General features: G+C 45.5%; 9 protein-coding genes, 1 long non-coding RNA gene and 4 other non-coding genes across 24 annotated transcripts in view; 11 read left to right on the forward strand and 3 right to left on the reverse strand.

The window, feature by feature from the left end:
- The window catches only part of LOC138446783 (phospholipid-transporting ATPase IB-like), a 97,761-nt gene extending 44,155 nt beyond the window's left edge, over positions 1-53,606 (forward strand). Inside the window, exons 21-38 of the mRNA XM_069602123.1 lie at positions 898-982; positions 4,968-5,107; positions 6,596-6,734; positions 12,916-12,980; positions 16,708-16,880; positions 18,800-18,983; positions 22,804-22,914; positions 25,273-25,347; positions 28,270-28,392; positions 29,792-29,870; positions 33,538-33,599; positions 34,496-34,552; positions 37,431-37,538; positions 40,902-40,990; positions 45,806-45,898; positions 46,444-46,501; positions 51,352-51,391; positions 53,491-53,606. Of these exons, the coding sequence (XP_069458224.1) occupies positions 898-982; positions 4,968-5,107; positions 6,596-6,734; positions 12,916-12,980; positions 16,708-16,880; positions 18,800-18,983; positions 22,804-22,914; positions 25,273-25,347; positions 28,270-28,392; positions 29,792-29,870; positions 33,538-33,599; positions 34,496-34,552; positions 37,431-37,538; positions 40,902-40,990; positions 45,806-45,898; positions 46,444-46,501; positions 51,352-51,391; positions 53,491-53,606 (1,797 nt within the window). The remainder of the gene's footprint in view (positions 1-897; positions 983-4,967; positions 5,108-6,595; positions 6,735-12,915; positions 12,981-16,707; positions 16,881-18,799; positions 18,984-22,803; positions 22,915-25,272; positions 25,348-28,269; positions 28,393-29,791; positions 29,871-33,537; positions 33,600-34,495; positions 34,553-37,430; positions 37,539-40,901; positions 40,991-45,805; positions 45,899-46,443; positions 46,502-51,351; positions 51,392-53,490) is intronic.
- A 28,210-nt stretch (positions 53,607-81,816) lies between these two features.
- SHISA2 (shisa family member 2) lies at positions 81,817-88,322 on the forward strand. 2 transcript variants are annotated; one of them, XM_069602275.1, is made up of 2 exons: positions 81,817-83,139; positions 86,144-88,322. In XM_069602275.1, exons 1-2 carry the CDS (start codon positions 82,809-82,811, stop codon positions 86,695-86,697), a joined length of 885 nt encoding a protein of 294 aa, XP_069458376.1. In that variant the 5' UTR covers positions 81,817-82,808; the 3' UTR covers positions 86,698-88,322. The 2 variants fall into 2 exon arrangements, with proteins under 2 accessions (XP_069458376.1, XP_069458375.1); XM_069602274.1 differs by having other exon boundaries at positions 81,862-83,139; positions 86,108-88,322.
- A 29,448-nt stretch (positions 88,323-117,770) lies between these two features.
- LOC138446887 (phospholipid-transporting ATPase IB) lies at positions 117,771-597,899 on the reverse strand. Of its 2 annotated transcripts, XM_069602276.1 has the most exons (37): positions 597,443-597,899; positions 534,502-534,646; positions 500,338-500,437; positions 499,806-499,904; positions 498,960-499,005; positions 498,254-498,294; positions 494,132-494,205; positions 492,294-492,363; positions 490,922-491,049; positions 489,326-489,437; positions 481,809-481,974; positions 476,405-476,532; positions 475,504-475,581; positions 472,671-472,759; positions 470,023-470,067; positions 469,178-469,253; positions 467,414-467,519; positions 466,971-467,053; positions 465,418-465,467; positions 464,578-464,647; positions 462,704-462,788; positions 460,900-461,039; positions 459,374-459,512; positions 450,003-450,067; positions 387,270-387,442; positions 330,627-330,810; positions 326,626-326,736; positions 265,683-265,757; positions 258,045-258,167; positions 256,061-256,139; positions 241,078-241,139; positions 239,677-239,733; positions 238,195-238,302; positions 174,877-174,965; positions 166,968-167,072; positions 128,289-128,380; positions 117,771-123,321 (listed from the first exon to the last, which is right to left on the reverse strand). In XM_069602276.1, the coding sequence occupies exons 1-37, from the start codon at positions 597,516-597,518 to the stop codon at positions 123,224-123,226; spliced, it is 3,567 nt and encodes a 1,188-aa protein (XP_069458377.1). In that variant the 5' UTR covers positions 597,519-597,899; the 3' UTR covers positions 117,771-123,223. The 2 variants fall into 2 exon arrangements, with proteins under 2 accessions (XP_069458377.1, XP_069458378.1); XM_069602277.1 differs by lacking the exons at positions 117,771-123,321; positions 128,289-128,380; positions 166,968-167,072; positions 174,877-174,965 and adding an exon at positions 234,836-234,924.
- Positions 454,099-454,205, reverse strand: LOC138447011 (U6 spliceosomal RNA). The gene has a single exon (XR_011259648.1). It is a non-coding gene; the product is annotated as a U6 spliceosomal RNA (small nuclear RNA).
- A 6,385-nt stretch (positions 597,900-604,284) lies between the features above and the next one.
- TRNAG-UCC (transfer RNA glycine (anticodon UCC)) lies at positions 604,285-604,357 on the forward strand. The gene has a single exon. It is a non-coding gene; the product is annotated as a tRNA-Gly (tRNA).
- Positions 604,358-614,481: 10,124 nt separating this feature from the next.
- NUP58 (nucleoporin 58) lies at positions 614,482-650,487 on the reverse strand. Of its 3 annotated transcripts, none has more exons than XM_069602280.1 (15): positions 650,153-650,487; positions 645,341-645,480; positions 642,076-642,225; positions 641,309-641,446; positions 639,642-639,752; positions 636,579-636,603; positions 635,533-635,598; positions 635,041-635,215; positions 634,295-634,374; positions 632,360-632,478; positions 631,919-632,001; positions 629,661-629,862; positions 624,192-624,290; positions 622,544-622,639; positions 614,482-615,855 (listed from the first exon to the last, which is right to left on the reverse strand). In XM_069602280.1, exons 1-15 carry the CDS (start codon positions 650,257-650,259, stop codon positions 615,773-615,775), a joined length of 1,674 nt encoding a protein of 557 aa, XP_069458381.1. In that variant the 5' UTR covers positions 650,260-650,487; the 3' UTR covers positions 614,482-615,772. The 3 variants fall into 3 exon arrangements, with proteins under 3 accessions (XP_069458381.1, XP_069458379.1, XP_069458380.1); XM_069602278.1 differs by lacking the exon at positions 614,482-615,855 and adding an exon at positions 619,044-621,142; XM_069602279.1 differs by lacking the exons at positions 614,482-615,855; positions 639,642-639,752 and adding an exon at positions 620,864-621,142 and having other exon boundaries at positions 650,153-650,472.
- On the forward strand, positions 637,094-637,200 carry LOC138446997 (U6 spliceosomal RNA). Its single transcript, XR_011259634.1, has one exon. It is a non-coding gene; the product is annotated as a U6 spliceosomal RNA (small nuclear RNA).
- A 5,062-nt stretch (positions 650,488-655,549) lies between the features above and the next one.
- MTMR6 (myotubularin related protein 6) lies at positions 655,550-676,354 on the forward strand. 3 transcript variants are annotated; one of them, XM_069602284.1, is made up of 15 exons: positions 655,834-655,993; positions 659,561-659,677; positions 661,100-661,262; positions 662,712-662,869; positions 663,046-663,174; positions 664,687-664,821; positions 665,483-665,596; positions 666,893-667,025; positions 667,785-667,894; positions 668,301-668,426; positions 670,909-670,958; positions 671,392-671,592; positions 671,963-672,094; positions 672,196-672,322; positions 674,175-676,354. In XM_069602284.1, exons 1-15 carry the CDS (start codon positions 655,970-655,972, stop codon positions 674,433-674,435), a joined length of 1,980 nt encoding a protein of 659 aa, XP_069458385.1. In that variant the 5' UTR covers positions 655,834-655,969; the 3' UTR covers positions 674,436-676,354. The 3 variants fall into 3 exon arrangements, with proteins under 3 accessions (XP_069458382.1, XP_069458385.1, XP_069458383.1); XM_069602281.1 differs by lacking the exon at positions 665,483-665,596 and having other exon boundaries at positions 655,550-655,993; XM_069602282.1 differs by lacking the exon at positions 665,483-665,596 and having other exon boundaries at positions 673,554-676,354.
- A 35,704-nt stretch (positions 676,355-712,058) lies between these two features.
- Positions 712,059-714,172, forward strand: AMER2 (APC membrane recruitment protein 2). Its single transcript, XM_069602125.1, has one exon. The coding sequence runs from the start codon at positions 712,059-712,061 to the stop codon at positions 713,961-713,963; it is 1,905 nt and encodes a 634-aa protein (XP_069458226.1). The 3' UTR covers positions 713,964-714,172.
- Positions 714,173-903,914: 189,742 nt separating this feature from the next.
- On the forward strand, positions 903,915-1,010,327 carry SPATA13 (spermatogenesis associated 13). 5 transcript variants are annotated; one of them, XM_069602285.1, is made up of 13 exons: positions 903,915-904,115; positions 950,364-951,962; positions 964,884-965,249; positions 967,080-967,224; positions 994,194-994,330; positions 995,024-995,203; positions 995,462-995,647; positions 997,659-997,838; positions 998,554-998,786; positions 1,001,508-1,001,637; positions 1,003,243-1,003,615; positions 1,005,271-1,005,345; positions 1,006,671-1,010,327. In XM_069602285.1, exons 2-13 carry the CDS (start codon positions 950,517-950,519, stop codon positions 1,006,844-1,006,846), a joined length of 3,627 nt encoding a protein of 1,208 aa, XP_069458386.1. In that variant the 5' UTR covers positions 903,915-904,115; positions 950,364-950,516; the 3' UTR covers positions 1,006,847-1,010,327. The 5 variants fall into 5 exon arrangements, with proteins under 5 accessions (XP_069458386.1, XP_069458387.1, XP_069458389.1 ...); XM_069602286.1 differs by lacking the exon at positions 903,915-904,115 and adding an exon at positions 925,059-925,144; XM_069602288.1 differs by lacking the exons at positions 903,915-904,115; positions 950,364-951,962; positions 964,884-965,249; positions 967,080-967,224 and adding an exon at positions 975,816-976,092.
- LOC138446891 (uncharacterized) lies at positions 967,879-969,097 on the forward strand. The gene is made up of 2 exons (XR_011259589.1): positions 967,879-968,010; positions 968,849-969,097. It is a non-coding gene; the product is annotated as an uncharacterized lncRNA (long non-coding RNA).
- A 2,924-nt stretch (positions 1,010,328-1,013,251) lies between the features above and the next one.
- C1QTNF9 (C1q and TNF related 9) lies at positions 1,013,252-1,021,135 on the forward strand. Its single transcript, XM_069602290.1, has 5 exons — positions 1,013,252-1,013,299; positions 1,013,409-1,013,515; positions 1,017,731-1,017,912; positions 1,018,782-1,018,844; positions 1,020,175-1,021,135. The coding sequence occupies exons 3-5, from the start codon at positions 1,017,747-1,017,749 to the stop codon at positions 1,020,945-1,020,947; spliced, it is 1,002 nt and encodes a 333-aa protein (XP_069458391.1). The 5' UTR covers positions 1,013,252-1,013,299; positions 1,013,409-1,013,515; positions 1,017,731-1,017,746; the 3' UTR covers positions 1,020,948-1,021,135.
- A 4,671-nt stretch (positions 1,021,136-1,025,806) lies between these two features.
- MIPEP (mitochondrial intermediate peptidase) lies at positions 1,025,807-1,105,580 on the forward strand. The gene is made up of 19 exons (XM_069602292.1): positions 1,025,807-1,025,995; positions 1,028,610-1,028,783; positions 1,031,985-1,032,073; positions 1,033,234-1,033,320; positions 1,037,406-1,037,469; positions 1,039,455-1,039,637; positions 1,040,370-1,040,526; positions 1,047,624-1,047,672; positions 1,049,097-1,049,157; positions 1,051,402-1,051,454; positions 1,051,884-1,052,037; positions 1,053,217-1,053,294; positions 1,054,711-1,054,915; positions 1,056,039-1,056,148; positions 1,067,186-1,067,260; positions 1,070,040-1,070,159; positions 1,089,306-1,089,427; positions 1,091,378-1,091,451; positions 1,105,320-1,105,580. Exons 1-19 carry the CDS (start codon positions 1,025,858-1,025,860, stop codon positions 1,105,415-1,105,417), a joined length of 2,091 nt encoding a protein of 696 aa, XP_069458393.1. The 5' UTR covers positions 1,025,807-1,025,857; the 3' UTR covers positions 1,105,418-1,105,580.
- An 11,052-nt stretch (positions 1,105,581-1,116,632) lies between these two features.
- On the forward strand, positions 1,116,633-1,116,704 carry TRNAS-GGA (transfer RNA serine (anticodon GGA)). Its single transcript has one exon. It is a non-coding gene; the product is annotated as a tRNA-Ser (tRNA).
- The last annotated feature ends 16,992 nt before the right edge of the window (positions 1,116,705-1,133,696 follow it).

A 1,133,696-nucleotide genomic window follows, 5' to 3' on the forward strand; every position in this document is an offset into this window, starting at 1 on the left:
TCATCTTGCCATTTATTTTCTATTTGTCCCAGTTGCTCTTTTTCCCCCATATTTCTTTTTTATTTTATACGTTCTTTTGGATTACTTGAATATTTTTTTTCCAATTTCCTTGTTTTAAAGTTTTTATTTTAGTAGTCACTTTGTGGCTTATAATAGGTATCTTTATTATATTTCTCCTTCAAGTGATATTATATTACTTCACATATAGTACAAGAACCTTACAATTCTATATTTCCATTTCTCTCTCCTAATCCTTCTGGTATGCTAGCCATACATTTTAATGTTACAAATGTTACAAGCTTCACACTTTACAGCTATTCATTTTGTCCAATTTTTAGAATAAAAAGAACTAGATAATGAGAGAAATAATGTGTATATATATATATATATATATATATATGCCCATGCCAACACCATGCTTATTGCTTTTCAGACTCATATTTCCATCTGGCATAATAATCTTTTGTCTGAAGGAGGTCCTTTACCATACCTTATAACATAGATCTATTGATGATACATTTTTTCAGTCTAAGTCAGAAAGAAAATATATATTTCATCTTTATTTTTTCTAACCTTTTAAAGTAAATTTTTGCTGAGTATAGACTTCTAGGCTGACCAGTTTTTTTTTTTTTTTTTTCCTTTCACTGCTGTACAGACTTTGCTTTACTGGCTTCTCACTTGCATTGTCCCCATGAGATATTTGCCTTGTTCCTTGTCTTTGTTCCTCTGTATGTAACATCTTTTTTTTCCTGGAATTGTGCCTTCACTGGGGCTTCTTGAGCTCCTTCACTTTGATGAGCTATAACAAAAAAATGATAAAAGTTTTTGTAATTCAGATGATCAGGCTTAGATAAGATGTTAATCACAGTTTGTGTTTATGTGGCTTTTTTTCTATAGGATTCAGTGATTTATGAGAGACTTTCAGAAAATTCTCTCTTTGTGGAGGAGACACTAGTCCATCTGGAAAATTTTGCTAGAGAAGGTAAGTGAAAATTATTTAGATTGAATTCCCTTTTGTAATGCTGTCCTTAACTGCTGAAATTATAGCCTCAATGCGTGCTTGGGGGAGCTTGCTGGTATGTGAGACTTTGTGTGCCTTCTGTTTGGTTAAAAGTAAATGGTTCAAAAAATAAATAAATAAAAATAAATGGTTCCCAAACTAGCCCTGTCCAGGCAGTATTATTATTTTCCCTTTCTTACCCTGCAACAGTATTTTGTGCTTAGTTGCAAACACTAAAATGTATGTTTTTACTGTGGGCTCTTCCTTTATTCCTAAAGCAGTGTCTTCAGTCTATTATCTATTTCTAGGCAGAGGATGAGATGCTTGGATGGCATCACTGACTTGATGGACATGAGTTTGAGCAGGCTCCAGGAGCTGGTGATGGACAGGGAAGCTTGGCGTGCTGCAGTCCATGGGGTCGCAAAGAGTCAGACACGACTGAGTGACTGAACTAAAGTGGAAATATAGAGAGGTTTTTTTTTTTTTTTTTTTTTTTTGGTTTGTGTTGTGTGTTTTGAAGTTAATAATTTTGTGTATAACTCAGAATGCTGACATAGTTGATATTTTCCTGCATTCTTTTACCCTTCTGATTTTGACTTATCATCCAACTCTTTATGAAATATATTCCTTGAGTGAGTTTTGAATAAGAACAACATCCATTGAAAGGTTTATAGATGCTTTGAAAAGCAAGGGGTGATACTGATTAAGATTACCTTGAAAACTGTAGTCCACTTTCTCCTTTTAGTTTACAAACTGCTGCTTCCTACAGACACATGTGTGTCTTATGTGAGAGTATGGATATTTTGCAAGTTTACATTTTGGATCTTTTAGTGGTCTCTGAAAATATACCTGTGCTGTAGGTTGGTTACAATAGGTAGAAGCATATGGGAACTATATTGATAACAACTTCTATAGGTCATCTGCAGAGAGTTGTGTGTGTGTGTGTGTGTGTGTTCAGTGGCTCAGTGGTGTCCAACTATTGGGACTCCATGGACTATACCCCTCCAGACCCCTCTGTCCATGGGATGTCCCAGGATGAATACTGGAGTGGGTTGCCATTTCCTCCTCCAGGGGATCTTCTTGACCCAGGGATCAAATCCTTGTCTACTGGTTGGCAGGCAGCTTCTTTACCGCTGAGCCACCTGAGAAGCCTGTTCTGTAGAGAAATAGGAAATTCTCAAGTATTTGAATGTTTTGCCAGAATTAACCTAAAATATTACAATCCGATTTAAAATTTTTTTCAGGCATGTCATTGCAGTTCAGTTCAGTCACTTAGCCGTGTCCGACTTTTTGCGACCCCATGGACTGCAGCCTGCCAGGCTTCCCTGTCCATCACCAACTCCCGGAGCTTGCTCAAACTCATGTCCATCAAGTTGGTGATACCATCCAACCATCTCATCCTCTATTGTCCCCTTTTCCTCCTGCCTTCAATCTTTCCCAGCGTCATTTTCCAATGAGTCAGTGCTTCATATCAATACCCAAAGTATTAGAGTTTCAGCTTCAACATCAGTCCTTCCAACTCAGGACTGATTTCCTTTAGGATTGACTGGTTTGATCTCCGTGAAGTCCAAGGGACTCTCAAGAGTCTTCTCCAACACCACAGTTTAAAAGCATCAGTTCTTCGGTGTTCAGCTTTCTTTATGGTCCAACTCTCACATTCATATGTGACTCCTGGAAAAACCATAGCTTTGACTAGACAGACCTTTGTTGGCAAAGTAATGTCTCTGCTTTTTAATATGCTGTCTAGGATGGTCATCACTTCATGGGAAATAGATGGGGAAACAGTGGAAACAGTGTCAGACTTTATTTTTGGGGAGCTCCAACATCACTGCAGATGGTGATTGCAGCCATGAAATTAAAAGACGCTTACTCCTTGGAAGGAAACTTATGACCAACCTAGATAGCATATTAAAAAGCAGAGACATTACTTTGCCAACAAAAGTCCATCTAGTCAAGGCTATGGTTTTTCTAGTAGTCATGTATGGATATGAGAGTTGGACTGTGAAGAAAGCTGAGTGCCAAAGAATTGATGCTTTTGAACTGTGGTGTTGGAGAAGACTCTTGAGAGTCCCTTGATTGCAAGGAGATCCAACCAGTCCATCCTAAAGGAGATCAGTCCTGGGTGTTCATTGGAAGGACTGATGCTAAAGCTGAAACTCCAGTACTTTGGCCACCTCATGTAAAGAGTTGACTCATTGGAAAAGACCTTGATGCTGGAAAAGATTGAAGGCAGGAGGAGATGGGGACGACAGAGGATGAGATGGCTGGATGGCATCACTGACTCAATACACATGAGTTAGGGTGAACTCCAGGAGTTGGTGATGGACAAGGAGGCCTGGTGTGCTGTGATTCACGGGGTTGCAAAGAGTTGGACACGACTGAGCAACTGAACTGAACTGAACTGAGGATGGTCATAGTTTTTCTTCCAAGGAGAAAGCATCTTTTAATTTCATGGCTGCAGTCACCATCTACAATGATTTTGGAGCCCAAGAAAATAAAGTCTCTCACTGTTTCCATTGTTTCCCCATCTATTTGCCATGAAGTGATGAGACCAGATGCCATGATCTTAGTTTTCTGAATGCTGAGTTTTAAGCCAACTTTTTCACTCTCCTCTTTCACTTTCATCAAGAGGTTCTTTAGTTCCTCTTTGCTTTCTGCCATAAGGGTGGTGTCATCTGCATATCTGAGGTTATTGATATTTCTCCCGGCAATCTTGATTCCAGCTTGTGCTTCATCCAGTCTGGCATTTCATATGATATACCCTGCATATAAGTTAAATAAGCAGGGTGACTATATACAGTCTTGATATACTCCTTTCCCAATTTAGAACAAGTCCATTGTTCCAAGTCTGGTTCTAACTGTTGCTTCTTGCTCTGCATACAGATTTCTCAGGAGGCAGGTCAGGTGGTCTGGTATTCCCATCTCTTTCAGAATTTTCCATAGTTTGTTGTGATCCACACAGTCAAAAGCTTTAATGTAGTCGATGAAGCAGAGATAGATGTTTTTTCTTGAATTCTCTTGCTTTTTCTATGATCCAGAGGAGGTTGGCAATTTGACCTCTGGTTCCTCTGCCTTTTCTAAATCCAGCTTGAACATCTTGGGATTCAAGTTAATTTTCTATTATCTCAGCATTTGTTGGGCTTACTTTGATATTGGAAACTGAAGCCTCTTATTCTTTCCTTCATTCAACAAATAGTTATTGAGCATCTATATAGTGCCCTGCAGTGTTCTCAGCTTCCAGGGCAGAAGTGAACAAAACACAGACAGCTAATGTCCTGCAAGAATATGCCAGTGATAGATGATGTCATGGGGTGAGGAGTGCTATGGAGAGAAAATAAGCAGGGTAAAGGGACAGAGCGACGAGGTGCTCTCTGTGTAGGGTGAGTTAGGTTGAGACTGCAGGAAGGGACGGAGAAGGCAATGGCACCCCACTCCAGTACTCTTGCCTGGAAAATCCCATGGATGGAGGAGCCTGGTAGGCTGCAGTCCATGGGGTCACTAAGGGTCAGACATGACTGAGCGACTTCACTTTCACTTTTCACTTTCATGCCTTGGAGAAGGAAATGGCAACCCACTCCAGTGTTCTTGCCTGGAGAATCCCAGGGACGGGGGAGCCTAGTGGGCTGCCGTCTATGGGGTCGCACAGAGTCGGACACGACTGAAGCGACTTAGCAGCAGCAGCAGCAGCAGCAGCAGGAAGGGAGAATGATAGGCCCTCAGGAGAAAGTGTTCTGGGTATAGGATGTGCAAGGCCAAATGCTGGGGAATACGAGGGCCAGTGAGGGTACTATAGTGAGCACGGACGAGGGGAGGAGGGAAGATGAGTAAGGAGACCAGGTGGGTCAGGAAGGGCCACATGAACGCCTTTATTGTCCCATGGGCTCCGAAATACTTTTGGATTTGGTTTTCAAATTCTCTACTTCTATCCAATCATTGGAAGCCACACCAGGTGATCTCTCTCTTGCAGGTCTGAGAACTCTCTGTGTTGCCTACATAGACTTAACTGAGATCGAGTATAAGCAGTGGCTGGTCATGTATAAGAAAGCCAGCAGAATGGTACGAGACAGAATACAAAGTCTGGAAGACTGTTATGATAGTATTGAAAAGGTAATGTACCCCGTATGTGTTGTCCATGCCAACACATTTGAAGAAAATGAGCTTATCAGTGTAGCCATATCTTGGTGTCATGTTGAAAGCTCAGGTAAATTTTTTTCTGAAGTATACATCTGTCTTACTGTATTGAGAATTCATAAAATGTCTTTTAAACTATTCAAAATATTTCTCCCTGTTTTGGCTTATATCTGAGTCACTTCAGTCTTGTTATCCTCTGGATAGTTTTACCCACTTGAAAAGAAATACATATTTATTATAGAAAAATAAGCTAGAATAATATATAATAATCATCTGAAATGTTGGGCTAATGACTGAGTTCCAGTCTCTCCCCTTTGTTCTTTTGTGTGTATTATATATGTAGTATTCTATTGTATGTATGTGTGTGTGTGCTCAATTGCTCTGTTTTGTCTGACTTTTTATAACCCCATGGGCAGTAGCCCATCAGACTCCTCTGTCCTTGGAATTCCCCATGCAAGAATACTGGAGTGAGTTGCTATACCCTCCTCAACCCAGGGATTGAACCCATGTCTCCTGCATTGGCAGGTGGATTCTTTACCATTGAGCCACCTGAGAAGCTCCTAACCCAACTAGCCTTCATTTAATTGGTATATTTAGACCACTATAAACATTTAGGCTATGTTTATAGTGATGATTAGTTTAATATATACTCTATTTGGAACTGTATTTATTTGTTCCCACTTTTTTCTTTTTATATTTTTTTCACTTTTTCCTTTCTTTGGTTCTAGTTGAGCATTATATATGATCTGCTTTCTTGCTCTCTTTTTTAGTATATCAATCACACTTCCTTTAAAAATGTTTTTAGTGATTGTCAAAGAGTTTGAAAAGTCCACTTTCAAATAACACTGTAATCACTTCTCTCCAGTGGTAGACCAATACTTCACAATAGGAAGAAAAACTATAAAATAAACCATCTGGTGATAAGAGATTTATGGAGAAAGTTATGAAATTTTTCTTACAGACAAAAGTAAGGACCTATACATGTGGAAGGGTTTATGCATTATATGGTGGTGGTGGTTTAGTTGCTAAGTCATGTCCAACTCTTGCAACTCCATAGACTGTAGCCCTTCAGGCTCCTCTGTCCATGGGATTTTCCAGACAAGAATCTGGAGTGGATTGCCATTTCCTCCTCCAGTGGAAATTCCCAACCCAGGGATCGAACCTGTGTCTCCTGCATTGGCAGGTGGGTTCTTTACCACTGAGCCATGAGGGATGCACTATAGTGAAATAGGGACAAACAAATAGACCAGTGGAAGAGACTAGAAAAAAAATGTGTGACTGTATGTACATATGGGACTTTGCATAATCAGTTATTAGATGGCATGTCTTTTATCAAAATTTGCTCTATTTATTCCATCTTAAAATATTTTTATCTTTACACTTGATCTTAGCCAAAAGGCCAAGAAATGATATATTTTTATCTTTAATTAGCAATAATGACTATCTTTTCCCAAAAACATCTAGAAGTTCCTACTACTTGGAGCCACAGCTATTGAAGATCGCCTTCAAGCACGTGTTCCAGAAACTATAACAAGTCTATTGAAAGCGAACATAAAAATATGGGTCTTGACAGGAGATAAACAAGAAACTGCAGTTAACATAGGTAACAGACACAAAGAATGTTTTTTAAAAGCCTGGTTGTACATGTATCCTAAATATGCCCTACAGTTAAGAATGTATGGTTGAGCTGCCTTCAAGTAATAGTTTTTTATTTCTTCAGGAAAGTACAGTGCAGTGAAATCTTGCCATCACATGGCGCAGAATTCAAAAAAACTAAGCAAAGCAAACGCTTATCTTTCCACCATCTTGAAACAATAGAATGCAGAATGCCCACAAGTCATATGTAATTTCTTATTCTTTTCCTTTGATACTTGAAGTTATGACATTTTTTCTCTAATGAGGTATATATTGGGTTGGCCAAAAAGTTCGTCTCAGTTTTTCCATAAAATCTTACAGAAAAACCCAAATGAATCTGAATATCTGTGTTTGAATTGTATGTTTTTCATAAACATTTTAATCATTATCAGAATATTGAGTTAGTGTTTTTTTTCTAAGCTCTGATGTCGCTTGTTTGACTTTATACTTTTTAAATTATTGTTTCACTGTTTGATGGTATGTTAGGGTTCAGATGTGTGGAAAAGGAGTTGAGCAACTTCCCTGGTGGTCCAGTGGCCAAGACTCTGCACTCCCAGTGCAGAGTTCGATCCGTGATCAGGGAATTAAATCCCACCTGCCACAGCTAAAGAGTTTGTATGCCACAACTAAGACCCATTGGATCCAAATAAATATTTAGAAGAGGAAAAGGAGTTTTAAAATCAACTTTTAGCCATGAATATGTAAATTTTGATCATAAGAAGTGATTGAAATTATTATTTTTTTCATAATCATCATGATATCCAGTTCTGGTTAGATTAACATGTATTATGAAATGACCCTGTATTCATCAAACACCCTTTAAACTATGTTTCTGCTAACTTGTCTACTCTATACTCATTCATTTAACAAATATTGAATGCTTGCTATGTGCCAGAAAATTCTAGGATCTAGGAATGAAAAATTGAGTAATAAAGTCTCTGTCCTCAAGGAACTTACATCTACAAGACAAGACAAAAAATTAACAAGCAAATCACCAACTGTTGTAATATTATTGGAGTAAGTGTTAAGACTGGAAACAAAGCAGGGAATAGTCATGGGTTGAAGGGTAATGAGACAGAAAACACGTTAGGGAGGTGACATTTGAGGCAGAGACCCAGATTGGAAGAAGGAGCAATCACTAGGAAAGTTCCAGGCAAACATATGGTAAGCACATGGCTCTGGTGTCTTATCTGAGCAGCAATGGAAAGGCCAACATGGGTGGAGTATGGGGAGCAAAGCAGAGGTGAGAGCTTGTCAGACCATAGGAAGAAATGTGTAGGGTTTTGAGCAGGAGAGTGATATGATTTAATTTGTGTTTTAAAAATATCTTCTTATTGTTGTGTGGAAACTGGACTAAATGGAAGGCAGGAGGTCATTTAGAACATCTTTGTAGAAGTCTATACAAGAGATGGCAGTCATTTGTACTGGGATGTAATGAGGAATATTGGGGAGGGACTCCATTGGATCCTTGAATCACATGATTTGGACTTGATGGGTCCACCTGTACTCAGATATTTTTTCCCCCAATGGTACATATGACAGTACTGTATCATGCAGAACCACAGATTGTTGTTCAGTTGCTCAGTTGTGTCTGACTCTTTGCAATCCCAATGGACTGCAGCATGCCAGGCTCCTCTGTCCATCACCAACTCCTGGAGCTTGCCCAGAATCATGTCCATCAAGTCAGTGATGCCATCCAACCTTCTCATCTGTCCTCTCTCTTCCCCTTCTCCTCCTGCCTTCAATCTTTCCTAGCATCAGAGTCTTTTCCAATGAGTCAGTTCTTCGCATCAGGTGGCCAAAGTACTGGAGTTTAGCTTCAGTATCAGACTTTACAATGAATATTCAGGACTTATTTCCTTCCGGATGGACTGGTTGTATCTCCTTGCAGTCCAAGGGACACCTAAGAGTCTTCTCCAACACTACAGTTCAAAAGCATCAATTCTTCGGTGCTCAGCTTTCTTCATAGTCCAGCTCTAACATCCATACATGACTATTGGTGATTGAGTCAGTGATGCTATTCAACCATCTCCTCCCCTTTTGCCTCCTTCTCCTCCTGCCCTCAATCTTTCCCAGCATTATTGTCTTTTCTGATGAGTTGGCTCTTTACACCATGTGGCCAAAATATTGCAGCTTCATCTTCAGCATCAGTCCTTCCAATGAATATTCAGGGTTGATTTCCTTTAGGATTGACTGGTTTGGTCTCCTTGCTGTCTAAGGGACTCCTTGCAGCCCAAGAATCACAGATATGGAGGGTCAATTGTAAAGATACATGTGGGTTTCTGACTGTGTGTGGGTTAGCAGTCTACCTCCACCATTTTTCAAGGGCCAGTATAAATTTTGGGTACATTTGGTGGGTTAATCTGTCAACCCTCATTGATATGAGTGCAGTGAGAGTAGATGAGTGTTTCAGAGTTTCGCTGTGAAGGGAGCGGAGACCTAGGGTGGTAGCCAGAAGAGAACAGAATTGATGAAGTGTTAGTTGTCTTTGAAGGAGCTATTTCATCTCTAAACATCAATTTCCTGCCTGCAAATTGGGAATGATAATAGTTTTTACTTGATAGAGTTGTTGTGAGAGTGCTTTGGGGTAACTCCCATGAAGTTGTTGCAAAACACTTAGCAAGTCCTCTGGGAATGTGAGATATTAATGTAATTATGAAAGACTCACAAAGCAGGTCCGACCACCATGCAGTCACTTATCCATCTGGAAAACATTTGGAAACATACCATCCACGTGCTCTCCTTTTTCCAGCTCTCCACGTTTCTGCTTTAATGTGCCTTGCCATGTTCCTCGAGAACCATGCACTCAATGACCGCAGTAACTTAGTGCATATCTTGTGAAGAGGCTCAGCTGGCCTGGCACCATAAAAAGGGACAGTTGCTCTCTTACCACCTTTCTCAATTACATCTTTGCCAGGCCCACTACCTGAAACCATTGGTTTTACCTGAAACTTCAACAGTCTCTTTGGCTCAGGACTGAAACTCAACCTAGATGAGACCCAGCAGTTACTGTTAAAAGCAGAGTTTTTATCCTTATAGAATGAGACTTATTTTTGTTACCAGAAATCTACAATTTACATGAAGGACCTCTTACTCAGAATAACTGGATCACATTAGATAACTGCTTTATTGAATTGTACCCATTTTCAAATGACTGTTTGGTAACCATGGTACCTTTGCAAATAGAAGGAAAACTGTCTCCAGTTTCTTAGAGTAGGGATTGAAAACACAGGGAAGAACTGGCAGGGCTAGAGTGAAGGGGAACATACGCATGTAGTGGGCAGAGGACAGCCATACATGTGTAGGGGAAAAGGCAACACACACATTGGAGGGGGAGTCCATGGGGGAGCCCTGGTCCCCCAGAGGGGCAGCCAGAGCAGCCACACCTTCTGGAAATGAGTACCCACTGTTGGCACAGGTTTTTAGCTCTTAGAAGATAATTGGAATTCTGTGCTTTGATTTGAAATATCCTGATTTATAACCGTTGTTTAATGTGTAACATGTTGTAAGGGCTGTTGACTGAGTGCAGCTTGCTATCTTCCAACCTTAAGTTCTGGGTCCTAGATTGGACTTTGCTGCTGCTGCTGCTGCTGCTGCTAAGTCACTTCAGTTGTGTCCAACTCTGCGACCCCATAGACAGCAGCCCACCAGGCTCCTCTGTCCCTGGGATTCTCCAGGCAAGAATACTGCAGTGGGTTGCCATTTCCTTCTCCAATGCATGCATGCCTGCTAAGTCACTTCAGTCGTGTCCAACCGACTCTGTGCAACCCTATGGACAGCAGCCCTCCAGGCTCCTCTGTTCGCAGGATTTTCCAGGCAAGAATCTTGGAGTGGGTTTCCATTTCCTTCTCAGATTGGACTTTACTGCTCCCCTTAGAGGCTACTCATGCAGAGGAGACCAGTTGAAAGAGTCAGTCAACTTAGCCCGGTGTATGTTGATATAATTTGTTTTCTTAGAGGCTTTCTGAGCTCTTGCTTTTTCCCCCAGAAAAGCAATAGCCTTTGGTTAGAGCATTGGAGAAGGAAATGGCAACCCAGTCCAATATTCTTGCCTGGAGAATCCCAGAGACAGTGGGCCCTCGTCTATGGGGTCGCACAGAGTCGGACACGACTGAAGCGACTTAGCAGCAGCAGCAGCAGCAGCAGAGAGCTTTAATGTTCCTTTCATGAGTTTGAATGGCTGAGGAATAATTCAAAGAGAAAAAAGATTGAGAGCTGGTTCTGAGAGCCAACATCACTGAAGAGAAATGCATAGCAAGCATGTGGTTGAAAAGTCAGGCTTCAGAGTTAAAAAGACCAAGGTTTGGACCTGAATCTTCTGTCTCTATATTTATAAGCCCGTGCCTTTGTGGACTTTTCTAACCCTCAGTTTTCTCATTATTAAAATGGTCGCAATACCTCTGCTGGTTGTGATGATTACGTGGAAGGGAGTCTGTGAAGGTTTTTCTAAGCAGGTGTATTGGATAGAGTGAGGGCTTCATAGATGTTAGCTCCTGTCTTTATGAACATTGTGGCAATTTTAACTACCATCATCTCTTCAGGAGCTAAAGTTGGCTAACTTGGTGCAGTTAAAAGGCTATATATAGTCTTGACACTGGTTCCAAACAAAATTTGGCTAAGAATTTAGCAGGAGGCTTACTTTCAGGAACAAATATGTTAGGATTGTTTTTTGTCAACAGCAAGAAATGAAAACAAAGGTTACTGTCACACATTTTTAACATATTTCCTAGAACAGCTTCTAGTTCTATTAGGTTCTGAAAGTTTTCTAATAACATGATTTGACATGAATCTGTGGCCTCTTGACCTCAGCAGCATATGTACTGTTATGTTTGGTTTACCAATGAATGTGTGCGTGATTTTTTTTCTTTTGTGTTAGCTTTGCTTCCTTGGGTTTTAAGAAACTTAGCACATATTCTGTTGTAAATCTTCCTTTGCACCCAGCATAAAGCTGGGTGCCAGTAAGCACTCAGAACTTGCATGCTAATTTGATTTGCATTTTGGTCATAATACGTGGAAACTTTTTAGCCTTTGTTTGGATTCAGCCAGTGCGGGCAGCTGTGGCTTCAGGGAAGAGGGCTCCTCATGGGGGCAGCACCAGGATCCTTGGTGGGAAGCTGGCTTGCCCGGCTATGTCTAGTTTGTGTCCCTGAGCACCTGCACAAATATTAACTTTCTAACCTGAGTGGTAGGACAGGAGCTGCCAGCATTCAGGCAGTTAACTTCCCCAGTAACTTATGAAATATAAGTGGACATTACAATAAAACATGTCAGGAAGTCATTAGAATTCTTTGAAAAGCTTAGTATTTCTAGTTTTGAAAAATATAGCAAGGCAAAGTGAATATCTACAAGTTTCAAAATAGAAATTTAATGATAATTATATTCTATGGAAAAGAACACCTTACATAGGAAGTGTCAGATAAACCAACAAGGAAGAGCCTTGAAAAATTATTTTCTCCTTGTAATTGTGCTGACTACAGTGGAATACATACATATAGGCATTTTGAATTATATACAAACCAGGAAGCTACTTTTGTTATTGAAACCTACACAAGTTTCAGGAAATTTCAAAGAAAACATTAAAATGATATTGTGTACATTTATATTTAAATTAAATTCCAACTCTCATGAAACTGATTTGTATGGCATTGTAACATGTATACTATCATGTAAGAATTGAATCGCCAGTCTATGTCCGACGCAGGATACAGCATACTTGGGGCTGGTGCACGGTGATGACCCAGAGAGACGTTATGGGGAGGGAGGTGGGGGGTGGGGGGTTCATGTTTGTGAACGCATGTACACCCATGGTGGATTCATGTCAATGTATGGCAAAACCAATACAGTATTGTAAATTAAAATAAAGGAAAAAAAAAAAGAAACTGATTTGTATGAAGATTTAAATCATTTTAGAAAATTTGTCCCATAAGAATCATTAGTTATAGATGTACAGAAATTTAATTTTCAAAATTATCAGAAGTTTATCCATCTGCAACCTCTTGCTCAGTTTTTGTGCTGAGCCACTGGGCTTTGAAATAGTTGTGAGGCAGAAAGTATGATAAAGGAAGAATATAAATAGATTTTTTTTTAATGAGCTCACCTAAGGCACTGGAGCCTTCAGATATATGACATCTTTATTTCTTTCTTTGTAGCTTATTCCTGTAAACTGTTATCAGGTCAAATGCCTCGTATCCAATTGAATACAAATTCATTAGAGGTAAGTAATTTTTAAATATATATTTAATATGAATGTAACCAGCTTGTTACTTGAAGGTTGCTCAACTCCTTAAAACCTACATAAGATTGCCATTAACTCCCACTCAAGTCCATTGGAAAGTCTAGGTTTGTCCCAAGATTCTTTTCACAAAACTGAAATTTTTACTGGTTTTCTATTCCTTGTCACCCCTGGCTTCCATTATTCCTCCCTCTGTGTTAGCCTAGTCCTTTAAAGCACCACCCCCCATCCCCCTGGTGTCATACCAAATCCAAGACTCAGATCCTTCATTTTTACAATGGAAAGAAGAGAAAAAATTTTGTCTGTATAACAGTCATTATGAAAAGTTTGAAAAGATCAATGCATTTACATTGCAAGAATGAAAGGAATTTGGAATCCAATACTGAACATCCTTGCCCTTAAAAGGCTAGTTCTATGAAGTATTTTTTACTGTATAATTTTCTTAGACTCATTTAAAAATAATTTTAAGATTTCATTTATTCCTTTTCTGACACACTTCCTTTTTTAAAAAAAATGTAGATCTGAGTTTCTGACATAGATCATTATTCTTCTCTGAAAAATCTTTAAAAATATTTCTTACAGAGCAGATCTGCTAGTGAGAAGTTTTCTCAGTTTTTGTTTCAGAAGGTTTTCATTTCTCTTTCACTCTGAAAGATGATTTCCTTGGATATAGAATTTGAGGTTGGGATTTCTTGTTCTTTCAATACTTTAAATATTTTACTTTACTCTCTTTTTGGCTGCAAACTTTCTGCCGAGAAGTCTGTTATTTCTCTTCATTCCTCTACAGTTAAGGTGTTCCCTCCACTCTGGATTCTTGTAAGATTTCCTCTTTGTCTTTGGTTTTGTGCAGTTTTATTATGACATGCCTGGGTTACCCTGCTTGGTGTCTTTTGAACTTCCTGGGTCTTTGTTTTGTGTCTGTAATTAATTTTGGAGTATTCTCAGTTATTAGCAGTCAAACTTTTCCTTCTGTTCTCTATTTCTTTTCTTTCTGGTATTCCAACCGCTTGTATGTTAGATCTTTAGAATGGTCCCACAGTTCTTGAATATTCTGTTCTGTTTTTTTTTTTTTCTCTTCTTTTCCTCTTTGAGCTTCAGTTTGAGCTTCAGCCTCTTTAATTCTTTCCTCACATGTGTCCAGTCTACTGTTGAGTCCATAAAAGATATTTTTCATTTCTGTTAGTGTTTTTCACAGTGTTTTTACAGCCCTTTGGGGGTGGTGTTAAGGTATGTGGGCAGGGAAGTGTTATATAGCGAAGTGAAGTGAAGTCGTTCAGTCGTGTCCGACTCTGCGATCCCATGGACTGTAGCCTACCAGGTTCCTCCGTCCATGGGATTTTCCAGGCAAGAATACTGGAGTGGGTTGCCATTTCCTGCTCCAGGAGATCTTCCTGACCCAGGGATTTAACCCAGGTCTCCCACATTATAGGCAGACGCTTTACCATCTGAGCCACCAGGGAAGCTCTATAAGCTTATGTTAAATCTCAGTCTTCAAGAGAAACTGTACCCCTTTGTCTTAAGTGTTTCTTAGTTGCCGGAGTCCAGCCCCAGCAGCCAGGGAATCAGCCTGAAGGGGTGAGCGGTGTCGGCGGACAATGATGTATCTTCTGACTCATAGTACGGAATTACATGTTTATTTCAAGCTTCAGGTTTTCTTTTATACTTTGACAAAAGCATTAGGTCAGAGGTTTAACATTTTTAGTTTTCCCCACCCAGATTTACTGTCTCCAGAAAACATTGTTGCCCTATAAACAGAGTTCCTGCTTCAGCGATTCTCTCAGAATTGGCTTTACTATTATCTACTTCTTATATGTTCTATACTTAACTTGTGATTACATTGTAACTCATCCTACATTCCTCAGTTTATTTCTTATCTTTCTAAATCCTGTTTACCCCTAGCATCTTAAGATCACTATCTCCTAAAAAGGCTTCTAGCTATTCTTAATTATTCCTAAACCCTAAACTCAGCAAACTTCTTTTGCCATAAATATTTCCCTCACAAACAGGTCTCAGAAAACAATCCTTCCCATGGCCTCAAGCTGCGACCTACATGCTCATCCTGGAACATTCTTTGTAAAGATCCTTGAACAAACGTCAATGATTACAGATTGTTTTCTGGGCACAACTGCAGAAGGCTTTGTGCTTTCTCATGCTTCTCGCAAGCACCTTAACATTCTTTCCAGCCAAGTCAACCGAAGAAAGGAGAGAACAGGTCAGAATCACAAGAGCTAACTCCTTCATCCCGGTTCCATGCCTGCGGGACAAAGAGAGGGGGTTGAGGGCCGTGCCTTCATTTTGTCAGTAGTGCTTTCTTTCTCCCCTTAGGTGAGACAAGGAGACCACATGGGGCTGGAGTTGGGTAAATGACTTTCCCTCCAGGTGGGATAAGGCTCTGGTAAAGTTTATAACCTCGGAGGTTAGGCTTTTGCGATGGAGAATGCTCTGGGTATATTTCCTTCTCTCTTAGAACCTTGATACCCAATTTTATGGAAGTTCACCCCATTATTCTGTTCCCATCTTTTAAAATTTTCTCAAAATTTCTCTGAACTTCCTCTTTGCTATTAGCACTTTTTCCATATTTTCCTACTTATAAGTAGGAAAAATTCTCCTACTTATACACCTTTTCAAAAATAGCTTTATTGAGATGTAATTCACATGGCATAAAGTTAACCTGCTTAATATAATTTAAGGGATTTTCCTGTATTTACAGATACATGCAATCAATAGCAGAATCATTTTAGAAACTTTTCATCATCTGTAAAAGAAACTCTGTACCTTTAGCTGTCATCTCCCTGACCCTCCTTGCCCCACCCCTAAACAATACTCCTCTACTTTCTGTTTCAATGATTTACTTATTTTGGGCTTTTGTGTTAATCAAATCATTTAGTAAGCAGTCTTTTGTGACTGGCTTCTTTAACTTACCATAATGTTTTCAAGGTTCATCCATGTTGTACCAGGCATTAGTACTTCATATCTTTTTTTAATAGCTAAGGAATATTGCATTGTATGTATAAACTATTTATCCAGTCATCAGCTTGTTTCCACTTCTAGGCAATTATGAATAATGCTGCTGCTTGTACATCCGTGTACAAATTTTTGTGCGGACATGTTTTCATTTCTCTTGAGTGTATATACACTGATAAATGGAATTGCTGGATCATTAACTCTGTGCTTAGTTTTTGGAAGAATTCCTGGACTATTTCCCCAAGTTGCTGCACCATTTTACATTCTGACCTTCAGTGTATGAGAATTGTGATTTCTTCACATCCTCATCATCACATTATTATCTGATTTTAAAATTCTAGTCATGCTAGTGGGTATGAAGTAGTATCTTATTGTGGTTTTGATTGGCATTTACCTGATGACTAATGATCTCAAGCATCCTTTCATGTTATTTATCTACTTTTAAATTTAATTTCGTGAGATTTTCAAAGGAGGTAGACATATGCCTTAATCTCTATCTTTTTAAAATACTTATTTATTTTAGTTGGAGGCTAATTACTTTACAATATTGTAGTGATTTTTGCCATACGTTGTTATGAATCCACCATGGGTTTACATATGTTCTGCATCCTGAACCCCCCTCCCACCTCCCTCCCCATCCCATCCCTCTGGGTCATCCCAGTGCACCTGCCCTGAGCACTCTGTCTCAAGGTCTTTTCATTTATATTTAAAACAGTAAAAGATAATTTCCCCCTCTTTGTTTTAGGCAACACAACAAGTGATTAATCAGAACTGCCAAGATCTTGGAGCACTGTTGGGTAAAGAAAATGACCTGGCCCTAATCATAGATGGTAAAACATTGAAACATGCCCTCCATGTTGAAGTCAGGAAGTGCTTCCTTAATTTGGCCCTCTCGTGCAGAACAGTATTATGTTGTAGGTAAGAATATATTCACTGTTGGTTTTTTTCCCTGCTATATTTCATTTTTTTTATGGAAAGAAAATATAAACATGGAAATATAAGTTTTTTTTCATAGACAAACTACCTTATTGGGAAAATATACACTCAAACTGAAATGCAAGGTCTGAATTTAATTCTACTTGTCAGGTTTAAGATTTACTCAAAAGCAGTTTATAATTTTTCAGTGGCACATTATTTTGGCATGTTATTTATTGATGTATTGGTCAAATGAAAGAAATCTTTCAGGCACAACAAAAGGAAAGGAAAGGAAAGTGAAGTCGTTTAGTCATGTCCGACTCTTTGCAACCCCATGGACTGTTGCCTATCAGGCTCCTCCATCCATGGGATTTTCCAGGCAAGGGTATTGGAGTGGGTTGCCATTTCCTTCTCCAGGGGATCTTCCTGACCCAGGAATCAAACTTGGGCCTCCCACACTGCAGGCAGATGCTTTACCGTCTAAACCACAGGGAAGTCCAGGTACAACAAAGGCCCTGGTCATTTACAGGGAGGGGTAAATTTGAAATCAAACCACTGAGACCTAGAGGAAAATGAATTTATGAGTGGTTATTGAGTTAACTGACTGTTGCTCAGTTAACAGTTATTATAAGACTAATGTTATTTTAGGCTATATTTTCATACATGAGTGAGAAGACCCAAAATCAGAATAGTGATCATCCAGTTCTTTTCTTAACTGGTCAGAACTGACTTGGAGCTTTGGTAAAGCGTACAGAACTGTGTTAAGGAGTGAGTGAAGAATCTGAGGATATGTGGAGAACTTGAGTGCCAAGAGGATGGGATTAAGATTTAAATTAAGATATGATGAGTCAGGGGCTTTCTTAGGTGATACTAGTGGTAAAGAACTCACCTGCCAATGCAGGAGATATAAGAGATGCAGGTTCAATCCCTGGATCGGGAAGATCCCCTGGAGGAGGACACGGCAACCCACTCCAATATTCTTTCCTAGAGAATACAAGGACAGAAAAGCCTGGTGGGCTACACTCCACAGGGTTACAAAGAGTTGGACACAACTGAAGTGACTTAACATGCACTCACATGAAGAGTCAGACTTGAGATTAATTAAATTGATTAGTTTTTTCCCTCTACAAATATCATAGTCCAAACATAAAAGTGATCATCAGACTAAATGGCGAAGCTATTATCAGTGCTAGTATTTCAGTAAAAGAACCAGTGTCACTTGATGAGAACTAGACTTACAAATAGGAGAAGGCAATGGCACCCCACCCCAGTACTCTTGGCTGGAAAATCCCATGGACGGAGGAGCCTGGTAGGCTGCAGTCCATGGGGTCGCACAGAGTCAGACACGACTGAAGCGACTTAGCAGCAGAAGACTTACAAATGGTTTCTGACCTCTTCTACTTCAGAAAATGTTTCTATTATACCCATAATGTAGTGATGTTAACTGAATGTATTCTCTTCATTATGAAGCGAAGTTTATTTTTTTTTCCCCCAACTGTGTTTCTGCCTTAAATTTTGGAGCATGTTCTAATCAAAGAAACCTTCTATCTGCTCAGTTTATAATAATCTCATCCTAAGTTTGAAAAGGTTAAATTTAAATAAGTTATTAGGAGTTGTTTTGAAGGAGGAGAATGATAAGTGAGGTCATTTGCTTACTGGAATATGAAACCCTGTGAGCCCTTATTGTTTTTGATAGAAGTGTGTGTCTAACTTGCTGACTGAGTGAATAAATGAGTGATGGGTAGGGCCTTCCTTAGAAATTAATGAGTGAATTGGAAAATTTACCAGTAACTTCCATTTAAATGTGACTGTATGTGGATTATTGTTGACTCCTTTGTAAAGCCTTTTAGAACAGGATGAATAAAATGAACCAAAATAAAACATGAAAACATGGTTGGTTGTTTCTTTCTTTTTGTTTTCAGGTTATCTCCCCTCCAGAAGGCTGAGATAGTGGATGTGGTGAAGAAGCAGGTGAAGGCCATCACCCTGGCCATTGGGGATGGTGCCAACGATGTGGGGATGATCCAGACGGCCCATGTGGGTGTGGGCATCAGCGGGAATGAAGGCATGCTGGCCACCAACAACTCTGATTATGCCATTGCTCAGGTCAGTGGTGAGGGTGGCCAGCTGGGCATGGGGAGTGTTGAAGACCTTGGGTCCACCCTGAAGGTTTAGCCCAGTGTCTAAGCTGCTTTCAGTTTGAAGCTATCAGCACCTCTTTGAAGGCTATACTGCTCACTGATCGACAGGCTGATAAATGGAGAGAGGAGTTGTTAGGGCAAGAAATAGTGGCTTTATTGGGAAAGTCAGCAGACTGAGAACATGCTGGACTGGTGTCCCAGAGAACCATCTTGCCTGAGTCCGAATTCAAGCTTATTTTATACTAAAAGGGGAGGGGATAAAGTCCTGGCTCTGGTCAGCTTCTGGAGGGCGGTGTGTTAACTTCTTTCTTCCTGAAGCCATTCACAGGTGGGCTGTGAGCTGAACCAAAGGTATTTTAGCTTCCCCTGGGAGGCAGGGTTCCTAGAGATGGGCCATTATGTGTAATTTAAACTTATAGGCAACATAGTGACTAGCTTGTAATAGAATACAGAGGTCCTACCCTATCTCCTTAGTTTCGTGCTGATGCATTTTGCTGCAGTAATGCATGCATGTGTGCTAAGTTGCTTCAGTTGTGTCTGACTCTTTGGGACCCTCTAGACTGTAGCCTGCTGGGCTCCTTTGTCCATGGGGTTCTTCAGGCAAGAGTACTAGAATGGGTTACCTTGCCCTTCTCCAGGGGCTCTTCCCAACCCAGGGATCGAACCCACATCTCTTACGTCTCCTGCATTGACAGGCGGGTTCTTTACCACTGGTGCCACCTGGGAAGCCCTTGCAGCAGTAAAGGCATCCCCTTTCCAGCTTTGAAGTTTTAAAAACTGCTGCTGCTAAGATTCTGTAGTTCTGCTCAGATAACCAGATCCCCAGTCTCTCCAACCTGTATGTGCTTTGCTCTGTGGTATCTCCTGATAAAGACTTAAAATATCCCTATTCCCCTCCGACCCTTTTTCTTAAGGAGATACTACTGCCTTTTGGCAGGCATTTTAAAAAAATTCAGCTTTGTTTATTTAGAGCAGTTTTGCTTCACAGCAAAATGGAACAGAAAGTACAGGTATTTCCTGTACACCCCCAGCCCCCGCCCCCTCAGCCTTCCCTGTTAACAACATCCTTTATCAGAGCAGTTCATGTGTTATAAATGATGAACCTACAGAACAGGTCATTTTCACCCAAGGCCCATAGTTTACACTAGGATTTTTCCTTGTGTTGTACATTCTGTGGGTCTGAACAAATGTACAATGACATGTATCCACCATTATAGTATCACACAGAGCAGACTCACTTCCCTAAAACCCTCTCCTATTCGTCTCCACCCTTTGCCATAACTCTTGGAAACCATTGATCTTTTTACTGTTTCCATAGTTTTGCCTTTTCCATAATGTCGTATAGTTAGAATCACACAGCAGTCTTTTCACACTGGCTCCTTTCACAGTTATATGAATCTTAAAGTTCCTCTATGTCTTTGCAGTTTATCCAATTGTACATCTCTAAACACTATGTTTTACCTTGTGAGTGTGCTCAGTTGTGTCTGACTCTTTGCGACCCCATAGCTGTAACCCACCAGGGTCCTCTATCCATGGGATTTCCCAGGCAAGAATACTGTAGTGGGTTGCCATTTCCTCCTCCAAGGAATCTTCCTGACCCAGGGACAAATCTGTGTCTCTGGCTTCTCCTGAATTACAGGCAGATTCTTTACCACCGAGTCCCCTGGGAAACCCTTTCTTTTTAAGTTGTTGTTCAGTTGCTAAGTCGTGTCTGACTCTTTGTGATTCCCTGGACTGCAGCATGCCAGGCTTCCCTGTCCTTCACTATTCCCAGAGTTTGCTCAAATTCATGTCCACTGAGTCAGTGATGCCCCTCAACCATCTCATCCTCTGTTGCCTCCTTCTCCTCTTGCCCTCAGTCTTTCCAAGCATCAGGGTCTTTCCAATGAGTTGGCTCTTCTCATCAGGTAGCTGAAGTGTTGAAGCTTCAGCTTTAGCGTCAGTCCTTCCAATGAATATTCAGGGTAGATATCCTATAGGACTGACTGGTTTGAAGACTCTCAAGAGTCTTCTCTACCGCCACAGTTCGAAAGCATCATTTCTTGGATGCTCAGCCTTCTTTATGGTCCAATCCTCACATACGTACATGACTACTGGAAAAACCATGGCTTTGACTATATGGGCCTTTATTGGCAAAATAATGTCTCTGCTTTCGTATACACTGTCTAGTTTTGTCATAGCTTTCCTTCCAAGGAGCAAGCATCTTTTAATTTTGTGGCTGCAGTCACCATCCACAGTTATTTTGCAGCCCAAGAAAAGAAAATCTGTCACCATTTCCACTTTTCCCTCTTCTATTTGCCATGAAGTAATGGGACTGGATGTCATGATCTTAGGTTTTTAAACACTGAGTTTCAAGCCAGCTTTTTCATTCTCCTCTTTCACCTTCATCAAGAGGCGCTTTAGTTCCCCTGCCACTTCTCTTTTTATACCATATCTTGCAGGGGGTTTAGAATTGCAGTTGCAATCATGATCAGACAGAAAGTGCAGGATCCCAGGGCTTTCTTTTCTCCCTTCCACCCACCTAAGTCCCCTCACGAAGCTAGGCACGGATGCAAGAGACTGGTCTGACTCATGCTCTGCTCCCCCTTTTTATTAACACACTATTTCAGGTTAAGGAAACCACATTGAGCCCCATTAGATGTTTTCTGACTCACTTTTCCTTGAGAGTAACTTTGACTGGAGAGAGGGAGAGGGTGTCCGCTGTGGCGTGGGCCATTTCATACTCCCTCGAATGTTGTCCTCGGGGTCATAGCAGTCATTCTCCTCTGTCTGTCCCATCCCCCCGCCCTTAGATGGGCTGCTGCCAAGGGTCTGTTGTCTTTCCTTTTCACCTCTTGTAGCACATGACTCTCCCTTCCTCAGAGAGGACCAGTGTAACACTTTGCTCACAGCCTAGATCTTTTTATTCTCAGAAAAGGGTAAATTATTCCCTTCTTCCTCTCTAAACTTCTTAATATTTTAAAACCATCCCAAGAAATGCAACTTTGACTTGCTGCTGCTGCTGCTGCTACTGCTGCTGCTGCTGCTGCTGCTGCTAAGTCGCTTCAGTCATGTCCGACTCTGTGTGACCCCATAGATGGCAGCCCACCAGGCTCCCCCATCCCTGGGATTCTCCAGGCAAGAACACTGGAGTGGGTTGCCATTTCCTTCTCCAATGCATGAAAGTGAAAAGTGAAAGTGAAGTCGCTCAGTCATGTTCGACTTTTAGCAACCCCATGGACTGCAGCCTACCAGGCTCCTCCGCCCATGGGATTTTCCAGGCAAGAGTACTGGAGTGGGGTGCCATCACATGCTACCTCCTTCTTAACTTTAATTTTTCTCTTTATATATTTACTATAGGAAATGGAGGGAAACTGATTCCTATAAGACTTTGTTACATGCATCTGATCAGACAGAAAAATCAGTGACTGATGTTCTTGCTTCCAGGATCTTCTTTCATTAAGTAATTCTGAGTCCCTTCTCACAATTAAGGTCCTAGATGTGGATCAGATCAAATTCTAAGCCTTGTATGTGACAAGTGAAAATGCAAGCAGGATTTGCTGGGCAGAAAAGTGATGTTTATTTACTTATTTTAATAGTAAGAAAAGTTAATTTCACAGAGATCTGAAAAACTCCTTTATAGTGAACAGTCACGTCAGGTTGTCTGGGACTAGGCTTCATTCTGTTTCTGTCCTCCAGAGTGGGAACTGCTGAGGTGCGAACCCTGGGAAAAAGACGTTTTGTGGGGTTTGTCACTAAATGGTAGGTTCCTTTGAACTTCATTGGCTGTTATTTCTGTCTTTTAGTTTAGCTACTTGGAGAAGCTTCTGCTGGTTCATGGAGCTTGGAATTATTTTCGAGTGACCAAATGCATACTGTATTGTTTCTATAAGAATGTCGTGTTATACATCATCGAGGTAAGGAATGCTTTCTTTCCTTGAGGTGTGAGGTCTTGTCTTTGCTGCGGAGCTTGATAGTTTAGTGTTTTCCTTATTTATCTCACTAAGTACTGTTACATAATGCTGCCCTAAGTTGTGGCTCACATAAAATTGATTTAATAAAAAATGGCAAGCAAACTATGTCACATCATGATGACTTACTGACATAATCTGTTGTTTAAAAAAAATAAATAAGAAAGTCCTATTTGGAATCAAAGTGTGTCTCTGCCAGCTCCAGATCCTCCTAGTAATCAGAAGCATCAGAAATCTCTGGGCTTTTGAACTGTTTTCCTCCTGATGCTGGAAATCTGGTCCCAAGGCTGTTGTTGTCTTCCTAACATCCCACTAGGGGCCAGGATGGGTCTTGTTCTTCCAGACACCAGCTCTTTCCTTTTGTCTCAGCTGTACTTAGCCCTGGTGGTTAAAACAAGTGGAACAAGAAACCTTTTCATGAGTGTTGCTTCCATGTCAAGAAAATAACATGGAAAGAACCTGTACCTGTTCTCCTTCCGTGCTGGGGGCTGCGGAGCTGTGGCTCCCACACTGCTGCCAGCCCTGCCGCCTGCCCCGGCTCCCATCCTCTGCACTGGCAGAGTGCCTGGCAGCAGGGCCTCTTTTTTTCCTGAAAGTGGACCAAAGGAGAGTTCCATAACTGCATTTTTCATGGAATCTGAGTGTTTGTCATGCCTTTATTGCTTCTGAGAAAGCATGTTTTCTCTAGTGTGTAGTGTATAAGGGTAATGGGATTTTGAGGTGAATCTTTCTTTTACTACTGAAGTATCATTGATTCACAATATTACAATTTCAGGTATACAACATAGTGGTTCAGTAGTTTTACAGATTGTATTCCACTTAAAGTTATTATAAAATAATGGCTATATTTCCTTGTACTAAACAATATATCTTTGCTACTTATTTAATTTAAAATAATTATTTATTAGTTTTTAATGGATTAAAATTCATTTTAATGGTTGATTTACAATATTATATTCATTTCAAGTGTACACGCTTATTTTACACAAGGTAGTTCGTGTCTCTTATTCCCATGCCCCTACCTCACCCCTCCCGACTTGCGTCTCCCCACTTGTAACCACTAGCTTGTTCTCTGTATCTGTGAGTCTGCTTCCTGTTTGTTATATTCACTAGTTTGTTGTCCTTTTTAGATTCCATGCGTAAGTGATAACATAGAGTATCTGTCTTTCTCTGTCTGACATTTCACTTAGCACAATACTTTCTTGGTCCTTCCATGTTGTTGCAAATGACAGAATTACATTCTTTTTTATGGCTGAGTAATGTCTCATTGTATATACATACAATCTATGGGGTCTCAAAGAGTCGGACACAACTGAGTGACTTCACCTTACCTTACCTTATATACATACCACATCTTCTTTATCTGTTCATCTGTTGATGGGCACATTATCTACAATAGTCAAATATGGGAGTGAATCTTGTAACTACCATCCTGACTTTTAAAATATCTGTGTAAGCTTTACATTTGGCCGTGGAAACACATTTTTAAACATTTTATTTTGAAATAATGATAGATTCACAAGAAGTTATAAAAAATATTTACCAGAGTTCTTGTGAACCCTTCACTGAGTTTCTCCCAAAGATAGCACCTTATATAAAACCACAGGATAATCTGAAACCAGGAAACTGATATTGGTACAACTCATTCAGAACTTATCCAGCTTTCATCAGCTTTGCACATGTGTGTGTGTGCGTGCGCGTGCATGGGTGTCACTCTGTGTCCTTTTATCCCTGTGTAGACTCATGTAACTACCAGAGTAATCAAGATACAGACCGTTCCAATAAAAGATACAAACTCGCCTCATCACCACAGGATCTGCCTCATGCTACCCCTTTATATTCACACCCACTCTGACCCCTGGCAGTAGCTCATCTATTCTCTTTTCCTATCACGGAGTTCTTTCAAGAATTCTCTAAAAGTGCAATCATATACCATGTAACTTTTGAGACTGGATTTTTTTCACTCAATATAACTCCTTTCAGATCCATCCAAGTTGCTGCACGAGCAATCATTTTTCCTCTTGACTGCTATGTAGTAATCCATGGCACAGGTGGCTATCATTTGTTTACTATTCACTTGTCGAAGGACATTTAGGTTTGTTCCAGTTTGGAGCCATCATGAATAAAGCTGCTGTGAACATGTGCATAGGTTTATGTGTAAACACAAGTTTTCACTTATTTGAGGTGAGTGTCCAAGTATACATTTGCTGAGTTGTAAATGTACTGTTTTCCAGAGTGACTTTACTATGAGTGTATGTAGGTCAGCACTGACATAGCGGTACACTTGGCCTCCTTCTCTTTCAGCTTTGGTTCGCCATTGTTAATGGATTTTCTGGGCAGATTATATTTGAGCGTTGGTGCATCAGCTTGTACAATGTGGTAAGTAAGCACTCTCCCTCTCTCTCTCTCTGATGGCGTGAGGGGCTGTACTGTTTGTGTCTGGGACGCAGAGCTAAGTCCCTCATCTGCATCCACGGCTCACATACATCTTTAGGGCCTCTGATGCTGCCACACATCCTGCAGAAGCACAAACTCCCCACACATGGTTTCAATCATCGCAGCTCATTTTATAGTAACTACATGATATTTCCCAGGTGGCGCTAGTGGTAAAGAATCGTCCTGCCAATGCAGGAGATGTAAGAGACATGGGTTTGATCCCTGGGTCGGGAAGATCCCCTGGAGGAGGGCATGGCAACCCACTCCAGTATTCCTGCCTGGAGAATCCCCATGGACAGAGGAGCCTGCTGGGTCACAGTGCATGGGTTGCAAAGACTCAGACACAACTAGAGACTTAGCAACCATACACACAACATTTATATGCAATATATTTTTTTAATAATATTGATATTTCAGAAACTTTCTAATTTGCCTATACAACATTTTCATATTTTTAAGTCAAGTAAAAATTGCTGAACTCTTCCTAAACCCCCTGCATTTAATACATATAATTTAGATTTATCTCTATGTGTCTGTAAGTATGTGTGTGTGTTTATAGTGTAATTCAATGTCCTCTTAAGCCTCTTGGTAGAAAATTTGTATTTATTGAAATAGAACATGCTGTGCTTGTATTAAATGCTGAATTTTTATATCAAGCCTATAGTAAATACAATTTTCCATTTTAATGGAATCTTCTAATAATAAATAATCCCATACCATTACTTGAGTTATTTTGAATTCAAAACGTAGATGTTTATTAAATAGTAAGGCTAAGTGGCTTTTTACCCACATAACCTTTTAATTTTTGCTTTATTTTTCTTGGGTTATTATCCCACCAAAGGGTTAGAAGTTAAGAAACGTAACATAAAAATGAGGCTCCCCCCAAGTATCCCATGACCTCTCTCGTGCACTGTGTTATTGCAGTGATATTATACTCTGCATGCTCTGTGCTCTCACTCCTAAAGATCTGTCTTCTGGGAGCTGAAATTCCAGAACAGATTGAAGTTACTGTATAGAAGTCACTGGGTGCTCAATGACTGCTATGCATATTTACAGTCATGTGAGTGCCAATGGCTGGGGGTATTTGGTCAGAGCACTACACCAGGGAAGCTTGGGTCCTATGCAGAGTTGTCTCTGCCAGGCTCTTGGTCACAAAGGACAATACTGATAAACTTTCTTAAGCCACAGCTATTGACCAATGGAATCTTGCCAACTGGAACTCCAGTGGAAAATTTAAATAATTATGGAAAATTGAGAATAAAATATGATGACATGCTTATTAAATATCCATTAACTTATTAACTTTCATCCCATTACAAGTATATTTTACAGGTGAAAAAAAAATGAAAACCAGGACATTCCAAATAATAGTTACTGGCAATGCCAGAGATGGACTCTGTCTACTTATTTGAAAACTAAATTTATATGAGTTGTCATGCTACTTCTAGAGGTTGTATATTATTTCTGCTACTGCTCATGCATAACTAACTGCTATAGGAATTACCCTCCTACAGAAAAACTACAATAGCAGAAAAAATGTATGAAACAATAGTTTTCAGGCACTAGATGCCAGGCTGCTCCTTGTATGATCCCCAAGAGCAGGCCAAAGTGAAGGAAGATGGGCCCACAGGGAAGCCCGCTGTCTTTACTGAACTGAAGATGCAGAGGGTGGAGTTCAGTGGGCCAAGAAAGCTAGAATTTGCCAGACAGACTATCAGAGACAGGCAAACTGCACTGAGAGATGGAGAGAGGGAAAGAGTTGCAGACACAGAGAAATACAGAGACACAGTGTTTCTGGAAATGTGTAGCTGTTCCCTTGAGCCTCTGGTTGAGGATTTATCTGTTTGTACATGAGAAAAGTATACTCAGAGCTAAGGGAAGCGCAGGTCTCCTGCATTGCAGGCAGATTCTTTACTGTCTGAGCCACCAGGGAAGCCACTGGAAAGCAGCGGGCTGGATTTCTGGAGCTCGCTCAAGGGTAGGAACAGTTTGTATTCCCATTAGCCTGTTGGGGAAGACCTACTACACAAGCTACTGGGGAAATTCCTTACGTAAGTCACACTTTTAACAATAAGGATGAATTAGTCCCACAGTAAGAGCTTCCCAGGTGGAGAAGGAAATGGCAACCCACTCCAGTGTTCTTGCCTGGAGAATCCCAGGGACAGGGGAGCCTGGTGGGTTGCTGTCTATGGGCTTGCAGAGAGTTGGACATGACTGAAGTGACTTAGCAGATGGTGCTAGAGGTAAAGAGTTCAGTTCAGTCACTCAGTCGTGTCCGACTCTTTGTGACCCTATGAACTGCAGCACACCAGGCCTCCCTGTCTATCACCATCTCCCGGAGTTCACTCAAACTCACATCCATTGAGTCAGTGATGCCATCCAGCCATCTCATCCTCTGTTGTCCCCTTCTCCTCCTGCCCCCAATCCCTCCCAGCATCAGAGTCTTTTCCAATGAGTCAGCTCTTTGCATGAGGTGGTCAAAGCACTGGAGTTTCAGCTTTAGCATCATTTCTTCCAAAGAACACCCAGGGCTGATCTCCCTGCTAATGCAGGAGATGGAAGAGACTTGGGCTCTATCCCTGGGTTGGGAAGATCCCCTGGAGGAGGGCATGGCAACTCATGCCAGTATTCTTGCCTGGAGAATCCCATGGACAGAGGAGCCTGGAAGGCTGAAGTCCATGGGGTTTCTAAAGAGTTGGACACAACAGAAGGGACTAAACAACCGCCAGGGGTCTCACCCAGCTTCCTGCACAATGATACCTTAGTAATTGCAATACATTATCAAAGCCAGGAAAATGACATTGGCACAGTACTCTCAGATACAGACTGAAAGCTCTTTATAATAGGTTCTTGTTTCCTATGCAGATTTTCACGTCACTGCCACCCTTTACTCTCGGAATCTTTGAACGGTGTTGTAGTCAGGAGAGCCTGCTCAGGTACCCACAACTCTACAGAATTTCTCAGACAGGTGATATTTTCAACATAAAGGTAAGCAGAAGGTTATTGCAGGTCTTTCAACTTCCCTCCAAAAGGTACTTTTGTCTCTTTCCTTTCTGATGCTTTAGGAAAAATAATTTAAAAACAACAAGGAATGCAGCCCCATGTCATATTTCCTTGTATTCTACCTAAGGTTCCGTGAATCCTGAGGTTTTCCAGTCTGGCATTAACTTTGTGTTTGAGCCAGCTTCTTTCCTAAAAATTGCTTTGTGCTGTGCTACGCTTACTCCAGGAAATTTTAGTTGCAGGCGAAAGATGTTTTTTCCACGCTCTTTTTTTTCTCTCTAGTCCTTTATCTGTAAGTCTTCCTGGCAAGCATGAAGAAAAAAAAAAACTAGTGTATTTAGAATTGAATGAACAAAGACTTGTTTTTGTTATTTTTCTGTCATATCCTAACCTTGTGTACCCTTCTTTGATTGATCCCAGAGATATTATATTATTGAGATATCCTTTAAGAAAACTGTGCAGGCATACCTTATTTTATTGTGCTTTGCAGATACTATTTTTTTTTTTTTTTTTTTTACAAATTGAAGTTTAGTGGCAAACCTGTGTTGTCAGATGATGGCTAGCCTTTTCATTGATGTGTAAACATTATTTTTAGACAATGCACACTTAATAGACTACATATAGTGTAAACACAACTTTTATATGTACTGGGAAACTAAAAAACATCACGTGACTTGCTTTATTATGATATTTGCGTTATGGTGGTGGTCTGGAACCAAATCTGCAATGTCTCTGAAGTATGCCTGTCTATGGTATATTAAACATTATTTTGACCACAGTCAGGGTATAGATATAAAAGTACAGGGTGTATCATATAAAATATGATATTAAATTATATTTTAAGTGCTATAATTTAAAGATTGAAAGTATTTTTAAATTATTTCTTTAAATTAGTTCTTTTTTGCTGGGTAATTAAAGCCTTTATATGTTTTCTTAAATAAATACATTATCTTTGAATTCTACATATTTATATTTATTATATATGTTTTTCAAATGATATCATCCTATAATTTCACACTCATTTATTTATTTATTTAAAATTTTTTATTTTTACTTTATTTTACTTTACAATACTGTATTGGTTTTGCCATACATTGACATGAATCCACCACTGGTGTACATGCGTTCCCAAACATGAACTCCCCTCCCACCTCCCTCCACATAACATCTCCCTGGGTCATTACCATGTACCAGCCCCAAGCATGCTGTATCTTGCATTGGACATAGACTGGCGAGGAGACTAAAGATATGGAAATTTTTAGTCTCCAGTAAGACATTTTAGCTTTTAACTGTGTTTGACACAGCAAATAAACTTTATAACATTACATATTTTTAGAGTTAGACCTGGATACTATCTTGATTTTCTTGCTTTGTTTTCTTTTAGGTGCTTTGGATTCAATGTATAAATGCTATTGTCCATTCATTCATTCTCTTCTGGTTGCCTGCAAAAATGCTGGAGCATGGTAGTAACTTCATTGTTTTCTCTGTGTGTGTGTCTACAGATAGAATTGAAGAAAGCAAGAGTAGGATTAAAAATATAGGTTTATATATATTCACCTAAGTCACTTCAGTCGTGTCCGACTCTGTGAGACCCCACAGACAGCAGCCCAACAGACTCCCCCATCCCTGGGATTCTCCAGGCAAGAACACTGGAGTGGGTTGCCATTTCCATCTCCAATATATTCACCTAAACTGATAGTATAATCTGGTTAACAGATTGCAGTTTGAACATTTAACAGAGGGCCTTTACAGCCCATTGTCCTTGCCTCTAACATGTATAAATTGTAACTTAGTGCTTTTATTGTTAATTTTTAATAAATATTTGAGTCAGGAGGTCTGATAGAAAGCACAACAGTTCTACTGAGTCATAGATTCCCTCTGTTAGTTTGAAACTTTAGTCCACTATATTTATTGCTTTCATTTCTAAAACTTTATGCTTCAATTTAAACTGTAACAAGTCCAACAGGCCATATAGAAATTTAACCCTATATTTTATTATTGGACTAGGTCTCCTTTTCCGGACATACAGTTTTCCAAACAACATTATGCGTGAACTTTTTTGCCAAACTGGTTTGTGTATAAATAGATCCAGGAGTAGGAGTTATATTTATGAAGTGTGTTACTGATGTGTAATTGGCTCATAGCCACAAATTAAGGTGTGAAATACAATTATTTTCCTTTAACCAGACAGAGTCGGACACGACTGATGCAACTTAGCAGCAGCAGCATGTCCTAATCTTAGAAATATATTGTTTAATTGAGCCTTGGTTGTGTGTCTTTATGTCCATTTGTATTTAAAGAATAAATCTGCCATTATACTGCTAAGGGCATTCCTTATAAAACAAATGAGCAAAAAAACTGAGCAAAATTTTCAAGTGATAACAATATAGCAAAGTAACACGCTGACAAAGAGTTGGTTCCACTTTCAGAATGGTGGTGTGAAGAGCTCCTTGGATGTGCTCCTCACCCTCAAAAAACCAAACCTGCAAAACTATAAAAACACAACTCTGTAAATTCTCTGAAAATTATCCAAAAGGCAAGGAAGATGATCAGTCTACTAAAACTCAGTTAGGGCATCAAGAGTCTACATCTCTTGAGCCATGACCCTCTCCCTCCCTTCCCCACAGTAGCCTGGCCGGACAAAAGGTCCACTCCAAGCAGGTGTGGACAGGAATATGGGACTACTGCTCCTCTTGGCTCTCAGTCAAGGGTTCCCGTCTCACAGGAAGGGCAGCCCACCAACATTTCTCATCCCTCCAACTCTGATGGAAGAGGCCAGATTTCTGATGGGCGTGGCTGAGATAGAGCTCCCTTTCCCCCAGGCAACTAATATTCACAGGACAGAGTTTCCATCCCATGCACGACAGACCAAGAACCCTGGGCCCCTGGTCACTTTTACCACAACTCACTTGTAGGGCAGGGAATTTCTGGGAGAGTCAAGCCAAGAAGACTGGTGGCTTTGTGCTAGACCACTAGTACAGAAATACTGGGTCCAAAATTTTGCCATTAGCAAAAAAGAGCTCCAAAACTCTTTCCCAAATAAGATGACTATTCAAAACAAAGTGGGGGAAAGTTCAAGTCTAAGGATACTCTCCAAAACAGTAGCCCTTCTTCATTAAGAGCAACAAGCTAAATCGTAGGCCAACTGATTTACCAGTGAGAACCAGGGAAAGAGATAGATAAAGAACTGAATGAAAACCCTGGAGTTGAAAAGTACCAAAAACTCGAAAAATGTGTTAGAAGGGCTCAACAGTAGATTTGAACTGAAAGAAAAAAGGATTAGCAAACTTGAAGTTAGACCAATAGACAATAAGGGCCAGGCAGTGCTAGTGGTAAAGAACCCACCTGTTCATGCAGGAAATGTAGGAGACGTGGGTTCAATCCCTGGAGTGGGAAGATCCACTGGAGGAGGGCAAGTCCATCCACTCCAGTATTCTTGCCTGGGAAATCCCATGGACAGAGGAGCCTGGTGGGCTACAGTCCATAGGGTCGCAAAGAGTTGGACAATACTGAAGTGACTTAGCACAGCACAATCTGAAGACCAGAGATAAAAGAGTGAAGAAAAATAAACAGAACATTACAGAATGTGACATGCCTTTCAGCACACCAACAGAAGCACGATGGGTATACCAGAACAAGAGGAGAAAACCGATGAAGCAGAAAAAAAATATTCAAGGAAATAATAGCTGGAAAGTGTCAAATTAGTTGAAAGTGAAAATGCAATCCACAGAATGGAGCAAAGGATACACAAGTTACCGATAACAGAAGATTTGTATCCAGAGTATATAGAGAAGATTTATAACTCAACATAAAAAGATAAATGACTCAAATTTTTTAAATGTACAAAGGATTTTAATAGACATTTATCCAGAGAAGACAGACAAATAACTAATAAGTACATGTTCAACATCATTAATATTTAAACAAAAAAATTAAAACCATGATGATATACAACTTCATACCCATTGCATGCGTCCTCAGTCATGTCTGATTTTTTGTGCACTGATTGACTGCAACCTGCCAGGCTCCTCTTTCCATGGGATTCTCCAGGGAAGAATACTGGAGTGGGTTGTCATTTCCTTCTCCAAGGGATCTTCCCGACCCAGGGATGGAACTGGCCTCTCCTGCACTGGCAGGCAAGTTCTTACCACTAGCACTGCCGGGCGAGCCCAGGCTACAGTCCAAAGGCTTGCAAAGAGTTGGACATGACTGAGCAGCTGAGTAGGCATTGCACGTTTTAGTGAGTTCTAAATCAGGAGAAAACATAAATCAGGAAATAAGTGAGCCTCAAATATATGGGTGTGCTACCTGAATTGGGGTTAGGGTCAGAGATAAGCACTTAAAAATTTCTATATCAACCAGGACCAGGTCCACCAATATTTATTGAGAATTTTTAAAAGTGTAAAGAAGATCTTAAAAAATTATCCTAATCTTGACATAATATTGACCTTTTAGAATGAAATTTGTAAGTGTACAGCAGGTTTAAGAATCGTTAAAAAGTATATGAAATTCTATTTTAGCTTCAAGTTATCTGTTAGGTTTATTATTTTAGTTATGCTGGAGAAGAAATAGTGTGAAAAATGTGATGACAAACATCCCTAAAATCCTCATCTTGCTACTTGGCAGCACTGATTAGATTGTTTTTTTAAAAAAACTTTCTTTTTCTTAAAAAATATTTATTCGTATCTATTTATTCATTTGGCTCCACCGGGTCTTAGCTGTGGCGTGTGGGATCTAGTTCCCTGACCAGGACTTGAACCTGGCCCCATGCACTGGGGGCACGTCTTAGCCACTGGACCACCAGGGAAGTCCAGGGACTTTTAATTTATAGATTCCGCTAGCTGGTTTAGATGCATGTGACTCTAGGCTTCATAATCGCATCCACGTACTCCTTGCAGTTTATCTATTTATTTCTAAATCTATCTTTGGAGAAAGTAAGAAAAGGAAAAAATGTCACAACTGTGGTAGGCAAAGTAAGTATTGTTGTCCCTGACAGAACACTTGAGAAATGCGACCAATCATTGATAAATATTTTTGGTGTCCAGTATGGGTACCTTTAGTAAAAACAAATTTTAAAAATCTATGTTTCAGACTCTATAAAGATTAAAAAACAACTTTTTCACTTTTCAGATATGGTCTTGCAAAGTGGTTACACTACAGACTATTTGTTTCTTGGGAATTTTGTATATACGGTAAGATCATCCATGTGGATTATCACTTTTCCTAGTGTTTAATGAAACAATTGAAGCATTATAAGACAGCAGTGACTTTTCCAAGAAGGCACTGTTATAATGGTTGCATTACTTATGTTTCTAGAAATGTGAAATTCATATACATTGTTGTTATTCGTACAGGGGGGTGCTCTTTTGTGCCTTATCATTACATAACTTGCCTTCGTGATGGCTTCAAATCAGCCCATGAAAGTCTACCTTTCAGGGCTGCTTGTGTAGATAACTCACCATTATTTATTCAACTAGTCTCCAGTTAGTGGATGTGAAGGTTGTTTGGGACCCTTTGCCACTATGAACAATGCTGCAAAGATGATCCCTTATGCCCATGAGTAACTATATCCTAGGATAAATTTCTGGAAGTGTAATTTCTGAATCAGAGGGTATTGTGAATCTTGAAAAACCTTGCCTATTTATCCCTAGTGATAGAAGTATTTGCTTCCCCACCATAGTTCAGGGCCAGTACTTTCTGATGTAGTCAGCAAAATGATAGTTTTGCAGTTTTTGCTTTGAGGGTCAGCACAGTCACAAGAGATTACAATCCACTTCTAATCTGAGTCAGATCTTCCACACTGTTCATAAAGAATATAAATAGAAGAGCTGAAGACATAAGCATGGATTTTCATCATACGGTACAGAGCTGCTAAATGAGGAACACTGATTGAAAAGTGTAGCATTTTCTCCATTACTGAAATGCAGCAAAACACTTAGCAACGTAATGACACCACAGCTCAGCAGACGTGGTGGCGCCACGGGGTGAGGGTCAGGAAGCAGGTGCGGAGGTGCAGATTCTGATGGAAAGTTTTAATACTTTCTCTCCAATCTCTTTCCCTTCCCGTTGCATCTGGCACCTTGCACAGTACGTTGTTGTCACTGTTTGTCTGAAAGCTGGTTTGGAGACGATGTCTTGGAATAAAGTGAGTATTTGTTAAGATATTTCCTCAGTCTAGTATGGTTGTTGGCACACTGATGTCCTTCTTCAGCTTCAGAAAGTAACAAGCATTTTTTTTCTGGTCTCCACATTTTACTTCTTGTGTTACATGTTTGAATGATGATTTAAACCAGAGGAAAGGCATACTAGCCATCTAATGGCTGTGGAATATCCATTTTCCTGCCTTACGTTTGAAACAGATTCAATTTATCATGACATTAATTGAGACCCTTAATTCACTATTATCCAAGTATAGAATGATAAGAGAGAATTTAGCAAATACAGACAAAAAGAAAAATACATATTGCTTATTCCTTTCAGTGTCAATGATGCTGACATTTTGGCTTCTACTCTTTGTCTTTGTTCTGTGTAGTCTCCCCCCACCTCTCTATAAAGACAAGGTTATAATGTACCTAATATTTTACAAGTTGCTTTTTTTCACTTAATGACAGATCTTTAATATTTTTCCAAATTTTTAATTTTTATGCCTTATTAATTGATGGAATAATGTTTCAGCACATGGATGCTTGTTATGTGCATTACTTTATTTATTAAAAAAATTTTGCATTATTTTTAGAATAATTATTTTAACTTTAGTTACTGTGAATGATATATAATCAATACTGTTATCAATACAGGTGTACTTACAGATATGAGTAATGATCTCCTCAGGATACTATTACAAGTGTAATTTCTGATAAATTAAGCAGAATTTTAGTTTTTATGACATCAATAATTTAAATAAATTGTATGTGTACCTACACATATATATTTACATCTATAAATAAGTTGTGTCTCAAGTTGTACTCAAAAAGTTTCTGAGGGAAAATGAATTTTTATGTGTTTGTCACTTTTGAAGAACTAAGTTGATTCAGCCTATGATATATTCCCTTTCTGATGCAATCAATTCAGAGTTCTGACTGCCACCATCCCTACTGGACCCCAACACTAAGTTGGAACCAAGGAGTTATGAGCAAAAATATTTTATTACAAATCATAAGGCAATCTGATTGTATTATACCATATTCATGGAGCATAGACCATTTCTGTCATCTGCACGTATTGAACCTCATTTGTGAATGAAGCAATAGTTCAAGGCCAAAGCACGCTTAGAACTACATGAGGTGTCCGGCCTAAGACGGATTGGGCACCTGCCTTCCAGCTCACCTGGGGGCTAAGAAGGAGTAGGGATGGAGGCAGGAGAGAGAAGGGCCTGTTTCTCACCTTTGTGCTGATGCTGCCCTGCCTACGGGGAGGGCTGAGGAGGCAGTGTCTTCATTGGGGAGAAGGGTGATGCTGGAAGTCACTGATCCGGTGCAGAAAGCAAGCAAGAGCAGAAAGACACAGAACACAGCTCTAAGCAGCAGTGGGGGCTGGCAGCCCCCAGAAGGTGATGATCCAAACAGAGACCCATCTGAAAATACTCTCGAAGCCACACAGAAACACCTCACATTGCATATGATGCATGATGTCGACTGTAAGGGAACTCTTACAGGAAAACTCACTGCAGTTCTGAAGAGTCTGAAGTTCATAGCTTCAGACTGATCCTCTTCTCCATCAATCTGTGTTATCACGAGACAGAGATCTGTTTACTCTAATCAGAGGAAGAATTGTTTGGGTTAGAGGTTGTTTTTAAGGAGTGTGAAAAAGTGCCTTTGAAAATGACTCCTAAACAAATAATATATACTCTGAGAAGTAGCACATTTGGGTTTTTTTCTCTATAGTTTTTGTTCAGAGATGACTAAGTAATGAGCAGTTGCTCATTACTAAAAAGTAATTGTAAAAAGTACTACTAAATAGTAAAAAGTAATACTAAAAAGTATTGAGGAAAAGAACCAAAATCCTATTAGGATAAGAGGGCTTTCTAGGTGGCTCAGTGGTAAAGAATCCTCCTGCCAATTCAGGAGACACAGGAGACTCAAGTTCAATTCCCAAGTTGGGAAGATCCCCTGGAGTAGGAAATTGCAACCCACTCCAGTATTCTTGCCTGGGAAATCCCATGGACAGAAGAACCTGATGGGCTACAGTATATAGGGTCTCAAAGAGTCAAACATAACTTGACAACTAAACAAAAACAATTAGGATGAGAACATTTGATCTAGTCTAAGCCAGTTGCCTTATTACGTATAGATAATACATCTTAGGCCTGCTCAGTTTAAGTGGTATACCCACTGTGGCTAAGGGTAGAACATAGGTCTCCTAGTTGTTTTCCTCACTATTCCCCTGCTAACACCAACTGCTCAAAGCAACAGATCTCAGATCCACAGAAGGGTCTACTATTTTAGCATCTATCATTGGAGAATCTGGTACCAGTTCCCAGACTCAGGCCTGGTCAGTGGTTCTTCAGCTACAGTCTCAGCCAGAATGGCATATACAAAACCTACCAGTTCCGGTCAGTCTAAGGATCACAACTACTGCCATTGTTCCTCAGTTATTCACAATACATTCAAATTTTTATCTCTCAATGATTTGTATTTAAATTTTTTTTTTTTACTGTAAAGAACTTTGTATTAATAAACAGACAGAAGCCCAAGTCTCATTAAATCACCCACCAATTGTAATGAACCACATCTGTTGAGAGTTGATCTTTTTGCTGAAGACTCTGAACACCACTTGGCTTGGGTGAACAAGAACAGTTGTTTTTGATACTTGCCAGACAATGGTGCCTTGAGTTCATAGCAAAGTATTCTGAGAAAGATGTTAGGAAGTCTCAGATAGCAACAAATTGAAAAAGTATCAGCTTCTTCATATGAGAACTTATGGTGTGGACAAATGGATTTTGATAGTTGATTAATAGCGTTTTAAAAAATGTCCTTTCAAGTAGAGGAGGCTGAAACATTTCCCTGCCGCTCTTCTGTCTACAGTTCACCCATTTGGCCATTTGGGGCAGCATAATGATTTGGCTGGGGTTTTTTGCGGTTTACTCCTCCCTCTGGCCCACTATTCCTGTTGCTCCTGAGATGACAGGACAGGTGAGTGTGCTCTAAATCTCTCCCTCTCACTTTCGAAAGACAGTCTTGCCAGAAACTGGGTTTCTGTTTGATAGTATTTTTCTTTTAGCACTTTGAATTTATGGGCCCAATGTCTTCTGGCCTGTAGTGTTTCTGATGAGCAATCTGCTAGTGATCTCACTGAGGATCCTTGTATGTGGTGATTTACTTCTCTCTTGCTGCTTTCAAGATTCTCTTTTTGCATTTTGAACGTTTCAATGAAGGTATTAAATTAAGTTAGTACTATATTTAGGTTTTATATGCCTGTGTATTTAATTGTGACTGGTGATAGGAGCAAGGTCCGATGCTGTAAAGAGCAATATTGCATAGGAACCTGGAATGTCAGGTCCATGAATCAAGGCAAATTGGAAGTGGTCAAACAAGAGATGGCAAGAGTGAACATCGACATTCTAGGAATCAGCGAACTAAAATGGACTGGAATGGGTGAATTTAACGCAGATGACCATTATATCTACTACTGTGGGCAGGAATCCCTCAGAAGAAATGGAGTAGCCATCATGGTCAACAAAAGAGTCCGAAATGCAGTACTTGGATGCAATCTCAAAAATGACGGAATGATCTCTGTTTGTCTCCAAGGCAAAGCATTCAATATCACAGTAATCCAAGTCTATGCCCCAACCAGTAACACTGAAGAAGATGAAGTTGAATGGTTCTATGAAGACCTACAAGACCTTTTAGAACTAACAGCCAAAAAAGATGTCCTTTTCATTATAGTGGACTGGAATGCAAAAGTAGGAAGTCAAGAGACACCTGGAGTAACAGGCAAATTTGGCCTTGGAATGTGGAATGAAGCAGGGCAAAGACTAATAGAGTTTTGCCAAGAAAATGCACTGGTCATAGCAAACATCCTCTTCCAACAACACAAGAGAAGACTCTACACATGGACATCACCTGATGGTCAACACCGAAATCAGATTGATTATATTCTTTGCAGCCAAAGATGGAGAAGCTCTATACAGTCAACAAAAACAAGACCAGGAGCTGACTGTGGCTCAGATCATGAACTCCTCATTACCAAATTCAGACTTAAACTGGAGAAAGTAGGGAAAACCACTAGACCATTCAGGTATGACCTAAATCAAATCCCTTATAATTATACAGTGGAAGTGAGAAATAGATTTAAGGGATTAGATCTGATAGATAGAGTGCCTGATGAACTAGGGAATGAGGTTCATGACATTGTACAGGAGACAGGCATCAAGACCATCGCCATGGAAAAGAAATGCAAAAAAGCAAAATGGCTGTCTGGAGAGGCCTTACAAATAGCTGTGAAAAGAAGAGAGGCTAAAAGCAAAGGAGAAAAGGAAAGATATAAGCATCTGAATGCAGAGTTCCAGAGAATAGCAAGAAGATATAAGAAAGCCTTCTTCAGCGATCAATGCAAAGAAATAGAGGAAAAGAACAGAATGGGAAGGACTAGAGATCTCTTCAAGAAAATTAGAGATACCAAGGGAACATTTCACACAAAGATGGGCTCGATAAAGGACAGAAATGGTATGGACCTAACAGAAGCAGAAGATATTAAGAAGAGGTGGCAAGAATACATGGAAGAACTGTACAAAAAAGATCTTCACGACCCAGATAATCATGATGATGTGATCACTCATCTAGAGCCAGACATCCTGGAATGTGAAGTCAAGTGGGCCTTAGAAAGCATCACTATGAACAAAGCTAGTGGAGATGATGGGATTCCAGTTGAGCTGTTTCAAATCCTGAAAGATGATGCTGTAAAAGTGCTTCACTCAATATGCCAGCAAATTTGGAAAACTCAGCAGTGGCCACAGGACTGGAAATGGTTAGTTTTCATTCCAAAACCAAAGAAAGGCAAATGCCAAAGAATGCTCAAACTACTGCACAATTGCACTCATCTCACATGCTAGTAAAGTAATGCTCAAAATTCTCCAAGCCAGGCTTCAGCAATATGTGAACGGTGAACTTCCTGATGTTCAAGCTGGTTTTAAAAAAGGCAGAGGAACCAGAGATCAAATTGCCAACATCTGCTGGATCATAGAAAAAGCAAGAGAGTTCCAGAAAAACATCTATTTCTGCTTTATTGACTATGCCAAAGCCTTTGACTGTGTGGATCACAATAAACTGTGGAAAATTCTGAAAGAGATGGGAATACCAGACCACCTGACCTGCCTCTTGAGAAATCTGTATGCAGATCAGGAAGCAACAGTTGGAACTGGACATGGAACAACAGACTGGTTCCAAATAGGAAAAGGAGTACATCAAGACTGTATATTGTCACCCTGCTTATTTAACTTATATGCAGAGTATATCATGAGAAACACTGGACTGGAAGAAACACAAGCAGGAATCAAGATTGCTGGGAGAAATATCAATAACCTCAGATACGCAGATGACACCACCCTCATGGCAGAAAGTGAAGAGGAACTAAAAAGCCTCTTGATGAAAGTGAAAGAGGAGAGTTGGCTTAAAGCTCAACATTCAGAAAACGAAGATCATGGCATCTGGTCCCATCGCTTCATGGGAAATAGATGGGGAAACAGTGGAAACAGTGTCAGACTTTATATTTCTGGGCTCCAAAATCACTGCAGATGGTGACTGCAGCCGTGAAATTAAAAGACGCTTACTCCTTTGAAGAAAAGTTATGACCAACCTAGATAGCATATTCAAAAGCAGAGACATTACTTTGTCTACTAAGGTCAGTCTAGTCAAGGCTATGGTTTTTCCAGTGGTCATGTATGGATGTGAGAGTTGGACTGTGAAGAAAGCTGAGCGCCGAAGAATTGATGCTTTTGAACTGTGGTGTTGGAGAAGACTCTTGAGAGTCCCTTGGACTGCAAGGAGATCCAACCTGTCCATTCTAAAGGAGATCAGCCCTGGGATCTTTGGAAGGAATGATGCTAAAGCTGAAACTCCAGTACTTTGGCCACCTCATGCAAAGAGTTGACTCATTGGAAAAAACTTTGATGCTGGGAGGGATTGGGGGCAGGAGGAGAAGTGGACGACAGAGGATGAGATGGCTGGATGGCATCATTGACTCGATGGACGTGAGTTTGAGTGAACTCCGGGAGATGGTGATGAACAGGGAGGCCTGGCGTGCTGCGATTCGTGGGGTCGCAGAGTTAGACATGACTGAGCGAGTGAACTGAACTGAACTGAACTGAACTTATTTAATTGATTTAGTAGTTCTAGATTCATAGGACTGCAGTCAGATGGATTCATATCCATGCCTTTCCTGACATCCCCAGGTTGTTTTTTTGTGGCGGGGAGGAAACTGAAAGCTGCTCTTGGTCCTCATTGTTGGCAAACAAAAAGATTCTTATTGAAATGTCCCTTATCTCTGCTTATTTGCAGGGCAATATGGCTCTGGTGTGTCCACACTTTTGGCTGGGCTTTTTCATAGTCCCGATTGTGTGCCTGATTCAAAATGTAGCGTGGAAATCGTAAGTTGAAAAATGAAGTGGAAACCAGAGAATATATTATCATAGTTAATTATCCTTTACAATTGTATGGCTCTCAAATTAAACACTTAGTTTAATGCCACCCTGTGAATATTAAATGTCATGGAACTTTTAAAGGCAGAAAATGCCCTTTGCTTTTTGACACTGGAGATTTACCACCAATCAATTTAGGAAAAAAAAGTTGGAATTAAATGTATGAGAGGGAAATTTGGTAGAAATAAAGTTCATAATTTTTTTCTGAAAGGAGGTCCATTTCTTCACTCTTTAGTGTGGAAGTCTTATCTACTTTATAGGGAAAAAAATGTGATACCAGATGATCACAGATTAAGAATTAATGATAAAATAAGAACTAGAAGGGAAATATTGAAATTAGAAAGTCATTCTTTACTTTCAAAAAATTTGGCATAAGAGTCTTTCAAATCCATTTCTCCCAGAATATTTAAATATTAGATTGAAAAAAGTGTTAGACATTCAGTCATGTCTGACTCTCTTGCAATGCCATGGGCTGTAGCCCACGAGGCTTCTCTGCCCATGGGATTCTCTAGGCAAGAATCTGGAGTGGTTAGCCATTCTCTTCTCCAGGGGATCTTCCTGACCCAGGAATAGAACCTGGGTGTCCAGCATGGTAGGCAGATTCCTTTATTGTCTGAGCAAATATTATTAGATTTGTTGTTCAGTTGCTCAGTCATGTCTGACTTTTTACAACCCCGTGGACTGTAGCACATCAGGCATCTTTGTCTTTCACCATCTCCCAGAGCTTTCTCAAACTCATGTCCATCACGTCAGTGATGCCATTCAACAGTCTCATTCTCTGTTATTCCCGTCTCCTCCTGCTTCAATCTTTCCCAGTGTCAGGGTCTTTTCTAATAAGTCGGCACTTCACATCAGGTGGTCAAAGTATTGGAGCTTCAGTTTTAGCATCAGTCCTTTCAGTATATATTCAGGACTGATTTCCTTTAGGATGGACTGGTTGGATCTCCTTACTGTCCAAAGGACTCTCTAAGAGTCTTCTCCAACACCACAATTCAAAAGCATCAATTCTTCTGCACTCAGCTCTCTTTATGGTCCAACTTACATCCATATATGACTACTGGAAAAACCATAGCTTTGACCAGATGGACCTTTGTCTGCAAAGTAATGTCTCTGCTTTTTAATATGTTGTCTAGGTTGCTTATAGCTTTTCTTCCAAGGAGCAAGTGTCTTTAAATTTCATGGCTGCAGTCATCATCTGCAGTGATTTTGGAGCCCAAGAAAATAAAGTCTGTCACTGTTTCCATTGTTTCCCCATCTATTTGCCATGAAGTGATGGGACCAGATGCCAAGATCTTAGTTTTTGAATGTTGAGATTTAAGCCAGTTTTTTCACCCTCCTCTTTCACTCTCATCAAGAGGCTCTTTAGTTCCTCTTTGCTTTCTGCCATAAAGGTGGTGTCATCTGCATATCTGAGGTTGTTGATATTTCTCCTGGCAATCTTGATTCCAACTTTGCTTCATCTAGTCCAGCATTTCTCATGATGCACTCGGCATATAAATTAAGAAAGCAGGGTAACAATATATAGCCTTGATGTACTCCTTTCCCAGTTTGAACCAGTTTGTTGTCCCATGTCTAGTTCTAACTGTTGCTTCTTGACCTGCACATAGGTTTCACAGGTAAGGTGTCTGGTATATCCGTCTCTTGAAGAATTTCCCACAGCTTGCTGTGATTCACACAGTCAAAGGCTTTAGTGTGGTCTATAAAGCAGAAGTAGATTTTTTCTGGGCTTTCCCAATGGCTCAATGGGTAAAGAATCAATTTGCAATGCAGGAGACACAGGAGATGCATGTTTGATCCCTGGGTGGGGAAGATCCCCTAGAGAAGGAAATAACAACCCATTCCATTATCCTTGCCTGGAAAATTCCATGGATGGAGAAGCCTGGAAGGCTACAGTTGATAGAGTTGCTAAGAGGTGGACATGACTGAACGACTTTACTCAGTCACTCAGATGTTTTTCTGGAATTGCTGTGCTTTTTCTATGATCCAATGGATGTTGCAATTTGATCTCTGGTTCCTCTCAGTTGGTTCAGTTCAGTTCAGTCACTCAGTCGTGTCCACCTCTTTGTGACCACATGGACTGCATCACAGCAGGCCTCCCTGTCCATCACCAGCTCCTGGAGCTTGCTCAAACTCATGTCCATCGAGTTGGTGATCCCATCCAACCACCTCATCCTCTGTCATTAACTTCTCGTCCTGCCTTCAATCTTCCCCAGTATCAGGGTCTTTTCCAATGAGTCAGTTCTTCACATCAGGTGCCCAAAGTATTGGAGCTTCACCTTCAGCATCAGTACTTCCAATGAATATTCAGGACTGATGTCCTTTAACATTGACTGGTTTGATCTCCTTGCAGTCCAAGGGACTCTCAAGAGTCTTCTCTAACACTACAGTTCAAAAGCATCAATTCTTTGGCGTTCAGCCTTCTTTATGGTCCAACTCTCAAATTCATACATGACTACTGGAAAAACCATAGCTTTGACTATGTGTACCTTTGTTGGTAAAGTAATGTCTCTGCTTTTTAATATGCTGTCTAGGTTTGTCATAGCTTAACATCTGGGAGTTCTCGCTTCACATACTGTTGAAGCCTAGCTTGGAGAATTTTGAGCATTACTTTGCTAGACTGTGAAATGAGTGCAATTGTGCAGTAGTTTGAACATCCTTTGGCATTGCCCTTTATTGGGACTGGAATGAACCCTGACCTTTTCCCATCCTGCGGCCATTGCTAGTTCTATATTTGCTGGCATGTTGAGTGCAGCACTTTAACAGCATCATCTTTTAGGATTTGAAGTAGCTCAGTTGGAATTCCATCACTCCACTAGCTTTGTTCGTAGTGATGCTTCCTAAGGCTCACTTGACTTCACACTCTAGGTGTCTGTCTCACACTATCATGGTTATCTGGGTTATGAAGATCTTTTTTGTGCCGTTCTTCTGTGTATTCTCGCCACCTCTTAGTATCTTCTGCTTCTGTTAGGTCCATACCATTTCTGTCCTTCATTGTACCCATCTTTGCATGAAATGTTTCCTTGGTATCTTTGATTTCCTTGAAGAGATCTCTAATCTTTCCCATTCTAATGTTTTCCTCTGTTTCTTTGCATTGTTCACTGGGGAAGGCTTTCTTACCTCTCTTTGCTATTTTTTGGAACTCTTCATTCAGATGGTTATATCTTTCCTTTTCTCCTTTGCCTTTTGCTTCTCTTCTTTTCTCAGCTATTTGTGAGGCCTTCTCAGACAATCATTTTGCCTTTTTGCATTTCTTTTTCTTGGGGATGGTCTTGATCACTGCCTCCTATACAATGTCACAAACCTCCGTCCATAGTTCTTCAGGTACTCTATCTATCAATAGAGTAGATCTAATCCCTTGAATCTATTTGCCACTTCACTGTATAATTGTAATTGTAAGGGATTTGATTTAGGTCATATGTGAATAGCCTAGTGGCTTTCCCTACTTTCTTCAATTTAAGTCAAAATTTTGCAATAAAGAATTCATGATCTGAGTCACAGTCAGCTCCTGGTTTTGTTTTTGCTGACTGTATAGAGTTTTCCATCCTCTGCTGTGAAGAATATAATCTTCCTGATATTGGTACTGACCATCTGGTGATGCCCATGTGTTGAGTCATCTCTTATGTTGTTGGAAGAGAGTATTTGCTAGGCCAGTGCATTCTCTTGGCAAAACACTGTTAGCCTTTGTCCTGCTTCATTTTGTACTCCAAAGCCAAACTTGCCTATTATTCCAGGTATCTCTTGACTTCCTACTTTTGCATTCCAGTCCCCTATGATGAAAAGGACATCTGTTTTTTGTTTTGTTTTGTTTTGTTTTTTTTGGTGTTAGTTCTAGAAGGTCTTATTAGAAGATCTGAATTTTTTTTTTTTTAACTAAGTCTAACAGAAAGGGGGTGGGTAAAAGACTAAGGTGTTACAAATCCCTGTCTCCAATATTGAAGGTAATTTTAAATGTAAATGGAGAAGGAAATGGCAACCCAGTCCAGTGTTTTTGCCTGGAAAATCCCATGGTTGCAGGAGCCTGGTAGGCTTACAGTTCATGGGATCACAAAGAGTCGGACATGACTGTGCAACTTCACTTTCACTTTAAATATTAAAGAACTCATGAAATTTTAAAAAAAGATTTTAAAAAATCTTTATTTGTTTATCTGGCTGCATTGGGTCTTAATTATGGCACGCAGGATCTTAGCTGTGTCATGTAAGATCTTTCGTTGCAGCACATGGATTCTTTAGTTGTGGCACACAGGCTCAGTATTTGTGGTGTGCAGGCTCAGAAATATCTAGGCTTTCACAGAGAGTCAGCAGTGTTTGAGGTGGCTGGTTGCTAATTCACATTGTCCAACTCTGGAATGCGCTCGGGGCTTCCCAGGTGGCACAATGGTAAAGAATACACCTGCCAATGCCAGAGACATAAGAGATGCGAGTTTGATCCCTGGTTGGGAAGATGCCCTGGAGGAGGGCGTGGCAACCCTCCAGTATTCATGCCTGGAGAATCGCAGGGACAGAGGCTTCTGGCGGGCGATAGTCCCTGGGGCCGCAGAGTCAGACACGGCTGAAGTGACTGAGCAACAGCAGCAGCAGCAATGCTCTCAGCTACCAGGAAAGTAGACGCTGCTGTCCACACGCAGACAGGACATGCTGCCTCGCATCCCTCCACACTGCTTGTAGCCAAGGGGTGTCCAGCTGTCATCCAGGAGGGGAGAAACCATGACTCCCAGTGTGCAGAGCTCATGTTTTATGTCCCTTTTCTCTTTCCGTCTCTTACAGGATTAGAAACACCTGCCACAGAACTTTGCTGGAAGAGGTTCGGGAGATGGAAAGCAGTGGAGTTCAGGTACTTCGCAGAGACTCTTCACAGAGGTGAGGCAGTTCCCTTTTTCCTGACTTTTGTGAAAAACCTGTTTCCCTTGCTCTTTCCCCCTCCTGCCCTTTCCCTCCCAGGGGTGTGGGGATTGACCCGCCATGATTTCCCAGGTCTTCTTGGCCTCTTGAGCATCGAATCGCCAGCAGGGCAGGCCCCCCTTCTGCTGCACCCCTCCACGGTCTTCCTTTCAATCAATGGCTTCTTGGCCCCCAGTCCTGAGGTCCTCCTCACTTCCTCTTCCTCACATCCCATGCCCAAGGCGTCAGGAAATCCCGTTCCTCTCATCAAGACTTTAACCTCTGCATGCACACCAGCTCCAGAGAGAGATCAGTTCCAACTGCTTGACATAAGCTGTCCTGAGTGAAAGGACCACGGGCCTTCTCAGTAACCATGTCAGACGTTTGTTCTGGGCTTTCACTGGAGGCCTGGGTGTGACCTGGAGTTTCCAGTCAGTGTTCTCTGAATCTGGAATGTTTTTGCAGGGGTTCTAAGGCAAAGAATCAATCTTTGGAATATGCTGAATATTTAAGTGCTTTGTTAGGCTTAAAGGAAAGGATGGAAAGCAACTGATGGTGTGGCTTGGGCGGAGAGACCCCAAAGCACATTTGAAAGTTCTAGGGGGAGGCAACATTGTAGTACAGGCAAATTTAAAGCAAATGAATGGGGTGATTAACCAATATCCATGTATTTGACACCTACTGAGTATGTAGGTCAGTTTTCATTCCAATCCCAAAGAAAGTGAAAGTGAAGTCGTGTTCAACTCTTTGTGACCCCATGGACTGTACCCCACCAGGTTTCTCCATCCATGGGATTCTCCAGGCAAGAATACTGGAGGGTTACCATTTCCTTCTCCAGAATCCCAAAGAAAGGCAATGCCAAAGAATGCTCAAACGACTGCACAATTCCACTCATCTCACACACTAGTAAAGTAATGCTCAAAATTCTCCAGGCCAGGCTTCAGTAACACGTGAACCGTGAACTTCCAGATGTTCAAGCTGGTTTTAGAAAAGGCAGAGGAACCAGAGATCAAATCACCAATATCCACTGGATCATGGAAAAGGCAAGAGAGTTCCAGAAAAACATCTATTTCTGCTTTATTGACTATGCCAAAGCCTTTGACTGTGTGGATCACAATAAACTGTGGAAAATTCTGAAAGAGATGGGAATACCAGACCACCTGACCTGCCTCTTGAGAAACCTATATGCAGATCAGGAAGCAACAATTAGAACTGGACATGGAACAACAGACTGGTTTCAAATAGGAAAAGGAGTACATCAAGACTGTATATTGTCACCCTGCTTATTTAACTTATATGCAGAGTACGTCATGAGAAATGCTGGGCTGGAAGAAGCACAAGCTGGAATCAAGAGTGCTGGGAGAAATATCAATAACCTCAGATATGCAGATGACACCACCCTTATGGCAGAAAGTGAAGAGGAACTAAAAAGCCTCTTGATGAAAGTGAAAGAGGAGAGTGAAAAAGTTGGCTTAAAAGCTCAACATTCAGAAAACTAAGATCATGGTATCTGGTCCCATCACTTCATGGGAAATAGATGGGGAAACAGTGGAAACAGTGTCAGACTTTATTTTGGGGGGTCCAAAATCACTGCAGATGGTGACTGTAGCCATGAAATTAAAAGATACTTACTCCTTGGAAGGAAAGTTATGACCAACCTAGACAGTATATTCAAAAGCAGAGACATTACTTTGCCAACAAAGTTCCATCTAGTCAAGGCTATGGTTTTTCCAGTGGTCATGTATGGATGTGAGAGTTGGACTGTGAAGAAAGCTGAGTGCCGAAGAATTGATGCTTTTGAACTGTGGTGTTGGAGAAGACTCTTGAGAGTCCCTTGGACTGCAAGGAGATCCAACCAGTCCATCCTAAAGGAGATCAGTCCTGGGTATTCATTGGAAGGACTAATGCTAAAGCTGAAACTCCAATACTTTGGCCACCTCATGCGAAGAGTTGACTCATTGGAAAAGACTCTGATGAGAGGAGGGATTGGGGGCAGGAGGAGAAGTGGACGACAGAGGATGAGATGGCTGGATGGCATCACTGACTTGATGCACATGAGTCTGGGTGAACTCTGGAAGTTGGTGATGGACAAGGAAGCCTGGCATGCAGCAATTCATGGGGTCACAAAGAGTCGGACATGACTGAGCGACTGAACTGAACTGAGTATGTACCATCAATAGTACTAAGTGTGATGAGAATGAAGAATGGCTAGAACTCTTGTACAATCAGTTTGGATAACTGGTCATTCTAATCCTAGGATAGATTTAAGCAAACACCTATCCTGTGACCCTTCAGCTCCATTTCTAGCTATTTACCCAAGAGAATTTAAAAAAAATATATGTGCGCATATTCAGATACATGAAGCCATAAGAAAGCCTCAATCAGATTCAACCCCTAAAATATTTCACTGAGACTCATTAGCAAATTATAGTCTGCCAGGCTCCTCTGTCCATGGGATTCTCCAGGAGAGAATACTGGGATGGGTTGCCATTTCCTTCTTGACCCAGGGATTAAACACAGATCTCCTGCACTGCAGGCAGATTCTTTACCATTTGAGTCACCAGAGAAACTCTGTTTTATATATATATATATATATATATATATATATATATATATATATATATATATATATATATATGTATGTATATGTAAAACTGTGAAAAATCAAAGATGAAGAGAGACTCCTCAAAGCCACAAAAGAAAAGAAGTTAATGACACAAAAGGGGATGCCCATGAGGCTATGAGAGGATTTCTCAACAGAAACCTTCCAGGCTGAGAGAGAGTATAGGGTGTCATGCTGAAGGAGAAAAAAAGTACCAACCAAGAATACTTCACTCAGCAGAGGTATACTTCAGAAGTGGATAAGAGATAAAGAGTTTTCCAGGCAAGCAAAAGCTGAAGGCATTCATCCCCACTAGACTGGTCTTCAAAGGGGGACTCCCCTGGTGGGCCTGTGGTTAAATATCCATCTGCCAATGCAGGAGACATGGGTTTGACCCCTGGTCCGGGAAGATTCCACATGTTACAGGGCAGCTAAGCCTGTGCCCCACAGCTACTGAGCCCACACACCACAGTTGTTGAAGCCTGCGTGCCCTAGAGCCCGTGCTCCACGGCAAGAGAAGCCCCTGCAGTGAGAGGCCCACACACTGCAGCTAGACAGTAGAGCCCGCTCGCCACAACTAGAGAAAAGTCCGCAGGCAGCAACGAAGACCCAGGGCAGCCAACAAAAGAAAGAGAAAGAAATGCTAAAGGGACTTCTTTAAGCCAAAGCAAAAGGGCACTAAGAAGTAAAAGGGAAAGGTGTGAAAGTATGAAAATGATAAAGGTAAACAAATAGTAAGATTCAGAATAACCTGATGTGAAGATGGTGAGTTTAATCACTTATAAACCTTCACTAATGTGAAAGTTAAAAGACAAAAGTAGTAAAAATAACTAAAACCACAATCATTTGTTGATGGATACGTGAGATAAAAATATGTAAATTGCAACATCAATAACCTAAAGCACTGCAGTTGTTTGTTTTAGTTGCTAGGTTGTCTCAGACTCTTTGTGACCCCATGGACTGTAACCCGCCAGGCTCCTCTGTCCTTGGGATTCCCCAGACAAGAACACTGGAGTGGGTTGCCATTTCCTTCTCTGGGGGATCTTCCCAATGCCAGGATCAAACCCATGTTGGTAAAAGTGTAAAGTTTCTAAGTGCACTCTACCTTGAGTTTTTATCAACTTAAAACAGACTGTTACCAATATGAATTGCTTTGTGTAAGCTTCATGGTAGCCACAAAGCAAAAACTTATATTAAATACGCAAAAGTAAAGAAAGAGGAATCAAGCTTATCACTACAGAAAATCATCAGCTCACCAAGGAAGAGAGCAAGAAATGAAAAAGTTGTAGGAGTTCAAGATTCTTGGTTCTCTCACTGTTGACTTTCCCGCGCGGTCCCCCAGTCAGCCTTGGGATCTGGAGAAGCTCTCATGCCCAGAGCTGACCTGTCTTGATGTACATTGTCAAGAGTCTCAGACCGGGACTTCCCTGGTGGTCCAATGGTGAAGAATCCGCCTGCTAATGCAGGGGACACAGGTTTGATCTCTGGTCTGGGAACTAAGATCCTGTATGCTGATCCCTGGTCTGGGGAGATTCCACATGTTGCAGGGCAACTAAGCTCACACTCTGCACCTGCTGAAGCCTGTGCACTCTAGAGCCCGTGCGCCACAAAAGGAGGAGCCACCACACTGAGAATCCCTCACGCACAAAACTGGAGAAAGCCTGTACAAAGCAATGAAGACCCGGTGCTGTCATAATCAAATAATTTGAAAAAGAATCTTGAACCACTGTAGATGATGGCTTTGCTGCAAGAAAAGGAAACTGGGGCAAAGAGTCTGAAAATACATGCCATAAGATCTCCAAGGTACTCTCAGAGGCCTGAGAAAAACAGGACATTCATTGTCCAGTTCAGCTCTTTGGAGGAAACAGTTAGGACGGCTGTACATGAAGCAGTCATATACAGATGTGAGAGTTCGACCATAAACAAGGCTGAGTGCCAAAGAATTGATCCTTTCAAATTATGGTGCTAGAGAAGACTCTTGAGAGTCCCTTGGACAACAAGGAGATCAAACTAGTCCGTCCTAAAGGAAATCAACCCTGAATATTCATTGGAAGGAACGATGCTGAGGCTGAAGCTGAAGCTCCAATACTTTGGCTACCTGATATGAAGAGCCAACTCATTGGAAAAGACCCTGATGCTGGGAAAGATTGAGGGCAAGAGGAGAATCAGGTGACAGAGGATGAGAAGTGGGTGACAGAGGATGAGATGGTTGGATAGCATCATCAACTCAATGGACATGAGTTTGAGTAATAGTGGGATATATGTATCTGGGCTATAGTGAAGGACTGAGGAGCCCAGCGTGCTACAGTCCATGAGGTCACAAACAGCTGGACACGACTTAATGACTAAACAACACAAGAGATGCTCACAGCAAAATGCTATCTTAGAAGAAGCATCTTCCTGAGAGTCTCTGGATAATATCCATTTTGTTTTAAATGTAAGAACATTCTCCAAGTGATAAGAAAGTTTTCTTTTTTTTACTTTTACCTTGAAACTTTTTTTTCCTCCAACAAATCCCTTTAAATCTGGTTCCCAGGTGGCACTAGTGGTAAATACCTTGCCCATCAATGCAAGAGACACAAATATGCAGGTTCAATCCTTGGGTTGGGAAGAACCCCTGAAGTAGGAAATGGCAACCCACTCCAGTATCCTGGCCTGGAGAATCCCATGCACAGGGGAGCCTGGTGGGCTACAGTCCATGGGGACACAAAGAATCAGACACGACTAAAACAACTTAGTACGCAACGAACTAAAGCCAGTCTGTGTTTGATTTAGGTCCAAGGTGGAGGAAGTGAATCTCCAAAGGTCCGTGAGTCCCAAGCCCTGTCAGGTGGTCTTCCGGAACAACTCTGTTGACCTAGGTGCCCCACGTAAGTCACGCACACAACATGGAGAGGCCACTGACTCATAGAAGGATGGGTGGTTAAACGTGAGGTCCTGCTCCTTGAAGGCACATGATGAGTGAAATAAGCCAGACACAAAAGGACAAGTACTGTGTGACCCCGCAGACATGAGGTCCCCGGAGCAGTCAGATTCTCAGAGGGAGAGCAGGGTTTCCAGGGGTGGGGTGAGGGGAGTCTCAGGTCAGGGAGGCAGAGAGTTCCGGGGCCAGAGGGTGGGGGTGTCTGCACAGCCTTGTGTCTGTTCTTAGTGCCACTGGACTGGACACTTCGTATCCTTAAGATGGTAAACGTTATGCTACATGCATTTAACCACATTTTTTAGAAGGTGACTGCCTGAATTTTTTTAAACCATTAATGCAAAACAAGGAGACCATTTAAAATGCAAACACATCTTCATTTTATAAGGGTGGGGCTGTTTTCATATTTTTATTTTTCACAGCCCTCCGTGTTTCTGCATGTAGAACATTTAAGATAAAGTGAAGGACAGTGGTTTCTCCACCTTTGGCAGTTTGCATTGCTGACAGAGCCTGGACTTGTGCTTGGGAAGGGGAGGCCTCTGCGCTCAGAAAATCTTCTCAGGGACTTGCTGCCACAGGGCACTCCCTCCTGTCCCCACAGCCGCGCAGAGAATCCATGACACCTGAGAAGTGCCAACGCAGATTCCACCTTGAGATTCTGGGTGGATCCTTCCCGAGCGAGAGGAAGGTCGTCCCCGGGAATGGGAAGCCACTGATACCTGCATCCAGTCCAAGACTGTGGTGAAAATGGCCTAAAACAGTGGTGCTCCATGCACCGTCCGTAACCCAGGAGCAGAAGTGTCACCCGGGAAGTTGCTAGAACTGTTGGCTCCCCACCGCAGACTCACTGACTCAACCCTCTGGTGGCAGCGCCCACTCTAGTTGGAGAACCGCTGGTCCTGCCTTTGTGCAGGGTACCAGGCTTCTTACCAGCTCTGGGGTGGCTCTCCATGCAGAGAAGGCTGTGGACCACCACATCCCTCTCTCCTTCGACACACAAGCACATAAGCCAGTTCAGAACACCTGGACACAAGTTAGGTTTTCTTCTTCTAAAGAGCATGGCCACTCACGAGTAACTCCACTGTCACCAGTGAGCCATGGTAAACCTTGGGAGTGTGTGCAAGCAGCATGAGCTCGCTCTGGGTTGTGCTTTAATCTAAATGTATTAGGATCGTTCAAATGTGCGACTGTTCTAGATCTGATCTGTCAAGGTCAGAAGTTAGAGAAGAGCAAAAATATTCATCAGCTCTCCTCATTGCCCCACAAGAGCTGGTATCGTTTTCAGAAATGATTCTAGGATTGATTCTCCCAGAGGGAGAGAGTGCTAGTCAATGAGTTATTTCCTCTGGGAACTTCTACCCATGACCCTGTTATTCATGTCAACTCAAGTAAACCACTTTGAATAGTTAGTTAAATCAGCTAAAATTTAAAACAGAGACATTTCCAGCATGATGGACTTTTTTTTTTTTTCACCAAGTTTAATATTAATATTGCATGTTGTCCCCCAGCATGTTTTCAGCTTCAAAACTCACCTTTCTGGGTTCCAGTTGTAGGTTTTAGTTTCAAGACTCAGACTGTTCCAGGGCCCCTTCCCTTGAACGGTAGTGGGAAAATGTAGTGAGGGACCTGTGGGTCCCCTCTTGAGATGCTCAGACTGGGCTGGGCCACAGGCCCATAGAGACAGACATGAGCCCCTGGGCCCCTTGGCCAGGCTGCATCCTCCAGGACGTGGCTCTCAGGAGCATCAGGCACCACATCAGAATCCTTGGGAGAACTTTAAAAAGCACCCAGTGATGTCCAGCCACGCAGATCCATTGGCCCCAGACAGAAGGATGCAGAAAGGGCTTCTTCAGTGGTCCTGATGCAGCTAGGTTTGCAAACTGCTCTATCGCCAAGCCCTCCCCAGACTTCGCCACTCTCCCTGCCTCAGCCATCCCTGCCTGAGGTGGCCAATGTGTTCCAGTTGGGGAGGGGTTTTGATTTCTGTCACCAGAATGTTCACTGTACATATTTGCCTTCTAATAGCATCCCCATGCTTTGCTCTTTCAGATGGGTATGCGTTTTCTCAGGTAGAACGAGCTGTGATTTCTCAGGAAGAACTAGTCCGATCTTACGACACCACCAAAAGCAAACCCCAGAGGACTTTTTCTGACACCTTTGAGTAAGAGCTGGGTTCCCGAGTCCTACCCTTTTGTGTTCATTCTGGGGACAACTGCAGTGAACCAACGCTCCTCAACACTCCTTCTGTGACTCTGTGACTCCTCCTCCCTCCTGTGACTCTGGCCAGTTTATTTCTATACTGATTAAATCACTATCCTTGGGTATAAATGATGGGGAACCCTATATGCTTTTTCTTAATTTGTCTTCAATGTTTTACTTAATTTATTTATTTTTCCTGTAGCTGTGAGATGATTTATCAGTTGAGTCTGAAGTATAAAATTACAAAGTATTATGTTTCACCAAAATTTAAACTTTGGTACAGGTTGTTTTGGGGAAAAAAGGTCAAGGATGTTATGTTGCATAATAAGCTTGTCTTACTTTATTGGAAAGGGGTCATGCAGAAAAGTCACAGACTAAGGGGCACAGGCAGCATACAAAACATTTTTCTAAGTAGAATGTCCTGTCCTGTCATGTTGGAGTTATATCTGATGAGTATGAGATGTGCACCATATTCTTGGTTTCAATGAACTCATGTAATGAGTATAGTGTAGACTGATATTGAGCCTCAAAACCAGGTGTGCAAGAAAGACTGTATCTCATTCTCCCCTGATTCCCCCACATATCAGGGCCAATAGAAAATTCAACCCCGTTCTTTTGTTTTTCACCCTCTGTCATTATTGTGATTCTGCCTCAGGTGTGTATGAACTCTCCAGGGTTTCAGATGCTGCAAAGCACTGGGCTCCTCCATTCTTCCGTCATCTGCCCACAAAGGTCACCATTAAAGACACGTGCTTTCTTTTGGCCTGGCCATTTTATGAGGCTTCTGTGCCAGGGATAGGGCACTGGAGCCTTTGAGGAGCAGGGACCCCCATGCCCAGGGTCTAACATTCCTGTCTTAGGGCACACTGTCTACCCAGTACACTCTGAGGGGACAAAGAGATGTCTCTCAGATCTCTGCTGTAGTCCAAGGTAGAGAGCCCCCTTCCTCAAGCCCTGTTCTACCTCTTGACTTTTTAGAAGTGAAGACCAAGAATTCTTGTGAACTATGTCGATTTTCTGTGCTGCCAAAGACTCTTCTGAGGAAACAAACAGAAAATCCTGAGACCTGTTTGAATGGAAATGAGACAACAAGGAAAACACTGGGAGAAAAGCCCATAAATACTTCAAAAAGTTATCCACAAATATATAAAATGTGGTATAGCCATAATATGGAATGTTATTTGACTGTAATAAGAATGAAACACATACAAAATGGATAAACCTTAAAAACATTATGCTAAGTTTAAAAAAGCCAGTCCTAAGGGGGCTCATGAGCTTCCCTGGTGGCTCAATGGTAAAGAATCCACCTGCCAATGCAGGGGACATGGATTCAATTCCTGGGTCAGGAAGATCCCCTGGAGGAGGGCATGGCAGCCCTCTCCAGTATCCTTGCCTGTGAAATCCCATGGGCAGAGGAGCCTGGTGGGCTAAGCTCCGTGGGATCGCAGAGTCAGACACAACTTAGTGACTAAACAACATCTAGGGGCCACATACAACACGATTCCATTCACAAGAAAGTCATAAGCAAATCTATAGATGTAAAGGAGACTAGTGGTTGCCAAGGTCTGAGGGTGGAGGGGTTGAATGGAAGGTGGGGCGATTGCTCAGGGGCACAATGTGTCTTCTGAGGGTGATGAAAATGTTGTACATTTGGATGGTGGTGGTCGTTGCACAGTTCTGTAATAGTCTAAAAATACTGAACTATGTATGCACTTAAGGGTGGATTTTCTGGTATACAAATTATATCTCAATAAAACCATGAAGTTTTTAAATCACCTATTTCAAAAGTGATAAATTCAGAAATTTCAGAACTACCAGGTCCATGCTTTTATGTGTTTGTAGCAAAAGTTTATTATGCAGATAGTACAAGCTGCACACTTTGCTAGGGGACCAGCAGGAAACAAGGAAAACAAGTTGCCTGACACCATGCAAGTTACAGTGTGCTTAGGGAAAAAGTATTACATGCCTACTTTACTTTGACAGCATCTCACCTGTTCCCTGAAAAATATCCTTTCTCCAGCCAGTGAGGCTTACTGAGAAAAGATTTCCTGACCAAAAACCAACCCAATGATGGACTATCCTATGTTAATCATTTGGGAAAATGTCTTGTTCTAAAGTTCCTTGTTAAAGCCTCATTTCTGGGCAGGAAGCCTTTTTGGGAGGCTTCTTTGTGGAAAGGAACTTATTAATATTAAAGACATGTGCGGTCTCTTGCTGGCCTGCGTTTTCCAAGGCTGGTTGCTCAAGCTTTCGGTCCACTGTTGCTGTTTGATTGGTGTCTTAAGAACTAGGACACCAGGTGGTCTGTCCATTTCCTGGAAATACAGGCCAGCCTCAGCTTCAAGCGGCCTCGGGGATTTGATCCTTTCTGGGGATGTCTTCACTTGGTCCACTACTGATCCACAACCTAGTATTAATAGAATGAAACGCAATATTCTCCGAGAAATAAACGATTGTACACCCACGCTCTGAATTTGGATTTTGAACCTCTCAAGTTGGCATTTTTGTCTAGTTACCTTAAAGTTTTTACATTTATGAACTGTGCGCAGAGACAGCAGCCACATTCGATACTCTGAAAACCAAAAACAAACAAAAATTGAATAAGATACGCTTGCACAAGTCACTTCTCCAGAATTTTGTTTCTCCAGAACACGGATTCTCTGCGCGTTCGCCTCTAGGGCGCCTCTTTTCTGCGCAGGTGGCTAGAGACCGAAGGAGCGTGCGCAGGTGCGCCAGGTGCGGCGCGGGGCGGGGCCGAGCGGGGAGGCGCAGCGCGCGCTCGGAGAGCGCGGGAGTGCGCGCGGGGTAGAGTCCCAGGTGGTTCACTGAGAGCCGGCGGGTCCTTCCAGTTCGCGAGGCGAACGCCACATCCGAGGGCAGGAAGCAGGCCTTCCGAGGCGCCCCCCGGCAGCCACACCCTGTCCCAGCTCCTGAAAGCCACCTAAGTTCGCGGCTCCCTGGACTCTTTTTACCAACCTCGGTCCCTCCAGCCCCACCGGTTTAGCGCGGGACGCCGGGCCGGCCGGGCCTAGGAGGGGGAGGGGGTGAAGCCTTCGAAAGGGTCGGGGCTCAAACCGATGCGGGGGCGACTTGGGCGCTGGAAGGGCGAGACAGGCCTTCCCTCCCTCTGAGCACCCCCTTGCAGCCGCAGAGGAGCAGGTCCTCGGCGGGCGGCTACGGGGAGCGGAGACGGAGGTGGGCACAGGTGTGTGCGCTGCACGTGCTTGTGAGTTCGCTAGAGAGGAGAAGCGCCCTGAAACCCCGTTGGGCATCGCATGTCCTCGGACACAGGGGTGGGTCAGCCGGAGCCTGGCCCGTCTCTTCCGAGGTCCAAGCTCGCGGCTGTTCTGCGCGGGGACGCGCAGCTGGGAGACTCAAATTCGCGGCCCACTCCTCTACTTGCGGAGTTGGAAATTCAGCGTTCCCTGAAGCGTCTGGGGGTTAGCCAGCCAGTTCAGCTGGAGTCCTCACACGCACGATGCACTGCGGCCCGCAGGGGAGAAAGCCCGGGCGCCCAGCTATGGGCGCACGCGAGGAGCGCGCGGGGCCTCGGACGCACCTGCTAGCAGATCGTTAGTTTCTTGGCCCCTTAGGCGCCCAGGTCTGGCTGAGCTTCATGAGAGTGGCCAGGACCCATAAAACCGTGTCAGCGGTGAGTGCTTGGTGCCCAGTTCGGAAAGAGCATTGTACGTACCTTGGGTCTCTGTCTGGGGTGGCCCTGCTGTTGGAAGCCGCTGGGTTGCATTTGCAGAGCGGAACCCTGAACTCCTGAGCTTTTCAGAGCAGACGTGGGCTTCAAGGAAAGAAGCTTTTGGATTTAGACAGTGGGGATTTAGACCGTGGGAAGCGTGCTGTCCTCCCCTGGCGATGCAAAGACAATTTGCAGTTCCTCCTTGGTGCAGTTAGTGTGCACAGCTGAAGGTTGTTTTACTCCGCATCCTCCTCCTTTGACTTTGAGAAAAGTAAGGATTGGCTACTGTTTACACCTGCCCCGTATGGAGTGGCATATGGAGTGTTGAGGTCGTGAGGGTGTCCTCTCTAGACCAGGGAAACATCAAGCTCAAGGTTGAGGACTTAAAACTTCTAGCTTCAGTGGAAGCAAATCCTTCTGATTCTTTGGGTTCACCTAAGTCAAAGGGGGAGTATTATTCAGTAAAGGTATGCTATTAGTTTTCTTCTGCCTTTCAATAGATTCTGTTTGAAAACAGCTGGGTGACCTCATCGTGGTAGGATATGGTTGTGAAGCTATTGGAAAGTTTTGGGCAGTCACACAAATCCTTCTTTGAAAAGCAGTGCCTTGTGACTTTGGGCAGAGGGAAGGTGGAGGGGTGGAGCAGGTGGAGACTAGCAGTAAGGCGCTCCCCTCGGCATGTCCCAGAGGGCTGGGTGGGTAAATCCCAGCAGAATCCACCCCAGCACTGGGGGAGCCAGCTTCTCAAAGTGCTCCAACCTCCCACTGATTATGGTGTTGATTATTTAGTGTTGTCGCTGGGAGACCAGTGTCTTCTATTTGTGGGACCTCTTGGATGCTGTGTCATTTGGCCTGGGTCAGTCCAAACTGTGCAGAAACAAACCCTTCCTGGGATGTCACGTGCATACCTGCCCTGGTGCTCAGACCTCAGGCTTGAAGGGATGGAGATGTGGCTCTTGAGGTGGCAAGTAAGGAAACTGATTCTATGAGCCCTGTGTTCTGTTTCCTCCTCTCACCAAAAATCACATGTATGGAAAATACTTTCCCAGAAACCTGCTGTCTGGCTTTTAGTTTTGTTCTTGTTCTTTAGCTATTTGAACTTTTTAAACATCAAATTCCTGAAGCTTCCAGTGCAGGTGGTAACAGCAAAGAAATGTAGACCATTCTCAGCACTCTTCTGATCACATTATTTTGATTATTTCTCTGAAGGGGGCTTTATTTTCTCCATGGCCCCTTTCTGTTAGTTTGTTTTGATAGCTGCATATTTGACTGCCTTAGATCTCAACTAGGTTAAAGCAACATTCAAAACTCCCAGCTCTACACAGCCGTCAGCAAACACTCAGCCTCCCGTCATTTGTTGTTGTTCAGTTGCTAAGTCGTGTCTCAATCTATGACCCCATGGACTGCAGCACACCAGGCTCTTCTGTCCTCCTCTGTCTCCTGGTACTTACTCAAATTCATGCATGTTAATTCATACAATTTCTCATAAGTAAGGATGAGGAATAAAATTCATTCACTGTTCTAGAAATTGTTCTGAGTCAGGGAAAACTCTACAGAAATCTTTTCCCTTGAAATAATGATTCAAAACTTTTAGAATGCTGCAAGTCAGATGGAAAAACAGCAGGGGGCAGGAGAGACCCTTTTCCCTCTGGTCAGCAGCGCGTTCCCTGATTTAGGAAGAAAGAAGACAGGTCCAATGCTGACATTTGTAGCTTTTCCACCTACCAGATCTGCATTTGTTTTGTCCACAGTTTACATATTTTTCTATTCCTCCCTCCTCCCTAGCACTGAGTGAAAATCAAATTGGCTGTGTATTAACAGCAAATCAAACATCTGGGCTGACAGTGAATATTTGTTTCACATGATTTGCTCCCAGAGCAGCAGCTGAGGCCTGGAAGAGCATTCCATCCTGGTCACGCAGCTTCCTTCTACTTCAAGATATTAGGATGTGTTCAAAGAGGGTTTTCCACTTCCCTGGTGGCTCACACGGTAAAGTGTCTTCCTACAATGCAGAAGACCGGGGTTCAATCCCTGGGTCGGGTAACCCACTCCAGTACTCTTGCCTGGAAAATCCCATGGACGGAGGAGCCTGGTAGGCTACAGTCCATGGGGTCGCAAAGAGTCGGACACGACTGAGCGACTTCACTTTCACTTTAAAGAGGGTTTTAGGGGGGAAAATATGGTACCTTTGTGTACAGAGTAGGAAATATTTCCTAGAAAGTACTGACTGGGAAAACAAATGCCAGTAATTCAAACAAATTTCAAGTGGTGGGCATTATATTGTGTTCAATAATTGTTAAGTAGTTGTTGAGTTACTAAGACGTATGTGACTGCAATCCCATGAACTGCAGCACACCAGGCTTCCCTGTCCTTCACCATCTCCTGGAGTTTACTCAAAACTCCTTTCATCCTCTGTCGCTGCCTTCTCATCGTCAAGTTACCTGAATGAATTTATAAAAGGTGCTTTGGAAACAGTAGTATTCAATATTTTTAACCCCGTATACCCAGTGATTAAAATAATTTTCCTGTACCTTCTTGAATGATGTTGAGAAATTTCAAAAGACGTGGTTTGTCTGTTTTTTTCCTATCAATTTTTTTTTTATTGGTGTATAATTGCTTTATGGTTAGTTTCCTCTTCCAAGTAGTCAGTGATCTGAAAACAGTGAATTTTATGCTTGCCCACCTCAGAGATTCAGAGGTGTCTGCCTGCTTTGGTTGGGAAGGAATCAGCTTCATGGTGGGTGCAACTAGGACGTATCCTGTGACTAACAGGAGATAAATGTTAGTTTGCGTCTCTTGTCTTTGATCAAGCCTCTTGCCCTCTTTAGTTCACCTGTCCAGGCCATCTTCAGATCCTGGTAGAGTTATCACAACGACGTAACCTTGGCACCTCTGCCGGAGATGGTTGCATCCCCCTGCCCCAACATACCCACATGCCGACCCCCTGCAGAGTCCGCCTGCCTGACCTCTCCTCCCTGTCCGGGGCCCCAGCACCTCTCCACGGGCCCCTCCGGTCAAGAGGCCCTGCTGTCCGTTTTCAGACCTGTGTGTCTTTGCAGAGGCTCCAGTCCCGCCTGAAATGCACCGTCTCTTTCCTTGACCCACCTTAGATGTCTCCCTCCAGTCTCCTCTGAGCTCTGCTTGGACCCGTTTTAACATCACACACCTTGTCTGCATCCTGTGGACTGAGAATCTCTTCACTCACATTTCCAGGGCTGCACGCGTGCTGTCCATTTGGTAGATGCTCAGTGAACCCTTGCTGGATAAATAGACTTCTGGCCAGGTCCAGGGCTGAACTTTTCTGCAGGTTTAGTTTTGGTTCTCTGGCCATGAGTGGCCCATAAACTGGACTTTTAAAACTCATGGAAGGCAGAGGGGGAAAAAAAATCCAGGTCTGAGTAATCACATGAACCATTATCTTTATTGAATCAGGCACTTTTGATTTCCATCCTGTATTTCAGATAGAGTTCCTGAATGCATGTTGTCAGCTTGCCCTGGCCGAGCATTCAGCAAGGAGCCCACCTTCCGTCGCATCTGTAGCGGCTGCTTCTCGTCTTCTGATCCCACAGTCTCTTGAATCCCAACCAGCTGAATTTCTCAATACTGATTTCAGAAATAGCTTTATCACAATTAACCAAAAGTTAGGCTATTCCAACAAAAAGCATGTTTCTTCTACTGGGTGTGCCATTCTTTAACTTGGAGGGAAAGTTTTTTTTACCTTTTTCCTGTACATAACACAATTCCCTTCCTCTGTCACACATGCTTTTGCTGTTTTAAAATAGCAACTACAGCTGCCAGTAGAGACTCTTGGGGGAATTTTTAAGGCCACTAATCAGTTTCACAGCTGGAGGCAAAGCACGTTGCTGGGGAATATTTTTCACATGACACACCAGGTGCTTTGACCTTGTTGGGGAAGCGAGAGGGTTAAGCTTGAGGAGTAGGAGCGAGGGCTGAGTGATGAGACCACCGGAGGCCCAGCTCCTTCCCCTGACCCCTGCACTGTGCAGAAACTGAGCCAGGCACCAGGGGGATCCCAAGTCCTCCAGGAGCCTCTGGGGGCATAGAGCTGGGGCCATGGGGACCCCCCCCCAACGCCCCCCAAGTCCTCCCAGAGTCTCTGGAAGTGCTGGGAAGGTCAGAGCTCTCATTTCCCCCTCTGAACTGAGCACAAGCCCCAGACTTAAAATGTATGCAGAAGCAAAGTCCTCCTTGAAAGACACCTCCTCCTACCAATGTTGCTCAGTCTCCAGGGCCATCAGAACCTTGGAGGGTTCCTTGGAGCATGGATTGCTGGGCCTCAGTCCAGACTGCTGTCTCCAGGGGCCCAAGAATCTGCATTTCTGACCCATTCCGAGGCAACTGGAAACCACTGTTGGAACTTCTTTTCTATCCAATCAGTTTAGTTTCTTTCACTCAACTATTTACTCACAAAAGAGTCTGTTTCCCCCAGACAAGCAACGTGCATGTGATGAACACAGCAGATGAAGAAAGCAGAGCAGTGGTTACCAGAGGCGCCTGTCGGGAGAGGCGGCGACTGGCACAGGGGGTCAGTTGTCTGGTGACTATGGAAACACATTTTGGTGGTGAGCATGTTGTAGGGTATACAGAGACACAGGATGCTCTGGGAATCCAGGTGCAAAACTTAACTCGCAACTCCCAAGTTGTACATCTTTTTAGTCGACGGTTTTGGTGACCATGAAGGGACCCAGAGTGGACTTCCCTCCTTCACCTGAACTCCACGAGGAACTGGAGCTTTGGTCCCAGCAGCGGCCCCTTGCACCCGTTCACCTTTTTGGGGAATCCAGACGAATTTCGGTAAATCTCTCACGGTTCTCAAATCTCCCGTATTGGTGGGTATTCTGAGTTTTATTTGGCGGTGGAGCAGGTTAGCTACCCCCTCCCAGTTGGAAAGATACTGGCGGGGGTGGGGTGGGGCTCGGGTGAAATATCCGGGGCATACCCACTCATGGTCTCGACACTGAGTGGGGCTCAGTTGGAAGATACTGAGAAATGCCCACCCAGTCAAAAGATACTGGGTGGGAGGCTGGGTGAAAAAACCCAGCAGAATACCCAGCCAGTGGAAAGCCAGCTCACTGGTCGGGGGCCTTGACTGAAAGAAATCGAGGCATACCCGGGGCTCCGCTGAAAAGATACTGAGGTCACTCCGTTGTAGGGGATTGAATGATCTTGGCTGAGTGCATAGATAAGAGGCTGAGCTGACACTTCTCCTCAGTTCAGCTGTCTTTATAGAATTTGTTGGGATAAAAGCGAGGAAAATACATGAGAGCTTTGCTCCGAAGAGAAGGGACAAGACGACTCCTGGCCAGTTACAGTTTCCTCAGGTGGCTGAGAAATTGACTGGAGTGGTGGAGGCCTAGTCCTCATACCATGCAGTGGTCCCACAGGGAAACCCACTCATTAATTAAAATACTTGCTCGTCCAGGGGTCGCACGTAAGAACTGGCCATTCAGCAACCTGAGCAGCCACGGTGGTCTTAGATTGCTGGAGGCAGAGCCCGAGACACATAAGAGGGCTGAAAGGATGCTAGGGTGACTCCTAGAAGAGTTCAGCTCACAAGCAGCACATGGGCGCACTACAAAAGTTCACTAGTGATTTTTTATCCCTGACAAGCTCAGCTTAAAATGGGAAATAGAATCTCGAAAAATCAAAAAGGAGGGGCGTCAGAAAGCCAACCTCCGACTAACACCCCGGCCAAATTCATGTACAATATGTACGGGGCTTGTACTTGCAAGTACCTAGTTAACTGGGGAATTTATACTAAAGGAGGCCCTAACTTATAATGGCCAAATTGGGGTTCTTTCTGTATTCCAAAATAGATATTTTTGCTTGCACAACTAGAAAAAGCCGGCCATAAGATCAAACAGACTGAATGGAAGGCTTACTTTGAGTGGTATCTAGAAGATTCTAAAAGAGGAAATAATAGAGTAACTTCTTTGCAGGAAACCAACAAAAAGTTGCTTGATATAATATCAGAACTAGGAAAAGCCACTACTGCTAACTCTGTCTGTCCCTTTGCTCTTCTATCTGAACTGCCAGACGCTTTGTCCTTCAGCTTCCTCCTGCTCCTCTTTCCCCAGCAAAGGAGGATGAAAATCAGAAGTGATTATGGCTCCCTTTTAGGAGAAACCTATCACAGGGAGAGCTGACCCATCTTCAGTGTTCACCTTCACATTCTGGACCAGCACAGAACTTAGAGCCCTAGCTAAGGAATTTCCTGATCCCAGTCAGGATCCATTGGGATTTTCTGAGGAATTTGAATTAACCATCCAGGCCTACAAACCTGGGCTTTCAGATCTATATCAACTAATACAGCTATTAGTTTCTGAAAGTAAAGCAAGGGAATGGAGAAAGTCGGATGGAAACACCCCTTAATGGATTTTGAATCCCACAGTCCACCGGCTCATACTGAATGCAAGGAATTGGCTCAGAAATTACTCAAACTTATCCCAGAGCTTTTTTCAAAGACCGAGGACTGGACAAAAATTCAACAGTGCAAGCAGAGACCAGATGAATCAATTTCAGATTATTATGAGAGATTTGAAAAAACTTTTAAACAATATTTGGGTTTGATGCCTGAATCATTCTCCAGTCCCCAAAATGATCGCATGTTTAACTCCACCTTTTTAGAAGATTTAGATGAGGATTTGGCTACTTTGGTCAAAAGACACAATCTAGGTTGGTCTGCATTGTATACCAAGGGTCTCGTTACACTGGCTGACCAACTTTTCAAAACCATTAGAAAGAAAAAGGATTATCTACCAAAATCATGAACCTTCAGCTGTGCCAGTTAAGTACTCAAAGCCAGTTGAAGGTCAACCAACCCCCATTTAGTTCTCAACTGAGAGGAAAACAAAGAGTTTGTTTATACTGTGGGAAAACAGGACATCAGAAAATGAAATGTAAGCTAAGAAACAAAAGGCTAGAGGGAGAACTGGGTTTTAGCCCAGAATTCCAAGTTAAACAGGAATAGGGCTGCTGTTCCTAGGGAACATGGGGATCTTTTCCCCTTCTCCTCTCTAATACTCTGGGAGAAGTAGAAATGATTATAAAAGGAGAAACAATTAAAGCCCTAATAGACACAGGGGCCACCTTTTCAGTTTTAAACCCTACCAAAATTAAAGGCGCTCTCCCTCAGAGTGATACCTCAGTACAGATGGTAGGGGTTTCTAATGAACCTGTTAAGCCTTCTAAATCATTACCCTTAGAGTTCTACTTAGGGAAAGTTAAGATATTCCCTTCTTCTGGTAGAAAGTGCTCCTGTTCACTTGATAGTTAGAGACCTATTAGAGGTTTACAAAGCCCATATTTCCTTTATTCCTAAGGGAGAAATGTTTCTAGATCTAAAGGACAATCAGATTTCCTTCATCATATAATGTTTGTGACTCATGATGAGGATGATGCTGAACAAGATAGGTTGCTAGCCTTAGTACCTAAAGAATTATGGGCACTTGATTCTACTGACAACGGATGAATACATTCTGTACCCCCTATCAAAATTACTACAGATAAAGATAAGCCTCTGCCCAATATTTGCCAGTATCCATTAAGGCAGGAGCCCATAGAAGGAGTAAAACCTTTAATATCAGCTTACATCAAGAAAGGGCTTTGCACAAGCCTTTGTAACACTCCCATTTTGCCAGTTAGAAAACCAAATGGCAAGGGTTGGAGATTTGTACAGGATCTGACATCTATCAATGCTATTATTATCCCTTGACATTCTGTAGTGCCAGACCCCCATACTTTAGTGCTGTGCATTCCTAAAGGCAGTAATTTCTGTGATCTCTGCAGTGCAGTTTTTAGTATCCCTACTTGGAATGAATGGCAATATACGTGGACTGTAATGCCACAAGGATATACTGAAAGCCTCACTTCTCCCAGATATTGAAAGCTGATCTAGATGATCTGGACGTCCCTCATAAATCCGTGTTGATACAATATGTAGATGTTTTGCTGCTGTGTTCAAAGTGTTTGACAAACAGCCAGCAAGACACCTTGTATTTACTCCAGAAACTAACCTTAAAGGGACATAAAGTGTCGAAAGAAAACCTGCAGTTCTGTAAGGCTGGTGTAAAATATTTAGGACATAGGGTGGTGACCCAAGGACAAAAGAGCAGATAAAACCAAGGAGGGTCTTGAAATGCAGGAACAGAAAAACCAGACGCTTATTGTCCTTCCCCCGCCCCGCCATGTTGTAACTATTAATGGAACAGTATAACCTGTCTCCCCTCCTACCCCATAGGGAGAAGGTATTTGCCCTACTCTTCCCCTACCTAGTATACCTGCCTCATCCAATCAGCAAATGACCCGCTAGACCCCTGTCCCATTCCTTGCACCCTGGGTTAAAAGTGGACTAAGGACCCCTGTTAAACATTGATTCTCCTTTGGGCTGGCCCGCTGTTCTAACAGCGTCTTCCACTCTAATAAACTATTTCCCTCTCATTCTGTCTCGTCTGGAAATTCTTTTCCAACCCGCGCCTGGACCATGACACATAGGATCTCTAAGGAAGGGCTTCTGATTGATCTGGATAGAGTGAAGGGCATTCTGGCCTTCCCTGCCCCAAAGACAAAAAAGACAACTGAGGGGATTTTTAGGACTGGCAGGCTACTGTAGAAACTGGATTCCAAATTTTTCCTTAATTGCTCAACCATTATAACCTACTCAAACAGGACCAACCTGAACCACTTTGCTGGAATGCAGAACATTCTGAGGTCACGGAGACCTTAACTTCTGGCCAAGGCCCCAGCCCTGGGGCATCCAAATTATGATCTACCCTTCTTCCTCTTGGTTCATGAAAATAAGGAAACTGCACCGGGAGTACTAACTCAACAACGTGGTGGTTCCTACCGGCCCATAGGGTGTTACAGCCAACAGCTAGATTCAGTAGCCAGAGGCCTCCCCGCCTGCCTCTGGGGTATGCTATGTCAGATCACAGAAGGGACAGTCCTGAGTCACCTCACTATCTTTGCTCCTCATTCTGCGCAAGCCTTACTAAATTCTCATCACACACATTGCTCAACAAGTAGACTAACTTCCCACGGGATTGTCTTGCTCTCGCCAAATATAACTATTCACAGGAGCTTAACCCAGCTACCTTGCTGCTGGAGGAATCAGGTATCGAAGATGAAAAACATGATTGTATTGTTTTTAACTGACAATCTTTTATCCCCCAGGATTGACCTCCAAGAAAGCCCTATGGATAATCCTGATTTTATATTATTCACCGATGGGTCATATTTGCTAGGACCTCATGGGAAATACAAGCTGGTTATGCTGTTGTTTCTCCAGTATCAGTCCCTGAGAATGGTCCCTTACCTGATGCCTCTTCTGCCCAAGAGGCCAAATTAATAGCATTAACCAGAGCCTGCCAAGTGGCAAAACAGAAATCTGCTCATATTTACTCCAACAGCCGCTACACATTTGGGGTGGCACATGATTTTGGCATGCTTTGGAAACAAAGAGGATTTTTAACATCTGCAGGGCAACCTATTAAAAATGGGGACAAGTTTCAGAATTATTGGATGCAATTCTGCTACCAAGCACATTAGCTATCATTAAGGTATCAGGTCATTTAAAGTCTGCCACTGCAGAAGCTAAAGGGAACTCTTTAACAGATCACACCACCAAAACATCAGCTCTGCAAAATGATAACAATTAACAGCTTATTTCCCTTTTCAGCCTCCTAGTAATCTTACTAACACCCTGTTAAATTTTCAGGAAACAGCTCCAAATGGAGGAAAAGATACTTAGAAACTAAAGGAAGAAAGTTTGACTCCAGTAAAGGGCTGTGCTCACTGGGTAAAGAATCTGCCTGCAGTGCATGAGACCTGGGTTCAATCCCTGGGTCGGGAAGATCCCCTGGAGAAGGAAATGGCAACCCACTCCAGTATCATTGCCTGGAAAATCTCATGGACAGAGGAGCCTGGTGAGCTGCAGTCCATGGGGTCGCAAAGAGTCAGGCACGACTGAGCGACTAACACTTAACACTGAAGGGCTGTGGATAGGCCCAAATGGAAAGCCTATCCTTCCGTTTGGAGCTCAATACCCCACTTTACAATATATTCATGAGTTGGCTCACTGGAACCCAGATAAGATGGCACTGTGGGGTAAACAATATTATTGGAAGCCATCTACCACTATAGCTCAGAAAGTTTATTCTAGGTGCACTATATGTCCAAAATACAACTCAGGAAAGCCATTACATAGTTCTCGGGGAAACTTTCCATTACCAGCCGGCCCTTTGGAAAGTTGGCAGGTTGATTTTATCCAGATGCCTCCCTCTCAAGGTCACCAGTACGTACTAGTCATGGTTTGCATGGTTTCAGATTGGATTGAGGCATTCCTATGCAGATGGGCCACCGCGCAGTTGGTAGGCAAATTAATCTCAGAAAGAGTGACTCCCATTTGGGGAGTCCCTGCAGAAATACATAGTGATAGGAGAACCCATTTCACCGGACAAACTGTTATGGAAATTTGCAAAATCTGGCCAATTATGCAGCATTTCCGTTGTGCTTACCATCCCCAGTCCTCTGGGTTGGTGGAAAGTACAAATGGAACAGTTAAAATTCAGTTGGCTAAAATTGGAGATGCTTATTCCCTACCCTGGCCAAAGGCTCTTCTGTTGGTTCTCCTCAGCCTAAGGTCTACTCCCTTTGGGAAGCATCATTTGTCTCTCTTTGAAATTGCCACCGGGAGACCAACGAGACTAGATGCAGGATTGTATGAACCTATAATATTAAAAGGGGATATGTTACATTATCATAAAGGCTTAGTCAAATTCCTAAAGGAACATTCTAAACTTGTTTCTGAAGCTCCTTATAGTAATCTATCTTTGGATGAAAATAAAGTATTGCATGATCTGCAACCAGCAGATCATGTGTCTTGGAAAAGACATTATATAAAGGACTCACTGAAACCCAGATGGAAAGGCCCTCATCAGGTACTCTTAACTAACTCATGTGCAAAAAAATTCAAGGGAATTGACTCTTGCTTTCATTTTTCCCACTTAAAAGGGGCTCCTGCTCCAGACTGGACTATAGAAAGGGCTACTGATTTCAAACTCACTTTAAAACAATGCTTGAATAGAGGAGGAGCTACACTCACTCCAGGATGAGAAGACGACAACATCAGAGGTAGACAGCTTGCCCAAGATGCTGGACCTGACCCATATGATCATTTATAATGTTTTCCTGACTTCTTGGACCTTTGCATATGAATCAAATGTTTTTGTGGCATGGGCACAATTGTATGCTAATTTTAAAAATCAGTCCAATTGTTGGTTTGTGGCCAGTTAACCTGCATTGTTCAACATTCAGAAAACTAAAATCATGGTATCTGGTCCCATCACTTCACGGGAAATAGATGGGGAAACAGCGGAAACAGCGTCAGACTTTATTTTTTTGGGCTCCAAAATCACTGCAGATGGTGATTGCAGCCATGAAATTAAAAGGCGTTTACTCCTTGGAAGGAAAGTTATGACCAACCTAGATGGCATATTCAAAAGCAGAGACATTACTTTGCCAACAAAGGTCTGTCTAGTCAAGGCTATGGTTTTTCCAGTAGCCATGTATGGATGTGAGAGTTGGACTGTGAAGAAAGCTGAGCACTGAAGAATTGATGCTTTTGAACTGTGGTGTTGGAGAAGACTCTTGAGAATCCCTTGGACTGCAAGGAGATCCAACCAGTCCATTCTAAAGGAGATCAGTCCTGGGTGTTCTTTGGAAGGAATGATGCTGAAACTCTAATACTTTGGCCACCTCATGTGAAGAGTTGACTCATTGGAAAAGACTCTGATGCTGGGAGGGATTGGGGGCAGGAGGAGAAGGGGACGACAGAGGATGAGATGGCTGAATGGCATCACTGACTCAATGGACGTGAGTTTGAGTGAACTCCGGGAGTTGGTGATGGACAGGCCTGGAGTGCTGTGATTCATGGGGTTGCAAAGAGTTGGACACGACTGAGCGACTGAACTGAACTGAACTGAACCTGCATCTGGTACTTCTGGGTTGCCTTGGTCTCCCCTTCAAGGCTCTGATTGGATAGCTCTTAGGAAATTTATTTTAAAAGAAAGAGAGTTCAACTCTGTTTTGTCTACTCCTGATGTTACTAGATGGGATCCTCTCAATTGGCCAATTAATAATTCCTGCTCTGACCCTGGCCATAAATTTAAGTTTTCTGTTACGATTACTCAAGCTTCTTCAGAGCAATGAACTAAATCACAATCAAAAACTGTAACCTCTTGTCTATTAAAAGAAAACTTCCACAATTATGGGATGGATCCATGTTGTTAATACAAGGCTATGGTCATTTAAGTTTAAAAGCTCCCCTATGTTGGGGACAGTTAAACCCTACTAAGGATGATCAACCTAGTAATATCAGGAAACTAGGCTGGTTGCCTTATGAACAATGCTTACATATTATTACCCTTAGAGTGAGTGACTGGTATGGAACTGACTGGGTCAGACGACCAGAGATTTGCTGGATTGCACCTAATGTATGGATTTGTGGTACTACCTTATGGCCTTGGCTTCCATCAGGATGGATAGGAAAGTGTACCCTGGGATTCTCACAGATGCAAGGTCTTATACATAACAAATCAGAGGTAACTCTAGCCAATCTACCATTGATGTGAGCCTGATGGGTCAAACGGTCTGTATTCCCCTGGTATGATCATTTAGCAGCTATTCTTGTGCCTCCAGTAGGATTAGAGGATGTAAGTGCCCATATTGAAGCCTTAACAGCTTTCACTCAACAAGTTTTAAATGATAGTAACCAGGCTATTAGCCTGTTGGCCTCTGAGGTCTCTATAATGAGAAAGGACGTGCTATAAAACCGCATGGCCCTTGACATCCTTGCAGCATCTCAGGGAGGCACCTGTGCCATAATTCAAACTGAATGTTGTGTTTTTACACCTGGTGAACCCTCTAATATAACACGTTTGATGAGCCATATGAAAAATCAGGTCTCTGCCTTAGGTGACCCACTCCCTAGTCTTGATAATCTTTTAAAATACTGGTTTGGTGTGAGATGCTCATGGCTAAAATATTTACTTATAATTCCACTAATGTTATTAACTATGCTATTGTATTTTGCCTGTTTTGCAAGATTATTGTTTCTTGTATTACCAAGTGCATGACCGAGCTTCCAACCAGATTAATGATGACTAGACTTGAAGCAGTTGATCAAATGTATAGCTCCATTTGTGATCAATGATTGTAGCCTAGGAAGCAGCACCTCAGATAGCTCTGGAGACTGCTCCAAAGAGGTAGTAGGGGAAGGTCAATATATAGGATTTGGGAAAAGGGGGGAGCTCAATACCATTAAGCAGTCCTAGATATGGGAAGACGCAACGATAGGGAATACTTTCCTGGACCATAACTAGAAGGCAGGTGTCCAGAGAACTTTAACTGTGAAGACCTAGCCCAGTAATAGCACATCGAGTGGCTTATCAGCTAAAACCTTCTTCAGAACTGGAAACAAGCCTCCCCAGCAACGTGGGACAAAATGGTCATGAAATGCCCCTCACAGTATGGTTGGATTTATGATCACAAGGGGGCCGTGTCAACTACAAATTGGCATGTGCCAAGATCGTTGCTGATGACTATACAAGGGCATTCGCCATCCGCCTCTGCGGAGACGAAACCCTGCACTGTTGCGGCTTTTGACCTTCAACACCTCCTGAGGGAGCTCAGGGTGGAGTAAGGCACTCTGTGCTCCAGGCAATCCAGTCAGACAGGTCTTTAGATTGATGTCTTAGGAACAGACTTTAGGATCTCAATCCTTGCATCTCCTCATATCTAGAAAACAATAAATCCCTTCATGGTGAGATCAGATCCCTGAGAAGGGCAGAAAACTTTTTATAAAAGGAATGCTTAATGGTACTGAACTCCTCCCTTCACCAAAATCCTATATATTGACCTTCCCCTACTACCTCTTTGGAGCAGTCTCCAGAGCTATCTGAGGTGCTGCTTCCTGGGCTGCAGTCCTCATTTTGCCCCCAAATAAAACTTAACTCACAACTCTCAAGTTGTACATCTTTTTAGTCGACAGCTGGGAGAAATATCAATAACCTCAGATATGTAAATGACACCACCCTTATGGCAGAAAGCAAAGAAGAACTAAAGATCCTCTTGAAAGCAAAGAGGAGAGTGAAAAAGTTGGCTTAAAACTCAGCATTCAGAAAACTAAGATCATGGCGTCTGGTCCCCTCACTTCATGGCAGATAGATGGGGAAACAATGGAAACAGTGAGAGACTTTATTTTGAGGGGGCTCCAACATCACTGCAGATGGTGACTGCAGCCATGAAATTAACAGACACTTGTTCCTTGGAAGAAAAGTTACGATCAACCTAGACAGCATATTAAAAATCAGATTACTTTGCCCATAAAGGTCCATCTAGTCAAAGCTATGGTTTTTCCAGTAGTCATGCATGGATGTGAGAGTTGGACAATAAAGAAAGCTGAATGCTGAAGAAATGATGCTTTTGAATTGTGGTGTTGGAGAAGACTTGAGAGTCCTTTGGGCTACAAGGGGATCCAGCCAGTCCATCCTAAAGGGAATCAGTCCTGAATATTTACTGGAAGGACTGATACTGAAGCTGAAACTCCAATACTTTGGCCACCTGATGTGAAGAACTGACTCCTTGGAAAAGACTCTGATGCTGGGAAAGACTGAAGGCAGGAGGAGAAGGGGACGACAGAGGATGAGATGGTTGGTTGGATGGCATCACCGACTTGATGGACATGAGTTTGAGTAGGCTCCAGAAGTTGGTGATGGACAGGGAAGCCTGGCGTTTGGCAGTCTGTGGGGTTGCAAAGAGTTGGACGTGACTGAGCAACTGAACTGAACTGACATTATTGATTATAACAATTGGTGTGTTCAATTTAACTGTCTTGAAAGTGTGTTACTTGCTCAGTTGTGTGGACTCTTTGAGACCCCATGAACTGCAGCCTGCCAGACTGTGCACAGAATTTCCTATTCAAGAATAACTGTCTTATGGACAACTTTTAGCCAGAAGATGGTGCTCGAGAGCCAAGATAGGAAATCTTGGCACGTTTACGGCTTTTATTCTTTCCCACTGAAGTCATACTCTTCGATTTAGCCCTTGAGCCCAAAGTCCAGCAGCCAGATACATGTGAAGTTAGCCAAGCTAACTTCAGGAATGGGTCCTCCGATGATGTGTTTTAACAAGCATACGATTGAGAGTTAACAATTCGTTGACAATAAGGAAATGGATAAATCAATCACCAGCATGAGAAAATGGGACTTGGGTCTGTTCTAACAAGCAGCGTACAATTGGTGATGTTAGTGCTACGGTCTACGTGTCTGTATAGTAGATCACCCCAGATCCGAAGGAGCGGGGTTAATCCATTCTGTGACTCACTGTTTGGCCATGAGACAGATTGCCTGACCACGGTAAAAGGGGTACAGAGCAGTGCTGTATGCCATTCTTATTCATGCAACTCTTTCTCCAAGTTTGGAGTTATTTGCAAGTAAAAACAAAAACCAAGTTTCCTAGTTTACGGAGTCAGTCAGACATGACATGATTTTATCATTTGGATAACCATAGCGCGGACACTGCCCTTAGCTTACTTTGTAGGAAAAGACACTCAAATACTGGAGCTGGTGGGAACCTACAGCCAACTGTGAAATGATATGTCATGAGCATTAATCAAGGGAATTTGAAGATTTGATACATGTCAGTGATCTGAATCTCAAGTGTTCACAATCTGAGGAATCGTAGAGTCTCCAGTAACCAGAGACGTGGCAGTGTGTCTGAATTCTTCCAGAGAGGCACGGGGAAAGGTGAGGAGCTAGGTTTTTGCTTTATCTGTTTTTTAAAAAGAATCTTCCAGCTTAGTGAGCTGCTCACTCTTCATCCATAATTCAGCCAGGATAATCCCCGCCTGTGCTAGAACATCTCCTCCTCACACCCAAACCCACAAGTGGCTGTGCCTTCGGGCCGGGGAGGTTGAGATCTATTCCAAGTAAAGTAAAGCAAACCAGCCCCAATCTTCAGCTTTACCTCCAGGACGACCAGAACAGGACCCACCATGATGAAGAAAACAGCAGCAAGCACTGTGCTGGGAGGCAGTTCCTCATATTTTTATTACTTGGAGTCTGTCTTAATCTTTCTCTTCCTATCAGGCAACATATGGATTATATTTTCTCAAAAGTCAGACTGAGTTTGGCAGCCCCATGCAGATTCTGGAAATGTATGAATGAGTTCAGAAGGAAGCGGGCTTTTCTTTTTCCTTTTGTTTGCTTGTGTTTTTTGTTTTGTTTTGTTTTGTTTCTGAGCACCTAGTGTTCATTCTTCACCAAGAGGAGATTGGATGTGCAAGTACGTCTGAAACAGAGCTGCGGACGCTGGGAGTTCTCCTCTCCTGTGGCTTCAGCACTCAGTGTCAGGAGCACCGCGCTCACTTGGCAGGACTTCTCCACGTGGAGTGAGAGACACAGGTTTTACTGCACTCTATAAATACGCCGCTTATTGGCTCCAACACATTTATGTTCCCCTTCACTCAGTGCTCACTTAAACTGTCCAGTTTGCTTGACCTGGTCTATAAATGTAAATTGCCTACATCTGAAACCCACTCTGGTTGCCTGCTGAATGCACAGGAACCAGAGTCGCATCACTTCTGCAGACAGACAGAGGCCAGGTCTGAAGGCAGCCCTTGAGCAGGGGGTCCCCTTCCTACTGTCACTTCCCCCCACCCTCAAAAGTGTTAAATATGCATATTATTCCAAAACTTTAATTAAACTTTTACAGGGCTGGAATACCAGGTACATTTATGGAGGCCACATTTTCTTCTAAAATGTTTTCTTTGATGAAGGATGTCAGGAAACTTGACTGATGTCAGAGGAGCAAAGATGAACCGCGTTTGTTTTCTTTATTGTGAGCCTGACACTACGCGTTGCATAGTAAGAGTCAAGAAATACTAGCAAGAAAAAAAAAAAAAGAAATACTAGCAAGGAGTCTTGAGAGTTTAACCACAGCTATTCTTTTTAAATTTTATTTTTTTACTTTACTGTATTGGTTTTGCCATACATTGACATGAATCCACCACGGGTGTACATGCGTTCCCAAACATGAACCCCCCCTCCCACCTCCCTCACATATCATCTCTCTGGGTCATCCCAGTGCACCAGCCCCAAGCATCCTGTATCCTGTATCGAACCTAGACTGGCAATTCGTTTCTTACATGATAGTATACATGTTTCAATGCCGTTCTCCCAAATCATCCCACCCTCTCCCTCTCCCACAGAGTCCAAAAGTCTGTTCTTAACATCTGTGTCTGTTTTGCTGTCTTGCATACAGGGTCATCATTACCATCTTTCTAAATTCCATATACATGTGTTAGTATACTGTATTGGTGTTTTTCTTTCTGGCTTACTTCACTCTGTATAATCGGCTCCAGTTTCATCCACCTCATTAGAACTGATTCAGATGTATTCTTTTTGATGGCTGAGTAATACTCCATTGTGTATATGTACCACAGCTTTCTTATCCATTCATCTGCTGATGGACGTCTAGGATGCTTCCATGTCCTGGCTATTATAAACAGTGCTGCGATGAACATTGGGGTACACGTGTCTCTTTCAGTTCTGGTTTCCTCGGTGTGTATGCCCAGCAGTGGGATTGCTGGGTCATAAGGCAGTTCTATTTGTAGTTTTTTAAGGAATCTCCACACTGTTCTCCATAGTGGCTGTACCGGAACAGCTATTCTAAGATATCCTTCCCTCTTCCGAGGCTGGAGTTTGTGTGCTCGGTCACTTCAGTCGTGTCTGACTCTTTGCAACCCCATGGACTGTAGCCTGCCAGGCTCCTCCATCCATGGAATTTTCCCAGCAAGAATACTGAAGTGGGCAGCCATTTCCTCCTCCAGGGGATCTTCCCAACCCAGGGATGGAAGCTGCGTCTCCAGCATTGTAGGCAGAGTCTTCACTGAGCCATCAGGGAAGCACAAGCTCTTAAGGACGGTGGGGGCTAGGCAATTCCACCCCCTATTTTCATCCTCCGTGTTCCTGTTCGGCATCTACACTGGTTAGACAGTGCACTGTAAGTACCACTCTCTGTGATTTGATTCCTGCTTTCTCTGTACTGGAGACTAAAGCCCACATCGTTAAAGGGTGTTCTGAAGCAAATCCGTAATCTTTTTTCCCTCTGTCACAGTAGCTCATCACCTGAAGTCTTCCTATATACTCCAGCTTTCCACTTTTTAAATATTTTCTTCTGGACTTATCTCTAAAGTCAATCAACCTACTTCCAGAAATAGAATTAAAAATAGAACTAAAAATATGTACACCTTATAAAATCAAACTGCTGTGCCCCAAAAAGGTGATCAAAATTAAGAATGCCAGTGGTTTGTCGTCTGCTAAGACATCTCATTTGTGTCACCTTAGTAACTGGTTCATTGACCATAAAGACTGCGAAAGGAATGCTAATGATACTTGTGTTAAAATTAATTGGATGACATTCTGTGTAGGCTGGAAATTCCTTTTTAACTTCTTTGGAAATTTTAGAGAAGTGGATGAAGAAACGTTTTTAAAATGCTTTCTTAGTAAACTTATTAGGAGAGACACTGTAATGATAATCAAAGAATTCAGCACAATGCCCAGCACATACCAGATGTACAATGGTCAGTGGTCCTTATTAGCTGACGGAGCTTCAGTCTTTGAGCTATTCAAGCATATGTTCGAATGCAAAAACATTAAAAAAAAAAAACCCAACCCTTTCTTCTAATTAGGTAATGAAGTCTAGCCAGTTGGAAACTGTCCAGAGAACAGTTACATTATCTGAGAACTTACAATACCAAGCAAGCAGCACCCTGAATGCTGCAGAGCTGCAGAATGGTCTGAAATACTTGAGTCTGAAGTATAAATGGGCCCCTAACTTAGATTCATGGGACACAGACTTATCCAACCTTTCTCCGCTCATCTGAATACTACACAGTACAGAACATTCCTCCTATATTCTTTTAGTGAAGATATTTTGAGGAAACACAAATGTGGGGTGTTATCCAAGGTCTTTTAAACAAATGTGAAGTTTAATTTAGTTGCTTCCTGAGAGGCTGACTTCTTGCAAAAGCCAAGAAAATCTCATACTAATCCAAAAGGTACCCCCCAAAATGTTGACACTGTAACACGGGGGAGGGCTCAGTTTGGAAAAGTTAAAGTGTTTGGACAGGGGTAATTACGAGGGCTGTGAGGCTGCACTGTAAATTCCATCATCCCGTTTCTGCTCAAATAAGCAGCACAATGGTTCTTTTATCTTTTTATGTTTTTACCAGGAGACTAGTAAGGCAGCTTTGATGAAGGAAATTCCCATTTATGTCAAATCTAAACACCCAGGATGAATGGGATTTTTTCCGCCTATGACCCGGGCATATAAAAACAATGATCTTAAGAGTGAGAAATCCCAAGGAACCAATGGTCTCAATGTGACCTCTGAATTATTAAGTTAAAAATATAAAATCTGAATTCTGTGTAAAATGACATCCTTTCATACAACATAGCATTAGACATGACTCCAGGTTGTCTTGCTCTGCAGGGGCCAGCCCTGCCCCACCTGGAAAGTCCTCTCCATTGGGGGAATCCTTGGGTGACTGAGCTTCTCAGACTCACCTTTGTGGTACCCACTGAAGCTGGTAGCCTGCTGGGCCAGCCCTGGGTCTCAGTGGTCCCCAGCGCCCAGGCTTCTGCTTGGGGAAGGCCTGGTGATGTCCCCCTCGCCACAGCACTGCAAATGATGGAGGCTTCTGGCACTGGTTCTGTGGATGGCAAACTTTTCCGTTTCCCCTGGTGACAGCCCGGAAACAGCTTGTTTCTTTTCTCAGCTTCCTTCACTGCAAAGCCATTCTCACCTTCAGCCTCGGAAGGATGCTGTCAGGCGGGGCCCTGGGAGGCTCCGAGCAGGGGTTCCCTCCCTCTGAGCCTGCCTTCCGAGGCTTTCATCCCCAGTGTTCTCTGTCCTCTTAGAGTCACACTGAGGGGATAGGGCTCCAGCCTGTGCATTTGGTGGTGGTGTGGGGGTGGGGGAGGGGCATAACTGAAGTCCATAATGGAGAACTTGCAGCATTCATTTTAGAGGGTAGGAATTACATTCAGAAGCGTCTGACCGTGTCTGCCTTCCTTGGTTTACCATCGTCTTTTCAAAGTTCATCTGTTCTGTAGCAGGTGTCAATACTTCATTCCTTTTTATGGCCAAATGATATTCCAGTTGTATGGACTGACCACCTTTTGTTCATCTGATTGTCAGTGGCTGGATACTGAGTTCTTTCTACCTTTTGACAATGATAATTAGTACTGTTATGTGTACAATTTTTTGTATGGACACAAGTTTCCTTCTCTTTTGGGTCTGTGTACCTAGGAGTGGAATTGCGGGGTTGTAGAGCAATTCTGTAACTTGAGGAACCGTCAAGTTGTTCCGCACAGTGGTTCGTATTCCCAGTTAGCAAAGTGCAAGGTTTCCAGTTTCTCTCCAGCGCTTGTTATTTTCTGTTTATTATTATCTTGAGTATTACTACTATTGCCATTCTACTAGGTGCAAAGCATTATTGTGATAGTGCCTGGTCTTCCTCTTGACGGTAAAGAATCTGCCTGCAATGCGGGCGACTCCGTTTCGATCCCTGGGTTGGGAAGATCCCTAAAGATGTTGAACGTCTTTTCATGCATTTGTCAGTCTGACTTCTTTGGAGAAATGTCTATTCAAATTCTCTGCTTGTGTTCTGATTGGATTGTTTTTGAGTTGTATATACACTCTGGATACTAGACTCTTCTCATATACTTTGCAAAAACTTGCTGCAGGCTTTTTGATGTTGTGTTGATTTTATTTATACCACCCTTTTAGATACTCTGGCATTACTGGAAGTCCTGGCTGGTGTTTAACTCCATATCTTCAAAAAGAAAATATACCACTAATAAACATAAAAATCAACATAAAAATGGTTCATTAAACTGTGGAGTTAGGGGTGAGGATGGGGCAGGAAGAGAAGTATGCTAAATGTTTAAAGTGAATAGTAGATGAGAAGGAAAAGAATTTTAAATAAGGAAATTACTTTCCTGAAAGTCAGTGTATTAATTACAAGGAAAAAACAGGAGGATGAAAGATGAAAACTTTTAAAACAACAGGAATTTTTTTTCAGAGTTTTATGACCATTTTTATTTTCAGATGAGGTTAGGTAACCACAAGACAAAATTAAAAGAAAGGTAAATTAGCATATTTGTTTGGGTTTGTGGTCTCATTCGTTAACACAAACACTTTAACTTGAAAGAAATTCTGGTAAACCAAATGTGAGTTTTCAATACTACTCCCATTTATAAAACAGGAGGGAAAGAAGTGAATGAACCCAGGGAAAGACATTCTTCCTAAACAGACTGCTGACTGGTGTGCAGATGGTAGCAACCTTCTGCTCTTCCTGAAATTTATAGAAAATCACTGTAGATCTTGCAATTTTTAGAACTGCCAGACAAATGAAATATGACTACCCTCATATGATTTGCATCAAGTCCAGTTAGCAAAGTTATAAGTAAGCATTTCTATAGTTCTATGACTTTGTACTTGTACTCTTGAAGATATGTCAGGAGTTTGTTTTTAAATAATTGCATTTTATTCATATATATCTGTATATAGGCACAGACTGAAAGGTAAAACAAACTGAAAATCTGCAGTTAGTGTCTATAGAATTCAACTTTTTAAAAGGAGGAAGGGCACACCTTCATCAGTGTTTAAATCTACTCTGGCAGACTGCCTGACGTTTAGTTTTGATTATAATAAATTATTATTACTACTGCCTACATGTTTTGATAACTAATTACAGCTGCTCAGAAGAGACTAGTAAAATAGTTTAAGGCTGTCTGTTAAGGATGGTCAGGAATATTTTATGGAAGGAGTCCCACCACCTTACTATGTTCAGGTAGCACCTCTCACAGAGATGCCCAGTAAGTATCTGACAACTTATGTTATAAAACTTCAGTACAACATACTAGATATACAAAGAAAAAGTAAAATCAAGTCAGAGGGAGGAACAGAGTGATATAAAGTCTCCATGAACACTGAAGACAGTCAACCACCGCATTGAGTAACCACAGGAGAGGCCACTCCTTCACTCTTAGGGAATACATGAACACAGCAGTGGGAAAAAAAAGGATGAATTTGCTCAAAGCTTTGCACTTCCAAGTCTGCTGGTTGTGGGCTAAATTGTGAACTGTTTGGGAAAAACTTCTTTTGTTTAGGCTCAGGTATTACCAGGTCATAAATCAATTTCCATATGAAAATGACCAACACTGCTTTCTTCATTAGCAAACTCTGACAAATGGTGGGTGTTTTGGAGAAGTGGATAAATGTATAGCGGAAGGAAGCTATGACATAGGTGCTGTCTGAAGAAACGGACAGTTCCCTTGCATTTTTTAGCCCCAAGACAAAAAGTAAGGTAAAGTATTAAGCCTTTGAACACCACCCTAGTTATTTTATGGTGCCATAGGAAAACAATGCTGCCTAACCATCTGGTGATTGGTGTAGACTCTGAAGTTCATTCCAGGCTTTCTGTAGTGGAGCCTGGTGACCAGCAGCATGGTGGGCAGGCTTTGGAGTCCAGGAAACTGTCACTTTCTGTTTGTAAGGATTGAGCGGGCTAGCCTCACTGGTAAAGTGGGGCAAGTCATTATGCCTTCTTTGTGGGGTTGCTGTGAGGATTACTCAGGTAAAACTCAGCCCTGTGTCCAGCATAGAGGAAGCACTCAATAAACGTTTGCTCATAGTATCTCCTAAGAAAAAGACCCAATCTTAACACCTGAGTCTTCCCTCCGCTTCATCTGGACTAATGCCATTACTCTGATGATTCTTCTGACCCTCCCACCCACCTCCTCACGCCCAGGTTATGTGCTTAAACTGACTCTGGACATCACCACTCAGCTTTATAATACCGTCTTTGCTTAGTCAGTTCTTTGTGTCTCTGTCCAATTTCCATTGACTTTCAGCTCTGTTTGGAGGAAATGGCCAGGATGTCTGGCTTTTTGGAGAACCCCTAGTACCCAACCCAGAGCACAGTACATCACATCATAACTGCTTAGCATGTAGTTGTGGAACAAAGAATTTGATATTAAAATTGTGTTAATTTACTTGGTTTAGAAAAGTTTCTGGCTGGTGCATTTAAATGCACAATTTTCTGAAGCTAAAAATACACCCCTCCCCACAGTGCAATGAAGTAAAGTGCAGCGTTTGGAGAGAGGTTTACTGAAGAGTAAGATGTTCGTTTCCACGGCGTAGGGTAGGTTTTTTCCTTTGATTCTGTGTGGTGGGTGGCAGCATAGCCACCCTACTTGAGTTGGACAGGTGACCCAGCTGACACAAGTGCCAGGCAGTGCTGAACAGCAGTGTCTTTGCTGTGAATAAAACTGCCTTGTGTTCCACGGTCATGGACTTGGAAGGGACCTCTGCAGGTCGTGTGTGTGTGCTAAGTTGCTCCGTTGTCTTTGACTCTTTGCGACTCCATGGACTGTAGCCCGCCAGGTTCCTCTGTCCCTGGGATTCTCCAGGCAAGAATACTAGAGTGGGTTGCCATGCCCTCCTCCAAGGGATCTTCCGGATCCAGGGATTGAACCCCTGTCTTTTATGTCTCCTGCATTGGCAGGCAGGTTCCTTACCCCTAGAGCTACCCCTCTAGGTAGCTGGGAAACCCCTACAGGTCCTGTGCTCCACTTTACAGATCAGGAAACTAAGGCCAGCACAGTGCAGGGTTCTTCTTCTGGTCAGATGAGGCCTAGATTTCAGGTTGCAGACTAGCAGACCTTGTTGGCTGGGTCATCAGATCCTTTAAAAATAATCGTGGCATCTTTAATAGCATCAGCACCTGTCGCTGCGGCTTCCGCAGGTCAGCAACTATCAATTTCTCCTCCTCAAAGCCGCGCTGCAGGTCTGTCGGGAGCCTTGTTTGCTTCCTCTCACAGCTGTCTACATAGCCGGGGCCAAATGGGGGGCCCAGGAACCTTTCTGCCTGGATCCAATAAATCGCTCAGCCCAAATTTAGGAAAGACAAGAAGCGACACAAATCAACGGGAAGGAGGACCCATTCCGGCATTCTCCATCCCACCTAGTAGAGGCCCGAGCCCACCGCGGGGCACCCGGTCCGTGCGTGGCTGGCCGAGGCCTGGACAGCAGGGGCCTGGAACTAAGCGGGGCAGTGCTTCTGAGCGACAACTTCAGGGTCTGCCAAGTGGAGCGCAGTTATCCTTCTTTGGGAAGTTTTGAGAATCAAACCCAACTGTGAATGCCTAAGACCTGCAGAAACACATTTAGTTTGTCCCTATTGCCAGGACTGCTGTTACTGTGTCAGCTCCGGCCGGGTCTCCCGCCCGCGTTCCAGCCCGCAGCCCACCGCCCGCGACTGCTGGAGTCCGAAGGTGAAGGGCCTGCGGCCGGGGAGGCCAGAGCAGGGGGCGGTGGTCCAGCGCGCATGCGCGTCCGCGGCGCCCGCCCCTCTTAAGAGCGCAGCGCTGCCGCCCGGCCCCAGAGTCGGAGCCGCGCGCGCCCGCGCGGGGTCCCTGAGTTCCGCGTCGCCCGCAGCCCCGGGGGGTCAAGACTTCCGTGGGAGGCCCCCGGCTGTGCGCGCCCCCTACCCACCGCCCCCCGCCCCCCACGAGGGCGCACCGCCCCGGGAGAAGGAGCGCCGGACAGAGCTGGCCGCGACGGGAGAGCAGAGGAGGGGAGCGGGGCGAGCCGCCTGCCTGGATCCGCGCCCAGCAGCAGCCGCTGCCACCGCCAGCCCGGCCGGCTCCCGGGACCGCGGCGGGGCGCGCCGGACCCTCATCTACGTCCCGGACGCCCGCGAGCGTCTGGAGGACCGACCGTCCGGCCGCGGAGCGGATCGTGGGGGCTGTGGCCGGGTGGTGGGGAGGTGCGCTGCCCGGGCGGCGCGGCCGGAGCCATGCGGACCGAGCTCGGAGCGCAGAAGGCTGGGCGCGGCCGACCGCTGCACTTGCTGCCTGGGGCCCTACGCCCGCTGCCCGGCTTCCTGGGCTCCTCTCACCGCCCGCTCAGGGTATAAAGGCAAGGAGACGCACTCGGGACCCCGGGGCTTAAACTCTGCGGAGCGCCCTGGCTCCGGGGACGCCCACTGGAGGTCCGGCTAGAGTGATCGTCCCCTTGGGGATGCCCGGGCAGGGTCCCGTCGCGGGTGAAGCCTCCGGGGGCTGCGCGACGGCAGCTCCGGGGTCCCTCTGACTCGTAACCCGGAGAGCTCGGTCGGCGAGTGCCCACGAGTCCAAGGCTGCCTCTGCTCGGACCGCGCCACCGGCCGAGGGGGGCATGGCTTAGGTCCCGGACGTCGCGGCGGGGGCGGTGACCCGCGGACCGGACACTCGGCGAAGAGGACCCGGCCTCGGCACCGCGGGGACCAGGGCGCCGGAGTCGGTTCTGCGCCCTCGGAAGACGCGCCGCCCGCGCCCAGGGTGGTGCCATGTGGGCCGGCCGCCACCCGGCCGCCGCCTCCCCGGACGCCGCTTCGCTCCTGCGGCTGCTGCTGGCCGCGCTGCTGGCGGCCGGGGCGCTGGCCAGCGGCGAGTACTGCCACGGCTGGCTGGACGCGCAGGGCGTCTGGCGCCTCGGCTTCCAGTGCCCCGAGCGCTTCGACGGCGGCGACGCCACCATCTGCTGCGGCAGCTGCGCGCTGCGCTACTGCTGCTCCAGCGCCGACGCGCGCCTGGACCAGGGCGGCTGCGACAACGACCGCCAGCAGGGCGCCGGCGAGCCCGGCCGCGCGGACAAAGACGGCCCCGACGGCTCGGCAGGTAGGCGGGCCGGGCCGGGCAGGGAGAGCCGGAAGGGGCGGAAGGAGCGCTGGCTCGCCGGCGTGCACCGCCAGCCTGGAGAAGAGGAGGGAGTTATGAGCCTGCTATTGCCGGCCTGGGGTCTGGACTGGGCGGGGTGGGGGTGGGGGGTGGGTTGTGGTGGGCGGGGGCCGGTGTCTGCACTCTGGCCCAGCTTTTAATGTGTGCGGAACCGGACACCGGTTCAGTGCCCTGGGCCTCAGTTGCCCTATCTGTCAGCTAGAGAGTGGCTTGGCTTGGATTTTTCCCGAAACAAACAAGATCTTAACATGCAAGCCAGGGTTGGCCACAGACAGCCCCACGTTCCTCCTCCCCGGAGGTTTCTGTGCCCCTCCCCGTGTCTCCTGTCTCCATGAGTATAAGGCCCCGGGAAAGGGTCCTGTCCTGGCAGGGGCACTCGAGGGCTCCCCAGAGGGAAGACAGCTCCCGGGCCTTCCCCGGGGTGATGGTGACGCGGCGCCCCCAGACCTCGGGAGAGTCTAGCTCTCCCTAAGACACGGCTCCCCCTGCCGGGTCTCCTTACCATGTCAGACCTGGTGAGTGTGACATCAGAGCGCTGCCAGTCTTGCTCTTTATGGCTTTGATTTTTTTATTATAGTTTTTCAAATTGCCCAAGTTAGAGTTGGAAAAATATACGCCTGAAAGCATTTGATAGGTTTCACTTCCTCTGCTTGTCACCAGCCTCCAAGACCCCTTCCTACCTCGAAGACATATTCAGAATGTGTCCAGGGAGGGAGGACATGGTCCGATGGAGGTGGAAGGGCACCCGTAGCCCGGAGCGGCATCTCCTCTGTTTCTTTGGCAGGTATTGAGAAGGAGAGGACTTTGCACCCCCGGCCCCCTGGGTTCCAGCTGCCTGAGCTCCTCTCTGATGGTCACTCTTCCCAGAACTGGCTGGGCTTGTGAGAGGCAGCTCCTCTTGGTGTCCTTCAGTCGCACATTTCTGTTAGCCACCCTTCCCAATCTCTGCCTTGACTCAGAAGAGGAGAAGGGAGGGTGACTCCAGTTGAGGAGCTGTCCTGGAAGGCAAGCCCAGTGCAGCTGGGTGTGTGGCCACAAAGCAGACCTGGAGCTGGAGGGAGGAGCCAAGGGCACACGGCTCCTGGGGCCTGCCGAGTTGGCTGTAGATGGCCTCCCAGACTCCGCAGTGACTGTGGACTAGTCGGTGGGCAGCTGGCTTCTCACGATCCTGTCGTGTGAGCGGATGCCTTCTGAGCTGCACTTTTGGATCTGTTTTCCTAAAAACCCTGCGCTTCTGCAGTCCAGAAGGACAGGGTGTCTAATCAAGCAGTCTCCGGGGCTTCCAGGAGCACTGCCTTCTCTGCCCTGCATAGTTATTTAGGCTTCTGATTAAAATCCTGGAAAGAGAACAGTTATTTCTCCCCAAAACTCATTATGTGGACTTAGACTGCTTTCAGTTAGTTACACTATAACATTTGGGGTACTTTTTCTTAACTGTTAATTCCTTTACTTCTCAATAACATATAAGGCTGGTATCTTAATTTAGAAAATGTTATCTTCCATCATCAGCCTTTGGTTACATGCTTAATAAAGTATGTTTTGCTGACAAGCCATCTTTTCTCTGTGGCTCTGTGTGGTTCTGTGTCCTAGAAACACTAACTCCAGAAATATCAGTGCTGTTAGAACAGCCGCTGCCCTAGTGGACAGTTAGGATAAGAGGGTGTTTTGAGTCTCTGCCCTCGGGTGCTGGGGAGCTGCCCATCTTCCTGGACCGTGTACTGGCCGAGACCAGTGGGCCCAGTCCTTGTCCTCGTGTCCAATCAGATGGTCAGGGAGATGGGAAGGAACACCTCAAAAGACATGGGCTCTTGGTCATGTAGGGTGGGGTCCACAGACCCTTCCCTCCTGGTTCTCGGTCCCCATCAAGCCACTGTGTCCAGCTTCTGAAACCCCATAGTGCTAGATCCACAGAACCCACCAAGATCTTTGTAAGTAAAATAGTTTTTTAAATGGAGCTCACTACTGATTTTAGGAAAGTGTTTATGTTTATCTTGACAGTTTTATTTTCTGGAATAAATCTTACTGGCTAGGTGCGATGCCCACTGCTGTATGTCCTATGGCTTTCCCTGAGGTTCTCCACACAGAATCAGTGTCCTAAGCCAGGCCTGTGACTCCTGTTCCACCACCTGGTCCTGCCTAGGCCCTTCTTGGCGCCCCTGGAGATGCTTGTCCTCCTGGGTACCTTGTTTCATGCTGACCCATTGTCTGGACAGCTGCCCTGCTCCCTCCCCACCTCCCCCCATGCAGGCCCATCTCCCAGTTACCCAGCCTTCAGCTTGGCAAGTGTGTATGGGAGGGCTTTTTTCCCTTAAAACCCTTCTTTGACCTTTGTGCCTTACAAACTCTTTTTGGAAATGGTTGTGACTAGGATGTGACCTAGATTTTTTATTTATTTGCCTGTGAAACAAGAACCTGTGAAAAACTGGTCAAAGAAGTTTGCAAGGAATGCGAATAACTTTCTGGGGAAAAGAAAAAACTTTGAAATACTATCGACTCATTTCTGTGCAGACCGCACAAACTTTAGGGCCGACTGAAATGTGGGCAGTGCAGTTACTGTAGGAATTTTAGAATAAACTCAATCTGCACAACTCATATTTTTGCTAAATTGGATATCTGCCTCAAAGAGTGTTGCGATTGGTGAGTCTAGCTGTCAGCGTTAACAGCTTTGCTTTGGGAACCAACCCCCCGAGTCTGCAGGCAGGTCCTATTCCTCACCCCCTTTTCCTAAGCTCTTGATAAAGGACGGTGCTTCCTGTGCTCTGTGCTGCTGACAAGTGCGCACACCAGCCCGGCCGTGGTCCCAAGATTCTGGCTACTGGTGTGGCTCATTTATTCACCTCTGCTGCCCATCACTGATTTTTACTGCATCCTTCCAGGAAGTCATCAGATTTTTACTGCCTCCTTCCAGGAAGTCATCATGGTATATCTCTCTCCTTTTCTTCAGTCCCCATCTACGTGCCCTTCCTCATCGTCGGATCAGTGTTTGTCGCCTTCATCGTCTTGGGGTCCCTCGTAGCTGCCTGCTGCTGCAGATGCCTCCGGCCCAAGCAGGAGCCGCAGTTGAGCCGGGCCCCGGGAGGGCCCCGCCTGGTGGAGACCATCCCCATGATCCCGAGCGCCAGCACCTCGCGGGGCTCCTCCTCCCGCCAGTCCAGCACGGCCGCCAGCTCCAGCTCCAGCGCCAACTCGGGGGCCCGGGCACCCCCAACCAGGTCCCAGACCAACTGTTGCCTGCCCGAGGGCACCATGAACAACGTGTACGTGAACATGCCCACAAACTTCTCCGTGCTCAACTGCCAGCAGGCCACCCAGATCGTGCCCCATCAGGGGCAGTACCTCCATCCCCCCTTCGTGGGGTACCCCGTGCAGCCAGACTCAGTGCCCCTGACCCCGGTGCCCCCGTTCCTGGATGGGCTGCAGACGGGCTACAGGCAGCTGCAGGCTCCCTTCCCTCACACTAACAGTGAACAGAAGATGTACCCAGCGGTGACCGTGTAACTCAGAGGGTGGCTGGGGCCTGGACCTGCCTGGGGTGAGCGGGAGCTGTGGGCTTGGGAAGGATTCTAGCCTGGAAGTCTGTGCCTGTTGGTGTTGCTTATGGCACGGTTCTGTTGGATGGCTTCATTTGCCCCCAAACTATGAAAACATCTTTCTCCGAATTAGCGTGTCTAGATTTGTTTACCCTGGTTTATGATTGATTTATGATGGGAAAGAGCAGTCCCTGGAGATACGGCTCCTTGACATCTATAAGCCTTTAAGTGCCCTTGAGGTATGGCTGTCAAAAGAATTTTGTAAACGGATGAAGTGTTTTTATTATTTTGTTATTATTACTTCTTCTTTTTTTTTTTTGGTATAAGATCAGAATTGCTGTTCTCTCCCCGTTACCTGGGCTGGTTTCTAATAAGCATCTAAGGGTTTAGGGGAGATGCAAAGAACAATAGTTCTTGTAAAAGGAAGCCAACCTGGACCCAAACGTTAGTCCTTGATCTCAGTATTTCCCAGGCACATCTTAATTTGTTGTAAAAAGATATATATATTATCTATTTTTGTGCTTTTTGGGGGGGTCTGTTTTGTGCTTTTTTACCTTGTGTAGAGATCTTATTACAAAGTGATTTTCTACATTAAAAAAAGGACTGAAAGAAATTGTATAGTTCTTAATTGATGACATTTCAGAACTCTGGGATTATTTTAATCTTAAAGTAGTGGATGGTGTAGTAATAAAACCATTCATCCCCTTCTTGATTGTATCTTTTAAATTTCTGGCTTTACCTTGATATCTGAGAAGAAGTAATTGTTTTTGTGTTGAAATCATAAACTGTATCACCTGCTACTTCTCCAGATTACTTTGTAAGTTTGCCATGTGGTATGGCTTGGCTTTCATTCTGTTTGGTGTTCAGATCTCCATGGCCATATGGTACTAAGTGCAGGTAATTACTGTTGTTATAAATGTTATAACATCAGCCTGTCTGCCTAGATCTGATAAAACATTTTCTTATTTTCCCTATAAAAACTCACATGCTTTATAAAGATACTTAGTATCGTTTCTCAGCCATAATCCCAGTCTTGGGATGAAATTTAAACCACAAATACGATTTACTGTGCAAATCATAGGCTTCTTATACTGTCGTTATCAAAACGTCTTATTTTTCAAGCAAGAGGGACTGTTAAGTTGAGAAGAGCTTTTCAAAGTAGATATTGTTTTTCTTCCCCACAAAGTTAGTTCTTGTTTTCCTCTCTCTTAGTCCTCAGCAAGCACTGTATTCGTTACCGGCATTGTGAATTATGAATCTCAAGTGAATTTATTTGTGTATTGTTCACTTATAAGAAATAAGGCAAAATGTGTGCCAGTAACTTTCCAAATGCTAACAAAACCAAGATTTGTAATTAAATGGCCATAAGGTATGGTCTTTTCCATATTTATATCTGTATCTGTGGATATCTGTCATCAATCATCTGTCTGCCTGTTTGATTGCTTATATGCATCTCTACCTGTTATCTCATGACTGAATAATGTAAAACCATTGTTGGCAGTTGGTGTCAACAAGATACTCCATCAAACCTCTTAATAACCAAAGGCAGGGGAAAATCATTTTACTTTATTAATAAATATTTTATGGGATGAATTCCTGTTTTTTTAAAATTTTCTTTCTACTTGGTAATTTTTCAGATGGTCTATTAAACCTGTTAATAGAGTAAAATTGCTAAAAATCATAAATACTGCTTTCTAGAACCAAGAGCCTGCCTTTAAAAGTGATTAATATCTGGGAAAGTGATGGTGTGTTCTGAGTCAGTGGGTATCATTTTACGTGTGTCTTGGGAAATGTTGAGAGCCCAAAACAAACAGTTCTTCTGGGGTCACTATACTATCAGGCTAATGTGTGTTCTGTACATTGTCTTTGATGGAGGATTCTCGCTTATCTAAGGAAGTAAAATTCCTAGGAATTTGGAGGTGAAAGGAGCCTCAGAGATCGCCCAGACTATTTTTTTTTTCTGTGAAGAGCCAAATTGTAAATATTTTAGCCTTTGCCTGTTGTCTCTAAAACTATTTGGCTCTGCTGTTACAGCACAAAAGTAGCCATAGAAGGCACATAAATGAGCGCCTCTGGGTTCCAATAAAACCTGAGAGATGGACACTGAAATTTGAATTTTATGTAATTTTCACAAGTTATGAAATTCTCTACTTTTGATTTGATTTTTTCCCAGCCATTTCAAAATGTAAAAGCTATCATTAGCCCTAGGGCTATACAAATCCAGTGTGCCAGATTTGGCCATTAGGCTGTGGTTTCCCAATCCCTTGTGGCTCAGCTGGTGAAGAATCTGCCTGCAGTGCAGGAGACCTGGGTTCAGTCCCTGGGTTGGGAAGATTCCCCTGGAGAAGGGAGAGGCTGCCCACTCCAGTATTCTGGCCTGGAGAATTCCATGGACTGTGTAGTCACAGGGTCACAAAGAGTTGGACACGACTGAGCGACTTTCACTTTCCCAACCCCTAATCTAGTCCATGGGCTTCCCAGGTAGCTCAGTGGTAAAGAATCCACCTGCCAGGGCAGGAGATGAGGGTTCAGTCCTTGGGTTGGGAAGATCTCTGGAGAAGGAAATGGCAACCCACTCCACTCTTCTTACCTGGAGAATCACCATGGACAGAGGAGCCTGGGGGGTTGCAGAGTCGAACACGGCTAAGTGGCTCACACACACATAGTCCAGTCCATCGTTACTTGGCGCTGGGTCCCCATGCAGTGTTCTCAGCAGCCTTTTCTAAACACTCACAGATGGAGGGTGCCTGCTTCTTTATACGGGACGGCCTGACTTTGTCTTCTTTTCAATATCATAATTCAAGCAAAAGTGCACTTTAATGAAGGACATGAGTTTTTCCCTTAGTGAATGTTACTTGGTCTTTCAAAAAAATATAACATCCCTAGAAGCAACTTCAGATCTCTTCCGTTTTGGTCAAAGCTGGAGAAATGTAGCTGACAAAGTATCCATAAAAACATTCAAACACCTGGTTTTTGGTATACCTTCCTTACTGCCAGGAAATGAGAACCGGTGAAGTGTAACATGTACCCTACAGAAACACTGTAAACCTATGGAAAAAGGAAAAGCGCATACAGACAGGAAGTAGTCTACTGCTACACATCCTCTGCGGAGAAAGCAATGGCGCCCCACTCCAGTACTCTTGCCTGGAAAATCCCATGGGCAGAGGAGCCTGGTAGGCTGCGGTCCCTGGGGTCGCTAAGAGTCAGACATGACTGAGAGACTTCACTTTCACTTTTCACTTTCATGCATTGGAGAAGGAAATGGAACACACTCCAGTGTTCTTGCCTGGAGAATCCCAGGGGCGGGGGAGCCTGGTGGGCTGCCGTCTGTGGGGTCGCACAGAGTCGGACACGACTGAAGCGACTTGGCGGCAGCACACATCCTCTGTGTGGAAAACTTCAGAGTCGGCTGGTTCATGATGGTTCTGGGGCATTTAGGGTTCCCGTTTGTAAGAGAGTCAGATCCTTTGACGGCAGGGAAGAAATTAACTAGGTCTCGGCATCCACTTGAGAACCTGGAAACTCCCTGTCTCCTATCTCTAATGTTGCCGCTGGGAAAGTTAAATTTTAACAAGAATATCAACAGCCAAAGTGGCGAGAAGACCATTGAGACAAATGTGTTTTTCCAGTGTGTTTACTCTGCGATGCTCACCTTCAAGCCAGCCTTCCGCTTCTGATCAAGTCCTTAGACTCGTGACTAAGGACATATTTCATTTATTAAATTTACCTTGAGCTCATTTTTTCAAGATTGAACTGTCATGGTCCATGAATTCTGTGACTTGTATTTTCTTTGTGTTTTGTTGCAAATTAGGATTTAAGTTTCCTCCGAAAACATCTCCTGAGGAATGCACGAAGGTGAGAATGGGGTTGGCGAGGCAAGCCGGGCAGAAGTTCTGGGCAAGTGAGAAAAAAGTTGTTGTTTAGTCACTAAGTTGTGTCTGACTTTTTCGTGACCCTGTGGACTGTACCCTCCGGGCTCCTCTGTCCATGAGCTTCTCCAGGCAAGAATACTGGAGTGGGTTGCCATGCCCTCCTCCAGGGGTTCTTCCCATCCCAGGGTTCGAACCCCATTTCTCCTGCATTGGCAGGAGGATTCTTTACCACTAATCACCTGGAGAAAAGTTTAAATAGAGCTGCAAGTGGGGCTCAGAAAGTTTGGAATACCGCTTTCTCTCCTCAAGTGGCCCCTGCCCAATAACAGCAATCACCCTTCGTCCCTTTTTCTCTCGAAATTTTGGCAGTGTTTCCCTGCAAGTTCACAGCAGTCTTTTGCTTACATAACATCTTCCCATCACACACGTGCCCAGCTATTCATTAAAGTGGTTTAAATTAATGCACAGATGCTTGCTTTTAGTTGCTTAAACTTCCTGAGTGTGTAAAAGGAATACGTTTATTTATAATCGACTTTAGCATTGTGACTTCCCAGGAACTTGGCCTGGTCCTCCTCTAGTCTGTCAAAGTGCAGCATTAAAATGAGTCATGGTTATTTGACTCCATCTACTCCTAGCCTGTTCTTGAGGGGGCGGTGTGCTTGTGGGATCTGGGGAGAGGGGTTATGCGGGCTCAGAAATGAGCCTGACCCTGTCGGTCGTCAGGAGGAAAGGCCAGTGTCTCAGGCACCTGATGGACTTGATGGGTTGCTGCCCAGTGAGTCAGGTATCGGCAGCTGTGGCTGACTGAACTTGCTGGGAGTTTTTTGTTTTTATTCTATTTAATTTTTTTGGTCAATTTAAAAAATTTTTATTTTATATTGGAGTCTAACTGATTAATAATGTGATAGTTTCAGCTGTACAGCAAAGTGAGTCAGTTATATTCATATATCTGTTCTTTTTCAGACTGATGCTAAAGCTGAAACTCCAATACTTAGGCCACCTGATGCGAAGGGCTGACTCATTGGAAAAGACCCTGATGCTGGGAAAGATTGAAGGCAGGAGGAGAAGGGGATGAGAGAGGATGAGATGGTTGGATGGCATCACTGACTCAATGGACATGAGTTTGAGTAAACTCTGGGAGTTGGTGATGGACAGGGAGGCCTGGCATGCTGCAGTCCATGGGGTCGCAGAGTCGGACACGCCTGAGTGACTGAACTGAACTGATTCTTTTTGAAACTCTTTTCCCATTTAGGTTGTTACATGATATTGAGCAGAGTTCCCTGTGTTACTCAGTAGGTCCTGTTGGTTCTTTGAGTAGTCGTGTGTACATGTGCATCTCAAACTCCCTAACTATCCTTTCCTCCCGCTTCCTCCCAGTAACTGAAAGTTCGTTCTCTAAGTCTGTACACTACCCTGAAGGTGAAGGTGTCTGATCTCATCTGATCAAGGAAGCTAAACAGGGTCTGTCCTGGTTAGTGCTTGGATGGCACTTTTTAACATGATCACTTCCCTATTTTGTTTATTTCCTTCGAGTCTTGAACAGGAACTAAATTACAGTGTCTGAGGACACTGTGGAGGAATTCCCAGACCTAGAGTGGGTGGCCGCAGGAACTTAAAAAACCCAGAGGAAGGCCTAGGAGCCTGGCAGTGGGTCGGAACCTGGCCACTGGGGAGATCACATGTCTTGCACTCATACAGGGCTTCCCAGGTGGCTCAGTGGCAAAGAATCCACCCGCCAATGCAAGAGACACAAGAGACCCCTGGGTTGGAAAGATCCCCTGGAAGAGGAAATGGCAACCCACTCCAGTATTCTTGCCTGGAGAATCCCATGGACAGAGGAGCCTGGAGGGTACAGTCCACGGGGTCGCAGAGTCAGACACCACTGAGCGAGCACATGCGTGTGTGCATGTAGAGCCCTTGCATTGTTTGAGGAGCAGCCTATATATTGCAAGGAAGAAAGAGTCACGCACACGAGTGAGAACCCCACTCCCTGTCGTCACCCTTGATCCTCCTTTTCCTCCCCTCCTTAGATAGTAGAGCAAGGAGGACAGCTCCGTCCTTCTGCCCTCTCTCTCTTTTTTAAGAACCAGAGATGAACTATTTTCATTGGCCCATTCATTCCAAAATACTTATATAGAAGATTTCTTGGACTTCTGAGAATTTTTTCTTTTTTTAAATATAAATTTATTTATTTTAATTGGAGGCTAATTACGTTACAATATTGTATTGGTTTTGCCATACATCAACATGAATTGAAAACACAAATGTTCCTGTGATTTAAGTACCTTTCAAGTGGGCAAGTGAAAGATGATGAAGAGAAGTTATTAACCCCTTTCCTGAAAATCATGGCACTACATGGGCACACGTGTGTCCTGCAGGTTTGTCAGTGAAAGATGAAAAGATAAAGCCCTGGGAAAACAGTCTCTCCTGTCTAGAATGCTTGGTATTTTTGAATATTAAGTATAACCCACATTTTTGGGGGCTCCAGAATCACTGCAAATGGTGACTACAGCCATGAAATTAAAAGACACTTACTCCTTGGAAGAAAAGTTATGACCAACCTAGACAGCATATTCAAAAGCAGAGACATTACCTTGCCGACTAAGGTCCGTCTAGTCAAAGCTATGGTTTTTCCTGTGGTCATGTATGGATGTGAGAGTTGGACTGTGAAGAAGGCTGAGGACCGAAGAACTGATGCGTTTGAACTGTGGTGTTGGAGAAGACTCTTGAGAGTCCCTTGGACTGCAAGGAGATCCAACCAGTCCATTCTGAAGGAGATCAGCCCTGGGATTTCTTTGGAAGGAATGATGCTAAAGCTGAAACTCCAGTACTTTGGCCACCTCATGTGAAGAGTTTACTCATTGGAAAAGACTCTGATGCTGGGAGGGATTGGGGGCAGAAGGAAAAGGGGACGACAGAGGATGAGATGGCTGGATGGCATCATGGACTCGATGGACGTGAGCCTGAGTGAACTCTGGGAGTTGGTGATGAACAGGGAGGCCTGGCGTGCTGCAATTCATGGGGTCGCAAAGAGTCAGACACGACTGAGCGACTGAACTGAACTGAACTGACAGTACTTTGAGATAAAATGTAGGGGGTTGGCTGTAATTGTCATTTTACTTTTCACAGTTAAATGTTCAGAATGCCGTCAACACTTACACTCAAAACTGAAGGACATAAATTCAAATCAAGAAAAAGAAATTTAGAATTAATGTCTAAAAATTTTTCGATGAGAGATGATAAAAAATGGGTAAAAATGATGGCAGCTTTAAGATCAATTTTAAACATAAAACTGGCATCTTAATTTCACACATCTTGAAATGCAGGTCTTTCCATTTAGAAAACCCATAGTTTACACGAGACATTATTTACTCAGTAGACGTAACAGCTGTAGAAGGCTGATTGCCATCTGTATCATGTATATAAAACTGCCACGTGTGTGCACATAAGTGTCCAGAATGCAGAGAGGGAAAATTGGAACCGGAATGACTTATTATATGAAGCTGTCTCATCCATGACTCTGCTCAGGGTCCTTGACCATTATTTTGAACCTGGAATTTGTTTGCAGAGCTCAGCTTTTCCTGTTTTGATAGAGTTGGTTCTGTCCACCCACGCTAGAAGTAGATGGGCCCAGGTTTGAACCCATTTCTGCCACTCGCTGTGTGGCCTTGGAGGAGGGTTGCTAGTCTTTGAACCTTGGTGTGAATTCTGTGAAAGGGGATTAACACCCACCTCCTACGGTTGGCATGGGGATGGAGGACTTGGCATCATACAATTCTGGTGGCATCCAGTAGGTTTCTGTGATACACATAGAACTTAACTTCTTTTCAGATGTTTTTAACCTGCTCAATGTAAAGAAATATGCGCTTTATTTGACAAAGTATATCACATAAATATATATGTGCATCTTTATAGGAGAGAACCAGCTTAGGATATTTCCCTTATTTTTGTTTCAACAACTAACAGGTTTTACCTGGATTACTCTACATTTCTTGTATTTCGGGGTTGCCTGGAGAAGGCAATGGCGCCCCACTCCAGTACTCTTGCCTGGAAAATCCCATGGACGGAGGAGCTTGGTAGTCCATGGGGTCCATAGGGTCCTGCAGTCCTTGGGGTCGCTAAGAGTCAGACATGACTGAGCAACTTCACTTTCACTTTTCACTTTCATGCATTGGAGAAGGAAATGGCAACCCGCTCCAGTGTTCTTGCCTGGAGAATCCCATGGCGGATTCCTGGTGGGCTGCCGTCTATGGGGTTGCACAGAGTCGGACATGACTGAAGCGACTTAGCAGCAGCAGCAGCAGCAGCATTGTACTTGTATGGGCTTTCCTGGTGGTTCAGATGGTCAAGAATCCACCTGCAATGCAGGAGACATGGGTTCAATCTCTAGGTCGGGAAGATCCCCTGGAGGAGGGCATGGCAACCCACTCCAGTATTCTTGCCTGGAGAATCCCATGGACAGAGGAGCCTGGGACAGAGGAGCCCCAGTCCATGGGGTCCCAAAGAGTCAGACACGACTCTGCAACAGCACGCACGCACTGGCCTTGTGGAGAACTGGCCTTCTCTGACCCTGGAGTCATTTCCATTCATCATAACACCCTGAATACCTGCGTTACTTTGCTGTTGCTTTGTAAATTCCCAGGCTCTCTCTGCTCCTTGTGTCTCTACTAGATTTTGTAGTTCCTACCAAGCCTTCCTACTCTGCCACTTGGCATCTCTTTGAAGCAGTTATGGTTCAATCTAGAACCTGGACTGAAACATTAAAATTTCCCACTGAATTACAACCAAGCACACACATCTGAAATCTACATCACAGTGAACCATCGCCCAGATCAAGAATCGAAAATATCCACTTGATAGCACCCTTAGAAAATAAGTGCTCTCTTGCCACCAATGATTAGCATCGCCTGGTTTTGAGTATCATACAAATGGAATCACACAGTACGTACTCTTCTGCGTCTCAGTGTTATGACTAGTGTTGAGTAGGGCTATGTGTTCCTCTTCTCTGCTGTGTACTATTCCACCCATGGACCGCAGTGTAAGTGTAATTATTGATCAACTGTACTGTAGATGGAGTTAGTGGAGGACAGAGGAGCCTGGCATGCTGTAGTCCATGACAAAGAGTGGGACACAGCTTAGCAACTGAAGAAACTGTTGGGGGACATGGGTTATTTTCAGTTTGGGGCTGTTAGAAATAGGCAGTTAGGAACATTTTGAAACTTGTGTTTTGGTGAACAAAAACACTCGGTTCTCTTGGGTGGAATTTCAGAGGTAGAGTTGCTATGGTGTAAGATATATTTGTATATATTTGCCTTAGTATAATAGATATGGTCATTGACGCACCAGTTATTTTTAACAGAAATTTGTGTAAGGAATTGGTTAAACGAGTGTGAGAGGCCAGGAACAGCAGAAGGGGATGCTGAGGTAACTCAGAGGGAGACAGAATTGTTACCCACTTGAGGCAAAGTGAAGGGAAGAAGCTGGGGTGTTGGAATCTGGGAGCTGGAGGACCTGCCATGCTCAGAGATGGGGTACCTGCAGACTGGTGTCCAAAGAGTTACAGGGAGGCTGATTCTGGGGATATCTATGTTAGATAAAGCAGTGTGTACATGTCAATTCCAGACTCCCAGTCTAGCCCTTCCTCCAACCCTTCCCCCATAGTAACCTTAAGTTCATTCTCTTAAGTCTGTGAGTCTATTTCTGTTTTGAAAATAAACTCATTTGTATGATTTTTTTTTTAGTTTTTTATTTTTTAAATTTTAAAATCTTTAATTCTTACATGCATTCCCAAACATGAACCCCCCTCCCACCTCCCTCCCCATAACATCTTTCTGGGTCATCCCCATGCACCAGCCCCAAGCATGCTGCATCCTGCGTCAGACATAGACTGGCGATTCAATTCACATGATAGTATACATGTTAGAATGTCATTCTCCCAAATCATCCAACCCTCTCCCTCTCCCTCTGAGTCCAAAAGTCCGTTATACACATCTGTGTCTCTTTCCCTGTCTTGCATACAGGGTCGTCATTGCCATCTTCCTAAATTCCATATATATGTGTTAGTATACTGTATTGGTGTTTTTCTTTCTGGCTTATTTCACTCTGTATAATCGGCTCCAGTTTCATCCATCTCATCAGAACTGATTCAAATGAATTCTTTTTAACGGCTGAGTAATACTCCATTGTGTATATGTACCACAGCTTTCTTATCCATTCATCTGCTGATGGACATCTAGGTTGTTTCCATGTCCTGGCTATTATAAACAGTGCTGCGATGAACATTGGGGTACATGTGTCTCTTTCAATTCTGGTTTCCTCGGTGTGTATGCCCAGAAGTGGGATTGCTGGGTCATAAGGTAGTTCTATTTGCAATTTTTTAAGGAATCTCCACACTGTTCTCCATAGTGGCTGTACTAGTTTGCATTCCCACCAACAGTGTAGGAGGGTTCCCTTTTCTCCACACCCTCTCCAGCATTTATTGCTTGCAGATTTTTGGATCGCAGCCTGTATGATTTTTTAAAGCTTTGTCTTAATTCAACATTTTCTGTCACTGACGATGCGTTGGTGGAACAGTTCATGGTGTACAAATTGTTCTCATTCCATTTCCTCCTCCTGGATGAGAATGAGACCGTCTCCTTTTCCTAAAGCCTCGTGGATCCCTAGGGAGGTATCTTGTGCCCACACTACTTCAGTACCTTGTACACACCTCACTTCTACATTGAGCTGGAATAAGACGGGCCACGAATTCTCTGGAACGCCTTCCACAGAAAGGCGGGGCTGTCAGTCACCTCTCCTGGGATCTGGGGGGTGAGGGGCCCTGTGGCTTCTGACTGATGGCATTTGGGGAAGTGATTCTGTGGTGTCTCCAGGCCGGACCTCAGCTCAGCTTCGACTTCTTCCTCTTGGATGCCGGAGCTGCCACAAATGACCTCTGACTGTAGTGAGAGTGAAACTGTGGGTGTGAAAGTGAAAATGTTGGCCGCTCAGTCGTGTCTGACTCTTTGCGACCCCATGGACTATAGCCCGCCTGGGGGGGAGGTGTCTTCTCTGTCCCCTGGGATTCTCCAGGCAAGAATATTGCAGTGGGTTGCCGTTTCCTCCTCCAGGGGATCTTCCTGACCCAGTGATTGAACCAGTGTCTCCTGCAATGCAGGCAGATTCAGTTAGAGTTACTGAAACTGTGGGTAACCATGAGTTAAATCCATTTCACCTGTGACTAGACTTCACAAATCAAGGTCATTTTAATTGTTGTTAGGAAGGACTTGCATGTCCTCCATTGGAGAGAGTCTGAACAAGAGGTTTCCTAGCGACCAGGGAGTCAGCTGTGTCTAGTTCTAGCTGAGCCTGTTAAGACTGGTCCTGACAGGAGCTGGGCCGGCCTGCATGTCCTCCTGACCTCGTGACATCAGAGGACCCCAACCCCACCTTGAGCAGGTGCTGCCCGCCTGCTGCATCTCCATGCCTCATCCCATGAATACCCCGCCCTTGCCTTCTGGAGAGCTGGTCCGAAGCTTGTTCTACCATCTTCTTGGACCTTGTGGATAAACCCCTCTGCTGCAAACCCCTGGTGTTTTTGGGGCTGTGGCTCCTGACAACATGTTGGGCAAGCGGACCTGGTTTGATGACAAGGTGAGACCAGGTGGTGGGGTCACCAGTGAGGCTCAGAGGCGCGGGCGGCTTGGCCACCGCAGTTCCCAGGTGATGGCTTAGCATAGTCAGCAGTCACTGCTGCTGAACTCTGTGCAAATCACTGATTCAAGAGCAAAAGAAACGGTTGTTCTTTTTCTTCTTTAAAAAAAAAATGTAAAATACACAAAATTTGCCACTCTGACTCACTTTAAGTGTACAGTTCAGTAGCATTGAGGGCATTCATGTTGTTGTAAACCTGCACCACCATCCATCTCTAGAACTGTTTTTCATCTTTCCAGACTCAAAAACTCTGTACCCAAACACTTCCTATACCTCTTTTACCCAGACCCTGACGACCACCGTTCCACTTTGGGGAGGGGAAATATTTTATTATTTATCTTTTATTGAAGTAGAGTTGATTGACTAGTATTGATTATAATATTCATTTCAGGTGAAGTATAGTTGGTTGACTAATATTGATTACAATGTTGGTTTCATGTGAATTATTTTTAGATTATATTTCCTTATAATGGTTATAATTCCCTGTGCTGTACAATATATTCTTGTTGTTTGGCTGTTTTATACAAAGTAGTTGTATCTCTTACTCCCTTCCCTACTGGGAACCACTAGTTCTATCTGTGAATCTGTTTCTCTTTTGCATATACGTTCATTTGTATTATATTTTGAATTCCACATGATTGATATCATACAGTATTTGTCCTTCTCTGACTTATCTCACCAAGCACAGGATTCTCCAGGTACGTCCACACTGCTGCAAATGACAAGATTTTATTCTTTTTATGACTAATATCCCACTGTGTGTGTGCGCATGTGTGTGCCGTAGCTTCTTAATCCCATCCGCTGCTCATGGGCACCTGGGCTGTTTCCGTGGCTTGGCCACTGCCAGTAGCGTTTCTGTGACCACTGAGGTGCATGCACCTTTTCAAATTACTGTTTTCATTTTTTTCCAAATATATACCCAGGAGTGGAATTGCTGGATCATGTGGTAGCTCTCTTTTCAGTTTTTTGAGGAACTCCGTACTGTTTTCTATAGTGGCTGTGCCGACTTATATTCCCAGCAATAGTGTAGGAGGGTTCTTTTTTGTTTTGTTTTGTTTTCCCCAGAGCTTCTGCAGTGTTTGTTATTTGTGGACTTTTAGATAATCAGCATTCTGACTGGTGGGAGGTGATATCTCGTCGTTTTGATTTGCATGTCTCTAATAATAAGCACTCTTGCCTGGAAAATCCCATGGACAGAGGACCCTGGTAGGCTGCAGTCCATGGAGTCGCTAAGAGTCAGACACGACTTCACCTTCACTTTCACTTTTTACTTTCATGCATTGGAGAAGGAAATGGCAACCCACTCCAGTGTTCTTGCCTGGAGAATCCCAGGGACGGGGGAGCCCGGTGGGCTGCCATCTCTGGAGTCGCATAGTTGGACACGACTGAAGTGACTTAGCAGCAGCAGCAATAAAAAGCAGTGCTGGGCATTTTTCATGTGCCTGTTGGCCATCTATATGTCTTCTTTGGAAAAATGTCTATTCACATCTTCTGTCCATTTTTTAAATTGTTTTTTTTATATTGAATTGTATGAGCTGTTTGTATATTTTAGATACTGACTTCTCATCAACCGTATCATTTACAAATATTTTCTCCCATTCTGTAGGTTGTCTTTTTATTTTTTCGTTTTCTTACCAAAGCTTATAAGTTTTATTAGGTCTTATTTATTTATTTTTGTTTTAGTTTCCTTTGCCTTAGGATCCAAAGACTATTGGTATGATTTATGACAATGAACATTCCACCTTGGTCTCTTTTAGGCATTTTATGGTTTCAGGTATTAAATTTGGGTCTTTCATCCATTCTGAGTCATTTTTTTTTTTTTTAATATGGTGCCAGGAAGTTCTGATCTCATTGTTTTACAGCTATTTCTCCAGTTTTCCCAGCAGCATTTATGAAAGAGACTTTCTCCACCGTGTATTCTTGCCTGCTTTGTCATAGATTGACCATCGGTGTGTGGGTTTATTTCGGGGTGCTCTCTACTGTTGCAATGATCTGTGTGTCTGTGCTTACACCAGTATGCTGCTTTGATTACTGTAGCTTTGTCGTATAGTGTGACATCTGAGAGAGTGATACTGCCTGCTTTGTTCTTTTTTCTCAAGATTGTTGTGGCAATTTAGGGTCTTCTGTGGCTCTACATGAATTTTAGGATTATTTGTTCTAGTTCTGTGGGAAAATATTTTTGGTATGTTAATACAGCCTTCTACTTTTTGTCTCTGTGAATTTGCCTATTCTAGGTACATCACAGAAATCATATAATATTTGTCCTTTTGTGTGTAGCTTATTTTGCTTAGTGTAATGTCTTTGAGCTTCATCCATGTTGTAGCATATGTCAGAATTTCCTTTGGAGAGTAAATAATACTCCACCGTATGGATAGATGAATTTATGTATCTGTTCACCCGTTAGTGGACAATTGTGTCGTTTTCCGTTTTGGCTGTTGAGAATAATGCTGCTGTGAACCTGGGTATGTAAATATCGGTCTGAGTCCCAGCTTTCAATTCTTTTGGATATATACCCAGAAATGGGGCTTCCCAGGTGGTGCTAGTGGTAAAGAATCTGTTTGCCAATGCAGGAGATGCAAGAGACATGGTTCAGTCCCTGGGTGAGGAAGATCTCCTGGAGAAGGAAGTGATAACCCAATCCAGTATTCTTGCCTGGAAAATTCCACAGTAGGCTACAATCCATAGGGCTCACAAAGAGTCGGACGCAACTGAGTGCACACACACACACCCAGAAGTGAAATTTCTGGATTGTATTTAACATCCGTTTAGTGTTTGAAGAACCTGTTGTTTTGAGCCTAAGTTCGGAGGTGGTTTGTTCCACGGTAATAGACAACCCGAATGCTCCTGGACAGCACTGTGTGTTTGCATGTCTGCCTTCTCCACTGGGCAGACCTCCTCTGATGCTGTTTGTCTGAGCTGTTAGCCTGTAGCAGCGAGTGTGGAGCATGGTTCTGGCACTAGTTAATGGAGAGTCTCACAACCAGCTGTGACTTTGAGAATATTTACCAATCTGATGGGCAGTAGGCATGGGTTCGTTACAAAGGACCAGTGCCTCGTAGGGTCAGGAGTACCCCCTGCCCCCTGGCAGGTATCCCCTCTAGTTGCTGGATGGTGGGGGCGATCCCGAGGTCGCAGTGGAGTGGATCCACCTGCTGCTTTACTGGCAGGGGTGCAGCTAGTTATCACCTGGTATGGATGTTTCAGCATCTCTGCAGGCAGCTGAGTGGTCCCAGGGTGGGTGTCACTCGCAGCGACAGTGTTCACCATCACTGATGGGGAGGTGGGGGATAAGGACCATGTCCTGCAGATGAGGAAACTGAGGTGTGTGGGGGGCGGTGGGTCAGTGACTTCTGTGAGGTCACAAGGTGAACAGGTGTCCAGGCTCATGAAATGGGGGCTTTTATTCTTAGTTGAAGCCCTTCCATCACACTATGGGTACTGCAGGGGAAGTTCACAGCCATCCTGGGAGGACAGGCCTCTGCGGGGCCTGGGGACTCGGGACTATGGGTGCAGGCTTGTGAGCCCCGCGGTCTGAGACGTGCCCTGGGGAGGCTGCGGGAATCAGGCTCTGAGGATGTGGGTCTTGGTCGGGGGGAGGGCAAGCAGGGAGCCTGGGTGGGCAGTGGGCCTGGACGTCCAGAGGCCCAGAACTCTGGCTGAAGTGGCAATCCTCTGGTGAGCAGACAGATGACCATCTTCTGGGGAAGGGAAGAGACATACTTGTCCCCTCTCTGGTCATTTACTGTGTGGCCGAGGTGAATGTCCATTCAGAGAGAAGGTTGTGCGGTGAGAAGGAATTCACAGAAATATTAGCAAGAGGAGAAATTCATTTTCCAAGAGAGGAAAGGGCCAGATGCTTAGACTGGCATTGGCACATAGATGGGGGTCTGACTTTTATCAAGTTTAGGGGACCAGGTGCAGGGAAGAGGGGGTGCAGGCATGTCTATCTTTGTCCCCAGCAGAATCCGGGCTGTTGTGTCTGTAAGATGTGGTTTTACTGAGATTCTGTACATTCTTGTCTCCGGTAGTTTTCCAGTCCTGGGGTCTGAGAGAGACTCGATAGTGGTCCTTGACAGGTGCTGCTATTGTGAACAGTGTTAGGTGGGTTTATATTTCCCTCCTCTGAATATTCAGGCTTCTCAGGTAAAGAATCCATCTGCCAATGCAGGCGACGGGTTCAATCCCCGTGTCAGGAAGATTCCGTGGAGGAGGAATGGCAACCCACTCCAGTATTCTTGCCTGGGAAATCCCATGGACAGTGGAGCCTGGCGGGCTGTAGTCCATGGGGTCGCAAAGAGTCGGACACGACTGAGCGACTAAACAGCAGGTGCAGCTTCTGAATATTAACTTAGTCCTAAGAGTTACATGGAACCTAGATGGCCCCTCTGTTGGGAATCAGGATGGGGGGCTCGTCTTCTGAGCTGGGCCGCAGAGCTGTCCCCACCTGGGGGCCCGGAGGGTTGTCTTGGAATTGAATAGACCTGTGGTGGGCGTGGGGGGAAGGGCAGGAAGACAGTTCTTGGTGAAGGAGAGGAGAAACCATACAAGACAGGCAGTGAAGCAGCGGAGACAGCGTGTAGCGGTCAGGAAGTGCGTAAGAGAGCCACGCTTAGTGCCTGAAGCCGGGGCCACGGTTCTAGGACTGAGAGAGGCTGCCATTCCATCCGCCATCTGAAAAGGTGGGGGGAGGCCTAGACCCGGTGTGGCTGCTCTTCCGGGGTAACAGGGGTGCAACAGTGCAGCTTTCGATCCAGTTAGGAGGAGTACAGAGGTCCCGAGGTCCCGCGGAGGAAGTGCAGTCCAGATGAAAGTGGTGTCAGCTGTAAGAGCTGTGGTAAAGAGGACGTTCACACATCTGATGCTCCTGGCAGTGCCTGTGTCGGGGTTACAGCAAGTCCCTCCGGAGAGGTTAAGGTGGCAGAAGCCTTGGGGAGGCTGGAGGTTCTTTTCCCAGGTGAGAAGCTGTCCTTGAAAGTCAAAGCCCCAGCTTTTTGTGGAAGGAGCTGATGTGACAGGTCCTAGTTTCACCCAGCTGTGTAGGGCAGGTGCCAGGAGTTACAGAGGAGGTCAGATAGAAAGTCAGTGGAATTGATAGGAGGACGAAGAGAAGTCCTGTGGAAGGACCATTCACTGAAGAAGGATGGGATTGTTTAGATGCCCAATTTGGGAAGGCCCCTCGGGTGGGGAAATTATTTATTTGAGCTCTGTTTCTTGTTCTGCCCCAATGTCAAGAGGGGATTAAGGTAGAGAGTTTGATTGCAGCTTGGAGGTGTTGGGGGTGGAGGTGTGGTCTGGGTGTGAGGCCAGGGGACCACCCCTGAGGCAGTGCTGGCCATAACGTACCTGGGAGACTTGATCAGTAAGGAGACCTCCTAGAAGAGGGGTCTGTGGATGGAGAGGGGCATTAGAGGAAGTGGACCCATGAGACAGCCTGAGGCCAGAAACACCACCGTGAGGGGAGGGGCCCAAACCAGGGTGGGGGGCCTGAGTAGGGTACACGGTTATCTGAGGGGGTGCTGGGGACCCGGAGGGGCCTGTCCTGACAGCGGTAGCAGCCCGCAGCTGTGATGCTGTGAGCCCTCGGCCTTTGGAAGGAGGGTTGTGGTTTCGTCTTTTGTGCGGAAGGAAGGGCGATGGATGAGAGGCTCCTGACGGGTGGCTGGTATGAAAGAGCGTGGTCAAGTACAAGGTGAGAAAGAGAACAAGGATTCTGTCTTAGCCATCTTGGGGCTGGTCCAGCAGGGGCCGGGAACTTCCTTCCGGGGACAGGAGAAGGGTTACATCTGCCGTTGTGAAAGATTATAAAGAGTAGAAGGGGAAATAAGAGAGTAAGACCCAGGTAAGCCCCCCAGGGTATACAGGTTCTGGTGGTCTCTGGGTTCCAGTGGACCCGAAGTTTGGAGGCGGATGATTGTGGACTGGCGTAGGGAGAGGACTGTGTTGGGGACACAGCAGGGGGACCAGTGGGCTTGAGTCGTGACAGGTGGGTCCAGCTGGATGTCCAAGAGCTTGGCTGCCATCGGAGGTGTGAGTAGTACCTGAAATGGACCCTCTGCAGGAGATCGGGAGGTTTGGTATGTGTGTGGAGGCTCTTTCATAAGATCCGGTCCCCAGATTGTAGGACTGTGGGTGGGGACAAGCCCTGAGATCAGGGTGCATGCTGTGTGCCAAGTTGCTTCAGTCGTCAGGTCCAACTCTGTGTGACCCCATGGACTGTACCCCACCAGGCTACTCTGTCCATGGAATTCTCTAGGCAAGAATACTAGAGTGGGTTGCCATGCCCCCTCCAGGGGATCTTCCCTGCCCAGGGATGGAACCCAGGCCTCTTATGTCTCCTGCATTGGCAGGTGGGTTCTTTACCACTAGCGCCACCTGAGGTTGGGGTAGGTATCTATTAGCCTGGGTCCGTGAAAGGTTGTAAGTTTAGTTTTAAGGTTGAGGGGTAAGAGCTTGGAGGAGGAGGCTTCATGGTATAAAAGAATAAGAAGAGCTGGGTGTCATACATGAGTTCAAAGGGATGGAGGTGTAAGTGGGCCTTCAGAGTCATCTGGAGTCAGCAAGCCAGGGAAGGTGTTCTAGCCAGCCCTGATGGAGTTCCAAGGTGAACTTAGTGAGCTGATTTTTAAGGCAGGGGTCCCCAACTTCTGGGACCTAATGCCTGATGATCTGAGGTGGAGCTGATGTAATAATAATAGAAACAAGCGCACGATAAATGTAATGCTCTTGAATCATCCTGAAACCATCAAACCATCCCCCAGTTTGTGGAAAAATTGTCTTCCATGAAATTGGTCCCTGGTGCCAAAAAGGACGTGGACCGCTGTTTGAAGGGAAGAAGGTTGGGGATGCCAGGCTGTATGCGGTTTGTATTTAATGTCTAAAGTTTGAAACACCTGTTGGGTAATTTGAGAGGTGAAAGCTGAGCCACTGTCAGTCTGGAGAGAGGCGGGGAGACCCAATCTAGGGATAATTTCTTGCAGAGGTGCCTGAGTTGCACAGAAGCCCTTCCGGGTGTAGCAGGAAGGCCTTGGTCCACTTAGTAAAGTGTCTACGAGTGTTAACAGGTGCTTGCACCTTTTATGGGTGGTCATATGGGTGAAGTCTAACTGCCAGTCCTGACCTGGCAGGCATCCCTTTAATCGCTGGGTTGGGAGAGATGGCACAGGCTTTAGACACCTCCGGGAGTTCACTCATCTGCAAATAGGATATGGTGAGGTGACATCTTTTAGTTCTACTTCCAAGTTAGCAGAGTGGAGTAGAGGGGCTGAGAGAACCTTTCAGGGCTCTGTGCCCATGTGGAGAGTGGTATGTGGGTCAGCAACATTTTCCCAAGAGTGAAAACCATGGCCCATCCTGAGGAGGTCCTGGTTCTGAGCACACCTCAGCCTCGGACTGGTGAACTTGCAGGGCGACTTGAGAGGGGGAAGGGCTGGAGAGAGCCCGGCGGGAAGCGTGAGGCCCTGCAGCGGCCCACGTGGCCACTTGCCGACTGTGCTGTTGCCTGTAGTCTCTGAGCACTGGGTCTGTTGTTGCCCTTTGTGGTGTGTGACTGACACCTGAGCAGGTGATGGGGCTGCCTGCCCGAGTTATAGGGTAAGATGGGCATGTTTACTTGAGGTCCCCTGGGTGGTGAGCAGGCCCCTTTCCAGATAGCACATGTGAGTGAAGGAGATGGAAGGCAAATCTAGGATCTGTGTGTATGTTGACCTCAAGGTCTCTGGCTAGTTGTAAAGCTCTGTGCCATGCCTAGTCACTCAGTTGTGTCCGACTCTTTGTAACCCCATGGACTGTAGCCCGCCAGGCTCCTCTGTCCATGGAATTCTCCAGGCAAGAATATTGGAGTGGGTTGCCATGCCCTCCTCCAGGGGATCTTCCCAACCCAGGGATCAAATCCGCGTCTCCCGCATTACAGGCAGACTGTTTACCATCTGAGCCACAGGGAAGCCTGTAAAGCTCTCATTAGGGCTTTTAATCCAGCCTTTGGGGCAGAGGTGTTGGGTGGCAGTGGGGAGCTCTTTCTTACTCAGGTGATGGTGACAAGAGTGTATCCTGTTTTGCATTGTTCGTTGACCATATAAGCTGCTGCCACTGGTGAACCAAGTGTGATCCAGGGAGGATATGGGGGTGTCTGTTAAATCAGATCAGACAGTGGTGGACTGTTCCAGGATTTCTACACAAGAGTGTTCTGGGGTTTTGGGTTCAGAGGAGTCTGGCAGGAATGTGGCAGGTTGAGAACTGAGTGAACAGAGAGACAGTGAGTGATGGACTATCAGGTAAGAGAGTTTGATACTGAGTAATCCTACTGTTGGTGAGAAACTGAGGGGCCTTGCTTAGAATGTCCATCACCTGGTGAGGTGTGGGGAGAGGAAGTGTCTGTCCAGAAGTGAGTTTGTTGCTCTCTGCTCGGAGGAGGCCAGCCTTCAGCTGTGGTATCCTGGTTCTTTGAGAAGTAAGTTACAGCTTTAAAATCAGGGCTGTATTTTTGTCGTAAGACTTGTAGGGTGATTCTTCTTCATCCAGGGGAGTATAGCCAGAAGGGCTTCTCCAGGTTTGGGGGGCCAGGGCTGGAGTAGTGGGGAGGACTGAATGGGGAGAGGGCCTTAGGAGGAGGTTTGGCTGTAAGGCCACAGTGAGGGGCCAGATGTGGAAGTGTCCAGTAAGGCTCAGAAAGGCCCTGATTCCCTTTTAGTTTGGAGGTGGAAGGAGAGAGGCTGTGAGCTCTGTGTGTTGAGTAGTGGCTGCGTGATGTCCTGGGGATGAGAGAAATTCCTGGGTATCCGACTGACTGGACTGATGTGTGCTCTAGAAGGAAGACCTTGCTAGCCTTGCAGAGCTCGGTGGGTGAGGAGGGCGATGGATCTGGTGAGGGAGGTGCAGTGGTCCCGGCTGTAGAGGAGGGGTCGTCAACACAGTGAGGAGGAGTGCTGCCCAGGAGCCATGGGTAGATCAGAGGGAGGGGCTTGACCAGAGAGGTGGGAGCTATCTCTGAATCCCTGGAGAAGGGAGGGCAAGGTGAGTTGTTGGGAGCAGAGAGTGTCAGGGTCCATTCATAAAAAAGCAAATATATTTCGAGAATCTCGGGGGAGAGGGATGGTGGAGGGCAGTGTGGGGATTTGGGACTGCAGGGTGGAGAAGGACCACTGCCTCATAAATCATAGCTAGGTCCTGTACTGGACGACACGTGCCTTCTGCCTTTTTAATGGGTTGAACTGAGTGTTATAAGGGGAGTTGCTAGGTCTGAGGAGTCCAGAGCGTAGAAATTTGTGAATGAGGGGTGTGTGTCCCCTAAGATCTTCCAGTTGTATAGGGTATTGAGAGCAGTGGGGACAGCGAGAGGGGTCCCTCCTGGTGACAGTGGCTGGAGTCAGGTGAGAGGTCCTCTTGGGGGTGTCAGTGTCCCGTACCATTGTTGTTGTTCAGTCGTGTCTGACTCTTTGTGCCCCCTTGGATTGCAGCACGTCAGGCAGTGTCCCTCACTGTCACCTGGAGTTTGCCCAACTTCATGTCCATTGAATTGGTGATGCCATCCAACCATCTCATCCTTTGTCTCCCCCTTCTCCTCTTGCCCTCAATCTTTCCCAGCATCAGGGAAAGAGCAACACTTTTTCAATGAGTTGGCTCTTCACATCAGGCAGCCAAAGTATTGGAGCTTCAGCTTCAGCATCAGTCCTTCCAACGAATATTTGGGGTTGCTTTCCTTTAGGATTGACTGGTTGGAACTCCTGGAAGTCCAAGAGACTCTCAAGAGTCTTCTCTACATAATTGAGGGAACCTGTTTAAGCACTGGGCTTCCCTTGTAGCTCAGTGGGTAAAGTCTCTGCCTGCAGTGCAGGAGACCAGGGTTTGATCCCTGGGTTTCTTATGGGAGAATAGGACTGAGCATCAGAGGGAGCGTCTCTTAAGACTCCAGGGAAGGAGGTTTGTGATGTAGAATTAGTTCAGTCTTTAGTTTGGTCAAAAACACGGTTGGCGGGAGGCCTATGAGGGTGCCTAGGAGGGGATGGGACAGCTGGGAAGGACGAGGAAGGAATGTGAAGGTCTGATCTCCCAGTGAGCGTGGTGAGTCAGAGGTTTGGAGCATAGGTTGAGGTTTGCCTTCTGCTGCGATAATGATGATGGGTGAGGGAATCAAGAGACCTGAGAACTTGGGAAGAGCAGAGTAAGTGGCTGCAGTATCAGTTAAGAAGTTGACTTTCTTACCTCTATGGATAGTTACCCGAGGCTTGGCCAAGTCAATTAAAAAATATATTTGTTTATTTGACTGTGCCCGGTCTTAGTTGCAGCATACAGGATCTTTAGTTGAGGCATGCGAACTCTTTAAAAATAAATAAATACATATATATGTGTGTGTGTGTATATATATATATATATATTATTTGACTGCTGGTCTTAGTTGAGGCATGAAAACTCTTATATACATATATATGGGCTTCTCCAGCGGCTCAGTGGAAAAGAATCTACCTGCGGGCCTGTGGGCCATGGGGTCACAAAGAGTTGAACACGACTTAACAACTAAACAATGACAGTATTTATTTATTTATTTGGCTGTGTTGGGTCTTAGTTGCAGCACGCTGGATATTTGGGTGCAGCATGCTGGCTCAGTAGTCATGGGCTTAGTTGCCCCAAGGCATGTGGGATCCTAGCTCCCCAACCAGGGACGGAACCCATGTCTCCTGAATTATAAGTGGATTCTTAACCTCTGGACCACGAGGGAAATCCCATAGGCTTAGTTGATCTCATGTCAGGGAGCCAGGTCCAGGGTCATGACCGTCAATCTGAAGATGGTAGACGTTCTTGAAGATCATACGGGTGGAGGGGTCCTCACAGGAGGGTCCCCGGTTTCAGGAGGGGATTTTGTCCCTTCTCATCAGGGAGAGGGCGGGTAGTCCCTCGCCCAGTGCCTTGTTAGTTCACACAGTGGGCACGGTCCTGTGGGCAACCTTTCCTGGTAATCTTGACTCCAGTGCCCCCTTGTCTGCCACTGGAGTAGGAGCCAGAGTCGGGGCCCAGTGACTTTTTCCTTGTCACTGTTGGGGGGCCTTGGACGATTCTTAGCCTGACGGGTGCCTCTGATCGATTGCAGAGGTGAGCATTTGGAGAGATTTTTCTGCTTTCAAGACTCTGTGGTCTCACTCCGTCTCAGCCATCATCATCTCGGTTATTGGAGACCTTAAAGACTGGTCTCTGAGTTCAAACTGGGGAGTCCGAGGGCCCTTCTCTAAGTTTTAGAGTTTTCCACGTGTGTTGGAGGTCGGCTGGGAGATGAAACACATTGCCAGGATTGCTTTGCCTTTCTCAGAGGTTAAGTCTGAGTTGGTGAAAAGGCATAGAGCCTCTGAAAGATGAGACAGGAAACGAGCAGGTGTTTTCCTGGGCCTGAAGTAATTTCTTTCATTTTGCTGTAGTTACAGCTTTGGTGGTGACCCTCTTCCTGCCTTTGATGAGGCAGGTAAGCACATGGTCCCATCGCTGTCTGTCCCGACCCTTCCTGGTAGTTTCAGTCAAGGTCATTGTCGGGGACCACCATGGGTCCCAGCACATGAGCATCAGCTGGCCCCTGTTAAGGTCGTCCCCATATTCCCCGGCTCTAGTCCAGATTCTAGCTTGTTCTGCTGTATTAGTACAAGTGGGGAAAATGACATGTATGTCACACCAAGAAAGGTCTTAAGTCAAAGTAAGATATTCAAGTTCTTTAGTAAATTTGGTGGGGTCTTCCAAGAAATTGCCTAGCTTGAGTTCAGTTTGAGAGAGATCAGACATAGAAAAAGGAACACAAACACGAATGATTCCCTGGGAACCACTCACTTCATGTAAAGGAATTTGGGGGGCTGGCTCCAGAGGAAATTGGAGGGGTCATCCAGAGCGGGTGTGCCGGGGAGGAGAAGGAGAACCGGGGGCTGGTGGAGGAGTGGTTGGTGGTAGGGAAGAGAGGGTGCTGGGGGTCCTGGTCTGGGAAAGGGTTTCCATGGTTTCGAGGGGCTGGAGGAGAATGTAGCTGAGGGGATGGGGGAAGGAACAGAAAGAAGGAGGTGCTCAGGATCAGAGGTGGGGAAGTCAGGTGGTTTTGATGGTGATGTGTGGCACGAGGACCACAGCTGGGGTCTTGAATGAGTTGACAGAAGGCCTAGACGTCAGGAACCTCAGACCATTTGCCAAGGCAGCGGCAGTACAGATGGAGGTGGAGAATAGCATTGCAAGTGCGATAGCCACCCTGGGGCTGGACCTCCCAGTCGCCCAGTGTATATCGAGGCCAGGCCGTGCGGCAGAAGACCGTTCATTTGGGTCTGAGGTTGTCCAGTCTGAAGTGAAAGTGTTAGTTGCTCAGTCATGTCCGACTCTTTGCGACCCCATAGACTGTAGCCCGCCAGGCTTCTCTGTCCATGGGATTCTCCAGGCAAGAAAACGAGTGGGTTGCCCTTCCCTTCTCCAGGAGATCTTCCCCACCCAGGGATTGGACATGGGTCTCTTGCATTACAGGCAGATTCTTTACCAGCTGAGCTACCAGGGAAGCCTAGTCTGAGAGCTTTCCAGTGTTTGAGGAGACATCCCAAAGAGGAGTCTTTCCCTGGGGCAGATTGACAATTGCCTACAATGACAGCTAGGAAGAAGAGGAAAGAGAGAATTTGGGAGATGGGGCCATTCTGGGAATCCTGGGGTTCAGAAGAAGCATCCCCCGCCCCTTTGAACAACCTAGGATTCACTCTGAGTCAGAGATGAATCGGATCAATGATGAGACATAAGGAAGATGGACAGGGAGGGGCATCTGAGAGGCCATGTTCCAACCTAGACCTCGATGGTGACAGGCCTGACCTTGGGCTTCGTGCCGCCCAGATTCTGCCACTGATCTCCCTAGAGGAGGCTCCATCAGAGGAATGACTTTCAGTTTGGTGGATGTCTCGGTGGGTGACGAGGAAGGTCAAGCCAGAGGTGAAGGCGAAAGGAGTTCAGTTACTGGAGGTTCTCCCCATTCCAGCCACCAAAGTGTTAGGTGAGCCGATGCAAGTTGTGAAAGACTTCACTGGAATATTAGCAGGAGGAGAAAAGAGTGTATTCGCTTTCCGAGAGAGGAAAGGGACAGATGCATAGAGCAGGGCTGGCACTGAAGATTGGGGGTCTGAGGCTATTATTGAGTTTAGGGGACAAGGTGCAGGGAGGAGAGGGCACATGCATGTCGATCCTTGTCCCCAGCAGACTCTGAGGCACTGTGTCTCTGTAAGATATGGTTTTACTGAGATTCTGTATGTTCTTATCTTTAGTAGTTTTCCAGTCCTGGGGACTGAGAGACTCAATAGTGGCCCTTGATAAGTGCTGCTGTATTTGTGGACAGTGTTAGGTGGGTTTATGGAGGTTAACAGAGAAGGACAGTCTTGTTGGCTGAGTGGGACTAAACCATCTTCAGGGCCGTGGGATGTGGCTCCGGGGTTTGGTGCAGCAGGTGGTCACCCTTTGCTGAGACTGGGTGCTGTGTTCCCCTGAAGTGCTGCCCCTGTTAGGAGATGGGCCATGGCAGGTGGTGGAGTTAGTGCTTTTGTAGAAGGGGCCCGGGAGCTGCCCAGACACCGGTGTGGTGGGAGGACAGGGTGGAAGGAGGCTGTGACCCGACCAGACCCCTCCCCTGCACCTCGGCCTACAGCCTCGGCTATGTGGGAAAGGAACGGGGTTCTCACGAGCCTCAGGGCCGAGTGGTCTTGTCGGGGCAGTGTCTGCTGTGGGCTGAGCTGGTGGATGCCTCTTTCTGTCTCTGCTTCCCCCAAGAGGCAGGGACTTTGTCTGCTTCTGTGGCTCCTCTCCAGGGTTGGGAAGATGGCTCAGGAGCAGCTATGCAGGTATGTGACTATCTTCCAGGCCAAAAACCCATGGATGGCAGAACTCAGGGTCATTGGCAGGTCTTGCTTCTGAGCTTGGCTGTGGCGCCCACATGGATGGCAGGGCCCAGGTCTTCCACCTCTGCCTCCAGCCTGGCTTCTCCCTGGGCACTGGGCCTCGGCCACCTCGTCAGAGGCCCAGATTCTCAAACAGCTGTCTGGGCAGCTGGGACCCCAGGGGCCCTGAGCCGTCCCTTGTGCATGCAGTTGCCAGGAGTATGTTTTCTCCTGTCTTCAAAAACGAGCCGTGGGCCAGCCTTTGCATACCTTCATAGCATTGTCAGAGCTGCTCTGCCAAATTCTCAAGGTTAAGAAGTTTTGTTCATTTGTGTTCACGGATGTTTGTCTCCTTCACTCCCCACCTCGGAACCAGCCCCTGTTTCACTGTGCCCACGTGGTTCCAGAAGTGTCCTGTGTGTCTGCCCCAGGGGCTTTCATGTGGGGGCAGGTGGTGATGGAACGCCTGCCCACCCCACTCCCGGGCTCCAGGTCTGCAGTGAACCCCCTGGGGCTTATCACCGAATAAATTGGAGAGCAAGATTCCATTAAAACGTTTCCAGCAAAAGTATTAAATAAATTTGCTGGGAGGTGGTTTCTTTTACTGATGCGTGAGGGTCTCCCCCGCCCCCATCCAAGTTTAAATGTAATATGGAAACAAATTCAAGGGCTTTTACCTGCAGCCATCTTTGCATGTAATTTGCAGGCAGCGGCTTCTCTTAAGGACACTGAGAAGGAAGAAAAGAGTGACTTTGTTCTTGGCTGAAGATCCATTTCCACTCACAGCAGCTACTTGTCCCCTCCATTTGGGGCCATTTGGGAAGCACTGGGGACAATCCAATGTAACCCCCCATCTCCCCCGGCCACGGGCAAGGTGTCTGGTCAGCAGAAGGGCTTTACATTAAATGAAACTTAACGTATGCACAGATGTTTTGTTGGAAGAGAATCAGGAAGAGTTTCTCAGCAATTAGAGTATTTCAAATCAAAACACACATTCTTTAGAGGAGAGAGTGCAGGTGGCATTAAACTGTGAACAACTGAAAAAACTCTGTAGATCCTGGACAGGACAGACCCTCCCTGTTCAGGGCTCAGGCCAAGGCTGTGACTCTTAGGACAGCCCTGAATCCTTGCTGTCAGCACCCGTCACTCTGCAGTCTGAGGTCAAGGACGGTGCACTGCAGAGAGAGACGAGCGTGAAGACAGAGCTTTGAGGCCGGCCGTCAGGAATTTTAAGTCATTTTATTTTTGTGTGTTGTTGTGATTCGATTGCTAAGTTGTGTCTGACTGTTTGAGACCCCCATGGACTGCAGCACAGCAGGCTTCCCTGTCCTTCACCATCTCCTGCAATTTGCTCAGACTCATGTCCATTGAGTTGGGGATGCCATCCAACCATCTCATCCTCTGTTGTCCCCTTCTTCTCCCGCCTTCAATCTTTCCCAGCATCAGGGTCTTTTCCAATGAGTCAGTTCTTCTCATCAGGCGACCAAAGTATTGGAGTTTCAGCTTCAGCATCAGTCCTTCCAATGAATATTCAGGACTGATTTCCTTTAGGACGGACTGGCTGGATCTCCTCGCAGTCCAAGCGACTCTCTAGAGTCTTCTCCAACATGACAGTTCAAAAGCTTCAATTCTTCAGCACTCAGCTTTATGGTCCAACTCTCACATCTGTGCATGACTACTGGAAAAACCACAGCTTTGACTGTATGGACCTTCGTAGGCAAAGTGATGTCTCTGCTTTTTAACATACTGTCTAGGATGGTCATAGCTTTTCTTCTGAGGAACAAGTGTGGCCTCTTTAAATAAGAAGACCCCAGTGTCTGGGAGCTGGACTATGTGGTTTGGTGCTTCTGGCTTTGGTAAGTGGAGGATTTTATTCAGTCCTCCCCTGGGAAAAGATTAAGTCCCACACCTCCAATTATAGACCCAGGTACATCAACTCCCTAGTTTTGCAACAACTGCTGGAAAGTCCCCATGAAAGATTCCCATGTGGAAGAGAACGCAGGCAGATGTTAGAGGCTGGAGCAGGTTTCTGCCATGCACTGTGCTCCCCTGACCATACTTCAGTCCCTCATATTGTGTATACTGTACGTAAAGGTTTTGAAAATACACAGTGGAACCCAAATGATTTTTCAGAGTATTCTGAGTCTTTTTCAGAGAGAGAACTATTCTAGAGACTGCTGCTTTAGGCAGAAAGGTAGGGTCTGCACACTGTCGTCAGCTGCCCTTGGCCTTGGTGGCTCAGGTTCATTCTGGTGAGCACACTGGCAAAGGCAGATTTTTGTAGACATAATCCAGAGATGACAAAGGGTGGAATTTAACACTTTGCTGCTGATTGTATGAAATCATCTGGTTTTGCATGACTTTTTAAAAGAGAAGGCAAGGACTATTTAGAGCAGAGGAAAAGCTACAGAACTGCCTGGAAGTAAGGCTGGCCTCTCCCCACCATGCCTGGAGATGGGGCCACCAAGGTCATGACCCCTGCCCAAGTCCAGTTCTAACAGCACATGGCTTATCTAGGAGGAATTGATACTGACCAGGGTTCTTGGCCTTCCCAAGGCAATAGAAATTGATCAGAGGCCAGACAAGAAATTCAGGCAGGGCTTTATTGAGGCCCCTCTGCAGCAGAGGGGAGCAAGAACAAGTAAGGGGTTCCCTTACTCACTTGTTCCCCAAGGGGAGGTGATGAGCTGGTCCCTTATATGGGGTGAGGGTAGGGGTGTGTCCAGGGGTCAGGCTGGAGGGTGGCTTAGGTGGGGTTTGCTCAACCCTTTGGGGGTATTGAGTGCAGGGGACATGCATAGTACCCTGCTTTTGCTCTTGGGTCCTCAGAAGTGGTAGTTGGGGTTTTTTGGTCTCTCGGTATTTTATTGTCCATAACTTGCCCTAACTGCACATTGTTGGTGTTAAGTCTAAGTCATGTCTGACTGTGACCCCATGAACTGCAGCACACCAGGCTTTCTTGTCCTTCACTATCTCCTGCAGTTTCCTCGGTAATGCCATCCAACCATTTCATCCTCTGTCACCCCTTCCCCTTCTGCCCTCAATCTTTCCCAGCATCAGGGTTTTTTCCAATGAGTTGCCTCTTTGCATCAGGTGGCCAAACTACTGGAGCTTCAGCTTCAGCATCAGTCCTTCCAATTAATATTCAGGACTAATTTCCTTTAGGATTGATTGGTTTGATCTCCTTGCAGTCCAACGGATTCTCAAGAGTCTTCTCCAGCACCCAGTTCAAAAGCATTAATTCTTTAGCACTCAGCCTTCTTTATGGTCCAACTCTCACATCCAGACGTGTGTGTGTCCGGATGCGTGTTAGTTGCTCAGTTGTATCTGACTCTTTGTGACCCCATGGACTCCCAAGGCTCCCCTGTCCAAGCATAACTACTGGAAAAGCCGTAACTTTGACTATATGAACCTTAGTCATCAAAATGATATCTTTTTAAGACACTGTCTAGGTTTGTCATAGCTTTTCTTCCAAGGTGCAAGTGTCTTTTGATTTTGTGACTGCAATCACCATCCACAATGAGTTTGAAGGCCAAGAAAATAATATCTTTCACTGTTTCCACTTTCCCCATCTATTTGCCATGAAGTTATGAGACTGGATGCCATGATCTTAGTTTTTTGAATGTTGAGTTTTAAGTCATCTTTTTCACTCTCTTTTTTCACCCTCATCAAGAGGCTCTTTAGTTCTTTGCTTTCTGCCATTAGAGTGGTATCATCTGCATATCTGAGGTTGTTGATATTTCTCCTGGCAATCTTGATTCCAGCTTGTGATTCATCTAACCTGGCATTTCACATGATGTACTCTGCATATAAGTTAAATAAGCAGGGTGACAATATACAGCCTTGATGTACTCCTTTCCCAATTTTGAACCAGTCTGTTGTTCCATGTCCAGTTCTAACTGTTGCTTCTTATTTTGCATACAGGTTTCTCTCGAGGCAGGTAAGGTGGTCTGGTATTCCCATCTCTTTCAGAAGTTTCCACAGTTTGTTGTGATCCACACAGTCAAAGGCTTTAGCGTAGTCAGTGAAGCAGATGCATGAAGTTATTTTTAGTCCCTTAATGTTTCTTTGTATCCTGTTTCTGGAGGAGACATTTGTCCAGGTGACAGGCACTGCAGCAAAGGGGCCCAGGGCCTGTCTCAGAGTCCCTCAGTGTGCTAAGGGAAGTCACAGTAAATGTGTCAGTCACTCAGTTGTGTCTGACTCTTTGTGACCCCATGGACTGTAGCCCGCCAGGCTCCTCTGTCCATGGGATTCTCCAGGCAAGAATACTGGAGTGGGTAGCCATTGCCTCCTCCAGGGGATCTTCCCACCCCAGGGATTGAACCTGCTTCTCCCATATAGCAGGTGGGTTCTTTACTGTCTGAACCACAAGGGGAACCCATATGAAGTAGATAGGTAAGAGTTTTTTGGGTTCTGGCCTCAGGTCCTGCAGGGAACTGTGTCCAGCATGCTTTTCTTCCTCCCTACCCTCCACCCCTGGGACGTGTGGAGCTGCCAGACAAAGCCAGGCGGGTGGGCCACCGGCCAGGGTTCCGGTGAGGATGCCCCCTCCCCTGTGCTCCAAAGCTGACTTCTGGGCCCTCAGCTCCCCTAACCCTGGTTCCGCATGGCCTGGGCCATGTGAATTGTGCCTCCCAGGGAGGGACTTCTGGGGCTGTGGATGCTTGCCCGAATGCAACTCGTTGTGCCTGCAGAGACATGAGCTGTCTCGTGATGCTCTTGAAAATAATGTCAGGAAGGAAACCTTTCCTTCTGCCCTCCTGGTTCTGTGGTTGGTCAGGTTCATTGACATGAGACAGGAGAAGAGCACACACATTTCTTTAACATTTTTATGTGTACATCAGAGTCTTCAGGAGGAAAATCAAGACCCCAGCAGCTCATCTATTGTTTTACAGAAAGAGAGATTGTGGGACGTGAGCAGGAAATTTAGAGGGGGGAACTCGTGGAGGATCAGGGTTATTTCAGAAGATGGTTTGTCCATGCCTATGACTGCCTCCACACCCATTTCTGGTGGCAAGAACGTCCTTCTCTTCCTGGTGCAGGGAGGGAGGGCCCCTTTCTCACGGGGATGCTGGGGCCTAGCTGTCGGTGGAAAGCGGGGGCAGGGAGCCCTTCCCGCACCTGCTGTTTCACAGACGCCTTCAGCTCAAAGTCATCATTATGCCAAAGCGGTCCCTCTCCGGATGCCGTGTTTGGCCTCTCTTTCAGGACAGTGTCATGACTTCACACTTGACAACAGAATCTGAACTTCCCACATCTCAGTTTGCAAGGGAACTGGGATGAACCAAAGGGAATGAAGTAATTGAGAGAGAAGTCCTTCTGTGCACAGTTTGCCCCTTTGCCTGGTCAGTCCGGCTCAGGGAGGCCTCTCAGACCCGCTTCTCATAAAGGGGGCCTGGCCTCCCGCTCATCTGCAATTCAGATCACCCTGCCCGCCCGCCGTTCACAGTGATTCCAGGCTGTCAGCTCAGGAGGCAGAGCATGCGTGTGTGTGGGTGTGTGTGGGTGTGTGTAGTCTGTAGCTGCTGACAAAACCTCTGTGTAATAGGCCAAAGTCCCTATGGCAGGAGCTGCTTATTAGTGGGAAAGAAATTCACAAATACAGCCAGGTCCAATCATTTACTTTAACAAAAGATTTATTTGAAACAAGTTTGTGCAGACATACACCAGTCAACAGGATTGATCAAAGCCACGTATCACTACATTTTCCAACCCCCCCTCCCCAAAATACCAGTAAATGCCCTTCATTTGTATTCACTCCATGAGGAACCCCTGGCTCCCCTGTTCTGATAAAGACTGCTGTAATTTAACAACCAGAGGACGTTAATAGGACATGAGGACGATAGTAAGACTTCTAGAGGGGGAGGACAGGACCCCTATACTCCAGAGAAGAGCTGCCCACTCTGCTGGGAGCCAATTAAGCGAGCTGCCCCCTCCCCACACCCCCTTCCCTCTGCATAACCAGATGAAATCTCCCAGCCAAACACCATCTCAGCGGTGGCAGCACAGACGTGACAACAGAAAGGAGAACACGTGGCTTTGCCCAAGTGAAGGAGACACTGCAGGGTGGCAGGTTCAGACTGCAGCTGGAAGGGTGACCTGTCGGGGCTGCAGGCCCCAGGGGTTGGGGGTTGGGCGGGCAGCCCAACACACCTCCCAGCTCAGCCACCCGGGAGAGGGCAGGTGGAGTAAGAGCGACTGGACTTGGGTTGACGTTATTAATGGAAAACTGCGAACGCATTCCCCTGTGGGGAGGGGGGAGGCCCTGAGACAGGGCAGGTTGTCTTTCTGTTCTGTACCTGGCGTCTCCTGCTCTGCCTGTAGCTGCATGCCCAGCCATCTCAGGACCCCGGCCGGCTCCAGTCCCTCGGAAGGAAGTGGGTTCACATCCTGACCCTCAGGCGGCCCCCCTCCTGCTGGCCCTTTCTCCACAATGTCAGGCTGGCCTGTGAGAGGCTCTTGAGAAGGCTCTCTTGACCCTGGGTTTCCCCGGGCAGGGTTATTTGGGTAGCGCCAGTCTTTCCACTTGCTTCTTCCTCTTTCGTCATAAATCAAAGCCACCTGACACTTTGTTCCTGGCTTTTAAAATGCACAGGTCTCCTTTCTGTGGCCAGGTCAGGAGAAATGCCGATGGGCTAATCTCGGGAGTGTGTTTTTCTTGGTCTGATGCCTGGGAGTAGATATCACTAAGGCAACTTAGGTGAGAGATTGTCACTTGAAAACGAGCCGGCCTGGGTGTCAGAAGAATCGCTCCCTTGTCTCCTTCCTGCCCCCCCACCCCCCACCCCCAGTCAGGGGGGCAGAGGGGCTCTACTGGGTGACAGGTATGGGTTCTACGTGGTGTGGGGACATGGGGGCACGTGCTCCTCCTCCACTGCCGCTTGTTTCATGGTTCCAGCCACGTGGAGCTGATGTGGGCTCCCAGGGCTTTCTTCCCGCTGAAAGGATTCCCACGTACCTCACTGAGACCCAACAAACCAGAAGCCCTTTAAAACAGCCGGAGCTGGAGGTCTGGCATTAAATGAAGCTCTTGTAAAAGAGAGTGGAGGCATGTGCTGCTGGGCACTGGAGGATGCAAGAGAACTCAGTGACGAGTCCGACACGTCGAGCATCATGGGTCTCTTCCTTTTGGGGACACTTGTTAATTTGTCATCACGTGGGATCTCAGGTCCTGACCTCTAAGGCCCACTGGAAAATCTTCTAACTGTCCTCTTAGTTCTTCAAGATGGAAAGATGGCTAATAGGAGGCAAAATAATTTCCCCCCAAGACTTACAGAGACCAAGAATAGACTTTTAAAGCCATAAAGCCTCTGCTGTATGGCTCTATCTTTTTGGAAGGGACGCTTTATTTTCACTGTCTCCATCACTCATATATTTTCTAATTTAAGCATCTGTATGAAGAAACTGTTTAAGGAATATGATGGGGGGGGTGGTGGTGGCATCCTTTAACTTGACCTGATAAACTCTCTTCTTTGCGACATTATTTCAGGCTCTGCTTAACCAGTTTCCCTGTTAAAATTCTTTATGGCTCCCAGGAGATAAAGGCTACATTTCAAATGCTGAGCCTAAATCACACTTGAATTACTTGGGGACAGTGACCCTGGGCAGTAATTCAAGCCCTGGCTGAAACATGTGTAGTTCTTTCACATGTTCAAGACTAAAGACCACCTTATCTTAGAGCAGAGCTTTGAAAACATTCTATTCAACCTGTGGTCCAGGATGTAAATCTCTAGGAGTGGGACTATGATAGAAAATTCTCTTCTTTATGGCTCAAAAAGATAAAGGGTCATTGTTATAACAATGAGATGATAGACTACAGCTTTCTTTAAAGAACATTCAACTGTATAGTCGATAATATTATGTCCATATGCATTTTCAGACATTAGTTACTTATACTCACTTTTTCATGATTCATGGTTTCTGGACAAGTGAATATAGATTGTCACTGCCAGCTTCCTACAGCAAGACTAAAGCTTTGTCAGGGGAAAGCAAAGACCAGCTGAGCTCTCAGCTGTGGTCTCACAAGGCATAGCATCTTCTTCAAAGCACGGGGGTGGGGGGCGGTGGCGGTGGCGGTGGCGGTGGCCGTGGTGGTGGTGGTGGTGGTGGTGGTGGTGGTGGTGTGTGTGTGTGTGTGTGTGTGTGTGTGTGTGTGTGTGTGTTGGGAGATGGGAGACTGTAACACTGGTCAAGAAGTCTGGAATATTCTGCCTAGAGACAGACTAGAGCCATCAGTGACATCCCAAAATTATGACAAAGCCCCCAGACTGGTGATCACAGGCTAATCTCAACACCTCAGAAGAAATGGCTGATTTCTTCTGCTCTTTCATCTTCTCCTCTCAAGAGTTCAGGCACCCACCCATGCTCACCAGTGCAGAGCTGAGAGCTGGGGAGGCTGCTCTCTTCCACCTGCAGAGGCAGCTGGCACTGAGCAAAGGGTCAAATGAGCATCAGCAGCCTGGGTACCAGACAAGCCCAGCGCTGGGCTCAAGGGGGATCTGCCATTTTAGCCCAATCGAATTTCAGGCCCTGCAGTGCCGACCTGCCAGCCTGTGTCAGATTCCGTGTGGCAGAGTGACAAGTCCCAGGTGGCATCTCCACGGAGCTGACAGCGAGCGGCTTAGTCGGCCCACCCTGCTCTCAGAGGAGGGCTTGTGTGTGACACTCTGACCTCAATTTAAAGATAGGACAAACAACACAGCCCGAGTCGCCCCAGCTGAATGTCATGCATCTCATAGTGACAGCTGCTCCTCCCGGACACCCAGTTTAGTCATTTGGCTACAAGATAGCTTAACCGTGGGAGAGAATAAATAGAAAGGCATCTCTCTAGTGCTTCCTTCTCTGTGCATCTTTCATGACTGCAAAGGCTGTTTAGTCTCCTTCTCAAGAGAGCTGGAAAATATACTTCAATCTCAGAAAACTTGGAACTGTATTTCAATGTGAAAAATTAAAATCATAAAGCCCTAAACAAGCACACGCTGTAATTCACAAATCTGATTCGGAAGGCTTCAAGTTCAAGAGCCAGCCAAGTGTTTGACAATAGAATTGAGTTTGAATTCCCTTTTCCAACCACGCTTAGTTCCCAGATGAAACCAAATCGTCCCGGGTGCCTAGCGCAGCTCAATCCAAAGGTTCATTTCTCCTCTGTACTTAGGATGTCTTCCTTCTGTATGTGAAGGTGGGGCATCTGTCTGGCTTTGTGTGTTAATTACAGGCACGTATTTTGTTGTGATTCCTGCTCAAGGGTCCTCAACGCCCCCCTCTCGCTGGTTGCCCTAGTGTTTAAAATGCCTCAGACCTTGGGGAGGGAGGAGGAGCAATTTTCCTAACCTTGCCTGTTTGCTGTGCTGTTCTGCTTGCCCCGGAGCCCTCTCTGGGCTCTCATCACCTCTCATTTTCTGTAAGCCAGGCAGATCATACCCTAAATGATCTCAATGCCCAATCAGACCCGGATGCTCCGAAAAGAAGGCAAGGAAGCAAAATGCCCCATTGTTTTATTTCGTAATTTAGCATGGCCCTCCCCAGGAGAACTGTGTCCTTTTAACCAGCAACAGCTGCCCAGAAGTATTGATGTTACACCATCCAAATAGCTGGTTTGGCAACAAAGCTGCAAGCAGGGGACATGCCTCCAGGCTGGTTCCAGGTGGTGCCTTCCCTCCCGAAGGCACCTGGGTTTTGTCCTGTTCAGAACTTGGACAAACACGTGGCCACCCACCCCCCATCCCCCACCCCCCCCCGTGTTGGAATCAGGGACACTCCTGTTCAGACAGCTGCTTGCATCTGACATGGGCTGGATAGGAAGGAAAATCTGTCCAGGTAAGAAAAGCTGCTTGCTTGAAACGTCTGGAGCTCTTTTCAATTAAAACTGCAGGCCTGTGGACACTGTAGGCTGATCATGACCACTGTCTGGGCTTCGGGCTTGATTTCAGAATTCTACTGAGATTTGCAGGAAAAGCATCCTCCTTTGGTGTCTCTGCCGCCGCTCCCCTGCAGTGGCTGTCTTCCTCGGCATCCTCAGGGACCCTCACTGGGCTATTTATCCTCCCAGAGTCCTCAGCACCCTCAGGGACCCTCACTGGGCTATTTAACCTCCCAGAGTCTGAAGCGACCGGTGTGTTCCTTTGCTGCGGAGACATGCTGTAAATTGACTTGAAATCCAAAATGTGCTCTGAACTCCCAAGAGAATGAGTGTGGGTTCTAATTTAAGCAGGTGTCAAGGTCCAGGGGTCTGGGGGCCAGAAAATGAGGTTTGCAAGCCTGAGCAGGGCAGGCAGGGCTCCAGCAAGTCCACATCACCCTGACCCACAGGCCTCCTTGCCACCAGAAAGAGGAAGATAAACACTTGGAATATATGCAAATTGCTGTTTCTTTAGATAGAGAAGAAGGGGGCTTTCTTGCATCCGTTTCTGAATCTGGGGGAGGAGGGAGGGTGAGGATCGGAGCCGGTGCCTGCAGCTGCCATGCACCAAGCGCAGGGCCAACCATGCAGCAGGACTGTTGTTTGGGCGCCCGGCCGGGAGGCACCGGGCAGGAGGGGGCAGGAGACTGTGCGGACCCCGGCGGGTCTGCCCTGCCGAGACCATGACTGAAGTTCCAAAAGTTCTTCTCAGGTTTACCACCCAGATACCTATGTTTATGACTTCATTGCAATCACGATGATGATGCCAACTTCAAACCAACACATGGGACATCAAAGCCAGTGGGCTGTCCACCTCGAGGGAAGGTTCCGTGCAGCCTGCGGAACAAACCTGCGGGTATCCGACCCCCCAGCTGGGCTCCTCACGCAGCACGAAAGCCCGTCCCTGTTTTCTCAGAGCCACCCGGACGGATGTGTAAATACTGGGGAAACATAATGGTTTTAATTTCACACCTCACAGCGCACAGCTGAACGCTTAAACAAGAGTCGGGCCGAGCATGGCGGACGAGCAGGGAGGGCGTGGGGCACCCTGGCGGTCCAGCTCCAGGGTCGCCAGGGCGCAGAGCGAAGGAACGGGCTAAGGCCACAGGACGTGTTGCGGTGTTTTGGCTGCTGCCATGAGTCTCTCCTCGCGCTCCGGCGGGAGGCAGCGTCCTACTTCTTCCTGGATTTCTGCTTCGTGGTGTCGTAGGCGCGCACGATTTCCTCCTGAGTCACGGCTCCATGTTCCTCCTGGGAGAAGGCGTACCCATCTGCAAGAGGAGCACAGGGGCCAGTGAGGAGGAGCGTCCAGAGCAGCCGCTCTGGGGGGTGACACTGCGGCTCTGTAGCCTTGGATGGGGGTCCAGGGACCTGTGACCCCCGTGAAGGGGTCGGTGCTGACACGACTGGGCAGGGCTCAGAGGGGTGGCCTCCCATTTAGCGCAGCCTGTGAGGCATCATCTGTGGGTCACTGGGCCGTGGCTGCACTTTCCCACCACCCATCAAGGGGAAAGGCAAGTCGTCCTGTGCGGGAAACATTCCAATGCGCCCTGAGCCGCAGCCCAGTCAGTAATTCATGCAGCCCTAAACGCACTAACAGGAAAGGCTGGCAGAGCGCACGTGGTGCTGGGAGCCTGCCTGGCTGATGTCGCACGGATCTGGACCGGCAATAAATTACAGTGAGTGTGTGTTTTCGTCTAAATAAAGCAAAAGATCACTAGATAAAGTTGAGTTTAATGATTGGCCCAGTGACTACATAAAGACTAGATTTTACAACCAGTACCAATAATGATTTTTTTTTTGGGGGGGGGGGCCACAAAGCTTGTGAGATTTTAGTTCCTCACCCAGGGATCGAACCTGGGCCCTTGGCATTGACAGCCTGGAGTTCCTAACCACTGGATCCCCAAGGAGGTCCCAGTTCCAATGATGACGACAGCAGACAATTATTAAATGCTCTGTGTCTCGGGCACTGTTGTATGTATTATGCTAAGCACACATGGCTTGCTTCCTCCTCTTGACAGCCCTAGGAGACAGGTGAGAGTTCTTCCCATGTCACAGGTGGGGAAACTGAGGCACAAGGTGGCAGAGCTGGGAGCCAAGCCCAGGCAGGGCCCACATTCCCCTGCAGCTCTGTCCTGTGTTTTTGGGACAGAGTTTGCATTCCCAGCTCGAGGCAGGACAGTCCCTCCTAACCAGCCATTCCCACTGGAGGGACATTTGCAAGACGCCCTCTCTGCTCACCGACCCTCCTGGGTCAGAGGTCTGGAAACTCCCCACAGCCAGATAAGACCTTCTGAGCAAAAGACAGCCCAGGCCAGGGCCTGCCTCCCATCCACACCTGTTTATGACTTATCCCTGGTGCTGTTATCTCATCATGTCCTTTAAAGGAGAACGAGAAATCAGGAGTTTTGCCTGTGTATCATACTGCATATCTTTTTTGTTTGCATTTTTATTTTATATTGAAGTATAGTTGATTCATAGCGTTGCGTTTTGGGTGGACAGCACAATGACTTAGTTATACACATGTTCAGTTCAGTTCAATTGCTCAGTCATGTCCACCTCTTTGCTATCCCATGGGCTGCAGCATGCCAGGCCTCCCTATCACCAACTCCCGGAGTTTACTCAAACTCATGTCCATTGAGTTGGTGATGCCATCCAACCATCTCATCCTCTGTTGACCCCTTCTTCTCCTGCCCTCAATCTTTCCCAGCATCAGAGTCTTTTCAAATGAGTAAGCTCTTTGCATCAGGTGGCCAAAGTATTGGAGTTTCAGCTTCAATATCAGTCCTTCCAATGATCTCCTTTAGGATGGACTGGTTGGATCTCCTTGCTGTCCAAGGGGCTCTCAAGAGTCTTCTCCCAGTTAAAAAGCATCAGTTCTTTGGTTGTCAGCTTTCTTTATAGTCCAACTCTCACATCCATACATGACTACTGGAAAAACCATAGCCTTGACCTGATGGACCTTTGTTGGCAAAGTAATGTCTCTGCTTTTAAATATACATGTGTGTGTATTCTTTAAGCTCTTTCCCCATTCAGGTTATTAGGGAGTATTGAGCAGAGTTCCCTGAGCTACACAGTAAGGTCTCTTGTCTGTCTGTTTTATATACAGTCGTGTGTACTCGTCAGTCCCAGTTTCCTGTCCTATCCCTTCCCCCCCACCCCCATGCCATGAGTTCATTTGCTGTGATTCTGCTTCTGTTTTATACAAGTTCATTTGTAGCCTTTTTTAGATTCTGCATGTAAGTGACATCCTGTGATATTTGTCTTTCTGTGTCTGACCTACTTCACTTAGTAGGTAAGTGCTTCTCCCACACCTGGGGAGGCAGGCAGCCACGGGGCTTTCCATCCTAAGCTGGCTGTCGCCCCGCCCCACCTTTACAGGGGATCTGGAGCCCAGGGCCGAGGCCCCAGGTGAGGAGGGCTGGCCAGTCCTTGCTTGGCCACAGAACTGGTGCCCTTTAAGGTTTCAGTCTCCTGGGTTTACTTTTCTGTAAAATAAATGGCCTGTACCGGATGAGGCCTTCACCACGAGTCTTCCATGCGGGCACCAGGAAGGGCCCTCGGCTGGCAGTGCCCAGGCCACAGAGCCCTCTCCTGCAGGCAGACTGTTTCTATCCTTGGCATCCCCAGGGGAGGCCTCCACTCCAGGCCAGGGACCAAGGAGCCTGACTTGACAATCAGCCCAGACAAAACAATTGCTAACTGTGTTTTAATGTGTCTTCTCTGGGGGTGGATGGGCTGGAGTGAAGGGGACTTGCTGAGATGTACAAGTAAACATTGCCTGGGAATGTCCTGTAGGGAAGAGGACCTTAGCATCTGGAGTGGTCTACTCCCTGTTCCAGGGGCAGGGCTGCAGCCTTGTCTTTTATTTCTTGTTTTCTGTTCAGACCCGCCTGCACCTGGGGAAATCAGCTGCAGTGCCCTCCCGGGCTCCTGTTTCCACTCACAGGCACAGGACTGTCAGGTGGGGTAGCTCGGCCCCTCGCAGGTGGGGAGGGTTTCCAGGGAAGCTTCTGGTCCGACAGCAGAGCTATTCTCCTGGAGACCCCTCCACCGGCTCTCCCAGGGAGCATCCACCAGGAGGTTCTCAGCCTCAACTGAGGCTAAGTGGACTTGCAAGAAAGAAAGGATGGTGGTCCTGGGGACAAGGGTGCTCTGTGATTCAGATAAACATTTTCGTCTTGGAAACCAGGCCTGGGAGGGGTTAGACCAGAACCACCAGAACAGTAATCACCCAGCCAGACTCCGCTTGCCCAGCCTGACAAAGATTCCCCATCACTCACAGCTCCTGCCAGATGAACAGGTAACTTGCCATCTGCATTCAAACAGGGAAGAGGGGAGCTCTGGCTCTTAGCATTTCCCACCATCATTCATCTCCAGGAAGTCCTAAGAGCCGGGAAGGAATGCTGGGGGCCTGGAGAACACACTTGATGGCTGGCGCATCCGCTTTCTAGACGCTCAGCCGCGGCCGGGACCCAAGGACAGTGTTCGGGTAGGTGGGAGGGCAGACGCACTGCTTAGCTGTTTTGTCTTCTTCTGGTAGAACATTTGGGGAAGTCCATAAAATTGGGTCATTTTTTCATTATTTTGGAATAAAACGTCCCTTAAGTAGTAGCATTCCTTCAATGCTGAGCTCTGATAACATCTTAGGGAAAGTAGCTGTTTCCTGTCTGGAAGAGTCCTCAGAGCAGTAGAATGTGGAAAGACCAGGGGGACGGTAAGGAGATCAGACCAGCCAGGGAACGCTGAGCTCAGGCTGCGGACACGGTGTACGTGCGGTCCCTGTGAGCAAGTGCTCCGGGACCTGGGCTCCCGGTTCCCTGGGAACACTGAGGCCGGAGGCTGCTCCTTATGCAAGATCATCTTCTCTGGGGGTGGGTGAACACCCTGCTGTCCATCAGGGTCTTACTACTAGTTGCTGACTGTCTTTAAGACATGGTGTGATTTCAGCAGCTTGCTCAATATGTTTGTACTTGCTCATTGGAATTTTTTTGTGTGTGTATGTCCTTCAAAATATGTCTGACGCAGGATACAGCATGCTTGGGGCTGGTGCATGGGGATGACCCAGAGAGATGTTATGGGGAGGGAGGTGGGAGGGGGGTTCATGTTTGGGAACGCATGTAAGAATTAAGGATTTTAAAATTTAAAAAAAAAAATATGGAGAGTTCAGAAAACAATTCTTAGTTGTTTTAAGAGCCTTTCCAGTTGTTGCCAGACGCTTCTTGCATGGGTCCTCGTGTGGTCTTTGCTCTCCTCTCTGTTCTTTCTCTGGTTGGAGGCTAAACGGCACAAGCCCCATGTTTATGGAGCCAGTGCTCCTGTTCCTCGTGGGCTGTGCACCAACCATCATGTGGCCTAACAGACTGTGTAAGATGGACATCATTCCATTTTTTCTCCTCAGGTGAGAAAACAGATGTTCAAAGAAATATGTAAGGGGCTCAAACTTACTCAATTAGTGGCAGAAAAGTAATACCTAGCATTTATCAGAGTCCTTACTGTTAGGCTCTGTTCCAGGCACTCTGTACGCACAAGCTCAGAGAATCATCCCAGTAACCCAGGTATGTTCTCATGTCCTCCCTGGTTTATAGAAACAGAGGCGTTAACTCACCTGAGATCACAGAGGGGCAGAGATGGGATAGGACTGCAGGCAGCCCGGCTCCAAGGTGCGACCCCGAACCTGGGAGCCCACCACCCCACCTCCTCCAGACTCACCCTCTCAAGGATCAGAGGCCCTGGCTGGGCTCTGGAGCCCCAGGCGGTGCTGGATCAGTTACTGCACTGACCTGAGGCTTGGCCAGGTGTCCTGAGGCAGGTAAGCCCATTACCTCCCCAGCTCCATTCCCGCTGACTCTCATGTCTCCCGCTCCCCTGGCCTCTGGCACATCCCCGTGGACCCCACTTGGCAGAAACCAGGCCGAGCCTCCACTTGCGGGGCCAGGGGAGGCAGGGGCTAATGATTGTCATTGCTTAGTTTGCCAAGAGCATGAGGCCATCCTTGGGGGGCACCAGGCAAAGGCAACATCACTTCCATCTTAGAAAGAATCTGACTGGGAGGCTAACCACATCTGAGTTTTAAATTTATGGACCATGTCATTCAGACACTTGACTGGGTCCTAGGGAATTACCTGCCATCTGGCTGGCCCTGCCTGGGGCCAGGTACACCAATTCCACTTCCCCATGTGGGGCTCCAGCCTGGCCGTGGTCTCCCTCCATCCCCCCGCCCCAGGGGGCTACTCACGTGGCATGGACTGCTGGAGGGAGCTGCCCCGGAAGAGGGTGGGCGGCGTCTTCCTGCTCAGCCTCTTTAGCAGCCGGTCTCGCTCGTTCATCCTGGGGGCACAGCGCACATGGTCAGTCATCAGCCCCGCGGATACCTCCTGGAGGTGCTTGGAGGGCAACTTCAGGTCGTAAGATGAAACAGACCAGGAAGAAGCTGCCCCATCCAGAAGAACGCCCCATCTCATCAGCACCCGTCTGTTCACACAGATGCTACCTGCTGCTGTTCGACTCCTTGAACTGGGTCCTCTGAAAGCCGTCCTATGTCCAGCTCTCCCTGTGCAGGACGCCTTGGAGCCCCACCCGCCTCACACAGGAGGGGACCAGAGCTATGGTTCTGGTGAATGAAAACCCTCCATCCCTGCCAGGCCTGGAGCCTCCCCCGGTACCCTGGGGACCCGGCAGGAAATGGTTTCTTTCTGCAGAACCTGATGCTTCTTTAGAACCACGGTGAACACCAAGGTGCATTTTCTTTGAAAATACAAGGATTAGGAGTTCTTCCTGCCTCTCCAGACATGATCCTCTCCAAGGCCACCACTGCTGCGGGGAGACAGAGGTCCCCCCTGAGGATGGCTGGGCTTTATGCCTGCAGACCAAGGGAAGGGGTACTTGGGGTGGTACAGTGCCCTGACTTCCTCCTGTTGGGGGGACGTCACTGGGCTTTCCCCAAGAGACCACGGTGTACAGAGCTGCCCACACTATCTGTGATGGCTGGACTGGGCCCCTCCAGACTGCGCCTGTGGGAGCCCCAACCCTTCAGGATGCCAGGATGGGGCTGGATTAGGACAGGGGGCTTTTAAAGAGCTGATTAAGTTCAATGGGTTCCCTGGTGGCTCAGACGGTAAAGAAAACATCTGTAATGCAGGAGATCTGGGTTCACTCCCTGGGTTGGGAAGATCCCCAGGAGAAGAGAATAGCTACCCACTCTAGCATTCTTGCCTGGAGAATCCCATGGACAGAAGAGCCTGGCGGCCTACAGTCCACAGGGTTGCAAAGAGTTGGACACGACTGAGCAACTAGTGTTAAGTTCAAATGGAGTCGTTGGGTCAACCCTAATCCAATCTGACAGGGTCCTTATGAGGAGCGGCGATTAAGACACACACACACAGAGGGATGACCAAGCGAGGACACGGAGAGGAAACTGCCTTCACCTACAAGCAGAGGAGGCCACCCCCGGAGGAACCAGCCTGGTAGACACCTTGCTCTGGGACTTCTGACCTCCAGAACCGTGAGAAAACACTGCTGTTGTTTAAACCACCTGCTGAGTGGTACTTGCTATGGCAACGCACACAGCCCCCTCCCCGACCCCCAATCTGCTCTGCCCCGCTTCCCACGATGGAAGTTGTAGGAGAAGCCAGGGTTGCTTATGGTCCAGGCCTGAGCCCAGGGCCCACTTCATGCTCCCCCAAGGGCCTGTGCGGGGGAGCAGGGCCCAGCTCCTCTCCACAGACCTACGAGCTGAAGTTCACTGTGCACCAAGACTGCAGTGCCTGATTATCTTGGTTGGAAGGACGAGCCTCAGCCTGCCCACCTCGGGAAGACAGGTGATGAGAACATGCGCTTCTCTCTCCCCTCACACTGCTTCTTCCTGCCCTCTCGTCTTTCCTTCCAGGGAAATGAACTGCTCTGAACCACCACCCTGAGCCACAAGGCTGGGCAGATGCACCATCCACAGCTCCCAGACTCTCTGGGCATCACCAGGCACTGCGGTCTTCGAGCAGGTATGCTGATCAAGGTGCTTGGTTATTCGTCAGCGTGACTTACTTCCACACACACACTCAGACACAGTCTCCACTTGCACTCTTGTACCAAGTCCTACAAGTGTTGGAAAAGCTCAAGACAGAAAGGGGTGTAAGAATAATATTTACCACTTCCAGCATTCTGCTATCTATACATGGTTTGAAAGTCACCTACTCATGCAGACTTAGGAAGAAAGGTAAAGAAAACACAATCAAATATTTACTTTGGTTAATTCTGCTTAATAAGAAGAAAAAAAAGGAGTACAGATTACTCAGGAAAGAATAAGTTATGTCTAAAAAAGAGAACTCTTGACAAAATATTACAAACCAAATTCAGCAGTATAATTAAAGGATTATATAACCTTAACAAGGGCTTTGCTTGTGGCTCAGTCAGTAAATAATCTGCCTGCAATGCAGGAGACCCAGGTTCAATCCCTGGGTCAGGAAGATCCCCTGGAGAATGATATGGCAACCCACTCCAGTATTCTTGCCTGGGAAATTCCATGGACAGAGGATCCTGGCTGGCTCCTGCCCATGGGGTCTCAAGAGTTGGAAACAACTTAGCGACTAACTACCACCAACAACCTCACCAAATGGGATTTATCCCCGAACGCAAAGGTGGTACAACATACAAAAATCAATCAATATAATACACCACATTGACAGAATGAAAGGACAGTATCAATGATCTCCTAAATTCACACAGAAAAATCATTTGACAAAGTCCAATGCCCTTTCATAATAAAAATACTCAGCAAACTAAGACAAGAAGGGAAATTCCTCAACAGAGCATTTATGAAAAAGCCACAATTGACGACATACTCTGTAGTGAAACACATCTCTCTTATGATCAGGAACAAGACAAAGCTGTGTGGTTTTACCACTTCTATTCAACAGATTTACTGGATGTTCTAACCAAAGCAGTTAGGTAAGATTCTAACAACTTTTTTTTTAATAGAAATGGAAAAATTTCTCCTAACGTTCAAGTAGTCAAAATGATCTTGAAAAAAGAACAACAGAATTATTGGACTCATACTTCCTGATTTCAAGATTTACTATAAAACCATAAATGAAAGTGAGTCACTCAGTCGTGCCCAACTCTTTGCTACCCCATGGATTAAATAGTCCATGGAATTCTCCAGGCCAGAACACTGGAGTGGGTAGCTGTTCCCTTCTCCAGGGGATCTTCCCAACCCAGGGAATGAACCCAGGTCTCCTGCATTGCAGGCAGATTTTTTTTATCAACTGAACTACAAGGAAGTCCTGAAATTCACAGACATATAAACCAGTGTAGCGTAGTTAAGAGCCTAGTAGTAAACTTGTACATCTATGGTTGGCTGACTTTTGCCCAAGGTACCAAGACCATTCATGAGGAGAAAAAAGTCTCTTCAGCAAATGCATCTGGAGTAACTGAGGTTGAGCTCTAGCCTGCAATCACATGCAAAAAGTAGCTCAGAATGGGCCAAAGACCTAATGTAAGAGCTGTGCTTGTTGTTCGGTCACCCCAGTCATGTCTGACTCTTTGCAACCCCATGCACTGCACCACACCAGGCCTCCCTGCCACTGTAAGAGCCAAAACTACATAAATCTTTATATGGATAAAAATAAAAAGATTTTTATATATCTATATAGAACTATATAAATATTTATGACTTTAGATATGGCAGTTTCTTAGCTGTGATACCCAAAGCATAGGCAACAACAACAAATATAGATAAACTGGGCTTCATCAAAATTAAAAGCTTTTCTGAATCAAAGACATTATTAACAATGTGAACAATCCAATCAAAAAATAGGTCTTCTATATGTCTAAAAAATAGACATTTCTCCAGACAGATGGCTGAAAGATATGAAAAGATGGTCAACATCGTTATCAGGGAAATGCAAATCAAAACCACAAGGAGATTCCACTTCACAATGGTCAGAATGGCTATCATCAAAAAATCTACGAACAATAAATGCTGGAGACGGTGTAGAGAAAAAGGAACACTTCTACCCTGTCAGTGGGAATATAAATTGGCACAATATACATGAGTACAACTATTACAGAGACCAGTATGGGGGTTCCTTACAAAACAATATAGAATGACCATGCGATCCTTAAATTCCACTGCTAGGCATATATCCAAAGAAAAACATAATTCAAAATGATATATGCACTCCAGTGTTCACTGTAGCACTATTTACAATAACCAGGACACGGAAGCAACCTAAGTGTCCATAGACAGAGGATGGATAAAGAAGACATGGTACATACATATATACTGGAATCAGTAATTCAGTCGCTCAGTTGTGTCCGACTTTGTGACCCCATTGACTGCACACACCAGGCCTCAGTGTCCATCACCAACTCCCGGAGTTTACTCAAACTCAAGTCCATTGAGTCAGTGATGCCACCCAACCATCTCATCCTCTGTGTCCCTTCTCCTCCTGCCTTCAATCTTTCCCAGCATCAGGGTCTTTTCCAATGAGTCAGTTCTTCATATCAGGTGGCCAAAGTAATGGAGCTTCAGCTTCAGCATTAGTCCTTCCAATGAATATTCAGGATTGATTTCCTTTACGGTGGACTGGTTAGATCTCCTTGCAGTCCAAGGGACTCTCAAGAGTCTTCTCCAATACCACAGTTCAAAAGCATCACTTCTTAGGCGCTCAGCTTTCTTTATAGTCCAACTCTCACATCCATACGTGACTACTGAAAAAACCATAGCTTTGACTAGATGGACCTTTGTTGGCAAAGTAATAACTCCCCTTTTTAATATGCTGTCTAGCTTGGTCATAACTTTTCTTCCAAGGAGCAAGCATCTTTTAATTTCATGGCTGCAGTCACCATCTGCAGTGATTTTGGAGCCCCCCAAAATAAAGTCTGTCACTGTTTCCATTGTTTCCCCATCTATTTGCCATGAAGTGATGGAACCGGATGCTATGACCTTAGTTTTCTGAATGTTGAACTTTAAGCCAACTTTTTCACTCTCCTTTTTCACTTTCATCAAGAGGCTCTTTAGTTCTTTGCATTCTGCATTAAAGGTGGTATCATCTGTGTATCTGAGGTTATTGATATTTCTCCCGGCAATCTTGATTCCAGCTTATGTTTCATCCAGACTGGCATTTCTCATGATGTTCTCTGTGTATAAGTTAAATAGGCAGGGTGACAATATACAGCCTTGATGTACTCCTTTCCCAATTTAGACCCAGTCTGTTGTTCCATGTCCAGTTCTAACTGTTGCTTCCTGACCTGCATACAGATTTCTCAGGAGGCAGGTCAGGTGGTCTGGTATTCCTATCTCTTTCAGAATTTTCCACAGTTTGTTGTGATTCACACAGTCAAAGGCTTTGGCATAGTCAATAAAGCAGAAGTAGACCTTTTTCTGGAACTCTCTCGCTTTTTCGATGGTCCAACAGATGCTGGCAATTTGATCTCTGGTTCCTCTGTCTTTTCTAAATCCAGCTTGAACATCTGGAAGTTCACAGTTCACGTACTGTTGAAGCCAGGCTTGGATAATTTTGAGCATTACTCTGCTATTATGTGAGATGAGTGCAATTGTGAGGTAGTTTGAGCGATCTTTGGCATTGCCTTTCTTTGGGATTGGAATGAAAACTAACCTTTTCCAGTCCTGTGGCCACTGCTGAGTTTTCCAAATTTGCTGGCATATTGAGTGCAGCATTTTCACAGCATCATCTTCCAGGATTTGAAAATGCTCAACTGGAATTCCATCACCTCTACTAGTTTTGTTCATAGTGATGCTTCCTAAGGCACACTTGACTTCACATTCCAGGATGTCTGGCTCTAGGTGAGTAATCATACCATCATGATTATCTGGGTCATGAAGATCTTTTTTGTATAGTTCTTCTGTGTATTCTTGCCACTTCTTCTTAATATCCTCTGCTTCTGTTAGGTCCATACCATTTCTCTCCTTTATTGAGCCCATCTTTGCATGAAATGTTCCCTTGGTATCTCTAATTTTCTTGAAGAGATCTCTAGTCTTTCCCATTCTGTTGTTTTCCTCTATTTTTTTGCACTGATCACTGAGGAAGGCTTTCTTATCTCTCCTTGCTATTCTTTGCAACTCTGCATTCAAGTGGGTATCTTTCCTTTTCTCCTTTGCCTTTCGCTTCTCTTCTTTTCACAGCTATTTTTAAGGCCTCTTCAGACAACCATTTTGCCTTTTTACATTTCTTTCTCTTGGGGATGGTCTTGATCACTACCTCCTGTACAATGTCATGAACCTCTGTCCATAGTTCTTCAGGCACTCTGTCAGATCTAATTCCTTGAATCTATCTGACATTTCCACTGTATAATTGTAAGGGATTTGATTTAAGTCATACCTGAAAGGTCTAGTGGTTTTCCCTACATTCTTCAATTTCAGTATGAATTTGGCAATGAGTTCATGATCTGAGCCACAGTCAGCTCCTGGTCTTGTTTTTGCTGACTGTATAAAGCTTCTCCATCTTTGGCTGCAAAGAATATAATCAATCTGATTTTGGTATTGACCACTGGTGATGTCCATGTGTAGAGTCTTCTCTTCTGTTGTTGGAAGAGGGTGTTTTCTATGACAAGAGCATTCTTTTGTCAAAACTCTATTAGCCTTTGCCCTGCTTCATTCTGTACTCCAACGCCAAACTTGCCTGTTACTCCAGGTATTTCTTGACTTCCTACTTTTGCATTCCAGTCCCCTATAATGAAAAGGATATCTTTTTTGGGTGTTAATTCTAGAAGGTCTTGTAGGTCTTCATGGAACTGTTCAACTTCAGCTTCTTTAGCATTACTGATTGGGGCATAGACTTGGATTACTGTGATACTGAATGGTTTGCCTTGGAAACGAACAGAGATCATTCTGTCATTTTTGAGATTGCATCCAAGTACTGCATTTTGGACTCTTGTTGACTATGATGGCTACTCCATTTCTTCTAAGGGATTCTTGCCCGCAGTAGTAGATATAATGGTCATCTGAGTTAAATTCACCCATTCCAGTCCATTTTAGTTTGCTGATTCCTAAAATGTCATTGTTCACTCTTGCCATCTTGTATTTGATCACTTCCAATTTGCCTTGATTCATGGACATAACATTCCAGGTTCCTATGCAATATTCCTCTTTGCAGCATCAGACTTTGCTTCTATCACCAGTCACATCCACAACTGGGTGTTGTTTTTGCTTTGGCTCCATCTCTTCATTCTTTCCAGAGTTATTTCTCCAATGATCTCCAGTAGCATATTGGGCACCTACCGACCTGGGGAGTTCATCTTTCAGTGTCATAACTTTTTCCCTTTTCATACTGTTCATGGGGTTTTCAAGGCAAGAGTACTGAAGTGGTTTGTCATTCCCCTTGCCAGTGGACCACGTTTTGTCAGAACTCTCCACCATGACCCATCCGTCTTGGGTGGCCCTACACAGCATAGGCTCATGGTTTCACTGAGTTAGACAAGGCTGTGTCCATGTGATCAGATTAGTTAGTTTTCTGTGATTGTGGTTTTCAGTCTGTCTGCCCTTTGATGGAGAAGGATAAGAGGCTTACGGAAGCTTCCTGAAGGGAGAGACTGACTGAGGGGGGAAACTGGGTCTTGTTCTGATGGATGGGGCCATGCTCAGTAAATCTTTAATCCAATTTTCTGTTGATGGGTGGAGCTCTATTCCCTCCCTGTTGTTTGACCTGAGGCCAAATTATGGTGGAGGTAATGAAGATAATGGCAGTTCACTTCAGTTCAGTCGCTCAGTCCTGTTTGACTCTGTGACTCCATGAATCGCAGCACGCCAGGCCTCCCTGTCCATCACCAACTCTCGGAGTTCACTCAAACTCACGTCCATCGAGTCGGTGATGCCATCCAGCCATCTCATCCTCTGTCGTCCCCTTCTCCTCCTGCCCCCAATCCCTCCCAGCATCAGAGTCTTTTTCAATGAGTCAACTCTTGGCATGAGGTGGCCAAAGTATTGGAGTTTCAGCTTTAGCATCATTCCTTCCAATGAAATCCCAGGGTTGATCTCCTTTAGAATGGACTGGTTGGATCTCCTTGCAGTCCAAGGGACTCTCAAGAATCTTCTCCAACACCACAGTTCAAAAGCATCAATTCTTTGGCGCTCAGCTTTCTTCACAGTCCAACTCTCACATCCATGCATGACCACTGGAAAAACCATAGCCTTGACTAGACGACCTTTGTTGGCAAAGTAATGTCTCTGCTTTTTAATATGCTGTCTAGGTCGGTCATAACTTTCCTTCCCAGGAGTAAGCATCTTTTAATTTCATGGCTGCAGTCACCATCTGCAGTGATTTTGGAGCCCCCCAAAATAAAGTCCAAAACAATGCCATTAGCAGCAAAATGGACAGACCTGGAGATGATCACATCAACTGAGGTAAGTTAGACAAAGACAAATATCGTATCACTTAGATGGGGAAACTAAAAACACTAATAAAAATGATACAAATGAGCTTAGTTTCAAAGCAGCCTCACAGATCTCAAAATCACACTTAAGATTAACAAAGGGGAAACTTGGGGGAAAGTGATAAATTAGGAGATTTGGATTAACATGTACACACTATTATATATCAAATAGATAACTGACAAGGACTCAAAGCTATACACTGAGCACAAAGTTATGACACTGAGTGTGTACACTCAGTGTTCTGTAATGATACACATATAAAGTATATATATAAATATATATATATAACTGAATCATGTTGCTATTCACATGAAACTGATACAACATTGTAAATCAACTATACTCCAATGGAAATCTTTTTAAGAAAGTGAAAGGACAACCACAGAATGAAAGTATTTACAAATCGAGTATCTGGTAAGGGCCTAGTACCCAGAATGTATCAATAATCCCAACTCCACAGCAAAAAGACAGACAAACCAAACCGAAAACGGGCGAAGGATATGGATACATTATCTGAAGAAGAAACACCATGGTCAATGAGCACATAGGAAGATACTCAACATCACTAGTCATTAGGGAAATGCAAATCAGAGCCACAAAGAAATAGCACCTAGCATCTACTAGGACAGCTATAAGAAAAACGAGAACAAATAATGACAAGTCTTGGAGAGGATGTGGAGAGATGAGAACATTAGCACATTACTGGTGGGCCTGTAAAATGGTTCTGCCATGGTTCTTCAGGAACTTCAATGTGGAACAGCTATCTCACCTAGCCATTCGACTCCTAGGTTACGTAACAGCCCAAAGAACCGAAAATGGACTCAGACCCTTGTACACCAATGTCTGCAGCAGTGTTATTCATAATAACAGTCCAGACCTATCAATTGCTGTGTGGATAAACCACGTGTGGTCTAGCCATACGGTAGAATATAATTCAGCCACAAAAAGCAACGAAGTACTGACATGGGCACAACATGGAAGAACCTTGAACACCTTACAGTGAGTGAAAGGCGCCAACCCAGTAGGCCACGTCTCATCTGGTTTCATTTACGTGAGGCCTCTGGAACAGGCAACTACATGGAGACAGAAGAATGGGCAGGGACTGCAGCGGGCAGCTGGGGGGAGGTGGGGAGGGGAGGCGAGCGGGGAGCTTCCGCTGAAAGCATCTGAGGTTTCCGTCTGGGGAGATGCAAATGGTCTGGAACTAAACAGGGGTGATGGCTGCACAGCAGGTGGATGTAGTAAACGCCATCGAACTGTACACTTAGAACGGTAACTCTCCTGTACAGAGTAAACAAGGGCTTATACTGAACTATAGTCAGTATCCTGTGATAAACCACAATGGAAAATATGAAAAAATACATATGTATAACTGACTCATTTTGCTGTACAGCAGAAATTAATACAACATTGTAAACCAACTCTACTTCAATAACACTAAAAAAAATAAAACTAAATTTGAAAGGACAGGGACTGGCTTCTGAATGGAGCACAATTCCCTCTCCTCACCTGAAGGGTTGGTAATGATGTCCTCTTTATGGTTTATCTTCCCCACCGGGGTTGGGAGGGGGAATGGAGTCGAGTGCTTGTTTGACCTTTGTCCACTGCAGCTTAGGCAGAGATACTGCCTGAGCTCTATCCCCGCTGTGGAAGGTGCAGGCAAACACCAGTGACGGTGGTGAAAGCCTGTCTCAGGCAGCCCCTCAGGCAGACTGCTGCAAAGCCGGCACATCCCGGGGGAGGTGGTTGGTGCGCTCCAGTCTCAAAGAGCAGCAGCAGAATGGAGCAGAGAGCTGGCAAGTGTTATTCGGGGGATAATAAACCTATACCCACGTGTGTACCGGGAAGCTGCTCCTGCTAGAACCACACATGCATCACTGGTACAGAGCAGAGCATGGAGGGTACAGCAAGAACCACGAATCTGCTTTAGAGCTTGTCAAAAGTTGACACTTTCCAACTGTGGGGCCGGTGAAGCAAGGAGATCAAACCAGTCAATCCTAAAGGAAATCAACCCTGAATATTCATTGGAAGGAAGGATGCTGAAGCTGAAGCTCCGGTACTTTGGCCACCTGATGGCAAAGAGCCAACTCATTGGAAAACACCCTGATGCTGGGAAAGATTGAAGGCAGGAGGAGAAGGGGATGATAGAGGATGAGATGGTTGGATGGCATCACTGATTCAGTGGACATGAGTTTGAGCAAGCTCCAGGAGTTAGTGATGGACAGGGAAGCCTGGCATGCTGCAGTCCATGGGGACGCAAAGAGTTGAACACAACCAAGCGATTGAACAACAACAGAAGTTACAGCTGGTAGGAATCACAGCTGACACCACAAAGCAGCCAAAAAGTCAGGTATTTTTAGAAACTTATTTTTAAATGACTGCTGGACTGTTCAAAACATAAATCTCATGGGTTCCTCAAGATAAAAGCTAATCCAAAGTCCCCTTACCTTCAGGTAGAACCAAGCATCTACCCAGCTAGCTATTGAAATTTGAACCCACTTTTAAAAATCCCCAGGGAATGAAACTTCATGGCCTCAATTGGTAATTTATTTGGCCTCATTATAATCTCAACATTAGGAAATGAGAAATTTTGGGCTCAATCATATTCCAGACTTACCCAGGCCTTTGTAGGATTAAAAAGTAAAAACCCTACCAAAACAACAACAACGAAAAAAACCCTCACCATAGTTAAATACACTTATGTAATGAGGGAAAATAGCAAGAATAAAACAAAACAGTATTTCCAGCCCAAGATTCTGTTAAGACAGGTGTTCTATGCTGGAGGTATGAGCCCTTCATAAACTCTATGGTGGTGGTGATGCCTTAAGTCGCTCAGTCGTGCCCGACTCTTTGTGACACCATGAACTGTAGCCCACCAGGCTCCTCTGTCCATGGGATTCTCCAGGCAAGAATACTGGAATGGGTTGCCATTTCCTTCTCCAGGGCATCTTCCTGACCCAGGGATTGAACCCGGGTCTCCTGCATTGGCAGGTGGATTCTTTATCCACTGAGCCACCAGGGAAGCCCTCATAAACGCTATTAGATGGTGGTAAATTATTCTCCTCCTGGGTTGCCTTTGAGGCACTGGGGGTGGAGGGCCATATCAGAGAGGCTCTCCTGGCCGCTTATCCTGCAGGAACCACAGAGAGCAGGCCGGGGACGAGGCCTTGTGAGCAGAGACTCAGGAACACCAATGCAGCTCTGCGTGTTCCCCTGGAGGGCTCGTCCTCAGGCAGGGACCAGGTCCTCTGTCTTCTTTGCATTTTCACAGTGCCCACCCTGGCTGAGAACAGGGGACACAGTTACACACACAAAGCCACACTTGTGCTTGGCACTACCCTGGGTGTCTGCCCTGTGTCTCCATCACTGGACCTTGCATCCTGAGGCTCTGTGTCTGTCCACACTGCCCACCGCTGACCTCAGGACAGCAGGTGTCCCAACGCTAGCTGTGAAAATTCCTCTTTAATAAATTCTTCTTTTAAAATGCCAGAATAGAGAGCCTTCCCGGGGGGCTCGGTGGTAAAGAATTCGCCTGGCAGTGCAGGAGACATGGGTTCGATCCCTGGTCTGGGAAGATCCCACATGCTACAGGACAGCTGAGCTCATGCACCGCAACTACTGAGCCTGTGCTCTAGAGCCCTGGAGCTACTGAATCCATGTGGCACAGTTCCTGCAGCCCTGGCCCCCTAGAGACTGTGCTCCACAACCAGAGAGGCCACCACAGTAAGAAGCCTGAGTGCCACGGCCAGACAGCAGCCCACGCAGCAATCGAGACCCGGCGCGCACAAAGACACACAAAAGTTAGAGAAGTGACGGAATAGGGACACCATCCCACCTCTCTCTGAGAAGAGGAAAGCGGCCTCGACTACCCTGTGAGCGAGAATTGAAACAGCTCCGTGGCCTTTACAGGGACAGGACACTGTGTTTTGTCAAGAAAAGAATTCAGATGCAAGCAACAGCTGGAGGACAGTCTGGCTGAGGACAGGATAGAGTTCAAGGTTAACTAACTTAATACAAATTCCGTTCCCCAAATAAAAAGATTCCTCTCGTCCTCCCAGGTCTCAAGTCTCCTCTGACCATCAAAACTGGGGAGTGGAGGGAAGGAAGGCTTGTCTCAGCAGCGTCTGTTTTCTTCTCTTCTGCACAAGGCTTTGGACAGTGCGGGTAAGGGGCGCATTCTGGGTGTCACAAGGCATCTCAGCCTTCTAGAGTGTGGATTGGGTGATTTCTTTTCAAAAAGAAGAGTGTGACCAAGGAGTGGTAGTACCAAATTGTGTGGTGAACTTGACAGGGGAAACAGTGGATATGAAACCTCAAAAAAAAAGGGGGTTCTGATAGAGAACAGACCGTGGACACAGTGGGAGAGGGCGGGGCAAGTTGAGAAAGTAGCACTGAAACATACACGTCACATGTGCAAAATAGCTGGGGAGAAGCTGCGGCATCTCACAGGGGCTCAGCCCGGCTCCGTGATGACCTAGAGGCGTGGGAGGGAAGTTTAACTGGAGGGTACATATGTTCACTAAGGCTGATTCACGTCGTTGTACAGCAGCAACCAACACACGGTCAAGCAATTATTCTCCAATTAAAAGTAAATTTTAAAAACTATTATACAATACCTCCTTGAAGTCAAAAAAGACAAGCGAGGTCTGTCTGTTGACAACCAGCCTGGCTCAGGACACAGGTGGTGTGTGTGAGGTGACGGTGGTGAGGGATAGGGCTGCCTGGGAAACTTTAACAAAAGAAGGGGCAGAAGACATTGAAAAGATCCCACAGCAAAGACAGATACATGTAAATCCTCTTCCACCGTGCCTGCTCAAGGGGTGGGAATCTAAGTAAACCAGTGAGGTTAGGAGGAAAGCCAAAAAGAGATAGAAACGGGCAGCCAGCAACTACACTGTCCTTTACCTGAAACAGCAAATTAGGTAAAATTGGCAAAAATGCTTCTTCTGAAAATCAGTATTATCATATTCTGTCTACTTTTAAAACATTTAAAAGACTGTTAAAAACAAAATTCCCAGAGAAACTTCTGCCTCCAAGAGGATGGAATAGGTGCATTTTTCTCTCTTCTTCCTGTAAAGTACAACTGACAACCCTGGACATCACATGTCAGACAAACATATGAAGATACTGAAACAGTGGCGAGAAGGTGGAAGGCCAGCTGGGCACCTTGGTGCACGAGAAACCGGAGTCTCCTTTTGGCTTGTAGATTCCAGACTTAGAGTGGAAGAACCTGGGAATCCAGAAATGCCCAGGGGTGCAGACAGAAACACCCAGGAAGAAAGCCCTCTTGTCTTCTGCCAAAGAAGCAGGAAGGCTGCAGCCTCACAAGACAGAACACTCTTAGACTATAACCACTGTAACCACACACTGCAGAAGCTGGGACTCTGCTCTCATCTGTGTCGGCAAAGACAAAGTGAGGCCTGGACTCCACCCTCAAGAGGCTGTGACAAGGTGTCCTAAAACCCTACTGTGTACGTGATGGAGGAGGCAAGGTAGGCAGCTGTGGTTTTCATCCCTGCCAGCATCTGGCCCCCTGTGGTGTCAGCGGAGATGTTGGGAGATGCACAGGGGAGAATGGACTTCTGTCCTTTCTCTCCTCACTGGGGGTGGTACCAGAAAAGGCCTAATGGAGAATCAGGACTTTCATCCTTACCCAGTAGTGATGAGGAGGTACCTACCACTGACCCCTCCCCACCTTCCCTGCAGTGTCACTGGAGACCAGGCAGAGAGCAGGACCTCTCACCTGCTCTCTGCTGGCATCCACACAGACCAAGCTGGGGTCCGGGAGAACCTCTGCCTGGCTGGGGGGAACCTGCCATAAATCCAGAGTCACATAACACAACACCCAAATGTCCAGGTTTTATGTGAAAGGTTCTATACTGAGAACCAGGAAGGTCTGAAACTGAATGTAAAGAGATCAACAGATACCAATATTCAAGATGACAGAGATGGTGGAATACCTGGCTAAGATTTTAAAGCAGCCACAATAAAAATGCTTCAGTGAGCAACTATGAACATGCTAAAAGCAAATGGAAAAAAACAGAAGAAAGCCTCAGCAAAGATACAGAACACAGAAGAAGAGCCAATTGGAAATTTTAGAAGCTCAAAAACACAATCACTGAAATAAAAAGCACGGTGGATGGGCTGTCTTGATGCCAGGGCAGAGGGGACAGAGGAAACAATCTGTAAACCGGAAGACAGGGCAGTAAGCAATGATCTGAGTCCGGTAACAGAGACAGTCTGAAGGAAAAATTCATAGAGCCTTGGGGACCTGCGGGAAGATAACTGGCAACATAACCATTCATGTCTTTAGAGCTCTGGAAGGAGAGGTGACCGAGGATGGTGCTGAAAAAGCATTCCAAGAAATAAAGGCTGAAAACTCTCCAAATTTGGTGAGAGACATCATCCTAGAGATTCAAGAAGCTCCATGAATCTTAACTGGGATAAACCCAAAGAAAGCCAGGCCAAGACAGATTATAATTAAACTTTTGGAAATTAAAGACAAAGAAAAGATCTTAAAAAGCAGCCAAAGAGAAATGACACTCTATCTATAGTGGAAAACCAATTCAAATGACAAAGGATTTCTCATCAGAAATGATTGAGGCCAGACTTGGCATAATATTTTTCAAGTGCTGAAAGAAAAGAACTGTCAACTCCATGAAAATACCTTTCAGAAATGAGGAAGAAATTGGAACATTTTTAGATGGAAAGAAAACTAAGAGAATCTGTCACCACTGAAACTGCCCTTTGAGAATTGCTAAAGGAAGTTCTAAAAACAAGAAGGGAATAATAAAAGAAGGAATTTTAGCACATCAGGGGAGAACATGGTGAGCAAATATGTGGGGAAAACAATGAACCCTCTCTTTCCTCCTGAATTCTCCAAATTACGTCTGACAAGTTAAAGCAAAAATTACATACTTTCTGATGTGGTTCTGAATGTATGTAGAGAAAATATTTAAGAATATTATAAATATGGGTGGGTAAAGAGATAAAAGGAGGCAAGATTTCTGTACTTCATTCAGACTGGTAAAATGACACCACCAGTAGACTGAGATTAGTTTTGTATTTACAATATAATGCATAGAACAACCGGTAGAAAGAAACTATACTGTAGAGACATTAAAAAACACAACAGATAAATAAAAATGGAATACGAGAAAATGTTCACATAACACACGAGAAGAAAAAACAGAAAAATGAAAAATAGAACAAATAGAAAATAAAGGATACAATGGTAAACGAAGCCCAAACATATTAATGATACATAAAATATAAATGCTTTAAAGATGCCAATTAAAAGACATGGGGTGGCAGAATGGATCACAAAACTGGACCCAATGATATGATATGCTGTTTACAAGAAACTTACACTTTAAATATATTGCTATAGAAAGACAGAAAATAAAAGGATGGAAAAAATACATCATATGACTATTAACCAAAGGAAAGGAGGAGTAACTATATTAACATAAGATAAAGTAGATTTGAGACCAAAGAAAAAGTACCAGACAGTGAAAGACATTATATAACGACAAAAAAGTCAGTGTACCCAAAACACACAGCGATCCTAAATGAATGTCTGTGCACCAGGCAACAGAGATGGAAAGTGTTGAAGCCCAAACTAATACATTGAAAGAAAAGTAGATTCACAATTACAGTTGAATCTGTCAATATGCCTCTCCCAATATTTGATAGTACAGACAAAATAAGCAAGGAAAAGTCACATAATCATATCAGTTGATGCAAATTAAAACCACAGTCAGTTATTATTACACAGCTTTCACAGTGGTTAACATTATAAAAATAGGGACCACACCAAATGCTAGTAAGGATCTAGAAAAACTGGATTCCTCACACATTACTGGTAGGGATGTTATGTGGTCTGACCACTAGTTCCTTAAAAACACCAAACATACCACATTGTTATGAATATATCAAAACCACTGAATTTACACTTTAAAATGATGAGTTTATGTATTTAAACTGTATCTCCAAAAAAATGATCAGATAAGCCTGGACTAACATACAGCCCAAGTTGCCAATCCACAGAACTTTGAGCTAAATAAATGGTTGATTTTTTTCAAAGGGTGGAGGGAACACCTAAGCATGCATGTACCGTAAACCCAGCAGTTGTGGTCCTGGACTTTCATCCCAGAAAAACGAACTCAGGTTCATGCAAAAACCTGTACACACATGCCTATAAGAGCTTTATTCATAATAGCCACAATCTGGAAACCCAGGTATCTTTCAACAGGTGAATGGTTTAACAAAGCTTGGTATATCCATACCATGATGTACTACTCAGCAGTTAAGAGGAAGGAAGAACTGATACATGAAACCACACACACAGATCTCCAGAGAACCATGCTGTGTGAGCAAAGCTCACTGCCAGAAGGTTACATACTGCATGGTTCATTCATATGACTGTCTTGAAATGACCAAATTATAGAACTAGAGAACAGAGAGATGGAGCTAAGCAGAGGATAGAGAGTAGATTCGATTATAAAAAGATGACATGAGAAGCCCTGTGGCGATGGAAACATTCTATATCCTGACCACGTCCATGTCAGGTATAGACAGCTGAATCTATTCCTGGTTGTGAGACTGTTTCTTCGGTTTTGCAGGATGTTACTATCAGGGGAGGGTTTCCCTGGTGGCTCAGTTGGTAAAGAGTCTCCCTGCAATGCAGGAGACCCGGGTTCAATTCCTGGGTCGGGAAGATCCCCTGGTGAAGAAAATGGCAACCCACTCCAGGATTCTTGCCTGGAGAATCCCATGGACAGAGGAGCCTGGCGGGCTACAGTCCATGGGGTTGCAAGAGTCAGACACGACTTAGCAACTAAACCACCATCACCACCACCACTATCAGGGGAACTAAGAGTACGTGGGATGTCTCTGTATTATTTCTTACAACTGCAGGTGAGGCTGCAATTTTCTCCAAATAAAAAGTTTTAATAAAAATCCCTCTCAGTTTTATGCATTCCCTCCTGTTTTGTGTTTGTCTGCAGTTACCCTTTTGAAGCAGTCGGGAGAACGCTATATCTCACAGCTGTGTTAGAGTGGGAATGGGGGGGGGGCCCTCCTCCATCCCCCACCAGCCCTGCCCCAGGGAGCGGCCGTCCACCTCCGCGGAGCCGTCTGACCTCATTAGCGCAGGAGAAGTGGAGTTGGATCGACAGCCCCGCACATATGGAAACCATTCCCATCCCAGGACTCGCAGTGAGGTGGGAGGCTCACCTCGAACAGAGCTGAGCTCCGTGGGTCAGTCAGAGAGCCCACGGTGAGGTTAGGTCAGAGTCCTGAGGCTGTGAGGAACAGATAAATTAGCAGGGGCACCTGGCTGACCCAGAGGGGCCCCGGGGAACGGCGGCTCAGTGGGTTGAGGAGCCCCAGATGCAATGGCGCGAGTCAGGAATGGTCCAGGCTCCGCGCGTTTCCTGACGGGCATCTGGGGAAAGGACGAGCCTCAACAGGACTGCAGCGGTACAGCAGCATATGGGTCAGCAAGAGGCAGCTTTACTGGCAGGAAGTTCTGTGAAAGCTCTGTTTCCACCCATTGGACCTGCTCAGAAGCACTGGCTAAAGGACCCTGGCTTCCTTTCCAACCCAGCATCCTACCCGCCCACCACTCCCACCCTCTGCTCCAGCCACAGGGCCTTCTGGCCTTTCCTGGAACACCCCAGACAGTTTCCCACCCCAGGGTCTCTGCCTCCCAGGCGGCCGCTTCCCCCAGTTCCCTCAGAGCAGCCCCAGGACCACTCACATGAGAACGCCCTCCTCTCTCCACCCCCGTGTCCCCTGCTTTATCTTCAGCCTACTTTCACTGCAGACTTTGTGTTTCCGTCTGTGGTCCGTGCTGGATGTTAGCTCCAGGAGGGCTGGAATTTGGGTTTTGTTCACAATTCTGCACCCAGAACAGTGCTTTAGCCCATAGCAGATGCTTAGGAACTATTTGTTGCAGGATTGAAGGAGTTAAGAGTCTGGTCTCTGGGCCAGAGCACCAAGCAGAGACAAAGACAGACGTGGTGAGGCCACAGAGCCCTGCCTTTTCTTCTCCCCATGAGCTCTCCTCTTCCAGAGGGGTGAGGGGGTAGCTGGCACGACCTCACAAGATCTTGTCACAGGAGCTTCTTTCTATAAAAGGGAATTTCCAGGCCCACAGGACTCCCAAGTCTACTTTGTAATTTGGCCAAAGAAGAGCGGGCACTTCTCAGCAGACCCACAGTCTGGTGAAGCGTCAGGAAACTGCATCGAGGTCCCAGTCTCCGGTGCGCCTTCAGATGACGCCCAGAAGCACGGAGTTACTGAAGGCCGCTAAATTAATAAATGAGGAGGTCCCTGGCCCAAATCAAGGTTAGGATTAAAATCTCAGGACACGTGATCCACCAGCAGCCGAGAGGGTTTGAACCGATGGCCAGTCAACAACCACCTTGCCTTTCTCCCCCTCCTCTGAGGACACGCCTCTCCCCAGCTCCACTCTGCTCTGTTGCTGCCTGACTTGGACTGTTTTTTTTTTTTTTTGCTTAAACTCTTGATTTTTTAAAAGATGCCTCAGTTTTCTCTTTTTGTAGGAACAGTATGTAAATGTGATGAAAGAGGGAAAAGAACTTCAGAAAAATATTTATAAAAAGGCAATAGTGGAAGCAGCCTAAATGTCCATCAACAGAGAAGTGGATAAAGAAAATGTGGTATATATATACAGCGGGACACTCTTCAGCCATGAAAAGGAGTGAAACTGTGCCATTTGCAGACACACGGAGGTAGAGACTGTCACATGGGTAAAGTAAGTCAGAAGGAGGAAAACAAATACCGTATATTAATGCATACATGTTGAATCTATAAAACTGGTACAGATGATCTTATTTGAAAAACAGATATAGAGACACAGATGTAGAGAACAAATGTATGGATATGACAGGGGCAGGATGAATTGGAAGATTAGGATTGACATACATACACCATTGATACTACGTGTAAGAAAGTGAAAGTCGCTCAGGTGTGTCTGACTCTTTGTGACCCCCATGGACTATACAGTCCATGGAATTCTCCAGGCCAGAATACTGGAGTGGGTAGCCTTTCCTTTCTCCAGGGCATCTTCCCAACCCAGGGATTGAACCCATGTCTCCTGCATTGCAGGAGGATTCTTACCAGCTGAGCCACAAGGGAAGCCCAAGAATACTAGTGTGGGTAGCCTATCCCTTTTCCAGTGGATCTTCATGACCCAGGAATCGAACCTGGTCTCCTGCATTGCAGGCGGATTCTTTACAGCTGAGCTACCAGGGAAGCCCGCCAAGTGTAAAATAGATAATGAGAGAACCTACTATATAGCACAAGGAACTCGATTCAGTGCTCTCTGGTGACCTGCAGTTCAGTTCAGTTCAGTCGCTCAGTCCTGTCCAACTCTTTGTGACCCCATGAATTGCAGCACGCCAGGAAGGAAATCCAAAAAGAGAGAATAGATGTGCACATAGAGCTGATTCACTTTGCTGTACAGCAGAAACTGACATAGCAAGGTAAAGCAACTGTACTCCAATAAAATTTTTGTAAGAAGGCAGCAGTGAGTGATTTTTGATGGTTACAGGTAACAGCTGGAAGAGGGGCTGACGTAACACAGGGTTCTGGAGAAAAGCCGGGGGCATGGAAACCACATAATAAAGGTGGGTTTGAACAATGAAGCCTGTTGGGCTGCAGTCTAATTTCCCGAGGGTAAGGCTAGCAGCCCAGGCACGTAAAAATACTGGAAAGTCAACCTGACTGGACAAAGGAGCCAGTCTGTGAAGGTTAAGGCATGAGGACAGGGCCTTCATCATATTTTTTGAAATCAGTTAAATTCCCTGAATGTGAACTTGCCCTTAAATGAAAAATAAAATTTGCGTATTAGAACCTGAGCAGATTTGAATCAAGTATGAAACCACCGATCTCTCTCATGATGGTGATTTTGTTTTAAGGTAGTCAACTTCCCAGGAGGCCCATGAAGCTGCAAATTAATTACAATAAAATAACTCCCCTCAGCCCCGCCACCATCACCCCACTTTCATTCCCTCCAATACACACAGGGTCTGGGCAATGAACACCTGATTTCACAGATTCAAAGCAGCGTGCAGACAGAAAAATTCAGAAGGGGGCACAGGGTCCCTTGACTCAATTGTGGAAGTAATTAAAGAAAGATGAGCTTCTCTCCCGATTAACCTCCTAAACGCTAATTAAAGATAATGATGGATGGAGGTGCAGCCTGCCCTGTTCTCTGGTGGCTGCGGGCAGGTGCCCCCAGGGAGGTGAGGGTGGAGTGGGCACTGCCTCCCTGCTGATTGGTAGGGAAGACAATAACCCCACCTGATAAGAACAGCTGGGGAGGCCCTGCAGCCTCAGACCATTCTCTGTTTCTTTACAGACGTCAGACCACATACGAGTCACTGCTCGTTCAGCCCAGCCCACGGGGAGAGCTGGAAGACTTCAAGAAATTGGTTTTTAAACCAGAGCACTTGAGTCACAGTCCTGAGCTGCCTACAGCCTGTTTGGGAACCAGGTGGGTTTGTAACGTAAGCAAGACTTTACAAAGGGGGATGCACTCATGGTCCTGAGTCCCCCGAGTCCAGTTGGCCACTCCCAGCATGTGGGGGAAGCTCCCCCCGTCCTCCCCCACCGCATCTATCCCCAGTGGGGGAGGGGACCGTGACAACCAGTCCTGGGAGACTTGGGAAAAGCCACCAGCTGCCCTCCCTTTCGGATGATTGCGTTCCATGTGGGATGCGGTGCTGGGCTGCAGCGCCTGGGACAAGGTGAGTGGGGTGACTGCGGGGTGAGCCCAGGCCTGTCCCCAGCCCCGTGCCACGGCCCAGCATCTCCACACTCGAGCACAGGGGGCGTCCGAGCTGTGTGAGCCCGAGGGACAGGCCCCACTGGCTGAGGCTGACAACACCGCTTCGTGTCTTGGCGGGGCCCCTTCATCACTCCCAGGGGACAGGTCTCCGCTACCAGGCAGGGCCACTTTGGAGCTTTCCCAGATTTTTGGAGATTTCCCAGAATCCTCTCTGGAGACTAACAACTCTATTTCTCATGGCCAAGCTGCCGGCCTGGCTGAACCCCTGACTTGAACTGCTTTTTGCTTAAATAAACTTTTTTTTTTTTTTTAATTTTAATTGGAGGCTAATGACTTTACAATATTGTATTGGTTGGAGACTAACAACTCTATTTCTCATGGCCAAGCTGCCGGCCTGGCTGAACCCCTGACTTGAACTGCTTTTTGCTTAAATAAACTTTTTTTTTTTTTTAATTTTAATTGGAGGCTAATGACTTTACAATATTGTATTGGTTTTGCCATACATCAACATGAATCTCCCACAGGTGTACATGTGTTCCCCATCCTGAACCCCCCTCCCACCTCCCTCCCCGTACCATCCCTCTGGGTCATCCCAGTGGACCAGCCCCAAGCATCCTGTATCCTGCATTGAACCTGGACTGGCGATTCATTTCTTATATGATATTATACATGTTTCAATGCCATTCTCCCAAATCATCTCACCCTCTCCCTCTCCCACAGAGTCCAAAGACTGTTCTATACATCTGTGTCTCTTTTGCTGTCTCACATACAGGGTTATCATTACCATCTCTCTAACTTCCATATATATGCGTTAGTATACTGTATTGGTGTTTTTCTTTCTGGCTTACTTCACTCTGTATAATAAACTCTTACTTTTTAAAAATATGCTTTCAGGTTTCTCTTTTTGTAGGATAGTATGTAGACAGCAGTGATGTTTCTCTGATGTTGCTATTAGTTGCTATTTCATAATCTTTATGGATGACCTAGAGAAAGTCTTCTTGAAAGAGGCCCTGTCTTCTTCCAGGTAGGAGAGCTGCTAAACCTGCTGGTGTTTCTGGCAGACCATCACTTTCAAAATTTCAAAATAAGATTATTGTCTGCATCACTGCTGGCTCATCACAGTCTGGAGAAGAGCCCTTGTTGAGAGGACTTACCTGTATCCAGCAGGGTGAGGCTGTCCAGGCAGGTCTGCGGGATCACCTTGGTCTGGGTGCCCAGCAGTCTGTGGGAAAGTCCTGGCAGCTGATGCTGGAACAGTGTGTGAAGGACGTGATGAAGAGAAGTACAGGGGGCGCAGGAGAGAAAACAGGTTTCCTTTTTCTTTTCCAATGAATAAAAAAACCCTCTGGATTATGAACTTTTTAAAGGGTGTATTAAATGTTTAAAGTTAACTCTTCATATATTATTACCTGGCCCCTCTCTGGGTCATCCATAAAGATGATGAAATAGCAACTAAAAACCATAGTCTGTCTCCAGTGTTTGAACCCTGTATTTCAGGCATGCATAAACTGCATGGGAGGACACTGAGACCTCAGAGTATGACACATCTCTGCCTCTGGGAAGCGATGCTGTTTTTCTATGATAAAGAATAACATCCATCGAGAGAGGAATGGCTAAGGAAGATGTGGTACATAGATACAATGGAATACTACTCAGCCCGTAAGAAGAATGCAGTAATGCCATTTGCAAGAACATGGGTGGACCTAGAGGTTATACTTAGTGAAGTAAGACAGAGAAAGACAAATAGCAAATGATATCATTTATATGTGGAATCTAAAAAAAAAAAAGATACAAATGAACTTATTTATAAAACAAAAACAGCTTCAAAGACTTAGAAAACAAGCTTATGGTTGCCAGAGGAAAGGTGAGGGGCGAGGAGTTTGACGTTAACAGACACATGCTGAGTGCTGAGTGAGTGTTCGGTCGCTTAGGCGTGTCTGACTCTGTGTGACCCCATGGACTATAAGCCCACCAGACTCCTTTGTCCGTGGAATTCTCCAGGCAAGAATTCTGGAGTGGGTTGCCATTTCCTTCTCCAGGGGATCTTCCCCATCCAGGGATTGATCTCGGGTCTTTATTGTCTGAGTTACCAGGGAAGCCCAAGATACACACTCAGTTCAGTTCAGTTTAGTTCAGTTGCTCAGTCGTGTCCGACTCTTTGTGACCCCACGAATCAGAGCACACCAGGCCTCCCTGTCCATCACCAACTCCCAGAGTTCACTCAGACTCACGTCCATCGAGGCCGTGATGCCATCCAGCCATCTCATCCTCTGTCGTCCCCTTCTCCTCCTGCCCCCAATCCCTCCCAGCATTAGAGTCTTTTCCAATGAGTCAACTCTTCGCATGAGGTGGCCAAAGTACTGGAGTTTCAGCTTTAGCATCATTCCTTCCAAAGAAATCCCAGGGCTCATCTCCTTCAGAATGGACTGGTTGTCCAAGGGACTCTCAAGAGTGTTCTCCAACACCACTATATATAAAATAATCAACAACAAGCTACTGTATAGCATAGGGAACTTAGACCTAGTGGTTACTTTTTCAAACCTGTTTTTGGATGTGATTTGTAATAGTAGTCTGGGTTTTAACACCTTCTCCATTCCTGTAAACAACCAGCGCGTGTTCTTTCTCCTGGCTGAGTAGACCCATCACGTCCTGCCTGGGTGACAACATGCCCACAGAAGTGGTGCCGTGACTTCAGGACGGAGGCCGGTTCATGGTCACCTCCGGGGGCAGCGCTCTAAGGAGGCCGGTTCACGGTCACCTCCGGAGACAGCGTTCTAAGCGTGCTCAGCGCTTCTCTGCAAGGCAGTCACTCACCTGCACTTTTTCTTTTCTCAAAAACGGTGTGAGGCCACTGTGAGAAAACCTTCCTATGTTGTAAGCTGTTCTAGTGTGGGGTTGAGGGTGACCTTGGAATACTCCTGGATGGAACATGCGCATCCCAGGATAGCCCCGGTGAGGAGGACTCCTGGGGACATCTGAACTCTGTTTCTGCGTGGACACACCGTGCAGAGCAGGGTGCAGAAGGCCAGTATCCTCTCCGCAGAGGATCTCACTCCCTGGCTGTTTCTCGTAAGCGAGGCTGTCGACGGCTCCCTGCGGCTTACAGAATAAAGCCCCACAGGTCATATGATCTGGCCCTCCACCTACTCATGAGACCTAACTCCTTAGCCCTTGTTCTGCATTTTCACTGTGCCCAGATAACTCTTCACATTTGCCCTACGGCCAGATCCCTCCCCTGCTTCACTCTCCAGGGACGGATCCTAATTCGCACCGTGCTCTCTGGGCAGTCTCTCCATCACTGTTACAGGCCCTTCCCACCGTATTCCCATGCTTCTCTGCCATCCCTCCCTGAATTTCTGTACCACCCACAACGATCTCTGGTAAAACACAAGGACTCAGTATAGGCTCTTGCCTGGTTTAGCATCACCACGAGGGACAACAACATCAGCATCTCAGGGTGAGCAAACACATACCAGCAGCTCCATGTGGAAAACTCTCGGGAGTCCACTTTTATCCAAGCTGACCCCTAGCGATTAGGAGGAAATCGCATCAAGGCTCTGTCAGAGAAACCTCTTTTCATAACATGACCTTCAACAACAGGATATGCCTATTCACAGGCATTTAAAAATAGTGGGATTCTACTTGCAATAGTGGGATTCTACTCGCTTATCAGGTGTTTTGTGCAAAACATTTGTAAGAGTTTGGACATGAACGGTAATGGTTTATAGAAGAAAAAAAATTAAGGGAGTATTATGTCTTGTACTTCTCTCTGATGGTTGAGCAGAGTTTTGAGAGAACAAAATGTCCCTGAAAACTCTAGAGTTGTTTTTGTTGTTACTTCATTTTTCTTTTGTTGTTCCTATAAATAGTAGAAATATTCTTTGCACAGCAAAGAAAGCCATTGATAAAATGAAAGGACAACCTCCTGAATGGGAGAAAATATTTGCAAATGATATGAATGACAAGGGATTCATATATAAACTATATAAACAATATATACAACTCAGTATCAAAAAAACCCCCACAGAACCCTATTAAAAATGGACAGAAGACCTGAAAAGACAGTTTTTCCAAAGAGGTATGTAGATGGTCAACAGACACAGGGAAAACTGCTCAATATGGTTACTCATCAGGGAAATGCAAATCAAAACCACAGTGAACTATCACCGCACACCTGTTAGAATGGCTGTTATCACAAAGACAACAAACAACAAGTGCTGGTGAAGATATAGAAAAAAATGGAACCCTTGTGCACTGTTGGTGGGAATGTACAGAATAAACTGGTGCAGCCACTATGGAAAACATAGTGTGGAGGTTCCTGAAAAAATTAAAAAAGAACTACCATCTGATCCAGCAACCCCACTCCTGGGTATATATCCAAAGAAAATGAAAAGACTAATTCAAAATGGTAAATGCACCCCAGTGTTCAAGGGTGCATTATTCGTAATAGCTAAGATATGGAGACAATCTTAGTACCCATCAACAGACGACTAGATTAACACACACACACACAATGACGTGCTGCTCAGCCATAAAAAGAGTGAAATTCTGCCGTATGAAACAATGTGGATGGACCTGGGGAATATTATGCTAAGTGAAATGAGTCAGACAGAAAAAGACAAATGCTGTATGGTATCACTTACATGTGGAATCTAAAACATAATACAAATGAATGCATCCCGCAAAACAGCAACAGACTCTCAGATACAGAAAACAAGCTAGTGGCTACCAGTGGGCGGAGGGGAGAGAAAGGGGCATGAGATTAAGAGACACAAGCTACTATATATAAAAGAAATGAGCAACAGGGAATTATAACCATCATCTATAATTATAGCTATAATTTAAGCTATAATTTAAGCTATCTAACTAACAATTGATCAGTCGTGTCCGACTCTTTGCGACCCCATGGACTGTAGCCCACCAGGCTCCTCAGTCCATGGAATTTTCCAGGCAAGATTACTGGAGTGGGTTGCCATTTCTTTCTCCAGTGGATCCTCCCAACCCAGGGATCGAACCTGGGTCTCTCGCATGCTTTACCGTCTGAGCCACCAGGGAGATCCTAATAAATAGCTTTAAATAGAGTACAACTTATAACAATACTGAACACTATGTTTTACACCTGAAACTAACATTACAAATCTACTATATTTCAATAAAAACAGAAATAGATGTTCTTCTGTTGTTCTTGTAAATGGCAGAGGTGGATGAAAAATGTTGGCTGAGTATATGTGTGTGTGTGTACCTAACAGCATCAATCAGTGGTTAGGTATGTGGAAACATTTGCTGCTGACATGAACATGAAAGCAACAAGGAAAATCCAAGTGGATTCCCAGCAGGTGCGTCTCCCGGCCTCCACGCTACGTCTACTGATGTCATGGGCTGGCCGCACTCCAGCAGGGCTATAAAAGAACAAAAGTCAGAACCACGAAACCTCTGCTGAGTATGAGCTGCTGCCTTCGAGAAAGAAATGAAGGCAGGGAACACAGCCTGACACAGCTATGAAGTAACCCTGATGTAATGATGTGGTTATGTCCTTTGAGACTACTACACAAAAAGGAAGAAGAAGAAGAAGTCGATCATAAGGATCAAAGCAGGAAGGAGGATGTCTGCTGGGCTGAGAGGAGAATTCCCTCACGATGCTCAAGACGAACCTTTATCTGGAATCAGACGGTGCACTCTGCCCATAGACATTCCTTACAAAACAGCACAGACACATACCGGTTGTTTCTGAGGACGAAAGGGTGTTCTCATTTCCTAGCACTGAAGAAACTCAAGCAAAAACCTCTGAGGGATGGCAGAAATGGTCCTCAGCTGTTGGATCAGTGTGGCACGAAGTCCAGATGCAAGAAGCAGGGGCCAGACGGAGCAGACATGCAGGTGCAGCATTTCCCTGGGTTATCAAACAAGCAGCTCCCTTGGATTTTAATTTGGAAAGCCGCTGGGGAATCTCAGAGGCTCCAGGACACATTATTTGTGATGCTGGTCAAAGAACCCAGCACCTCAGCCATCAGGCCTGCACACAGCCCAGTCCGACACCGCTGCCGTTGAGGGCCTTAATATCTTTCATCTGCTCTGAGAAAGGCTGAATGAAAGATGCTGCCTGGATGGAGCAAGCAGAGGCCTTGGTCTCCAGCCTCGACAGTTCTCCCGCTTTCTACATATTTGTGAGGATAGCGAAAAAAATGCCACCAAGACAAGAAGCTCAAAGTTCACGTGACCAAAGTGCCTCCACCGAGTTCCTGTCCTATGTGCTTTTCAAAAAAGACAAGTGTTTTCTGAATAAGCAGCAGGACGATACAGGGCATCTGGGTGGTATGTCAAGGCTTTAATAAACAAAACTATTGTTCTACAAATATCTTGAATATCTAACAATTGTGACTATTTTGGATGAACAGGTAAAAAGAAATCTATGAGAGAATTTAAATTTTAAAAATTTCATTAATAATGAAAAGTTATATTTGTCAGTAAATTAAACAAGTACATAAAAATTTAATCACATGTTCAAGAAAACCGGGTCCTGCAGTCCCCTTGCTGAGACCCATCCCCGGCTCTGGTGACTGAAACCCTGGTCCCCTGAGCTGGCTCACAGTCCCCCAAGAGACCCTGCTGCCTGCAAGAAGATTCTGCTTGCAAGAAGACTCTGCCTGCACTGTGGAGGTCCTGGTTTGACCAGACAGCCCCCTTGGCTTTCCCACCAGCCTCTCTGCAGCCAGCAGGGCTCTTTCCTCAGATCTCTGTCTGGTTGGCCGTGTGTATTGATTTTATTCGGGTCTCTGATGAGTGTCACCTGGAGAGGCTCTGCTGCCACTCCAGCCCCACCAGTCTCACCCCAGAGCTCTGTCTCATTTTCCTGCTTTTCCCCTGTTCATTTTTCTGTTTGTTTTCTGTCACCTGCACTGGAATGTGAACCCCAGCACAGCAGAAATCTGTCTCGCCCTTCGCCACACCCTGGTCTGGCTGGTCCTCACTTTGGACTTGTCTCCTAGTAAGCCGATCACTGGTTCTATTTGTTTGGAAGCCAATTCGGTGACTCATTAGCAAGTGTGTGAACTCCCAATTATCCCACCCATGGTGCTCTGAGTAGATCCTAACTGCATGAGAGAGAATACATGCTGAAGATCCATGTTATCACTGTCTTGTTAGGAAGCAAAGACTTTGCTGAGGTCCCTGAGTAGCTGAAAACCGAGGTACCATGATTAGCACTCATGCCTGTGTCCTACGTCCTGGCCCAGAGAAGGATTTATTCTCTAGAGACACAACTCAGTCCATCACTAAATGCAGTGATTCTCTGACAATGACCGTCCCCTAGTTCTTGTGTCTTGGAAATTTATTCTCCAAGTTCTTCTCAACCTCAGGGTCAACGATGCCATATTTACCTGTGACCAAATGGGCAAATAGATGGGGAAAGCTGGAAACAGTGACATATTTTATTTTCTTGGGCTCCAGAATCACTGGGGATGGTGACTGCTGCCATGAAATTAAAAGACATTTGCTCCTTGGTAGAAAAACTATGACAAACCTAGACAGTGTATTCAAAAGCAGAGACATTACTGACAAAAGTCTGTATAGTCAAAGCTATGGTTTTTCCAGTAGTCATGTATGGATGTGAGAGTTGGACCCTAAAGAAAGCTAAGCACCAAAGAATTGATGCTTCTGAATTGTGATGCTGGAGAAGACTCTTCAGAGTCCCTTGGATTGCAAAGAGATCAAATCAGTCAATTCTAAAGTAAATCAACCCTGAATATTCATTGGAAGGACTTAAGCTTCAGCTTCAGTCCTTAGGCCATCGGATGTGAAGAGCCAACTCATTGAAAAAGACCCTGATGCTGGGAAAGATTGAAAGCAAGAAGAGAAGGGGGTGAGAGAAGATGAGATGGTTGGATGGCATCACCAACTCAATGGACATTACTTTCGAGCAAACGCTGGGAAACAGTGAAGGACAGGGAAGCCTGGTGTGCTTCAGGCCGTGGGCTCACAAAGAGTTGGACAAGACTGGGCAACTGAAAGACGACAACAAATGGGCCTCGACTGGCCTTCCAAGTGCCAGGAACAGACGGGGCCGCCTCATCTGACACAAACCACCATGCCTGGGACACGGGCAATATGTTCAGAGCAGTGTCAGTGCCGAAGCAGATATGGGACATCAATGAAAAACGCCCAGCAGCCCATCTCAGCTTTCTCCCCCCAACAGTCCAGTATGACCAGGGGATTCAATTATCTCTGCACCACAAAACCCACTGGCAGGGCACCAGAAACTCCACACTTGTTTCTTCAGCCTCCCCAAGAACCGAGGAGTGAAACAGGCAGTAGCATTGGGTCCTTCCTGGACAACATCTCACTGTGGCTCCGTTTCTAAGCAGGTATTCTGGGCCATCTGGTTTCTGGCTAGGATGTTTTGCTCCCATCTCAGCTGGAGGCAGGGGAGACAGGTTGGGGGGAGGCGGGCAAACGGAAAAGCAAACAGCTCCCCGATAATCAAAGGAAAGCAATTAGCAGAGATCTTCTAAGGCAGGGAAGAACTAATCCCTGCCTGGAATGTGAAGCATCACCATTCAAATGATATGACCTGTACAAGCAAAACAGAAGTCTTACGTCCACCCTTGATTGCTTCTCTTGTTGCTCAGATGGCTTAAATATTAATAAAGTCAACTTTCAAAAAAGGGGATTAAAATAGTTCATGTTAGTTTTCAAAGGTTGCAATAAGCTGTCAATCCTGGGTCGTTACTGACATTAACTTCATGGGTGAAAAATTTTTGAAAAGGGGTCTTGTTGGCAGATAAAAGTTGACATTGAGCTAACTTAAGTCATAATCCAAAAAAATTAAACATATTTAAGTCATTTGATTAATAGGATGAGGACTGCTCCCAGCAAACCACTGATCAACACTGAATCTGCCTTCACCCATTACCTCGTCTCCCTACATCACAAGGAAACAGTGCTCCTGCCTGGCCCTCTCCAGGCGTCCTGTAAAGATGCCATCATCTTTCATCAAGCTATGGCCAGTGGCTAGATTCTGGGCAAACTCAGCACAGCTAGCCTGCCTCTCAAGGTGGACGAGAAGTCTATTTCTCGCTTCAAAACAAATGACAAATGGTGTTCAGAAAAGTTGTTCTTAATTGTCAAACATCAGGCCATAACAACAACAGGGCCCTTGGGATGGAGCATCATAAAATATTAATAACAGAGCCGATTAATTCTAGCTGACACGGGCGGCTAAGGTGTTCATTAACCACATGCTAGTCAGGTCTCTCACCTCCTTAAGAGTTTATTCCCTCATCCCCTCCTGCCTGGGCCCAGGATGCAAAACAGTCCCCAGAAATCCCTGTCTGGGTCTGTTGTTTCCTGGGTCGTTTACTCTCCCTGTCCCCCAAATGCATTTCCTTGCCTGCTCTGACATCTCCCTGGTCTCACCTGGAGTGTTGCTGCCTCTCTTCTTGGTTGTTTCCCTGAGAGGGCTCCCTGGTGTCTAAACTGAAAGACCTGCCGGTGCTCGGGCCTGCCCCAGGCTCTTCCCCACGCTCAGGGTCTGTTAGGCACACACAGGTCCCCTGGAAGGTGATGCTGGCCGGACGCCATCTTTCTCCACCAGGCTGCTCCTCTCTGAGCCCATGGAAACAGAGCAGTCTTCATCAGCTCCCTGCCCTTCTCTCCTCTGCAGTGGTCAGCTACTTGGCTTCTGGGTTCCTTTAAGGGAGGGTATGGTTTCTCCATTTGCTCCATGTTCTTTTTGCATTTAGGGACCTAAAGCCACCACCCCCTGGTTCCCCAGCTCCTGCAGAGCCCTGCTGATGATGTCAGACCCTGGTCTGCAGCCTCTGACGGAGCTCCCGCTCCAGCACTGGCCTCCCTCTTGGCCTCTGGGGCTCCAAGGCTCTCCAGGAACTCTGAGGAGGGTCAACTCAGAAACTGAAGCACTCAGTGACTCTCACAATCTTGGCTTCCTAGAAAGAGCCCTGGACTTGGAAGACGGGGTCCAGACCCTGCTTAGTTGGACGACGGGGGCATGAGTCCACCTCCCGGAGGCCAAGCTCCCCACTCTGTACAGAAGGAAAGTGCCAATTGCTGCCTGCAGTGACGATCGTGATGAGGAAAATCAAATGGGGCATCACGTCTTCAAGTCCACGGCATCAATAACAAGGAAGGGGATGCTTCTGGAGATTCAGAGAGACTTAAAAAACAGAGCAAGCCCATGTTATGTGTGGACCTCGCCTAGATCCTAAAACACACCTAATAAAAGCCTAAAGGCAGGGCTGAGATGACCCAGAAAATCTGTTTATGGACTGAGTATCAATTGATACTGGAAAACGATTGTTAATTATTAGAGGTGATAACAGGCAGTGGAGTTACAGTGTTTCTATGTCACAACACAAACAAGGATAAGATGGATTTGTCATCAGTTCAGTTCAGTTGCTCAGTCGTGTCCAACTCTTTGCAACCCACGGACTACAGTCCACCAGGCTGCTCTATCCAAGGGGATTCTCCAGGCAAGAATACTGGAGTGGGTTGCCGTGCCCTCCCCCAGGGATCTTCCCAACCCAGGTCTCCTGCACTGCAGGTGGATTCTTTACTGTCTAAGCCACCAGGGAAGCCCATAACGTAGGATATTTAGAGCCAAATGCTGATGTACGCCAGGGTGAGATGCTGTCATGTCTAGGATTTGAGTGGGGAGTTCCCTGGCACCCCAGTGGTTAGGGCTTGGTGCTTTCACTGCTGAACGCCTGGGTTCAACCCCTGGTCAGGGAACTAAGATCACCCTGCAAGCTGCGAGGCATGGCTGAAAACAAGAAAAAAAATATTTATAACAATAGGTGTATTTGATTAAAGGCAGAAGAGAAGGGGTGATAGGAGATGGTTGGATGACGTCACCAATTCAATCGACGTGAACTTGGGCAAACTCCGAGAGGTGGTGAGGGACAGGGAGGCCTGGCGTGCTGCAGTCCATGGGGCCGCTCGGAGTCAGACATGGCTTGGTGACTGAACAACAACAAAAGGGACTAGATGAAGCAACCGTGGCAAAATCTTGGTAAGTGTTGAACCTGGGCAGTGAGTACAAGGCAATTCCTTGTACTCGTCTCTCTACTCTTATGTTTGTTGAATATTTGAATAATTTAGAAAACTGTAGAAATGAATATACTCAGGGAAGCCCAGGCATATGTCAGGAGAGTGGGAAGACTCAGGAACGAGGGAGCAAGATCAGTGTGTCCGGGTAGGAAGCATTTGTCCTAAGGGCTGGGTCCTTGCAGGACAAGGATCCGACTCCTATGTCTCTCCAAGCCCTCTGGGAAAGCCAAAGATCCAGTGGAACTGAACTGCGGTTCTGCTTCTGAGTTACAGACACAGGGGTATTAACACTTTCTGAACATCTACATGTGCTACAGATTTAACATATATTATTTCATTTAGACCTCAAGTCAAAGTGATGATAAGCAAACTAAAGTTCAGAGACATTTGTAACTCAGCCAAGGTCACACAGCTCAGTAAGCAGCCAGGCTTGGAGCCCAACTTAGGTCTGTCTCCACAATCTGTGTTTCCTCCCCAGCTTCATGACACATAGATGGAAAAAATGCAGCTGGAAGTGAAATAAATCTTAACCAGGTGTCAGAGGCAGAAGTTTGCCACCTGGCCTGGAGAGGTTCATTGAAATGATGGCATAATTTCCTAACCTTTTAGCTAATAAAACAACTAATAGATATTTTAGGGGAGGAAGTGTGGGGAGTGGGGTGGAGAGGGAAACAAAATGAATGTGTTGTCTGCAGCCAATACTTTGAGAAAGAAAGTATTTTTCCTGAAACGATATAAAACCCATATTGGAGAATAATATACAGTCAAGCTGGTTGTTTCCTATTTTTGGCCTTGTTTCTACTCATCTTTGACTCAGCAGTTGTACCCAATTTGCCTTGGAGGAATGACGAAGCCAAATAGCTTTTTAAACATTATTTTAAAGATCAAAGGATTTCCATTTGAAGATCAAAGCATAATGGATATTTTTTTTGGTAAGAACACACACTCAAAATATACTGGGCAGTTTTTGTGTTTTGTTTTTAAACTAACTGGTTTCAAAAGAGCCTGGGAGAGTGTGGCCTGGGGTGGAGTGGATGAGCTTTTTTAGTCTGAAAACCCTGCTGACGGTGCTCTCTGACAACCTGGAGGGATGAAGTGGGGACGGAAGTAGGAGGGGGAGCTCAGGATGTGGGTTGCGGGGGAAGGGGAGGGTTGGAGACACATGTATACCTGTGGCCGATTCATGTTGATGTATGGCAAAAGCCATCACTATATTGTAAAGTAATTATCCCCCAATTAAAAAAAAAAAGAATAAAACAATGCCTGATGATGTGTTTCAGGCTCTGTCCTCTGGTTCTGGGCAGATGACACTCCATGAGGAGGCCCAGATGGCCAGCAAGGACCGTGTCCTGGCTGTGCTGAGCAGCCTTGATGCGATGAACGCTGGGGAACACGGGCTGTGGCCCAGAGGAGCAGAGAGGAATTCCTGAGAGGCAGACGCGCATCTAGATTTCCCCTGAGTGCTGGCTCAGGCGGGGTGGGGCGGGGGGGTGGGACATTGAAGCCTGTGCATCAGTGCTCGCAAAGGACAGAAAACCACGCGGAGGATGCGGTGATGCTCAGGGCCCGAGGAGACCAGCGCATGGCTTCCTCTACCCAGGCCTCAGTGAGCCTGCGGAACACAGATAAATGAAAGAGAATTCCACCACCTGGCTGGCCCAAGGCAGGGGCAGCAACCAGAACTCTTGACCTTGAACCTGGAGAAGACCAGCACAGGGTCCACCCCACCGACCTCCCGCCAACTCTGATGAGCAGAAAGAAGGTCTGGAACAAGACTGGGGCCTCCTTGTGGTTCCTTCAGACTTAAGCCACAGCTGGGAAACTAGACGTTTGCATCAAACACACCCAGCCTTTCCTCTTGCTTTGACAAAACACCAGGACACGCCCTACCACACACCAAGGAAGAAAAACAATGTAAAGGGGAAAAAACAATAGCTTGTCCCCTTAATGATATTTTAGGCATTTGTCTGAACTGTGTTTGTAAAGGAAGTGGCCACGGGTAGATTTTCTCCAAGCAGGAAAAAAAAAAAAAATGCATGAGTTACACATTAGGAATAAAGAGGAAGGGATAAACAGCAAGGTCCTACCGTACAGCATAGGGAACTACATTCAACATGCTGAGAGAAACCCTAATGGAAACCAGTGTGGAAAAGAATGTATAAATGCATAACTAAGTCACTTTGCTATAAGCAGAAATGAACACAACACTGCAAGTCAACTCTAGCTCAATTTTTTAAAAAAGGAATAAAGAGGGAAAGATATTACCAAAACATTGAAACAAGGAATTCTTCCAACTTAGCTCATTTTTAAGACCACGTAGAGTAACGGTGTGCATGCCAGACTGTTCCACAGGCAGAACGGTAGGGTTATCCTCTGGTGAAGAACACTGGGAAGATGGGTTGGCAACAGGCGTTCCGAACAACCAATTATCCATTAAGTTCTTAGCATCTCTACGGTACACAAACTACCTGGCGAGAAAACCGCTTCACCCAGAAAAAACAAACTGAAAATCAAGAAAAATCATTTTGCTCATCCCCTTGGCATTTCTTACTTCACTATACTTTCTAGACACCTAGTTCTCTTTCTCGGTTTCTTTTCTCTAAGTCATGAGAACAGGCTGATTTATGTCCAAATCACACAGGTTAATTTTGGAAGCCGATTCCACTCATGAGAGAAGGCAGAAACAGGTTCATGAAACTTTAAGGTTTACCAAAATCATGTAAAAGTCTGGGGGCTTAGATAAGATCAATAAAAGGTTTAGGTATTTTCACTGGATGAATTAGGGGCACAGAGGGGTACTTGGAATCTCCAGGTACCATTTCAAAATGCTCATTTGGCAGAAAAGGGGTTTTGGAATTGATGCATAAAGATTTTGATTCTGTTTCTTATGAGCACGTTCCCGAGAAAAACGGCTAGACTTGGTTGTTCATTAGACTTTGCCAGTGACTTGGACCTGCTTTTAAGGCTTGGCAGGCTGTGCTCAAGGGACCCTTTTTCGGGCATCAGAGCTAAGCTGAGGGACAGTGAGGGGCAGGGCAGCCACGGAGCCAGGACACCTGGGTGCTGGGGAGGCAGGGAGGACCAGAGTCCCCATCTGTGCTTCTATGTGAGCTCTCCTCTGAAGCCACCAGATGGAAGGGCCCTGTCACTAGCGGTCAGCCTGCACGCTCCATGGCCACTTTCAACAGGAGCGATCGCCCTGGCACCCGCTGCCTGGGTGCTGCAGGTTCACCCTCCTCTGCCCACTGGGTTTCTGCATTTCCACTCAGTCAACAAATACTTATGGGGTCTTCCCTGGTGGCTCAGTGGTTAAAAATCCACTTGCTAATGCCGGTTTGATCTGCGGTCCAGAAAGATCCCACAAGCCGGGAGCAGATAAGCCTGGGCTGATGCTACTGAGCCTGCACTCTAGAGCCGTGTTCTGCAAGAGAAGACGCTGCGGTGAGAAACCTGGACACCGCAAAGAAGAGTAGCCCCCGTCGGCCGCAACTAGAGAAACCCAAGTAGCAACAAAGTCCCAGAGCAGCCAAAAATAAATAAATTAATTCAATTAAAAGAAAACAAATATTTGCAGAGCTTTCCTACATGCCAGACTGACAGCTGGAGAGAGAGGCGTGGAGGAACTCAAACATCACACGGGGCGGGGAAGCAGGCATGGGGAGGTGGGAGGAGACACAAAATACTCTGGGTCTCTCAAAGAGGGAGTCAGTTTGTGACTCTCCAGAGGGAGGGACAGGGCGGCCCCCACCCCTGCCCGAGCCGCCCCTCCCCCAGCAGCTCCCCAGCAGAGGGGAATCCAAGCAGGAGTGAAAGGAGCCGGGCAGGTGGTGGACGAACAAATGGGAGAGCAGAGTTCTCTCTCTGGTGCAGCTGCCTGTCCAGGCTGCCCATGGACCACCCAGGAAATCTGGGAGCCACTGGGGGGAGGAGTCAGGTGGAGTGAGGGGTGCTGGGAGGCCCGGAGTCCCTGAAGTAACCTCTCCAGGAGCCCCAACGTGAGGCCAGATCTGTGACAGCAAGAAAGGAAGCTGCGACCCCACGTTTCCTCCTGCACACCCGCATTCAAACCCTCCCTCCACCCCCCTGAATCAACTGTCCCATCGAGAGTTTACAGAGTGCTCAGAGAAGAGATTCCAAACTGCAGGAGGCAGAGACCATGTTTAAACTCCAGTTATCTCCTGATCCACCTGAACATATGAAAGTGAACTTTGAACAGGATAAGCGCTTTTAGAAATTACATTCTTTTGAATCTGAGAAAGTATGTGTATGTGTATATAACTGAATCACTTTGCTATACACTTGAAACTAATATACATTGTAAACCAACTATACTTCCATAAAAATAAGTATTTTTTTAATTTACTTTTTTTTTAATCAACCACAAGCTGAGAGCCCACAACACCCTTCAGTATCATGACCTTCCTGCCAAACCAAAGCCCAGCTGCCGACCTTTTCCTGGCCAGAAACTCAGGTTTGCTCCCTGGGTCAGGAAGATCCCCTGGAGAAGGAAACGGCAACCCACTCCAGTATCCTTGCCTGGAGAATCCCATGGACAGAGGAGCCTGGCGGGCTACAGTCCACGGGGTCACAAAGAGTTGGACATGACTCAGCAACTGAGCACAGCACTGGTCAGTGAGCTGTCACTCATCGTAAATTCAGTTTCATAAATTCTAACACCTCCCACCCCCCCATGAGTCTGCATCTGTAACAGATGAAGACAGTCTCCTTACAGAAAATCTCTCTCGCCCAAGACGGCAGGGCTCGCCCTGGCTGAGCCAGGATTCAGACACAGGCTCAGAGCTCTGTGATACTCCCTGCACACGTCGCACTTGAGCTGCTGCCACACAGCCTCTCACCCTTTCTGTGCATCACCATCTCCCCATCCTCACAGCTCTGCCTTCCATCCTGTCTCCAGTGGGCAGCCTCTCTCGACTTCTCAAGCCAGAGGCCGCCTGGGATTGCCACCTCTTCCGGACATCCCCTGTGCCGCTGACCCCCCATCCAGACCTGTTTTGAGGACCCCACGGGCCGGAGATCCCGCCCAGGTCAGCTCAGACTTGGTGAAGGGCTGTCTCACGCTGCCTTCCTTGCAATGTTTTCCTGTTCAATGTTTGAGGAGAGTTTTAGAATTTTGCTCGGAAATTCTCCTTGTCCTCAGAAATGACTCATGATCTCTTAGAAATCACTGTGTATATATGGGAGAGTTCTTGAGATACAGAAGAGCTTGCAAAATTTTTTGCAAATAGGATAAAACAGTGTGCTTATTTTGCTTTAAGACTGACATCCATGTATTAATTTCAATTTGCAGAGGCATCTCCCTACTTTTAGAAGCTATGAACACATTGTTTTTGGAGATTAAAGAATTTTGTGGGTCCTTGACCACCTAGACAGAAGCCCTGTGTCTGCTGTCGAACGGGCAGAAGAGGCCTGCTCACCCTTAGCTGTGTGGCCTGTGTATCAGTTATACACAGACCACCACAAAGCCCAGTCCTGCCCCCACCAGTCATGACTTCAAGCTTCAGCTGACTGATGAAGATTTTTGTTCAGCTGACTGATGAAGTCTTACAGTGACTAGCACAGCTGGCATAAAATGAATGCTAATGGACTCAGGAAAAATGTCATAAATACACACAAAAAAATCACAACTTCAACCAGAGAGCCTTCAATCCTATACTCTTCAGCCCCTTTCCTAAAATATCTAGCCATTTGAGATAATATTACTGATACTTCTCAAAATATTTGCATTCTCTTTCCTAAAAGCAACACAAAACAAAAATGCTTTGATTTCATTGCTTTGAAAGATGGTACAAGAAGACAGAACCTAAATAAAACAGAATCAATATCAGAGGGTCTCTGGAAGTACTCCACCTCCAGAGTTTTGTTTCTTGAGTAGCTAGTTCTAGGGTCCCTTCCAAGTACTTAGAGGGGAGCCTTGCTCATAATCTCCTGGACCTCTGTGTCCCTAAGGTGGCCAAGGCCTCCTATTACCAGCACATTGTCCTTGGGCTCAGGTCAGTTTGCTTCAGTAAACTTTAACCAGATGCAATCTGATAACATTTTAACATACATGATTAAATCAAACCTACTCACTTGCCCAGAAGTTAGGGGAGGAGTGGGGGCCACCGAGGGTCTGTAAGAAATAAGGGGGTGGGGGAGGGGGCAGCCCCTGCTTTGCTGGACCAACCAGTAGGTCATGTGATGCTGTCTGAACACCAGGAGCAAAAAATAATTTGTCAAAAACAAACCATGGGTATACCTGGAATGAACAGAATCTACATGAACAAAATGCATTCTCTGATGAGCAGAACTTCAGGGCAGATACCCTTTAGCACATCACTGGGGCTGAGAGCAAGAGGCCTGGCTTTTAAACATGCTTTGCTAATACTGCTGACACAGCACTTCTCTGCCTGAAGATCACAATGCTATTTCTATTTTCTGCATGTCCAGACGCCATATAAGCCTCAGTTTCACCTGGGGGCAGGCCCAGGGACCTGAAAGTCAGATTTCATGTTGCCCCTGAGAGGCCATGATTTCTGTCTCACCCATCGTGCGCTCACACTGAAAACCGAGAAGAGGAGAGGAAACCCCAGAAGGGAGGTAGGGAAAAGGAAAGGGGGTCCTGGGGACCCTGGCCTGGTGCTACCCACCTCTTTCCATTACTGTCCCGGAGCATTGCTCTGCCCATCACTCTGGACTTCGTCTCCAGCTCCTGCACTTCCTCCAGCAGTGTTTTCTTGCAGGTGTGCTTGGCCCTGTGTCCGAGGAAAAGACAAGAAGGACATGACGTGTGAACTCAGCTGTGACAACAGGCTGCTCCCCCATGGGCCCTCTCTGATGTCCTCTGACCCAGGCTGGGGCTTGGAGTCTCTGTAGAACATATGCCAGCCCTGTGCATGGTGAAGGCTCCACCTCTGCAACCTGGGAAGCACCCCAAGTCCTGCAGAATGGGCCCAGGCCATGGGTATCAGCAAACGATCCCCTAAGAGCATTGCTTGTGGCTGCAGAGCTGGCTGATGCCCTCCAAGTCCAGACAGAAGCCCACGGTTCCTGCAGGGTCACAGGTCTACCTTGAAAGCTGTCTACTTCAGGACCTAAAGACCCAAAAGATGCTCTAATCCTCACCCAAGTGGACATATGTGGGTTCTTTGGACTGTGCCCCAACTGTAAGGTCAAGAGCCCAGGGGAAACAGTCGTTCACCCTTTTAGGGTGAAAAAAGTCACAGCAAGATGGAGGTATGATGCCAGAGGTCACTGTCATCACACCAAACCCTTGATCTGAAATTTGGGCCAATGCATATATCCGGGCACAGATTTCCTTTCTTCTCTTGCAGACCTCAGCAGCATAAAACAACAAACACAGTACCAAAACAGGCTGGCCTTTCCAGCCTGTAAACCTCAAATGCTCTCCCTGACCTGCGGAAAGAGTTACCTGATTAAACTAAGAAATACTTCACAATGTTTCAATAAGTGGCTGATCACAAAGGTCTTCCTAAAATTGAGATTAAACAGAGAATGGTGGGTTGGAAGCCATACAGGCAAAGAAAGGGCATTGACTGAGATACAGGTTAGGAATGAGAGAAGAGAACCTGTAAAAAAGCAAAAGACTCTAGCAGAGCAGCACAGGGCAGTGTTCTTCTGAAAATCTTTTTCTAGTTTTTTTTGCAGAAGCGCATGTGGGGTGCCCATCAAGCACCCAGACTCAGAGACAGAATCAGAACCAAACTGAATGTGTCTGCGAGGACACGGCACAATGCAATGGAACCTTCTGGAGACCTGAGCTGCTCCACAGAGCCACGTGCTCCCATCCACCTTCCGCCTTCAAGGAGTCTGGGAAGACAGCGCCCAGCTGTCTGCTGACACCCCAAGTTCATTTCCGGCGGAGAGTCAGAGCGGAGGCTCTGTGTAAGTGTAGGTCATTCATTCATCTCCCCACAGGAAACAAGAGCTGAACCACACAGCTTTCACACATAATTCCTTAACCACACCAAGCAGTGTCCTGAGACTCAGGGGCGATTAAAACACTGCAATTCAAAGCGGAGACAGGGGAATTTTCATTTAAACAAGAAATGAGAAAATGTTTAACTTTCTGCTGGAAAGAAGACAAAGAGAACGTGACACTGTTCACTATGAATGAATATGCCAGGCCCAAAGTCTACCTTTGATCTCAACTGGGCTTCTGGGCTGTATTGATAAGAGCCATCTGGGTAAACAGCCAGCCCCACTCCACTTGGATTCACCCCAGATACACGGGTCCTGTGGAGTGTGTCTGGCTTGTCCTTACTGTTTCAGGAATGTCTTCACTCCAGCATCCTCCCTTCCTTCTTCCTCTCTTGCCCACAGAGCAAGCAGCACTCATCAACCTCTAGACCAGCCCCCAGTGTTATCCTCTGGGCTGGGGTAGGGGAAGGGAGACACAAAGTAGGCTTGAAACAGGGAGGCTGGACCACTGGGTGCAGAGCACCAGAAACCGACCGCTTGGGCCAAGAGAAAAGAGACTTTGACCCATGGGACTGAAGCCACCAGTTTTCACTCATTCATAAAACTGCTCGAGAAGGAAATAAGCATGTTGATTCTACTTGGCCTTGTTCACATCCCGAGTAGATGAAAATGTGTTCATACCTAAGAGTTCTTCAGCAATTTGTAGTATTTCCACAAGGCTAGTTCCCGGGAGTCAGCCTGGGAACTTAACCAGTATGAGAACATGGCTAGTCTTTCTGCCTGGAGCACTGCAGTAGAGTTGATGCTAGCAATTTAAAACCATGTTTTTGGGAACTGTCCTCATGATCCAGTGGCAAAGACTCTGAGCTCCCAATGCAGGGGGCCTGGGTTCAATTCCTGGTTGGGGAAAAAGATCCCGAATTTGGGGTTGCTCTTTAGTCCCTAAATTGTGTCTGACTCTTTTGCAACCCCATGGACTGTAGCCCACCAGGCTCCTCTGTCCATGGAATTCTCCAGGCAAGAATACTGGAGTGGGTTGCCATGCCCTTCTCCAGGGCATCTCCCGAACCAGGGGTCAAACCTGAGTCTCCTGCATTGGCAGGCGGATTCTTTACCACCAGAGAAGAGCCACCAGGGAGGCCCAGATCCTGCCTGCTGCAACTAAAAATCCCCCATGCCACAACAAAGATTGAAGGTGCCATTTGCCACAACTAAGGCCCAGTGCAGTCAGGTAAATACATAAAAATAGCTAAAAATATTTTTCTTCAAGAATCTTTACCCAATAAGGCCTTACTTAGAGAAATGATTCTAAGACCTCCCCTGCCAAAGTCTACATTTGTAATCGACTAAAATCTAATACTTCCAAGTTTCAAAAAGCCAGCCACCTAAGTATTGACCACTGGCAAGGAAATCAGATCTCACCATGAGCTGGGGTTGGGTTTGTTCTGAATCACAGCTTGGGCAGAGTGAACCCAATTACCTGTGGATGGCTGTTTCCCAGGGCTCCTCCCCCAACCCCATGTCCAGAGGCCAAGTGAGCACAGAAGGGCAGGTGAGGTGCTTAGACCCTGTAAGAGTCTGTGGTAGTCCACCGTGATCCTTCAGATAGAGTGAAAGGTATTACTGAGGTTATCAGAGATTTTTGAAGTAAGTAAGTTGGCCTAAAACCCTGAACTTTTCATCTTATTATTTCTGAAATTTTTTTTCCTGGACCCCTTTTCTTTTTTTTCCTTATGGAAGGAGAACAAGTCAGAAGGAAACATTAGATTCTAAATGTGGATGAAAATGTAAATATAATGTGTCTCAAAAGAAATTAGTCTGGTTGGAAGGTTTTTTGGTTGTTTTTTTTTTTTTTTTAATCAAGGACCCATTGTACACAGAAATTTCTTATTACCTTTTATTTCCACTTAAATGCCTATCTGGGATTATAATAAGGAAATGAAGTCATTCTGGACTTGCTGAATGTACTGTGTGCTGACTGGTAAGGTACAGGAGATACAGTTAGATAAAAAGAGATGGGTCCCTGAGCTCTGTGGCCTTGAGCTTTACATTATTTCTATAAAGCAACATAAGTGAATTGTTGCTTTATGAGCATAAGTACATGGCAGCTTACCTAAGAATGCAGTCATGGGTAAACATTTTGGAAGCACGTGAGCTAAAGGATATTAAAGTAGTTCCGGACAATTTAAACTACATGCATCTAATAAAACTATTCATTAGCCAGGTAGCATCTATCATCCATTATTTTAATAAAAGATGTGTTAGTTTAGTCCCTCATGAAAATTCTGGTTAACAGGGTAAACAGAAGAAGTGTTTTGCAATGTCCAAATCTGCCTTAACATAGTTCAATAATGGATTTTCATTCAGAACTTTGATAGACTTCACTGAAAAAAATCACCAAATTGCCTCATGCTGTTTTTTTCTTCCTTACGCTGAACAGTGCAGGTCCTGAAATGGGAGAGAGACTGGGCGAAGAAAGAGGGAAAGTGCAGGAAGACAGAGCAACCTGCGTGCACAGAAATGCACAGTTAAGTCCCCTACACACGAGCCTTCAAGTTGCGAACTTTCAAAGATGAGAACGTGTATCTGGTTCCAGCACGGAGCCAGCACCTGCTCCATCCACGTCAGGTGTGAGGCACTCTGCAGCTGGCCCTCCATCTCCTACTGCTGACGACCCTTCAGCTCTACCATCTCCCACCTCCTCTCCCTCTCCCGGTCAGTAACTCTTCTTGTCTGTTCACTCGATGCCAGCCCCTGTGTGCCTGCTATTGTACTACTAGGTACTGTACTGTAAGATTTAAAATGTCTTATTTTTTGTTTCGTTTTTTAATGTATTACTTGTGTTAAAAGTACTATAGATCACTACAAGTACCATATAGCTGATATGCTATTTATAGTTGGGTACCTAGGCTAACTTTGTTGGACGTGTGAACAAATTGGATTTAGCAAACACACTCTTGGAATGGAACTCGTTTGTATGTAAGGGACTCACTCTATGTAAAAAGGCAGGACTGCTTTGTGCTGGAATTTAAAAGCGTTTTCAAAATAGAGTTAACCACCAAATCTCAAAATCAAACTAAAAGGTCTTAAGACTGGCCCAAGGCAAGATGAAAGAATCACAGCAAATTTACAGAAGTTCCAGACACTGCCTCAAGCTGATTTGTCACAGCCAGCCCTCCAGTGGCCCCCCGACTCCCTGTCATGTCACTCAAGTTCTCTTTCCCAGAGTCCAGGGTGCAGCCTGGCACATCACGTGACAAGAAACATTCTACAATCTGAACCAAATGACGGGCAATTTTCTGGACAATTGGGATTAATATTTTTGTTCAGTGTGTAGGAAGGAGAAACAGGACAGCTTTGTAAAGCTGAAGAAAGAGAAATGACAGGTAAGTATCATGGCCTCATTAGAGGTAGTTCAGTTCAGTTCAGTTCAGTTGCTCAGTCGTGTCCGACTCTTTGTGACCCCATGAATCGCAGCACACCAGGCCTCCCTGTCCATCACCATCTCCCGGAGTTCACTCAGATTCACGTTCATCAAGTCAGTGATGCCATCCAGCCATCTCATCCTCGGTCGACCCCTTCTTCTCCTGCCCCCAATCCCTCCCAGCATCAGAGTCTTTTCCAATGAGTCAACTCTTCGCATGAGGTGGCCAAAGTACTGGAGCTTCAGCTTTAGCATCATTCCTTCCAAAGAAATTCCAGGGTTGATCTCCTTCAGAATGGACTGGTTGGATCTCCTTGCAGTCCAAGGGACTCTCAAGAGTCTTCTCCAACAACACAGTTCAAAAGCATCAATTCTTCGGCGCTCAGCCTTCTTCACAGTCCAACTCTCACATCCATACATGACTACTGGAAAAACCATAGCCTTGACTAGACGGACCTTAGTCGGCAAAGAAATGTCTAGGTTGGTCATAACTTCTCTTCCAAGGAGTAAGCGTCTTTTAATTTTGCAACTCATAATACTGTTTCCCTGGGAGAAGCCTCTGAATTTACTTGAAGTGAAGTGAAGTGAAAGTCACTCAGTCGTGTCTGACTCTTTGTGACCCTATGGACTGTACAGTCCATGGAATTCTCCAGGCCAGAATACTGGAGTGGGTAGCCTTTCCCTTCTCCAGGGGATCTTCTCAACCCAGGGATTGAACCCAGACCTCCTACATTGCAGGCGTATTCTTTACCAGCTGAGATATCAGGGAAGCTCCCGAATTTACTTTACTCAACAATAAATATTTCAGGCTGGGAGTATAATAGGAGATAAAAGATGGACTCCTTGATCAGAAGCAAAATGACCAAAGAAACTTGCCAAATTCTTGTTTTTGAGGAGAGGGATAAGTAGTTTAGACATTAACTACGTATTATTGGTCATATATTTTGGGCAAACACTCTGGGCCAGAGGCTATACACGCCATACAATCCAAATTAAATGAGACAAAAACGCATTTCAGGAGATGGGTCTGGAATTCAGAGGGGCCTTTCCTGCTCCTACCTGGCTGGCAACCCCCTTGGAAAGAAGTGACTTCCCTTTCCATATGGTGGAGCTGGAAGCAGTGTCCTTGTTAAAATGTAAATAGTGCTAATCTGACAGTGCCAGGAATCTACCCCTCCCCCCCCCAAAAATGTCCCGTTGGAGAGGAAAGATAATTTGCTTCACGAACACTAGGAACTTTTCCTTTGAATGTATTAGAAAAGATCCAGAAAACAGAGGAGGTGGCAGAGATATTACAATCTGCAAATACTCTGTTTTGAAATGAGATATTCCTGCCAGCATCTCACTTAGCAAATATATCAGTCTCAGTAAAAATGTATGGCTGAAACCAACACAATATTGTAAAGCAATTATCCTTCAATTAAAAACAAATTAAAAATTACATACTAATAAAAATTTTTCATGACATTAATTTGATAGTTAAATTAAAAGAAACCAAGATTAATTTATAATCAAGTTACTAGTCTCAAACTATACACTAAAAAGTGATCTGATGTAATCAAGACCACATTCTATTTACCCAAAACTAACTTGATGATCTTGCAAAACTGAAGAAATTTGGCAAGGCAATATATCATGCCATAACTGGGTTGTGTTATGAGCACAAGTCATAGAACTCAGATTTTCTTTCAGTTCATTTATTAGATTAAGAAAACATCTTTCTTGGGTGTCATAGTTTGATTTTCAAGGATTCCAATTCTATTTATAGCAGATATAACAGTTTTAGCAGATAAAATGGACGTAGTGATAAAGTTTTTGAGAAATCACAGTTATTTAATTTTCACTAACAGTTGTAAAACTTAGTGAAGAGAAGGAAAAAAGGAAAACACCCCAAATATGTGCTATAAAATCCTCTCTCCCACCTTCTCTCTCTGTGGATCATCGGTTGTCAAGATAATGCCAAAATGAAGATTTTTTTCAAAATACATTCCTACCTGTCAGGTAGGAGCAGTTCTTCATTGAGTGTGGGAGGAAGGGAGAGAGAAAAATGAAATCTGATGTCTTCTGGAAAGTTTGGAATCAAGTCTCAATTCTCTACCTTAGAGACGCCAAATAATTATGTTTTGCCCAAAGTAATACCAATCCAGGAGTCTCGATTTTCAGGGAAGCTGGCAACAGTAGAAGTCATCAGGTCTAACCCTGACCTCAAAAGCAACCTGACCTCTTTTACAGTATTCCTTCTTTTCCCTGCAGATGAAATAAAGTTTATTTTATCTTGGAACCTTGTACCTTTTTTTCACATTGTAAATAAGATAGTTAGAAAATAATATATTCTGAAACACAAATAAAAATTGAGCATAAGTCATTTCCTATTGAACCTATGTGATAATTTTGTCATTGTGATTAATCTTCTCATAGACTTGTACACTGACACTTCAGGAAAATTATATTTGAAGGATTCTTACTGGGAATAATTTGGAAAAACAAAGACTACTTGATTCTAAGCATTTGGTGATTTGAAATGACATACATATACACGCAATTTCCCTTTAAGCATGGAGTTTCTATATTTGTGATCACTCAGCATTGATAAAAATCAATGAATTTTGAGGGGCTTGTCTAGTGATCCAGCAGTTAAGGATCTGCCTTGTAATACAGGGGATGCTGGTTCAATCCCTGGCCAGGGAACTAAGGTCCCACATGCCTGGAGGAGCTGAGTCCTCACACTGCAACTACTGAGTCCACATCACAACTGCAGAGTTCATGCAACACAAAGAAAGATCCTGCACGACGCGGTGAAGATCCCATGTGCCGCAACTAAGACCCGACACAGCTAATTAAAAAAAAAAAAAAAAAATCAATGAATTTTGAGTTATGCTTCTTAATCCTGGTGGAATGGATCTGTACTCAGAAATTCTCCCTTATAATCCTGTACAAGGAATACCTCTCTTGACCTTCACACAGCCTGACTCCTTTTCTATTATATTCTCATATCAAGGTGAAGTGCAGGTTAAAAGAAAAACAAAACAAAACAAAACAAACCAAGCCAACATCTTTTATACCTACTGTGGCAGGTGGCAGGAGACCTGTGACTTCAGAAATCTCACAGCATCTAACACCCTATGGTGGGGCTCACTAAAGACTAATGGAGGACACAGGACAAGACCTGGGGTATCACTTTATCTCTCACTTACGCTCTCCACGCCACGTCTTCGATCAGACATGCAGTGGGAACCAGAAATAATCCCAGCCAGAAGTGTGCAGAGCTCAGAACCATGGTTGCCTGCAAAAACCAGAAGTGACACGTGCATTAACACTGCTGAGAGAGAGAAATGTAATTCAATCAGTATAAAATGCCCCTTAAGCAAAAGAAGGTTATTAAATTCAATGAAAACTGAAATACACACTCAGGAAGAATGTCAAGGGGACCAACCGGTGGCGAGAGCCCCTCACCATGATCTCCATCAGCTCTTGTCTCCATCCTGATAGGCTGACGAGTTTTGTCTCCCTCTTTTACAAAGCACTTCAAGCCCCTTCACGGCAACAGGAGTGGGCGTGGGAAAGGAAGCAGGCTTAGCCCAAGTCTCAGAGCCAAACCTGAGACGCGATCTCCTGATGCAGCCCACCCAGAGTTACACAGCCTCTTTAAGTGTTACATGCTGTGTATACGTCCATATACACTGATGCATATGATGGCTTTTGTATGTTCTGTTTTGGAATCTCCTCACCTTAAAAAAAAAAAAAATTCCTGGGCCTCAAACACAGAGCATCACTCCAGGCCTTGATCCACTGAGACTATGCAGACCACCAACCATTGGACCCACCATGAGATCACATGTTAGGAAAAACGCACGTGGGGGTCTCTCAGAGGCAGTGCACTGCCGTGTTCAGAGCTCTTCGGCTATCTCGAGTTCCCATTTCTCATACAGAAAGCATAAACACAGAAGGAAAATTTAACTCCCCCGCCCAGCCACAGCAGCCCAAGCAAACCACAGGGAGAAGCTGAATTATCCAGGTTCTTCTGCAGGTCCCGCCTTCCTCCTCCAAACTATCCCAGGTTGATGGAGCAGCAGAAGGTGGGCTTGTTAAAGCTACATTTCTGGGGTTGCTACATCCTGGATCATTACCGGCTGGTATATTTATTAAAGAATACAGTCATTTAAAAACAACATCTTATAGAAATGACAGTTGTGTAATGGGCTGGAGGTGTTAGCTAGTGCTGTGATGATAATCATTTTCCAGGACGTAAGTGGATCAAATCGACAAGCTGCATGTACCCCTTAAATATACGATATTAGATGTCAGCTGTGTCTCAATAAAGCTGGGAACTGCTTTTTGAGAACAGTAAAAATGACATTTGATAACAATCATGTATGTGCTGTTTAAACTGGGTTATGAAACATCAGTAAGAACGCTTATGGCTGAGGGAAATGAAGAAAATGATCTTTGAACCCAGTTGGCAAAGGTTATGTGGGGATTTGGAAGTATGGTTTTGTCGCTGGTTTTTAAAGCTTGGAGCTGTTAAAACATGTCGTGGAAATAACTGATTTTAAGGGTGTGTCTCCAGAAAGATTTTCTAGTGTCTTGATTTTCACATATTGACTAAGTTCGAGGTACTGAAATCTTTGGCAAGGCCACAGCTATTGGTATTGAAATTGAGATTTAATTAGATTGCTCTTATTCTCTTAGCATTAAAAAAAAAAAGGTTTATTAAGCTGGACTGGGTGACAAGCTGCATGACTTACTCCCTTCTCCCCACTCACGTACACTACTGAGCGAGGCATCCTTTTGATGTGCTAGCAGCCCCACTGGGAAGAAGGCGCCCTCAGTTACATCTTTAGCCAGTGAGGACTCTTGGGTTGGGTGCCAAATGCATGGGCTTCCCTGGGCACTCAGTGGTGAGGAATCTACCCACCAATGCAGGAGATTTCAGTTTGATCCCTGGGCCAGGAAAAGCCCCTAGAGAAGGAAATGGCAAGCCCCTCCAGTATTCTTGCCTGCAAAATCCTATGGACAGAGGAGCTTGGCGGGCTACAGTCCATGGGGTCACAAAGAGTTGGACATGGCTGAGCACACAGGCCAAATGCAGAGGGACCTCTTGCAGTAAATCAGAGGAAAGCGAGGCTTGGGCGTGAAGCTACTTGATAATGAAACCTCAGCTGGTGAGAGCCCAGAGAGGGCAGAGCTGGTCTGAGTGTAATACAGCACGGCATTGCATCTGGACAGACCAGGGATGTCGTGAAACAAGTGGCCAGGGGTTAGGGCATGCAGAAACTTCTGTGGGCCCCTCATCACACACACACAACGTCCGTGGTGCTCAGGTCCAGCCCCCCGTGGACATGGTGACAGACAAAAGAAGGTTCTAGAAATGAGGCTGGAGGAGCCTGAGTTGGGTAAGGTCGGTCTATGTTTCCTGTTGTGGGGTGGATTCTGGACACTGTGATAACCATGGAGGAGGCAACCACGGCAGTTGCTCCGCTGCCTGGAGGAGGAGACCAAGATTGCCTGGTGCGTCACCGAGTGCCAGGACTTCCCATAAAGCGTCCTTCCCAGTCCCTTTTCTACAGAAAAAAAATCAATACTACAATCTCCGCAGGGACCCAATTCCCTCCCTATGTGTGAGGGGTGAGGGGCTTCCCTTGGGAGGGACCTGGTGGGGCCATCTCCCCATGAATGAAGAGGCAGACAATAGGAACCAGGTAATTCATACGATGTGTGCGCTGACACACATATCCCAAACAGGGCATCCTCCACCTTACAGTGAAGTCCTCTGCAATCACCCCTTTGGGCATTTAGAGTATCTTTAAAACTCCAAATGTGACCTGAAAGACATGTATATTCTAAATTAGAATAAAAACCACCTGATAAAAGGTCACATTTTCCTGGATCTTCAATCTCGCCCAAAGATTTGAAAAATGGATCATTTCATATTGGTAAAACCAGAGTGTTCAAATACACATGAACTTGGAGATGCAGTGAGTGCTACAGGATACGTCCCCGAGCCTCCAGGGTATGTGTGTCTACCTCATCCGCTGTCAGAGAGAGAAATTAATTAAGGAGAGTGGGCTTAACAGTCAAGAACACATATCTGGTGTGGAGACTATTTACACATTAGATAACCAGTCCCTGAGGTGGGAGCTTGGAGGGGCAGGAGCAGGCATTGGGGGGACACAAAGGGGCCGTGGGTCACCAGGCTTCAGTCACACGACAGTTTCACTGATTCAGGTTGCAGGTGGATCCTACTTGGATCAAGGTTTCCATGTTTCCAACCCACTGGATCTCTTGGGGGTACTTCTCAATCTAGACCTCAGAATGGACACAGAAGGGACAAGAAGGATTCCCCTTGGGAACAGGACCACCATCTTCTTCTCCTCCATGAGTCACCATGAGCATTTGCTGGGGATGGAGGGGCAGAGTCCTCGCCCCTGGGCAGCAGCCTCAGGCTACCAACTCTTGCTGTCCTGGGTGATTTCTTAGCAGTTGAGCAGATGGATGGAGCAAGGACTTTAGGTTCACACGGAGCTGGGAGGGAGCTGTGCCTCTAAGCTTTAGATGGTGACACCTGCATGGGGCCACTACCCTCTGCCTGCCTCAGTTTCCCCTGAGTGGCCAGGACCAGGACAGTGGAAGCTCTTCCTTCGAGGGGCTGTGGTACCCAGCTCACTGTCAGCTGCACTCACAGACGATCCATGCCACCAAAGCCTCGAGCAAACCTTCAAAAATAAGGCTGTTCTCCTCCCTTCCTTGAAGTCTTCCTAGCTCTCCCAACCCCCAAACATCTGATCTGGAAACAGCTCTGCCTGTAAGATGACTTAGAGCCGCCAGTGAGCTCAGGGCTGGCGCGGGGCACCGTGTCTGAGCCCCCGCCCGCCCTCTGGCTGCGCTCCAGCCCTCTGCTGCCTTCCTGGAGCAGAGCAGCCCGGGACCCTTGATGAGACATTTTCTCCACTGTTTTCTTTACCTCTGACAACTGCAACTGAAACTGAGCAGCAGCCCGCAGCCCCCCAGGGAGCCCTTCTGCAGTTTTTTCCTCTCTCTCTCACTGTTGCTGTTACTTTTTACAGCTCCTCCAACCAAAGTTCAGATTGCTATTTTTTTTTAAGAGAAAAAAAAAAGTCTTGGGAAGAAAAGATTTGACTTCATTAACAGTTTATGATAAACTGAGAATCGCAAATGATCCATCCCAAGGACCAGATTGAGAAATGAAAACTATGCTTTCTACTTTTAAAGTAAATTTATTTCTTGAAGCTAGAAACTTCACAGCAACAACTATTCTGCCTTCCCTTCTCCAAGGTTTTGGAGCACTTGGTACGCACCAACTTCAAGGTCCCTTTGTAGAGACTTGGGGATGGAGGAGGGCCATCCATGCCTCCAGGGCCTCATCTCTATCCACTCACAGCTTGTGTTGTGGGCACCTTCTCATCTCCATGGACACACTGCTGGATGTACACAAGAATCCGCCAACACACCCTGCACCAGCTCCAAATTCCCTTTCCCAAATAATAGATGTGTATTAGCAGCTGAAATTAATGATGGACAGGGAAGCCTGGGGTGCTGCAGTCCATGGGGTCACAAAGAATCAGACACGACTGAGCATCTGAAACTGAACTGAGTAACCGAAAATCACCCCCCCAAGTCCCCCCACTCCTCCCCTAGCATTTCCTACTTTCATGAGGTGACACCACCTGCCTCAGGCTTATTTAAGAGACGGGTTTGATTTCTGCTTCTCTTCTATTAAACCTCTCTTCCTGGGCACTCCCACATATATTGTTTTTAAGCCCTACAAAACCCCCCCTGCAAGAGATACACTAATTGTTCCCATTTTACAGATGAGGCAACTAAGGCTCAAGGCCAATTCAAGGTCACCTGTAAGGGGCTAAGTCAGGATCTGAAGCCAGGTCTCTCTGACTCTGGTGCCAGGGCTTCTCCTGTGGTCTGAGATCCATATTCTCAACAGACAGTGGCTTTAATGGCTCCTCATAATTGTCTAGTATTTTCTTTACCATTTTGCTAGCATTTCAATAACTTTTATTTCAATAAATTGCAAGCCTTTAGATATGCATAATCCAGCTGCAAGTTTTAGCTCAGAAGTCCTACTCTATTGCAACTTTTCTGACCTTGTCTTTTTCCATTCTGCTTAAAATGCAACATTTTTCAATGATGGATTTAATAACTGGGCTATTTCATGGGAATGTCATTGTTCCAGAGGGTGACGCAATGTGCTGACCCAGCGAGCAGACGTGCACTGTCTCAATTAACAGACAACAAAGTGCCATATCCATAAAAACTAGAGTCCAGTATTGGAACAGCTGAGGGTCTGAGTGGGTCTCATGGTCCTTACTATTTCTCAGTAGGACAAGTCTTATTAAGGCTGGTACCTGTGAAGCAAAACCAACATCTTAGTCTTCACAGCATCTTGGCTGGCATTAACAGGTTAGGAAACAATCATTTTTATAAAAAGGTCTTTGATGACAAAGGTTCATATAGTCAAAGCTATGTATTTTTTCCAGTAGTCATGTATGGATGTCAGAGTTGGACCATAAAGAAGGCCAAGTGTCGAAGAATTGATGCTTTCAAACTGTGGTGCTGGAGAAGACTCTTGAGAGTCCCTTCGACAGCAAGGAGATCAAACCAATCAATCCTAAAGGAAATCAACACTGAATATTCATGGGAAGGACTAATGCTGAAGCTGAAGCTCCAATACTTTGGCCACCGGATGCGATGAGCTGACTCACTGGAAAAGACCCTGATTCTGGGAAAGATTGAAGGCAGGAGAAGAAGGGGGTGACAGAAGATGAGATCGGATCGCATCACCGACTCAATGGACATGAGTTTGAGCAAGCTCTGGGAGATGGTAAAGAACAGGGAAGCCTGGTGTGCTACAGTCCATGGGGTCACAAAGAGTCAGACATGACTTAGCAATGGAACAACAACAATTTTAAAGTGGAAAAGAGGCTACCAGTGGATGGCCCAATTGTTCTCTAGAGATTCCAGCTTCTAGACACTTAGCCTTAGCTATACCGAAGATCTCAGGACTCTGAGACTCTGCAGAGGGACAAAACCTCCCATGCAGCGGAGCATGGATCATCTCAGACAGGCTCTATATTCAAGCCACTCACCTGCAGACAAAGGCTCATGGTCCTCTAAGCCTGGCTAACAGAGTACCCCCATCCACTGCTCAGACTCTGCCCCTCAGATGCAACCCCAGTGACTGGGGGCCTGGATGTGCAGAATCCCAGTGACAGAGCTAGAGACCCAGAGGTTTGGAGTCCCACAGACCCAGGGGGGAGGAGCTCATCCAGATGCAAATATCTGGTTCCACCTGCTTCGAGCCTCAGACACACATCATTTCTGGGGGGATCGGAGACCTCCCGGGGAAAGGCAAAGCTTAACACTTATGGAAGAAAAGGTGGGACAGTCCCTGATTAGCTTTTGGAAAATTTGATATGAAACAGCAAAAACTAGGCAGGGAAATGGATGAGCATGCATTAAAATGGAAGACTTGCACTAAAGCACAACATAACAGAGTTTAAAGAGAAGCCACAGGCTAAGAGATTTCCAATGGGCATTCCAATCCCAGTAATACATACGCTCTGGTTATACGAGTACATGTTCAAAACCAGATACAGAAATCTGTGCAGGAATGTTCACTACAGCATTCTTGGTGATTGAACTTCACCAAAAGTCAAAACCTTAAATGTTTGTTAATAGGAGGAGAAATGCATTCTGGCATATTTATATGGGGGGATTCGCTGATGACTCAGCCGGTACAGAATCTGCCTGCCAATACAGAAGAGGGTTTGATCCCTAGGTCAGGAAGATCCCCTGGAGAAGGAAATGGCATCCCACTCCAGTATCCTTGTCTGGGAAATCCCATGGACAGAGGAGCCTGGTGGGCTACAGTCCATGAGGTTGCAAAGAGTTGGACATGACTGAGTGCACACACACATATTTATATAACTGAACACAGGACTAAAATGAGTCAGCTACATATGCATCAGTATAGCTAATCCTCAAAAGCCAGTCTTGGAAAAAACCAAAGCAATCCAGTGTTGAGGGGAAGAGTATATATCATACAATCTGTGTAAAGTTCCAAAACCCTGCAAAAATTAACACTGCCCATTGTTTATATTTTCTACATACATATTATATGCATGAGAATAGTAAACATGAAAGCAATGAGAATACTTCTAACTCAAGAGGAATGAGACAGGGAGTTTCCCGAGGAGGACTCAACAGCATGGCTAACATTTTCTTTTTGAAAAGATATGAAGCAAGTGGCATGTCAATATTCAATATTCAACTAGGCTGGGGGTTTGACTCCACATCCTTTGTCTCTCCATGTGAAATCTCTCACCAGGTTGAAAAATTCCACAGAAAGAGGGTCTCTGAAATAGCCAGGGGGACAAGGGTGAGCCTTGACTGGTCAGAGGGCAACAGAGGGGGTGGGCAGGAAGAAGAAAGCACCCGTAAGGAAGAGCAGGTGGAACCACAGGTCCTGAGGCTGAATGGGGTGGACTTTCAGAAAGTTCCGGTTTTGCAGAGAACTTGGAGCTCCCAGTAATGACCACTTGGAGATGGATGAGGAAGGCCATGACGACAAGGAAAGAGCCTGCTGTGTGCTCAGTCCTTACCAAGTCAGCTTCCCCCATCATCCCTGCATCCAGGTTAGACGGGCACTATGGCAACTCCCAGCTTACAGATGAGGTCCTCTGCATTCCATTACAAGTTAATCACTAAAGGGATGTTGCCTATAAGCCACACGTAACGGCCCAGCTCTGGGAACTCTGTCTCTTGGGTAACAAGCATTAAGTTAAAATACCTTTATTTAGGTCACAGGAAATATCCTGACCAGACCCACCTGTGAACGACTGTGGGCAAGAAGAAATTAATACATCCCCTTTGGAGTCTAGCCGGAATCAAGAAATGTTTGACATCACTCCCTCCCCTTTTAGTATAAAAGAAGCCTGAATTCTAACTCTGGGAAGATAGTTCTCCTGCCCACCATCTTCTTGGTCTGCTGGCTTTAGAAATAAAGTCCTTGTTCCTTGTCCCAACAGCTCCTCTCTGGATTTACTGGCCTGTTGTGAGGTAAGCAGTGTGCACTTGGCCTTGGTTATAAACCCAGCTGTCTGACCCCAGGGCTATGCCTTCTCATAGGAGAGGTGGGCTAGCTCTATTTATTCAGAGGCTTGTATGTACCCAGTGATGGGTGAATCTGTGGAAATATATGAGATCACAAGGAAAGGGAATACTGGGTGGGGGAAGGCTTGAGATTACCATGTGAGTGATTTCTACACTAGCAGGTGGGGAGCTGGAGGAGGAACCAAGACTCAGTGAAGCTTCGGGGGAGGGAGTCCAGGATGGAGCTGGGTTCTGAGGTGAGGAGATTTTAGGGATGATGAGGGGGAGGACGATGGGGGTCGGGGTACAGCGATAGCATGAGGAAATGGGGGGAAGGAAGGAGAGACGGATGGAGCTTGTCCAGCAAGATGAGATGGCAGCGGGGGATGGGATAGGAGAGAGAAAGAACTTGGGAGGTAAAATGAAAGTGACGTGAAAGTGAAAGTTGCTCAGTTGTGCCCGAATCTTTTCGATTCCATGGAATTCTCTAGGCCAGAATAAGGGCTTCCCTCATAGCTCAGTAGGTAAAGAATCTGCCTGCAATGCAGGAGACCTGGGTTCAATTTCTGGGTCAGGAAGATCCCCTGGAGAAGGAAGTGGCAATCCACTCCAGTATTCTTGCCTGGAAAATCCCATGGACAGAGGAGACTGGCGGGCTATAGTCCATGGGGTCGCAAGAGTCAGACACGACTTAGCAACTAAACCACCACCAGCCGGTGCCCTTCTCCAGAGGATCTTCTCAACCCAGGGATCGAACCCAGGTCTCCCACATTGCAGGCAGATTCTTTACCAGCAGAGCCACCAGGAAAGCCCAAGAATACTGGAGTGGGTAGCGTATCCCTTCTCCAGGGCATCTTCCTGACCCAGGAATCGAACCAGGGTCTCCTGCATTGTAGGCGGATTCTTTACCAACTGAGCTATCGGGGAAGCCCTGAGGTAAAATAATCAGGAGGGCAGGGTGGGAGAATGGTCCCAGCAGAGTGCAGAGAGGGGATGGGGCGGAAGGTGTGACTTGGAAAGTTCAAGGGCCAGTGTCAACTCAGAGGTGCTAAGGGCAACTTTCCAAGACCCCAGACACACATGGCACTTCGCAACTGTCAAGAAACGACCCTCCAGCTCCTCCGATGAATAACGACACTGAACGAAAGCCTATCTCCTCCCAAGTCTTTCCTCGGGCTCCCAGGCTCCAGACGGACTTGGGAAAAGGAGCAGGAGACCCATCACACATCCTGTCTCACCTCTGTCCTGTTACAGCTATAATTCAGATGAAACACGCACACACGTCTATGCGCGAAAGTTAGCATCACATCCCGGAATATGAAATACTACACATGTGCCATGGGGCTAATTTACAGTTACTGCGGGATCCACAACTGTGTAATTTCCTGGCTTTGGTCTGTATGGTTTTTCAGACTCAACGTTTTATTAGCTTTTTTTTTTTTAACCCAGCTATCTGTTTTTGGCTAGTATTCCCCATCGTACTTGCGTGCATATTTCTAAGCTGAATATCATGTTGTAAAGGTCTGTCTATTTCCTCTCATCTCTCTCAGTCCATCTGTATTTTTATGTTTCACCTCCTGGGTCTTCACCTTTTTTTGGCTCTGTAAATTTAATTAATGTAGTTTTGACTTTCTTTACCAGGTCACTGCTGAAAATTTACATAAAACAGATGCAATTTTTTCCTCGCACTCTAATAGAAACATATCAGCCATGTTTCCCTTTCCCATATATTTCATTTTATCTCAATATAGCTTCCTGAGTTAAAAAATTCATAGACGCAATAGCACATGAATGCTTTTGACTGATTCTTCTATAGATAGCCTACTACATTTCAGCATCTTCTCATGTTAGAACTGGGTTGTCATGTACATAACATATGATAGTACTTGCTCTTCATAAAATCATCTAGACTTTCTTTTCTTCTTTAAGAGTTCAATACAAATATTATACATATATATACATATACATATTCTTTTTCATCTTCTTTTCCATTATGCTTTATCACAGGATATTGAATAGAGTTCCCTGTGCTGCCCAGTAGGACCTTGCTGTTTAACCACCCTATAGATAGTGGTTTGCATCTGCTAATCCGACACTCCCAGTCCGTTCCTCCCCTACCTCCTTGGCAACCACAGGTTTGTTCTCTAAGTCTGCGGGTCTGTTTCTGCTTTGTAGATATGTTCACTTGTATTGTATTTTAGATGCTGAATACAAGTGACATCATATGGTATTTTAGACCTTCTTTTCTTTTGTCTTAGCTCCCTTAATATTGTTGAAGGCACTGTGGGATTTCTTTTCTTTTATAGAAATGTCTTATATTATTTTGGAGAAATGAAGATGCTTTCAGAGGAGAAACAAAATTCAATAATTATCCCACTTTCTCATTTTTTAAAAACAAAACAAAACAAAAATCAGTTAGGTTACATTGAGGCACTGTTAAAAAAAAAATTCCTAGCTGATTGCATGAATGAATTCTACTAATGCATTTGAGATTTTGAATAATCCAATGTTTATTCCAGGGATCCATTTTGCTTTTTCTCAAACTTTTACTTGTTTATTCATTATGGAAATTCATGCCAATGATATACAATTTTATGTCTCCTTTATCTTTTTTTTCTTTAAAAAGATTTATTAGCAACCTATCACCATTCCTTTGTTCTCCATATTAACTACCTGCCTTCTCCCTAGCACAAATGTTTATATGTTTACCTCCAGAAAACACAACATATATACTACAGTCTCAGAAAAAAACAGAAAACAAAAAATTCATTATCAACTCTAAGGCAGTAATAGTTGAATATACATCTTTGCCTGTAATTCTTTCTACTAAAATCCTTGAAAGTGAAAACCACTCAGTTGTGTCCGACTGTTTGTGAACCTATGGCCTATACAGTCCATGGAATTCTCCCGGCCAGAATACTGGAGTGGGTAGCCTTTCACTTCTCCAGGGAATCTTCCCAACCCAGGGATTGAACCCACGTCTCCTGCATCGCGGGCAGATTCTTTATCAGCTGAGCCACAAGGGAAGCCCAAGAATACTGGAGTGGGTAGCCTATCCCTTCTCCAACGGATCTTCTGGACCCAGAAATCAAACTGGAATCTCCTGTATTGCAGGAGTATTCTTTACCAACTGAGTTCTCAGGGAAGCCCTCTGAAATCCTTAACAGGCTATAAATAAATTGGCAACAGACCTAATGGAAGAGAGAAATCTGGAAAAAAAAAAAAAAAAGGTATTCTGAGTTCTATTCCACTTAGAGTCCCTATTTAAATACTTTTATTTCTAAAGTTTTCTTCAATGAGTTTTACTGGCTGAGGTGATTCTAATCATGCCATTCCTTTCTTTGTGGCTCTTTAAATGACTTTATTTTTTAAACCAACAACAGTTACTGACATGCACTGACCAACACAATTGAATTGTATGAGAAATCAGACTGAAGTCCATTACCTGCACAGAGGGTGACCCAGAAGCGCGTAATGTAGTTGTCTTCCGGTTAGCTTTCCACAGAGCAGCGCTAAGAAACAGCCGAGGCTCACTGATGGTCATTGCGCAGATACTGACACTGCCACCTAGAGCGTTGTATGCTCTGGACTTCTAACTCACAGCGTCTCGGAAAGCAGGCCGAGGATGAGGCAATAGTACAAGTACCACTGGTGGAGCAGCTGGGCAGAGGAAGTTTAGGATTGCCAGAAATGGGCAGGAACAAACGACTCTGTGTTATCCTGGGATAAATTGAGCCCAGCCTTAAAGGAGTCCCCTGGAAGCTGGGCCCAGGATGGGCCACCAAGCTTCCAGGGCTCTGCCAACCATCTCCCAGTGATTCATATGGAATCAATCAGAGGATAGCACTCTGACGCTTCAGAGTCAGGACCTCACTGATTAATCCACAGTTTAGAATTTGAACAAGTATCTGTGGGATTAGGGTTTCTTTACTTCTCTGTTCAGCTGGACTTGTAGATGATGATGAACGACTTTTCCTTCAATCCAAGGACACTGGGAGAATGTTTGTTTTGCACCCTGACCTGCAGGCCCATTGAGGCTTGTTTCCTAGAACTTCTCACTGCAGGTTCCATGGGGTCTGTCCAGTCCCCACAATGAATTACTTCCGCAGATGCTCGGGCCCACAGCCTCCCCAAGTCCTCCCTTGTAATCCCCAACATCTGTTCTGTGTCCAGTGCTGACCAGCGTGGGAACTGGCAAGTCCCGGCCATCAGCATAGCACAGAGGAGCCGCCAGGCCTGCACGGCCTCCACTCTGCGATTCCAGCTGAACATGCCGGACATGGCAAGGCTCTCAGTTAAACCCTTGCGGCCCAGAGGAAACACCTGTTTAGAACTCATCCAAAATAAATGTGTGGTGAGCATTCCGGGTGCACAGCAGCAGTGGAGATTACAGAGCTCGGGGTTCTGGGGTGTGTCAGATATCCCAACTCCTGGCTTGATGTGAACGTGTGCTTTTATCACCTTTTAATTGAGGATGCTTCATCTGAGATTGCCTGCATGCATGCTCGGTCTCTCAGCCATGTCCTACCCTTTGCAACCTCATAGACTGTTGCCCACCAGGCTTCTCTGTCCATGGGATTCTCCAGGCAAGAATATTGGAGTGGGTTGCCATTTCTTCCTCCAGGGGATCTTCCCAAGTCTCCTGCGTCTCTTGCATTGGCAGGCGGATTCTTTACCTGCTGAACCATTTGGGAAGCCCAACCATCTGAGGTTGGTTTGGGTCTTATTCCTTTCTGGGTGACACAAAATTTCAGGAAATTCATAGCTTCAACCTCAACCCAATGTCTCATATTATCCTATTTTGCACTCAAGCTAATACCTACCATAAGAAAATAGAATGTGTTCTTTTTTAACAGGATGCCTTATTTATTTGGAGAGAATATGACCCAAAGTAAACATGAGTCTCTGTGTTGGTATTTTGCTTTTAACAGAGAAGCAGGGCTCCACCTCATCTGGTCAGTGGTCCAGCTGGTGAGGGTGACCCAACTCTACTTCAAGTCTCACCGTCAGTGGAGATGGTGTATTTATTGTTGGTATTGCTTTGTTCTAAATGCATCCAAGGGCAAGTGAGTAAACATGAAACAAAAAATGAGGCAACACAATTGAACATGAAATATGAGATTCCTGTCAGGTGGGCAGCCTGCCTAATTCCCCAAAAGTTAATATGGTGAGTTGAATGATGAAGTGACAATCTCCTTGAGCTCAAGTGCACACATCTGTAAAATGGGGCTATCTTATCCTTGGAGGGTGAATTTGGGCATCAAGTACCATAAAGAAAGCTGAACACCAAAGAATTGATGCTTTCAAACTGTGGTGCTGGAGAAGACTCTTGAGAGTCCCTTCGACAGCAAGGAGATCAAACCAGTCAATCCTAAAGGAAATCAACCCTGAATATTCATGGGAAGGACTGATGCTGAAGCTGAAGTTCCAATACTTTGGCCACCTGATTGCAAATAGCTGACTTACTGGAAAAGACCCTGATTCTGGGAAAGATTGAGGGCAGGAGGAGAAGAGGACGACAGAAGATGAAATTGTTGGATGGCATCACCGACTCAATGGACATGAGTTTGAGCAAGCTCTAGGAGATAGTGAAGGACAAGGAAACCTGGCATGCTGCAGTTCATGGGTCACAAAGAGTCAGACACGACTTAACGACAGAACAACAACAACCCATATATAAATTGTGTAATAGGGCACTCGGCACTGGGCTTTTCAGCATGTTGCAAAACTTGGCAAAATTTAACTCGCTACAAGGGCACCTGAGGCCACTTGTGGTCTCTCATTCAAGACCCAGCTCTTGACCTTGCATGCCCAGCCATGCATTCTGGCCACAGGGACTGTCTACATTTCTCCAAATCCTCAAGGTTCTTTTTTATTTGGAGGGGTGCTCTGCCCATCTTGTTTTATGCATGGCTGACAGTGCCCACCTCTGCCATGGTTCTAACAGTGAGAATTTCTCTTCCTCCCTTCAGGATTCAGTTCAAGGATCACCTGCTCGGTGTCTCCAGGCAGAATGGTCCACTTCCTCCCTTGTGTTCGTACCAGTGACAGTTCTATTGCTGCCACTTCTTGCAAGACTACTGTGTGTGGCTGCATGGTCACCTGCTGTCCTCTGGGTTAACACACACAGATGGCCCTACAACAATAGCATTCACCTCTGCTTCATAGATGGGGAAAGTCTGGTTCAGAGAGGTCATGTGTCCTCCCTCTGGAGCCGGAGGTAAGAACCACCCCCTGGTCCAGGTGGGCAGATCTCAGGGTGTACCCGCTTTCCACAGTGCCTTGTGATTCCGCTCTGTGCTTAGGGATGCTCACGTGTTGCTTGATCTTCTGCCTTAGATAGAAAGCCTCCTGAGGGTGGAGGTGGGTCCTCAGTGGCTGTCATAGGTGGCCCCTTGTTAACAGGTTCGCTGGCACAGGCTAGTCATATACACTATAGAATCTACACTGTGGTCTTGGTTGGGGTACAAATACCTGGTAAGAAAGCTAAGGCCGGGCCCATGAGTACCACCAGTTCCTAAATCTTCAGCAGCTGATACTCAGTATTTTCATCCAGACTCTTAAGGATTCTTCAGATGGCATCAGGCAAACGTCTTCCCTGGCCTGGCTTTCCAGCAGTCAGATCAGGCTAGGTTCCTCAACATGTGGGTCCATTTTGAGCTGATGACTGAGTGATCCTCTCCAAGGAGTGGGCAGTGTGCTCACTCCCAGGTCAGCATGCCCCACCCCTGGGAAACATGGTGCTGGCCTGTAGGACTGTGATCCTGGTGATAATTCCTCAGTGAAGGAACAAGGCAAACCCTAAGATGTTGACAGTCTCCACCACCCCGATCCCCCTTTGGCAGATGATGCAGCAAAGCATAAAGATAGGGTGACTTGTCCAAGGTCACACAGACAAGAAGCAGTCCAGCTGGGAGACCCCGTGCTCTGAACCCTGGGCTGTGCTGCTTCTCAGGCAAACCCAGGTTTTACCAAAGCCTCTAGAGACCAGCAGGGAAAAGCAGGCAAGGAATCCGAGATCATGACCGCCAAACCAGGCAGAAAAGCTGGGCCGGCCCTGTCTTGTAATCTGGCCTCAGCAGAAGGAAAGCTGAGTAAACAGAAGTTGGAGGAAAAGTTCACACATGGCTCATAATAACGCACTGGGAATGGGAAACTGCGCCGGGAAGATGAAAAGTGAAATTTGGGAGCATTCAATATGGTTCCTTTCAGCTCTAAAGCCCACGATTGACTTCCCCAGCAGGCCTGGAGCAATCCAAACACCCAGGACAAATCCTATAAGCGTGCCTAATGGAATAATCCACACTCTGTTTGCTTGGGGTTTTGAAGCATCAAAACAGTTCCTTTCTGCGCTTACTTTGGCTCCCCTGCAGTTTTAATTAAGCCTCCCGCAGCTCACGAGCATATGAAAATTAGGCAGAAAGAAAACCCGGGGCCTCTGATGCCAGGGACCACAAGGTGCAGGCCTTCCGGTTTGCTCTTTGCTTGAGCGGCCTCAACGAATGCTCAGAGTCCACCTGAAGGGAGAATTTTCCATCTATTTTCTTTTGTGGGGAGGGGGCTGTGATGACTCAAGTGATGAAAAGGTTTCTTGTGGGAAGCTGCAACAAAACAGGCACCAGGGAATCCCCAGGCCGGGCTGTCATCTCTCCTTTGACCCGTCCAGGGAGACGAGATGACTGTGGGCCTCTTCCCTCTCTGTTCCTCTCTGAAGGCCACAGCATCCACCCACCAGCTGTGATGATACCATACTCTGGTCCTACCCTTGGTCTGCTATCACGGAAGCTAGACATGTCAGGTCTGCACCCTGTGGGTAAATTTATTATAAAACAAGGAGCTCACCTACAAGTATATCCAATGCATCTAGCAAGGGAGACCAACAAGACACAATTTCCTCCAGAATCTCACGTTCTAGTGCAGGAAAGGAAAAGAGTCAGTGTTTCTGGACGGCTTAGAATGAAAGCCGCCGAAATGAAGACTGATTTTGACTTTTTCTCCCCCGGCATTTCTGGAAGAAGGTATTTGCTCCACCATGATCCAGAGCACCCAGGTTTTTCTGGTCCTTCGGCGCTACCACCCTCAGCATTGGTTTTCTTCTTTCCTCTCTCCTGTGGCCTCATGGCCCCACGATGGCGGACGTAGCACTAGACCTTCCATCTGTCTCCCAGGAGGGAAGACAAGGCAGCCTATCCAGCTCCCCTTGTGCTGGAAGGCCCTGGCTAACATCCCCACTGACCACGAGCTAATTTTGGTTCATAGGACCACTTCCAGCTACCAGTTGGCCCCCTAAATATGTGTCTCCTTAGCATCCTTAGTAATAAGTGGTAGGAACCAAAGAGGTTGCTAATGGCACTTGAGTCAGCCATGGAGATGTAACTTGGGGAAGAGGCAGTTAGCTTGAGGGAACAGAGCAATCACATGGCTCCTGAGAAAGAAGGTGAAAACACATGACACAGAGGAGCTGGGAGAAAGAGGAACACGAAGGTGGTGCCAGCTCAGTCACCAGTGTGGCACACGGGACCATCCTCGGACAGAGCGCAAGCAAGGGAGGGCAGGGGAGAAGGGTGACAATGTCCTCTGGGCACCATGGAGGAGCATCTGTCTGTACTTAGGGTGACCCACCAGGCTGGACTCCAGCATAGAAACCTAGGACCATGTTCCATTACTGAAACACCACTTCTGATACCAATTTCCTTTTAACTATTTATTGGGTTGGCCAAAAAGTTTGTTTGGGTTTTTCCATAATGTTGTATGGAAAAGCCTGAAAACTTTTTGGCCAATCCAGTTGAATACTCATTTTGTTTTTTTCTTAAATGGTCAGCTTTCAAATTTGTGGGGAGTTCTTGCTCTTTATTCCTTTTAAATATTTAAGGGACTGGCTGAACTAATTTTAGGGTGTAAATATCAGTGTAGGCTTCAAGGAAAGAAAGAAGACAGAGAAATATTGTCAACAATTTCCTCTTGAACACAGAAAAGTAAGTGGAATAAATATTTTTCCTACCTCCTTCAATTACATAATTTTGAATCAACTGAAAGGATTCTAGAGCTTCCCTGGTGGTCCAGTGGCTGAAAATCCGCCTTGCAATTCAGGAGACACTGGTTTGATCCCTGGTCTGGGAAGATCCCACTCACCTCGGGGCAACTGAGACCACATGCCACAACAACTGAGCCGGTGCTCTGGAGCCTGGGAGCCACAACTACTGAGCTCACGGCTGCAGCTACTGAAGTCCACACCCCAGAACAAGAGAAGCCACCGCAACAAGGAGCCCACACACCACAACTGGAGAGAAGCCCCTGCTTGCCACAACTAGGGGGAAAAGCCCACAGAGCAAGGAAGGCCCGGCACAGCCAAAAAGAAAGAAATAAATAGATCTTAAAAGAGAAAAAAAAAAAAAGGATTCTAGTATCTATGATTGCAAAGAGAGTACTTACATACGCTGATACGCATGTCTGCTGACTCCTTGTCCTTCCTTAATAAGCTCCCTCCCTCCAGCCCCCCCGCACCTCCCCCACCCCAGTCATCTGCTCCGGGAAGCCCAGAGTGTCAAGGAAGTACCTCTGCCAAGCTGGAGCTCCTTTCCAGCCGACAGGGAGAAAATGTGGCTTTGCAGAACTTCCCAATTGTTTTCCCTGGGGTTTGAAACCATAACATTTCCACGCAGAGGAAATAGTCGTAGTATGTTTATTTTTTCAGACTTCATGAATATTAAAAGCACTCTGATTGAGGCCAAAACATAAGAAAAATGAAGGCAGGGATACCAAATGTGGGTGTTCTGCTTTCAAAGCCGTCTTCGCCCTTGTCAAATGTTTGACGCAAAAGAAGAGAAGTGGCGTACATGTAAAGCGAAATCAAACGTGGTTCTGGACATGCGGTGATCAGGTTTATCTGGGCTTTGGCTGTGGTCTAGGGGACAGCGTGGGGGAAGGGCTGCGCGGCTCTGTGAGTGGATGGAACCCCGAGGGGAGGAACTGTTGAATTTTCAACTGAAAACTCAATGTGCCAATTCTTTTTTTAAAGGTTCACACTTACTCAGTCCGGATGTACCATGAACCTCTGAGGACTTACACATCTTTTTAACGCGAGGAACTAATAACCAGGGAGTGGCTTAGATAAGACCGTATGAATATTCAGACCTTTTAAATCTTCGGGTCCCAAGACACACACACTTCCAATGTGAACCAATTTACTCCAATGAACATTAGACTATTTCTTTTCCAGCCCTGTTGGCCCAAGAGCAGCCCCCACAGTTGGAGAAACGCTATCTGGCATTATGACAAAAAAGAGCTCAGAACCCTGACACAGCCACCTGCCTATTTTGAGATTGAGTATGATTCAATACTTTGGCCACCTGATGCAAAGAGCCAACTCACTAGAAAAGACCCTGATGATGAGCAAGATTGAAGGCAAAAGGAGAAGGAGACAGCAGAGGATGAGACAGTTAGATAGCATCAGCGACTCAATGGACAAGAATTTGAGCAAACTCCAGGAGACAGTGGAAGACAGAGGAGCCTGTGGCATGCCAGTCCATGGTGTTGCGAAGTGTTGGACATGACATTGAGACTGAACAACAATATGATTGCAGGTCCCTCAGACGTCAACCCTGCTTCATTTTTAAAGAGAAAAACCAAACACTTCTGAAATGAAGACGTCATTACATTTTGTCCAATGAAAGTGATAAAATACAGAACCTTAACCTTTTAAAAGTTAAGATTACATGCTTTTTCCAGCGTGTTGAATAGTAGAAGAGATGAATATACTGTGATGGTGGGGTTCAAAGCACAAGGGCCAGCCGCGTGGTCAGGGAGGGGAGCCCAGTATCGAACTAGCATTGATACGCTTCTGTTAGAACAAACTGTGGGCCCAACACACCAGGAAGGATGGAGGGTGGGGAAAAGGAATGGGAAAGACGAAGTCAGCAGAGGAGAGGGATGCTGGGGCCATCTGGGAACACACATCACCCACTGCTCCTGTGATCCTCGAAGGCTTTCTGGGGTCAGGGTAAGTAACTACCAAGCCATTTTTCAGTTCACTAGTTTATTCTTCCAAGCATTTCTGTTAACTAAATCAAACTACATTAGCTCTGCAGTTTTACAAAAGATACTAATAAAAAAGCACAATCAAGTCCTTCATCCGGGCAGTTCTTAGTGACAATTATACACAGTAGGAAGCAAAGCTATCTCAATGTAAACTCAATTCATGACACTGCTATAGGTTGAACTGTACCCCTCCCAAATTCTCACGGTAAAGTCACAACCCCCAGAACCTCAGAAGGTTGGAAATATGCTCACTGCAAATGTCATTAGTTCAGATGAAGCGGTTAGGATGGGGCCTTAATCCATTATGACTCGCATCTTTTAAAAAAGGTGACGTGTGGACACAGACATGAACACAGGGAGAAAGCCCTGTGAACATGAAGGCAGGAATTAGGTGCCAAGGAATGCCAAAAATCACCAGCAAACCACTAGAAGCGAGGAGACAGAGGCCTGGGGAAGACCCTCCCTCATGGTCTCAGGAGGAATTAATCCCGCCAACACCAGGACCTCAGACTTGCAGCCTCCAGAGCCGCAAGACATTTCTGCTGTGTGAGCCACCCAGTACGTGGTCCTTTTGGACAGAATCCTAGGACATGAAGGTAGATGTTAACAGGTCTGCTGTTTGCAGTTCAGTCGCCCTTATCAAGCCTTCCATTGCTCTTCCTCTGGGTCTGGGACCTACAGGAGGAAACTGGGAAGGAGCTGGGCGTGTTTGATGGGATGTAAACCATAGACATAACCAACCTACTTGATTCTTGCAAAGACACAAAGGGTGAGCTGAAGGGCTGCTGACTGGCCAGTGTGTGTTTGCCAGCTGAGCCAGCCACCTGGAAGAGAAGGGCCCTCTGAAAATGCTGTGGCTTCCAAGGTGGCGCTAGTGGTAAAGAACCCGCCTGCCAACGCAGGAGACATAAGAGATGCTGGTTTGATCCTTGGGTCGGGAAGAGGCCCTGGAAATGGCACCCCATTCCAGTATTTGTGCCTGGAAAATCCCATGGACAGAGGAGCCTAGCAGGCTACAATCTATGGGGTCACAAAGGGTTGGACACGACTGAAGAGACAGCCCACACGCATCCATTAAAAAGCCAGACACTGTAACCATAGTGCTGTTTTCTGGAATGTCTTATGTAGCCAGAGAACAACTTCACAGAAAATGCTAGAATTACATGGTCCTATCTAGATGATATTCTCAGAAAAATAAAGCCAGAGAGGAATGAAATGATTCAACCCTCTGTCTACAAAAAGATGAAGATCAGAGCCATCATATCCAGAGCTTCTCTGGATATGGGCAGTGTTTTTAATACACATGGGATCTCCAAGGCCACTGTTATGATAACTTCCAGGTACCAAGGGGCCTAACATCATCCCCATTTTATAGAAGACAAGTGGAGGCCAGAGATCAAGATATCCCCAGGCTGAAATGTAAGTCATCTGAACTTCATCACTGGGATTTCAGTCTCAATCATTTTTCTAAAATAAATGGTGTCTGGATGGACATGGTCACAGAGAGGGTAACTTTTCTTAACTTAAAAAAAAAAAACAACAGTAAAAGGCATAAGACGCTTACGTACACTCTGCATTTCACGCTTTTCAGAGCTTAGAACAGCCCTCAGCGGTGGAGGCCACGGCCTCCCCTACTGTCTGCAGTGCCTTGCCGATTACTGGCTTGTGGAGGGCAAACAATAAACGTTCCATGAAAGTGAAATAAAAGACTTTAATAAAATGCTCTTTTAGGAGACTCCTTGAACTGCAAGCCTGTGGCTGCTGCTCTTGGCAGGGCATTGCCAGTGGATCTGGTTGTGGGAAAACTTGACTACACTGTTCAGCCAAATATGATAATTGGTGACCTTTTCTGATGTGAGAAGGGGCGCTCTTTTTCACTCTGTGTTCCTCCCAAGACATGTGTTTCTAGGTCTTTCCTTGGCTTTGTAAAGTAAACAGGGTAGCCGAGTCTGGAGCTATTCAATCACACTTGTCCTTTCCCTATCACGTCGATAATAGAAAGAAGACACTCCACTTCAGATCCGGATCAGCTCAGCACAGGGTCTAAGACTGGGTCCCTGGGAACGAAGGTGTTCTCTGGGTTTCTACCAGGCGAGGCTCTGGGTCCAGTGATGCAAGCGAGGCTACAAGGATCAGAATTAGCCCATGTTGCAGGCGGACAGCACGGCTGGCTGGCAGCTGCCTGATGCCAACAGATGAGCAACAAATGTGCAGCAGACCGACGGTTCTCCCCTTTGGTTTGGGGCGTGTGGGGCCTCTGGATGCACACAGGCGTATGCGCCTCGGCATCAGAATTCTAGCGGTGGGCCAAAGAAAGAACGCCAGGAATCACTGACCCTTCTGCCTGGTCTCTGAAGGGGTTCCAGTAATTGCTTATTTATAACCTCGGAGCACTTGGTGGCCGTCCAGGAAGCAGTGAGCAGCTGCCTATAACAGGAAACCCACGGCCCTGCCCACTGACTGCAAACACATGCTCCTTTCTGTCATCTTGGGAAGAGGTGCAGCTCCATTACGAGAGAGCTGTCGACTGGTTCACTGCAACTTCAGGATCGAAAGGTCTCATCGTCCTGTCACGTGCTGGGCGTTAATTCCCCAAACAATGTGACAACAGTTAAGACCGATCACTCTTACTCTTGTAAAGTCACTTTTCATTCTAAACTACATGCTCATGTGCCCCCTCCACCTACATACTCAGATACCCAAATTCTGGATGCTGGAGTAAAATTCTGAATGTTTAAAAACTCCTAACGAGCAATAGAGAACTGGCCACAGAGACATTTTCAAATCGCATGTTACTGGTTAAGATGACAGACCCATTCACGGAATTTTAGAATTGAAGACCGCATCCATTTTGTAATAGTTTCACCTCCTTATTTATACAGATAAGATTCAGGCCATCACCATGCCAAGACTTCTCTGTTTGATCCTGAAACTCTGAAAATGCAGCTAATTCTTACTCTTCAAATTTAAATGAAGCTGCTTCTTACCCTCCAGACTTCACACAAGGGTGTCACTGTTTTTACATTTCAGAAGTTGAAGAAATAAAGCAGGGAAAGGAAAAATATTCAATCCCTCAAGAAATTATTTAACTTATTTCTGGTTTAGAAACCTAGTTCAATATACGTTTCACTTTCATACACATTTGATCAAATAAACACCGAGAACTACTCTTTCAAACTATAAATATTGTACCGGGCCACAGCATGTCACATATTCCATCAAAATAACATATTTTGGCTTTGAAGTCTTTCAAGTCAGCACACAATTTTATAGGTAAATAAATTAAACAGAACACACAGATTATGAATTACTTTCAGTTCAGCTTTTCTAATACCTGATCATCTTTTATATATTTTAAAGGTGGGGGGAGATTTAACAGTATGTTCTCTTTAGAAACTTGCTTACATTAGCTTATTCAGTTGGAAGCAAAGTCTTGTAGCCTTGCTGTTGAACTTTGTTAGATCTTATTCATTAGTCATTGCTTTCATTGTGTGTGTAAGAGTGGGGAAAACAGTGCTGCGTCTTGTAACACCAGGAGGAAGACAGAGTTCCTGCTCTCTGAACCCTCATCGTTTGTCCCTTGGCACAAATAAGGAACAGTAAAATATTACAACAGAGGATTAGATGGTTGGATGGCATCCCCAACACAATGGACATGAGTTTGAGCAAGCTCTGGGAATTGGTGATGGACAGGGAGGCCTGGAGTGCTGCAGTCCATGAGGTCACAAAGAGTCGGACATGACTGAGTGACTGAACTGAGATGAAAATAAGAAAGTGTTGGGAACGCTAGGGAAAAGGACTATTTTAAAGGCAAAGGAAGGACTGGGAGCTCGAGATGCTGGGGCAAATGGCAAAGCTGCAGGATGGGGACCCCTGTGGCCTCCTTGGCCAGAAATGGTGCAATTCTACTGAGCCAGGCAGCCAGCATGCAGGGAGACCTGGCAATGTTTCAGACACAGAAACCCCCGGCTCAGTGATGCCTCGCCTGCTGAGAGAGAGAGGACAGTGGCTCCCGGTCATGTGGGCTGGGAGACGGGGAAGCCATCTTTTCTAAGAAGAGGCAGAAACCCAGACTGTTTCTGGGGACGTGCAGGGGAAAGTGAGGACCCTCTCCCACATGCTGGGCTAGGGGGTGTGAGTGTTCTCATCCAGGCTGGGAAGCCGGGAGGACGCTGCCTCACCAAGTCCTCACCTGTCAGCACTGATGACGTTCCCATCAACTAGTCTCACCCAAGTCTGTGACCAGCTCCTAATTCCAATTCCAAAGAATAGCTTCCATCTTACAGACTTCCCTGTAGTTTGTAACAGTGGCCAAGGCTCTGAGCCCTGCTGCCGTTTCCAGTGTCCAACGAGCAGGCTAGGGAGTGGGAGGTCCTGGGGGGCAGGAAGTCTGTCTCATGGGAATACAAGTAAATCCCAGGAACAGTCCCAGGAAATGGATTGGATTTCCTCTATTTTACTAAAACAAGGGTGTGTATGTACACACTTAGCAGTCATCAAAATAAGTGCAGACAGTGACCGCAGCCATGAAATTAAGACACTTGCTCCTTGGAAGGAAAGCTATGACAAACCGAGATAGCGTATTACAAAACAGAGACATCACTTTGCCGACAAAGGTCCATCTAGTCAAAGCTATGATTTTTCCAGTAGTCATGTACAGATGTGAGAGTTGGACCATAAAGAAGGCTGAGTGCCAAAGAATTGATGTCTTCTAACTGTGGTATGGAGAAGACTCTTGAGAGTCCCTTGGACAGCAAAGAGATCAAACTAGTCAATCCTAAAGGAAATCAACCCTGAATATTCATCAGAAGGACTCATGCTGAAGCTGAAACTCCAATACTTTGGCCACCTGATGTGAAAAGCCAACTCACTGGAAAGACCCTGATGCTGGGAAAGACTGATGGGGGGAGGAGAAGAGGGTGACAGAGGATGAGATGGTGGGCAGCATCACAGACTCAATGGACACGGGTTAGAGCAAACTCTGGGAGATAGTGAAGGACAGGGAAGCCTGGTGTTCTGCAGACCCACAAAGAGTCAGACATGACCAAGCATCTGAACAAAAATAACTTTAAAAATATCTGGAGTTAGGAGTCATGATGTGTGCATAATTTCACATCTTAGTTTACTCCTGAAAAACTATTCACAAGCCCTTTCCCCCACCCTCAGTGCAAAGACCATGCTTAAGGAATCAAGGAAAAGAGAAGAATGAATCATTTCCCAGAATGCTGAATGCTTTAGCCAAAACTTGCTTGGTGTTTTTTCCCAGATGAACACATGTAGTTTTTCTCGGCATCTTGGTCTTGACTACGAGATCACCTGAACCCTCTAGTAAGAAGAACAATGTAAAATTTTGGAGAATTTATTAAAAACATGACTTGAAAGCCGAAGTCGAATTCCGAGTTGGGTACACAGCCATTCAGTCACTGGCTAGGACTGTCCAGGCTTCCATTTCCTCATGGAAGGAAAGGACTGGGATGTTTTCTAAAGGTTCCTCCAACTTTGCTCAGACACATGCTTCACATAGGGCTTCCCTGGTGGGGTCAGTGGTAATGAAGTCACCTGCCAATGCAGGACACACAGGAGACTCAGGTTCGATCCCTGGGTTGGGAAGATCCCCTAGACAAGGGAATGGCAACCCACTTCGGTATTCTTGCCTAGGAAATCCCATGGACAGAGGAGCCTGGTGGGCTACAGTCCACAGGGTTGTAGGGTTGGACACAACTGAGCATGCATGCTATGCTATGCTTCATGCGGTAGATCCATGGCACTTTATTTTAAAAAACTGAAGTATAGTTAATCTACAAGGTTGTGCTGATTTTCAGGTATACAGCAAAGTGACTTGACTCAGTTATATATATGTATTTTTTAAGATTCTTTTACACTAAAGGTTATTATAAGATACTGAATACAGTTGCCTGAGCTATACAGGAGGTTCCTGTTGTTCATCTATTTTACCCATGGCGCATTTTAAGTTGAAGCCTGCTGTCTGACAGCCCCAGTCTGTAGGTTGGGCAGCGGCCAGGTGACATCTCAGGAGGGTGAGGCTAATTTACGAGCAGGAGGGTGACCCCTGCATGCCAGGACCATGGACGCTGCCCTGGGATGGCTTTATTCTTTGGTATGTCTCCTTCGAGGGAAAGCTGGGCCAGTGAGGCCGGCAGGCTGCCTGACTACACAGCCCTGGCCCCATACTCACTGTGCCCTGCCCATGGGGCCCATCTCTCTGCAAGGTCCACTCTGCGTGGTCCAGGGGAGCCGGGTCACAGCTGGGGAAGGAGTGTGTTCAAAGGCGTATTAAGGATGACTAATGTGAAAATTTCCCACAATGTCATTTTTCCTTTTTCTCTCACATTGTTAGCGTTTATGAAGCCCACGTCTCGGTTTCCCTTCCTTTATTTTCACGTGACTCACAGTTGGTGGAGAATGTTTTCAAAACCGAACTCAGAGCTGACAAATAGCACTGGCTTCACGGTAATAAAGGAACAGAGTCGAGATGGAACGAGAGCCTGGGTTTAAGTAAATAATGACACAAAACCCTATGATTTTTGTAAAGACAAATTTCATGGAAATGTTTCATGTTTTTGCTTCCACGTGATGATAAATGGAAGCAGAGCATGGGTAGAGAAAGTATCATTTTAGTCCTGGAAGGGGACTTAAGAATTCACTCCAATTCATTAAATATTTATTAAACCCTACTTGGTGCTGGGTGCTGTGGTTACAAAAGCAAGTGAGATGAGGTCCCTGTTTTTGAGTAGCTCAGAGTGTATCATGGAGACAGACACAGCCGCTATCTGCGCTTGGTCCTGTCTGCCTGCATGGCCCCGCTCTGCTTTGCTGCACTCGGACTGAACCCTGTGGGCTGCAGGTCCTGGGACCTCCAGCGGGGGTCTGCCAGGAGGGAGGCGTTGGCAAGCGATGACAGGGTGGGGAGTAGGGAGAAGCCAGGATTTCTCCCCTCTGCCTGGATGTCTCCAGAACTGGCTGTGTTTTCCCTGGGGCTCTTGCTCCTGCAGGTGAACTGGCCAGGATTCCTGCTCTGTGCAGTGATCCAGCCCTTTCCTCCTCCACCCTGCAGCCTAGGGTGGGGGTACTTTCCACTATGGCTCACCTCTGGCTGCCCTCTTAACCCCTGTGTTACCTCCACAACCATCTCTTCGAATTAAAAAAAAAAAAACACTTAAAAATAATGAGCGTGTCTTCTCTGTTGCTGGTTAGACCCTGACCAATGTACAACAAATTAATGATGAGACAGAAGATGCCTGGAGAAGGAAATGACAACCCACTGCAGTATTCTAGCTTGGAAAATCCCATGGACAGAGGAGCCTGGCGGGCTACGGTCCATAGGGTTGCAAAGAGTCAAACACAACTTAACAACTAAACAACAGCAACAATAAGTAGAATAGACGTTCTTCTAGCAATCTGAGCACTTCAGAGCTATGGGCGGGCATAGAGAGAAAGTTAAGTTTGCTCAGAAGACTGGAGAAGACCCACCCAGGTAGTAACACTTGTCATGGTGAAACCCTGACAAGTGATGAGGGTTTAGTCCTTGAAAGGTCAACCAAGTCTTAAGAACTTTACAAAAGGGGGAACTGAGGTACAGGCTGGAGATGAGCCTTGGGTTTTCCTGCCTACAAGGGAAGGTTTTGGAATGTTTCCACCTGGGCTTTCCTGGTGACTCAGATGGTAAAGAATCTGCCTGCAATACAGGAGACCTGGGTTAGATCTCTGGGTTGGGAAGATCCCCTGGAGAAGGGAATGGTAACCCACTCCAGTAGTCTTGCTTGGAATCCCCTGGACAGAGCAGCCTGGCGGCGGGCTGAAAGTGTTGGAGTCACAAAGAGTTGGGCATGACTGAGCGAGTTACACTTTCACTTTCACCCGGGTTGGAGCCTCCGACCCCCACCCAGTCGCTGACCACATGGGTCCTGAACTGCCAAGCTACTAACTCCTTCCTTTCAAGCTCCTCCCTGATCCCTTTATGATTCTCAGGGTAAATTCTAACTGCTCTCAGCATACTTCCTCCTGCTTAAGCCTAAATGAGCCCCTACTCTGGACCCCCACAGGGCTGCCCTGGTACATCACAGGACACTGGCTGGGAAAATCTCTTTTTAGTGCCCGAAAATCACCCTAGTACCTGTGCCTCTGAGGAGGCCTGTGCCATTATTTATTACAGAATAAGCTCTAGCTGTTGAGGGTCAATTATTCCATTGACCAGGCATTACAATAATTCCTGGTAATTAAAAGAGGTACTTATGTGAATCCGGGTGCATATTGAAAGAAACATTAGCCCTTTTGTCATCTTGGCAAGTCTATTGTTCTGAGCCAGGCCCAACCAATTAACATCTTTCCCCAATCCCTGTCAGCTGGGGCTTGAAAAAAAAAGGAGAGAAAGGGGGTCACTCAGATGCTAATTTAGATACAATTGTGTCAGGGCTGTTTGGAGGGGTCTGGCTAGAAAGAAGCCACTGGGGTTTAATGAAGCAAACAGCTTGGGTCCCAGTGACCCTGCAGGGGTAATTTTTAAAAGACCCTTCTGTGTTCCTTTGCCAAATAGAAGAGGGCATCACAAGAAGCCCTTCCTTCAGGAAAAAAAAAAAAGAAAAGAAAAAAATTAAGACAGGGATAATCATGCATTTAATCTGCTCATTAAACAAATCTCTCAGGCGGACTTAACATGAATTAGCACTTCTCTAAAAAGGTAAAATGTGACATAGAGCAGACAGTTCAGATCATTTGAAAAAGGTCACAATTCTTTGTCAGAAGCTCAATTGTTAATGTATTAATATTCGAGGATATTGAGCAAAGACCTCCACCTCCATTCAACCCCGGGAACAGAAGAGTATACATTTTCCTAACTGGAAAACAAAAACACTTTCTCCAGGTACTGATACAGATGGAAGCACAAGCTACATACAGATGATGCGCGATTTTCAAACATAGGAATTAAGAGAGAGAAGGGAAAAAAACCACAACTGAGTCTGTGGACTCCCAGGACAGCTTTCCACCTGACCCTGCTGGGTTCACCTGTGTGGTTGCTAAGATCCAATAGCGAAATCAATCCTGAATACTCACTGGAAGGCCTGATGCTCAGGCTGAAGCTCTAATACTTTGGCCACCTGATGTGAAGAGCCAACTCACTGGAAAAGCCCCTGATGCTGGGAAAGATTGAAGGCAGGAGAAGAAGGGGGCAACAGAGGCTGAGATGGTTAGATGGCATCACTGACTCAATGGACATGAATCTGAGCAAACTTTGGGAGACGGTGAAGCACAGGGAAGCCTGGCGTGCTGCAGTCCATGGGGTCACAAAGAGTTGGACAAGACTTAGCGACTGAACAACAAGACCCCCCTTCTGTGCGGACCCTCAGGGCCACCTGGTCTGAGCACTACAGTCTAGACACAGGGACTCTGGCAGCTGAGGCTCCAGTGAGGTTCCAGATTGACAAGGTCTGGAATATAAACTTCCTGGAAAACTGTGGAATCTTTTGTTCACCCATGAAACATCATACTGACATACACCTTTCAATGATCTCAGCCTCCTCTAAAGGGGGCTAACTGTCCTCTCTCCATAGTTACCTAGTTTTCTGTAGGTGCCGCAGAGGTCCAGGCAGTGTCTACAAGAAGGCCTGAGGACTCACACAATTGTCTAACTTGTCAACCTAGACCCTCATACAGGACGCACATACCCATGAAAGTATTGTTTCCATGGAAAAGAGTAAAAAGGCTAATCCTGGACCTCTTTTGAAAGACGCAGTTGACGTTTCTTGTCAAAAAGTATTTCCCATCATAAGAAAAAGAGAGAGGGGCCCATTTCAAGACAAGTCAATACTCAGACAGAAACAATACACCTCTGTTCATGGCAGCATTACTCACAATAGCCGAAAGGTGGAAATAACACAAGTGTCCATGAACAGACGATGGATAAACAAAACGTGGTCTGTATTCGTGGGGTTGAGGACACCCTATCCTCACCTATGGCACCTTGGCAGAAAGAATTGTTTAAGCTGAAGGAGTTTGCAACCTGGCAGGAGCAAGATGGGGCTCCGACCTGCGCCCTGCACCTCTGAGGTGGGTAACAGACCTTCACCTGAGAGGTATGTCCTTAAAGAGTGGGGACACAGAGGGATCCAATAGACAGGCTGTGCGAAGCCCCTCCAGGTCACCATGCTGAGCTCCTTCTCTGCTCAGCACAACTTTCCACTCTTCACCAAGTGAAAAGGGAAAGTATTAGTCACTTAGTCATGTCTGACTATTTGCGACCCCATGGACTGCAGCCCGCCAGGCTCCGTTGTCCATTTGACTCTCCAGGCAAGAACACTGCACTGGGCAGCCATTTCCTCCTCCAGGGTGTCTTCCTGATCCAGGGCCTGAACCTTTGAGCTATCTGAGAAGCCCACTCTTCACCAAACTCAGCATAAAAGCATTCAGGTTTAATAATTTTTTCTGGTCTTCATTTCCTTATGAAGTTTTCTGAGTCATATAAAACTCAAATAAATTTGCATGCTTTTCTCCTGCTGGCTCAGATGGTAAAGAATCTGCCTGCAATTCAGGAGACCCAGGTTTGATCCCTGGGTCAGGAAGATCCCCTGGGAAGGGAATGGCAACCCACTCCCGTATTCTTGCCTGGAGAATTCCATGGACAGAGGAGCCTGGTGGGCTACAGTCCATGGGATGTAAGAGTCAGACATGACTAAGCGACTAACGCTTCTCCTGCTAAACTGTCTTTTTCAGTTTAATTTTCAGACTCAACTAGCAACTCTAAGAGGGTCAAGGAAAACCTTTTTCCTTGTTTATGAAGCATTTAATGGAATCATGTGATTCAGCCTTTGAAAGGAATGAACTTCTGATACGAACGACAACATGGGTGAGCCTTGAACACATCATGCTACATGAAATAAGCTAGAAACAAAGGATGAATATTGTATAATTCTATTTACACGAGGTACCTAGACTAGGCAAATATAGAAGGACAGAGAGGGGCTGGGTAATGAGGGGGTGTGAGGAGTTAATGGGTATAGACTTTCTGTTTGGAAAGATGAAAAAATTCTGGAAGTGAATAGTGGGGATGGTTGCAGGCGTTATGAATGTCCTTAATGCCATGAGTTGTACATGTAAAAATGTTTAAAATGATTAAAAATTAATATGAAACAAAATATGACATGGATAATAAGTCACAGTTAAATGACTTTACCAGATACATTATTCTAGAAACTCAGTCTCTCAGTTGTGTCAGACTCTTTATGACCCCGGGAACTATAGCCCGCCAGGCTCCTCTGTCCATGGGATTCTCCAGGCAAGAATACTGGAGTGGGTAGTCATTTCCTCTTCTCCAGGGGATCTTCCTGACCCAGGGATGGAACCCAGGTCTCCTGCATTGCAGACAGATTCTTTGCCATCTGAACCACCAGGCAAGCCCCCTAGAAACTTATGAAACTATCACCTTGGAATGATTTAATTAGGTAACATAAATTGGAAAGCAAATAAACAATCAGAAGATAAATCATTCAGCAACTCCAACATCTATTTGCAAAGCTCTTCTACTCAGCTTACAGCAGGTTGAAATAAAGATTCAGCATATGGGTATTACTGATAAAGAAGAACCCTCAAAGTTCAAGGTTTATTTTACACCATCTAAAAATTTAATTCCATAAATTCAACTTAAAGCCATGAATAAATTATTTAGCTTTCTTTTGCTCCAAAACTGTTTGGTTTTCCAAACAAAATTTTCTATTTTATTAGCTGCTTATATAAAAGCTAAGTCACACACTAAAAGTATTAAGAATCATTGAGTCAACTGCCCCGTCTACAGAAAGGCCAAGGGAGAGAAATGCTGTTGAAGTCAGTGGAACTAGGCTCCCAACTGCCTGAGAGCTGCTCCTGGGAAGTCAATCTCTTTTGAAGAAAGCAGCAGTTCATTGGCATTTGAACTGTTTTCCCTCTTTGGTACTTGTCGTCTGAACAGTAAGTCATGTCAGCTTTGGCTCAGCCCCCTTGAGGCCCAAACCCAGCGAAGCCTGAATTCACCATTCAGCGCTGCAGCAGCCGGAGGGTGTCTGGAATCTGTTGAGTGCAGCGAGCCTTACAATGGCACAGCTGCCCTGGAATGCTGTTACACGACACCCAGGGGGCCTGGGCCTCAGGGATATCCTGAACAGGGAGGCCAATCACGGCTTCATTACCTCTTTACCAGACAAGAAGCTGCGAATGGGAAAATGTCCAGGAGCAGCCTAAGGACCAATGGGGAAATTCTCGGCTCCTTGCAGCCCCAGCTGCGCAAGACCACTTGGTGGGTGAAACCCGGCTCTGCTCCCCTCTATCACTGTGACCACAGACCAAAGTGCTCAGTGCAGAGCCACCAGGCTGTGAGCCCACAGGACTGATGACTCAGAGAACCAATCGCTTGTATAAATATACCATGTCTTCTTTATCCGTTCATCTGTCAATGGACACAAGTTGCTTCCATGTCTTGGCTATTGTAAACAGTGCTGCAGTGAACACTGGGGGGCATGAATCTTTTTGAATTATGGCATATTTATACAACGGAATATTATTCAGCCACAAAAAAGAATGAAATAATGCCATCTGCAGTAACATGGGTGGACCTGGAGACTACCTTACTAAGTGAAAGAAGCCAGAGAAAGACAAATACCATATGATATGACTTATGTGTGGAATCTAAAAAAAAGATATAATTGAACTTATATACAAAAAAACACATAGAATACAAAGCTGTGGTTACCAAGGGGAAAGTGGAGCCAGGGATAAATTAGGAGTTTGGATTAACAGATACTCTCTACTGCATGTAAAAGAGTATATATATGTTTGTGTTACTGAATCACTTTCCTGCACACCTGAAATCAACTCAACATTGTAAATCAACTATATTTCGATTTTAAAAAAGGAAGCTATCAAAACCATGCATGAAAGATCTGCTCTACAGATGCAGAAGCAAAGAAAGTCTATTTCAATAGGAAACCATCAGGCATGGAAGAACTGGCTCCAGCAGAGATTTCTAAGGTTTATGTCAAATCATGGTAGTTATTATTTCAATCTTGATAGCCTGGTAGTGGGCAGCACTAGACCGTAGAGACGATTTGTTATCAAAGAACCACGATCTGAAAAAAGTCTATCAAGGATGCAGAAGTAAGTAAAATCCTAAGGACACAGCTACGTAACATGACACCTTAACTCCTGAAAATCACCTGTAAGACCCCACTTCTGTTCAGAGCCAGCTGCACCAGGTCACGCTTTGGTCAGTCACAGACTCCCAGAAAATCTCCTTTTACTCTGTAATCTACTCTGTTTATTTAAGAATGTCGTCTGATGTCTGAGAGCCAAAAGCACAGGGACCAAACCTCGGATGGAAAATAAAGGTAGGAGATAAAAAAAGAGGGGCATGTGGAAAGCTTGTGATGGCAAAATGGGAATTATAAAAAAAATATCTCTCTGAGGCCTGTTAATCAAGTAAGGCTTTTTTGTCTGTCTTCAGAAAATGCCACTGATACTGTGTGGTTAGAAGCAGACTTAGGAATCTGCCGTGTCCCTTTCGCAGGAATTCACGGAACGGTTGTTGAATGGTTGAGTCAATAAACCCTTTTACTGACTAAATGAGATGGCAAGAAAAACAAAGAAGACATCTTAGACCTCTGTCAAGGAGGAACCCACCGAAGAAGCCAAGATTCCAAACTAGTGTTAATGTAAATGGTTATCAAAGTGGAGGTTTCAGGTTAATTGAGCTCCCTTTGAGAGTTATTATTTGCTGGAACGCAGCAACATCCCAGCTCTTTGAATGTGTTCTGCCCTGTTTTAACTGCCTGACAACCTGTACTGGTTGAGGAGCCCTTCTCCACGCCTAGATGTGCTCACCAGCGAGAAACAGTGTGTGTGCTCAGTCGAGTAGCCATGTCCGACTCTTTGCCACCCCATGGACCACAGCCCTCCAGGCTCCTCTATCTGTGGAATTATACTGGAGTGGGCTGCCATTTCCTCCTCCGGGGGATCTTGCTGACCCAGAGATTGAACCTGTGTCTCCTTCAGTGGCAGGCGGATTCCTTACCACCGTGCCTGGGAAGCCCAGGGAGAAACAGGCACAGATGCAGAGCTCAGCCAGGCCCACATCGGCGCAGAAACACATCACAGGAGCCAAGGTCTCCTAACCAAAGGCTCTCATTTTGTCATCTTGATAATTAAGCAGAAAAAGCAAGAGCAAAGCAAAGACTGTGTAGAATGCATTCACAAAGGAACAAGAACAAGAAGGAGAAGCAAAGTGTCTGGGAAGAGGGATGGAGAGGAGAGCAGAGCATCTCCTCTGGGAGCACAGAAGACGTCACAGGGAGGCAGAGCAGGGAGGAGGGAGGGGACCCCAACACTGGGCAGTGGGTGCAGGGGGGCGGTGGATGGCCGTGAGGAGCTGGGAACACCGGGGAGGTATGTGCGAGGGAAATAACGGAACCTCTGCAGATTCTGGGCAGAGGGACAATGAGAACGGGCTTTCAGAAAAGTCAAGGCTGTTGCTGTGTGGGTCTCAAGAGGAGAGACCAAAGGTGGGAAGCCAGGAAGCAATAGAAGGTTTACACCCTCCGGCTGGAAGAAAAGCCAACATGGGCAGACGGATGGGCTGTAAAGGCAAAGGTGGAGGGCAGAGAGGTGATCAGAGGCCTGAGACACGAGTCAGAGGGTGGATGGCAACCACAGAAACTAGGAAGCATCTGTCGTAAAAGGGAGTAAAGAAGACAAAAGTTTCAGACAGTGAGGTTTAAGGTGAGGGTACAGCCCACTAGGGGCACAGCTGGCAAGCAGGGGGCTGAAGGGAGGGCTGGGGGCGCTGAGATGGAGGGAAGAAGGACAGAAGTGGCAGCCAGGCCATGTCAAGGAGAGGAAACCAGGAAGCAAGGTCAGGGTCCTGCTGCCGACCTGGGGAGGCATGCCTACAGGAGTGATGCGGGAGAAGCCAGAATGAGTCCCTGGTTTGGGTTCCTTGAAAGCAAGACAGAGCTCCCAGCAGGAGAAACACGTTTTATTCTGCTTTGTTCCCCCATCCTCCGCTGCATGCATGTGTGTGTGTGTGTGTGCGCGCGCGCATATCTGTGTGTGTGTTGGGGGGTGGATAAACTAGTTACTATTTTGACATGTTGATTTTGAGAGGTCTGGAGACATTTAGGAGGAAGTGACCAGTTGAAAAAGCTAGAAATGTGCCCAGTCAATATCAGTCTGAGGTTCAGGATGCAGTCTGGGCTGGACATGGGCATGGGGTCATTACCTAAGAGTCAGGGGGGATATTGCAGCAATGATGCACCAGGCATTTCCAATGAATGGATGTAACAGACTGTTTCAAATACCCATGATCCAAAATCCAAATACAGGCACATAGTATTTACACTCTTCTCTGTCCACCAGGTATGGGGATTCTATAGGCAGAAGCTGGATTTCCTATTTCAAAAATGCCCATCATTTGGACAAATAACCCAATCAGATTGTAAAGAGAAGTGTCCAATGTCCCCCGAGGCTTTGGGGAGAGGGGCACAGAGATATGACTGAAGCTTCAACGTGTAACTAAAAGAAGACCAGATGGACCATTATCATATCACTCTGCAGTCAGATAACGTCTTCTGGCAGGAACTGCAGCTGCCTCTTGAAACGCCAAGATGCTGGCGGGAGAGATGGGTCCCCGTCCACTGAGGAATCACCCCTTCCTGCTCAACTTTTTCATTGTTCTTTCCCAAACTCCATGCTTTTGTTTCATTTTTTTTTGCCAAGAATTTTTAACTTTGTTATCTTTTTCTATAAATGCTAGGCTAGTCACTTAATGAATCCCAAAGCCAGGTCAACACAGCCAAATTATTTAGAATGATCTTTAGTGAGTCACCTTCCATTTTGGTAGGTCAGCTAGTATTGTGTATGCTTGTGCATATGATATTTTCATTCAAATCATCTGTATATGTTTCAAAGCCGGCCCTCTGAGTACTTGGGGATGAGCTATTGTCAGAAGGAGCAATGATCATTTACAAATAATCACCATATCCTGTTTGGAGAGAGTTTCCCAGCCAAGAGGCTGGAAGAGGCCTCTCCAGAGTGAAATCTAATCTGACTTTGAAACCTCAGCCATCCAGCACAGTTTCTTTGTTATCATCAGCAATTTAAAGCCTAGCTATTCACTCCTTCTCAGAAACAGACCTGTGAAATGGCTCTGTTCCCGCTTCTAAGATTTATATACAAAACACAATGGAAACACGAATCATTAAAAATTTTATTTGACCCTATCTAGTTGACCTAATTTTTCTATGAATCTACTTTATATGTATATAATATAGCTATGAATTTGTAGTCATAGCTATGATACATTTTTACATAAAAATGTACATCTTCTGAGTATACAATTTAATTCCCTTAAAGGCACACATGTGCAGAGAAAGCATCTCAACTACAAATACTACATGTAATTTTTTTTTTTTTTCTTGAACATGAACAGATGCTGCTGGAGCTCCTTCCTTCAGAAAAGTTCTCCAATCCCACAAAATTCCCAAAGCCCCTCCTGCTCAGCCCATTTCTCTTTTTCCTGTTCCTCAGACTCTCAACTTTCATATCCCAGCGCTACTTACAAGATCCCCAGGCCAATGCTCTAATCACCCGCTTCCAGCACCGCTAGCACTGGCAGAAGCCTCCAGACGTATCCCTTCCTCCAGGCCTGGCACCTTCAGCAAATCTCACCAGCCCTGTTTAGTCACCCATCTTAGCCAGTTTCTGTGCCAAACCAGGGTGGTCGCCATCACTCCGCCTTTCTTCACCCTCCCTCTAAACTTCCTCCTTAGACCGGTGGAGGCTCACTCCCTGGGCCCCGGCTCCGAGCACGCCACCGCGCTGGCATTTGCTTCAGAGTGGCTCGTGTTTTGGATACCATCAGATCCAAGGGGAGTCAGAATTTTCTCTCACCTAGACCCCAACTCCGATGCTCTCTGATTTTCTTGCTTCTTCCAAGTATCTCCCTGGAACCAACGAGGCCAGAATAGACTCCCCCATAAAGGGGAGCTGACTCCCCAATAAAGGCACCTCTGTGCTTCACGTGAGGGCAGCCTGGCCCAGGACCCTGTACGAGTCACCTGAGCTGGTGACGAGGCCGCTGCAGAGACGGGGGCGTGGGAGAAGCTTCCAGTTGTAGGAGAGACAGCCCTGTACTCTGTGGGCACAGACCTCCCAGAGCCTCTCAGTAACACAGGTGGGAGAACAAGAAAAGTCACTAAGGCATGTGAAAAGACAGTGTCTGTGACTTTTCACCTATTTTCCATGGGCATCAAGGAAATTTCTCTCCTCCAGCCCAGATAAATCTCTTATATCTCAGATAAAGCTCTTATATCCACAGCACGCCCAGATAGGCCCTACATGTAAGAACCTAAATGATACCACCTCCTAAGAAAATGAGAAAAAGACATTCAAGGTCACACACATCCATTTTCTAAAAGACATGAAGCCTCAAAATCAAGCAGACAACAACAACAACAAAACACCGTTCCAATCAATCCATTAGAGACCTTACCCTGGGCTTTCTTTTGAATGAGTCAGACAAAAGAAAACCATCAGTGGTCTTTCTGCTTCTTGTTCTTTTCCCAGAGTCGTGCACTCTGGCCCTTCCTGGGGAAACACTCAGACACCTGAGTGCAGAGACAGAGACGGCAGTGACCCCTCCAGAGTTAGTCCCCTAAAGTCAATAGATCTCTCTTTATTTTTTAAAGTTTACTTTACTAAAGTATGATTGATCTATGATGCTGTGTTAGTTTCACGTAGACAGCAAATGATTCTGTTATACACACACACATTCATTCTTTTCATATTCTTTTCCATTATGGTTTATCACAGGAGAGTGAATAGTTTCCTGTGCTGTACAGTAGGACTTTGCTGTTTATCCATAATAGATATATTTTTTTGACAAGTCATAGGGAAGAAGGAGGGTGGTGGCAGGACCCAATGGTTCAGATCTAAGAAGCATCGCTGAATCTACTCCATTCTGGATTCTGTAGGCTTCTTAACATGGTCATTTTTGAATTATTTGAGATATTTGCCCTAAAGAAATATCAAGTGAAGAATCTAAGCTACTCCATTTTGTTAACACAAAAACTCCATTTTGTAAGGTTTCGGGAAAAGAGCCTTTTGGAAATTCAAGAGCCTTTGGAAATTTCCTGACCTTACCCCACTGCCCACGAGCCAATCGAACCCCAGACCAAAATCTCCTGACTTAACGCTCAGGAACTTGTGTTCTACCTAGACAGTAGGGACCAATCAAGAACCAACACACAACCCTTTGAAAGAAAGTAACCAATCAGACGTTCCCTTACCTAGAAATCCTTTTTCTTCCATGTATACTCCCTATATAAGCAATGTAATCCAAAACCCGGGGCTCCTCCCTATAGCCGCTGTGTCGGTATCGGTGGGAGCCCCAGCTCCAGCTTGGTAATAAAAACTCTCTTGCTTTTGCATCGGATATCGGCTCCCTGGCGGTCTTTGGGAGATTTCGCGACTTGGGCATAACAAAGCACGCATCGAAGAAAATCTATGGTTTTCTCCAGTGAGACCCAAGTAGAGTGTCTATTGAAAAGTGAAAGTGAAAGTCGCTCAGTCGTGTCAGACTCTTTGCGGCCCCAAGGACACAGTCCATGGAATTCTCCAGGCCAGAATACTGGAGTGGGTAGACTTTTCCTTCTCCAGGGGATCTTCCCGACCCAGGGACTGAACGCAGGTCTCCCGCATTGCTGATTCTTTACCTGATTGCTGATTCTTTACCAGCTGAGCCACCAGGGAAGCTGGTAATTGATTAAAACACATTTTTCATTAGACAAAAGTAAATCTCAAAGACCAGGGAACTTGCTGGCCTCAGAAAGAGAAGCATGATACTCTTAACAACGATGGACACCCCTCCCCTCTGCAAACCCGTGGCCACCACACACCCTCAGCTGTGAGCTCCGCTGAGCTGTCAGAGTGCGTTCCAGGTTAGAACTTGGCAAACGTGACTTAACCTAAAGGAAATGCTTTAAAACAAAATTTCATAACATCTGCCATGTTCTGTCTAAGCAGTACCTTCTGTTTCCACAGAACTTAAACACAACTTTGTTTTTAAAAGCTAAATTTCATAGATCTTTCTTCAGCCCTATGGAAGATTCACTTTTGGCCATAAAAATCTCTCCCTAGGAAAAAAGTTTCCCAAATGTTTCAGCATTTCAGCTCCGTAGACTTAAGATCAAAAGCAGTCTGTCCCACAAGAATCTAGGAAAAAACTATTCTGCAAAGTGTCACCTTGATCCCCAAAGATGCACTTGTACAAGAAGTGTGATAGTTGGGTCCTCAGGTAAAAAGGTATCAATAATGAACATGGCATGAGGACAGAAGAGTCTGGGAAAGGAAACATCCTAATTCATCTTTCAACATGTCCTCACTTAGGGAATGGCTTCCCAGGTGGCTCAGTGGTAAAGAAGCCACCTGCCAATTCAGGAGATGCAAGAGACACAAGTTCACTCCTTGACTTGGGAAGATCCCCTAGAGAAGGAAATGACAATCACTCTAGTATTCTTGCCTGGGAAGTGTCATAGACAGAGGAGCCTAGTGGGCTACAGTCTATCGGGTCGCAGAGTTGGACATGACTGAGCAACTGAGCACTATTAGAAGAAGTTCATAAAATTAACAGAGAAATTAATTAAGTTTCAATTAAATTTTTACCAGTGTGATCATGTTCTCCATCCTTCTAATATTTACTATGTATCAGGTATTCTGTTAGGTATTCAAAGAGATACAAAAGGTGAAAAAGACCTGTCCCTATTTTCTAAGTAAATCAAGCTGCAGGCAACTATCAAGCTTTGGCTGAAAGACAGTTAGGTGTCATTAGTTTTTAGCTGAAATTGAAGACTTTGGTATATACACTGTAACCTAAGAGAAAGTTAAAATAAAGTAAGTAAAGAATCCTTCAGACTAATTATACTTTAGGGATGTGCCACTGAAATGGAGGTAAAGAAACAGTTAAGAAAGATAGGAGAGAACTATGTTCCAGAAGCAAAAGACAGAATTTCTAGAAGCCTCAGGATCAAGTGCAGCCCAGAGATCAACCACCATGAAGGTGAAGAAGAGGTCATTGTATCAGGGAGGGAGGGGGCGGAAACGGTACTGATGATATCCAACAGGAAAAGAGCTAAGGTTTGCATAAAAAAGCCCAGACTGAGCCTAAAATAATAGTCCTTCCGAAAGAACACGTTCTTCATCTGCCACGGAGCCTCAAGCAAGTGTGAACAGAGTTATGATCAGACCACATGTCAGGGACTTTCTTAAGAGAAATGAAACCATGTCTTCAAGAGTCCTCCAGCCAAGAAGCAGAGGCAGTGATTTCAACAAAATTCATGCATACAATGCTCTGCCCCCAGGATTTTCAACTTCCTGAAATCATGAAACCTTTTATTATCTTTGAAAAATCATTTCAGTGACATATTTGACGATGAGAAAGCAAATTTAACAGCAATAAAGAGACAAGGTCTCTGCTAGGAAATGGGGAAAATCGGAACAGGAAGAGCAACAAGATAGTAGAGCAAATGATAGTCTGAAATGGGCTTCAGACAACACTTCGTTATTCCTTTGTGGAAGTCTCAGGTGATGAAGCTGAAATGGTTTGCTTCTTCGCACAGCCCGGGTCAAGGGAAAAAAATGCCATATTAAGGTGAAAAAGGAAGCATCAGAAATAGAACTTGCCCATAAACTTGAACATATGGGGGGGAAAACTGATCTATTCCAGTAAATTTTCCATCCCTGAGAAGGGCCGCTGAACTCACACAGGCAGACGCATCGACTGGTCCAGAAACGTGGCTCCGGTCCTGGCGCTGCCTGCACCCCCACCACCGACCCCCGAGAGGCTGCTGCACACAGCCTCTGTGTGGTCACTGTCCTTTTGCTTTTAGCTTTTTCTGCACTTTTTCTTTATGGAAAAAAAAAAAGAATTCTTATCTAGTTTTAGAAAATTTACACAAAGTATTTTAAAGTCCTTTATTGAAGCAGACTGTCTTGCTCACTAAACTGTCAGGATACTGCTCTAACTTTTCAGATTGGGAATACCATAGTCACTCAAAGTTATTTCATTTTTCTTTTCAATTTGAGTTTTTAATTGAAGTACAGTTGATTTACAATATTGTGTTAGCTTCAGGTGTACAGTAAAGTGATTCGTGTGTGTGTGTGTGTGTGTGTGTGTGTGTGTGTGAGTATGTGAGTATGTATAAGCTCTCTCTCAGACTCTTTTCCCTTATAGGTTATTATAAAATATAGTTCTCTGTGCTATTTAGTAGGTCCTTGTTGGTTTTCCATCATATATAGTAGTATGTATATACTGAGCCCAAACTCCTAATTCATCCCTCCTATGCTGTTGATGGGAATACATGTTGATGCATCCATTATAGAGAACAGTATGTAAACTCCTTAAAAACCTAAAAATAGTCTATGCCTGACGCAGGATGCAGCATGCTTGGGGCTGGTGCATGGGGATGACCCAGAGAGATGTTATGGGGAGGGAGGTGGGAGGGGGGTTCATGTTTGGGAACGCATGTAAGAATTAAAGAGTTTAAAATTTAAAAAATAAAAAACTAAAAAAATAAAAAATAAAAAAATAAAACTAAAAAAAAACTAAAAATAGAGTTACCATACAACCTAGCAATCCCACTCCTGGGCATACGTATGGAGAAAATTATAACTTGAAAAGATACGTGCACACCAATGTTCACTCAGCACTATCTATAATAGCCAAGACATGGAAGCAACCTAAATGTCCATCAACGGATGAATAGATAAAGGAGATGTGTTGCATATATGGGTTTCCCAGGTGGCGCTGATGATAAAGATCCTGTCTGTCAACACAGGAGACACAAGAGATGTGGGTTTGATCCCTGCGTTGGGAAGATCCCCTGGAGGAGGAAGTGGCAACCAACTCCAGTGGCTAGAGAATCCCATGAATATAGGACCCTGGTGGGCTACAGTCCGTGGGGTTGCAAAGAGTCAGACAAGACTGAAGTGACTTAGTGTGGCTGGGTGTATATGATGGAATATTACTCAGCCATAAAAAAGAATGAAATAGTACCATTTGCAGCAACATGGATAGATCTTGAGATTATCATACTAAGTAAAGTAAGCCAGATAAAGACAGATATCATATGACTTTGCTTATTGTGGCAGCTAAAAAAAAATGACAAAATGAACTTCCCCAAAAGTTCATCCAAAATGAACTTATATACAAAATGGAAATAGACCCACAGATATAGAAAACAAACTTGTGCCAAAGGGGAAAGAGAAGGGACAGAAGATTTAAACAGACATTTGTCCAAAGAAGACATACAGATACCAAAAGGCACATGAAAAGATGCTCAATGTAGCCATTGCATTTTTATAAAAAGACTGAGTTATTCAACCCATCTTTCTATTAATAGAGCCACTGCAGTACTGCCTAGGAGCTCTCCTGGTGGCTCAGATGGTAAAGAATCTGCCTGTAATGCAAGAGACCCGGGTTTGATCCCTGGGTGGCTAAGATCCCCTGGAGAAGGACATGGCAACCCACTCCAGTATTCTTGCCTGGAGAATCCCATAGACAGAGGAGCTTGGAGGGTATAGCCCATGTACTGCCTACTATCCTGTGCTATCTTTGGTGGGCAGAAGGACATTACCCACCCCACCGTGTAAATGCTGGGTTCCCTGGGTCTGGTCCTTTCTTGTCTCTCTGCCCACTGATGACAGGGTGTGCTGCCCCTCCTGTGATCATCACCCCCATGGTACTAGTTTCCAAGTCAGCCTATTGAAAGGGATACTGAAGATTATTCATTGCAGAAGCAGCAACAGAAGCTTTTATTCAAAAGCATTCTACTGAGGTTAAAAAAATATTGATATGCTTATTACTAAAAAAGAAAAAAGAAACCCAAGCCAAAAAACCAACCTGGGACCCTCAATAGACAATCCAAAGCTTCGTAGGGAGGGTCATCAGATAATACACAGCCGATGGGGTCCCCACCTCCAGTGCTGCAGGAAACACCCACTTCAGTCTGCAGCCTCCTCTCTCCTCTCTGCAATTATTACTAATGAGAGGTGGATTGATGGCTCAGTGGGTAAAGAATCTGCCTGCAATGCAGGAGACACAGGAGACGTGGGTGCAGGTTCAATCCCTGGGTTGGGAAAATCCCCGGAGGAGGAAATGGCAACCTACTCCACTATTCTTGCCTGGGAAATTCCATGGACAGAGCAGTCTGGTGGGCTACAGTCCCTGGGGTCGCAAAGAGTCGGACACAACTGAGCGACTAAGCACGACAGACTGAGGAAAGAACATTATCCGTACGCTCTTATGTCATACTTATAAATGTAAAGTTTTGATCGAAATGAAACATGTACATGACAGAGTGCACAGATGATATGTGTACATCGCAAATGGGCTTTCCTTTTTGCAAAACGAATACTGTGAACACAGCACTCTGATGGAAGCCCCCAGAAACTCAGCAGACGACTCTTCAGGCCTCTCCCATTTCTCACTCCTCCTCCACTCAAGCGTAACCCCGGCCCTGACCTCTAACACCATAAATTAGTTTGGCACGTTTTTGAACTTTCTACGAATGTAATCACACAGCATGGATGTTTGGCGAGACCACTTGGATGTTACAGAGAGTCAACCAGTCCATGGGAAAAGGTTCTGTCTGCCTCTTGACTGGGTGTTGTCAACAGCCGAAGTGGATGCCCTTTGCTTTGCAAACTGGGTTCTATAATATAATAAACAACCTGTGATGTCGCATCTATAAAGCCTACGGAACACAAAGGCCCTGGCAAATGGAAGCCTCCTCATGTTTTTCTCATAATTTTCCACTTTCATGGCAGTAAATCTCTGATGGTCCCACTGAAGGAGGCCCCGAGTCTCAGAACATTTTTCCTACATGCCGTTCAACAGCTACCAGATGTGACAAAGATGCCCTGGGCTGCTGCTTGGCACAGATCCCCCGAGTGGCTGGGGAGCCTCTCTGTCCATGAGGTCAAACCCAGGGGGACCACCCCTCTCCTGCAGTCAGCACCCAGCACACATGGAAAGTGTGGGGCCATCATGGCAGCAGCTGTGTGTAACACCCTTGTCTGGATTTAGGGACCTGTTGTAAAAGGCAGGCTATGCTTCCAGATGTGGCCTAAAATAGAGAGACCAGAGGCGGGGGACAACGTCCAACAGTCACTGCCTGTAAAGCTAGGGCACAAATGCCCTCCTGCCATAAGCACACAAAAAGCACATGCAGTCAAGTCCAGCCAGAGCCCAAAGCCACCAAGTCCACTGTGAGAATCTTCCAGAATGAGAGCGGATTGAGATGTATGACCTAATTTCCCCAGCATCACTTTAATTCACCATCATCTCCCATGATCCAGCATCTTTGGAGAGGGGTGGGACAGGGTTTGTATTAGGTAGGGTGGAAAGCATGGCATTGTTGATTGCTACGGGCACATAAACACATAACCTCATCTAAAAGGGAATGCACCACTACTCGCCAGCTTCAGAACTAGCTACGACAATATCCCTAGAGTTAAAACTCCCTTCAGGCCAAATGCAACTTGAAAACAAAGGTATATGCCAGAGGGGCAGTAATGTGCTGCTGTGGGAGGTCGCTCTCTTTTTTCAAAAGTTTAATTTTAAAAATATATTATTTTAATTAATTTATTATTTTTATTAATTAGAAAGATTTTTATAATGCTGTGTTATGTTGGAGATGGCTCTCTTAACTTAGACATTTCCACATCCTCCTTGGTAGGGTTTTAATTCAGTTTCTCTGGAATTTTGAATCTTCAGTTCCCTTCGCTTTTCCTGAACAAACCCCTTCCTTCAGTAGAAATCCTGGTTATTATAAGTTAATATTGGATTACTCAGGGTGAGAGAGGTGGTGTGGGTCTAGGTAAAGAAACACACCATCAGGGAGCAAAGCGTGGAAACAATGCCCGTGGCTGCGTCAGAGGCCAATTTTCAGACAGGAAAAAGTACCTCAACTCCACGAACACGCTGACTGAAGTTCCCTCCACTTGGGTTATGACTTCTAGGGGACAAGACTATAGAATCAACGGGAAGAAAGTAGATACCCAGAAACAGTGGGCACTGAGGCGTCTCTGGGTTGGGGCTGGACTGTTCAGGGGCTGGTAGTGTTTTCTCCAGTTTACCTGGAGTGGCCGACACAGGAGGGGGCTCTCTAGCTTTTCAAAGCAGCTTCGACAGAGCCCTCGGCAGCCCACTCCAGTATTCTTGCCTGGAGAACCCCCATGGACAGAGAGGCCTGGCGGGCTGCAGTTCACGGGGTCACAAAGAGTCCGGTATGACTGAGCAACTAAGCACACGTGGGACAAAGCCCAGGGACAAGGGCTCTCCTCGCCCCTCCAGAATCACTCAGCGGTCAAGTTCCATCACCCAGCCTCCCCTTCACCATCCCCCCTGCCCCAACCTGCCACCTAGGACAGGGCACGGCACAAGGATGGAGACTCGGGGCTGGGGGCATTCAGGAGGAGCCACCTCTGATCACTGCCAGCCCGTCCTAAGCCAGGCCCTCTCCTAAGATCCCTACCGGTCCAGCGAGTGAGGGACGTGCACACACACTCATCTGTAATAATAACGAGAATCTTTTTTCATAACTACATGACACAGAGGACTCTGAGAGCACGGAGAAGGCAGGAAGCCCTCTGGGAGGCAGTGGCAGGGAGGCATGTTAAGAGGCTAAGGGGGGCTGTGTTTGGGAGGGTGGCTGGGGCTGATAGGGGCCCTCAAGGCAGCCCAAGGTCAAATCCTGCCTCCCTCCCTGACTTAGCAACCATGGCAGTTCCTTTGCTTCACCAGAACTTGGTTTCTTGTCTAAGAAATGGAAACTGTAGTGAGGATTAAATAGCTGAAGCATTCAATAACGTGCCCAGCACTGGGTGAGCCCTTCTGATCAGCAGGGGCACCGAAAGCTTAAGAAAACATTTGCAGATAAAATGAGGGAAGAATCTGCCTCTCTGGACAGCCATTCCTTGCTGAGTGGGGACAAGGAGTCACCGGTCATTACTAGCTGGGAAACAGATGTCTCTTTGGAACACGCGGCAGTCAACGAGCTCCTACAAAGGGCAGCACAAGAACCACCTGGCAATACGCAAGCTAGCACCTTGCCCAGCACGGCACGAGGAGTTTAATAAACACGATCCGGGGAGGACGGCTCCATCCCCCAAAACCATTCATGAACATCAAATGCCAAGAACCAGCCCTGTCAACGTTTACAGGTTTATGGTACCAAGGATGCTCTTGTTCTAAGACTCATTCTTCCCCTCCCTGCTTCTCAGGGACTCAGCTTTGTAAGGGAAGAGGCGATGTGAACAGGTCATTTATCTGCCAGCAGGCTGTGTGGGACCGGCCGCTGTCCCACTCATCTGAACCCCTGGAAATCTGATCTGTATTGATTTAAAGGAAGAGGAGGGGGCCGTCCAGGGTGTTTCATCTTTTCAAATAACTGAGATTTGATCTTGGCTGGCACAGCCCTCTCCAGCTTCATTTGGTTTGGCACTTAATGCTGCCCTGAAAACCTTCCTTGCAGGGCAAGACCATCTCTTCTGCGTTATCTCGTGGTCACAGGGCTGCTGCACTGGTCTGCAGTTGGGTTTCTGCGGCGCTGGTCCCTGCATTCCAGCCTGAGCCCGGCAGGAAACAGAGCCTCTGCAGCTGCCAGCGTTTATTTACACACATTCCTGCCTCAAATTGAATTAATGAGCATAATTTAACTCAGCCGATGTCCTCCCTGCCCTCCTTCCACTCTGCCCCACACGCTCTTGGACGATCTTACTGGGATGGGACTCTGGTGGCCGGGACCTAACTCAGGCTTCTTCCCCTTTAATGTCCTACAAACCCCCTGGGACTCTGGTTACAAATGCAGACTCTAGTCCAGTAGTTCGAGACTAGGGCCTGAGATTCAGCATTTCTAACAAGCCCTCTCTTCAGTGACACTGGGGCTGCCGGCTGGGGGCTGCACGAATTACCGAAAAACTCACCTGTGCTGCATATAATGAGCCCCGTCCTCAGTGAATCACCTGAAGGCAAATGTGACCCCCTGAGCCTTCTGACAAACCTGACGTAATGTAAGATTTCTCAGAAGCGTGTCCACAGGGAATCCATTTCCTGCGTCTACCTTCTCTGTGTGTGCATAAATAACACGGAATAAGTCCTATTAAACCCCAAGGCCAATTAACCCCTAAACACAGCCATACGCCAATTCCAAAGTGTAGGGGTTAAAGGAGTTGGAATAGGAATGCTGGGACCCTTAACTTTTACACAAAGAGCAAAAGGAACCCCACATAAGAAACTTTGGTGTGGATGTGGTTAGATGCAGGAGGTCTGTTTATTGCATCGGGCAGACCCTGGAGGAATTTCCTGTATGCCAAGCCAGAGTCAGAGTGCATGGAACTTTCTCTGAAGTCTGCAATGAAACCAGCAGCCCTCCTGTGTATTCACACACTGTCTGCCTTCGCTTGTTACTCCTGGCAAAAATCCTTCCAAATTCTACCAAGTGTGGAAAAGGATTAAAAGGGGGAGTGGGGAGAGAAACATTCCCCCAAGACAAGAGAAGGCAAATTAATATATTTCAAAACCACTGTCAACGTGTTGGATTTTGCTCTTCCTGGATACGAATACACGTAATGCCTCTAGCAATAAATATCCTTAACCTTGGACCCAGCACTGTTTGCCCAGGTCCACACAGACTCAGCAGTTGGCTGCTTCATGAGAGAAAGTCCCACATGTCAAAATTTGTGCAGAAAAGTAGATTCGGGGAACTTCTTTTTAGAGGAAAGATTGAATTTATCATGGAACATATTTCTTTGAGAAACTGGTAAAATGAACCACCTTTCTACCCAAACCACAAAGACTGCAAATTCCTTTGCTGGAAAAGTTGGCTGCTCTGTTGAAAAGATTAACTTATTCTGAGTAGCTTTAGGAGGGGGCATGCAGGAGTAGATGGGATTGCATTTTTCATTTAGAGACACAGAACTTGTAAAGACACTTAGTAACTCTTGGGAGAGGAAAAATGGTATCTTATTGTAAAGATTCTTCTGAAAATTTTACATGAATTGATCTAAAGGTATTCTAGAAAGATCTTCACAATGCCTAAATTCTGCTGCAAAGCCAGAAGTCATCTCAAACCTTTCATTCCCACTTAAGGTCTCACTGTAAAGACTAACAATAGGGGAGCAGCTTCCCCTGGTTTTAGTGACCGATCTGCTCAAGTTGAAACTACCACTGTGTTTTAATTAATATGATGAAACAATGCTAATCATATGTTTTCTCTTCTCTTGTTTTGGTTGCTCCTGATTTGACAGAATCCTGAAAAAACAGAAAAATTACACTTTTTAACCTGGTGGAATGTTTAACTACTTCCTGTGTGTGTGTGTAGTCATTCAGTTACATCCAACTCTGGGACCCCAAGGACTGTAGCCCACCAGGCTCCTCTGTCCATGGGGATTCTCCAAGCAGGAATACTGCAGTGGGGTGCCATGCCCTCCTCCAGGGGATCTTCCCAACCCAGGGATCGAACCCAGGTCTCCTGCATTGCAGGCAGATTCTTTATCATCTCAGCCACCAGGGAGTCCCTACTTCACGCAGAGCAAGTTTGCAAGAGACAGCCCCTCTATGGATGAGCTGCTCACTCCCCTTGAAGCAGAAGGAAAAGGAAATTCGTTCTTTGAGTTGCTATGGACCCTCACAAGCTCTAGGTAATTATATGTCTATATGTGGTTTACTTCTGACTCCAGGATTATGTCCTTCTTGAGTTCTTAATGAGCACAGCCACTTCCTAAGCTACAACAAAGGGGGCTGAGGGTCTTATAGGATGGTGTCAGAAATCATGGTGACAGATTTTGGTAGAAGACACTTGGGCAAAACTGTGATCTATACGTTAATTTAGTCTGGAGCCACTACAGCAGCATACAAAAGCTTAGAAAGGCACTTGCTCTAAGGCACACGAGAGGAGACGCCCCATAGACATGACCAGAGTCAGATGGGAGAGCAGGGGGCGACCGTGACAGGACATCAAAGGGAAAACCAAGAGCTAGCCTGAAAGAAGGAGAGAGGTACGGAAAACTACCAAATACAGCCAACTCTCTGTGAAACACAGCAAAGCGACATAGAGAAGTCACACACAGCGCAGCTTCAACATGTCACTTTATCGGTCAGATGTTCATTGTTCAGAGTTTTGAGTTTTGGAAGCTCATTTCACCCTATCGAAAGTTTAGGGGATAAAGAGGGGTGGGGCTCTGTGGACGACTTGGCCCCCAAATGCAACTTTCTAAAATGATAAACTCCCTTTTAGAGAACGAATGGTTCCCAGGGGGAACGATGGGGAGAAGGGATGGTTAGGGAGTTTGGGATGGACATGTACACACAACTATAGTTCAAGTGGAGTACCAACAAGGACCTACTGTAGAGCACAGGGAACTCTGCTCGGTGTTATGTGGCAGCCTGGATGGGAGGGGGGCTTTAGGGAGAATGGATACATGGATATGTATGGCTAACTTGCTTTGCCGCCCACTTGAAACTATCGCAACATTGTTAATTGGCTATATTCCAACATAAACACTTAAATAAAATGACAACCCCAATCTTTGTAGTTACATGAATATATATAGAAGAATAAAGGACAAATTGCTTTTCTTAAAAAAAAAGTTTTGGGGGAGCAAATGGCCTGAAACAGCCTCTAGAAGATGATAACCCATCACTAAGACCTATGCCAGAAGAAGGTCTTAAAAGGTTTGAATAGAATTCACATTCGTGCCTTGTATGAGAATACTGCCTTCGTTCAATCATTCCACTAAATTTGAGTCATTGAAAACACTGAAAATCAAAGGACCAATTTTTCTTTTAACACAATGAGCATATCCCCAAGTAGACAACTTTGTTAATTATCTAAAGTTGTTCCTTGATTTTATGTTTCCAGTTCAAAACAAACCATTCTGGCATAATAAGCTATTTTCTAAAATTGTGATCATCTCAGATTTTTTAAAATTTCATCTAGAATCAATAAGTTTATATAACAGAAAACTACTGTAATGTTCTAATCCAATATTTAATTATTTTTCAATGGTGGAATGAAGACTTTTTTTTTAACAGCCTAGACAAAGGCTACAATTTTATTCATTTAAAATGATTCAGTCATCAGAAAGTCAACAAAAAATGAGATTCCTATGCCCTCTATTTCCTTTTGTTTCTAAGAATTAATTTCCCCACATTGATCATAAGAAGGTAAAACCCAGACTCATTATGTTACAGGACCTTTATTTATGGTCACCCTCATTCTTTCTTGATGCCATGTCTTGGAAAATTTCTCAACAACCCTGTAATTTCCTTTGGTGAAATTTTAAAGCCCTCTCCTTCCAGCTTCATTGCCCCACCTGGCCTTCTCCATCACACTAAGACTTCTCATGTCCTTCCCGTATCAATCACTCTCCCCTCCGTCTCTGCTTCCCACCGCTGCTTCTTCTGGTTTCACTGGACATAGAAATCACTGTACCTACCGCTTTTCTTTCTTTTAATGAAGATGCTGTATTGGGTACAAATCAAACTTTTTCCTTTCTTGTAATATCACTTTACATGACACTGAAATTCTACGTCCCAAAGTGGTTCTTGGTGTCAGATCCACTCCAGCTTTAAGCCACAAGCCTGGAATGCTTCCCCTTTTGACTAAAGGCACAACACCCCCCCAGAGAAGGTCTGTTTCTTCCATGAAATCATCTCAGATTTATCACAGGCCAGCTGCTAATGAAACTCTACCTATGACATTTTCTTGACCAAAACCTCCTCTCCAGCTATGTGCTTGTATTTATTACTCTAAAAATAACCAATCCCTTCAACAGAATAATGAAAATGCTGTCTGATAATGCTTTTTCAGAGAACTTACATTTCTGCTAAAACTATCTGTGAGCCACTAACTTCATCAGTTTTATCTCCAGTAATAAAACTGTTGGAAAATGATTAGCTTAGTACTTCCTTGAACTAGGTACTCACTTCTATCCCACATTTGCCTTTCCTTTAATATTTGCTCCAAAACAGCCATTTCCATTAAGTAATTAAACCTTAATATCAACTCTACACAAATACCAACATCAGCAACAAACACTTAGCTAAAAGTTATTCAACTACAGTTTTAACTGGAAGTGTTTCAAAATTTTTAAAATCTAGAAATCATTCTTTTGGTGGGAAAAATGTATGGTTCGTGCACTGGTTTTTTGAGCACACTTCAGAAAATGGTAAATTAACTAATCAATCAATTCTTGCACATCGTGTGCCAGGCTATTTCCAAATGTTGGACTATTTGGCATCTGCTTTTGTTATCAATTCAGCAAACAGATATTAAGCACCTATTACACAAAGTCAAATCCATTCTCCATTTCTACAGGAAAGGTGTTTAATTCTGCTTTATTAATCCATTCATTTAAATACTTACTGAATGCCAGGAAAGAGCAGAGGTAGGTACCAAAGATATATTGAAGAGGGTTCACTTTCCTCATAAACTTACAATTTAGAGGAAGAAATAGATATGAATTAGATAAATATAAATAGAAGAAGAAACTGGCATGAATTATGAAACCACATAAATACAAATAGAGGATGAAATTGATATGAATTATGAAATCACATGAATATAAATTTTTGAAAATTGTGATAAAAATAACATAAAATTTACCATCTTAAGCCTTTTAAGTTCAATAGTGTAAACTATCTTTACATTGTCCTGCAATGTTTTCATCTTGCAAACCTGAAACTCTGCTTCCATGGAACACAGCACCCCATTTCCCCTCCCAGCATGCCCTTCTATTTTCTGCCTCTATGACTGTGACCACTCCAGGTTCCTCATACAGTGGAACTGCAAGCTGTCTGTCTTCTTGCGACTGGCTGATTTCACACAGCCTACTGTTCTCAGGGTCCATCCATACTATGTAGAGGCTGCATAGCATTCCACGGCATGGTGTCTGTCTTCTTGCGACTGGCTGATTTCACACAGCCTACTGTTCTCAGGGTCCATCCATACTATGTAGAGGCTGCATAGCATTCCACGGCATACACAGATTGCATTTGTGTAACTGATTACACGTCTACAGGCACTCTGCTGCTCCTTCCTCTTGGCTATTGTGAATCCTGCTGCTTCGAACAAGAGTGTATAAATACCTCAAGATTCTGCTTCCAATTCTTTCGGGAATAAGAAGTGAAATTATGGGATCGTGTGGTAATTCTTTAACTTTTTGAGGACCCTCCATACTGTTTTTCTGCAGTGTCCACACCATTTTACATGCCCACCAACTATGCCCAAAGATTCCATTTTTCCACATTTTGCCAGCATTTGCTGTTCTTCTGAGTCTTTTTAAATAGTGGCTATCCTAATGTGTATAAAGTATTATCTCACACACAAAGGTAGATTTTTAATTGTGGTAAGTGCAAGGGAGAGAGGTAAGTTGTGTTAAGAGAACACACACCTAGGAGGGTTCGACCTTGTCAAGGCCACAAGAAAAAGTACCTGCAGGAAGAAACGACTCATCTGAGGTGTGAACACCAGGTGAGCCCTAGCTCTGTACAAAGTAGAGACCAGGGCATTTAGGAAGTGGGGGCAGGAGCAAACACACTGTGAGAGCTTAAACAGGAAGTGAAGGAAGGCCAGTGTGGGTGGGGTGGGAGTGGGCGCTGGACAAACAGGCCTGGCAAACGGCCTGTAGTTTTATCCTGAGCATGCTTGGAGGCCAGGGGGACAACTCCATCAGCTTTCTGTTTTGAAAGCCACTTTGGCTGCAGAGGGCTTCCCTGGTGGCTCAGATGGTAAAGATTCTGCCTGCAGTGCAGGAGATCCAGGTTTGATCCTTGGACGGGGAGGATCCCCTGGAGGAGGGAATGGCTATTCACTCCATTATTCTTGCCTGGAGAATTCCGTGGACGGAGGAGCCTAGCAGGCCGCAGCCCATGGGGTCACAAAGAGCTGGACACGACTGAGCGACTAACAGTGTGACTTGGCTGCACAGAACAATGGGTCTAGACAGATTTTGAGAAACCAGTCATGAGGCTACTCTACTGCAATGGTCCAGCCATGAAATTCTGTAGCACTAACTAACTGGGTGGGAGCAGAACTGGATGGAAGGGGACAAGGTAAGAGATATTTGGGCGGTAGAAACAGTAGGGCTTGTATCCAGCACAATGAGGCTGGAATGATGGCCTGAAACTCTAGAAGGAATAAAAGGGATGGAGGTTCCTACAATCTTAGGAATTAAGACTCCTACTTGAAACTGCCACTTGCTGAACAAATTAACCCCCTGTTCGGAACAGATCTGGTTTCTTTTTGGTGGCGCTGGTTCCTGTGGCTTCAGTGACTCCTTAGTTGGTTGCATCTGTGTGCATGCTCAGTTGTGTCTGACTCTTTGTGACCCCATAAACTGAAGCCCATCAGACCCCTTTGTCCATGGGATTCTCCAGGCAAGAATACCGGAGTGGGTTGCCATTTCCTCCTCCAGGGGATCTTCCCCACCCAGGGACTGAACTCATGTCTCCTGCATTGGCAGGTGGATTCATGACCACCGAGACACCAGGAAGGTCCTTTCAGCTGGCTTCCGCATCATAGAAAAGTGACCAAAGGCCTCCATCCTGACCTCTTCCATCCCACGTCCAGGAGGATGTGGTCGGAGAATTAGCCAGCACTTTGGGAAAACCACCTGAAGTCAGATCCACGCTTTATAAGTCTTGGTTTATACACTTTGTTTAAAGCAATTAATCAGCAGCAATGAACAACAGCTCTGGGCTCCCCAGAGTTTCTTCTTTAGGGGAAGCCTCCTGTAAGAGCCAAGACCCTTTTCACGGCAGGTGACAGAGATCAAAGTCAGGCACCCACACCATGCTGCAGAGGAAGGTCCTGGAGGCCAGGCTTCTCCCAGGCCCCAGTCTTATCTGAATCTGGGTTTCCCACCTCTTAATCTTGCCTGCACTAAATTTAGCTCTGGAGCGTGAAACTGCTGTTTAAGAGCTGGACTGTCTGATACATTAGTTGCTGTCCAGATGTGGCTACTGGGCACTAGTCATTGAGTCAGGCTGCCTTGGGATGCCCTCCAAGTCCAACATATACACTGGCTTGCAAAGATTTAGTGCAGCAGTGCAAATTACCTCTTTAATAACTTCTTTTAATGTCAACTACATGTTTAAGTGATACTACTTTGGAAATGGTGGGCTAGCTACATTAATAAAGCTAACTTAATCTGTTCCATTTTCCTTTTTTTAACGGGGCTGCTAAAAAATTCAAAGTTATAATGTGTCTCCCATTACATTAATATTTCTATAGGACAGTACTGCTCAGGACCATGTGACTCTGAGCCATGTTGAATTGTTGGCTGCAGAGAGAAAGAGGCCCATCTTAGAAAAACTTCCATTTCCTTCCATTTCATTTTTGAAGAACCACTTCATGTCTTCTTTTTCTTGGGGGTGGTGCATGCCAGGAGAAGGGCATAGGAAAGCCACAAAACTAGGCAAATTCCCTTGGTACCCTGACTCTCTGACCTCCGTTGCAAGATGCACAGTAGGGAAATTCACCAGCTGCTTTTCTACAACATAACCAGTTTCCCAGAAGGGAAGGGTTCCTGTTACCTTAGCTTGACCCAGCTGATTTTATTCTTTGTGTCTGTAACTTAGCAATTTTTTTGTTAATTAGAACCCTTTTCAGAAGTACCAGAAAGCCAACTTGAATTGTATTCTTCTGCAAAAATGGGTATATATTGATTTAATGTATCTGGAAGTTCACAGGTCATTCCAGCTTCAGGTAGAGCTTGATCCAGGTGCACACTCAATGCCATCATCTCTTACTTTGGTTTTCCTCTGTGCTCGATTCATCCCTGGTCACACACTCTCTTGGCGGTGGCCCATGGCATCTCGAGACTGATAATATTCCTAATATATAACAAACCCAGCAGCAAGAGAGCTCCTCCCTTCCCTCTTAGTTTCTATAAATAATCCCTGAATTGTCTCTAAGTGGCCTTGGTGGGACACCATGCTGTTCCTGAATCAATCCCACAGTCCACGAGACGAAGATCCTGCTTGACTAGTCCTGGGTGGCGGGTCCAGACCCAGAGGCAGAGCAGCAGTAGAACCAGCATTGTTTGAGTGCATGTTCAGAAAGAGGGGATGGGACTGGGGGGCTGGGACCAGAGCAGGGGAAAGGGGATGTAGGACAGGTGACAGGCAAGGAGATGCTGCCGCAGGGTGGAGTGGGAGAAGATGCCTCCATTTCTCTTTTCCTATCTTTTGCCAAAGGAACGCCAAACACAATGGTTGGTTAATCCAACTCAAAAAGCATATCATTTCAATGAACATTTGAGAGTTTGCAGCACCCTGAGAAGGACCAGCACATCCACATGTGCCCTTCGTTCTGTTTCTATCCTTTATCAAGACCAGGGATCCCTGACACACTGTTGGTGGGAATGTAAACTGGTGCAGTCACTAGGGAGAGCAGTGCGGTGGTTCCTTAAAAAACGAAAGCTAGAACTACCATATGATCCAGCAGTCCCACTCCTGGTCATGTATCCAGAGAAAATCATGACCGGAAAAGATACCTGAACCCCAGTGTTCACAGCAGCACTATTCACAACAGCCAAGACATGGAAATGACCTAAATATCCATCAACAGATGAATGAAGAAGATGTGGTACATATATACAAAGGAACATTACTCAGCTAAGAAAGAACTAAAGAATGCCCTCTGCAGCGACACGGATGGACCTACAGATTACGATCCTAACTGAAGTAAGTCAAAGACAAACACTGTATACTATCACTTATGTGTAGAATATAAAATGGATACAAATGAACTATTTACAAAATAGAATCATAGACATAGAGAACAAATTTATGATTACTAAAAGGGAAAGGTGGCAGAGTGGGATAAATTGGGGAAAATAAATACATAAAATATGTAATAGATTAAAAAAAAAACAAAATTGGAGACAAAGGAGAACAGGGTGCTGGATTAGGATGGACCCAGAGTACTATCAAGTAAGACTTTGAAATCAATGGCTATTTCCTCATAAGAGACACCTTGTCCCATGCTAACGACGTGTGTTTACATTATGGTATGTCTAAAATTTTCCATAATCAAAAAATCTTAAAAATTAAGAAAAAACACACTGCAGTAATTTTACTTAAAAAAAAATATGTGGATAAAAGTGCACTACAGACATGGACACAGATAACCTAGAGTTCTCTTTTCCTGCCTTTTGCCAAAGGAATGCAAAAAAAAACCCAACAGCTGGTTAATCTGACCCCAAAGGCAAATGACTTCGATGGACATCTGATGGTTCGTAGCACCCGTGGCAACAACAGTTACAGCTCTCACCTGCTTTAAGTCCTTCCACTATTTGGTGCTCTGGGCTCTGTCAGTAAGAGCTTTGCATCCTCATTCGCACAAAACAGGGAAACCTGGTACATGTATAATAGTGTGCTGAGATTCTGTTTTCTCTCTTCTTAGCCTAACCCAACCTATCTTCTCCTGCACGAATCCTGTATCTGCTGGTCTTTCTCAGGCACCTCTGTATCTCTTAAATAGAATAAACCTAAAGAACCCGGATGTCAGCGGGTGGCGGGGAGAATTATAGCTCTGGTCCCCAGACAGGCATCTCCCTTCACAGATGTTTGAGGAGAAGTCAATCCCTGCAGAGAACTTCAACCCCAGGGCTCCCCACACACATTTCCACATGTTTGCAGAAAGGAAAAGTTCAAAACCACATCAAACATCCTCTGTGACCATGGAGGATAAATATTCCAAACAAACAAAATCAGCATGTAATGTGTACTTCAATTTGCTGACAGATATTTTAAAAATTAACATCATAATGAATGGCAAACGCCAACACCACCACAAGACCTTTAACCCCAGAGAAAAAGAATTCGCAACCAAAGCCATCCGGTCTTAAATTAGCACACAGCATCCTTGAAATGAGAGGCCAAAATAAAACAAACCGCCAGAACGGAGAGAACAGCGCAGGGGGCAGGACTAGGAAAATTTCGGCTTTCTGTCATGTGCTTAGAAAAAGGCCACTGTTTGAAACTGGCTTGACTAGGGTTCATAGACAGTTGTTATTCAGTCACTCAGTGATACCCAACTCTTTGTGACCCCATGAAATGCAGCATGCCAGGCTTCCCTGTCCTTCACTGTCTCCTGGAGCTTGTTCAAACTCATGCCCATTGAGTCAGTGATGCCATCCAACCATCTCATTCTCCTCAATTGCTGCTTAAATATCAAGTATGTGTAGAAATTCTATATTTATATTTGAAAAATTCTCTGAAACTGCAGGGTAAGTCACTTCAGTTACAATCTAACAAGACCAAAATTTTAAGAAGTAAGAAGTGACTGACACTTATTTGATCCCTGGTTTGCACCAAGCATTGCCCTAGGTGATCATCATAGTGACAGTGTGAGGGCTCCTACCTGAGATCCAGGGGACTCAGGAAGCCCCAGCTGCCTCCCGCAGCCTGACCAAGGTGCTGGTTTCCTTCTTTCTAAGCCCCTATCTGTTCATATGGTTGTAGAGTGAATTATCAGATGAACTAATGCTAATTTATTATACATGTAATTTCACAGGCAAAGCATATTTATTTGAATGTATATTTTGTCTGGGACATAGTACTTTCTCAATAGACATCATCTGTTGTTACTCACTGGAAAAGACCCTGATGCTGGGAAAGATTGAGGGCAAGAGGAGAAGGGGTCAACAGAGGATGAGATGGTTGGATGGCATCACCAACTTGATGGACATGAGTCTGAGTAAGCTCCAGGAGACGGTGAAGGACAGGGAAGCTTGGTGTGCTGCAGTTCATGGGGTCGCAGAGTCGGACATGACTTATCAACCAAACAACCACCTTATTTTCTTTCATGTCTTTATTAACTCCAAAGATAGATATTACTTTTTAACAAAGATTTTTTGATGTGGACCATTTTAAAAGTCTTTGTTGAATTTGTTACAGTGTTGTTACTGTTTTATATCTTGGTTTCTTGGCCCCATGGCATGTGGGATCTTAACTCTCTGACCAGGGACAGAACCCACACCCTACTTGGCACTGGAAGGTGAAGTCTTTACCACTGAGCTACTACGGAAGTCACATATTATCTGCTTCTCATACCTGACAAAACTAAGGCTCAGAAATAACACAATTATGGCTCTTATGGACAACTGACTTAACTTGATCGATTTCTTAAGCACGAGGTTAATTTAATTCACATCCCTCTTTCACTGTTAGGATTTGCGGTGAATAGGAAGGAAGTTTGATTCAGGTCACATTAACCTAGACCTCAGGAAGCAGCCAGGATCCAGCGGGTCCTGGTCCCATTCCTTTAGGAAGAATCTGGCATTACTTTGAGGGGCAAATGGATTTTATAAAGCATACTTTCTTCCTTGTGTGGTAATCAAGGAAAGAAAAACACAAACAATTTGGCGTGACAAGTAATGACTTTGAAAGCCAATTTCTGATAGAACTCTTGTCCAATGCCTGAATTTTCTGATTTTTAGAGCCCAGATATTTATAGGCCTATATTTATAGTGAGAACTCAACTAGATAGCGCTGGTCAAGTGACTGTTTTTGATTTCCCTTTTATTAGTGAAGAACTTTTTGTTATAGTTTTATTTATTTTTCAGTTCTAGTGACTAACTCAGATAGGGATTCGTGTAGGAAGCCTTCAAGAGGCAAATGTATATGAATGTTGGAACCCTGGAGGCCAGACACATAAAACCCAGAAAGTCCTTAACCTCTTAATTTTATTCCTATTGCTATTTTTTCAGATCATGTCATCTAGAAACAGCAAGGTCCTCCTTGGACGTCAGTCTTATTATTATACAAAATGCACAAATTGAAAAATGTAAACTGAACTTCAACAGATAATTTGGCCAAGTTCCACACAGAAGAACACTGTACAAAGATGTCAGACAGTTATTTCAAACCAAGAGGCAAGTTTCTACTGATAGGACTTCCTGCCTTACTGGGATGACCACGTCTCACCCTAGCCAGGCCATAGGCTCCTGAAATATGTTATTTAAGAAAAATAAGACCAACTCTATTCAATATTGCTGTATTAAAAGATTAATTCCAATGAATTTATGGCATTCACATTAGGTGTTTCTGGGACATTATCATCTAAAACACTAATAATTGCAACACTCAAGTAACTGTTTACAAAATCTGTAAACAAATCTATAAATACCTAAGTTTGAGTAAAACGGAACATAGGATATTAAAGCCTATGACTGCTTTTTAAAAATCACCCGTTTTCTTTGTTGCCCTTATACTTGCAAACATAAGAGAAAGCTCCGTCCACAGGAGGCTGACAGCTGCTTCTCACTGAGGCCAGGCAACCCGCGAGGATGCTCCTGGGAGGGCCTGCACCGGGGGTGGCCTTCGAGGCTGCTGCACCTGCTGTCTGGAAAATCGTGTAACAGACATTTGCTGGTTTCAGTCTTTCTATTCCTTCTCTCACAGCAGCAGTTTGATTCTGGAGCTGGCCTCTCTACCAGTGGTGAGCAAGTCCAGGCAACCTTACCCACTGTGCTTAAGAGCAGACCAAGTCTCTGATGGGCTTCTTTCAGGAGCAGACATGCGACTTTGCCAGGAACCCCCAGTGAACATTTCCTTGCATCCCCCGCCTGCAGGGTTCTGAACCACCCATGACAGCACGGGGTTAGGGACAAACTCCCTGCTGGACTGAGGGGTGGAAAGGCTCCCTAAGGGGCTGGGCTCATCCAAGAGGGCCAGCATGGGATATGAACTGGGCCCCTCAGCAAAGGCGGGAGGGAAGGTGGGTGCTGGGGACAAACGGCGGTGTCCCAAGCCACAACAGCTAACCTGAGGACAAGGGTTCTCCTGGCCCTCAGGCCAGCTTCGGCCTGACACAGACATTCTGGAATGTTCTGAGCAGAGATGGCCCTTACCCCAGCTTCTTGGCGTACCTCTTAAAGCACCTGGAAACAAAAACCTTTTTTTTTCATATTTATATGGAAAATGCCTGCGCCTGAGATCTTGCTCAGCTGCAAAGTCCAGAGAAAGCCAGCGCGTAGGGAAGATGAGGAATTAATTGCTTTGATCCAAGGACGGTACTGAGGCAGCCAGACTCCCCCCCCACTTCCCGTTCACTCTTAGTCCACTGGGATCTGCATTGTGTATACAAAGTGTGTATATAAAACTCAAAAGTAAACCCATTCCTGGGTTTGGATTAAAAAAAAAAAAAAGGGCTGTCCTCTGCCAGAAGCTGGCTGGAGCCTGGCACTGCAGACGGAGTTAGCGGTTTGTTGGCTTTGAAGTGAAGGTTTCTTTCCCTCTTTACTAGCCATGGAAAGGACTTTGAAGGAAAAGCAAGGAGCAGTCGGCGAGCAGTACTTTTCTGTGGCGGACGAGGTAATGTCTTTGGGTATAATCTGCTGTTTAGAGCCCGGGGCTGAGAGCAGACGCCACACCACCTGTAGGAGCTCACAGGCCCACCGCTCAGAGATGCAGGGCCTCCGCGGACACCCAGACGCCGTCTTCTCCAGGAACCCCCAGGGCTGGCTTGAAGGTCAGGGGTCACATTTTAGGTGTGGTGAGCAGGGGTGCTCCAGCTTTAAACAGCCTGGAGATTTATCAATATTCAGAGGCTGAGGCTCCATGCTCAGGGATTCTGATTCTGTGTGTGTGTGTTGCAAGTATGTATGTTTTTTGGTAGAGAAAGAGGCTGTCATTTTAACAAGCAGCCCAGATGGTTCAGATGTAGGCGGTCAGTGGACCCAACTAAGGGATTTCACCTCAAGAACCTACAGAATGTTGCAAATACAACAAAGTAAAAAAGAACCCGTAAAATGTTAAAACTCTTTAGCCAAAAGAAATGGGAGTTTAAGTTACAATATTCTGATTTATAAAGGCTTGAGGACATAACTGACCAGCGAAAGATGAAGATGAGGAGGCATGTCTCTTAGGTAATTCTATTTTGACTCCTGGTAAGAAATGCCATTCGCCTTCAGAGACTAGTTTAATTTTACGACTCAAAAGAACCGCGTTCCATTGCCAAAATCTGACTGCCCGTGACCTACAAAAAATGCCTTATAAAAATCACTAGAAACAATCTTATGATAATATAACAACAATTTTAAAAATGCAGTCTTTTTTCCAGAATACCATCACCCCAAAGCCTTCGCCAACCATCTCAGTCAGCTTGAGCTGCTGTAACAAAATACCCCAAAGTGGGTGGCTTCTCAACAGCAGGAATGTATTTCTCCCTGTTCTGGAGGTTGAGTATCTGAGACCAGGGTCCCAGCCTGACTGGGCTCTGGTGAGGGCCCTCTTCTGGGTGGGAGATATCTAACTTCTTGCATCTATTTCTTCCCTCTCTTGCTGTGTCTGTCAGGCATTTTAAAAAATTGAAGGATAGATGACTTACAATATTGTGTTAGTTACAGGTGTATAGCAAAGCGACTCAGATATATATTTCAGATCCTTGCATTTTCACACAGCAGAGAACGAGCAAGCTGTCTCTCAGGTTGTCTCTCCGCTCATTTGATCTCGAGTCCCTCCCCAAGGCTCCACCTCCATGCTGGAGGGGGCCGCTCAGGGCTTCAACACCAATTTGAGGGGGGCCCAAACATTCAATCCACAGGACCAGCATAGCACCAAAGGGATGGATATGACTTGGCGATATTTTCAATTTCAAGACCAGAGATAAGAAATAGTCCTTTCAACACAGACTGTGGATTATCCACCCAGCAGCCCCTGGACGTGAAAACTACAGCAATATTGTCTTCTGTGTCTAATGAGAACCTTGGTCTCAGCCAGTGATGGGAGATTTCAGAACATCTTCTGCCTCATGGAAACAGACCAACCAACTGAAAACTGAAATGATGCGGTTTATGTTAAAAAAAGCTTTTATACCCAAATGAAATGTGATTTAATATTATAAATTTCTTGCTCTTGGATGGCAAGAATAGCTCACTAGGTTTTTTTTGTTTTTTTTGTTTTTTTTCAGAAAGTCCTCAACTATGGAAATTTCATCACTACATTGAGCCTTTGAATCACACAAAAGAACATGCAACTCGGACTACACAGTGAATGGTCCCTCCACACGTCAAAGGTCAACCTCCTGATGAACTGGCGACCAGCCTAACTCACACACATCTGAATTGGGGTTACTGGAGCCAGTGAACACAGAAGGGTCACTGGAATATCTCTCTGGGGAGGGGCTTTCAAAGGAGGGGGCTTGGTCAACCAGTCACCCGTCAGCTGATTCCATCCTTCCGCTGTCATTCTCCTCTAATTTAGAAGACTGTTCTCTGCAGTTGGCTGCTGTCCCTTTTATCGTCCTCTGCCCCAAATCCCCCAAATGAAATGGTTATTGGCCACACTCACCCTTAACCACAAGGGAAGAACATGAAGCTGTTATTTTAGGCACCAAGCCTTACCCAGTGATCATCATTATGGATAGTTTTCTTGCTTAATTAACCCATGCATATGGAATCTAGGAAGATAGGACTGATGAACCTACTTGCAGGGCAGCAATGGAGATGCAGATGTAGAGAAGAGACTTCTGGACACAGTCGGGGAAGGAGAGGGTGGGACAAACTGAGAGGGTAACATGGAAACATACACTACCACATGTAAAATAGACAGCCAGCGGGAATTTGCTATATGATGCAGGGAGCTCAATCCAGTGCTCTGTGACAACCTAGAGGGGTGGGATGGGGTTGGGGGGGTGGGTTTCAAGAGGGAGGGAGCATATGTATACTTATGTTTGATTCATGTAGATGTGTGGCAGAGGCCAGTACAATATCGTAAAGCAATTATCCTCCAATTAAAAAAAAATCAAGAACAAAAAGAACTGATTGGTGTGTACAAAGCATCTCTGCTGGGAAACGCTTGTTTTGCTACACAACGATCTTCTTGATTTATTCACTGCTCGGTAACTGCCTCTACCGCTTGGATTTGGGAAGGACCTGAAAAGTGTGTTACATGTTTGCCCTGGTGCCTTACAGGAGGCAAAGCTGTGTTCAGGGACATACAAGTCACCCCTCTAGGACACGCCCATCCTGCTCAGCACCTCAGAGGAGGTCCCAGAGCCCCGAGCCTACATCAGTGGATTCACCAAGTAAAAATGGCAAGCAGCTGACCCTGATGACCTCACAGTCGACAGTTGCCGGGCGTGTATCTAGACCTGGGAGACCCGAGTTCTGGCTCATTTGTGCAGAGTAAGTGAGGTAATGATAGCAGCCCAATGTGCCACGCATGGGCCTGCCCCTATAATACATCAGTGTGGGGCAGGAGCCAGAAGAAGCCTGCAACCCACAGCCCTCTCTTCCCGTGCTTGGTTCTGACTAGAGACACCAGCACCCTCATGCAAATTAGGGGGGATGACTCAGAGCAAACCTTAGCAGACCCAGCGCATGCCCCCTGCAAACAGCTGCCTGGGCCCTGCGGTGTGCTGTGGGCCTGGAAGTGAGGACAAAACAAGGCAGGCCTGGCGGGTAGAGTTGAGGAGCAGACTACAGCTGGGGTGCTGCCCCAGCACCAGGACTGCTGACCTGGACAAGCCCGACCAGGGACGGTCAGCACCTCCAAAGGGGTCCGAATGCAAAGAGAACAGGGAATGCAATGTCTTCCTTCACAGACATTCTGTGCCGCTTCCCACAAATCACATATTCTCTTATAAACCCTGAAACATTTCCCTGCAAAGCAAGTTTAACAGCTTCATTTGTAAACTGAGGGCGTTTGGAACCCAGGGCTTTCAAGTCCCCCCCACCAGACTCCATACCGTGGGATCTTAAGATCCAGTGTGCCAGGGCTGAAGGCTCCATGGCAAACACTAGACAGAGATAATATAAAAGGTGAAACAAAATACAAACGAGCATAAAGGTCTTCTATCTCAGCCTCTCGATGAAGACATGCACAGTGAGAAATCCTGGTTAAACTAATGATCTGGTTCATAGAGTGGTTAGATTTCTCTTTCACAGGTGACGTTGTCAGCTACTCAAAGGATAATAATACCACTACTGAAATTGCAAACAATATAACCATGAACAATGACTCAAATCATCTCCCATTTTCCATGCCCATGAACTGTACCCCTGAGAACAGAATTCACTGTGGAAATGCGGACGTGCTGGGTAGGTCAGAGGAATTAAGTCAACAGTTTACCTAACTGTGAACGCTTCAAATGCTGTTACTGTGGCCTGGACAACCTCTTCCAGGGGCTCTGATGTGGTTTGTTTCCCACCAGATTCATTTTGACAGAAGCAGGCAACACCAGCCTGTCCTGCAGTTCATCTCCCCCCAGAGACCCAGGACGCCAGTGACAACTAGTGGTACTGACCTGTCCTTTCATGTCTGGAGCGATGGGAATGGTGGGCCAGATGGTCGAGTAGATGCCAAAAAACACCAGCCAGATGAGCATGCTTCCCCAGACGGCCAGGTGACTGAACTGCAGGAGGAAACAGACACTCAGGCAGGGTTGTCTGCGGGTCCAGGAGCCACCTGACCGACTCCCACCCCGCACCCCCCTGCTGCAGGAGCCCTCAGTCCATGCCACTTTTCTTTATGGAAAGGCTTCTATGAGTCACTGGTCATTGGAGAGTTTGAGTTCTCACTTGCTTGTCTCAGTATTTAACAGTGAATTTAAGTAACTAGTGACTCCAAACCACCCAGAAGAGGAAAGCACTTTTTGCACCACTGCTAATGGTCCCCCAGGCCCACCCCATGTTGCCAGCAGGCTCCCACCCATCCCTTACTGGCGTGCATTCCAACCTGGATCTGAATAAACAAGGCCCCATTCACCTAGTAAGAGTGTGCTGGACAGACAAAACAACCAAGGTAGTTTTATTTATCATTTTGAGACTTCAATTGTTCTTTTCCAAAAAACTTATAAAGAAATTTGGCATGGACATATATCTTAAGAACACCACTCTGAGCATCTACTGGGTTGTGAATTTCTTCTCCTTTGTCCTCTTAATAGGATACTGCTTGACTTCCTCTATGATCTAATCCATCATGAGCCTCTGTCAGCTTTTAAACAATCTGATCACTGCTCAGCGCCTGCTCCCACTCCCAGGCTAAGCCACCATCCCCCTCACCTGGCTTCATTGTCTCTGTCTCAATTCTCTGCTTCCATTTACCTCCCACCCCTCTCTTAAGCAATCAGCCCAGAATTAGAAGCCTTTGTAAACAACAGAGACAACCATGAAACACTGGCCATAACCCTCAAGAGTTGGAGATAACTAAAAATGCCCCAAACTGGGGACTGATAAAATAAGTGATGGGATATTGATAAAACTCCATACTCTTTAATCATGAACTATGACTTTGCAGAAGCATATTTTAAAGCATGTAAAATACTGATATATTTTTAAGTGAAAAAAAAAGGCTATAATACTCTATGTTCTGTAAAGCTTCACCTTATTAAAATAAATGCATAAAGTCTAGAAGATAATACAGCAAATGTTAAAAGTAACTACCTCTTGGTGGTAAAATTATGGAAATTAAAAATTCACCTTTCTGTCCTGTATTTTCTTTGTATGTGTGTGTGTATATATATATATATATATATAAAATAATGTGGATACATCTTTGAAATGAGCTGTTAATAGCTTAGAGCTGTATTAAGAGCCTAGCAAATGATTAGGGAACTTTGGATGGCAAATGTGCCCTGATAAAGATCAAACCACAATTTTTAGATGCAAAACTTTAAACTACCGTGGCTTGACATTGCTTACTGTTTTCCTGGGTTTTAAAAAGATACTATGCCATAAAAATATCTATACTGGATAGAGAAATATTAATAATTCTATAGAAAACTTACTTTGGTCCAAGCTGTCGTCTCCAAACCAGCTTTCAGACAAACAGTAACAACAACATACTGTGAAAGAAAGTGGAATTTGGGAAATGTGTTATCCTTGTATTTTCAGCCAGGAGAAACCCCACATTCTCCCCAGGGACAGTTTCTTCCCAGCAGCTGGATTTTGGAAGAGCCACCTTGGGAGCTAGTTTCCTGGGCGTAAGTTTTAGGAAACTTATAGGCTGGTTTAAGAAAAGCCCTCACTTTAGAGATTGTCTTCTCATAAGTAATAGTTATTCCCCCCTTTTCTTTAGCTTGGACGATTAGGGAGAAATCACCTTCTCTCAATGTAGGGGTTTTTTTTTTCGTTGCTTGTTTTGATTTTGCACAAGTAGGTGTGAAATGTTCATGTAAAGACTGAGGGAAGTCCATTGGTCCCTTGTCCTGAAATCTGAACTTTACATAAGTGAGTAAGCGAAGTCGCTCAGTCGTGTCTGACTCTTTGCGACCCCGTGGACTGTAGCCTACCAGGCTCCTCCATCCTCGGGATCCTCCAGGCAAGAATACTGGAGTGGGTTGCCATTTCCTTCTCCAGGGGATCTTCTCGACCCAGGGATCAAATCCAGGTCTCCCGCATTGTGGGCAGAAGCTTTATCCTCTGATCCACCAAGGAACTTTGCATAAACTTCACTAAAATACAAGGTAAGCATTTTACAACCATTTTGAGCTTGTTGTTGTCATGCAGTTGCTAAGTCGTGTCTGACTCTTTGTGACCCCATGGACTGCAGCATGCCAGGCTTCCCTGTCCTCCACTATCTCCTGGAGTTGTCTCAGATTCATGTCTATTGAATTGGTGAGGCCATCCAACCATCTCATCCTCTGTCATCCCCTTGTCCTCCTGCCCTCAATCTTTCCCAGAATCAGGGTCTTTTCTAATGAGTCGGCTCTTCTTATCATGTGGCCAAAGTGTTGGAGTTTCAGCTTCAGCATCAGCCCTTCCAATGAATATTCAGGGTTGATTTCCTTTAGGATTGACTGGTTTGATCTCCTTGCAGTCCAAGGGATGACTCTCAAGAGTCTTCTCTAGCACCACAGTTTGAAGGCATCAATTCTTTGGTGCTCAGCCTTCTTTATGGTCCAACTCTCACATCTGTACATGACTACTAGAAAAACCATGACTTTGACTATACAGAACTTTGTTGGCAAAGTGATGTCTCTGCTTTTTAATATGTTGTCTAGGTTTATCATAGCTTTCCTTCCAAGAGGCAAGCATCTTTTAATTTTAAGGCCGCAGTCTTTAAGGAATCTATAATATATACTTCAGAAATTTGAAATAATAATGACAAAGACTTTATATAAAGGGAGAGAGAGGTAGAACCCACACACGTGCCATTTAAGAAAGATTCAATAAACAGGCAAACTTACAGTATAAACGATATTTCCAACAAATAAATAGTCTGTGGCATGACCATTGGCCAACACAGTATCTGAAAAACAAAGAAGTTACAATTAACCTGTAGAGCCCTGCAGTCTGTTTCACTCAGAATGTAAAAAGAGATATTTACATTTATCACATTGACTGTGGTTCTAATGCCTCCTCTTTCTAACTCTGAATTTCTTCTTCTTATATTTTCTCCAAATGAAGCAAACACACAGTTAGGTTTCCAACAAACCAACCAATCAACCACTTTTCATACAGATTAAAAATTCTCTGTCTATTAGAAGAAGAAATAGAATAAAACCATATTAACCTATCTCTAGTTTTCCCTGGTGGCTCAGTGGTAAAGAATCCTTCTGCCAATGCAGGAAATGTGGGTTCAATCCTTGGGTCAGGAAGATCCCCTGAAGATGGAAATGGCCACCCACTCCAGTATTCTTGCCTGGAGAATCCCACGGACAGAGTGGCCTACAGTCCATGGGATGGGTCACAAAGGGTCGGACATGACTAAGCGACTAAACGACCAAAAACTCTGTCTCTGTAGGTGCTAGTATAACACAGTCTCTGCGTGTTCATTTACCATTTGTCTTTAATTTTTGCTAAATTGGCACTGGAGGCCAATAGCAGAGATAACTATGTGATACAAAATGAGCCCATGACAACTGCACTCAGAATTCTGGAGGACTTTCACTACTCATGTTCTCCATGAACTTCTTTGTGAACTACTGGGACCTGTAAATGCAAGCATCCAACACGAGATGCCTAGACAATATAACTAGGATGCGAAGCCTTAATTTTGAAGGATGACTATGACAATGTACATAGTGATCACTAAGACAGAAGTGAAGGGAAAGTCCCTCAGTCGTGTCTGACTCTTTGTGACCCCATGGACTATACAGTCCATAGAATTCTCCAGGCCAGAATACTGGAGTGGGTAGCCTTTCCCTTCTCTGGGGGATCTTCCCAACCTAGGGATCAAACCCAGATAGCCTGCATTGCAGGCGGATTCTTTACCAGCTGAGTCACAGGAGAATTATCTAGTTCAGGTCAGCTAGCCTGCTGTGAAAAAGTCTGGTTTTTACCTTGAGGGTTGAAAACCTGTTTCAAAATCAGAAATGGCTTATTTGAGTGACACCGCCAATCTCCTTTTATTCTTTCTTTATACCCAAATTAGAACTGTGGCATATAGGCCAAGTAAATAGGGATTTTTGAGTTCAAATTTCCAACCCAGTAGCTGATGTACACATACATTTGGGCTCATCAATTTACCCATCTGTTTGTTGAAGAATCTGACTCATGAAAGAATCAAGATCTATTTAGTTTTGTCAAACACCATAATGACGAAGTACATCACAGGTAAAATATGATTGTCATGGGACCTTGGATCCAGCCACAGGGTGTTCCGTTTCTCCTGATTCCAGGTAAGAAAATTGGTGGGTAAGGACAGATAAATCCTCAAAGAGACATCACGGGCTGTGTTAGCTACAGATCTAAACTGAGAGTTTCCGAACTACCTCCTTTTCGTTTTAGCTCAAGGTGGATTTCTTATCCTTAGTCTAGCCCTCTGAGTTCACAAATGAAGAAAAGACTTTTGATTGAGATGAGCAGTGATCTGAGGGCCCTGAGTTCTACCTAAATGAAACCCTGATGGAGTCTGGAGAGAACGCCGATCAGACAGAAGATTTAGAAGGGCTGGGGGGCTAAGCTGAAAACCAGGTTCACAATTACGGTTTGACAACTTCTAAATTTCCTTTCAACAGTAATATTACAAAGGCTGGTTGTAATTAAACATACAAAGCATTTGTCTACATATGGAGGACTTAGAATGTGTTTCATACTTCAAGAATATTCACTTAATGAACAGAAAACTGTTTGTTAATTCTACACTGAAAATAGAAATTATGTTACTAAGCATAAGATGGGCTCTGTTCTAAGCACTTCACCTCCATGAGTATGCTTACTAATATATGTAATACTAATAGATGACTATCAGCATTACTAATATGCAACACTAAAATACCTAATACTTCTTTGATGCTCCAGCAATGCTATGAAATGGTATTATGACCTGCATGTTTCAGATGAGGAAACTAGGGCAGCAAAGAGAAGCTAAATGACATGTGAGGCCATACTCTGAGTGAGAAACTGTGAACTCTGGAAATAAGACATTGTTTTCACTAACTGAGAGAGAGAAATGGACCCCCAAAGTGGTACAGAATCTCTGTCACGTGAATCTCACTTTTATTTCCACCTTATTTCTCTCCTAGAAAGTTCCTTCCCATTAGGTGTTGGTATTTCAAAAGACTTCTTAATCTAGTGATTTTCCCCTTGAAGTTGTCTTCTTTTATTCCTTGGGGTCCATGTCTCTCACTCAGTTGGGGGGTGCTGTCCCGGTGACGGTGGGGTGTTCGGCAGCATGCCTGGTCTCTATCCGTAAGATGAGAAAAGCACCGACCCCCTGGTTGTGAGCCAGTAGTATCCACGACCAAGTTGTGACAACAAAAAGTGCCTCCGGACACTGCCAATGTCCCTTGGGGAAAATTCCCCATATTGAGAATCAATGTTAGAGGAAAGAAAACAGAGGAGCTAGAATAAATACAGGGAATACACCCTGAAATAAGAGTGGCGAATGAAGGGAACACCCCTCGTCTGTAGTCAGGCCAAGGAGCAGAGTGTGTTGGGACCTCACAGTTCACACCATCAGCAGAGAAGCAAGGGGAGGCCTTGGTACAAAGAGATGGAACTGCCATTGGTTGATGGCCTTTAAAGGAGCAAACCCTGTGATCACCTCCAGGATCGAGAGCTCACTGATGGAGAGAGGATCTCCATGGAGACCCTTAAGACCATGGACCACCATGCTGGGAATTTGGCACAAACAGAAGAAACAGGTAGTGAAACCCAGGGACCTCTTCTAACTGTAGCTTCTAGAATTTTACAAGGCATGTATTTCTACCTTGCCACGACAGTACAATGCTACTGGCATTAAATAACTTGCTGGCACCTGAGTTCATCTGAATACACTTGGATGGTAGCACCGTGTCGATGGACGTGAGTTTGAGTGAACTCCAGGAGTTGGTGATGGACAGGGAGGCCTGGCGCGCTGCAGTTCATGGGGTTGCAAAGAGTCGGACATGACTGAGAGACTGAATTGAACTAAACTGAAGATTAGTGAAGCCAAGATAACCCTACTATTCCAACTCATCATTTTCCAAGGATAATTCAACACTACATTTTAAGTTTCTGCTTAGGAAAGAGCATCTCTCAGCCCAATCAAAACTAATACCATCTGGGAATAATTCATTCCTTGAAGGAGAAATTCCAAACTAACTTGAGATTCTGAACATACCAACAGCCTTGGAAAAGACAGCATCCACCACACAACACAAGTCACTGCTTGGCCCACCCTGTTGGGGAAATTCCCACAGAATAGCGTGTTCTCTTAAAGGTTACACTTTGATTGCTTTAGAGGGAAATACCTGTGGGCATCAGTTCTTGTTAAAAATTTGCCAGTAGCATCCTCCTAAAGAAAAGACACTGGGTCTTAAACAATCATTGGTGGATGAACACATTCATAAGCTACAGCTTGCTTATAATTCAAGGCTGGAAAAGTCCATTTGGACTGTCCATTTTATTATTTCTGCAGCACGTTACTCACAAATTATTTCTTCCTATTTTGCTTAATTTTAACAGTACTGTTATAATCCACCACTCTACTCAGAAAAACAACTTTCCTGTAGCTTAGCTGTTTTCATTTTAGCAGCGTATTTAAAACTCAAGCGACCTTTTTTTATATAGGAGATAAAGAACCCCCAAATCAAAGTAAGTCATTGGGTTCCCAAGCCAGCCTTTAGAACATATTTATCCACTATCTATGTAAGCGATGATAAGATTACTGCAGATGAAGCATCACGGGGGGCGCAGATGGATATAGGGAGGAAAGGGGCAGAGAGAGGGGAAAGGACAGTTCAGGCACAAAAGGAAATCCATCCGCCTAGAGACATGGGGGTGGATGCCTGCACCGCATCAGACGGTGACGTCAGCTGGAGCCAGGCCATTCCAGGTTCTGAGAAGGTCCCAGTAAGAGAAACCCATCCAACGCACAGATGGAGAGACGTGATCTCAACACACCTTTATCCACCAGCAGGACGTTGAGCATCTCCCAGCAGAAACCATCACTAGCACACAAAGGTCCAGCAGGCCTAGGCCAGGATGGGGGAGGGAGGGGGAGGGAGAAAGGGAGCGAGGGGGATAGGAGCGAGCCGGAGCGAGGGAAGAGGAGGGAAGCGGGCTGCCTGCTGTGTCAGCACTCTCTGCAGCATCTCCCTGGACCATGTGAGATCAGCCAGGAGATCGAGATTGAGGATCAGCTCCCCCCAGAGGAGAGCTGAAACGAGGCGAGGCAGTGTGTGCTCCCTGTTCCCAAGGTCCAGGGAAAGAGCTCCGCAAGGTAAAAGAAGCCGTAAGAGTGGGAAGGATGCTTGTCTCACTTGTTGGTCACATATAGAATGACCTGGTGGGGCTTCACGTGCGGTAAAATCTGATATGATGATGGGATGACCATGTGCATCAAAAGTGGTATTACAGGAGCCTGAAGCCCTGTCCTAAGAGCCACTCATTCTCCTCCAGGCAGAAATGATGCCATGGCTTTAGGACCCATAGACCCTCAGCAGCTGCCCTGCCTGTTGGTCCAGACTTACATCATCTGCAAAGTCGGGTTGGAGTCAGGGACTGGCATGATGTAGGAATAGCCAAATGAGGTTGACAAACCCAGACACTAAACCGACTGGTGTGAACAATGACAACAAACCCACATGGACCCTCCAGTGACTAGTGACAGCCCCAAACACTGCATGCAAAACGCTCTCCAAGAATGTGTGTGGAGAAAGTCCGTCTCATTTTCTAAACAGGCAGAATGACTGGGGAACTTACCTCAGAGGCTTCGAAGGGGCTAGGCTGATGACATCTTATAAAGATGCCATTTCAATGAAATGCTCGTTAAACACATTACAGTATGACCCGGCTAAACCACAAAAACGTATTCAGAGAGGGCTTTGACGAAAAGCAAAATCTGAAGCCTAAGTTACAGTGTAGTCCTGTGCAGCCAGAGAAGACAGGGCTCAATAATCAAGAAAACAGATGGGGTGAATGCATAAATGTGTTTTTGGTGTAGTAAGAACCTGTGGAAGCCTGGATTCAAAATCACAGCATTGTGCACACATCTGACTCCAGAGGAAGAATTAGGGAGATGGCACCATTCCCTCAACAGACACCATGGCACCTGTCAAGAATTTTGGCTGGAGAGCAGATGCCAAGTCCCTCCTGTTCTCTTTCTTCTGACCTTTTGCTTCAGCAGCACCAATTCAGTGTGTGTGTTAGTTGATCAGATGTGTCCAACTCTAAGCAGCCCATCAGGCTCCTCTGTCCATGGGATTTCCCAGGCAAGAATATTGGAATGGATTGCCATTCCCTTATCCAGGAGATCTTCTCAACCCAGGGATCGAACCTCTGTCTCCTGCATTGCAAGTGGATCCTTTAGCATCTGAGCCTCAAACCTTCAGTAGCACCAACTCAGAGCAGCCCTTGTTCCAGCATATTAACAGGCTCTCCTCTCCCCATCTCACTCTTGGGGCCTCTTAAGATGGCAGAGGCTCAGAGGTACAATGCCAACCAGCTACTACTGGATGAATATCAAGAGTGAAAATGTCTTCCAAGTGCAGAGAACTCACTTACAAATGCACTTAGAACTCATCCTGCTCAAATGTCTGCACTGTCTGTATGACAACTGAAATGATTCTTTTTGCTTCTGATGCTGTGTATTCATAACAGAAGATTCATTTTTCCCTTCTCTGTAAAGAGTGCCATACCTTATTGCAAGGCGTTTCTAAAAGGTAGAGTTTATACAAGTGTTAGTGATTATAATTACATTGAGAACCAGCACTGGGTTAAGTTCCTGGTTATATAAGCCTTTTTCTGGATTTTCTCCTCTGTATTGACATTTCTGCTGGATCAAGTTAAGGATATGAAACTCAGATTTCAACCTTTCTCTTTTTTCATTCTTATTTACTAAAAATAGATTTTAAAAGGGAAGTGAAAATGATGGAAAGTGAACTCGACTACCTGTCGATGTCCAACAGCCACCTTGTAGGCACAGGCTCATTTCTGATGCCCAGGAGCAGAGTCTAGGGACAGTCTGAGGCCCTTCCTACCTAGGCGGGCCCTGTGACTAGTTCTCGCCAATCAGAAGTGGTGGGTCCTGTCCTGCCAGAGAAGGTTAAGAGCCATCAATCTTCCTGGCCCTCTCCTGTCCCTGTGTGAGGCCAAGGGTGAACTCGGGGGCCATGAACAGATGAAGCACCACTATGGAGATGAATCCAGCGCTTGTTTTAACCAGATGTCAGAAGAGAAATAGATATGGATGTGATGGTCATGAAGGACAAAGTTTATACTCAAGGACCCCTAAAAATAGGACACAGAGGATGTTAGGCTGGGCCACATGGGGAAACAGCAGGGTCAGGCAGGAGGGAAGAGGAGAAAACATGACCCAGAGCTTTTATTTGGGTTTTCACGGGATAAAGTACACAAGGCAGGGTAGGTACACTGTGTAAGCTCAAGGTTGGATAGTGTGAACAATTTCAACAGCCTCTGGGTTCAAGGTTGATCCCTAGCTATGTGATACCTGGTCCAGGGTGACTTAGGGTAGAGAACATTAGTCTGGTGTGAAAGAGTAAGATACAGAGATGTCTGGGGGCCCCAGAACTGTTGGCTGGATATCAAAGGCAAGCCTGCAGGGGAGCTGTCTGCTCTAGGAATCAGCCAACCCTGGGAACACAGTCTCTCCAGGAACAGTTCAGTTCAGTCGCTCAGTTGAGTCCAACTCTTTGTGACCCCATGGACTGCAGCACACCAGGCTTCCCTGTCCACCACCAACTCCTGAAGCTTGCTCAAACTCATGTCCACTGAGTCGGTAATGCCATCCAACCATCTCATCCTTTGTCATCCCCTTCTCCTGCCTTCAATCTTTCCCAGGGTCTTTTCCAAGGAGTCAGTTCTCTGCATCAGGTGGCCAAAGTATTAGAGTTACAGCTTCAGCATCAGTCCTTCCAATGAATATTCAGGACTGATGTCCTTTCAGACTGACTGGTTTGATCTTGCAGTCCCAGGGACTCTCAAGAGTTTTCTCCAACACCACAGTTCAAAAGCACCAATTCTTCGGGACTCAGCTTTCTTTATAGTCCAACTCTCACATCCATACATGACTACTGGAAAAACCATAGCTTTGACTAGATGGACCTTTGTTAGCAAAGTAATGTCTCTGCTTTTTAATATGCTGTCTAGGTTGGTCATAGCTTTTCTTCCAAGGATCAAGTGTCTTAATTTCATGGCTGCAGTCATCATCTGCAATGATTTTGGAGCCCAAGAAAATAAAGTCTGTCACTGTTCCCATTGTTTCCCCATCTATTTGCCATGAAGTGATGGAACTGGATGCCATGATCTTCATTTTTTGAAAGTTGAGTTTTAAGCCAGCCTTTTCACTCTCCTCTTTCACTTTCATCAAGAGGCTCTTTAGTTTTTCTTCACTTTCTGCCATAAGGGTGGTGTCATCTGCATATCTGAAGTTATTGATATTTCTCCCAGCAATCTTGATTCCAGCTTGTGCTTCACCCAGCCCAGCATTTCTCATGGTGTACTCTGCAAAGTTAAATAAGCAGGGTGACAATATACAGCCTTGATGTACTCCTTTCCTGATTTGGAACCAGTCTGTTGTTCCATGTCCAGTTCTCACTGTTGTTTCTTGACCTGCATATAGATTTCCCAGGAGGCAAGTCAGGTAGTCTGGTATTCCCATCTCTTTCAGAATTTTCCACAGTTTGTTATGATCTACACAGTCAAAGGCTTTGGTGTAGTCAATAAAGCAGATGCTTTTCTGGTATTCTCTTGCTTTTTCGATGATCCAATGGATGCTGGCAATTTGATCTCTGGTTCCTCTGCCTTTTCTAAATCCATCTTGAACATCTGGGAGTTCATGGTTTACATACTGTTGAAGCCTGACTTGGAGAATTTTGAGCATTACTTTGCTAGCGTGTGAGATGAGTGCAATTGTGTCGTACTTTGAACACTATTTGTCACTGCTTTTCTTTGGGATTGGAATGAAAACTGACCTTTTCCAGGATCTAGGTGCCTAATACCAGGGCATCACAAATGCAGAAAATAGAAAACAGTGCCAATATACCATGTACAATATACTATTCCATTTGAAGATGACACGAGGCAGAATAAGCCTTTATTGGGCTAAGCCCTTGATATTTGGGGGTTGTTTGTTGCAGCAGCTGTTCCTACCCTAATATACCTTGATTCAACTTCTTGACAGAGTTCTGAAGGTGAAGTCTAGGAACTCCAGCTCATACTTTTTACAGCATTACATCAAACCCAACTGTGTACAATACATGTGACACTGTCAGGTTACAGAAGTTGGCAACAGTGCAAAATAGAAATGGCTAATGACTCATACTTTGGGACAGGGAAGAAGTCCAAGGTGTACAGTTTATTATTATCATCTTGAGAAAATATTGGCTTCCTAGGCGGCTCAGTGGTAAAGAATCTGCCTGCCCTACAGGAGGTACAGGTTTGATCCCTGGGTTGGGAAGGTCCACTGGAGGAGGGCACGGCAACCCACTCCAATATTCTTGCCTGGAGAATCCCCATAGACAGAGGAGCTTAGCAGGCTACAGTGCACGGGGTCACACAGAGTCGGACATGACTAAAGCAACGTGGCACACACGCACGCACAGTCAGACCAGGGAAGTTTTCATTAATGCAATATTGGATCCTTCCGGTTCTGCCCCCTTAGTAGCCCTCTAATCCGTGCACCTCTCTGACTCTGTCACTACACAACCTAAGCAACAGCCAACCAGCTGTATGCCAAAAATCATTCTGGCCAGTGTAGTCACCTTGAAATTCATCAGCTACTTGGCTCTCTGCTTATAACCCATCAGTGGCTCCTGCTGAACTTATACTTCAAAGGCTCACTAGTCCCCAAGACTGGGAAAGGTCTGATCTCTCGGTCCCCATCCTTTACCACCCCTAGGCAATTGATCTCACAGCCTTGCTCCTCAGTCTTCCACCCACACATGCCTTCTCTGAACTCTGAATCACAGCCTCTTACCCATGCTATCCCCATAGCCTGAAACCTCTCCCTCCCTACTCTTCCCAGCTCTCTCCTCCCATGCATCCTTTGACAACGTAACACATCCTCAACGGGGCAGTCCTCAAACCAGGGGCCAGATCGGTGGTCCTTGGAACGCACACCATTTGACCTTGATTGTCCTCTCATTACACTTTCTGTTCAGTCCTGCTTTGTCCCGTGTGAGCTCCAACAGGGCAGGGAATCTGCCTACTGCTACTTGTACTACATCTGCCAAAAGGGACCTGGCACAAAGGACACAGTCACTTGTCTTTTTTTTTTTTTTTTAATGAATAAGTAATTGATTTTAAGAAGATGAAATCTCAGAGAACAAGGGCAATCTAACCCCAGTTTAGCTTAATGTGAAACTTATGTGACATAAAAATAACCAAGTTTATAGTATCAGGTATAGGGTCATAAATAATTCAAGCTAAAATGACCCAGTACTGCCACAGGCAGAGAGAAGTACTCTACATCTCATTTTATACAAGTATACTATCATTTCAGTTTATAAAACATGTCTCGTCTCACAGAAGCACATTTATTAGAAAATATAATGTAGCCTTCTCCAAAAATGTTCAGAGATCCTGCTGCTTAATTAGTGCCAATACAATAAGTATCTACATCACATTTCTTCTGGAAAGAAATGGGGATGGTTTCCAGAGTGTAGACAGGGAGGAATCAAGAATAAATCTGTTTGGGGGGCATTTTTCTCTGATGCTAAGTATACTCCTATCCCTTCCCTCTTAAATTCCATCAAGAAAAACAAAATCTGAAATTTTCCATTTAAAAAAATCAAAATGGATTTGCCAATAACCACATTCCACTTCAAGGAGGGTTGCTCAAATATGCATACTGGATACACCACTTGGAAGTCCAAGAGTGGCCCAACACCAAAGTCTTGGTGAATTTCAGTCCCTGCAAAGGTGACATCTCTGGTTTTAACCTAGAATCACGTTTAAGTTTGAAGGCTGGGAGCTGCAGACTGGCCATGGCCATGAGCGTAAGGTTGTGATGGTTGGAAGAAATCTGATTTACTACAGAATTGCTGGAGTGGAAAAATGTATTTTGAAACTTGAAATGAATCATCACAAACTCCATCAGCCGAGCACTGCTTTGAAAATTCTATCCAAAACCACACAGAAATAAGCAAAGCAAAATTCTTGGACGCTTCTTAAGGAATGATTGACGGGCTAGCACCTCTCAGAAATGTTTCTGCCAATAATGATGCTGGAGGTGTCCAGCTCTGTCTGTACCTGAGCCTCTATGCTGGGGGTGACCAGCACTGTCTGTACCTAAGCCTCTCTCGAGGGAGCCTGGAGAAAATTTCCTGGTAAAATCTACCACATTGACAATGCAGCCCACAGAGCATGAAACACTGCAACCAAGCTGCTCTGTGGATCTCAGCCCCCAGTCAAGCAAAGGTCCTCAGGGCTGAGTGTAGCCCGCGGCTGACAGACAGCTTCTGGCAGGACTTGGGGCTGGAGCGGGGATGGGGGGCCCAAGGCACTGTTCTGTGAGATCAGGGTCCCCGTGGTTTGAAGATGCCCTCGTTTGTCTCAGATTGGTGCCATTTTCCAACACTTCTTTGGGAGCAGGGTGAATGCCCCCTTCTAAGGAGTGGTTCAAAGTGTTAACAGGAGCTCATTGTTATTTAGGACAATCAGCCCATGAGCAAGTAATCAAATCAGCTGCCACATCCTGCTTTTTCTCAGACTTGCAAGCTTTTCGATTTCCTCCTCCACTAAAACACTTAACACACAAAGACCCGTGCTCTTGCCAGACCTGATGCACTTCTCTACATGGCTGTCTTGTCTTCCTCAGAGGCAAGTCCGGGGTATAACTCTCCCACCCCAAACCTCTCCCTGAAAAAGGTCCCCATCTGAGTTTTAGCGATCTGACCCTCAACCTAACACCTCTATGCTACTGCCCTCTCGACTAGGGTGCTGCTGCAGATGCAGAGGGGATGCTGGAAATGTGTGCAGTCACGTTTTGATTCACAGCTGCACAAGGACGGGGGAAAGGCGGTGGGGAGGGGGTTCACTGTCCACAGCCAGGGAAGCTCAGGGTCTGGAAGTGCTCACCAAAGGCTGAACAAGCTCCCGAGACCATCCCTGCACCTCCTTGGGAGCCACTGCCCGAGGACTTGCCCAGCTCCCAGGCAGCACGAGCCCTGTATGCTTGCGCTCCCTGTCAGGAATGCTCTTTCTCCCCTACTTTCCCTACACCGCCCCTGCCCCACCTGCTCACTCCCTGCTCCTTTTTTACTACTTACTTCCTTGGAGAAGATGCTTCCTTGACCCACTAGACTAGGTTATGTCCCGATATTACAAGCTCCCCAGCAGCCTGTAGAACACAGCACACTGGCCATTAAGCAATTACGTGCGTAATTCCTGATCATCTAACATCTTCTTCCCGATCATCAGCTGACTTCACAGAAGCCCCCAGAGGGCAAGACAAGCTGCGTTTTTTAGTGTCCACCATGCCCTTGGCACCTGGCACATCAGTGGTCTGCTATGATTCTGCTGAACGACTTCTTCTCAAAACAAGTTCTCCCCTTGCTAAACACATCCCTAGTCCCAGGTTTAACCCTCCTTAAGCTCCCTGGAACAGCTGGAGACCTAACCAGGACTCCTGCTATCAGTTTTCCTTCTCCTATCGGCCTTACAAGATATGATGGTTTTAACTTCCCAAAATTGCTCTGCTTGCAACACTCAGCTCAATCTAAATGCTAATGACTGTTTAATGCTTCCAAATGGAGTCTTGACTTCTTAACACTGCATTCCAAGCTCTCTGCAGGCCAGCTTTCACCCACCTTCTCCAATTCTTCTGCCTTCCTCCCTGTAAGGAATGAACTTCTCAAGCTCTCTGCAGCTGTCCTGAATCACCCCCTTCATTCAGCTCTTCCCTCCAACTCTAGCATCTTGCTCTGCCTGGACTTCCAGGCTAAGCCTACACGTTATCCCCTCCAACAAGCCATGAGTCATCCTAAATGAAAGACATCTCTCTCAGCCCCCTGTAATCTGAAAGCGCTTCCTCTGGATTTTACTTGAGTTGCTTTCCGCCTGTACTAGAATTATCCACATCCCTTACCAGACTTCAAATGTTTTGACGGGAAGACCCACATTGCCACATTTACCCACCACCCTTAGACTCTATCACAGGGCCTTGGACATAAATATCACATCAAAGAATAAGGCTGAGGGACACTGTAATCATGTTTGTACTAATAGTGAGAATTTAGAAATGATCCCTACAATATTCATTCCATTTGTTAGAGGACATCAACTAGTGACCAAGAACACCAACAGCCTTCTGTTGTTCTTTGCCAAATAGACTTCACACTTGCTATTCATTTCACCTTCAACAGTTTCAGTCAAAAGGTTACTGTTTATAATATAACCAAAAGAAAACCTCTATGCAGAAGGCTTAATAAATATGAAATAATGATGCTAACCATGATGGCGATTAAAAAATTAAAAAAAGTCATCCTTTTGGTTGTTAGGCAAATTGCTAATCTGAACGAAGCATATAAGGTGAAAGTCACTCAGTTGTGTCTGATTCTTTGCGACCCCATGGACTATACAGTCCATGGAATTCTCCAGGCCAGAATACTGGAGTGGGTAGCCTTTCCCTTCTCCAAGGGATCTTCCCAACCCAGGAATTGAACTGGGCTCTCCTGCATTGCAGGGGGATTCTTTACCAACTGAGCTACCAGGGGAGCCATGTGGTAGAAACTAACTTGAAATTTACCTGGTGACACCTCTTAGGTAAACTAGTAACTGTTGGGGATCTATCTTCTTTTAAATACAGACCACATTGGGAGAGTGGATGGATTTATGTGATGTGATCTAGGTAAACAATAGTGATCCCATCAAAGAATACAAGCCACCCTCTCAAAGCATGTAATGGTGACTCAGGATCAGAAAACCACCTGATCAGTCGGGGCCACACTAGCTCCTTCTGAAGCGGGCAAGTAAATGACAAAACTTTATGAGTCCAACTTGCAAAACTTCTATGAGTCCATCTTGCAAAACTTTATGAGTCCATCTTGCAAAACTTCTATGAGTCCAAAGCAAGCACTGCATATTTACAGAGTCCCTGTAGACATATGAGAGTGGCGGGCCTAGGTATAATACCCAGAGTCAGTATGAGTACGAGTCTCTTCCTTTGCACGAAAGGCTGGGCTTGGGGACCAGAGGACACGTTCCAAACCTGCTCTCGTGCTCAGCAGACAAATTGCCTCCCATCACCAGCCCAGCCTGATACAAAGACAGCCACTTTATCACCAAACTGCCAGAGCTTCTAATACAAAGCACAGTCAACACTCATATTTGTAAGCTCTTAATCACAAAATCATTTCAAAATATTGGGTTGGTCAAAAGGTTTGTTCAGGTTTTTCTATATGATCTTATGAAAAAATTAAAAGAACTCTTTGGCCAACCCAATAAATTAAAACTACTACATGTAAAGGAAATGGCAACCCACTCCAGTAGTCCTGCTTGGGAAATCTCATGACAGAGGAGGCTGGTGGGCTACAGTCCATGGGGCTGCAAAGAGCCGGACATGACTGAAAGGACTAAATAACAGCAACACATAAAGATGAATCACAGGAAAGCTTCACCATTCGAAGAATGATTCATCTAGAATGCCCCTTTGGGGGTGAGGCTGGAAGCAAAAAAATTTCCTTTCTGATTTAGAGACTTAGGTGTGGAGTAGGAAATGGCAACCCACTCCAGTAGTCTTGCCTGGGAAAGTCCATGGACAGAGGAACTTGTCAGGCTACAGCCCATGGGTCGCAAAAAGTCAGACACGGCTGAGCACACACACAAGTAAGCAAGAGACTCAGGGACCCTTGAAAGAAAAGGGGGTCTGAAGAAATAGAGAATAAGTCACAAGGTATTTAACACCTTGGCTGTGCATGCATTTTCTCTAACAATCGATACTTGACAGGTTAAAGCACATCAGTGAGGATGAATCATGCCCGTCTGAAGCACAAAACCCACTGACACAGAAACTTGGAAGAAGAAGCAAAGAAGCTCGGAAACTTTCTATCCTTTGGTTCTCTGAACAGTCAGAGGCCTCGTCTGGTCAACATTTGGGGTAACTTTCCCCAGGGGTATTATTACGATTTGAGAGGGGTAATAGACTGACATTCTCGTAGTACATTTTCATTTTTTGAGGCTAAAAGGTATGTCTCTTGTAAGAGGCCACATTTTGGATGCATTAATGAGAACAAGCACACCCTCCTCCAGCTCAGCGAAGGTTAAAAACAATTGGAATAGTCCGGCCTCCAACAGACTTTAAACATTTGCTTGAAAAGTGTACCTCAAGGAAAAGAGACTTTCAGAAGACAGGGTATAAAATTATACTCTCGTGAGATTTGAGTTATTTGGCATAGAGGTGCGTCAGGCTTGGAAAACGAAAGCCCAAGTAATGAGCAGAAAATTTCAAACTCGAGGGCAAGAGGCATTGATGTTTCATTATAGTAAAGTGCTTTTCTTCAAGATTTTTGACTCAAACGGTTATTAAAAATAAAGTTTCAAATGCTTAGTATTTAAACTCTCCAGGCAACTGGAAGGAAAATGGGTTCTTAGAGCCAGAAGGGGTGAAACCTACAAGCTATAAAGCCGAGACTAGCTCTCATTAGATGTTACGTATGTTTTTCTTCTAAAATTTGTTCCTGTGATCTCTAGGCCTGTGGAACTGGGAAAAAAATTTGTGAACAACAGGCATGGAGGGGCTGAAAAGCTACTTGCTGAGAGTTGAATCACAAAGCCATTACCTACCATGCTCCAGCGCTTTCATGGGAAACCAGAAGAGGATGAGCGAATGGACCAAGGCGTTGATGCAGTGACCCCAGAAAACCTAAGGGAAAACAGACCGAGGTTGTCAGGAACTGCCCACACTCTTGACCTCTGTGTGGCTCAACAAGCCCCTCGCTGTCAGGGATGCAGGCAGCAATCCCAGCTCCAGAAGGCGGAAAAAACCCATTTCCTCCTTTTTAGCTACAAATGAGCCAGCTGTCTCCAGATAATATTCCTCGAGTACAAAGACCTAAAGAGATATTCACATATACACAAGACAATATACAATCTACCCACATCAGAAAAATAAATGATGATCCATTTCCTTTAGAACTGAAAGCAAAACAACGACATTTTACCATCACTCAGAAACAGGGGTCACAGTGGGACTGACGAGACTGGAACCATACTTTTGGAAAGCATTCAAAACACTTAACATGTGAATTCTCACACAGCACGCTCACTCTCTTGTTTTACCCCTGAAAATCCCTCCCATTTTCGGTTTTCAGGATTTAGACGAATACCATTCAGAGTTAAAGATTCTCTTTAACACTTGAAAGGTCAAACAACAGAACAGTAGTTCTAAACCAGTAGTTTCTTCTCAATTACAGATTCATAAATGCATTTTAACCATGCTTTTAACCATGAATGAAAGAATTACTAAAGCCAGATTGTGTTTCTTTAAAAATCTACATACTAGGAACTGCCATATAGCTTGATCTTAACTAGTGACGGGACAACAGAAAATGACGAGAAATGATAAGACAATGAGATCTCCCTACTTTAATGTTCATGATTTCCCTATCTGTTCCCTGCCTTCTACATCCCCCGCCCCACATCTTCAAAATGCCTGTGGGTTGGTCTCCAAGCACCCTCATCTATGCTACCTTTCCAGTGGGTCCACTCCCTACCCACATCTTATGCAGCCTTTGAATTCAAACTCTGTAAATCACAGATTTGATTCACATAAACGACGCTGAACAAAGAGACCATATTTCTCATGGACAGAGCCACAGTGCACAAGGACACAATCAGTCACTCCCATCTCCTTGTGTGTGGAACACACAAGATCCAGCAGGATCCCTCGTATTTTTTCCAGATGTGAACACAGCTATCATGCTTTCCTGAGCATGAGGTGGCTCTGAAGGAGGACTGTCACAACACCTGGCTCAGAACAAGGTCTTCAGGGACCGCTCTTTGCCCAGGACTCCCAGATCACCCTCTCTCAGGCCCCAGTGGTGGTCACGCAGGCTGGTCACACACTCAACCAGCACCTGCTGTCTCAGTTCCAGCCCCTGAAACCCCTCCTGCATGAACACTGGAGATGGAAACACGGCAAATGCAGGCATGTGGGCATCTCTGTCTCCAGCCCAGCCGGGCACCTGTCCTCCTCAGGGTGGGTCCTCACCGCTGCCCCACAGACATGGCTGGCCAGCCAGTGACCCACCAGACCCCTTGGCTACTTCTGATCGGAGGACCCTGAAACACCTAAGCCTGGTCCTGCTCAGCTCAGCCCTGGATCCCTACTCCTTGTCTGTCTTGATGTCTTCTCTTTACCGATTCTCCAGACTGAAAAACAACTGCCATGTCTGACTTGATTCTTGCGTACACCTCTGGCCAATTCCCCTCACTGGCTGAAGGAATATTTCCCTATCACTGAGAACCAGGCAGGGATGGAGCAAGGGCCGTGCCAGGCAACAGGGCTCGATAGGATGGGGGAGGATTGGATCCTACAGGCCTCGGGGTGTGGGGGCCACTGGCCACGTGGCCATCAGGGGCACAGGTAGGGAAGAAGGCTTTGTTCAACAGGAAGACTGGATGCTTCCTGCCCGATCAGGCAGATCAGATTCCCTGGGCGTGCTATCCTGGGGGAGGTCTGGGGCCTCGCCTTCCTTCAAGGGCCCCCGCCGAGCATCGGCGGGGTCTCCAGCCTTTCCGAGGGGCCGCATCTGCACGCGTGGCTCACCCTGGTGTTGAAGCCCTCGGCGTTCTGGGTGACCTTGTAGAGCTGCGGGAACCTCAGCATGCTCTCCTGGCTGCAAGACCTCTCGAAGATGCCCAGCGTGAAGGGGGGCAGCGCCGTGAAAATCTGCAGAGGTGACAGCGAGCCGTTAGCAGGGGCCCTTCCGATCCCTGCAGCCCCAGAGGCTCAGGTCGATGTGATGACGCCATAACTTCAGGTCAAGTCCAAAGCCTGGGTTCAGGGACTCCCTGGACACCCTCCCATCAGAGAAAATAAACGAAAGGTCATTTTGCACTATTGCCTAATCAGTATAAAATTGACACAGAACACTACGACCAACATCCTAAAAATATGATTGGCTAAGAGCTCTGGTTCAAGGAACAACTGCCTTCCTTTGCAGATAAGCTGTGTCTTCGAACCCGATACAGTGGGCCCTGTGTGGTGTGGGGTGTTTTTCTGTGGGAGCCGAGACCCCATTTACCTTGATTTTATGTTCACTTTTCAGGAAGGACAATGTCCTTCAACCTCTTACTCAGTCATTTTACTGGGAATACATGGTGGGTTAGATATTGTGAAAACCCCCAGGAAGGGAGAGACTTAAAAACAGAAGAAGGAAAGAAGGCAAAGAAGCAGGCACCTGACCCCTTGGAACTCTGCCCACTGCAGAGGTGGGGACGCGGCAGCTGGCAACAGACATGGAACATACATACACAACGGCGTGCTCTGCAAAGTCACTCCTGGGGAGGTGATGCAGGAAGCGGGGGAGTCAAGGAAGGATGCTTGGACCATAGAGCCTCTGGCCTGGAAGGTACTGTACCTGCAGAGTTTGGCAGGATGGCGAGGGGTGTGAATGGGAGGGGACAGAGGGCAGCAACCCCATGGAATGAGCACCCGTCACAAAGCTCAAACACACACAGAGCATTTGGGGGGACCTTGAGGTCATCCAGGGTGGCCAGGGACACACATGAAACAAGGCTGGGATGGAGACAGAATGACCTCTGGATATGCTGAGCAGAGGGTGCTGACCTTTGCCTGTCCTCTATAGCACGTGACAGGCTTCTATCTGTGTTCTGGAAAGAGAGAGCTGGGTGCTGAAGCAGAGCGCTGGAACAAGCATGTCATCCCAAGCCGGCAGATCTACGGGCCACCTCCTCCTCAGGTGTGAGCACGGGTTGCTCTCTGCTTGGCACGGACCAAATCCATACCCTGCAAGCCCGCCAAGCTCTGGGGGCCGTGAGAACTGAATGTGCATCTCGAGAGAGTGCTGAGGGCACATCAGTTCCCAGCAGTCGAGACATCCGGCCAGGAGTCAGCTTGGCCTAAGTCTGCTGGGACAAAGTAGCCAGAGTGTGGTGGGGTGAGGCCCGGGAAACTGGCCGGCTCCACCTTCAGCCGGGAGCAGAGGAGATCAGCCCCGGGATGTCCATGTTCTAAAGACCTCAAGGAGAAAAAGATCTCAATGACAAACGCTACAGGAAGGTGCCCCACAGACATCTCAGAAGTGCTGTACACTCAGTGTATATATAAACTCACCCTCACTGTCAGGCTGAAGGAGCCATCCGCATATCATGTACACAGCCGGCTGTTTCTTCTTTTCCTTTTTTCACTTAACTTCCTCCTCCTACCTACTTCAAATCCCCTGGCCTTCTGTACCCCCAGGCTAACTACCTGCCAGATATCTCACCTGCACTGTAGTGCACACACACATACACACGCCAGGGATCATTACTTGTTTTTCAGAAACAATCTATCATACACACTTTCTTCATTGTATTTTTCTCATTAAACAAAACACCATGGGAAGCCCCCAGGTTCCCAGGGTTTGACCCCAAAGCAGCCATTTTCATGCTCACATAATAATTCATACTATAAGTGGACCATATTTTTTCAACCATCACCTATGGATAGGCATTCATCTTGTTTCCAGCTCTCTGTTGCCATAACCATCGTGTAATAAACACCTAGAATATATTATAATATCTATCCTGTATCTTTTATTTCTCTGTGAAGGATTCCCAGAAGTAAGGCTGTGGGATTTTAAAAACCAAATACATTTTTAACTTCATAGGATGCTGCCTGGCTGCTTCCAGAAAAGGTCCCAATGGTTTCTCTCTCCTTTCATGAAGGACACAACTTTCCCCTTCTTTCCTATCAGCAATTGCCTGTTATATCCTATTTAATACTCTCCACTCAGAAAAACTGAAGATATTTGCTACTTCTAAAAATAAATATTCCCTGGACCACCAGTGAGTCTGACCATGTTTTCATGTATTTGCTGGATGTGAGGATTTGGAATTGTGCAGAACATCAGGTCCTTTGTCCATTTTCAATTCATGGTTTATCTGCTTTTCTAAGAGTTCTTGAACTCTGTCTTTCTATTGTAAAATTTCCTCCAAATACACTTTTTGTCTACTGGCTTTCTTTATGGTTTCATTTGTCATATAAAATGCTTTCAATTTCTGTAAGATCAAGAATAGCTTCTCAACATGCAACTACATCAGGAGTTTCTTGCAGGATTTTTTATAGTTTTACTTCTCAAATTTATGTCTCAATTTTTTTGAAACTAATGTATCTATGCTGGATAAGAAAGGAGTCTAATTTTGTTTTTTTTTTTTCCCTATAAATAGCCAGTTTGAGAACACAATCCAAACTTTTTCACTACACTAAAATATCACCTTTGACATTTACTTATTATCTTATTATTTACTTATTATACTTATTTACTTATTATCTCACATATTACAGATCTAGAAGCTAGAACTGGGATTTAGTGCTAAGCTCCCTGACTATCCACCCAGTTCTCTCAGTACCGTGCTGATGAGGTTGTGGCAGCTTTACAGCATGGTTTGATGTTTAGATAAGTCTACCCTCTGACTGTTCTTTTCTGAACATGCTTTGCATATTTACTCTTAGGCAGGCGCCTGTTAATTCCATTTATATTTCAATATCATTTTATGCAATTCCCTTCCCCTACTTTCTCCCCCCCAAACAATCATCCATCAGGATTCTAATTGAAATCACATAAATTTACATACTAATTTTGGAAGGGTTGATACTATACCAAGTTTTTTATGATACTGTGTGAAAGTCCCTCAGTCGTGTCTGACTCTTTGTGACCCCATGGTCAGTCCATGGAATTCTGCAGGCCAGAATACTGGAGTGGGTAGCCTTTTCCTTCTCCAGGGGATCTTCCCAACCCAGGGATAGAACCCAGGTCTCCCACATTGCAGGCAGATTCTTTACCAGCTGAGCCACAAGGGAACTCTTCAGTATAAAAATTATTCCTATGAAATGTAGAGTTCTAATTGCTATTTTGAAAGGAATTATTATTCTCCTTCTATTTCTAAATCTTACTTCTATACTAAACAAAAATAGCTAGTGATTGCCAGGTCAGAAAAAGCTATTTGTTTTCATGTATTTATTATGAATCTAGTCACCTTATTAGATTTTCTTTTATAATTTTATCATTGTCTTATAGTTTCATAACTTATAATCAAAATCTTACAATTTTATAATTTTCTTATAATTCTCTCATTTCTTTACTGGTATGTTTTGGGCATTTTAGATGTACAGTCATATGAACATATTTACACAGCCATTTTGGGTTCATATATTTGTATAAGCACAGAAATATTTCACTTTTTCCTAGTATTTGTAATAGCTATTTAATTTTCTTGGCAGTTGCTGAAAATTCCCAAACAATGCTGAATTATATAGCGATGACAGGAATCCCTGACTAATTTCTTATTTAAAATGAAACAGTTTTAGGATTTTACCATTTATGGTAGTATGGCACTAGTTTTTCATAAATAGTATGCATTATAGCCGACTGACTTCTTTCTTTACTATATTACTTAGATTCCTTATTTTGGGACTGGCAGTTGGATTGACTCAACAACTTTTGCAGCATCTACTGATGGGATCACATTTTTCTTCTTTATTTGGCTGATACAGTGATATTTAGAATGTTTTTTAAAGTTTTGAATCGCCTACATTTCTGAAATAAACCAATTATCTGTCAAATATTTTATCCTTTTGATACACCATTGAACTCTATTTGCTGACACCTTATTTATAATTTGTACATTTCTGTTCATAAGTGAAGCTGAGATCAGTTTTCTTCAAATTGTGCTGGTTTGATAAAATTAAGTTGGATACATTTCTTTGTTGTTAAAAAGTTATCTCTTCACAAAAAAGTGGATAAAATGGAACTGAAATCCATTTGATCATGGTAGCTTTTGTCACTGGTGGCTTCTTTGGTCTCATTCTACCCATAAAATAAAATGATGTAGAAATCTGACTATGGATATAATTAACATCTAATAGGATAGCACTGATCCATGACTTCAGGATACAGAGGAATCTGAAGTTAGTTTTAGAGCTATTTAATTCAACGCTGTGAGAATTAAATTGGGAAACAGTAACTTGCTGCTTTAGCTGGTTTGGCGAATCAAATATCAAGAGTTAAGTACTGAAGAAGGAAAATCAATATTGCTTGAAGTAAATGGGAAGAGAGACCCCAGCCCAGAAAAGCAGTCACTAGCATTGTCTCAGATGTCACTAACTGCCTCTTGCCCTGGGTATCTGTGGAGCAACATGGAGGGGAAGGAAATACTCAACAGAAGAGTAATGACAAAGTTAGAATATGAGCTGGTAAGGGCTTCCCTGGTGGCTCAGTGGTAAAGAATCTGCCTGCAATGCAGGAGCCAAAGGAGACCCAGGTTTGATCCCTGGGTTGGGAAGATCCCCGGAGGAGGGCATGGCAATCCACTCCAGTATTCTTGCTTGGAGAATCCCATGGACAGAAGAGCCTGAAGGGCTATACCCCAAAGGGTCGCAAAGAGTCGGACACGAGCATAGTGACTTAGCACGCGTGTACACATAGATTAGACAGCAGTGTTGTAGCCATGTTAAACTTCATGGCTTTGATCATCATACTGTGATTACATAAGAGAACTGTCTTACCAGCTATGCATTTAAGGATAAAGCAGAAGGGACATGATGTCTTAAAAAAATTTTTTTTTCTAGTAAATCACTTATTTGTTGTTTATTTGGCTGCCCTGGGTCTTAGTTGCAGCATGTGCAATCTAGTTCCCTGACCAGGGATTGAACCCGGGCCTCCTGCATTGGAAGAGCAGAGTCTTAGCCACTGCACCAGCATGGAAGTCCCAGGGACATAACGTCTTAACTGATTCCCAATTGGCTCAGAAATACATGTGTTGCAGCGTGTGCACGTGTTTGACTGTATGTGCACGTGTGAGTGTCTTGAGAGAGAATGCAAGTGGGGGCAAATGCTAATAACTGACATGAAGGTATACAGTTCTTTGTATCCTTTTTACATCTTTTCCCTAAGTTTCCATTTATTTCAAACAAAAGTGACCAAGACAATTTCCAAGGGGGCGGGCAGACTTCCAGTCCTCAAAAGCACTGGCCCTTCCAGTGGCTGACTGTGAGGTCAATGACCCTCTGAGACCACTGGACTTGACTATCCCAATTCTCTGCCACCACTTCCTGGTGACTGACTTCCACACCGTGGCAACAGTGCCTTTTCACCTGGGAATTCACTTCTCAGCTGTGATATTCTCTCTCCTCTGGATTTTTAAATTACAGTTAAAAAATACATCCCAAACCCTAGGGGGTCAAACTTTAATGTGGATAACCACTGTTAGAAAGTTTTCCTAAAAAATTTTGTTTTGTTTCTCAGTATCTCTGGGAAACTCTTTGTTAAGTTGGGATGGTGCTCAAGAATCCGCATTGTCAAAGAAATCCTGGTGATGCTCATGCATGTGGTCTGAGGACCACATTGACCAAAACTGTCTCACAGCTCATCAGCAACTGATGTATCATAGCTACAAGTTTGCTGGATAAACCTGAACTGCCCAAGATGCCAGAGAACTAAGGAGAGGATTCAGTGCTCCTGCCTGAGCATGAAAACAGGGCTAAACTCCTTTTATTGTGTAACCAGGTGATATGTATTTCAATTCTTAGTGCTAAAGCACTGCTTCTTAGGTCTCAGCCTTCCAGTTACTAATACTATACGTATGTGGGCCAGGGTTGGCCTTTTCCAATACTAAATCACTGTGGAGCAGTCAGTATATTTCCCGCTGAATGGTCACATAATTTTAACCTACTCAAAACACTTCTAAGTCCTGCAAAGTTAACAGCCTGCCCAAGGGGAGGCCCTTTCTATGTGGTAGGTGGTTAGACTGGCTTTTCTAGCACAGGTGATAAATGGCCATCAATTCAGCTCTGTTCTCTCCACTTGTCACTTTTGTCTTTGGGGGCATTAATTATTAGCAAAAAATGTACTAGTGTACTTTGCGGTGAGTAACACAGTTATCAGTTGATCAACCAAGATCTGAACTTGGTTCGGCACCATCTTAGTCTCTTCATCTGTTGAGCTCTATAGGGCTGGAGCTGTGTGTTCTGTGTGTTGTATGCAGTATTTTATTAATATATAGTGCACCTAGCAGAGTGGCTACTTAAAAAAAAGAAGGGACTGAGTAGATGGATGACTTGAATATCCAGCCACAAATGTATAAGCTGCTGCTGCTAAGTCGCTTCAGTCATATCCGACTCTGTGCGACCCCATAGATGGCAGACCACCAGGCTCCCCCATCCCTGGGATTCTCCAGGCAAGAACACTGGAGTGGGTTGCCATTTCATTCTCCAATGCATGAAAGTGAAAATTGAAAGGGAAGCTGCTCAGTCATGCCGACTCTTAGCGACCCCATGGACTGCAGCCTACCAGGCTCCTCTGTCTGTGGGATTTTCCAGGCAAGAGTACTGGAGTGGGTTGCCATTGCCTTCTCCACAAATGTATATACAAACTCTAAATATTTATAGCACCATGATTTATATTATTGTATGTCTGGTAACTTCCATCTATGCTTACCTATAATGGCTGTTTCAGAGTATAAACTCCCCCAAGGCAGAGAATGTCAGAGTAAGGGTCCAAAACAAAAGTGTGGAAGCACAATTCAAGAAAGGTGCCTTAAGTTACACCCCTTGCCGGGAAAACAAAAGGCTAAGTAGCTACTTAGTCATGTTAGCCTATAGTTGATACGTATTTTTAGCTTTTGAATTCATTACAGTCAAGTAATGAAATGAGAACTCGAAAATCATAAAAAATACCAAATAAGCTGAAGACCATTTGCCACATGAGCTGGGAGTCAGAATTCATTACTTTAGCACTAACTGTGGGAGAAAACGTCCATCTGCAGGGACACATATGCTTTTAAGAAGGACAGAAAGGACACCAGGTTAGGTTTTGTACATTCACATCTGTGTTGACGGATTTAGAAACGAAATTATGGAGCGGAATGAGTTTAGACACAGTTCAGAAATTTTTTTTCTGGAGCTGCAAACATGGAAATGTTGCCCAGGCATTTAGTCAGGAGGTAACAAGGGTCTATTATCAAGATATATGGGTTAATAATTTCATGGGGTTATTCAGGAATGATCTGCGATGATTGAAACCATGTGTGGGGAGTTTGTGCTTCTGCAGGATGTGTGGCAGCAACGGAGGCCCTAACGATATATGTGAGCCGTGGATGCAGATGAGGGACTTAGCTCTGCGTCCCGGACACAAACAGCGTGGCTCCGCACGCTGTCAGAGGGAGAGGGAGAGTGCTTACTTACCACGTTGTACAAGCCGATGCACCAACGTTCAAATAAAATCTGCCCAGAAAATCCATTAACGAAGGCAAACCAAAGCTGAAAGAGAAGGAAGTGCATGAAGTTTTATATCAATATTGACCTAAATGTTTCCATCCACTAAAGGAATCGTGGGGAATGAGGACCACCAGCTGGACACAGCTGCTGAGGGACACGGAGCCAGAGGACCGAGGTTATTCTTCCATAAAATACAGATTCCCAATATCACAAATACCAACATTTTAAGGAAACTGTACATTGAAGGCATTCATTGATTTTAAAAGGTAGCATGCACATATTTATAGAAAAGCAAATTATGTTTAATTTATATCTAATGTTTCATGTCAGCACGTCCTCAATATGGGAAGGATCTCTGCTTCATGTTCTTTTCCCTGTAAAATTGACTTGATAAATATGACTTACCTTTGTAGGACTTTCAAATAGATAAAAGTAAAGAAGAAAAAAAAAAACACAAAAAAACCAGACACTCCACTGTTGGTCACATGTGTTCTTAGCTCCGAAAGTATTTGTGTGCTCAGTCATGTCTGACTCTTTGCAGCCCCACGGACTGTAGCCCACCAGACTCCTCTGTCCATGGAATTTTCCAGGCAAGAATATTGAAAGGGTTTGCCATTTCCTCCTCCAGGAGATCTTCCCCATCCAGAGATTGAACCCACATCTCTTGCATCTCCTGCCTTGGTAGGCGGATTCTTTACTACTGAGCCACCTGGGAAACCCGATTTAAAGATTAGCCACCCCTAAAACAACGGTTTTATCCACATGGCCTCCCTACCATGTAAGGCCTCGGCAATCAGTACTTCAACCAAACTTTTAGTGTAATGAGAGTCCAGATTTATACAAGATACAAACACAATTATAAAGTGTTTTAAGGGTCTTAACCTAATTTTACCAAGATTGTGTTATACTTTTCTTTGTCCTTTTCTTAAACAACTGAGTGAACATTGATAAATACCTAGCAAACAGAACTATTTTATCGCTTATTTCAGTTAATTCATCAGTTTTTGTTGAAGATAGAGTAGCAATATTTTTACTGCCATCCTCTCCCTAATAGCAACTGAAAGCAGCAAAAATAATTGAAAACAAAAAAGAAATAGCTATTTTCAATGAAACTATGAGATAGCCTTAGTTAAAACTACAAATGACATAGAATAGAAACTGATCAGTAAGACGAGAACGTCAATAGCAGACAAAACCTTCAGGGACAGGACTTCCCTGGTGGTTCAGTGGGTAAGAATCTGTCTTGCAGTGCAAGGAACCTCGGTTTGATCCCTGGTTGGGGAACTAAGACTCCCACATGCTCTGTAGCAACTAAACTTGTGCACTGCAACTACTAAGCCTATGAGCCCCAACTAGAGAATCTGGTGGTGCAGTGAAAGGACCCCACATGCCACAACTAAGACCGGACACAGCCTGGTTACCTAGTTAATTAATTAATCAAAAGAAAACACAAACAAAAAAAACCATTCAGAGTAACAAGTTTTCCAAGAAAGAGGTGAATCAAGCCCAGAAAGAGCAGAATCAGCTCTTATTTAGAGGGTAAGATTGCTGTAGGGGTGAGTCATGACTGATGTCCTGAGACTGATTCAACATAGCAGGCACACTGAGTTCAAGGGCAATATACACATATAAGCCTCCTCTCCTCATAAGTGATGGAGGAGGAGAATGGCAGGGCCCAGTAGGGAGCAAAGGGCAATCAATTTGGCAGATGCTAATCGAGGTAAACCAAAAAGAAATAAATGCAAATTCACCTAACAGGAAAGCTATAACACACAGAAATTCACCATGAGGTGCAGAGGCCTCCAACTCACCTGCAGAGAAAAAACGGTGGTGAGGGAGATGGTCACGACTACAAAGGGACAGGTGACCCGTGTGGAAGAGACAAAACATTGATGAGAAAGGGTTCTGAAAAACTCTGGAGTCCCCTCCCCAGACGTCATTACAAATAATAAAAAATACACAAAATAATATGACATAAATAAATGGTCAAATATGAAACAATCTCCATAGAAAGAACCAGTTCAAAGCACAGAAAAATATTTTGAATGCTCTCGACAAGCCTAAAAGAGCTAAAGATGTTACCTTTCCCTGAAACAAGCTGAAACAAGATGGGTAAGATATCAAAGAGGGAAACAAATAATAAGAGGCAGATGGGACAGATTAAGGACACATAAAGGAAATAAAAATGGGCTTCCCACAGGGCACTTGGGGGTAAAGAATCTGCCTGCCAATGCCAGAGATGCAAGAGATGTGGGTGCAGTCCCTGGGTTGGGAAGATCCCCTGGAGAAGGAAATGGCAACCCACGCCAGTATTCTTGCCTGGAGAATTTCATGGACAGAGGAGCCTGGTGGGCTACAGTCCATGGAGTCACAAAGAGTTGGACATGAATGAGCATCTGAGCACACGCACAAAAGGCAACAAAACCCAGGATGGACACTGCTGAAACTAGTCTGGGTTGGGTAGTATAGGCTCAAGCAGAAAAACGCTGGGCAAAGGACAAAAGTTAACACTGAATTTAAGAGAAATTGACAGCCTTCCAAATATAACAGCAAAAGTCCGAAAAGGTGTACCTTTAAAAAAAATGTAGACTAGAAACAAATGTTCAAAGATATAATAGAAGAAAAATTCCTGAAATCGTCTAAAACCTTACTCAGCCAATAAATACAGGACACCGTTTGTCCCCAGAAAACAAAACAGCAGCTACAAAAAGATCAAAAGCCATGCGTACCCTGATGTATCAGTTAATGACTTTTGAAATTTTGTGGTATCAACTCTTTAATATATTCAAGCAGGAAAACCAATTAGCCTACAAGGGGAAAAGTCAAGCTGGTGTCATGTTTCTCCAGCACAGTAGACAATACCAGAAGTCAGCAGGGAGTGTTCACAAGCCCTCAGGGAAATAAAGCATGAGGAGAATTTCAGCAAAAGGTAGAAACCAAGGAAACAGCAAGAGCTGAAAACATAACATAAAATGTGATGACAGAAGTAATACCAAATATGTCTGTCACATTAATAATACACTGAAAAATGCTGAAAGGATTAAAAATACGAAACCCCAAATATATGCTAAGTACAAGAGAAATGAGAAAAAGAAACACTATTCAAGTAAGATTGAATTCATAACCCTAACTTACAAAGTCCTATCATGGACGAGGTCCTCGCCTGCCATCTTGAGGTCACTGTCCTTCCTTATAGAGATGTAATGGCCTTCCACTGGTTCCTATGAGCACCAACTTCATTACTCTGAACCCAAATAGAAGGCAATTAAGTCAGCAGCCTTTGGTTCATAAGCCACCTTTATCTCAGTCTGCTGAAATGCCCTTTAATATATAATGTTACCACAGTATTTAGGAGAAGTTTTAGGTTGTTTTGGTCTCACTCCATATACTGAAACTAATTACAGATGGCTTGAATACTTAACCATGATACCCAACACAAAGCATTAGGAGACAGCAGGAAAAAAAGTTATTTTTTTGTATGTGAAATTGACTGTCTATATGACATTAAATTCAGAAATCATACAAAAAGAGAAACACATTTGAAACACTTCTAAAGAGACAAACATTAATAAAGTTGAAAGAAGATGAATAAGCAGAATATATAAATATGTATTTGTAATATCTATGAAGATCTAATTTCCTTACTCTATAAAGAGTTCCTCAAATGACAAAGGAAATGCCCAACAAACTGTTAGGAAAACAGGCAAAGCATACACATGCAGTGTGATCACAGGACACAAAACCACTTATAAATGTAGGAAATCTCATTTTTTGTGAAACACAACACAAAGGGATATCATTTTTCACCCAACAAATGGTCAAAGATTTAAAAGTTTGACAACCTGAGAAAACAGCTACTTTCATACCCAGGTGGCAATACAGCACTGTCCACAAATGTTTAACCTATTTTTCCTTTGATCTAGCAATTCCACTTCTAGGAACATACTCTATACCTTATAGCTATAATCATATAGCATTCAACATAAAATTCTACTACTAGGGGTTCAGTTTAGTGCAGTTCAGTTTGGTCATTCAGTCATGTCCGACTCTTTGCGACCCCATGAATCACAGCACGCCAGGCCTCCCTGTCCATCACCATCTCCCAGAGTTCACCCAAAGTCATGTCCATCGAGTCGGTGACACCATCCAGCCATCTCATCCTCCGTCGTCCCCTTCTCCTCCTGCCCCCAATCCCTCCCAGCATCAGAGTCTTTTGAATGAGTCAACTCTTCGCATGAGGTGGCCAAAGTACTGGAGTTTCAGCTTTAGCATCAGTCCTTCCAAAGAACACCCAGGGCTGATCTCCTTCAGAATGGACTGGTTGGATCTCCTTGCAGTCCAAGGGACTCTCAAGAGTCTTCTCCAACACCACAGTTCAAAAGCATCAATTCTTCAGCACTCAGCCTTCTTCACAGTCCAACACTCACATCCATACATGACCACTGGAAAAACCATAGCCTCGACTAGATGGACCTTTGTTGGAAAAGTAATGTCTCTGCTTTTGAATATACTATCTAGGTTGGTCATAACTTTCCTTCGAAGGAGTAAGCGCCTTTTAATTTCATGGCTGCAATCATCATCTGCAGTAATTCTGGAGCCCCCCAAAATAAAGTCTGACACTGTTTCCACTGTTTCTCCATCTATTTCCCATGAAGTGATGGGACCAGATGCCATGATCTTAGTTTTCTGAATGTTGAGTTTTAAGCCAACTTTTTCACTCTCCTCTATCACTTTCATCAAGAGGCTTTTTAGTTCCTCTTCATTTTCTGCCATAAGGATGGTGTCATCTGCATATCTGAGGTTATTGATATTTCTCCCAGCAATCTTGATTCCAGCTTGTGCTTCTTCCAGCCCAGCGTTTCTCATGATGTACTCTGCATATAAGTTAAATAAGCACACTCATATGGTTAATATTCATTATCTTGATGTAGCAGAAGTGGTCTCTAGGGGGTAGTATGGAGACTCACTCATACCTCTGTGAACTTTTTAAACATGTCCATGTTTTATTTAGATAACTGTTTGAAGCAGTTCTTCTCAACTGGGTTGATTTTGTCTCTGAGCCACCTGACTGTGCCTGGAATCCATCTGAGTGTGTTACTGGCATCTGGTGGGTAGAGGCCAAAGATTCTGCTAAATATCATAGGATGACCTGGAAAGCTCCCTACAGCAAGGAACTGTCTAGTCCAAGGTGTCAACAGTGCCACTACAGAGAACGCCTGGATGAAAGAAATAGATTCATGAGGTCAACATGATAAAGTTTTGAAATAATATTGTAATATGTTTGTCATAAGCAAAATAACGCCACATGACAGACTAGGAAGTCATGCTTGTATGTGTGTATGTAAAAGGTGGGGGTTCCGAAAGCTTTGCTTCTTTTTGAGTAACTCCCCTCTGGGCTGACCTCGTACATAGAACCACAGGCCCTACACCTTAGAGACCATGGCAGCAATGGATGTGACTGTAAAACTGGACAAAATTAGATCCCTACACCAGAATATATCTTGATAAATTATCACTGAGATATCACTTTAAAGACTGAGTGAATTTCGTGTAACTGTGACATTTTAGTTGCTGAAATTCGCAGTAAGGAAAAAAAAATCCTAAGAAATCAAGCATATCTTTCTTAGCATTAACCTTCGCCCTGAGCAATCCTAACCAAGTCACAATTTTCAATCTTCACTTCAGATTAACGTCCCTGATTAGCTGAATGTTGAGATATTTCCTCTAAGCAGCCAGTGTTATGATTCTGTCCAAGTTGGCCCTGGCTGAGCCACATGTTTCTTCCAAGATTTTTGATATGTTTGTACTAATTTTTATCAATTGCAGGTGCTGCAGCTTTTTGAGAAGTATAAGCCAGCTCATTTTCAACATTTCCAATTTAGTTTCCATCTTCACTCAAATAATCCATCATTAGATGATCAGATCTGTTTATTTCATTAGAAATATTTATTTGGGAGAGGAAAAAATTAAAACAAAAATAAACAAAAATACACAATTCATCTCCTAAATTCAAAATCCATGAGCTGGTTTTCTCTTACATCGTAAACACTCAAACTTGATTTTATTTTGGCAAGATCTCCCTAGGTGAAATGGAAAAAGTAGAACACACTGTATTTTAAAATATTTATATAAACGTACTGAGTTTTTACTTTATTTATCCACGAGACAGGTACACGACGACTCCCTGACACACTGTAAAATCAGACTTTCACACTGGTTAGTCATATACAAATGCTAATTCATCTCCTAAAAGAGAAAGCACTGCCCAATTCGTAAACATCAGTGTCAATTTTGGAGCACCAGGGCTCCAAGCCGCACACCCAGGCACACAGCCCGCAAAACAGATAGACCACCCGCCCGCCCTCTGCGGTGGGGTTACTTGGACCATGGCTTGCTACAGTCACTAAATCTTACTCTTCTAGACTAAGGGGGCAAAGATTCCTCCACCTTCACTCTGCTGTTAACTAGGAATGATATTAAATGGCTGCAGTCAAAGCGGAGAGCCAGGCTCTGCCCGGAGAGCCTCATACTTGTGAGCTGGTGGGAAGACTGGCCAGCAACATGGTTTGCCAAGCTCCTGGGGTTTCTCCTGCTCAAATGCAGTGCTGTTAGGAGCAAACTGACCCAAACTTATTAAATGGCTTTTCCTTCTTGGAAAAAGATCCTTTCTTGCTTTAACTGCTGCCCTTTTGCCAAGAATGCAGTAACCATCCTGGCTGACTACATAGACTCCTGTCTAGGGTCCCGGGCACCACTGTACCACCTCGGCAGTTAGCCCTGCTGCCGCTCAGAGTCTGAGCCTCTAGCCCACATCTTGGGTGGTTTCACCCGGGAATGGGTGGACCTGATCCTCAGTTTACTCTGTTCTTCCCGCACCCACGGTAGAGGGCTGAAGTGGAAAAGTACCCTCCAGAGAGTAGTTAAATAAATCAGCCACAGTTCCTCACTAAAGTGGCAGCAACACTGTGATCTACTGATGTGCGGATGGGTCTGAGCCGATCAAAGTCAAAGCACTATAGTCTTCTCGGAATTCGATCTGGTAATATGTATTAGGATAGAAAAGAAGCACACACCTCACTTAGAAATTCTATTTTTAGAAGTTCATTTCTCATAAATAAAAGCATCTGTATGTTAAAATATGTCTTCTTTTGCAGTGCTGTTAACAGTGGAAAAACAGATCCCTTGAAGTTCTTTATTAGGGGGTGAATGCAGCAAGTCTGTCTTTTAAAAATGTAAAATCTATATGCATGTGAATGAAGGAATTTGTGCCAGAGAATCAGCATGGAACTGACCAAGGGAAAGACAAAATGAACAGGAAAGTCTGCAGGTAAGTAGTTAGGAAATCAAGGGAAAATAATTCAGGGGTGCTATGATAGAGTTAAGAGTTATCAGAAATAAAATAATAGAACAGTAAAAAAAAAAAAACACACACACACAGTAGGTAGGGGGATGTCCCTGGTGGTCCAGGGGTTAAGACTATACCTTCCAGTAGGGGGCGTGCAGGTTCGATCCATGGTTGGGGAGCTAAAATCACATGTGCCTTGTGGCCAAATCATAAAACAGAAGCAATATTGTAGCAAACTCAATAAAGACTTTAAAAATGATCCACATAAAAAAAAAATCTTAGTAAAAACAAGTAGTAGCAAAATACCCTAGAAACCTCCCCCTTCAGGACGTCTTGTCCAATAAAGATGGGACTAAGCGGACAGAATTAAATGAAGACTATGGTAATAAACAGGTGGCTGCATCTCTGAAAACTATGGGGTTTTTTCTTTCTGGGCAGGCCCAGTGCTAACAGCAAACACCACATGCTTACAAAACATCTGGGGATTTTTTTCAAGGCAAATTAACACAAGAAAGTTACACAGTGACGTGTATAGAATCCACCTCTTGTAAAACTACAGCAAGAATGCTGCATGTTTATGTATTTCTATGAATGCAGAGAAAAGCATGGAAGTGACTATTAGTGCAGAAATAGAGGCGGATGAGGAGGGAGTTATTTTTCTGTACACGTTGCTACCATACAGCAAATAAGCATTCCTTTCAAGAATTTCATAGAAGAAAACACCTGGTTATTCTCCGTCCCTTCATCATGTCCACTTATCTCCTGTACTTTCTGCCGCCTTGTTACCCATCTACCCCATCATCCGAGAGAGGCACGCAGCCAGGGGTGATATCAAATACACCCACTGAATTGCTGTGATTGGGGAAGCTTCCTTAATTCACCTCGAGCTTCTTGTTTTTACGAAATAAATGGAAAGAAAACCACCCGCTGCAGAACTGTCATTGTCGTTGCTGACAATGACGATAAAAGCTAATGTGTATTTGATGCTTACTCTGCACAGAAACTTTGAGCACTCTAAGCGGAGTAAATCATTTAAACCTCCTAGCAGTCCCAACAAAGGCATGGGCTGCATTTCACAAGTGACAAAATCAGGGCACAGAGACGACTTGCGATATTATGACTGCTACCAAATAGGTGTCTGATAGACTGCTGTAGTTGTTAACAGTAGACCCTGCATAACAAATCAGTGAGTTTTTTTAAAAACACTGATGTTGAGACAGAAAAAGATGGCGGAGGAATAGGACGGGAAGATCACGTTCTCCCTCACAAATTCCTCAAAAGAACATTTCAACGCCGAGCAAACTCCACAAAACAACTTCTGTAGGCTGGCAGAGGACATCAGGCAACCAGAAAAGCAGACCATTGTCTTCAAAAACAGGTAGGAAAAAATATAAAAGACGAAAAAGGAGACAAAGGAGGTGGGGAGGGAGCTCCGTCCCGAAAGGGAATTTTAAGAAGAGAGGTTTCCAAACACCAGGAAACACTCTCCCTGCCGAGTCTGTGGCGAGCCTTGGAAACACAGAGGGCAACATAACAGGAAGGAAAAATAGATAAATAATTAAAACCAAGAGATTACAAGCCCACCAGTAACTCCCCCAGCGGAAAAGCAGCACAGACGCCTGCATCCGCCATTGGGAAGTGGGGGCAGGGCAGGGACGCGCGGGAGGCGCGGGCTGCAGAGCTTTGTAAGAATCGGGCAGGAACGCCCCACGCGCAACCAGAACGATCTAACTTGGGCTAGCAAACCAGACTGTGGGATAGCTACCACGCGAAAAGCTCGAACATAAGACACCGCCAGGACTGAGCACAGAACAAAGGACAGAGCGGAAAAAGCCGGCTGCAGACCATTCCCCGCCGGGGACAGGCAGCCAGAGCCGTAAGGACTGGAAAGGGGCAATTGCAGACCCGGAGAGACTTTACTTACCTAACTGCAAGCAGGCTCCTTTGCTAAGACTTCTGGGGGTGCTGGACAGTCACAGTCTGCCTCACGGGGTGCGCCAGCGGTCCACCCAGAGAGCTGAGCGGTAGCGGCGGAAAAGGTGACAAGCCCCGGCGATCGCGCTCGCCAAACTCCTGAGCTACTCGGACCTGGGAAGGGCACAAAGCGCAGTCCCAGCCGCATTTGTGCCTCTGAGGGCTGCCTGAGGGCCGAACCTGAGCGGCTTGGACCGGGGAAGTGCACGCAGCCTAGGGCCGGCCCCAGACGGTTCCCGGCTGAGCATCGTAGAGCCGGAGCGGTTTGTACGCCGCGAGAAAGGACAGGTCAAGCGGGGCAGAGATACTGTATACACACGACAGTGCTATTTGTTTGCAGCATCCCCCCTCCCCACAGCGCGACTGAACTAGTGAGCCTAAAAACCAGCAAACAGAAGAAGTTAAACAGAGGGAACCACCTTGGAAGTGAGCCCACACGGCCCATAACATCAGAGAAGAGCCAGATATATTTTTAATTTTTTAATATTTTTAAAATCATTCTTTTTTTTTTTTGCCTTTTGCTTTTTTTTTCTTTTTTTTCCGAGCTTTTTTTTAATTGTTAAGTCTTCTATTTCTCCTCTAATTTTTATTTCTATAACCTAGTATTACTATTTTTTTAAAAAAAAGACTTTTTTTTTTTTTAAGGCAAACACCATATATACTCTTTGGATGGTTGTTGGTGTTTTGTTTTGTTTTTTTTTGTTTGTTTGTTTTTTAATAATTCTTTTTTTTTCTTTCTTCCTTTTTCCTTCTGCTTTTCTTTAATATTGTATCTTTGAAAATCCAACCTCTACTCCAGATTTTTAATCTTTGTTGTCAATTTTGTACATTTAAAAACCCAAACTTCACTACCCAAGTTTACCTGAGAGCGAGATTACTGACTTGTCCACTCTCTCCTCCTCTGGCCTCTCCTCTTTCTCCACCAGGTGGCCTCTGTCTCTTTTCTCCCCCATCTCTTCTCTATCCAACTCTGTGAATCTCTGTGTGTTCCAGACGGTAGAGAACACCTAAGGAACTGGTTACTGGCAGGATTTGTCTCTCTCCTACTCATTCCTCTCTCTTATCCTCCTGGTCACCTCTGTCTACTTCCTCCCTCTCCTCTTCCCCGTATAACTCTGTAAATACCTCTGAGCGGTCCAGACTATAGAGCGCACATAAGGAAGTGACTACTGGCTAGCTTGCTCTCTCCTCTCTTGATCTCACCACATCTCATTCCAGTTACCTCTAACTACCCCCTCCATCTTCTCTTCTCCTTGTAACTCAGTGAACCTCTCTGAGTGTCCCTCAAGGTGGAGAAACTTTTCATCTTTAACCTAGATGTTTTATCATCGGTGCTGTATAGATGGAGAAGTCTAGAGGCTACTGTGAAAATAAAACTGAAAACCAGAAGCAGGAAGCTTAAACCCAAAGCCTGAAAACATTAGAGAACTCTTGAATTCAGGGAACATTAAGCAATAGGAGCTCATCAAATGCCTTCATACCTACACTGAAACCAAGCTCCACCCAAGGGCCAACAAGTTCCAAAACAAGACATACCACGCAAATTCTCCAGCAACAAAGGAACATTCCCCTGAGCCTCAATATACAGGCAGCTCAAAATTATCCGAAAACCTTTGATGTCTCATAACCCATTACGGGTCACTCCATTGCACTCCAGAGAGAAGAAACCCAGCTCCACCCACCAAAACTCCAACACAAGCCTCCCTAACCAGGAAACCTTGACAAGCCACTGATAGAACCCCACCCAAAGTGAGGAAGCTCCATAATAAAGAGAACTCCACAAATTATCAGAATATAAAAAGGCCACCCCAAACGCAGCAATATAACCAAGATGAAGAGACAGAGGAATACTCAGCAGGTAAAGGAACAGGAGAGTTGCCCACCAAACCAAACAAAAGAGGAAGAAGTAGGGAATCTACCGGAGAAGGAATTCCGAATATTGATAGTGAAAATGATCCAAAATCTTGAAATCAAAATGGAAACACAGATAAATAGCCTAGAGACAAGGATTGAGAAGATGCAAGAAAGGTTTAACAAGGACCTAGAAGAAATAAAAAAGAGTCAAAATATAATGAATAACACAATAAATGAGATCAGAAACACTCTGGAGGCAACAAATAGTAGAATAACGGAGGCAGAAGATAGGATTAGTGAAATAGAAGATAGAATGGTAGAAATAAATGAATCAGAGAGGAAACAAGAAAAACGAATTAAAAGAAACGAGGACAATCTCAGAGACCTCCAGGACAATATGAAACGCTCCAACATTCGAATTATAGGAGTCCCAGAAGAAGAAGACAGAAAGAAAGATCATGAGAAAATCCTTGAGGAGATAATAGTTGAAAACTTCCCTAAAATGGGGAAGGAAATAATCACCCAAGTCCAAGAAACACAGAGAGTCCCAAATAGGATAAACCCAAGGCGAAACACCCCAAGACACATATTAATCAAATTAACAAAGATCAAACACAAAGAACAAATATTAAAAGCAGCAAGGGAAAAACAACAAATAACACACAAGGGGATTCCCATAAGGATAACAGCTGATCTGTCAATAGAAACTCTTCAGGCCAGGAGGGAATGGCAAGACATACTTAAAGTGATGAAAGACAATAACCTACAGCCCAGATTACTGTACCCAGCAAGGATCTCATTCAAATACGAAGGAGAAATCAAAAGCTTTACAGACAAGCAAAAGCTGAGAGAATTCAGCACCACCAAACCAGCTCTCCAACAAATTCTAAAGGATATCCTCTAGACAGGAAACACGAAAAGGGTGTATAAACCCGAACCCAAAACAATAAAGTAAATGGCAACGGGATCATACTTATCAATAATTACCTTAAACGTAAATGGGTTGAACGCCCCAACCAAAAGACAAAGACTGGCCGAATGGATACAAAAACAAGACCCCTCTATATGCTGCTTACAAGAGACCCACCTCAAAACAAGGGACACATACAGACTGAAAGTGAAGGGCTGGAAAAAGATATACCACGCGAATAGAGACCAAAAGAAAGCAGGAGTGGCAATACTCATATCCGATAAAATAGACTTTAAAACAAAGGCTGTGAAAAGAGACAAAGAAGGCCACTACATAATGATCAAAGGAACAACCCAAGAAGAAGATATAACAATTATAAATATATATGCACCCAATATAGGAGCACCGCAATATGTAAGACAAATGCTAACAAGTATGAAAGGGGAAATCAACAATAACACAATAATAGTGGGAGACTTTAATACCCCACTCACACCTATGGACAGATCAACTAAACAGAAAATTAACAAAGAAACGCAAACTTTAAATGATACATTAGATCAGTTAGACCTAATTGATATCTATAGGACATTTCACCCCAAAACAACGAATTTCACCTTTTTTTCAAGTGCTCATGGAACCTTCTCCAGGATAGATCACATCCTGGGCCATAAATCTAAACTTGATAAATTCAAAAAAATCGAAATCATTCCAAGCATCTTTTCTGACCATAATGCATTAAGATTAGATCTCAATTACAGGAGAAAAACTATTAAAAATTCTAACATATGGAGGTTGAACAACACACTTCTGAATAACCAACAAATCACAGAAGAAATCAAAAAAGAAATCAAAATATGCATAGAAACTAATGAAAATGAAAACACAACAACCCAAAACCTGTGGGACACTATAAAAGCAGTGCTAAGAGGAAAGTTCATAGCAATACAGGCATACCTCAAGAAACAAGAAAAAAGTCAAATAAATAACCTAACTCTACAACTAAAGCAACTAGAAAAGGAAGAGTTGGAGAACCCCAGAGTTAGTAGAAGGAAAGAAATCTTAAAAATTAGGGCAGAAATAAATGCAAAAGAAACAAAAGAGACCATAGCAAAAATCAACAAAGCCAAAAGCTGGTTCTTTGAAAGGATAAATAAAATTGACAAACCATTAGCCAGACTCATCAAGAAGCAAAGAGAGAAAAATCAAATCAATAAAATTAGAAATGAAAATGGAGAGATCACAACAGACAACACAGAAATACAAAGGATCATAAGAGACTACTATCAGCAGTTGTATGCCAATAAAATGGACAATGTGGAAGAAATGGACAAATTCTTAGAAAAGTACAATTTTCCAAAACTGAACCAGGAAGAAATAGAAAATCTTAACAGACCCATCACAAGCACGGAAATTGATACTGTAATCAGAAATCTTCCAGCAAACAAAAGCCCAGGTCCAGATGGCTTCACAGCTGAATTCTACCAAAAATTTCGAGAAGAGCTAACACCTATCCTACTCAAACTCTTCCAGATAATTGCAGAGGAAGGTAAACTTCCAAACTCATTCTATGAGGCCACCATCACCCTAATACCAAAACCTGACAAAGATGTCACAAAAAAAGAAAACTACAGGCCAATATCTCTGATGAACATAGATGCAAAAATCCTCAACAAAATTCTAGCAATCAGAATCCAACAACACATTAAAAAGATCATACATCATGACCAAGTGGGCTTTATCCCAGGGATGCAAGGATTCTTCAATATCCGCAAATCAATCAATGTAATTCACCACATTAACAAACTGAAAAATAAAAACCATATGATTATCTCATTAGATGCAGAGAAGGCCTTTGACAAAATTCAACATCCATTTATGATAAAAACTCTCCAGAAAGCAGGAATAGAAGGAACATATCTCAACATAATAAAAGCTATCTATGACAAACCCACAGCAAACATTATCCTCAATGGTGAAAAATTGAAAGCATTTCCCCTAAAGTCAGGAACAAGACAAGGGTGTCCACTTTCACCGCTACTATTCAACATAGTTCTGGAAGTTTTGGCCACAGCAATCAGAGCAGAAAAAGAAATAAAAGGAATCCAAATTGGAAAAGAAGAAGTAAAACTCTCACTGTTTGCAGATGACATGATCCTCTACATGGAAAACCCTAAAGACTCCACCAGAAAATTACTAGAGCTCATCAATGAATATAGTAAAGTTGCAGGATATAAAATCAACACACAGAAATCCCTTGCATTCCTATACACGAATAATGAGAAAGTAGAAAAAGAAATTAAGGAAACAATTCCATTCACCATTGCAATGAAAAGAATAAAATACTTAGGAATATATCTACCTAAAGAAACTAAAGACCTATATATAGAAAACTATAAAACACTGATGAAAGAAATCAAAGAGGACACTAATAGATGGAGAAATATACCATATTCATGGATTGGAAGAATCAATATAGTGAAAATGAGTATACTACCCAAAGCAATTTACAAATTCAATGCAATCCCTATCAAGCTACCAGCCACATTTTTCACAGAACTAGAACAAATAATTTCAAGCTTTGTATGGAAATACAAAAAACCTCGAATAGCCAAAGCAATCTTGAGAAAGAAGAATGGAACTGGAGGAATCAACTTGCCTGACTTCAGGCTCTACTACAAAGCCACAGTCATCAAGACAGTATGGTACTGGCACAAAGACAGACATATAGATCAATGGAACAAAATAGAAAGCCCAGAGATAAATCCACACACATATGGACACCTTATCTTTGACAAAGGAGGCAAGAATATACAATGGAGTAAAGACAATCTCTTTAACAAGTGGTGCTGGGAAAACTGGTCAACCACTTGTAAAAGAATGAAACTAGATCACTTTCTAACACCGCACACAAAAATAAACTCAAAATGGATTAAAGATCTAAATGTAAGATCAGAAACTATAAAACTCCTAGAGGAGAACATAGGCAAAACACTCTCAGACATAAATCACAGCAGGATCCTCTATGATCCACCTCCCAGAATTCTGGAAATAAAAGCAAAAATAAACAAATGGGATCTAATTAAAATTAAAAGCTTCTGCACAACAAAGGAAAATATAAGCAAGGTGAAAAGACAACCATCTGAATGGGAGAAAATAATAGCAAATGAAGCAACTGACAAACAACTAATCTCAAAAATATACAAGCAACTTCTGCAGCTCAACTCCAGAAAAATACACGACCCAATCAAAAAATGGGCCAAAGAACTAAATAGACATTTCTCCAAAGAAGACATACGGATGGCTAACAAACACATGAAAAGATGCTCAACATCACTCATTATTAGAGAAATGCAAATCAAAACCACAATGAGGTACCACTTCACACCAGTCAGAATGGCTGCGATCCAAAAATCTGCAAGCAATAAATGCTGGAGAGGGTGTGGAGAAAAGGGAACCCTCCTACACTGTTGGTGGGAATGCAAACTAGTACAGCCACTATGGAGAACAGTGTGGAGATTCCTTAAAAAATTGCAAATAGAACTACCTTATGACCCAGCAATCCCACTTCTGGGCATACACACCGAGGAAACCAGAATTGAAAGAGACACATGTACCCCAATGTTCATCGCAGCACTGTTTATAATAGCCAGGACATGGAAACAACCTAGATGTCCATCAGCAGATGAATGGATAAGAAAGCTGTGGTACATATACACAATGGAGTATTACTCAGCCGTTAAAAAGAATTCATTTGAATCAGTTCTGATGAGATGGATGAAACTGGAGCCGATTATACAGAGTGAAGTAAGCCAGAAAGAAAAACACCAATACAGTATACTAACACATATATATGGAATTTAGGAAGATGGCAATGACGACCCTGTATGCAAGACAGGGAAAGAGACACAGATGTGTATAATGGACTTTTGGACTCAGAGGGAGAGGGAGAGGGTGGGATGATTTGGGAGAATGACATTCTAACATGTATACTATCATGTGAATTGAATCGCCAGTCTATGTCTGACGCAGGATGCAGCATGCTTGGGGCTGGTGCATGGGGATGACCCAGAAAGATGTTATGGGGAGGGAGGTGGGAGGGGGGTTCATGTTTGGGAATGCATGTAAGAATTAAAGATTTTAAAATTTAAAAAATAAAAAACTAAAAATTAAAAAAAAAAGAAAAAAAAATAAAATATAGAAGACTACCAAAAAGAAAAAAAAAATAAAAAAAAAAATAAAAAAAAAAATAAAAACACTGATGTTAAGGTGATTCAGAATCAAATCAATATTTATGGCAACTCACCATGCTGTTGACGGTTTAAGATTGAGACAGGAACAAAATACTTCACAACTATAAGCATGTAAGAAGTTCAAAAAACTTATTAACAGAATGATCTCAGTCTTCAGCCTCTAATAATGTGGAAGGAAGCTGAGTCTCCTTTTTAAATTAAGATAGAAATTGCTTTGGAAAACATGCCCCAAAACAAAATGCAACCACTCTGGTTCTAAAAACATTTTCCTCCAGTATTTTAAGCTGAAATATTACAGTCTTTCACTAATATGGTTGAAACCAACCCAGCAGACAAGAGTAAGCCTCTCACCTTTCATTATCCAAAAAATTCTTTATATAAAATAACACAAATTAATACTAAAGTGACCATCTAAGATATGTTTAAAGAGATTAGAATGTCAACAGCATAAAACAGAATTTGTTACCTGCAAATAAATGTAGCATATGATCTGCATATAGCAATTTTCTTGCTTCAGTTTAAACATGTTCTTTTCCATTAAAATCCCAAATGATGGAAGATGTTGAGTCCTATAGCTCTAAAGACCCAAAAGTTGGTAAAATGAAATCTGGTAAACAACCTCAAAGTTTCCTTAATTTTTCAGGGCTACCAAATGCCTCCTTATCTGCAAAGTTACGTGCTTGTCCTACAGACCATCAGGTAAATACAGAAACGTGTTTCCTTCCCATAAAGACCATAATACCAACCAGATGGAGTATGCACAATTAAATTGATTTTTAATAAGGAATTCTTGGCACAATAGAAAGTAATCGCTCCAAATTGTGTCAAGGACTACTTACATTTTTTAATAGTTCAAGGCTTAGACTCTCAGCCCAAATCCCGTGCTCCAGTGTTACGAGACCAAACAGCCCTGGAGACTAGTAATGAAATAATGAGCCTTTCGTCTGGGATAACTGATGCTGGAACAGTGGCAGGGGGTTTATTGCAGAAGGGGTAGCAGAAATATGAATAAGATCACTCCACTTATGGCTAGGACCTATGGCAAATATTTGGGATCATATGTTTTATAACTAATAAAGGAGTGCTCCTAACATATGAACGGTAAGATTTAAGGCCTGGCTACACAGATGGGGACGGGAAGAAGGCAAGAGAATGCTGATGTTGTCCCTCCACCTCCACAGGTCATCTGACACCTGCAACCTGGGTGAGGTGTGACATTCCTTTTCCTTATTTACTTGTTCTGGAAAGTGGGGGCAAATGACTGTCTACCCTCTGAGAAGGATTAGAAAAATACTATGTATTTTCAAAAATTCAGTTATTGAACTATTTCCTAAGACCCTGCTTCAAATTATGTTCTGTGCTATGTGTAGCTGGTACAAAGGTGAGGCGGACATGTCCTTGCCCTTAAAGACTTCACTCTGGTTGAGGACAAGTTTGGGATGGACCAGAAAGATGGAAGAGTCCTTTGGTAAATGGATTCTGTCTACAGAAGTCACTGCAGCTTTTCCAAAGGTGGCAGGCACTTGGCTGGGTCTTGAAGTATCAGATTCCATCATCAACTCACAGGGGCAGAGGGACATTAAAGGCAGAGGAAAGACTTGCATGTAATTTTAGCAGATGTGAATTTCCAGGTGGCTAGAACAAGGGAAATGAAGTGAGAGGAGAGGGCTGGCTTCAGACTCTGAAGGACATTACACAGCTGTTCTTCAAGAAGGTGAACAGCGCTGCGCACATTGCCTTAGAGAAATGCTCTAGAGAAATATGCATATACAAGCCTGCAACTCTCTCAGTATACACTTATTTATCTTACTGTGGCAAAACACACATAACATAAAATTTACCATTTTAACCATTTTAAGTGTGCAACTTAGTGGCATTAAGTACATTGGCATCACTGTAAAACCATCACCACCATCCATCTCCAGAACTTTCTCACTGTTCCAAACTGAAACAATTCCCATAACCAATACCCGCCCATTTCCTCCTCCCTCTAGCCCTTTGTAACCGTTCTTCTGCATTCTGTCTCTGTGAAATAACTACTCCCGTGGCTTCATATTGGAGAAGGAAATGGCAAACCACTCCAGTGTTCTAGCCTGGGAATTCCCATGGACAGAGGAACCTGGTGGGCTACAGTCCATGGGGGTCACGGAGAGTCGGACACGACTGAAGCTATTGAGTGTGTGTGTGCGGCGCTTCATACAAGTGGAATCATGCCATATTTGTCCTTCTGTGTCTGTCTTATGCCTTTAAGCATAACAGTTTCAAGGTTTATCTACAATGTAGCAATTATCAGATTTTTCAGTCCTTTTTTAAGACTGAATAATATTTCATTATATATATCAACCACATTTTGCTCATCTCTTCATCCACAGATGGATCCTTGCGTTGCTTCCACCTTTCGGATACTGTGAATAATGTTCCTATGAAACCCTGATATCCAAGCATCTATTCAGGTTTTTGTGTTTGATCCTTTTGAGCATATACCCAGAAGTGGAATTGCTGGATTGTATGGTAATGCTATGTTCAACTTTCTGAGGATCTTCTACACCGTCTTCCACAGTGGCCTCACCATTTAACTTTCCCACCAGCAAGGCACAAAAGTTCTAATTGCTCTATATCTGCACCGATACTTGTTATTTTCTGTGGGTATGTCTGTTTTAAATAGTAGCTATCTTAATGGGTGTGAGTTGTGTGAATTGGTATTTCATTGTGCTTTTGGTTTGCTTTTCCCTAATGGTTAGTAATGACCACAACCAGAGGTGGAGCTTGGAGGTGAGAGGGCAGAAGACAAGTTGGTTTTGGGGGTGTGTTAAATGTGCAGAACCTGGGGCTTGGCTCCCCAGGGAGAAATCCATAGTGCAAGGCTGATACTCAGGGAAGAATCTAAATAAGGACAATGTTTTCAATATTAACAAATAGGTAACCATATCCGTGAGAGTAGAAGACATCCAGTGAGGGACCCTGGGTTAGAAGAAACCCATGGATGGGCCTCTGGGTGTCCGCAACAGTTATAGGTCAAGGGTCAAACACAGAAGCAAAGCAAAGGCACTTTGCATTAAATTTTATAAATGGCACTTAAAGTTTATAGCTCATTTATTTCACTGCTGAGTAAATATTTGCTCATGGGCCAGGCACTTTTGGACGTCCACCCAGAGGCATTTACTTATATAAGACTGGCCAGAACAAGGCACACAGTCTGGCCCAGAACAATCACTCTGGGTTTGTTGGGGGAAGGGTGGGAAGCTATAGGGAAAAACGTTATAGACGAGGTCAAGTTAGCCCAATATCCGTGTTTGTCCCATCAGATGAGAAGCTACATGAGACAAAAGCTAACACCATGCTTTGTAAAAGCACTCCTGCCCTGCCCTCTATACCAAATGTGATGTTCCAAGTTCTGACAAGAGACCCTTACAAGTGGCAGTTTCCTCAAAGGTCCCACATTGAGAGCTGCATCAGTAGGTTTAATCTCAGGATCTCTGAGTGAATTAATATGGGAAATATCGTCAAGAGCATCTCCTCTCTCAATCAACATCACATATTTGCCCCAGGCCTCACCAAGTTGTCAGTGCGGGGCAGAGTGATGCTGGTGAATGAGCATGGAAAACCTTCTTGAGTACTTTCCCCTTTTTCTTCTCCCTTTTTTTTGCCCTCAGCTTTTATTTTCAGAAGGGAAAATATCTCCTCAATAAATTCATAGCAATCGAGCTACTATGTGGCATTTTATTGCCATTTATTTAATTGCGGCACGACTCATATTTAGAACATAATTTTAAATAATTTGGAGGCACTAATACAGCAACTTGTCCATTTTAAGCACACGTGTATGTGTGGTCAGTCATATCCAACTATTTTGCAATCCTATGGATTGCAATCCTATAGCCCTCCAGGCTCCTCTGTCCATAGAATTTTCCAGGCAAGAATACTGGAATGGGTTGCCATTTCCTCCTCCAGGGGGAATCCTGATCCAGGGATTGAACCCATATCTCCTGCACTGGCAGGCAGATTCTTTACCTTGTGCCACTTGGGAAGCTATTTTAAGCATAGGTTCAGAATAACAGTTTAACAACCAGCAGAAACATTTTTCAATCTTTTTAAAAGGCTAATATAGACAGGCTAATATAAACACTAATATGGATGGAGTATCAGCAAATGCTAAAGGCACTAATTACAGCCTGGTATGTATTTTATGGGGAGTTAAATTCTCAAAATAGCTTTTCTTGTTGCAGATACTTGTCAGTCTTAGACTTACACTAAATAAGCTAATATACAATTTAACCTGAATCTAATATATAACTCAATTAATTAACATCTGGGAAAAATTCCAGAATTCATTCCTGAGATAGACCTCTTGATAGCTATCCAAGGATATATGCAAGTATGCAGTAATAATGATGCATTTTTTTATATTTTCATGAAAGAAAACTCTCACAGTAGGATGTAAAGGAATAGGCATAATGCTTGTCATTAACTAGATTTGCTAAGTAGTTTGTTATCCATTATTTTCATAACTTATTGAGACATTCTTTCAGGAAATGAGAACAAATGTGATAAACAGAAAATGCTGTCACCTTTGATCCAAGGGTCAAATTACTATGAGCATACATTAATTTTATGATTGTCTGAAATGTCTTAGCTTATTCAATGTTTACCTTATTAGGTGAATGTTAAAATATGTAAATAAGAAAAGAGCTGATTAAAGAAAATCTAAAACCATACACTGGAGCTTCTGAGAAGAGCTTTCAAAAACAGAAAAAGAAAACCACATAAAATGAAGGGCAATATGGGAACAAAAGAAAACTTCAAATAATTTTTATTTCACATCCTCAAAGAGATATAAGAAGATATTTCACCCATAAACTAAGGTCAGGATGTTACTATAAAAGTAGGGAAGAAAATAAATAAAGCACTTACAAAATAAAAAGATCAACATTAAAAAAAACCTCAATCACAGGGCTAGCAGATAAGACAAGGAATCTCCAAGAGGGCAAAAAATAAGATAGAAGAAAATCAAAGAAAAATACAATCAGCTTGGGAGATAAACCCCAAGGTTTGATATATGACTAAGCTGTAGAAAGACAAAATGCAGAAAGTTGAGAAGGATATTACCAAAAAAAAACAAAAACAAAAAACTGAAAGATAATGAAAAAAATTTCCTAGACTAAAGAAAACCAGTCTCTAGGTTGAAAAGGCACATAAAGGAAAAAAGATCCTTCCCCCTTCCCACATCTGCAAATTTCAGAACACAAAACTTAATGAGAAGACAGAAAAATATCCTAGAGTCTAAGTACAAAGGATTGGGAATCAGAATTGCATTGAGCTTCTCTCAGAAGAAAGGTAAAGGACACATAGAATTCTGAGAGGAAAATATTTTCAACCTATGATTTTATACCTAGCAAATTTACCAACCAATTACAGTAAAAAAAAAACAACAACAACAACAACAACAACAACAAAAAACAAACGATATTTCTGGTTATCTAATGTCTCAGAACGGAGAAGGTGATGGCATCCCACTCCAGTACTCTTGCCTGGAAAATCCCACGGACGGAAAAGCCTGATGGGCTACAGTCCATGGGGTCACGAAGAGTTGGACACGACTGAGCGACCTCACTTTCACTTTTCATTCTCATGCATTGGAGAAGGAAATGGCAACCCACTCCAGTGTTCTTGCCTGGAGAATCCCAGGGACGGCAGAGCCTGGTGGGCTGTCGTCTGTGGGGTCGCACAGAGTCAGACACGACTGAAGTGACTTAGCAGCAGCAATGTCTCAGAAATACACTACCCAAGTAACACTTGTTAAGAAGCTACTGATGTTTATGCATCAGGAACATGACTGAAGAATTTGAGAATAAAGATGACAAGGGGTCCAGGACACAAATTTCCACAGCAGAAGGAACAGACCATCTAGATGGAGCCTGGAGGACAAGAGCTTCAGAAGGGAAGGAGGATGGACAGGACAGCAGACGCAAGAAAACAAACGATAGGATGGAGCCCACGGAGAGTCTTTTGTGGAGCATCAAAAGTATGCAGAATTCAGTTACAAGGCAAAAAAGAACAGCTTTCAGAAACTACAGGAAAAATTGCAACCTGAGCAAGAAAGGAAATATAATCCTAACACATTTCTTGGCTCTAGAGCAAACATGATTTACATCATTTTAAAGAGGTTAACATGGATCCATGCATTTGCAACATGATAGATTAACTGCCCTAGAAGCGAGGAGGGGGAATAGTGCAGGGCTATGGGGGAGGGAATTCCTTACCCACCAAAATGGGAAGTCAGAGGTGAGGTGTGAAGCAGACAAACCAACCCAGAGCACAAGCACATTCATTAGAGATATGAAGATCATTTCCAGGAGAAACATCTAAAGGGGTTTTTCTCTTGGAATTATGACCAGAGGAGAAATAAAAGTAGTGGTAAAGATTATGATTTTTAATGGAATGTAAATACATACACACTCCCAGTGTATGTAGGTATATACATATATAGACACCCTATGCCTACAGGTACTATGACTTAAACTTTTAAGTAAACTGTATGTTTTATTTTTATTAGAAAATTTAATGTAATTTTACTTCCCAGAAACATTAATTCTCAAATTATTGACAACCTGGTATAAATTTTATTTCTGCATTGACATTTGGATTATAGGCATTTTTTTCTACTGCCACAGTTATGCCACTGATGGTGTGCTTATTTCTCTGCCAAGTGCCTTCCAAACACTAATTATCAACCTAAAATCATGTTATTACATCTCACTCAGCACAGCTTATATAATTAAGAGGGGGAAAAAACCCAGGAAGATAGCTGCCTCTTAATTAAGACAGGAGAGTCTTTTAATACAGTTGTGGGTATTTTTTTTCTCTTAGGGGAAGCAAAAAACAAACATCTTGTATAACTCTATTGTTCATCCCTTAAAATCCTTAACTCCAACAAAATTTATAGGGCAAACTGAAAACAAAATGATGAATAAAATGTAAAGATGATCATAATCCTATTCTTGAATATTTCTAAGAAGTTGGAAAAGATAATCAATAATTTGAGGATATACACTAATACACTGTAATCACATTAATAATTGCTAAAAAGTTCAAGTTGCCAACCCAGGAAACAAGCTACCTGCCTGCAATTCTGCAGCTAAAAGCTCAAACTGGCTTTTCCTGTTCTCTCTCTCTCTTTATGCCCCTCTTTCTCAATACCTGAGCCATTCTCACTGAGCCATTCACATCCCTGTATTTGAATTGTCTGGACATTTATTCACTATTCCAGCAAAGTCACATTATTACTACTGCAGGAAAATGGCTCCACGCATTACAGACATTTTCAGGTTGGAAAGGGACGTATTCTAGAGACAGAGCAGTTTAGAAAAAAAGACAGACGTGTTCTCTGGTCTCAAGGATTTTTTCAGGCTGGGGCTAGGATGACAACAGGATGGACGATTAATTGTCGTCTTGAATGTGATAAATGCTATTAAGGACAGTAAAGGCTGCTCAGGACCCAAAGCAAGGCCCCAGCTTCAGCTGTGGCGTGAAAGACAGGAGGTAGCTCCTACCAAGATGGACAGGGAGAGTCAGTGCTCTCCTTCCTACTGTAACTTCTAACTTGCCATCTAAAGACGCAGAATCTTGTGTCAGTTCATCAGCACTGAGACCAGAAGCACAGCTAAAGTCAGAAGCAACACGAAGCCTCATTCCGACAACCTGCCTTTTCCACATTACTTCAGTACAACAGTCCTTCATTCAGTGGGTACTGAATAAAGATCACAAACCCTGAGTTGAAGGAAAGCTGTCGTGACAATGACTTTTCTGGGGTTCAAAGCCCAGGGAAGGATGAAACTGAACAGAACTGAAACGACTTTGCTGCATTTGAATGGTGGAGGTTGGCTAAGTGGGCTCCCCAGGGAGAGGGAGGTATGGATGGTCCACTCCACGGCAATCCATCAGTTAGGGCTCTGCACAGAGGCTAGTTCTTGCAGACTCTCCAGGGGTTTGACTTTTGGGTTATTGCTCACTGCTTATGCTGTGATCATGTGTGGGGCATGTATTTATGAAGCACCAACCATGTACAAGGCTCTCCTCCAGGTGCTGGAGATTCAGGGGGAAAGAATGGTCCTTGCCTCCATGGCAACCGTGGACTAGTGGGAAACACAGGAGAAAGGGGAAAACATACAAATCAGAGGGTCCCGATAGGGAAGAAAATAAACAGGGTGTTGTGAGATGGAGGTGAGAACAATCACCTTTCAAAGGGAGATGGATTAGTCCAGTTAGAGAGGAAGAGGAGGTGAATCTGTTTAGACTACAGGACAGAAGGTAATTCTGCTGGGGCTTAATAAGTAATTGGGAGTGTGGTGTGAAGAGGCAGAGAGGCGGACAAGAATGGACCAAAGAGGAGGGGGAGGGAAGAGGAGGAGCAGGGGGAGGGAAGAGCAGCAGGGCTAGGTTTTGAGATGAAAGCATCAAGCACCTTCTTGGACAGGTAAAGTTTGAAAGGGCAAAACAACATAGATTTTAATTTCAAATAGCAGTCTTTCCCTTTCTGATCATTTCAAGCCAGTACTTCACATACAAGCCAAGCCACTGTCAAAGTCAGATCGTTTAAAATATGCCATGTGAATATTCACCAGAACAACACATTTTAAAATATTACATATGTTTTTCACATCTGGCTCTTAAGAAGGACACAGTCCCTCCTCCTGAGAGGTGAATTCCTTAGCTCTCTTTCAACTTTTTGAAAAATCTCTCAGTTCTCTGAAAATATGAATTCCCAGTTTGGTTCTCAAGAGATCTCTTTGTTTGTAAGGTCACAGAGGTACCTAAAAGTTAAATCATGTGTAGTAAAAGTATAGGTATCAGTAGGTTTTTTAAGATTCAAGCAGAAATATCTTTTATGTAGGTATTTCAGGTCTAAAAAGTCTTTGGGGAGCCAAGAAATCAGCTTGAACTTTAGTTCAAAAAAAGTTTATATGTTGTTCAGAATGCTCTTATTTCTTGCCTTGAAATTAAGGTAACTTATGATTCAAAGCTCTCATGAAAATATTTCTGAAAGTGTGTTAAGAGACAGATTCGAGTGCACAGCTGGTGCAGGGACCCTGTACTGCCCTCAGTGAGTCAGGGAACAACAAAGACTAGAATATTAAAAGGAAATTTAACAACCCCATTCCCCTTCCTGCGTGTGTGTGTATGTGTGTGTGTGAAGTGATCCTACGGGTCCCACTGCTTCATGTGTTTCCTCTGTGTTCTGCGGAGCGCAGGAGAACAAATGAGCAATGCACGAAGACTGAGTTTTAAAAAAAAAACAGTAAGAATAACAACTTTAAAGGAATTAAATGGTCCAACTCTCACTTAAGGGAAATATGGCAAAACATTCCCAGTGACAGGATTATAGATATTTTTCCATCCTCTCTTTTCCACAAGGAATAAGTAATGTGACCAAGTTAATTGTCTCACTATTGGTATTTATTTTAAGAATTTTGAGGTTAGACATATAGATCAATAGACTATAATTAAGAACTCAGAAATCAACCCTCTCATTTTGTGGTCAACTGATTTCCAATAAGCATCCCAAGACAATTTAATGAGGCAAAGAATAGTCTTTTCAATAAACGGTGCCAGTGGATATTCACAGGCAAAAGAATGAAATTGGACACCTGCCTTACCCTGTGTACAAAAACTAACTCAAAGTGGACAATGGTCCTAAATACAAGAGTTAAACCTATAGAACACCTGGAAAAAATATGAGTCCATTTTTGTGACCCTGAGTTAGGAAATGGTTTCTCGTACTTGAAAGTGAAAGTCATTCAATTGTGTCCGACTTTTGCGACCCCATGGACTGTAGTCCATGGAATTCTCCAGACCAAAATATTGGAGTAGGTAGCCTTTCCCTTCTCCAGGGGATCTTCCCAACCCAGGGATCCAACCCAGGTGTCCCGCATGGCAGGCGGATTCTTTACCAGCTGAGCCACAAGGGAAGCATTGTGAAGTGAAGTGAAAATGTTAGTCACTCAGTCGTGTCTGACTCTTTGCCATCCCATGGACTGCAGCCTGCTAGGCTCCTCTGTCCATGGGATTTTCCAGGCAAGAATACTGGAGTGAGTCGCCACTGCTTTCTCCAGGGCATCTTTGTGTCCCAGGAATCAAACCCAGGTATGCCGTATTGCAGGCAGATTCTTTATCATCTGAACCATCAGGGAAGCTCTAGTTGCTTGTATATCTGACACAGAAAACAAGGGACAAATAAGAAAAAGATAAATTGGGCTTTGTGAAAATTAGAAACCTTTATACTTCAAAGGATACCATCAAGAAGGTGAAAAGACAACTCACAGAATGGGAGGAAATATTCATAAATCATATGTCTGATAAGGGATTTGTGTGTGTGTGTATAAGAATCTTCACAGCTCAATAAGAAAAGACAACCCAACTGGCAAAGAAAAAATAGGCAAACGATCTGAACAGACACTGCTTCATAGAAGATACACAAATGACCAAATACACAAAAAGGTACTTGATATTGGTCATTTCTGTGTTATCGCTCAGTCGTATTTGACTCTTTGTGACCCCATGGACTGTAGTTCGCCAGACTCCTCTGTGCATGGAATTTTCAAGGCAAGAATACTGGACTGGGTAGCCAGTCGCTTCTCTAGGGGGTCTTCCTGACCCAGGGATAGAACTCTGGTCTCCCACACTGCAGACAGATTCTTTACCATCTGAGCCACCAGGGAAGGGAAATGTAAACCAAAACCAGACTGATGTACTGCACATCCACTGGGATGGCCATAACTAAAAAGGAGGGTGGTAACAAGTGGTGGTGAGGGTATGGAGACATTGGAATCCCTGGATATTGCTGGTGGGAATGAAAAATGGTGCAGCTAATTTGGAAAACAATTTGGCCATTCCTCAAAATGTTAACATAGAGTTTTTATCTATCTCTGTCTCAAGTGTATACACAATTCAACAATTCCATTCCTAGTACACACCAAGGGAACTGAAAATGTATGTCTGTACAAAAAACTTGTATATGAAAGTTGACAGGAGTATTATTCATAATAGACCAAAGGTAGAAATGTTTCAAATATCTATCAATTAACAAGTGCATACACAAAATGTGGTCTATCCATACAATGGTGTAGTACTCGCCACAGAAAGAAGTGAAGTCCTGACACCTGCTACAACATGGACAACCCGTGAAAGCCTCAAGCTGATCCAAAAGAGCCAGACACAAAATGCCATGTATGGAATTACTCCACCTACATAATAAAGCGTCCTGAAGAAGCAAATCCACAGAGACAGGAAGTAGGTTAGAGGTTGTCAGAGGCTTTGGCAGTGGTATTGGCTCTATTTTATTTTTTTCTACCACTTCTCCCAAATGTCGAGCCTCTACCAGAGCTTTGGCTCTTTTGCCTCTTCCTGTAAACAGACTTTCTTCTGTAGTTAAAAGAAAGAAAAATGCTGTAATAGCTGAAGCCTTCATCAAGACAGTAACTTAAATATTTCCACATTTTCAAAATTAGACGCTGCGTGCCATTTTATAAGAACAGTTTGTACTTAATTTCTGAAATGCCAGTATGCTTTTCAATGTGAAATATGGACAGAAACTCCACCAATAGGCACAGCTTTAGGTCCCAAACATGCGGAAATTTAAAAAGCAATCTTTGCTTTGGAATAAGTTACACATATTACAGATTTCTGTAATCAAATCAAAGATGTATTATCTCCCTACTTAAATAAGGGTAAATAAGAAAAAGTAAGCGATCTCTAAGTATCTATCTCCAAAGCAAAGTCAAAATTTGTAGGACATGAGAATTTAAACAAGAAAAGATATTTTAACAAAACTCTTACCCGAGTATCTAAAACACAAGCACTGAAAAGTAACAATCAAGAAACCAGAAGCTGGCAGCCGAATGTTTAATACCAGTGAGTTGGAAATGGTTATATTTTGGACCCAAGACCTGAGTGTTTCAGCACTATTAGTTGATGCTGAAAATTTGGTGGCTGTGTCTAACACCTCATTTTTCTCCTAAACAAGCTTCATAAACGTCAGCGAGCCTCTGCCTTTTCTTTATACCAGAAGTCCCCTGGGACTGTGACTTCAGGTTCACAGAAATCATTTTTTCTACACAACTTGAGTCAAGAAGTCTTTGCAGGGCCACCAAACCTAGGCTGTGTCAGCTGGGCAGCCAGGCCACACCAGGTGCAGACTCCCTAAGGAGCATCTTCAGAGCAAAACACCTGCCCAACCGAAACCCTGTCTTAAAAGAAAAAGGGGGGAAAGCTCACTTTTAAAGATACTTTTAGATTTAGAATGTGTTTACAGAGAGCTTGACAATTTGGGGCCCCCATCTATCAAGGAGAAACTAGCCGCACCCACTAAATGTATAAATGCAGACACAACCATTTTTTCTATTGAGTTGTGAGATCAATACAATTGCAAAGCTACAAAACTCATTACACGGAATTGGCTAATATCAGAGAAAATTTAACTCCAAAACATATGGAGATGCTATTTCAGAGTTAAAATGAGCTTCCTCTCTCTTTGTAGGTTCTAAGTGTTACAGCTTTTCAAGTAGGCACCACTTATTTCTATCTTCACACTTTCAGTACACATTGTAATTTTTACTAACACTACTTCCTAGCCCAGAATCCTCTGTTAACATCACCAAAGTGACCCTTCCTCACAGCCTCCCTCACTCCCAGAAAATGATGATAAATGCATACAAGCATTTAAAAATATCCTGGCAAACATTAAAAGGCTCTTGAAGTTTAAGCAAAACATTTTGCCAAAGTACACAGTGCTCTATACATGCAAGGCATCACTTCAGCGGCAGAATATTATTAATGTGTTTTTTCTCAAGAGCTGGATCTGTTCATGCTTACTCTGATCATTTGCTATCTCTTCAAATACCTAAGTTTACGCTGCTCGGCACAGTATTTCTCTTAAATGGGAGTTAAGTAAAAGAGCTAAAGACAGTGTTTCACAAAAACTGGAGATGTGGTCTTGGGTTCAGACAAACCTCCACCCAAGTGCAAGTATGTTCTCAGATGCATCGCCTGTAACACACTTCTGGAAAACACAGTACCGGGACCAACCCCAATTAAGGCAAAGAGTAGGTAATAACCTGAGGTACCAGCCACAGACAAGTATCACGGGTCCGCTGGAGCATCACATGGAGAACCTAGAAGAGCCTGCAAGTAAAGGTGATGCTGGATCTAGTTTTCAAAGGATATGTAGCATTTCAATACTCAAACGTAGCGAAGAGGCAAGGGGCATTTGGGTTGAGAGGCTCATTTAGACAAACACACGAGAGCAAGGCAGCATATATCATCTGTGCGATATTTATTAAATGACTGTAGCTAAAAAAAAGTTCATACATGGGCCAAGTCTCAACAAATATCCTATTTAAGAATATACATATATATACTTATATATTATGGGATATTCCTTAGAGAAGACTCTTGAGAATCCCTTGGACAGTAAGGAGATCAAACCTGTCAAACCTAAAGGAAATCAATGCTGAATATTCATTGGAAGGACTGATGTTGAAACTGAGGCTCTAATACTTTGGCTACTTGATGCAAAAAGCCAACTCACTGGAAAAGACCCTGATGCTGGGAAAGATTGAGGGCAAGGGGAGAAGGGGGTGGCAAAGGAGGATGAGATGGTTAGATAGCATTACTGACTGAAGGGACATAGGTTTGATCAAACTCTGGGAGACAGCGAAGGACAGGAGAGCTTGGCATGCTGCGGTCCCTCAGACTGCAAAGAGTCAGACATGACTTAACAACTGAACAACAAATTCCTTAAATTGACATCAAGGAACCTCCATTAAGTGACTGTGCTATAGATTTAACTGTTCTCCCAAAGACTGAATTATAATTTTAATGTTCAGTTTCAATTATATTATGAAATTCATTTTAGCAATCTGTTACAATCCTGTCATCTGGTTTTCCTGAGATCTGCAGTAAGTCAGTTAATCAAAAAATGAATCAAACCCGATACATAAATATTTTGTTCAATTGAGAATACACAAACGTAAATCTGTTCACTAAACGTGATTCTGTTGGTAGGAACTCCTCTCTGAAACGAAGTTCCATCTTCTCCATGACACACAGACATCACAAGATGTCCATACCGTAAGTTACAAAATGCCCAGTGTCACTTTTTTTTAGGTAAAGAGAAAACGTGCATGGCAATTTGGGTGTAACTCCTTCATGATTTTTTTTTATATCCACCGGTTTTTCAGTTGTTTCACTCCTGTCTAATTAGCTTTCAAAGCAAACCTCCGCCTTTGAGTCTTTCCAAAGCATACAAATTAGTTCTCATTAGGACAACACAACACCCTCGCTTTCTGCAGGAATATTTCATCACTTCATGTAAGTTTACACTACATGATTATGACAACTTGCATGCCTAGCAAGGCAGTAACCACTGAAGGGGACGCAAGAATGAAAGGGAAACAGAACTTCATTTTTATTCCCCACACTGGAGGAGAAAAAATTTCCAGGTGGAAGGCTGGAGGTTTATTTTTACGACAAAACTAAAAATAAGTTGATTTTCAGATTTCTTTCCTGCTAAGTTAATATCCAACGTCTAAGCCTTCTACTTTACAAATAAAATAAGGACGGGCACACACAGTGGTTACGTCTTCTGTTGCTTCCCAATCTGCTGTTTTCATGAGAAAAGGACAATAAATGTTTACCATCTCCCTATATTTTGTGTAGGAAAGGAAGTTCATTTGGGGTTACTACTCTTTTTTCAATTAAAATATGCAATCCATATCTCCTAAGAGATATATTGATTGGTTAGTTTTTTTATTTTTAATTGAAGTATACTTAATTTACAATGCTATGTTAGTTTCAAATGTACAGCAAAGTGATCCAGATATATACGAATTTTTTAGTATTCTTTTCCATTATAGTTTATTATAAAATATTAAATATAATTCCCTATGCTATAAGTAGAACTTTGTTGTTTGTTTTATATATAATGGGCTTCCTTGGTGGCTCAGATGGTAAAGAATCTGGAGGAGACTGGGGTTTGATCCCTGGGTCTGGAAGAGCCCCTGGAAAATGGAATGGCTACCCACTCCAGTGTTCTTGCCTGGAGAATCTCATGGACAGAGGAGCCTGGCGGGCTACAGTTCATAGTGTTGTGAGAGTTGGACAGGACTGAGCGATTAATACTTGCACTTTTTCATCTGCTAACTCTAAAATCCTAATTTATCCCTCCCCCACCCCTTTCCCCTTTGGTAACCAGAAGCTTGTTTTCTGTCTTCAGGTCTGTTTCTGTTTTGTAATGTAAGTTCATTGTGTCATCTTCTTAGATTCCACATAGAAGTATTATCATGTGGTATCCGTCTTTCTCTTTCTGATTTACTTCTCTTAGTATGATCATCTCTGGGTCCATCCATGTTGCTGCAAAGGGCATTATTTCATTCGATGTGTTTATTTTCTGGAAGTTGGTACGTAGTGACAGGGCATTCATCATCCCGTCTCTCACCACTCCTGTCTGCTCCCAGGGGATGGGGAACCAGAACAGAGCTGCTGGCCTCCAAGGTCTCTGTGAAGCTGCCTGCGGGAACTGAGCCTCCCTGACAGAATACTGATCACTTGTTCCACCTCAGTCATTCACCATGTATGTTTGTAAAGAGAAGTTCTAAGAGAACATACACCTATTTTTAACAACCATGGGAGGCGTCTCTAAAGAAAGACGTGTTTTTAAATCTAGTATCAAGGTGATGAATCTCTCGTTAATGTAGGTTACCACAAAGATCACATTTTTAATATCTAAGTTTGTCTAGTAATATCCATTCACATCCAATCACTTAACAGTCTTCAAGTTTCAAGGCATACTGAAAAATTCCCCCAAAGCAAGCCCCAGTCCTCAAGGAAGAAGGAGGAAGACGATTTAGCAGCACTTGCTCCCCGATCATCCTGTCCACCTTTATGAGAGAACCACCCACAGACAGGGACGGAGGAGGCAGATTTTTACCAGCAGCAGTGATTAGAGTTTACCTGTGTGAGCTTCCAGAAGACTGATGTGTGTGGCTGCTGGGCTGGAGTGATGGAGCAATCCCAAAGCTGGAGATTTGGCTGGAAGCTGGGAGACAAAGGGCATTTCATTTGGGTCAGAATGCTAACCCAGTCTAGGTGAGTGTGTCTGGACAGCCTACCAAGCATAGAAAAATGCCTTAAAGAGAGAGATGCCCTGGGCTCCACAGCTGTCCCCAGGAGAGGGGGTGTGAAGAGGAGGCAGGGATCAGGGGTGGAGCCCCCGACCAATGCCTACCCTCCAAGCACACTTTAATTCTCTTTCACAGGCAGGCTCCTTTCTGCTTACAACTGAAGGCATCTTATTTTGACAATAGTCCAGTGTAGTCTACAGACAAACCTCAGAAAACCAAGTAAGGTTAGGCTCAGAGTTCAGCTTCTGTGTCTGGAAAGATGCTCTCTGCTGCTTCTTCCTGGAATCAGCACAGAATGGGCAACTGACTGCTTTGAAGGGAGGAGGTCTTTGAATCACAAGCCCCTTTCAGCCACTGAAACCATTTCTACCGACCCCTCGTGGATCCTCTCACCGCTGCTCACTGAGAATTTCACAAAGGTCAAGTTTTCCCAGCAAGGATGGAGATGTGAGGCAGGCTGAAGTCAGGACTGAGATGGAAAAGCTCAATCTAGCTATATCGGCTGAAGTCCTCCTTCACCGTGAGACACACACATCCTTTGTGAGAGAGAGCTCAGCATCTGAGGGCAGCCGTTTCCTCCCAAGGGACAGTGTTTTAGGAAAAAGAAATCCATATAGTGCCTCCAGGTGTTCGAGAACCTGCCATATAACTCCTTTAACGTCAAAATAAGTAGCTGCACCTGAAATCATATGCAAGATTTCTGAAAACTCCAGGAAAAGGGTTCTATCAGACATCTGGACTGGATTCAAGCTATTGCATCATAATTTCTAGTGTGACTTCTTAGGACTGACCTGCCATACAGTTAGTGGTTTTATAATCATGTTCCTATGTTTTTATTACAGTCTTCCCAGGTCAGCACAGATGCCTGCTCCTATTCTCACTGGTCTCAGAGATATAAGTACAGATGCGATGCGTGCATTCATTACAACCAGTATGCCTGCTTTAAAATGTTGGCCTGGCCATTGTTTGACTATGAACACATTACTTCTGACCTGCATGCTGCTTGGTTTCTTCATGTAAAATTGGGATAACCTTAGTGAACATCTAATAGGGAGTGTGTGTATGCGTGCTAAGTTGCTCAGTCATGTCCAACTCTTTGCGGGCCCACCAGGCTCCTCTGCCCATGGAATTCTTCAGACAAGAATACTAGAGTGGGTTACCATGCCCTCCTCCAGGGGATCTTCCCAACCCAGGGATGCAACCCAAGTCTCCTGTGTCTCTGGCATTGGTAGGTACGTTCTTTACCACTAGCACCACCTGGGAATAAGTAAATATATGTAAAGCACTGAAAATAGTGGATGGTATGCAGAAAAGATGTCTGCTACACTGTGACTGTACTTATTGCGAAATATATCAAGTCATTGGAAAATATTTTACCTTTACCACTTCCTTTGGAAAACATGTTACATTTCCCCAAAGATCTGGCTGCTCAGAGTTCTAAAGAATAGCAAGAAGAGATGAGAAAGCCTTCTTCAGTGATCAATGCAAAGAAATAGAGGAAAAGAACAGAATGGGAAAGAGTAGAGATCTCTTAAAGAAAATTAGAGATACCAAGGGAACATTTTATGCAAAGATGGGCTCAATAAAGGACGGAAATGGTCTGGACCTAACAGAAGCAGAAGATATTAAGAAGAGGTGGCAAGAATACACGGAAGAACTGTACAAAAAAGATCTTCACGACCCAGATAATCATGATGATGTAATCACTAATCTAGAGCCAGACATCTTGGAATGTGAAGTCAAGTGGGCCTTAGAAAGCATCACTACACACAAAGCTAGTGGAGGTGATGGAATTCCAGTGGAGCTGTTTCAAATCCTGAAAGATGATGCTGTGAAAGTGCTTCACTCAATATGCCAGCAAGTTTGGAAAACTCAGCAGTGGCCACAAGACTGGAAAAGGGCAGTTTTCATTCCAATTCCAAAGAAAGGCAATGCCAAAGAATGCTCAAACTACTGCACAATTGCACTCATCTCACATGCTAGTAAAGCAGTGCTCAAAATTCTCCAAGCCAGGCTTCAGCAATATGTGAACCGTGAACTCCCTGATGTTCAAGCTGGTTTTAGAAAAGGCAGAGGAACCAGAGATCAAATTGCCAACATCCGCTGGATCATGGAAGAAGCAAGAGAGTTCCAGAAAAACATCTATGTCTGCTTTATTGACTATGCCAAAGCCTTTGACTGTGTGGATCACAAGAAACTGTGGAAAATTCTGAAAGAGATGGGAATACCAGACCACCTGACCTGCCTCTTGAGAAATCTGTATGCAGGTCAGGAAGCAACAGTTAGAACTGGACAGGGAACAACAGACTGGTTCCAAATAGGAAAAGGAGTATGTCAAGGCTGTATCTTGTCACCCTGCTTATTTAACTTCTATGCAGAGTATATCATGAGAAACACTGGACTGGAAGAAACACAAGCTGGAATCAAGATTGCCAGGAGAAATATCAATAATCTCGGATATGCAGATGACACCACCCTTATGGCAGAAAGTGAAGAGGAGCTAAAAAGCTTCTTGATGAAAGTGAAAGAGGAGAGCGAAAAAGTTGGCTTAAAGCTCAACATTCAGAAAACGAAGATCATGGCATCCAGTCCCATCACTTCATGGCAAATAGATGGGGAAACAGTGGCAACAGTGTCAGACTTTATTTTTGGGGGCTCCAAAATCACTGCAGATGGTGACTGCAGCCATGAAATTAAAAGACGCTTACTCCTTGGAAGAGAAGTTATGACCAACCTAGATAGTATATTCAAAAGCAGAGACATTACTTTGCTGACTAAGGTCCATCTAGTCAAGGCTATGCTTTTTCCTGTGGTCATGTATGGATGTGAGAGTTGGACTGTGAAGAAGGCTGAGCACTGAAGAACTGATGCTTTTGAACTGTGGTGTTGGAGAAGACTCTTGAGAGTCCCTTGGACTGCAAGGAGATCCAACCAGTCCATTCTGAAGGAGATTAGCCCTGGGATTTCTTTGGAAGGAATGATGCTAAAGCTGAAGCTCCAGTACTTTGGCCACTTCATGCGAAGAGTTGACTCGTTGGAAAAGACTCTGATGCTGGTAGGGATTGGGGGCGGGAGGACAAGGGGACAACCGAGGATGAGATGGCTGGATGGCATCATGGACTCGATGGACGTGAGTCTGAGTGAACTCCGGGAGATGGTGATGGACAGGGAGGCCTGGCGTGCTGCGATTCATGGGGTTGCAAAGAGTCAGACACGACTGAGTGACTGAACTGAACTGAACTGGCTGCACTGTTGGGGAGGTCTGAATCTTGTCTTCAGGAGGAAGAGTCACTGCCCTGCTCTCTTAGGAGCAGGGCGGCCCTTTGTAATGAACACTGCTGCTGTGCCCTACAATGTTTTCATCTGTCTTCTATAAGAGCAGCTGACACCTTGAGTATGAGCACTGCTTAGGGCTGAGTCCTTGAAAACACAGAACAAAAGTTCCTCGTTCACCTGGATGGAACTGCACTGGGAGCACGCCTCACCTGGACTCCTCTCTCCAGGCTCCTACTCAGCCTCCACCTGCTTCAGACGATTTTCCAGGAACAAACTCCTATCGCGCCCCACAGAACTGCCTGCCAGAAAGACTCTGTTTCGTATGGCAGGGCGTTTAGGGGTTTAGACTCTATTACACGCCCACACGTCAATACTATTTGACTGCTGCAACTACCATTTAGGGTAGAAAGTCAACGAGGACGCTGAAATGCAGAAAGATAGTTAATATCAAGATGTTTAATTTTTATGAATTCAGCCTGTGATGTTCAATAAAACTTCAAAAATGTGCCATCACAAGTGCTATTGAAACAGTCAATAGGCCCTTGGGGATTCTACTTTCACACACTCAAGCCATCAGATAGTATTAGTTTGGCCCTTACAACACCTAAAGTAGAAGACAGAACTTAAATAGAAGCTATACTAATACAACCTATACATCAAATTTCCCCCCAAATAAGTATATATGCTTAATAGTCTGTACAGTTGCAGGTGAAAGTGTCCCTCAGTTTCTTTGGATTAAAGCTTTTTATAAACATGCCACTTATTGTTAAAACCAGCTTACAAGCGTAAACTTTTAAATACACAAGCATATTTTAAAACCAAAAAGGAGCAAATTAATATAGAAGAACTCAATAGAAGACAACACACCTGACTGTGATGAAAGTGAGATGAAATTAACGATTGAAATAGGTACAACACAGCTATTCTGTTTACCCCTCAGTATGGCAAGTTCTTATTATTATATTTGAATGTGTTCAGAACTCAACTCACGCAGAGGTGTAAATTACCTAGTGTCCACTAGAGACCCTTGAAGAGAGAGTTCATTAAATCCAGCCAAGGTGAGTATCATTTTGAAACACTTTCACAGTATATATCTTTCAGGGAAAACTGTTTGTAAATAAATATGTATGATTGACAGCAAAACATATGTAATGATATAAGATTCCCTGATACTTTCCCCATAACAGCCTAATTTTTGTTGCAATGGCCTACTTGAGTTTCAGTGGATTTGGGGAGTGATTTTGTTTTTAATACATATGACAGCTATAACTTCTGGGTGTCTTTTTCCTAACCCTCTTCATTAGAGCATCTATTTACACACATACAAATTAAAATGACATTTTTCTACATATAAAATCAATATGCTAATTTAGGAGACATTTTAAAATATCTATAAAATACATAGAAAAATCACCCACACATTTACTCAAATGTGAGTATGGGGATATATTAATATTTGCCCTTCTACTCTTTTTTATATGGGCATATATTTACAGAGCTGAATTTATATGGTATAAAAAGATGTCATTATCTTAAGGACACTTTCTAGTGGTCATTACAAATACACAGTCATCACATTTTAAAATACGGGTTTAAAATGGGGCAGTAACTGCAAATAAAGTATCAAAAAGTTTCCTACCCATTCTATACTTCACCCTAAAAAGGAGGACTCGATGCAGGTGAAGCCCAAGGGTACAGCCCAGCCACAATGTACAGTTTTGGGGTCAGAAGTGAAGCTGTGAATGGCACTCATATCTGCAAGTTTGTCTTAGTAATTTCATTTTTATATTCTTTTTCAATTCACTATCATCGTTGTTTTAAGTCACCTTTCCAGACTCTCTCTTTTTTTTTTTTAGTTTTTACTTTTACTTTATTTTACTTTACAATACTGTATTGGTTTTGCCATACATTGACTTGAATCCACCACGGGTGTCTGTGACCAATGAGGTAATAAAGCCCCATCTACCAAGTGGCCTCCATCCACTAAGGGGTAGGACAAAGCCTCTTGCTCAGACAGCCAGGAGAGGGTCAGGGTGATGTGGGCAGGTGTCAGAGACCTGAGATTCCATGGGTAGGATCGGGCACTCAGAGCTAGAGTTCTATGGGGCACCCACATTCCTGCAGGATGTTCCTGGATTCACCCAAAAACACTCCACTGGTGACCCACCAAGGACCCTGCCAAGGAACCTTCGCTGTTTGTGGGCAGCTGTTGAAGGATTCATGGTCTCTGGTGGCTGTTAATTATTTTCCAAAGGAAAATTAAAACTGCTTTCTCCAGTACACAAAATTTACCTTCTTCATCCATGTGATGGTGATTTCACTGCCCTGGGTTCATGTCCTATAAAATCTTACCAGTTTAAAACAAATCAAGGCAGGTGATGCTTTTGGGCAACACGATGGCCATTTCCAATGAGATGGTCCCAAACATTCAGAGGCAGAAAACACACAGCCTGCTTCCTAAGCAAATTCCAGAAGCTTGGGTCATAACTGGATTATAGACACTAGTTGAGCCCCTGATCCTAGTCAAGGATCCAGGATCTCAGAGTGATCATAGTTCTCCAAATAGTTACATTAGGGAAATACTGTCCTGCCAACAATAGATTTCAGTTCAGTTTCATGAATAAATGTAAGGAAATGCCCTGTCTACCATGCTTTGATCAGTTTCTTTCCTCACACATTATCCAAGTAACAAAATACAATAAAGGAGAAGAAGCAATTCTAACCTATTAATTTTTTTCCCTCTGTCTTCAGCCAAGAAGATTCAAATGATTTCTTTACTACTTACTCACAGGTCTATTTCTGTAAATGTGAGAATGCTTTTCAGAAAACTCCAAATTTTCTTTTTCTTTTGTAAAATACCTGCTATTAAGTACAGAGTGGGTTGACCATAACCCCACAAAAGGGGGAAAATTCTGTAAGTTTGGTACATGGAATAATAATTCTTCTCCTTATTATTGTATTTGTGAGAAAAACTCACTCAAAAATCATTTATACCCACCAAAAATATACAACTAAAGCAATGTACATCAATGTGCTGACAATCTGTCATCCTAAAGAAATTCCTTCAGCTGTCATTAAGTGAGAATGGAAAAGAAATTGACTAAATATGCTACAGGTGGGCACAGGAGGTGTTTGCATCTTTGAATTGTGGTTTACTATTTACTGTAATATTCACATTTGAAAGTTAAGGACATGTGTAGAAATATGAGCATTTTAACTATCTTCTTATAACTCAAAAATAATGGGCAGTATGAAGCTGTGACAGCCCGATGGAACCTTTGAACCACATAAACTCTCAAGGATGAGAAAGTGGAATGAAAGAAAACTCCCTAACATGTGAAGGACTCGCACCACTTTCCCAGGCTTTGGCTGTGGTCAGGGAGACAAAGTTTAGTTTGATCAAGTGTTCCCCAGTTTTATAAGTTATAGAACCAATCTTCTGATCACAGCTCTGTCTGCTGCATCAAAACCCAGGCAGGGGTGCATGGACCAGCCTTAGCAGGCCTACCCATCAAAACCGATTATAAGAAAGTGTGTGAGATAGTGGGCACATGACCTGAGAAAACCTTAATTCAAAAAGACACACAAACCCCAATGTTCACTGAAGCACTATTGACAATAGCCACGATATGGAAGTGACCTAGATGTACATGGACAGATGAATGGATAAAGAAGATGTCACACACCACACACACACACAGACACACACACACACACACAGAGAGAGAGAGAGAGAGAGAGGAATATTACTCAGCCATGAAAAGGAAGGAAATTGAGTCAGTTGAAGTAATGTGGATGAAGCCAGAGCCTGTCATACAGACTGAGTTAGGTCAGAAAAAAGAAAAACAAACACCATATATTAACGCACACATATGGAATCCAGAAAAGTGGAACTGATGAACCTATTTGCAGGGTAGGAACAGAGGCACAGATGCACCGAATGACCTTGTGGACACATGAGGGGAAGGAAGGCATGAAATGAGAAAGGAGCACTGACATATATACATCACCATGTGTAAAAGCTAGCTAGTGGGAAGCTGCTGTATCACACAGGGAGCTCAGCTCAGTGCTCTGTGAGGACCTAGAGGGTGGGATGGGGTCGGAGAGGGAGGTTCATGAGGGAGGAGACATACATATACACACAGAGCTGATTCACTTCATCATACAGCAGAAACTAATACAACATTGTAAAGCAATTACAACAAAAAATGTGTGAGATTATGAAAGAGAGACAAACTCTATGTTTATGCATGCATGTGTGTGTATATGTGCGTGTGTGTGTGTGTGTGTGTGCATGCATGTTGAGAGCAGCAAGAGGACAGGAGGGTAGAAGTTCAATATAAATGAAAGGCTTTTCTGATAGATGTGGCGCTTGACCTGATTCAAATATCAGGAAGCAATCAGTAGACTCTCTCTCCACTTATTTGTATTTATTTTTAGATATAATTTATATACAGTAAAATTCGCCCTGTTCCAGGTACGGTCCCATGAGTTTTAACAACTGCATAGTTTTGTGTGGCAAGAGGAAGACCTGGTACTTTCCTATCACTGGGACACAGATGGCTTCAGTGTCTTGGCAGGTCCAGGGGGAAAGGACAGAGGGCAGCGTGCCTGGTGCCTAATCATTACATCTCCTGGTGACAGGGTTCTTGTAACCAGGCTGCTTTTTGATGAATGGATTGTTTGTATTAATATGTAACACAGCATTGCCCAAAGTGCCTGGCTCAAAGAAACACGAACCAAAAGATAGAAAAACTTGTTGGCCAGATGGGGCATTAATTAAAATCAAAATGGGCATAACTCATTTGTTCCAGTGATTGTGGTTCCTTAATGAGTTACTCCCAAGACTTAGTGGCTCAAAGTGAGGATGAGGTGAATACGGCTCACAGATCTGCCCTTTGGCAGGCTCAGCAGGAAGCAAGCTCTACTTCCCTGGCGTCAGCTGGGGGAGGGGCTGGCAGCTGAGGCCTCAGAGAGCTGTTAACCAGAAAGCTCTGTGTGCCCTGCCCTTTGTCCTGGTCTTCCTACAACAGGACAGCTGGTTTCCAAGGGTGTTGACCGTTTTGTGCTTTACCCTTGGAAGTCACCTAGTGTCCATGGAATAGGGAAGAACAAATCTGACTCCATATTGGGTCTATTTCTTTAACTTTTATATTCTCCTGCCTTTTCAAGTCAAGAATGTTGCCTGTAGCCTAAAATATACAGGAGAGCCTATTCTCAAGACTCTGATCTTTAAAGGCATAGAACTTCCCATTCATACAGATATAAAAAGTTGCCAGAGAATAATTTGTCTTGTTGAAGGGTTTACAGGACTATTATGACCTGACTTACCTGGACAATGGCAAGAATAAAGGATCCTGACCAAGAAGTTTGCATCAACCAACCACACCCCTCCCCTTTTCGTATCAAAGAAGCCTGAAATCAAGCTCGAGGAAGGTGGTTCTTCGGGACAGGAGTCCAGCATCTTCTCAGTCTGCTGGCTTTCCAGATAAAGCCACTATTTCTTGCCCCGACAAGTCATCTCCAATTTACCGGAGTGGAGTGTGGAGAGCAGTACAAGCTTGGACTCAGAAACCTCTGTTGCTTCAGGGTGTCACAACAGTCCACCCTGAATCAGGGAAGGGAAACACGGTCCCAGTGCTTAGTTCAGGAGTGACAGGGGCACTCTGTATGAAGATCACAGGACCTAAAAGACACATTGGTAGCACTCTCTGTGTAAAACAGCATCTGTTGCTCTGTTATGAGCCATCAAATCTGAACTGCTACCAGAAAGATCTTCCAGAAGTGTACATCTCATCAAATCACTGCTCAGTTCAGTTCAGTCGCTCAGTCGTGTCTGACTCTTTGCGACCCCATGAATCGCAGCACGCCAGGCCTCCCTGTCCATCACCAACTCCCGGAGTTCACTCAGACTCACATCCATCAAGTCCGTGATGCCATCCAGCCATCTCATCCTCGGTCGTCCCCTTCTCCTCCTGCCCCCAATCCCTACCAGCATCAGAGTCTTTTCCAATGAGTCAACTCTTCGCATGAGGTGGCCAAAGTACTGGAGCTTCAGCTTTAGCATCATTCCTTCCAAAGAAATCCCAGGGCTGATCTCCTTCAGAATGGACTGGTTGGATCTCCTTGCAGTCCAAGGGACTCTCAAGAGTCTTCTCCAACACCACAGTTCAAAAGCATCAATTCTTCAGTGCTCAGCCTTCTTCACAGTCCAACTCTCACATCCATACATGACCACAGGAAAAAGCATAGCCTTGACTAGATGGACCTTAGTCAGCAAAGTAACCTTAGTCATTCAAAGTCTGCTTTTGAATATACTATCTAGGTTGGTCATAACTTCTCTTCCAAGGAGTAAGCGTCTTTTAATTTCATGGCTGCAGTCACCATCTGCAGTGATTTTGGAGCCCAAACAAATAAAGTCTGACACTGTTTCCACTATATCCCATCTATTTCCCATGAAGTGATGGGACCAGATGCCATGACCTTCGTTTTCTGAATGTTGAGCTTTAAGCCAACTTTTTCACACTCCTCTTTCACTTTCATCAAGAAGCTTTTTAGCTCCTCTTCACTTTCTGCCATAAGGGTGGTGTCATCTGCATATCTGAGGTTATTGGTATTTCTCCTGGCAATCTTGATTCCAGCTTGTGTTTCTTCCAGTCCAGTGTTTCTCATGATATACTCTGCATAGAAGTTAAATAAGCAGGGTGACAAGATACAGCCTTGACATACTCCTTTTCCTATTTGGAACCAGTCTGTTGTTCCCTGTCCAGTTCTAACTGTTGCTTCCTGACCTGCATACAGATTTCTCAAGAGGCAGGTCAGGTGGTCTGGTATTCCCATCTCTTTCAGAATTTTCCACAGTTTCTTGTGATCCACACAGTCAAAGGCTTTGGCATAGTCAATAAAGCAGACATAGATGTTTTTCTGGAACTCTCTTGCTTCTTCCATGATCCAGCGGATGTTGGCAATTTGATCTCTGGTTCCTCTGCCTTTTCTAAAACCAGCTTGAACATCAGGGAGTTTACGGTTCACGTATTGCTGAAGCCTGGCTTGGAGAATTTTGAGCATTGCTTTACTAGCATGTGAGATGAGTGCAATTGTGCAGTAGTTTGAGCATTCTTTGGCATTGCCTTTCTTTGGAATTGGAATGAAAACTGCCCTTTTCCAGTCTTGTGGCCACTGCTGAGTTTTCCAAACTTGCTGGCATATTGAGTGAAGCACTTTCACAGCATCATCTTTCAGGATTTGAAATAGCTCCACTGGAATGCCATCACCTCCACTAGCTTTGTTTGTAGTGATGCTTTCTAAGGCCCACTTGACTTCACATTCCAAGATGTCTGGCTCTAGATGAGTGATCACATCATCATGATTATCTGGGTCATGAAGATCTTTTTTGTACAGTTCTTCCATGTATTCTTGCCACCTCTTCTTAATATCTTCTGCTTCTGTTAGGTCCAGACCATTTCTGTCCTTTATTGAGCCCATCTTTGCATGAAATGTTCCCTTGGTATCTCCAATTTTCTTGAAGAGATCTCTAGTCTTTCCCATTCTGTTCTTTTCCTCTATTTCTTTGCATTGATCGCTGAAGAAGGCTTTCTTATCTCTTCTTGCTATTCTTTGGAACTCTGCATTCAAATGCTTATATCTTTCCTTTTCTCCTTTGCTTTTCACCTCTCTTCTTTTCACAGCTATTTGTAAGGCCTCCCCAGACAGCCATTTTGCTTTTTTGCATTTCTTTTCCATGGTGATGGTCTTGATCCCTATCTCCTGTACAATGTCACAAACCTCATTCCATAGTTCATCAGGCACTCTATCTATCAGATCTAGGCCCTTAAATCTATTTCTCACTTCCATTGCTTAATCATAAGGGATTTGATTTAGGTCATACCTGAATGGTCTAGTGGTTTTCCCTACTTTCTTCAATTTGAGTCTGAATTTGGTAATAAGGAGTTCATAATCTGAGCCACAGTCAGCTCCTGGTCTTGTTTTTGTTGACTGTATAGAGCTTCTCCATCTTTGGCTGCAAAGAATATAATCAATCTGATTTCAGTGTTGACCATCTGGTGATGTCCATGTGGAGTCTTCTCTTGTGTTGTTGGAAGAGTGTGTTCACTATGACCAGTGCATTTTCTTGGCAAAACTCTGTTAGTCTTTGCCCTGCTTCATTCCGCACTCCAAGGCCAAATTTGCCTGTTACTCCAGGTGTTTCTTGACTTCCTACTTTTGCATTCCAGTCCCCTATAATGAAAAGGACCTCTTTGGGGGGTGTTAATTCTAAAAGGTCTTGTAGGTCTTCATAAAACCGTTCAACTTCACTTTCTTCAGCATTACTGGTTGGGGCATAGGCTTGGATAACTGTGATACTGAATGGTTTGCCTTGGAGACGAACAGAGATCATTCTGTTGTTTTTGAGATTGCATCCAAGTACTGCATTTTGGACTCTTTTGTTGACCGTGATGGCTACGCCATTTCTTCTGAGGGATTCCTGCCCACAGTAGTAGATATAATGGTCATCTGAGTTAAATTCACCCATTCCAGTCCATTTTAGTTCGCTGATTCCTAGAATGTCGACGTTCACCCTTGCCATCTGTTGTTTGACCACTTCCAATTTGCCTTGATTCATGGACCTGACATTCCAGGTTCCTATGCAATATTGCTCTTTATAGCATCGGATCTTGCTTCTATCACCAGTCACATCCACAACTGGGTATTGTTTTTGCTTTGTTTCCATCCCTTCATTCTTTCTGGAGTTATTTCTCCACTGATCTCCAGTAGCATATTGGGCACCTAATGACCTGGGGAGTTCCTCTTTTGGTATCCTATCATTTTGCCTTTTCATACTGTTCATGGGCTTCTCAAGGCAAGAATACTGAAATGGCTTGCCATTCCCTTCTCCAGTGGACCACATTCTGTCAGACCTCTCCACCACGACCCGCCCGTCTTGGGTTGCCCCGCGGGCATGGCTTGGTTTCATTGAGTTAGGCAAGGCTGTGGTCCTAGTGTGATTAGATTGACTAGTTTTCTGTGAGTATGGTTTCAGTGTGTCTGCCTCTGATGCCCTCTTGCAACACCTACCATCTTACTTGGGTTTCTCTTACCCTGGGCGTGGGATATCTCTTCACGGCTGCTCCAGCAAAGCACAGCCACTGCTCTATGTTTAAAATGCCGGGACTCACTCATACCTGAGGCTTACCTTCACTCCTGCTGCATTTCTAGGCATTTCTTTTATCCCTAACTTTCAACCATTCAGACCTACTTACAACTTCCCAGCCTTACTTGCACACCCTCTTCCAAGGTAGCCTTCCTTCTTTGCTTTTCTTTGCTTCTTCCCACTTGTTTCTTTAGGAATCAGGTCTCCTTAGCTGGGGCCTTCTATAAGATACTGTCCTTAGAAGCAGCAGCCTATATCTGTGCTCCACAAAGAGCAGGGCCTGTGGTCCCCTCCTGGCTCTGCCCCTGGCCAGCCATCTGACCCAGGGTCCCATACATATATTTGCCTGAGTCACAGTTTCCAGGAGCTTCCATCCTGCCCATCAAGAGATGCTGATCTCAAGGGCACTTCCTAACAAACACCCCTCATGCCAACCACATCTCAGAGTCTCCTTCTCAGGAATCCTAACCTGAAGTTAATGGCTTAGAATGATTCCAATCTTTTACAATGAAAAATAAATGCTTGCAACTCATACCACATACTAATCTCCACAATATATAAGGAACTGCTAGAAATTTTTTTAAAAAGGGAAAATGACAGTGTTTATCAAAATTATTAATGCATTTACCCTTTGACATGGAAGTCCCACTTCTGGGAATTTATCCAACACTGCAGCATAATTTGTTAAAGGAAAATGTTGAAGTTGGAAAAAACCCAAGTGCCCATCAAAAGGGGACTGGTTAAATAAGCTATTTACCTAACTGAACACTCTGCTATTGAAGAAGATTGAGGAGGCCCTCCAGTTTATGTGGAGAGATTCTTGGGATACACTATGTCACAAAAGTGGGTGTAGAAGAGGTCAGTAGAATACAGCCTTCTGTGTAAAAAAAGAAGGCCTAATGGTGAGTTTCCCAGGTGGCACACTGGTAAACAAACTGCCTGCCAATGTAGGAAACACAAGAGACATGGGTTCAATCCCTGGGTTGGGAAGATGCCCTAAAAGAGGAAACGGCAACCTGCTCTAGTATTCTTGCCTGGAAAATCCCTAGAAAAAGGCACCTGGCAGGCTATAGGCCATAGGGATCACAAAGAGTCAGACATGACTGAGCACGCACGTACACACACACACACACACACACAATGGTGAATAACCATATAATCCAGGATCCATAAACAAATGCCAGAAGGATGTATGAGGGACCCCTCCAGAGGGCAGGGGGCAATGATGCAGAGAGAGTAGAGACAGAGGCAGGTTTATATTCTTCACTTTGGATGGGGTTTTACAGCTTAGAACCCCATGACTGCATTGTCTTTCCACAGCATGGAATGGTTTTTTAAACCAATCAGCCAACCAACCTCAAATCCATTTGGAATTAACTTTGGTGACAACAGTGAAGAATTACCAATCCACTGAAATAGTTTTTCCAAATGGCTCCCTGTTGCCCATTAGCATTTATGTCAAGATCTTGGACCCACTCATTTCAAATGCCAGTTTCATCATGACTCAAAGATCCTGCTGGAGTTCAGATCTGTGTGTGTTTTCTCCATTCAGTTTTATGGCTCTGTCCATGCACAGTCCCAGTGGCTTTTATTGCTATATTTTTATACTATGTTTAACATCTGGCATGACAAATCCTTCTTAAACCCTTATTTTCAAAATTTCCAGGCTCTTTCCTATTTATATTTTCTTATGATCGTCGTTTCCTCATCTAAGTAAATAATCATTTTGATACTTTGTCATTTGAAACTCACTCAGTCGTGTCCAACTCTTTGCAACCCCATGGACTATACAGTCTGTGGAATTCTCCAGGCCAGAATACTGGAATGTGTACCCTTTCCCTTCTCCAGGGGATCTTCCCAACTCAGGGATCAAATCCAGGTCTCCCACATTGCAGGTGGATTCTTTACCAGCTGAGCTATGAGGGAAGCCCCTCGAATTGTCATATATTATACATAGATATGTATGAATATGTATGTATGTATCTGAATGTCTGTGTGTGTGTGTGTGCATATTTTTTCATATCCAAGAGTGGGAAGGTCTTCCTGTTTATTCACGTTGACTTCTATAATAGTACTTTTCTTACTCTAGCTTAGGACACTTACATTCAATTTTAATATCTTTTTAAGTATAGTTGATTTTTAATGTATTAATTTCTGTTATAAGCAAAGTGATTCATATATATATATATATATACACACATTCTTTTTTTAATACTCTTTTCCATTATAGTTCATCACAGGATATTGAATATATCCTTATGGTTAATGTTTACGACAAATATTTCTGTAACTCATCATAGGCAGAAAAATTTGATTTTAAATATCATTTTAATTCTATTCTTTAGAATTCCTTCTACCAACTTAATCAGCAACAATAAGACTTAATTGTTTTAAATAGAATTGAGGGTTCTTTTTTTCCATTTGTGCTTAATGTTTAGAAACCGCTGATTAGCATTATTTGATATGGGCTGATACCACCAGGGGGATTACACATTGTGGCAGATGCCACAGAAACAGGATAGAAAAGAGAAGCAGCAGATCATCACTCATGACTCCTCTCTGCACAGACTTGGGCCTGAAGCAGGGTAACCAGGGTGCTGGCTGTCATTATAGGAAGTAGCTGATAAGAGGAGGGATGAGGGAGGAAGACAAGAGGAGGGATGCAGGAAGACACATCCAGTGAGGGTTCCTGTGGCAGGAGGCCCAGGGAATTTCCATCACAGACAGATTCCTATCAGACCACCCAAAGAGAAACAGGAAGGAAAAGCAAGCTTCGAGTGTATTTGTATATACATGGCTCTTGTGCATCTGTGGCAGTGCTTATTCTGGGAGGAACTTCAAGAAAGATGTGACCAGGAGACCTGTGTTAAAACAAGGGCCATCTGCTTGGTGTGATTCAGGTGGGAGGAAAAACCCACAGCTGCTGTATAACTTTCCTATGGTGAGTCTTCCATCAGTCTTTTCAGATACATTTGAGGATAAAGTAACAAGATACTGAGAGTACTTAGTATGAGCTTTTAATGTTTCCAGAAAGAATCACTAAGTCAAATGCACTAACTCAAATGTTTTACATCAGCTAACGATACTATTACAAGAATGGACCCCCGTGGCCTTTACTATGACCCATCAAATAGCACAGGAATGCTTTATAGCACTGCCTTTTGGTTTCTCTGGCAAGTCTCCTCCCCTACCAAAAAAGTCAGGCTATACCAAATGCACCCGACTTTTAAAGATTTAAAATATGCTCAGCAGCAAGAATAGCAATAAGAACCCAGGAAAACTTACTTTTTATTTTCATACCAACACATACTGATGGCCAGTATCTCACTGTCACCTGCTCTTATGGTAGACAGCCCAAAGCAGGTGAATTTCAAAGCACCTTTTTGCAGGTGTAACTGGCAGAATTTTTGGATGCTTTAAAACTATAAGTGGAAAGTGCCCAAGATCAACACAGCACTTTACCCAACTGAAAGTCCTGACATTACCTTTTTGACAGCACAATTCCCACCCAGTTTGTACATGAGGAAAGAGGAAGGTGTGTTTTCAGGCGATCAGCAGGCACCCAGAAATAGGATTATTTTGGCTTCTATAGCAGACAGGCATCCTGATCCTTTACATCCTGGAGAGGGACCTTCAGTCCACATGAGATGGCCTGGCTTTGAAAGAAACCGGCAAATCTCACTCGGGGGTGAAGCCCTCTCATGCGGATTCCATCCAGCAAAGTCCAGCAGAGTGGACTGGGGAGAGGTTGCAGTTTTAATGTTTCATTTAAATGCTCCTGATGTAACTCGGGCAGAGTGTGTGAGCACCGAGGGGGTCTAGGCTACGTGATAAAATTTGCAGGGGTCACTCTGGGTCAGGGCAGAAGATGAGACTGCAAATAATGTGAGAAGAATTATTTCTCAGTTATGGACAGGGGCCCATGATACTGGGAAACAATGCATCAGCACCTCAGTTATTAGCAATGCACAGATGGGAAGCAAGCAAACTTTCAGTTAATCTAGAGATTGGTCCTGGTTGTTTTGCTCGACAGTGATTATCCGCAGTTGCAGGGTTTAGGATTATATAATCAGAGCCACACTTAGGGCAGGGCATCTACAGAAGAAGTGAGGGAAGCTATGCCTCCTCCCCAGAAGTCTTCCTGTTGTGGGGGAGGGGGACTAGAAAACTAGATTCCTGTTCTGGGGAGAAGCAGGGACAAGAAGCGTCTCAAGCCTGTGAACACAGTGTAGCTATAAGGGTATCAGATATGAAATAACTTATAGGGATGCTAAAGGCTGATGTGATGTGAGGGCTGCTATGTGGCTGGCTAAAGGCTTTCCATGGTGATTTCACTTAATCCTCACCAACTTTCTGATGCATGTGCTTTCTTATCGTCATTTTACAGAGAAGGACACTGAGGCTGGGAGTGGTCTGCGGCTTAGTCTGCACGGCACAAGCTGGAGGCAAAGCCCCCCGGTGGAGCCTCTGGCCATGGCCAGTGCTGCCATGGTGATGGTGCCCTGTGCTAATGGTCACCAGCCAGACAATGGATGGAAGTGTGGCTCTAGCCGACAAGTCTGTTGGCCGCTGGTCTTTCTCTTCCTGGAGGGGTTAAGCAGACAACATTCACCAGGCTGACTCATCCGTCCACTACCACCATCTTGATTTATTATGAAATCAAGATGTCATCCCAGTTCAAACTTGACTCCAGCCCTTCCTTAAACTATGATATTATCTGGAGTTCATTGACTTCCTGGCCCTTGGTTCTCAACCCCTGGGACTGGGTTTCCAGAACTCCCCAACCATGGGAAACTCTATTCCTATAAAGGAATACTGTGCTGTGTTTAGTCACTCAGTTGTGTCCAACTCTTTGTGACCCCATGGACTGTAGGCCACCAGGCTCCTCTGTCCATGGGATTCTCCAGGCAAGAATACTGGAGTGGGTTGCCATGCCCTCCTCCAGGGGATCTTCCCAACCCAGGGATTGAACCCAGGTTTCCAGCATTGCAGGTGGATTCTCTACTAGCTGAGCTACCAGTGAAGACCATAAAGGAATACTATTCAGCAATAAAAAAGAATAAACTACTGACACTGTCAACAACGTGGATGAATCCCAAATGCATTATGCTGCAAGGAGAAGCCAGCATGACCACACACTATGCAGTTACATGCCTATGAAATTCTAAGAAAGGCAAAACTATAGCATCAGAAACCAGACCAGTCATTTCCAGGGACTGGGTGTGGGGGTAGAAGCTGATACAAAGGGAGCTGGGGGAGGTTTGGGTAATGATGACACTGTTTTATATCTGAGAGTGGCAATGCATTTGTTAAGATTCACAGAACTGTATGCTAAAAAGTATCAATATTGTGCCTGTAAATTATACCTTATGAAATAGGACATGGCATACCTTACTAATAAATACTTTCAAAGGAATAAGGGAAACTAATTAGGTGAAACTAATGAGGTAACAGCTTCTAATTAATAGCTCATGTTGTGAAAAAGCAATTTTCAAATTGACAAGTGTCCCACAACAGATTATCAGAACAACATGCAGCTTAGTTAAGGAGCAATGATAAACTTAATCCAATGATCCCCAGATAAAAGAGACCAACATTTAATCAATATTCTTTTAATGGCATGCTTTGGAGGTACTGGCAGCATCTGATTGCATGAATCTACTTTGTTTCCCCTCGTTTGAAAGATCAAGCAAGAAAATATATACATTACTCTTGAGCTTTCTTGAAACAGTCTACTGGGTCTGCAAGGACCTTCGAAATAAGAAGGAAAGGGCACCTGTTGGAAAACCAATACAGGGGCTCAAATGAGCTTTGAGAATGCAGCAGAGATTAATTACTACTTAAGGGTACAGGCCTTTACTGGAGGGAAGATGAGTTTCTTTTTTTTTTTTTTTAATTTTAGTTTTTTATTTTTTAAATTTTAAAATCTTTAATTCTTACATGCTAATGTGGTGCTTCTTAATAGGAATGATTTCAACTAAAAGTCAAAGCCAGAAAGCTCTCAAGTACAAGAAACAGAAAGATGAATTGCATTACCATAAGTAATTACATTTTACTTGCCTATAAAACTATGAGCCATGCTACCATACGACCCAGCAGTCTCACTCCTGGGCACATATCCAAAAAAGTTGAAAACTCTAACTCAAAAAGATACATGTACCCCAATGTTCATAGCAGCACCATTCAAGATAGTCAAGCCATGGAAGCAAGTTAAACATTTATGGATAAAGAAGATCTGATATATATAAACATGCACACACACACCAAGAATGAAATATTAGCCATAAAAAAGAACGCAATAATACCGTTTGCAGCAATATGGATGGACCTAGGGATTATCATACTAGGTGAAGTCAGGAGAAAGACAAATATCATACACTATCACTTCTACATGTAATCTTACTTATTTACAAAACAGAAATAGACTCACAGATACAAAAAAAATTACGGTTATGAGAGTGGAAAGGGGATGGATAAATTAGGAGTCTGGGATTAGCAAACACATACTACTACATATAAAGTAAACAACAAGTACCTACTATATAGCATAGGAAACTATGTTCAATATCTTGTAACCTATAATGGAAAAGATTTTTCTGCCATTGGAGTCACACATCATCAATCAATACACTCTGTCTGTTACTGTTACCGCCCCCTCGCCACTGCCGACTTTGTTGTCTATAGAAGGTGCCTTCTGTTGTCACTTTGTATCTTCTGGGTCTATAATCAAATTCTCCATTTTTTAGAAAACTTTTTAAAAATTAGTTTTTGGCTGTTCTGTGTGGCATGTGGGATCTTCATCCCCAGCTAAGGATTGAACCCATGTCCCCTGCAGTAAAAGCACAAAGTCTGAACCACTAGACCACTAGGGTAGTCCTAAATCCTCCATTCTTGATCTTGGACCTTCCACCACACCTGCTCAGCCCAGTGTCCCCCAGTGTACAGAGATGAACACAGACAGGTAGGAATCACAATGGATTTGTGCCGAGACATTATCTCAAAATTAACTGTAAAAATGAAAGGAAACCACTTTCACCACTACTATTCAACATAGTTTTGGAAGTTTTGGCCATAGCAATCAGAGCAGAAAAAGAAATAAAAGGAATCCAAATTGGAAAACAAGAAGTAAAACTCTCACTGTTTGCAGATGACATGATACTCTACTTAGAAAACCCTAAAGACTCCACCAGAAAATTACTAGAACTAATCAATGAATATAGTAAAGTTGCAGGATATAAAATCAATACACAGAAATCCCTTGCATTCCTAGACACTAATAATGAGAAAATAGAAAAAGAAATTAAGGAGACAATTCCATTTACCATTGCAATGAAAAGAATAAAATACTTAGGAATATATCTACCTAAAGAAACTAAAGACCTCTATATAGAAAACTATAAAACAATGGTGAAAGAAATCAAAGAGGACACTAACAGATGGAGAAATGGTATACCGTGTTCATGGATCAGAAGAATTAGTATAGTGAAAATGAGTATACCACCCAAAGCAATCTATAGATTCAACGCAATCCTTATCAAGCTACCAACGGTATTTTTCACAGAGCTAGAACAAATAATTTCACAATTTGTATGGAAATACATAAAACCTCGAATAGCCAAAGCAATCTTGAGAAAGAAGACTGGAACTGGATGAATCAACCTGCCTGACTTCAGGCTCTACTACAAAGCCACAGTCATCAAGACAGTATGGTACTGACACAAAGACAGAAATATAGATCAATGGAACAAAATAGAAATCCCAAAGATAAATCCACACACCTATGGACACCTTACCTTTGACAAAGGAGGCAAGAATATACAATGGAGAAAAGATAATCTCTTTAACAAGTGGTGCTGGGAAAACTGGTCAACCACTTGTAAAAGAATGAAACTAGAACACTTTCTAACACCATACACAAAAATAAACTCAAAATGGATTAAAGATCTAAATGTAAGATCAGAAACTATAAAACTCCTAGAGGAGAACATAGGCAAAACACTCTCCGACATACATCACAGCAGGATCCTCTATGACCCACCTCCCAGAATATTGGAAATAAAAGCAAAAATAAACAAATGGGACCTAATTAAAATTAAAAGCTTCTGCACAACAAAGGAAACTATAAGCAAGGTGAAAAGACAGCCTTCAGAATGGGAGAAAATAATAGTAAATGAAGCAACTGGCAAAGGATTAATCTCAGAAATATACAAGCAACTCCTGCAGCTCAATTCCAGAAAAATAAATGACCCAATCAAAAAATGGGCCAAAGAACTAAACAGACACTTCTCCAAAGAAGACATACAGATGGCTAACAAACACATGAAAAGATGCTCAACATCACGCATTATCAGAGAAATGCAAATCAAAACCACAATGAGGTACCATTTCACACCAGTCAGAATGGCTGCGATCCAAAAGTCTACAAGCAATAAATGCTGGAGAGGGTGTGGAGAAAAGGGAACTTTCTTACACTGTTGGTGGCAATACAGACTAGTACAGAGACATTACTTTGCCAACTAAGGTCCATCTAGTCAAGGCTATGGTTTTTCCACTAGTCATGTATGGATGTGAAAGTTGGACTGTGAAGAAGGCTGAGTGAAGAAGAATTGATGCTTTTGAACTGTGGTGTTGGAAAAGACTCTTGAGAGTCCCTTGGACTGCAAGGAGATCCAACCAGTCCATTTTGAAGGAGATCAGCCCTGGGATTTCTTTGGAAGGAATGATGCTTAAGCTGAAGCTCCAGTACTTTGGCCACCTCATGCGAAGAGTTGACTCATTGGAAAAGACTTTGATGCTGGGATGGGTTGGGGGCAGGAGGAGAAGGGGACAACAGAGGATGAGATGGCTGGATGGCATCACTGACTCGCTGGACATGAATCTGAGTGAACTCCGGGAGTTGGTGGTGGACAGGGAGGCCTGGTGTGCTGCGATTCATGGGTCGCAAAGAGTTGGACATGACTGAGTGACTGAACTGAACTGAACTGAACAGCCACTATGAAGAACAGTGTAGAGATTCCTTAAAAAACTGGAAATAGAACTGCCTTATGACCCAGCAATCCCACTGCTGGGCATACACACTGAGGAAACCGGAATTTAAAGAGACACGTGTACCCCAATGTTCATCGCAGCACTGTTTATAATAGCCAGGACATGGAAGCAACCAAGATGTCCATCAGCAGACAAATGGATAAGAAAGCTGTGGTACATATACACAATGGAGTATTACTCAGCCATTAAAAAGAATACATTTGAATCAGTTCTAACGAGATGGATGAAACTGGAGCCGATTATACAGAATGAAGTAAGCCAGAAAGAAAAATACCAATACAGTATACTAATGCATATACATGGAATTTAGAAAGATGGTAACAATAACCCTATATACGAGACAGCAAAAGAGACACAGATGTATAGAACAGTCTTTTGGACTCTGTGGGAGAGGGCGAGGGTGGGATGATTCGGGAGAATGGCATTGAAGCATGTATAATATCATATGTGAAACAAATCGCCAGTCCAGGTTCCACACAGCATACAGGATGCTCGGGGCTGGTGCACAGGGATGACCCAGAGGGATGATAAGGGGAGGGGGGTTCAGGATGGGGAGCATGTGTACACCGTGGCAGATTCATGTTGATGTATGGCAAAACCAATACAATATTGCAAAGTAATTAGCCTCCAATTGAAATGAATAAATTTATACTTAAAAAATGAAAGAAAACCTGGTTTCAATAGTTTTAGGAAACCTAGTCTCTACTGGCAGAAGAAAGGAAAGGAGAAAATGCATTTCAGGAGAGAAAATCAAACAGGAAAATGGCAAGAAAAAACAGTGGATGAAAAACCTAACTGGTAAAATCAACTTCCTGTGAGTGAAAAGTCTATTTGAGAGTTTCAGCTAAAATAGAAGTTAGTTTGAGTAGGAAAGTGTGTGTGCTCATGTGCTCAGTCATGTCCGATTCTTTGTGACCCCATGGACTGTACCTGCTAGACTTCTCTGTCCATGGCAAGAATACTGGAATGGTTTGTCATTTCCTTCTTAGGGGATCTTCCCAACCCAGGGATTGAACCCATATCTCGTCTCCTGCATTGGCAGGTGGATTGTTTACTACTGAGTCACCTGGGAAGCCCATAAAGTGTGTAAAGAATGCAATCAAAATTATACTTCACTCTCAAAAGATGAGATTCAACACACTGTAAAATGAATTAACTGTCTAATACTTGGAGGGGATAGTTCTCCATGTGAAAATTCCACCAGGAAAGATTTAAGGTTAGACCAGAAAGGCATTTCCTAAAAGGCAAGACACACAGTACAAAGTGCAAACCTTCCCCTCTATCCCCAAAACAAAAAACAAACAAACAAACAAGAAAACCAGAAAGTCTGATAGTTTTCTAGAGGCTGGCCTCTACTGAAACCCATTCAGTTGAGTGTGTGTTTATTGGGTGCTGGTCACTCATTGCGCCTGGACGTTCCCACTGATCTGGTGGATAGAGAAGCACCCAGTACTGCCCTGTGTGGAGCTGTCTCTGGAAGCAGGAGGCCTTCACGAAGGGAAGCGAGTTGGAACCTGTGAGCTTTAATGCAGACCAGACGTGATGAGCTGGACACTTTGCTGGGTTTGGGTGTTTTGTTTTGTTTTTCCTTTTTTGGCCCAAATACCAGGTGGTGGGGAAACGTGGTCACCTGGAATAATGCATACTGTAGAGCTCTCGAAGTCTTTTTTTTGTTTTTGGACTTGCGCCTCTTTTTTTTTTTTTTAAATTCCAGGGAGGCTTAAACATTTTATGGAGTTAGAGACTCAATTTTTATAACAGCCATGGCTGAATACTTTTTTCTTCCAGAACGCTGAATCTTTATAACGATCCTCTTAGGTAAAGCAGCTGCGAAAACATCATTAAAAAAGTATATATTGTCACCTGTAAAAAGCAGTAAGAGTCTATTTTTATAAAGTTCAAAGTGCTCGGCTATCTGGTGGGGGGATCCCTCCAGACTGCTAAGACTTCTCTGGCTTGGTGACTGTTCCTCTCTCTTTCTCCTCCCCTCGGCTTCTGCTAACACACTCCCAGCTCTAAGGACCAGCAGCGACCAACTAGGCTTTGAGAGGCTGGTCCTGAGCCCATGTCTAACTAGTTCTGCAGCCGCCTTCCCACTGAAACATAAAATCCCAACAAAATGTACTTTTCCCCTATTGTTTACTTGTATTATTTCTCTACAGAGCTGAAATAAACAGGGAATGGGATGGGAACAGCAGGTGTGGGCTCCCCCTGGTACATGGGTCTAAACTTCCCCTCCAGCCTCTCCTTATCCTTCAGGTGTTGACTTGTTTCATCACAGAACTTGGAGGCTGCCACCCTTCCTGGATGTGAAGCACGCCTTCTGACAGATCTCATTGCAAGCATCTTCCTGGAAGTCGTCTGAGTGGTGGGTGCTTGTCTTTGTATCCCCTCACTTGACTCCAGAAGCCAGGGCTCTGTCTTGTTCATCTGGATCCCATGTGTGCATACTAAGTCGATTCAGTCGTGTCCAACTCCTTGCGACCCTGTGAACTGTAGACTGTCGGGCTCCTTTGTCCACGGGACTCTTTAGGCAAGAATACTGGAGTGAGTTGCTGTGCCCTCCTCCAGGGGATCTTCCTAACCCAGTGATCAAACCTGTGTGTCTTACATCTACTTGTGTTTGCAGGAGGGTTCTTTACCACAACCCCAAAATGCAATAGTTTAAATCTCTATTTCTTATTAGGTGGTAATATTTCCAGACCACCAGGCTGATATGCATCCCATTTCCTGGCCTGTGTTCGATACCAATTTAATGACCCCAAGAAAACATTAAAATTTCTTATATATGGTGCCAAAAATAAGTAGGCACTCACTCTAAGTGGTATAAAAATTCTCGTTTTTTTTTTTCACTTCGATACCTATGTGTCATGGTTATTCTCTGTATTAGGAACCACCAACTGCTCACCTTCATGATGGCCAGGATTCACGCCCCAGGTTAAAACTACAGAAGTACATTAAAGGTCTCAGCTTACCATCTGTCTGCCACACTGACAGACACATTTTCTGGAGCTGCTTTACCTGTGGAACATGCCTATTTCAGAATGAAAACTGAACCCCAGCCTCCAAGAGCAACAGAGCTCCTGTCTGGCTTCCAGACCCCTCCTCTGGCCACTCCAGAGGCCACCCATGCCCTCCTCGCTTCTGCTAATTCAAAGCACACTCCCCTCCAACTGGCTGATAGGGGTCCCACCTGCTTGGCCAGCTTGTGAAGCCATCCCTCTCTCCCAAGTCAGCCCCATGAGAAGGTTTCTGCTTCTGAGAAGTATAGTCCATCTGGTCACAGCCATTAAACTCAGCATCCGCTTAGTTTTAGTACAAAACTACACGTAAAGTTTGTCTCTCAAGCCTTCAATAAGCTGATGTGCATTTTTTTGGTTTCCCCTCAATGTGACTAAAGCAGCCAAATGCTTGTGACATTCTAGCAAAAAATTGTGGCAAAATTCACATAAAGTTCACCGTCTTAACCATTTCCAAGTGTGTAGTTCAGTGACATCAGTACATACATCCACACATGTGTGCTCAGTCATTCGTGTCTGACTCTTTGCGACCCCATGGACTGTAGCTCTCCAGGCTCCTGTGTCCATGGGATTCTCCAGGCAAGAGCACTGGAGTGGGTGGCCATTTACTCCTCCAGGGGATCTTCCCAACCCAGGGATCAAACCCACATCTCGTCTCCTGCATTGGCAGGCAGGTTCTTTACCATTGCGCCACCATATACATTCACACTGCTCTGCAACCATTATCATTGTCCATCCACAGGACTCTCTGTGACATTTTTGTTTGTCATCATCTGTAAGAGGCAGACAGAAAACTGCCTATTAGTTTCTAATGATAAAAACTCCATTTTAATTCATGGAACTGTACACCAAGAAATGGTATATCTCACGGTGTATTAATTATACTTTAAAACGGTGATGTCTGCCCATTCAAGCATCTCTAATGCAGGCAGGATGGGCTTTCTGAAACATACATCTGAGCAGTCCCACTGCCTGGCACAGAATTTGGAGCATGGGTGCTCCAAATTGTTGGCAACGAATGAGTGAATGAATTCAACTCCTCTCTTCAAACTTGTCAAGGGTTCCTGTGTCTAACACTTTCATTGTTAATTTAAGTCATGTAATGAACCTTCTTGGTAGCTTCCATGGTGGATCAGTGGTAAAGAATCCACCTGCAATGCAGGAGACATGGGTTTGATCCTTGGGTTGGGAAGATCCCCTGGAGGAGGAAATGGCAACTCACTCCAGTATTCTTGCCTGAAGAATCCAATGGACAGAGGAGCCTGGTAGGTTACAGTCCATGGGGTCACGAAGAACTGGGTATGACTTTGCAACTAAACAGTAACAACAAATGATTCTCCTACTCATGGCCTATGCGTGTGTGTGCATGCATGATAGCTTTGTATTGTATTGATACCTTTTTTAGTTGGCAAATTATTTCAGGTTTGTATTTTTAAGTGACAGTTACATGTATCACAGGGCATCTGAGATGAGAATGTCCTGGCTATTGCAAAGAGTTTCTTCTTGAGTTACAAGAAAACCATTTAAGAAAAATACACAATATATTTAATTTATTCTCCCATAAGTAATTAACTACAAGGTAACCTTTAGAATGCAAAACTTTTGATTGCAAATGAACAAATCAAATTATAACCATCTTTGATCTTTCAGCTCAAAATACACTAAAACAGCATGCACGTAGTACTTTCCTATGTTTGAATTATGCTTGAAGCGCACCCACTGATGCCATGAAGGTTATGCAGCAATGGCAGACGCAGTCTGAGTCAGTACTCTGTCTGGGCTCAGGAAGGATTTCGTTTCCTATTTTAAAATGAAGAGCCCCCCAGCCATACCAAGGAGAAAATTGGGCATAGAGCAGTGGAGACATTGTATTTTATATATAATGTTTTAAGAGCCTGATTATGCAAGACTGTTTAACCCCTGCTGCTCAGCCACAATAGCCAATATTAATGTAAGGAACTTGCCTGGCATGTTCAGAGTTGAAAGTGTGCCAAACAGAATTTTTCAGACAGACTGAAATTATACTCGTCTCAGAGTCAGCTCACTGGAAGCTTTTCTTTTTTTAAAAGGAAAAAGCCAAGATAGTAGGTGTCAATGACTAAGAAGGGCCCCCAAGGAAGCTCTGGAAAGCTCCAGGGTTGAGGCTTCATGGGGACGGTTCTGATAAGAAGTCTAGACTATCTGTAATGTGCTGATCATGAGGAAAACCAGATTATTGTGCAAGCTTCTGAAGCCAGCAGCTTCAGGAGACGAACGTGCACATGAGACACACTGACACATGGGAACTTGCTGACACCAGGGCCTCGGTGCTCCTCTCCCCAGACCACAGCCCCAATTATCTGTGACCCCGAGTGACACTCAGGAGTGACTCCTGTTACAGATGCAGAAAAGGCTGTGGGGAGGCGGCTGGAAAGCATCTTTAAGCACCAAAAGGGAACTGTAAGAATGCGGACAGAAAGAAGGCAGAAACCACAGCATCTATGATGGGTAACATCTGAAAGCTCTTACTCAGAGAGGGTGGAGTTGAACACGGCAGCACCAGATGAGCAGAAGAGGCAAGCGGGCTGCCCTATGTGGGGGTAAGAAAAACATATCCCTTCTTCTAGGTTTTCCTATGTTTCAGCCGCTTTGGCTGGGCAGCCTTGTGCAGTGAACAACCTATGCAACTTGGGGAAATTACTTGGTAGGAGTTTGGCTACAGAAAGTGAAAGTGAAGTCCCTCAGTCATGTCTGACTCTTAGCGACCCCATGGACTGCAGCCTACCAGGCTCCTCCATCCATGGGATTTTCCAGGTGAGAATACTGGAGTGGGGTGCCATTGCCTTCTCCAAACTGGCTACAGAGGGAGGGATGCAAACCTCTAGGTCTGAGCTGACTCTTCAACAGGAAGGAGCAGATGATTTGGTCAAGAAATGGTTAACCGCAGTTCCACTAGCAAACCCCGTGTCCAACGATCTGAGCTGAGCCTTTTCAGGGACCACATCAGAAACAGTGGATCTATGCCTCGGTTATTATTTCTGCCAAGAGTGGAGAAACCAGACACAAAATAACCCACACCACACACAATGACCACTGCTTCCCTATTTCCCCAGAGTGACTGCCTGTTGCCTCTTTCCTAAACACATCTGGAAATCTCTTAGTCGTGACGGCCACACCTTTATAGTAGAGCTGCTCCAAAGGAGGAGGAACGAGGTGGCTGGTGCTCCCATCGGAGCGGAACTTGAAGTGTCCTTTCCACTCGGCCCTGGGCCAGCACCTCTGCCCCACTGGTCTCTCCAACCAGCGTGTGTATTTCACTTACAGCCTAATCCACGTCTTGAAAAACAGGCTGGCGACTCAATGCGTTCATTGAGACATTTTTAATTATGTTCCTGGCTTCCTCCCCACTCAATCCCACATCCTCCCAGCTAAAGCGGCAGCATCCACATGTCCCAGAAGCAAGAACCAAAAGCTCAGGAAGCCTGCAGAGTCCGTGAGACATCCAGCAAGAAACCCTTCCATTCAGTGAAGAAAAACCAGACTAGGTTGCCTAGGAACGACTCAGCACCCACCACGCCAGGTGCCAATGTCTGCTGCCAGGCTTTGGCCATTGAGGGTTGGGCGAGGGTGTGAGTGACAGCAGGAGGGACATGCAGAGCAGAGGGCCTTGCCCTGTCCGTCTGTCCACCAGGGAGAGAGAGAAGGGCACATTCTGTGAAGAAGGCAGCCATGGACGTCTGACTTTTGGTCCAACAAAACTAGATCTGAAAGGTGTCCCCAGCTTCAAAGAGGCTGAGTGGATGTCATAGGTTTTTACATGTCAGGGGAGCATCTTTTATGTTTTGAACAAAACCCTTCCTTGAAGTCACCTAATGTCCCTCTGATAAGGACCCTCCTCCTGAAGGAAGGGGCCAGCCCTGCTCACCTCAATGATGTAGAGCACCACGTTCTTGTAGAAACAGTACAAGATGCACTTGGTCACCCGGTTGTAGCTCCAGGCGCCGTGAACCAGCAGGAGCTTCTCCAAGTAGGAAAACTGAAAAAGGAAAGAAAGAGGGTCTGGAATGTCCTTCAGAGGAGAAGATGGGCAAGGGAGTGGAGGAACCCGGATTCTGCTGGTGACCAAGAATACCACTCGCTTTAGAGGCAGAGCTTTCGGGCCAGGTGAGAAGGACTAAGATCTCCTCTTTAAGCTACAGAGATATGATTTTCCCCAGTTACACAGCTATACTTCCAATTGCTATCTTGTGAAATTCTATTTACCCTAATGCTTTTAGGATATTAATTATTAAAAGGAGGTGACCAACCAGAATTGGAAGAAAAGAGCAGTGCAATCAGAAGCTTCTATTCAATCACCAATTTTGTAATGACAACAGGAGTAAGGGACAGGGACAGTCATGTACCTGTATCCTTTTAAGAAGAGGGATGCGCATGTAGACACTACCTATTCCTATTTCCACTGTCAGCCTGCAGGTGAAAGACAATGACACTCCACACACAGAGACACACACGTTCTGCCCTCCACTTCTAGACCCATCTCCTTCCCCTTTTTCTGGCCTCCAACAAGTAAGAGCCCCTCTTGCCAAAATGTGATATAGTCATCCATCCAAATAAAACATCAACATGCAGCTGACACCAAGTTGAGACTGATGTAATGGCTTAGCTCTCGCAGTCTGAAATATTCAACAATATTCCAATAAAATACTCAAATCCTCCTCGGGGCAGGGGGTCTTTGGACACCACTCCAATCCTATCTCCTCAGCCTCCCCTTAGCCTGGCTTTGCCTTCTGGGTCCTATTTCACAAAAGCCTCCAAAAGTGTGAACAAGGAGCCGGAGGGAGGGAGATGGGCTGTTTTGGGGGTCGTAGTCTGGGCGTGTTCTGGCGGTATGCATTGTTAGGGGTGATCCTGCTTCACTTCACGGTTCCTATGTATTCAGTTAGCCTCTCCTGGCACTGAGTCCTCCTTGGTTGCCTTGAACTAAAACCTTATCTCCTGTTCTGAGTCGCAGGGCAGCCCACAAACTCAAATCCGTCACTCTCCCAGGAGAGAGGACCATGCACAGATACTAGGAGTTCTGCCGTTGTCAACTTCCTATTAACTTTAGGTTACTTTTGAAATTACATTTAACCATCTACAGAAAATGAAAACCAGCCAAAGATATAGTATTTTTTAAACACTTTTTCGAGAGGAGGCCACATAGTATCTGGTGTTAATACTAAGGATAGGAGCTCAAGCCACGTGAACCACATCTGGGCATTCTGCAGATGGCTTGTCTCTGTGTGGCTCCAAAAGCTGAATGAGATTCTGGAGTGGCAGGAGTGGGTACATGTGGAGAAATAAAGCTTCCCATACAGGGTCATCAAGGATTCCAAGGGGAATGGCTAAACAAATAAAGAGGAAGCTTGTGTTTGACCTGGACCCCCTGGCGTTCAACCTTCCATGAGTACAGAGAACATCTGCTGGAACCATCCAGAAGGCCCTGGCTTAGTGCTACAGTGATTTCTTTTCAGAAAACAAAACAAAACAAAATCCTAAATCAAAATGCTGTTTTCATGAGGTTGCTCAAAAAACATTAAGGAGGCAGGGGGCAGAAATGACTCTCTCCAAGGAGAACAGGCAGCAGAAGGCTGGAGACACAGCATGACATGGGCTGGCCCCGCACAGTAAGGCCCCGACGGGCCGGCTGGCAGGCTGGGGCCACCCCGTGGACACAGCACAGGTCAGCTGGGGAGAAACAGAACCAGGGCTTTGCCGACTTCATCATTTTCCCGAGGACAAGTCTTTGAGCTAACCTTTTTTTTCCTTCTGGATATAACTTTCCAGGGCACATTCTCAAGAATCCAATCAAAAACGTGCTCATCCACATTAAAATAAACAGATCAAGTGCTAAGCCATGAACTTTGACCAAAGACGTTTATCACTTTATTAACTTCAACCAAAGGAACTCGGTCAGTTGTGGCATGTCCTACCTAGCAATTATGGCAGAGGAAACATCCTGGTGAGGGGGCTATGCAGTAAGCAGAACGCAGACCTGAAATAATGGGATCTCTGTCTACACCTGAACAGGATGGTGGACGGCAGGTAGGGGGGCCATGCAGGGATGCTTGTTGGCTAGAGACCCCTGGTGTTCCTCCGTGTTCAGTCTTTGGGGCTGTCCATCAGCTCCTCCAGCATAGGTGATGTAGGCTGGTTGGACAAGAAAAGCCCCAAACAGAATCACAAAGCCCTGCTCTCTTCTGCATCTGCCCTTTCATTTTGATTTGCTTGTCATTTTGATTTGCCTTTAATTTGAAGAGACCAACCGCTCCAGATCCCACATCCTATTAGTCCAGTTTCAATAAAGCAGGTCACGGAATCTCCCTTCCCTTGACATTTGCAAGAAAAAGACGGACAAATATTTGCCTGGAGCTCCTAGGAAACCTCTGAAGACCCCTGCCAGCCATATGATGCTATAACTCAAGCATTTAATAATGCTGGGGTGCATAACATCTCCAGGTGCCGACAGCCTGCAGGAAGCACGAGTCCCACAGGCCTTGGGGCAGTCGACTCTGGAAAGGAACCAGGCAGGTGCGCGGGGCTAGTTCCCCAAGGTCGTGTGCAGCTCCGCTGTTCTCTGACCCTGGGGGCTGGGACCCGCGGTAGGTCACTGCTTATAAAGGAAGCCCAGTTTTCCCACCTATAAAGTCGGAATTCCTTCTCCTACCTATGTCAGTCATCATCTTGAGGATTCATTTGAAATCGACAAAAGGAACAAGGTTGATTTTGTGCACTTTTTGGACTTATAAGGATCCCGCTGTTCTCTGTGTTTGCAAAACCACTAGCTGGCAGGTGGCAGGCGGTGGGGATTTGAGATGGCATCTAAGCAGAGGCCCACCTCTGAGAAGTGGGGCCTTAAAAATGCAGAAGGCCAGTCTGCATCCCTGGGCTTGCAACAAGTTCTTCCACACTTAACATGCAGCCCCAGATTTCAGAGTCAAGGAGGAAAAGGCCATGATTACTCATGCTCATGTGACAAGGTTAATGCATTCTCCCAAAGACTGAACACAGAGGAACACGAGGGGACTTGAGCCAACAAGCAGGCATTTAATCCCAGCACACTGTGATCGGAGACAGGAGGAAACGGCCTGTGTTCTCTGAGACACCTAGATTTCCCGGATGGTCAGGGAGCAAAAGTGGTCTAGATGCAAATCCCAGGGGGCCAAGAGCTTGGCCATTTCCCTTCACTTTGGGGCTGTCACTGAGAACTGGACATTCCGTTCGGTCTCCGACTGCTAGGACAGGAACTACTAAGTATGTCAGGAGCCTCTGCTGAATCGAACTGCCAAAAGCTTTGTGCTGCTGACCACGGTGAGGGGTGGGGGGAACTGCTGCCCAAGCCTGGGGTTCCTGCTCCTGACAGCTCACCTGACAGCAGTGGCCTGTGCCCCTCATGGCACAGCCAAGAGGGTGGTGTCTGTCAATCACTGATTCCCCCGACCTTACATGCCACGTGAGAGAGAGGGTTCCAGCATCTTCTGAAAGAGAGGAGATGCCAGGAGGGGGATACAGAGAACAGGTACTACAAGCACAGCCATCCTTGGGCACAGAGGATGCTGGAAGAGAACACGCAGCAGTTGCAGGGTTTAGGGGAAGAGATTATTATCATAAAATCAGAGATCCACCTGTTGGAAATGACCTCTCAGCTGGATGACAGAAAGCCTGGCCCTTCCCACAGCTGAAAAAGAAACCCAAACCACAGGACAGGGCCTCGTAACTATACAAGATGAAGCTGAGAGAGAAACCCAGCTACACCAGTGGGTTCTCCTCTATGTCACCTCCAAAGGGGCAGCTGAAGGATTGGACTGAAGGTCAAGTGCCAGCTGGCCTTCATGCCCAGTGGACTCTGTCAACTACATATGACAGCTGGTCAACCATGTGGCTCACCTGAGCAATGGCGTAATCCGAGTTGTTGGTTGCCTGCATGCCCTCGTTCCCACTGATGCCTACACCCACGTGGGCCGTCTGGATCATGCCTACATCATTGGCACCATCCCCGATGGCCAGGGTGATGGCTTTCACCCGCTTCTTCACCACATCCACTATCTCCGACTTCTGCAGAGGAGACACCCTAGAGGAGGAGAGAGATGAGTTAGGACTCTACGGGTCCTTCCAGAGGAAACAGCTGTAATCTACATTTCGCTGCATTAAAAGGGCTGCTACTGAATAATTTCCAAATCCAATACAGACGGTTTTAGGCTCATGTGCAAAGAAGCTTTCAGAAAACAGTAGCTTGTGGCTTTCAAGTATGTGCCAGCTTCACAAATGAAATACACAACTCAAGCTAACTCAAAACACAGCCTCTCAGTAATGACACTGCCGGGTGGAAGCCATACGTGCAAACTCCTCTGGGGCATGCCTGCCCTCCCAGATGATAAAGGCAGCCGAGATGCTCACAAAGGTCTTGGGATAGGTCTTCCCAATAAATCAGAAAACTAGCACAGATTCATTTTGCTTTGCCGTCCATAACATGTAACTTAGGGAGGGCAAGGGAATTTTCTACAAAACCTGCTTTCAGAAAAGGGAATGAAAAATTGGCAGGGCTTGAGAAGTGCAGAAAAGAGGACTAGTGTGAAAGGAAAGAAGAAAGAGGTCTCCATCTCCACCCTGGAGATGGAGGCAGCGTTTGAAGGGCAGCCAAGGCAGAAGGGCTGAAGACGGGCAATCCCAGGACAGAAGGTCCACAGAGACCGAACTTGTAGAAGCCCTGCCCCAAAGGAGATGGTGTGCAACCGGTACCTGAGAGGGGCTATTTCCACGGAAAGTCAAAGACAGTGGGCTCTTTTCCATAGCCCACCTGGGGGAAAGAGCAGTATAAATCTATGGGGTCTAAAACACAGCACCATCAGTTATGATGAAGTGTTTGTTCAGAGTATAAAACCAGATAATAAAACATGGTGGCTCAGATGGTAAAGAATCTGCGTGGAATGCAGGAGACCCGGGTTTGATCGCTGGGTTGGGAAGATCCCCTGGAGAAGGGAATGGTTACCCACTCCAGTATTCTTGCCTAGAGAATTCCATGGACAGAGGAGCCTGGTGGGCTACAGTCCATGGGGTCACAAAGAGTGGACACGACTGAGCGACTAACACTTTCACTTTTACTTTTCAAAATGACTAGTATATGGTGCGTGTGTGCTAAGTTGTGTCAGTCATGTTTGACTCTGTATTGCACACTCGGAACTAACACAACATTGTAAATTACACTCCAGTATAAAATAGAAGCTAAAAAATTTCAAAACCACATCTGACTGGTAATATAAAAGGGGAGGTTTTCTACGAAATGCCATAGGACTGAAGTTACTATTCCTTCTCTGACCTCATAAAAGAGCAGGAAGGATGAGAGACCCCAAGGGGGGACACCAGCACTTTAAGTGCTAGTCCCTAAATTGCATTTACTTCTATGAACCCTTATTGATATATATTCAGTGTGACTGAGCACATCCTTTCTGCAGGGTGTGTTTGTCTCTTTCACCTTTCCTTCCTCATCCTGCCTGGCCCTCACCCCTCACTGCTAATCCAACGATTCATACAGTGGACTTTCAATTCATGGGGACTAACTACCACAATCACGGTTCTAAGATTAATTACATCTCTAACCATACTATGGGAGAAGGCAATGGCACCCCACTCCAGTATTCTTGCCTGGAAAATCCCATGGATGGAGAAGCCTGGTAGGCTGCAGTCCATGGGGTCACTAAGAGTCAGACATGACTGAGCGACTTCACTTTCAATTTTCACTTTCCACTTTCATGCATTGGAGAAGGAAACGGCAACCCACTCCAGTATTCTTGCCTGGAGAATCCCAGGGACGGGGGAGCCTGGTGGGCTGCCGTCTATGGGGTTGCACGGAGTCGGACACAACTGAAGCGACTTAGCAGCAGCAGCAGCAGCAGCAACCATACTATGAATAACAGGGGGAAAAATACTCTTCAACCTACACAAAAATACGTTAATTTCTGTATAAGTAACAGACCTAGAAACATGGTGAATGAAAGCATTCAAAAAATGACCAGACGCCTCTGTAAGATCTAAACTTGACACCCTCAGAAGTAGACAAAAGCACCCCCTCCCCCCACTGCCTGTGGTCCAGGAATGGACGCTGTTTACAAGCTTCCTGACTAAACAAGCCAAAGGTCTTGATTCTGTTTCCTACCAACATTCCTGGAAACATTATAGACTTACTACAGGCTTTTTGTGACAGCTCCTAGTGACGTATAGCTGCCAGCACTCTTAGGCCTCTCGCAGGGCTCTCCTGGGGCTAGCACGTGAGCTTGGTCTCTTCCCACTCACCCTCCCCCCAACCCCAGGCCTCTCTCCATCACTGTGCTTTGACTATGATAAGCCGATGGTGAGGCCCTGAGTATCATCTTAAACAAGCACTTAAGAGGGTGGAGCAGACACTGGCTCACCGAGTCTCTACAAACAGTCTCGGGATGTCGGGTGATGCAAGTCCTCCAAACAAGGTCTGTTTAAGCACTTCGCCGGGTGTTTGCTCTCTGCACAAGGATTTCAGTCTGAAATCACACGCTATTGAAACCTCCAACACTTCAGTGCCTTTGCACTAAGAACGATCAACGCAGGGGCTAGGAGAGTAGGCACTAAACTTGCTGACTGAATGAAACACGGAATCTCATTATTGGTGACAAACAGCTGCATGAATTAATGATGAGCCCTGATGCTGTCCAGCCAACGCTATGACACACAGGCCAACATGCCACTGGGTTTGCTAAGAAATGAAGCCAAGAACCCAGGTGTGCTAGCACCGTTACTTATTTTGGTACGGTTGAAATGCACACATTTTGATAACACTTCCTGTATTTTGCCAGTTTCAGCCATAAGGTGGTCTCCCTCTGACGTCAGCGGAGGTTGAGTGTGTGCTTTGGGCACAATATGACAAATCTGGGTATGCGGGGGGTGGGGGGAAGCAGGCAGGAGCCCTGTCATCTCGCTTTATAACCTGCTGGGACAATTCTACAGTCACTTTAGGAACTTAACACATATATGTGGGCATATATTAAATTCAAACTGCAGAAAGTGTAACATTTCTGCAGCATCCTACAGGTACAAAGATGATTTTCAACATGGTCTAAGTATTCATTTTCCATAAATGGTAAGTAAAAATGATTCCACACTCCAGAAAAGACGCTTCAGGTACAACTCAACTCTCAGAAGCTGAAGTTGAGCTCATCTTCAGACTCTACCAAAAAGGAGGAAAAGAGGGAGGAAGGGGAGGGAGGGGGCAAAAGCAGGAAGGGAGGACAGAAGCAAAAAAAGAACTTGAGAGGCTTTTTAAAAATACTATTTATATAAACTGACTGCTATAACAATACATCAACCTTTTCTACTGATAATATCCTTATTGTTTAAAAGGTTCACTCACCTCATTTGATATTTAATATTTAATAATCATATAAAATCTGGAGGGGTCCCTGACTATCTTAGAGCTGTATACACACACACACACACACACACACACACACACACAGAGCACAAAATACAGATTCTCCTACGTTTAGTGTTGGACCTTGAAAAACAAACTCGCCCGGGCACTTTCACTGGGATGCATTACCCAAGGTTTAAGGATGAAAATTTTCAAGACCAGATTTTCTGGTCCTCTGAGGTCATCTTTATATGACCTCCGCATCTTGATTACAAATACTGAAAGTTTCCTCAATAAACAGGAATTTTAAAAGGAAGGATACTATCACCTAATGTGGAGATGAGGCCATCTATTAATATTTATCACTGACCTCAGTGACTACCTGCTCCCTAATGGCCCATCTTGCTCCCCAGCCTCCGAGGGGAAAGACCAGGCATCCCACAGCATGAGTCAGAGGGAACCTGATCTTCTTTATTAAGAGAACAAAACCATTATAACCTGATCCTGCACCAGGGCTGTAAATGCTGCCTGGGCAACTCAGGCTTTCAGAAGTGCTCTTGGTAAAGGGAGGACACCCCGGCTGAAGATCAGCTTACGCTGCAACTGAGAAAGGGCTCCCTTTGAAATCAGGATATCCAGCTTGTGGGTTCAGGATTTATCATCTGCACTTGTGTCCATGACAATTTTATCACAGAGCAACTTAAGAGGTGCTCAGACAGGAGGCTGGCTTCTGAAAATCCAACACTGACACCAAATGGTGTCAAATCGATTAAGATCTGGGCAACTGCAATTTATAAAAACTTTACTAGGTTGTATGTTGTGAATGACACTGAGTTTTATATTCACTGAAGTCGACTGGTTAGCGTGTTTCTTCCTATACTAGGCGCAGTTGAAGAAAGCTGGGATTCAAATAAAAGATATAGGATCCTCCTGTTCCCAGGCTGCAAGAGGGATTAGAATAACACATTTAAATACCTTAATGTTTTTAGCACAAAAAGCATAAATTCGATACTCTGCTTCCTTAAAATGCTTTATTAAGGCCCCCAAGACCCTCTCAGGAGTGTCTGCTTCCTTGAAGCTAACATACATTAACTACTCCCCACTGTAAATTTCACTACTATTTCAAAACAGCATGCCTGGCCTCAGATCCAGGGCAGGTGGGTATAGGAAATACAGTCGGGAGGAAAGCCGAGAAGGGCTTGAGTTTTGATGTCTCAGAGCAAGCTGACGGCTCCATCAGGACCAGGCATCATGAGATGCTGCAAGGCTGAAAATGAATGACGACCATGGTGCTTAAGAGAATGACCTTAATCACACCTGCCCATCACCTGTGCCTGGAACAAAGGCCCCCACCTGGTTAATGATCAACAAGCAGGGCAAGCTGTAACTGCTCATACTCTGCAAAAAGAAGGCAGCCATTTCACCACTGACCTTCACCCCAGTCCTAATCCAAACAGCCAAGAGTGCTGAGAGGCCCAGGGATACTGGTAGCCAGGACAGGTTCCCATGCCTAGGGGGTTAGTGCACAAATCAATGTCTCTTTCTCCTGCCCTTTTTAAAAAAGATTTGAGAGTGGGATTTGTTGGGTGAGAATAGAAGTGAACTAAACAAAGGTTTTTCTTTTAAATAACACAGACCTGTCTCAAAGCTAAAGCTTATATTTAATAAACTGGAGAAGGAAATGGCCACCCATTTCAGTCTTCTTGCCTGGAAAATCCATGGACAGAGGAGCCTAGTGGGTTACAGTCCATGGGGTTGCAAAGTGTCAGACATGACTGAGCACGCATGCAGTGCAATGTATATTTAATAAAAACCACTAATTCTTGGTCTCAATAGCAGGAAATAATATGCTTCCCTTTTCATGACCATACAAGTAAACGTGTGTAAACCAGGAGATACATTCATCCAAACCCATAGGACGTACAAAACTAAGAGTGAATCCTACCGTCAGCTGTGGCTGGTGGGCGATAGATGTTGGTAGTGGGGAAGCCATGCATGTGTGGGGCAGGGGGACAGGGGGATATCCGGACCTTTCCTTCATTTCCTGTGAGACTAAAACTTCTAAAAATAAAGGCTACTGGAAAAAAAAAAATAGCATTCTACCACTCCCCAAACAGAGCATGAAAATGATTCTTGATGGCTCTGGACACCTGCTAAAGTCCTGGACAGAGGACTTTACGGCCTGCCATCAGGAGAGATATGGCCAGCCATCAAGCACGTGGGGCAGGAGGTCCTGGGCTGGTGGGCACACCTGGTATAGTGAACACCCACGGGGGTTTGTGTAAAGAGGACGTGGGCCTTAAGGCATGTGCACCCCCAGAGGAAATGAACGATGACAGCAGTCAGCCAAGTCTACTGCAAAGCTGTATCTGTAACTCGTTCTTCAAGCTGATCGAGGCCATCGTCATAGTGCTTCATCAGATAAAGCCTCATCTGAAATGCAGTCAGCTATGCACTTCTGTCTCCACAGCTGGGCTCTGAGCTAGCCAGTGTTTGGGACCTGCTTTACAGCACCAGACACAACAGGTAGTAAATGAACATTTGCCGAATCATCTATTTTTTTAAATGATTCTTTGGGACTTCAAATACAGTTCCCCATTTCCTCCTTCTTAATTATAATGAACAGTTTTCATTTCATGTTCAAGGACACACTTGGCATGCTAAGTGAATATTGTTCATCTTGCAGTTTGATTAAAGAAAGTGCAAGATTAAGAGGATTCGTTTGCCTGTTCAGAGAAGCCCAAATCACAACCTTTGATTCCACCTGGTACTTTCAGAGGAAATGAATTCACCAACAACCACATGTATCGGGTTACCACCTCTCGCAACCTCTTGTGCCACTGCCAAAGAATCAAGCCTGCCGTTTACAGGCTGGTAGTGGGTCGGTGCCGCCAGCACCTGCCAGGCCCACCTTGTCTGGCAGGACCACGCTGCCTCAGGACAGAGCGCCTTGATGCTGAGCTTGTAACGAGGACCAAGAGAGAACTCACCAGACACCTGACTGCAGGGCTAGGGCTGGTACCAGACTGGGGTCAGGGGGAGAGAGAAGGGGAGAAGGAAGTTCCAGCTGAGACACTTGAGATGTGTGTGTTGGGAGGCTGTTCCCACAGAGGGGCTCCCAGCTCCACGAAGATGGGTCTAAGTTCTCAGCCCACAAGAGCCTTGATGCAACCTTATGATTCTACCCACCTTGCAGCCAAACATGGGACCAAAGTGGGCCCCAACCAAGAGGATGTGTCGGGAGCATGAGACTAGATCAGTGTCACAGTGAACACCCAAACTCTTCAGTTCACTTACACATGCACACTCATCCCCAGAGTGTCTAACTAAACTGAATAGGTAAATATATCCCTTACATACAATGAGCTCTATACCGAGAGCGTATTTGTTAAGTCCAATTTGTTCTAAATTCAGCAGATAGCCTAGGTACCCAAGTGACAATTGGCTATATAGTCCTGTACTGTAATAGGTTTATCATACTTTTCACACAAACAGTACATAAAAGAAAACACTTGCATCTTATAGTACAGTACTTTGAAAAGTACAGTAGTCCAGTACAACAGCTGGCACACAGGGCCTGGCATCAAGAGACCAGACAAGAAGAGTTACTAACTGGAGCGGGGAGAGGGCGTGGGAGATGGTAGAGCTGAAGGGTCGTCAGCAACTGGAGATGAAGGGCCCGGTGCAATGTCGCTCATGCCTGATGTTTATGGAACGCACATTTGCATCTTTGAAAGTCTGCAACGTGAAGGTTCGTGTGTAGGGGACCTACCGAACTACAGATAGACTGAAGTATGATACCTTCTGTGTCGTTATCTGTTTTTCAAGCAATGTAACAAAACTCCAACAAAGCTACTTTGCCCTCTGGTTCTCAGTTTCCTGCTGGTACTTTGGTGGGTTAGTGGGGTGACAGCTAAAGGGGTTTCTTTCTGAGGTGATGAAAACGTTCTACAGTTGACTGGGCTGATGGCTGCATACTTGCGAATGTATGAAAACCCACTGAACTGTACACGCTTAAGAGGGGAACTACATGGTATATAACATTAAATCTCTACCAGCCTGTTTTTCAAAATAAAAAAATAAATGTTCACATATTGAGGTCTGGGGAAGTCATTCTGAGTTCACTTGAATGAGTTGACTCGAATTGGATGCTAACTAGAACAGCCTGTTTGTGGCCTACCAAACATACACTGTACATCTGCTTTAATTATCAAAGAAAAGCACGCACTGACCAGAAGTGAAGAATTGTCCGCATTCAAAATAAAGATTAAACGCCTCCCTTCCTGGGACGCCAGTGCTGGTCCTCCTTTGATGGTAAGTCTCCCTCCCAGGTGCCAAGGTCATGCTGATTCTCCGTGGACGTCAGGCTGGTCTGTGATTTGAACCCTTGAAGAAATGTATCCCTGGCTTGTTGAATGCTCTTTGTTCTGACAAGATATAAAACTGTGCTGAGAACCCTGCTTCTCCGGAGCAGTTTCTCAGAGTCATCTGGGAATCAGGCTTCCGGGCTGTAGTCCTCACTTTGGCTCAAAGAAAACTCTTCTATTCTTACTGCTGATGGTTTATTGAACTTATTAGCCCTTCCCCTAAAGCCCTGTGTCAGACGTCTCCATGCATAATTTAATATACGGTTTCTTTCTCTACCAACCCATTAAATAATATAATCATTTACACTACTATTCATACCTACACAAGCAAGATTTCAGGTCTTTCAGAGTGAAGACAATGTCACCCCTTTTTCAATTCTCCACACACCCAACGATGTGCTTGGCACACAAGGGCTTCAGCTCATTTACCCTCGTGATCAAGGCTGTAGAAGTGATGGAAGCCCCTCTGCTGTGTGCTGTGTGGATGGATATGCATGGAGCAAAGAGCAAATGAGGAATGGGCGGCCTTGTCACTGTCAGCACCCCTTCCCAGCAGCTCTGTCCCAGAGGAAGTGGGGAGCTGAGCAGAAGGCCTGCATCTGAAGATGGAGGTGAAATAATACCAGCTTTTTCTGAACCATCACCACTGTACAATGAGCCCACTCCATCCTCATGCCCTAAAACAGTGCCCATTTTTCCCTAGATTCAGTGACAAACACCACTAATGTATGTGCAGCCGTCACAAGCACAACCTCCTCCCCAAGTGACCTCAAACACGGAAGCCTGGTTCGCTTCATTCAGACGCCACATCATCCTCCTTGCTCTCAGCTCCAAAATCAAAACAAAACAGCAAACCATAACCCAGCTGGGGTGCAATTAATACAAGTGAAAGTTTATAGACCCAGTTTTATGCTTTCCAAAGAAAATGGATGGAAACGTATAAAATAATGTCTACGTAATTTTTACGTAATGGCTGGCTACGTAAGATAATATCAGTGAACAAGTCAGAAACAAAACTACCCCTCCAGTAGATGACCATTCTCAATTACCCTATGATTCTAATAAAATCTGTGATTCTTCTCTTATATCGGATACAATCTGCTGGTGCCTGGTGCCTCAGACAGTAAAGAATCAGTCTGCAATGCAGGATACCCCAGTTCAATCCCTGGTCCAGGAAGGTACCCTGGAGAAGGGAATGGCTACCCATTTCAGTATTCTTGCCTGGAGAATCCCATGGACAGAGGAGCCTGACAGGATATAGTCTGTGGGGTCACAGAGAGTAGGACATGATTGAGCAACTAACGCTTTCACTTTCATAGTAAAAGACAACAGAATCTAAAAAGCACTTCATTTCTGAGATGATGATTAAAGTCACAGAAAGACATTAAATTAGAATGTGAATGTGTTCTTCGTCTCTGATACAATTCTAAGAGCTAAAATGATGTATGCCTCTGTGTCATCAGACAATTCCCCACTAGGTGCTCCCTCTCATGGGGCTCGATGGAGCCACAAAACTCTACGCAGAGTTCTTCTAAAATCAAAGGAATTTTCAGTCAAAGGGAAAGGCTTTTCAACATTACTGAAAAGATGGTTTGGCTTCCAAGAAGCTAGCTGCAGCCTATTAAGTCATATTTGCAAAAGCAGCACCTCCTCCACCACCCTCCTCCCCGCCACCACACACACACACACACACACACACACACACACACACAAATCACAGAGGGGTTTTGTTTTTTTTTTTCTGTTTGAAATGTTTAAAAGTTGGAGTTTCCCTAAGAAGCAAACAGAAGGCTGCTGCTTCCTGGCGAGATAACCACTTGATGGATCTGGGCCATCAGCATGGGGATAAGCCCACTCTGTCTGACTTGCTCACAGATATCCCCAGAGGCCAGGGCCAGTTAGTTTAATGAGACACTGACATGCTCTGTCAGTTTCCTTTCTACATTTGGGGACACTTTTTATCCATATGCTATAAAGTTTAGGTCATTAGTTGAACAAAAGAATATATATGTTAACAATCCAGCTACACAGACTGCAGCCAACTGGTTGACCAATATAAATGCATCTGGCAATTAAGTTGGACGGATAGAGACATCCCCCCAGCTGCTGAGGTGCTGCAGTGATACGGTGGGCCATCAATCCCCACTGAATCAGATGGATCTGCAGGGCACCCAGCAGCTCTTGGAATAAATCACACTGTGTGTGTGTGTATGTGTGTGTGTGTGTGTGTGTGCACTGTCGTGTCTGACTCTTTGCGACCCCACGGACTAAATCTCGTCAGGTTCCTCTGTCCGTGGAATTTCCCAGGTAAGAATACTGAAGTGGGTTGCCATCTCCTCCTCCAGGGCATCTTCCCAACCCAGGGATCTAACCCGCGTCTCTTATGTCTTGTGCTTTGGCAGGTGGGTTCTTTCCCATAGCACCACCTGGGAAGTCCATAAAGCACACAGACATGGTGCTAAATGCAAGGGAAGTGGTTTCTTTCCAAGTCCTTGAGTGAATGAAGGAGAGAAAAATATACACGAATGTTGGCTCCGTACATATTAATGGTAATCGGAAATAGCCATTTTCTATTTCTTCCAGATGCACGTTAATCAAGGAAATAAACTCGTCCTAAATTTGAGGAGGTTGTTTTGATGCAGGTGTGGTACCTCTTTTCCTGCACACTCACTCACCATGCCCAGGGGAAAAGGACACCCTTCACAGGCAGGGAGACCCTTCACTCCAAAGCATCATCACGGGTCCCTGGTGGGGCTGCCAGTTCTCAGACATCTCGTCCCTGAGAGAAGCTGGGAAGTGACATCGCAGGCATGCAGACCCCGTCCTTCCACACTGAGGCTGGCATTCCTGCTGCCATCTTCCCAAGGCAGCACCACACTTGGTGTTTCCCAACATAACACCAGTGGTCACCACACTCCTGGGTACGTGGTCCACTCTCACGATGCTTGTGGATGGACCTATCCCACCAGAACGAGAGTCTCCACACCTACAGCTGCATGTCACCCTGGTCTGTGAGGAAGGCAGTATTGTGCTCATCAAGAGAAGAGGAAGCAGCCTACCACACACACACACCTAGAACATTCTGCCAACACTCAAAGGATTCAGCTCTGAGCTGTTGGCTTAAGGAGCTGGAGAGGGTTTTATATGTGTCTGTGTGTGGTGAGGGGAGGTGGTCGAGAGGGGGTAGGCAGCTGCAGGACCACACCCAGAAGAATCACCCAGCTCATGGGCTCCCATGCGCATCACCCGGGCTATCTGTGATGCCACCTCCCAGCTTCACCTGTGTGTTTTACTCACCCAGTGATCTGACACGTGCTGTGATTGTCCTGCCAGCATGTCTCTGATCTGTGGTTCCAAGGTGGCACCCACCTGGTCTGTGCCTTCTCTCAGCACAGGAGCTGCAGTCCCACCCTGGGGAAGAGTCCCATGGGAGGGCCAAAGACCCCCACGGTAATCCAGACCCCACCCCTGCCCCCAGGATGCCACACTCCAGCACGAGAGATAAGAGCTGCTTATTTGTCACCTCAGTTGGGAGGACAACGAAAGTGACCAGCACATCACAGTTCAGCCAAGGACACAGCAGAGGGTGGTAAGTAAAGAGATGTTAGGAGACAATCATATAAAAGGAACCCTTCTCTGAGCTCATCCTGAAAGGACGGCCAGACACGGTGGCCAAATAGCCCAGAAGTCTTCACATGGAGGGAGTGTTTTGAACAGAATTTGGCAAAAACTAAATAGACTAAAAATACACAGTGATGATGTATGGGTACATGTGCAGCCCCTTAAACTACTACAAATGGGGTGATGTAACCAGGTATCACTTCTGAACAGGCAACTCAACTCCAGGAACTTCTGCTGAGAAAGTAAACGGATAGCAGATACGTCAAGGTGTCAGCATGGTGAGAGCACTGTTCACTGTGTTGGGTGTTTTTCTTAAAAACAAAAGCTGATGAACAATCATCAAAAGCCTCACTTATTCCACACTCCTCTTACTCCTTTAATGACCACCTTTGGCCCAGATCGCAGCCACCTGAGTTACACTACACCACAGGGTATTCAGGCTTCCCCAGTGGCTCAGCAGGTAAAGAATCTGCCTACAATGCAGGAGATACAGGGAACTCAGGTTTGATCCCTGGGTCAGGAAGATTCTCCAGGAAAGGAAATGGCAACCCACATGACGGGCACGATTTTTTACATATAATCTCAGGCTTGCTCACTACTCTTGGATGAGATTGAATTTGAAATAAACCAAGAGTGTAGGAGGTTAACTTAGTTATCTTCAAATAACCACAGAGAAGGTTCCAGGAGAATCAGAAAACCCATCAACTTGAGAGTCCCTTGGACAGCAAGGAGATCAAACCAGTTAATCCTAAAGGAAAGCAACCCTGAATACTCATTGGAAGGACTGATGCTGAAGCTGAAGCTCCAATACTCTGGCCATCTGATGTGAAGAGCCGACTCACTGGAAAAGACTCTGATGCTGGCAAAGATTGAGGGCAGGAGGAGAAGGGGACACAGAGGATGAGATGGTTGGATGGCATCACCGACTCAATGGACATGAGTTTGAGCAAACTCTGGGAGATAGTGAAGGACAGGGAACGCTAGCATGCTATATGTAGTCCACGGGGTTGCAAAGAGTCAGACATGACTTAGCAACTGAACAACAACAAATCAGATCCACAATGAAAGCTCAGTTTCACCAGGAAGACATGCAATTGTCCCCTGAAGACAGCATGGCTGACTGAGTTCACAGACTGTGCAGTCAGTGCCCCAGAGCCTCTCAGTTTTCTAATCCACTAGGAAGGTCATGGCACCCCACTCCAGTACTCTTGCCTGGAAAATCCCATGGAGGGAGGAGCCTGGTAGGCTGCAGTCCATGGGGTCGCTAACAGTAGGACACGACTAGGCGACTGGTGGGCTGCCGTCTAAGGGGTCGCATAGAGTTGGACACGACTGAAGCAACTTAGCAGCTGCAGCAGGATGCAGTTATAAAACTCATTTAACTTTTAGATTTGGGCCCAACAGAATAACACATTCTTAGGCTTTAAAATGGAGAAGGCAATGGCAACCCACTCCAGTGTTCTTGCCTGTAGAATCCCAGGGATGGTGGAGCCTGATGGGCTGCTGTCTATGGGGTCGCACAGAGCCGGACACAACTGAAGTGACTTAGCAGCAGCAGCAGGCTTTAAAAATGGGTATCTTGCTACTATACACTTTGCTGAATTATCAACATAATCCCCAAAGGATTCTATTTTTCCCCCTCTAAAATTCTTTCAAAATAGACATTTTGTAGATACAAGTAGGATATCTCTACACACAAGTAATATTTTTTTAAGTAGATTTTAGATAACACTGAACAGAAACTAAGGAGACACTATTATAGTTACCTGATTTTTTCTCCGTAATGATCAAAACTTCCTGTTTTAATGTTTTTTCCATTTATTATTTTTTTTTCATTTTTAGAGAAGTAAAGTTTATTACATTTGAAACAATACAGCAGAAATCTCAAAAGTTTACTCATTAAATATAGTTTAATTCTTACAAATCTCCTTTTGAAAATGCAATTCATATATGCTGCAACCTCTGAAGTTTCAATTCAAAATGAAGCATGAATGCAGCAATCAGGAAAAAGCACAGAGATGGCTTTGTCAAATACCTGTACAAATCAGTACATACCTCTTCTGTCTGTGACACAGGAGGAAAAAAAGTGACTCTAAACATATCCAAGTAAATGGAGAAAAATACATTACTACTTGAGGCAGACCATGCTAAAAAATAATTTACAATGATCAGTTTGCATTTATGACAGTTAATAATGCCTTTAGATTGAACCAATGAAATTAAGGTTAAATTAAATTTTCTGAGCAAGCATCACAGGTTTGTCTACCCTGCAGCCTTGCTCTGCTCGTGGGAGTACTATGCCCAGCGGACCCTTTCCTAAACACCCTGCCTCTCCCTACCAGGAATGAGCCCACGGCCAGCAGCTCACCACTCAAGAGGATCCCTGATCAGCTTTGCTCATGATGGGTGTGTCTGGTACCCTGATGGTGGTGATGGTTTCACGGTCATTTGCATATGTCCAAGTTCAGACTGTACACACTACCTGTGTGCAGCTTTGGTCTATCAATGATAGCTCAACAAAACTTAAAAATATTCAGGAGTCAAGGACTCTCAGGAGACTATGGTGTTTTATATCTCTAACTGTGTTTTCCTGGGTATACCTAGTTTAATTTTCTCTTTTGACTCTCTTCTGCATTTGACTTGCAAATTAATATTTCAAACACAGAATCTCTCCTTTCTTTCTCTGAGTGCAGACCATGATATTAAATTACAATAAATTCCTGTTTTTGAAGTAAGAGGTTTCCTGACCATCCCCTGAATCAAGGCTGTTCCCTCCAGACACTGCCTCCCTCTGAGAACTCTGGTGCCCAGAACTACACGCCATCTATACCCCCCACCCGCCCACTCACGTTCCTGTGCCTGCTTCTTCTCCTGACCAATGCGCCCGACCCGAACCCGCAGTTTCCTGTTTCCCCTCAGGTCACTTCTGTCCATTCTGAAAAGTTCCAAGGTCACCTCCTCTTTGAGAGAGGTCTGCCCCAGTGACTTTCCCTATCTGGCCCACCCACCCGACTAGCCCAGCCACCCTCCACTACTCTCCTGTGGTCCCCTGATAAATATCTCAATCAGAGCCCTCACCCCATCATCCTGAAGTGATCATTTATGTTTCTGTTGTCTAGTTCCTAAAGGCAAAGATGACTTTCCTTAGGAGGACATCCCTGGTGGTCCAGTGGTTAAAAGTCCGAGCTTCCACAGCAGGGGGCAGGGTTCAATCCCCGGTTGGGGAACTAAGATCCCACATGTTGTGCAGTGCGGCCAAAAAGTAAAAATTAAAGATGATTTTCTTTTGTATTCTCAGTGCCTGGTACAATGCTTAGCACAAAATGTGCCAACTATAATAGAAGTGTCAACTTTTATCCACTGGAAGGAAAAACAATGCTAAGGACCCACAACTGGATGTTACTAAAAACTATTCTGATAACTTCTCTCTAGAATGGTGTTATAACTTCATCGTCTCTCAAGGACAAACACTGATTTCCTATGTTAGCTCTCAAACTTCCTAAAAATCTTGGCATAGAACCAAACTGGGTTCCTGTATTCTGACCTCTATGTCTTTTAAACGTGAAAGTCGTGTCTGACTCTTTGCGACCCCCATGGACTATACAGTCCATGGAATTCTCCAGGCCAGAATACTGGAGTGGGTAGCCTTTCCCTTCTCCAGGGGATCTTCCCAACCCAAGAATCGAACCCAGGTCTCCCACATTGCAGGCAGATTCTTTACCAGCTGAGACACAAGGGAAGCCCTTATAAAAATTGAAGTGTAATAATTTACAATACTGTATTAGTTTCAAGTATACAGTGAAGTGATTCAGTTATACATATGTATATATTCTTTTTTCAGATTCTTTTGCATTATATGTTGTTACAAGACATGGAAGAAAGTTCCCTGTGCTATGCAGTAGGTCTACGGAAAACCCCATGGTATGTACATGTGGGAATGATGGTGGGCTGGCTCTCTGCAGATACTAAAAACATTCAAAGAGAAAGAACAGAAAAGACATTTTGAAAACGCTATAACCCAAACCAGAAATAACTGCTAATACAAACAGACCCCTTCACAAATGCAAGCAGGTCACAGGTCATGGGTCACCTCAAAGCGGTCACAGCCATACTGTTTACTCTCCTTTTGGGGCTTAAAAGCATTTTAGTTGATGAACAGGCTCTGAGGCAGAAACATCTAAACCCATGCTAATGCCCAGCAGTGCAGTAACTTCTTTTGATTAATTTACCAGGACTGAAAGCACAAGAAAGAGATCAAACCACGTTCTGTGCTAAACAATTAAACAAGCGGCCACTGCCTCCAGGATGGTGTATGTCAGGATGAAAGCAGGACGAGGTTGAATGAAAAAGCAACAAATAGCTTCCATTGATTAATGCTTATAGGATTTTTTCCCCTTAAATGTCATAACATTTCATTCAAGGGTCCAACCAAAGAGTTTATATAACATTTACAACAGAAAAAAAAAAAGTTCCAAAAGCTTAAGAAAATTCAGATGTGTAGTAAGGAGAAAAATCAGGTCAGTTTCAAAGATCTTTCAAAATGGGTAGGCAGAAGTCTGGCCAGTTTGTTGAAGAATCTTCAACATGAAACAGCACAGGGTGTGTGTGTATGGTGGGGGGAGAATCTCACTGTCTCCTTTCACCAAAAAATAACTTTTACTATGAGTGAAATTTTCGCAAGCTATTTAGCTCATTTACAACATACAGTGCTATCTACACATACTGATTTGAAAACACAGAGCTAAAACTACTAAAGTACAAACAGATCTACTAAGAAACTTGAATTTAAACCAAACTGACTTTCAAATCAAAATGAACTACAAACATGTTAGAAATGGACCCTTGCATTTTCTCAATCATTAGCTGAATGGATTTTTTTTTTAAACCCAGTGAATCCTTCTGTAATGAAACAAAGCTCACTCACATATTGTACTTATAGAAAAATACCTGAATAGAACCAGCTAAAAATGTCAGACTACGGGAAAATCAAAATTGGCTAGTTTTATATCCCCAGGGAACATTTCTTAGTTAATTCAGTATCATGTTTAAATGTATTTCTGTGCTCGTGGTATTGCTCACTGCTGCTCTTCCCCGTCTATACAATGGAGATGATGAGGCATGCCTGCAGGGTCTTAAGCAGAAATGACAGTATACACAAAGCAGGTATCCAAACTCCACACGAGCTACATGCCTCACTGCACAGTCTGCACTGGTCCTCACTAGACCATCCTGAGTGGTCCCTCCTCCTGGGAGACGTTCCACGTGGCCAGCTCCCCTCCATGCTGGTGCATCACCTCAAGCGTCAGATCAATGCCACCGTATCCTAAAGACTCCTTCTCAAGCAGCCTTAAGGGCAGCTATTCTTCTGCAAAGGTCCTCCAGGATGTAAGACATCGCAATACCCTTTACTAATTCTGCCAAAAAATTAAAATAGAATTCCTTAAACTCTTCTGTGGAAAGACCATAAAAACTGGAGAATGCAGAAAACTGACTCTTCTTCTGACCTGCCCATAATCCTGCCCCTCTTATGAGTCCAAAGATCATGGATATAGCAGCATGTTTTCCAGCTTAAGCTGGTTCTAGCAGGCTTGAATTCCTTATTGCCACTAAGGTAAAATAAAATAAAATAAAATAACAGGGTCATAGATGAGATGGATGTATCTCTTGATCCCTATTTTTCCTTTCTCCTATGTGTACACAAAACCAAAATTACCCTTCTAAAGATTTTTGAAGATGGCAACATCCTCCCTTGTTAAAAAACAAAAATTGGAAAACCCTTGGGTGAGATCAGAAAACCTGAGAAAGAAGCGTCTCATTTTACAAAGGAAGTGGGGAGATGTGAACATGATCCCAGCGGACCCTGGGATTCCCCCAAACGAACTAAATGCCTCCAATCTAAGACGTTCTGGCTACAGGGGTGTTTTGAAAGCCCAGATGGAAGAGCCAGAGATGACACCACAATGTTTAAAGTATGAAATTAAGAAATACCTACTCCACAGTGACTTTCACTCTGGTTGTGAAAATTGGCTTTCACTCTGACCTGTTTATACAGCTCAGACTTAAATGCAATTCTCTCTCAACACTCTGAGCTGGGACTGTAAGGTTTTAGCTATTGAGGAAATGCTTGCTTTGCTAGTCATCGTCATTGTTGCTGAGGCTTAAACAGTGTCCATCCAAGGCAGAGGATGCACTGGAAAGTTTCCTTTTGATAACCCGATCCTCAAAGTGCAATGAATGAGCAAAGAACATAGTAGACTCAACCTGGCTTCATTTCTTTCTAACCATAATATAACCTCACAAGTATTTGAACACCTACAATATACATGTGTCAGTCACTTCAGTCATATCTGACTCTTTACGACCCATGGAGTGTAGCCCGCCAGTCTCCTCTGTCCTTGGGATCTATCCAGGCAAGAATACTGGAATGAGTTGCCATACCCTCCTCCAGGGGATGTTTCTGACCCAGGGATCAAATCTGGGTCTCCTGCATTACAGGCAGATTCTTTACCCGCTGAGCTACCTGGGAAGCCCCATAACATATAAAGTCATCTCAAATATTTTCCTTTAAAAAAAAAAAAAGACTGTTACGTGTACAGAAAGGGACTATTTGAAATCCTTCCAAGTTCAAGTTCAAATTCTTGTAAACACTTTACTAAGGAACTTTAACTGTGGGCAAGCATCACTCTTTTTCCTTTCCTAAGTTCAATAACCAGGGAGGTGCCCAAGCCATGTTATCCATCCTGCCTGAAGCGCAAGTCCACTGCAGAGCCCACCAACAGCCTGAGAGCTCTGGATCAGTCTGCCCTGTTCCGCCTGGACTTTTGTCTTTAGGTTTTGGGACTTGAATTGGTTTTATCATTAGTGCCTTGAGCGTATCAGCGAGCACACCAATTGCAGCTGGAAACATGATGAACATGAATGACATTATCTGGATTTTAAAGTCTTTTCTGAAAAGCATTATTTCAATGGTGGCAGTCCCTGGGGTACCAATGAAGCTGTAACAAAGGCTTACTGCAGGAGAATGAGAACTTGGCCCCAAAAGATACCCAGAGCATGGTGAAAACACTGGAAAGCACAGACATGTGGAATCTAGCCCCATGTTCAGCATTCTGTCCAAACTAGGGAGATCTACTCCTGCAACACTATTTCTCTTTGATTAAAATTCCTTTTTTGGCACCAAAAAAAATATATTGCATTTCTAGGAAACTGAACAGGAGGGTAAAACTCAGGTATTCTTTGTTTGCTTGCTTAAAAACTATTTTTGAAATGAAGCAGCAATGAAAGTCCTAATCACATTAGAAATTGACACTGGCACTTACTTCATTCATGTAATATTCATTTGGTTCCTTATCTTTCTATCAACACTGCCCTGCCTGAATTCATATTCCTCTACATGTAAATTCGCCAGCACATCCCCAGTTGCCAGGAAAATTCCACTTTCAGTCATAGGTGGATATAATACAGAGCATCAGTGGACTTAGACCAAGTGAATGAAATATTCTAAGTCTTCCTGAGATAATCCTGAAGATGACACCAAATCGAATTCAAGCACCTCACGTAGGGTATCAGAAATAAGATGGGCTATAAATAAAGATACATTAATAGTATAACGGACTTGACTTTAAATTTTAGGCTGGCTCCCCTGTCATTGGCACGTAACTCCAGTTGACATCAAGCAGTTTGCAGCATAAAGCACAGGGCTTGTCATCAGCCTGAGGAAAACAAATGGAAAGGTAAATTATATACCATCCATGCTTCCTCCTAATTCCAAAGCCAAATCAGAAGAGGTGGGTCCCTGCCCTAGCACTCTCCTCCTTCCTCCTCCCAAACACTTAACACGACCATACAGTCACTAGGGTTTTCTCGAAAGGTGTTAATTTCCCTCCCCCTTCAGCTTTACTGAGATATAACTGATATGTAACATTAAGGCATAGAACATGTTGATTTGGTACACTGATACACTGTAAAATTATTAGCTTGGCTCACACCTGCATGCTGTCACATAATTACCATTTCTTTTTTCTTTTTTGTGGAGACAATTTTCAAGATCCACTGTCAGCAACCTTCAAGTATATAATATAGCATATCAGCTGCAATCAGTACTTTGTGCATTAGATCCCAGAACTTATTTATCTTACAAATGCATGTTTGTATTCTCTGGCCAACATCTCCCCTCTAACCTGCTCCCCAGCCCCTGACAACCACCCTTCTCATTCCCATTTCTATAAGTTCAGCTTTTTCAGATTCCATATATGTGATAGCACACAGAATTTGTCTTTCTCTGACTTACAATTTCCCTTTTATCATCTGCAGGACATGGGACTATATCCTTGAAAGACATATTGAGTTAGCCAACCCAATATCTAAGATCCTTTCCTCTGGACTGCAATCTGTGTCTAATCAGCAAAGAATTAAGAAAACTCCAGTATTTCTCTCCAGACAAGTACACATTAATTTCACAGCACACTTTGTAATGTGGTTGTTGTTACATTATCTGAGGTAAGTCACTCTGACTACAGTGGCTTTGAGATTTCTGACCAAGGTCACATAATAAGGATACAGTTGAGCTAGAATCCACAGTCCCATCTCCTTTCTCAATCTAATTAACAGTTTGCAATTACTTTCTAATTATCACTACCACAGATGCAACTGAAATGATCCCATAATCTCAAATTACGGAACCACATTTTTACAGATTAAGCTCTCCCCTTCACCCATCCCTTTTGAAGGGACCAAGGAAAGTGCATTCGAAATGACATGTGCAAAACCACATACAGCACTCATTGCCCAGCAGTGTCTCTAACCCCACACCCCTGCATATTTGGGTAGAATGAACCTCACTCACACACACAGACACCGACACACACACACACAGAGGAGGACAGAGGCAGGAGGGCAGGGGGACAGTGAAAGCAAGCCTAGAAGAGAGCAATGAAATATATTCCACAGACAGTTTCAGGGTTAAAAAAAAAAATCTACTGCATTCAGATTGGTTTGTAAGTTGAGTAGTTTGAAACCATATGCTTGTTTTCTACGCACATTCGGTATGTTGAAATTCAGAGAGACTGCCAACAACGCAGAGCACTAAATGGCACCAAAGGTTGTTAATAATAAACGCTACCGAAATGTCAAAACTGTACTCATTTATTTACGCAGGGAACACTTCCTTTTCCACTGCTGTCAGGAAAAGTTGGACGATGGTCTAAGAAAATTCATACCTTAGGGTGCATTAGATCTCCAGAACTTATCTATCTGACAGACACATGTTTGTATTCCTTGGCCGACATCTCCCCTCGCCCTTGCTCTCCAGCCCCTGAGAACCACCCTTCTTGCTCCCATTTCTGAGTTCTTTTTCAGTCTCTTCCTTCTCACAAGACTGAGGCACTTACTGGAAGACGTTAGCTTGTAAAAATTACCACATCCACAGAAGATAACAAATGACTTTAAACATTGCTGCCACGCTAGAAGACAATATATACGTTTTCCTTCCTAAGTAATAGATGTAGTCACAGGATTAACTTACATCCTACAGCATTTCAAAATACTTTCCTTCTAACCCAAAATGCTTTTTCCAAGGACATTCCATCAATGAATAAATCAACTGCTAACTGACAGAAAGCATGCTTCTCAAGGGCCTTCACCTCATTCATCAATATAGGTTTTCACAACTAATTAGCATTCTTGCTAAGGTTAAGACAAACTCAGCAACAGGTGAAGTGGGTGAAATTGATCAACTTGTTGAAAGCTTTAGAACAAATTGCCGCAGAACCCTTTCAGTGGCGCTGCTGGACACCCCGGCACACACTGGTCTAATGTTTCTTTTCCAACCCAACACATGCCAGAAGCTGATGCAAGGTCTCCCATTACTAATGACAAGTGTGACTGGTAGATGCCACATGTGAAAGTGGAGTTGTGGTCCCAGATTCCGTGACCACCTACACAAACTGGGTTTATCTCCTCCACACCCACGAGCTGACTCTTTGTGCTTCCTTCCCGTGACCAGACGTCCACCCCTCAGCAAGGATCTTGGGGTAAGGACATAGAGAACAGACTCATGGACATGGTCGGGGAAGGAGAGGGTGGGATGGATTGAGAGAGTGGCATGGAAACACATGCATTGCCATATGTAAAACAGTCAGTGGGAATTTGCTGTATGATGCAGGGAGCTCAAAGTGGTGCTCTGTGACAACCTAGAGGGGTGGGACGGGGGGCAGGTGGGAGGGAGGTTCAAGAGGGAGGGGACATGTGTATATCTATGGGTGATTCGTGTTGGTGTATGGCAGAAACCAACACAATATTGTAAAGCAGTTATCCTCCAATTAAAAACAAATTAAAAGAAAGCACTTCTTTGAGTCACTGTCTCCCCTTAGGTTAGTTTGCTGGGGCTGCCATAACAAGGTGCACACCTGGGCAGCTTAAACAACAGAATTGTATTGTGTCAGAGTCCAGGAGGCTGGAAGGCTCCATCAGGGGGTTGGCAGGTTTGGCCTGAAGCTCCAAGGGAGACTGTTCAGGCCCCTCTCCTCACTTCTGGTGGTTTGCTGGCAACTCTTGACACTCCTTGGCTTGCAGAAGCATAGCTCCAACCTCTGTATTTATCATCACATGATATCCTGACCACGTTCCTCTCTCTGTCCAAATTATCCCTTTATATAAAGTCATCTTGGATCAGGGTGTATCCTAATCCCGCTGCTGCTGCTGCTGCTGCTATTCAGTCGTTTCAGTCATGTCTGACTCTGTGTGACCCCATAGATGGCAGCCCACCAGGCTCCGCCATCCCTGGGATTCTCCAGGCAAGAACACTGGAGTGGGTTGCCATTTCCTTCTCCAATGCATGAAAGTGAAAAGTGAAAGTGAAGTAGCTCAGTCATGTCTGACTCTTCACGACCCCATGGACTGCAGCCTACCAGGCTCCTCCATCCACGGGATTTTCCAGGCAAGAGTACTAGAGTGGGGTGCCATTGCCTTCTCCGGTATCCCAACGATCTCACTTTAATTTAACTAATTTAATTAATTACATCAGAATGACTCTTCCCACTAAGGTCACAATCTGAGGAACAGGGCAGGTCTGGACTTCAACACAAGGATTTGGGGAGACAGCTCAATCCACAACACCCCTAAATCTTCCACCTCTTCAAGATCCCTCCATCTCTCAAACTGGAACCTAGCTCCTCCAGGAAGTCTTGTGATACAAGGGTGCCCCCCTTGTATCTCCGTCCCCCCACAGTCTCACATTTCACATCCTTCAGATTGAAAGGGGCAGCAGCTGCCTTCTCCTCAGCCTCTAAAGGCCAGTTCCAAACCTCTGCTTCCTCCACCTACTGTAAAATCTCTGGTTATGGGTTCCCTTCCTGAGGTATATTCCTCAGAGTAAAAGGCCCCAAAGATTCACTGCCGATAAAAAAAAGGAGGTGTCAAATAAGTCAAATACGTGTGGGCATCACAGCCTACTATGGATTCCCCTTCTGAAAAGATAGACGATGCCAGCAGGGGAGACACTAACGATGGTGAGAGGAGCAGGAAATACTCTGCGAAGCAGAGGGCCTCAGCAACTCCCAGCCCCTCACCTGTCCCAATTCTTCCTTACGCTGTCCCCGCGTGCTGTCTGCCGTAGCCATGTGCTCGCCGCAGACATGAACAATGCACTTTATCTCATGTGCCTCACACGCACTCTGAGAAACTGACTCTTAGAAAGACCTGGAAGGAAGGCTGCTGGGGTTTCCCTCAATGAGCATCCACAGCGGAATCTCTACAATGAAGGAGGAGAGACGCCCAAGCACATGCCCTCAGGTGGCTGGCTCAGTTGTGACCAGAGTCGTCAGAGCTCACACATGTAAAGGGCAGGTCCAACCCCAGAACACAACTCTCCTGGTTTTGGGGTCCAGCTTTCTCCCCCAAAATACCATGACATCCAAGCCTCATTTTGTAAAGGGCTGTATTTTAACTGAATGTCAGTAATTCAACATCCCTAAGCATTTAAACTTAAAAGCTAAAATTCTGCTTGCATGTGTATTTCAGCTATTCTAGGAACACTTCTATTCTGGATACTCTGCCCATTAGCTGCTAATTACTATCAAGGGGGAAAATTCCAGTATCTTAAGAAACAAAGCAGCAATCTGATTTTAACCTCACACATCATCAATGTCCTTAGAATGTGAGGTTTACATCCAGTAAACAGCAAAGTTCCCATAACATCCTAGAATTCGCTGATTTTTAAACTAATTCTTTGTCAGACAAAGGTCTATCCTACAAAACTAAAATTATGAGAACTTACATTAAGTGTTCTTTTAAATAGTTGTTCTCTTAGGTAGTTCATAGCAACTACACACGGTTTTAAATGTGTGGTGACTGAAATAGCTTTATTTACCGTAGCTGTAGTTAAGAAAGGTGGGGGCTTCCCTGGTGGTGCAGTGGTTGGGAATGCACCTGCCAATGCAGGGGACATATGTTTGATTCCTGGTCCGGGAAGATATCACATGCCATGGGCAACTAAGCCTGTGTGCCACAACTACTGAAGCCGCGCTCCACGACAACAGAAGCCACTGTCGCAAGAAGCCCATGCACCGCAACTGGTGAGTAGCCCTCACCAATCACAACTAAAGAAAGCCTGTGCGAGGCCATGAAGATCCAGCAGGCAAAAATGAATTAAAAAAAAAAAAAAAGAAAGGTGAAGAAACAGTCTTGTGAAAAGAAAAAAGATGCTTAAATAACTGGTTTCCCTTGTTTTGCCCAAGTTGAGATTCTTGCATTTTTCAGTTGGGGGGGGAGAAAAGGTTAAAGGTCAATGCAACGTAACAACTGATGTTTCATATCAGCCTCAAACACATTATTCAATTTGCTAGACCAACCCAGCTGGACCTAAACATTGATTTGGATACTAGAAACTCCTACAATTGAATATACGTTTAGCCTCTGCCAAAGTCAACTGCCAACACTGCCAACTCTGACTTGCCTCCTACAGCCTCTCCTGCGGGTATTCATCGTGACCTGCTGCCCCAGTGGGGGCGCATCTTCAACTTTTCCCTCCTTCTTGGAGCTTCATCTTGTTGACTTTGCCTCCTGAACTTCTCTGAGGTCCATCTCTTTGGACCAACCCCACGATCGTGGTCTCAGTTTAGTCTTCATCTCCATGTCCGTCCTCCCTAGGGTCATGCTAACGTCTACCAATCAGCGCCTTCCAATCTCCTTGTCTCTTAAACAGTGAAATAATGGAAACTAACTTCAGCACTTCTGGTCATCTCTCTGCAAACTAAACCATCTCTTTATTGAGGATGTGCAATGTAGGTGGCCCTGATAGCTAGTCCACTGTAGTGTATTACACAGTCTGATGGAGACTTCCAAACATTGCTGCTCTCTGGCAGTTTAGAACACATTTCTTCCTGCACTTTACATTATGTTCCCCCAGTCGTATTAGTGTGCGTTTTTCAAGCTGTATCTCATTTTGTTATTTCCTGCCTATAGTTTTAATCCTTAAGGTATAATTATAATAGTTCTGTTCTTCCAGATTTTTGAAATCTCATGATTCAAGACCACCTGCCAACCTCATTAACATGAAATCTGTTCCTCCTGAGATAAAATAAGATCGATCGTACAAATCCCCATAACGTCAAGCTACAGTGGTAACCCTGCCATTTATCGTACATTTATTTACTGTCTTCCCACTATTTTCCATCTGTGTGGCTCTTCTCCAAGCCAAGCTGAATTTACTTGGCAATAGAACAGGGTCAAAAGTACTGTAGAAAAATAAGAAAGAAAGAAAGAAAGAAGCCTCCTTCTATTCTGTATCATGATGACTTGTACCTATTGGTTATCTAGTTACAGAGAAAAAAGTTAATGTCCACAAGTTTCACCTTTAAATCTTGCAGCTCCTATTTCTCTCTCTGTTTCAATATGGTTTGATTGAAGGAGAAAAAAATTCCTCCTGCAAACAAGAGCATCAGATCAATAAGCCCCATTTAGGATAAAGTTGGGAGGAGAGGGGAACACACCCAGTGCTGCAGATGCCTTTGGGACCTGTGTTGGCAGGTGCTGTGAGGGATGGCACCCCAGCATTCATCCTGTGACCAGCAGTCACTTGGGCAGGCACTGGAGACTCTCTTCAAATGCAGGGTGTGACTCATTTGCCCCAGAAGTTTGAGAGAAAAAACAGAACATTTACTCACCACTTTCACATGCCAGTCTACCCTTTCATGCCTCATGTCTCCTTTCCACACCCGCCAACACAGTAACAGAAGTTTATTCATGATGAGACCACTCATCAGCTCAATAATTCCCATGATTTTCAGCGTTGTAAAGTTTTACGTTTTCATGTTTCATGTTTCTTTATATAAAGGAAACCAATATTCAGATATCCTGTGCTGAACAGCTGTAACAGATGCAGCCTTATCTTGCCACCTCATTAGAAGAAACAACTATAAATCTTGTATTACATCCAAAATATTGTCAGCCTGAAATAAAAGCTGGCAAGGATCCAGGTGGTATGAGCCTTGATTCCAGCCATTTTGCCTGTAGTTCTTACGTATGTAAATTGAGAAACTGTTAGCAGAAGTGAGCCAGCTGAAAACAGATGTGTTTAGGGTACGCAGCCACATTCAGAGGGGCCCCCAGGCTTGGGCCCCTCCCCATTCTTCACCACGAATCCCTTTCCACTTCCTGCCCTGGGCATCCCCTTACCCACCCTCCCCTCATCATGACCCATTCCCATCATTTCTACTGGCTAAGCTCACAAGCCCAGCCACGGCGGTAGACCTCAGAATGAGAACACAGATATGACAAAATTCCACAGCCCTACAACCTTCTTAAAGATGAAACCAGAGCAACGATCAGAAAAGGAGGTGGGGGTGGGGCAAGGGGACAGGCAGAAACAAGAGGAACAAACAAGACAACAGAAACATCACGTCTGTGTCTCTGAATCTGCAGTCCGTGCTGAAGTTTCAGCACCCGGGGATCTAAATCCTGGGCCACCACCTGCTCTGGGGTACCTTGGAGTCTCTTAGGCTTTTCTTGTGGGTAAAATGAAAACAACACTCCTGAAATCAGAGGGCTGATCTAAGATTAAACAAACTGACATGCCTAACGCTGTGGGTGCAGAGTACAACATGGTCTTAGGACTCAGCCAGCAGCACCCTATGTACAAAAAGGGTCGTTTGTCTCTGGATGTGAAAATAAGTTTATAGAAATAAACTATTACAATGTTTACAATAACTAGGACATGGAAGCAACCTAGACATCCATCAGCAAAAGAATGGATAAGAAAGCGGTGGTACATATACACAATGGAGTATTACTCAGCTATTAAAAAGAATGCATTTGAATTCGTTCTAATGAGGTGGATGAAACTGGAGCCTATTATACAGAGTGCAGTCAGTCAGAAAGAAAACACCAATATAGTATATTAACGCATATATATAGAATTTAGAAAGATGGTAATGATGACCATATATGCGAGACAGCGAAAGAGACAGATGTAAAGAACAGATTTTTGGACTCTGTGGGAGAAGGCGAGGGTGGGATGATTTGAGAGAATAGCATTGAAACATGGATATCACCATATGTGAGAAAGATCACCAGTCCAAGTTCGATGCATGAAACAGAGCATTCAAAGCCAGTGCGCTGGGACAACCCTGAGGGATGGGATGGGGAGGGAGGTGGCAGGGGGATTCAGAATGGGGAACACATGTATACCCATCGCTGATTCATGTCAATGTATGGCGAAAACCATTACAATATTGTAATGTAATTAGTCTCCAATTAAAACAAATAATTTTTCTAAAAAAAGAAATAAACTATCAAGTTTGTTGTGAGTTACTTGTAGAAGAGAAGCTTTTACCTGCACACAGTAGACCAATGGGTGGCTTATCCTTGGTCACACAGGAAAGGATTCTCTTAACGCGGGACTTCACAAAATGACCAAAAGAATTCATCAGGGCCCAGGTGGGTACAGTAAAAAACTAAAACTGTACACAGACACCTGAGTTTGAGTTTTGGCTCAGATTTGGGAAATTTGTTTTGTCTTCGCACAGGTCTGTTTCCTTGCATTTAGACTTGGCACCTTCCATTCACTCTCCAACCTACCTGTGTCCCTCCTTCTGGCTTGCCCCTCCCCTACACGTCCCTCCTGCCTGGCCGGCATCGCAAGGTTGTTATCTCAGCACTTAAGATAGTCGCAGTGACACCTGACTTTGACAAGCCTCCCTAAATGCTTAAATCCTCTCCCCAGTTTTTATCTTCTGATTAGTGTTTTCCCCAGGGCTCGGCATCACATGGCCACAAAGTACACGTTCAAAGGCAAACTCCACATGGATACTCTTGTAACCTGGGGGTCAAAATTCCAGCCCACCGCCCAACCTCCTAAGCACAAAAGCCCCGGAACACACCCCGCTTCGCTTGTTATGAAGCATCCACAGCCATACAAAGCTTAGGATCCTTATTATCTGACCCTTTACAGAAAAGGTTTGCTAACCCTCAATGCAGACTGTGCTTCAGGTCTCACTGGCATGGGTGTCTCCCAGGCTGCTCTCCAAACATCCACAAGTGCCTGCTTCCCTGTCATCCCTCACCTTCACATTGCACTTGGAATTAATAATGGAGGTGTGGTCCACCCACAGCCAGGAATCCACCTGCCACAGTGCAGTCAGCCTCACCTCCAGCTCTCTAAGCACCCCTATCCACTCTCCCCTGGTTTCCTCCCCTTGCCCACCTCACCTTCTTCTCATTCACCCTTGCCCCAGCTGTCAGTCATTTTTCTGGCATCAAAAGCCTTCAACTCTTATTTCTCACTCAGTGTCCCCTAAGATATGGCCCCTCAGGCTTCATCTACATCTACAATCACTTCTGTCTTCACAGGCAACAATTTCCCATCCACAGATCCAGCTGCCTATGTGAGGATTTCCAATACGCACCTTCTAGGAGGGAGATAGAACCACCGAACTAAATAAATCAAGCTGGATTTTAGGTGGTGGACTGGGAACCAAGTCAACTGCCTCTTCCTGAGTCTCAGTTGATCATCAGATGGAACTGATCATGTGTTCCTTTCTGCCACCATGGCACCTTGATCATACCTCCATCAGACAGCTATCATGATGGGTCATGATTATTCATTACATGCCATCCCTCCTCTGGGCTATGAACTTAAGGTAAGAGCTGTCTTGGGCAATGCTGAAGTCCCAGTAACCTCACCCACTGCAGCATAACAGGTGCCCAGTAAATGCCTGCTAAGACACGAAATGCTTTGGGCAAAGTAGTGCACAAAAGAAAAGAGAGAGGCCTATGCTGCCAACTGTTTTCTGTTTAGTTTACCACCCACTTCCTACAGACACAACCTGTCCTACAGACACAATCTGCAGAAGGAAAGGCCACTTGTCTGGACTTGACATAGGGGCCTTTCCAAGTAGGATCAACCAGGAAGACAGAAAAGGGGATAAAGATAAAGAAAAAGTAGTTCAGAAGGAAAGCGATGCTTTATCTGCACAACAATTCACAACCAATACTGATATACAATTGAGCATATTATGGAATGCATACCACATGGCAGACATGATATTCGAGGTGTCCAGAGTCAGCTCATCATGGCAAAAGAGAACAGAAAGAAGAAGTTTAACAAGAAGAGGAAGTTAGAGGGAATTTGGTCTTTTCTGTACATTGGGGAATGGTAATGTTACAGAAAAGCTGACCAGCTGTTCCCCATTGCCAAGGGAGAAGAATCTAAAGGAAATGGGGTAAGCTGTGCCCCAAGGTATTGAAATTAGGCAGGAGGAATAATTTGCTGACATCAAAGGGTGCTAAACACTATTTGTGGTTTACAGTTTTACTTTCAGGAGGTCCTTAAACCATTTGAGAGAATCTGGGTGGCTCTATTTGAAGAAATGAGAAGGAACTGATATTCTTAAGCTACCTCATTGGATCACGACGGATTGACTTTTGATTAAAGTGGGCTCATGTATAAAATAGACTAAGTAATTCCATACTTGCAACCACTAAACAACACATCCTTTGGAAACACTATTAAAACCCAGTAAGTAAGAAAGTTGATCAAGTACAAAGAACAAAATAAGTAACTTCTAGATTAGTATAAACGAAAAGAGAAAAGTTCTTAACACAAAGAACAGAACTTTTGGGTCTTGTTGACCTAGGTTTCAAATCTTCTCACATCACTGATGACCTTTTTAACCTTGTGGAAAATGCACGATGCACCCTGTGTACACCAAAAGAAATGAGACCCACGTGCTCATGCACATAAAAGTACATGCAGCAAAGGGTGTTATAAGGAAATAAGAGTATTTGTCTGAAAATGGTGATACCATTAGTGATTTCTAGTCTCTGCACTTTTTCCAAGTTTCTACAGTTAATATCTATTACTTCTATAGTTGGGGGAGGGAGAAATTGTTCCCCTTCCCACTCCCCCCCAAATCTGTCTTATTTTGGGGGGCAGTATAATCCTTCATGCCATTCTTTATTATGCTATAAACTAACTTCTCTGTTAATGAAAACACCTGCCATGGGTCAGCTTCTTCCTGTATTCAGCTTGAAGACTTCACAACGCACATTTCCTACCACCCGTATTTCATCCTAAAAGCATGTAAAACTGTTGTTTAACAGCCTATTATTCTCCAATCTACCCTATTCAATTTTCTCACATGTGGGAAATGACACCATTGAGATATAAGACAAACCCCAGCCAACCATAATAATTCTAGATTTTTGGACAGGAACAAAGAAAGGGTGGGAGTTTTGTACTACATTTCCAATAAATTTTCAATAACTTCCAAATGTTTATGCTTTCTGAGTGTATTCACACCTGTGGGACAAATCAGCAATAATACCGGGTATGAAGTATTCTTTTCAGCCATAAGTTAGCTCTTTTACTGGGGCAAATTATGTACTTTTTTCCATAATTTTTATCCCTCTGAGACCTCACTGATTGACTCATTAAAGACAGCATCCATTCTGTTATTGCTGAGTTTGCTAGACCAATTCAGCTCATAGACAGGCTGAGATCCTTGATAAGTCAGGATGCTGTGAAAATAAAACATTTCAAGTCAAATATAATCCCACAGAAAAGTTAAAAAGCACTTCCTGAAATGACTCATTGACATCAGTGAATATTCTTGGTTACAAGCTATAAGCCCAAAGTAAATTCAGGAGAGATTTCACTTATTTCTCTTAGGTACTGAAATTTAAATACTATCTACAATTTCTGAACAACAAACAATATCTTGGAGATGGTGGAGTCTATTCCTACTTTATAATCAGGAAATAGGGGTCTGAAGTGTGAACAGCTTGTTCAAGGGACTCATGGTGAGTGACAGTCTCCATGTGGCCACACAGGTCCAGACACTCTCCCATCATGCACTGCTGCTCATCCCTGGAAACCCATGAGCACATCTTATCCACATGGGACCATCCACACATCCAGCCTCCAAACACTGTACAGGGGGAGAAGGGCCTCCTTCCTCCAAACCCAATGACTGGACCAGGGGTTCCTCGCTCCTCCAGGAAAAGCCGAGCTCTTTGGACTGGGGAGAGAAAAGCTTGTTTTCTCTCCTGATGTTAGGGAGATTGAGAAGCATGTCCCAGGTACAGCACCACATGAGGGATGGTGAAGAGGAAGAGGAACTAGTTGGGGGTGACACTGGGGACCCTACAAGGACGCCAGAGGTCTGAGGGGGGGCACTACTCACCTGTGGAAAAAGTCTGGTTTTCCAGTGTTGATGGTGTCACTCTAAGATCAAGAAAGCATTTGATTCTACTTTTTGCAAATATGATCACACCAACAGACATATTCCACTAACCATCTCGGTGACCCTAAGTGTCTTACATGAGCTCTCATGGAATCAGCACTCTGACTCAGAAAAATGGAAGTACAAGCCTGGACAGGCCTTCCTCCAAATAAAAAGTAGTCTGTGGCCAAAAGAGTTTGGAAAGAGAATGGGGAAATCAGGACAATAATTCAATTGATTAATATTTTAATGACTATTCCCACCCCTGGGCATATATCCAGAAAAGATGGAAACTCTAAGTTGAAAGGACATTCTCCTATGAGGGTGACCCAATAGACCAGTGAAATCTTCTTCAAGAAAAGAGAGAGAGAAAAGCAAGATTAGCCTTGAGGGTGTATGAATGCAACAGGAAGAGACCCATCTGATAAGGCTGAGACGAAGTTATACCTGCCCTTTGAAAAACAATTTTCAGAGTCAGCGTTGGCCTGCAGTCACTGTCCAAGGAGAACTTGGTGGGAACCTCACAACAGTCTCAGGCACACGCCTAGACACGCATACCAAAGTGCCAATTCCAGATCTCCCCACACACACTGAAGAGCTGCAGCGAGAACCTCGACCTGAAAGCTGCAGCTGTGCGAATAGCCCAGACCAGGGGTGGTGGCGGGGAAGATCTCAGAGGCTCTGTTCTCGGGGACACAGCACCAAACCTTCAAAAGCCGGCTCAGATGCTTCACCACTCAGATTTCAGATGCTCAACTCAAATATCTGCTGGTGACAGTATGATGCCATCCTGACCACTTACAAAGTCCATTTGCTCCCTAAGGCAAAGACCTTTTATCTGTCCATTTCATGGCTCAAATATCCTCAGTTGTCCTAAAAAGAAATATGACCTTTAAGTACGGATCTTCCTCAACTTCATGGTGTTATGTTCTGATAAGCCCATCATCAAGTTGAAAATACAGTAAACTGAAAATGCATTAATACCCCTAATCTACCAAACACCACATCTTAGCACTGCCTACCTTCAATGCTCAGGACACTTACATTAGCCTACAGTTGGGTACATTCACCCAACGCACTGATTATTTCATAATGAAGAATTGAGCAAGTCATGTAATTGACTGAATACTGTACCGAAAGTGAAACACAGGATGGTTGTCTGCATCCTGCATGACAGTCAGCATGTCAGGTGCGTCCCCTTGTGACTGCAGGGGAGCTTCACTCACCAACGCTGCCCAGCATCACAAGATAGGATCAGACCCCCTATTTCTAGCCTGGGAAAATATCCAAACCCCAAATTTGAAGTATGGTTTCTACTGAATGCATATCACTTTCCCACCATCATGAAGTCAAAAAACTGTAAGTTGAACCATCATAAATCAGGGACCATCTGTCCTAGTGGTTTCAGCACAAGATGAGGAGTTCAGATGAAAAGCCCTAAACATCTTCCTGTAATAGTGGGCAAGACCTCACTGCCACTTTTACTTTCATTATTAAACGGGGAATATCATCAGCCAGGCAGTGTGCTGGGCACTTCACATTTGCACAGGTGGATTTGTGAGGCAGATGTCCCTGCATCTTACAGGAGACCCAACACATGATTCTGGTCAATTCCTTAATGAGGCCCCGCAACTAGCAGGTGGACGAGACAAGGTTCAGAACCTGCACCCTCCTAACTATAGCTGCTAAGTTTGTTCACACAAGCCATTTAGACATTGTTAAATTCTAAACAATAATACATTATTAATAATGAGTACTTAATAATAAGTAATAAAAAATATTGGTGCAGATGTTGATGTCTGGTAAAGACTACAAACGCGGGTTTTGGTTTAACTAAATCTGACAAAGTTTTAACTAAACAGACCATGTGCCAGTTTAGAGCAGGAGAGGGCTCTGTGGATGCCCATGCCACGGCCCTGCCCCACCCACACTCTACCCATAGCACCCCTGCCATGCCCCCAAGACACCACACCAATGCCTGTCACCCCCATATCACGCCCCTAGCCCACCCCACCCATGCCCCACCCATACTACGTCCACAGTGTCCCACTGCCAAGGGTTAGGGCCACACCTGGGGAGTGGGTCGGGGACCACAGGTGCGCCGTGACTCTGAACCTCAGAACAGAGGGCTTACAGGCAATTTAAGGTTTCCATCTGGGTCCTTCCCCACATGCAGCCTCTGCAGGGCTCATGTTCTGTCTGTAACTGAGGCGAACTGGTAGGAAATTACACAGGGGCATGTTCCCAGCGCTCTGTCATACTTGAGGAAATGAAAGGATTTAAGCATATCTGGCTTCAATAAATATTTTCTCTATAAAAACTAATCTACAATTACATTTAGTGTGAAATATTATATACGAAAACATCCCACGTGTTTTTGTTGCCGGAGGACTCTTTACAGTTTGTGTTTTATTACCGGTCTGCTGCGTAAGTCTGGAAAATTCCCTCTGGGGAAGTTGATTCTGGGTAAGGGCTGACTTCAGCTGCGAGTACTCCCAGTCCTCTAGGACAGAGGGTCTCAGATTCTTCAAAGGCCCATGGTATCTGCTTTTCTATACTGCAAATACAGCCCTACCACATGGTGGATGCCCTGGTCCTGACACAAACGACACCATGGACAGAATTACTTCCCTGGCTGTGCACAGCATCTTGTGGGAACCAAGGTTTTCAAGACGCTGAACATAATCCCCAAAGCCCTAAACTTCTTCCTGTAATATTTCAGTGCAGTAAACATATTTCTCAGAGGATGGAAGTCTGTCACTGGAGGGTTAAGCTTGAAAGGTTTTGAGTTTCATGATTTACCTTGAAAATTCAGGTGACCTTTATAGTCTCCATCGTACCACAGTGAGGTTAATTTATACACAAAAACTTTCCTCCAAGAGCTGAGGGGAAAAAACATACCCTGGATGGGCCAGGTTTTCTGTGAGGCCCTGATCACCCCAGTCCGACAGCACATGTGTGCACCCACCTTACCGCAGCTGGCGGAGGGTGGGGATGTGATATTACAGGTACCAGGCACTGCACTGAACATCAAGACAAAGGAAAGGAGGTGAAATGTATACACACGTGTCCACCCAAATCCTCCTCCTCCTCCAGCTGATGCTTAACACTTTATGACCAGGGTTTTTTTTGCAGAAACTAATGTTTGTAGCTGGAGATTTCTTAGATGAGGGATATTGCTATGGCTCCAGTCAATAATGTTCAGGTAACACAAGACTACAAGGAGATCAAACCAGTCCATTCTAAAGGAAATCAGTCCTGAATATTCATTGGAAGGACTGATGCTGAAGCTCAAACTCCAATACTTTGGCCACCTGATGTGAAGAACTCACTCATTGAAAAAGACCCTGATGCTGGGAAAGATTGAAGGTGAGAGGAGAAGGGGATGACAGAGGATGAGATGGTTGGATGACATCACCGATGTGATGGACATGAGTTTGAGTAAGCTCCAGGAGTTGGTGATGGACAGGGAAACCTGGCGTGCTGCTGTCCACGGGGTCGCAAAGAGTCAGACACGACTGAGCGACTGAACTGAACACAAGATGTATTACTTCCTGCCTGGTCAGTAAGCTGTTAACTGCTCTTCCCTACAGAGCCTCCTAGCATTTCTGTCTTGTTGCTAGATATTTCCTCCAGCCCCTGGAAATCCAGCCTTCTCATGGAAAGGTCTCCTTGGAATCCATCAAATGACTCCTCTGTCCTTTCAAGCCAATCATTCTAGGCTGAATAAAAGCTTACGCCCACATCCTAATCCTTGTAACCCGTAAATGTTACCTTATATGGCAAAGAGGACCTCTGCAGACATAATTAAGTTCAGGAGCTGGAGCTAGGGTGATTATCTGGGATTATCTGTGTGGTCTCTACATGTGATCACTGCCGTCCACTGGGGACAGTCTACTGCAGAAGCAGAGGAGGCGATGTGATGACAGAAGCAGGCTGCAGTGATGCATTCTGAGGATGGGAGAAGGGGCCACGAGCCGAGGGGTTTCTCATTTGCAGTGATGCATTCTGAGGATGGGAGAAGGGGCCACGAGCCAAGGGGTTTCTCATTTGCAGTGATGCATTCTGAGGGTGGGAGAAGGGGCCGCGAGCCGAGGAGTTTCTCATTTAAAGAGACCCTTCAGGGTCATCCCAGTGCACCAGCCCTGAGCACCCTGTCTCATGCATCAAGCCTGGACTGGCGAGCTGTTTCACATATGATAATATACATGTTTCAATGCTATTCTCTCAAATCATCCCACCCTCCTGAGGGATGGGAGGGGAGGGAGGTGAGAGGGGAGTTCAGGATAGGGAACACATGTACACCCATGGCTGATTCATGTGAATGTATGGCAAAAACCACCACAATATTGTAAAGTAATTAGCCTCCAATTAAAATAAAAAAAGAAAAGAAACCCTTCAGAATTCTGCATCCATCAAACGCTGGAAAAGACAAGGAAACAGTCTCCTCTGGAGCCTCCAGAACTGTAAGAGAATAGCTGCTAAACTTGTGGAGACTTGTTACAGCAGTAAGAGAAAACTACTGATACCACCCAGTGTGCAAGGGGCTCCCTGCCCTCTCCGGGGGCTCCCCCCACTGCTGTCTGCCTTCTAAACACAGTTTGCCTCAGCTTCTGGACAGCAAAACATGACGATCTATTTCACCCAATTGGAAACTTTTCCCCCCTATATATATATATCCTAAATATTGGATATATAGGAAATTTTTTCATTATATATCCAGTATTTCCTCTTTCGAAAATAATTCTCATCGAATAATTCTTTAAATAATAAACACCACTGATGCCTTTGCAATAAATAGGTCCAAAATATGTTGGCGGAGTTTTCTATTAAATGTGTACCTATATACCACAGGCGAACATGGGCTCAGATAGTGCTTGTCAAGTCACTTATCCCCTCTGAGCTTCAGCTTTCTTTCTAGAAAAGTAGTGTAGCCACACAAATGAAATTACATATAAAACGTCTTGTGTAACAGCCGGTACATGATGAGCACTCAGTGTGTGTCATCACCCTGGCATGTGACATTGAGCCACAGGTATCATATTGACCCCCCCGTGCTCTAGGACTTTAAAAGGCACACGATGGGTCTAAGAGTCGGAAAACTAGCTCATCTGACTTCCCAGTCTCACCACTTGCAAGCTCACAGCATATCCCTACTGTGGCTGGCTGCATCTCCATGACACCAGAAACAAGAACATCATCAATGATACAGGAACTGAAACAGGAATGGGGACCCACAGTTATGTGTGACCATCAGGAACAAACCAGGGTGATATCAGCAGGAGGAGACAGAGAGGAAGCTGGTGGGATGAAGGGTCCAGCAGCTAAAGGACCAAGAGTGTAGCGTTTCAGTAATAAACTCCGAGGCCTGGGCAATGCACGGGGCAGGTTTTCAGCCAAGGCAGGCCTGAGGGCGGCTGTCCGACAGTGTCTGGTCCGGGCCAACAGATGTGTCTGGGAGTCACACCCCGCAGCATGGCGACCACAGATGCAGTTTTCTGCCACCAGCATCCAGCGACAGAGCTGTGGGACCCAGCTCCCCTGCTTCTCCATCCTCGCATCCACCCAAGAGCGAGTCCTCTGTTGTCCTGCCCCAATCTTCAGTCCTTCAGGTCTGAGAATGCTCACCTCAGATGAACAGAGCCTGCACAGTGAACCTTGGGTCTGAAAAGGCCCTCAGACCCCATCTCGGTCAACAGTCACCACCTCTAACCCTGGTCAGCAAGACAGGCACATGACACCACACTCAGACTCTGCCCCGAACCTCTGGGTCCATTCTCACGGGTAAGTGATGAGCCTCCAGAGATGACTTACCCACCTTGGATCACTGCACGATGGTGCTACAAGTCAGCTCATCCCTCCCATCCTTCACTCACCCCGAACAGCAGCAAACAATCACCACAGCCTCTAGGAAACGACCACATTCTCCAGCTACACCGACCCTCCCAACAGAGTTACAAACCGTAATCTAACAAAAGCCAGCTAGACGATGCTTGAAAGGAACACAGAAAAGCCAGAAGTGAAACGATGGGGAGGATGTGCCAGGCAGATGCTCACTAAAGAGAACTCATTACAGTGCTAAATTAGTATCCGATATGAGACTGCAAGGCCAAAAAAGCATTGCTAAAAATACAGAAATGCCTCTCGTGAGCTAGCAGGGAGCAAAGTTAGGACAAGGAGATAAGGCACATCACATTTTCGAGGTTGGTAACAGTTAGACATGTGCTGGAGAAGACTCTTGAGAGTCCCTTGGATAGCAGGGAGATCAAACAAGTTAATCCTAAAGAAAATCAATCCTGAATATTCATTGGAAGGGCTGATGCTGAAGCTGAACCTCCAATACTTTGGCCATCTGATGCAAAGAGCCGACTCATTGGGAAAGACCTTGATGCTGGGAAAGACTGAGGGCAGGAGGAGAAAGGGGTGACAAGATGAGATAGCTGGATGGCATCACTGACTCAATGGACATGAGTTTGAGCAAACTCGGGGAGATAGTGAAGGACAGGGAAGCCTGGTGAGCTGCAGTCCATGAGGTCACAAAAAGTCAGACACAACTTAGTGACTGAACAAGAGTTAAACATCTTAAAAATCCATGTCCTTAGAGAACAGACTTGTGATTGCTATAGGGTAGACAGTGTGGGGTATGGACTGGGAGTTTGGAATTCGCAGACGCAAACAGTTATAGAATGAATAAACAACAAGGTCTATAAACAATATCCTATGATAAACCATAATTGAAAAGAATATGAACACACACACACCTGAAGAAGGAAATGGCAACCCATTCCAGGATTCTTGCCCGGAAAATCCCATGGACATCAGAGCCTGGTGGGCTAGAGTCAATGGGATCACAAAGAGTCGGACACAACTTAGCAATTAAACCAGCACCACACACACACACACACACACACACACACACACACACACACACACACAAGTAAATCACTTTGCTGTATAGCAGAAATTAACAGCATTGCAAATCAACCATACTTCAATACAGTTAAAAAAAATACATGTCTTAGCATGTATGTAGATTTGGGGAAACTTCTATAAACTGCTGACCATTCACTTGAAAAAGCAACTCTGCACTATTTAGAAAAGTTGAAAATGCACATTTCCTACTACCAAGAAATTCTACTCCCAAGCATTACCCTCTAGGAAAATATTTGTACATGTGCACAAAGGGACATTTACTATTTCCATATCCACATTGTGTGTACACATAATAATCTGCCATCAAGCCAAATAAATGCCTGTTGACGGGAGAATAATAAAATAAGTCATGGGGATATTCATACAATGGGCATTTGTGTGCAGTGGGAATGAAAATACCACAGTTACACTAATCACAGATTAAATGCAAACAACTTTGAGCAAAACGGGCCACACTGCAGTACAATTCCATTTACGCCACATTCAAACATACACGCAGGGAAGCAACGTGAGTCACAGACAGGCAGAAACTAGGAGGAACGCAACTGACCAAGCAAACAAGGCGAATGGGCACCGTCACCGCCGTGGGGGAGGAGGGGGTGTAGTCTCGGGGACAGAAGGGCTTCAGTGCCATTGATACAGTTCCATTTCTTGGCCCTGGAGTGAGACAGCAGTATTTGTTTTGCTGTGGTCATCCCTGAAGGAGAAAGGGCAGCTGTCCAGCTAGCACACGGCAGTGATGCGGTGGAACTATTCTGGAAGAAATGAAATAGGGAGACTTTCCAAATTGAAGCCTGAAGCCCAGTGATAAAGTCTTTCTCTGGGCCTGAGCTGGAGTCCCAGAACAGCAGGGCTCAGTGAAGGAAGCCCGGGTGACAGCACCCGCGGACACTGATGGCCGAGTGTTTCTCCCACATTCAAACTCAAAGGAGCCAGAAGAAGGCACCGCCTGTGAGACCCTGCACACACAGACGATGCCACCGGGTGTCCACGTGCGCGTCTCTACACGTGAACAGGGTGCAGCCCTTTCCTTCCCTCTGCCATTTTGTACCAACTTTGTCCACTCATCCCTTCCTTCATTCATTCAGTTTGTTCTCATCTATAGCACATTGAAAAGCAGAGACATTACTTTGCCAACAGAGGTCCGCCTAGTCAAGGCTATGGTTTTTCCAGTAGTCATGATGGATGTGAGAGTTGGACTGTGAAGAAAGCTGAGCGCTGAAGAATTGATGCTTTTGGACTGTGGCATTGGAGAAGACTCTCAAGAGTTCCTTGGACTGCAAGGAGATCCAACCAGTCCATTCTGAAGGAGATCAACCCTGGGATTTCTTTGGAGGGAATGATGCTGAAGCTGAAATTCCAGTACTTTGGCCACCTCATGCTAAGAGTTGACTCATTGGAAAAGACTCTGATGCCGGGAGGGATTGGGGGTAGGAGGAGAAGGGGACGACAGAGGATGAGATGGCTGGATGGCATCACGGACTCGATGGACATGAGTCTGAGTGAACTCTGGAAGTTGGTGATGAACAGGGAGGCCTGGTGTGCTGCGATTCATGGGGTCACAAAGAGTCAGACACGACTGAGCGACTCAACTGAACTGAACTGAACTGCACTGAAGTCAGAAGCCAGTTACAACAGAACACTCACTAAATTGGTCCATGATCATATGTTTTCACTTCTAACCAACTTTTGAAAGATCAATTTAAAACAGTGTACTGGTGGTTGGTTTTTTTTTTAATTAATTAATTATTTTAATTGGAGGCTGATTACTTTACAATATTGCAGTGGTTTTCGCCATACACTGACATGAATCAGCCACGGGTGTACATGTGTCCCCCATCCTGAAACCCCCTGCCACCTCCCTCCCCATCCCATCCCTCAGGGTTGTCCCAGTGCACCGGCTTTGAGTGTCCTGTTTCATGCATCGAATTTGGACTGGTGATCTATTTCACATATAGTAATAAACATGTTTCAATGCTATTCTCTCAACTCATCTCACCCTCGGCTTCTCCCACAGAGTCCAAAAGTCTGTTCTTTATATCTGTGTCTCTTTTGCTGTCTTGCATATAGGGTCATTGTTACCATCTTTCTAAATTCCATATATATGTGTTAGTATACTGTATTGGTGTTTTTCTTTCTGGCTTACTTCACTCTGTATAATAGGCTCCAGTTTCATCCACCTCATTAGAACAGATTCAAATGTATTCTTTTTAATGGCTCAGTAATACTCCATTGTGTATATGTACCACAGCTTTCTTATCCATTTAACTGCCGATGGACATCTAGGTTGCTTTCATGTCCTAGCTATTGCAAACAGTGCTGTGATGAACACTGGGGTACACGTGTCTCTTTCAGTTCTGGTTTCCTCGGTGTGTATGCCCAGTGGTGGGGTTGCTGAGTCATATGGCAGTTCTATTTCCAGTTTTTTAAGGAATCTCCACACTGTTCTCCATAGGGGCTGTACTAGTTTGCATTCCCACCAACAGTGTAAGAGGGTTCCCTTTTCTCCACACCCTCTCCAGCATTTATTGTTTTAATCTCTCATTGTTATTCTTAGCTAAATTAAACCACTTGTTTTCCTTTCCTCAACTCATTGTTTCAGGAACCGGGCCTCTGTATTGGTCTTCTTGGAGCATGTATCCTAGATTATTACTGGTTCTTCAACACTTTCTTTAATTTTTTTTTTTAGTATGTGTTGATTTTTGTAGCTCACTTGGGCAAAAAATTACATATTCCTCCAGATTTAACACAGTGTCAGTTAAACAACAGCAAACAGGCTCTCAGTTTTGGGTACTAGCTGGCATTTGTAACCCCAAGAGTGATAAACATATAAAAAAGAACCAAGAGATTCAGAAGAGCAGGACAATAAAAAGGAAACAAAGCTCAAAACAAACTGTCTAGTCATTTAACTTTCTTCTGACCCCAAGTCTCTGAGATACTAAGATGTTCTTTAATAAATTTTATAATCCAAGATTTCCCTTCAACTCAAGGAATGACACAAATGCTTGGTTTTGGAAACTGTTGCTGATTTCATCATTATGACAAAAAAAGTAACTTTAGTCCAACTTCGCTGACATCACCATACCACTCTAAAAATTTAGCACACCAGCACACAAATAAAATCCCATGACCTAACCAGTCCCAACATCGAGGGGAAAAGATCTTGGGATACATGTGACATCAGGTAGGAGTAAGCCCCATATACTAGGCTCCAGGACCATCCTGCCGTCTAATCCCCAAGTCCTTACATGCAATATCATTTTCTTTTCCTTGGGAGCCTGGACTTTAATGTGCTATCATTAAAATATATATCATGCAGTAAAAGGGAGGAAATTAAAATGCCAATGATAAGCAAGCTTGATCTCAATTCTTCATTCCAACTTGTGTGCCTCAGGCCCTTGCCCACCCCAGGAGGAAGTTCAGTGGGGCACATGCTCTAATGACTAGGGTCAATTATTCAAAGAGAAGCGTTCAGATTAGGGTTCATCCCCCCAAAAGCAAGCATAGCCACCAAAAGACCATCATATGTTACAGAGTCAGTGAGATTACAGCTTTTGGCGGGGGTCAGCTTTCCTTCTTTGATAAAGTTTTACTTAGAGTTATTATTATAGATTCTTTCATTCCATCTTTGGATACTTTTTGAAAAGAGGAGTTTGACAAAGCAAAAGGAAGTTCAGCATACTGGTAAGAGAAACTATTATTGATCAAGATTCAGTTTTGAGATCTGGGGCCTGTGACTTTATATCCTTAAGACTTGGTCTTGTCTGATGGCAGTGGTGGTGTGCTCACCTTGAAAGGATTTTTTGGACATCATGTGAAACGAGGCCTGAGAGGTGCTCAGTAGGGAGCCCATTCTCAGCATTAAATAGCGATCATTACCAATAACATATTGAATCCCTGGTCCCATTCTTGACAATTTGCTCCTTTCACTCTGACTTTATTTACTTGATTAGAGTCCTCTCCATTTTCTGTCCTGACCACCCTCAAATCTGTGAACTCTTCAGAACTCTTCAAAACTTTCTCTTCAACTCCTTAAGCCAAGCTACTCAGATCTGATTGACTATGGACCAATGAATGAATGAGATGAAAAAATGTAAGAGTGACCATTCTTTCAGTCTGCCTGTCTCTGGCAATGTCACCAGCAGTTGGAAACACACATTAAATGAAAAACTCACAGGCAAAAATAGCACCTATGGGACAATGAAAACTAAAGACATCTTTCTTTCTAGAAGACTATTTACCAACTCTGTTCTACCCACCTAGTGTGACTTGTTGCGTTCAATCCAAGCATGGAAACACATGTGAGACCTTGTTTCCACCACCTCCTCATCCCCTGCCACCATACAGCTGTTCCCCAGAACAGACCAGGAGCCCCCAGGAGGTATTGGGCAGGAAGTATTTTTATACTACGTACATTTAACTCATTCAACACATATGCAAATTTCGTCTTGATTTTCAACTCAAGACACACACATTGTGACCTACATTTGAACTAATCTTTAGAAGAGTTCTAGAATTTTCTGGGATAGTCACAGGAAAGGCACTAAGGTAAAAATAGGAAAAACTTATAAATCATTAACAGCTACTAGATTCATATTGGACTTTTCTAGAACCTTGCCTGAGAATCTTAGCTCACAGCAATGAGGTATTTATTTTCCCTAAAGTATCTACATGAAAGCTATGGCACTTCAAATCAGACTGATTAATTTCAGGAATTTGAAAATGAGTGGGCTAATGTAAATTGGTTCTAAATCAGCACCCTTTCATACACAAAGGTATGCTTGAATAATATGATATAATATAATATATATATATATATAACTGGTAAAAATTCCAAAGCCAATGAAAATCACCCCTTAGTCCTATCAGATAACACAGACTCTGTGAGAATGATGCAGTTTGTTACATAGAACTGTAAACGTGCCTTTCAAGTTGGAAACAGAGGGGGCAATTTCTGCTTCTCAAAGCTGACATCAAAACTGAAATATGGGATGAACTGACAAAGCTGGGAACTTAGTAAGAGAAACAGACATCATTCTGGGAAAGGAGGGAACTGTGTACAGTGATCACCATGTTGATTTTTAAGGATTAAGTTACTAAATGTACCTTAAGACAAAATAAATCAAGTTAATCTTAGGGTAATCTTAAGGGGAGACTGGTGGAGTGAACTAAATACAGTGTTACATTTTCAGCTCCATGAAGATACCCCTCACATTCCCATCTATCAGCTGAATAACTTATCCTTGGTTGTTTGTTGTTATTTAGTTCTCTGTCATGTCCAACTCTTATCCCCATGGACTAGCCTGCCAGGCTCCTCTGTCCACAGGATTTCCCAGGCAAGAATGCTGGAGTGGGTTGCCATTTCCTTCTCCATATGTTTTGTTGGGATGGCATAAATTTCCATTCCAAGGAGTTCCTGGTTTATTTCACAGGGAAATACTTCTAAGGCTATTATTTCCTACTCATGTAATTCTCCCCACCCACCATTCATACCCTGCAAATCCTTTTATATACACAAACTCAGACTTGAGGATTTTATTAATTAGCTTGAGCAGTATGGAGACCTAAGCTTATCGGCTGGCTCAGGTAGGCATAACGAAGTACCACAGACTGGGGGGCTTCAACAACAGAAAGACACTTTTCCCACTGTTCTGGAGTTGGAAGTCCAAGACCAAGGTGCTGGCCAGGGCTTCGGGGGAGAGCTGCTTCCTGGCTTGTAGACGGTGCCTTCTCACTGTGTGCATACCCGGCAGAGAGCTCTCTGGTACCGATTACAAGGACACTAAGCTTTTTGGATCAGGTTGTTGCTGTGTTTTTGTTGTTCAGTTGCTAAGTTATGTCTGACTCTTTGCTACCCCGTGAACTGCAGCACGCCAGGCTTCCCTATCCTTCACTATCTCCCGGAGTTTGCTCAAACTCAGTGTCCATTGAGTCGGTGATGCCATCCAACCGTCTAATCCTCTGTCACCCTCTTCTCCTTTATGACTTCATTTTACCTCAGTTACCTCCTAAGGGGCTGTTTCTGAACATGGTCAAATTAGCGGCTAGGGTTTCAACATACAAATTTTGTTGTTGTTCAGTCACTAAGTCATGTCTGACTCTTTGTGACCCCATGGACTGAAGGCTTCCCTGTCCTTCACTATCTCCCAGAGTTTGCTCAGACTCATGTCCATTGAGTTGGTGATACCATCCAACCGTCTCGTCCTCTGTCGCCCCTTTCTTCTCTTGCTTTCAATCTTTTCCAGCAAAAGGGTATTTTCCAGTGAGTTGATTCTTTGTATCAGGTGGCCATTGGAGCTTCAACTTCAGCACAGTCCTTCCAATAAACATTCAGGGTTGACTTCCTTTAGGACTCACTGGTTAAATTTTGGGAGGATGTAATTATGTCCATAGCACTTAGATTCCCTTTCACTGTGTCTGTGGTCTCGGGCAGAGCATGAGAGAAGACACTTAGATCTTTGTCACCTAGTCCCCCAGAGTCTGTAGACTTCCAGCAAACCCATGGAACTGGTCTGGATACAGGCAGCATATTCATATTACCCTGAATAGGCTCATTACTCAGCAAGCAAGCCTGACCTTACCCAAAGCCCTGCCTCTCGGTGACCTTGACAGAGGGACTGAGTTATGGAGGATGCTTCACCTTCCTTGGCACTTCCTCCTCTTCTGAGCCTGCACGGAGAAAGAGGGACTTCCTACAAGGCCCGTCCTCTCAGCTCCGGAGACCTGAAGGGAGCAGCACTGACCAATGAAGATGGTCTCCATGCCTTGAGGTGAAAACCCCTATGTTCTGTGCGAACCAAGCGGAGCTCAGAGTCCTTGTCTCATGGGGAACAGCTTCAGCAGCCTGGCTCACAAACCCAAAGACAAGGAGCAGCCCTGTGACTTGCACCTGATGGAAGCACAGCAAGTCGACAGAGGAGGGCACAGGCTTTCAGTGGCTGCTTGTTGGTGCAACGTCACACATCAAGGAAATTAATACAGAAAGGCAAGGGGCCCCCAGAATCAACTGCAAAACATTCCAGTTTCCTCCCGCAACCAAAAAGGAACATTCATAGAACATCTGTTCTACGAAAGACGCCAACCGTGTCACCTGGTGTCCCAGACTGCATCAGCTGTGACGCGCCTTCCTCCTGAAGTCCTGTCCACCTCAGATCCAGCCTGACCCCCTAGGAAGATAGTACTAGCCTCTCCCCGTGTTACAAATTTCCATCACTTCTGCAAGCTGCAAAGAGAATTTACCTCCTCCAGAAAACGTCCCCTGATCAGACAAACCACAATGATAAATACTAGAACTTGCCGCTGTATGAATTTAATTTGCAATCAGCTCTCAACATTTACATGCTTTGTTTTATACATTTTCTAAAGATGTACTACATTTATATTTTTTCCACCAGGTTGCATGTAAGCTCAGGGTGACTCTGTGTGCAGCCCAGAGTCTTTCCCTCTCGTTTTCATCCTGTAGCTGCACAAACTATAGTAACTAATCAAATGCCGTTTTCAGCCACACGGATGGACCTAGAGATGCTCATACTCAGCAACACAAGTCAGAAAGACAAATATTATAACACTTCTATGTGGAATCTAAAAAGATTATGCAAATGAACTTACTAACAAAACATAAACTGACTCACAGACAGAAAACTTACAGTTTGCACAAAGGGAAAGGGGAAGAGAGGGTGAATTAGGAGTTTGGAATTAGCACATTCATACTACTACATATAAAACAGACAAATAACAAGGACCTACTGTATTCACAGGGAACTAGGCTCAATATTTTATTATAACCTATATGGAAAAAGAATCTGAAAAAGTATATGTGTGTGTATGTAGGGATGTGAATATATGTATGTGTATAAAACGGAATCACTTTGCTGTACACCTGAAACTAATACAACATTGTGGATCAACTGTACTTAAAAATATATATAAAAATATTAACCATAATTAGACTCTAACCATAATTAGACTTTGGCAGGTCTAGAAAATATTTAAAGCCCTCTTTTTTTCTTTTTTTCTAAATAACATGACACTGAATCCAGAGAAATCTTTAGCACAAGACAACCTCAGATACAAAAGAAATACGGGAAGGTCCCCAGGGGTGGACTCACACTAAAGATTCGGCCACAGTTTTTACACAGGAAACAGAAATAGGACCACAGCCAACCCCTGCCTTCTCTCTTTAACTTCTCTGATTATAAATATTTTAACCTTCATGAAATGTTGGCACCAGCCCTAATGCAGTTGTTACTTATTATTCTTAAGTAGCTGTGTTTACACTCTCATGGGTTAATATACAATTACAGCTATACGGGAATAGAAACTCAGATCCCAAGTGTCATGAAAGTAAGTGAACATCATGCAACATTTTTCTTCCATTTTTCAAAAAAGGCTTCATTGCCTCCTATATTAATCTGCATTTGTTCCCAGATTTGATCATTCAAACTTCCTATTGTGATGTGAAGCATTAGGGTTTGAAAAAACACTGGATCTATATGTTCACATGTTCAATAGTCTGCAAATAAGCATCTATTTCCCTACTGTTGCTATCTTCTGTTTCAGAGACAATAGTTTATGTTTATCATGGTTTTATAAAGACAAAATAAGAACTTAAGCCTCAATTATCTGTGCTTTGGCAAAACACTGTGATAACATAAGACTTCTAATTTCTCAGGCTCTAGTATATTCAAACAACACCTATTCATTAAAACAAATAAAAGGAAAAACACACAATGATTGACAGATGGTTTTAACTTGACGCTTGTATATTTGTGAAAGGATTGTCTTCAAGCTGGTGTATTTACTTTGGTCTTTAATGACTGGTGTGCCCAACTGAAAGGACGCCACAATGAGTACTCGCTTAGTAGGAAGAAAGGCTGGCTCTGCTTTTCTCAGATGATCCAGATGTCAAATGATGGAGTACTTGGGTGAGAGTGGCTGTCTGTCTGTCTACCTCACTCTCTCATTTGCCAGCCTATCTGGAACTCAGCCATGGGGGACCACTGGCTGGCAGACCTCTGTCAGCTGATCAACAGCAGAAAGCAAGCCTTTCAGCAGAAGCTCTTAGCCTTCGCTGACCCAGCAAAGCTATGCAGAGAAACCTGATAACAAAGCTCTGAAATCACCAATCAGAAAACTCAAACCAAGCCCAGGCTCCAAAATTTGGCAACTTGACTCCACCAATCTGACTTGTCTCCTGTTGACAATTCTGCTTGTAATCTAAAGGGGGACAGAATATAAATATTACATCAAGAACTCTGAGAAACAAAAGATGTCAATGTTCTTCTCTGTCTTGCATTCTCTCCCTTGTCCTGCATCCTCTCTCAAGTTCACTGTGGAACCTCAGGGGCTCAAAGCAGAGAAGCCACTCTGCCCTCACAGTGGACAGATGGACCCGGAAGATGTTATGCTGGTGAAATAAATCGGTCCCAGAAGGACAACTACTGCATGATTCCTCTTACAAGAGGCGTCTGAAATAGTCACTGCTAGAGCCCCTCCATGGTGGCTTAGAAGGTAAAGACTTTGCCTGCAATGGCAGTTTGATCTCTGGGTCGGGAAGATTCCCTGGAGAAGGGAATGGCTACCCACTCCAGTATTCTTGCTTGAAGAATTCCATGAATAGAGGAGCCTGGCGGGCTACTGTCCACTGGGTCGCAATGGAGCGATTGACACTTTCACTTTCTTCTTTTCACAGAAATCAATGAAAGAAAGGTGGTGACGGAGGGGCGAGGGGCTGTTGTCCAGTGGGTACAGACTTCCAGTAACACATGAGTAAGCTCCAGAGATCTGCTGGAGTTCAAGATGAGGTCCTTGACAATCTGTCCACAGAGCTGATCTCACACTAAGCATCCTTACTACATCAAACAAAAGAAACAAGCAAAAAAAAAAAACAAAAACCAATGGGGACACAAGGAAACCCTGGGAGGTGGTGGATATGTTAATTGCCCAGATTGTGGTGATGGTGAAAAGAGTGGATACATATGTCTGGACTCTGCAAACTGCATATGCTAATTACCTGTGGTTTCTGTATACCAATTACACCTTAATAGAGCTGGAAAATACAAGCAGAAACACAGACGCCTTCAGTCTGTGGATGCAAACTGTAACCCTGATCCTTCCTATTCAAACTGGGGGACAGTGAAACTTCAGGGTGGAGCACTCCATATGATGTTCAAAGTCATCGGAGGAATCCTAGCTGTCAGATGAGGACAGGGAAGGCATCGATAATTCAGGAGGTGATAAACGAGGGAACGCATCAGATACATAGACAGGGAAAGGGAAAACATAATTTTCTTTGGGACCAATTAAGGTAAGAGCTACTTTGCATATTCTCAATCAGAAAGATATCAGTGCTGTCAGGAGAAGTGGGATTTTTTTTTTCCAAACAAAAGTTAACATGACACTTGTTTGTATTAATGAAACACGTTCTGGACGACTTCACAGGAAAAGGAAAAAAAAGGCACTTTGAGTACAAATACTATCACAAGGCAAGACCTGGGGACATAAAATATTCACGACGTATTCCACATGTTTAATTGAGCTCTGCTCTTGACTTTGTCCTCCACTGGTTTGTTTTTCTAGTAGGAAAGATGCCAAATATTATGAGCTTCTATTTCAGAACTTTGGACCATGGTTTGACCTAACATCACCCTGTTTCGTTTGGCAAGCAGCACTGTCAAAAATGACATGCACAGGCAAATTAATCATTCATGAAAGGGGGGAGAGGAAGAAACACAGGAAAAAACGTGAGACGTGACGTGTCTCTGGGCTCCTCTGGCATCTCCTGCCGGGCCCTGATGGTGGAAGCAGCAGAGCAGAGGGATGGAGAAGCTGGGGAATCCTGTTACCATAATTCTTAGACTACTGCCGAAAAGGAAAAGGGCCTCCATCCTTCCCCTGCCCACTTTCTACCTGAGATCCTACATAGACACACTGACGTGAAGATCACCAATCCAAGGGAACCCTTGTCATGCAAACCACTTTTCAGAAATGTTCAGAATAATATTTTCCTTACAGATGAAAAGTGATATAACACCAATTTTATAACTAAAAAGAATTTTCTTCTAGGAGATGTTTCTAACAACACAGCATATTATTATAGATCAAACCCTATTATCAAATGTCCCCCAGTAGATATTTCTACCATGTTGTCATGCTGCAAGTACCAACTTTTCATTTGAATTACTTATACTAGATTTTCTCAGAGAGGATTTTCCTGCAATCTGAATCTATACTAAAATATTTGCCCATGTTTTATCACATGTACTATAAAAAAACATCTGTCCACCAAATCACTTTGTTAGTTCTGGACACAAGCAACTAAATTGACAGGTTAATTCACTTTTCTATTTCTCACCAGAAGGAGTTACATGTAAATAGTTGTAACAGATAACTTTTAGCTGGAGGGGAATCAAACATATCAGAAACCTCTAAAAGTCAAAAGTTGATCTCAGAATGATTAGCATAAACTATTTCCTGCAATACTTACTTAAGATGAAAATAGTCCATTTCTAAACATGAGTCACAGCCAAAATTATCTTTGGCTTCCAAAAGTTGAATAAAATTCTTTTTCTAAGATGAAATGTTTAGAAAGGGATTCCTTTCACTATTTCGGATTAATACTCTGAAGCCCTCAAATATGCCAGTCTCTACAACAGTTAACATAAGGAATTTTTTATACATTACAAAATCTACATCCATCTCATTTTCATTCTGGAGAAACACTAGTAAAACTGCAGGTAGAAAAACATTTCTTAAACTTTGAGCTTCTGGAAACTGTTTTCATTCAATGTGTTGCCAAAGAATCATTACATCTAAGCACTCATCTTTAGCAGAGTAACAATAAGGCCAGTTAGGACCACATAAAATTGCTGTAATCATTCAAATAATAGCATTCATGTTAGAACTAACCAAAAAAAGAGAAAACTTGTCTAAAAATGAATTCTCCCTTAATTGCATTTAATCAACAAATGGGCTTACATACTCTTAAGCTGTAATACAAACAACCCAAGGATAGACTTACAACTCGACAAGTTAATGATGCTCTCTGGAATAAAAGGTCCAAGGAGGAAGCTGACTTGTAACCAAACACATAGAATTCCAAGAAATCTCATCATGAAAGAAACCAAAGAAAAGTTTTATTTTTGCAAGTGTACGACTGGATCCCTACCAACATTGAGGCCAACCCAAACACTATCAGTGGTACAATTCTAATCAGTGTGTCTGAGCTCTGCTTTGATATTATTCTTGTGGATGGCTCACATGCTGAAAGACACCCCATGCAAAATCACAGCGTCCTAAGACGTCTCAAAGTCCATCATGCCTCATTGATGGGAGAGCGGAGCTGGAGGGAGACTGAGTGGGAAGAAGCAGTTCCTTTCCCAGGGGACAGAGGCACAGACATTGGATAAGTGAGTCTGGTGCTTCAGGGAGCTCAGAAAGTGTAAGACTGAGCCAGTCGTGGGAATGACACTGTCAGCAGGTAAAAATGCAGTGTGGTTCCTCCCTAGATTCTGCATATGTGTGTCCTGACACAAAATAGCCTCTCAACTGCTCCTCTTTCTAGGCGAGACTAACAAAGCCCAGCTCTGCTGCCCAAACAGAGGACAGCACGTTTGTCCTGGCCAGGGGTGACCAGAGAGTGACCACTGACCACACCCAAGTCATCACTTTGCTTTCCGAGGGGAAGGGCATAGACATTTTTGTAGGTTTCTGTATTGCTCCCTCTTGAATCCACTATTGTATTATGGAAATCAAGCATCCTTACAAAGACTGAGCTATGACAACCTTATTCATAGTGATACTTAAACAGTGAGGGGAAAAAGAAAACCTTCTTAACCTGAATATTCAGCAACGAGGAATAAACTAAACAACATATTTTATGTTACTATTTGCCATAAAAACTATTTATCATCTTTGCACTCCACATATTGTGGACAGCCTAACCCTCTTCCAAGAAAAGCCATTTCAACTGAAAAAGATCTACATTTAGACACTGCTCACTAACAAGGCTTATCTCCAGTCTACAGGATTGGGAATGCTGTTTTCTTTCTTCTTGTTTATCTGCACTTTCTGACTTTTCTCTACAAGAAATATAAATCACTCTTAGAAAAATAAGCCCCCAAAGCTTTCAGAAACATTGGTTGTGCCCACTCTGCACTCTCTTTACTCCCATGGTACGAGGGTAGGCACATACTTGTTTATCTTTGCATCTGTCCTGAAAGACAGAAGTCTAAACACATCGGAGAAAATAAACGATGCCTTCTGAGATGCCTAATTTGCACAACCAGGGGAAATCTCTGCTGTGATGTTTTCCTTCCACTCCATCTCCTGCCCAGAGACACAGCGCCATAAATCACCTCTGCCCGGGTGGCGGCACTGGAGCTGTGAGCACCCCGCATTTGCAGAGGGCTGTGGTGGGGCCATCCACCAGCTCCCTCACAAAGCAGGCCCTGATGACTCTTTCATGACTCTCTTCCTGTCGAGATAAACTTTCAAATTTGTCAGTGTTCAAGAAGTCAAAGTGTCCCCAGACTCTCATCTGTGCCTACAAAACTGATCTCCATTTTGAAGCTCTACAAAATAAAGAGCTTCACAGAAACAGGAAAAATAGGAAAACAAGATAGATGGTCATTTTAGGTAATGGGAACAGGGAAGAGAGAACAGAGGATTCCTTCTTTCAACCCATTTTCTACCTACCTGCTATCCCTCCGTGTGTGCTTGCTAAGTCACTTCAGTCATGTCCCACTCTGTGTGACCCCATGGACTGTAGCCTGCCAGACTCCTCTGTCCATGAGGTTCTCCAGACAAGAATACTGGAGTGGGTGGCCATGCCCTCCTCCAGGGAATCTTCCAGACCCAGGGATCAATCCACATCTCTTAGTCTCCTGCATTGGCAGGTGGGTTCTTTACCACTAGTGCTACCTGGGAAGCACTCTGGGGAATAACAAATCCCACAAAATTTTATGCTGAATAGGTTTAAACAAATTATATGGGTTGAAAAATGTGTTAAAAATCAAATCTTACATTTGGTCCCAATAATAAACACAAGACGGTGGATTTTCTGGCACAGACAACTTCATGACTCAGAAGCAGAGGTCCTCATCTCACTCAGATTGTAGATAGTGTCTCCTTCACTCGCTGAACCCATAGGCAAGATGATGTAATTTGTCTGAGGCTTTCATTTCCTCACTTATAAAAAATCAAGACAACACTTTTCAAGAATAACTTCTGAGCCTGCAATTTCTGACCTCAATGTCATAATCTGTCTATGCGGTTTAGTCTCTCTGAAAGTTCCTTGGGTATAAAATCATGCCTGTTCTGCTACGAAAAGGCCCTGGCAATGCAGAAGAGGAGTACCATCCACTGAGACAGTAAACCCGGAAAACCAGCAGGAAGACTGGCAAGGATGAGGAGATGCACAGACCAGAGGACAGTAACCAACTCAGTCACATTCCAACTCAAGGTGCCCAAGAATGTCAGTGTGCGGAACCCCAGACACAGATGGCGGAGCTCTCAAGCTGGAACTCAAGGGAGAGGTCACATGGGACAGGAAGACTGGGGAGGTCATCTAGTTTCAACCCTGACTATTCATCAGAACCACCCAGAGGCTCATAAAATTCCTAGAATTCCACGTTAATTATCCTGGGATAGGGCCTAGGGCTCAGGCTTTTTTTGCTTATTTTCTTTCAACAAAGATTTCATTCAAATGAATCAATAAAACTTCCATTCAACAGTCCATTTTTTCATTCAACAAACATGTCATTGCAGTGCATGAATTCTTTGGTTCATTTGTTTATATTTTTAAGTTAAGTTAACATTCTCCTTGGAAGAAAAGCTATGACAAACATAGACAGTGTATTAAAAAGCAGAGACATCACTTTGCCAACAAAGGTCTGTATAGTCAAAGCTGTGGTTTTTCCAGTAGTCAAGTATGGGTGTGAGAGATGGACCATAAAGAAGGCCAAAGAAATGATGCTTTCAAAGTGTGGTGCTGGCTCAAAAAAAAAAAAAAAAAACACAAAAGTGTGGTGCTGGAGAAGACTCTTGAGAGTCTTTTGTATGGCAAGGAGATCAAACCAGTCAATCCTAAAGGAAATCAACCCTGAATATACATGGGAAGGACATATGCTGAAACTGAAGCTCCAATACTTTGGACACCTGATTGCAAAGAGCAGACTCACTGGCAAAGACCCTGATCCTGGGAAATATTGACGGCAAGAGGAGAAGGGGACGACAGAAGATGAAACGGTTGGATGGCATCACCAACTCGATGGACATGAGTTTGAGCAAACTCTGGGAGATAGTGAAGGCCAGGGAAGCCTGGTGTGCTATAGTCCATGGGGTCACAAAGAGTCAGACACAACTGAATGACTAAACAACAACAGCAAAGTTAACATAAAATTAACCACAGCAAGTGTAACAGCTCAGTTCATTCAGCGTGCTGTGCAGCATCACCGCTGTGGAGTCTCAGAACACGTTCATCATTCCCAAAAGGAGACCCGTATCCACCCCCCGTACTCACTCCTGAGTCCTCCTCCCCCAGCCCCAGACAACCACTAAGCCACTTCCTCTCTGTGTGGATTTGCTGATTCTGAATATATCCCATGAATGGAATCCTATAATACATGGCCTTTTGTGACTGGCTTATTTTTCTGGGTATGTTTTTGAGGTTCATCCATGCTACAGCATGTACCAGTGCTTCAGTCCTTCTTATGGCTGAAGAAGCATCCATTGTATGGACAGACCACATTTTGCTTGTCCATTCATCCATCGAGCGACACCTGGGTTGTGTCCACCTTTTGGCCATGACAACTAGTGCTCCTTTGAACATGCACACACAAGTATTTGCTTGGTTACCTGTTTTTAATTCTCTTGGGTAGCTACCCAAGAGTGGAATGGCTAGGTCATACGGTGGTAATTCTATGCTTTATTTTTTAAAGAAAATGTCTTAGGCTCTCTAGATGATCCAGTGGGAAGTTAGCACTGAGAATCACTAGTGGAGAAGACAAATGAGCCGTAAGAGCAGAGGGAACACATGTGTGGAAGAGATGTGGGTTGAAAGCACAACAGGGCCAAAGGTGAAAGCTAAAAATATGGAGTCTCAAAGCTGGTGTGAAAGATTCTATGAGGGAAACACAAAACCAGGGAGAAGAGAAAGGTGTCATGGAAATAGAGGAGAATCCAAGGGGTGGTGGCTCTCAACATCAGATGCTGAGGACAAATCAAGAAAGGAATTGAGAGGTTGTGTGTATGGCAAGATGGAGGCCTTCCTGGAGGAGGCCTGATTTCAAGGAGGAGAGGAGTACAAGAGAAGTAAAGGAAGAGACCAGAAGCAAGGATTATAAAGACACATTCATCATTTGCACTGAAAGCAAAGACCAGTCTTTCCTCTGTTCTCCTATGATGCCCAGGAACAGTGTGAATATCAAGCCTACAATAAACACCTTAGTGGACTATTCATTTTACATCTCAATAAATAAATGCCAACATCCCTGCCAACAACAGTAATCTGTCATCCACACTGATCGCTAAATGTACTGTTGCCCAGATGATGACTTGCCTAGGATTTTAAGCACATGAAAAAATACTGGTAACAGTTCAGTTTAGTTCAGTTGCTCAGTCATGTCCAACTCTTTGAGACCCCATGGACTGCAGCACGCCAGGCTTCCCTGTCCATCACCAACTCCCAGAGCTTGCTCAAACTCATATCCATGGAGTCAGTGATGCCATCCAACCATCTCATCCTCTGTTGTCCCCCTTTCCTCCCACCTTCAATCTTTCCCAGCATCAGGGTCTTTTCCAATGAGTCAGTTCTTCAAGTTAGTTGGCCAAAGTAGTGGAGCTTCAGCTTTAGCATCAGTCCTTTTCAATGAATATTCAGGACTGATTTCCTTTAAGAATGACTGGTTGGATCTCCTTGCTGTCCAAGGGACTCTCAAGAGTCTTCTCCAACACCACAGTTCAAAAGCATCAATTCTTCAGCACTCAGCTTTCTTCACAGTCCAACTCTCACATCCATACATGACCACTGGAAAAACCATAGCCTTGACTAGATGGACCTTTGTTGGCAAAGTAATGCCTCTGCTTTTTAATATGCTGTCTAGGTTGGTCATAGTTTTTCTTCCTAGGAGCAAGCGTCTTTTAATTTCATGGCTGCAGTCACCATCTGCAGTGATTTTGGAGCCTAAGAAAATAAAGTCTGTCAGTGTCCCATTGTTTCCCCCATCGATTTGCCACGAAGTGATGGGAACGGATGCTATGATTTTAGTATAACGATGAGTAATTAGCAAAACAGTGTGATTCCAATCTCAACAAAATCTTAAATTCTTCCATTTTCCCTCTTTCTGCTGCCTAAAATATTACTTTAAAGTATTTATCCATTTTCACACAGCCTTTGCCAGTCTTTGAATCAATACTCTGGGAGACAACACAAAACAATTTCAGTGAAAAATTATTTTCTGAAAAAAATTTTTTTTTCTTCTATTATTAGAGAAAAGGATAACTTTGATAGCTATCACATTTTAAAAATGAAAAGGTCAACCTTAAATGGAAGGTAAACCTTATATTTGAAGTCACATATTAAAGTTTAAATTCTCAATGAAGAGAAAGCATCTGAAAGATGTGCTTAAAAAAAAAAAAAGTATGTGGTTTTCTTCCCCCCTTAATCTTAAATGTGAGACCAGCCAAGAAACGTCTCCTGGAGGTAAAACTGCACCATCTCAGGGGTTTTTGTTTTTTTTTCCTTTCAATTAATGCTTCTATTTTGTAGAAAGTAACGGTATTTAATTTGAAATTTCCTCTTCCCGTGCCAGTTCCAGGGTGAACGCCTTCCTGTGAAGCAGTGAGGGATCCAGTGAGGTAGGACACACAGAGGCTTCAGAGAGTAGCCAGGTCGGAAGGGGAAAAAATATGTTTTCCTTTGGTGTCCAGCACCTGGTAAGCAGAGCGTGAGTTCCCGTAGAGCCTGGAAGGCATTCTTGCTCTCCCCTGAGAAATCCAAACAGGCTCGTTTCACTTTCCTTTTGAAAAACCATTTAGTTAGAGCACATGTGCTGGGACTTACAGTCTACCAGATTTTCCGTGTTGTTTCTGGTGGTTTCTGGTGTGTTTCTGCTCACCACGGCAGCAGGGTGATGGCACCCTGGCCATCGTGGCAGTTGCTGGGGATGGTGACATTCTCACCGTGACCTCCAGCTCCACGTGAGAAAGTGAGTGACGCCCTCGGGTGGTGACACCTCACAGACACCACAGTGTGCCCGATCACTTTTACCTTCTCAGAAGACAGTAAAGAAAACAAAAATGCAAAACCCACTGATTGCCTTCCACAAAATCTGTGAACAGACAGTAGAATCTGTATTGTTGTTTTGCTTCCCGCCCCCCTCAACCGCCCCCAGTCCCCACCCCGCCCCGCCCCGCCGAAAGTTCACCCTTAGAACTCCCACATGTGGTTCTTTTACATAAACGAAGGACACGGTCAAGTCAGAGCATGAGCCTGGGGCAGCCTGGCACCTACCTGCAACAGATGACCGCTTTGCACGAGAGGGCCAGGTCCAGGAAGCTCCTCCGGACCTCGAAGGACAGCGCGTACTTGAGGGTATGGCCGTCGATGATGAGAGCCGCGTCGTTCTCCTTGCCCAGCAGGCTCCCGAGGTCCGCGCAGTGCTGGGTGATGGCTGCCCGGGTGGCCTGAGACAAGGTGGTGGGGGGGAGGGGGAGGCGGGGTGTTACATCTCAGTGTAGCAGAGGCAGAAGCTTTTAAACAGCAGAGAAAAGACCCAGAAATCCAAACTAAGTTCCTTAAAATGAAAACATGCCCCCTATAATGTAAAACATACAAACAGAGCTCAGCTTGGCCTATTGATGCATTGATATTACAACAGACCACAGCCTAGGTCTGTGCCATGGGTGAAAACATCCCCATAGTGATATTTACAATAACCTACTGTGGTTGCCATCTTCAGCTGATCTAGCGTATCCGAATTCTTTTTTTTTTTTCAATTTAATTTTATTTTTTTTTTAATTTTAATATCTTTAATTATTACATGCGTTCCCAAACATGAACCCCCCTCCCACCTCCCTCCCCATAACATCTCTCTGGGTCATCCCCATGCACCAGCCCCAAGCATGCTGTATCCTGCGTCAGACATAGACTGGCGATTCAATTCTTACATGATAGTATACATGTTAGAATGTCATTCTCCCAAATCATCCCACCCTCTCCCTCTCCCTCTGAGTCCAAAGGTCCGTTATACACATCTGTGTCTCTTTCCCTGTCTTGCATACAGGGTCGTCATTGCCATCTTCCTAAATTCCATATATATGTGTTAGTATACTGTATTGGTGTTTTTCTTTCTGGCTTACTTCACTCTGTATAATCGGCTCCAGTTTCATCCATCTCATCAGAACTGATTCAAATGAATTCTTTTTTACGGCTGAGTAATACTCATTCTTTTCCACTGGAACTTTAATTGCTAAGGTTCTTGTGACTATCTTTCTCTCCCCTCCTTTACCTACATACATATTATTCTTGGTGTTCCTAGAGCAGGAAATTCCATAAATACAAATTTTGGGCGGGGGGGTGAGGGTGATAACATTGCTGGAACTTAAATGTCAAGAACTTCTCAGTTTACACAAGGTAGTCTTCAAAGCATGCAAAAGAAATTAGAGGATATAAAAATAACACAAAAGGTCCCTTTCTTTTCTTTGCTGAGATCTGCAGATTAAACCATTTTTCTCCATGAATCATTGGAGTGAGAAACGAATTGATAATTTTCTTCACGTTACAAAAAATATTCAACCAAATTAAATCACCAGTACCTTTTAAAACGTTACTACCAGCCTGAGTAAGTGTTTTAGTGTGATATCTATTATCAGATGGAATTAGAGCATAGAAACATTTTTTTAAACTTTTTATTTAGTATTGGAATATAGCCAATTAACGATGTTGTGAATTTCAGGTGGATAGCAAAAGGACTCAGCCATGCAGGTACATGTATCTATTCTCCCCCGAACTCCTCTCTCATCCGGGCTGCCACATAACTATTGAGCAGAATTCTCTGTGCTATACAGCAGCTCCTTGCTGATAACTCATTTTAAACAGAAAAAGTGTGTATATGTCCAACCCAAACTCCCTAACTATTCCTTCCCCCCATCCTTGCCCTCCAGCAACCATAAGTTCATTATAGAACCATTTTTAAGATTAAAAGAAAAAAGGATGTTCTGATATTCCTAGGGAATTCATGATTACAAATAGGATATCCAGTTCAAATATAAGAAGATATTTTGGGCTCATAATAAAAACCTGCTTTAAATTAATCAGGGAAGCACACCAGTCGGCTAAAATTACTGTTTGGACAACAGTCCTTCGGCTATTAAGTGACATATACATATATTTGTCATCTGATAACATAAAGTAGAGTTAAGAAACATGTAGAATGAACTGAAATTCTTCTTCCCCTCGCTAAACTCAGGATCAGCTACCATCACAAGGTGAGAAGCAGGTTGTACTGTCTGACTGCTCAGCTTTCCTTCTCAACAGGAGGCTGTCAATACCAAAAAGACTTTGCTGTGCAGCAGAAACTAACCACACTGTAAAGCAACTATTCTCCAGTAGAAATTAATTTCAAAAAAGATGCATCTAAGGCACTATTGTCATTCTATGGTCAAGTGGCCTGGGGTCTGGTCCCAACTCTCCCCTTATATCCTCTGTGACCTTGGGCAAGATGCAAAACCTCTTTAAATAGCAGTTTCCTCAAGTGTAAAATGGAGCTAAGAATACTCACTGCATAGTGTCCTTCTTATGAAAAATGAGCTACTCAGTGTAACCTACTTGGCAGGTAACAGGCATCCAGTCAAACCCATGCCTCTTCCTGTTACTATTTATTCAATAAGAACTTCCCGCATCAAGGAAAACACACATCTCTGCCACTTCAAGCAGTGAATAAATGTCATCCGTGACAAGACCTGCTTTGTCAATGCAGTAATAGAGGAAGTCATAAAATAATGCTCTAAGAAAAAACGTTAAATGGACTCCTACTAAAAATAAAAATAAAGGACACTTTGTGCTTCTTACTGTTGGTGAGTTGGGTAATTCTGAATCTCAAACAAAACATCTATGTTTACTTTATCTGTACCAACAGCCTGTCCTTCAGAATTTGGGTAGAGAAGACAATTCCAACCACTTAGGGAAACTCCAGCCTGGCAGTCTGGGGATGTCTCCAGGGGAACTCAGACAGGTCCAGGCAATTCCGGAGGGCGTGCCTGCCAGGTTCAGCACACAGTGGCCAGAGCACCCTCCTGGGAAACTTCTCACCACAGAGATGAGACTGGGTTTGCATATGCGGTCCATGGAGGTTCAAGCATGAATGGGGGTGGGCCCAGAAGAAGTCTGAGCAAAGGGCGCATGATGGCAGAAATGTGCTGATAAAATATGCTCCAGGGTTACCAAGGCTGCTCCCCTGGAATCATACCCTGAAGTGAAAGTTAGTCACTCAGTCATGTCCGACTCTGTGTGAACCCATGGACTGCAGCCTGCCAGGCCCCTCTGTCCATGGGATTCTTCAGGCAAGAACAGTGGAGTGGGTTGCCATGGCCTTCTCTGGGGGATCTTCCTGACCCAGAGATTGAAGGCAGGTGTCCTGCATTGCAGGTGGATTCTTTAAAGACAGAGCCAGCAGGGAAGCCCTTCATACCCCAGCCCCTCCCTCAAATGTCAATCAATTGCTTTTATCTAAGTTTTAGGAAGAAGCTGCAGAGAATAAAACTGGTTAAAAGCAACTAGGGCCAAGATGGTATGGGCCAAAAATGTCACCTGCCGTGTCAGTAAATAAAGGGTGTTGCAGTCATCAAACCATCAGCCACTGCCCCTGACTGTGTACCCTTGGGGGTTCAAGATGGAAAAAAGCAGGACAGTAGCATGAGATAAGATGCACAAAGGACAGAATTCAATGAGCCCATAACAATCCCATTGTGCCCTTTAGGAGAAGAGACAGGAGAACTTCTCTTTCCTTTCCCCTCAACCCTTATGAAGACAAACCAGGAAGAAAGCCCGCATCAGACACTGGGTCTACTCCTGGGTCCTGGTCTTCCAGCTTTCACAACCATGAGGCAAGAGTTCCTGTTGTCTAGTCCACCAGACTATGTACTTTTGTGACAGCAGCCTGAGCTAGGACAGAAGGTCACTCGGTGAATTCACGGGCAATGTAGCACTCTTCTTGGAGTAGTGGACACAGAGATGAAAGGACCAGAAGGACACGGTCACTGAACAAGCAACAACCCATCACATTTCCTGTCTGGAATGAGCCTTCTACTCCAGTGTGGCAATGGAGGTGTCAGATATGTGCAACATGGGAGACAAGGCCAAGAATACATGGAATACATGGAATTGGGGTGAGCAGGGCATGGCCACTGGGGCAGGTGGTGCCCATTGGCTATGCTGAACTACACCCTGTAAAAACAGGGCCACCAAGGTCTCCACTTGCAGTAAGAACACTAAATGTTACGAAAACATATTTTTAAAAAAAGAGATTTCACGTTCATATTCCATTGACTGGGCAATTTCTCATATACTGGTAAAGAGTGCAGTACATTAACAAATACAAGTTTCCCCATGAATAAAAAGGGTTCAACTAAGCAATTACATGAGTCAGACCTATTACCATCAACCAACCAAGATGTGGTTACTCGAGTACTTACTATGCTCTGGGGGCGTATATACCCTCAGAAGTCCTACTATACCATCAGGGTAGCAAATACACACACAGAAGAGTAAATAAAAACCTAATATTCTTATGGGCAGAGTATAGGTCTCACCAACATCCTGCCCCAGCCAGCTCTGGCTCATCTTTGAGTCTGGCTGGAACTGTACTCAACTGTAAATTCGATGAAGGCAAAAACTTCCTTTGCCGAACTCAGATCATGCAAGCCCAGAGTAGGTGCCCAGTAAATGTGCTGACTTCGTAAATGAATGAATGTGTCTCAGCTAATCCTTCAGTGTAGTATCTTTAAGAGATTATTTATAGGTCTCGGAGGCATTTGTTTGTCTGGAAGACGTGAGCTATCCAGGCTTCCTGGTACATTTGACATTATATTTCCTTAAAAATGACTGTTTCTTCATGAGTTTGCTTTCTATGACTATGGGTCTATTTCTGTTTTATAAATTGGTTCATTTATAATTTGTATCATTTTTTTTAGATTCCACATATTTATTGTTGTTCAGTAGCTCAGTGGTGTCCAACTCTTTGCGACTCCATGGACGTATATAAATGGTATCAATGGTGTTTGTCTTTGACTTACTTCACTTAGTATAATAATTTCTAGATCCAACCATATTGCTACAAATGACATTCTTTCATTTTTTTTTAAGAATGCCACTAGATTTAACACTTCTCAGTAAAATCTATAAAATGTATGGAAACTAAGATCAAATGTAAAAGAGATAAGGGTATAACTCACCTTCTCTAATTTAATAAGAATATTTGCAAACCAATTAAAACATAATTTATATTTCCAGGTTTAAAAAAAAATGACTGGTTCTTGATTCACCTTCTTCCTCCTATCCTAGCCTTTTTGTCTTCAACGTTTTCTACACTTAACCTCCCTCGTCACCTGTTCTCCCCTCATTTCATCGGCTCAGAATCACACCTGTGCCCTCGAGATTAAAAACCTTTCTTACCTCTAAGCCCCCTCCAGACCCATCCTTCCAACTCCACCCTTGACTTGTCTCCAGTCTCTACTTTCGTTTTAATTCCTAGGCTTTCAATGCCCACTCAGCAATAATCTTTGATCAAACCCAGACTAGCTCGGCTCACCACACATGTGTGGCAGAATATAGGTCCCTTCTGTGTAATTCTGGAGCAAGCCAATTGAAGGTATTACTATCACAAACAGTTCCTTATTCTCAAATGGACTATGATTCAAAAGTCTATTTGTAAGTTAGTTATGGGGCACTTAGAATCCATTTTCCCAAAGGAACGATGTTACAAATTGTGGTTGGATCCCAGGGCCTGTTAATACCTATTTAGCCTAGTTGCTAAAATTTATACTACACTCTCTTATTTTAATAAAAAACCAATTACAGAAAGTTACAATAGACTTGGCTGTTACAAGGGGCATAGGGAATTGGGGCTGGAGTTTCATTGCCTGAAAGATGCGAAACATTCTGAAATTCTTCGTTAGAATTTGCCTTTTAGGCATCGCTATGAAAAATTTCATTTCCAGCTTTTCATACACATTCTCCATTTCCCTTCACAATTAAAAGTACACAAGACTTAAAGCTAAAAGTGGGTAACTTTGAGTAAAGATTGATTCCTGAGTCACACCAGACACTTTTACCTAGACATGCTGTACAATGAACCCTGAACTTCTTATCAGTAAAGTCAGTGCTTGCCTCTGCCTTTCCGGGTTTTTTAATATAATTAGATAAACAACATAGAGAGCGCTACCCTGTGATCTCAGGAAATGGTTCTCCTCTGCAGATTCACAGATCAGATGTTCATCAGATGGCCCCTGAGCACAGCTGAAGTGCACCCTGCTCAGCCTACAGGCAGATGAGATCTGGAAGGTGGTGCTACTGTTCTGACTTTAGATTTAATAAACCAGGAGAGACAACCATTTCTAGACCCTGGATGCATGACTACCAGTCTGCAGATAGCAGGAATCTTTTCTCAAAATTAAACAGAGCACCAGCACTGAACTCTGGCCAGGCGGGTCACTCTCCCCTTCCCTGACCTTGGCAGTGTCCTAAGGAATGTCTGAGATTCCCCTGCTAGCAGCAGCTGCCTCAGCTCTCACTTTGATCTTCTGTAAATTCCAACGCGCTCAGAGCTGACGATGCTGAAAAGCCCGGATGGCTTGAGTTTCAGGGGCAGCAACTCAGTCAAATCACACTCAAGAACTTGCACAGCCTTCATGTTCGAGGGCAAACCACCTTCTCCTGAGGGAACATTGGGCTCGAGAGCCTCTTAGGCTTGAGGTCATCCTATGGCCCAAGGGTTCAAGAGAAGAGGAATCTGTTAGATGTGTAACGTTTCAAAGACTTCCTATAACACAACTAATTTCAGGGAAAATGGCATGATATATCACAGGCATGAAGCAAACATCCTCAAGAGATCACGTGGTCTCTTGCTATTAACACAAACACAGGTGCCTGTCAGGTATCCTCACATCACCTTCTACCCCATCCCCCACTCCCATCAGGCCCTTCCCTGCACCGGCCATCTCCACCTCCTGTAGAATGCTTGCATTTCTGATTTTAAAAAAATTAATCTGAGTCAACCAACCCAATTTACTAAATTTGCACAAGCACAAAAGCCTATCCAGAGGTTTGTTTGGTTTGGTTTGGTTAATCAGCTTCGTTGGGTTATAATTAACAAAAAATTGAGCCACTTTAAGTGTACAATTCAATGAGTTTTGCCAAAAGAATACAAACGGATTTCAAGACATAAAACTAAATGAAGTGGAATCATTCAAGTAGTGCACAGGGATATTTTTGTGTAGGGTAATAACAACAGGGCTTCCCTGCTGACTCAGTGGTAAAGAATTCACCTGCCAACACAGGAGACGTGGGTTTGATCCCTGGGTTGGGAAGATCCCCTGGAGATGGAAATGGCAACCCACTCCAGTCTTCTTGCCTGGGAAATCCCATGGACAGAGGAGCCTGGTGGGTTACAGTCCACGGGGTCTCAAACAGTTGAACACAACTGAGTGGCTAAACAAGGATAACAATGGAGGACATAGGCCAGCCCCAAGAATCTCTCTACAAGCTGGTCACGTAACCTCTTCTACCATTAAAATACAGATCTCCATCAGTCCAAAATGTCCCCACCCAACATTCCACAGGCAATTTCATCCCTTCCTCTGCCAGCCTTTGGCCACTTCTGTTACTACAGTTTTCCTTTTCTAGAAAGCCATATAAATAGAATCAGAGGTTAGTCATTTCTGTCTCACCTATCCATTCAGCCTAATCTTTTGAGATCTGTCCAATATTTATGCACTTACCAATAGCATATTCCTTTTTGTTTCCAAGTGGTATTCCAATGTATGACTACACCACAATCTTTCACTCACCTGTTATTACACATGGGGACTGTTTCTAGTTTTAGGATATTCTGAATTTAATTCTACTATAAATACTTGTATACTAGTCTTTGTGTGGACATATGTTTTCATTTTTTTTGGTAGATTCCCAAATTGGAATTACTCTGTCTTACCATCTATGCAGATACATACAGAACACACACATGTTTACTTTATGGAAACTAAGAATCTTTGCCAAAGTTGTTGCATCATTTTGCCTTCTCACCAGTCCCAGCTGAGCTTTCTAACTACGCCTCATCCTTGTGCACACTGACACCATCCATCTTGCTAATGTCAGCCATTCTAATGGACAGGTAGTATTAGATTTAGTAGTTTTCATTTGCATTTCTCTAATGACTAACAGTTTGAAATATCTTTGGATGCTTAAAGAATTAAACAGACTTCTATTTGCTGGAATTCATGACATGCAACAAAGTGCAGTGGAATAATTCACATAATACATGCGGGATATTATGTAGGGTGATGTGCTCAGATGGTGAAGAATCCACCTGCAATGCAGGAGACCCGGGTTTGATCCCTGGGTCAGGAAGATCCCCTTGAGAAGCAAACAGCAACCCACTCCAGTATTCTTGCCTGGAGAGTTGGACAGAGAAGGCTGGGGGGTTACAGTCCATGGGGTCACAAAGAGTGGGACACGATTGAGTAACTAACACCGACTGACTAATAGCAACCATGTACATAGGCTAGCACCAAGAACCTCTCTTCAGGGCTGGAACACTCTATTTTTTCAGGTTCTTCTTTTCTTTTTACATTTCACATCCACAAAGATCCATGACTTCCTGAAAAGGCAGCCCCAGCAGTGTTAGAAAAGAAATTCAGCAGGTGGGGCGTGTGAAAGAAACCGGTAGCAGCCACTCACCCACAAGTATCATTATAAGGAAGAGACCATTTATTCACTGAGGCTTCAAAGCCTAGAAAGTATGAAAACTATCAGTCTCCACTATTTATTGAAAGAAAATTCGACTAACAGTTGTGACACAGTTCACATCACCAGGGTTAAAAAACTCCCTGAAAATATGTACTTCCTTTTGCTTCTCAAAGGATATTAAGTAGCAACCCAAATATGCTTAACTTATTTTCTTCCAAAAAAGTAGATTTTGGTTTTAGCACCAGGAATCCTTTTATAGACTGAACAGATATGTTTCTTTTTTTTTATTTTTTTTTTATTTTTTTTTTTAATTTTAAAATCTTTAATTCTTACATTCATTCCCAAACATGAACCCCCCTCCAACCTCCCTCCCCATAACATCTTTCTGGGTCATCCCCATGCACCAGCCCCAAGCATGCTGCATCCTGCGTCAGACATAGACTGGCGATTCAATTCACATGATAGTATACATGTTAGAATGTCATTCTCCCAAATCATCCCACCCTCTCCCTCTCCCTCTTGCATAACTGTGTATAATGAAGTGAAAGTCGCTCACTATTTGCAACCCTATGGACTACACAGTTCATGTAATTCTCCTGGCCAGAATACTGGAATGGGTAACCATTCTCTTCTCCAGGGGAATCTCCCCAAACCAAGGATGGAACCCAGGTATCCCGCATTGCAGGCAGATTCTTTACCAGCTGAGCCACAAGGGAAGCCCAACTGTGTATAATAAGATCTCAGAAATAATGTAGATGCATGAAAAAGCATTTGGTATTTGAACTTCAACTATGGATCCTTTTGCCAATTTTGGAGAAGAGAGATAACCTTTTTCTTTAAGAAATGACTTCAAAGCATGACCCTCTTGAAAGAAGAATGTGACCTCGGCATTTGTGAGTGATCACTCAGCTGTGTAGCAAACAACCCTCTATAATTCCACGCAACAGTTGCTTCTCACGCATCTGTCCAGATTGGGTCTCAGGAAGTAGCTGTCTATTTTGGGGACATGGTGAATCATATTTACAATCATCACAATAGATAAACAACAAGGTCCTACTGTAGAGCACAGGGATCTACATCCAAGGTCCTGTGATAAACCACACTGGAAAAGAATATGACAAGCACATATGTATGTGTCACTGAGTCACTTGGCTGTACAGCAAAAAGTAACACAACACTGTAAATTAACTAGAGTTTAATAGAATTGAAAATAAAAAGATAAAGAACTCACACATAAATACAACAGAAAAAAAAAAAAGATGTAAGTATTGTCAGTGATTTTGAAAGAGTCACAAATAACACATTTATCACTAAAGTACCTCCAGGACTCCAAAATTTCCTGGGCCTTATCCCCCTCCCTGACCACACACACCGAAAAAAAAAAAAAAAAAAAACAAACCCCACCACTCACCAGGAATAATTTTACTCTCCACATAACAACCTCAGCTTAATTGCTTAATTTCCTTACCTTAGCAGATTTACACTTTTAACTTATAACCTATCTATGATATAGGCATTGAACTTAACTATTTCTAAAGTTGCCTTGGTTCTTGGAGGAATTATAAAGTGCCCAAAGCAAATACAATGGTGACTGAACTGAGAAGTGCAAAATGAAAAGTATTACAGAAAAAGTTGGTAGAGTATTTCTAATGAACTATGTGATTAACTACATCAGGAAAACTTTGGCAAAGGAAGACAGTGCTATTAATCTCACATAGGAAAGATAACATACCTCAATAAGGACCTACTGTACAACACACGGAATTACAGCCAATATTTTGTAATAATCTATAAGGGGAAAGAATCTGAAAAAGAATCTAGAAAATATATTCTTCTCTCTCTCCTCTCTCCATATATATATATATATATTCTGGATTCTTTTTCAGATTCTTTTCCCTTATAGATTATTATAAAATACTGAATATAGTATATATATTAAATTCATAAGTCTAGGTATTTCTGGGCATGTGTGTGTGCTTGCTGTGTGCTCAGTCATGTCCGACTCTGCAACCCCATGGACTGTAGCCTGCCAGGTCCCTCTGTCTATGGGATTTCCCAGGCAAGAATGTTGGAGTGGGTTACCATTTCCTCCTCCAGGGGATCTTCCCGACCCAGGGATCAAACCTGAGTCTCCTGTGTCTCCTGCATTGACAGGCAGATTCTGTACCACTGAGCCATCTGGGAAGCCCAACATATACCCAGACATACATGTATATGTTTAACTGACACTTTGCTGTACAGCTGAAACTAATGCAACATTGTAAATCAACTATACTTCAATTAAAAAACAGATAAAATACCAATTACAAACTAAAGGCCTAATTTGCTCCTCATCTGTCATGTCCTCATGCAGAGCACATTGCAACTACTACAAAATCATCTTAATTCTTGAACTACTGATTTGTTGTATGATGAGACCAGATTCTTTAAAAACACAGGCTAACTTTTAAAATAAACATTAATGATGTCATGTAAAAAATGATCATAACATTAGTTAATTTCCTGACGTTGGAGATTTAAGCTTTTAACGTTAATATTTCGATGATATGGCCTTTGCACTTCCTACTTCTAAAGGCTTCTAGACTCTGAGAGGAATTATAATGTGTCCAGACTGTGTTTAGACTTGTGTGAGCAACAGAGAGGGTAAAAAAAATTTCTGAAAGAGAAACAGTGAAGGCAGATCATAAAAATGATCTGTGTGTGGCATGTGTGGCAGCTGCAGGCTGTGCAAGCGGGCAGTGAAGAGTGTCACCCACGGGAAGAAGAAGGGACCAGGGGCTCTCATTTGGGGGCACTGAGGCAGCAGCACAGAAGGAGGAGGACTGGGCCTGGCTGCCACCAGAGCTGACTCACCCCGGCCCAGTTCTGCAAAGAGTCTGGCCACAGGTCCTCTGCACTTTTCCTCAAATCAGCAGTCGTTGGGAGAAGAATCCGTCACATAAGAGGAGAGGCCAGCTGTCCACAAACCCTCAGCTCTGTTAGGAAAACATCTCATGTCTTCGTGGACATTGCTGCATACTTAAACATTTTCTAAGCGACAGTCTCTGGTCAGAAAAGCCAGGGATGTACTCCATGGCATACGCATTTGAAAAATGAAAAAATAAAACCAAATAAATCAGTAAAGAGCGTAGGAAAGGTCGCGTTTCCACAGGTGACGTCTTCCCTGGATTGATGCCTTCCCTGTGGCCTTTTTCTGAGCCTGACCTGCAGAGTATGCTCCAACCTTTCCTGAGCGACAGGAGAGCTTCGAGAAGGGAGCCGTGGGTGGGGAGTGGAAGACCAGTCCAGGGGCTGTGCCAACAGCCACAGAGGGCGAAGGTGGGCTGGGAAAGTGTGGGATTGGAGGCTTCTCTAGAGCAGAAGTACCAGGAGGGTTGGTAACAGAGTAAGGCTGTAGGAGGGGCCGTCACCTCCAACAATAGCTAGACCACCTTCATGGAGCTGGGGGCGGCTGGAGGGATCGGGGGAGGGCAGGACAGATGGACACAGAGTTTGACTTCTGAGCCTCTTAATTAAACAAGGGGCACTGATCCATCCTTCTCAGATGCAGTTCAAAGCCTGATAAACTCCTCCAAGACAATTTTTAAAGGCTTAATTTATTCCTTGAACAATTTATTCTTTGAACAAGCCCAGAGACATGGGCTCAAATTCACAAGGTATGTGAGCTACATCCCAGAAGAAAAGAAAAATACCAACACCAGAAATAAGTGTGAAATGATGATATGCAGAAGACCAGAGTGTCCCTAGTGCTTGAAAACTATGTAGAAAATTTTTAAAAGAGTAGCAGCTCTTCCCTCCAGACCCACATTTAATAGGTTCTAAATCCAGGCTGGATTTGACCTTTACTTTAAATACATTTTCTTACAGAGAAGGGAAGAAAACATTGATTCATCCAAGACTCCTGAATGACCTACTGTTCACATGACTTGAAATAATGTCTGCTTTAAATCAGAATTCTTGAGACACAGAAATAAATATACCAAGAGGGTTCTAATTCTGGGCTTTCACCAACTGATTATTTTCATTCACAACAGAGAATGAATTTGATATGGCCTTTCCAGAAGACAGCCCTTGACCACAGAGAGGAACATGGGGAGGAACTGATCACACCACTGCCAGCCAGCCTCAGGCTGTAGCCAGTCGCGAGATCAACACTTTCAAGAGAACAAATAGAAGTATGTGAAATGGAGAGGATTTTGCTTGTGTTAATTCAGCAACATTTGGGGAAGAAGGGAAACCTACGAGCAAAAAGTGTTTCCAGTGAGATCAAAAGCAGTGAAACCAGGGTCATTCAATACCAGGACTGTTCACTCAGTCAGTGTGAAGCATATAAGCTTCCCACCCTGATAAACGCAGTCATTAAGATTAACGGCACCAATGAACAGGCTAATAAAGCAGTTGACCTGTAATCCTGGCCCTAAGCCTTCCTAGTCTGTCCTTCAGCAGTTTTTTATTTCCTTTCATGAATGTTGTTTCAACTCTTCATTTTCAACTTTCTCTTTTTTGGCCACACTGCTTGGCACGCAGGATCTTAGTACCCCAACCAAGGATCGAACCCACGCCCCCTGGACTGGTCTGCGAGGGAAGTCCCCTCAACTATTCATTTTAAACCACTATCAGAAGATAGCTGGAGAGATAAATACAAATACAATTGATCCTTGAACAACATGGGTTTTGAACTGTGTGGGTTCACTTATACGGAGTTTTAAACACTTAATAGGGTTTCCAATAAATGTAGTACCTATATTTTCATTTTATGGATCTTTAAATTAACTAACTGGGGAAAAATTTTGATATTGTTAGAGATCACAAATGGAGAAGGCAATGGCACCCCACTCCAGTACTCTTGCCTGGAAAATTTCATGGACAGAGGAGCCTGGTGGGCTGCAGTCCATGGGATCACTAAGAGTCGGACACGATTGAGTGATTTCACTTTCATTTTTCACTTTCGTGCATTGGAGAAGGAAATGGCAACCCACTCCAGTGTTCTTGCCTGAAGAATCCCAGGGACGGGGGAGCCTGGTGGGCTGCCATCTATGGGGATGCACAGGGTCGGACACGACTGAAGCGATTTAGCAGCAGCAGTAGCAGAGATCACAAAATGTGAAATCAGAAAAAGGAGGCTTTGCATCTACCCCAAATGTTTCAGCTTCGTCCATTTGAATGAGTCAACCATTCCTTTGTTGTTGAGGCAGAGATAGTAGAATATAGATCTTCACCTACTCAGGAATGGTGCCCCAACCCCTGCTCTAATAACAGGTCAAGGGTCAACTGAATAAACTGAATAGAAATCTGCCTGTCTATTGGCTTTTGGTTGGGAAGAACTTGAAAATGTGCTTTGGGAGATCATTTATCTGCACACAAATGTATCTATGTGCAGATAAATGACCTCAGGGCACCAGGCAGGTTATAAAAGTATAGCTGACACTGAGGAGCAGTGGGGTCTGTGGCCAATTACAAAGTGCCACCCACCAGCACGGACAAGATGGTTGGAGGGCATCGCCGACTCAATAGACATGAGTTTGAGCAAACTCTGGGAAACAGTGAAGGACAGGGAAGCCTCAAGTGCTGCAGTCCATGGGATCAGAACTGAGCAACTAAACAAGAGCAGCAGCAAACCAATCCGCACATGTGCATCCTCAGAGCAAGCCCCAAAGCCTGAGGACTTCAGGGAAAGACATCATGCAATTGAGAACTAACCAGGTCCAGCACTCCTCAGCTGTAACGGGATTGGTCACCCTGCAGAAACCCACCAGATGATGGCTTTGCCAAGAAACTGAGCAGAAGGCACAGGTCTCGTCACCAGCCGTGCACCTCGTGCAGAGAAAATAATCCCAATAAAGAAGGGAGGAAATGACTCTCTATGATTTTCAAGAGTTTTCACAACAGATGAAGAGAACTGGGGCCAATTAAAGCAGCAGCACAAGTAAGGAAACCGGTAGCTGGGGAGTGCACCAGGCGGCCTGGCCACTCCGGCTGGAGGGCGTTCCAGGGCTGGGCTGCTGCCTGGTCACCCCCTCTCAGAGCTGCAAGGTGTCTGGGGAGGAGCAGGGATGGAGGGTCCAGTTCACCACAGACCCATGGGGAAGGGGCAAGGCCAACTGGGGACTCCAGAAGCCCCTGCCCCCAGGCTGCCCACATCTTCATGAAAACCGCCATGGCACTTCTTACTGCCACAGTGTCTGGGTCACAGAGAACATCAATCACAAGTTGTTCCCCAGACATTAGTGTTCCTGCAGCTACAGTTACACACACAGTTACAAGCAGAAGCCAACACGTGTTCATCTTGCTTCTATGTGACATGGTTTGCTTCTCAGCATCAGCCAAGGACCAGAGTGTTCTTCTGGGCTTGGATTATGGTCCAGCACGCTCACTAGAGACTCGGCCTGTATTAGTCTCACAGACCACATGGCCAGCCAACAACCCACAGCTGTCCCCTCACCCCCTCAGTTCTGAAAGGTGCATGGAAGGGAACAGGCCCTGAAGTCGCCCTTGTCTCCTGCCACCTCAGATCACTGTTCTCACACACTTCCAGTTCTTGAGGACCCAGGTGCTCAGTCTTGGTGAGATGAGGAGGAGGGAGATGAAAAGAAAAGGAATGGAATGGCCAATCTATGGAGGGAAAGCAGGGCCATCCACAGTTCCTACCGGAACCACGTCTCTTCTTCCACTGGGAGAAACCACTGTTTCTGGAGCTGCCCTGGAAACTTCGAGAAGGGCTCCCCGCTGCCTCCTTCCCAGCCAGAGGGGCTTTGCCAGGAGTACACGGCGGACAGGATGGCAGGAATGCACACAGGTCATTCCTAAAGTCACACACCTGTCCATCTCTGGAGTAGCCACAGCTTGGAAACTTAAAGAAAACACGAGTGAGGGGGACACAAATATTTCATGCTACATCCAATATGCGACGAAGCTTTTAACATGTCAGCATTTAGTCCTTCATTGGAAGGACTGATGCTGAAGCTGAAACTCCAATACTTTGGCCACCTGATGCAAAGAGCTGACTCACTGGAAAAGACCCTGATGCTGGGAAAGATTGAAAGTGGGAGGAGAAGGGAATGACAGAAGATGAGATGGTTGGATGGCATCACCAGCTCGATGGACATGAGTTTGGGTAAACTCAGGGAGTTGGCGGTGGACAGGAAAGCCTGGAGTGCTGCAGTCCATGGGGTCGCAAAGAGCCGGACACAACTGAGTGACTGAACTGAACTGAACTTAGGCCAAGCTCACCTTCCAACATGGCAGCTCTAAGAGAATGGACTGAAGACGCAGGTTCTCATGTGTCCGGAGTCACAGGACACATAGACAACCAGCCTGCAATGCCTTTGCCACCCTCAGGCCCTGGGTCTTGGGACATCCAGCTGTCTGAACACAGATCTTTCCTTTTATTTTCCAGTTTCTTAACTTTCAAAGACTCTGATCTCCAGAAAGCCCATCTAGAATTCCCAGTGTTCCTGGAGGCCCTTGTAAAGAATCAGTCACTTTAAAACCAACTGTTTCCAAGACTTGCAGTCACCAAGAGGGAGGCAGGGAGGGTGATGGACTGGGAGTTTGGAGTCAGCAGATACAAACCGGCTTATATAAGATGGATAAACAGCAAGGTCCCACCATATAGCACAGGAAACTATATTCACTAGTCTGTGATAAACCAGGATGGAAAAGAACAAAAGAATGTAAACATGTGTATAACTGAGTCACCCTGCTGTACAGCAGAAAGTAACACAACATTGTAAAGTCAACTGTTGTTGCTTGTTATTCAGTCGCTAACTCGTGTGACTCTTTGCGACCCCATGGACTGCAGCATGCCAGGCTTCCCTGTCCATCGCCATCTCCCAGAGTTTGTTCAAACTCACGTCCACTGAGTCGGTGATGCCGACTTCAATTAAACAAACAAAAAAATGCTTCCACACAAATTCCCTTCACCTGTCAGCCTGCAGTGGTTCAGAGAGTGGGAATTATTCCCCTCGTTCTAGGAAGAAAAAGCAGCCTGGGAGATTGCCCTTTGTTCCCTATATTTCACCAAGATCTTCCACACTTCTGAAACTGACCCAATTCTCACCTTTCCTCAGACCACCTCCTGCCTGTTGGAGCACTCCTTCTTGAAAAAGGAATGAGATGCCTCATCCGTTCCACCCAGTCTCCTGGGAGCTCCAGCCCATGGGTTTTCCTCACCACCTGATAGTGAGTCATAGTCTGTACAGACAGCAAGACTGCAGAAGGCTTAGAAGCCAGGCTAAGGTGTTTACATGTGAAGCTTTAAAAACAGGGAACTGTTATGGACGTTCGACCAGGATCACCAACAGAACTTTCTGTGAAGATGTCAGTGTTCTTCTCTCTTGTCCATACATGGCCATGGAGCACCTGAAATGTGGCTGATGTGACTGCATTGGAACTACCATTTCAACTGTGTTTAACTGAAATAGCCACGCACAGCTGGTGGCAACAGGATGGGCAGATTTCTAGACTATGGTGATGCCACGACAGGAGATTTTTTAAAAAGATGAGTGTGATCCGGCAGGAGGGCAGGTAGTGTGCAGTGGACCCAGTGAGGGAAACTAGCCAGGTGCCCCCTGGAGGCAATCTGGGCAGACTTCTCTTTCTCTAGAAGGGAAGAGAAGAGAGGACTGTTCTATCACCAAGGCACTAGGAAAAGAAAAACGAAGAGTAAGGGGTTTTCTAAACTCCTTAAAAACACAAAACAACAAAAACCAAAAAACTAAAGAAGATAAGAGACTTTTCCATTTGGGAGCCTTGGAAGTGTGTTGGTAGCTCAGTTGTGTCCAACTCTTTGCGATCCCATGGACTGTAGCCCACCAGGCTCCTCTGGCCATGGGATTCTCCAGGCAGGAACACTGGAGTGGGTTGCCATTTCCTTTTCCAGGGGATCTTCCTGACCCAGGAATCGAACCCAGGTCTCCTGCATTGCAGGAGACATTGCATAAGACATTTTTCCATTTGAGAGCCTTAACTTGTCAAATTTGAATTTTCCAATTGACTAACTCTACCAGTAAGAGATTTTGAGCCCCTACTAAGTTCATCATTCTGTCAAGTCAAATGCAAAATTACTATTTTCTAGAAAGAATACATAAAATTTAAAATAATCATGTAACAGTAATTTCTACATTTTCCTTTCCACTTTGGCAAAATTCAGCCTTTTTATTTTGGCACACATAAAACAATCTATTTCTGAAGTGTGGCAAGACTGAGAGAAGGTAGTAGGTTTTATGATATGCTCATGTAAAATCAACCCCTGCCAAGGAAACAGTCAGGATGTCCTCAGGTACTGCTCACAGTGGTCTCTGAGTCAGATTAGACCTCACTCTCCTCAAATGACTTATTTACCACCCTCTGCCTCACGCAAAGGTCTGCACTTTCCCGGTAAAACTCAACTTTGGTGACTTGCTACTGAGGGCAGCAAATACAGAAAGATCTAAGCCAAATGGGAAAAAACAACCTAGCTCACCCCTCCCCGGATGCCCATGAACATTAAGGACATCTGACAATCTCTATGCTTAAGCTCTCAAGTTGGAAACTTACTCCTTAATTTGAAATTTCAATCCCCTGATTTGTACCTCCAGTCAGATCATGAGCTTATAACCATTATCTCTCTGTCAGAAGACTTATCCTCCAAGGTACTCAGATTTTTCAAATGAATAAATAACCAAGTAAATAAATAAGTGATGTAATTATAGTAATTGAGTTTATGTAACTTAAATCAAAGAAAGAAAGCACCAACTGGGAGATTTCCATTTAAAAGTGTTCTTTTTTTTCATAGAAAATAATAATATCAAAGGGGATATCAAATAATATCAAAGGGGAAAGTGGGAAGGGACAAATTAGGAGATTGGGTTTTTCTTTTTAATTGGAGGATAATTGCTTTACAATGTTGTGTTGGTTTCTGCTGCGCAATATCATGAATCAGCTATAAGTATACATATATCCCCTCCCTCTTGAGCTTCACTCCCACCCCACCCCATCTCACCCCCCTAAGTCATCACAGAGCACTGAGCTGAGTTCCCTGTGCTAGACAGCAGCTTCCCACCAGCTAGCTATTTACATTTGGCAATGTATATATTTCAATGCTCCTCTCTCAATTCATCCCAGCCCTTCTTCCCCTGCTGTGCCCACACGTCTGTGCTCTACATTTGTGTCTATTCCTGCCCTGCAAATAGGTTCATCAGTACCAATTTTCTAGATTCCATATATATGTGTATATATATATACATATATATATACACATATATCATAAATATACAAATATCTGTTTTTCTCTTTCTGACTTACTTCAATCTGTATAATGGGCTCTAGGTTCATCCACCTCACTACAACTGACTAAATTTGGGATTACAATATACACACTACAATATATATAAAATAATCAACAAGGACCTACTGTATAGCACAGGGAATTCTACTCAATATTCTGGGGAAAGGATCTGAAAAAGAATAGATACACATATACATATAACTGAATCCCTTTGCTGTATACTTGATACTAATACAGTATTGTAAATCAACTATATTCCAATATAAAATAAAAAATCAAATGTTCTTTTTAGAGCCTCTGCATCACTCACTGGGAGCACTCAGTTCTGCTAATTGAAAGTAAGCGTACTCAACTGATTAACTCCAGCAGAGCCCAGGAGAATATTTTCAACACTCTTCCAAACACCTTCACTCTCCAAAACATACTCATCAGAACAAAAGTTAATGTCTGAATCTGCTAAAATCTGTTCACAAGACATCATTCTTCCATAATTCTTTCCTCCTTCTGGAGGAATGACTTCACATTCTACCAAAAGCACATAAGATATTAGTGAGAAAAGGTTATATCATCACATTTCCTAAGATATTAAAATGAGAACCTACTTGATAAAACATATAACCTCCACATAGTCGCCAGCATCTGAAAAAGATTGCAGGCATGTACCTGGCCTGCAGCAATTCCGTCTATCCTGTTCTACAACTCATGTATCCGCTAGACTTGACTTCAACAGTGACCATGTGTACACATGACATGCCTTCTGGAAAGGAAGAATGTCAGACATCTTTAAACATTTCAGACTGGCAACTGCAGGGCATTGGTCCTGGAGACAGACAGACAGCTTGGCTCCCGCTCAGCCACCTGGCATTCCAGGTCACATGACCCAAATCTTCAGGACAACAGACACAACAGACTTGTAACAGGCATTGCTGCCATTCCCCAGACTCCGTCCCAGGAGGCCTCCCCTCCACCTCATGGGGACCATGTCTATTTCTTCTGTTCACTACCTTGTAAAGCCTGATGCTAACAAGCAGGTAGACACATTCAGGGGGAGAACTGGCAAGAGGGACAAAGGGAGGGAGAAAAAGCGGGTTCACCCCCACCTGGCCCCAGAATAGTCCCATGAATAAGAGAAGGAGGAAGGGAAAGAATGAAAGGGTCCTTCCATGGCTCCCTATATTCACTTGATGACTACAGTTTTGCTTTCAAACCACGCAGAAACACAACCAGTGGATCCTTCAAAAGCCCACCCGTGGGCTTCTTGAGGCAAGTGGAAACAATTCAGATGCAGTTTCAGTCTTCAAGCCTCGCTCACTTCAACACTGCTCCCAATTCCATGCTACTTAGAACTACAGTCACACTGCCATTTTGAAAAGGAGTCAAGTATTACTCTCTCGAGAGCTAAGCAACAGGAAGAAATGTGCCGCTGAGGATTCTGGGGTGTGGAGATTGTGCCAGAGAACGCACTTTCTCTCAAAGTCTCAGTCTCATTTTGCTCTCCAAATCTGATAGTAATTTTATACTCTTCAGAAGGAAAAAAAAAAAAGAATAGGAAACTTCAATCTGTTGCAGGAATTATAAAGCAACAAATACACCACCTACTAGGAGAGGCAGAAACAAGAGGGCAGTCCTGGCAGGGAGCCCATGGTAACCTCCTCATGCTGAAATATGGGCGCGAACAGGAATCACAGACATTTAAAAGCTAATTTGTTTTAACCAATTCAGGACCTAATGACTTGATTGGAGGCCTAAAACTGCCTGGAATGGAAAAACCATTATGTGAGGAGTCATGATTTATTTTTTTTAAAAAAAACCTAATTTGCATGCTTTATTCTACACATGGCTGAAAATAAAACAAGCATCTTAGAGTGTGCCCAGGGTCCTCATAGAACTGATACAGTTTCTTGACATCTAGACCCTCCACAGGACCCCTGGACAGGCACCGTGACCAGGATGACTGTGTTTCCTTCACAGAGATCTGGAGGCTTCTCTCAGTGCAGAAATGTTACTTTGGGCAGAAAATGGAGCTCCTTGGATGGCTCAGTTATAACTTAAGGCATCAACACCATCCTGAAAGCATCATTCTTCAGGCAGGGTGTAGCCATGATGGATTCCATAGCTTCAGTCACACTCCTGGGTGTTTTCTGCTGAACCACCAAGTCTTTAAAACACAAGCTTCAGGAGGACAAAGCAGCATGTGGACTATAAAATTTCCAACCAATGTCCTATACCATCTTTCACTTTTTCCCCTGAACTCACTTTGTGTATTTCTCCTGTCCACTTAAAGGACCAAGTAAACTAGGCCCACAGAAGCAAATAAATACATCTTTCAAAGTAAGGGGTTCCTTTTCCGTTAGTTCAGTAGCCATTTTCCTTTCTTTTTGTAAACTCTGCTGTTGTAAAATATTCTTTATAAGCCTAAACCATTTTTCCCACTTACAAAGAGCTGTCTGGGTAGTGTAGATGGAAGATTCCAACTCCATTTGTGTCTAGAGTAAGAAACCGTGCTTACCGGAGGGACAAAGCAGGGTGAACAGGGAGTGATAAATCCCAGTTTGTAAATGTCATGAAATTAAGGTAAATTAGTCGGTAAGGTTGTATGACTCTCAGGATCACATTAGTTACAGTATATCTTTTTACTTCCATTCCTATAATTACATCGATATTATACACAACAGGATTGGAGTAATGAGATTTCATTTCCTGTGTGGTGTACAGACATGAGAGTCATTGCTTTCTAGTTATAGCAATTGGTCTCTGGGAAGTTAAACACGAATTATTGAATAGAATCCCTTATAAGTTTACAGAAGGCCATCAGCATTCACTGGTAAGAATCTCAACGGAAACATGCAAATGGCGTGATCTCAAAGCCAGAGCTTTGAGAATGTAGGAATGCCTCAGTCTCCCCTCTGGTCCTCCTCTGCTGGTAGGACAGGGGCAGGGGCACGTGGAAAGACAGTGCTAACGTCGGAATTCTGTGATTTTCCATCTAAAATACCACGCTCATTTTCATTCTGAAGATGGAAGCTGGAGAGATTATTTTCAGGGCGTGTGTGTGTGTGTGTGTGTGTTAGTCCCTCACTCACGTCTCACTCTTTGTGACCCCATGGGGTGTAGCCCGCCAAGCTCCTGTCCATGGGATTTTCCAGGCAAGAATACTGGAGTGGGTTGCTGTTTCCTTCTGCAGGGGATCTTCCCGATCCAGGAATCGAACCTGGGTCCTCTGTGTTGCAGGCAGACATTTTACCATCTGAGCCATTAGAGGCTTTCAGGGCATACCGACCATAAAAGCTACCACAGGAACAAAATTTTTGTCCCTGACCTGCCTCTTCCATCTCTTCAACAATGCCTCATATTATTCATGTCTCCCAAAGTCCCTGAAACCACTGGAGCTTGTCCCATCCCACACCCCTCCCACTCTGTAATTGCCTCCTCTTTCCTCTATGACCCAGGCTTTTCCGGTCTTAAATAAGCCATGTTCACAGTCTCAAAATGTTTTAATAGCTATCATATGCGAAGGAAATTAGAAGAATATATTAGCTCCAAAAGGCAGAACCAGGACCCATTGGTACAGATTTTCACCCCGTCCTAAGGTCAGATGCATCCACACTCACAAAGGAACAAACTGGCCCACGCCTGGCAACTGGAAGAGGCAGCTCCAGAAATGCTGCTGACAAATGAAATTTAGAGAACGAAGAAAAGAAATAGCAGCCAGAATAAGTTTGGAGGCAAGGAAATTTTTTTTTTTAAAGGAAATTTTAGGGCCTCTCAAAAAAAAAAAAAAGCACACGTTAAAAAATATATTCCTTATAGTTTGGGATCTGACTTCCCATATCAAATGTGTTATAAAAGAGTATCACCCCATCCCCAAGGTCCAGCCCCAAAGAGAAATGGACTAACTTTGTCAAGTGATGCTGTAAGAGGTTAGTACTTAGAGAAATGCTTAGGACAATACAGTCAGAAAAGACAAAAAGCCTGACATATCTGCTTTAGCGCATGCAGGCTCAGTGGTGTCTGACTCTTTGCAATGCCATGGAATGTAGCCTGCCAGGTTCCTCTGTCCATGGAATTTTCCAGGCAAGAATACTGGAGTAGGTTGCCATTTCCTACTCCAACCTGTTCTACGGTGGCCTGTAAAGACAGGCTGAAACAGAACAGAATCTCCTTGGGCATCTTGTATTGATGCCCTATAGAAAAAACAAAAAATAGCAATCTTCAAACAAGACAAAAGGCATACAAAGAGATAATCAAAGAAAGAGATAAGAGACAGACAGATTGGCATATACTAACTCCAAGCTGGTACCCATCTGAGGCAGATGCTACAGCCTACAAGGTCCTCACTGAACAAAACTGTATCCTGTTCCTCTGTCTGTTTCTAGAGGCTACAGGCTAAGGTGTGATATACAATAGACAAGTGAATAAGAAAGCATGTGTACCAAAAATAACTACAAGACACTGGAACGTTAAGAGCAAAAAGTAGTAAAGTAATAAGGAATTTTTTTTTTAAGCAGATGTTTCTTTTACAAAGATTTCCAATCCCCCACAACTGGCAGATTTGACATCTGAGACAGATTTTGAGGAACAGGTAGATTACAGACCCACGGAGAGAAGGTGAGGGAGGGGAAACATGGAGAAAAGGGAACTACAAGGTGGAGACCCCAGGCTCTACACCAGCAATGGTGACTGGCTCGCTGTGAATACCACAGAACAAAATGGGAACTGGAGGGATAGTAAGACCAGGCTGTGTTAAGGGAGCACTGGAAGGGGAGCCACTAAAGCTGAGGCTTCATTTTGAAGTTAACAGGTGTTTTTTGTTTTCTAATTTTTTTAACTGAAGTATAGTTGATTTAAGGAATTCTCTGGTGGCTCAGATGGTAAAGAATTTGCCTGCAATGCAGGAGACCCAGATTTGATCTCTGGGTCGGAAAGATCCCCTGGAGAAGGGGATGGCTACCCACTTCAATATTCTTGCCTGGAGAATTCCATGGACAGACAAGTCTAGTGAGCTACTGTCCATGGGGTCACAAAGCATCAGACATGACTGAGTGACTAACACTTTCACATTTACAAAGTTGTTAATTTCTGCTGTACGGCAAAGTGACTCAGTTACACATATACATTCTTCTTTCATACTCTATCCCACTATGGTTTATCACAGGATATTGAATACAGTTCCCTGTGCTCTATAGAAACATCAGAAGTCCTAGGATCATGTTGATATTGCCAGATAATCATATCTGATATAACCAGATAACCTAGTTGCAAATCCATCTTGAAGTTTTATTCCTTTGCCCTAATCTTTCTGAAAGCAAAGTTAAAATGCATAGTTCTTTGCAGCAGCTTGGTGTCGAGTTTAACATATACAAAAATGAAAAATACCAAAAAAATATCCGCTTTTAAGCCAAAAATTCAAAGTTATGATAATAAACCCCAATATGTGAGACAGCAAAATTTAACCTGAAATCATTCATTTTAAAACTACTGTTTTTAAGATTTGACAAATTAAAAGTTCCAAAGAATCTCTTCCCAGGAAGTTTAAAGCCCACGTCATACCATGCCAGTTTTTGAAAACAGAAAGGCACACCTGCCTTGGTCTGGGTAAGCATTCTGTTTACAAGCCTGTGATGTTCTTCCCACCAGCCAATAAGAGTCAAAGGAAGAAAACACCATTGTTAATCTTAAATTTTCTACCACACATTTCATGATTATGCAAGGCTTAATAATCCAGCTCTGGATTTAAAAACCTAGCCAGCATGGTTACTGGGAAAATTGAACAGCTACATGTAAAAGAACAAAATTAAAACATTTTCTACTTTCATATACAAAAATAAATTCAAAATGGATTAAAGACCTAAAACCATAAAAGACCAGAAACCATAAAACTCCCAGAGGCAAACAAGTAGAACACAAATTTTTAGACTGCAGCAAACTATTCTGGATCCATCTCCTAAAGCAAGGGGGCAAAAAAGCAAAAAATAAACTAACAGGACTGAATTAAACTTCAAAGTTTTTGTATAGCAAAGAAAACCAGTGACAAAAAAAGACAACCTACTGAATAGGAGAAAATATCTGCAAATGATATGACCTATAAGGGATTAATATCCAAAATATCTAAACAGCTCAAACAACAAAACATCAAAAACTAAACAACCTCATTTAAAAAATAGAATCCCTGAGCAGACACTTTTCCAAAGAAGACATACAGATGGCCATCAGCACATGAAAAGATGCTCAGCACTGCTACTCATTAGGGAAATGACAAGTCAAAACCACAATGAGATATCAACTCACACTTGTCAGAATGGCTAGCATCAAAAAAGAACATAAATGTGGAAGAGGGTATGGAGAAAAGGAAACCCCTGTATATTGTTGATGGGAATGTAAATTGGTACAGCCACTGTGGAAAACAATATGGAGGTTTCTAAAAAAATAAATAAAACTAATTAAAAGTAGAGCTACCATATTGTTGTTCAGTTGCTAAGTTGTCTGACTCTTTATGACCCCATGAACTTCAGCATACCAGGAATCCCTGTCCCTCACCATCTCCCAGAGGTTGCCCAAGTTCATGTCCATTGAATCAATGATGCCATCTAACCAAAAATTCCACTCCTGGATATATATCCAGAAAAAACAAAAATACTAAATCAAAAAGACTAATGTACCCCAATGTCCATAGAGGTAACCTAAGCATCAGTAGATGATTTGATAAAGAAGATGTGATATATATACACCATGGAATACTACTCATTTTTTTAAAAAAAGGAATTTTGCCATTTGCAACAACATGAATGTACTTGGACAGCATTACGCTAAGTGAAATAAATCAGACAGATAAAGGCAGATACAGTAGGGGGAGGGACAATACATGGAGAGGGGAATGAGAGGTACAAACTTTTCTATATAAATTAAGCTACAAGGATACACGTACAACATGGGGGAATATGGCCAATGTTTCATGATAACTATAAAAGGAGTATAACCTTTAAAAATTGTGAATCACTTTATTGTACCAGTCAATCCTAAAGGAAATCAACCCTGAATATTCACTGGAAGGACTGATACTGAAGCACCAATACTTTGGCCACCTGATGTGAAGAGCCAACTCACTGGAAAAGATCCTGATGCTGGGAAAGATGGAAGGCAGGAGAAGAAGGGGACAACAGAGGCAAGATGGTTGGATGGCATCACTGACTCAATGGACATGAGTTTGAGCAAACTTCGGGAGATGGTGAAGGACAGGGAAGCCTGGCCTGCTGCAGTTCATGGGGTCCCAAAGAGTCGGACATGACTTAGCGACTGAACAACACCACCATATTGCACACTTGCAATTTATATAATGTTGTACAGCAACTATACATCAATTAAAAAACATTGATGCATCTGCATATAAGGCCTTTCTTCCGCATTATAACAGGATGCTTTTTGTTGTTGTTGTTCAGTCGCTAAGTTGTGTCTGGCTCTTTGCGACACCATGGACTGCAGCACGCCTCGCTTCCCTGTCCTTGACTATCTCCCAAGGTTTGCTCAGATTTATGGCTTAGAGTTGGTGATGCTATCTAAGCATCCCGTCCTCTGCCACCCCTTCTTCTCATGCCCTCAATCTTTCCCAGCATCAGGGCTTTTCTACAGGCAGATATTCCTGGTTGCATTGAAGTACCTTGTAGATACATTAGTTGAATCTTATGAAACCTGCACCTTCAGGAGATTTGGCAGTTCTGGAGTTACTCCAAATTGAGTGATGCGAGCCTTGGCTCTGCCATGCGCTGTGTGTGATCTTGGCTGGGATGCTCTTCTTCCTGCAGCCTCGCTCTCCTCCAAAGCCCAGATGGAGGCCACTGTGTCCCTCTTCTGGATGCCAGAGCACATTCACTGGACCGATGGCTGAGGATGCCAGCACAAAGTGCAGGCAGAGTGGTTGGTTAGGTGTCCACCTGGCTCCCTACCAGTTACTCTGTGAGTTCTAGGTGATCCTCTGCATTTGGGCTGCTGCCATCTTTTCACTGACAGAGTACTTGGAAATGAGCTAGTATCTGTGTATAAAGGTTTTCTTCTGCACTGTAACAGATGCTACAAGCAAATATTCCCAGTTCCCAGAAGAACCTGCAGCACAGACCCAGGTTTCTATAAACTTTTTCAAGAGCACCTTCTTAGATCCCTCAGCTAATAGTTTTAAGGGACATCAGCTCCCTAAAGACAAGTACACACAGGTACCTCAAAGTGAGGGTGGTCTGAACCAGGGTCTGAACCCCGGTGGTTCAGACAATAAAGAACCTGCCTGCAATGTGGGAGAGCAGAGTTCAATCCCTGAGTCAGGAAAATTCCTTTGAGAAAGGAACGGCAACCCACTCCAGTATTCTTGCCTGGAGAACTCCATGGACAGAGGAGCCTGGTGCGCTATAATATGTGGGGTCACAACAGACTCGGATATGACTGAGCAACTAATACTTTGACTTTCACCTCGATGTGTAAGGTTTATTTGTTGCCAAGGGATTTTTTTTTCTAGGTTAATCACTAATTCACTTTTAGAACAGTGATTGTGAATTCACACTTCTTAGAATAATTCGTTTCAGTTTGCAATGACTCATTATTAACTTCCAGCCAGGCTTCTCTCTCAGACAAGACCATTTCAAGAACATTCTTATTTTGATACCAAAGGATCTAAAAATTAGTACAACCTCTCTTCTGTTTAATACAATTAAGAAAACAACATTCAACATGCAAAGCTAGAGAAGAACAAAGATCCAGAAGCCCACACAGGGGTGGTGAACACATAGGCTCCAATCGGTCATGCATTAGGCCTACAATACTTTCTGTCTGAAAAATGGGGTGCCATCTTGAGGCACCTACTAAGCTTTTTTAAATTGAATTATTACTAACATATAATGCTGTGTTAATTTTTGTTGTACAAAGTGATTCAGTTATACATATATATATTCTTTTTATATATTTTTCCATTATCATTTATTGTTGGCAACTACCAAATTTTATCAAGGATACAGCCCACAAAAAGCACTTATCTCTGATGCTGTGAGCTGCCTTTGTGCCCTAGTCAATCTCTGCCCATTCATCACAGCAAGTCACGGTAGCCAACACATAGTGCTGACAATATGCTATCAAGTGCCTATTTTTTGTATTGCGGTATAGCCGATTAACAACGTTATAAGAATTTCAGGTGAACAATGAAGGGACTCATCCATACATATACATGTATTCATTCTCTCCCAAATCCCCCTCCCATCCAGGCTGCCACATAACACAGAGCAGAATTCCATGTGCTATACATTAGGCCCTTGTTGGTTATCCATTTTAAATACAGCAGTGTGTTCATGTGCCTATTTTAACTCACTTGATAATCCTGAGGTTGGTGTTATGATTACCACCATTTTACAGAAGGGAAAGTCTAGGCATAGAGAGTTTAAGAAACTTGGTCCAGATCACAGCCACAAAGTAGTACAACCAGATTCAGTTTCAGACCATCTGACCTCAGGACTCTTGGGCTAATTGCTACTCTATATTGCCTCAAGTGTGTTGGAAACAAGCATAGTCAAAGTACAGAATCCTCACATTTCCACTGGTTCTCAGTTCACATCAGTGATTGCATGTGTGCCAACCCCAACCTCACACCCAACACTGATTAGCATATATCCTCTTTCCTTTAAAATGATGCCTTATTCCCTGGTGGCTCAGCTGGTAAAGAATCCACCTGTAATGCAGGAGACGTGGGTTTGATTCCTGGGATGGGAAGATCTCTTGGAGAAGGGAATTGCTACCCACTCCAGTATTCTGGCCTGGAGAATTCCATGGACTGTATAGCCCATGGGATGGCAAAGAGTCGGACACAACTGAGTGACTTTCACATTCACTTATTTTTAAAACATCCTTATGCAACCAACAAATTTACTCCTCAATCCCAAACAATGGGGTTAATTTTACGTCAGTGCCAGTTAGGATGTTAGAAATGGATGCTAAGTAGAGTCACATGGTTCATGATTCAGACATTACATCTCACATCTTCTAAATCCTGCTTTACAGAAGTGACATACAGCCTCTCCAGAGCTATGCAAATTGATTTCATCCTGCTTAAGTTCCCCCCTTTTTCCTTCAAGCAGTTTTCACTTGACTTAGTATATAACTGAAATATCAAGGCTAATAAACAAGAGATAAGATAATCCCGACTCCACTCAACGATCTACATAATGTGCCTGTCTGCTAAGTTGCTTCAGTTGTGTCCAACCCTCTGTGACCCTACAGACCATAGCCCACCAGGCTCCTCTGTCCATGGGATTCTCCAGGCAAGAATACCAGAGTGAGTTGCCATGCCTTCCTCCAGCAGATCTTCCCAATCTATATAATAATTGTGGTCAAAAACAAAAATTGTCTATCCTAATGAGGATCAAAAGACCCATCTATATGCCAATAAACAAAACGAATGAACGAATATCATCTGAATCAAGAAAAGTACAAGTAGAAAAATATTTCTGATCTTTAATACTATGCATTTATTCAACTTTGAATCCATCTAGGTTAAGTGGGGCAGCAGCAGGTTTTAGGGAAATGAAAGAGTAGAAGAGATGGTCCTATAGTCAGTATCTGATAGGTGGGTCAGGTATTTTCCTGTGTCAGAGAACTTGTGTATCATAATATTCTTGAACTTCAAGGAACTCACAGTTCAGTAGAGGATTCTAAATCCCCCCACTCCCCACCGACACACACACATCTCTCTCTCTCAGACCCATGTGCATGCACACACATCAGTTCTTACTACAGATCTATGGTTAACATGAATTCAGAAACACAGATATCTCATACAATTGTGTGTATGCATGTGCTGAGTGTATGAGTTGTGTCTGACTTTTTGTGACCCCATGGACTGTAGCCCACCAGGCTCCTCTGTCCATGGGATTCTCCAGGCAAGGATACTGGAGTGGGTTGCCATTTCCTTCTCCAGGGGATCTTCCTGACCCAGGGATCGAACCCATGTCTCCTGCACTGGCAGATGGACTCTTGACCACTGTGCCACCCAGGAAGCCCCGCAGTTGCTGTGAACAAAGGTAATTATTTTAAAAGTATCCAGCATGTGATAAGAACTCAACAAATCCTGCCATCATCATCCACCTGAGAAACAGTTAACAAAATAATATACCTGTTGCTGGATCAAAGACTTCACAGAAGCTAAAAAGCATATATAATCATATTGCTTAGTTTACCGTTTTGCCCAATTTGCTACAAATATGTTAAAGGGATTTTTCTTGAAAATTATCCACACTGTGATCATCTCAGCATATTTAAATTTTTTTGTATATTTCCTTACACATCCCCACAGGCTAGTTCAGACAATGGCTCCTCATTTACAACATTCTTTAGCCTACCTTTGCCAGTGTGTGGGCTTTATCCGGGTAGGTGTATTAGCTGCCAGAAACCAAGAGTACCTGACAGGTCCTGCTCTCAAGGGTATGTTGAGATAACAAGGGAATATTTCTAGATTTATGACTTGGTTTATTGCTTCACACCTGGGCATAGTCTATTTTTATTTTCTATGATATTCTCTACAGTTTGACGATGTTATCACTAGATAATGTGGGGCACCCTTTGTTTGTTTTAGGTTTATGGTCTGGGATCTAAGTTTCTGGCTCCAGACTGCCATTTTTCTATGCCACCAAAACTCCGGAAGAGTTCCAGTGTCCTATTTGGGAGTAATTTTTGATAATAAAGCAGACTCAGCTTGCTAGCTGGCAACTTCTTGACTGCCCTCTGGGCTCTTGCTATCGTATGTGTCCCCACCACCACACTGTTTTAAGGATCAGTGTGTCAACTTGGGCTCTAGTATTTGACAGGTTAAGCCCTTGCCTCAGATTTGCTGTTTCAGAATATATTTGGTTGGCCAAAAAGTTCCAATTTTTAAGTAAGCTGTTATGGAAAAATTCAAACAAACTTTTTGGCCAACCCAACACTACTGGCCTCTCTGGCCCATTTATTTTCCGCATGAATTTCAGAATCACAAGATTTCAGTGAAGATGATGTATTTGACTTTAGGGGAGAAAGCGCAAGCATGAGAACAGGCACTGAAAGTAATGAAAAGGATTCTTCCATCCCACTTTAATTTTTTAAAAAAAGAAATGGATGCTGTCTAGAAAGACTTCTTTAAGTCTAACATTTGGAAGAGTTAAACTTGTCTGAAATAAAGGGCCTGACAGTAAAAGATTGAGTTCCTTTCTTACTGCGTCCTGTTAGCAACAACTGGCTTCGACTGGTTCTAGTTCATTAAAAATAAAAGGGGAAAAAATGGCTAATAGCAAATTCAGGAGGGTGGCTCAGCTCTCAGTAATTCAATTCTAAATGTAATAACATGCTTATTAAAAATGGAAGGTCACTCTTCCAAAAATTTCCCCAAAGGCACAGCTGCCAAACTGACTTCTGATTTCGTCTTTACAACGTTATTAATTCAATGACATAATAGAGCTGGCAAGAGAAGGCTCTGCGTCTGCCTCACAAAGGGAGCTGCCAGTGCCTGAGAGAGGACCTTGCCTGTTTCCTAGAAAAGTGACCTGAAAAAATAAAAGTCAGCTTACATTAAAAAAAAAAAAAGATGTCCTGATAAAGGGCTAAAAATACTTTCCTCTGGCTTTTGGGAAAAGCCTACCAAACAGCTTCCCTAATTCCACCACCTCATAGGCTTCGCTTTGTCTTCACGCATCAGCAGCAAAGAGTCCTTTAGGCAGTGGTGCTAGAAGGGTTGGTCCAGGGTCCACTCCCCACATCGGGTCTACCAGCTAACCGGTCTGGGGAAAAGGCAGCATGTCCTGGGAGGTTGTCCACTTTGACTGTTGAAACACACTTGGCATGGAGGTCAGCCTCCAAACCATGACTTGGCAGCAAACGCTAATTAAATGAAACTCGACCGCAAGATGCTTGTTGATCTTAACTTGTCTCAAGTTCCAGACTTGGACAGCAGGTTGAAACCTGCTAGAATCGTAATCAGCACAATCGATAGCTTTTGGAAAGAACATTCTTGTCTTGGGTTGCCAAGGGTCATCAGCTCCTCCTGACTGAGAATCGCCACGTCTGCAGTTCTGCCCGTGAGACGCCCTGGCTCTCCCGGGTCCTGCAGAGGCCACCCCGCTCCCCAAAGGTCTCACAACCTGGATGAGAGACCATGTGTGAAGCAGCTTTTAATGAAATGGATCATTCATTCAGTTTTTACCATTCATCTTCCTGTATAAACTTTCTCCTATAAAGTTTATAACTTCTCCTTTATTTCTCCTGTGTCCTTCTGCCTCTAATGTTTCTCAAGTAACGAAAATAGCGATGTAATAATACCACCAACTCTTACACAGGTATCAATGCCCTTCATCTGCAAATCACCAGGACAGCCTGTGGGAATCAGGTGGCCAACAGGCAATGGGAACTGGGGTGGGGGTTGAGGGGCACTCCAGAACTGGTCCAGGAGGGGCTTGTTACAGGTTGAGTTCTGTCAGCTGATTTGGGGAAAGCTTCACAGAAGGCTCAAGTTCTCTCTAGATTGGGAGCTGTCAGAAAGCAGGGGCAAATCTGTGATTGGGGGTCTTGGTAGTTTTATCAAAAAAGACCCAAGAAGGGACAATAGTCAAATGGAAAAGCAGAGGAGCCACCTGCAGGGGAGGAGAGAGTGTGGGTGTCTGTAGCTTGGACTGGTAATGCTGTTATGTATATCTGCCTATATGGTCAACTTGCAAAGTCACATACATTTTTCAGGTAATTCAACTTAGGGAATCTTTCAGTTCAGTTCAGTTCAGTTCAGTCACTCAGTCATGTCCGACTCTTTGTGACCCCATGAATCACAGCACACCAGGCCTCCCTGTCCATCACCAACTCCCGGAGTTCACTCAAAGTCACGTCCATCGAGTCAGGATACCAACCAGCCATCTCATTCTCTGTCGTCCCCTTCTCCTCCTGCCCGCAATCCCTCCCAGCATCAGAGTCTTTTCCAATGAGTCAACTCTTGGCATGAGGTGGCCAAAGTACTGGAGTTTCAGCTTTAGCATCATTCCTTCCAAAGAACACCCAGGACTGATCTCCTTTAGAATGGACTGGCTGGATCTCCTTGTAGTCCAAGGGACTCTCAAGAGTCTTCTCCAACACCACAGTTCAAAAGCATCAATTCTTCAGCACTTAGCTTTCTTCACAGTCCAACCCTCACATCCATACATGACCACTGGAAAAACCATAGCCTTGACTAATGGGACCTTTGTTGGCAAAGTAATGTCTCTGCTTTTTAATATGCTATCTAGGTTGTGAATCTTTAATGAAAGCCAAAGCCAAACAACTGTCTGCTGAAGAGGCGAAGCAGTTACTTCAACCTGCTCTGATGTATTAAGATGACTGCCTGCTATCCTTGCCTAGGTCTGGGGGTCCTGCAAGCTCGGGTGACTTTGTCCGCCCCAGGCCTCCCCTGATTTCAGGATTCTGAGCCATAAAACTTACATCCTTTAGCAAATGATGCAATCAGTTGAACACGAAAGAAGAGAAGAAACGAAACCTTGAACCTTGACAAAGGAAACATCACTAAAAGGCAAAAGACAAGCATTCCAAGCATTTTACAGGGTTGCATCTGCTGCGTTGGGCCAAGTCTGACTTGTAGCAACTGCTCTACAGAGAAACTGTGGGTGGAGTTACATATTCACTCAAACAGCTGGTGTCCCAAATAACTCAGGCATCCCACAGTAGACCAGCCAGCCCACAACAACCCTCACTAGTCCATTCCAGGCCACTTCACTCAGAGCTTCCAGTAACATCACCTGACACCCTCAGTATTTCTGTGTTACATGCATAGTAAATGTGTTCTTCACATTTCAAAGAAAGCCAACAGATGGTTTTAAGCCTGGATCCTAAGATATGATTTACTGGGGCCATGCAGTACTCCTAAAACATCATTTCCAGCATGCCAGAATCAAGAGTTGTTGTTGTTTTTTTTTTTTTTTTTTTTACGTAAAAATCTAAGTTTCTGCTTCTTTTGAAAAATCAGACTCTGGGATGGTGGGCCTGAATTCATACATGAAACAAATGGTTGGCACCAGTCGGTGGCTGAACCTTTAGAAGGAAAGGTTCTGCCTGGTGACAGTCCCCACCCAGCCACCACACTCATGTACGTCCCTATTTCACCCCAGAGGCATCTGAGCTTGTGAAGTGGATCAAGACCAACCCTATGGGTTCCTCCCAGGACAGTCCCCTACCCCTGCCATGCCCTCCACCTGCCTCTTGTCTATAGACAAATTTTAGTCAGAATAAATTTAATCAGACAAAAGTGAGGAAATATAGAAAAAGTAGTTAAAACAAAATAGCAATAGTTTCATCATTAAATAAACGATCTTGCCCTTCAGTTCCCCATCAAGGGCCGGAGACAATATTCTGAGCTGTGTCCTTTGACCTGTCTTCCAGATACTGAACCCTCTACCAGGTGGACTAGCTTCAGGTGACTTGATCACAAAGCTGGGGTTTTTGAATCTCAGAGTCTTATTTCATATCCAAGGTCAGAATAACACTTCAGATTAGAGTTTCATCAGAAATACAAATAAAATTAAGTTGAAAGAAATTTCTAAATCTTTCATTTCTGGAGAGAAGATGGCTTTCCAGGTATAAAAATAAAGGGAGAAATTACAAACAAAAAATCAGATTGAAGACCTAAGAATAGCAGAGAAAATCATTTACAACAAAGTTGGAAACTGCATTGAATGATTAATATCTTTCATAAAGACTTAACTTATAAGAAATAAGAAAAATGGTTATGACAGACAAGAGTGAAATAGATGTGTACAATTCACCCTTCAGAATGGCTATCAAATAAAGCCCAAAGTCTACTCCCTGGTAATATTGCTCTAATCAATAAGATCTAAAATAAATCAATAACTAATTGAATTAAAATGAGAGGCACTTCAGCCATAAAGTTAAGAGGATCATAACTATGAATAACTTTAGGCCAATAAATTTGAAAATTGAATGATATGAGCAACTCCCATCCCCTGAAAAACAGTATAGCATAATAACCTGACTTTCCAAGAGAAAGAAAACTGAATAATCTTATACTCATCAAGAAATAGACTCCATATTTTAAACTTTTCCACAAAGACAATTACAAATGAGCTCTGGCGAAGTGTAGGGGAAAAAAAAAAGAAATAATTCCAGCTTTATACCAACCATTAGAGAAAAATACAGAACTTGTCCTTAATTCATTGTGTGTTATGTAACTGATATCACAATCCAACAAGGACAACAGAGAGAAACAAAAATCACAGACAAATTACACCCATATAAAGTATATATACATGTAAATAGAGATATAAAATTCTAAATAAACATTTCCAAACAAAAGTCAGTAAAAAATAAAAAATGTAATTCAGCCTAAGTTGGATATTTCTGGGAATGCCAGACTGGTTTAATACTGAATAAATGTAAATGTAGCTCAAAGATTAAAAGTACTTCCAGGCTTCCCTGACGTGGCTCAGTGAATCTGCCTGCCAGTGCAGGAGACACAGGTTCAATTCCTGGCCTGGGAAGATCCCACATGCTGCGGAGCAACTAAGCCCAAGCACCACAACTATTGAGCCTATGCTCTAGAGTCCAGGAGCTGCAACAACTGAAGCCCACACAGCCTAGAGCCCGTGCTCCACACCAAGAGGAGCCTCTGCAATGAGAAGCCAGCACATACAACTACAGAGGCACCCCCACTCCGCACAACTAGAGAAAAGCCCTTGCAGGAATGAGGACCCAGCAGAGCCAAAAATAAATAAATGAAAAGATATTAGAGAATTAATTGTAGCTCAAAAATTAAAAGATGAAATATCAACAGATTCTCTGAATGAATACATAAAAAGAATCTAATACAACTCACAACCATCATCTTAACATGGTAAAAAGTATCTACAGAAAATCTGTAATAAGCATCATTCATAAAGGTAAAACTTGAAAAGAATTCAGACAAGAAAAAAACAAAACCAGCCCCTTAACTACTTTTATTTGGTAATGTGCTGGAGGACCCAGTCAGTCAGGTAAGTCAAGACAGCGGATAAACCACAAGGACTTGGAAGATGTACTACAATGCCATTCAAAGGGTATATTATCATTTTCACTAAAAACTAACATTTCATTTTTAATGTTTCATTAAAAACATTTCATTTTCATTAAAAACTAATATTTATGTTAGAATATTAGAGTTTAGCAAAGTTCCTAGATCACAAAATAATCTACTAAATAAATTCCTTTTAGAAATGCCAGCAATGTATGTGTAGCAAATAAAATTTGGAAGAAGTCACTATCTATCACAACATAGAGCAACATAATATACCCAGAAATAAATCTAAAAGTATACAGGAGGCCTTTAAAGAGAAATTACAAAATTTTAGCCACAATTGCTCTTTCTCATGGACACAGATACTCAGCGGGACCCTCTGCACATGATGGCAACCTTTAAGGAGGAACTTTTCATGCCTCATTTTTCCCCCCTGTGCTTTCTCTCCAATTCATTTTTTCCACCTTAACCCTTGCCAATCTTAGCCCATTCCTGTCCACATCCCTCCTTATTTCCACAGCCCTCTCTAGGTTTATGAGTTTGCACTGTTAAAACATTATGTTGGTCCCTTTCCCTTGGACTGAGTTTGGTGAGTCTGGTGTTGAGGGCTTGCCTCCCCAGCACAGGGCAAAGCCCCTACCATGCTGTAAAAACTGATAAACACTAGGCAGATAGAGACAGTGCACACACAGCAATGCAAACTCACTTTTCCCCCCTAGTTTTGTTTCTGGTACTTTTTTTTTAATTAGAAGGAACATTCCAGAGAGCAATTTCAGTAGGTATTTCCATCCTTCTCTTTAAAATTAAAAAAAAAAAAAAGAGTCCTTGCTAATGATCAGGTAATTTTTTATGATTACAATTTCCAAACCAATGGCTAGCCATGATGGTTAGTGTCAAGGAGGTTAGTCCTCAGGGTCCTAACTCCCCTGGCAGGCCTAGTTGGTCAGGGACCAGAGTTAAAACTGCAATTCTATGTCAACTTGAAAAGACAGGTGTAATGAGGCAAGTGGAAGAAAGGTTTGACACAAGTCTTCTTTCCAAGATTTTCCACTGAAGACAGAATACAAAAGTACCACCACAGGAGGCAGTGGTAAAAGCAAGCCAAACATGGACTTATTTTTCATGCCACTGCTTGGTACAGGAGGATTTAAAAGAAAACACCAGTTTCAACTTCCTTAGAGAGTCTTAAGAGATTGTTATAGTCATAGCTGAAAAGCCTTAAGATGAACTACTTCTCATTAAAATCTGAATTTTTTCATAGTTTAGATGTAGCTTAAGTTTATGATGTGTTAGAATTTTATTTCTGAATGATTACTTTATAAGCTGGATGAACTGAACACCCACACCCACTAAGAGCGCTTACTGGAGTTTAAAGCAGAATGTGGCCATTTTAAAGGGCTAGAGACCTACTATTTACTTTTTAGAAATTAATATTCATGAGTCCAATTGATTTGATGCCTGCTCCATTAGGAGCACAGTTTCCAACCGTAGTAACGGTTCCCAGTGAAAAACTGACAGCTTTTCTGAAGACTTATTTGGGGACACTGTCTCCTAAGACATTTGTAGCTAAAAGCAGAGACAGCACAGGTCTGTGTCAAGCTTGACTGAGTTAATCCTTTCAGTTCTTACATTTTTGGGTGAAGTTCTGCAGATTTTGAGAGCACTCAAGTTCATTTTTTCTTGATCATGTTTAATATTCAGGTGGTTGTTCAATCAACAAATAATATTCGCAAGGTACTCTTGACTACAATCTTGATTTTGCTGATGCTACGTTACATCCAGCTTATCCCACACCTCATTCCTGCAGTGCGCAGTTTGTCCTCCCAGAGGCAAACTGACAGAAAGTGGCTATTACAGCATCATTACTGTGATCACATGTCATTTTACTGCTGTTACCGAAAGGGCAAAGTAAGAAATTAATTTTGATGCCAACATCTGAGATTTCTATTGGGTTGGCCAGAAACAGAAAAACCCAAACGAACTTTCTGGTTAACCCAACAAAAAGTCAAAGATGTGATCTCACTCACACTCTGATGCATTTCATATTCTCATTCTCTCCTTCCTCTCCCCCTGCCCCCACCTCCCACCTCTTTCTTTGTGAATCCATGAACTTTAGCCCACCAGGCTCCTCTGTCCATGGGATTCTCTAGGCAAAAATATTGGAGTGGCTTGCCATTCCCTTCTCCAGGGGATCTTCTCGACCCAGAGATCAAACCCGAGTCTCCTGCACTGCAGGCAGGTTCTTACTGACTGAGCCACCAGGGAAGCCTCCTAGAAAGGAAGACAAAGCTGTAATTCAAACCACTCAGACGAATGATGGATAGTATTCACTGTTCATTCTTTGAAATCACACTACAGGATGAATCCCCTTGAAAGCAGACTATGAGCAGTGAACACGGAATATACAATGAATACTCCAGGAAGCAATACATGTCTTTACACGCCATTCTAAAGAGAAGTCATTACTTACTTGGTGTGGACACTTGGGGAACCTCAATCTTGACTCTGCTTGTAAAAACAGAGCATACTAGGCCAGATCAACCTCAATCTATGAAGGTTATAATAATGGATGTCACCAAGCTCCAGAGGAATCTAGCTTCATTTTTCTTTGCTAATGGGAGTAAGTAGAGGCTGGAGGAAACCAATCCCCAGGACTCCCTTTTTCAATACTTTGGAAAGCAGTCAAACATTCTTAGGTACTAAATATACTCCCATGACTCAGAACTTTCACTTAAAAGGTTGAATTGCAAACAGTTGGTCATCTAGGCATGAAAACATCACCAAACTGTCAGTAGTAAACAAACTGTGTGACTCGGAGAGCATCTTCCAGAGTCTTCTCCCTGGGGAGGTGACAACAACTTGGAGGGTGAGCAGGGCACCCCCATTCCCCTGAGAAGAGAGCTTCCCCCTTGAGCTGGGGACTCTAGAAGATCCTGCATCACAAAGACACAGATGCCCACACCTCCTCTGAATCTCTAAATGCAGGCAGGTTCTTACTGACTGAGCCACCAGGGAAGCCTCCTAGAAAGGAAGACAAAGCTGTAATTCAAACCACTCAGACGAATGATGGATAGTATTCACTGTTCATTCTTTGAAATCACACTACAGGATGAATCCCCTTAAAAGCAGACTATGAGCAGTGAACACGGAAGAACTGCCCCTCATAGCCCAGGATCCCACCATCCATCTACCTCCCACACACCCTCCCCTCTGAGTTAACCCCTGTGCAATGACCTCAACTACAGCCTGCAGAAGCCCACCAGGTCAAAGAGAGTGTGAGGTGAAGGACAGGCACTTTAGGACAGAAACCAGGTGAGCTGTGAATGCACAAAACTGGAAGAAGTAGAGGGATGGTACCCATGTTGACAATAGCAGCACTTTTAAAATGCACTTTAAAAACACTGTCATCATGTTCCCCGGGCCACTATAAACTAATTCAGCCTCAGGTGAAACAGTATAATGCCCAGGACAGGTACAGCCTTGGTCTCTTCAGCTTGTGAATGAAGCATAACCCACCAGGTTACTCTTCTCCCACATGAGCAGCAAGCTTTTTCTTCAAGAGTCACGGTCATCATCCTCACCCAGGACTGGACAAAATGATGTTGCATAAAGAATAAGTTTAGATGACCTCAAAAACATAAGCCTCTTCCTCACATCAAATCAAGACCAAAAATACAAATGTATCCTGGAATGGACCTAAGTACACTAAATTTACTTAGAATCATCTCCAGCAGGTAGAATTATCTCCAGTCTTTAAAAATATTCTAAATCTCCCCTGGAGAAGGGAATGGCTACTCACTCCAGTATTCTTGGAGCTTCCCTGGTGGCTCAGATGATAAAGAATCTGCCTGCAATGCAGGAGACCTGGGTTTGATCCCTGGGTCAGCAAGATCTCCTGGAGGAGGAAATAGAAGCCCACTCCAGTATTATTGCCTGGAGAATCCCATGGACAGAGGAGTCTGGTGGGCTATGGTCCATAGGGTCACAAAGTGTCTGACATGACTGAGTGACTAACACTTTCACTTTTCACTTTCAGAACTGTCTTTGGTCTTTAAAAATATTTTCAATCTATTTAATACACTGCCTGATGGGGCAGCTACCAGTCACATATGGTAAGTTACACACAAATTCAGTAGAATAAAAAGTTGAGCTCCTTGGGCACACTGGCCACAAGTGACTAGAGGTGGCCAAGGACATGAAGAGCACAAACGAATATTCCTGCAGGAGGGGACGCTGCTGCTCTAAGTTCTGAAGACCTGTTATTCCCCCTGCAAAGATCACATGTGTTTTTCTCTTATTGAACAATTACTTGGGCAAAGTTACTCACTTGCTGGGTCAGAAACTGAAAAGGAAATTGCTCTTAGCTCCCTTGGTCTCTGAAAACCCATCATCAACAATTCAAGATGCTGTGATTAAGCACCGATGAGAGAGGCCCTTCGCCATGAAGCCTGCCGTCTCCAGCACAGCCCAAGACTCCATACCCAGACTTAATCCTCAGGAAACACTCCCAAGTCATTCCCAAGAGCAGTCACTGCTTGTGCAAGTTAAAATGAAGGAGGAGAAAGAGAACTCCAACAAGTTCTCAATAAAAGATGCAGTGGCCTTTGGTATGTCTGAAGGATTCGTAAACACCCTGTTCGCCAGCCAATCAGCACACTGGAGCGCTCAGTCATCACTCCGTTTATCTGATTATCACCAACATGCATAACTAAGTGGCGGATTTTACGTGTATCAACATAAGGGCTGTCTCCAGATTTTCTGCAGTCTTTCCTCCAGGAAATACCTGGAAGAGCTTTCTGTTCATCAGAGGACACGAGCACTGCTAGCTGAGTGAGCAAAGCAAAGCTCTGGCATTTAAAATTGTTTGCCTGGAGCTAAGCTTCATCCATGAAGGATGAAGGAGGAACATGCCTGTGTGTAAAATGAGGATTACGGCTGGGACACACTGGCCAGGAAACTGACGCTGGAAAGTCAGTGTCGCACCAAATAAAATGTTGTCAGATAAAGAGGGAAAGGGCATAGTGTCCCGATTGGCCATCTCAACAGACACTTGCCACTTCTCTTGGACACAAGACAGTAACTAGACCTGGCCTGCGGGACTCACACGGTGGGTTTGAGTTATAAATTGTCCTGTGAACACATTATTTCCCACTAATTGTGAGCGAAACTGGAAACATTTCAAGGCCACAAAATTAAAGCTCTGAACCTCCTAGCTTCAGCTTTATGTGACCATATGGTCTCCATTCACTTAGAAATAAAACCCTGGAAGGCAAGCACTGAAACACCCTGTGCCTGGTTTTCCCTCCCAGTCCCCTGCTCAAGGAAGGGGGGAAAAGTGTCTTTAATAGCATGAGGGTGGTACAGGTTTATGACAGAATAATAAGAATCACTTTCTTTGAAAGAAATTGCCAACACAAAGCTTTCAGTTCCATAAATACATCACGCTTTCTAAAGTCAGTGATTTTGTCATAAAATTAAACTGTGGCTCCCACATGAACTGCAGTATTATATTCTCCCTTCCCTCCATATCTTAAGTTCTCTCTCAAATATCAAAACAATAAAATTATTATTAAAAACATTGTCATAGAAAGAAGAACTTCCTCCTACACTTTAAACATTTAATAGCATCAGATGGTGTGGCATGGTCTGTGACCAACTGCCACTGAGCCTGGCTGGACCTTCCTGGGCACCGTCCCTTTGGTTGATTGCAATACCCAGGTGGTCAGCCTCTTAGGATCCTTATCATCTTTCCTTTTTACCAACTTTTATCTCTTTCAGTTTTTTCTTTCCTTAATGTTAATTCCTTCAGTCGAATTATATGACAGGCCCTCTAGCCATGACACACAGCTCTGCTTTCATCCTGTGTTAACTAATCACACTGCATTCTCAAGATCTAGAATGTCTAGGATAGTCCTGTCTCCTTCTGTGTACAAGGGCCCCACGTGACCTGCCAAATCCTTTCCTGCTTCTGGACCTCACCCAGTAAGTCCCTCAGTGGGGGTGGAGTAAGGGTAAATACCCATTTCCTCAGTCCACATGCTCCTGCCCTGGCCCTATGCCCATTGCTGGGTCTCGGGCAGAAGGCCAGCTCCTCACGATGGACCCTCTTGAGCATCCTACAGAAAGGTGCCCTCCTTTACCCCCCAAACCACTCAACACATCAGCCTGTCACCTGCCCTTCAAGGCACTTACACTGTCTTGTTGACTCATTTATCCACCCACCTCCCTCCAACTACACACGGCACTCCCTTCAAGCACCTTCTGTGTCCTTTATAACCTCTTATTCCCTGTCACCTAAAACTACACCCAGCAGGTGCTCAATAAATTTATTAAACTGAAGAATTCAACCTCTTTTAATGAGCATCCAATCATCACCCCTTGAACATGGGTTGGAAAATCAAAATCACTATAGACTTGATCTTTGACTATAAGATATCTGAAACCTCAACGTAGCAAAGACATAGTTTTAAAAAATGATCAGACGTAGGGAATGGACATTTGGACACAGGGAGGGCAGGGGAGAGTGAGATGAATTGAGAGAGTAGGACTGATATATACACACTACCATGTGTAAGATAGCTCGAGGGAAGCTGCTGTGTAGCACAGGGAGCTCAGCTCGGTACTCTGTGATGACCTAGAGTGTAGGTTGGGGGAGGGTGTGGGAGGAAGATACAAGAGGGAGGGGATATATGTACATGTGCAGCTGATTCCATATATTGTTGTACAGCAGAAACTAACACAACACTGTAAAGCAATTATCCTTCAATAAAAAATTAATAAAATTTTAAAATAAAATTAAAAATAAATTGGACCCCACCAGAAAATTACTAGAACTAATCAATGAATATAGTAAAGTTGCAGGATATAAAATCAACACACAGAAATCCCTTGCATTCCTAGACACTAATAATGAGAAAATAGAGAAATTAAGGAAACAATTCCATTCACCATTGCAATGAAAAGAATAAAATACTTAGGAATATATCTACCTAAAGAAACTAAAGACCTCTATATAGAAAACTATAAAACAATGGTGAAAGAAATCAAAGAGGACACTAATAGATGGAGAAATATACCATGTTCATGGATCAGAAGAATCAATATAGTGAAAATGAGTATACCACCCAAAGCAATCTATAGATTCAATGCAATCCCTATCAAGTTACCAATGGTATTTTTCACAGAGCTAGAACAAATAATTTCACAATTTGTATGGAAATACAAAAAACTTCGAATAGCCAAAGCAATTTTGAGAAAGAAGACTGGAACTGGAGGAATCAACCTGCCTGACTTCAGGCTCTAATACAAAGCCACAGTCATCAAGACAGTACGGTACTGGCACAAAGACAGAACTATAGATCAGTGGAACAAAATAGAAAGCCCAGAGATAAATCCACACACCTATGGACACCTTATCTTCGACAAACGAGGCAAGAATATACAATGGAGAAAAGATAATCTCTTTAACAAGTGGTGCTGGGAAAACTGGTCAACCACTTGTAAAAAAATGAAACTAAAACACTTTCTAATACTATACACAAAAATAAACTCAAAATGGATTAAAGATCTAAATGTAAGACCAGAAACTATAAAACTCCTAGAGGAGAACATAGGCAAAACACTCTCTGACATACATCACAGCAGGATCCTCTAGGACCCACCTCCCAGAATACTGGAAATAAAAGCAAAAATAAACAAATGGGACCTAATTAAAATTAAAAGCTTCTTCATAACAAAGGAAACTATAAGCAAGGTGAAAAGACAGCCTTCGGAATGGGAGAAAATAATAGCAAATGAAGCAACTGACAAACAACTAATTTCAAAAATATACAAGCAACTCCTGCAGCTCAATTCCAGAAAAATAAATGACCCAATCAAAAAATGGGCCAAAGAACTAAACAGACACTTCTCCAAAGAAGACATACAGATGGCTAACAAACACATGAAAAGATGCTCAACATCACTCATTATCAGAGAAATGCAAATCAAAACCACAATGAGATACCATTTCACGCCAGTCAGAATGGCTGTGATCCAAAAGCCCACAAGCAATAAATGCTGGAGAGGGTATGGAGAAAAGGGAACCCCCCTACACTGTTGGCATGAATGCAAACTAGTACAGCCACTATGGAGTGTAGAGATTCCTTAAAAAACTGGAAATAGAACTGCCTTATGACCTAGCAATCCCACTGCTGGGTATACACACTGAGGAAAGCAGAATTACGTGTACCCCAGTGTTCATCGCAGCACTATTTATAATAGCCAGGACATGGAAGCAACCTAGATGTCCATCAGCAGATGAATAGATAAGAAAGCGGTGAAAAAAATAAAAATTAAAAAGAAAGAGAAAGCTGCGGTACATATACACAATGGAGTATTACTCAGCCATTAAAAACAATACATTTGAATCAGTTCAATGAGGTGGATGAAACTGGAGCCTATTATACAGAGTGAAGTAAGCCAAAAAGAATACTAACAATATACAGTATACTAACACATATATATGGAATTTAGAAAGATGGTAATGATAACCCTGTGTGTGAGACAGCAAAAGAGACACAGATGTATAGAACAGTCTTTTGGACTCTGTGGGAGAGGGAGAGGGTGGGATAATTTGGGAGAATGGCATTGAAACATGTCTAATATCATATAAGAAACGAATCGCCAGTCCAGGTTCAATGCAGGATACAGGATGCTTGGGGTTGGTGCACTGGGATGACCCAGAGGGATAGTATGGGGAGGGAGGTGGGAGGGGGGTTCAGGATGGGGAACACGCATACAACCGTGCCGATTCATGCTGATGTATGGCAAAACCAATACAATATTGTAAAGTAATTAGCCTCCAATTAAAATAAATAAATTTAAATTAAAAAAAAAGATGAATTAAACCATTTTTTTAAATAAATAAATTGGAGCCAGGAGAGCCAGGGTCAGCAATTCCTCTTAGTGGTGTGACCATGAATAAGTCACTTCTGGGCCCAATACATCCATGTGTGAGAGGGAGACAGAGCTGCCGGGAGAGTTAAATAACAGTAACTGAGTTATATACCAATGTGCACTTTTCAGTTCATAAGTCATTTAATTTCTAGATACTCAGAGTTCAACCCAAAAATCAAAGCAAGAGTCAAACAATTCAAGAAACCTCAGCTTTTCCAGACCTGCAAAGGAATCAAATCTCCCCCCTTAGGAAGGAGCCCACACATCACACACAAGTGCCAGGCAGCAAAGCTGTAAGGAGACACCCATCACCTTACAACTCCAAGACCCTCCTCCCCACTGCTCAAATCCATGTATGGTAGTTCCCACAAGAAAGCATAATTCAGGCATATCTGAATTGCTGAGGTCTGTGCAGTTTTAAAAACCTGAGGGTTCATTTAGCAGCCGGAGTTCAATCACTGTAGCAGCACAGGTAAGTTTGGACAATCACTTCACACCATGCAGGGAACTTTGGGTGTGAAGGGCCATGTCTTTTAAGTCCTATTCACATGACTGTGTTTCTACATCCTTTTCATTAAACGATGTCTTCAAGGACTGCATCTGAGGGATTGATAAAGAAGGAGTTTCTCTCAAAGGGAACTCTACTACACAGTCGGTGGGAATGTAAATTGGTGCAGCCACTATGGAGAACACTATGGAAGATCCTCAAAAAACTAAAAATAGACCTCCCATATGATCCTGCAATCCCACTCTGGGGCATACACCCAGACAAAATTAACATTCAAAAAGATACATGCATTCCTAAGTTTACAGCAGCACTACTGACAACAGCCAAGACATGGAAACAAGCTAAACATCCACTGACAGATGAATGCATAAAGAAGACGTGTTACAGATGTACGATGGAATATTACTCAGCCATAAAAAAAGATGAAACAATGCCATCTGCAGCAACATGGATGGACGTAGAGATTATCACACAAAGTGAGCTCAGAAAGAAAAAGAACATATGAAATTACATATAAGCAAAATCTAAAATATGACACAAATAAACTTATCTAAAAAATGGAAATAGATTCACAGACACAGAGAACAGACTTATGGCAGCCAAGGGAGGGAAGAGAGGTGGGGGAGGGGTAGGTTGGGAGTTTGGGAATAGCAAATGCAAACTATTATATATAGGTTAGATAAACAAGGCCCTATTGTACAGGACAGGGAATTATACTCAATTTCTTGTGATAAACCATGGTGGGAAAGACTATGAAAAAGAATGTGTGTACATATACATATACATGAGAACCCCATGAACAGTATGAAAAGGCAAAATGATAGGATACTGAAAGAGGAACTCCCCAGGTCAGTAGGTTCCCAATATGCTACTGGAGATCAATGGAGAAATAACTCCAGAAAGAATGAAGGGATGGAGCCAAAGCAAACACAATACCCAGCTGTGGATGTGATGGGTGATAGAAGCAAGGTCCAATGCTATAAAGTGCAATATTGCATAGGAATCTGGAATGTTAGGTCCATGAATCAAGGCAAATTGGAAGTAGCCAAACAGGAAATGGCAAGAGTGAACATCAACATTCAAGGAATCAGTAAGCTAAAATGGACTGGAATGAGTGAATTTAACTCAGATGACCATTATATCTACTACTGTGGGCAGGAATTCCTTAGAAGAAATGGAGTAGCCACCATGGTCAACAAGAGTCCGAAATGGAGTACTTGGATGCATTCTCAAAAACAACAGAATGATCTCTGTTCGTCTCCAAGGCAAACCATTCAATATCACAGTAATCCAAGTCTATGCCCCAACCAGTAATGCTGAAGAAGCTGAAGTTGAACGGTTCTATGAAGACCTCCAAGACCTTTTAGAACTAACACCCGAAAAAGATGTCCTTTTCATTATAGTGGACTGGAATGCAAAAGTAGGAAGTCATGTAAGAATTAAAGATTTTAAAATTTAAAAAATAAAAAACTAAAAAAAAAAATTAAAAAAAAAGAAAGACCTAGGGTAACAGGCAAATTTGACTTGAATGAAGCAGGGCAAAGGCTAATAGAATTTTGCCAAGAGAACGCATTGGTCATAGCAAACACTGTCTTCCAACAACACAAGAGAAGACTCTACACATGGACATCACCAGATGGTCAACACTGAAATCAGATTGATTATATTCTTTGCAGCCAAAGATGGAGAAGCTCTATACAGTCAGCAAAAACAAGACTGGGAGCTGACTGTGGCTCAGATCATGAACTCCTTATTGACAAATTTAGACTTAAATTGAAGAAAGTAGGGAAAACCACTAGACCATTCAGTTATGACCTAAATCAAATTCTTTATGATTATACAGTGGAAGTGAGAAATAAATTTAAGGGACTAGATCTGATATACAGAGTGCCTGATGAACTATGGAATGAGGTTCATGACATTGTACAGGAGACAGGGATCAAGACCATCCCCATGGAAAAGAAATGCAAAAAAGCAAAATGGCTGTCTGGGGAGGCCTTACAAATAGCTGTGAAAAGAAGAGAAGCAAAAAGCAAAGGAGAAAAGGAAAGATACAAGCATCTGAATGCAGAGTTAGAAAGAATAGCACGGAGAGATAAGAAAGCTTTCCTCAGTGATCAATGCAAAGAAATAAAGGAAAACAACAGAATGGGAAAGACTAGAGATCTCTTCAAGAAAATTAGAGCTACAAAGGGAACATTTCATGCAAAGATGAACTTGATAAAGGACAGAAATGGTATGGACCTAACAGAAGCAGAAGATATTAAGAAGAGGTGGCAAGAATACACGGAAGAATTGTACAAAAAAAGATCTTCACAACCAAGATAATCACAATGGTGTGATCACTCCGCTAGAGCCAGACATCCTGGATGTGCAGTCAAGTGGGCGTTGGAAAGCATCACTACGAACAAAGCTAGTAGAGGTGATGGAATTCCAGCGGAGCTATTTCAAATCCTGAAAGATGATGCTGTGAAAGTGCTTCACTCAATATGCCAGGACATTTGGAAAACTCAGCAGTGGCCACAGGACTGGAAAAGGTCAGTTTTCACTCCAATCCCAAAGAAAGGAAATGCCAAAGAATGCTCAAACTACCGCACAATTGCACTCATCTCACATGCCAGTAAAGTAATGCTCAAAATTCTCCAAGCCAGGCTTCAGCAATACGTGAACCGTGAACTTCCTGATGTTCAAGCTGGTTTTAGAAAAGGCAGAGGAACCAAAGATCAAATTGCCAACATCTGCTGGATCATGGAAAAAGCAAGAGAGTTCCAGAAAAACATCTATTTCTGCTTTATTGACTATGCCAAAGCCTTTGACTGTGTGGATCACAATAAACTGTGGAAAATCTTCAAGAGATGGGAATACCAGTCCACCTGATCTGCCTCTTGAGAAACCTTTATGCAGGTCAGGAAGCAACAGTTAGAACTGGACATGGAACAACAGACTGGTTCCCAATAGGAAAAGGAGTACGTCAAGGCTGTATATTGTCACCCTGCTTATTTAACTTATATTCAGAGTACATCATGAGAAACACTGGACTGGAAGAAACACAAGCTGGAATCAAGATTGCCGGGAGAAATATCAATAACCTCAGATATGCAGATGACACCACCCTTATGGCAGAAAGTGAAGAGGAGCTAAAAAGCCTCTTGATGAAAGTGGAAGTGGAGAGTGAAAAAGTTGGCTTAAAGCTCAACATTCAGAAAACGAAGATCATGGCATCCGGTCTCATCACTTCATGGGAAATAGATGGGGAAACAGTGGAAACAGTGTCAGACTTTATTTTGGGGGGCTCCAAAATCACTGCAGATGGTGACTGCAGCCATGAAATTAAAACACACTTACTCCTTGGAAGAAAAGTTATGACCAACCTAGACAGCATATTCAAAAGCAAAGACATTACTTTGCCAACAAAGGTCCGTCTAGTCAAGGCTATGGTTTTTCCAGTGGTCATATATGGATGTGAGAGTTGGACTGTGAAGAAAGCTGAGTGCCGAAGAATTGATGCTTTTGAACTGTGGTGTTGGAGAAGACTCTTGAGAGTCCCTTGGACTGCAAGGAGATCCAACCAGTCCATTCTGAAGGAGATCAGTCCTGGGTGTTCTTTGGAAGGAATGATGCTAAAGCTGAAACTCCAGTACTTTGGCCACCTCATGCGAAGAGTTGACCCACTGGAAAAGACTCTGATGCTGGGAGGGATTGGGGGCAGGAGGAGAAGAGGACAACAGAGGATGAGATGGCTGGATGGCATCACCAACTCGATGGACATGAGTCTGAGTGAAGTCCGGGAGTTGGTGATGGACGGGGAGGCCTGGCGTGCTGCAATTCATGGGGTTGCAAAGAGTCGAACACGACTGAGTGACTGAACTGAACTGATACATGTATGTTGCTAAGTTGCTTCAGTCGTGTCCAACTCTGTGCGACCCCACAGATGGCAGCCCACCAGGCTCCCCCATCCCTGGGATTCTCCAGGCAAGAACACTGAGTGGGTTGCCATTTCCTTCTCCAATGCATGAAAGTGAAAAGGGAAAGTGAAGCTGCTCAGTCATGTCCGACTCCTAGCGACTCCATGGACTGCAGCCTACCAGGTTCCTCCGTCCGTGGGATTTTCCAGGCAAGAGTACTGGAGAGGGGTGCCATTGACATGTATATGAATAACTGAATCACTTTGCTTTACAGCAGAAACTAACACAATGCTGTAAATCAAGTATACTTCAAAAAATAATCTTTTTAAAAAATGGAAACAAAAAGAACAAGGTTTTGTCTTCTTAAAGAACACTTTGTCTCTTGATGACTGGACCCCAGCTTGTGCGTCCCCCTAAGGAACAGTGTTGCTGATTCCCTGCAGCTGAGACAAGTGCAACTCTGGATCCACACCAAATTCTTTTCCTCTGGTCACTAAAGGTCCATCTTCTCATTGCCCACCCTCATACTCCAAGTTGCTCTCCCCACAAATGGGACTATATATAACTGATCTTGCACTATCTGTCGTTGCTGTGAAGCTTTCCTTACACCATTAAAGAAACAATAACCTTTCTGCATGTCTAGAGGGAATTCAGATACAAAAACCTTCTAGGTCTCAGCCGATTCAAGTATGCCCCAAGTAACACACTACTGCACATGGAAAGGACCTCCTAAAATCAGGCAGTCATTAAATTTACAGGAGCTAAAACAGAAATGAGAACTTATGGGGTGGTCACCAGGAAAATTGTACTAGTCACGTTATTTGGGAAAACTGGCTATATTTCTGCAAAGCAGCTCATGTACACAAGACCACCAGCTGGCAAGTTGGCAAGGTGCATACATATCTCAGATGCCCTTTGTACTTACAGTTTGGGGATATACTGTCATGTGTGCTTAGAAAGTGCATTGTTCAAACTTTAGGCAATATTTTCCAATACAGACACCATTAAAAATATACAGAAAAAATATCAAGTATTTGTTGCAGTTCACCAAGTCTCCCAATGACTTAGCAAAATGGAAATTAAATTGAGATGACATTTGTAAACGTAAAGGAGCTGTCTACAGTTACAAAAAGTAGAGCATTAAGATTATAATTCAATCAACCCAAGGCAGTTTCTATAATTTAATTTCCTCCAAATTCCTCTCCTTTTTCACTTCTGTGTTCATAAACCACAGGTATAAATAGGTGATAATAGAACTCTGGCCCCAGGCTTAACCTACTGTCTCTCCCCAAGCTGTAAACACTATACAGCAGGGACTCCTACAGACCAGCAAAGGCAAGAGAAGTGAGAGAGATGCTGACGAGAAAAGAAACATAGAGGAAAAGGCAGGCCACTTTCCCACTGAAAAACATGCTTCTTAGGGATTTCAATTCTGTTATTGTCTTAAGCACCGCCTACATGGAATACATGTCTTAACACACAAGCTCACAGCCCTAAGGAGAACAAGGCAAAGCCTCCACTGAGTCAGCAACACAGAGCAAAATAAGCTCCCTAAGATGAGGACATGGAAACCCAGATTTTGTTTGAGAGGTGCAGGCATGAAGGAAACAAGGTAAGCCAGGAAGAAATGATCATCCACACGAGCAGGATTAGGCTGAGTATCTCAGGAGCGAAAATCAGGAACAAAGTGAGAAATTCATTCTTTCGGTATATTGAATACCCATTATAATGTAAGGCAGCATGCTGGATGCTGAGGATGTTACAGGCAGAGTTTGTTCAATAGACCAATTCAGAATTGTAGGGAATAAGATGGGGGGGTGGATTTGGGGGGATTATATTTTGGGGAAGTTTTCTATAACAACTGAAAAGTTAGAGCAGTTTTATTTCCATGAAGATAAACTCCTCCAATGTCCCAAGTCCACGATGGTGATAAACCCAAAACAAAGAAAGAGAAACTGGTCCTAATGACAGTATCAGAAAATGAAAAATACACACACACACACACACACACACACACACATATATGCAAAAAATACATTGAGTGAATTTATAGGATTTTTATATTGGCCTCTTCATAACTTTCCTTGAAAAAAAAAAGGGGGGGAAAAAAAAACCTGTTTCATCATCTGAATTGATACTGAGAAGAACCTTTAAAAAACATCATGGTCCTAGGCTTTCATGTTCAAGTTTAATCTGGGGGCTGAGGGATGCATATTACAATGTAGTCTTTAAACTTCAGTGGCTCATAATTTATAGCAAAGACATTTAATCGAGAATACCTCTAACAGATTTACACACAAATGTTTAAATGAGAAAATCTGGGCAAATCCATTTTTCTGTTACATGATGACTTAGGTTCGTAATGACCCTATAGGAACTCCTATAAACATTTGTTTCAGATTATTTCACCCTTTTCTAAAGTATGGGAGTGGGGAGAAGGGTCAGGAGGGCAGGATAAGATTCATGGCTTTTCTGGGTTTCAAAATATAATCATTTTATACCTGAACATTACCAATTTGGAAAAACTTTTATTGAAGTATAGTTGATTTACAAAAGTGTGCTCCTTTCGGCTGTACAGCAAAGGGATTCAGTTATACACATGTGTGCATTTTTTCATGCTCTTTTCCACTGTGGTTTATCACAGGATATTGAATGTAGTTCTGTGCTCTACAGTAGGACCTTGTTGTTTATCCATCTTATATGTAACAGCTTGCGTCTGCTAACCCCAAACGCCCAATTCTTCCCTCCCCTGCCTCCCCTGCTCCTTGGCAACCACAAGCCTCTTCTCTAATGCCCATGATTCTGTTTGTTTCACGGACAGGTTCATCTGTGTTACGTCTCAGATTCTACATTTAAGGACATCGTGTGGTATTTGTCTTTCTCTTTCATCAGCACCCCCAGTCTTTTGTGACACCCTCCCTCCTGGCTTCTGCTCATCATCACGCCTCATGAGACTGCTTATGTCACTGGTTCTTTTGGTTTCTTTTCTCTCCATTAGGCACTAAACAGGCCAGCTGCCCCAAATCTGTTTAGCTCCACTTACACACCTCACTCTTGCCACATACATTCCCTGAACATCTTGATATATAAAAATAACACAGGGTCAAGGTATAATTGAATCATGTCCACAGGACAAAATTCAAAGCCCACTGTGGATTTTAAAGACAAACTTTGGGGTAAATTTGCTCTAGATTCAGTACAAACTTGTTCTCTATGATTTCTAATTTTGACAATCAATACTTCAAAAGAAACAGATCTTCAAATTCCTCAAGGGGAAACCCACTGTTATATAAGCAATTGCACCTGCCACTCACCCCCAAATTTCCTCACATATATCAGGATTGGATTTGATAAATATCAACATTAGCTGGAATGATTTTAAAAAAAATGGACTTTGGGGTCTGACCCAAAAAACTATGAAGGTCTCTGTCCATAATGACTCTCATTAGGAAGAATACAGATTACACAGTAAGGTTTTTTGTTTATTTTTTTTCTCTAGAATTCAATCTTTTATTTGAATGAGTATTTTACATCATTTACTCATTGCCATTATGTAGATTTTGATACAAATTCAGAATTAGAAATGATCTAATGGAGTTCCTATAGAAAGGGCGAACAGAAAATATATTTTGTCCCATGAACTAAATTTATGGTAAGTATTTTCCCCATGAATGCAATTTAAAACAAAATGTATGAGCTTACTTAAAGAAAGAATTCCTCCATTATTGTCTCAAAACTTTGAAACTAAAATAAAACTCCATGTTCCAGTATGTCTCATAATACAGAAATAAGAATGCGTGATGGTGAATTTACCTGTATGTGAATTAGATTTTGGTAAAAAATGAAATGTATTAAATAAAACCTAAGACAATTATACTTAAGAGAAAGGAACTGATCTCTCTGTTCTGCAAAATCCCTCAAGAATTTCCAAGATCGACATTCATAAGCATTATCAGCCCAAGGTAATACTTTAGGAGTTAAACATACTAATTTTAAAAATCCAAGACAATGGCAAGTAAGCACCAAGTAGCAGAACAGTTTGTGGAAAATAAAAATAGCGAAGTAAACAGATTTAGCCTAGTTCTAATTGAGTCTAATGGTTAATTTGTCATCCAGTGTCTCCACCAATACTCAGCCCAGGGACTAAGAAATCTGATATTTGACACATAAGCAGTTTTTATACTTAATAATGCACAAAACAAATTATATTGAGAGCATCTGTCCTGATTATTAAGTAAATATTTCTTGATGCATCTCAAGGTACCTTCTTGTGAACTGGAGAAGAGAGCAGACATAAGAGTAAGTAGGATAAGACACCTTCCCTGGGGATGCTGAGCCTAGAGTGGAGGACGCTGGGACCAGTCACACGAACATAGCAAGAGACGCAATGAAACCGAGGCCAGACAGCAACACCGATAATCCTTCCACAGGAACACAGCTCAACCCTCACCTTAACCCCCTCAAACCAGCTCCCCATCATAATGATCATACATTCCTTGAGGATTCTTTCATTTGTTTGGGTCTCTTTTCCCTCTACAGTTTCATATAATTTTACTGAAATAAAATTAAAATGTCATCATTGGAGCCAAGACATGGAAGCAACATACCTGTTCATTGACAGCTGAATGGATAACAAAGATGTGGTGCATATATACAATGAAATAGACCTCAGTCATTAAAAAGAATGAAATAATGCCATTTGCATGGATGGGCCTAGAGAGTATCATATGAAGGGGAGTCAGAGAAAGACAAATACCATATGATATCACTTATATGTAGGATCTAAAATATGACACAAATGAGCTCATATGATGAAACAGAACCAGACTCACAGACATAGAAAACAAACATGGTTACCAGAGGGGAAAGGCAGGGGAGGGATAAATTAGGAGGGTGAGATTAACAGATACAGCTGCTATATATAAAAAAGATAAATGACAAGGTCCTACTATATAGCACAAGGGACTATATTCAATATCTCATAATAAACTATAATGGAAAGAATACAAAAAGGAATATATATACATACACATATAACTGATCACTTTGATGCACAGCAGAAACTAACATGGCTTTGTGAATTAACTATACTTCAATAAAAAGTAATGTCATCATTGGTTTACCAATTTCCAACTTTCCCCCTTGATGACAGGCACCAAGCAATAGGATTCACAGTGTCTACTTGGAACATTTGGTTCCATTATTCTATTTAAAAGGGAGGAAAAAGCTGTTAAGTCTTCAGAGTTCTATCAACCATAAAGCAATTTCTGCTTGAAAACTATTTCCAAACAACATGAGGGTTTCCAACTAACATCTATTTCCCACTCTTCAACTTGTAGGCTATCATCATGTTATATTTCAAATTGATACTATATCCCCAGGTATTACTGGATACATTCAGTATTAATCTAGGTTTTATCGCACATTTTACACTTTCTTTGCTTTTCAGTCTATTGTGCAACTTAGGTCTTCCACCCAAGGCCATTTTCTTTCTGTACAAAATACAAACTTCAACTTCTCAGTCCTAGTTCTGTGAGTACTCTGCACCTGACAGGTGCAAAGAACACAGGTGTCAAGCCCACAGGAAGCCAGGTTCACCCCGCTCACTCAGATCCCTAGGCTATGGCCATGAAGGCCTTCAGGACAAGGCTTCTGTTCTTCCTTCAGTTTTATCTGAGAACTCCTCACCTGTCTTCTCTTCAACTCATAAAAATATTAATTCAACAGCCTTACTTATTTTCAGCAGGAGAGCTGGTTAAGCTTACACCTACCACAACTAGAAACTAGAAATAGCTTCAGTTCTAAAGTTCAAAAAGGAATCTCCTTTCCCACTGCCACCCAAATGTCCATCCAAGCTCATACCGTCTTTCAGTTCCTACACATTTTCTACAGGACAGGCAACAAGCCCTGGATTCTCAACCTGCTTTCATGAATATGGCATACTTACATGCTGGACACTTGCACGTAATTTCCAGACCAGTAATTGATTTCTGTATTGTTTAAATTCATAATATAAAACATAGAAACACATAAATTAATAAAAATAATGTGTCATGAGGCAGAGGGTTTTGGTAGGCTACATGGGTAGAAACGGTTGAATTTTAAACACAAACATGCATCACACCACCAAGTGCTATTTTGCAAAACTGTTAGAAACCCACTCCTTTCTTTATCCATTGTGTATTTTAAATCTAGATAATAAGGTTTATGAGGGGAAGGTCACGGAAGCTAAGAGTGAAGGGAGAGGGGTGTTTCTTAAACTCTTCTCACCAGATCACACTCACTTTTTAAAATAAAGTAATGAAGAAAAAAATGGGAAAATATAAGTAATTCAGTAAATTGCATGATTCTAACAAAAATAAATTCAAGAAATTCATAGAGAAAACCACAATAAACAACAAAGTTGAGGTAACACCAACAAAGAATCAGGTTGGCAAGCAAATATCTTGTCCTTGTCTCTGCACCCAACTTAAGAGTTTTTGTCAGGTAAACCAGTTTTCAGTTCTATTTGGCCAAACCCTTCAAATAAACACCCACTTACAAAACTAGTCTGTAAATTCTCAATGGAAAGAACTGAAATATTGAAAAGTGCTTATAATTCAGATTCAATGGAACATAAAATCCCAGAATTTAAATAAAGTTATAAAGGGAATTTCCTGGTGGTCCAGTGGTTAGGACTTGCTTTCACTGCTAAGGCCCAGGTTCAATCCCTGGTCAGGGAATTAAGATCCCCCAAGCCACAAGGTGCTGTCAAAAAAGAATAATATATAAAAACAATCAACTTATAAAACTAAAACCTAATATCTAAATACTGCAAATGCCACATAAATAAAAAGGAAAAGACCTTCAAATTAATCTATTAGACAATGATAAAGAAACTATACGTGGTCATGGAATAATAACTCTCCATACAATTACAGTCAAAAAATTAACTGCAAAATTAATTGAAACTGGTTTTACATTCCACTTGGCATCATAGCTTTTGCTATTTCCATACAAATGCAGCAAGATTTTCAGTCCTACATGAATCTCCTTGTGGAGATTCATCAGTTGAGCCTTGTCTACTACTAAGACTATAATTAAACTGTACAGTAAGCTATTTATATGTCTGAAATAATTTCCTTTTCAAGATACAGCAGGCTTCAGCTTTATTCTGCAAAATCATTGTCAATGACATATTTAATCTTGAGGTTACTGCTTAAATTACATGTGCACCGCCCTCTAAGCCTAGATCCTGGCTGGAGACTGGCAGCAGCTGCCACACGTGTCAAAGGGTTACTATGATTACCTTCAATAGGAGCCATATGTGCTTGGTTGGCCACAGCAATTTGTCCCCTACAACCTAATTCAATCTATCAGATTTGCTAAGTTTTTTTTTAAAGGAACAAAGAGTGATTCCTACAACTTGTGATTCAGAAACAGAAAATAAATGTTCCAGAGGCGGGGACAGACTAGAAGTATCACTTTCTTTCTGGATCCCCAACAGGTAACTTCAGGGACTCGAAGAATCTGATGAGAAAAGCTATACCGAATACTGCTCTTAAAATTTCGGCTTTATTAAGTGGTCACTGAAGAATGGAAACAAAGAAGGATTCGTATTCATTTATTTGGGGGAAAAGGACTGCTTTAGAAACCATTTACCCACAAAGAAAAAAAAAAAAGATCAACAAAAAGGTACGGAGGGCAGGAGGTGGAGTCCACAACCCTTGAGAATGATGTTCCACACACTGAACATAATTCATCGCACAGGCCCCAGAAGTTCTTGAGAGAAATCAGAGTGAGGAGCATGCTGGAAACTTTTCCCAAGCAGTCAGGAAGCAGTATGAAAAAGACCCACTAAGAGGTGACTGTCAGCCTTCGGCAAAGATAATGGGAAACTGACATCTTTTTTGCGCCTATTGTATTACGGATGGAGCATCCGCAGAAATGGGGTTTGTAGTCATGGAAACCTGTACACACTCCTGGAGGAGGAGTGTGTGGTGGAACCACCCCAGAGAGAAAGAAGCGTCACCCAGTGACACAGAGGGTGTGCACACTGAGCAGCTGGACTTGTTTCTCGGTGCAGGGGCACAGAGATCACACACGTGCAACGGTCTCAGCAGCACTCACCACAACACAAAAACGGAAGCTCAATCCGAAACGTCTACCACCAAGTTTTCAATGCTGTTCAGCAATGAGCTGGAACTAGACTAATCAGCATGAGTCAATGTCAAAAACACGGGTGAAAAAAGCAAACTGCACAGAGATACATAAAATACGATCTCAAAATTAAAGCTTCAAAACCACGTTTGACATAGCTTATAGATACACACGTGGATGGCAAAGGAACCCAAAGGTTTTAGACCATGGATAAAGGAGAACTAGTGAAGCTTCAATCATCTGTAATATTCTGTTTCTTTAAAAAGTCATCTAGCAACCCAGGACATCTAGGCAATAACAGGGACTCCTGGCGGGAACATGCTGTCTCTCTACTTTAGAGACGAGTTCATCATTGACCATGAATGATATGGTTACTTGACATAGGATTTCAGTAGATGTACCTTATCAAGTTAAGTGTACTCCTACTCCAGGATTTAAAGTTTGTTGCTGTTGTTGGCTAAAGATAAATACTAAATTTTTTTCTACATCCAATTGGATGACTGTATTATTTCTATCTGTTAATGAAGCAAAGTATATTAACAGCAGATTTTTCTCAAGAAAACACATGCTTACAGCCTTGGAATTAAACCCAACTATATCATATGTCTGATTTCTTTTATATTATTGGATTTGGTTTGTTGATCTTTTATCACAGAATGTTACCTCTCCGTTCACAGCTGAGACTGACCTGCAATTTTTCTTTATCATTCTGCCCCTATTGCTTTTGATCCAAAGGTTACTTTAAACATCAACCTACACTGAAAAGTATTGACTCTTTTGGGTATTTTTTTTGGAAGACTTTTTATAAAATTGGAACTGTTTGTTCTTTTAATTCTTGACAAAACTAGAGTATAATGTATTCTCTTTGGAGGAAAAAATCATAAGTCATGAGACTATTCCTCTAACGGTTGCAGGGTTATTCAGGTTCCTATTTCCTGGAGTCTGAAGTTTTATGTTTTTCCTAGGTAATTACCCATTTCATCTAAGCCTCAAATTTATTTACACAGTCATTCATATTTAATCACTGCTCTCTCTACCTGAAGTTATTTCTCTTTTCTCATTCCTAACATTTTTTTTCCCTGACCAGCTTTGTGTGTGTTAATCTCATTAGTCTTTTTGAAGAATCCACTTTCAGTTTTGTTGATCTTATCTTGCTCTTTTGCTAACATCTTAAACTGTATGAATAGCTTACTACTTTTAAGTATTTCCTCTTTTATACGATAAGCAGTGATGATACAAATTTCTCTCTCTGGGAAATTCAAATCCCACAGATTTTGATGCAAAGTATTTTTCAATCATTCTAAGTATTTTCTAATTTCCAATGTGATTTCCTCTCTGACTCTTGAATTATTTATGAGTGGTTTTTAAATTTCCAAGACTACAGATTTTTATGAGTGTGAAAGTCCCTCAGTCGTGTCTGACTCTTTGCGACCCCATGGACTGTAGTCCATGGAATTATCCAGGCCAGAATACTGGAGTGGGTAGCCTTTTCCTTCTCCAGAGGATCTTCTTAATCCAGGGATCAAACCCAGGTCTCCCGCATTACCAGCAGATTCTTTACCAGCTGAGCCCCCAGGGAAGTTTTATAATGAACTTTTTTTAAAATCACTGATTTGTTGGTTCGGAGCCTTAGATTCACAGAACAAGCCAAATGATGACCAATTCTCTGAATATCATGAAGACTTCCTTTTTGACTCGTACAGTCACTTTTGGAAAATACTTAATACATTATTGACTGGAAAGGTATTATGGCCACTGGTGTTAGAGTCTATAAAATCCCCTGGTCAGTAATGTGTTAAGAACATGAGTACAAAGAGACAGATGTGTGTATGCGAATGGGACACGCTCACATCTGTGTATGTGTGACCTGTGTGTGTACTATCTACAGCTGCTTTCTCATTAAAGGGGGAGAAAAGAGCAGCTGTGACCTAGAGCCTAAAATATTTACCATCTCATCTTGTGCCAAGAAAGCTCATGAACCCCCCTAACTATTTGTACTTAGCATCTTACCTTACATTTCTCCTTTGTGGCAACTGGCACAAAAAAAGCTTAATTAAGTCAATACTAAATGGCTATTTTCTCAGCTAAAATAGAAACCTGAGAGTAGAGAATACACTCATTTATTGCTACATCTGCAATTCTAGCAATCTGCACAGCCTACTAAGAACACTCAAATATCTGTTGATTTCACATAAATTCTGAAGTTAAATATGTGTTTTTCTGTTTTCTTACTCTGAGTATCCTCTTTTATTTGCTTTTACTTTATCACATCTGTAAAGAGGAAATCTCTATATTTTTAAAATCAGCATTTCTAAACCTGTATTGCTATCATTGATGCTAAAGCTGAAACTCCAGTACTTTGGCCACCTCATGAGAAGAGTTGACTCACTGGAAAAGACTCTGATGCTGGGAGGGATTGGGGGCAGGAGGAGAAGGGGACGACCGAGGATGAGATGGCTGGATGGCATCACGGACTCGATGGACATGAGTCTGAGTGAACTCCGGGAGATGGTGACGAACAGGGAGGCCTGGGGTGCTGCGATTCATGGGGTTGCAAAGAGTCGGACACGACTGAGCGACTGAACTGAAATGAACTGAACTGAATTGCTATCACGGAGTTACTTATCAAAAAAAAAAAAAAACTCAGTGGTTTAAATAAGTTTGGTTAACAAAATATTCTATATCACCCTCTGCCTGACTCAGTGTGATAAGCATATTAAAGATGGCACAAAACTTGTGGTAGGGAAATGTACTTAATTATTTATAACTCTGGATCTCCCCCCAAATTAGCCAAAGATTCTACTTCTCTCTTAGTGCTTCTTAACATTTCAAAAAACATTGTTTTAGAAGATACAGCAATAGCACACAGTGAAACTAGAATGGAGTCAGTTTCCTTCTCATCAGGGAGGGAGCAGACAGCAAACAGGTGAGGGTTCATGGACGATTTGTTCTGTTTTGCAATTATTTACCTTTACCACTGACAATATGTAAATGACTATCTTCCAATAAAACTTTATTTACAAAAACAGGTGGTCAAATCCCTATGTTGTATAACAGGAACTAACAGTGCTATAGGTCAATTATATTTCAAAAGCAAACTCATAGAGAAAGATCAGATTTGTGGGTACCAGAAGTGAGGGACTGGGGAGGGGGGAGTATAGGAAGATGGTCAGAAGCTACAAACTTCCAGCTGTAAAGAAAATAAGCACTAGGGATGGAATGTACAACATGATAAATATAGTTTATTTATTAACTGCTGTAAGTTATATATGAAAGTTGTTCATATATAACTTAGACTAAATCCTAAGAGTCCTCATCACAAGAAATATTTTTTCTATTTAATTTGTATCTAGGAGATGACATTCACTCAGTGTATTGCAGTCATCATTTCATAATGCAGGTAAGTCATTTTATTGAACACATTAAATGGGTGTTATTGGTCACGCCTGACTCTTTGCAAGCCCATGGACTGGAGCCTGCCAGGCTCCTCTGTCCATGGAATTCTCTAGGCAAGAATGCTGGAGTCGGTAGCCATCCCCTTCCCTGGGGAATCTTCCCGACCTAGGGATTGAACCCAGGTCTCATGGCAGATTCTTTATTGTCTGAGCCACCAGGGAAGCCCAACATGTACAGTGCTGTATGCCAATTATGTCTCAAAAAAACTGAGAGAGAAAAAAACAAGTGGTAAGCTTAGATTTGGACCAATGGCCAGAAATTGCTGACCCCTGCACAAATGGACTGAAAATGACCTTCACTGTGTCTTCCAGTACAGCAGCCACTAGCCACATGTGGTCATTTAAATTACTTGAAATTGATAGTTCCTTAATCAAACTGGTTACACTTCAAGTAATTAATAACCACTTATGGCAAGCAACTATTGCCATGGACAGCAGAGAAAAACATTTTCACTTCTCATTAACCCCTTACAGGAAATTTTCTCTTTATATATATATATATATATATATATATATATATTTATATATTTATTTATTTATTTATTTATATTTATATATATATATGAAGTGAAGTGAAGTTGCTCAGTCGTGTCCGACTCTTTTGCAGCCCCATGAACTGTAGCCTACCAGGCTCTTCAGTCCATGGAATTTTCCAGGCAAGAATACTGGAGTGGGTTGCCATTTCCTTCTCCAGGGGATTTTCCCAACCCAGGGATCGAACCCTGGTCTTCCGCATTGTAGGCAGATGCTTTACCATCTGAGCCACCAGAGAAGCCCCATATATATATCCCTTTATTTTACACTGAAAATTTAAGTTCTGGGTAATAAAGGGAAAAGAGTACCTCAATAAAACAATGTTCAGGTCAAATGAGTAAGTTCGCATGAACTAAAACATCTTCCATGAAATCTATGATTCGAATTTAAGTGGAAGAGGTAGGTGGTTACGCCGGGAGAAGGAGACAGTGGTAACTTAAGAATTTCCCCAATGAGAGCAGACAGCTCACCTCTAAGAAAGCATACTCCTATTCCTACTTATACAGTAAGCTTGGGTTTTTATCTGCCCAGGGATTCTTTTTCTTCAACATGTTCTTAAGTCATGCGTTTAAGACTGCTCTCATATTGAAAGACTGAGAAGAAAATGCTCATCCAAACAGAAGAGTGATCAGCAACACCTCTTACCTCTCGTGGTTCACCCAGCACCACACCCCAGGGAGGGAAAGCAGAGACCACCTGCATCAACTGACGAGGGGCTTCAGCGGTACAGACGCCCCCCAACTCCTGCCCCTGGAATCCTCAACGGGTACACCACACCCTGGCCTTGGCAGGAAGAGTCACACCCCCAATTTGCAGGTAGTACATCTCCCCCCATTACAAGGGTAACTAACCCTAACACCTGCTCTGAAAGCTGGCATTTAAATACTCACTGACAGTAAGCATAGCCACGGGTACCTGCCAGAACAAGCTCTTATTAAGTGACCTACAAATGGAACCTCACTGTTGAGCTCCTGGTACCTTGTCACACTGCCAGACAGACCACTGGTGACCCGCAAATCAGCTCCCAGCCAGGATCTCACCAGTGGCTTTAGACCGTGAAAGGGCAAATAGGGGTCTCTTCCATTCTCCCTGAGCCTGTATAACCAACTGTCATACACAGAGACAACTCCTGACACTTGAAACTAGAAAGGAAATCCTGCAAGTCTTCATAGCAAGCATGAGCTGACTGTCACTCCTTTATGGAGATCCTAACAAGAAGTCAAACCAGACTAAGACCACTCCATTATAAATGCACAACTCTAGGTGAGTAACACAAAGCATCATCATGAAGCTCAAAAAGCAATGTCCTAAACTTACTATTTTGATGTTTAAAGATATGACTTTATGCCATCTATTCATAAACAAAAACAGAAAACACACCAAGTAGTTTCATAGTCACTTTTCAGGAAAATACATAAACACTGCTTATCGGCCATAGTAGAAATAAACAAAAGGTTTAACACAATTATATCAAATATAACTTTCGAAAAGCTACTTACGTCCAAAGAATCCTCCTTCAGTAGGATAAGGGCCATGTTCTGTGACACCAACCGGCAAGAATAACCTAGAGTGAGGAAAAGAACAAGATACGTGAATTTCTGTCCTTGCCAGGACACACCGTGTTCAGAGTCACCTGAACTCAGTCCCCATCCTGCACCTGACTGATGACCGTGTTAAGCCTATGGGCTCACACAGAGGAATCAAGTAGAGCTTGACTCTTGCAGACAGCTTTAACAGCAGTGCTCACGAAGGTCTCCATAACTAATAACCGAGATATCAATAAACACTTGTCAGTTTTCTGTGGATTTTCCCTTATCCTTGTTATCCTTATAGAACAATAGGATGAGCCCTGGGTTCTCTACAACAACAGCAAACACTTCAGGAGACAAATGGAACCCAAAATTGCTCCTCAATCACCATAAATGCGCCTACTGTGACATTTAGTCCCTCACCTGCTTGGAACTTCCCTGGTGGCTCAGACGGCAAAGAATCTGCCTGCTAATGCAGGAGACCCAGGTTCGATCCCTGGGTTGGGAAGATCCCCTGGAGAAAGGGATGGCAACCCTCTCCAGTATTCGTGCCTGGAAAATCCCATGGACAGAGGAGCCTGGCGGGCTACAGTCCACGGGGATGCAAAGAGTCAAACATGATTGAGCAACTAACACTTGCACTTTTACTTCAAATCTCACAGCAGGTTTCCAAGGATTCCTATGATACACAGAGAGAGTTACTTTTCCTGCGAAAGCTCAAAGCAATCCCATTTCAAAAATTACATGAGCTTTAAAATGGGTTTGGAATAAGAGTATCTCAGTGCTAATTCTTAACAATTCCCATTGCATTTTAAACAATGGTACCTCTCCTCTGTAGGTTAATTTAAGCTAGGTACTCTCCCACTTTTCCTCCCAGAAGGTGAACATATTTCTATGAAGCTCTTTCCTACGGAGAATTTGAGAGCCTCTTCTGACTCCTCCCCTTCAAATCCCCAGGCTCTGGGGAAGAGGAGGAGGTGGGCCTAGCAAACCCCAAGTCCCAGAGTGTTTATAGGGGCCCTGGGCTTTCTTTCAAATCACCCTGCTTGAGAGAGCTGGCAACAACATGCGTTCCCCACCAACCCCTGCTCAATTGATCTCATGGAGACGAGGCAAGAAGAGAGTCCTCCCACCTAGAAAAGTGGCCCTTACAGCAATAATGGACCACTGACCAGAGAAACAGGGAGCAAGTCATCAGCATGAAGGACATCACCCTTCATGCAAGGATGCAGGTGACTATCACATGAACGGCCTTAACCCGTGCTGTTCCCTGGGCAACAGGAGCCAGGGCAGTCCTCCACAGAAGAGCCAAAATAACCCTTCCCACAGATGCTGTATTTACTAGAAAAGACAACAGGCATTTAACTGATGGACAAGCCACAGACCTACTGTGAGTATGTGCTCGATTCTACCCAGCAGGCTCTCTTTTCATCCCCAGGAAGCACTACTAACAGGCACAAAATAGAACTCAAGACAGGCTAAAATTAAGATGAGAAAAACCTTGGGGTGTTTTTTTTTGGGGGGGTGATAAATATTTTTGTTCATTTTGGAATGTATGAAGTATATTCTCCACTAATGATGGTCATTTGACAAGAATATTTAGCAGCCACCTCAGAACACAAATTTCCTAGCACAAAACTACAGCTTTTTATCCAATTTTAATTTTTTTAAGAATACCATCAAGAATACCTAGTTCAGGCAGTTAGTAACAGTTACCTCAAGGGAATGAGACTATTTTGCTGGTTAATATTTTTAAAGTGAAACAACTAAGTCAAAAATCACAGGACCACACAAGCAAACACCTGTTAAACCTCTAAGAGGGGAAGAGAAAAAAACAAAGGAAACACAGCACAAGTTTCTGTGCATTTCCAAACTTGTTCAAGTCTGTATTTTAATAATAGTGATGAGTAGAAATGAGTTTCCCAGGATGCCATTAAAGTGCTACAGAGCAGGATAGAAATAATTGAATTTTCTTTCCCCCAAATTTTACAAATGTATTCTTCCTTCTTATAAATTCTTAGGTGAAGTATAGAAGGGAATCTACATTTTATTTTCATTGACAAACAGGGATACTGAAACTTTAATCGTTTTTCTTCCCTTGCCCCAGAAACTTCCAGCAACTCTACACAATAGACACTGTTACAAATTTAGTATAACTCATGCGAAAGGATTTGCTGGTAGTTTTTGATATGAACAACAGCTGCAGAAGCAAGCTGTAATCTTTAAGCCGTCGCCTGCCGCTTGATTTTACATTTTGCAATTTAAGTCAAATGCCACTTGACAACTGAAGCTGCATAAAGATATTATGGAAAAGCTCAAAGTATTTTTCTATCCGTTGCAGGGAGAGGGTAATAAATAAAACCACTGACATGTTCATGATTTTAAATACACAGAATTCAAGGCTTCTGAAAAGAAACAGGTTTTTTTTTTTTTAATTTGGAAAACGAAGCAAGATTTTGCTTAAAGAATTATCACACAGAACACTTGCTCTAGACAGACCATGGAAATTTAACACAGTTAAATGTGACTTAGCTAATGTGGCAAATTAAATTATGTCAATCCAAGTTTGCTGTGCTTGACTTCTAATGTTTTTGGATAAAATGAGATCAACTCTTGGAGAAGAGCCAGGTATGAAATGTCAATCTACTCTTGTAAATTGAGGTCTATTTCTTTAATCTCACAATCTAACAAGACGACCGTAAAATGACTGAGGAGGGGACCTCTGGGATTTCACTCTTTACTAGGGCTGAAGTTAACAGTACACCACAAGAGTGTTGAGTCTTTCTGCTACCTGAGTAGAATCAAAGAAATCAAAATATTACAGCATCTACGGTACTTAGAGCCGGACCTGGGTTTAATAAAATCATCATTCACACTAGAAAATATGACCAAAACAAACCTCTTGGAACTCACTATCAGTGTCTTTTTTTTTTTTTTTTTGAGGTAAGCATATATTGTCAAAGATAGCTCAACCCAGATTTCTTCGGAGACACTTTTCAAAGTTCGTGTTCATGCTAAGCCGCTTCAGACATGTCCAACTCTTAGCGGCGCTATGGACTATAGCCCACAAGCTCCTCTGTCCATCGGATTCTCCAGGCAAGAACACTGGAGTGGGTTGCCATTTCCTTCTCCACAAGATTTTTCCGACTCAGGGACTGAACCCGTGTCTCTTACATCTCCTGCACTGGCAGGTGGGTTCTTTACCACTGTGCCACCTGGGAAGCCCTCTGGAAGGATTAGGAATGACTGATTCCTACTAACCATATACCTAGGATCCACCAAACTACCCTACAGTGGGATTCGCCTTGGCTCCAAATCCTCAACAAGTGTGCTGTTGGTTCTAAATGATATCAGGTAGAATCTGGTCACTCAGTGTTCAAGTGTGAGCGTATGGAACATAGCTCCAGACGTCAAAAACGGATGATAACAGATGGAACTCAATCTCCTCCAGACTGGGTCAAGGCTCAAGAATCCTTCCCCATCAGAGAACCAGAATGTTGAAGGCTTGTCCACAGAACCACACCCAGACACCCTTCTTGCCAGATCCTCAGATGCCTCTCAGAAAGGCTTCAACCATACCTCACCACGTCCCCTGCAAACCCTGCCATCGTTGACCTGTTCTATGCTCATTCTCTGTCTGAAACAAATTCTTGAGGTTCAAGTTTTAAATCCATCTCACCCACAGAGCCTCCCTTGGTCTTTCTTTTTTTTAATTAATTTTTTTTTATTGAAGGATAATTGCTTTACAGAATTTTGCTGTTTTCTATCAAACCTCAACATGAATCAGCCATAGGTATACATATATCCCCTCTCTTTTGAAACTCCCTCCCCATCATCCCACCCCTCTAGGTTGGTACAGAAACCCTGTTTGAGTTTCCTGAGCCATACAGCAAATGCCCGCTGGCTGTCTATTTTACATATGGTAAGTTTCCATGTTACTCTTTCCACACATCTCACCCTGTCCTCCCCTCTCCCCATGTCCATAAGTCTATTTCCTACGCCTGTTTCTCCACTGTTGCCCTGTAAATAAATTCTGCAGTACCATTTTTTCCAGATGCCATATATAAAAACCATGGAACGCGTCATGAATTTGCATGTCATCCTTGCACAGGAGCCATGCTCATCTCCTCTGTATTGTTCCTGTCTTAGCATATGTGCTGCTGAAGCGAGCACTCCCTTGGTCTTTCTGATGCACATCTGTCCTTCTGGGAAGTGACTGCCACATGTCAGGCTCACACGCTCAGACTCTCAGGCTAGGTGTGGCCCAGGCTAGGTGACCTGGTATCTCCGTGCCTCAGTTCCATCTTTGAAAGGGGATAATGTCGATCTCAAAGGGGATGTAAGACTTACAGAAAGGATTTGGCCATCATACGCCAACCACCATGCGCACATTCACTGAGTGACCACTATGAACGCCAGCCACGCTCAGCATCTACACTGCATGACTGGTACTTTCTCATCTATCTCATTCCTGAGTTGGTCTCATGATTCACTCAGGCCCTGAGATGGGAATCTGAACTCCCCAGTCTACAGAGGAGCAGCTGGCAACTACGGAGCTGCAGGTCATCAAGAAACCACGCACCTGACCCTCCTGCGAGCGTCATTGGGCCCAGGGCTGAGGGCCCCCAGCACCGCCCGAAAACCAGACTCATCTTCCTGCCACTGGGCAAGTCCACGTTCATGGCTTTCAGAAATTAGACTTGCAAAAGACTACAGAAGTGGTTTCAAGGTATGAAATGACACCAAAATGTCAGGGGTGGGGAGATGTCTGAATTCAAGCTCGCATGGTTCACAATGAAAGCTGTTCCCAGCATGATGATTTTAAAATGGAATATGCATTTGGAGTTTGTTCTCACTTATGCTACCTTCATTAAAAGAACATTATAGACTCTGAAAACCTCACATCTACTTTCTTACTACGTAATGGATGCTCCATCCAGCCATAATAGGAAATGACAACTACATGATTCACCAAGGCTACAGCTGAAATTTCACTTTAGAATAGCTGATGCTAAATTTTTAGACTAAAAAAGAGAATTGCCAGTTCCCGGAAACACAGCTTATTAGTGTGTTTCAAGCACGGCACTGCAGAGTCCTGGCATTGTGCCAGTTCCAAAGGACCTCAAAGTCACACGTGGGATGACTGTGTCTACCTAATATTCATAAGCTCATACGAGACAAATATCCTGGAATTTAATTTGACTACATGTATTTATTTTCAAGGTATAAACTAAAAGGAATGCTTCAAATAAATTTTCAAACTCAGACAGATGGGTGGACAGGTGGTAGATAAATGACGAGAGATAGAGCAAATACTACAGACAGCCAATAGCACCAAACACCAAATGTCACCTCTAAAGGGAAATGTTGCCAGTTAAAAACCATAAGAGTCAACAGCCATAAGACATTCCAACTTTGGAAGCAGTAAAATATGAAAACAATGTGTGTCTTAGAATGCATGAAATAAAGTACCTTCTCTAGGGTTTTCTAAGTCAAATTTTGGAGAACGGTGTTCGTGAAAGCTGTGTGAATCTGTTTAAAATGCATCCTGCACCAGGATTCATGGGCCCGAGACCCAGCACTAACTAGCTCGGTCATTAAGTAGAGTGAGACCTTGTAGACTCTGATGTCTCCAGCTCCCAAGGCTCTAAGACTGCTGACATGTAAAGACCGAAGACAGAGTAGAGAAACCCCCCAGCACAGCAAAATTGGCTCTCAGGACTCTTCTCCTTACTCCAGCTAGAAGGAGAACTGCTAGACACTTGATCTGCTTCCCAAGTACCTTCTGGGTACCCTAACATACACATAGGACAAACTCAAATGTACAAAATATCCAGTCCATATAGTGGGAGACAGATGGATAACAGCTCATATCACAGAAGGTTTGAAGAACATGGGACTAGAACAGAGGCTGACAATTGTCCTCTATCTGGAGCATGACCTCAGGCTGCTCACACCCGTTGCCTGTGGTCTAATGTGGACAAGTCCAACATCAAGTCTAGACATCTACATTGCATCCTCTGCAGGCTCAACTGACGCCCTTCAGTTCAGTTCAGTTCAGATAAGTCGCTCAGTCGTGTCCGACTCTTTGCAACCCCATGAATCGCAGCACGCCAGGCCTCCCTGTCCATCACCAACTCCCGGAGTTCACTCAGACTCACGTCTATCGAGTCCGAGATGCCATCCAGCCATCTCATCCTCGGTTGTCCCCTTCTCCTCCTGCCCTCAATCCCTCCCAGTATCAGAGTCTTTTCCAATGAGTCAACTCTTCGCATGAGGTGGCCAAAGTACTGGAGTTTCAGCTTTAGCATCATTCCTTCCAAAGAAATCCCAGGGCTGATCTCCTTCAGAATGGACTGGTTGGATCTCCTTGCAGTCCAAGGGACTCTTAAGAGTCTTCTCCAACACCACAGTTCAAAAGCATCAATTCTTCGGTGCTCAGCCTTCTTCACAGTCCAACTCTCACATCCATACATGACCACTGGAAAAATCAGAGCCTCGACTAGACGGACCTTAGTCAGCAAAGTAATGTCTCTGCTTTTGAATATGCTATCTAGGTTGGTCATAACTTTTCTTCCAAGGAGTAAGCGTGTTTTAATTTCATGGCTGCAATCACCATCTGCAGTGATTTTGGGGCCCCCCAAAATAAAAGTATGACACTGTTTCCACTGTTTCCCCATCTATTTCCCATGAAGTGATGAGACCGGATGCCATGATCTTCGTTTTCTGAATGTTGAGCTTTAAGCCAACTTTTTCACTCTCCTCTTTCACTTTCATCAAGAGGCTTTTGAGTTCCTCTTCACTTTCTGCCATAAGGGTGGTGTCATCTGCATATCTGAGGTTACTGATATTTCTCCCAGCAATCTTGATTCCAGCTTGTGCTTCTTTCAGCCCAGCGTTTCTCATGATGTTCTCTGCATATAAGTCAAAAAGCAGGGTGACAATATACAGCCTTGACGTACTCCTTTCCCGATTTGGAACCAGTCTGTTGTTCCATGTCCAGTTCTAACTGTTGCTTCCTGACCTGCATACAGATTTCTCAAGAGGCAGGTCAGGTGGTCTGGTATTCCCATCTCTTTCAGAATTTTCCACAGTTTCTTGTGATCCACACAGTCAAAGGCTTTGGCATAGTCAATAAAGCAGAAATAGATGTTTTTCTGGAACTCTCTTGCTTTTTCCATGATCCAGCGAATGTTGGCAATTTGATCTCTGGTTCCTCTGCCTTTTCTAAAACCAGCTTGAACATCAGGAAGTTCACGGTTCACGTATTGCTGAAGCCTGGCTTGGAGAATTTTGAGCATTACTTTACTGGCATGTGAGATGAGTGCAATTGTGCAGTAGTTTGAGCATTCTTTGGCATTTCCTTTGTTTGGGATTGGAATGAAAACTGCCCTTTTCCAGTCCTATGGCCACTGCTGAGTTGTCCAAATTTGCTGGCATTTTGAGTGAAGCACTTTCACAGCATCATCTTTCAGGATTTGAAACAGCTCCACTGGAATGCCATCACCTCCACTAGCTTTGTTCGTAGCGATGCTTTCCAAGGCCCACTTGACTGCACATCCAGGATGTCTGGCTCTAGATTAGTGATCACACCATCATGATTATCTGGGTCATGAAGATCTTTTTTGTACAGTTCTTCTGTGTATTCTTGCCACCTCTTCTTAATACCTTCTGCTTCTGTTAGGTCCATACCATTTCTGTCCTTTATCGAGTTCATCTTTGCATGAAATGTTCCCTTGGTATCTCTAGTCTTTCCCATTCTATTATTTTCCTCTATTTCTTTGCACTGATCACTGAAGAAGGCTTTCTTATCTCTTCTTGCTATTCTCTGGAACTCTGCATTCAGATGCTTATATCTTTCCTTTTCTCCTTTGCTTTTTGCCTCTCTTCTTTTCACAGCTATTTGCAAGCCCTCCCCAGACAGCCATTTTGCTTTTTTGCATTTCTTTTCCAGAATGGTCTTGATCCCTGTCTCCTGTACAATGTCACGAACCTCAGTCCACAGTTCATCAGGCACTCTATGTATCAGATCTAGGCCCTTAAATCTATTTCTCACTTCCACTATATAATCATAAGGGATTTGATTTAGGTCATACCTGAATGGTCTAGCGGTTTTCCCTACTTTCTTCAATTTGAGTCTGAATTTGGTAATAAGGAGTTCATGATCTGAGCCACAGTCACCTCCCAGTCTTGTTTTTGCTGACTGTATAGAGCTTCTCCACCTTTGGCTGCAAAGAATATAATCAGTCTGATTTTGGTGTTGACCATCAGGTGATGTCCACGTGTAGAGTCTTCTCTTGTGTTTTTGGAAGAGGGTGTTTGCTATGACCAGTGCATTTTCTTGGCAAAACTCTATTAGTCTTTGCCCTGCTTCATTCCGCATTCCAAGGCCAAATTCAGTGGCATATACACAGTGGAATACTGCTGCTGCTGCTGCTAAGTCACTTCAGTCATGTCTGACTCTGTGTGACCCCAGAGATGGCAGCCCACCAGGCTCCCCCGTCCCTGGGATTCTCCAGGCAAGAACACTGGAGTGGGTTGCCATTTCCTTCTCTGAGTGGAATACTACTCACCATAAACAAGAAATAAAGTCATCTTCAGCAACACTCATCAAGTCATTTGGACTTAAATTCCCTTTCTTCAATTTTCATTTCTGCAATACTTAGAAACCAAAGAGGTCATCAACTCATACAGGGAAGGGAAAGATACAAGACTCTTAGAAAAACATATCAATTGGCAAAAATCATCAAAAGGGCTATAACTATATAAAATAGTAACACACATTTAAACTTAATGAAAATATGCTTAGTCTCTTAGACTAAATTTTTATGAAAAAAGTAATAAGAAAATCAAGCTCTCATCAACTCTTGAATTCTCTAGGTTTTATGAATGCATACTCAGTCACTCAGTCCTGTCTGACTCTTTAATCCATGGACTGTAGCCTACCAGGCTCCTCTGTCCATGGGGTTTTCCAGGCAAGGATACTAGAGTGGGTTGCCATTTCCTACTCCAGGAGATCTTCCCAACGCAGGGATCAAACCAGCCTCTCCTGTGTCTCCTACATTGCAGGTGGATATTTTGCTGCTGAACCACTAGGGAAGTCCTATTAGTGTGTCCAATTACTTTTCAGGAAGGTATCATAGTTTTAATGTTTATAACAGGCAGATAATGCTCATAAAGAGCATGTTCATTTGGTTTCAGTAAACTTTTCTCGACCTTGTGAATGAAGAATTCTATAAAACACCATCTGTCAGTGTGTCTGAGGAGCCCATGGACACTTCTACAAGACTTTAAAAACACAAGACAAGAATCAGCATCGGGAAATTTTTTTAATGAATTACCTATATTAATAGCAGTTTCTTGTTTGTCGCCTGTCAACACCCATATTTTAATCTCAGCCTTCAGCAGAGTTGCTATGGTTTCTGGCACACCTGCCTGAAGTCGATCTTCTATGGCGGTGGCTCCAAGTAGCAGTAGATTCTGGATTGAAAAACAGCTTCAGTTAAAGATGTGGAAACACGTGAGCGGCATGAGTGGCAACACACCTCACAAAGGAAAGGCGGTCAAAAGTTCTGAAGTAATTACCTTACTTCCTCTGCATCAAAACTTTGTTTGCAGATAATTAATGACAGACACGTGTGGCATTTCCAAACCATCCACAAGGCTAGAGCCCGTGCTCCCCACACACACACACAGGCCAGCACTCATCATCTACTTCTGGGTACCCAGGTATCATGAGATGGAGACCGTCCGGCAGCAGAGCACTTGGGCAAGTCACCCTGGGGACACTAACAGGACTGAGCCCTCCCTCTCACTTCACTGACAAGCAAGGGACAGTGGTCCAGCTAACACCTGAGAAGAAATGATTCAGTGACCAGCAAGCCAACGATGTCCTGAGTGCCCGCCGCTAGCATGGGGCCACATGGGTACTTCATCTATTTCATTGCTTTATGATTCACAAAGTAAATACTGGAATCTTCAGAGAATCAGGGTAAATGGACACGTGAATTCAGCTCCATCTGCACCCAAATTTCATTAAAATGACAAACAAGGGGGCAAAAAGCAAAAGGAGTGAGAAAAGCTAGCACGCAATGACTTTGAAGCTACTGAAACTGGAAAACAGACAAACCAACAGTTGCTGACATGAAACAAAAGGCTGAAATCCGGCTTCCAGATTTCAGGGGATCAGCCTGTAGAAAGCAAATTCACATCTTGGGAGAAACTGAAATAACAACAAAATCCACACCAGCAATGTGGAGCAGCAAAGGCAGAGCTCAAACCGTGTTGGGATAGTAAGTGTGACAACGGTACGTGAAATGTCCAACCAGCCTAGGCACTCTATCGGCCCAGGAAACTCAATAGGATCAACTAATCTCATTAAGCCTCATCTCAGGCCAGCCCAGAACATCATCGATGCTGTTTTTGCCCTGATACTTAAGACACAAATGCTTGGCAGAGGGTGGCTAGACCTTTCCAGTACCCCATAAAAACTGATGGTTTCTTAAAGCAGAGAAATGATTAAAAACTAATGATGACTTTTTACTTGGTTTTGTGTTTTTCCAAAGTGTATCTTTCTTCACTGATGTACCTCATTGATTTAATGAACTCGTTTTATGAAAAGTTTCAAATAACCAGGTAACTGTTACATAAGGGTAATATGTCATAAAGTAAGTTATCAGGCTGCCAATTTTTTTGTTCAATAAATTGTAATTTCCTAGTGAGAAAAACAAAAAAAAAAAAGCTAATGGTGAGTTAAGATATTCATAAGACAGCATCACTGTGCAGGCAGAGCAAAAGGAGCCCTGCTCACAGACTGTCTGCCTGCTGGGTGTCACTGGGCAATAACAACCCCGCCACGTGCAGTTACCTTCTCGATGATCTCATAGCACTCCTCCAGCCGCTGAGTGCGGTCCTTCAGGATGGTGCTGGCTTCCTGGTAGACTTTGAGCCACTCCTCATAATCCCGCTCAGTGAGGTCGGCGTAAGCCACACACAGAGTCCGCAAGCCTGCAAGACAGCCCCAGGGTCTCTCGGTGAGGCTGCTGGTGATGAGCCAGCAGGGGACTTACCTCCGGTAAACACCGCGTGACCCCACCAGCGTGTGCAAAAGTGATACAGACCATCAGCTTTGTAGGGTCACTCTGACTCCACGTTCACACGCTCAAAAGGGGAATTTAAAAGCAATTCTATTTTAATATAAACCAGCTCTTCTATAGATGCTGACAGTAGAGAAGAAGCCATAAGAGTGAGCCCCCAGCAGCAGAGCAGGGCAAGACCTGGGCATGACCCACACCCAGGAGGAGCCAGGGCTGGAGGGCAGGAGCACCTGTCAGACAGCAACAAAGGCCCAGCACACCACCGCGCAAAAGACACGGGCTTCAATCAGCCAGGCTGTGTGTGTGCGTGTGCATGTGTCCCTGTGTGGGAGTGTGTTCCCAGGTGTGTTTCCCCATGTCCCCGTGTGTGCGTGTGTCCCTCAGTGGGAGTGTGTTCCCAGGTGTGCACGTGTGTTCCCCCATGTCTCCGTGTGTGTGTCCCTGTGTGGGAGTGTGTTCCCTGTGTGGGAGTGTGTTCCCTGTGTGGGAGTGTGTTCCCAGGTGTGCACGTGTCTTTCCCCATGTCTCCATGTGTGTGTGTCCCTGTGTGGGAGTGTGTTCCCAGGTGTGTTTCCCCATGTCCCCGTGTGTGCGTGTGTCCCTCAGTGGGAGTGTGTTCCCAGGTGTGCACGTGTGTTCCCCCATGTCTCCATGTGTGTGTTCCCAGGTGTGCACATGTGTTCCCCCATGTCCCTGTGTGCATGTGTCCCTGTGTGGGAGTGTGTTCCCAGGTGTGCATGTCTCCATGTGTGTGTGTCCCTGTGTGGGAGTGTGTTCCCAGGTGTGCACGTGTGTTCCCCCATGTCCCCGTGTGTGCGTGTGTCCCTCAGTGGGAGTGTGTTCCCAGGTGTGCACGTGTGTTCCCCCATGTCTCCGTGTGTGCGTGTGTCCCTCAGTGGGAGTGTGTTCCCAGGTGTGCATGTGTGTTCCCATGTGTGTCCCCTATGTCCCCGTGTGTGTGTGTCCCCTTCAGTGGGACTGTGTTCCCACATGTGCGTGTGTGTGCCCCTACATGCCCGTGTGTGCATGTGTGTGCACAGACATGGGTACACATGCCCACAGGAGCCCAGGGAGCTGAGGAAGCAGTGGCCAGCACTCACGCAGGGGCCCGGCTCTCACTGCACCCATGTGCAGGGAGCCTGACATCAATCTCTCTAAAGCCCTGCAGAGAACTCCTTTCCTGTTCTCTGTGGGTTCAGTGGGTTATTCTCGCCAGAAGTCAAGGGCAAGCCAGTGTCATAAGGAAAACAACAACAAGGGGAGTTTTCCAGAAAGGGACTAGAAGATGATTCTGTGCAGCATCAGGTGTGAACCTGCCTCACCTGCGTCCCCTGGGTTAAGAGCTGGGGGGTTCCTGTGTAGGTCACAGAGCACAGCTGGTCTGGGGCTTCAACTCTTGTCACTGCCAGTGGCACAGAACACCAGGGTGGGGACGGGGTTGGCACGAGACCACCACTCGCCTGTGAAGCAAGCCAAGTGCTCCCCAGAGATGACACGTGAACGTGAAGGCTCACTGGAGTGCTCCCTGAAAGCACGGCTCTGCCGGCAGAAATAACATTTCCAAACTCCACTCACCTTCCGTGGCAAAGTACTCCAGGTGGCAGAGAGTCTCCTCCATGTATTTTGAATCTTTTGAAAGCCTCTCAAATATCACGTTATCCTATAAAACAGGGAAACGCTGTAATTGGCAAACCATTAGGCCAGCTGACCCTTCAGCGCCACAAGCCCAGCTCTGACTTCCTGGTTTCAATCCAGTGCACGCCTGAGCGGGGAAGGGGAAGGACAGCTCTGGGCTGGATGCAGTCATGAGCTGTGGAAAGCAAATTGGCTGTGGGTCCACAAACTGGGGAGGACCCCGGGTGTCAGGAGGATAAATAATCAGGAACACAAAGGGGCCCACATTCACTCAGATTTGCGAAGCTCCCAGTGGAGTTTATAATATCCTTTGCAGAAGTGGGAAGCATAAACACACACCCTATACTGTTCAAGTGTGCAGTCTCTTCCTAGCGCTGCCGGACTCCCACCTGGGGGTGGGCACAACCTGCCTGGCACAGAATCCAATTCAGCTGAGAACACATGGTATAGACAGTTCATCACCCAGGGATTATTCACATAACCTACAAAAGTAGGGCTGGAGAATTGCAGGCCACAGATCATGCAGCAACTATGTTACAAACAGCAACGTTTTAGGCTCCCCCCCAAATTTTTTAGATCTAGTTTGGTTTGGGGGGAGGCAAGTTGGAAAAAAATTAAATCCTATAATACTTTGGGCATCCGATGCAAAGAGCCAACTCATTGGAAAAGATCCTGATGCCAGGAAAGACTGAGGGCAAGAGGAGAAGGGAACACAGAGGATAAGATGGTTGGATGGCACCACTGACTCAAGTGATCACCGACAAACTCACTTGAGTTTGAGAAGACTCTGGGAGATGGTGAAGGACAGGGAAGCCTGGTGCACTGCAGTCCATGGGGTCACAAAGAGTCAACCCTAGCATAATCTGGACCTTAATGAATTCACACAGGATGCCTTTAGAATTCACACACATTGCCCACTTTTAAAAACTCTGGTGACAGTGTGCTCAAGTACCTCTTCCCACAATTGGTAAAGATCAGTAAGATTCCCAATGTATCGTTGATCCTAGTCTCAAGAGCTGACCTTAATAAAGCTTTCCTTCGATACATAAGACCACAGTTTTACAGAATGTAGTTTTGTGAGTCAGGCTCATAAACAACAGCATCTTTCCCTAAACATTTAGATTCAATGACCAGGAGGCAGAGAGGACAAAAAGCCTTGACGTAGGAAGTAACCAGAGGGGACCAGAGGTGATGATGGACCACAGATGGACACTGCCTCAAGCCTGCCACACAGCCTCTGTGGTGAATAAAAACCACAAATACTGAGAACAACTACGAAAGAAAAAATACACACCAGAATCCTTAAAAGATTAAGTCGCTTCAGTCGTGTCTGACTCTGTGCGAGCCCCTCGGCTGTTACCTCCCAGGCTCCTCTGTCCATGGGATTCTCCAGACAAGAATGCTGGAGTGGGTTGCCATGCCCTCCTCCAGGGAAACTTCCTGACCCAGGGTCTGAACCCACATCTCTTACGTCTCCTGCACTGGCAGGGGGCTTCTTTACCACCCGGGAAATCCTGAAAGATCACAGGTCAACACAAATGATTGCATCTCTCCCAGTCACAATGCAAAGGTAGAAAACGGCCATCAGAATTCACACACCAAGGATTCTGGAGGACACAGCCAGCTACTGTTTCTGAAACCAACCACTGACTGTCCTGGCCACGCTGGCTTGAACCCCCGTCACGGTCAGCCCACTTTTACCTCTCAGTGAGCTTCAGGAGCCTTTCAACCTGGGTGACCATGAGGGGTGCAGAGAATGGCAGTTAAGGGAGAAGCAGGGGTCCCCCACCGTGCAGACATCAGCCAGTACTTACAGCCCCTTTACAGTAGAGTCGAAGCTGTCCTGAAGGAGTTCGCACTATCACAGACATTCTCTTTCTGTCGCTGTAAGAGTACAGACACCAAGGGAAAAAACTCTCATTGCTGTTTTACAGGATCACATCCTGTGATTAAACAGTAAGCAGCCCAAAAGGTGGTCTGGCTGCCCCAATCCCCATTTTCCCTAACTTCCTCCTCCAAGTTGAAATTTGTGTGCCTCCTACTGTCTTATTTACATACAGGGGACATAGTGAAGTGAAGTTGCTCAGTCGTGTCCAACTCTTTGTGACCCCGTGGACTGTAGCCCACCAGGCTCCTCTGTCCATGGGATTCTCCAGGCAAGAATACTGGAGCGGGTTGCCATTTCCTTCTCCAGGGGATCTTCCCAACCCAGGGATCGAACTCAGGTCTCCTGCATTGCAGGCAAACGCTTTAACCTCTGAGCTCACTAGCACAGCTCTTGATGGCAGGAGAGACAGAAATAGGGACCTTGAGTGCCTCCTCTGGGCATCTAATTTTCTTCTGATGATACTCTGTCCATGTACTCTTATTGCACAGCTCAAAAATATCCAGTCACATGCCAGGTAACAAAGGGGAGGATTGAATATGAACCCACTTCACTCAAAAGCATCTCATCCTGCCTTCTTTTGACTGGAGTGGAAAGAGATGATGGATTCTGAGAATCTCGTGATTTAGCACTGAGGTCCTTCCATGGCTCCTCCCCAGCACCCCCGCCAGAACAGGCCTCCTTGCACATCTTCCATCAGGACCCGCCCTCTCACTCTGATTCTTCTTTCTGATCAGTATATATAGAGTTTAAGAAAAGGGAAACATACCTGGAGAATTCCAGGACATTCAGGATTCCAAATGTCTGTTCCTGTCCCATCTAGAGGAGGAAAAAATAAAAAGCTCTTACCTCTCTTACCTGAAGTGCAAAGCATTAACATCTCAAAACAACCGACTCCCCACTCAAACCTCTCTACTCACACCTGCTCCCCACGCCTCCCCTCCTCCATGCTCTCTCACTCTCTCCATCTATTCCCAGTCAGACGCCTTCCAACCTTTACGGTTCCCCGCAGTTAGTCTGGTAGGGTCACAGCGCCCCCTTCTGGTGGAAGCTTCTCATTTCCTCCACCAGGAGTGACCATCCCACTAGCTAGCGACAGAGTCATTTCCAAGACACACAAAGGACAAGAGCTACACAGGTCTATCCCAAACCTGGGGCCAGTTAGGCTCATGAATTCAGAAGTTTTCGCACTTCGTAGAAGTATATACACACACTACACCCCACTACATTCCCACAGGGCTGGCTGGGACTGCACCCTGTTATGCAGCACATGGGTTTTCTGCAGCGTTAGTCACTCAGTTGTGTCCAACTCTTTGCGACCCCGTGGACTGTAGCCTGTGCAGCAAGGTATGTGGCTAGGTGAAAGTCACACGAAACAGACGCAGCGCTGTGGCAGTCCCATTAGGTTTTGCTACCAAGTGTCCACACCCCAAATTCAGGGGAATTCTGAAAACAACTCGGAATATGATATAAGTTTTGCATGTAAGTAAAAGAATGGACTGCCGCCAGGTCGGGAACAACATGGACTTATTACACCAGATGGGCATGGACTTCACACACATCCATGAGATCCGAGGACGCAGAAAGCCAAGAGCTGTAAAAAGCCACAAGTCCTCCCCAAATGGAGGGTGGGGATCGTTAGAGGTCCCTCACCCACCACGACAGTGAGCGTGGCCCCTCTCAGCTCATTACAGAAAACACCCGTCCCACCCATCTGTGTCCCTACTGCCACCCCAAGGTCCCTATCTGACCTCATTCCTGATTTAAACCTTTTCTTATCCCCAAATTTCTCCCTCTGGTTCCTTGAGAGGGAAACTCAGAAAAAATTCAAATGCCTTGATTTCAAGGGGGGAAAAAAAAACCCATATCAAAAAAAAAAAAATGTCAGTGCCAACTCCGTGCTCTGCCAGCCCCAGAGACTAGAGTCAGAGACCGAGGGCTTCAGAGAGACAGACACGGACCCGCCCCGAGGATGGGGTTGGGGCAGGGGCTGGATAGGGGATTATTCCCAACAACCACAGACCCAGTATCAGGCTTCCCACGTTCTCTCCTGCACATTATTCCACATCAGCGGGTGGAAGACCATGGGTAGTGCCTCTGAGAGGGAAAGATGATAGAAATGCAAAAACACAATCCTGACCAACAACATAAAACCACACAACCCTGAGCCAGCAGAATCACACAACCTGTCAATTCTCAACATGCCTAGTTTCACAGACAACCAGCTCTCCTGATTGCAACAGACGTTATCACATCTAACAGACAGCCTTCCAGAAAGGAGGTGACCAGGAGCATCCGGCGGTGCCTGGGGCTGTCACTTACGGCCTCGATGATGACAGAGTAGGGCGTTCTGGCTGTGAAGACAAAGCCCAGCTTCCGGGCCCCTTTGACCAAAGCGGCTTCATCTGTCAATAAGAACAGAGGAGGCATTGACTTGTTTCTGGGATGGATAGCATTCTGTTCAGCAAGTGTTATTTTTCACATGAAAAAAACCCACACCAGCGACAGACGCCTGGCCTTCCATGCAGTAAAGACCGGGGACCTAGAAGGTGCCCACTCACTGCTCTCCCCCTACTAGGGCCCAGAAAGGAGCACCTCCCTCAGAGGAGAAGCCGTGGACCTGGAACTGGTCCCCAGGACACTCTGCAGCCAGCGGGAGACCAGAGGCACATGGCAGCGCGTGGCAGGGCAGGGCCGGCAACAGCGCCGCAAACACCCAGGGATCGGGGAAGGGGGCAGCGGGCATCCCGGCCGCAGGGCCTCACCTGGGGAGGAGGCCTGGTACACGATGCTGTCCCCATCCCTCTCGGGGACCACGGTGTGGCACACGGCCAGCAGGGTCAGGAACTCCTGGATGCAGGGTGCGGTGGGCTGCAAACGGAGCCAAGATTAGCAGCTGTCAGGACGCCCCTGACCTACTTCAGGGTCAGGCTCAAGGGACCTCCTGCTTAGAATCCAGGGGTTCCTTCCTGCTCCCCTCAGAACAGAGGTCAGGAGCCCCGGTGTGGACTCCAGGCATCCTTCCATTCACATCTGCTCGCCACCCAGCCCATCTCCTGCGGCTTACAACCCGCTACTCCGGGTACCTTGTGATGTATTTGATGTGAACTAAACCCTTAAACTGTTTCTAAGCGAACGAGTCTCTTATGGACCAGTTTGCTGTTTAACCATTTAAATCCCTTGCTGCTGCCACCCTGTACTTTCTCCTTACCCTTCACCATTCATTCCAATGTGAACAGACCATTGCAGCCATCCATCTGCACTATCACTCTCAACCTGACACTCTTTGAGGTTGCTTGAGTCCTTTCTCAGACAGCAAGTCCTCACTGGCACTCGTTTCTTTAACATCTTAATTAACACTCCACTCCTCCACAGAAGGTTCTTCTGAGACGCCACTCTTCTGCTTAGAAGACCTCTAGCCAAGTAGCGCCATCTACCTCTGAGACCAAAATCCAGGAAAGGACAGTATCAACGTCTGTGATCCTGACACAGAGCACAGCCTTCAGCAGCATCCTCTGTGCAGCCTGGACCACCTGGTCAGCATCTCTGGAGCTGAAGCAGGACGGCTGCATCCCAGCCTGGGAGCGTGGGTGCCTTCCATGCTCACATCTCAGAACACTGCTGGGAAACTTGTAGCATCAACAAATAGGCACTAACTGAAATATAGTATAGCAGACCTCCTCACTGAAAATTCAGAGAACATTATAGGTATATCTATCTCTTCACAAAATTTGGGAAAGATAAAGTTTTAATGTTGCTCGAGTTTACCTAATTTTAAAACTGATTTTTTTTTAAGAAAAGTCATATTAGGTCCAATTTATACTGGTTAAACTGGTTGTGAAATGCTCTGATCACTGAAAAAGTTAGTATTTTTCAGAATAGCCTTTAGAACAAAAATGCGTTTATATGGACCAGCAGTAAATCCTGGTTTGCTACAACAGTTCAGAATGTAACATCACAGTTAAGAATCCAACAGATTAAGATTCTGACTCTCATTTCTCCATCTGTTTGCTGGGTAACTTTTGGCCAAGTCACGTTTTCCGTGCAACTCCCCATCATCTCTCTGAGGTGACTCAGGTGCTAAAGGAAATATCCTTCAAATGTCTAGCACATAAGTAGGATGCTATAAATCCTGCATATTATATCTGGTTTCCTAGATGATCCTAACCAAAAGATACTGTAATTACTTTTCAAATTACATGACCTCTTAGATTCACAACTATGAAGAAAGAGTCTTGCAGAAATCTTACAAAACAACAGAAATCTCAAATGCTAGCGAAGTCTACTATCAGACTCATCCTGATGTGATTACTTTATAACTTCTCTGCATACTTAATTAGGCCCCAAATTAAGTTATGCAAAGTGTTCTTCACAAACCGATCATATTCCTAAAGTATGAACATCATAGAAGTGAAGCCACATCTCTTCCCCAAGTTCCAAAATAGCAACTTTCAAGATGCTACATACATACATAAATGCAAGTGCATCATAAGATGTTTAATGTCCCAGAAGTGAATGACGGCCCTTACATGATGATCCTCGATATTCTTCAAGAGCCTGGGGTCATCAAAGTCGCAGGAATCACTAGGTGGAGGAGGAATCCGGCTGAGAAGAGAATAGGAGATATTACTCAGCTCCAAAGTTCCTTTAACTCAAACCTAGGAAGAATCTGTCTTCAGAAAGAACCACACATAAAAAGCCTATAAATTTATATTAAACTTTTAAAGATTTGAAATATTGTGTATTATTTCAAACCTCAAGACAGTAAATGTCACACCTGACTATAAACAAAATAAGGATGGTCCCTGACTTACATTGTTTTGACTTAATAACTTTTCAGTGGTGCAAAACTGATAAGCATTCAGTAGAGACTATCTTTCAATCTTTGAATTTTGATCTCTCCACAGGCTGGCAACACATGGTACAATCCTCTCTCATGATTCTGGGCAGTGAGTGTATCCCCACCATCACAAGGGTGAACAACTGAAACACAACCGTGCTGGACCCAGACAGCCACACAAAAGATGAATTAATAGACAAAATGTGGTGTGTATATATATGGAATATTACTCAGCTTTCAAAAGGAATGGAACTCTGATACATGCTACAACATGTATGTTACAGCCTTAAAGATATTATGCTGGGAAGTGGGAAGTGAGCAGGATGTATCAGACCGATAGCTGGGTATTTTTGTTAAAAGCCCTGTAGCATGATTGGACTTTCAAAACCATACTCATGTTTCATTTTTATTCTGGTTCCCTCTTGAAATAACATGCAACTTTTATTTTCAAAATAGTCAGGTGAGAAATGCTAATATAAAATTGTTCCAAAGCCTTTCCCACTAAAGTAGAAAGAACTGTTAAAATATACTTACGAGAAATCATCTGAGGATGGTTCCCTTGTCAGTTCTGGAAAATGACTGCCAGAGAGAGAAACAGAGTCGTTACAGAGCTGTGATCAGAAACACAGGTATTCACACAAAGTACAAGCTCAGCACAGATCATCCATTAGGCTACTAAACAAGCCTTGGTAAATTTAAGAAGACTGAACTAGTAAGCATCTTTTCCTATCACAAGATACAAAACTGAAACTCAATCACCCCCCAAGAAATGGAAGATTCACAAATATGTGATGATTAAACAGCATGTGAAGGAACAACCAATGGATCAATGAAGAAATCAAACATGAAATCCCAAAATACCTAGAGACAAATGGAAATACTAAAACTTGCAGAATGCAGCAAAAGCAATTCTGAGACATTTTATAGCAATAAATGCCTACCTCAAGAAACAAAAATCTCAGACAACTTTACACCGAAAATAACTAGAAAAGGAACAAATAAATCTCAAAGTTGGAAGGAAATAAGGATTAGAACAAATACAGATGAAATAGAGACTCAGAGGTCAATAGAAAAAAAATCAATGAAACTAAAAGTTGCTTCCTTGAAAAGATCAAGTTAAGAAAACTTTAGCTAGACTTACCAAGAAACAGGGGACTCAATCAGAAATTAAAGAGAAGACATTACAACTGACACTACAGAAATAAAAGGATCACAAAAGACAACTATGAACAATTAGATGGTAACGAATTTGACAACCTGAAAGAAACGGATAAAGGCCTAGTAACACACAACCTACACAGAAGATCTGAGTACACCCATTACTACTAAAGAAACTGCATCAGTAATTTAAAAACTCCCAACAAAAGTCTGGAACCAGAAGGCTTCACTAGTGAATTCTACCAAACATTCAAAGAAGAATTGATACCAACCATTTTCAAAAAAAAAGAAGAGGAGGGAACACCTCCAAACTCATTTTACAAGGTCAGCATTACTCTGATACCGAATGAAAAGGGACATCACAAGAAAATTACAAGCCAATATCCCTGAATAACAGACACAAAAATCCTCAGTAAAATATTAGCAAACCATATCCAACAATACATTAAAAGGGTCATACACAGTGATCAAGTGGGATTTATTCTAAGGATGGAAGATCAGTTTAGTATCTGCAAATCAATATGATAGCACCATCCACATTTCCAAAATGAAGAATAAAATCATATAATTGCCTCAGTGAAAGAAAGTGAAAGTGAAGATTACTCAGTTGTGTCTGACTCTTTGTGAACCCATGGACTGTACAGTCCATGGAATTCTCCAGGCCAGAATACTGGAGTGGGTACCCTTTCCCTTCTCCAGGGGATCTTCCCAATTCAAGGATCAAACCCAGGTCTCTCACGTTGCAGGTGGATTCTTTACCAGCTGAGCCACAAGAGAAGCCCAAGAATACTGGAGTGGGTAGCCTATCCCTTCTCCAGTGGATCTTCCCGACTTAGAAATCAAACTGGGGTCTTCTGCATTGCAGGCAGATTCTTCACAAACTGAGCTATGAGGGAGGCCCCAATATATTTGCCTCAATAGATGCAGAAAAAGCATTTGATAAAATTCAAAATTCACATATAATGAAAAAAAAACTCTCAGCAAAATGGGTATATAAGGAATGTACCCCAATATAATAAAGTCCATATAATATATGACAAATCCAAGGCTAATATCATACTCAACAGTGAAAAGCTGAAAGCTTTTCCTTTAAGATCAGGAATAAAACAAAGATGCCCACTCTTATTATTTTTTTCTCAACATAGTATTAGAAGTCCTAGCCACAGTAATTAGGCAAGAAAAAGAAGTAAAAGGGATCCAAATAGAAAAGGAAGAAACAAAACTGTCACTGTTTATAGATGATATGATATTATATACAAAAAAACTCTAAAAGATTCCACCAAAAATCTGTTAGAACAAATTCAGTGAAGTTGCAAGATACAAAATCAATATATAAAAATCTGTTACATTACTATATATTAGTAAAGAACTATCAGAAGGAGAAATTAAGAAAACAGTTCCACTTATACTTGCATCAAAAAGAAGAAAATACTTAGGAATAAATTCAACCAAAGGAATGAAAGATCATACACTGAAAAGTGTAATACATCACTGAAAGAAATTCAGCAACACAAATGAATGGAAAGACGTTCTGTGCTCATGGACTGGAAGAATTAATGTTGAAATGTCTATACTATCCAAAGAAATCCACTGACCCAATGCAATCCATATCAAAATTCCAAAGGCATTTTTCACAGAAATACAGCAATTCTAAAATTTATACAGACTCACAAAACTTTGAGAAATAAGAACATAGCCAGATGCATTATGCTCCTTTTAGAAAAGGAAAGTGTTGAGATCAAAATATGAAGTAGAAATGTATACTTACTAGATTGGAAATATAAAGTTACATATTCCTCGAGATTTCTCATAGGTTGGTATTTATAGAAATAACCATGTTTTAACTGTTTTAAATTGGGACTCATTCAGTTTTAAATATCTTCAGTAGTAATTATGAAACCAAATCCCTTATAAATACCCTTTCAAAGTATCAGAAAGTCAAGGTATTTGACTAAGTGGCTAAAAATAAACTTCTTTTGTTGGAAGAATACAAATAAAATTCAGTAAGTTATAAAGACACTCACCCATAGGTTACCCCAGCAATGCTACACTTTTTGAAGTTCATGATATTGCATGTAAGAGTTCCTGTTTTGTCAGAAAATAGATATTTTACCTAAATCAAAGAGAAAAAATATATGCCAAGAATGTAATAACATGCAAAGACAGACTAAGTGAAGTCTTTTATTCTACATTTTTCAAAATCTGTATTAGTTTTCAAAGGTAAATTTCCTTAGGCAAGCAAAACATATTTTATAATTAAATATATGTTATATATCATAATTATATATTGTAAAACTAATATATTTTAAAGCTTAAGACCACAATTCTGGAGTCCAAGTGTGTGGAAACATACAAAAGAGATTTCAGTAACAGCCCTGAATCCACTTAACATCAGTAAGCACTAAATTTCGCCACTAGGCATCTCAATGACATTTACACAGAATTCATTCTTGTGTCTAATACATCAAGACAACAAACTCAGACAGTGGCAACCACAAAATATTTGTTTTTAAAACTCCATCCCTTGGTTGGACTAAGAAAGCATGTCCTGAAATAGCACAGAACACTAAGCTTTACAATCACCATCATAGTGAGGTTACATAAAGGCAGTGTGGCACTGCAACAGATTAACGTAACTTTCTAAGGCACAAAGTTCTACAGATTTAACACGCTAGGCTCTCAATACACAAAGGTGAAAAGAGATATTCCTGTGAAAGTCAATAAGCAAACCATTTAAACATGATTAACTGAATGCACAAGAGAGGAGCCCACAGGCATATGTGCTGTTACGGTCTGCCCTCCTGGGTGGATGCTACGATGGGGTAAGGGCAAAGAACTCAGAACCACAAGGGAAGGGAGCCCAGGTCAGGCTCTGAACCGTGCAGGTTGGAAAAGTCACCTCAGCCTTCTGGGACTCAACATCCACGTCCATAAGGGTTTGGCTAGAAGGTTAAGTAACATTACTCCATGTCTAACTTTCTGGGAAATTACGTCATAGATTAGTGAGAGGGGAGTAATTAACAGAACTGTCTCCAGCGAAACTCCAGTTTCTCAGTGACTTTCTAAAGAGGGGTCATGACTGCAGCTGGATGTGAGATGGATTCCAGGAATTCCCAAGAACTGTGCTAGGGAAGTCACACTGCACTGTTTTTATACAAGACAGATTAATAACAAGAATTGTATACTCTAGACTTTTCCTAACTGATACAATATAAGCAAATACTAAGAATTATTTTTAAAGTGCCTTCAAGTAATGACTATTAATGATCCTAAAGAAGTCAAATAGTACACAGAAATATGAAATCAGTACACTATTAAAGTAATGAATGCTTTAACCATAAACAAGTTTAAATATATAAGCTTTATCTGCAGTAAGACTAGGGGTATAAAAAGTTCAGTAGAATCAGCCTTTCAAAAGCAGTATCTCTTTCTGTTTCTTTTTTAAAAGTTAAAAGATGATATCAAAATATTTTAAAATGACAATTTTATAATAAGGAATTAAGATTTTTCTATTATTCTGCCTATTGGATTTTGACTTGTCTTTTCAGTTCCAACTCAGAACTACTTCCCCACGCAAACTTTTCCTGTTCTCAATTAGGATGAACTATCTCATCATGGGAGCTGGAGGACACTGAATCCTTCAATCATTTGGGTCTAGTTCAACAGCATCTGAGAACAAAGTTATGCTAACCATTATGCTAAAATGATAAAGGCAGACAAAGATGACCAAAGAGCTTGTCTCCACACCTCTGAACAGGCTCCAAAATCCCAGGATGGAAACAGACACATAGCACTGTCACTCTTTTTTACTGTATTTATGTTTGGAGAGACTGTTGCAGAAACACTGAAGAGAGGTAAATTAACTGCTGGGAGACTGGAGCAGGGTTCAGAGAAGGCCGGTTTAGTCTGATATATACTGCACTCGCTTCCTGCGGTTGTTGGCAGAATCATATAAGATAAGTAAATAAAGTGAAATTATAATCTGTATTAAAGTGCATTCAACAGACCGAGACTTTGCAGTGATTTCAACTCACAGTGAGGACATAATGCAAAGTGTCACTTAGTAAAAAGGCAATAGGGGTTTGGGGGTGATGGTGGAAAAGAAACTGGGTCCTTGAAATATTACAGAGACGAAAGCAGGAACATGTGAGAGATTTTATGGATTTATATCCTTCAAATTAGCCCCCACATAAAGTCCCTTGGACAGCAAGGAAATCAAACCAGTCAACCCTAAAGGAAATCAACACTGAATATTCACTGCAAGGACTGATGATGAAACTGAAGCTCCAATACTTTGGCCACCTGATCCAATGAGCCAACTCGTTGGGAAACACCTTGATGCTGAGAAAGATTAAGGGCAAAAGGAGAAGAGGGCAACAGAGGATGAGATGGTTAGATAGTATCACTGACTCAATGGACATGAGTTTGAACAAACTCTGGAAGATAGTGAAGGACAGGGAAGCCTGGTGTGCTGCAGTCCATGGGGTCTCAAAGAGTCAGACACAACTTAGCAACTGAACAACAACTCAATACCCAAACCTCTTAACCATCGTCTTTGCTTTATTTGCTCCTGATTAACAATCTTGCATACAAAGTGACCTTGCTCTATATTTTTTGTACTAAATTTGTTGCAGGTGATAAGATCTTCCAGGTGATAAGATCTATCCATGTCTCAAAAAGCAAGTCAAGATCAATTAACATTTGTATTGAATAATACCTCCAAATACTACAGAGCTCTTCAGACATCAAAACCACCTTTATGGAGAATTATTTTTGCACAATCTCTCCACAGTCCTTCCAACACTTGTCTGCCCCCGTGCTCACATCACTGTCCCAAAGTCCCCGAGAGGCTCTCACCTGGCCAAGCTCTTCATTAAGGTTTGACGTCCTGGCCATGGCAGGAGTGTCATTTCCCAGATAATACATGTCTGTGTCCTGAGAGGGAGAAAGGAGTGGGGGGACTTCAGCAAATATCCACCGTTCATCACTCGTTTAGATTAAGAAGAAACTCAAAACAGGTAACTCAAACAAATGCTAATTTTAAATTTAGTGGTGAAAATACAGGGTCTGTTTATGTAGAAAAACACTGAGATACAGGGGGAAACATGGTATTTATTTATAGCCAGAAGATTTGGCTTCCAGATGATCATTTCCTAACCTAGACTAACTCGTACTTCTGACCTTAGCTAATACCTCATTCAAAAGGTTGTTGTGAAGCTCAAATAAAAATGCCCATGAAGAAAAAAAATGCACATTAAAGTGTCTGGTCATCAAACACTAGCTGCTGAGGTCCAGGGCTTCACGACCATGGTGGTCCTTGAAAATTCCACTTGGACTCTTGCAACAGAACCTAAGTTCACTGTCACTGTGAATTTTGATATAAAGAACACTTAAACAGACACACCTAAGAGAGCTTTCCTTCTGCACCATAAAGCATGAGCAGCTGCAGCCACTTCATGCCCATGGACTGGAAGACAGGGACCTGCTTGCCCTCTTCTCCATTATCCCACTGATGCTCCTGAGCGCACCTGCCTGTTTCATGGCCCAGGAAACTGGGACACTAGGTTGATGAGTCACCACCACCACTAGCTCAGGGACAACCTTGCCCAGTCTCTAGGCAGTGAAATCCCAGATCGAATTATAAATCAGTGACGCTCCTCTTTTTCTGGAGGCCCAGCTTCATCACTAAGGCTCCGACAGGATATTAGGAAATGACACGTCCCCAGCAGCTCTGTTTCCAGCCCCGTGTGATTCTCACCCAGTTTATGAAGAGGGCTTGTGTGTACTTCACAACCTCGAGAGTCACCAGCAGACTGATGGGAATCAGATTGTTGTAGAGGATGATGAAAGTCAGCAGGTTGTATCCGAAATTGTCTGAGGTCGCGTCTGCAGAAGAAAACCACAACATGTGCATAGCTTGGTCTCCGTTCAGTATCCCTGTACTTTATTATGCTGGCATTTTTCTGAAAGATGTTCACAAGAGAAGTTGATTGGCTTAAGCATACATTTAGAGATTCAAGTTGAAACAGTTACTGAGCACCTGCTCTGTGCCATGAACTGTGGATACACAAGGCTGTGATGACACAATTCCTTCCAATAAAGAGCTGGCTTCCAATAGGAGGCTTTGGGGGAAGGGGGTGAGCCCAAGCCAGCATCTGCCAAGGTGATCATGCAGCAGGAGATATCGATTAAAGAGGAGTTCACAGGCATGCAGACACCGCGGCAGCAGGGGTTTAATGGGAAGGCATAGTCCCAGTCACTCAAAGCCGTCCAGGAGAACGGAGGCTTAAGCCAAGTTCTGGAGGATGGCACGAAGGTAGCTAACTGAAAAGGATGCAGAAAAGAGGACAGGAATACCTACAACCTCACTAAGGTAGGAGTGTATTGGGGACGCCCTGAAGAATTGGTCAAACTGGGGCAAGTGTGAACAGGCAAAATAGGTGCAGACAGGGAGGCAGACAGGAAGCTTTGAGCCTATTTACAGAAGACAAGAGGAAGAATGTCTTAATGGAGCACGGGCCCTAGAGGAAGAATCTGAGGCCGAATCAGCTAAGGCGGGAGGAGGGACCAGGAGAGGAGGCAGAGGTACAGGGTCTCTGAGTGTCAAAGAGGAGAGTTCTCTGAAGTCAAAGCTCTGATACTGATGGCACAAATGTGAAGTCTGATGGCTTTTACTGGATGCTTTTACAAGGCATAAAGCACTGAATGGAAAAAAAAAATAGGTAAATTCTTCACTGTAAATCATGCAGCTAGTACTGGAGTTTGATGTCAGCTGAGCAATTTAAATGACAGTTTCCACAAAGCTTATATATCTGTATAGTGTCACTGTTGTTTATGTACCTAAACAATGACATGCTGCAACTAATACATATTCAAATTCATCTGTCTTCACGTTTGAATCTAAACATACAACACAGTTGAAATCCATGTTTTAACAACCAAAACCAAGCAATTTTCACCCAACCTAAGAACAGAATGGGAAAGACTAGAGATCTCTTCAAGAAAATTAGAGATACGAAGGGAACATTTCATGCAAAGATGGGCTCGATAGAGGACAGAAATGGTATGGACCTAACAGAAGCAGAAGATATTAAGAAGAAGTGGCAAGAATACACAGAAGAACTGTACAAAAAAGATCTTCATGACCCAGATAATCATGATGGTGCAATCACTCATCTAGAGCCAGACATCCTGAATGTGCAGTCAAGTGGGCCCTAGAAAACATCACTACAAACAAAGCTAGTGGAGGTGATGGCATTCCAGTGGAGCTGTTTCAAATCCTGAAAGATGATGCTGTGAAAGTGCTTCACTCAATATGCCAGGAAATTTGGAAAACTCAGCAGTGGCCACAGGACTGGAAAAGGTCAGTTTTTACTCCAATCCCAAACAAAGGAAATGCCAAAGAATGCTCAAACTACCGCACAATTGCACTCATCTCACATGCTAGTAAAGTAATGCTCAAAATTCTCCAAGCCAGGCTTCAGCAATATGTGAACCGTGAACTTCCTGATGTTCAAGCTGGTTTTAGAAAAGGCAGAGGAACCAGAGAGATCAAATTGCCAACATCTGCTGGATCATGGAAAAAGCAAGAGAGTTCCAGAAAAACATCTATTTCTGCTTCATTGACTATGCCAAAGCCTTTGACTGTGTGGATCACAACAAACTGTGGAAAATTCTGAAAGAGATGGGAATACCAGACCACCTCACCTGCCTCTTGAGAAATGTGCATGCAGGTCAGGAAGCAATAGTTAAAACTGGACATGGAACAACAGACTGGTTCCAAATAGGGAAAGGAGTACGTCAAAACTGTATATTGTCACCCTGCTTATTTGACTTATATGCAGAGTACATCATGAGAAATGCTGGACTGGAAGAAACACAAGCTGGAATCAAGATTGCCGGGAGAAATATCAATAACCTCAGATATGCAGATGACACCACCCTTATGGCAGACAGTGAAGAGGAACTCAAAAGCCTCTTGATGAAAGTGAAAGAGGAGAGTGAAAAAGTTGGCTTAAAGCTCAACATTCAGAAAACGAAGATCATGGCATCCAGTCCCATCACTTCATGGGAAATAGATAGGGAAACAGTGGAAACAGTGTTAGACTTTATTTTGGGGGGCTCCAAAATCACTGCAGATGGTTGAAATTAAAAGATGCTTAAAAAAAAAAAAAAGATGCTTACTCCTTGGAAGAAAAGTTATGACCAACCTAGACAGCATATTCAAAAGCAGAGACATTACTTTGCCAACAAAGGTCCATCTAGCCAAGGCTATGGTTTTTCCAGTGGTCATGTATGGATGTGAGAGTTGGACTGTGAAGAAGGCTGAGCGCTGAAGAATTGATGTTTTTGAACTGTGGTGTTGGAGAAGGCTCTTGAGAGTCCCTTGGACTGCAAGGAGATCCAACCAGTCCATTCTGAAGATCAGCCCTGGGATTTCTTTGGAAGGAATGATGCTAAAGCTGAAGCTCTAGTACTTTGGCCACCTCATGCGAAGAGTTGACTCATTGGAAAAGACTTTGATGCTGGGAGGGATCAGGGGCAGGAGAAGAAGGGGACAACAGAGGATGAGATGGCTGGATGGCATCACTGACTCGATGGACGTGAATCTGAGTGAACTCCAGGAGTGGGTGATGGACAGGGAGGCCTGGTGTGCTGCGATTCATGGGGTCACAAAGAGTCGGACATGACTGATCAACTGAACTGAACAACAGAAGTCCCAATGACTTTTCCCATCTATAAAGTGGCAACAAGAGTCTTCCTGGGCAGTTCAAAATGTGTGAGCTTTCTATATGAGATAACTAGGAAAGGCAGAAAAAATGTCTTCATCAGTTTAACCAAAATATAAAGAAAGGTGGGAATAATAATTATCCCAAGAAAATACTTCAAAGTTTAAAATTCAAATGTGTTACTCAACTTATCATTATTTATTTTGTCATTAAATTTTATTTATTTTTCTGGAATTGCTGTGGAAGGAGATTAGCAAATCTTCTCTCAAAACAAGAAGCCATAAAACTGGACAGAACTATCAGAACAAGCATTCAAAGTGCTGAGAAACCGATCAGAGAGCACACGAAAAATTCAAAAGCATGCATTCAAGAATAACTGCTCAATCTCAATGAGTGGGAGACTTTGGCATTTAAGCCAAAGTCTGTTTTTTCCTTCTCTCCCCCAGATCCATGTTGCTTAAGTTCTGCTCTGGGTGGTAGGTGGGGAGGGCCCTGAGGACTGGCAACTCTCATCCCCGCCCCCACCCCAGCCCACGTTGTGTAAATTCTATCCCAGGGTGGGACAGACTGTCAGAACAGGAACAGCCTGAGGGATCCGACAGTATCTGAAGCAGAGCATAAAACTGCCATGCCTAGGGCACTGTGAAAAAACAATAGACATCCCTGATCAGGGAAGACAAATCTCTCCCAATACCAGTAGGGGCAAACAAACCAGCAGAGGAGACAGAAATTAAACAGGCAGATCCGTGGAAAGATGGCCAAGGGAAACTAGCTAAGATTATACCCAGCCCTGGTGGTCCAGAGGATAGGTCCACGTGCAAGGCTGCACCTGCTCACAAGACGGGACAAGTCCTTGTGAGCCTCTAGTCCCTGATTGAATATGAGGTCAATTTTAAACTTCCCATCAGTGAGGCCAATTCCGAAGCCACACACAGATCAAAGAACTGGCCCCTCACTGGCTCGAGGGAAGGTCAGGACAACCTCTGACCACCCACTGGCTGACTTCTAAGCTATGCTGACCCCCTAAATCCAAGATGAAAACCTGGGATGATTTGTTGCTATCCAGTCGGCCTTATAAGAAATAACAAAGGAAATTCTCCAGGACAACAGGAAGTGACACCAGACAGCAATTCAATGTACATAAAGAAACAAGGGCAATAAAGGTAATTATATAAGTACTTATAAAAGAATATAATTACATATGTTCTATACTTTCACTTGGATTTTTTTTTAAGTGGTAAAAGATTATAAAATTGCATGATGGACTTATCTAGATGTAACATGGCAGCGGTGGTTTAGTTGCTCAGTCATGTCCAACTCTTTGTGACCCCATGGACTGTAGCCTACCCGTCTCCTCTGTCCATGGGATTCTTCAGTCAAGAACACTGGAGTAGCTTGCCATTTCCTTCTCCAGGGGATCTTTTCAACCCAGGGATTGAACCCATGTCTCTTGCACTGCAAGCAGTCTCCTGCAGAGCAGGAGAATTTTTTTTTCTACCTACTGAGCCACTAGGGGAGCCCCGATGTAAAATACATGTCAGCAAAAAGAAGTCAGGAAACAAAAAAAGGTATGTGAAGCAAAGACATGACAAGTTGGTAACTCAGATACACAGGAAGAAATGAAAAGAACTGGGAATAAAAGTAAATAAGTAAGTTAAAGTGAAACAACTCTATAAATACACTTTTTTTTTCTTTTTGCTTCTTTAAGAGACATAAAATTATGTAGGCAGTAAGTACAACATTGTACTATTGGCTTGATAACAAAGACGGATATAATACACATGGTAATAACAACACACAGTAGGGGAGAGAACAGACCTACAATGGAGTAAAGTTTCTGTATTTTATCGGAATTGAGTTAGTATTAATCTGAAGTCGACGCTGATGAATTAAGACCTATGCCGTAATTCCTAAAGCAACCGCTAAGAAAATAACTCCAACACTAACAATCAAAAAGGAATCATCTGGGATTCTCCTGGTGGTCCGGTGGTTAAGAATCTGCCTGCCAGTGCAGGGGACGTGTGCTCAGTTCCACAAGCCTCAGGGCAACTGAGCCCGTGTGCCGCAACTTCAGAGCCCATACACCTAACGTACTGAAGCCCACAGGCTCTGGAGCCCGTGTGCCTTCTCACGACAGGCAGGAGCCCGCATGTCACCACTAGGGAGTAGCCGCCACTTGCCGCAACTAGAGCCAGCGTGCACGCAGCAGTGAAGACCCAGGGCAGCCAAAACATAAGTAACTTTAAGAAATAATCATCTGAACATACAGCAACCCCCAGATGAGTCCACCTTCACTTTATCACAAGACTCCTATTCTTCCGGTTCTTCAAAAGATGGGCTTTGTGTACAACTGCCCAAGGGTGAAGGAGGAGAAAGGATGGCACGTACTCGGAAGGATGGACCACGTCAACCAGCAGCCCGCCCAGCACGTACCCATCTTCTTGATGTACCAGTTCTTCCCTCCTTGAGAGCCGTTCCAGTACAGAGCCCCCACCGAGCTCACCAGGGCCATGACCAGGAGGATGCCGAACAGCACCAGGATCTGCACGTTGGTTACCTTCTCCACATTCGACCTCTTGAGAGGGGCTTTGGTGGAATTCTGCACAAGAGCATTTAAAGTCAATAAGGGTCACAGAACACACTCAGGGGCCAAGAGGAGGGGGAAAAGGAGGCACGTTAACCAAATTCAGCAAATAAAAAGACCATATTTTCTTTGCCCAATAAACAAAGAAATTTTAAAGTGTACTATGTGCCTCAATCAACACCTAGTTTTACATAAAGAACACAGAAGACACACTCTAAAAATCGTCTCAACTCTACCCGATTCAGTCTGTACTTCTTATGACTACATTTTAACAAAAAATTAGCTACTTGTGTGATCTTAGAACATGGCAGGTTCTACGTCATTTACATCCAGTTTTAAAGAAATCAAGATGTTGCTAATTGAAACAAAGATTCTACATCAGGAAAATCTAGAATCTTCAAAGGAATAACATAGCTCTGTAATTAACACATGATGAGCTATTTTTTAAGCTCAGTAGCTCAAATTTTAATTGGGGCGGTGCGGGTGGTGGGGGAGAGACATACACAAACGCACACATCAATAATGCAGAATAGAACAGTAGGTGTCAAAAATAAATGGATAGACGAAGAGTTCATCTGGAAAACTGTGAACAAGAAACAAAGAAGAGTCAGGAAAGCTTGAGGGGCCAGGAGAATTCTGAACAGAGTCCTAAGGGCCTAACAACAGACAGAATAAGGGCAGGAAGCAACGACAAAAGCAGAAAGACAGTGCAGCCGTCTGTAAATGCTCATGGCCTGCTTTCTCACTGCTGGTGGGGAAACCAGCCCAGCTACACAGTAAGCGAGTGAGTCCAGAAAGCTTCACTAAGACCAGATTTGAGGACCAGCACCCCACTCCAGTACTCTTGCCTGGAAAATCCCATGGACGGAGGAGCCTGGTAGGCTGCAGTCCATGGGGTCGCTAAGAGTCGGACACGACTGAGCGACTTCACTTTCACTTTTCCCTTTCATGCATTGGAGAAGGAAATGGCAACCCACTCCAGTGCTCTTGCCTGGAGAATCCCAGGGACGGGGGAGCCTGGTGGGCTGCCATCTATGGGATCGCACAGAGTCGGACACGACTAAAGCGACTTAGCAGCAGCAGCAGCAGCAGCACGTCACCTTTGGAACTGTATACCCTCTGCAGTGGAAGAGTCAACACAACTGTTTGCAATGGACAGGTATTCACTCAAAGTCATTTTTTGAAAATCTCTGAAGATAGCTGTGGTGAACAGAATAACGGTCCTCCCCAAGATGACCTGGACCACGAATATGTTCCTTTATACGGCAAAGGGGCTTTTCTGGTATGACTTAGGGAGATTAACCTCAATTCTCCAAACGGGCCCAATTTACTTACTTAGGTCTTCAAAAGCAGAGAAGGAGGAGATCCCTTCCCAGCTATGGTCAGAGGGAGATATAACTACAGACAGATGGCCAAAGAGATGCAGTGCTGATGCTCTGAAGATGGATGTTACTGTTTAGTCCCTCAGCCATGTCTGACTCTTTACGACCCCATGGACTAAAGCCCGCCAGGCTCCTCTGTCCATGGGATTTCCCAGCAAGAATACTGGAGCGGGTTGCCATTCCCTTCTCCAGATCTTCCCAACCCAGGGATCAAACCTGAGTCTCCTGCATTGGCAGGCAGATTCTTTACCACTGAGCCATGAAGTCCCTAAGATGGATATGCTTAGTCACTCAGTCATGTCCAACTCTTTGCAACCCCATGGTCTGTAACCCACCAGGCTCCTCTGTCCATGGGATTCTCCAGGCAAGAATACTGGAGTGGGTTGCCATCCAAGAAATTCAGGCAGCCTCTAGGAGGCTGGGAAATGCAAGAAAGGAGTCTCCTCTGGAACCTCCTGGAATGTTCTAAAGAGGAAGGCTGCTGGCCAACACCATGATGTGGATGAGACCCTCATCAGACCTCTGCCCTACAGAACGTCATGTAAGAGCTTCATGTGGTCGTAAGCCACGGCATTTGTGCGATTTGTTGTAGAAGCAAGAGGAAACTGGCGCAGTAGTATAGCAGATGGTGACAACCCTTCCTGGAGGAAGACAGAGCAGAAGCCAGGGGAGAACAGTGGGGGTGGGGTGGCGGGAGCTCCCCGCCAGTCTCCCATGAGTCCTGGGCCTTGCCCCTCTACAGGCGACACCGATTCGCAAGATCAGGTGATCTGAATGCTTGCAGGGCACTGACTGGCCATAAAAATGGTGCCAGCTCGAGTCCACTCTCTCCCTCCCTCTTCCCAATCTATCGAACCCCAACAGAGCTAGGATGGAAATGTCCCTGCAAGTCACAACGTGGGAACAAAATCAAGATAAAAATGAGAGGCGACTCATTCCTACATTCCATAGAGAATCTCAGGCCACAGGAGGCTGAAACTTATCCAAATTCTATCCCCAAACCCAGGACTACTGTCACTATGGCTTTCTGTGAGGCTGGGGAGTCTAGGAGTCACAAAGCTAGTGATTTTGTAGTCTTATAAGAATCCAAACAGCATAGCACCATTTCCTTCATATACACTCTTTTTTTCCATTTCACTTTCAGTTCAGTTCAGTCGCTTAGTTGTGTCTGATTCTTTGTGACCCCACGGACTGCAGCACGCTAGGCTTCCCTGTCCATCACCAACTCCCGAAGCTTGTTCAAACTCATGTCCATCGAGTCGGTGATGCCATCCAACCATCTCATCTTCTGTCGTCCCCTTCTCCTCCTGCCTTCAATCTTTCCCAGCATCAGGGTCTTTTCCAACCAGTCAGCTCTTCACATCAGGAGGCCAAAGTATTGGAGTTTCAGCTTCAACATCAGTCCTTCCAATGAATATTCAGGACTGATCTCCTTTAGGATGGACTGGTCTGATCTCCTTGCTGTCCAACGGACTCTCAAGAGTCTTCTCCAATACAACAGTTCAAAAGCATCAATTCTTTGGCACTCAGCTTTCTTTATAGTCCAACTCTCACATCCATACATGACTACTGGAAAAACCATAGCTTTGACTGACGGACCTTCATTGGCAAAGTAATGTCTCTGCTTTCTAATATGTTGTCTAGGTTTGTCAAAGATTTTCTTCCAAGGAACAAGCGTCTTTCAATTTCATGGTTGCAGTCACCATCTTCAGTGATTTTGGAGCTTCATTTTAGTTTCACTTTATAGTTCACTAAATTATTCATCCTTTGAAGATTTTTTAAAAATTCGCCTCTGGAATCTAAATGGAAATCCATCAGTAAAGGCCAACTTATCAAATATCATCTCAAAGTTGATAGGGTTGACACATCACCTTTGGCCTCATGGCATGAGCCAGAAGACCCGTTTCAAGACTGCCTACCCCAATCTTTTAAAAGTTATTTGTAATAAACATTCATTGGAGATACAAGTAGCAAAAAATTTACAATAAACATTATTTCTATGACTCTGTAAGTTTAATAACTTCTGGTCTCTCCCAGTGTTTGAATCCTGGCCAGTTAACTGGGTTAAGAGAAGCTGTGTTTCATTAAACACAAGAGCAACAACCCAAAACTTCCAGCTTCAGCCCATGCACTTAGGGGACACAAGATCTACGTGCTGACCACCCCACCCCTTCCCTAAGCATTTCTCCTTGTAGCGATGAGCCTGTAATAATGCAAGTAGGAATCTGATTTAAGTTCCTCTCCAAAATTCTCAGAAAATACTGCTACTTCTGAGTGATGGAGTTCTAAATAGAAACAGGCCAAAACATCAGATTTTGCAAAACCTTAAATCAGGCCTGAACTTTACACGTTTGATTCCCTTCTAAGAAAACAGTCCGCAAGGTACTTGTCAGAACAAGGAGCCAGACTGCCTAGATTTGAATCCCAGCTCTCTCTTACTGGGAATATAACTTTGGTAACTTACTTAGGTTCTGCACCTGTGTCCTCATCTAGAAAATGGGAACAACAATTCATATTCTTCATAGCACTGTTGTGAGAAATCAGTGAGTTCATAAATGCAAGTTTCTTGGAACAATGCATGGGGCACTACTTGCTGTTATTAATGTGACGGTATCTCTTTCCCATTCAATCAATCAACAGAAACAGCAGACACTGAAATATTTTTTACCAGTAAGTACTCTCCACATGAAATGAGGGAACTCTGAAGAGTGAAAGACATTGAGGTGAGAGTTGAAAAAAAACAAAAAAGAAGAACCCTAAAGCAACAGTGTTTCCTCTCTGTGGTTAAGCAGCACAAGTACAGACGGGAAATGTTACTTCACAAACAGGATGGCTTCCAGCTACGTGTGTTATATTATATTCCTTTTAAAAGCTCATTATCTTCACTTGTTGTTTTAGCCCTAAAGGCACAGCAACCCTAGCACAGCTGTTCCTGGGGCTTTCCATTACTCTGCACTTGAGCAGTCAACATGCAAGAAGCCTCACAAAGAGGCTTACCATATGCAGAGGCAAGGAAGGTGCCCAGCACACTCAGGGGACACAGACCTCATGAGTTCACTTAGTGTACCTTGTTCACTGAAGGGAGGGCAGAATCACTCTTGAGTGTCACTTAATTATCTCTTACACCTTAGTTAACAAAGCTGTATTACCAACACATGGTCTAGAGAAACAGCGCACTTAGTCGCTCAGTCGTGTATGACTCTCTGTGATCCTACAGACTCTAGCCAGCCAGGCTCCTTTGTCCATGGGATTTTTTCGGGCAAGAACACTGGAGTGGGTTGCCATTTCCTTCTCCAGGGGATCTTCCCAACCCAGGGACAGAACACGCATCTCCTGAGTCTCCTACATTGCAGGTGGGCTCTTTACCCATTGAGCCAGCGGGGAAGCCCAAGATTTCCATAGAGAAACAGTACTGCACCCTGAAAAAAGAACCACTCAGGGTACAAGGAATGTCAGCGAGCGGTCACATTTGTAAAATGCACAACCTGAAAACTAGCCTCAGGGCCCTGCCCAAATCTGAGCCTCATGCTCTGTCACTTCATCATAAAGACGGAGGTGAAGTGCGGCCGCCGGAGCTTCCAGCTCTGGCCGCTGGCTGCTGATGCCGGGCTGGGGCAGGGTGAGGACCCTCCGCAGGTGGCAGGGCACTAAGCTATTCACAGAGATCAGGTCTTCCGCACAGCTGTTCCAAACCCACACACTTCACCTGTTCTGATCAGCGCTGGTGGACAGGTGAGGAACTGCAGGAAGGCTGGAGCAGGTGTATCCCAGGTAAGCACAAGACTTCATCCACTCAGGAGCTGCCTCCCAGCACTCACCAGCTCCTCTCTCTGCGAGCTGCCATGGACCCCTCCTGCCCAGCACGCCCTCTGCAGCAACCCGCCTGCCTCCAGCACCAGGACTGCCCTCGGCCCCAGGCCCTCCTCCCTGCCCCTGCCTCACCCACGCTTCCCAGGAGGTTCCCCTGGCAGAGGGGTCTCTGTGCTGACTCCCATGCTGCAGAAGACAGTGTTATTAAGCGTCTACTCAGGACCCCCGAATACTCTGACACTTTCTTCCTCCAGTGCTGTGTTTAAAACCCACATGTAACATTCCTGCACTGGCTACACCACCTTCTGCCCCTTCGCCCAGCAAGTCCACCAACTCTTGCCTCCCCCCACTCCCTGAGGACTCGAGCCACTGGCTTCGGCGTCGCTCTCTACCTGGCTCTCATCCTACGGTCACCAAATGCTGTGGTCCCTGCGTCGTCCATCATTCCTCAATAGCCTCCGACAGCTTTCCTTTAGCATCCTACCCCCTGGGAATCAGGCCTGGGTCCCTCCACTCCACAAACCCTCTGCCCCGGGAGGTCAAAGCCAAGTGCCCTGCACAGACGCCTGTCACTCATCAATCTTCCTCCACTTCAGTGAGTCTCAGCTCTTCTAATCCCCTCGACCTTCCTCTCCCATCTGCATTGCAGTGACCAGCTGGTGTCGACACTGGGCTATACCACCCCATTGGTCCTGCTGCTGCTGCTGCTAAATCACTTCAGTCGTGTCCAACTCCATGTGACCCCATAGATGGCAGCCCACCAGGCTCCCCCGTTCCTGGGATTCTCCAGGCAAGAACACTGGAGTGGGTTGTCATTTCCTTCTCTAATGCATGAAAGTGAAAAGTGAAAGTGAAGTCGCTCAGTTGTGTCCATCTCTTCGCCACCCCATGGACTGCAGCCCACCAGGCTTCTCCGTCCATGGGATTTTCCAGGCAAGAGTACTGGAGTGGGGTGCTATCGCCTATTCCGCCACTGGTCCTAATCAATAGCTAACTCTCTCCTCCTATATCATTTGACCTTCAAGAGTGGACCAACACAACAGCCTCTGTTCTTCAATTCAACATCTAAAATGTGCTTCTTGGTATCTGGTCACATGACACCTCCTAAGCTGGGCTGGTTGGCCTTCCATATGGACCTGTGTGTGTGTGTGTGTGTGTGTGTGTGCATGCTCAGACACGTCCAACTCTACGTGACCCCATGGACTGTAGTCCTCCAGGCTCCTCTGCCCACGGAATTTCCAGGCAAGAATACTGGAGCGGGTTGCCATCTCCTACTCCAAGGAATCTTCCCAGCTCAGGGACTGAATCCTCATCTCTTGTGTCTCCTGCATTGACAGATGGATTCTTCACCACTGAGCCACCTGGAAAGTCCCCATGGACCCGTGACCCTCGGGAATGACCTGCATCACACAATCGTCTCTCCACTCTGCAATCCCCATCACTCCTCGGTCTATCTAACTCTCTGGGGGGGAGGGGCAAGACTGGGCCTTTCACTTTTGTATCCACACAGCCTGCCACAAGACATGGTGCATGGTGGCCACTAAACACTTTTAAATCAAGGAATATCACCAAACATGTGCCTCGGACGTTATACAAAAGGGCAGACAAGTTGAAAAGCCAATCCTGATGATAATAATAATCTTTAAAAAATGAACAAAATCATTTTAGAGAAGGAACAAAATCATTTTAGTACTTTTTCTCTTTGGTATAGGATACAAAGAACAAACATGATTTCAAAACTAACTGATTTTCAACTGCCTACAATTCATTTAAATAAGACAATTTCCTATAAAATCTCAATCAATCATGCGAGAAGGAGAAGTAGAGAGAAAAATAAAGAAGTTAGAACAAATCCCCTGCCTTGAGTTTGAAGACAAAAAAGGTGAGGACTGATTGTCCCATTAGATCCAGAAGATAAAGATGGTGGATATTTCAGGCAAGAGGTAACAAATACCTGATACAATAAAAGAAAACCAGGAAAAACCACCTGGGAACCAAAATAAAGGTCCCTCCTTTCCAAATTTAGGTTCACAGACAAAACTCGAGCCTCTTAAATGCAACATATGCATTTTCCACCCTCTGCTCCATTAAAAAACAAAACAAAACAAAAAAAAAAACAAACAGGAAAAAAAAGACTAAAATTGGCATTGTTTCTCAGCACAGAAATGTTTTACCTGCATGAGCTTGGTGTCATGTCCAGTGTAGACAACTATGCCAAAGCCCCATTGAGTGTTTCTAAGCTGTGTGCCTCTCAGTAAGATCTGGTCCGGCCCAAGGGCAACGGGGCTAAAAACAAGAAACAATATTTATATTCAATGAGAGTACAAAAAAAACGAGCATGAGCTTCCCCCTTAAACAAAAACCCGCAATAAATGAAGTGTTTCCTTTAGTCAAATTCAGACTACTTCACTGGGACACGGGGGCCATAAAGGTTACCACTGGCTTAATCTACCCCAAAAGAGACCCACACAGAAAGGCTGACCTCATCCATTCATCAACACAGAAAAGGTTTCTTTTTTTTTTTTTCTTTAAAACATTAAGAGGAAATATTGTCTCATAACTCTATTGCTGCTGCTGCTAAGTCGCTTCAGTCATGTCCGACTCTGTGCGACCCCATAGACGGCAGCTCACCAGGCTCCCCCGTCCCTGGGATCCTCTAGGCAAGAACACTGGAGTGGGTTGCCATTTCCTTCTCCAATGCATGAAAGTGAAAAGTGAAAGTGAAGTCACTCAGTCGTATCTGACTCTTAGCGACCCAATGGACTGGAGCCTACCAGGTTCCTCCATCCATGGGCTTTTCCAGGCAAGAGTACTGGAGTGGGGTGCCATTGCCTTCTCCGTATAACTCTATTAGGAAACTCGGTATCCAAAAACGAACATGCTAAGATAACCAGAAGTTTATTCATTTGGGAAAGTCAGTTTATAGATTATAGGGCAAAAAAAAACCACACCAAAGCTATAATATCAGATCTGTTAAAGATGACTTCATTAAATAAAAGCCTGAGTGAGAATTTAGAAATTTTAAAAGATAGTCTACAGAATTGCTCTGCGGACTGCATGAGACCAAGAGAGCTGTCACACTTAAGAGTTGTCAGAGTTATCTTAGGTTGATTCCTATGGCTGGGTCCTTTTCCTTTGGGTATGTTCAAATGTGAAGGTGGGGAGCGCTAGTAAGAGGCATGGTGATGAAAGATGAGCAGAAGAGAGACACTGCACCCCAACGTAATGACAAAAAATGACTCAAATGATAAAGCAAATGCCAAGAGGACAAGGATGACATAATACAGACAACAGGGCCATGAACATTCTAATGGGAGGACAGTTGTCCTTTCATTTAACTTGCTAAAAGCATAGACTACTTAGAAGCAAGCAAAAAGATAAATAAAAAGGATGTTTCCGTAATAACTGTTAGCCTTTATACACTTCAGACACCTCTCTTCTGCTTTTCTGCACAACTCTATGCACTCGAAACCAACGAGGCTTCTACCTGATGGTTAATACACAGAGACAGACACACCAGGTGAGTTTTGTGAACCTCATTTCAGACCCTTGTGACATTTCCTTGCCAAAAATCAGGTCTTTCCTTAAATTTCAGGGAAGGCTTAAATTGATTTAAAATGGTGTTTCAAAAAAAGCTCAACATGGAGAAATCTGTTTTAAAACATTATGAAACCAGAAGATAAACTGATATTTCCCAAAGCTCCTACATATAATTCTTAAGTCACATGAAGGATTAAAATAAAAACCACCAAGACAAGAGGAAGTGGTACCTTTTCCCATCCAAGTTCAAGTTCCCGGTGAAGTCGTAGAGGTGGCGATTGGGCCCTTCGCACTCTATGGTCCCAGACAACTTCATCAGCACCTCCCTCGTCTGCATGTCCGCAGTGTGACTCAAACCCTAAAACGTTCAACCCCAAGAGGAAACTGAACACAACCTTCCAGGCTTAGGAACAACACTCAGCACCCCTACTGTTAACCCAAAGGGAAGACTAAATCGACTAAAATGGAATAGTTTTGGGGGACGGGGGTCCTCAAACGTATCAACCCCTTAGGATGGGTCATAGGTGGCTTTGGCCCCAGCAACCGAATAGAAAAGGTTCAAAAAAATTCAACAAAGCAGAAAGTCAAGACTCTACTACTATGCTGACACATCCTGTCCAACTCTTTGAGACCCCATAGACGGCAGCACACCAGGCTGCCCTGTCCTTCACTGTCTCCTAGAGTTTGCTCAAACTCATGTCCATTGATCGGTGATGCTACCCAACCATCTCATCCTCTGTCGTCCCCTTTTCTTCCTGCCTTCAATCTTTCCCAGCATCAAGGTCTTTTCCACTGAGTCAGCTTTTCGCGTCAGGTGGCCAAGTACTGGAGCTTCCGTATGATAATCAGCACACCAAAACACCTTACAGAAAGCATCCTTCATTAGCGGTATCCTGACATGACCATAAACACAGCATAAAGGACCCCTTTAATACACTGTGATGTGTAATGCCCTGTAACTCTTCTCTAAAGAGAAAAATAAAATGTCTAAGCCAAATATCTAACACAGAAATGAAAACTATGTGGACAGAATCATCAAATTCCTCTTGGTACCGCAGAAAACTGAAGTGTCAAAATGAATCATTGTTAGTTGAAACTTAAAACTTTTCTAGTAAAGACTAATCTCCATTCAAGAATTAAAATATATGGTAAGAATAACTTTATTTAAGGCATGGACATTTTGTACACTGGAAATCTAATGTACTACTCCTAGAATGAGAATCTCCATGAAAACAACAAAGTCCAGTGAGGCACCCAGAGCCCATCTGGATCCTCTGTCCACTGCATGAGCAGCCCACTGCCTCTCCCAGAATCCCTTTCCAGCCACCCGAACATGTGGAGAGTCCAGTGAGATATAAGCCAAGACATGGCTCCCTGTGTGGCCTGCGCTCTAATGAAGCCCACTTTTTCTAATTTTGTCATCACTCCCAAGGAATCCCTCTCCTAACCGTGCTCTTCCCACGGATCCTATCAGGGTGAAGGCATAACCTTTTGTGACTGAACGTTTTGTTCGCTCTGGAAACAGCACCGACGGTTAACCTGTAGGAAGCGCCTTTACAATCTGGGCTCCGTGTCGATGCAAGTGGTAAAGGGCCACGTTACCTGACGTATTTTAAGGTTCGTCTCCCCGTCCAGATTGGCTGTTTCAACGTAACACATTGCCTGAGGTTCACTAAGGAGAGAGAAAACAAAACAGCCAAGTTGAGTAAGGTCCACTCCAGCACGTCACGGCTGACAGAGCCTCCACCACGGAAACTCTGCTGGCGGACCCTCACAGGGGTGTCAGACTCGACCGCCGCAGGAGCAGCGACTGACCGGGCAGACAGACGGGCACTCTAGTCCAGTGATCCGCCCGCAAGGCCGCACACGACGGCACCTGACCCCACGTGGGCAGAAGCAACAGAGGAGGAACAGAAGGGGACAGGCACGCGATGGGAAGTATACAAGATGTCCCAGCTTAGACCGGCCCAGTGGGCTCAGGGACCCTGAAAGTCGGAGGCCGGCTTGCTCTTGACCACAAGAACTGCCTGCCCACAAGAGCCGCACTCGCGGCTTCTGAACGAGATCACGGCTGGAGGAGCTGAGAAACCAAGGCAGGGGATTGCAGGCCTTTTCCTTCTACAGTTTTTACTGTGTCTACCAGCAAATTTTTACTCAAAACACCTAGTTTCAAGGACAGAGAATTCAAAGAAGAAACATAAGCATGGCAGAGACTACACCCCGAGTTCAGATATTCAGATCTGGGCAGCAGAGTTTGGGGTTAAGAGAACAGATTTTACGACCAGCAGCCAAGTACGGTCTCCTGGCACTGCCCTTCCTGGGGGTGTGACCTCGGTCAGCTGTCCCATCTCTCTGCATCCTATGATTTCTCATGGACCAAGTAGGGATGTCTAGGGTTGCTGGGAAGGTTAGATGGGCTAACGTGCTCAGCAGGTGGCTTGGCACAAACACCAGCAAGCACAGGGGTGAAGTGACGTCTGCTCAGACACGCTGCCTTCAAACCAGGCTTTCTGAGGGTCACATCCAATCCTCATAACCCAAACCATCAAGTGATCAACCTTTTACTATTTCTGAGTTTCTTGGTTACTGGTCATTAGGGACAAACATGAGACCTGCCCCAGCGTATACAGTGCTTTTCCTGCTCTACAGGGCTGGGGTGCTTTTATTAAGCTTCTTATCTCAAGGAGAAAATTCGTGCTAAGACTTAAAATCTGACAAAATGAGTGATCCGGTCCCATAAAAGAAAGTCTGTCTGTGCTCAAATTACACACACCCAGTGTGACAGCTGATTCCCAGCAGCACATCGATACAGCATCTAGTTTAACCTTGAGCTCAAGTTCAAGTGTATTCTTATCCTGATTTGGGCTTTTCTTCTCTGATAGATGTTTTTGTGTCATCCAGGGGAAAGTCAAGGACTCAGATGTCTATCACTTATGCCCCTTGGTGATGACATCTCCGTGACACAAATTACCTAGAAAACAAGGCAACGATGCTTGGACAGAAAGGGGGCAAAATATGGGCCATCTGCAAGTCACATGGACACTGAGAAATGCCTGTGGTCTCTGAACCTCCAGTGAACGGAGGCCTGGATTCTGGGGAAGGCTGCTGGGCTAGACCCTCCATCAGAGCTGGTCCTCAAGTTTCAGAGACTCTGTGACCTCGATGCTACTCAACACATCACTCCACTGCTCTGAAATGTTTCCCTACCAATGAGGAATAGCCCAGAACAGCCACGAGATGAAAACGAATCAAAAAACAGAAAAGTTCAGGAAAAAGTACAATGTGAAGGCAGGACAACGCAAAGGGGTAAAAGGAGGAGAGTGGGAGGGGGTGGTGACCCGGAGATGGACAGAAGGTGACCGGAGTCCTCTCCAGGCACCAGGGGACACTCTACTGTTCTCAACACCGACTTCAAAGCCATGCCCACAAGCCCACCTGACCTGGAGGAGAGCAGGACCACATCTGCTGGAAGGTACTGCCCGTTGACGACTTTGACGATGTCTCCCACAGCCACCTAGAACCCGGGGACAAGGACACAGACCCATGAGAGACAAGAAAGCACAAAGTGGTTAAACATCTGGAGGAAAAATTGCTGTGTAACTGTGCCATGATGTTCAAGGCAGAGAAGCTCAAATTCTTCTCCTCGACAACAGTAAGAACATTTCAATACAGACGAATGGTAATACTGCCTTTTCACAATGATGCTGAATGCAGGGGCAGGAGAAGAGAGATGAGTCACAATGATCAAGGTCCCACTTTCTCACAGCTATTCATCCACTTACAAACACACGCAGGTCCATCCCCATGGCTGTGGACAGAAGGGCGAGTGGCCAAGTGCACAGATCCAGAGCCTGTCTGGATCAATCCCCCTTCCCCAGGGCCACCCCTTTCCCGTGCGTGTAAACATTTGACGTTCATATCCAATTTAAAGGCGAAAGAAAGGCAAATAATTAAAGGAGATCCCATAATGAAGTCAAAGACGACACATACCTATTTCGACAACCAACACAAGCAGAAGTACTTACAAAACCTGAAAACGTTTTCTTAATGTAAAAACATTTTATGTGAATTGTTTAATTACATGGAAGAAAATCAGAAGCAATTAGTTAAGGCAAAAACCAGAAAGGAAAATTACTCATGTTTTCAAAAGAAGAAAGGCCATGAATTTTTTTTTTAGTTCAAAGTGGGAGGACAGGGAAATTATGGCTTTCCCTTGTCTTTGCTAATGGGGTAGAAATGCTTCTTAGATTAAAAAAAAAAAAGTACTAAAAAGTTTCTTATATATGAGAAACTACTTACTTGGAATTTCATTCGAAAATAGCTTTCTATCTTGTGTCCTTATGCGCAGTTGTCCCTTACGTGTGTAAGACTACCTAGAGGAAGGTTTCTTAAGGAGGGAAAGAGCCCCTCAATGGTCCCTGAATCCCCTCTTGCCTCACAGGGCTGCTCATAGTTCTGAATAAGTGCAGGGGAAAAAAGAGCCAGGGTCACGGAGACCTCCCTGAAGCTGCTGCTGCAGCTGAAGAACCAGCACAGCCGACTCCAGCTTCCAAGTCTCAGGCTCGAGTCGCGGTGCTTGCGGACCTGAGAGGCAGCCAGCTCCCCAAGCCTGACCCCTCGCCCCGCACATCACCCCAACCTCTCATCACCTGTCCTCTCACACCTTCTCAGCCTCACTGAGCAGCTCTGAAGATGCACTGGCTCTCCATCCACCTCTAATTTCGCCCAGTTAGCTCTTCACTGCCGGAGAAGGCAATGGCAACCCACTCCAATACTCTTGCCTGGAAAATCCCATGGACGGAGGAGCCTGGTGGGCTGCAGTCCATGGGGTCGCTAACAGTCAGACATGACTGAGAGACTTCACTTTCACTTTTCACTTTCGTGCATTGGAGAAGGAAATGGCAACCCACTCCAGTGTTCTTGCCTGGAGAATCCCAGGGACGGGGGAGCCTGTGGGCTGCAGTCCATGGGGTCACTAACAGTCAGACATGACTGAGAGACTTCACTTTCACTTTTCACTTTCATGCATTGGAGAAGGAAATGGCACCCCACTCCAGTGTTATTGCCTGGAGAATCCCAGGGACGGGGGAGCCTGGTGGGCTGCCATCTATGGGGTTGCACAGAGTCGGACACGGCTGAAGCGACTTAGCAGCAGCAGCAGCTCTTCACTGGAACATCTGTGAAGCAAGCCTTTCCTGACCTGAACCAGTGGGTCCAGACCAAGTATCCCTCCCTGATGGCCCCGGGCAACTGAGGCAGGCCCCGCCCCAGGGCTCAGTGTCCATACAGCATCCTGTTTACCTGCTCATCACTTCCACTACACCTGTGATTCTGGAGTGGGATTCCCGGACCAACACCATCAACCTCACCGAGGAACTCTTAAAAATGCAAATTCTGAGGCCCCAGCCTGGAGTTGCTGGGTCTGAGAGAGGAGTTCAACACATCACTGGACCAGGCAACTGGGGTGGCAACTGAAGCCTGACCACTTAAAACCCCTCCAAGGGCAGGTGCCAGGCTTAATTCTTATCTGCATTTCAGCTCCTAAGACTGCCTCTGGTCCATGCTCTTCATGCTTCGTGCTAAGTTGCTTCAGTCGTATCTGACTCTGTGCAACCCCATGGACTGCAGCCTGCCAGGCTTCTCTGTCCACGGGATTCTCCAGGTAAGAATACTGGAATGGGTTGCCATGCCCTCCTCCAGGGGATCTTCCCTACCCAGAGATCAAACCCAGTCTGTTATGTCTAACCTGCACTGGCAGACAGGTTCTTTACTACTAGCAGCACCTGGGAAGCTTGGTCCATGCTAAGAGATCCAATTAAATAAGCACGATGCATTTTTAACTGAAATTAAAATGCATGTAGCAAAGCATATAACAGGTATTTGTTTTGTTTTGTTTTTTTCTCCTCTCTCAGCACACGTGTGTGGGAAACAGAATGAGATTTAGGAATCTGAATCCATTTGCTCCTAGATCCAAAATTCTGAGCTCATCACTCCAATTTCAAGCCGTGCCGGGAGATCCCAGATTCAAATAATTCTCCACTCTGGCCAGGATGACTGCCTTTCCGGGGAGGGGGCGGGGAGTGGCAGCAGGGACTTTAGGGAGAGAAAAGCCATTCCTCAATGTCTGGGAGGCTTTAGAGTTTCTCTAGTACTGGGAGCATTGCCACCCTCTGCAGAGGCAAGAATTTCCAACCACTTGACCAAGGGCCTTCCCACTTCGAAATGAGATCCAAGTGAGATCAGTCAGTATTTACAATACAGGACCTCTGGGTGTCTATCAGGTTAAGGTGCTATCATGTAACTCTGCTGCTGCTGCTGCTAAGTCGCTTCAGTCGTGTCCGACTCTGTGCGACCCCACAGACGGCAGCTCACCAGGCTCCCCCGTCCCTGGGATTCTCCAGGCAAGAACACTGGAGTGGGTTGCCATTTCCTTCTCCAGTGCATGAAAGTGAAAAGTGAAAGTGAAGTCGCTCAGTCATGTCTGACCCTTAGCGACCCCATGGACTGCAGCCCACCAGGCTCCTCCGTCCATGGGATTTTCCAGGCAAGAGTACTGGAGTGGGGTGCCATTACCGGGGACTTAATGTAAGCCAGTAACAGAGTTAAAAGAAAAGAACTACAATGAAGGCTGCATTACCACATCTCGGGCATCCTGAAGACTCACAAGGTTATAGAGACATTTTGAAACATTGCTTATTAAATGCTTAGCAACAGAAACTATTATAAGTCACCCTTCTAAAACACAGTCTTCTTCTGAAATGAAGATAGTCAGCTTTGCATCTTGGAATCATGAGTCACACTCCAAGAACATCTTGTGACCGTTAAGCTCCAGTCACAACAGACACTCCCTGAAAAAGCCAACTTTAGTAGACATGAAACACCCAGATGGCACAGCAGATCCTTTCTCAGTCTTCAGTTTATCACTAGCAACAACCGAATCACCAGGCCGTTCTCAAGCCCTGCCAACTCCAACCTCCAGGCATGTGGATGCAAAGCCTTCTTGCTCTTGTAAAGCTAAAAGCATCAACAACTCTCAGCCTCAGGACCAACACAAGATGATTCCAAACCCCGACTCCATCATTTCAGATTTAGTGCTAATCAGACCCAAACTCTTTCCACCAAAAAGGTCAGAAGTGAGAATCTCAAAAGTTTAAAAAAAAAAATCTTAAAAAAATTGAACTGACACTAAGATAGCAACAGAAGACCAGAGGAAAATGTTTCTTGAACTGGATTTAGGAACTAGAAAATGCTGTGAATTTTCAGAAACATCCATCAAGAGCAATGAATTTGCCAGCTCTGAGCCGACATGCGAGAACACCTAGAAGATCCAGGAACAAAGGATACACACGCCCGTTCTAGGGAAGTCTCAGGGGAAAACCACACTGCCACACTTACCTGAAATGGACATGGCTTGCGTCTTAACACAAACTGGATTCCAAAATCTACAGTAACAATTAATTACAAGTCTCCAAGGCAGTACTTTCTGGCATATCTGCCATCACAATATTGTAACTATCCTCCAATTAAAATACATAAATTTAAAAAATAAAATCAGTCTTTACCTCTTTCCACACAATGGTTTGCCACATACCATTCCTTAACACTGACAAAGAAAAACAAAACAATGTATTGGTTAATACCGATGATAATCAGAATAAGACCAGCTTTCCAAACTCCAAAAGGTTCCTTTTAAAATTCCACTGATTAAGTCCAATACACCATGTCCTTAGACATAAAGGTGTAACACCACCACTCCCCAAAACAGAGCCCCATCAAGAACTTACATACCATATATACAGCAATGCACGCACATAAATACATGTGTATGCAAGGAAGTTACATCTATGCATATTTAGTCCATATGAAGTAAAGGACATCACTGTGCTGCTACAAGATTTTACCAAAACACATATGCACCCCCTGATAACACAGAGCTACTATTCTAGAAATGCTAGAATAAGTTTTCAGAGGTAGGGAGCAATTGCAAAGCCGGAGTATGAATGCTTTGACTTTTTACGGACATAAAGTATGTCTCGCTCCTGAAAACCACCATCTTTTCTTAAATTCTGCACAAATCCTGTTCAAATCTAAACTACTAGGACTCACCTTCTGTTGGACTTGTCTGTCATTTTGCTATTTTTAATGTATTTTATAGATTACTTCCCTCAATTTCTCTCAACACCATTAACTACCAATTTAAAATTCCTTAAATACAAGTCTTGTTCTTAAGTTTTCTAGCAGAAAAAGTGAGTCAGCCAGGAATCTTACCTATGGTTTTCTTTTTGTTAACTGCATTGTCTGCCTTATGTCGCTTCTGTTACAGAAAGGAAAAAAGAGATTAGTTTCAAAAGTTCCAAATGAATAACTGAAACAGCGAACAATAAGACTGGGCAAAAACAGGGCAAAGAAGGCAACTGGCAGGAACACTAATGTCCTAAAATTCAGTTCGATGGTCAAGGTCACTCACTAAATTTCAGAGGCTAACACAGTAACAATAGATGAGATTTAAATGCTTATATTTTGGCTATCGCAAGGAACAAGCACTTTGAAGTATAAACCTTTTACTCCTAGATTGTTGTAGATTGAACAAAAAGAATTATTCTACATGATTACCAACAAACAACTGAGTTCATTTTAGTGATAAAGAACTTTATGGATAAAGTACCTTGGCTTTGATTTACATTGCATTTATTCATTTATCTATTTCTAGGAAAATGTGTGTACACGTATGAGAGAGAGGGGGAGACAGACAGAGAGGAAGGGGAGAAGAGAGAACCTGAGAAAAAGACAGAAAACAGAGGAGAGTATGAGCCAGTGAACCTGGAGACACTGAGACAAGGATGAGAGGGAGAAGAGTCTAGTAAAAATAACCTCAGGGCTGCTGCTCTAGACAACCTGACGTCAGTAAACACAGACTGAACTACTTCTGTCTCACTGTAGGGGCATTTCTGACTTTGTGTGTGCACATTTTCTCCCCCAAAATACCATCACAAGCCTTGAGAGGCTGGTTAGCCTACAGACGAATTTTTCTGTCTTAAAAGACCCCAAAGCAACAAATAAGTTGTAAGTTACAGTCAATACAATGTTGTTATTATCCAAAAGCAAAAAACTTACAAAATCTTCTACAATCTCTTTGATGCCTGCGATTGTTAAAATAATGATCAATGGCACCAGGGTGGTGTATCTTCCTGTTGGAGATACATCTGGAATTTGCTGTAAGATAAAGAGACCAAAAGTAGGGACTGGGCACATTAAAATGCTCTCCATGAAAAAGAAAATACAGTACTCACTCCTCACTCTTCTGTAGTTCCATTCCTGTTGCAAAGTGATTACCTTGTTTTAAAAAACTAGCTAAGTATGTTACATGTCTTTAAAATTTTACCCGACATCTCTGTGTTTGGAACAAAAACAGGGTTAAAGTGGGACCCCCACCATCATGTTTCAACGCCTCTTTTCACAACTGCAATTCCCTTAAGCAAACACCTAAAGAACTCTACCTTTGTGCAAATATTGCATTCATGCAAACAGTGACTGGATGAAGGAGGCAAACTTCATCAAGTATGACAACACTTTCTCAGTTAAGTGGCCTTTCAGCAAGAACTTATTTTGCATGCAATTAAAGCTATGAATTTTATATAAACCTCACCTGTAATAAGGCAATGAAGAGGAAGAAGGCATTGGCAGCTCTCCTGATCTGCTCATACAAGAATCGAGGTAGAAACGTCACCACGCTGTACTTGGCCGTACTGTCAGGGCAAGGGACAACACTCCTATCAGGTATAGACAGAAATTCTAAACAATGAAAACAAAGATTCCAAAATAACACAAGTAACTGTAAGAACAAAATATTTCAAAACTCAGGATAAGAACATTGCTGTGCTGGCCCGCTCCTACGAAGCTTCATCGTGTCAAAAGACACCTTTCCTAAGAAAATCTTCTAATGTGATCTTGGCTTTCAAACTTAGATGGATGTGTGTTTGGTTATTGCCACACGGTGTAAGCAGGGACATGAACCCACCTTCTGGGAGCCTCGGGCTGTGAACAGAGTGAGCATGCAAATGATGTTTTTAAAGATAAAGATATGTGTCAAAGATCACAAAACAGAAAGAGGTACACGTTCCCAATGCAGTAAGATATGAACACAAAGAGGTGAAGCATCAGCTGAGAAACTCACAGTCAAGGGAGAATTATCACCCTGGGATTGGTGGTGCACTAGAATTCTCATCACACAGTTGCCGATTCGATGCAGTCAACTCTGCCAAGCACGGTAACAGGTGCATGGTTGGCCGTTTAATGCACCTCTCTGGCCACTCACCACTGACACTTTACCCCACTTCCACACACCCTTCGCTCAGACATGTTCATCCACATTCCAGCTTCCACAGCCAACGTACTTTGCTTCCTTGTGGTGTCTCCAGGACTAAAGGGTCCTACCCATCTTACCCTCCCGTGAAGTCTGGTCCAATTCGAAGGCTCCTCCCCCAAGTCACAGTGTGGTGTTTACACCTCCATTTCATAGTCTCTGCTTTGCTTTGTATTATATTTACCTACTCCCAGAATAGACTCTAGGAATAATTAGATTATTTACCTTATGAAAAAAAAGAAATAACAAACCCAAAATGGAGTCACTTGTGCTCAGCCCACATCTCCAAACCAAGACTCAATGCCAGATGTAACAGATGAGTTTCAGCCTCTCTCAGGAATGTATTCTCAACCAGTCTGGAATCACCTGCTGAGCACTCGGGAGGTAATCTGCCTGACAGACCCCCATGGCGTCCCCCCAAAGGAAGGTGACCTTGTCCCCAACAACCTATTCTTTGCTCACAGCCTCTTTGCCTGCTCCTATCTGCTTATAAAAGTCTTCCACTTTGCCCAGCTCTTCAGAGCTCCTTTCTATCTGCTCAGTGGAATGCTACCCAACTCATGAATCATTGAATAAAGCCAATATGATCTTTAAAATTTACTCACTTGAATTTTTTTTTAACAACTTCGACTTCATATATTCCTGGCACATAGCAGATAATCAATGAACCGTGAAATAATGAAAAGGCCTGAACTGGAGATCTAAGGGATAAAATGAACCATGCCTCCTTTAGCTGCTCAAAGGCTCATCCATAAAAGTACCTGTCTGGGTCCTAGCTCACCTTCTGAAGCCAACTCTTATCTGAGGTACAGTCTCGAGAGATTTTCTAGGTTTAAAATACACTGATGCTGAAGCTGAAACTCCAATACTTTGGCCACTTGATGCGAAGAACTGACTCATTACAAAAGATCCTGATGCTGGGAAAGATTGAAGGCAGGAGGAGAAGGGAACAACAGAGGATGAGGTTGTTGGATGGCATCACTGACTTGATGGACATGAGTCTGAGCAAGTTCCGGGAGTTGATGCTGGACAGGGAAGCCTGGCGTGCTGCAGTCCATGGGGTCACAAAGAGTCAGACATGGCTGAATTGAACTGCAAATACACTCAGTTAGAAGCACCAGACAGAAGAGCCAAGGGCTCAGAAGATAGGCCACCTGAAGCACAGGTACTCCCAAAAGGCCTGAGAGTGACCAGACCTGGGAGGGCAGAAGGGAACGTGAAACAGATAACTCTAGCAGCACAGCAGCCAGAGGCCACCCGATGGAGCTGAGAAGCCGCTCCATGGACCATCTGTGGCCACTGCCTCAGGCAAGAACAACAGCGACAGCCTGGGGTTTCATCACACGGTGATTACCGGCATCCTTGAGTTATCTTTAGCCTTCTCCTGCATAAGGTGCCATGATTTTGTGCTTCATCACAAGAAACATATATTTGGTCTTCATCCCAGTTTCTGGCACAGAGCTCCCAAAACCCTGGGGACTGCCACAGTGTTGAGAGAGAGATAAAGGTATCTTTAGTCACCTCAATGAGGTGACTCATGGAAAGCCCCTAGGATGCTGGCTGGTTGCCAGAAGAACCAACCACATGATCGGAGGGTTGGAAACTTCAGTCCTGCCCCCTCCTAAGAGAGACGAGGGGCTGGAGATTGATTTCAATCACCAACAGGCAATGATTCGATGATTCACTCAACTGTGTGTCTGCCATGAAGCCTCCGTAAGAAGCCAGAAGGACAGGCTTTGGAGAGCTGGAGGCCTGAGGGAAGATCTGATGTAGCGATTCGAGTCTGAACACCATCTGCCGGCAGAATTCCTTCTTCCTCAGTGAGGTGACTCTCTGCTCATCAGTGCTGTCAGCTGATCTGACAAGGTCCACCTACATTACCGTGGGTAACCTGCCTTATTCACAGCCCATCCATTTAAATGTAAACCTCATCCAAACGGCACCTTGAAAGAAACATCTAGAGACATGTTTGGCCAGATATCCAGGTGCCGTGGCCCAGCCAAAATGACATGGGAGGTTAACCATCGCATGCATATCCTGATTTAGTGAGGCCTCCCTGGTGGCTCAGACAGTTAAGAATCTGCCTGCAATGCAGGTGACCTGGGCTCCATCCCTGGGTCAGGAAGAGCCACTGGAGAAGGGAAAGGCAACCCACTTCAGTGTTCGTACCTGGAGAATCCCATGGACAGAGGAGCCTGGTGGCTTACAGTCCGTGGGGTCACCGAGAGTCAGACATGACTGAGCGACTAACTTCCTGATTCAGTGGGTCTGACATGGGTCTCAGATTTTGCATTTCTAACAAGCTCCCAGGTGAGACCAGAGCTGCTGGTCTGAGGACCACAGTTTGTGTGGCAGCTACCCCTGAGGAGGTTGCTGCTGCTGCTAAGTCACTTCAGTCATGTCCGACTCTGTGTGACCCCATAGACGGCAGCCCACCAGGCTCCCCTGTCCCTGGGATTCTCCAGGCAAGAACACTGGAGTGGGTTGCCATTTCCTTCTCCAATGCGCATGAAAGTGAAAAGTGAAAGGGAAGTCGCTCAGTCATGTCCGACTCTTAGCAACCCCATGGACCGCAGACTACCAGGCTCCTCTGTCCATGGGATTTTCCAGGCAAGAGTACTGGAGTGGGATGCCATCACCTTCTCCGCCTGAGGAGGTAGATGTATTCAAATCTCACATTTGAGTTCAGTCCAGCTGAACACTACATGATGCAACGGGATGGGAGATCTTTACCATCACGGCCCCAGGCAAAGAACACGTACAGGATGACCTGGGGGAAGGAAGAGCTTCCCAGCAGAAGAGTCTGTCCAGTGGGCGAGCTCACTGACCCCACCACGTCCCCCCTCAGTCTGCAGGCGGCAGCACGCCTGAGAGCCTGGCCCGGCAGCGGCTCCCAGAGAATCTCAGGCACTGAGAGAGTCCGCCGGGCCTGGGGCACGGGGAGAGATGCCCAGGAGGAAACAGAACCGGACCCTGTGGTTCAGTCCATCTAAACACCTGACAAACCAGTGTCTCCTGAAATTGGGTGACATGGAGAATGACCAGGGGCTTGACAAATGTCCACCCATCCATCCATCCATCCACTGGTACGTCCTGAGCCCCATCTATGTACCAGGCACTGGGCCGGGCACTGTGGGAAACTGGAGGGTCACAAAAGCATAGTCTCAAGGGAATTGCATTCTAGAGGAGAGTGAGATTTAAAAACCAATGCATGGCAGGATAGATGGTGATGAAGACCATGGAGGAAAACAGACCAGGGATGGAGGGCGGGGGAACAGGTTGCTTTCAGTGCTGATAAGGGACCATGTCGCTGAGAAGGTGACCTGTGAGCAAAGGCCTCTCTGAGGACCTGACGCAGTTGGCTACATGTGCGCTGGACACACGCCTTGCGGAAACTCTCACAATCTGGCAAGTGTGGGAAACAACCCATCAGAAAATAGGGCCTGGAGAAATGTGGGTCGGGGGCTCCCCACCCATCACAAGTCACAAGCACTTACAGAATCTGACCTCCAGAAGGCAGCCCCAGGACCAACCCTGAAATGATGTCTGAGTGCGAATTTTCAGCTGGGAGAAAAATTCAAGTTGATTTCCAAAGGCAAATCTAAAAATTCAACAGCTGCTCAAAGTGTAACTTCCCCGGATAACAAGCCTCCAGAAACCCAAGAACCAAACTAGCTTATACTCTACGTGTGAACAGTAAACGCACACTGGGCTGTTTTCCTTCTCTGGCCCCACACAAATAAACTTCTTGCATGAGCCTAATGTACCTGAACTGTTCGACGTTTACTGGAAGAGCAGGAGCCTGTTTAAACCCCTTCACCCCTGTGAGCTGGCCAGGGACTCTAACACCCTGTTCTGGTACCCTCCACTCTCCCCAGCTCCCTGCAGGAGACCTTCCACCTTTCTGCTCTCACATACTCAATGAGAAAGAAGTTCCAAATTACTGGAGGAAGAAGACATGTCCTCAGTCATTCATGTCCTCACAAACAGCTTCCTTCATTTACCCCTTCATTCATTTATTCCATTTATTTCAGCTTCATTCATTTATTCCATTTATTCCATGGAATGGTCTATGGGATGCTCCAGGCCAGAATACCGGAGTGGGTAGCCGTTCCTTTCTCCAGGGGATCTTCCCTACCCAAGGATTGAACCCAGGTCTCCCGCATTGCAGGCAGATTCTTTACCAGATGAGCCACCAGGGAAGCCCAATAATACTGGAGTGGGTAGCCTATCCCTTCTCCAGCAGATCTCCCAACCCAGGAATCAAACCAGGGTCTCCTGCATTGTAGGCAGATTCTTTACCAGCTGAGCTACTAGGAAAGCCCTATTTATCCCTTCAGTTCAGTTCAGTTCAGTCGCTCAGTCGTGTCCGACTCTTTGCAACCCCATGAATTTACCCCTTGAGAGTCCATTATTCTCTAACCCAGACCACTCTATGCAAAGCCCTCAGGAGCCCCCCTGCCACTCTCACTGACACCTGGCCTCACCACACACCTAGGACTCACCAGGAGGACACGCCAAGGGACGGCCAAGCCCACCGTCCTCTCCCCTGGCTGGGACTCCTGATGTCTTGTCAACCACCCCTCCCAAATTATATTCTGGAAATCTCAAACGCAAAAGTCGCTCTTAATCACCAGTGCCCATCCACATGAATATAAGCCCACCTCCCTAGAAAGTTTTACCACATTTTACTAAATTACTAAAATTTTACCAGTTGCACATCAGAGGTTAATAAACTCATTTCAAAATGTTGACATGCTTATTTTCAACACTTCTCTGATTTTTTGGTCTATAGCTGGGAAACAAGTACTAATACTGCCTGGCCTCATGGCCTGGACCAGAATGTAGTCATGAGACCAGCAGCGCTATTAGTGCTATAATTATTTATAGCCTTTATTATAGATCATGCCAGCTGAAAGATCAGCCTAATCTTTATAACACACATCCAGTGAGAAAAATGGGTTGAATTTTAATCAGCTTATAAGTATACCTTTGAAAATTAGATACCTTCATAATTCCTATTAAACAGTATGAGAGTCTCGTTCCTTTCACATTCCTAATTTGGTTTTCTTTACTGAATACATTATTCAATGAATGGCTTTGGCCATAAAGCAATTTATTTTGCATAGAAACATGGGCTGAGAAGAAGATAACAGAGAGAAGATAGCATCTTGAGCACAGTACTTGCTGCCAAGCAAGTCTTTCAGTGCAGAAAACTCTTAGGTAAGCATTCTCAAAGGTCGGACTTTAGATACTGATGGCTAACATCTTTAAACGCAGCACCATGTAACAGTAGGTTAGATTCATCTGCTTTAGAAGAAAACGTGTGAACTTTATGACGTAAAATCAAATGGAAAGGAGTTCTGAGACTTATTCAATTTTGCATCACAAATCTCCAAGGATCCTTTTCCATGAGAATTCTCATCTTCGGTTAAAAAAAAAAAAAAAAAACCACCAGATACTTATGAAACTATCTGTCTTGAAGGCAGATAAGCACAGAAGTGGTCACAGTTGAGGCCCGATCCTATCACTGGGCCACAGAAAAAAAGCAATACGGGTCAGTCCACTGAATTACAACACCCTTGGCCCGTTGCTCAGAATTCAGTATATTCTTTCCAAACCCAGGGCAACAAGCCCTCTCAGAAGGGAAGGATTAAGGCTACCCTAGATGTCAAACAAGGTGTGACCTGACTCTGAAATTAAGTTATAAAAACAGAAGCATCCAAGTCCACCGTGGGCGTCTATGCCCTCGGTCAAGGGGGCAGTGGTGCTGCAGGGCACGAGGGGAGGGCACGGCGGCTAGCCCAAGAGGCCACTTCCCGGTGGGCAGAGTCTAGGAGCTCCAACAGCGAGCGATGCCTACCTGGGGACCAGGAAGAGGTGGGATCAGGGTGCAGGACTCACACACAAACCTCACTCAGGCCGGGTGTAAAGCAAGTCTGTCTGTCCTTTATCACTGTGTGTGCGTATGTGTGTGTATGTGTGTGCACGTGTGTGCATGCACGCACTCAGTCACATCCAACTCTTGGTGGCCCCATGGACTGCAGCCCGCCAGGCTCCTCTCTCAATGGGATTCTCCAGGCAAGAATACTGGAGTGGGTTACCATGCCCTCCTCCGGGGGATTTTCCCAACCCAGGGATCGAACCTGCACTTCTTGCGTCTCCTGTATTGCAGGCAAATTCTTTACTGAGCCACCTGAAACTCTAGTTTATTTTTGTCAATTTTTCACATAATTGCCAAACTTAATCCAAATGTTCAGTTTTAGTGACAGATTTCCTTTTGGGTTCTGTGCAACTTCTTACATGCAGGATGAGCTAAGGATACACCTGGACTTTCCAGAAGTGAACACATCTATGGAGGCGACTGCCTGAGATTTAACACAGAGACATGAGGGATGTCAAGTCTCCATGAGTGGATTCGAGCGCAACAACGGCCCAGTCTCAAGGGGACCTGGCTTCTGACACCCAACTGTGAAATGGACACACACATGTTACACTTCTGCCTCCTCAGGCACCATTAGAATAGTAGGAAAGAATGCCATGTGTTTAAAATTGAGGAATGAAATTATCGATTCGATTTTTTTCCCCTGAAATAGACTCCTTTCTGCTTCTGGCAAAAAACAGACATCTACTGTCCTCTGAGATGCCTTCTGAAAACGAGCCGTGATTTCAGAGGGATCTACAGAGGGACTGTGGCCTCCTGGTCCCAAAGACCAACCCAGAGAGAGCACACCAAGAAAGACTGCAATTTCAATGGGGCAAAACTAAAGAGGGTATTAACAGCAGCAAGGGAAAGGCAACAAGTTACATACAAGGCAACTCCCATCAGGTGATCGGGTGACTTTTCAGCAGAAACTCTGCAGGCCAGAGGGAGTGACACAATATACTTCAAGGGATGAAACCTACAACCAAGACTACTCAATCCAACAAGGCTGAATTCGGATTTGATGGAGAAATCAGAAGTTTTACAGACAAGCAACAGCAAGGAGAGTTCAGCACCAAACTAACTTTTAAAAAAAATTGTAAAAGGAACTTTTCTAAGCAGAAAAGACCACAACTAGAAATATGAAAGTCACCAAAGAAAAAAGTATTAGTAAAGGCAAATATGAAGCTGAAGTGCCAATACTTTGGCCACCTGATGCAAAGAGCCAACTCACTGGAAAAGACCCTGATGCTGGCCAAGATTAGGAGGAGAAGGGGACAACAGACGATGAGATGTTGGATGACATCACTGACTCAATGGACATGAGTTTGGGCAAACTCCAGGAGAGAGTGAAGGACAAGGAAGTCTGGCGTGCTGCAGTCCATGGGGTCACACAGAGTCAGACATGACTGAACAACAACAACAAAAGGAAAGCACACCATAAAGGTAATAAATCAGCCATATGTAAAGCTGGTAGGAAGGTTAACTCAGCAGTGGCCACAGGACTGGAAAAGGGCAGTTTTCACTCCAATCCCAAACAAAGGAGATGCCAAACAATGCTCAAACTTCTGCACAGTTGCACTCATCTCACACACTAGTAAAGTAATGCTCAAAATTCTCCAAGCCAGGCTTCAGCAATTCGTGGACCATGAACTCCCTGATGTTCAGGCTGGTTTTAGAAAAGGCAGAGGAACCAGAGATCAAATTGCCAACATCCGCTGGATCATCGAAAAAGCAAGAGAATTCCAGAAAAACATCTATTTCTGCTTTATTGACTATGCCAAAGCCTTTCACTGTGTGGATCATAATAAACTGCGGAAAATTCTGAAAGAGATGGGAATACCAGACCACCTCACCTGCCTCTTGAGAAATGTGCATGCAGGTCAGGAAGCAGCAGTTAGAACTGGACATGGAACAACAGACTGGTTCCCAATAGGAAGAGGAGTACGTCAAGGCTGTATATTGTCACCCTGCTTATTTGACTTATATGCAGAGTACATCATGAGAGATGCTGGGCTGGAAGAAACACAAGCTGGAATCAAGAGTGCCGCGAGAAATATCAATAACCTCAGATATGCAGATGACACCACCTTTATGGCAGAAAGTGAAGAGGAGCTAAAAAGCCTCTTGATGAAAGTGAAAGAGGAGAGTGAAAAAGTTGGCTTAAAGCTCAACATTCAGAAAATGAAGATCATGGCATCCGGTCCCATCACTTCATTGGAAATAGATGGGGAAACAGTGGAAACAGTGTCAGACTTTATTTTGGGGGGCTCCAAAATCACTGCAGATGGTGACTGCAGCCATGAAATTAAAAGACGCTTACTCCTTGGAAGAAAAGTTATGACCAACCTAGATAGCATATTCAAAAGCAGAGACATTACTTTGCCGACTAAGGTCCGTCTAGTCAAGGCTATGGTTTTTCCTGTGGTCATGTATGGATGTGAGAGTTGGACCATGAGGAAGGCTGAGCGCCGAAGAATTGATGCTTTTGAACTGTGGTGTTGGAGAAGACTCTTGAGAGTCCCTTGGACTGCAAGGAGATCCAACCAGTCCATTCTGAAGGAGATCAGCCCTGGGATTTCTTTGGCAGGAATGATGCTAAAGCTGAAACTCCAGTACTTCGGCCACCTCATGCGAAGAGTTGACTCGTTGGAAAAGACTCTGATGCTGGGAGGGATTGGGGGCTGGAGGAGAAGGGGTCGACCGAGGATGAGATGGCTGGATGGCATCACTGACTCGATGGACGTGAGTCTGAGTGAACTTCGGGAGTTGGTGATGGACAGGGAGGCCTGGCCTGCTGCAATTCATGGGGTTGCAAAGAGTCAGACATGACTGAGCGACTGAAATGAACTGAACTGAACTGAGGAAGGTTAAAAACATTAGTAGTAATGTCTATATCCACGATAATTATTAAGGAATACACAGAAAGATGTAAAATATGTTGTCAAAACAGTTCATCTTAAACAGTATTACACATCAGTTATATCTCAGTACAGATAGAAGAAAAAATGAAAACACTTTAAAAATAAGGTACAGTGAGAGGCTGCAAACTATAAATATATAATGTTCTGATGGAAAAAATAAGAATTGATGTGCTAAAAAAAATTCCAGTAGAAAAATAACCCAGGAAAAGTAAGTTGCATTAGAAAAGAGACGAGTATGATACACTACTTCACTAATTCATTCCAAAGCAAATGAGTTAAATATCCAACTACAAGAGAGTTCAGAGAGATCTCTTCTAACTCTAGTTTAGAAACATGGTGGAAACCACCAGAAGAATTAAAAACACTGGTTGCCCTTGGTGAAGTAGAATGGGAGAGATGAGGCTGGAGGTACTGATTTTCCTCCTAAGCTTCTACAGCATTCGAACTTTTAACTACCTTCATGTACTGTTTTATTAATAAACATTTTAAATAAGAATAGTACCCAGATGTAACTGTCGAGGGACTATCGGGTCTCCTGTTTTGAGCTAATTTCAGGAATGGTCGCATATAAGGAGCTGCTTATTAGAACATGAAATCAGACTGAAGACCTAAGTTATTCACATAGTACCTCCCAGCACAAAACACTCTATTGACCCTCGTCTCCAACAGTGATTGCTATGGTCACTCTCTTCTGCCAGCAGCTTCTGGGCCCCTGGTGAGGGATAAAAGGAAGGGATTTCTAACCTGAACTCCATGAGCCTAACGAGGAGCAGACATCAGCCCAGAAACCCAGGTACAAGGTGTTTTTCCACCCGTCCCTTCGAGAAGAGCAGTCTGGCTTTCAGGATGGGAGCCTCCACCCTGTAACTCAGACCACAGAAGAAACAAAAGTTCCTCCCCCTTAAATGGAAATCATTTATTCTGAAGAGTATCGAGCTCTTCCTCAGTTCCCTTGCTTCCTGTCATCCTCTGCCAAATTCCTAGAACATCTTTCCTCTCAAACCACATCCTTCTCTTCTGAGCCAACAGCCCAAGGGGTCATCTTCCCTGCAAGCTTTCCCCTATTCATGCCTTCCTAACACAATCATTTCGGCTGCTTGTGTGAGTGTGCGGGGGGCGGGGTGGAGGTGAGGGCGGGTAGTGGGGGAGAGAGAAAAAGCAATTCCCTCTCGTCTTAGCGGTGGGCTCTATGAGCCACATCAGAGACCCACTCCCTTAATCACCTGTGCTTGCCTTGCAGGTGGAGAACTGTTCAACGCACCCCGCACACCAGCAACGCAGCGCCCTCTGCTGGCTGATCATCACAGCGGCGTTTCTGCTGGTAAACACTGTTCTATCCAGCCTGAGCCAGACCTGGGTCCTCAGTCATTTTCTAACAAAGCTTCAGGGGACCAGTATTTAATGAAGAACGTTCGTGTTTTATTTCATTTTAATAGTTTGCCCATGTAAATTCCCTGGAGAAGTCTCTGGAGAGTCCCTTGGACAGTAAGGTGATCAAACCAGTCAATCCTAAAGGATATCAACCCTGAGTAAATCACTGAGGATGGTGACTGCAGCCATGAAATTAAAAGACACTTGCTCCTTGGAAGAGGTGAGTGGAAAAAGCTGGCTTAAAACTCAACATTCAAAAAACTAAGATCATGGCATGAGTCCCATCACTTCATGGCAAATAGATTGGGAAACAATGGAAACAGTGACAGATTTTATTTTCTTGGGCTCCAAAATCACTGCAGATGGTGACTGCAGCCATAAAATTAAGATACTTGCTCCTTGGAAGAAAAGCTATGAAAAACCTAGACAGCATATTAAAAAGCAGAAACATTACTTTGCCGACAAAGGTCTGTCTAGTCAAGGCTATGGTTTTTCCAGTGGTCATGTATGAATGTGAGAGTTGGACTATAAGGAAAGCTGAGCACCAAAGAATTGATGCTTTTGAACTGTGGTGTTGGAGAAGACTCTTGAGAGTCACTTGGACTGTAAGGAGATCCAACCAGTCCATCCTAAAGGCAATCAGTCCTGAATATTCATTGGAAGGACTGATGCTGAAGCTGAAGCTCTAATACTTTGGCTACCTGATGCAGAGAACTGACTCATTGGAAAAGACCCTGATGTCAGGAAAGATTGAAGGCAGGAGGAGAAGCAGGCAGTGGAGGATGAGATGGTTGGATGGCATCACCAGCTCAATGGACATGAGTTTGAGCAAACTGGGAGATAGTGAAGGATAGAGAAGCCTGATGTGCTACAGCCACAGAGTGGCAAAGAGTCAGAAACGACTGAGCGACTGAACAACAACAATATTGACTTGTGGCCACTAAATATTTTTAAAATAAACTACTCTAGTTCATTCCTGAATGTGAATTTGTTAGTTGGTCAGTCGTGTCCAACTCTGCGACCTATGGACTGCAGCCCACCAGACTCCTCTGTCCATGGGATTTCCCAGGCAGGAATACTGGAGTGGTTTGCCGTTTCCCCTAACGGGTCTTTCTGAACCAGGGATCAAACCTGGGTCTCCTGCATTGCAGGCAGATTCTTTACCATCTGAGCTCTAAGTAATCCTAAAATTTTGTCTCATCTTTTCATTTAATTTACTCATTTAAATATTCAGATCCAGATTTTGTGGGATTGAGAATATGATTTGTATATAATAGGCATACAATTTGGAAATCTCAGTTTAAAAAAAAAAAAACACAAAATTACCAGAACAAAACAAAGTACAAAAGTGAATATTTATTTAGAATGGGGCGGGGGTGGGGGGAAGAATCACCAAATAATTCATGAAAGCTGGTATATACTACACTAACATCCAGAAAATATTTATTATTAAATATGTGGTATTCTATAAAACTTTTTCCCATATTTCATTGCTTAAATTGATTCTTGCACAACAGTTTTGTAACAGTTTTATAGAAAAAATATAAAAAGAATTCATTCTTTCCTCTCATATGGTTATTTTCAATTGATCTTTCGGTAATGTTTCTTTCAGCGTCATAACTCATGAACAGCTGTGCCATGTAAATTTTTATGGTTGGTGTCAAATCGAGAGACATTTCCATCAAATTTCTTCCAGAAATTTGGATGTGGGAAGAAGGTGTCCAAAAGGAAAAATGGGAAGACAGAGGTGACTGCTTTTCAAAACAATCATTAAAATGTCAAAAGCTTCAGATCAGATTTTGTCCATTTTCAGTTTTCTAAACACAGATGAAGGTCCTCTGAACACCAGAAAAGCAAAGCTCTTCTAAAAGCCCACAGGTACCAGAGTCCCTGCCCCTCAAAAAATGAAAACAAAGAAACCAGCACAGGCTGCATCCTCCCTTTTCTCTTGTCACACCCGCCTTTCCCATCCATCTCTGCCAAACCAGCCTCCATACCCTCTGCAGCGGTGGTTTGGTTCCCAGGAAACCTAATTAAATATTTATTCATGTTTCAACCCTCTGCAGTGGCAGGAAGGTCAAAGCTTCCCCCACCCACAAAGCCCTCTACCACACCCAGAAGTCACTGCCTCAGAGCCAGGCTGGCCTCTTTACTTCATTTTGGCTTTCTTTTTCAACAAAGAAACACTAATGCATGTTACTCCAGGAAGCAAAGCCCAGCAGACCCTCCACTGTGCAGTGACCCACGTGTCTCCCTGGGTTCTCTGAGCGCCTCTGGAGGGGACAGCTCCCTCCCCAGCCTCCAGGGCCCTGCTCCTGCCCCTCTCCCTCCCCACCAGCCCTGCCCCTTTCCTCCGAGACTGTGCCCCGCCCCCTGCCATGGGGGTAACTTGACTTGTTTCACATGGATCTCCAGCTCCTCAGCTGCCCCAGCTCCTCAGGCTCTGCCCTCCCCATCCTCTCTTGGGAAGGGATGGCTCTCCCATCCTGTCCAAGTCCACGGTCGGCCCCTTAACCCCCAGTGCCTCCTCCAGGACTTGGTACCATGAGAAGTGTCAACATCTCTACCCTCCTCTCCTCTCCCTCACTGCTTACTCCTTAGACTATGAACAGGCTCAAAACTCTGTGGCAAGATCTATTTTGATATAAAATCCCTTCAGAGCTTCTCCCCTTCATCAACCTCTCTTCATCAACTTATCTCAGAGGAAGGGACTCCTGCCCACCTCCCTCCCCAGAGGGCCTCCTCCCTGGGGACCACCTTCCCTCCTTCACTGATGGGCACTTAGATGGGACTCTCTCTTGCTCAATGTCCTTGAGCATCAGTCCATTCACTTCCACGTCTCAAACTGCCACCAGGGTGCGCATGGTCCCCAAGTCCACCTCCAGCCCTGGCCTCTACCACAAAAGCCCTCCTTGGACCAGCATGCTCACTTCTGGGTTCACCTGCCCGCCCATCCCAGACCTGCCGGGTCAGCGCTGATGGTTCGAGCTGATGGTTCCGCCTCCCATTGCCCACTTGGTTAGTACTTTTGCGATGAGCGTCAGCATCCACGCTTGAGAGTTCAGAAAAAACAAGAAAGCAAAAACAGACGAAACAAACAATAGAGAGGTCAAGTGTCCCTCTGTGAGGAGTCTGTCACTTAGAAAAAGTAAAAACGCGTTCACGAGCAACAACACAAACACGAGCAAAAAGAAAGCAAAGGCCATTCTGTTCCACCAAAATCAAGTCTGAGGCCAGAACAATCAGTAAGCATAAAGCAGTGGGCTTCCTAGGTGGCCCAGATGGTAAAAGAATCAACGGGCAATGCAAGAGACCCAGGTATGATCCCTGGGTCAGGAAGATCCCCCGGAGAAGGGCATGGCAACCCACTCCAGAATTCTTATCTGAAGAATCCCAAGGACAGAGAAGCCTGGAGGGTTACAGTCTATGGGGTCACAAAGAATCGGGCACAAATGAGAGACAAACACTTCAGAAATACCAACTGGAGCCAAGTTACCACCAGCGTGTAAATTCTAGGTACTGACACAGTGAGAAACAAGTCAAGCAAAAATCCTGAGCGCACTGACCAAAAAATCTGTGACGGGAGGAGACTAATGATGTTATCAGACTAACTGGATAGATAAGAACATAGAATGTCACGTAAAACAGTGTTCCCCAACCTTTTTGGCACCAAGAATCAGTTGTGTGGAAGACAATTTTTCCATGGATGGGGGTGGGGAAAGGTTTTGTGATGATGTGAGCACAGTACATTTACCAGGCACTTTGTTTCTAATATTATTGCATCGGCTCCACCTCAGACCATCAGGCATCAGATCCTGGAGATTGGGGACCCCTGATGTGAAAGTGTGAACACAGGAACTCCAGGACCTACGGAGGATCTATTTCCTCCCAAGTGCAGGGGGAGACCTGGGCACACACCTCTCTCTTCTAGTCTGAGGGAACAAGAAGGAATCCACAACATGCCCACGGGCCAGCTGCAACATCTGCCAACCGGCGAGAGAAACCGATCCCACCCACCTCCAGTGCTAAGGATGGCAGGTGTGGGGGGGGTCACAGTAGAAACGGGTTCACAGGTCACACCAAACCTGTTCCCCCAGTGCCGGGCCACGGGTTCTGCACCGAGTCACCACAGATCACAGGTGAAACAGAACTTGAAAGATCTCCTTCCAGCCCCTCATTTAACACAGGAGGAGACTAAGGCTGGGAAGACACAGTGCTATGGCCAACTATACCTGCCCAGGTGCAGGAGATGGGGTCCACGGTCAAGGGCAGTGAGAGACCAGGATCAGGCTAGGCCAGCCTACATCCAGTGTGTCACACACCCAGAGGACATGGGGTATAACAATCCCCTCCTCTGTGTTGCAAAATTACTTTCAGTAACAATCATAAAATTAAAACATATAAAACTGACCAGGAAACAGGAAACATTGTCATGATCAAGTTTTATCTAATCATGTCTAATTTTGGTACTAAAATGATAGTACCAAAAAAGCACAGCTATCCGTTCAATCATTTTTATATTTACATGGCAGCTTGAACTTGGATCCTTCGGTTACAGGCTGCTACAATATTTACGTCCATAATTGTCAAGTAACTCACAGGTGAAATTTAACAAAACCGGAATGTCTGCAAAAAATGTAATTTAGATAACTACTAAATCATACCACTAATGTTAGGTTTCTACTTTCTTGATTTGGTCTCCAAATTTGCAAACAATGAATAATTATGAAAAAGTCTCAACTGTAAGATTTTTATTAATTTAGTCTGTATGCAGTAGATGGGGGCCAGAGGGTTGCCTGGGACTGCCCCTAGTTGAGCCCCCATGTCGAAGATAATAAGGTAATAAAAAAAAGTGCTAGCCTAGAACATATGTGCATGCATTTTACACATATATTGGGTTAGCCAAAAAAGTTCATTCAGATTTTCTATAACATCTTACGGAAAAGCCAAAACAAACTTTTTGACCAACCCAGCCCAATAAAATCTTTAAAACTAAATAATCATCACTGCAAGAGAGTCCAAAATGCGGTACTTGGGTGCAGTCTCAAAAATGACAAAATGATCTCTGTTCGTTTCCAAGGCAAACCATTCAATATCACAGTAATCCAAGTCTATGCCCTGACCAGTAATGCTGAAGAAGCTGAAGTTGAATGGTTCTATTATAACCTACAAGATGTTCTAGAACTAACACACACACACACAAAAAAAATAGTCCTTTTCATCATAGGGGACTGGAATGCAGAAGTAGGAAGTCAAGAGATACCTAGAGGAACAGGCAAATTTGGGTTTGGAGTGCAAAATGAAGCAGGGCAAAGGCTAACAGAGTTTTGCCAAGAGAATGCACTGGTCATAGCAAACACCCTCTCCCAACAGCACAAAAGACAACACATGGACATCACCAGATGGTCAATACCGAAATCAGATTGATTACACTCTTTGCAGCCAAAAGTGGAGAAACAAAAGCAAGCCCAGGAGCTGACTGCGGCTCAGACCATGCACTTCTCATTGCCAAGTTCAGTTAAAATTGAAGAAAGTAGGGAAAACCACTAGACCATTCAGGTACGACCTGAATCAAATCCCTTACGATTATACAGTGGAAGTGACAAATAGATTCAAGGGATTAGATCTGTTAGACAGAGTGCCTGAGGAACTATGGATGGAGGTTCGTGACACTGTACAGGAGGCAGTGATGGAGACCACCCCCAAGAGAAACAAATGCAAAAAAGCAAAATGGCTGCCTGAGGAGGCCTTACAAATATCTACGAAGAGAAGTGAAAAGCAAAGGAGAAAAGGAAAGATATACCCATTTGAATGCAGAGTTCCAAAGAATAGCAAGGAGAGATAAGAAAGCCTTCCTCAGTGATCAATGCAAAGAAATAGAGGGAAACAATAGAATGGGAAAGACTAGAGATCTCTTCAAGAAAATTAGAGATACCAAGCGAACATTTCATGCAAAGATGGGCTCAATAAAGGACAGAAATGGTATGGACCTAAGAGAAGCAGAACATATTAAGAAGAGGTGGCAAGAATATACAGAAGAACTGTACAAAAAAGATCTTCATGACCCAGATAATCAAAATGGTGTGATCACTAACCTAGAGCCAGACATCCTGGAGGTGAAGTCAAGTGGGCCTTGGGAAGCATCACTACAAACAAAGCAAGTGGAGGTGATGGAATTCCAGTGGAGCTCTTTCAAATCCTAAAAAATGATGCTGTGAAAGTGCTGTGCTCAATATGCCAGCAAATTTGGAAAACTCAGCAGTGGCCACAGGACTGGAAAAGGTCAGTTTTCATTCCAATCCCAAAGAAAGGAGATGCCAAAGAATGTTCAAACTACCACACAGTTGCACTCATCTCACACAGTAGTAAAGTAATGCTCAAAATTCTCCAAGCCAGGCTTCAGCAATACGTGAACCGTGAGCTTCCTGATGTTCAAGCTGGTTTTAGAAAAGGCAGAGGAACCAGAGATCAAATTGCCAACATCCGCTGGATCATCAAAAAAGTAAGAGAGTTCCAGAAAAACACCTACTTCTGCTATATTGACTATGCCAAAGCCTTTGACTGTGTGGATCACAATAAACTGTGGAAAATACTTAGAGAGATGGGAATACTAGACCACCTGACTCGCCTCTTGAGAAATCTGTATGCAGGTCAGGAAGCAACAGTTAGAACTGGACATGGAACAACAGACTGGTTCCAAATTGGGAAAGGAATACCTCAAGACTGTATATTGTCACCTGGCTCATTTAATTTATATGCAGAGTACATCATGAGAAGTGCCAAGCTGGATGAAGCACAACCTGCAATCAAGACTGCTGGGAGAAATATCAATAATCTCAGATACACAGATGACACCACCCTTATGGCAGAAAGTGAAGAAGAACTAAAGAGCCTCTTGATGAAAGTAAGAGGTGAGTGAAAAAGCTGGCTTAAAACTCAACATTCAAAAAGCTAAGATCATGGCATCCAGTCCCCATCACTTCATGGCAAATAGATGGGGAAACAATGGAAACAGTGACAGATTTTATTTGCTTGGGCTCCAAAATCACTGCAGATGGTGACTGCAGCCATAAAATTAAGATATTTGCTCCTTGGAAGAAAAGCTATGACCAACCTAGACAGCATATTAAAAAGCAGAAACATTCGTTTGCCAACAAAGGTCTGTCTAGTCAAAGCTATGGTTTTTCCAGTACTCACATATGTGAGAGTTGGACTATAAGAAAAGCTGAGCACCAAAGAATTGATGCTTTTGAACTGTGGTGTTGGAGAGGACTCTTGAGAGTCCCTTGGACTGCAAGGAGATCCAACCAGTTCATCCTAAAGGAAATCAGTCCTGAATATTCATTGGAAAGACTGATGCTGAAGCTGAAGCTCCAATACTTTGGCCACCTGATGAAAAGAACTGACTCATTGGGAAAGACCCTGGTGCTGGGAAAGACTGAAGGCAGGAGGAGAAGCAGATGACAAAGGATGAGATGGTTGGATGGTATCACCGACTTGATGGACAAGAGTTTGAGCAAGCTCCAGGAGTTGGTGATGGACCAGGAAGCCTGGTGTACTGCAGTCCATGGAGTCGCAAAGAGTTGGACATGACTGAGTGACTGAACTGATTTGAACCTAATCATCCCTGCAGTTGTTTAGACCTTAGTTCAACTGAAGACTTCTTCAGGGAGGAGTATTTTTATTGCCAACACTGCTGACCACTGCTGGTGCACAGGCCAAAGCATAGCAGACAGACTTTTAGTTGGTTTTACTGTTTGCATCTCAGGCAGATGGCTCCTTAGTCCTCCATGGACTGTGAGGCTCAGGTGAGTTACAGACCCTTTCCTTGCACGGCTTCCTGTGAAGTGGGGACCCCAGCTCCGCCTTGCCCACACTTCCCACCCAGCCTCTGCTTGGGGTGCAGGCTTGGACGTGGGAACCTGGCCCCTAGCCTGTGCAGAGTCTGTACCCCAAGGAGAGCCTAAGAGGAAGGTGCCATGGGAGCGAAAGTTACAAACGCCAGGAAGGCTGATCTCAGTCTCCAGCTCCTAGAACTCCTCTGCTGAGGGGCCGAGAGTGTGAGCCAGAAAGCAGAGGGCAACTAGCTTTGGGGGGTTGACTCTGTTTGATAAGCAGTTAGGTTGGACTCAGGTCTGGACAACATGTATGGTCCCTCAGTCATCACTTGTACCCAAGCCCATCCAAAAATCTAAAGCAAAAAAAAGGAGGGGGAGACTAGTCACAAATGCCTTCCTTCTCCATAGTATCCTCAGTGGCAGCTCAGGGATTGGAACACTAGAGACTAAAAATAAATTTGTCGAATGAACATATTTTAAACTTTGAAGGACACAAATGACTAAGGATGCCAGCAATCACATTAAATCCCAAAGGCACCCACCCTGGAGGGCAAATATCAATCTGTTAAGTCTGAAGAACTGATGTGAAAAGCATTTAACTCAGCACACCCTCCCCCCCACCTTTCAAGAGTACTTCATAAATAAAAGCAAAACATCCAAACCACATAAAACATCAATTTCCAAGGTATAACTAATTGCTTTGGGGGTTCAGCTCTGTTCGATAAGCAATTAAATAGAAAGGGAATTCTTAGAACAATGTATGAAGCCAATTCCTATTTTCTGCTCAGTTCCGACCTTTACCTGTGGAGCAAAGTCAGTCAGCAAAGACTTCCGGCTTCCAGCTGGCCAGCAACATGGGGACTGGGTCCTGGGGAGGATGCTGGGTAAAGTGGACGGACTTTGCCATCAAGGATGATACAGAGGAGCTAGAGAGTCAGCCATAAAAATAGATGTGATGTAACCCAACCAGCTAAGGCCCCAACAGAAAAGTCAGAGCAGCGCTGTGGGGCTGAGAGGGGCTAGACTTGCCAAGGGGGGTGGGGGATGTGAAACAAGAAAGACAGGCTTCTGTGATATGAAACCCTCCTGCGATAAACCACAATGGAAAAGAATACATATATTCTATTATGTAGGATAGGGTAAAAATGAGACCACCTTCAAAATCACCAAGTGTTAGTTTCCAACAGAAATCAGAGCCCTGCGCTTTCTTACGCAATGTAAGGTTATTTATTTTATTTTATTTTTTGGTGATATATATCTCCTGGTCTACCCAACTATACAACAGGAAATGAGAAGCACAATACAGCCTGTGGATTGCAAGCATAATAATTACAAGAAATTGAGGGCAAAAAGTGACCACTGGCCCTGATGCCATTTTGCAAAGATTTCACAAAAATGTATTTCATCATTTACGGGCTACATAAGCCTGGCAAAAAGATTTTAGAGACAATTCACTTTTAAAAAACAATTTATGGACATCTAGTTGATTTACAATGATGTGTTAATTTCTGCTATAAAGCAAAGTGATTCAGTTATATATATTATTTTACATATTCTTTTGTATTATGGTTTATCACAGGATATTGAATATAGTTCCCTGTGCTGTACAGTAGGACCTTGTTGATTATCTATTCTGTACATAATGGTTTGCATCTCCAATCCCAAACTCCCAATACATTCCTCCCCCACCCTCACCCCCTTTGTCAGAGACTATCTTCAAAGTCTTGCTAAGCAGAGAATACATCTCAGACGTTATAACAGAGCTGTATCACTCAACCACTACTCTGCTCAGTATGTCATAAACATTATTCCATGGACGTTTGTGAACCCATTGTTGGGCTAATTTTTTAAACAGCCAATGTATTTCAAAAAGTAAACAGGATATGAGTTTCTCAAAAACCCTAGACATTCTTATTGTGTTCATTTTTTCTAATCACAATACCTCAAAACACCAAAATTCATGAAGTCCCTTACCAAAGCAGTTCAAAAGAACAGGTGATGCAGAACCAATCTGTCTTCAACCACTGTGTGCAAAAACATATTTGGCTGTGAAGAATGTTAAGTCAATATCTTCAGACTATTTATATAGAAGGGATTATGAACTAAGATCTAAGTCAGCTAACTTTCTTATAAAGCAATCCACTGTTCCAAAATCCTTAGACATCATGTGTTGGTTTCTGTAAAACATTTATTTTACTTGATGGCAAACACCAGCACTGTATTAAAAAATAGTTTCTTGTCTAGGTTACGTATATGATGAAACAAACCTTTGCAGTACTATATTGTGTCCATGAACCGTCCAAAGAAAGACTATCAAATGGACCACAAAAGTCAAAATACATGGTCCTCAGAAACTGGAATTAGAAATATGAATAAATGGTCAGTAGCTGATTAACATCAAACTTTCTCACCATGTCCTCAAAGTTCAACATAAGCATGCAGTTTTAGTTTTCAGGTACAGTTTTAAGGGCAAAAATATGGTAGCCAACTTCTCCAACCCTTCTGCCTCATCCAACAGGTGTTCATTTGTAGGCAAATGAGTTACAAGTACTAAGTGAGAGTTTCTGGTGTGGGAAAGGGGTATGCCTGGACACACATTTACACAGAATGGAGGAAAGAGACCAGTTAAGACAACAGAAGGAATGTCCCATGTTGTTGTCTTTTGCCTTGGAGTTTCCTGACCTCGCAATATTGACAATATTTGGCTTATAAACATGGCTGACTCATGTCAAGACCGCCATATAAAGAGTAACTGTATACACATACACACACACACACACACACACACACACACACACACACAGAGGCCTTCCTGTCCTTAAAATTATTTATCCTGAAACATCTAAGGAAACAGAATGAATAAAATGTTACTGAAATTCCAGCAGCAGTGAAATCCTGTGACAGCTGACAGATAAAAAAAGAACTCAGAGAGAAGTCCATGCTTGTCTGCCCTCGCCATGGTTGTTTTATGAAATACTTCAATTTATTCTGATATATCAACACTAGAATGATTAATGAACTCTAATTTGTAACAGCAACATTAAAAATTCAGGCTTAACTATTCTAACAGAGGTGGAATATTAAGGAAGTAAGGATATACTACTCAGTCGACAGCCTTCCTCTTTTCAAGTAAAGAGCTCTATTTTTAAACTGTCAGAGCTTGGTAACACATTTCATATGCTAGACAATACTTTCAAAACCTCCACCCTTTGCAGGAGCAGAAATAAAGGAGGAATTTTTTGATTCCTTAAATTATCCAATTTAAGGAATATTCCCTTATGTAACTGAGTCAGGCAGAAGGGTCTCAGACAGGAAGGATTGCTGTTACTCGTCCCTTTAAAAGCCTTCCTGGCTGCAGCTAACCTTCCTCTGGAGCCTGGCCCTTCCAGGCACCTCAAGCATCATCCGCGTTGTTTCTGGAAAGGCACACACGTGGCTCATAGCCCTTCTGCCCTTCCAACATCAACTGCTACTCACCTCCAACCCAGCTCACTGGTCAGCCGCAGGCAGCTTCCCCCCACCCCTCAGAGCCACAGGCCACCCCCAGCCCACCCCATTGTATATCACTCCTGATAGAGGGAGGCTCACACCCTCCCTTGTACAGACCAACGCAGGCCTGGAAGCGGCGCTCAAGTCTCCCTTCTGTGATCAGTGTACGGCTGCTGAGGCTGACTGGGCAGGACAGGTTTTCCCCAAAAACAGAGAATCTAAAGCAGATGGTTCCACCAGGGAGTGCGGGAGGAAATTTTACAGCTTATATGTACATGCGCCTCCAAAAAGTACGCTTTACTAACATTTACTCAATGTGTTGACACTGGTACCCCCAGCTGCGAGGGGAGCACCATAACAGTGCAGGTGGGGTGCTGTGGACTGAACTGTGTCCCCTGAATCCACAGGTCGACGCCCTCATCCTTGGCAGATGAGGCCATTGGGAGGTGATGACGTTGAGATGAGGTCAGGAGGCTGAGCCCTCATATGGGACTGAAGCCTGCCCAGGAAGAGACACCAGAAAGCCTGGTCTCTCTCCCTCCTCACCACTTGAGAAGGAGGCTGTCTGCAAGCCAGGAAGAGGGTCCTCACCAGACATGACCCTGATGGCCCCCTCACCTTGGACTTCCAGCTGCTAGAACCGTGAGCAAATGCATCTCTGAGGTGTAAGCCCCCAGGCTACAATGTTCTGTCAGGGCGACTGAGATGACTTAAGACGGGAGTAACAGAGGTGCCCTCCCTGGCTGTTCTCTCTGCTTATCATGACATGTTCTCCCATTTCTGTGTCCAGCTAGGTACACTGATGATTAATTTACTTCCTTTCAACCCAACTAACCCTTCCGACTAAGGTCCATCTAGTCAAGGCTATGTTTTTTCCAGTGGTCATGTATGGATGTGAGAGTTGGACTATGAAGAAAGCTGAGTGCCGAAGAATTGATGCTTTTGAACTGTGGTGTTGGAGAAGACTCTTGAGAGCCTCTTGGACTGCAAGGAGATCCAACCAGTCCATTCTGAAGGAGATCAGTCCTGGGATTTCTTTGGAAGGAATGATGCTAAAGCTGAAACTCCAGTACTTTGGCCACCTCATGCAAAGAGTTGACTCATTGGAAAAGACCTTGATGCTGGGAGGGATTGGAGGCAGGAGGAGAAGGGGTCGACCGAGGATGAGATGGCTGGATGGCATCACGGACTCGATGGACGTGAGTCTGAGTGAACTCCGGGAGCTGGTGATGGACAGGGAGGCCTGGCGTGCTGCGATTCATAGGGTCGCAAAGAGTTGGACATGATTGAGCGACTGAACTGAACTGAACCCTCCCAAAAAGAACAAGGGGTTTAAGACTGATGCAATGAAGCAAACTATGGACTGAAAATGGCAACCTAATGACAAGCCCACAGACAGCAGAACTGGCACTTCTAGGAAAGAAAAGCTCTTCAAAATCATGTTTCCAGGTTGTGTTAGGATAATTTAATCAAATCTGATAAATCAGCCCAAAGTATTCAAAAATCAAGAAAGTTACCAACAATATGGACTGACACCCACAATTCTTAACCAAGAAATCTTGGTCAATACACATTGGGTCTTCAGATAAGAACTGTAACACATATCAAGTCAAAGTGTTAGTCACTCAGTCACGTCTGACTCTTTTGCAACTACGTGGGCAGCCAGCCACCAGGCTCTTCTGTTCATGGGATTTTCCAGGCAATACTGGAGTGGGTTGCCATTTTCTTCTCCAGGAGATCTTCCTGAGCCAGGGATCGAACCTGAATCTCCTGCATTGCAGGTAGATTCTTTACTGTGCCACCAGGGAAGCCCGGTAACACAGACAGATAGATAGTTAAATAGACACAGTACAGGTTCATGGTAAAAAGTTTTACTGATGGGCCATGTGATCAGAAAAGTGTGGAGATCACTGATACAGATGCAGAGCTGACGTGAGGGAGGGATGGTCCCTCCCCAGATGTCATCCTATCTCAGGCAGGTCTGAAAGCCCGAGCCAGCCAACACTCTCCTGGAGCTTGTAAAGGATGAATACTGAGGATACAGAGAATAATTTCTCCGAAGGACGAACCACAGCATCCCAAGGTCAATCCCAAATCCCTCCCTAATTACATCTAATAATCCGCCTGCAATGTGGGAGACCTGAGTTCGATCTCTGGGTTGGAAAGATACTTGGAGGAGGGTATGGCAACCCACTCCATTATCCCTGCCTGGAGAATCCCATGGACAGAGGAGCCTGGCGGGCTATAGTCCATGGGGTCACGGAGAGTCAGACACGACTGAGCAGCTAACCACAGCACAGCACAAGGGTAGCTAAAAGCCTACAGTCTGAGTTGTGACGAGGCTTTCATTTAGCAGAAAAGGGTAGATCAGCATTTAAATGATCAAACCCAACCTCACAATTTCAGGAAATTTCTCTGCAATGGTCTCCGGAAAACAAAAGGTCTCTGCCTTTTGTTCTCCGGAAGCATTGTCCCTCTTGAAAGGGCTGCTGATTGGCATTTCTGAGTAAGCTTCCGCTGTCTGTCAAGTGACTCAGCCAGAAGTAGTAGAATGAACACTTAGAGGCTACTTTCTAGATCACTACACAAAAGCTCACAAGACTGAACTCTGACTGCACCATTTTCTATAGCCCACAGTTCTACTTTTTCAACTTCAGCACAGCTAGATCGGACGTTATGGAAACAAACTCCAGTACTGCTAGTTAGGGATGCTGTCTCCCTGAATGGTCAGCATCATGACAAATGTATGAAGATAGGAGTCCAGTCTCCCCGACTACCTCCCCTTCAAACACACAGCTCTCTCTAATAAGGACCCAGCACTTCCCATAGCATCCAACAGAAACATGAGAGTTGAGCATTTAGTTCCTAATCTCCCAGACAGTTCTTGTTAATTTTTAATATATTTTTATCTTGAGATAAGTTTATAGTCACAGAAGTTACAAATATAGTACAGAGCTGCCATAAACCTTCACCCTGCCCCCATGTTAGTATCTTCAATCACCACAGTATAATCTAGATCAAATTAGATCAAAACTAATATAATGGCATCAGCATAAGAATACCCCAAATTACAGAGTTCAAGTTCACTAGTGTTCTGTTCAGTTCAGTTCAGTTCAGTTCAGTCGCTCAGTCGTGTCCAACTCTTTGCAACCCCATGAATCGCAGCACGCCAGGCCTCCCTGTCCATCACCATCTCCCGGAGTTCACTCAGACTCACGTCCATCGAGTCAGTGATGCCATCCAGCCAATTCATCCTCTGTCATCCCCTTCTCCTCCTGCCCCTAAGCCCTCCCAGCATCAGAATCTTTTCCAATGAGTCAACTCTTCGAATGAGGTGGCCAGAGTACTGGAGTTTCAGCTTTAGCATCATTCCTTCCAAAGAAATCCCAGGGCTGATCTCCTTCAGAATGGACTGGTTGGATCTCCTTGCAGTCCAAGGGACTCTCAAGAGTCTTCTCCAACACCACAGTTCAAAAGCATCAATTCTTCGGCACTCAGCTTTCTTCACAGTCCAACTCTCACATCCATACATGACCACTGGAAAAACCATAGCCTTGACTAGACGGACCTCAGTCGGCAAAGTAATGTCTCTGCTTTTGAATATGCTATCTAGGTTGGTCATAACTTTTCTTCCAAGGAGTAAGCGTCTTTTAATTTCATGGCTGCAGTCACCATCTGCAGTGATTTTGGAGCCCCCAAAAATAAAGTCTGACACTGTTTCCACTGTTTCCCCATCTATTTCCCATGAAGTGATGGGACCGGATGCCATGATCTTCGTTTTCTGAACATTGAGCTTTAAGCCAACTTTTTCACTCTCCTCTTTCACTTTCATCAAGAGGCTTTTTAGCTCCTCCTCACTTTCTGCCATAAGGGTGGTGTCATCTGCATATCTGAGGGTATTGATATTTCTCGCGGCAATCTTGATTCCAGCTTGTGTTTCTTCCAGTCCAGCATTTCTCATGATGTACTCTGCATATAAGTTAAATAAGCAGGGTGACAATATACAGCCTTGACGTACTCCTTTTCCTATTTGGAACCAGTCTGCCATTCCATGTCCGGTTCTAACTGTTGCTTCCTGACCTGCATACAGATTTCTCAAGAGGCAGGTCAGGTGGTCTGGTATTCCCATACATACATTTAATCAAATATTACTCAGTCATAAAAAAAGAACAAAATAATGCCATTTGTAGCAACACGGATGGACCCAGAGATGATCATACTAAGTAAGTCAGAAAGAGAAAGGTAAATACCAGATAATATCACTTATATGTGGAATCTAAAATACGACATAAAATGAACATATCTGTGAAACGGAACAGATTCACAGTCACAGAGAACAGACTCATGGTTGCCAGCGGGCAGGGGAGAGGGATAGATTGGGAGTCTGTGATTAGTAGATACAAACTATTATGTATAGAACAGATAAACAAGGTCCTACTGTATAACACAGGGAATTATATTCAATATCCTGAGATAAACCGCAGTGGAAAAGGACAGGGGAAAGAATGTATATATATGTATAACTGAATCACTTTGTTGTACAATAGAAATCAACCCAACACTGTAAATCAATTATACTTCAATTAAAAAAAAAATTCCAGTGCTTCTTCCAGTGAACCTTTTCTGTTCCAAGATCTGATTTAGAACCGATACTGTCACATCGCCCTAGTCTCCTCCAGTTATGTTAATTTTAACTTGCGTTTTTCACAAATCCTGATGCTTCATTCTTTTCATGGGTAGAGATCAGAAGTGCTTAGTTCACAGAGGATGTTAAAAGTTAACAAAATCTGCAACCAGGGACAAGCGGAAATAAGTTAGTGACCAGAACTCAAACCCAGCACCTTTCCCAGTTTTTACAGATCAGAAAAGCACAGACATTTTAGTCTGTGTTTTTAGTTTTGAATATTAGTTTTGAAAAATATTTAGTTTTGAATATTAAATTCAAAATATGCATTGGGTCTACCCATACAAGGGTCAACTTGATGAAGAAATCACCCCAGCCAACTCCCCTAGACATCTGCTGTTTCCTTAGAAACAAATACAACACTGGCCCAAGGCTGACACAGTTTTCTGTTTCTAAAAATAATATATTTCAAGAAAGCTTAAGTGTTTGATTACCAAACTATACAATGCCAAAGGCCCTGAGTTTGAATGCTTTTGCCTGCAGAATGCCTCAAAAGCCTTGTTCAGGGGTGCAAACCTGTTAAGAGTTCTAATTACAAGCAGCTTCTGTGGCCGTAATTGCTACTGGCTTGTATAAAGAAAGGATTCTCAGTATACTATGACATTCATGTTCAGGAAATATAAGATAGGAGTGCCTGGTTTGCAGACTAAATATATGGCTCTAAGGGCTGCCGAGGTGGCCTGCCTGTCAATGCAGGTTAGATGTAAGAGACGTGGGTTCGATCCCTGGGTCTGGAAGATCCCCTGGAGGAGGGCACAGCAACCCCCTCCGGTATTCTTGCCTGGAGAATTCCTGACAGAGGAGCCTGGTGGGCTGCAGTCCATAGGGTCTCACAGAGTCAGATACAACTAGAGCAACTTAGCATGCACTCATATGGCTCTAAATTAAAAAAACAGTGAATGGTAACTATGTGAAGAGATTAGATAAACTGTAGCTTTTTGCTACATAAATCAAATCTCATTTTGTATGTCTTAAATACATACAATTTTCATTAAAAAATATTTAAATAAATTAAAAATATATTTATGTTGGGGCTTCTCTGATGGTTCAGACGGTAAAGAATCCGCGTGCAATGCAGGAGACCAGGGATCGATCCCTGGGTAGGGAAGATCCCCTGGAGAAGGGAATGACAACCCACCAGTATTTTTGCCTGAAGAATCCTATGGACCAAGGAGCCTGGCAGGCTACAGTCCATGGTTTCACAAAGAGTCAGACATGACTGAGCAACTAACACATTCACTTTCTAAATACATATAGTTTTCATTAAAAAAATAAGTAAACAGAAAAATAAAAAGAACATTAAATAGAAGAAAATCTTGGTCATTTGGAAGTAGATAAATGGAATGCTTTCAACATAATCCACTATTTGGGGCGGGGTGTGGGGGGGTGGCTGTTGTTGAACATTGTATTTATTTTCTTTCCTTGGGCAGATTCTATGGAAATGATAGGAAGATACATGCAAAGGAAGTTGGGATTAACATATACATACTACATTATATGAAATAGATAAATAACAAGGTACTACTATAGCACAGAGAACTCTCTTCAATATTCTAATAGCCTATATAGAAAAAGAACCTGAAATAGAATAGATAGATGTTTCTGTATAGCTCTTAATTAATTATTCTTGATAAGGGTTTTTATACACCTTCATCAATCTTGACAAGGATAACTATCTCAAGTGAGATCTGTAAACCATGGTTCTTAATACAACAATCTGTACGTGAATCAAAAGGAAGTTAGAGTTGTTAACAGCATCTTGGTATTCTTTCTCTATTAAATTCTAAGCACCTTCATTGTGAAGACCAGATTCCACTTAAATTCTACAGCGGTAGCCGCCCAGGGAGAGTCACTGCTCCTCGAAGTCCTCCACAGTCTTAGAGCCGGTACCGCATCATCACTTACCACCCTTACTCATGCACAAAGTGCTTTCGAAGATGACTCTGTTCTCTTCACTCCTTAAGACAAAAATACCCTCTCAGACCCCAGGATCCCAGCAGAATATTATACAACTCCGATGCTACAAGACCTACCACCCCATACTCAATTCTCCTTTCTGTAAAGGCAAAATTCTATTTCAATCTTATCCTGGCAAAACCAACAGAATATTCATATGAAGTCATTTTCTTTCAAGACAAAGGAACCTAAAGCAATGCAATAGCTTGGCAAAGCTCGAGTTACTGCTTTAATGAAGATTTTTGCTACCTGAAACTCCTACCTGAAATGAATGACTCATTCAAAACTGAGTATCTATAAACATTCCTAACCTGCTTTGAAGACCTCATTTCAGACACTGGAGAAAACCATTTGATAGCCTTGAAACTCATTGTTTTACATGGTGTGCTGACATTCACACAAAAAGACTGCACTGAACTTGATGGCATAAACATTGCCCATTCCTTTGACCAGTAAATCATGAAGATATTTTCTAGAAAGAAATTTAACTTGAAACATTTAAGATATAGATACATGAAATTAATTATTCTCCATCAAGAATAATGAATACCAAGTTTCTCTAAATATCAAACTTTCTATAAGCATTTAATATTTAACTTAAAATGCTTATCCAGAACAGGAAAATCTGCAGAGATAGGAAGTAGGTTAGTGGTTGTCTCAAGCATGGGGAGAAAGGGACTAGGCTATGAAAGCCATGGGAACAGTTTCTTCGAGAAATGACAGAATGTTCTGAAGTGGTGGTGATGTGTGTACTATTCTGAATATACTAAAAGCCACAAAACTGTATCCTTTAAATGGGCAAAATTATATGGTATGTGAATTATTTCTCAATAAACCTGTCCAATTTTAAAGGCGATGTGACTGTACACTTCAGAAGAGGAACCTTGTAGAGTAGACATACATATAACCGTACATGTACAGATGTAATCATTACACTGCAAAATCTACTCATTTCTGGATGATGGAAAACAACTATCGTCTTCACAGTTAAGGTCCTAGAAAAATCTACAAGACCCCCTGGAGGAGGGCATGGCAACTCACTCCAGTATTCTTGCCTAGAGAATCCTACGGACAAAGGAACCTGGTGGGCTACAGACCATGGGGTCAGAAAGAGTGGGACACGTCTGAAATGACTTGGCACACACACAAGAAAAGACCATGTTATGTGTCTCTATAATTATGATCATCTAAATTCACTGGCTTCAGTAATGGAAAACTTTATCCTAGCACAGCTTCAGGTCAAATTAAATGCTGGTGTCAAGTGTCAAGAACAAGGTTTAGAGAGACATCTGTTTACATAGCACAGACCCTCCCAGAATTTCAGGAAACAGCTTGGAATTTGAGTCACCACAACTGGCATTCACCTGGGGCTACCAAGGCCACAGTCAACCCAGGCAGTGACCTTCTCACTCCCACTAGCCTGGTGGCACCTCCTCCTTGGACAGACACACCAGTCCAAACGCTAACCCCAGACTGTCCATCCCTGCTCTAATGGTACCATCCTGCCCTCACCAACCTCTCCAAACACCCAACCACCATATCCCTTCCTGGCAAACTCCATATCCCTCTAGTGAAGTCAAAACACCAGCTGCCCACAAAGGCAATCAGAGAGCAACTGTCACCATCACCGGGTTCCTTCCAGGGAGGCCCTGGGATGGGGGAAGATAAGTGAGACCTGGGGCCCTGGGAAGGCCAGTCCTCAGAAGGGCAGAGTGTCAAATATGCCAGACAACCCCAATACCCCCCTCCACTGATCATGTGGTCCCTTCTTCTCAAAAGCCTCCATTTAGATGCCAACCACCCGGGATGACACTCTCTGACCCACCAAGAAAATCCATCAGTGTTTTCTCAAGAAAAAGCTACTAAGAAAAAGAAATCCTTTATCAACTCCCTTTAATGAAAATATCCCTTTCAGTAGCTTTATCAACTTTCAGCAAACATTCATGACCAAGATAAGAAACCTTATTTTTTTTAATCAGTATTTTATAAAACGAATGGTCCAGTGCTGAAACAATGTTGCTCAACATTTTATAAAATCCTTAAACCATAATGCCAAGAAGCTTTAAAATCAATTCTTTAATGAACAATGAGTCACATTACCATTAGTAATTCCTAATTAAATACAGTCAAGATAAAGTAAAAATTGGAAGACCGTATTCTAGGACAGCAGGCAACACACCTTAATTTCTAAGAGCCTATTCCATGTATTCTGAAACCGATGCTTACAGTATAAGCCATGGACCCAGAAACTGTATGAACTGTAAGAATATTTAACTAATTCAATTGTACACTCACATAATAAGGAATGGTTGTGTCTACCTACTTTATTCCTAGCCCACCTATGGTATACTCCCATTTAGCCCTCCCCCACTCCAAAAAAGTACAAATGAAACTGTATAACAAACAGCCACTGGAAATCTCTGATATAAAAATCAGTCTCAAAAGTCAGTGAGTCTTCAGACATACACAACAAACTTATGGTCACCAAAAGGGAAAGATGGGAGGAGGGATAAATTAGGAGTTTTGGATTAACATATACACCCAACTATATATAGATAGATAGATCTAACAAGGACCTACTGTATAGCGTAGGGAACTATACTCAATATCTTGTGATAACCTATGATGGAAAAGAATCTGGAAAAGGACTTATACATATACATGTATATAGAGGGCTATGTATAGAACTGATTGCTTTGCTGTACACCTGAAACTAACATTGCAAATCAATGATACTGCAATAAAAAATAAATACATAAAAAATTTTAAAAAGTCAGTGTGAGTCAATTAAAGAACAGTCTAGCCCATTATCTAGACTTTTAAAAATCTTCACCTTCCATGGGAACTAGAGAATTTAGACAAAAAACAAAGACCCCTATTTCTTTCTCCCAGCTTTAAGCATCCACAAATGAATACAGAAATTAAGAAAATTAATAGGAACTAGTCAAAAGACTCTTGAGAGTTCCTTGGACTACAAGATCAAACCAATCAATCCTAAAGGAAATCAATCCTGAATATTCACTGCTGCTGAAGCTGAAGCTCCAATACTTTGGCCACTTGATTCGAAGAGCTGACTCATTGGAAAAGACCCTGATGCTGGGAAAGATCAAAGGCAAAAGAAGAAGGGGAAGACAAGAGAATGAGATGGCTGGATGGTATCACCGACTCAATGGACATGAATCTGAGCAAACTCTAGGAGATAGTGAAGGACAGAGGAGCCTGGTGTGTTGCAGTCCAAGGGGTCGCGAAGAGTCAGATGTGACTTAGCAACTGAACAAGGCAAAAACACTACTTGAAAACATCTTAAAGTTAGAAACACATGGCAAAGTCTGAGGAAATGGAACTATGCTGTCAACACGGGATTCCGGATGGTGTAGGTGTCTTTCACAGAGTTGTGGATCCATCACCCCACAATGAAACCCCATGTATACTACAGTCTCTCTTCTTTTCCCAACCTCCTCCTCCACTCTAGAAACCGCTAGTCTATCTTTTGTCCCAGTGTTTTTGCCTCTTCTGGATGCTTCATATACATGCAATCATACATGAGACCTGTTACTGGCTTTTCTCTTAGCACAATGTGTTCAAGGTTAATCCATGTTTTAGTATGACATTCCTCTCTGTGGCCAAATGACATTCCACTGCATGGACGTACCACATTCTATTTATTCATTTGTCAGTTGATAGACACCTGGGCTGTCTCCCCTTTGGGCCACTCTGATGAAGCTGCTATGCACATCTGCACCCAGTTTTGTGTGGATGTGTGATTTCCTTTCTCTTGGGTATTTATTTACACCTCGAATGGCTGGATCATGTGTAACTTTACATTTAACCTGTTAAGAAACTGCCCAACTGTTTTTCAAAGCAGCCGCACCACTTTTCATTCCCTCCAGCATTGTAGGAGGGGTCCCATTTCTCCCCATTCTTGCCAGCACTTGCTACTGTCTTTTTGATTAGTGCTATCGCAGTGGGTGACGCAGTAACTCACGTGTGCTGCTCTGCATCTTAAACCAAACCCACTTATCCTTGAATTTTGGCCTCAGTTGTTCTTCCAAGCTACACATTTAAGTAAAAACTAGGCCCCAATGGCCATTCTTAAAAACTAAAATAAAGTCAGGATAATCTAACACTCTTTTAATAAATGTCACTTCTGCACAGTATATGCACCATTATTTTACCCCCAACCCTATGAAGCTACAAAAATGCCCAACAGCCAGGCCTTTCTGAATAAAGATCTCAGGCTAAGTTCAACCGCTAAGGCTTCAGGGTGACACAAGACCCAACAAAGTTTTAGCCACAGCTTTCAGGAGAGAGCACTGGACTGGAATTCAGTTACACACACACAGTACTGGCAAACCTGACCCATGGCCTCCCTTCTCTGCACCTGAGCACGCGGTTCGGAGCCACTCACAGAACCACATCCTCTTAAGTCCCTCCCAGGGATAAAGTTGTCAAAGCCTGAAAGTTTAATGAAACTTGCAAACATGCCAACTTCCGTGCCTAAAAGATTTAGCTTTGCACAGCACAAACACTTTGAGCTCAGCAGCAGACAGGCTGTGTTCTATGTCCAGCTCTGCCACTTGGTAGCTAAATGGCCACAGGTCCTTTAACATCTATCTGCCTATGTCAGTTTCCTCACTTGAAGGTAAAACTGCCTTTTTCAAGAGGTGATGAGGTTTCCTAAAGCTAGTGTAACTAAACCGTCCAACAGAGCAGTCAGCAAAGAGCAGACATCTAAATCTTAGTGTCCATCTGTCTTCCCGCTAACTCTAGGCAAAGTTTCCCAGCAAAAGAAAGCCTTCTTAACAAATGTCCTGGGCATTGAGAGCTGAATGCAAGTTCTTGTGACGGGAGGGATCCATTATAAAGCACTCTGCCACATTACAGTCGGCAAATTGCTAAGGAGAGCTTAAAACAGGCTTAAATAGTCGGGATGGGGGAGTTCTTGGGAGGGCACTCAGGGATGAAGAGAGAGAAGAAACCTTATTTTCGCCAGGACAGAAGCCTGCAAGCATCCTCCAGGCTCACAGACAGCCTGCACACAGAACCAACGCAAAGGACAGCAGGATGAAAGGCATATTCCCATACCCCAGTGGGAAACGCGGTACAGACTGCCGGGCGTGAGTGGGGAGGGGAGGGGAGGGGGCCGGCGGCCTCGGGGACAGGGCAGGGGCTGGCTTGGCTCCTGCGGAGGTCTCAGAGGAAGCCAAGGCCCCTCCTGTCTGGGAATTAGTGAATTGCTCCGACTGGGCCGCCCTCTCCTACCTGATCTGGTTGTCACAGAATTTGTTGAGATGCGGCTGGTTGAGGTAAATGGTGCGGGCTGGTGCGTCCAGCTGGTCTCCAACAGACGTGGCACGGGACATCTCATCGTCTGCCTTCTTGTAGCCCGGAGGAGGACGGACAGGTCCTGCGGACAAGAGGCGCGGGCAGAACGCAAAACACAAAGAAGTCACGCAGGGCAGCGGCGGCAGCACCGGCGGGCGGGGACTAGCTGGAAGGATGCTCCGGGCGTCGCGCCACCCAGTCCCTCTGCTGCCCTGGAGATGGGCGCCAGCCCCGCCCCGCCCGCTGGTCCCCAGGCGGAGGAGCCTCTCCGCGGGTGGGAACCTCGGCCCCGCCCCCACTCGTCCCTCCCCCCTCCCTCCCCCCCGCTCCTCCTTCCATCCTCTCCCCAAACCTGCAGCCCCTGCGCCAGACCCGCAGGCTCCGCGGGGATGGTGAGGGGTGCACGGCTGGAGGCAGGGCCCCCGTGGACTGCGAGGATGTGGGGAGCAGAGACCAGAGCCTCCCCTCCCCGGGGCGAGCTCCCCCTCCAGGCCCAGAGACCGAATTCTGGAGCTAGGCTTTCTGGTTCCTTTGTGCTTTTGAACCGCGAGAGGACTGCAAGGGGGTGTGCCCTGCACTCGGCCCCAGGAGAAGGGGCTGAGGAAGACACCTCTGTGCTCCAAGATGAAATTCCCAAACCTCGGTGCAGAGCCCTGCCCCTCGGCTTAGCCTGTACAGATGAGCAGATGCCCCTGGCCACCCGACCGCCGGGCACTGCCCATCCCAGCTCACGGGTACATGGGAGCCCGCGCCCCGAGCCTGCATCCCGAGCCTCTGTGGTTAAGACCCAAGCCCGTCTGTCTCCTTAAGACGCGATTTCAGCCATACAGCTGACCCTCTCTTGGGCTAAAACTCCCCACTCACCTTCACTTGAGGAGGGGTCAGCAAGGGGAATGATGACATAACCATTACTGAAACCACTTCCCTGGGCTCACCACGCCCCCCTGCAACACACACACACACCTCCAACCACAAGGCAGGCTCCCTCCCTGGACAGGGCAACCCAGCTTGAGAATTGACCTTCAGGGAGGAGGCCCTGAAGTCCAGGCTCACAGAGAAATAAGTGCCCTGCAGGTGACGGGGCCTCTCTCCATTTCCTTAAATCCCATCTGCTCTAGTACCTGCCGCACGTCCCACCTATAAAAGAAACAGGTGTCGCAGAACTTAGGTAACAGGTATCTCACTTCAGACACAGCCGCTTCCTGCTCAGAAACGTTTTGAAGTAGACAGTTTGAGCTATGTAAATTTATCACCTTTCTCAAGTGATTAGAATCCTGTTATGATCTGCATCCTAAGATGGGGACACTCCCATGTAACACTGGCTATTTAGAGCTGACAGGCTGTCACAGGACGTGCTCACAACCAGGTCCCCAGTCACAAGCTGGGTGTAGGTCTGAGTACAGGACACCCCCCCCATTCTCAGATCACCCCCTCTAGCCCTCATTCTCCTGCGTCCCTCTGCTCTGTCCCCTGCTTGTCCACAGGGGGCAGCAGAGAGCAGCAGGACCTTCAAGACTGCCTGGACCTCAGAGGAGGCTGGTTTTAAACCTTTTGCTGATTTAAGGCCGACACAGGATATTTTTGAAACCAGCCTATACAAAAGTGCTGCTTTCCTCTCTGCCCACTCACCCCACTTTGTTCTCCTCCACAGCCGGTATCATCATTACCTGACATTATTTATTTATGGTCTGTCTCCCCAAGGCCAAGAGCAGAAGCTTCAGGGCAGCAGAGACGTGTTTTTGCCCAGTACAGGGACCTGTCACCCAGAACAATGCCTGGTACATAACGGGCACTTGTTATTTGCTGGTTGAGTAAGTCATGTAAGGGGTTGCTTTGAATCCTCCAGGCAGGGACATGGTGATGGGCATCAAGGGCACAAACCCCACACCCTACTGTAGGCAGAGCAGCTCAGCTCCAGGTGGTCTTCATTCAGTCGCTTTCAACTCTGGCTGCACACGATCACCAAGAAAGCTCTCACAATTAGCCAGTTCCTGGGTTCAACCCTCACCGATTGTGCCTCTTGCTTTTAAAGCTTCTTAAAGTGATATGAATGGGTGGCCACGGTTGAGAATCCATGGTGAGATGCAGGCGAGAACACAAAAACAAAAAAGCTGGCTCCTGCTCTCAAAAGAGATAACCAGCATAACCCCGGCTACCAGCGACTAGGACCAAGTGACTAAGAGGGGACTTGAAGGTGCCAGCGGGGTCAGAGGTCAGTGGCCACCTTGTGCCAGAGCCGGTCAGAACAGTGCGAGGGCAGGTCTCAGAGCCTTAACCTCTGGTTCAGGTTTATAGTAGGAAAAAGGAGGACAATCTGGGTGAGGACAAGAAGACCTCAGACAGAGGCCCTGTAGACAGAGCACATTGGGGGGCAACTGAGAATGACAAAAACCAGTGCTGAGCGTTCAAACTGGAAATAATAGAAAGGAAACTCAGAAAAATAGTCAGTGGCCAGACTGTGGATGATTTTAACGACAGGGGAAGAAATCTGAGCTTCATCCTGCAGGTCAGATGAACCACAGAAGGTTTCTAAGCAGGAGACAAGTGTACCCAGCAGTGACTCACAAGACAAGCACAGGAAGAGACAGAAAGGCAGAAAATGAACTCTACCATCTAGGAGTGATAGTGAAAGGTGCTCAGTCGTGTCCGACTATTTGTGGCCCCCTGGACTACACAGTCCATGGAATTCTCCAGGCCAGAATATTGGAGTGGGTAGCCTATCCCTTCCACAGGGGATCTTCCCAACCCAGGGTTCAAACCCAGGTCTCCTGCATTGCAGGCAGATTCTTTACCAGCTGAGCTACTGGGGAAGCCCAACCATCTAGAAGAAAAATGATAAAAGTATCTATTACATGGAAAAGGGGAAAACAATGGACATAAGAAACATCTCAAAAGAAAATTCTGTATGACTTCCTTTGGACAAAATGTGTGGACCAGAAAGAAGAAATATTGGATAACTGAGGTGTGAAGAGAAGACTGAGGCCAAAAAAAAAAAAAAAAAATCCCTGATAGAAATAAGAATGGAAACAAGTTTTCCTTAATAAGTATTTCAATGTTGGATCGTAAATATTGGGGTGAAAAATTACTGACACAATTTGGTGGGAACATAACGAAGTGAATGATTTCCCAAGTACATGTCATCTATCAGGCCAGCTCACCTTTCTATACAACTATGGGGCCAAATCTGGAATTTTAAGTAGAAATACTGTCCCTACCTCTTCATCCCACCTCCAGGACTCAGATAACTTTCTTCTAGCTCAGGGGCTGCATCGTGACCCAATCCTGCTTTGGAGAAAGACATTAATATTTTGAAAATAACTAACATGATTTGTCGAAAATGTCTTGCCTAAGGAGAATGATGTACTATATATAGCAAAGCACATTATGACCAAGGTTTCCAATTCAGACTCGTGAGATGAATTCTGAGTTAATGCGCTAGGAAAATACCACCGTATAAAACCAAAGTGTATGTTTACAGCTCCCCCATGTACATAAGCCTGGTGTCAGCAGGAACTCAGGAAACATCTACTGAGAAAGAAGCCAAAGTGAAAGGAAAGAACAGACTCAGATGAACACAAAGCAACCCAGACTGGACAGCGGACTGCCAAGGCCACGAGGGCAGGGGCTCTCTCTAGTTCGTGGCTCTACCCCCGTCCTCCTATCAACTGGGTAACACAAAGCGCTATGTGGTTATGTGGTCCGAGTTGACCCAGGAAGAGTCTGTCTCCTGGGAACTTTGACATGGGACCCACGGAGATTATTTATTTTTCTGTTAATCTGTCTTATGTCAATTTGATTATTAGATCAAGTGGAGAACCTCCAAGGACAGAAGGAATGTTTTTCTGCCTTTTCACGTGCAAAGTTTTACTATCACACAGAAGGAATTCTTGGGAAAGACTCTTGCCTTCCTAAGTCAGAAGCCTGTTAAAGCGATAAGCCTTTTGGCAGCACTGCCCCCAGCTCCGTGGGAAGTGTCAAGCCTCAGCCACTGTCACAGAGTGAAGAATTCAGCTGGTCTTAGTCCTGGCTTCGCAGGGGGGTGCCCCTGGCCCCCTGGAATCTCCCAAGTGATAGGAGTATCTGTTGTTCATGTTGGAACCTTCTGAGCACACCTGAGTTTATGCCAATGGGGTGACTCCTGTGGACCCTGGACAGTCTTAGGATGAGGGCTGACCTGCCAGGAACACCATGTGATTGGAGGGCTGGGGACTGAGCCAGTTGACATCAGCCTGACTTCCTGAATGGGAGTGCAGGGGGGCGACATGAGGACTGGAGACCTATAAACAGGAGTCCCATAAAAATATGAGGCCCAAAACACAGCCAGGAGATTGCAGCTTATGTAACATCCTGAGCTAAGGGGGCAAGGGGGTGTCAGGACACGAAGGAAGACCTTTCACAGGAGGCAGAGGAAGTGTTTGGAGAACAAAGGTCACCCTGCACCCTGTTATGCAGGGAAGTTTCTCAGGTAGAAAGTTATCTCAGATGAAAGTTCAGTCATGTGGCCAGTTAATAACACCTGTGTAATGAATGGGCTTCCCTGGCTCAGTGGTAAAGAATCTCCCTGCAATGTAGGAGACCCGGGTTCAATCCCTAGGTCTGGAAGAGCCCCTGGAGAAGGAAATGGCAACCCACTCCAGTATTCTTGTCTGGAGAATTCCAGTTTCTTTTTTCATGAAACCCCAATAAAACTACAAACACCAAAGCTCAGGCAATGTATCTGGAGAAAGCTTCCCACAGGGAACCTCCCAAGCCTCACTCTGTCTCTTTAGGCTAGTCCTGATTTGTACCTTGTCTGATAAAACTATAATCATAAGGAGATCAAAGCAGTCAATCCTAAAGGAAGTCAACCCTGAATATTCATTGGAAGGACTGATGCTGAAGCTGAAGCTCCAATACTTTGGTCACCTGGGTCTCCCATATTTTTATGGGACTCCTGTATATAGGTCGGCAAAGTGCTGACTCACTGGAAAAGGTTCTAATGCTGGGAAAGATTGAAGACAAAAGGAGAAGGGGGTGACAGAGAATGAGATGGTTGGATGGCATCACCGACTCAATGGACATGAATTTAAGCAAACTCCAAGAGATAGTGAAGGACAGGGAAGTCTGGCATGCTGCAGTCCATGGGATCACAAAGAGTTGAACTCAACTTAGTGACTGAACAACCAGTAACACTCTTTTCTGAGTGCTCTGAGTTATTCTAGTTTATTACTGAAACCACAAGGTCAATGAGAACCCTGAATTTGTAGCCATTTGCTCATAAGTGCAGGTGCTCTGGGGACCCCAGACCTTGCAGCTGGTGTCTGATTGAGGACAGCCATAAAGAATTGTGTTCCTAACCTGTGCAGTTTGACCAGCTCCAGTAGTTAGTGTTTGAATCTCATTGCAGACACCACTCTGAATTCTAGGATGAATTCTAGAATTCTAGAGTCAAAAGGGAAACTTCAACAATCACAGAAATGTATTAGGTAGGTCTAATGAAAGCGGGGTGAAAAGCCAGACCTGCAGACACTTGGACCCAACTCTCCTTCCACTGGGTCCGGCTGCCCCATGAGCTCAGCACCCCTGAGCCCTGGTTTCTTCAGCCACGAAACAATATACAAATCAAGGGCTGGCAAACTTCTGCAAAGGGTTGAGTAGTAAATATTTCTGGTCTGGGGCTACATGTGGCCTCAGTCTCTTTTTTTAAACAACAAAGTCTAAAAAAACGCATGAACCATTCTAGCCCCTCGTCAGACCAGATTTTGCTGACTCATATAAACCAAGTCCTTTCACAGTTAAACTGATTATATCCCAACCCCCATCTCAAGGAAAAGTTAGATTAAATTTCTCCTTTATCAAAAAGACAGGACATCAAGTTCCTGGCAACACAGGTGCTTGGGCTTTGGCCACATGAGTTAAAAGTTGACTGGATAAACAAGGTCCTTGCTCAGTCGTGTCCAACTCTGCATAGAATTCTCCAGGCCAGAATACTGGAGTGGATAGCCTTTCCCTTCTCCAGGGGATCTTCCCAACCCAGGGGTCGAACCCAGGTCTCCCACATTGCAGGTGGATGCTTTACCAGCTGAGCCACAAGGGAAATCCTTAATGTACGGTACAGGACATCAATATCTAATAGAAAAGAATAGGAAAATATATGCTTATATAACTGAAACACTTTGTAGAGCAGAAATTAATACAACACTGTAAATCAACTATATTTCAATAAAATATTTTGTTGATATTTTTGTATATATTAAAATATTTAAAAAAATTTTACGTTGGTTATGTCATTTTCCTAATTTTTATGTACCTAGAAAGTATGTAAAGATGGGGGTGGGGGTTGCCTCCAGAAAGATTTCTAAGAAAAGACTGCAGTCATCACAGAGCTATGCAATAAGAGGTACATGAATGTGTGCATGCATGCACACACACACATACATATACACACACATACACACTCTCCTTCCCAAGGAGTTTCGAGTTCAACTCCAGCTTCGAGACAGACATGGAGCAATCTGTCAAGGAGGCGCTGGGGCTGTTAGCTCTCCTAATAAAATCAACATAATGAAAACACTGCACAAATGCAAAATGTGCCTCTTCTCGCCTTGACAGACACACTTCAGAGGTCTTTTCTAGACCCCATCTTGTGCAAACCACATCTCCCCAAACACAGCATCTGTGATCCACTTCCACCCAAGATTTCAAAGGAAATACACCAACAGGTCAGGATCTCTCATGACTGCAAATGCCTATTAGTTTGTCTTTTCGGGGGAAGAAAAGATGGGGAGGAAAGCACGGGCCATGGACTATTTACGATTTAAGATGTTGTGGGGCACCATTTCACCCGGAGTCATGGGGCATCTCCCAGACAGAGGCGTGTTGCCGGGTGGCGGGAAGGGGAAAGGCACACAGCCTTGGGAAGAGGCTTACATTTAACAGAGGCACCGAAAGAACCAGTAACCTGGGAATTCAGAGGACAAACGTGACTGCCAGGCTCATGCGGGCCAAAAAACCAGAGCAATTTCATTAAGGAAGAGTTTGCACTCAGCTATGAAGAATGGCTATGATCTGGCCGTGCAAAGTGCAGAGCCTTCCAGGAATGGCATCACACGAGCAGAGAGACAAGCCAGCGATGCTTAATTCACAGCCTGACCAGCTCCAGCTGGTGGGTGAAAGGTGAGCCACAGTCACCCAAAGCCTAGTGTCCAGCAAGCACAGCTACACAGACTGGGCTGTTCCTTGAAGCCCGTTTTATACACTGTGTGCTTAGTCGCTCAGCCGTGTCCAATTCTTTGTGACCCCATGGACTGGATAGCCCACCAGGCTCCTCTGTCCATGAGATTCTCCAGGCGAGAACACAGGAATGGGTTGCCACGCCCTCCTCCAAGGGATCTTCCTGACTCAGGGATCGAACCCAGGTCTCCTGCTCAGCAGGCAGATTCTTTACTGTCTGAGCTACCCAGGGAGACAGACACATTAAAATCCATCATGTAAATTAAAACAAGTACGCTTTTCATGGAATTCTGTTCAGTGTTATGTGGCAGCCTGGATGGGAGGAGAGCTTGAGGGAGAATGGATACATGTATTTATATGGCTGAGTTGCTTTGCTGTCCACCTGAAACTATTACAACCTTGTGACTCAGCGATACCCCCAATACAAAATTAAAAATATAAAGTTTAGAAATAACAACAAAGACTATAATAAAGTTGTTAAGTAAAAGTGAAAAAAAAACTGTACTTTTAAGAAAATACATTTAATAACTAAAAACAAAGAAGAAAAACTATGCTTCAAATATTCAATTCAGAGATTTTTTTCAACATGGACTGGATTGATTGAGACTTAAAATACAAGCCCAGTGAGTTTTCTGAAGCAAGTCCCCCTTTTGCTGGCATGGACATTCTGCATCACTCCTGGGGCCTCAAAACTGGTCTGGAATTACAGACAGACTTTAAACCCCACCGCCAATTCAACATGCATGAACACAGTCTCCGCTCAGTTAATCCTAGGAGAGGGCGAGTTTGAACTTGTAGCTTGCCTATTCTAGGTGTTTTAGGCTTCCCTGGTGGCTAAATGGTAGAGAATCTGCCTGCAAGTGCAGGAAATGGAGGTTTGATCTCTGGATGGGGAAGATCCCCTGGAGGAAGAAATGGCTACTCACTCCAGTGTTCTTGCCTGGAGAATCCCATGGACAGAGGAGCCTGGCAGGCTACAGTCCATGGGGTCGCAAAGAGCTGGACATGACTAAGCAACTAAACATGCCCCCCCCCCCCCCACACACACACACACACGTGTTTTGAGACTCACAAGACCTTGGCCCAAGGCACACAGGCTCGCTGCACATGTTCTGCAGCACCCTGGTGACCCATCTCTCCCTTGGTCTTGGAGCTCCCCTCCCCTCAAAGCAGCCTTCTCCCCTCCTCCGCTCTGTCCCCCAGGGCGCTGGCCCCTGCCTCTCCTCCCACCCGGTCTGCCCCTCGAGGCTTGGCTTTGCTGATACCCTCCGGTCACAGCCCCTGACGACCCGCCATCTCCACCGCACTCCTCAGCTCGGTTCTTCCCTGATGCCGCGTCCTTCCTTTCATTGCACCTAGGAAACTGGTTTGCTCATCCTCCGACTTCCAGCATTAGCTCCACGAGCAGGGGCCCTGCTCATGTCAGTCGCCTCCATGTCCCCAGTGAAGGGACACAGAAGGCGCTCAATAAATGTGTCCAACGAACAAAGAGAATGTGGCCACAACAATCCTGTATTAAGTGGACAGAGAAAAATGTAGATTGAATTCAAGGAGTTGCAAATTGGACCCTAAGGTACCACCCAAAAGGGACCTGGGGGAGAAAGGGCAATATCCGGTTCTGTTTGGAACTTAGTCCAATTTTATAATTTTAAAAATTCATGTAAGTGGTGTTAACTCTCTAGAGGAAAGATGTTCTGGCTGCCAGAATTTCACCCTCTTTCTCTCACCTTCAGATGGCATGGGGGGTGGAGAGGTGGGAGGGGGCAGGGCGTGGGCGGGGGAAGAGCCCAGATCCTTGGGTGTTCTGTCTCCACTGGTCTACAGGGTGATATCCCAGGCCCCCTGCTGGAATCTGTGGCTATAGCAGGTCTGGCTGGGCTCCATCAGGGAGCATTCGTGTCCCCAGGAGGCTGCCTCTCACCTGGGCTCCCTCTGCCAAAACCGCCACCCCTGCCACTGTCTGAATCCAGCTGCCCACATCAGCCATCCACCTGCAGCCATGCAGGTCTAGCCTCTGGTCGGCCAGAGGCTTTCCAGTCAGCTCCCGGACCTCATCAACTGTCAGGCAGGCAATTCAAGAAAATGAAACCTATCAGCTCTGTTTTACCCTCATGTGTCCCCCGCACCTCGGCTGCCCAACTCAGAAAACCTTTCCCAGAGGAAAAAAATTCAGATGTCTCTTGTCCAATGTTTCCTCTCTCCCAAACCCTCTCTTTTCTGTCCCGAGAAGATCAAACACAGAGGCAAGCTTCTGAGTGCCTGGCCCTGACGCCATCCTTCTGGATTCCAAACAACCCTTTAAAAACCTACTGAGGCATCTCTTCTTCAAGCTAGAAAATGCTGAGTCAAGACTCCCAACATCTGTTGTAAATACAAGAGGGTGAGAAACTGACCTGCAAAGACTCCTCATAACCAAAATCCGTGCTTCCCTGTCCCCGCTCTTCCTGAAAGGTAGGAGGTACAGCACCATGAGCTTTCTCCTGGAATTTCTCATCTCCCCTGGGCCATCAGGGCTCTGAATGCCTACAAGTCAGATGCCACATTCAAGAGAATGGCACGTGCGTGTGCATCGGCCACCACCCAGTGTCACGTGCAAACCAGCCTGTTAGGGTCCCATGACCCGTGATGACAAGCAAAGCTCACACTGTACTTTTCATCAACAATCTTAACGTGACCTCAAAAATGATGCACAGAGTCGAAGAAACCAACATGGAGGCCAACTCATTCATCTTCATGGCCAGCTCGTCACATACAAAAGATACTCGTCCGCAGTGTGAGGGCTCCTCACGACTTTCCTACTGATATGACATTTTGTGTATCACGTTTCAGAGAAGTGAGAAAGTCTCAAATATGGGAAATCGTTGAAAAGGCAGCGCAGTGCCAAGGAGACCCAGACATCTGGAGCTTGAGCCCCTCTGCCAACTCGGTGCCCCCACGTCCGTTGTCTGTCAGGTCACGAGGTCACAGGTATGAGGTTATGATAAGAAGCACCTCTCTCTTCTGTCGAGCTTTGTCTAAGCATTTTTTCTATGTTAACCCTTACGATCCCTGTAACAATCACAGGGTAAGCATACTCAACCTGGGAGGAAACAGAAAATGGGGCAAAGAGTAGCTCCCTGGTAAAGAACCCGCCTGTCAGTGCAGGAGACACAAGAGATGAAGGTTCAATCCCTGGGTTAGGAAGACCCCCTGGAGGAGGAAATGGCAACCCACTCCAGCATTCTTGCCTGGAGAATCCCAGTGACAGAGGAGCCTGGCGGGCTACAGTCCAAGGGGTCACAAAGAGTTGGACATGACTGAGTGTGCACACACACACACACAGACACACACGTGAAGTATAACTCTGCAACTATCTTAATGCCTACAGGTTGAATTTTTTCTCTGCAGTTCGACACAAGCAGCTCCTAGGTGTTTGTTCACTCTGATAACTCTCCCCATCCTTCAAACCTCCTCCTCGGAAGCAGCTCCTCTCAGACCCACCTGCAGAGGGGAAGCAAGGCACCTCTTACACACACCTGTGCCCCTCCCCCCATCTGATCCAAGTCTCCGATCAGTGCTTCGTCTATACACACACATACTCCACCCTGGTGTCACGCAGGCACTGGCCACCAAGAAATCGGTTCCAATCCCAGGTGAGGCCACAGACAGGGGGCAGCAGACACAGAGGGCCCAGTACAACTTCCCCTGCTCACACCTGGGTGAGTCACACTTGTCAACAGGAGTGCATGTTTCATATCAATGCCTATCGTGGAAACATGCTGGCATCTTGGCCTATTCATGCATGCTGCTGCTGCTGCTAAGTCGCTTCAGTTGTGTCCAACTCTGTGCGACCCCATAGATGACAGCCCACCAGGCTCCCCCACCCCTGGTATTCTCCAGGCAAGAACACTGGAATGGGTTGCCATTTCCTTCTCCAATGCATGAAAGCGGAAAGTGAAAAGTGAAAGTGAAGTCGCTTAGTCGTGTCTGACTCCTAGCGACCCCATGGACTGCAGCCTACCAGGCTCCTCCGTCCATGGGATTTTCCAGACAAGAGTACTGGAGTGGGGTGCCATTGCCTTCTCCCTATTCATGCATACTCAATTGCTAAGTCGTGTCCAACTCTGTGCAACCCCATGGACTGTAGCCCACCAGACTCCTCTGTCCCTGGAATTCTCCTGGCAAGAATACTGGAGTGGGTTGCCATTCCCTCCTCCAGGAGGGATCTTCCCAACCCAGAGATGGAGATTGTGTCTCCTATATTTCCTGCATTGCAGGCAGATTCTTTACCCACTGAGCCACCTGGGAAGCCCCTAAGTAATTTCCAATTTGAAAGACAAATTTGCATTCTGTTTGGAATTTTACCATCATCTTCTAAGAATAACTTTAAGACAGTTTTGAAACAAAATGATATTAATAGTTTCAAAGTCAAAAGTCAGTGCTCTAAACTTAATTATGTTTTATATGAAAGTCACTCAGTTGCGACTGACTGTTTGTGAACCCGTGGACTGTAGCCCACCAGGCTCCTCTTTCCATGGAATTCTCCAGGCAAGAATACTGGAGTGGCCATTCCCTTCTCCAGGGGAGCTTCCTAACCCAGAGATTGAACCCAGGTCTCCTGCATTCCAGGCAGATTCTTTACCCTCTGAGCCACCAGGCAAGTTCAATTATGTTTTATAGCAAGATAAAAATTATTAAAGCCAATCCCCCCAAAAGAGTTCCTTGAGGGATACATAAGATGGAACCCCTGAAATGCACAGCTTCATCAGCAGTGCCTCACTCTAGTTCAAGTGATGAAAAGTGAAAGTCTTAGTCGCTCAGCCCTGACTCTTTGGACCCCACGGACTATATAGCCCACCAGGCTCCTCTGTCCATGGAATTCTTCAGGCAAGAATATTGGAGTGGGTAGCCATTTCCTTCTCCAGGGGACCTTCCCGACCCAAGGATCAAACCCGGATCTTCTGCATTGCAGGCAGATTCTTTACCATCTGAGCCACCAAGGTAACATGGTTCCCGATTCAGTTCTCTCCTATCCTGTTGCTACGGGTGACAGCTGTTAAGCGCCCGCTCCCTAAGGGTGAAATTTCAGCCTCCCCGTAAATACAAAGCTGCCACCTGTGGCAAGCTTCCCACCTGAGCCGACTCTATTAATGCAATGATCTCATCACAGCCAGACACCAGATGTTACAAGGAACTCAAGTCTGTCTAACCCAACGTCATAATCCTACCTCCAGGCCTCATAACAAATCTCTTAATCTCCCTGACCCCAAACACTGATAGGCCCTCCCAAGAGGTGTTAGAGTTAACAAAGACAAATTTTACAAGCACAGAGCTTTTTTATTGATTCCATGAGCCCCTATGTCTGTAATTGTCAAATAAAAGAGTTCCAACACCATAAGAGGAGAAGGAAATGGCAACCCACTCCAGTATTCTTGCCTGGAGAATCCCATGAACAGAGGAGCCTGGTGGGCTATCTGACCTGACAAAGTCAGACACAACTGAGTGACTAAGCACAAACAACTGAGTGACTAAGCACAACACCATAACAACACTTACGTGTCTAAATATCAGCTACTAGAATTCCTCAACACATGCATCACTCTCTTTGTTTCAAGACTCATTTCTCCCAAGAATCTCTCTTGTTTACTTACTTTATATTCCAGCCAGGAATTACTCTCCCCCATCCAAGGGTGAGTTTCAGATGACAAGGGGATCCCGCGTCTACTAGTCCTTCCGACCATATTGCTCCTGTACCTTATAATTCTAAACTAAGTCCCATATTTCCCTTGCACACAAAAGCAGTTCACTTGTATATTGCACTATCTGACCTGACAAACTCTTTTCCTACAGTGGAGTCACACTTCATCCTGGAAAATATTTTCCAGTTTTAAGGCTGCCCTCAAATTTATATCATGGTGACACAATGCATCACAGAAAAAAAACAAGCCCCGTCATTACCCAAATCTCCTGGTATAAACCTCCTGGCTAGAGAGCTGGTAAGTATAGTCATGAATTACCCAAAGACCAAAGACTATTCCATTATAGCCCTACAAAGTGTCTTACAATGGGTATTGATGCAATAAGGAAGAACCTTGGTCTGCTGTTACAAGTTAGTCACTACAGGGGTGTTCCCTATAAGTTTAAATTGCACACAATGGCCCATCTCTGGGAACCCTGCCTCCCATGTAATGAGCATTTAGCTACAATGCCTTTGTTTAGCTTGCAGGAAACATCCTGTGAAGGGCTGCAGGGAGGAAGAAATTAACACATCCATTCACTCTGAGACTGACCCAGAAACAAGACTTTCCCCTTTTAGTATAAAAGAAGCCAGACAACATTCAGATGACAAAGCCTAGAATAAATACACCTTACCAGAAGCCAGAGAAAACATATTACATATTGAAGAACAAAGAAATATCTCAAACTTCTCATCAGAAACTATGCCAGTCTAAAAGAAAATGGAAAAATATCTTCAAAAAGTATAACTTAACTTAGAATTCTATACCAATAATATCTTTCAAAAATGAAAGAGAAAAAAAGACTTTGTTTTCTAGAAAAGCAAAAGGCGACAGAGTTTATGAACTGCAAGAAAAGTTACAGGAGGATTTTTAGGCTGAAGGGAAAGAATATAGATAGAAACTTAGATCACACACAGACACACACACACACACACACACAAAGGGATGCCTAGAAACTTAGATCACACACACACACAGACATACACACACACACAAAGGGATGCCTAGAAACTTAGATCACACACAGACACACACACACACACAAAGGGATGCCTAAAACTGGAAATTAGGTAAGTGGGACATTTCTGTACAAATTTTTAATAGATAATATAAAAGTGTGTTGTGCAAATTATACTTGGAACTAAACTGATTTCTTAAAGGAAATCAATCCTGAATATTCATTAGAAGGACTGATACTGAAGCTCCAATACTCTGGCCACCTATGAGAAGAGCCAACTTATTAGGAAAGACCCTGATGCCGGGAAAGGTTGAAGGCAGAAGGAGAAGGGGACGACAGAGGATAAGATGGTTGGATGGCATCACTGACTCGATGGACATGAGTCTGAGCAAGCTCCGGGAGATGGTGAAGGACAGAGAAACCTGGCGTGCTGTGTAGTTCATGGGGTCGCAAAGAGTCGGACATGACTGAGCGACTGAAGAACTGTTGCAGCCACGTGTTCCGGGAAACAGACTCCCTCAGAAGGACAATGCAGATACGGAGTGCAGTTTATTACACCAGCGGGCCCAAGAAGAGTCTCCTCTTAGCCAAGGACCCCGACCAGTTTTTGTGAAAACCTTATATACCCTAAGTGTAGGTACCCAAACCCACCTCCCCAAATTCCCTGAAACAAGTCTGAACAAAAGAAAAAAGGAAGACACAATCAAAGTTAACCCATGATTCATGTGCCTTAAGCCTAGGTAGTTAACAGTGGACAATTATCAATAGGCCTGTGGTCATACCCCAATTAGCATAATAGAATATATGATAATTAGGGTATTCTTTCAGGTGATGGAAGGCCTTGGGGCTCTTCCTTTGGGGGGGCCTGATTTTCCAGTTGGTATGTCGTTTCCATAGATACTGGGCATAGAGCTCAAAGTCCCGGCCCAAGATGGAGTCCTGCTTTCAGGATGGAGCCTGTTCTGTTTCCTCCTTCACAACAACAAACTGGATAGTGCAACGGATAGAAGGGGAGTAAATAAAAGATACCATATTAAGGTTCTTACATTACATATAAAATAATTTGTTATTTGATGGTAGAAAGTGACAAATGAAAAGATGTGTATAGGAAATCCCAGAACAACCACCAAAACACATCTAAAATACACAATTAATATTTTTTAAGTGATAAACGAGGAAAGTAAGGAACAAAGGAGAGACTGGACAAATAAAAAATGAAGACAATTTAAACCCAACCACATGGATAACTATGTTAATTATAAACAGTCCAAGTACTCTAATTTATTCAACTTTCATACTGAATTAAAAAGATCGAACTATAGTCAATCTATAAGAAATCCATCTTAAATATAAACAGATAGGCTAAATGAAAAGAGATACCAAGCAGGATCCCAAAAGGAGGCTGGAGTTTAACAGCACTGAAGGAGGAAACAGAACAGGCTCTGTCTTGAAAGCAGGACTCCATCCTGGGCCAGACTGTGGACTTTGAGCTATACGCCCAGTATCTATGGAAACAACATACCACTACCACCACACTCCGCCCCCCCCCCCCCCCCCCGCCCCGCCAAGGAGGAGCCCCACGGCTCTCCACCACCTAAAAGAATACCCTAATTATCTGTGTAACCGAATAGAATCATACACTCTATTATGATTATTGGGGTATGACCACAGGCCTATTGATAATTGTCTACTGTTAACTACCTAGGCTTAAGGCATAAGAATCACAGGTTAACTTTTGATTGTATCTTTCTTTTTCCTTTGTTCAGACGCCTTTTAGGGAATTTGGGGAGGTGGGTTTAGGTACCCATAGAGTGAAGTGAAAGTGAAGTCATTCAGTCGTGTCTGACTCTTTGCGACCCCGTGGACTGTAGCCTACCACACTCCTCCGTCCATGGGATTTTCCAGGTGAGAGTACTGGAGTGGGTTGCCATGTCCTATTCCAGAGCATCTTCCCAACCCAGGGATCAAACCCGGGTCTCCCGCATTGTAGGCAGACACTTCACTGTCTGAGCCACCAGGGAAGTCATTAGGGTATATAAGGTTTTCACAAAAACTGGTCGGGGTCCTTGGCTAAGAGGAGACTCTGCCTGGGCCCGCTGGTGTAATAAACTGCACTCCACTATCTGCATTGTCCTTCTGAGGGAGTCTGTTTCCTGGAACGCGTGGCTACAACAGCACCAGGCAACAGGAGATTTTACAGCAATTTTACTGGGGTAAAAGGCATCTCTCAGAAAGATGAAGGACTCAACTCACCAAGAAGACTTCACACTAAATATTTACACCTCTATTCAAAGATACATGAACGAAAACTAACAGGCTTCTATGTAGAAACAGCCAAAGCCACCAGTATACTCGGAGACTTGAATATGCCTCAGCAGTTGATACATCAAGGAGAAAGAGAAATCAACAGTGAAACAAGCAACCATGCAGCAATTTGAATATCATTATAAGGAAACTTGACACAGCTGGCACTTCCAAAACACTCCACCCAACAAAAGCATATGGCGGACCATTTGACAAGATTAACCACATTTATACTATAAAGTCTCAACTCCTTTAAAAGGGCTGAAATTATACAAAACATGTTCTCTGACCACAATGAGAAATCAATAATGAAAAGCTCTTTGAAAATTTCCAAATATTTGAAAATTAAAACACACTTCTAAACTGTAGGGCAAACGGAGAAATCAGGAAGTATGTCAAATTGAATAAAAATAAAGACAAGAGAAAGACAAATATATGTGATTTCATTTATGCGTGGAATCGAAAAAAGCAAATGAACAAACATAACAAAACACTAACAGTTACATATACAGAGAACAAACATGAGGTTGCCAGAGGGGAGGAAGGTGGAGGGAGCACGGAAATATGTGGGAGATTAAAAGCTACAAACTTCCAGCATGACTCTCAGGGATGAAGTGTACAGCTCGGAGAAGAGTCAATAATAATGTAATAGCTTTGTGCAGCCACAGACGGTAACTAGATTTATCATGATGAGCATTTTTAAATGCACAGAAAAGTCGAATCACTATGTCATGCCTCTGAAACTAGTGATGCTGTAGGTCAATTATACTTCAATTTTTAAAAAAGAAAAAAGCTTATAATTGAAAGCTCACAAAGGAAAGGTGAGGGGCAAACCAGGGAAGTAATGCTCAACAGTATAAGCAGAGCAAGGACAAAGGTTTGAAGTCCAAGTTAATCTATCCGCTCTCAAATTTTATCCACCTTTGCTGTGGCAAACAGAACTTATTCTTTTTTATTAAGCAGAAACAGAATTTTTTTTAAAGTTCAGGCATCAAGGTGGTGTGAATCATTTCTCTTTTCTCTCCCTGTGATTTACAACTAATCAGACATCCATGTGTGTGCTAAGTCATGTCCAACTCTCTTTGTAACCCCATGGACGGTAGCCCACCAGGCTCCTCTGTCCATGGCATTTCTCCAGGCAAGAATACAGGAGTGGGTTGCCATTTCCTTTTCCAGGGCATCTTCCCAACCCAGAGATTGAAAACTGCACTGGGGAGATGTCTCCTGCATTGGCAGGTTGAGTCAATGGCAGATTGAATCTTTGGCAGGTCAAGTCTTTACCACTGAGCTCTCTGGGAACCCCACGGATATCCATAACTGGGAAAATAGTGCCTCGGCCATTTCTTTCAAAAACTAGTAATAAATCCACCATATGATCCAGCAATCTCACTACTAGGCATATACTCTGAGAAAACCATAATTCAAAAAGACACCTGTACCCCAGTGTTCACTGCAGCACTATTTACAGTAGTCAGGACACGGAAGCAACCTAGATATCCATCAACAGATGAAAGGATAGAAAAGACGCGGTACAAATACACAGTGGAATATTACTCAGCCATGAAAAGGAACAGATATGAGTCAGTTCTAGTGAGGTGGAGGAACCCTGAGTCTGCTATACAGAGTGAAGTCAGAAAGAGAAATACAAATATGATTTATTAATGCATACATGTGGATCTAGAAAGTGGTACCGATGAATCTATTTGCAGGGCATGAACAGAGATGCAGACACAGAGAACAGACTTGCGGACACAGAGCGGGAAGGAGAGGGTGGGACGAGTTGGGAGAGAAGCACTGATGTCCATATACTTCCATGCGTAAAACCGATAGCTAGTGGGAAGTTGCTGGATAACACAGGAAGCTCAACCTGGTGCTCTGTGACAACCTAGAGGGGTGGGATGGCGTGGGGGGGGTGGGGGTGGGAGGCTTAAGAGGGAGGGAATCTGCGTACGCGTATGGCTGACTCACATCATTGCATGGCAGAATCTAACACAACATTGTAAAGCAATTATCCTCCGATATAAAAATTTTTTTGAAAAAGCATCTCTGCTTAGTAGCCCCGGACACTGACAGATGCACCCATCTGCACACCTGAGAGTGGGTGGACTGGACCTCGGAGGAGGCCAAGGGGCGAGGGGACTGGATGTGGGGCCAGTGGGGGCAGAGGAGACTGTCCACCTGGCAGCAGATGAGCACAACCGCTGGCAGAGGTGGTGGAGGGTGGAGGCGGTGAGTGGGGTCTGCCAGGACCGGCTGCTCTCTGAGGACGGGCCACAGCGACCAGGGGAGGGAGAGGGACGGGAGGTGGTGGACTGGACAAAGAGCCCTGGAGGAGAGTGTCCCCTGCTGTCTGTCCCGGGAGGCAAGAGCACCACCACTGACCTCTAGGATCCCCCCACCAGTCAAGGATCCCCTTACCAGGCGTGGGCACACCCAAGGGCACGGACACACTGCCCCACTCTGCCCCCACCCTACTCTGCCCCCACCCTTTGCTTCTCGTGTCTGTTCTTAACGTGCCCACTCCCAACCTTACTGGGGAGTCAGGTCAGAGAAACCAAAAACTTGTGCTGTGACACCACCTCCTGGAAAACAAGGAGACGCCTATCTAGCAAACTGTTGAACTATTAGAATCAAAGTAAGTGAAGAATAGTCTAAATTAGGAAGGTGTCCAAGACGTCAAATGCGGCAGCAGGGGCACTTTCCACCAGGCACTATGAAAAATCATGGTAGTACAATATCACGAAAAAAGAAAATGACAATTTTCCAGCAGCTAAACCCAAAGACATGGAATATTGCAATCTAACTGAAAGAATTCGCAACAGCTGTTAGGAAGAAATTCAGTGAGCTACAGGAAAATTCAGAAATGCAGTTCAGTGAGCTCAAGAACAAAGTTAACAAGGAGTTCAATACTGACCAATGAAACAGAATAGGAAGCCCTGAATTAAATAACGGCATTTACAGTCAACTAACAGTCACTTTTACTTTTCACTTTTATGCATTGGAGAAGGAAATGGCAACCCACTCCTCTGTTCTTGCCTGGAGAATCCCAGGGATGGGGGAGCCTGGTGGGCTGCCATCTATGGGGTCGCACAGAGTCGGACACAATTGAAGCGACTTAGCAGCAGCAGCAGCAACATTCAACAAGGGAGCCAAGAATACCCAATGGGGAAAAGACAGTCTCTGCAACAAATGGTGCTGGGAAAATTAGAGAAACACATGCAGAACAATGAAACCAATAGAACCTGGCTGGTCCCCTATTGTGGACCAGGAACCCTTCCAGACATGAGAGCTATAGCAAAACCAAAACAGGCAGAAGGGTCTGCCCTCACAGTCTGGGGTCAGGGAAAGAAAGTGAAAAAGTGAAGTCGCTCAGTCATGTCCCAAGAATACTGGAGTGTGGGTTACCATTTCCTTCTCCAGGGATCTTCCTGACCCAGGGATAGAACCCAGGTCTCCCACATTGGAGGCAGACGCTTTAACATCTGAGCCACCAGGGAAGCAGGGTAGGGGAGAGACAATAAACGAGTTATATAGTATTTTATAAGGAGAAACGTAAAATAGCAAAAAAAAATTTCAATGAGTGAGGATGGAGAATGGGATGGGGAGGGAGTCTGCGTTACCATTCTGGCACTGACTCCATAAACTCCTGGCTAAATCGAGCCATGATGGATACACACAATTTCATGTATTTTTTTTTAACTGTGGTAAAAATGGTTAAGAAATATGTGCTTTAAGCATACAGAAGTGTTAAGTACATTCACTTTGTTGTGTAGCCAACCTCCAGGACTCTTTCTTTTGCAAAACTGAAACTCTGTTCCCATTAAACACTGACTCCCTACCACCCTACCCCCAGGCTCCTGGCAACCACCGTTGTCCTCCGTCTCTATGAGAGTAGCCATCTACAGCCATCACACCCTGAACTTGCTTCATCTCCTCCATGAGAGCAATAGGTTTCATTTGTTACATGTAGTAATACAACCAGGAAAAAACTTCTAGTTATGTGTGACGGATGTCAATAAGATTCACTGTGGTGATCTGTTTGCTGCTGCTGCTGCTGCCAAGTCGCTTCAGTCATTTCTGACTCTGTGCGACCCCATAGATGGCAGCCCACCAGGCTCCCCAGTCCCTGGGATTCTCCAGGCAAGAACACTGGAGTGGGTTGCCATTTCCTTCTCCAATGCATGAAAGTGAAAAGTGAAAGTGAAGTCGCTCAGTCGTGTCCAACTCTCAGAGACCCCATGGACTGCAGCCTGCCAGGCTCCTCCGTCCATGGGATTTTCCAGGCAAGAGTACAGTTAGCTGCATACAAATATCAAATCATTATGTTGTATACCCCAAACTAACATGTTATATAGGTCAATATTCATGTGAAGAGTAGACTCATTGGAAAAGACTTTGATGCTGGGAGGGATTAGGGGCAGGAGGAAAAGGGGATGACAGAGGATGAGATGGCTGGATGGCATCACTGGCTCGATGGACGTGAATCTGAGTGAACTCCGGGAGTTGGTGATGGACAGGGAGGCCTGGCGTGCTGCAATTCATGGGGTTGCAAAGAGTCGGACACCACTGAGCAACTGAAGTGAACTGAACTGAACTAATCTCAATTTTTAAAAGTCCAGTCTAATTACTGAAAAAACATATATACACAAAGCATGAAATTTTAGTGTTGGGTGTTTACCACAGCAGTTTTCTTGGTCATCCAATAATACTTAAAGTATATCTGAAAGAATAATTTGCATCAGGTTGCAAAAACCTGAGTCCCAAGTTATAGCTAGGATGGAGAAAAAATGAATGAGTAAACAGGCCAGGATAGCAGATCAACTGAGGAGGAGAGAGCTCCTAGACTACTTCACCGTACCTGGTGCAGCAACACCTCATCACACAGGCCTGGAATAAATGACTGGCACTTCTGGACTCAAGGCCTGATACTGCTGTTCTAATTGTACAGCAGGGATCAAAACATTTGATTGCCAAAAGCACTGTGTCTTGACAAACAGCTTTAGAGTCTGTTCAGCTACAGTTTAACAGCTGTAATTATTACCAATTAAAAGAAGTTGCCCAGAAACTCAAGAGTTCAACTCATGTTCTTTGGATTCTTATACTTCAGCAGTCATTCCATCACTGTTGCCAAAGCAAATTAAATACCTAAGAATAACTCACCATGATATTTAAACTAAAAGAAATAGCAAAAAAAAAAACACCAAACCAGGGGATTTGTAATGCTCAACATTAAAATTACTTTCTCTCCTGCCAATCAGAAGCATAAAGTTTTGAGCTTATAATATTTCTTTCACCTGCTGAGGGGTAAAGAAACCTATTCCAAGACCACAGAATATTATTAGATCATTTTCACACCGTAACCTCTATCCTAAGTACTATCTAATTCAAGGTTTCGTCTAAATATTTACATTACAAAACAAGCTATTTCAAAGCTCTCAACAAATATTTTTAAAATATTTGGTTAACATTTGCAAAAATAAAAAGAATTCCCTATATCATCATCAAGGCTGTTTCAGCTTCATTTTAAGCTAAATGACACATGTTCAGTACTGAGAAGGCATAAGAATGAAGAATTGCTGACTACAGACTGACCCATCTGCTCAAAACCTTGCTGCTCCTCAGAGGGACCCCGTGAGCCACTCCTGTGTGGGCTACATCTCTGCTCAACAGCTGCAGATGTGTTCATTACCTATAGAGCAGTATCTTCTCCAGCTGTGGGCCAGAGGCATGGCGCTCCGTCCCCCAAACGGACACATGGAGACTAAGGCGGCAGTAACCGCTGATGAGTCTCTGAGTATTAGGAGAGCTCAGGGCTGATCTCACGATAATCTGGGAGAATTGCGTTACGTCCTGAAACCGTCCTGCTCTAGTTCACCTGGCAGGAAACAGAGCTCCCGAGCACCCTGCTCTAGTTCACCTGGCAGGAAACAGAGCTCTCGAGCACAAGAAACTCACAGTGGGTAGTAGAGTGTCACGTGGAATTGAGGAGCGGGGGAATTTTTGATTAAAAAAAATAAAAAACCCTTTACCTACTAAATTAGAGAAGGGGGAAAAAAAGGAGGGAGGAATACTACTCAGTGCTATTTCCTGCTGCTACAGTAAGCCCTCTAAAGTCTTCCGGCTGTACTTCCCGGTCACATCTGAGGATTGATTGTGGAGTCCGTGATCGAGTCACGGGGAGAGCCACGCCAAGACCCAGGCTGTCCTGGCCGCCCTGGAGCGCCTCCCAGCCAACCGATCTTCCTGCAAGATTCAGGCGAGGACCACGCCACATCATGTGCAAGGACGGTGCAAACGGGCGACACACGCAACCGCAGTTTCTCCCTGGCTAACCTCCTCCCGTAGAATGGCTCCTGGAGGGTGCGGAGAAAAGGGACTCACCTACACTGCTGGTGGGAATGTAAACGGGGGCAGCCACCATGGAGGGTCTTTAAAAATTACAAATAGAAGTACCATCAGTTCCACTCTTGGGCATATATTCAGACAAAACTATAATCCCAAAAGATACCTCACCTCCATGTTCACAGCAGCACTATTTACAACAGCCAGGACATGGAGACAACTTAAATGCCCATCAGTGGATGAACGGATAAACATGTGGTGCATAGACACAATGGAATATGGTCAGCCATGGAAGAGAATGAAACAAGGCCACCGGCAGCAATGTGGATATACCTAGAGAGAGTCATTTTAAGTCAGAAAAAGACAAATATCTCATGATATCACTTAGATATGACATCTACAATAGGACACAGTTGAACTTTTCTATGAAACAGAAACAGGCTCACAGAGAACAGAGAATTCTTCCAAGGGGGAAGAGAGTTTACGGAGGGAAGTATTGGGATTGGGGGTTAGCAGATGCAAACTATTATACACAGGATGGATAAACAACAAGGTCCTACTGTAGAGCACAGGGAATTATATTCAATACTCGGTGATAAATCAGAATGGAAAAGAATAATAAAAGAAAAAGAATGTATATGCGTATATATATGTATTGGAGAAGGCAGTGGCACCCCACTCCAATACTCTTGCCTGGAAAATTCCATGGGCGGAGGAGCCTGGTAGGCTGCAGTCCATGGGGTCGCTTAGAGTGGGACATGACTGAGGGACTTCACTTTCACTTTTCACTTTCATGCATTGGAGAAGGAAATGGCAACCCATTCCAGTGTTCTTGCCTGGAGAATCCCAGGGACTGGGGAGCCTGGTGGGCTGCCGTCCATGGGGTCGCACAGAGTTGGACACGACTGAAATGACTTAGCATATATATGTATAACTGAATCACTTTGCTATGCAGCAGAAATTAAAACACTGCAAATCAATTAAATTTCAATTAAAAATAAATAAAATGACTCTTGGGTTTTAATCCTCCAACTCCATAGATAGCAAAGATCTCTCAGCATGATGGCTTTTGGCTGACGTCTAGAAAATATATAGAAGTCTTCAAACTCAACATACTGAACAAAACCATACATGGGCTATGTCCTAGTTAAAACCCCAAATCAGTAGAGGGAGTTAGAATCCTGCGACATTTTTAAAGCCCGTCATGCATCAAGGATGTGCGGAGGCAGCGGCAAACATTATCCATGAAAGTGATAGCACAAATCAGAGGCTCTTTCTTATACAAAGTGGCCAGATTGAGTCTGGAGCTCCTCACAAAGACACCGGGGACACCCACAGGAGAGCCAGCAGAGTTGTTTCCTGTAACTTCTGTCCTGAAGCATCTCCCACCTCCCAGGAAGATGTAGCACCACCTCCCTGGTAGGGAGACCCTGAGGCAGCTCCAGGTGCATCTAACAGGGACCATTTGCAAGAACTGTCCCAGGACTGTCCCTGCCCAGCCCCGGCACATGGTGAGCACCAGGAGGGCTGCAGGCAGCCACATCATTCTACCTTCTTCAAGGATGCTGTGGAGGTTGTGGTCCCTAATCACAGCACCAGTTTGCATCCCACAAAAGAAATCCCATTCTCATCTCAGTATCAGAAATAGCTCGGTGGCCCCAGGGCAGAGTTTCTCCACGACTGGACACTAATTCTCAGGACACATCACGTTTCTTTTCCGCTTTTGCTGATTAAAGGCTGAGACAAGTGTTCTTTCTCTGACCTCTGGTATCTCTGTTTTTCTTATCGCCTATTTTCTCCCTTCTTTTTAATTGAGACACACCATGGCATATTGATGTGTGGATAAACTATCCTTCCACAAAAGGACTATAGTGAAATAAATAATTAGTCACACAGAAACAAAACCTCAGCATAAACAAGGCTAAATTTGCTACCGAATTTGGTTTAAAGCTGAGACTGTGTTTTCTAATTCATCACCTTTTTTTGTAGAAAGTGAAACACTTTCCAAAGAAATCATCCCCAAAAGTTGATAACAGTTAAAAGCTCTTATTAAAAACACAAGGTTTTTAGAGGTAGGCATCTTCCTTAAATACTTATGGGACTTTTTTAGGTTACAAATCATCTCCCACCCAGAACTTCTCTCACTTCTCATCTGCTTTCAAGGTTTAATTATCCCTAGGTTAAAAATCCACTAAGGATCCCAGAATGCCTCAGAGATTTAAGATTTAAGATTTTCAGATTGTGACTCTGAAAAAATACAAATACAGCAAACCAGTGAAAGCAAAGAATTAAAACTCATTATTTCTTATTAAGAGGATAGACACCAAAATGTTAGTAGTAGTTATCTTCTTTGGGCTTTAACAACGTAGATGAGTTTTTCTTCTTCTTTATTTCTGTTTCTGTTCTCATATTTTCAAAAACGCAAACATTTTATGATTTGAAAAAATAGGAAGGGTAGTTTACTATTCTTTTTAATGTCTTATTAATGTTGGATTAATGAATTACCATTATCTTAAGAAATATTGTGTGATATCACTTATTGGCTTCTAAAAAATACAGCAAACTAGTGACTATAACAAGAAAGAGAACAAACTCGTGGTTAGCAGTGGACAGAGGGAAGGGGAAAGGGCAATTTAGGGGTTGGGTGTATGAGTTACAAACTTATGTATCAAATAAGCTACAAGGACATATTCTACAAGGAATATAGCCAGTATTTTATAATAACTATAAATGGATTGAGGGTTTCCCTGGTAGCTCAGTTGGTAAAGAATCCACCTGCAATGCAGGAGACCCCGGTTGGATTCCTGGATCAGGAGGTTTACCTGGAGAACAGATAGGCTATCCGATCCAGTATTCTTGACTGTAGAATTCCATGGGATGAGGAGCCCAGCAGGCCACAGTCCATGGGGTCACAAAGAGTAGGACACGACTGAGCTACTAAGCACATAAATAGAGTATAACCTTAAAAAATTGTGAATCACTATTGTTCACATGTAACTTACATAATATTGTACATCAACTACACTTCCATTTAAAAAACCACAATGAGGTATTACCTCACATCTGTTAGAATGGCTATTATCTAAAAAACTGGAACAGGGCTTCCTGCTGGCTGAGAAGATTAAGAATCCACCTGCAGTGCAGGAGACCTGGGCTCAATCCCATCCCTAGATCAGGAAGATCCCCTGGAGAAGAGAATGGTTACCCACTCCAGTATTCTTGCCTGGAGAATTACATGGACAGAGGAGCCTGGTGAGCCACAGTCCATAGGGTGGAAAAGAGTTGGACAGGACTAAGCAACTAACACTTTCACTGGAAATAACGAGTATTGGCAAGGGTGTGGAGAATAGGGAACCCTCTTGCACTGTTGATGGGAATGCAAATTGGCCCAGCCACAATGGAGAACAGCATAGGGATTCCTTAAAAAACTACAAATAGAGCTACCATATGACCCAGCAATTCCACAACTAGGCATAAACCTTAAGAAAAGCATACTTCAAAAAGACACACATACCCCAATGTTCACTGAAGCACTATTTACAATAACCTAGGACATGGAAGCAACCTAAGTGTCCATAGACAGATGCGTGGATAAGTAAGATTTGTACATTGAAGAAGTAATATACAATGGAATACTACTCAGCCATCACAAGGAGTGAAATTGGGTCATTTGTAGTGATATGGATGGACCTAGAGTCTGTCATATAGAGTGAAGTAAATCAGAAAGAGAAAAATAAGTGTCATATATTAACACATACACATGTGTGACTGCATGCTCAGTCATGTCCAACTCTTTGAGACCCCATGGACTCTAGCCTGCAAGGTTCCTCTGTCCATGGAATTTTCTAGGCAAGAATACTGGAATGGGTTGCCATTTCCTTCTCCAGGAGATCTTTCCACCCCAGGGATCGAACCCAAGTCTCCTGCATCTTCTGCATCAGCAGGTGGATTCTTTACCACTGTACCACCTGGTAAGCTCCCAGCACATATATATGGAATCTAGAGAAATGGTAGAGATGAACCCACTTGCAGGCCAGGAACAGAGACATAGACAGAATGGACCCGTGGACATGGCAAGGGGTGAGGAAGGAGAGGACTAGATAAATTGGGAGAGTAGAACTGACATATACATTCAGTTGAGTTCAGTTCAGTTCAGTTGCTCAGTCGTGTCTGACTCTTTGTGACCCCATGAATTGCAGCACGCCAGGCCTCCCTGTCCATCACCAATTCCCGGAGTTTACTCAAATTCACGTCCATCAAGTCGGTGATGCCATCCAGCCATCTCATCCTTGGTCATCCCCTTCTCCTCCTGCCCCCAATCCTTCCCAGCATCAGGGTCTTTTCCAATGAGTCAGCTCTTTGCATGAGGTGGCCAAACTACTGGAGATTCAGCTGTAGCATCATTCCCTCCAAAGTACGCCCAGGGCTGATCTCCTCCAGAATGGTGTAAAACAGATATCTAGTAGAAAGCTGCTGTCTAGCACACGGAGTTCACCCCGGTGCTCTGTAGGGAGCTGGAGATGGGGGGTGGGAGGAAGGCTCAAGAGGGAGGGAAAATATGTATACACATATCTGATTCTTTACCAACTGAACCACCAGGGAAGCTCTGGAAAAGACCCTGAAGCTGGGAAAGATTGAGGGCAGGAGGAGAAAAGGGCAACAAAGGATGAGATGATTGGATGGCATCACCAATTCAATGGACATGAACTTGGGCAAACGCTGGGAGATAGTGAGGGACAGGGAAGCCTGGTGTGCTGGAGTACATGGGGTCGCAAAGGGTTGGACACAACTGAGCAAATGAACAACAACTGATTCACGCTGGATAGCAGAAACACAATGTTATAAAGCCTTTATAGTCCAATAATAAAATAAAATTTTAAAAAGAAACTATTCTAAGTCAAAGAAGCCAGATGCAAAAAGCCCCATATCCTAGGACTTACAAGAAATATCCCAACCAGGCAAATCCATGGAGACAAAGCAGGTAAGTGACCGTTAGGGGCTCAGAGGAGGGGCTGCTAAGGGGTACAAGGTTACTTTGGAGCTGACGGAAATGTTCTGGAATTAGATGTGGTGATGGCCATAGGACTCCGAATGTAGTAAAACCCACTGAATTGTACACTTTAAAAGGGTACATTTAATGCATGTGATTAAAATAAAAAATAGAAACCATGCACTTTTCTATAAGTAATAATTTAATGACAAGTTAAACTTGTAAAAAAATGCTACAAGCATTTTTTTTCTCAGAAGCATCTCCTATTAAATTAGAAGCAATCAAGCTAGAGCTTAACTGAATCTCAGACAACCTCAGGTTGTCTTCTAGAGCTCGGGGGTGGGGGGGGGGACGATCAATTCCCATTTTGTTGTGACTGCATGAGGCTTCTTCCCAAAATAAAGGTTGTGTTAGTACGCATCGATTAACATTTGTTTTAGAGAAAGCATATAAAATGAACGTCGTTGAGGTCTTCTGGCCCACTCAAAGGCTTTATCATCAAAATAGGAGATTATAGATTATATATAGGAAATACAGACATTTATATCATGTGACTAATATGATAAGTGTTACGTGTTGTGTATTGTATGTAATACACACACAATGAATGTCTACTTTCTAAGATACATCTTAGGAAGGAAGACATACTTAAGCTGCGAGAGGCACTGATCATCAGCGCCCTCCTCCATCTCACAAGCCAGAAGAGGATGATGCTGTTGCCTTGTCTTTCCTGAGATCAGAAATCAAGGTTGAAGTCCTGCACCTGTTTTTAATCCCCTCCCAGTAATTGCTCAGTACCACTGTTTTAAGAAGGACACTACGTGATACAGAAAAATGATGATACATTTACAAAGAGCGAAAAAAAAAAAGAGATTCAAATACCCTCCAAGGGACTTCAACTGTCTTTGTCAGCCCTGCCAGGCCGCACAGTTCAACAGTAAATACACACGCAATCTTCATCTCAGATTTCCACGGCACCAAACAGAGCCAGCACGTGGTGACAGACTGAACTCTATTTTTGTTTTCTTTGCCCCGCTGTGCACTGCCAGTTTTGTGCAGGCAAAAGAGTGATCATGACTTGTGTCATTTTCAGGTGGCCATACAGTTTACTCCTCTTTTAAAAGGAGAAGAGAAACTGTAAGTTATGGAGAAACAGGTTAACAAATGTAAGAATAGTCACTATGCTCCCCCACACAAACTGGGGAACACAACTCTGGAGGAGCCCTGCAAACAAAATGTACTGACAAGCAAGCACCCGGGAACCACTGCAACCCCAGCGCATTAAGAGAATGATCCCTGGTAAGTTCAAACTGACCTGTGCGTTTTATGCCAACGAAAATGATCAATAAACAATCAGTAATAGGAACAGAAAATGGTCTTACTTAAACCAAACCGAAGACGAGCCTGCAAGCCTGATTCCCAGATGACTGAGAAATTACTCCAGAGAAGCAGGGTTTTCAGCACAGCCTTATTTCTTATTAGAAACAAGTCAGAGAAACAATTAAAAAAAAAAAATCAGCATGAGCACAGCGAGTCAGCAGGACCTCTGCACCTGGGAAGGAAGGTTTATCATCAAAGGAGGACCAGGGAGGGAGGCATTTCATCTTTATTTTCATTTTTAAACACAGACATTCTTTACTTCTGGTCATGGTGCCCTTTTCTTTAGTAATTAAAGCATTTGATAGGCCACAAGCAGGTTGTTTCACTTAGCATAAAAATCAAGTTAATATGTAAGCCAGAATGACGTCCCCAGACCTCAGTATGTGAGCATTTCTTTTATCAGTGGTCATTTCTTAAAGAACATGAGGCCTCTGTCCCTTTAGAGTTTTCTCACACTTTACACAATAGACACAATCCGAGTTATTTCGCAACTAGACCTAGAACTTGGAGCAAAGTTTTGGAAATACAGGGAAGGCACAACTGAAATAAGATAACCCTGGAGACATTCTGTGGACCTAAGGTAAAGATAAAAGGCATTTGTACAGAGCTGGTTTTACCTATCCCAGTTAAATCTTAAAACTGAAATTCATCCTTTAACATTTGAGCTCTACTAAGATCAACGCTTCCCTTGTAGCTCAGTCGATAAAGAATCTGCCTGCAATGCAGGAGACCCGGGTTCGATCCCTGGGTTGGGAAGATCCCCTGGAGAAGGAAATGGCAACCCACTCCAGTATCCTTGCCTGGAAAATCTCATGGACAGAGGAGCCTGGTGGACTGCAGTCCATGGGGTCAAAAAGAGTCGGGCACGACTGAGCGACTAACACTAACTAAGATCAACGACTGTGATCATGAAAGCATGTAACTTTACAGATTCAATATGAAGTCCATTTCAGTCATCCCATTAAGCTCTGTCTTGTACTCACAACATTGCACCCCAAGTGTGTCTAGTATTCAATGTAATAATCTTTGGTACATCCCATTTCTAAGAAAACAACTTGTAAAATGCCAACAAAAGAGACCTCCTTTCCACTGCAGCCTGGCCTTGACTCCAGCAAAACTGCCTGCCCCTCTGCCCCACCCCCTCACTTTATCCTGGTCTCCGGTTGCTTTATTGACTACGCCAAAGCCTTTGTCTGTGTGGACTACAACAAACTCTGGAAAATTCTTAAAGAGATGGGAATGACAGACTGCCTGACCTGTCTCTTGAGAAATCAGTATGCAGGTCAGGAAGCAACAGTTAGAACTGGACATGGAACAACAGGAAAAGGAGTACATCAAGGCTGTATATTGTCACCCTACTTATTTAACTTATATGTAGAGTACATCATGAGAATCGCTGGGCTGGATGAAGCACAAACTGGAATCAAGATTGCTGGGAGAAATATCAGTAATCTCAGATATGCAGATGACACCACCCTTATGGCAGAAAGCGAAGAACTAAAGCCTCTTGATAAAAGTGAAAGAGGAGAGTGAAAAAGTTGGCTTAAAACTCAACATTCAGAAAACAAAGATCATGGGATCTGGTCCCATCACTTCATAGCAAATAGATGGGGAAACAGTGGAAATGGTGACAGACTTTATTTTCTTGGGCTCCAAAATCACTGCAGATGGTGACTGCAGCCATGAAATTAAAAGACGCTTGCTCCTTAGAAGGAAAGTTATGACCAACCTAAACAGCATACTAAAAAGCAGAGACATTACTTTGCCAACAAAGGTCTGTCTAGTCAAAGCTATGGTTTTTCCAGTAGTCATGTGTGAACGTGAGAGTTGGACTATAAAGAAAGCTGAGTGCCAAAGAATTGATGCTTTTGAACTGTGGTGTTGGAGAAGACTCTTGAGAGTCCCTTGGACTGCAAGGAGATCCAACCAGTCCATTCTGAAGGAGATCAGCCCTGGGATTTCTTTGGAAGGACTGATGCTGAAGCTGAAACTCCAGTACTTTGGCCACCTGATGTGAAGAGCTGACTCATTTGAAAAGACCCTTATGCTGAGAAAGATTGAAGGTGGGAGGAAAAGGGGACAACAGAGGATGAAATGGTTGGATGGCATCACCAACCCAATGGACATGAGTTTGAGTAAACTCCAGGAGTCGGTGAAGGACAGGGAAGCCTGGCGTGCTATAGTCCATGGGGTCACAAAGAGTTGGATACAACTGAGCAACTGAATTGAACTGAACTGATTGCCACTCACCCCAGCTGGGGTCCTGCCTGAGGCAACCCGCTTCCAGGCAGTTCATCCTAAAGTGGTTCCTTTCAAAGGGTTCCAAGGATGAATCCTCTTTGGCCCTCTTCCCATCCTCCAAATGAGTCAAGTTTGGAGATGCTCTCAAGCTTTAGTCTGAAGGCTGTTTCTCTGGTGGTTTTTCTGCAAACCCTTCAATTGAAAACCCCAGAATCCTGGGAGATGACTTAGTCTCTGGGCTACTGTGTGCACACACACACTCCGTGAGTTATCTCTGATGATGCTTTCTAGGCCTACTCACACATCTGCCTCAGTTCTTTGCTCCATCAACTGTCAGGAGAACCCTGGCCAAGATCGCCCTTAGTCAGGATTGTTAAGAACCATAAGTAGAGAGTCAGCTACAGCTATTATCATTTATTTACATTATTTCTCATCACAGCTCCCGACTGTATTTTGCTCTTGTAGAATCTCCCATTTTAAGCTTATATATCCAGTTAAATATAACCTCCCTAGAGCAAGTGATTAAGTCTTACAGTTCTCTAGAAGCCTGCAGAGGACCAATGCTTGTACTAAATACACTGCGGTTGATGGAAGAAAACGAACTTCCTGATGGTTCCCATAGACTATTGTGAGTCACAGCCAGTCCTGCTATGGAAACTCAGAGACCCCTGGTGAGAGGTCCCTCGGGTATCAGTTAAACGTCATGGAATTTTCATGATTTGGATGCTGTAGGGGTCCATGTTTCCCCCTCAGCCCCACCCCATGATGGAGGAGGATAAGGTCAGTGGAGCCAGGTTACTGGCAGGGAAGGGAGGCAAGCTCACTTTTGGAGAAGGCCTGCTGCATGCCAGGCACTTTGCATGTCATTTGATTTCAACTTTACAAAATCCTGAAAGTGAAAGTCGTTCAGTCGTGTCTGACCCTTTGCAACTCCATGGACTACACAGTCCATGGAATTATCCAGGCCAGAATACTGGAGTGGGTAGCCTTTTCCTTCTCCAGGGGATCTTCCCAACCCAGGGATGGAACCCAGGTCTTCTGCATTGCAGGCAGATTCTTTACCAGCTGAGCCACAAGACAAAATCTTAGCAGGGTGAATAGGGGCTTCCCAGGGACTCAGTGGTCAGGAATCTGCCTGCAATGTAGGAGCCGCAGGAGATGCAGCTTCAATCCCTGGGTCAGGAAGATCCCCTGGAGTAGGAAATGGCAACCCACTCCAGTATTCTTGCCTGGGAAATCCCATGGGCAGAGGAGACTGGCAGGCTACAGTCTGTGGGGTCACAAAGAGAGGGATGTGACTGAGTGGCTAAACACGTACACACTCACACACATACACACACACACTCACACATACACACACACACAGAGGGTGAATACTGTTACCTCAGTTTGAATGACCATGGGGGAATCACAAAAGTTCAGCAATCTATTCAGTTCACACAAGAAGAGCTAGAAGAAGGATCTGACTCAGGATCCTTGCCCCCTTCACTCTCATATAAGGAAGGACCAAAATCAATAGCCGGGATGGAGTGATGGCCCACATGACAATGAGGATGGGACCATACGACACACATGCTCACACGGTCACGTATGAAGTACTTTGACAGGCGTATCTGAGCCAATCCTCACACAAACCTTGTAGACAGGCACCCCAGTACTTCTGCATGCTTCACATGAAGGATCTACAGGTAAGAGGCTGGACCACAGCCGCGAAGGGTGCCAGCAGTTCAGTAGGATGAGAGGTCACCTCTCTAGGGTCAAGGGGCTGATGTCACTGAATACACCGTCCCCTGTTCATCTCTACTTAGAAATTTTAGTTCTGTTTCTATGCTTAATACTGACTTGAGACTGGTTGTCCATGCTGCTGCTGCTGCTAAGTCGCTTCAGTTGTGTCCGACTCTGTGCAACCCCATAGACGGCAGCCACCAGGCTCCCCCGTCCCTGGGATTCTCTTGCTGTGTCTGGCATCCTCATTGGAGACACGGTGTTTCTCCAAGTGCAGCCAATAGCCCCCTGATCAGAATAGCTATGATTCCTTATTACGATGGAGATTCTTGGGCTCTACCCCAAACAGCGAGTCAGAAATCTCCTCTCTAAACAGACTCCTCATTTATAGCCACTGAAGTCTGAGAATCGCTGACATGGAATCATTATACAACTGAACGACAGGACGACTGGACTATCAAACTATCAAATTTGGGTTATTGGAAGGGGTTTCTACAGTTAGTGTTGGTTGCTCAGATGTGTCCAACTCTTTGCGATCCCATAGACTGTAGCCTGCCAGGTTCCTCTGTCCATGGAATCTTCCAGGCAAGATTACTGGAGCTGCCATTCCCTTCTCCAGAGGACCTTGTCAACCCAAGGATTGAACTCAGGTCTTCTTCTTTGCAGGCAGATTCTTTACCGTCTGAGCCTCATATCTATATGACCTGCCTCACAGAAATGTTATGATAACCAAGAGGGATCATTTTCGTCAAAGTGCTTTGTATGCTGTGAAAGTGAAAGTGAAGTCACTCAGTTGTGTCCTACTCTTTGAGCCCACCAGGCTCCTCAGTCCATGGGATTTTCCAGGCAAGAGTACTAGAGTGGGTTGCCATTTCCTTCTCCAGGGGATCTTCCCAACCCAGGGATCGAACCTGGGTCTTCTGCATTGCAGGCAGACGCTTTACTGTCTGACCCACCAGGGAAGCCTGTGAAGGCAAATGCTATTACCTGGCTGTCTCAAATTCTTCCCAGAAACAAACTTGAATGTGAGTCAATAAATAAATGAATCAGCCAATGAAGAGTTACCCACTACTATACATAAAACAGATAATAAGGACCTACCGCATGGCACAGGAGCCCTACTAAATACTCTGCAATGACCTGTATGGGGAAGAATCTGAAAAGAAGTGGACCTATGCATACATATTACTGAGGTGCTTTGCTGTATACCTGAAACTACTGCAACATTGTAAATCAACTATACACCAAAAAAGTTTTTTTAAACAAGAGTTAAGCAGTGTCTATGAAGATCAAAACCCATGTATCTGCTGATGAATGAATTCTCGGGTATAATACAACCATCACATCTTATAGACAAAGAAACTGAACGTCAGCCTAACTTGGTCAAGATCATGGCATTAGACTGTGACGAATTCTGCCCAGACCAAGAAAGCAGGACCTGGGGCCAAGCACTGGGGATGGGGGGTACCTCACCATGTGGTCAGGGCACAGCCTCCCAGAAGCTGGAGACCTGTTATACCATCAGGCTAAGGATGGATGGAAATGCCACATTCAGCCTAACCTAGGGAAACCGAAATCATAACCTGCCTCCAGAAACGGCCATGAAGTCTGTAAAACTGAGGACAAAAGGTCCCAGGGACAAAGACGGGGTCTTCAGACAAGAGGAAAGAAATGAAGCGCTTTCACTTTGTAATTAAATTGCTGATAAATTACATCACTTAATTTGGAAACCAGTTTTCAAAACAGCCCCCCAAGGTGGCCCAAGTTTTAAGCCTGGTGACAGTCCAGAGCAGGAGAGACCCCAGACCTCCCATGATGAGAAGAATCACAGGTCACAAGGACCAAGTCAAGGCCTTTGACACGTGTCTGTCTCAATACTTTCAACCCTAAAAGAAGAAGGGCTACTGTGAGCATCTCCCATGAATAAAAGAAAGGAGTAAAGGGATAGGAAACCATTTGGAGATTAATCTTAAATATTAATGCAGTTAAGTCATTCTGCAAGAATTATGGACAGTTTGGGCTTCTCCTGTGCCATGTACGTCTTGTGATGTGACAAGCTAACCAAAGGATGGCAGAAACGGGCCCCGAGGGGGTTAGAATCGGCCCATTTGGAGGGGGCCTGGGGGAGAGAAAGACAGATCCTCAGCTTCCTGTCAGGCAGATGAGCACGTGGACAGCAGAGCTGCCTGGAAGTGCACGCACATCTCGTCTTGCTGTCGCCGGATGCCGGGTCACGAGAGGAGCACGCAGAACTCTCACCTTCCTAGTCTGGTGTCCGGATCTGCCCTGGAGTCTTTCAGAGACCTTCGTGTGAAATCTAGAAAGATAAAACGGGCTTGGGCTGGGGGCGGGGCTGGGGGGAAAGGCTGCACAGACAGACCCAGTGAGGGAAATCCTAGGATTTTACTACCTGCGTGTTGCCAGCACCCTTGCAGCCCTAATGTGCAGCTGCAAAACTCTGAGCTTTAATAGCAATCTTAATCGTTGCAATAGAGGCTCAGATAATCCCAATTATTCATTTCACAAATACTGGTTTTCTGTATCAGAAACAGTGAACAAAACCCAAAATACAGACACAGATATAGGAAACAAACTTATGGATACCAAGATGGAGAGGTGGGGGTGGGAAAAGGAGGGTGGGGTGAATTGGGAGACTGGGACTGACATAGCTACACTGCTATGTATGAAATAGATAACTAATGAGACCCTCCTGTATAGCACAGGGAACTCGACTCCATGTCCTGGGGTGATCTAAATGGGAAGGAAACCCCCCAAAAAAGGGGATATAGGTATAGCTGATTCACTTTGCTGTACAGCAGTAACTAATACCAGAATGTAAAGCAACTATGCTCCAATAAAAATTAATTTAAAAAAAATGCCCGGGGACTTCCGGACGGTCTAGTGGTTAGGACTCTGAGCTTCCACTGCAGTTGGGGCAGGGGTTCGATGCCTGGTCAGGGAACTAAGATCCTGCCAGCTGCACGGTGCAGCCAAAAAACAAAACGATGCCTGTCTTGTGGAGCCTGCAATCTAGTCAGCAGGCAGATAACACACATATCACATATTCAGTGATGAAACATAGAGACTAAGGGCTTGGAGGGGGAGCCAGGAGTGCAGTTTCAGGTGCCAGAAGTAGGAACCAACCCTGTGAGTGCACAGTGTTCTGATGGAGGCCAGAGTGTCTGAAAATCGTCAAGGAAGCCACGCGCTAGGGGTGCAGGCAGGAGCAGGAGGCTGGCAGGGAGTTAGTGAGGGTCCCAGGGTCAGTCACAGAGGACCCGCACCTGTGATGGGCTTTAGACTAAATTCTAAGTGGACTGAAAAGACACATTAGTGTTCCAGCAGGAATGTATGCTCAGAGCGTCTGCTCCCAGAAACCATTCATCTTTAGCATCTCCTTGATCCGCAAGAGCACCATGCTCTTCGGCTTCATCCCTGAAAATTCCAAATACATACGTGTTCCTGGTCAATTATTTACAGAGCACCTGCTCAGCATGCCCTGGGCCAAGAACTGACAAAAGGACAAATGAAGAGACAGAAGCACAGCCGGGTAGTGGTGAGGGCGCACAGGAAGGAATAAATTAAAAGCAACCAAGGGCAATTTTCTGAGAACAAAATGTACATTAGTAATTAACCAAGATAAGGCAATGAAATTCATCCTTGTTTGTGATTCTGAGACTTTGCAGTACGGAATTAATACACGACAAGGGTCCTTAACATACAGGAAGCCTCAGTAAGCTACATGGAAGCACTCAATTTATGGAAAAGTGACAGAGAAGTAAGGTGATTCCAGGGACTGATTGATGCAGACACTTCTAAATGTGTCCTGGGGCACAGAGCAGCCCGCTTCACCTCCTAAAATATATTATGTTTACTTTTCAAGCTTATGCAACTGATGCTCCCATTTAGAAATACAATCCTTCAAGAAGACGGACATGATGTCAAGGGCCTGGAGTTCCCAGTCACAGCCCTGGTCCCTGAAAAGTCACTGGGTGCCTGTGGGTCTCAGTGTCGCAGTGTGAAAGTCAAGGTCAGGTCCAAGGCCACCCAGCCTCCTCCTCTCCAACAGCTCTGCTCTCTGCTCATGGTCAGGCCACACGGAAGACACTGGCCAGTCTCCCACCCTCATCGCTGCAGCCACTAAGGCAAGAACAGGGCCTCCACTTCTAAAGATTTTCAGCTCGTTGGCAGGAAAATGATGACCCTGATTAGGGATCAAAGAAACAGAAATGAAAACAGAGGGTTATTGAGGGATTACAACACAAGGCCTTTTAGGAACGGCAAATTCTTACTCTGAAATAATGGCCAGGCAATGGAGAGCAAATGGTCAGCAGTGGAGAAGCGGGTCTCCCAAATGGGATGCCCTCTCCTGAGGTGACCACCAGCCTCATAGTCACTGGTCATGGAACATTTCCAGCCTCCATTTTCTTGTTTTAAAAAAGAAGTGTTTGAACTCCACACTGTGTGTGTGTGTATTTGTGTGTGTGCTCATGCACGCATGCACTCACTCATGTCCAACCTCTTGCAACCCCATAGACTGCAAAACACCAGGCTTCCCTGTCCTTCACTATCTTCTAGAGTTTGCTCAGACTCATGTCCCTTGAGTCGGTGATGCTATATAACCTTCTCATCCTCTGCTCCCTTCTTCTTTTTCCTCAATTTGGCCAAAGTATTAGAGCTTCAGCTTCAGCATCAGTCCTTCCAATGAATATTCAGGGTTGATTTCCTTTTAATATTGAGTGGTTTGTTCTCCTTATAGAATAAGGGACTCTCAAGAGTCTTCTCTAGCACCACAATTCGAAGACATCAATTCTTCATCGCTCAGCCTTCTTTATGGTCCAGCTCTCACATCCACTCACAACTACTGTAAAAAATCATAGCTTTGACTATATGGATCTTTGTCAGCAAAGTGATGCCTCTGCTTTTTAATACTCTGTTTAGGTTTGTCATACCTCTTCTTCCAAGGAGCAATCGTCTGTTAATTTCTTGGCTGCAGTCACCATCCACAGTGATATTGGAGCCCAAGAGAAAAAGAGTCTGTTGCCTTTTCTCCATCTATTTGCCATGAAGTGATGGGACCAGATGCTCTGATCTTAGTTTCTTGAATGTTGAGTTTTAACCCAGTCCTTTCACTCTCCTCTTTCATTTTCACCAAGAGGCTCTTTAGTTCCTCTTCACTTTCTGTCATCTGAGTGGTATCATCTGCATATCTGAGGCTGTTGAAGCTGACAAGGGTTTTTTTTAAAAAAAATATGCTTAACAAAATTATAAATAAGTTGTTTTCTTTGGTCATACTGACTGATGGGCAGCTTTCCAGAGAAGAGGTAAGGGAAGAACCTAATGGGGAGTGGACAGGAGCCCAGCACTCCTGGAAGACAGCGTCGCTAGAAAGCAGGGATGCTGACAACGGAGCAGGCAGCTGGGTGGACCTCGCAGGACCCCACATGTGAAGGTGTGAACAGCCGGAAAGAGGAGGATGGTGGAAGCAGTGATCGGGGAGGCACGAAGGTAAGATGTGGGCCCAGGCTAGGGCAAAGCCTGTTCTGGGAATTCCCCCAAGAGTGATCCCTGGGAAGATGCTGTTGGCTCTGCCAGCTGCCAAGGGGTAAGGCCACAGCAGGGCTCATCAGTGGCAGAGAACCTTCCAATCCTGACGACAGGCTTCTCAGAATGGGTGCCCACCCTCCTCACGGGCGGAGCTGAAAAACCATGTGCTGACTCAACATGATCTGCTATACAAGGGCCCCAATCCTTCTGCTTTATTTAGAACTAATTTATTCCCCAGGCAAACATCTCCTGGGAGCATACTCTCGTGCTGTGCGCTGTACAGGACGTTGAGAACAGAAGGGAGAAGATACAGCCTGTGAGTTCAAATAAGTCAGAATCCAGTGGGAGAGACAGGAGTGTAAATAAATATAGGACAGCAAACAAACGTCTCCCTAGGAACAGACAGCGGTGCATGGGGCTTTCAGGAAAAGTTATATCCACACTGATAAGAAGAAACGCTTCCCAGAAGAAAGAGCCTTGGGCCAGGTTTTGAAGGCAAAGTGAGTTCAGGACTCAAAACTGGAAAGACCATTCTCATGAAGGGGGAGAAGGCCTGAGAAGTAGCATCTGTACAAACTCATCTACACATGTAAGTCCTCAGCCACGTGTGTGCTGTGAGCAAAGGCCCCGCAGCGGGGGCCAAGCAGAAGCCCCATTTCAGTGGGCTTCATACTTATTCTGGAAAAGCACTGCCCCAGGGGCAGCCTCTCTGGTCCCTGCTACTCCTTGTAATATGACGAGATGTTGGGCATCCCGGGTAGCGATAGGGGTAAAGAACGCTCCTGTCAATGCAAGATATAGAAGAGATGTGTGTTCTATTTAGAGGAGGGCATGACAACCCACTCCAGTACTCTTGCCTGAGCATCCCATGGACAGAGGAGCCTGGTAGGCTATGGCCAGGGGGTCACAAAGAGCCAGACACACCTGAAGCGACTTAGCACACACACAGCACACTGGTGCAACAGGAAAATGGTTTAACCCCTGTTGGCCAACTTAGAGGCCCACAGTCCTTCCTGAAGACTGGGCAGTGTGTCCTGTTTCCTTGGTGAATGTTAACGTTTTCGTATTTTCCATGGTTTTCCCAGTTACCCTCTGATTCAGAGGCAGCAACTCTGTTAGACCAGAGCTTCGACGTGCCTGGCACAGACCTCTGTCTCTTCCTGAAGGTCATGATTTATAAGAACCTGAAATAAACCTGTCAAACCACTTTTTCCATTCACTCTTCCAGGTTATCTGTTCCACCATCTCTGTCTCACCTCAGCTTAGCTATTTGCTATGGTATTTGGAATTTTTCATCTTAGATCTCGAGCCCTGGGTGTCAGAGAGCTTGCCCTTTTGTTTGTATTTTTCACGCTCCATAATGATCACACTCAGACTGATAAACAAATGTCAGTAACCATCTCCTTCCTCCCCAGAGGGAAATGAGGCCCAAGCAAATCCCTTTTTGTAAACAGACACAATCGACATTAGTACTAAGCCTGCAGACTCTGAGTCAATACTGCAGTGGACAGAGTGTACATCAGGGCAGAGAAGGAATGAAAGCCAGCCCGCTGGTCTACCCAGCAATGTTATTTCCAGAAACTGTTGTTTGCAGAAAAAGCGAACTTTACAGGAATATCAAAGTAAGAAAGGGCATACATCAGTTCAGAAGGAGCAGAGAAAACTAAAAAAGAAAGATCTTCAAATAACAATTCCACATGATACAGGAATTTGCATATAACTGAAGATACTAAAATCAACTGCCACAACAATGCTTTACTAAAGTGTTATTATGATTCTTTGCATATTTTCAGAAAGCCCATTTTTTTCTATATTTAGGCTGCTTCTTGTGCAACATTCCAAGAGGATCACAGTATTGTTCTCCATCTATAATCAGAAATCAAAACTAGGAGACATAAAATCAGTTTCCTAAAATTATTAGACATAAGTTGGGTTTCCAGGAACCACGAGAGCTGTTCCAAAGCACAGGAGCTATGAGGATTCCCTAATGAAACTGTCTTTAAAATAAGGCCAAGATTATTTTGGGAGAGAGAAGATTTAAGGTAAAGGCTTAGTACAGAAAACCCATAAATAGAACTCATTAATAAGACGCTAATACGATGCTTGGAGAGTTTTTACTTTGCTCTACTACAAACCTGGCTGTGTGCTGTGTGCATGCTCAGTTGTGTCTGACTCTGTGACCCCCACGGACTGTGGTCCGCCAGGCTCTTCAGTTCATGGGGTTCTCCAGACAAGAACACTGGAATGAGTTGCCTTTTCCTTCTCCAGGGGATCTTCCTGACCCAGGGATCAAACCTGGATCTCCTGCATTGCAGGTGGATTCTTTATCATCTGAGCCACCAGGGAAGCCCCCCTCCAGAGTGGAACCAGAGACTCTCTAGTGCGAAACCCATTGTGGGAACTTAGAATCCTTCAAAGGATCATCCACCACTTTGCAGGGGAAGTTCAAGCTGTTTAAGGAAGCTGGGCTTTCCCGCTCCCCAGACCAGACATATCCGGCCCCCACAGGCTGCTTCCTGGACCCTGAGTCCTCGTGTACCCCGACTCCCTCCTTCCATCTTCACATAGAGCCTCCTCTGACCACCTCATCTGGGTGCCCCCCCTCCCCCTGTCATGGCACCTATCACCCTGAACAAACCGTCTACTCATCTGGATCCCCCGGGCTCCCAGCACAGTGTCAGCACTTAATCAGCCCCTGCACCCAGCAAGTACTCAACGATTGTCCCAGTGGATGGATGAGAACACGAACCAGTGCCCCCTGCATGCGGCATGATCCCAGGATTCCTCACCTGTGATCAGTGAAGTGACCTGATAACTTCCATGCAGATTATAGAATCATACATAGGATTTTCTTGGACATTCCTAATGTCAAGGTCTCTACTCCTCTCAGGCCCTAATCTTCAAAGTGTCATGGCTGAAACTAGCTACCAAATGCCTCAAATCAGTGGGTGACAGTCCCTTTAAAAATAAATGTATGTTAGAAAAATATGCCTCTAGACCACATGTTCCAGTTGAGTTCTGGGAAAGTATGGTGCACCCCCTCCCACCTCCGTATGGAGAACGCTGGCCTGGAGGCAAACATCTGGATGCAAAAGAGTTGAAAACTGATTCAAGGTCATTCCTGGCAAAGGTGGAGACGAATTTACAACTCATACGACTTACCATGAATTCTGCTTAAGGATGGTTTTCTTCATATTTTCTGTGGCTCCAGTCTCTTCCAGCTCAATAGTACTAACCAAGACAGAAGGTTCCATGGGACAAGAACCATTCTATCAAGGAGGCCTCTGTAAATGGGCCTCTATGAGCATGCTCATTCACTGACTCTGTGACTGCATGGACTATAGCCCACCAGGCTCCTCTGTCCATGGGATTCTCCAGGCAAGAATACTGGACTGTGTTGCCATTTCCTTCTCCAGGGGATCGTCCTAACCCAGGGATCAAACCCATGTCTCCTGCACTGGCATATGGATTCTTTACCACTAGCACCACCTGGATAGTCCCTAGGTGGGCCTGGGGAACTCAAAATTCAGAAGACTCTGTTTCCACCAGAGTCCTGAACTGGCATTCTGCCAGACTCAGCCACTCTCTCCTGAAAGGCAGAGAATAAATGAGACTGAACCAGTAAATCCTACACTTGTCCCAGGAGCCAGCACCTGGGAAACCAACACGGAACGCAGGCTGACTGCAGAGGGCATGGTCCATCAAGCCTGCCCCCTCACCCACACAGACACCTCCCAGCACAGAGGCCCCGCGGCCAGGACGGCCGCTTAAGGCTGATCACCTGGCTCTCATGCACACATCTGCTGCCTGTTCCTCCAGAACCAAAAAGCACTTATCTTTGTCCCTCGAAATCTAGCCTACACTATATTAATTGCTGGGGGGAAAAATAGCTTGAAGCAGGAGAATAGGGATGAAAAACAGTAATTTTTGGAGAAGGAAGTTTTGGGCTGCCAGTTAAAGGAAACAAGAGCTTCCTATTATAGCCTGTTGTTCAGTCGCTGAGTGATGTTTAACTCTTTGCAACCCCATGGACTGCAGCACACCAGGCCTCCCTGTCCATCACCAACTCCTGGAGTTTATTCAAACTCACGTCCATAGAGTCGTTGATGCCATCCAGCCATCTCATCCTCTGTCGTCCCCTTCTCTTCCTGCCCTCAATCTTTCCCAGCATCAGGGTCTTTTTCAATGAGTCAGCCTGAGTAAGCATTTATTAACATTGGGGACTCCCTGGCAGTCCAGTGGTTAAGACTCTAAGCTCCCAACACAGGGAGCACAGGTTCAATCCCTGGTTGGGGAACTAAGATCCCACATGCCCCACAGCACGACCTAAAACTAAAATATGATAATAATAATAATACTGCTGCTAGCCATTTTTTCAGGTTTGATTTATAACCTGAGAGATACACACTTTTGCCCAAGTGAGGCAGGCTGAAAGCCCATGAGAAAATGTCACTTTGATTACAGCATCGCGCCAGTTATCTGCAGATCCTATGTTTAACACTTTGAGTGTTAAACAACTATCCCCTTCATTTATAACACTGAACCACTTTAAAGGGCCTTAGCGTACTTCTCCTTATCCTCATCGGCTCTGCAACACTGCAAGGGCGAGAACGTGTTCAGATCTCATGAAGAAAACAGGCATCCTAGAGCAGGTAGGACCTCTGTCTCACTTCCCAGCTGGGCAGCTCCATGTGGCCGATTCATCTCCATATTAACCCAGTGTACACAGCAGTCGTCCAGGGGACTGAATAAGAGTTACCATTAATGCCAGCTGAGGACGTGATCATGGGAAAAAGACGCTAAACCATAAAACGCCCATCGTTGAGCTGGCAGTCACAGAGCCCAAGTGCACTCAGACCGCCACCTCTCGACCTCACCCACAGCTTTCAATACAATGTATCGACCACACTGCTGCTGCTGCTGCTAAGTCGCTTCAGTCGTGTCCAACTCTGTGCGACCCCATAGACGGCCTCCTACCAGGCTCCTCGGTCCCTGGGATTCTCCAGGCAAGAACACTGGAGTGGGTTGCTGTTTCCTTCTCCAATGCATGAAAGTGAAAAGTGAAAGTGAAGTCACTCAGTCATGTCCGACTCTTAGCGACCTCATGGACTGCAGCCTACCAGGCTCCTCCGTCCATGGGATTTTCCAGGCAAGAGTACTGGAGTGGGGTCTCATTGCCTTCTCCAACAACCATACTGTATGGGCACAGTTCTATAAAGGTCTCCCTCTCCCGACTCCACCACTGGGGCCCCTGTCCAGACCCCAGCACCACAGCCCAGATTCCACAGTGGATCCGGGGCACCAGCTGGCTGTGGTTCTGCTCCCAGGTGGAGCCCCAAGGGTGACCACACCTCACATTGTGTGGACTCGGCACTAAGACAGTGGAGCCAGGGACGTGCTGGCTGCTCCTCTGTGCCCTGGAGTTTGATAGATTTATATCTTCCTTTTTAAAATACTTTATGTGTTACTTTTGGCTGCGCTGGGTCTTTGTTGCAGCAAGTAGGGAGCTGCTCTCTTGCTGCGGAGCACAGGCTCTATGGTGTGTGGGCTCAGTAGCTGTGGCACAAGAGCTTAGTTGCTCTGTGCCATGTGATATATTCCTGGACCAGGGATTGAACCCGTGTCTTCTGCATTGGCAGGCAGGTTCTTTACCACTGAGCCACCTGCAGAGCCCAATATCTTTATTTCTTAAGCCAGGTACTTATATATTGTAATTATGATAGATGGCTGGTGAGTGTGCCACAACGACTGAACCCGTGCTCTAGAGCCAAGAGCTGCAGCTCCTGAAGCCTGAGCACCCTGGAGCCTGTGCTCCAAACAAGAGGAGCTACCACAACAAGAAGCCGCAGCACCACGGCTGGAGAGAAGCCCCTGCTCACCGCAGCTAGAGAAAAGCCACCACAGCAACAAACACCCAACACAGACACATTTAAAAAAATTTTTTAATTCATAAATAAACTTAAAAAAAAAAGCTCCATGCAACCCTTCTGTGCTGCAGCCTACCAGGCTCCTCTATCCATGGGATTTTCCAGGCAAGAGCACTAGAGTGGGGTGCCATTGCCTTCTCCGACATTATATACAACGGAATACTAATCAGCCATAAAAAAAAAGAGAATGAAATGATGCCATTTGTAGGAACATGAATGGACCCAGAGAATATCATACGAACTGAAGTAAGTCAGATAAAGACAAAAATCATATGATATCACTTATATCTGGAACCTATAAAAATGATACACATGAATTTATTTAGACCCACAGATATAGAAAACAAACTTCTGGCTATCAAAAGGGAAAGGGGAGAGGAGGGATAAATGAAGAGTTTGGGATTAACAAACTACTATATATAAAATAGATAACCAACAAGGACTGGCTGTACAGCACAGGTAACTCTGCTCAAAAACTTATAATAACCTATGATGGAAACATTCTAAAAAAGAAAATACATATATATATATACTATAAAAATTATATATATATTATTTTTATATATAAAACCGAATCACTTCACTTTGCCCCGGAAACTAATACATTGCCAATACACTCTATTTCAAAAAAAATTTGTTTTAAAAATTAAGCCCACTAAGACTGACATATGACTTTCCAAAGACATTTGTAACCACACAGACAGAGCTCGCATTATACAGAGGAAGTTAACGATCTAGTTATAAACAAAATAAACTGTTGGATGATAAAGGCCTTATAGTCCTAGTATATTGTTCTTGAAATAATTACATCATCATATTCAAGTCACTGCCTTAATTATAAATTTTATAATAATTCATAAGTCACACTAAGTTTCAGGCAGTGTGAAGTGCTCTCAGTAATTGGGGAGGTAGGGAGGACTATCACTGTGTTTTACAGGTGGGGAAAATGGTGCTGAAGAGGAAGTCACTTCCTAGGGACACCCAGCGAGGAGGGGTCAGGGTCAAACCCCAGAGCAGCAGTCATCTGGCTAAAAACCCCATGGGGAGAATTTCCCCCAAAGAAGGACACAATTCTCAAATGGAAAGAGCTTTCCAGCATTGAGCATTTAACTAACAGAAAAAGAAATACTGAGGCCATCATATTGATATTTGAGAACATCAAGGGTGAAAATATTAGAAACTAACTAAAAAGAAAAACAGCTGCAAAGGAATGAGAATCAGATTTTTATCAGCACATCTGAGTAGAGGAGGATAAGGAAGCAGCCTCCCAAGGGCTGAAGGAAAAGCATTTTGCGTCTAGAACTCTGTATTCAGCAATACTAGCCCTCAGTTGAAAAGGTGACACAGAAGTATTTTGTGCTCAGCCCAGACCACAGGTCCAATCAAAGGAGAAAAGAGTGTCTGGTTGGCTTCCAGCCTCAACCAGCACACATGCTCTGAAGTAAAGAAAGGAAAAATTGGAACAGACAACTCGCATGGGCATGTGACCCCAATGCCTAGAAAGGATTAACCCACTGAAACACTGGCCCACTGGGGACTGAAAGGCCAGCAGTTTTCCCTTGGTGGGGCCCTCAGTTCACAGGGTACACAGAAGGGCTGACGAGGACAGGGCTCAGCAGACTGGCCACGAGGAAGCCCTGGCAACTCATCCCACCATCCTGCACTTAGTGAAGACTGTGCGGACGGTCCCAGTGGCCAGATGCGTCCCTTCCAGTGACTCTCAAATTCAAAAAAAGAGTTCTGAAATCACTGAGTCCCAAAGATGCATGCACACCATGAAAAGGAGAAAGCATTCTAGCTCATATTCAGTAATAAACTGAACAGAAGATACTCTGAAACAAGTATAATTTTGTCTTCCAGGAAGGGAGTGAGTAATCAATCCATAAAGCAATACTAGACTGTTACAAAAAAGAATTGGTTAGAGACTCTGGAAATAAAATATTTGATTGTTGAAACAAAAAGAACTGACAAGAAGAGAAGCTGAAGAGAGAATTACTGAACTGGAAGGCAACTCAAAGCAATTCTCCCAAAGTAGGGCATAAAGAGATGGGCCGGCGGGGGGAAGAAGAACTGAGAAATCGGAGTTGGGCAAGGGACCAACAGCAACCTAACTGGGGTTGCAGGGAGGAAGAGGAGCAGAAGGGAGGCGGTAAGAGTTGACAAGGGAGGTGAGACACACGAGAATTTCCTCCAAAGAAAGACACAATTCTCAGATTTCCAGAGCTTCCCAGAACGGAACATTTAACTAATGGGAAAAAGAAATACTGAGGCTGTCATACCAAAATTTGAGAACATCAAGGACAAAAATATTTCAAACTAATCAAAAAGAAAAAAACAGCTTAGCTGCAAAGGAACGAGAGCCAGTTCCTTATCAGCAAGTCCAGATAGAAGAAGATAAAGAAGCAGTATCTTTTAAGTGCTGAAGGAAAAGCATTTCGAGTCTAGAACTCTGCATTCAGCAAAACTATCCCTCAGTTGCAAGGATGACACAGAAGTGTTTTCAAGGACAAAAGAATCAGTTTACCACTCACAGATGGTCACTGGGAGACCTTAGGGGATCTCTTCCAATGAGAGAAATGACACACAAAGAGGAAGATCTGTGAGCAAAGAAATTAGTAGGCACCTGTTTCCTGCTGTGTGGAACAGATGCAAGTGATGTCAGCAAGGAAGCAGTGGAAGGGAGGGGAGATAGTGGAGGGGAGGAGAGACAGCGTCCACGGCTTGTCCTCCTTCTGTCCCGGGGGCTTGGCAAGGAGAGGGAAGGGATCTATATACTGATTAATTCTAGCCGCTGTTACAGGAAAAAAGTAAGTAAAGATGTGTATTCGATTTTTATAACTTAAAAGCATCCTCTAGAAGAATACATTTTCTTGTACAAGTTTCCAAAAACTAAGGGAAAACATCAGCAAAGAAAACTGGAAACAACAAAAGCATCATTCATGGAAGAAAACATTGATAAGTTGAATTCTTTTTTAATAAAAAACCTGTGCTCTGCTGAAGACACAGAGAATGAAAAGATGAGCCACAGATGATTTGTCAGCTGCTCCCCGTAGACAGCACAGCATGTGGTCAAAAGTCCATTTAACTGTAAATCCCAAGTGTACGATGTTTGCAGATCCTCCCAGCAAAGACTGAAGGGTAATACCTGACAACCAAGACTCTCTAACAACTAAGTTTTATGAGTGATTGAAAGTGAAAGGGAAAGTGAGTCACTCAATTGTGTCTGACTCTTGTGACCCCATGGACTGTCACCCACCAGGCTCCTCTGTTCATGGGATTCTCCAGGCAAGTATACTGGAGTAGGTGGCCATTTCCTTCTCCAGGAGATCTTCCTGACCCAGGAACTGAACTCAGGTCTCCCACATTGCAGGCAGAGTCTTCACCAACTGAGCCACCGGTTCAAAGAAATGTAACAGGCCTTTGCAGTATTATGACCCAGTCTGTTCTTAGACTATGCCCATGGGAGATTTTCACTCAGTGGAAGAGGAAGATAAAATATCCCTGACAAGACACGGCTAGAGCTTGAAGGCATGGGTCCTGGTCTCCATCACTGACCTGGAGCCCCAGTGGGTCCTGGCTTCACCCCTCCCAGCCTTGGTTTCCTCACCTGGAAATGTGGGTGCTGGACTGCCAGATGATTTTATTCCAAAAAGTCTGCAATTCCGTGAACAGTCAATCAGAACTGTTTGGATGAGATGATCTATCACATTATCCAACAGGCATATTTTTTAGCATTTAAAAAATTTTTCTCTTGGCGTATAGTTGATTTGCAATGTTGTGTTAGTTTCAGGTGTACAGCAAAGTGAGTCAGTTTTAAATATATATGTGTGTGTGTGTACGTTTTTAGATTCTTTTCCCATATAGGTCATTACAGAGTATTGAATAGAGTTCCTATTCCATAGGAAGCTCCTCAGAGGTCTATAGACTCTACAGACTCTGTAGAGACGTATACAGTAGGTCCTTACTAGTTATCCATTTTACATATTTTGCTGTTGTGGTCGCTAAGTCGTGTCCAACTCTTTGCAATCCCATGGACTGCAGCACGCCAGGCTCCTCTGTCCTTCACTATCTCCCAAGTTTGCTCAAACTCATGTCCATTGAGTCAGTGATACCATCCAACCATCTGATCCTCTGTCACCCCCATCTTCTCTTGCCCTCAATCTTTCCCAGATCAGGGTCTTTCCCAATGAGTCGGCTCTTTGCATCAGGTGGCCAACTTTATATATAGCAGTGAGTATATGTCAATCTCAATACTCTAATTTATCCCTGCCCTCCATGCATTCCCCACTGGTAACCATAAGTTTCTTGACCAACAGAAATACAATGCAACATTAAACATATGCAACCTGAAATTTTCTGGTAGCCACACTACAAAAGGTAAAAAGAAACATGGAAAATAATTTTTGATAGGTTTTTATTAAACCTGACATAGCCAAAATATTATTTCAATATATAACATGCATAAAATATTAATGAACACTTTACTTTCTGTGTTTGTAAGAGGTCTTCAAAATCCAGTGTGTATTTTCTGCTCATACAACAGCTTGTTTCTGATTCATTTTACCGTGCTCAGTAGCCACGTGGGGCTGCTGGCCCCACACTGGATGGCATAGACTTGGGGGATGCCTTCAGTGTTGTTAATGTCTGACTTTGGGCAGAAAACCCGAGCTCTCTGAGGGACAGATATCAGACCAGCAAGATGGAAATACAGCTTTTCTCCTTGCCCACCCTCAGAAAGCGTCTCCTCACCTCTCACATGCCTGGTCTCTGTCTCTCCAGCTCACAATTCCATAACCATCTTCCCTTTTCATCACTGACGTTGCCCTGGTTCAGACTGGCATTTCCCACAGCCCCTAACCGGGTGCTTCATTTGCAGTCTTCACTGATCCCGTGTTTCCCCCCAGTCCCATTCATTTCCACAGGCGGCTCCTCTCAGTCACCTGCCCACACTGGTGTTCCCCCTCCAGAAAAAGCGCCTGAGCCCTGACTCTCAAGTGGAACCCAGAGAGGCACTGGGATCCAAGAAGGGGGCACACGAACGCAGCGCAGAGCAGATCTGGAGCCTCTCTTCGTTATTCTCACCAGCAAAAACGAGCAGGGTACTTTAGGGAAGGGACGCGTAGGGCAGCGCACGCAATAGAAACAGTACAATCAGACGCCTCTAACAATTCGGTTCAGCTACACTTGGCCCTTGAGCGAGTCCCTGAGATTCCAGAGGACAGAAGCTTGGTTGCTAGATATACAGTAACTACCTCTCTGGGGGTTCAGTGATGGACGACCTAAATGTCCATGGACAGAGGAATGGATAAAGAAGGTGTGGTACATATATAACTACAATGGAATATTACTCAGCTATAAGAAGAATGAAATGACGACACGTGGAGCAACATGGATGCAACTAGAGGTTATCATACTAAGAGAAGTCAGAGAAAAGCAAATATCATACACCACTTAGGTGTGGAATCTAAAATAAGATGCAGATGAACTTATCTACGAAACAGAAACGGACATAGAGAACAGACTTGTAGTTGCCAAGGGGGAAGGAGGTGGGGAGGGGTGGACTGGGAGTTTGGGATTAGCAGATGTCAATTATTATATATAGAATGGAGAAACAGCAAGGTCCTACTCCACAGCACAGAGAACTACAGTTCAATATTCCATGATAAACCATGATGGGAAAGAATATGAAAATGAATGTATGTCAACGTATAACTGACTTAACTATACAGAAAAAATTAACACAACATTATAGATCAACTCTGCTTCAATAAACATTTTTTTTAATTCTGTAGCTTTAAAACCAAACTTATGCTTCCTCGGTGCATGAGTAAAGAAAAGAAAACTGAAGAATCTTAAATAAGGATCAGCATGAAGCTAAAAATAGCCGATAAGAGGCCTGATCCTGCAGCGCCCTGACCTGAATAAATCACCCGCAGTGAGCGAGCCACTCCCTGCTCTGAAGATGCATGAGCATCTCCTGGTATGAAGGTATCGGCTGCTGGGAAGAGCAAGCATCTCTGCACTGAGGATGTGGAATGAGATTCCCGACGTCAGAGCGGAGAAGTGCTGACTCCACGTGTCGCTTGCTCACCCTGGTTCCCCGGATGACCAGTCTTGGTAATGTGCTTAAAATATTACCGTAAGCCTGGGGTCCTCGGTTCCACTGATGGCTAACAGAGATAGGAAAGGGAACGGGGGCTCCCAAATGCCCCACCAAAATGTGGGAAATGCGCCATTCGGCATAAGGTTACCAACAACTGGAAAACTTGCTTGCAAATGTACAAGCTCTAAACCAAAGTTAATTGAGATTAGGGTCTTTTTTAGGGTGAAACTTGATGGTATATTAAGATTCTGATTCCTTTTTTATGGTTCAATTTTTTTAACTTAATTTATTTATTTTTGGCTGTGCTGGGTCTTTTTTTTTTTTTGAACTTTTAATTTTGTATTGGGGTATAGCTGATTAACAATGTTTCAATAGTTTCAGCTGAACAAGAAAGGGACTCAGTCATACATATACACATATCCATTCTCCCCCAAATTCCTCTCCAGTTCAGGCTGCCACATAACACGGAGAAGAGTTCCCTGAACTATACAGTAAGTCCTTTTGTGTTACCTATTTTAAATATAGCAGTGTGTACAGAGAGGCATTGAGCAAGGTAAGAGATGAGCTGTCAAAGCAAGAGACACGCACAGAAAAAAACACACACACAGACACACACAGACACACGCACACACGTGCTGGTGAATGAATGGAACAATAGGAACTCAGCTACACATGCAGCACCAAGCAGCTGTGTGTGGGGGGCTGTGTCCCTTCCACTGTCAGAGTATTTTCAAGTGCAAGCAACCATCCTCAAGTCCAGGTGAGGGCTCTGTCCAAGGTCCTGCTTCTGCCTTTGTCCTTGATGATGGAGAGAAGCTCCCAGGGCACGGATATGAGATCACTTTTTATTTTTAGCCTTTCTTAATGGTTGTTAACATTTGCTCTAAGCACTGTCACAGCCTAAAAGGACGTAAATAACACCTTATATGCAGCGTGGTATTGACTAGCGGTTATATTTAGTCCATGTAAAGACCCAGACTGGAAATGTGGAGACCCATCTTTAAAGGTGCTCTGTACACATCCACCCACAAATGTTTGAAACCTTTTCAGAGAATAACTTTAACTTAATCCATGTGTCTAGCTGGCACCTATGTTAGATGAAGGTTTGAGATGAAGCATCCGTTGTAAAGTAAAATCAGTGAATGATAAATAGCAGAAGTCATCAACTGAGGTGCTTATTGACCCCTGTTGGGTATAAAACAGTCCTGGAGGGAAGACTGCTTCTAACAGAAGGGGACAAGCTTCAAAGACACCAGAGGATGGAAATCAGAGTGCTTTCTGGGTAATCACGCATACTGGATAACAGCGCAAACAGAACACAAATTAACCAGTGACGACCATGCAGTCATCTCCCGGTTAAGCCTCCATCATTTGATGCAGACAAGAAAATAACAACTGAGGTTTTTGCCAGTTCTGCTGTTTGCAGGATAAGTAGGTGGTGGAATTGACCTTGGCTGATGCTGGGCAGCATAAGAAAGACCAGACATGCTGATATCAGCTCAATCGGATCACAAAGCCCTCTTTTTAATGGGCCAGGTAATGAATGTGTGCCCCTTTATACATACTACTCACTAATTATAACCACCCCATGAACTACACGTTTTTTAGTTTCATCCTTATTGGTAGTAGAAACAGAGAAAGCTTTGTAATGTCATACAGGTAGCAAATGAGTCAAAATTTAAATCCACTTCTCTCTCTCTCACCCAAAAGCCTGATGTTTTAACCCCCATATATGTGTGACCTCTAAGAATCTTCCAAGTTAGACCAAGTTCAAAAATAATGCTTGACAAAGCTCAGCCAAATCTTAATTTATTGAGTACCCACAGGATAGATAGTACAGAAAATGGAAGAAATTAGACCTAGTTTGCTATTTCCACTGGAGGAACAGAAGACAATACAGAATGAATGAACCTGTTCTGTGAATGCAGGTCTGATACTGACCTAGGCAAGTTGGAAGTGGTGGAAAGTGCCCTGGTTTTGGAAACTAGTTGCTCCTGCTGGAAGTTAGCCAGCAAGCAAGACACACCTGCGGTTGGTGTCTCTTCTGTGAAATGAGGGGATTAAACTTTGAGATCTCTTCCAGTCCTTACATTTCTGGTCTTCACCCTTTCAGCTGCCCCAGTTCTCCTCATTCTCCCCTTGAAACTTGGGGCAGGTCGTCAGGGGAAATCTAGGTCCATGTAGGAATGCTTTTTAAAACAAAACAAAATTAAAACCACCTTTGAAGACCAGGAGAGGGCAGACAAGATGGATGAGTGGGGTGTGGATCTGGAAGGCTCTTCTGGAAGAGGTGTCAGCCTCCCGGGTCGGTATTTGGTCTGTGTGCCTCCTGCCTGCTCACCGTGGCTAAACCTTTGCCAAATCTATACATTCGATAAGGCTTCCCTGGTGGCTCAGACAGTAAAGAATCCACCTGCAATTCACAAGACATGGGTTCGATCCCTGGGTCGGGAAGATCCCCTGGAGGAAGGCATGGCAACCCACTCCAGTATCCGTGCTTGGGGAATCTGTATGGACAGAGGAGCCTGGCAGGTTACAGTCCACGGGGTCACAAAGAGTCGGACACTACTGAGCGACCAAGCACACAGTACACATTGAATAATGCAGGGGTCAGCTGCTGCCAGCAGGGGCCACAGGACTGGAAAAGGTCAGTTTTCATTCCAATCCCACAGAAAGGCAATGCCAAAGAATGCTCAAACTACCGCACAATTGCACTCATCTCACACACTAGTAAAGTAATGATCAAAATTCTCCAAGCCAGGCTTCAGCAATATGTGAACCATGAACTTCCAGATGTTCAAGCTGGTTTCAGAAAAGGCAGAGGAACCAGAGATCAAATTGCCAACATCCGCTGGATCATCAAAAAAGCAAGAGAGTTCCAGAAAAAACATCTATTTCTGCTTTATTGACTATGCCAAAGCCTTTCACTGTGTGGATCACAAACTGTGGAAAATTCTGACAGAGACAGGAATACCAGAGCACCTGACCTGCCTCTTGAGAAACCTGTATGCAGGTCAGGAAGCAACAGTTAGAACTGGACATGGAACATCAGACTGGTTCCAAATAGGAAAAGGAGTGTGTCAAGGCTGCATATTGTCAGTCTGCTTATTTAACTTCTATGCAGAGTACATCATGAGAAAGGCTGGGCTGAAAGAAGCACAAGCTGGAATCAAGATTGCCAGGAGAAATAACAATAACCTCAGATATGCAGATGACACCACCCTTATGGCAGAAAGTGAAGAGGAACTCAAAAGCCTCTTGATGAAAGTGAAAGAGGAGAGTGAAAAAGTTAGCTTAAAGTTCAACATTCAGACAACTAAGATCATGGCATCTGGTCCCATCACTTCATGGCAAATAGATGGGGAAACAGTGGAAACAGTGTCAGACTTTATTTGGGGGAGCTCCAAAATCACTGCAGATGGTGACTACAGCCATGAAATTAAAAGACGCTTACTCCTTGGAAAGAAAGTTATGACCAACCTAGATAGCATATTCAAAAGCAGAGACATTACCAACAAAGGCTATGGTTTTTCCAGTGGTCATGTATGGATGTGAGAGTTGGACTGTGAAAAAAGCTGAGCACCAAAGAATTGATGCTTTTGAACTATGGTGCTGGAGAAGACTCTTGAGAGTCCCTTGGACTGCAAGGAGATCCAACCAGTCCATCCTAAAGGAGATCAGTCCTGGGTGTTCATTGGAGGGACTGATGCTGAGGCTGAAACTCCAATACTTTGGCCACCTCATGCGAAGAGTTGACTCATTGGAAAAGACCCTGATGCTGGGAGGGATTGGGGGCAGGAGGAGAAGGGGACGACAGAGGATGAGATGGCTGGATGGCATCACCGACTCGATGGACATGAGTTTGGGTGAACTCTGGGAGTTGGTAATGGACAGGGAGGCCTGGCGTGCTGCAATTCATGGGGTCGCACAGAGTCGGACATGACTGAGCAACTGAACTGAACTGAACTAAAGCTGCTGCCCAATACCACCAGACATCGTTGTCCATAGAAAACACCTCCCCTTCCTGTCTGTCCTCACTCACCCCTATCACACACCCACTGACACACTCAGCACCTGATTCCCTGCTCACCCACATGCACCATCTGTGAGGACATGCATCCCGTGTGCCCAGCACATAGCAGGCCCCCATACATATCTGTTCAAATCAACGAGTTTGTTTCCACTTTGCCTCCCTCACTAGACTGAAAGGCTCCACCTCAACCAAACTAAGTTCTACAGAGGCAAGAGGCCCCCTCTTAGTAGTCTTTGTATTCTCATCCCCAGGGAAAATGTCTGAAACACACCAACATAAAGTATATTTGAGCTGACCAATACAGCTGGATATGAGTACAATCTCATATCCAGGCTAAGACAGGAGTCAAAGACATCTCATAGGTGAAAAACAACAACCCTAGAATTATTTTACTCAACCGTATGCAGCTTGGAGGGTTTCCCAGATGGCACTAGTGGTAAAGAACCTGCCTGCCAATGCAGGAGACATAAGAGATGCGGGTTCGATCCCTGGGTTGGGAGGATCCCCTGGAGATGGGCATGGCAACTCACTCCAGTATTCTTGCCTGGAGAATCCCATAGACAGACAGGGGAACCTGGTGGGCTATGTAGTCCATAGGGTCGCAAAGAATCAGACATGACTGAACACGTGTCTAAGTTCACGACTGAACTTAGTACATGCAGCTTGGCATGTAGTCTTTTTAAAAAAATATTTTATTGAAGTTTAGTTGATTTACAATGTGTGCATTTCTGCTGTGCAGCAAAGTGACTCAGTTATGCATACATATATTCTTTCTCCTATTCTCTTCCATGATGGTTTATCACAGGATATTGAATATAGTTCCCTGTGCTGCACAGTAGGACCTGTTGCTTATCCATTCTATAGGTAACAGATTCCATACACTAAGCTCAAGCTCCCAGACACCCCTTCCCCACGCCTCTCCCACTTGGCAACCGCAAGTCTGTTCTCCAAGTCTGTTGGCACATAATCTGAAAGCAGACTGTGACCACTGATCCCTTCATTGCTAGTTTGTAAAAAATGAGCAGCACACTTTGAAGGGAGTACACTATTGTCTAAGCTCACCCCTCTGCACACCCTGCCAAGATACATCAAGCAGGAGGTAACGTGCCACGCACAAAGATTCTTAAACACAGATGCTGTGTGATGTTACAAAGGTGGTGGGCAATCTAACTGCCCTGAAGGAACCTCCTATCAATGAAATTATAATAGTATAATTCAAATGTCTTCAATAGGAGTACACTACAAGACCTGCAGCATGACAATTAACTAGTTGATTTGATGAAAAATGACTATGCCTTACTTTTGTATATTAAATTTTATATTTTGAGATCATTTCAGATACACATGCAGTTGTAAGGAATGACAGCTGAGGGCTTCCCTGGTGACTCAGTGGTAAAGAATCTGCCTGCCAACGCAGGGGCCGTGGGCTTGATCCCTCAGCCGGAAGACCTGACATGCTGTGGAGCAACTAAGCCTGTGCGCCACATCTACTGAGCCCGTGCCCCGAAAGAGAGCCTGTGCTCTGCCGCCAGAGAAGCCGCCGTAATGGGAAGTCCGCACGCTGCAAAAGGGAGAGCAGCCCCCGCTCTCCACAACTAGAGAAAAGCCCTCGCGGCAGCGAAGACCCGGTGCAGCCAAACAAATAAATAAAACTGAAACGACACTGAGACTGCGTGTACCCTCCAGCCAGTTCCCCCAGTGGCAGTTCCCCCAGTGGCACCATCTTCAAAACTATAAGGCGGCATCACAAGCAGGATACTGACATGGAGGAAGTCAAGACGCAGAAATGCCCATCAGCACAAGGATGCCCGTGTTGCCCTGTACCCCTCCAACCCTGCACCCTCCTTCACCCCAGCAACCACTAGTCAGCTCTCCATTTCTATGAATATGATGTTGCATTTCATGAATGTTACATCAGTGGGATCAGACAGCATATAACCTATTGAGACTGGACTTTTTTCACTCAGCACAACTCTCTGCAGATCCACCCAAGCTGCTGTACTTGGTTCCTGTTTATTGCTGAGCAGTGATCCCTGATACAGAGACACCACAGTTCTTGTTCAATCACCCAGCCACAGAAGGACATCTAGTTTTTGGCTATCAGAAAGACACCTAGTGTTTGGCTATCTAGTGCAGCTGCTATGAATATCGATGTACAAGTTTTTGTGTGAAGGGAAGTTTCTCTTTCTCTGAAATAAATGCCCAAGGGTACAACTGCTGTGTCAAAGGACACTGAACGTTCAGTTTTGTAAGAAATTGCCAAACATTTTTCCTGAGTGGCTGGCTGGACCATCCTGCCCAGCATTAAGGTATGAGCAATCCAGTTTGTCTGCACCCTGGCACGTGTTTGGTGATGTCACCACTTTTCATTATAGCATTTCTGATAGATGCTCCATGATTCACTTTAATCAACACAAAGTTCCAGAGGTGAAAGGGAGAGACCCCCACACAGCCACCAGGAATCTTGATGTATTTTTTGGTTTCTTATGATTATCTAAAAGGTGCAAGCAAAACAGCCTCTGCTCATACTGAACTGGGTACAGGTAGGAGGGCAAGAATCCTTCCCTAGTGTAACAGAACTACAGCTCTGAGAGCACACGTCGCACTCCAGAAGCACGAGATCCTGGAAGCATCCCCTTATTGCACTTCCAGTAACCGTTTATTGGCAGTACTAGCAAATATAATCAAAGGAGAAAAAGTATTATAGCGATTATAAAGGAAGAAACTAAATGACTATTGGCAGATACAGAGACTACCTATGCTTGAAAATTTTAAAGAATCCATAAACTATCAAAATTATTGCCACTATTACTCAACATAGTTCTGGAAGTCCTAGCTACAGCAATCCGAAGAAAAAGAAATAAAAGGAATCCAGATAGGAAAACAAGAAGTAAAGCTCTCACTGTTTGCAGATGACATGATACTGTACATAGAAAAGCCTAAAGATAGTATCAGAAAAGTACTAAGCTAATCAGTGAATTTAGTAAAGTTTCAGGATACAAAATCAATACACAGAAATCACTTGCATTTCTATATACTAACAATGAAAAATCAGAAAGAGCAATTAAGGAATCAATCCCATTCACCATTGCAACAAAAAAAATTAAACATCTAGGAATAAACTTACCTAAGGAGACAAAAGAACTGTGCACAGAAAATTATGCGACACTAATGAAAGAAATCAAAGATGACATAAACAGATGGAGAGATATTCCATGTTCCTGGGTAGGAAGAATCAATATTGTGAAAATTACTATACTACCAAAAGAAATCTACAGATTTACTGCAATCCTTATCAAACTACCAATGGCATTTTTCACAGAATTTGAACAAAAAATTTCACAATTCATATGGAAACACAAAGACCCCGAATAGCCAAAGCAGTCTTGAGAAAGAAGAATGGAGTTGGAGGAATCAACTTTCCTGACTTCAGATTATACTACAAAGCTACAGTCATCAAGACAGTATGGTACAGGCACAAAAACAGAAATATAGACCAATGGAACAAGCTGGAAAGATCAGAAATAAATCCATGCACCTATGGGTACTTTATTTTTGATAAAGGAGGCAAGAATATACAATGGGGCAAAGACAGCATCTTCAATAAATGGTGCTGGGAAAACTGGACAGCTATATGTAAAAGAATAAAATTAGAACACATCCTAACATGATACACAAAGATAAACTCAAAATGGATTAAGACCTGAATGTAAGACCAGAAACTATAAAATTCTTAGAGGAAAACGTAGGCAGAACACTCGATGACATAAATCAAAGCAAGATCCTCTATGATTCACCTCCTAAAGTAACAGAAATAAAAACAAAAGTAAACAAGTTGGACCTGATTAAACTTAAAAGCTTTTGCACAGTAAAGAAAACTATAAGCAAGGTGAAAAGACAATCCACAGAATGGGAGAAAATAACAAAATGAAACAACTGACAAAAGATTAATTTTCAAAATATACAAGCAGCTCATACAACTCAATACCAGAAAAACATACAACCCAATCAAAGAGTGGGGAAAAGACCTAAACAGACATTTCTCCAAAGAAGACATACATATGGTTAACAAACACATGAAAAGATGCTCAACATTGCTTATTATTCAGTTCAGTTCAGTTGCTCACTAGCCTCAGACTCTTTGAGACCCCAGGAACTACAGCACACCAAGCCTCCCTGTCCATCACCAACCCCTGGAGTTCACTCAAACTCACGTCCATTGATTCAGTGATGCCATCCAGCCATCTCATCCTCGGTCGTCCCCTTCTCCTCCTGCCCCCAATCCCTCCCAGCATCAGAGTCTTTTCCAATGAGTCAGCTCTTCGCATGAGGTGGCCAAAGTACTGGAGTTTCAGCTTTAGTATCATTCCTTCCAAAGAACAACCAGGACTGATCTCCTTTAGAATGGACTAGTTGGATCTCCTTGCAGTCCAACAGACTCTCAAGAGTCTTCTCCAACACCACAGTTTAAAAGCATCAATTCTTCGGTGCTCAGCTTTCTTCACAGTCCAACTCTCACATCCATACATGACCACAGGAAAAACCATAGCCTTGACTAGACGGACCTTTGTTGACAAAGTAATGTCTTTGCTTTTGAATATGCCATCTAGGTTGGTCATAACTTTTCTTCCAAGGAGTAAGTGTCTTTTAATTTCATGGTTGCAATCATCATATGCAGTGATTTTGGAGCCCCCAAAAATAAAGTCTGACTGTTTCCACTGTTTCCCCATCTATCTGCCATGAGGTGATGGGACCAGATGCCATGATCTTCGTTCTCTGAATGTTGAGCTTTAAGCCAACTTCTAGAGAAATGCAAATCAAAACTACAATAAAATATCACCTCACACAGGTCAGAATGGCCCTCATCAAAAAGTCTACAAATGATAAATGCTGGAAAGGGTGTGGAGAAAAGGGGACACTCTTGCACTGTTGGTGGGAATGTAAACTGATATAGCCTCTATAGAAGACAGTATGGAGATTCCTTAAAAAACTAGGAATAAAACCACCATATGACCCAGCAATTCCAGTCCTAGGCATATACCCCAAGGAAACCAAAATTGAAAGAGACACATATATCCCATTGTTCACTGCAGCACTATTTACAATAGCTAGAACATGGAAGCAACCTAGATGTCATCTACAGATGAATGGATGAAGAAGTTGCGGTATATATACACAATGGAATATTACTCAGCCATAGAAAGGAATGTATTTGAGTCAGTTCTCAGGTGGATGAACCTAGAACCTATTATACAGAGTGAAGTGAGTCAGAAAGAAAGATAAATACCATATTCTAACACATATATACGGAATCTAGAAAAATGGTACTGAAGAATTCACTTACAGGGCAACAGTGGAAAAACAGACATAAAGAATAGACTTATGGACATGGGGAGAAGGGAGGAGAAGGGATGGGATGGGGAGGGTGATAGGAGGGAGCTTCAAGAGGGAGGGGATATATGTATACCTATGGCTGATTCATGTTGAGGTTTGATGGAAAATAGCAAAGTTCTGTAAAGCAATTATCCATCAATAAAAAATTAATTAATTTAAAAAATTCTTAAGACAGCCCACTAGGTTGTTGTTTCAATATAGAAACCCTAAAGTTTGCTAGGTACTAGCATAACCAATTTAAACTGTAATTTGTGAATAATCCTTTTTTTTTTCTTTTAGTCTTTGGGTGCATGCTCAGTCATGTCTGACTCTTTGTGACCCCATGAATATAGCCTGTCATATATGGCTCCTTGGTCCATGCAATTCTCCAGGCAAGAATATTGGAGCGGGTTGCCATTCCCTTCTCCAGGGGATCTTCACCTTGGCATAGAATCCGTGTCTCTTACATCTACTGCATTGCCAGGCTGGTTCTTTACCTCTAGCGTCACCTGGGAAGGCCCAGCAGGCCCTTTACGCAAGTTCAAATGTGTGCCCCAGGGAGCCCACACTGTCAAGGCCTCCCTCTTCCTTACACGGTGTGTAGTGAAAAAGTGAAAGTCGCTCAGTCATGTCTGACTTTTTGCAACTCTGTGGACTGTAGCCTGCCAGGCTCCTCAGTCCATGGAATCATCCAGGCAAGACTACTGGAGTGGGTAGCTGTTCCCTGCTCCAGGGCATCTTTCCAACCCATGGATCAAACCCAGGTCTCCCACATGTCAGGTGGATTCTTTACCATCTGAGCCACCAGGGAAACTCATGAATACTGGAGTGGGTAGCCTATCCCTTTTCCAGGGGATCTTCCTGACCCAGGAATCAAACCAGGGTCTCCTGCATTGCAGATTCTTTACCATCTGAGCCTCCAGGGAAGTGTAATAGACCCCAAATAAGCTCCCATCTCGCAGCCTATCCAACAGCGAGACCCCCATCCTCCACCACTGGACGTGTCTCCACTGCTCCACCCTGATGACACGCTCTCTTCTCTGAATCTCAGAACCCTGCCCTCCCCTCTCCCCTGGCTTTTACGTCCACGCCAACAACTGTACAACTGTCACAGGCCTTAAAACGGCCTTCTAGAACTCATATCCTCCTCCAGCAACCACTCCCCCCTCTGCTCCACGCTCCCTAGCAACAAAGTTCACCCCCAAAGAGTTTTCTGGTCAAGCTGTTTCCAACGCCTGTCCTCTTCATCTCTTACGGACATTCTTCCCGGGATCACACAGAAACAGCTTCTGCAAGGTCACTGATGCCCTCCCCTCCCTGCTGCTGAACAAACAGACGGTTCTCAGGCCTCACCTGTCCTGAGCCCGAGGTGATGCCAGGCCCAGTCCGACACCCCGCTTTCTGGACACAGTCTCTTGGCTCCCTCTGAGCTCACTGGCCAACCTCGCAGCCCCCTGCTGCCGCCTGCATCTCCCTGACCTTGAAATGTGGAGTGCCCAGGGCTCTGGGCAAGGACCCCTCTCATTTTGGCCACATCTATATACACGGATTACGTAATCGGCAGGGCGAAGAGCCAAATGAAAGTGCATGCCCCTGGCTCAAAAATCAGGAAGACTTCCGACAGAGCAAGGGCAGGGCCTGAAGGCAAACTGGGGACTCTTTCTAGATGGCGGCCTGAGTGAGTGCTGGTCACACCCGTCCTGAGAGCCTGTCCTGCTGGGCAATCCTCATAGTTCTCCTCTGGTCTGTACACCGGCCTGCCTGTCTCCACTGGGCTCTCTGGCTGGCACCTCACAGGTTCAAAACCAAACTCCTGACCCCCTCTCCCCACCGAAAAAACAGAACTCTGCTCTTCCCCAACCTTTCCCCATCTCAGCAACCATTTTTTGGACCCAAAACCTCCATCTTTGTGTCTCTTTTTTCACTTACACCCTCATCCTAATCATGAGCTGCAGGTCCTACCTTCAAACACAAGGCAGCTGTACCCCCTTACCCCTGGGCACCCACACAGGGACCATCCGCCCTCCCCCGACCCCGGGACTCTCGCAGTCTGGTCTCAGCCCATCAGCCCCTTGATCCTCTGTCGCTGGGATTCTCTGCCGGGACATCACTCAAGCCTCGGAAACACCGGTCTAGACTGTCTGATAAGCTAATTCTCTTTCACATTATTCAGCCACAGGAATAGGGAAGTCACTTATTTTTATATGCTTATTTTCTCAGACATAATCCACGAGAGACTACCACCAGCGAACCCAGCTCCAAGCCGCAAACCCTGCACCTGCGTGTATGTACCTACAAACTTGCCAAGAGCCCCAAAGTGGCACGAAACCTAATCGTTTTGAAGCGCCCTTTCAATGCTTCATGAGCGAAGGGTGTCGTTAGCGCAGGCTGCGTCCCCATCACGTGACATCCAGCTCCACAAGCCTGTGGTCCCTACACACGTTTACATAACAAACCACACACGGCTCCTGAGGACTGGCGGCCCGAGGCCGTCCTCAACGCGCCGGGCTGCGTGCGGCTCTAACGACCGGGCCTCCGAGGCGCAGCGCCGGCTCGCGGGGGCGCCAGGCGGCCCCCGCGGGTGGGAAAGGGAGGGGTCAGCGGCTCGGGCGTCGCTGCGCGCGGCCGCGGGGTCCCCAGGGAGTCACAGAGCCGGGTGCCCCGCCGCCCCCCACCCCAGCTCTGCGGCAGCAAGACGCGCGGCGAGGCCAGAGGGGCGAGATCCTGGTGCGCCACCCGCCCCGAGCCCACCGCGGAGGGGACGCGGGTAGGGGGTGGGGGGACGATGGCCGGAGCTGGAGGCGAGCCGGCGCCGGGGCTTTGATCCGGGACCCTCCCTTCCCCCTCCCGCGGGGACCTGCCCCCACCCCCGGCCCCGGCCTCGCAGCGCGGGGAGGGGTCGGAGGCGCGGACGGAGGGCGGGGCGCTGTGTCCTGACCGCGCCCCTGGCCCGCCCCGCCCGCGCCGCCCCCCAACTCCGCCCGCGCCCCCGCCCAGAACCCCCCAGTCCGCGTCCCCGCTCTCACCCACGGACGCGCGGATCCGTGGCCTCCCGGGCAGGGACATCCTAAGAGCCTGGGAGCGGCCTGGGCCGTTGGGCATCGCGCCCCCCGCGGGCGCTGCGCGGGGCTGGGCGCGGAGCCGGCGGCCCTAGGGCCATGGGGGGCGCGCCGGGCGGGAGCGGGCTGCCTCTGCGCGGGGCTGCGCCGTCCGTGCAGCTGCGGCGCCTAGTGCGGCGGCGCCCGGGCTGCGGGGTGCGGGGCGGGGGCGGGGGGGGGCGGCCCGGGGCTCCGGGAAGCCGCCGAACGTCACGCAGGACGGGACGCCTGCAGGTGCGGAGAAGGCGCGGGGCGGGGCAGGGGATCCGTGCTTTGGGGGTTCGCCTCGGGGACGCGCGCCCCTCAGGGACTTTGTCTCTGGTTTTCTCTGCCCTTGCCGTGGGGCGCTGATGTGAGGCGGTCAGGACGCCTGCTTTCTCTTTTTACGCCCCCTCCCCCGCAGTTTCTGTTCTTCCATTTCTTCCGTGTCCGGTCTGCTGGGGCCTATGCGGAACCTCACAGGAACAGGTATTTCTAAGGTGCCCGATGGTGGCCTTGTCACCAGTGAAGTCCTGGGTCTCTAGACTACTACCACCGCCCCCCTCCCCCCCAGCAACCACGACACAACCTCCCTCCAGCTCTAGCTGGTGGCCTGTTAAAACTATAAGAAATTGTGGGCATCGCTTAACGCCGGACACACACACACACACACATACACACACTCACACCTTCTGCCACAGAAACAGAATCATTGAGGGGTGAGAGAACTGGTCCAAGATCACGTGATCTACTTTTGGTTGTTTTTACTTTATTGTTAATGTTGAAACTGGGCTTGGTCCCCATGGGCACAGTTTCATAAAGGCGTGGGGAGGGGGGAGGGTGTAGGGGAGAGGGGGCGCAATCTGTTTAATATCTGATAAAATTCTGATTTCAAAATGAACACACACACACACAAAATGACGTAAGAGCCTGCTCCAGCATTTACTTATGCGATCATTAAGCTTCAAAACACATAAACGAAGAACAGAGTTCAGCACAGAGAATCCTCCCCCAGTTGCAAAGCCATGTGGTGCCAAGCGCCCCCTTGGCTGGCCTCTACCTCCATCCTTGGAAAAAAAATGCAGAAGGGATGGATAACTTGCTTTGAAAACTGGGCTGGGAATTTCAGCTTCAAGTAGGATTCCTGCCTATTCTGGGCCCTAAAACAAAACAAAAGAGGTTCCTGATAAGCAATGAGTCTTTAGCAGGAAGTTGAGGAAGAGGACATGTTCTGAACTGCAGGGCTAAGCTTCAGGGGGGCAGAAGATGTTTTCTTAGGATGTCATCACAACTGCTGGGGTGATCCTAAAAGTTTCTACCGGTGAGTTCATCTTAATAAATTTATAAATAAGACTTCAAGGGACTTCCCTGGTGGTCCAGTGGCTAATACTCTGCACTCCCAATGCAGGAGACCTGGGTTCATTCCCTGATCAGAAAACTAGATCCCACGTGCCCTAAGAGTTCACATGCTGCCACTGAAGAGCCCACATGTCGAACCTAAAAGACCTCCCTGCCACAAGGAACATCAAAGATCCCACGGGCTGCCGCTAAGGCCCAGTGCAGCCAAAGAAATATATATATATTTTTTAAGACATTAAACCATTTCTTAAGCCTTTCTTTTCCTCAGACTAAAACCCTATTTCCTTTTAAAAATGTTCATGAAAAGTGAAAGAGTCGCTCAGTTGTGTCCAACTCTTTGCGACCCCATGGACTGCACCCACCAGGCTCCTCTGTCAATGGGATTCTCCAGGCAAGAATACTGGAGTGGGTTGTCATTTCTTTCTCTGGACTCAGTGCAGCCAAATAAATAAAATAAATGTTTTAAAAAAGACTTTAAGCCACTTCTTAACCCTTTCTTTTCCTCAAATTAAAACCTCATTTCTTTTTAAAAATGTTCATAGTAGGTATACGTATACATGTCTACCTTTTACACATGGATGGGCTTCCCAGGTGGTTCAGTGGTAGAACCCACCTGCCAATGCAAGAGACACAGGAGATATGGGTTCGATCCCTGGGTCGGGAAGATCCCCTGGAGGAGGAAATGGCAACCCACTCCAATATTCTTGCCTGGGAAATCCCATGGACAGAGGAGCCTGGCAGGCTACAGTCCACAGGGTTGCAAAGTCGGACACAACTAACAACAAACACACGTTTATATATGATACATGTCTATCAGTTCAGTTCAGTCGCTCAGTCGTGTCCGACTCTTTGCGACCCCATGAATCGCAGCATGCCAGGCCTCCCTGTCCATCACCATCTCCCGGAGTTCACTCAGACTCACGTCCATCGAGTCAGTGATGCCATCCAGCCATCTCATCCTGGGTCGTCCCCTTCTCCTGCCCCCAATCCCTCCCAGCATCAGAGTCTTTTCCAATGAGTCAACCCTTCGCATGAGGTGGCCAAAGTACTGGAGTTTCAGCTTTAGCATCATTTCTTCCAAAGAAATCCCAGGGTTGATCTCCTTCAGAATGGACTGGTTGGATCTCCTTGCAGTCCAAGGGACTCTCAAGAGTCTTCTCCAACACCACAGTTCAAAAGCATCAATTCTTCGGTGCTCAGCCTTCTTCACAGTCCAACTCTCACATCCATACATGACCACAGGAAAAACCATAGCCTTGACTAGACGGACCTTAGTCAGCAAAGTAATGTCTCTGCTTTTAAATATACTGTCTAGGTTGGTCATAACTTTCCTTCCAAGGAGTAAGCGTCTTTTAATTTCATGGCTGCAGTTACCATCTGCAGTGATTTTGGAGCCCCAAAAAATGAAGTCTGACACTGTTTCCACTGTTTCCCCATCTATTTCCCAAGAAGTGATGGGACCAGATGCCATGATCTTCATTTTCTGAATGTTGAGCTTTAAGCCAACTTTTTCACTCTCCTCTTTCACTTTCATCAAGAGGCTTTTTAGTTCCTCTTCACTTTCTGCCATAAGGGTGGTGTCATCTGCATATCTGAAGTTATTGATATTTCTCGCGGCACTCTTGATTCCAGCTTGTGTTTCTTCCAGTCCAGCGTTTCTCATGATGTACTCTGCATATAAGTTAAATAAGCAGGGTGACAGTATACAGCCTTGACGTACTATAGACATTTATAAAGGAAAGGCATATATATGGCATGTAAAAAGGCACAGATAAGCATATAGCTAGCTCGCACACCTCTACTCCCCAGTTTAGGGAACAAACAAATCCAACACAGTGAAAGCCACCAGTCCCTAACCTCCTTCCTTTCCCTCTGGTCCCCAGACCAATTTCCTTTCCAGCTCTCCTCTGATGTTATCTATAAACTAATAAACCAAAGAGCAACCCTGACAGGATTAGGCAAAGGGTCAGTTCGTGGGGTCACAGAGTCAGACACAACTTACTGACTGAACAACAACAACTGGGAAGGAAGAACATTCAATAGAAATCTTTATTCCCCTATGGTGGGCTTCCTAAGAACTCGGCAAATGCATTTTGATGACTCCTCCAGATTCTTTTCAATGTTACACATTGTTTTTAGAGAGCAGTGGACCACACCAGACATAGAAGAAGCAATATGGGACTTCCCTGGCAGTCCAGTGGTAAAGAATCCACATGCCATTGCAGAGGACATGGGCTCTGTCCCTGGCCCAGGAAGATTCCACATGCCTCAGGGCAACTAAGCCCATGCACCACAACTACTGAGGCTGCACTCTGGAGCCCATGAACCACAGCTGCTGGAGCCCATGAAGCCTAGAGCCGGAGCTCCGCAGCAAGAGAAGCCTGTGCACCACAAGGAAGGGTCGAGCCCTCTTGTCAAAACTAGAGAAAGCCCGAGAGCTGCAAGAAAGACCTAGTGTGGCCAAAAATAAAAATAAATAAAATGTTAAAAGAAAAGAAAAAGCAACCTGCCGTAGAACTGCCCATCTATTTTCCTGATGACAAAGCGGCAGTTGTGGCAGGCCCTCCCCCTCAGTCATTCATTCACTTTCACTTGTGGCTGCGAGGCTGGCTGCAGCAGGACCCCTGCACATGGCCGCTCCTGGTAACCCCAGCTTCCTCACAACATGCTGGCTGGACCCAGGGGTCCCAGGAAAGAGAGGCAGGTGGACACTCTGTCAGCCCTTCCAAGCTGACCTTGGAAATCATGCACCATCTCTCCCACCACATCCCGTTCACTGAGGCAGCCACAAGGGCCCAGTCGGTCCCAGGGGACAGGAAAGAGGAGACCCCATCTACTGATGGGAGAGCGGCGGGAGTCTGCAAGAGCCTGAGGATTGGAAACCGTTGCAGCCATTTTGGGAAATATAGTCTATCAGAACTACCAGGAAGCAATAGTGATTTTCATAAAGTATTAGTCCTGAGTGCAGCAAAATCATAAAATACTTTCTGAAAAATTAGTGGAATATGTGCAGAACCTTCACACTGAAAACAAGGCATTCAGGCTCCCAAAGAACAGAACTGATGGACTTACACTGCCTGGTTTCAGGTTTATTTGAATGTGAACACTACTCAGGACACTGGAGTGTGGGCATGGGAGTAGACAGAGCCCAGAAACAGATACCTGCACATGTGGGGAAGTGATTTTGAGAGGCACTAAAGCAATTCAATAGGGAAAAGGTAGTCTTCAATAAATGGTGCTGTGACAACTTGATGTTCATAGGAAAAAAATAACCTTGACCCCCTTAACCATACGCAACAATGAACTAAACATGGACCACAGACTTAAAAGTAAAAACCTAAGCAGAGAGAACTTCTAGAAGAAAATGAAGGAGAAAATACTTCCTGTTCTGGGCCACAAAAAGCCCTGATCAGAAAAGGAAAAAGTAATAAACGGAACATCATCAAACGTCATTTCTTCTGCCAAGAAAATGAATAGGCCATTCACCGACCAGGAAAAGATATTTGCAATGCACCCTTTTGACAAGGACTTGGATCTAGAGCGGATAAGTAATTCCTGCAGCTCACAACTAAAAGAACAGCCCCAACTTGTTCAGGAAAATGCACATCACAGCAGATATCATGTGATGCTGCTCATGTGTGGAACCTAAGAAAGTGGTACACATGAACTTATTTATGACACATAGAGTCACTGATGTAGAAAACAAACATGTGGTTGCCAGAAGGAAAGGATGAGGGGAGTGATAAACTGGGACAATGGGATTGGCACACACACACTGCTATTTATAAAACAGACAACTAATAAGGACCTACTATACAGCACAGGGAACTCTACACCATAGCCTGTAATGACCTATATGAGAATACTATCTTACAAAAAAGAGGATACACGTGTAACTGATGCCCTTTGCTGTATACCCGAAACTAACCCAACGTTGTAGATCAGTTATATTCCAATCTTTAAAAAAATAGTAGTCCACTACACAGCCACAGGATGTCAAGGATAAATGACTCTAAATTATTGTGGAGGATGTTAAGCAACCAGAACTCAGACATTGCTGGTAAGAGCGTAGAATGTTGTAACCACTCTGGAACATTCACAGTCCCTGTAGAAGTTAAATATCCACCTTCCATAAATCCAGAGATACCACTTCTAGGTACTAACCTGTGAGAAGACTTGTAAGAGGACATTAATAGTTTTACTCATAATAGCTTCACACTGGGATTCCCTGGTGGCTCAGTGGTAGAGAATCCGCCTGTGATATAGGAGGCATGGGTTCAGTCCATGGGTTGGGAAGATCCCCTCAAGGGCATGGCAACCCACTCCAGTATTCTTGCCCAGAGAATCCCATGAACAGAGGAGCCTGGTGGCCTACAGCCCGTGGGGTTGCAGAGAGTTGGACATGACTTAACAACTAAGAACAATAACAACATCACACTGGGAACAACCCAACAGGTAACTGGATAAACAACTGTAATATATTCATAGGATATGACTCAGCAGTAAAAGGGATGCATTTGCAATTACCATTGTGTACAACAAGATGGATCTCAAGAGCCTGATGTTGAATGAAAGTGAAGGTCACTCAGTTGTGTCCTACTCATTGCGACCCCATGGACTACACAGTCCATGGAATTCTCCACATCAGAATACTGGAGTGGGTAGCTATTCCCTTCCCCAGGGGATCTTCCCAACCCAGGGATCGACCCAGGTCTCCCACATTGCAGGTGGATTCTTTACCAACTGAGCCACCAGGGAAGCCGAAGAATACTGGAGTGGGTAGCCTATCTCTTCTCCAGGAATCTTCCCAACCCAGGAATTGAACCAGGATCTCCTGCATTGCAGGCGAATTCTTTACCAAGTGAGCTGTGAGGGAAGCTGAATGAAAGCAAGACACAAAAGATTAGATAAAGAATGGTTATCACAGACTCAATGGACATGAGTTTGGGCAGACTCCAGGAGATAGTGAAGCATATAGAAGCCTGATTGCTGCAGTTCGTGGGGCTGCAAGGACCAAGCAACTGAACAACAACAACAAATGTTAAAATAACCAGATTAACCCCAAGATGAGTTGCTTATGCCAAGCCCCACATCAGCAAACTGAAACTTGACAAAATTTCTATGCTCTATGCTTGACTCTCCCAGAAAACGAAAGCCTCATCCACCCATCAGGGCTTGTCTGCTCAGCACAAGTCTTCTGTCCGCTCCAAGACTTTCCTTTGTTCCTTACAGGGAAAGTAGCGACCGAACAACAACTTAACCGATCAGCAAATGCCCAGTATCACTTCCTTGTTCCTGCTCACTCTGGTCTATAAAAATCTCTTGCAAGGTATTCAACATCACTAATCATCAGAGAAATGCAAATCAAAACAACAGGATCAGCTCACATATGTAAGAATAGCTGTCATCAAAAAGACAAGAAATACAGGACTTCCCTGGTGGTCCAGTGGCTAGGACTCTGTGCTTCCAATGCAGGGGGCCCAGGTTCAATCCCTGGTCAGGGAACTAGATCCCACATGCCACAGCTAAGATCTAAGGTCCTGTGTGCCGCAACCAAGACAGGATACAGTCAAATAGATGGAGTAAATATTTTGTTTAAAAAAAGAAAGAACTGGTGGTTGTGAGGATGTGGAGAAAAAGGAAGCCTCATGTACTATTGGTGGTAATGTAATTGGTGCAGCCACTATGGAAACAGCATGGAGGGTCCTCAAAAAATTAAAAATAGAACTGCCATACAATCCAGCAATTCCACTTCTGGGCATTTATCAGAAGAAAATGAAAACACTAATTTGAAAAGATACAGGCACTGCTATGTTCATTGCAGCATTGTTTATAACCGTCAAGATATGGAAGCACTCTAAGTGCCCGTTCATAGATGAGTTGATATAGAAAATGTGGTGTATATATATGACACATGTGTATATATGTGTATACATATATATATATATATATGGGGTCGAAAATGCCACCCAGCTCCAGGATTCTAACCTAGAAATTTCCATGGGCAGAGGAACCTGGTGGGCTACAGTCCATGGAGTTGCAAAGAGTCAGACATGACTGAGTGACTGAGTATATATATATATATATATATATATATATATATATATATATATATACACACACACAGACACACATACACATGCATACAGAGAGAGGTTTTATATATATATATAATATATGTACATATATATTTCAGGGAAACTAGATCACAACTTTTAAAATGCTAATATATATAATACATGTATGTATATATTTCAGGGAAACTAGACCACAACTTTTAAAATGCTAATAAAGGGAATTCCCTGGTGGCCCACTGGTTAAGACTCCAAGCTTCCACTGAAGGGAGCACAGGTTCAGTTTCTGCTCTTGGGTAACTAAGAGCACATCACACTTTCAATGTGGCCAAAAAAATAAAATACTAATAAAAGGGAGTTCCCCAGTGGCCTAGTGGTTAGAATTCCAGGGTTTCACTGCTGTGGCTTGGTTCAGTTCCTGGTTGGGGAACTGAGGTCCTGAGAACTGCACCACCCAGCCAAAAAAAACAAAATACTAAATAAAGGAAGTATTTTAGATGCTTGTCCTGGAATACTCATAATAATATTATTCCTAACAGCAAAAACCTGAAAAGCAAGCCCAACGACAAAAGAATGAGCATTTAAATAATGCAAAATTCTTTCTAGAAAATGATTCCCTTCAAAAACAAAAATTTTGAAGACTATTTAATGGTTTGAGAAACCATACTATGTTAAGTGAATGTCAAATGTTAAATGAACAAAGGGAAAATGCCACTGTATATGTTGTGATCTAGTTTTAAATACACATATATAGAGAGTTTCCCTGGTGACTCAGACATTGAAGAATCTGCCCACAATGCAATGCAGGAGACTCAGGTTTAATCCCTGGGTCAGGAAGACCCCCTGGAGGAGGAAAAGGCAACCCACTTCAGTATTCTTGCCTGGAGAATCCCATGGACAGAGGAATCTGGCAGGCTACAGTCCATGGGGTCACAAAGAATCAGACACAACTGAGCAACTAACACTTTCACTTTCATTTATTATATGTGTGTGTGTGTGTATACATATATATACACACATATCCCCATATCTGAAGAGTGAGTTATTAAAATGTTAGCTGTTATTGCCTCTGGGTGGTGGTTTTTATTTCCTTCTTATACTTCTTGGTATATTTTCATTTTTCACAATACAGTAAGAAAAAGTGTCTTCTTGCACAAGGTGTTGCTCAGAGGTATCGCTTTGCTGGAATTCCACAGAGAAGAACAGTGCAGTGGGTGAAAGTCAGACAGTGACCAGAACAAGCGCTGGTGACCAGGCTGAGCCTGATGGCAGTGGGGTCGGGAATGAAGCCCCTCCTGAAGGAAACACAGCACCTGCTGCTGAGTGCTGGGGAATTCAACAGCTAACAGGGCAACCTGGCAACCATGACCAGTGAACAGGCATAAAAGCAGATGAACTGGTTTCATAATATTGATAACAACAGCAGTTCTGAGTGCTTCCTCCGTGGCAGCAAGAAGCTCAAAGCTTGGCTTGCATGTTCTCTTTCCATTTTCAAAACAACACGAAGAGGAAAGCACATTATTACCTCTGTTGTGTGGATGAGAAAATGCAGGATTAGAGAAGCTGAATAATTTGCCCAAGATCACACAGGTAGTCAGAACGTGGAGCCAGAAAGCGAGCTCTTTGTTACCTGTGTTGAGGGGTCACACTCATAATTACTCTCCTCTCTTGCAGCTCCAAAGAGGTCTTCCAACAGAGAGATTTGAAAAAATAAAAAATCTAGAAGCTGTAATAGCACAAATAAAAACAAACAAAAGGAAGGACTTTACTAAAGCTTCTGTATTTTCTTTCACATCTGCTGACCGAAGACCAGCAAAGGTAAATACAGCTTTGTGGGGAGGGATAAATTAGGATTGGGGATTACAGTTACACAGTCCTGTAAATAAAACAGATAAACAACAGGACTTGCTGTAGAGCACAGGGGACTATATTCAATATCCTGTTATCTTGTTATAACCTGTAATGGAAAAGAATCTGAAAAAGAATAGATATATGTATATATATATAACTGAATCTCATTGCTATACTCTGAAGCACAAGACTATAAATCAGCTATATTCCAATTTTTTAAAAAAGGTAACTACAGATTCGAACACATGTACTCTCATATACGTTATGAGTAAAAACTCATATTCCACTAACTCTGAGGTTCATCAGCCCTCAGTGGACAGACATCTGTGACTTGTCATCTTTTACTATCAGCAGTCTGGGGGGAGAGATTAACAATGTCTCAGCCTCCCTCTCCCACAAATACGTGGCCAGGGGAGCCACGCTGGCCAACCAGAGTAAGTCTCCCTGCAAACCTGGCTTTACTTCCAGGGGAAAAGGTGATCCAAGCAGGGGGAACTAGAGGGCTTTACAGAGAGACTTACAGAGGGAAACTTGAGGACAGAGAAACTGTAGGGAGTTATAAGAAGGATGTGAAGTCTGGGGCTTCTAACAGCCATCTTAGTACCACTGGGAGAGACCATGTGTAGGTAGCAAAGACTGGGACTCATTTTTTTTGGCCACACCTGTGGCTTGTGATGGAGAAGGCAATGGCACCCCACTCTAGTACTCTTGACTGGAAAATCTCATGGACGGAGGAGCCTGGTAGGCTGCAGTCCATGGAGTCGCGAAGAGTCAGACACAACTGAGCCACTTCACTTCCACTTTTCACTTTCATGCCTTGGAGAAGGAAATGGCAACCCACTCCAGTGTTCTTGCCTGGAGAATCTCAGGGACGGGGGAGCCTGGCGGGCTGCCGTCTATGGGGTTGAACAGAGTCAGAAACGACTGAAGCAACTTAGCAGCAGCAGCAGCAGCAGCAGCAGCAGTGGCTTGTGAGATCTTAGTTCCTTGACCAGGGATTGAACCTGTGCCCCCTGCAATGGAAGCATGGAGTGCAAACCACTGGACTGCCAGAAAATTCCCTGAGATTCATTTCTGACAATATTGTATGACCTGATTGGTCCAGCTTTTTCTGAAACCCAGACCACTCACTGGACTTTATGTGATTGAATAAATTCCTTTATTTACTTCAGATAATGTGCAACTCTGGAAGTTCTACATAGGAAGGATTTAGGGAGGAAAAGGCAAGGAAACCTAGCTTGAAGTGTGGCAAACACTCCTGAAACCAGAAAGGTTTGTATTGTTGGCAACCAAAATATTACTGATTAATACACATCCCCGCACCATTTCTGAATCTTTCAGTTCTTTGTCATCAGATTTGCCTGGAACCTGCTATTATAAAGAATGCTGTATACAGATGTGTGAAAGTTGCTCAGTCGTTCCGACTCTTTGCAACTCCATGCACTATAGCCCACCAGGCTCCTCTGTCCATGGAGTTCTCCAGGCAAGAATATTAGAGTGGGTTGCCATGCCCTCCTCCAGGGGATTTTTCCAACCCAGGGATCAAACCCAGATCTCCCACATTGCAGCCAGATTCTTTACCAGTTGAGCCTCCAGGGAAGCCCATGTATAGATTGTTTTTGTCAACATAAAACAAAGCAACAGCCAAGCTTCTCAAAGTGCCTCAATAGTTTTTTATTTCAAAAATGAAATGTGTTTATGAGCATCAGCTGGTATATTGACCATGGTGTTCCCATCACAAACACCGCAAATCCCTAAACCTGTATCCTATGTGTGTTTGGACCTTTTTATGTCCATTGTGTGATGCTCCCTGGGAAGTAATTAAGACCTTGGACATAAAGAATGCCCATCCACTACAAATTCCCCACCAGTATCTTATTGTCATTTATATAATTCTCCATAAATAAGGTAACTTCTTCCTAACTTTAAGGATGACACAGTTCCTCAAACACTTTCTCAATTATTTCCTTTTCTTAGAGGAAGTTTAGGAGTCAGTGTCTCAGTAGCCGAGCAGTAGCCTTCTACCTAAGATAAATTTCAAACATCAACAGGAAATTTCAGAGACTTATAAAGGCTTTTAAATATGTGATTTCTACTAAGATCTGATTTCACAATTTAAACTCAGTTACAAGGTCGAGTAAAACAAGTTTCACAGACTCACGTTTATGTCAGCATTTTCTGCTTATCTCAGAATATTCTCCATCACCAGAGGAAGTTAACCTTTTATGCTTAGATGAATTTGAAAGACAACTAATACATAATTCTTTTTCCCCATTTCCCTTTCACAATTCTTTCTGTGAGTTGCACTCTACCTTTGGGTGAAAGGTCTGTCATCCCATTTGAGCACTTTTATAGACATGCCACTAAAGAGACAGTGGAATAAAGAAAAATGGGTTTTTCAGGCAAGCCACTGCGTATCCATTGGCCTTATTTTGATGAGCAGTAAGTCTCTTTAAACTCTGAAATGCAATGACTACAAACATAATAAAGTCCATTTTGTACAAAGGATCAAGAGCCACACTTGTATTCAACAGCAGTCGACTGTGGTCAGTTAGTTCTACATGTCCTTCTGTGACATCCCCTGTACCAGTAGGTGTTAAGCTTCTGCAAAGAAAAGCACCTCTTACACATCCCCCTCCCTCAACTGGATTCAGTAAGTTGTGGCAGGTAGTCCCAAGGGTATCTTCCTTTTTACAAGCATTCTGGGTGGCTCTGATATGCATAGCCTCTGCCCCATTCTGAGAAAACTGCCTTAGATTCAATCTGACCATCTGTGTTTTGTTTAAACAGAAAACAGAGCAGCTCTTCATCTGGATGGTCCATCAGGATAGGCTCTGAGTTCCCGGGTTGCTGACTATGGTCACAGCCCTGTCCCTAGTGACCTGAGAGTCAGAACTGCTCCATTTGAGCTCAGACAGAAAGAACCCCAGAGAGTGACCAGAGCGGGTGAGGGAGGGCCCTGAGAAAGGCAGGCACTCAGAGGGGGACACAGGCATGTGTGGTGTAACCTGTATACACACATGCTCATGGGGATGGGAAGCGTCTTGGAGCTGGGTCTGCTCCAGGTGTACTGTTTTTTCCCCGAGTGATGGGGGGTCTAGAGTACAGCATGATGCCTGTGCTCCAGAGGGCAACCTCTCATCCAGGAACAGCTGAGCAGAGTGGACCTGGACCCCTCTGTCAGCCATACTTTAAGGCAGAATTATCTGGAAAACAGGTTGGGAAAGGAAGCTGCCTTCCCCTGCCTGCCCGACCAGCCATCACACCCAGAAAGGCAGTCCTGACTCACTACATCCTCCCTAGGTGGAAAACTTAGGAAAACTCCCCTCCACCTTGAAGAAAGAGGAGATGCAAAAGAAAGCAGGAGCATCCAGTGAAACAGGAAGCACGCGGGTGGACATGGTGTGAACCGGCCGTGAAGGCAGAGCTTTTAGAAACACTGCCGATTTGCTTCCAGTTTGTAATTACAGGCGACTGTTACGATTCTCAATGTTCACCCAGTTTTCAAAGTGATGTAACTTTGTGAGGGTTATTTTAACTAGAGACAATCAATAGAGACACACAACCAGGTATGAACACGACTACAGATATGCCAGCTGATGTACAAACTCTTCAGGGACACTGTAACAAATCTATATAGTACCTAGAAAGAAGGCAAATGTCTTTTCACTCCACACATCTCAAAGGAACATTTTTCCACAAAGGATGCTGGAACAATTGGATATCCACATATAAAAAGGTGAATTTAAACCCTTACATCTCACCACATAAAAAAATTAACTCATAATAGATCATAGAGCTGAATATAAAAACTAAAACCATTAAACTTCTACAAGAAAACAAAGTCTTTGTGACTTTGGATTAAGTAAAGCATTCTTAGACAGGATACCAAAAACACAGTCCATAAAGAGGAAAGAGTTTGACTTCCTTAAGATAAAAAAATGTTTGCACTTGCAGAAAACACCATTATAAAGGATTTGCAAATCATATATCTGGCAAAGGACTTACACAAAACAGTTCAATAAGACAAATGACCCAAGTTAAAAATATGAAACAGGTTTGAATAGAAGATATACAAAAGCTCAGAATCACATTTTAAAATTCTACACATTGTTAGTCATTAGAGAAATGCAAATTAAAACCCCAGTGGCTATAATTAAAAAAGACAGACAATAACAAGTGTTGGTGAGGATGTGGATAGAAATTAAATCCTCATATGTTGCTGGTGAGAATGTAAAACAGTACAGTAATTTTGGAAAACATTTTAGCAGTTTCTTAAAAAGTTAAACATAAACTTACTGTATGACCCAGGAATTTTACTCCTAGGAATCTACCAAGAAAAATGAAAACCTCCAATCACACAAACACCTGTCCACAAATGTTTCCATTCAGTTCAGTTCAGTCCCTCAGGCGTGTCCAACTCTTTGAGACCCCACGGACTGCAGCACTCCAGGCCTTACTGTCCATCACAAACTCCTGGAGTTTACTCAAACTCATGTCCATTGAGTTGGTGATGCCATCCAACCATTTCATCCTCTGTCATCCCCTTCTCCCACCTTCAATCTTTCCCAGCATCAGGGTCTTTTCCAATGAGTCAGTTCTTCGCATCAGGTGGCCAAAGTATTGGAGCTTCAGCTTCAGCACCAGTCCTTCCAATGAATATTCAGGACTGATCTCCTTTAGAATGGACTGGTTGGCTCTCCTCACAGTCCAAGGGACTCTCAAGAGTCTTCAACACCAGTTTAAAAGCATCAATTCTTCGGCACTCAGCTTTCTTCACAGCCCAACTCTCACATCCATACATGACCACTGGAAAAACCATAGCTTTGAGACGAGATGAATGGTGGAGTAGAAGGATGTGCGCTCATCTTTTTGTCTCAAGCTTATACTTTTTCCCGAATGACTTGTTTTGGGCAGAGCAGACAGATGCTCCAGCTGAATCCACATGCCCCTCTCTCTCCACTTCCATTTGAGGTTGATCATTTTTCCTTCACATTTCTGGAAGCACCTTCTCTGCTAGAACGCTTAAATAATTGTGTTCAAAGCACACATCCATCTTCTTGGTAAATATCATCTTTGATCCAAGTTTCAGAAGTGTGGTGTTTGAGGTCCTAGAGTCTTCTCAGCTTTGCTGTGATAACGTTTGTGAGGCTATGTTCCCTGGTCCACAGTATGGCTTTTTTGAGGATTCCCCTATGTTCAACCAGGCCCCTCCTCTGTACACTGTCTGTTCTTCATTCTGGGGCTTACTGAAACATGCCAGGTCAGGTTGAAATCTATAGATGCTGGTTGCATTCTGTTAATTTGTCTTCATGGCTTACTAATTGTGAGCCACAGTCACAATCAGTTAGTAGGTCACTGCCTTGGAGACCCTCTTACACGGTGTATCAGGGAACTCACTCGGTAATGTTCATGGGTTCATCATAGAAAACAGTATAGGGACAACAAAGCTCCCCCTCAGGAGACAGAAACAGTGAGCTTTACACAATGTATGTTACACCACTGTGAAAATTCACGAACCTAGATATACCTAAATATGATATGGGTAAACCTCAAAATATAATGTTGAGAGAAAATCAGCAATTTACAGACTACACACAAGGTAGCATTTTTATAACACTCAAAAACAAGCTAAATGAAACGTTTAGGGAAGTATATGCTCAGTCACGTCCAACTCTGTGTGACCCCATGGCCTGTAGCCCACCAGGCTTCTCTGTCCATGGGATTCTCCACCAAGAATACTGGAGTGGGTTGCCGTGACCTCCTCCAGGGGATCTTCCCGAGCCAGGGATCAAACCCACGTCTCTTGCATCTCTTGAACTGGCAGACAGATTCTTTACCACTAGTGCCACCTGGGAAGCATGCATATGTGTTTGAAAATAAGCAGAATACATCATGCGAAACGCCAGGCTGGATGAATCACAAGCTGGAATCAAAAGACTGCCAGAAGAAATATTAATAAACCTTAAGATATGCAGATTAAAAAAAAAGATATGCAGATGATACCACCTTAATGGCAAAAAGGGAAGAGAAACTAGAGACTCTTGATGACGGTGAAAGAGAGTGAAAAAGCTGGCTTACAACTCAACATTCAAAAACTAACAGCATGGCATCCAGTCCCATCACTTCATGGCCAATAGATGGGGAAAAAATGGAAACAGTGAAACTCTTTATTTTCTTGGGCTTTAAAATCACTGCAGATGGTGACTGCAGCCATGAAATTAAAAGGTGCTTGATTCAGAAAAGCTATGACAATCCTAGATAATGTATTAAAATCAGAGACATCACTTGGCTGACAAAGATCCATATAGTCAAAACTGTGGTTTTTCCAGTAATCACTATGGATGAGAGAGCTGGACCATAAAGAAGGCTGAGAACTGAAGAATTGATGCCTTCAAGTTGTGGTGCTGGAGAAGACTCTTGACAGTCCTTTGGACAGCAAGGAGATCAAACCAGTCGATGCTAAAGGAAATCAATCCTGAATATACATTGAAAGGACTGCTGCTGAAGCTGAAGCTCCAATACTTTGGCTACCTGAAGTGAAGAGCCGACTCACTAGAAAAGACCCTGATGCTGGGAAAGACTGACAAAAATGGGGATGACAGAGGATGAGATGGTTGGATGGTATCACAATAGACATGAGTTTGAGCAAACTCTGGGAGATAGTGAAGGACAGGGAAGCCTGGCGTGCATGCAGTCCATAGAATCGCAGAGTCCATGCTACAGTCCGTAGGGTCACAAAGAGGGACACGACTGAGCGACTGAACAACATGCTACCCCAGCACTCCCCATCCACCCCTCAACCCTCACACTTAAACATGTTACACCCTTGCACATTGACCCCTAATCTCATCACCTGCCCTTCCCCAGTTCTTGAATTCTGTGTCTGCAGGGGAGGTCAGTTCTCAGCAAAGTCCCTTACAGCCCCAAAACTGGACTCTCTCGTCTTCTCGCTTTGATGGAAACCCATCTCTCTCCCAGGGCGCTGCTTCTGGCAGCCTGCTCTCATATCCCCTACACCTGGCTGGGAAACAGGTATCAGCTGGAGGCTGCTTCTGGGCCAACCTCCCTCGTGCTTTCAAAAAAATCCCTGTGTTCCAAAGTTCAGGCCATCAAGCTGCACCACTGGCTACCCTGGGTCATTCCTCCTCTCTGTAGCTCCTGACTCTTTAGCTCCTGACTCCCACTCTTTCCAATACTACTCCTGGGAGATTCTGGGTGACTCCAGTATCTGTGTACATAGTCCTCACAGCACCCTGGCCTCAGGGTTCCTTAACTTCCTCTCCTCCACAGTCTCTGTCAGCACCCACGCCCGTGGGCACGCGCTCAGCACTGTCCAGTAGGACTGTGATGATGGAAACATCCTGGATCTATGCAGTGCAGTATGGTGGTCATTTGTCACATGCAGCTTTCACATGTGGCTAGCCTTACTCAAGAACCACATCTTCACTTTTACTTTCCGTTAATTTACATTTAAGTAGACACCCAAGGCAAAAGGCGAGTGTGTTGGAAAGCACAGCTATAAACTTGGCCATGATCAAGTAACTGGAAACCTTCCCGAGTCTCCCCCAACACCCTTGGCCTCTGAGTCATCGTAAGCATACATCTGCATCCATTTCCTTCAGTGCTCTATAGACATTTCCATGGTTTCTCAGGAGAAATTCATCATTATTCTAATTATTATTTTCCTATACTAACTTTTTCTTTTTTTGCCATGCATGATGTGGTATCTTAGTCCCCCGACCAGGGATTGAATCCTGCAGTGGAAGCTTAGAGTCCTAACCACTGGACCACCAGCAAAGTCCCCTTTTTTCTCTATTTTGGGTCTCATGGAGTTTGACTATATCTGGCAGAGTGTCTTTGAATTTGTTTTGCTCAGAGTTCGGTGAGCCTTTTGAGTCTGTAAAGGCATGTGTTTCATCCAGTTTAGAAGGTGTCTGGCTGTTATTTATTTCAGTGTAGTCTCTGCTCCATCATTTATCTCCTCCCCTTCTGGGAGTCTTTTCACACAGAGGTTGGATTTTTAAACATTATACCACAGGTTCCTAAAACTCTATTCATATTTTTTGTTTTTCTCTCTCGTTCAGATTTAATCACGTTTGATTTAAAAAATTATACATTTGATTATAGATTATATCCACACAATGGAATATTATTCAGCAACAAACAGGAATAAAGTAGTGACGTCTTCTACAGCATGGATGGCCCTAGGGAACATTGTGCTAAGTGAAAGAAGCTAGTCATGTTTATATGAAATGGCCAGAATGGGCACATTATGTAGAAACAGAGAGTAGATGAACAGTCCCGAGTACTTGGGGTGGTGGTGACGGTAAGTGACTGCTAATGTATATGGGGATTCTCTTTGGGGTGGCAAAAATGTTGAGGTACAGTAGAGACCCCAGGACTTCCCTGCATAGGAAAGACACCCTGGAGCAGGAAATGGCAACAACCCACTCCAGGATTCTTGCGTGGGAAATCCCATGGACAGAGGAGCCTGGCAGGCTATAGTCCACGGGGTTGCTGAGAGTCTGACAGGACCGAGCACATACCCATGTGCTCTGACATTAGACTGTGATATTGCCCAACTTTGTCCATACACTAAAAACCACTGAGACGCACCCTTCATTCACTTTATGGTGTGTAAATCATACCTCAATGAAGCTCTTTTTAAAAAATAGTATGAGTTGCATAATTAAAGTTACAAACATTTAATTCACTCTACTTGGCCAGTTGCCTTTTGGATCAGCTTTCCCTGTTCCATCTGTGAATTTTCCTCTACTCCTTGCATACACTGGATTAGCAGGCTGCTTGCAATTGCTTTAAACACTCCTAGGATCTGGTATATAATCCATTAGGTTGTCTTTAAACAACAGGGGCGAGCTTTCTTCCCTAAATTCTAAAAATCTTGACCAAACTCACTCTACAACAAATGAGATTCCCAAGATGACAATCGGAGGTTTCTTGCAAAGTAGACATTTGCTGACGTAGTGCCTGCTCAAAACTGGATTTTTCTTCCTAGCTCATTGACTTCTGTTATACTGGGTTTTCGAAATCCAGTTAAAACCTGTGATTTGTTGCCTGAGAGAAAAAGAAAAAATAGTTTAGACTGTACTAGGACATATGTAGATACTACTTATTACATGCTTAGCTTTCACCTTCCCTAAGTTAACTCATTTTAGTCTGCACAGTCAACCTGGTAGCAGTGCTGTTTTACTAAAGAGACACAAAGATGTTAAACCTCACCAAGGTCACTCACCTACTAAGTGGTGGAGCAAAATCCTACACCAGCAGCACGGTTCCAACGTCCAGAGAAAGGTTGGCAGTGGGTCACCAAATTAACTAACCTTTTCCCACTGCACTAATTACTTAACTCAGAGGTTATTTATGAAATTCAATTAGATGGTTAGTATTGATGATACACCACCAAACCGAAACAACAGAAGACAGGGTTCCTGTTCTGGGACTACTCAATCTACTTGATGGCAGACCCATCAAGGAAACCATGTAAGGAAGCCTGCCCCTGAGACCCAAAGTCTACGTGGACTGGAGGTGTGTTTTCAGGGTGAGAAAAGATGGCACTGAAAGGCCAACATTTACTCCAGACCATGTGGGAGACCTGGGTTCGATCCTTGGGTTGGGAAGATCCTCTGGAGAAGGGAAAGTCTACCCACTCCAGTATTCTGGCCTGGAGAATTCCATGGACTATATAGTCCATGGGGTCGCAAAGAGTAATGTGACTGAGTGACTTTCACAGAAATGGCTAGTGCATAAGCGGAGTGGTGGAAGGGACATGGTGTCCTAGAAGGGCCATGGTGTGCAAGGGTGTCCAAAGGGGTGGGTGGGAGTACAGGTCAGGCTGTGAAGCACTCCCATGTCTTCAGAACATTCCTTAGACCCCACACATGATTACGCTCCCTCGAGCCCAGAGACGTTTGTTCTCACCTCACCTGCCGAGATCTAGTCTATTGCAGGTGTGTAACCCCACTGTAAAAGACCTTTAGTGCTCTGCAAAGGATGGACATGAAAATCCTGTATCACAGAAAACCCCCAGCTCCAGGACTTAAACAGCCGTGTGACCTCATGGAAGCTGCTTAATCTAACCCCGTTCCTTCATCTAGACACAGAAGATTTCTGCTTTTGAGAGAAATGATGAGGCCATACAAAGTCAAGTATATAAAGTTCTGAGTGCGCTGCCCATAGAGACTACATACAAGTAAGACACGACTGTGAGATTCAGATTTGCACTCCCTGGTGCTTCCAGGACACCGGCCCACGTTATGCAGTAATGTTACCCGAGTAACACCTGTGGTGTGTGCTCCAGTAGGCACACTGCAGCCAGGCTCATCCACAGTGAGAGGCTGCAGCAAAGCTCATAGAAGGTGATGCTGCCTATCTTCTGATAGACCGTTCCAACTCGAATATGTCCCACACAGAAATATCCCTACTGCAAAATTTCTGGAGGCACCATTCAGATTCTCTTGCTGCAAAGATACTATTTGAGATTGTTGTTTAGTTGTTGTGTCTGACTCTCGCGACCCCCGGGACTGTAGCTCACCAGGCTCCTCTGTCTATGGGGATTCCCAGGCAAGAATACTGGAGTGGATTGCCATTTTCTTCTCCGGCAGATCTTCTCGACCCAGAGATCAGACCCATGTCCCTGCACTGGCAGGCAGATTCTCTACCACTGAGCCACCTGGGAAGCCCCTATTTGAGATCAGTAGTACATTAACTTGGGCATACTATATTATCACAAAAGAACAGTTAATCTACATCTGTAATAATGTGAATGACCTTGTACTGACTGTAGGATGAAGACCCTCAGTGAGAAATAGAATTAAGAAGCTGTTAGGGGAAACCATCAGGGAGCTCACACACACTGTAAAACCTTGCTGAAAGAAAGGACCTAACAAATGCACACACCAGGTTGTACACAGAAAGACATTGATTCTCCCCAGGTACAGATTTTATTTGCATAAGCCTAATTTAAAAAATCCCCAAAGTATTTTTCCTATGAAAAAATTGAACTTGACGAAATAGATATATCCTAAAGGTCCTAGAGCAGTCACCCAGCACAAGGCTCTACAGGGTCAGGGACTGCACCCAAGTGCCTCAGGTAGACACAACCCTCATACGACCACATGTCTTTACTGTCCTCATTTTGCAGGTGCCGAAGCTGAGTCTAAAACAGAAACTTGAAAAGAATAAATAAATAAATAAATTAAATAAAATAGAAACTTGCCAGAGACCACACAGGTTCCAGGCAGGAATCTGAAGCCGAGCTGACTCCCAGTCAGCTAGGAGTCATCCGTTTCCTAAGAAAAATGTTACATTATGCTACCTACAGACATCATTAAGAAAAAAACTCCCAAGTCATCTGGTATAAAATGGACACAGGATATTAATATGCAATTATATTAATATGCAAATGACTAACATTTATGCTAAAAAGCTCCAGCTCACATGGACTTAAAGACTGATGGTTATCTAGGGCTGCAGACAGGAAGTGGGTACTCACAGAGCAGGAGCATCTGTTTAAACAGCATTTATGGAAGGCAGTCTCACATTAAAACATACATTCTGTATGCTTCTTTCAGCAATTCCTCTTCTAGAATCGATCCTAAAGAAGCATTAAACATGAGCACCAACTGTCACGTTTAAGGATATTCACTGCAGCTCCTTCTGTAAAAGTGAAATACTGGGAAGAACAGGGAGCAGCTAGAGCGGATGACCCGGTGTCTGTGCCATGGTCAGTCAGCAAAGAGTCAGTTTCCATGGCCTGATGTGCAGAGATGTCCCTGATTCGCCATTCAAGGAGAGACAGGCAAGTCACGGAGTACAAAGACTTTTAAGCCACTTGTTAAAAGAAAGGAAAAGGATCTAAGAGAATAAAATGTAAGAAAATGAGAGAAAAAGAACGAACATCTGTACACAAGTTGAAAGGCATTCTTTAAAAGGTCTGAAAGGATACACACCAAACTACGAAGAGTGGACACTGTGCGGAAGAGAGTCAGATTGGGGCCCAGGAGTTGAAGGCAACTTTCAATTTTCACTCAATATTTTTGTTTATAATTTTAAATGTTATAATTTTGCAAAGACAAAAGCGAGTGATGAAGTACTTGCTATCTTGTGCTCAGCCTTCTTTGTTTTTTAAAAAGCAAGATGTATAAACCAGTGAAAACAAAACACTAAAAACCAACCAGAGAATGAAAGAGGAAATAAGGAATAATAAGGAAATTATGTGTTAAGAACGACTACTGACGCCTATAAAGATTCAAAGCAGCTGACACAGTAAATTTTATTGTTTACATCATGACAGGCTCTGGACAGAGTAGGGACACAGTGAACACGGGGACAACACATTTAAACTCCTGTCACAAACAGATTCATTACAAAGTCCCAATGGTCAACATATTAAAATGTAAAATACAAAGAAAAAACCCAAGAAATATAAATATCCAGATTTTTTGCAGCACAATGCAATGTCCTTTTAAAAAAAAAGTTTGCTGTAATTGTGTATTTAATTAAACACATGTTTTCCTACGCTTCCCCAAAACTTGGATCTGGGAACTGCAGTATTAGAGAAGTATGCAAAAAATAAAAACAACTTCAGTGCTCAGAAACAAAGCATTTTCCTTATTTTAATGCATCAAGGTGCAAAAACTTCAACTCCAAAAGCCAATCATCGATATATGCAGATAAATAAAACAGACTTGACAACACTTTTGTCAAACCCAACTAACATTATACTAAAATATATATATATGTATATATATTGTATGTAATACCTATTTTAGAAAAAAAGGTGCCTTGGTGAAAATGATTCTGAAAATATTCACTTGATGCACATTATGTACAAAACCTTCTATATAAAAAATTAAACTATTTTCAATGAAATTCCATGTTCAGCATCTCACCTGAAAACTGTACTTGAAAGATAAATAGGTCTACATAACGGTTTCTGTCTGAAATCATGGCTAAGGCAGTTCTCTTTCCAAGGGCTCTCTTTTTCACCCACTCTCTATCACTAATACTAATAATACACAGATGCAACCTGACATATCTCTGTGTTATTATCTGGAGCTTTCTGTTCACTGTTAAAACAGGGGATAGTTTACTGTTGCTACAGAGAATACTTTTTTCTTAAAATATACCATTTCTCTATTTCAAATTATGTACTTACTTAAGACATAAAAGAGGCTGATAAGCCATTCCATTTGGTGTCAATATCAATAGCCCTGTAAGAAAGAACTCTGTATTGGAATAGCTAGAAAAGTTTCCACTAAAATAATAGTGCATCCTACACCTGCATAGAATCAATTTGGCTCCAAAGCTCTTTGCCCCCAGACACCAGTCTGGAATTCAAAGGTGCTCCTGAAGGTTCATCTTGGATATAAGAATACATAGGGGAGTGAAGTTGTTGAGAGATATGTCTGCTCAGTCTCACAGCAGCCTTCAACAGGAGGAGCTGCTGAGATTAAGGTGGAAACAAAAATGGGGAAGACTGGGGGCAATGTTGTTGAGTTGGCCAATATTTACACCAGTAACCATTTCACTAAGTCTTTAAGCAACTATAAGACCTGGTACCTCTAGCTCCTCATTCTACAAGCACTGAGGATTTGAAGCATAAAAGGTGAAAAATGGAACACCCTTAGAAAAGGGGAACAGTCTGAGGCAAAAGTTGTAGGTCTGTAAATATATAATTCATATGCACACACGGCTGTGTGTATTATCCTGTATATATTTTACATACATATTCACAAGATGCCCTGCAGTGTAGTTCAAAAGGCCTTTTGTCAAGGAACACACAGATTCTAATATAGGCCCTAGAGTTCAAAACATCCATATAAGAAACAACTGTGCATATATTCACATAATGTAAACCTTATCAACAAAAACATTGCTAAAACACTAGGTTAAATAGTAGTAGGTTTTATCAATCAGTGATGTAATAAGAGTATTTCTTACACTGAGAATCAAAATAATGAAAGATATACAACTAGGTTTCAAATTCACAAGAGAAAAGTTGTTTAGCATGGCAAACAAGAACAGAGTTCAAAATTCCAGAAGTAAGGAAAAATATCAAAACTTTATAAATCTCCTGGGATGCAATTTATTTACTGCATCAACTTTAGAAAAATAGACTCAGAGAATGAATGATGCTGCTATGGGTTCTCTCAGCACATCAACCCATAGGTTTATCTTTTTCCTCTTTTGTTTCCAGCTGGAGGTTTCTTCAACTGAAGGAGTTGTCCTCCTGTCCCAAAGCCTGCAGAGGCAGGATTGGACACCCCAAATGTCAAACCCGCTGATGCCGTGATGCCAGGATTGCTGAAGTTAAACCCAGATGTACTTGAGCTGCCAAAGCCTTATGTTTAGGGAAGAAAATATTCATATCAGAAGTTAAGTCACAAAAACAAATGTAAAAAATGGGGATAATTCTCTAGCTGAAAGAATATATAACCCATGAAAACAGCAAATGTCTTAGCCCTAAATTTCTAACATGGAATTTTACAGGAAAATAATTTAGCTGACAACTAAGTGGCCCTATTATAGACACAAGTTGAATGATCCAGGGCAAGAGAGAAACCTTACACAAGTAACTGAAATCAACAGAAAACTTCAAGTTGGCAGTCACTTTTCTTAGCTAAATATGGCAAGATGCCTTCCTCCTTAGCCATCCATATACACTTTATCAAAATGTAGAGGAGAGACTTTCCCGGCCTTTGGACCCACCCTCGCAATTCTAAGTCCTCTAAGAAAGCCTCAAACCACAATTTTCAGGACAAAGAACACATGGAAGAGCAGTACCAATTGTTACTATTTTAAAAGAGCCTTCACATAGTTAAGATCAAATACTGCCTAGCTAATTAATGTTAGCATCTAATATTTAAATTATAATCCTGATACCACTGAATTCTATTACTTCCTAGGAACTACTGATTTTAAACACTACTTAATTTAAATGGAATTTCCTTAAAATTTCCTCAATTAACAAGTTAATCCACATTAAACTGCTGTTATTTTAGGCATGCTATTAATCCCTAAGCATTGTACAATAAAATATGTCATTATTGGGAATTCCCTGGTGGTCCAGTGCTTGGGAATTCACCACACTTTCACTACCAAGGGCCTGGGTTCAGCCCTGGTTGGGGAACTAAGATCCCACAAGCTATGCTGCGAGACTACAAAAAGTAAATGAATTAGAACAGGAAATAAAATATAACAAGTCATTATTTATAAGTATAGAAAAAATGCAAAAGCAGATGGAATTTGGAATTCTCTATTAGAAGTGTCAAAAGATTATACCTATTTCAAAAGCAAAGCATCCAATTAATAATCATTTGTAGGACTGGTATTCTTAAAATCAGAGGGACTTGCAATTTATATAATGGTATCGCTTCAGGAGAACAATTATTCTCCTGAATGAATAACGATAAAAACTGGGTTAAAACTCATAGTGGGTTTATTTTTGTAATAATGAAGAAAAACTATTTAAGCATAAAGCTAGTCATAGGGTTCAAAATAATGTCTACATAGTTAACAGCATATGTAATTATTTACTGTATCAAACTTAAGTTGTTAGAAAGGTTCTACTAACCTGACCTTCAGCATATGAGAGAGAAAGCTATACGAATATTAGGTTTGTAGGCTTCATCCAGGGGGTAGAAACTAAATCGGGGATCCTTCTTGATATTGGAAGTAACAACACTTATACTTTTAAAATAATGCACCTAATGGCCTGAAATTCAGGCTAAAACACACAAACCTGCACTAAGACTTCCTGAGGGTTTATTTGTTGTTCCAAATCCAAATGTGGAGGCCCCTGTGGTGCTGCATCCAAAACCAGAGCTAGCTCCAAAGCCTAGTGGGGGTGATAGAGAGACACATGGAGGTAAAACACAGGTGAAAGGATACTGACAAGCCATACCCAGTAACAAACAGTGTTGAAACCATGGCCCTATTGAGGAGATCTGCTATTTACCATTTTGTCTAAGACTTCTGGAAGAACTAGATCAATTCTCAAATAAAACATTTAGATCTGTTTAGACTAAGCTTACAACCCCTCAGTAGTTTTTAAAGAACAAAGCCATAAGAAAATAAGAATAGTACTTTCTCTCCCAAACAGACTAGAAATTTCAGTGACCATTCAAGTATGACTTTCCTCAAACACATATACATATATCTATAGAGGTTATTTCATTTTGGAAAGAAAAAAGACTAAATTCATAAATAAGCACATGCACAACAATTTAAACCCAATGTACCACATAGTAATTTTATTCTCCTTTTTACAAAAACACTTTCACTTAAGTTCACCACTGGGAAAGTGCATGACCACATGAGAGTCAAGTCACTAATTCTACGCAGGAAGAGCAGGCTCTTGCAACATTACCAGCAATGCAACACTGAGAAATTGGGAGTAGGGGCAGCGTGGTTTCTCTGGTAACAATACTAGTCACAATTTAAATAAAGAACATGTATTCATCATACATAGTTCTAGAGCAGAGTCTGCTAAGTACTTGAAGACTTGTTTCAAGTGCTCAGAAAATGAAATTCAAAATCATCTTTGGCTACTTTATAATAGTTTATCTAAATTATTGAGTTTGATAGTATTATTGCCTGTAACTGTATGAAATATGGTGAAAAACGAACATAAACCACAGGAATTATGCTGTCTGCCATTAATTCTAATAATTCCTAACACAGTCTAATATATTACATAACCATATAGCTAACAGGCTTCACCTCTTATGATGATATATTCTAACGGCAATACTCATTACATGACAATGCACCTGTCAAAATACAATCAACCTACAATTAACCACACCAGAGAATTGGGAATGCATTTGTACTTCAGTATATTTTGCAGAAGACTTACCTTACTAGTTACGTTATAAAAACTATTGAAATAAACAGTTGCTTATGTATAGAAGTATACATAAAGGCAAATAGGCCAAAAGTGCTTAGAAATGGACAGAAGTTGGGCTGTTCAATTTATGATAAAATTATTTCCCCATTTAAAGAGCTGCATTTTCAGAAAAGAAAGATGATTAGGAGAATGTCTGTCCAGAAGTAGTTTGAACTCCAACGAACTTTTTAAAGTTAATTTAATAAAACTAAGCAATTTTCAAGTTCACATTTTAGCATATTGCTTTGAAAATATGAACACCCTTACCATTTGATTTTAATACATTTTTATATTTACTATTCACAGAGATGAAATGATTTTTAAAATTCTAGATCTAATAATTTTAGAAAGCACTGATATGTTTAGAGAATCTTTTTTTTTTTTTTTTGGCCAGATAGAACCTTCACTTCCCAAAGAGCAGATCCTCTTAGAGGTTTTTACAGGCTAGTAGCAATTCGAATGTATCATAGTGCAATGCAATACGAGAAAAGTTAAAGTGTACCTCCAAGGTTTGAAGAACCTAGGCCACTTGACTGCAAGCCAGTGCCAATACCTGAGCCGAATGGCGCTCCAAAACTAACTCCCAGAGATGGCTGTGGCCCTGGTATAAAAAAAAAAAAAAAAAAAAAATGGGGGGGAAAAAAAACAAATTTGCCTTACTCTTTCAAGATTAAATTTCTTTATGAAATTAATTTTAAAATGAACAGTCATTATTTTTAACAAATCCTATTTGCTAAAACTTAGTTTTCAGGATGTCTCCCCAGCCTAATTTATCTGTCCCAGCAGATTTACCTATTCAAAAATAAATTAAAAAAAAATTAACTTGTTCACACTTAAGACAAAAGAGGCTTACCATACGAAAAGAGTGTTAGTTTAACCTACTAAATAATTTGAAATCTTTAATGTATTGTAAATTATAGTTCTTTTAGTTTCACTTCTAGAATGATTTTAGATCTCCCCAGTTGTTTTCTGTTAAAATTAGTTGCTGTAATCAGTAAAGGTTTTTACTTTTTTTCTTTTTAAAATAAGCTCCTTACTGTTAGAGTCAAGTCCCAATTGATCAAAAGAGACTGACACTAACATGCAAAACCATCATGTTACTTCATAAGTGTAAGTACCAAAAACTGGGCATGACTTCTTACAGAAAATATAAATGATATAAATAAATAGATAAAAAACAAGACAATGTTTTATTTTATTAAATTTATTGTTCATTTTAAAGCAAATCAATTACACAGTAACATGACAATTCCAACTTGTTCACAAAAAGTGATAATTGAGTTCTACTATTAGGCTCTGCTACATCACACCACTTATCACCCGATTAAATAAGATAGAGAATGAACATTTACAAAGGCACTGCTGTGTACCTTGACAGATTCAATACATTCAAGATTTCAATTCAGAAGTTTCTTCTCAACATTTTGGAAAATGTACTCAGATGCAAAATGATTAAATCATCCGTTTCCCATTTGTTAAAGATTTTGGCTGAGTTTGTTTGGCAAGAATAGCATCAAACTTACTAGCCTCTCTTTTTTAACTACTTTTTTTTTTTTAAACTAAGCAGAATACAAAAATCTAAAAATCTCTCATTTGATAATTTATGAAAATTATTTGATAAATTTCATAGTACAATCTTCAGTCTTATCTTTTTCAAGCACAGTGATCAGTGCATCTCAAAGTTGAGGGAACTGCCAAAGTAACATACAGACTGATATTTAGACTTCTTAAAGAAATCAAAGCCTTCAAGTTGTTCAATGAAGAATGAGGTTTCTTTATTCAAAAAGGTAGTGTAAAATTATAAAACATTAAAGAAAGAAGAAAAAAAGAAACTAAGAAACTACATTTTGCTACACTGGGACAGAAACTGGACTTTCCAAATAGCTTCTCCCCAGAAAATAAAGAAACACCAACAGTAGCCAGAGTTCTTACACTACTATTAAAAAATAAATTAGAAAAGATTTAAATTTTTACATCCAGTTTGAGATCAACTTGAGAATAAAATACCTGCCTAGCAGCTCTTTTGTAAAATGTTACTATATGAAAAAGAAACTAAGCATTTTACCTTCTTATTTCTAACAGAAGTATTATGTAGAAAACACACATCCAGTTTAACATTGAGAGACTTAAGTGTCACGTGTTCATAGGAGGCACTGCTGGTGGAAGACCCTAGAGCATAATGTACACCACAGCCCTCAGCCCTACAAGTCCCAAGAGTTACTCACATAACATGCTTTTCGTTGTGTGCGGGTCTGCTTTTAAGAGCAACTCTAATCATTAATATTCAGGATATAGGTAATCAAGAACTCTAAGAATGACAAGACTTTCCATTGCACAACAGGTACATGATATTTTGAGTTTTGTACCTTCACACAAATTCTGAAGGCAACATCATTTATAAAACTAGTAGGCAAATGTATAACATTTTTTAATAGTAAAAACTCATGATAAATATCTCCCATGCCAAAGTATTAGCATATATTACACTCTGGCCACCATATAAATTAGTTTCACTATTAGAAGCAGAATCTACATCCTTCAGGCAAAGATTACGTAAACAAGTCAAGAAATCTGTCTCAAAATCTGAATAGTCATTAGTCATTCAATGAGAGGCTCTTAGTTCCATAAATAATACCCAGTTAGTAGTAACATATCCCAGTGATTGCCCAAAGTGAAACCTTCATGTAGAGTAACATTTTACAAAAGTTACTGTATAATATATTCACACATAACAAAATCAAGTTAGCACTTTAATTCATATTTTTCAGGATAAATTCTACTTTCTTAAAAGTAAAACTGAATTCACAGGAAAAGGACTAAAGTGCTAAATTTTTCTTTTATTATAATTTTCAATGATCATTCAAAATACCTAATGTAATTAGGATGGTTATTCCTAAATCATATTTTTTTTAAGTAATAATTTTTCTTAAAAAAAACAAAAACTGTTTTCCCCCAATTTGAAAAATTTTACTCATTGACTTAGTGGGGAATGCTCCTTTGGTTATTACATACAACAAAATTGTAAAACCACAAGAAACTCAAAGGAAGAAGTTTCCTATTTAGCAATACACCTTAAATGTCCAAACCTACACTAAAAGCTAGAAAGTAGGAATTCCTAACAAAATGTCTCAGCTCTCCTTAAAAACAGCAGTTAAGTCACATGAGAAAAAGTCTTTTTATGTAAACACCACGAACTTTTAAAAGCGTCAAAACACAACAGCAAAACTTAATCCCAGTTCATTAGCTTAAAACAATCTATCCTAAGTAAAAATTACACTGAAAAGCCTAATGTCAATATCTTAAGCTTTTTAAGAGGCTTCAGAAGCATGGTGGACAGTGTGCTCCAGATCTGCCAGCACGTAATCTATCCACATACAAAGTTAATTTCATACATAAATAGCCTGTGGAGTTTGTCATCAATTCTCTTCAGCTTTCAGAAGCAATAACCATAAATCACACAGGCCTTAGGTCTATTACATGTATTTTTTCATTAAAAGACATTGAAGGAGGATCATGAAGTCACTTACATCCATATTTCCACCTCCAAGAAAGACTACACAGAATGCACCTTTAGAAGGTAGCAGCTTAAGAAGCAGTCTGCTTTTTTTACATTAATAAAGTCAAGAACCTATATGCAAACAGAAGCAAAGCCCCCTGACGACTCAAACCTTGCACAGACCAACAGGGTTGACTAAAAACAGCATACAAGCCTCACCCAGCTTCATCTAGATGGTCTTTAAATGCTGTTACTGGCACTTAAAAGATTTCACCAGTCACAGGACATAAGAGACAAGACGCGGGTACAAAGTGCAATGCAATAAAGAGGGCATTTCTAATGGGCTGCATGCATCTAACGGCTGCTCAGTCTCACTCCAGCGGTGGGTGACGCGACTAAAGCAGCGGATCCTGACTGACCCAGACAGGCATAAAAGGATGGGCCACGGAGCATGGAGACCCTCGGAGAAACAAAGGGGAACCAAGAAGACAGCACAAAATGATCACTATTGTTCAGCTCCTCAGTCCAAAAATCCATACAATGCAAAATGAAAACACTGTAAGACTATTTAGGTTACTAAATTACAATTCCTGCCACCTGATCAGAAAGCTCTAGATGGGCTTCACAAATACAGGGAAGGTACAAGGCAGTCAGTGTCCCCAAAGCCTGGCGATGGTCCGAAAGAACCAAAGCACATGAGCAGAGGGTGCTTCAGGATGGTTCCTCTAAGTTAAGCTAATATTTTCCACCACTACAGAGAGCACAGACCGCATCTCTACTGTTTACCTTGCTAACCCTGGAGTCTGGCACAGAGGCAGCACTCAAAGAATGAACAAGTATCTTCCTAGGGACAAGTATCTTTCTAAGCCCAAAATGTATGCAGGGAAACCTACAAACTTCTCAAGACTGCCTACATAAGAAAATATATAAAACAAAAATCCAACAGGTGACTTTACCTCAATTTTAGCATACACCACAGAACATAATTCCCTTATTAACAGCTTAGATAATTGACTTTTCTCCAGTTCTACTGATTAGAATAGAAATCTCTTACATTTAAAGAATACCTAACCAAGTCCTGCTCTCTGGTCTATTTTAGAATCAATATTTGCTCTGAAAAGTAAACTGGTACTACAGTTAGTTTGATGAGCTGGTTAAATAAATCATCAGGAGAAACGAAGGCACCAGTACAGGGCTGATTCGATTTCTAGCCACCCCACAATGACCCGCTGGGAACCAATGCCACAATGACTTTTTCCCTCTGTAATATAACAATGCAGTCCTACACCCTAGCCAGCTAGAGAACTACTACACAGTGCTGGTGTGGACCACTGTCCACATGGGTCCAGCCATGGAACATGGGGGATTTGACATAAAGCCATTATCAGCCATTCACTGATGGTTAAGTCAACTCTGCCATCTCTTTAAGTGTGAAGAACAGTTTTTTAAATTGCCAGCAAGAATGCTTCTCCTGTAGAGGCAGCCTGAATGCAATCTAGACGTGCACAGTTTTTGCTTTTGCACACTATAACTTACTACCGGACTCTATGGAACTCTCAGAAAGACACACGCTACAGAGTAACTCATAAGCACTATTCAAAAATGTATGAATGAGTAAAAAAAATCAGTTTCCATTAAGACTGTATTTCTCTATGTCACACTTTAAGCCTGACAAAACAAGGACTGCAGAAATAAAAAGACAATAATCTCTGAAAGACCCAGGACCAAACTACACACGCAGAACTGGACCACAGAAATGTCTCTCTCATAGGAAGTGAAATTAAACCAAGGACTACAATTATCTGCTTTCCAGTATCACCCCAGTTATTTCATCTGCTCCTCCCAGCACATACCTCATGCACAATCCAGAGCAATTCAAAACATCTTTTTCCTGCTCTTGCCACTGTTCTGTTCATTTTGAAAGGTATCCAGCATGTACCTTCTTCTAAATTTGGTTAAGAAGGCCTGTTCTATTTTCAGTCATTATACAAACCTACCGCTCTCAACACAACTTCAGTCAAAAAAGACATACTTCATCCTGAGTATGCGCATTCTGTAACCACTGCATGCGAGAACACACCGCCTGTCAGCATCACAGAGAGAAGAATGCAACCTCTGGCTACTTTACCTCTGACTTTAAAACAATATATGATACAGCCACAAATTTAGAATCTGTTCTTAAATGTAATTCAGTAGTGAAACACCATGTTCTAAAGGGCATTTATAGCAACACAGCAAATAACATTAAGTAAATTCACAATATTCAGTATCTAATTGATGTATAATTATTGCTAAGACTACCCTGTGTTTTTATCAGGTATATGTTCATAATTGTGTCCATCACAATTTTTAGACTGTACTGGAACAGTTACTCAGAAATTTCTTCAGTGCTAACACAAAAGGAAGACTCATAAAAATGCACATCAGTGTTCTGCACTTTAACAGTAAGAAGCTATAACTTGAATGCATTCAGACCTGTAGCAGGCTGCTGCTGCTGTGTAAGAGTTGCAGCCATGGCAACAGCTGCTGCGTTTGGCATGTTGCTGAAGGGGGTGGGTCCAGTAGTGACTCGGGGTGCGTTCTGCCACTTCTTGGCTTCTGCTCGCCTGGCTTCAAACACATCCACAGCATCTCCCAAGAACATTTTCCTGTAGCCAAGGTACTGTTCTTTGAGCACCTACAGAAATGAAAAATAGAACATGTTAATCACGTCTTGTGCTGACTTTGACAATATGAGCGTGAATATAACCATGCAGTAAGTTAGCAAAGACAGATCAAAAACACTGCCAGCATCATATACTTCATCTAACTTGCCAATCACAGTGCTGGCGCTGCACATGCATGGTGTGGGAAGTGGTGAATTTGACAGTTCTACCACACCTTTGTATAGTGTCTTCCTGCTTTTAGCCATATGTCTTTACAATCAACTGCCTGCATATTCTGGCTTCCTGAGGCCCTCTTTAAAATAAGAGAGCTTGCAGACAAGCAGAGTAGTATCTAAAATTCCATTTTAAATATACTAGTTTTTCATGACAGCTTCCCCTTTAATGGCCAACCTTTGGATAACCTAGATATAAACAGCTTAAAAAAAAAAAAAGCTTACTAAATACATACATATATGTATATAAAATATATGTTAAATACCTTTTAAAAGGTGCAGGTGACACATATTAAAATGTCACCAAAGCAAAGAGAGCTTGGAGGGTATACTTTATCAATACTGTTTGATTATTTTACAATGAGAATAACATGGTGAAAGTGAAAGTCGCTCAGTCGTGTCTGACTCTTCGTAACCCCATGGACTATACAGTCCATGCAATTCTCCAGGCCAGAATACTGGAGTGGGTAGCCTTTCCCTTTTTCAGGGGATCTTCCCAGGTCTCTCACACTGCAAGCAGATTCTTTATCAGCTGAGCCACAAGGGAAGCCCAAGAATACTGGAGTGAGTAAAGCCTATCCCTTCTCCACCAGATCTTCCTGACCCAGGTATCAAACTGGAGTCTCCTTCATTGCAGGCGAATTCTTTACAAACTGAGCTATCGGAAGCCCAAGAAAAAATTACCAAGTTCATAAGATGGGTAGGATTACCCAACACAACACCTTCCTTAATTAAGGCTATGAATAGGAATAGTTCTGTTTCACCCTGGAATTATTAAATACTTTCCTTAAGAGTTTAGATTAAATAAATCAGCTTTATACTACTTTTTATATATCTGAAAACTTTCATAAGACAAGGAAGAAAAACATCTGCACAACACAGACTTCAAAGTGCCAAGACAGAACCACCTTCAGCACTTTGAAAAACTAAACACTGATTACAAAGTTTCAAGAGAATTTAATAAAAATCCCTCCTTTAAAATTATTTTTTAAAAATTAAGTTATTTTAAAGATTTGTTTAAAAATTTTTAATCAATCAAAGCAAAAGGTCTGAACTATGCTATCACTTCAAAAATAGTATGATTTAAGTGGTTAATTTTAAAAAATTCTATCACCATGCATCAGAATAAAAATGAAAACACTGGTAATCTCCATGAAACTCTAATCTATACAGTTAAGAATTTATCTAGATTCAAGTTTGGACGCTTTGAATTTTAAAGATTTTCTCTGACCATATATAAATCCAAGAAAGACCAATTATATTTGCTTGATTGGTAAAGTATACCTATATTTAGCCCAAGTAATTTTTAAAAATGAATGTCTTACACAATACTCAAAATATTCAGTGGCAAATTTTTTATTATTTGATAAATACAGTTTCCTGTGTTTAGAAGGGACAAATGTTAGCAAGTTTTTTTATGAAGGGTCCAATAAACACTTAAAACACACACAAAATTCAAGCAATGGGAAATGATTCTGCTACTAAGAATATTTACCTTCTATAGTGCTATAAGAGACGGAAATAACCAAAATGTCAAACAAAAGACAATGGGTTAAACAAACTACACATACATGCAACAAAATTTTTGCTTAACTACTAAAACGATGGCAAACAAGTACATGTATGAATGTGGAAAGTCATTTACAATATGCTGATGGAAAAAGTTAACACACTTCACACAACACTTGACCAGTTGTGTCTGGGCATATTATAGATTATTTCAGAGTTGGTCTTTTTCACTTACAAGTAATTAGAGCTATTTCTGTGATGAGCATGGACACTTTTGTCCTGCAAATGAACAAATACTTCACTTGGTGCAGATGTCCAGATAAATGAATACGGAATGAGAACTCACCTTCACATTTTCATGAATAGACTGAAGCTGTGCAGCTAAAGCTACAAATGTTTGATAAATTTTCTGCATAGCCATTGACAAATCTATAAAAGAAAATCATATTATCACACAAATACATATATAACACAATCAATATTATTCTTTTTACTTGAGTCCATTTCTTGGTACGGTTAACGTGTAGGATGAAAGAAATTACACCAATACTGCCAAGGAAGAGAGAAGACAGCAGAGCAGACTGAGAGAAGGACTTCTCTCTATCAGTAATCTGGGGGAGGTGGGCCCTAGGACATGTGCCCATTATATCATAATCGTTCATAACAGCATTTTATATTTGTAAGAAATAAAGATCTAATCAATGACTTTAAAGGAAACTGTCTTATGGCAGCTTAAGACAACAACTACTAAAAGCACTTAAAAAAATGACCACAGAAAGCATGTTACCTTGTGGGGTGATATGTGAATTGTTCGCTTGGGTGGCAAGATGGTTCTCCAGTTCCTCAATCTGCTGTCGGTACTGTTGGAGCTGCACCTCAAACTGCTGAACCAGGATCCTGAAGTAGCTACACGAGAACATTTACCAAGTCAAACCAGTGTGAAAACACTGCTTCCTTCATATTCAAAACTCCAACAAAAACAGGCCTCTGTTTAACTATGGCCTTTGAATTAGTCTGATGACACAATATACCTTTAAGTGACACAAGTATTACCGAAACAAAATCTCAAATTTATAAGTTATCAAGGTATCAAAAACAGATTCATATCCTTACTCCAATCACAAAAAATCTCAATTAAGGGATAATCTACAAAATAACAATATTTTTTTTTAAATGTCAAGGTCATCAAAGAAAAGACTGAATAAATGTTGTAGACTGGAAGTGAAATAACAACTAAATGCAGTGTGAAAAGAATCCTAGAACAGAAAAAATACACTAGTGGAAAAGACAGTAAAATTCAAGTAAATTCTATATTTTGGCTAATGCAGCAGCAATGTGAATTTCCTCTTCTTGATAATTTTTTATATATAAAAATTATTTATAAGCTGAAAACACCACAGGGTACTACAGAAGTATATAATTACTATTACTATTCTGATAAACATAACCAGAGAATGCTAGAAAGATAAAAAGAGACCTTGAATAGCATGAAACACAGTTGGAACTGATTCTATAAGAAATGGGGAACTGAAAAAGTTTTTACAGTGGAAAATCATGATTCAGTCCATTTCAGAATTAGCTCTGATGGCAGTATGAAGAACAAGACAGCAGGATAAGATACTGAGGAAGTCCAGCAAAGCAGCTCACCCCATGCTCATCTGAGTAAGGCAATAGGAGTATCACCATCATTGTCACTGCCTGAGTCTGACCACTACACTGTGGTTATGAAAGAGAATATCCTTATGTTGAAGAAATAGACTCTGAAGCACTCAAGCATTCAAGGGCATCATTCTGACAAACAATTCTACACAGGGGAAATGTGTTTATAAACATGGACAGCAAGGAACAAAACAACTGCAAATTAAAAACGCTAACATGCGGGGAATCTGGGTGAAAGATAGGTGAGAATTCTTGGTTTTATTCTTGAAACGTTTTTGCAAATCTGAAATCAAAACAAAACTTAAAAAAAGAATAAGGGACCAGGAGTCCAACGAACCCCACACACCCAGAAGCTCAGGACTTCCATCTCCGTGCCTCAGGCTCCCCATCTTAGACAGGACTCTGACAGCTGAAGAGGATTTGCGCAAAGTCAGATCCGGCAGTAAAGAGCCAAGCCACCCAGGTGGTGTATGGCAAGCATCTGACAATGTTCACTATTATCATCTTGCATAACACAAAAGGATATGGAAACAGACGATAAGATATATATCACATGTGTGGAAACTAGATGAGTATACAAGCTGGTACAGGGGGATTTTTCAAGCTGCTTATCTACACTTCACAATTTTTCTTCCTGTAGATTATTATGTATGCAAATAAAAGCTATGGATGCAAATAAATTTATGGAAATAAAAGGGTTAAACTACACTTAGTATGCCCTGTTTAAGGAAGAGACTATCATAATATTTTTAAACTGAAAGTACTTATGGTATAATCATAAGTTCATAAGTTTCTAACACCTGCACAACGTAATCAAGTGGAACAGACCTTATAAGCAATATGAAATGCAACTGCAGAAGAGTGCTTAAAAGCTCGACCTTAGCTTTCACTTACCCTTCAGTAAAATGGGAGTGATATACTTTCTCAGAATTATTATGAGAATTAAATTTTTAAAATTCACACAAAGTACCTAGACTTGCTAAAAAGTGAACTAAGAAATCCATGGCCTGTATACGGTTTTTATTGTTTTGCTATTTTAAAGACAAACATTTATTTAACTTACTCAGCAGGAGCTGTATTTTCATGTTGCAATCCAGGTGGTGTTTTCTGGGTTCTTAAAGCTATTTCAGCATTTTTTAACTCCTAATATAACAGAGGTTTTAAAAAAGAAAAAGCCAGTTAAAAGTCAAGCTAAAAATACCAACCATCTCAGGATTTCAACAAAGCCACTCTCAGAGCTTCATATGCTGTGAGAACATATTATGACTGAAGCTCCTTCACAAGGCGCTGAAACCTCCTTTCAGGCAGGACAAACTATAGTTTCATGAACAAATTTCATAATAAATGTAAAAACCGCTGCTGTTCTATCTTAAACTATGCATTTATGTAGGATTCATGAAGTTTATTCATCCACAGATACAGACATTACTACTTAAAACCTATACTATATAACCATAGAAAACACTGACGTAAAAAAAACAAGATAAATAACCCTGAGGATGATGACAGCAGCAGCACTTCCTGTGCACCAAGCCCTTTGCTACAGGTTCTGCTTCTCTAACCAACGTCACCTCAGGCGGCTACTGTGGAAAATCACTGGGTTAATATATCTAGATTGCTTAGAATACTGCCCCATACAAAGTAAGCACTCAATAAAAACCAGTAACTATTACAGTAATTTAGAAGTACATGTGCTATGTGGTTTTCTTATGCACAAAACTTCATAATTTTAAAAAGACCTATTTCTATTTAAAAAACAAACAAACAAACAAATGAAAAACCCTACAACAAAATGACACTCAAGTTTACCTGAGCGGTTTCTATTTTCAGTTTGTCAATATTGAGAGTGTTCCTCTGCAATCCACTGGCGGCCAGTGACAAAAGCTGCTTCAGAGCTTTAATATCTTCCTGGACTTTAAGCATTGCTTTTGAAGACATTCTACTAATTTCTTCTTGAACCTGTTTTTGTTCCTTCACAAATTTCCTAAAAAAAGAAAACTGAGTTTTTTAAAAAAAATACACCTTTGGTTTTCTACAGAAAAAAAGTACATTTACCACATGTAGGTCAGAGTTTTAAGCCCAAGTGTTTTGAGAAGCAACTATTAAAACATTCATCTACAGTTCACAGAATGGCAGTTACAGAATTTTAATTCCTTCATTCAATTGCTCTGCTTCTTTACCTTTTACAGGCATTCCAATGTTCCCCAAGTTTAAATGCTCAGGAGGAGGAGGAGATGGCCCCCCTGAAATCCACACCCACCCGCCCACGTTGGAGTCTGACTTAGCTCCTGATGCACTTACTGGAGGTTGTCGACGTCCTGGCAGATGACAGCAGGCAGAGTCTCATCCTTCAATGCTTTACTGTCCCTGAGAAAGATGCCACAGGCGCATTAACATCCGAGATCATAAGAAGCTGGCAGTTGAATTCTACTACAGTGTGTTAAAGCATGTGAAAACAGAGCAAATATTCCTTATTTATAGCTTTCCTGGATGATTTTAAAGTTCCTCATAAAGAGTAATAAACTTTCTGACCTACACAACAACTAACAATTCACTTGACATGGAGATTTCTAAGAAGACTGGCATTTGTTACAAGTACACATAGATGCATTTGACTAAATGTTTCAGAACAAAATCAGAGAATACTGCAGGTGGGATGAGATATTAAACTAAGTTTCTCCAGCTCAAAAATCCCAGGACTGACATTTCATTAAGTTCAAAAATATTACAGCATTCATTAAAGAAAGAAAACCTGCCAAACTTCTCACAGTGAGATGCTCACAATACTTTTACTTTATTATTTTATAACTTCAATTTGTTCTTCAACAAAATAAGACCTGGGGGTAGCTGAAAAGAATCATGACTACTTAACAAAGACAGGAATAAATAAAACTCTTCAAACACACAAACACACACATGGAGGCCTTCTCCTTCTTCAGCATCAGGAAGTGAATGGTACTGGCAGAGCAATTTACATATAAAAGAAAAGGTACATATACATGTTTAATTTGTATATATAAATAAAAAGTGGTCCAAGAGTAAAGTCCATGAGTTGTTCAATATTTATAAGAAGGTAAAGAGACACTTTACATATATTTGTGTTTGTTTTTATTATTTGAGGAAATGCCAACTACTTCGTAGAAAGAAATAGTTATAATTTTCTCAAATTATCTTACCTTTCACAATCTCTCCACAGCCTGTTTATTATTTTGTCACAAAAACTTCAAAATAATTTTTCTTCTAAACGTGTGTATGGTTCCATTTACTTCCAACCATACCATTTACTTACAGTTTAATAAGCAAAACTCTTTAATTAAAATATTTTAGAAGTCAAATTATAAACTTACTCTGGTCTTGTTCCTGTTTTATCACCTAGAAAATTGGAAAAGCTTCGTGTAAAAATATGCTATTTATCAGTGTATTCCAAATACAAGTTTTAAGCTAACACAAACGAAGGTAAAAGTTGAAATGGTTAAGGATTTCTTAGACTGCCTCTTAAACAGTATGTGATGTCATGACTTGTCACACTCTAATCACAGCGTTACAGACATATATATAACTGTTTTTATGTACATATAAACAGTTATGCAGCTGATTTGCAAGTGTTTCTTTCAAGGGAAAGAACCTTCCTTTTTCAACTATCTTCCCTGAAGAATCTCCTTGCTGAGGAGTTTAACTCCTAAGAGTTTTATTTGACACTTCTTTAAGGACCTATTATCAGGCTGCTCTATCTGAGTAAAAAAATAAGCTGCTAAAACATCTAAGGCTATTTTTGAATTATGGAATTACTATAAAGAAAATTAAATAAAAACAAGAAAGGACTTTGTGTTTATAATTTTTCATTCAAAGAAAAATAAATCCAGTGCTCGCTTCGGCAGCACATATACTAAAATTGGAACGATACAGAGAAGATTAGCATGGCCCCTGCGCAAGGATGACACGCAAATTCGTGAAGCGTTCCATATTTTTAATAAACTCAAAATGGATTAAAGATCTAAATGTAAGATCAGAAACTATAAAACTCCTAGAGGAGAACATAGGCAAAACACTCTCAGACATAAATCACAGCAGGATCCTCTATGATCCACCTCCCAGAATGCTGGAAATAAAAGCAACAATAAACAAATGGGATCTAATTAAAATTAAAAGCTTCTGCACAACAAAGGAAAATATAAGCAAGGTGAAAAGACAGCCTTCTGAATGGGAGAAAATAATAGCAAATGAAGCAACTGACAAACAACTAATCTCAAAAATATACAAGCAACTTCTGCAGCTCAACTCCAGAAAAATAAACGACCCAATCAAAAAATGGGCCAAAGAACTAAATAGACATTTCTCCAAAGAAGACATACGGATGGCTAACAAACACATGAAAAGATGCTCAACATCACTCATTATTAGAGAAATGCAAATCAAAACCACAATGAGGTACCACTTCACACCAGTCAGAATGGCTGCGATCCAAAAATCTGCAAGCAATAAATGCTGGAGAGGGTGTGGAGAAAAGGGAACCCTCCTACACTGTTGGTGGGAATGCAAACTAGTACAGCCACTATGGAGAACAGTGTGGAGATTCCTTAAAAAATTGCAAATAGAACTACCTTATGACCCAGCAATCCCACTTCTGGGCATACACACCGAGGAAACCAGAATTGAAAGAGACACATGTACCCCAATGTTCATCGCAGCACTGTTTATAATAGCCAGGACATGGAAACAACCTAGATGTCCATCAGCAGATGAATGGATAAGAAAGCTGTGGTACATATACACAATGGAGTATTACTCAGCCGTTAAAAAGAATTCATTTGAATCAGTTCTGATGAGATGGATGAAACTGGAGCCGATTATACAGAGTGAAGTAAGCCAGAAAGACAAACACCAATACAGTATACTAACACATATATATGGAATTTAGGAAGATGGCAATGACGACCCTGTATGCAAGACAGGGAAAGAGACACAGATGTGTATAACGGACTTTTGGACTCAGAGGGAGAGGGAGAGGGTGGGATGATTTGGGAGAATGACATTCTAACATGTATACTATCATGTGAATTGAATCGCCAGTCTATGTCTGACGCAGGATGCAGCATGCTTGGGGCTGGTGCATGGGGATGACCCAGAAAGATGTTATGGGGAGGGAGGTGGGAGGGGGGTTCATGTTTGGGAATGCATGTAAGAATAAAACATTTTAAAATTAAAAAAAAAAAAAAAAAAAACTTATTAATTCCAAAAAAAAAAAAGAAAAATAAATCCAAATCTTCTAATGTTAAAAGGATTTTATCAACTTTTAAGATAGTAATTCACCCTATCATAGTATCTTCTAATAATAAAATCCATGTCCAATTAAAAAATTCCATACAGACATAGGACACTGAATATCCTACAACTTCATGCATTATGTCATTCTAAGCTCTTCAAAGAGGTTCCGTGCAGTATGTATGTATGCACTCCGGAGGAACATGCTTTCATCAGAACAAATCACACACAGAGCCAACACCACACAAAAAAAAAAGGAAAGAAAACTTCACAATGCATTTGGATTGGAAAAAAATTTTTTAAAGAATATTAGGTATGCCAAGGGCACAGCAAGAAGGGCATTTTCATACTGGTTGGTGAGTAAATCTTTTTGGAAAGCACTTTCACAACATATGCAATGGGACTCCAAAAGGTCCCTCCCTTTAAGACCATGATTCAATTTCTAGGTATTTGCCTTAAGGAAATGACCAAAATATGAACAAAAACTCATAATAAAATCAAAGAGCATTTTCTGTGTGCTTGGCTCTGCTAAGGTTTTACAATGCTCAAACCTATCCCATGAAGTAGGGACTGTTATTTCCCCTACTTCATTAAGCAGCAAGAGGATAAAAGAGCTTGAATACGGTCACAGAGCTTGTGAACAGCTGAGCCAGGCTCTATGGCCAGCAAACAGGCTGGCCACCACACCACACTGCCTCTCTCTGCAAGGGTGCCCAGTACAGTGACACTTCCCAAAGCAAAGGTCTGGAGACAAACACTGACTGGAGGATGGTGGCTGACTGAATGATGACATATCCATTCATAAAACTGACGATAAGCACATTAAAATATTTGTAAAGAATTACTGACTGATTAAAACTTGCGATATATTACGCAAGAAAGAACAGGTTACAAAACAACACATGGATCATGGTCCTGATTTTTAAAATGTGTATAATATATGCATTCAGATAGTTACATAAGACAAAGGCACATACAAATCTGAGTCCTTTACAAAAATAAAATCTTAAATACATAACACAAAATTTGTGAAATATAATGCAAACTTAAAAATTTCCCTACTGAATATTTAACTAATTTTTCAGACACAGGAATTTAATTCCCTCAATAGGACTGTTAGAATGTAAAATTACAGTAACATTACTTACTCTTCTTATCCGATGAGCTACTAAAATCTATACCTCCAAGGCCTTCATTACCAGCAGCTGAAGTAGCTGCTGTAGTTCCCAGAGTCAGGCCTAAAGCACTTTGTCCAAGTCCTACAAACAAGCCAAACATCACTGATAAGGTTCCTCACCCTAATATATAATGACTTCCCCAAATGACCAACACACTCAACACCTTTAAGCTGGATCCCAGCTTATCATCACGCTTGACTTAGACAAATAAAAAGAAACAAGTCCAGAGCATGCTTTGGACAAAGACTGATAATCTCACTTGTATTCAATGCTGTATGTAGTTTGGATGATGTGATTTTTATCAAGAGGGCCAGAATATATCTGTTAACTGATATACATGGACACTAGATTTTATTTGATGTTTTAAAACCATATCAAAGTAGTTTTAGCGTGCACATTTTTCAGGTGATTACTTGTCTTCCAATCATGCTTTGGAATTCTATACTTCAAAATCATCCAGTATTGGATGTATAAATTAACCTGATGGGGGAAATAAGGTATATAGTCAAATCTTCAAATTGTACATTTCAAATATCTTACAGTTTTACCTGTCAATTATATTTCAACAAAGCTGGGGAAAAAGAAATAATCTAGCATGAATTTATAAGGTTTTTAGTATAATACAAAGCAAAGAGTTTTACTATTAATGAAATTTAAAGAACTGATAGAAACTTGCAGTCGAAAAATCGAAATTTCACATTCTCAAGTTCTTTTGATTAAACACACAAACAAAAAAAAGACTTCACCTATTTAAATTCTACTTCACAGACAAAAGGTCGTGGAAGAGCTAGACTACAGTTAATCTTAAGTCATCAACGTATATCTGTGAATCAAGTCAAAACTTCAAAGACCCTGCCCTGGTAAATCATTTAAGTCCATGCATTCTCAAGCTGACATAAGTGTGTTCTTTTTAGACAAGACTATTTACTTTAAAAACAGAAAACAGCAGGATGTACTGGATAAGAGCATGGGATAAATGAAAACTGGATTTAAATCCTGACAATGTGTGGGAAACACACAGCTGGATAAATGTTATGAATTTTTTAAAAAATCAATAGCACTTTCAGGTTAACATTAACATAGAGTAAACACTGAATGCTGTTGTCAACCAAAACTCAACATCGAGATACAAAAGCAACCCTGACTCTTCTATTGTTTTTGTGTTTTGATCTCACTGGAATCTTTGGGAAAGATGTTTAAATATTTATCCTGCAAAGAAATGTATGCTACAGTAAGCCAGTGATTTGGTTAAGAGAAGATACTCACCAAAAAAAAAGAGACATCTACAAAACTAATAAAATCATTTAATACTTGCTTTTAATGCCTTGCTTCAAAGCACTCTAATACCCTTTCCTAACATCTGTAACAAAAAGCCATTCCCAGAACCCGGTCAGGGTCAGGAGGTCAAGTTCTCTCACAGTGAATTTAGAGGCTAAACAATTCAGTACTATCCAAGTGCCATTTATTCAAAAGATAAGTTTTTCTGGAACAGTTTACTGACTCTTGAAACAGGTCCTTCTTTGTCTCCTTATCTAGTCATGCTGAGAAAATGTATTTCTAAAATATGGCAAAGATATCCAACTATGTATGAAAAATTTTATCATTCACTCTTCTGGAGAGTAGGTATCACCACTTACCTGATGTTGCTGTGCTTGTACCTTGGAAAAGTGAGCCTCCCAAACCAGTCAAGGCACCCCCTAAAGAGAGGCCTGTCGAGGCAGTGGTAGTTGTGGCTGCTGTTCCACTCAAGTTATTCAGGGTAAATCCTGTGGATGCTATAAAAAATGAAAACCGTAAGACTTCAAAAAGAAACATCATTTCTAAGAACATCATAGAAAATACAAAGCATTTTCTTAAACCGATGTCAAGATAAAACTGGCTCTTGGGGAAAACTATTCACTAAAGATAACATTAAATATACTTAATAATAGAGAGAAATATTACCTTTAAAACAAAAACCAGTGACAAGCATAAGCTTTGATTAATACCAGCATGGTATCAGGTGAGAGAGTGCAGACAGTAGTAGTTTTCAACCCAGACTACCAGCTCCACACTCAAAACCAGATGACTCCTAACCAGGCAAGGTTTATGCAGTCTTTATCCTTCCCTGTCGCCAGAATGTTCCTTGAGAACAAAGCAGACAGGAACAGATTCATGCATGACCTCTCATCCAGTACCCCGCTTTGCTCTGTAAAGAGACCAACTTCCAAGAGGGCCTCTGCTGCTTTAATGCTCAAGGCAGATCTTCACAAACCAGTAATTCAGTGCGTCAACACTGCTGAATGACTGAAATAAAAATTTTCCCCAACCGAAGTTACCTTTTCTAAAGGTGGACACCTGTGTTCACTAACTGAATGAAATGAGAATAAAACTAGAAAATGCCACTATTCTCCATCAGCCTCACCTGCAGGAGTGGATGTCAGTGCAGACGAGAGCGTGAGACCGCTGGCCGAGGTAGAGGCGATGGGCAGCGCAAAGGGCGTGGCGGACGCTGCGGGTTTACTGAAGCCTAAACTGAAGCCTATCGTAGATGCAGATGTCGTGGCTGCCGTTCCTGTTTTAAAAAGAATCCCGTCTTACCGTAATCATATGTATATCGGTATCAATCAGGACCCTAAAAGTCTAAGATCCTACTTTGTGTAGATAGAACAGATATATGCACTTATAAACAAAGAGAGAAATCATTCACCAAATCACAGTGAACACCGAAGAGGAAAATCCAACTGAGGTGGTGATACTGGAATTCACCTTCGGCCCCACCTCCAGATTTACCTAGAACAGCGCTTCCCCTCCTTTTTTTTATACTCAACAGAAAAAGTCTTCCTTCTCCAATACTAAATTCAAACACCTCCTCTGCTGCTGGCAACGCTCCTCCTCTGCCCCGCTGTCAGTGCCCAGCTGCCGCTCTTCTCCTCCCCATTCCGCTCCTCCAGTCCCTCCTGTCTGTCTCCTTCCTCAGTTCACTTCTCTTAAAGTACAGCTGATTTAACAATGATTCAAGTGTACAGCAAAGTGATTCAGTTTTATAAATACATACTTTTTTTTCTTCAGGTTCTTTTCCATTACAGGTTATGATGAGACACTGAATTTAGTTCCCCGTTCTGTCTATTGATACTTCACATATACTACTTGGGTATCTCTGTTCACTTACTAAATCATACTCTATCTGGCTCCATTTTTGCTCTCTCACTTTCTAAAACATCTTGCCCACATTCAGAATCTCAACTGTAGGTTCATGGGTCCAAGTCAATATCTATCTGAGTCTCCAAAGCTATCTCTGCCTTATGTCCCTCTGGACTCTACATGTCTCCCTATAAAAACTTCCCTAAATTCCCCACAGTCAACTGGGTTGCTAAAGCCGGAGACCATGAACATCCATGATATACTTTCTCTCCCCTGCATTCTGTCAATTCTACTTCAGAGATACCACCACCTCCAGCACATTCCGCTAAAACTCAATATTCAAAGCATCATGCAGACTCAAGGCCACAGCCAGAAGCAGTAGCTCAAAATTATTACACAAAGTAATTATGAATGACCTGCATTTTGGCATCTCCTGAAAACTGAGAGAAAAGAAGCCAGAAACCATGCTCCTGGCTTGCCCCTGCCACAACTGGAGTCCCTGCCAGGGTAATGTGCTTCAGACCCACACAGGTTCTAAAATCTCACAAGAGAAGCCAACTGCTTGACCGTGTAACCAATCCTGTCTAAAACTTCAGTGGCAAACAGACATGCTTTCTGTGGATAGTAGGCAAGCAGCATCCAAGTAAAGAAAGTCCACAAATCTTTAATTTATTTCAATTTTAAACCTACATTTAACTAAATGAATTAACTTTTGTGGTTCCTGTCCTCTCATCTTTTTGCATTATTCCCTGGCATCAAGGTCAACCCTGTTACCCTCATTCCATAGTATAGAGCTGGAAGGGAATCTAAAACCTTTCATCCCTCCTTTGATAGATAACTAAAAGCTGCCAGATAGGCGATGGCACCCCACTCCAGTACTCTTGCCTGAAAAATCCCACGGACGGAGGAGCGTGGTGGGCTGCAGTCCATGGGGTCTCGAGGAGTCGGACACGACCGAGCGACTTCACTCTCACTTTTCACTTTCATGCATTGGAGAAGGCAATGGCAACCCACTCCAGTGTTCTTGCCTGGAGAATTCCAGGGATGGCGGAGTCTGGTGGGCTGCTGTCTACGGGATCGCAGAGTCGGACACGACTAACGTGACTTAGCTGCAGCATGACTGTCTAAGGCCTCACAACTATTTAGAGGTACAACCAGCGTTTAATTCCAAGACTTTTGGCCTAAAATTTGGTACCTTTTTTCCATTAAAAGGGCTTAAATGACTGAAAAATATAACTGTGAAATAAAGTTTGACAAAAAAAATCTGTATTTAAAATTTTTTCTGAATTAGAAAAGGATTACACAGTCATCGATTTTATTTTTTAAACACTCAAGTACTGAAAGGTTCTTTAAGAAATCAGCATCTGTTATCTGTATCAGGTCTTCACACGCTATCTTCTACAGCCCAACTCTGAGAGAGATCAGGAAAGAGCAGGAAACCACAGATCTAGGACCTCCCCTCAGAAACCCTTACCCAGAGTTAATCCTGTAGTTATAGTTGTTGTTATTGCTGGGGACAAAAAGAGAAATAAGCTTGAATCATCAGTGGAAGACTGCACTCCTTTGCCCTCTCATAGGGGAGGATTTGAAATCACCCTGAGGGAGCTGTAACACTGCTGATGAGGCTGAGGGGCAACAGTGTCTTCCACCACAATCACGATCTAACACTAGTGTTCTTCCTATAGCATTGGTTCCCTTATTACAAGCTGTATATAGTTTGGTTAATTAGGGACTGAGTTGTAAAATGCAAGGACTACTGCCTATAAGAAAATCAGGCAAGGAGAATAAAAAAAAAAAGCTACTCCCAACAAAACACCAGCACTGCCTCAAGAGGCACGCTCATGGTACTCCCACGGTCCTTCCGCGGCCTCTGTGTGGCTGTGGGAAGTGCCACAGTGAGGCTGGCAGCTCAACACCAAAGGCGGCAACAGAGACCAAGAGGCTCTGAGGGCAGAGGACAAAGGCAAGCAAGGAAGCAAACTTTTAAATGGTGGCACCAGTGAAACATATTTTTGGCTTGAAACAAAATATATTTTATTATTATTATTAAAATGTCTACCAGAAAGCTTTACCTCCTGCCCTTTCCCACTGAAACTATTGTTTGTAATAGTAAAAAAAAAAATCTAAGACATCTCTTAGGGATGTAAATTATAATGTTACAGCAAAATAGGAAGCTGACTGTCCCACATATCCTAAATTAATGTCCAAACTCTAAACATGACTTAATCTTCACTAACGTAAAATATAAACTTAATCTAACAAACTTTTGAATTACTTTAATTCATTATATTTAAAAAGATTTATTTTCTTTCATCCTTAGATGTACGTGTGTTGTCCCTCCTTTACGGAAGTAAATCACAGTTAATGGCTGGCCCTATTTCTGGCCCTTAACCCCACATCCCTGTATGGCTTTTCCTATCAGTATTCGCTATTTTTTTAAGTCTACCACCAATGATGATTCTTGTAAAGGGGGAAGACAGAGGACAGAACCTGCAAAGAATGAATATCCCAAACCCACTCCCTGAGAACGTGATGATCCCCCTTACCTGTGCTCGTTCCTCCTAGAGTGAACCCCGTGGCAGGTTTAGATCCGAAGAGGCTGGTTCCAAATCCACCAGAAGCAGATGTTGTAGCTGGAGTGGTGGTGCTCCCAAGGGTCCCAAAATTGAGCCCCACAGTAGGGTTGCTTGTTTATAAAAAAACACAAAGTAAAGTCTACTAGAGCCAGTACTTGTTTAAGAGAAATGCAAGCTAGCTCTTCGAAGTTAGTATCTCACACATCTCCACAGGGTACAAAAATAACTAACAATTTAACTTTAACCAACCAAGCTCAAATATTTTTCTGTTCTCTTTAATAATAAGCCCACATATAAAATTATCCCTAAAAAAAAGGTAACATCATTCTTCAAGAAAAGTAGGATCTAGAGCAGCTAGGATTTCAGATCCCAAGGAGTTATAAACAGGATCACATATATTCTGCTCTCACCAGTTTTTGTTTGAAAGCTGACGTATTTTAAAACAACCATAGCAAGTTCTATAAATGTGGATCATTCTCCTTTTGAACTAAGTATGTACAATTCACACTGCTAAGCTCATTTGTCCTTCCCCAACTGCTACAGAAAACACATGACAGAAACAGAAAAGTGAGTCTGAGTTGTCTCCACCACGTCTCTATCACTGTATTACCACCACTGCGACTGGGGGTGAGGGGCACAAACAGATGCGTCCTGGCACGAGGAACCTGCAAAGCAGAACTACCCTCTACCACGACAGTGTGAAACTGGCAGAAGTCAGCACTCTTCAGAGCCTCTGAAAGCTTAAAAAAGAGCAGCTGACAATGACAAGTAATGTGAACAAAGTTCACAGCTTTTCAACTGTTCTTAGCAAGCTGCAAAGGCTCAAATTTTCTATCTATAAATGGGAGAACAAATTATGAAAACAAGCCAAAATATCTTGACAATCTGAGACTTCAAAAATTATGTAGTAGAGTTGAGAGTGATTATAACCTGTATAACATAAAGGGAAATCCCGTTCATCCCATGCCCAAATCTCTATTTCTTCTCTCTCTGTCCTTCCACATAGACATAAATGCCACAACATAACCCAACGTCAGTTTTAAAAGAATCTTCAAAGCCTGCAGCATTTCAACTAAAGGGGCAGGCAGCAGTGACTGGGCCAGGCTCCAGTACCAGCTCTCCAACCTCCTGGCACTTGTGTGACATATCCTTTCTGAGCCTCTATCTCCTCATTAGCAAAATGGGAATAACAAGGATTTTCTATAAAGATTTAGAGATTATGAGGAGCACATTAACTTCATTCAATAAATGTTGTTGCTACTGTTATCATAAGGAGCACTTATAAATTCAACTAAACACACTATGTACAAGATATTATGCCAGGAAATCACTGTGAGAGGAATAGAGAGGGAAGAGCTTCTTAAGGAAGGAGAACTTGGGATCAATCGTCAGCACTGAGCAGGAAAAAGGAGAAGGTGCACCCTGTGTCTGTCCTCATCAGCAAAGTGTGCGTGCCCCTGGTGTACAAGCACAGGGGACTTGCAGAGCAGGGCTGCAAGGCCTCACCCACAATCACAGTCAACTGAATCAAACAGAATTTTACGAAAGAGAATCAAATTAAGAAAATGTTTATTATGCTCCCTTTGCTCTGAAACAAATCAGCAACTCCATGTTTTTGCTGCTTTTCCATGAACATACAACAGATATATAGTGAAAGTATGCACATTTAAGACAAGTATTTAAAATTTCTTGACAATTCAAGACAAGTGGAGACACAATGAAGTGTTTCACAACTTCACAAAGTTGAAAACATTACCAAAGAAAATACAGCCAAGTGAAATCTTACTTCACCAGAGAAGCAAAGGAGAAATTTCTCTGTGGCAGAGAAGTTCACTGAAAGAAAAACAGAAAGCTACCCCAGATCTAATCAATTACTGTCTTAAACAATATAATTATCTGCCAACTCCTCAAAAGAATGTGTTGTAGAAAAGTCAGAAGACGAGGCAGATCTGGAATGGAATCTTACCTTCCCTGCCGGTCTTACTGTGGACTTCAGAGCCAAACTAACAGGTGACATTTACAGAGTAAACCAGCTCATTTCACCCAGCAACGCTTTGAGATAAACAGTATGTTATCATACCCTCTTCCCAGATGTGGGAACTGAAGCTTGGAGAGTAACTTCCCCAAATTGATTTCCCAAAAGAATGCTAGGTCTCCAAACCAGTACTTCAATAGTCAGGTGTTAGACCATCTCTTCTTTTATTAATTTCCCAAGACTTTCTAAAGCATATATAAATTTTTCAAGTTTATTACTCAATCATTCAACAAGTATTTATTTTAAAAAAGCCCTTTTATATGGCCAGGCACTATCACAGGGTCTTGGAGTGATAAATGAGCTTAAGACCTTGCCCTCAGGAAGTTTCCAAACAGAGAAATATTTATCATTCACGCAGGTGGTGCTAGTGGTAAAGAACACACCTGCCAATGCAGGAGATGTAAGAGATGCAGGTTCAATTCCTGGGTCAGGAAGATCCCCTGGAGGAGTCCATGGCAACCCACTCCGGTATTCTTGTCTGGAGAATCCCACAGACAGAGAAGCCTGCTAGGCTATATAGTCCATAGGGTTTCGACAAACGACAAACATACCAAAACAACTCGGCACACACATTGAACAAGTATGTACTGAGCTCCACTGTCTCTTGGAAAACCAGCATGAAAAGATCTCCACCATCATGGAGCTTACACTGTACTGCTGAGATCAGACAATAAACAAGTCAACAAAATGAAATGAAATGACCATAACTGTTTAAGTGCTTTGACATCAGGTAAGGGACAGAGACCCCTCTCGGCTGACAGGTCTCGCAAAGCCTCCCTGGGCTGTAACCACCTGAGGCCCACATGCAGGCATCAGCTCAGTACAGCAGGTGGCAGGGCAATTCCAAGCAGAGGGAACTGTCCTCAAGTTGGAAGGGGTTTGGCCTTCACTTGAGGAACTGAGAAAACACCCAAGCTGTGTTTTTCAAACTAAGATCAGGATCCACCACAGGAGAATAACCAGCATTTTAAAAAAGAAAGAAACAAAGAAAGAAACAAAAGTATCAAGTCAAAAAAGAAAAAGATCAAAAGATCAAAGTGCATAGAAAATATCAAAGTGTAAGGGTAGTATCTTTTGTTGAAACTTTGTTTCAGTTACTTATTGGTGTGCCTGCAGGCTTTTTTTTTGTTTTTTATTTTGTTTTTTGTTACAGTGTACCTATATTACTGAATTGGAGCAAACAAAAGAGGTGGGCTCAGGATATCTGAAGAGGTTCCAGACCAGGTCTGGTGGACCATGGTAAGACTCATTTTTATTTCATTTGGAGAAGAGCAGAAAATCATTGATGAAAGTCAATGGAAACAAAAATGTTTAATCACCCTGGCGATAATGTTGTTAGGAAAAAAAAAAAGCTGATGTGAATGCAGCTGAGACAATTGGGATCCCAGGGAACTAATCAAAGTAGAAGATGGAAGCAGTTTTCATCTAACATGAGAAAGGTCACTGGTTGAGATATTGGCAGGAATCTTAAGTATTTTCATAAGAAAATAGCTTCAGGAAAACAGGACTTATTTTACCACCTAAAAGAGAGCCTATTACATAGGAGCCTGTTCTACAAATGACAAGAGCCTACAAAGAGGGTGGGGTCTCTAGAAGTAAAGCAAATGGAAAGCGAAGCATTAAAAAGATCAGGCCTTACTGATTATGAGGGAAGGAGTTATTAAGGAAAACTCCAGATTTCTGACCTCACTGCATAGTCTGTGCCCCCCTCCCTTTTGGTACAGACAAAGCTATAGGTTTTGTTTTGGTGTGTTTTTTTGGCCTTGATAATCTACAACCACATTCTTCAAGTTTCAGGAGCTATCTTGTAATTCATTCTGCACACGCCTCTTGATTTAATGATCTCTTCCATTTTTGTATTCAGAAGACTGAGTTTAAGATTAAATCTCACATCATTAAAAAGATCTTTATCTTAATTGCCTCTTTCTGGAGATCAAAGCCAAACGGTTGTCACACTTTGGGGCGGGGAGCGGTAGTGAGCAGCAGGCTCCAGAAAAACGAAGACGATGGGGCCTACATTTTACAAGCCCCAAGTAAAAAACAATGCGAATCGACACAACGCCCTCACCTGCGTTATACTAATTTGCAGAGACTGTTCGAAATTACCGCCAATAATTGCTGTAACAAGTATTTGAAACAAACAGAAAACCCCACAAAAGCTCAGATAGGGTTCCATGAAGCACAAAAGGTGTGAAACAGTGTTTAAAATAACCTGGAAATCATTAACGACCCAAACCACACATCCTGCAACGGCGTCTCAATTACCGGGGACAAACTTGACAAACTTAATATTTCCTATTGTCTTTTTCTAACCCCAACAAGCTGAGATCCACTCAGTCGCTCGACATTCAACGGGCGCCGCAGTAGAGCGCCGGGATGGGCCCAGAGAAGCCGCGATGCCGCCGCCGAGCCTCCCCACCCAGGCCGCGCGCGAACCCCAGGCCGTCCCCAGCCTCTTAGGGCGCTCCCACAGGACCTTTGTCCCCCAGGCCGCCCCCCACAGGCCCCTCGCCCCCAAGGTCGCCCCCCATAGACCCCTCTTCCCCCAGGCCGCCCCCACAGGCCCCTCGCCCCCCAGAGATCACTTATCCTCTAGGTCGCCCCTCACAGGCCCCTCGGCCCCCAGGCCCCTCGGCCCTCAGGCTGCCTCCCGCAGGCCCCCACCCCCACTCGCCCCCGCCTTCAGGCCCCAGCCCCCGAGGCCGCCTGCCCCCAGCCCAGCCGGGAAAGAGGCCGCTCGCGCTTACCTGGACGTCCCGGTCCCGAAGGAGAAACCTCCGCCCGTGCCGCTCCCGCCAGCGGCCACGGTGGAGGAACCCAGCGTGCTGCTCCCGAAGGAGAACCCTGTGGACATGGCTACGGGCTCCGCGCGCCGTCGGCAAACTAAAGGGTCGGCACGCCGTTCCCGCCTCAAGGCCCAGGTGGGCCCGGCAGCATCGCTCCCGCCGAGCCGCGACCTGGCGCGAACGCCGAGCCCCGCAGCCGCGAAGACAGGCTTGACGGGGGTGGAGGCCGCGCCGCGCACGTCTGAGCTGGTCGCGCGCACGGACCTCCGGAAGCGCGCCCGCCGCGCAGGGGCTGCTGGGAAGGGGCGGGACCAGCGCGCCGCGCAAGGCGCCCTGGGACGGACGGGGGGCTGTGCCCGGAGGTCCCGCTGGGATAGTGCTTTGGTTTCAGTTCAGTTTTGCGTTTGTTTCTTTGGTGTATGGCTGTTGAATCTCAGTCAGTTCAGTTCAGTCGCTCTTTGCGACCCCATGGACTGCAGCACGCCAGGCCTCCCTGTCCATCACCGACTCCCGGAGTTTAAGTCGGTGATGCCATTCAACCATCTCATCCTCTGTCCTCCCCTTCTCCCGCCCTCAATCTTTCCCAGCACCAGGGTCTTTTCAAACGAATAAGCTCTCCGCATCAGGTGGCCAAAGTATTGGAGCTTCAGCTTTCGCATCAGTCCTTCCAGTGAATATTCAGAACTGATTTCTTTTGGGATGGATTGGTTGGATCTCCTTGCAGCCAAAGGGACCACCAAGAGTCTTCGCCAACATCACAGTTCAAAAGCATCGATCCTTCGGCGCTCAGCTTTCTTGAATCTCAGTTATTGCTTATATCTTTGCCGCCTGCCAGGGAAGATGCACAGTGGACCGGACAAAAAAGTTCCGAAGCGAGAACGATGTAAGGGTTCCGTAAGCAAACCTTACACATAAGAAAAACGGGGTTTTAAAGAGGAGATTCCCTCTGGCAGGAGGATGAGGAAAGGCTTGCGGGCTGTGGTGCATTTGAGGTCCACCAAATCCAGGTGCACCTTGTTTTTCCATCAGAGGTTGTCACGTTACTCTTGCAAAGGATTTTCCTACCTGTTGTTTTTTCCAGTAAAATACAGTTAATAAGCAACCGCTGTATTTGCTTTCCAAAACAATTCCCACCAGGACACTGCCTTGATCAGAAACCCAAAGACTCCTTCCTTGTGGTACTCAGTGGCTTATAAGTGACGTCTCTTTATAACCTGAAATCCCACAGCTCCCCTTAATGCAGCATTTTCTCCTGCCTTGAGCTTGAGCAACCTGACACGCTCTGAACTGTGTCCCTCCGCAACTCACATGTTGAAAACGTAATCCCCAATGTCCTGGTAGTTATTTGAGATGGAGCCTTTGGGAGGCAATGGCTGGATGGCATCACCGACTCGGTGGACATGAGTTTGGGTGAACTCTGGGAGTTGGTGATGAAGAGGGAGGCCTGGCGTGCTGCAGTTCATGCGGTCACAAAGAGTCAGACACGACTGAGCGACTGACTGAACTGAACTGAAGGCTTAGATGAGGTCGTGAGAGTGGGACCCCATGACAGGACTGGTTCCCTGATAATGAGACACCAGATACAACACTGTAAAGCAAATATGTGTCTGTGCGTGTGCATTCGAAATGTTTAGTGGATCGGTCCTGTTGGGCTCTGCGACCCCATGGACTGTAGCCCGCCAGGCTCCTCTCCATAGGATTTTCCAGGCAAGAATACTGGAGTGGGTTCTGATTCCCTTCTCCAGGGGAACTTCCCAACCCAGGGATGGAACCCGCCTCTCCTGCATTGGCAGATGGATTCTTTACCGCAGAGCCACCTGGGAAGTCAAAGCAACTATACTTCAATAAAAATTAATTTTAAAAAAGAGGAAAACTTATTTTAAAGGAAAAAAATTGTTTTTAATTTATAAAAGTTCTATTTGGTTCTTCTTCATGTCTGCTAGATCATTAAGAAACTATTTTTTTCCCCATACACTGCAGATATTTTCATCATGTCTGATCTCTTTAAACATAATGAGCATATTTTTTTTTACAAGCTAAGCCTGGTAATTATAAACACTTATTGCCACTTATGCTGTTCTTGCAAATTATCTCTTTAAGAATTGTTTCCTCTTGTGCTAGTTTTTATGGTGGCTAATGATTTTCCCTGGAAAACTAATTGTGAGGGTTATTTAAAATTTATTATAGAGTGGCATTTCACACATACACACACACACACACACACACACACACAGGATTTGTGTTTGCTATGCTAACATTCCTTGCTGTCCTTCAGTTGCTAAGTCCAACTCTTTGCTACCCCATGGACTGCAACACATCAGGCTTCCTTGTCCTCCATCATCTCCCAGAGTTTGCTCAAACTCATGTCCATTGAGTCCGTGATGCCATCCAACAATCTCATCCTCTGTGGCCCTCACATTCCTAGGCACTAATCCCAAATGTTTAAAAATACATTCACAACCTGAAAGTTTTTTTGAAAGTCTTTTAGGTGGGATGAATCTAGGTTATATAAATTTATTCAATGATCTTTTTAGTTCAGTTAGTTCAGTCGATCATTCGTGTCCGACTCTTTGCAACCCCATGAATCGCAGCACACCAGGCCTCCCTGTCCATCACCAACTCCCGGAGTTCACTCAGATTCACGGCCATCGAGTCAGTGATGCCATCCAGCCATCTCATCCTCTGTCGTCCCCTTCTCCTCCTGCCCCCAATCCCTCCCAGCATCAAAGTCTTTTCCAGTGAGTTAACTCTTAGCATGAGGTGGCCAAAGTACTGGAGTTTCAGCTTTAGCATCATTCTTTCCAAAGAAATCCCAGAGCTGATCTCCTTCAGAATGGATTGGTTAGATCTCCTTGCAGTCCAAGGGACTCTCAAGAATATTCTCCAACACCACAGTTCAAAAGCATCAATTCTTCGGCACTCAGCTTTCTTCACAGTCCAACTCTCACATCCATACATGACTACTGGAAAAATCGTAGCCTTGACTAGACGGACCTTAGCCGGCAAAGTAATGTCTCTGCTTTTGAATATGCTATCTAGGTTGGTCATAACTTTTCTTCCAAGGAGTAAGTGTCTTTTAATTTCATGGCTGCAATGGGATGAATCTAGGTTATATAAATTTATTCAATGATCTTTTTAGGTAAAGGTAAAATGTTAACGTAAATTTCCTGCAGTATTCTGGGCACTGGATTGGTTGAGACTCCTTCTGGTCCTGGCTTCACGTAGGTAGAATCTCCCATTGTGCTCCCTTCCTGAGGTGGGCCCTATACTTTGACTCCTGGACTTTGGGTGATTCGAGAGTGTCAAAAGAGGTTCTAAATTCACCTGGTTTGGAAATGGCCCTTTGGCAGGAATTCCTGCTTCCTGCTTACCTTTCTGCATACACACTTTCCCTTCTATTTTGCACTTGTAAGTCCTCACTCTCTTCTTAGTTATTTGGTACTTTATGGAATTTGATTTTCTATTTTATTTATTCATTCATACATTTATTTTGGCCATGTTGGGAGGTATATGGGATCTTAGCTCCCCCCACCAGGGATCAAATCTGCACCACCTGCATTGGAAGGGCAAAATCTTAACTGCTGGGTTGCCAAGGAAGTCCCTTGATTTTCTATTTTAGATATGATTTTACTTTTTTTTTTTAAAAAAAAAAAAGCACAGACTCATTTCCTAGCCTATCAAATTACCACGAATGAAACTTGTAATGGATTTTGAAAAACAAATCAATACAGAACAGTGTTAAGAATACAGACTCTAGAGTCAGACTGTCTGGCTTTACCTCTGGAATCTAGGCTTTATCTGCTGTGTTATGTTGGGCAAGTTACTTTATTGTATTTCACTTTCATCTTTAAAATGAGAAGGATAATAGTATTTTCCCCATAATACAGATAAAGCACTTAGTACTCTTCCTGCCACCTGGTAATTAAAGTGTTAGTATTGTTACTTCTCTAACTGAAAAAAGAGAAGATGAGAAATGACAAGAGAAGAGAAGGGGGAGATAGAGTTTTGATGGTATGTGTATGAGGATGTGAAATGGAGAAAATGACAAAACCTTGGGGAAAAATAATACAGAGAAACGTTTTTACTTGCTTGGACTCATCACATAGTTTTTAAGAGATGATGATATTAAACTGTGGAGATACCACGCTTTACATCGCAATCCCATAATACTGGAGATTGTGCTGGATTCAGATAAGACTACATAAAATACATCTGATTATTTCCTTAACCTAGACTCATCTACTTCCGTTTTATTGGCTACGCCAAAGCCTTTGACTGTGTGGGTCACAACAAACTGGAAAATTCTTAAAGAGGTGGGAATACCAGACCACCTTACCTGCCTCCTGAGAAACCTATATGCAGGTCAAGAAGCAACAGTTAGAACTGAACATAGAACAACACACTGCTTCCAAATCGGGAAAGGAGTACATCAAGGCTGCATATTGTTACCCTGCTTATTTAACTTATATGCAGGGTACAACATGCAAAATGCCAGGCTGGGTGAAGCACAAGCTGGAACCAAGATTGCCAGGAGAAATATCAATAACCTCAGATATGCAGATGACACCACTGTTATGGCAGAAAGTGAAGAGGAACTAAAGAGCCTCTTGATGAAAGTGAAAGAGAAGAGTGAAAATGTTGGCTTAAAGCTCAACATTCAGAAAACGAAGATCATGGCATCCAGTCCCATCACTTCACAGCAAATAGATGGGGAAATAATGGAAACAGTGAGAGATTTTATTTTGGGGGGGGCTCCAAAATCACTGAAGATGGTGACTGCAGCCATGAAATTAAAAGATGCTTGCTCCTTGGAAGAAAAGCTATGACAAACCTAGGCAGTATATTGAAAAACAGAGACATTACTTTGCCAGCAAAGGCCCGTCTAGTCAAAGCTATAGTTTTTCCAGTATTCATGTATGGATATGAGAGTTGGGCTACAGAGAAAGCTGAGCGCCAAAGAATTGATGCTTTTGAACTGTGGTGTTGGAGAAGACTCTTGAGAGTCCCTTGGAGTTCAAGGAGATCCAACAAGTCCATCCTAAAGGAGATCAGTCCTGAATATTCATTGGAAGGACTGATGCTGCAGCTGAAACTCCAATACTTCGGCCACCTGATGCGAAGAGCTGACTTATTTGCAAAGACCCTGATGCTGGGAAAGATTGAAGGCGGGAGAAGGGGACGAGATGAGATGAGATGGTCGGATGGCATCACCAACTCAATGGACACGAGTTTGAGTAAACTCCAGGAGTTGGTGATGGACAGGGAGGGCTGGCGTGCTGCAGTCCATGGGATCGCAAAGAGTCGGACACGACTGATCGACTGAACTGAACTGCGATTCTCGTGAAAGAGCTGCAGCTCAGACAAAAGCGGAAGTATGGAGATTTGGTGCCGTCCCCTGATATGGTAAAGGGGCTCCAGGGACTCCCCGTCTCTCCGTCACCCACCGAATGCTCTGCACGGTGGGTCCCCACTGCCTAGTCCACGGGGTAGAAGCGCGGGCCAGTTGCCATGGAGAGGACCACGCTCTCCGGGTGATCGGAGAGCCTGCACCGGCAGGGGGAGCCGTGCGTCCCGCCGAGGGCCCGGGGAGAGTCTGCTGCCGCTCTGCGCGCCGCGCCGCGCCCTTTCGGCGCTCCGGGGTTTGCGGAAGTGTTTCCAGGAGACGGCGGGTGGGCAGCGCATGCGCGGCGGGTGCGGCGGGCCGGCGGTGGTGCGCGCCGGCTCGGGGGTCCTCCTCTTCACCGTGCTGCGGCGGCGGCAGGTGGGCGCCTCGTCGGGATGGAACACATCCGTACGACCAAGGTGGGTGCACAGCGGCTGGGCGCGGCTGAGCGGCGGAGGGCCCAGCGGGCCGGGCCGCCTGGGCGGGTTTTCCGTCAGGCGTTGGGCGCCGGGGGCCTGCAGTCAGTCCCGAGGGGCCAGCGGCCTCCTCTCGATTACCTGCTCCACCTCACTTTCCCGGGGGTGGCGGTTTCCGGCTCCGCTTCACGCTCCAGGGTCTTTAGGATCCAGTCAGCTGCACAGACGAGGTCCGGAGAAGGGGAGTGTGACCCCACGTCTTAACGTGTCTGAGGGAAACGCTGTGCAGCTGAACTCAAGAAACCCCTCGCTTCAGTGTTGTGTGTGAAGGGCACTCACTAGGGTTGTGATCCTGGGACAGCTGTGAAAACGGAAGGGAGTGACATCAGAATATCGGCGACTTGCTTGACCGTCGGCAGTGAAGTTCATCTTCAACTTAGGGCGGGGGAAGGGAAAACAAATCGCTATCAGAAGCATTGAATGGCCCACACGGAGCCTTTAACAAAATCGGGACATGGACCTCCTGTGAGCCTTGACTCTCCCTCCGGGTTTTGCCGAAGCCGTCAGTCAGTTGTGGCTCATCCTCAAGTTACAGCTCCTGTAGGGAAAAGAGCAGACATCCGTCTTCTTCATCTATCCCAGGGAGAATGTGAGATGGATATCATTAAAATGTTTCACAAACCTTCCTAAGGCGGATTTATATTAAAGCTTTAAAAAAAAAAAAGAAAGAAAAACATGGGACATGCTGTATCTAATACAATTAAAGATGCTAAAAAGTAATCCCATTGGAAAAAAAATTTCTCTTTGTATGTTTAAGAGAGGAAAGATAAAGTAACTCTGGAATTCAAGTTACTGCCACTTAAAGTTTGAAGACAGAAGGGTGCCTAAGTAATGAGGCAAAGTAGCAGAAGGTGCAGAGGTGGAGAAGAGGACTAGCGTACACTCAGACCAGGGTCTTGTCCTGGTTTCCAGGTTCCACCTGTGTGTGAGGTAGTAGCTGTGTGCACCATGACTTCTTCTGTGCCTAGTTGCACTCTTCATTGCATCTTTCATCCCTCTGGCCACATTGTGGAGCACACAATGAAAAAATAGTAAAGAGTGAACTGAATTGAAGCAATAAGAGCAAACCCTACTCCTCAGGATTGGTTAGAGGGGACAGAATGTTAGAAAATGTTTAGGATCCCTCGGCTTATTTTAAATCTTTTCACCTGAAATTTATGATGACTATATATCTTTGTTTCTATTTCTATGGTTGTAGCAGCCCTCATGCTCTTAAGCTTCTTGCCCATGACTTTCATAACTACCAGTTGATGGACTTTAATTTTTTAATTTTGTCTTATGTTTTCACAGTGGACCCATACTGGTGGTTTAGTAAGGTCTTTTTATGAATTTTTAAAACCTAAAAGATTTCTGACTAATTTCTTATTGACATTACTTTTCAAGTGTGCTCCTTTATTTCTTTGGGTTATTTTTATAGCTTTAGACCACTCCTGCTCTCTCAAGTGCCTGCGAGTGAACTGCAGTTAAACAGTTATTTCCTAGGTACTGTTACGTGTCGGGCCCACAGCAGTGAGCTGGGCAGACATTCTGAGAGTTGCTTGGTGGACTGGATATCCTCCTAAATTATAGTTTATTCCTAAAAGATTTTTGTTTCTATTTTTTGTTTCCAACTTTTTGTTTCTATTACACATAGCCTTCACCTGGACAGTTAATTTGCTGCAAAAGTAACTGTAAGTATTTGAAAACTAAAAATGAATTGCTTTCAGTTTATTTAGCTGTTTTGATCTGTGTAGTTTAGTCGCGATCAAGAGTTGACTGTCAGTAGTAACTGTATAACTAGTGATTTGTTCTGTGTTGTTCAGACTGACTGTATTTGAGAAGTGATAATTATCTGTTATTGAGCAAGGGTATGTCAGAATAGCCAGCTCTACAATGTGATTTCACAATATTTACATTTCCCAAATATGTTAATTTATACAAAATCATCATTGATCTTTTACTGCTGCTCTTGGGAACATTATCTCCATTTATGGATGAGGAGGAAATCAGCTTCAAGAGTTTAAGCGACCTTCCCAGTTAGCCTGTGAGAGGTAGAGCCAGGATTTCCCTCAAAGCTGTCTCACCCACAAACTACACAGTGGCTTTTCCATTGCCTCTCTGCTTTCAGTCTGTTTGTTCAAATGTATTAGTATTAATTCAGAAATCTTAATAATTCTAAGAGCTTTTTCTTCCCCAAACTTCTTCTTGACATAAGTAAATAAATAGTATTGTCTTTTGTACTGTTTTAGTCATTTTAAAAATTATTGCTTACTAACCAGAGATGTATCAGATAAAGTGTTTTACCTGACTACTAATTAGATGGCTTTATAGTTCTAAAATTTAGGATCAGGTATGTTATCCTGTTTCGGTCACATTTGGCTTACTAACTGTATAGTGTCAATAAAGACGTCAAGTCTGAATTTGCATTTCTGAAAGTGCTGTATTTGTGAGCAGCTTAGCAGCTGTCTCTCACTTTGAGCTCTAACTTTGCCCTAATGGGAGTCTTGCCTGAAACAGAGGGAGCTGTGCGGAGACAGTCCTTTTTTATGCATCCTTTTCTCCCCCGCCAGGCCCCAGTGCTTTGGCTGACATCATTTGTTGATGCCAAATGGTGTTGTGCTGCTTGTTGTGAATGGAACGTTACAGAATGGAATGAGAGGATTTTCCTTGGTGCTCTGTGTATGAAAGACCACTTCCTAGAGCTGTTTAAAGAATGGACTAGCCCTTGAAAATCTGATCCCATTGAGGCTCAAATTAAGTTATTTCAAAAGTGATGCTTTCTTCTTAGCTTGCTACGTGCCCCCATTTTTTTGTAAATGCATGTGCAAAGGTTATTACTGAAGATACAGATCATTTGCTTGAGTAGCATTGATAATTTATAATAACCTTTGTTTCCATGCATATGCGTTAGTTCTCTTTTCGTTAGAGCACTTTGCTTTAATTGCTGCAGGAAATAAGACAGATGAGCTTTATATCCAGGTATCACTGTTGGCTGACCAGAGTGTCTTTTTTCAGCCGAGCCTCACACAGTTAAGGAGGAGTCAGCAGTAGTTGATCCCATTGTTTTAAACATGTTTATGTTTTGATGAGAAGTGTGTGGCATAATAAAGTTAGATTTTTATTTAAGGAAGAAATGGTCGTGAGCAGTGGTAGTTTACTTTCCTAACCCTGGATAATAACCTTACTTGTTTCTTGACTTGCCAACGTACAAAATACATTGACTCTTGGATATGAAAAATGTTTATGCATATTGATACCACACCCCTCCTTCCTGATTCCCTTTCATATTTATGTTAAAATTCTTACAGAGTTTTTCTCTACAGGCTGTATTTGTTGCTGTAAGTAATACCAATGTTGTTGGTGGCTTATATATTATCCAAGATAGGTAAAATTTAATTTTCAACCTACAGTAATCTCATCTTTTTGAACAGAAGGAGGAAACAGTTTGAAACTGTACATTTAAGTACTGAGATAAAAAGAAAAAGAATTTATATGACTTTGTAATGAGAAATAACACTTTCTCTTTTTCAGGTTGAGCAAGTGAAGTTACTTGACCGGTTCAGTACCAGCAACAAGTCGTTAACCGGAACACTGTATCTCACAGCCACGCATCTGCTGTTCATAGATGCTCATCAGAAAGAAACCTGGGTGAGAAGGGCCTGTTGCTGCGCTCGTCACTGTAATGATAGTCGTGGGCTCACACCATGCTTTCTCTGAACATGTGCAAAGAAATGCTCCTTTTGGCTGGCTGTCTTAACTGAGGAAATTTCATAGTCACATGATTACATCTGCCCTCCTCTTTAAATAAAACAGTGGTGTCACTGGAGTGAGTGGCATTCTTTCTCAGTGGTGAATTGCAAGCGAAGGCCAGAAAGTTCCCGCACGCGAAGTTCCCAGGTGAAGAGTTAGAGCTGCCTCATCCCAGCAGGTTGGGGCAGCGCAGCGTTGTGTGAAGGAGCTTGATGTGTCCGGAGGAGCCGAAAGACGGCTGTCATCACCAGAACTCAGGGATGCGAGGGGACTTGGACTTGAAGCGGGGCTAGGGGAATGGGGAATAGCATGACTAGACAGCAGCAAGTCTAGTGTTTTTGTAATCGCCTTTTATTTTTTAATTTATTTTATCTTTAAAAATTATTTTGAAGTATTGTTGATTTACAAGGTTTTGTTTTTTTCTGTCATCCACAGTTACTCAGCTTTATGTTTACATACATACATATATTCTTTTCCATTATGATTTGTTACAGGATATTGAATATAGTTCCCCATGCTGTACAGTGGGACCTTGTTTATCCATCCTATATGTAATAGTTTGCATCTGCTAATTCCAAACTCCCACTCCTTTCCACCCCTACCTCTCTGCCCCCTTGGCAAACACAAGTTTGTTTTCTATGTCTGTGAGCCTTTTTTTGTTTTGTAGATATGTTGATTTTTATCGTATTTTAGATTCCACAGGTAAATAGCATATGGTATTTGCCTTTCTGTTTTTGGCTTCCTTAGTATGATAGTCTTTAGGTCTATCTGTGTTGCTGCAAATGGCATTATTTTGTTCTTTCTTATGGCTGAGGAATATTGCATTGCATATATGCATATCTTTATCCCCTCATCTGTCAGTGGACATTTAGGCGGTTTCCATGTCGTGGCTGTGGTGAACAGTGCTGCTGTGAACATAAAGTGCATGTATCTTTTTGAATTGTAGTTTTGTCTGGGTATGTGCCCAGGAGTGGCATTGCTGTGTCATATGTCAACTGTTTAATTGCTTTTCAACGGTCACTCCTCTGCCTTGTAGAAGATGGCTTAGAGAAGGTCAAGAGTGGCTGTGGAGAGAGCCTGCGGAGGCTCTTTACAGTAGCTCAGGTGGCAACAGTGGGGACATTGCACCTAGGGCTATGACCGTGGAGATGGAGAGAAGGGGGCAGGGTGCAAAGATGCTTCTGAGGTCCTGTTCTCAAGCTATGATTGTGTGTGGAATAGGTGCAGTGGTGGGGAGGTATTCAGCATGTTTCTGGCGGGGGCATTTGGTCGTTTAAGAGCTTTAGTTTGATGATGAGCGAATGTTTTCTTGCGCTGTAGATACTGCACCACCATATTGCCTCGGTGGAGAAGCTCGCTCTGACGACCTCCGGGTGCCCCCTGGTGATCCAGTGCAAGAACTTCCGGACCGTGCACTTCATTGTTCCGAGAGAGAGAGACTGCCATGATATTTACAACTCTCTGCTGCAGCTGTCAAAGCAAGGTGCTGTTCTTCAGGACCAAAGCTTACTTCTCAATTGACATGGATTCTCTAAGCTGCTTTTTCAGTATCTCATTATTGTTATTTTGCACTTTAAGTTACTCTTAAGGTCATGTGCACTCTATTCCAAAAAATTTGGGCTATAGATAGTTAGAAACTTCTGAATTATAAGACTGGTTTCCAAAGAACGTATTGTTGTTGTTCAGTCGCTTATTCGGGCCTGAGTCTTTGTGACTTCATGGACTGTAGTTCGCCAGGTTCCTCTGTCCACGGGATTCTCCAGGCAAGAATAATGGAGCGAGTCACCATGCCCTCATCCAGGGGATATTCCCGACCTAGGGATCGCACCTGGGTCTCCAACTTTGGCAGGCAGATTCTTTACCACTGGGCCACCAGGGAAGCTGAAAGAAGGGATGATAATAAGGAAAGAGTGAAACACTTAAAACCACTGAAAAACGGTAGATTTATGTGGATGTTTTTAACATCTGTTGATCACCTGAAGCGCAGATTTTTTTTTTTTAAAGTGGGTCTCTCACAACTGAGAGAAATGACTTGGAAATTGATTCCCAGTTAAGTTAAGGGTAGTCAGCCTCCTCTGATAGCAGTGGGGTTAGTACATTTAATCCATGGGAGTGGAGCCTGAGGGCATGACCTCTTAGCAGAGGTGGCAGTGAGGCTGTGACACACATCACTGCTTACGCCCCTGGGGTCTGCAGGCTTCCTTCCAGGACATGCTGGAATCATGCTCTCCTAGAGGTCAAGCACACCAATTCCTGAATGTTCCTTTGTGTGGAACACCTGGGTGGCAGCGGTCTGGGAGTAGGTCCATGCTCACTGCCCTCTCCCAGCCCTGGAAGCCTATGCCATTGATCCCAGTGTCCCCAGGGCAGCCATGTCTTACAGCAGGGATGGCCCTGTGACTTTGGGGCTTGGCCATGTTCAGGAGTAGGTGGTCTCTAGGGCCCTACACAGCCTTTGCCAGTTTGGGTCCACACTGTCCCGTGGTGGGGTGTGTACAGCCTCTGGTTCTGTATGCCACCTCTAGCTTTCCACTAAGTGCACACTGAGCTTCCAGTTCACATCTCATGTGGGGAATGTCTCCTTGTATCTTTAAAATTTTACTTTTAGAAAAAGGAAGTATTGCAGTGTAGTATTTAATGCAAACTACAGTCCATGAAGTCACAAAGAGTCAGGCCCGAATGAGCGACTGAGTGTGTATTGTTTACTAGCTCTTGCTGGTTTTATAAACTGGATCTCAGATCAATATGTGTGCCTTTAGATATAATCATCCATTTCAAAGAACTGAGGTGTTAAGTTGTAGTATGTTCAGATGTTAGCCGTCTCTTTGAAGATTTTTTAAATAGAGAGAGAAAACTGAAAAGTTACTCTCATTTGTAGTGTCCTTAGTCCTAAAAGTTGCCTCTTAACATTCATGTGTTTTGTATACTGTAGCAAAATACGAAGATCTCTATGCATTCTCTTATAATCCCAAACAAAACGATGCTGAAAGACTGCGGGGATGGGAGCTCATTGACCTCGCCGAGGAGTATAAGAGAATGGGAGTGCCCAATTCCAACTGGCAGCTGTCTGACGCCAACCGAGACTACAAGGTACCCATCTCCCTCTCCGGAGGTACTCAGAGTACGAGGTACTGGAGTTGGAGACCGTCACAGCAGTAACTTTTATTGTTCTTGCGTTTAGTGAATTTTAGAGGTGTTTAAAGGTGATTTTTAACCTGGTCCTAGAACTGTGAGTAGAATCGTTGTGTTTTGTTTGATTTTTACAGATTTGTGAAACTTACCCCAGAGAACTGTATGTGCCGAGAATAGCAAGCAAACCAATAATTGTTGGTAGTTCCAAGTTCCGGAGCAAGGGGAGGTTTCCCGTTCTCTCCTACTACCACCAGAGTAAGGAGGTAAGGAGCTGCTCTGCCCTTATTAGTGGGGTACGAGTCCTCTACAGGTCTAGGTGTCCAAAAGAATACCCATCTCTCCACTTAGAGGGCACCATCAGTGTTGCTGACAAAGAAGTGCTGACCTTCCCTTGATTACATTTCTGAAGTTTTGAAACAAAATTATCCTGGAATATGGAAACTTTCATACTTGTTGTCTTCCTCGCCTCACCTTTATTAGAAGTTTAATTGGGCTTTAGATGGGAGCAAGAGGTAAAAAGTAAAGCTTCAAACAGAAGTTCCTTCTCAACTTTTCACAGAAAAGTCATAGGGGTTTTATCACTCTCATTATAGCCTTTGTTTGACACACCCATGTTTGTGTACATTTTTTAAATGGGAAAACTGGGCTGAAAATATATATTCAGTGCCCAGGTTAACAAATACAGAAAATAGGTCTGTATCTTCAGGCAATCCTTATTTTCTTCTAATATTTTCTTACGTTTCCATGATTTTATTTTGTGTGTGAGTTTAAACTGTGTGAATGTGAATTTACGTGTACTTTTTTCCTTCATGATACTATAATTGTAATGTTTGGGTAGGGTCAAGTTGGAGTTAATAAGAATGAGATTGGAGAAAAAGTATATGGGTATAAATCTTAGAAATCTTTTTTAAGACTTTGAAGTGAAGTGAAGTCACTCAGTCATGTCCGACTCTTTGAGACCCCATGGACTGTAGCCTACCAGGCTCCTCCATCCATGGGATTTTCCAGGCAAGAGTACTGGAGTGGATTGCCATACACACATGGCTTATTATAGATATTTTTGCCCTCTTAGATTGACTGTATTTTAACCAAATTTGAATTGAAACTTATTTTTCTCATAAGTCTCATTATATATAAACATCAGTGATTTCTAATTAGATATTGGAATGACTTTGGAAAGTAAACGTTCAAGTGTTGCTATTTTTAAAAATTCTGTTCTACATTTATTGACTATATCAGTTACTTGAACTTGAAAGAATCTTGTAACCCAGAGCACAGAATGCAAATATCTGGTTAGGTTACCTGATAGGGAATCAAACAGTTTGTTACTTCTTAGGACCAAAGAGTTGTTTTTTTTTTTTTCCATCAAACTCTTGAGTAAGGAGGTATTCAGATTTCTTAATATTGAGAAAACTTAGGTAAACGTCAAAATATTAGAAGGTATTTAATACAAATAGGATTTCCAAGTTGAAAGTGAAAGTAATAATCACTCAGTCATTTTGGACTGCAACCCAGGCTCCTCTGTCTGTGGACTTCTCCAGGCAAGAACACTGAAGTGGGTTGCCATTTCTGTCTCAAGGGGATCTCCCCAACACACATATCGAACCTAGGTCCCTGCATTGCAGGCAGATTCTTTACCATCTGAGCCACCAGGAAATCTAATCGTCTTGTCAGCTTTTAAACAGATTGCACATTTGATTTTAACCATGGGTTTTTTCTTTTAAGCATGTTTTCAACTTCTCTGGATAACCTGCTTTCTCTCTTTCTATGACTAGGCTGCCATTTGTCGCTGTAGTCAGCCACTGTCAGGGTTCAGTGCCCGGTGCCTCGAAGATGAACACTTACTTCAGGCCATCAGTAAGGCCAACCCAGCCAACCGCTACATGTACGTCATGGACACCAGACCCAGAGTATGTGTCCAGTACAGCCTGGCAGTTCACTGTCTCTGCTGATTCAGTTAGTGGGAGCCGGGCGCTGTGTCCCTGTTGAACATGCTGAATCCTAGTTTTAAATGAACTGAGGCTAAGAAAATCAATCTTTTACAGGACACCAGCTTAGGAGACCCAGTTCCCAGTAACCCAGGTTGTGATTTTTTATGTCTTCTGATAGATGTACAAGTTTAGGAAAGCTGAATTTTATATTGGGAGCTCTAGATGGTATATCAGCATTATGTTATTGTGAAGTATGTTCTGAAAATTAGAAATTGTCACTGATTTTTTTTTTCATCAAATTTTTAATTGGCAAAACACTTGGTGTTAAAATGATGTTTCTTAATATGGAATATTCAAGAAAATAAGGAAAATAGATAGTGAGCTAACTTAAGAAACATTGAACAAGAGAATTGAACTAGTGAACTAGTTGAACGTTGAACATTGAACTAGTGAACAATAAACAATTGTTCTGTTAGGTATCTATCATGTCAGGATAAATTTTTGTCTTTGGGACAAATGTCCGAATCCCTTTTTCCTTTTGTCAATGCAGTAAAACAACCAGTTCATGTAGGATCCTGAAACTAAAATAATTAAAATCCTCAAAAGTAATAGCTAACATTACTTTTAATTTTTATTGTAGCATCGTGTGCAGAGCTGGTGGGCTACACAAAAGGACATTGGCAGAATTATAGTGAGGATTTCTTCAAAAATCTGGAATGATGAGAAAATAAGAGAAAGCGATGAGAAAAAGCGAGTGAGCGATTCAAAACACAATTTTAGGCAGCTTTGTTGAAAGGAATCGTAGCTGTTTTAGAAGTAATTCTCATCATTATGCAATTTTACAAAAGATAATGGAGAAAAAGAAGATATGAGTAATTTGTGTAAATTAAGTATTAAAAGTTAGAGGTTGACAGTTTGATAATCTTTGTTTAACAAAAAGACTTTCTTAGAAGTTAAGAGTGTTGGTGTTATCTCTTGTAAGAAACATTTTGGTTTACTTCCTAGTATAATTTGAGTGGGTTAATTGCATAGCACTATTTTTAGGTAATATTAGATATAAAGGATGACTGTAATTTAAGACTTTCTGAACATGAGGTCTGAGGGTGATTTGTTTCTCAGGCCCTAATATCTCTTATATAATTGATGTCTACATGCAAAAAAATGTATATCTTTATTTGATTGTTGTGTTTTACTAGTTAAACCCAAGTAGTAATAATGTGGAAGCATTTTTAAAATATCTTAAGTCTTGCCTTAGTTATCATAGATCCCAAATGACCAGTGAATCGGTAGACAATGTAACTGTACTTCTTACCAACTTGAGCCCCAGTCCACTGCAAGAAAAGCAGTTTTTTCTTCCAGTTTAGGTTCTGTTTCATCCAGCTCCTTGAGACTATTGACAAATGTCATAACATAGTCTGAAAGAATTAAACATGCCAGATATTAACTTCTGAGAGCATTTGATCTAATAACCTAAGACCATGGGCCCATAGGCGGTCTTTTCTCCTTAGAAATGAGGTTGTTTTGGGCCCAGTTCTTGGAGCTGTATCAGGCTATCTCATTGCATACTGTGGGGTGTACTGTGTAGTCTGATCCCAAGTGACCTGACCTATGTTTCAGCTGTGCTTCAGGGTCCCTGTGCCTTTCTGAGTGATCAGGTATTCCAGGCTTGTTCTGAAGTGAGTCTGAAAGTTCATTCTGTAACAGCTCTGCTTAACACTGAATCGTGTAGTGTTTAGATGGGAGATAATTCTTTTATAAATTTTGAAATATTACAAACATATGGAACACTAACTAAATACACATGTGATTCAGTTTCATGAATTATGCGTAGGGAATTTCTTATCTGATCCTTATATAGCAAGTGTGTACTTTGAATAATATAGATGATACTTTTCGATTATTAAAAAATGGTAGCACATTCAGTCTTGATGACTTCCTTTAAACTCTGGTGGCTATAAGGTGGTTTATTTAGTGTTTTCATGATATTTGGTAAATTAAGTTAAAAGAGAAAGGCAATTTGTCTCTAAATTTCTAAAATTTAAAATTTTAGCTGAATGCAATGGCCAACAGAGCAGCTGGAAAAGGTTATGAAAATGAAGACAACTATTCTAATATTAGATTTCAGTTTGTTGGAATTGAAAATATCCATGTCATGCGGTCCAGCCTTCAGAAATTATTGGAAGGTACGATTATTGCATGCCTTCTAGGCAGCTTTGTCCAACAGAAACATAATGCTGGTCACAGTATAAAATTTAAAGTTACATGCTTAAAAATTTTCTAGTAGTTACTTTCAGACATGTAAAAAGAACAATTGAAATAAATTTTAATAATATAATTAAGCTAATATATTTAAAACATTATGCTAATATGTAATCAGTAAAAAAAATTAGTAATAATATGTTTTGGTTTTTTCAGAATCTTTAAGTCCGAGAAATTGGCTAGGGTGTTTTTTACACTTGCAACACATCTTAGTTTGGAATACTCACATTTCAGGTGTTTAATAGTGATATTTCAGTAGTGGTTACTATATGTATTAGGCAGTATAATTCTAATGGTTTTACAAAAAATTGCTATTGTTTAGATATTTTCATCAATCAGTACCATGAAGATTTAATATATAACAATGTTTTATTTAAATATTAAGCTATCTTTCCAGTCCTGATATGGAATTTTAAAAATTAAAATATCAGACTATTTTTAATTAAACACTTGTGTTGCAGATTTTTTTTAAAGGGACTTTGGAACTTTTTCTTTTCAAAACACAAGGAATGACAGAAAAATGTACCCCCAAATCCATTAATGAGCTTTTAATAGCATGTCTCCACGTATGAAGAGTCTAGCCTGTTTTTTTGTCTTCTTCTCTGGCTGGCTCCCTGTGGGGGCTGTTGAATAGAAGTGGGGACTCAGGCTCCTTCCTAACTGGACTGTCTCTCCCCTTGCAGTCAACGGTACCAAAGGGCTTTCTGTCAATGATTTCTACTCTGGTCTGGAGAGCTCAGGATGGCTTCGCCACATCAAAGCTGTGATGGACGCTGCGATCTTCTTAGCCAAAGTAACGTTTCATCACTCATATTCGATCGTGGTCTTTCCATGGTTGGGAAGGAACAGGTTCATTCTGTGGGGTGCTCATATCCTTCACAGTCAGATCGCTGTTACTACATTCTATCTCTGTAGTGAGATTTACTTTAATTGGAGCTTTGAAAATATCATATAGCAGTTAATGTAGGAGCTTCAAAAGAAATTCCCTAGCGCTTTGAAATGGTGTTCTTGTCTGTGTTTTTTGTTTGTTTTGTGTTTTGTCTTGTTTTTTGGAGAATATGCTCTGATAGCATTATCACTGCAACCCTAACTCTTCTTCATAATGCATATCTGCTAATCTGGTTTTTGAGTGAGTAGAACTTACTGACTTACCTGAAATGAGTCCTGGTAGAATCGAAGTGTGTGGTCTGTCTTTTCAGGCAATCGAGGCTGAGAGCGCGAGTGTGCTGGTGCACTGCTCTGACGGCTGGGACAGGACCTCACAGGTCTGCTCCCTGGGCTCTCTCCTGCTGGATCCCTACTACAGGACGATCAGAGGGTTCATGGTAAGGGCTTGCTTGGCCAGGCCAGTGGAGACAAGCAGGAGTCATTTTGATGTTTACGTCTAAAGAGCAGGGTACACCTGGGCTCCAGCTGGTGGAGGGCCAGCTGGTAATGTCCTGTAATGCACAGGACAGCCCTTCAACAGAGGGGTACCTGGCCCAATGTCCGCAGTGCTAAGGCTGAGAAACCCTGGGTTAGAAGAATTTCCGCTTGTGCCATCTCTTTGACAAAAAGTTTTAAACTTTTTTTTTCCCGGCCAAAGTATTGCAATAGAAGTATTCAGCATTTCTCCCTCATTTTTAATCTAACAAATGTAAATAATGTAGTAAGACAAGACATAGATAAGAATACTTACAAACTGTATTCCAGGGGAAACTTTGTATTTAACACACCTTCATTTCTCAGTCTTAGGTACACGTTAAGTGTTAAGTGTTAGTTGCTCAGTCTTGTCTGACTCTTTGCAACCTCATGAACTGTAGCCCACAAGGCTTCTCTGTCTGTGGGATTCTTCAGGCAAGAACACTGGAGTGGGTTCCCATTCCCTTCTCCAGGGGATCTTCCCGACCTAGGGATTGAACTCATGTCTCCTGCATTGCAGGCAGATTCTTTACCTTCTAAGCTACTAGGGAAGCCTAAGTACACATTAGGAAGCTTGTTTTAAATCTGAAAAGACAGTTTCTAGTTGGACAGATTTTGTTTTGTGGCCCTAAAGCCCTGGCTCCTGAGTTTTGTTTGCCTTTTTAACATATGATCAAATTAACTCATGTTTTCAAACTTTCATCTAAACTCAGGGCAGGTATATAAATGAAGAGCTGGTGGACAGTTTTCCTTGGTTTAGAATTACTCCACACAGTGCCAGCTTAGCAGGGGAAGGTTGGACACTCCCAGACCCCTTTCAGAACTGTTGTGTTTGTGGCGCCAACATATTGAATTGGGGACAGGCCAAGTGGAAGTACCGCTGATAAAGTGCAGTTCCACTTGCCTCCAGCATGTGAGACAAGATGTTTCCTTGGCCGTGTTTCGCTTTCATTGTCTTGATGTCCAGATGAACTCAAGCAGTGACCAGCGCCTACGTGAGAACCTCCCAGACCAAGGACCAGTGAGAACTAAAGCGTGGCTCCTGCAGGGGCCTGCAGGCTGTGTGAGGGGTGGGCCTAGTGCAGGAGAGCAGAGTGGGTTGCAGGCCTGAGGAAGAAAAGTGTGGCATCTGGACTTCACCCTCGCTGGGTGGTGAGAGCCGTTAAATGCAGGAAGAGTAACGTGCTCAGAACTGTTTTTTAAAAAATGGTTTGATGTCTTGAATGCAGAGGGGTGGGGATGGAGGCTAGGAGACTTGCTGAAAACTGTTAGGATGGCTTAGGGAGAAAAGAGGGCAGAGCTAAGGCAGTGCCACGCAGACGGATGGAGGGGGTGGGTGCCAGGTCCACCTCCGGGGAGGTCAAGACAGCAGAATAAGAGCTGTTCTGGGACTGGAGGTGGTGCCAGAGAAGAGTCCTCCCCTAGGATGGTGTGCAGGCTCAGGGCTCAGTTGCAGGATGGATGGTGCCATTCTGCTCTTCACTGGACAGCAGAGGAATGAGTTTCGTGAGAAGGGTACTGAGTTAAGTTTCAGAGGTGGGTGTGTCAAAGGGTGGCAAGGAGCCCACAGTAAAGTCCGGGGCTGCAGGCGGAAGAACAGGTGCCAGGAGTTGCGGGCTGTGAATGTAGGAAAGCTGGGATCTGAGCCCGGGCACTGTGACGTCAGGGTCTGCACCTTATCCTCGAGTGCGTAGCCTCTTGGAGAGATTCAGGACAAAGTTAGAGGAGCTGAAAGTGATAACTTCGACATCGAAAAGGACATACTTAGTGATTATATAATGAAGTTAGAAAGTATGTTAAATACTAAAAAGATAATATTGTTGAGATTAGACTGGAAATAATTAGAAGCCTATTATTTTAGTAGAGTTGTAATAGAGAAAACATACAGAGTTCATTCAAGACGTTAGATATCAACATTTGAATTTGAATATAAACTTTTCATTGGTTTCTTTACCATTATTTTTTCTTTTTTTTAAAGTATCAATATTATGGAAATGATGTACAGTAAGCCAAAAGATTTAAACCATCCACCCCTGTCTACCACCCAGTAACCACTGGTAACCTCCTGGTTTGCATTTTCCTAACCTTTTTCTGTACGTATATCATCATCACTCATACAAAATGCAGTTGTGTTTTATAATATGCTTTCCACTTAAAATATAGTATTTAAATGCAACTGAGAAAAAATAAGTCACAAGACCACTATACTTCTTTTTATAAATGATTTTCATTTTCTGTTAGGCATAACTCAGGTTCTTGCTGGTTTTTGCCTATAATTTAAACAGTTTTATTTGCCACCATAGGTTTAAAAAATAATGCGTTTTTAAGATAACAGGATTGAATCCATTCTAAACAAAAAAGGAATTGAAGGGAGTTGTAAAATGGATTTTACTTTTTCTCATTAAGGTTTTAATAGAAAAAGATTGGATCTCCTTTGGACATAAGTTTTCAGAGAGGTGAGTCACAATGTACGTTCAGGTGTTTTGTAAAATTAATAGAACTAGTTTAGATGACCAGAATGTTCTGGTTCTTCATGATGGGAAATGAGAGTGGTGTAGGTTTTTGTATGAAAACTGATTTAATTTTTTTTCTGTCATTTTTTTTTCAAGTCTCATACATTTATTAATTCTCATGGCAGTTTAATTACCTTCCTTTTTGTCTGGATTGTAGTGGTTAGAATGTAATAGATCCTTTAAAACTGGTTGAAAAACTCATAAATTGTTTCAATAGAAACATGACAGGTTTGGGGGGTTTTTTTGATGACGATATAGCAATGTTTTAGGACTTTTTTTTTCTGGATGGGGGGATATGTATTTAAATTTAACAGTACCCAAACAATTGACCTCTTCCAGTGGCATTTTCAAAAGCTTGTACTTTCTGGGGGGTTAGGTGTGGCCATTTGGATGGTGACCCAAAGGAAGTCTCGCCGGTGTTTACTCAGTTCTTGGAGTGTGTGTGGCATTTGACTGAGCAGTTTCCACAAGCCTTCGAGTTCAATGAAGCGTTTCTTCTTCAGATCCATGAACATATCCATTCATGCCAGTTTGGAAACTTTATTGGGAATTGTCAGAAGGAAAGAGAAGAACTCAAGTAAGACAGTTGATTGAAATGGGCTTTTTTTTTTTTCCTATTTAGCTGAGGTCTAACTTATAGTTGAACTTAAACGGTCTTGACGATGTGATATAGAACTGGGTCTTAACATGAATATTTTGCTGTCTGTATTTCTGCAGCTGAGTAAACTCTGAGCACTGCTCATGCTCTCGGCTAATAGTTAAAAATTTGTTTTGAAGTGTGGTGTGTGTGCAGACAAGTATGTATAACCTAAGTGTGAAAAATTCAGTGGTGAGGTTAACCTGTTGCTAAAAGAAAAAGGGGAAACTATGTGGGAAATGATTACCTGCTTTACAGGAGAGTATCAGCGTCTCTGGGAAAGGTCTTCATGTTTTTCTCATCACATCAGGTTGAAGGAGAAGACGTACTCCCTGTGGCCGTTTCTTCTGGACGACCAGAAGAAGTACCTCAATCCTCTCTACGGTTCCCAGTCTCAGAAATCGGCAGTTCTGGAGCCAAATACAGTGTCTTTCAACTTTAAGTAAGGTGGCATTATTGAAATACTTAATTATACTCCATTTTTCTCAGACACAATTTGTTGAAAAAAATTTTTCTATTTTTTTATCTGTTTTTGTCATAAAGGTTTTGGAGAAACATGTACCACCAGTTTGATCGAACATTGCATCCTAGGCAGTCTGTATTTAATATAATTATGAACATGAATGAGCAGAATAAGCAGTTAGAGAAAGATATCAAGGACTTAGAATCTGTAAGTATTCTGAAGCATCTTGTGTGATATATTTGGAATATTAAGTTAGTTTATTTCCTTATTTGTGCTCAGTGTAAATCAATATATATAGAAACCTCGCCAGTACCTATGGTTGCTTCAAAATCAGATCTTCTTTGTCTTGAAAAGAAGGTTAGTTCAAATCACATTTTCTGAATTTTAAAATATATTGAAATATTTGAAGTATATATAAAAAAAGAGATATAATGAATATTAGGGTATTCACCACCTAGCTTTGTGAGATTTTAGCATTTGTCATATTTGATACAGATCTTTCCTGTTTCTCTCTGAAGAAAAGGAGCATTACTGATCTGTTTGCAGAGCCTGCGAGCCCCTGCTGCATCCTCCCACCCGCCCTCACTGCACTGAGCCTGGTGTTGGTCCCCCCTGCCCATGTCTTTATACTTTCTCTATATATGCTTGTATCCACAAACAATTTATCACAAGCTTTTATTTGGCTTAATATATTGTTTTTATTAGGTATTGAAAAAACACAGAAGAAAACAGTTTTCTATAAAGGGCAGCAAACTACACAAATGCCCAATCCCTTCACTCCACTTCAGGAGCCACATATTTTAAAACTATATAAAGGCTGTCACACTCTCATGCTTCTCCTCGCTCTGCATCGTTCTTAAATTTGTCCATGTTGGTCCATGTAGCTTTAATTCATCTGTTTTCTCAGTAACTACTGCCTGATACTCTCTTGTATGACATGGCACAGTCTGTCAGTTCAGCTACTAGACATTTCGGTCCTTTGCAGTTTTGGATTTCTATCACAACAGGTGAAGTTGGATGACTTTTCATGTTTTTGTTGGCCATTTGGTTTTTCCCTTTCTGCATGCGAATGGCCCGTTCAAACCTGTACTCATTGTTCTGTTGGTGTATTTGCCTTTTTCTTACCAGTTTCTAAGAATTCTTTATATATTGGACACTAATTCTTATTTAGTTAAATATATTGCTAATGGCTTTGTCCAGTCTTTGTTTTTTCCATTTTTTTGATGGTGTTTTTTATACAGATACTGTGAATTTTAATATAGTCAAATTCATCAGTCTTTGTCTTACGCCTTTTTTAATATCTTTTTTAAGAAATCCTTCCCCACCCTAAAACATTTCTTTACCATTATATGTAGCCAAAAAGGATCAGTAAGTACATGTTTTAAAAAAGCCTAACCAGTTGCTATATCTCAGTGAGACTGTCCTGTCTGCCTTTCAGGCAGGGCTGTTGCTGGTCGGCTCTCAGATAAGGAGCCCATGACCACGTGAGTGACCTGTCGGAGAGGCCGCAGTTTTAGGTGGCACAGGAAGGTTATCTGGAGATCATTCCGAGGATCTGGGGAGTGTGAACTCTGCCAACGCATTCTTTTAAAATCTGTTAAAATAAAAAACTCTGTCATGTTCTAGCGCCTGTTGTGCTCACGTAACAGACCAGTGCAGGCTCGCCACAAACAAAGCTCATCAGGCCAGCAGATCTTCAGCTAAAGAGTGTGTTTGTCACATTGTACAGCTGGGGTTTCAGGATGACCGTCTCATACGTGTTTCTTACATTATAAAATGCTAACTTTTTATCCTTTCTAGGAAATGTATGTGCTTGTCAAATATGAAGGTCTAGTGACCCTCTTCTCTCAAATATACACTTTCCATTGCAAAAACTGAACAGTTCAGATTCTCATTCCTGTCTCACCTATACTAGATTTTAGTTTTTTGAGATTTAATTTTGCATTGTACATAAACAGAGCATTTGCAAAAGTAGGATCTTTTTCTAGCTTTTATTTAGTATATATGAACATGTGGGGTGTGCAGCTCATAATTTCTTTCAAATTTGACTTTGTTCTAGCAAATTAAGCAACGTAAAAATAAGCAAACAGATGGAATTCTCAGCAAGGAATTGTTAAATTCAGTCCGTCCTGAATCACCCGCCCTCAAAGCCACCCTGAGTCTCAAGGAGCAGGCTCTGCTGCCTGTGAACGATGTTCTTCGAACTATAGAGGGCAGCAGCCCTGCAGATAACCGCTACAGCGAGTACGCAGACGAGTTTTCCAAAGCCGAGCCTGCAGTGGTCAGCCTGGAGTATGGCGTGGCCAGGATGACCTGCTAGGCTCGAAGAGGGCTTTTTGGAGAGGGCTTTCTGGCTGCTTGCGGTGCAGTTATTGTGAATGTGGTCTGTGTGCGTGACGTGAGGAATTTGCTTAATAATGATCTTAGAGTTTAATAGGTTAATCGTTGAAGTCAGAGTGACAGCTGCTCTTGTGAGAGAAGTCAGTTTAATTGCATTTCTAGCAAGGAATGAATGACTTTCATTTCTGTAAGAAGCAGGTGATATATTGGCCAATGTACTCCAGACACAGTTTGTACTGTATACTAGTAAAGTGACCTGTCTATATGATTTACATGTTAATTGCAGCCAAACATGAATAGCTTTCCATAAGTATAATTTGATTGCCAGAAGACTCACTTAATAATTGACATGGCATGTACTTTCAATTATGTAACTATGAATGTTTGCAAATGTTGCCTATTAGTGATATTTATTGTTGAAGTGCCCTGAAAAATATTTCTAAGAAAGCCTTAAAACCTCAGTTTACTCATTAATCATTACATCTTTCTAAGGTTTTATAGCTGAGAGAGCAATGGTTTGTTTTGTTTTGCTTGATCAGCCTGGTTGTGTTTGTGAGGGGTTGCTCTCATACCCGCAAGAGCTGCAGGCCCTACAGAGACATGGTCAAGGGACACTGCCAACCTCAGGTGTGACTGGTCCCACTTCCAGAGTCAAAACAACCAAACTGGCAGTTTAATTCTGGTCACTATTTGTTTAGTGATACATTTCATGACTTATTATTCACAGCTTCGATTGTTGGTTTCTTGTGCTCGCATTTGACCGTCTTTTCTGAACAGATTACTGCACCCTATTGATTCTTATTTTGTGGTTGGCCTTATTCCTTGGATAACTGTGTGAGTTTACAAAGCTGAAGCTCTAAATTGTTATTAGAAACAATGAATAGTACATATATGTATATTTGCAAACTGTTTTATCTCTCAATGAATTGCTCTTCCTAGAATAAGTTTTCAAGTTACTCAAGAATCTTTGGGTTTAAAAAAGGGAGTACAGATAGTTCAGATTTTGCTTGATTGCATGAGTTTTTCCCTGTGACACATTTTTTACTTCTCTGTTTTCACAGAAGAGAAAAAAGGGAAATTAACACAAAGGTAATGTTTAATAAAAAAATCTCAATGCTAGGAAGAGTGTCATTTTGCCATGTTACGGTAACTGTTTATTCTCTGTACTAGTACATATCATTAAAGTACAAGAAAAAGAAAAAATAAAAGAAAATTGCTTTCAATTGACAGTATCACCCAGCTGGCTTTAAAATGGAAAATTCGACATGGGTGACACAAGCTGTGATTCAGGGGTACTAGGAAATCTGCATAGGATCCCTTCTGCTGCTTTTTATTACACCTACATCTGCTATATTGGTTTTAAACATAAATATCTTTTTCAAATGGTAAAACAGGCTTTATTGTATGAGCTTATCTAATCCTATTTTTTCAGTGCTTTTCTGTAATGCATTATGTAATAAGAAAAATACTTGTTTTTAAACAGTAATAGAAGCACACTGTAACGTATAGTCTGTGATTTAGCCAAGTCTATTTCCATATTTGAGCCCTGGGATGAGAAACTTAATCTCTGTGACCACAGAAGGGAAGCTGTTGTGCCTTGTTACCTGGTTCCAGTTGCTGACTGTGGTTTTAGGATCTTCCACAGCACCCTTCCTATCTTCAGCTTTTTGGTTTATTGTCTTCATCTTTAACTTGAGGCATATATATGTATGTTCATGTGCTCATGTGTGGACTGAGAAATCTGTTAACATCCTAAGTGACCTACAGGGTGTGTGTTGGTGAAAAGTAGATTGTGGATATGTCTTATAAGATTGGATTTGTGTTCAGTGTGTTTGGGAGTGTATAGCATGTACATTATTACATATATTATTTAAAGGTAATTAAAATGCTCATGTTTTACATTGAATTTTTTTTTTAAACAAATGGGATCGAGTTGTGGTGGCTTTTTTCCCTCAGTTAGTCAAAGTGACCTGCATATAACATATTCATCATAGTGCAAGGTTTGAGCATTTCACTTTTCAAAAGTGAATGTTGATAAATAATAACATATATAGAAGTCATTTCCAAAATACTTAAAATAAGCATAGAGGGCTGAAGGGTTCAGCAGATACAGTTGACGATGTCACTGTATCCTGTCACTTCCTGATGTCACATCAGTATTTTACTGCGCCCTTCTCAACGTCGATGGAAGGTGGTGTCCAGTGGGTGTGTCCCTTTGAGGGGCAGGGTCTTCCCCAGCGGCCGACCTGCATGTAATCAGGAAGAAGAAGGTGCCTGACAGAGAAGAGTGTGAGTTTATATGAGGGTGTTTTCAGCAGGTTGGTTAGGCTAGAAGTAGCTTGGGAAATCTTCACTAAATAAAGATGGGTGGAAGGCCTTTTTTTTATTTTTCCAGTTTGTTTGGCGGGGTAACAGGGCAGGGGGTAGTTAACCTCAATTTTTTTTTTTTAAGACCATTACTTTTCGGGCAGTTTTAGGTTCACAGCAGAACTGGAGGGGAAGTCCAGAGATCTTCTATATTCCCTGTGCCCCACACATGCACAGCTTCCTACATCGTCAGCATCCTCGCCAGATGGCACATTTGTTAGGACTGATGAGACACACGTCATAATGACCCCAAGTCCACAGTTTACCTTAGGGTTCATCTCGGTGTCATATCCTGTGGATTTGGACAAATGTGTGTATTGACCTTTATAGTGTCACACAGAGCAGTCTCACTGCCCTAAAAATCCTCTGTGCTCCGCCCATTCATCCCCGCCTCCCCCAACACTCAGCAACCACCCATCTTTTCACTGTCTCCGTAGTGTCGCTGTTTTCGGAATGTCACACGGCAGGAGGCGTACAGCGCATAATCTTCCAGGCTGGTTGCAGAGTTGCTCACTTAGCCACGTGCATGTAAGGTTTTGTGTGTTTTCTTTTTTCCATGGCTTGGTAGCTCATTTCTTTTTAGCACTGAGTAACGTTCCATCGTCTGGATGGGCCACAGGTTATTTATCCATTCACCTACTGTAGAACATTTGGGTTGCTTTCCAAATTTCGGCAGTTAGGAGTAAAGCTGCTGTGAACATCTGCACCTGTCTTCAGGTTTCTGTGCGGGTGAGAATCGAGGAGCGTGGCCGCTGGCTTATAAGGGAGGAGTGCGCCCAGTGTTGTAAGAACCTGCAGGTCGGTCTTCCAGAGAGGCTGTACTGCATCTGCATTCCCACCGGCAAGGATTTCTGCATTCTGCATGTGGGAATCTGCATTCCCACCGGCAATGCTTGAGGCTTCCTGCTGCTTCACACCCTGCCCAGTACGTGGCGTCAGTGATCAGGACACTGGCCTTCCTGTAGGTGTGTAGCCAGTGGTGTTTGCTCTTCTTCCCCTTGTGCAGAAGGTCAGCTTTGGAATACTGGATGTTTTCTAGCTGGCATCCCAAGTCAGACGAAATGCCTGCTGTCACCTGCAGTGCTCTGCAGAGCAGTTGCAGACTTACTGACACTGGTCTGTTTTCATTCCCCAGGTTTGAGCTATATTGTTGGCTCTTCTGTGTAGTAATCCAGTTGGCATTAGCATATCTTGCTTAAATATGTACATTCTAAGTAAAATGTAGAACCTATTTTTAAAAATATGTCCCTTTACCTAGATGGAAGGGGCTTCCCAGGTGGCACTAGTGGTAAAGAACCCTCCTGCCAAGGTAGGAGACATGAGAGAGATGTTTGATCCCTGGGTCAGGAAGATCCCTTGGAGGACAGCAAGGTAACCCACTCCAGTATTCTCGTCTGGAGAATCCATGGACAGAGGAGTCTTGCGGACTAGAGTCCATAAGGCCACAAAGAGTTGGACATACCTGAAGCAACTTAGCACACATGCGCATGTATGGGAACAGAATCTAAAAATGAGTGGATATATGTATATGTGTAACTGAATCACTTTGCTGTACAGCAGAAACTAACACAACGTTGTAAATCAACTGTACTCCAATAAAAATTAAAAACAAAACCAAAAGGTCACTATAAGCTTTAAGAACCTATACTAGAAAAAAGCCTGTAATTTAGAATGACTGATTATCTCCAAAAAAGTATATACTTTTCGCTGAACATCTTACAAAAAAAAAAAAAAACATGAATTTCTGCTATTTTTATAATGTTAATGCTACTCATCACTGAGCAAGCAGAATATCCTTTTGCACTGCAACATCTATAAAATGGGAATTTTATAGTGGAATGTGTAACTAAAAGCCACTTTCAGAATCTAGTTTGTTGACTTCTAAATTCCTGGCTATGAGCTCCTGATTCAGCAAGTGTGGGTTGGGACTGTGGAGTTAAAAACATTTATATAGCAATAAAGCATTTGTATTTTAAAATGTTTTGGAGATTCCGATGCAAGATGGTAGGAGAATCCCACTCTGAGGAGCACTGCCCTAAATCACCTACCCTGATCCTCAAGCTGTCTCTCTCATTACTGAAAGAAAAACTGAATTGCTCTTGTACAGAGAGCAGTAGATTGAGGAGCATCTTCTGAAACTTCCATGTTTGTGGCTGCATGGGTGAGAGTGAGAGGCCTTTGTTCTGAGCCACTGAGAGTTTGGGCTGTTTGTTACTGTAGATGACCTGGTCCTTCTGGAATGGTGAAACCACTGACTGAAGAAGGGAGCGATTCTGATTCCATCTGAAGACCACTTCCTCATCATCCCAGATTGCCTTTTACTTAGGATGCTTGTACTCATGTCCAGTAACGGTTCAGGTGGTAGTGCATTTGGCTGGAGCCCTTTTGTCTCAACCTCAGACATTACCTGACCTTTGCCCCTTGGCATTGATGCTTTGAACCAGAGCAGGTGTGAAGTACCACTCTGCCCTCTGCATTTGTCCAGCTATTCCCCCAGGTGTAGTTCAGCTTGCTCCTCCGTTGGCTGTACCTCCTGTAAGGCAGGCACAAAGTGAGATTCAGATTAAGCAATTTAGGAAGGATGCTGTGCACTGCATATTGAATCCCTCTGGAGGGTATAGCATCAGACTGTCAGCCGTGCTGATGCTGAATTTGGTCACTTGGTTGATCTCTCCAACATAAAGGTACGTTTTCCCCCTCTGGATTTAGTAGATGCTCTGCAGGGTATGGATATCCTATTCTCTAACAACCTACCTGTTGATATTTGCCTGAATCAGTTATTTCATTGTGTGATCACAAAACAGTGATTTATTATTTAATTTTTACCCAAATTTTTTATTTTATTTTTACCCAAATAGTTTAAAATGTGTGTATTTGTGTATAAATATATATACATCTTAGGTGTGGGGAAGATATCATTGTATTGGACTTGCCACATCATGCATGCTTGATAGTCACACGTGCCTGCTGTCTGGGGTGGTCTCGGCCCAAAATCTGTTCCTCTGTTTACTTTCCCAAAGGTTCACAGATTAAATTGATCATTTTCCTGCCCTCTGTTGTTAAATAATTACCCAACTGCAAGCTTGTACACAAGACAGTTCCTGCAGATAGGTGTAAATCCTGGAGGCTTCAGTTTGTACAATGATGCCGTCTTTAGAAATTATCAGACATCGGGCAGAAACTGACGTGCAGTCTTGGCACCTGAGGGGAAAGGAGGGCTAGGGCAGAGCCATAGCAGGTGAGGCAGGGGGTTTGTGCAGGGTCTTAGGCTCTTGGGAGCCAGAGCGAGGGAGGGCTTCTGAGCAGTGGGTAGATGGAGAGAGAACTTCAGGGAGTCTGGGAACGGGTTGATGGGCAGGGAGACTGGCCTGCCTTCCTTCCACTTCTATTCGCGTGAGGTCTGTGGGAGGTGAGTCAGGCACACTGCTCGTCACCAGGTGTTCACATACACCTCGGTCTTGTTCTTTGCAGCCCTTCCATCCTCCTTGTATCTCCTTCCCTGAAAAAAAAACACAACCACTTAATGTAACTAATGTAAGCCTCCTTAAAGTACAGGCAGAAATCAAACTTAAGGGGTTTTACGATTGAAGGGAGATGCATAAGTAGAGACCGCGGAGGCAGATTGCACTTATGACTAGGAAGGAAACAAGATTCTTGTCTGTATAACTTCCCCATTAGATGGACGTATATTAAAGACCATTGCTTTTAAAACCCGAGCACACAGAGCCTGTGGGGACGGAACAGAACAGGAAGAGCAGCTCCTAGCGCCCTTGATCCTGGACCGCAAGCCTCTCAATGACTGGGCATCTTCCTCTTTCTATCCGCAGCTCAGGGCACATGGCCAGGCTCCCAGCAGTTGGACAGGAGAGCTTTATTGATTGTGTGGGTGGATAGAGATATAGCCCCAGCCTTTTTAGGGTCATTTCTTTTTAGTTTCAAATGGCATTAAAAGGAATTAAACAGAATCATGTTAAAATATTGATGCATACCAAGAATGATACTTTTTAATTTTCAGCTAGGCTGTCATTTCCCCTATTTGCTAGGATGACTATTTCTTAATATGCTTTCTCTTCCCTTCTTCATAATTCTAGCAGAGTATTTAATCTAAATATTTTAGTATCTTACAGAGCTTGGCAGTGAATTAGGATTTTAAAATTTGAATATTGATACCAGCTAATGAGAATATAGGATCATAGCAGGGATGTTTCAGCTCGGCTCCAACCCTTATGCCGTGTGGCAGCTTCCACTTGGAAGGCCTTGGAAATGTGCTCCAAGGGCAGCCTCCTGGCAGCCACCTGGCAGCCTTGGGGCCAGGGCCACTGCTCCAGGAGGCAGGCCAGGTGGCTCTTGGCCAAATGGCTTCTGAAAATGGGCAACATTAATAAATGTTTAATGCCCCTCCTTTACAGCTGCTGCAAAGCACTGTCCTCTGTATGAAGACCCTGTGTTTGGTGCTGTTTTCCTTGGTTGTCACCTGGAGTGCTTTAATCCAATTTTCTATTCTGCATGGTAATCATGTCTACTTACCCCAGTGCCTCCTCCAAAGAATTTGCAAGTTCTTGGGGATGTTGAACTAATACAGTTTATATCAGTTGTTCTCATAGGACTATATTTTAAAGGGTAGAATAGGAAAAGCAGAAAGCTGCAGTCTTCAGTGAAGACAAACAGTAGAGGGATGAATTTTCAGCTCTTTATATCTGCTGGGTCACCTCCTGCTGGTGTGCCTCCCAGGTGTATTTTATTTGGGCAGGTTTCTAATTCCTCCCTGCCTGCACTTGAGTGATATTTGCATTAAATACTTAGCCAAGTGGCTGATGCCTTACAGGACAAATCCATGCTGTCATTCAAGAAATACTTTGTGCATTACCTACAAGTCTAACACTATTCAAGGCACTAAAAAAACAAAAATAAGACATAGGGGTTTGTGCACTCAAGGGTAAATGGTAGGGGAGAGACGGGCATGTAATCAAGACAGTTGACAGGTGGAATTAGAGTTGTGTACATTATTCCTCCTATTTGTTACAGGAACAAAGGAGGCAGGAACCTTAGCTGGTTCTTTGTGGATCTAGCTGGGGGCCTGTGTGGCAGTCGGGAAGGCTCTGCAGAAGTGGTGGTGAAGTTGAGTTTCAGATGAGGAGTGGAGTCCACCAGGTGGTGGAGAAGAGGTGGGGGGATGAACCAACACAAAGGCTGGACAAGGGTGATGAGTGCAAGCAACACAGGTGCTCTGACACGGAGCCAGGGGGCGGTGGGGAGGGCAGTGGTGGCTGGAGCAGACAGGCCTTATCCTCTGCTCTGGTGGTGGGTGCTGTGGATCAGGAAATTTTACACGAGGAGGTGTGTAATCAGCTTATATTTTAGGAAGATGTTAGGAAGGAAGGGTGTGGTTGGGTGGGTGTCCGACACCCTTGGTGCCTCTGCACACACCCCTCTCCCACCTGGGAAGCACAGGATTTCACACCCTCACAGTGAAGGATGGGAGCCAGTGGGTTAGTGCCTCTCTTGGCCCCTTCCTGGGTGGATGGTCCAGAGAGGCGACCTGCCCGGGCCTGAGGAGTAGGGGAGGCCCGGGGGCCCCAGCAACTCACCCTTGTGCTGGTTTTGCTCCGCCTGCCTCCTTCCAGGCTCCCCCACTCTAGTGCACGTGCGCGTGCTAAGTAGCTTCAGTCGCGTCCGACTCTTTGACCCCGTGGACTGCAGCCTGCCACATTCCTCTGTCCGTTGGATTCTGCTGGCAAGAATACTGGAGTGGGTTGCCATGCCCTCCTCCAGGGTATCATCATGACCCAGCGATTGAAACCAGGTCTCTTGCATCTCCTGCCTCAGCAGGCGGATTCCTTGCCGCTGAGTCACCAGGGAAATCCTTTCCCCCACTCTTGTGAAGTGAAGTGAAGTTGCTCAGTCATGTCCGACTCTTTGCGACCCTGTGGACTGTAGCCCACCAGGCTCCTCCGTCCATGGGATTCTCCAGGCAAGAATACTGGAGTGGGGTGCCATTTCCTTCTCCTCCCAAAGCCACTTTCTGCACCCAGCTGCCCATCATGCCTCTCTCAGGGGGAGGGGAAGGGAGACCCAGGTTGGGATGGCAGGTCCCAACAAGGAAGCCTGTGCAGTAGCTCAGTGGTGATGACGAAGGACCCACAGCAAACGTTATCTCCAACAGCCACCCTCCCAGGTTCACAACTCATGGTTAACATAGTCAAGAAAACCAGTGAGTGTCAGGTAGTCAAATACCTGATTATTTTGTAGATGAGAATAAGATTCTAGCATCTGGAATTCACTCTGTAGATTCTGTCTAAAATCAGCCTGCTGTGGGTACTTGACATTGTCTGCGAGAGGAGAAGCTTACTCCTATAATGGAGAATCGGTCACCAGAGAGCAGTCCCCAGAAAGCCAGTGACATGGTTACAAGTGTCGTCTGGGGGCGTGCAGGTTCCAAGAGAAGGCTTTTAACGTCTGGATTCACTCTGGGTGGTGGAGTACAGTATTTTGACAGGGAAAACCTGCTTTTAGCCACCTCAAATATTTATGTCCTTGACTTCTCTCCAGCCCGCCTGTAGGGTGGGGGTACATTCAAAGAGGAGCCTTGACCCACAGAGGAAAGCAGGGGCCGTGGATAGAGATCACTAAAAACATGTGCTCACCAGGAGGGAGGAGTCGTGTCATGTTCAATAAAAGCAGAAGCAAGTTTGTGAAGTAGTCTCCACTAGTTTTTACAGTTACATCGGAGGGGAAAGGTATATTGGGTATTTCACATCAATGAAATTCAATTTCCAAGCATGTGAAGTCTGCTTTCCTGGTGGGAGATGAGGCCATAGCTAGGGGGTGGTTCTGCTTTGCTCGGGACTGGAGGGGGCACTGAATTTGCCTCCATAGACCTGGAGACCCAGCGACCTTGTTAGCAACCCGAGATTCTCTCTCCTGGTAGTGGCTTTAGACTAGGGTGCAATTTATCTCACTTGTATTCCTGCATTCTCTGAAACAAGCACACACACACACCATGTTGATCGCTAAAAAAAATTTGAGAACTTTTAGGGCAGCCTTCCTATAAATCTCCAACCTTCCCTGGAGCCTCCTTCCTCCAGGTGATGGCCTGGCTTCTGTGTGTTCTGTGAGAACACACGCCATCCAACAGGGCTTCCCCTCCCCTGGCCTCCCCATTGCCACCTCCAATGGCCAGTTCTCTTTGCCCCCCATCTGTCTTCTTGGAACCTTGGATGTGATTGATCATCCTTCCTGCATGGAGCTTTTCCTGCCATCGGCTCCCCTCGGCTCTGTGGCCCCATGTGTAGGGGTGGCCTTGCTGCCTTGTCCCAGCAGGTGTGTGCAGCCCTCACTTTTCTGTCCCTGGCTTCCGGTTTAGAGTCTAACATGCATTTCCTGGCACCAAAGAGGTGGGCATCTATCTGGGATTTCCATTTAATTTGGGGTAGACCGTCAGTGTTCCTTAGTGTAACCAAAAGTGGGATCCACTGCTCGCTGTTCAAAAGCCAAGAGAGAGGCCAGTTTGGTGGAAAGGAAAGTTTGCTTTATTCTGGATGCTAGCAACCCAGGAAGTGGGCGGGGAAGACTCTACAGGCAACTCTGACAGTCATCTTGAAATTGATCATGAGTGGTCTGACCAATGTCATCTTGATTGTTTTAAATATAATCTTCAGTTCCAGGTTGGTTTTTTCCCATTTCCTTGGAGCTAGTTCTCAGAATTGTAGCAGCTTATGTTGTGACTACGGTGTGGTCATGATGTAGCTAACTTCTTCCACCTGGTGGGGATTTCAGTCTCTATAAGACAGCTCACAGGACATGGCTCAGAATATTATCTATAGCCCTTGAGGAGGAACTAAAGATCCTTGAGCAGAGAAGTCTGGCAGGCTACAGTCTATGGAGTCACAAGAATCGGTCATGACTTAGCAAATAAACCACCACCACCACCCCAGCCAACTTGATGGACATGAGTTTGAGCTAGCTCTGGGAGTTGGTGATGAACAGGGAAGCCTGGTGTGCTGCAGTCCATGGGGTCGTAGAGAGTCCGACATGACTGAGTGACTGAACTGAACTGACCACCACCACTGACTAAACTATTATTACTTAGTCTTATTGGACTGTTTTCCCTTGTTTCTGCATTTTCTCACTTCTCTGATTAAACTTATTCTTTGACTGAAGTTTTTTTCACAAACAAAAGGCAGGCAGAGGATGTGCGGGCAAGGACCACAGGGTCCTGCTCTGTTTCAGTAGGGTGGAAATTTCCCAAGCCTGGGGGCTTTCAGAAAGAACCACAGTTGTCCACGTTGGAACTTGATATAGTGAAATTTGGGCCCTCCATGTTAACATCCCAACTGGCATGTCTGCTGAACTAAGGTTTTGCTACCTATCAGCTAATGGGATACATTGAAGTCTCTAAATGCTTTTGTTTTTAAAGAAAGCAACACACATATGAGCTAAGACTCAGATAAGAGCAAAAGGAACAGAATGTCGAAAGAAATAAATAGAAAGCAATCACAGAGCCCAGAACACCACTGATGAATTATTGACAAGAGAACATCAGAAGAGTGAGTGCATCAGGAAAGCCAAGAGCTGTTTCCTAGATGAAAGCGATCAAGCAGGCAAACTTCCAGAATAACTACTTGGTAGGAGAAGAACTGAAACAAAATGAGAGGAGGGACGTGGCCACACCGTTATCTCCTGCCTGGACACCCACTCAATCCCAAGCGAGTCTCCCCGTGGCCACTCTGGTTCTCTGCCCCGACACCCCTACAACAGCCATACTGCCCTTCTCAAGGTGTGCACGAGATTCTGTCCAGCCATGCAGAGACTCCCCCGGCATCCTCCCATTGCCCTTAGCAGCCACCCAGTCTTCCAGTGATGCCCAAGAGGGACTTCACCTGTGCCTGTCTCTGGCCTCCTTTCTCATCACCTGCCTGACTTTCCCTCCTGCCCTCTTTTTGTTCTTTAACTTGCCGTGCTTTTTCTGGCTATGGAGCCTTGCCAGTGCTGGCCCTAGGCCTGCTCAAGCCTGCCTCCCATGAAACCCGAGCTCCTCTGAGCACTGTGTACCAGGCAGCCACTCTTCGGTCCCTATTACACGTCCCCCCTTTGTCATCTTCATGCCACTGTCTATAGTCAATTTGTTTACTTTGTTTATGGTTTCCCCACTGGGATGGAAGCTCTATTGGCGTTTTCACAGCTGAATCACCAGCACCTAAACCAACACTAGGCACAGTGATTTTATACCTAAAATGTGACATCTCCCTGCCAGACTCCTTATGAATTGGATCTATAAACTCTAAAAACACAATAGTTGTTGAAGGGAGGAATGAATAAGTATAGAGGAGTTTGAAAAGATTATAAAATACAATAAATGCTAATAAATGGGAAAAAATTTAACTGGATAAAATGGGAAACTTGAATAGATCAATAATTAAAAATTATCAAAATGTTTGTTAAAGATTTATTTTCCCCAAATTCCAGAATAGAAAACTGTAGACCAACCTCAGCTTCAAACACAGGTGAAAATCCTACATACAATACTAGCAAATTAAATGGAACAGCACATTTAGGGAATCATTTATTATGATCATGTAAAATTGACTACAAGAATACAAGAACAACTACACTAATATTAATATATTAATAAATCAAATGAATAACTCAAAAAGGAAAAGTTCATCTCATTAGAGGCTGAAGAGAGTGAAGTTCAAGGCTCTTGCTTACTGAGATAAGAAAAAGCCTTAAAACACTAGAGATTTGAAAGTGAACATTTGTACAGAATATGTAGCTTCATTAAACAGCAGCTGACTTCAATGTGAAACCTTGGAAGTATTTCCATCAATACTGGGGTTGAACCAAGGATGTCTGATATGGCTATCATTGCTCACTATTTGCTGGAATCTCTGGGCAATGCACTTAGATCAAGTGGAAATAAGATATATAATTACTTAAAAGAAGTGGAAGGTCACAGACAGTATTGTTGACTACCTGTGAAAACCCCAGATAATCACTTAAAGAAGCATTTCCTGATGAAGAATCAGTAAAGTGGCTGGATGCAAGATTACTAACAACTGAGAGCTTGCTTCTCCACCAGCCAGCTGCTGCATTCTTTATCTTGTCTGAAACAAATTGTTTGTCATAATTCAGACAGAGGCCAGAGCCTTCTTCATTAAGAAAATGTTACAGATCAAAGCTGTGATTTTTCCAGTAGTCATGTACAGATGTGAGAGTTGCACCATAAAGAAGGCTGAGTGCTGAAGAGCTGATGCTTTCAAATGGTTGTGCTAAAGAAGAATCTTGAGAGTCCCTTGGACAGCAAGGAGATCAAACCAGTCAATCCTAAAGGAAATCAACCCTGAATATTCATTGGAAGGACTGATGCTGAAGCTCCAATGCTTTGGCCACCTGATGCAAAGAGCAGACTCATTGAAAAAGACCTTGAAGCTGGGAGAGATTGAAAGCAAAAGGAGAAAGGGATGGCAGAGGATAAGATGGTTAGATAGCATCACCGACTCAATGGACATGAGTTTGAGCAAATTCTGGGAGGTAGTGAAGGACAATGAAGCCTGGTATGCTTTGTGTCCATGGGGTGGCAAAGAGTTGGACACAACTTAGCAATTGAACAACAATTTTCCCACCCATGTGATTTTCTCTCTTCCTCATTCTGGGATGTGTACCTCACAACTGCAGCCCACAGGGCAGTTGGCAGGTTGAGGAAGTCACTCTGCTTGAAACTGATCTTAAAGGTAAGAGTCACTTTCTTTTGACCCCAATTTCCTACCATGTCATGAAAATTCATGAGGGAGAAGATAGAGCCCATAAACTTTCCCCTCATTCCAAGCAAGCCTCTTGTGCTCCTGAGCACACAGTGTTCTTGAATGACTACACCTTCCAACGGCCCCTGTGGCCCAGTGGGAATAAAATTTTAGCCCCTCATGGGGACTAAAATCCCAGCCCCTCGCTGGGGACTGGTGATGTAACCTCTTCCCTGCCAGCAGTCCTCTTGTGTGCCACGAGCCAGAATGGGATAAAAGGAGCCTTTGTCTGCGTTACGAATCCTTTTCTTAGGAAGACAAAATCAAACCCACTGTCAAAATCGCGATACCACTTCTAGCATTCCAGTGCTTGCTTGCTGAAGTGAGGAGGGGAGAAGGGAGGTTGATGGGAAATTGAATTGCAGGGCACCGGAAGGAGGGCAATTTCACAGCACCCCTGGCCTTGCCCCCCGCCCCCTTCTGTGGGAGGCCTGGGAACAGAGCTGCGGGTGTTCCTGCCTCGGCCTGGAGGACCAGGGCTTTCATTGTGCTGAGCTGGGTTTCCCACTGAGCTGCCAGTCAGACGCAGCAGGACTGGAAGTCCACAACCCCGTTGCCAAGGCCCAGAGAGCATGCAAGGACCATCTCCGCGGAGAAATGGCCCTGGGAAAGTGCAGCCCCTCCCCCTCAGCATCACCCACATCATCTGCACCAGCACTTTTAGAGTTAAGGCTCTCAAATGTTTTTTTAAATAGTGAAAGTGTTAGTCGCTCAGTGGCCCGCCAGACTTTTCTGTCCATGGGATTCTCCAGGCAAGAATACTGGAGTGTTGTGCCATTTCCTCCTCCAGGGGATCTTTGTGACCCAGGGATCGAACCCAGATCTCCTGCATTGCAGGCAGATTCTTTACCAGCTAAGCCACCAGGGAAGCCCTTTGAAATGTAAGCCCCTGTTCAGCTCCTGCAACCTAGGATTAGCTGCTGCTGGTGGTGCTGCTGTCAAGTAGCAGAGAGGAGTGGGGCCAACTGGTCACCCCTTCCTGGAGGAGGACATTGCATTCAGACTCTGGGGCTGTCACTGCCAATACAAATCAGTAGTTCAGAGACACATTGAGCTGGGATTCCCCAGGACAAAAGGCAGCATGATTGGAAACTCAAACTTTAAATTGAATCATAGTCTAGTTAATCTTTCATAATTAATTACTCCATGTACAGCCACCAGTCATTTGAGCGTCCTGAGTCCCAAATCTGAGCTAATTGGCATTTGGCAAAATTGTTATCTGCGTTTGATTCCATCTGTGTTATCTTAACTATTTTTGAAAATAACAGGGTCCAGGTGTTATTCAGCTTAGATTTTTCTTTGGCCGGGGAGGGGGGAGGGGTCTGTCTATTCCTTAGTTTTTGTTGTTTGTTTCTTTTGGCATTTTTGTTGTTGTTTGTCTTTGGCCATGCCACGTGGCTTGTGGGATCTTAGTTCACCAACCAGGGATTGAACCTGTGCCCCCTGCAGTGGAAGCAGTGAGTCCTAACCACCGGACCGTTGGAGAATTTCCTCCTCAGTCTTACTTATACAGATGGCTTAATACTGGTTTTTGTTGAGTCTCATCTAATTTTTTAGGAAATGCCTGACTTTAGGATAACCTTAGTTTAACAGCAGAGATGCGGAGAGAATCCCAGACACTTTTCCCCGTTTCCCCCATTGCTGGCATCTCACTGCAGCAGGGTTTACCCCAGGAACCAATATTGGCATGTTACCACTAAGCTGCATTCTATTTTCAGATTTCATAATTTTCTCCCTCAATGTTCTTCTCTGTTCCAGGACCCTATCCTAGGTTCCATTTAGAGGTCGTGTCCCTGTAACCTCCTCTGGTCAACAGTTTCTCAGGCTTCCTTCCCCTCATGCTGCCTGCTGATGGGAATCCAGGAGGGCTTCACGGAAGAGGTCCCATCCAGGATCTTCGTTTTACAGCATCCTTTTCATGGCACGCAGATCACTCACCTCTCAGAGAGTGAAAAGGACCCCAGCACCCTTGACTTGTCCCTGGTCGGCACCACCTCCCATGATAAATCAGGAGATGTTGCCAGTGGTGGCTGAGACCTTTGTCTGCTGCTTTGTCTAGCAAACACCTTTTCTGTGAAGCTGATCCCCAGACGCTGGTCCCCCATGTGACCCCTTCCACTGTGGCATGAGGTCAGGACCTAGCTATGCCCTTCTACCCTGGGGACAGCCCACAGGCAGGTCGAAGCCTGCATGGAACAAGGGGCTGGAGCGAGGACCCCTTAGAGAGTGTGGGCACAATGCTTCTCCATCCATCCGGACAGGCCCTGTAAGTCCTCAGCTGTTCTGGGGTTGGCTCATCAGCCTCTCTGAGGGTCTCTGGAACCCCTGGGGAGACTGCCCAGCACCGGTGCTGTCATTAGTCACCACCTGGAAGGACGGCGGGAAGAAAGGACAGTCTCTGAAGACTCAGCCTTCTGCTGAAGAGACTGAACGGAGACCTGGGGGTAATGCTTCAGTGATCCCATCAGACTGGATTTACTGAGCTTAGGGAGAGTCCATTCTGCAGAGCAGGGATCCTGGGGGCAGCAGCTGAGGGATGGAGACCTGCAGAGGAAGGGGGGTATTTGGGGTCCCCTGCCCAGGCCCTATGTGCCCAAGACAGGTTCATCCAGACTGCGGCCCCAGGGGGCAGAACCCCAAACCATCCTATTTCATGCCTCCAGCACTTCTCTAAGTATCAGAGGATAGACGGGCTTCTGTATTTCCTGGTTATAAACTCCATCCTTAATCATCACTCTCGCAGAAGAGTCTCACGGCTGCTCTCCAGATCAGCACAGAATAACGTGATGGATGGAGCTGCAGGCCTGCTTCCTGGGACACGGGGACGCTGTGCCTAATGAAGGAGATGAAACATTCATGACTCTCATGTTTCACTTCCAACCCAAAGCCTGGGGTGTTTCATAAATGTTATTTTATATCAAAGCGTATGGAATCACTGTCCCAGGAGCATTTGATCAGTCAGATATTTCCTCTCTGGAGCGGCTCTTGGGAGATCAGAGGCACGTGTGCAGCCACACAGGACACGCACGTGCTGCGGGGAGGCCAATGCCCTGCCCGGGCCGTTCTGCTGAGAACAGCCGGGGAAGGAAACCCTGTACTCTGCCCTGTTTCATCAGCACCAGTGATGTGTGTAAAAGGGTCCTCGATGGAATTTGAACAGACACGCGACCTTTGGAGAGGTCCAGTCCTCCCTGTGCTCTGGGGCACACAGAGATGTACAGATGTGAGAGTTGGACCATAAAGAAAGCTGAGCACCAAAGAACTGATGCTTTTGAACTGTGGTGCTGGAGGAGACTCTTGAGAGTCCCTTGGACTGCAAGGAGATCCAACTAGTCAATCCTAAAGGAAATCAACCCTGAATATTGTTTGGAAGGACTGATGCTCAAGCTGAAACTCCAGTACCTTGGCCACCTGATATGAAGAGCTGACTCACTTGAAAAGACCCAGATGCTAGGAAAGATTGAAGGTGGGAGGAGAAGGGGATGACAGAGGATGAGATGGTTGGATGGCATCACCAACTCAATGGACATGAGTTTGAGCGAACTCCACGAGATGGTGAAGAACAGGGAAGCCTGGTGTGTTGTAGTCCATGAGGTTGCACAGAGTCGGACATGACTGAGCAACTGAACGACAGCAACAATCCTCCCCTTGCTCTGGGGCATGCAGAGATACAGTTTTCAGGGCCTCAAAAGAGAGAAAAAGGGAGAATCATGGCATACATATGGTGTTTGGGTAAATGCTGGGACCCGTAGCAGAGCTTGCTTAGGCTCACAGGCTCTTGCCCACCTCACAGATGAGGAAGCAGGGTCGGGGAGATGCTGGGGATTTGGATGGGATGCCTTGGGGTTGCTCTGTGGGAACCTGGCTTAGAGTTATCTCTGGGCAAAACCAGAACAAACCCCCAAGACTTCATCCATGTAACTTCACCAGGAACCGTACTGCTCAGCATCTCCTTCCATCTTTGGATCATCATAATCTTTGGGTCATCACCTGTAGATGATGTGTGCAAGAAGTCTTGCTGTCACCTGATGTAAGGATCAGACACTCAGACGGACCAGGCTCCCAGCTTAGAGCTGGGCCCCACTGTGTGGTGCCCATTTTCCAAGAGTGGGTGAGGCTGGCCAAGGGCAGCTCCTTCTGGCATTTCCCAGCCACTCTCGAAAGCGGGCTGTTCTCTCCTCCTTCAGATCACCGCAGTGTTGGGGGACAGGCCAGGTGGACAGTCAGGCTGAGAGCACCCTAATGACACTCGGACAATCTGACGCCACCAGGCCGACATCCTGCTTGGTGTGATACTCACCCGCCAATCCCCTTTCCTCCTTTGTCCACCAAGGATGCATGTAAAGAGGATGCATGTAAATCAGTAAATGCACTCGAGGGCCCACATGCCCGCCCTGTTTGCTGGTGAACAATAACGACGGTTAGCTTTCAAGGCTTTTCCTGGGCTGAACATGTGACAAGCCTCAGTTACCCATCCTTTCAGGGGCCCTGGTCCCCAGTTTGTGAAGGAGGAAGCTAGGCCTGGGGGCCAGGTTCACTGTCCGGGGTCAGCAGAGCTTCCCTCCTTCAGTTCTTGGGGTGTCCGGCACATGAGAGTTTCCCCCAAAGGATAGTGGGAGCCACTGTCTCTAATGCCCTGTCTATGTGGAACCAGGAGACTCTTTGAGTGTGAGGGCCAACAGTTGCTAAAAGTAAGAAAAATCGTTCTGGTGATTCTTAATCTAAATGCGTGCTCAGAGCCCGTGCCCCAGGGCCTGGTTTGAAGGATGTGAGCGGGTCCAGAACCAGTGGGCCTCTGAGTGATGCCACATCCTGGGGAGTCACGTCAGGGAAGCCGCCGAGCCTGGTGCTCAGGCTTCCATTTTGGCCTTGAGTCTCAGAGCCAACTATCCTCAGAAGATCCTTCTCCTTAATGATTCAGAATGTAGCCAGGAAACCATGGCCCAAGCCCTCGATCTAGGAAGCCACTCAGCCTTCCCTTGGAGCACATCTGGGAGCTGGCACACACATGTGTCCTCACTCCCCCACGTAGCTCTGTGGACACTCTATGACCAGCACTTGGCTCTTATAAAATACCTTCATGATCTTTCAGATTGAACGGCCAAACACACGGTCACCCTTGTCCAGAGTGCAGCCTCGTTCTAGCTGCCTGGGCCTTGGACACCCCACCCCCATCCGAGAGCACACAGAGCAGGCTCTCCCCCCGCACCGCAGCAACCCTAGGAGCCTCAGGGGCTGAGGGGCATTTCTGCACTGGGGGTGCTGGCGGGACCAGTTCAGGCTGTCCCCTGGACCGGCTGCCTGTCTGGAGAGGACCGGCTGTCTGGGGCCCGAGGTGCACGCTCAGATAACCCCCACATCCTTGCCCACCCCTACCGGGACACAGATGCCTTGCCTCCTTTTCTCCTTTCTTCCTCTTCCCTGGAGCCAGTGAGGATCTTTTGAATGTTTCTTCCCCAGTAATAAGTTCACTTGTTTTTGGTTTCGGTCTTTTCATGTTCCTTCCTAAAGTGTCAGATATTCCAGATAGACTGGTAACGCTTTGATGCCACTTTGCTCACCTGAGACACCCCCTAGCCTGACACCCAGGGCAGATTGGGAAGATGCTCCCAGACAGAGAGCAGTAGGGTGAGCAGCATTCCCCAGCCTTTTGGTATCAGAGACCGATTTCGGAGAAGACAATGTTTCCACGGACTGGGGTCTGGGGGATGGTTTGATGGTTTCGGGATGATTCAAGAGCATTACATGTATTGTGCACTTTACTTCTATTATTATTACATCAGCTCCACCTCAGATCACCAAGCATTATATCCTGGAGTCTGGGGACCCCTGGGGTGAGGGAACCCAGGAGGACTCCTCTGCCATGTGGCTTGCAGTCTTGGCTTTTATGGTGATGGATTTAGTTTTATGGTGATGGGTTTGGTTTTATGGTGATGGGTTTGGTTTATGGTGATGGGTTTGGTTTTAAGGTATGGGTTTGGTTTTATGGTGATGGGTTTGGTTTTATGGTGATGGGCTTGGTTTTAAGTAATGCGTTTGGTTTATGGTGATGGGTTTGGTTTTATGTGTGATGGGTTTGGTTTTATGGTGATGGGCTTGGTTTTAAGTAATGGGCTTGGTTTTAAGTAATGGGCTTGGTTTTATGGTGATGGGCTTGGTTTTATGGTGATGGGCAGCTTGGTTTTAAGGTAATGGGTTTGGTTTTATGGTGATGGGTTTGGTTTTATGGTGATGGGCTTGGTTTTAAGGTAATGGGTTTGGTTTTATGGTGATGGGCTTGGTTTTATGGTGATGGGTTTGGTTTATGGTGATGGGTCTGGTTTTAAGGTAATGGGTTTGTTTTGTAGTGATGGGTTTGGTTTTATGGTGATGGGTTTGGTTTTATGGTGTTGTGTTTGGTTTATGGTGATGGGCTTGGTTTTAAGTAATGGGCTTGGTTTTATGGTGATGGGTTGGGTTTATGGTGATGGGTCTGGTTTTAAGGTAATGGGTTTGTTTTGTAGTGATGGGTTTGGTTTATGGTGATGGGTTTGGTTTTATGGTAATAGGCTTGGTTTTATGGTGATGGGTTTGGTTTTATGGTGATGGGTTTGGTTTTAAGGTGATGAATTTGGTTTCCCCGTTGTCTCTGGATAATCATGTTGCTTGGACTGTATCTGATGACTCAGGGTCCTTCCTGGTGGTTCACGCATCTCTCAGCCAAGACAGATTCCAGCACAGAGGATTCTGGGAGATTGGCAAGACAAATCATCTCCTCCCTCCTCCTTCCCCTGCCCACTGTCCCCCACCCCGAATTCTCCAGGTTAATTCTCTGGGTTAGTTTTCAGGGGAGCATTGCGCTCTGTATTGAGCCCCTCTGTTGTGGGACAACTCGGGCAAGTGATTGTCATCCTGTGGCCAAGGCGGGCAGTTTTGGTCAATGGTTCCCTAATGGAACGAAGGAGTGAATTCCACTTTTGGCCACACAGGCCACACCATCCAGACCAAATCTTGGGCAACAGTGTGGTTCATGAGCAGAGAGCTGGGACGTATTTCACTTATTCATTCAGGATGGAAACTGGACTTATTTCACTTATTCATTCAGGATGGAAACTGAGGAGTAAGACACTGCACTTTACTCAGTCACTCAGTCTTGTTTGACTCTTTGCAACCCCATGGACTGTAGCCCCCCAGGCTCCTCTGCCCATTGGATTCTCCAGGCAAGAATACTGGAGTGGGTTTTTATGCCCTCCTCCAGGGGATCTTCCCAACCCAGGGATCGAACCCCCTTTTCTTCTCTCTCCTGCATTGACAGGTGGGTTCTTTTACCACTGCACCACCTGAGAAGCTCAAGAGGGTTAAAAAACAGTAAGTAATGAACAGTGATCTTAGTGAGCTCTCCTAGTGCTAGAAAAGGTTCTCATCTGGTTCCCTTGCGTGAGGAGGGCTTGTTAACGGAAATGGAGGAGATGGAGATGTGAGGTCTGGGTCCCTGGTCTCAGGAGGACAGAGAAGACCTCACTCTCTCAGTCTGAACGTGTGGCAGCTCTTAGGGCAGGAGAGCCTGGTACCATTGGCTCCTCACTTTGCTTCCAGTCTTTTCTGCTAACTCTCTGTATTTCACATTCAAACTCCCTGGGAGGAGAATCTGATTAGTCTATTACAGTGGTGAAAATTAAATTAACCTCCCACCTGGTGCAGGGATATTCAGACTAATTAAAATAAGCCACGGTCTAACCTGCTCAAGTGTTCAGCAGCAGAAAACAGACGTATCATAAAGTCTGTAAATGTTACCTGCAAATGCAAAGGGAACAGCCCTTTCTCTTTCTTCCCCTGCCCTCCTATCCCTCACCTTACCCCCTTCCCACCCCACTTGCTCTCCTGTACATACCCCAGACCACACTTGGCAGCTGTACCAGTCCTTAGTGTGGCCCCCCTCCCTGGCTGAGGAAGTAGGGTGATGGGGGAGGGAGAGTAGGCCTCTGCCATGTTGGCCAGAGGAGGGGCCGGGTCCCCAATCCCCAGGTGAGATGGAAGACCCTCCTGTCCTCAGGCTGGAATTGAACCGGCTGGAGAGAAGCTTTACCTTGTTCACAAAAATTTGTTTTAATTTATTGTGGAAATGGGTTTCACATGTACACAAAGGTAGACAGAATAGAGTCATAATCCGCCCCCCATTTAAAAATCAACATTATTCTACCTTTTGTGTTTTACCTCTTCTTCCTCTGTGCGATGTCTCCTGCAGGATTTTAAAGCAAATCCAAGACATGTCATCACAACACTGATAGGACTTAAGTGTGAGTCTTTAATACATATGGACCTTTTTAAAAAAAGCATAACCACAATGCTGTTATCACGCCCAACCACACTTAGTAATATTCCCGCAACATCTAATATTTAGGAGGCAACTCATGTTCAATTTTCCTCTTGACTCAAAAATGAATGTTTCGGTTCATTTATTCAAATCAGAACCCTCTCAGGACCTCCCCTTGCCTTCCGTTTGTGGGATGGGTCTCACAGGTCTTCACGTCATTCCTGATGGACTTTAACAGCCACTGATGATTGTTCCCAAGCTCCACTGTTTCTTTCCAAAATTGTGATTTTCCAGGAATATAATTGCTTGCATATTAATTAGCTGTGTTCTTCTGTTAAGCATTTTTCCCCATTAGCTGCTGGGTTTCTCTGAAATAAGATCTATACAGGAAAGAAATCCTCTCCTTACATTCCATCTTTAGAATAATTTGCACATGTCCTATCTGCCTCCAAAGACAGCCAGTAGGTTTGGGAAACCCTGAGCCTTTTCAACCCCATAACCATGGGAGCCAGTTCCTGTAAGAAATCTCCTCTTATCTAATCTGTATCAACATCATTGATCTCTCAGTTATGTTTCTCTAGTGCATTATTTTTGGGGGGGAAAAAAGAAGCCACATGCCAAAGAAGTTCTGCTTTCTCTACTCACATAATTTTTGTCCTTTGATGTTCATGTCACAGATGGTTTCTCTCCTTTAAAAGAATCCATTTTAAAGATGATTTTCCCTTCTGAATAGACTCCTGAGTGAGAGACAGGGGCAGAATTCTCAGTGCGAGGGGCACTGGTCTGCTGGCATCTCAGCCAGTGAATACTGTCCCTTTCTGGCCTCTGTCTCCAGGACTGTTTCTCATAGGACAGAAGCTTCCTAGCACCACGGCCGAGGGAAGAGCTTTGTGAAAGGCCCGTCCAGAGAGGGTGGAGGAGCCAGCAAGCAGCCTGGCTCTGGGCGTAAGGGCTGCACTCCTTCAGGATGCAAAGCTCAGCCTAGTTGGGCTCTGCATCCTGCTGGTTCCCTGAGCTTCCCTCTCCATGGAGATGGGAGGACCTGCTGACGGTGGTGGTTTGGGGAAAGGTGGCTTGTGTTCCAGCGAATATTGTGGGGATGGAAGTACTTCAGTTTGAGGAGATTACATTTGGAACATCGAAAATAAATGTTATAATGTTACCATTTTAGCATGTTTTTAAGTGATTTGATTTTTAAACTTTTAGGATGTTATCATGTTATTTTGTAAGGTTATAATTTTCATTTCCCATTATTTATAGTAATATTTACTGAACAGAAATTAATAATTTTACAGTCAAATATTTTATTCATTTTCTTTCCTTACCATATATAATTTTTATGACCCAGTGGACTGTAGCCTGCTAGGCTCCTCTGTTCATGGGATTCTCCAGGCAAGAAGTGGAGTGGGTTGCCATGCCCTCCTGCAGAGGCTCTTCCCAACTCAGGGATCGAACCCACATCTCTTCTGCATTGGCAGGCAGTTTTTTTGTCACTAGCATCACCTGGGAAGTGCGTTAACTGAATACATAAGCAAATGTGAGACACTTCTATTTGTCAGTTAAGTCGGTCAGCCTTCTATGAGCTTTTAAAAAATTATCTTTCTTTCCTTTGTTGTTTGATCGCTCAGTTGTGTCTGACTCTTGGTAACCCCATGGACTGCAGCACTCCAGGCTTCCCTGTTCCTCACTATCTCCCAGAGTTTGCTCAAACTCATGTCCATTTGGAATTAATTTCCTGTCGTCTTTCAGGAGGAATGTGACATCAGTACCATCGCTTGCACGGCAGGGCTGTCTGACTCAGTGAAAGTCTAGTGTCAGGCACTACGTTAAGCCTTTAGAAGCGTGCCTCTCCTAGTGACAGAAGCATCTGGAATACGAGGTTGCACACTTTAAGGGCAGGAGATGGGAACTCTGCCCTAAAAATATGCCTCGTAGTTCCCTGCCTCATGGGAACTATGTTCATTCAAGTTCGTACATTCAACAAGTATTTATTGAGTGACTACTGTGTGCTTCTGGGGCACTGTGCAAGGCATCGTAGATGCAAACAAATTGATTCCTGTTCTCCTGAAATCTGCAGCTCAGCTGTGAATACAGACAACAAAACGGGATAAAAATTAAATGGGAAGCTTCTGTCACTAGAAGAGTCACCCTTCCAAAGCCTTAATGTAGTGCCTGACTCTCGACTTTCACCGAGTCAGACAGCCCTGCCGTGCAAGCGATGGTACTGATGTCACATTCCTCCTGAAAGATGACAGGAAATTAATTCCATGCTTGTTTTCACAACGGTTCTCATTTTAACCTCAAAATTAAAGTAGAAGTAAAAGATGTGAGTCTAGTGACATGGTTAAACTGAGCTACTACAGATCTTTAATCAGCTTACATATTAATATGATCTGGGCATCTGTCATCTCCCAGAGGACACTGCGACGTGTCCACTGGCCAACAGCAGGAACGCATTCTTGGTTCAGCAAATGCCTTGACTGCAGAGAAGCTCCCTGTCTCTCTATGAAACCAGAGTCAATTCATCACCCAAATTCAGCTGTGTTCTCCTCTTGGCTCACAGAATCTTCTCTGTTGCGGGCTCTCCAACTGCATGTGAAAAGCCCCCAGCTGGACCGTTGCAGTGATCAGGGTCCACGGCACAGAGTGCACCACTGCTTCATGCTCAGCTGACACCAGCCCCTCCTTTTGCCAGCCCCCACCCCGCCCAGACCCTGCCGCACATCTGTGGTTGACAATGTGTCTGAGCTCACATTTTGGCTCCGCGGTGGCATTGTCATGGGAGCTGAGCACATGCCCTGAGGGTTATAAACAAGGGGGCTCTTCAGCAACAAATATTAAAAAGAAAAAAAAAGCTGTTTGTTTTTCTCTGTTATTTTTGGTCCCCCAGGATTCCTTCTCAAAGCTTCATGAAAACCCTCTGGTTCTGTCCACCTAAAGGGAAGCTCAGAGGCTTCTCCAGAGATAGACGGCCGGGGAGCCTCTGTCCTGGGGGCCAGTGTGCCCCCGCCAAGTTGTCTGCCCTCAGACCTTTGTCCAAATCCCCGGTGAGGGGCAGCAGAGTGTGGAGGTAGCCCAGGACTCTGGGGTCACCAGTAGGAGAAGCAGTGCCCTGGATCAGTCCAGCAGGGCAGTGGTCCCTGCTGTCCATGGTTGAAAGAGTCCAGGGTCGCTGGGGGGAGTCACGGGATGATGGGGGACTCCATAGGGTGCTCCCACCTGCAGGCAGCTCTGCTCTCCATCTTCTCTCTCCATCCTCAGGCTTCGGAAGGTCCCCCTCTGGGCTTGTCTTCCTTGAATTGGCCCTTCCTCACTTTGGGGTCCTTTAGGGCTTCGGCGCTAACAGGTTAGTTTCAATTACAGTGCTTATCCAGGGGACCACTTGCCCTCCGTGGGCATGCGTGGGGTCACACAGAAGGCTGGACACAAGCCATTGTTTGTTCAGAGCGTCCACACACAGGAGACATCTTCCTTCCAAAATACACAGTGATGCTACTTGCTTTCTGTCAGTGGAGTGATGGAAACCTGGTCCGGCAGAGATATTTTATCTTGTTTTATTTTATGCTGGGAGGCATGTGGGATCCTTGGGTTTCCCTAGTGGCTCAGCAGGTAAAGAATCTGCCTGCAATGCAGGAGACACAGGAGACATGGGTTCGATCCATGGGTCAGGAAGATCCTCTGGAGAAAGGAATGACAACCCACTCCAGTGTTTGTGCCTGGAGAATCCCATGGACAGAGGAGCCTGGCGGGCTACAGTCCATGGGATTGCAGAGTCAGACATGACTGAGCAATTGAGCACAGAGAGAAATAGATAATGCCTGTAACTAGCCTAGTGTTTGGATTCCTATTTAAAAATTCAGAAAATGAAGCAATCAGCTCTAAAGGGGAGAGAATGACTTCATCTCTGTTATTTGAGGAAAGGTAGGAATTTGTCATAAGGAGGAACCGTGATTGTCAGGAAGCTGGACGGATGAAACCAAGGGTCCCTCTGTCTCTGGCTTGTATAGGTTTTCCTGACATTATGAAGATGTGTGTGTCTCAGGGAAATAATTTAATACAGTTTTAAGGTAGATGAGTGAATTTTCCTTGTTTGTAGAACTCCAGGCCAAAGGACAGAAAGGGCTTGGCCTCTCTTCTGCTAACCTCAGCCTGTTTCAGGAGACATCTGTATGTATGAACATTGATTATTCATAAGTTTTCTTTTAAAAAGAAAAACCTGCGGATCCCATAGGATCTCTCAGGACTAAGGGACTGTTTGGGCACAACTGGTTAGTAGTCATCAGTAAATGTAAAATGAGTGTATGATTGACTTATTTTAAAGGTACTGCAATTTCACCTCATCTCAAACACTCAAGGCTAAGGAAAATCAGTTCCTTTTCTAAATGTTAAAAAAAAAAATCAAATAAGATGTTGCTTGGCTCACATATCACAAAAAAGGGACACATATGCCACAAAGTCACAATTATCTATTTATTCCAGGATTAGACACAGGACTGGACCGAGAACAGATTAAAATGACTTGACTTCATTAGCTTAATTAAGGAGTTCCAAATTAGATTTTTTGCAGCTAAATTCTTCAACCGGGCAGAGTGAGCAGCTGTTCCCAGGCGCCGGCCTCAAAAGGAGAGCTCACCCGGCCGTCTGGCTAGCCCCTGGCCCTCCCCAAGCTCATCTCCGCGGACCTTCTGCAGGCCACCCAGGGGGCCACACCCCGTGATCCTGGCGCTTGGACCCATAGTGCCGCCGCCAACAATGTTTCCAGGAGACACCCTACTGACCTTTTCTATTACTCCTGGGACCTTGAGCTCTGCAGCAAGGCTGGCTACAAAGTCTGTGGGGTTCAGTGCAAAATGCAAATGCAGGGCTCCCCTGTGCAAAAAGTATTATCAATTTCAAGATGCAACGATGGGCCATTAGCCAGCAAGGCCCTGTGATTCTGGCCATGCCATGAAGCTGGCGCTGCTCTGTGGAATGAACTAGACACAACTTACCATCTAAGCTCTGGTTGCTTCTCTGTCTCTCTTTCCAGGTCCTACCACACCCTTCTACTAAGGAAGGAGGCTGAGGTCTCTAGTAAGTATGTTTTGCACATAACGCATGCATCCTTGGATTATTTACTGGGTAAGCACCTTTTTCTATATCTTTGATGTACATAAAGACAGCAAGGTACCAGGGAGGCATAAAGTTGGAGGTTGGGATTAATATATACACACTAATAATGAAGATCCCCTGGAGAAGGGAACGTCTACCCACTCCAGTATTCTTGCCTGGAGAATTCCGTGGACAGAGGAGCCTGGAGGGCTAAAGTCCAAGGGGTCACAAAGACTGGGACATGACTGAGCGACTAACACACACAGTTCATGTTATCATAAGCATTTTCCCATGTCACGAGAAATTCCTCACACACTAATGTAAGGAGGGAAATGTATATTATTAGCAACTGATACAAGAATTCCTTCTAGGGAAAAAATTGCCTCCTTTTTGGGGAAAAAGCTCTGGAGAAGCATGGGGACTGACCTGTCTGTTGCACCAGGGAATTGAGAGTGGGCTGGTGCCCAGTGGCCTCATCTGAGCCCCTTTGTACATCTTCACAATGACAGTAAGGTCACCCAAAGCATGAAATACTTGGGGGACTGGGGAAGCTGAGTTTGGGCAGCCCCAGACAGGAGACATAGACAGAAAAAAGCATCTGAGAGGAAGGAAATACTTGATCATTTACACGATTATCGGGAAATCATTGCATTTTCAACAGTTGTGGAGAGTCAGAACATGTTAATAGGATACCTAGGTCAGCAAGTGAGGGCCTCTTAAGTCCCTAAGCTGAGTCAGGTCTACATGGTCTTTTGCTGGTTGCCTAGCATTCCATTCAACAGCCTGCATGCGTGCTCAGCCGCTAAGTCACGTCCGACTCTTTGTGACCCTCTAGACTAGTCCTCCAGGTTCCGCCATCCATGGGCTTTTCCAGGCAAGAATACTGGAGCGGGTTGTCATGCCCTCCTCCAGGTATCTTCCTGACCAAGGGATCGAACCCGGTCCCCTACATTGCAGGAGGATTCTTTACCACTGCGCCACCAGGGAGGCCCTTCCATTCAACAGCAATATCATTTTAATAACACCTTGAACATCTTTGTGTGTGGATGAGTTCCTTGGACTTTGCACTCAGTTGTATCCGACTCTTTTGTAACACTATGAACTATAGCCTGCCAGGCTCCTCTGTCCATGGGATTCTCCAGGCAAGAATGCTGGAGTGGGTAGCCATTCCCTTCTCCAGGGGATCTTCTAGACCCAGGAATTGGACCAGGGTCTCCTGCATTGCAGGCAAATTTTTTACCATTTGAGCCACCAGAGGAGCCCAGCACTAGATCAAATGGTTCAGCTCAGCTCAGTTGCTCAGTCGTGTCCGACTCTTTGCGACCCCATGAATTGCAGCACACCAGGCCTCCCTGTCCATCACCAGCTCCCGGAGTTCACTCAAACTCACGTCGCAGCATGTTAAAGAAATCTACTGCATTGTCACCGGGCCATTCTCAAGAATGTCCATGAACGGATAGGCTTATAAGCAGCAGAGCAGAAGCCATCTCTCTGCCTCTCTGCCAGTGCTCAGCATATATTTAGGATTTACTCCACGTGCCACTGCCTCCAAGAAGCTTTTTCTCTGTCCAAGTAGAAACAATTTGTCTTATAAACCCTGTCATGGCTCACTTCCACCCTCATAAAGGTAGCAATTATATTCTTTTTTTAAATATATGATTGTTACTAGCATGTGCCCTTGAACTAGGCTGTAAGCGGCTTTAAGGGAGAACCTATGCCCTTTTCATTGAGGGGAGCAGAAACTCACATTTCTAGAAAAGAGCTGGCAGCACCTGCTACTCTAACTTTATGTCTGCTGACCCAGATTCTTAAGAGGATCAGACTTGAAGTGGCGCTGTGATTAATTCCATGAGTGCATCCCCGAGGTTCTCTCTGAAGGGCTCTGGAGCCCAGGAGAAGGGCTGGAGATGGGTGGACAGTGTGGTGACGTCCAGACAAGGCGGCAGGTGAACAAGGTGGGGCAGGGATCCAGCATGGGATGCTAAAGGGATGACTGGGGGAGGGGAGGATTTGCCATCGCCAGGAGTCCACAGGGGCTCCATAAAGCATCCAGGCCGACCGACTAAACTCCTTGTGCTACACACCAGGGGAAGTCATGGAGCAGGAAGCTTGTGGAACCTGAACAAACTGCCAGCAGTGGTTCTTATGCCAGGACAGAAAGAGGTGGCTTGGAGGCAAGGGCAGGTTGAAGCCCAAACTCCCCGAGCAACTGCCCCATCCATTTGCAAAGCTGCCGATTCATGGCTAGACTGTAACATGGAGACAGGCTCGAGTGGCGGTTCCCAGAGCTTCGTTCTTGTCTCTGACTAGGCCAGTAGGTTTGTCAGTCATGTGGCAGAAGATGTAGAAGAAAGAGGTGAGTTGTGAGTCAAATGTACATTTGACTGAAAGCTGGGAAGGGCCGTGAATACAGTGGCAGACAAGATGGAGATCCAGAAAGGCTCAGTGAATCAGAGGGCCAGGCTGGATTTCATAAGCTGGAATTTAACTTGGGTCCCTGGAAACAACTGCACAAGTACCACATGGGGGACAGAGAATTTCAGGTGACAGAACTGCCATGTGAGACAGTGTTCAATTCCTAGTGCAGCATCCACAGCTCTAACACACGCATGAGGGTCCTTCAGCTGCGACACAGCCTGGAACCAGACACTATGTTCTAGGTGTGTCAGAGAAGAAGGACAGCGTGCGTCCCATCCTCATAAGGAACAGTTGATGGAACGAGAAGGCTAAGCTGACAAACAGAGGCTCAGAGAGACTCGAGAGAGAGAGAGTTTTGCATACCTGGAGAGGTACCACTTGAATGTTGCGTGAACTTCTCTTCTAGAGATGCAGTGTGGTGGCATGGTTTTGGTAGATGGTATTTCCCTAGATGGCCACAACACCCTCTCTCACCTCACCTGTTCTTTTGTGTTATGGCCTTACCATTCTTTGATAAACTGGTGGAGTTTGGTTATCTTCCCCTTGAAGCTGGGCAGCCTTGAGACTTGTTAAATCAATAGAATTTGGTGGATGTGGGGTCGGGTAACTTGCATATAGCTTTTGCCTTTGCAGGTTGAAATGCTTGCTTTGGGGTTCCAGTTGTCATGAAAAGAAGCACTCACTGGTCATTTGGCAAAATTCATGTGGACCCTTTCAGCTTGTCCTTGCCACATGCCAGGTGAGAAGTCACCCTCCCATGCCAGTTCTAGTGCCATCACACTGCAGTCCTCGAGGGACCTCAGTTGGTACCAGTGGGACAGAAGATCCACCCAGCGAAGCCCTCCTGAAATATCCCAACCACAGAATTCTGAGCCAATCCAATGAGCCTTATTTTAAACAACTAAAGTTTTAGAGAGAAACATTATTTAGCAATAACTATACCAGACAGTGATTGGGAAGCTAGGCTCTGGAGCCAGCTGTTTGGCCACCTTCTGGCTATTTGATCTGGAGCAAATCATGAAACTTCTTTGTCCCAGTTTCTTCTGTAAAACATGTGATGACAGTTAGGATTAACTAATTTAACACATGAGAATCACTTAGAACAATCCCTGTTCCATAAAACCTGGGGTAGAATGAGGATGAAGGGATGGAAGATACAAAATAATAATAATAAGATACAAAATAATTCAACTCTATTAAAAATGCCTCTAGTGGAATCGTCCAGACGCGGAGTGAGCTGCCTGGGGAAGTGAGAGGCCCTTTTCCTGGGGGCCTTGCAGTTGTTTGTGGGCTATTGGTCAGAGGGTTGAGGTCCTCTGCCCCATGTCTCCAGTGGAAAAGGCCCTCATTTTGCTCCATGCACTGCTCTCGAGCGGACGTGAGCTAGAGAGATAAGAAAGAAATATTCATCTGGTTAAATCGTTACGAATTTGAGATCACCCAATATGTTCAATTTGCCATAATGTCTTCTTTGTCATAATCAAGCATGAATGTTTCTGGACCCATCCTCAGGAGGTCAACATCACCACTTCTATAGGATCAAGGAGTCTGATAGTTTATTGATTATTGAATGTGCTGCTAACAGCAATCTCCTGCCTGTGCAGTCACCCTGGACTTCCTTGCCCAGACTTATACAGACTGCCCTGACCTCCCAAATGCAGAAGCAAAAAGGCCCAAGACACGAAACGGATCTCAGTTCTCTTGTGTCCAGCTTCCGAGACACAGAAGCAGCCCAGGTGGCCCCTGGAGGGCAGGAAACGAAGGAGCTGCCCACTCAGAAGCTCACAAAGCAAAGGAGGCCTGGATGGAAAACGTCCCATTCGCTACGATCTGATAAAGTGTCCCAGCCCTAGTCCCTAAGGCCCCGAGCTCCAAGTCACTGGCTGTTCAGCTGAACAATTCTACCAGGTCATTCTAGGGTAGAGCAGAAAATGGAGACGGAGACGCAGGAGGGCAGGGGTCCTGAGCCAGCCAGGGGCAGTCACTGGCTTCACACATGGGCCTCAAGGACAGCAATCCTGGGGCCCCGAATGAGGACAGGCTGACCCAAGAGACGGGGACAGGTGGTCACTTTGCTACTCAGTCAGCAGCCCCCCGTGGGGTGCTTTAAGAGTGCTCCCCATCTGTCCCACCTCGGGGGTTAATCCCTGCCTTGTCTGAGCCGTAATCATTGGGTAATCAGACAAGGCACTCTAGAAAGCCGGGCTACGGTTTTGCTGTGCTCTTTGGCTCGATTTCTCTTTCATTAGAGCAGAGAGTAGCTGACCTAGAAATCTCCTGTATGCGCTTCTGTCGTCAGCTAAACAAAAGCAGACACTCCTAAGAAGCGGCGTGTTTAGAGAGCCCAGCCCTCCCTTCCCGCGGGTGATTTTAGTCCCGGCTGCCCGAACTAGTGAGAGCCAGAGGAGGAGATCACGTGGTCCTGCTCTTTGCTGCAAACTAAAAGGAAAAAAGAAAGAAAAAGGAAAAAAGGGGGAAAAGCCTCCTGGTATTAGCTTGGGCTAATGAGCTCACTGGTGTGTATCCGGGAAACATCCCAGAATGAATTCATCCGCTGAGATGTCTGTCTTTTGAAAAAAGTACCCTTGTGGTGGTGGATGGCAAAGAAAACACAAATGGGAACCGCGTGAAGCCGGATCAGGGGCTAAGCCCCAAGCGAGGGGGCCCAGGAGGGGCCAGCGTCTGGGCACAAGCACTGGGCTGGGCTGTTTGGGGATTAACCCATCCTGGAGGTAAACATAGGGTTTGATTTTTTTTCCACCCTCCCAAAGGAGAGAAATCTAACATGCAAACTGACAAGGCCCCATCACACTGGTCCACAACTGAGATGGAACCAGGTTAGTCAGTCTGACCAAGTGGAGAGTGATGAGTCTTCTGGTCAGTGTCCAGGGCTGGCATCACGCTTGATTTTTGCCAACCTCCAGGCACACAGTAGATGCTCCATAAACTCGAATGGACACAGCTAAGTTGGCATGGGGACCCTTCCAAAGATAACCGTGGTCAGGTGGTTAATTTAGTCTATTTCAAACATTTTATTGTTGTTGCTGCTTAGTTGCTATGTCATGTCCGACTCTTTGCAACCCTTGGACTGCAGCCCGCCAGGCTCCTCTATCCATGGAATTCTCCATGTAGGATACTGGAGTGGGTTACAGCAACCTCTCCAAGGAATCTTCCTGACCCAGGGATCAAACCCACATCTCCTCCATTGGCAGGCAGTTTCTTTGCCACTCAGCCACCTGCGAAGCCCATTTCAAACATTTGCTAGATATAATTACTTTTTAACAGAGAATATTCTCTTTGAAGGAGAAGGCTACAGGGCATGAGAGCTGGGTGTGGGCCCGGAGGTCCTGAGATCTCCCACTCGGCTCATGGAGGAGGAGGCAGGAAGGCAGGTGAACCCCTGGGGGTGGGAGGCTTCCTTTCCTCGCGTGGCTGGGGGTGGGTGGATGGGTGGCAGATCCTGCCAGCTGTCTGCTCGAATCTCTTCTCTCCTTCCACAGTCACGGGCACGCAGCCAGGCACGGCTGAGACGGGATCTCCCACTCTCACTGTCACTAGATACGGCCACATGCCTAGTTGTCACCAACAGACCCTGAAAGGAAGTGAAATGCACTGCGTCTCAGTCAGAGCTTCTCCTAGGGTTTTTTCCCTGCCTCCCATCAGCCCGATGCAGATGGCAACCGGACCCCAGAGAAGACAGAGGGGCAAGACAGCTGGGACCCTGCAGATCCTGTGGAGGAGACCGCCCCCAGTGACCTGAACTGGCCCGGGACTCGGGGGGTGAGCAAGAGGTAGTCCTCTATAGGGTTGACTCGTGATATTTGGGGAGCTATTTGTTTAAGAAGCCAGCACAATTCCAAGGAACACCTTAGATCACCAAGGGAAGTAACCCATCCACCTGCGTGACTTGAAACAGGGAGACGATGGCCCCAGAAAGAGCTTCATCGGCCACCGATTGAGTTGACAAAGCCGTGTACCTGCTGGGGAAGAACCACACCCTTCACTGTCATCACAGCCTTCGTTTCCCCAAAGTCAAAGCCCACTTCTGGGGGGTGGGCCCTGGGCAAGATGATGGATGCTGGATAGAAAATGGCCTGACGGTGTTGTGGGAATCTGCAGCAGCTCAGAGAGACCCAGAGGACCTGGGGTCCCCACCATTGTGGAGAGTGTGCATTGGATCCTAAACTGTATGAGGTGGGGGTGGGGCAATACTGCCCCAGGTGACAGCGGCAGTGGTTCAGATGCAGACAGCCAGCACCTATTCAGGGACTGTGCTCAGACTCGCTGGAACACAATGTGAGAGCGACTGTTCATGTGTTGTGCGTAGCGGATGGGACAGAGCCGGGAAACTAGAATAGGTAGGCAGACATGTGGGAGAACAGAGAAGATTCACCTTTAGAAGCTAAGTTTATTGAGAAATAAACTTTGAAGCGTGTCAACCCCAGGTCAACCCCAAAGGAGCAGGGCTAGGACACCCCATGGGCTGAGCATCCTTGTGTGTGTCCCCATGCCATCCTGGCAGGCGAGGATGAGGTAGTGTCATGTGGGGCAGGGGTGGGGGGAGCAGGGGAGCTTTCTGGAATCTCTGAGACAGATGTGAAAGGAAGTCAGTGACCACCCAAGGCCTCCGTGTGGTGGTGATGAGGGGATTCCCCCAGCAGAGGTGGCAGTAAGGAACAGCAGAGGGTGTACCTGGGCTTGGAGGTGACCTGTGTCTGCTTAGAAGGCTGGACCTACCCCATGTGTGACACTGCTTCCTGGCGGGAAGCTGATTCGGAGCAGAGTTGCTCTGCCAGGTGCACAAGCTCAGTGAGGGGCCAGGGGCTTGGGCTTGGCTGGTCGTTTGCAGCCCCTCCAGGCTCACATTCGTGAGTTCCTGCATCTCACCTCCGCATGCACACCTGTGGGCCCATATCTTGAACTCTGGTCTAGTTTGCATCCCCGCTAGGATTGGATGGTTCCTGCGGCCAAGCCTGGCCTTCCCCAATGTGCGCTCATTCAAGCATGAAGCTTGGCGTCTATCCACACGCCCTCTGCTACCTGACCTCATTCTGCTAGCTTTTGGCCTCCACTTTGGCCACCTTGGTGCCAAGAGTCTGGAGAGACCCCACCCCACCCTGCAATCTGGGGTGGAATATTTTTTCTTTTTAAAAACGCTTTTTATTTTATATAAGAGTATAGTTGATTAACAATCTTGTGTTTGTTTTGGACTGAATGTTCTCTAAGAGCAGCCCCAGCCAGACAGCAGACTAGGAGGAAAAGGGGATTACTGGGTTAAGTTCCCCGTGGATAATGTGAGGCTTCCCAGGGTATCACAGACGGACGGCAAGACCTACTCTTCAAGGCCAGTCCCACTTTCTTGCTTACACTGACTGGCAGGGGTACTGTCCCCTCATTGCTGGCAATTCCACAACTGCCACCCATGACCTTGACATCTTTCAAGGGCCCCCACCTGCAGGAGCAGCCCAGGCCCCACTTGAAGTCACCAACGTGGACATCTGTGTCCAGGGTACTGGTGACCGAGCTGAAGAACAGAGGTGTGGTGGGTGCTGTCAGCACTGCTGAAAACTCATGTCCCGGGGGAAACCCCATGTCCCTCCAGAGACATAATGAAGTCGTAACCCCTGGCACCTGGGGATGTGACCTTACTGGAAACAGGGTATTTGTAGATGTGACTAAGATGTAAATTAAGATCAGGTCTTGCTGGAATGAGTGAGGTGGGCCCCTGACGTCCTTATAAGAAGAGATGCAGACAACACTGTGTGGAGATGGGGGCAGTGTTTAGCACAGAGTGTCTAGAAGCCAAGGGACACTATGATTGCAGCCATCACCAGAAGCCACTGGAGAGGCACGGCCACTCCCCAAATGCAGTGCTGCCCCTTGTCACCTGGCTCCTGCGCCTGGGCCCCTGGGCATTGCAGAGAAGTACTCATTTTGCTTTCATTTGGTCTCCTGTTGGGCACTCTTGCTCCAGGATCCCTGTACAAACCCATGGGGTCCAGGCTGAGGGGATGTCGTCTGAGCGAAGACCTGTTGCGCCCAGACCACCTCGTGTGCTGAGCTCCCCGACCATTCCAGAACCCCTATGGCTTCCTGCTCCTCAAGACTGACCTCTGTCCCCTCAGCAGCCCCAGCTGTGCACCCAGTTAATGTGGAAAATCACGAGTCATGCTGGGCTTTTTACACCTGCATTTACTTATTAGGAATGAGTTTCTCCTCTGAATATGTACATACTCAGAACAGCTATCAACCCACAGTGAAAGCTGATATTTGAGGAAGTCAGGAATCAAAATGAGAATGAAGTGGAAGTGTTGGTCACTCAGTTGTGTCCGACTCTTTGTAACCCCATGGACTATAACCCGCCAGGCTCCTCTGTCCATGGGATTCTCCAGGCAAGAATACTGGAGTGGGCTACCATTCCCTTCTCCAGGAATCTTCCCAACCCAGGGATTGAACCCACATCTCCTGCATTGCAGGCAGATTCTTTACTGTCTAAGCCACCAGGGAAGCCATCAGGAATCAAAATATTAGAAAGAAAACATAAGGACTTCAATGTAGCTTGAGATTCTTTGTGCCAAGACCCCTCTAGCCCTCATCATGCCGGCCCTGACCCAGAGCATCCCCTCCTCCCCCAGGAATGAGGGCAGGGGACCCCCTGGCCAGGATTCCTGCAAGGGGCACCCACTCGTGCTCTCCTGTCCCTTGTCATGCATGTCACCTTGTTGGTCTCAGCTTATAAGAGGCCCTCGACATCTCTTGGAGGGCAGGCCAGGCCTGGGATATTGACCTTGGGTGAGGGTCAGAGCAAAGTTGGGGCTCTCCTTGAGAGTCCTCAGAACAAGGACCTTGGGTGGGAGCACAGTTGAGGGTCTTCTCTCACATCACAGGGCTTCTGATGCTCACCTCGCAGGATAATCGTGAGGTGGAATTGTAGGGGGCAAGAATGGGGAGCTGGCATTTCCGATGGGGCTGAGGTCCAGAGCAACTAAATGGTCAGAGGATGGGAGGTGTTTGTCCCAGGTCAAGGATCACGTCAGACTTCACTGATTCAACATTATCCCTTTAAAGACCTGAAGCAAATTTAGGATAGAGCCTTCAGTCTCCCTAATAGGGATGCTGTGGCAGGGGCAGGTCCTCTGGCAGCCACTGTGGCTTGAAGCCACATGCCTCACCCAGCCTTTTCCACATTACATTCTGGTGGCTCCACTAAGATAGAGAATCTTAGGGCAAAGCTGAGTTGGAAGACACCTGAGAAAAGAATTGATGGTGTTGATGGTGACGATGACAGTGGTGGGCTCCCAAATGCTTCCTCATGCATTTCTCCAGTTTTCTTCTTTATTTGCTAATAATCCCTCAGCGAGGATCATCAAGTCAGGTGTCAAGGTTACCATATCAGCAGCCACTTTCAAAGTCAGAACATAGCAAAGATCTCCAGATTGGGTGTTATGTGGGACAAGATTTCCCTTTTCCCAGATGAAGCAGCCAGACCAAATGGTACTCAGGGACACTGCCAAGGCTTTTTCTTGCCCCATAGTGGAGGTGGCTACAGACCAGCCCTGGGAGATGGTGAACGGGGCTGGCAGCAGCAGCAGCAGCAAGAGTCATGCCTGGGCCCTGCTGGATGGAAAAGGAGAGGGTAGAGCCTGGACTCCATGGACCACTGTGGAGGGGACCTGAGAGTCTCAAACTGGATGCTCTATCCTTAGCTTGGTCAGACTGGCTAATGGCTTCTGTGACTTCAGCCCCAGTAGCTGGAGTGTGGGATAAAAGCCAAGGATGTACCACCAGACCAGTCAACTTACACCTCGCAGAACTTGCACTTGCATGGCAGAGAGTTCTTTTTTGGTATCTGACTGATGGCCCATGCCTTTGGGGCAAGAACCAGAACTGCAGTAACACAGACTCCATATCCCCTGGGAGACTGTGCTCCACACTGGACAAGGCCGATGTAAACAGATACCCTCTGTGCCTGGAGGGCTTGGTAGTGGTTGCTGTTGTTCAGTTGCTCAGTCATGTCTGACTCTTTGTGACCCCATGGACTGCAGCCCACCAGGCTCCTCTGTCCATGGGATTCTCCAAGCAAGAATACTGGAGTGGGTTGCCATTTCTTCCTCCAGGGGATCTTCCCCACCCAGGGATCGAACCTGTATCCCCTGCATTGGCAGGCGGATTTTTTACCACTGAGCCACCTTGGCAGCTGGACTTGGTACCCCAGTGATAAAGAGGGACATGAAGGCTGTGGGAAAGGCATGAAGAGTCATGAAGTCCAGGATGGCTGATGGGAGAGATCCGCGTTTTGTGCCGGCATGGCTTTCTTTGTCCCTGCGGGGGGTAGTTTTCGATCCTCGGACTGGGCTTCTGGAAAGAGCCAGTCAGGAGGAGGAATCTGAAGGTGGGTGAGACTGGATGGAATTTGCATTCCGAGATTACAGGCCTTTAATTTCTGCAATCAGCTAGCGGCTCTGCCGCAAAAAAGCCGCAGCACAAAGCCGAGCCGGCCGCGAAGTGGGTTAGGGCGTTATATAAGCCCCGGCGGGAGGGGAGACGGCCCTCTCCGCGCTCCGCAGGCGGATGCAGAGCGCGGGTGACCGCGGGCGGGCGCGGGCCGCGCTGACGCCGGGCTGCTCGCGTCGCCATGGAGACGGGCGGGCGCGGCGCGGCTGTCAGCGGCGGGCGCGCGGCCGCGGGGGGCTGCGGGAGGAAGGCGCGGGCCGCGGCCGGGACCCTCGCGGTAGAGATGGACTTGCATTGTGATCGCGCCGCCGAGCCGCCGGCCGCCGAGCCGCCGTCGGGGAAGATCAACAAGGCCGCCTTCAAACTGTTCAAGAAGAGGAAGCCGGGCGGCGCGATGCCCAGCATCTTCGGGGTCAAACACAAAGGGGACGGCAAGGGCGCGGGGCCGGCGGGGCTGGTGCGCAGCCGGACGCACGACGGGCTGGCCGAGGCTCTGGCGCTGGAGGGCGGCCGCCGCGAGGAGCCGCGCGCGGGCGGCGGGGACGGGGCGCGGCCGGGCCCCGCAGCCCCCCGGGCGGCCCCGGGAGGCGCGGGCCCGGCGGCCGGCGGCTCGGTGGCCAAGTCGCACAGCTTCTTCTCGCTCCTGCGGAAGAACGGGCGGCCCGAGAGCGGCGGGGCGGAGCAGGCCGACGCGGGCAAGGCCGGTGGCAGACAAAAGCGGGGGCTGCGGGGGCTCCTGGGCGGCGTGCGCTGGCGCAGGAAGGACCGGCGGCCCCAGGACGCGGCGCCGGCGGGGCGCGCGGGGGCTCCGGCCGGCCTGGCGCGGCCGGGCTCGCTCACCGCCAGCCTGGAGTGCGTCAAGGAGGAGGCGCCCGCGGCCGCGCGCCAGCCGGAGCCAGCAGGTGAGCCCGCGGCGGGGGAGCCCGAGCCGGCCTGCGCCCCGGGAGAGGGCGCCTCGGGGCCCGGGCGGCGCGCCGAGCGGCCCTTCGCGCCCCCCGAGCCAGAGCCGCGCGCCGGGGAGGGCCGGCCGGCCGAGGACGCCGCGGGGCCCGGGGCCGCGCCGGCAGAGACGGCGCCCCGGGCAGATTCCAAAGGCGGCCGCGCGCCCGCCGCCCCCGACCCTTCCTCGGTCGATCCGCCCTCCGACCCATCGGCCGATCGTATTTGTCTGATGTTTTCTGACGTGACTTCACTGAAAAGCTTTGACTCTCTTACAGGCTGCGGAGATATTATCGCAGACCCCGAGGACGAGGCCGGGCCCGGCTGTGCCAAGCACGCCCCCGGGCCGGGCCAGCCGGGCCCCGCCACAAAGCCGCCGGGCGTGGTGGCCTACCAGGGAGGCGGGGAGGAGATGGCGAGCCCGGCCGAGGCGGACGACTCGTACCTGCAGGAGTTCTGGGACATGCTGTCCCAGACCGAGGACCAGGGAGAGGGGCCCCAGGGAGGAGCGGCCCCGGCGTCCGACGCTCAGGTGGCTCCCGAGACCCCCAAAGAAGCCAGGTGTGCGGAGGTGACCAAGGACGCATCCTCGGTCAAGCGCCGGAGGCTTCACCAGGTCCCCACGGAGCTCCCCGCGAAGGAAGAACCCAAGCATCAGGACAAGGAGCCGCAGGAAGGCGTCCCCAGCAGCGACGAGGGCTACTGGGACTCCCCCACCCCCAGGCCGGAGGAGGACGGCGGCGCGAGGAAGACGGGCCTCCCCCGGGACAGCGACAGCGGCGACGCGCTCCACGAGCTCTGCGCCGCCGAGCCGGATCGAAGCCCCGCGGCCCTGCCCGCGGCCCCCACTGCCAGCGAGGAGACATCCTGCTCGTCCCGGTTAAAGCCCGTGTCTCCGGTCACCATCACCTGCCCCCTGCGAACGCCGGGGAGCCTGCTGAAGGACTCCAAGATCCCGGTCAGCATCAAGCATCTGGCGAACCTTCCATCCAGCCACCCGGTGGTTCACCAGCCACCAGCCAGGAGCGAGCTGCCCAGAACCAAAATCCCGGTGTCCAAGGTGCTGGTCCGCCGGGTCAGCAGCCGGGGCTTGGCTGGGACCACCCTCCGGGCCGCGGCATGCCACGATAGTGCCAAAAAGTTGTGAGGTCTCCGAGGCCGAGGTGGAGGGGCCGCATGTTGAGGAATACAACTTTGTCTGGAAACTGCTAAGACAAATGTTCCATCCCCAGAGAAAGGCCTTGCCGACAGTCCCCACTCGGAGCCTGGACCCAGGAGCTCTGCCCCCAGGCAGGGGAATGCTGCGCAACGGGATTCCCCCTCCAGATAATTCCCTGAGGATTCTTTTCAAGCACTTTTTCCCCCTTTTTTTAAACCTTTTAAAACCCCCCCCTCCCCCCCCCCCCCCCCCCGCGCCACTTTCTTTTTTTCTTTATTGCACCGAACGTTCAGAAGTCACCTTTACTTGCCTTTGCAGAAAATAAGACAACCCAACCTAAGGAAGCATCATGCCATGATATTTGGCCGTGTCACCGTCCAGTGGGCCTCCAGGAACCATCTGAAGAACCAGAGAGGAGCCCTCCTCTTCCTGACACTTTACTTCCTTATTTTCCTTTTCCTTTCCAGGGGGAAAAAGAAAAACAAAACAAAACACCCTTTGCTGTATCACTGTGTGGGAAACACCTACAAAGCTGAAAGAGCCAGGTACTTACCCAATGAGCAGAGGCAGGACTGATGGGCAGAAAACCTGCTGTACTTTCAGTTGCTAGGTATGCAAGTAGACATATATCTACCACTAAGATGATCACAGAGTTTGGGTTTGGTGGGTTTATTTAGATCATTTGTTTGGGGAGAAATAAAAACCTCAGCAGAGAAGGTTTTTTTTTTTTTTTTTCCTCTCTCTCTCTCTCTTTTTTTATTTCCCCACCCAGTGCAGAGATGAGGACCAGGGCAAGATTTCACTAAATGCCAACAGACGCAGTGTTTTAGCATTTATGAACTATAACCTTTTCATGTGTAGATAACGCATCTTTTACAGATTATCGAGCTGTTAACCTTTTATAATCTGTCAATAACCTCCAGTTTAAAATCTGGTTTTATAGCTAGACACCGTAACCGCTCCCAAACCATTGATGTTCTTTTATGTGCTGTAGACAGAAGCAGTTCTCTTTTTGTTTTATAAGGGTTCTCTGGCTTTCAGTGTAGGGGGAAAAAAAAATCCATTGTGTTGATGTCCCAAAGGAATGGTTCTGCCTTGTCTTGGGTAAAAGTCTGTTTCTCACCCTGGACCCTGGTTTTCAGAGATTTTTACCTTGGTTATAAAAATTTCGGATTCAACCGTGTCTCAGTACGAGGAGTCCAAAACAAGGAACACGTAAAGAAAAACAATAGAAAATGTAGTTTTTTCATTGACTTCTTTATGTCTTAGGACTGAGCCACATATGTTAAGAATATGACACTGGGAAACTTATGTATCATTAACATTGTGTGCCAAGATTATTTTTGAAAAGTGGTTTACTTATATGTGTGTTTTCTGTTATTTTAGATGAAGCATTTATTTCAGAAAGGGTTACCATATGCCTCCATAGTTTGAATGATAAACTGAAGTCTTTCCTAGAATGCTATTAGGGTCTAATGGTTATAAAATATCTTCTTTGAAACATTTCAGTGTATTTAATCAAAAGATCAGAGCTTCTACTAGGAGATGGTTCATGGTATTGGGGAGATTCGTATTCAAGTGAAACCACACACACATAAAAGACATGCATACTTCTCTCCAACTCTCATTTTCCAGGGAGATTCCCTAAGTAATGAACTGGTGGTACCTGCTTGTTAAGTTTTTTTCTGTTTTATAAAAGAAAGAATAAGGCAAGTATATGAAGATCTATTTTAATAATATGAAAGAAGTCACAAACTAAACAGACATCAAAGGAATACAAATCCTAGCCAATAGCACAAAGCAGGTTGTTCCCCATTTTAAACCTGCAAGGACTCCATTAGAAGAGGTGGTAGAAATTGACTGAATTTATTTATTTTTCAGATTACTGGCTTTTATTGCGTCATGTCAGATCCTTAATGTTATTTCAAAGTAGTGTTTTAATATTTAATTTCTTATGTCTGTCGATGAGATCTCGTAGGCTGACATAGCCTTAAGCACTCTGAATACACCACCAGGAATTCATAAAGCAGCTCACACGTGCTCACGCACTCAGCTGTGCACAACCAACAGACAAAGGCGTTCACCGTGAACTTGGAGGTGTCTTAGAGATTAGTTTTGTCTTGAGAAAGGGATATGAATTAGATTCAACACTAATCATACTACTTAGACTCAAAATATGTCCATTTTCCCCTAGTGAAGGGGAGGGAACATAAATTTTATTTCTAGCTGTAAAACAAAGGATCTTTATTTTCTTCCTGTGCATCTTCTTGCAGGGGTTATAGTCTCCCCAGCCTGAATCCATGACAGAGTTCGGTTTGTTCAGTAGCACAGGGAAGGTAGAAAGCCCTAAAGTACTGATGAGAATATTGTAATAGAAAGACAACCTATTTATCTATTTTGTAAGCACTGGAACAAACTAGTTTTGCTTTCACAGTTTTGGGACTTGTTTCTACATTTGTACCTTTATGTTGTGTCTTTTTATTAGCAAAGAAAAATGTCAGCAAAGTTTACCTTAATTTCTCCTTACCTGTCAGTGAACCATTTATATAGGATTTAAACTATTTTTTTCTGTTCTTTTTCCCATATCTTTTTCTTTTTTTTTAACTCTCTATCTTTAAGAATTCCGTCTACACTAGTCAGATGAAGGATTCAGGCAATGAATAAAATGGCCTCAGTCACTGATGGGAAATCAAGACCAGTGTAGGGAGCTGTGTCTTAACCTTTTCCAACCACAGACAAGAGATTGTCATTGCCTTTTTGTGCCAAGGGCTACTTTCTCTTAGTCATTTTCATAGATATTGTATTCTAGAATTTATTAGATTTACATTCCAGTAATTATTAACGCCATTACCTAATTTGGCCATAGTTGCTGTTTTTTAAAGGAAAGGATTGGATATGGGCTGCTGACACGTTTCCTGTGAATCTATGATGCTAAAATACTGGGTTGAGACCCTTTAGTCAAAGAGTTGGCCAAATTCTGTAGGAAAAAGTCAAATCAATTGTTTTGTTGTTCATTCACTAAATCATGTCTGACTTTCTGCCACCCCATGGATTGCATCGTGCCAGGCTCCCCTGTCCTTCACTGTCTCCTGGAGTTTGCTCAAACTCATGTCCACTGAGTTGGTGATGTCATCCAACCGTCTCATCCTCTAGGTCCAAATCAATTATTGGCCCTCCCTTTATCAGTCATTTTAACAACTTGGCACAAAGACAGCCTGACTTCAGCATCTATGTTACCTAGGCAGTGTGGCTCAAACCCCTGTGCTTCTTTTAAGGTTTTCTTGCTTCCATTAGCCCCAGAGCATTTTGAGTCATCGCTAGAGGAAATAGATTTGCATTATGTCATCTAATAACAACAATGGAATGTGGAACATTAAAGACTTCCTTTAGCTCCATTTCCCACAAATTATCTGCCTATTTAAATACAAATTGTGTGATTTCTATGAAAGTGATGACTCAGGAGTTTAAGGGTTTATTCATTAATCTCAGAAATAGTTTTCAGGTATTGGCACTTCCATGAATATTCACATAGCCCTTTACCTTCACAGTTGTTAAAGTAGAAAGATGGTATTAGGGGTGGCGGTGTCTTTGGCTGAACTTTGAGTTTCTGTTATTTACGTTCTTTGTCAGATTAATTTTCCGAGACGTTTTACAGTTAACTTTGGCTGAAGAGACTGGTTTGTGAGCTTTCTGATCTCTCCTTTGGTTTCCATCCTGTTTCCTTGGTGACCTCAGGGAGCAGTACTGGGATGCTGTTCAGCATGTTCGCCTGTTTTGACGCTTGCACAGTGGAGCTCGGTCCTCACTCACATTCTAGATTTCTCTCTTAATAGACTATGTGGATGTGGCCCCCTGTGCTTGGCTTCTACGTTCACATGTATACTCAGCTCCCCTTATCACTGATAAAAAATTAATGCAGGATTCTTACACCATTAAACATAAGGAAAAAGCATCACAGTTACCTATTTTTTCCTGCCATTGCTATTTTTGTTCACTCGCTCAGTCATGTCTGACTCTTTGCGACCCCATGGACTGCAGCACACCAGGCTTCCTTATCCTTCGTTACCTCCCAGAGCTTGCTCAAACTCATGCTGACTGAGTTAGTGATGCCCTCCAACCACCTCATCCTCTGTTACCCCCTTCTTCCACCCTCAGTCTTTCCCAGCATCAGACACATTTCCAATGAGTCAGCTCTTCACATCAGGTGGCCAAAGTATTGGAGCTTCAGCTTCAGCATCAGTCCTTCCAATGAATATTCAAGGTTGATTTCCTTTAGAATTAACTGGTTTGATCTCCTTGCTGTCCAAAGGACTCTCAAGAGTCTTCTCCATCATTGCAGTTGGAAAGCATCAATTCTTTGGTGCTCAGCCTTCTTTATGGTTCAGCTCTCACATTCATATGTGATTGAGGATGGCCCATTAGAAGTACCTGGGTGAAATAAGAGGAGAAACTGAAGTACTCCAGCCCAATTCCTGCTTCCCTTCCACTAGCCAGGCAGACTAAGGGATGAACAGCACAGTTCTTATTTAGGAGTCTTCAATTTTGTACGCACAAATATTTAAAAGGAGTTTAGGAGCCAAAGACTAACAGGGCAGCCTGGTTTCTCAGGTGGGAAAACCAGAGGCCAACATTTATTAATACTTGTTGAAGGGAGTGGGTTATAACAGGTGATTTGGGCATGTGGTCCCTCCTCAGGGCAGACCCTGTCCTGCTCTGAAGGTTGTCTGAAGGCCACCGTGCATTGCCTGTCACAGCCTTTTCACTGTGACGACCACGGAGAGGAGGCAATTTGTTGCAACACTAGCCACTTCTGAGGAAAGTTATCTTCCCAGACAATGTTTCTAAGGACTGATTCAGAATGATCATTTCATGATTATGGAAAGCAATTCCTTCTCAAACTGAAAAACAAAAGGTTAAAATAGCCACTAAGCCTCCAGAACTGAAAGTGGGCACATCTGATTTTGATATTTACTTAACTCAATGCAACACATATTCAAGGGGCTTATACTGGATCTCGTGCTTAATAAAACCCCATTCAGTTCGGAGTTCACACATAGCTGTACTGAAATCAGATAGTCTTTATATTCATTAGAAACACCTTTATTTCATTTTATACTTTTATTTATTTATTTTGCTGATAGTCTGTGGGTTGGAGCAGAATGCAGTGAGACTGAACAAGGGTGGTATGGATTAAGTCAAACATATTCCTCTAAAAGGGCTTCCCAGGTGGTGCTAGTGGTAAAGAACCCACTTGCCAATGCAAGAGCTGTAAGAGTCTCAGGTTTAATCCCTGGGTTGGGAAGATTTCCTGGAAGAGGGCCTGGCAACCCACTCCAGTGTTCTTGCCTGGAGAATCCCAGGGACAGAGGAGCCTGGCGGGCTACAGTCCAGAGGGTCTTAAGGAGTCAGACACAATGAAGCAACTTAGCACGCACACACATATTCCTCTAAAAGTAAGAATAGTAATTATACAGACAGTTAACATTTGTCGAGTACTTACTTCATGCCAGCCCCTTCCAGGAGCTTGACAAATATTTACTCAGTCCTCTCACAGCCATGTGGGTTAAGTGATGTTACCTCCCTCACAGAGCATATCTAATTCATCCTTTTGGTGTACTTCTATTGCATTCATTCCATCCATCCCTCTCTTTTTCTCTCTTCACCCAGGACAAGGATAGACACTCTTTAATGATTTATAGTAATACAAGCGCTATGAACTGCTAAATCTCATCAACAGCTCACTTTCAATAGAGAAAGAGCTCACGCATGTCATGCGGCTGAGAATTGGGTTTGCGTCCGAGATGGTGGTATTCAGCATCATTCCGGGGGAAGGCTGCCGCTGGGTACCATTTAGAGGCAGGCAATCCTCCTTGCTTGGGAGGGATCCGCACCTTCTTGGGATTAACTTCAAAAGTGTAGACAGACATCCCTTCTGTTGTCATGGTGATACTTCTGCTCTGATAGGATTTCAGTCATGCTGAGCACGTTTCACTTGTTTTTCTACCTTCAGCCCAGTCTAGGCTGGTTCTGGGTATCCTGTGTTGTTTGTTGAACTAGTAGCTGGTGGAGTGACGCCCACCTCAACATGATTCTGAACTGCAGAGACAAACTCCTGGCTCTTTCGAAAGTAGTACATCCCACGTTCTATCTCTGGTCATTGAATGCTGGCCTGGATTTTCTAATTTGTTCATTCATTCAACTAATATTTCATGCACACCTCTAAGTCTAAACCTATGCTGTGCATTTATTGTGAGCTGAGATGGTGCTCTGTTTTCGTTGACATTCTGTCCACAAAAATCAGGCAAGGTGGGGCTTGGTTCTGTTCTATGGAGGAGGAAAATGATGAAAAGGTAAAATACCTTTTCCTTTTGGATAATGGCAGCAATTTAGCAAGCCACTGACAGAATCTGGACCAGAAATCTACTCTATTGCTTGTGCTTTAATTATAAGTCTCTTTTAGACATCTGATTAAATTTATGTATGATTTAGTTAAGAAACTGATTAAAGTTCTGAACTGCAAGAGTCAAACCAGATTTTTATGATGGTGGATACCATTAAAAGGATGACTGTTTTAGTTAAAAGTGGACTTGATTTTTTTAAAAAAAATTATTTGATGGCCTTTGTACATGCATGTCTGAAGGGAAGATCTTGGAGCTAGCAGGGTTTTTGTTTTTTTTTTTTCCCCCTCACTTGGCCAGTCAAAAATTTAGGCCATATCCACCAATTAGTGCATGCTAGCAGGTCTGCATACAGATTTTATAATCTGATGACTGCTTTGTCAATAATGAAAACCAAGACAAGCAATTTCAATTTGGCAGGTTACAACCTGTTTTCTTCCACTCTGATTCTATGAAGTTGCAAGTGTCAGTGTTTAGGGAAAATCATTTTGAAATGCATCACTGTTACAATTAAAGAGGTTATTTTATTCATATGTGGGCTGCCCACGCTTGGTGAAATGCTTTTTTAATGAGAAGCAGTGAAAGAATTTAATCACAGGTGATCATTGTGTTGAATAGTAAACTGGGGTAATTTTTGGAAGTTATTCAATAATTAGGTAGAGTAACTTTCTGCTCTTTGTGAGATCATTTATAATAAAACATAATCTAGGTCACTGGTTGTTAGAGACATAATAAATTTTCTCAGATCCCTACCTAATACACTAAAAAAGAAAATACTAGAAATAACTGATCAAATGACACAGGGGCATTAAATTGACACACAGGAAAGACTCGTTATCACGTCATAAAATGAAATGGACCCAGGGTGCCTGGAGGAATCAGTAAACCTTCTCAAATATGCCCCACTATAGAGTTATTTCTAAATGGAAGAGGAAGAACTCTAACAAAATAATGTCTAACATTGTATACATTTAGATGAACAGGAAGGATCAGATGGTGGTATTTTTTTTCCAAGAATATCAGGGGAAATGGTTTAGATGTTATAGACAAAATAAATTCCTGTCATCTTTTAATGGACTCCAGCTACATACCGCTCTCATTGCTAACTTCAGTTTTGCCCAAGTTATTTATAGAAAATATCTCGGTGTAATATAGGGAATTGCAGGTTGTTGAAAATAAAGACAAAGAAAGTCCAAATAAGAAACTCCATATTTCTGAAATTAGTTTTCCTGAAAGTCAAACGTATCTCTGAGGACAAGCTTTTGGCTGTATTATTTTTGTGCACAGGAGGAAAGTTGTTAGTAGGTTTGTAGATATTATTTTTATAATAGAATGTTAAACTCCCCCAACATCAGAAATTGTCTCCTAAAATTACTCTATGTTTTTAAGACTTGTTTTTAAAAAGGATTCTAAATAACAATAGGGTCTTTTCTTTTTCTCCTCTCCAATGATTTAATGGGATAGATGAACCAATGTTTATATTTTTAAACCTGTAAATATTTTATTTTGGGTATTTTGTATATTTGTTGATATAATTCCATTTCGTGCATATGTATCACTGTGCATGTTGCTGGTTTTGATAGTCACTCTTTTAATGAATGTAAGAAGCTTGGACTAATAGCACTTTTCTTCATTCAAACATCTTAAAATGAAAGTACAACACTGCCATTTTAAATGTTGTGTTTAATTCAGTCAATAAATTTTGTTGCTTCTTTACATTAAACATGAATTCTGTTGGTGGTTATTTTTCCAGGATAAATTTTATTTTCACTCTCTTTTAATTTTTAGAGTTTATACTAGTGATGACAGTAATGACCATGTGATGGGAGTATGTGTGGTGTTGTGTCTGTGGTCTGTGTGTGTGGTGTGTGTGAAGTGTGTATGGTATGCGTGGTATGTGTACAATGGGTGTGTATGTAGTGTGTGTAGTGTGTGTGTGGTGTGTGTGCAGTGTGAGGTGTGTGTGTGTGGTGTCTGTGGTATGTATGATATGAGTGAAGTGTGTGAGGTGTGTGCGATGTGTGTATATAGTGTATGTGTGTGGTGTGTGTGGTGTATATGTGTGGGGTGTATGGTGCATGTGTGCTATGTGTGGTGTGTACGGTTGACCAACAAGAGGCCCGTATTTCTTTCCACACTTTGTGAACAGGTGAAAAGTTACTGTTTGGCTTGAGCAAATGCCTTTGGAAAGCTTGTTTGTTATTCCGACTTTGATCTGATTTCTGAGCCTTTATTAGGAAAATCTCTGTTCCTTATAATCCCCTGTGAGCTGGACTCACCTGCTGCATGTGACTGTAGGCAGTAGCGAATTAGAATCTTTCTGAAGAGCTGTTTTCAGTTTTGTTTGAGGAGTATGTTTTCACCAAATCTGACTAGTAATTCAAATCCAAGTACTTCTGAAACTTAATGTGATGAATAATGAGGTTGCACCACTTTGTTTGAAAAATAAGAATTCAAGTCTGCCTAGATTGTTTGAAAGTCTGCTTCTCTTAGAATGGGCTTGTCCATACTGCAGTTGCTTACGTTTCTCTTAAATAAGAAGAAAAACTCAAATTTATCTATAGAACGCAATGAGCACACACTTCCAAAGGGAGCTGTGATTCATCACAAAGAAGAGTCACAGTAAGTGGACGCAAAGCTATAAACAGTGAGACCCGAGACTCACAAAATCTCGCCGCCCTGTCTGCTCCCCCTTCTCCCAGCTCTCCTCAACCCTCCTCTTCCTGCTCTTCCTAGAATTCAACAGAAGGCACCTCAGCAAGAACAAACCAAATTCCTCTTTCATGAGGCAATAAGTAAACTAAAGCCCAGGGGTGCCGTGCCTTTCCTAAAGCCTCTGAGGTGGTGAGGTTGGTAAAAAGAGACAGAGTTTGGGAATCAGAATCCAATTTGAATTCCAGGCTTCCCTGGTGACTTAGACAGTAAAGAATCTGCCTGCAATGCTGGAAACCTGGGTCCAATCCCTGGGTTGGAAAGATCCCTTGGAGAAGGGACCAGCTACCCGCTCCAGTATTCCGGTGTGGAGAGTCCCCATGGACAGAGGAGCCCCGTCGGCTACCTCCATGGGGTTGGAAAGAATCGGACAGGACTGAGAAACTTTCACTTTCACTTTGGACAATTACCAGCTGTGTGAATTCAGGCAGTTTCCTGAACTTCTCTGAACCACAGTTTCCTGCTCTATAAAAGGAGGGTAATGAGATTTAATCTACACTGTAGTTGTACCATGATTAACTTTCAGAAAGGCACGTGTCAAAGACATAATACATATTTTTGTATATGTTAATTTAGCGCCTTCTGTTTTTCTAAAAGGTACATTTATAAAAATTAAAACTTGATTGGTTGGAGTTGAACTTTTCTTGAACAGAGAACTTGCTTTGATTGATGAAGAGAGTGGAGCCTGTTGAGAAGGAGAGACGTCTGAGTATGTTATTCTGAGACACGTCGCTCTGAAATGAAAAGCCTACGTGTGCTTAGGAGAGATTCAGGGACGACACCTTGTCTTTGTGGAGGATGTCAAGGATGGTTGCTGAGTTGACAGCCTCAAGAGCCGTGACCAGACCCATGGTGGTCAAGACAGTTATCTAAATGTTGGGTCACAAACAGTCGGACATGACTGACTGAGTACCCATATACAAGTGTTGAGTCTCCAGCCGGCATAGAGGGCGGTGGTGCCCAGGCCTTAGCACTGTGGACTTTGGTGCTTGGCTTTACAAACCCCCTCCCCACTACCAGGCAATGGTTACCTAAGGACTCTTAGTGGTCCTGCTCAGCCATTGGTTAGAGCTTCAGCGGCCCCTCCCACAGGCAACCAACTGTCAAGAAGCAACCGTTAGTGGTCCTGCTCAGCCGTTGGTTGGAGCTGCAGTGGCCCCTCCCACGGGCAACCAACTGTCAAGAAGCAACCGGTAGTGGTCCTGCTCAGCCATTGGTTGGAGCTGCAGTGGCCCCTCCCACGGGCAACCACCTGTCAAGGAGCGACTGTTAGCAGCCCATTCTGTCAACCGTCAGTGGAACAGTGGTCTTCAAGAGGAGAGTGAGGTAAGAGGCAGACCCCAGCGTTCTTCCTGGGGTCCTTCTGGTTCACCTGGCCTAGGGCCAGCAGGTGAGCTGGGGCAGCCCAGGAAACAGGCTGGGGGCTGTGTTCTGCAGGGCTCCGGAGCCCTCGCCAGGGCCGCCCTCTGACCGGGGCTCAGACCTTGAGGCGCTTACTCTTTCCCTGTCCCTGCCTCTGCCACCTCACAGCGTAGGCATAGCATGCAGCCTTCTGGACCTGGCCTCCACTATATGGCTGCCTGAGGAGTCTGAGGGCCTGTTGGGTTGGGAGCCTATCTCCCTTAGGGGTGACAGCTGGCAGGGTCTGGGGACCTGGCCCTGAGGGAGCTGCCAGCTGAGCTCTTCCTCCTCTCAGTCAGGACTGGGACCTGGGAGGGCAACACCTGTGCTTGGGACCTGGCTCTTTCTTGTCCAAACAGGGAATAACATTTGGTTACCTGACCATGATCTGACCTCAAGAATAAAGTATCCGATAGCAAGGGGTTTATAATAATTAATCATGCCCTTCCCTCAACCTTTCCTAGAAAAGGGCTTTGATGAAAGCTTTTGGGGAGTTTGGGTTTTTTCAGGCACAAGCACCCAACACCTTATGTTTTGGAATGGTTTGGCCACCCTTATGGCAGAAAGTGAAGAGGAACTAAAAAGCCTCTTGATGAAAGTGAAAGAGGAGAGCGAAAAAGTTGGCTTAAAGCTCAACATTCAGAAAATGAAGATCATGGCATCTGGTCCCATCACTTCATGGGAAATAGATGGGGAAACAGTGGAAACAGTGTCAGACTTTATTTTTTTGGGCTCCAAAATCATTGCAGATGGTGACTGCAGCCATGAAATTAAAAGATGCTTACTCCTTGGAAGAAAAGTTATGACCAACCTAGATAGCATATTCAAAAGCAGAGACATTACTTTGCTGACTAAGGTCCATCTAGTCAAGGCTATGGTTTTTCCAGTAGTCCTGTATGGATGTGAGAGTTGGACTGTGAAGAAGGCTGAGCACCGAAGAATTGATGCTTTTGAACTGTGGTGTTGGAGAAGACTCTTGAGAGTCCCTTGGACTGCAAGGAGATCCAACCAGTCCATTCTGAAGGAGATCAGCCCTGGAATTTCTTTGGAAGGAATGATGCTAAAGCTGAAGCTCCAGTACTTTGGCCACCTCATGCGAAGAGCTGACTCATTGAAAAAGACTTTGATGCTGGGAGGGATTGGGGGCAGGAGGAGAAGGGGACGACTGAGGATGAGATGGCTGGATGGCATCACTGACTCGATGGACGTGAGTCTGAGTGAACTGCGGGAGATGGTGATGGACAGGGAGGCCTGGCGTGCTGCGATTCATGGGGTTGCAAAGAGTTGGACACCACTGAGCGACTGAACTGAACTGAACTGGCCTCACTGTGCATGGGGCACATGGACAGGTGTTTGGGTAAAACAGGGTTGTGTGTATGTTAGTCACTCAGTTGTGTCTGATTCTTTGCAACCCTATGGACTGTAGCCAGTCAGGTTTCTCTGTCCATGGGATTCTCCAGGCAAGGGTACTGAAGTGGGTTGCCTTGCCTGCTCCAGGGGATCTTCCTGACCCAGGAGTTGAACCTGCGTCTCTCATGTCTCCTGCATTGGCAGGTGGGTTCTTTGCCACTAAGCCACTGGGGAAGCCCTTTGGTGTTTGAGTAACACTGCCAAATGTCCAGACATTGGGAAGCAATTACTATTTAGTGAAGATTATGCCAAATAGACACAACTAAGGTCTCCAACTTCAGGGAAATGATCTGTACAGAATTACACAAATGTAAGGACTAAAGAGCCTCTTGATGAAAGTGAAAGAGGAGAGTGAAAAAGTTGGCTTAAAACTCAACATTCAGAAAACTAAGGTCATGGCATCTGGTCCTGTCACCTCGTGGCAAATAGATGGGGAAACAGTGAAAACAGTGGCTGACTTTATTTTTGGGGGCTCCAAAATCACTGCAGATGGTGATTGCACCAATGAAATTAAAAGATGCTTACTCCTTGGAAGGAAAGTTATGACAACCTAGACAGCATATTAAAAAGCAGAGACATTACTTTGTCAACAAAGGTCCATCTAGTCAAGGCTATGGTTTTTCCAGTGGTCATGTATGGATGTGAGAGTTCAACTATAAAGAAAGCTGAGTGCCGAAGAATTGATGCTTTTGAACTGTGGTGTTGGAGAAGACTCTTGAGAGTCCCTTGAACTGCAAGGAGGTCCAACCAGTCCATCCTAAAGGAGATCAGTCCTGGGTGTTCATTGGAAGGACTGATGTTGAAGCTGAAACTCTAATACTTTGGCCACCTGATGCAAAGAGCTGACTCATTTGAACAGAACCTGATGCTGGGAAAGATTGAGGGCAGGAGGAGAAGGGGACGACAGAAGGTGAGATGGCTGGATGTCATCACCGACTCAAGGAACATGAGTTTGGGTGAACTCCGGGAGTTGGTGATGGACAGGGGGGCCTGGTGTGCTTCAGTTCATGGGGTCGCAAAGAGTTGGACACGACTGAACGACTGAACTGAACTGAACTGAAGGTTATTTCTCAAGCTTCTCACTTTGGAAGAAAATGAGAACCTATACATTTGACATCTTTGCTTCTTGTCTTTGCTCATCTCCCAGACCCTCCATTTGGGCACACAAGAACTGAGTGAGAATCTAGAAAGATCTTTCTTTGTTAGCAGCTAGCCCCTCAGTGTTTCATCAATTCCTCATCGATCTATGTCACGTACTTATTTCCAGATGGCAATGTGCTTCTTAACAAGTGTCTAAAGCTTTCTTCTGCCCACAAGACTGCATTTCACAAGCCTCCTGTCACATCTTGTCTTACTCTTGGCCTGATGCCACACTCACCAGGATGTGTCTGGTTGGTGTGTGTCCTAGAGTTTCTTCTCAGTGGGGGACCCATCCACTGGTGAGTCCAAGCCCATAATTTTGCTTCAGAGAGTCCTGACCTCCCAACAGTGATCCCCCTCCACCTGTAGGTCTGTAAACAGCAGTAACAGATGAAACTCTACTTGACTTCACCTTTCCTCTTGGTCTGAGTGTTCCCATTCCAAGGACTTGCATCTTCTAATGGATCTCTTCTTTTCAGATTATGTTTTTGGTTGAAATCTTTCCTTCTTTCTTACTATCCTCTTTGCTCTTTGTTCTCTTAACAACCTTCTTGCCTACTGACCTTTAACCCAGACTCACCTTCCCAACAATTCATTTGTTCTCCTTTAGGGAAAAATCAATGTACTATCTGCTTTATCTGGGAGGCTTGTCCTGAGAGTTGTGCTGATAAACTAGTGTAGTCAGGGATTGTTGTATAAAAAACATGCCTAGTTTTTGTTCCTTTCTGGGAGATGGCCTTGAAATCCTTGGAATTTCCTGAGTAATAAGAGTATCTTTATTGTTCATGGTGGGTCTTCCAGCTGCACCTGAGTTTATGTAATGAGCTGACTGAGCATGGGGATGATCACTCAGAAAGACTGGCTAGGAGGGTTGGGGCTCTGAGCCCCGAGATATGAGCTGCCCTCCTGACTTCCATGGAGGGGAAGGGGCTGGAGACTGAGTTCAACCATGTGGCCAATGACTGAATCACCTATGTAATGAGCCCCAATCAAATCCCTGGACACTGGGGCTTCTTGGTATAGCCTCCTGGTTGGTGAGCAGAGAAAGAGCACAAAACTGCTCAGTCGGCATGTCTAGTGTCAGAAGTAGATTACAGCATTGCAAGGACACAATGAAAAGAAAGCCTTGATTCTATCAGCCCCAAATAAAACCTTATCAAAAGTTATTTTTATTATGTAATATAATAGAAGAAATAAAAATTGATGCTATGTTCTTACAGCTTATATACCTAGTTGATCTACCAGCTATGCTTGATTCTGAGTTAATTTTAGGAGACTTTCTCTGAGCCTTTAAAGATTTATTGCTTATGGCTTTAACTGGATAGTCCTCAGAGGTCCACTGGGAGGACCAGATCCCCTCAGCCCTTGGGGAGTCTTGCAGTGTCTGGAATGACTCACCAGACTCTGGTTTGGAGGTCTACAGAGTGTGGCTGGGGCAGAGGATGGGGGTCATGACATCATCATATGGTACCCACAGGTCTGAGGATGGATGACAAAACCTGGGCTCCCTGCCATGATAGAAAGAGCAGGCAAGGTGACCCAGGCTCAGTCACCAGCTGCCCATTTGATGGACAAAGGGTGGAGCTATGAAGTGGCATTTCTGGACTGGAAAGGGCAGGGAGCTGGGCTCTACAGCCCAGAGTGCAGTCAGATTTGGGGTAGAGGAGACCAGGTGGGCCCAGTGCTGTCTGTCCATCCACTTAGAGTGCTTCTGTCTGTTTCTGACTGAGGACACTTTCCGCAGAGTAACTGCCCCCAGCATGACTGCTTTCACACCCATGAGACAAACAAAGGAGAGCTTCTACATATCAAAGTTGTTAGTGTCAAAAAGTCCAATTGGGTTCAAAATCCACTTGCTCTTCTTTTGAGAACTTCCATCATGAAAGAAAAGGCTGAGCTCTTGACTTTTAAAATCTAATCTCAACCGTTATAAATGTTTGAAAGCTTTGCAAAATGGTTTTCAATTTTTTATCACCCATCTGCATGAACACATTTTCTCCCTGATGGTGACTGTCATGGGTTTCCAAAGAAATGTGGAGCCAAGTAAGGCTGAAACCCTGAAAGACACAAACCACATACAGGAGAGTAACCTGGACTTTCTCAGCTAAGTTCTTGAAGAAATTTTATTGAAAAGTTTTATAGAAAATCAGTGTTACATATTTTCCCTGATACTTCCTATCTAATTTTTTTGGCAAGACTGTATAATATGATGAAAATGTAATGTTTTTTTTACCAAGTCCCCTGTGGTTGTCCACAGGCTCTCCCTACTTCCTCCCCAACGGTAGCATGGGCAGGTTGTCATTTTCTATAGGGGCTTTGGACAGAAAAGCATGGGGTCCAGCTCTCTTCAGTCAGGAGGTGCCCAGACTCAGGTGAGAGTCACTCATATTTTAGGGAAACTCAAAGTGTGTATAATTTCAGTTATCCACTCTATTTCAGATCAGAAAAATTCATTTATATTGTTCCCTCCCCCATGAACTGTTAGATTAAAACATCCCCAACACCATAAATCTCAGCAGATTCTCATGTGATGAGTAACAGTGAACACAAATAAACACACAAGTTTAATACGTTTTTAAGTGAGAGAAATGACTAAATATCTCAGTGGATCTCAAGGATTAAGAGTTCTGTTCCTGGGGCTTCCCTGGTGGCTCAGCGGTAAAGAGTCTGCCTGCCAATACAGGAGACACAGGTCCAATCCCTGATCTGGGAAAATCCCACGTGCCATGGAGCAACTAACCCAGTGCACCACAACTACTGAGCCTGTGCTCTAGAGCCCGGGAACCACAGCCACTGAGCCCGCAGGCCACAGCTACTGAAGCCTGCCTGCCTAGAGCCCTGGCACTGCAGCAAGAGAAGCCCCCGCAATGAGAAGCCTGCACACTGCACTAGAGAGCAGCCCCTGTTCACTGCGATTAGAGAGAGCCGCGCACAACAGTGAAGACCCAGCGAGACCAAAATAAACAAATACATTTTAAAAATGAGTTCTGTTCCTGGAGAAGCTGTAATATATTTTAAAAATATGGACAAAAACACCCATGTCTACCCTTTCGACAAGGTGAACTGGATTATCCACTAGTGGATACATGTAATCCCATTTCCTGCCGAGGATCAGAAGTGATGGGAGTCATTTCTGGGTGTTGTTTACTGTTGTCTTAGACCAAAAAGGAAACCACAGTGCCCGCCCCTTCTCAAAAATCCCTTGTAGACTGGACAGTATCCTTCAGTGACTTGAATTTCGGATTAAAATGATCAGAGTAGCAGGTCCTCCATCAAGGCAGCACTTGAAATCACAGAAGTAGTTGAGGTTATCCAGGAGGAATGCAGAGCAGGAGGCAGGAGACAGAATTCTGGTGTGATGGACAGCCCTTGAATTAGCCTTCCCAGCATTGCTCTCCCCACTTTGGTAACAACATACTGTTTCCTGGGGGAGCACCTCCATGCCTGCCCATCAGTCTGACTTGTTCATACAGAGACAGCCCCACATTCTGGACCCAGGGCTGGACACACTGCCCAGACACGCTCCTCAGGAGCTCAGCAGTCCCTGGTTGCGCGGTGGGTGCAGGAGGAGTGCCTGGCTCCCTGGTCCTTTGAAGTATCACCCTAAGTCTTCTGCTAAAACTACTGGGGAAAGGGGCTCCTTGTCTGCCAGTGTTGCTCTGGTGCTGGGGACATGGGAAGAGATCTCCTGTTTGTGGCAGGGAGCTCCTGCCTGAGAGATACATGGGGAAGCACAATGGAGAGGTGACAGAGACCTGAGTGAGTGAGCAATTCTGGTGCCCAAGTTCACAGACACAGTGTGACCAAGCTCACTCTGTGACTGAGCCAATAAATTCCCTCTCCTACTCAAGTTGATTTCAATAACGATCTGACTCTTGTAACCAAAAAAAGGATCCTGACTAAGGCACTAGGAAGCATTAACAGTTAAAACGTGGTTCTCAAACTGGTCTTCGGGTGTTGCATGTACACGCACATGGGCTCCAGGCGCTTGATGAGCCAACACTTCCCCACCAGCCCTTCCTTCTGTGCAGAGCTGGGATGATAGAAACGTTTCCTGCTCCCAGTCGAAGCCTGGATTCTGGTTGAGATTCAGGTGCTGCCAGTGAGAGGAGCTGTAACAACCTTGATGAGAAACTGGGTCACCTTTGGGGTCCCGTGAACCTCACAAGTGACTGATCTGGGACAGAGTGACACGAGCGTAGAATGGTGGGCAGGCACCCCCTTGCTGGCACAGTTCCTGCCAGAGATGGTGGCAATTTCATGCCAGCAACTTGGTGTTGGCTTTCTGTCTGTAAGCCTTCCTTCTTCCCTGGCAGAGGCAAAGGGGTTCAGGGTGTGGCTTCTGGTTCCTGAAGTTTCACCCTCCTAACCCTTATGGGAACTCCAACCTCTTAGGAAAGTCCTTTTCTGATTAAACTAGCCCGAGAAGACCCTTTGTTTGTTTCTAACAACCTTGACCAATACTGTGCAAAGCACACGGTGGGTTTGTCATCCCTAAAAGCCTTTGCCCTGTTGGCTTTAGGGGTGGAGAGAGGAGGAGGGAGCCCTAGAGAGAAAAAGTGAGATCTCTTGGCTGCGGGGGTGGGGGGGTGGGGGCGGGAGGGTGCTGCTGGAGGGGCCATTCTGAGGAGGATAAATCAGCAGAATCACTGTTCCAGAGTAGAGAGATGTTGGAATTAGGTCACTGAACTTGGCCATGTCAGGAAAGTGGGAGCAGAATCCTAATTGCAGCAGGCTGAGGAGTGAATGGAGGATGAGAAGGGCAGGGGTACAGAATGTTCTTGAAACAAATACGTGAAGTAAAGTGAAGAAAAGGGAAGATAGCTTGATCTTCAGGAAAAAGGGGAGTGATCTTCATTTCTTTCCTGTATCTTCCCTCCATCCCTCCCTCCCTCCCCCCCTCCCCCTCTCTCTGTCTCTCTTCATTTCTCGCTCTCCCTTCCTTTAATCTTCGTTTTCTTCCTTCTTTGTGCTTGCTGCTTTCTCTTCTCTGGGGAGGAGGAGGTAGGTGCCTGCTGAGGGTGAACAGGAGGGGCTGTGGAGAGGAAGGGCAGGGGCCGCCTTGGGTAGTGGGGCGAGCCCTGGACCAGTGGGACCAATCAGGCTTGTCTAACTGCAGGGACAGGAAACCCTGCTCAGGCGGAAAGGAAAGCTGCTGGTCACACCGTGTATGGGTAAAACTGAATCCCATTGCTAGACACCTGAAACTAACACAACTTTGATTATCAACTATACTCCAATATAAAGTAAAAACTAAAAAAAAAAACAAAACAAGTCCCAGGTAGGGCTGCATCCAGGACTTCAGACAAGGCCATCAGAGCTGGTTTCTTTCCCTCCCTCCTTTGTGTTGGCTCCAATTCTCAGGGCAGTTGACAGTCCCTGGCAACTTGCTCCTCCTCTTGGGATCAAGCACAGGGCAAGAGGAGAGGTTTCCTCCTGGAAGTCCAGCCTCAGTCCTGCGTTGGCCTGGACTAGGCCAGTTCAGATCTTAAGCTCATCCTTGAACCCATCCCTGTACCTAGGGATTTGAATGGCTCTGATTGGCCAGCCCCCAGAACATGTGTCCACCTCTGGTCCAGTCATGCGGCTGAGGGGTTTCAGCACGAAAAAGAGTCAGGTCTGGTTCCTGTGTTCCAGCCTTAAAGACTGCAAGAGCCAAGTCAAACCAAATCCTCAGAGGGGTAGGAAGAGCAGGAGGCTGATGCCAAGAAAGCAGGTGATCATTGTGAAGTACAGGTGAGCCTGCTTTAGCACAGAGAGGGCTCCTTTGTCCTTAGTAAAGGGAAAGGGAAGCCTTCTGCTGTCAGAACCAGAGAGTGGGAGGAACTTCAGATGACCTACAGTCTGAAACAGCCAGTGGGGACCCAGATGAGAGGACTGAAATATGAATTAAAGGATTGTGCGAGGGCCCTGAGGTTAGATAGCACAAATACACAGTTGAGTCCATTGGCACAATAATGAGACTTTTTTTTTTTTTTTTAGCAGCACTTGGAGTTTGAGGGGAGAAAGCAGAAATGTTGGTAGAAATACACCCACTGCAGACACTACTAGCCAGGATGTATTAATAAAGTGATCTGTGTCAGCAACAGTGCAGTGACTCATGGGAAATTCCCGACCTGCTCATGGAAGGCCTTGTTTTGGGCACACACAGATCACAGACTGGAGCAGACGTGGCTCAAGGCTTTCTGTGCAGGCACATTTACTCCTGGGGAAAGTGTAGTGGCACGCTTTGGAATGATCCCCACACAAGGGGGAACAGGGGGTGTTGGGATGAATCCTTCTTAGATTTGATGTGCTCGTGTTAATCACACCTAACAAAACTAGTGCTTAAAATAGCTGGGCCACCAGTGAATTGGCATGTAATTCCCACAAACTCTGCTTTCAGTTTAATTTTATGTTGCTCCCCTTAGGGTATTTTTAATCACAGCAAATATGTTTCTAGATTCTTGATCCCTTCTCTACCCTTAGTTTCATTTTTCCTCATTCACTCCCTATAATAATGAAGTCTTCTCTTTCAAAGATCTACAGCTGAGTCAAGAAACATTGTTCCTGGTGGTAAAAAGGGACAGTGAGTGTTCCATAATCCCTGTGGAATAACTTTGAGACTGTGACATCAAAAGATAAGAGTGGAATTAGGTATGTATCATAGAAAGAGTTGAGAGCATGATGCTTTACCTACTTTAAGCAAATATGTGTATGTTTCCTAACTAATGTGATAGGTTGCACACTATCTCTTATAGTGGGCATTTTTCAATAACTCCCAAGCAAATCTCTTTGACTCCAGCCCTCCTCCTTCATATCACTCCCATGTGAAGGGTAGAACAATCTTTCCTAGAGCACAGCTCTGATAAGACTGCCCTCTGCTCCAATAATTTTAACACCCAGAGAAGAAAGCCCATGGTAGATCTCATGGTAGATCCCACCCCTCAAATTCTTTCCTCAAACTTCACTTTTACTCTTTTAATTTTTTATGTTTAAACATAAATTAAAAATTTCTGTATTAAAAATTTCAATACATAGAAAAGTTCAGAGAAAACTGTAACAGGCATTGAAGTGCCCACAACCATTTTAGACTGTTATTTAGTTTGCCATGTTTGTGTCATATCTGTGTTTAAAGAGCACCTTAGAGGTGCAGGAGGAGCAACCTGCTGTCCTGCCCCCCACATGGCATTCAGTTTCATCCTTCTCTCTGTGCCCTTAGGGAAATTACTATCTTGAAATTATTCTGTGTCCTCCCACCCAAGTTTATATGTTTTTTTTTAGTTCTTTATATATATATATTTTTTTTTTAAAATTTTAAAATCTTTAATTCTTACATGCATTCCCAAACATGAACCCCCCTCCCACCTCCCTCCCCAGAACATCTTTCTGGGTCATCCCCATGCACCAGCCCCAAGCATGCTGTATCCTGCGTCAGACATAGACTGGCGATTCGATTCTTACATGATAGTATACATGTTAGAATGCCATTCTCCCAAATCATCCCACCCTCTCCCTCTGAGTCCAAAAGTCCGTTATACACATCTGTGTCTTTTTTGCTGTCTTGCATACAAGGTCGTCATTGCCATCTTTCTAAATTCCATATATATGTGTTAGTATACTGTATTGGTGTTTTATGTTTTTGCTAATTATATGTGTCTATAGTCACTACCTAGTATTACTCGAGGAGACAAAGTGTATGTATCATATTCCAACTTGCTTTTTAAGATTCAATATTTTTGAGACTTCATGTTGATGATGTAGAACTAATTCATTTATTTCAACTGATGTATTATATTCCCATGTATGGCTATAAAAGTTTATTTATGCATTCTCTTAATGATGAACATTTGTTTCTTTGCAACAATGCTCTTAGGTACATATGTGGGTTTCTCTAGGGCAGTGTTTTTTCAAAATTGTGTTGTATTACCCTGTTTTGGAAACAGTACAGATAAGTGCAGACAGTAATGAGACAGAAGACACAAGTGTTACTATTATTTGACAAATCTCTCAAGAAATTGCCACTATGAGGCACAGCAAGAATGTTCTTTCAGTTTTCACAGTCAAGACACACTCTACTTCTGAACAACTGCTTTTTTTTTCTATGAATCTTGTAATAATTGGAGTATGATTTTTGTTTTGGCTGCTGAGAATTTTGGCACCAAATTTTTAGCCCACACTGGGAGCTCCATAGCATTGCATGGCTTGAATTCTGTGTTCTAATCTCTCCCTGGCCTAAGTCTTTTCCCTTGATTTTATCACATCAAGTACTCTGTGTGTGTGTGTGTGTGTATTGTATGTGTGTGTTCTTCCCAGAAGCATTTGTGGAGTGCAGCAAAAATGAATCAATGAATAAATAAACAGATTATTTCTGCAAGACTGCAAGACTAGACAGGGTAGAATGAGCAGATCAAATTAACTGTGCCCATTACAGAATACTGCCTGAAAGCTAATTTTTGTCAAGACAAAATTCCTCTTTCATAAATAATACACTGTATAATTTCATAACTTTGGTGTTTTCTGCTGGGGAACTAAGCTCAGCCCTATCCTATAGAACCATCTCAAAGATTAAAGGTTGGACTGTCATGTTACCTTGCCTTGATCAGTGTTAGTAAATAAATCAAAAGGGCAATTCAGGAGCTTGCTGATATCCAGCAGTTAGAGGCAGAATGACAAAAGCTGCTACAACCAGCAGCTGAAAAGACACCCACACCATTAGTCAATGGATTCTTTTCTTTGAGAAAAAAAATAATGAAAAGTTCAGGCTTATGAAGAACATAATCTGCCTGCAGAAGAGTGTATGTAAATCACATGCAAATTAACCCAACACGCTGCAAGTGGCTGAAAGCAGTTACCGAGTCTCATGTATTTGGCTAACAAGAAACATGGGGTGTAACTGGTTCTTTAACAGTATTTGGAGATCTAAGCCATTCTGTGGCCTCAAATGAATGAGTCTTTTCAATGTCTTGCCCTGATTAACGTTTTGTGTTATATGTAGGAATCTTTTTTCACCTCAATTTAATAACATCTCATGTTCAGCCACTTCACTATCAAGGTCCTGTTACTTTTCCTTTTCTGATTAGGATGCTGTCTGTCTGTAATGTGGAAGGGATTTTAAGTGCTTACTTTCCTACTCTGAGCTACTAAATTTCTTTGGTTCTGTTTTATACAGATTGGTTTGACAGTTTTTAATGACTTACAGGACAAAACAGTTTCTGGGGAAAAAAATATTTTTTTAAAGGAAAAACCACTCAAACCAGAAAATTTTTGTCCAAATGGACCTAACCGGTCATGGCAATCACTGTCATTTTCTGGTTTAATGAACAGTGATGTAAAAATTAAATGAATTAAAAAACCCTACTTAAGATGTTTTCACCTGGATGGACTTTCTCACCTTACCCCCTGCCAATGTTGGTGGCTCTTAGTGTGTGTGGGGTGGGGACAAAGTGACCCACTGGTTGAAAGAAGAGAGTCTGAATGTCATTCAGTCTCCAAGTCTGAGTATCTTTAAATATCAGCTGAATCTTGTGCCACACTCTAGAATAATTCATTTCTTTTTCTTTTTTATTTGTTGCCCAAACAACCTTATAGGAAGATTTTAAAATCGAGAAAAGTCACCTGAGATCTTGCTCTTCCGATAACAGGTCTTGGTTTTCTTTTCAGAGAATTTGTCCACAAGTGCACTTTTTGCACAGGTGCCTCCAACAGCATTTTTTTCCCCACTTAATAAAAAATGCCATTTCATCTGTGAGCATATACCTCTGGATACAAGGTCTTGGACCTCCCACCTCAGCAGCACTTGGGGCTGGACAGTTCTCAGTGGCAGGGCCTGTCCTGTTCACTGTCTGATGCCCTCACCCACCAGATACTGGTAGCACACCAATCCTGCTCCCTGCCTCCCCCCAAGCTGTGACAGCCACAAAACTCTCCAGGCAGAGCCCAATGTCCTCTGGGGTGGGGGGCCTGGTAAAATGATTGCCCTAGTTGAGGGTCACCGAGGAAAACAAAGGGTGATGAGAGAGAAATCCTGAGGTCCAGATGGGCAGGAAGTGATGTGGTCTGGGCAGGGATGGTGACCCTTGAGGACGATGGGCAGGCCTGTGTGGCTGATCCTCGAAATAAAGCCCATCAGGTGGTAAGGGAACCCCAAACCCAGCTCTGCCCGAATCAGGACAGATCCTCATTCTATCGGGAAGTGCGCTATGCAGACATTGGGTCTGAACCACAGCCCTCTGAGAGGTAACACTATCGTGTTTCACAGATGGGGAAACTGAGGCTCCAAGAGGTTAAGGATCCCGCCCACTAGAAAGCAAGGGACCTGAGATTCAAGCACTGAACAAGAAGATGCAAAGCTTACACTCCACCTTCCCCTACTGCACAGACCCGAACCTGCAGGCAGAAGCAGGTGCAACGGGAGATAAGCTGCCCACACACCTGAGGGAAGAAGGGAGACGGGGGGGGGAGGGTGGGAAAAAGGGCGAGGGGCTCCGTTCCGCCAGGAAACCATGCCTGCAGCTGGATTACTCAAAGACAGTCCAGGTCTCACACTCTGCTTCACTTTATATCATAGGCAATGGAGGGATCTGGACGCGTCCAGTATTCTCATTAAACTGTACCTGCCCAGTGCAGGGCATGCGGGACAGAAAAGCAGTTGTGCTCCTAAAGCCCAGGACACACAGGAAGGGGGCTGGGCATGTAGGGACTTGCAGTGGTAGGCTTGCATGGGCAGCCCTCTGCCCACCTTACTATGAGGACTTGACTGATGCTGAAGCTGAAACTCCAATACTTTGGCCACCTGATGTGAAGAACTGACTCATTTGAAAAGACCCTATATTGATTCTTCCAATCCATGAACATGGTATATTTCTCCATCTATTAGTGTCCTCTTTGATTTCTTTCATCAGTGTTTTATAGTTTTCTATATATAGGTCTTTAGTTTCTTTAGGTAGATATATTCCTAAGTATTTTATTCTTTTCGTTGCAATGGTGAATGGAATTGTTTCCTTAATTTCTTTTTCTACTTTCTCATTATTCGTGTATAGGAATGCAAGGGATTTCTGTGTGTTGATTTTATATCCTGCAACTTTACTATATTCATTGATGAGCTCTAGTAATTTTCTGGTGGAGTCTTTAGGGTTTTCCATGTAGAGGATCATGTCATCTGCAAACAGTGAGAGTTTTACTTCTTCTTTTCCAATTTGGATTCCTTTTATTTCTTTTTCTGCTCTGATTGCTGTGACCAAAACTTCCAGAACTATGTTGAATAGTAGTGGTGAAAGTGGACACCCTTGTCTTGTTCCTGACTTTAGGGGAAATGCTTTCAATTTTTCACCATTGAGGATAATGTTTGCTGTGGGTTTGTCATAGATAGCTTTTATTATGTTGAGATATGTTCCTTCTATTCCTGCTTTCTGGAGAGTTTTTATCATAAATGGATGTTGAATTTTGTCAAAGGCCTTCTCTGCATCTATTGAGATAATCATATGGTTTTTATTTTTCAATTTGTTAATGTGGTGAATTACATTGATTGATTTGCGGATATTGAAGAATCCTTGCATCCCTGGGATAAAGCCCACTTGGTCATGATGTATGATCTTTTTAATGTGTTGTTGGATTCTGATTGCTAGAATTTTGTTGAGGATTTTTGCATCTATGTTCATCAGAGATATTGGCCTGTAGTTTTCTTTTTTTGTGACATCTTTGTCAGGTTTTGGTATTAGGGTGATGGTGGCCTCATAGAATGAGTTTGGAAGTTTACCTTCCTCTGCAATTTTCTGGAAGAGTTTGAGTAGGATAGGTGTTAGCTCTTCTCGAAATTTTTGGTAGAATTCAGCTGTGAAGCCATCTGGACCTGGGCTTTTGTTTGCTGGAAGATTTCTGATTACAGTATCAATTTCCGTACTTGTGATGGGTCTGTTAAGATTTTCTATTTCTTCCTGGTTCAGTTTTGGAAAATTGTACTTTTCTAAGAATTTGTCCATTTCTTCCACGTTGTCCATTTTATTGGCATACAACTGCTGATAGTAGTCTCTTATGATCCTTTGTATTTCTGTGTTGTCTGTTGTGATCTCTCCATTTTCATTTCTAATTTTATTGATTTGATTTTTCTCTCTTTGCTTCTTGATGAGTCTGGCTAATGGTTTGTCAATTTTATTTATCCTTTCAAAGAACCAGCTTTTGGCTTTGTTGATTTTTGCTATGGTCTCTTTTGTTTCTTTTGCATTTATTTCTGCCCTGACGACCCTGTATGCAAGACAGGGAAAGAGACACAGATGTGTATAACGGACTTTTGGACTCAGAGGGAGAGGGAGAGGGTGGGATGATTTGGGAGAATGACATTCTAACATGTATACTATCATGTGAATTGAATCGCCAGTCTATGTCTGACGCAGGATGCAGCATGCTTGGGGCTGGTGCATGGGGATGACCCAGAAAGATGTTCTGGGGAGGGAGGTGGGAGGGGGGTTCATGTTTGGGAATGCATGTAAGAATTAAAGATTTTAAAATTTAAAAAAAATAAAAATAAAAATAAAAAAAAAAAAAAAGAAAAGACCCTGATGCTGAGAAGGATTGAAGGCAGGAGGAGAAGGGGACGGCAGAGGATGAGATGGTTGGGTGGCATCACTGACTCAATGGACATGAGTTTGAGTAAGCTCTGGGAGTTGGTGATGGACAGGGAGGCCTGGCATGCTGCAGTCCATGGGGTTGCAAAGAGTCAGACATGACTGAGCAACTGAGCTGAGCTGAACTGAACTGAAAAGCTGTGAGGGAACCTGGTCATTTCTCACGCCAGAGTTGCCTATGTTTTCCTTCCCTGAGAGCCGAGGAGCCCCAGAGCAAAATCTGGGCCAAGGCTGTGGGAATTCAAGTCTACACCAGCTGCCAGGCAGACAGGAAGTTGCTGACCCCTGAGCCCTATGTTTCAGTGTGGGATGCGGAGCTGACCCTGGGGCTAGATGGAGCAGGGGATCACCAAGGTCTTTCAAATCTGTGTTGTGGGGAGAGAAGCAGATGTGATGCTGATGACTGTCAAGGAAAACTTCCAAGGTGTTAACCAGGGAAATTGTACTGTTTCAGCTGGGCACTGGCTGCTGAGGCCTCTCTACTGAATCCTTATAAAATCTTAAATAAAGCCCACGTTTCACATTATTCCACCTTGCAGCTGGTCTGAGTGCGTTCGGGGGACACGGAGTGTGCACAGAGGTTGCCAGGTGGGGCTGGTCCATCCAGGTATTATGATGACCATAGGTGAGCAGTCCTGGCAGAACCCCAGGGTCTCTGTGCACCCTATGCTCTATGCTCACTGGTACCCGCCTTGTCACAGCCTATGTGCTTGGCGATGACTTTTGCCATTTTACAGTGACAGGAGCCGAAGCCCAGAGAAGTTATGAAGCTTTCCTAAAACGATGCAGGTAGCACGCAGCAGAGACGGGAATTCCCCTGCGCTAGGCTGCCAGCCAGGACCCTGCCTGCTCCGGGAGCTGTTTCCTGAGAAGGACCTGACCAGGGAGTTTGTCTGTTCTCAAGTGGCCTGATATTCCTTTGAGGCAAAGAAGTGTGGGTCCTTACAGGGGGTCCACACCAACCAAGCCCTGTCAGCCTGACTTTGTTGGGGACAGAGCAGGCCCCATCATCCTGTCCTATACCACTCCCCAGGCCCTCTGCCCCAGACAGCAGGAAGCACATGATTGTACTCAAGCCTGGTTAATCTCAGAATGTATGTAGTTGCTTAAAAGAGTTGCTTTTTAGCAGAGTTTAGTGACTGCTAAATCAGCCCCTTTGAGTTGGATTCTGTTTGGGAGCTACTGTGTTAGCAAGCCCAGCAGTTTAGCTGGTCTGCGGCCTTTGGCCAGTCTTTCTCTGGCTGACCGTGCACTGGTGTGCAAGGGCATTTGCTCCCTGAGAGCGCTTAGTTGCATTGATTTGAATACCAACCATTAGCACCAAGGAACAGCTAACAAGGATGCTGTAAGGCTTGACGAGACCAGATCGGTTATGTCATTTTCAGCTACTGTTTGGAGCTTTGAAGAAGTATGTCAAAGTGAAGCAGAGAAGAAGCAAGGGCCCTTTCCAAGCTGGTTTTGGGGACCCAAGAGCTGAGGCAAAGCAGAAGCAGCCCACCAGGCCAAGGTAGGGAAAGTGGACCAGAATCAAACCTGAGATCCAAGAGCAAGAATCAGGTGATTCTAGGTGGGCACTTGGGGGGCCAGGGATGCCAGACCTGCAAAGCACAGTTACAGCCCTGAGGGAGGGTGAGCTGCTGTTCTCCCTGAAAGAAAAGAAAGAAAACATGAAGAGCTTTGAATTCAAGGGTGGAGGGAGGGAGCCTTCATAGTCATTCACATGTGTGTATGTGTGTGTGTGTGTGTGTGTGTGTGTAGATATTAGAAAACTATATGGTTATAACTTTGATGTGCTGACACTTGTCTAGGTTCTTGGGATAAATGGATAATATAAACAAAAGGAAAAACATTGCTCAGTTGGAGATCACATTATACATACATCTATCTACTTTTGTATGTGTGTGTGTACAGAATGGGACTTTCCCGGTGGCTCAACGGTAAAGAATCTCCTTGTAATGTAGGAAATGTGAGTTCAATCCCTGGGTTAGGAAGATCCCCTGGAGGAGGGCATGGAAATCCACTCCAGTATTCTTGCCTGGAGCATCCATGGACAGAGGATCCTGGAAGGCTATAGTCTGTGGGGTTGCAAGGAGTCAGACATAAGTGAGCACACACACACACACGCATGTACAAAATGTATCTGTGCCTGTATTTATCAAATCACATCCTAGCAGCTAATTAAGTGTTGATAAACTGCTATTCTTTCTTTAAAGAATAGATAATAAATGTGAAATAAAGAACAGTTTCACTAACTTTGAAGATTATATTACAAAATGCGACATCACTTTTTTCCTATAGTTAGAGTATCTTATTGATACTACAAATTGATTTAACAACTGGTGTATGAAGAAATGATGCTGCTGGAAGTAAACTTCTGTTCTTTGAACATGTGAGCGATCGTGATAGGAATTAGAGAGTTTTATACAATCCAGGTTCTACCACAGGCATTTCAGTAGAGCAGGGTGGGACTTTGGGATGTACTGGGTTTGGAGTAGAGTTTATGAAAGCCTGGGTTGCCTCAAGGTGTTGATGTTCTTTAGATAGAATGAAATAAGTACAGAAATGACTCATCCATTCAAAACTTTCTTGTGGGAGTTCATCTGTCTTCCCATTTCAAGACTTGGGAAATAATCCATTGCAGTTGAAAATGAAACTGTCATCATTTAACAGCCACACTTCCTTTCCTTGAACTTCTTTATCCTTATTTTGTTACTAAGATGTAACAGCACTGGTCTGTAATGATGTATCACTATAATGCACTGCATCTTCCAAGGCACTTTGCAAAAGCTGTGGGGGACTCTTATTTATGCTGGTGGGAGGGCACAATGGTACCGTCACTTGGAAGACAGTTGGCAGTTTCTTACAGAACTAAGCATCTCCATGCCCTCTGATCCAGCAGTCATGCTCCTTGGTATTTACCTGAAAGAGCTGAAAACTCCTTTCTGCACAAAAAATTGCATGCAGATTGTTTTTCATTTCTTTCCTAAATTAAAAAAAATGTTTGAAGTATAGTTAATTTACAATGTTGTTATTTTAAAGTATACAGTAAACTGTATACTTTTGCTGATTCAGTTATACCTTCTTGTATTCAGTTATATATTTTGTATATATTCTTACATAGATTTTTTCAGATTCTTTTCCATTATAGGTTATTACAAGATATTGAATATAGTTTCCTGTGCTAGTCAGCCAGTCCTTGTTGTTTACCTATTTTATATACAGTTGTTTGTATCTGCTAATCCCAAACTCCTAATTTATCTCTCCCTCCCTTCCCCCATCCCTTTGGGTAACCATAATTTTGTTTTCTATGTCTGAGAGTCTATTTCTGCTTTGTAAATAAGTTCATTTACATCTTTTTTAGGATTCTACAAATAAGTGATAGCATATGATATTTGTCTTTCTCTGTCTGAGTTACTTCACTTAAAACAATAACCTCTAGGTCGATCCACGTGGATGTTTATAGCGGCTTTGTTCATAACTCCCAAGACTTGGAAACCACTTAGATGTCTTTAGTCGGTGAATGGATAAACTGTGGTCGATTCAGACAGTGGAATATAATTCAGTGCCAAAAAAAAAAAAAAAAAAAAGAGCTATCAAGCCATGAAAAGACATAGAGAAAGCTTAAATGCATAGTGCTAAGTGGAAGAAGCCCGTGTGAAAATGTTACATACAGCATGATTTCAACTCTGTGGCATTCTAGGAAAGGGTATGGAGACTGTACAAAGGCCAGTGGCTGGCAGCAGTTAGAGGGGAGGGAGGGATCAACTGGAGTAGAATGGAGGACTTTAGGGCATTGAAATTACTTTGCATGGTACTTTCATAGCAGATACGTATCATTATACATTTGCCCAAAACCGCAGAATGCACGGGCTTCCCAGGTGGCACTAGTGGTGAAGAATTTGCCACAAAGAGTCAGACACGACTGTGCACACGTCGAGTGTACTGTACCAAGAATGAGCCCCATGGTAAACTATGGACTCTGGGTGATAAAGATGTGTCCATGATGGATCTTCAGTTACCGATGGACCATTGGTGGGGGTTGTTGATGCTGGGGGGGGGTTTGTGGGGGTGGGGACAGGGGGTGTTCTGTAACCTTAAAACTGGTCTAAAAAAAGAAATTTAATCCATTTTTACAACTTAACATAAACTGACTGTGGGTTTAAGTAGCTTGCTCATTCAGAGATGACCAATCAGGCCTTTTTCTCACTTTGTCCATGTGACTGGTAGCAAATCTGTACAGAAATGCTTGTGGGTGGGGCCTTCTGCTCCCTCCCTGAACATGAGAGTCTCATCTGCTTTCAGCCAGATTGGCTGATGCAGCCGTGGTGCATCCCCCCTCGCCCCCACCCCCACCCCCACCCCCACCCCATTTTGCTGCCCTGAAAGCAGCATTGTGTGAGTGCAGCCTCCGTGCCCGTTGGCAATTTTCACTAATTGTTGACAGCGCTCTAATTTTTACACTCTCTTTAAAGGATCTTTGTGTGTGCTGATTGCAGAAGGTAATATTTCTGGCATCAGTAACCATGGTAATGAATCATCCCCTCTCAGAAGGGGTGCCAGCTGCACTAGCGTCTGGGTAGTAGCATCCCCATGATCTGCTAACGAGCCGCTTCTCATTTGCTATGGGGAGGACCTTCCCACTTTTTCACGTGTTTGCTTGGGTTTGGTTGAGGGCTCTTCCTCAAAAATAACGTTAGATAAAATAAATCTCATTTGCTAAAACTCAGATCTTAGTTTCAGAAAGCAGAGTGAGCCTTTTGTAGAACAAAGAGCATTGGGTTGGGTGGGGAGGTTGGAGGGGGAGGCCATCTTCCCCTACCCCTCTGCCTGCCTCCAGCCCCCAGCATCACATCGCGTGTCTTCCAGGCAGCAGCGCACCTTCCATCAGCATTCTCCTCTGACCACCAGAGAAAGGAGTGTAAATATTTCAAAGATGTCTGTTATGAATAATTGAAGAGAAATTTTAAAAAGCTCCTAAACTCTCTTTGAATTATGTAATGAGAGCTTTGAAATGTGGTAGCATTTTGCCTTAACAGATTGAGCTCTCTTTTGTGGGAAGATTGAAGTGGAAATGTAAGCCATTGTTTTCCTCGATGCCATCACTAATGATGGGACCAGAAGTAAGGAGAGCTCACTGACCTTGACAGAAATCAGAGTCTCTGGGAACCAATGTCCTTTCCTCCCATGCACTGGTTCCTCAAACAGACAGGAGACCTTGCCAGCTTCTCCATCACTTGAATCACTAACCTCGGCTGCTTCAGCCAGGTGACTGCAGAGAACTAAGGAAAACCGATACCTGGAATACCTGCTGAGTATCTTTTCCCCCAGTCACTTACGCAGACAGCGGGTCATATGTTCCTGGTGCGGACCCTGGTTTTCATGCCGAGCACTTTCCAGCAGAACTGTGTGTGCGAGGCAGCATGTATGTACATAGGCTGACGTGTGGTGCTTTTCATGCTGTTTGTGTGTTCACTTGTTTTCTCCTTCCAGTCACTCTTTGATGGATGTAACTTTCCATTTTACAGATGAGAGACAGCAGGAACGCAGGTCAAGAACTCACTAACTTCAAAACATTTTTTCTAGTGAATGAACTTGTAAGTTCAAAATGCATTGGCCTAGGACACATCTGAGACAGACATATTAAAAACAGGGTCTTGTCCTGTCAGGATTATTTTTGGAAAATCTCCATCCTTTTCAAAGGGACTAACTTAATATGTCACTGAAGAAAACAAGTCATAGGCCCCTTTCTAGATGTTTGGCAACAACTCAGAGAGTAAGACTGAGAAACAACCGGCTGGCAGAGTGAGGCCCTTGGCCGTAGCTGGTAGCGCCGGGACCGTGTGACTCAGCGGTTGGTGCCTAGGTGGCTGCAGCTCAGGGACACAGAGAAGGACAGCATAGAATGGCGTAAGCGTGACCACACACACGGCTTAAGGCTTAGCTGGCAGGACGTGTTTGGGAGAGGAGCGGGTGAGGATGGAACAGAGAGGCAGAAGCGAGAGAATTCCGGGTTTCAGGCTTTAATAAACATCTTGTGTTCCACAGCAGGAGGCTCATTTTTCTTCCTTCCAGAAATGATAACCTGACTTCTGATTTTCTCTTTGGATATTTTCCTCGTAGAAGAGAGAGCTGCAAGAATATTTAATATCCTTGCACAGTTCTTCTATGTGAACTAAATCATTTGCTTTATTATTTTATTGCAGTATTATAGATATCCAATATTATATGTTAAATAGGTACAATATAGTGACTCACAATTTTTTAAAGTTATAGTCCATTTATAGTCATAAAATATTGGCAAGACTCCCTGTGCTAGACAATAAGTCCTGTAGATGATTTATTTTATACCTAACTAGTTTGTACGTCTTAATCCCCTACCCCTGTCTTGCCCCTCTGTCCTTCCCTCACCCCACTGGTAACCGCTAGTTTGTTCTCTATAGCTATGAGTCTGCTTCTGTTTGGTTATATTTATTACTTTGTTGTATTTTTTAGATTCCACATACAAACGATATCATTGTGTATGTCTTTCTCTTTTTGATTTATTTTACTTAGCATGATACCCTCCAAGTCCATCCATTTTGCTGCAAATGGCAACATTTCATTCTTTTTTTATGACTGAGATAGTATTCTATTGTGTATATGTATGTATAATAATATATATTATATATGGTATATACGGCATCTTCTTTATCCAGTCAGTTATTTATAGGCATTTCAGTTGTTTCCGTTTCTTGGGAATTGTAAATAATGCTGGTAGGAATAGTGGGGGTGTGTATATCTTTCTGAAGTAGTGTTTTCATTTTTTCCCAGGAGTGGGATTGCTGGATCATACAGTAATTCTGTTTTTAATTTTTTGAGGAATCTCCATGCTGTTTTCCACAGCAGCTGCACAGTTTACATTCCTACCAACAGTGTACAAAGGTGTCCTTTTCTAATAATCACTTGCTTTAAGAGGAGACTTATTTTTTTTAATTTAGCTGTGGTGATAGTTTAGACACTAAGTCGTGTCCGATTCTTGTGACCCCCATGGGCTGTAGCCCACCACTCCTCCCTCTCCATGGTATTTCCCAGGCAAGAATACTGGAGTGGGTTGCCATTTCCTGTCTCCTACATTGGTGGATGGGTTCTTTACCGACTGAGCCATCAGAGAAGCCCCTTTTGAACTTAGCTACTAGTGGCAAATAGTATTAAATCTTTTGTTATCAGAGCTGTATTCCAGAATCCAATTGACAGGTGGAAAATATGGAGACTTTGGTCTTTCCAACAGTGAGTCACAGTGGGACCAGCTTTACTGGTGTTGTCCTTTAAGAGAACATGACTATATTCCCTTAGAAATTCACTTTTAGTGTTGAGTACATGAGTCATGAGGGCTTTCCAGATGGTGCTAGTGGTAAAGAACCCGCCTGCCAATACAGGAGACATAATAGACTCAGGTTCGATTTCTGAGTGGGAACGATCTCCTGGAGAAGGAAATGGCAACCCACTCCAGTATTCTTGCCTGGAGAATCCCATGGACCGAGGAGCCTGGTGGGCTACAGTCCACGGGGTCGCAACAAGTTGGGCCTGACTGAAGTGACTTAGCGTGCATGCACACACATGAGTCATGAATGCTCACACTTCGGAAAAGTGGAGAAGGTAAGGGGGTCTTTGCTGGCTCTGGTGAGGGTGGGGGACAGAACAGTCCTCCTGGCGGTGGAGCATCTTTGAGCATATTCATCCCACTTCAAAACCTGTGATGTCTTGGAAGGGATCCATTTGTAGAGACGCAAAGCGACAGATGGTGTGCGAAGGAGAGAGACTGTGACAGCAGAAAATGCATTCGCTTATTAAGAAATCAGCTACTTGAGACAGCACGGCAGGTTTCCATGGAGCAGGCGTGGGGCTTGACTCAAAGGGAAGAGGGATTTCCCAGCTGCTCGCTCTGAAGTCGGGATTTATCTTTGGATCACCATCATTTACAGTCATCTTACGAAAGCCTCCTCCCTGAGTCAGGGATTCTCGCGTTGATTCCTCTGCCCTTGCTTCCATGCCTCAGGGCCCTGATTCTGCCCACTTTGCTCTTCGTGGCTGCTCAGATCTGGCTGTTCCAGGCCCTGTGCTGGACTGCAGGGGGACATGGATGACTGGGAGACACGGTTCTCATGAGCTCGTAGTTCAGAGAGCACGGGGTGGGGGAAATGCTGTGTTGAGGGGGAGGCAGTGAATATGAGCCCACGAAGTGGCCTCATGTAGGACATAAGGGAGTGGTGGGGACTGTGGCAATCTGGAGGCAGAGATGTGAGCAGGGGGATTTTTGTGTGCAAACTTCTGGTTTTTAAAACACCTCTGGTGAAGGAGGCCAAACTTAGCCGCTGGCCCGCCAGCTCACACAACACAGGGCTGGAGGAGGAAATTGTCTAGGACACTCTAGTCCCTTCCTCTTTCTGAAACTTAGGAGGAGACAAACTTTCTGTTTGCCTGTTAAACAGACAAACACTCCAAGGAGAACAAAAAGCAAATGCAAAGAGCTTAAGCTCCTACTTGGCCTCAGAACACAGTGGTGACACCTATAGCGTCAGGATGGCAGCACCCAGCTTTGAATCCTGGTCTAACTTCGGGCTGTGTGGGCACAGTTTTCTCATCTGCAGGGTAATAGTAGTCACCACCTCATGGCTGTCATGAGGATCAAATGAGCTGATACACGTGCAGGGCCTGGAAGCATGTCTGGCACCATGTAAGTGTTAGCTGTTGTCGGAATTACAGAGACAGATGGTTTCTGACTGTGAGGATCCCAGAGAAAGTGTGAAGAGGTGACTCAGCTCAAGGTGCCCCCACGCTCCAGACATCCTCTCCATCAGCACCTTCTCGGCTCATCTGAGCGGTCCCTCCCCTCCAGTCCTCGTCTCCATCCTTCTGTGCCTTCTTCCCAGACCTGGGCCAGCGCTGCTGAGCTGTTATGTGCATGCGAGCTGCTTGGAGGTCTTGATGAAATGCATCTTTTAATCTTATGGATCTGAGCAGGACCATGCTTGTAAAAAGAGCTCAGATTTTGCCAGCTTTGAGAAGCTAGGAGCTAAGGACGTGCCGCCTCCATACCCTCTTCCCAGAAAAGTCTTGCCTTTAGGATCCAAGCCTTGCGCAGCCCGTGTGCAGCATCCTCCTCTCCATCCGCACAGCTGTCCTGCCCAGCAGCGGGGAGGTGGACTCTGCACGCATGGAGCATCCCTGTCCAGTCATCACTCCATCTGCCCCCCAGCTCTTCTGACTCAGGCCACACCTCCTATTGTGGGAGTGTCTCATGTGAATAGTGTTTCAGAGCCATCCTCAGATCTCAGCACACTGAGGAGAGTCATTTTCCCCTAGAATAGATACAGCACAAGAGAGCCTTGTGCTGTAGGCTTGTTTCCCCGGGACTCCCACCAGCCTGGGTCTGTTATGCCTCCACTTACAGTCTGTCTGCAGCAAATGTATGAGGAGGGTATGAAAGCATCTCCACTCTGAGTGAGCCATTTGGACACAGGCCATACCTCACTTGCTCCAAGAGGCCCAAGCTACAGCTATCCCATGGATTTATGAGAATAAATAAATAGTATTTATCCTACAGTTCTCTTTGTTAAAACTCCCCAAATCCAGGAATATGGGACCATCAGGTCTCTCTCTGTGTTGGTACCAACTAACAAGCTTGTAAGTATCCCAGCCACAAAGTAACAGAAAAGAGTGTTATTAAGAGAAAGAAGACTCTGTGAATATGTTTATTTTAATGGGAAAAGGACAGTTACTCAAAGCACAGTAATGTGACCTGGTCTTCCAAAGTCCCAGCATGAGTAGCCCCAAGGCTGATGGCACTTGGTCAAGGTCAAGAGCACTTTTAGGGGAGTTTTAAGGGGGTCTTCATCGCCACAAGCATCAGGGATTAGCTACCACATCGATGACCCTCCTGATCAGTACCTTGTTTAATCATGGACCTGTTGGTTCTGCAGACATTTATTTCGTCCTGTTGGCTTACTGATGTGTGGGAGCAGGCAGGGGAGTAGATTCGATTTGGAATAAGAGGAAAGGATGAGAATTCAGTAAAACACAGATGGTGTGGGTATCGAGTGTTGGGAAGTTTAGGAAGATTGAAATGAGATCAGCTATCAGTCATGTTCCCAGCCAGCTCCTGGGAAAGTGCCTGGGGGAGACCAGCATGCAGGTGTGGCCCCTGGTCCCCATCCAGAGGTCAGGGATGGATGGTGTCAGCCAGGTCAGAGCCAGTTACAGGGCAGTGAGCACGGGGGCGGCCAACCAGGAGTGAAAGCAGCACTGAGCAAAGCTGGGACAAGACCGAAGGCTGGGGCTGCGCCCTGAGAACTCTGAGGGGCTGTGATACCCCAAGTCCATGGCAAAGCTGGCCACCCCCAGTCTGTGTCTGTGGTTGGTGGTTTTCACAGTGACATGGACACCGCAGGGGCTCGAGGAGAATCTGCGGAGATGTGACTGGCAGATACCAAGAAAACCCCCAATTCAGGAAAGCACTTGGCTCTAGGTGGAAACGGAGAAAGACACATGAGGAGGATGGTGAGAATAGAACACAGGGTGTGACATAAAAGCCCACAAGACTCTGCGCGTACGTGCTCTACACACCCAGGGAGGAATCTGGACCATTCTGCTGGAGGGTATTGGAGGCATCCTGGAGATAATGAAGTTTAACCCACAGAACCATCCTGCCGGTGCAGGGACTGCAATTTCCCAGGTGATGTTACAGAGATGTAGGGGAGGGACATGGGGAAGGTCTGGTTTGAAATTCACCCACGAGGAACAATCACAGTTTCCCTCAAACTGTGGCCCAGAGGGGGCATCCCAAGTGGCTCAGCAGTAAAGAATCCAGCTGCAGTGAAAGAGACTCAGGTTTGATTCCTGGGTTGGGACAATCCCCTGGAGAAGGAAATGGCAACTCACTCCAGTATTGTTGACTGGAAAATCCCATGGACAGAGAAGCCTGGCGGGCTACAGTCCATGGGGTAGCAGAGTCAGACACCACAGAGCACACATGTATGCTATGGCTTAGAGACCATCTGCCTAAGAATCACACGGGAGCACTTATTTAAAAATCAGGTTCCTGAGCTCGGTCAGAAGCTCTGAGGTGGAGCTTGGGAATCTGCATTTTTAATAAACCCTCCAGGAGATTGTCATCAAATTGAAGTTTGAGAACCCCTGGCTCCAGTGCTGAAGGAACTTGCCGACTATACACATACACACACACACACACACACACACACAGCCAAGACCAGGACCAGCCTTTCTGGCCTGGCAGCCTTCCCACTAAACCTCTCCCTCACTCACTAAACCCAGGTGCCCTGCACCATCTGCTGACACTGGTGTTTCTAAGGTGCTTATCAAAACTCAAGTCTTTTTCTTCAGGGAGGATGATTTGGGGGAGGTCATATGACTGAAAGACAAGTGTCTCTAAAGAGAACCCCATTTGTTCAGAGTGACCCCTGCTGTCTTTGTCAGTTGACAACTTCGAGCCTGCCCTTTACCACCAAGTGAAAGAGGCTGGTTCGACACAGAAGTTAAGCTCTGTGTTTCAAGGTGAAACTCTTGCTTTACTTGTGAAAGCTGCATATTTTGTGCTGGGATGAGGGTCCTTCTCATGTGGGATGTTTCATTCTTGGTGGAGGAAGTGCCTTAGTTTAAGCCTCAGCATCCACTCTGGTCCTGATGGTGACATGGGGAAGGGCAGCCCTGCCCGCCCCTCTTTGAGGGTTGGCTCCAGGGCCCCTTTGGGCTGCAGGTTTCCTGGGGCAGCCCTGCCTGGATGGGATGGGCACAGCCCCCTCATCCCAGGTCTAGCACAAGGATGCCTGCTCTTCCATGGCCAGAAGCCCCATCCGCCAGTGATGGCCTTGCCTGCAATAGAGGTGACATGTTGGTGTCCTGGGATTGAATTTGAACTGAATTGCCTGTATTTGATTGAATTTCTGTTTCTTTCTGGAGCTAAGGTGAGATGGAAGCTTGCCACCCTGACTTATGTGAAAAGGCCTTGTGTGTATGTGTTTTGATGGAGAGAGGAACATGGGTTTGTTTAGCTGGAAAAGCTGTTCTCCTACAAGGCTTGCTGTTACAGAAGCCACAGGATTGTGGCAAGCAACCCCCAGCGTCCTTGGAAAAGTAAGTCCCAGAGTTCAGGCCTCAGAGATGAGGGAGAGGCGAGAGCTGCACAGGTCCACCCGGCAGGGGGGCTCCAAAGCCCCAGAAAATGGGCTCCAGGCAGCATGGGGCCCGGAGGCCAAGCTGGGGCATGGGCTGGCAGTTCTTCCTAGCAGAGAGCGCCCGGTGATGCCGCAGAGCATTCAGCCAGCGCTGACGGCCCTTGATGGAAACAGACACTGCCTGCCGCCCCAACCTGACCCCAGGCACAGACCACTTCCCCAGTGAGCTCTCCTGAAATGGGCTGTGACCTGCACAGCAGGAGGAGGGGGAGGAAGCACTGCTGCTGATGAAGGTGAAGACAAAGACGGTGATGCCGATGACCATGGACCGTGGTTGGCAAAGTACCGTCTCTGCTGTATAATACACTGTCTAGGTTGGGCACAGCTTTTCATCCAAGGAGCAAGCGTCCTTTAATTTCATGGCTGCAGTCACCATCTGCAGTGATTTTGGAGCCCCCCAAATAAAGTCTCTCACTGTTTCCAGTTTCCCCATCTATTTGCCATGAAGTGATGGGATCAGATGTCATGATCTTAGTTTTCTGAATGTTGAGTTTTTAAGCCAACATTTTCACTTTCCTCTTTCACTTTCAAGAGGCTTTTTAGTTCCTCTTCACTTTCTGCTATAAGGGTAGTGTCTTCTGCACATCTGAGGTTATTGATATTTCTCCCGGCAATCTTGATTCCAGCTTGTGCTTCATCCAGCCCAGTGTTTCTCATGATGTACTCTGCATTGAAGTTAAATAAGCAGGGTGACAATATACAGCCTTGACGTACTCCTTTCTCGATCTGGAATCAGTCTGATGTTCCATGTCCAGTTCTAACTATTGCTTCTTGACTTGCATACAGATTTCTCAAGAGGCAGGTCAGGTGGTCTGGTATTCCCATCTCTTTCAGAATTTTCCACAGTTTCTTGTGATCCACACAGTCAAAGGCTTTGGCATAGTCAATAAAGCAGAAATAGATGTTTTTCTAGAACTCTTTTGCTTTTTAGATGATCCAGTGAATGTTGGCAATTTGATCTCTGGTTCCTCTGCCTTTTCTAAAACCAGCTTGAACATCAGGAAGTTCACGGTTCACGTATTGCTGAAGCCAGGCTTGGAGAATTTTGAGCATTACTTTACTAGCATGTGAAATGAGTGCAATTGTGCGGTAGTTTGAGCATTCTTTGGCATTGCCTTTCTGGGATTGGAATGAAAACTGACCTTTTCCAGTCCTGTGGCCACTGCTGGATTTTCCAAATTTGCTGGCATACTGAGTGCAGCACTTTCACAGCATCATCTTTTAGGACTTGAAATAAGCTCAACTGGAATTCCATCATCTCCACTAGCTTTGTTCATAGTGATGCATTCTAAGGCCCACTTGACTTCACATTCCAGGATGTCTGGCTCTAGGTGAGTGATCACACCATCGTGATTATCCGGGTCGTGAAGATCTTTTTTGTACAGTTCTTCTGTGTATTCTTGCCACCTCATCTTAATATCTTTTGCTTCTGTTAGATCCATACTATTTCTGTCCTTCATCGAGCCCATCTTTGCATGACATGTTCCCTTGGTGTCTCTAATTTTCTTGAAGAGATCTCTAGTCTTTCCCATTCTGTTGTTTTCCTCTATTTCTTTGCATTGATCGCTGAAGAAGGCATTCTTATCTCTCCTTGCTATTCTTTGGAACTCTGCATTCAGATACTTATATCTTTCCTTTTCTCCTTTGCTTTTTGCTTCTCTTCTTTTCATAGCTATTTGTAAGGCCTCCCCAGACAGCCATTTTGGTTTTTTGCATTCCTTTTCCATGGGGATGGTCTTGATCCCTGTCTCCTGTACAATGTCACGAACCTCATTCCATAGTTAGTTCATCAGGCACTCTATCTATTAGATCTAGTCCCTTAAATCTATTTCTCACTTCCACTGTATAATCATAAGGAATTTGATTTAGGTTATACCTGAATGGTCTAGTGGTTTTCTTCACTTTCTTCAACTTAAGTCTAAATTTGACAATAAGGAGTTCATGATCTGAGCCACAGTTAGCTCCCGGTCTTGTTTTTGCTGACTGTATAGATCTTCTCCATCTTTGGTTGCAAAGAATATAATCAGTCTGATGAAATCAGTCTGTTGACCATCTGGTGATGTCCATGTGTGGAGTCTTCTCTTGTGTTTTTGGAAGAGAGTGTTTGCTATGACCAGTGCGTTCTCTTGGCAAAACTCTATTAGCCTTTGCCCTGCTTTATTCCGTATTCCTAGGCCAAATTTGCCTGTTACCCCAGGTCTTTCTTGACTTCCTACTTTTGCATTCCAGTCCCCTATAATGAAAAGGACATCTTTTTTGGGTGTTAGTTCTAAAAGGTCTTGTAGGTCTTCATTGAACCGTTCAGCTTCAGCTTCTTCAGCATTACTGGTTGGGGCATAGACTTGGATTACTGTGATATTGAATGGTTTGCCTTGGAAACGAACAGAGATCATTCTGTCGTTTTTGAGATTAATTATTCCGAGGCTATTTGAGTTTTAAAACGGTCTGGTCAATATTGCAGAGACTGAAATCTCCAGAAGATGGCAGCAGTGAGACACTCTTACACCATAATCTCAGACTATCCAGGACATTCACATTTGCGCGGACACATTCCTACCAGAATCCATTATTACACACTGCCAGTAAAAAACAATCACTTTGCATAGAAAAATAGTAACAGGTAAGTGTTTCACTCAATAGTTTCAAATCATAAAATGTGAGATACAGGGGGAAACACCTTTCCTACGATTTCTAATCCAAGTGTCATGTGTTTATATCCTAATTTCCAGAAAATAAATATTGCATGTATTGTTGAAATATATTGCTTCAACAAGGCATAAGATCTATTGCTTAGAAACGTGCTTTTGCTACAAGAGCTGGAAAACTGGAATGTTGGGAATCTATCAAATGTAGACTTTTGATAAGAGGGGTTCTCTGTATTTGGGGGCCTCAGAAAGGGCACCTTTCTTTTTCTTAGATAAGGGAAGACTGACCTTGGTTGTTTTATTGCCAGCATATGAATTAAGTTTATTCCCAGAAAGACATCATTAGATGGGATTGCATATGCTCTTCTTGTTAATGTAATATTCTGAAAAAAGAGGAAAAGTGAAAGTGTTAGTTGCTTAGTCATGTCTGGTTCTTTGTGACTCCATGGACTGTAGCCCACCAGGCTCTTCTGTCCATGGAATTCTCCAGGAAATTCTACTGGAGTGGGTAACCATTCCCTTCTCCAGCAGATCTTCCTGACCCAGTGATCAAATCTGGGGAAGTATGAAAGTGAAAGTCTCTCAGTCATGTTCAACTCTTTACAACCCCATGGACTATATAGTCCAGGGAATTCTCCAGGCCAGAATACTGGAGTAGGTAGCCTTTCCCTTCTCCAGGGAATCTTCCCAACCCAGGGATCAAACCTATGTCTCCCACATTGCAGGCGGATTCTTTACCAGCTGATCCACCAGGGAAGCCCAAGAATACTGGAGGGGTAGCCTATCCTGTCTCCAGTGGATCTTCCCAACCCAGGAATCAAACCAGGGTCTCCTGCATTGCAGGCAGATTCTTTACCAATTGAGCTATCATGGAAGCGCTGGGGAAGTATAAACTATTTCTGGCTGGGCTGGGTCATCCTTGCTGCATGCAGGCTTTTTCTAGCTGTGGCGAGCAAAGGCTACTCTTTGTTGCGGTGCACAGGCTTCTCATTGTGGTGGTTTCTCTTGGTGGCGAGCACTGGCTCTAGATGTGTGGGCTGAGTAGTTGTGATGCGTGGGCTTAGTTGCTTCACAGCTTATGGGATCTTCCCAGACCAGGGATCAAACTCATGTCTCTTTTATTGGCAGGTGGATTTTTAACCACTGGGCTAACAGGCAAGTCCAGCTCAGTGGTATTTTAAAAGCAACTGGTCTCCGTCTAGCTGGCTGGCAGATCCTGAAGCCCATTGTGAAGCAGAGGGCACCCTACTTTAGCAGATGGTCCTGCGAGGTGGAAATTGCATTTGGGCTGACACCCGTTCGTCTGGGTGTACCTGTGACTCCTTAGAGGGCCACGGTGGAGAGGATCAGAGGTTCTTTGGAAGGGATTCTGCTCTTACTGTCAGCGACTCTGCGTGTTTAGTGCTATTTTGTCATCACTCATATATATAGGAATACATACACACACATAAAAAAAACATATACATACCCAAGAACATACACACGAGAACATCATTTTTGCATTTTCCTTGTCTCAACTGAGAAGGACCCAAGTTCCAGTCCCACCAGCAAAACTTTGGGGGATCATCTCTAAATGACATATGGAAATGCAGGGATGACAAAGGGTCCAGAAACTTCAACTGAGGTCACGTTCAGTCTTTACCTCATTCCCTTGTCTATTTGACAAGGGCTGTGGGCTTCTCAGGGCTCTTTCAGGTGTAACATTTCAGTATTTCTTTTTTTGGAGGCGTTGGGAGAGGATTAAGGATTTACCTCCTCCCCTGACTACTGCCCAACTTTGCCAGAAGCAAGAAAGAGCATTCTCTTTGTTTCAGCACACCCAGATAAGCCAGCTGAAGAGACACCACACCAAGGAAATGTGGGACTTCCAGAGGCTCCCCACACCTGAGACTTTTCTTGGAACATACAGCTTTTAGTTCTAGATTCATAAATCTCACATTCCTACAAACGTGAACCCTGTCTTCTGCAACAAGAGTCAGAAAAGTCGTTCTTTCTAACTGTGCATATTGCCCCTGGCAGGAAGCAAATGTCAGCTCATACCTGTGTAATTGATCTGTGGCATCTCAGTTTCAAGGCTTAGCCAAAACAGTTACTAATAGATTTCAGATGACAGACACGGAATTTTCTTCTCTTGTCCTTCAGTGGGAAAATCAGGAGGATGAACTGTGATTAGGTTTGATGCCTTTACGGTAATTTTTGGAAAGCTTAAAATATTAAGAAAAAAACTGGAGTGTATATGGACAATGTTTTAGTTGTCTGTTTAACAAACATAAACTTATTGAATTGACTTGGCAGGTAAAGTGCATTTTTTTCTTTCATTATTTTAAAATTTTGTTAAGCTGAAGATTATGTATAAAAGCACCAGAACAATGCATCATTCAACAAATGTTAATATAATTTTTTATAAAATGTACTTGAAGGGTGATTATTTGTAATCATTTTAGGAATACCTGGATTTTTTAAGTGATAGCAGTTCACATTAGAAGACTAAAGATCAACAGATTGTTTTAAGTAAGTGTTGGCTAGTTTTGCAGAGGATTTTCTTAGACTAAGATCGGCTGAGGCCTCAGAACTTGAAAGATGAACCATCCTGTCATTGACAAAGTGTTCATGATCCATGGAGCCCATTTTATCCATCTGGTCTTCTTTATTTAATTTAAGGTATAAAAGCTCAAAGACCAACGTCTCCAGGAGCTTCTGGTCTTGAAGCATTCTTTATAAATTCTGGAAGGTCCAGGAAGCATCGTATAGGTACTGAGTTTCATTAGTGTCATGAGCTCTAGTGTCATGAACTCTTTGGAAGAAATAGATTTTACTACAGTAAGAAGCGGACCCGCCCATCTCAATAGTTAGGAAAACTTATCAGAGTTGTTGTATTTTCACAAGATCTGCACCAAAAGAGCCTTATTTCTTGATTGACAGCCTAAACCTCTCTTTATAAGTATTGAACAGCAGAGGCCGTATTCACAATGCAGCCGGAGGGACAGTAAAGGCTCTGCTCATGCCCCAGGTGCCTGGAGATGTGAGCGGTTAAGACAGGAGTACCGAGCACACAGATTCTGGGACTTGGGTGCTCACTGATTATGACAGAGGCGAATTCAACAAGCGTTTGACAGAGAGACAGTACGTATTTTTAAAAAGGAAACAAATGCCTTTTTGATTGAGAGAGTGCTCTGATAAAGTAAATGTCAGCGTAATGCAGATAATAGCCTACGCTATCTGCTGTCACCATGGTTACTGACGTAGTGGGTCATCTTTACTCGCTGGAGAATCGATACTGAATGGCTTTATTTTTCCATTAGCAGCCCTTAGCTGTGTTCTGTTGAACATCACCACTCCTTTCTCTCTGCAAGGAGACAGTCTAGTTATATAAACCTTTAGTATTTTCAGTTATTAGAACAGTCTCATTCTAAAAACAAGTCCTGTTTAATTGCTTTAAAATCACATATTATTTTTTTATTGAAGTAAACGTTTTGCAGTGAAAAGCATGTGTGGTAAGATTCACTGACTTTCAGCAAACTTATGCCCTGTGTAGGATGCAAAATGAATGTGCAAAAATAAATTATGTTTCTGTATGGTAACGGTGGTGGTTTAGTTCTCGGTCATGTCCAACTCTTGTGACCCCATGGTCTGTGGTCTGCCACGCTCCTCTGGCTATGGGATTCTCAGGCAAGAATGCTGGAGTGGATTGCAATTTGCTTTTCCAGGGGATCTTCCTGACCCAGGGATCAAAGCCAGATCTCTTGCATCCGAGGTGGATTCTTTACCAACTGAGCCACCAGGGATTTCTGTATACTAACTATTAAAAATCTGCAAATGAAATTAAGAAAACAATTTCACTACAGCTTCATAAAAAGGCTAAAATATTTAATATTTAAGAATAAATTTACAAACTAGTATAAGACTTGTGCACTGAAAATACAGTACAGACAAAATGTGGTACATCCATACGATGGAATATTATTCAACAGTAAAGAAGAATGAAGTACCAATACATGATACCACATGGAGAAACCTCTAAAATAGTATGTAAGACAGATGCAGAAGGCTACATATTGTATGATTCCTTTTCTGTGAAAGGTCCAGAGGCAGAAAGTAGGTCGTGGCTGCCAAAGCTTAAGGGGAGAGAGAAATGAGGAGTAACTGATGGGTCTGGGTTTCTTTTTGAAGAAAGGAAAATGTTCTGGAATTAGACAGTGATGATGACTGCACAACTCTGGAAATAGACTGAAATAGTTGAATTACATTTTTTGAGAGGGTGAAGTTTATGGTGTGTGAATTTTATACATATATATGGTTGTTATGAAAGTGTACATCTCAGTTATCATTGACTTGTTCACAGTTAAACTTCAAGCTCATGTTCAATTCATTTGCCTACTCCAACCTCCAAGCTAGACTTTTGCTCCTACTGTGTTCCAGACTCTTTACTGAGAGGGCAGGGAGAAAGGAAAGAAATATTGCCTTCTTATTTGACTCCATTGCAGGTTACCAGGTCCTCCTTGATTGGCCGTGACTTTTATTCTAGCTCATTGTCTACAAGGTTGATATGGACAGGGCTCTATCCAGTAGAAGCTGTTGTCTTCCTTACTCTTCTAAACTTTGGGGCACTCTTGGAAACCTTATCCACATCTCTGGGCTGTTAGCTGATAGTATCAGCTGCTGTCCCTCTGATGTGTGAAACTCTGGGGTGCTACACACCCGTCTTCTGTTGTCTGTATTCCATGATCCTCAGACAGTACCATACTGTGGGAATAAACACTTTTGCTGCTACCTTGGTGCTTAAAATCTTGTTGAGGAAACTGTCTTGAGTATCATTGGTTGTCAACCCATCACATGCCTTTTCTAGCCCCTGCCTTTCTCTTTCTAAACAGAGCCCCGCATTTCCCCCCACTCTCCACCCCATCATCAGCCCTAGGGTTGGCACTCCTTAGATCAAACCCATCTTGACCATCTCACTCACCCATGCCCCACTCCCCACTCCAGCCAGTGCTTGGTTTGGATGGAACTAGGACAAAACTTGGACCAAGAAGACACAAGAAGTGATTTGCTGGAGGTTCTGGGGAGATCTTCAGGAGCAGTTCTTCTCACAAGGATGCGGAAGAATGTAGCCTCCATGCAACTGTCTCACCCCCACGAAGTAATTCAGCTTAAACTGCATCCCACACTGTTAATGATAAAGAGGTGAGATGGAACATCGGTGGGATCCCTTACTGTAGCTGTCAACCAACCAAGCCAATCCTAGGGAGGCTTGTACATTTAGGGAGACAGTACATTCTTTGGCAGTTTAACCCAGATGGAGTTGGATTTTCTGACGTTTTCAATCAAAAGCAAACTGAGTCAGAAGCAAAATACATATGTGAAGGGCAAAGACAGTTACAGGACAGGGAAATTCATTCCCATTCAAACTCAACACTGTTCTTTCTTCTGTCTCACACTGCAAACCTAATTAGCATGTGTTCTTGCACTCGTAGGCAATTAATTAGGACCGAGTGTCATGCTTTCCTTACCAAGAAGGTTTCTTGTTTTTAGAGTAGTACTAAAGTTCCTGTCACTAGGGCTGGTACCCGGTTTAGCGATTCTCAGGGATGTGTTGCTCTCACTTCTCTTCCTCCTTTAATTTTTAAAAGCTGACATATAACTTACAAACAATATGGTGTACACATCCTAAGTGTACATCTTTGTGAATTTTTATTAAAATATTTTTATTTGAGTATAGTTGATTTATATTGTTGTGTTAGTTTCAGGCATAATTTTTAAACATGTATATACTCACTGATCAGCCACCCAGATGCAGATATAGAAAGTTATCAGCCTTGTCTCTTTAGTCAGTGCTTCCTTCCTACCACTGCAAAGTTTTGCTGGTCTTCCTTTTCCTGTCACCATAGATGACCATGGCCTGTCCTTGACCTTCACATAAATATATCATGGAGATGGATCTTTTCAGTTATGATTTCTTCTGTTTAGCAAAATATCTTCAGACATTGTCCACATGGATGCATTCATCAGAGTTTGTCCCTTCTCATAGCTGTGTAGTGCTCCATTTTTAATATCCCATTATTTATTTATCTATTCTTCCCATAAGCATTTAGACTTTCCCATTCCAGGGTGTTATGAATAAAGCTGCTATGAACCTTTTTGTCCAGGTCTTTTGGATCTAGGAACTCACTTACATTGGGTGGACACATATAGTGGAAATACTGGATCATGATACATACATCCTGTTTTTGTAGGATGTCAAACGGTTCTACTGGAGAAGGCAATGGCAACCCACTCCAGTACTCTTGCCTGGAAAATCCCATGGACGGAGGAGCCTGGTAGGCTACAGTCCATGGGGTGGCAAAGAGTAGGACACGACTGAGCGACTTCACTTTCACTTTTCCCTTTCATGTATTGGAGAAGGAAATGGTAACCCACTCCAGTGTTCTTGCCTGGAGAATCCCAGGGATGGGGGTGCCTGGTGGGCTGCCGTCTATGGGGTCGCACAGGGTCAGACATGCCTGAAGTGACTTAGCAGCAGCAGCAAACAGTTCTACAGAGCAGTTGCCCCACTAACACCCTACTTGCAGTATACTCATGTTTTACTTGGTTCACAGCCTCCCACGTGGTACTGTCAGCCCTTTTAAGCCCTGCATGTGGGGGTGTAGTGACCTCACTGTGGCTTTAGTTGGTGCTGTAGTGATGACTATATATGATGTTCAACATCTTTTGGGAACTTTTTGTCTATTTGGATATTTGTTAACTGCCTGTTTGAGTCTTTCCCTCATTTGGTAAAAAGAAGTTAAAATTGAATTTGAATTTTGTTGTTATTTTGTAGTTCTTTGAATAGTCTGAAATGAGTACTTCATCAGACATTTTGGGTGCGTGCTAAGTTGCTTTGGTCGTGTCCAACTCTTTGCGACCCCATGGACTGTAGCCAACCAAGCTCCTCTGTCCGTGGGATTCTCCAGGCAAGAATACTGGAGTGGGTTGCTGTGCCCTCCTTCAGGGGATCTTCCTGACCCAGGGATTAAACCCGCGTCTCTTGTATCTCCTGCATTGGCAGGCAAGTTCTTTACCACTAGCACAACCGGGGAAGGGATTGCAAATATCCTCCCCCTCTGTGACTAGCCCTTTTGCTTTCAGTGTTGTCTTTTGTTGAACAGAAATTCTTAACTTTTTTTTTTTTTCTGCTGTGCCATTTGGCTTGTGAGGTTGAACTGAGGCCACAGCTGTGAGAGTGCCGAATCCTAACCACTGAACCGGCAGGGAACTCCCAGAAGTTGTTAATTTTAATGAAGATCAACTTATTAATCTTTTCTATCATGGCTAATTTATTAATCAACTTATCACTCTTTTATATCACGGTTACTGCTTTTGGTGTCTTGTTTAAGAAATTTTGCCCACTGACAGCCCTAAAATCTGTATGAATCGTAAAAGACTTCCAACAGCCAAAGCAAATTTGAGAAAAAAGAACAAAGCTGGAGGCGTCAGTCTTCCTGATTGTTTCAAACTATGCTATAAAGCTGTACTGATTAAATGCATTCTTTACATGAAAAATCCTGACTCTACAGATTTTTTTTGTTCAGTGTTATTAACATATCTGGCCCACCTCACTTCCCAATATCTTTTAGTCTTGCGGGGAGCAGGGGAGCTGAAATCCTTCTTCTTTGTGTACCTTGTCAATTTGCCCAATTTATCACAGAACTCCGTGCTGATGGATGCTATCTGGGTAGTAATCTAACCTACAAAGTTGCCCCAGTTTTTTTAACATTGGCATGATCCCCAGACCTGATGAAAATTCTGCTGCACATCCAAAATGTCTGGTTAACACAAGATTAACAACCAGCTGAGTCCTCATGCCAAGTTCATTATTCCTGCATCCAAACAGGAGCTAATTTCTCAACCCACTTGGCTGTCTACCCTTGGTATAAACGAGTCCTCACGTGGAATTTCTCTTGGCTTCTGCACTGGAGGGTGGGTGGCGGGGGAGCAGTGCCATTTTTATTTGGTATGAGAAGTCCAAGAGGAAAAATCCAAAATGGAGCTCACACTAACAAGTCAGTATTGGGCAAAGACATTGAAGTGATCTTCTCATCTCCTGATTTCTTTCTGTGGAGTGCATCTGGGAAATTTAGTGCAGCAGAGTGCTTGGGGGCTGTCCTATCCCAATGGCATCCTTGGCTCTGGAATGCAAGGTCTAGGACTTGAGGTGTTCTTCTTCCTCAGTCAAGGACTCATCACTCTCTTGTCTGTTTCCTGATCTTTAAAAATATGCAAAGAAATAGTACCTGCAAGTGAGCTAGATGAGAGAATTAGTATAACATGCTTATTATGGTACCTGGTCAAGTAAATACTTCACAAATGGTAGCCATTATCTTCTGCTCAGAGAAGGTTTTTGTGTTCCTTTGTTCTAGTGAAATGGGTGTGGGTTGTGGACACAGTGAGGGAAGGAGAGGGTGGGACAGATGGAGAGAGCAGCCTTGAAACATACACATTACCATATGTAAAACAGACAGCCAGTGGGAATTTGCTGTGTCAACTTACAGGGGTGGGATGGCTTAGGAGGTGGGAGGGAGCTTCAAGAGGGAGGGGACTTATGGTTCCCTTATGGTTGACTCTTATGATTCTTACCAACTTATGGTTGATTCATACTGATATAGTGGTACCATGCTGATACATGGCAGAAATCAACACAATATTATAAAACAATTACCTCCAATTAAATAAATTTGAAGAAAAAAAAAGACATTAAGAAATGGGTGTGGGAAGTAGATGCCTTTGCCGTGCTGTCTAGAATGTGACACTAACCACTTGTGACTACCAGGCCCTTTAGATGTGGCCATCTGAAGTGAGATGTGCTATACACGCAAAATTACCACCGGGTTTTGAAGTCTTAGTTTGATTTTTTAAAAAAGAAGGTAAAATACCCCATGAATCATTTTTTGTATTGAGTACACATTAAAATGAATTTTGGATGTACTGGCTTGAAGAAAACAAACTATTGAAATTAATTTCACTTCTTTTTATTTTTTAACGTCGCTACTAGAAAATTCAGAATGAAACTCGGGGATGGCTTTATGGTTCTGGCCGCGGCGCTTCTTACGCAGAGCCACCTTAGACTTGGGCCAGGGAGGCCCCGCCCCCAACCGGTGACGGCGCTAAGGGTCGGCCCACGCTGCTGTATCCGCGGGTGCTTAGCCTGGCCTTAGTAGCGGGTGTTCTTGGGGCAGCATGGTTCGGGCCGCAGGAAATTCACTTTTTACATTGTAATCCATGCAAACTGGGGGTGTGGCTATTGATTTTAGAGGTGGACTTTGCTCCAGATTAACAGGAGGAATTGAGGGTCAGGGGTCGTTGGTGAATGAAGTATTTTGATAAAAGACGTCTAACTTGGTTTGATCCCTGTGTCAGGAAGATCCCCTAGGGAAGGAAATGGCAACCCACACCAGTGTTCTTGCCTAGAGAATTCCGTGGACAGAGGAGCCTGGCAGGCTAAAGTCCATGGGGCTGCAAAAGTCGGACACGACTTAACGACTAAACAACTTATCAAAGCCTTCTCCTTGCAGTGGCTTCTCATGTTGGGGAGCATGGGCTCTAAGGTGCCCAGCCTTCAGTGGTTGTGGCTCACAGGCTTAGTTGCCCTGAGGCATGTGGGATCTTCCTGGACCAGAGGTGGAACCCACGTCCCCTCCATTGGCAGGTGGATTCTTCACTGCTGGACCACCAGGGAAGTCTCATATATACTTGAAAATTTCACACTTTGACTACCATTACATTTTATTTTAAATCCCTTAGATTATTATTGTTGAAGAAGACGAATTCTGTAAATGGCTTGATAATAAAAACATAAACTGATTTTTGGACTTGAATCTAAAATATAAAAATCATAACACTACACGTTTTTTTCTACTCTTTTGTTATGAAGGTCTATTTGACAAGGCAATGGGTAGACCATATTTTATTTAGCTGTTCATTGATTTATAACATTTAATATTTATAACTTTTAAATATTGATGCTTAGCAGGTGAGCCTCTGTCCCCTTAACTGCAGACTTGGCAAAATATCAGTTCGTGCCAATTTGGTAGGCTACATATGCTCTTGGTGGCCTACTGATTTTGAAGTTTCTTCCATAAACCATTTTATAAAATGCATTAGAAGGAAATGGGTAATTTTTAAACGTTGTGACCTTTGCTTAGAGGATGGATTTCTCTCCTACCTCCTACTCTGATGCACGTGCCTGGCCCCTGCAGCCAGTATCCTGGTCCATGTTCCCACATGTGTCCTGGCGGTACATTGGTCATATGGTATGTTTCTAGAACGTGTAGTGCCTACACTATCTTTTTAATAAATTCCACTGAAGCTGCCTAATGATTTCCCCTGCTTACTGACTTCCTGCCCCTTCAAAGCATAGCTGTGTCTCTTCCTCAAATACTGCTGATGTTGCGTGAGACAGAGAGCCCGTGACAGCTGAACAGAAGCTGTAAAACCACCGGCATCTCTCGTTGGTCTAAGTGCACTGGTGGAGGTGTGTTCTGTCTACTTAGGTGGGCGTGTTCTGGAGAGTCGTGGCTTTACTGCCAAGCTGCCCTTGATGGAGGCCCTGGGTGTCCAGCTCCTTGGGCCAGGAGAGCATAGCACCCAGCTGAGATAGCCCCGTTCTGACAGATGCAGCTTCTTGCCTTTTGCAGGAGAATGCTTGTTTCAAAAGCTCCACAGCCTTCCCCTTAAAATGATTCCCATCGTATTTATATATAAATAGCTTAAGCAATAATTCATGAAAACATGGCATCTCATGGCGAATCCTGGTGATTCAGAAGCACTGACAGGTCCTTGGCAGAGTGTGTTCTAAGCCTTCTTCTCAGGGTCTCTCTCCTTTAGGTTGACTGTTGGTTGGTATTTGGTCACCATTCTCCTTCGACTGGAAATAAAAGCCAAAAGACAGGACAGGTAGTTGATCACTTTTTAATCCAAGGTGCTTAGTTATTACAGTAAACATGATATATTATTATAACTGCCTTTATTGTTGTTGTTGAGTTGCTCAGTTGTCCTACTGTTTACAATAGGACAGTCCTACTGTTTACAACCCCATGGACTGCAGCACACTGGGCTTCCCTGTCCTTCACTACCTCCTGGAGTTTTCTCAGACTCATGTCCGTGGAGTCAGTGATGCCATTATCCCAGGTGATAGATCCCAGGTTCGTCTGATTTTATCTGTCTCCAGGGCTTCGTGTCAACATACACTAGTGTACCGGCGTCAGATGAGTGGCTCATTACAGAGATCTGTGTGCAGTCTTGTATATGTCTTAATGGGCATGGGATTTTGGAGAGGAGTCCCTGTTTATTTAGAAGCTTCTTCTTTTGACTGTTTTAGACTTGACGTATCCTAAAGGCTAATGTTAAATGTTAACTGGCTAGTGTCAGCTTAAGTCTAATGATACAATCTGATTTGACATTAATTTTCCGATTGAACTGCAGGTCTGTCTTTCTGAAGGCAGGCCTATTCCCTCCATGGACTCTGGTCTGCTTGGAGCAGTCTAATTACCTTGCATCTCTTTCACATCACCCAGAAAACCCTGGTAGCTTTGCCATCTTCTGTTACAAGTGGTGCCACAGGCAGGGGTTCCCCAGAGAGCTTTGGAAATGAGGACAGTTGTGCTTACCATTTAATGACCCAGTTTTCCCAGTGGTAGGGGCAGCCATGGACAGCCCAGGGGAACCTGAAAAGTAAGCCTGAGGTTTGTCAGCTGCAGCCTCGGGCCACAGGGCGCGATGAAGTTGTCCTTTCAGGGCAGCCCTTTCTACCCTTGCCTTCAACTTGCATGCTGTTCCCTTTCTAAATGCCTCCCAAGTCCCAAAGCATGTATTTTAAGGAAAGAGTGTAGTGAAGATTGTTGTCCAGTCACTAAGTCATGTCTGACTCTGTGACCCCATGGACTGCAGCACGTCAGGATTCCCTGTCCTTCACCATCTTCCGGAGTTTGCTCAAACTCATGTCAGTGATGCCATTCAACCACCTCATCCTCTGTCGCCCCCTTTTCCTCCTGCCCTTAATCTTTCCCAGCATCAGGGTATTATCAAATGAGTCAGCTGTTCCTATCAGGTGGCCAAATAATTGGAACTTCAGCTTCAGCATCAGTCCTTCCAATGAATATTCAGGGTTGATTGATATTTAGGGTTGACTGGTTTGATCTCCTTGCTGTCCAAAGGACTCTCAAGAGTCTTTTCCAGTACCACAGTTTGAAAGCATCAGTTCTTCAGTGCTCAGCCTTCTTTGTGGTCCAACTCTCACATCTGTACATGACTACTGGGAAAACCATAGCTTTGACTATACAGACCTCTGTTGGCAAAGTAATGTCTCTACTTTTTAACACATTGTCTAGATTTGCCATAGCTTTTCTTCCAAGGAGCAAGTGTCTTTTAATTTCATGGCTGCAGTTACCATCCACAGAGATTTAGAAGATGAGTATTTTTTTCTTTCAACACTTTAACCAATTAGAAGCTTCCTGCTTTAAGAATCTCTGGATGGCTCTTCCCCCTTTGAGTGACAAAGGTAGTGTGTTGTAATTACAGGACCATAGCCTGGATCCTCACTTCATGCTTTCTTTTCTTTCCAATTTGAGGAGTATGTTACTAGTTGGTGAGTAGCTTTGTTCTTGGAGAGACTCTGGGCCAAAGCGTCTGTCTCTGGCTCCTCTTTCCTTTAATGGATGCGACCCCTCTTCCTCTAGGAAATGAGGAGACAGAGAGTAGAAAGATCCCTGTGTCCTAGCTGCCCAGCCTTCCATGGACAAAGATTCATGACATGGCCCCTTCTAGATGGAACAAGGAGCTGGAAGGACAGCTGCTGTCCAGAAACAACTCGATTCCAGGGAAGGAAGACAACTCTGAGATTTGGTGAATAGCCACTTGCCTTTGGACAAATTCCCTTAGCCTGTAACACCTACTCTCCTTTTTAGTATCAATATCTATCCAAATCTCACTCATGTTTAATGGCTCAGCTGAAATGCTGTCTCACTCCCAAGGCTTTCCAAAGGGGGGGGGCAGGGTGAGGAGGAAGGGGCCATATCAGTGAAAGGATGCAAGGTTTCAGTTGTGCCATGAGTAAGCTGGAGATCTGCTCTGTACAACTAGAGCCTGTGGTCAGCAACACTCACTGCGCTTCATTTGGTGAGAGGCAGACCTTGTGTTAAGTGCTTTTACTGCAAAAGGAAAAAAGAAAATTAATTCAAATAAATGAATAAAGGAGGCAGAAGGAAACTTGAAGAGGTGATGGGTAAGTCATGGCCTTGTTTGTGGTGAGGTTTCAGGGATGTGTATTTATTCCCCCATCTCATCAAGTTGTGTGTTCATTGAGTGTGTACAGCTTTTTGTGGGTCCATCACATCTCAGTAAAGAGGTCTTAAAAAACCAAGTGGTTTAAAGTGATTGCCTTTGTGATCAAGACCAGGAATGCCCCTATTCAACTAGATTTTAAAAGTTATGTGTGTATTTATCTTGATTAGTTATCTTAAAAAAAACATAAAATTTAATCTTATGATTTTTTTAAAAGTTGCTGAATTTATAATAGTTATTTTTCATTATGTAGTTATGTATTTTCTTCATTTATGAATATTAAAAATAAATGCTATTATGTAAAAATCTGAAATTTTGGATTAAAAAAGTAATTTTCATATTTGAAATATTTTGGGAGATACCAAAATCATAATTCAGAAAAGGTAGAGAACGATCAGTAAAATTAATAATTTTCCAAGGCTAGCTTTCAGATCCAAAATTTTAAATGCAGGAAAAAATAGGTCAAATGAAAAATTTTCTCTTTCCTTCCTACTTTATTAATATACATATTATGTGGGCTTTTAAAATATTATGTTTCAATTTATATATAATACATTCTACTTTATATAAGTATATAACTATATAGTAAATCTGTAACTATATAAAATAAATAACAAATACATAATGTTAATAATATAAGTATATATATGTTCTCTTGGAGTCATACTGGAAATTCGCATGTGAAGTATGAGCTATACACTCAAAAATAAACAACCTTGATCTGGGGACTTAATGCAGCTATGTATCTAATAATTGACAATCTGAAATAATTCTGTTAACAAAATCCTTTAAGGTCCAGTCCTACAAAGAGGATTAATTAGGAGAGTCTGTCCTTGTTACCAAGAATTCATTCCAGCGCTTCTTTAAATAGTGGTCTTCATGAATACAAAATTCAATTAAAGTTTTAAAAGTTAGATTCATACTCAGCTTTTTAGGAATACACACATCGTTTGAAGAATGCAGTCTTGGAAAAAGCAGGTGCTAAGAATGGTGTGATCACTTTAAGATGTGTGATGAATTTTCTGCCTCATTAACAAATGCAAAATGCTCTTTCCTTTCAAAGAAAGGCAGCAGAGTAAAGCCATTTCAGTGTGTAAATGGATAGGAAGGCAGATTCACAAAGACATGAAAACAGACCAGCTTCTATTCCTTCCTGTGGGTGGAGTGGCAGTGGATGGAGACCTATGATTCAATCTGTAACTTCATTTTCAGATTTCCAGAAGTTTTCAGGGTTGTGATCCTAAGCCCAGAGACACTGAAGCATGTGGAACAAGGCTAGGCTACGCATCAGGAGGTCATTTCTGCTGGGCAGCTATTGGTCCGTTTGGTTTATTATAAACCTATTTGGTTTACATTAGAAAACCTTGATGGTGGTTGGCAAACATTGATTTTTGTCCAATAGGAAAAGAAATGAAATAGATCAAAGGGATATATTCCTTCCAACATGTACCTGAGTTGATGCTGGCGTATTGTGGGCATATTGTATGGCTTCATGGGAGCTCTCAGTCACCATGGTTTCCAAAATAAAACAAAAAATAAATTCACGCATCTGACTCCTATGCTTTCCCTCTCCTTTTGTGGAGCTTTCTATTCATTTCATGATTTTCACCAATGATAGGTTTGAATGCTCATCTGGTGGAGAGCCCACGATCGGTAGAAAACACCTCCTTCTAGATGTTTTTGTAGATAAAACTTAAGGCAGTCAGTAGTATGCACAAATACGGCTGAATGAAGTAGTTTCTTATGCAAAAAAAAAAAAAAGAAGAAGAAAAAAAGGAAAAGTACCAATCACAGGCTGTCAGGCTAAACTAAAGGCCTCTTTGCAGCAATGGTGCTGAATTGTATGGTGAGGTTGAATGTGTTGCAGTTGCACTTATTAACTCGTCCAAAGAGAGAAGTGCAACAGTCTTGCGAAAACCAGTGCCCGTGGGCACCCCCATGACATGACAGAAGGGGGTCATTCCTCGGGCTGGTCTCCTGCTTCTGAGTCCTGAGATGGGTCAGAATGGAGGAATAAGCGTCCAGGCTGGGAACAAAGGGTACAGACCTGCTCTTGTTGGTTCTCTCTGGATGAGAACAGAAAATGTTCACAGCACATTGTGAACCCCAGGGACGTGAAGAACCCCTGCTAGATTAAGGAGCAATTGTTGACATAGCATACTGGCATCGTCATTCTGGGGTCCTGCTTTTAAGATTAACATACCCCAATGTTTTTAGTGGTTTCCCTGGTGGCTCAATGGTAAAGAACCCGCATGCCAATACAGGACACACAGGTTCAATCCCTGGGTCAGGCAGATCCCCTGGAGGAGGAAATGGCAACCCACTCAGTAGTATTCTTGCCTGGAGAATCCCATGGACAGAGGAGCCTGGAAGGCTACAGACCATGGGGTTGCAAAACAGTCAGATATGACTTAACAATTAAACAACAACGACAACAATGTTTTTTCATCAGAACTGATTTATTTATTTATTATCATTATTAATTTTTTTTTTTTGCTGCACTGCATGGCATGTGGGATCCTAGTTCCCTGAAGAGGAATCAAACAAACCTACAGTCCCTGCACTGAAAGCTTGCAGTCTTCACCACTGGACTACCAGGGAAGTCTCTATGTTTCGAAATTTTTGAATAGAGGATATATTAATAGTTATAGGGTTCAACTTCCCTAAATATACGGAGGTAGATGATGCAAGCCGCCTTCCCACCTCTGTTCTTCATCTACCTGACTGTCACTACCTCTCCCCTTTGTCCCTCAGACAATCACTCTGACTAGTTTCTTGCCTGTCCTTTCAAAGTACTCTTTAAAAAAAATTATTTCATTGAAGTATAGTTGATTTACAATGTTGTGTTAGGTTCAGGTGTACTCATATATATATATATATATATATATATATATTCTTTTTCATATTCTTTCCCATTATGGTTTATCACAGGATATTGAATATAGTTTCCCATGCTACACAGTAAGACCTTGTTGTTCAGAGTATTTCTGTTTATATTACAAGCAACTATAAATCTGTACTTTCTTACTTTCCCCTCCTTTTTCGTTCATACAATTAGTAATGCACTACACACCCTCCTCGGAATCTTGCTCACTTCAGTTAACATTTCCAATGAGTATTCTGCCATATCGGTAAGTGGAGGGCATTCTCCATGTTTGTTCAGACTGTAAACGATTGCAATTTATAGATGTATGTGCACTGAGTTGTTCAGTCATGTCTGATTCTTTGAGACCCCATGGACTGTAGCCGACTAGGCTCCTCTGTCCACAGGATTTCCTAGCCAAGAATACTGGAGTAGGTTGCCATTTCCTCCTCCGGGATCTTCCTGACCCAGGAGTCGAACCTGCATCTCCTGCATTGGTAGGTGGATTCTTTACCACTGAGCCACCTGGAAATAGATATGTGTTAATTTACTGCATCAGTTCTTCATTGTTAGATATTTGGATTATTTGGGGATTTGGGTTTTTGCTATTAAAAATATGCTGAGATAGAAAGTTTATGTAGACATAATTTTGCTCTTGTGCAAGTATGTCTGCAGACTAAATATCCAGGGATTGAATAGCTAGATCAAAGAGTAAATGCATTTTGAACTCTAATGGATGTTTTCAACTGCCCTCTGTAGAGGGGGCACCAACTTACTCCTAAGAGCCTTGCACAGAGGAGACTGTTTGTTCACAGCCTCACCAGGACTCCTTTATCATTTTTCTAAGTCTTCTTCCTGATAAGTGGACAGTGATTTCTCAGTGTTGTTTTAATTTGTACTTCTTTTTTATGAGAAAAGTTGGGCATCTTTTCTTGCCTTTAAAACTCTTTTGTTTTTCTTTTTCTTCTAATTGTTCTTCTGGTCATTTTTGTACTGGGTTGTTGGTTTTTTTCTTGTGGATCTCTGGGAACCTGATATTTTATTCCCACTTCATCTTTAGACATTACTACCAGTTTTTTGGAATCTATATGCAGTAATGTTTGTCATGACTTTTGGATTTTAAGGTAATTAGAAAGGCTTTTACCACTCCACAGTTATAGCAAATTCCTTTGCATTTACTTCTAACAGGGCTTCCCTGGTGACTCATATGTTAAAGAATCTGTCTGCAATACAGGAGACCTGGATTCCCTCCCTGTGTCGGGAAGATCCCCTGGAGAAGGAAATGGCCACACTTTAGTATTCTTGCCTATTCTTTAGTATTCTGAAGAAGTCCATGGACAGAGGTTACAGTCCATAAGGTCGGTAAGAGTTGGACACAACTTACTTCTAATACTTTCATGATTCCATTTTTGCGTTTAAATCTGTGATTCATTTGGAATTTCTCCCAATGCACGTTAAAATGTTCAGCTGCCTGTTTCCCAGAATGCTACCTGCTGTCCTCAAATCATTTATTTACTAGTCTTTTCCCCACTGATTTGAGATGCAAATTTTATTGTAATTTTCACAAGTATGTGCATATATTCCTAGGCTTTTGTTTAATTATATGGGTGTCTCTATTCACGGGCCAGTACCATAGGATTTTTTAAAAATAAGTGATAATTTTGTTTTACTATTTGCCCTTCTTTTTAAGAGTTTGCTTAGCTATTGTTTGTTCTTCAATGATAAAACTGGTTTGTTTATATAAAAATGAAACAACAGCAATAATAGCAACACAACAATAAAAGTACCAGTTGGCATTTAACTTACAAATTAGCTGAGGAATAACTGATGACTTTATGATATTGAGGCTTCCCATCCAAGTACATGGGTGTCGTTCCCTTTAAGTCTTCTGTGGATTTTGAAGTCTTCTTTACATAATTTCTGGTTTGTTAGTTCTGATGTATTTTTCCTTTTTTGTTGCTATTCAGTTTGGTTCTGTATCAGTAAAGGCTCCATAAGTAAAGAAATGACATGATTTAAGTTGGATAACTTCACGTGATAAAGAAGAGAAATGTGATATTTACAAAAATGCGAACAAAATATAGAAGAAGCAAAAGGGCAGAGGAGTTGGTACCTTTGGGCTGTGAACAGCGGGCCTCAGCGCTCAGCCAAGTGTGAGTGGTTGAGAGCAAAGGAGGACTGTGTATCCCACACTCAGAGGTCCCCTTGGAGACAGGAACCATGACCTTGGTCCAGGGGCACCACCAGCCTGCTGTGATCCCACCAGAGAGAACAGCAGCAGAGGAGGAAATAAATATGTCTCCTCCCTTTCCTCCCCCCACCTTAGATCTCCTGCTGGGGCTTTCCATTGGCCAACCAGAGATAAGACCAGAGAGCCCATGGGTACAGCTGGTGCAGAGCCTTCCTGGGGGTGGAGTCAGGTGCTTCTACTGAATTATTTCTCTGACTGTTATTTTCACACTTGAAGGATATTCATTTTTAGATGTGAATTTTTCATCTTTCAAGAAAATTTCCATTCAGTAACATTCACAGATTTCTATGATTTTGGCAAATGAATGCAATTACGCAAGCCCCATCAAAATCAAGATACAACTATATACTCATTTAATTATTGATAGGATTTATGTTGCCTGATGATTTTCTATTTGTTTAATCTCTGTTTGTAAAAAAAATCACACTAGGGATTTCCCTGGTGGTCCAGTGTCTAAGATTCAGAACTTTCATTGCCCTGGACCTGGGTTTAATTCCTGGTTGAGGAACTAAGATCCCACAAGCTGTGTGGCATGGCCAGAAAAGTTAAGAACTCCCTCTAGTCCTTTTCCCTGCCTTTTATGTATTAAACAAAAAAAAATTTTTTTTTAGTAAATGTTAATCTATTGGCTTTTTAACTAATTTCATCGCTTTTTAGCAGTTGCTCTAGGAGTGCTATATTTGTTTCTTGAATGCCATTTTCCATTGCTTGGTGTTAATATACAGAAATAAAATGACTATTATAGATTGGTCTTTTAGCCCCGAGGGTTTTGGGGTCTCTGTGCTCTCTTCCTGACCAGTCCTCTTAGATCTTCCCTCCATTTGGCCCTTGTGCAGCGGTGGTCAGGGTTGGTGTGGTGCTGGGTCATTTTCAGCGGTCATACTGTCCTTCTAAACAGCTGTTTTCATGTTTATTTCCAGAAGACATATTTCTTTTTCTTTTTCTTTTTAGAGCACAGTGCTCCAGTTTTCCTCTATGTGTCGCTCTCTTCATTTGCAGCTATGACAAACCTAGACAGCATATTAAAAGGCAGAGACATTACTTTGCCAACAAAGGTCCGTCTAGTCAAAGCTATGGTTTTTTCAGTACTCATGTATGTATGGATGTGAGAGTTGGACCATAAAGAGAGCTGACCGCCACAGAATTGATGCTTTTGAACCGTGGTGTTGGAGAAGACTCTTGAGAGTTCCTTGGACTACAAGGAGCTCAAATCAGTCCATCCCAAAGAAAATCAGTCCTGAATATTCATTGGATGGACTGATGCTGAAGCTGAAACTCCAATACTTTGGCCACCTGATGCGAAGAGCTGACTCATTTGAAAAGACCCTGATGCTGGGAAAGATGGAAGGCAGGAGGAGAAGGGGACGACAGAGGATGAGATGGTTGGATGGCATCCCCAACTTGATGGACATGAGTTTGAGTAGGTTCCAGGAGTTGGCGATGGAAAAGAAGCTTGGCATGCTGCAGTCCACAGGGTCACAAAGGGTCGTCCTCGACTGAGCGAGTGAACTGAACAAAACCACTCCCCTACTCTACAATCTGTCAGCATCCACTCAGCTTATGGAAGCTCTACCTTGTAACTGAGATTTAGCATCTATCTGAGATAACAGTCCGGAGCAGGTGGCCTTAATTATCAACACGGGGGAGCTGAGCCCATCCATCAGTGCCCACAGCTCCAGCCTAGGATGTGGTGGGTGTACCTATGAGTGAGTAAGAGAAAGTAGGTACTTTCTATCTGAATCTGATGGCCTATGTTGTGCACAAGGAACAATATCGCAGCGAACAGATGAGAAATTTAAAACATGAAATTCTTTCCATTGAGAAGATATTTATAGTGACATGAAAAAAGTCTGCTGATATACATTAATTGTCCATTTCAAGACGATTTCTACACAGCAATGAAATAGAGCAGACTCCTAGTACACAACGTGGGTGAAACTGAAAAACAGTGCACTCAGTGAAAGAGGCCAGGCACAAGGGAATACGTATTGTAGGATTCTGTTTTGATAAAGCCCAACAGTAGTCCACTCTCATCTGTGAGGATAGAAACCAGGATAGTGGTTGCTTCTGAGGGGAGAAGCGGGAGAGAAGAAATGGACTTGAGGAAAATTTCTGCTCTGTCTTTATTAAGGTGGTAATTACACAAATGTACACATTTATCAAAGCTTATCAAACTGTACATTCAAGATCCGTGTGCCTTACTTATGTGATTACACTTTATAGAAAGATAACAGTCTGCTCTGGACTGCAATCTCAGAGACACACTAAATCTCTTAAGGCTTTGTGGGGGGATTTTCAGTTTACTGGGTGAACTGTGCTGCTTCATTCTAGTGGAAAGGAGAGAACATGAGCAGACAAATGAGTCCGATGCTTTTAGACCTTTAAACTGTGCATCTCTGGCTTTGCACACTTGCTGGCTGTCTTTCTGGAAGTCTCCCCCACAGACCAGCCCAGCTCATCTCACTTCCTTCATGTCTCAGGTAACAACCTTTACTTGATTTGTGTCCATTGGAGATTGTTCCCAACCATCTCCTCCTGAGCTGACTTACTTTCTCTCCACATTCTTTGAACTTGTCTGACCCTCCTGTACCCGGGCTGAGCCTCATGGCAACAATTCCTGGACAACTAACATCTGTGCTTGTTCTGCTGCCAAGATGGGAGTTCTGACCTATGACCACCGATCATAGCCTCCAGCCCCTCTCAGGGGACACTGGGCATTGAATCATATTTATCAGAACCTCTCTGCCTTAAGTTAGAGGCTCCTTTGAACTTGGTGTCCTCATCTCTCCCCACTCTTGCAGGTCCCCATTTCCACCCTGGCCATCTCCCCACCTCTTTTCTCCATGTCCTTGTCCAATCCCTCGTCATCTCCATTGCCTTTCCCCACCCAGGTCATCCAGGAAAACGTTCAGGAAGAAATCTGCCATTTCTCAGACTCCTCTCAACTTTACAAATCTGTTTTATACGAGTATTCCAAGTCAAAATCAAGTAAAGGCTGTTATTCATATTTCAATTGGATTCTTGGCTTTATAAAACCACGTTTCACATAATTCCTCAAATTGTGTCTCCTTTTGGTGGGAAATTGCCCTTTATTTTTTTAATTGAGAGAAACTGACATGTCAGTTTCAGGTGTGCAAACAGTAATTTGACGTGTATGTTGCATATGCCAGCCTGTGTGCTCAGTTCTCAGTCACGTCTGACTCTGACTCTCTGTGACCCCATGGACTATAGCCTGCCAGGCTCTTCTGTCCATGAGATATCCAAAGCAAGAGTACTGGAGTGGGTTATCATTTCCTACTCCAGGGGATCATCCCCATTCAGGGACCAAACCAGTGTCTCCTGCTTTGGCAGGCAGATTCTTTACCACTGAGCCACCAGGGAAGCCCAGATATTGTATATACTGCAAAATAATTATAAGATGTCAGTTAACATTCATTACCATGCATAGTTATCTGTTTTTGTAACACACTGTCTATCTTTTAAAGCTACACTGAAACAACTTAATTTATAGAAAATTGATGTACACACAGATGTTATCTTCTCACTATATTTTTATGTCCTTATGGACAATTGCTTTATAAAAAAAAAAATCCCCAGGTGCCTGGCATCTTGCCTTATACATAGTTACTCGGTTGACAGTTGCTGAATGAAACAGTGAACAAAAGTCAAAATGAAGAGTAACAACTTACTATGTCTTCAAAAGCAACAGAGCGATACGCACAATTAATGCTTTGGGGGAAATCGGACTGACTTCCTAAGGGCTCACTGTGGGGTTACTTTGCTGAGAAACCTCAAATTCAGTCTCACCTCCCTCCCTTCAGAGTCTGCCTGGTAGATGGAGGGCAGCCTGCTTGTACAGAGCAGCACAACCATGAGGGGAATCCCATGCTACAGTGATCAATTTTGGCACTGGTGGTTAACGACACTGTCAGAGCTTGTCGGTTTTGCTTATGTATCTGCTTCTCTGGGGTATGCAATGAAAATAATAAAAAGTGACTTTTAGGACCCCAAGGTAACATGCTTGTTTGATGCTTAGAATAATTTAGGCCAGTAGATATGAGTCTTTCTTACACACTTTTGATTTCCTTTCATTTGATTCAAGTCCCAATAATGCATTAGAGCAATTCATGGGAATAACATCACATTCTGAAATTTGGAGAGATCCTACCTTGTGTATTTCTGCCTGCCTGTGGCTTAGATAAAGATCTTCCTATATAATTAGCCTAACATTTCTTTTGGATAAACTTGGGAATCCAAGGAGGGAATACAGTGCATTTCTGTGTGTTTCAAATGCAGAAGAACTATCTATCCAAATTAGTTGATCACAGATGATCACAGTACTGAAGAAGGAACAAGAGTGGTCATTGAGCCAAACCTCATCAGACAACAGTACCTAACAAAGTACTGTGTCCCTGATAAGACTGACGATCTCCAGACAAGTGCACAGACATTTTACTGTGTTCAGCACATGCTAATGAGGAGCCTCACTGGGGTTCGGCTACTTCCTTGAGGTCTAGATGGCATCTCTGGGGTGGGTGCCTGGCCGGCTCTTTCCTGGGTCCCAGTGCTCCTAATTCAGAGCTGCATCACAGGGCAGCCAGCTCATCACAGCTGGGCCTCCCCACCCTCCCTCTTCTGCTTCTTTGCTCTCTTCTTCATCCTTTGTGGAAGGGTGATCTTAACTCCAGAAGCACCTTCTGCATGCTCTCACAGACGAACTGATGGCCAGCACCAGAAACCTTCCTCACAGTGGGCCCTGAGAAACGATGGAGAAACATGTTTCAGAGTAACTCACAGGAATCAGCACAAGAAGAAAGGCTGGTCAACAGGACAGTTAGCAAGTACTTACAACACATGCAGGGCACGTGCGGGGCATCGGATTAGAATAGAACAGGGGTGTATTTTTGTCTCTATGTCTCACAGTGAGTTTATTAGCTCTCTAGCAGTGACTACAGCACTAAGGAAAACCGTGCTCAGATTCTCTTTTGAGTCTGTGCAAGGTTAGAGGTGACTGCAGCCAAGAGATAATGCACAAAGAGTGCCAGAGGGGGCATCCGTAGGCCTTAGCCTGTCCCTCGAATTCGCCTTCCCTTTGCAAGGACAGACTAGAGACAAGGGTTAAGGTTAGAAAGCAACGTTAGTTCTCAGAGTCAAGCACTCTTTCAAGGATATGCGAGTGGGCTGCCCTCCAGAGGGTGAGATATTATTACAATAGCTAATCCTATTATTTTTGCCCCTTTATTTAAAATTCCCAGCATGTCTGAGGTGGATATCATTACGAAAGTTTACAACGGGGGCAACTAGACTCAGAGGTGATGGGTCTCGCCTAGTAATCTGACCACAGCATCCACGCACTGACCATCCGACCACACCGTCAGACCCTGTGCCCCTCTGCCCCTCCATGTGTCTGCCGTCAGCACAGCAACCTTCCCTGACCACTGAAAACTACTAAAAAGGTAGCCGAGCCTTTTGTTTGTTTGCTTTAAGAGGAAACAGAAACTCAGAAGGGCAATTCAAAATGTCACACACTTGGTGACCACAGACGCTCCTAAAACCCCGTCAGAACACCTGGACTCAATCTCAGTTGGTTCCGTCCAGGAAGTCATGGCACTGCTGTACCGTCTGGGCTTCGAGCACCTGCCTTTCTACATGGCTATATTTTTCTCTGCAGTGATGATAACTGACTTTTTGTTCGTGGTAGTTTGTCTGGTACTAGAAGGTTGGCTCCCAGGGCAGTGCCCTAGGCTGTTTCATTGTCATCTGACTCCCTAGCACCCACTGTTCACTAGTAAATAGGCACCAGTGAGGACCTGCAGAACGAGGGGGTTTCTAACACCCAGGAGTCTGTGCTGTGCGCAGCTGCTTCAGTTGTGCCTGACTCTTCGTGACCCCATGGACTGTAGCCTGCCAGGCTCCTCTGTCCATGGGATTCTTCAGGCAAGAATACTGGAGTGGGTTGTCATGCTCTCCTCCAGGGGATCTTCCCAACCCTAGGATCGAACCTGTGTCTCTTGCCTCTCCTGCACTGCAGGCAGATTCTTTACTGATGAGTCACCGGGGAAGCCCATCCATGAGTCTAACCAGCTGTAAATGCTGCTAAGTCACTTCAGTCGTGTCCAACTCTGTGCGACCCCATAGACGGCAGCCCACCAGGCTCCCCCGTCCCTGGGATTCTCCAGGCAAGAACACTGGAATGGGTTGCCATTTCCTTCTCCAATGCATGAAAGTGAAAAGTGAAAGTGAAGCCACTCAGTTGTGTCCGACCTCAGCGACCCCATGGACTGCAGCCTTCCAGGCTCCTCTGTCCATGGGATTTTCCAGGCAAGAGTACTGGAGTGGGGTGCCATTGCCTTCTCAGAACCAGCTGTAAATAGTGAGGGGAAATTAGCTCAGGTCACCTCTTTTGGCTAACAAACTTACATCTTAACAGGGATTTCTCTACAGAACTTTAAAACAAAGAAGTGAATTCTGTGGTGAAAGCAGGTCATTTGGGGGTCAAGTGTTACGCAGAAGAGTTTCTGCATTCCTCAGGTCACCTCCTCAGGGACCACCTGTGCTATGAGGGGCAGCTAGATCTGAAGTCTGTGATATAATTCAGTGATGATGCCCCTGGTGGACATTTCAGGGAGGAAAGAGAAGTCCTTCTGGAGGACCACTTGTTAAGACTGGGGAAACTGTGGTAGTAATTGTGGTGCATGGGCTTAGCTGTTCTGATAGATGTGGGATCTACCCCCACCAGGAATCTGACTTGTGTCTCCTGCACTGGCAGATGGATTCTTTACCTCTGAGCCACCAGGGAAGCCCAGAAAAATCTTTTTTTTTTTTTTTAAAGCCTGGTGGAGGGCTGCACTACATTAAAAGCAGACAATTATAATGAAATTCAATAAAATCGATGTAATGAGTAAGGTCTGCATACATAATTTTTAACTGCTGTCTTTGGCATGAGGAAGAAGCACATAGATCAAATTATCTGTTAAAAATCCGTGCCCCCCAGTCAAATTCCCCAATTAGTTTACTACTACAGTTAGGACCGAGGGACTTAGTGAGACTCTCCTTGAAGTTTCCTTTGCTCAGTTCAGAAATTGAGGAAGGTCCTGTGTGTTCACGTGTGCGCCCTGGATGCCTGGGGGATGGGGGGTGACTGAAACAGGACCCCTCTGTTTGCTTACTTATGTTACTCCTTCCCCACCCTGTCCTCCTCTTAGTATTTGTTTCCAAATGAAATCATCTCCTCTTCGCCCGGACTTCATCAACCCCGAAGATTCAAAAGGAGATGCAAGCGGCCCCGCCTCCTTATGAATATGCAACAGCGAGGGGCTGGGAGGAAGCACAAGAGGAAAGCCCTGCGAGAAATTCAACCTCTGTCGGCCTTTAACGGCTTCGGCCGCCCCCAGCCTCCACCACGCCCTGCACGGCCGGCGAACAATAGCGCAGCCCGGAGTCCCGGAGGCGTGCTCGCCTCGGCAGAGGAGTCCCTGTATGTTGGTCGCTCCGGAAACGTGGCGTCTGAACAGCCCTTCGCAGCCCGTCTGAACTCGGCCGGGAAAGTAGCAGCCGGACCGGTTCACCGTCTCCCGCCCAAGCAGCCGAAGGTCCCCACTTTGTCGTGCGAATGACGCGGACGCAGGTGTCCTCGCGGCGGCGCCCGCCGGGGCCAAGTTCCCCTTCTGTTTCCCCGTGACCTCCTACCCACCCGAGCTCGGCGCGGGGTGGGCGATCCCGCCGGAGACCCCGCTGACGTGGAGGGATGCTGAGAAAGGTAAGCGGGTTTCTGCGCTGGCGGTCCCTCCGCCCTCTCTCTTGGGGAGGGGATCGCCAAGCAGCAGGTGGTTGAAATCCCGCGTCCGTGCACACTCTCTAAAGCGAGGCTGAGAGTAGGCGAAGGAGCGGCGTGAGAGCGCGGCCGCAGCACTGGCCGAGCCGGAGGTTTGAGAAGTTGCCGCGGCCCCAGCAGGTGCAGCGCAAGCGCGGAGCTGTGCCTGGGAGGCTCGGGCACCACCCGGAGCCCGCGTTGCCGTGGCAGCGGGGGCGGGGCCCGGTCGCGGCATGCGTCGCCATGGTAGCGGGGGCGGGGTCGAACCGCGGCGTGCCCGGGTTGCCAGACGACGGAGGAACACCAGGAGGGGTTCGGGGTATCTCGGAAGCTGCTCAGAGGACCAGCCACAAAGTCTGGTGTTTCTTTGACGCTCGGCTCTGAGGTAACTGCAGTCTATTGGCAGTGCTGTTAGGTAATCAGGCTTCTAGGTTACCGCCTGCTCGATGCTTTAATACTCTGGTTTTGAAAATAACTTGGATTGTGGTCAGAAGGAAGACGTGAAAAAGTTAGAAGATATCCTTTCTAAAGCAATAACAAAAAGAAGTATTTTTGTTTCTTCGTTTACGTGGATATCCCTTAATTATTATCACTTAAAAAAACTAAATAGAGAACCTGATTTGGATTCATGAAAACGAATGGACCTTCGGCCTTTTGGGCATATTAATAAAAATCTTTGCAAAAGTAAAGCACCTATAATATTAAAATCCAGACAGTTGCATCTTAAAATATTTTAGAGAGACACGACTCTTTAAAAGTATGTGAGAAAATTAACTTCATTCCCCTCCCCCAACCCCGGGTATTTTCTGTTTTTTCCCTTAAAAAAAAAAAAGATTTATTTATTTATTTTATGCTTTGACTGCGCTGGGGCTTTTTTGCTGCACAGGAGGTTTCTCTAGTTGCTGCAAGCAGGGGCTACTCTCTAGTAGTGGTGCATGGGTTTCTCATTGCCGTGGCTTCTTTTGCAGAGCAGAGGCTCTAGGCACGTGGTCTTCAGCAGTTGCGGCTCCTGGGCTTTAGAGCACAGGCTTAGTAGTTGTGGCCCACTGGCTTAGTTGCTCCAAGGTATGTGGGATCTTCCTGGACCAGGGATTAAGCCCATGCCCCTTGCATTGCAGGATGGATTCTTCACCACTGGGCCAGCAGGAGAGCCCCTCATTGGGTATTTTCTTACACGTAAATGTGCTGGATAATTTTGGCTTGTTATTTTAAAGATTGTTTTAGCTATACACTACAGAAAAAGATTGGCAAAGAATTTGAATAACCTTTTCCAGAGCAGTGACTGACAGCTACAGGAGGACTTGCACCTACTCTCTTTTCCTTTTATCCTCCGATAGCTAAGAGGTTTTTTTTGTTTGTTTGTTTGTTTTTTTGGCATTTTTCATCTGTTTCTCCAGATTTAAATTGTTTGCCAAAGACATGGATCTGCTACCAGTACTTAAGATGTATTCCACACACCAGTCTCTTTCTTCCTCTGCCTCCATTTAAAACTCATCTATGTGTTATTTAGTTATTCGTGTATTCATTCATCAGACATGGGTTGGGGTTCTAATCCATGCTGTGCATCTTGCTGGACTTGAGAGAAAAGGAGTGAGTGGTGAGAGGGACAAAGTTGAATTAGAAAAACTCACCGTTTAGGGAGAGGCGAAGGCTGGTAAGTGATCAGAATCCACTATGATACTTTCTCACTTAGAAATCCACTCAGAATGGCCTCAGTTACTGATAGGAGGTGGTGCCCTGACCATGCTTGCCCTCTCAAGACAAAGGTACCCATTGAGAATATGAGGTAGGTGATGCTCAGAAAAGTACAGTGATTTTCCCGAGGACTCACAGTCAGTAAGTGGTTAAGTCAGGATCTAAATTCAAACATGGTTGCTATGACATCCTGATTCTGAAGCATTAAACCATTTGACCCAATGTCCCTACAAACAAAATTATCTTTGAAGTTTGTGAATTTCCACACACACACAAAAGAAACCTATGTAATTTTCTTTTTGGTTGAACTGTTTCTAAAGCAAGGTATTTGAAAAATCAAATATCAATTTCATTTTTGAAGAAGGTATGGTTTTCCTACTGGACTGTTGCTGTCATCAATAATTTTTTTAGGGGTTCCTAAGAAATTAATAAGAAAATTAAGATCTGGTTATTAAAATCATGTTTTAAGGATATTGGAGGTACTTGTGTATTAAAGGGTTCTATAGTACAAACTGTTACAGATTAGACTTCTTTAAAGCAAAATATATACTTAGTTATCATTCATGCTTTTATTATCTTTCCTGATTTTAAATCTTTTCAATCAGATTTGTTAGTCTTTCCTGGGATTGTCTTTAGATGGGTGATAATTGGAAATTGCCTTTTGAAAAGTTGTCCTAGAAAGTTCAGGTTTGTACCTGGCTTGACCTGCAGTTAGATTTGGCTACTTACACCCCATCACAGCCCTGAAAACCACTGTAAAATAATTTTATAAGTGTTTTTACAGTTAAAATATTATTTTCCTGAACAGATTGCAGAAACCGGATCTTTTGTGTCTTTAGAATCCTCCTCTTAATACCAAGTGCAACACTCTTCATAATTATTAACTGGTGGGAGAAACAAAAAACTTTATCAGATCAATGAGATATAGAGTAGAAATAATCCTTTAAAATATGAATATTCAGAGTCATAGAAATTCTAAATTTTTTTCATGCCATCACAGTCTAAAATTCTAGGTAGTACCTACTTTGCAGATAGCAATTTTTATCCAAATTAATTAACTATGCTGTCATTTCAGTCGTGTCTGACTCTGTGCGACCCCATAGACGGCAGCCCACCAGGCTCCCCCATCCCTGGGATTCTCCAGGCAAGAACACTGGAGTGGGTTGCCATTTCCTTCTCCAATGCATGAAAGTGAAAAGTGAAAGTGAAGTCGCTCAGTCATGTCTGACTCTTAGTGACCCCATGGACTGCAACCTACAAGGCTCCTCCATCCATGGGATTTTCCAGGCAAGAGTACTGGAGTGGGGTGCCATTGCTATAGATGATGGCAAAAGGTAAGAAAAGAATTAACAAGGGTATGGTGACTAGTATATAAATTATTTTCCAGTGTATTATCTTAATTGAACCTCACAACAACCATGCAAGTGTAGGGGAGGAAAACTTTTTCCTCCATCCTTCTGGGTTCTTTGTCTAGTCTAATTGAATTGACGTAAGAAGGATTAACAGGAGAAAACAAATTTAGTTATATATGTAGAAGAGCCCCAAAGATGTGAGACCCAAGGACAAGTCTGGGAGCTGAGGCTTCTGTAACATCCTGAGCTGAGGAATGGGATGGGGGCCTGAGGCTTCCATGGGCAAGGGGTCATTGCCAGGACAGAGAAAACAGATGTTTGGTAAGTTTGGTAGTTGCTCTGCCATAGATCAGTCATTCAGATAAAAGTTCTCTCTGTAATAACCCTCTCTCTGAGTCAGGCCTCAGTCTAAATTCCTGTAGGAAGTTGTATGCATGCTAAGTTGCTTCAGTCATGTCTGACTCTTTGAGACCCTATGGATTGTAGCGTGCCAGGCTCCTCTGTCTATGGGATTCTCCAGGCAATAATACTGGAGTGAGTAGCCATTTCCTTCTCCAGAATATCTTTATTAACTCAGGGATTGAACCCAGGTCTCTTAAGTCCTCTGCATTGGCAGGCGGGTTGTTTACCACTGAACTGCCATATGCATTCACACTGTTGTGTGACCATCACCACCCTCCATCCACAGGGCTCCCTGTGGCATTGTTTGTCATCATCTACAAGAGGATCTGTGGATTCTTTACCACTAGCACCAGGTGAGGGGGACGTCAAAAGCCCCTCCTGAGTCTTTTGGGGCCTTATTGTCTTCAGCGCAAAACAATCCATGTGCCAAAGTGGCACATTTGGGGAGAGTTGTCCTCAACCCCTTCACAGGAATTTGCATCACCGTTTTTCAATAGATGAGAAACCAGAAACTCAGAGAAGCTGAGTGACTTGGTCAGAGTCACCCAGAAAGGGAGAGTCACATCTTCTGATGAGGTCAAGTGATTCTGTGTGATGCCCTTGCAAAGCAGACACACCCATGAGCTTTGGGGACCAAGCCTGAGCCTCTCAACAGACCCAATTATGCTGTGTGCAAAATCCTTTGTCTCCCCGTCACCACCCCCCAGGCTCCTCCTCTGTCTGAGAAGAAGGGGAGGGAACTTTTTTTAAAAAAGACAAGAAAGAAGCAGAAAGAAGGAAGGAGGAGATGGAGCCAGGCTCAGTGGAGCAAAAGAAAATAAAAATTAGGAAAAGAGTGAAATGAAGTCTATGAAAGAAGGAGACAGAGTTTAGAACTGGTAGCGACTTAGCAGCGGCAGCAGCAGCAGCGAGGAGACCCAAGGAGAGAGGTGTGCTGGTCTACTGGGCTTTTGTAATGGAGTATCCCGGACTGGCTGGCTTAGACCACGTGTCACAGCTGTGGCGGCTGGCAGTCAGCAAGGCTGGTTTTTGCCGAGAACTCTCCCCTAGGCTGTACGGTGCTGCCTCTTGTCTGTGCTCTGAGTGTGTGTCTCTGTTCTAATCTCTTCTCCTTATAACACCTGTCATATTGGCTTAGGGCCCACCCATTTGGGGCTTCCCAGGGGGCTCAGTGGGTAAACAACCCTCCTGCCAATGCAGGAGACTCAGGTTTGATCCTTAAGTCAAGAAGATCCCCTGGAGAAGGAAATGGCAACCCATTCCAGTGTTCGTGCATGGATAATTCCATGGACAGAGTAGGCCTGACCGTGGGGCTGCAAAGAACTGGACTTGACTCGAGCTGACTTAGCATACCACCCATCTGACCTTATTTTACCCTAATTGCCTTTTTGCAGGTCCCATCTCCAAATACAGTCACATTCCGAGGTCCTGGGGTTTAGGACTTCAACAATATGAATTTTAAGGGAGCTCATTTTATCCCATAATAGAGACTAAGGAAAGTGAACTTGTTCTATGACTCTGAAGGCTAGACCTATTTCAATTGCTGTATGCTTCCCATTAGTTTTCTCTCCCGGCACCAATCAATGTTTGGGTGGGTTGTGGCAATTTTTCACATCAGTATATTCCTCTGGAAAGAAAGAGATTCAGAACTGAGTTCTTCTGTGTTTAGCCTGCTACCTAGTTTATTTTTATTCTCACCTCTGCAGGGCCAGCTTCCAGCCTTGTCACATTTTGACAGGGCAGATGAAGCTGATCATGACCCCGTGTTTCCTACTAGGTGAGATGTGGCTGCCTTTTGGAGCTGTGGACTGATTTGAGTCACATGCACTGCCTGTGAAGCATGATAAATCCTACACACACGAAGTCACAGTACTGAAGGACAGGGAAGCATAGGCTTTACAACCCTCAGAGCCATGAAGATAAACACCAGGGCAGCCTGCCATCTGCATGGCATTTTCCATGCTTATTTCTAACAAGATATGCTCGGTGTTGTGTTTTAGGCTCTGGAAGGTGGCCAGAAGAATCTGAAGGCTTTCTCTGAGGCACTGAACAACTTACAAGGTTATAACTGGAATGCTTGCAAAGGCTCAAATTATTAAAATGCTGTGGTCAGAGTATCCAGGTCCAGAGGGAAGCCTGCAATGCTGTGGCCAGTGCTGGCCCATGGGTGGACCCCACAGGACCTGCCTCAGGGGGGCAGGTATCCAGGCAAGGTTCCAAGATGGCCCAAGAAAGTTCCAGAATTTCCTGCAACAGAGATTTCAACATTCACCAATTGTCAGGCTCTCAAAGGACTTTTGTCTGTCTCTTTGATATCCTTCCTATTCTGCCTTCGGAAAAGGTAGAGTGTGGCTGTCCACTTTTTTGCCTAGAATAGCTGGTCATTTGCTAAAAGAGTCTTAGTATTAATAGCTCATTTCTTTGCTCTTTTTGGTAAATTGAATGGGAACTCTGTCTGTTGTAAGAATCTGTTGCTGTCACAGTCCCAGGAAAGCTGCCCTAGACTGTCCTAAGTTGTGTGTTGTTATTTATGTCTTTGGGGCTTCCCGGGTAGCTCAAATGGTAAAGAATCTGCCTGCAATGCGGGAGATCCAAGTTTGATCCCTGGGTCTGAAGATCCCCTGGAGGAGGGCATGGCAACCCACTCCAATATTCTTGCCTGGAGAATCCCATGGACAGAGGAGCCGGACTATAGTCCATGGGGTCGCAAAGAGTCGGATGCTTTTATGTCTTTATGGCACTGTCCTGAGTTGTGATTTTTGACAGCTGTTGTATTTACTTCCAATTGTGAGACCGCGGACTCTGATACGAAACGTCTTTACTGGAGAATGTATATCCCTTATGCCTGGAGAAGCATTTCCAGGAATACCAGCAGCTTTCCAAATGAGCTCTTTGGATGGGATCCAGCAGCTTCCATGATGGGTGGGTTCAGAAACAGGCTTGTGTGGACCAGCTATTTTTATCCCGGCCAAAAAAGAAGGCCTCCTTCTCAGAGCAAAGTGTACTTCATTAGTGAGTGGCTGGATGCCAGCGCCTGGAGTTTGAAAAGTCAGCCTTGGAAGTTAGTGCAAGTTCCTGAAGGGCAGAGCTGTGTGTTTCCCCTTCTGATCCGAGCCAGACGTTTCTTCTTGGTCAGTTGTGCAGATCGGCTGGCACGGGTCCAGAAAGTGGGTTGGTCTGTTCAACGGCTACTTCTAGAACACTTTTAATTAAAACCCCCCTCAGAGGCACTCCCCTCAAGTTAGGAGGAAAGATGCCAACACGGATGCATGAAGAGAGGAGAAACTATTGTTCATGGCTGGTTGTGACTCCCCAGGTTTTGGCCTGGTGAAGTACCCCTCATTCCTGCAGCTAGTTGAGAAGGTCATGACCTTGAAGGGGCCTGGAGGTTCCCAGGATTTCATCGAGTATTCATGAGTGACTCACGGTCTTCTTAGGCTGCAGGATGTGAGAAGACAGGTCATGGGCTTCCTCCTCAAGCAGCTGATACTCTAGTTCAGGCTAAACAGACATGAAAAATAAGAAAGCACAATCAGAGGTCCTGTCGTGCACCCAAACACAGGTGTGCATGTGCCAAGTTGCTTTAGTCGTGTCCAGCTCTTTGCGACCCCATGAACTGTAGTCCATCAGGCTCCTCTGTCCATGGGATTCTCCAGGCAAGAATACTGGAGTGGGTTGCCATTTCCTCCTCCAGGGGATCTTCCTGACCCAGGGATTGAACCTGAGTCTCTTAGGTCCTCTGCATTGGCAGGTGGATTCTTTCCCTCTGAGCCACCTGGGAAGCCAGCAATAACAGCCGCTCAAGGGGTTCTCGGCCAGGGAACTGCATCCCCTTTCTCAGCATGGCTTCCCGGATGTGAACCCCTTCAAGTACCCATCACCCCAGCCTCCTGACCTGCTCCTTTCCTGCTTTTCCATTGAGGATGCTCAAGAAATCCTAGATTGGACGTGTTTACACCAAAGGGGACCTGGCCACAGCATTTTAAGCCTTTAAGCTTCTGGGACTCCATCAGGATTTGAAGGGAAAACAGGAGGGACAGGGCTGAAGGAGCAGAAGAGAGAGCTATTTCTACTCTCCTCACTGACAGTTCACAAATCCTTGGAAAGCCACTAAAAAGGCCCCCTGAGTGTTCATTTCAAGGGCAGAAGAATATGTAGGCGGAGAAGGCAATGGCACCCCACTCCTGTACTCTTGCCTGGAAAATCCCATGGATGGAGGAGCCTGGTAGGCTGCAGTCCATGGGGTCACTGAGGGTCAGACATGACTGAGAGACTTCACTTTCACTTTTCACTTTCATGCATTGGAGAAGGAAATGGCAACCCACTCCAGTGTTCTTGCCTGGAGAATCCCAGGGATGGGGGAGCCTGGTGGGCCACCGTCTATGGGGTCGCACAGAGTCAGACATGACTGAAGTGACTTAGCAGCAGCAGCAGAATATGTAGGCAACATAAGAACAGGAGGCTGTGTGGATGGCCACAGCAGGGCAGAGAGGAGAAAAGTCCTTGTCCAAACCCAAGGTGGTGACAAGATAGAGCACCTGCAATTGATTCTTACCAGGAGATAGAGGGAAAGAAAAACACATGTTGCTGGGAGGCCAGCTCTGGGATACAGGCGTGTCCCCTGGGGTTATGGCCCCGGAAGCCCATACTCCCCACGACGGAACTCCCCACTCCTCACCCACGGGGGCCCAGCACCCCTGTATGATGGTCAGCTGGAGGGTCCCAGGCAGGGAAAGCTGGGTCTCTGATTCCATTGTTCCTGACGCTTCAAGTTTGTGCAGTCGATTCTGCTGTAGGGAGTTGGGTTGTTTTATTGTTTTTCATCGCACTGGGTCTTTGTTGCTGCGTGGGCTTTGGCCTTTCTCTAGTTGCGATGAGTGGGAGCTACTCTTCGTTGCGGTGCACGGGCTTCTCGCTGTGGTAGCGTCTCTTGTTGTGGAGCAGGGGCTCTGGGCACTCAGGCTCCAGTAGTTAGGATGTGCAGCGCTAGAGCGCAGGCTCATAGGTTGTGGCACCCAGGCTGAGTGACTCCATGGCACGTGGGATCTTCCCAGATCACGGGTCGAACCCACGTCCCCTGCATTGCCGGGTGGATTCTTCATACACTGTGCCACCAGGGAAGTCCCAGGTGTTAGGTTTGCAGCTGACTTTTAGCAAAAACTGCTTCCTGTGCTTGTGCTGGGTATTGGGGGCTGGCCCAGGATCTGTTCTGTTATCCTATTTGTAAAGAAAATGTATTCTGAACCTGAAGCAGGTGAAATGTATTTTTGAGCATCAAGCCTTTGTGATGTGAAGATCAGGGCAGCTGAGAATTTTATTTGGAGAGCCAAGGCATAGAGGAACAAGTATTAGACGATGGGGAGACCTGGGTGAACGTATCATCTCTAACACAAATTAACATATTTTAGCAAGCGAAGTTCCCAGAGATCTTTTTTTATCTGTTAAGAAGAGGGACTTGATTAGATGATTTCTGAAGTCTCATTGTGTTCTGGAATTCTGCTCTTTCTAAAAGGCAGCCTAAAACAGAATGTGTCACCTCTAAGAACCCTATATGCTTGTCAAGTACCCATCAGTGAGTCTCCTGGTGGCCCCATGAGACCGTCGTAGTCAATAATGGTCTCACCTCCCTGAATCCACACATAATGCTGAGAAAGTCTCACCAGGACAGATGTAGAGGTGAGAATTAGTTTTCCTTATTCTTTTGGTTCATGCCTTGTAAGAATAAGATTGTCTCCGGATGCTCTTGGCTTCCATGTCTTGGCTGTGAGATCTCAGACTTGAAAAACCATCAGGCCATGGAGACTGTTTCTGTGGTTATTACGTTCCATCTCAAGGAGAGCATCTCGGGATGTTTCCCCAGTTCAAGTGCCTGGCATTTCCATTATTGGAAACGTGGAAGGCTCTCCTTGTCCACTGAATTACAGCAAACACAAAGGGAAGCACAATTTTAATCATTTCACACTGAGTAGCAAATTTTGAAAAGTCTTGGTATTTTGAATTTATACTTTAAATGAACAGGAGGACTGAACTAAATGGAAACTAATTGAATCTGCCTAGTGAATATAGTGGAGAAGGTGATGGAACCCCACTCCAGTGCTCTTGCCTGGAAAATCCCATGGAACGAGGAGCCTGGTAGGCTGCAGTCCATGGGGTCTCGAAGAGTCGGACACGACTGAGCGACTTCACTTTCACTTTTCACTTTCATGCATTGGAGAAGGAAATGGCAACCCACTCCAGTGTTCTTGCCTGGAGAATCCCAGGGATGGGGGAAGCTGGTGGGCTGCCGTCTATGGGGTCACACAGAGTCGGACACGACCGAAGCAACTTAGCAGCAGCAGCAGCAGTGAATATAGGTCTCTCAGTTTATGAAATTTATCATCTTGGAATCTTGTTTATCGGGTTTCTTTGTAATAATGGCTGTGTCTCTATTTAGGTAGTAAACATGGTATTGTAGAAATTTTTTTTCCCCTTTCTAATTATATATTTATTGATTTTGAAAGGAAAAAAAGAAATCCACACATTTTTTGAAAGCTTCCAATTAGCCAAATTTTAGGAAAAATGCATATTTTGATTTGTAGTTAAGTAAGAATGTTTTGGCTTATAAGCTGAGTGTACCCATAGCATCAGCATGAGACGTATGTACAGTTTTCTGCTTGAAAACATTTCTGCCCAAGATCCAAGCAGTGGACTTTTATTTCTTTTCCCTGTATCAGGGGAAAGGAATTCTAACTCAACACTTAGATAACTAATTCCGTCTCACCAGTGTTACAACCAGGTAGGAGAAATTAGCAAAACTTCTGACTGTGTTGGTTACAATTTTGAGAAATGTGTTGGGATACACTTAATTCCTAGTATAACAACATATCATATTTTTTTATAAAGAAAGGGAAATGAATGAGCACTGCCTACGAACCAGACTTTTACTATAGAAAGTACGTGGTATTTGGAGCTGTTGTCATTTTTGTGTTGGAGTTATTAAGGTGAAGCACAGAGAAGTTACATCACCTGTCAGAGGACACGCTGACTGAATGGCAGAGCTGGTGTCCAACCTCACGGGGGAAAAAGGAAATTTTTTTCCTGTCTAGATCTTGAATACGTATGTAACCTGAAAACAAGAAATCACACTGCCTCTGAGATACACACACTTTTTGTGGGATAAAAGACAACTGGAATGTTGTGAAAATCAGCAGTTTCCCTGATTATGGGAATATATTTTTTGGAGTAAAGTTGAAACACTTCTAACATTAAATATTGTATTAATCACTATTAGCTCTGGGAATCTGCCCAAATAAATCATTCTTCCAACACTGTTTGTCTTCAGCCAACTCAGGCAATCAGCCACTGAATGAGGCATTTTTCCCCCCTAAAAGACATGATTTGACCAGTAATAATTTGGTTATGCAATTAAATGTTGACAAATTGGGAGGTGAAACCCTGAATTTGGAAAGTTTGATATTTTGATGAGCTAAAGTATAAACAGTTTTCTTGCCCACAATAAATAACAGCTGTACAAATTTTAATTTCAAATTGGCCAATCTTCAAAGCTACACTGCAAGCCATACGTTAAGATATGAGGATAACAAGCAAGAAAAATTAAAATGCCATCAACAGTGAGAATCTGTTTAAAAAGGAAAGAAAAAGAAGGGCAAATTCCTTTAGACAATGACCTAAGACTTTTTTTTCCTGTTATAAAATGAGAAAAGTGAAAGAATTTTCAAAGAATGTTAATGAATGATAGGTTTCTTGTAAAAACTATACTTTTTAGTGGAACTTTAAATTTGGAAGCTTAGGAGTCAATAACCTCTTTTATATTAAAAATCTGGTGTTCCTGATAGTTTAATTGCTAATTGAGCATAAAGATATAGTCAAATAGTTTACTAAAGAATCTATTTGTAATAAGCTGATTGTTTAAACATGGATTATCATAGTGGGAAAGATGGAGTTTTTAGGAAAGCAAGTAAAAACTATTGAAAGAATTTGAAAGTGTATTAATTAAAATTTTTTGTTTTAATTTTTTAAATATGAATTTTATATAATTTATTTACATGCTACAAAGTTAGAGGATATGAAACAACATTTACTGAAAAGTAATCTCCTCTCTACTGCAGGCTTTCACCCCACTAACCTTTCTGGGTCACCCAGCTGCACCCCTGGGAATGGCTGGTATTGCCAGTTTTTCCATATGCTTCAGAAAAAGTCTGCACCTATATAACAAAGTATATTTTCTTCTAGTCTCCTCTATTTTTACACAAGAGATGAGATGGTATACATCATATTCTGGATCTTTTATTTTTACTAAATTATATATTTCAGAGGTGATATTAATATATTATACTTGAAATATGATGATATATTTGATATATGAAGATATATTAATGATATATTTCATATTAGTACATAAGAACACTCTTTCATTCTTTTATTTTTATTGTGGTAAAATATACAGGACATGAAATTTTCCGTTTTCAAGTGTACAATCCTGTGGCGCTACATACATTCACCTTGTTACCCAGCCATCAGCACCATTTATCCCTAGAACTTTTCATCATTTCAGCTGAAGCGCCATCCCCATTAAATACTAACTCCCTCTCCCCCGGCCCCTGGTTAAGCCCATTCAGCTTTCTGTCTCTAAGAATTTGACTATTCCAGCTATCTGAAAATAAGTTGTTGTTGTTTAGTTGCTAAGTCATGTCCAGCTGTTTGCAACCCCATGGACTGTAGCCCACCAGGCTCCTCTGTCCATGGGATTTCCAAGACAAGAATACTGGAGTGGGATGTCATTTCCTTTTCCAGGGGATCTTCCCAACCCAGGGATCAAAGCTTGTTTCCTGCCTGGCAGGTGTATTCTTTACCACTGAGCCACCTGGCAGGCCCTCTGAAAGTAAGCAGAATCATACAAATGGTATGATTTAGCATAATATCCTTAAGATTTATCCATATTGTAGCATATATCAGAATGTCATTTCATTTTAATGGCTGAATAATATTCCATTGTATGTATATACTGCATTGGTTCTATCCATTCATCTGTTGATGGACTTTTGTGTTGATTCCATCTTTTTAATTCTTTTTAATGGCTGTTTAGTATTCTGTTCTATGGTGGCATACTGTATAAACCAGCTCTCCAGTGATGAGGATCAGGTTATTTCCGTATTTCAGTGAATAATTGTGAACTTGGATCATTTGACCCCTGCATTAGGCTATCCAGTAAACAAACTTCTTGAAATGGATTTGCTAAAACAAAATGTTACAGGCATCATAAAGTTTCAGCTATTACCAACTTGTCCTCTGTGGATGTGGTCCCCACTTGCACCCACCCCAGAGACCAGCTGCTTCCCGCCCCCTCACTAACACGGCATCACCAAACTCCTCATCTTTGCATGTCTCGTGGAGAACGCTATCTCGGTACAGTTGTGATGGACTTTTCTCGTGTCTAGAATAAATGCTGAGTGTTTTGGGGCCTTTGCATTTTCTTTCACTGGGACCATCTTCATTTCCTTTGTTCATGTCTCAGTTGGGCTGTTGAGTTTTTCCTCCCTCTTCTCTATATTGGCTGTTGTTGAAAATTTGCTTTGGTTTGGCATCCTTTCCACAGCCTGTGGGAGGCTTTTGGAAATGCTGTGAACAGGAACTTTGTCTAAGAACAGTGAGACCTGCTCTTCAACAGTGACCAAATGCTGGCTCTGTGACAACAGTTTTATTAAGGGGACAGACTTTAGGAGGTGGGAGCTGTAGGAAGCTTTATTGAAGAGTTGTACCAAGATAGCGTTTTCCATGAGACACGCAAAGATGAGGAGTTTGGTGATGCCGTGTTAGTGAGGGGGCGGGAAGCAGCTGGTCTCTGGGGTGGGTGCAAGTGGGGACTACATCCACAGAGGACAAGTTGGTAATAGCTGAAACTTTATGATGCCTGTAACATTTTGTTTTAGCAAATCCATTTCAAGAAGTTTGTTTACTGGATAGCCTAATGCAGGGGTCAAATGATCCGAGTTCATAGTTTTTCAGAAGAAAGTACATCTATTCTCACAATGTGCTTTAATGTTATTTAGGACTTACTCATCTTTCAAAAGTGGGTGCACTAACACTAGATGATGTATAACTCAGGATGTACTAAAAAAATAACCAGAAAATACCAGGCTTTCACTCTTGAGAGTGCAAGGAGATCAAACCAGTCAATCCTAAAGGAAATCAACCCTGAATATGTTGGTGATGGACAGGGAAGTCTGGTGTGCTGCAGTCCATGGGGCCTCAAAGAGTCGGACACACCTGAGTGATTGAACTGAACTGAACAGATTCACTGGAAGGATTGATGCTGAAGCTGAAGCTCCAATACTTTGGCCACCTGATGCAAAGAGCTGACTCATTGGAAAAGACCCTGATGCTGGGAAAGACTGAGGGCAGAGGAAGGGGACAACAGAGGATGAGAGGGTTGGATGGCATCACCGACCCCAATGGACATGAATTTGAGCAAACTCTGGAAGATAGTGAAGGGCAGGGCAGCCTGGTGTGCTGCAGTCAATGGGGTTGCAAAGAGTCAGATACAACTGAGTGAACAGCAACAACAAAGTGGGCCTTCACACCTGTGCACAGACCAGGGAGAGGTGTTGGCAGGGGTGGTTACAGGTGTGATGAGGCCTGAAAAGAATACAACTGGGGGGAAGCAGTTTCAGAAAAAGAAAGCAAAGTGGCCTGTGACCAGATTGCCAGCACCCCTCATAGGCCTGGGGAGGGCCCTGCAGCCCCAGATTCCATGGCCTATTGGCACCTGGGACTCTGGAGTGCAGGCTGCACTGGCTGGGTCTCAGGGTCACAGCCATGTTGACGCCAGGGACCCGGGAGCACATCCAGGGAGTCAGGTGACAGCTAGAGGTCTCAGTGCAAGCCCTGACATTTCTCCAACAGCATCTGCACAGGCGAGAATGAATGGCTCCTTTAGTTACAGGCCTGTCCGTCAGACCCCCGCCCCAGGTGATGTCTCAGCACACATCACCTTGTGCTGCAGGCACCCTGCCTCATGCTGCCCACAAAGAAGCCTAAAGTCAGCAGTGACCCTGACATCGAAGACACAGTGCATCGTCTACACCTGAAATCTCCAAAGTGGGAGTGGGAATACTCCTCTTAGGTGGGCAGAAAGTGTCAGAACGTGTGTACACACAGAGGTACACGTAAATGCACATATATTTATGTCCATAGATGTGCGTATGCATGTATGTCAGAGTGGTGGTGTTTAGTCGCTACGTCCTGTCTGACTTTTTGTGACCCCATGGACATCAGCACACCAGGCTTCCCTGTCCTTCACTATCTCTGGAGTTTACTCAAACTCATGTCCATTGAATCAGTGATGTTATCTAACCCTCTCATCCTCTGTTGGCCCCCCTTCTCCTCCTACCTTCAATCTTTCCAGCATCAGGGTCTTTTCCAGTGAACTGGCTGTTTGCATCAGGTGGCCCAAGTGTTGGAGCTTCAGCTTTAGCATCAGTCCTTCCAATGAATGTTCGGGGATGATTTCCTTTAGGATTAACTGGTTTAATTGCCTTACTGTCCAAGGGACTCTCAGAATGTATCAAAAAGTATATATCTCCTCATCTACTAGAACCTTAATATAATTTATAAGTGAATAAATGAATGTGTATAGGGACGTGTAGAGTTTTAATAGTTTTCCTTATTGGGATGTGTCATTGGAAAGATGTGTGACCATTTGTCCTGACAGGCAATGCCCTGGAAGTGAAAGTGACAACATAGCCCTTAGGATTTTATGTGCAGACATGTCAAGAGAAGAGACTTGGAGACAGGCAGACACTGTCTGAGCAGGGCTGTGCGGTGATGAACGCCACGTGCCCGTTTGCCCACAAGGTGCCCAGACACCTGGTTAACATTATTCTGGGTGTTTCTGGGATGGAATTTCTAGACGAGATGAGTTTCTCATTTGAGGTGGTGGACTTAGTAAGGCGGATGACCCTCCGAATACGGGGGCCTCATCCGGGCTTCCGGAGGCCTGAGCAGACAGCAGGGCCGAGTGAGGAGAGCCCGCCCCTCTGTCATCCAGCTGGACGGCTCTGCTCTCACCCGTGGACTCAGACTAGAGCTCGACCTTCAGGCCTCTGGGCCTCCAGCCTCCAGACTCACGCGGCAGCTCTTGGGCTCATCAGCCTTTGTGGTGTGTGAAGCAACCCTTATAACATGTCCCTTTTCAGCATCTCTGCAGGACCTCGACTCACAGCTACTGGGCCCTCTGTCATCTCAGGCTGGGCCTTAGTCCCACTTGCCTGCACACCATGTGGGGAGCTTTGAAAATAGCAGTGCTTGGGTTCCTCAGTTAGAGACTCTGATTTTTAAATTATTAATTGGTTATTTATAGCTGTGCTGTGTCTTTGTTGCTTGTCTCTAGTTGTGGCGAGCAGGGGTTACTCTCTAGTTGCAGTGGGCAGGCTTCTCTTATTGTGGAGTACAGGTTCTAGGCCCAGGGGCTTAACAGTTGTGGCACTCAGGCTTAGTTACTCGGCATCATGCAGGATCTTCCTGGGTCAGGGATCGAACCTGTGTCTCCTGCACTGGCAGATTCTTTACCGTGGAGCCAGCCAGGGAAGCCCAGACTCTGATCTAATTGGCATTTTTCCAAAAGTGCCTCAAGTGGTTCTGGTTGAGAATAACTGATGCAAATTCTAAATGTCCTAGGTGTCAGAAACCTCATCTGTTGACTCGAAGACAGTACCGCCATCTCAGGGATGGCCTCAGGTCAGCCAAGCTCATAGGATGGAAGGGGACACTGGCCATCTGGCCGTGCAGTCTCCTGCCGGACACTGACCCGGGGGATGAGCTGGTTCTGTGGGGTGGCGTGGCTCTGTGAGCCTGCAGGCGGGAGGAAGGGGCTGAGGGGTCAGGTGGAGCCATGGTCAGGGACTGGACCTTCTGATGCTGCCGCATGGTGTGGCCTCAGTTTACTCCTCTGTCGAATGGAGGCGCTTAAAGACAGACCTATGTCCTGCAGTTGTTGAGAAGACTCGGTTGACACATAAAAGGTGTTTAGAGTGATAGTGTACTGTCACCTTCACAGGTTCCCAGCGGTGTTATTGTCCCTGAGATGTGTGGCCCCTTCCTCATACCCCCGCGCCTGCCCCCAGTGTGCATTCCTGCCATGCTTGCCTTTTCGCCCAGCACACTCTGCCTGGTTCCGTGGTGTCCATGTTGGCTGAGTCCCTTATCTGTTGTGCTCAGGTTCTCCAGGCCTGGGGTCTGTCATATACTTAAGGCCGTGTTGGATGCCTCTGCTCTGAACCAGTCTGTGTTCATTTTGAAGTGTGATTTTCAGGGGCATCTTTGTCTGGTCATATTTCTAGCTGGGACGTCTCTTTTTCACTCGTGTCGTGTGCTGACCCCCCACTACGGTGTTGTCACCTGTGCCTTCAGGAAAGACAGGAAGCACCAGAAACGGTGTGGCTTGAAAACATCAGTGACGGAGCTGCTGCACGAACGGTGAAAGGGTCCAGCTCCGTGCAGGTCCTGAACACATCCCGCCCTCCAGCGTGGCCCACGAGGACCCTCAGGATCCCACACCTGACGCTGTGTACCTGCAGGTCAGAGCTCGTGGGCTCGCAGAGGAGGACAGAACATCCTGGGGTCTGCTCAGTGACATTTCCTGTCAAGGCAGCAGTCTTATGAATGGTTTTAGCAGATCCGCTGCTAACGAGTCCGTGACCATGTCGGTGGTGCTCTCATGCTGCTGTGTTTAAGTGTGTTGTGCACGGAGTTGGACGTATGCCCTCATCAGCACACTGATGCCAACAAGACCCTCCTGCAAATAAGAGGCAATGCCCCCACCTCAGGAAGCCCCTCCCAGATGCCGCACCCTTGGTGTCCGCTTCTGCTGATGACACCCCCAGCCAGGGGAGGGAATCAACTGTACATCGAGCATGCCCCTGCCCCCAGCAGACCACCCACATTACATTCTTGGACCACAGATTCAAACCCATGAGGCTGAGACAAGTAAGAATTTATCCAGGAAGCATATCTTTTGGTGAGAGGGACAGAAACCAGCTGGCATCCCTTCCGAGGGGTCCAAGGCACTTTCCCATAGAACCCCCCACCCCCCACTCAGCCCAGCCCTGCTCACAGCAGCCTGGGATTAGGGTGAGTGGTTCCATCAGAACAGCAGATTTAGCTCAGAAACTAAGTTCACTTACTCTGTTCAAGTACTAGCTATTTGGAGGGTGAGAGAGATTTCTCTGAAGTTGGGGAGGTAGTAGATATGTTTCATGATTTTTCAATCTCTCTTTTTTTTTATGATGTCAGCATTTAATGGTAAAAAGAAATTCTGCTCTTGGACAGCTTGTGTAAGTGCTCACATTGCAACATTGGTTTAATTCTTACATTTTTATGTTTAACCAATCTGGATGCTCATATGAAACTTTGCTCCTAAAGGAAATGCATGTGCTCTGAGGTGAGAGTCAGGGCTCGTTTTGGACAGGGTGAGAATTGCTTGGTGTCTTAGACCAACAGAACACCCACCTAGTGCCTGGACTGAGGGGTCCTAGGCGGGGGGTCAGGCTGAAGCAGGAGAGAGAGTATTTACAATTATGAAGTGAAAACAAGTTGAAGGACGCTTGTGGACTATGTGATGGTTGGTGAAGAGATGCAGTTACAGAGCTGTCCTGCCGGGTGAAGGAAGGAATTTGTCTTTGGATCACTCTTGGAGCAGGGGCACGGGGGTGGGGAAGGTTTGAGTTCATCAAATTGTCGCAGATAGTCACAGTGAAAAACAGCTGGTAAATGTCACGAAAAGCGGCTGAGGACACAGCATTTAGAAGGGCATTTCCCAAGGACTGCACATTCTTTCAGACTTGTCAACAGACCATCACAGTTGCCTACGAGACACAAGAAGTAACAGCCTTGGCATTTTTGTCAATGGAGGAGTGGGTTCCTTGCTGTGCACACAGTGGCATAACTGACATTTCTTTCCTCCTTAATAAAGACTTCCACTCCCTTGACCTTTCGACTTGACCTTCTAAACCACAGTACAGTATGTCTTGCGTAATTACCACCTGTTCCAATATGCAGTCACCATACTCAGACTCACTTCTGAATAGGAGAAACATTAAAAAATAAATGAAAAACACATAACACATCTGCGTGACAGCATCCATAGAAAAAGGACCGATACAGGTAGGAGACTTTGTTCAGAGCAGGGAGCAGCCGTAGGTCTGCGGCATTCCATGGGTTTTCCATTGAAACACAGAGTATCCAGTCTGTGAGTAACTATCTGAAATTCTATTAAGTGAGAGGTTGGTAATGAATGTGTTACAGTGTATTTGAGAGATGTGGAGGGCTTGTTAAATATTAGCATTATTTCCCAGCTAACAAGTAAGGTGTTTGCTTGCCATTTACTTATTGTGTGAAATAGCCCTTTGTATTTCTTATTCCCCAAGTAAAGTGGACAGCAGCTTGTGGAAAGCTTTAACCAAGCTCAACAATGCAAAACTTAGAAAGTTCAGCTTGAGATTACATTTATATGTCAGAAATCCAAAAAGGTCTATCCATTAATAGCTACTGCTGACGACTAAGGTACAGCTTATCAGCTCAGAGATCACTGGCTTGTTTGAAGTTCAAACAGGATTATTAATTAGAGCACCATCGACCTTTCCTGAAATGTAAATTTACTATTTGCAACTGACCTGAAATAAAGAGGCTATTTTTTCTCCTATAGTCTGCAATGTAATGTCTTCTCTTTGAATTTTTAACTGTTTGTGTTTGTGGAAAAATTACATTATGGCATTTGGGTTCCAAAGTTTTGCATGTTATGTGAATGGATAACCAGAAATCTTTGTATCTTACTTCAAAATCACCTGGCATACACTCAGATGAAAAGAAATATGATGAACTATTAAAAGGTACTCGGTCTGTTTTATGAGGATGTTTTCAGTGTTCAGGATGAAGGTGAATGCCAGGCCCCGACCCAGCCCCTGACTGGGAGGATATCAGAGGCATGAGGTCACAGCTTGGGTGGTAGTGAGGGAAAGTCAGTGTGTTTCTAAAGAAGAGGGAGCCTGAGGGTTTATGACTTTTATGAAAGAGAAATGCAATATGTATTTATATAACTGTATAATCACTACAAATTTGATAGCAGTAGAACCAGTTATAATGTCTACATGTTTGTTGTTGTTTTGTTTTTTGATAAGCGCATCATTAAGAGATGTATTATTCAGCCATATCAAACACTTTAAATGTCATGTGCTAAATGGTCATCAAATGTGTAAGACAGTGGGTTTCCTTTTTTCCCCTTGTACATCCTTCACAATTAGAATAACATTAATGAAAATTTTGCCTCTGAGGTGATATTTTATTTCAAAATAAAATGCTATAGAAGCATTTCTTAAAGTGTGATGTTTGGATGTAATTGCTGGGCCCCCTGGCAGTTTAGAGGTTCTGTGCAACCATGGGAATTCAGGGGGAAAGAGCCAGCGAGGGCAGGGGTTCAGGATGGCCACCCCTCTCTTCCAGGAGCCCCTCTTTGGAATCCTCGGGCCAACTGAGGGTTTGTCCATGACAGGATTCAGACTCTCTGCCTTTCTTGAAGCTTCTGCCCTCATGGTGCAAGGTAGACTCCGGCCTCCCTGCTGGGAAGCCTCCCTCAGAGTACAGAGCCCCCAGCAGCCAGAGTTGCTGGAATGAAGAAAGCCCCACTACGGACCCAGTGACCTGAGGGATTTGGATCTCAGTGGGAGCTGTACTGTGCGTTTAACGTTTAGGATGTTACTTTGTTCTTTGTTTTAAATTGTTCCACGTCTTATAACAAATAATAGAACAGTTGGTACCAGGAATAACTTTCTTGGTTTTACCCTTCTAGATTGCCTAATTTATTTTCATTCCTCAAGAGGAGTAAGGAACATACAGCATGCCTCTGGGGAAAGTCCGGTCACAAGTGTCATAGTAATTTAGACCCGTGCTAAAGCCTTGACTCCGGCTGCTAATCTCTTAAGTGACCTGGCCCCTGCCCACCTCTCCGGTTCATCTCACCTCCCTCTCAGGTGAAATCACACTGGCCCTTCTGTTGTTCTTTGAGCACTCCAGGCTCTACTGCCCCAGGCCTTTCTCTTCTCATTGCCTGGAAAACTCTTCCTATACATAGATTCTTGGCTTATTCCTTTGCTTTAATCACTTGAAACAAAGGGCTTCTCATTGCAGTGGAGGTGTTGGACCAAGCTGGATTGAAGAGCATGTTCCATCTATCCCCAAGGGGTGTCTCTGTGCCTTTCCTCTGCTCTATTTTTCTTCTTAGCACTTACTCTTATACTGCACATTTATTTTTTTTTTAATTTCCCTCACCTCAATAAAACCCCAGACTGTAGGCTCCAAGGGCACATGCTTACTTTTTAAAATTAGTCTCCTCCAGCCTCCAAGACAACCCCGGTTAAGCTAATGCTCAATATATGCCATATTTGCTGAATCAATTAAATGCATGGTTGTAAGTTTAACCAGTTAAAATGGTTAAAAGTATTTCATCTGAATAAAGCTTCTCTTGGAAATTAAAACCGAAAAGATAATAAACAAATAGTTCCATTTGCAACTTGAGCATTTGTTTGTCTTGTTAGAATGCTTGAGCTTTTAACTTCTCTGCAGTTGATATTATTCCAAAGTAGGAAAGAGGTAACAGCAGAAACCTATTTGTATTCTCACTGAATTCCCAGATTTATTCACTCCCATGCACTGAAAAAGTCTGAAAACTTTTGCTTTCTAACATCAATCGAGTATTTTATGACCACGTAAGTGGAACTATATTAATATTTTTTTAAAGCAAGTTTACAGTTGTTTGAGAAGGAAATCACTGACCTAAATTTCAGATAACTGCTTATGTTTATTCCTGGCCTAAAAATGACACTTTTATGCCAAACAAAATTTACCACTCAGTGGTAATCTCAAAATTGAAGGTTTTAATAACCTCAAAACTGAAATTGATTGAGAATCACTTCAAATCCAAGTTTGAAAAATAAACGGAAATGCTGGCTTGACTCAACCTCTCATGGCCAGCAAACCCAGTTTCCTCCGTGGCCACCAGAGGGAGCTGTTGAACCTTTAATGAAACACTTGAACTTCAACAAACCAGGTAAACCTGTCAGGTAACCTGACCTTCAAAATGTAATGCGATGTATTGAATAAGCAGTGACATAGTTTTTGATTCCTATTAAAACAAAATGTATGCATATAACTGATAGATATTTCAGTTAAATTCAATGAATACTTTTAAGCTCTTATTTACAAGGCACTCTATTTTAAAAGGGGATATAAAGAACTCAAATGTTTCATAACTGTGTGTATGTTTGTGTGTATGTACATTTGTATTACAAACGAGCTGTAGAACATGATCTATAAGAACTGTTAAAAAAAAAGTGCTATGGAGTTTCAGAACAGAGATGGCACCCAGAAAGGCAAGGTGAAGGAGGTGGCTTTTAAGAATGGCCTGGGGGTGGGGTGGGGGGCAGGGGGGCTTCTAGGGTGTGACAGATGGAGATGGGAAATAGTCTAAGTGCAGAGAACCGTGTGAGTGTAGAGGATGCCGAAGAATCTGGCTTGCTTAAAAGCATAGGTCACATGAAGGTGATGATGAAACTATCAGGCAGAAAAGGTACGTGGGGCTGTGTTGTGATGACCCATACATGCTGGAGGACTTGTCTGTTATTGCTTTGAATGTCAAAGTGTGGCCAGGTGAACCCTTGGCCGGGGCTTGCAGAACCCTGGTGGGAAGCGTGTCCTTTGCTACCTGGGGTGTCCCCTAGTGGGTCTCAAGCCCATAGCATGACCCAGTAGTGTTTAAAGGTCAGTGGGGCTGAATTTAGGCAAAATGTTTGCATTCCCTGTTCCTAGGCATTATTCACCAAATATCGACTGAGCACATGCTAGGCTTAGGTTCTTAGCAAATCTTTATATTTCTTAGTCATAGTTTTACGAATTCGAAGCAAAAGTTTAAATTTTTAGAATTTAAAATGTAGTTGAAGGTGATCTTTTAAAATTGATTAGTAGTTAGATGCTTTGATTGTCTTTACTAAGACGATGTCGACTCCTCATAGTACTTTGAGAGGCTTTGAAAATCTGTGGCCAGAATGTTTTTCCATTTGATGAACACATGCAGAATCAGAAACTTTCCTGGAATTAAATTCAAGCAAAAATGTATAGTATGGGCTTTTATATAAAAGGAACAGGACAATCGCTTCAAAAAACAGGTGGAGATGGTTCAAACAGATTTGGGTCTTCAATAAAGGCTGCTCTTTAGAACAGAGGGATATTTTCCTTCTAACTGCTTTTTAGCAACCAGACTGCGTATCCATTTTTACTAAAGCATTTCCTGGTGGTGTACTTAATCCCAGAAGCTATGTATGTGCATCTTTTTTCTCCTATGGATGAAGATTTGAGTTGTTTCCAGTCTTAACTGTTGCAGACACCCTTCTGTGGACATTCTGTTCATGTCTCCCAGAACCTGAGTACAAGATTTCTAGGGCATCCATTTAGGAGTTACTGGATTATACTGGAGTTGTTATTCAGCTGTAACAAATAATCTTAAACTCTTTCCCAAGGTGTTTGTACTAATTCATACTTAAAACCAGAAGTAGCTACCACCGAAGTTCGGTGTTCTCAGTTTGCAAATTTCTGCAGTTCAGTAGTTTTAAAACGGTATCTCATTATGATTTGGATTTTCCTTTTGTGACTTCTAAGGAAGTTGAGCATTCTTTTACATAATTATTCGCCATTTACCTTTCTTTTCAGTAGAATATCTGATCATATATTTTGTCCTTTTTAAAAAAATTGGCTTGCTTGTTCTTCCTATGTTTTGGAACTAATTCTCTATTATGTAAATCCCAAATATCTTCTCCCCAGTGTATGAGTTGACATTTCAACTGTTTTTACAGTATCTTGAGGAACAGAAGTTCTTAATGCATTCAGTCTTCTTCTTTTTATGATTAATACTCCTTGTGAGTCTCCTCGCCTATCCCAAAATCAGGGTCTCCTATGTAGATTCTTCTAGAAGTATGATGTTCTGTACCCTTCACATCCAGGGCACAGGAATGATCATTAATGTTTGTTTCTGGTGTGGGTGGGGAGGAAGAGCTTCTCTCCCATCTCCCACATTCACTTTCAATATTAGTTACTGATTCTGTTTCTTTTCTCCGATCTAGATTGGGTAAAGTGGAATTATCTTATCCTTTAATATTTCATAAGCCTGGTTATAAAACTGTGTATGGAAATTGGTTACAAAACTACTGTTTCTTTTATAGGAAGATTTTAAGCAACTGATTCGTCTGCTTTCATTGTTATGGGTGTTGTTTCTTCTTAAGTCAAATTTCCACTCTTTCTTCTAGGAATGCATACTTTTGTTTGCGTTTTCAAATATGTAGCCCAAAAAATTGATTGTAGGTTAGTCTTATCTTTCAGATCTGTGTTGTTACTGTCGTATCACTTCACTCCTGATATTTTTGTTTTTCCTTTCTTCTTTTGGTTAACCTTGCTAGAGATTTATTAACTTTATTAATAAAATTTTCAAAAAATCAGCTTTTGGCTTTGTTCTTCCTCTATCCTATCTTTGTTTTCTACTTCACTCATTTTAGTTCGTATCTTTATTATTTTCTTTCTTCTACATTCTTTGGTTTATTGGGTTGCTTTTTCCTACTGTTATGCATTAATGCTTCAGTTCAATTCAGTTCAGTCGCTCAGTCGTGTCCGACTCTCTGCGACCCCATGAATCGCAGCACGCCAGGCCTCCCTGTCCATCACCATCTCCCGCAGTTCACACAGACTCATGTCCATCGAGTCCGTGATGCCATCCAGCCATCTCATCCTCTGTCGTCCCCTTCTCCTCCTGCCCCCAATCCCTCCCAGCATCAGAGTCTTTTCCAATGAGTCAACTCTTCGCATGAGGTGCCAAAGTACTGGAGCTTCAGCTTTAGCATCATTCCTTCCAAAGAAATCCCAGGGTTGATCTCCTTCAGAATGGACTGGTTGGATCTCCTTGCAGTCCAAGGGACTCTCAAGAGTCTTCTCCAACACCACACTTCAAAAGCATTAATTCTTCGGTGCTCAGCCTTCTTCACAGTCCAACTCTCACATCCATACATGACGACTGGAAAAACCATAGCCTTGACTAGATGGACCTTAGTCGGCAAAGTAATGTCTCTGCTTTTAAATATACTGTCTAGGTTGGTCATAACTTTTCTTCCAAGGAGTAAGCGTCTTTTAATTTCATGGCTGCAGTCACCATCTGCAGTGATTTTGGAGCCCCCAAAAATAAAGTCTGACAGTTTCCCCATCTATTTCCCGTGAAGTGATGGGACTAGATGCCATGATCTTCGTTTTCTGAATGTTGAGCTTTAAGCCAACTTTTTCACTCTCCTCTTTCACTTTCATCAAGAGGCTTTTTATCTCCTCTTCACTTTCTCCCATAAGGGTGGTGTCATCTGCATATCTGAGGTTATTGATATTTCTCCTGGCAATCTTGATTCCAGCTTGTGTTTCTTCCAGTCCAGCGTTTCTCATGATGTACTCTGCATAGAAGTTAAATAATCAGGGTGACAATATACAGCCTTGACATACTCCCTTTCCTATTTGGAACCAGTCTGTTGTTCCATGTCCAGTTAATGCTTAGTTCTTGGTTAATTTATTAATTCTTGGTTCTTCTTGTCCAGTCTAAACATCAAGCCTCTCTCTGGCTCTGGGACTATGCTCTGGTGACTGGCTCCTCTGTGCCTTAGTTTGACATCCTTTTTTAGTTAAAGTGTGTTGTTTATATAAAACTGAAATTTAACTGAGCACCTTGTTATTTTTATATGTTTAAACTTTATTTTCAGAGAGCTTTGGGTTCACAGCAAAGTTGTTAAGTACAGGTTTCTTACATTTCCTTCCTCCCCAAGCACATACAGTTTTCCCCACCATCAGCATCCCTCTACCCGAGGTACATTTATTATAATTAATGACCCTACACCGATCCATCAGTATCACCCCAAATCCGTGGTGTATGTTAGGGTTTGTTCTTGGTGTTGCGCATTCTCTGGATTTTGACGAATGTGTAATATTGTGTCTCCTCCATTATCGTTATCACATGAAATAGTATCACTGCCCTGGAACTGTGCAGCCCCCTGTGTTTTTATTTGCTGTATCTGACGACCTGGGTCGGGAGATTTTTTTTCCTTCCTCTGAAAGCCAAACCAAGACAGATGATTGCTTCCTTTGCCGGCTGATTGTAGGGTGTTTATGTTTCCCTATTAACATTTCTCTAAAGGGCGGAGCCTATCATATGTCTTGCCTTTCTTGATCGCTCTGATTCTCACCCGAACTAACCCCCCACCACCCAGGCTTCTGCTGAGATTGAAGCTTTTGGCCCTCGAGGCTAGGTGAATGGCCGGTAATCTCTCATTTCCCTGGATCTGTCCTACAGCTTCATTCCTGATCCCGCAGGAATGCTGTACTCTCTTGCTACTCATCCATGCATTTTAAAAGATGATTTTAAAAATGTCGACTCTCGCATTCCTAGGTGTTCTGTAGTGAGAGGCTTTTTGGGTTCTCTTGTCCACTCTGTTGCCAGCAGTGGAAGGTACCGTGTAGATCATCCCCTTCAAACCTAACGAAATAGGTAGCTTAATTACTTCAACTTCACAGAGAAAATCGAGATTCAGAAACATTTAATAATTTGCTTAAATTCGGAAGTTAACAACCCAGATCTCCAAAGCCTGCGTGCTCACCCACCTTGTTGCATTCGCTTCCATCGCTCAGTACCTTTTACTGTACTAAGTAGCTAAAGAGTTAAAGCCTGTTATGTGTTTAGTTGTGGTTTACTTATTTATTTATGCCACAATCAGACCTGCTGCTGGCAGGAAGCCCTCCGGTGGACAGTCGTGGTGCTGGAGCCGGGCCAGGCGCATGGTTTAGACAGGAGCTGCCCTCCGCCGCAGGGGTCACTGGAGAGATTTAGCACAGACCAGGAGCTTGTTGGTGGCTTTTCTGGTTCAGAAACTCGATCGTTATCAGTTTACCTGACGCTAATCTGATTCTAGAGAACTGATTCGTAGGGATACATCTCAGAGGCTGGAATTCCAGTACAAATGTATTGACTTACAGTGAAGGGTGGTCCTTTTCAGTGACCAGAATCCCTGCATCCACTCTCCAGTGATTTTTCAGGTGGCAAGATGGGGGTGGGGTAGAAGGACACATCTGTTACCAGCTTGGTGAACTTGGAATCAGAAAAAGGAAAATTAAGTGACCTAAGGTAATTACACGGTCTTCAGGCTGTGGAAAGTAAAGCAAAGTGAAAGTGACACTTTACGACCCCGTGGACTGCAGCACCCCCAGGCTCCTCTGTCCAAGCTGGGGAATATGCAACTAAATTAATGCTGTAATAATCAGAAAGGACAAGTGATAAGCACACGTCAGGTGTCAACGTGATCAGCACACCAGGTGCCGTGGATGCAAAGATGACTACGATGGTGACCTGCCCTGGGGACCTGATCATCTCAGTCAACTCTAGAAAATTCTCCTTTTATGTCTGTGTGGAGCATTCGTCACTTGTACTATGTGCAGCATTCCAGGCCTGGGAAACTGACTCCTGGGTCTCCAGAATCTTCTCTGCACTGTGCGGACAAGCTTCCGTCTGGGCAGTTGCTTCTCCGGGTCCCCCTGCTCCGTGTTTAGGTCGCTTTTCACCCACAGTTACTCTGTGTGCTGTGTACAGAGGGCGTGGCTTCTCACGGTGACTCACGTGGCACTGGCAGGAGGGGGGTGTGGCTGGAGTCAGCCCCCTTTGCCTCTGCCAGCGGTTTCCCAGGGAGCAATGACAAACACCTTGGGTTTCATTTTGTGTTTGTTCATGGGGTGGCTGGCCGAGGAAAGCCTGCTGGCTTATTTCTGTAACGATGGAAACGCGGAAGCTTGGGATTGCAAATAAGACGCTAGATCCTGGGGAGCATGGGAGCATCTGGTTCAGGAGCAGAATAACTCCAAAGTAACCTGACACTTGAGAGCTAAGTTTGACCCAAATAGGAGGAAACCTGAAGGCGCTGGGTCCATCCAGCAGCCCTGCCCTGGAGGGTCGCTGAGGTTCTGGCTGATGGGCATCCTCGCAGTTCAGTTCAGTGCAGCTCAGTTGAGTCAGTAGATCTGAGGCTTCGTCTTTGTTTTCTGGGTCACCTAAACTGGGAACACTGAGGTATTTGATGTAGTTCTGGCCGGGGTTAGGTATTTGACTCATTTATTGGTTTGGCTCAATTTGGGTTGTTGCAAAGTTTCACTTAATAAAATATTTAATGGAGAGAAAGAAGAAAGTCACATTTTCAGCTAGCTAAGTAAGGCGTCAAATTACTGTTTAAAAGCCTTTAACTCTGTGGGCCCACAGAAGGTTCCCCCGGGTTTAGGTATGGGATGGAGGTCCCCCGGGGATATACCCAGGAGGTTGGACTGGACCCTCTGGGAGCAGGACCACTCACCCAGCCTCTGCATGGTGTGTGAAGCCACCACATCAAACAGAAACTGCTCGGAAAATAGAATTTCCGAAATCTAACGGAGACGAAAGTCAAAGCAGTGGAGTTGAGAGGCTGGAAAGCTGCTGCTCACTCTTGTGTTTTGATGGGGCCGAAAGGGCACTGGGAGTCGAGGGAGAGATCCTCAGGTCCTGGTGGGAGACTGCCTTCCACTCCAGAGAATGCTGATGGAATCTGTGTGCACAAGTCTTCCTGGAGCCTTCCCCGGTCCCACATGTCCTGCTAACCTCCTGGTTCCTGCTCAGGCTGGTAAATTGACTTTGTACTTGACCTGATGTGAAGGAGGGCTTAGGAAAAAGTGGACGCAAAGTAGCCAATTTGGCCTCAGTTTCAGGGGCTGGCAAGGCTCTGGGTCCCTGGCCCTGGCTGCCAAGGGGCTATGGGTGCCTGGAGTCCCTGATCTCGTGCCTGGTGAGGGGCAGCTCTGTCTAGGATATTGCTGGTGTGGCTCTGGTGAAAATCACCTTTGCCCCGGCTGTCTTGCCATCCACCTTTTGGCAGGTGAGTCCTATGGCTCCACCTGTGTGGAGCCTTGGGAGGTGAGCGCCAGGAGAAACATGTTAAAGTAAGCCATAAAAAGAACAAAATTGTGCCATTTTCAGAGACATGATAGACTTAGATTTATTTCATACAGAGTGAAATAAGTCAGAAAGAGAAAAGCAAATACTGTACATTAGTGCATAGAAGTGGAATCGAAAAAGGTGCAGGGGAACCTGTTTGTAGGACTTGAATCGAGACACACACGTAGAAAACAAATATATGGATACCAAGGTGGGAAGAGAGGATGGGATGGATAGGGAGATTAGGGTCGACATATATGCGCCGTTGATACTACGTGTAAAACCAATGAGAACCTACTGTATATCTAGGGAAACTCTACTCAGTGTTCTGTGATGGCCTGAATGGGAAGGAAATCCGAAAAAGAGGGGATATATGTATACCTATAGCTGACTCACTTTTCTGTACAGTAGAAACTAATGCAAAATTGTAAAGCAGCAATACTCCAATTTGAAAAAAAAAAGGTGAGACTGGGAAGCCTGGGTAACTGCAATTGTGGAAACTACCCGTTTCCTTTTTTTTTTTACTCAAGAATGGGCTTTTCCCTGAACAGAAGGATGGGGGCCTTAGGTTTGCTGTAGCAAGTCCCTTGTTTATGGAGGAGGGGACTGTTTATCAACACCAAGATTCTGAGAATTCCATCCTGTTTCTTTCATCGCCACAGTCAGCCTTCAACATTTAATGAAGACTCATGGGCGGTGACTTCCCCCACCCACGGACAAATTCCTTTAAGGAATCATGAGACCAGTGACACTCAGCAGCTGTTTAAAAGACTGTTTAGACTCCTGGAATGATGCTGGGAATTCTGGGATTTGCGGTCTTGGTCAAGAAGGGCCCTCAGCTGAGAAGTCCAGCAGTATAATAATCTCTCTCAGTTCAAATCCAGGGGAACCTTCTTTACATAACCTACTAGTCTGCTCCTCTTGATACAGTTACTGCCAAGTGGTAGAGTTTAATGTAAAAAACAAAACTACTATCCTTTCTGCTCTGGATCACATAATATAACATAGGAGACCAAATTCTACATGAAAAGGGTTGGATTCAATCATTCCATGCTCAATGCTTGTGTTAGATAGAGGCTATAATGCTCACTGTGGGCTAATAGTGAATTCTAGCAGGTCCTGAGAGAGAAAGTGGTTTGGAATGCTGGCCACTTCTCCGCCAATTCAAGTGTGTTCTCCGTATGTGATCTTCTTAAGCCACCTGGTTTAGCTTTGGCCATGGAGACTTGGAAGAGAGTAGTGGGAACCTTGCAGGCAGGAGCTCTGGGCACACAGCCTAACTTAAAAGAAGCAAGACGCAGACTTGAGCAGACACGTGGCAGAGAAACAGGACTGATAGGATGCATACTCCTGAGTGTATTCCATTCTTATGAGGCAGGCGTTTGCAAGCCTGTTGGTCTCAGGACCCCTTTCTGCTCTTAAAAACCAAGGATTTCAAACAGCTTTTGTCTATAATGGGCTAGATGACTAATATTTACTACGTTAAACAAATAAAATTGAGATGTTTTCAAAATACTTATTAATTTATTTACAAGGTACAGTGAGAATCCCATAACATAAATAACATACTTTTATGAGAATTAAGTATATTTTTCAAGACAGAGGAAAAGGAGTAAGGAGTGTATTACTGTTCTGAAGCTTTGCAGACGCCTTTAACGTTCGGCTCAGCAGAACACAGCTGGACGCTCAGATCTTTTGTATTTCATCTGAATCTGTTGCAATATGTTGTCTTAGTTGAACAATAAGAGGAAATAGAAGAAGATAGTTTGTGGCTGCTGCTGCTAAGTCGCTTCAGTCGTGTTCGACTCTGTGCGACCCCATAGACGGCAGCCCACCAGGCTCCCCTGTCTCTCAGGGGCCCCTTGCAAAATAAAAATGCAGTCCTTTTGTTTTAAAATGATTGGAAATTTTAAGAAAGTAACAGCAGAGCATTAAGCCGAAGACCCATGGAAGCCTGCTCTGCTCAAGATGGGTTGTTGGCATGAACACAAATCTTGATAGTGCTGATAGTCAAGGTGTGAGACCTGGAATAGTTTATTGCCTAGCCATCTCCTCTGATGCCTAAAAGCTGTTGTTTCTTTAAGATGATGCCTTTTAGGGATGTTTTAGATTCTTCTCTACTTGGGGCCCACACATAAGAAACCAAGGCCCAGAACTCGCTGAGCCTTGAGTATATTTATAGGTCAACCTCCGTACGCTCTGCGCCTTTCTGCTTGTCTGAGACTTTGCTGCTCTCAGATCTCGGACAAATCACATTATTTCTGGGAATTCTCCTCACCTTACTTAACAACAATGATCTCCTTCTCTCAATTCCGATAATGTTGTCTGCACCACTTATTTGGCACTGATTAGGTGCTGTTAATTTTAAATTAGTTGCCAAGCAGGAGCTTGCTAATTGTTAATTAAGCTAATTAGAAACAGGCTGTTTGACCAGTGCTTTTGGGAAAATATTTTTTCTGTTTTCCTCACAACTAGCAAAAAAAATAAATAAACTGAGCAGTCATGTTTGTTTGTTTTAATTTATTTGGCTGTGCCAGGTCTTGGTTGTGGCATGCAGGATCTAGTTCCCTGACCAGAGATTGAACCCAGGATGCCTGCATTGAGAGTGCAGAGTCTTAACCACTGGACCGCCAGGGAAGTTCCTGATCAGTGTTTCTTAATCTGGGGCTCATGGATTGGCTTCTGGGGGTCCAAGAGCCCCCTAAAGTTGCAAATAAAATTGTGATGGTGTATATCTCATTTTTCAGAGGTATGACCCTCTCTTTCACTCATAAAAAGGTTAATGACAACTAAGCTAGATTCTCAACCAAGCTAGATTGGTCATTCGGGAATTTTCAACCCAAGATCTATTATCACGCAGTTAGGAAGGGTCTTACGGACAGTTCCATCCGTCGCGGACCCTCAGCTCTAGAAGCAGTTCCATCCTGGACTGGGCCAGTGGGTGTTGTTTTCTCTGCTGTGTGTTTCTGTGGGAGTTTCAGTCATCTTGTCTTTGCAATCCCTGGGGGTCTATGTTTGGAAGAGAAGCCTTGGTTTGCCCCTTGACTCTGTCCATCCTGTGCAAACACACCCCTAGCTCCAGGGAAGAAGGACATGTGGTTAGTCGGGCACCTCCTTTCTGCTGAGAAGCAAGCAAGAGGTCATAGAACTCTTTCTGTAAAGGGCTAACAGTAAATATTTTAGGCTTCTTGTAGCTTGTATGGTCTCTGTGGCCATTACTCAATCTACCATTGTTCTAGGGACGCAGCCAGAGAAGATGGACTTGGGTAGACAGTAGGCGAGGACCTGTGTCCTTGGACCTGTGTCCAAGCTCAGGTCTAGTTAACAAAAACACTCAATGGCTGTGCTTGGTCCCCAGGCCAGAGTTTGCCAACCTCTGATCTAATTCATGACTCCCTGGGACTTAGGAAGCCCCAGTTATTATCAAAGAGCACAACACTGAAAAACTGAGTGGATCTGTCAGACCTGTGTGCCTCACCCACAGCACTTCCCTGTACTCTCAGCCACAAACGTGAGCCACAAATCCAGAGAGCCAGCTGCTCCCCATCCAGGTAATGGCCCAGACAGGCAGCCCAGTGATGTGGTAGGAAATGGGGTGATTCTGTTATCATCCTGCCCGTTCTCATGCACCCTTTATCAGAGACAATAAAAAGGTTATTGTTTACACCATCTCAGACAAGGAGAGGGCAGGTCCTGCTATAAAACCCGAACGCTCCCTGATCTGCCACCTCTGTAATTAGTGACCCTTCCTTTCTCTATCCCGGGAGGAGGATGAATAAAAGGCTCACAGTGTGTGATGTCACCCGGGCTCTGAAAACAGTCTCTCAATTGTTTAAATCCTGCCTTTGCACCCGCTGTCACTGGGCTGCCTGCCATCCCTCCATCAGCTATTCTTAATGTGCGGTTTGTCAACGCCCCTCTCCGACCTTCCTGGAGGGAGGAAACCCCAGGTGGGCATAGGAATCGGAGGTAGAAACTCAAGGTGGTGTCATCAGCGTGGAAGCAGATTCACAACTTTTAATGATCTGAAAACACAGAAGGGGTTAGGACAGTTTAATGTGCAAAATCTGCATTTAAAAACTTGTGCTTAGACTTATTGTTCAACCGCTAAGTCGTTTCTTACTCTTTGCGACCCTGTGGATGGCATCATGCCAGGCTTCCTGGTCATTCACTATCTCTTAGAGTTTGCTCAAACTCATGTTCATTGTGTCGGTGATGCCATCTAACCATCTCACCCTCTGTCGCCATTTCTCCTCCTGACTTCAATCTTTCCCAGCATCGGGGTCTTTTCCAATGAGTCAGCTCTTTGCATCAGGTGGCCACCGTACTGGAGCTTCAGCATCAGTCCTTCCAATGAATATTCAGGACTGATTTCCTTTAGGACTGACTGGTTGGATTTCCTTGCAGTCAAAGGGACTCTCAAGAGTCTTCTCTAACACCACAGTTCAAAAGCATCAATTTTTCGGTGCTCAGCCTTTTTTATGGTCCAACTCTCACATCCATACATGACCATTGGAAACACCATAGCTTTGATAATATGGACCTTTCTCAGCAAATGATGTCTCTTTTTATCATCTCACCAGAGGCAACTTTTCTGGCTTATTCTCAGCAGGGTGGTCCCTCCTGTTGCATCTCGCTGCTCTGTCCACTCGAGAGATGCATCAGTTCTGCATTTCTTGTTTGTCTCTAGAAGGTTGCATTTGTTCTCCCAGCCATGCCTGGGACTGGTGGCAGCTTCCATCATTGGCCCTGGTCCTTTGTTTTCTGCTGGGACTTGTTTTTCTGGCAACTGTCAATGCTGTCCTCCTGGATTTGCTCTGAGAAAGCCCTCTTCTAGTCAATGGGAGAGGCTGTGTGTTTGACCCCACAAGCACCATTTGGCCCCCTGGCATCTTCAGCCCCAACCCTCTTAGACTTCCACTTAAGCCACTGGGCAGGAGATACTGGGCAGCAAATGAAATGGCAAGGGGCACTGCTGCAGCTGAGCTGGTCCAGGAGCGGGCAGAGGAGGAAAACAACCTGCTCACAACATGTCAGGCTCTAAACAGGGGAGGGGTGTATTTACCAACACCACACAAGCCCTATTTCCAAGGGGCTTCCCTGGTGGCTCAATGGTAAAGAATCCGCCTGACAATGCAAAAGACATGGCTTTGATCCCTGGGTCAGGAAGATCCCCTAGAGAAGGAAATGGTAACCCACTCCAGTATTCTTGCCTGGGAAATCCCATGGGCAGAGGAGCCTGCTGGGCTACAGTCCATGGGATCACAAAGAGTCTGACATGACTGAGCACACACACTTGCACCCCTCTTCCAAACCAGGGAGCTGTGGTTCTGAGCCGCGGAGTTCTGAGACCTCCCGCGCATGCTAGGTGGCTGAGCCAAGATTTGAAACAAAGTCTGTCCAAGGCTGTCTGTCTGTGCTCTTTTAAGAGGACACAGGCAATAATTAAAGCTTGGGATGGAAACTCGTGACACCCCCCTGCAGAGAAGCCAGCAGACTCCGCTTTTGTGTGCTCAGGCAGGAAGGGGTTAGAGGGGAGCAACCGGCGCCACTTGCTGGTGTTGAAGGCGCTGTGAACCCAGCATCAGGTCCTGGGAAGGCGATGCCGGATGCAGGGTTGGACCAGTTTGGCAAAGCTCAGTGTTAACAATGGGAAGTCCCCTGGTGAGAGTCCAGCTAGGATTCCTCTGTTCTGGGTGCAAATTTTGCCAATTGAAAGGGGAAAATAAGGACTTAAAGGCACTTCAATTTAAAATCTATTAATAGTTTAAATCTCTCCGGCTCCTTCTAACCGTTGATTATAATTCCTTTATAAAGCTCTCCCTTGCTTTTCAAGATGAGAGACTGTGATTGTCCAGTCATAAGAAACTTGCTCTGATTACGTGAACTGCTCTGAGAGCATGAACAGAAATACTGTAGTTGTGGTCTGGCAGGAGCCCTCAGAGTGCTGGTGGGCGCAGAGAGGGCGGCGTGGGGTAAGGTGCAGGTGGACCCTGCAGAGCCGCTTTCAGACAAGGCAGCAAAAGCGGTTTTACTTAGAAACAACAAATAGAGCAACCTGTGCTCTCCCTGGAGGAACCTTGTGGGGTGGGGATGGAGCCTGGATGGTTCAAGTGTATCCACTTGGCTTGGTTCAATCCTCAGTGTGCAGAAACATGTAGAAAATTGGGAAATCTTGATTCTCATCATAAAGGTGACATGTTCTCTGTGTATAGTCTCCTGGCAATTTCAATGTTACACAGGTTACTTGGGTTTTTAAAGGGATTTTTGACCTGAGTTTTTGATACAAAGAGTTTTTGGTTTTGTTTCCTCCCTCCTTTGTTTCTTTTCTTCTTTTAAATTGAGGTATAGTTGATTTACAGATGTACAGCAAAGTGAGTCAGTTATATATATGTGTATATATGTATTCTTTTTCAGATTCTTTTCCATTATATGTTATTACAAGATATTGACTATAGTTCCCTGTGCTATACAATAGGTCCTTGCTGTTTATCTTTTTATATATTCTTTCTTCTCTTCCTTTTTTCTCTCTTCCTTCCTTCCTTTCATTCCCACATCATTTTAACTCTTGTTTTCCCAGTTGAAAACCTTGACCAGCATCAGATCCACATAACCAGTGATGCCTATGTCCAAATTAAATTCAGAATAAAAATCTCAAATTTAATGACCCTGGTATAAAAGATGTCATTATATAGAACTAAGCAAAAAAGTCAGTATCAGTTTCATCAACTAGTTTATAGGCCAAAGGTTTACAAATATTGGAAACAGACAAACCTGAGATTGGGTTAGGAAATCCTGCTGGTTGTATGTGTGTGTGTGTATGTGTGTGTGTGTGTTAGTCGCTCAGTCACGTCTCATTCTTTGTGACCCCATTGACTGTAGCCTGCCAGACTCCTCTGTCCATGGGATTTCCATTGGAAATCCTGGAGTGGGTTGCCATTTCCTTCTCTACAGGGTCTTCCCTACCCAGGGATGAACCCACATCTCCTGCATTGGCAGGTGGATTCTTTACCTACTGAGCAACCTGCTGTTTGTTAAATTCAAGTTCAAAGCTTTCACAGCAGTGTGACAGTTGATGGGATGACGCAGATGTTGATATGTGTAAACATTTAAACTGGTGTAAGTCAGTAGTGAAGCCTTTTGCACATGGCTATCGGTTAAGGATGCCGGTCGTGGCTCAGTTTTGTGGAACATACAAACTCACTCAACCCAAGTGCATTTTGTCTGTGTTGCCGTGGTCCTGTCCTTCATTAGTGTACACCATAGAGATGTCCCAGCCCAGCTGGGCCTCCTCCCCAACCCCCTGTCTGACTTGATGACACTGTGTTACTTCTCTGCTTGACCCACGTGGACATTTGCTTTGGCAATGACACATAGAGGCTATGTGGTATGGAAATTTAGGTGGTGAAATGTCAGCCTTGGTTTCACTCCAGTGTTATTGGGATGTTGTTGACCTATGATACTGTATAAGTTTAAGGTTAGAGCTTAATAGTTTGACAGAGTGTGAAGCGATTACTACCAGTTTAGCTAACGAAGTTACAGTTTTTTCTTTCTTGTGATGAGAACATCTAAGGTCTGTGGTCTTAGCAGCTTTCAAATAATGTCTTTTTAAAAATCAAACCAAACACAGCACTGACTTCTCCTGCCCACTGGGCCCTGCAGTTTGGGGGTTTCAGGCAGCCTTTTGTCTTGTTGTTGTCGTTCAACTGCGAAGTCGTGTCTGACTCTGCGACCCAATGGACAACAGCACACCAAGCTTCCCTGAATTCACTATCTCCCTGAATTTACTCAAACTCGTGTCCATTGAGTCGGTGATGCTTGGGGGAGAGGAGAATCTTCTGTCACCCAGATTCTGGATTGGTGTTTGAGGGTTACGTGCACACACATACGTGAAATCACGGCACATGCGTACGTGTCACGCATGCACACACAGTGTCTGATTCACTGGTATTTTCCAGGTGGGAATCCATGATTGTCAACTTGGAGGAGCACGCTCTTCTGGAGGATAAAGTCCTCCGTGAGCTTGGTCCCACATTTTACGTCTCTCATAGCTTTAAATGGGGTCTTTTTGTGTGTATAGTCCTGTCCTGGAAGGAAGGACAGAACGGTGGGTGAGCAACACTCGGCAGGAAATGTTGCATTGTTTTAAGTCTACACTGATTCATTATCCATTGATATTTCCTAATAAACGCCTTCCTGACAAAGCTGCAAAGGATAGTGAGTGGAACAAATGACATCACCCTCAAGACAAAGGTTGCAAGGAGAATGACATATGTTAACTACTTCTCAGCCTTGGAAACATGAGTTGTGGGTTTTCCTCCCAATTTGATGGTGCTGGTGGAAGTCAGATGATGAATTTATACTGGCTGAGCATTTCCCCAGGTGCTTTAATGTGAGGTTGCAGGGTAAGTGTTATTCTCACTTTTCTCTGTAGGGAAACTGAGGCACAGGATGGGGCTTGTCCAACCCCACAACTGCTGAGTGACACCTGGGTGACCTGCTGTCCCAGCCACTGCCTGGGCAGCCCAGTGGGTCTCTGCTGCCTTGTAGAATCCACAATCTCTGTTTATTTCCTTTTGTTTTTTCCTTAGAACTCATTCTCTAAATATAAAATCCAAGACTGTAAGACTTTCCTCCTAAAATGAATTTCTTCATATCGCTTACATCTACATATTACTCACTATCAAACCTTGTGTACAATGTTTTTGATGTGTCTCTTGGAAATTTGTATCTGGAAAGTTGTCTTCTTTGAATAATGGGTCTATTTCCTTTTATCAGATTAGGAGATTTGTGTACTTCTTGTCTTCCAGAATGTTTAGAGGCGAATTTAATATTCAGTCCTGGCCCTTGTATTATCCTGAATTAATTTCCTCTCGTTCCATGAGGTTTTATATCATGTATTTCAGCTTTATTTTATAGTTACCTTTTATTATGCACCAGAGCTTTTTGGGAATAGGCAGGGTGAAAATAGGCAGTACATTTTGAATAAACATTTTTTGATCTGAGTTTAATTTACTATAAACACAACAAGTGCCTTCAATAAAGCTGTAATATTATTACATGGAATTGGGTGGATCACATAATATACTTTTTTCATCATTACAGATACTGTAAGAGTAAAAACTTGTTGTGAAAGAAATTTATTGTATAAAATGAAACTATAAACCATACCAGGCTTTATGACAATGCGGAATTAAATAAAACTAATGTGGAAGGGAAGTTGGGAAGTTAGATGTACCATTAATTAATGGTACAGTTAATGTTAGTTTGAACCATCTCTAAGCAATTCATTTGAAACTTCTTGAGGGAAGACCATTTTTACACTCTGCAGACAAAAATAATCTGCACACTGAGTTCCTGATCTTTGTCCTCAGTCCAGGCTCTTGACTTCAACAAGGCCACCTCATCATCGTGAGGTCACGATGATGAAGGAACTGAAGGAACTGGAGTCCCTACAGCTCCGCCACCCCTTTGTGAGATCGACCCCTAGCGAAGTGTGTGGTCTCCCCTCAGTCTCATCTGGCTGATCTGTGAAATGGGATCATAACGCCTTCTCCATGGGCAGTGCTGGCCATTCAACAGCAACAAAATTAAAGAGATACTTTGTGCAGGGCTTGATGCAGATTTCCTGGAGTCTGGTGGAATATATCACACACAGAGAGAGGTGCTCAAGTGAGATGTGTGCAGGCGGCCTCTGGGGTTCTCCCACACTGAACATACTCAGGTGCTAGCACTGAGACTAAGAAACAGCCCCCAGGTCACCGCCTGTACCCTCCTGGTCACTACTCCGCCCTAGAATGGTGTCCATCCACTGTCCAGATTTCTGACACCATAGCTTGGCTCTGCCTGTGTGGGGATTTTACACAAGTAAGAACGGCGTGTATGGCTTCTTTCAACTGACGGGATGTTTGCAAGATTCGTGCTTGGCGTGTGTGTAGGGCACGGTTTGTCTGTTCCTGTGGCTGCACAGATGTCTACCGCATGACACCAGATGTATGTGTCTGTTCTGCTGAGGATGGAGGTTTGGGCTTTCAATTTGGAGATGTTATGAGTAAACTGGCTTGTAGGCATTCTCGTGTGTATCTTACAGTAAATGTATGTATGTGTTTCCATGTGACAAACACCTGGGGTGTAGCTGCTGCCTTGAGGGTCTGCAGATTGCTGAGTGTTACTGAATCTTACCAGTTTTCCAAGGTGCTTGTGCCAGTTTGCATTCCCACATAAGTGTGGGTTCCTCTTCCTCCTCGTCACCTTTGGCATGGTCTAATTCTCAGTTTGGTGTTCCTACCACATGGCTGTGCAGTGACGGCTCATGAAGTTTTTAACCTGCATTTCCCAGGTGATTAATGCATTTCATGCATTGTTAACATTACTTCAGATTGTTTGGATGAAGTAAGGTGCCTGCATACCCTAAACAGATGGGATCTAACAAATAAAGCAAAAGCTATTAGAATTATAAGCCAAATTCAATAAAGCACAAATGTAATGAATGAGTATAAATATTCTTATTTTGCGGTTTAGCAGACCTAGCACACTTTAAATAATCAAAGATGCATAGGGTCTGCACACATCCACAATCTCATGTATTCAATTCAGTTCAGTTCAGTCACTCAGTCGTGTCTGACTCTATGCAACCCCATGAACTGCAGCACACCAGGCTTCCCTGTCCATCACCAACTCCCAGAGTTTACCCAAACTCATGTCCATTGAGTTGGTGATGCCATCTAACCATCTTATCCTGTGTCGTGCCCTTCTCCTCCTGCCTTCAATCTTTCCCAACATCAGGGTCTTTTCAAATGAGTTGGCTCTTCGCATCAGGTGGCCAAAATACTGGAGTTTCAGCTTTAACATCAGTGCTTCCAATGAACACCCAGGACTGATTTCTCTTAGGATGGACTGGTTGGATCTCCTTGCAGTCCAATGGACTCCCAAGAGTCTTCTCCAACACCACAGTTCAAAAGCATCAATTCTTCTGTGCTCAGCCCTCTTTATAGTCCAACTCTCACATCCATACATGACCCCTGGAAAAACCATAGCCTTGACTAGATGGACTTTTGTTGACAAAGTAATGTCTCTGCTTTTTAATATGCTGTCTAGGTCGGTCATAACTTTCCTTCCAAGGAGTAAGCGTCGTTTAATTTCAAGACTGCAATCACCATCTGCAGTGATTCTGGAGCCCCCAAACATAAAGTCTGACACTGTTTCCACTGTTTCCCCATCTATTTCCCATGAAGCGATGGGAACAGATGCCATGATCTGGGTTTTCTGAATATTGAGTTTTAAGCCAACTTTTTCACTCACTTCTTTCACTTTCATCAAGAGGCTCTTTAGTTCTTCTTCACTTTCTGCCATAAGGGTGGTGTCTTTTGCATATCTGAGGTTATTGATATTTCTCCTGGCAATCTTGATTCCAGCTAGTGCTTCCTCCAGCCCAGCATTTCTCATGATGTACTCTGCATAGAAGTTAAATAAGCAGGGTGACAATATACAGCCTTGACGTACTCCTCTTGCTATTTGGAACCAGTCTGTTCTTCGATGTCCTGTTCTAACTGTTGCTTCCTGACCTGCATACAGATTTCTCAAGAAGTAGGTCAGGTGGTCTGGTATTCCCATCTCTTTCATAATTTCCCACAGTTTATTGTGATCCACACAGTCAAAGGCTTTGGCATAGTCAATAAAGCAGAAATAGATGTTTTTCTGCAACTCTTTTGCTTTTTAGATGATCCAGCGGATGTTGGCAATTTGACCTCTGGTTCCTCTGCCTTTTCTAAAACCACCTTGAACATCTGTAAGTTCACAGTTCACATATTGCTGAAGCCTGGCTTGAAGAATTTTGAGCATTATTTTCCCAGTGTGTGAGATGAATGAAATTGTGCAGTAGTTAGAGCATTCTTTGGCATTGCCTTTCTTTGGGATTGGAATGAAAACTGATCTTTTCCAGTCCTGTGGCCACTGCTGAGTTTTCCAAATTTGTATTAACACATATGAAATTTGTATCCTACAAATACATAATATGTCATTTTCCCTTAGGTGTTTTGTCTTTCAAAATGTGTAAAATTCAGTTTTTAGTGGTAAGCATATGTGCCTTCCAATTTGATACTTGATGAGGAAGGACGTTTCAGCTAGTTCAAGAAAGTCGAGATTTTAGAGCACATGGTCTTTAATCAAAACCCAATAAAATGAGATGAACTGTGTAAAGATACAATCAAAGTACTTAGGAATCAGGGCACACCCTCATAAAGTAGCTGCAGAGCAAAGAGGAAGTCGAGGGTGAAGTTACATGTCATCTCGTAAGCGTTAAAACTAAAGAAACTTACACCAAGCCTATGGGATCCAGGGAAAGTTGTATTTAGAGGAAATAGCCTTAAATGCCTTCTTGACTCTAGACAAAATTTCAAAAATACAGGCTAGAATTCACCTTAAGATGCTGGATGGAAAAAATAACCAAACAAACCAGAAGGATCTAGGAAAAGGAAATTAAGTTTGTAGTCAACAATAATGGAGTAAACACAGGACTATTAAGTCTTTGCTACAGAAATTCAGTGTTAGGGTTCAGCAATGGTTACCGATCCTTTTAGGTCAACCCCAACAAGGGTCCTCCTGCCTAAAAACAAACATATTGCTTCTCTGGTTATTGCTTTTCCTTTGCTGTAAAACAGCAATAGCAGGAGCAGGAGAAATCCTGAAGACAGTGTAGGTGGTCATGAGTTCAGTTCAGTCGCTCAGTCGTGTCTGACTCTTTGCAACCCCATGAATCGCAGCACGCCAGGCCTCCCTGTCCATCACCATCTCCTGGAGTTCACTCAGACTCACGTCCATCGAGTCCGTGATGCCATCCCGCCATCTCATCCTCTGTCGTCCCCTTCTCCTCCTGCCTCCAATCCCTCCCAGCATCAGAGTCTTTTCCAATGAGTCAACTCTTCGCATGAGGTGCCAAAGTACTGGAGCTTCAGCTTTAGCATCATTCCTTCCAAAGAAATCCCAGGGTTGATCTCCTTCAGAATGGACTGGTTGGATCTCCTTACAGTCCAAGGGACTCTCAAGAGTCTTCTCCAACACCACAGTTCAAAAGCATCAATTCTTCGGCGCTCAGCCTTCTTCACAGTCCAACCCTCATATCCGTACATGACCACAGGAAAAACCATAGCCTTGACTAGATGGACCTTAGTCAGCAAAGTAATGTCTCTGCTTTTGAATATGCTATCTAGGTTGGTCATAACTTTTTTTCCAAGGAGTAAGCGTCTTTTAATTTCATGGCTGCAGTCACCATCTGCAGTGATTTTGGAGCCCCCAAAACTAAAGTCTGACACTGTTTCCACTGTTTCCCCATCTATATCCCATGAAGTGATGGGACTGGATGCCATGATCTTCGTTTTCTGAATGTAGAGCTTTAAGCCAACTTTTTCACTCTCTTCTTTCACTTTCATCAAGAGGCTTTTTAGCTCCTCTTCATTTTCTGCCATAAGGGTGGTGTCATCTGCATATCTGAGGTTATTGATATTTCTCCTGGCAATCTTGATTCCAGCTTGTGTTTCTTCCAGTCCAGCGTTTCTCATGATGTACTCTGCATAGAAGTTAAATAAGCAGGGTGACAATATACAGCCTTGACGTACTCCTTTTCCTATTTGGAACCAGTCTGTTGTTCCATGTCCAGTTCTAACTGTTGCTTCCTGACCTGCATACAGATTTCTCAAGAGGCAGGTTAGGTGGTCTGGTATTCCCATCTCCTTCAGAATTTTCCACAGTTTCTTGTGATCCACACAGTCAAAGGCTTTGGCATAGTCAATAAAGCAGAAATAGATGTTTTTCTGGAACTCTCTTGCTTTTTCCATGATGCAGCAGATGTTGGCAATTTGATCTCTGGTTCCTCTGCCTTTTCTAAAACCAGCTTGAACATTAGGGAGTTCATGGTTCACGTATTGCTGAAGCCAGGCTTGGAGAATTTTGAGCATTACTTTACTAGCATGTGAGATGAGTGCAATTGTGTGATAGTTTGAGCATTCTTTGGCATTGCCTTTCTTTGGAATTGGAATGAAAACTGACCTTTCCCAGTCCTGTGGCCACTGGTGAGTTTTCCAAATTTGCTGACATATTGAGTGCAGCACTTTCATAGCATCATCTTTCAGGATTTGAAACAGCTCACCTGGAATTCTATCACCTCCACTAGCTTTGTTCGTAGTGATACTTCCTAAGGCCCACTTGACTTCACATTCCAAGATGTCTGGCTCTAGATTAGTGATCACATCATCATGATTATCTGGGTCTTGAAGATCTTTTTTGTACAGTTCTTCCGTGTATTCTTGCCACTTCTTCTTAATATCTTCTGCTTCTGTTAGGTAGGTGCTCATAGTAGGGTCTAAAAATGCAACATTGTTGTAGTGCAGTTTGGCAGTATCATGACTTCCCGTGTTTGTCTGCCAAGAGACTTGCTTCAGAATACTAGACGAGATACTAGACAAAAAGCTTTAAAGGGAGCATGGAAGCTCTGTTTATAACAAAGGCCTCTGCACCTGCCCTGCGTGTGTAGATATTCTGCAGAAACTTCCTAAACTACCTTTACCAAGGAACCAACATCCACAGAAAACTGCAGGTATTATACGAGCCAACTAGAGGTGAATCTGACTCTTTGTTTGCAGATGTTTTCAGACTCTTTCTGAATCATCTGTAGACATCAGATACCATGAATTTACAAGAAATTCTTTTAAGTTCCCTGTCTATAATAGATATTAGAAAACAGATATAAAGCTGATCTCAGGTGGTAAAGAGATGAAAATCTTCAGTGTGTTCTGATTCTTTGAAACCTGATAATGCTGACTGGTCAGATTCCCAGAGCCCAGTTTACCTGTCGGACCAGTCCTCTTGAGAAATCAACATCCTTGTGATAAGATGAGAACCGTGAAGTGAAACAAAGACACTCATGCAGGACAGTTAAGCTGCCTTATATTCATACCACTGGAGGCAGGCTCTGACTATGGACCACCACTCAGGGGCCACTCTTCCTGAATCAGGCAGCATCCGGGCAAAGACAAGGGGGGCCTGGGGCCCAGGGCAGCAGGGTGGGTCTCAGCCTCGGGCAAGAACCCACTGAGGTGAAGTCGTTTTCTGTGCTGAGTCTCAGTCAGGGGTTAAAAATGCAGAGATGGTGATGTACTTTCCTGATGTTACATGAAACCGCCTTTGTCCAGCTCCAAATTCAGGATCTGCATCGTGTTGAGGATCCGTGTCTGTAAGCCACAGGGCTGGGCCCTCTCTCCATGTCCACGGGCAGGAGCCACACGCTGCCCATGTTCGGCTGCACTGGTTTGCACCACACAGACACGACATCTGGAGGGAAGCCTCCTGCACTGGTGCCTCTGTGACGTCCCGGGAGACCTCCTCACTTCTCAGAGACGTGCTACTTGTTTCTTTTAAATTTCCCAAATAATTTTGATGAAATTTTCATAATGGATTTTTAACAGTTGCCAGGTTAATGCCATCATATTAGCATTTGAAATTATTTCCTCCAGTTATTTAGAAACACGGTACCCATTAACTGTTGAACTAAGCCACTGAGTTGTGTGCTTGAGGGTTTTCCCCACCACTGTCTTCCGGGTGAGAGGCGTGTGAGTTAAGCTGAGCTCTAGATCCAGACCTGCTGGGGACTAGCTGGGTTGTGGTGGGAAAGCCCTGCTCTGCATTTCCTTGATATCGGTGAGAGCGAGAGTTATGACCTGACGGGTGCGCTCTGGCCCCACCCCCACAGCTTCTCCCCTGCCTTCTCGCACACAGCCCACACCTTGTCGCAGGATCCCTGCAACCTGCCAAGAGGACGCGACCCGCAGATGCAATTTCCAGTCTGGAGGACGGGCTGTGTCTGCAATCGTCAGGAGTGCCTGTCTTCATCTTGACGTTGTGGGTGGATGACCTCATCCTGGAAAAGATGGAAAGATCCTCAGGCCCCAAATCTGTTCCTGTGCACCCCACCCCACCCCACCCATCCTACACACCCCTGTGCCAGCTCTGTCCAGTGACCCCGCTGACAACTGTCACGGTCCCCAGCTCCACGCACTCCAGGTGCAGCCTGTCCTGTGGTACCAACACCCCTCACGGGCGGCCTCCACGCAGCCTATCCGGTCCCCTTCCTGCTGCAGCTGCCCACTCCCCCATGCAGGCTCTGACCAGCCTCATCAGGTGCGACCAACAGGGTCTTGCTCCAGTTCACACCCCTCGCTTCCTGCTGGGGGCTCCTGGAGGATGCCCAGGAGTGGGACTTGGGAGGTCCAGGGATGCACATGAACATGCCAGGGACGGAGGGAGAGGTTATCTTTGGGAAGGGGGTCAGTAGAAGGAAGTTGTGAGTAATGCTGTGTCCACTGGCTGCGTACATGGAGCACTGAGGAGAGAACAGTCCCTGTTGGGGGTCCAGGGATGAGGAGAGAGAAGAGGCTCCTTAAGGTGGAGATCTCAGAACCAAACCTTAAGAAAGGCGGGCAGCTTCAGGGGCAGGCGGTGAGAGGAGTGTCAGGACTGGATACAGTGCGGCAGTTCCACCAGAATCACGGGGACGAACCTGTGGTGGTTGGTTCTCCAGGACCAGAGTTGGGGGGTTGCTGAGGGGGGCAGACAGCAATTGCCTGGTTCCCCTCCTCACCCCGGTCCAGCGCCTACTGAGCATCTCTGGGTCCCTGGGTCCCCTGTGCCATGTTCTCTCCCCTGCTCCTCTCCCCATGAATGGATGGAAACAGGCCTGGTTGGTGAGGAGCCCCGATGGCTGTAGGTGGAGCTGGGCTTTGGCACACTGACCCATCCATGCTGGGCCTCAGGGCCCCTCGGGTCTGTGCTCTCTGTACAACTCCCAGGGGAAGGACGGGAGGGCCAGGCCTGATTCCAAAGTCTCTTGGGGGCCCAGTGGCACAGTTTGATGCTGACATTTTTGTTCCTTGGTTGTCATTAAGAGATGATCTTACATTTAAATTCAGAATGAACCTTTACCTCAGTAAGAGTGCTTCCTTTTGGTGCAGTGTGTGTGTGTGTGTGTGTGTGTGTACTTTCAATCCATCATGTGAGAAACAAATGTTCCAGGCGGGTTGCTAGGACTCCCCAGCAGAGCATCTCTGCTTGACTCCCCCATTTCCAACTGAGAGCCGGTCTCCATGGACACCAGTCTGATGACAGGGGAGATGGATGGTGTAAGAGAATCTTAGAATGAGGGCCTCTTTGGACACGTAGAATGTGACTAATTTCTCTATGAAAGACACATTTTATAAGAAGAACATAAATATTCAGCATCTTGGCCTTGGACCCTTCACCCCCAACTTTTCAAGTCGGGAGGCCTGCCCTGGGAGCCTGCCTGGTGGCCTCCCCTCCTCCATCCGGGTTCCTTGTTTGACTCACAGCCCTGCCCAGCTCTTTATTTATGAGACATGCCTCCTGTTTTCCACGGAAAATTGTTCCACTGAGCTTCCTGAAGGGATATTTTGGGAATAAGAACCTTGGCTTTTGATTTTTTTTTTCCTTCTACTTGGTTTAACAGCTCTGATTCCTAATTCCTTTGAATTTTCTGTCTTCCTTGCTGCTCTTTAGGCTAAAAAATAACAAATCTCTTGTCTCTTTTAACGTCTTGTTTTCAGTTTATAAGACCGGTATGTATCTACAGCACAAAGTTCTTTACCTCTGTGATATTTTCATTTTAGATGTACAACATGAAGTGTTTTTGGTGGCTTGCATTTTATTATCATGAAATGCAGAAAAGGTCTTGTGTGAGTTAAGTTTGCAGGGGGTTTCAAAGCTAGGGCCCTGCCTGAGACACTTCCTCCAAGACTGTCTTGACCTGTTTTTCTTTGAGGCTGGAGTGTAAGTTTTAATTGTGTTTTCTTTTCCTAAAAGTGCCATGATTGATAAAAGATGAAGGATAGAATATGGAAAGTCGCTGCATTTAGATGTAAATGCCTAGTGAACCATGAGCCGCTGGAACTCCCTCTCAGCACTCATGGTTCGTGGGTGATTTGCCTGGACCTGCTGTGTGTTAGTGTCCAGGTAGAAATGATCCACGAGACAAAGTCCCAGCTCCACTCGCTGGAGCGGTGAGACTGGGCAGTTTCCACCCTGGACTCATGAGGAGGGTCAGCCAGCTTGCCACCTGAGCGCCCACTGGACCTGCTTGCTGTAGGGTGGCAGGAGCAGGTACTTCTCTCCACGGCCACCAGGTGTCGAGGAGCGCACACCTGCAGGGCTGATGTCCCCGAGAGACCAAGGGAGGCCCCTGCCTGCCGTCACCCTCTCTGCCAGCTCTATCTTGCCTGGGAGCTCCAGAGCCCGGCAGACACGATTAGGGCAAAGCTTTGGTCTCATGTCTGTAATATCTGGGGGCTGGTGACTCAGCCATCCAGACCCAGACAAGAATTTTTTTAAAAGACCAAAACAATCCCTTCGGTTTCTTCATGGCTTATTTGAAACCTGGCTGGGAACCAGAGCCCTTTCAGGAATGGATTATCATGGAGGCCACGATGCAGGAATTTACAAGGATTTTTCAAACATGAATACATCAACAGCGGGAGAGTTATCATGGATTATTTTACACTTAAGGTGCAGACACCTTTAGAATTGAAGTGGCAGGCGCAGGCTTCCCTCTGTGTCCTCCTCCCATGCCCTCCCGTGGCGCCCTGTCCTCCTGTCCTGTGCGTCAGCTCCGTGGAGGTGGCGGTGTTGTCTGGCCATTCACTGTGGTCCACTCAGAGCCAGGAGTGTCCGGATGCAGTTGGAGAATACCTATACACATGTGTACCTGAGTGAATGGAAAGCTGGGTTCTCTTAATGACTCATCTTCTGAGTTGTGCATATTCAGTACTTAAAAGATCATTACCTATGCCTGTGTGTTTTGGTGGCTTTGTTCTAGGAGAGAAGTGAAGCTGAGAATAAGCACGTTGCTCCGAGTGTCTGGCAACACAGGTGAAGGCAGTTTCACGTGGTGGGGCCTTGTGCTGGTCATGTCTGCATCCTTGTTGCCAAGCCACCATGAGGCACAAAGGATGCACCCAATAAATATTCATGGGATGAGCCCATGAGCCGCAGTCACTCTGGACTTGAGCCCAAGATACCAGCCCTCTGGCTTACTGCTATCCTCTGGTCTTGACACTGAGCTGATCTGAACTTCCTCTTCACCGGCCCAGCGCCCAGGTGCCTCCCTCCTGGCCATCTGTCCTGCCCTCTGCACTTGCTGCAGGAAGATATAGTGCCTACATCACCACTGGGTGCTCCCCTACCTCCTCATCTGGACTGAACCCCAGCTGCCACCCAGGAGCACGCTGCCCCAGAGCCCCTTGAACCTCGGGGGCAGGAAGAGGGGTCAGCATCCTCGACTTCAGTTTCACATTTTGTAAAACAAATCAGAACAGAAACCCACTCCCCACGGCCCGCCGTGGGGTCAGGAAGTTGCCTGCCCCTCTTTATTGCTGACCTTAATTGGTGTCCCCGTCACCCCCTCCCGCAGCCCACATCCCAGCATCTGGAACACTTCCTGACATCCCAGGTAGCCCTGCCTCAACTCCCAGGGCCTCCCGTGGCCGCACCCGGAGCTGCTTCACCTGAGGGTCTCCACTCCTCCGTCACGACCTCCACCCTCCTGGCACTTCCTCTCCTGGTCTCTCCTGCACCTGCTTGTCAGCTGCACCGGGCCCACCTTCAGACCTCTTCTCCTGTTAGTCAGCCTACTTTTCTATCCCAGAAAACTGAATAAGTTCTCAAGCTCATAGCGCATCAGCATAAAAGCAACAAAAACTGCTGAAAATGGTTCCATCAAGCTCGTATCTTATGATTTAGTGACTGAATGGCATTTGGATATAAAGCATTAGAATTAAATCAAAATGAAAAGAGTAACTCACAGCGGAGAAACTGGGCAGTCCCGCCTGAGTCAGGAGAGGAAAGCTGACGTCACCAGTGATGTCATGAGGGTGTTTGTACCCCTGATGCGAGAATTCCCCCAGCTCCAAGCCTGGCCTGATAATGAGAAAACCATCAGACAAACTCAAATTGGAGGAAGTTTCTATAAAGTACTTCACAATTCTTTTTAAAAACTGTCATGAAAAATAAGAAAAGCCCAAGAAACTATCCCAAATCAGAGGAGATCAAGGAGAGGCAACAGCTTCATGCAGTGTGGCATCAGATTGGGGGCCTGGGACACAGGGAAGGGTGGTCAATGGCTGTGTCTAAATCCACATGGGGCTCAGGTCGCAGCTGGAACCCGCCTCAGTCATGTAGTCGTGACAAGGGCCCTTGACAGTGGGGTGACACGTGTAAGGTGCCAACAAGAGGGGAGGGTGGGTAAGGGACGCACAGGAAGCCCCTGCACTATCTTTGCCAGTTTTACCAAAATAGAGAATTATTTACCTAAGATCCCTTTCTGATGATCCTAACATCTCTTTGTGGAGTCAGTTATGCCAGGACAGAGGGATCTCTAGGCCCCCACAACAGACCCCATAGTGTATTCCCCACCCTAAGCACCATGCTGAATTGCAGGACATCCATCCATTCATTCAACCATCCATCTATCCATATCTGTCCCTCCATCCGTCCGTCTGTCTGTCCAATACCAGCCAGCACTTCAGACCCGGCACTGGAGAAATGCTGGTGAGAAAGTAGAGAGCAAAACAGACCTTGTCCATCCCATCTTGAAGGTCATGTCAGCAGAGAAGACAGATACGTTCGGGAAGACACGGAGTGACATGGCCCTGTGGGCACCATGGGAAACGAAGGAAGGAAAACAAAGCCAGCCTTCAGCCAAGAGCACCTAAGAGCATGCTGATCTGGACTCTCATGGTCCTGCCCAGCACTACTGACCCCTGCGTGGCACTGCTGAACTTCATCATATTATATAAATTCATGATTGACAACGCTAATAAATCATTCGGCAGTAAGACTCCGGGATGGTATACCTCCCTGTGGGTTGTCCAATAATGCACCCAGGACATAAAACATATTCAATGACAGCTGTGCAGGAAAGAACTTTTTTAGGAGGCGATCAGGCCCCGAGGTGGCTGCGTAGTCAGGGGTGATGTCCGAGATCCTCCATGTGCCGAGCTCCAGAGCAGGTGCGGGTGGGCTGGGGTGGGAGACAACAGCGGGCACTGGAGGATGGCCAGTCTCCCTGGATTCCATCCCCACCCCCAGACCTGTGCAGAGACAGAGAGAAGGAAGCGAGACTGGAGCTCTGGGAATAATGTCCCCTGTCGCCCTGAAGCAAGTCTCAGCCCAGTAAACCACACAGAGCTCCCCTGACCGTTCAGAGCAGCATGGGTATGGAGGAGTGGGCGCAGGTAACACAGAATTGGATAACGGGGAAACAGAACATCCTCCCAGGCCAGGGGGCAGGAGAGCCACACCTGGCTGAAGACACTGCCTGCTTAGTGATGAGAGGAGAGGGTTCACACTAGAAATGCGTGCTATCGTGTGGGATTTTCAACCACCGCCTCACCCCCTTGTGAACCGCCTGAACATGGCAGAATCGTTCCTTTCTAGAAGGAAGTCTGCGTATCCGGAGCCTCATGGGAGCCTAGAGCTCACCTAGATCCGTGGGACAGAGGGCGGGACGGCAGACGGCAGGACCGACGCGACAGCAGCCAGGATTCAGCCTTCTCTGGAGCGCATCAGCGGCCGCACCCGAGGACAGGGGCAGTAAGGCCACCGCCGCTGCTGCGCAGGCTCTAGGGAAAGCTTGTGCGTGTAGCTGCCGCGTTCAGTCTTTAGAAGAAGTCTGTGCGTGGGTCTGATTCCCCAGAGTCCTAAGCTGTAGAACGGAAGTGCCTCACCCCACTGGCTTCCCAGGTGGCCCAGTGCTGAAGAATCCGCCTGCCAATGCAAGGAGACGTGGGTTTGATCCCTGGGTCAGGAAGATGCGCTGGAGGAGGGTATGGCAACCCACTCCAGTATCCTTGCCTGGAGAATCCCGTGGACAGAGGAGCCTGGTGGGCTACAGTCCACAGGGTCACAAAGAACCAGACACAACTGAGCACGGCATGGCCTCACCCCACGTGCCCAGTTGCTTCTTTAAGATGGAACCAGGATGGGAACCTTGGTCTGACTCGGTGGTCTGGAGCTCATCCCCGTGCACCTGAGCAGGCACGTGCTGGGTCGGGTTTGTGTCCACGATGGCATCCTTGCTGCTGACATGTTTTGTTGCCCCGTGTGTGACAGCGGGAGTGAGGAGGAGGTTCTTGGCATCATCACCCACTTTGCCATCTTTCCAGAAGACTGTTGGCTCTGTTTTTGTGTTGGCAAAAGTTTTAACACTGTGAGGCTTTAAAGAATTTTTGAGCAAAAGGGTCCTCTCTGTGCTCACTTGATTAACAGCTGTCCCCGGGGCTCCAGTAGCCAGAGGACTTAAAGAAATGAGGATCTGCAGTTGGTTGCAGCATGTTATTGGTGATTTTGTTGGCAGAGTTAGTTGGCAACATGTGCCTGCCATATTATTAATGTAACTCATATGTCCTTTCCTCATTTTGTTTATAGAAAATAAAAGAAGTATGCATATCCAATCAAGGATAGTAAGAGTGAAGTGCAGAAACGAAAGTTGAACACAGAAGTATGTGAGGGAAAAAGTTATTCTTTGTCACATGGTAAATGTTTTCTCAGAATCACAAGAAGCGGCCGTGACTAACCCTAGGAAAAAACAAAACAAAACTGATGCAAATTTATTTTTTTAAAAGTCCCTGAACCACTGTCAAAAACCATTGTCCCTGTTTAAGCAAGTACCCTTTTTCAGAACTATGCTGGACTGAGATGGTCTTAGAAGCTTCATGCCTGGATAAATTGAATGAAGCCTTGAAAAGATAGTGGATAAGATGGAGGGAGACACAGAAAGGGAAATCGACAACCAAGCCTGTGCATGGCCTGGCACACCGTGCTGGATGCTCAGGCCAGCCCCCTCGCAGGTCCAGCTCTGCCACGGGTGCCCTTGGGGCAGACGTCAGCTGCCCCGTTACGTCAGGGCTCCTGTGATGTCCCCACTTGGTTGACAAACAGACTTGAGCACAGGGTCACATAGACTGTGCCCCACCCCCCTGAACCTCCCACTGCGGCACAGTTCAGCCCACTGCTTCTGGCTCCCATTCCCGAGCTTCTGTTAAAACCACATGCTGGAATGTTACCAGGGGTCTGCATGTGAAACAAGAGACCCTTCTTTGTCCCTCTCCACACCCCTCTGGTGCCATGATGCTCTTGGCAGCTCGGAAGTCTTCTCCCCTGGCCTCTCTTTGGTCTAGGTTCTTCTCCAGCCTTCGACGCCTCCTCTTCAGTGTCTCTCACTGGCTCCGTTTCCTTCACCATCTTCTTTAAGCATCACCCAAGATTTCATCCTTGACTGTCTCATTCAGCGCTAAACCCGACGCACAAATGGCTCCCCAGCTCCCACATCCAAACCAAACCATCTCCCAAATTCCAGACTTGGTTTAGCCTGGAAACTGAAAACTCAGCCTTTTTCTTTTTTACTACCGATTGTAAAGCATTTTTTTAAAAAAATTCTCAAATGGTTTCTTCCTTTAAAAAAATGTATCCTGTTCTTATTTCATGGCTACAGTATCTTCTCTCTTTCTTTAAAACTGAAGTGTAGTTGATTTACAACATTGTGTTAATTTCTGCTGCGCAGCGAGGTGACTCAGCTACATACATATATATTGTCTTTCAACTTCTTTTCCATTATGCTGTATCACAGGGTATTGAATATAGTTCCCTGTGCTGCACAGTAGGACCTTGTTGTTTATCCATCCCGTATATAATAGCTTGCGTCTGCTAATCTCAAACTCCCAGTCCATCCCTCCCCCACCCCAGCCCCCTTAGCACCGGCAAGTCTGTTCTCTCTGTCTGTGAGTCTGTTGCTGTTTCATAGATAGGTTCACTTGTCCTGTTTCAGACTCTGCAGGCAAGTGGTTTCGTGTGGTATTTGTCTTTCTCTTTCTGACGTTCTTCACGTCACAGTAGGATGACCTCGGAGTCCATCCGTGTTGCTACAAGTGGCGTTTTGTTTTTGATGACCGAGCAATATTTCACTGTGCGTCTGCACCACGTCTTCTTTATCCGTTCCTCTGTCGACGGGCATTGAGGTTGTCTCCGTGTCTTGGCTATTGTGAATGATGCTGCTGTGAACCCTGGGGTTCATGGATCCTTTTGGATTAGAGTCCTGTCTGGCTATATGCCCAGAAGTGGAATTGCTGGCTCACACGGTAGCTGTGCATTTAATTTTCTGAGGGGCCTCCATACGGTTCTCCATTGTGGCTGCACCATTGTCTGGACACTCACATTCTGTTTATCCAGTCATCCGTCAGTGGATGCCTAGGTTGCTTCCACCTTCTAGCTACTGTGAACATGGGTGTATATACTAGTATTTTAGTACTAAAAATAATGACTATCCCTTATACAGCACTGTCTATGTAAGATACTGCTCTGACATATATGAATCCCTTTAAACCTGGCAGCCAGCCTATGAGCTGGGCACTATTATTATCCATATTGTACCAGCAAGAACTGCAAAGTGCATCATCTATAGCATTATACGATAGCAACCAGGATAGATAGGATGTGTCGCCGATGCTCGTCTGGGAATATCACTTGTGCATTATAATATAGGAAGGTCTTTTGTGATGTGTGAAATGTGTTTTATATATAAATGAGCACAGTTAGATGTATTGTGGTAACACTACTTTTCACCTGGAAAGAGTTAAGTATGAACATGAGGCTCCACTTCTGATTTATTACAGTGTTCAGTCCCAGGTTTTACCTTTATTTTTGAGGCACTTGGTTTTGCTTTCAGTGTAACAGACCTCCGTTCTGAGCTTGGTGTGCAGACATGTACCGATAGTTCATGTTGAGGTTCTGCAGGCAATCATGCTATTCAGCACCGATGCTATGTTGCATTATGTGAGTGATAAAAACCATGTATGGAGGGAAAGAAGCCTCATAAGTGTCAGGGAAGTGGGTCCTGGCTGCTTGAATCTGGCAACGGAACTGAGGTGCAACTGCCCCAGCCTGGCTGTGAGTCAAGATCCTCCGGTCTGCTGCCTCTGACTCTGAACGCACTGCGTGGGCAATGGTCCCTTCCTCGGAGCGTCACGGTGACCGTTGCTCTGTGGTGGGCTGCTCCTGATTTCGCATGCGTTGCTCTGACCTCTGTCTGACAGCTGATTCCTTCTTGCCATTTACACCTGAGTTTAAGGCCTTTCCTGACTGTGAGGTTATTCTTCATTGCTGCCCCTGTATTAAATCCTTGCCTAGACCTTTTTACTCCCTACCTTTTTACCATTCTTCAACTTTCTGTTCACCACCGGTCTCCTGATTAAATGTAAGCTCCATGAAAGGATAAGCCTGTGCTTGTTTCCTACTGTTTACACCCCAGCACTAGGACTTTGATTAGAAAATTGTAGGTGCAGAGTCACTAAGTGGAAGACAATAGATGGACCGTAAGTGGATCTCTGGCAACTTAGAATCTTACAATAACATAATTGAAAGGAAAACAAAATGTTAATAAAGGAGAACTCTTCCCATTGAGCCAGTTTAAACTCAATTCTAAATTGAGGCTAAATCAACTCAAGAGTTAAGTATAATGGCTAAAACATCCTCCAGTTTCTAATGACCGCGTGATATTCTGATACCAGAGTTTGCTGATCAGATTAGCTGTGATGCTGGCATCATTTCTACTTTATGGATTTGGAAAAGTCATGACAAAGTTGTTTATCCAGCTTTGTAAAAGTTAAGTATTTAGTTCAAAGAAACGTGGAGACTGTCTGTAATTTCAGCAGGAGTTGAAATGAGTGAAGGTTTTCATCTCACCTGCAAGAGGTTTCCTGGACCGGAGCCTCTCGGCTCTGCTGCTGATCCCGGGGCTGCTCCGGGTCTCACAGGTCACTGCCAGATGGGAAGGGAAGCCGGTCCTCATGGTCATTTACCACCTTTCTTTCTCCCTTAAATGACATCCTCTCCCTGAGAAAGAGAAGTTTTCCCTGCGGAGGAAAGACTTTCTATTGAAAAATTAGGGTATAAAATAGACTAGAATAGAAAAAAGTACCTAAAACTAAGAAATAATATGGCAGCAAACACTACATTTACTCTAAGCCCTTCTGACCCTGTCTAGCTGTCCAAACAAAGCTGACCATGAGCTTTTTCTGTCTCATACAAACGTGTTTTTCTGTGTGTAAAATAGAGCAAATGTTTACTTTGGAATTCATTAAGATAATAAGCACCAGTGATGTACATTTTTCTCTCTGGAAAGTTCTCAGAGATCCCTAAGTACAAAAGCAGAATCCTAGAATGTTATGTGTTTTAGTGATTTGAATCCCTAAATTCAAATTTAGGGGGAGCCTGGTGGGCTGCCATCTATGGGGTCACACAGAGTCGGACACGAGTGATGCAACTTAGCAGCAGCAGCAGCAGCAAAGCTGGCACAGATACGGTGTGTAACTGAACTGCAGTTAATGCAGCGAGGTAGAAAATTAGGATCCCAATACATTAGCAATTAGGATTTTACGCTGTAAGTCAGGGCTAGGAATCCAGGTGTTCCATCAATATTGGTTTAGTATCACGCCCAGAACAGAAACATAAAGAGCTGGCAACGAACGCAGCGCAAAGCTTCCCTGCTTCACAGACGAGGAGTAGGTCCATCCCATTGGGAATAATCTGTCCCATTATCCTCAATAAAGTTTCATGAAATACAGTGGCCACACTGGTTATAAACTGTGCACACCAAACTTCTCCTGGGCAGAGTGACCATCTCAGGCCATGTGGGTGCTCCATCCCTGAGCAATAGATGAAGGCCAGTTACATCCAGGTCTGCACTTAGGCCAGGATGGGGGAGGTGGGTGTTCCAAAGGAAAGTTGAGTTTATGGATGTTATGTTTTTGTGTCTTTTTCTTTTTGTGTCTTTATTCTTGTTACAATATCATTTGTGCAAAAGGTGAAACAAAGCTCTTTGTTAATGGAGAATATATATATAAACAAACCTCAGTCAGTCTCTCCCATCAAGAAGCTTCCATAAGGAGAAGAAAATGGCAACCCACTCTAATATTCTTACTGGAAAAATCCCACGGACAGAGGAGCTTGTTGGGCTATAGTCTATGGGGTCACAAAAGAAATGGACACGACTGAGCAAGTAAACAACAAACAATGCATTAGTTAGAACTCCTTTATTTGGGGAAGACTTTTTGAATAAAAGTATTCATAAATGCAAAAAAAAAAAAAAAGCAGCTTCCATAAGCCTCTTATATTTTTCCATCAGAGGGCAGACAGACTGAAAACCACAATCACAGAAAACTAACCAATCTGATCACATGGATCACCGCCTTGTCTAATTCAATGAAACTATGAGCCGTGCCGTGTAGGGCCACCCAAGACAAATGGGTCATGGTGGAGAGTTCTGACAAAATGTGGTCCACTGGAGAAGGGAATGGTAAACCATTTCAGTATTCTTGCCTTGAGAACCCCATGAACAGCATGAAAAGGCAGAAAGACAGGACACTGAAAGATGAACTCCCCAGGTCGGTAGGTGCCCAAAATGCTACTGGAGATCAGTGGAGAAATAACTCCCAAAAGAATGAAGGGGTGGAGCCAAAGCAAAAACAACACCCAGTTGTGGATGGGACTGGTGATAGAAGCAAGGTTTGATGTTGTAAAGAGCAATATTGCATAGGAACCTGGAATGTTAGGTCCATGAATCAAGGCAAATTGGAAGTGATCAAACAGGAGATGTCAGGAGTGAACATTGACATTTTAGGAATCAGTGAATTAAAATGGACTGGAATGGGTGAATTTAACTCAGGTGACCATTATATCTACTACTGTGGGCAAGAATCCCTTAGAAGAAATGGAGTAGCCATCATAGTCAACAAAAGGGTTCAAAATGAAGTACTTGGATGAAATCTCAAAAATGACAGAATGATCTCTGTTCGTTTCCAAGGCAAACCATTTGATATCACAGTAATCCAAGTCTATGCCCTGACCAGTAATGCTTAAGAAGCTGAAGTTGAATGGTTCTATGAAGACTTACAAGACTTTCTAGAACTAACACCCAAAAAAGATGTCCTTTTCATTATAGGGGACTGGAATGCAAAAGTAGGAAGTGAAGAAATACCTGGAGTAATAGGCAAATTTGGCCTTGGAGTACAGAATGAGGCTGGGCAAATGCCAAGAGAACACACTGGTCATAGCAAACACCCTCTTCCAACAACACAAGAGAAGATTCTACACATGGCCATCAGCAGGTGCTTGATGCCAAAATCAGATTGATTATATTCTTTGCAGCCAAAGATGGAGAATCTCTATACAGTCAGCAAAAACAAGACCAGGAGCTGACTGTGGCTCAGATCATGAACTCCTTATTGCCAAAAAGTAGGGAAAACCACTAGACCATTCAGGTATGACCTAAATCAAATCCCTTACAATTATACAGTGGAAGTGAAAAATAGATTTAAGGGACTAGATCTGACAGACACAGTGCCTGAAGAACTATGGACGGAGGTTTGGGACATTGTATAGGAGACAAGGATCAAGACCATCCCCCAAAAAAAGAAACGCAAAAAAGCAAAATGGCTGTCTGAGGAAGGCTTACAAACAGCTGTGAAAAGAAGAGAAGTGAAAAGCAAAGGAGAAAAGGAAAGATATACCCATTTGAATGCCGAGTTCCAAAGAATAGCAAGGAGAGCTAAGAAAGCCTTCCTCCGTGATCAGTGCAAAGAAATAGAGGAAAACAATAGAATGGGAAAGACTAGAGATCTCTTCAAGAAAATTAGAGACACCAAGGGAACATTTCATGCAAAGATGGGCACAATAAAGGACAGAAATGGTATGGACCTAACAGAAGCAGAGGATATTAAGAAGAGGTGGCAAGAATACACAGAAGAACTATACAAAAAAGATCTTCATGACCCAGGTAATCATGATGGCGTGATCACTCACCTAGAGCCAGACATCCTGGAATGTGAAGTCAAGTGGACCTTAGGAAGCATTACTCTGAGCAAAGCTAGTGGAGGTGATTGAATTCCAGCTGAGCTATTTCAAATCCTGAAAGATGATGCTGTGAAAGTGCTGCACTCAACATGTCAGTAAATTTAGAAAGCTCAGCAGTGGCCACAGGACTGGAAAAGGTCAGTTTTCATTCCAATCCCAAAGAAAGGCAATGCCAAAGAATGCTCAAACTACCGCACAATTGCACTCATCTCACATGCTAGTAAAGTAATGCTCAAAATTCTCCAAGCCAGGCTTCAATAATACATGAACTATGAACTTCCAGATGTTCAAGCTGGTTTTATAAAAGGCAGAGGAACCAGAGATCAAATTGCCAACATCTGTTGGATCACTGAAAAAGCAAGAGTTCCAGAAAAACATCTATTTCTGCTTTATTGACTATGCCAAAGCCTTTGACTATGTGGGTCACAACAAACTGTGGAAAATTCTGAAAGAGATGGGAATACCAGGCCACCTGACCTGCCTCTTGTGAAATCTGTATGCAGGTCGGGAAGCAACAGTTAGAACTGGACATGAAACAACAGACTGTTTCCAAACTGGGAAAGGAGTTCATCAAGGCTATATATTGTCACCCTCCTTATTTAACTTATATGCAGAGTACATCATGAGAAATGCTGGGCTGGATGAAACACAAGCTGGAATCAAGATTGCTGGGAGAAATGTCAATAACCTCAGATATGCAGATGACACCACCTTTAAAGCAGAAAGTGAAGAAGAACTAAAGAGCCTCTTGATGAAAGTGAAAGAGGACAGTGAAAAAGTTGGCTTACAACTCAACGTTCAGAAAACTAAGATCATGGCATCTGGTCCCATCCTTTTATGGCAAATAGATGGGGAAACAGTGGAAACAGTGACAGACTTTATTTTGGGGGACTCCAAAATCACTGCAGATGGTGACTGCAGCCATGAAATTAAAAGATGCTTGCTCCTTGGAAGGAAAGTTATGACCAACCTAGACAGCATATTCAAAAGCAGAGACATTACTTTGTCAACAAAGTTCTTTCCAGTCAAAGCTATGGTTTTTCCTGTAGTCATGTATGGATATGAGAGTTGGACTATAAAGAAATCTGAGCATTGAAGAATTGATGCTTTTGAACTGTGGTATTGGAGAAGACTCTTGTGAGTACCCTGGACTGCAAGGAGATCCAACCAGTCCATCCTAAAGGAAATCAGTCCTGAATATTCATTGGAAGGACTGATGCTGAAGCCTAGACTCTGATACTTTGGCCACCTGAAGGAAAGAACTGACATGTGAAAGGACTCTGATGCTGGGAAAGATTGAAGGCTGGAGGTGAAGGGGATGACAGAGGATGAGATGACTGGAGGGCATCACCAACTCAAATGGACATGAGTTTGAGTAAACTCCAGGAGTTGGCGATGGACAGGGAGGCCTGGTGTGCTGCAGTCCATGGGGTCGCAAAGAGTCAGACACGACTGAGTGACTGAACTGAACTTTTAAACAAACCAGCAGAACCTGGGGCTTTATATATGGTCTTGTGACCCTGGTTGCTCACAGTTTGGGGTGATTCTGCAGTGAATGTAAAAGCAAGAGCTAAGGCTAGGGGTGACTCAGTGGGACAGGAGAACGGTCACAGAGGGAAGAATTCTGTTCATCAGAAATTGGAAAATCCAGGAGGTCACGCTTCTTCAAAGGGAAGTTGCTTCCCCCCAGAATGGGAATAGACGTCAAACAGAAGGCAGGCTGAGTGCGGAGTTCAAGTGCAGTCCCCCTGATGTACAGACCAGACCCCTCTGGTTCTCAAGGACTGGCTGCCTCGTGGGCCATCAAGGCGGTGACCCCCGTTAACCTCGCTCTGCTCTTAAGAGCGATTAGCTTTCCAGCTATAAAACAGCAAACTCTTTCCCTTTAATTCAGGCATTGTTGAGGGGACCCTGGGTTCCTTGTCAAGCCACAGTTTTCACCATGGCTGTTTTCTGTTAAAGTACCATCTCTTGTGGATAAAGTGGATTATGTCGAGGAAGATCACAGTGCCATTACAGCTGAACTTAATAACAGCGAGTGGATTTTTCCAGTGGGTAGGCACTGCCCCAAAGTTCTTTGGAACTTGAAATGACTTTTCCCACAGGAAGTATAAATAAGAATTAGGATCCCGATTCCAGTCCACAAGAGCCGGTTTAATTTACGATAGAGCTGGACCATAGTTACAGGGACCAGATTTTCTGAGCCCAAACTGGGACTCTTGATTTGACAAGTAAGCATGTTCTTACTGGAACAAAAGAAGAGAATGTGGAAAGTGGGCTTGCATTGCGAGGCCCGGGATGTACTGTGTTGTTGGATTTCAGGTGCTCTGCTGTTTCTCCAGCAAAGTGCCGTGCGCGATCCTATACGGGAGATCAGGATTGCCGTCCTCCCTGCCCCACTCACCCTTGGCTTGAGGCCTCAGGAGGCGGCCCCACCGCTGTGTGGCTGCCGATCCGGGGCCATCACTCTCTAAGCCCTCAGTTGCTCCCACAGTCCCCCTGCCATGGGGCTAGGCCCACTGCAGGCTCAGGGAGAATCCCAACCTTGACCCAATGACCTCTAGGGCCCGGCTCCATGTCCCCAGCCACCCTGCCCGTCCCCCACTAACTGCAAGCTGCTCCTAGCTGGTGTCAGTTTTGGTGGTGCTTCCTGGTCCCATTACCTTGTCCCAGGGCTTAGACTGGGTTTGGGCCCTTATGGCTGCAACCGTGCTGGCTGCCTGCCCACCTGGAGCCCGGCTTGCGCCGCTCTCACTGTCCACACCAGCCCATCTGCAGACACCAAAACCCTCCGCCCGGAAGCTTGGTGCTGCCAGCTTCTCAGCCAACAGGGTCCTGAGAGCAAGGACTTTGGACCAACACACCTCAGTCTGAGGTCTTATCAGCCTCTATGATCTGTGGGGCCTTAAACCAACTGACGGAAATTTCTGAGCCCCAGTTTCCTTCTGTTTGAAACAGGGATGTTGATAATAATAGCTGTGATATTCTTCATGTTTACTATGTGAGAAATATCACTGTGAGAACTCTGTGTTCACTCACTCACCCCTCACAGTCATGGTCTGAAGTAAGTGCTGTTATGACCCGATTTTACAAACGAGGAAAGGAAACCAGCACTTTGGTGATTTGCCTAGATAATTGCTTCCGGTAAGTGATGGAGTCAAGACTCTAGCCCAGTGCACCTTCAGACTGGCGCTCGCAGCCTCAGAAACGACCTGTGTGAGGCTCCAGTCAGGGCCCAGTGGGCGGGAGACCCTAGTAAGCAAATCACTCCCCTTCTCAGTTCTGTCCATCCCGATGGCCATCTCCCGGAAGGTGTGCTTAGAAATGACTGTTGCCCTAGTCTGTGAAGGTGTATTCCTAAATCTGCAGTGCTCTGACTGCCACATAGCGTTCCCAGTTCTTCCCCAAGTCCAGTCTCAGCCCTGGTTTGCTCATTCATCCATTAAGGCAATTGTTAAATAAATAAATACCTCCCGTATCCTCACTGCTCCGGCTTCTGGGGACACGACTTGACAGACACAGTTCCTGCCTTCTGGCGCTTACAGTCCTGTAGGAAAACCAATCCTGTTGACACCCAGTAAGTGTAAAGTTACAACTAGCAAGTCCTCTGAGTGCGGTGCTGTCATTGGGTTTCATGTAGCCAGAGAACTGGGGAGGGCTTCTTGGAGGAAGTGATATTTACTTGACAACTGAAGGATGGGTAGAGGCCGTGGAAGAGTAAGGCCATCGTGTGCAGAGATCTTGAGGCATGAGGAAGCGTGCAGGTGTGCTCTGCACGCGTGAGATGTGTAGAAGCAGAGACTGTGTGGGGTGATGTGAGGCTGGAGGCACAGACAAGGACCGACTGTCCAAGCCCTGTGACCCACTGGCGGTTCTGTCTTTATACCCAGGTCACTGGGGCTGTGGAAGGGTTTTAAGCAGAGGTGAGCTGGGGAGGGAGTGGCGTGATCCAGTTACAATGTGAGAAGGTCACTCTGGCCTCGTGATACAGAAGGGGTTAGAGAGAAGCAGGGGTTCCTGGTCTGGACGTTCCCATCTGCAGGACTCTGGCTGAACTCTCTTTGCTGACCTGGTTGCTGATTGTTCTCGGGGAGCCTTGTCTAGAAGGTTTAGCCGATCATCCTGACTTGAGGCTCAGTAAGACCTGCAGGTGTCTGATCCTGGGGGACTCCTGAGGGTCGGAGGGGAGGTCTCTCCTACCAGGCATGGAGGCCAGTGCTCTCCTGGTCCCTGCTTCTGACTCTGTGGTGAGGATGGTGTTTCTTGGGGATGTTCACAGGCCGTTTATAATAAATCACAAAATCAACCTGTATCCCAACCAGCATCTCTCTGAAGATGCTAGCTAAGACGTTTGGATGAAGACCCAACAGCTTTTCTTGCTTCAGGGTTGATCTATAGACACCACTGTCTCCAAAACAGAAATGACACCAGAAATAGAAGTAATTGAATTAAAATACTCATTAATGCCGGGGTCCACCCCGGTGGATCCAGGGTGATTTGAAGGTGGGGGGACGGAGTCGGCGTCTTTGGAAAAATACATATTTAATCACAGATAGAGAGAGATTAGAAACGGATAGTGTAGTAGGAAGATTAGTGGAGAAAAGGAGGCTGAATAACTTGGATTACGTGGAATAGCATCCATGCTCCAGATGGGAATTCAGCCAGAAAAACGGGAGCAAGAAAGAAGCGACATGGGGGAATCAGTCTTTCCGGAAACTGATCCGATTTCTTTATTTTTGGGTTTGCTTATATACCTTTTGTTACACATAGGGATGAATACAGAGTCACGTGGGGGTCAGCAGTCCTGACCTTTGTCAAAATCAGGTGTTCACATAAATGTATAAAAAAAAAGGTCTTAGGGATATTACATCATCTTCTGGCCATGAGTGAGACCTGCTGACATTTTATGATCCTTTCTTTCTGATAACCAAAAAACTTATTTTTTCCAAGGGTGTTTTTTCTTAAACCAGGCACCATCCTCCAAATAAAGCTGAATTCCTATAGGGTGAGGGTGTAGTGAGTTACAATCAAGAAAGGAATTTATTTAACCCAAGGTTAACATGATTAGTCTTAAAGGTTAATACTTATTTCTCCTATATGCTTAAAGGTTAATACTTATTTCTTCCTATATGCTAGTTATATTCATTATAAGGGTAGGGAACATGGAGATTTAGCAGCAAACATCAACCCAACAAATGAAAATCCTTTCACCAATGCTCCCCTTAAGATCTATTTAGTCTTAAGATATGATAAAGTTACATTTTTAGATAGCAAGGACACAGTGATTTATAACAAAGTACAGTGATCTATTACAAAAGAGAAAATCCATTAACTCAAAAAGTCTAGTATTGCTAACATCAAAAACTACTATATTTCCTTTGCTATATTCCAAATACATTGATTAATATATTCCCAGGTGCCTAAGGATATAGAGGCCTGGCGGCAATCATTGACTCAACAAGAAGAAAAAGTCCTATGCTAATTAAGACTCTCAAAATACTCCAAAACTCTCTGTGCTGTTTACGGTTAAGAGGTAGTAAACAATCATGTGGCAGGAGTATGGATAATCCTGTCACACAAGCTAGTCTGTCAGCAGAGAGGTTTGACCTGAGACATCCTTGTCCCACCCAGAGCAGGGAATTAGCAGCAATTATTGACACAACAAATGAAGAACCCTTCACCAATATAATTCCTAACCAACACACTATACTAATAATTTCTAACTCCCCAAAAGAATTCGCCTTTAATAAGTCTAAAACATCTCATGCCTCTCAGATTTGGAGGCTGTAAACAATCACATGTGGCCGGACGAACCTATACAGGTGGGCTAGATAACCTTCAGAGGAGTCCGTAAGCTGAAACACTCTTGTCACTCCCAAGAATTTTTATTGCCTTGGAGCTGCACGTTTACTCCTTCTCCGAAAGAAACGGTTATGGGGGAGAGCCCCCCGTAAAGTCAGAGGTGTAGGTGAGAGCATAAAACAGACTCTGGCTTTGGGGTTAGATGCTCGGGAACAGGGGGTTTCCTGAGGCTTGATCACGCCTTTGCGTATGCCAAGCCTCCTTCCTCATGACCTTTGCCATGGGCGGAATTCCTCACGCTGGCCCCCGGCACATTAACACTAGACTGAAGAGGATTGAGAATTCTGAAAATCAATCCTTACCTTCAAGTTTTGGATCTAAATTCAAAACCCTTTTAGCATCTCCCTCCTTTGACTGAAGCACCTAGAATAAAATTCTATTATTCACCCTGGTAAGTTTTGTTGTTACGAGCAAACAACTCGGGGCATTGCAGCAGATTGGAAAGCTTTCTGCTGTGGCATAAATGGACGGTGACGAGATTAATTAAGTACCTTATCAGAAACTAAGGTGAAGGATTAGACATGTTGCTTGACCCCAGTCACTCACCTCACCACCGTGGCATGCCTCCTCACTGCCTCAAATTGTGTAAAATGCCCCAGAGGCCCACTGTCACCCTGCAGATGCAGAGAGGGGCAGGAGGGGAAGTCAGGGTTGCTGTGTGTATCAGCACCTGGGGATTTGAACCCCGTTGGCCCTGGGATCCATTAGGTCTGATGAGCCATATGTCATCTCAGAGGGGAGCTGCCCCTCAAATTTGCAATTAGGTCTGGGACTTGGGCGATGACCTTGATGTCACAGAGCATCAATCATACTGGGAGGCGGCTCGTACAATGTACCGTGAACCATTTCCATATACCGGGTACCGTGTGCCATGTACTGGTATACCGTGTACTGTGTACCATGTAACACACACCAAAGAGCCAGAGTCATCTTCTGGTTTCTGTGGGGCTCAGGGTCCAAGGCACTGGTCAACTCTGCGCTTTGCTTTGTGCTCTGGCGTGCTGTATTGACTGGTCTCATGTCTATAAGTCTTATCTCCCTCCAGAGAGTAGACCAGCCTCTTGAGGGCTGGATAGCCAGCTCCAGCACCTCTCCTAGTGTCTCCTGGAAGCTTCCTTGGCCCCCCTTCAGTTCTCCAACACTCCCTCTGTCATCCGCCAGCCCCCAGGAAGTTAAGGAGGGAAAGTCCTGGTTCTACATAAAGAGGAATAAATTTGTTTTATTCATTGTTTTCTGTCTATTATAGCCTTGGTGCTGTGCTAAGTACTGTGATAATAAAAGTGAATGAAAACATCAGTTACTCTCAGTGTGTTCCGTTTTGCTCTTGCCATTGGACCAGCTGGCATGATGATTTGACTCGTCCTCAAGTGAATCTATCCATACAGTAGACACCACTGTGGTATTTTTTGGACATGAAGTTAAGGAATGCGTTAGTCATGCAAAGTTCACTAATCATCTGTATAAGACCCGTCTCTTGCTTTATTTTATTCTTTTGTTCTACTTTATCCCCAGTCCCCTCCCACAAACCCTTCTCTCCTATCCTGTAAGCAACCTCTCCTCTCCAGCGTGCTCAGCACGTGTCCTTAGATGCATCTTTGAAAAACAGGAAAAAAAAAATAAGGTGTTGTTCCGTGTATGTAGACAGTTTCAACCGACATCATTAGTATCGTGCTGTGAATCTCATCCTGTGACTAAATTATTAGAGAACGGCATGCTGTGTTCGCTGTGTTAACACAGCCCCACAGCACCCCAGCTTCTTCCTCTGTCTGCTTCTCAGCCCTTCCCCAGGTAAGCCCCAGGTTGCTGGCCACGAACACTCCTAGATCACCCGGCCTTGGGCCAGGGCTGGTGCTCACTGGGGTTTACGGGTCAGAGGTTGTGTGCTCATCTGTCTTCACCAAGTGCCACCACGGTGCCCTCAGCCAGCCCCACCATTTGCGCATTATCGGGTCGGCATCTAGAACAGTAATAATCTTAAGGTCACTGCTGTTTGTCGAGCACCTGCTGTCTGCCAAGCTCCGTGGCAGCTGCTTCACGTGCAGGCTCCAGACTACCTGTGGTCTTGTGAGGTGTGCACCAGCATCAGCTGGCAGGTGAGGACAGACATACAGAAAGGCTGAGTCCCTCCCCGGGGACATGCAGCTCTCCCTCCACAGGGCAGGATTTGAGCTGATATCAGGCCCTGGTGCTGGGCTCAGTGTGATTTGAAAACCAAGAGTTAGTGATGTGCTAGATCTGTTTTATTGAAATAGGATGACTAGCTGTTATTAGGGAGTGGCTGCATTGACAGAGAATTCACCTTGAGATGGCCAACAATCTTGGCAGAGTTTTGCCCAGCATAGTGGGTGCTCAGAGAGCCATGGACATGTTTATGCTCAACTGCAATAGGCTTCCCTGGTAAAGAATCTGCCTGTAATGCAAGAGACCCGGTTTGATCCCTGGATCAGAAAGATCCCCCGAAGAGGGGAATGGCTACCCACTCCAGTATTCTTGACTAGAGAATTCCATGGACAGAGAAGCCTGATGGGCTATGACTAGTCCATGGGGTGGCAAAGAGTCAGATATGGCCGAGTGACTTTGAATTTTTTTTTAAAAAGTGGAAATAAAACTGAGATCTTTGCATTATTCTCACATAAATGCAACAGCACTAAAACGCAAAATGTCTCAGCATTTAAAAATAGTGAACCACTATGTTGGTACACCTGACACTTATAAAATATTGTACATTAACTATACATCAATTAAAAAATTTTAAAAAACTGATCAGTGGTCTCAGTATGGAAAGGCTGTCTTTTCTGGAGACCTGTTTAATTTATAAGAATAACATTTTCATTCAATTTGTTCTCAGGGCTTCAGAGAATAAATCTAAATGCCTAATGATTGTAATTGCCCAAGCCTCCGAATGAAGGTGGGCCAAAAATTACAGCTTCTACTTGAGGGTGAAAACTAATCCGTTTGATAAGAAATGTTACAGCTGCCAAGACTGATGAGGCGGTTTCTCCAGCCTCAGGGCACTTCCAATCCAAAGAGAGAAAGGCATCAGTGAATAATCTGGGGACTGAGCAAGTTCTTCACCAGCAGATGGAGAGCTTCCAAGGAACAAGACAGAGACAGGCGCCCAGCAGGAAACCCCGGGGGACAGGCGACAGCTCCGGGCATCTGACAAAGGGTACCTGGCCCAGGTGCCAGCTCAGCTTTGCCTCCCCAGGCAGCAAGAGCCCCGGACCACAGACCACAAGCATGCAATAGGGTCAAAGCGGAATATGGCTGACTGGGCCAAGGGCGCCTAGCCCTCTGGGACCAGGCAGCCAAGGTTGGCGCCAGCCTTAGGAGGATGACGGTGACCTGCCTGCTCTCGTCGTCTGCTCAAAGAATAATATCCCAGGTATCAGGGGAGCTCACTCATTAACCAGAGTGGATTAAAACTCTGCTTCCCTCTGATCTCTCCTGCACAGGCTGCTTGGGAATTCGGGAGTCGCTTCCTGGCTTGAAAAACCGAATTCAGCCCAGTGCTGATGCTTGGGCTACAGACTGCTTCTACTCACTGCTTTAGAGCTTTATTAAGTTCTAACTGCTCCTCTCCTGGCCGCCCCACCCTCCTCCCTGGCCCAGCAGCCTTGTCCCAAGTGCACATAGCTTCCTGACACTTTCTATAAAGTGGGGCTGGGATCTGATGAAGGATTTCAGGGGTTTCCACAGCAACGTGGGGTCATCAGTGCAGTTTACAAGAGTCCACAGCACTGTGCCTACCACTTGGGTTGCCTGCTCAGAAAACTGAAGGTTCTGGTTGATTTCCATTTAAGAAACATCTTTCTCCCACTCCTCCTGCTTCTTGGAAAGAAAGAGAGAGATGGGGTGGGGTGGAGTGGGGAGAGGGAGGGAGGAAGAAAGAGAGAGAAGAAAGGATGGTGGGGGGGAAGAACCGTGCCTGGAATTGTAATGAGCTCACAGACCTGTTCCTAATTGTCTCTGTAACTTAGCAACATGCTGGATGAAAGAAGAAAGGAGGGAACAGTTTCAATTCACTGGTAGGATGTGGGTAGAATCAAGGGAACAGAGCACCAGGCACCCAGGTACAATAAGGAGGCGTGCAGTTCGGCTGCGTTTGAGAAACCATGGGGGCGCGGAGCTGGTGCATGGGGGATGGAGGAGTTGCTCACAAGGATACCTTACGGTTGGTGGAATGCCCAGGAAGGGAATCTGCACCCTTCTCTGTGCTTCTAAACATGTGTAGCAGCCATGGGCCGGCTAACAGTGGGTTCCGGGGCCCCGAGTGCTTTCTGCACCCTGACCCGACCCCCAGCCCTCTGACACCTCCTCCCTTAACCCCATCCGATCAGTCACCAAGTCCTTCTAAGTCTCTGCTTAGCTTGGTTCCTGTCAATTTCTTAAATGCATTGAAGGAATATCTCCTTCCTGTCGAAACTTCACGGAAACTGCTGGCTTATTTTTCTAATGGGAAGAAATGTAGTCCACAGTTCTTTAGCTGGAGATGAATTTCTGATCACCTAGGGCCTGTTGGTGGTCAGTTCAAGAGTTGTCAGGGTCAAGTTTCAAATGATTTTGAACACCAACCTAAAACCAAGAGATGTGACTGATCTCCATGGAGAAGTCACATGAAGGTGGGAGGAAGCTGAGCTTGACCACATTTGTGAGAAAAAAGTTTGGGGATTTTGTTAAATTGGAACTATGTATAAAACCCAGAGACTCTGATTCTAAGAGTGGGTCAGATTCCCACCCAGTTACACTTACGTAAACATCTCTGTCTGGGCCTGCATCTGTTTTCCATGATAAACCCACACATGGCTGCTGCTTTGCTGGGTCTAACTGGGGTCTCACACACACACATCCGCTTTGTGAATGGGATTTGATGTCGATGGAACTTCCACTTCTGTAACTCCAGTCTCATCTCTGTCCCAACCATCAGACTCAGTGTGTCTAACTCTATTGACATCTCCGCCTGGATGTCCCAACAGCCTCAACATCAGCTGTCGGAAGCAAACTTACGTCCCACAAGCGTGAGCTCTGCTGTCTCCTCTCTGTAATGGTATCACCACCCCAGCCTCGACCTGACACCTCCTCCCTCACCCCCATCCAGTCAGTTTCCAAGTCCTGCTGAGCCTCTGCTTGGCTTGATTCCTGTCGATTTCTTAAACACATTGAAGGAATATCTCCAGGCTTTTTATAAGGAGCTCTCTGTATGTTGGGTCACGCTTTCAGTACTCCAGCAGATGGTTTACAGCTCTACCTTAGCCCTCTCTCCCTGCTTGTACATGGTCTGTTAGCCAGAGGTGAGAGATTAAACCTTCTAGGACCCTGCTGTGATGAACACACAGCCCTGCACATGAGTGTGTCCTTCTAGATTCTCTGTAACATGTCACAGCTTTACAAAGCCCCCGTAGACATCATATTCCCCAGGATTTCCTTTTTTTTTGTTCAGCTTCTTGTTAATCTCAGTGGTTTCACCACCTCAAGCAGCCACCATGTTAAATACTTGCCATAGTTTGTGTTTGATACATGCACTGGGGATACAGCTTCTTGTGCCAAAGTTGCTTTGAATGAGGTTGAATAAATGCAAACTCAGAGAATGGAGCCTTTCAGGGAGCTTCCATGACACGATTCTGCTGTTAGGTTTTTTTGTGACTGTTAGCTCCCGAGGCTACCATGGAGGTGAGGTTGGTTGGGGACAAGACAAGCTGAGACACCGCAGAGCTCACTGCTCCTACTGAGATTCAGTCATATTCCTTGAATAAATACTTCAGAAATTGGGACCTTTCTATTTGCAGTCTTCTAAAAAGGGAGTTTTGGACAAATTTGTCCATTTCTTATTGTTTTTATGAAAGCCTTTGTAGGTCCTTACCCTACTATTCTGGAAGTTGCTTCTCCAATACTGACCTTTTTAAAGAGCTCTTTAGAAACTGTGCCTTTCCTCAAGCAGGAAATCATAGTCCTGTGGTATTTGGGGCACTGGGCAGTAAGGGAAGCAATTTTAGGAAGGGGATGCTTAGGCCTTCTGGGAAGAGTTAAAGCATTAGGTGTTTATTTCACTTATTTATCTCATCCCCAGTAGACTTTTATTACTTCCTTGCTGTTGCATACAGCTATTGAATGATTCTAATCAATATTACCTGAATGATAAGATTGTGGTTTAGATTTTCAAAGCAGATGAGCCAATGAGAGGCAGAAGTTTTAAAATAGTGTTGAGGCCTCTCACTTTCTGAAATGTCCTGCACTCTGTGCAAGGTGTATCTCTCTAAATAAATCCATTTCTTTGAGAAACAAATCTATCACTTTGTCTCTCATGAAACTTTTTCTATGACAAGATGCATGAACCACCAGGAAGGACCATGAGTCAGACCAAACAGGTGATTGGTTGGAGAAATTAACATGTTTATAGGGAAGGCTAGCAAGAGTTAGGAAGATGGTTTAAAGAAGCCAAGAGAAGAAGGAAGACTTAGAACTGCATGACAGAAAACACCCAGGAAGCAGAGGTTGTAACAGTTAAGAAAGGAAAGAAGAATTTCGTATCTAGTTTGTGTTTCACTCTTGTGCTTATTGGAATATTACATTGCTTTTGAGAAGAAACTAGGAATTCTATGAAGTTCTTAGAGGGTGGTTGTCAAACTTTATAGTGTATAAAATTCTGGTAGGGTGACTAATTGGAGAAGGCAATGGCAACCCACTCCAGTACTCTTGCCTGGACAATCCCATGGACGGAGGAGCCTGGTAGGCTGCGGTCCATGGGGTCGCTAAGAGTCAGACACGACTGAGCGTCTTCACTTTCGCTTTTCACTTTCATGCATTGGAGAAGGAAATGGAAACCCACTCCAGTGTTCTTGCCTGGAGAATCCCAGGGACGGGGGAGCCTGGTGGGCTGCAGTCTACGGGGTCGCACGGGGTTGGACACAACTGAAGCGGCTTAGCAGCAGCAGCAGCAGCAGCAGCAGGGTGACTAATAAAAATCAAATCCCATGTCCTAGATGTTGATTTATTGGTGCAGGGAAAGACCCAGGAAGCTGCATTGTAACAAGCACAGTTTGTGTGTTCACGTAGTCCAGTAAGTACTACGACCACAGCCTGGCTCCTTCTCTGTATGTCTGTCCTATATTTTAAAGTTCTAGACTTTGGTTCTTAAAGCAGCTAGGCTTTTCTTAAAATTGTAACATTTAAAAAAGTTCAACGTGTTTAAAAGAAGCCTCTCTTACAGTCCCCTCCTGGCCACCAAGCCAAAGCTCCTCTTGCCTCTCTGTGACGTGGCCTCTTTCCACCACTGTTCCATTTAGCAGAAGAGAAGTCAACCAGACCTCAAAGAGCATTTGGGCCAGACTTTCTGCTGTCCTCAGGGATATATCTGAAAAGTGCTCAGACTTTGCATTTCTGTTGCAACCATTTAGCACCTTTTCCTTCTGAGGTCCATCTCATTTTGGGGTAGTCATTTGACCCGATCATGGACCTAGATCACTAACTACAAGGTCTCTTTTAAAATTGGCAAATTGCTGTAGTGTTTTTGCATCTCCAGTGGCTCAGAACAGCGGATCCTGGCGAATAGACAGTAAATTACAGCATTTCCGACTTTCATGCAATTCAGGAAGGATGAATAGCTGAGTGAACCCAAAGATGTTTATTTTCACCCTTTATAAACTATATACAAAACCAGGCTCAGTCCTGAAGAGAAACGTCGGATTCGCTCTGGAGTCTCCCAGTGGGGCAGCAGTTTTATTTTATAATAAAAGAACAAAAAGATTTAAAGGAACCTAGGAGTACCTCATCAGAGCACTGTGCCTCTGACAAGAAAATTTCTCCTGATTTACGATCTTTCCATTTCCTGGCCGAGCATTTTTACTAAGTGACATGTGTGTCCCCCACTGCATTAGCATTTAAGAAGATTGCACTCGGTTCACTCTAAGGCACCAACCTGCTCTCTAAAGGAGAGAAAAGTGACTTTCTGTTTGTTCCTGCTGTCAGCTCATGCACTTCGTTTTCAGACGATTCTGCTTTTCTGCAACTCACGTGTCTGGAAAAGTGCTGCTGACGGCAGGTTCTCAGCCCTCCCTCTGTAAACTCTCTCCAGGAGAACGTGCAGTATGTAGAATTCCTCGCGTGGTGCTGGTAGGATGTTCTGCTGGAGACACACAGAGAGATGACTGATTCTATTCAACCCTCTCGAATAGTCACTTATGGGATGTCCTTGGTGGTCCAGTGGTTGAGAATCCGCTTGCCAGTGCAGGGGACGTGAGCTCGATCCCTGGTCCCAGAAGATCCCACATGAAGAGGGAGCAACAAAGCCTGTGCACCACAACTCCTAAAGCCTGCCTGCGCTAGAGCCTCTGCCCTGCAACAAGAGAAGCCACCAAAATAAGCCTGAGCGCCGCCCACTCACCAGAACTAGAGAAAGCCCATGTGCAGCAACAAGACCCAGCACAGCCACAAATAAATAAATAAAGCCACTTACAAAATCTGAGCCCCGGAGAATGCATCCCCTGGAGAAGAATGAAAGGGTCACAGAACTGCAGCAAGCAAAGCTGGGGATGAACTGTGATTTTTCAAATCCCCTAGTTCTGCTTTCTCTTCAAAAGCCTCTGTCTAGTCCAGGACAGAGTTCTGTCTTCCCCAGAGCTCCCTGTCTGTGCTACCCACTCTTTTCACCTTTGCTGATAAGGTTCACCCTCCTGCTGAGGGCCGCTTCTGTTTGAGCTGGTGTTGGGATGGTAATTTAAAGGGTACATTTGTGCTTTCTCTTGATATAAATTTCCACTGGACTTCACAGCATTGAGAAGGGGAAAGCATCTATTTGGTGTGACCAGTGACATCACAGCGTCATTCCTGAGACCCGTGGCTACCATTCGAGGGCACTAGGGACATGAAATGAAGACTCGCCTGACTCTTTCAAGGGAAATCCACGTCCCTGTGGTTACCTGGGAGAACCTGCAGCAGGTGAGGCGTGACTTTTGGTGCCTCTGCTGCTCTGCATGGCCGTGGCCCCTCAGGTTGCCCCTCACTTGGGGCCCTGGGCTCCTGTGCCCACTCGCTGTACAGCTGCTGCCCTCGTGGGCCAGTGCCCCTGACCACAGAGCTACCCCTGCCCACGGCTCCCTTCTGTTCCTCGAATTAATCTGACGTCCTTTCACGTTTTAAAGGCCTTTTTTCTCTGGCTGTCATATTACACGCCTATTAGAAAAGCTTCAGATATACAAAGAAATCCATTGCTGATGCTGAACATCTGACCCTGGTTTGCCTGCTGAAACTGCCCTTGCTTCTCCCCACACTCTCTTCTCTTCTTCACCCCTCTTTCCTTCCCTTTTCTCATCTATTCCTTTCTCCCCCACCCCTTTCTCACTCACAAACACACAGGGTTTTCAGAAAATGCTCTCACAGTTTACACACCGTGACATCATGGTGAACATACGTTTGGTCTCTTGCAGCCCCCTTTCCTGGCGCACAGCTCCTGAAACCCAACCCTCTGCCGAGTTTGTATTTGTTTGTTTGGGTAGCTAACGAGATGACCTGTGACTGGGGGTCCTGGGGAGCCTCAGGATGGGGACTGGTCACCAGGGGAAACCATGTGACTGAAAATTGGAATATCAACTACACACCAGACCTCCAGGGAGGAGAGAGGGACTGGGGCTGAGTTAACCACTAGCGGCCATTGATTTGATCAGTCCTGCCTGGGAACGAGGCCACCATGTAAATCTCTAAGGTATGGAGTTTGGAGTTTCCAGTTTGGCGGAGGTGCTGGGAGGGGGGTGAACACAGAGGGTGGGGCTGAGAGCTCTGCCTCCCTCCCCTGTGTCTTGCCCTGTGTTCTTGTCCATCCAGCTATTTCTGATTATTTATAAATAAGCCGGGAATGCCATGAGTAGACCATGTTCCTGCGCTCTGTGAGCTGTTCTAGCCAATGACCGAAGCTGAGGGGCATGGTAGGGGAGTTTAGGAACAGCCTATTTATCAACAAAAGCACAGGTGACAGCCTGTACTCAGTGGGGTGTCGTCTTGTGAGACGGAGCCTGTGAACAGTGACGTCTGTGCTCACTCCAGATGGACAGTGTCAGAACTGAATAGAATTTTAGACACCCAGCTAGTACTGGGAAGCAGTCAGCTTGGGGAAACCCCAGGGATAGTTACACTCATCATGGGTGTGCCATGAGCGTCCTCTGCTTTGATAAGTGCGTGCATGGGTGTGTTTGTGCTAAGTTGCTTCAGTCGTGTCCAACTCTTGGCAACCCTGTGGACCATAGCCCGCCAGGGTCCTCTGTCCATGGGATTCTTCAGGCAAGAATACTAGAACAGATGCCATTTCCTCCTCCAGGGGATCTTCCCGACCCGGGATTGAACCCACGTCTCCTGCTTTGGCAGGTGGGTTCCTTAAGACCACCACCGCCTGGGAAGCCGAAGTAGTTGCTCTCAATTTCAGAACCCCTGCTGCACTTGAATTTTTTTCATGTTGTAGTGCCTACCCATGGTTTGTTTATTATTTGCTGTCAAATTTAATTTTCTTGTTTCTATAACCCTGTTTGATACTTCTGTGCATTCAGTTCAGTTCAGCTGTTCAGTCGTCTCCAACTCTTTGCAACCCCATGAACCGTAGCATGCCAGGCCTCCCTGTCCATCACCAACTCCCGGAGTCCACCCAAACCCATGTCCACTGAGTTGGTGATGCCATCCAACCATCTCATTCTCTGTTGTCCCCTTCTCCTCCTGCCCTCAATCTATCCCAGCATTAGGGTCTTTTCCAATGAGTCAGCTCTTCACATCAGGTGGCCAAAGTATTGGAGTTTCAGCTTCAACATCAGTCCTTCCAATGAACACCCAGGACTGATCTCCTTTAGGATGGACTGGTTGGATCTCCTTGCAGTTCAAGGGACTCTCAAGAGTCTTCTCCAACACCACTATGTATTAAGGTACTCTATTTTTTTTATTGTGGTAAAAAACACATATTAATATAACTGAGAATTTACCATCTTAGCCATCTTTAAGTGTGTAGCACAGTAATGTCGGCGCATTGTGACACAGCAGAGCTCTGGAACTTCCCATCCTATAAACCTGAAACTCTACACCCACAGAAAACCTGCCCATCCCCTGTCTCCCCAGCCCCTGGTAACCACGTCCCCACTGCCTGTCTGAGTCTGACTTCTTCAATACTTCATAGAAATGGAATCATACCATGTTTGTCCTTTTATGATAGGCTTATTTCACTTAATATGTCCTCAGAGTACATCCATGTGGTGGCATATGACAGGATTTCCTTCTTTTTCAAGGCTGAATAATATTCTGCTGCATGGCTGTGCCCCGTTTTGTTTATCCATTTATCCATCGATGGGCATTTGGGTTGTTTCCACTTCTCAGCTGCTGTTAACAGAGCTGCATTGTACCTGGGAGTGGAAACACCTCTGTGAGATCCTGGTTTTGATTCTTTTGTATACATACCCAGAGTGCCGGTGCTAGAGCTTGCGGTCATTCTGTTTTTAACTTTTTGACGAATCTCCACCACTTTTCGCAGTGGCTACAGCATTTTGCAGTCTCATGAAGGGTGCACAGGTTTCCCTTTCCTCTGCATCGTCACCAACACTGCCGTTTCTTGTCATTTTGATGATGGCCATTCTAACTGGTGTGAGGTGAGGTCTCATTGTCGTTTTGATGTGTGTTTCCCTGATGATTAGTGATTTCTAGCATCTTTTTCCATGCTTTGGGACTTTTGTTTATCTTCTTTGGAGAAATATTTAAGTCCTTCAGTCATTTTTTAATCAAGCTATTTGTTTTTTTATTGTTGAGTAGTAGGCGTTCTTTATACATTCTGGATATTAGTCCCTCATCAAATAAATGGCTTTCAAATTTTTTCTCCCTAACTAAGCTGCCTTGTCACTCTGTCCATTTGCCACACAGGTTTTCCCCCAACTTTATTTAGATTAGTTGATGTAGAACATTTGTGAGTTTACAGTGTACAGCAGAATGATTTAATATATGTTGTTGTTGATCAGTCACTAAGTCGTGTCTGACTCCTTGTGACCCCGTGGACTGCAGCACTCCAGGCTTCCTTGTCCTTCACCATCTCCTGAAGTTTGCTCAAACTCAAGTCCATTAAGTCAGTGATGCCATCCAACCATCTCATCCTCTGTTGCCCCCTTAATATATTGTTAAATAATTACCACAGTAAGATTAGTTAACAGATACTTGCCATCTTGTGTGTAGTGATAATTTTTAACAACTACTCTCTTAATAACTTTCAAGTCCACAGAATAGTATGTAACTATAGTCACTATGCTATTCATTAGATTCCCCAGAACTTACTCATCTTATAACTGAAATTCTGTACCCTTTGACCACCTTCCCCCATCAGTATCAGCCATTTAAATACACTTTCTGTCCCTTTCTCTTTTCCTTCTGAGACTCCTGTAGTAACACATATTGTTTCCTTGGATGGTGTCCCATGGTCTTATGGGCTTCCTTATTTGTGTTTCACTCCTCCTTCTCCTCTGACTGCTTAAGTCCGCGATATCTGCCTTCCAGATCACTGCTTCTTTCTCCTGCTCAGTCATGTCTGCCTGCAAAGCTCTCCATTGAATTCTTCAGTTTGGCCATTGTATTCTTCAGCTCCAGGAATCTGTTTGTTTTATTTTGATGTTTCTAGTTTCCATTTTGTTCCTCTATCATTTTCTAAATTTCATTTAGCCACCTGTGTGTTCTTGTAGTTTACTAAATCTCCATGAAAGGATTATTCTGAATTCTTCATCTGAGAGTTGATAGATCTCCGTTGCTTCAGAATCAGTTATTGGGGCTTTATTGGTCTTGTTTGGTGGTGTCATGGTTGTCTGCTCCTTTATGATCCTTCATTCCTCGTGTCGGTATCTGTGTTTATATATAATTGTGTAAGTAAATATATGCATGCATTACACACGTACTATAAATTGTACATATATATCCAACAAAATTGGTGAAAAGAGATATTTCCCAATGGCAGGAAACATCCTTCCAAAGGTAAATGTCAGCTCAGCATCATGTTCAGAGCCCGTCCAGGCAGGAGCAGAGCAGAGGTCTTTCTGCCCCACTGTATTCTCTCCTTGGACCTGGGGTTGGCAAGGCTCTGCCCACACACAGTTGAGAAGGAGGCAGTGTTCACTGGGTGGGTCAGCTGTGTGCCTGTCTGGAGCCCTGAAGCCGGGCTCTGTGCCCCGGGACCGAGTGCCCTGGGCAGCCATCATGCACACAAGCCCGGTGCCTGCTCAGGATCAGAGGAAGCAGTCTATTTCCTTCTCCCAGAATCAGCACTTGCTGCCATCGCCCCTGTGTTCTCACGTTGTCCGGAGACCTGCGCCACAGAAAAGGCTTTCTTTACCCCCTTAAACTCATGCCTCCTCCCAGCACCTGAACAAATGCAGGGGCCACATTTCCGGCATCATGTGAGAGACCCCACGCTCGGAGAAAAGGGCCCATGAGTTCTGCAGGTGGGATTCAGGCGTGGCATCTGAGGGGCAGGAGGAAGGGTGCAGGATTGAGATAAGGGTTCCCTGTGGAGAAGCCCACTCTCAAGCATACATCCCTTTACAGAAATTTTCATCCTTTTTCACAGACGCAGCTCTGTCTCCACAACTGCCATCTCCTCAGTCCTGTGGGGAGAAAATAGCAAAGGTGACCTCTTGACCCACGCGGCCGCAGGCCCAGTGTGGACTTCTCCTGGTTATTAGCTGAGGAGGAGTTGCTGCATGTGGGGCTGACTCCAGCACTTTTCAGCGATCACTTCATTTGTTTTCTGCAGCCTTTCAAATTTCAGTGGCCTTAAATAATCCTGCTGTATTTAAAAAGAACACACTGGAAGTGACCCTCTGTCTCAGGTCAGCTCTGCGTCAGCAGGTCCTCCACCTGCTCCTGATTTTCTCCAACAGCAAGAACACTCGCCACCTTACTCATAAAGCACAAAGCAGTCTCTTTAACAAAGACTCTTCATTCTAGAGTCTAACTAGATGTGATAGAGTTGAAGTTGATTAACTAATCGGATAGAATCTAAAAGTTAAGTTTATCAAAAAAAAAAGTAAGTATATCCATAAACTTTAAGCAATCTGTTACTCTACTTAACACTTACAGAAAGTTTTAAGGTATTTAAAAAAGTGCAACACAGATCTGCTTTAGAACATGCCAAGTCCTTGATTATTGCCAGCTTTTCTACACTGTTTAGGTTGTCAAATGTCACTGAATTTTATGATTATCTCCAAATAAGTTTTATACCATGTTTATAGCATAAACAAGGACAGCATCAATAATAGCGGCCATGTGATGGTCATCGGCCCTGGGGCCGCCCCAGGCCACCCACACACTCAGCCTGACACAAGAGGGATGGGAGGAGCGGCTTCCTGTGAGCACCTTGTTTTAGAAATGCCTGTCCTCCTAAAGAGGATTCCTGCAAATCACTTTTGCTGAATTGAATTGAAATTGAAATTAGCTGCTGAGGTCCAAGTGAAGTCTAACCTGGGTGGATCAAGAACTTTTCTTTTCTTTTCTTTTTTTTTTAAGATATAATTTTATTTTCTTTATTTTGGGAGCCATGCCACATGGCTTGTGAAATCTTAGTCCTCTGATCAGAGATTGAACGCAGGCCCTTGGCAGTGAAAGCACAGACTGCTAACCACTGAACCACCAGGAAATCCCAAACAACTTTTCTGATTTCAACTGCATCTCAGGCATAGATAGCTTTGTTGATAAAATCTGATGCTCCAGAAGAATGTTATCTCCCAGAAGCTCTTGCTTCGATGTGAATTTTCACCAGGACTTTACTGGTGTTTCTGAGAGGCAATAAATGTAGACACAAAGGGCTGGGTCCTTCAGGTGCTAGAAATGTCCCCGCCTAGACCTGGAGACAGATGTGTCCTGTCTTTGTTTAATCTATGACCTCAATGAAAATTTTTTATACAAAGCAGACATCTTACCATTTCATTGTAAAGACTTTATTGTGCATCTTAAAAGATAAAGATCTGAAAGAAAATACGTAACCATAATGCTATCTTATTCTAAGTGAAATTGACACTGAAAAATAAGTTGGATTTTACTGTGTGTCATGTATAGGTCAGTTTATAAAGAGAGAGAGAAAAATGGACAGGATCAGAAGTTACTCTGGGGAGAGAGGAGAGGACAGAAAAAGAGTGAGGAAAAGGAAGGGGAGGAAGAGGGGGGCTCTGCAGGTGTAGCCCCTGCATCTCCTTCTCTGTCTGTAAGTGGGAGCCTGGTTCTTCCTGCTTGGGGTTCCTGGGGGAGATTAAATGAGACAGTGCAATCAAGCACTTGGTCCAGTACCTGCTGTATATGGGCTCAATAAATGGTAGCTGTTATTAATATTATTAACTATAATTTATCCTTCATAATTTTAAATAAAAGATTGGAAGTAATGATAACCACTATTCACCGTTTGCAGTCTCTTTGAGCCATTTTTATAAAAACAAAAGCCTTTTGGTGATGTCGTTGCTGGGAGAAGAAAGCAGGTCATTGTTGGTGGCCTCAAGCTGGCCGCACACACAGGTCTATTGACCTTGCACAGCTGGGCAGCCTGGCGCCCAGGACAGAGCTGGGTGTGCGGTGGGACGCGTTGCCAGGCACTGTCCTGGGAGCCCAGCACTTTGCTGCCTGACCCCCTCCACCGCCCCCAGCAGCTGAGTGGACAGAGGAGTCAGTCCTGTCCCTAGTCCCTGGGCTCAGATGTGTACTGAGTATGAGTGAATTCTTAGGAGAACTTCTAACTGTGTGGTCAAAGTCCAGACTCGAGTCACATTCAGCTCGAATCCCACAAGGCCCGCGTAGCCATGGCTCCTTGAGCAGGTGCTATGGGTAATAGAAAGATATAAATGTTATGTTTTAAATGGTTTATAAAGGAAATCACTTATTTGAAACCACTGGAGAGCAATATGAAGTGAGTGTGAGGTTGTCCAGCACATGTGTAAATGCTAAGGAGATTCCAGTAAGGAAAGGGCCCTGTGGGGCAAATAGTCTTATTTTGAGTAGTATAAGGAGCAAATGGGGCCTTTTTAAGAAAGGGGTGTTTTGATGTCTGACAAAAAGGGCCAGTTGATTTCGCTTCATCTTAATTTAAAGGATCCTGCTTCCATCAGCCTATAAAATGAAGAACTCAATTCACCCAGTTTTTAAAATATGTTCTAATTTGACCATTCTGAAAACAGGCATATATCCAGCAGTCCTCACAACACTTTCCCTTAAATACACATATGAAGGAAAAGTGTTTTATATAAACATGTGTATATGAGCATCCTTGTCTTTGTGGACAGGCATCAGGCACAGAGACGATTGTTTCTTGGGAAGAAAAGACTTCATTTTCATCTACACCTGTTTTCACTCATGGTGACAGTGCTGGGAGCCTGGGGAGGCAAGTATTAGATAAACGTGTGTGGTCTGTGGACCAGGAGTCCAGCTAGATCAAGGCTCAGTGATGGACAACAGCGCTTTGCACTTAGAATGTATTCAGAAACCTCATTTTAATATGGTAATTTGCTAGTTAATTACTTTTTGTAAATATCAGTACACTTCCTCTGCTAAAGTCCTAGTTTCCTGGCCTGGCTCTGACCCACTTCTCCGTCTCCGTTTCTGCCCACTCCCTGCCGTCAGCCTGTTGGCAACTGCACGCTGTGCTGCGCATACCTGTCAGGCCTGCACACCTGGTACTTCCTGTCTTTTTTCTACTATGATGTTGCCTTTGTGTCTCTTCCTCACAAACTCACAGATGTCATTTTAAAAGCTTCTTTCTTGTCATCTTCTCTCCTCACACTTGTTTGCTCCCAGGCAGGAATTGCTGGTCCTCTGAATTCCCACAAAACATTATCTGTCCCTTCTTTAAGGTACTCACCGGATGGTTACAATGTGTTTACATGGCTTCTGCTCTGGGATGGGAGGCATCATGGGATCTCCAGCACCAAATACAGTGTGAGCAAAGTCAGTGCTTGCAGAAGCTCAGTAATATGGAAACTCAATAAATATATGATGAGGGAGCACTGGTTTTTAGAGAAATGCAAATCAAAGCTACAATGAGATGTCACCTCACACTGAGCAGAATGGCCATCAAAGAAAAATCTACAAATAATAAATGCTATAGAGGTTGTGGAGAAAAGGGAACCCTTCTATACTGTTGGTGGGAATGTGAACTGGTGCAGCCATTATGGAGAACAGTATGGAGGCTCCTCACAAAACTAAGAATAGAGCAATCCTACTCCAGGGCATGCATCCAGAGAAAACTATGGTCTGAAAGGCTGCATCACTCCAGCGTTCAATGCAACACTGTTTATGGCATGGAAGCAACCTAGATGCCCATCCAGAGGAAAGGATAAAGGCTATGTGGCCCATACACTCGATGGAATACCACTCAGCCATTAAAAAGAACGAAGCGATGCCATTTGCAGCAACATGGACGGACTTAGAGACCGTCATACCAAGTGAAATAAGTCAGACAGAGAAAGGCAAATACCATATGTTATCACTTAAATGTGGAATCTAAAAAAAGAGTGATAGGAACGAACTTATTTACAAAGCAAAAACAGACTCACAGCCGTAGAGAACCAGACTTGTGGTTGCCCGTGGGGAAGGGTTGTGAGGGGAGGAATAGACTGGGAGTTTGGGACTGACATGCACACACTACTATATAGAAAATAGATAACTGGTGAAGACCTACTGTATAGCGTGGGGAACTCTACTCAATAGTCTATAATAACCAAAGTGGGAAAAGAATTTGAAAAAGAATGGAGGCTTGTATGGGTATTACTGAATCTCTTTGCTATATACCTGTAACACATAATTGTTACATTGTGAAGCAACTATTAAGCATAAAGTAAAAGATTTTGTGTATATGTTTATATATATATTGAGGGAATAGAAAAACAAAAGGTTGGTATAGGAAGTGAGCTAAAATAAGCCAGCAGAGAATAGGATAGATGTGAAAAGTTTTAGGATAGAAATGAAAAGTCTCTGTTATGCTGAACTATGTCCCCCCAAATTTGTATGCTGAAGGCCTACCCCCCAGAACCTCAGAATCTGACTAATCTGACTGTATTTGGAGAAGGGGCCTTTGAAGAGAGAATTCAGTTAAAATGAGGCCCCTGGGAAGGGCCCTAACCCAAAGCAATCGGTACCCTTATAAGAAGAGGCAATCAGGATAGACACAGGTAGAGGAAGACCATGTGAGTTCACAGAAAGCACTGGCTGCTGCACCCCAAGGAGAGAGGCCACAGAAGCAACCAGCCCTGCTGACCCCTTGACCTTGGACATCCAGCCTCCAGACCTGTGAGAAAATAGATTTCTGCTGGGAAAGCACAGAGAGTATCTGCTTAATATCAGTTAACCAGATCTTTCCTCTCTCACTGTTAGAACCTGAATTATCTTCTCTCTACACTCAACGTCTGCTCATACGAAATGAAATGAAAAAGTGAACCATCCCACCACTAGAGTTGGTGGGAATCATGAGATTTCCTCGCAAGTTGGTGGAACAGTTGTTCAGCGGAGACCAGCCCTGCCGGTCCCTGCAGAGCTGGCAGTCAGCTGGCGGCATACACGAAACAATCCCAGTGTTGTGTCTCACTAGATCTATGTCCCAACAATCCCACAGGGCTGGCTCTGGCTCCTGAGCAAAGCACAGACAAGTTCAAGGTGAGGGCCAGGGCCCCTCTACACAGACCCCACACGACTGGTCTGAAGCCAAGAACCTACTAAAAGAAATGGGAATAATAGGTAAGCTTGTCAAGAAAGAGACACAAAAGAAAAATCTTGTTCCTAAATTCATTCAAGATTCCAGATAAAGTGGATCGGGTGCGTTTGAGCAAATGTGGGAACACAGATTGGAAAGGTGACCATGTGTGCACGTCCATGGGCCCTTTTGAACATTTGAGGAATTGACTGATAGGATTTTAGCTGCATTTCCTCTCTGAAAGCTATATTTCTGGGAACCTTCAGATTAGGCATAATCTTGAAAGGAAGATAAAGGCAGTGAAAAGGGGGAGGTAAGGAATGCAGGCTTCCAGAGTAGTGGAGGGAATGAAAAACCTCTTATAACTCTATCAGGGAAGGAAATACTAGCAATTAAAGTAGATACAGTAAGTGAGGGAGAGAGTGAAACACGAGATGATTACAAGATGGCTGGGTGTTCAAATGCCCTTTTGAAGTCTCCCTTTCACAACAAAAAAATATTGTAAGGCCCTGGCTCTCTACTGAGTCCCAGTTACCTGGGTTTTGCTGGAGAAAATGTACGTGCACAGGAAACACTGGAAGTTACACCCACAGGGGAGAGCATTCACAGTCAAATCCACTGCTGAGTCATCACAGTTCAGTTCAGTCACGCAGTTGACTCTTTGCAACCCCATGGACTGCAGCACACCAGGCCTCCCTGTCCATCACCAACACCCGGAGTTTACTCAAACTCGTATCTGTTGAGTCGGTGATGCCGTCTAACCATCTCATCCTCTGTCGTCCCCTTCTCCTCCTGCCCTCAATCTTTCCCAGCATCAGGGTCTTTTCAAATGAGTCAGTTCTTCTCATCAGGTGGCCAAAGTATTAGAGTTTCAGCTTCAACATCAGTCCTTCCAATGAACACCCAGGACTGATCTCCTTTAGGATAGACTGGTTGGATCTCCTTGCAGTCCAAGGGACTCTCAAGAGTCTTCTTCAACACCACAGTTCAAAACCATCAATTCTTTGGCGCTCAGCTTTCGTTAGAGTCCAACTCTCACATCATACATGACTACTGAAAAAACCATAGCTTTGACTAGACAGACCTTTGTTGGTAAAGTAATGTCTCTGCTTTTTAATATGTTGTCTAGGTTGGTCATAGCTTTTCTTCCAAGAAGCAAGCATCTTTTAAGTTCATGGCTGCAGTCACCATCTGCAGTGATTTTGGAGTCCCCAAAACAAACTCTGTCACTGATTCCACTGTTTCTCTATCTATTTGCCATGAAGTGATGGGACCAGATGTCATGATCTTTTCTGAATGTTGAGTTTTAAGCCAACTTTTTCACTTTCCTCTTTCACTTTCATCAAGAGGCTCTTCAGTTCTTCTTCACTTTCTGCCTTGAGGGTGGTTTCATCTGCATATCTGAGTTTATTGATATTTCTCCTGGCAATCTTGATTCCAGCTTGTGCTTCATCCAGTCCAGCATTTCTCATGATGCATAGAAGTTAAATAAGCAGGGTGACAATATACAGCCTTGACGTACTCCTTTCCCGATTTGAAACCAGTCTGTTGTTCCATGTCCAGTTCTAACTGTTGCTTCTTGACCTGCATACAGATTTCTCAGGAGGCAGGTCAGATGGTCTGGTATTCACATCTCTTGAACAATTTTCCACAGTTTGTTGAGATCTACACAGTCAAAAGCTTTGGTGTAATCAATAAAGCAGAAGTAGATGTTTTTCTGGAATTCTCTTGCTTTTTCGATGATCCAATGGATGTTGGCAATTTGATTTCTGATTCCTCTGCCTTTTCTAAATCCAGTTTGAACATCTGGAAGTTCACGGTTCCTGTACTGTTGAAGCCTGGCTTGGAGAATTTTGAGCATTACTTTGCTAGCGTGTGAGATGAGCTATCAACTTATGGTATATATTTGCTAGTTCATGCATTGGAGAAGGAAATGGCAACCCACTCCAGTGTTCTTGCCTGGAGAATCCCAGGGACGGGGGAGCCTGGTGGGCTGCCATCTATAGGGTCGCACAGAGTCAGATACAACTGAAGCGACTTAGCAGCAGCAGCAGCAGCGTGTGAGATAATATATCAACTTAGGGTATATCTTTTGAGCTTCTGGTATGGGAGAAGTTTGTTTGCACTATTCTGCCAATTTTAATAATTACTATGTGTAGTCAGTTCTGTGGGTCACCTTTGCGTTTTGTGCCCAGGCTAAAACTTCTGTTCCTCATTCCTCCAACATTGGACTTGATCTTTCGGTGTGAAATGTAGCTTGTTTGTTGTCAGAGCCAATACCTTGGTCAATCCCTGGGCTGCCTGGGCTGTACAGCCCTGCCCCTCACAGGCATGTGCCCCTGGGGAGTCTACCTGCAAGGGACCTCTGGACCCAGGAACTCACTCCTGAGTGAGTCTGTGCAGGATCACTTGCGTGGGAGTGGGGATTCTCCCTGGCCAGTGTCCTTAACTTCTTAGAAGAAGCCCATGGTTTGGGAGAAGTAAATGCCCCTGGTGTCCATGACAGTGGGGCTGGGGAGACGGCTCTGAGGTTCCCTAGGATAGCTTCTAGTCGGTTCCTGCTTTCAGCACCTTGTCTTGTTCTTACTCTTTAAGTCCATTGGCCCCAAGCCCAGAGCTTCCCTGGGGTTTTGCCAGTAGGATTGGCCCCCACCCAGCCCAGGGCTGTGTTCGGGGCTGCAGCTCACTGCATTCAGCTTCAACCATAAACACACTTGCACTGGCTCTGTCTTCCAGAAAGGTTTAAAATCTCTCTTCCACTGATGACTGTACCCACTCCAGTGTGTGTGTCCGTTTGTGTGTTTGTGTGTCTGTGTGTGTACATGAGTCCTGAGTCAGCCAATTGAATCAGAGCGAAAACCAATGGAATTTTTAAGGGCTTGAAACATACATTCTCTTTTGGAGGTTTTCTACCCTCTTTAGTCATATGTTTTAAAGTACTTCCTACATCATTATTGTTTCTTAAATGCGTGCATAGTATTTCCTTGTATGGAGAGACTGCAGTTCATATAACCAGTACTCATTACCAGGCATTTAGGTTGATTATAAATTTAGCTCTAGTAAATTCATCTGTAGTGCATATCTTAGTATCCTATGAGGTGTCCTAGGGATAAATTCTGGAAGTGAAATCACTGAATCAAAGAGTTGTACTTTTTTTGCTTTTATTACTATGATGTTATTAAAGTAATAGTTGATTAATAATGTGTTAGTTTCAGGTGTACAGCAAAGTGATTCCGTTATATATGTATATAACTGGATGTATTCCCTGGTAGCTCAACTGGTAAAGAATCTACTGCAATGTGGGAGACCTGAGTTGGGTCCCTGGTTTGGGAAGCTCGCCCAGAGAAGGAAATGGGAACCTATTCCAGTATTCTTGCCTGGAGAATCCCATGGACAGAGGAGCCTGGTGGGCTATAATCCACCGGGTCACAAAGAGTCGGACACAACTGAAGAAACTTAGCATGCACACACAGCTATATATATATGTGTGTGTGTGTGTGTGTGTGTGTGTGTGTATACATATACATACATATACATATAGGGGCTTCCCTGGTAGCTCCACTGGTAAAGAGTCCACCTGCAATGCAGAAGACCCTGGTTTGATTCCTGGGTCAGGAATATACCCTGGAGAAGGGATAGGCTACCCACTCCAGTATTCTGGCCTGGAGAATTCCATGAACTGTATAGTCCATGGGGTCACAAAGAGTTGGGCATGACTGAGCGGCTTTCATTTTTCATGAGTGCGTGCGCACGTGTGTGTGTGTACTTCTGTGTGTGTGTGTGTGTGTGTGTGTGTGTGTGTGTACTTTTTTGGACTCCTTTCCATCTTAGGTTATTACTAGACATTGAATATAGCTCCCTGTGCTATACAGTAGGACCTTGTTGTTTATCTCTTCTGTATATAGCACCGTGTGTGTGATAATCCCAAATCCTAATTCATCCCTCCCACTCCTTCCTCCTTTGGTAACCAGAAATTGTTTTTTTATGTCTGTGAGTCTGTTTCTCTTTCACGGATATTTCCATTTGTGCCCACATGTAAGTGGCATCATATGGTGTTCGTCTTTCTCTTTCTGACTTACTTCACTCAGTGTGACAATCTCTAGGTCCAAATGTGTTGCTGTAGATGGCATTATTTCATTCTACTTATGGAGGATGGTGGAATGATATTCCACTGTATATGCGTACCCCATCTTCTTTATCCATTGACCCGTCAACGAATATGTAGGTTGTTCCCATGTCTTGGCTATTGAAATAGTGCTGATCGATCATTGGGGTGCATGTATCTTTTCAAATTTGTTTTTGTCTTTTCTGGATATTTTCCCAGGAGTGTGATTGCTGGATCATATGGTAGCTCTATATTTTAGTTTTTTAAAGAACCTGCATCCTGTTCTCCATGGTGGCTGTACTGGTTTACTTTCTCACCCACAGTGTAGGAGGGTTCCCTTTTCTTCATACCTCCTTCAATGTTTATTTGTAGATTTTCGATGATGGCCTTTCTGACCAGTGTGCAGTGATAAGTAGTGATGTTACGCATCTTTTCTTGAAAGGATTGCATATTTTTAAGGCTTTTGACACACATTGTTACATTGCCTTACAGAAAGTTTATATCAGTTTTTCACTCCCATCTTAGGCCAGTACTAATTTTCTTCCAAGCCTGGATGTTATTATACTTTTAAACTTGCAAACCTAATAGGCCATCTTATTTTAACTGTCTGTGCCTCTAGGGCTAATCATTTAGTTCCAGCTATATGGGGACTCGTGGCACTTAGTTTCATACAGAGGAAGAGGGGCGCCCATGGAACTGGTGTCACCATGTCCCCTGCCATCTAAGCCTGCTTCTCCTGAGGCCTCAGCCCTCCAGCGCTGGACAGGGAGCAGGAAAGAGGGAGGAAAATGCTTGTGGCTGAGACCTCAGCCCTCCTTGTCCAGTGGATTCTGCAAGGAATAAAGGAAATGTGAGGACAAAGCTGAGGGCTGGACTGCACTTGGGAGTCACATTCACTGAATATTAAAGGAAGTCCACAGGTCAGCTCTAAGCCCCTTGGCCCTCCTGAGCTGCCGGGGGGTGCTGAGTGCAGCCCCAGCACTTGTTACCCTGATTTGGGCCTGTTTAGCTAATACCTAACAGAGGGCGGAGGAGGAGCAGTGTTTGAGGGTAAATGACCATTTTATTTATTAATGATTATCTATTATAATATCTATTATTTATCATAATATTTTTATTATCAGGCTTTTATTGAACCCTTACCATGCTAGATCCTGGAGACACCAAAGTGAAATAAAAACATCCCTGTTGACAAGATGCTTGAAAAGGATTTAGAGAATAAATATTTAGCCTGTGATGATAGAGTGATAACAATAGCCACAAAGATTGCACAGCGGAGGGGCACGCCTCCCTAGTCTATAACCAACCTCAGGCGAGCGCGTGAGGAACTGGGTGAACTGGCGCTAGACTGACAAAGACTGAGCAGTGTTGTGTTATCTGAGAATTTATATTGACTCCTTCTTTATTCATAAAAGTAAACAGACTAGCGAAATATATTTAAACTCCAACAAAAGTAAACTGTAACCTCTTCTCTCTGTTCCATGTCTATTGCCAGTAACTTCATTCGGATGCTCATGGACTTTCTCTAACGTGGATCCTGCCCGGTGGAGTCCTCTCTTACTTGGGGGCTGTTATTGCCTCCATATCTTTTTAATTGAAGTATACTTGACCTACAACGCTGTGTTAGGGTCAGAAAGGCCTGGCAGTGGGCAGCCGGTTTACCTTCACCCTGCGTTCCCTCGGGGCTCAGCGTCCCAGCGGCTATAATGTGATGGCCTGATGGCTGTGACATCCTTTGTTCGCTGATGCAGCAGCAACATTTTTGTTCTGAGTCCTAAGCCTCCTCCACTCCTGGCCTCAGGGGACAGAGACTCAGCCTGCCTCTGCAGGGTCTTCAGTGTTGAGATGTGGTGTTTGATCTTGGCTACTGTTGCTGCAGATTCTTACCCATGCACTTACCCTCTCGTGCTGTTTCCCCAGCCATGCCAAGGCCCCCTCTGTATGGTTCAGGCAGTCTCATTCACTTTCTAGAACTGTTTTATAGTTCATCCTGACAGACTCCACTCAGCGGGAGGGGTTCCTCACTCTGATGCCCTCCAGATGGGGCAACCTGACTTCCTGGAAGCCGGGGTGCCCAGGGCAATGTCCCCTGACATCAGGACACAGGCTGACACCAGGGTGCTTCCTGTCCTCATTCCTCACGTGCTCCCGGAACATTTCTGAACAGGCGATCTGGAGCACGTCCACTTTTAGGTTTAGTTTTGTAACAAAACTGCTTTGTGCGCATACTGAGGCATTTTGCTTCAGTTATTTAGTATTTTAGGCAAAAGTTATTTTTGTTCAAACCATCGCTAGCGGTGACATTCATTTTTGAACTGGTGGTTTAATAAGTTCTGCAAAGCAAGGAAGTTACCTTCTTAAATAAGACAAAGAAATAATCCAAGTTATAGAAACATCTGCTGAAGCATGGAAGTGTTATCAGTTTGCAGAGTTCTCTGGGGTCATGGGTTTGCTCATTCAGGTTGTTTGAAGCATGAAAGGCTTCTACATACAAACCTGGATGTGGAAGAGTTCACCGCTCATTAGTGCTTCTCTGAGCAGCGCACAGGTCATCTCTAGCCTGCTGGACAAACGTCAACCTGGTTGGGTTCTTTACTCAGATGTGCGGCAAGGCTGGAACATCTTCTGGACAGGCTGGAGGTCAGCTCCTCGAAGGTGGACGAAGGAGCAACGGTTGTTCCTCTTGCTGGGGTCGGTCAGCTCTGACTGTGTGTTTTCTCATTGCTTTCCAAGAGTTAGAACTGACTGGAAACCAGCTCATGAGGGTGTGGGAGCCAACTCAGTGTGTATGTGTGCGCTCGTGTGTGGGTGTATGTGCGTGCGAGTGTGTGAGTATATGTGTGTGTGTGGGGGTGGGTGTTTGTATAAATGTGAGTGTGCATGTGTGTGGGGGTGCACAGGACATCACAGAGCCAAGAGCAGAGCCCTCGCTGGCTCACCAGGCCGCTGACTTTAAGACCGATGCTGCCTCAGTCACATTTTATTTTTTTTAATTTAGATGGTTTTCTTCCAGGTTTTATTTTTGGTTTTGAAAAATTGCTCAAGATCAGTCCAACTCTTCTGGCTTTGCTTTTGAACACACCTCCCCCACCCCACCCCGCCCCCAGCCACCACCACCACCCACTGGGTCTGGAGTCTGGATGACAAGTTTCCAGAACCATTGTTCTCTTGGGGGAGGAGACAGGGAATCTTGCCTTGTAGGACCACGGGAAAGGAAGGGACCCTGGAGGTCCTTAGGTCTGCCCTTTTGAGATGGTGAAAATAAACAATTTTTTAAATATTGAGTTTTGTTTATTTGGCTGTGCCGAGTCTTAGCAGCATGTGGGAACCAGTTCCCTGACCAGGGATTGAACCTGGGCCCCCTAGCTTGGGAATGCAGAGTCTCAACCAGGGGAGTCCCTAAATAAATGATTTCTAAAGGACATTTAGGTACTTCCTGCATCAGGAAGGGGCCCTGAAGGAGCCAACCTCAGTCATCAGCTGTTTACCATGTGCCCCCCAGAGCGGCAGTTACTGTTACCTCTCACTTCACAAGTTAACCCCAGAGCTTAGAGCTGACGACAGTAATCTGGTGCTGGGCGTCGGGAGCTGAGAAGCAACCTACCCCGGACCGTTCCAGCACAGGGTCCTCAGATGTCAGATGTCGGCTCAGGCTACCCCACTGTGAGGGCTGGACCGCGGGCAGAAGGGCCACGTCAGAGAAGCTCGCTCACTCTCCAGGCAGGCAGCTGCTGGTTGTCAGCAGGCTTCTGCGGCTCCCTTTACGGCCTCTCTAGAAGGCTCTCGGGGCGTTCCCACATCACTGGTGGACGTCCCCTGGGAGTGGTCCAGGTGAGCGCTGTGTCTCAGTGGTCCAAGCAACCGAGCCACTCACCACCATCTCTGCAGGGTGGGGTTGGTTGTCATAGGCCGGCAGGATCCACCGTGGGGGCAGCACCTAGGGTGGGAACATTTTGGAGGCTGGCCACCAGGTCACATGCTGGACGCACGCCCCAGCCTCGGGGGGACCAGCACTGCATCTCCGTGAGCACGACGGCTCTGCTGCTGGTCAGCTTCACTCCACTGTGCATCTCAGCAGGAGGGAGCCGCCAGATACCCTGATACCTCGTAGACAGAAGTGGCGGAGATATAGGGCTCCTTGAGGCCAGAAGACCTCAGCACTGTGCTCTGCTCCCACTCCTCCAGCACATCAGACCCTCCCCGCAATGGAGCAGTGGGACCAACACCTCAGCTTGCACTGAGAGCTGGACGCAGATTTAATGCCACAGAGGAAGACACCAGCTCTGGTTCCCAGGTCACAGAGAACCCTGGTGCCTTGGAGGGGTGAGGTCACACGCCCGCAGTCCCGTGCCAGGGTGGAGATGCTTGGAGGGTTGAATAGAAAACAGACCCCCCCTAGGCCATGTTCTCTTCTTTGCTGTTGTTTTCAAGTTCTCATCAAGTCTTGCCAAGCATAAACCTGAGACTGTTTTAAAGCTCAAAAATTCTGTACAAATTTAACAGAAAAGTTTTCACATTGATACTGCAGAGGAAAAAAATAATGACCAAACTCGCCTTTGCTGGTCTTCCCCCAGCCTCTGGTGGATGGTTTCCTGTGGACACGGCGTGGAGGGAAGTACCTTCATGGGGCATTATAGGAGCCTCTTCTCCAGACACTTTTTTCGCCACTGAGGTGAACATCTATGATGACCTCTGCCTGGTGAGAGTGGCCGCCCCACAAAGGGCCCTGAAAAGTGAGGGCCTGCTCAGAGAAGCAGAGCCCCCATGCTTTCCCCAGTGTGTCTCCTCACTTAGCCACAGGTCCAAACTTGTCCTGTGTGGAGTATTATCTCCCTTCTCCACCACAGACAGCCCTCCCCAGGGCTGGACCACCACCAGCTGCCCAAAGCCCAAGATGAGCAGCGACCCTCAGGGGCAGGTCCACGGATACGCACGAGTGCATCCACTCATACCCAGAAGAACGCTTTGAGAAAGCATCCCAGTGCAGAAGACCTCAGCATTTTAGACAGAAATTCTTCCCGCCAGATCACCACTGGGGCATCATATATTGACACTGTCATCAAACAGCCCGTGTCTCTTAGTTACGTCCCCCAGCATGGCAGCAAAGAGCAACCACCAAATGCCTCTGTGGGTTTGTTTGTGGAAATGGGTCGGCTCCTGCCCTGCTGTGATCTTCCCTGGGTCTGAGATTCCTTCCTGCTGCAAACCCCTGGGAGTTGTTTGCTCCTTTGCAGAAATCACCTTCTACTCTTCTGCCTGAACTTCCTAGTTAGTGATTATCAAGGGACTGGTGTGCTGCTGTGTGGGAAAACACAGTGGAATGCAAAAGGCTTCCTGCCCCTCTGGCCCATGGCCGGGTTACTCATGGTGGCCTTGCTGTTGTTTCTGGGAAGACTGATGGTGTGACTGGTCTTTCCCCACCATGCACAGAAACAGGAGGGCCTGCAAGGAAAGTAAGTTAAGTTTATTCCCAGTGGCGCTAGTGATAAAGAACCCGTCTGCAGTGCAGGAAGCTTTGTGAGATGAGGGTTCAGTCCCTAGGTTGGGAAGATCCCCTGGAGGAGGGCCTGGTAAATCCCACGGACGGAGAAGCCTGGTGGGATACAGTCCATGCGGTCACAAAGAGTCAGATACAGTGGGATTTCAGACTAATTACTATGCTGCTCTGTGCCTTCGTAGTCTCATCTGTGAAATGGGGGCAATGCCTCTGGCTCCAAGGGTTCCTTGAGAATGCAGTGTCAGTGCTTCTGAAGGGCTTAGACAGATTCCGGCATAAACACTCCCTAAATGTTGTTGTTATTGTTACTAAATGCTTAGAATCAAAATCAAAGTATCAGCTAAAAAGTGTCTGTGCAACTTCAGGAGCCGTAGGGGCTGCCCCTGTTTTGAAATCCTTGTCACCCAGGCAATTACAGTTGCACAGAAGAGACAGAACCCCGTGTGAAAGGTTTACTGTGTTCTCCTCACAAATGGAAATGTATAGGCACATCCATGAAAGGTGGGCGGAAGCTTCCAGGGACAGAAAAATTCGAGATAACAAATGATAAATAGGAAACAGGGGTTATCTCAGGCTTGCTTTTTTTCAAATTATGAAAGCCCATTGGGGAATACAGAGAATGTTTAAAGCAGAAATAAGTCACTTACAGCTCCTCCACCCAGAGATAACCATTGTTAACTCTTAACAGATTTCCTGTTTTCGGCTTTTGAGATAAGCCGGGCACACGGGGCTGTGGGAAAGGATGGTTCAAGTGGCTGGGAGACTTGACCTCTGAACCATGTGGCTGCCCCTGGTGGGCCGGGTACACCTGGTGGGCTGGGCCGCTCGGGTCCACACTGCAGGGCGTGCCTGGAGGCCGGGACTCATCCGTGTCTTAACCCATCTCCTTCACCGCCTTGTCCAGCCTGTTGCGGCTGAGTCTTTCAAACGTCCAAAGGCATGTGAGGTCACCAGGAAATCAGCTGTCTGAGTTCTTCAGGGAAGACAGCTGATGAGAAACTGACTGGAGTTTTTTAAGTTTTTGTTTGGAATGTTTGGGTGTTTAGCTACTCGGTGAAGACTCGCTCTCACTCCCTGTCTGTGAGGTTAGGGGACCGTGGCCATGCCGGGCTTGTCCCTCCAGGGCAGCAGAAGAACATCAGATCTTCCCAGCGAATTGTTGTTGTTCAGTCGCTCAGTCGTGTCCGACTCTTTGCGACCCCATGGACTGCAGCATGCCAGGCTTCCCTGTCCTTCCCCAACTTCCAATGAGAATGGACCCCTTAGAATGCTCTGCTGTTAGGCAGACTCTGGTGGAAATGGCAGTTCTGGAAGCGGATCTGCTCGAAGGCCCTCAACAAGCCTATGTGAATGTTAGGCAACACATGATCCTCTCAAAAGCGAATAAGCATTTGACCTCCGTTTGCAAATTTCATTCAGTCATATCCCGTGTGACACACAACAGCGAGTCAGGTCACTCCGACCTCTCTTTTTTTTCTCGTATGTATTGTTATAGAGTCAATGTTTGGCCGACTTTTGCTAGTTTCTAACACTCTACAAGACTTGTCCAAGTGTTTGGAGAGGGACCAGATGTTACTAGGATCGTGTCAGCTGTTTTTTCCATCCTTGTGTCGGCCTGGCTGCCCGGGTTTATGAGAGTAGGTCCCTCGATGAAGTCAGAGAATGAATGGAACTGAAACCCATTCACAGGGTGAGGAAAGGTGAAGGCAGAGGGGAGGCTTAGAGGCTGCAGTGGCCAGGTGGGGTCTGCCCACCCCGTGCCAGCGTGGCTTCGAGGCCTCCTCCTTCTGCCTCCCGCCCTGCATCCTCTGTGAGGCTCCAATGTCTGCCCCCACCCCACCCCACCCCTCAATCACTTAAGCTTGCACGGGGAGGTGGCTGTAAAGGCACAGACTCTGGTGCCAGTGTCTGGTAGCTCCTCTTCCACCTCTTCTGGATTCTCCAGCAGAGGAACCTGTAGGTTCTGTTCCTAATGGCAGTTAAGTCCCCTCATTGCATTGGGAAAAGAGCCCTGGAAGGGGCATTCGGAGCCTCGGGGTCCAGGGAAGGGGCAGAGGGGAGACAGCGATGAGAGGAAGACGTTTGCCTCTTGATGGAAATTGGGAGGGAGGGTAGGGTATCTGCAAGTTCCTCCTTCTCTATCCTCCTCCAGCACAGACACAGAACACAGCCACCCTCCAGGGGCCCAGTGTGTAAAGTGACTCTGTGTGACCCTATGAACTTTAGCCCACTAGACTCCTCTGTCCATGGGATTCTCCAGGCAAGAATACTGAAGTGGGTTGCCATACCTTTCTCTAGGGGATCTTCCCAACCCGGGGGTAGAACCCCTGTCTCCTGCATTGCAGACAGATTCTTTATCGTCTGAACCACCAGGAAAGCCAGGGAACAACCCAAACTCCCTCCTGTATCCTGTGCATCCAGGTGGTTTAAGGACCCAGGGAGAGTTCAGGAGAGCTGTCAGGCAGCCCTGCTGAATTATTAACCAAGCAATTTCTCCCTCATAAGACTGTCAAGATTCCAGGGCTGGAAACTTGTCTTGCCAAGGAAGGGGAAGATGGAGAGGGGTCATTTTGGAGGTGAGGAGCAAGAAGAGGGGCAGAAGCATGTAGGGCAACCCAAGGAAATGGTGCAGAAGGGTGTGGGAACCCAGCACTTGCCTTGAAAATAGTGGATGCTCCGTAGTCATCTGGCCAGCTCACTGGCAGAGTAAATAACAGAGAAAAAGAGGGGACAGCGAGCCCAGTGTGGAGCGTGGGTCTCAAATGACTCCTCTCCCCAGCGGTGAAACTCCTGTAGTGGGGAACTGCTGTCTTCAGCTCTGCTTCAGGCTGGGCCTGTGACCCCTGGAGAGCTGGGGACAGAGCAGGTCAGACAGGGGAGCTTGGCCATCCCCGGGATCCAGCCTGGAAGTGACAGGGCAGCTCTGCTACCTGCTCTGCCCCTTGTGCCTCAGGGGCCGCCTCTCCCAGCGGGCAGCAGAGCAGCGCCATCGGGGTCTGTGGCTGTGATGCGTGCTTGGCCTGGGCAGGGGTTCCTGAGGGGTGGTGCAGCCTGGGGCCTGTGACCGTTTGTCATATTATTAAATTAACCAGAAATGAGGGGCTCCACGTGGTCTCACTGCTACTGCACTCTAACCAGCTGGTCAGCTAATAGCTTCCCCGTTGGGAACGGTTAGACTTGAGTCATTTTCTGAAGCCAGTGATGGCCTGACCACGTTTTCCTGGACACACTCAGGGAAAGAGATCAGAAAATAGGCATTATTATTTTTATTACTAACTTGGCTACTCTTGACTAATCTGTTCCATGAAGCTTCTCTCACACAGGATGATGCTCACGGTGATCAGGAAAACCAGAGGTTGTGAAGCCAAACAGAGACAGACTTCACTCCCCGCAAGTCCGCTCTCCCACCTGTGGTCTCGGGAGAGCCATTAACCCACCTGAGAGTCCCTCCCAGGGTCTGTAAAGGGAAGTTGGGAATACTCACCTCACCGTGATATTTGAGAATTTAATTCAATAACACCAAAGTCATGGGAGAAATGCCAGTCAGGCATGGCAGGAGGGAGAGACTTGAAAAATATCTCATAAAGGAGTAATTCACCAGGGGAGGGAAGCCTCAGGGCAGTGCCCACCCAGGTGGGTAGCCTTGGAACACCAAGCCCAGGAGAGGCTGTGCCAGACCCAGAGGTGGAGAGCTGCCCTGCAAGGGTCGTGACCTCACTGCCCGCTCCCTCCCTAGCCCTCCCTCCCTCCCCACTGGCTGGACTCCCAGTTGTGCAAACACAGCAGAAGCCTGAGGGCTCGAGAGCCCAGGTGTAGCCCAGTCAGGGAAGCCTCTGAGGATTCAGCAGGGTGGAACAGGTGAGCAATAGGGAGAACAGAAGCGGCCCCGGCTCCAGAAGAGCTCTGGGAATGAGAGGTATTGTGATATATCACTTCCAGTCCAGTTCAGAGCCTGTCAAGCCTGGAACTTGAGGGTTTCTGGAAAGCAGGCATCTCGTTCACTTGCAAAGCATTCACCCATCCCATACACACAGTACATGCCAATCAGTGTTTGCTGAACAGCAACCAGAGACTGGAAAGGGCATCAGATACTGACTTTCAAACGTAATACTTGAGTGTAATGAGTGTGCATGCTAAGTTGCTTCAGTCGTGTCCAACTCTAGGCAACCCCATGGACTGTAGCCCACCAGGCTCCTCTGTCTATGGGATTCTCCAGGCAAGAATACTGGAGTGGGTTGCCATGCCCTCCTCCAGGGGATCCTCCCCACCCAGGGGTTCAACCCATGTCTCTTATGTCTCCTGCACTGGCAGGCAGGTTCTTTACCACCAGCCCCGACCGGGCAGCCCCATAATGTACACAGTATATTCAAAGATGACCATGTTGTATATCTCAGTGGGACGTCAGAGATGGTGATGAAATAGAAAACAAGTCTGCTACGGCTTTACTCATGTCTTACTTTTCTCTGCAGATGAGTTTGCATCCAAGTGATTCTCACTCTCCTATTGGCAAAATGACAGTATAATTAACCAACAACAGGGCTGTAAACTGCTTTGTAAATGGAGGGTTCACCCTCCAGGCATGCTGTCTCTGGTGTCTGCGGGTTTTTCTCTGAAGTCACAGGGACTCTTGCTGGCAGGGGAAGACTCTGGGTAGATGGAACCTCTTACAGATCATTGTATGTGCCCTGGGGGCCTGGGCTGTGAGGGGGAGGGGGTAATGCTCTCTTCACAAGCAGGCCTGTAGGGTCCGTCCCAGGTGGGGGCCTGGCCCTTAGAGCTGGACTCCTCGATGGTTGACCGGACACTTTTCCATGCTCTGTTGAGTGACTACATTGCATGCACCTGTCAGGGCCCAGAGGGGAATGACCTGCTGCTTGGGAACCTGCCTGACCTGCTCTGTAAAGATTTTCAAACTGTTCTGCAGCAGTGCCTTTAATGTATTCTAACCCCACGCCTGGCCAGATCTCTCTGATTTCTGGTAGCTGTTTGGAGAGAAGGGTGAAGCCTGGTAATCTGATAGTGGGCAGAGTAAACAGGAAGGTCCACTGGGCCTCAGGTCACAACCGGCCAGCCTGTGCTTCACTGCCCCCAACTAAGGCTTTGAGAACCCGCTGTTCCTGGGCCCCAGAATCTGCATTTTTGTAGCTCCCTATTGCTGTGACATCTGGCGGCCTTGTTTTGAAAACAACATTCCTGGAACCAAGAGTGAAAAATATATTGAAAGAAGATTTAAGCATAAAGACATCGTACCTTATATTCTAAGAACCTGCTTATTTCCCACTAAAAATATGAACAGAAGGTTAGCTCTTAGTTTATCTTCTTTCTGAGATCATTAATTTTATACTTATAGTTTCAAAACTATATTTTACGATGTATTGATTTTTAAAAACTGATAAGAGAACAAGTGAACTGAACACTTTTAAAATGTTCTCTGCTGTCCAAAATCAAATTATTTTCTTTATTTAGGACAACAATGTTTATAGAAAAGTTTCAGCAGAGGCCCCATCTAATGTGCCTTCTGCAAATGCTGGAATAAACTCAGCACCTGGAAAACAAGCCCCCCTCTGCGGTCACCTGTGGCTGAGTCGTTTACCTGCTGAGACCCTGGAAGGACCATTGATTTTGAAGGGGTGGCTTCTGCAGCACCGGCCTTGAATCCAAAGCCAGGCGGTGCCAGCTATCATGGGGCCTGTGTGTACCTTGGTGCCCGCTTTCCCCCTCGCTGATGCAGTGACAGGGTGACACAGTGCGGGAGACGGGGTGGGGGGGGGAGCGGTCAGAGGAACATCCAGTGATGAAAGAATCCTGGAAATCTGTCCTGTGAGGGGTGGGGTGGACGAGAATCCAGGCCTGACTTTAATCTTTGAATTCCCAGGTCAATCCCTTAACCCTTTGTGTTTCAGGATTTTTTTCAAAAAAATCTGCTAAAACACAGGTGGGGGCTGGTCTGGAAAAGGGTGGAGGATGTGACTGGTGTTTAAGCCTGGTGTTTGCTGGAGGCCTGAGCCTAGACTTGGGAAGAGCTGAGTTTGTCCTGCTTCACAGCCAGGTCAGTCGGGAGTTGGTCGGGAGTGGGCCAAGAAGGAGGGCTCTCCGGTCTGGACGACAGGAAGAGAAGGTGGCTTCTAACCCTGCAGAGATTTCTGACCCCTGTGGCCTGTGCGTTGTGTACTTGGTGTGTGCGCCCAGGGGCTGAGTGATGACATCTATCTATCTATCACTCAGGACGCACAAGGTTCTGTCCACAGAGCCCCTCCAGGAACAGAGCCCAGCGCCCACCTCCTGCCTGGTGGGCGGCGCCTGGGCTGCCTGGGCCCTCCTCTGGGACGAGGACCACACACACGAGGGAAAATCCCGAGTCCCCGGGCCTGGGGTCAGGGCCCCGGAGGACCTGCAGCCCAGCCCCAGCCTGGGGCATCACACGCTGCTTCCTGCTGACCTGGGTCTCTTCCTGATGCAGGACTCACCTGGGGCTCCTCCTACACCTGGGCAAGTGCTAAGAGGTGGGTGGGGCACCTGGAGGCTGCCCACCCACCCATCCCCTCAGGAAGATTTTTTTTCTGCCCTGTGCTGGCCAGGAACCCTTGGGCTGACTTATTCCCCTGCCTGGGGCCGGGCACTGGAGGAGGGATATTCCTCGCTGGGGAAGCTGAAGTCTACACACTTGGAACCACAGGCTGAGGCAGCAGAGGTGACTCTGCACAAATGGGATGATGGTGCTGGTGACTGAATGAGGGGATCCAGCATTTACAGAGCCGAAAGGAAAAAGCCCTCAGTGTCCGGGGTGGACCGCATGGACACCTGACCTCTAAGTGTCTGTGTGGCTGACAGGACTCAGACCACCATCCTGGGATCCACCAGGAGGAGAGAGAACATGACCAGAGGAGAGAAAAGGGGGAGAGGTCAGCAGCGATGAGATTATCTGATTTATGGGCCACATTTCAACTCATGGCTGGGTGTCAAGAGAGCAAGCCATCTATCAGGCAGGCAGGGTCAGAAGCCCAGAGGAGCCTGGCTCCCTCTGATGAGTCCTTTCACATCGAGGACCCCTGAGCAGGCAAGGAAAGAAGTCTCTGTGCTGTAGGCATAACACTTTCTCAGGATAAAACCCCTACCCTGTGTGAAGTTGTAAACACCTGTCCTCTGGCCAAGAAGACAAATCCACAGACCTGGTAAGCACACTATTGTCTTGGATTTAAATAAAGGCCCGTTCAAATTTCCGCTGCTTCTGAATGCTTTGCTTTCTTCTCAGTGGGCTTCGTATATGTGATCTAAGGAGCTGGGCCTCTCAGAAGATGAGCTCCTTACAAGAAAGTCATGGTAGAGTTCTGCAAGCTGATGAGCTGTGGGCAGAGCTCTTGGCTGGGCTGCTCCCTGCTCCATCCTGACTCAAAGGTGTGTCTTCAGACCAGTTCCCCCATGTCCAGATATGAAACCCATGCAAAGGGACAAGGATTTTCCAGTGAGAAAAATTCCAAAGATTTTTATATAATCTTGAAAGTAATCCAGAAAAGGACTTGCAATTTGAATAAATTGCATTTGCAAAGGAATGCTTTGAACAGAGGCTGCATTGTTAAAGTCCACTTAGTGGCTGCTTTGAGGAGACCAAAGTTTATGAGTTTTAAGTTCTTGTGCATTTGTTTACATCAAAAAAAAAAAAAAAAAGAAAAAGAAAAAGGAGAAGAAGAATTCATACCACATGCTGCACATGCCTCATCCCTTCAGATGTCCCCTTCCTGGCCTCTCTTCCAACCTCCTGCAGACATGCATGTCCCTCCACTTGCTGAGCAGGACACGGATGTCTGCCATCCACACAGAGGGCAGGGTCCACAGCTCAGAATCCTGGCCTGTGAGATAAAGGGACTCTGTACTACTTCTTTCAGACATCCAGGAGGTGCAGTTTGGATGCTGCAGTGTTGGGACTTACGTTGGAATTTACAAGACATTCTGTCCATTTATGAGAACAATAGGACCATGGACTTGAAGTGGGAAACCCAACAGAGAATCTGAGATAAACACAGGTTCCCTGAACCTTTCTTAGGGTTGTGTTAATTACTTTAAGAGATGGTTATTTTTAATGCTTCTCTGGGGAGATAGAAGTTTTGCTGAGAAACAGAGGTGACACCATGGAGTCTGACTGTCTTGGGATGTTGTAGCACTGTTAAGGGGTGGGGAACTGGGGTGAGAGAGGACGAGGAAATGGCTCTTACTTGGCAGTAGTGGAAGTCAGATTAGATGGGTCATCAGCTGTCTCAAATGTCCCACAGTTCATTCCTTATACAGCTCAGAGTTTGTTCAGGATATCGATGTGCAGATTAAGGCACCCAGCCTCCCACACTCCCTTGCAGCTATGATTGACCAGGTGATACAGTTTAGCCAATAAGATGCAGATGGAGCACCTGGGCCAGGGTTTCTAGGAAAGCTTCTCAGAGGAGAAGTAACTGCCAGGCATCATTTTGATCTTTTTCTTTTGCCCTTCACCCTACAATGCAGAGCTGGTATGTGGGGGTAGAAAAGCTTTTGCCAAGTGTGACAGAACAGAAATATAGGGAAGCCTGAGACCTGGTTACATTATGGAGCTGCTGTGTCAGCCTTGGGTGGTTTTGCTCCAAATTTCATGTTACGAGAGAAAAATAAACCCTCTGTTGAGTGAACCAGCAAAACCAGCCATCAAGTCTTTGTGGCAAGCTGGATGCAAGTCTGGCGTATGTAGCCCTGTGTGAGAAGACATGCAGGCAGGCAGCCTGAGTCCCCGCTCTGGCTGAGTCATTCATTCACAGCAGGACTTGAGGCAAATCCGCTGTTCTCCAGGGCAACATTTCCCTCTCTGCTGCACTGGGAGTTAGAGAAGAGTCTTGACAGCTCGCAGGCCATGGTGAAGATCAGAAATCACTTGAAAACATTTTGAAAGCATAAAAAGTTGTATACAAATAGGAAGCATCATAAATAGCAGGGCTAAGAAAGTCAAGCCAGGCTGGTATTAGAAGAAAGACATAAGGAAATGGTGGTATTGGGAACTCAAAGTGTAGGGAAGGAAACATCGAGGAGTTCCCACAAAGGGAAATTTCTGAGAAGTCAGGGCCAGACTCACTTATTTTTATTCCCTCCATTGTGATGATATGCCCATCACCTCACCAAGCAGGCACTGATAATCTCATATTGTTTGAGCAGAGGCAGAAATCGGCCCTTACTAATGTCAGAAGCAGGCCTAGAGGTAGGTCTTGCCAGATGAGATGGAGCAGTCAGTCCTGGGAAGGTAAGCAGGTGAGAGGCATTAGACATCCCTGAGGTGAGGCAAGAACAGCAGATTGTGCAGGTACCATACAATCATACAGAGACAGGCAGCAGGTGGCAGGTAGGCCAGAATGCACCTGAGTTTCCAGAACAGCAGGGGAGGCCAGACAGAGAGCTCCAGATATGTGAGCAGATGGCCGGGGTGGGGAGGCCAGTCCCACCCACAGAACTGGGGCACAGGGCAGACAATAGTCCCTGAGTTGTGCAAAGAAAAGGCAGGAGGAAGCAGAGTTCTTGGGCGAGGGGCAGGGGAACTTGACAAGTGGTCAAGTCAGGGGCAGAGGCACCAGGCTACACCTAGTGTGGCTCTGATTCAGAGGCCAATGTCAAAGCAGAAGGGCAGCTTATCTACTGGAAGTTGCTTAAGTCTTCTTTTATCAATTATCCTTTTCATTTTATTTTTTCTATTTTTTAATTTATTGAAATATAGTTGATTTACAGTGTTGTGTTAGTTTCAGGAATAAAGCAAAATGATTTTATATATGTGTGTGTATATGTGTGTGTATATATATATATATATATATATATATATGAATAAATGAAAGTGAAATCACAACAAACTGGAAAATTCTTCGAGAGATGGGAATAGCAGACCACCTCTCCTGCCTCCTGAGAAATCTGTGGGCAGGTCAAGAAGCAACAATTAGAACTGGACATGGAACAGCAGACTTGTTCCAAATTGGGAAAGGAGTATGACAAGGCTGTATATTGTCACCCTGCTTATTTAACTTATATGCAGAGTCAGTTCAGTTGAGTCGCTCAGTTCTGTCTGACTCTTTGTGACCCCATGAACTACAGCACGCCAGGCCTCCCTGTCCATCACCAACTCCCGGAGTCCACCCAAACCCATGTCCATTGAGTTGGTGATGCCATCCAACCATCTCATCCTCTGTCGTCCCCTTCTCCTCCTGCCCTCAATCTTTCCCAGCATCAGGGTCTTTTCAAATGAGTCAGTTCTTCACATCAGGTGGCCAAAGGATTGGAGTTTCAGCTTCAACATCAGTCCTTCCAATGAACACCCAGGACTGATCTCCTTTAGGATGGACTGGTTGGATCTCCTTGCAGTTCAAGGGACTCTCAAGAGTCTTCTCCAACACCACAGTTCAAAAGCATCAATTCTTCGGCGCTCAGCCTTATTCACAGTCCAACTCTCACATCCATACATGACCTCTGGAAAAACCATAGCCTTGATAGACGGACTTTTGTTGACAAAGTAATGTCTCTGCTTTTTAATATGCTGTCTAGGTTGGTCATAACTTTCCTTACAAAGAGTAAGCGTCTTTTAATTTCATGGCTGCAAAAACCATCTGCAGTGATTTTGGAGCCCCCCAAATAAAGTCAGCCACTGTTTCCACTGTTTCCCCATCTATTTGCCATGAAGTGATGGGACCAGATTCCATGACCTTAGTTTTCTGAATATTGAGTTGTAAGCCAACTTTTTCACTCTCCTCTTTCACTTTCATTACGAGGCTCTTTAGTCTTCACTTTTTGCCATAAGGGTGGTGTCATCTGCATATCTGAGGTTATTGATATTTCTCCTGGAAATCTTGATTCCAACTTGTGCTTCCTTCAGCCCAGCATTTCTCATGATGTACTCTGCATAAAAGTTAAATAAGGAGGGTGACAATATAGAGCCTTGATGTACTCCTTTTCCTATTTGGAACCAGTCTGCTGTTCCATGTCCAGTTCTAACTTGCTTCCCGACCTGCCTACAGGTTTCTCAAGAGGCAGGTCAGGTGGTCTGGTATTCCCATCTCTTTCAGAATTTTCCACAGTTTATTGTGATCCACACAGTCAAAGGCTTTGGTATAGTCAATAAAGCAGAAATAGATGTTTTTCTAGAACTCTCTTGCTTTTTCCATGATCCAACAGATGTTGGCAATTTGATCTCTGATTCCTCTGCCTTTTCTAAAAACCAACTTGAACATCTGGAAGTTCACGGTTCACACATTTTGAAGCCTGGATTGGAGAATTTTGAGCCTTTCTTTACTACTGTGTGAGATGAATGAAATTGTGTGGTAGTTAGAGCATTCTTTGGCATTTCCTTTCTTTGGGATTGGAATGAAAACTGACCTTTTCCAGTCCTGTGGCCACTGCTGAGTTTTCCAAATTTGCTGACATATTGAGTGCAGCACTTTCACAGCATCATCTTTCAGGATTTGAAATAGCTCAGCTGGAATTCAATCACCTCCACTAGCTTTGTTCATAATGATGTTTCCTACAGCCCACTTGACTTCACATTCCAGGATGTCTGGCTCTAGATGAGTGATCACACCATTGTGGTTATCTGGATCATGATCTTTTTTGTATAGTTCTTCTGTGTATTCTTGCCACCTTTTCTTAATATCTTCTGCTTCTGTTAGGTCCGTACTATTTCTGTTCTTTATCGAGCTCGTCTTTGCATAAAATGTTCCCTTGGTATCTGTAGTTTTCCTGAAGATCTCTAGTCTTTCCCTTTCTATTGTTTTCCTTTATTTCTTTGTGTTGATCACTGAGAAAGGCTTTCTTATCTCTCCTTGCTATTCTTTGGAACTCTACATTAAAATGGGTATATCTTTCCTTTTCTCCTTTGCTTTTCACTTCTCTTCTTTTCACAGCTGTTTGTAAGGCCACCTCAGACAGCCATTTTGCTTTTTTGCATTTCTTTTTCTTGGAGATGGTCTTAATTCCTGTCTCCTGTACAACGTCATGAACCTCCATCCATAGTTCATCAGGCACTCTGTCTATCAGATCTAGTCCCTTAAATATATTTCTCAGGGATTTAATTTAGGTCCTACCTGAATGGTCTAGTGGTTTTCCACACTTTCTCCATTAAGTCTGAATTTGGCAATGAGGAGTTCATGATCTGAGCCCAGTCTTGTTTTTGCTGACCGTATAGATCTTCTCCATCTTTGGCTGCAAAGAATATAATCAATCTGATTTCAGTGTTCACCATCTGGTGATGTCCATGTGTAGAGTCTTCTCTTCTGTTGTTGAAAGACAGTGTTTGCTGTGACCAGTGTGTTCTCTTGGCAGAACTCTATTAGCCTTTGCCCTGCTTCATTCTGTTCTCCAAGGCAAAATTTGCCTGTTACTCCAGGTGTTTCTTGACTTCCTACTTTTGCATTTCAGTCTCCTATAATGAAAAGGACATCTTTTGGGGGTGTTAGTTCTCTCTGGTCTTTTAGGTCTTCATAGAACCATTCAACTTCAGCCTCTTCAGCATTACTGGTCTTTACAGCATTAAAGGCAAAAAGATAGGACACTGAAAGATGAACTCCCCATCTGCTACTGGAGATCAGTGGAGAAATAACTCCAGAAAGAATGAAGGGATGGAGCCAAAGCAAAAACAACACCCAGTTGTGGATGGGACTGGTGATAGAAGCAAGGTTTGACGTTGTAAAGAGCAATATTGCGTAGGAACCTGGAATGTTAGGTCCATGAATCAAGGCAAATTGGAAGTGGTCAAACAGGAGCTGGCAAGAGTGAACATTGATATTCTAGGAATCAGTGAACAAAGATGGACTGGAATGGGTGAATTTAACTCAGATGACCATTATATCTACCACTGTGGGCAGGAATCCCATAGAAGAAATGGAGTAGCCATCATAGTCAACAAAAGAGTCTGAAATGCAGTACTTGGATGCAATCTAAAAAACGACAGAATGATCTCTGTTTGTTTCCAAGGCAAACCATTCAATATGCAGAGTACATCATGCAAAATGCTGGGCTGGATGAAGCACAGGCTGGAATCAAGATTGCAGGGAGAAATATCAATAATCTCAGATATGCAGATGACACCACCCTTATGGCAGAAAGTGAACAAGAACTAAAGAGCCTCTTGATGAAAGTGAAAGAGGAGAGTGAAAAAGCTGGCTTAAAACTCAACATTCAGAAAAACAAAGATCATGGCATCCGGTCCCATCACTTCATGGCAAATAGATGGGGAAACAGTGGAAACAGTGACAGACTTTATTTTCTTGGGCTCCAAAATCATTGCAGATGGTGACTGTAGCCATGAAATCAAAAGACTCTTGCTCCTTGGAAGAAAAGCTATAACAAACCTAGTTCAGTTCAGTTCAGTCGCTCAGTTGGGTCCGACTCTTTGCGACCCCATGAATCGCAGCACGCCAGGGCTCCCTGTCCATCACCATCTCCTGGAGTTCACTCAGACTCATGTCCATCGAGTCCGTGATGCCGTCCAGCCATCTCATCCTCGGTCGTCCCCTCCTCCTCCTGCCCTCAATCCCTCCCAGCATCAGAGTCTTTTCCAATGAGTCAACTCTTTGCATGAGGTGGCCAAAGCACTGGAGTTTCAGCTTTAGCATCATTCCTTCCAAAGAAATCCCAAGGTTGATCTCCTTCAGAATGGGCTGGTTGGATCTCCTTGCAGTCCAAGGGACTCTCAAGAGTCTTCTCCAACACCACAGTTCAAACGCATCAATTCTTTGGCGCTCAGCCTTCTTCACAGTCCAACTCTCACATCCATACATGACCACAGGAAAAACTATAGCCTTGACTAGATGGATCTTAGTCGGCAAAGTAATGTCTCTGCTTTTGAATATACTATCTAGGTTGGTCATAACTTCTCTTCCAAGGAGTAAGCGTCTTTTCATTTCATGGCTGCAATCACCATCTGCAGTGATTTTGGAGCACACCAAAATAAAGTCTGACACTGTTTCCACTGTTTCCCCATCTATTTCCCATGAAATGATGGGACCAGATGCCATGATCTTCGTTTTCTGAATCTTGAGCTTTAAGCCAACTTTTTCACTCTCCTCTTTCGCTTTCATCAAGAGGCTTTTTAGCTCCTCTTCACTTTCTGCCATAAGGGTGGTGTCATCTGCATATCTCAGGTTATTGATATTTCTCCCGGCAATCTTGATTCCAGCTTGTGTTTTTTCCAGTCCAGCATTTCTCATGATGTACTCTGCATATAAGTTAAATAAGCAGGGTGACAATATACAGCCTTGACGTACTCCTTTTCCAAAAGCATATTAAAAAGCAGAGACATTATTTTGGCGACAAAAGTCTGTCTAGTCAAAGCTATGGTTTTTCTAGCAGTCCTATATGGATGTGAGAGTTGAACTATAAAGAAATCTGAGTGCTGAAGAATTGATGCTTTCGAACTGTGGTTTTGGACAACACTCTTGAGAGTCCCTTGGACTGCAAGGAGATCCAACCTGTCCATCCTAAAGGAAATCAGTCCTGAATATTCAGCTGAAGCTGAAACTCCAATACTTTGGCCACTTGATCCGAAGAACTGACTCATTTGAAAAGACCCTGATGCTGGGAAAGATTGAAGGCAGGAGGAGAAGGGGACGAGACGACAGAGGATGAGATGGTTGGATGGCATCACCGACTCAATGGACATGAGCTGAATAAGCTCCGGGAGTTGGTGATGGACAGGGAAGGCTGGCATGCTACAGTCCGTGAAGTTGCAAAGAGTCAGACAGAACTGAGCGACTGAACTGAAGTGATATATATATGTATATACACACACAAGACTAAGTTGCTTCAGTCGTGTCTGACTCTTTGCAACCCTATGGAGCCTGCCCGCAAGGCTCCTCTGTCCATGCGATTATCCAGGCAAGAATACTGGAGTAGATTGCCATGCCCTTATCCAGAGAATCTTCCCGACCCAGGGATCAAAGCTTTGTCTCCTACCTGTGTCACTGACAGGCAGGCTCTTTACCAGTAGCACCACCTGGGAAAGTGAAAGTGAAGTTGCTCAGTCATGTCTGACTCTTTGCGACCCCATGGACTGTAGCCTACCAGGGTCCTCCGTCCCTGGAATTTTTCCAGGCAAGAGTACTGGAGTGGGTTACCATTTCCTTCTCCACCTGGGAAGCCCTATATATATATACTTATACACTTTTTCAGATTCTTTTCCCATATCAGTTCAGTTCAGTTCTGTCTTTCAGTCATGTTCGACTCTTTGCAACCCCATGAATCGCAGCACGCCAGGCCTCCCTGTCCATCACCAACTCCCAGAGTTCACTCAGACTCACGTCCATCGAGTCCGTGATGCCATCCAGCCATCTCATCCTCTGTCGTCCCCTTCTCCTCCTGCCCCCAATCCCTCCCAGCATCAGAGTCTTTTCCAATGAGTCAACTCTTCACATGAGGTGGCCAAAGTACTGGAGCTTCAGCTTTAGCATCATTCATTCCAAAGAACACCCAGGGCTGATCTCCTTCAGAATGGACTGGTTGGATCTCCTTGCAGTCCAAGGGACTCTCAAGAGTCTTCTCCAACACCACAGTTCAAAAGCATCAATTCTTCGGCGCTCAGCCTTCCTCACAGTCCAACTCTCACATCCATACATGACCACAGGAAAAACCTTTCCCATATAGATTATTACAAAACATTGAGTATAGTTCCCTGTGCTATGCAGTCGGTCCTTGCTCATTATCTGTTTTTTATATAGTATTGTGTATATGTTCATCCAAACCTCCTAATTTATCCTCGCCCTCCTTTCCCCTTTGGTAACCATTAGCTTGCTTTCTATGTTTGTGGGTCTGTTTCTCTTTTGTTCATAATCTCACTTGTTTCATGGTTTAGATTCCACGTATGAGTGATATCATGTGGTATCTGTCTCTCTTTTTCTCTCACTTCACTGACTGTGATGATCCCTTAGGATGGTCCTGGTCTAGGAGGGAGCTGGCTCCACGTGCCTTCTGAAATGTGCAGTATCCGTGGCTCCTGGCGGAACATCGAGCCCAGGTAGGGAGGGCGAGGTACCACATGGTCCACACAAAGGACAGAGGGGGACAGTGCCTGCAGGGACCCTGCCCAGAGAAACTGGTGATGAGAACATCACAGCTGTGTGACTGGCTGTGGGTTCAGGCCGGATGAATTTCCCTCCCCAGCTTGAGGCCATCTGGACTGTCCTGACACAGTGGTCCTAAAACTGCCCCTGAAGGTCCCAGCGCCAAGCCACCTTCCCAGGGAGTGAAGCCCTAGCCCCAAGAACCTCAGGATGTGACCTTATTGGAGACAGGGTCACTGCAGATGTAATTAGTTCAGATGAGGTCACGGGCGCGGGCCCTGGTGCCAGTACAGCGGGTGTTCTTATAGAAGAGGATAGTTTGGACAGTGAAGATACGTACACGCAGGAGGTGATGACTGACGCGTAGAGACATGGGGGCCCATGGCATCTACACGCCAAGGAGAGAGGCCTCAGAGGGAACCAGCCTTGCGGACACGTTGATCTCGGATTTCCAACCTCCAGAACTGGGAGAAAATACATGTCTTGTTTTAGTCCCTTGGTTTGTAGTACTTTGTTATGGCAGCCTTGGCAAACTCAGATGGTCATCCTCAGAAGAAAAAAAAGAAAATGCTCCTTTTCCTCTGTCTCCTCTTTTCCTCAGATTCGCAACCATTGGATCAGAGACAGCATGTCAATTTTAAACAGATATGTACTTGTTGTGGAGGTTTGAAGACTGTGTGTCCTATACAATCACATTTGTTCAGGGTTAAAATAATCACCTAAATTATGAGTTCAGTGCCTTTTACAAAAGACAGGATTGAAGACTCTGTCATGTGCGTCGCTTTCACACTTTAACAGCAGTTTTACTGGATTTCACGTTCCCTGGTGAGGAGCTTTTGCTAATCCTCAGCATCACTGCTGCACAGAGTGGGCAGAAGGAGACGGTCGTGGTGTGGACTGAGGATTCTGTGCATGGGTCCACTTGTTGCCTGGAGGCAAGCGTATTAGTTGAGACAAAAGTTTGCCAATCTAACAGAATCTGAAAGACCTGGGGATGGCGAGTTTCCTTTTAGACATATCTTTGATGTCCTGAGAACAATGTGGTCACTTTCCTGAACGGGCTGGAGAAGCTCGGTCACCCTCACACAGCCGAGCCTCAGAAGCTGTGCAGAGGGCATTAAGCGTGGCCCGGCTAGGCTGTGGGAGAGAGCTTTTCCTAAGCAGATTATTAACAGGAAATTTTTTGTCTGAGGTCCTGAATGGTCTTCACTGCCAGACCACAAAAATTCCGTGTTTTTAAATAAAAAATTATGGGCAGAAATGACTGGGAAACTCAGAAAGTGTGGTCCACAAGGTCTGATTCTAGAACCTCCGTGACAAATGGCTGTGCTCTGGGGCCAAGAGTGTCCGCCCGTGGTTGACCGTGGGGTCTGGACAGGGAGCCCTAGCATTAGGTCAGCGCCCGGAGGGCTCACAGGGAATATCTGTTTGAGGGCTACCCAGTGGATTTGGGTGCAGCGAATCCACGTACTTGTGAGAGGTGTGGCTGTGTGGCTGAGACAGGTCTGCACAACTTGTAACTGCCCTGTGAACTTGGCAAAGCTCCCACGTCCTCCGGTTTCAGCTTTTAAGGGTCCTCCAACTTTGAGAAGATCAATGCTGAAGCTTTCCTAGCATCACGGTGACAAAAATGAGCCTGGGCTCTGGTCCTGTGTTTCCAGCACTTCACCCAGGGGCCCACATCCAGCTTCCTGGTGTCTCTGAGCCTTAGGCTCCTCTTTGATAAAACTAGGAACACAGAACTGGGCTTGGGATTTCTGTGAGAAATTCATTCTTTAACAGGGAAAATGTTTTACCGGGAAGAGTTATAGAATGTGGTGTGTAATACCGATTTGGAAATAAGACCTCTTTTAAATCCAGTTTAAGTATGATTACGGCTCAGATGGTAAAGCATCACCTGCACTGCCGAAGACTTGGGTTCAATTCTCGGGTCGGGAAGATCCCCAGGAGAAGGAAATTGCAACTCACTCCAGTATTCTTGCCTGGAGAATTCCTTGTACAGAGGAGCCTCACAGGCTATAGTCCATTGGGTTGCAGAGTCAGACACAACTGAGTGACTAACATTTAAGTATTATTATCAAGGAGGAATGATAAATGATCATAGTACCATCAAGAAGTAAAATTAAGTTTTATCAAGAAGCGTGTGTACTCTCAGACCAGAGCTTGAGAATTTCGTGTGACTTGTCAGTGCAGGTCTGAGAAACCAGCAACTAAATGCCATTTAAAAAAAAAAAAAAAAACCAGTGTGAAAATAATTTTATTTTATTTTTGGTGCCATTATGTTTGTTTAAATATTTGTACTCTTTTGTTATTTATTTATTTAAAATATAGTTGATGTATAATATTTTATACATTTCAGATATGCAACATAATGACTCACAATTTTTAAAGTTGCTATTCCATTTACAGTTATTGGACAGTATTGGGTATGTTCCCTGTGTTGTGTAATATATTCTTGTAGTTTATTGTATTACCTAGTAGTCTGTGTCTCTTAATCCCCTGCCCCTCTTTTGCCCTCCCCACTCCCCTCTCCCCACTGTAAAGGCTATATTTTATACAGTCTGACACCCTGCATAGAATCTGCCCGCTTGTGACTGTGCGCTGTTGAAATTTTACTTTGTTCCCCTTGAACCTGATCAGGGTCCAGAGGTGATCAGGAAAGTATTCCTATATAGTATCGACAAAATAAAAGCATATAAACTAGCTGTTAAGATTTCAGGATACTGGCTTCTAACCACCAAAACTATAAAAATAAACTCCAGCCACCTGTAAAGGTAAAAACATTCTACCAAGAGTTGACTGCTCTGAATTTTCCAGGTTCTAGCACTGCCTAGCTATGTCACTTAGAGCAATTTGCTTTATTCATGTATCTCTACTTGTTCTAAAATCTGTAACCACAGGGTATAGACCACCTTTAAGGCCCTTTCCGATTCTAATAACCTATGGCTGCAAATGCCATAAGGTAAATTCATTTGCTTCTGTTTTCACAGGTATATTTGTAGGGTAAATGGTCCTTCAATTCTGTGTTTGGTAATCATGAGCCTAGTAGTATAGTTTAGAGTTAGTTTATATTCAAACCATTGTTACCTTGTTGGATTCAGGGAAGGTCAAGAGCTCTGATGGACGTGGAGATGCTCAGATGATCAATCCACACTTTGTTTTCTCTGCAGGAAGAGAGGATATTTTCAAAATATAAAAGGCTCATTGATGTCGGAAAGTGAAACTAGTGATTCAAATATAGGGTTTTCATCTTCAAAGGCCTTTATAAGCAGGAGGTTTGGTGGGACCTGGGGTGAGAGGTTCTGGAATCCAAACAAATAGGGTCAGATGTCAAAGCAGGACTCCTTGAATCCAGAGCCGCCGTCTCTCTGCCGAGGTCAAAAGTGCTTATTCAGAAGCCTGGTTTCATGTGTGTTTCTGTCTGTGTGTAGGTCCTTCTGAAATAGCTTTCCGTAGTTTATTAGGCATTCAGGATCAAAGTCAAGCCAGGGATTGTTCGGGCATCTCTGTAGTTCAGCTAAGTGAAAAAGCCCAGAATCAATGTGGTGAGGGGAGTGGGCTCGTGAAACCTGGGCTGCTTTTCTCCCTTCTTTCCTCATGAGCACCTGGCTTCTCTGAGTGCTCTCTGCCACATTTTAAACATTACGGTCACTGAAGTGTCTCCCTTTGGCATGATCTTGACGAGGACCAGCAAGAATTCACATTTTAAAAGTTAACTTATTAAGTGTTCTGAGGAATTCTAATGAAGGTCACTTTTTAACATTAGGCCAATGTTTTCCTTTTGAATCTCCCAACCACTTCCTGCTTCCCTGTACATTCTAGTCACCCTCTCCTCCTGAACAGGTCACAGGATTGCACAAGGCCGCACTCCCTTCTATACCTGTCAAATCGTACTCATTCCTCAAAGCCTTACTTGACTTCTCCAGCTGGACTAATTCTTCTCTCCCCCATGGTCCACGAACACTTTGCCTGTTCCTCTGCATAGAGCTTCTCAATATAACGTGATTGGGGCCGTGTCTGCAGGAATATGAAGTCTGCGTGAGGGGGTGTCTGCATCCTGTTTGTCCTTGCAGCCCCAGTGCCCTGTATCCAGAAGGAATTTAATGAGTATTTGTGACATAGTAAGAAATAGGACAACTGATAACCCTCGTTGCCTTTTATATCAGTAACTGTGAAGCCTCAGATGGGTAAGAACAACAGACCCAGGTGTACCATGAAGTGAATGTTTTTTTTCCCGAATTCATCACTTCGAGGCCGATAATGTGCTGTTTCAGGGCACACTAACCACCACTTTGGGCGAGTCTGGTGTTTTCCTTTACTTCAAAACTGCTACTTAACTTGGGCTGACCTATGGAGTGTTGAGTCTTCTGGAGCTGTTTATCCCCAGGCTCAGGCATCTCGGAGGAACCTTGTAGAAGCAACAGTCTAGAAACAGTGCGTCCAGGAATGAGCTCAACATGACATAGAAACAGATGCCCCAGCTTGTGTGATTATAAAAAATATACCAGGCAGCTTTCTTCCTCATCTTTTCACTACTCACTAAAACAATCCAGTAAGTTTTGTTTTGTTGCTAATTACGCTTTGCAGTCCTAATGTTAGAGCAACTTTGGACAGTGTTAATCATTTGTAGGGAACATAGTTTGGGTTGGTTGTTTTTTTAGCTTTTACAGTAAATAATTTTAGGCTTACAAAAGTGTTATAAAAGGAGGAGAGGGCCTCTATGTCGTTCACCAGCTTCCCCTGATGTTGTCATCTGACATGACCACAGTGCTGTGATCCGAAGACGATGTTAACTCTGACACAATTCCTATCACTTTATTCACTGTTTCTCCCACAAATGCCCTTGTCTGGTTCAGGATCCAACCTGGGAGAGCCCCACTACATTTTGTTGGCCAACTGAACTGCTTCCGCAAACTGTTGTGGTTCTTGAGTCCCCTTGCCTTTCATGATTTTGACCATTTCACAACATCCCCGCCAGTTACTCCCTCACTTTGAATTTGCCGGATGTTTTCTTGTTTTAGACTGAGGCTATGCATTTGGGGGAGAAATGCCATGGAAGAGATATTGCACTATCCTCAGTATATGTAAAACATTTCGAACTTGCCCCTTGAAAGATAATTGCTCTTTTTATTATTACTGTTTTATAATCTCTGGATTCTCAAGAATTTGGTAGATCACTCAGTGACTTAGAGTTTGGAATTATGATTCAGAGACCAAGATTCCTTTAGGAGACCACTCTATTCCCTGTCTCTGGGGAACCTGAGACAGGCCGGGGCTGGAGTTCCTGCTCTGTGTCCTGTGGGCAGAGACTCATCACCAGCCAGCAGCCTCTCCTCCTGCCCAAGCAGTTCTCAGTCCACGACACCCAGCCCCATAGCCCTCCTGTACTGACGCCACACTGCTTCTGGGCTTGGGTACGTCTGGAAGACACTACCCCCGCCCCCCCCACCCCCCAGCAGGGAACCATGATGTGGGTCTAGGTCCTGGGAGGGGAGCCGGGGCAGCACTAGCAGGAGGGCAGGCAGGGGGGCAGGAGGGACGAAGACTGGGTGCAGCCCCTCATCCACCCACTGCCATGCGGCCAGGGCTGCTCCAGGACCCTCGCTGGCTTCCTCATCTGTGAGATGGGAATAATTACGCCCACCTCACACGGGTGCCCTAAACTAAATAAGGTCGCATCCCGTTGGGGAGAAGTGCCTGATCCAGGACCAGTCCCCTACCAGGGGTCAGGGGTGACCACTCACTGAGCCTCAGACCTTGTGTTTCCACAGGCCGTGCATGCCCTATCCCAGGCCACCCGAATGCTGGCCTGCTGAGGTCTTGTTATCCTTACTTGGCTGAGTAGAAACTCAATTCCCAGAGAAGCCAAGCCCCTGCCTCTAGTCACACGGCTGCAAGTGGTTGAGTTAGGATTTGAACCCAGGTCTGCCTGGTTCCTGTGAAGAAAGCTGAGCACTGAAGAATTGATGCTTTTGAACTGTGGTGTTGGAGAAGACTCTTGAGAGTCCCTTGGACTGCAAGGAGATCCAATCAGTCCATTCTAAAAGAGATCAGCTCTGGGTGTTCTTTGGAAGGAATGATGCTAAAGGTGAAACTACAGTACTTTGGCCATCTCATGCGAAGAGTTGACTCATTGGAAAAGACTCTGATGCTGGGAGGGATTGGGGGCAGGAGGAGAAGGGGACGACAGAGGATGAGATGGCTGGATGGCATCACAGACTCGATGGACGTGAGATTGAGTGAACTCTGGGAGTTGGTGATGGACAGGGAGGCCTGGCGTGCTGCGATTCATGGGGTCGCAAAGAGACACGACTGAGTGACTGAAATGACTAATGTGAGGCCTGGTCTACCTGCAGCTGAGTAGAGGCAGTGGAGACACTTTGGGTGAGAGGTGGTGTGGGGTCCCTTTCTGAAGAGCACTGGAAGCACAGGAGGAGAAAATGGCTTTGGGCATCTTGGCTGACTGGAGGAGGGTGGGCCTAGGGACATGGCAACTGTCCACACTCTGCAGACGATGTAGGGACCCTTAGGAAATGGGCCTCAGGCATCCTGGTCCCACTGATGAAGCCCATCCCAATTCAGAAATGATCATAAGGGATGACGGCCAATTCAGCATGCGTCCTCCAGCCCCAGCAGAAAGGCAGTTCCTGCCTTGGGAGGGAGTATTAGCCTCTCCAAACCTGACATGACAGTCCTCCAGTTCAGCCAGCCCCCTCTCCCCACATACAGAGCATCCTTGAGACTCTGAGCGGCTTCCATGAGGGTGGGTCAACAGAAAAAATTTGATGGTTTTAATTTAAAGATAAGTAAGTAAGTGAAGTCACTCAGTCGTGTCCGACTCTTTGCGACCCCGTGGACTGTAGCCTACCAGGCATCTCCATCCATGGGGTTCTCGAGGCAAGAATACTGGAATGGGTTACCATTTCCTTCTCCAGGGGATCTTCCCAACCCAGGGATCGAACCCAGGTCTCCTGCATTGGAGGCAGACACTTTAACTTCTGAGCCACCAGGGAAGATAGGAATGGATAAATAAAATTGCTGCTAAGGAGACACATACCTAAGTAGACTATAGTCTTATCTTGTTTCCTGTTTTTTGTTGTTTAGCTACTGAGTTGTGTCTGGCTCTTTCACCCCATCAACTGGAGCCTGGCAGGCTCCTCTGTCCATGGGATTCTCCAGGCAAGAATGCTGGAGTGGGTTGCCATTTCCTCCTCCAGGGGATCTTCCCGACTTGGGGATCAAACTCCTGCATTACAGGCAGATTCTTTACTGCTGCGCCACTGGGGAAGCCCACTGGATAGTCACAGTGGCTGTAATAACAAGCATATTGATCATTCGCAACCAGTTTCTTTAACTGACTTGGTAAGTGTATGACTTCATCACTATTTTCTTACACCTCTAAGAATATGATTCTGTTATAATCCATTTTTCTGGCACATTCGTTTATTCTTCCTACCTCACTACCCAGGTCTAGAGGCTTATGTGAATATTCCTTAGTGAATATGGATCTGTAATGCAACCCAGTTTTTCAGATATACTACACTGTCTCCCTAATGTGTTCATTACTTAAAGGTTACTTGTAAGTAGACAATGAATCATTCTGTTTTCTCCCATCTGTTCTCCAGTACTTTTGAAGTTGGTGGGGAAAAAAAAGGATTAACTTGGGTTTTAAAATGAAAGAGATTGGTCAGAGTTGAAATTCAAGACTGGTCATACGATTCCTTTCAAATTAGAGTTGTGGGCTGCGATGGTTATTAGGAGTTTGCTTAGAATTTTGGAGTTGAAAAGAATGATTGTTTTAATGGGACTTACAAAAATCAGCCAAAAGAGCTGGCAGCATGCCTAGACGGTGAGATCCCTGATTTTAGGAACTTTGGTTTTTTTTTTTAGTAATTCCATTTCATGTTTGTAATAGACTTTAAAGCACATGATAATAACTAACGGTGTATTATTATTATTATCACTTACTGCTTTATTGAATACCTGGTGCCTACTCTGTACCTAGCCTTCCCTGGTGGCTCAGACAGTAAAGATCCCACCTGCAACGTGGGAGACCTGGGTTTGATCCCTAGATTGGGAAGATCCCCTGGAGGAGGACATGACAACCCACTCCAGTATTCTTGCCTGGAGAATTTCCATGAACAGAGGAGCCTGGCAGGCTGCAGTCCATGCAGCCACAAAGAATAAGACGTGACTGAGCGACTCAGCATAGCACAGCACTCTGTACCTAGTATTGTGGGAGATCTCAAAGTAAATAAAGGAGAAGGAGAAAAATTGTTGCCCTTACAGAGGTCTCTTTGATCTGTGCTAACACAAATGCACATCTGAGGTCTTAGAGTGCCATCAAATGTAAAGTCATTCATGCTCCCTAAGGTTACACAGTGTAAGACTCCAACTGTACAACGCTCTGAAAAGGCAAAACTATGGAGATGGTAGAAAGACCAGTGGGTGCCAGGGATTAGAGGGGAAGGAGGGATAAACCGGTAGAGCACAGGGGATTGTGCTTAAAATATTTATTTGCTTATTTGGCTGCGCCAGGGCTTAGTTACAGCATGAAGGATCTTTAGCTGTGGCGTGTAGAATCTAGTTCCTTGAACAGGGGTCAAACCTGAGGCCCCTGCATTGGGAGCATAGAGTCTTAGCCACTGGGCCAGCAGGGGAGTCCTGCGCATGGGGGGATCTTTAGGGCAATGAAGCTCTCCTGTGATGGATACATGGTATCTGCATCCATCAAAATCCACAGAACTGAATAACATGAAGAAGAGTGAACCTAGGTGTGAGCCGTGGGCTTGTGTTAGCAGGGGTCTGTTAATATTGGCTCAGCAGTTGTATGTAACACGTGTGCTGCACTGACGGAGATGTTAATAATAAGGGAAGCTGTTGGGAGGGGTGAGGGGGTTACGTGGGGACCCTTTAGTTATTTTTTTACTTGAAATATGGTTGATTTACAATGTTATGTCAGTTACAGGTATTTAGCAAACTGGTTCAGTTACGTGTGTGTGCTAAGTCACTTCAGTCGTGTCCAACTCTTTGCAGCCCTATGGACTGTATGTAGCCGGCCAGGTTCCTCTGTCCATGGAGTTCTCCCATCAAGAATACTGGAGTGGGTTGCCATGCCCTCCTCCAGGGGATCTTACCTGCGTCTCTTATGTCTCCTGCATTGATAGGCAGGTTCTTTACCACTAGCACCACCAGGAAGGCCCAATTCTGAGCAACAGGAAAGAGCTGAGAAAGCTGTTTCTGTTCCTTCTCCTCTTCCCTTTCTCCTTATCTCAGGGTGGCCCTGCCCATCAGATTCCCTTCAGACCCAGGTGTGAGAGCAGTCCTTTCGCTGAGCCCTGGAGGGGGGCACTGCAATAGATGCTGGACTCGAGTCCCAGCGTGTCTACCTCCCACCCCTGCCAAGCGCTCTCCAGCCCCGTGGACTCCATGACCCATTCTCGAGCAAAGAGCAAGGTAAACTCTCCCTCTTTCCCCCCTAACAGATACTTATGTGCCAACATAATCTGATGAATACCAAACAGTATTTTTTTCATTCTAGGATACTTAGATATCTGGTCTAATACACTGTAGAACAGAAGACAGTGAATCTTGCTTGTCTATTCTAATTGATAAAGACAGTCTCCATTTACTGAGATTTTACCAGTTTACTCAGGTTTTACCATTTTACTCAGGCTTTGACCTGGGATGTTTTCACAGTTGATTTCCACCCCAGTGTTCACAGATAAGGAAGACTCCCGGGAATGTTAAGTTATCTTCCTGAAGCCCCGGGGCTGAAGTGAAGACCTGGATCTTACCTCTGGATCTTACCTCTTGTTCTTACCTTCTGCTGAAGGGGCCAACCCACCCTTCTCAATCCCCTTCTGCCTCTATAAGCAACAGATGAAGATAAAAATGTCAGTGATATCGTCAATCAAATCAATTGTAGATTGTGACTTTAGGTCTGAGAAAAGTTCTCACTAATATTCTCTTAGTGCCCCCTGCCCCCCAGCCAGGCGTAGAACTGAAGTCACCCCCACCACCCACCCTGCAGGTGACAGTCCCTGACTCCAGACTGCTCTCTGATGATGTCTGGGTAGAGAGGTTAGAAAAGAGGGACTCCTTTGTGCTTCTAAAGAATTATTGTCAAACTACTAATAAATTAGGTCTATCCTATCAAGGTAGCAGCTTCCCAGGTAGCTCAAATGTTAAAGAATCCGTTTGCAACTTGGGAGACCTGGGTTGGGAAGATCCTCTGGAGAAGAGCATGGCAACCCCCTCCAGTATTCTGGCCTGGAGAATCCCGATGGATGGAGGCTGCAAGTCTATGGGGTCACAAAGAGTCAGTCACAATTGAGCCATTCTCACTTTCACTTGATCAAGGTAGGTGGACCGATGGGATCCTCCCACCTGTCAGCAACTCCTTCTTTGGTGCAGAGGGTGGGATTGGAAGCCAGAAGGGTTACTTTGTGGAAGCTCCTCAAAAGTCTGAAATGAGAAGGGAGTTTCCTTATAGTATTAGTCAGCTCAGGCTGCAGTGAAAAGTACCACAACCTGGGGGCTTAAATAGTAGGAATTTATTTCTCATTATTCTGGTGTCTGAGACGGAGGCACCAGCAGATTCAGTGAATGGTGGGAACCCATTTCTTGGTGTATAGTCTCTTCCTGGTGGGGAAAGAAAGAGACAGAGAGGGGGGCTCTGGTCTCTCTTCCCCTTCTTATAAGGGCACTAATCTCATCCCAGGGCCCCATCCTCATGACTTCATATAAACCTGCTTATCTGAACATCTTCACCTCCTAAAACCATCTCACTGGGTGTTAGCCTTCAGCATAAGGATTTAGGGGCACAAACATTCAGGGCCTAACTCTTCCCTCCCCTGTCCTGTCTCCTGAGAAACCAGACGAACAGGAACTTTGAGCAGACTGAATGCGGCAATGCTCCTTCAGAACTCTGGGCACTCACAGTCCTGCTTTCTACATAGTGTTTAAAAGCAGGTACTTGAAATGAAATCACAGCTCCATCATTCACTAGCTGTGTGACTGTAGGTAACTCTTTCAACTTTACTGAGCTTTGTTTTCTCCATCATAAACAACAAAAGATGATGGTACACCAAGCACTGCTTTGAATCTTTCAGTGGAGTGAGTGTGAAGGACATAGCATGGGAAGTGCTCAGGATATATTAACAGAAGGACACATAATTTCAGGGAGGTTATCATGTGAAAAAAAAGTGCACCGTCGACTTGGTAAGAGCTGGTGGTTTGTCTTAGTGCCAGTGGTAGTTCATTCTCTCTTTGGTGGAAACTTTGAACTGACTTCCTAACAGAATTAGAGTTTAAGCTGCTGGTCAGAGCTGGGCAGCAGCATATTACTAGGATGGGAAAAAGACCAAAGAAACCTTTGGAAGTTCCCATTGGTGGGGAAGGTGGAATGCAGATGTCAGATTTGTTTGCAGGGCTGTGAGTGATGGCGGGTCCTATGGGCAGAGAATGATCACTGTGGGAGATTTAGGGCCTTTGTCCTCAGAAGTCACAGTGAGACTCCCAGTGGAAAGATGGGAGCTAAAGGAAACTTTGAGATGACTGGTCCATGTCAATCCTTTAACAGATTAGGGAAGTGAGAGCTGGAGAAGTCTGGTGATTTATACCCTCGATGCCTGTTAACTAGTGCCGGCCCTGGTGTACAACACCCAGCCTCTCCATGTCAATCAGTGGTTTCTCTCTTTAACCATCCTGTTTTGTCAAATAAGTTAATAATCTAAAACCAGAAGTATCTTTTATCTTAGAAGCTCAAGAATCCCACTAAATTTTTTTTAAAGTATATTTTAAAGGGCAGGAACTATGAATTATTAAGCACCCGCATGTACTAAGATACCAGGAGTCCTACATGGGCTAAAGTTTGGTATTTTTGCTTGAAAATCACTGCAGACAGTGACTGCAGCCATGAAATTAGTATATATGCTGCCTAAGCGAGCACTGCAGCCATTAAATTAAAAGATGCTTGCTCCTTGGAAGAAAAGCTATGACAAACCTAGATAGCATATTAAAAAGCAGAGACATCACTTTGTTGAGAAAGGTCCAAATAAAAACTGTGGTTTTTTCTAGTAGTCATGTACGGATGTGAGAGTTGGACGATAAAAAAGGCTGAACACCGAACCATTGATGCCTTTGAACTGTGGTGCTGGAGAAGATTCTTGAGAGTCCCTTGATCGGCCATGAGATCAAACCAGTCAATCCTAAAGAAAATCAGTCCTGAATATTCATTGTAAGGATTGACGCTGAAGCTCCAATCCATTGGCCACCTGATGCAAAGAGTCGACTTATTGGAAAAAACCTGATGCTGGGAGATTGAAGACAGGATTTGAAGGGGAAAACAGAGGATGGGATGATTGGATAGCATCACTGACTCAATGGACATAAGTTTGAGCAAACTCTGGGAGATGTTAAAGGACAGGGAAGCCTGGCTTGCTGCAGTCCATGGGGTCCTAAAGAGTCAGATAGGACTGAGCAACAGAACAAGAGAGGGTGTTTCCCTTTTCACTGAAGAAACTGAAACCCAGAAAGGTCAAGGGCTAGATCACAGGGACAAGATGCCTCCAGGCCAATTCTTTACAGCTCTAGAGAAATCTGTTTATCTGAGGGCCAGTGTTCATGTGTTCATGTAAATATTTGTGACAATTTCCAAGCAGGCAGAGATGATCCTTTGAGATATTGATTTTTTAAAGCAAATAATCAAAATTTTTTCCTCTGATTTTTGCTAATTCTAAAGAGCTAATTTAAAAACTCAATTCAGTCCTTGATATGCTTTTTTAAAACAATATTTAAATTGATGTCATTTTTAACAACTTTGAGAGCTTCTTGCAGGTTTTGTTAAAGTTATATAAAGTAGAAATAAAATATGGAGAAGGAAATGGCAACCCACTCTAGTATTCTTGCCAGGAAAACTCCATGGACAGAGGAGCCGAGCGGACTACAGTCCGTGGTGTCGCAAAGAGTCAGACAAGGCATAGTGACTAAACAACAACTGTATAGCGCATGAAACTGTATTTAATATTCTGTGATAAACCATAATGGAAAAGAATATTAAAAAGAGAATAATATATATGTATTTATCGGAATCACTTTTCTGTATAGCAGAAATTAACACATTATAAATCAATTATATTTCAATAAAATTTAAAAAGGAAATAAAATGAAATATTTGATATTAGCCTTTCATGAGAGCTCGCTAAAATTTTCTATTGCCTGTTTATATGTTTCTGCTTTAAAAAATATGTTCATTGGTGAAAATTTGGAGAATTTCAATAAAGATCCAAACAATAGCAAAGATTTGATCATATTTCCACCACCCAGAGAAAATGACCATTAATATTTTGGTGTGTGTGCTTTAATTGCCGAGCTGTGTCACTTAGTCGTGTCTGACTCTTTGTGACCCCACGGACTGCAGCCTGCCATGCTCCTCTGTCCATGGGGATTCTCCAGGCAAGAAGGAGAGGGTTGCCATGCTCTTCTCCAGGGGCCCAGGGATCGAACCCAGGTCTTTCACATTGCAAGCAGATTCTTTACTATCTGAGCCACCAGGGAAGCCCATGAATACTGGAGTGGGTAGCGTATCCCTTCTCCAGGGGATCTTCCTGACCCAGAAATTGAACTGGAGTCTCCTGCATTGCAGTTGGATGCTTTACCAGCTGAGCTACCAGGGAAGCCTGTGCTTTAATTAATGGGCTGTTTTTTTTTTTTTTAGTTTACAGAAACACTGAGAGGAAAGGAGAGTTGGCATGGATTCCCTCAGCTCTTCCCCTCGAGTTTCTCCTGTTACCCACATCTTGCCTCAGTGTGGCATATTGGTTGTGATTGATAAGCCAGTATTGTAGATTATGATGAAAGAGCTTACATAAGGGTTCATTCCTTGTGTTGTATATTCTCTGGGTTTTGACAAATGCATAAGGACATGTAGCCACCATTTGAGTATCACACAGAATAGTTTTTCACGACCCCATGAATCGCAGCACGCCAGGCCTCCCTGTCCATCACCAACTCTCGGAGTTCACTCAGACTCATGTCCATCGAGTCAGTGATGCCATCCATCCATCTCATCCTCTGTTGTCCCCTTCTTCTCCTGCCCCCAACCCCTCCCAGCATCAGTCTTTTCCAGTGAGTCAACTCTTCACATGAGGTGGCCAAAGCACTGGAGTTTCAAGAAAGCATACATAGGATTAATTTTGACAGTAAAGAATCCGCCTGCAATGCAGGAAACCTGGGTTCCATCCCTGGGTCAGGAAGATCCCCTGGAGGAGGGCATGGCAACCCACTCCAGTATTCTTGACTGAGAATCCTCATGGATAGAAGAGCCTGGCAGGCTACAGTCCATGGGGTTGCAAACAGTCAGACACCACCGAGTGACGCACACCACACACATTCGAAATTTAATATTTTTATATGTTCTTTAGTTTTTTAATAGAGGTGGTGGTTCTTCTTTGATTATAAAAGTAACACATGTTTATAATAATAGTGCTGCACACAGAACCACTGAAATGAATCATCTAAAAGATGGCAGTTTTTAAAAGAACGTGTTTATTTTATGAATTCCATTAGGTGCACATCAGGAAACAATCATGGAAGTTTTAGGGCCCAGATCTTAGCGCTGGAGGGTTGCCTTTGCCTCTGTGGTTTTCGCGTGAATTAGTGATTAAGCCTTGAACCACCAGGAAGGTGAAACCTGAGTGGGTTCACCCACACAGCCCACGGAAGACCTGCTGTGCGTCCTGGAGGGTGGGTAGGTTTAAAAGTCTTCGTTCTGGGTTTTCTCCCCAACACCCGCCCCTCGAAAAGGGCAGCCAGGGCGCCTTGGCCTGCAGTGACCTCCTTCCAGGACAGAGATGGGGCTAGGGGGCTGAGGGGCGCAGTGGCCCTGGTGAGGAGGAGAAAATGCTCCTCGCTCCCCCGGCCCCAGGCGAGGCTGGGGAGTTCTTGGGGTGGGGGTGGAGCCGAGCTTAGGGGCGCCAGGCTGGGGGTGCTGGTATGGGGGTAGTCATTGGCTGCGGATGGAAGGGAGCCGGGCTGGGGCATGTAGCTAAGGGGAAGAGGAGCTAGGGTCGGGGGGCAGTGTAGCAGGGCCGTCGACGCGGTGGGGTATATCCTCGTGGTGGATGGGGGTGGGGTTGGGAATGGTTGGGAGAATGGTGGGGGTAGCGGGGCTGCTGCCAAGGTGGCCTGGGGTAGGGGTGGGGCTGGGTGGAGTGTCTAGGGGCCAAACTGGAGGTGTGGCCTAAAGCAAGAGGCAGAGGCGAGCTTGGGCAGTGGCCAGGAGACAGGCGTGGCGTGGCCTGGGGGAGGTGGAAAGGGAGCCGGACTAGAGGCGGTATTGTGCATGGGCGTGGCCAGTGGAGGGCGTGGCGTGGCCGGGGCGGAAGGAGAGCCCTGCCGGGGGCGTGGCCGTGAGGGGGCGTGGCCATGGAACGGGCGTGGCGTGGCCTGGGGGCGGAAGAAGAGCCCGGCCGGGGGCGTGGCCCGGGTGGGGGCGTGGCCTGGGCAGGGAGGTGGAGGCTGTGTGCTCCGCGCCGCGCTCCTCGCGCCTCATCCGAGCCCGCCAGCCCAAAGTCGGTTCGCCGGGGCTGAGGCTTCTCCGCCACTCCGGAGTGCTCAGAGCTTCGCGGGGCCAGGCAGGACCGATCCTAAGTCACCAGGACGTCTAGGATCGGCCGACTTCGGGGCTCCTGCGAGCGGGGCCGCTGTAGGTGAGGCTGCACCGGGGCACGGGGCGCTGGGCCGGCGGTCCGCAGCGTCGGTGCCCGGGTGTCCACAGGGAGCCCGAGTCCGGGAACGGAGGTACCCCAACGCCGGCCCCGCAGCCTGGGCGTGAGGTTCGCTCAGTGCGTTTGCTGCGCGGCCGGGCGGCCCGGCATCGTGGGACTCCAGCCCCGCGCGCCCGGGCACCCCCGGGACTTGACCCGCCGCGGGCTGCGGGAGGGACAAAGGCGCGGGGCGCCCGCGCCGCCCAGGGGATGCACTGGAGAACTTCGCTCCCTGGTGCCCCGGGCCTCATCTTCCGAGAGAGACGGCGGGATCCCGAGCTGGAGGGGTGGGCTCCAGAGCCGTTTTCCTTCCACTTGTGGACGGCGTGGTGGGGGGAGTCGGCACCCCAGCCCCCGGGATCACAGACCAGTGCTGCGCCCACGTCTGAGGAACTCGGGTGACCTGAGCGGACGGCCACCATCTGGCTGTACTGTCTCAGAGCCCGAGCAATGCCCTCCCCCAACCCCTCCAGGTGTGGAAAAAGAGCCAAACCAACCAAGCAGACAAACAAAACTCTCAACTCTCTCGGTCAGTTGTTTCCCAGCACTGGACAGCCTTGTCGATGAGTAGAAGAATAACTTGTTTATTTACTTGTTACCAGGGCCGTCTGAATTCGTGTGTCACGCGTCGGTCCTCCCGCCGTGCTCCCGCGTCTCACCTCGTTTTCCGTGCCTGGTGTTTTCTACCCTGTTATCCCTGCCAAGTCCCCGAGTTCTGTGCGCGCCTTCTCTAGCAGGCACAGAAACGTTACCTGTTTTATCCCGCCCCGCCCCCCAACCCCGTCCTAACGAACGCTCCTTTTCTGTGTCCCTCTACCAGGCTTCCTCAATGCAGTGTACCGGGGACCTGTTGGCTGTGCCTCCCTGTTCTGAACCTTGCCCTCTGCCCCGCCCCCACCATTTAGAGTTTTATGTGACTGTTTCTTACCCAGCATTCTCATCTTCACCCACCTGCCTCGGATCAGCCATTCTCCTCCCACCAGCCTGCCGGTCTGTCTTTCTGCCTGAGCTCCTGTCTTTAACCTACCTTTTACCTGTTTCTCCCTGTGCTTTTCCCGCCTCTTGTTTCGGTTCCTCTGGTTGCTGATTTTTCTCCTGCATTGCCATCCCTGTGTCCATTTCTCCTCTGCCAGTTGGTCCCCCATCACCTGGCAGACGTCTTTATTTCAGAATGTCAAAAAGTGTCAGGAGGAGGCGGTAGCTTCCCCAGGACTGCTGTGGATTCAAGGATCTCCTTGCCTGTTCCTGGCTGTGTCTGTTCTCCCTGAAGCAGTACCATCGGTAGACAAGTTCTCTGGCTGTGTTGATACTTATATTGATATGAATGTTAGGTAGCAGTTATCGAGCACTTACAAGGAGCCAGGTACCCTTCTGAGGAACGTACATGCAGTAATAACTCACGAATCCTCCTCGCATCCCTGTAACATCGATGCATTCCTAACCCCATTATACAGATGGATAAAGGGAGGCTTGGAGAAGTGAAATACCAGGCCCAGACCCCCTCTTCTCGCCACACCAACTTTTGAACTCAGACATGGGTTGGGATTTGGCTTTGGAAATGAGGTCATTATTTGTGTGTTTTATTTAGTCTGCATTTTATAACAGTGGAGGGCATAATAGCTGTACCTGTAGAGCCACGTGTGGGGAAGAACTGTTGTCTCCCGTCCTTCAGAAAGATGGGGACACTGCCTGGACTGGCCTCCAGTTGGCTTTCCTGAAGTGAGTGCCGGCCCCCTTGGCTACAGGAGAGCTCGAGAAAGCTTCATGCCAAGACCATTGCCAGCTGCTCTGCCCCTATAGTGAGAGGTCAGTTTCACTTTAGCTGGCCAGAGCTTCAGGGTCCTTGAGCGCTCTGTGATGCCGTGAGTCTAGTTTGTTTCCATTTCATTGTACAATTTAAAGCCTTGTTCAGATATCTTCTTTGCCTTCCTGTGAGTTGTAGGAAAGTATTTGTTCTTTTGCAGATGCTGAAGCACAGTCTTGGGAAAGTTTTCTGCTTCGATGGCTAGAAGGGACCTTATATTCCACAGATGAGGAAACTATGGCCCAGAGAAATAAAATGACATGTCCAAGGGAGGCAGCTGGACGGTAGGGCTGGCCCTAGATGCCCGACCTGCTGGCTGCTGGTCCAGGACTCTCTATGCCTGGCTCTACAGCCTGGTGGGGTGGCCTCTCAGAGACCTGCTGTGTGGAGCAGCTACTGCTGCCCTGCCCCCACCCTCCCTTTCCTAAGCTCAGAGGCAGCAGGAGGATTCATGGAGGATGAAATTGTCCGTGGGCTCTTTTTTTTTTTTTGGCCTGAGAGCTAAATATTTTAACAATATTTGCTTCTGAGATAAGGAATGGCATACATGGAATCATAAAAACACAGAAGTATAAATTCAAGTGTTTTAGAAAGAAGTATTTTTTGTTTTCCAGAACATCAGGCAGGAAGACCAGGCAGGAACCTCTGCTTTCTAGAGGCACATTGTACAATCCATGGCAGTTTCAGAATCAGTAACTGGAATGTTGGATTGCATTTTCCACTTGCAGAGAGAGAGGCATTAGTACTCACATGGTTCCCTTCATCTCTGCATCTCAGATGAAACGGGGGTGACGGGGAGCCTGTCTCTGTGTTGGCCTTGCGCTGCCTACCGGTCTCTCCTACTGACCTGGGACTCCCGTGCCCCCCAGTTCCCAGCTTTGCTCCCTGCTGTCTGGCTCACCCCTTTCTCTGGGAGCCTTTGGGGAACCTGGAGGGTGCTGCCTCCCGACAGTTGCTCAACCATTCCATACCTGCCGTTCTTGACAGAATCCAGCCCTGATGCCCTCAGGTGTACGTTGCATGTAATTAACTTCTCTCTGATGTTCCCGAATGAGATGGGTGGGTCTGTGCGTCCCTGGGAGAACTGATGAGACGTGTCTGTGTCCTGTGGTTTGGATGAGGACTGTGTAACTGAAGAGCAGGTTAGGTTCACAGCTCCCTTGCATAGTTGAAGGCGTCAAGGTTCATGGCTGTAGCCCCATACGATGAGTCAAGGCTGAGGTTTGAACATGGGGCTGCCTGGCTCAAGAGACCCACACGCATGAGTTTCCAGCGTCTCTCCTCTGAAGCTTGTAGCTCCCTCCGCAGCAGTGTCCTCAGGGCCTTTTACGAGCTAGAAGGTTCCTGGTGCCTAGCCGAGGTGGGGATACGAAGCGGTGCATGGGGCCTTAGGGGGTTTCCGGGCATCTTGTTCATCTCCCTCCTGGACCAGAGGAGGAAGGGAACTGGCTGACTGGGGGAAGCCAGGAGCTGCGGCAAGCCCCAGATGGACAGAGGTGGTCCAAACGTGGTTGTGGCCATTTGCTGTGGTCGGCATGTCAACGCTTGTGGTCACGAGTAACGCCTCATGCCTCAGCCTATGCTAGTGATCTTCAGGTGTCCTAGACAGAGGACCGTTCCCTCCCCTCACTAGGACCTTCAAGGACCTGATTACTTGGCCAGAAATAGCCTCCGCCTGTTTCCACGTCACCATGGGAGCTTTGCAAGCTCAGCGCCGTCATTTCGGGGACTGGGTGCCTGACTCAGGACATCTTCTCTGGCCAGATCTGAGTGGGCCCCCATTCCGTCTTGGGGTTTAGCCATGGAGGTGAGGAGCTCTAAGAGGACCCTGCTGTCTAATCTGAGAGAGGGAGGGACCAGCCTTTTCCCTCCCTGATTAGCTCCATTACAGAGATTGGCAGGCTGTCCTTGGGGAAAATAGCACACGGGTCGGAACTGACTAGCCTGGAAGGTGGCCATGGTGGGAGGCAGCCCGCAGGAAGCTGGGGTCTTTGCTTGGCATCCCGGGCAGGTGCAGGGGACGGAACCCTGATTTTACTCTCAGAGCAGAGGGGTCGGGAGGCCAGGGAGGAGGTATGCTCCTGGTAGCAGAGCCAGGATTACAGGCTTTCAGGGAAATTGCTGTTCATATAACAGGAACAGTAAGCAGTCCTGTCGTGGAGTATCAAAGTTACACCTCAGTTACATTAAACAGGGTCAGGCCCTGGTCAGTCACCACCACGTACAAGGTATAAAGAGAGAGTAGATAGGAGTACTAAAACCACTGACCTGTAGGTGTAGAAACCTGTCCACTTGGGGTGTTGGGACTCTGTGGCTTCAAGAGTTTATATGCTGGATGCTAGGAACATCCCTACCCTTAGGGAGGCTCACACACTTTCCGGGGGTAGAGGCTGGTGTGTGAAAGTCTGGGGACCATAGCAGGTGAGGGATCAATTTGCAGGGAGGGTGTTAGGGGAGTTCATGAGAGGCCTAGGATCCAGGAAGGATCCTAGGAGGAGGTGCTAACCACAGCCTGGGCTGAACAGGAGTGCCCAGGTTGGGGAAGGGGGTGACAGAGGGAGGCATTCTAGCCTCTGGGGACAGAATAAGAGGTGGGGAGACAGACAGTTCGGCGATGAGGGACCTTTAGACAATTCTGAGTGGCCCCTAGAATTGAGGGGCCCTTCGTTCATTACTGTCACCGTGTGCCCAGAACAGTGGTTCTGAGTCACTATCTCCTGGGTATTTGTTAGAAAAGCAAATTCTAGGACTTTCCCCCTGGAGTCCCCCAGACTCAGAGACTCGGGGGTGTGTGTCTGTATTTTAACACCTTCCAGGTGACTTTCTGACATGCTAGCTTGAGAACCAGTGCTCTAGAACGTATGAGAAACAGCAGCTCTTCATTGCTCCTTCAAAGATCCGGGACCACATTTCTGCCTGGTCAGACCTCCCTCTGGGATCTGCTGCCCACCATCCGTGTGTTTCTGTACTGTGTACACTCGCACACCTGCCTCGCCCACCCTGCTTCATTTCATCCCTACTAGTGATGTAGACTATTTCTACAACACTGCTCCCTGACATGATTTCTTAGTGTTTCAAGGTCATCAGATAAATGGTTCAGGTCCCAACTCTGCTGCTTGCCCGCTGTGTGACTTTGGGGTGGCCTTGACCTCTCTGCCTCGGTTGCCCTTCTGAACAATGTAGATAGTGGTACTCATCTCTTCGCTGAGTAGTTCAAACTTTCTTGGGTGTTGGAATTACCTGGGGGTCTTTCGGAAAGATTGATGCCTTCTCTCACCCACAAATAGTGTTAGATTGTTCAGGGGCAGTGAAGTTGGGAACCACAGTCATAGGTTGCGTGAGGATGGGAGAGTCCATTCTTACAGGGTGCTCAGAAGAGGTCCTGGCACTTGTCAGCTGGGGCAGGGGAGGCTCGGATGGTTTTGTGATGGGATGGGGAGAAAGCGGAGCTAGTGTCGCTTGTTCCATGAATACTTGCTAGGTGTTGAGGGCCTGTTGGTTTGGGGCTCTCTTGGTGGTTCCATCTTATTCTGAGTGCATCTCCAGGTCTGACTGAGCATCCTCCAGGCAGGACTGCAGAGGTCTTGCGTGAGCAGAGCACACAGGCCCCCACCCCCGGCCTGCCTTCCCAGCACCGGCATTGTCTTCCATCCTCTGTGCAGAAGCGCTTGACTTTTTGGAATATAACCAGATTCTAAACTCATGAAGGCACAGCGCTTTCCAGTAAGAATGCTCTCTGCCCCCGACCCCGGGGTTCTGACCCTGCCCTAATCTGTCATTTGTACCTAGACACCTGTTTTCAGACACACCAAACACCTTCAGACTTGGTCTTTACACCTGAACACACCAAACATCTCCATCTCTGTCTTTACACCTGAGCTGTCTTCTCTGATCTAAATGTCATATTATAAATTGCGTATTTCTGACAGTTACTTAAATAACATATGACCTTTCTGCATACTGTGCTCCGTCACACATAGTCTTTCAACCTTCATTCATTGTTAATTCAATAACTGTTGATGGGCGTCTGCTTTGCATCGAGCCTGAGCTGATGATTTTATCCCGTCTTTCCTGTGGCAGAACAAGCATACCTATCACCATGTAGAAGGCGTTTCTTTAGGTTTCGGTTTATAGCTACAGCCTGCTCTATACCTTTTGGTGGTGTAATCACCCCACTTGCAATAATAGAACATCTGAAGGACATTTTTCATGTTGACTCCATGGGCCTTCTTTGAACCCTGCTGAGATTAATTAAATCAAACCCCATGCAGCAATTATCCTAAAATATCCCCACCAGTTATTAAAATCCAGTTTGCCTGGGGCTGGAGACCATAGTTAGTACTCTCAGGATGAAATCCACCATCCAGTGTAAGGTCTGTGGGTTTCTTGTTTCTTTTAGTCTAGAGTCCGTCCTAGTGGTTTGGTCAAATCAATTAAAGAAACAAGAAATAGAATTCATATCTCAGGTTTATGATTTGTTCTGTCTCTGTGGAAAAGTTAGATTCTGTTTTTGGTTTTGTTTTTTGCTGTGCAGGGTATATAGGAAGCTGATGTTTACTCTTTAGGTTGGCCGGAATACATTTAAATCTGTGTTGAAAATAGAAATAATTGATTCACTCCATTTGTTCCGCTGCCCGAGGACTAAGTGAACATCTACCACTAGGGAAACTTTTGTGTGGCCGGCACACAAGTGGCTCAGTATTATGGTAAAGACTAGCCTCCATTGTGTGGCCTTAACATTATCACTGGTGTTACCCACGAGCTGAATAGCCTTTAGAAATACAGGCCTTCACAGGAATTGCCCTGGCTTAAATGTTCCCTGGATCCTTCTGAAATAACATCCCCCACCCCCTCATTTGAAACAATAAAGGAGGAGGGAATATATGAATATCTACAGCTTCAATTATATTCAAAAGGATTAGATTTTTAAAATGAGAAAAGTTAAAACTGTATTTTAATTTTTAAAATGTGACGTTAAGAAATAACCCAGAAAACACTGGGAAAAGTCAACAGTGTTCTTTAAAATGGTCTGTTCTAAGATCTCCAAGGCTTGCTTTCTCTCCCTTTGACTTTTCTGAAACAAACCTAAACTCCCCAGAGTGGATTGAGTGGCCCGTCTTACTGAAGAGCCTGCTTGTTTTATCGAGTCGAGTCCAGCTCTGGCGTTAGATCTCCCCTCTGCGTCCTCAGGCCTCTCTGCCAGGACCGTGGTGTCCCACACTTCCCAGAAAAGCATGGGGGACTTCACCGTTATGGCCCAGCTCCAGTTCTTGGCAGTGACCTCTGGGGTGTGTGTGTGTGTGTGTGTGTGTGTGTCTAGGGTGGGGCCCACACACGGGCTGTGCTGAGTCAGTGTATCCTTGTACCTAAGTCAGGTTGAGACGCCTGGCATCCCTGAGAAATGAAGCTGTGGAATTCTGAATAAGGAAAGTGGCAGCTTCTTCTGAGGATTCATTTTTGGATGAAAAGCCATGGCAAGGTGTGAGGAAGAAGACTGACTTGTAAACTTGCAGCTTGTGGAATCTGGATGACTGATGGGATTCTGTTCGTATTTTTTCTTCGTTTCTTAACCTCAAGTCCTAGCTCCCTGACCAGGGCTTGAACCCGCGCCCCCTGCACTGGAAGTGCAGAGCCTTAACCACGGGGCCACCAGGGAAGTCAGTTTGTATCTTCAGTAGTTGTCCTCACCCACCAGCATCGGGATCAACCATTCTGCTCAGGGTTGAGCCACCTGTGTCCAGTTGCAGCTCTTGAAAGGCCATGTGCCCGGCAGAGTGTCTTGCGCTCATGGATGATGATGGTGCTCATTGAGGTGGAAGGACGGGCCACTCCTAAACGCAGCCATGGTTCCAGCCACAGGGAGGCCCTTCCCAGTTTCCACTAATCCTTCCCTGCAGCCTCACCGTCCCTCCTAGATCTCTGTGCTGGGTGGGAGGGTGGTGGTGTAGGGTGACCTTCTCCGGGCTCTCTTTCAGGCTAGACTCTTCTGCCACCGGGGATGGGGAGCCCTGGAGAAGGGTGGAGATGCTCTATCTGTCTATGCTGTCCTCCCCTGCTGTGGGCTGGGGCTTCCTGTGGCTCGACTGAAAATTAGGAGAAAATACTCAGGCTTAGAGAACATGGTAGATGTTCTTTCTGATCCCCTTGTAGGAGGAAGCAGGGTTTCTCTCCGGTTTTCCTGGTCTGTTCCTACTCTGACCCTCATCCAAGGTGCTCACCCTGAGTGGGTGCTCACCGGAAGCCTTCACGCGAGGCAGGGATGCGCGCGTGTCCTGGTATTTCAAGGCTGGCAGTGGGTGGGTCAGAGTGCACAGCGTCCCTGCTGCCGCCTGAAGGTATGAGTCTGCAGCACCCTGACATATCAGCACGTCCAAGGGGGTTTATCACACTGATTTCCTGGGGGCTGTTTCCAAACCTGCTGAGATTAATTAAATCAAACCCCATGCCACAATTATTCTGAAGCAAAATGGCTTATTAAATTCTGGTGCATGCTGGATTACTGAATTCGTATTGTCCCAGTAGACAATTACGGTTTTGCTTGTTTTCTCCTCTAGGACTTTAATAGCCTGTTTTTATTTTTGTGGGTGAATACAACCAATCTCTCCTGGTTTTTCTTTCCTGCTGGGATGAGTTGTCTCTAAGGAAGGAGGAAATGCCATTGTCAGCAGACAGCACTGTTTCTAGGCTTTCCTGGAAAGTCGATTCCGTAGAAGCAGGTCTTACTCTCCACACAGTGCATCTGTTTTTCTCTGGCTGGGAATTTTTTAAGAAGTCTTTGTGTCAGTTGGAACACTCATCTTCTGAGATGAAGATAGTGGCTATCTGTGCAGATCAGTCCAGGAGAAACAGAAGGTTGGCTCAGCAGGAGGGTTTCTGGTCCCTTGTCCCCCAGACCCGGGGCAGCCACTTCTCTGTGTGTGCTTGCAGGTCAGCTGAAGAGACCTGGGAAGCACTTTGGTTTGCATTATTGAGAGGGGATTAAAACAAAACAAAGCAAAACACTGATCTCATGAGTGGTATAGTTCTTTATGTATGTCGCTTCCCTAGTGGCTCAGTGGTAAAGAATCCAACTATGGATGCAGAAAACGCGGGTTCAATCCCTGGGTCGGGAAGATCCCCTGGAGAAGGAAATGGGAACCCACTCCTGCATTCTTGCCTGGAGATTCCCATGGACAGAGGAGCCTGGCGGGCTACAGTCCGTGGGGTGACCAAGAGTCAGACACGACCGAGCACCTGAGCACACAGGCATGCACGCACGTTTCTTTCAAACAGCAGAGTTTCTTTTCTGTGACTGTTTCTAGAGATGGCTAGCCATGCATATTCCGCATGCCTGGTCAGTGACTCTTTCTTTTCCTTGTACAGACTCACGGCTGCAGTTAGCTTGGACCACATTTCTCATAGTCTTTTAGATGGAAAGGTATTTTTCCCATTGGGAGGAGCCTACAGCTTTCACCTCAGAAGAGAGGGAACTTCAGACCCACATCAGGACCCGTTTGCTAAGGGCTCAGGAGGTGATCTGCGTGCTTGCTGGTCTCAGGGCAGCGGCTCTGTTGCTTTCGGAGTGCAGAGGCCCTTGTGTACTCAGTGCTGCCTCGGCCAGAAGTGGAGGGAGATGGGGAAGTGGTGGCCTTGGTCTCAGAACCTGCTGCTTCCCTGTGCAGGTGGCCACGCCCGTCTGCTGGTGTCTACACAGAAACTCAGACACTTCTGGCACCTGTCCTGGGCTGAACCTGCCTCCGTCAGTCACGAGGTTTGCACAGTCCGGAAGGTCTCTGTAAAGTACCCAGATCCTGGTGCTGGATTGTACGCAAGACTCAGCTGTGGTGTGTAGGTGGTTTTCTTTAGCTGGAGTGACTTTGGTACGAGTCAACATCTGACACACAGGAGGCAAGAGTTGGCAGAAAAGAGTGGGGATTTGAGAGTTCAATCAATATGGAATTGTATTCTTCGGGAGTTTTGCATTCTTGGTAATCTTTAAGATTTTTTTAAAAAGCTGAAATTATTGTAGATTCACATGCATAGAATAATGCAGTGACATTTATGTGATGTGGACAACATCATGGCTGGGATGTTGGCACTGATGTGCGTGCACGCATGCTCGGTTGCTTTAGTCGTGTTTCACTCTTTGCGACCCTACGGACTACACCCTGTCAGGCTCCTCTGTCCATGGAATTCTCCAGATAAGAATACTGGAGTGGGTTGCCATGCCCTTCTCTAGGGGATCTTCCCACCCCAAGGATCGAATCCACGTCTCTTGCGTCTTCTGCATTGGCAAGCAGAGTCTTTACCCACTGAGCCACGTGGGAAGCCCGTTGACCTTGCTACGTGAAGATAAATAGCTTTTCCATCACCAAAAAGGTTCTTTGTGTTGTCCTTTTATATCCACACCCACTTCCCTTCTGCCCCTACTTCTTCTTTTGCCTCAAGCAACCACTAATTTTTCCTGCATATAATTTTATTTCAAAAATGTTATAAAATTGGAATCATACTATATGTTAGGTATTGCTTTTCTTACTCAACACACTGCTCTGAAGATGATACTACTTCATTAGATATGTATGGCTTGCAAATATATTCTAAGTTTGATAAAGTCTAATTTATTGGTTGTTTTTCCTTTTTTACGGATTATCCTTTTGGTGTCAAGTCTGCCTAGCCCTAGGTCTTGAAGACTTTTCTTCTAGTGTTTTTTAAGTTTTATAGTTTTACATTTAAGTCAATGACTCATTTGAGTTGGCTTTCATATAAGGTGTGAGATGTAGGTTGTGTTTTTTTGTGAGATTTTTGTTTGTTTGTGATTTTTGCCTGTAGATGTCTAATTGCTCTAGCCCCCTTTTTTTGTTAGAAAGGCTATGCCTTTTCTATTCAGTGATTTTTGCATTTTTATCAAAAATTAGTTGGGCATATTTGTGTAGGTCTGTTTCTAAGTTCTCCTTTCTGCTGCATTGAGCTATGTGTCTCAGCCAACATCACAGTCTTGATTACTATAGCTTTGAGTCTTGAAATTGGGTGGACCAATTCTTCCCAGCTTATTCTTTTTCGACATTGTTTTAGCTATTCTAGTTCCTTTTGCTCTCATATAAATTTTTGAATGATCTCATATCTGCTAGAATTTGGGGAGAACTGGCATCTTTACTATTTTGAATCTTCCAGTCTTCCATTTTTTCCATCATTATTGTGCAGTTTTAAGCATATAATTTCTGTTCATGTTTGCATAGATTTCACTTTTGAACACTTGTAAATGGTATTGTGTTTTTTATTTCAATGCCCATGTGTTCATTGCTATGTAGAAATACAGTAAAAAAAAATTGTGTTTGTGTTTAACTCTTGTTCTATAACCTTGTAGAGCTCATTGATTTTGGTTCTAGGGTTTTTTTGTGGATTCCTTAGGACTTCCTATGTGGATAATTATGTCATCTGCAAATAGGGATGATTTAATTTCTTTCTTTCTAAACTGTACACCTTTCATGTACTTTTCTTGCATTATTGAACTGGCTAGAACTTCTTGCACTATGTTGAATAAGAGTGTGAGAGCAAATGTCCTTGCCTCTTTCTGATCTTAGAGGGCATTCTGTCTTTTCACAATTAAGTGTAATGTTAGCTGTAGGTCGTTGGCAGATATGCCTTATCAAGTTGAGGAAATTGAGCTCTTCTTTTTTTTTAAACGATGACTGAATTTTATCAAGTGTTTTCTCCATCAATTGAGATGATTATGGTTTTTTAGCCTGTTAATATAATGAATTATATTGATTAATATTTCAAATATTGAACCAGTGGATTCCTGAAGTAAACCCAAATGGAACCCACTTGATCGTGTGCGTAATTATTTTTATATATTGCTATCCAACTGAACTGAACTGATCCCTGGAGAAGGAAATGGCAACCCACTCCAGTATTCCTGCCTGGAAAATCCCATGGATGGAGGAGCCTGGTGGGCTGCCATCCATGGGGCTGCAGAGAGTGAGACACAACTGAGCAACTTCACTCACTCCACTCACTCATATTCGCTTAGGTTTTATTAAGCGTTCTTATGTCTATTTTCATGAGAGATCTTGGTCTGTAGTTGGGTTTTTGTTTGGTTGGTTTTGTTAGTGTTGTAGGGTACTATCTTTATCTGATTTTGGTATCAGGGTAATACTAGCTTCATACAATGTCTAATCACAGAAAATGCCTTTCATTTCCTGGGTGACTAAGGATGCAATTAGTGTTAATTCTTTTTTAAACATTTGGTAGAATTCTTCAGTGAGATTTCTTCTTAGTTTTGAAATGACAAATTCAGTTTCCATAATGGTTAATGTCTGTTGAAGTTATCTATTTCATACTGTATTAGATGTGGTAGTTTTTGTTTTTTGAGCATGTGAACCATTTTCTCTAAGTTGCCCAATTTTTTGTGTGTCAAGTTGTTCATAGTACTCTCTTACTATCTTTTTGATGTCTGCAGGGAGGGTAGTGTTATCTCATTCCTAATATTGGTATATTGTTTCTTCTATCTTTTTTTTTTTCCCTTGGTCAATCTTATTAGGAAGTTTATTGACTTTATTAATTTTTTAAAAGAGCTAGCTCTTAGTTTTACTGATTTTTGCTATTTATCTGCTTTCTTTTATATCTGCTCTTACCTTTGTTACTGATATTTCTTTCCTTTTGCTTGTTTTGGGTTTATTTTGTCTTTTTCCTAGGTTCTTGAAGTGGGAATTTAGACTACTGATTTGAGTTCTTTCTTATTTTCTTATGTATTTATTTAATGCTGTAATTTTTCCTCAGAGCACTGCTTTAGCTCTGTCCTGTAAATTTTGATATGTCACATTTAATTTTTAGTTTTATTCAGTTAAATGTCTTTTTAAAATTCCTCTCTAGACTTCCTCTTTGACCTGTGGGTTATTTTTTTAATTAATTAATTAATTAATTTTACTTTACAATATTGTATTGGTTTTGCCATACATTGACTTGAATCCACCATGAGTGTACATGTGTTCCCCATGCTGAACCCCCCTCCCACCTCCCTCCTCATCCCATCCCTCTGTTCATCCCAGTGCACCAGCCCCGAGCACCCTGTATCACACATCAAACCTGGGTTGGCAATTTGTTTTACATATGATAATTTACATGTTTCAGTGCCATTCTCCCAAATCATCCCGCCCTCGCCCTCTCCCACAGAGTCCAAAAGACTGTTCAGTACATCTGTGTCTCTTTTGCTGTCTCGCATACAGGGTTATCATTACTTTCTTTCTAAATTCTATATATATGTGTTAGTATACTGTATTGGTGTTTTCCTTTCTGGCTTACCTCACTCTGTATAATAGGCTCCAGTTTCATCCACCTCATTAGAACTGATTCAAATGTATTCTTATTAATGGCTGAGTAATATTCCACAGTGTATATGTATGACCTGTGGGTTATTTAAAAGTATGTTTAGTTTCCAGATGTTTGGAAATTTTCCTCACATCTGTTATTGACTTTCAGTTTATTCCCTTATGGTTGGAGAATGCATTCTGTATGATTTCAGTTAAGCGTTTTTGCAGTTGGTTTTATAGCCTGGGATATTGTCTGTCTTGATCTATGTTCCGTGTGCTATGAGGAGAATATATTCTGCTGTTGTAGTGTGGAGTGTACTTTGCCTTTCTAATCCCGTTGTTAATGCTTTTAATCCTGAAATGGAGTATTTTGTTTTAAATATTTTTTGGTGAAAATGAGGAGACTGAAAATCCATAATAATCCATATTGTTAATTTAGGGCAACTTTGACAACCATCCAAGGGGAGGGTAGAGTTTATATTCTCTATTGGAAATGTGGGTACCAGAGGGCCATTTCATTACACTGTTGTGTTAGGATTAGAAAGACTGATGAAAACCGTCCTAAATCTCAATCAAAATTAGAGGTCAGATAGCTGGAGGTGCTGACCAGGACTGGAGGTATTTCAAGATTGGTTGGGTTTTTTTCTTGTTGATTAGTTTTTATTAGTTAACTAACTCACTGCTTACTAAGTATTCAGTCTTTAATTAGATCTAGAGCAGAGTGATGGGTTATTGATATAAAGCTATATTTTTAATCTATTCTGAAAAACATGTTGAGCAATTCCTCTGTTCCAGACGTGGTGCTAGCTCTTGAGAATTAACTAGAGAGACATGGACTCAAGTATTTTTTATTCTCCCACAGAAGAAAACCTAGAAATCTCAATGGCTTCCATAAAGACTGATTGCTGGGAAACCGAAGAGTAAATTAAATTTTGAAGATTGTTTTAGTTTCAGATGACACAACTTAAATTTGAGAAACAATGTTAAGTGTGCCATGCGGAGAAGCTGTTTTTATCCCATGGTTGTAGAGTCACATTCAGTTAAAAACCTGGCCCTTCTTGCAGGTCTTCCGAGTGCCACGCACTGAAGTAGGTGCAGGGAGTCTGGATTTGCTCAACCCCGGCTGTACCTTTTCTTTCTTCAGTCTGATTGTTAAAAAATAGAGGCCAACTATAAATTTCACACTTTACATCCATTTTTATGTGTTGTTTCTTAAGAAATAGAAGCTTCCATGTATAGTAAAAAAATAGAAGCTTCCATGTATAGTTATAGTAACATAGCTATATAAAGAATATCTACATAAGTGCTGTTGGATTTAAGTACAAACAGATCTGGTATCAGTGTCAATACTGACGTTACCTCACGTCGTTGTGTAAACACACCGTTAGTTTAACCTGTTTAACCAGGTACAGTTACAGAAGGGCAGCAAAGACCTTACTCCATTACATGTAACACAGCAAGAAGTGAGAAAATGCAGTTAAATATATCACAGTGGTTGCTCTCCTTTTCCCTATGACATCGTAGTTTTCCTCTAGCATCTCTTTTTCAGATTACAAAAGCACGTTATTTCCCAGAAAACCACTTGCTTTGATTAATGGGGCCAGGCCAGTCCAAGGACAGAGTAAGTACATGGGAACCTGGCTTGATCCCTGGAGAAAGTCCTGTCTTCTTTCTCTCTCCCTGTAGCTCTTTAATTTCATTACCGTGTTTCCTGGTAAGTCACTAAGGAAGCTCCAAGTATCTAAATAAATGGTAGGTGATGGGTTGATGAGCTATTAATGGTTGAGAATAATAGGCTCAAACTTTATTTTTTATCATGTCGTTAAAGAACATCCTCTTTCTTCCTAGTATGAAGGGAAGTGGGAAATGCTCTACTCGACTGCTTTTATTCTTCCTCCGTTAATCGCAGTCTGGCGGGATGGACTCTGCTTTGCTACCCTGATTCACTGTTACTTTTAACTGTGACATCAAGTTCTTAGAGATATTTGGAAGAAAGACATCAAATGCCCTTACGACACCTTGGGCGTGCATCCATTGGTCTGGCTGACACGGTGAGCCTGAGACAAATCAGGTGACTTCTTGGAGCCTCGTTGTTCCCCTGTCTGTGCAGTGAATCTGGGTGATGATAAGGGACTCCCTCCTCCCTACTTAGTCGCAGATGTTTCCGTTGTCATCTCTAGTCTGCGAGCTCCAGGGGAGTGAGAGCTGTTGGGCAGGAACAGAGACGCAGAGAATGGACTTGTGGACCCAGCAGGGAGAGGAGAAGGAGGGATGAATGGAGAGAGTGGCACTGACGTACGCCCACGTGTAAAACAGGCAGTGGGAAGCTGCTGGGTAGCATAGGAAGCCCAGCTTGGTGCTCCATGATAACCTAGAGGGGTGGGATGGGGAGGAGGTGGGGGGAGGAGGTTCAAGAGGGAGGGGACATATGTATACTTATGACTGATTCATGTTGTTGTATGGCAGATGCCAACACAATATTGCAAAGCAATTATCCTCTGATTAAAAATAAAAATAGAAAGAAAACGAATTGACCATACACCTGAAACTAACACAACACTGTTAATCAATTATAATCCACAGAAAATAAAAATTAAACAAAGGAATGAGTTGACAGCACAGCAAAGCCAGCAGCCTCACTTGCTGCCTTTTTAAACAGCTTTGTGAAGTATACTTGGCATACATACTGTTGTCATCATCCAGAGTCACTGCACAGACAGGGGACAGTGCGGCTCCAGGAAGTCACCTGATTTATCTAAGACATACTGTGTATACACCCAGCGTACACACACTACTATGTATAAAATCGATAACCAACAAGGACTACTGTGTAGCACGCAGAATCATACTCAACATTTTGTAATAACCTGTAAGGGAAAAGAATCTGAAAAAGAGTAGGTATATATGTGTATATGGAATCACTTTGCTCTGCACTTGAACACAACTGTTATTGTTCAGTTGCTCAGTCGTGTCTGACTCTTTGCTGTGACCCCGTGGACTGCAGCATACTAGGCTTCCCTGTCCCTCACTGTCTTGCAGATTTTGCTCCATTGAGTTGATGATGCCATCCAAGCATCTCATCCTCTGTCATCCCCCTTCTCCTCCTGCCTTCAGTCTTTCCCAACGTCAGGGTCTTTTCCAGTGAGTCAGCTCTTCCCATCAGGTGGCCAAAGTACTGGAGCTTCAGCTTCAGCATCAGTCCTTCCAATGTATGTTCAGGGTTGATTGCCTTTAGGATTGACTGGTTTGATCAACATGATTATATGTCAATTAAAAATATATATATATAATTGATATACCTTACCTCTCATCCATTTAAAGTGAGGAATTGTTTTTAGTATATTTAGAATCATGCTCGTCATCATTGCAGTCAGTTTGAGAACACAAGAAGAAATCTTCATGCCCACTAACAGTCACTCCTCTTTTCCCCCCAAACCCCCAGGAGTTTGTGCTATTAGCACCACTAAATAATGACTTATATCTGATGGCTTAAGCTCCTAAAAAGAGAGTGGAAAAAGTTGGCTTAAAGCTCAACATTCAGAAAACTAAGATCATGGCATCTGGTCCCATCACTTTATGGCAAATAGATGGGGAAACAGTGGAAACAATGGCTGACTTTATTTTTCTGGGCTCCAAAATCACTGCAGATGGTGATTGCAGCCATGAAAAAAAGATGCTTACTCCTTGGAAGGAAAGTTATGACCAACCTAGACAGCATATTAAAAAGCAGAGACATTACTTTGCCAACAAGGGTCCATCTAGTAAGGCTATGGTTTTTCCATAAGGTCATGTATGGATGTGAGAGTTGGACTATAAAGAAAGCTGAGCGCTGAAGAATTGATGCTTTTGAACTGTGATGCTGGAGAACACTCTTGAGAGTCCCTTGGACAGCAAGGAGATCCAACCAGTCCATCCTAAAGGAGATCAGTCCTGGGTATTCATTGGAAGGACTGATGTTGAAGCGAACACTCCAATCCTTTGGCCACCTGATGCAAAGAGCTGACTCATTTGAAAAGACCCTGATGCTGGGAAAGATTGAGGGCAGGAGGAGAAGGGGATGACAGAGGATGAGATGGTTGGATGGCATCACTGACTCGATGGACATGGATTTGGGTGGACTCCGGGAGTTGGTGATGGACAGGGAGGCCTGGCGTGCTGCAGTTCATGGGGTCGCAAAGAGTTGGACACGACTGAGCGACTGAACTAGACTAAGCTCCTTTTAGAGAATGAAGCTGATATTAGCCATATTTAATATACATATTCAATATTTCTCTAATAAATTAACCATGTTCTAATATGTATTTGACATAATAGATGATTTGGTTCAATATCTTAATTTTAATGGCTGATTAGCTGAAATTTTTCCTTATTAAATTCTCTGACAAAGGAGCATTCTTTTTTTTCCCCTCTAATAATTCCTTGGAATGTCTCTGGAAGCTCTTATAGAAGACTTTCAGTTTCCCTTGAGGAAATGCTAGAGGTCGTGGGCTGCAGAATCAGCCAGTCTTGGTCTGAGTCCCCCTGCTTCCTCACCTGCCGCCCAGGATGGGGACCTGCTACCCTGGACTCTTCTGAGAATTCGGAGAGGCTCTGCAGAGGAGTGCATGGCACAGCTGCTGGCATTTAGGAGGAGCTGAAGGCTCCAGGATGGTGCGCTCATATTCCTCATGAGTACCTTGTATAGCCTGGCAGCCAGTAAATGCCTGAGTGAAAGGCGGTATTGAAATTATTCACCTACTTGTGGAAAACTTCTCGGTGGGCTTTTCTTCCCTGTAAGAGGAATCCTGCCTTGTGAAGGAGTCCAGGCTGGGTGACGTGCCACCTGTCTCTAGGATCCTGCCTGAGGCTCTTAGAGGCAGGCAGCTTCCTCCCCTGCCCTCGGTGGGAAGATGAGTTTAGTGCGGCTTTAGTGCTGTGATTTGATTGTCCTGTCTGTATCCTTCCTTAAGCTGTATCCCTTACTTTGTCAAAACCTTCATTTCTAGTTATCTGGGGTGCTACTGCTACTGCTAAGTCACTTCAGTCGTGTTGGACTCTGTGCGACCCCGTAGACAGCAGCCCACCAGGCTCCCCCGTCCCTGGGATTCTCCAGGCAAGAACACTGGAGTGGGTTGCCATTTCCTTCTCCAATGCGTGAAAGTGAAAAGTGAAAGTGAAGTCGCTCAGTCGTCTCCGACTCTTAGCAACCCCATGGACTGCAGCCCACCAGGCTCCTCATTCCATGGGATTTTCCAGGCAAGAGTACTGGAGTGGGGTGCTACTAATGGGGTTAAATTTAGTTTGCCGTGCAGGTTTGAGATGTATTAGAAAACTCACTGTGCCGTTGTGCTTTGTTACACAGGTCCATTAAATAAGGCCTAGTCCATCCAAACAAAACTGATGAGACCCCCGGGGGTGGGGCGGGTACCATGGTGATTGTCCAGGCACTGCTGTCTGTGTTGGCAGGGTGGTGGAGGTGCTGGGGGGTTGTGGAGTGGAGCAGGGAGGAGGAAGGGAGCTCATAGAGCAGGTGTTACTGTATTGCTACATTTGAGATTAGGGTGTGTGGAGCTTCTCAAGAAAGACATCTACCCACATAGGTTTCTTACTCATGGTAACTTGCGAGCAAAGGTAGAGAAAGAGTTCTACCTGCACGCACGACTTCCTAGTGATAAGGTTAAAGCCTTTTTCTGAGTTTCTATTTCCGGTATCCTGTAAGGCTCTCTCTGTCTTACTAGATCTAAATCTCTTCATCTCATTTTCCGTTATGTGCATGTTGAGATTGTTTTAGCCTCAACAGAGGGCCGAGTGTTTCAAAAATCAGATAAATTGAACATACATTTTCAACTATAAATCAACTATAATGAATACGGATTTTCTTCAGGGCAGACATGATTCTTCTCTGTGGAAAATGCCACCAAAGCAAACCAGGATGAAGGCAGAACTGGGAACAATGGACCGAGAGTCCTCGCTCTGTAAGCTTAGTGCTCAGAACTATTTCTGCGTGGAAAGTTTTCAGAGATCAAATCAAGGCTTTTACTGCTTTGCCGTGTTCTCCACTGGCTGGCGGCGGCCTTACCTTCGGTGCACCTGGGCTGAGGAAGGAAGAGAGGGGACCCACATGTCCTCTCCACGCTGGGGCTGGGAATTTGGAGCATTTGTTCAAATCCTGGTTTTGCCCTGAGTTTGTGTGATTTTTAAAACGATCATGTGTGTGTCCTCTGAAATGGGCCTACCCGGGTTTTGCATGTCTTGGTTCGGTCCCTGAATAAAGCAATGAGCAGACATTAGCACTCCCACCCTGTGAAGGAGACTAACTTGGGGAGGTTAGGTAACTTGTTAAAAGTTACCCAGAAAAGCTAATTTCCTTCCCAGGACTATCATGAGAAGTTACACAGGGTGCTAAGTGAGGAGTCACTGGCAACTTCTTTTTTTAAATATTACAAATCATTCAGATTTTTTTTTAAAGCCATAACCTGTGGCATGTGGGATCTTATTTCCGTGACTAGGGTTCAAACCTGTACCCCCCACGTTGGAAGGCGGAGTCCTAACCACTGGTCCACCTGAGTGGTCCTCATCCAGTTTTATTAATTAACATATATCAAGTTCCCACATAGCCTAAGTAAACCTTTAACAGTCCACCTATGAGTCTCTGACAAAGATTACAGGATTTCAGAAAGATTCCTTTTCTTCTGATGGAACGATGTGAGACATGTGATTTATAATGGTTTACAAAATGGAGACAACTTATTTAGTAAACACAGATGTACATTAATTTAATTTAATTTTTTTAAAACTAGCCGATCAACAAACAATGCTGTGATAGTTTCAGGTGAACAGGGAAGGGACTCAGTCATACATATGCATGTATCCATTCTCCCCCAAACTGCCCTCCCAGCGAGGCTGCCACGTAGCATCGAGCAGTTTCCTGTGCTGAGCCGTAGGTCCTTGGTGGTTGTGTGTGTGTGATCAGTGCTTCGTTGTCGCCGACTCCTGGTGACCCCACAGACTGTAGCCCACCAGCATCCTCTGTCCATGCGATTTTCCAGGCAAGAATACTGGAGCGGGTTGCGGTTTCCTTCTCCAGAGGACTTTTCCGACCCAGGGATCAAACCTGTGTATTGGGTCTCCTGCACTGGCAGGTGGATCCTTCACCACTGCACTCCCTAAGAAAGCCCCCAAAGAAAGAAAGGCATGTAGTAATTTTGAGAGTTAAAATTCATTATTGTTTTTAAATTATCTCAAATAATGACTAGCTGCTTCTTTATTCATGGCAAGTACTGACAGCCTGTATGAGTGGCTGATTGTGAATAGGTATCTGGGCTCTGTGCTCCCTGAGAATGACTCATTTTGAGAAATCAGAGTTAAACTCATTTGGGTGTTGAAATTCCATACAGAAAATCCTCTGGGAGGAATTTTTGGTTCTACCTGAACCCAAGTAATCAGACTGCTTTTGTTCTGAAACCCAAGCCACGCAGCTGGAGAGAACCCAGCCCTGTTGACTGGGTCAGAGGTGGGTCCAGCCGTCAGCATCCGCATGCCCGCCGCCTGGTCCCAAGCAAGCGCCCAACACAGCGGGAAAGCGGGGAAACTGCCGCACTGCCAAGATTACCACTTTCTTGCTGTTGTTGTCAGTTTGGGTTTTTCTGAAGTATATATTTAACTTGTTGATTTTTTTTCTCTCTGATGTGCAATTGTTGTTACACATTAACTTAATGCCAGGCCGCAGCACAAACCTACAAATCACACTGGTGGGTTTTTGTGTTCCGCACAGGACAAAGTTCAAAGCTCTGATAATTTCATGGTCTGAGCTCTCCCGTGGAGCCACCAGGACCTAGAATAAATTCATCCCTACTGTGTGTGGTACGACCCTGGTGGTGGCCTTTTGAAGACCTGGAAAGGTAGGATGGGCCCCGACTGCCATTTTTTAAATGCAATAGCTCTTTTGTTATCTTAATGGAGATTGGAGTTAAAGGAAAACCCATTATTTTTGTTCTGAGTCTAAAGTCAAGTGGTGGCATGTACCAAAAGTGAGGGATGCTTTACTGCTACAGGATTTGAGTGGACATATGAGTTGTTCCCTGGAGAAGGGCATGGCTACTGGCTCCAGTATTCTTGCCTGCAGAATTCCACAGAGGAACCTGGAGGGGTACAGCCCATGGGATTGCAAAGAATCAGATATGGCTTAGCAATCAACACTTTTTTTTTTTTTAATGAGTTTTTCCACCAGGAAGAGCTCATAATTTTCAGGGCAGGCGCTGGGAGTCAGTCTTTTGAAAAGTGCGTTCGTTTTACATTGCATTTTGCTTCTCCGGGGACCTACTCTGTAATTGTGTTCATTATCAATCTGGGCATTCTCCCCGTTTATGTAATGTAATATAAGCCTTTCCTAACAATGCAGACCAGGGCACCTCACTGTGATGTGTGTTTGTGGCACTAAGTAGGTGCTAGTTTGTGTGACCAAAGATTATACCATAAATGCTTTTGTTGGTAACTGTTCACAGAGTGCCTGATAGGCACTGAATAGTAAAATTTTATTGCTTTGCTTTATGAAAGATTTTTTTCATAAGGGATTTTATTTATTGGCAACGTTCTGTTGTGTGTATGATTTTTCTAGGGGCCTGTAATTTAGATTTTTCTGACTCAAGGCTATAATTTATTCTAAAGCTACTTGAAAATCCATTCTGTAAGAAATAAACCAGTGCAGAGAATTGAAAGACTGAGATTTGAAAGAACCAAATTTCAGTTAGCGCTTGGATTTTACCTCTGAAAGGAGTTCCTTCTTTAATTTTGAGTCCACCAGTAGCCCATTAGTTTTGACATCGTGATTATTGACAGTTCTGCATATCTAGTTTTTGACTATGTTCTCATTTTGCAAATCTGCTCCTTGAAAGAAAAGCCATGACAAACCTAGACAGTGCATTAAAAAGCAGAGATATCACTTTGCTGACAAAGGTCCATCTAGTTAAAGCTATGTTTTTTCCAGTAGTCATGTATGGATGTGAGAGTTGGACTATAAAGAAAGCTGAGCACTGAAGAATTGATGCTTTTAAACTGTGGTGTTGGAGAAGACTCTTGAGAATCCCTTGGACTGCAAGGAGATCTAACCAGTCAATCCTAAAGGAAATCAACCCTGAATATTCATTGGAAGGACTAATGCTGAAGCTGAAGCTCTCATATTTTGGCTACGTGATGTGAAGAGCCAGCTCATTGGAAAAGACCCTGAAGCTGGGAAAGATTGAGGGCAAGAGGAGAAGGAGGCAACAGAGAATGAGATGGTTGGATGGCATTATCGACACAATGGACATGAGTGTGAGCAGACTCTGGGAGATAGTGAAGGTCAGGGAAGCCTGACCTGCTGCTGTCCATGGAGTGGCAAAGAGTCAGACATGACTGAGCAACTGAACAACAAAAACAAAGCGGGTCATTTGTCTTAACACACAAAGCATTGCATTTTAACGGTTTCTTGAGGCATTTTGTTGAAGGTCTTTAATTATTGAAATTTAATAGTTTCTTCCAAAGAGACAGACCTGATATGAGAGAGAGAGAGAGAGAGAGAGACAAAGGAGATGCCTGGTTTTAGAGAATCATCTCATATGGGGCTGGCAAGAGCACAGTCTGTAGGCAGCTGGCCAGGCTGGAGATTCCAGCCAGAGTCGATGTTGCAATCTTGCACCAAAGGCAGTCTGGAGGCTGGATCCCTTCCTGCTTGGGGGACCTCAATCTTGTAAGGCCATCTACTGATTGCACAAGGCCCACGTACATTATGGAGGGTCATCTGCTTGCCTCAGAGTCTCCTGATTTCACTGTTAATCACATTAAAATGTGCCTTCACGGCAACATCTAGACTAGTGCTTGACCAGATAACTAACACCATGGCCCTGTGAAGTGGACACATGACGTAACCATCACCACCTCCCAATGGGGAGAGAGTTGGGTTCTCAGTTTCCCTGTGTGGACACTAAAAAGCTCTCTCTCTTCCACCTGCTCACATGAAGAAGAATTAACTTCAAGGTAAAAGTAGAAAATTAGGAAGCTGGGGAGTGACTAGGAAAATGTGATGCCTCACCAGCGATTGGAAATTAGTGGTGCAACTAGGGACAGGAGTTGAGAGCATGTCAAGGATATGCCAAGGTCACGTACTGGGAGTGTAGGGGCTGAAAGTGACCTTCAGACAGCGAGAGGTGTGGGGGGTGAAATAGCAGCAGCAACAGCCCAGTAAAACTGATGGGCAGAGCCTGGAGGTGGCTGGACCCTTGGGAGCCATGGAGACCTCCATGAGCCCTGGGCCCGGCCCCCTGAGACCTGCACGCAGACAGAACCTCAGCAATGCCTCCGACTGAGGGCTGCAGTTGACATGACTTTCTGTTGGCATCAGGGTCTGAGTCAGGCCTCTACGCTCAGCTCCCTCGCTGGAGAGAAGTTACCTACCAGGATTCTGCAGTGTTGGGTTTCAGGAAGTGACAGCAAATCCTGGTGATGGAGTGGGCATGTTTGTCTTCTGTGTGGAAAATACAGGTTTTCCAGAGGTCTCCATGGGGCAGCTTGTTTGAAATGGGCAGCAGAACTATTGGGGAAAAAAATCCATCTTGAAATGGAGGAAAAAAAGAAAGCAATTCAAGAGGTAGGGTAGGAAATCGTATGCATTGGGTGCTTATGTGTCCTCAGGAAATTCTAATCAGCTAATTTATCAAGGAGGTGATTCTGTCACACTTGATTTGCTGTTCAGTTAAAAGGGCCTTCGTGTGGGTTAGACGGGTAGGAGCGGGTTTGTGCAAACGGGGTGGGATCAACAAAGAGCCTTTTATAATCCTTTCCTCCGGGAGGCCGTTCCGGCAGGCGCTGGGCTCTCTGTTGAGACACTGGCAGGAGACTACTTTTTTCAAGGCAGCGTCACCTGTGCTGCCCCTGGTCACGTGCTTCCAGGCTCTCAGACCCAGGAATCCCTTCACTGTCTCAGGAAAGAGAAGGGGAGCAGGCAAACCCAGACCTCTTCTCTGAGGCCTCAGGTTACACGGGGGCCGTGCCCGGGGTTCCCGGAGGCCCTTGAGGGCCCAGGGGCTGCCTGGTCCTCTGCAGCCTCCTCTTCCAGAAGTTTGGCAGAAGCATGGGTGGAGGGCAGCCACCCTTGCGGCCTCGTCCTCGTAGAGTTTCCAAGCATTGCAATGAGATAGTCATCAGGGGATGGTGGTCCATGGGAGAAGTCCAGAGGGGACCACAGAGGCCCCTCTTCCCGTCTGTGGGTCCACATTTAGGTCAGCAGCGGGGTCCCCCACGGTGCCTCCTGGTCTTTGCTGCCTCCAGTTACATGGACTGTGCAGCCCCCGCTGTACACCGAGAGGGGCCCCGAATGGCAGATTCTAGAGTAATGAGACCTGGTTGTACGTGGAGCTGACGTGCAGTTGTGTCAGGCGAGTGCCCACATGTGCAGTGGTTTAAAGGTGCGTTTCTCAGTGCCCTCAACCTCTGTCATTCAAAACAGGATTTTTTTTTTTTTTAAAGAAAGGAAAGTCCACATAACTAAAATCACCCTGAGATTTCCCTCTCCCTCGTGGCCTGCAGGAGCAGGGCAGGACCTGGACAGGAGGGTCCCGGGCCCTTTGTGGGAGGTGGGATGTGGCTGGCGGGTGGCACAGGCTCCCAATATTGCTGCAGTTGTTTCCTTTGGATGTTTGAATCATTCATGGGCTGTGGGAAGGGACTGCTGATTTTTCATCCTACCTCCCCCTCACGTGACTTTATAAAGGATGGTCATTTCACATCTTCTAAACCTGAACTGTGGTCCTGACGATGACTGCATAAGCGTTCAGACTAAGCTGGCCGCTGGGCCAGGCTGAAAGGACAGGGACTTCCCCTTCCTGGCACCTAAGTATCTTCTGTGGCCGACTCACTTGTGTGCTGTTTCAAAATTCCACCTGCTTAACGCATGTGGAGTCTTCACCTGCTGGGCATGAATCAGTGATTTCCTCTGTCCTCCCCAAGATCAGTTGCAGGCTGCTTATTTGTTGTCATAGGAGGTGAAACAGTGTCTCTTGTGAAGATGAATTATGGCTAAATTCGTGGGAAGTGAGCACTTGTTCAGTCCCTAAGTTGTGTCCAACTCTTTGCAACTCCATGAACTGCAGCACGCCGGGCTGCCCAGTCCTTCACCATAAAAGTTTCCCCAGCCTCTCCCCACCGCACCCGCCCCCCACCCCACCCCCAGCCTCTGACAACCGCTGGTCTGCTTTTAGTCCCCATGGATTTGCCCATTCTTGGCATTTTGTATAAATGGAATTGCATAATATGCTGCCTGTTGTGACCAGCTCCTTTCACTTAGGACAATATTTTCAGTGTTCATCCATGTGTAGTAGGTATTAGTGCTTCTTTTTATGAAAAGGAATGTTCAGATCTGTGGGTATGTTATATTTGGCTTATTCCTCCTCCCCCAGTGGATGGATATGTGGTTTGTTTCCACTTTTTAACTGTTAGGAATAATGTTGCTGCAAACACTCATGTATGAGTTTTTGTGTGGACTTGTTTGCAGTTCTCTTGGGAACACCTAGCAGTGGAATTGCTGAGTCATATGATAACTTTATGTTTCATATTTTTTTTTTAGAAACTGCCCAACTGTTTTGTATGGTGGCTGCTCCATTTTGCTTTCTCATTAGTTGTGTAAGAGGGCTCTGATTGCTCCATGTCTTTGTCAACACTTGTTATTGTCCAGAACAACACAGTATTCTAGAAAACTCCTAATTATGCAGGCACCGATTTTCTGTGAGGTGAGATTTTCTAGGATTTTGGGTTTTTTTTCTTTGTCTTCCAGGCAACTGACCTATTGGTTTCACTTTAACAATATCTAGTTTCACTTCCCTGGGGACGAGAGGGAAGCTGGGAGAAGTTAACCTGGTTAATGTAGGTACATATTAACACCTGTTAACAAGTTGGCCGGGAAGAAAAGGCTGACTGCATTAGCTCAAGTGGTGTTTTAGATTAATGGCAGGTAGCTCTCTGCAGGACTGGGGCTGTGTTCTCGGTTACTATGGTAATCTGTAAACTTTGTGTCTTCTTTAATACGAATGTTGAAAGTCAATTAGCCGTTTTCTGTATTATCTGAATGACCGCTCTATAGGGAAAACTGCAGCTCAATTTTATCGCCTCAGTTTGCATTTGAACAAGAAATTAAAGCGGCACCATTTAATTTCATGCAGAGTTTTCAAAACCTCTTAAGGAGTCTGGGGTAATATTTCCAAGGGCTTCCACTGTTGCTGAAATGTGGTGAGAGGTGTGCTGGTCAGCATTTCTCTGGGTTTCCTCTGTGGAGCCCCTGTCACCATGGTGAGAAGGAAGATACGCTGCCGTGGAGTGAAGCCTCGGTGTCAAGAGGCTGGTCACCGTGAGGTGTCAGCTCCAGTCTTTAACAGTCATGTGAATTTGCATTCTCTCTTGTGATATTCACATAGTAGCTATCTAACATTTATCTTACTGTAAAACAGTCTTAAAGAACAGTTAAAAATAGCTGCACCTTGAGAATTCGCCGGCCGGGCAGTGATTAAGACCGTGCTTTCATAGCTGAGGGTGTGGGTTCAATCCCTGTTTGGTAAACTAAGACCCCACAAGCCGTGTGGCGCAGCCAAAAGCAGCAACAAGAAGACAGCTGGGAGGTGTTCTGATTTACGGAGGACAGCTCTGTACCGTCCTTTCTAAGCCATCCGTTTATTTAGTAAATATTTACTAGGGATAAAAAAGTGTAGAGATGTTATCCATGTATTTTTTTGTATGAATGACTTCTTTTATTTTTAATATGGTTTTTCTTTGTTTGTTTGTCTTAAATTGATGTACAGTTAATTCACAGCGTTGTGTTAGTTTCAGGTGTAAAGCAAAGTGATTCTATTTTTTGTGTGTGTTCTTCTTCAGATCCTTTCCCTTCCTGATTATTATAAGATATTGCGTGTATTTGCCTCTGTTATACAGTATTTCCTTGTTGGTTGTCACTGTCTATATGGTGGTGTGTGTATGTCACTCTCCAAAGAGCCTACAAAGGTACTCGAGGAAGCAGCACTGGCGCCTGATAGAGCAGCTCAGGCACGAGGCGAAGTGAACAGGACCAGAGTTGCCTTGGAGACTTGGGGCCGGGGCGCTGAAGTGTTCATTGAAGATGACAGTTTGCAGCTGGGAGGACCTGAGCTTGCTCTGACTTGGGTCACATGGCCTACGCTTTCCAAGCATCCCTTTGCTCCCCCCAAGGGGGTCAGGCACGGTCAAGTTCTTAGGAATTTCTGGAGCCGGGGCTGTGCTGAGAGGGTGTGGGGAAGAGGTAAGAGTGATCTCCCAGTGGCGCCCAGCCTGGGCCTCCTCCCGGGAGTCCTACCCCCGCTGTGAGGCCCGGGTCCTCAGATGAGAAGAGGGTTGTCAGAGCTGCGGGTGGGGCAGAGACAGGAGTGACCAGACCTCAGATCCTGCACCCGTGGGAGCGTCTGATCTGGGTTGGTCAGAGGGTGAGTGGAGCAGAGGAGATTTTCAAAAGCTCCAGAAGCTAAGTAGGTCCAAGTAGCATACTGCAATCTAACGTCTGTAATAATAATACAGACGAACGAGAGACAGCAAAGAATGAAAGCACTCGGAGGGTAGAGAAGCATTTTGAGAAGCATCCCGGGGGTTGGGGCTGTAGAGAGCCAAGTAAAGATGACCGCAGTTCTGGTTTCCTCTTTGCCTCTTTGTTCAAACACGTCTGCCACGGTATGCGTCACTAGTTAAGGTTATTTGCGGTCTAAAGAAATCGACACATTAGTAGAAAGTAGCGTATTTTAATGGCACCCAACTCCAGTACTCTTGCCCGGAGAATCCCATGGACGGAGGAGCCTGGTGGGCTGCAGTTCATGGGGTCGCTAAGAGTCGGACACGACTGAGCGACTTCACTTTCACTTTTCACTTTCACGCATTGGAGAAGGAAATGGCAACCCACTCCAGTGTTCTTGCCTGGAGAATCCCAGGGACGGGGGAGCCTGGTGGGCTGCCGTCTATGGGGTCGCACAGAGTCGGACACGACTGAAGTGACCTAGCAGCAGTGTATTTTAAGAGACAATAACAGGCATGATTTCTAAATTAGACTGGAATATTTAAAGAGAACCAATTTGAGAAGGAGCCCGGTTTGAAGGGAGCAACCAGGTGCCAGTATAGATGGACAGTGATCAGATATATTGGAAAAAGGGGACTCAGTTACTTAGAAACCTTATCTTTGTGGTAGAACTTCTTATTGTTTTATGTTTTATTATTTTTCAGTCTTTGAAAAAGACCTATATTTAGAGAAAGAGTTGCTGTTTATTTCTGCTGCTGTCTAAATCTATAACATTTGTATAAGATAGTTAAAAGTGTGTGAGGATAATGACAAAAACTGTTACATGACACAGACTCAGTAGAAAATTACAGAGGAAAAGAGTAATGGGACCATGGTGATTGAATATAGATTAAATGTATCAAGGGGCAATTTTCACAATGTTAAAACATGGGTAACCTGTTAAATCCCTGGTGAGCATGTGTCAGAGACTGATTTACCCCATGAGTGAGGGTAGGGGTCTGGGGTGCTGAGGGCAGGGGACTCAGGGTGCTGGGGGAAGGGGTCAGACAGTCAGGAAAGGCTGAGAGGTTTGCTGAATGGGAGACAAAACCGGCTAACGCCCCACAGGCAGTACAACCGTGACCTCTGTGGTTATCTTTTCTGAAAGGCAGAAATGATCTGCATCGCTAAGGGACACAAATAATCTACAAATTAACCTGTGACTCACCTAATCAGCAGGAAATAGCAAGTCAAAATTAGGCACGTTCTCTGGAGAATGAGATTGTCTTTGGGGTGTCCTATGGGACCCACTCTGATGTGGTATTGAAAGCGCCACCCTTTTCTGGGTTTCCGTTTCTGGTTGCTGTTTAAAATGAGTGTAAGGATTGGAGAGGGGCCGCTAACATTCCTGAAGTTACCAGATGCCCGGGGCTCAGTGCACAGGGTGTGACAGACATTCGGTTTCCCGGAAGCAGAGCCTTGTTCTTCCAGCGCCTCCTCCCCTCACCCCCTCCTCTACACTTGTTTTGTTTCTAAAGTGACTGTGCTCCGTGTCAGGTCCCCCCGCCTCCCCGCTCCGTACCAGCATGGACGTGGGAATCAGGCGGCAAGCTTATGTCAGGGACAGATGGCTTTGCTGGGTGTTCCAGAAACAGGAAAAATTGCCACGAGGTCTCTGAAACCCTTCACCATGAAATCCTTTAGACTCAGGTGACAAGGTCTGTGGGTGTTTCCCATCTGGGGCCTGAGTAAGTGCGATTGTATGCTTGGTTAGGTCTGGTTGGACGCCTGGTTCAGCGTGGTCTGGGGTCACCGTGAAGCATTGTTTTTGGGGTGGCTCAGTTCACGACAATTTCCTAAGTAAGTGTTGTGGGGACTTAAAGCTTGACATCTGGTTCAGCAAGTGAGCAGTGCATTTTGCTCCACTCTGCTCTTGTCCCAGATGTTGTGTAGGCCTGCCCCACGTGTGCTCATGAGGGTGTGGACCCTGAGAGGCGTCTGGGACTCAGCAGGATTAGGAGAGCTGTAAGTAGCAATGACTGCAGGGCATCCGAAGTGGGCAATGCCCTTCCTAAGGGCCCTTTCTGCTGTTTCTGAAAGGATTGCATTTTTAGGAGATGGGGTTTGTTTGTTCAGGATCATAAAACCTACGGTGGAGGAACCTCAGAGGTGATGCATCCAGCCCCCTCTGTGGCCGCTGAACCGTCTTGAACTGCTAGATGCCTGATGCTTCATGAATTCTTTGTCCCGGAACTAAAAGGACTGCATTCTATGCACTGATTCTCCCAGAGGATGCACGTCTGAGTAAATCTGTGCTCCTTCCATAGGAAAATTCCTAAATTTTGTGTTAAAAGCTGAGCATCCCAGGATCCTTCTATTGTCTGTGAAAGGACATGGGTGCCGGACCATTGTCTAGGCCGAGTTGCAGTGACTGTTCTTCTAACATGTGGTACTTAGGACTGCATGTGTCATCTCGGATTAATTGGCTGGGGAACAGGTTAGGGGAAGGCTGGGAAAGACTGTTGCCTCTTCCATCGAGCTTGGCTCCCATCGTTTTGTGTAGAATTGAATGTATTGGAATTTCTGAGAGTCATGTGACAATGTTGATCACAGTGACCAGGTGGTTCTCTGCCTTTGGGTTCTTTTCGAAATAAATTGCTTCTGTGTCAAGTATTCCCATGTTAGCGATGTTTAGGTAATTTTTAACCTAATTGCTTAAGCATTAAGCCACCTAATGTTTATGATAGTAAGCAACACTATTAATAATAATATAGGGGTTTTATCAGAGAGGAAGACTAGCTTGATGGCCAGGAGCTAGCACTGGAGTCGGACTGTCCATGGGTTCAAATTCTGTCTCCTTTGTTTATTACTATATGACCTGGACATAATCCAGTGGGTTTGTGCCCGTAGGGTTCCCATGGCCTCTGGCACGTGGTCAGCGGTCCGAATGGGATCTGTTCCTCTCTTTCCCAGACGCCTCTGAGCTCTTCAACAGGCAAGTTACTATTTAACCCAATTCCAGCTGAGGATACTAGTATGTCCCCCCTTTTCCAGATGTGGGAGCTGTATCACTTGTTTAGGGTTAAGTGGCTGCTAGATCTGCAGTAGGGATTTGAGCACAGGTCTCTCTGATGCCAGGTGATCAGTCCACCCACTTGCCTGCATTCATGCGTGCCAAGTCACTTCAGTCATGTCTGACTCTTGGGAACTCCGTGGAGTGCAGCCCGCCAGGCTCCTCTGTCCATGGGATTCTCCAGGCAAGAATACTGGAGTGGGTTGCCATTTCCTTCTCCAGGGGATCTTCCTGACCCAGAGGTTGAACCCAGGTCTCTCATGTCTCCTGCATAAGCAGGTGGGTTCTTTACCACCAGTGCCCCCTGGGAAGCCTCTCACCTGCTTAGTCCTGTTACGGCACATTATTAATATTAGCGTTTTCTGCCTTATCCTTCTTAACGCTCGTATATCTTCTTAAAATGAGTTTATTAAACACTTAATTTGTACAAAGAACATATGTAACATGTGTAAGTTTGACAGCCTCTCCTGAGAGGTAACCGTCACTCTGAATTTTGGGCTTATCAGTCCTTGAAAAAAAGTGAAAATGTTAGTCGCCCTGTTGCGTCTGACTCTTTGTGACCTCATGGACTGTAGCCCGCCAGGCTCCTCTGTCCATGGGATTTTCCAGGCAAGAATACTGGAGTGGGTTGCCGTTCCCTACCCCAGGGGATCTTCCCAACCCCGGGATCGAACCCGAATCTCCTACTTTGCTGGCCAGTCCTTTATCGTCTGAGCCGCCAGGGAAGCCCTGTCACTCCCTAAGGTTTCTTTTTTGAGTTTCCACCTAGAAACACATCCCTCAACATTTCTTTCCCTTACGTAATCTCCTAGTTGAATAAGCATGACGCCTGGGGTGTGACTGTAGAGCAGCTTTGTTTTTCTGCTCCTAGGGGACCCATGAATTAGTTCTGAGCTGCATTCCTCCCCAGCCTCCATGGAAACCTGGGCAGGTCCCCCGATTCCCCTGTCACTTGTGGGTCATAAAAATCTCACATTCACATCCGGCTTAAACAAACTACTCACAAATGCAATTAAAATGCTTGATTTCATGTAATAATCCAACTTTAACCTTGTGTTAATAGAGGCTTTTGACTTGGCATCTGTCTCTCCCTGCCTGTTACTCCAACACCACCCCCCTGAATATTGCTGATTCCCCAACCCTTGTTCTTTCATGTGAACCTCAAAATCTGCTGGTTGGGATGACGCACTCATAGAATTGGATTTTGATGGAAGTGTTCTTGAGTCTTGGTGATGCAGTGGTGCTGGTTCTCCCTTCATAGACCTTGGTCAGGTGGTCACTAACTCAAGGGGTGGGTTTCTGGGTGCTCACCTGGATGAGCAGAGACCCTCTGCTGTGGACAAAGCTCTCAAGTAGTAAAGGTCTGTGTCGCTGGCTTGACCGTCCTGTTCACTCAGCAGCTTTTTGTTTACTTATATTTTAAATCTATACTCGTTTTAAGAGTAGTTTTCAATTTACAGAAAAATTAATCAGAAAGTACAGTGTTCCCTAATACCCATCTGCCTGGCATAGTTTTCCCCTGCTTATAACTTCTCACATCCGCCTGGCACAGTTGTACCAGTCCATGAGCTGATATTGACTGCCACCTTGTCATCCCCCAGAACTGTGGCTCACTTTGGGGTTCACTCTTGGGGTGGTGCTGTCCATCCTGAGTTGGCACAAATGCATGGTGACAAGCGCCCATCTGGACAGCATCTCACAGAGTGGTCTCACCGCTTGAGAATCCTCTGTGCCCCCCGTTCACCCTCCCTCCTTGTAACACCTGGCAACTACCGATCTGTTCATTGTCTCCAAGGCTCTGCCTTTTCCAGAATGTCGGATAGTGAGAGCTATCCAGTATATGGCTTTTTTGGATTGTCTTCCACTTAGTGTTATGCTTGAAGGCAACCCACTCCAGTATTCTTGCCTGGAGAATCCCAGGGATGGAGGAGCCTGGTGGGCTGCAATCCATGGGGTCGCTAAGAGTCAGACATGACTGAGCGACTTCACTTTCACTTTTCCCTTTCATGCATTGGAGAAGGAAATGGCAACCCACTCCAGTGTTCTTGCCTGGAGAAACCCAGGGACGGGGGAGCCTGGTGGACTGCCATCTATGGGGTCACACAGAGTCAGACACAACTAAAGCAACTTAGCAGCAGCAGTTGAAGGTTTCTCCATTTGTTTTCAAATGGCTGATAGCTCAGCTCTTTTTGCACCGAATACTATTCTGCTGTCTGGACGCACCACAGTTTATTTGTCTAGTCACCCCCCGAAGGTCATCTTGCCTGTTTCCCAATGTTGGCAGCTATGAATAAAACTGCTGTAAACGTGTCAGCTCTTTTGCTTTCTCTCTTGGTTTCTCATTGGTAAAATGAGACATTGAACACAAGTCTTTATTGCGTCTAACCCGTGGAAATCCCATCTGTGAAGACAGTTGAGGATTAGGACCAAGACCAGGACCAGGAGAGTGGGTGACATCTCAGTCCCCAGAAGGAGCCTGGAGAAGAAGATGAGGGGCGGCCAGGGGCTGGACAGAGCAGAGAGCATGAGGATGAAGCCTTTTCAAACAGAAAACAAAACCCAGAGCAGCAAACCCAGGAGCTGCTTGGTTTACAGGACTAGTTTTTCAGCCTGTAACCAATGTCGAATGTGAAACTGGCCAGGAAGGCCTTAAATGTGGGCAGGTGCGAATGTGGGTGAGTGTGCCTGCCTAGCTGGCCGGGGCTTCACACCAGCTGAAACACGGCAGCCCCGCTGTCTGGGCGCAGGCACCCACGTGGGCAGCCCCTCGAGATGCCCAGGGAGGTGGTCCAGCCTGCATCTGCATTGGAGCCTGGCTTTCAGCGGAGACGCCGCCCCACCTTTGGCTCATGCCCAGTTTTGAGGGCTCCTGGTTGCTTTACTGTGAAGCCATTGGCGTGGACTATGAGTCGCCTGTCACAGGAAGGGGGTTGCTCTCCTGCAAATCCAAACAGGCAAAAGCTGAGCCATGAAGATCTTCATTGTAAAGTCCCTGAAAAAAGTGATGGAAAAACCATCAGGAGAAAAGACTTTTGACTTTTCCTGAGGTTGCTGGTGATGAAGATGAGAACCTTGTGACTTTTCTGAGGTGGGGACCTAGGAAGTTATGTTGGCCTTTTTGACCAAAGTTCATTCCTCGGACACTTACAGCAGATATATACTTTACCTTGAATTACGTGTCTAAATCCTCTTCAGAATGTTTATCAGATGATTCACAAGGCCATCATGCTTAATATCGTCAATTTTGTGCTCTAACAGCTTTAGTATATAATCTACGTACCATAAAATTCACTCTATGCAATTGTACAAGTCAGTTATTTTTGGTGAAGTTTACAGAGCTGTGCAACCACAGTCCCCAGAAGAACCCTCATGGCCCTTTATGGTCACCTCTTGTTTTGTCCCCAGCCCCCGGCCTCCACTTCCTGCGTCTGTAGAGTCGCCCTTCCTGGACACCCTGAAGCTGCTAGAAGCCAGCAGCGTGTGAGCTGCTGGATTTTTGGCTGGGCCACGCAGCATGTGGGACCTTAGTTTGCTGGCCAGGGACCAAACCCACGCCACCTGCATTGGAAGTGCAGAGTCTTAAGTGCTGGCCCTCCAGGGAAGCCCCTCCATGTCTGTCTTCTTGCACTGTGTCCTTTAAGGCTCCATTTAGCTTTTGGAGTCTGTCCATGTTGTCATAAATGTATTTTTATACAACGACAACGAGTAACTCTATAATACTTGATCCCTGTGTTCTTTGCTACATCTGAGTGTATTCTTGCTCTTAAAAGATAATAAGTAAGGATATCACTTTGTTGTGTGTTTGCAAGTTTGTTTTCTAGTTCTAGGATTCAAGTTCAGAAGGACTGGATAGGGGCATTCAGCCAGCAGAATCGATGGACTCTAGCACTGGCCTCCATTGGAGACCTAAGTTCCTATTTTTCAGTCTCACCTGTACTTTGAGGTACAGTATTAGAATGCTCCTATGACTTTTTTGTGTGTGTGCAAATTGGGGAAGAAAATTAAAATTGAGGTTTAATACCTGAAGGGTGTAGGAGGCAAAATCGTGCAGAATAACAGATAATAGACCTGCTGTTCCTGCTCGGAAGATGCCAGTGGAGACGGTGACAGGTCTCGTCACATGGGCTTTGTCTTCTGTTCTCTGTCTCCGCTTGCCTCTCTAATGATGTGCGATCAGAAGTCTGCACTGAGCGCAGGGGACAGAGCCCCCACAGGAGATGAGAACAGAGTAGGGACTGCTACTGGGTCTGTCAGCTGAAGCGTCCTGGTGCTTGTCCAGTCTGGTGGTGGGGTGGTTGAGAGGGGAGCAGAGGGCTGATTCCATGAGGGTTTCTGGGGAGATATTAGGAGTCAACTCGTTGCAAGCCTCCCCTCCCACCCCAAGTGCGGCAGACCCTTCTGTGGAAGATGCAGACTGGTTCCTGGGGCATCCCCGTCCCACAGCAGGAGAGGAAGTCATGCCCATAAGGCTGCTTTTCCCTCTTTCCTCAATTCCTCACAGAGAAATGAGCTTCCTTTCATGAAGTCTGTTTTGGTAAGGAGCCAGGTGTCCGATCCAGCAAAGGGTGGACTCCTGGCCCTTTGTCCTCATGGTTTCCTTGAACTCCACCATTGAGAACGTGCTGTGGGGCCCGCGTCTCTGTGTGTGACACGTGGTGACAGTCACGTGTGTGTTGGGAGAGCCTGACCACGGTGACATGGGGCCTTCCCTTCAGGGCCGGGTCTTGAAAGCGAGAATTGAGATACAGAATTTATTGTGGCTTAAATTCAGTGGCTCCTCCAAGTCTCAGACTTATTTCTCATTTTTCTTGGTGGAGAGGTGGGAAAGGAGACAGAAAGACTCTCTTTTGGATCTTAAAATGCCACAGTTAGTTCTGGAGAGAAGATGGCAGTCCTTCCCACAGGTGGTAGGGTTACTTTGTAGGCATGCAGACTCAGTGTTCACAAGGAGTCCCTGAACGTTTCATCAAATATTTATTGAGCTGTTAACAGCTGCCAGACACTCTGGGTACACGTGGTAGCTGAGGGTGACAAGGACAGGCCTGTCCTGGAGGACACGTGCACATTTCTGAGCAAGCTGCTCCTAGTCGGTCATGAGTCAGGCCTTGTGGAAGAAGCTATGTTCCAGGCTGGTCTTTGCTGCAAGTTGGGTTCAACCCTGGCTCAGAAGGTCCCAAACTTCCCAGTTCATGAGCCCTGGCTTCTCAGCAAGTCTCTTATGCAGCCCCTCAGTCAAAAGAAACACTTAATAATTCCATTATTAAGCAGTTTTTAACTAGCTGTCCAAAAAAGGCTGTTGCTAAGTGTAGAAAGAGAAGCATGTTAAGAAAAGCTTAGCCTTCTGCAGAAATTTATGTGCTTGGTTTAGTTTAAAGGCAAGCAGAAGTCTTAACATGTATGCTCTCTTTTTGTTGGAGGTAGGGATTTTTTTAACCTAAATTTTTACAAAATTATGCAGAAAACACAAAATTCCCAGAAAATGGGAATCTCTAGTGAATGTTTTTGTTTTCTGGACAAGTCTGTAATCTCCTGAACAACAGGCTCATGTTGACCTCAGTGTCAGTTCTGGAGAGCCCTCAGAGGACACAGTATAACAGCGATAAGACACAGCAAGAAATGTCGCAACCCCAATCGAGACAGTCAAGGGCTATGCTTAGGACCAGGGCGATTTTAGGAATTTAGCTGGAAAATGCAGTCGTCACAAAACATCAACAGGAATTGTTGAAAAAGCCTGTTCTGTTTCTCCATTAAACCTCAGTAGGTATAAGGCTTTAGCTTCATTTAGTTCTTAATTTTAGAAGATCGGTGTTGAAACCGATCGGATTGTCACATTTAAGGTGTGGGGCGAGGGAATGAAAGACAGTTCTTGTCGAAGGTGAGTCAATAAATGAGGACCTTTGCAGGTGCCCCCACCTCCCTCCCCTGTAGTCCTGGTACTGATGTCACTTCCTGAGGGAGCCCGTTGAGGTGTCATAACCACGCAGGCTTCCTTACAATCACTTGTTTAATCGTGTGTCTCCCAGCTGGCTGAGACAGTGTCCACTGTCCCCACTCTCGTCCTCTGTCTGTCCCAACACCAGTGGTGGAGTGAATGGATGAGCAGATGAAGCCTCAAGTGAGGTTTTCTTGTTACAAGATGAAGTCTCAAAACAAGGCGCAGGTGATCTGTTTCACTGGAAGCAGTCGGTGCTTCTTTCTGACTTGCCTGCACTCGGATTACCGGCCTGTGGCCCTGAGCTGCTTGTGTCACCACTCCGAGGCAAGGAGGAGACGTTTCTGCTGAGGCACAGCCTCTCGCATCAGAGCCCTTGCTCTAGGAGGGACAGTGGGGACCCAGGGTGATGCTGTGCCATTACGGTTCTGAAGTGATCGTTAGCCAGGGACATGAACCAGCAGACTTGGGCGGGCTTTCCTAACTCTCTGAGGCTGGTCTCACCAAGGGTCTCGCAGGGTCTCGTCTGCAGTCGCTGGGTCCTTTGCAGCCCCGGGCAGCTCGTGGTTGCGGGGCGGGAACAGACCTAGTCCTCTCTTGGTTGCCTGGTGCTCACCTTCCTGGGCCTCTGGGGAGACCCGCCCGCTCCCCTCCCACTCTCCTTTTTTTAGGTTCAAGACACTTCCATCATTGTTATTCTTTAGTTTTTTTTTTTTTTTTTTTAAGCACCTAAATTGGTTTTGAACTCTTCACAAAAGACAGAATGTAGTGCTCATTTCACATCAGGCCCTCTGAGCAGCCTACATATTCAGAATGTCGTGGACCCCTGTGTCATGGGGGTGGGGCCTGGGTGTTCCTGAGTCTCACATGTGTCCCTGCCACATTCCGTTGGGCTTCCAGAAGCTTCCGACCTGTGAGAGTCAGCAGCATTGCATCAGGCAAATGGAGCTGGGGGACGGGCCGGCTGGTGGCTGGTCTCCCCACAGGCAGAGCTGGACGCTGTGTGAGGTTGGGGAGTCCGGGAGGACAGGCTGGGGAGAGGGTCAGGACTGAAGCTGGGAGGAGAGAACAGTGCTCGTGGGCTGTGTTTGGAGAGAGAGAAGAAACCTGGCCGGTCTCCCACACTCGCTCCCCCTGCAGGGAGTGGTGGGCTAGTAGAGAGAGTGCAGTGGCAGGGCTGTGTCCACAGAAGGTGTGTCATCTTTGCCGTCCAGAAGACCTCAGTGTGCACAACCCCAGGGGCGGCCACCTGCCTGCAGCAGCGGCCCTGGGCAAGAAGCCGGATGATGGAGTGGCTGTACAGTCCCACGGAAGCTTCTGGCACAAGTTTCTATTGTAGAAAGAATAGTAAACCCCCAAAAGAAGCCACTGAGGGGCTCTCCTGAGTTGCCTGCTAGTCCTTTATTGAAGGGTAAATGTGAGCTGAGGAATTGGCACTGGGTGAGGGCCTGAGACACGTGCAGTCTTTCCCTCCGTCTGGTTTTCCTTGCACTCGGGGCTGGTGGCTTTTCTGAGCCTCTGGAGTGAGGCTGGAGCCCATCATTAGAGGAGGTTTCCTTTGCAGAGACCAGGGTCCTCGGTCCTCGGCTGCAGAGGGACACACGATGTCCCCGGGGAGGGCTCATTACCACCGCCCCCTTCTCTATCCAAGCAGCCTCCCCCACTCCACCCCACTGAGCTCCTGCCAGGCCCCACAAGGTGGGGGCGTGACTGGGGACCTCTGCTCAGGGACAGTGGCCGGTCACCACTGCTCTGGTCTCTTTGGTACCCGTGGGTACCAGGGCATCTCCTGAAGGAGGATGTCTGTGAACCAACAGCCATGTGTCATTTCGGTTAGAAGCGGGCAGTTTAAATCAGACGAACGAGGCATTCCAGCAACTGTTTTCCTATGAAAACCAGCGTGAGCACGCGGGCCACCAAGTGAACTAGCAGGAGAAGGTGGTCTCTGCACCTCTGTCCTCAGGGCTGGCAGCACGGCTGCTCCCACACCCTCTAAACTGGGGCCGAACTGGATGGAAATGGGGTGGTAGGCTTATCTTGTTCTCTCCAAAATGCAGTGTTGTAAACTGGGAATTTATGTCCAGAGACGCGTTTTATGCAAAGAACAAAACCAAAGGACTTGGGCAGTAAAATAAGTGCACGCAGCACAGATATATATATATTACGTATATATACACACACACTCTTGTAGACGTTTTTACCAAGTGCTGGATATACAAGCTGTGTTGAGGGGACTTCGTGCAGCCTGCAGGGTGAGCCCGGTCACTATGACTCCGGATTCTGCTAAATCACCTCTTGGAAGCAGAAACGCTGCTTTTGCTCCAGTGACCTTCAAAGTGCCTTCTAGATCAGGGCCGCCCATCTGGAAACCCTTCCTTGCTCTGAATAGTTAGCGCCGTTACCGGGAGGTCCTGTTGCCATGGTGACATCCGTTTCAGGGGTGGCTGCAGGCACGAGGTAGTCCTCACCGTGAACTTGGGAGGTTGCTGCTGCAGACTTACTCACCGAGAGAGAAGGGTGGGGGCCGGGGAGGAGGTGTGAGAACCAGGAAGGCCGTCTGCAGCCCTTTCCTTGGCGGTGCCCCTCCTGAAGTCTTCCAAGGCCTTTTCAACCCCAGGTTTAGAGTGGGGTGCAGGAGCGGGGTTCAGAGGCTGGCATTTTGCTGAATGTCGGGATCACGGCCAGGAAGCCCAGTGCAGATGCAGACTTACTGAGCACACCTGGTTCGACCCGCCAACCCCCAACTTCAGAGACCATAGGAAGGTTTTCCTCTCTTTGGCCTAAGGCCTGCCTTGGCAAACCCTTGGAACTGACAAAGCAAACATCCATCCTCACTGGGAAACCCCATTCTCACCCGCAGGAATGCGATTTAGCCTAGTGACCCAGATAAGGCCAGCCAGCCAGTCACACCTTGTACAGAATCCACACCCTTCCCGAAGATGCAGTGATCCAGTCTCATCCAGCTACAGTTTTGTTTATACTTTTGGTTTTTAGACAGTTACACGATTGGGCATTTACTTATTTATTTTAATTTATTTATTTTAATTGGAGGCTAATTACAATATTGTAGTGGTTTTTGCCATACATTGACATGAATCAGCCATGGGTGGACATGAATCAGCCATGGGTGTACATGTGGGTATTTCAATGAAGCCAGAGCTCCACTCTGCTGGAGCATCTTCCCGCATCTTCTCCTGGAAAGACACTGAGGATGCCAGGTCCCCGGGGAGGGACAGGCTTCCTTTGACATATGCACATGGGGGTTGGGAAGAACAGAGAGAGGGTCTTGTGTTAAGGACTGATGGGCAGTGGGGGAGGACCTTCCTTCATCTTTGAAATTAGAACCCACCATTGAAACTTGGGTGCATAGGAAATGTTATAAATTATGGTTAAATCCCCTATATTATCAGCTAAATGTGGTTTGCTGGACAGAGTCTATGAGAAAATAGATCGCCTGTAAGTAACTCTTGGGATTCCCTGGTGGCTCGGATGGTGAAGAATCTGCCTGCAATGCAGGAGACCTGGGTTCGATCCCTGGGTTGGGAAGATCCGCTGCAGGAGGAAATAATAACCCACTCTAGTATTCTTGCCTGGAGATGTCCATGGATGGCAGGTCCATGTGGTTGCAAAGAGTCGTTTAGAACACAACCTGTTCATAAGGTGGGGGACTGGAGTTTGAGCTCCCAGTTAAAGTCTCGATTTCAGCAAGGTTCTAGGGAAGATGTTGGAATGAATGAGAGAAGAAAAGGGCCTTACAGGAATGGGGAGGGGAGAGTGAGATGGACAAGCTCAGCGAAAGGCAGTGCTGACCGTCGGCCAGTGCACAGCCAGCCTCACAGCCGAGGATGGTCTGGTTCAGTGGGCCCCTCTTCCATAGTCGGTCACTGGCTGGATGCAGAGGCCACAGTCCAGTAAGACCTGGTTTCTGCCTCTCAACCTTGTCAGAGTGTCGTGGAGCCAGCAGACAGGGACCAGAGCTGCAGAGCAGCGTGGCAAGGGCTGAAATGGCGGCGCACATGGGGTCCTCCTGAGGACTGGGGGGTGTCTGAGTTGGGAGGAAGGAGACCGTGCCTCCCAAGAAAGAGCTAATTTGAGTTAAAGATAGTTAGGCAGAGTGCATGTCTGTCAGGAAAGGAGAAGCATCTTCAGGTATTCCAAAAAGAGAAGCTAATAGAATTATCCTCTCACTCGGCTGAGAAACGAGAGAAGCCGGAAGAGCTCAGGCGGACAGCAGCGGGAAGGTGCTGCCTCCCAAGGCTGGAGGGAAATGGGGGGCCAGGTGCTGGCCCCCTTGTATAGGAGTGAGGCCCTGGGATGGGGCTCAGTCAGGCGGGGACCCCAGCAGGAGTGGGAGCTGGGGGTGGGGGTTGCTGAACAAGCCTGGGCCGAGACCCGAGCAGATGGGAAACCCTTCGTCTCCCTTCACCCCCCACTCGGTGTCTCCCATGGGCCCACCCACTGGCCAGCATGGCCGGAAGGCATTGGTCAGGAGAGCATGGGGACCGTGGTTTCCCAACACAGACAAGAATGGCTGCGAACGGCTCTGAGAGCCAGCAAGGAAGTGGCCCAGAGCATCACAGCTCGAGGAGGGGTCACTGTGAGTGTCAGCATTCATAGAGGGAAGGTGTGGCGGGCTGGGCTGAGATGTGACTCTTTCTGAGGCCCCAGGGGCGGCCAGGGACACTCAATGCAGTGGTGCCTGTCCGTTTGCACACCGGAAGGACACTGTGGCTGGGGGCTGAGTGAGTCAGACCGTAGGACAGGAGACTGGTCAGGGTAGCTAGCCATCCCGGTGGAGGTGTTGGAGCTGCGGCAAGGCCAGGACTGTTGAAACGCTCCGGACCTCAGGCCAGACCAGCGAGATGGGAAGGGAAAGGAAGAGGGCTGGGATGACCCTGGGGTTTGGCCAGCTTGTGGCAGTGCTGGCGCTGGAGCCGCGTCCCCTGCTGCCGGGGCTGCCCCTTCGCTGTCGTGGCTGCACGGCGGGTCCTGGTCTCTGTGCTGTGCTGTGACTCAGGGCTCTGTGCGTCCACCCCTGAGCATCCAGATTTCTGGGTTTTCTTCCAGTGTCGCATTTTCTATAATTTACCCTAACCTGTTATGAAAACCTCCTTATTTATACGTGAGCCTGGTATATGTTCCTGAATTTCAGATTCGAGTACAAGTTCTTATTTAAAAATTACTGATCATGGTTGTTTTCAGAGAATTCTCATTACGAATGAAAAGAAATGTTCCCTTCTAAAGTTCATACGGCCCAGAATCCAGCTGGTAGACAATGGATTTCACAATATTCCCATCTAAAATTCTTTCTTGTAGCTCTGTTCATAAATATCTCTGGCTGAGCTCCCGTAATTTACAAGACTGGCTACAAAACCACTGATTGAATTGCAGCCCTTGTTACTGAATAGAGGTCAAAGTATTAGTTCTAAATAATGCAAGTTGGTATGTTACTCGGAAATTCCAGGAAAAGCTTTTTTCCGTGATTTTCAGTTTCGTTCCAAGCAACAGACAACAATCACGTTGTTCATAGAATACTAAGTCACTGGTCTTTAAGAAGCGTGTTGCCCCAATTAGAAACTCAGATACACATGTATTTTACTGGATCCTGAAACTTACATAAAGCTTTAAGCACACACTTTTTAGTGTTGTAAAAATTTGAACATGTTCTTGTTGGAATAACATGGTGGTATGTAATGATGAGTTGTTGGTACAGATATTAGTAAGGCAGGATGACGGATATAAAATTCATGTCCATATAAACTTGAATAATTGTGCAAATCACAGTTCTTACTCCCAAAGAGTTAAGCAGTCTTGTTCTGAAGGCAGCCACATGAACCTGTTAAAATGATAAATATAAATATATAACATTAGAATACACTTTGGTAAAGCCATTTGGTGAGCTGCCTGGGCTTCCTGGGTGGCTCAGCGGTAAAGAACCTGCCTGCCAATGTAGTAGGCGAGCCTGGTGGGCTACAGTCCATGGAGTCACAAAGAGTTAGACACGACTAAGCAACTGAACAACAACTGGAACCCATAGAGTAAGGGGTTTAATCCACCTTAGGGAATTAGCAATGGCTTCTCAAAGGTGACACCTGCAGATACTCTTAAAGTGTTAGACCAAGGAAGGTTTAGGCTTTTCTAAAGCTGCTTTTACCGAGTTTCCACTATAACATCGAGCCATCCTTCCAGCCATATTGTTCTCCTTATGTAGGGTCAGCTGTCTTCTTGGTTTGCAAAGAACTTTACGGTTTCACCTCAGAGAGTTCCACAGCCTGGAGGACCCCCGTCTGTGGGCCAACAGACAGCTTCCTATACCTGTGCTAGACACCCCCTAGAACCGGCCATTGCCATGGCACCACCTGGAGTTTATCATGGGTCCTGCTCACCTCCCACAGGCCAGCAGAGATACACACCGTCCGCATCTCTTATTTTGTAGATGGTGCTGAAGCACGGATGACAGAAATGGCTTTACTTAAGATTCAGTTGGCAGTTTAGACCTAGACCTGGCCCCCAGTCCTCCATGGAACATTCTCAAACCACCCAACATGAAAGCAAGGCTTCCCTGCACCCCCTGAGCCCTTAGGATCAGCTTCTCCCATGGGTCCTTGGTTACAGAAGGTCTCATAGCGCCCTCTGGTTGTGGTGTCAAGACACTGTCTTCATCCAGCCAGATTACAAGGGGGGATGTCTGCTCTTCTGCAGCTCCTAACAGGACCTTTATTATTACCTACTGTGCGGTCAGTGCCTATGACTGGACATGGAAGTAGGCATAAGCTGTCTGCTTCATTTCAAGATTGTGAGAAGCAGCAACAGCCACAATGCCTGTCCCTCCCAGAGTAGGTGAGGATGGGCAGGTGATGCTGGCTGTTAGGTTCATTCTGTGGCTGGTGGTAGATTTTGTATCCAACTTTGGTGCCAGGGTGAGTCGGGATGTTGCTGATACGGTTGATTCAGATGCAGTCCCTGGCTCTTCAGGCCCCTCACCTCTCTGTTTGAACAGTAGACCTCAGAAGGCATCTTCTGATGAAGGGAGCTGGTTAAGTGCACCTCAGAGAGGCTTCCAGGTCTACATCTGTGGACCCTCCCTGGTTCCAGATGGAATCAACCCTTTAACTATGATTCTGCCTGGGAATCTGCCTCAGTGGGCACAAGCCAGGGGCAAAGGAAGACGAACCTGTCAGAATCTGGAGTGGAGGAGCAGAGGAGATCTCTGCATGAGGTCGGATTTTTTTCTGCACATGAAAGGGTTTTGCCAGATTGGGACCTGACCTCAAGGTCTGTATACACCTTGCTCCTTCTCTTCTACCTTTAACGTTGTCTTCAGAATATTTTTGGAACCCTGAACTATACGGTCCATGGAATTCTCCAGGCCAGAATACTGGAGTGGGTAGCTTTTCCCTTCTCCAGGGGATCTTTCCAACCCAGGGCTTGAACCCAGGTTTCCCACATTGTAGGCAGATTATTTACCAACTGAGCCACAAGGGAAGCCCCTCAGAATATCCATTTTGACTTGTGTCATGAAGACTTCCAGGACCTGACTTAAGTCAGAGTTATCTCACTGTGGACAATGACTGCAACCATAAAATCAAGACGCTTGCTCCTTGGAAGAAAAGTTATGACAAACTAAAACAGCATATTAAAAAGCAGAAACATCACTTTGCTGACAAAGGCTCATATAGTCAAAGCTATGGTTTTTCCAGTGGTCATATACGGATGCGAGAGCTGGACCATAAAGAAAGCTGAGTGCCAAAGAAGATGCTTTTGAACTGTGGTGTTGGAGAAGACTCTTGAGAGTCCCTTGGACTGCAAGGAAATCCAACCAGTCCATCCTAAAGGAGATCAGTCCTGAATATTCATTGGAAGGACTGATACTGAAGCTGAAACTCCAACACTTTGGCCACCTGATGCGAAGAACCGACTCATTGGAAAAGACCCTGATGCTGGGAAAGATTGAGGGTGGAAAGAGAAGGGGACGACAGAGGATGAGGTGGTTGGATGGCATCACCGACTCGATGGACATGAGTTTGAGTAAGCTCTGGGAGGTGGTGAAGGACAGGGAAGCCTGGCGTGCAGCAGTCTATGAGGTTGCAAAGAGTTGGACACGACTGAGCGACTGAACAACAGCAACAATTAGCAGACCATTCTCGGATCTCAGGGCTGGCTCTTGGACGGGCAAGCTTTGGGCCTGGGCTGTGACAGAATGTGAGGGAGGTGCTTAGGATTGTCAGCACCTCTTAAATCACCCTGGAGAGAGTGCCACTTACTTCTGCACCGGCTGCCACTGGCTCTGTCACAGGAGTAAGCTCCAGGAGATGGTGAAGGACAGGGAAGCCTGGGTGCTGCAGTCCATGGGGTCGCCAAGAGTCAGACACAACTGAGCGACTGAACGATGTCATGAAGCATTGAGCTTGGAGTCGGACGCCTGTGTTCAAATCCTACCTTGAAGCAGTAGAGAAGAGCATAGCCTTTGGAGTGGGAGAGCTGTGGGACCCTCAGGTGACTTCCTTAACCTGCCCAGGTGCCCATCTGATGGTGCATAAAACAGGGATAGTCCTGCTGACCTCGTAGGCTTGCCAGTGCCATCTTGTTTCTGAAGTGCCTCGCACTGGGGTCTGACAGGCACGCACCCGGTAAACGATGATGAGCACCCTCCCTGATTCCATTTCTGATCCTTCACTGAGAGCAGGGGAGCCATGCTCCCTCGCTGGGAAGGCCGAGCTGGCCTGATGGGCAGAGGCCATTGAGCTGCATGTTCACTCGGGGGAGAGCACAGACACTGTGCGGTGGGCATCTGGCCCGAGGGAGGAAGGACGAACGTGCGCTATTGGTTTGATGTGAATTTGTGTCCGGATTTCTCATAGTTCAGTACTACCCTCAACTCTCTGGACTCCCCCAGCCAGTTAGCATCTTTGGTCCGAGGCCCCTCTAATGTGGTTTCCTTCCCAGAGCCTGACCTCAGGTAAATCAGCTTGGTCCCTCCTGCTCTGGTGGCCCCCGGGGTGTTTTGCATCTTTGTCATTAGAGTTTGGGGTATTTTGTAGACAATATGCAGCTCATTGTCTTGACATCACAACTCCTTGCTTGAGGCCTCCTGTGTACTAAACACTCTCCTCCTATGAGCTGCGTTAAATTGAACCTGGTTTAAGTTTCCCTGTGATATTTTGGAATATTGTTGGAGTGTGTGTGTGTGTGTGTGTGTGTGTGTGAGATAGAGAGAGAGATAATTGATGTCTTCTATTTTGAATAACGAGAAGACACAATCTCGAACTACGCCTTGGCTTTTTCATTCTAGCAGTTTTTCGAAAGTTTTCTTGAAACAAGTGCCGGTGGATTTCAGAGTTTACCATCATAAGGAATGCACAACCCATAGGCAAAATTTGCATTCTTCCCTTTTCATTTATGAATTAGGAAAAAATAACATTTTATTAATAGTAATTGAATAGTAATTGCAAATGGTTTTTATGTGATCGGCAGGCCTGGTTTTCTGTTAGCAACTCGTAAACAAAATAGCTAAGCCTCCATTGATGAAGGTTCTTCTTGGCATGACGGGCCTAACTCCCTGCTTTGTTTCCGCTGCAGGCGGTGACTGCGGAGCCCAATGTGCAAGGCGGGCGGGAAGGCCAGGCCGGAGGCCCCCAGGAAGAAGGCCTGCGCGTGGGGCCGGGGGACATCGAGGCGCGCGTGGGTCTGAGCCGCGCTGACCTGCGCCCGCGGGCCCCCGGCCCCGAGAACATGACCACGGCGCAGAACGGCCACGGGCGCGGAGCTGCGGTCCCTGATTCCATCTCTGATCCCAAGGACTCCGGCATGGGGACCCACCCAGCGTGCCGCAACGGCGGCTGCAGCGGCGGCGGCGCAGGCGCTCGGGAGGCGCGGCTCAGCCCGGCCCGCATCCTGCGTCTCTTCTCTGCCGGCCCAGGCAGGACGCGCGCCGACCGCGAGCGGCCCCGGCCCGCCGGCCTCGTGGGCAGCTCGTCCACGTGGAACGCCCTGGCCTCCTTCCGGAAAATGGGCTCTTTCAAAAAACTGAAGTCCTCGGTCCTCCAGGGGATTCAGAACCGGGAGGGGTGGGATATGGCGAAGGAGGGAACCTTGGACCGCGATCTGGGCAAGTCCGTCCCCAACGGCGCGGCGGCGGGGGCCCCTGCGGGCAAGTGTGCCCCTGGGCCCGGCTTCGCCTCCGACGGCTCGGACCCCGAGGAACCGGACGACGGCTTCGCGCGTAGTGCCCTCCGGTCGCGGAGCCTCCGTCGTGCCTACGGCCTGGGGCGCATCCGCCTCCTCGACCCGGAGCCCCCCGGGCCGGTGGCGTGCGAGGCGCCGGAGCCGCCAGCACGCGAGCCCGAGCGGAATGGTGTCTGCCGGCGCAGCAAGAGCACCGACAGCCTGACCTTCCTCGGGAAGAGCTCTTTCCGAAGGAAGTCTGCCTCGCACTTGGCCGAGCTGCGGGGCTCGCGAGAGGGCCGGGTGCCCCGCAGGACGCTGAGCGGCTCGTCCGTCGACTCTGATGGCTCGGGCGGGGGCCCCACGAGGCCCAGGCGCTGGAGGAGCCCGCTGCGGGTGCCGGACCTGGCTCGCGTGCTCCGGCTCGCGGGGGGTGGCACGGCCGGCCGGACTGGGGAACCCGGGAGCGCAGGGCCCGGGCCGCGACCGCTCAGCCGGCTGCACGATGACTACTCCCGCCGCGCGGCTGCCTGCCCTGAGGGGTGCGGACGGGGGCGTGCGGAGCCCCGAGACCCGGGCCTGGTGGGTGCAGGCGGACCGCCCAGGGCAGCGGTCCCAGGAGGTGCCGCTCCTCGCGCCCAGGGCTCTCCGTCCAGCCCACAGGCCCGGGAGATGTCGGACAGAGACTCCGATGAACCGGGACCTGGCGACCGGTTTCCCTCCGAGCCTGAGCATCCTCTCGGGCCTCTGAGGCCCACCACACCCAAGCCCCCCAGCCCTCGGAGCCCCGATGCAGCAAGTGCCAAGTGTCCCAGCAGTGTCAGCGTGCTGTCCCTGAGCTCAGCAGACAGCGAGGAAAGGGCCGAAGGGCCTGCCCAGAGGGAGCAAGGTCTCAGGTCCTCCCAGGAGGCCGTGCCAGCCGCCTGTGACCAGGGCAGGGAGGACAGCGGCTCCAGGAGCCACGCTCAGCCCAGCCTTGGAGGGGCGTCTGGTCCAGAAGACAAGACAGAAGAGGTAAGGATCCTTGGTGGCCTGCCAAGCATGACGGGTGCCTGTCAGCGCCACCCTCCTGCCACTGAGATGGGCACAGGTGGTCCCTTCACCTTCCTGGAGGCAGCGCTCCAAGCTGTGTTGCCCTCAGGAGTCTTCTTGTTAGGTTGCTGTTTCTCAGGTTAAGAAGTGATCTCTCTCTTTGTTGTGAAATGTACCACTATTCTGTGAAGCTCCTGGAGGTGGCATTTATACCACACAGTTCCTCTAGGAGAGATGAGCCCAGCTCTGAGCTAGATTTGGGAGAAAAGTTGAAGGCATCTCTCTCGTACCCCATGCAGCTCATAGGGGCTCTCAAAATTCTAATCTTTGAGACGTTATTATGACTTTTCTTCTCCTTCTACTTTAAACTGTTTCCATGCCCTTTCCAACAGAGTTCGTGTGAATGAGATTCTTTGTTAAGGGACCATTACATGTTCGAAGTCGACTTCATTTCCCAAGAGTGAATTAGAAACGTGTACTGTTATACCTGTCAACCCTGAGTGATGATAGCTCAGAGAAGTTTTTATGATGGTTATTGTGCTTATTTTTAGAGTAGAACACAAGCATCTCATGAATCAAATTCACTAATAACTGTCAAGGCTCCGAGAGCAATGTTCTTTTCATTTCCTGTCAAGGATCCAGGCAGCCTTACTGTGTAATTTCTACTCTATAAATGCATTCAGTAACGTTCCCTTACAGAGCTGAGAGCAGAGGAGATGCATGCTTATGTCTGTATTGCAGAGGATTCTTCCCATAAGCTCCTAACTGTGTGGTTTTTGTTGAGTTACTCAGTTGTGTCCAACTCTTTGCGACCCCATGGGCTCCTCTGTTCATGGGATTCTCCAGGCAAAAATACTGGAATGGGCTGACATTTCCTTCTCCAAAGGGTCTTCCCCATCCAGGAACTGAACCTGTGCCTCCTGTATTGGCAGGCGGATTCTTTACCACTGAGCCACCAAGGAAGCTAGACTGTATCACAGGTATAAATTGTGCCAGCAGTGGTTCCTTCCCATTGGCCCCCAGAGTGGACCTCAGTTTTGCCTTCATGCCTGCAGAGAGCATGATGATGCAGCAAATTCGGAAGCCAGGGCAGCCTCTGAACTGTTTTGTAACCTCTGCATTGTAGGGAGCCTTAGAAAGGGGGCCTACCACAGATCACTTTCGGGAGATCTAAGTCCACCTCACAGGTCCCTGGGTAGCCAGAGAGTGAGACTGCCTCACTTTTTCTGAATCCAGGCTTGCATGGAGACCTCAGGGCCAATCTGTCTTCCAGAGGTCCTGTTTGTTGATGACCACTTGCTCATTTGCATATTCCTAAAAGGAGTCGGTGTAGCGGTTGTAAGGAAATGGGACTCAGTGCCAGCCAAGGGAAGAGTCCCGCCTCTGCAATGGGTTGTGTTATCCATCAAGGCCTGAGCCAGTCTGGGCTTCACTTCTGCCTGGATGATGAGATGACCAGTAATTCCTTACACAAAGCACCCCGTTCTGCCATACTGATAGTTTAGGACACCCGCCTCCTCCTCAAAAGAGGGATTTGCTGTGGTCAAGAGGGTTCTTTGTGTTAAAGGTGGGGACTTCATTTTCTGTTTAACAAAATTAATAATAATTTTTTAAAAGCCATTAAAGTATTTTATTCCTGAGCACATATTAATTAAATATATTCAGGAGTTTCTGACTTATTTACTTCCCAGGGTAATTTTTGATCATTATACAATTTCACATTTATATTTGCTGTTCTTAGTTTATGGCACTTAGTTTCTACCCACAAGGGATCACTGAGGAGAGAAAGCAGGATGCAAGCAGTTAATAGTGCAGGCATGTTGATAATGCTACAGATTTTCTTTAAGATGTTTATTACGTTTTTAGGTTGCATTCATATCTGCAAAATTCTCATGTAACACGTCAAGCTTCCTCTTATATGTGCTAGTTAAAGTAAATGACGTACAGATAAAAGACTGATTTTGCCCAATTTACGTTGTGTATGCTGGTAATCTTCAGCATATCTTCTCTGTTACTTGCAGAGAAGTACTTGTAAAAGATAACATGAAACCTTCTCTTTTATTTTGTCATTTAGAAGCAAAGTGCAAGCAAAATGAAGCAAACAAAACAAACCAGAAAGCACCTTGCTTTAAAATGCAGCAATTCTAATCTTTCTAGGTTAGAAGCAGTATTTGTCAATCTTATATGGCCACAATAAAACTAAGTATCAGCCTTTACTATATTTTAATGTACACTGTGTTATTTTCTTAGTTTATTGATAGTATGGTTCCACTAGTGGGCTTCCCAGGTGGAGCTAGTAGTAGTCAGTCAAGAACCCGCCTGCCAGTGCAGGAGACACAAGAGATGTGGGTTCAATCCCTGGGTCCAGAAGATCCCGTGGAGGAGGGTATGGCAACCCACTCCAGTATTCTTGCCTGGAGAATCCCACAGACAGAGGAGCCTGGAGGGCTACAGTCCGTGGGGTCACCAAGAGTTGGACATGACTGAGCAACTTAGTACGTACGTAGTATGTATGATTCCGCTTACATGTTTAAAGCTAGCTTGAGCTATGGTTATTGTTGAATTTTAAAAGATTGAAAGCTGTACATTTTATGATATTTAAAATGCTTATCATGCAGTTTTAAATAAAGGGGAATAACTTTGTAACTTAGAATCATTTAGAAGTAAAAGTGACAATCTTCGAAAAACTGCGCACAGTGGAACAAGGCTGTGTCCCAAAACCACCTCCATAGCGTTGTACTCCTGCCACCTAGTGGTAAACGTTGTTGTAACAACGATGACCTGGGAATGAAACTGAAATTGTTACTTGGTAGAAAAATGCAGTTGAGCGTTTATACCCGTTCCCTTATAAGGGAGCAGGCACAGGTGTAGTGTGGCTGCTGGTGTCCCTGCAGAGTCACCCAGTAGCTCACTGGCTGAATTTGGGGCCCTGTCCTTGGTCCTGCAGAAAGGATGCCCTAGTTCCTGGTGGTGCTGAGTATGCCACAGGTGAACTCTTTCAAGTGATGAGAATCCATTGTAACTCCTTTACAGGAGCTTCAGACTTTTAGTTTGCCATTTGAAAGATGCCCAGCATTGGGCAGACCCTTAAACACCTTAAGGGTAGAGCACGGGAGAGCTCTCTCTATCTTGGAGGTCTGTAAGAACCAAGGAAATTATGTGGCAAACGCTTGGCCCAGTGCTTCCCAGCGGCCGTCGCGGTCTGCTGTTCACTCTCCTTTTGTGATTTCTCCAACCTAGATTGACCTGACTCCTTCAGACAGGGGCCAGGTAAGGTCAGTGTTTTCTAGAACTGATTTTGACACCCACCGTGTTACACCCTTATGGACCAAGTTGCCGAGTCCCCATCAGGTTCCGGACACTCAGATGTAGCTCTGAGGAACACTGGGCGATGTCAGGGAGACGATCGATGACCCAAGATGTATCTAAGTCATAGCAGAATACGCCGAGTGAATTAAACCCCACAACAGGGGTAAAACCGTGATGCTGAGGGATTTCACAAGGGTTGTAGTTCTTACCCACGCACCAAATCCAGGCAGGCTTAATAGGGGTCATCAAATCTGGTTTGAAAAAGGTGAAATTTCTGCTGGTAGTTATGGAGTAGAAGTGGAGCGGTTCAGCAGTCAGAGGCACAGACGTTTTTTGTGATTTCACAGAACAGGACACAACAGTTTGATTTGGTGTCAGGGAACCATCCCGGTCAAACTGAAATCATTAGGTTCAGACTGTGGATTCTTGGATTCCACATAAAGGATCTGTATGTTACTTGATAAGCATTGAGGGATCAGAGATGTCTTTGAATAGAGAAGGGCCAAGCTCAGAATTGTGTGTTTGAGAAGTTAATCCACTGTCTCTAAAAAAGAGAACTGGGGAGAAAGATGACCAGAGAGAAAGCTCTTGGAATTTATTGCCGCAGAGATCTCGGAGGTAACAGGGCTCTGAAGCGTTGGGAGGAGATCCAGGACACGAGGAAGGACAGAGAGTGAAACAACAGACGCAACAACAAAGACCCAGCGTGGCCAAAAATAACTAAACACATAAATATTCTTTAAAAAGATACCACAGCGCCTGAAATATACTCATAGTACCTTAAGATTGCTTAGCTTGATATCTTTATTATTAATATCATTAGCATATATTGTTTTATATTTTAAACATATGGTTTAATATTAGTATCATTAGCATATAGCATTTATGTTATATGTATTATACATTAGAAATAAAATTTTGTTTTATTTTGTCATATTATTTACCATATAATTAAAACTATAGTATTATTTATTATTGATATTATTACTACTAATAACAAAGCATGAATGTTAGCTGTTATCAGATTCATTGTTAGTTAAAATTGCCGCCTTCAGTCAGGCTCCTCAGTACAGACCAGTTAAACTCTGCAAATCACTTTCCACCTTCCAGCCAGAGTTTCTCTGAGTCTGCAGTGGGCCCAGCCAGGATGCACAGTAAGGGCACAGACCCAGGATGCACAGTAAGGGCACAGACCCAGCATGCACAGTAAGGGCACAGACCCAGCATGCACAGTAAGGGCACAAAGCCTCAGCTGGAGCTTGTGCCTTGGAGCTGTGACCTGGACCTGAAACAGGGCCCATAGGGGAATAGCTCAGGCATTGAGGGTGGACACCTGCTGTCTCCGCCAGACTTGTCTCGGTCCTGATGTCCTGTAGGTTAGGTTTGGGCGTTTCTCTTCCAGCTCTGTCGAGCTAATCCCTGGTTCAGGAAGGAGAGGCGTTAACTCCTGAAAGAGTTAAACATGACTTGTAACCCTGGTGTTTCTACTGGACTCTGTTATCAGCTGGACATGAACCTCTGTAGAGTACAAATGCCAGTTCCCAGAAATGGCTTTAAAAGCTTTCAAGCCAGAAGGAATGGTGGTATAAAGCATTTGGTCTAAAATATGTTGGCCTTCAATGGCTACTCCCCCTCGAGGGGTGGGGGTAGCGGCTGGAATTTTACCAGCTCACATTGGAACTCTAAAAATGTCATTGACTCATCCAACTAAAAGTATGCATAGCAACCTCTGTTTATCTGATTTGTTCAGTTAATAAAGGTCCTTCTCAGCCGCCCTCTCAAGGTCAGCATTTTGGGGTTTGCTTCAGACGCTGGGTAAACTGAGGCCTGGAGAGGGTACCGTCCCCTCCCAAGCCCCATGGCTGGGCCTGGAGCTGGGCCTCCAGGGGGACCGGAGCCTGGGGAGCCTCTGCTGGGACCCGCATACAAACACATTCTGACCATTTCTGGTTTCCCAGTCTTTGGTGCAATCCTTTCATCTTCCTTACCTGTAAAACAGAATTTAAAGTATCCACTGTATGGCTTTTAGGATTAAATGAGATGGGATCAGTGAAGGCCAGTTTTGAGATGCTGGCGTCATCGCCATCTGCACGCTTCCTCACCGTTTTCTCTTGTCCAGCATCCTTGCCACAGAGTGTGGACCAGCATCCTTGCCATGGAGCGTGGACCACCTCCTACCTCCGCGGGTCCTTGCCCAGAGCCGAGTCCTTCCTCTTGATTTTCTGGGTGGAGTTGGCAGCTTGGGGTGGGCCGGGCCACTCACTGAGGACCTTCATTCCGTCCCTCTCCTGGCAGTTTGGGTGTCATCACTCTATGGCACAGGAGAGGAAGCTGTGTGGACAGTGGTGGGCCTGTGGCTCAGAGGGCAGGGCCCTGCCGTGTCCGGAAGGTCAGAGCCTCGGGTGGGGTGGGCGGCCCTTGGACACGGTGTGTGACTGATCCACTCCCTGATATACGACACAAATGTGTCATATGTTTACTTACAGCAGGTTCCACTGCACGTCTGGATTTGTTCTTTCTGAGGCATAAATTATTCATCTGAAATACTGGTACTGCAATTTTTGAATTAAGCACACTGGAGATCTTTTGCAGCATCCACGTTAGATTCTCTGGAGACACCAGGTGCCGCTCCTGGTCGCGCCTTCCCTCCCGTGGTCCCTGTACCCACAGCCCCAGACTCTTAACCAGGGTGTTCTTGGTGAACAGCAATCTCATCAGGTTCAGGGTTTACTTGGCCAGTCAAGTGCATTGGATGGACTCTTGTTCCTTTAAAGGAGGGATCACAGATCTAGTCACCATCAGTGAGAGTTGCCGAAAAGAAAGAATCCTGGGAAAGTCGTGTCCTTCTTTTTCGGACACCACCTCCCCGACCCCACCCCCCAGTTCTTTTTATAAAGTCATGTCTGGATGTAGGGTGAGAACTGCTTCCTTGACACCAAGAACTGCTCACTTATTTGCTCCTTTATTCCCATTCATCCCTCAACTGTTCATCAAAGTTTCTAACTACTGATTTCCCAGGCTGCAGACTTTGGGGATGTGATGATAGCATCAGATCATTTGGAAAGAATGTAAGTAGCTGCTTTCATGAGACACCCAGATAAACAAATCAAGCCTATAAAAATACAGCAGTGGTTTTAACAGAGCCGCAGAAAACAGAACGTAGAGCCCAGGGGAATTTATGAGGTTTTCTTGCAGGAAGTGATACTTCAATTGAATGTTGAAGGATGAAATTTTCAGGTGGACGGGGGCAAAAAGGTATAGTGGAGGGAGCAGCCGTTCTCTCATTTCCAATTGCATCAGATAACGAGTGGCAAACAGTGAGTTGTTTGGTGCGGCTGGTGAAGCTGGAGCTGGAAAGGCACATCGGATGAGGTTTTGAACCGCCAGCCATGATCTGATGTGTGTCTTAGAGTCTTAGGAGTCTTAGCCGCGCTCCTCTTAGGATGGAGAGTGGATTAGAGACACGGAAGAGAGTTACTGCCTCTACAAGAGCCGTGAACAGATTCCCTCTGAGACTGAATGTTGGCAGAACGTAGTCGTCACGTGGGTGGAGGTGGCTGGAGGTGGCTGGAGACGGAGGCGGAGGAGTTAGGGGTGCCTGAGATCTCCTCGGCTGAAACACAGAGGCAGGCATGTTTATGAAGGTGCTGTTCTGCGTTCTAATCCGGAAAACCTTGGTTTCCTGGATTCTATAGGCATTCGGGGCTGTTGAGTGGCATGACTGTACTGCTAACTGTGGCTTGAAGTGCACTGATGCTGGGAACACAGACACCATCCTTCAGCACCCTCCCCAGAGAGTAAGCCAAGCCCTGCCTCCCTGCCTGCTTCCCTGCATCCTGATTCCTCTCCTTCTCTGTAGAGGAGCTCAGATGTCATCAACAAGGACTCCTGTCCAAGAAGGTTTAGACAATAGGCTTCTGTCATATTCAGCTCTAAAACACGGTTCTTGATTTTGGAACATTTCTGTTGTTGTTCAGTCACGTCCAGCTCTTTATTGTTCATGTTGTTGTTGTTTTTGTTGTTTAGTCGCTCAGTTGTGTCCAACTCTTTGTGACCCCATGGACTGCAGCACACCAGGCTTCCCTGGAGTTTGCTCAGACTCACGTCCATTGAGTCAATGATGCCATCCAACCATCTCATCCTCTTCTCCTCCAGCCCTCAATCTTCCCCAGCATCAGGGCCTTTTCCAGTGAGTCAGCTCTTACACTGTGCTGCTGTTGATTCTGAGATGGTAGGACAGTCTTGGGCGGGGCCGGGGGGGGCGGTGTTAAGTCCCCCAGATGGAATTCCTCTGAATGATTATTATGAAGGCAGGGGAGGGAAGACCTCAAGAGTCCAGATTTTTCATAGTTATCAGTAAGGGTCTTTTTATGCTCAGAGAACTGCGTGATCAGTAGTAAATTGTGTCCACGTGAACGTTAATATTTGCATTTTTAATGAATTACCTATTCTGCCCATCAAACAAGTTACAAAGGCCATAGGCTCACAGACTCTTTTCAGCACATTTAATCATCAGTTTTACACCTGTCAGGACAACTGAAGTCTGTAACACCAGCGCTGCACTCTCCAGGGAGACAGCAAGCATTAATTGCTCATGAGTTTCTCTTTTGAGGGCTTCCCAAGTGGCTCAGTGGTATAGAACCCAACTGCCAATGCAGGAGATGCAGGATTGATTCCTGGGTGGGGAAGATTCCCAGAAGAAGGAAATTGCAACCCACTCCAGTGTTCTTGCCTGGAGAATCCCATGGACAGAGGAGCCTGGCAGGTGCAGTCCGTGGGATCACAGAGTCGGACACGACTGAGCACGCACACTCAGAGTCAGCAGTATTTCTCTTTTGATTCCATATCCAGCTTTCTTCCCACAGCCTATGTAAAGCACTTAAAACTGTGCCGGGAAGCAAGGGTTAATGAGGCCACACACACGTCTGTGTACAGACGTTGATGACGGGTGTGAATTGGCAGGTCTAGGTCAGGCTTTCTGAGCCCTGGGTGGTTCTGCGCTGAGCTGCTGGACTGTGAGAAGGTAGACCAGGTGGGGCTCTGGCCCGGCCACCTACACTCAGAGAGAGTGTTTCTAAAGCAAGGGAACACTCTTGGAGAACATGGATGTGGTTACCTGCTGATCTTCAGAGGGTCTGGGGGCCACTGCCTGTGGCAGAGTTGGTGTAGGTCTTGGCTTGCTGGTGTCTGTAGTACTAGGAAGAGTCGCAATCAAAGCTGTGTCCTCTGGATGGCCGTATTTCAGAAGCACTTAAAGTTTGCTCAGTGATTCAGTTTTAGAATTTGTGGGACACTTCACATGTGTCTTGCAAGGAATATGTCTCCTGGCAAAGCCTCGCTGTTCGGATGTGAGCTTCAGTCAGGGGTTTTCCCCCATCTGTCCCTCTCTCCCTCTGGACTTCTGCTTTGAGTAAAGTGTACATTTTGGTTTTATGTATTACAATTCTGCACCACCCAGAAGGCGAGCTCTCTCCTTCCTGTCTCTGGCGAGGCTGCACGGTTTCAAAGCACAGCCACAGCTAGTTCTCCCCGAGCTGCCCCGTGGGCATGAGCTTAAAGGAGCCAGCGTCTCATTTCCTGCCTCTGCACACCTTCCTTTCACCCGCCCCCATCACTTCCTGGAGCGTGTTTGCTCTCAGAAGGATTTGTTACCTGATCTGTCCAGCCGCTGGTTTTCCTAAACCCATCTGTCTGCCTCTCTGTTTTTCTTTTCTGTATCAATGAGGAAAGCAGGTTGCATAAGTGAAAAACAAACAAACAAAGCCCAACAACAACGGCATGTAGATTTGTGATCAGTTTATTGTCTGCAATTTTTTTGTACTTCTACTTTTGCTAGCTTGCTGTTTCTGAACCTTTTTATCACAGGGTGATGATATAAATGAGTTTTTTCTCACTGTGTGCTGAAGTTGTCTGTGCTGTTTGATTTAGTAAATGAACTAAGCAGCCCATAATAGCCTGTTTTTTATATGTGCCTACTGCAAAAAAAAAGAAAATAATAATACAAACTTTTCCCCAGTTATTCTCATATTTTCCCATGGTGTCAGAGGAAAATGTTTTAATACACCCTCGTATGTTTTTTTTCTGGAGGTATGCAGATTAAACTGACAAAAGTTGACTTTTATTCAAGTGAGTAAGTGGGAGTTCACAGAAAACTGACTGCAAGAAGTGGTTAGGGCATCTTAACAGGGGAAAGCGGTAGGAAAAGCCACTTATGGAAAATGAGTGACTTTTAGGAAAGATGAGGGCCCTGTAGAACAGGAGGGAGACAGGCTAGTTTTGTGCCAGTGTCTGTTTAGCTGAGGGCTTCTCCTCTCAGTGATAAGAGTCAGTCTTCCCTGGTTGGAAGGAAAAGAATACCTTTTCCTTGCAAGGGAGGGAAGGGATTTATGACAACTGAGTTCTCCTGCTTTCAGGTAAAAGGAAAGCCTGTTTTTACGTGTCTCCAGCTCAGTCTGCAGCTCAAAGTGGTGTTTATTCACCATGGTGTGTTCTGGACCCTGTCCATGGTGACTTGAATTGGACATAGACGTCCAGGCTGTAAAAATCGAACTGGCAGGTCGGAAGGGAGTGGAGTTTGCCAGAGCCCACTGCCTTCTGAGCAGAGGTGACTTGGTATATCTGGAGAAAGAAATGGCAACCCACTCCAGTATTCTTGCCTGGGAAATCCCATGGACAAAGGAGCCTGGTGAGCTACCGTCCATGGAGTCGCAAAGAGTCAGACACGACTGAGGGACTAAAAAACGACTTGGCGTATGGGCGCGTCATGACGTAGTGGGGACGGGTTACAAGGCCCACACCTGGTGTCACTGCTGACTGGCTGCGTGGCCCTGAGCAAGTCACCAGGCTTCCCTGGGTCTCAGATTAAAAGTACATTACCTGCATTTCAGGTCTCAGTTGCCACTGATTGGTGAGAGGTGGGGCTCACTGGGCCAGTTCTCAGGGCAGGGTTCTGGGGATTTGGGGGTGGGGAGACAACCAGAGTGGCCGCTCTTCCTGCCCTGCTGTCTCTTGACTTGCCTGGTTGTTCCAGCCCTCCCTGGGTGGGGTTCTGTTTTATTTTCAAGTCGTTGTTACACAGTGTCTCAGGACGGAGGGGCTGAAGACACCAGGCTCCTAGGGACTGCTGCTTGCTCTGAGCCCAGACGTGGAAGGTCTGCGGGCTGAGCCCCCGTGGTTGTTCTTCCGTGCGGCTCTTTGAGAGCAGTGATTCACCAGGGCTGAGGTGGGGGGGCACTCTGATCCCCACAGTTACACTTTGTCCTCCCAGGACCCAGATGGGAGCAGTGGCTGAAGCCTGGGGCCACGAGCCAACCCCAGGCCAGGAGGACTAGACAGAAGTCTGCCCACTCCCACACCTTCGGGTTTCTCCTAGTACATGGCATTGCCTCTGAAACAGTCACTTGAGAACTTGGGAAGTGTCGTCGAATTCTGGGCAGCAGACTCTCTACCTGTGGGGCTGTCTGGTCTGGAATCTGAGATCCTGAGAGGTTAGTAGTGACTCGTTCAGGCACACCCAGCTGGTTAGTAGGCTGATCTGGTTTAGCGCTTGCCCCATCAGACCAAGTCCCCGCGTGCTGGGCCATGCAGCAGCCCAGACTCAGTCCCCTTAAGACACATTGTCTGTGAACCTGCTGAGAGAGGCAGCCTTGGATAGCAAATGCAGCCTCTGGGCCATTTCTCCTGCAGGAGGCCTGCGTTACCTGAGCTTTGTTAGTTATCTATTTTATATATAGTGGTGTATATATTGGAGAAGGAAATGGCAACCCACTCCAGTGTTCTTGCCTGGAGAATCCCAGGGACAGCAGAGCCTGGTGGGCTGCCGTCTATGGGGCAGCACAGAGTCGGACACGACTGAAGTGACTTAGCAGTGTATATGTGGGCCTCCCTGGTGGCTCGGTGGTAAAGACTGCCTGCAGGGCAGGAGACCCGGGTTCCATCTGTGAGTCGGGAAGATCCCTTGGAGGAGGGCATGGCAACGCACTCCAGTATTCTTGCCTGGAGAATCTCATGGACAGAGGAGCCTGGGAGGCTGCAGTCCACGGGGTCACACAGAGTTGGACACGACTAAAGTGACTAAGCAGCAGCGACAGCAGTGTGTATCTGTCAGTCACAATCCCCCGACTTATCCCTCTCTCCCCTTGTCTCCTGGTAACCATAAGTTTGTTTTCTACATCTGTCACTCATTTCTCTTTTGTAGGTAACTTCACTTGTACCCTTTTTTAAAATTCCACATATAAGTGGTATCATATGATACTTGTCTTTCTGTGTTTGACTGACTGATGATAATCTCTGGGTCCACCCATGTTGCTGCAAATGGCATTATTTCATTCTTTTTGAGGCTGAGCAATACTCCGTTGTATTGATGTATATGTACTACATCTTCTATATCCATTCCTCTGTTGATGGACATTCGGGTTGTTTCCATGTCTTGGCTATTGTAAACAGTGCTTCAGTGAATATTGGGGAGAATGTATCTTTGTGAATTATAATTTTGTCTGCATATGTGCTCAGGAGTGGGATTGCTGGATCATATGGCAGCCCTGTTTTTAGTTTATTAAGGAACCTCCATACTGTTCTGCATAGTGACTTCACCAAGTTACATTCCCACCAACAGGGTAGGAAGGTTCCGTTTTCTCTACACCTTCTCCGGCATTCATTGTTTGTATATTTCTTGATGATAGGAATTCTGATTTGTATGAGGTGATACCTCGTTTTAGCTTTGGTTTGCATTTCTCTAATAATGAGTGAGGTGGAGCATCCTTTCATGTGCTTTTGGTCTGTCTGTATGTCTTCTTTAGAGAAATGTTTATTTCGCTTTCACCCATTTTTTGATTGGGTTTTTTTTGCATTGAGCTGAACGAGCCATTTGTATATTTTGGAGATTCATTCCTCAGTTGCCTCTTTTGCAAATATTTTCTCCCACTCTGAGGGCTGTCTTTTCATTTTCTTTATGGTTTCCTTTGTTGTGTAAGAGTATACTACAAATCTACAGTAATCAAAACAGTATGGTACTGGCACAAAGCCAAAAATGTCAATCAATGGAACAGGTTAGAAAGTCCAGAAGTAAACCCACACGTCCATGGTCAATTAATCTACGATGAAGGAGGCAAAAACATACAATGGAGAAAAGACAATCTCTTGAATAAGTGGTACTGGGGAAACTGGACAACTACATGTAAAACAATGGAATTAGAACAATCCCTAATATCACACACAAAAATAAACACAAAATGGATTAAAGACTTCAATGTTAGGCCCGGACATTATAAACCTCTTAGAGGAAAACACAGGCAGAATACTCTTTGACATAAATTGCAGGAACTCCTCACTAGACTAATGAAAACAGAAACAAAAATAAACAAATGGGTGCTGCTTTTCTTAGTATCTTTTATGATGGTTCATCATGTGTCACCAACATCACTACTGAAATTAGGGTTTTAATTAAGCCTCTGATTAAAGACAGGTTTGCTTCTTCCCATCTGTGTTTCAGTCGTGTCTTTCTGGCATATAGTCAACTTGGTGGGGAGGGGCGGGGACTTGTTTTCTTTACCTTCCTGGATATCACCCTTACCTAACTTGTTCGCGTTTGAAAAGGTTGTGACCGAGGGGTCCTGGAGGCAGGCTCCCCCACCGGAGGAAGAGAGGACGGAGGCTCAGAGGATCCCCAGGAAGAGACTGGGGTCTGGGAAGAGGTCGAGGCCCCGACCACTCTCTGACTATGGCCAGCTGGTCGCCCGAAGTCTGTCTATCCCAGAAGACTCGATTGCCGTGGACCCCCAGAAAGAGGACGCTGTGGACAGTGACCACCAGCCCAGCATGGCCCCCACAGACCCTGCAGACCAGACTCCTGCTGGGGGCTGTCTCCAGGGGGGCCCAAGAAGACGCCCCATCTCCGTGATCGGTGGGGTCGGCTTCTATGGGAGCAGCCAGACGGAGGAGGGGGAAGCCCTCCTGCCCCAAGTAAGACCAGCCATGCTGCCCGCAGAGCCTCCTGGCCTCTGTCCTCTTGCTGCAGACTTCCCAGACACGTTTTCCTTTCTTCTCTCTGCCTCGGGGATGGCGTCATCCACTCACAGCCTTTCTTCCTGACTCTGAAAACATGCATGAATTAGAACTAACCCACTGACATTTGGATGGCTCTGACTAATCTTCTGTCTTTCTGGGATCTCAGATAATATGTGAAACTGGTTTGCTGTTTGTTCTAAATCATCTGGGGAAAGTAGCCGTGCATATTTAGTGAGCTTCCTCGAAGAAGAAATCTGGAAAGAAAATGCCGCTTATCCCTAAAATGGAAAGACAAGAAGAAAATTGATTTTTTTCTAGATGAGAAAGTAATTTTTTTCTGCCATTTTATTACTCTTTACATGTCAGTTGCAGCTTTGTAACTGTTTCAACAATAGATTAAAATCTTAATATTATTTCCTTAGTATATTTTAGCAATTCAACAAATACTTATCAATTACCCAGAAAGCCCTTTGAGGATACAAACATTTAAATAAAGGCCCCCATTCAGAAGGAGTTTATATTTGGTGAGGTCTTATCCCAGCCACGGTCAAGTGTTCACATGAGTAAGTGTGGGTTTCATTTTTCTTTTTTTTAACTTGCTGGTTGATATCATAAATAACTCAGGAAGAAAGTGAAAATGGTAGTCACTCAGTCATGTCCTACTCTTTGTGACCCCGTGGGCTGTAGCTCACCAGGCTCCTCTGTCCATGGGGTTTTCCAGGCAAGAATACTGGAGTGGGTTGTCATTCCCTTCTCCAGGAGATCTTCCCAACTCAGGGATCAAACCCAGGTCTCCTGCACTGCAGGCAGATTCTTTACCACCTGAGCCACCAGGGAAGGCCTAAATAACCCATACATTCTCTTGAAAGGGCAGTAACATATTGGTATTGGATTTTCTATTTGCATTCTCCCTATAACCCTGGCACAGTGCTTATTTATAGCAAATACCCCCCAAATCTCTTGCTTAATTGAACTAACTTGAATTCAGTTAAGGTGAAAGCAGATTATGTTGAAGAATACTGCAGACTTTTTGTTGTGTTGAGATGCTCTACATGCAAGGAAATGATTCTGAAGGTGGCTGTCCTCACCATGGTATCACAGGAAATGATTCTGAATGGAAGCAAATCTCTTCTAATATGAAACACAGTCTAGGGGCGATCTAAGCACTTAAGACAGTTTTTCACTTCAGAGCATCCAAAAGGAGCGTAGTAAGATAATTTTCTGCCCCCTAAGCTTGTTTAGGGAACTGGGTAGAGAAATACTGAGAAAGCCTATGGAAAGCATGGACCAACATGGCCTTCGGTGTCATTTTAGGGACGACTCGTATGGACGATCCCGGGGGCTATAGATGCTTCTAAATTGGTGGGAAACCAACTCTCCTTTTAGACAAAGCTCATTGCCCTGTTAGTTAAGGTGAACAGGAACGGTGTTCCGCAGATGCTGGTCCTGCCTGCGGGCGGGTGTGTGTGTGTGTTGTGTGTGTGTGTGGGGGGTGTGTGGGAAGGAATTGTCACGGGCCTCAGTCACTGGCACTGCCTCAGCTTCCCTGGGGGTGCTGCTGGACATGTGTGGGTGGGGGCCGTCACTTCCTCCACCGTGGTCTTTCCTGAGTGTCCCCGTGGGTGTGTCCTGACAGGTGGCTGACAACCTGACACCCTGGGGGTCTGCACTGGGTTTCCACGTTGGAGGAAGGTTGCCCTTGAGTCTGTGCAGCTGTGATCTGGGGCTTCGAGGCTCCCAGCCCCACTTCCTGCCTCTCCTCACCGCCCCTCCTTTCCTCTGCAGCCCGCCGCCCGGCCGCCCGTGCCCGCACACCAGGTGCCGCCCTACAGAGCGGTGTCAGCCCGGCTGCGGCCCTGCGCCTTCTCCCAGAGCACCCCCATTGGACTGGACCGTGTGGGACGCCGGCGGCACCTGAGAGCGTCCAACGGTGAGTCTCACAGTCCCCCCCGGGCAGGTCCGTCTCCCGGAGGCGGGTGTGGAATCGTTGCTCAGTCTGGGAACCCAACCTGTTGCACCCGTGTGGCCTGCCCTGGGCCCAGGGAAGGCACCCCGTCCAGAGAAGGTGCCCTATGGGCTCTGTGTCGTCTCAGTGACCTTGACCTTGGGAAGTCTGGGTCCTGGGTTCCTGCTGTGGTGATCTGACCATGAATGGGCTCCTGGGGATTTGTCTTAACCCTCTGAAAGCTCTTCCTGAGAGTTTGAGATTCGCTTGTTTATCTAATAGATGGTATACGTATGGAAGACTTTATCTAATACAGCCATGCATGCGCCGGCCTGGGACTTACCCAGTGAACACTTACCGATCTGACTTCAGGTTCCTGAGCGCGGACACCGATGTCTGAGCCAGCCCGCTGGTTGGACAGTGGCCTGGCTGGCTCACGGGCAGGGATAGGACGGGCAGTTTTGTGGGGCAGACGCCCTCCCATGTGCTCTGAGGATTAATTCATCTGATCTCAACTCTGTGCTGAGCGGATGCTTTTGTAATCCTCGCTTTACAGATCAGAAACCCCAAGTGTAAATAGATAAACCACCCAGGAAGTGGCAGAGAAGGGACTTGAATCTACAATCAGTTAGAATTTTCACTGAAGGCCCATGTTTTTAACCACTGAGCTGTGCGGACTCCTTAAATAGAGGCAGTGAACGGCTAGCCACCGGAGAGCTTCAGTGCTGACTTTTTCTGCCTTGGCTTTGAGGACGAGCCTCGCACGTGAGCGTGAGTGAGGGACGGGGCTCTTGGAGGCCTCGCCAGCTGGTGGGTACGCCCTCCATGTGATGGTGGTGACCAGAGCCACAATAAGGGGCAGGATTTAAAGAGTTATTTCTGGAGACTTGGAGGAGAGTATTGCTCGGTGTCACTTAGATTTCAGGGATTGGGAGGAGGAGGGACCAGGGTGCGTGAAGAAGTGACCCAGAAGTGGTTACCCTGGGAGTGTGTCCTGGGAGGTCTCTGCCTGGGGCTGAGCGATCAGCTTGAACATATGGCTGAGGAATTGTCCCCTCCTCTCCCACCATCGAGTGGCCTGATTTCTACCCCAGGAGGAACCCAGTCTGAACTCTCATCAGACAGGGTGACAAGAAAGAGGAATTGGAGGGCGGCTGGGGGCGAGGAAGTTTTCGAGCATCTCTTGATTTGTGTCCTCTCGGCCGAGCAGCTGGGGCCCTGGGATAGCGCCCCCTCCCTCATCCCAGGGCCCCTGCCTCTCCTCGGGCCAGGCTTCCATCCACACTGGTTCTGAGCGCCTATTCCTGTTCGGTTCTTGCTGCTGTTTCCCTGCGAACTTCCCTGTGGTTACTGGAATAAAGCCCCAGCCTCGTAAGGAGTTCGCAGGCTCTGCCGCCTGCCTACCTGCCGTCTGCACCTCTCCTTCTCCTGCCTGCTCTCCTACCCACCACACGGCTCGCACCCTCGCTCTGCCCAGAACCTCCTTCCTTCCCTTTACACACGGCAGCGTTTGTTCCGCCCAGAACTCAGACCCACTGCCCTGGGGACCCCGGTGACAAAGGCATCGTCAGTCATTCTTCTGCTCAGCAGCCCCTTCCGTCCCACCCAGTCGTCAGCGCCTGGTGATGAATCTCAAGAAAGTTGTCACAAGGAGAGAAAAGGCAGCGTTACTTGTGATGGAGAGAAGTTGAAGCAAGTGTCCATTTTTGGTGGAATAGTGAGCCCAGCGTCTACGGGTGACCGCTTCAAAGCAGCTTATAGCATCATCAGGAAAAAGTCTGTAACAACGGGGAAAGTGACCACTGTAATGTGAGAAAATTAAGGAAGAAAAGGAAATAAAGTCACACATATATTGTTGTATTTACTAGGGCTGCCGTCACAGAGTACCACAAACTGGGTCCCTTCAGCAGCAGAACAGAATTGTCTCCATTCTGGAGGCTGGAAGCAGGGCGGTTTCCTTCCGAGGCCTGAGGTGGGAACCCTCTGCCGTTTCTTGGTTCCTGGCGGCCTCGGGTCCCCTGAGCTCGGCGTCTGGCTGTATGTCCCTGGTCTCTGCCTTCATCTTCACGTGGTGCCATAAAGAATTAAGGCACTGTCCTAATGACCATGTGTCAGCTGGATCATTTACGAAGAGCTTGTTCCAAATAAGGACACATCCTCGCTGGTACTGGGGGTTAGAATTTCAGCATCTTTAGGGGGGTACACATTCAGCCCGTAACAAACCATGATTGCAGCCCTATGCAGCATGCTCACATGTGGCCAAAGGTTTAACATGAGTGTGCAAAAGTGAAAATACTGTAGTTAGGCGGGCAAGAATGTGGACAGTTTCTCCTCCAACCCTGTACTTACATGAACAGTTTATTTCTGTGCTTTCTGGAACCATGCTTTGTTTTGTTTTGAGTTTAGTGTTCTTTTGTTGAGAAGTAGCAAAAACTCACCCTGCCTAGCTGGAGCAAAAAGAGACTGTCTTGGGAGGGTGTCAGTGTCCCCAAAATTGATGGGGTGCCTAGAAATGCATCTAGGAAACACCTGGCAGTCAGGGTGGCCCCTGGGAGCTGGGGAGCCGTGTGGAAGGAGCTGAGGAAGACACCGTCCATCTGTCCTTGAGTCACTCACTCAGGAGTCAGAGTCCCAGGAAGGGGGTTCAGCCCCTCAGCTCAGGTGATGGGTCCACCAACACGGGGCGCAGGGACCGGGAGTAGGATGGGTCCTCCAGGGATGAGGCGGTGAGTGTGTGGATTCCCCGACCACGGTGGAGGAAGGTCGCTCCTCCAGGGAAATCACTCATTCATTCATTCATTCATTCAGTGTCTGCCAAGGGCCTGCCATGTGCCAGGAGCACAACGAAGCCCCTTTCATCTCACAGGTCCTTGTGTGGGGATGATGAGTTAACAAGGAGCTGTAACACCACGGGGGCACCGTGAAGAAAGGTGAAGCAGGTGGAGGGTGTTCTTTGGGGGGAGGAGGTGGCGCATGCAGCTTGCGGGATCTTAGTTCCCTGACCAGGGACTGAACCCAGGCCCTCAGCAGTGAGAGCGCAGTCCTAACCACTGGACCGCCAGGGAATTCCCAGGCATTCGTTTTTTAAAAGGACAGGGCACACCAATTTCATGTCTAATGAGAACCCTCTCAGTCTTTCCCTGGAAGCAGCCCAGGGGCTCATCAGTCACTGCTGGTGTCTCCAAGTCCAGGGCCTCCGATCAGGTGCCTCCCTCCTGCAGGCCCACCACTGTTTGTGCCCAAAAGTAAATTTAAGCACCACACACATCTCACAGTGGAAAGAAGTGGGAGGAGAGGAAACAGAAAACACAAAGAGATCACACGTGCACATGCCCGACGCCAGGAAAGGGCGTGCCTCCCCTCTGCGGCTGGCTGTGGGGCACAGGCGCTGTCTCGCCTTCTGCACGTCTGGTCCCCGCGCACTCCGGACCCCCTGCTCCTCACAGCACCTGGTGCTTATCTCTGCCCTCTGAGGTGCTCCAAGCCTGTTCTCCAAGATTCTGAGCTTGCTTCCAGTCATCACAGTCTCCTTTATTCCCCTTTTAGTTGAAAACCTGTCAGTCTGCAAAAAAAGAAAGAAAAATATGTGGAGCGTCCGCTCTGAGCCAGGCACCACTGTTACTGTTAGAGTAAAGCAGAGAGTCAAGCATCGCAAAGCATGTATGTTCCCGCATTTAAACAGAACCAGTGAGTGGATACGCAGGGCTCCCTTGGGCACTAGTGAGCCTTCTGGAGAAGGGGAAGGTGGGAGTAGGGGAGGGCGACCTCATGTCTCTGAGGAGGTGACCTTGGAGCCAAGACTTGGAAGATGAGCAGGGAGCGAAGATCTGAGGGAACAGAGGTTCCAGTCAAAGGAGCATCGAATGCCCAGGTCAGGCAGGAGCTCAGTGTGTCCGAGGTTCAGCGAGAAGGCCGGGTGCCTGGAGCTCGGGAGTCCAGGGCCGGGGAGGCCGGGGCAGCCCGGAGGCTAAAGAGAGTCTGCATAGAAAGGGCATCGCAGGTTTCGAGGAGTCAGGGTTGTTCCAAGTGAAGCGGAAGCCATTGCCAGCTGGGCTTCAGAGAGCAAGGCCATTGGGGAGTGAGGCCAGAGGAAGGAGGCTGATTGGAGGTTGCCGCATTTGTCCAATTGGGAAATGCTGGTGGCAGAGACCACAGAGGACACCACGTTTTCCCTGGGTGCTCATTCCTCATGCACGAGGAGGCTCACCAGCCCGGCCTGGGCTCAGAGCCAGTGGCACCAGGGCTGGGGTGCTGCCAGGAGCCCCTCCTGAGAGGGGAGGAGATTCAGCTTTGACAGAGCAGAGTTACTGGATGGAAAGAAGACACTTTGCAAGTGTATTATTAAGTGATCGTGAACCCCCGTGTTGACCCCTCCATTCCTGCACTGCCGTGAACAGCGCCCCCTCCGGGGAGATTCCAGCAGGACTCTGATAGGCAAAACAAACAAACCCAAATCTAGAATAAGTGTCTCTTCCAGGAAAGACAAACCGCCTATTGTGAAAAGGGCCCACTGTAATCAGCTCCCCACAAGCAGCCGTCTGGGTCCTTCAAGGCACTGTATCATTAGCTTTGTGGAGGGGACGCCCGTGGTTTAGCCCAGGCTGGGCATCCGTTTCTGCCACCAGGGCCGTTTTATTTTTTGAACCCGCTGAGTCAGCATCAAGATGACCAGGAACAAAGATGGGCATTTGCGGGGTGTACATAATGTCACACAGTTGTTAAACAGCCTCGTTTGCAGTGGATTTCCATGGGACGGGTGGTTTCCTGTGCCGGGGTGTGTTCTGATATGTCCAGTCACATCCTCCCCAGAGCAATCCGGTAACCCACAGTGTCCTACCCAAGCTCCTCCAGGGGCTTCTCAGCCAAGCCATTCACTCCGGTCCACATGTGTAACCCCTACTGAGGCCTCTCAGTCAGAAATTTCCAACAGAGCATCGCTTAGAAGCTGGGGGACCTCCCTTTCCTGGGCTCCATCACCAAGGAATTCACAGGAAGGAAGGGTTGTAGAAATGGGACCCCCCCCACCCCATGGTCATCTGCCTTCTGCCTCAGGAGGAGGCTCTGAGTTGGAACCAGTTTAGCTCTGGGCGTGGGGCGAGATCCCCGGATCCCTGTGGTGGTGGCTCATGTGTGCCTTCTGCCCACTGACTTGGGGATTTGCTGCCCTGCGAATCAAGCAGCACCTTCATGGAGTCCCTCGTCAGTTTTGTCCCTAGGGACCCTGTGATAAGTTTAGTACAGCCAGAGGTCCGGTGGGAGGGACCATCCCAGTGACCAAGCTGGCCCTGCTGCCCAGGACAGAAATGACATCTGCTCTTCCGTGTAGACCTCACACCACCACGGGAGCCCTGGATCCCTTGGCCCCCGGCCCACTAACAGATGCTGCCTTGTCCATCGTGTGGTTTGGGAAGCCTGGGGGATGGTGAGAATCTGACAGGCCAGCTCCAGCATTCCTGTCTCTCAGACCCCTTCTTCTCCATCTGCCAGGAGCTGGCCCCTCAGCTGCCTCAGGAATGGGCAGCCTGGGGGCCCAGTTCCCCTCCCACCGACGTGCTGGAATGCACCCAGCTCAGGAGCTGAGTGTTGCATGCAGAATCCCTGGTAGATGCCACCCAAATGGACAGATCTGGTTTGATCTGAATTGTGTTTGGTAAATGTAGTGTGTGGACCTTGTTTGGATTCTGATACCAACCAACCAGCTGTAAAAAGGTCATTTTGAGATGGGGAGGGACATTTTCATATGGACTCAGTATTCAGAGAAGGAATTACTGTCAATTTTGTTCATTATTACGGTAATGATAGTGCAGTTATTTTTCAGTCCTTATTCATTTGGGTGCATACTAAATATTTGTTGCATGAAATTATATATTCGAGATTTGCTTTAAAATATCCAAAAAGACCTAGTTGGAAAAGATTGATAAAATATTGATCCTTATAGGTTCATCATATACTTTTTCTACTTCTGAGTTTGTTTGCAGTTTCCTAGAATAAAACCTTTTTAAAATAGTGAACAGTATATTTCCTCCTCCCTGGTCAGGTGCTCTCAAAAATATTCAAATCAAGATGCACCCGGAAAGTAACAATTTCTCAAAATGTAGAGTTGAACGTAGCAATTTAATTTTTTTGAGAAGCGAAGACCTAATCCTTTTAGGTGAAAGTGAACTCGTCCTGAGTTCCCTTCCAGAACTTTCCCTCCTCCCTCCCTTTGCTTAGAGCACCGTCTCATCTCCTCCCTGGCTCGTGTGTCTGGGGAGAGGTGGCACCAAGCAGCCCTGGGTCATGTTCACCCATTTGCTTGGGTGTGGCATTGGATAACAGAATTCCACTGCGAGTTACCGAGGTGCTTTTGTCAAGTTCATGGCCAAACCCTGGGGCTTTATTGGCGATGGGGGCTGTGCCCCTCGGTCATCCTTGGGTCTGAGAAGCCGTGCCTATGCATGCTCACTTTTTCTTAGGAGACTGTCTTCACTGCCATCTGCGTTTTTCCTTTATGATATTTTTCTCCTACATCCAAGGCAGCTTATTCCACGGCAGCCTGAGTTTCCCAAACTTGCTTCTGTCGCTGCCATTCTCCCTTCGGTAACTGCTCCACCTGTTCTGGTCAGAAGTCCAGTTTGATCGCCCTTCAGAATTCTTATTCTCATGTCTACGCATGCTTCTCTTTCTACCCACCCTCCCCGTCGAGTTCAGATGAGTTTTCTCCTGTAAGGCAAACCAAGTGATGTCTGAACTGTTCCCCAGGAAGGAGAACAACAGAGGAGAGAAAATGGCCAGGTTAGGTACAATGATAACTAAGTGTAAAAAGTGGAGAAAAGCATGAGTTGACTTGATTGGACTTTCTATGGCTTTTTAAAATATTTTGAAATTTACTCAAATTATTGCTTGATTTGATTTGATTTGACTTTCATACCTTAATTTCTTATGAATGTAATATGGTCACTTCACAAGGTAAGAAAGAGGATGACATTAAATCAGGGTAGCTATCCAATGAGCCGGGCCAGAATCTGTCTTCAGTAGGATGATGTCATCATTTAAGCTGTAAACAAGGGAGTCCTGAAGCTCAAACTCATAACCAGCCGTGTACATTTTTCATGTGGAAAAAACCAAAGAATCCAGTCTTTAAAAGCTTGATATAGAGTGATATGCATATATATATATTTATATAAAACATCGTGTTCTACAAAAGAATAACCGAAATTATGCAACAGGCCACGTATCTGTGAAGCACATCAGAGCTAGCCAGGGGTTGGTGCTGCTGCTACTGCTGCTAAGTCGCTTCAGTCGTGTCCGACTCTGCGACCCCATGGACAGCAGCCCACCAGACTCCCCCGTCCCTGGGATTCTCCAGGCAAGAACACTGGAGTGGGTTGCCATTTCCTTCTCCAATGCATGAAAGTGAAAAGTGAAAGTGAAGTTGCTCAGTCATGTCCAGCTCTTAGTGACCCCATGGACTGCAGCCCAGCAGACTCCTCCATCCATGGGATTTTCCAGGCAAGAGTACTGGAGTGGGGTGCCATTGCCTTCTCCAAGGTGTTGATGAGAGAGGAGCTATTTTGAAAAACGTACTCTGAGGTTTCAAAAATTTCCAGTTCGCTGTCAGTAAGAAAGCAAGAAAAAATACTACAGACCGCAGAGCAATTGATCAGGGCCTACAACAAGAATATAAATCTAGAGATAAGAGTGGGGATTAAGAATTTACAAAGTAAGGTACTTGGTGGTGAGAAGTTCAAGATACTCCATTTTTCCTTTTGTGGAGAACACACAGAGGCCCTTTGTAGAGCAGGGTGGGGGCCCAACTCCGAAGGGGTGTGGCCTGGACCGCCTCCAGGGGTCCCGCCCCCACAGCAGGGTTGCCCTTGTGCTCTGTGGGGTCCGAGGAGGAGGGCGCACAGGGGCTGGTCCAACTCAACCCGCCCTGAGACCAGGGTGCTCTGCGGGGTGGGCTCACGGCCCTAACACCCTGCTCGGCTTTCCGCAAACCTACGAGACCTCCGGGGGAAGCCGCCAGAGAACCGAGGCCTCTCCCAAACCGCAGCCGCGCGCACCTGGCGCTGGAAGGCCTGCGGTTCTGCGCGCGGGATGCTGTGTTGCCCCGCGGTCCTGCGCGCGGGATGCTGTGTTGCCCCGCGGTCCTGCGCGCGGGATGCTGTGTTGCCCCGCGGTCCTGCGCGCGGCATGCCGCGCGCCGGCGGGGAGGGAGGGGTTGCGTGCGCTCCCCCAACGGTCGCCCCCTCCCCGCCAGGCTTTCCTCGGGTGAACGTTCCCCACAGTTTCAAGGCTGGTGTGTCCACTGGGAGAAGCGTGTGTCCGGAGGCCCCCACCCCTGAAGCCCAGCACTTTCAAGGAGCGGCCGAGGTGACCCCTCGGAGACGTCGTTCCCTCCGCAACTTCTCGTTCTCCCAGCTGATTTTGGGCCGGGGTGCACTGATGTCTCAGACCCAGAGATCTCCTTGTATAGGCGCTCTTTTCTTTTCCCCACTTAGGAACTAGTGTCGATTCTAGAAGCCAGCTTACCTAGCCCCCTTAGGAAGTCGATGAGCTTAATATTATCCGGAAATGACGCGGGACATGCCACTAGGAGATAAAGAGTGGCTTTTCAGGACGTGAGCAGGGTGCCCGAAACCCTTTCGAGCTGAGTTTTCACTTCGCCCTTGGGTTAGGAGACACCTCATTTTATGGATGCGCAGAGCACAGTTACATGCTGCCGTGCATAACATGTGTGTGTACACAGGTCCCCTGTGATAAGAGGGGCCCTGGGGTGCAGGCTGGCGGGTTCCAGGAAGCCAGTCGCCGAGCTCACAGAACCGCCTGGCAGGTGTCCTGGCCCGGAAAGCCACGGCAGCGCCCAAGGAGGTGAGTGTAACCACAGGGCAGCAGATCCCATCCAGGGAGTCCCAGGCTTTCCCGGGAAAGCCACAGCAAAGCTGAGACTGAAGGCTGAGCGGGACTTAGGTGGAGTCTGTTGCTGGAGAAGGTATGTTTGTTCTAGGCTGGGAAGCAGCCAGTAGAGGGTGGGGGTGGGAGGAGGAGAGCCTGCTTGAGAAGCTCAGGGTCAGGTAGCCCCTCGGAAGCTTTCTTTACCCAACCACATGCTTAACCCAACCAAAGGGACATGTCCTTGGTTGCAGGTGGTGCCCGCTCCTGCCCAGGGCTCACTTGGAATGGCTGAGAGGCTGGGGGGATGACACAGCACCCATCACTGCTCTCATGGGTGGATTGTGTCCTTACCGGGAGTCAGGGACATGGCTGCAGCCTGGCTCTGACAGCTGTGGTCATTGCTGCGGTCATGGAGCTTGTCTAGCTCCATAAGCAAATGAAATATAAATGTGAGACTCAGAAGAGACTCATAATTAAGACAACTGAACTCTTGATAAAGATGAATTGCTAAAGAGTTATTTCAGTCAGATAAGAATTGAGAGCGTAAAATGTGGAAAAACTGGGAACTCTGAGCTCAGAATGCTTCCGGTTATCACTTAAGAGCATCCAGAACTGGCCATCACAGTTGGTACATCGTGGTCTCACATGCAGAACCCCCGTCCCGTGATGACGTGTGAGGGAGACCTCTGGTCCTTGGGGATGACACTGATGAGGCAGCTGCACCTTTGTATGTAGAAGTTTAAGGTTCGGGGTGTGAGGTGGATGTATTGGGTCTGCCGTGGGTCTTTCAGGCAGCTTGACCACATTTAGTGGCTGTAGTGGGGTGAGCTGCGGGTCTGTACCAGGAATTAGACCACTGCAGGTAGGAGGGAACGGCCTGCTCAGGGCCTTCCTCAGGGCCTATCCTGGAAGAGCCAGGAACCACAGAAGTGGTTCGCTTTGCCTTTGGTAACTTACTAGCTAAGTTGTGGACCTGCTTGGGGACAGAGTGGACAACCAGTGGACAGAGCCCTTAACCAGGAACATGATGGTTCTCTTGGAAAAGCAAAGACCTGAAAGCCCAGCCATTGTCTGGATGTCTGGGGGGCAGACCCTCCCTGCACCCGGGTGAAGGGGGGAGTGTAGGAGAAAACCACACGAGTGCGGGGCTCGGGTCCGTTCCAGGCCTTGGAGCTGGAGGCACTGCTGGGACAGCTGGGTGGAGATCTCATCACCCGGCCTGCACAATGCAGTCTGATGAGGACGGAGGCCCAGGCTCGAGGGGAGTTTGGGAAGGAGTGGTCCACACGTGGCTGGCTGTTCTCCAGGCCGGTGAGGGAGAGGTACCAGCAGGGTGTGTGTGGAGTGAGAAGCGGGGGAGGCACCAGGGGGCCCGTGAAGGAAAAGAAATCCACAGTTAAGATAGAAATGGAATGGCCAGACGGGTGAGTGGTGTCCAGTTGTCCAAGGATGCTGAGCCCCAGGGAGGCAGTGCTTACCGTGTCACCTGTGACAAGGGTCAAGCTGAGTGCTCTGAGCCATTTCCAAGGGTCCAGCAGCAATTAGGAACCTGCTGGGGTTGTTGTTGTTGTTGTGCTGGGTCTTCATTGCTCTGCAGGCTTTCCTCTGCTTTCGGTGCATGGGCTTCTCACTGCTGTGGCTTTTCTCGTTGCAGCTCCCAGGCTCTAGAGCACAGGCTCAATAGTTGTGGTGCTCAGGCTTAGTTGCTCCGTGGTGTGTGGGACCTTCCAGGATCAGGGATTGAACTCATGTCTCCTGCATTGGCAGGTGGGTTCTTTACCACTGAGCCACGAGGGAAGCCCACAGACTTGGTGGTTTTGAGAAAAACAGTTTTGGTTCAGTGGGAAGGCAGAGCCAGGATGCACAGAGGGTGTCTGCAAGGTTGTGGGGAAAAGTCCACACCTTGTGTATGAGTGTGGAGGGGTTCTATCTGTTTGGTTTATCCCTGCTGGTTTTCTGATTTGATAGCTGAAAATTTCCTCTAAGTGTTAGGACTAATTAAAAACTATTTGTTTCGCTACCATATTAAAAATTATCTTGGCTTTATGTTACCATATGTGAAAGTTCATTAATAGGACCATATCAATATTATTAAATATTTTTGAAGTAGTCATGTTAAATATACACCAGAAAGTTCCATTCCTTGGTTTAGAGTTCTGATTTAATGCCCCAACATTAAGAAACTGGGGGCAATTTAATCATTAGTCACTCAGTTGTGCCCAACTCTGTGCGATCCCATGGCCTATAGCCTGACAGGTTCCTCTCTCCATGCGATTCTCCAGACAAAAATACTGGAGTGGGTAGCCATTCACTTTTCCAGGGGATCTTCCCAACCTAGATATCAAACTGGGGTTCTCTTGCATTGCAGGCAGATTCTTTACCATCTAAACCACAAGGGAAGCTCTGATTTTTTTTTTCTTTAATCAAATAAATTTTAAGAAATTACTGGCTCAGCAGTAAAGAATCTGCCTGCAATGCAGGAAACATGGGTTTGATCCCTGGGTCTCAAAGATCCCCTGGAGAAGAAAATGGCAGCCCACTTCACTATTGTTGCCTGAGAAATCCCATGGACAGAGGAGTCTGGTGGGTGACAGTCCATGGGATTGAAAAAAGTTGGACAGGACTCAGCAACTAAACAACAGCAACAAGAAATTACCGAGCCATATTTTTTGAAAAGTCTCGTTGTAAAGTTAATAAATTTGTTAAGACTCTTTAGATTAATTTTTCATATGGTCAGAACAAAAAAAAATAGGTTTTTTTCCTTTTGCCTTAGTTTTTTGTTGTTGATAATCCTATTTATAATCTATCATTCTGGCGATGTTCTATTCTAGTGATTGTTATGAAAGTTGATTTTCTTATGAACTGGCATTTGGAGCACCAAACAGAGTTGAGTCCCGGTCCCTCGTTGACCTTGGCAAGTCATTTCACACCCCAGTCTTAATGTTCTCGTCTATCAGTAGGAAATATTACTGTTGTCCACAGATGTGTGAGAATGATCTGGTACGCTGTAAGTGTGCAGTAAAGAGAAGCAGTCATAATTCTTGTGACAAATGGGTTGTATTTCCAGCCAGAGTTCTGAGTTACTAACTCAGCCTCAGTAACCAGCAGTTTAACTGTTGACAGGTCATTTACTCTAATGTGTACAGACAGCCCTAGGAGTTATCCAGGAGTCCATGTGTGATAGTGTTCTGTTTAATTATTATCCAGATGTGGGTTAAATCCATCTAAAGGGCAGACACTCAGGTTATTGGGGGGGGGGTAACTCTACTGAATGTTTTCTTTTGACTCTCTTGACCCCAAATTTCAGACCTCATCAGAGATTTCCCAAAGTATGTCCTAGAAATGCCTAAACTTTTTGTTGAAAGAAGAAAAGCAATAGCAGGTGCCGAGGGGTGTCTAATGCCTTGAGATTACTTTAGCCGCACCAGAAAACCTTATCTGATCTCTTATTCTCTGGATAACCTCTGCATCTGCTTTCCTAAAGTTTTCTCTCAATGAGGAATCAGAGAGAAAGTACAAAGTCATCTGGTCCTTGCTTAGCACTGTTGGAGTAGGTGATTATAGCGGAGCTCCTGGGAGGCTGGTTGAAGGATGGGGATGGTGGAGCCCTGATGGTCAGTTGTGGACGGGGCCGGGTCTGGTTCTTTGCTGTCTCCATCCCATTTCAGGCTCTTGCCTGGGGTCACGGGCACTGGGTGTTTTTATTTGTAAATCAAGAGGATACTGTTCCTTTTGTCTGAAGACAGCCCTTAGACCACAGGCCTGCAAATCTGAGACAGGTGTCAGCTCCAGCAGCTTTGGCTGCTGTCTCAGCCTTATCGTTGCCCAAAATCAAGTTTTTTTTTTTTTTTGACAAGAAAGAGAGTGTTCTTCCTGTCTCAGAAAAACATCATGAAGTGTTTTTTTTTTAACGTTTTTCCATCAAACTCTTGAAATTCTCATCTTTCTAACCTTTAAAACATTCTCAGTTCTAACACATGTATTTGTTCCAATCATTCTAAAGTACAGAGTTTAAAAAGTTTTCAAAATACCGTGCGTCTAATGCCAAGTCTCAGAAACTGGATTTTAAAAAGAAAAGAATGGGGAACTATATTCAATACCCTATAATAAATGGTAATGGGAAAGAATATGAAAAAGAATATATTTATTTGTATGTGTATAACTAATCACTTTGCCATATGCCTGAGGCTAACACAATGTTGTAAGTCAACTGTACATCTCTAAAAAAAATTTTTTTAAAGAGAAGGAAAAGAAAGAATATTAAGTCAAGAGGAAGAGCGCAAAGAGATAAACGTGAAGCAAATCACCACCAAGCCAAGCGCCTGGCCTGCATGCCTGTCCCTGTCTTGTGGATGAGGAATCTGAGGCTTGAAAACTTTAAGGCCATGCTTTTTCTCGCTCAGCTAAGTGGGACTTAAGTCATAAGACAGTGAAGCCGGTGATCAGAGCAGATCAGACAGACCCCAAAGCCTGCGTTGCTCCCATACCACTCACTGTCTCCCAGATGCTACGCTTTTCCAGCATGGAACACAAAGTTATTTTGTTTATGTGCACAGAAGTTCACCCGTGTGTCAGTTTTTAAGGCCATGCCTAATAATTGCCTTTTATTAAAACAAAGACAAAAGTGAAGTTCATCCACTTTCTGATTTGCTCTTGTTATGTTTGAAATGTGTCCCAGGCCTTGAAGGATGAAAACCCCACATGGCTGTTCACAGAAGATGGCACAGGCCTCCGTTGTCACGTTGAGACGGCACCTTGTCTTTTAAAGGGGAATTTTGGATCTGTTTCTGAATTAACCTAAAAGTTGTAGTCGGAGCCCAAGAGGACCAGTGTCTTTGCGCTGTGTTTGGAGCGGGGTGGTGTTCATAAGGCACTGAGAGTGCATCTTCTGTCCGTTAGGGTGGGCGGGCACTCGGCACCTCCGGTGGAAAAGCAGCAGCTTTGAAGACCCAAGGCTCATCCTCTGTCTTCGGTTCCCACTGCTCCTTGTTGTCACCTGCGCTCCGTTCCCTGTGTGTTGGAGTGACGAGCCTGCCCTCTGTGCCCAGGCGTCTGGCTGCTGAGCAGTGTTTCAGGAAGACCTGCGTAGGGCCTGCCTTGCCCTCTGCCAGCAGGCAGCTGACCAAAACGGGATCTATGGTGGGTTGTGCGACCGTGTGGGCTAGAAAACGTTATGTACTGTGTTGAGGGTCTCTGTTCTGTGTTCTTCTGCTTCTCTCAAAAATGGTGTAACTGTGGCCTGTAAGATTAGTGCTGGTGTCTGTCTGTAATCCATTCAGAGTACAGCGACCCCTCTGGACACTCCATTATTTATGCTAAAAGACAAGGGTACTGTGGGTCTGAGTGGTTGTTTAGTTGCTCAGTCGTGTCCAACTCTTTGCGACCCCATGGACTGTAGCCTGCTAGGTTCCTCTGTCCATGGGATTCTCCAGCAGGAATAGCTGGCTCTTCTGGGTCTCCTGCACTGGCAGGAGGGTTCTTTACTGCTAAGCCACAAGGAAGCCCATGAGTCTGACTAACTCATAGTGGGTGAAGCTGATCACTTCCTGTTCAGAAATCACCCCCATCCCAGCTTTAGGGCATCAGCAGCGAGGGTAGTGACTGGGTGGACTCAGAGCCCTTGCTGTGTTCCTCGTGACTCTGGGTGCTCACCAGTGGTCTGGGCTGGCGCTCAGTCCAGCGGGGGCAGGAGCTGCCTCGGTTCTGACATGTCCCAGCCTCCAGCTCACTCTCTGAAGCTGGTGGCAGTGCTGGTCGGGGCACAGCATGCCTGTCCTTGGCATCCTACCACCCTGTGGCTGTCCTGCAGGCCTTGGTGGTGGGGTGGTACCCAATCCTGGGGTGGGGGAGGTTCTAGAATATTCCCAGGTTAAGGGAGTCTCTGCGCCATGCAGGGAGCTGCAGCTTTGGTGAAGCCGCAGCTGGGAGTGTCAGTTGCTGAGCAGATGGCCAGTGCTGACCTTTCTGCCCCAAATCCTAAGGCGGCCACGTTAGAAGACCTGAACCATTTTGTACTTACGGAGATGCCAGTAACTCGGAGCCAAGTGCAGCCTTAACGACCCCCTGGTCATCTCAAGAGCCGGTCCTGGAGGGTAAAGGGATGAGTGCCGGTTTAAGTAGAGGCACCACCACTAACTTACCCCCTCCTTTTCCAGAAATGTGGGTGTAACTGTGTGTGGGTCTTAGGGCCACTCTGCCAAAAATAGCCTTAGTTCCTTCTATATCTGTAGACTAAACGTGATCATAACATCCTGTGTGCTTCCAACTTTTATTTTATCCTGACTTCCAAATATTTGATATTAATGTACAGTTGGGGTTTTTCTGCTCTCCAGTGGGACTCAATCCTTTTCTTAATTCTTCCTACCAGTAGTCAAGGTTGGTGACATCTTAGTCTCAACCCTGTAGCAGCGTCTTATGCAAGGAGAATAGACTATTCCCAGGGGTGGAGGTTGGGGGTAGAGCGTGGAGGAGATCAAGACTTCCTTCAGCTGTGCTTAAGGTCTTTGTTGCAATATTCTTATTGACCTGGTTAATATAGGCTCTAATCACTAAATAAATTTTTAAATCTTAAAGTCAAACTGCCTCTGTAGGTTCTTCCAAAATATCTTAGAAGTGTTGTTGGTTCATCTTCCTTTGAGGAAGATGCAGTTTTGTTTATTTACTTTTTTTTCCTTCTTTTTATCTTTATGTTTGTTTTGAGTGTGTGCTCAGTACAGTAAGTTTACTCAGCAAATGCCTTTGGTTTAAAATCCTAAGATCCCAAGGACCTTAATCTCCCTGACCCCATCTCTGGATTTAGAAAAAGTCCTTGGGAAAGAAGCTGCCCGGGGAGAGTGAAAGGGAGCCGTGGACCCAAGTTAAGACAGTGCCAAGGAAACGTAGCCAAGAGAGGTTGTTTTTTTTTTTTTTGAAAACTTGCAAAAAATTTTTTTTTTAAGAAAATAAAAGCACTCTGGATTTCCCTTGCCTCCTGCTGGATTTCAGTCTCCCTTAGAAAGTGTGCTCATCAGAATGAGTTCCCGCATTTCCCTACTTTGTGTCTCAGCATTCAGCGTTCCACTTCATTAAAAGCAGGTCCACCCTTGCGTTCCACGGGCTTCACTCATTTGTGAATTAACAGTTCTCAGACGTGAGTCAGGCTGTGATTCCACAGGCCAGGATGGGGCCCCAAGGGTTCACTTCCCACCAGCTCCCTGGTCACCCTGTGCTGCTGGTCCCTGGACAGTAGCCTTTGAGGTGGTAGTACATGTTACTGTGAAAAAAGGGGTTTGTGGCCTTATGGGACATTCTGTGTTAAACAAGTTGACCCAGGTGTCGTAATCTGGACTTGGAGCCTATGGGAAGCAGCCTTAGCTCATAGACAGTGAGCTGCTCTGGGAAGCAACTTCGAGGAGTCTTTTGAGTCCCTCCTGCAATGAAGCACTGCCTTAATTAAGGACACATACACTCCTAGTCAATGACTGTCTTTTAATCGTTTTTAAAAATTTGACTCTTTTAATTCATTTTTAAGAAATATTTGCAAGGGGGGACTTCCCTAGTGGTCCAGTGGCTAAGACTCCAAGCTCCCAATACAGGGGGGTGGGGTTCAATCCCTGGGCAGGGAACCAGATCCCACATATAGACCAGACCTGGCACAAACAAACAAAAAAATATTTAAAGATATATATATTTGCATGGGATAGATTTAAAACCTCTCTAGTTTTGTGAGTGTAGTGTGTGTGTGTTCACGTGTGTGCACGTTTTGCCTCTTTGTAGTTTATTGAAGCCTTAGCTGGATTTAAGAGTGAGATGCCCTGAGTCAGTAGAAACAGCCACAGATAATTAAGGATAAGAAAAGCCTCTGGGAAAGCACGTGGTCGGGGTGGGTGTCTTAGTTGATGTTGCAGCTCTGCCCATTGACCCCTCGTGCTGTGAAGTCTGGGAACCAACCAGTGATTGCGGACTTGGGTTGTCAGAGCAGCTGCAGTCCTGTTTATTAATCCCCACACGTTCTCAAGAACTGGGAGCGTTGTGGGAAGCTGGCTGTCCCCACTGTATAGATCAGACACGAGCCCCTGAAGGTCTGAGCTGGTGGAGTGAGATGAGGGGTCTGTCACCCCAGGGCCTGCACACATGGGCTCAGTTTTCAGCCATTTATTGGGGGACGACCACATGATCACTATGCTGCGTGTGTTGTCTCCTTGCTCCTGAAGCTAAAAAGTTAGCGTCTTCCTGTCCTGAGGAAATGGAAGGAAGCTGTTTGTTAGTAGGTGTCGTTTCACAATAGGACTTGCTCACTGTAGACAACTGGGAAAAAAACAAAAATGAGAGAGGAAATAAGTGACCCGCCTCATCTAGAGAGAGCCTCTTCGAAGAAGGAACAATTTTCTGCACTATAGAGAACAGACAATTTATACAGTAAAAGATACGCATATGCTTTTTATATAGAAGGCACACATATTCACACATATACATCTTTTAAACAACATCTCTCTTAAAGTGAGTTCACAGATTTGCAGTTAATATAAATGTGATGTCAAAGCTGAAGGTTTTGGCACACCAGAGCATGGAATCCCAACTACAGTTTGAACCTAGTGACCTCTGTGCTTCTTCCCCCATGAAATAGGTCCTTTTTTTTTTCCTGAGCCCTTTTATTTCGTTTTTATTTGGAGTATTGTTGATTTATAATGTTGTGTTAATTTCTGCTGTACAGGAAAGTGACTCAGTTATACGTATTACTATATACTTTTTTTTTTATACTCTCTTCCACTGTGGTCTGTCACAGGATGTTGAATGTAGTTCCCTGTGCTCTGCAGTAGGACTTGCTGTCTGCCCTGTGTGTGATAGTTCACATCTTGCAAACTCTATGGGGGGTCAGGCTTCTGGGTTATAATGAAAAGCAGCAGGCGCCTTGCCTTGCTGTCAGTGGCATCGGAGGCTCCGGGGACTCCTGATAGGTTTCTGGCTGGCCGTCTGGCCTGCGTTTAGACTTCCCTCCCCGCCGCCCTGTCTGGGCTGCAAGCTCAGCCGCCCGCGGGTGCTGTGAGCTGTGAGGCTCTGGCCAGGCGGGCAGAGGCGTCAGCAGTGAATAAGCGCTTTCTGCGTTTCCGCAGCCAGAGCCTGTGTGATCCTCCGCGATGCTCAGTCACCCCACAGCCCTGCTCTGAACGCGGCTGTTTCCCACACACGAGGATGGTGGCGAGGGGGGAAATGGCAAGATTCTGGAGTCTGGAGAGCCTTCACCCGGGTATGTGTGCAGACTGACCTTGCTGCTGAGTCCTCTCTGTCCTCGCAAGGTGCAGGGCTCTGTGTGCTGCCTCTTGTCAGGCTGTGTGTGTGTGTGTGTGTGTGAGCGAGTCTTTTGTCTGGACCTGGGGTCCTGAGGGCAGTTGTAGCTGTTGTTCTTCACTCAGTGATGTCTGACTTTTTGTGACCCCATGGACTGCAGCACGCCAGGCTTCCCTTTCCTTCACTATCTCCCGGAGTTTGCTCAAACTCATTTCAAAAGTTCTAGCTGTGGACACAGTAAATCAGAGGCTGGTTTGAGTTGTGCAGCCACTGGTATGAAATAGAAAATAGCAAGAGTCAAGCGTGGATTGTTCTTTATGAGTTATGGATCTAGTTCTTGTGCTAGGCTTTGCTTCTGTTACACGAAACTTCTTTATTCAGGGGACTGTTGTTGGGGTCCATAACAGTGTTCCTTGCTAATTTGGGGTGTGTGAGGTTTAATGGTATGAATTGATCTTGGAAAAATAGTCGACTGTTTGCAAAAAGTGTTACTACCCAGGACTTGGTTATTGTTTGGGGCTTTATTCCATTATTGCTTTCCAGTGTTTCTGTGAGTGTTGTCACTAGACTAGTTCCTAGGTGAACTTAGAAAGGTGGTTCTCTCGCACTAGGAGGTTATCACCTGGAACCCATGTATTCTTTTAAAGGAGTAAATGCTTCATGGAAAGCATTCTGGCCGACTCCTACACATCATGCAATGGGAAGCTTGAAAAAAGAGTCCTGTCTCCGTTTTTGTATTAAGTGAATTCCAGTCGCTCACCCTGGAATGAATGGGAATTACAGGTGACAGCCGGAGGGCAGCGTGGGCCTCCCCGCACTGCACTGAGTACTCGGTGCTTCTTGCTGGCCTTCCCTGTTTTGATTGGCTCCCAGTGCTGGCCGAGCACAGACAGGGGTGTGGTGAGGGCTTCACTGACGCAAATTCAGAATGAAAAAAAACAAGTGGCCCAGTGGTTTCTGTGTTCAGGGCTCAGGCCTGCCCGCCGAGTGGCTGTGCTTGTCACTGAGTGGCTGGTGACCCCAGGTCCTACGTGGAGGACAGCTGGCTGCCTGCCGGCCTCCTGGGCTAGGGGTGCGCCTGTGTTTACCCCAAGGCAGCCGGTGATGGAGCCCGCCCCCCTCATTCCTCCACCCCAGGCGGGCACAGGGCCCGGACTTCCCTCCCACGTGTGTGTGTGGAGGCCAAGAGAAGCTGGGTTCAGCCACTGTGCTGAGCCCGACACTGGGAGGCGCAGCCGGGCAGGTCTCCTGCTAGGGGTCTGCGCCCTCCCTCCCCAAGTGCCCTCGGGCTCCAGGCTCCAGCCCTGCCCGCCTTTGAGTCTGGCTGCCAAGAGAAGGAAGGTGCGGGCTCTGCTGGGGTCATCTCTGTTCCCAATGGTTCTGTGTGATCCCAGCACTGTCTCTCATGTACCTGCTATGCTAAGTGTGTATGTGTGTAAACGTGATGGAAATGACCACAGATGCAACAGCAGAGAATCAAGTGGAGAGCTTGCTTACTGGGGGGATTCTGTCTAGGATGAGAGCCCTGAGTGGGCTGGGGACCCTGAGGGACAGCCTGGCGGCCCCCCAGAGAAAGATCTGGCAGGAGCGGGTGGGGAGGGCCGGTGGTCAGCAGGCCTGCCCTGTGGCCATGGTTAGCGAGGCCGAGGCCCCGGGCAGGTGCCCAGCAGGCTTGCTGTGGAGCCAGACAGACCAGGACTTGAATTACAGCCCCAGGACTGGGGAGCAGCTCCTTCACCTCTTGGAGCCATAGTTTGCTCTTGTGTTGACAGACACTGATGGTTCCAGGACGCTTCCAGCGTGGGGCCTGGTACACACGGAGTTTATCCTGGAGATGTGGTGAAAGCAGCCGGGTTGCTTCCCAGGGCGGTGCAGCCTGCCTGCGAGGCACTGCCAGGAGCCGAGAGGGGTGCAGTGGGCACGAGCTGCCGGGGCGCCTGGGGGGAGGAGCAGGGTGCAGACAGAGGCCCGGGCAGCCACCATCAGAGCTGAGCCAGAGGAGTGGCAGCAGCCTGCTGAGTGGGGACAGATGCCAAGGGATCAGCCCAGGGGAGAACCCAGGGCCTAAACCCAGGCTTGCACCAGGAGCTGAGACTGTCCTGCCTCTGAGCCCCCAAGAGCACAGAGGCTCAACCCTAGCCTGCCCATCTCAGGACTCTGAGGGCGTCTCCTGGGGGGGTACAGAGCATGGAGGATGCACAGGGCATGACTTGTCCTTAAATTGAGAAGTAAAAATACACATGGTTTGAGCCAAAGCTTTCTAAACAAACCTTTTATAGGAACAGGCCACCTGGGGGTTTGGTATCAGTTCAGTTCAGTTGCTTAGTCATGTCTGACTCTTTGCAACGCTATAGACTGCAGCACACCAGGCTTCCCTGTCCATCACCAACTCCCAACTCATCAGAGTCTTTTCTAAGGAGTCAGTTCTGAGGGGCGACTGGTATAAATAGGGAGGTTCTGGGGCCTTTGGTATAAATGAAGCTCTATCTTGGTGTGACCCTTGTCATTGCTCGGGCATCAAGGGTAGCAAGGCCCCAGATCTAATCCAGATGTGAAATTCTGTCCTGGGAGGGGCATTTCCAGGAGACCCATGGGCACCATGAAGGGGTATCAGTGGAGGGCAGCACGTCCAAGCCAACTATCCTTTTTGACTGTATTGTCATCGACGTGTTTAGAAGACTCACAGAGCACTGCCCCATGTGTGGAATGGTTTGAAAGTCTAGGTGAGGCATAAGGGGACCGTCTTGATGGTGTCAGGTTGAGCCCTGAACAGGAAGGGTGTCTCCTATAACTAGGTGTGAGCTGACATTGACCAGCACGGGCTTCCTGGTCCCTCGAGGTCAGCGCTGGGGCAGGAGGGGTGGATATGAGAGACTCAGAACAGCTCAGGAGGGTGTTACAATGAAGCTGCTGAAATACAAGGACAGTGTAAATATAGTGAGCATTTTAAAGTGAGTAAATCTAATACGCTTCTAGGACGTGAGAGGCAGAGACCGTTCCTGCCACCTGGGGCTTGGCCAGTGGCGGGGGAGTGGCGAATGTAAGCAGGAGTCCCAGCCTCACCCCTCACCAGGGAGTGAGAGCTCGGCACCCGGAAGAAGGAGGGGGAGCTTACGGGCTTTCTGGGTGGGGCGTCGCTCCAGGTGGAGTGGTCAGTGTGGACTGAAGGACCGTGTCCTTTTCGCTGAGAGCAGGGAACACTCGCCGGCACACAGTGGCTGAAGCCGAGGTGTTGAAGCAGCCAGATCCAAACCCACTGCTCTCCAGCTTGTCTCGCTGCGGAGATGAGTCTCCCAGCACACCTCCCAGGGCAGGTCCCTGCACTGGGGTTGAGGAAGTCGCGCTTGGGCGCCCGTGGTTCTAGAATTCAGCCAGGTATCAGAATCGCTTGGAAAGAGAGCTCTGGAAAGAGATTCTTGGCAAACACCCCCTCCTGCTCCTCCCCCTGCCCCTGCCCCCTGGAGGACCTGGCTCTCTGGCCCAGTGCCAGAGTCTGTGTTTTTCTGAACCCTCCCCACCCTCACCCCCACCCCCAGCCCAGGATGGGAAGCCATGGACCCTGCGTGTTTGGGGACGACTGAGGGGGAGTGGCCCTGAGGTCAGGGGGAGGGTGGTTCTGGCATCGAGGCCCCCTGTGTCCGTGCTTGCACCCTCTGGCATCTCATGGCTCAGGGGCCGCCCTGGGTGCAGGGACGTGGCCGGTGGTCCAGCCCCCTGCAGCAGCAGCAGCAGCAGCACCCTGTCAAGTCCACCCTGGGCTCTGAGCGCAGGCTACCTGCCCACCCGCCCAGGTTTGCTGTTTTGCTCTTCAGATGGGAAAGATGGGAAATGAGAACAGTTTATCTCCAACCCGAGGAAGCCTGAGGGGTCAGCATGTTTCCTAAAATGTGTGTTTTTAATGGGTTATTCCAAGTGCAGGAATTTTCCCGAAGTGACCTGTGTTTTAGTGGGAACCCTCCCCCACCCCCCACCCCTGTAGAGTGCTCTGCCCGTCGGGTGCTGAGTGTCCACACCTGTGTGGCCCACATGGCAGGTGCCCAGGTGTGACTCCCACTGTGTCAGCTGTCACCTTCCTCTCACCTGTCACCTGCCCTCCCCAACCCCGTGTGACAGGTAAGAGAAAGGCAGTCTTGGGGACGCTCGGGCCAGGGCCTGGCTGGGACCCCAGCAAGCTCTTGTGCTTTTGAAATTCTGTCACTCTGAGCAAAAGCCCTTAAATCTGCAAAATTAGGCCAGATGGGGGAGACCTGTGTCCTGAGAAAAACTCCCTCTGCGACACGGACCGGGGCCCTGTGGGAGGGCCTTGTCCTTGGCGCGTATTATAGTCCGAGGTTCTCCATCGGTGGTGGTACTGACATGTCCTGTCCTGAAAACTCATCTGGAGGGCCTGTTGCCAGGTTTTGTTCCTCAGAGACGTGAAATCCAGGTCCAGAAAGAAGTTGTCACCCTCCCGAGGGACGTGGACACTGCTCTTCGCTGGCATTTGCTTATAAGCTCACATGGTCTCTACCGAGTTTGCAGCAGTCCTGACTATGAAGGCACGTCTGCTTTGGCCACGGTGGTCTCTCCTTGGATGTTCCTGAAGCCGAGCTGGGCCAGCGCTGGAGGGTGGATGGGGTTTCCTTAGATCAGCGCATGCAGGAAGAAAGCAGAGCCTGGGGAGGCAAGAATTTGGGTCTGAATCTTAGGATGAGACTGTGTGAGGTATGGGCAGGTGAGGGGGGAGGTGGTCCACCCAGCGCAGCCCCTGGAGTCCTGGGATGTCTGCCTTTCCAGGGGACGTTGACATGATGATTAAGCAAGCATGGGTAGTTCACATTACGCACGTGTACAATGCACACGATTGCTGCACTGTCCCAGAGTTGTCCCTGCAGGCGTGTGTGCTGTCGTGAGTGTGCAGGTCTTTTAGACCCAAAAGACGTCCCCTCTGGGCATGGCTACAGCTGTGAGGGCGCAGTGGACAGAGGAGCAAGCATGTCTTCTCTCAGATTCCTCTGTTTTAGGGGTCGAGGTTTCCATTTCAGTTTGCAACAGTCTTTGCTCACCATTCACAAGATCCTTTTCAAACACAGCTTTCGCACACCTACTTATTCAACAACCTTGAACATTCATTGGAAGGACTGATGCTGAAGCTGAAACTCCAGTGCTTTGGTCACCTGATGCAGAGAGCGGACTCATTGGAAAGACCCTGATGCTGGGAAAAATTGAAGACAGGAGAAGGGGATGACAGAGGATGAGATGGTTAAGATGGCATCATCGACTCAATGAATACAAGTTTGAGCAAACTCAGGGAGATGGTGAAGACAGGGAAACCTGGCGTGCTGCAGTCCATGGGGTTGCAGAGAGTTAGACATGACTGAGCGACTGAACAAAAATAACTTATTCAACAAAAGAAATGATGCCGCTGGCGAGGACCTGGAGACTTGGAAGCCCAAGTGCTCCTGGTGGGACATAGAGCAGCGCGGCCACCACGGGGAACAGCGTGCAGGGACCTCAGAAAGCTAAGTAGAATTTCCACACGACCCGGTCATCCCACCTCCGGACACACATCCAGGAGAATCCAGAGCAGGACCTGGAGGAGGTGTTCGCACAGCCGTGTTCAAGAGGTGGAAGCGCCCCAAACGCACCTGGACGTTTGCATGGATGAAGAAAGCTCGGTATCAGGTGCAGTGGAAGGAAATCGGATACAGGCAACCACATGGGTGAACGTTGAGGGCCTTGTGCTGAAGGGAATAAATCCGCTACAAAATCACTGTGGGACTCCACTCAGGAGTATAAAGTGTTCAGAGCCCAGAAACAAGGCGGAAGGCTCGTTGCCAGGGAATGGGGGCGTCAGTCTTCAGTGGGGCCAGGGTGTCAGTTTTGCAAGATGAGAAAGTTCTGGGGTTGGTTGCACAACCACGTGAATGTAGTCAGCACTGCTGAAGTGTACACTTACAAATGTCCAGGATGGCCCATTCTATGTGTTTTTTACAACTGAAGGAAGGAAAGAAGGAAGCTAATTAATTAAGGTTCCTCTTTCATTATTAGAATGTATTAATCTGTCCTAATTTTGCGGAAGTGCATTTTGAGAGTCAGTAGTAAGTCCACAACATGCAGAACAGCCCTAAATAAAGAGTCACCGCTGAAAACCAGACAAGAAAGAGTGGCACATAGTAACCTCCAGGAAAGGCCCGTGTGAGCCTGGGTCTGCAGGTGACACACAGGCCTCGGTGAGAAGGCGACACTGGTGAGAGGGTGGGCTCTGCGGGGGAGGGGGGCCTTTAACTGGAAGGGAATGGAGGTTTCCTGCAGAGGAATCTGCACTGAGGCAGTTGGTCGCTGCTCTGGGGTTTCCAGAAGTCGGCCTTGGAGCCGCATAGGGTGTGGCTGGAGAGGGTGGTGGGGATGGGAGGCAGGGAGACCTGGGTGTGTACCCTGCCTCCACCGACCCTTGTGCCCCCAGAGGAGGAGTTAACCTCCTGGGAGCCTGAGTTCCCTCACCAGCAGTCTGCCGTTCATTATTGAGTGCCTTCTGCATGCCAGGGGTTATACTGGGTGCTGGGGTACAAGAATAGACCCCACCTATTCCCTCAAGAAGTTCTGACCTCAGAAGGGAAACCCTCACAAAGGCAGGAGTGTGGGGTGACAGGAGCCCTGCTCTGTGCAGACAGCATCAGAATCTGCCCCCACCCCTCCCATCCAGACCCTGGAGAAACCCCACTCCCTGAGATACGTGTGAACCGTAGCACAGGAGCACAGGGGGCCGTCGACTTAGAAGGGGCTTTAAGATCCTAAAGGCAGTTAAGGTCATGAGGGGGGAGGACAAGGGGCTCCGACAGACTGGGGTGGCGTGGTTCCCCCCACCCAGTCAGCTGTGAACACCGCGCTGTGGTCGGGCAGCTCCCCGAGGGCTCCATTAGAGACGGGCCGCAGGCTCGCGTTGCCTCCCTGGTGTCTGCTGAGAGACTCGTGTGCCTAGAGCAGGTGTGTCTGCCTTCTCCAGGTCCTCTCCCCAACCCCCAGACACACCCCCGAAAAGACTGCAGAGCAGTGTGACACAGCACAGGGCAGGGGCGGCCGCACAGCGCTCACACACACATGCACACACACAGCAGGAACCCTGGGAGGTGTGCCCTGAGCAAGTGGCAGGGCTGGAGGGAAGGGCGGAGGAGAGCTGGGGCCTGGTGTGCAGAGCAGAGGGGCCTGGCCCTGGGTAGACAGGTGTCTGCAGGGCACTTGCAACGTGGCCTGTCCAGAGGGATGGGCTGGGGACGTAAGATGCACTTAGGTCACAAAGACTTGGTACAAAGTAAGGAATAGGAAATATCTCACTTTTAAAAAGTTAAAAATAATTTCCAAAAATCTCATTTTTAAAAACAGCTTCTTCAGTTTAGAAATAGACCTGTCCCTGAGGGGAAATTCCAGCTGGTAGGTCCTTGAAAGAATCATTAGGGCTCTCCCTCCGCCATCACCGTCCAGCCAACCTTCCTCCTCCTGCCCCAACCGCAGCTCCTCCCTTTCCCATTAATTCTCCCAGTGACCTGGGATTTTCTGAACCGGGTAGACTTTATCCTTTCTGTTGCCCCCTCGTTACCTGGACCTGCATGTGCTTGAATTTCACGCCCCTTCCCTGCCCGCCAGCCGTCTGTCTGATGGAGAACCGTGGTGCCTCCTGCTTCAGCTGACCGACCTCCTGCAACTGGTGGTCTGCCCACACCCCCTACCCGCTTCAAGCTGTGGCCGAGTCACTCTTGTGTGTCCCAGCACACCAACATGGATGTCCTCACCGCAGTGACTCTTGTTAGCGAGTCCCAACTAGAATCAAGGGTGCTACGGACTTGACACACATTATCTCATGAATTCTCCAAAAAGAACGAGACTACTGTTTACAAGAGAAGGATTGGGGCTCAGGGAGATGGGGTGCCTGGTTGGGCTCCCTGCCTGGAGAGGGGCAGGCTTGAATTCAGACTCTTAACGCCTGGTCTCTGTCTGCAGCGCCAGGGACCCATCACTCCCCTGCCCAGGCCCCTTGCTCTCCAGTCCCTCTTTGTTTGAGGCCCTGGTGTCCCAAGTGCAGCTACGTGTGTCTACAGTCAGGAGCCAGGCTCCTCTCCCAGGAGACCCTGTCCTTCTCACAGGGACGTTCGGTGACAGATGAGCCTTGGTGAGGAGCCCACCATCCTGAAAGGAGATAGGAGTGGCCAGGTGGTCCATCCTGAATGCTGCCCCCATCCTCAGAAGGTGCTGGGTAACTCTTAATTGTGACACATGAGCCCTGGCCTTTGCTGTGTGGACGACTAAGAAGCCCAGCTACTGGGCTCCACTTAGGATACCCTCAGCATCTCCTGATTCAACAGCACACACTGTGCCTTGCAGGAAAATATGGCAACGGACACTTAAAAAAAAAAAAAAAAAATATATATATATATATATATGTATATCAAATTTCAACTTTGTTTTCCTCCTCAAGCTTATTTAGAAACACTGCATCTGTTACATCCACTTTGGAGCACAAATTTCCAGCATCACATGTTGTTTGCTCAGTATCCTGACTCCGGGAATAACCCTGCATGTCACCGTCTGCAGTGGTCTCTGAAGTGTCCCCTTCCCACCAACTGGGACATGAAGCGCTGGCTCCTCCTAGTGTCAGCTGCTATCTTTGGATTATAATAGCTCAGTAGACATTTTCTAATGGTTTCTTACTCTGGGTAGGACAAAAAATGACCACTTTCCCACAAGGGCGCATTCTCAGAGCTCACAGCTTTTGCCCTTCTATTTTTGCCATTAGCTGCATCTTTTAAACCATACCGTCATTCTCTCTCTCTCAGTTTCTTCCGATGGAGGTGTGGAGCCGTCTGCCCTAGTGGACGACAACGGCAGCGAGGAGGACTTCAGCTACGAGGACCTGTGTCGGGCCAACCCCCGATACCTGCAGCCGGGTGGGGAGCAGCTGGCCATCAATGAGGTACTGGAGTCCATTTCACACAGTGGTGGCCGGTGTGTCTGGGTCCAGAATCCACTCCTACTTGTCTCTCTGGTTATTTCTTAGTGAACGTGTTCTAACACAGAGAACTCCAGTTAGGCATTTTTAAGGGCGATTTGTGTGATTAAGTGTTGCCGATGACCGAAGCTGTCCCTCCCAGTCAGCGGGCTGTCATGACACCTGGAGAGGGCTTCTTGGTCCAGGCAGTGCCCTGCCTACCTTTATAAAGGTCTCACAGCCCTTGTGGGCAGCGAGCGTTAGTTACTGCCCACGTTTTGGCAAACACTTGGAAACTAAGAGGCTGAGCGACCTGCTAGGGTGGCCGAACAGAAGTGAAGCACGACTTTCTCCGGGCTTCTTTCTCCTCCTCTGCGTCGTTAGCACTTTTTTACAGAAGTCTTTGCAGCAGCCCCTCTAGCCTTGGGAGACGGTTTAGAGGCTCAGAAACCCCCTGGGGGAGTGAACAGTTCAGTCAGTCTCACTTGTTGGGTGACTGACTTATGGATTGAGTGGGCTCAGGGGTTCCTTTAAGAGCACGTGAGGGTGCCCCCCTGGTTCTTTCCCCCATTGGGTCCTGTGACATCAGGTGCTTGAGCATCATCCATGTGGGCGCTTGGGGGCGGGGGTGCTCAGGGTCCCCTGGCTCGGTGCTGAGCGCCCACCTCTCCATTCTAGCTGATTGGCGATGGCAGCGTGGTCTGCGCGGAGGCCCTGTGGGACCACGTGACCATGGACGAACAGGAGCTGGGCTTCAAGGCGGGGGACGTCATCCAGGTCCTGGAGGCTTCGCACAAGGACTGGTGGTGGGGCCGCAGTGCAGACAGGGAGGCATGGTTCCCGGCCAGCTTCGTTCGGGTGAGTGTCCTGTTTCTGGTGGTGGGGCAGGGCAGGGGCAGTGCCAGGACCACTCTTTCCTTATCACCCACTGAACCAGACCTCTCTGCGGTCAGGCTGGGTGGTGGAGCAGTGTCCACGGGGGTCAGCTGGTGTCGCTGCTGCGTTTGCGATGCTCGGCTGGGCACCTGCTACCCTCCTGACAGTCCTGGGGAGTGGAAATCAGGGGACCCAGGCCCGGTGCCGCCCCCACTGACTGTTCTCCGCGTGTGGCCGCAGCTGCGCGTCAACCAGGAGGAGCTGTCAGAGGGCTCCAGCGGCAGCCCCGGCGAAGAGCAGGAGGAGGACACAGGTAGGGCCCGCCACAAGCACCCCGAGAGCAAGCAGCAGATGCGGGCCAACGTGGTCCAGGAGATCATGGACACTGAGCGTGTGTACATCAAGCACCTCCGGGACATCTGCGAGGTGGGCCTGGGCGATGCCCCAGCGGCGGGTCCCTGTCTCTGTCCCGCGGCCCTTCCCCTGCTCTGTGGCCCCTCCCCTTACCCGCGGCCCCTCCCTCCCGGCTCCAGTGTTTCCAGAGCCCTGCCCACCCCACCCCCCCACTCGCCCAGCAGGGCCACTGGCTCACGAGGTGCTAGTCCACCCTGGGCTCGCCGTCCTCAGGGTTCAGTCCCGCCACCCTGAGCCTCGGTCAGAGCGAGTGACCGTGCTGGGAGGCCCACCTTTGAGACCCGCCCGACCCCCTCTGAAGCCCCGCGGGGTCCGTCTCACCCAGACGCAGATAGGGACACAAGTATCCTCTGGTGACACCCCAACTCTTTCCTGCGGTGTTCGGGATCCCGTTGGCAACAGTCTCCCCCCGCCCCCCACCATGGTATTTCCCATTTTTGTGGATTCTGTACAGTGGTGCGCTAGACTGTCCTGTGCCCACTCTGGTCACTCGAGCCTCCTGGCCATGAATGCAGACTCTGCACTTTGTGGTCAGCTGAGGGGGCCCAGCAGGAAGCAGGCCAAGTGCGCCCCCTCTGTGGGGTTGGCTTCACCCCCAGATAAGGACCCCCAGTCTTTGGCTTATGTATCTTGTTCCCTGGGAACCCACGCTTGAGGGAGCAAAGCCTCATTTTAGGGGAACAGCCCCTGCTGATGACTGCTGAGCACCGCCATGCCCCCCCCCCGGGGTAAACTGACCTCGCAGCACTCAGGGCTGGTCCGTGCTCCCCGGGGGCAGACGAGGAAGCCCAGGTGCCCAGGAGTAAGGGGGGTTGGAGTGTAAACCAGACCCGCCACCCTGCAGCCTGTGGTCTGTTCTGCTGTAGTCAGTTCAGTTGGTGCAATTACACGGTGCCCACTTGGGGACAACTGTAGGTGTTCCACGGCCTTTCCATCCTAATGCCATTCCTACCCCCGTGTATCCAGGGTGTAGAGAATTAGCGGTGCTGTCATCAGTGCAGCCTTGGGTGGGAGATATCCAGGTTTGTGTCATTTTTCTCCAGAAAGTGGGTGCCGGTGGAGCCCCGGCTAAGCCATCCTTGGCCCTGGACTGGGACAGGGAACAGTCAGCGATGTGCTGGGCAGGCCTTTTTGGCTGTGATGTGGAGTTAAGGATGGAAGCCTGGGCATTTTAGGAGTTTAGAGAAAGTGTGGCAGGACCAATTTCTGAGCTCTAATGTTTGAAACCAAACCACCTGTTTCATGAGTATAATCTGGAAGCTTTCTGTGGTTTCTTGAAGTCACTCAGCACGGCCGCTGGCTCACGAGGTGCTAAGTCCACCCCAGTCACTCCGACTCTTTGCGACCCCATGGACTGCAGCCCACCAGGCTCCTCTGTCCATGGGATTCTCCAGGCAGGAATACTGGAGTGGGTTGCCATTTCCTTCTCCATAAACCCAACCACACTTACATGTTCTCTTTCCTTTTGTCCTTTTGTCTTTTAAATATTTAAGGCACATCTTAGTTGTGGAAGTATAATTAGCCCATCAGGGACCCCCTCAGGTTAATATAATTTTCTCTAGTTAAAACTCACTCTAAGGCTTCCCTGGTGGCTCAGTGGTAAAGAATCTGCCTGTCAATGCAGGCGACATGGGTTCATTCCCTGGTCCGGGAAGATCCCACATGCTTTGGAGCAACTCAGCCCCTGCACCTTGACTGCTGAAGCCCACACACCTGGAGCCTGTGCTCGGCTGTAAGAGAAGCCACTGCAATGAGAAGCCTGCATGCCACAACTAGAGAGTAGCCCCCACTCGCCGCAACTAGAGAAAAGCTTGTACAGCAAAGACCCAGAACAGCCAAAACTAAAAAATAAATTGTGTGTGTGTGTGTATATATATATATATATATATATTTTTTTTTTTTTTTTTTTTTTTTAAAGCCCACTCTTTAGACCTTGTCTCTGGGCCCTCAAAAGCAGTATTGTTGAAATAATTTCTGTGAATTCCTAGATTCATAAAAAAGAGTTTGCTTTCCTGTGTTGTAGGGCTACATTAGACAGTGTCGTAAGCACACGGCAATGTTCTCGGTTGCACAACTGGCCACCATTTTCGGAAACATTGAAGACATTTACAGATTCCAAAGAAAGTTCTTGAAAGACCTTGAGAAGCAGTACAATAAAGAGGAACCTCACCTGAGTGAAATAGGGTCCTGCTTCCTTCAGCACGTACGTCACCTTTTACTTCTTATTAATAACGTCACATCGAGTTAAGTAATTTAGAAATGTTTCTCTTGCAAAGAAGAGGGGTCCCTTTCTGTTTTATTTCTTTGTTTGATTAACTTCCCATAGGATGGAGGCGCCACTTGCAAATTAAGCTGATTAGTTTATATGGTTCATCTTGACCTAAATACCCCAGGTCTTTATTTTTTTCAAAGTCTTCTCACTTCTCTGGGGTTTGGAGTTAGTGGAGTAACTTCTTGGAGGTGGCTGGGAGGGGCCCCGAGGGAGTCCGGGCTGGGGGGCAGCCGGGGAGGAGGTGGGCACGTGAACAGCAGGTGCAGCCCAGGAAGGAGGCCTATTACCCTGAGGCAGGGCTCTGCGTCCCCCTGGTCACCAGGAGAAACCCACCAGAGGGCAGGAGGCAACCAGGGCAGAAACCAACGCCTCTCCCTTGTCCCAGGTGACGTGGAGGGCGCCGCCCCCCAGAGAGGACTGTGCCCCTGCCACACCCTCTGGGGGTCCGTGGAAGGGGCCGGTTTGGGGGCGGGGGGATGCTGTGTTCTCCGCAGCTTCCCCTCCACCCCTTCCCACATAGAGGAGTCGGCGCCACGGGCTCCCCTGTCCGGGATTGGGGGGGGGGGGCGGGGCGGGCGGGGACTGTTGTTTTCAGCGCTCGCGGGGCCGGAGCTCCCGAGCTGACGCGGCTCCATGCCCTCCCCAGCAAGAGGGCTTCGCCATCTACTCGGAGTATTGCAACAACCACCCGGGCGCCTGCGCGGAGCTGGCAGGCCTGATGCGGCAGCGCCGCTACCGGCACTTCTTCGAGGCCTGCCGGTTGCTCCAGCAGATGATCGACATCGCGCTGGACGGCTTCCTGCTGACGCCCGTGCAGAAGATCTGCAAGTACCCGCTGCAGCTGGCCGAGCTGCTCAAGTACACCGCGCCGGAGCACAGGTGGGGGCAGAGACCTGGACGCGGAGGGCCGCCTGCGTCACACTGTTACACCTCGTGGAAGCAGAGTACCGTTATACGGGGGAGGACACACAGGATCCCTGAAGGAGCAGGCAGTTTCCAGGGCATGTTGAGTAGGGGCCACGGCTTCTTGAGGTCCTGCAGGGCTCCCACCCCGTTCTGGTGCAGTGCAGTGCTTGCTCCGTCCCCAGCCCGCCCACCCTGTCCCTCTGGCTCTGAGCACAGGGCTTCTGGTTGTGGTTACTGAACGCTCACCTCCCTCTGGGGCTTATTTGTGAATTCTCCCGAAGGACCCCCCCAAAGTATCCTTTGCTTTCGAATAGCAGCTTTCGTTTTCAGCGTGTACAGAACCGTGTCTGATCTTGCTGTGATTGGATGTCAGCTGTCATCCATTCGTTCAGCTCTGGGACGTGGATGAGGGTCTCCCCCATAGGCCTGGCTGCTTGGTGCCCTTTGCTTACAGCAATGATCCCTCGATGAGTTTTCAGCAGCCTACAGCTGAGGGCCAATGGGGATGCAGCTGTCGTCCAGCAGTATTTTAGGATGATGCTTCTGTGTTTATGAAAACCAAACCTTGTCCCTGACATCTGTGTCCCAGCACAAGGCCTTCCCTCCGCCTGCCGCCCTCCGAAGGACAGGGGTCCATTGGGAAGAGGGAGCCAAGGGAGCCGGGAGAGGAGAGTGCCTGGAGGAATTTGCTGCAGCAGACCACCAACTCTGCTTAACATCTGTCTGTTGCCCTGAGAGCAGTCAGATTCTCCAGGCAGCGCCCGCCCTGCAGGGTTTGGGGACGGCTCATTCTTCTGTCCTCGGCCGCTGGACTCCTGCAGAGAGATGGGCCTGGGAAAGGGGGCTTTTCACAATTAGATGGAAGGTAGAAGGGAAGAGCAGGGTCGCTTAACGACATGCCCAGACAATGATGTTAGTTTAAAGAATCAAGATGAAAGGACTAAGAGAAAGGAGTTTGTTGAAAAAAATTAAAAAGAAGCTGGTTGTTGTTTTTTTTTTTTTCCTGATGGGAAAATCAGAAAACTTCAATAAAAAAAATAGCAAAGTCAGGCAAGTCACAAATTTGAAGAAATCTTTTTGAAGAGAATAAAAAGACGTCATGATGAGGAACCAGAAAAAATAAAAATGCAACTTAGGAAGCAGAACATCTTGAAAGATGGGAAAGCTATACCAGGAGTGCACTTATCGCCCTTCAGCACTTAATTTTTCTCTTTTTAAGGGCATTTTTCACTGAGAAGCATTTGCATACTTTGTTTCATTAAAAAAAATCATTTTAAGGGAAACGACAAAAAGCCATTTCCTCATCTGAAGTAAAACAAACCAAAATATTTTAAAAGACCATTACATTCTGTCTCTTTTCTGGAATTGTACAAAAAAAATTGTAGAAAACAGTAATTTTGCATACTTTTCCTTATTGCTGGAGCCCTCTCTGGGAGGTTTGCTCCCATTATTTTGGCAACCCCTGTGTGCCACTTGGTTCTTCTTTTCTCCTCTGCTTCTGTCTGAAGAGGGAGGGGTCTGATCTGCCTGGAGATGGGGGTGAGGTTATTGTTCATTTGCTAAGTCATGTCTGACTCTGCAAACAGAGGAACTGCAGCGCGCCAGGTTCCTTGTCCTCTACTATCTCCAGGAGTTTGCTTAAATTCTTGTCCATTGTCCATGATGCCATCCAACCATCTCATTCTCTGCCGCCCCCTTCTCCTTTTGCTTTCAGTCTTTCCCAGCATCAGGGTCTTTTCCAGTGAGTCAGCTCTTTGCATCAGGTGACCAAAGTATTGGAGCTTCAGTGGGGTGGGGAGTGTTTGGTAAATAGCAGAATCTGCTCCCAGGGCTTTTTCCTGGTTGTGAAGGACTGCAGTCCAGTCCACCCGAGACCCTGGGGCTGTGCTGTCCTGGAAGACACAGGAAAGTGCTGGGGGAAAGACTTAGCTCTTAGCCAGGCTATTGCTTTCTACATCCCCAAAGTGTTGGTGAGGGGCAGGGAGGCCTTGCGGGCTGCAGTCCATGGGGTCACAAGGAGTCGACAGGACTGAGTGCCTGAACTGAACTGGAAGTGTCAATGCAGAAGTAGAGCTGCATGTAAACCTTTCTGGCCCCAGGCTGGCTCTCCTGCAGCCTGTGTGCAGACCAGAGCCTCTGTTTTCCCGGTGTCTCCAGGGTCTGAGGGGCTGCTGGGCAGGGGGACGTGGCAGTTTTGTTTGACCACAGTGTGTGGAAAGCACCAGAAATGAAGGTGCTCGGACACAGGAAATGTCGGTCAGCATTTACACAACTCACTCATGTCCTCCCATGTAAGACGAGGCTCAGCCAATCACTCCTGGAATGAGTGGTGACCGTCACAGAACTTTACAGAGGAAACTAGCTCTGTGTGGACCGGAGCCAAACAGAGGCCTGTCCCTTCTTTGTTAATGAAAATCACCCCTCATCACTGTGACTAAAACTTAGTTCTTGTGGCCTTTGCTTTCATTCACTGTGGTTTCTGGGAAATGATTGATGACATTCTTATTCCAGAAAACTCTGCTGGCATCTGGTCGGCTCCCTTAGCCTACGCGGACTGTAGCCTACTCATGGAGGAACAGTGGCTGTTGTTTAGAGGCCATCTTGTCTAGGCTGTCAGTATACAATCAGGGTGGAGCGTGTTGCTTCATGTGTCCTCGCCTGTTACATGGTTAAAATTAACCGCTTACTTTGCAGTGATTACGAAAATATAAAGGCGGCATACGAGGCCATGAAGAATGTTGCCTGCCTGATCAATGAGCGGAAACGCAAGCTGGAAAGCATAGACAAGATCGCACGGTGGCAGGTGTCCATCGTGGGCTGGGAGGTAAGTTGGAGCCCACCGCCCTCAGCACCGAACCCCCCTTCACCCCCCACCTGTGGTCCCCTGGTGGGATGACACACTTTACAACCTGTGATAGATTCCCTCTGCTCTTCGCTTCCATGGTGTGATGTTTTGATTCACGCTGTTGAAGTTAGCAGTCAAATGCTTGACCCTCCACCTCCACTGGGAAGTACCCTGAAGAGCGTCTTCAGAGTACCCAATAATCAGTTTATTGGGTACATCCTTTTTCCCTCCTGCCTGATGGTGGGCTCCATGAGGGCGGCTGGAGCGCGCTCACAGAGCAGCAGGCTGTGTGGAGGAGGGAGTGCACGTCCCCTATGACCTGGACGAGAGGGATGCTCCATCTGTAAGGCGAGGGGCAGGCAGGAGAGGTGTCACCTGCAGGGCTGGTGAGGACCGTGTGAGACAGCCTGAGTGGTGGTCCAGCATGCGCACACACACATATGCACACACACATACATGCACGCTTTTATTTATAAAAAGAACAGTGACAGCAGCTAGAGCTTGTACTTGTACTGGATACACACATGCCTGGCTCTGGTCTAAGCCGTTTAAATACATGAACTCGTTTAACCCTCTCAACAGTCCTGGGGAGTAGGAACTATTATTACCCCATTTATCAGATGGGGAAACCGAGGCACAGAAAGGTGAGGGAGCAGAATGGGCCCCTGGCCATCACCAAGGACAAGCCGGTGACGTGCAGATGGCTATGAGATCCAGCAGGGGGCGTCCCACCTCTGATCAGCTGTCAGAGAACTCACTCTCCCCAAGCAGTGAGGAAGTGGAACTTTTTTAACTAAAGCGGGTGACAGCAGTGAGCGCTGGAGAGAAATACTATTTTAAGGTGCTCACAGTCCCTGGGTCTCAGCCTCCTGTTCCATGAATGAGGAAGCTGGGGCACAGAATCCCTGCAGGCTAGTATTTCACAGTCAGGATCCTTTGCCTCCAAAAATACTGTGTATAATAACTGGGATCAAGGAAGAATAAAATGTTAAAGGCCAGTATCATAGCAAATAGCGTAAAGTTATGTTGGGTTAGATCCAACCTGAATACTACAGAAGTGTGTTTTCCTCCTGCCCTTGCACTCTGACGTCTCGGGGATTGTTTGTTGTCCGAAGCTTACCAGTTTCTTGCTGGCCTCGTGCCATCTGGCCTTTTGTCTCCGGGGCCCTGAGCTGGTTATGCGGGGAGCTGCTGTCTGACTGACTTAGAAGCTCCCTGCCTGCAGCCTAAGCGCCCGGCCACAGGGGACCCCCGCGCTCCCAGGGCCTGTCCAGGCCTGCCGCCCTCTCGGCTCCCGGTGGGGTCCCTCCACCCGGCATTTTTCACCAGGTCTCTCTGATAGAGGGGACCCCTTAGGTGGTACACGGACTCGCTCACATTTTCTCATGGAGTCTAAAAGATAAATTCCCCACCTGAGGAGGCTGTCAGCGAGATCTGACCGGCCTTTGGGGGCCTGCCCCACACGTGGGCCCCATGTACCTGGCCGCCTGCAGAGGGTTCCTGCCAGGGTCCCCCTGTACCCCCGGCACCTGGAGGAGACCTCGCCTCAGGCGACCTCGGACGTGCTTGCACCCCTGCCCCCAGGGCCAGGACCTCCTGGAGCGCAGCTCGGAGCTGATCCACTCCGGGGAGCTGACCAGCGTCACGCGGCAGGGCAGGAGCCAGCAGCGCACCTTCTTCCTGTTCGACCACCAGCTGGTGTTCTGCAAGAAGGACCTGCTGCGCAGGGACGTGCTCTACTACCGCGGCCGCACCGACACAGACGCCGTCGAGCTGGTGGACCTGGAAGACGGCCGCGACGGTGCCCGCGGGCCGGGCCTCAGGAACGCCTTCAGGCTGGCCAGCCGCACGGGCGACGAGGTGCACCTGTTCTGCGCCAGGAAGCCCGAGGACAAGGCACGGTGGCTGCAGGCCTTCAGGGACGAGCGCCGGCGGGTGCAGGAGGACCGGGCGCTGGGTGAGCCTGGGGCCCTGCTCACCCCCACGGGGAGGAGGCCGGGAGCCACCTGCAGGTCCTCGTGTTCCTGAACTTACTGACGGGACTGACCGGGCAAGGTGCTGTGGGTCCAGTGGTTGTCTCACAGATGAGGAAATTGAGGCCCAGGGCCCCGCCCACTTTTAGCCTAGAGCATGGCTGGTGGAGTTTAACACTACCCGCCCCCCCGCCAACAACCCCCACAGGGAGCCTGACGTCTGCTCTCTAGCTCTGCTCTGCACATCACACAGGGTGCATCCACCTCGCTGCCCAGTCTGTCCGGACCCAGCAGCCGCCTCCCCGCCCCAGAGCTCAGGGCCGCTAAGGCAGCCTTGCTTCCTGCCCAGCCCCCTCCTGTCTTTCAGCTCCTACTCCCCAAGGCTGGAGCTGCCAGGCCTGGTATTTACGACGCCCCACCCGCCTACACCCAGGTCTCCAAGCCCAGCCCAGAGCCACCCCGGGCATGGCAGGGGTCTGAACACAGATGGCCATATGGAGACAAGGCCTGGGCCCCGGAGACAGTGGGGTGTAGGGTGGCATCTGCAGCCCATGGCCCCCAGACCTCAGGGGCTGAGGTCGGCCCTGCTGTAAGGGGAGCTTGACTGGAAACCAGGAGGGGCTTCAGCGGCCTCCCCTGACTTACACGAGTCCACCACAGAGACTCTCATCCATGGGAAGCCTCCCAGGTCTCACCAGTCAGGCAGAGCAGTGATTGCTTCTCAGCTTTGCCTCAGACAGGCCTGACTGTACCCCTCTCGGCACAGCCATGCTTCCATATAGCTGGGGCTTGGGGGACAGGGATGGGTGGACGAGCAGATGAGGGGGAGGAGCGAATGTGTCCTCCAGGGGCTGGCAGGCCTGTGGCCCAGGCACGTGTGGGGTGAGATAGGCAACCCGGCCTTGCCTAGCCTGTCGCGTATGTCCGGTGTCTCCTGCTTGGATGCATCCTGGCATCGTGAACCAGGCAGGTGTGGAGACCGGAAAGGAGGTGGAGGGCTGGGCAGGTCTAGGGTCTGGAGCCTGGAGGGGACCCTAGGGCCTGTCAGGACAGGGGTCAATTGTGTTGAGGGGCCAAGGCCCAGGGCATTCTACCTTTGCAGAAGGTAGAGGGGGTCCTGGCAGTGGGTCCAGGCCAGCCAGCTGCCCAGACAGAGCTCAGGTCTCTGGCTTCAGGGTGGAGAGCCTGCCCAGAACAGCACAGCCACCCGGCCCCGCTCAGTCTTGCCCTTGGCCCTTGTCCATGTGGTCTGCAGTAGGGGTGCAGGAGCCAGCACCCCTGGCTCAGATGTCACCTCTGCTTGGGGTGAAGCCAAGCTTTCACAGGTCCGGTGGCTTGGCCTCCCCCAGCACCCTCCTTGTGGGGGGACAGCGAGGGAGGCCCTGTGTGTCTGTCCATCTGGGTTTACACAAGAGGTCGCTCCGCACGGGGTCCCAGCGTGGGAACCGGTGGGGTGGCCATCCAGGTGATAGCCCTCCTCCTTGTCTGCCCTCTCCGGCCCCTTCTGCCTCCTTAACAGTTGAGGCTCTCTGCTTTGGTTGTAGAGAGGACCTCAGGGTTAATGTGGGTTTGGTGCAGGTTATATCCTGAAATGTCTTCATGAGTTCTGAATACATACCACATTTGTGTCTAAATCCAGGAATGGAAATTTCAGAAAATCAGAAGAAACTCGCCATGTTAAATGCTCAAAAGGCAGCACACGGAAAGTCAAAAGGTGAGTTTCGCAGATGGTTTCGTCTCCTCAGTGTATGTCAGTGTTGGAATTAAAGTGGGGAGAAATGCCCGAGGTTGTGACGTGTGACCCACTCTGAGTGGAGGAGACAAGTGTGAGTTAAAAAGGACAGATGAAAGCAACGAACGGTTTAAAACCACCCGCATTTGGTTCTGAACGGACTTCAGTGCGTGCTCCCGTGTGCAGAGGCGTCTGTAAGATGGCTTAACTTGGGGCGGGGGCCTTGAGGCCCCCAGCTCTGCGCCCTGAGCCTGCAGGGGCATGGGTGGCAAGAGAGGGGTTCTCCACAGGGCAGCCAGCTGGGAGGAGCGCTAAGGGTTCCCGGGTCGCCCGTTGCGCCCCTTCCCTGAGTTCCCTCTGTCGTTCTCTCTCTCCTGCCAGGGACAAGGGGAGCCTGTGGACAGAGCCCGCCTTCCAGAACCCCTGCTCTGTCCTCCTCTCCTGCTGACCATCACAGTCAGCTTGTGGTCTTTAGCTTATTTATTACCCCTCAGCTCAGTTGGTAAAGAATCCGCCTGCAAGCCAGGAGACCCCGGTTAGATTCCTGGGTGGGGAAGATCCCCTGGAGAAGGGATAGGCTACCCACGCCAGTGTTCCTGGGCTTCCCTTGTGGCTCAGCTGGTAAAGACTCCGCCTACAGTGTGGGCGACCTGGGTTTGATCCCTGGTTTGGGAAGATCCCCTGGAGAAGGGAACGGCTACCCACTCCATTATTTGGGCCTGGAGAATACCATGGACTGTATCGTCCACTGGGTCGCAAAGAGTCAGACACGACTGAGGGACTTTGACTTCACTTCACTTCGGACCACTGGTGCGCAGGTTTAAAGTGCCGGCTCTAAAGGAACAGTTCTGGTTATTTTGATGAGGCGTCGGTGCCACCAATTCTAAGCAAGTTACTTGCGTTCACCCAACTCTCATAACCCACCCCCGACTCCCAACCGGTGGGCACTGTACCCCCTGTCTCCGAGATTGGAAAACCGAGGCTCAGAGAAACCCAGTAACCCCTCCAGCCGGCGGTGCGCCTCCCTGCCACTCCCCCCAGGCAGCGTCCACTTCCTGCCCCGCCAGTGCCGGGCTTCCAGCTCCTTCCCGGCCTCGGGGCCCCCCGGGGCCGTCCGGGGACGAGGTTTAGGTGAGGCCTTGGGGAGGCCGTCTGTGTCCAGCACGCAGCATCCGAGTGGGTTTGTTGGGCGGCCGTTGGGGTCCTCTTGGTAAATGTGACTAGAGGTCGGCCGGGGAGTGCGGGGGGCTCTTCCCTTTGGGCTGACCTGTGAGCTGAGTGGCTGTCCCTCTGCACCCCCGCCCCAGGCTACGGCGGCTGCCCCACGGCCCCGCCGCTCCAGAGCCTGCGGCCGGTTCACCAGCGCCACGTCACCGTGCCCAGCAGCCTGCCGCAGCAGCAGGTGTTCGCCCTGGCCGAGCCCAAGAGGAAGCCGTCGCTCTTCTGGCACACCTTCAACAAGCTGGCCCCCTTCAGGAAGTGATGCGGCCGGGGCCCAGGGACCCGGTGCTGAGAGGCCTCCCTGGGGCCCCACTCCAGCCGAGGACAGGACCTGGCCCCGCCTGGGGAAGGAGAGGCCCGGCTGCCGGATCAGGTTCCAGAGTTACGCTGGGCGGGGCCCCAGGAGCATCGCTGATGACGAGCTGGTCCAGGCTTGGACCGAGGGCGCTGTGCTCCCGGAGGAGCAGGAGGAGGGGGGTTCGGTCACTGGCCTTCCCGTCTTGAAGGGGCGGGCGGTGCTGGGGCTGTCCCTCTCCTCTAGTGGGAGGGAAAGGGTGTTGCAGCCTCGCAGGGGTCCTGGGGTGCCTGGCGTCTTCTGAATCCACCTCTTCCATGTTTGGTGGTGGGGAGACCAGGACGGCGTCTGCATGCAGTCCAGGGTCCGAGATGCACAGAGACCTGTGTGCCCCAGAGACACAGAGGCTTTCAGGGAGGGGGACCCGCTGCTCCCTGTGTACACAAGTCCCCTCCCGCGTGCCATCGCCTGGGCAGAACCCACAAACCTGCTCACACACATACATTTGCAACAGAAAACCCATTCCCCTTAGTTTGACGATAAAGTGAACGTGCAGACGCAGCAGCTCAAAAAGCACCCAGTGCCTGTCCGTCTGTCCTTCCTGATGCAGCAACAGTGACACAGACGGCCCTTCTGCTGCTGCAAATGCAGGGGACTCCAGGGGCCCGCTTCCCCCACGTTCCTCCGTTTGCCACATGAACCCAAGCAGTAGTGCCAGCAGTGTGGTGATGCCCACGTCGACAGGTTTCTGAAGATGTGTTTCTTTTGAAAGAGACCTGAACAGGTCCAGAGAGAGCAGTCTTCTCCAGCGAGGGCCACATGGCGGACACCTGTCAGCGGTCACCCCCCTGCCTTTGTCTCGTAAATTTTGATGAAAATACTCGTAAAGGTGCCAGGAGGAGAGCCGCCCATCCCCTTCCAGGCGGGGGTCCAGTCAGGCCCTGGCGTTGTCTGCTTGAGAATCTCCCTGTGATGCTGAAAGCACGGAAGTCCCTCTTTTCTACCAGGCCCCTGCTTGAGCATCAACACACCTGTGCTGTCCTAACAGGGGATACCTGAGCCTCCAGGTGTGGTCCCAGAGCCGCCCCCCCAAGGAGGTGCTCCCTCTGGGCACCTCGGGCCCGGGATCCCGGATGAAGGCCCCTTCTGTGAGGGGGCTTTCCGGGAGGTGCTGTGGCTCCTCGTGTGTGTGTGTGTGTGTGTGTGTGTGTGTGTGTGTGTGTGTGTGTTTCCTTTTTGAATAGATGTCTCCATTCTAGTTGCATTTATATAACTGACCTTTTTTTACTAACAAGGCATAATATATTCTTCTCGTGGGGCCCCCAGAAGAAACTGTAGGCGCTCTGTGCTAAACTGAGTTTTGTGTGTATATGGCAGTTGTGGACGGTTAGGTTGCTTGGTTGTTTGTTTTTTTAATAAAAGAGAATTACTTTAAGAAGGAAGGCAGATCAGTTGCTCATGTTACATTTCCAGTGAGGGCTCGGCTCCAGTGCAGAAGCACCCAGTGGGCCCTCATCTCCCCTGACCTCCCCCAGTTCCCCCAGCTCCCCCACCCCCAGAGCACGGGGACCAAGGGATGGAGGTGCTGTTGGCAGCCCTGGTCTGTCTCCTGGCCGATCCCCGACTCCCTGCTCCCCTCTCTTCCTTCCCCTGGGGCTTCTGGATGAAGGAGCCATGAGTGCCCCAGGCTGCTCACTCCCCACCCCCCCAGCCTCTCTGTACAAGCAGCAGCCGCTTGGTCAGATGTCCATCCCAGATGACTCCCGCTTGGGTTTCCAGGTGATCTGAAAAATCACTAAAATACATTTAAAAGGATGTAGCATCCTTTGACCTCTTTAAATCTGTGTGTCTGCCTTGGGTTTATTAGCAGATGCCTGCAGAATAGATAGGCCAGGGTACTGTTTTCACATTTGCCAAACTTCCTTCTTGATTCCTTGTTCATCCCACTTGGAGAGAAAGGGAGTCAAAACAAACAGCCTCCTGTCCAGATTGTGTATGGACTTCTCTGGAAATCTCACTCTCTCTGTCCTGCCGTTATTTCTCTTTTTAACCCTACGCTGCATAATATGGGTGGACCTGCCCGCCAGAAAGATAGAATAACATTGTGATAAATTTCACTTACTCTGTTACTCAAGTTAAAGTCTCTGCTAACTTTGTTGAAAGACCTGGGAAATGGCCTCAGGTCCAAAGCAGCATTCTCGGTTTTGATGAAGCCTAAAATGTAGAACGGTCTTGCAATAGGTTGTGAGCTATCATAAAGCGGGATATCCCTAAAGCTCTGGAGAAGTACCATCCTTGTCTTTGGCTTGGAAACTGGAAGAAGCAGCTGTGATTTGCCAGCCTCTTCCTGGGACTTGTGTGTTTGCTCTCAGCTGATCTGATCTTCACCCCTCTCCCCATCCAGCGGACCTGATGTTATTGGAAACATCTCTGTTGTCATCCCCCATCTGCCCACCCCCACCCCACTTCTGAATTTTGCCATGCCTTTTTATTCATACTACAGAGGCTGAGCTCCATGCCTGTTCAGAAAATCTCCCAGATCCTACAATCGCTGCTGTCTAGACACAGAGCAAAAGTGCATTTAATCCAAAACCTGTTTCACAACAGAAATGTTCGGTAGAAGCCACAACCCAGCACTTTATCAGTTAGGAATCTCTACAAGCCCAGCCTGCTGGTTCTTGACGCAGATCAACTCGGTTACCCAGCTGGGACACGCAGCCCAACCACCTGAGCCAGGGAAGTCTGGGAGAAGAGAAACAAACGTGTCCCTCACCACTGAGTGCCAACAATTATGGATCAATGTGGCTTCCTGGCCAGGGATGCTGGGCACACGACAAGCTCAGACTGCCCCAAAGTTGTCCCCATAATAATCTTAACCTACAAATTGTCTTCCTGTTAAAATGTCACCTGGCTAATGCTGTTCTCAGGATGTATGCAACAAAGGTGGAATTGAAGAGACTCTGAAAATAACATGTAGAAAACATCTGATCTTGGAAAAAACCCGGAACTTAGAACACTGGACGCACATTTAGTGACGACAAACTTAACATTACCTTCTTTGTTGTTTATTAGGTATCTGGCACGAATTTATTTAGAAGATACTGTAACTGTGATTTAACAATTGGTCTATTTTTTTTTTTTTTTAAATATCAACATCCATCATGTTTGACTGACTTACTTTTCAAGGCTTTCCAGGCCCTGTTCCTTCAATTCCAACTCGTCAACATCAAGACGATGTTATCTGTCAAGTGACAGCTTCCCAACTGATGACGTAGCTGTTGTCAGCTGACGTGTGTTGTATAAGATTGCTTGCACGACAAGTATGTACTTTCTCTGAAGTTTTTGTAAAAAAAAATTTTATTTACAATGCTATTTGAATGATTTCTTGTAAATGCTGTGAATCTATATTTGTTGTTTTGTATCTGTATATTAAAGTTAATTTGTCAAACTGACTGTAGTAATGCATTTGAGTGTGTGTGTGTTGCCTGGTGTGTGTGTGGGTTGTGGGTGTATTACGTATGTATGTATGGTGTATAGGTGAGTGTATGTGGGTGTGTAGAGTATGTGTGTCGTGTGAATGTATGAGTGTGCATAGTATGTGGGTATGTGTGTGGTGGGTGTGGGTGTGGGTGGTAGGGGTGTGTAGTGTGAGTGTGTATGTAGTGTGAGTGTATGAGTGGGTGTTTAGTGTTTGGGTGTGTATAGTATATGGGGTGGGTGTGGGTGGTTGTGTGTGTGTGTGTATGCATGTGTGAATGTATATGCGTGTGTGTATGTGTATGCGTGTGTGTGTGTAGCATATTTTAAGTGGAGAGTAAGTGTCTAGGAAGCTTTCTGGGATTTACAACTCATTCCCTGCCTGGATGCCAGTAGATTTCTTTTCAGCAAAATGTCACCATTAATGACCTGGTCAGACGCTGGGTAAGTGTGGAAGAGAAGTCTCCGAGGGAACAGAGGAGCCCCTCGGCTTGGGGAAAAGCCCCAAACATTGAAAAGAGACCGGAGAAGCTAAACCTGAGTGAGAAGGCCCGTTCTGGTTCCCAGTGGCAGGAGGCAGCTGCTGGCCCTTCCCCAGAGAGGCTCGGCCAGCCATGTTCACTGAGCCAGGCCAGTGGGGAAATTAGGGAATCTCCCTCCCTAACTAACAGCTCGGGAAAGTCAGCAAAGGCTCACTGTTGCTGTGGCTGTCACCAGGAAGAGGTCCCCACAGAGGTTGCCACTGACTCTATATCTGAACAGCCACCTGCCCCCACCTCCTTTCAGTTCAGTTCAGTCGCTCAGTCGTGTCCGACTCTGCGACTCCATGAATCGCAGCACACCAGGCCTCCTTGTCCATCTTCACTCAGACTCACATCCATCGAGTCCGTGATGCCATCCAGCCATCTCATTCTCGGTTGTCCCCTTCTCCTCCTGCCCCCAATCCCTCCCAGCATCAGAGTCTTTTCCAATGAGTCAACTCTTCGCATGAGGTGGCCAAAGTACTGGAGCTTCAGCTTTAGCATCATTCCTTCCAAAGAAACCCTTGGGTTGATCTCCTTCAGAATGGACTGGTTGGATCTCCTTGCAGTCCAAGGGACTCTCAAGAGTCTTCTCCAACACCACAGTTCAAAAGCATCAATTCTTCGGCGCTCAGCCTTCTTCACAGTCCAACTCTCACATCCATACATGACCACAGGAAAACCATAGCCTTGGCTAGATGGACCTTGTCGGCAAAGTAATGTCTCTGCTTTTGAATATACTGTCTAGGTTGGTCATAACTTTTCTTCCAAGGAGTAAGCGTCTTTTAATTTCATCTGCAGTGATTTTGGAGCCCACAAAAATAAAGTCTGACACTGTTTCCACTGTTTCCCCATCTATTGCCCATGAAATGATGGGACCGGATGCCATGATCTTCGTTTTCTGAATGTTGAGCTTTAAGCCAACTTTTTCACTCTCCTCTTTTACTTTCATCAAGAGGCTTTTTAGTTCCTCTTCACTTTCTGCCATAAGGGTGGTGTCACCTGCATATCTGAGGTTATTGATATTTCTCCCGGCAATCTTGATTCCAGCTTGTGTTTCTTCCAGCCCAGCGTTTCTCATGATGTACTCTACATAGAAGTTAAATAAGCAGGGTGACAATATACAGCCTTGACGTACTCCTTTTCCTATTTGGAACCAGTCTGTTGTTCCATGTCCAGTTCTAACTGTTGCTTCCTGACCTGCATACAGGTTTCTCAAGAGGCAGGTTAGGTGGTCTGGTATTCCCATCTCTTTCAGAATTTGGCTGGACTCAAAGAGGGGCTTATGCTCATGGGCTGGGGGTGTGGATTCAGAGGGTGGCACCAATGACACAGGAGGGCACCCATGGAGGGAGGAGCAGGCTGAGGGGCAGGGCTGTCCTCAGAGGGGTCCTGGGGAGTTGCCCAGCAGGTGAGTCACCCACCCACCCACTGGACACGAGAGGCAGCGAGACGGGTGCTTGTCCAGTGAGGCATGTGGTCCGGAGCATCACTAGAATGCAGCACGTGTCCTGTGACATGGGAGCAAATGTCTGAGTTCTGGGAGAATTTCAGGGACCACCCCTTTCCTGGGAGGTTGGGGCAGGAGGCAGGGCCCCAGCAGACCCCAAAGGGGAGCCCTCAGAGCTGTTGTCTGAGAAAGAGCATCAGGGCATTTGTTCTCTTGATGTTATTTTTAAGTCAGAAGTCAACGTTAATAGACTGACGGGAAAAGAGAGGAATCAGTGATTATATGGGATTGGAAAAAAGGTTTCACCATGTTGTTCTTGGGGCTTCCCATAGACAGAGGAGTCTGGTGGGCTACAGCCCATAGGGTTACACACTGAAGCAACTTAGCATGCACACATGCATGTTGTTCTTAGTGACCTGTGTGTGCGTGGGCACGGTGAAGAAGCGTTAATTGCTCAGTTATATCTGACTCTTTGGGACCCCATGGACTGTAGCCACCCAGGCTCCTCTGTCCATGGGATTCTCCAGGCAAGAATACTGGAGTGAGTTGTCATGACCTCCTCCACGGGATCTTCCTGACCCAGGGATCAAACCCAGGTTTCCCGCATTGCAGGCTGAGTCTTTACCGCTGAGCCACCAGGGAAGCCCGTGTCTTGTGAAGAGGACAGGCGTTAAAGTCATAGGCACACAAGTGCCCACACTGACAAGAACTACATGGAGTGGGGGAGACCTAGATAAGCGATGTCACGTTGAAGGGTCCGGGGTCTGAACGAGGCCTAACGGTACCATCTTCAGTTCGGTTCTGTTGGCTCATAATTGACCCAAGGTCGGCTCAGAGCCGTACAAAGAAAGCAGAGGCACAAAGGCCTCTGTAAGGGGAGGAGGCTGCTGGGGACACCTCCCTCCAGACCCACCCAGAAGCCGCCTCGCCTTCTCTCAGTGAAAGAGGAGGAAAGAAGCTCTGTCGGCTGAAGTAAGTGGTGTTGTTGGATGATGGTGGACTCGAGCATTGCCTCAGTTTTTGAAGTTCTTCCAAGAGGTCTTGTGCTCATGAGTTCCCTCCCCTTCCTGCTGTTTTGCAGATCTATCCGCCAGGGGATTGCCTGGCAGGAAGGCGTGATTTTATTTAGTTTGCTTCTGATTCCTGGTTAGCAGAGCCCCTGGGTGCCTCCTGCAGCCCTGGGTGCAGGTAAGTGCCTTAAGACACAACTTCTTTGCATTCAATTTAAGGCGTCAGAAAGCAGCTCTTGTATCACTGGTGTGTGATGGGTGTGCTTAGTCGCTCAGTCATGTCCGACTCTTGCGACCCCATGGACTGCAGCCTGCCAGGCTCCTCTGTCCGTGGAGTTGTCCAGGCTAGAATACTGGAGTGGGTTGCCATTTCCTTCTCCAGGGGATCTTCTCAACCCAGGGATTGAACCCACGTCTCCTGCACTGAAGGTGGATTCTTTACCCACTGAGCCATCAGGGAAGCCCACTTTTTGCAAAGTAGGTAGATGTCTACAGAGTTTGGGGGTGAGAAAGGAGTAAGCCAGTTCCAAATACACTCTGAAGAGGCTACATAGGAGATAGAAGCAGATTTTGAAATCTTTCTTCTAGAACTTTGCAGACTATCTGGGAAGAGGGTGAAACCCTAGAATAAATCACGAGACCTATCTAGGGAGCTTTCTAGAGAAGCTTGGATTACTTTACACAAATGTCAATGTGGACATTCTTAGATTCCTGGCAGTACTAATTTTTACCCAGGGTAGTTTAAAACAAGGTCCTCAACATATGTTGAAGAAGAAATACATATGTACAAAGTATAGAGAAAGTGAGGATAATGTCTTCAGTGATGGCAAGTTGGAGGTTTAGGCTCTTGGGCAGTTATGTCTGGGGTGACTCTGGGCTCACGAACCCCTTGTGTTCTGTGCAGCCTACAGAGTCTGGAGGTTTAGAGACCCAGGGAAGATTGCTCTGCTGGGTTTTGGCCAATCTTCATTAAATCTTCCTATTTGGAGAAGTAGGAACCTTGAGAAGTGGAAACCCTTAACCTTGGCCGTGGACCAGGGACATCATGTCCTTGGAGAATAGTAATCAGGGTGTTCCCTGAGTGACCTTTTGTAAAGCAGTTCAGTAGTGAAGGAGAATATAGATCAAACATAGGAGAAACTACCCAGAAACAAGAACAAATTTTACTTGGTTCTAAAAGACAGTAACTCCAAAAGCGTTTGCAGTCTGTAACCCTTTGTCCCTAGCTGTTTCCGTATATCAGGGTTAGGGGCTCACAGGGGCTTCCCAAGGGCCCTCCTCCCCCCATGGACTTGACATTCAGCAGGAGGACTGTGTCCACTCCCTGGGCGTCCACACTGGCAGTATTGAAACTCTGCTGTCCCCGCTGTCAGAGGTTTATTGTATCACCTGAAGGGTTTCCAAACCAGTGTATCCTTAGCAGCTCTGTGGGCTTAATGACTACAGGCTTCGAGCCCTACTCACTTTGGATGGGCGCCCTTACCTTTGACAGCGGAAGCCTAGCATCGCTAATGACGTAGGCTTGGGTGCGGGTAAGAAACCCCACATAACAGGCTTCGGTGAGTGAGCAGAACATGCAGGTCTCGCCCGTGTCACCAACAGGCCGGGAGGGCAGGGTGGCCTGCGCTGTCATTAGAGACCAGGATTTTCTCGTCCCCAGGGCGCTGCCCTCCTTCAACGGGTCCACGATGGCACACGAGGGAGGGGGCACCCCTTCCTGGGAATGTTGTGGTCCACACGGTGCCTATATTGGTTTCACCCACTTCCCAGCAGCCACGGTCTAGTTTCACGGTGGACCTAGGCTGCGAGGAAGCTGGGTCATGAGTCTGTCGTGGGCTGCCACATGCTAGCTAGAATTTCTGTCACCATTGGCGACGGGGAGCAGGGACATTAGAGAGACTAGAGCCTCCACTGAAAGCATCCACAAGGATTAGGTTCAACATCCAGCTGCCTACCTGTGAAGATTCGCACATAGTTAGAACCAGGATAATATCCATTCATTCAACCACACAACAAATACTGGACTATGATATGCTGGAAATAAGAAAGCGTGAAGATGCAGCTGCTGTCTTCAGTATGCCTTTACCTGCAAGTGCTGCCGGGCCAGGGGCTGTGTGGAGAATGGGAGGGCAAGGGGGGAGAGCTAGAGAAGACAAGAGGGGGCGGGGGAGTGGAGGAGGGCAGCCACCGGGGGTCCTAGCTCCAGCACCTTCTACCCAAACACGGGACTCAGGTGTTAAACCTTGCAACTGAGGAGCCAGCCCGAGGCTTTGTGAGAAACACCCGTGTAACTTTTTATTTTGAAAAAATAACCCACGAATATGATTTCTCCTCTATGCCTTGTGCAAACCCTCCTGTCCATCTTCTAAACATTTTTTCTTTAGAGACGGTGCTGCCCCTTATCTCGCTGCCCATCTGGGGGCAAAGGTGTTCCTTTATTCACAACTGGCACTTCTGCCCATGTCAGGTGTGCAAGAGCCCAGAAGAGGCTCCTGGAAGGGTGCACATTTGCTTACATCTCAGCTCCTCTCTGGCCGGAGAGCAGTGTGCAGTTTATCCCAGCTTGACACTTTATGAGCTCACGATCTGTTTTATTATTGGAATAATTGTCATGCACATTTTGAAAAAAGTTAAAAGGGAGAAATACAGACCCCTACAGAGGCTGGTGTGTGCAGTTTAGATTTGACTGCAACCAGCCACTTCTGAGTTAAACAGAATAACAGATTATTTATGGAAATTGGCTCTGAGAAAACCCATCTGGATTTCCTGAAAGGGAGTAAGTTTGTGACTTCAGAGGGAAACATCTGCCTTTCCTTTTCCAAAAATACTTTTCTTTGCATCAGATTGGGCCCTGAGACACATAGTGGCTTCCAACAGGTGGCAATGTAATCCTTTGTGTCACAGTCTGGCTGGTTTTAGAAAATGTATCTCTACAAACAGTTTTATAGACACTGTAAAAAAGCCTTTTTTAAAAAAAGAAGCTCTCGGAACACCGCCCCCCCCCCCCGCCCCCACTCCAAAGCAGCCGTGTGCATTTGGATATATCTGCTTCTAATCTGTGTTACTACACTCACAGGCACACACTGTTTCATTGTGCTTTACAGATACCCCATTCTGTAACTCATTAAAGGTTTGGGGGAACCCTGCATTGAGCATCAGCTCCTTTGGTGTCCCATTTTGGGACACAATATTTCACAATATTCTCACAATATTTCAAATGTCTTCATCACTATTTGTTATGATGATCTATGATCAGTGATCTTTCACTTGCTGAAGGCTCAGGTGGTGGTTAGCATTTTTCTGGAATTGGTGGGGAGGGCGCTTCCCTGGTGGTTCGGAGGGTAGAGAATCTGCCTGCAATGCTGGAGACCCAGGTTTGATCTCTGGGTTGGGAAGATCCCCTGGAGAAGGGAATGGCAACCCACTCCAGTATTCTTGCCTGAAGAATCCCATGGACAGAGGAGCCTGGTGGGCTGCAGTCCATGAGGTCACAAAGAGTCAGACATACCTGAGTGGCTCACTCTTTCACTGAAAATTAACCTATGTACACTTAATAGACCCCAGTATAGTGTAAACATAACTTTTATATGTACTGGGAGCCAAGAAATTTGTGTGACTCGGTTTTATTGTGATATCCACTTTATTGCAATGGTTCTAGGACCAACCTTTCTCCTGTCTCTGAACTTGACTCCTCCCAGTACCTCCCGTAAGTGGAACCAAACAGTGTCTGCCCTGTGTGACTGGCTAAGGTCACTGAGCACGGTGTCCTCAAGGTTCATCACTGTTGTAACATGCCTGAGTTTCTCTCCTTCTTAAGGCTGAATCGTGACTGATCTCTGCATTGACTGCATTTTGTTCATGTATCAGTGGACACTTGGGATGTTTGCACTTTTGGTGATTGTGGACCACACTGCTGTGAATGTGGGTATAGAAATATCTGGGAAAGCCTCTGCTGTTGCCTTTTTTGTGTACACCTGGAAGTGGGGTTGCAAAGCAGAGGCTTATTCCATGTTTGCTTCGCCAGTCAACACATGGTTTCACGCACATCTTGTTTTTTGCAACAGCCCCGAAAGGCAAGCATTCATCTCTTCTCTGGCTCCAAAAAGGGATTTGCCCAAAGCAAAACAGTCAACTGGAGTGCCTGCCCAAAGGGACTTGGTCAGCGGGGGTTTCCTGACCTGGGATGTGGCTCTCTCCTTGATTGCTCACCAGTAAGAGCTGCCCCGACCTGCCACATCCCTTCAAGGCTGTGTCCTTCTATTGTGGGTGGCTGGTCTTCTCCCAGCTCCCATCCTGACCTGTCCTGACCCTTCTGTCCAAGCCTGACCACTGAGCAGAGCAGAGGCTGTGTCCGTGGCTGCGGGGACGAAAACCTCTCCCTCTTTCCGTTCAGCCCTGTCACCCAAGCCATGAGGATCTGGTGGCTCCTGCTTGCCTCTGGAGTCTGCATGGGGACAGTGAGCTCACAGGACACCTGCAGGCAGGGACACCCTGGCGTCCCCGGGAACCCTGGTCACAACGGACTGCCTGGGAGAGATGGACGAGACGGAGCAAAGGGCGACAAGGGGGACACAGGTACCCACCAGCTGCACCTTCAGCTGCCCTCCACTCCTTCCCACTTCCTCTCGCCTCCTCCATTCATTCATCGCCTGTGCGCTCAGCACCTACCCGCTCACCCCTCTCCATCCATCCATCCATCCCTCTCTCCATCGCCTAGAAGACACTGACAGAGAGCCTGCCCCGGCCAGACCCAGCCTGGGTGTGGGGTACAGGGCAGCACAGGCCATCAGAACCCTGTCCTTGTGGGCTTTCCGGCTGGGTGGGGCTGCGTGCCTGCCCGCCAGCATCTCTGGTACTGCGAGCAAGTGACGTCATGGATCTTTCTGCCTTGGGTGGCAGGTATGAGGGGTCTTTGACACCAGGGCCTGGAGAGATCTGATGGCTGGGTCTCTGGCAGGGAGCACCCAGCATGGTGCTAACCTCATGGCCTCCTGTCCCAGTGGTCTGCACAGCACGTTGACCACCACTCTTAAGGCATTGGAGAGGTCCTTCCAGAACCCGCCCTTCCATCCCCAGTAGTGTGGTGTGAGCATGGTCCTCTGTGCTTTCATAGGAGGCTAGCAGACCTTCCAGTCCACTCCCCACGGAGTGATGGAAAAGGGGCACAGGTGAGAAAGCCCCCTCACCCCCACCCAAGTCCTTGTCACGTGAGAAACACACGGCCGTCATCGTCAGCTGAGTGCCTGGGAAGCCCACCGCCCGCTGCTCTGCCCACTCAGCATCCTTGCCGCTTGCCCCAAATGCCCTCGCTCACCGCCCCTCCCCCTGCCGTGTGTCATGTGTGAGGGGTCCAGGCTGGAGCTCCCTGGGACCCTCTATCACTGACCCACACTCAGGAATGAGCTGGAATTTTAACTCCTGCCTGTTTTCTCACTTTTCACCAGGAGAACCAGGACATCCCGGTGGCCCTGGGAAGGATGGGATGACCGGGGAGAAAGGAGAACCAGGTCAGACATGGCTTCCCTCTTGGCCACCCTCGTCCCAAGCAGTCAGTGATGTGGCGAGAAGTGTTAAGTGCTAACCAAGGACAAGTTGCTTACGGGGCTCTGAGAGTGACCCACGGGAAAGGCTACGCAGTTCTTCTCTCCAGAAGCTCGCAGTTCAGTGCAGGGATGGGTGGACTTTCTATAAAGAGCCACAGCGTCCCAGTCATGACCGCTCAGCTTTTCCGTTGTAGGGGAAAGCAGAGGAGAGGCCTCAGCACGCAGGGCTTTGTCCCGTGAAACTTGAATTGTACATGATTGTCACGAATCTCAGAACATGACTGGTGACCATTTAAAAACGCCCAGCATTCCTAGCTTGCAGGCTGTTCAAAAACAGTCTGGAGGGTGGAAGTGGACCTTGGTGCGTGGTTTGCTGAAGCCTGATTCTGCGCTAGGGCTTGAGGAGGCTGCAGGATTCTGACTCGGCGGCCCTGGAGGTGGGAGGGTGCCGATTAGGGGCGGGAGGGTGGTGATCACAGTGTCCTTGCCACACTAGGTGGTTCTAGAGCCTTCCATGTGCTGACTCAACAGCCTATACAGGAGGCAGTTTATTATCCCAGGTTACAGGTGAGGAACCGGGTGCAGGTGGGCGTCAGCTTGTGTGGAAGTGGTGGAGGCCGGCTAGATCTTGGCGTCTGACTCCAGAGCCGTGCTCGCTGCACACCGAGCCCAGCTGGGCTCTGGTTCGGGAAGAGGGGGCAGCCAGGCTGGGGGCGGGGACAGGGGGAACCAGGACAGCTCAATGCACCCAGCAGAGCAGAGGTCGAGTGAGGAGCTTCTCGGGTGTCAGGTCATCAGTACTGCGAGTCAGCTCTGCTGGCGGCCTGGTGAACCTGCTGTCTGGGTTCTTCCCGCTTCCAAAGGAGTCCCTGGGGGACGGGCAGAAAGCTGTCATTTCTTTTTTGGGCTGGCCATGTCCTGGGGCATGTGGGATCTTGGTTCTCCCAACCAGGGTGACCAGGGATTGAACCCTTGCCCCCTGCAGTGGAAGTGGGGAGTCTTAACCACTGGGCCTCCAGGGAAGACCCCCAAAGAAGAGCTGTCATTTTAACATGAGCCCCAACGCTGATTTAGTCGATATTACCTGAGTTAGTGTTCTGGGCGCACTTGAACGTGCGGGTGCATGTGCGCGAGTGTGTGTGTATCTTCACAATTGAGGAGTAAGTTAACTTTTGCACCCTGACCTCATACTAAGCCTAGGTGCTGCTTTACTTCATTCGTGTTCTCAACAATGTCTTCACAAGACAGAGTTTCACGAATCATCTCTTCCTCTGTTCTTTCTCTTCCTTCTCAGGGGCAGATGGACATGTGGAAGCGAAGGGCGTCAAAGGTGACCAGGGCTCGAGAGGACCCCCAGGGAAGCATGGGCCAAAGGGACTTGTGGGCCCCCCGGGGGAGAAAGGCCTCACGGGAGAGACAGGCCCCCAGGGGCAGAAGGGGGAGAAGGGCGACGTGGGGCCCATGGGGCCAGAAGGGCCCGAGGGCAGCACCGGACCTTCAGGCCCAACTGGACTGCTCGGGCCCATAGGCCCCATCGGAAAGCCGGGTCCCAAGGGAGACGCTGGCCCCCTGGGGCCCCAGGGCGAGCCTGGAGTCCGCGGCCCGAGAGGCTGGAAAGGGGAGCGAGGAGAAAAGGGGAAAATTGGCGAGACACCCGCCTTGCCCAAAAGCGCCTTCACGGTGGGGCTCACGGTGCTGAGCAAGTTCCCTCCATCAGACACTCCCATCAAGTTCGACAGGATCCTGTACAACGAGTTTGGCCACTACGACGTGGTCACGGGCAAGTTCACCTGCCACGTGGCCGGCGTCTATTACTTCACCTACCACATCACCGTCTTCTCCAGGAACATCCAGGTGTCTCTGGTCAAAAACGGGGCCAAAGTCCTGCACACCAAGGATGGTTACACAGGCTCCGAGGACCAGGCCTCGGGCGGCATCGTCCTGCCCCTGAAGCTGGGGGACGAGGTGTGGCTGCAGGTGACTGGAGGGGAGAGGTTCAATGGCTTGTTCGCTGACGAGGACGACGACACGACATTCACGGGCTTCCTGCTGTTCAGCAGCTCCTGACGGGTGTGGGGAGGGCGATCTTCCCCCATCCACTGGGGTTGTGGGGGGGAGATATTATCTGATGATTTTACTCTATTAACTATGTCATCACTGTCATAACCATAAAAAGGTAAAAAGAGGAAAGTTCTCCCTAAAACCGATTCTACAAAACTCGGCATCCCTCCAAGAGTAAATCTAAAAATACCTGCCATGTTTATTACAGTTTATTTAATATTTTTCCTCATTCCCACGGTCCGGAGACTCCTCTGCTTGTGTGTTCCTTGTGGGAAGTGTTTTGATATCTTATACAGCAGTGGGCAGGGCCTGGGACAGCAGGTCCCATCCACCAGGGGGAAACAGGAAAGACAAGAAGGGTCCCAGGACCCAGCCAAGCCAAACCCAGCAGGGCAAATTCCATTAGTTTCTTCACTGTTTACCTTCTAAAATCTTTGAAAGAAGGGAGCAGAAGGAAAAGTTACTGAACAGGGAGACCAGGCAGAGAGTTGGAAGTGGAGGGTGGTGATGTATATTCTAGTTAGTGCATGGTGGGAGAAAGGGAAACCAGCCCTCCAGGCCATAATGGACATTTCCTGTTCAGACAGGTACTGTCCACTTCCCTTCCTGCTGGTAAACATATCCTGATACCTATGCTCAGGCCCTTCATTCCAGCAGTGTAGACGCTGGGGTCTGGGGTGCACACGAGATACAGGCCTGGCAGCTCAGAACATTGTCTTCCTCGGTCCATGGTGGACCAACCCAAGATGGCGCTCAACCCAGCTAGAGCCAATGAGACACAATCTGCCACCGAAAGACTTGTGGAAAAACAGAAGAGGTCTCTTCCAGCTGAAGCCTGAGCTTTAGGTGGCAGCTGTCTTCTAATGCTTAGAGCCTGGGAACAAAGCCAGAGCTGGAGGTAACCCTGTCCTGACGACAAGGTTTAGGCCTGTAAGCCCAGCTGTCCTGAAAGCAGAGGTACCCCCGGATGGTCTCAGTATGTGAGTCAACAAACTCTGTTTGCTTAAACCAATTTGAGGCAGGTTGTGTTACTACTCGGAGAAGGCGATGGCAGCCACTCCAGTACTCTTGCCTGGAAAATCCCATGGACAGAGGAGCCTGGTAGGCTGCGGTCCATGGGGTCGCGAAGAGTCAGACACGACTGAGCGACTTCCCTTTCACTTTTCACTTTCGTGCATTGGAGAAGGAAATGGCAACCCACTCCAGCGTTCTTGCCTGGAGAATCCCAGGGACGGGGGAGCCTGGTGGGCTGCTGTCTATGGGGTCGCACAGAGTCGGACACGACTGAAGTGACTTAGCATCAGCAGCAATGTTACTACTGCTGTTGTCTGAAAGAATCTCAAGAGGTCTCTGGTCCAAGGAGAGGGGGCAGGAGGATTATAGTGGAAACAACCCAAGACCAAGAGTCGAGGTGTTGTTTCAGCCACAACAAAGGAGTTGGACTTGGGTGAGTTTTCAGCCCTCTTGTGATCCTGTCTCTGATCCTCCAATAGTGGTCGAACTGAATAATTGTGCATGGTCCCAGGACCCTTCTAAAAGGTTTAAATATACCTACATTAAATCCAGGCATTTACTGCTATTAGATGAGAGCAACTAATAAGCAAGAGATGGGCTTCCCAGGTGGCATTAGTGGTAAAGAACCCGCCTGCCAATGCAGGAGACATAAGAGAGGCAGGTTTGATCCCTGGGTCCGGAGGATCCCCTGGAGTGCGTCATGGCAACCCACTCCAGTATTTGTGCCTGGAGAATCCCATGGATGGAGGAGACTAGTGGGCTACAGTCGCAAAGAGTCAGACAAGACCGAAACAACTTAGCACACACAACAAGCAAGAGGGCATAAACCTGGTGCATATTTGAGCAACAGCACCTTCCAAACCGCAGCCTGGGGCATCGTTAGTTCTCTTGAGGAACTTACAGCCACTCCTGCCACACGCCAACCAAGCCAGTATGGTTGTGACAGTGTCTTCATTCCTTGGGAAAATGGGAATTTTCTGAATTATCATTACAAGCAGGCAGCACTGCTATAGATGAATTATTGAAAAATTACTTGGTGGTTTTGGAAAACTTTGGAAGTATACAGAAATCATTTCCATTTTGTTGTTATAACCCCATGGACTGCATCGCACCAGGCTTCCTTGTCCTTCATTATCTCCCAGAGTTTGCTCAGATTCATGTCCATTAAGTTGATGATGCTGTCCAACCATGTCATCCTGTCGTCCCCTTCTAATCCTGCCCTCAGTCTTTCCCAGCATCAGGGTCTTTTCCAATGAGTCAGCTCTTCAAATCAGATGGCCAAAGTATTGCGGCTTCAGCTGGGGATCTCTGTAGTTTTTACAAGTCTAACTATGCCAGGTTCTCTGGGACACAACACACTTTGTAAATGTAGCACAAGTCATCATCCTCTGAGGGTGTTTGCAGGCTTCAGTGTTTGCATTTAAAATGATTTGTTACCTTTGTATGAAAACCATTCTGGACTCAAAAAAGGTTCTCAGACTTGAAACTCCTTTTAAAATTATGATAAAATAAGTACTTCTGTCAAAATATAGATAAATTTTTTCACATGACACATTTGATGTGTGTGTAAGGTCCTGCCATGCAGACCTGAGATGTGGCTGCCCCAGGACCAACCAGTCACAGACAGCATAGTATTAATCACCATGGAGTAAGGACTTTCAGTTCAGTTCAGTCCCTCAGTCATGTCTGACTCTTTGCGACCCCATGAACCGCAGCACGCCAGGCCTCCCTGTCCATCACCAACTCCTGGAGTCCACCCAAACCCATGTCCATCGAGTCGGTGATGCCATCCAACTATCTCATCCTCTGTTGTCCCCTTCTCCTCCTGCCTTCAATCTTTCCCAGCATCAGGGTCTTTTCCAATGAGTCAGCTCTTCACATCAGGTGGCCAGAGTATTGGAGTTTCAGCTTCAACATCAGTCCTTCCAATGAACACCCAGGACTGACCTCCTTTAGGATGGACTGATTGGATCTTCTTGCAGTCTAAGGGACTCTCAAGAGTCTTCTCCAACACCACAGTTCAAAAGCATCAATTCTTTGGTGCTCAGCTTTCTTCACAGTCCAACTCTCACATCCATACATGACCACTGGAAAAACCATAGCCTTGACTAGACGGATCTTTGTTGGCAAAGTAATGTCTCTGCTTTTTAATATGCTTTCTAGGTTGAGGTTAAAGCGTCTGCCTGCAATGCAGGAGACCCAGGTTCGATCCCTGGGTTGCGGAGCTCCCTGGAGAAGGAAATGGCAACCCACTCCAGTATTCTTGCCTGGAGAATCCCATGGACAGAGGAGCCTGGCAGGCTACAGTCCATGGGGTCACAAGTCGGACACAACTTAGTGACTAAACCACCACCATCACCACAGGTTGGTCATAACTTTCCTTCCAAGGAGTAAGGGTCTTTTAATTTCATGGCTGCAGTCACCATCTGCAGTGATTTTGGAGCCCCCTCCCCCAAATAAAGTCTGACACTGTTTCCCCATCTATTTGCCATGAAGTGATGGGACCGGATGCCATGATCTTAGTTTTCTGAATACTGAACTCCAGGAGATGGTGATGGACAGGGAGGCCTGGCGTGCTGCCATTCATGGGGTCGCAAAAAGTCGGACACCACTGAGCAACTGAACTGAACAGAACTGAGCTTTAAGCCAACTTTTTCACTCTCCTCTTTCACTTTCTTCAAGAGGCTCTTTAGTTCTTCTTCACTTTCTGCCATAAGGGTGGTGTTATCTGCATATCTGAGGTTCTTGATATTTCTCCCAGCAATCTTGATTCCAGCTTGTGCTTCCTCCAGCCCAGCGTTTCTTATGATGTACTCTGCATATAAGTTAAATAAGCAGGTGACAATATACAGCTTTGACGTACTCCTTTTCCTATTTGGAACCAGTCTGTTGTTCTATATCCAGTTCAAACTGTTGCTTCCTGACCTGCATGGGGGATTTTAAATAACTTGAAATCTTTCATTAAAAAGCCTGCAGAAAATGAAATCACGCTTTGCCACATATACACAAATGCAGAATCTGTAGTTAAGTTGTAGAGAACTGTGCAGGCCCTCCCAGGCACTTGCCTTAAGTCAATTTTAAATATCTTACCATTTTGATTACTAGGGCTTTTTCTCCCGACCAGGGTTAAAACCAAACTCCGTTTAACACTAAGGCGTTGTTAGGATGGAATTTGGCCCTAGATTCTGGAACTTCAGAGAATGTTCTGGGGCTGCTCACAGCCCACAGGTGTTGGCAGAGGCGGACTCTACTGCCACTGCACTCAGGTGAGACACGATGCCCCTCAGCCTGGTCCTCGGCACGAGGCATCCTTCGGGCCTGAGTGGAGCTGGTCTGGGCGTCCGGTTCTGCGCAAAGCCCAGGCGAGGCCGCAGCAGCAGGCTTGGGGCTGCCCTTGGGCAGGGTCATCCTTGTGGGCCGTCCAGGTGAGGCTCCCGTCCTTCCATGGCCTCCGCCCCCCACGGACACCGGGAGGGACCCTTCTGGCCCCAGCCCTCGCCCTCTCTGCCGCTGGCCTCCCGGCCCAGATCTCCGTCCGTCGGTTTGTCGTCGATCTCCGTGAGTTCACCGTCAGTGGACCGAGGTCGGCCGACAGCTCTGGCCGCAAGGCTCGCACGTGCAGTGCAGCGCACGTGCAGCGCTCCTTCCTGGAGCGGAGGCCGACAGAGGGCGACGGGTCTCGGTCCACCTTAAGGGCCCGCGCCGTGCCGGCCGCTCTCGCGGGTTCCCGGCCGCCGCCCGGCCTCGTGGCAGGGCGGGGCGTCCTGCAGTGCCCACTCCCGGCGCGCGGTGGCGCTCCACGCGGCGCACGTCGGCGGGCGACGCTCTGGCCGCGCAGCCCCGGCCCTCCCGGAAGCGCGAGGTCACGTGGAGCGCGGGCGCTGCCCAGGAAACGCGGCGCGATGCTGTGCGCCCGGAGGTTGGGCGGCCTGCGGGCCGGGCTCCGCGTGCGGCGGGTCAGCACCCGCTGGTCCCCGGTGGGCGCCGCCTTCACCGTGCAGCCCCAGGGCCGCCGCCTGGACTGGTCCGGCGAGCGCGGGGTGAGCGGGGTCTGGAGGCGCGGGGGGCGGGGGGTCGCCGGTTCGCGGTGACCTTGGGGTCCCCGCTCTGAGGGGCTGGTGCCGGGGGCGGCCCCGCGTGCGGGTCCGGCTTCTGCCCGCGCGGACCCCTGCCCCGCCCCGGCCCGCCCGGGTGAGGCGGGCCCGCCTGTGGTGTCACTACTCCGGGACGGGCCTCGGTGGTCAGTGTCGCTAGTCTCCCCCTGATGCCCGAGACGCCCTTGTCAGTTTCTTTTCGCCCTCGTCTGGCCTCTTCTTTTCCTGTAAAACGTGGGACTGGCCTCCGAGGCGGCGCTGCCCACCGCGGAGACCCTCCCCGTCGCCGCCTCTTGGTTGTCCCGGCGGTCTGTCCGTCCGCACGCGCGCGGGGTCTGGCGTGTCGCAGACACTCGTGATGGGGTCCTCCTCTCTCCAAGCTCACTTTGTCGCAGTCTGGTTGATGCACAGTGCGGTGTTAGTCTCCGCTGCGCACCACAGTAGCTCAGCTCCTTTTTCACGTTCTCTTCCATTGTGCTTGTCGCAGGATGTTGAATGTGGCACCCTGGGCTCTACAGTAGGACTTGCTGCTTGTCCATCACTTCTGTAACAGTCTGCAACGGCTGCTGGTCCCAAACAACCAACCTCCTCCCCGCCCAACAACCCGCTCCTGACACTGAGTTAATGACTGGATTGAGGGCGGAAGGAAGGGAATCTTGGAAGGAACTCACCTGTGCCTGTTTTACTTTGCATTTAGGGATTTTGCTCAGTTTACATTGTTACTCTCGTTTTTTTCATGATTATTTACTGTTGCTTCTCTTGGAAAGATAAATCGGGGATGTGGTTACAGTTGGCCTCACAATTGAGTTTTTCATATTTACCCCCATCCCACTCCCCCCCCCCCCAGTTTTTTTGTTTGTTTGTTTTAAAACTACCTTTGAATGAAATTTGCTGCACAAGCTTCTTTGGGGGTAAATAACGCTGGTATTGATGTAATCGGTGTGAGAATCAGCAGGGCATGTGGGTACTGAGCAGAAAGGCATGAAGGGTTATGAAATAGAACTTCATCCACATGAAAGGTGGATGAAATAGAACTCTTTTTAGTTTTATTCATTTTTCTTTTATACATCGTTATTTTAGGTGGTGATAGCAGATTTTCAAATATGTGAGTTGGCTTTTATTTCAAAAAAGAAACCTTAAGGCGTATGTAGGTTTTCAACATGGCCATAGCTGGTAGGCTGAGGTTCAGAATTCCTGAGAGGAGTGTGGGGCAGTGTACTGAGAGGTGACAACAGTCTGTGATTGAATCAGATTAGATCACTGTAAAGACCAGAAAAGGCTTTGGCCCTGATTCTAGTCTGCCGTTGTCTTTATTTTCTCCAACTCAGTGTATTTTGAACAGAAGTTAACAGTCTCTTGCCTCCAGTCCTGCAGAAACTGTGGGCCTGACAGGCCTCAGTTTCACCTCTTCGTATTCCCTGCACTTGGCAAGCATCTACACATCTGATCTGCAAGTTTGGCTTGTTAGTTTGCCTCGTTCCTGAGTTCCTGCCTATGTCAGGCCCTGTGTTGGGTTGCTGGTTAAACTGATGGAAGAGCAGGGTTCCTAGTCCTGGTGCTGGCCTTCTGCAAAGAGACTTACCAATGCAAGCTGCAGTCCATGTGCAGAGAAAGCGTAGGCTTTAGTCCCGTCTCTTGCACTTGTGACCTAGTGACCGCAGACCTGTTCAACCTCTGAGAGTGTGTTTCCTTATCTGCAAAAGGAGAGTGGCTAGTTTGTGCCCTACGAGAGCCCCTGAAAGTCCATGGTGCACGTTCAGCACGCACTGCATGTGTAAGAAGTGCTTGTGGGTTCTGAGTGATAGAACACTGCCTTCCCGAGTGTTGCAGCACGTGTGATTGAACCAGTGCAAGAAGACAGTCCCTCCCATTAGATTAGTGATTTTTTAATCTTTGTCAGGGTGTTGAGATCCTTGTGGAAAGTGTAGCATTTGCTGCCAGTTTCAGCCTGTGACTTGGTTTGGCATGTTTATTCGCTCTTTTAAAGATATGTACGTGCTCAGTCGTCCACTCGTGGTCCCTGTTGCGTTGTTTGTGGAGTGCTGGGTGCCGTGTCCTGGACCTCACTCAGTGCCCAGCAGGGTCCTGAGAACGGAGTCCCCTGGTTCCTGGGTCCGAGCATCTATTAACCCCCTGGGTCCCGTGAAGACATTAGGCCAAGGAGGGGTAAGAACTTGACGAGGGTCACACAGCAGATGGTGGTCACAGCTGCCACCTGTTAAATGCTTTCTGCGTGCCAGGCACTGCTAGAATGTTTTTTAAAAATGTGTGTCATGTAATCCTGGCTGTTCTGTGGTAGTGACAGAGCTGGATTTTGAATGTGTATTATTCTGGTTTTTTTTTTTTTTCCTATAAAATAAGAATTGAAGAAAAATTCCATTCCAGTGTCGTGTACGTGGAACATCTCGGGGAATGTGAGAGGGATACCTGTGATGACAGTTGTCGTGATGATAAGAAATACCAATGAAAGCTGAGATTTTGTGTATGAGAAAAGTGTTTGTCTATAATACCCCCAGTTCACGTCCTCTGTTCTCAGTGGGAGCTGTTCTTTGGGTTCCAGGGTCTCTTTGGCGTTCCTGAGCTCAGTGCCCCAGAAGGATTCCGCGTGGCCCAGGAGAAGGCCCTGAGGAAGACGGAGCAGCTGGTGCGGCGTGTGTGCGCCACGCCGCCCGGGCCGCGGACCGTGCTCATCTTCGACGAGCTCTCGGACTCCTTGTGCAGGGTGGCCGACCTGGTGAGTGAGGGGCCGGGCCGGGGCTGAAGGCCGCCTCTCCCACTGTTACAGTTTCAGTCCAGGTTATGAGGTTCAGTAGTGGACTGCAAGGTGGAGAACATCTGAAGTGTTTGAGAGCTGTTGGCCATCGTTTGTTATTGTGAAGGGAGCTATTGAATGGAAAGGATGTACAGGGAAAGGTCACAGTTAGAACTTAAACTTCAAACAGCTGTGTAACATGCGATGAAAGAGGGATTACTCACGTGGGGAAGAGTCTTCATGTGACAAAGGATCTTCATTTATGAGAACTTCTACTGGAATTCTAGTAGAATGCGCATCTGTGCATTTATAATAAAATTCTTATAAAATAGGTTTTATAAACCTGTTCAGGAATATCTTCTAGTTCAAAATAAGGTGTTTACATCAAACGATGTATAAAAGCGTCTTTCCCCCACACTTGGAGTTGAGATGGAAGTGTGCATAGGTCTCTGCCAGCTGAGTTGGGAGCTGGGGTCCTCTCTGCCAGGGGCCGCGTCTCGAGCCACCTTGTGGGTGAAGACGTTGTTGGGTGTAGGGGCCTGCAGGCTGCAACCCTTCCTGTCTGTGCAGCTGTTCCTCCATGTTCATTCTCTATGGGGCCCCCAGCCAGAGCCAGGCACCAGGAACACAGCCCCATGAGGCAGACATAGACTCCAAGCGTGTGGTGGTTGTGCTCTGGTGTGGACTGCTCGTAGCTCTTACACCTGACTCTGGCGAGGGCTGTACCTGGATGGGCTGATTTAACCTCCTTGCACATCTGCCTTCCAACAAGGAAAGAGGCACTTGGAGGATAAGTCCCCCGGCCTGTGAGCCATGGATCTGGGCCTGAGTCCAGACAGTCTGACCGCAGAGACCGTGCTCTCACTGTTCCAGGGGCTGGCTGCCACCTCGGCCGGACAGAACCTTCCCTGGAGCGACAGGAAGGTCGCCTGTCCATCTTGTGAGGCACCGTACAGTACGATCAGCTTTGTGCAGGGTCCGGCGCCGTCCTGTGTTGACCCTGTGTGCACGCAGCCACCTCCGTGATCGGGACGCGTGCCTCTTCCATCACCCAAACACTCCTTAGGGTCACACCCACCTCACTTCTCACCTGGCGACCTCTGACCTGTTCTCCATTCCTATGGTTTGTCGTTTCTAAAGTGGCAGGTAAATGGAATCGTATTTACCTTTTGAGGTTGACTTTTTCCCCAGCATAGCAGTCCCCACCTCTGCTTTTTCCTTTTCTGGGAAGTTTCCTTCCTCCTGCTCTGGGCAGTCCTACTCCTGATTATTGATCACCATGCAGTCCCCAGTGCAGGCGTCCCACTTGTAAAGAAATGGACAGGATATTCCTCCTGAAGGCTTTTCCTGGGAGTCGGGTGAGCTATGCTTCCAGCTCCTTCAGTTGCTTCCTGGCTGCTCTGGGTTTGGGTTCGGGTTCTGTCCCTCCAGCATGCGGTTGTCCCAAGGGAGTGTGACAGACGTGCTGTGGGAACCTCCTCTGCTTGGTCGTGTCACTGGAACCTGAAAGGTAGAGGCTGTCGGTAGGTCTCACTTACCTGAGAGCAGGTGTTGGCTTTGTGCTCAGAAATCCCAGAACTTGCTGTGTTCGTCATCCTGGCTCCACTTTAATTCCAGTGTTCCATCGTTTGTTACACATTTTCACTCCTGCTTTTCCCTAGACGATTTTAGCTTCTCTGCTCTGTAACTTGTTCTATTTTTAAAGTTTTTGTGTTTATGAAGTTTGATATTTCATTCAAAAAGGCTAGGATATGACTTATATATGTACAGTTCAGTTCAGTCACTCAGTCGTGTCCGGCTCTTTGCGACCCGATGGACCGCAGCATGCCAGGCTTCTCGGTCCATCACCAACTCCCAGAGCTTAACCAAACTCATATCCATTGAGTCAGTGATGCCATCCAGCCATCTCATCCTGTCGCCCTCTTCCCTTCCTGCCTTCAGTCTTTCCCAGCACCTTTTCCAATGAGTCTTTTCCGGTGAGTCTGCTCTTCGCATCAGGTGGCCAAAGTATGGGAGTTTCAGCTTCAGCATCAGTCCTTCCAATGAATATTCAGGACTGATTTCCTTTAGGATGGACTGGTTGGATCTCCTTGCAGTCCAAGGGACTCTCAAGAATCTTCATCTTTGGGTAAAAAAAATTTAGAGAACATTATTCATATTTGAATTTTTAAGGTTTTGTCTGCTAGTAAGATCAGTAACATAAGGCATAGATTTTATAAACTACATTTCCCACCTACTGGTCCTTTGTTTTCTTTTTCTTGACACAGTCCTGTGTAACAGTATTGCTTACCTTAAAATGGTGTTTTGAACGTTAATGTTGTTTGTAAATCCTGCAGCATGGAGACAAACGGTTTGTATAACTTGCTGTAAACTTTACGCAGCTCGCTTCTCAGGTGCCGTTCTACTAATGCTGTCCTCCTGTCGTGTCAGATGTCGTCTCAGGCTATGGATTTAAATGTTTCTACATTGAAAACTATTTGATAATAAAATCAGGAAATTTTACCTCGTGGTGATTTATTTCCTGTTATGCGCATGTTGTTTTCATGAGAATGAAGAATACGTGTAGTATTTTGCAGTTTCCCCGCATTTTCCCCAGTAATTAACATGAAGTCTAAACTCTAGTTTTGCACATTTGAAAAAGAGGATTCTGGCTTAGTTAAATTCTAAAGTCACAATAGCGGCCCTAGTCTTGTGCCGGCCAGGCTGCCCCTGGGAATTCATGTTGATTTAAAGGCAGCCGAGAACATACCTTTGTCTTCTGCGCAAAGGCTGGAGTGCAGTTCACTCAGCCTGGAAACCGCACCAGGCGTCTGTTCAAACAGGCAGAGCCTCCCAGAGAGGCTCCCTGGAGCCAGGTCAGTGTCCTTATGTGAGAACCGTGGTGTGAACGCTAGAAAGTTCTGGATTATTTGAAAACAGAGTGTGCTGTTTCGAACAATACAATGAGGAAAAATCTACTTCATGTTTAAAAGTTGGTAAAGGTTTTCTTTGGATGAAACCGGCTCGGTTCCTGGGAATAACGGGATTCATGAATGAGCAGTGAGAAGGAGAATTCCAGGAATGGAAATGCCCGGGTGAAGGCAGACGGCACATTTTCATTTTCTCCCTCAGACCCTGGGATCGCCCTCAGACCCTGGGAGCGGGCTTCCCATAAATGTCCTTCCGGTTTTGTGTCTCCTTTAGGCCGATTTTGTGAAGATTGCTCACCCCGAGGTGGCGTTCAGGGAGGCTGCGGAGGAGGCTTGTCGGAGCATCGGCACCATGGTGGAGAAGTGGGTGTGGGCTCCCCAGGGGTGCTGGCCGGGGAGGGGGTGCCCGCCACAGAGTTCTGGGCTGCTTCCCTGCCTGTCCCGTCACTCGGTCCTCATCCTGTCGACGGCTGGCACGGTGATCTGCTCTCGGGGTTGCTGTGGGAAGGGGAAGCGGTGACTAAAACGCCTGTGATGGGGGTGGGGGTTGGGCACAGCGGACGCCCGGGATCCTCCTCCCCCTCGGTTACGGGCCCTTTAGCATCTTGGGCAGGTGGTGGCTAAAGCACTGTCACCCCGGTGCCGGGTCTGCAGGGTGAGGCCAGCGGCTTACCTCCATGTGGTGGCCTTGCGGCCCCCGGGGCTGGCCCTGGGGAGGCCATAAAGGTGACGTGGGTGCTGCAGCAGGCCGGGCTGGGGGGGAGTTGATCGTTTTAAAGTGATTCTGAGGTAAACTAAGTGTGCTTGTTAGGGTAACAGGGAGGGGCAGGACGCCCCCGGGAAGGGTGTCAGGCTCCCATCAGGGCCTGCGTCTCTGAGACCAGAGGCGGCTGGGAGAGGGGGCTCCTCTCCCCCCGGGGGCTCCTGGCGGGGCCTGGGGGCTGCCTTGCTGTCCCCACCAGCAGCTCTCACGCTCTTGGGGACGGTGGCTGTGAAAACTGGCTCCTCGATGGGTGAACTGGTCGCTGCAAAGCTGGGACCCCGGCATGGTGACGGGACAGGAGCAGGGGCTCCCCGGAGATGAGCGGGAGCCCCGGGCGCCGGCCTGGACTCTTGTCTGCCGGGCTCCGGGTGCAGCCTGCCCTACGGGCCCTGCGCTCCTGGCTCCAGGGCGGACGGCAGGAGCCGCGGCCCGTGGAGGGGTGCTGTCGGGGGTGTCGGCCCAGTGTCTCCGCCTGGCCCCGCCAGGCTGGCTCTCGCTGGAGGTGGGCTCAGGCCCTGCCTGTTCTCCTGGCTGCAGCTGTCTCCTGGGGCTTTGGGCGCCCTTCTGCCGCCGGGACACGGTGTTCTCGCACGCCGCCTTCCCTGTGCTGACAGTGGCTATGCTGCTCCTGATGGAAGAGGAAATGAAACAGTGGCCCACGCCTTTGGCCTCTGGCCACTTGACACTGTTCTCTTCATGGAAAGACAAACCAGAAGGTACTAGAAAATAATTTAATTTTTTTCGTTTGTAATTTTTCTAGGTTGAACACAAATGTGGAATTATATCAAAGTTTGCAGAGGTTACTAGCTGATAAGAAACTTGTGGAGTCCCTTGATCCGGAAACCAGGTACTGCTCGTTTGTGTTCACTGTGCTTGTGACTTTCGTGTCTCTGCCCTCAGAGCCCATGTGTCCAGGCGGTTTCTTCCAGGTGACGAACGCTGCTCAGATGGTGTCTCACCCTGTCCTCCTGCTTCTCTTGGTCCTGTTGCTCCAGCAGCCTCTCCTCTGCCAGTGGGTCCAGTCAGCATCTCCCAGCCGCTGGATGGGAGGCGCCACGAGGGCAGGGCCAGGTCTGACCTGCTCCCTGCGCATCTCAGCATCTCCCCCAGCCGTGGAGGCACTGCAAGGCTGACCATTCCATTCAGCTGCGTTCCTAAAGTTCTGTCATGGATACAGCAGAAGATAGAAGCAAATTGGATTCATTTACTGGTGAATGTCCAGATCCTTGAGATGGTCAGCTTTGATTCATACCCTTTATTAGTTGAGAAGACCTCTTTTGAAGCTCAATATACAAACATACTTGATACAGGATTTTGGATATTATATTTCTTTGCTCAGATGTATTATAAAATATCATAGTTTGTCATTAACTCATCTGTGTATTATTTGTATCAAGGCACAGAGATTAGTTTTTTGTGTGAGGCTATTTGTGCTTGTATATTTTTTATTTACGAGACACTTGCTTGGTTCTTCCCGCTTTCTGTTCTCCTGCCTCCACCGTGCCTGTGACCCCGAGTGAACCCTGTCCCCTGGCGTCCTGTGTTGATGTGGTGTGTGGGTGACGTGCTGGCTGAGAGGCAGGGAGGGGCTTTTTACCTGTCTGCCTGTGGACAGGTATCCGCAGTCCTGACTCGCTTCAGCGACCCTGACGCTCACGGTACAAGTGAAGCGGGCCGCGCCAGCACAGTAACCTGTCTTGATCGTGACTTTACTGTGACTACTTTTGTTAGCGAGGTGGTTTGAAGTTGAATGCCGGCTGTTTGTTCTGGATTTTACTCAGCTGCTACTGGCTTTGAGTAACGACGGGTATTCATGATCTGACTTTACTGAAGGTTTGCTTTCTTGTATTTAATGTATAAAAATGGAAGTGGACTGGCGGACCATTTGAGGTACAGGGGACTTGTGCTAATTGGACATGGACCGCATTTCTATTACATTTCTTTCGTATTTATTTTTGGCTGCCCTGGGTCTGCACTGCTGCTCGTGGGCTTTCTCCAGTTGTGGCGAGTGGGAGCTACTCTCTGGTTGTGCGTGGGCTTCGCATTAAAGTGGCTTCTCCTGTGGGGCACAGGTTCTGGGGCACATGGGCTCAGTGGCTGCAGCTCCCGGGCTCCAGAACACGGGCTCAGTAGTTGTTGTGCACGGGCTTGGTTGCCCCTGGCACGTGGGATCCTTCCAGATCAGGGATTGAACCCATGTCTCCTGCATTCGCAGGTGGATTCTTCACCACTGAGCCACCTGGGAAGCACACGTTTCTCATAAATGCCAATAAGATTTTTAAAATAACAGAATGATAAACACATTGAGAAAAATAAGCTGGGTAGAAGACCCGTATTCTGGAAAAGAAGGATGACGTGTGAGTGGGCGGAAACAAGACTTGAAGTGATGATTACTGGGCTGTCACGGCGCTTGTCCATCACTGGGAGCGTTGGCCAGCACCCAGGAGGCACCTCGAGAGAGACGGAGGAGCCTACAGTGGCTGAGACAGAGTATTAGAGACTCAGTATCCATCATGACAAGGTCCTGTGCAGAAGAAGTGGCACCATCTTATCATTAGTGCCTTCCTTGAAACACTAGTTCTGTGAGGTATCAGAGTATTGCCAGAAGGGACCTATTAATCAGTAAGTTTGGAAATCACGCATATTAATACATTTTCCTCTCATGGAAAATCTCAGTAATCAGTCTCAGAGAAGCCCGTCCATAAAGAAACCTGTTTCACTTGGGGTTGTCTAGAACCATCAAGAGCTTCCTTGTTTGCAGAGAATATAATAAGCACAGTCTCCAGAAAACAGAATGGAGGGCAAGTCGCAGAGTCATGAGAGCCGCAAAAGCTGTGAGGTAGCATGGAGTACACTCTGGAGGGCAGGCTGCAAGCCTGCACACGCACACGTACCCATCCATCCTGGGAGGCGTGAAAGATGTTTAAATGGAGAAACATGCTGTATTCTTGATAAGGAAAAGAAATGTCAGTGTTCTTTTCTGGTCTGTAAGTTTGATAGTATCCAACTTACATCTAAAGAAGGTTTTTGTTGTTATTTAAAATGATTTTGAAGTCATAAACAAAAAATATGCCAGGACAAGCAGGAAAAATCTAGTAGAGAAAAATGCTACAGAGAGAACTTGCACTGATACTAAGATGCATAAAAATACTATATTTAAAATAGCGTTATGCTTACACCTGGAGAGTCCGCTAGTTCAGTGAGAGACTAGAGAAAAGTCTGACCAGACACAAATACATAGGATTGTATTTAATACATGATAGAACATATCTGGAAGGAAAAGGTTGGTTTTCAGTAAGTGATGTTAGGCCAATGGAAAAGTAAATTAAGATTTAAATATTAAAAAAAAGAGAAATCCCAAAACTGTTGATAACTTGGAGTGTGGAAGATCTTTCTTCACATGAGATCAAAACCAGACCACAAAAGGGAAGATTGATTTGATTGTATGAAAATCGCAAGCTTTGCTCTAGCAAAGCCCTTCCAAAGTTAAGAGTCAGGATAAACGATAGGGCTGGTGTTTGTTTTTGTTGTTTAGTCGCTCAGTTGTGTCTGACTCTTTGTGACGCCATGGACTGCAGCACACCAGGTTCCTTTCTCCATGGAATTCTCCAGGCAAGAATACTGGAGTGGGTTGCCATTTCCTTCTCCAGGGGATCATCCCAACCTAGGGATCGAACCCAGGTCTCCTGCATTGGCAGGTGAATTCTTGACCACTGAGCCACCTGGGAAGCTCAGGACAGGTGTCACTTATATGCTGAAGGATTAATATAGTTACTATGTTTTGATGCCTTACACATTACCTAAAAAGAAAGAAGTGAACTGTCTTACAGAAAAATGGGTGTTCTTTTCCTGAAACCCTTATCCACAAAATAGGGAAAAGCAACAGATGGCTGTTAAATGTGGAGCAGTGTACAGTAAGTGTATACTGGTAATAGTTCTGTTCATTCAGCGTATTGGCACGGTCATCAGCGAGATGAATATCCCTACTGTGAAAAGTCAAGGAAAACAGCAGAGTAGATCAAATATTTGGAATACTTAGTTCCAGAAAAAAGTAGTTAAAAAAAAAATGCTACTGACAGAAAGACATGTTCCAGTTGAGCTGGGCTCCCACCGTGTAGCAGGATTAAGAAGGAAGCAAACCATCCTCCTGAGCCCACGGACTCCGCTTCCACCATGACATCAAAGAGTGACTCTCTGAGTAGCTGCCGCTGGCTGGATGAGAAACTGAGACTCTGGTGCAGAAAGCCTTTGAAAAACTGTCCAAGCATAAACCATTTTATCTTTTTAATGATTGGGATTTAGATGGAGTTGAGATAAGTAATTATCACAGTGGCATTCACAGGTCTGTGCTCTGAATAAAGGAGTAAGCTCCTACATGAAAAGCTAATCATAGCTGTTTTTCGTGTTCTGCAGAACACATCACATGATGGACTTATTTCAGCGTAGCAGTCTGCCCAGGAGCAGCGTGGAGTAGAGTAGGAGGCGTGGCACAGGCCGCATGCACACGTTCATGCCAGCAGGCGTGCGTGCGTGTGTGGTCCACAGTGCTTGTTTGCTGCTCGAGTGTAGTGTGCAACAGGTACTGTAGAGGATAGGCAGTTGAAAAGATGTCCATTTCCTCTAGGGAAAAAAATGCAGAAAAAATGGCCTCCTTGGAGTACTCACTCGTTTCACTCAGTGTAAGGCCTGTACAGTCTGCATGATGTGTGTGATACCGTGTAGTCCTCCGGGGGGCGTAACCCCCGGCCGGCCAGCCGTTCTTCCTGACTCCTGAGATGTGAAGCTCCTGGTTTCAGAAAAGTCATGTGTGTGTGTGTTGAAACATCTGGCATTTTGGCAGTAAGGTTGAAAAGGACGGATTCATTTTGCAAAATACTTATTTTTGTTTAATTATTATTACCCATTCTAACTTGGTGCTTATTGTATTTACAGACGAGTAGCCGAACTGTTTATGTTCGATTTTGAAATCAGCGGAATCCATCTAGACCGAGAAAAGGTAACTTCGTGTTTCAGCTCCTATTGTTTTGCTGGTACTTGGTTGGTGTGTTGTTGATACCGTTCCTGAATGTTGAGTGCTCTCTGAAAGTTGGCCTGTCACCTCAATAATTCAGAATCAAGGCATGATTCCAGACAACGGGGTGTTTCGGGTGTCGTGGAGGTGGGGTGAGATGGGCTGTGTCAGGAAGGACTGCGAGTGAGGAGGAAATCTGCAGATGAGTTTCTCCACGTGGACGCACAGAAGCGTCGTTGAGACGCAGTGCGGGTGTGTCGTCACATGATCCCTGCCCTGGACACACCTGTGAGATCCTTTCTGGTCGCTTCCGTGTCTCTTCTCTAGGGGCTCCACTCGGACAGGGCGCAGGGGACGTGGCACACTTTCTAAGAGAGCTCAACATAAAGCTGCCAGCATGACCTGTAAGCCACAAAGGCCTGTGTTCTTGCTGTATTCTTTCCAGGTTATTCCTTACTTACATTTTAAGTTCTTGTGAATATAGTTTAAAAGTTTAAATTAGAGGAAGTGTGTCGTTAAACAGTCATATAATAAATACAACAGTTTCAAAGCGTTCGCAGAGCTCCAAGTACTGTGTGTTTGCATGTTTAATTCTCCTCGAAGGATGAAATGACATGCTTAGCAGACTATTGGCAAAGTCAGGAAACAGTTTTTATTTTTCCAGGCATTGTAACAGGTGATCACTTGTTTGGAATAACTAATTGTATCACTTTTTTGTTTTAAATAGTAAAGGCTTTGAGGAAAAATTTTGAAACCAGCGTGTAATTTCGTTTTCATTGTCTTGTTTTTCCCCTGGTCACCAGTAGGTGGTGACAGATGGCCATGTCAGAAACTAAACAAGCAAAGAGTAATCATCTGAAAAGTCATTTTTCCCGTGAAGTTTGATTTTTCTATACTGAAATGTTTTGTTACTAAGTTACAGTTCATTTTTTCCAGTGTCTTATCAAGGGTACACCTGCTCTGTTCATATTTATATTTATCTTTTAAGAAATACACTTGGTCATCCTTTAGGGTCACAGTACAGTTTAGAATCTGTCCACAGCCGTTGCCCCTTCCCCTGGAAGGCTTGCCTGTGGTGTCACCTGAAGCCTGTCGTGAGTCCAAGGCCTGTCTGACCGTCCCGTGACGAGTAACTGAAGATTCCTCCTTGTCCCCAGGAGGCCTAACCAGTTATGTGGGCGACGGTTTTTAAGTTTGATCCCAAACATGGGGTGCCCCGGTTACGGCACAGGTTCTCTCAGGAGGCTGTGTCCTAGGGGTGACCAAGGAGAAGGTCCACCCCGCTCTGTCCGTCACGACTGGCGGAGACTGGAAACTGCCAGATGCACGCCTGGGGGCTGTGGTCTCCCACCCGACCCCTGAAGCGGGTCCAGCCCAGCCCCCCTCACCTCTGGGCTGCTGCCCTCCTGTGGCCGCTGCAGCAAGCCTGGCCGAGCTTTGCAAGTGCCCTTCACCACAGTTCACTGAAGAGCTGCGTTAATTGCACCTTCCTTCCCTTGCCCTTGTATCTCATCTCTTAAGGCCGAGTCTGGTTTCTGATCTATGCCTCAGATACTGTCATATCAGACAGATTCATCCAGCCCACTGCTCCCTGCCTCTCTTAACTAGGGTGTTTTTGGAGCCAGGGAAGGACTGTACCTCCCATTGTTCATTTCACAGACGTATTGTATAACCTAGACATAAAATAGAACTCTGGGAGTTAGGTACATCTGAAAGTATAGAAGCACCGTAGAACCATTAGGATAACTTTTAGGTGAGGATATTAAATACCTACCAAAAGTATAGAGTCAGCATTTGTAGACAATTATTGTGTATTAAACATTTATGATGCAGTATTTGTTATTCATTTTATCACTTAATTAATACCTTATTAAATTATAATTCAACTTTAAATGTTGACTGGCATCTTTATAGATTACTAATTTGTTGTGAAATGTTACTTTAAATAACTTGACTGCCCCCACATACAGCGTAAAAGAGCTGTGGACCTGAACGTTAAAATCTTGGATCTGAGCAGCGCATTTCTCATGGGAACCCACTTACCCAACACGATTGAGAAGCGCCTCCTGCCGGAACGCATCCGGCATCACTTCGAGCTGGCCGGGGACCACGCGGTGGTGGACAGTCTGCGTGCAGAAGCGCCCGACGACTTGGTGTGTGGGCTCCATCCTCTGTGTAGTTCTGGCCTCGTCTGGGGCCGTGGCTTGTGAGCCCGACATTCAGGGGTCACATGATTACACCTTTAAAAATATATTAATGTTTACTAAATACTAAAAATTGAACAGGGATGATTAATTCTGTGACAAACTGAAAGTGAAAGTTGCTCAGTTGTGTCCAACTCTCTGCGACCCCATGGACTGTAGTCCATGGAATTCTCCAGGCCAGAATACTGGAGTGGGTAGCCTTTCCCTTCTCCAGGGGATCTTCCCAAGCCAGGGATCCAACTGGGGTCTCTTGCATTGCAGTCAGATTCTTTACCAACTGAGCTATCAGGGAAATGCTTTGAATAATGAAAATGGTTGATTATTCCTGCTGTCAAGAGTTCCTCATTTTCAAAGAATGGTGAGCGACAGCAGCGCTGGCCATTCCGGGGACTCATAGTCTAATGCACGCAGTCTCACGTCACCTGGTTGGCGGCGTCTCACATTTGCCAGGTAGAACCTCGGCCCCCTGCCCCTCTGCCCATAGCGGAGAACTCGGGCCAAGTGCGATGTGTCTCCCACACTCGGTGATGAGCCTAGAAGCTTCAGCCAGCCTGTGCGAGGCCTTGTGTTTAAGCATTGCTCACCTGCAGAGTAAAGTGGTGGGAGGTAGCGTGTGTTGTTATCATATAGGACTTTGTATCTTGGTACGTGTGTCTTTTACCATCCACTTTTTAAACATAGGTGCGAGAAGCTGCTTATAAAATTTTTCTTTATCCCAATGCTGGTCAATTGAAACGTCTAGAAGAGTTGCTCAGCAGCAGAGACCTCCTGGCAAAGTTGGTAGGATATCCTACCTACTCCCACAGGGCCCTCCAGGGAACAATCGCCCAAAGTCCAGGTGAGCCTGTTTACCCAACTCTTAAGGACAAAACAGGGTTTTTATGAAGCTGAACTTCTGACTTTAAATAGCTAAAGTTACTGTGCTATTTTTAATATACTTGGAGACTAGTTAGTGAGATACTTTGCTTCTTTATTAGGAATGATTTTTAAACAGAGCTAATCATTTGGAATATATTTGCACAACTAGTGTACTTTATGTGCACTTTGAGTAAGTCATTGAGTTAGACAAGGCTGTGGTCCGTGTGATCAGATTGGCTAGTTTTCTGTGATTGTGGTTTCAGTCTGTCTGTCCTCTAATGCCCTCTCTCAGCGCCTACCATCTTACTTGGGTTTCTGGTACCTTGGACGTGGGGTATCTCTTCACGGCTACTCCAGCAAAGCGCAACCACTTCTCCTTACCTTGGACGTGGGGTATCTCCTCACGGCCACCACTCTTGACCTTGGACGTGGGGTGACTCCTCACGGCCAGCGCTCCTGACCTTGGATGTGGGGTAGCTCCTCTCAGTTGCTGCTCCTGACCTTGGACGTGGGGTAGCTCCTGTGCTGTGCAGCCACCGCTGCTTGTCTAACTCAGTGAAACTAAGCCATGCCCTGTGGGGCCACCCAAGACAGCCGGGTCATGGCGGAGAGGTCTGGTAGAATGTGGTCCACTGGAGAAAGGACTGGCAAACCACTGCAGTATTCTTACCTTGAGAACCCCATGAACAGTATGAAAGGCAAAAAGATAGGACACTGAAAGATGAACTCCCCAGGTCGGTAGGTTCCCAGTATGCTACTGGAGATCAGTGGAGAAATAACTCCAGAAAGAATGAAGGGATGGAGCCAAAGCAAAAACAGTACCCAGTTGTAGATGTGACTGGTGATGGAGGCAAGGTCCAATGCTGTAAAAGAGCAATATTGCATAGGAACCTGGAATGTTAGGTCCATGAATCAAGGCAAATTGTGGTCAACAGGAGATGGCAAGAGTGAACAATGACATTTTAGGAATCAGCGAACTAAAATGGACTGGAATGGGTGCATTTAACTCAGATGACCATTATATCTACTACTGTGGGCAGGAATCCCTTAGAATAAATGGAGTTGCCATCATGGTCAACAAAAGAGTCCGAAATGCAGTACTTGGAGGCAGTCTCAAAAATGACAGAATGATCTCTATTCGTATCTAAGGCAAACCATTCAATATCACAGTAATTCAAGTCTATACCCTGACCAGTAATGCTGAAGAAGTTGAAGTTGAACAGTTCTATGAAGACCTACAAGACCTTCTAGTACTAACCCCCCCAAAATATGTCCTTTTCATTGTAAGTAGGAAGTGAAGAAATACCTGGAGTAACAGGCGAATTTGGCCTTGGGGTACAGAATGAAGCAGGGCAAAGGCTAAGAGAGTTTTGCCAAGAGAATGCACTGGTCATGGCAAACACCCTCTTCCAGCAGCACAAGAGAAGATTCTTCACGTGGACATCACCAAGTGGCCAGTACTGAAATCAGATTGATTATACTCTTTGCAGCCAAAGATGGAGAAGCTCTATAGTCAGAAAAACAAGACCAGGAGCTGACTGTAGCTCAGATCATAAACTCCTTATTGCCAAATTCAGACTTAAATTGCAGAAAGTGGGGAAAAATACTAGACCATTCAGATATGACCTAAATCAAATCTCTTATGATTATACACTAGAAGTGAGAAATAGATTTAAGGGACTAGATCTGATAGACAGAGTGCCTGATGAACTATGGACAGAGGTTTGTGATATTGTACAGGAGACAGGGATCAAGATCACCCCCAAGAAAAAGAAATCCAAAAAAGCAAAATGGCTGTCTGAATAGGCCTTACAAATAGCTGTGCAAAGAAGAGAAGTGAAAAGCAAAAAAGAAAAGGAAAGATATGCCCATCTGAATGCAGAGCTCCAAAGAATAGCAAGGAGAGCTAAGAAAGCCTTCCTCAGTGATCAGTGCAAAGAAATAGAGGAAAACAACAGAATGGGAAAGACTAGAGATCTCTTCAAAAAAACTACAGATACCAAAAGAACATTTCATGAAAGATGGGCTCAGTAAAGGACAGAAATGGTATAGACCTAACAGAAACAGAAGATATTAAAAAGAGATGGCAAGAATACACAGAAGAACTATACAAAAAAGATCTTCACGACCCAGATAATCACGATGGTGTGATCATTCACCTAGAGCCAGACATCCTGGAATGTGAAGTCAAGTGGGCCTTAGGAAGCATCACTACGAACAAAGCTAGTAGAGGTGATGGAATCCCAGTTGAGCTATTTCAAATCCTAAAAGATGATGCTGTGAATGTGTTGCACTCAATATGCCAGGAAATTTGGAAAACTCAGCAGTGGCCACAGGACTAGAAAAGTCAGTTTTCATTCCAATCCCAAAGAAAGGCAATGCCAAAGAATGCTCAAACTACCACACAATTGCACTCATCTCACACGCTAGTAAAGTAATGCTCAAAATTCTCCAAGCCAGGCTTCAGCAATATGTGAACTGTGAACTTCCAGATGTTCAAGCTGGATTTAGAAAAGGCAGAGGAACCAGAGATCAAATTGCCAACATCCGCTGCATCATCGAAACAGCAAGAGAGTTCCAGAAAAACATCTATTTCTGCTTTCTTGACTATGTGAAAGCCTTTGACTGTGTGGATCACAATAAACTGGAAAATTCTGAAAGTGATGGGAATACCAGACCACCTGACCTGCCTCTTGAGAAATCTGTATGCAGATCAGGAAACAATAGTTAGAACTGGACATGGAACAACAGACTGGTTCCAAATAGGAAAAGCATTACGTCAAGGCTGTATATTGTCACCCTGCTTATTTAACTTATATGCAGAGTATATCATGAGAAATGCTGGGCTGGATGAAGCACAAGCTGGAATCAAGATTGGCAGGAGAAATATCAGTAACCTCAGATATGCAGATGACACCACCCTTATGGCAGAAAGTGAAGAAGAACTAAAGAGCCTCTTGATGAAAGTAAGTTGGCTTAAAGCTTGATATTCAGAAAACGAAGATCATGGCATCTGGTCCCATCACTTCATGGGAAATAGATGGGGAAACAGTGGAAACAGTGTCAGACTTTATTTTTTTGGCCTCCAAAATCACTGCAGATGGTGCTTGCAGCCATGAAATTAAAAGATGCTTACTCCTTGGAAGGAAAGTTATGACCAAACTAGATAGCATATTAAAAAGCAGAAACATTACTTTGTCAACAAAGGTCTGGCAGCAGCAGCAGCAGTCAAGGCTATGGTTTTTCCAGTGGTCGTGTATGGATGTGAGAGTTGGACTATAAAGAAAGCTGAGCACCGAAGAAACAATGCTTTTGAACTGTGGTGTTGGAGAAGACTCTTGAGAGTCCCTTGGACTGCAAGGAGATCCAACCAGTCCATCCTAAAGGAGATCAGTCCTGGGTGGAAGGACTGATGTTGAAGCTGAAACTCCAATACTTTGGCCACCTGATGTGAAGAACTGACTCATTTGAAAAGACCCTGATGCTGGGAAAGATTGAAGGCAGGAGGAGAAGGGGGCGAGACGACAGAGGATGAGATGGTTGGATGGCATCACTGACTCGATGGACATGAGCTGGGTAAACTCCGGGAGTTGGTGATGGACAGGGAGGCTTCATGTGCTGCAGTTCATGGGGTTGCAAACTGTCAGACACGACTGAGTGACTGAACTGAACTGAACTAAGTCATACTTTTTATTTCATTGTTGAATCATTGATGATTTGCATTATTTTTCTTTTAACTCAGCTCATTTCTGTGCTCAGCCTAACCACACTGGTTAGAATTAGTGTGGGAGGGGATGGGTGATTAGTGCTTCTGCTGGAGGCAGGGTTGAGTGTAGCCTAGGTCATATAAGACCCCTCCTTTCAGAGAGAAGAGGGCTGCTTGGCAAGGTTGGGGGTGGGGAGCGTCTCTCTGGGAGTTTGTGAAAGACTTACCTTGTCTTTCGTTGAGTTCTTTATGATTCATCACATATAAGAGAAAATGCATCACAATGAAAATGGTGTAATTTTCAAAGGCATCGATTAAATTACAGTTATACTTTAGACCCAAGTCCTCAGTAGGGTGGCCGTGCTGGGGGGTTGTTCAGACTCGCTGTATTTTCAGGGTTGAATTCACATGACTTTGTGTTGGGCTGAGCTGGAGGAGACGGCAGTGGACACCACGGGTTTCCATCCATGCGTCTGGATGGAATTGTGGGGTCACTGGGAACGGCCCTGCAGGGGGAGGGTCACCTTTCCTGCAGGCTCCATGCTATCTCTGTCCATCCAGTGTCCAGCCCTTCTTTCTCTGTGGGGCCCATAGCTTCTCCCAGGTTTTCTTGAAGCCACCTTGCCTTGTTTCTTTCTCTCTCATGTGTGTCTTTGGGATCCAGATGGGGTTCCCACATTTGAGGAGGAGCACGGAGGAGAGTGGGAAGGAGTGGGCACAAGTGGAGAAGATTTGTGCTTAGGGAGGTGGGTTTGAGCAGGGCTGTCCGTGGTTGGTGGCAGGGGTCATCATGAGGGGTGCAGAGAGCAGCTGCAGGAGGGGGGCTGGAGGGCGTGTTTGCCGTCAGGAGCCTGCAGGGCTCCAGGCTGCTGGCGGCTGCGCACGTGCTGAGACATCACATTCAGGCACCTGAAGGGAGAGCCAGGCCTGCGACTGAGCCACTGGGAAGACGGAGTCCTGCTGACGGGGCTGGGGCCGGGAGCACGGTGGTCCGAGTTCAGTGAGATGCCGGTCGGTGTGCAGGTGGCGACCAGGGTGGGCGATGGATGGGACATGCTGAGACGAGTGCTGGGGGCAGCTGGGGCTGACACAGATGCCCAAGCAGCGGCCAGCAAGTCCGGAGCTCACGGGGTGGTCCGTGGGAAGGTGTCTTAGAGCTGGACTCTGCACACACGGTCATGTATGGTGTGACCTGTGTGCTTGGGGCCTGCAGCGTTTAGTTGGGGAGCTTGGACAGGGCCACGTGAAGATAAATCTTAATCCTGGTCAGTGTCCTTTCAGTGCTGAACGCACTGACTAGGCACCACAGGGCCCTAGGGTTTTAGGAGCTCAGGAGGTTTATAGACGCTTCGGTGGCTGTGGAAAGTTCCATGCGGAAAGTGAAACTGGATGGAGGTGGGCAGTGGGGGCCAGTGGGCAGAGGGCAGGGAGGCGGGGCGAGGGCTGGCAGGCAACGGTGGGCCCCCCGGGACCGGCGCGTCAGGGGCTGTCTGCCAGGAGCAGTGCGACTGCCTTCAGGCGGCTCAGACTCACTGCTCTTCACAGGACAGTGTCCCAGGTAGGCAATCGAGGTGGATGTTTCCTGTTCAGGAGAGCTAGAGAAAGAAAATGGGTGAACGTCAGTACAAAATTATTTTGAGATAAAAAGCACGCACAGATAAATATTTGAAAACAGTACCCTGTGCCCACTGGTTTGACATCCTGAAATAAGGTTTTATTTTGAGCTAAATAACAGTTTTTTCCTAAAAGTGTTAGCACCATCTAACACGATACACCAAGCCATGTTTGCAGGTGGGATCTCTGTTGATGGTGACGAGAGACCAGGGCTTCCTGTAGCAGGCCCGTTCCTTCCCCAGCCTTTTATTTACTCAGAAACGAGGTAAACTGAAGAGGACAAGAAATTAAAACCATAGAAAAGATCATCTGAAAACATAAAAACAGCATTTGTAGCTTGCTCTAAAATATGTATGAAAAGCTCTATACACATGAATCAGTGCCTAGAAGTGCTAAATTCAAAAATTCTCATGAAAAATTTCCTGTTATGGGAAATAATCGTAATTCCACTGCATTGCTTTTATGGGTTTCTGCAGTATAATGACTTATGGCTGAAGTATTTTAAGTAGTTAAAAAAAAATTGTAACAGCCTTAATTTTTTAATACTGGAGAATAGTCAGTTAACAATGTTGTGATAGTTTCAGATGAACAGTGAAGGGACTCAGCCACATATATACATGTATCCATTGCCTCCCAAACTCTGCTCCCATCTAGGGCTGCCACATGACATGGAGCAGAGTTCTCCATGTTTTACAGTAGATACTTGTTGATTATACATTCTAACTATAGCAGTGTGTCCATGTCCATTCCAGACTCCCTAACTATCACCCCCACCCCTCCATCTGGGGCAGTAGTTAGTTCTATAAGCTTGTCTCTTTCTGTTTTCTAAGTTCATCTGTATCATTTCTTTCTAGATTCCACATTAAGGGATGCCATACAATATTTCTCCTTATCTGTCTTACTTCACTCAGTATGACACTCTCTGGGTCCATCCATGCTGCTGAATATGGCATTATTTCATTCTTTTTAATGGCCGAGTAATGTTCTGTTGCATACATATACCACACCTTTGTCTATCCCTTTGCTTGGACACTTAGGTTGCTTCCACGTCTTGCCTGTTGTAAACAGTGCTGCAGTGAACACTGGAGTGCGTGTATCCTTTCAGATCATGTTTTTCTCCGGATATATGCCCAGGAGTGGGACTGCAGGGGCATGGGGAGCTCTGTTTTTAGTTTTTTAAGGAACCTCCATACCGCTCACCACAGTGGCTTCACCAGTTTACATTCCTAACTGCATTGTTGTAGGGAGGAGAATCTAAAGTTTTGATGTTCTAATTTTGCTACATTTTCTTCCAATATAGATCCTGAATAGATTATTCTGCTGTGTATTTAAAAAGAAAAACATTTACTCAGAAAAACATTGATTTTTAAAATCTGATGTTTCTAAATTGTGCAGACTTTTATGAACAAATCAGTCTAGCTATCAAAAAAAACTTTTTTCCCTTTATACATATAAATAGATATAGAAAACATATAAATAGATAGAGAAATAGATTGAGATTTTAGATGCTTTTCTTTTGCTTCCTGTTAGCTCTTTTTTGGGGGGAGTATCATCTAAGGCTCTGGAGTTCATGGTGTCAGCTTTGATGAACTTTCATCTAAAAGTGTCGAGTATTAGGAGCCCTGCTTTCCTTTGAGAATCATCACTTTAAAGACACTGTATTGAATGGATTTATGGTCACAACATTGTAATTTTAACATGTTTGTTCATTTTATTTCATGTAATTAAAGATATTTTCTTTGGGATTTTCGTTTTAGAGACTGTCATGGAGTTCCTTGAGAAACTGTCTGACAAACTCTCTGAAAGGTTTGTTTTTTTTTTTTTATTCTGCTTTTTAGAGTATACATGATTTAGCTTTTCTTTCTTTTTTTTTTTTAAAGACTTTTAAAGATTTATTGAAAGAATTAGGAAGTGACCCATGAACAATGTAGGTGTTGGAATATCGGGTCAGACACTGACAGTGAGCTGTACTTTGAAAGCTCACAGCTGTCCTCTGGGGGTGACTGTCCCGAATGCTTGGGCTGTCCTCTGTAACTAACCAGTCGTCTTTAGGAACTCATTACTGAGGTGGACTGTTTAAAATCTCCCAAACCTTTTTTGAAACTATGCATTTTAGCCTGTAATGAGTTGGTCACCTAGTCTTGCTCTTCTTTGGGTGTAAATAATGGGTGGCTCTCATCTGCTGTGTTGTGTGATAAGAGTGCCCAGTGTTTGTAACTCAAGGCTCTCTGCTCTTGGTGGTCCCTCTGCCACAGTGCCGGCCTTCTGCCTGCCCAGCCCCCCGGCCTTGTCCTCACCACTCTGGTCGTGCTTCTCTGGGGGCCGAGCCCCCAGGAGTCTTCAGACCGCCAGCACGAGGCCTCCAGCACGAGGTTCGGCGGGGTCGTGGAGAACCACCGTCTTCTCTCGCCTGCAGAGCTGTCTGACCCCTGTTCGCTCCTTGACTGCACCCGCATATTAAATTTTAGCTCCAATTTTCAGTTTCCGTTATAAACTACTGCCTTAGAACCCAGTCCTCTCTAATTTGCATTATGTTTATTAGTTCTGAAATGATCTTTCTTATTCTTAATGCAGTGAGCTTTTGTGGCTTTGATAGAATGAAGTAGTGTCAGTTGTGCAGTTATTTGAGAATTTGTTCTACTTTGCTCTGCTAGTTAAGCTTTATTTGTTCTTTTTTCACTTGTATGTAGCTATAGATATTTTAAGCAAACTTTTCAGACTTTTTTAGTGAAGATTTTAAAATTATATTTAGTGAGCTATATTTTTTAATTATAGAAGTTAATTCCAACAGAAACTTGATATTCTGCAAATATGAAGTGCATGTGTGATTACGGCCCAGCTAGTTTTTTGATAGGGGAAAATGATAAATGGTAATCTTAAGTAAAATCTTCTTTTAGAGAAACTAAATTGTTAGTCTCCTTTTTAAAGTATAGCAAAAAGTAGTGATTTGAAGCTTACTGATGAATACTTTGCATATTCTGTAACACTTAAATTTTCTAAATTTTTTCCATTTTAAGACAAATATCAGCTTTTTAAGGTAAAAATTACAGTAGTTTACTGATGAATGTATCACTGTCACTTCTAACACATGTAAAATTTGGATTAATACTAGTTTACATTTTTCCTACAAATTTATCATGATTACTGGAAAGTTGCAGAAGCAAACTCGTCTTTTATAATCTACTTGTGAAAATTTTGTCCTCGCAACTAATGATAAACCTGTTTTACAGAACTATGAAAGATTTTGAGATGATTCGAGGGATGAAAATGAAACTAAATCCTCAAAATTCTGTAAGTGACCATGCTGAGTTTCTTTTCCTTTTTCTATTTATTTGTCTCCCTGGGTGTTAGTCGCGGTGCGGGGGGCCCTTGGGGCGGGCTCTGCAGTTGCGGCTCGCAAGCTTAGTTGCTCTGTACCTTGTGGGATCTTCGTTACCCAGCCAGGGATCGAACCCACTTCCCCTACGTTGGCAGGCAGATTCTCCACCACGGGATCACCAGGGAAGTCCAGAGGTATTTTTATTATATACAGTCTGTTGGCTGAGGGCTCTGTCTTTTGGCGCTGGGAACCATTCCCGGCTCCGCGCTGTCACCACGGCCCTGGCCTCGGTAGTCTCTCTTCTCCCGGATGATGTGTGTGCCTGAGGAGCTGGTTTTCTGGCTGGTGTCCTGCTCCCTTCTTGTGACTCAACTGCCTTCCTGGTGCCGTGGCTCTGAGTTAGATGCCGGAAGGCCCTCGGGGCTCCTCCAGAGGGAGTTTTCTGATGGGCCTTCCCCCCTTTTGTTTAACATTTTCAGAGAGTTCTCAGACTGCCTTCCTATTTCCTGGCTTTCCCATCACACCCTCCTTGACCTGCGGGCCCTTTCTCTTCCGTTGCCCTGGGGCCTCAGCCATTGTCTTCTGCCCCCACTGAGGCCTGCAGTGCCCCTGTGCTCCTCTCACTCACTTGCTGCTTTGCTTTCCCTTCATTTATTTTATTTTTATTTTTTACTGAAGTGTAGCTGATTTACAATGTTGTTCTTTACTTTTAAACTGTGGCTGACATCTGTGGCTCTAATACTTTGGCCACCTGATCCGAAGAGCTGACTTATTTGAAAAGACCCTGATGCTGGGAAAGATTGAGGGTAGGAGGAGAAGGGAACGAGATGACAGAGGATGAGGGGCATCCTGACTCGATGGATATGGGTTTGAGTAGCTCCGGGAGTTGGTGATGGACAGGGAGGCTTGGCGTGCTGCATTCCATGGGGTCACAAAGAGTCGGACACGACTGAGTGACTGAACTGACTGACTGACATCTGTGAGCCAGTAGATGCTGTGCATCTGGAGAAGAGATGGTGTCTAAACTTAACCTTTCAAACCCCGTTCGTAAGAACGGACTCCCTGTTCATAGAGCTCTGCTCAGAGCCTGGAGTTGTGTTTCTAAGCAGTATACTCTCCAGGAGGTGCTGTTGAGTGACTCAGAACAGCTCATGAGGGACTGCTGCACAGCGGGCAGAGCTCGGTGCCAGGACACAGTAGGAAAAGGGAAACGCAGCCTGCCCTCCCGAAGCTTACACCTGGGGCGAAATGAGAGTGAAGACAGGAGGAGTCAGCCTGCACGGTCCTGCCGGGTGGGGGCTCGAGAGGGAATAGTGCAGGCAGGCGGGTGGAGGGGCCGTCTCGTAAGGCCTGGGCAGTGATGACCCCTCCAGGGAGATGACACAGAGCAGCCCTGGGAGAAGTGAGAGGCCCACAACAGCCAGGGATGAAGCCCAGGCAGAGAGGAGCACGGGAGTCCGGGGCAGGTCAGGCCTGGCTCACAGCGGGTGGACTCGGGTGTGTGAGGGGCGGATGGAAGGTGGGGACGCACTGGGGGCCAGGTGGGGACGCACTGGGGGCCAGCACACGTGGGCTGCGCACCTGAGCCAGGCTGACCGCGTCTGGCCCGGCTGCTGCCCTCTGTCACCTGCCAGCCCGCCCCCCGGGGGAGGGTGGCCCCTGCAGGGTTCCCAGCTCTGTCTCCGCTCTGCAGCCAGCGTCAGGAACGATTGTTCAAGTGCTTCTTTATGACATGTTTTCTTTGCCAAGTTCAGGGGTAATTCTGCCACGGCTCGGTCTAAACTGCTGCTTTCATTCCTGGGATCCACCCTAAGCTTCCTGCTTAGGTCCAAAAAGGGCCCTAATCATGCCCTTAGTTCCCCAACCCACCTGCACTGTCTTGTGGATTAACATATGGGCCACATCTGGGGTAGATCTCAACGTGGCTAATTTCATCTATTAATGTCGACTTCTGGTAATTGACACTTTAGAATGACATTTGTCTGCCTTTTCCCCCAATTCTGCAAGTATAGCTGATTTCTGCCTCTCAGCTCATTGATTAAAGGAAAGGCAGAGTAGAGAGTAAGGAATGAAACTCTTGCCAGATGATGAGTTCCTAGGGTTTTTAGAAAACTTTCCTGTTACAGTAACAGGTTATATTTTATAAACTGGCTGCATTATTGATGAAAACTGTGAAATCATCCCAGCTTTCCTAACGGTAAGCTTCTCTGCTGTAGGAATTGATGCCCTGGGATCCCCCATACTACAGCGGACTGATTCGGGCTGAGAGGTGTGTGTCTGGAGAAGTGCTCCCGTGTGAGAAGGCAGGATCGATGTGTCTTGAGCATCTGCCCACTAACTGGGCAGCTGTGCTTTCACTTGGCGCCCACGCGGCCAGCGCCTGCCCAGCGGCCACTCCCCGGTCCGGAAGCTGCGCTCTTGGGCCTGTCCCCTGCAGCCTGTCCCCAGGCTTCTGCGGTTTCCCTCTGTAGACCCCGTGAGCATCTCCCCGCCTGCCTCTACCCCTGGTGTCTCCCTCACTACCGTAGTAATCAGGCTGCTGCTCTTCTGAAGAAAAACAGGCCTGAAAACCCCTCCAGAGTAGAGACCCACTTCATGATTCAATCCTTCCTTGACTCCTGGTTTACAAATGAAGAGTGAGCTGCACTCCCCTCTAGAAGCTAAAGCACACAGAAACGCGGCTGCTTCTCCTCGGCAGGTTCAACATCGAGCCCAGTCTCTACTGCCCATTCTTCTCCCTGGGCGCCTGCATGGAGGGCCTGAGCCTCCTGTTCAACAGGCTGCTGGGGGTCTCGCTGTATGGGGAGCAGCCCGCGAAGGGCGAGGTGTGGAGTGAGGACGTCCGCAAACTGGTGAGTGTCCGGGGCAGAGCACGTTCCTGTCTGCGGGGCCTGGTACCCTGTCCACAACGCTTTAATCCAGGCTGCTGCTCTGGTTCAGGACACTGTGAAAGAACACTGTTCTCTAGAATCCGCTGTTGCAAGAGAGTAGGGTAAACATGTAGCAGCAGAGTTTTTTCTCTGAGAAAATACTTTTCTGAGGAGTTGGATAGAAGGTAAAGCTCACGTGTGCACTGGCGGCTAGGCTGTGGCCCGTGTGCTGGTGTGAGTCCTGGACAGTCATTCCGAGCCCGGGGCCCTCCCATCAGGACCCACTTCGTGTGAGCTGCCGGTGTTGCTTTTCCTGGTGGGGTTTGAGGGTTTGCGGCCCTCAGGCTTAGTGCTCTGGCTTAGCGCACTGTACCCGTACCCTCATCACCGTTTTCTAAGAAGTGTGGACTGTCTTCCTTGTTGCCTGGCTGTGTTTGGTGATTGTAGATTAAGCTTAATTACTAAACAGCCAGCAGTCTGCTGTGTGTCACACAGATGGATAACCTGCAGCGATGCCACGAAGGGAGAAAGTTAACAGGAGAGTGCCAGGACCCAGTGCAGGCAGGCAATGGAGGAGCCTGTTCAGGAGGGAGCCCCCCACACTGGGCAGCTTTCCCCAATGCCTTGAGCAGTTCCTGGCACCATGTGGATGCTTCATGGAGGCTTGCTGGAGTCCCGAATAGTTGAGGTTCTGTCCGGTAGAGGCCCAGCTTATGCAGAGGGGGATGGAGACCCGCTCTCCTTGAGCTGTGCCTCGCGGGGCTGACCCAGGAGGAGGCATCGCTCCCTGCTCTTCGGCTGACGCCCACGCGGGTGTGCGGTCGTCCTCACCTCGTGGGCTGCGGGCGGGGTCGCTGTGCTGCCGTCCTGGGCTGGCTCAGGCCCAGGGAAGAGCCAGGGCACGGGCACTGTGGTCAGGACTCAGGGCTTGTTGGGAGGGTTCCTCTCCCATCAGAGGTCGCCAGTCACCCCGGAGACACAGCAGAAGGGGCTGAAGGCATGGTGGACCCACCTTGAGGTGACCTTGGAAGCAGAAAGTCATAAAATGTCTGCATTGGTGGCTCTTGGTGTTTTATGTGCAGGTTCTGGTGTTCGAATGTGTTTCTACTTTTGGAAGTTCTGGTGGCTTCATTCACCAGTAAATCAACCTTTTTTTCCTAGGCCGTGGTTCATGAATCAGAAGGACTGCTGGGGTACATTTACTGTGACTTTTTTCAGCGAGCAGACAAACCACACCAGGTGATGCTTTATTTACAAACCAATCTCTCTAGAGTGATCAGTAGCTAGTATGTATTAATGTTAACTTAGCTCTCATTTTTTTAGTTACTAATATTTAAAAGACATTAACAGTGGTGACTAAATGTGTTTATGTTTGAAATTGGATAGAATTTAAAGACGGCAGAAGTTACGAGGTAGTTACAGAAATGTGTATCTGCTGTTTTCATCTGGGTCGCGGTAGCAATGATTGTAGTGATGAATGCTGTTTTAGGAGCCTGTCTGTGTGCCTGCCAGCGCCCTGAGCCCTTCTCATGCACGGCTTTGAACTCAGTCCTGATGAGATGAGGACACTGAGGCCAGAGAGCTGAGGTTACTTGCCTAGAGTCACACAGTTAGAGGTGCGGGGATTGGAGCTGTCCGTACGTGGCATGGGCCTGCCCTAACACTGCACAAGGTGTGTCTCTGAAGAACCTTGTCAACCGCCAGTTCGCTCCTTGTGTGAAACTGCAGGCCAGGTTTCCAGATCAGTCAGCTTCAGCAGTTTTGGGCAGTTGGATTGGAACTGTCAAGAATTCAGATTATAAAGTTAAAACAGAAATAATGGTACCTTGTATTTAATAGGGATCCACAGCTTCCACAGTGGTTATAACAGATGCTAATTAATGCTCTGGCACTTGACGCGGTGGAGGGGAGGCTGGTGGAGGTAACCAGTTCTCAGGAGACGTGGCCGGCAGGTCTGCATGGCGGGACCAGAGTCAGGGCCATTGGCCGCTGCATCCTCTCCTCCTTCACTGTGCTTGGAAGGCTGGAGAGTCCAGCTTCATGACCTGGGTTCAGGTTTGAGGTGCCACAGCCCTAGCTGTGTGTCCCTGGACTCGCGACTTAGTATTTCCAAGACTCAGTTTGTTTTCTCATCTGAGAAATGAAATACCTGCCTCATAGGCTTATGTGAGAAGAAATGATCCACTTTTGTATGTGGACTGAGAAAGTGACTCGGGTTCTGTGCTTTGTGACAGTTGAGAGCTCGTCACTTCAGGCGATGGAGACAGTGGTGGGGTGTGTGGCCTGTCTCATCGCCGGCCACAGAAGGGGCTCACTAACACCAGCGTCCCTCCCGCCATGGCTGCCTTTCTCCCTGCCCTGAGCATCTTGAGCGTCTGAGCTCAGTGGTGACCGTGTCTTCAGCTCCTGGACCGTCAGCTCAGCACGTCTTTGGAGTGAATGAATGACTCTGTCAACATGAGCTCAGAGTATTATCAGTGTTTTTAAGAAAGTAACATTTCAGCAAAGGAGAAAGTGCTGGGAAAAAAGTAAAAATAAAAGAATAGAATTAAGGTAATATTTGTACTCACTCATTTTGATAGAACTTTGTATTCATTAAGACTTGCTTACCTTTTTGCTTCTGATCATTTCTTCACTGGTCTCGTTTTCTTAAAGGATTGCCACTTCACCATCCGAGGAGGTCGTTTAAAGGAAGACGGGGACTACCAGCTCCCCGTGGTGGTCCTTATGCTGAACCTGCCCCATTCCTCAAGAAACCTGCCCACACTATTGACTCCTGGGATGATGGAGAACCTTTTCCATGAGATGGGACATGCCATGCACTCGATGCTGGGACGGACTCGATACCAGCACGTCACTGGTGAGCAGGAGCTCGCTCAGTAGGACTTTGTTTATTGCAGTTCTTTAAATACATGCTTTTCATCTTGGTTGGAAAAAAGCCTTTTGTTTAGAAAATCTGTGGTCATTGATCAGGTGGCTTCATCGTGTCCTTCCACCTGTGATTCGACCCAACCCTCATACATTTTTTCCGTCCGTGACGACAGTTCTCAACAAGGCTGTCTGAGTGCCTGTTTGTACCATTTTACATTCTGCTGTGTTTTATGTGGAATTTACGTCAGTGGCTGTGTGTGTGAACAAGCATGCCTTCTCAGCTCCAGCACAGGCTTAGCAAGTGAGCAGGTGAATGTACACGGCCTCTTTTTATCCAAAACCAGTCAGAAAACTTCAGGGCATGTTGAAAGTTATGGCCAGGCCCTTACTGTCTCTCTTCTGCATCCCCTGCATAAAGCTATGGTTTTCCTGCTGATGTCAGCCCCTCTCCTCATCATCCTCTCTAAGCTTGCCATCAGACAGGTCAGCCCTGCACTGCCGGGGCAGGTATGGTTTTTAGTATTCAGCAGCTAACTTTACACACACAGTATTTGGGGGAGGAGGAGATATTTTGAAAAGACTGCAGATGGTCTGGACAGAATCATAAAGTGCCACCAACATGTTCTTATAGGATTTGTTACTTTAAGTAATTTTGAGTTTGAAATGTTGCCTTTCTATATTGAGGGTTGACTTTGTTCCAGAAATAGTAGATAAAATACTTTTAAAACGAATGAAGGATACTGGCTTTTGGTGATGGAATCCAGTGCATTAAATTAGAATGCCTTCATTGTAAGAATGTTTTAACTTGTGTGTCAGGTGTAGCCCGGCGGAGCTGAAGACAGTTTTGTTTGTAGAGGGTGTGAGCCGTTGCTTTACAAGTGCTTTACCCAGCTGTGCAAATATTTTGTTTTGCTTCTGATACATGGGAAAATGTATGAGTACAAACTTTCCTGCAAATATGTGCAATAATTTCATAGAAGTAAAATATTGATTTAATGAATTAAAGACTATCGTAGTTCATCAGAAGTACAAATAAAAATGTAAATGAGTGCTTGTGGTGACACTGACATGCTGCCATGATTCCTGCCGACCTCTTCTCTCGCCCCTTCCAGGGACCAGGTGCCCCACGGACTTCGCCGAGGTCCCGTCTATCCTGATGGAGTATTTTGCCAATGATTACCGGGTGGTTCACCAGTTTGCCCGACACTATCAGACCGGCCAGGTAGGGCTGACGCGTGCGTGTCCTTGGGCTTGGTAGGGTGGCTCCTGGGATCCGCCGGCCGGCACTGAACGCTTGCTGCCTCTTCAGAATCTAATGCAAACCAGACTCCTCCTCCTGTTTCCTGACTCACTCCGTTCATTTGTCGCTGTTGTGCCATGAGGGGGACAGGCAGCTGCCCTTGCCGTGCACCCGCAGTGTTGTGTCTGGTCCACACACCATCCCCCTTGGAAGGCGCTGTGTCCTGTCTCCAGAGGGGACAGGCCGTCCATGGAGCCTCAGTGCCACCTCGGAGAACTTCTGCTCTTCCAGCCCTTTCTGCTTCTGAGCACTTGTTTCTCGGTCTGAATCTGTTGTTCCATAAACTGATGGCATATTTCCCTAATACGTTTAGTTAGCGTCTGTATGAGGCCAAGCCTGAAAATCCCTCAAGTTCGAGTTGTCGTCTAGTCACTCAGTCATGCCCACCTCGTGCGACGCCCCTGGACTGTGGCCCACCAGGCTTCTCTGTCCATGGGGTTCTCCAGGCAAGAATACCGGAGTGGGTTGCCGTTTCCTTCTCCAGGGGATCTTCCCGACCCAGGGATTGAATTTGCCTTTCCTGCATCGGCGATTGGATTGCTTCCCACCGAGCTACCAGGGATAGATTTGACTAGCACCTCGTCGTGTTAGAGATTTTACTTCTGTAGAGGAGGGCTGAGGGAGCTGTGCTCTGCAGTGAGTTAGCGCTGAGCTGACTGACTGCATCGCGTTTCCTGTCCGCCTGCCCCTGTCCTCTCAGGGCTCTGATGGCGTGCTGTTTCATTAGGCGGCGTGTCCCCTCAGTGCCCGGGTATAGTCGCGTTCAACTTGAAGCCTCAGCATTTATTTATTTATTTAACTTTTAAAATATATCTGTTGCACTTTATATATTATATAACAGGCACTACAGGTAAAGCAATGAAGTGAATTAGGAAAAAAGATGATAAGTCCATTGGATTTGGAACTCAGTTGTTTGACAAACAGATGTAAGACCCAGGTAGGAAATCTTTACATAGCAAAACTAAGCATCTATGCTCACAGGAGAGCCTCTCAAATCCTAATGTTGTTTTTTTTTTTTTTTTCATTTAAAATTTACAATAGGTCTTTATTTGTAGAATCCTCAGCATTTAGAGTTGTGCCAAACACAAAAGAAATTGAATGACTGGGCAGAATCAGTAAAAGGGTCCAAGCCACCTTTGTGACTCCTCTTTCCAGTTATATCTCTAGATGCATGATGTGAGTTGGCCGTTTCTATTCTTTGGACTTGATTGTGTCTGTTATTATCAGTGTAGGGTAATGGCTGAGTTCTGGAGAGCTGTTCTGAGTTACTCTCTATTATAATCTATTTGAGTTTGTTAAAAGGACAAAATAGAAGGATTAGTAATCCAGTCAGCTACCTGTTCGTCAGCCTGCAAAGAGTTGCACTGGGGATTATGTAAACTCAGCCAAGAACACAGATGCACATAGCCCCTTGCATGGCAGCGCGTCTACCCTGGCTCCACACTGGGGGCTGGGAATGGGGAGGAGACCTGACTGCGCTTCTCCTCGAAGCCCAAATCGGTGGACATTGAAGGACAGTGGTGTGGGGGTGGCCAGTGAAGGGTGGGAAGACTAGAGGTGGCCCCTGAGAGCCGTGCAGAGGTGTCTAAGAAATCAAGGGCAGCAGGAAAGGAGCTGTCTGAGGAGCTTAGGCTTGTAAGAGGCCTGGACGCGCGTGTGAAGGGTGACTGCAGCCGAGCAGCGTCGACCCTTCAGAGTAAGGCTGAAATTCACCACAGATACTGAGTTTACAGTTACTGTTGTCCCTTTCCAGAGCAGTCAAGAAAACAAAGAAGGGCTAGAGCCCCTGCTTAGAGGGTGGTGTACCTTCTCTGAAAAGTTCCTATTTTAATCCTGAATTCTTCTTTAGTCAGAAGAACCGTTTTCGAACAAGATCGCTTCAAGAAGAGTATGAAGCCCACAACTCCTCTTCAGAGATGAGACCGGAGGAAAGCAGCAAGCTGCTCTGGATTAATTCCAGGCTCAGACTCAGGAGGGACACCCAGCAGGCTGAGGGGTCACAGACATAGCGTCCATGGCAGGAAACCATCCTGTGATTCCATGGAGATGGGAGAGCCTGCCAAAGGCATGGGGCACAGGTGCACAGGGGGCTTGCTCTTCCCGTCGCTGATTAAATGCCAAGTGGCTGGATGTTTTCATCCTGAGGGCAGTTCTCGCCCAAGGGCAAGAGTTCATCCCTCCAAATCTAGGCCTCTGTAGATAAATAACATGAAGGCCCGGAAGAGCACTTGTGGGCACATCTTTATGCTTCATTTCCGGCCCTGCTGGTCTCCCCACTGGCCGCCTGGTGCATCCAGAGGCTCTCAGAGTCGGGGTAATGTCTTCGTGACTTATTAACCCCTACCAGTCTTTTATCTGAACTCAGCATCCCAGAGCCAGCAGGTTCCTGCGGTCGAGGAATTAGAAGTATGCCTCTCAGGTCTGCAGGTGCCTCACAGCTGCCGGAGGAAGCTAACCCACGGGTACTCATTCAAGGTTCAGACTGTCTTGACAGTGTCAGGGCTGCAGCAGGGCTTGTTGCAAATTAATCTTAAAACCAATAGCGCAGAAATACAGATTTGGTAGCAGCTCATATGAAAGGGTCCAGGTTTTTAGACATGATGAACCCAGTGTGGCTCGGCGATCTGGGGGAAGCTCCTTCAAGCTCGGTGCCCGTAGGCTGTGTTGCAGGGCCCATGGTGTTGGAGGAGCTGGGGTGTGTCTTTCCTCTCTCTGCTTGTGGGCTGTGGCCTGCAGCCTGACCCCTTCCACGTGCTGCCATCGAGTGCAAGGTTATCTGTGAACAGCCTGCTTGTCTGGAAGCACGGCTCTGGACTCCCTTAGACGTCTCCACGCACAGCTCCTCTCCATCCTGGCAAAATGCACAGGAGGTAAAACACGCCAGGTTAACCGCGTGTTGGTGATGTTCTGGGGCCAGTGCGCCCAGGCACCATGCTCTCTCACCACCAACCACCACCCCCACCTGACGCTATCCATCCTGCAGAGCTGGGGCTCTGCGCATCAGACACTGAGTCTCTTCTCCCTTCCCCAGCCCTGTCAGCCGCCAGTCTGCTCTGTCTGCATGAGTCCGACTCTTCTGGGGACCTCACCGAAGTGGATCATGCAGCATCTGTCTCTTGCAGTTTACCTCATTTAGCACAGTGTCTGCAGGGTTCATCCCAGCAGTGGCCTGTGTCAGAACGGCTTTGCTTTTGAAGGCTGGGTTGCCATCGTTGTGTGGATGGACCACCCCAAGATGTTCAGCCTTTCTCTTCTGCTGATGGACACCTGTGTTGCTTCCATCTTTCGGCTGCGGTTGGTTCGGCTGCTCGCTGCTCAGAGACAAGTGCTGGTGGGAATGGAAGGTTGCTTTAATCAGGAGGCAGCAGCCTGGGGGGAGGCGGACTCCTGTCCCAGAACCCCCTCCGGAGAGTCTGCTCAGCCGTGAGGGTTTCTAAAGGGAGGGAGGGGAGTGATCTCAGTTAATCTGTGAGGTAGGGGTCAGAGTCATAGCCAGCCCTGCTCCCGCCCCTGTGTGCGGACTGGTGGGCTCTTCTCGGTCTTTCTTTAGACTCTGTTCACATGGTCTTTGCTTGCGAGGCTCCTGAAGGGGAGGTGATCTGGTTGTCTGTCTATTCCTTGTTCGTCATTTCCCCTTCTTTAAGGAAAGAAGCAGCGGGTTAGGGGATGCCTTGTGTAATCTGAAGATTGGAAAGGTGCACTGGGGCTGGAGGTGAGTGTTTGCTTATTTTTGGCTGTGCTGGGTTTTTGTTGCTGTGTGGGCTTTTCTCTGGCTGTGGTGAGGGGGGCTCCACTCCTCTCTAGTTGCGGTGCCGGGGCTTCTCACTGCGGTGGCTTCTCTTGCTGTGGAGCACGGGCTCCGGGCGCGTGGGCTCAGGAGTTGCGGTTCCCGGGCTCTGGAGCACAGGCTCAGTAGTTGTGGCCCACAGGCTTATTTGCTCCGTGGCATGCCGGGATCTTCCTGGATCAGGGCTCGAACCCGCATCTCCTGCCTTGGCAGGCGGGTTCTCTACCACCGAGCCGTGAGGGAAGCCCAACAGTTACTGCATTTTTCTGCATCTTTTGAGGTAATTGGGTGGTTCTTTTCTGTTTATCTAGTTATGTCATGAATGTTGGTATTAGTGCTAGGCCCCCTTCACATGCCAGGACTGGGCGACATTGGTCCTAACTTATTTATTGTAGCACACATGCCAGGACTGGGTGACGCTGGTCCTAACTTACTGTTACTTGTTTCTTGTAACAGCACTGGCTTTGGTTTGCTCGTATTTTGTGTCTGGAGGATCTTCTGCATCTGGGCTGGTGAGGGATTGGCTTGTGGTTTTCTGGGTCCTCTCACTCCCGTGGTGTGGGCATTAAGTAGATCCCGTTTCATAAGATGGGCTGCTGAGCTCCTCCTCCTTACGGGCACTTTTATGAAATAGTAATAATCTGTTTCGTGAAAGTTGGTCAGAATTCATCTATAAAACCGTTCAGGGTCTGTCATTTTCTCTGTGGGAAGATTTCTTAAATGACTGATTTCCTTCATAGTCACAGGACTCTTTGGCCTTCTTTAATTCTGAAGTAAACTTTGCTAACTTGTAATTTTCTAGAAATGTATCTGTCAACCCAAGTTTTTGAGTTTATTGGGATAAAGTTATTTACAGCCTCTTTGATGCTTCAGGTCCTGCACTTCTGTCTGCCTCATTCCTAATACTCTCCTCTCATTTTCTTCTCTGTTAATCTTGCAGAAGGTTGGCGTCATTGTTAGTGTCAGGAGTCTTTACCGAGAGCTCACAGTCACCTTGTTTACGCTCCTATCTTGTTTGTTTCAGTTACTATTTCTGTTTTTATGATTATTCTCTCCCTTCTTCCCCCAGTTTCTTAAGGTGGACACTTAGCTGACTAGGTTTCGATTTTATCTGACATGCATTTACACTTTAATGCTGTAAATTTTAGCTATGTGATGCAGTGTTTTAGCTGCATGCCATGATTTTCATACAAAATATTTCTAGTGTTGCTTATTTCCACTGTAATTTCCTCTTTGGGTTGTTTCAAAGTGTAGTTTAAATTTTTTTAATCCTTGAAGAGTTTTTTTTTTTTTTTTTAAATTGCTGTGTCTGTGCTCAGTTTTGTCCGACTCTTTGTGACCTCACGGACTGCAACCCACCAGGCTCCTCTGTCTATGGGGTTCTCCAGGCAGGAATACTGGAGTGGGCTGGCATTTCCTTCTCTAGGGGATCTTCCCGACCCAGGGATCAAACCCACATCTTTGTGTCTTCTGCATTGGCAGACAAGTTCCTCACCACTGAGCTACCCGGGAAGCCCAGTCTTTTTATTATTGATATCTGATTAGTGCAACTGGTATTGATTTTTGCATCTTATTGATACTTACTTTATGGCCCAGTGTGTCATCAGTTTCTGAAATGTTTTGTTTGTGCTTGAGGACACTGTATGTTTTCTGATTGTTGAGCTTGGGGTTTCGTGCCCTTCTGTTAAGTTATCCTCTCAGTTGTGGTGTTTAATTTTTTGACAGGTAACTTTTATGACCTAGCAAAAAAGACTGAGAGATGGAAGGAAGGCTTCCATCAGGTTATATCATTTTTCCTCTCAGTTTGGTCTCTTTTATTTTTAACTGTTGAAATTTTATTTAAAGCAATGTTAGGTTCACGGCAAAATGGAGGGGAAAGTGTACAGACTTGCCACCCCGTCCCCACTCACGCACAGCCCCCCCATTGTGGTCAGCATCCCCATGGGGTAAGGGGTGTGGAGAGGCGGGCTGAACTTACCCAGACATGTCACTGTCTCCCCGAGCCCACGGTGTCTGTCCTGTGGGTCTGGACAATTGTATAATGACGTGTGTCCGGCGTTGTGGTACACAGAGTAATGTATAATGACGTGTGTCCGGCGTTGTGGTACACAGAGTAATGTCAGTGCCCTACAAGTCATTTCATTGACTTTTCCTCTGTTTGGGAATGTTTTGTTGGATGCACAGAGTTGAGCCATCCTTTCTTCCTCAGGTGTTAGCCTCTTGATCTTCATACTGCTTCTTGTCTTAGAGTGTCTTCTTTCTTTTCTGGTGGCTTTGTAACCCCCAGCCATATTACTGATCACCAGAGATGTTGTCAATTCAAAAGAAGCTACACTTTTTCCATAATTTTGTCTTGTTAGCCGCACTGAAACGTTTCTTGCTCTAGTTATCTTTCTCTATTTATCAAGCAGTAAATAATAGAAATTAACATGATTTTGTGGGGTTTTTTTCTTATTTAATTTGTCCAGCAATGGGTGTGGTAGGTGGCACATAGTTTATCCATGCTTTGTAGAAACTGACGTTAAGGAATTTGTCAGAGGTCACCCAGTAATACTCAAGCCAGGATGCTAACATTGTGGTCTTTTCTTCGTCCCGCTTTCCCTAGCTGAAAGTCTGCCCGTGCCATAGGATACGGCTTGTGCTTCCTGCATAGTGTGTCTCACAGGTGCCGGGCCCTTGTGCTGTGTTACGCAGAGTGCAGATCGCTGCTGTCCTTGTGGCCTGTCGTGTGATGCGGCACCACGAGCCTGAGCCCGTTGCCTCCGTTTGTGAGTCAGCCCGAGGCTAAAAGTGCCTCAGATCTGTTTCCAGGGAGTCACACCGCCTTGCAATAAATCTTCTCCTGTCATCCTCCCAGGAGAAATGAACATGGACTGAAGGCAAAAATTATAGAGCAGTCAGAACTGGATTCCTTTTGGCAGGTTAAGTTGTTTTGAAACGTTTCGTCTTTTCAGCTTTAATGCTTCTCAGGTATGTCTAGACAAGACCATTGAACCGGAGGGCAGGGACGGGTCTGACCCCAGCCCCACCGCCCTGCACAGGTGGCCTAGGTCAGTCAGCGCTCATCTGAGACTTGTCTGCTCTTTTATATAAAATAACAGAAACTAAAAACGAATAGCTTCCTACTCACATCAGAAATTTTAGTCAAATTTAGTAATATATGCAAACTGAAAACAAGGTATAATTGGGATTTTTTTAGAAAAAACGGAAGCTAGACTCTTGCACGTCGCAGTGTTTCATGTTGTCTCGCAGACTTTGTGAGAGCCACGTGGCTGCAGTGGGTGTTTCTCTGTGCTGTCGCTGGTACTGTGTAAGCATTTCTAAAGGTCCTCTCCTCGTGTATCATCTCAGTTTATCAGAAAACACCAGTGAATTCAAGTAAGAGGTGATGCCCTTTGCTCTGGGTTTGGAGCTGAGGCTTGGTCTCTTTGGGCCCCGGCAGTGTAGCAAAGCGGGCAGCTTGAGACGCTGCATTGGCTTGTTTCCCGGCCGTAGACACATGCCGAGGTCCGGGTGCGGAGCTGGGACCCAGCTGCACGTGGAGGCTGCTGACTCTGGGCAACGCCGTCAGTGTCCGGCCGGCTGCCTGAAGGCCTGTTGCTGTTGGGAGTGCCCGCACCTCAACACGCCTGCCTTTTTAGACCCAATGTGTTCCCAGGGGTTGTCAGTGGTAGGAAAACAAGAGTTTGTGCAGAGGATGTCTTCACTTTGAATATTATGCAGCTTCTATCATAATATGTTTTCTAAATGCTCATAAATAAGCCAGATACTTAATTGCAATGACTTGGCTCTGTAAGAATTTGATGCCAGAACTTGTCATGTGATGGACCGGTGAGCTGTCGAGTGAGCGAAGATACCTGGCAGATTTATGAGGCTTCGTGCTTACAAGGCAGGCTCACAGGGGACCATCCAGAGGACACAAGTCAGTCCGAGTCTGCCAGCGCGCTTGCACTTCTGACAGTATTTCAGAATCTTACCCCAAAATGTGCTTTCTGAATGTAATGGGAAATCTAGTAGTATTTTCATATTTCTGTTCCTGTGTGTGGGCACAGATGGTGCAGCTCTGTTCATTCCCAGAGTGCAAGTGAGCGGCCTCTTCCTTTGCCGGGGCCCGCAGGCTCTCTGCAGCTGGGATGCTGTCGTCCAGGCCTGGACACTGAACAGGGAAGAGGGGGCCATCCCCCTGAGGCTGCCAGGCCCGCCTGTCTGGTCCCCTTTGGCAGTGTTTAGAAGACACCCGAGCTGCCTGGAGAGAGAGAGTTCCTTCCAGTTAGTCTACACTTTTCATCAGTTGAATAGCTGTTACGTCGCTGAATCATTGGGCTTCTCTGATAGCTCATTTGGTAGAGAATCCGCCTGCAGTGAGGGAGACCTGGGTTCGATCCCTGGGTTGGGAAGATCCCCTGGAGAAGGGAAAGGCTACCCGCTTCAGTATTCTGGCCTGGAGAATCCCATGGACTGGTCCATGAGGTCGCAGAGAGTCGGACACAACTGAGCGACTTTCACTTTCACTTTTCACTCACTGACTCTTTAGTCATTTTTTGCAGTAGTTTTCTTTTTTTTTTTTTTAATCCTCATCTTACAAGTGAGAAAGCAGGACACCCAGAGCTGTGCCTGCTGTCAGAAACAAACACGCAGCCACGGAAGACACCGGCCCAGCGCGGCCGCCCCTGCCTCACCCCAGGCTCTGCCTTCCCACAGTGGTTCAGCTCGTAAGGTCCAGACGGTTTTGTTTCGCTCACCTTCACCTTGGTTTGTCAGATCATCATCATGATCGTTTTCTGAGTCAGGGCATCTCACACTGCAATATGCATGAAATACCTGCGATCTGGTTGAAATACAGGTTCTGACCCGGGTGTGGATGTGTTTCCAAGAAGCGACCCATCACTCTTCTGAGATGGCTGAGTGCGCTGCGGTCACCCTGGGGTCCGGAACGTACGTCTGAGCCAGGCGTTTGGAGGAAGCTGCTACCTGAACGGAACTCGGCCCCTGTGGGCCCTGAGGTCTCGGTGAACACCCCAGCCTTGGCGCTGACTGCCAGCAGGCTGCATTGACGCTGTCGTAGTCACACAAAGCCAGATCTCAGTTCTTCCGGATCTCAGCACGATTGTTTTTAAATAACAAAGGACAAAGATAATTGTGCAGGGATTCATATTGAATTATTGAAACAAATGAGGGTTGCCCTAACCCCAGCCCTCTCGTCCGCCTCTTGCCTGTTTGTGTCGCAGGTTCCACTCTGCCCTGTGTCCCTTCAGGCTGCTCCACATGGGGGCCGTGAGCCCTGCGCTTGGCTCCAGCTGTTTCTGGTCCACGCACAGGGGTGGTCTGCTGGGACTCCACCCCCGCCACCGCCCCTGCCCCACATACACACTTTCTGTCCCTCAGGCTGGAAGCCACGCTTGCCTGCAGGAGTTTCCATTGTTTGAGAAAATGCCGTCCTTCCTCACGGACTGTTTTTTTAACATGAAAATAAGACCATTAAAGCTTTGTGAATCTGGAGAAACCCAAGTACAGCAGCAGTCCTGTCCATGTGATATAAAGGAAGGGTCAAGGGACTGGAGCTTCCCAGTGCAAGCCGCTACCGTGTCTGACGTCACTAAACCTCAGCATCTTAAGATGCTGTTGGAAAAAAGTCTTGGCTTAGGTTCGGAAAACCCAGGACTTTTCCTTGCACAGAAGTTACACTCTGAAGCTTCCCCTAAGCTTCGTCTTCACTCCTGAAAATTGCCTTTTTCGGCTGGCTTGCTGTTCTTGTGGCCAAGTGGAAAGAGAAGAGAACGGCTTGGCTGGCTGAGCCTTCACCCCGCACTGCAACAGTCACGGCTGTACTCGTGTGTGTTCACCTATTCTGAGGTGTGTCTTGAGTGTCTGCTGTGGGCCAGTCCTACCCTGGGCCCTGCAGAGAGACCTATATGGATACAGAGATACAGTGTGCACACACACGCACACATGCAGGGCGGGGCCTGCTCCCCTGCCAGCAGACAGATCTCATTACCACTCATGGGTGGTTCTTCTCTACAGCCACAGTGCAGAGTCACCTGCCACAAGTCTCTTACATAATTTGTTTCTCTTTAGAAGGGCTTTTAATTTAATTTAGATAATAAATAGAGTTGTATAAATGGCAGCTGTCTTCAATAAGCACCAGTATTGGTGATTTTAAAGTAGACTAGTTGATCAAACTACTTCTTCAACTATTACTTGTTTATTTCTAAGAGAATATGCAATGTTCTACGATTAGGCCTAACTAGGCCTCAAGAGGATGCCCTAAATTGTGTAGGGACGTTAATTATACTGAGTTTCCAGGCCCTGCAGTTCTTGCAGGTTAAAAAATAAAAAACGACGCAGTTCATTATTGTGGTGGTTTGTTCGGCTGTCAGTTCAGCTCCAGTACTGGCAAGCTCCACAGGCCTGGACTTATCCCTTGGCTCTGTCGTCTTTGATTCCTGTTGTCAGTCATTCAGTTCAGTTCAGTCACTCAGTCATGTCTGACTCTTTGCAACCCCATGGAATGCAGCACGCCAGGCCTCCCTGTCCATCACCAACTCCTGGTGTCCACCCAAACCCATGTCCATCGAGCCGGTGATGCCATCCAACCATCTCAACCTCTGTCGTCCCCTTCTCCTCCTGCCGTCAGTCTTTCCCAGCATCAGGGTTTTTTCAAATGAGTCAGTTCTTCACATCACGTGGGTGCTGAGCTTTGGCTTCAGCATCAGTCCTTCCAGTGAATATTCAGGACTGATTTCCTTTAGCATGGACTGGTTGGATCTCCTTGCAGTCCAAGGGACTCTCAAGAGTCTTCTCCATATGCTCTTAAAGGTCAACGGAGCACTTGAGCGGGCTTTCATTGCTAACACAGGAACAGAAAAGGCAGTAACTTTTCCTAAGGTTTTAACTAGATTTTTAAAGATCAGTGCCAATGTCTTATTTCCCTACAATCCTATATTTTCATGTACAAATGTCTATTTGACAATTACGATTTTTTGAAATTCACTGGAGTGTATTCATCCTTTATCTTGTCCACAAAACTATTTCAAAGTTGTTATCTTTAAACCATAATGAAGTTGTTTTTTTTTAATTTGATGTAATTTTTAACTTTCCTGCCTCAAAAGTTCATAGTATAATGACTTATTATGCAATTTACTCATCTGTATACATTCTTTTGTTTTTTTCAGTCACTGCCCAGAAATATGGTGTCTCGTCTTTGTGAATCTAAAAAGGTCTGTGCCGCAGCGGACATGCAGCTTCAGGTGGGTTGTGTGCCTTTGTTCTGAAGTTTTCCAGGGTCATTATTCAGAATAAACGTACAACTTGAAATTCTTGCCAGTGCTACCCATTTATTATAATAATTATGCTTCCAAAAGAGCTTTCATCTGAGTTCAAAGAACTTGATTGACCTTGACTCATTTAGTCCTCCAACCGTCCTTAGGAAGTGATAGTCAAGTAAGATTATTTCCCAATTTCAGTGGAAAATCAAAGCATGGAAAAGTTATGTGACTTCTCCTGAATGGTGCATTTCAGCAAACCAAGTTAGATCTCTTTCTTCACTCTCTCTCTTCTTACTGTGATTTATTGATTTTTGTTGGCTACACCATGCAGCTTGCGGGATCTAGGTTCCGTGACTAGGAATTGAACCCAAGCCCGTGGCTCTGAAAGTGCAGAGCCCTACTGGACTGCCATAAATGCCCTCACTTTGTGTTTTTCTTAAAAACGTGTATTTTTAGATGAGAAGTCTCAACAGTAAGAGCTGTTAGTTTTTTTTATAAAATTTGAAGCCAGTGTTGCAAGTTTCCGCATAAAGACTAGAGACACTCTGTAAATCATCTGCATGGCAGGTCTGCGTGATCCCAGATGCCTTGGGTGTTTGTAATTTTTGAGATTGTTTATAGAATTCTCCCTCTTCATCAGATCTTGAGAGTTATGTGAACACAACCGAAACGCCCTTCTTTCATCTCAGGCAGTATTCACTGTATAATGATCTACTTAAAAGTGTCGTCACTATGAATTGCTTTATAGTGTGTCAAATCCCGTCCCTAGAAAGTAGTGAAGGAACTCTGTTTTTTTAGACCTTAAAACACACATTTCAGTGAAGATGCTGTTGCTGTAGACGAAACCGTGGATCCACATCATTCAGTGTCTGTTGTATCGTATCTATTTGGAAAAAGATTTCTAAATTATTTGAAAGGTTAACATTATTTAGCAACAGTCTTCTGATTTACATGTGTCTGTCGTGGGCATCCAACCTTTTAAAAGGCAGTGTCCCTTGCCCTCCTTTGCCTCCTTTGCCTTGTTCTAGTGATTTTCTTTTTAAAAGAGAAAACCAACATTTTGTACAATCTCCCATCCTCCAGAAAGAACAAGAAGAGAGGGGAAGAGGAGGGGTGCTGAGGGCTGTCAGAGGAGGAGGGGAGGAAGTCCCTGCCCTGAGGGCCTCCCACTGCTTTCCTGTCCCCTGTCTGTTCCTGAGCAGCAGGACAGCGCAGGGGGGAGGACGTGAACTGTCTCGGGGCTCTAAGCGAATAGAATAGCGTATAGTGCTTTTTAAGTTGTGCTTTTCTTTCTGTGCATTACTTTAACAACAGCCCCTGTTTCTGGGGGGCTCCCGAGGTTCTTGGTCCCAGGCACACGGGATCCCCTGGTGGACTCATAGCTCGGCCTTGTTTGCTTCATCAGCAAATGAGTATGAAACATGTGCACACTTAATTATTTTGCTGTTTTTATAGTGTTTGAAAAATGTCATTCCATGCTTATGACTTTCGTTTGTGAAAGGCATAATTGAAGAAACAAAACTTTTGAATTCCAATTTGTTTATAGATTGGGTCAGAAAAACCCACTGCAGTTGAAGTTAGAATTTAAGAATCTCAATTTCTAATAGTTTATTCTGTTGGAATATGGATGTAGATCAGTAATGTGGGCCCCTCTGAGTCTTTCTGTGCATTGTTACTCTTCATAGAAGATGGAATTAAAAGAGCTGTATTTAGTATATATTTAAGTTGCCAGTTAGAGCAAAGCAATATTTATCTTTAAGAAATGTCTGTGTTTTTCCAGGGAAGGTTTAAACTTGACTTTATAATTTAGAGCCATAATTCTATATCTAGATGAAGCCAGAAGTTAGAGGTCATTTAACTTTTTTCTTTTATCCAGACTGATCCTCACTGCTTTTAGGTCAACAGCTGCACATTCTCTGCAGATTCCAGTTTTGAATCAGAAAGATACTTATCAGAAGCATAATTGCATGACAGGATTTTTTTCCTTTGAAAATAAAACATTTTCTACTTGTTTGCTTCAGGTAGACGTCCATCAGTATTTAATATTCAAGTTAAATTTTGCTGAGCAAAAGCACTTTAGATTTTTTGTACAAAATTCAGTCTTCAGAGCTTGATAAACAAGCAGCAGTTTGGCTTTGTTCTCCTATCGGGTTTCGGTGGCCTCTGTCCTCTCCTGGCGGGAAGCGAGCCTTCCCTACTGGTCACCTCCTTAAGCCAGGGGGGCCCCGCCCGACAGCTGCGTCCTGTGTGCCCAGACCCCGGGGTGGGGTCGGCCTGGTCCTGGCCCCAGACACTCTTGCAGCTGCTCTTCCATCCTTTGTGACAGCCGCTTCTTCCTCCCTTACCCGCCCTGCCCTGTCCCGTCACCTCTCATCACCAAAATAGGTCCTCACCCTGTCATTTCTCTCACTTAATTATATCAGGATTCCAGGAAGAAGCCAAAGAGAATTTTTCATGTTTCCAACTATAAATATGTTTCCAAAACTATGTAGTGTTTTGCAGTCACAAATTTAATTTGCTATACTATACAAAAAGTACCTTGTAGACAGGGTTCAGGATTTTTTGATATTCTTAATCATGAGGAGGTTGAGAGCATCCCTTTTCATCACTGATGTGGTATGACATGGAGAATACCCCACGACACTGATGAGCGTGTGCCCCACTGCGGCCCCTGGCTGTTGCGCTGCACACCTCTCACAGCTCGGCTGCCACATGGCGGATGCATGCAGTGCCCAGACTGAACAGCGCCTGCACCCCTCAGGTCTTCTACGCCGCCCTGGACCAGATCTACCACGGGAAGCACCCGCTCCGGAGCTCGACCACAGACATCCTCAGGGACACGCAGGAGCGCTTCTACGGCCTGCCCTACGTCCCCAACACTGTGAGTCTGGTGTGTGCCCTGTGTGTGCCATTGGGCTTGCACAGGTATCAGGTGGGGGGCTGTGAGCCTGAACGGCTCTGCTTGGCATGGAGGCTTCCTGCAGGTCGGGTGCTGGGAATGCCTGGTCGCTTCCGGCCCCCAGCCATCCCTGACATGCGCTCACTGTCCTCCTGCTGGCAGCGTTCCCCCTGGGGAGTTGGGGGGTGAGAAAGGCCGCTGGAGTTTGTCTGTGGTTTTTCCCATTATTTTCCTATGATGAGAAAACTGCTGGTGTGAGATGACGGCAATGCTTACTCCCCAACCATTGTCACTGCAGAGAGAATCCACACTGGTGGCAGGAGTTAGAGGGGCGTGGTTCGTGCTCTGTAGCGTGGAGAGCAGGCACATTGCTCCTGTTCACTGAGGACTGGGTGCCAGATGCCGGCCAGCTGCTTGGCCCACAGCTCCTGACTCTGACAGCAGCCCCGTGAATGGGATGGCTTCCCCACCTTTGGGGGTGCACCTGAGGCTCGTGCATGTGACTTATCTTGTCTGAGAGCATGTGGCGGTGAGCGATGCAGCCGTGGGGTGCATGTGGGGTGCAGACCCAGCCCAGCAGCCGTGTGTTCTCATCTCCTGGGTTCCTTAGGAAGCTGGGGTAGGAGAAGAGTGCCCAGGGCTCTGGCATATGACTGGCGTGTTCGTACCAGTCGGGGCCTCACAGCAAGTGGTGGGAGCCCGACTCCTAGTGGCTTCAGCAGAAGTCGAGTCCCCTGACTGCGAGGTGCAGGGGTCGGTCGGCCTGGTTGCTAGCTAGCCGAGTTGAGTGAGTTCCTACATGGTGGTTTTAGGTTTCTCCTCCTTTCATGTCTCATCTCTTTTCTCCGGAGTTGCCTTGTTCTCAGGCAGGCAGCCCTGTCCAGGTGATGTGGTGACCACCAGAAGGTCCAGCTTTATCTTCTCAGAGAGAGAGCTCATTGGAAAGTGCTCTATTAACTGGAAAACGCCAAATAAATGTGGTTTCATTTGTTGCAGGGTTGAGTGCCAGCATGTGTTGCGCTGAGAGTTTGCATTAGTCAGGAAACTGTGACCATCCATTAGATGATCAGGCCCTCACGCTCAGCCTGGTGGGTGGGGGTGCTCATCTTTACCAGACAAGCAGAGTCACCAGAGGTTTCGTCTTCATGAGACTCCCATCTGCAGCACTTGATTGGCTTAGAAGCTTCATGACATGTCCAAGGCACACAGTGCTGGTCACAGTACAGTGTCTGTGTGTGTATTTGATTGTCTTAGAAGCTTCATGACATGTTTGAGGCACACAGTGCTGGTCACACTACCATATGTGTGTGTACACACATATATATAATTTATTGTTTCAGTGTATGTGTGTGTGCTGCTGCTGCTAAGTCGCTTCAGTCGTCTCTGACTCTGTGTGACCCCACAGACGGCAGCCCACCAGGCTCCGCCATCCCTGGGATTCTCCAGGCAAGAACACTGGAATACGTACATACATAAAATTTATTGTTCCAGTGCTGTGTACTGTTGTGTACTTGGATAACAAAAGTTAGCACCTTTTTTGGATAAGTAATATATAAAAATTTAACCCATCTCTGTTTACCAGCAACAAACCAAAAAACTGTAAATATGGTATTACAGCAAGAAAAAGTAGAAGGTACCTATCAAAACTGGTCTGTCTAGTTTTGATTTTTAAATTTTTTAAAATACTTCTTTGATATTTACAGAAGGAAAGGTCACCTCCTCCGAGAGGACTGTGCCCAGTGTTTTGGGAGGGGTGCTGGGTCTTTGTTGCTGTGGGCTCTTCTCTGGCTGCAGTGCACAGGCTTCTCACTGCAGCGGCTTCTCTCGTGGACACGGGCTCTAGGGCGCGTGGGCTCAGTAGTGGCTCCCGCGCTCTAGAGCGCAGGCTCGGTCGTTGTGGTGCGTGGGCTCAGCTGCTGCGTGGCACGTAGGATCCTCCCGGATCCAGCATCGACCTGCATCTCCTGCACTGGCAGGCGTACTCTTGGTCACCGAGCCTACCAGGGACGCCCCCAAAGTACCTTGTTCAAAAAGTATGTTGTGTTTAATTTCAGTATCCTAAGTAAATGAAGGACTGACCCATATTTACAGAAGGAAAGATCTGATGTAAAAATGCCAATTTTTCTCCAATCTGTACACTTAATATAATGTCCTCACTTGTTGGCTTGACCCTAATGGGCTGACTGTGATCTCCTGTGGCTCAAGAACAGCAGCAGAAGGGTGGGCTTGTCCAGTCGGGACCACTACCCAGGAAGCTGGAGGACTTAGGACTGGGTAGCAGTGCTATGGGGGTACAGGGGGCACAGAATGGTGGAGCCAAGCCCAGTGCCGCAGGCAGGCTTGGTGCATTTACAGCCTCCTGACCATCAGCCGACGGCCCTGCAGCTGTGAGGGCCGAGAAGGGACTGCTCAGTTTCAGCGGTGCCGCCCTGATAGATCGTCCACTGGGAAGAGATGAAACCTGCACCTGTCCCCTTCTGCACACTAAAGTAAAGTGGGTTAAAGACCCAGATGTGAGGAGCGGAGGCTTAAATTTGGGAGAGAGAGTCTATCTGAGCGCTCCTTTTTGTTCCTGTTTGGACTCTGGTGTTGTGCGTACGGCACAGAAGACTGTGTCCACCGCATGAGGGCCTGAGTTTTCTGTTCAAGAACCAGGTGAAAACAGGTAAGGAGCTACAGGTTGGCACAGAGGTTTTCAGCATTGTAACTGGAAAAAGATTTTTTTGCTTTCTAAATTGTTATTGTGGTTTTAAAAAACAGATGACATAAAATGTACCATTTGGAAAATAAATATTTTTTAAAGTGCTGTGAATGTGCAAGAGGCCGGACATGTGCTGTGCCCCCTAGAGTGACCTTGGGGTTGCCAGAGGTGAGTGGCGGAGCGAGTCCAGAGCCGGCTCACTCTCACCCGTCAGGCACACACGCACCACAGATGTTGTCTGTGCTTCTTGGTGTTCACCACTGTCTGGTGTTGACTGGGGTGTGGCCTCGTCTGTGAGGACGGTGTCCGGTGTTGATCACGGTGTGACGTCATCTGTGAGGATGGTGCCCGGTTTGTTGACTGCAGTGTGGCCTCATCTGTGAGGATGGTGCCTGGCGTTGACTGTGGTATGATGTCTGTGAAAGTGATCCAGAGGCTAAGCTCCTTTATGGACCTCAGAGAAAGTGTGGTCTCAGGTCCCATGTGCCGAGACCAGTAGAACTATAAACAGAAGTGGATAGTGAGCCCCAAATTCAGATAGTCTTACCCCCGGTGCAAGGAGGGGCGCACCGAAGTCTTAGGAATGCTCTCTCATTTAAACTAATCAGCAGCCGTGCAGTTAGTAAACGGGTCACTCAGCAGAATACAGAAGGGCATTCCTTGTGTGCAGCCCGTGCTTCGAAGTGGGAACGGGCTGTTTTGCCTGCAGCGTGTGAGATGAAGAATGGGCTTGGGTGACCCGCCGGGAAGTTGTTTCTCCGTGGGGACCACACTGCTAGCGGGCAGAGGGAGCCAGCAGGCTGAGGACCAGTGTGGAAGGTGCCTGTGAGCCTGGGGGTGGGCTGGGCAGACAGACCTCACTGGGCGCTGGTGCTATGTAAGCCAGGAGGGGTGGTCCCCATGTTGGAAGGGGCCTTTGGGAGGAGGGGTGCAGTGTGGGGACTGGTGCAGGGGGCAGTTCAGGCTGAGCGGACGATGCCTGTGAGTAGACGTGGGACCTAGGGCTGCAGGCCAGGAGGCAGGGCCGGGGAGCCATGTAGGAGAGGGAGGCATGCACCTGCACAGAGGATGCTATGAGTGGAGAGCCTGCTGGGTGAGATGGGGGAGGTGTGGGATGGCCCACCCTGTCAGCCTGTCTTCTCGTTGAAACAGCTTTTTTCAAGTACCAGCAAAAACTGAGATTTTAAATGTGTTTTCTGTTCCGTTTCTGCTACTAGAGAGTGACACCTACTCTCTTTTTAGGGTGAGGAAGCTGCAAGCGTTGCTTGTAGGACATTTACCATGGATTTGTGTTCATAGTAGATACACTCTCAGCAGACGAGTCACACAGGACCTGAGGGTTTCCTGTCCGGAAGCTGCTCAAGTTTCGAGCAGATTCTTAACCTGTGTCGCTGCCATTGTGGTTCTAAGTGCAAAGGAGCAGGACCGCCAATCCACAGGTCAGGGTGGAGTACTGGCCAGCTGTGAGCCAGCCTTCATCCAGTGTGCTCTCCGGCTAGCTCTCCTTCAGGCCGCCTGAACATACAGAGCCGGGGCCAGCAGCAGCAGGCGGCGAGTGGAGAGGGTGGGCGCACCGGGCTCGTGTGCTCGCAAGCAGTGTTCTGCTCTGGTTGGTTTTCTAGTCTCAGAAGGTAGGTCACAGACACACCTGCATGAGGAAGATGCCCCTGCTCGCGTCGGTGTGGCTGTGTTTTCATTAGAGCTTGGTTGCTATCTTGTTCACTTGATACCACTTTTGAAGAACTTCTTTCTCCAAAATAGATATGTGAGTGTGTATAGAAATCCTTCTCCATCAGAGGGCAGACAGACTGAAAACCACAATCACAGAAAACTAACCAATCTGATCACATGGCCCACAGCCTCATCTAATTCAATGAAACTATGAGCCATGCCCTGTAGGACCACCCAAGATGGACGGGTCATGGTGGAGAGTTCTGGCAAAACGTGGTCCACTGGAGAAGGGAATGGCAAACCACTTCAGTATTCTTTGAGAACCCCATGAACAGCATGAAAAGACAAAAAGGTATGATACTGAAAGATGTACTCCCCAGGTCGGTAGGTGTGCAATATGCCTACTGGAGATCAGTAGAGAAATAACTCCAGAAAGAATGAAGAGACGGAGCCAAAGCAAAAACAGTACCCAGTTGTGGATGTGACTGGTGATAGAAGTAAAGTCCGATGCTGTGAAGAGCAGTATGGGAACCTGGAATGTTAGATCCATAAATCAAGGCAAATTGGAAGTGGTTAAACAGGAGATGGCAAGAATGAACATTGACATTTTAGGAATCTGCGAACTAAAATGGAATGAAATGAGTGAATGTAACTCAGATGACCATTATATCTACTACTGTGGGCGAGAATCCCTTAGAAGAAATGGAGTAGCCCTCATAGTCAACAAAAGAGTCCGAAATGCGGTACTTGGAGGCAGACTTAAAAACGACAGAATGATCTCTGTTCGTATCCAAAGCAAACCATTCAATATCACAGTAATTCAAGTCTATGCCCCAACCAGTAATGCTGAAGAAGTTGAACGGTTCTATGAAGACTTACAAGACCTTGTAGTACTAACACCCAAAAAAGATGTTCTTTCATTATACGGGACTGGAATGCAAAAGTAGGAAGTGAAAAAATACCTGGAGTAACAGGCAAATTTGGCCTTGGAGTACAGAATGAAGCAGGGCAAAGGCTAATAGAGTTTTGCAAAGAGGGTGCACTGGCATAGCAAACACCCTCTTCCAACAGCACAAGAGAAGATTCTTCACATGGACATCACCAGGTGGTCAACACTGAAATCAGATTGATTATATTCTTTGCAGCCAAAGATGGAGAACCTCTATACAGTCAGCAAAAACAAGACCAGGAGCTGACTGTGGCTCAGATTATGAACTCCTTATTGCCAAATTCAGACTTAAATTGAAGGAAGTAGGGAAAAACCACTAGACCATTCAGGTATGACCTAAATCAAATCCCTTATGATTATACAGTGAAAGTGAGAAATAGATTCAAGGGATTAGATCTGATAGATAGAGGGCCTGATGAACTATGGATGGAGGTTCGTGACATTGTACAGGAGACAGGGATCAAGACCATCCCCAAGGGAAAAGAAATGTAAAAAGGCGAAATGGTTGTCTGAGGAGGCCTTACAAATAGCTGTGAAAACAAGAGAATCGAAAGGCAAAGGAGAAAAGGAAAGATATATCCATTTGAACGCAGAGTTCCAAAGAATAGCAAGAAGAGATAAGAAAGCCTTCTTCAGCTATCAGTGCAAAGAAATAGAAGAAAAAAACAGAATGGGAAAGACTAGAGATCTCTTCCAGAAAATTAGAGATACCAAGGGAACCTTTCATGCAAAGATGGGCTCAATAAAGGACAGAAGTGGTATGAACCTAACAGAAGCAGAAGATATTAAAAAGAGGTGGCAAGAATACATGGAAGAACTATACAAAAAAGATCTTCACGACCCAGATAATCACGATGGTGTGCTCACTCACCTAGAGCCAGGCATCCTGGAATGTGAAGTCAAGTGAGTCTTAGAAAGCATCACTACCAACAAAGCTAGTGGAGGTGATGGAATTCCAGTGGAGCTCTTTCAAATCCTAAAAGATGATGCTGTGAAAGTGCTGCACTCAATATGCCAGCAAATTTGGAAAACTCAGCTGTGGCCACAGGATTGGAAACGGTCAGTTTTCATTCCAATCCCAAAGAAAGGCAATGCCAAAGAATGCTCAAACTACCACACAATTGCACTCATCTCACACGCTAACAAATTAATGCTCAAAATTCTCCAAGCCACGCTTCAACAGTACATGAACTGTGAAATTCCAGGTGTTCAAGCAGATTTAGAAAAGGCAAAAGAATCAGAGATCAAATTGCCAACATCCGTTGGATCATAGAAAAAGCAAGAGAGTTCCAGAAAAACATCTACTTCTGTTTTATTGACTATACCAAAGCCTTTGACTGTGTGGATCACAACAAACTGTGAGAAATTCTTAAAGAGATGGGAATACTGGACCACCCAACCTGCGTCCTGAGAATCTGTATGCAGGTCAAGAAGCAACAGTTAGAACTGGACATGGAACAACAGACTGGTTCCAAATCAGGAAAGCAGTACAAGGCTGTATATTGTCACCCTGCTTATTTAACTTATATACAGAGTGCATCATGAGAAATGCTGGACTGGATGAAGCACAAACTGAAATCAAGATTGGCAGGAGAAATATCAATAACCTCAGATATGCAGATGACACCACACTTAGGGCAGAAAGTGAAGAACTAAAGAGCCTCTTGATGAAAGTGAAAGAAGAGAGTGAAAGAGTTGGCTTAAAACTCAACATTCAGAAGACTAAGATCATGGCATCCAGTCCCATCACTTTATGGCAAATAGTTGGGGAAACAGTGTAAACAGAGAGAGAGTTTATTTTGGGGAGCTCCAAAATCACTGTAGATGGTGACTGCAGCCGTGAAATGAAAAGATGCTTGTTCCTTGGAAGAAAAGTTATGACCAAGCTAGACAACATATTAAAAAGCAGAGACATTTCTTTGCCAAAAAAGTCCATCTAGTCAGAGCTATAGTTTTTTCAGTAGTCATGTATGGATTTGAGAGTTGAACTATAAGGAAAACTGAGTGCCGAAGAATTGATGCTTTTGAACTGTGTTGTTGGAGAAGACTCTTGAGAGTCCCTTGGACTGCAAGGAGATCCAGCCAGTCCATCCTAAAGGAAATCAGTCCTGAATAGTCATTGGAAGGACTGATGTTGAAGCTGAAATTCCAATACTTTGGCCACCTGATGCAAAGAACTGACTCGTTGGAAAGACCCTGATGCTGGGAAAGATTGAAAGCAGGAGGAGAAGGGGAAGTCAGAGGATGAGATGGTTGGATGGCATCACCGCCTAGAGGGACATGAGTTTGAGTAAACTCCAGGAGTTGGTGATGGATAGAGAGTCCTGCCGTATTGCATTCCATGGAGTTGCAAAGAGTCGGACATGACTGAGTGACTGATCTGAACTGAACTGAAGTATAGAAATCCATGTAGGTATCTGACATTTGTGCATTCAAGCAGATGAAGAATTAGGTTTTTATAGCTTTACTTTTAAATATATCTTTCAGAGGTTTTCATCACAGATATCACAAGTTTAGTTCACTTTGTATAAAATCGTATCATAGCTTACTGACTTTATGTGGCGTCCAGCGTTGGTGGTTTTATTTGAAAAGGTCTAATTTTAAATTAACTGATAAAACACTAAGATAAGGAAATGTGTCTATTAAACGATTTCTATCTAGATTAAAATGGCAGATATTTTCTGATTGGTTATTTTTAAAGGAAGCCTGGTGAGAGAGCTTGATTAGGTGGGAGCTTTTATATATAAATCTGAGGTCTGCTTCTGACCTTGGCTCTTCTTCTTCCCTCACACTCAGATGTTGGCTCAGGGAATGGCATAAAGGTTTCTTTCTTTCAGCATGTTAAAAAAAAAAAAAAAAAAGTACTGTCTATTAAAACAGTAGAACTAGACCCCAGGGTGGTTAAAAATTCGTCAGTCCCTTTCCAGAGAATCTAGCTTCAACCGTTTGCTAGAAATCCTCCTTTCTCCTGTTTAGTTTCTTCCCTGGGGAAGTAGTCGTGTTTCCTCCTATTCCTATGCCTTGGCTCTTGAACAAACGAGAACAGTCTCCTGGGAGGTGAAGGCATGCCCAGGTGGCATAGTTTGGCCTACTTGACGTTGCTAAGCACGTTAGATTAATCAGAACAATATTTTTTTTTTTTCTTCAGTACAAAGACCATATGGTGCCTATCTAGAAAAACCTAAGTGGTTAATTGCATGTTAAATTCCTTTCCTCTTTTGTTGCATAAACAACTGAGAAAATATTTACCTTCTCTGTCATGCTAGATTTATTTATGACTTTGTAACTAAAACACAGAAGTGTTATAAATTGAAACTTTAATCTCAAGATTGACTCATTTGCTAAAAATTTATATGGTTTCAGTTTGTGGGACAGCTGCAGCTCTAGAGTTCACTGATCTAAAACATGAGGAAGTCATATGACTTGCCCGGTTGTTTTTATAACATAGTCCTTGGCGCCAAGTCACCAACTTTCATTCTCATCTTGGTTTTCATGAATAGTACTATGCTTTAGAAAAAACTTTTTTTTGACTGCAGATTCACAAAGGCTAGGTCAAATGAAATAAAAACCCAGTATACTCATTTCTTCTTCACCAGATAGACTGTTTAGACGATACACGTGTCTTTTAGATTTGAGGATGTTTATGTTTCCAGAAGCTTCCGCCCTGGTGATTGTCCGAGTGGATTCTCCTCCATGGTGAGCGTGGGCAGGACGCAGGGAGCTCGGGATCCCGAGGTCTGTTCCGGTGGCCTTTTACCTGGCCCTGCGGTCTTGGGGGCAGCACCAGCCCTGTAAGAAGCCTCTGGCTGAGTTAAGTTAGTTGATGCCAGACTTGCATCTTAACTGCATTTGAGGATGTCATCAGTGCCGGTAACCAGAAACCGAAAGGTGTGGAGGGTTTGCAGGCGGTCTCCTCTGCCTGGGCCTGGCCGGGGGCGGGACCCCCCGCCCCGTGGTACGCAGTTCTCCCCTCTTGCCGGAGGGTGGAACCTCTTTCCACAGGGGTAGAGGCACTTCTCATCCTTGGTCCTCCACATATTTCCTTCTAGCACCTCTGCGGTCTTGTTTGTTACTTTTAAATCGCCTGTCTAAGTTTCCGGTGGTGTAAGTCACCAGATTTGAAACCAACTTTACTTTTTCTAACTGGTTTTTTAAAAACCGACTTGCCCCTCTGATTTGAAAAGGTCTGCTTTGTGAGATGCTAAGATTTGTGTCTGAGTTTCCTTTTCAGGGCTCCTGCCAAGGCTAGATAATCATCTGTGAGGGTTTTTGTCTTTCGTGGGTTTTTTTTATTGTTTCTGTTTTTATACATAGGTGCCTTGCTCGACTTTTCCTCCGTGTATCTGCCTGTTCCTGTCACGCCGTCTTTGCTGATGGTCTTCCTCTCAGAAGCGCCTCAGGCATCTTGTTTCTGTCCTCCTGTGTTGTCTGGGCTTTTTTCTTGCTCTGGAGAGGGGCGCTCTTACTGCGCCTTCCCCCCTTTTCTAGCTCTTTATCCCGGCACTTCAGTGTGTTGACGTTGTGGCTGACATTCTTCATGAAGGTCCTGCTGTCCCTGATGCATGTTCACGGGATCGTCAAGGTTTCTAGACACCACTCTCTTATGTATAAATACATACTTACACACGTGTATGAAACCTCACAACATATGTAAGTCATGTTTTTGCTGCCCCTTTTCAACATTTCTGTGACCTTTGTGTCCTTCATTGGTCCAGTGGCTTGAACTTTTTAAATTTTTTATTTTGTATTGGGGTAGAGCCAGTCAATGTTGTCAGTAGTTTCAGGTGAACCACAAAGGGACTTAGGTGTACATATACATGTATCCATTCTCCCCCATACCTCTCTCCCAACCAGGCTGCCACATAATGTTGAGCAGAGTTCCATGTGCTGTACAGGAGGTCTTTGTTGATTATTCACTTTCAATATAGCAGTCTGTACGTGACCTTTCCAGACTCCCCAACTATCCCTTCCTCTTCCCATCCTTCCCTGTAACTATAAGTTGGTTCTCTAAGTCTGTGAGTCTATTTTAGTTTTGTAAGTAAGTTCATTTGTATCATTTCTTTTTGGATTCTATATATAAGGGATGGCATATGCTAGTTCTCCTCTGACTTCACTCAGTATGATGATCTCTGGGTCCATCCATGTTGCTGCAAATGGCATTATTTCACTTTTTTTTATGACTGAGTAGTATTCCATTGCATATGTGTATCACATTTTTATCCGTCCCTCTGCTGATGGACATTTAGGTTGCGTCCACATCTTGGCTATTGGAAACAGTGCCACAGTGAACACTGGAGTGCACGCATCCTTTTGGATCGTGTTTTTCTCCAGATATATGCCCAGGAGTGGGACTGCAGGGGCATGTGGGAGGTCTGTTTTCAGTTTTTTACGGAACCTCCTTACTGCTCTCTCCAGGGGCTGCACCAGTTTACACTCCCACCGGCAGTGTAGGGTGTTCCCTTCTTTCCACGCCCTCTCCAGTATTTGTTGTTTGTGCAGTTTTTGATGATGGCCATTCTGGCTGGTGTGAGGCAATATCTCATAGTTTTTATTTGCATTTCTCTAATAACCATTGATGTCGAACATCTTTTCATGTGCCTCTTGGTCGTTTGTATGTCTTCTTAGGAGAAGTGTCTGTTTAGGACTTGTGCTCGTTTTTTTTTTGAGTGGGTTTGTTTGTTTTTGATGCTGCTAAGTGTCGTGAGCTATTTGTAAGTTTTGGAGAATAGTCCCTTATTGGCCACATAAATTGGCAAATATTTTTTCCCAATTTGTGGGTTGTCTTTTTTGTTTCGTTTATTGTTTCCTTTACTATGCAAAAACTTTTGAGTTTGAGTAGGTCCCATTTATTTTTGTTTTTATTTCCATTATTCTGGGAGATGGATCAAAAAAAGATGTTGCTGTTATTTTATGTCAGAGTATTCTTTCTGTGTTTTCCTCTAGGAGTTGTATAGTGTCCACTCTTGTGTTTAGGTCTTTAACCTGTTTTGAGCTTATTCTTGTGTATGGAGTGAAGGAATGATCTCATTTCATTTTTCTACATGTGGCTGTCCACTTTTCCCAGCACTATTTGTTGAAGAGACTGTCTTTCCAGCATTGTGTAGTCTTGCCTCCTTGGTCATGGATTAATTGACCGTTGGTGCTTGGGATTATTTCCGGGTCCTTCTGTCCTGTTCCATTGATCTGTATTTCTGTTTTTGTACCAGCTGATGACTCTAGCTTTGTAGTATAGTCTGAAGTCAGGAAATCTGATTCCTCCAGGTCTGTTTTTTTTTTTTTCCAGATTGCTTTGGCTGTTCAGTGTCTTTTGTGTGTCCTTAACAAATTTTGACTTTTGTTGTTGTTGTTGTTGTTCTGGTTCTGTGAAAAATGCCATTGGTAATTTGACAGGAATTGCATTGAATTTGTAGATTGAGTGTCTTGAACTTATAAAATCACACCAAATAACACTGGAGACGTTGAACACCCTGGTTGTGTCCACGGTTTCAGTGGAATATTTCTGGAATATTTGAGAGCGAGCCTGTAGGTGTGTTTGAGAGGCTGTTCCCAGGTCAGGAGGCATGTATTCCAACCATGAAGGCAGGAGTGAGGTGTGGACCCAGGCAGGGCAGCTGGAGTTCGGGGAACGGGGCAGGCGAGGTCACCCCACGTGGCGGTGGTGCAGCAGATGCTCGAGACTTGGACACTGCTCTGTAACGTGAGCACTGACTCGAGTGGTCATCGTGAGGACCAAGTGAGATCACGTGTGTGGAAGCATGCAGCCCAGTGCCTGGTGAGAGCACAGTGAGCCTTAAGCAATAGTGTTCTCATCAGTGTAACACGTGGTTACCGAAGGGGGATTTCATCTCTGCATGTGGGGCGGCTGCAGCAGGAGAGTCAGGTTCACACATTAAAGGAGATGGACACCCCTGCCTGTGGTCAGGATGCTGAGGCTGACCCCTGACCAGAAGGATGGCCGTGGGCCAGGCCTCCCGTGTCCCGTGACAGCGCCTACAGCCACGTGCTCCACACTGTGATGGCAGGTCTGCCCTGAGAACCTGCATCCCCAACCAGGTTATCGTGTGTGAGAGGAATTTACCATGGAGTTGCTTGCTTTCGGTTTGTAGTGTGTACAGTTAGTAATTGTGGAATTGAGCACCCTGCTGCAAGCTCTATTTAATACACTCGCCCTTCAGGTCCTTCTCTTCACGTGTGTGTGTGTTTTCAGAGTCTCAGGGAAGCTTTGAAATGCTTGCTGATTTATGGAGAGTGAAAGTGAACCAGACTTTCTCAGAACATTTAGAAAATTCAGACACTTAAAAGCTAAAAAGCATAAAGTCAAACAGTATTTGAAATGATTTACACAACTTCAGCAATAACATTTTTCCACTTAAGCCAGTGTGCAGTATAAACAGCCCTTCATGTGGCTCAGTCCTTTATATGAGCACAGTGGAGGTCTATAAATCAGATGGTAGTTTACATTGATCTCACACTTTTTCTAACTCATTGTCCTTCTTAAACTTAGTGTATCTTTCAAAAAGTCGAACCAGTTCTGTACAGAATAAGTTAAAGTGAATAAATAAATACATAAGATTCTGGAGAATAATATCTAGCCACGGCTGAGTTTAGAGAAGAGATTTAGAAAGAAATAAGAGGACATCAGTTTTTTTCAGCCTTCAAGAAGCCACTGCTCACACCCAGCCTTCGGGAGATCACACCTTGACCTTCAAACCCCGGAGCTGAGAAGCCGCCTCGCGGGGCTCCTGTTGTTACTACCTTGTGAAGTGATGGTACCTGAGGACTTTTATGTGAAGAGTTCCAATAATGCTTAGGCGCTGACTTTTTATCCAGCACTTGTTTTGAGTTGCAGTAATATGCACTGTTGGGCATTGCCCAGGGTTTCCATACGTTTCAAGCATAAATACAGCAGGATTTTTTTTTTTTTTTTTGGTAAGAAATTGCTAAAAGCTGTTACATCAGGAATGTTGGAGATTCTTCAGACGAGATCATCAGGGAAGACTGATGACAGGGCAATTGAAAGCAGGCAGCCCTCGCAGTTTCAGGGGCTCGGTCACATGTGTTACGTGTCAGTTCCTCTGTACAGAATGAATGAAGGGACCGGCCTGCAGGTGATGTGGCATCGTGAGCCCTGTGCTGCACTTCCGGAACAGGCCCCCTTGGGGTAGGGGCGGGGACCCCCAGTTGTGCATGGCAGGACGGGGATGGGGAGGGTGTTCTCACCTCTGTAGAAATCAGGTCTCATCTCGTCACTCTTAGTTAGACACATATCCACTGCAGCCCGCTGCGGTCTACAAATGAAGTTATAGCAGGCACTTTTAATATGATCCGAAGGGTTAATATGATCCGAAGGGATCGTTCACTGTGCGAATTAAGTAAGTTTGCAAAGCAGCAATTATTCACACCAAGGCCGTTGGGTACAGATCATGTAAAGTTAGTGGTCTGGTAGGCAGGAGCCAGTTAAGTGAAGAGTTTCCTGTGTGGACACCAGATTTCACAGGTTTCAGGGACAACGCATGACTGAGAGTTAACTGCCCTGAGTCCCCCATACACTTCAGCCTGATCCCAGGAAAAGTTAATGAAAATCAGTAACATTTTCCATTTTGTGTTTTCACTTCAGAAATTCAGACAGTGTGTGTGTAGTCCGTACATTAATTAGTCATTTTTACCTGTTTGTTGACATCTTCATAATTTTAGGGATTCACCTAAGTTACCTCAATTAATTAGATCACCATAATGTTTTCATGTTTCATCTGATAAGAATATTTCCATCTGAATTGGTTGCATCTTTGTTCTGCTTATGGAGTTGGTTTTGACAGATGCATACTGGTATTTCTGTGGGGTTTTACCTTTTTTTTGTTGCAGATCCTTTCCCCCGCATTTATGTATAAATAGAATTGACAATGGAATTATTGTTTTGGTTAGGTAGTTCGGAGTACTTTTTTCTTAGAAGACTGGGTCCAGTCTCCTTAAAATGAGCCATAAGTGTACCATTAGCAGAGAAAATGGTTTCTAGTTGTCATTAAGAACTTAATAAATTCTCATACTGGTACTGTGGAAATCATTCAGACGTCTATGGTAATATGGAGACGGGTTTGTTTTTATATACTGGAGAGCAGTGTCAACATTCTAGGTCGCTGCTCCACTTGGGGTAGGGTCCTTGTGCGTCAGCTTCTCACAGCCGTCAACTCCAGGTGGCCCCCCCGCCACCCGCCATCGGGGGCCAGCAGTGTCAGCACCCTGGCACACTCGTAGTGTAATGCTCTGACGTCAGCCTGCACAGGGGCTCTCCTTTTTAGCTGTAAAAATAGCTGAGTGGTATCCTTTGATACGTGTTGAAGCCAACAGGATAGAAATTAATTTACGAGTTGTAGGGTCTAGTCTGAACTCGGGAATATGGCATGGGGATCTGTTTGAGGATCCATGGGATTTGAAGTCCAGGTGGCTGTAATCTTCACATGTGTTGGGAACACAGAAGGTCCCATAGTTAGAAATGTGGAGTGGGCAATACAGAGGAACAGGGGGTGAGGGGGTGGGTGGGGAGCTCAGATTAGGACCCCGGGCTTTGCATCCTGTGTGCTGTCAGTTGGAGTCCAGGTGAAGTTGCTGCAACAAAGCCCCCAGAACATCTATTTCTGCTTTATTGACTATGCCAAAGCCTTTGACTGTGTGGATCACAATACACTGTGGAAAATTCTGATAGAGATGGGAATACCAGACCACCTGACCTGCCTCTTGAGAAATCTGTATGCAGGTCAGGAAGCAACAGTTAGAACTGGACATGGAACAACAGACTGGTTCCAAATAGGAAAAGGAGTACGTCAAGCCTGTATATTGTCACCCTGCTTATTTAAGTTCTATGCAGAGCACATCATGAGAAATGCTGGACTGGAAGAAACACAAGTTGGAATTAACATTGCCGGGAGAAATAGCAATAACCTCAGATAGGCAGATGACACCACCCTTATGGCAGAAAGTGAAGAGGAACTAAAAGCCTCTTGATGAACGTGAAAGAGGAGAGCGAAAAAGTTGGCCTAAAGCTCAACATTCAGAAAATGAAGATCATGGCCTCTGGTCCCATCACTTCATGGGAAATAGATGGGGAAACAGTGGAAACAGTGTCAGACTTTATTTTGGGGGGCTCCAGAATCATTGCAGATGGTGAGTGCAGCCATGAAATTAAAAGACGCTTACTCCTTGGAAGAAAAGTTATGACCAACCTAGATAGCATACTCAAAAGCAGAGACATTACTTTGCCAACTAAAGTCTGTCTAGTCAAGGCTATGGTTTTTCCAGTGGTCATGTATAGATGTGAGAGTTGGACTGTGAAGAAGGCTGAGTGCCGAAGAATTGATGCTTTTGAACTGTGGTGTTGGAGAAGACTCTTGAGAGTGCCTTGGACTGCAAGGAGATCCAACCAGTCCATTCTGAAGGAAATCAACCCTGGGATTTCTTTGGAAGGAATGATGCTAAAACTGAAACTCCAGTACTTTGGCCACCTCATGTGAAGAGTTGACTCATTGGAAAAGACTCTGATGCTGGGAGGGATTGGGGGCAGGAGGAGAAGGGGACGACCGAGGATGAGATGGCTGGATGGCATCATGGACTCGATGGACGTGAGTCTAAGTGAACTCCGGGAGATGGTGATGGACAGGGAGGCCTGGCGTGCTGCGATTCATGGGGTCACAAAGAGTTGGACACGACTGAGCGACTGAACTGAACTGAACTGACAGTGACTTAACTACTTACTGACCAGAGTCTTTCAGTATTCATTTAAAGAACAAATTGTGGGCCACAGCCGTTAGTTTCTGCAGAAGCCCCTAGGTCAACAATGTGTGAAGTGAGATAAGCCCGAAGGCAGAGGCAAGCAGGTCGGGCCAGGGGCTCCTCCGCTTGTGGCTTCCCTGAGTCCCAGGTGTGGGTCTGGCTCCTGCTTCTTCCAGGGGAGCAGGAAGGGAAAGAGGTTTCGGGGGTGAGCCACTGTCTTCTGAAGCACCTGGTCTGCACTTACACCCACTGCTGGCGCACGGCCACCCTGAGTAACCGTAGACCCGGGGGGCAGTGGTGCAGGCCAGGGCCAGCTGGGCAAGGCAGACTCGGGGATGCTGGGCAGGGCCTGCCCACGGCCTTGACCCCCTTATGCTTTTGAGTCTGCTATAAAGTAGAAACTGTTAAAAATAATAATTATTAAAAATTATAAAATATTTGTAAAAATACCTTCCTCGAAAAATTTTCATGAAGACACAGGGATACACTTTAATAAGCATCATTGGTATCCATTCTTAATTTTCAGTTTGCTTCTCTTGTTAATACTTCTGAGCACAGCTCTAATTCTTTTTTTTTTTCCTGATAATCTTCTTTATTTACAGCCGCATGGTCGCGGTTGCTGTGTGTGGGCTTTGCCTAGCTGTGGCGAGCAGGGGCTCCTGCAGTTGAGAAGCTCGGGCCTCTCACTGTGGAGCACAGGCCCTCGGGCTCACGGTTGCAGCTTCCGGGCTCTAGAGCACAGGCTTGCTGCATCTGTGCTCCGGCTTCATTGCTCCAAGGCACGCAGGGTCTTCCCAGATCAGGGATTGAACCCGTGTCCCCTGTGCTGGCAGGTAGAGTCTTTACCACTGAGCCAGCAGGGAAGCCCAGCCCTCTGTTCTCAAGTAGATACCGGTGTGTGTCTCCTACTGCCATGCCACACGCCGCCATGCACTCGTGGCTAAGCCAGCTCACGGCTCCTGAGGGTGGGGTGGCAGTTGGGGTGTTGGCCGGATGGAGGTCTTACCTGGGGCTTGCCTGCTCCACCCGGGTTCTTGGCAGAATTCTCATGTTTGCAGGCTGACTCCCTGCTTGCTGTCAGCTGTTGGACCCCGTGGCCCTCAGGCCGAATCCCCCACCCCGACAGCGTGTTCTTCTGCCGAGTCCCGACGGTCAGACCTGCCCGCACTCAGGGGCTAAGGCCCACGCAAGCGTCCACGGAGGACGGGGCCTGCAGGGAGCACCCCCCGTGGCGGCTGGGTTTCCCCTAAAATCGCCTTATTCCAGACAGAATCCCTGTGTGTTTGGCACTACTGTTTCACAGGTTTTGGTAAAATGTCAGTGGGGACTTTTTATTAGAAATACTTGTCTGTATGACGTCATGGAAACAGGTACACACACTGATAGAGAATATTCACCTGAGAAGGCAGGTGTGGCGGGGGGGTCCCCTGGTCCCCGCATGGTCGGGTGGATGCTCTGGACACCCAGGGCTGGGCCTCTCGGGACACAGCCCGGGCAAAGTGCTGCTCGTGCAGGGGGCGGACAGCCCGGAGGGAGGGCTGCACACAGGGCTGGCGCACGAGCGCTCACGGTCTTGCTGTCCTTCAGCCCTGCTCACGGCGGGGGCACGGGGCACGCCGGCCTCCGCCAGCCTGTGCGGTCCTGCTGGCCCCTGGCTTGTTGAGTCTGCGAGGCTTGACGGAGAGTGAATCGCACACGAGGAGACACCACGCAGATGCTGTACACAGTCCAGACCTGGCCTCTGGTGCCAAAGCCGGCCGCCAGTCTTACAACAACTGTCATATAGGGCAGGCAAAGAGTTCTTTAGGAAGAAAAACACCAGCTGTGCTTCAGAGTCAGCCTGAGGCCCTGATGTGTTCTTGGTGCCGCGACGCCCTCTTGCTTGTGGGGCGGGCGTTGTTCCTGGGCGCCGGCCTCCTGGTCTCGGTCCAGAGTCCAGCCTGTGAGGAACCGCTGTGACGCAGCTGTGAGGTGTGCGTCCTGTCCACCCCGCCGTTCACAGACAGCAGTGAGTGCCTGCTGTGCCCCCGGACCTTGTTCTTAGGGAAATTTCTGCTCTGCGTGTGACCCAAACCAGGCCAGCTGTGGTAGCGCTCGCGGGCCACGCTCAGGGCCCCGTGCCGCGGGGAGGGCCGGGGTGTCCTCAGGTCGGCCACGCCACTGACCCCAGGGGCTGTCTGTTGTTTGCAGCGTAGTCAATTAGGGAGAAGTTGTTTATCTAGTTAAACCTGTATTATGATGGTGAAACTCCATACTTTATTTTCCAGGGTGTGAAAGGATGTATTAGACAATGATTACCTTAGTTTAGAAACGTAGGCTTCAGTTTTCTTTTCTCTCCTGTCAGCTGAAGCATCCATGAAGAGACAGTAGGATTACGCCTGCAGGTCAGGTTTGTCTCAGAGAAGCGCCTGCTGAGGACAGGCTCTGGTAGCAGCGGCTCTGCCAGGGAGCCACCCCTCGGGGCGAGCCTGCTTCCTGCCAGGCAGCCACGGCAGCTTGTTTTCAGCTCCCATCCAGAGACAGCACGTGCCAGGAGTTCGCCAGGGGAGGCTCTTCTGATGGTGACAGCGTCACTGTCGTCACTGCGGGCCTCCCAGACGGGATCGTGGACGTGTCCTGCTCGGGACTAACGCTCCTGCCACGAGGCTAAGCCTCCTCTCTCTTTCTGTCCGACCCAAGTCCAGCGGCAGTGAGCTTGTATAGAGCAGTCGGGGTCAGGGCAGCCCTCCTGAAGCCTGTGCTGGGCTCGTGGCAGTCGCCTTCCTGCCCTGTCCTCCCTGGTCTCCCCATCTTGTGTGACCCACGTAACCCAGCCCTGTTGGCCTTGGGCCACCCCAGCAGCCTCATTTCAGAGGCCCGTCTCCACGGTTGGTCTCACTCCGGGATCCTGGGGGCTGAGCCCCAGCCTGCGGGCTGGTGGGGACTTGCTCCTCAGCTTCGAGTGTGACGACGTGGAGGGTGCTGGCGTGAGGGCCGCCCTGTCGGGGGAGACGGAGGGACATGTGTGCAGGCTCACCCTTCCTGTGTCTCTTCTGTCCGGCAGGCCTGGCAGCTGCGCTTCAGCCACCTAGTGGGTTATGGTGCCAAGTACTACTCCTACCTGATGTCCAGGGCCGTGGCGTCCATGGTCTGGAGAGAGTGCTTCCGGCAAGACCCTTTCAACAGGTAACAGACCTGGGGGTTTCACGGCCTGCACCCCTGCATCCGAGGCCAGCTGCCCAGAACTCACCTGGACCCTGCAGGAAACTGGGCCACTGTGAGCTGGGCATCCTCCTGGGGGGGCCAGAGAGGCCAGTTCCAGTTCACGAGTCCCGAGAAGGTGCGTCCTTTGAAAGCAGAGCACAAATTCCCATCTGGGCTTGCAGTCTCTCAGGGCGTCCTTTCCCCTTGCCACACAGATGGTGGGGCTAAGGTGGGGGCCTCAGACGCCCCCAGCAGGTACACATCAGTCCCACATCCGTGGCACAGAGTGTTCTCAGAGGGGAGACAGAGGCTCAGAAGGGCCCTGCGATTTGTTCAAGGCATCACAGTGAACAAACCAGACCAAGATGAGGTCTGCTGATCCCTAGTCCTTCACTCCTCACAACCCCACCCCCCTCAGCTCTTCATGTCATTTGGCAAAAGCTTGAGTTTTCTCAGTTAATAGTCATTCTCAGTTGAAGCTGATGTAATAGAGTCTCTTAAGTGTTTTACAGCCCGGTGCCCACATGCTATTTCATCTCCCACCCTCTGTACCTCCGTGGACATTTGGGCTGCTGTTTAGATTTTATTACTTTCAAAGGCTCTAAAGCCTAAATTGAATACCATGAATCAACTCTGGGGATTATAGTTCTTTACCGAAGATTTATATAAAATAGGCAAAATACTTTCTTGTTTAAAGGAATCACACTTTACTAGAAAACCACATATCCTTAAGAACATGTGTTCCCCATGTACGCATTCTCGCCTAGACATGCAGTTGCTGTAATTTTATGGACATGTAAAAGTAAGCTAGTAAAAATACTCATTGGACTAGAAAATGTCTAAGCTCTATCAAAAGATCCTTTTTGGTCCCTGTTCTGAAAAGTCTCCAGGCTGGAAGCCAGGCAGCAGAGCCGAGGCTGGCCGGGGCAGCCGCGGGCAGGCGGGCCTCTAGCTGCCTGTCCCTGGCCTCCGCCCATGGTCCTGTCTGGGGCACACGCCACCCCAGCGCTCCCTTCAGGATGGAGCCAGGATTAGCATCTGATGTCAGTGTGTGTTTGATGCTGAAATGCTAGCAACATTCCAGGTTAGAAACCACAGTCACAAAATCGCCCACATAAAGAGCCTCCAGAAATAGTGGAAAGAAAGCATTATTTACTTAACTTTAGTTATTTTGCATTAAAGGAGTTGCATTTTCTTTTTTAAAAGGTAGGCTTCCCTGGTGTTCAGATGGTAAAAGCGTCTGCCTGCAATGCAGGAGACCTGGGTCCGATCCCTGGGTCGGGAAGATCCCCTGGAGAAGGATATGGCAACCCACTCCAGTACTCTTGCCTGGAAAATTCCATGGACAGAGGAGCCTGATAGGCTATAGTCCATGGGGTCGCAAAGAATCGAACACAATTGCAACTTTCGCTTTCAGCACCAAATAACTTGTTTTCAGGTGTCACTAACTTGGAGAATTTCTGTCTGTGAAAACAGGCCTCCAGTCTGCCTATTTTGCTGTCCCCACAGTCTCTGACCATCGCCAAGGCCTCTCCTGAACGTTTTTATGCCTTCACTCTTGCGTCACTGTTGTTTTTCTGTTTGCTGGGTGCCATCTCCAGTTCTTTGCTGAGAGAATGGCATAAATGGTTTCAAATCTCTCCTCTTCACTGAAGTAATCCTAAAGATGATGGAGGAGGAGATATGTAACACACAATCCTTTTTACAAAGCGCATGCTTGCTACAAACAAAGTGAAAACTAGAGTTGTGCTCTTAGGGTGAACATATCACTGCTGGTCTCTGTAGAGTAAGGTGAAGATAGGAATCGGATGTTTAGAAACTAGAAGATGATGGAGGGTGGGCTTCTGTGACTGTGACATCCGTGTGGCTTCATCTGGGGGTTCAGGGGTGTGGGGGGTGTGTGAAGGTGTGCTAACAACCCCGTCTCTGCAGGGCGGCGGGGGAGCGCTATCGCCGGGAGATGCTGGCCCACGGCGGGGGCAGGGAGCCCATGCTTATGGTGCAAGGTGAGCCAAAGTGAGACGCGCTCTAAGGTTTTTGAGCTGTGTGTGTGTTTTGCATCATCTGTGATGAAAGCTGTTCATATTTTGGTTTTTCTTTTAAAGAGAGGATGCTTCAGCCTTGCACGTGGCTGCGAGGGTGTCTCACTGTGTCCCCAGATGACAAGTCAGTGACTGACTGACTTAGATGAGGAAAAAATTTCAGGCTTTAGCTCTCAAAATGTTACTAACATGCTAATCGGAAACTTGTTGGAAATTCTCAGAAAACTTGTCTTAGCTTTTGATGGGTTACAGTGGGTAGCCTAAAGAACTCATTTCTTCTCTCTCATGAAAGCCCGGCTATATACATTGTTAGAAATTCCATGGCATCAGGGTGGGTTTTTTTTACTTGTTTCAAAATTAGAACCTACTTAAGTCTGTTCTGTGACATAGCACAGTGCTTGTTTTCCTGTGCGTTTTGGACGAAAATCTAATTGTGAATGGGAGAGACTGTCATGGTATTTCAAGGAGAGGTGGGTGGTGGTGTCTTGGGGTGTGGGCATCACTGCGGCGGGTCCTCTGACGGCGCAGCAGGAGGAGGCCCTGAGTGGGGCAGTGCTGCCTTCAGGCTGAACCCTGCAGTCCTGCTAGTGAGGGGTGAGGTGATGTCTGCTGCCCGGGTCTGTACTGCTGTCCTCGTGGGAAGGGCCGTGTCCATCCCAGCCCCATGGCTGAGAGCTGCTGCCTGGGTCTGCACGGCTGTCCTCACAGGAAGGGCTGTGTCCATTCCAGCCCCGTGGCGGAGAGCTGCTGCCGTGCCTGGCGCTGGAGACAACCCTGAGTGCACAGCCCTCCTGGGAAGGTGCGCACATCCAGGCTCGGTCTGCCCGACACCGTGGCAAGCGCATAACGTGGGTCAGCCAGCCCAGCCCTGCCCTGCTTCGGGGTGAGCCCTGGCCTCCCCTCAGGATCACCTCAGGGCGCCCTCGTGATGAGGCGCTGACGGCTGACTCTCCTAAGCAGCCCCCTGAGGAGGCTGCTCCTTCTGCCCTCCCGCTGATGGGGTCAGCTCAGGGCCAGCCTGCACATGGCAGGGCACAGCGGAGCCAGGCTCAAACCTGTGCCTTCAGAGCCCAGGACAGCTGGCTGCACATTTCGTGTGGACTCAGGTAAACGTGCACGCACTTGGCTGGTGGGCCGTGGAGACGGGCAGCCCACTGTGACAGGGGTCCTGGGAGAGAGCTCCCAGCGGCGGCACTCAGGTGCCCCTCCCGACCCCACGTCTGCACGCCCGCACATGTAAACATGAGCCCACGTACGGCCCCAGCCAGAGGAGAATACCAAATCCTTTTCAGGGTTTCCCCTTTCGGTGTATTTTTCTTCTCTGCTTCTAAGCTTGCTGTGTCATCTCTCCAGCAAGTGTGTGCTTCATATGAAACATTTTTGTGTCAGGAACCTTAGTATTTTTCCACGCTGAAACTCATACTCACAAGAGAAAAGCAGGCCTGTGGTTCAGGCTAGAGAAGATAGAGCATCCGGATTGCAGCTGGCTCTGCTCACGGGCACTAACATCTTCCTGATACCATCCCCCAAGACCCACTCCTCCACACACAACAGAGGGTGTGATGCTTGCTGTCACCCCACAGGGTGGGATTTGTAGGACAAGACCATCAGGGGCACCCCCTCTTCTGTGTGTGCGTGGCCAGCCTGAGCCCCAACTCAGGACCGTCCTGGACTGTGGCTCACAGCCTTGAGCAGTGATGGACACGTCAGAGTTGGGAGGGACAGCTCAGTCTAGCTGGTCTTACTCTTCTGTGAAAACATAGGTGCTTCGTCTATTCTAACTACTTACTAGGGACACATAAAGGGTTCTCTTAACTAGTGGGAGGTAAAGAAACAGAGCCCTTACTCTCAAGTTGTGTACCTCTGTGACCAAATACCAACTGATTAACCTCCTAACTCACCTAAGAGTGAGCATTGAGAGGAGCCTCAAGCCGCTTGTCAGTCAGGACTCCCTGCGTCATGCTTGGGATCTGAGTGACGAACACGGCACAGGTGAGCTTGAAGGTTACTCACTCGGTGGGCAGGGTCTGCACGGATCTCCACACACAGGCTTCTCTCCTAACTCTGCCCAGGAGCCCCGGGGTAAATCCACAGAATCCCTCTCAAAACTCTAAATGCCACTTGAAGAAAACAAAATCATAGTTAAAAAGCCATTTCCTTCCTCAAAGGCGGGGGAAAGTCCTTACACAGTAAAACAGAAGTAGATCTGCAGGCAGCAGCTCTGGTGCTTTACTGAGTTACTCGAGATGGTCAGCTTCCCTAAAGGAAGCAGAGTGTGGCTTATTTGCAGGGCAGGAAACGAACACACACTCAGAGAATGGGCTTGTGAACACAGGAGGGGAGGGCGAGGGGGACAAATTGAGAGGGTAACATTGATACACATACACGCCCCGTATGAGACAGCTGGCTGGTGGGGAGCTCGGCTCGGTGCTGTGTGATGACCCAGAGGGGTGGGATGGGAGGGTCAAAGGGAGCCTTAAGAGGGAGGGGATATATGTATACTTATAGTTGATTGACATTCTTGTACAACAGAAACTAACACAACATTGTAAAGCAATTATCCTTCAATTAAAAAGAAAAAGGTTTGGTTGTCTATGAAGCCCATGACAAGTATCATAGTTATCAGATGCTTTGTTGATGCTATCAGATATTTGTCTGACAGAGAAGGCAATGGGACCAGCTCCAGTACTCTTGCCTGGAAAATCCCATGGACGGAGGAGCCTGGTAGGCCATAGTCCATGGGGTTGCTAGAGCTGGACACGACTGAGCGACTTCACTTTCACTTTCATGCATTGGAGAAGGAAATGGCAACCCACTCCAGTGTTCTTGCCTGGAGAATCCCAGGGATGGGGGAGCCTGGTAGGCTGCCGTCTATGGGGTCACACAGAGTCAGACACGACTGAAGCAACTTAGCAGCAGCAGCAGCAGCAAGACACATATAAGCACTTTTAGAGTCCCAAGAAGCTCTCTCTAAATATTATTGCCATGACATGAATTACACCTTTTACTTATACTCAGATTCTCACTTTAAATTACAATATAAAACATTGGTACAGCTGTAATAAAATGATGCTACTATATGCAGGGAAAAAAAAAAAAAACCACTTCTTTCTAATCTTCAGGTCATGTCCTTATCTTGTTTTAAACACATCCATAGCACATATAAGGAGGATGTTTTAAGTAGAATATTTAGTTACTTAATCCTCCACTAAACATAAGATGCCAACACCTGACCAAATCCAAGAATTCTGGGGAAAGTTGCAATCTTTGCACATTCCATACCCTGCAGTGTTCTCTGGTTTAAGCATCACATTTCTTGGTAATAAGAGAACTTACTTTTTGCTTAAAATAAAACCATGATGATATATGCTGTATTCATTTTGTCATTTTCAAAAACATACTGGAAAGCTTCAGGTGTGCCATGGTGAACAGTGTCTCTCACAAACTCTTCAGAAACTGAATGGCTCTCTTGGAGGAAGATAAGCGTGCAAATGAGGTGGTACCTGGTGCCCCCGAGGAGGCTGGTGGAGTCAGAGCGGTGCTGCCTCACACTCTGAGAAGAGAGGTGAATTCCTCCCAGGAGGGTCCGTCCTCCCTCGCAGACCGCTCTATCTTTCTTCCATGTTACCCAAAGGTCTTGAGTAAGTGGCCCTTGTTTTGTTCCTAAGTTCAGACTTTATCTTTAAAAGACTAGAAAAACCCAGCGTGGTGAAAAACCTTCCCTTCCTGTGCCTCCTGCCCTGCTGCTCTCTGAACCCTGTGAGCTCGGTCCTGCCCCCCGTCCCCACGGACCCTGAGGTTCACGTGTCTTCCTCAGCTCGTCTGTAATGTCTGACTTGAGTCTGGGTGGGTCTTAGACTTGTGAGGGTGTCAGTGGCCTGTGCCTGGAGGCCTCAGTGATTCCCCAAAGTCTGTGTGTGTTTAATGCCACATCCTAACTATTCCCGTTGGCAAGCCCTGCCTGACACCCATTGACCAGCAGTGAACTTCTCTGTCCCGTATGTCCCCATGAGCTCCTTGACGGATCCATCCCCCTCATGTGCGGGCACACTCTGGCATGCTGGGCCCCGGACGAGGCTGACCACAGCCACGTATGTGCCCTGCCCGCTGGGTCTCACGTTTCCACCGCTGGTTGTGGGTCCCCGTGCCCCCTGCAGCCTCTGCACAGAGAGTTCTGTGGGGACAGGAAAGGGCAAAGCCCAAGAGTTTAGTCTTTCAAGCGGTTATTTTTAAAAGTTAAACAGCTTTATTCCTGGTCCCCTTTCCAGAAAAGAAACTCTTAGCTTTATGACTTCTGGCCAAAAGCAGTGTGCCCATAGACAGAGAATGTTCTAACTTGACAGAGTTTCAAAAAGTACCAAACATCAGATAAGATGAAAAGAAATGTAGATAAATGAGTCAGTCCTCAGTGAAACTCCCTTCAGTTTTTCTGTGTTGCCAGACTGACTCACGGAACCCAAGTCTAGAAGCCCACAGGGCCTCTCCATAAGCTGATTAAAATCATAATGCCTTACATTTCTGCCCAGCTCTGTGGTTTTCAAAACACATTCGTTTTTGCCCTAGTTATCCTATATCATCTCTTCTAACTTGTTGCATATTATTTTTATTCTAGAAATAAGTCAGAATTTATGGTTTGTATATTCCACAGGGCGACCCTTGTCCCTGTGTGTAAAGAAAACTTCGCTTTCCCATAGAAGCCTCCTTGGTCCGGGAGCACTCGAGCTTGTTCCGACACCTTCCTCTAGGGGAGAAGGTCTGACGCCCTCCCTGCTGGAGGGCCAGGGGCTCCCCGGGGCAGGGCTGGCCCGGGGTCCCCGCCTGGGAGAGGACCATGTGCTCAGGAGCACGCGTGGTCTGGTGGGTGTGTGTGTCAGGGGAGCCCCGCTCACGATAAATGAACTCACAGTGGCCAGAACGTCAACAGTTTGAGCAAAACAGTAAATGAGGCAGCGTTAGGGCGTGACACACACAGAGTAGGCAGCAGGAGCGCATCCTGACAGGAGTGGCTGAAAAACAGACGGGACGGGCCTCTCGTGCGGGAAAACTCAGGTGCGTGCTGCAGGTGTGCCCCCTCGAGGCACTGGGCACTGTGTCCCCCGAGTGTGGGCCGCACAGTGACAGCCCTTTCCATCCTGTGCTCTGGAAGGAAGGGAGAAGCACTGCCTGCCTGGTGTTCACGGTCAGCACCAGCGAGTCACGTTGATCCCGACCCCTGGGGCGACGTGAGGTGATGGACGCTGCTCCCGGGTCCTCGTTCCCAGGTGGTCACAGTCAGGGCCCCGAGCGGAGTCTCGACTCTCAGAGGAGGTGGCGGCTGGGCCCCACCGTGCCGACCCCGCAGAGGGCCTGCCTGCAGGCTCTGTTACGCGAATGCACTTACGTGTTTACCTAGAAGGCCAGATGTTTCTTTGGCCATTAAAAACGTGATTATGGGGGGTCCAACAAGATGGTGAAGTAGAGGAGAGCGTGGGGCTCACCTTCCCCAAGAACGCATCAGAAATCCACGCATGCGTGCAGCGATTCCCACCGGAACCTAGAGACTGGCAGCAGGACTTGTGCGTGGGCAGCTGAGGGAGTGGGCACAGAGCTCAGGCCTGCGCCCTGGGAGGGGACTCGGGGAGGCAGAGACCACGCCTTGGGGAGTGGGCCCCGTCATCCAGCGCACAAGGAGGCCACACGGCACAGCCCCACGACAGCGCAGGGACAGGCTGTGAGGGACAGAGGGGCCTGCACCCGAGGCCATGTCAGCCGAGGGCAGCGCCTGCGGGCATCCCAGCTCCAGCCCCGGCCTCTGCGACGGGTCCCGTGCAAGGAGAAGGGGAAGCACTCCAGAGCAGAGAGGGCCCAGGCCTGATCTCGGGGCTCCTTCTCCAGCATCCTGGGGTCAGACCCCACCCCCCAGTAGAGCAGTGATGGCCACCGAGCAGAAAGGAAGCCTTGCTTCACGCCTGCCTCCAGCCCCACCACAGCAACAGCTTCCAGCTCACCCTGAGCAAACACACAACGTGTGTCCAGGTCACAGCCAGCTCTCCCCACAAAGGCATCAGACTCACACAGTCTGTACAGGAACACACCCTCGTGACAACAGCCCTTCAACAGGTCCTGTTTCACCTGAATTCACAGAGGCAGAGGACGTGCTCTCAGTTAAAAAGCAAGAAAAAACCCTGAAAAATAACAAAAATGTATCAGATAAAGAGTTGAAAGCGTTGGTAATAAAAATGTTAACTGAAATAGAGAAAAGAATACATGAGCACAGTGAGAATTCTAATAAGGAACTAGAAAACATGAAAAAGACCCAATCAGAAATGAAGAAATTGAGTAACTGAAATTAAAAGACACTGGAAGGAGTGAGTAGCAGACGGAGTGATACGGAGGAGCACAGAGGGATCTGAGGGAGAAGACGGGCATCCCGCGCCAGCACAACAGACACAGGTAACATAGAGTTAGAGAGACCTGAGCCTGCGGGACAGGCCTCCTGGCGAGGGGCGAGGAGGCTCTGGATGTGCCCCTCCCGTTAGCGGGTATCAGACCCAAGTCTGCAGCCGTGTCCCGCACGCCCCCGTCCCCCAGGGTGTCCAGTCCATCATCTGTCTTGGAGGCAGGCAGCAGCCTCTACAGCCCCCCCTTCCAAGAGCTCATCACATTCTCTGCTTATAAACAGCTCGGGTCAAACCTTCAGTGAACAGAGGTGCAAAGAGCTAAAAGTGAAGACAAGGTGAGTGTTTCCAACACAGGATAAACCAAGAAGAGAAGGTGTCCTCCCGGAAACAGTGCAACTTTTCATTTTTCTAAACAAACGGGTTGTGGGATCCCAGGAATTGTTGACAGAGCAGTCAGATAACCGCAGACACAGGCCAGAAACAGATGGGTGTTTCTTAGACCTGGGGTGTGGGTGACAGCTTCGCCCGGGTAGGAGGAGTCGCTCTGTCAGGAAAGGACAGGTTTTTCTGTCTGTAAATGTGGCCCTGAAGCCTTCATGGTCCTTGCATTTTCCTGCTGTTGATATTGTCGGTGTTCCAGTGAATAAATTCAACCAACGTGTTTTGCTAGCAACAAGGAAAAGCCTCTGGGGAAGGTAACTTGTAAGCAGAATTTAATTTGTACTGTGTTCACCGTACTTTGCATCGCACACCGCATGTGTTCAGGCCCTGGCGGGTGGCTGTGTCCACTGCACGCTCCCTGCGGCTACAGGTCCAGCTCCTCCTCTCCCCCGGGCCGCCCAGGCTCCTGCCCCCACAGCTCCGGGTGACCTGCTTGGTCACGGTCGCAGCATGTCAGCACAGCACAAAGAGTCGCTTTCAGGACCAGTCTGGGGACGGTGACAGGGCAACAGTGGCCCCTTAACAGGCCAGCGTTTGCTCTGGGAGGTATGACCCCCTTCACAGAAGCAAGGCCGAGGCCCTTCCCCTTGCCCCCCAGGACACACAGCCCTCAGCGACCTGCACGGCCGAGGGCCGTGAGCCTCAACCTCAGGCATCCCAGGGCGGAGCCCTGCTCTACTCTCACTGCAGAGCCCGCGGGCAGCTTCAGTGGAGGGATGGAAACACATTTGCTACCCAGCTCTTGAGGTGTCCAAAGAGCACAGAGAAGGGACGTTTCTCTGGGTTTAACCAGGTTAGCTCCTGAAAGGTCATTTGCAAGGTATCTCCTAGTGACTGAGTCTTTCTGGCCGTCTCTAAAGAAACCCTCTCCTCACGACTCTGTACATAACGTCACTAATAACGAAACTAGATTAAGGATGACTGTACCTAAACCTGATTTTCCCACTTAATAGTTCTTCTTTACATTAAAGTCTGTTAGACAGGACAACCCTCCCTTAACGTCCAAGTCTGCATGCCTCAAATACTCGACCCCATCACGTAAGTTGGGGTACGTCAAGTAAGCCCTTCTCCTCTCGGCACTGAGTGTGTTCAGCGGCAGGCTCGGGACAGCAGCTGAACTCCACTCACATCGTCCTTCAATCAGTTTAAGCAAAACGGAGCTTTAATTTTAAAAATTCTTGAAAGCTTAAATCACACCCTCAAATTAACTGTATAATTTCAGTCCTACATTTTTGTCTTCTTCCTGCACTTTCTTTTCCCTTGAGGATGAGCATTTTATTAAAATGTTGCAGTAGCCCTGTGCCCCAGTTTTCCTGAGATTCTTGACTGACTGCTGCTGCCTTTGTGTCTAGAGTTGAACGGACAGGAGGCGGGAGGGTGCTGGCAGGAGAAGCACAGTGACAGCCACACTGACCCTGGGGCCGGGGGCTGCCCCTGCCGAGCACGCTGCGTCTGTCCCCTCGTGTCTGTGGTCCCAGGGTGCTCGGTTCACCTCCTGCCCAAGGTCACCCCGTGGAGACAGGACTGGAAGAGCTGAGGCTCAGGCGCTCCCCACCCCCGTGGTGTGTGGACTGCTGGTGTCTCTGACTTCTTCTCGGGTAGACCAGGGCGCGCTCACGTTGGGCACGGCTCTGTGCGTGTCGGCGCTGCACCTGCTGGCCGCTCTGTCACCACAGCCGGTGGTGAGTCGCTTCGTACCCTGATGCGCAGATGATACTCTCGGTGCCCTGGGCAGGACGTCCCAGGGACGGAGATGATGGTGTCTCTGTCTTCCACACGGCAGTGGTTTCACGGCAGAGTGAGACCTCACTCAGTGAGGACACACGCGTGCGCGCTCACAGGCAGGCCGCGGTCCTGACCACACACGGGCCGGCAGAACCTCCTCTTCTCCCGTGGAGAGCGGGAGTGAGGGAGGGAAGTGTGTCGGGGAGGCCGGCACAGGGTGCAGCGGCTCGGGGCGACCACAGTGTCAGGAAAAGGTGAGCGGCAGCCAGAGTCACGGCCGTGGGAACAGAGCCCCAGTTCCCCGGAAGGCGCACCTGGGTGCTCCAGGCTGCGGCCTCCCGTTCCTAAAAGCACTGGTTTTTCAGAGGGCGTGGACACGTTTGATGTGTGGGTGTGTTTGTTTAAGGAAGATGTAGAGCTTCAAAAGGCAAAATGTTTTTTAACCCAGAAAGGTACTCAGTAAACGGAATTGTTAAATCCGACGATGAAACTGGGATAAACTAATGAGGAACAGGGCATGTCTGCAGCTCCACTTCCCACATCCTGCTCTCACCTGGCCGGACATGCTGGGCCCGGCCGCCCACAGGCAGGGCGTGGGGCAGAGCCCAGTTCCGAACAGCACAAGTACTGCCCGGCCGAGGGGCTGGGAAGGTTTTCATCTCAAAGGAGGAACGGAGTTTCCCTTCTGGCTGATGTCCTCATTTTCCCAGGACCGACAGTAGGTCGTGGAACCACCTTTAGAGAAGAGCATGGGCAGCCCAGTGTGGAACCCAGGAAACTGCGGAACAAGAGAGAGAGAGGAGCCAGACGTTGAGGCCCAGGAGAGCTGGTCCTCGGGTGAGCTCTGACCTCAGAAAGCTCACTTCACACGGCCAGGCCAGCTTGGGCTACAGTTCCCATCGATCTGGCCGAGTTTGGCACGTAAAGTTATCTCAGCATGAAAAGTAGCCGTGAACTGTTGGGACGGGTGTTCAGACCCAAGGGCGGTCTACAGTCTGCATGGATGACCCATGGTCCAGCGCATCCCGTAAACTGTTGGGATTGATGTTCAAACCCGAGGGCAGTCCATGGTCTGCATGGATGACCCGTGGTCTGGCACACCCCGTGAACCGTTGGGATGAGTGTTTAGGCCCAAGGGTGGTCCACGGTCTGCGTGGATGACCTGTGGTCCGACGCATCCTGTGAACTGTTGGGATGGGTGCTCAGGCCCAAGGGTGGCTCGCGTGGATGACCTGCAGTCCGGGCCGTCCCATGTTGCCGGAGCCGCGGCAGCTGAGTGTGTGGGCCAGTCACAGGCTGTCTCAGTGCTTCTGGCCCCTTCTTGTTTAAGTCGTGGGAAAGTGTGCATGACACAAAATGTCCCATTCTCACCACTGTGAGTGTGCAGCTCAGTGCCCCTCAGCCCCGTGTGGCCATCGCCGCTGTTCATCCCCAGGACTCGCCCACCATCCCCATGTTCTCTTTGGTAAACCTTGTATCACAGCTGCTAACAGGTAGAAAAGGGGTTGATTTTAATTACCATGTCTGTTTCCTTCTTTCCATAAATAAAGTTATGTCGTCAAAAGCAGATGGAAAAGCCAGAGAATACAAAGCAAGCTGTGGTTCATTAGCTGGATAATCAGCTCGGGATTGTATCCGATGATAAAACCCTAAATGCTTGATCACAGACAGCATTTTGAAATTCAGCTTGTGCAGAAAATAAGCAACCTCATCCTTCAGCCCTTGAACTTTCACTGATGGTTCTTGTTACCAGTTACAGGGCCTTTCCCACGTGTTCCGTGCACGATGCTCAATTCTTACAGCAGTCAAGCTGTGTAGACTGTACCCTGCTGGTGTTCTGGTCCTTAGACACACACTTCACTCACCAGTCAGCCTCCGCTCGGGCTGCTGCTTGCAGGAGTGAGTCTTGGAAGTCCAGTCCGGGCCGAAGGCCCTGAACCGGCTGACCAGGGTGACTCCCCAAGCTCTGGCTCTAACCCCCAGTGCCCTCTTTAGGGGCACCTTCAGGCTTGTTCAGAAAAGGAGGACTTTATCCGTCTGCTGTATTCCTCCTCACTAACCCTTCAGAGGGAGACTTTGGGACAGTCAGCAGAGAGAACAGCCAGAAATTTGAGGTTGTAAGATGCTGGGCTGAGCCAGGGAATGTTCCCTTCAGCCTGAAAGCCCAACGTGCCCAGCGCTGGCCCCCACGGCAGCTCCCCTGGGGTGTTCAGAGCTGGGCTGTGATCCCTAAATAGATGATGCCTGTTGGCCTTAACTCTCATAGAAACCTGGCTGACATACCTTCATTTGAGCCAAGTACCGGCACTGTGCCTGAAATGTAGGAGTGTGCTGGGCTTTTATCTCTGATTTAGAAAGAACTGGGGGGTGACCCACCCCGGGCGCCTCCGGTGTTGAGGGCCTCGGGTGTGGGGGCCACACCCGCCCCTCTCCTGGGCTCCGGGGCCCACATGCAGCCCTTGAGCGCCTGCCACACCACGAGGCCCATAGGCGGAAGGGCAGGTCCTTCCAGCTGCACCAGGAAAGACGCAGTTTCAGCAGGAACCACGCGCTCTGGAGAGAGCATCCCTGTCTTCTTACCCTACCCCCAGCATCCCCCCACCACAGGAGGTGGGGCTGGGGGCAGAGACAGACTCTCCCCTGTCTCAGGCCAAGACAGCTCTCACTGCCTGCCTGTATGTCACCTGTTTCCATTATCTGTGGAAAGATGTGGTTATTTAAATGAGAAAAGAAAAAGCAGAAAGGGCTTGCTTTTACCCCAAACCCTGGGTCTAGAAAGTTGGTCCTCAAACAAAAATACCAGTGTCCTCCGGGTATCATTAAGTTCTCTTTAATAACTTGTGAACTAATCTCTTTATCAGGTGGGAATCTTCTTGTAAGAAACCACCAACTCAGGCTGACCAAGCAGAAAAGAATTTGGGGGAACAGTACAGAGGTGGCCGCAGAGTCAAGGGGCAAAGCAAAAGCCAGCTGAGAAAGCAGCTTCTGGGCTCCGTGTTGGGGTAGACGAGCTGCTTCGTTGCCCATACCAACTCACTGCCCTGGTGTCCATAGGCCTCCTGTCATTGTGACTGGGAGTGGGTCCCTGAGGGGCACAGGGCTGGCACCAAGCTGAGTTAGGAAGGCAGGGGGGCCCATACCTGGGGCCCAGCTGCCCCCTAGACGCCCTAGTGTGGTGGCCAGGATGGCGTTCCCTGCGGGCACACACATAACCTGCAGCTGGCAGCCCCTGAGCAGCAGGCTACGGTGCTGCACACAGGCCAGCACCCAGCTCGGGCAGGGCCCCCAGAGCCTGCCCCAGAACCCCTGGAGACCCTAGTTCACTGCCATCAGGCCTGGAACAGCCTCCTGGTCCTCCGAGGTCGTGAACACTGGTTTAGCAGAGCAGACGAGACAGAAACGTTCGGGCTTGCCCCAGGTTTTATCAGCCCGTTTGCCTCTCGGGGAAAAGGAGGAGGAAAATAAATGAAATCGTCATCGTAACTGCTTGACGGGCTGTTCCCTGTGGGCCTGCGGAGGGCGGGCAGGCGGGACTCTGCTTCCCTGAGGGTTCCCTGCAGCCGGTCTTTCTTACACTGCCGCCCACATGTCCCTCTGAGGGGGAAAGTTACCCTCGGTTTTGTTTTACAGTCTCAGCTCCCCGCGGCCCCCACCCCTGCCCTCCAGAGAATGTGTGTCAACTCCACCCGCTCTGGACTTGGCCCTCCAGCAAGTTCTGGGGGCGCCTATGAAACTGCTCATCTCATCACCACCCTTTTAAGACTTAAAACTTGACACAGAGAACATCTTCACCAGCTTTATGAAAAAAATCCACGTGTTGCTGAAATCTTTACCATCTACATATGTAAACGCTAAATTCAGCTTTTCTTATTTGTGGAACTGCCTGAAAACATTTTGTTTTTAATTCCCTGTGTAGAAGTTGTTAGTTCCTTTTGACACTTGCAAACACTTAGATCTAACTAAAGCGAGGACACTGCAGCCGTGGGGCAGGAGAATTCCCGCCCTGGGAAGTTAGTGCGTCCTCTCTGAACCTTCATCTTCACCGGTCGCAGCACACATACCACGGTCCAGCCACTCTTCTTGGGCCAGGTTTTATTTAAAACTCCCCCGAGCGTGTGTGCGTTTCTCTGCTTGCCCCGCGGCGGCCGTCCTCTGAGATGCAGAAGTGGCTGCAGGTGGCCCTGGAGAGGGTGTGGCCCTGAGGTGGTGGGTCCCGTGTCTGTGGACAGCTGGTGGAGGTGACAGGAACTCTTCATGGGACGGTCAGCCCCACCTCCTGACAGTTCTAACCATTTAATTAGAAGCAGTTTGTAATTACAGGATGTTTCAAATGTTACAAGGAAGGGAATGGTGAAACAGGCTAACACATCTGACCGAAAGTCATGTTATGGTGTTTGCCCCACAGCTGTTCTCTGCATTAAGAACCCTGGCCCGTAGGAAATGCGCAGACAGGGTTTACTGCTCTGAGTACATGAAAGCCTGCGTCTCCAAGACGCAGAGTGGAAGGCGCTGTCTGGCCATCGTCAGAGCCATCACATCCCACTGCCAGAGACACAGGAGGACTAGGGGGCCTTTCTCGTCCCTAGGAACTATTTTACTGTAAAGAGAAAATTGCTTTGAACTTTAGTTTTGCAATTAAAGACACAGCAACGGAATTCTCTTCCAATAGCCAGTCCTTATTCCTCAGATGGCCCCTGTGACGGAGATGTGAGGACCTGGGTTTGAATGCAGATGAAAGTACTTTGGGCTCTGGTGAGAATATGACGGCATCCGTATTGTTCCTGAGCACACAGGGTCCAGTGAGGGGCTGCCAAAGCTGTGTTGGCACTGCTGCTTTGTGTCCACTGTACAAGCCAGGCCTTGGCCAGTCCCTGTGGCCGTGTTCCCCAGTGGGGGTGACCGTGTCTGTGTGTCCAGCCCTAGGCCTGCCTGAAGCTCTCTACGTTCCACTGCAGATGGTGGCCTGGATGGGAACACCCCTGGCCCCCAAACCTGGAGCGTGGTTCCTTGCACTCTTGGTCAAGTGGGCTCCAAGGGTATAGTAATATCTCCAAAATACATTTGGGTCTAAATTTCTAAGCTAAGTGTTGGTGAGATAGTATAAAAAAGGCAATAAAACAAGAAACTGCTCAGAGCCCAGGCACTGCCTGGACACTCTGGCACAGCCTAGTTCCCAGATCACAGCTCCCGAAACCGAGCGTCCCTGACCGTGTGGACGTGCTGTCTGTCCGTCACTCTGTGCTGTTCCTGAGCGAGCTGGCTGACCGTCTGTCTCTCTGTTGGCAGGTATGCTTCAGAAGCGTCCTTCTATCGACGACTTCGTAAACACCCTGGTTTCTGACCTGGACCTAGACTTCGAGACCTTCCTCATGGATTCTACGTAAGGGAGACACCTGAGTCCTTTAGGTCAGGGTCATGGTGATGCTGATTCTGTTGTTAAGTGCTGCAGCTACAAACACTTGTTTCTGAGTTCCGTATTCACTTCTGTGATAACTTGTGAAAGGCCTCAAACCCATGGATCTTGGAATAAATAATTTTTTTTAAAAATTGTGCTGGCTTTTAGCCTGTTTGGCAGATTCTGCATGATTTCTTAAGACGACTGTAGAGGTGGCTGAAAGTGGAGCAGTCAGTTATGGCGGTGGAGAAACCACGTGTGGCCTCGACAGTGCCCTGGCTCCTCCCATGAGGTCCTGGATGGACCGCACAGGCGCACCTCTGACCTGACGACGAATACACGGAGCTGCAGCGCAACAAGGGAGTCGTGTGTCAAGTTCAGCCTCTGGCAAATCTGGAACCGAGATGCAGACGCTGTCTCTGTCCTAAGCATTACTGCATACCGTATCGCCATGTGTTAATTACAGGAAGGACTTTTTTTTAGGTCAAGGTGAGTGTATTGTCCAAACAGCATAATCTAATTGCATGCAGAACCATTTTCAAGTCCACCTAATTTAAGCTAGTCACACACACACAAAAACAGGTTATTATTTCAAAAAATCACTTCACACTGAAAAGATAGGCCCTCTGAAAAGGCAGCTTGGCTGTACCACACCACCATCTGAGGCAGGACGGCACTGTCTCTTGAGCTTCCTAGAAGCTTTCCGTGGGTGCTGACCGTGCCACTTCAGCACTGGCTCGCACGCCCACCGCACACACACCCACACCTCTTACGGAGCACACGGTGAGAGGAGCATCGACTCGCTGTTGTGTCACACTCGTTTTAAAGCAAAGAAACTGTAATAAAGTCCAAGACGAGAGCTAAGAGTAAGCGAGCGGAGGCACCTGCTACAAGGGTAATGAACATAATGAAAGAAATCTAGCTGCCCCGTGGGCGCTGGGGATTTCAGAGGCGGCCAACAGTAGGAAACTGAACCGATTTAAGGAAACCACAAGGTTTTTTGAAGGATAGGCATCTGTCAGAATACACTGGCTGTGGTAACAGTTACAGTCAGTGAGGCACGTTCCACAAAGTCCCAAGCAAAGGGAGGAGCACAGCAGCTACAGCACACGGAGTATGTTTGCTGACGGCTTCTGGAGACCTAAGCCAAGAGACAGGTCTGACAGCCCGGCCAAGTCTAGAAGCAGAGACCCAAGGATTTGGAGCCGGGGTTCCGGCTGAAGGGGCTGTAGGACAGTTCAGCTCAGTCTCAGTCGTGTCCGACTCTTTGCGACCCCATGAATCGCAGCGTGCCAGGCCTCCCTGTCCATCACCATCTCCCGGAGTTCACTCAAACTCATGTCCATTGAGTCGGTAATGCCATCCAGCCATCTCATCCTCTGTCGTCCCCCTCTCCTCCTGTCCCCAATCCCTCCCAGCATCAGGGTCTTTTCCAATGAGTCAACTCTTTGCATGAGGTGGCCAAAGTACTGGAGTTTCAGCTTTAGCATCAGTCCTTCCAATGAACACCCAGGGCTGATCTCCTTTAGTATGGGACTGGTTGGATCTCCTTGCAGTCCAAGGGACTCTCAAGAGTCTTCTCCAACACCACAGTTCAAAAGCATCAATTCTTTGGCGCTCAGCTTTCTTCACCATCCAACTCTCACATCCCTACATGACCACTGGTAAAACCATAGTGTTGACAGTATTTAATGTTTTTCCTGCCTTTAAAGTCAAGGATTTAATTACAGACTTTAGTTTAAAATGACACCTGCTAGCAGCCTCTTCCAGCTTCTCACTGAAAGACCAGTGACGAAGCAAAAAGGCAAGGTTAAAAATCCCCCAAACTAGGACACGTGTCCAACCTTCTCCAGGCAAGAAATAGATGAGCCACATGGAGAAACGTCAGTGATCCCCCCACACCGTGCGGGTCCACCTGGATGCTGGGGCAGGGGGCTCCTGAGGTCTCACACAGCTAACACACTGCACTCCAGCCCAGGAGCAGCACCTGGCAAACCACCTGTGGCCCTTCTGCCTTCATCCTCTCCTGGCTCCTCCCCTGTTGAATTTCTCAGTCTGTGAACACATGGAAACCAACGCCCAGAGGATCCTTGGGCAGGAAAGAGGGCAGGCCTGCAGCCATGCCCCTGCCCCTCATCCCATGGGAGCTGAGGGGTGATGCAGGCCATGGGCAGAGCTGGGTATGCCCCCCTCCCTGCCCATGGTCTCTGAGCTGGGGAAGGGCTATACTTGCTGGACACAAACGCAGACTCTCGTCTGGGAAACGGACCTGGAGACACTGACACCAACCTGCTGTCAGTTACAGGTAAGTTTGAAGAGGAGCTTTGGCAACTCCAGGTGTACCTGGCACCGAGGCCCTGGGCCTTTTTCCTCCCTTTACAGTTGAGGGTGAGCGAGCAGCACAGGAAGTCACAGGGAGCCTCAGGGAAAGGAGGGGAAAGTCACCTGAAAGATGCCGGAAGATCCCAATTTGGAACATTACTTTGTTTTTAAATATTTTGTGTTAAGGTTTAGCCAACCAACAATGTTGTGGTAGTTTCAGGTGATCAGCGAAGGGACCCAGCCATACATATACATGTATCTGCTACCCCCCGCCCCTCCCCCGCCACAGACTCCCCTGCCGTCCAGGCTGCCATATGACGTTGAGCAGAGGTCCCTGTCGCTCTAGAGTAGGTCCTTGTTGGTTACTCATTTTAAATATAGCAGTGCTGGACATTGTTTTTAAAGGAACTAAGGCACATTGCAGAAAACATCTCTGCTGTTCTTAGTGAGACGAGAAAACATGGTCTTTATGAAGCTGAAAGCCATCAAGAAAGAACAAGCAGAAATTTAAAAATAAGCTGAAAAGAGAAGTAAGAAAAAAGAAAAGCGGAGAAACTGATTAAGGTGCAGTGATGTAAAACATTATCAGAGCAGACAGGAGCAGAACTGCCAAGGAGAGATGACGAGCGCTCTGAGTGTGGGTTAAGTGCAGACGCTGTGGGAGCCGGGAGCCAGGGAGCAGCCAGGGTTCCAGGTGGAGCCCGGACGGCTGGGACAGAAGCAGTCACCAAGCCCTAGTTCTCGTGTCCTGTGTCCCCAGAGCTCAGGACGGTGAGCAGCACATCGCTGGAGCTCTGCCAAAGGCATGCCCTTCAGTGAATTTAAGGAAGCTCTTATTAAAAAAAAAAAAGAATATGTAATTTAAGAGGGAATCCTTTCTGGCCACCCAACAATGTATTGGGCTAAATGCTACTGGACTATGCAATCAGAAATGGCTTAAACAGTAAGATTTTTGTTGTGTATGTTCTGTCACAATTATTGAAAGCTAAATAAATGCAAGCAGAGAGAAGCGAATCCTGCATTCCAGATCAAAACAAAGAAAGAAAACAGTGGAGAGAGGCCCCAATGAGACAAAATCTGCCTTTTCTTTTGAGAACTTAAATATAATTGCGATTATAAGCCAACTGACCTCCAGTGGGACATTTCCCAGGAGTTGTTAGTGTTCCACAAACTTGGAAGGGTCCTCTGTTCATACATTTGGGAAATACAAGTGAGCTGTGAGTTTCACCGTCTCAGCGGCAGGCCCCCATCCACAACATGCCTCCTGAATGTGTGTGATGACAGCACCCACCTTTGTTGGAGGACCTACCAGTGATATTCTTCAGAACACTAGGGACTAGGTGCTAAAAACCATCCAGCGAGAAACAATGGGCTTACATGTACAGGAAAACTCACGGTGTTCCCAGAAGTCAATGGTTCATCACCGTGAAAAGGACAGTGAAAAGTTTCGAGAGGCAAAGACTAAGATGCAGAATGGCATTCTCAGATACACACAGGCTCTGGAAATTTTCCAGCTTTGTACTTTTTCTTTAAAAATCACTAGAAGAATAAGTAATTTAGATCAAGAGTCAAAGCAGAGGAAACCCTAAGGAGCTCCTGAGAATGTTAGGGGTCACTGCCTCTCTTCTCTACTACAGCTGGATAGAGCATAATAGCAAATTATTTTATTATGAATGCTTTTCCTTGTGATGGGAGTAAACCCATAACACAGCAGTTTCTCTGGGAAAAATTCTCTCCTGTACTTAGGGCTTACCATCAGCTTCCAAAAATCCAATTTAAACTACTTATAAAAATGTAAACAGGAAAAATAATAATAATCCAGAGAAAGAACTGAAGAATAATGGATAAAATGTTACTGTGATTGTCTTTAATCTTGAGATTTTGGCCTTTTATTTTCCTTCTATTTCCAAATTAAAAAAAAATAGGCAATGTGTTAATTTAAAAGTAATTTAAAATTTACAAAAGTTTAATCATGACATAGCTGAATGTAAAAGCACGTTTCCAGTTCTAAAGAAATATTAATACCTGGATGATATAAGCAAGTTCAGAAAATGTCTCTGAAACATTCAGGCACAATCTGTATGGGCAGAAATTGCATGGATACCCAGGCTTCAGGCTGATTTCCTCTCGCTGGTTGAGATAAGTATGAATAGCAGTGCATGACATTCATTTTCAGTTCTTGAAGAGCTTTATCACATGGTCATCCTGCCTGTGGCCCACTGCCCAGGAGGGCACAGGGCAGGTGGTATCGGGATACTGTTGTGACCGTGGGGCGGGCAGGCCGGCCACGTGTCGGCCTCTGGGCTGGTCACGCTGATGCGGGACTCCTGGCCTGCGCCGGTCACTGCACCCGGGTCTTCAGAGAGGATGCAGTCTCCTGCAGGCACCCAGGTGCACGTTGAGACAGAGCGCTGGGTGCTCACACGACCCACCGGGCCACACGGCCTGAGGGCACTTGTGGTCTTCCTGCCTGAAGAAGCCCATGCCCGTGGACAGACCACAGATGTGACACGTTACAGCATCAGACCGGGAGGGACGAGGTTGGGGATGGAGAGAGGAGGCCATCTGCAAAATTCACCCACAGAACTTGCTGCCCACGAGTCGGGGTGGGTGGCACCTATGAGCTCATCTCAGTTGTGACTTGACTTTAGAAAACCGTGTGGGAAGCAGCGCCGGAACAAGCCTGTGGGGGCCACTGGGACAGTCCGTTGGGTTCATAAACAGCTTAACACACACCTTTCAAGTAAGACCAGCAGCAGTGATGAGCTGCCCTCAAGGCCTGTCCCTGCACTGCACCTATACAGACCAGCAGGTGCTGGGTGCCCTTCTGCCCTCCAGACACCCTGCAGCCAGGGTGACTGCCCTCCACAGGCAGCTTACCTGTTATTTCCTCCAACTTTCATTATGCCTTGGGTGAATGCTTAGCCTATTAATTTTCAGCCTATCTTCTTTTCTAAGATAGGCATTTAAGTCTAAACTTTCTCCTCCTCAGGGACCCTGGACTTCTTATCAACCTACCTAGGAACTGACTCTCTCATTTTCATTGCAGTGTGATCAGAATCCATATTCTGTACTATTTGTCTTCTGCAGTTTACTGACACCCACCATATAGCCCTGTGTACGGTTACTGCTGTAAACATGTTAGATGCAGTTGGGAATAACTCCATGGCGGATTCATGTTGATGTATGGCAAAACCAATACAGTATTGTGAAGTAAAATAAAGTAAAAAAAAAAAGTTTAGTTGTTAGGTGCAAGGTCTTTATCGTCTGCTTAATCTGCTGTAACGCAACGAAAAGATGTACTAAGACCCTCTTGCCATAACTGTGGATTTACCTATTTATCGCCATAATTTTGGAGAAGTCAATGGCACCCCACTCCAGTACTCTTGCCTGGAAAATCCCATGGATGGAGGAGACTGGTGGGCTGCAGCCATGGGGTCACGAGGAGTCAGACACGACTGAGCGACGTCACTTTCACTTTTTACTTTCATGCATTGGAGAAGGAAATGGCAACCCACTCCAGTGTTCCTGCCTGGAGAATCCCAGGGACGGGAGAGCCTGGTGGGCTGCCATCTATGGGGTCGCACAGAGTTGGACACGACTGAAGCGATTTAGCAGCAGCAGCAGAAACAGCACTGTAATTTGGTCTATTTTTGCTTTTAGATTTGAGGCCTCACTGCTAATTACAAACAAATTTAGAAATATTTTATCTTCCTGGTAAATTTTTAAATCATTATAAGATGCTCTTTATCTATAGTTATACTTTTTAGCTGAAAATTTATTTTGCCTAATTCATTATAACTACACGTATTTTCTTTTGTTTAAATTTGCGTGATGTATTCTTTATTCCCTCACTACATCATTACATGTTTGGTGTGTCTTTACATGCTATAGAGCATTTACAGTTTAGATCATGTCTTTACAATTATAGAGCATGTCTATACATGATCGTCTGTTGCTTCTCATTCTGATATTCTGTGTCTTCTAACTGGATCACTTAGTTCATTTATGTTTCGTGTAAAGCACTAGTGATTTTCTGGGCAACTCAGAACACTCAGAAAGTGGGCTGAAATCCTACAAGAGCTACTTCCTGGTTCTCCTTACTCCTGTCAGCACCCAGTCCTAAGGCAGGGGAGCTACCCAAATGTCACTCCCTGGAATGGCCCTGCGGGACTGTCAGAAGTGTGGTGCAGTCTCAACACTGCCTTTTCCACACAGACATTTCCAGAGCAAAGACACCCTGAGTGCCGAAGCACCCCTACTCTCCCCCTGGTCTCAACCAGGTTCCTGTTAAACAGTTAGCCCATGTGCCTGGTCCACCGTGACAGCAACCTGGAATCCTGCCCCTCAGAGACCTAAACACAATCACCACATGACCCAGCCACTCCACTCCTAATTTCATTCCCGAAGTTACACTCACAGCAGCAGCACTCACAGCAGCAGCACTCACAGCAGCAGCACTCACAGCAGCAACACTCACAGCAGCGTTACTCACAACAGCCGAAAGGTGGGAATGACCTGACTGCCTACACCAGGTGAGCAGGTTCACTATACATGATATGTCCATGTAATGGAACATCATTTCACCGTAAGGAGGAGTAAAGTGCTGATCCCTGCCACAACACGGATGAAACTCAGTCATGCTCAGTAGAAGAAGCCAGACACAAGAGGACAAATACTGGATGATTTTACTTAAAATAGGCAAATTCATAGAGACAAAAATTAAAACAGCGGTTTCCATAGGCTGGGGTGGGGTAATGGGGGAATTATGCTTGGAGTCACACAGAGAATGGTGGTGGCTACCCAGCAATAAAAATGTAATGAATGTACACTTACTAGTGTCTAAGATGGAAAATGTGTTGTGAACACTTGATCACAATGTTAGTTATGCAATATACCAAAAACCCCTGAAGTATATACTTTAAATGAGTAAATGTTACAGTATATGAATTATATCTTAATAAAGCTGTTTAAGAAATAAACCTCGAGGACTCCCCTGGCGACTAGTGAAGAATCCACCTGCCAACTCAGGGGACGGGGGTTTGGCCCCTGGTCTCGAGATCTCCATGGCCCCGTGTGCTGTGCAGCAACTAAGCCCATGCTCCACACCAAAAGATGCCGCACAGTGAGAAGCCCACGCACCACAATTAGAGGAAGCCTGTGCAGAAATGGAGACCCAGCACAGCCAAAAATAATACATAAAACTGTTTAGAAGAGAATCTATAATTATACTTTATCAGTATTTATCTCCTCACTACGCTGTGAATGGACTGAGGCCAGATGCGTACCCTTTCATGTTCATTCAGGGAAAAACAGAGCGTCTGGTATGGCGGCCCATCTGGCTGCATCGTCACCAAGGTTCCAGTGGCAATCAGTGGATTCTTGCTAAATGGTCTTCTGCCTTAACAGATTCTCCTAACAGAACAGTTTTCTTCCTGAAATTGGTAGATATTTTTACTTTCTTTCCTCACTCTGTCGGTTCAGTTCAGTTCTGTCTCTCAATCGTGTCCGACTCTTTGAGACCCCATGAATCGCAGCATGCCAGGCCTCCCTGTCCATCACCAACTCCCAGAGTTCACTCAGACTCACGTCCATAGAAGCAGTGATGCCATCCAGCCATCTCATCCTCTGTCGTCCCCTTCTCCTCCTGCCCCCAATCCCTCCCAGCATCGGAGTCTTTTCCAATGAGTCAACTCTCCGCATGAGGTGGCCAAAGTACTGGAGTTTCAGCTTTAGCATCATTCCTTTCAAAGAAATCCCAGGGCTGATCTCCTTCAGAATGGACTGGTTGGATCTCCCTGCAGTCCAAGGGACTCTCAAGAGTCTTCTCCAACACCACAGTTCAAAAGCATCAATCCTTCGGTGCTCAGCTTTCTTCACAGTCCAACTCTCACATCCATACATGACCGCAGGAAAAACCATAGCCTTGACTAGATGGACCTTAGTTGGCAAAGCAATGTCTCTGCTTTTGAATATGCTGTCTAGGCTGGTCATAACTTTTCTTCCAAGGAGTAAGCGTCTTTTAATTTCATGGCTGCAGTCACCATCTGCAGTGATTTTGGAGCCCCCCAAAATAAAGTCAGACACTGTTTCCACTGTTTCCCCATCTATTTCCCATGAAATGATGGGACCAGATGCCATGATCTTCGTTTTCTGAATGTTGAGCTTTAAGCCAATTTTTTCACTCTCCACTCTAACTTTCATCAAGAGGCTTTTAGTTCCTCTTCACTTTCTGCCATAAGGGTGGTGTCATCTCCATATCTGAGGTTATTGATATTTCTCCTGGCACTCTTTATTCCAGCTTGTGCTTCTTCCAGCCCAGCGTTTCTCATGATGTACTCTGCATATAAGTTCAATAAGCATGGTGACAATATACAGCCTTGAGGTACTCCTTTTCCAGCTCTAAAACATAATGTTTGATTGGAAGTGTGGCTGTTTCTGCATATGATGAAACAGCTCCATTTTGTTACAAAATTGTAACTTCCCAAAAGAACCTAGTACACATTAATGCTCATAATTCTTATTTCTCTCTCCCTTTCAAGGCACAGAAGCACTTTTTTATTTAGTTTTAATATCTTCAGAAATAGATGGAATGTCACATAAACAAAGTTAGAATGAAGATTGGTTTTCTTTTGCTATGCAAACTCAATTTATCTTCTTCCTACAAGATTTTTAGAAACATGAACACTTTGTTGATGCTCCTGATTGCAAATGACAGGATGCAGAGTAGCCTGAACAAAGTGGACAATTTCTTACAAAAATACTGTTAGAATGTCTCACAGCCACCCAAGGACAGTCAGCAGGAGTTAGGATGCTTTGGCTTCAAGTGAGATAGTTCTACAGTCAACCACAAGGGAGAGCACTGTCATGCCACATGGTTATGGGTGACCAAGGGAAGAGAGCCCTAAAAAGCTTCACGTGCTGAGAAACTGGCCACTTCAGCGCTCACTGTGGAAGAGCCACTGGCAGGACATTCAGAGCCTCAGCTGCTCACTCTCCTTATGAAAGGGTCCAGGGCCCCAGCTCTTAAAAGAAGGGCTGTTTTCTAGAAGTCGACATTTCTCTTTTGCAGCTGACTAATACATTCCCAAGTATCATGTATCAAAAGGGCCTGGAAGGAGAGTCAGAAACTCCAAGTTAGGAAACCGAGTCAGTTCAGCCTCTCTAAAGAGAAGATGCTGAGCCAGGCGATCACTGGGGGAAACGCCTGAAGGAGACACGGGAGGTAGCAGAGGCGGCAGGTAGACACCGATGCAGGTCTGCAACCTGTGAAAAGAGGGCATGGAGGAAGACTCTCAGGCAGGAGGAGTCTCAACTCAGCCCAGGCCAATGTGGAATCCCCACGTCAGAACTCCCAGCAGAGGGGTCTGCATCCCTCGGAAATTACCCAGCCTCCATAGGGAAATGGACTCCAACCAACCAAAACCAGCTTGAGAAAGACCAAGGTGGAGAACTCGCACTTCCCATGTCAAAACTTAGCACAAAGTTACGGTAATCAAGACAATATAGTACTGAAATTTGTTGTGTAGTGGTCGTGTCTGACTCTATGTGACCCTGTGGACTGTGTAGCCCACCAGGCTCCTCTGTCCATGGGATTCTCCAGGCAAGAATACTGGAGCGGGTTGCTATTTCCTTCTCCAGGAGATCTTCCCAACTCAGGGATCGAACCTACGTCTCCTGCATGGAGAGGCAGGTTTTTAACCATTGAGCCAACAGGGACAGACGCACAGAATGACAGAACAAACTAAGAGTCCAGAAATAATGCTTTGCATTTGTGGCCAGCTGACTTTTGACAGGGTGCTAAACAATCCAACAGAGAAAAGAACACCCTTTTCAAAAAATCAGAGCAGCTGGATATCCACACACAAAAGAGTGAAATTGTACATCTACTTCACATCATATACAAACGTACTCAAAATGGAGATGGCCCTATATATAAAGAGCTAAAACTAGAAACAGCTACAAATTTTTATGACTTTGGGTTAGACAGGGTTTCTTAGACATGACACCAAAAGCATAAGAGACAAAAGGAAAAATGAATTAGACTGCATCAATATTTTAAACTGTTCAATTTGGCTGTAAATTAAACCAACAAGAAAATGAAAAGACAGTCCACAGAATGGGAGAAAATAGTTGCAAATCCTATCTCTGATAAGGGACTTATAGGCAGATATAGTAAGAATTCTTAGGAATCAGTAATAAAAAGACAACCCAGTTAAAAATGGCAAAGGATCTGAATAGACATCTCCCCAAAGAATATATACAAATAGCCATACAAACAGGTATACAAATAAGCACTGAAAAACACTCAAAATCATTAACCACCAGGGAAATGCAAATCAAAACTAAAATAACATGACACCTTCATATCCACCAGGATGGCTAGAATAAAGCAGGCAGTAACCAGTGTTCGTGAGAAACTGGAAAACTATATCATGAATGGAAAATAGTAAAGCTGCTTTGGAAAACAGTTTGGTAGTTACTCAAAAAGTTAATCATGGAGTTATTATATGATTCAGAAATCACCCTAGGTATATACCCAAGAAGAAATATGAATATATTGAGCATATCAAATATATTTGACACTTATATGAATATAACCCATTTACATAAACATATGGGAAGTATGTCCACCCCAAAATTTTCACATGAATGTTCATAGAAAATGTATTCATAACAGCCTAAAGTATAACCAACCCACAGTTCATCAACTGATAAGCAGTATATCAATACAGCGGAATATTATTCTGCAGTAAAAACAAAATACTGCAACATAGTTGAGCCTCAAAAACATAATACTAAGTGAAAGGCCACAAACTGTGATTCCAATCCTGGTAAATGTCCAGAATAGTCAATTCTATAGATACAGAGACTAGAGGGCTTCCCTGGTGGCTCAAAGGTCAAAGCGTCTGCCTGGAATGCGGGAGACCCGGGTTCGATCCCTGGGTAGGGAAGATCCCCTGGAGAAGGAAATGGCAACCCACTCCAGGATTCTTGCCTGGAGAATCCCATGGAGGGAGGAGCCTGGTAGGTAGGGTACAGTCTATGGGGTCGCAAAGAGTCGGGCACGACTGAGCGACCTCGCTCACTCACCCAGGGCTGGGTGTGGAGGAAACGGGGAGTGAGTGCTGGAAGGTATGGGGTTTCTTTTGGGGAAGATAAGAATGTTCTAGAATTAGTGGTGATGTTTGCGTGAATCTGTGAATACCCTAAAAAGCATTGAATTATACACACAAAATCAGTGTGTGTATATGTGAATTTCACCTCAAAGTGTTCAAAATGAAAAAAGAAACGTGAAAAAGAAGAAATGGTCCATGCTCAGTCATGGATTGGAGAACCCAGGGGAAGCATGGTCCCATTACACAGCGGTGGGCCTCCAGGCTTAGTTGGAACTGAGTCCTCTGCCAAGTTTATGATTAACCTCTGTACCCTAAACTTTATTCCCTTTCTTGTTCTGCACCTGTTCCCCTTCAAGAATGAGCAGTATCAAAGAAGAGGGGAACTGTAATGCAGGAGGACCCCGTGGCCCTTCCTTTGTCAGACCCCTCTCCCCTGTGTCCTCCAACTGCCTCTTGTTTGTAGAAAAACTTTAGCCTCATAGGCCTTCACCGAGTTCCAAAGAGCAAATCGAATCAGAGAAGTAAGAAAATGCAGAAACAAAGGCAAACAGTCAAGCAATTCAAAACAGTAACTGTTTAGCCATTAAACAAAGTCAGACCTTTAGTTCCTCCTTAGGGGCTGTAGATAACAGTCTGAGCCATCCTTGAGCTGTTTTGCAGATACTGAAATCCCCATCAGATGTAAGAAGTTAACTGCTGACTGAGCACAAGCAAGTTGACCCAAACACATTGGAACCAAGTTGATGATGTTAACTCCTGGTTACCTCACCACCAACCAATCAGAAGAATGTGCAGGAGCTTCACCACTGGTTCGTTACGCCCCAACCCTCTCCCTCACACCCCAACCCTGTCTTCAAAAACCTTTCCTTGCTTGGCCTTGCAGTAAAGGCTGCCCTGTCCTTCACCACAACCAGGAGTCACAGGTAGGCTTTACTGGGACCAGAGGAGGGAACCCACGTGAGGTTCAGTAACAGCATCAGGGGCTACCAGCCAACTGAAACCCCACTGCAGTTTCCCTCAAAGAAAACAACTGCACATTTCCACAGCATTCCCCACCCCAAGCCCCCAAACCAAGAACCATCACCTGGGAACAGCACAAACTGATGCCCACAGAAAGAGCTGTTCCCCTGCAATTTCACAAAACTCATTTAGTACAGATCCATGCACACCTGGGAGGAGTCAGGCCCTAGAGGGGCTGGGGGAAAAGCCCACCTGCTGGGCTCCCCTCCTTCTAACCCTTTCCTTCCCCCTTTCAGGTTTTCCTTCTCCTGACATTACAATCACTGCTAGCTGTAAGTGAAAGTGGCTTTTCACACATACACACAGGTTTATCCCATCCTCAGATAGCACTTGATTACTACTGTCACTAACAAAGGATTTATTGACTATGCCAAAGCCTTTGACTGTGTGGATCACAAAAAACTGGAAAATTCTGAAAGAGATGGGAATACCAGACCACCTGACCTGCCTCCTGAGAAATCTGTATGCAGGTCAAGAAGCAACAGTTAGAATTGGACATGGAACGACAGACTGGTTCCAAATAGGAAAAAGAGTACGTCAAGGCTGTATATTGTCACCCTGCTTATTTAACTTATATGCAGAGTACATAATGAAAAACGCTGGGCTGGAAGAAACACAAGCTGGAATCAAGATTGCTGGGAGGAAATATCAATAACCTCAGATATGAAGATGACACCACCCTTATGGTAGAAAGTGAAGAGGAACTAAAACACCTCTTAATGAAAGTGAAAGAGGAGAGTGAAAAAGCAGGCTTAAAACTCAACATTCAGAAAACTAAGATCATGACATCTGGCTCCATCATTTCATGGCAAATAGATGGGGAAACAGTGGAAACAGTGACAGACGTTATTTTTTTGGGCTCCAAAATCACTGCAGATGGTGACTGCAGCCATGAAATTAAAAGACACTTGCTCCTTGGAAGGAAAGTTATGACCAACCTAGACAGCATATTAAAAAAATGGAGACAATCAAAGGTCTGTATAGTCAAAGCTATGGTTTTTCCAGTAGTCATGTATGGATGTGAGAGTTGGACCATAAAGAAAGCTGAGTGCTGAAGAATTGATGCTTTTGAACTGTGGTGTTGGAAAAGACTCTTGAGAGTCCCTTGGACTGCAAGGAGATCCAACCAGTCCATCCTAAAGGAGATCAGTCCTGAATATTCATTGGAAGGACTGATGCTGACAGCTGAAACTTGAATACTTTGGCCACCTGATGCGAAGAGCTGACTCATTTGAAAAGACCCTGATGCCGGGAAAGATTGAAGGTGGGAGGAGAAGGGGACAACAGAGGATGAGATGATTGGATGGGATCATCAACTCAATGGACATGAGTTTGAGCAAGTTCTGGAAGTTGCTGATGGACAGGGAAGCCTGGCGTGCTGCAGTCCATGGGGTCGCAAAGAGTTGGACACGACTGAGAGACTGAAATGAACTGAACTGATTGAACCACCTTGATATTTGAGTTACAACCCAGACTACTGGACTTCCCTGGTGGTACAGTGGATGGGAATCCGCCTGCCAGCGCAGGGGACACAAGTTCAACCCTGGTCCAGGAGGCTCCCACATGCCACAGAGCAACTGAGCCCGTTCACCACAACTCCTGAGCCCAAACCCTAGAGCTGGAACTGCTGAAGCCCGAGCACCCTAAAACCTGTTCTCAACCACAAGAGGCAACTAGAGAGTAGCCCCCGCTTGCTGCAAATGGAAAAAGTCCAAGTGCAGCTACAAAGACCCAGTGAAATCAGACATAAATAAAAATTTTAAAAAACCATCCAGACTACTGAACTTACAGCTGAAGCTTCAGAGCAATTCGGCATGATTATTATGAAGTTAATAACTCTGAGAATTTAGCTGAGTCCAAAGAGACACATGTGTTCCTCTATTCACTTCACAAATGCTCCCTAAGCACCCGCTGTGCATCTGGCACTTTCTGGGCACTAGGTTTCCACCAGTGAATGGAACAGTGAACCCCCTCTGCTGTCCTGGCACTTCCACTCTAGCAGAGAATCATGGAAAATAAAATGAACAAGCAGTGGTTTAAAAGGTAACAACATCCATGGGGTAAAAAGGGGAGGGAATGTGGAGTCTGGGGAACCAGGCAATGGAAAAGTGCAGGTCAGAGGCAGACTCCCTGGGAAAGCGACAAAAGACAGTGAAAGAACTCAGGGGTGTCTGGGGGAGGAGCCATGGGGTGTCTGGGGGAGGAGCCACAAGTGTCTCGGGGAGGAGCCACAGGTATCTGGGGGAGGAGCCAGGGAATAGCACATGGGAAGGCCCTCCGGTGGAGATGTGCCTGACTCTTTGAAGGCTGCAAGAGGTCTACGTTAAGACACTAAACTCTGTGGAATACTAATGATATATTTTTAAAAGCAAACAACAAATGGTCTCCTTCCACACCTGTTGTCTAATGTTCTTTGCAGGCACATAAGTGCCTGTTTGTGAACTGGTCCTTAAACGCAGAAACATTCAAAACATGAACTCTGCCCTCTTTCTTCTATATTTTATTTGTGAAACATTTAAATATTTACTACATGCTAGGTGTTTTATAAATTCACTTACTCCTTGCAACACTCCCCAGGTAGCTATAATTATTATCCCCATTTTACAAGGGATCGGCTGAACCACAGAGAGGATAGGTTACTTGTCTAAGATTCCACAGCTAATATACACCAGAGCTGTGATTTGAATCCAGTCTGCCCGGCTTTAGAGTCCACGCCCTTTACCTCTATACTCTTGGGTCCCTGGTGGGACCACGTCCCCCCGAGTGGAGAGCTGGCATCGATGGAAACAGCTCCAAAGAGCCCGTTATGCACATCCCTTCCCAGCTCCAAGTTCCTGGCTTCCCTTGGGTAACTAGAAACCAGCCACAGCGAGAGCTTTGACAGCAGGAGGGTCAGGAAGCCCTGCAAAGTGGGGTGTGTCCTGCCGCCCAGCTTGTCCACCAGCCCACAACTGACGCCGCCCATCCTTCGCCCTGCACCACGGGCTTCCAGCCTTCTCCACACTTCCTGGCTTGCACCCCTGCCGTCGATCGCTCTAGGTCTGTCGAGGCTCCCGCAAGCTGTCGTCGCAGTGGGGCTAACGTCCCCTGGGTCCCTGTGAGCAGAAGTCAGTGTCATGTTCGGTGTTGGCGTGCACCCGGAGGGTGCCTGTGGCACTGGGTGTGGGTTCCAGCCCTGCTCCGGGGACAGGCAGCCCCTCCCGATCACCTCCCCTGTGTCCACGAGTCTCCTCCATCCATATCCACGTCAGCTGGGCAGCCTGATGTGGGGCTCCGAAGCCAGGGGAGAGTCAAGTCTGAACCGGGGACCCCGCCCCCACAACTGTGGGGACCCTCCTCTCAGACGCCACACCAGTAACTCAGCGTGGCTCCTGGGCTCCCACCACACCATGTCTTGGGACCGTGCTCGCTTGCCTTCTGTCCAGGGGTGCTCGCTGACCGTTTCCTGCCAGCGGGAGGCCCAGCACATCCAAGGCTGCTGCCCACACAATACCCCTGCCCTCCCCTCCTCCCCATGCTCCGTCCCCCATCCTCCCACTCAGGACAAGCATCCCCTACTTGGCGTGTCTACCCGTGACTGACCACACCCCCTCACTTTCCAGGAAGCCCCTTGGTGGCCCAGTGCCGCTTTTGTATGTGCCCCCAGCACAGTGAGCAGCGCCAGGGTGACCGGCGGCCTGTCCCATCGTGTTGCCAGCCCAGCACCGGGCACCCAGGACCTGTGGGACGTGTGTGCAGACAGGGGCCTTCAGGGGTCTGGCCACGTCCGGGGTCTGGCCAGGCACGCCACCAGCCCATGCTGAGGCCAGTGTGGAAACGAGAGGCCCCATCCGCCCTGGGACACCCCTGCTCTCCCTCAGCTGGGGGTGGGGAGAGCTGAGCCCCAGCCTGTCCGCGGATGTTTATCAAGGGCTGTGGACGTGCAGACTCGCAGTTCCAGGAGCATGGACCAACCCCTCTCTTTCAAGTGGCCTCTGGCAGGACCTCCTGGCCGCCATGGGGTGGTTGTGGGAAAGCGGGGGCCGGGGAGACGCTGTCGAAACCAGGATAGAATTTCCTGACCTCAGAGTCTTTTTAACTCTTCACATTTTGGGGCTGCCATTCGAGGAGCAGGATCTTTCTCAGCTGTCACCCTGCCTTGAAGGCGTCAGGACACCCAGCATTCTGCCTGGGAGCGCCATCCTTCCACCCCTCACCCAGAAGAATGTAGTTTTGGGGGAAGGGATGTATGTATTTTTAAGAAGCATAGGTGGATGCTTATAACTTAATTTAAAAATCAGTGTCTTCTTCCTTATCTCAGAGGTTTACCGTGGTTTCTCCCCAGGTCCTTCCCCAAGTCCTCTCCCGGACCCTTAGCACCTCTGCTGGGCACCTCCCAGGCCAAGAGCCGGAAAGGACAGGAGAGCCCCAGAGCACTGCCTTCACGTGAAGGCTTTCAGAAGCACTGAGATGTCAATGGCTTTTGCTTTGATTACTAATCTTCCCTGTAGCTCTAATGGTAAAGAATCTGCTTGCAGTGCAGGAGACCAGGGTTTGATCCCTGGGTTGGGAAGATCCTCTGGAGAAGGGAATGACAACCCACTCCAGTATTCTTGCTGGAGAATCCCATGGACAGAGGGGCTACAGTCTGTGGGGTCACAAAGAGTCAGACACGACCGAGCCACTAACACATACATGCTATTCTTACCATTTGGGGTCATCTGTAGACAGCTTCCCTGGTGGCTCAGTGGTAAAGAATCCACCTGCCAAGTGGGAGATGCGGGTTTGATCTCTGAGTCGGGACAATCTCCTAGAGGAGGGCATAGCAACCCACTCCAGTATTCTTGCCTGGAGAATCCCATGGATGGAGGAGACTGGCAGGCTACAGTTCAAAGGGTCACAGGGTTGGCCGTGACTGAATGACTAAGCATCCACACACACCGATACATGTTTGAACAATAGCTTTGTACAGCTCTTGAATGAGGTAATATAAAAGTAGCAGTGTGTTTTGGATTTTGTAAGTCATGGAATTGGAAAATAATTTTAAATATAATGAAAAAAAGTAATATACTTAGAAATCTATAGCATGAAGTGTTGGAAGCTATTTCTCATCTCAGTCTCCAAAAGACCCAGGGCCTGCACCTGTCCATGGTAACTTCTCAGGCCTCACCCTCCCATCTTCCAGCCCTGGATCTGGTGTCTCCCATCTGGCCACACTGAATTCCCCCAAGTTCTCCCAACACATGACAAAAAAAGATGGCCACTCTTACAGAATGGGCAGTTTCTTCGTGCTAGACATACTCGTAAGATCTTTATGCCTATTAACATGTGTAATCCTCAGAATGGCCCTGGAGGTGGGTACCATTCTCCATCCTTGTTTATGGATGGGGAAACCGAGGCACGGAGATGTTGTCACTTGCCTGAGGATGCACCGCTACGGAGCCAGGCAGAGAGGGCCCAGCCTCCACCTTATGCTCCTGTACAGAGCTGCCCTCAGCCCTGCCCTGCCCACCAGACCCCACTCCGTCTGCAGGAGCCCACCATCGCCCCTCACAATGCCATCACCACCAGCTGAACGGCCACCCCCATCCTGGGCCTCATCTCACACCTCAGTCACTGCCCCTCCCCTGAGTGTGGTCATCTGCTCCCCCAACATCCCCCCCATTCTGCATCCCCACCAGGGTCCACGCAGGTCATTTTTGCATTTTGAGTCTGGTGCATGGGCTCAGTACTCATTTGCACAAAGCATGGGAGATGGCCATGCATCGCAGAGCCCACGAGGCGTGTGGCTGAAACGGGGTCCAGGCCCCTGGATGCTTCCCTGCCCTCCGCCCATTGTCTGATGCCCTTGGATCCCGCAGGCTTCCCCACCACCCCGTGCCTTCTCTCCTCGGCTTCTTGGGCTGTCCCCATGCCCACCCTGTCTGGAGGCTTTTTGCCTTCTGCCTGTCTCTGTCTACCCTGCCTTCCTCCAACTCTCAGCCTTAGACAAGGGCAGACAACAGCCCCAAGAAGGGACAGAAAGCCCAGGCCTGGGAAACAGGGCCTCTGCAGAGACCTGGGTCTTGTGAGTGGAGGTGGGAACAAGCTGCCCAGTCCCTGCCAGGGTCAGCCTGTGATAGCGTCCTATAGGCGGCCTGAGAGGCTGAGGAAACGCTCATCCCTTCCCGCAGAGCTCACCCAGGCTCTGAGGGGCCACAGCCGCTGCACAGACCCTCCATAGGCCCATGGTTCTGACACCGCCTGGTCCCCAACACACTTCGCAGAGAGGCATGGCCAGCGGTCCTGTGGCATCCAGGCTCTGCAAACACTGGTGATGGCTGGTATGCCCTCGTGGGCCACCCCATGCCCAGGGCTAGGCCTGGCCGGCCCGTGTCCACAGGCACCAGCTCTGCGGGGAACTCTTTCCATCCAGCCCCTGCCACCTTCCGCTCCACGGGCCCTCTGTCCATCCTTTGCACCTCAGCTAAGTCTCTGCTGTCTGCGGGCCAGCCTGCTGGCTCCAGGGCTCCGGAGTGATGGCCCTCATTCCTGGTCCCTGACTCCATCCCTCAACTATGTGATTCACAACTGAGTGCTCCGTGTGGTTGGTCCCCTGATCCCGTTCTGAGCTCACATATAATTTGCTGGCCTTTTCTCCTTCCCCTGAGGTCTCTCTCAGTGTCTGTCTTTTCCAGACACTTTATCTCCCTGCCATTAGTAACTTGGTTTGGGATTCTTGCCCTCCTCAGGGCAATCCCTAAATTTTTTCCACCCTGATGCCTGTTATTCACTGCCCTCAATGAGTGCCTCTGGCTTTTTGCCTCCTGGTCTCATCCTCATCTGGGAGGCTTGTGGAGTTTCGGAGTTTCAGTTATGGGGCAGCCGCCTCCCTGGGTCATCTGGGCAGGGAGGCGAAGCCGGAGGGGGTTGGCCTTACCACGGAGACCCTCCTTCTGCCTCCAGATCCTGCCGGCCATGCCGTTGGGGAAGTCCTGGGAAGACTCAGAGACGTGAGCTCCAATGAAAACATGAAATAACCGGACCTGTGGGACTGTGAACGCATGTACGGGCACAAGTATTTCTCCCAAGGGTGAGGCGTTCTCCTGTCAAGGGCAGGATGAGCTGTGGTTCCCATCTTTTTTACATGATGCAGATGGGTTAGCACTAGAAAAAGATTAGAGATAAAGTTTCTCCACAGTTAATCCTGAGGCTTGGGATGGGAGCCAAGGACAGATTTCCTGGGGGTGGGGCATGGGGGCACAGAGGGAGAGTTTCTTTCTGCAGGATCTTTAAAAATAAAATGGAGATTGCTCTATCTAGGAGGGCTCAAGTCCAAGCCTTGTAAAATGGGACCCTGACTACATTTAGACACTATTAACATCTTCTGGCTTTGATTCCAGCCTTTAGATATTGTTCTCAATGATACTTTCTCCTTCTATCCTATTTCAGCTGTCTAATCTCAGTATCTCCAGGGTTATTTTGGGTTGGGAGCATTCTGTAAATGACAAATGAACAGGTTTACCACAGGCCTTCTTGATCCTGGAAACTTATTTCATCTCCATGCATCTCCTCTCAGATGCTGAAAATGCTTTACACCCTCCTTGGCTCTCAAATATCACCTTAAACCCACAGCTTCAGGGCCTTGGCTATCAGCATCTCCAGGGAGGGGTCTCAGCTGAGGGACAATTTGAACTGAACCCCTACACCTCTGACACGTAACACTACACTCCCATTGCCTGCATCTCGGGATGGCTGTAAACACAGTGCTTGACACAGGCTAAGTGGCTGGTGAATGAGCGGGCGGCTTACGGTGATGACAACAGGGTACAGCAGTGGTCCTAAGTCAATGTTTTCCCCTCTGGGTTTCATTTCCCCTATTCATCGTTTACTGTCAGGATGTTTCCCAGACTTCAGACAATTCTACAAAGCTACGGTCATCAAAACAGCATGGTATTGGCAACAAAACCAGACATAAGATCAATGGAACAGACTAGAGAGCCCAGAAATAAACCCTCACACCTATGGTCGACTGATCTTTGACAAAAGAGGCAAGAATATACAACAGAGAAAAGTCTTTTCAGCAGGTGGTGTTAGGACAGCTGGATGGCCCCATGTAAAAGTTAAAACACACCCTTTTACCATACACACAAACAGACTCAAGATGGCTTAAAGACTTAAATATAAGACATGACACCATAAAACTCCTAGAAGACAGAACAGGAAAAACATTCTCTGACATAAATTGTACCAATGTTCTCTTAGGTCAGTCTCCCAAGGCAACAGAAATGAAAACAAAAATAAACAAATAGGACCTAATCAAACTTAACAACCTTTTACACAGTATAAGAAACCATAAGCAAAACAAAAAGACAACCTACAGAAATGGAAGAAAATATTTGCAAGTGATGTGACTGACGAGGGCTTAATTTCCAAAATATATAAACAGTTCATACAAGTCAACAACAACAATAAAACTTTAAAAATGGGCAGGAGAGCTAAATAGACATTTCTCCAAAGAATACAGATGGCCAATAGGCATCAGAAAAGATGCTCAACATCACTAATTACTAGAGAAATACAAATCAAAACTGCAATGACATATCACCTCATACCACTCAGAATGGCCATCAATAAAAAGTCTGTAAATAACAAGTGTTGAAGAGAGTGTGGAGAAAGGAGAGCCCTCCTACATGGATGGTGGGAATGTAAGTTGGTGCAGTCACTATGGGAAACGACATGGGGTTCCTCAGAAAAGTAAAAACAATTAGCACATGATCCTGCAGTCCCACTCCTGGGCACATATCTGGAGAAAACCCTAATTTAGAAAGATAGGTGCACCCCTATGTTCATAGCAGCACTGTTCACAACAGCCAAGACATGGAAGCAACCTAAATGCCCAGTGACAGAGGAATGGCTAAAGATGTGGTGCATACACGCAATGGAATATTTCTCAGCCATAAAAAGAAGAACACACGCCATTTGCAGCACCATAGATGGACCTGGAGATCATCACACTGAGAGCCAAGTCACCAGTCAGGCTTTCTTGGGGTAAGCTGGGCCACAGTCTTCTGAGCATCACAAAGTGCTGCCCACCCCGCGCCCCCTCAACCCCGATCTAAGTCTCTCCAGGGTCACACCCGCAGTGTGAAGCCATCACCGGCTGCTTTTACTGCATTTCACATTTCAGAAGACATTTCAGTTTCTCTGATTAGCCTATACTTGGAAATCCAAAAGAGGTTTTGTCTTTGCTTTCAAGGCACCATGATTTGAGATGCTTCCAACACAGTGAAACCCGAGGCAGGGGGACCTGCTCCTCGTCCCCTGGGCAGGGGCGACTTGGCCTACGGGCACAGAGCTGCCCAGCACCCTTTTAGGCCTAGGTCCCAGCAAGCACAATGGGCATTTAGAATGAGAGACACAGGAGGGTCAGTGGAGGGGAGAGGGGAGAAGCTGTAGGGGGTACCCCACGTCCACCTCCTTCACCCTCCCCTGATGTCTCCCCATGACTGCTTGCCCTCAGTGGTCACGTGAATGTGCTCCAGACTGGGCCCCAGCTTCTAACCCACTAGGTCCAGAGTGAACACAAAGTTCCAGGTTCAAACCAGTACTGAGGGATTCTAGAAGGCAACAGCAAACAGGGCATGAAACCAAGCGGGCCCTCCTGTACTCTAGGCCACACGACTCGGTGGCACAGCCTTGAAGCTGCCCGACCCCAGGACATTGTCACAGAAGCTACTCACTGGGTAAGGCCAAGGCAGGCTTGTTAATGCTGGGCCTGGGGCTGAGGCAGGGCTGGGGCCCCATGTTAGGAGAAATCACAGCCCGGCACAAGTTGGAATCTCAGCTTCAGCCCCGGGGGGCCGAGGGGAGCGAGGCTGGGCTCACAGACGTCCTGGGAAGGAATGCAAGCCCAGGGCCTTCAAAGGAACCGCAAGAAAGAAGAAATTCTCCCTCTGATCTGGGCCCTGAGGAGCAGATCAGATCGGAGTAGATAGACCACACCTGGGAAGGAGCAGGCGCTGCGGGGCTATGCACCAAAGGCCCCCTCCCCCCGGGGTGGGCACCCCACACGCAGGACGCTCGGGAGGGACCGCGGGCTTTGGGGAACCCTCGGGGTCCAGCTGGCTTGGTCACCATCTCCCAGCTCCGCCTGCTCCCCAGCTTCTTCTGCCCCCAGAAAAGCAAATGAAAAGCAGCCATACCACCAAACAGCTTTTCTCCCCTATCAGCTTTAGCACGTCTTTCCCAAGAAGGCTGGGCTCGCTGGTGGCTCAGATGGTAATGAGTCTGCCTGCAGTGCATGAGACCTGGGTTCGATTCCTGGGTTGAGAAGATCCCCTGGAGAAGGAAATGGCACCCCACTCCAGTATCCTTGCCAGGAAAATTCCATGGATGGAGGAGCCTGGCGGGCTACAGTCCATGGGGTCACAAAGAGTCAGACACAACCGAGCTACTTCATTCATTCATTCATTCATTCTCAGAAGGCTTGTCCACCACCCCCAGTGCTGGGGGTCGCAGTGCTGAGGTCTGAGCCGGCAGGTGTGGGCCTCGGGCATACTGGGGCCCCCAGTACCACATGGTGTCCCGAGGCCTGAAGCTCAGGGAGGACTGTGGAGCCCCGCTGCTCACTCACTTGGCTGCGCTCCTGCGGGGCTGTCCAGGTCCTCCCCGCTCACTGATGGACAGTACTGGGTGCTGGGCCCTGTGGCTGCAGCCAGACGCCCCGGCCTCCATCAGCTGGATTAGGAAGAGCCGTCTATGGCTGTTAGCGTGGACCGAGTCCCACAAGGGGTGAGGCTGGAGCCGCTCCAGTCCCTGGCTCCCTGGGCATCTCCTGGTGGCCGGTTTTGCCTGGGCCCATCTCCATTCCTGGAGTGATATTAGACAGGTTTACCCAACAGGGGTGCTTCCCAGGTGGCGCTGGAACCTGCCTGCGAATGTAGGAGATGTGCGTTCGATCCCTGAGTTGGGAAGATGCCCTGGAGAAGGAAATGGCACCCACTCCAGTATTTTCGCCTGGAGAACCCCACTGGCAGCCTGGCAGGTACCGAGCCTGGCGGGTACAAAGCCTGGCGGGTACAGAGCCTGGCGGATACAGTCCCTGGGGTTGCAACGAATAGCACACAGACTGAAGCGACTTAGCATGCACACACACACACACCCGGCAAGGACTGGTAGAACCCCAGCCCCCACACAGCAGGGGTGCATGCATGCACCCTGAGCCGCCTGCCGACACCCACTTCCTAGCCGCTGTCACCGCGGCCTATCACCTTGCTGTTCCCGTCACCCCTGCGGGTCTGGCCCCTTCCACCAGCCAAAGCAGTGGCCTCTCACAGCTGAGCTCTCCCTTTAAGTTCTGGGTGTTTCCCTGGGAAGCGGGCCCAGGGTCTCCCAGCCCACAGGGGTCGGCCGCTCACTGCTGTATGTCTGCACGGCTGGTTTCTGCATCTTGCCCGGGGGCCCCACGCCTCATGCTGGCCCCGAGGAGCTCCCAACTGCAGGGCCTGCACACCTCCCCCGACCTGGGGCTGGGACACCCTGGCCTCCTTGCAGCCCCCATCCCACCCCTCACACACACCTCCCCCTGGAGGGAACAAGGCCGCAAACCACAGCTCTGCCTTTCTCTTCTTCTGCCTTTAAAGAACCCCATGTTACCACGGGAAGCAGGGAAATCACCCCAAGCCCCACCGGCCCAGATGAACAGGTAGCTGTGACTTGTTTACTGAAAAGAACGCACAACCTAAAAGTATCAAGTTGGGTTTTATTCCCAGAGCTCACTGAGGACTGTAGCCCTGGAGATGGCCTCTCAGGTCCTCTGAGAAACTGCTCGGGGGAAGGAAGGGAGGAGTCAGGATATGCAGGTGTGTTTGCTGGGGAGGGAAAAACAACAACAACAACCCCAAAACACGTAGCGAAACAGCAAATGATGACCGCTGGTCAAAAATAACTTAGTCACCCAGCCATGTCTGTCTTCGCGACCCCTTGGACTGTAGCCCGCCAGGCTCCTCTGTCCATGGGATTCTCCAGGCAAGAATACTGGAGTGGGCTGCCAAGCCCTTCTCCAGGGGATTGTCCCAGCCCAGGGATCAAACCCAAGTCTCTCGCATCCAGGTGGATTCTTTACCCTTGAGCCTAAATAACAGATACCTCAAGTTAACGGTTTCAGTTCTTTCATCTTCCGCAAGAGGCAAGAGGTCTGGGCTCATGCAAATTACTCCCTCAATCTGCATCTTAACTGTCCAGGGCCAGTGTTCTGTCTTTCTGCATCCCGAATCCCCTCTCTGCACCACCAGGGCGGCTGCAGTGGTGGATGGTTCACGGGAAGCAACACTCCTCATTCACTGGAATGGCAGGCCACAGTTTTTTGTCTGAAGACTCTTTCCATTTTGCTTGCAGACTGTTTCCACGTCTTATCACACTGGTAACACATGTAGAAATAATAATATCTTCCACTTGTTGAGGACCCCTCTGTGACAGCTTTAGATATTTTCTGATTCTTACAATATTCTCTCTGGAGAGTTAGAAATAGTCACCATTTTGCACAGAAGTAGTTAAAAAAAAAAAAAAACCTCAAGGTGGATTTCTGACACAGGCTGCAACACGGATGGAACTTGAGGACATTAAGCCCAGTGAAACAAACCAGCCACGAAGGGATAAACATTGTATGCTTCCACCTGTGTGCATCCTCACGGTCAGAGACAGGGAGAACGGTGCTCGCCAAGGGGCTGGATGGCCGTGGGCAGGGGCGAGAGTGTTTAATAGGGGCAGAGACTCAGTTTGGAAGGAGAAACACTTCCCTCCATCCATCTGGGGATGGAGGGTGGTGATGGCTGCACAACCGTGTGAAAGGACGAATACTGGCGAGCGGTGCATTAAGGGGGCTGAGACAGTCAATTCTATGCTCTGTTTCGCCGCAGTAAAGAAAAGACGCAGAGAAGTGGGGTCATGGGCTCAGGTGCCAGAACAAGGCCAGGGCAGGGCCTGGCACCCCAGCCCAGCTGAGTGAAGCCCCCGCCGGCCCCTGTTCACAGGGCAGGCAGGGCTGGGGTGGGGGCCGGTGGGACACAGGCCACGGCCAGGCCAGAGTGAAACTCAAGGACCTGCCCGCGGCTGGGCTCCATGTCTCCCAGGAACTGGAGTCTCCACACCCTTGGCGACCCTGCACATTCCCATTGGCCTGAGAAGGCTGGGACCAGGAATGAAGGGGTCCCCAGGCCAGGTCAGGGTGGACCCCCGGCAGCCTCGTGGGTGAGGGGTGGTTAGGGTCAGTGATGTGCCCAAGCTCACCCAGCGGTTGGTGGCAGGACTCATTGGAATCTGGCCTCGGTGTCCAGCTTCATCAAGCCACAGCTGTCCTCCATGCTCGGAGCCAGGAGACCAGGGATGAAGTGGAGGTTCTCTGTCCCCATGTCTGTGCACTTGCGCAGTAAGAGGTGAATGGCCCTGTGTTTGGAGCAGGGCCAAGATGGACCAGGGACTGCCTGCAGGCCTCTCTTACTCCCTGGGGCATCCTCCTCAGATCTCTGGGCTGAAACGGCTGGACCCATCTCTGCGGTCCTTCCAGCTCCAGCCAGAGGCTGTAGGATGAAGCTAAGAGCCCGTGCCTTCAGCCCATACAAATGCAGCCAGAAACTGGGATCCCTACTCCCCATCTTGCAGTGTGGAGGACTCTGCAGTTGCTTCCACAGCTGGGGGATCGTGGCTATGAGACTGGAACCCAAAGTTCACATCCCAGCTCCACCACTACTGGCCAAAAACTTTTCCCCATGTTTTCTACCACTTCCTACCATTCACTGACTGTAAGACTGGTGTTTACTGTCTTGAGTCTCCATTTCCCTCTCTGTAAGTGGAAGATCGTAATTCTGCTTGTAGGACAGACCTGAAGTCAAATGAGAAAACAGATGTAAATGCACTGAAGAAGACATGAGCTGCTTTCAAATGTCACATGTGGGTCCCCAAGCGAAGAATCTTGCTTTGAGCATATTCATCACATCTGACAGAAATGTCCGGCACACAAGGTCTAGCAGTTAAGTGTTGAGAGTAAAAAGAAAAACAAGCCTTGAATATTCAGATAAATATCATTAACTTCAAAGATGTTTGTTCCTTGGTTGGACAATTCATTATTCTGATAATGCTGCTGTTACTTAAGATTTCTTTTAAGTGCATCTTTCAGAGTTGCCTCCAAAGTGGGCATATCCTTGGTTGGGTAACTCTACCCACTGGATTCAATTTTGGAGGAAAACCAACATTTATACACAGGGAGCTACAGACTGTGACCAGGGCTTCCCTGATGTCTCAAACGGTAAACAATCTGCCTGCAATGCAGGAGACCCAGGTTTGATCCCTGGGTTGGGAAAGAGCCCCTGGAGGAGGGCATGGCAACTCACTCCAGTATTCTTGCCTGGAGAATTCCACGGACAGAGGATCCTGGTGGGCTACAGTCCACAGGGTTGCAAAGGGTTAGACACGACTTAACAACTAAACAGCAGCACTATATAACTCTACAACTATACGTTGAAGGAAGGAAGGCAGGCCTGACACAGGAAACAGCGTCTTTTCAGAGCCAGGCCTCTGGGAGGAATTAGATTCCTGATTAGGTTTCAAGGGAGACGGCTCTTACCTGATACACCGCGGGGGATGCGGGGGACATGTGCCAGGCATGGGCCACCTGCCTCCCTTCACCTGCAATTAAAGGATCACCAACCTTTTCTCGGATCTTTTATTGACTGTAAATAGTCCACCCCAGGGAGGAGACGCCTCTGCAGGGCCCTGCTAGCTATGCTCAACCCCAAACAAAATATAAAGAACACAGCTCTTTCTGTCTTAAACAGGAATAGTTAATGCTGTTAGAAATTAAGATAAAAAGAAATCCTCCATTTTTACAGATGAATCATTGAAACCTGGCTCGGAAGACCACCCATGGCTCCAGAGAAAGTGTTTTGCTGGTTAAGTTTTTCACATTCGAGGCTCTTGGAGAGGTTGATTTGAAAGCAGCCATAAATCACACCACTTCAAAGGCAACTGTGGTTTGTGAAAGGACCCGCTGCCTGCCGGGATCTGGAGGGCAGAAAGCAAGCTTTGACCTTCCTCTGCTGACTCTGCATAATGACCGCTTTTGAATCGTGAAATGTCTTAGAAATTATAGAAGATTTTGGAAATTCTCAGACTGCCATTTAGTTTCAAGATAACCGAATGGTACATTTAAGCTATATTTTAATACCTTATCAGGTGCCAAATATATATTTTTTTAAATGACAGCTGCTCAAGTTGAAATGGAACAAAGAGACAAGTTCAGAATGACAAGTAGGCAACTGCCAACCGACCTTCATCACGGCAGTCATCACCCATGTGCAACGTTTAGGTGACGGCAGAGTCCTTCGGGCCCCCTGTGGGACCCTGCTTGGATCTGAGCTGCCTTCCTTAGACAGCTGGAGGCACCTCCAGCCCCCAGCCCCCGTCTGTATGGACAATGGGAAAGAGGAAAGAAGGTGATGAGTGTCCTTCCCTTATGGGGTCCACAGGGACACTGAACGGTGAGCTGAGAGAACACAGTGACGCTTTAAATAACCTATTTTTGGAAAGTGAAAGTCGCTCAGTTGTGTCCGACTCTTTGCTACCCCATGGACTATACAGTCCATGGAATTCTCCAGGCCAGAATACTGGAGTGGGTAGCCTTTCCCTTCTCCAGGGGATCTTCAAACCCAGGTCTCCTGCATTGCAGGCAGATTCCTTACCAACTGAGCTATTAGGGAAGCTCTCTTTTTGGAAAAGAACCTGAAAAAGAATAGATACACGTATAACTGAATCACCTTGCTGCATGCCTGAAACTAACACAACATTGTAAAT

The sequence above is a fragment of the Ovis canadensis genome, chromosome 10 (assembly GCF_042477335.2).
Source record: "Ovis canadensis isolate MfBH-ARS-UI-01 breed Bighorn chromosome 10, ARS-UI_OviCan_v2, whole genome shotgun sequence".
Taxonomy (NCBI): Eukaryota; Metazoa; Chordata; class Mammalia; order Artiodactyla; family Bovidae; genus Ovis; species Ovis canadensis.

What these genes read in the sequence shown, in the direction of transcription:
- C1QTNF9 (XM_069602290.1), top strand. Translation starts at nt 1,017,747, where the DNA reads ATGAGGATCTGGTGGCTCCTGCTTGCCTCTGGAGTCTGCATGGGGACA. An exon ending in GGGCGACAAGGGGGACACAG is followed by an intron (nt 1,017,913 to 1,018,781) that starts GTACCCACCAGC and finishes ACTTTTCACCAG; the next exon opens with GAGAACCAGGACATCCCGGT. An exon ending in CGGGGAGAAAGGAGAACCAG is followed by an intron (nt 1,018,845 to 1,020,174) that starts GTCAGACATGGC and finishes CTTCCTTCTCAG; the next exon opens with GGGCAGATGGACATGTGGAA.
- AMER2 (XM_069602125.1), top strand. Translation starts at nt 712,059, where the DNA reads ATGGAGACGGGCGGGCGCGGCGCGGCTGTCAGCGGCGGGCGCGCGGCC.
- MIPEP (XM_069602292.1), top strand. Translation starts at nt 1,025,858, where the DNA reads ATGCTGTGCGCCCGGAGGTTGGGCGGCCTGCGGGCCGGGCTCCGCGTG. An exon ending in AACTAAATCCTCAAAATTCT is followed by an intron (nt 1,049,158 to 1,051,401) that starts GTAAGTGACCAT and finishes TCTCTGCTGTAG; the next exon opens with GAATTGATGCCCTGGGATCC. An exon ending in CAGCGGACATGCAGCTTCAG is followed by an intron (nt 1,067,261 to 1,070,039) that starts GTGGGTTGTGTG and finishes TGCACCCCTCAG; the next exon opens with GTCTTCTACGCCGCCCTGGA.
- NUP58 (XM_069602278.1), bottom strand. Translation starts at nt 650,259, where the DNA reads ATGTCCACAGGGTTCTCCTTCGGGAGCAGCACGCTGGGTTCCTCCACC. An exon ending in CAGGACGTCGACAACCTCCA is followed by an intron (nt 635,216 to 635,532) that starts GTAAGTGCATCA and finishes TTCTTTTTTTAG; the next exon opens with GAAATTTGTGAAGGAACAAA. An exon ending in CTATTCATGAAAATGTGAAG is followed by an intron (nt 629,863 to 631,918) that starts GTGAGTTCTCAT and finishes TCATTTCTGTAG; the next exon opens with GTGCTCAAAGAACAGTACCT.
- LOC138446887 (XM_069602276.1), bottom strand. Translation starts at nt 597,518, where the DNA reads ATGCCCAACGGCCCAGGCCGCTCCCAGGCTCTTAGGATGTCCCTGCCC. An exon ending in CCGAGGGCTTCAACACCAGG is followed by an intron (nt 256,140 to 258,044) that starts GTGAGCCACGCG and finishes GTTTTCCCTTAG; the next exon opens with GTTTTCTGGGGTCACTGCAT. An exon ending in CCTCCAGCAGTCCATGCCAC is followed by an intron (nt 123,322 to 128,288) that starts GTGAGTAGCCCC and finishes CTCCTCTTGCAG; the next exon opens with ATGGGTACGCCTTCTCCCAG.
- SPATA13 (XM_069602285.1), top strand. Translation starts at nt 950,517, where the DNA reads ATGACCACGGCGCAGAACGGCCACGGGCGCGGAGCTGCGGTCCCTGAT. An exon ending in GGTCCTGCTTCCTTCAGCAC is followed by an intron (nt 997,839 to 998,553) that starts GTACGTCACCTT and finishes TGCCCTCCCCAG; the next exon opens with CAAGAGGGCTTCGCCATCTA. An exon ending in GCAGGAGGACCGGGCGCTGG is followed by an intron (nt 1,003,616 to 1,005,270) that starts GTGAGCCTGGGG and finishes GTCTAAATCCAG; the next exon opens with GAATGGAAATTTCAGAAAAT.
- MTMR6 (XM_069602284.1), top strand. Translation starts at nt 655,970, where the DNA reads ATGGAACACATCCGTACGACCAAG. An exon ending in GCTGCAGCTGTCAAAGCAAG is followed by an intron (nt 661,263 to 662,711) that starts GTGCTGTTCTTC and finishes TGTATACTGTAG; the next exon opens with CAAAATACGAAGATCTCTAT. An exon ending in TCATGGACACCAGACCCAGA is followed by an intron (nt 664,822 to 665,482) that starts GTATGTGTCCAG and finishes TTTTTATTGTAG; the next exon opens with CATCGTGTGCAGAGCTGGTG.
- SHISA2 (XM_069602274.1), top strand. Translation starts at nt 82,809, where the DNA reads ATGTGGGCCGGCCGCCACCCGGCCGCCGCCTCCCCGGACGCCGCTTCG. An exon ending in CGGCCCCGACGGCTCGGCAG is followed by an intron (nt 83,140 to 86,107) that starts GTAGGCGGGCCG and finishes GCCTCCTTCCAG; the next exon opens with GAAGTCATCATGGTATATCT.